Source organism: Nycticebus coucang, chromosome 14 (genome assembly GCF_027406575.1).
Source record: "Nycticebus coucang isolate mNycCou1 chromosome 14, mNycCou1.pri, whole genome shotgun sequence".
NCBI classification, from domain to species: Eukaryota; Metazoa; Chordata; class Mammalia; order Primates; family Lorisidae; genus Nycticebus; species Nycticebus coucang.
The window spans coordinates 64246408-65237626 of NC_069793.1; the positions used below are offsets into that span (position 1 = coordinate 64246408).

At 43.8% G+C, this 991219-nt stretch overlaps 22 protein-coding genes, 5 non-coding genes and 7 pseudogenes across 106 annotated transcripts; 17 read left to right on the forward strand and 17 right to left on the reverse strand.

Annotated features, from left to right (window-relative positions):
- The first annotated feature begins 5683 nt into the window (after positions 1-5683).
- LOC128564881 (olfactory receptor 52B2-like) lies at positions 5684-8251 on the forward strand (annotated as a pseudogene).
- Positions 8252-14858: 6607 nt separating this feature from the next.
- Positions 14859-87343, reverse strand: RRM1 (ribonucleotide reductase catalytic subunit M1). The gene is made up of 19 exons (XM_053560825.1): positions 87018-87343; positions 78995-79083; positions 59452-59629; positions 56887-56987; positions 52290-52349; positions 51188-51227; positions 49705-49867; positions 40385-40526; positions 31498-31581; positions 30004-30165; positions 29106-29185; positions 27696-27897; positions 24319-24468; positions 23887-24108; positions 22292-22368; positions 20498-20633; positions 19193-19288; positions 17489-17677; positions 14859-16424 (listed from the first exon to the last, which is right to left on the reverse strand). The coding sequence occupies exons 1-19, from the start codon at positions 87034-87036 to the stop codon at positions 16236-16238; spliced, it is 2379 nt and encodes a 792-aa protein (XP_053416800.1). The 5' UTR covers positions 87037-87343; the 3' UTR covers positions 14859-16235.
- LOC128566260 (small nucleolar RNA U13) lies at positions 24912-25012 on the forward strand. Its single transcript, XR_008374538.1, has one exon. It is a non-coding gene; the product is annotated as a small nucleolar RNA U13 (small nucleolar RNA).
- On the reverse strand, positions 54455-55376 carry LOC128565250 (complex I intermediate-associated protein 30, mitochondrial-like; annotated as a pseudogene).
- Positions 59778-59884, forward strand: LOC128566103 (U6 spliceosomal RNA). Its single transcript, XR_008374399.1, has one exon. It is a non-coding gene; the product is annotated as a U6 spliceosomal RNA (small nuclear RNA).
- Positions 87344-97484: 10141 nt separating the features above from the next.
- Positions 97485-347082, reverse strand: STIM1 (stromal interaction molecule 1). 4 transcript variants are annotated; one of them, XM_053560830.1, is made up of 13 exons: positions 346333-347080; positions 206635-206765; positions 173423-173537; positions 143945-144056; positions 139647-139762; positions 124730-124907; positions 120022-120199; positions 108857-109024; positions 108227-108327; positions 107716-107951; positions 106244-106336; positions 104437-104503; positions 97485-99407 (listed from the first exon to the last, which is right to left on the reverse strand). In XM_053560830.1, the coding sequence occupies exons 1-13, from the start codon at positions 346469-346471 to the stop codon at positions 98891-98893; spliced, it is 2151 nt and encodes a 716-aa protein (XP_053416805.1). In that variant the 5' UTR covers positions 346472-347080; the 3' UTR covers positions 97485-98890. The 4 variants fall into 4 exon arrangements, with proteins under 4 accessions (XP_053416805.1, XP_053416804.1, XP_053416801.1 ...); XM_053560829.1 differs by lacking the exon at positions 106244-106336 and adding an exon at positions 101745-101781 and having other exon boundaries at positions 346333-347077; XM_053560826.1 differs by lacking the exon at positions 106244-106336 and having other exon boundaries at positions 104125-104503; positions 346333-347082.
- Positions 184399-185011, forward strand: LOC128564886 (high mobility group protein B3-like; annotated as a pseudogene).
- LOC128564888 (60S ribosomal protein L27a-like) lies at positions 195720-196282 on the forward strand. The gene is made up of 2 exons (XM_053560869.1): positions 195720-195940; positions 196039-196282. The coding sequence occupies exons 1-2, from the start codon at positions 195720-195722 to the stop codon at positions 196280-196282; spliced, it is 465 nt and encodes a 154-aa protein (XP_053416844.1).
- Positions 347083-368584: 21502 nt separating the features above from the next.
- RHOG (ras homolog family member G) lies at positions 368585-382188 on the forward strand. 2 transcript variants are annotated; one of them, XM_053560868.1, is made up of 2 exons: positions 368585-368719; positions 380957-382188. In XM_053560868.1, exon 2 carries the CDS (start codon positions 381025-381027, stop codon positions 381598-381600), a length of 576 nt encoding a protein of 191 aa, XP_053416843.1. In that variant the 5' UTR covers positions 368585-368719; positions 380957-381024; the 3' UTR covers positions 381601-382188. The 2 variants fall into 2 exon arrangements, with proteins under 2 accessions (XP_053416843.1, XP_053416842.1); XM_053560867.1 differs by lacking the exon at positions 368585-368719 and adding an exon at positions 368752-369043.
- Positions 382189-382745: 557 nt separating this feature from the next.
- Positions 382746-412572, reverse strand: PGAP2 (post-GPI attachment to proteins 2). 33 transcript variants are annotated; one of them, XM_053560838.1, is made up of 10 exons: positions 412478-412550; positions 412242-412302; positions 403664-403803; positions 399700-400078; positions 396786-396960; positions 389636-389804; positions 384948-385200; positions 384714-384820; positions 383994-384102; positions 382754-383834 (listed from the first exon to the last, which is right to left on the reverse strand). In XM_053560838.1, exons 5-10 carry the CDS (start codon positions 396917-396919, stop codon positions 383704-383706), a joined length of 903 nt encoding a protein of 300 aa, XP_053416813.1. In that variant the 5' UTR covers positions 396920-396960; positions 399700-400078; positions 403664-403803; positions 412242-412302; positions 412478-412550; the 3' UTR covers positions 382754-383703. The 33 variants fall into 33 exon arrangements, 31 of the variants coding, with proteins under 31 accessions (XP_053416825.1, XP_053416826.1, XP_053416840.1 ...); XM_053560843.1 differs by lacking the exon at positions 412242-412302 and adding an exon at positions 400337-400404 and having other exon boundaries at positions 400058-400078; positions 412332-412550; XM_053560844.1 differs by lacking the exon at positions 412242-412302 and adding an exon at positions 400337-400404 and having other exon boundaries at positions 400045-400078; positions 412332-412550.
- A 38-nt stretch (positions 412573-412610) lies between these two features.
- On the forward strand, positions 412611-552901 carry NUP98 (nucleoporin 98 and 96 precursor). 3 transcript variants are annotated; one of them, XM_053560822.1, is made up of 33 exons: positions 412611-412926; positions 425842-425945; positions 429728-429829; positions 429938-430114; positions 434799-434938; positions 440815-440922; positions 444017-444197; positions 446844-447007; positions 453160-453297; positions 455402-455540; positions 462653-462745; positions 470330-470470; positions 482820-482953; positions 488812-488999; positions 491056-491172; positions 493109-493407; positions 498862-498975; positions 500155-500293; positions 505907-506084; positions 509417-509581; positions 516219-516401; positions 517118-517274; positions 519900-520329; positions 521734-521963; positions 525668-525934; positions 531788-531945; positions 533026-533169; positions 534168-534310; positions 539133-539354; positions 541582-541823; positions 545558-545712; positions 551376-551487; positions 551593-552901. In XM_053560822.1, exons 2-33 carry the CDS (start codon positions 425870-425872, stop codon positions 551808-551810), a joined length of 5454 nt encoding a protein of 1817 aa, XP_053416797.1. In that variant the 5' UTR covers positions 412611-412926; positions 425842-425869; the 3' UTR covers positions 551811-552901. The 3 variants fall into 3 exon arrangements, with proteins under 3 accessions (XP_053416797.1, XP_053416798.1, XP_053416799.1); XM_053560823.1 differs by having other exon boundaries at positions 455402-455489; XM_053560824.1 differs by having other exon boundaries at positions 444017-444077.
- On the reverse strand, positions 474813-474916 carry LOC128566135 (U6 spliceosomal RNA). Its single transcript, XR_008374431.1, has one exon. It is a non-coding gene; the product is annotated as a U6 spliceosomal RNA (small nuclear RNA).
- On the reverse strand, positions 477257-478128 carry LOC128564884 (40S ribosomal protein S2-like; annotated as a pseudogene).
- LOC128566222 (small nucleolar RNA SNORA21) lies at positions 490607-490743 on the reverse strand. The gene has a single exon (XR_008374508.1). It is a non-coding gene; the product is annotated as a small nucleolar RNA SNORA21 (small nucleolar RNA).
- A 6134-nt stretch (positions 552902-559035) lies between the features above and the next one.
- CHRNA10 (cholinergic receptor nicotinic alpha 10 subunit) lies at positions 559036-566240 on the forward strand. The gene is made up of 5 exons (XM_053560871.1): positions 559036-559963; positions 561314-561459; positions 563244-563398; positions 564207-564739; positions 565428-566240. Exons 1-5 carry the CDS (start codon positions 559903-559905, stop codon positions 565883-565885), a joined length of 1353 nt encoding a protein of 450 aa, XP_053416846.1. The 5' UTR covers positions 559036-559902; the 3' UTR covers positions 565886-566240.
- A 194-nt stretch (positions 566241-566434) lies between these two features.
- On the reverse strand, positions 566435-581408 carry ART1 (ADP-ribosyltransferase 1). Of its 3 annotated transcripts, none has more exons than XM_053562818.1 (6): positions 581291-581408; positions 572199-572316; positions 571156-571945; positions 570983-571074; positions 569858-569899; positions 566435-567832 (listed from the first exon to the last, which is right to left on the reverse strand). In XM_053562818.1, the coding sequence occupies exons 2-6, from the start codon at positions 572259-572261 to the stop codon at positions 567806-567808; spliced, it is 1014 nt and encodes a 337-aa protein (XP_053418793.1). In that variant the 5' UTR covers positions 572262-572316; positions 581291-581408; the 3' UTR covers positions 566435-567805. The 3 variants fall into 3 exon arrangements, with proteins under 3 accessions (XP_053418793.1, XP_053418794.1, XP_053418795.1); XM_053562819.1 differs by having other exon boundaries at positions 581257-581359; XM_053562820.1 differs by lacking the exon at positions 570983-571074.
- On the reverse strand, positions 569597-569731 carry LOC128566237 (small nucleolar RNA SNORA48). The gene has a single exon (XR_008374521.1). It is a non-coding gene; the product is annotated as a small nucleolar RNA SNORA48 (small nucleolar RNA).
- Positions 581409-582881: 1473 nt separating the features above from the next.
- ART5 (ADP-ribosyltransferase 5) lies at positions 582882-587492 on the forward strand. Of its 6 annotated transcripts, none has more exons than XR_008374356.1 (5): positions 582906-583915; positions 585181-585910; positions 586458-586490; positions 586567-586804; positions 587361-587492. XR_008374356.1 is itself a non-coding variant. In XM_053562790.1 (5 exons), exons 2-5 carry the CDS (start codon positions 583856-583858, stop codon positions 586671-586673), a joined length of 930 nt encoding a protein of 309 aa, XP_053418765.1. In that variant the 5' UTR covers positions 582907-583505; positions 583686-583855; the 3' UTR covers positions 586674-586925. The 6 variants fall into 6 exon arrangements, 5 of the variants coding, with proteins under 5 accessions (XP_053418769.1, XP_053418768.1, XP_053418765.1 ...); XM_053562790.1 differs by lacking the exon at positions 587361-587492 and having other exon boundaries at positions 582907-583505; positions 583686-583915; positions 586567-586925; XM_053562792.1 differs by lacking the exon at positions 587361-587492 and having other exon boundaries at positions 582907-583505; positions 583726-583915; positions 586567-586925.
- Positions 587493-587539: 47 nt separating this feature from the next.
- Positions 587540-641184, reverse strand: XNDC1N (XRCC1 N-terminal domain containing 1, N-terminal like). 2 transcript variants are annotated; one of them, XM_053562788.1, is made up of 25 exons: positions 641127-641171; positions 634714-634791; positions 632638-632813; positions 629726-629867; positions 628799-628954; positions 627292-627470; positions 618823-618908; positions 618259-618431; positions 615449-615524; positions 611541-611668; positions 610593-610692; positions 610360-610365; positions 609256-609301; positions 607556-608275; positions 605214-605420; positions 604121-604285; positions 601830-602004; positions 598488-598688; positions 598228-598390; positions 597146-597238; positions 591683-591875; positions 591024-591151; positions 590822-590900; positions 589647-589782; positions 587540-587948 (listed from the first exon to the last, which is right to left on the reverse strand). In XM_053562788.1, exons 3-25 carry the CDS (start codon positions 632680-632682, stop codon positions 587557-587559), a joined length of 3789 nt encoding a protein of 1262 aa, XP_053418763.1. In that variant the 5' UTR covers positions 632683-632813; positions 634714-634791; positions 641127-641171; the 3' UTR covers positions 587540-587556. The 2 variants fall into 2 exon arrangements, with proteins under 2 accessions (XP_053418763.1, XP_053418762.1); XM_053562787.1 differs by lacking the exons at positions 587540-587948; positions 589647-589782; positions 590822-590900; ... (7 more) ...; positions 605214-605420; positions 634714-634791 and having other exon boundaries at positions 608236-610692; positions 641127-641184.
- Positions 641185-641456: 272 nt separating this feature from the next.
- RNF121 (ring finger protein 121) lies at positions 641457-724927 on the forward strand. 5 transcript variants are annotated; one of them, XM_053562804.1, is made up of 11 exons: positions 641802-641858; positions 672920-672979; positions 676918-676955; positions 681785-681926; positions 686075-686189; positions 699074-699182; positions 701121-701228; positions 705533-705653; positions 721438-721571; positions 722145-722246; positions 724567-724927. In XM_053562804.1, the coding sequence occupies exons 3-11, from the start codon at positions 676924-676926 to the stop codon at positions 724685-724687; spliced, it is 984 nt and encodes a 327-aa protein (XP_053418779.1). In that variant the 5' UTR covers positions 641802-641858; positions 672920-672979; positions 676918-676923; the 3' UTR covers positions 724688-724927. The 5 variants fall into 5 exon arrangements, with proteins under 5 accessions (XP_053418777.1, XP_053418778.1, XP_053418780.1 ...); XM_053562802.1 differs by lacking the exon at positions 672920-672979 and having other exon boundaries at positions 641457-641858; XM_053562803.1 differs by lacking the exons at positions 672920-672979; positions 686075-686189 and having other exon boundaries at positions 641457-641858; positions 699028-699182.
- On the reverse strand, positions 666909-667935 carry LOC128565941 (GTPase RhebL1-like). The gene has a single exon (XM_053562811.1). The coding sequence runs from the start codon at positions 667901-667903 to the stop codon at positions 667352-667354; it is 552 nt and encodes a 183-aa protein (XP_053418786.1). The 5' UTR covers positions 667904-667935; the 3' UTR covers positions 666909-667351.
- Positions 701524-702370, reverse strand: LOC128565940 (60S ribosomal protein L29-like). The gene has a single exon (XM_053562810.1). The coding sequence runs from the start codon at positions 702211-702213 to the stop codon at positions 701596-701598; it is 618 nt and encodes a 205-aa protein (XP_053418785.1). The 5' UTR covers positions 702214-702370; the 3' UTR covers positions 701524-701595.
- Positions 724928-725068: 141 nt separating the features above from the next.
- Positions 725069-732175, forward strand: IL18BP (interleukin 18 binding protein). 2 transcript variants are annotated; one of them, XM_053562809.1, is made up of 6 exons: positions 725069-728589; positions 728961-729167; positions 730086-730209; positions 730292-730439; positions 730649-730785; positions 731013-732175. In XM_053562809.1, exons 1-5 carry the CDS (start codon positions 728562-728564, stop codon positions 730772-730774), a joined length of 633 nt encoding a protein of 210 aa, XP_053418784.1. In that variant the 5' UTR covers positions 725069-728561; the 3' UTR covers positions 730775-730785; positions 731013-732175. The 2 variants fall into 2 exon arrangements, with proteins under 2 accessions (XP_053418784.1, XP_053418783.1); XM_053562808.1 differs by lacking the exon at positions 731013-732175 and having other exon boundaries at positions 730649-730917.
- A 71-nt stretch (positions 732176-732246) lies between these two features.
- On the reverse strand, positions 732247-835034 carry NUMA1 (nuclear mitotic apparatus protein 1). Of its 7 annotated transcripts, none has more exons than XM_053562798.1 (26): positions 834881-835034; positions 775296-775369; positions 765626-765711; positions 758620-758699; positions 757235-757317; positions 756550-756630; positions 755099-755186; positions 750450-750573; positions 749782-749939; positions 749473-749590; positions 749268-749385; positions 748780-748920; positions 747702-747824; positions 744178-747567; positions 743661-743702; positions 741869-741937; positions 738603-738722; positions 738301-738519; positions 738026-738183; positions 736596-736842; positions 735305-735533; positions 734520-734656; positions 733971-734147; positions 733607-733723; positions 733286-733504; positions 732247-732912 (listed from the first exon to the last, which is right to left on the reverse strand). In XM_053562798.1, the coding sequence occupies exons 2-26, from the start codon at positions 775335-775337 to the stop codon at positions 732901-732903; spliced, it is 6378 nt and encodes a 2125-aa protein (XP_053418773.1). In that variant the 5' UTR covers positions 775338-775369; positions 834881-835034; the 3' UTR covers positions 732247-732900. The 7 variants fall into 7 exon arrangements, with proteins under 7 accessions (XP_053418773.1, XP_053418771.1, XP_053418774.1 ...); XM_053562796.1 differs by lacking the exon at positions 834881-835034 and adding an exon at positions 818841-819086; XM_053562799.1 differs by lacking the exon at positions 834881-835034 and adding an exon at positions 818431-818494.
- A 296-nt stretch (positions 835035-835330) lies between these two features.
- Positions 835331-872204, forward strand: LOC128564677 (leucine-rich repeat-containing protein 51). Of its 9 annotated transcripts, XM_053560255.1 has the most exons (9): positions 835358-835448; positions 840757-840900; positions 844525-844587; positions 845424-845555; positions 854578-854783; positions 856493-856641; positions 868088-868362; positions 871080-871276; positions 871751-872204. In XM_053560255.1, exons 4-9 carry the CDS (start codon positions 845480-845482, stop codon positions 872069-872071), a joined length of 1224 nt encoding a protein of 407 aa, XP_053416230.1. In that variant the 5' UTR covers positions 835358-835448; positions 840757-840900; positions 844525-844587; positions 845424-845479; the 3' UTR covers positions 872072-872204. The 9 variants fall into 9 exon arrangements, with proteins under 9 accessions (XP_053416231.1, XP_053416235.1, XP_053416230.1 ...); XM_053560254.1 differs by lacking the exon at positions 840757-840900 and having other exon boundaries at positions 844504-844587; XM_053560253.1 differs by lacking the exon at positions 840757-840900.
- LOC128564678 (60S ribosomal protein L7a-like) lies at positions 837068-838472 on the reverse strand (annotated as a pseudogene).
- LOC128565251 (probable ATP-dependent RNA helicase DDX5) lies at positions 851510-854054 on the forward strand (annotated as a pseudogene). Its single transcript, XR_008374234.1, has 2 exons — positions 851510-851518; positions 852529-854054. The product of XR_008374234.1 is annotated as a probable ATP-dependent RNA helicase DDX5 (transcript).
- On the reverse strand, positions 858183-864576 carry LAMTOR1 (late endosomal/lysosomal adaptor, MAPK and MTOR activator 1). Its single transcript, XM_053560263.1, has 5 exons — positions 864377-864576; positions 860259-860404; positions 859939-860016; positions 859202-859328; positions 858183-858810 (listed from the first exon to the last, which is right to left on the reverse strand). Exons 1-5 carry the CDS (start codon positions 864416-864418, stop codon positions 858718-858720), a joined length of 486 nt encoding a protein of 161 aa, XP_053416238.1. The 5' UTR covers positions 864419-864576; the 3' UTR covers positions 858183-858717.
- A 520-nt stretch (positions 872205-872724) lies between the features above and the next one.
- ANAPC15 (anaphase promoting complex subunit 15) lies at positions 872725-876134 on the reverse strand. Of its 9 annotated transcripts, none has more exons than XM_053560268.1 (7): positions 876000-876122; positions 874797-874851; positions 874516-874645; positions 873657-873716; positions 873204-873341; positions 872998-873057; positions 872725-872871 (listed from the first exon to the last, which is right to left on the reverse strand). In XM_053560268.1, the coding sequence occupies exons 3-6, from the start codon at positions 874633-874635 to the stop codon at positions 872998-873000; spliced, it is 378 nt and encodes a 125-aa protein (XP_053416243.1). In that variant the 5' UTR covers positions 874636-874645; positions 874797-874851; positions 876000-876122; the 3' UTR covers positions 872725-872871. The 9 variants fall into 9 exon arrangements, with proteins under 9 accessions (XP_053416243.1, XP_053416248.1, XP_053416244.1 ...); XM_053560273.1 differs by having other exon boundaries at positions 872998-873045; positions 876000-876119; XM_053560269.1 differs by having other exon boundaries at positions 872725-873045; positions 874768-874851; positions 876000-876129.
- A 17654-nt stretch (positions 876135-893788) lies between these two features.
- On the forward strand, positions 893789-898395 carry LOC128564520 (folate receptor gamma-like; annotated as a pseudogene).
- A 9078-nt stretch (positions 898396-907473) lies between these two features.
- LOC128566068 (folate receptor alpha-like) lies at positions 907474-917545 on the forward strand. 2 transcript variants are annotated; one of them, XM_053562995.1, is made up of 6 exons: positions 907487-907593; positions 910178-910276; positions 911164-911339; positions 916535-916723; positions 916876-917011; positions 917144-917545. In XM_053562995.1, exons 3-6 carry the CDS (start codon positions 911172-911174, stop codon positions 917422-917424), a joined length of 774 nt encoding a protein of 257 aa, XP_053418970.1. In that variant the 5' UTR covers positions 907487-907593; positions 910178-910276; positions 911164-911171; the 3' UTR covers positions 917425-917545. The 2 variants fall into 2 exon arrangements, with proteins under 2 accessions (XP_053418971.1, XP_053418970.1); XM_053562996.1 differs by lacking the exon at positions 910178-910276 and having other exon boundaries at positions 907474-907593.
- Positions 917546-936202: 18657 nt separating this feature from the next.
- Positions 936203-942759, forward strand: FOLR2 (folate receptor beta). 3 transcript variants are annotated; one of them, XM_053562999.1, is made up of 5 exons: positions 936203-936356; positions 938322-938495; positions 941734-941922; positions 942040-942175; positions 942289-942759. In XM_053562999.1, exons 2-5 carry the CDS (start codon positions 938346-938348, stop codon positions 942567-942569), a joined length of 756 nt encoding a protein of 251 aa, XP_053418974.1. In that variant the 5' UTR covers positions 936203-936356; positions 938322-938345; the 3' UTR covers positions 942570-942759. The 3 variants fall into 3 exon arrangements, with proteins under 3 accessions (XP_053418974.1, XP_053418972.1, XP_053418975.1); XM_053562997.1 differs by having other exon boundaries at positions 936205-936356; positions 938334-938495; XM_053563000.1 differs by lacking the exon at positions 936203-936356 and adding an exon at positions 937503-937647 and having other exon boundaries at positions 938334-938495.
- Positions 942760-944336: 1577 nt separating this feature from the next.
- Positions 944337-960891, forward strand: INPPL1 (inositol polyphosphate phosphatase like 1). Of its 3 annotated transcripts, none has more exons than XM_053562986.1 (29): positions 944337-944355; positions 945808-946203; positions 949445-949508; positions 949596-949746; positions 949952-950072; positions 950320-950460; positions 950704-950797; positions 950914-951003; positions 951174-951272; positions 951377-951527; positions 951616-951722; positions 952062-952164; positions 952251-952447; positions 952741-952858; positions 953453-953549; positions 953792-953930; positions 954051-954150; positions 954250-954338; positions 954611-954692; positions 954802-954891; positions 955414-955527; positions 955668-955756; positions 956524-956611; positions 956697-956852; positions 957097-957175; positions 957278-957418; positions 959082-959757; positions 960027-960160; positions 960266-960891. In XM_053562986.1, the coding sequence occupies exons 2-29, from the start codon at positions 946013-946015 to the stop codon at positions 960354-960356; spliced, it is 3792 nt and encodes a 1263-aa protein (XP_053418961.1). In that variant the 5' UTR covers positions 944337-944355; positions 945808-946012; the 3' UTR covers positions 960357-960891. The 3 variants fall into 3 exon arrangements, with proteins under 3 accessions (XP_053418961.1, XP_053418960.1, XP_053418959.1); XM_053562985.1 differs by lacking the exon at positions 944337-944355 and adding an exon at positions 944402-944799; XM_053562984.1 differs by lacking the exon at positions 944337-944355 and adding an exon at positions 944850-944972.
- Positions 960892-961028: 137 nt separating this feature from the next.
- PHOX2A (paired like homeobox 2A) lies at positions 961029-965985 on the reverse strand. The gene is made up of 3 exons (XM_053562994.1): positions 965597-965985; positions 963428-963615; positions 961029-962156 (listed from the first exon to the last, which is right to left on the reverse strand). Exons 1-3 carry the CDS (start codon positions 965811-965813, stop codon positions 961713-961715), a joined length of 849 nt encoding a protein of 282 aa, XP_053418969.1. The 5' UTR covers positions 965814-965985; the 3' UTR covers positions 961029-961712.
- Positions 965986-991219: the final 25234 nt, after the last annotated feature.

A 991219-nucleotide genomic window follows, 5' to 3' on the forward strand; every position in this document is an offset into this window, starting at 1 on the left:
ATATAAAAAACTAACCCCCATCTATGGAATGTTTAGCTCACACCAAGACAGTCAAAGCCTCCCTCAATTCAACATCCCACAATATTTTCTGGTTGGACCAAAAAATAAACTACCAGCCAATGAGTTCACCTCTTAAAAAACAAAATTTACACTTTAAAAATGGGATGAGGTGGGATTCCCTCCTTCTTAAAAATGTTTCTAGGGCAGCGCCTGTGGCTCAGTTGGTGAGGCGCCGGCCCCATATACCGAGGGTGGCGGGTTCAAACACGGCCCGGGCTGAACTGCAACCAAAAAATAGCCGGGCGTTGTGGCGGGCGCCTGTAGTCCCAGCTACTCGGGAGGCTGAGGCAAGAGAATCGCTTAAACCCAGGAGTTGGAGGTTGCTGTGAGCTGTGTGAGGCCACGGCACTCTACCGAGGGCCATAAAGTGAGACTCTGTCTCTACAAAAAAAAAAAAAAAAAAAAAAAGTTTCTAGAGCTACTAAAAAACTTGCATTTACAAAATAGTTGATAAAAATATTCCTCTGGATTGTACAAGAAGGGAGACAGGAACCACTGATATTAATCAGACTTGGCTTCTTTCTCTCCTGCTGCATCAGTGCAGGACTCGCCTCGGTTTTAGTTTCTCCGTTTTCCATGGTAAATCTTTATTTTCTTGGTTAGCGACTTCGGCCTGCTTTCCGGCTGCTCCCCTTTTCCCTTCCGGTTGCACTTTTTTGTCTGAAGATTTATTCCTTGCTGCTGCCTTTTGCTTCGTTTCCACTTTTGCTGGAGCAGGTTAGCTGATAACCACCAATCTCCTCTTGGTTCTTGCTCCCCCGGGGCTCCGGCAGGGCTGACCTTCCTCTTAGGCATCTTGGCGGCGGACAGGATGCATGCCTGAGGAACCAGGCGCCCCAGAGCCTCCGCGAAGCTGGGCTGCTGCTCCTCCAGCCACCGCAGCCGTGCAGATTAAGTCCAATGTTCCTTTGTTGATTTTCTGTCTAGAATGATTGTCCAGTGCTGAAAGTGGGGTGTTGATGTCCCCATGAGTTATTGTGGGACCTATCTCTCTCTTTGGCCCTAATAATATTTGCTTTAGATATCTGGATGCTCCAGGATTGAGTGCACATTGTATTTACAATTTTTATATCCTCTTGTTTAATCAATCTCTTTATTGGTATACATGTATAGTGACATTTTTGTCTCTTTTTAGAGTTTGGTCTTAAAATTTATTTTATCTAATATATAGCTACTTCTCTTTTTTGTTTCCATTTGCATGGAATATCTTTTTCCATCCCTTTAAGTCTATATGTGTCTTTATAAGTGAATTAAGTTTTTTGTAGGCAACATACAGTTGGGTTTTGTTTCTTCAGCCATTCAGCCATTCTGTCTTTTGATTAGATAATTTAGTTCACTTATATTCAAGATTATGACTAACATATAAGAACTTTACTACTGCCATTTTGCTATTTGTTTATGTGGGGGGTTTTTTGTTTTAATTTTTTTAGACAGAGTCTCACTCTGTTGCCCTGGGGTTGAGTGCTGTGGCATCATCATAACTCACAGCAACCTCAACTCTTGGGCTCAAGCAATCCTCTTGCCTCAGCTTCTTCCCAAGTAGCTGAGACAATAGGTGGCTGCCACAATGCCTGGCTAATTTTTCTATTTTTAGTAGAGATGGTGTCTCAGCCTTGCTCAAGCAATCCATCCATCTTGGCCTCCCAGAGTGCTAGGATTACATGTGTGAGCCACCATGCCTGGCCTTTATGAGTTTTTGTTAGTCTTCTTATCTTTTCTAACTTCTTTTCTGTCTCACTTTGTGTAAAAGTCACTTTCTCTGGTAGTGTATTTTAATATCTTGCTTTTTATGTTTTGTGTATCTATTACAGGTTTTTGTTTGCAATTACTGTAACACTTGCAAATAATATAATCAATTATTTTAAACTAATGACAACTTGACTCTGACTACATAAAAGGAAAAAAACAAACAAGCAAAGAGAAAACTAAAAAACTCTCTACTTTAACTCCATCCCCATGCTGTTTTTTTGTTTTTTGTTGTTGTTTTTTTTGAGACAGAGTTTCACTACGTCACCCTCAGTAGAGAGCTATGATGTCACAGCTCACAGCAAACTCAAACTCTTGGGCTTAAGTGATTCTCTTGCCTCAGCCTCCCAAGTAGCTGGGACCACAGGCGCCTGCCACAACACCTGGCTATTTTTTTGTTGCAGTTGTTTAGCTGGCCCGGGCCAGGTTCGAACCTATCGCCCTTGGTGTATGTGGCTGGTTGTGTAACTACTGTGCTACAGGCACCAAGCCTCCATCCCCATGCTTTTTGACTTTTTGTTGTCTCCATTTATCTTTTGTTTGTTTGTTTGTTTGGGATTCATAGAGCATACAAAGGATTATGTTACACTGATTGCGATTGTTAGGTAAAGTGCCTCTTGTAATTATGTCCTGCCCTCAAGAAATATACCATACACCTGACCTCTCCATCCCTCCTTCCTACCCTCTCCCCAATCCCTCATTCCCCTACCCCACCCGTTGTATTAGATCATCTACTGCCTTCATATTAGAATTGAGTACATTTGATTCTTGCTTCTCCATTCTTGTGATGCTTTACTATGAAAGAGTAGAAGAATGTGTTCCATTTATATCTTTTTATATTGTCTTTCTCTTAAAAAGTTGTTGTAGTTATTATTTTTGATAGCTGTGTCTTTTAGTCTTCATAAATTACTCATATCTTTATGAGTGGTTACACACTGCAATTACAGTATTAGAGTATTCTGTATTTGTCTGTGTATTTACTATTACTAGTGAGTTTTATACCCTCAAATGATTTATTGCTCATTAATAACCTTTTCTTTCAGATTGAAGAACAACACTCCTTTTAGCATTTCTTGTAAGACAGATCTGGTGTTGATGAACTCCTTTAGATTTTGTTTGTCTGGGAAAGTCATTGGATCATAATATTCTAGATGGGAATTTTGTTTTCTTCATCATTTTCAATATGTCATCCCAGTCTTTCCTGGCCTGTGAAGTTTCCACTGACAAGTCTACTGCCAGAAATGCTGGAGCTTTTTTATGTTATTTGCTCCTTTTCTCTTGTTGCTTTTAAGATCCTTTCTTTACCCTTGCCTTTTGAGAGTTTATTATATACCTTGAAGTAGTCTTATTTGGGTTGAATCTGCTTGGTGTTCTTGACCTTCTTGTACCTGAATGTTCATATCTTTCTTTAGGTTTGGGAATTTCTCTGTTGTTTTTTCTTTGAATAAACTTTCTACTCCAATCTTTCTCTCTACATTGTCTTATATTTGTCCTTTTGATCTATTTTCTAGGTCTTATAGGTATGCTTCCTTTTTAATTCTTTTTTTTTCTTTTCTGATCATGTATTTTCATGTGGCCTATCTCAAGCTCACTAACCTTTCCTTCTACTTGATCAAGTCTGCTGTTAAGAGATTCTAATGCATTTTTCAGTTTGTCAATTGAATTTTTTAGCTCCAGGATTTCTGCTTGAATTTTTTTATTATTATTCAATCTCTTTGGTAAATTTTTCTGATAGGATTCTGATCCTTCTGTGTTATCATGAAGTTCATTAAGCATCCTCAAGACAGTTTATTTTGAATTCTCTTGTCTGAAAGGTTACATATCTTTGTCACTCCAATGTTGGTCACTGGTACTTTATGTAGTCTATTTGGTGTGGTCATGTTTCCCTGGATGTTCTTAGTGCTTGTGGACATTCATCAATGACTGAACATTGTAGAGTTAAGTATTTATTCCAGACTGTGAAGACTGGAATAAATACAGGCTTGTTTGTACCTATTCTTCTTGAGAGGGTCTTCCATGAATTCATGGGAGATTAAGTGTTGTGACCTAAGTCTGCAGTTCTTTCAGCACTAGGGGATGTCCTAAGTCTAGGAATTCTGTGACTCTTATAGACTCTTAGATACACAGCCTTGGTGGACTTAGGTAAGATAAGGGAGAATTCCTCAGATTATGAGAACTATCTTTTCTATCTTCCTTCTCTTTCCCCAGTCAGGAGTCACTATCTATGCTGGGCCACCTGGAGTTCAGGGAGAGGTGATGTGGGCAGTCCCACGGCCACCACAACTGGCACTGTACAGGGTCATACCTGAAGCCATGAAAATCCACATAGTACTGGAGCTTGCCCAAGGCTCACTACCACTACTTCCTGGCTGCCACTCTTGTTTACTCAAGGCCTGAGACCACTTTTGTCATCAGGTGGTGAATCCTTTTGGAACTGGGTCCATCCCATCAGGACAACAGATTCCCTTTTGGACAAGCATGGGTCTGTCTAAAAATGCCATCCAGGAGCAAAGACCTGGAATTAGGGGCTTTAGGAATTTACCTGGTGCTTATTATTTACTGTGGCTGTGGTACCCAAATCACATGACACAGTTCTCTGTTCTCTTCCCTCTCCTTTCCCCAGACAGGAATCATTCGTGGATCTTCTTTGCCCAGGGTTGACACAGGCACTTCCTTAGCCACCACAGCTGTTGTTTCACTGGGTTGCACCCCAAGTCCACTGCCTCCAAAACCAGAACAGCAACAGAATTTACACTAGGACTGCAGTCCTTGTGAGCTGCCTGCCACTCAAATTATTCCAAACCTCAGGCCACTTTTAACAGCTGATCGTGAAGCCAGCTGGGACTTCAGTTCCTCCACGTAGGGTGGGGAATTCTCTGCCCAGGGCTGGTCTGAATGCTTCCTCTGAGACTGGCAGAATTCTGCCCTGTATTCTTCCACTGTGACAGGGCAGTATTGGGTTCTAATGTAAAGTTCCATACTCACTTTGCTCTCCCTTTCTCAAGCACAAGTTCTTTCTCCATGTTCCACTGTCTTTTCTTTTTATTATTATTATTAAATCATAGCTGTGTACATTAATGCGATCATGGGGCACCATACGCTGGTTTTCTAGACCGTTTGACACATTTTCATCACACTGGTTAACATAGCCTTCCTGGCATTTTCTTAGTTATTGTGTTAAGGCATTTACATTCTACATTTACTAAGTTCAACATATACCCTTGTAAGATGCACTGCAGGTGTAATCCCACCAATCACCCTCCCTCCCCTGCCTTTCCCCCTTCCCCCTATTCTTGGGTTATAACTGGATTATAGCTTTCATGTGAAAGCCATAAATTAGTTTCATAGTAGGGCTGAGTACATTGGATACTTTTTCTTCCATTCTTGAGATACTTTACTAAGAAGAATATGTTCCAGCTCCATCCATGTAAACATGAAAGAGGTAAAGTCTCCATCTTTCTTTAAGGCTGCATAATATTCCATGGTGTACGTATACCACAGTTTATTAATCCATTCGTGGATCGATGGGCACTTGGGCTTTTTCCGTGACTTAGCAATTATGAATTGGGCTGCAATAAACATTCTGGTACAAATATCTTTGTTGTGATGTTATTTTTGGTCTTCTGGGTATATGCCTAGTGGAGAAATTATAGGATTGAATGGTAGATCTAATTTTAGATCTCTAAGTGTTCTCCAAACATCTTTCCAAAAGGAATGTATTAATTTGCATTCAAAGTGTTCCCTTTTCTCCACATCCACGCCAACATCTCTGGTCTTGGGATTTTGTGATATAGGTTAATCTTACTGGAGTTAGATGATATCTCAAAGTAGTTTTGATTTGCATTTCTCTGATGATTAAAGATGATGAGCATTTTTTCATGTCTGTAGGCCACGCACCTGTCTTCTTCAGAGAAGTTTCTCTTCAAGTCCCTTGCCCAGCCTGCCATGGGATCACTTGTTCTTTTCTTGCTTATACGTTTGAGTTCTCTGTGTTCCACTGTCTTTGGTTGGCCTTTTCCATGCCCCTCTGAACATACTTGATATTATGTTCAAACCAGGTACTGTGATTGCTCACTTGATTTTCCGGTTCTTATGAAGGTGCTTTTTCATGTGGATGTACAATTTGGTGTTCCTACAGGCAGATAATCACTGGAGAGTTCTAATAGGCCATCCTGCTCCACCTCTTCTGACCTCTTCTCTTCTTAACCCATCTTATGTCACCTATGGTCACCACTTTTTTATCCCCCTTGCATATCACACTTGTTTTTCCTCTCTATGTTTTAACTCAGCTATCAAATACAGTAGAACTTCTAAAAGTTTGACCACCCAAGGGACTGTAACAAACTGGCCAACACATGGAGGTAGTCAACATAAGGAACTAGGCTTTAGTACATGTGGTGTATGTCCATTCTATGAAAATTAGGGGCTCGGCACCTGTGGCTCAAGCAGCTAAGGCACCAGCCACATACACCTAAGCTGGCGGGTTCGAATCCAGCCGGGGCCCGCAAAACAACAATGATGGCTGCAAACAAAAAATAGCCGGGCATTGTGGTGGGTGCCTATAGTCCTAGCTACTTGGGAGGTGGAGACAGGAGACTCGCTTGAGCCCAGGAGTTGGAAGTTGCTGTGAGCTGTGATGCCACGGCACTCTACCCAGGGCAACAGCTTGAGGCTCTGTCTCAAAGAAAATTAGGTCAATTTAAGGAGGTGGTCAATGTAGGGATTTGGTCAACTATGAAGGTTTTACTGTATCTGGAACACCACAAGCAATAAGTATCTTGTAAGTTTATATTTTACACACATAAGGCCAAGAGCTCCATGAGGACAAGGTATGTCTTGTTCATCTTTGTAGCTCCCACAACACCTGGCGTAGTACCTGTCTGCGCTCCAAAGGAATACATATGTGAAAAGGTGGGTTTTCATCACAAACTCCTTAAGCCCTAAAAATAGAAATAGGCTTTGTTCCAGTGACCATTTTGTTCTAACAGCCTCTAATTTCCACTCCTGGTGCCTGCTTAGGGCCAAAACTAATGGGTGAGGATGGAAATACCAGCACCTTCAACACCTCCTACACCAACTTCTTCCTGGTGGGTTTCCCTGGATTGCAAGAATGGCAACCCCTCCTGATCCTCCTCTTATCTTCTTCTATGTGACCATCATCTCTGCCAATGCCCTGGTCATCCACATAGTGGTTGCCCAGAGAAACTTGCATCAGCCCATGTATGTGCTCATTGCTCTGCTCCTGGCTGTCAATATTTGTGCTGCTACAACTGTGATACCTAAAATGCTAGAGGGCTTTGTGCATTATTTTAACCCCCTATCACTGCATGGTTGCCTGACCCAGATGTTCTTCATCTACTTCACCCTTCTGGACTACAACCTCCTTCTGGCCATGGCCCTGGACCACTAACGTGGCTATTTGCCACCCACTCCCCTACACTGACCTGATGACCTCCCACCTGCTGGGCCTCCTGGCCTTTCTTGCCCTGACACGAAGCCTGGGAGTAGCAGTGCCCTTGATGGTGCTAACTGCACAAGCTCAATTCTACTGAACAGGAGTGATTAGACACTTCACTTGTGAGTACATTGCACTACTAAGAATAGCTTGTGGAGATGTGACTTTCAACAACTGGTTGGGGCTGGTTATGCGGTTGGTCACTGTGACCTTTGCTCTAACCCTGCTAGGGACTTCCTACACCCACATCATTTATGCTGCCTTCCAGATCTCTTCTAGGGGAGCTCGAGCCAAGGACTTGCATACATGTGGCTCCCACTTGCTAGTCATCCTCACCATCTACCTCTCTGGTCTTTCCACTTCCATTGTCTTCGAGTAGCTAGAGATGTTTCTCAGGATGTCCAGAATCTTCTCAGTGCCATATACTTGCTGCTTCCAGGAGCCTTGAATCCTGTCATTTATGGGGTAAGGACTAAGGAGATCCGGCAACATGTAGAAAAGATGCTCTGTGGAAAAGAATCAGCCCAGAAGATTAGAGAGAAACCAAAAATGCTGCAGAACATGAGAGTGGAAAGGAAACTGCCAGAGTAAGAGAACTTTATCAACATGGGAAGTTGGGGATGTGATCTGTAGGAACAAGAGATAAGAAGGCAGTACTTAGGGACAGGCCAGAATTTCCTAAGCAGATTACAGGCTCAGCAGCAGGTCCATTGTTGGTCAATTATTGCTTGTTGAATTCTTAGAATGTTCTTTCTATTTCACTCCAGTATAAAATTGCTTTCACCTTATTTTCTCTGTTCTCTTTCCCTCGACTCCTGTGAAAGCCTCAATTTACGTCTGGATATATGGAGCTTCACTAGGAAGCAGGTCTTGCATAGCTGCTCCCAGTCTGATAGACACCAAGACTGGGTCTTCTCCTGGGTCTCAGTATGACCCAAAGATCAAACTAGGCCCTATCCTGGGGAGCCCAAACTGAGCAAAATACACATGGTAGATCCTCAGGTTTCATGTTGATCTCAGGTATACAGATGAGGTTCTTCCCTAGTGCCCAAGTCTGACCCAAGTACCAGACTAGGCCCTGATCTGGGACCTGGACCCAAATCTGAACCAAACCCATAGGTCAGACCATTCTTCCCATGGCAGCCAGTGTGACCTATGTAGAAAAGACTTCCATAGCTCTCTATCATTTGTAGAAGGGAATGTCTTTCAGGGCTGTCCCAGAATGGGGCTATGGTGTATGCACACTTAACCATCTGTAAACCAAGTCTGAACTTTCTCTTCCTCTGTCAACTGATCATGGGGAACTTCCCATAGGCCATGGTTTCAGTCTGGCAGAGAGAAGGCAATATCACAGTAGTGCAGAATATGGGTTTGTTTATTTTGAGACCTATATCACCTTTGGTAGAATGCTGTGGCATCACAGCTCACAGCAACCTCAAACTCCTGGGCTTAAGCGATTCTCTTGCCTCAGCCTCTCGAGTAGCTGGGACTACAGGCGCCCGCCACAACACCTGGCTACTTTTTGTTGCAGTCGTCATTGTTATTTAGCTGGCCCAGGCCAGATTCAAACCTACCACTCTCAGTGTACATGGCTAGCACCACAACCACTGTGCTATTGGTGCCAAGCCCAGACTCTGGGCTTTTGAGCCACTTTCACATGTAACTTACTGGTGCCTCAAGGCCTGCTTGAGCCTGATCTTTCTATAATATCACTTCCATTTGATGATGGAATATTGGTGCACATGTTCAACCATCTTAAATATATTTAGAGAGCTAAAGGAAAACATGGACAAATAAGTAAAGGCAATCAAGAAAACAATCACTAACAAAATCAGAGTAACAACAAAGAAATAAAATGTATTAAAAAGAATCAAGGGTCGAGTAACAGCTTCTCTGCAACTGGGAACAGCAAGTCTGGGGAGACAAGACTCCAGGCATCTCTGGCCGGTGGGATCTGCCTATAATCATCCCTGTGAGGATACAGGGAGCCAGCAAGGGACTTCTGGACCCCAAGAGGAGGACGAAAACAGTGGAAAACTGGCAAGTCGTTGCGTGTGTTCGATCGACCTAATCACACCAGCAACCGTAAGTACAAGCAGCAGTGAGACTGCAAACCGGAAAGGATTTACCTGTGAACTGTTTCAGTGTTCTTGGACTTGGTACTCAGTTGAACTGCCTTGGGGAGAGCTTGAGCAGGAGTGTGGGGAACTTTGGGCATTGTCTGGGGCCCCAGACTGAGCCACTGAGCTGGGCGCAGGAAGCCATTGTGAAAGAACTGCCCCGGCAAGCTCCGCCCTCAGGGTCTCAGAGCAAGGATTGGGCGGGTCAAAGTAACCTACTGACTGAGCAGCCTAAAGGCGGGAACTGAGCTGCCTTACAGCCTTAATCCTTAGGGGCAGAGTGAGACGGTTTTGGCACACTGGAGCCTTGGGCTGTTGCCCTGGGTAGAGTGCCATGATGTCATAGCTCATAGCAACCTCAAACTCCTGGGCTTGGAGCCGCCCAGACCTCCATAAAAGCTGTGCAATGACCCCCGACCGGTGACCCGCACCCACCGGGCCTCCACATTCCCTGACCAGGAACTGCGGGAGCCATGCAACCCTGCGTCCTCCCTCCTGTGCCCTCCCAGCTTCCACACTAGACCATTCATCTGAACAGGGACCCTGGTAGCTGCGTGCCCTTTGGAGCCCTCCCTGGCTCTGCGCAGAGCTCTTCTCCTGGCCAGAGACTGCTGGAGCATTGGGCCCTCTGTGCAAAGTCACTGGGTGCCTGGCACTCCCAGAACCGCGCACACCACCCCCAGCCCTGTTGCTGGATCTGGGTGTGTCACAAACCGGAGCTGCTTCCACAACCAGAACTCCCTAGCTAGAGCACCCCAGAGGAAGTACACAGGGTCACTCCCTACAAAGATCCAGCAACAATAGAGTGATCCCGCTGGGGTCTAATCATGGAGAGACACCTCCCCAACCCTGAGGACAGCCAGAGGCAACGGTGAAAAACAATCACGAGGCAAAATCAACAGAAAAACTCTGGCAATATGAATAATCAGAGTAGATCAACTCCCCCAAGGATCAATAGGGCAGAAACAGCACAAGAGCCCACGCACAAACAAATAGCTGAGATGTCAGAAATTGAATTCAGGATCTGGATAGCAAATAAGATCGAATTAGAATTCCAAAAGTTATCTCAAGAATTCAACGGATTCAAAGACCAAATGACCAAAGATTTCAACACATTCAGACAAGAAGTTGCATCCCTCAAAGATCTGAGAAACACAGTAGAATACCTCAGTAACAGAATGGAGCAAGTAGAAGAAAGGATTTCTGACATTAAAGACAAAACTTTCGAATGCTCCCAAACCCTCAAAGAAAGAAGAGAAATGGAGAGCAAAAACAGACCACTCTCTCAGAGAGCTCTCGGATAATTTGAAGAAAACCAATATTCGTCTAATAGGGATCCCCGAAAGTGACGAAGTGACTTCACAAGGCAGAGTCACTTCTCCATGAGATTATCAAGGAGAACTTTTCAGACATGCCAAGAGATTCCGAAATTCAGATAGCAGACAGTTTCAGAACTCCAGCACAACTCAACCCAAATAAGACATCCCCCAGACACATCATAATCAATTTCACTAAAGTTTATATGAAGAACAAAATTCTGAAAGCTTCCAGACGAAAGAAAACCATTACCTACAAAGGGAAGAATATCAGAATAACTGCAGATCTCTCTGCTGAAACCTTTCAAGCTAGAAAACGATGGTCATCGACTTTAATCTCCTAAAACAAAATAACTTTCAACCCAGGATCCTGTACCCAGCTAAACTGAGCTTCATTTATGACGGAGAAATTAAATACTTCAACGACATTCACATGTTGAAGAAATTTGCCACAACTAAACCAGCTCTCCAGGACATTCTTAGACCTATCCTCCATAAAGACCAGCGTAATTCTCCACCACAAAAGTAAACCCACCCAAAAAATTTTTCATCAAATTCCAACTTCCACAGTCGCAAAAGGATTAAAAATGTCCACCGGTCTCTCAAAAGGCTTATCAATACTCTCAATTAATGTGAATAGTTTAAACTGTCCTCTAAAGAGGCATAGGTTGGCGGACTGGATACAAAAACTCAAGCCAGATATCTGCTGCATACAAGAATCACATCTTACATTAAAAGACAGATATAGACTCAAGGTGAAGGGATGGTCATCTATATTCCAGGCAAATGGAAAGCAGAAAAAAGCAGGCGTTGCAATCCTGTTTGCAGACGCAATAGGCTTTAAACCAAACAAAATAATTAAGGATAAGGATGGACACTTCATATTTGTTAAAGGGAAAACTCAATATGATGAGATCTCAATTATTAATATTTATGCACCCAACCACAACGCACCTCAATTTTTAAGAGAAACTCTAACAGACATGATCAACTTGATTTCCTCCACTTCCATAGTAGTTGGAGATTTTAACACCCCTTTAGCAGTCCTGGATAGATCCTCCAAAAAGAAGCTAAGCAAACAAATTTTAGATTTAAACTCAACCATTCAACATCTGGACTTAACAGACATCTACAGAACATTTCATCCAAAAAAAACTGAATACACATTCTTCTCATCAGCCCATGGAACATACTCCAAAATCGACCACACCTAGGCCAGAAATCTAACCTCAGCAAATTTAAAAAAAATAGAAATTATTCCTTGCATCTTCTCAGACCATGATGGAATATAAAAGGTGAACTCAATAACAACAGGAACCTGCATACCCATACAAAAACATGGAAGCTAAACAACCTTATGCTGAAGGATACATGGGTTATAGATGAGATTAAGAAGGAAATCACCATATTTTTGGAACAAAACAACAAGACACGAATTACCAGAACCTCTGGGATACTGCAAAGGCAGTCCTAAGAGGGAAATTTAGAGCACTGCAAGCCTTCCTCAAGAAAACGGAAAGAGAGGAAGTCAATAACTTAATGGAACATCTCAAGCAACTGGAGAAAGAAGAATACTTCAACCCCAAATGCAGCAGAAGAAAAGAAACAACCAAAATCAGAGCAGAATTAAATGAAATTGAAAACAAAAGGATTATACAACAGATCAATAAATCCAAAAGCTGGTTTTTTGAAAAGATCAATAAAATAGATAAACCTCTGGCCAACCTAACCAGGCAAAAAAGAGTAAAATCTCTAATTTCATCAATCAGAAATGGTAATGATGAAATAACAACAGACCCCTCAGAAATTGAAAAAATCCTTAACGAATACTACAAGAAACTCTACTCTTACAAATATGAAAATCTGAAAGAAATCGACAATACCTGGAAGCACGCCACCTACCAAGACTTAGCCAGAACAAAGTGGACATGTTGAACAGGCCTATATCAAGTTCTGAAATAGCATCAACTATACAAAATCTCCCTAAAAAGAAAAGCACAGGACCAAATGGCTTTACATCAGAATTCTACCAAACTTTTAAAGAAGAACTAGTACCTATACTACTAAAGCTTTTCCAAAAAATAGAAAAAGAAGAAATATTACCCAACATATTCTACGAAGCAAACATCACCTTTATCCCCAAACCAGGGAAAGACCCAACAAGAAAAGAAAATTATAGACCAATATCACTAATGAATATTGATACTAAAATACTCAATAAGATCCTAACAAACAGAATCCAACAACACATCAAAAAAATTATACACCACGACCAAGTGGGATTTATCCCAGGGTATCAAGGCTGGTTCAATGTACGTAAATCTATAAATGTAATTCAACACATAAACAAACTAAAAGATAAGGACCATATGATTCTTTCAACTGATGCAGAAAAAGCTTTTGATAATATCCAGCATCCTTCATGATCAGAGCACTTAAGATAATTGGTATAGAAGGGACATTTCTTAAACTAATAGAGGCCATCGACAGCAAACCCACAGCCAATATCGTATTGAACGGAGTTAAATTGAAATCATTTCCACTTAGATCAGGAACCAGGCAAGGTTGCCCACTGTCTCCATTGCTCTTTAACATTGTGATGGAAGTTTTAGCCATTGCGATTAGGGAAGAAAAGGCGATCAAGGGTATCCACATAGGGTCAGAAGAGATCAAACTTTCACTCTTTGCAGATGATATGATTGTATATCTGGAAAACACTAGAGATTCTACTACAAAACTTTTAGAAGTGATCAAGGAATACAGCAATGTCTCAGGCTACAAAATCAACACCCATAAATCTACAGCCTTTATATATACCAACAATAACCAAGCTGAAAAAACAGTCATGGACTCTATTCCTTTCACAGTAGTGCCAAAGAAGATGAAATATTTGGGAGTATACCTAACAAAGGATGTGAAAGATCTCTACAAAGAGAACTATGAAGCCTTAAGAAAAGAAATAGCTGAAGATGTTAACTGATGGAAAAACATACCATGCTCATGGCTGGGAAGAATCAACGTTGTTAAAATGTCCATACTACCCAAAGCAATATTTAATTTTAATGCAATTCCTGTTAAACCTCCATTGTCATATTTTAAAGATCTTGAAACAATAATACTTCATTTTATATGGAATCAGAAAAAACCTCGAATAGCCAAAACATTACTCAGCAATAAAAACAAAGCAGGAGGAATCACACTACCAGACCTGAGACTGTACTATAAATCGATAGTGATCAAAACAGCATGGTACTGGCACAAAAGCAGAGAAGTAGATGTCTGGAACAGAATAGAGAACCAAGAGATGAATCCAGCTATTTACCGTTATTTGATCTTTGACAAGCCAATTAAAAACATTCAGTGGGGAAAAGATTCCCTATTTAACAAATGGTGCTGGGTAAACTGGCTGGCAACCTGTAGAAGATTGAAACTGGACCCACACCTTTCACCATTAACTAAGATAGATTCTCACTGGATAAAAGATTTAAACTTAAGACATGAAACTATAAAAATACTTGAAGAAAGTGCGGGGAAAACTCTTGAAGGAATTGGCCTGGGTGAATATTTTATGAGGAGGACTCCCCAAGCAATTGAAGCAGTATCAAAAATACACTACTGGGACCTGATCAAACTAAAAAGCTTCTGCACAGCCAAGAACATAGTAAGTAAAGCAAGCAAACGGCCCTCAGAATGGGAGAAAATATTTGCAGATTATATCTCTAATAAAGGTCTAATAACCACAATCCACAGAGTACTCAAGCGTATTAGCAAGAAAAGAACACGTGATCCCATCTCAGGGTGGGAAAGGGACTTGAAGAGAAACTTCTCTAAAGAAGACAGACACACAATCTACAAACACATGAAAAAAAGCTCATCATCCTTAATCATCAGAGAAATGCAAATCAAAACTACTTTGAGATATCACCTAACCCCAGTAAGAGTAGCCCAACATAACAAAATCCCAAAACCAGAGATGTTGGCGTGGATGTGGAGAAAAGGGCACACTTTTACACTGCTGGTGGGAATGCACACTAATACGTTCCTTCTGGAAGGATGTTTGGAGAATACTTAGAGACCTAAAAATAGACCTGCCATTCAATCCTATAATTCCTTTACTAGGTTTATACCCAGAAGACCAAAAATCACAATATAACAAAGACATCTGTACCAGAATGTTTATTGCAGCCCAATTCATAATTGCTAAGTCATGAAAGAAGCCCAAGTGTCCATCGACCCACGAATGGACTAGCAAATTGTGGTACATGTATACCATGGAATATTATGCAGCCTTAAAGAAAGATGGAGACTTTACCTGTTTCATGTTTACATGGATGGAGCTGGAACATATTCTTGTTAGCAAAGTATCTCAAGAATGGAAGAAAAAGTATCACATGAAGGCTGTAACGCAACTATAGCACAAAAATATGGGGAAGGGCCAAAGGAGGGGAAGGGAGGGGGGAGGTTAGGGTGGAGGGAAGGTAGTAGGTGGAGCCACACCTACGGTGCATCTTAGAATAGGTACAGGCGAAACTTACTAAAAGCAGAATACAAATGTCTACATACAATAACTAAGAAAATGCCATGAAGGCTATGTTAAACAGTTTGATGAGATTATTTCAGATTGTGTATGAATTGTACCCCTTGATTGCACTAATGTACATAGCTATGATTTAACATTAAAAAAATAGACAAAATAATGATAATGATAATAATAAGAAGAATATAAAATGTCACCATTATGAAGTTCTAAATTCTTCTATATATTTGGCTTTATCTGGATTTTATATTTTGTTCCATTCATTCATGTGTCTTTTCAAACATTGATACACAATTTGTGAAAATTAATAGCACTTTTTGATATCTAAACGAGCAAGTCTTTATTCCCACCATTATGAACATTCATATGCAAGTCAAAAATTGAAAACTTTTTCAATTTTTTTTTTTTACATCAGCATTTTCATTTGGCTGATGTAAAGTTAATAAACATGGAAAGAGCTCACATTTTCAGGAAAATGAGTCTTCCTATTCAAGCACATGCAATCATCTTACCACTTTAAAACTGCTTTCTGAGACCCCACGGTTGAGAACACATACCCACAGCTGCACTTTGATATAAAATGGATATTGGATTTGATCTAAAGATGTGTTAGCTCAGAGGTGAATATTATAGGAATTATTTTTCTCATTATGTACTTTTCTAGAACATATAGAACATTATGCTCTAAAATGTGTACATCAAAAATAAATTGCTGCTATACCTAAAAAAAAAAAAAAAAGTGGGGCTAAAGTGATGAAATTTTACTTCATTTCTAATGGGTGGAAGATGAATGTTTTTTTATGCCAAAAAAAAAAAAAATACCTATTCTAATTAAAAAAAAATCATTCACTATAGAAAAACAATACTTTAAATCAATTATTTCTTTTGCTGCAGTAAGGCCCAGCAAAGCCCTACCACCTCAAGCAAACCCATTATTGCCTATTTATGCTTAAGAAGTGGTCTGGCTATTGAAGACATGCTGGTTCCTTCTAAGCCTCTCCTCAGGATCCACACATTAGACACTCATCTCTATTCTCTAAAGAGCACACCATGGCTGCTGTGTTCCTCTCCTTTTCTTCTTCCTCTTTTGATAACTTTTCCTTATCTTTCAGCTTCTCCTTATTTAAAGTGAACTGGATCGGATTAGCTGCTGGTCTTGTCCTTAAATAATACATCCCAGTCTTCAAACCCTACAAAGCAAGTAAATATAACTATTAGGAAGAACTTTTGTGAAAATACTAGACATTGAAGACCAATGTTTTGAAATACATTCCCATAAGCCAAGTCAAACTCTTTTTCTAAACTTGAAATTCTATCTCCTCTAGAAATACTCTCAGAAATACTTTGAGACTCAGACTGGAAGGGCTGTCCAGAAAGTATCCAGTCATGGAATATGAAAACTAGTATTAAAAATGTCTGGATACCTTCCAGAAAGCCCTCATATATACCCTGTTCCTTTCACTCCTAGAACAGGCTTAATCTCTTTGGAAATGTCAAATATTTTTATTCTTTCATTTTTACTTTTACATGTATGACTTCCAAATTTACCTAAGACAAATCTGTCTTAATTTATAACTATTTAAAGGGCTAAACTGTGTCTCTATATAACAGTCTATTACCATTTCAAGGATACAGATCACCATCTATATTTAGTATCCTCAGTCCTAGCACACTAGATGTTCAATAAATGTTAAATTAAAAAATTATAAATTACAATCTTATATAAATATGCATCACATTCTAGAATCACAGGCCTTTACAGATGGCAATGACTAGTCAACTAATTTGGTTTTTACACTAAAGATAAAGTGAAGAAACAATGGATGTTTTTAATAGTGGACTGACATGTGCAAAATTTTATTTTAGGGGATATTGATAGCACACAAGATGGAACAGAGATATTAGAAGCAAAGTAGTTAAGAATTATGACGGAATAGGAAGGAAAACATTCAAGAAAAAGTATGAAGGAACCAACAATGCACCGTGGTGAGTAATTACAGGGAGAGTAAAGGAAGGAAAGGATCACAGGTAACTTCAAATTTTCAAACCTAAGAATGAAATAATACAGAAACCAGAAAATCCAAAGCAAGTGCTTGATCTGGTAGAAAAACAATGGGTTTGTTTTAACATACTAGATTTGAACTTAAAAACTTCTAGGTGGCAATTTTTAATAGGCAGACAGACATGAAACTGTTCCAGTTCCAAAATATCCCAAGCGTATATAATTAAGTCCTTCTTGGTTTTCTCTACCAACCTGCTTCCAGCCATAGAAGTGCATACTAGTCAGTTTGCCATAGTTAGGCTCAGCAATATGGATGTTCAAAGACTGGCTTTGATCAATGAAAGCACCTCTCTCAGCTGCCATCGTGAGGACAGTTTTCTGAGAGATTTCCCATACAGTTTTATAAAGCTGCTTCAGGTCATCAGGAATTTCAGGTATGTTCTAAAAAAGGGAAACCAAATGTTTATTCAACTCCATTTAAAGAAAATAGTATGATTACAGAATAATGACGGAAGGATCTGACCTTGGTTCTACTTCCTATTAGATCTGACCCTATCATTCAGTATCATATATGATCCTTGTCAAGTTTGCTGAGACTGCTCACCTCTGGCTTAGAAAGAACAAACCCCATCTAATCACCAAATATTAATCTGGTGATAGTGACTTAAGCATCCATTTTTAATTGATTTACGGCCAAAATATTCATCGTTCTAGATGCACTTTTAAAAAGGGGGAAAAAAGACCTGGGCGTCATGACTCACACCTATAGTCCTAACACTCTGGGAGACTGAGGCAGGTGGATTGCTTAAGCTCAGGATTTTGAGACCAGCCTAAGCAAGAGTGAAAACCTGTCACTAAAAATAGCTGGGCATTGTGGTGGGTGACTGTGTGCCTAGCTACTTGGGAGGCTGAGGCATGAGAATCTCTTTTTTTTTTTTTTTTTTTGGCCAAGGCTAGGTTTGAACCCGCCACCTCCAGCATATGGGACCGGCGCCCTACTCCTTGAGCCACAGGCGCCGCCCGGCATGAGAATCTCTTGAGCCCAAGAGTTTGAGGTTGCTATGAGCTATGATGCCACAGCACTCTACCCAGGGTTACAAAGTGAGACTCTGTCTTAAAAAATAAATAAATAAAAATAAATTACTAAACAAAAAAAGGAAGAAAAGGCAGCAATAAATGACCTTTGAATTACAGAAAACATATCATCATGGCTGTAACTCACAGGGATGCGATCAAAGGAAGCAAGGAGATAAAAGCCTTTAACGAAGCTGAAACTCCACAAACACCACTTGAAGTGCAAAGAAATCAGGTTTTCTTGGGTCTAGGGTTAACTTACATTAAAACACACAGACTAGCTAATGCTACAGTTTCTGTCTCAAATATAGAAATGTTATAAGATTTTACCTGTGCTGCCAAAGTAGACCAATGTTTAGGGCCAGGCCTCTATCTACAAATAAATGCTTCTTGATCCTCATTTGCAAATATTTTATTATTAAACACTATTTGTTACTCTGTCTTTTGGACTATCAACCCTTAATCTCTACCATGCTTTTTAATTAAGTCTGACTTTCTAATTTCAGACTTTGTATCAGTGGTCCCAAATTTTGATATACTTTGTAATAAGGAATCTTCAAAAATACTGATGTCTGCTACCACTCTCAAACATTTTTATTTAATTGACAGATGGTACAACCTAAACTTAAGAATTTGAAAAGCTCCCCAACTGATAAAGCTGGGAACTACTATTTTAATATTTTTACACAAACAAAAATAGGAAAAGGGCTATGCAAAGATGTGTGTAATACTAGTAGAACAATGCAGACATGAACAGAGCTACCAAGTAAAGGCTACAGGAACACATTGAAAAACTATTCTCTCCATTGTCTGGGATAAGTAAGGAGACAACACAAAATCCAACACAGCTCCTAAAGTACACACTTCACTTGCATTCCATACCTGGATAGAGCCATTGCATGCAATAATCTGGTTTTTCATCTTTTCATTCCATAAGCCCCGCTCAGTAAGATCTTTCAGCAAGTGAGGATTTACAATCTGAATTAAAAAGTAGAAAAACGTGAAGAAATGAATGATAGGGCCTACACAAGATCACAGGTCTGACACTTAAATAAGATCACTGAAGAATTTATTTAACATCAGATTGCTGGGTAAATTCTACTTTTTATGAAACTTTTTATGAGACACCTAGTCCACCACATAAAAGTTATATTCCTTTAAGATCTTGATATATTATTCAAGAAACAATATATTGTAATATATGTATATTAAATTATTACATTGTACATCTTGGATATAAACACGACTTTATTTGTCAATTACATCTCAACTGACCTACAAAAATTTATTTCCCAAGAAATCTGAACTAATTATTTTTTTTGAAATAATTATTTTAATGTAAGAAAAAGAGAAACATAATATATAGCATTTGCAAAAGTGAAAAGAATGAACATTGCCTAAGCTGGGAAAATTTACAGAAATTGAAATTTATTCAAGATACCTGGAAATTCATAAATGAAAATCTTTTAAATTAGAGGTTCTCCACCTTAGCTGCATATTAAGAATTACCTTAAAAAAACAAAACAAGGGCGGCGCCTGTGGCTCAGTGAGTAGGGCGCCGGCCCCATATGCCGAGGGTAGCGGGTTCGGACCCAGCCCTGGCCAAACTGCAACAGAAAAATAGCCGGGCGTTGTGGCACGCGCCTGTAGTCCCAGCTGCTCGGGAGGCTGAGGCAAGAGAATAGCGTAAGCCCAAGAGTTAGAAGTTGCTGTGAGCCGTGTGACACCACGGCACTCTACCCGAGGGCGGTATAGTGAGACTCTGTCTCTACAAAAAAAAAGAAAAAAAAAACCCAAAAACCCTGGTTCTGCCCACCAGAAATTCTAACTGGTAATCAAGTCCAAGAATCACTCTTAAATAATACTGCTATAAATATTTTGAGTATACCAGCATAAGCACCTGAGGTTGTAGCATATATCACTATGATTATATAATGGTTAAACCTCGCTTGAACTCTAATACCAAGTTACATTCATACTCAACCCCATCATCCATTGTTTCAACAGATATTTACTAAATGCCTATTATGTGCTAAAGTTAACACAGAATAATATTAGACATGAAGATAACTCTCTTTATCAAAGCTTTGCCCCCAAAACTAAAGGAACATACTAAATACTACTGAGCTAATCTCAACATCAAGATTTTGAATGATCTCTCTGTAGGTCTGGTTCTGAACTGCTCACCTGAAACTCTCCTGACAAGACTCTGCGAGTATAGATGTTGCTGGTATAAGGTTCAATGGACTCATTATTCCCCAGGATCTGAGCGGTTGAAGCAGTAGGCATTGGGGCAATAAGTAAACTGTTTCTTATACCATACCTAAAGAAAAGGAGATTATTAGCTGCTAATCCTAAATCTACAATCTGCCAGGAAGGCAGCTACTTTAAGTCACTGTAGTAAATACAGATGCTATAAACATCATATGTGCATTTAACTCACATGCTATCTTTTGAATTAAACTCCTACAGGGATGCAACATCACAGTATTAATGCTTTAGCTCACTCCTCTCTTAAATGCCTGGCTCCTAATCATCCTAAACAGAATTAGGATGATTTTTACTGTTGGCAATCTGTACCACACCTTGTGCTCTGGCATTCAGGAATCACAGCACTTGATACAGTATCTTGCCCAAGGAAGCTATTAGAAGAGCTCTTACCTGTATCCAACCGTCACTCTTTTCTAAGGGCCTATATTATCTACTGCGCTAGTCCCCTTTAGGAAACAATGATGTGAAAGTGGTCAGAACAAGACATATATCACCCACAATTCTCTATTATCTTTTTAATAGCGAAAAATTATGCTCAAAATATATTCCTAAATGAATCCTACCTATTACATCTTCAACTGTATGTTCAATTGTATATTCAATGTTGTATTGAATGTTGATACATTCAATTGTATGTTTCATTGTCTATTCAATGTTCCTAGAAGGTTAACATCTTTTGACCCTATTCACCAAAAAGAGAAATTTTCTAACAAGAGAAAATACCAGCACACTGAGAAATCTTCAAGCTGCGCCCTCCCCACCACCCACCCTGCCCCAATCATCCTTCAAAGCTCAGCCTAAGAAATACCAACTATAGGCAGGGCTTGGTGGCTCAGGCCTATAATCCTAACATTCTGGAAGGCCAAGATGGGTGGATTGCTTGAGCTTAGCTTTCTGGGGGAGATGATTTTAGGATAATTTTCATTTTTCTCCCTTTCTACACATGTGTTTTTCTAAATTTTCTAACATATATTATTTGAGTAAAAACACAATTTTAAGGCAAATAAATATTTCAAAGAGCATTTTACTGCTACTAGTTCCTTCTTAAATATTAAGCATTTTTCATTTGTATTAAGCCAAAGATGATAAACTTATCGTGACAGAAAATGAAAACTAGTTGTTTTGTTATTTACTCAGCCAGACATTCTGCCTGCACTCAAATCTCTTATGATTATTAGTTTAAAAGGGCTATAGACTCAATTTTTAAATTTTTCTTTCACATAATTTAACACATAACCCTCCAAAAGCTTTTCCAAAAATCCCTAACTTATTTCTATGACAAACAATTCAAACAAAAGTCATTCATATGCCCAATGTGGCTAAGTAATAAATAAGAGTGAAAAACATTTAAAGGGCAAGCATATTTGAGAAATTGAAGGCTTAATGAAATAAAAAATTACCAAATCTAGGTGTGGTTAAGTCCCTAAAATAAATTATTAGTCAACTAATAATAATAATTCCTACCACATATTGAAATGTTTTCATTGTGCAAAGCCACCTGCAGGTTACTATACATATATATTATCTTATAAAGTATTTTTCCAAAAATAGGTCTGCGAAATAGGCCACCATAGCTCTATATAGAAAAGGATTTTAAAAATGAGCTTAAAAAGTTAAAATGACATATGTAACTGATTAAGAGCCAAAAGAACCCAAACCCTCCTGCCTTCCAATATATACATACAACACTTTACATCTCTTTCTACTTACTTTGCAATCTTCTCTTTGAGAAGGTTCCAGTCCCATAGGTCTGTGGGAGTAATGTTCCACATATCATACTGAAGAATCTAGGGAATAAACAACCCAAATTTATGATACATCTACAGCAATTTAAAACCATGACAAAAACCAAACAAATGACAAATTGCCACATCCCCACCTCCCAACAAATGCTGTCTTCTAGTTGATCTCTACAGGTCCAGAGATTTTCTTAGACACTTCCATGTAGTCATACTGACCAAAAGCAGTCTAACTGGTTAACCCACATCACATCTACAAACCAAAAAATCCTAACATTCACGAAAACATGTTGCCAAGAAGCATTTTTTTTTTTTACAATAAAAATGTTACTCTAACAGTGTGTTTCTTGCCTTGATCTGTTCCTTGATTTGTTTACTTAGCTAAAAACACCTTTCAAACAACCATGTTAAATTTCCTAAATATCAGCAGAAATATTAGAACTAAAATTAACATCTTATGTGGAAAAGAATCATACTACTGAAAATAAAGGCAGGGTGGAAGGCAAAATTCTAAGACGGCTTCCCAAATTCCCACCCCTTGATGTATGATCATTTATAATCTCCACCTGAGTAGGGACAGGACCTGGGAATATGAAGGATACCATTCCCCCAATTACGGTAAAAGTGGAGAGTTTCTGCCGATGTAATTAAGGCTGCAAATCTGTTCATTTTAAGTTGAACGAAAGGAAGATTATGCTAGGTGGACCTGACTTACTGATGAAAAGTTCTCAAAAGAGATATTTGAACTATGTCCTTTTTAAAATGACATGCCTCTTCCACTGGCCTTAAAGATGCAAGATATCTTGAGTTTTAAAACTCCATACAAATAAATCCTGCCAACAACCAGGTGAGGTTGGAAGAGGACACGGTGCCTTAGAGGAGACCACAGACTCCACCAACACCTTAAACAAGGTCTCTTTTACCAGACTCAGGGAAGAGGGTCCCACTAAAGCAAGCCTGGACTCCTGACATGTGGAAACAGTGACATAATTAATATGTATTATTTTAATCCACTAAATTTAGCAAGAGAAAACTTAACACATGCAGAGATGACTAGTGCTAAATAAAAGAGATTAAAATTGAGTGTCCTTTTTACTCCAAAGGACAAAGGGTACCAAAGTTTCCTATGGATGCTGTAACAAATTACCAAAAACTTGGTAGCTTAAAATAATAAAAATTTATTCTCTCATAGCTCTGGAGCCCAAAATCAACATGTTGAAAGGGCCACTCTCCCTTCAGAGGCAGGAGAAGAGATTCTGTTCCTTCCTTCTTACAGCTTTTAATGGCTGTCAGCACTCCTGGGCTTGTAGCTGTATCGTTCCAATTTCTGCCTCTGTGGTCATGTTGCTTCCCCTTCTTCTGTCTTTTGTAGGACAACTGTCATTGGATAATCCAGAAAATTTCCTTATCCAGAGATTCTTAATTTCATATGCAAAGACCCTTTTTTGAACCAAATAAGATAATAGGTTTAGGGATTAGGATGTGTACATATCCTTTGGTGGGGAGCTACCACTCAGCCAACTATAGGTACTCAGAGACAAAAAGAAATTTAATTCACATACTTACTCCTTTGCTTACTGGAGAGCCCTCATAGGTTTCATAGGGGCCATGCTCCTTGGCCAGGTCACAGCTGGCTTCCAGGGCTCCATAATAAATAGTTTCAAAGATTTGCTTATTCAATAATTGTGCCTCTGCACTCTCAAAAGGATATCTCATCAGGATAAAAGCATCTGCCAGACCTTGTACCCCAATCCCAATGGGGCGATGGCGTTTATTTGATAAGCATGCCTTTGTGCCAACGGAGTTAAGAGAAGGAAAAAAAAACGTTACTGAACAGAAAAAGCAACGTTGTGCATCAAATGGCACAAATTATTCTCTTTATCTCAAATCTTCTCATAGCATTACAATGACAGCCTTTTAAATAATGGCAAACCATGATAAACTCCTCCATCTGGGATTTCAACTATTACCAATAAGCAGAGAAATATCTATTCATACCTCTGGAACAGGGTAGTAGTTTATATCAATAATTTTATTCAAGTTTCGGACAATGACTTTAGTGACTTCAGCCAACTTCTTAAAGTCATATGTATGCTCTGATGTGACATACATATTCAGGGCCAGGGAAGCCAGGTTACAGACAGCAACCTGGAATGCAAAGGAAAAGGTCAAGAATCACACAATTTTGACTCCTTTCCCCCATGTCAATGATACTACCAGGTAAGCTTCTAACACCCTTAGACATTAAAATCTTTAATTTTTATTATTGACTTCTCCCTCTTCATCATTCATCAAACATTTCTAAATCCTACAGGTTCTATCTCTTCAATACCTAGTCACTTGTATAAGTTGTAACACGTATCAGTGAAATAGGTTAAGATGGAGAGAGAACCCTCTGTTCCATAGCTCTATTACCAGACTTACATCACACTCTGCTATAAGTAATTTTTTATGTATATCTATCCCATTATTCAGATATGTACTGTCCAATATGGCATCCACTAGCTACATGTATTCATTTAAAAGTAAAATTTAAAAACCAGTCCCTCAATTGTACCAGTCATATTTCAAGTGCTTAATAACAACCAGAGATCCTATTATAGCTCTTAAGAGTGATATCTGGATTTTCATGCTTACATGTAAGTTATGCTCCCTCTAACTTTGTTATGATATCAATATATTAGATCTGACATAAAAAGGAACTAGCCACAGATACAGAACATTTCCATCACTGCAATTTTCTCAAACCACACATCTACCTCCCCTTGTCAGAGTATCAGTAGATATCCCCAGAATAACAAAAAATATCAGTAGATATCCCCAGAGTATCTACTGATATTCTGAAAAGCCCTTAGCAACAGAGGATCCAAATTTATAGATTTTGAAATAGCTCTTCAGGCAATTCCCCTACTACATTGCTCCAAGTAATAAGCCTCTTTAGGCAGAGATCATATCTTATTTATCCTTATATTTTTAGCACACACGCTATCTGACATATATAAGTATTTAATAATGTTGATTTAATTAATACCCCTTTTCCATTTTAATTATAAGTATCCAAGTCCAGTCTCAACTTCTCTCACCTGGACTACTGAAATAGTTTCCTGACAGAATTCCCTCAGGCCCTCATGTCTACTCCATTCTACACGTTGCCAAATACCCATTTTAAAAATATAACTTGGATCACAATAGTCTGATAAATGAATGCTAGGGAGAAAACCAAGCAGGGAAAGGCTGAGAGTACTGGGGATAAGGATAGAGAAGGCGTTATTCTTAAATAGAGTTGTCAAGAAAGGTCTTACCAAGAATGTGAAATATGAACAAATAACTAAACGGGTTAGAAAGCAAGCCAAGCGGCTATCTTGGGGCAGGGAGAAGAGAAGCATTTTAACATGCCAGGTAAAACAAAGAGCAAAAATCCTGAGGCAGGAACATGCTTGATATGTTTGAGAAATGGCAAGGAAATCAGTGAGGCTGGAGCACAGTGAACAAAGGGGAAAGTGAAAGCAAACTAAGTAAAGAGATCTAGTTAAATAGGACCACGTAGGGCACTGTAAGAACTCTGGAAGGAAAGGAAAATTATTACTGATACAATACAGATAAGCCTTATGAACATGCTCAGTGAAAGAAGCCTAAAAGGCACAGCACCTGTAGCTCAGCGGCTAGGGTGCCGGCCACATACACGGGGACTGCTGGGTTCAAACCTGGCTGGGGCCTGCCAAACAACAATGACAACTATAACAACCACCAAAAAATAGCCAGGCGTTGTTGTAGTGGGCGCCTGTAGTCCCAGCTACTTGGGAGGCTGAGGCAAGAGAATCACTTAAGCCTAAAAGTTTGAGGTTGCTGTGACACCACGGCAGTCTACCGAGTGTGACATAGTGAGATTCTGCCTCAAAAAGAAAGAAAGAAAGAAAGAAGCCTAACACAAAAGGCTACACGTTGTATGATTCCATTCTTATAGAATATACACATATCTACAAATCCGGAGACAGAAAATAGATTAATGGTTGTCAAAAGGTAGGGGAAGAGAGGAATAGGGAATGACTACTCATGAGTACAGGGTTTCATCACTTAGCGTGATGAAAATGTACTAGAATTAGTGGTAATGCTGCACAGACTTGTGAATATACAAAAAAAACACTAAATTTTACACATTAAATGGGTAAACATTATGACATGTGAATTATATCTCATTTAAAAAAAATAACTCTGCATAGGTTAGGAAGCCTAAGAGTAGTTTTGCGCAAATGACATACTCTTTGTTTTAAATGGTCACTCTAATTTTTAAAATATAATGAATCTTGCACGAATAGTAACTTGAATATATATAAATTTCTTCCAACTAATTAGAAGTTTCCAGAGGACAGTGACTAAGCCATATTCATTTACATTCCCAGGGCACGCAGTATAGTATTTTACATATCTAGTGCCCAATACTTTTGATTTAAACCATAACTGTGGCAGTCTGCATAACTTACTTCCTGACTTTTCATTTGATTGCTTGTTATTCTTTGGTTTTTAGGTCCTAGAATTGGTGATCTGCTCCTTCCTCCTTATTTCCATAGTTTACATCCAGTATCCAAGCAGCTTGCCATCCATCTACTACAACAACCTCCTTAGGCTAACCTCTAACCTCTTCTCATATCAAGACACTCCATAATCAGAAGCAAGAACCATCCTTTTTATCCTCGTATTTTGATGCTATTTTCCTGTCAGAAACCTATGAGGCTTCCTACCTCTGTTGACAGGTCAGTTTCTACCTCCTAGCTCCCTTCCCCCAGCCATTGCCATCTCTCCATGTATCAAGCCTCAATTCTATTTGCTCCATCAAGACAAACTGACTTGACACTATGCACAAAATCTAGCCCTGTCTCTAATCTATCATACAGATTGTTCTTCCCAAATGGAAAGCTTTCCTGGCAATGTTTTTGTTTTAAGTCAAATTCATGTCCCATTTCTAGCTTTGACTCTTCTGTGAAATCTCCATATAGATTTGAAATTAGAATTTTGTCTCACCATTCACTGAAAGAACTTTCTACCTGCTTATATACTTTAAACTACATGAATATCCTAATACAGTTTTGTATTTGTCCTAAACCATCCTTACTGTACATTGCTATTTTTCTCAAGTAAAATTACTACAATTACATGTGTATAAGGAAAAACTAACAGTCTTTTCTACATGACTTAGACTAAAAACATTTATGGACGCAGATCACACTTTTTCCTTTATAATCTATTTTAGTGCTCCTCTGCTAACAACAACCTAGGAAAATTTCCTTCACCCATCTCAAGTGAAATCAAGCGAGAGATTTACAAACAATAACTGCCTGAATACTTTCTCTTAGTAGGCAGAAGTTTTTTCTACCTACCTCATCTTTGCTGGTATATTCTACTATTTCTGTGCACAGGTTGCTGCATTTGATGGTTCCCAGGTTCTGCTGGTTGCTCTTCCGATTACAAGAATCTTTGTACAGCATATATGGGGTTCCTGTCTCTGTCTGAGACTCTATGATGGCATACCAAAGCTGCTGAGCTTTTACAACTTTGCGGACATGACCCTGTTTCTCATAACTGAAAGGCAAAGCTAGTATATTTTAATATTTATTCCCTAAGAAAATATTACAGACGACTTGAAGACACTAAAATATAAAGTTATGAAAACTTAAATTTTTACCAAGTTCTGCTTAGGGGGAAAAAAGGAATATATTTATTTTACTCTGGGTACAACCAGGGAACAAAATTAGGCAGCCTACAAATGATCCCAATCCCACCAAATCAATACTATCTTTTATAATTAAAAGGAACAAAACTAGTCAAATCTCTTAATACTGTGCTAATTTTAATGACCTATTAACATGTGTGTCCTAGTCACATGTGATTCCCATATGCAATATAAAGCATAACTTATTTTATCAAAAGTACTTGGCACCCATAGCTCAGTGGTTAGAGCGCCAGCTACATGCACCAGGGCTGGTGGGTTCAAACCTAGCCTGGGCCTGCGAAACAACAACAAAAACAAACAAACAAAAAAATAGCCAGGCATTGTGGTGGGCGCCTATAGTCCCAGCTACTTCGGAGGCTGAGGCAAGAGAATCACTTAAACCCAAGAGTTTGAGGTTACTATGAGCCACAGCACTCCACCAAGGGCAACATAGTGAGATTTTGTCTAAAAAAAGAAAGTTCTGCATAACAGAGCAAAATAATAACCCTGCTAGTCTTTAACTTAATTTTTATGAGAATTTAAAAATCCATATACTTATATGCCAAGAAAGAAGACAGAAACAAATTTTGAAGAGCCAGGAAGCAAATCTGACCAAAATTAATTTTGTTTTTTTTTAAATTTAAGACAGACTCTCACTCTGTTGCCCAAGCTAGAGCGCTGTGGCATCTGCCTAGCTCACAGCAATCTCAAACTCCTGGGTTCAAGCAATCCTCCTCCTTCAGTTTCCCAAGTAACTAAGAATAAAGGTAGGTACCACCCTGTCTGGCTAATTTTTCTATTTTTTATAGAGACGGTGGTATTGCTCTTGCTCTTGCTCAGGCTGGTCTCGAACTCCTGACCTCAAGCAATCCTCCCCACCTTGGCCTCCCAGAGTGCTAGGATTACAGGCTTGAGCCACCACACAGGCCCAAAATTAAATTATTAATCACTTTCTCGCCTAGATACTTCTGTAAGATTCCTATTAATGGGCTAATGACTTAAATATTTTTGATATCTGCCCCCCCAAAATAAGGAAAACCATGATTAAAACATTATTATTTTCATATTTTCCCCATACCTTTCATATAGCTTCTCAAATTCCTCTCCCCAAACCTCATCCAGACCAGGACACTCATTTGGACACATTAAAGACCAGTCCTAAAAAGGGAAGGACAGTACCTCATAAGAAACTTCAAATATCAAATCCTAACAACTATGTCTGAAAGAAAAAAGGGAAAGGGTAATGGGAAAGTGGGAGAGGAAATGGAGGGAAGGGAAAAGAGAGAAGCTTCAAATAACCATAATTCATTAGAAACACTGCAAAGATAAAGTGGCTTTCATAGACTCTTTCAGAAATTTTCTGTGGAAATAATCATTTTAAATTCAGGTCCAAACATCACGTTCTTCCTGTTTATACATGGCCTTTTAAACATTTTGGTCAGATAGCATCTATTTCAGAGAACAGAAATATTAGATCAGGCGTCCTCAAACTTTTTAAACAGGGGGTCAATTCACTGTCCCTCAGACCACTGGAGGGCCGGACTATAGTGTAAAAAAAAAAACTATGAACAAATTCCTATGCACACTGCACATATCTTATTTTGAAATAAAAAAACAAAACGGGAACAACTACAATCATACCGCCTCATGTGGTGCACGGGCTGCAGTTTGAGGACCCCTGTATTAGATGATACCGTTTCCCCGAAAATAAAACAGTGTCTTATTTTTAAGGTGTGCTCCCAAATATGCGCTAGGTCTTATCTTCAGGGGACGTCTTATCATTCCTATAAGTAGGTCTTATTTTCGGAGGATGTCTTATTTTCGGGGAAACGGGTAGGCATGATGTCACCTAACTTGTTCAGAAGGCCTTCTGTGGCATCAGACATAGGCGGGCTCTTCATAAGTATGACTTAACATGACCGATGAAGAGAAAGCTCAAAATGAATCACAATTACCAACAGGTATATATCTTTCACCTGATTAGTCTCCACTCGTTTCATGAAGAGATCTGGAATCCAAAGGGCAAAGAAAAGGTCCCTGGCACGCTGTTCTTCCTTTCCTGTGTTCTTCTTTAAATCAAGAAACTCAAAGATGTCTGCATGCCAAGGCTCCAAGTAGATAGCAAAGGCCCCAGGACGCTAATGGCAAATAAATCACCATTCTTTTCAGAATCAAAATGAAACAAAAAAACTACATATTTTCTAAAGTACTTTTATAATATCTATTTTGATCTTCAAGACAATTAATGAATCAAATGAAAGAATATAGACCAAAGTACCATAAAAATGTAAAGTAGCAATATTTTTCTTATAATTCTATGAGTAAAAAAGGAGCAACAGAGCTATTTAAAAAACATGTAAGAAGAAAAATAAAGTAACTTGCCCAAAGTAACAGTGAACTACAGATGGAACCTCCTTCAGTGATAGGCCAGCTCACTTTACAATTGACATGTATGTGAAACCCAAAGAAAGTTTTTTTAACTTTGACTATACAAACTGTGCACTTATTAAAGGTCAAAAAGGTGATCTATCTTACCAATGTCCCCAAAGATTACCAGAGAGAAATTTACAAACTAGCAGGTGACTGGTATGCTTACAGAGTCTTAAGAGGCAGACTCTAATTGCAAACTTCCCTGTTGATAATACTGAGTAAACAAATCAATTCTCCCAACAACCCAATTCTCTCAATTTTACTATTCTATCAATTAGGAAGGGTTTTATTGTTCTGTTTTGGGGTTTTGTGTTTGCTTTTCTTTTTCAAAAGAACATCCTAGAGCATATATTACAACCCCATTTCAAGGTTAGGTATGAATATGAGTCAGGAGAAAACCTTTACAAATAAACTAACACATAAAAAAGCTGCCTAGATCAGTGTCTGCGTTAAGCCAAGGATAAAGTATGTGTGGGTGGAAGTGACAGGAGTGACTGAATGCAAAGGGGCATGAGGAAACATTTTGGAATAATGAAAATGTTCTGTACCTTTATTGGAGCGGTGATTACACAAGTGTGTCCATTTAACAAAACTCATCAAACTGTACACTTAAGACATGTATAATTTTTTGTTATTTCTGAGATAAGGTCTAGCTCTGTCACACAGGCTAGAGTGCAGAGATCACTGCAGCCTTGATCTCGTGGACTCAAGTGATCCTCCTGCCTCAGTGTCCCAACTATCTTTTTTATTTCATTTGTTTTAAAGATGGGGGTCTCATTATGTTGCCCAGCCTGGTCTTGAAGTCCCGGCCTCAAATAATCCTCCCACCTCCCTGAGTAGCCTCTATTACAGGCATGAGCCACCACTCCCAGCATGTGTACCATAAAATAACTCATACCTCTCAAACTTACTTGAAAAGTACTTTTTTAAAACAAGGATAGTAGTTAGAAACTAAACATAACTGAATAATTTTATTGTAAGTATATATGGCTAAAGATTTTGAATTTGGATTTCCAATACTTTCAAGTAACAGAGCATACCTTGTTTCCACCTTGATCCACATATCGAGCTGTGTTGTTATATACTCTCAGCATTGGTACAAGGCCATTGGAATTGCCATTAGTCTAAAAGGAAGATAAGATAGAGGAGATAGAGGGGATTCAGCAAAGAAGAGAATACGATGGCCCAACAGTGAACAAATTACTCTTTCCCAATCTTTTATGAAAAAGGTTGCCTAAATTCTAAGTAATAATCTACAAAAGTTTTACATGCTCCCCATCTCTACTTCTGCTTTGAAAAGTAATGCCCAACATAAAATCAACAAAATGTTATTGCATAAATTACAACTGCTTGTAAATTACTTCATGGCACCTCTAATTTACTAAGAGACATAACAATCACAAGCCAAAAGAATCAAACATCAAGGTGGTAAATTTAAACTGTACACCATTTAAGGGTCATTACATAAATATGTACTTTGGATAGAGTAAAAGTACTACAACAGTATCTTCCCCCAAAAGAATGGAAGGCAATTTACAATAAGAATCATATGCAATAGATTATGTCAGGACAATAAACAAAGTAGTGGAGATTCTTAGCAACAAATGAATTCTAGAATGAGGATAATAAAATAGAGACCGCTATGAATGTAGATAACTTATCAAATTCTTCAAACAATCCTTCTAACTCCATGGCAAGCCTCTAAATAGTCTAGAAAGAAAAGTGAGCAATGGTTCTATCTGCTGTTATGTAAAAGTTCTGCATGTATCACAACACCTCCAAAACACCACATAATGGAACTTTATTCTATAGGGTAAGATATTTTCAGATGAAAAAAACAAATTCAGAGATATAAACGACCTGTTCTAGGCCACTACTAAGTAGTGGAGACAACAGTTAAATCCATGTCTTAACTATTATCTTTACTCCTAAGAGTGAACTAGCAAAGGGCTGGAGTTTACATGATTGGACACATGAACACACCTATTATCCAAACTTTTGGCTTCTCTGGGCCACCTTTGAAGAATTGTCTTGGAGCACACATTAAATACACAAACACTAATGAAAGCCAATGAGGAAAAAAAAAAGTCCATGTATAAACTTAATATCCACACCCACAGATAAGCAAAAAAATACTCACATAATAATCGTAATTATGCAGTGGCCTATTTAGCGAGTCTTTTAAAATCATCAAGCAGGTCCCAAGTTTGTGAACGTTAAATATAGAAAATGTACGTTATCCAAGTAATAAAATGTCTTTTCTGATATTTTTATTATGGAAGTAAAAGAATAGTGGGGAACATTAGTAGATATTTGACACTGTATTTGTGAAATTTCCATCAGTATCTGGTTTGATGGAAGTGGTTGCAACTCTCAGTTCTCGAGGTGCTCATCAGATATTCTGGTTCTAATTTTACTCTTAATGTGCTTCATTCTTGAAAACAGTTGCCTGCAAATGTAGGTGCTGCAAAAAGCAATGACGTGAATAAGGTGTGATTGTGAAGCAAGGGATATTTGCCTTTGGGAAGACAGAATCTATAAAAGTCCAGTAAAGGGATATGAGCAAGTTTTTCTTAAAGTTGAATGTCAGATTGCAGCTTTACACATTCCATTTGGAAATTTGCAGATAATACATTTGAGTTGCAAATAATACCAAAATATTGATTATTTTCCTGGAAATCTTGAAATTTGTTTTCAAATTCTTGTGTCAAATCAAAAAGCAAGGCTGCATATTTTTCACTGTTCACAGGACTGTTTAGCCAACATGTCTGAAATGCATAAAATTGTTCACTTTAATTTAAGCTTGCCATAAATTCATTTTCATTTAGAATGCTGTTATGGTTTGAAACATTGTATTGATAAATTAGTTCAACTGAAGACACATGTTTAACTCATTTAAATGAGCAGTCAAATCCACAAAAAATGCTAAATCTGTAAGCCAGTTTTCATCGTCAAGCTCTGGCACAAATATAGTTTTTGACACCATAAATGACTTGATAACATGTTGCAAATCATAAAATCTTTCAACATATGACCTCGACTTAGCCATCTTCCTTCCAAAAAATAAATGATATAGCCATAGTCAACATGAATACTGTTAAGAAATTCCTGGAACTGACGATGATTCAATCTCTTGGCCCTTACGAAATTCAGTCTTGATGATTTGCATGAAGTCATCCATTTTGAAAGTTTTTGCACATAAATTTTCTGGTTTTCTTTTTTTGAGACAGTCTCACTTTGTCACCCTCAGTAGAGTGCTATGGCATCATAGCTCACAGCAACCTCAAACAATTCTGTTGCCTCAGCCTCCTGAGTAGGTGGGACTCCAGGTGGCCGCTACAACACCGGGCTATTTTTAGAGGCAGGGTCTCACTCTTGCTCAGGCTGGTCTTGAACCCATGAGCTCAAGGCAATCCACCCGCCTTGGCCTCCCAGAGTTCTAGGATTACAGCCATGAGCCACTGTGCCCAGCCTTTTTCTTTTTTTTTGAAACAGTCTTCCTATGTTGCCCTGTGTAGAGTGCCTTGGCATCATCATAGCTCACAGCAGCCTCAAACTCCTGGGCTCAAGCAGTTCTCTTTCCTCAACCTCCCAAGAAGGTGGGATTACAGGCACCTGCCATGATGCCCATCTAGTTTGTTTGGTTTTTTTTGAGACAGAGTCTCAAGCTGTTGCCCTGGCTAGAATGCCATGTCATCGTAGCTCATAGCAACCTCCAATTCGGGCTCAAGCAATCCTCTTGCCTCAGTTTTTCTATTTTTAGTAGAGACAGGGTCTCACTTTTGCTCAGGCTTGTCTCAATCTCGTAAGCTCAAGCAATCCACCCACCTCAGCTTCCCAGAGTGCTAGAATTACAGGCATGAGCCATGGTGCCCAGCCGTTTGTTCTTTGTTTTTTTGAGACAGAGTCTTACTATGTCGCCCTCAGTAGGGTGCTATGGTGTCACAGCTCACAACAATCTCAAACTCTTGGGCTTAAGCAATTCTCTTGCCTCAGCCTCCCAAGAAGCTGAGACTACACGTGCCCGCCACAACACCCGGCTATTTTTTTGTTGCGGTTATCATTGTTGTTTAGCTGGCCCTGGCCGGATTTGAATCCTCCAGCCTCAGTGTATGTGGCTGGTGCCCTACCCACTGAGCTACAGGAACCACCGAAAATGAAACAGTCTTAATAAACAAGAGACTGAGGAGATTTTGAAAATAGAACAGAAATATAACAAACTCCACCAACCATTTTTTCAGAAGTGGTCTGAAATAATTGCTAAAATCCAAATTTTTAGGATAGAAACATTTGTCAACCATCCACAAGTATCCACACTGCTTGGGGAGAAGGACAAACAGGTACTGCATTATTTAACCAGAGTTGAAGTGCCAGAATTTGAAGATATTAAATCAGGTTGAAAATCGGTTTATTTATTTTTGTTGTTGTTGTTTGGAGACAGTGTCTCAAGCTGTTGCCCTGGGTAGAGTGCCATTTCGTCACAGCTCACAGCAACCTCAAACTCCTGGGCGTAAGCAATTCTCTTGCCTCAGCCTCCCAGGTAGCTGGGACTACAGGTGCCCGCCACAGTGCCCAGCTGTGATGTTGTTGCTGTTGTTGTTGTTGTTGCACTTGTCACTGTTTGCTTTAGCTGGCCCAGGCCAGGTTGGAACCCGCCAGCCTCAGTGTATGTGGCTACATAAAAAATCTCAAAAGATTTTTTTCTTTTGAGACAGAGTCTCACTCTGTTGCCCCAGACTAGAGTGCCGTGGATTCAGCCTAACTCACAGCAACCTCAAACCCCTGGGCTCAAGTGATCCTCCTGCCTCAGTTACCTGAGTAGCTAGGACTACAGGTACCCATCACAATGCCTAGCTAATTTTTCTATTTTTAGTAGAGATGGGGTCTCACTTTGCTCAGACTGATCTCGAATTCCTGAGCTTAACTGATTTGCCCTTGGCCTCCCAGAGGGCTAGGATTTAGGCATGAGTCACTGCGCCCAGCCTACAAGAGATTTTTATTTTGATGAAAATTCTTAGTTTGAAAATAAAGTTCTCTCCAAAGAAGTTCATCTGAATGAAACGTGGTGATCCATCTTCAAAGTCCACAGAAATCAAACTGAAATCTGGAAAGGAAATGTTCCAGCCAAAGCCTGCAGGAAGAGGCAGCATGAGGAACCAGAGAGCTTCTTTACCTGGTTTTCTGACCATTGTGATGCAAGGTCAGATGAATTAAAAGAGGTCATCAAAGATGATATTTGGCCAAATCAATTACAGTACTACTTGGTTCCTGATATGAATGATGAGGAAGGGGGAGGAGAAGATGAAGAGGAGGAGATGGAGGAGGAGATGGAGGAAGAAGGTTTGGAAGATACTGATGAAAAAGGCAATGAGGATGAAAGTGATGATGATGAGGAGGAGGAGGAAGTAAGATGAAGGAGGATAAAGAAGATGACTAACAGAACACTGATGGTTTCCAACCTTTCCAAAATTTTCTCCAGTTGCAAATTACAGCCTTTTTGTTTTTTAACTCTGCGCTCAGATGCACTCTTCATGAGGTCTCTTTTCTCTACTTACTGTGGGGCAGAAATACCTTGACTGGAATACAATGGAAAAAGAATCTCTATCTTTCTGTTCCAAATTCACTCATCCCTTCCTGTCTCCACAAAAACTGTACAGAATCAACAGCACTGAGCTCTGTGGAAAAAAAGAAAAACCTACTTCCTTCGCTCTGCTGGAACCTGGAGGGTGATAGGCCCCTGTGTAGCAGTGCACAGAATTCTAGCTTTTTTCCTCTTTTCTCTGTATATTGGGCTCAGAGAGTACACAGTGTCTCTATAGTGAATATTTACCAAAAAGTATCTGTCTACTTTCTCTTATTTAAAAAAGGGGGGAAGAGGGCGGTGCCTGTGGCTCAGTGAGTAGGACGCCAGCCCCATATACCAAGGGTGGTGAGTTCAAAGCCAGCCCCGGCCAAACTGCAACAAAAAAAAAGCCGGGCCTTGTGGCGGGCGCCTGTAGTCCCAGCTACTCGGGAGGCTGAGGCAAGAGAATCACCTAAGCCCAAGAGCTGGAGGTTGCTGTGAGCTGTGACGCCACAGCACTCTACTGAGGGTGACAAAGTGAGACTCTGTCTCTAAAAAAAAAGGGGGGGAGGGTCAACTTTAAGAAACGGAGTTATGGGTAGCGCCTGTGGCTCAGTGCGGCCCCATATACTGAGGGTGGCGGGTTCAAACCCAGCCCCGGCCAACTGCAACAAAAAAATAGCTGGGCGTTGTGGCGGGTGCCTGTAGTCCCAGCTACTTGGGAGGCTGAGGCAGGAGAATCGCCTAGGCCCAGGAGTTGGAGGTTGCTGTGAGCTGTGTGATGCCACGGCACTCTATCAAGGACAATAAAGTGAAACTGTCTCTACGAAAAAAAAAAAAAAAGAAATGGAGTTATATAAGGTCGGTGGAAGGTGGGTTTGAGATGTTTGGGTTAAGTGGGCATTTTGACAACATGGCTTCTTCTTTGGCATGCTTGATTGTGATGTTTAATGGACATCTTTGCAGTTTAAGATGACACTTTCAAAATAAGTTCTCTCCCTGGGATTACAGGTGTGAGAAAAAAAAAAAGAAAAGAAAAAAAGTGGGGAAAAAAGAATTTTCCACTAATGATGAATTGAGCCCTACCACTCCATGGGACAATCAGCAGAACCTATAGGATCTTATTGGAATTATTATAATTTTGTTCCTGTTTATTTTATTTATTTTTTATTTTTATTTTATTTATTTATTTTTGAGAAAGAGTCCCACTTTGTTGCCCCAGGCTCAAACTCCTGGACTCAAGTGACCCTCTTGCCCTTGGGCTTTAGTAGCTGGTACTAACGGTGCCCGCACCTACACTGACTATTCTATTTTTAGTAGAGATGGGGTCTCACTCTTGCTCAGGCTGGTCTCAAACTCTTGAGTTCAAGCAATCTACCCACCTCAGCCTTCCAGAGTGCTAGGATTACAGGCATGAGCCAGTGTTTCCAGCCTCATGTTTATTTTTAAATTTTCCTTTTGTTTCACTGAAAAGGAAAGATGATGCTCAGTTGGACCATTAAAAATATACAAGTTGCTTTGTTACAATAAAACTGTGTATATACACACACACAAAAAAAAACTGCTTTAACATAATTTTTACTGCTTCATATAAACCTCTTGATTTACTTGTGTTTTTTAATGGCACCAAAGAAGGCATTTCTTCAGTGACATTATATTCACTATCAATACTGCTAATAAAAATGGCAAGATGAGCTATATTTGCAAAATCAGTACTGTCATCCATCCCCAAAGCATAAAATTTCAAATTACCAGTTTTCCTCTCTAAACTTCTTTCAATAGATTTTCCAATTTCTTAAATTTGCCTGGCTAGTCTAATAGACAAACTGATTTTAGAAATATCCACCTTTTTTGTCAGGGCAAATTCTATCTGCCATGTTTTCCATTTACTGCTTAATAAACTCACTACAAGGGTTTTTTTTTTTTTTCCTTTTTGCTATTAAATATGCTACTACGTAACTAGCTTTTACAATGAAATTAGTCTGAGCTGTAACTTTTTTGTTGTTGTTATTGTCTTGTTTTTTTGAGACAGAGCCTCAAGCTGTCGCCCTGGGTAGTGCCGTGGCATCACAGCTCACAACAACTTCCAACTCCTGGGCTCACCGATTCTCCTGCCTCCAGCTCCCAAGTAGCTGGGACTACAGGTGCCCACCATAACGCCCGGCTATTTTTTGGTTACAGCATCATTATTGTTTGGAGGACCCACACTGGATTGGAACCCGCCAGCTCTGGTGTATATGGCTAGCGCCTTAGCTGCTTGAGCCACAGGCACCGAGCCAGAGCTGTAACTTTTTAAAAAAAATGTTGAGAAGATAAACATTTTGGGGGGGGGGGTGGAGACAGAGTCTCACTCTATTGCCCAAGCTCGAGTGCTATGATGTCAGCCTAGCTCACAGCAACCTCAAATTGATGGGTTCAAGTGGTATTCCTACCTCGGCCTCCCAAGTAGCTGAGATTATAGGAGTTCACCACAACACCCGGCTAACTTTTCTACTTTTAGTAGAGCAGGATCTCACTATTGCTCAGCCTGGTCTTGAACTCCTAAGCTCAAGATATTCTCCTGCCTTAGCCTCCCAGAGTGGTAGGGATGCCTAGCCCAGACTTTTTTCAGTTCCACTGTTGTGTCCTTACAATACAATCCTTCATATGCATCAAATTTGGCAGCATTTTTTTGTATTTAATGCCTTTTCAAATTATAGTGTTTACAAACTTACACAATTCCCTACGCGAACTAAGCCTTACTATTTGCCTTGAAAAAAAGTAGTAATCTGGCCAGACGTGGTCACTCATGCCTGTAATCCTAGCACTCTGAGAGCCCAAGGCAGGAAGATCCCTTGAGCTCAGGAATTCGAGACCAGCCTGAATAAGCGCAATATCCCACCTCCACTAAAAATAGAAAAAAATTAGCCAGGTGTCATGGTAGGCACCTGTAGCCCCAGCTACTCGGGAGGCCACGGCAGGAGGATGGCTCAAACCTAGGAATTTAAGGCTGCTGTGAGATTGGCTGATGCCATGGCACTCTAGTCTGACAAAACAGAGGTGGAACTGTCTCAAAAAAAAAAAAAGAAAAAAAATTTCATCTGTGTACTTTTCATTGAACAATCTCCCTTCATCCGTAATTTTTCTTTTTGAGGATTCTGTTTTCTTTTGAGATGTTGTAGAAGCCACTCTGGGATTAAAAAAGTAATAGATAAGAGACTATATTTTCTCTTATTATGAAAATTAATTAATAGGAAAATCGAAAGCAAGCTTTGAGTCTTTCCACATCTCAGCTGTCAATGTGGGGCAAGGGTAAGGGCCGATTGTAAAGCATGGTAGGTGATGTGTGAGGTGTCATGGAGGCCTGGAAGTACCCTTAATAATCAAATAAAAATGCTTACCTGACTTCCAAATAACATTAAAAGCCTACTGTTACAATAGTAGGTTAAAATATATTATTGACAATTATTGTCTTGCCAAGTCACCACAAGCACACGTAACATCTGATGTACCAGTTCAGCTGTCTGCACTTGGAAGATAACACACTGGAAATTGCACACCTCGGTAAAACTGAAGTTATGCATTCATACAAACGGTGAAAGCATACGTATGTTCGTTTTACATGACATTAAGACACAGCATTGCCTACAAAGTTGACACTCAAGAAACAGGCAATTGAATTCCACCAAAAAAAAAAAAAAAAAAAAAAACCACAACAGAATCTTGTAATGTTTTAAGTAAGTTTACGATTTTGTGCTGGGCCAAATTCATAGCCATCCTAGGCCACATGTAGCCTGCAGGCCACAGGTTGGACACCTCTAAAAAACATTTACAACAGACTTAGTGCATAGTAAGCAATCAATAAATGATAGTTGCTATTATTACTGATAAAATAAATCAGAATCCTAAAACCTGAGATAAAAAGGAGTCTAGAGATTTCATAGTCAAATCTAAACCTTTTTTTTTTTTGTAGAGACAGAGTCTCACCGTACCGCCCTCAGGTAGAGTGCCGTGGCGTCACACGGCACACAGCAACCTCTAACTCTTGGGCTTACGCGATTCTCTTGCCTCAGCCTCCCGAGCAGCTGGGACTACAGGCGCCCGCCACAACACCCGGCTATTTTTCTGTTGCAGTTTGGCCAGGGCTGGGTCCGAACCCGCCACCCTCGGCATGTGGGGCCGGCGCCCTACTCACTGAGCCACAGGCGCCGCCCCAAATCTAAACCTTTAATAAAATAGATAAAAATGAAGCCAGAAGTGAAATGACTCACTCCAAGTCACACAACCAGCTAGTCATTAGCAGAAATCCAGGTCTCACAAATACTAGCATAAGCCTAATTGCTTTTGGACTTAAATCTCTCTTTTAAACATCAACAGAAACTTACCCCAGCAATGTAGCTGCCAGTAGCTCGAATACAACTCACAGCAACACCAATTCCCCCAGCAGACTTAGAAATCAATGCACACTGCTTTAGAGTATCATAAATGCCTTCAATGCTGTCATCTTTCATACTCAGAAGGAAACAGCTACAGGGGGATAAAAGGACTCAACTCAGATAAGGAAATGAAGTGGAGTCACAAAAATGGTTATATAATCCAAGCAGAGTAAATTACACAAATAAAAGAACCGAAGTTTACAAAATTCCTAAGAGATTTTAGAAGGGGGAGAAAAACCTTTACTGGATACGACACAATAAAACATACCGACACAGACAATTTTTTTTTTTCTGTAGAGACAGAGTCTCACTTTATGGCCCTCGGTAGAGTGCTGTGGCCTCACACAGCTCACAGCAACCTCCTGGGCTTAAGTGATTCTCTTGCCTCAGCCTCCCGGGACTACAGGCGCCCACCACAACACCCGGCTATTTTTTTGTTGCAGTTTGGCCGGGGCCGGGTTTGAACCCGCCACCCTTGGTATATGGGGCCGGCACCTTACCGACTGAGCCACAGACAATTTTAAAATCACCTTGCTGCCTACTCTAAATGTGAATCCTAGTTAATAAGTCTAAATTATTAGCTTTATATTTATATTTATCAGACTGAAACTTGTACCATTATCAAATTTTCTCATGCAAATTCATAAACATACATTATAGTCTTTTTAACTTGTTAGTAAACAAAAAAAATTATGAAAAAGAAACATACATCTCATGATCAATGAATTATTTGACATCTACCAAAATTACAGCTCATTCTTCTCCCTACCTCAGAAACCTCACTCTACCAATAATTCCTTTACTGCCTTGAATATTCAACCACTCAAATGGGTTGTATCCACTGACTTTTTCTGTTAAATATTCAGACATTCAAGATACAAAGAATATAGCAAATATTTAGTATTTGCCACCTACCTCAAAAAACTAAGCACTAGGAGACTTTACCTCTTTCATATTTACATGGATGGAGCTGGAACATATTCTTCTTAGTAAAATATCTCAAGAATGGAAGAAAAAGTATCCAATGTACTCAGCCCTACTATGAAACTAATTTATGGCTTTCATATGAAAGCTATAACCCAGTTATAACCTAAGAATATGGGGAAGGGGGAGAGGGAGGGGAGGGAGGGGGGAGGATGGGTAGAGGGAGGGTGATTGGTGGGATTACACCTGCGGTGCATCTTACAAGGGTATATGTGGAACTTAGTAAATGTAGAATGTAAATGTCTTAACACAATAACTAAGAAAATGCCAGGAAGGCTATGTTAACCAGTGTGATGAAAATGTGTCAAACGGTCTATAAAACCAGTGTATGGTGTCCCATGATCGCATTAATGTACACAGCTATGATTTAATAATTAAAAAATACATAAATAAAATAAATAAATAAATAAAACTAAGCACTACAAATATAGTCTAATTATAACACTCTACCATTTTCATGTATTTCTACTTTAACATTTTCATATGTTTTACACTGTAAATGCTTCTGGTTGAATATTTATTTATCCTTCTGTAACTTGCTTTTAAATCAATATTGTATTAAAGAAATTCATTCCTATTGACAAGTGTAGACTGACTTAAGTTTATCTGCATCGCCATAAGATATTTCATTGTATCAATATACCAATATACCAATATATTTGTCCATGTGTGTGGTGATGAAAATTTGGATTATTTCCAATTTGTATGCTATCCTAAACTGCTATGAAAATTCTTGAACATATCACTTTGTGCTCATATGTAAAAATTTCCATAGGATATAAACCTAGAAGAACTGCATGTATAGCATATATAGATATTCAAAAGGTTTGAACATGTTCTACTTTACTACAGTCTCCCCAAAGTAGATAGACAAATACATATTCTATCTAATAATATAGATTTCCCTAGATTCCTTCCACATTTTTGCTAACACTGGGTTATTCTCAGCCTTTTTATTTTTATCATTCTGATAGTTATGAAATATCTCATCATGATAATTTTCATTTTTCTAATTATTCAGCAAAGTTTATTAATATCTCAGATGTTTATTAGCCAATGGAATTTCTTCTTTCGTGTATTGAACATGTTCTACTTTACTACAGTCTCCCCAAAGTGCATAGACAAATACATATTCTATCTAATAATATACATTTCCCTAGATTCCTTTTTTGACATTTTCTTTTTTTTTTTTTTTTGTAGAGACAGAGTCTCACTTTATCGCCCTCGGTAGAGTGCCGTGGCATCACACAGCTCACAGCAACCTCCAACTCCTGGGCTTAAGCGATTCTCTTGCCTCAGCCTCCCAAGTAGCTGGGACTACAGGCACCTGCCACAACACCCGGCTATTTTTTGGTTGCAGTTCAGCCAGGGCCGGGTTTGAACCCGCCACCCTCAGTATATGGGGCCGGCGCCTTACTGACTGAGCCACAGGCGCTGCTGACATTTTCTTTTTATCTTTTTCTTATAACTCCTCAGTTGTTAATATGTTGGAGATATCTTCTCACAGTTTGAAGCTTTTTTTTTTTTCTTGAGACAAAGTCTCACTCTTATCACCCTGGGTTGAGTGTCATGACATCAAAGCTCACAGCAACCTCAAACTCTTGAGCTCAAGCAACCCTCTTGCCTCAGCCTCCTGAGCAGCTGGGACTACAGGCATGTGCCTCCACACCTGGCTAGTTTTCCTTCTTTTTAGCAGGAAAAGCTACTAGAGATGGGTTCTTGTTCCTGCTGAGGCTGGTCTCAAACTCCTGAGCTCATGCAATCTACCACCTTGGCCTCCCAGAGTGGTAGGATTATAGGCATTGGCTACCACACCAAGCCTCTGAAACTTGTTTTTTCACTTTGTGGGTCACAGAAGTTTTTAATTTTAATATAGCCAATGTTTTCAACTTTTTGCTTTATGGTGTCTTGCTTTTTTATATGCTAAGAAATCCTTCCCCTATCAAGATGTAAGATGATGCCTGTCACTCTCTCAAATGATATAGCAACTCCCAAGATTTTTGTTACTTTTAAAAATCAAAATTTAGGACAGCACCTGTGCTCAGTGGGTAGGACACTGGCTACATACACCCAGGTTGGCGGTTTTGAACCTAGCCAAACAATGATGACAACAATGATGACAACTACAACCAAAAAATAGCCAGGTGTTGGGTGGCGCCTGTGGCTCGGTGAGTAGGGCGCCAGCCCCATATACCGAGGGTGGCGGGTTCAAACCCAGCTGCGGCCGGGCGTTGTGGTGCCTATAGTCCCAGCTACTCGGGAGGCTGAGACAGGAGAATCGCGGAAGCCCAAGATCTGGAGGTTGCCGTGAGTCCTGTGACGTCATGGCACTATACCAAGGGCGGTAAAGTAAGAATCTGTCTCTACAAAACAAAAAAAAGATAAAATAAAAAATCAAAATTTATATACGTGTTCGAGTATATATGCAAAATGTTAGTAATTTTTTTAATGTAGGCAGCCATGGAGGTATGGGTATTATTGTCCTTTTCTTTAAAATTTTCTCTATTTGAAATTCATAATAAAAAGTTATAAGAACAGGGGTGGCACCTGTGGCTCAGTCGGTAAGGTGCCAGCCCCATATACTGAGGGTGGCGGGTTCAAACCCGGCCCCGGCAGAACTACAACAAAAAAATAGCTGGGTGTTGTGGCAGGCGCCTGTAGTCCCAGCTACTTGGGAGGCTGAGGCAAGAGAATCGCTTAAGCCCAGGAGTTGGAGGTTGCTGTGAGCTATGCGATGCCATGGCACTCTACCTAGGGCCATAAAGTGAAACTCTGTCTCCACAAAAAAAAAAAAAAAAAGTTGTAAGAACAGCGGCACCTGTGGCTCAGTGGGCAGAGCACCGGCCCCATATACCAAGGATGGCGGGTTCAAACTCACCCTGGCCAAACTGCAACAACAAAAAATAGCCAGGCATTGTGGTGGGCGCCTGTAGTCCCAGCTACTTGGGAGGCTGAGGCAAGAGAATCGCCTAACCCAGGAGTTGTGAGCTGTGTGACGCCATGGCACTCTACTGAGGGCGACAAAGTGAGATTCTGTCTTTTAAAAAAAAAAAAAGTTGTAAGAAAATAGATGAAAACTATATGTGCTATACATGCTCTTCTAAAAGATTTTGCTTTTCATATTTTTTTCTTTGAGATAGAGTCTCACTCTGTCACCCTGAGTTGAGTGCTCACAGCAATCTCAAACTCTTAGGCTCAGGCAATCCCTTTGCCTCAGCCTCCCTAGTAGCTGGCACTATAAGCGTCCGCCACAATGACCAGCTGTTTTGGGTTTTTTATGGAGATGGGATCTTGCTTTTGCTCAGGCTGGTCTCAAACTCCCGAGCTCAAGCAATTCACCTGCTTCGGCCTCCCAGAATGCTAGGATTGCTTTTCATTTTTAGATTTTTTTCTTGAATTTATTCCTCTATATGGCACAAAGAAAAGAAATCTAATTATCTTTTCCTCTTAAGGATAACCACTCTCTCTAACATCATATGAATGAAATGCAATGTTACCTCAGTTACCCATCAAATTCCCATATAAACTTGAGTCTATTTCTGGGTTCCCTGTTATACTTCAGTAGTTTTTGTCTATCCCAGTATAAATACCACACTGTCTTGATTATCACAGTGTTAGAGTAGTCCTGAAATCTGCTAGGGCTTGCTTTTTGTATTCATTTCCTGTGGATGCCTTAACAAATAACCTCTAACTTGGTGACTTTAAAACAGAAATTTTCTCAATCATTTCAGTTCTGGAAACCAGAAATTCAACAGTATTACAGAGCCAACATCAAGAGTGCTTTCTCGGCTCAGCACCCATAGCAGAGTAGTTACACTGCCAGGCACATACACTGAAGTTGGCAGGTTCAAACCCAGCCCAGGCCAGCTAAAACAACAGTAACAACTCCAACAAAAAATAGCCAGGCATTGTGGCGGGCGCCTGTAGTCCCAGCTACTTGGGAGGCTGAGGCAAGAGAATAGCTTAAGCCCAAAAGTTTGAGGTTGCTGTTAGCTGTGATGCCATAGCACTCTACCAAGGGCGACATAGTGAGACTCTGTCTCAAAAAAAAAAAAAGTCTAACATACCTTTTATTAGATTGATTTCTGGGTATCTCTTAAGATTATAATGATGTTTCAGACAACATACTGTTTACATAGTGGTAGCCATCCAGTAAGCTAAAATTAACTTATTATTAAAGAAAGAAAAGTAATTTTTTTGGAAATTTAGTGTAATGTAAATGTACAGTGTTTATAAGGTCTACAATAACATACAGTAAGTCCTAGGCCTTCACATTCACTCATCACTCACTGACTCACCCAGAGCAACTTCTAATCTTATAAGGTGAACTCAGAAAAAGTGCCCAATACAAGTATACGATCTTTTATCTTTTATACCATACTTTTACTGTACCTTTTCTATATAGATAGGTTTAGATACACAAATACTAACCACTATGTTTCAACTGCCTAGAGTATTCAGTATAGTTAACATGCTGTACAGATTGTAGCCTAGGAGTAACAGGCTATAATATATAGTCTAGGTAAGTAATAGGCTGTACCATCTGGGTTTGTGTAAGTAATTCTGTCATGTTCATATAAGCAAATCAACCTTATGCACTTCTCGGAACATAACCTTAGGGACTGATGCAATGGCTCACATTTGTAATCCTAGCACTCGAGGAGGCAGAGGCAGGTGGATCGTTTGAGCTCGAGAGTTTGAGACCAGCCTAAGCAAGAGCAAAATCCCATCTCTAAAAAAGAATAGCCGGATGTTGTGGCGAGTGCCTGTAGTCCCAGCTACTCAGGAAGCTGAGGCCAGGGGATCTCTTGAGCCCAAGAGTTTAAGGTTGCTGTGAGCAATGATGGACAGCATTCTAATGAGGGTGACAAAGTAAGACTCTGTCTCAAAAAAAAAAAGAACATAACCACGTTTCAGTGACACATGGCTGTATTTTAAAACTTAGTTTTCTAACAGCTAAAGTACAGAGATTCATTTCATTAATGTATTAATATATTGAACTTATATGCAGATATTTTGCTCAAATCTCTTATTAATTCTATGTAAAAATAATTTTTGTGAATCATTATATTTTTTCCCATTTCCAATCTTATCCTTTTCTTATCTTACAATGCTTGTTCAGGCCTCTATAACCACGCTAAAAAAAGAAAAGAAGTAATTTTCTACTACATATCTTTTACCAAGATAGTTATTTCTTATATCTATTTTACTAAAATTTTTTGTGATGAAAGAATAAATTGTATAAAATATTAATGCAATAAATTACATTTTGATGTTAGCATATCCTTGAATTTTTAGAATAAACCAACTTGTTAATGATGGGTCTTTTTTTTTTTTTTTTGAGACAGTCTCACACTGCCATGAGTAGAGTACAGTGGCATCTCAGCTCACAGCAACCTCCAACTCCTGGGCTCAAGCAATCCTCAGTTTTCTGTTCATAGTACAGACAAGGACTTGTTCTAACTCAGGCTGGTCTTGAACTTGTGAATTCAGGCAATACACCCACAAGAACTGTATTAAAGGACTGAGGCATTAGGAAGGTTGAGAACCACTGTTTTACATATTCCTAGACTCTGGTACAGTGTTTCCATTCTCAGCAAATGGCATCACTATTATTCCTGTTATTAAATTCATTAATACGAAAGCCAGCCTTAACCCATATTTAAAATATTACCAAATTCTGTCAGTTTTACCACCTAACTGGTAAATTAACATCTGCACGCTCATATGAGAGAAAAATTCAATGAAATTCAAGTGGAGAGGGCGGGAAAGGGTTGGATAAATTTCTACCCAATAGGTACACTGCATGGCTATAGGACACACCTACAAATCAGATTTTAACCTTAAAAATGCAAATTGTGGAATCTGTTTATACCCTCCATATTAATCTGGAAAAAAAAATTTTTGTTTTGAGACAGAGTCTCGCCATATCACCCTCAGTAGAGTGCCATGGCATTACAGCTCACAACAACCTCCAACCCTTGGGCTTAAGCGATTCTCTTGCCTCAGCCTCCCAAGTAGCTGGGACTACTGGCACCTGCCACAACACCCAGCTGTTTTTCGGTTGTAGTTGTCACTATTTTTTGGTAGGCCCAGGCTAGATTCGAACCTGCCAGCTCCAGTGTATGTGGCTGGCATCCTAGCCATAATATGAAATTTTTTTTTAAGTTTTGCTAAGGGACCAAGCATGATGGCTCATACCTGTAATCCTAGCTCTACAAAACTGAGGCAGATAGGTTGTGGATTGCTTGAGATCAGGAGTTCAAGAGCAGCCTGAGCCAAGAGGGAGACCCTGTCTCTAAAAATAGCTGGGGTGTTCTGTGGGCGCCTGTAGTCCCAGCTACTCAGGAGGCTGAGGCAAAAGGATCACTTGACCCCAAGAGTTTGAGGTTGCTGTGAACTATGACTCCATACCACTCCACTAAGCATGACAAACTAACATTCTGTCTCAAAAAAAAAAAAGTTTTGCTAAGCCCAATTAGCATTAAAAAAATTTGTACTATGGCTAGTCATGGTGGCTCATACTTATGATCACTCACACTCTGGGAGGCGGAGGCAGGTGAATAGCCTGAGCTCAGAAATTTGAGACCAGCCTGAGCCTCAGTGAGACTCCACTTCTACTAAAAATAGAAAAATAATTGGGGCATTGCCACAGGCACCTGTAGTCCTAGCTTCTCTGGAGGCTGAAGCAAGAAGATAACTTGAGTCCAAGAGTTTGAGGTTGCTATGAGATATGACGCCACAGCACTCTACCTAGGACACAAAGTGAGAAAAAAAAGAAAAGTATGTAGTGCTATTCATAATAGCAAAGATCTCAAATCAACCTCCATGTCCATCAATGAATGGATGGATAAAAAGAATATGGTAGGGCCAGGCACGGTGGCTCACGCCTGTAATCCTAGCACTCTGGGAGGCTGAGGCAGGTGAATTGCCTGAGCTCACAGGTTCGAGACCAGCCTGAGCAAGAGCAAGACTCGGCCTCTAAAAATAGCTGGGTTTGTGGCGGGCACCTGGAATCTCAGCCACTCGGGAGACTGAGGCAAGAGAATTGCTTCAGCCCAAGAGTTTGACGTTGCTATGAGCTAAGACCATGGCACTCTACCAAGGGCGAGAAACTGAGACTCTGTCTCAAAGAAAAAAGAATATGGTAGATAGATATACATAATGGAATACCATTTAGCTATAAAAAAGAATATAATCAGGTCTTTTGCAGCAACTTAGAACTAGAGGTGATTATCTTAAATGAATCAACTTAGAAATAGAAAGTCAAATACTACATGTTCTCATTTACAAGTAGAAGGTAAATAATGTATACACACGGACAAAGAATATGGAATAACAGAAGCTGGACACTTGGAAGGGTGAGACTGTAGTAGGGGGACAGGGACAAGAAACTACTTAATGAATACAAGGTACATAATTCGGGTGATGGTTACACTAAAAACCCAGGCTTCACAGCTATGTAATATATCCATCCATGTAACAAAATTGCTTGTAATTCTTAAAACTAAACAAATTTTAAAAAGGTTTGGAGTGATCTGTTTAAAAAAAATGTTTTACCTCCTAAATATCTCTGGAATGTCTACTTCTCTCAATCTCTACTTTCGTGTCTTTAATTCAAACTACCACAATTTCTTTAATATAAACTACTTTAAGAGTCCCCAAACCATTCCTTGGCATTTAATTTTTTTTAAAACAGACTTATTGAGATATAATTCACAAATGATATAATTCCCAGAAAGTGTACTATTCAATGGCTTTTAGCACACTCACAGAGTTGTACGACTATCACAATTAATTTTAGATCATTTTGTTATACGCATTTGCCCTCTCTCCATTTACCATACTGCATTCAGAGATCTTTCCAAAATGCAAATCTCATTTAATCAGAGCAGTGACTAAATGTTTCTTAAGTTTTTTTTTTTTTTTTTTTTGTAGAGACAGAGTCTCACTTTACTGCCCTCAGTAGAGTGCCATGATGTCACACAGCTCACAGCAACCTCCAGCTCTTGGACTTAGGTGATTCTCTTGCCTCAGCCTCCTGAGCACCTGGGACTACAGGCACCCACCACAATGCCCAGTTATTTTTTTATTGCAGTTTGGCTGGGGCCGGGTTTGAACCGACCACCCTCAGTATATGGGGCCGGCACCCTACTTACTGAGCCACAGGTGCCGCCCTCTTAAGTTTTTTTTTTTATGATGCACAGCCCAGTTTTTCCAGGTCAAGGTGTATTTCCCTTGTGAAACCATTTCAGGATATTAAAACACCTATAGATGATACATACCTAGAAAGTTGTGGGCGGTTGGTGCCAGCATTGAAGAGAGTGGGAGAAGCATGAGTAAACCATCTCTCAGAAAGAAGGTTGTATGTTTCAATTGCAGCATCAATGTCTTCTTTGTGAATCCCTACAGAGACCCTCATCAACATATGCTGTGGTCTTTCAGCCACTATAAATAAAAGAGGAATTTTCACACAGTAGAACATATCATAAAAACTCCTCTAAGATGCATATTTGAATCAAAAAAGAATACTAAGATTAAAAAAACCCTCCTATCAATAAGCAGGACAATGATTCACAACCGAAGCCTAAAGTGCAAAATGTTATCTAGAAATATTAAGACAGCTGGGCACAGTGGCATGCACCTATAGTCCCAGCTACATGGGTGGCCAAGGCAGGAGGAGCACTTGAGCCCATGAGTTTAAGATCACCCAGGACAAAAGTGAAACCCCATCTCAAAAGTAAAAGAAAAAAAAAAAAAAGAAAGAAAAGGAAGGAACGAAAGGTAGAACAGGAAAGAAAGGAAAGACACTGGACACGGTGGCTTACGCCTGTAACCCTAGCACTCTGGAAGGCCGAGGCAGGTAGATTGCTTGAGCTCAAGAGTTTGAGAAGCCTAAGTTTCCAGCCCAAGGAAAAGTGAGACCCCGTCTCTACTAAAAACAGAAAAAATGAACCAGGCTTTGTGGCAGGAGCCTGTAGTCCCAGCTACTAGGGAGGCTAGGGTAAGAAGATCGCTTGAGCCTAGGAGTGTGAGGTTGCTATGAGCTATGAGACCATGGTACTCTACTCTGCCTCAAAATGATAGAATAGGATTAGTATAAGGAAAGGATACCATAAGGATAGAATGGGATAGGATAGGATAGGATAGGATAGGGTAGGATAGGATAGGATAGGATAGGAATAGGAAAGGATAAGAATAGGATAAGAAAAGGAAAAGGAAGGGGAAGAGAAGGGAAAAGATAGGATAGGGTAGGACAGGACACAACAAGGATAAGGTAGGATAGGATAAGCATAGGATAAAGAAATCAAGGAAAGGATAGGATAGGATACTTAGAGATCCAAACTGTAAACCATGATTACTTTACACAATTAAATATTAGAAAATGTTTGAAATATTTTGGCTGACAAAGAGATATAAAATTTTTGAAATAAAAGCTATGTAAGTGTATGGAAAAAAAATAAAAAATAAAAAAAAAAGGATAGGATAGGATAGGATAAGAATATGATAGGACAGGACAAGGATAAGATAGGATGAGGACAGGGACAGTTTAGAATAGGGACAGGACAAAATAGGGATAGGACAGGGACAGGATAAGGAGAGGATGAGGAGAGGTTAATGATAGGATAAGGACAGAATAAGGATAGGAAAGAAATATTAAAGCTAATAACTCAAAAGTTTTATATTTATTCAGAGATCTAGAAATGTGTATTTATATTCAACATAGTGAGTAGAAAGTGCAACACATAAAACCTATTCATTTCTCACCTTTTCCATTGATCTTCAATAAATAGGAACGTTCTAGTGTCTAGAAAATAAAAAACCAAAGTTTTCAGAGAACAGTTTCAAAAGACACAGTGGATATATCATTCACAATAAGGCAACCTGTTTAAATCTGATCAGTCTTTATAAAATTTTTAATGAACAAAATAGCATATTTATTCTTCTGAGCTTCCCAGTTTAGCAAATTATCATTAGCTGTTTTGTTTTCGCAAAGACTGCATACAATTTTCTGAAAAAAGTCAGCTCTATACACATTAATAGCCTAACACTCTGTTTTTTGTTTTTATGTTAAGAGACAGAGTCTCACTTTGTCACCCTCAGTAGAGTACCGTGATGTCACAGCTCACAGCAACCTCCAGCTCTTGGGCTTAGGCGATTCTCTTGCCTCAGCCTCCCGAGTAGCTGGGACTACAGGCACCCGCCACAAACCCGGCTATATTTTGTTGCAGTCTGGCCAGGGCTGGGTTAGAACCCGCCACCCTTGATATATGGGGCCAGTGCCCTTCTCACTGAGCCACAGCTGCCACCCAATGCCTAACACTCTTAAACTACTTTCTCAGACCAGACACAGACCTAAGGAACATATACACTCATTTAATACTAAATACAATCTGTGGTTGAAATTTTATATTACCTCCATTCTAGATGAGGAAACTGAAGCACAGAGAAATTAAATCACTTGCTAATAAAAAAATGGAGCAGAGATTTGAACCCAGGTGGTCCAACATTCATGTTCTCAGCTACTACACTATACTGTCTATCAACATGAAAATACTTACAAAAGCACTTAACACACACCAAGGATCCAATAAATAACTGTTGCATAAATAGTGGAATAATATGGAATAATTCTGGAAGTTTGTCTGCATAATTCTTGAATCCAAAGTAACATTTGGAAAATTCAGAAGTTACCAATGGATAAGTTATCTTTGCCTTAATACATACAACCACCATCACCACCACTACCTTTACTCCATTAAACCCCACATTCCTTCTGCCTTAATAACTGTATTATCAAAAGATTAACAAAATCCTGTATTTCCTGAGTTAGGTAGGCATTCCCATTTATTTAAAACCCATTATTTACCTTAAAGCCAAAGTAATTATAAGAGAAATCTCGGTCATAGATAATAGCAGAATTCAGGCGCTGATGGGAATGAAAAAGAACCCATAATTAAAATAATTAGACTTACTTTCACAAAAATCTGGTATCTTTTAGCCCTGACTCCACAGTTAAAATTGACATAGGATATAAAAGATAACAGTAAGTATTAATTACTACAGACATCCATATAACATTGAAAAAAAACAATCAAAATATAAACTGACTATCCTAATTACATTTTAAAATTACATGTTTAAAGATTAGAGGACAATACATAAACAAAAGTTGTATGATTAAATGTGATTTTTCAAGCTTTCCTATCATGTTTATAGTGTGTCTCTGAAGAGGGAAAGAACCTGAGCATAAATGGGACCATATCATCATCCTTAAACATGTTTTTAGATTAGGTATTAATTCAAAAGTGCTAATACCACATATTTATAAATACATATTTTTATTAAAAAAATTATCTTGCTTTAAACTATACATAACAATGTATCTGTATATGGTAAATAATGACAGAAAGTAGGATTGGATTAATTCTAAGACTCTTCAAAATCTATGGTTCTTTATCAGATTTTAAACAAACTATTATTGTGACAAGGTCTCACTGTTGCCCAGGCTGGGGTGCAGTGTTGTGATCATAGCTCATTGCAGCCTCAAATTCCTGGGCTCTAGTGATGCTCAACTCAGCCTCTCAAGTAGCTAGGACTACAGGTGCACACATGCCTAGCTAATTTTTTTAATATTTTGTAGAGATGAAGTCTCACTATGTTGCCCAGGCTGTTCCTGAACTCCTGGCTTCAAGTGATCCTCCCAAAGCCCTGGGATTACAGGTGAGAGCCACCACACCCAGGCATGACAGTAAAATTTTATAGCATAATTAGTCATTGTTAAAGAGTTTTTGCAGACTACAAAGCCAGTTAGAGGAAAAGAAAAGCAATTAGATACAAATAATCATTTAGGATAGGAAAAAAAAAATTGAGCTAGTTTTCAAAAATCTAAGCGTTTCCAAATAATGATCCATGTCCAACAACTATGTGAAATCTGTATGAAAACTTGCTTTCCCTGTCTCTTAAATTTTTAAGGGCATTTTTGTTGCCAAAGGCAGATGTAGGTGTAGCATGAATAATAGAGAACTAAAACACTTCACTATCAGTATTTAGTTTTTAGATACAGGTTTTGGTGCTATTGTTCTACTTGTCTTTAACTTGTATTCAAGATTGTACAAAATGAGTAACACACAACATCAGTTTTCTCTTAGTCTCACCAATACAGGAGACATGTTTAGAGAGACAGTCAACTAAGCATCCTATTACCTAAATTTAAAACTGGTTTCTAATTTGTCCAGATATCCATGATGAATAAATCCTGTGTATAAAATGACTGGCTGGACCTATTCACCCCTGTGGCCTCCATCCTCCGGGATCTAGCAAAGAAAGGGGTTCAAACATAATTGGATAATTTTTTTTTTGTAGAGACAGAGTTTCACTTTATTGCCCTCAGTAGAGTGCCGTGGCGTCACACAGCTCACAGCAACCTCCAACTCCTGGGCTTAAGCGATTCTCCTGCCTCAGCCTCCCGAGCAGCTGGGACTACAGGCGCCCGCCACAACGTCCGGCTATTTTTTGTTGCAGTTTGGCCGGGGCCGGGTTTGAACCCGCCACCCTCCGTATATGGGGTCGGCGCCCTGCTCACTGAGCCACAGGTGCCGCCCCACAATTGGATAATTTTTAAGTTACTAAGCAAGATATTTCAAAAGTTTACCTGAACAATCTTTTTTTTTTTTGAGACAGAGTCTCACTATGTCACCCTTAGTAGAGTGCTGTGGCATCATAGCTCACAGCAACCTGGGCTCAAGCAATTCACTTGCCTCAGCCTCCCAAGTACCTGGGACTATAGGTGCCCACCACAATGCCCAGCTATTTTTTTTGCAGTTGTCATTGTTGTCTAACAGGCTCAGGCCAGGTTCAACCCCACCAGTCTCAGTATTATGTGGCTGGCAATGTAACCACTGTGCTACGGGCACCAAGCCCTGAATAATCTTTTTTTTTTTTTTTTTACCATTAAAGAAATGCTTTATTTTGTCTGTATCACTGAAGATGCTATTACTGTTAGTTTAGTAGTACAAAACTACTACATGTTATTTAATTGAAAAGTCTTAGGCTAATCTCTGGAGAATTTTCATAGGCAAACTCTTCTGTGTGGGCTGGATCAGTAAACACTCTAATAAAACCAACTGCCAGGAAGAATGGACCATCCACTTTATCAGCCAAGGTAAATCCTATAAAAGAGATCTTGTCAAGCAGAAGCTGAGACTGAGCATCCCAGATTCTTCCTTGATTTGAGAAGAAAAATTTGGAAAAAGGAATCTTGACCTTCTGCCAGTAGGGCCCCCCACGGGTAAACATGAAGTAACTGTACATCTGATTCTTCCTCTGGATAAAATCTGAGTCCTTGATATTCACCATCCATGGTTGACCATCCCCATTGACCCAAAGATACAGAGTGTTAAACTGGGACCAATCATAAGACTTCTTCCTCTCCTGGATATCATTGCACAGTATCCACTTCGGCTACTATCTCCATTATAAGGTCCCTTAGAACTCAGAGTTCCATAGAGCAGTGCACTTTGGTTATTCTTGCCCATTTTTAAGAATACTTCACTTCTGCCTCCAATTGTCTTATCAGAAGTCACTATCCACTGATCTAAATCTTCTTTCCCATGGAACTGCCAGACGACCTTGGCTTATTCCAACAAGACCTCATGTATAGGACTGCCTTCACAAGTTCATCCTTCAAACGCCTAAAATGGTCCTTTATTTCATCTCTAATTGCTTTATCAAAACTAACTTCTGGCTTCTCCTCAAGGCAACTTCTTGCTGGTGATGTTCCTGCAACCCCCCCTTGAGTCTTCCTCTGTGAGGAGGCTTTGCCAGGAGCTGCCACTGGTTTCTGAGGACTATTGGAACAATAGTCTGCAAAGTGAATACCCAAAAAAGGATGCAAGCCAATACTTGGCTTTGGGCATTTTCTGAGAATATAAGTGCTGGTCAGCAATTTGTGAACAAAAGCCGTGGTTTAAAAAAAAAAGTCAAAATGTAAATTTCTCCCTGAATCACTAGTGAAAAAATCTTCAGCCAGTAGCTAGCCCAATTTTACCCATGGCTAGCAAGCTCACCTTCCCACAGTTTGTCTGCATAATCTTTTTGAGGCCAGTTTGGCAATGTCTAGGAAAACCTTGAATTCACATACCCTTTGGCTCAGCAATTCTACTTAAGGTACTTATCTTACAGAAATATTCAACTATAGGCAAAACACCTATCATACAAAAATATTCACTTCGGTGACAGATATAAAAATGGTCCTCTAATATTAATCACTAGCAGAATACTTGCACAACTATTAGAAAGAATACAGTAAATTCATAAATGCTTACATAGAACAATCTCGAAGATGTACTTATAAGTAAAAAATGTCAGTGGGAACAGTACGCACAATGGTATTGAAAAATATATATGCACATACACGGGTATACATGCATATACAAACTAGCTCTGGAAAAATATACTTTAAAATGATAGGGCCAGGTGCAACAGCTCACACCTGTAATCATAGTACTTTGGGAGGATGATTTTGGAGGATCAGTAAGGAGGATCGCTTGAGTTCAGGTGCTGAAGACCAGTGTGAATAAGAACAAGACCCTGACTCTACAAAAAAGTAGAATAATTCGCCAGGTATAGTGGCAAGCACCTGTAGTCCCAACTACTCAGGAGTTTGAGGCAGGAGGATCACTTGAGTCCAAGAGTCTGAGGTTGCAGTGAGCTATGATGATGCTATTGAACTCCAATTGGAGTGACAGAGCAAGACTCTGTCTCGGGAAAAAAAACAAAATAAAAATGATAAAACAAGCTAGGCACTCTGGCACTTGCCTATAGTCCCAGTCACTCAGAAGGCTGAGGCAAAATGATAGGTTCGCCCCAGGAGTTCAAGGCTACCGTGAGCTATGATCACACCACTGCATTCCAGCCTGGGTGACAGAATAAGACCCCCTCTCTAACATAATAAAATAACATAAAATACAATAATAAGATAAAATAAAGATAAAACAAAGTTGCTTCTAGACAGGAAAATCAGGATCAGAGCAGAAAAGAGAATTAGCCTTTACCTATATCTTCTGTACTGTTTAAATATTCTAAAATGTGTGTTATTTAAAAACTAAAACCAGGCTGGACATGGTGGCTCACACCTGTAATCCTAGTACTCTGGGAGGCCAAGGGGAGTGGACTGCTTGAGCTTAGGAGTTCAAGACAAGCCTGAGCAAGAGACCACATCATCTCTACTAAAATAGAAAAACTAGCCAGGCATTGTGGCCTGTAGTCCCAGCTACTTGGAAGGCTGAGGCAAGAGGGTTGCTCAAGCCCAAGAGTTTGAGATTGCTGTGAGTTATTATACTCTAACCAGATAAGCCATGGTACTCTACCCAGGGCAACAGAGTGAGACTCTGTCTCAAAAATTAATGAATTAATTAAAAACCAAAACTAATGAAAAACTTCCACCAGAGAAGTGTTATACATACATCTTTATTGGCCAAAACAATATCCAGTGTTGACTTGGCCACCATGGGAGAGTGTTTGCCATTATGCGGGTTTATGTAATTATACAGGTCTTCCATCACATCTAAAAAATACAACAAAAAATAAAAATGTCAAGACAACGTAAGAATTCAACCTTCAGATAACAGTTTAAAAACAGTGGCTCTCAAACTTTTTTTCATGTCAACAACACTTCAGTGCTTAGCATAGAAAGTGCTCAATAAACATGTACATGTTGAATATATATTTATTAATACCTCATTTAAGGAAACAATCTTCCAGAGTCAAATTGAGTGTAACTTCCTGTCATTTAAAAAGATTCCTGCTGGGTGCAGTGGCTCACGCCTGTAATCCCAGCACTTGGGAGGCCAAGGCAGGTGGATTGCTTGAGCTCAGGAGTTCAAGACCAGCCTGAGCAAGAATGACACCCCATCTCTGAAAAATAGCCGGAGTTGTGGCAGGCACCTAATAGTTCCAGCTACTTGGGAAACTGAGGCAAGAAAATCGCTTAAGCCCAAGAGTTTGAAGTTGCTGTGAGCTGTGATGTGACTTAAAACTCATAATCCATCAGCCCAAGCAGTTCACTTCTATAAATGATCTTTGAGTAAGCATTTTTGAAGACATCATAGCGGTATTTGGACCTCTATTTTTACCTATGTAACTTACGCAAAAACCCAATACCAACATTTTGATTGGGACTGAGTTGATGTGCTTATGCTGGCAGCACCATACAAACTTGGTAAGGTTTCATAACCTTGGTATATCAAAAGTGTCTCACAGTTCTGTTCATGTTGACATGTAGTAGTGTCTTAATGAGTGGTATTATTATTTTTTTTTTTTTGAGACAGAGTCTCACTATGTCACCCCCGGTAGAGTACCATGGTGTCATAGCTCACAGCAACCTCCAACTTTTGGGGTTAAGTGATCCTCTTGCCTCGCTCTCCCAAGTAGCTGGGACTATAGGCGCCAGCCACAACGCCCGGCTATTTTTTGGTTGTAGTTGTCATCATTGTTTGGCAGGCCCAGGCTAGGTTCGAACCTGCCAGCTCTGGTGTATGTGGCTGGCACCCTAGCTGCTGAGCTACAGGCACTGAGCCAGTGGCATTATTTTTGTTGTGTATTTTTCTGTGCTATAAGACAACAGCTCTGATAGTCATTCAAGAAAGAGTTCCAAAATTGCTTTGAAGGGTGAAATAGGTTCTGGTGTTGGTGCATAGCTTCCCATGGAAAGTACTTTAAAGGTGACTATAGTGATATTCAGCAGTGAGGTATGCAGCACTTTTTCTAGGATATGTGCATGAACTTAATTGTAAAGGACTTTGTATTGAAGAGGGAAAATATGTCTGAGGCTCACATAATGAATATGAAACCGAGAGCCAAAAAATTTCTAATCTCAGGCCACAACTGGCTTCTTATATACTGAACAAATTATTTAACCTTCTTTGGCCCAAATTCCCTGAGTTGTGAAATGGGAGTGATAGAAGGAGGTATTTGCTAATGGTGACAAAAGAACAACTGTAAAATTTTGTTTAACCCAGAACTTATCAATAAATATTATTCAGGTCAGGAACAATGGCTCACGCCTAGCCTGAATCCTAGCACTCTGGGAGGACAAGGAAGGTGCATTGCCTGAGCTCAGAAGCTAGAGACCTGGGCAGCACCTGTGGCTCACTGGGTAGGGCGCCAGCCCCATATACAGAGTGTGGCGGGGTTCAAATCCAGCCCTGGCCAAATTGCAACAAAAAATAGCCGGGTGTTGTGTTGGGTGCCTGTAGTTCCAGCTACTCGGGAGGCTGAGGCAAGAGAATTGCCTAAGCCCAAGAGCTGGAGGTTGCTGTGAGCTGTGACGCCACAGCACTCTACCGAGGGCGACAAAGTAAAACTCTTGTCTCAAAAAAAAAGAAAATAAAAAAGATACCAGATCAAGAAGGCAAAGAGGCTTAGACAGGGACAAATTATCACTGACAAAATTTACAAATAAACTCTTTCTGGAGTGGGAACCTAGCTTGATTAAAGAACCTGGCCTTCTGGCTTGGCTGTTCTTACTTTTTTTTTTTTTGAGACAGAGTCTCATTTTGTCACCCTTGCTAGCGTGTCGTGGCACCACACAGCTCCCAGTAACCTCCAACTCCTGGGCTTAGGCGATTCTCTTGCCACAGCCTCCGAAGTAGCTGGGACTACAGGCGCCCGCTACAACGCCTGGCTATTTTTTTGTTGCAGTTGGCCAGGGCAGGGTTTGAACCCACCACCCTCGGTATATGGGGCCGGTGCCCTACCCTCTGAGCCACAGGTGCCACCCAAAGACAGGCTTTTTTAAAAAAGAGAAAACAAAAAGCAAAAGAACATTTTGCCACTAACCCTTTTATGCAGCAGGGCAGCAGCAAGGAGAAACAGGAAATTCTAGTACCCTCTTTGCCACTAATTTACACAATTCACTTTCTGCAAACAAGATGTAACTTTTCTTCTGACATTCAAGGTTTCTTTCTAGCAACCTTTATTAATTTCCTAAGAATACTAAATTTTTTTTAACTTTTTCACCACAGACTTACCACTGAATACTTTCTTTGTTTCTTTGTGCAAGTTAGAGACAGCAATCCTTGCTGCCAAGATGGCATAGTCAGGGTGCTTAGTAGTTAAGGTTGCAGCTGTTTCAGCAGCCAAAGTATCTAGTTCTACTGTGGTGACCCCACTATATAAGCCTTGGATTACTTTCATGGTAATCTGAGCCTGCAAAAACAAAACCAAGAATTACTTGAGCTTTCCCAAGAAACAATACCTTCCTTAAAGGAGGAATTCAGAAAACAATCACACTTATATCATCATTAAACAGACAACTTCCTTCTCTGAAAAATTATTTTTTGAAATGGAGGCTGTGGTGCTCGCTTCGGCAGCACATATACTAAAATTGGAACGATACAGAGAAGATTAGCATGGCCCCTGCGCAAGGATAACACGCAAATTCGTGAAGCGTTCCATATTTAAAAAAAGAAATGGAGGCTGTGAGAAACTTAGTAATAAGAATTTATAAACTAACAGGACAGAAAATGCATCCTACATATACAATGAAGAGATGTCACTTTATAAAAACAACTGTTATAAAAAAAGATTAGCAGTCTCACAAAGAAATAGTTAAAAACAGACCAATGATTCTTTAAGTACTTTCTCATCTTTCATTCAAATTTTCATCCCTATTCAGCCATAAAAAAAGATAGTGACTTTACACTTTTTGTATTAGACTGGATGGAGCTGAAACATTCTTCTTAGAAAGTATCACAAGACTGGAAAAACAATATCCAATGTACTCAATACTTACATGAAGCCAGCAGACACTCTAATTCATGTCTATATAGGAGAAAAAATCAACTCAATCCAAGTTGGGAGGAGGGAGAATGAGGGGGGGATTGTGTGTTCCCACTTAATAGGCACAATGTAGGGGTATATGGCATACCTTTTGGGTACAGGACACAACTACAAGAAATTCAAATATTGTGACCTGGTTATTTGTACCCTCACATTAACCTGAAATTGAAAAACAAAAAGATGTTGGTCCTATAGGCCCTTAAGTTCAAGGCTGCAGCAAGCTATGATCATACCACTGCACTCCAACCTCTGTGACAGAGTGAGATTCCATCTCTTAACAAAATAAAAAAACAAGGCCAGGGCACGGAGGCTCACATCTGCAATCCTAGCACTCTAGGAGGCCGAGGCAGTTGGACTGCCTAAGCTCAGGAGTTCAAGACCAGGCCAAGCAAAAGTGAGACCCCATCTCTAAAAACAGTCGGGCATTGTGGCAGTCACCTATAGTCCCGGCTACTCAAGAGACTAAGGCAAGAAGATCACTTGAGCCCAATAGTTTGAGGATGCTGTGAGCTATGACATTACAGCACTCTACCAAGGGCTACAAAGTGAGACTCTGTCTCAATAAATAAATTAAAATAAAAATAATAAAATAAAATAATAAAGTAAAATTTAATTTAATTTAAAAAACAAATTCTCCCTATGTGATCAGGTAGGAACTTTTCCCCCCAATTCCACCTAAAGATAAGTATAGAAGGAAATGAAGGTATGAATTAAGGTTGAAGCTGAATCATCTAATAATTTAATGACTACTCTCTCCTTAGTACTTCACAAATTATTATAAAGTGTTTCACCTTTGATAATTTAAAAAACAGCAAAATTCAATAGAAAATGAATGCACTTTCCAGCTGAACAAAGCATACCCCCCTCAAAAAAGACATACAAGGACCATCCAGAAAGTATCAAAAACAGTATTAACATGTAATATCAAAACAGTATTAACAATAGCTGGAGACCTAGACAGCCCTCGTATGTGTGGGTATGTATGTGTATATGTATATATGTGTGTATGTACATGTCACAGACATATAAATGTATATTAAATATAATAATATATATAAGTAGAAATATATTATATATAAAATATATAAATATAATTATATATTAAATATAATATATAAATATAATTATTGTACTAGTTTGCAATCTATTCTAATAACAATATAGCTAAACCCAAGTTGCTCGCTTTCTCCCCAGATCCAGCAGCTAAGACAAATATGATTACTGCAATCTAAATAGTTTCTGGTGCTACATGGCAAGTAATCACAACTCAGAATAAAATAACATCTGTGTGGTAATTTTGCCAGGTCTAATAGCATACAGACTTTTTCAACAGAGTCTACCCTAGGAAGCTTACGTATGCTACAACATTCCTGTACTCTGAAATGCAGTACTGCATGATGCAAAAGAATATGTAGGAGTTAAGAGAACTAGGTTTTTCTCTCTATAATCCCACTAAATTAAGTCACCCCTGTTCTCTCTTTGGATCTTTCTACTCTATAAAACAAAGAAGATGAAATTGAATAATGAGGGTCTAGACCAGTGATTTTCAACCAGTGTGCCATGGCATACTGGTGTGCTGTTAGAGAATCTTAGGTGTACCACGAAAAATTTTAAAGATCATTAATTAAATTATTTTCAAAAGAAGCTAAAAGCACAGTAAGTGTACTCTTTTACTCTCTTTTTTGATCAACATTATTTAAGTGTGCCAAAAAGTTTAACTTTAGGTTGAACTGTGCAGTGAGATAAATAAAAGACTGAAAAGCATTGCTCTAGACTCTAGACTTAAAGGAGTTACAAAAGAGTAAGGAGAAAATCAGAGCAACCTGCTTATGAATAGCTTGTTCTCTTTAATTTAAATATTGTCTCCATGAAATCTACTTTATATTACTTAAAATTATTCTTTTTACACAGATAATAAATTTTCAAACCATTTCCTACATAAATGACATTTTCCTACATAAATACTTCCAAAAACAAACTTTGTTATATAGGCTTTTCCACTGATGAATAAATAATTTACTCAAGTAAATCTCTTAATGTTAAGTGTTTATATCAAGTCTTTCTCCTTCCTTCCCTTTTTTAAGTGACAGGGTCTTGTTCTGTCACCCAGGCTGGAGTATAGTGGTACAATCACAGATCACTGTAACTTTGAACTCCTTGCCTCAAGCAATCCTCCCACCTCACCCTCTCACAGTTCTGGGATTACAAGCATGAGACACTATACCCAGCCTTATTTACATTCATAGTTCTCTGAAAAATGAGAACTCACAGATCAGAATAAAATTAAGAAAAAAGGAGGGGGGACACAAGATGGCGGACTGAAGCCAGCTTTCCACAGAGGCTCCCATCCAGAAGGAGAATTAAGGGACGAAAATTTAGCAAGGGACGGCGCCTGTGGCTCAAGGAGTAGGGCGCCAGTCCCATATGCCGGAGGTGGTGGGTTCAAACCTAGCCCCGGCCAAAATCAAAAAAAAAAAAAAAAAAAAGAAAATTTAGCAAGAACAATGGTGGATTTGAGCTGCACCAAGAGAGAAGGTTGAAGAACGCACATCAACCCCGCTGAGGTGAGCTGCGACCACAAGGACACAAGCAAAAGGTACAAAATCCATGATCAAGCGGACGGGAGTCCCCACTCCCCACCCCACCCCCAGACCGGCTCCAGAGCCCCACAAACAAACAAACAGGCAGAAATCAAAGGCCCTCCCACTACACTCCACGAGAGAGACCTTCTAAAAACTGGACCTACCTTCCCTACTAGGGTGCCATGGTGTCCTCCTGCCAGGCATAAAACTGTATAAAACAGTAAATATCCTTTACCTGCAACCCTGAACTCCCAGCACCCCACTCCACTCATACTGAGGTCTGGAGGCCTGTCCCCTCGGAGTTTGGATTCTTGTGTGATTTCTCGAGGGGTGTAGACAGTGCCTGAGCTGCGGCTGGTCAGCGCTGACCCTAGGGCACGGGAGCGAGGAGAGGGCAGTCGGCTGAGGGGGAGCCACACCAGGGTGGCACTACCCCGAAGAATATTGCAACAGCCCTCCTTGGGCAGCAATGCAGCCAGGCATAAAACTGAGTGAAACTGTGTATGTTCCCTGCTCGCAACACTGAGTTCCCAGAACTCCCCTCCACTCTCGCTCTAGGGTCTGGGGGCCTGTCCCCCAGGAGTCCAGATTCTTGGGTGATTTCTCATGGGGTGTGGACAGTGCCTGAGCTGCGCTGACTCTGGGGCACGGGAGCGAGGAGAGGACGGTCAGCTGGAAGGGAACCGCTCCAGACCAGCGGTTCCCTGGGACGCGGAGCGGCAGCTGGCTTCTGGCAGTGGTGTGGCCAGGCATAGGACTATGTGGAACTGTGTGTGCTCGCTACCTACAGCTCTGGGCTCCCGGCACTCTCCTTCGCCCTCACCCTCCTTCACCCTCACTCTGGGATCTGGAGGCCTGTCCCCCAGGAGTCCGGATTTTTGGGTGATCTCTCGAGGGGTGTGGACAGAGCATAAACTGCGGTTGGTCAGTGCTGACTCTGGGGCGCGGGAGTGACGAGAGAGGCATCGGCTGGGTGCGAGCCACACCAGAGCTGCGGTTTCCGGAGGTGGATCAACAGCCATTCTTTTTTAATAGCAAAACGCCTCACTCCTGGATATTCTGAAGCCACACCTCCTGTCTCCCTGGGCAACCAGAGGAGGCCACCCGTGAGTAAAGGATTTGCCTGAGGCTACTCACAAACCCGGGAAGCTTCCAGGGAAGGGCCAACTCAGACAGGTAACCGAATACAAACCTCCAGCAGCAAAGAGGTTGGAAGTCAGAACAGCTTATCTTCTGCAGGCGATTTGAGCAGGAACAGAGACAGAATCCCGCATAGTTGTTCTGTTCTGTGCTGCTCTGTTCTGTCAGTAACATCAATCAGGGGAGGGGCTGAGCCTGAGTGAATGCCCCCCGACCTTCATCAAGCACCCGAGGATGACAGAACTCACCTCCTCCTGCTAGATACCGAAAGAGTACAGAGGCCTGGCAGACTTCCTTGCAATTCAGGCAGGCGAAAACCCATGGAATATCTGTTCACTACAGGCAATTGGGTCACCCATCTGCAGTGATATCAGTGACTGGGTCTGACAAAGGGGCAAGGTGGGGAAGGAGGCATCAACCTTCCCAGACTGATCTATTTGCTAGGTGGCTCCTCCTGACTCCACGCAGCACTGGAGTAAGCCATATCAGAGTAGTCACCAGACCCCTGTAACCCACCTCCCAGAGACCTCTTGAACTCTCCAACCCGAGACAGGTGCCGACTGAGAAACCTGATTTGGACCTTTTGAACTGAACCAATGGACTGAGGATTTTTCAGGCGGTGCCCTGGGTGTGCGGTTGTAGGCAGGTTTGATTTTACTTCTCCAATTGGTGCAGGAGGTGGGCAGGGTGACTTAATTGCTGGTTTTTCTCCACAGCTGAGACTTCAAACCAGACTAAATGTTTCACTAGGGTCAAACAGAAACCAGCTGAAAACAAGACAGAACCACTTAGGCCTACCACACCAGACAGGGTCCCAGCTTCTCAAGCAACAGCATTGTACGGGCCCTCGACAAAACCCCAGGGGAAAAACCAAAGGGAGTAAAACAACTATGGGCAGAATCAGCGGAAAAACTCTGGTAACATGAATAACCAGAATAGATCAACCCTCCCAAGGAAAGATATGGCAGATGTAATTGAAGATCCCATTCATAAACAACTGGCTCAGATGTCACAAATCGAATTCAGAATTTGGATTGCAGACAAGATTAATAAAGTGGAATTAGGAATTCGAGGAGAAATTCAAAAGTTGTCTCAAGAATTTAACGAATATAAAGAAAAAACAAACAAAGACTTAGACACACTGAAGCAAGAATTTGCAGCCCTCAAAGATATGAAAAGTACAGTAGAATCCCTCAGCAACAGAATGGAGCAAGCAGAAGAAAGGATTTCTGACATCGAAGATAAAGCCTTTGAATGCTCTCAAACTCTCAAAGAGGAAGAGACATGGAGAGCAAAAATGGATCATTCTCTCAGAGAGCTCTGGGATAATTCGAAGAAGGCTAATATACGTATAATTGGAATTCCTGAAACCTATGAGGTGACCTCGATGGGCACAGAGGCCCTTCTGCATGAAATTATGAAAGAGAATTTTCCAGACATGCCTAGAGATTCTGAAATTCAGATAGCAGACACCTTCAGAACCCCAGCACGACTCAACCCCAATAAGACATCCCCCAGGCATATCATCATTAACTTCACTAAAGCTAATATGAAGGAAAAAATTCTCACAGCTGCCAGGCGAAAGAAGGCCATTACAAACAAAGGGAAGAATATTAGAATGACTACAGATCTCTCTGCTGAAACTTTTCAAGCTAGAAGAGGGTGGTCATCGACTTTTTTTTTTTATTAAATCATAGCTGTGTATATCAATATGATCATGGGGCACCATAAACTTGGTTCATAGACCATTTGACACATTTCCATCACATTAGTTGACATAGCCCTCCTGGCATTTTCTTAGTTACTTTGCTAAGACATTTACATTCCGGGCGGCGCCTGTGGCTCACTCGGTAAGGCGCCGGCCCCATATACTGAGGGTGGCGAGTTCAAACGTGGCCCTGGCCAAACTGCAACCAAAAAATAGCCGAGCACTGTGGCAGGTGCCTGTAGTCCCAGCTACTTGGGAGGCTGAGGCAAGAGAATCACTTAAACCCAGGAGTTGGAGGTTGCTGTGAGATGTGTGAGGCCACGGCACTCTACCGAGGGCCATAAATGAGACTCTGTCTATACAAAAAAAAAAGACATTTACATTCCACATTTACCAAGCCTCACATATACCCCTGTAAGATGCACCACAGGTGTGATCCTTTCAATGCCCCTCCCTCTAACCACCTCCCACCTCTCTTCCCACCCTTTCCCCCTTCCCCCTATTCTTAGGTTGTAACTGGGTTATAGCTTTCATGTGAAGGTCCTAAATTAGTTTCATAGTAGGGGTAAGTACATTGGATACTTTTTCTTCCATTCTCAAGATACTTTACTGAGAAGAATATGTTCCAGCTCCATCCATGTAAACATGAAAGAGGTAAAGTCTCCATCTTTCTTCAAAACTGCATACTATTCCATGGTGTACATATACCACAATTAATTAATCCATTCATGGATCAATGGGCATTTGGAATTTTTCCATGACTTAGCAATTATGAATACTGCTGCAATAAACATTCTGGTACAAATATCTTTGTTATGGTGTGATTTTTAGTCTTCTGGGTATATGCCCAGCAGAGGAATTACAGGATTGAATGGCAGATCTATTTTTAGATCTCTAAGTGTTCTCCATATATCTTTCCAAAAGGAATGTATTAATTTGCATTCCCACCAACAGTGCAAAAGTATTCCCTTTTCTCCACATCCACGCCAAAATCTCTAGTCTTGGGGATTTTGTGATATAGGCTAGTCTCACTGGAGTTAGATGATATCTCAAAGTACTTTTGATTTGCATTTCTCTGATGATTAAAGATAATGAGCATTTTTCATATGTCTGAAGGCCACGTGCCTGTCTTCTTCAGAGAAGTTTCTCTTCAAGTCCCTTGCGCAGCCTGCGATGGGATGAATTGTTCTTTTCTTGCTAATGCGTTTGAGTTCTCTGTGGATTCTGGTTATTAAACCTTTGTCGGAGACATAACCTGCAAATATCTTCTCCCATTCTGTGGGCTGTTTGCTTGCTTTACTTACTGTGTTGTTGGCTGTGCAGAAGCTTTTTAGTTTGATCAAGTCCCAATAGTGTATTTTGAAGCTGCCTCAGTTGCCCGGGGGGTCCTTCTCATAAAAAACTTGCCCAACCCAATTTCTTCAAGGGTTTTCCCTGCACTCTCTTCTAGTATTTTTATACTTTCATGTCTTAAGCTTAAATCTTTAATCCAGTAAGAGTCTATCTTGGTTAATGGTGAAAGGTGTGGGTCCAGTTTCAGTCTTCTACAGGTTGCCAGCCAGTTCACCCAGCACCATTTGTTAAATACGGAATCTTTTCCCCACTGAATGTTTTTAATTGGCTTGTCAAAGATTAAATAACGGTAAGTAGTTGGATTCATCTCTTGGTTCTCTATTCTGTTCCAGACATCTACTTCTCTGTTTTTGTGCCAATACCATGCTGTTTTGATCACTATCGATTTGTAGTATAGTCTGAGGTCTGGTAGAGTAATTGTCCTGCTTTGTTTTTATTTCTGAGTAATGTCTTGGCTATTCGAGGTTTTTTTCTGATTCCATATAAAACGAAGTATTGTTTTTTCAAGATCTTTAAAGTATGACAGTGGAACTTTAATAGGGATTGCGTTGAAGTTATATATTGCTTTGGGTAGTATGGACATTTTAACGATGTTGATTCTTCCCAGCCATGAGCATGGTACATTTTCCCATTTATTAACATTCTCGGCTATCTCTTTTCTTAGAGTTTCATAGTTGTCTTTATATAGCTCTTTCATGTCCTTTGTTAGATAAACTCCCAAATATTTCATCTTCTTTGGCATTACTGTGAATGGGAGAGAGTCCTTAATTGTTTTTTCAGCTTGACTGTTGTTGGTATATATAAAGGCTACCGATTTATGAATGTTGATTTTGTAACCTGAGACACTGCTGTATTCCTTGATCACTTCTAAGAGTTTTGTAGTAGAGTCCCTAGTGTGTTCCAGATATACAATCATATCATCTGCAAAGAGCGAAAGTTTGATCTCTTCTGACCCTATGTGGATACCCTTGATCGCCTTTTCTTCCCTAATTGCGGTGGCTAAAACTTCCATTACAATGTTAAAAAACAATGGAAGACAGTGGGCAGCCTTGTCTGGTTCCTGATCTAAGTGGAAATGATTCCAATTTAACTCCGTTCAATATGATATTGGCTGTGGGTTTGCTGTAGATGGCCTCTATCAGTTTAAGAAATGTCCCTTCTATACCAATTTTCTTAAGTGTTCTGATCATGAAGGGATGTTGGCTGTTATAAAAAGCTTTTTCTGCATCGATTGAGAGAATCATATGGTCTTTGTTTTTTACTTTGCTTATGTGCTGAATTACATTTATAGATTTATGTATATTGAACCAGCCTTGAAACACTGGGATAAAGCCAACTTGATCATGATGTATAATTTGTTTGATGTGTTGCTGGATTCTGTTTGTTAGGATCTTGTTGAATATTTTTGCATCTATACTCATTAGTGATATCAGTCTGTAGTTTTCTTTTCTTGTTGGGTCTTTTCGGTTTGGGGATCAGGGTGATGTTTGCTTCATATTGGGTAGTCTTCCTTCTTTTTCTACCTTTTGGAACAGGTTGAGTAGTATAGCTACTAATTCCTCTTTAAAGGTTTGGTGGAATTCTGATCTGAAACCATCTGGTCCCGGGCTTTTCTTTTGGGGGTGGTTTTGTATGGTTGATGTTATTTCCGAACTTGATATGGGCCTGTTCAACATTTCCACTTGTTTCTGGTTAAGTCTTGGAAGGTGACGAGCTTCCAAGTATCGGTCCATTTCCTTCAGATTTTCTTATTTCTGAGAGTAAAGTTTCTTGCAATATTCATTAAGGATTTTTTGGATTTCTGAGGAGTCTGTTGTTATTTCGTCTTTGTCATTTCTTATTGATGATATTAGAGATTTTACTCTTTTTTTCCTGATTAGGTTGGCCAACAGTTTGTCCATTTTGTTGACCTTTTCAAAAAAACAGCTTTTTGATTTATTGACTTATTGTATTATTCTTTTGTTTTCAATTTCATTTAGTCCTGCTCTGATTTTGGTTATTTCTTTTCTTCTACTGGGTTTGGGGTTGGAATATTCTTCCTTTTCCAGTTCCTTGAGATATCCCGTTAAGTTGCTAACTTCCTCTCTTTCCGTTCTCCTGAGGAAGGCTTGCAGTGCTATAAATTTCCCTCTTAGAACTGCCTTTGCGGTGTCCCAGAGGTTCTGACAGTTCGTGTCTTCATTGTCGTTTTGTTCCAAAAATTTGGCAATTTCCTTCTTCATCTCATCTCTGACCCAGCTATCATTCAGCATGAGCTTATTTAACGTCCATGTTTGTATATGAGTATGCAGATTCCTGTTGTTACTCACTCAAGTTTTATTCCATGGTGGTCCGAGAAGATGCATGGAGTAACTTCTATTCCTTTAAATTTACTGAGGTTAGACTTGTGACCTAAGATGTGATCGATTTTGGAGTAAGTTCCGTGGGCTGATGAGAAGTATGTGTATTCAGTTTTGTTAGGATGAAATGTTCTGTAGATGTCTGCCAAATCTAAATGCTGGATGGTTAAATTTAAATCTAAAATTTCTTTACTCAGGTTTTTTGTTGGAGGATTGATCCATCACTGCCAAAGGAGTGTTAAAATCTCCGACTATTATGCAGCTGGAGGAAATCAAGTTGCTCATGTCTGTTAGAGTTTCTCTTATAAACTGCGGTGCATTCTAGTTGGGTGCATAGATATTCATAATTGAAATCTTATCATATTGAGTATAACCCTTAAGAAATATGAAGTGACCATTCTTGTCCTTCCTTACTTTTGTTGGTTTAAAGCCTATTGTGTCTGCAAATAAAATTGCAACACCTGCTTTTTTCTGATTACCATTTTCCTGAAATATGGATGACCATCCTTTCACCTTGAGTCTGTATTTGTCTTTTAAGTTAAGATGTGACTCTTCTAAGCAACAGATATCTGGTCTGAGTTTTTGTATCCAATCAGCTAACTTATGTCTCTTTAGAGGACAGTTTAAGCCATTCACATTGATGGAGACTACTGATAAGTTTGGTGAAATTTTGGGTATCGAGTTTTTCAAAAGTCCAGTGGACATTTTTAATCTTTTCGCCATTGTAGAACTTGGAGTTTGATCAGGAGTTTCTGAGTGAGTTTACGTTTGTAGTAGAGGATTGGGTTGGTCGTTATGGAGGATAGGTCTGAGAATATCCTGAAGAGCTGGTTTGCTTGTGGCAAATTTCTTAAACATATGAATGTCGTTAAAGTATTTAATTTCTCCATTATAGATGAAACTCAGTTTAGCTGGGTACAAGATCCGGGGTTGAAAGTTATTTTGCTTTAGGAGATTAAAAGTCGATGACCACCCTCTTCTGGCTTGAAAAGTTTCAGCAGAGAGATATGCAGTCATTCTAATGTTCCTACCTTTGTAAGTAATGGCTTTCTTTCGCCTGATAACCTTGAGAATTTTCTCCTCCATGTTAACTTTAGTGAAGCTAATTATGATATTTCTGGGGGATGACTTATTGGGGTTGAATCATGCTGGAGTTCTGAAACTGTCTGCTATCTGAATTTCAGAGTCTCTAGGCATGTCTGGAAAATTGCCTTTCATAATTTCATGCAGAAGGGCCTCTGTGCCCATCGATGCCACTTCATCGTTTTCCGGAACTCCTATTATTCGTATATTGGCCTTCTTCGAATTATCCCAGAGCTCTCTAAGAGAGTGATCCGTTTTTGCTCTCCATTTCTCTTCCTCATTGAGAGTTTGGGAGCGTTCAAAGGCTTTATCTTCCATGTCAGAAATCCTTTCTTCTGCTTGGTCCATTCTGCTGCTGAGGGATTCTACTGTATTTTTCATATCTTTAAGGGCTGCAAATTCTTGCTTCAGTGTGTCTAAGTCTTTGTTGGTTTTTTCTTTAAATTCGTTAAATTCTTGAGACAACTTTTGAATTTCTCCTCGGATTCCTAATTCCATTTTATCGATCTTGTCTGCAATCCAAATTCTGAATTCGATTTCTGACATGTCTGCCAGTTGTTTATGAATGGGATCTTCAATTACATCCGCCATATGTGTCCTTGGGGGGGTTGATCTATTCTGGTTATTCATGTTACCAGAGTATTTCCGCTGATTCTGCCCCATGGTTGTTTTACTCCCTTTGATTTTTCCCCTGGGGTTTAGTTGAGGGCCTGTTCAGTGTTGTGGCCTCAGAGACTGGGGCCCTGTCCGATGTGGTGGGGCTAAGTGGTTCTGACTTATTTTCAGCTGGCTTCTGTTTTACCCTAGTGAAGCACTTGCTCTGGGTTGAAGTCTCAGTTCTCTGAGTCGGCCCTGCCCTGTAAGTTTCCTGGGTCTGTGAGTCATCTCAGGCAAATCCTATACTCAGGGGTGGCCTCCTCTGGTTGCCCAGGGAGGCAGGGGGTGTGGCTTCAGCCACCTCAGAGAACTGCCGCTCTGATGTGGTTCTCCCCAGCCTCACTCCTGTGTCTCAGAGTCAGGACTGACCAGCCGCATTTGGGTACTTTCCACGCCCCGAAAAATCCCCCAAGAATCTGGACTCCCAGGGAACAGGCCTCCAGATCCCAGAGTGAGGGTGGGGTGGGGCGCCAGGAGCCCAGAGCTGCCAGCAGCGAGCACACGCAGCTCCCTCTCGGTCTCTTGCCCGGCCGCAGTGCCGCAGCTGAAGCCTTCAGGCTTCAGAGTGAGGGCAGGGTGGGGGTGAGCAGCTGGAGCTCCGAGCCGCCGGCAGCCAACATACTCACTTCGACCCAGTTCCTTGCCCGGCCTCATGGCAGGCGCTCAGGTCTCCAGACCACTGAGCAAGGGCGGGGGGAGCTCCGGGAGCCCAGAACCATGGGCCGTGAGCACACTCAGCTCCCTCCCAGTCTCTTGCCCGGCCGCAGCGCCGCAGCTCAAGCCTTCAGGCTTCAGAGTGAGGGCGAGGTGGGGGGGGAGCAGCTGGAGCTCAGAGTCGCCGGCAGCGAACAGACTCAGTTCGACCCAGTTCCTTGCCCAGCCACACGGCAGGCACTCAGGTCTCCAGACCACAGAGCAAGGGCGGGGGGAGCTCCGGGAACCCAGAGCCGTCAGCAGCGAGCACACTCTGCTCCCTCCCGGTCTCTCACCCGGCCACAGTGCTGCAGCTCAAGCCTTCAGGCTTCAGAGTGTGGGCGGGGTGGGGGGGAGCAGCTGGAGCTCAAAGCCACCAGCAGAGAACAGACTCAGTTCGATCAAGTTCCTTGCCCAGCCACACAGCAGGCGTTCAGGTCTCCAGACCACAGAGCAAGGGCAGGGGGAGCACCAGGAACCCAGAGCTGGGAGTCCAGAGACGCCGGTAGCAAGGTCCCACAGTTCTGCTCAGTTTTATGCCTGGTTGTATTGTTGCCCAAGGAGGGCTGCTGCACCACGCCTCAGGGAAGCGCCGCCCTAGTGAGGGTCGCCCTCCGCTGACTGTCCTCACCTCTCTCCCGTGTCCCAGAATCAGCGCTGACCAGCCACAGCTCGGGGACCGTCCTCTCCCCTCTAGAAGTCACCAAAGAATCCGAACACCTGGGGGACAGGCTTTTAGACCTCAGAGAGAGTGGAGGGAAGTGCTGGGAGATCAGAGTTGCCGGCAAAGGATATTTACAGTTTTATACAGTTTTATGTCTGGCAGGAGAATGCCTAGGCACCCTAGTAAGGGAGGTAGGTCCAGATTTTAGTAGATTTCTCCCGTGAAGTGTAGAGGGAGGGCCTTTGATTTCTGCCCGTTTGTTTGTGGGGTTCTTAAGCCGATCAGGTGGGGGAGGGGGGACTCCCGTCGGCTTGGTGGTGGGTTTTGTACCTTTAGTTTGTGTCCTTGTGGTCGCAGCTCTTCTCAGTGGGGTTGATGTGCGTTCTTCAACTTTCTCGCTTGATGCTGCTTGAATCCATTAGGTTACTTGCTAAATTTTCGTCCCTTAACTCTCCTTCAGGACGGGAGCCTCTGTGGAAAGCTGGCTTCAGTACGCCATATTATCTCCGCCCCCTCTGGTCATCGACTTTTAATCTCCTAAAGCAAAATAACTTTCAACCCAGGATCTTGTATCCAGCTAAACTGAGTTTCATTTATGACGGAGAAATTAAATACTTCAATGACATTCATATGTTGAAGAAATTTGCCATAACCAAACCAGCTCTTCAGGATATTCTCAGACCTATCCTCCATAATGACCAACCCAATCCTATACCACAAAAGTAAATTCACTCAGAAACTTCGAATCAAACTCCAACTTCCACACTGGTGAAAGGATTAAAAATGTCCACTAGACCTTTGAAAAACTTGATACCCAAAATTTCACCAGACTTATCAATATTCTCCATGAATGTGAACAGCCTAAACTGTCCTCTAAAGAGGCACAGGTTGGCTGACTGGATACAAAAACTCAGGCCAGATAATTGTTGCATACAAGAGTCACATCTTAACTTAAAAGACAAATACAGACTCAGGGTGAAAGGACGGTCATCCATATTTCAGGCAAATGGTTATCAGAAAAAAGCATGTGTCACAATTTTATTTGCAGACACAATAGGCTTTAAACCAACAACAGTAAGGAAGGACAAGAATGATCACTTCATATTTGTTAAGGGTGATACTCAATATGATGAGATCTCAATTATGAATATCTACGCACCCAACCAGAGTGCACCTCAATTTATAAGAGAAACTCTAACAGACATGAGCAACTTGATTTCCTCCAGCTGCATAATAGTCGGAGATTTCAACACTCCTTTGGCAGTGTTGGATCGATCCTCCAATAAGAAGCTGAGCAAAGAAATTTTAGATTTAAATCTAACCATCCAATATCTGGATTTAGCAGACATATACAGAACATTTCATCCTAACAAAACTGAATACACATACTTCTCATCAGCCCACAGAACCTACTCCAAAATCGATCACATCTTAGGTCACAAGTCTAACCTCAGTAAATTTAAAGGAATAGAAATTATTCCATGCATCTTCTCGGACCACCATGGAATAAAACTTGAGCTGAGTAACAATAGGAATCTGCATACTCATACAAAAACATGGAAGTTAAATAACCTTATGCTGAATGATAGCTGGGTCAGAGATGAGATTAAGAAAGAAACTGCCAATTTTTTGGAACAAAATGACAATGAAGACACGAACTGTCAGAACCTCTGGGACACCGCAAAGGCAGTTCTAAGAGGGAAATTTATAGCACTGCAAGCCTTCCTCAAGAGAATGGAAAGAAAGGAAGTTAACAACTTAATGGGACATCTCAAGCAACTGGAAAAGGAAGAACATTCCAACCCCAAACCCAGTAGAAGAAAATAACCAAAATTAGAGCAGAATTAAATGAAATTGAAAACAAAAGAATAATACAACAGATCAATAAATCAAAAAGCTGGTTTTTTGAAAAGGTCAATAAAATAGATAAACCTTTGACCAATGTAACCAGAGAAAAAAGAGTAAAATCTCTAATCTCATCAATCAGAAACAACAAAGACAAAATAACAATAGACTCCTCAGAAATCCAAAAAATCCTTAATGAATATTACAAGAAACTATATTCTCTGAAATATGAAAATCTGAAGGAAATTGACCCATACTTGGAAGCACGTCACCTTCCAAGACTTAGCCAGAATCAAGTGGAAATGCTGAACGGGCCCATATCAAGTTCGGAAATAACATCAACCATACAAAACCTCCCTAAGAAGAAAAGCCTGGGACCAGATGGTTTCATGTCAGAATTCTACCAAACCATTAAGGAGGAATTAGTACCTATATCACTCAACCTGTTCCAAAAGGTAGAAAAAGAAGGAAGACTACCCAGCACATTCTATGAAGCAAACATCACCCTGATCTCCAAACCAGGAAAAGACCCCACAAGAAAAGAAAATTATAGACCAATATTACTAATGAATATAGATGCAAAAATATTCAACAACATCCTAACAAACAGAATCTAGCAACACATCAAACAAATTATACATCATGACCAAGTCGGTTTTATCCCAGGGTCTCAAGGCTGGTTCAATATACGTAAATCTATAAATGTAATCAGCACATAAACAAATTAAAAAACAAAGACCATATGATTCTCTCAATCGATGCAGAAAAAGCTTTTGAAAATATCCAGCATCCCTTCATGATCAGAACACTTAAGAAAACTGGTATAGAAGGGACATTTCTTAAACTGATAGAGGCCATCTACAGCAAACTCACAGCCAATGTCATATTGAATGGAGTTAAATTGGAATCATTTCCACTCAGATCAGGAACTAGATAAGGCTGCCCATTGTCTCTATTGCTTTTTAACAGTGTAATGAAAGTTTTAGCCACTGCAATTAGGGAAGAAAAGGCGATCAAGGATATCCATATAGGGTCAGAAGAGATCAAACTTTCGCTCTTTGCAGATGATATGATTGTATATCTGGAAAACACCGGGGATTCTACTACAAAACTCTTAGAAGTGATCAAGGAATACAGCAGCGTCTCAGGTTACAAAATCAATATTCATAAATTGGTAGCCTTTATATATACCAATAATAGTCAAGTTGAAAAAAAAGTTAAGGACTCTATCCCATTCACAGTAGTGCCAAAGAAGATGAAATATTTGGGAGTTTGTCTAACAAAGAACGTGAAAGATCTCTATAAAGAGAACTATGAATCGCTAAGAAAAGAAATAGCTGAAAATGTCAACAAATGGAAAAACATACCATGCTCATGGCTGGGAAGAATCAACATCGTTAAAATGTCCATGCTACCCAAAGCAATATATAATTTCAACGCAATCCCTATTAAAGTTCCACTGTCATACTTTAAAGATCTTGAAAAAACAATACTTCGTTTTATATGGAATCAGAAAAAAACCTCGAATAGCCAAGACATTACTCAGAAATAAAAACAAAGCAGGAGAAATCACTCTACCAGACCTCAGACTATACTACAAATCGATAGTGATCAAAACAGCATGGTATTGGCACAAAAACAGAGAAGTAGATGTCTGGAACAGAACAGCGAACCAAGAGATGAATCCAACTACTTACCGTTATTTAATCTTTGACAAGCCAATTAAAAACATTCAGTGGGGAAAAGATTCCGTATTTAACAAATGGTGCTGGGTGAACTGGCTGGCAACCTGTAGAAGACTGAAACTGGACCCACACCTTTCACCATTAACTAAGATAGACTCTCACTGGATTAAAGATTTAAACTTAAGACATGAAACTATAAAAATACTAGAGGAGAGTGCAGGGAAAACCCTTAAAGAAATCGGTCTGGGCAAGTATTTTATGAGGACCCCTCGGGCAATTGAAGCAGCTTCAAAAATACACTACTGAGACTTGATCAAACTAAAAAGCTTCTGCACAGCCAAGAACACAGTAAGTAAAGCAAGCAAACAGCCCTCAGAATGGGAGAAGATATTTGCAGGTTATGTCTCTGACAAAGGTTTAATAACCAGAATCCACAGAGAATTCAGATGCATTAGCAAGAAAAGAAGAAGGGATCCCACCGCAGGCTGGGCAAGGGATTTGAAGAGAAACTTCTCTGAAGAAGACAGGGGCGCAGCCTACAAACTTATGAAAAAAATGCTCATTATCTTTAATCATCAGAGAAATGCAAATCAAAACTACTCTGAGATATCATCTAACTCCAGTGAGACTAGCCTATATCACAAAATCTCAAAACCAGAGATGTTGGCATGGATGTGGAGAAAAGGGAACACTTTTGCACTGCTGGTGGGAATGCAAATTAATACATTTCTTTTGGGGCGGCGCCTGTGGCTCAGTGGGTAAGGCGCCAGCCCCATGTACTGAGGGTGGTGGGTTCAAGCCCGGCCCCGGCCAAACTGCAACCAAAAATAGCCGGGCGTTGTGGCGGGCGCCTGTAGTCCCAGCTACTCGGGAGGCTGAGGCAAGAGAATCGCTTAAGCCCAGGAGTTGGAGGTTGCTGTGAGCTGTGTGAGGCCACAGCACTCTACTGAGGGCCATAAAGCGAGACTCTGTCTCTACAATAAAAAAAAAAATACATTCCTTTTGGAAAGATATATGGAGAACACTCAGAGATCTAAAAATAGATCTGCCATTCAATCCTGTAATTCCTCTGCTGGGCATATACCCAGAAGACCAAAAATCACAACATAACAAAGATATTTGTACCAGAATGTTTATTGCAGCCCAATTCATAATAGCTAAGTCACGGAAAAAGCCCAAGTGCCCATCGATCCACGAATGGATTCATAAATTGTGGTATATGTACACCATGGAATATTATGCAGCCTTAAAGAAAGATGGAGACTTTACCTCTTTCATGTTTACATGGATGGAACTGGAACATATTCTTCTTAGTAAAGTATCTCAAGAATGGAAGAAAAAGTACCCAATGTACTCAGCCCTACTATGAAACTAATTTATGGCTTTCACATGAAAGCTATAACCCAGTTACAACCTAAGAATAGGGGGAAGGGGAAAGGGAGGTGGGGAGGGGGGAGAGGGAGGAGGGTTGGTGGGATTACACCTGCGGTACATCTTACAGGGGTATATGTGAAACTTAGTAGATGTGGAATGTAAATGTCTTGGCACAATAACTAGGAAAGTGCCAGGAAGGCTATGTTAACCATTGTGATGAAAATATGTCAAATGGTCTATGAAGCTAGTGTATGATGCCCCATGATCATATCTATGTACACAGCTATGATTTAATAAAATAAATAAATAAATAAAAATTTTTAAAAAACTAAAGTTAAGAAAAAAAGTTTTAAGCAAAGAATTTACATTTTATATCCAAAGGCATTTAAATAAAATCCAAAATATTTGCAGGTTATACCTCCGATAAAGGTCTAATAACCAGAATCCACAGAGAACTCAAACGTATTAGCAAGAAAAGAACACGTGATCCCATCTCAGGGTGGGAAAGGGACTTGAAGAGAAACTTCTCTAAAGAAGACAGATGCACAATCTACAAACACATGAAAAAAAGCTCATCATCCTTAATCATCAGAGAAATGCAAATCAAAACTACTTTGAGATACCACCTAACCCCAGTAAGAGTAGCCCACATAACAAAATCCCAAAACCAGAGATGTTGGCGTGGATGTGGAGAAAAGGGCACACTTCTACACTGCTGGTGGGAATGCACACTAATACGTTCCTTCTAGAAAGATGTTTAGAGAATACTTAGAGACCTAAAAATAGACCTGCCATTCGATCCTGTAATTCCTTTACTAGGTTTATACCCAGAAGACCAAAAGTCACAATATAACAAAGACATCTGTACCAGAATGTTTATTGCAGCCCAATTCATAATTGCTAAGTCATGGAAGAAGCCCAAGTGCCCATCGATCCACAAATGGAGTAGCAAATTGTGGTACATGTACACCATGGAATATTATGCAGCCTTAAAGAAAGATGGAGACTTTACCTCTTTCATGTTTACATGGATGGAGCTGGAACATATTCTTCTTAGCAAAGTATCTCAGGAATGGAAGAAAAAGTATCCTATGTACTCAGCTCCACTATTCACCTAAATTATAGCTTTCACATGAAGGCTGTAACCCAACTATAGCACAAGACTATGGGGAAAGGGCCAAGGAAGGGGAAGGGAGGCGGGAGGTTTTGGTGGAGGGAGGGTAATAGGTGGGGCCACACCTATGGTGCATCTTAGAATGGGTACAGGCGAAACTTACTAAAGGCAGAATACAAATGCCTACATACAGTAACTAAGAAAATACCATGAAGGCTACGTTGAACAGTTTGATGAGAATATTTCAGATTGTATATGAAACCCGCACATTGTACCCCTTGATTGCACTAATGTACACAGCTATGATTTAACAATAAAAATAAATAAATTCAAAAAAAAAAGTTTGAAGCAAAGAATTCACATTTTATATCCAAAGGCAATGCCAGAATATCAAACCAAAGTATATTAGGTAAATGAAGGATCAGAGATTAAAAAAAAAAACAAGTAGAAAGAAATACATGAAGGAACCCAAAATATAAACCATGTTTTACTTACAGGATCAACAAAGTCCATATTGAGTCCATAACAAAGCTTTTGGATTCGAGATGTAATTTTGTCGAACATGACTCGCTCCTGGCGGCCATCTGAAGAATCAACCATAAGACTCATGTTAACAAATACTAAGATGGCAATGTCAAAGAATCAAATGTAATCAATATGTGAACTTTTTAACTTGACCAATATGAAATGCTATTTCACAGATAAAAGATTCAGACCTCTGGCTCAGCACCCGTAGCTCAGTGGTTAGGGTGCCAGCCACATACACCGAGGCTGGTGGGTTCGAACCCGGCTTGGGCCTGCTCAACAACAATGACAACTACAAAAACAACAACAACAACAAAAATAGCCAGGCTTTTTTGTAAGCACCTATAGTCCCAGCTACTTGGGAGGCTGAGACTCATGTAAGCCCAAGAGTTTGAGGTTGCTGTGAGCTGATAACACAGCACTCTACGAAAGCAACATAGTGAGACTCTGTCTCAAAAAAAAAAAAGATTCAGACCCCCAATAGATTTATCAAGAGATTATTTTTTTTTATCAAGAAATTATTTTTGTTTTCTCTACCATCTTCAAGAAGTATGGATTCCTTACTGAAAGTCTTCCCTTCTCTTATAATCGGAAGGACTGTTGCAATAACTTTGCAAATGTTTTCCCCTGTCTCATATGGCAGTCAAAATCATATCATTACCCCTAATAGTGGCTTCCTGTTTCCTTCAGAATAAAAGTCAAATCATTAAAACAGTTCAAGGGTCCTCAAACTGCGGCCCGCAGGCCACATGAGGTGGTATGACTGTGTTTGTTCCCGTTCTGTTTTTTTACTTCAAAATAAGGTATGTGCAGTGTGCATAGGAATTTGTTCATAGTTGTTTGTTTTTTTTAACTATAGTCCGACCCTCCAACAGTCTGAGGGACAGTGAATTGGCCCCGTTTAAAAAGTTTGAGAATGCCCGGTTTACAGAATCCTACACAACCTGCCCTGTGTACCCACCTCCCCAACTTTACCTCCAACTCTTTCATCCTCTTTACTTACTCTACTTTGGCAACTCTGGCCGTCTGGCTATCTACACCACCTTTAGGTATCTGTTCAACATTACCTTCTCAGTGAGACTTTCCCTGATGACACTATTTTAAATTGCAATGACCCAAACACAACCCTGATTTTTCTGTCTTCCCTTTCTATGCTTCTTTTTTCTCCATAGCATTTGTCACCATCTGACATGCTATATATAATTTACTTATATTTTTCATGATTTTAGACTTAGGTTATAAATATTCCCCTTTGTCCATCCAGATAAAAAGTCCAAGTATTCTTAGTTTAACCTCAAATAGTAGTTCATCCAACCTTTATTTAACCTTACCAGGATTGGTAGATGTATCTAATCATTAAATAGCATTAACCTCCGGCAAACCACATGTTATCAGTCATTTCACAGGTCTTCATTTGTTCTACTTATCTCATTTATAGTGACAATAAAATGAGATAAGGTAAAAAGTGCTTCTGTTAAAACAACTTAGGTTTAGTTAAGACTATTATATCTCAAAAAAACTAAAGCTGCACTTACTGGGAAAAACAATCACAGTATGAGATCACTCAACAAATGTGTCTCATTCTGATTTAGTTTTTGTCTACTCTGTGTACCTACAATCCTTTGTAACTATAGGGTGAGTATCCCTAATCTGAAAATCTAAAATTTTTTGAGATGTAATAACACTCAAAGGAAAAGCTTACTGGAGCATTCCGAATTTTGGATTTTCTGACTACAGATGTTCAACCAGAAAGTAAAGGGTGGCCATAAAGTTTAAACTGCACACTAACTTTATGGCCACCCTCTACAATGTAAATACTCCAAAATCAAAAAAAAAAAAAAAAAAACTATATCTGAAACACTTCTGATCCCAAGCATGTTAAATAATGGATAGTCGGCTGGGCGCCTATAGCTCAGCAGCTAGGGCACCAGCCACATACACCGGAGCTGGCGGGTTCAAATCCAGCCTGGGCCTGCCAAACCACAATGACAACTACAACCAAAAAATAGCCGGGCATTGTGGTGGGTGCCTGTAGTCCCAGCTACTTGGGAGATTGAGGCAAGAGAATCACTTAAGCCCAAGAGTTTGGGGTTGCTGTGAGCTGAGACACCACAGCACTTTACCCAGGGTGACAGCTTGAGACTCTGTCTCAAAAAAAAAAAAAAAAAATGGATTCAATCTATAGTAACTAATAAGCAACACGTTAAATATGTGTTTACACTTGGCCTTCTCATTCACATAAGTATTTTCAATTTTAGTGCCTGGCACAAAAATTCTCAAATGTCTAACAAAGAATGAACAATAAGACATCACTATTAATTCATCATCACTAAAACAAATTGTTTTTTCTTCTACACCAATATATTAGCATGAAGCTAGCCCTTCTCTTTCTGATCACTATTGTGACCTCCTTTTCCGGCCAGACATACTTTCGCACGCAATGTTTAACTCTGGAACACAGTAAATTAACTGCCCACACTGGGGCTGAACCCTCAGTGCCCTACAAATTGGCTAACAAGGCAAACAGGTAACCACAAAGCAACATTAGAAACCTGCAGCTACCAAAAGTTCTTAAGTTAATCAGGAGACTAAGAAAAAGTACACCAGTAATTACCTTAATTCACACCTGAGAATGGGAGGCCGACTAAAGGTCTAAAGGTCCCATGATCCACTCTTCCCTACCCTGTCATTCCACTTTGTCAATTTTTTAACCCAGATGTTGATTTTATTACATCAGTAATCTCTGCTTCTCACTGCCAGCATTAAACTCTTCTCTCAAGCAAGGCCTTCCTTAATTTGAGCCCACCTCCCAAAATTTTTTGTTCCCTGTGAAATATCATTAAGTCCCCTTCCCACATCTGCATCATTGCTTACACCTTACTCTGTCCAAAAGGTTCACTACCACCTTTTCATACATCTAACTCCTACTTAATCCTCTAAATTCAACATCTCCATGAAACCTGCCCAATCATTATAGTTCATGTTGGCCTATTCCTCCTCTGAAATCCTCTAGAATACTAATTGTCTGATTTCCTTGTGGTTATAAACTGTCCATAATTCTTTTCACTTCAGAAAACATTGCTAATCCTATAAGAGCAAGGATGTTCCTTTTCTACAAGCTAGAAACTTTCTATTTCCTCTGTTAGGCCACATACCTGGCTCTTAGAATGATTAGGGCTAGCTCAAATGTCAGCTTCTCAGAGACGCCTTCTCTGACTACTCAATCCAAGGTTATTTTCTCTCTCTTTTTTTTTTTTTTGCAGTTTGGCAGGGGCCAGGTTCGAACCCGCCACTCTGGGTTATGGGGCTGGCGCCCTAGCCTCTGAGCTACAGGCGCCGGCCAAGCGCGATAGCTCACGCCTGTAATCCTAGCACTCAGGAAGGCTGAGGCGGGTGGATTGCCCTGAGTTCAGATGTTCGAGACCAGTTTAAGCCAGAGTGAGACCCCCATCTCTACAAAAAAAAGAGCTAGATGTTGTGGCAGGCGCCTGTAATCCCAGCTACTTGGGAGGCTGAGGCAAGAGAATCGCTTAAGCCCAAGAGTTAGAGGTTGCTGTGAGCCATGATGCCATAGCACTCTACCAAGGGCCACAAAGTGAGACCTGTCTCAATCAAAAAAAAAAAAAAAATCATTAATTAAAATTTTTTTTTTTGAGAGAGAGTCTCACTTTGTCACCCTCAGTGGAGTGCCATGGCATCACAGCTAACAGCTTGGGCTCAAATGATCCTCTTACCTCAGTCTCCTGAGTAGCTGGGACTACAGGCGCCTACCACAATGCTCGGCTATTTTTAGAGACAGGGTCTCATGCTAGCTCTGACAGGTCTCGAACTCATGAGCTCAAGCAATACACCTGCCTCGGCCCCCCAGGTGGCCAGGTGAGCCACCTCACCCAGCCAATTAAATTATTTTCAAAAGAAGTTCAAAGCACAGTAAATATATTCTATTTTTTACTCTTTTTTTGATCAACATTATTTAAGTGTGCCATGGAAGTTTAGCTGTAGGTTGAAGTGTGCCATGAGATGAAAAACACCACACTACATGAAAATAACTGATTCTTTACATGTTTACTCATTTCTTTTTTTTTTTAATATCACCCTCAGTAGAGTGCTGTGACAGCAACCTCCAACTCTTGGGCTTAAGCAATTCTCTTGCCTCAGCCTCCCAAGTAGCTGGGACTATAGGCGCCTGTACAATGCCCGGCTATTTTTTGGTTGTAGTTGTCATTGCTGTTTGGCAGGCCTGGGCCGGGTTCAAACCCGCAACCTCCAGTGTATGTGGCTGGCGCCCTAGCTGCTGAGCTACAGGCACTGAGCCATGTTTACTCATTTCTTATGTACACTTACCACTCCCACCCACATCAGGATATAAACTTGCTTTGTTCACTGCTAAATCTGACTCCTAAAACAGTTCCTAGCACAAAGAGGTGCTGAAAAATGCCGAGTAACTACATGGGTTACTATTGCCTGTACTTCACCTATTAAGTATGTGTCATATTTCATATTACTTTTTTATTTGTCTTTCTCAACTGATTATAAGATCTTTGAAAGCAAGAACCATGTCAGCCTACTCATCAATGTAATCCCAGTGCCCAGCACAGATTCCACACAAGGAGTTGTCAAATAATACAATGAGTAAGGAATGGAAAAAGGAAGGAAGGGAGAGAGAGTAATCTGGAACAAAAGAAAGATTACCAGAATGAAAATGGATGCTGCAGAAGGTATTATTTTGTCAACTTTTTTATCATTCTATGTATATACATACATATACATGTGTAAGTATATAAAATGTGTTTTTTGCAACGGATTACAATACAAAATTTTGAAAACACTATACTAAATTCCAAAGCAGTTTACAACTCCATCAGCTACTTTGTCATTAATTGCAATGGTCTCAGTTTTTATTTTAACTGTCATCTTCTTAAGGAATGGTACTCTCCCATTTCCCATTAGGAAACATAGCTCAAGGCAACAGATGAGAAAAACTCATTTATTATTCCCTTCCGTTCTGTTATCTAACAATTTTCATATGGGCTATACCTAAATCACTAAGACCTTTAAATTCTTTGAAGATGGAGCTGCTTTCTCTCTTACAGTGTTTAGCAAGATATCAGGACATTGAATAAGTACTGCCAGATGCTCTCCTGAATAATTACATAAAAACTATAGGAGTTAGTCTGCTACCTCGTGAAAATGCCATAAATAAACATGCCAGAAAAAAAACAAAAAACAAAAACCCTACACACGTTAAAAAACAAAAGTAAAGACATAAATCTAAATACAGGCTATATATTAAGAAAGCCTTGGGAGCCAGTGCACACGGTGGTTCACACACCAATAATCCTAGCACTCTGGGAAGCCAAGGAGGGAGGATTGCTTGAGCTCAGGATTTCCAGACAATACTGAGCAGGACCAAGACCCCATCTCTACAAAAAATAGAAAAATGAACAGGGTGTGGTGATGCACATCTGTAGTTCCAGCTATTTGGAAGGCTGAGGCAGAAAGATTGCTTGAACAGACTGTGAGCAAGGCTGGTGCCACTGCACACTAGCCTGGACAACACAGTGAGACTCTGCCCACACACACACACACAAAAAAGAAACGCTTGCTGAATGTTACAATGGCAGAATCGATAGCATGAATCATCTGGATTAAATAATGCTCTCTGAAAGAATGAGAGACAAAATAAGCCCTGCTTTTTAAAGCTAGCTGTAGGCCACCATGCCTGTAATTCTAGTACTCTGGGAGGCCGAGGCGGGTGGACTGCCTGAGCTCACAGGTTCGAGACCAGCGTGAGCCAGAGTGAAACCTTGTCTCTAAAAAAAAAAAAAAAAAATAGCCGGGCGCTGTGGTGGGCGCCTGTAATCCCAGCTATTTGGGAGGCTGAGGCAAGAGAATTGTTTAAGCCCTTGAGTCTGAGGTTCCTTTAACCTATGACGCTACCACACTCTACCAAGGGTGACAATGTGAGACTCTGTCTCAAAAAAAGAAAAAAAAATACGCAGTGTTGTGGCAGGCACCCATAGTCCCAGCCACTCAGGAGGCTGAGGCAGAAGAATCACTTGAGCCCAAGAGTTTGAGGTTGCTGTGAGCTATGACGTGATGGCACTCTACTGAGTGTGACAAAGGGAGTCTCTGTCTCAAAATATAAATAAATAAGTAAATAAATAAATCCAGCTGTAGATACTACTTTTTAAACTACAGTATTTCAGGGGCACTCACAGCTCAATGGTTAGGGCACCAGCCACATGCTCTGGGGCTGGTGGATTCGAACTCAGCCCAGGCTTGCATAACAAACAAACAAAAAGCAGGGCATTGTGGCGGGCACCTGTAGTCCCAGCTACTAGGGAAGCTGAGGCAAGAGAATCACTTGAGCCCAAGAGTTGGAGGTTGCTGTGAGTTATGATGCCATGGCACTCTACCTACAGTGACAAAGTGAGACTCCGTCTCAATAAAAAAATAAATAAAATACTGTATTTCAAAGTAGACTCAAAAGGTTAAAAAATCAACAGAGGTATTGCCTAGTCCAGTAGGTCCATATGTTTTCAATATATCTTTGTTACTGACTTATCATAAGATTATCAAACATCGCTCCCATATCTCTTTCTAAAAGTTTAAAAACTAGATGCTCCCCTCTCACTCACAAGAATGGATTAATAAAAGTGCACTATGTATTTTGGTCTTTGGTCTCATCAGCTAAAATGGAGGGCTAGAGAAATTCACACAAGGATGTTCTCAAAATACTAAAAACAAGGACTACCCCTATCCATTCATCTCTCGGCTGCAGTTAAACCATCCTGGACAAAATCAAATCAACTACCTGCTTACCCAGAGCACTTATCATATTCTGCATTCTGACATTAATTATTCTCATTCATTCCTTGAGAAGCAATTAGTGGCAGGTCCTATGCTAAATGTTGAGTGGAAAAGTCCCCATCTTTGAAATGTTTCCAGTCTAGTGATCAAAGCAGAAACACTGAATCCCAGCCTAGTGGTCAAAACAGAAACATTCAATCAATCAATCAGTATTTATTTACTAAAGGCCTATAATTTTAAGTAATTTTACTGCTTCAACAAAGGCAAGTAGATTCAACTCAAACCTTGTTCAAACCTGTCTCATATGGCTCTCTATTATAAGTATGTTTGTTCTTCCAACCTGATTAAATCTATTCCCAAAGCAGGGACTTTCTCCTCTTAGAACCCCACAAAGCCAAGCGAAGGGCTGGGCACAAAGAGGGATTTAGCAAGTCTAACGGGAAAAAACTGTTGAGAAAGAATACAAATCCCTGGTTCTTCCCAGTCCCAATCTTGTCAGAGGTCTTGGTCACCCTTCTTTGATTCTTTCTTCCCATGAAGGGGAAGGAGTTAGTCTCTGTCCCAAACTCTCCTCTGTGAATATCCCTGGGGCATAGGGCATCACAATATCTTACAAAGGACAAACTTCATGGAGGTGTCTGTCTGGAATCCATACCCTTATCTTCACCGCCCAAAAGACATCAGTAAATTGACAGGCGCCCTTGTAATGTACAGAATCTCTCCTGGTTGCCCCCTGTGCCTAGGACCGGTCACCAACCCCGCGATTCGATTTTGAAATAAAAAAACTGTGTTGTCAGCTATGGGTTCGAACCCTGGCATCATCATCAACTAACTGAGTTGATTCAGTCACCGAAATCTCTCTCTGAGTGAGAAATAACAGTCTCTGGAAGGTGCCGGACGCACACAGTAACTGCTCGATACAGGGTTGGTGTCATTCTTTTGAACGACCGCAGGATGACAAAGCCAGGAGCGGGGCAGACAGACAGAAGACAGAGGCCGAGCTGGCTGACAGGGCGGGAGGCCGAGGCGGGAACAGCGCGAGCGGCGGGAACAGCACCAACAGCGGGAACGGCGGGAAGCCGCGGAGGAGGGCTGGCTGGGCAGTAACTTCCGCGGCGGCAGCCCCCGCCCGCTCACCCCTCTCCTCACCCACCTCACCGCCCCTTCCCCGACCCCTCACCTCGCTTGATCACATGCATCGCAGCTATTAGCTGAGGAACTGAGGGATTCGAGACCGGGCTGCAGCTCTGAGGCACTGGCGGGATCGAGAAGGTGGCTGAGAGCAAAAGACTGGGCTCCAGGGGCTGCTCAGGCGCAGAGTTGGGGCCAAACGGCACTTTCCCCACCAGAGCACAGAAGCACACAAGCACACAATCCAAATCCCCTTCCCGCGCCCGCCACCCGAAACGCGCAGAGGAACGCTCTGACGTTAATCGACGCTGCTCACGCCTGCGGGGTGGGCTGAGCAAGACTAGTAGAAAGCCGGTATCTCCTGGTAGCCGCCATGTTGAGTTTGGGCAAGGTCCTGTAAACAACCTCTCTCTCTATATATAGCCACAGTGGGCATGTCTGAGCATGCCCGGTAGGAACGCTGTTCTCCTGCTGCCATGTTGCGTGTGGGCAAAGTCGAATTGTTGGACCTCAGGCCTTGGCTTAGCCGGCCCAGTCCACTAGGTCAGGCCCTGCCCCTCGCGCCTGCGTGTTCCCGCTAAAGTCAAAATGGTTCCATTATTGAAAGAGGCATAACCTTCTCGAACAATTTTTGTTGTATTTATACATTATGATTAACCTTGAGACTGCTGTCTGATATGGGCTCCATATACGAGAGCAACTGAAAGCTTCAGGGCTCTTAGGTGGATCAGAAGCCAGGCACTCAATTAAGAGTTGGAAGAAAGCCATGCTAGGCCAATGGCGTTTGGATTTCTTCCTGAAATAAGTCGGAGCCCTGAGAGAGTTTCAAGCCGGACATGACCAAGACCCTATAGAAACAGGGTCAACAGTAAGGCATTTGTCACCTGGTGAAGGGAGGATGGACTTGGTGACTGAATGTGAAGAGTAGGAATAGAAGAGAGCCCTAATATATGAGGCTAATATAGAAGCTTTTGATTTGGACTACTCAAACTGATCTTTCTGAAACTTCATTTGTGGCATTCTCTCCCTAAAACCTTTCAAAACTTATCATTGGGTTCTCCATTCTCTCCAGAAGCTGCCTGAGCTTCTTGTAAAGTAATTCTAAAAGTCATAGAGAATCATAGGTGAAGTTCTAAGTAGACAGGATTAAGAAAGCCCAGACTAAGGGTTGCCTTTATTTAGCAAATAAAATGTGTCCTAGATATTGCATGAGATTATACTAAAAAAATATTCACCTGAAATTCAAAAAAATAATAATTTTTTTTTGAGACAGAGTCTCAGTCTATAACCCTGGGTAGAGTACACTGGCATCATAGCTCATAGCAACCTCAAATTCCAGGGCTCAAGTAATCCTCTTGCCTCAGCCTCTGGAACAGCTGGGACTACAGGGGTACACCACTACACCTAACTTATTTTTCTATTTTTAGTAGACATGTGGTCTCACTCTTCCTCAAGCTGGTCTTAAACCCCTAAACCTAAGCAATCCACTTGCCTCAGCTTCCCGGAGTGACAGGATTACAGGCATGAGCCACCATCCAACCCTGAAATTCAAATTCAACTGACCTTCCTGTATTTTATTGGTAACCCTAACCAAAAAGCTTTTCTGTCTTTTTTATTTCAGTTTAATATGAGGGTAACAAAGAATTAGGTTACAATGTTTGCATTTGTTAGGTATACTCCCTGCTGTAGTTTATCCTGCCCCCAGGCGGTGTGCCATATACCCCCTCATTGTGCCTATCAAGTGGGAACACAACCATCCCCCTTCTTCCTACCCTTTCCCCATTCTGGTTCCCCCTTCCCTCAACTTGAATTGAATTGGGTTTTTCTTTTATTGAGCGTGTATGTATTAGATTGTCTCCTGGTTTCATATGAGTATTAACTACATTGGATGCTTGATTGCTTTTCCATTCTTGATACTTTACTAAGATGTATGTGTTTCAACTCCATCCAGGTTAATACAAAAGATGTAAAGTGGGGTGGGTGGGGTGGCTCACCCCTGTAATCCTAGCATTCTGGGAGGCCGAGGCAGGTGGATTACTTGAGCTCACAAGTTGGAGACCAGCCTGAGCAAAAGCGAGACACCCCCCCACACACAGTTTCTACTAAAAACAGAAAAACTGAGGCAAAAGGATTGCTTGAGCCCAAGAGTTTGAGGTTGCTGTGAGCTGTAACACTGACACTCTACCCAGGGTGACAAAGTGAGACTCTGTCAAAAAAAAAAAAAAAGTTTAAAGCCTTCATCTTCGATATGGCTGAATAGTATTCCATGATTGATTGATTGATCGATATGGCTGAATAGTATTCCATGATTGATTGATTGATTGATTGATTGGTAGATAGATAGATACCACAATTTGTTAATCCATTCCTGGGTTGATAGACATTTAGGTTTTCCCATATCTTGACAATTGTAAATTGATCTGCAATAAACAACCTAGTGCAAATGTCCTTGTGATAAAATGATTTTCTTTGCTCTGAGTAGATGCCTAGTAATGGGATTGTGGGGATAAAATGGGAAGTCTAATCTGAGTTCTTCGAAGATTCTCCATACTTCTTTTAAAAGAGGCTATATTAGATTGCAGTCCCACCAACAGTGTAAAAAGTGTTCCGGGCCACACCTGTGGCTCAAAGGAGTAGGGCACTCGCCCCATATGCCCGAGGTGGCATGTTCAAACCCAGCCCTGGCCAAAAACTGCAAAAACAAAACAAAAAAGTGTTCTCTTCTCCACATCCTAACTAGCATCTGCAGCTTTGGGATTTTTTTTTGTTTTTGTTTTTTTGTTTTTTGAGACAGAGTCTCACTATGTCACCCTCAGTAGAGTGCTATGGCATCACAGCTCACAGCAACCTCTAACTCTTGGGCTTAAGCAATTCTCTTGCCTCAGCCTCCCAAGTAGCTGGGTCTACAGGCGCACACCACAACGCTCGGCTATTTTTTTGTTGTAGTTGTCATTGTTGGTTAGCTGCCCCAGGCCAGGCTCAAACCTGCCTGCCTTGGTGTATGTGGCTGGCGCCATAACCACTGTGCTACAGGCGCCACACCAGCTTTCAGATTTTGTGATGTGAGCTATTCTCACTGGGATTAGGTGATATCTCAGGATTTGGGGGTGGGGGGGAGGAGACAGTTTTACTTTGTTGCCCTTGGTGGAGTGCTGTGGCATCATAGACTCAAGCGATTCTTTTGCCTCAGCCTCCCAAGTAGCTGGGACTATAGGTGCCCACCACAATGCCCAGCTAGTTGTAGAGACGAGGTCTCACTCTGGCTCAGGCTGGTCTCAAATCTGTGAGCTCAGGCAATCCACCCACCTTGGCCTCTCAGAGTGCTAGCATTACAGTTGTACACCACTGCGCCCAGCCTCTCAGGGTGGTTTTGATTTGCATATCTCTGATGATTAGGGATGATGAAAATTTTATAAATATTTGTAAGCCACGTCTGTTTTCCTCGGAGAAGGTTCTGTTCTCTTGCCAGTGATAGACAGGATTGTTTACTCTTTTTTGTTGTTGTTGTTGAGTTCTCTGTAGATTCTAGTTAACAACTCTGTCAGATTCATAACACAAATGAGTTTCCCATTCTGAACATTGTCTATTTCGCTTTAATTGTTGTGTCTTTAGCTGTGCAGAAGCTTTTCAGTTTATTTAAGTCCTATTTATTTATTTTTGTTGTTGTAATTGCCACTGAGGTTTTGTTTTTTTTTTACACAGTCTCCCTATGTCGCCCTTAGTAGAGTGCTATGGCATCACAGCTCACAGCAACCTCCAACTCTTGGGCTTAAGCGATTCTCTTGCGTCAGCCTCCCAAGTAGCTGGGACTATAAGCGCCTGCCAAAACACTGGGCTATTTTTTTGTTGCAGTTATCATTGTTGTTTAGCTGGCCCAGGCCAGCTATAGTGGTGGGTGCCTATAGTCCCAGCAACTTGGGAGGCTGAGGCAAAAGAATCACTTGAGCCCAAGGATTGAAACCACTGTGCTACAGGCACTGAGCCCGAAGTCTTCTTCATAAAATTTTTCCTCAGGCCAACATCCTTAAGACTTTTCCCCACACTTTCTTCTAGGGTTTTAATCATTTCATGTCTTAGATTTAAATCTTTTATCCATCTTGAGTCAATTTTTTGTAAGTGGTGAAAGGTATGGATCCAATTTCAATCTTTTACATGTGGTTATACAGTTCTCCCAACACCATTTATACAATAGGGATTCTTTTCTCCACTATGCACTTTTGTTTGGTTTATCAAAGATCAGATGGATATAAGAGACTGGTTTCATCTGTTTTTTCTGTTCAATTCCATATGTCTATGTCTCTATTTTTGTGCCAATACTATGCTATTTTGTTCATTGTGGACTTGTAATACAACCTGAAATCTGGTAGAGTGATTGATGTCTCCTCTGGCTTTGTTTTTATTACCTTAAAGCATTGCCTTGGGTATTTGTGTGTTTTTTTGTTTGTTTTGTTTTGTTTTTTCAGGTTCCGCAGAAAACAAAACACCATTTTACCAGTTCTTCAAAGTATGATGCTGGTATTTTAATGGGGATTGCAATAAATCTGTGGTTGCTTTGGGTAGTATAGGCATTTTAACAATGTTGATTCTTACCAGCCATGAACATGGTATGTTCTTCCATTTGTTAATGTCTTCTGCTATTTCTTTTCTTAAGGTTTCATAATTCTCTTTGTAGAGATCCTTCACCTCTTTTGTTAGGTATATTCCTAGGTATTTCATTTTCCTTGAAGTTACTATGAAGGGAATTGTGTCCTCAATTTGCTTCTCAACTTGGCTGTTATTGGTGTATACAAAGACTACTGACTTGTGGACATTGATTTTAGACCCTGAGACATTACTGTATCTTTTGATCACTTCCAGAAGTCTTGTGGTTGAGTCTCTGGAGTTTTCTAAATACAAGATGATATCATCAGCAAAGAGCGAGAGTTTGACCTCTACCTCCATTTCGATGCCCTTCTCCTTCTCTTGCCTGATTGCATTAGCTAGAACTTCCAAAACTATGTGAAATAGTAGTGGTGATAGAGGACATCCTTGCCTGGTTCCAGTTCTAAGTGGAAAAGCTTTCCATTTTACTCCATTCAGAATGATAATAGCTGTGGGTTTGTCATAGATGGCTTCAATCAGTTTAAGAAATTTGCCATCTATGCCTCTTTTCTTTAGTGTTTTTGTTAGAAAAAGATGCTGAATTTTATCAAATTCTTTTTCTGTACCTATTGAGAGAATCATATGGTCCTTGTTTTTGCTTCTGTTGATATGGTATATTACATTTATGGATTTCCGTATATGAAACCAGCCTTGCATCCCTCGGATGAAGCCAACTTGATTGTGATGTGTCCTTTTTCTTAATGTGTACTTGCCATCTATTAGCTAAGACTTTACTGAGTATTTCTGCATCAATATTCACTAGTGAAATTGGTCTATAGTTCTCCTATTTAGTGAAGTTCTTTCTTAGCTTTCGTATCAGAGTGATGTTCACTTCATAGAACATCTTGGGAAAGGTTCCTTCCTTCACAATGTTTTGGAATAGGTTCTGTAGTATGGGTACAAGCTCTTCTTTGAAGGTTTGATAGAATTCTGGTGTGAAGCCATCTGATCTACGGCTTTTATTTTCTGAAATGTTTTTTATTGTTTCTTCAATTTAAGAGCTTGATATTGGTCTGTTCAAGAGATCTATTTCTTCCTGGTTAAGTCCAGGGAGACATGTGTGGCACCTGTGGCTCAATGGGTAGGGCATGGGCCCCATATACCGAGGGTGGTGGGTTCAAACCCTGCCCCAGCCAAACTGCAACAAAAAAATAGCTGGGTGTTGTGGTGGGTGCCTGTACTCCCAGCTACATAGGAGACTGAGGCAAGAGAATTGCCTAAGCCCAGGAGTTGGAAGTTGCTATGAGCTGTGTGACACCATGGCACTCTCCTGAGGGTGATAAAGTGAGACTGTCTCTACAAAAAAAAAAAAAAAAAGTTTAGGGAGATGGTATGATTCCAGATATTGATCCATTTCCTCCACACTGTCAAATTTCTGGGCAGAGAGACATTGTAGTAGTCAAAGATAATCTCTCATATCTCTGTGATATCCTTTGTTATTTCCCCTTTTTCATTTTTTTTTGGCCAGGGCTGGGTTTGAACCCACCACCTCTGGCATATGGAGCCAGTGCCCTACTCCTTTGAGCCACAGGCACCACCACCCCTTTTTCATTTCTGATTGAGGTTATTATGATCTTATTTTTTTTGTTTCTAATTAATCTTGCCAAACGTTTATCAATTTTGTTTATCTTATCAAAGAACCAACTTTTTGTTTCATTAATTTTCTGAATGATTTTAGCTGGGCATTGTGGTGGGGGTCTGTAGTCCCAGCTGCTCAGGAGGCTGAGGCAAGAGAATCACCTAAACCCAAGAGCTGGAGGTTGCTGTGAGCTGTGATGCCACAGCACTTTACTGGGGTGACAAAGTGAGACTCTGTCTCAAAAAGAAAAAAAGCTAAAAAATTTCTGAATGATTCTTTTCTTTTTAATTTTATTTATTTATGATTTAATTTGGGTTCTTTTTTTCTCTTAAATTTTGGATTGGATTGCTCTTCCTTTTCCATTCCTTGAGATGCTTCATTAGGTTGTTGATGTGCTCCTTTTCTATTTTTTGGATATAGATGTCTAATATGATAAATTCCCTTTTAGGACTGCTTTTGCAGTATCCCACAGGTTTTGGTAGCTTGTGACTTCATTGTTGTTATTTTCAAGGAATTTAATTATTTCTTCCTTTCTTTCTTTTTTTTTTTTTTGCAGTTTTTGCCCAGGGCTGGGTTTGATCCCACCACCTCCGGCATATGGGGACGGTGCCCTACTCCTTTGAGCCACAGGGTGCCGTCGCCCTCTTCCTTTATTTCTTCTGTGGCCCAATGTCATGCAACATCAGGTTGTTTAGTTTCTATGCCTTCATGTGGGAATGAAGATTTTTGTTGGAGTTAAGCTCCACCTTTATTGCCTTGTGATCTCAAAAGATAGAAGGTATAATTTCAATTCTTTTAATTTTGTTGAGGTTTAATTTGTATCCTAGGATATGATCAGTTTTGGAGTATGTTCCATGAGCTGATAAAAAGAATGTATCTTCATTAGCTTTGGGATAGTATGTTCTGTATATTAAACCCAATTATTCTAGCATCGTATTTAAGTCCCTTATATCTTTGTTTAGTTTCTGTTTAGAGGATCTGTCCAGTTCTGTCATAGGGGTGTTAAATTCACCAGCTATTATGGTGTTATGAATATCATATTGTTTAGACCAATTAATGTCTGTTTTGTAAATCTGGCAGTATTTATGCTGGTTGCATAAATATTTACATTGAAATTTCCTCTGGTTTTATTGTTCCCTTGACCAGTATGAAGTGACAATCTTTGTCTTTCTTAACTTTAGTTGTTTTAAATCTCCTCATATCTGGAAATAAGATTGTGACACCTCTTTTCTTCTGATTTCCATTTGCCTAAAATACTATTTTCCAATCTTTCACCCTGAGTCTTTTTTTTGCCCTTCAAGGTTAGATGTGTATCCTGGAGACAGCATATGGATGACTTGTGCTTTTTCATCCAATCAGCCAGCCTGTGCCTCTTCAGTGGGAAATTTGAGCCATTAACATTTTTTTATTTTTTGAGACACAGTCTCAAGCTGTCACCCTAGGTAGAATGCCATGGTGGCATCATAGCTCACAGCAACCTCTAACTCTTGGGCTGAAACAATCCTGATGTCTCAGTTTTTCTATTTTTAGCAGAGACAGGGTCTCGCTTTTGCTCAGAAAATGGTCTGAAGTTTTGAACTTGTGAGCTCAAACAATCTACCCACCTTAGCCTCCCAGAGTGCTAGGATTACAGGCGTGAGCCAGTCATTAACATGTATTGAGAGAATTGATGAGTATAGTTGTGTTCTATTAATCTATTTTGTGAAAGTCCATTGCTTAGTTTTATCCTTTGTGGAAGCTGGGTTTTGTCCTTTAATTTCTAAATGTTAACTTTGCTGGTGGTCCATTGTGATGGTCAGTGTGAGAATAGGTCTAAGTATTTCCTATAAAACTATTCTTGTTGTGGTGAATTTCCTCAATGTTCACATGTCAGTAAAAGATTTGATTACTGACTCAGCACCTGTAGCACAGTGGTTACAGCACCGGCCACATACACAGAGGCTGGTGGGTTCGAACCCAGCCCAGGCCAGCTGAAACAACAATGGCAACTGCAACAAAAAAATAGCCGGGTGTTGTGGTGGGTGCCTGTAGTCTTACCTACTTGGGAAGCTGAGGCAAGAGAATTGCTTCACCCCAAGAGTTTGAGGTTGCTGTGAGCTGTGACACCATGGCACTCTACCAAGGGTGACCTAATGAGACTGTGTCTGTGGTTCAGTGGAGTAGGGCGCCGGCCCCATAAGCTGGAGGTGGCGGGTTCAAACCCAGCCCCAGCCAAAAATCTGACAAAAAAAAAAGAAGAGTGTGAAAGGACAAAAGAAACAAAAAGAAGAAAAAAGGGTGGGGTAAAAGGAAAAAATTTGAAAAAAGGAGAGGAGAACAGAAAGAGAGAGATAGGAGCAACAGTGGTGTTCAACATGGTGCTTTGACCCACATCTGTGATTCCACGACTCTTGGGGTAGAGGGAAGCAAGTTGGGTGGGTCCCTTGAAGTCAGGAATTCCTTATCCGCCTGAGCAATAACAGTACCCCTCCTCTGCCAAATATAGAAAAAAATCAGCAGTATATTGCAGTAGAGAGCCTATCAATACTGTCCTTCCAAAGGCCAAAGCTAGGACACCCTACACCAGGAGTTCATGGTCTCCTTGATCCAGATGAATTCCATGGCACCCCATTCTGATCCTGATCCCAGGCCTCAGAGTGAGGCTCTGTCCCATAAATGGATTACAAAATGAAATAAAATGGATCAGAAAAAAAAGAAAAATAATAGTAATAAAAGTACATAAAGAAAATTGAAAATAAATTTATGTAAGATGTAAAAAAATATCTTAGCTGTTGTTTGGGAAATTTACATGAGAAAGGTAAGTAGAAAAATGTTCTACAAAAAGAAAAGGGGCAAAGTAGAAAGGGAAGAATAAAAGGGGTTAAAAAAATAAAGACAGCACAAAAATGGGGCCCATACTATTGAAGAAAGTAAAAATGGAAAAATAAAAATATAACAAAACAAGAATACAAAAAACAAACAAAAACCTAAAGAAAACATTGAAAAAAGAACAAATAAAAGGAGTAAAAAAAAAAAAAAGTAGTAAAAATGGAGCCTTACTATTAAAGTAAAAATTAAAAAATAAAAATACAACAAATAAAAAACCTAGAAAAAATGAATAAAGGAAAAAACATATATATATATACAATACATATATATATATATATTGCAATATTTTGCCTGGACATCAACTGGTGCTCTGAGGTTAGAAGCTAATCATGCTGCTGATTCTGCTATATAAGATGGGGGCTGAAAGCCACTACCTAGTTGTCAAAGAGATCCAGTACTATCTTCCTGATTTATTTGCCCTCACTCCTTGCAGGGTTGGGACCCTGAACCTCTGGCCACACTACTTAAGAGACATGCCTGGGAGGCCTTTATTCATTTTTTTCTAGTTTTTTTATTTCTTCGTTTGTTGTATTTTTATTTTTTAATTTTTACTTTAATAGTAAGGGCTCCATTTTTACTACTTTTTTTGTTACTCCTTTTATTTGTTCTTTTTTCAATGTTTTCGTTAGGTTTTTGTTTTCCTCCTTTTATTTGTTCTTTTTTCAATGTTTTCCTTATTTTGTTTTTTGTATTTGTTCTTGTTTTGTTTTGTTATGTTTTTAACCTTTCCAAACAGTGCCCCTTGGCCACAAAGTGGCTTTTTCAGGAGGATCAGGATCCACCCAGCTCACCCCAAGGGTGGCTACCTAGCTCAGCAGGCCTACCAGAGCCAGATCACTCTAGGACCCTCGGGGCTGTTCCTCCTGCGTAGTCCTCCTCCAATGGCAGTGCCCTGCTACCAGCCAAACAATGAGAGCTCCACCCCTCCCAATGGCTCATTCCCAGATGTTTAAGTCCACTTGTTCACTTAAGCTATCCCAAGTAGCTCTGACAAGTACTCAAGTCCAAAAAAGAACAAACAAACAAAAAAACTGCAGGACAAGCCTTCTCTTGTCTCTAGCCTGCCACCAGGAGGGCCAGCCAACCTGCCACTGCTGGCACCCAAGCACTCACCTTCTGTGCCAGTCTTCCACTGCTCCTGACCTTGTTGGCTCCTGGAGTCCCCTGCTGTTTCTCTGTGTCCCAAAGTGATAACTCTTGGCAGGACACCCCAGCCAGAGGTGGCTGGAGTCCTCTCTCCCTGGTCTCACCATGAGGGGCTACTAGAGAGATGTTTCTAGTCCACCATCTTACTCCCGACTCCCCCAGAGCGGTTTTGGGTATGTGGATGCAAATTTCATTTTCCCTGGGCAGAAGAAGACAAGTCACTTCATCCTGTCTTGCCCCAGAGAGCAGAAAGAACACAATGAGAGTCAAAGCCAACAGAGGTTAAAATCTCCTACATGCTTTATTGGACTTCAAAGAGTCTTATGAAATAACACAGAAAACCCATGTGAGGGTGTCTAGAGGGTACAAGGCAGTCTGCAGCCTAGCACCTTCCTAAGAACAGCCCAGGTGCACCCACCCTAGGCCCAAAATGGGATCCCAGGATAAAGGCATGGCAGGGAGTGGGGCAGAGGGAGAATACCTTTATAGCCATAGCAAAAACAGGTAAGGGAGAGAGTTGCTTAGAGGGTGGGAAGGGTGAGGGGAAGTGGTCACACAGCCATCTTCACCTACACCATCTTCTTTAGCCACCTCTTCCTCAAACTGGGTGTGTCTTTTTTTGAGCCTCTGACCCAGGCTATAAAGTAACATGAAAATGGGGTCTGACAAGGGGAGTAGGCAGCGTAGGCACTTGGGAAATTCAGGAGATTTCTTTTCTTACTTTTAGCCTATTTTTTCTTTTGGTTTAGAAACATGACAACATCCTTAGCCAACAGCTTCAGGGTCCATGAGAGCCCTGTATCCTGGTTATAGCTCCCCTGGCCAGGGGAACCAATTTTCCTGAGTCCTAGGAGTACTGATGCTTGGGGAGCTTTGGGAAAGCACCTCTTAGAAACAACCCTTCTGCAGTATGGGGGAGCAGGGGTAACAGGGAGGCAGATGTTGATGGGAGAAGAGAGAAAAGGTGATTGCTTTATAACCCACAGCACTGGCATTCACTCGTGCTCCAACTATGAGAGACCTCTCCTGATCCATCCCCAAGGCTGGCCTCTCTTCAAAACTCTGGTGGACTGTTCTCTGGAAACTGGCTTCCCTCTCCCATGGACCACTAGAGGCCTAAGTGAGCTCTAAGATGAAGTTTCCTTTGCCCTATAACATCTCCAAAGAACAAACTCCAAAGAGTAGGCCTTAGGTCCCAGTCTGGAGCAAACAGAACCATTGTGGGCGGAACAGATCTGAGGCACATATTTCAGAAGTTATTCCTCCTGTCTTCCCCACAACTGCTAGGGGAAGTTGGAGAGTGGTGGAAGGAGCCTGAAAGCAACAGACAGACAGAAACAAGAAACCAAACCTCAAAACTGGGACAGCAGAGACAGAAGCTGGACCCCAGATGTGGAGCTGGGAACTAAGGGGACAGCAACTAAGACATGCACTGAAGTGGAGAGGGTGTGACAGCAGCAGCCCATGGTTGGGAGGGAGGCAGGGCAGGCAGGCCATGGTGGTCAGTTAATAAATAATAATGAAGGACCCAAGGATGAAGGGGGCAGGTATATACAGCGCCCAGGCCCCTGGGCCAGCCCCTTTCATGCCCTACTCTAGGGGCCAGATATCCTGATGGAAGGGAGAGAAGAGGAGGCAAAAAACTCAGGGGAGGACAAGCTGTCCCATTACTGCCACCCCCATCCTGCCTACTTCTTAAGAGGTTTCTTAAAGATTTTGAGGGGAAACTTCTTCCGGCCTGGGCTGGAGTCTGTCTCCTCGCCAATAGAACCATTATCCTCCTCGGCCACAGCCTTCTTGCCAGCCAGGTGGGGAATGCGTGTGTTTCGGCTGGCTTGCAGGGCTCGGCTGTCCCCAACTGGAGATGGTGTGTCTGGGTCTGGGGAACTGGGACTGTGAGAACGGGAAGAATCCAAAGGTGGAGAGCCACCAGGTAGGGCTGAGGGACTCAGCTCCATCAGGCTATGAGTCTTGTCCAGCTCATGGTTCAGCGCCAGTAATGCCTTCTTAGCCAGGGAAGGACTGTCAGGCAATTTCTCCACCAAAGACCCTGGGTGGACCCCCTCAATTAGCCGGTGGCTGCCATTGGAATTCATAGCATTAAGAGCTTCATCTGCAGCACGGCCAATCTGAGGAGGTTTGGGGGTCATACGCTGGCGGTCACTCATGTGGAGGGAGGACTCCGAATCGGAATGGGTCAAATCCCTGCAAAACATAGGGCAGAGAGGAAGAAAGGGACATGTATAGGATAGGGGAATGGGAAAAATTGAAGAGGAAAGAGGGTCAACATAAGAAGATAGGGACAGAACAGGAAAATAGGGATAGACAGAATGGCAGGAGAGAAATAGGATGAACAGGCAAGTGGGAAGAAGAGAGGAATAAGGAATGGGAGGAAGTTGATTAGGCCATAAGTACAGAATAAGAGAGGAGGCAGGAATAGGAATTGGGGATAGATTGGAGAAGAGACAGGAAGAGGAGAATGGAATTGAGGAGAAAGAAAAGCAAAAGGAAAAGCAGATAGAATTAAGAAAGATCAAAGGGAGAAAGAAGAAAGAAGGGAGAAGTGATGGGGAGAGAAGAGACAGACAACAAGAAACAAAAACAAATGTCATCATACCATCATTTGTGTGGCAAAGGAATTTCCAATGCCTGGGCCCCATCACTGCTAAATGCTCAGGCTCTGAACAGCACAACCACAGGCTTAAATTCCACAGGCATCCTCATCAATAAAATCCCTGCTTTCCTATAGCCGGCTAAATTTCTTAGGACTTAACCCTAAGCTAATGCAGAACCTACAGTAACATGCTGCTCTGAGTCACCGTTTTCCATGCCTTCCTCCCCCACTTACTCCTTACTCTGGAATATACACCAGTCCGGACCAGGCACCAAAGAACACGGCACATGCAGTCAGTGGACCTGACCCAGGCTGAGAAGGAAAAGTTACAACAGCCTTGCAAACAATCCCTCACCCATCCCAAAAGGCCAGGATGCTGCCTCTTCTAATCATCTCAAAGGATTCAAAGGAGGTCACAGACAAGTATTGCAAAGTTCAGACTATAGTCTATGGTGACAGCAGGAAGGGTGGGGTCTCTTTCAGAAGTCTGCTGACAGTGAGAATGTAGAGAGATGTAGAAAGACAGCAGGTTGGCCTTGAAGGAGCAGTGGTTCAGAAGAGCTCTGGATTCTTCCGTGTGATCTTGGACCACTTACCTAACCTTGCTAGTCCTTAATTTTAGCCCAGTGAAGACAATGATGATTCAGTGAACTTATAAGACTGTTTGGAGGATCAAATATGTTGGCAAAGCACTAGGCAATGTAGAAAAAAGTACTGTGGGAATGAAGATGATGAGGCCAGCCAAGCTAGAAAGCCCATTTGAGAGCCAGTCACAAGAGGCTTCTTTGCAAGGCTGAGTTATGGAAACATGCTACTGCACACTGGACATGCACACACAGAGGCTAGTCTGGGAACTTGAGACCTTTTAAGGGGCTGCCTATCATAAAGTAGACCAAAAATCAATTCTGGATGATATTCTTCCTGCCTCTCAGACAAAAAGGTAGATATAGGGTTCTCCTGCTAGTCCTGAAACCTTCTCTCTGCTTTCTCAGAGGCCCGAGAACTCATAGCAAAGGCAGAGGAGAAAGGTAAGGGAAATATTAAAAAAATCTGAGTCAGGAAACCAACGGGGAAGCACCACAGAACCTGGAAAAAAGGAGGCTGAGGTTCAAAGAAAAGGCACCAGGCTTCTGAAACAGTCAAAAGCTCATAGCTATTGCAGGTTTAATTCTCAATAGAAAACAACTGAGCAGCTACCCTAAGAACTCAGGGGACAGCAGAGAACAAGTTTAGCTCAAGCTTCCATTCTACAAATACTATTTCAGCCACAGACTTTAGTGTGTACAAATATTCTGTCTCATATTTGGTTTTATATATGTATATCTGACACTGTCCTTACTTAACTCTAAATGTGTCTTTGTTTCTTTAAGCCCCAGGATAATCCTCTCCATATTCTGCTTTCTCGGGCACCTATAGTTCAATGGTTAGAATGCCAGCCCCATGCACTAAGGGTGGTGGGTTTGAACCCAGCCAGGGCCTGCTAATCAAAAAACAAACAAACAAAACAACCCCAACCGTATTCTGCTTTCTCTACACACATATATAAACCACTTAGAAAGGTACCAGGGAAGTTCCAGGGAGTAACCACACTGAGAAAAGGGGCCCTCTAGGCTGAGGATCTGAGGATCTAGAAGCCTACCTTTTTAACACCAAAAAAGAGAAATCAAGAGGTCAGGGTCCTCCTAGCCTCACTTCTACTGGTCCATAGTCCCATTTGGTCTTAATTCCCATCCTTCTATGCCTCCCTCGTCAACTAAAAACTGAGAATATCAAAGCAACATAAGACTCTGAGAGGAAGCAAGGGAAGATAGGAGGGAAAAGCCCTTTCAAGGCAGGCTCACCTTCCCTTCCCAAATCATTAAGATCAATCAGGCCAAGGGTCCCTCCCCAAAGGCTGTTCTGCCTTAGACTCCCACCAAGCTACTAACCTTACTAGAGAGCCTGTTTGCCTTTAGAGATGATCCTCTGGTGCATGGTGCAAAAGAAAATTAAGCAGTGAATAGGCTAGCTAGATATGGGCACCTCCCACCCTTCCTCCCCATGGCTGGCAGCTTAGGCCTTGGAGCAGGATACTCACAGCATCCCCTAATTTTCCCAACCCAATTCAGTCCTTCCCATCTGTACTGAAAGAGACAGTGTCCTTTCCTAGGCTTTTGGATGAAAATGAGAATGAGAATGAAGATGGGCAGCTCTGCTGAGTAATCCTAGTAAGGACAGTCCCTTTGTGGAAGAGAAAGGAAAAGCCTTAAGGATAACTATCCACAGACTTAAGGAGCAGAGACAGAGAAATGGGAATCCAGAGTGAGTTAGCACCAAAAGGAAGCAAAAGAATAAGCAGCCTGCAGCCAAGGCCAGGACTAGGCCATGGCCACCACTTCAGGACTTTTTTTTTTTTTGAGACAGTCTTACTATGTCACCCTCAGTACAGTGTGGTGGCATCACAGCTCACAGCTCACAGCAACCTCAAACTCCTGGGCTTAAGCAATTCTTTTACGTCAGGCTTCCAAGTAGCTGGGACTACAGAGGCCTGCCACAACTCCCCACTATTTTTTGGTTGTAGTTGTCATTGCTGTTTGGCAGGCCCAGGTTGGATTGGAACCTGCCAGCTCTGGTGTATATGGCTGGTGCTCTAGCTGCTAAGCTATAGGCGCCAAGGCCAGATAGGACTTGCCAAGGCCTCCCTAAGCTTGTCCCAGGCAACAGCAAGGCTACTATCATCTTGGGTGGGTATTAGTTCCTACAGCTGCTAGACCAGGCTGTGGGAGAAAGCCTTTTACCAAATCTTTTCCAGCACATTTACTGAGACTGTATGTACAGACAAACATACCAACAGAGTGTCCTGGAATGGAAAGCCAAGTTCAAGTCTGTGCTCTCCTTCTAATTAGCTGTGGGATCCGGTGGAAATGACTTAACCTTTCAGAACCACAACTTCTTATTCTAAAAATGAGTATTTTAATACTTGACCCAAATATAAACTTTTCTTGTCCAAAATTCCCAAACCTGGCTCAGCGCCCATAAACACAGTGGTTATAGCGCCAGCCACATATACCGAGACTGGTTGGTTCGAACACAGCTTGGGCCAGCACAACAACAACAACTGCAACAACAACAAAAATAGCGGGACATTACAGTGGGCACCTGTAGTCCCAGCTGCTTGGGAGGCTGAGGCAAGAGAATCACTTAAGCCCAAGAGTTGGAGGTTGCTGGAGTTGTGATGTCACAGCACCCTACCCAGGGCGACATAGTGAAACTGTCTCAAAAAAAAAAAAAAAATTCCCAAACCTGTGTTCCCCTTCTGTTACCTAATTCCATGAAGGATACTAGATTCGTTCAGTCATTCAAGCTAGCAATGTGAATATCATACTAGATTCCTCCCTTTCCTTCACCCCTCATAGACAGTTATCAAATTAATCATCTCCTTTCATCCCAATACCTGATGCAATGACTTCCAAATTCCTACAGTCTTCCCCTTTCTTCTCTCATACAGACCACTAAAATGTTATTTCTAAAATGAAAATATGACCAACTCATTTTCTTTTAAAAACGCTTTTGTAGTTCTCCATCTCCTAAAAGCCAAAACTCATCATCTTTCAGAACTTTTCATCATTCTATCCTCATCTACTTCTTCTTCCCACCAACACATATCTACTGTCCTAATTCCAAATATATCATATTTTCTTGAACCTCCATGCTTCTGCACATAATGTTTCCTCTTCCCAGAAAACCCTTTTCTCTTTCCCTACATACAGGATGTTAGCACGAATGTCATCTCTTTGTGAAGCATTCCATCCAGGTACACATTGTTAGTTACTCCTTCCTCAGCACCTCCATAGCACTTAACAAATTGTTCCATGATTACTCATTTTTCTTTCCCAGGTCAGATTGCAGTTCTTGATGGCTGAGATTATATCATATCTTCTGTGAATCCCCATGCCCAGAAAAGCCTGGCACAGAGCAGATACTGATCAATGTTTGTTGAAGAAGTAGGAAGTGGAGGCCCCACTGAGATACTAGTGTAAAAAAAGGCATAGTTTAGTCAAAAGTGCTATAGGATCATGAGGGAAGAGGGCTGTTACTCATTTTTAGAGTTAGCAAACCCCAAACAGAGAAGGGGGGAAAGGTGTGGGGACATAGGCTGACCTTAAAAAGGAGTCCCAAAGCTGAGAAAGAACAAGACAAGGAGAAGATTCCCCACCACACACATACCCCATAGTTGAGCAAGCAGCAGCCAGCAGGCCAAGACCAAGGTAAAGGCAATAGAAAGGGAGGGAAGGGGAGAAAGAAAGAAAAGAGAGAGATAGCTGATACCCCAAGCTCTCTGAGTGCCCAGGCATCACACCGGTGCTGTCAGAAGGGGGTGGGTCAGTGTAGGGCTCCATCTGGAGGAAATAGGAAGTGCTGTGATGGTAATAAGCAGGGTGGACATGGACGGTGGTGGTGGTGGTGGTGGTGGTGGTGGTGATGTTGGTGGTGGAAGAGGAGCAGGAAGAAGAAGCAGAGGCAGATGGAGGGCTTGTCCCGTAGCCTTCAGAACTGAAAGATTGTCCAGATGGAAGGCTGCGCATTCGCCGCAGAGATACCCGGCTTGTCAAGAAGTGGCCAGCCTCTCCCTCTACCAACCTCTGAGATCCCAGGCCATGCTGTGGCTCCGTCAGGCGCTGTCGGACACTGCTCTGCAGGCTGGGGGCTGTAAGGAGAATGAAGAAACTGTGAGGAAGGCCCTCCCATTTTGAGCTGGCAGGCAAGCAGGTACCAATGGAAAAATGCCCGCTGGAGACCATTCTGGGCCCTTGATGCCCAATCTGGAGGATGGGGCACCTCCTCCCTGAAACCTCCCACCAAGGGTCCTAAAAGGAAGGGAAATTGAAGATAAGATGCCTAGGTCAATTTTAGTGGTAATTCCAGTATAAGGAGACCTAAGGCCAATTTTGCTATAAAGGGAGGTGGCAAGGCAGTTAGTGGGTAAACACAGGCAGGGCAGGGTAGGACAGGGGTTTGGGATAAGGTCCGGGAGAGCACTAAGAAACAGCCTTTTCAGAGAGCCAAGCTCAAGAAATAATTCACAACTCAGACAAGGACGCATACACAAATATGTTGTCCATGGAATTTTTTAATTATTGTTATTAATAATTATATGAGAAGTAAACATTGTTTAATTTTTCTTAATAATTGTAAGGAAATAAACATAAAAGTAGGACAAGGGGAAAATTATAATACATCTAGTTTCTGGGAGACTATAGAGCTATTAGAAATGATGCTTATAAAAAGATTTTAAAAACATTAAAACAAGCCTATGAAATGCTTAGGATGAAAAAAGGTCACAAAATTATATGTAATAGCTTTGAACTTTGGAATACAAAACACTAGGGTCTTCTGAAACCAGGACTTTTCACTTTGAGGTGTGACCTTGAGCAACTTATACATTTTAATTCTTAATTTACAAAATCCTAGAGGGTTGTTCTGAGACTTCAAGATGATGTCTTTAATGTACCTGACACAGATAATGGCACTCAGTAAATGGTAGTGGTAATCATTATCTTAACTAAGTAAAAAATTCCATGGACAAAAGACTGAAAGAGAAGGTGCTCAAATATGGTGGGACCCTGGCCTTCTTTAATGCTAATATTTACTCTTTTTTACTTTCCAAATTTTCTCTAGTAAGCATGTAAAAAGAATCAGCTCTTGAGTCAATGCTAGAAATCAGGCTCTTTAAAGATGATGGCCACCATGCCTGGTGAATGGGTACATGAGCACCAGGTGACTTAGGAATGTGCTAGCACATCCTCCTTGGGTTCACTCCTAGTTCTACTTGAAAAAGAATGCAGACCTATGTTCTTTTTCCTCTATCTGTCCTGATGGATGGGCTGCCCTGCTTTCTCCCTAAAGATGGGAGAAAGGGGCAGGTTACAAGGGCAGCAGCAGCTTGGGAGGCCTCACCAGGGAGAGCGCACAGTTCCATAGTGATGGAGAGCTGGGAAGGCAGGGATTCTATGGCTGGTGGTGGTCAAAGCAAGAAAGGGAGGCTGAAGAGGACAAGGAAGCCTGGAATAGGGAGGGGAACAGGGAGAAAGAAAGAAGAAACTGGTACGAAAAGGGAGTAACATGAAAAAGAGAAAAGACAGGGGTAATCTTTCCTTTCCTCTTTCTCTCCTAACCTAGCTAGAAGAAAAGCCACCATCTGTGTAGCTGGACTGAAGAGAGAAGCCTAAGCCTTCCATCACCATGGGTATTCTCTCTCCAGCCCTAGGCTGAGCAGGCTGAATCTTCTCACCCCCGAACCTCTCCCTCTAGTTAGTAGGGACAGTGCTGAGGGGATAGAAGGAACAGATAGGGGCGTGAGGCAGGCAGAAGGTTCCCGTGCAGGTAGGAGAGTTGGTTTAGTTCCAAAAGTCAGAAAAAAAAAAAGCCCCAAAGGGGCTCCTCAAACCAGGGTATTTCCAGAGGGACTGATCATCCGAGCCGGCGGATGTTGAGCAGAGAGAGCGGTCACTGAACCTACGCCCCATCAGCCAGGCAGCATCTGGGTCAACAGCCAGGCCAAAAGGAGAAAAGAATCTGATTTATGGAGCCTGCTTATCAATAACATGATAAAGGAAGGGCTGGGGCAAGGGGTGGGTAGCTCAGACTAATGAAGGTCCCTCCCAGTCTGGAGAACATAGGAGCCTTTAGATCGGTAAGTCATAACTTCGACTAAAGTTCTAACAAGATATCAGATCAGGGAGTAAAGAGGCTTGGACAGGGACAAAGTATCACTGACAAAATTTACAAATAAACTCTTTCTGGAGTGGGAATGTAGCTTGATTAAAGAACATAGCCTTCTGGCTTGGCACCTGTGTAGCACAGTGGTTACAGCGCCAGCCACATACACCGAGGCTGGAGGGTTCAAACCCGGTCTGGGCCAGCTAAACAACAATGACAACTGGAACAAAAAAATAGCTGGGCATTGTGGTGGGCACCTGTAGTCCCAGCTACATGGGTGGCTGAGGCAAGAGAATCGCTTATGTCCAAGAGTTGGAGGTTGCTGTGCACTCTGCCAAGGGCGACATAGTGAGATTGTCTCAAAAAAAAAAAAAAAAAAAAAAGAGCCTAGCCTTCTGAAAATGAGCCTAACCCTCAGCCTTCTCCATCCCCCCCCAGACATAGGCCAGGACAGCAGATTTATCTTAAGGCCTATTCACCTATATTAGCCTCTGATCCAAAGAAAAATTAGAGAGGCAAGTAAGGGAAAAGTCCCCTCCTGCACTGAAGAATTCTCACAGAGCATCATCTCTTTCAGCTCTGCTATATTCAACTGTCTTCACTTGCAGGGGAGAGAGGGGAGAAGGAAGACCCAACAGAAGGTGGGGAGGTCCAAGCGTTCAGGTGGAAAGTCAGACATCCTTGTGCAGGAGATCTCTCCTGGGCAAGAATGCCTTCCCAGTTTGGAGCATTTAGGGCTACATGAAGCTGTTGTTTTAGGGGGCCTCACATAAAAACAAAGAGAAACATCATTCTATTCATTAACAATTCAGAGTAAGGCACACAAAATGAATATATGTGGAGGTCAACAGTCAAAATGAATGCCATTTTTACATTGTGAATCACCAATAGAGATTATTTTTTATAACAGCAGATGGGAGAGAAAGGAAGAATAAAGAGAAAAACAAAGAGTAAAGGGAAGCACATTTAACACAATAGACTCAGACAGGCAGACAAAACATATGACAAGGCAAAACCACCGAAAGGACAACTATAAAGAAATACCCTGATGCAAATTGTGCTTTATTGACCAAGGTCACAAATTAAACTATTTTCTTGAATATCGGCCACATCTGCCATTTAAGCACGACAAAGGCCACAGAAGTCTCAATCCATGCACTAAAGGTTCCTTCCCTCACGCCCACCAAAGAGGTCACCTACACTGCATGGACAAGGGAGACACAATCTCCTCATCCATGTCATCTACGTCGTCAGTCATGATGAAGTGGGCCGGGTTGGGGCGTGTACTGCCCATCCAGCTGGGATCTATGTTGAGGGCAGCCACCAATGAGTGGATGCCAGGATTATTGACAATCTGGAAGCCACAGAGGATCTCAATCTGTTGCCAGCGATGCAGGCGCTCCCGCAGTGCCGCTGTCACTTCACTCAGTGCTTGCCTGAAGACAGAAGAAAGAGAACTGCTGGCACGGATTGAATGTGAGCCCCAAAAGGAATGGGGGCTCTTCTCAGAGGAACAAATTGGGATTGTATGTGCGAATAAAAACCACAATAAACTCATGAACTTAAGAGCAGGGTAGGAACTGGATCAAGGCTGAGGCAGAAGACCAGAGCCATCCTCCACCAATGAGGAAATGGAGTTGGAGGCTTTATACACCCTTAAATTCTGAGGATGGCATGGATGTTGCCAGAGTGGACAACTGGCACTACTTACTTAGCTGTCAGGATTTTGTGATCCACATCATCCAGGGAAGAGCTGTGGGCCACATGAAAGGTGCCAAAGAGTGTGTTTCTCTTCTTTTTTATCTTCTCAGCCTGCAAAGATGAGCCCCCAGCTTAAAGAGAGTAGGGATTAGATAGAGACTGGAAGAAATGAGAAAGATCTTCCTGGGGCTAAGTCCTCCTAGCACATCTTAGGCTACCCAAGGAAAAGGAAGAGTAGAGAAAGGGAAAAGGCAGGCAAAGGGAGGTAAAAAAGGGAGGGGAAGAAAATAGAGGAAATGAGGGAAGAAGCAAAGGGGCCAGGGATAGCACCCTAGCGCCAGCAGGACCTCTATCTCCTTGGCAGCCTGAGCTGGCCAAGCTTTCCCTCTACTTGCCTCCACTTGCTTCATCTTTCCCAGAAAGGAGGTAGGAGTACCCCCATACTCTTACTCCCTCCAGAAGCTTGAGGACATTACCAGTAGCTACAAATTAGGAAAAGAAACAGAACCCATGACCAGGATTTATTTTCATCCAGTGGGAGGTAAAGGGAGGAAAAAAGGGCAGATAAAGTGAAGGAGGGCAGATAAAGGGAAAGAGGGCAAAAAGGAGAGAAGAGAGGCAGCAGGCGGGCAGATCTCACCCCCTCCTTGGCCACCAGCAGCTGTTTCTCAGCATTTTGCTTCTTGATGTTGTAGTACTGCACCTCTACCTCATGAGTCAGCTGCAGCCACTTCTGGAGGGCCTCTGGGGCATACCATGAGCTGTGTGATTCCAGCTCCTTTTCTGCTTTCCTCAATGCCTCCCGAACCTGCACAGCCAAGAGGATGTAAGTCCACTTAACATCTACTGAGACCCTCTCCAACACTTCTGTACGAAGTTTCAGAATTCAGAGTTCTTATCTGCTTTACAGCTCTCCCAGGAGAAAGAAAGGGTGAGGATTATTCTCTATATTTTATATACCAGGAAGCAAGCTCAGAGAAAGTCACATAATTAATAGTCAATCAGAACTCAAACTGAGATTTTTTTTTTGTTGTTCCCAGTCTAAAGTGTTCTTTCCCATCACATCAGCTGACTCTCCTGGCAATGCAGCCAGTCTCGGCAATCTTCTCTGATCTCATCAGGAACAGATCAACTAATGAATCATCTTATTGAGATCCTGGCTCTGTGCTTAAACCTCAAGACATCACAGCATGTGGGAAAAAATGGAAAGCTGGTTCTGGTCCCTGGTCTATCATTCTCTGGCCATGTGACCCTGTGCTTCCTCCTAAAGGTGTGAGAAAAACCTTTCTTCCACGCAGACCCAAACTATCAGTGAAGTATCCCGGCAGAAAGTGAGTTTCCTGTCATGAGAGGTGTGTCTGGAGCTCATGTCAGAGAGACCTGAAAAATGACTGCTTCTCCAGAAAGGCATTGGCCTGAATGCTTTCCAAAGTCTTTTCTAGCCCAGACTGTGTCTATGATTCTCTCAGTAAGTAGGGCAGGCAGGCAGGCTTTGAAAAATACTTTCTACAGGGTAGGAAGACAACGAGTATGCCACACCTAACACAGGCACTGCCGACAGAGGCCAAGACATGAAAGGACCAATGTCTAAGCAGGAATCTCACTGGCCTCTCTGTAAGGAGTAAATAAGGAAGCAGACATTCACAAAGCACTAAAGTATAAAAGACCTGAGAACATATACAGACATTATATACACTGGATTCCTGGCTATCCCACTCAGGCTATCAGCTTAAGTGATCCCCCAGGCACCCACCTGGATACTGAGCTTTAGCAGGTCAGAATCCCAGAGAACGATGACTAAGAACAGTCTTGTTATCCCCTACTTTAGCCAATGAGGCATGTATCCTATAGCAAGCCTGAAGTCCTCTCCACAGCCCTAGATAGATTAGGAAGGCCTTAGCCTTTATTCTTTTGAGAGTGCCAATCTTCATTTGGTTTATGTTACCCAAGAAAGAAACTATAAAATGGCCCACTCCTGGTTTTATAGATTTTAAATGAATAACTGATATGTTACAGACTCATAGGCCACGTCTGAAAATTTATAATCAAGTTCTACATTAAAACCAGTTAAAGGAACAGGATAAAGAAAGAAGGGAAGAATGATGAAGAAGTGCAAAAACAGAGTAAATAGTAGGAAGCATGGCAGTCCAGGAGGCCCATGAAGGGGCTGGCCTACCAGCCTCAAGTTTGCCTCCTAACACTCAAATCAGAGGATCACTTCAGGCCAGGAGTTCAGGATCAGCCTGGGCAACATGGTGAAACCCCAGCTACACCAAAAAAAAAAATTTTTTTTTAAGTTTTTAGGCTGGGCATGGTAGCTCATGTCTATAATTCTAGCACTCTGGGCAGCAAAGGAAGGAGGACTGCTTGAGGCCATGAGTTCAAGACCAGCCTGAGCAAGAGTGAGACCCTGGTCTCTATAAAAGAACAGAAAAATTCACTGGCTGTCGTGGTGCACAGCTGTAGTCCCAGGTACCAGGAAGCCGAGCCTGAGCCCGTAAGTTTGAGGTTGCAGTGAGCTATGACACTAGCTTTAGCCAGGTGACAGAGTAAGACCCTATCTTGAAAAAAAAGTTTTTAAAAGCTTTCTGAATCGTTCTAATATGCATCCAAAGTTAATAAACATTGAGCTATATATTTTAAAGCGTAATCACCTGACTTCTATTTTCAGTAGAGGTCAGGGCAGAACAATTTTGATCCAACATACTTTCTTGAAAAAGCTGCATAAAGGGCGGCACCTGTGGCTCAGCGGGTAGGGCGCCGGTCCCATATGCCGGAGGTGGCGGGTTCAAACCCAGCCCCGGACAAAAAAAGAAAAAAGAAAAAGCTGCATAAAGTATAATTATGTTTCAAAGGTATCACAGTGCTATAGAAGCAATCAGGACTAGGTCTGCAGTTCTCTAAGTATGATCCAAGGACCTGGAGGTGTCCTCAAGACCTTTCAAGGAATCCGAGAGATCAAGACTATTTTCATAAGAATACTAAAACATTATTTACCTTTTTTTACTTCCTTCCTCTTTTATTTTTTATTACATGGATAGATGAATCCAAATAGTTCACTCCCTTCCAATCAGCCAAAGTTAATATAATAAGAAAAAAGAGAGAGAGAGAGAGAGAGAAAACAAATACTTCACTTCCTTCCTCTGACAACTGAACTGTGGTCTTCTCCAGAGGCTACATGATGTGTGAAATCACAACATATTGATTATAGACACTAATAAAAGAATCTAGCAGTCTATTAAGTCCGACATTTAAAAGATTTGCAAATTTGTAAAAAGTCATTCCTTTCATTAAAATGTTTTTATTCTGGAAAATTTAGTCACTTTTCATAAAATATGCTATTTGTGTTAACATATAAGAGGTTTAATAGCTTCTCATGTAGCTGGATTACAGGGGCCCACCATGAAGCTGGGTTAATTTTTCTATTTTTATTTATTTATTTATTTATTTACTTATTGACAGACTTTCATTATGTCATCTTGGTAGAGTGCCGTGGTGTCACAGCTCGCACCAACCTCAAGCTCTTGGGCACAAGAGATTCTTTTGCCTCAGCCTCCCACGTAGCTGGGACTATAGGTGCCTGCCACAACGCCTGGCTATTTTTTGGTTGTAGTTGTCACTGTTGTTTAGTAGGCCTGGGCCAGGTTTGAACCTACCAGCCCCGTTGTATGTGGCCAGTGCCCTAGCCACTGAGCTATAGGCACCAGGCCAATTTTTCTGTTAGTAGAAACGGGGTCTCACTCTTGCTTAGGCTGGTCTTGAACTCTGGATCGCTCAAGCGATCTTCCTGTTTTGGCCTCCCAGAGTGCTAGGATTATAGGCATGAGCCACCACACCTGGCCAATATAGTTATTTTAAATGAATTAATAAATATTTTTTACATTTTCTGAGTTTTAATTCAACTAGGGTAAATATAACATCAATAATATGGCCCCCATAAAAATGTTCTTTGAGGACAGACACAGTGGCACATGCTTATAATCCTAGCAGTTTTGGAGGCGGAGGAGGAAGGATTGCTTGAGGCCACAAGTTAGAGACCAACCTGGGCAACAGAGTGAGACCGTCTCTACAAAACAAAAAAAATTTTTTTAATTAACCAGGCATGGTGGTGCATACCTGTAGTTCCATCTACTTATGAGGTTGAGGTAAGAAGATCCATTGTGACCATGAAGTCAACATTACAGTGAGCTATGATTATACCACTGCACTCTGGCTTAGGCAATAGGATGAAACCCTGTCTCTATAAGAAAAAAAAAAAAAAAAAAGGCTGGGTGCAGTGGCTCTTGCCTATAATTCTAACACTCTGGAGGCCAAGACAGGAGGATCACTTGAGTTCAGGAGTTCAAGACCAGCCTGAGTAAGAGCAAGACCCTGTCTCTACTAAAAATAGAAGACTTAGCAGGGCCTGGTGGTATGGCCTTGTAGTGCCAGCTCCTTGGGAAGCTGAGGCAGGAGGGTCACTTGAACCCAGGATTTTGAGGTTGCTGTGAGCTAGGCTGAGGCTACAGCACTCTCGCCTGGACAACAGAGTGAGATTCTGTGTCAAAACAAATGACCAAACAAACAAAAAGAGTGTTCTTTGAGGTCATAAATAATTTTTTAGAGTAAATAGGTCCTAAGACCAAAAAAAGTGTTTGAAAACCACTTAACTAGATAGATTGAAAATCCAGAGGCGCAAAAGCCTTTTTAAGGTAAGTTGACATTTGCCATTCATTTTCTTCCCTGGAGGTTATTAATGATTCTAGATGAGAGCTAAAATTAGGCTTGGCCCATGCAGAAGGATTTTACTTGGGCACAGAGAAAACAGCCTAGTATACAGCAAAACTGAATCTCTTACAGTCTTTCAGAGCTGCAAATTAAGAAAGAAATTCACCAGCTCTCAATTAAAAAGTCAGGGAGGGACATGCTAGAGAAACTGTGATAAATAAGGAACAGAGCAATTCTTACTAAAGCTACAACGTAGTTTCAATGTAGCTCAATCTGATTGGTGTGAGGTGATCAGCACCTCACCCTATATACCTCACACAAAAAAGGAGAAACCCTGTATCTGACAGAAGATAAAATTATCTAAAGCCTCTATTATTTTGAACACACTGTCTAGCATTACATAAGTTAGTACACATAACAGGCAGGAAAATATAAACAATAATTAAGAGTTGAAAAAAATAAGCAGATTCCTAAATTGTCTAGATGTTAAGTGTTACCAGATAAGAACTTTAAAATAATTGTGATTAATATGTTTAAAAAATACAAGAGAAGATAGAAGCAATAGATAAAAAGATAGAAATTTGGCATAGAGACTAGAATCTATAAAAGAATAAAATGAGTGTTCTAGAATTGAAAAATACATTATCTGAGAGGAACACTGGGTGGGTTACACAACAGAATGTTCACAGCAGAATGCAGGATTAAAGACTCAAAGAGAGGTTAACAGAAAATACCCAAACCAAAACACAGAGACAAAAAAAAAAGAACAGAACTGAGCACAAAAGACACATGGAATACAGTTAAAAGATCTAACATAAATATTGTATTCTCAAAAGAGAAGAAAATGGACCAGAAGCATTGTTTTAAGAGATATGTAAATACTAAAAACAATGCATTCTGTACTTTTTAGTAAATGCTCAATATGTATCAAGGAGGTCAAATTTATTAATGTTTAAAAACTTTTTATATCCTTATTAATGTTTTTGACTATTTATTATTGAGAAATGTATACTAAAATCTCTAACTTTGATTACAAACATGTCTATCATTCTTTTAGTGCATTCAACTTTTGCTTGTTTAACTATATCATTAGGTTTCTTCAAATTGATTGTTATTGGCTGGGTGCAGTGGCTTATGCCTATAATCCCAGCACTCTGGGAGGCTGAGACGGGTGAATTGCCTGAGCTCAGGAGTTTGAGACCAGCCTGAGCAACAGCAAGATCCCATCTCTAAAAATAGCCAGGCACTGTGATAGGCACCTGTAGTCCCAGCTACTTAGGAGGCTGAGGCAAGAGGATTGCTTGAGCCCAGGAATTTGAGGTTGCTGTGAGCTATGACACCTTGGTACTCTACTGAGGATGACAAAGTGAGACTCTGCCTCAAAAAACAAACAAACAAACAAACAAATTAATGATTATTATAGATAAGCATTTATCCATTGTGGGATCTAGTAATGCTTCTTGACTTGAAGTCTAGGCTCAGCGCCCAAAGCTTAGTGGTTAGGGCTCATACACCGGGGCTGGTAGGTTAGAACCTGGCCTGGGTCTGCTATACAATGACAAGTACAAAAAAAAATAGCTGGGTGTTGTGGTGGGCACCTGTAGTCCCAGCTACTTGGGAGGCTGAGGCAAGAGAATCGCTTAAGCCCGAGAGTTTGAGGTTGCTGTGAGCTGTGATGCCACAGCATTCTACTGAGGGCAACATAGTGAGACTCTGTCTCAAAAAAAAGAAAGTAGTCTACTTTGATCTAAATATATAGCTAATCCTGCTTTATTTTGCTTAGTGTTTGAATGTGGGTCATTATATAAAAGTTTTGACAATAATCAAGAAACTTAAAATCCATGTGGACAAAAACAAATGAAGCCCTCCCAGTAACACCAATAAGCCAAGCAAGGAGGAACTTAGGCCTGTGAACCAGAAAGGACACTGACAACTGTGTTTCTTGGAAGTGAAATAATGCACCATAACACAGTCTGTCCCAAAACTTTCCTAGTGACCTACCTATTATACATCTTATCTTTTTACCTTTAACCTGTTTTGTGTCCTAATATTTAAAGTATGTCTCTTGTAAACAGTATATAAATTGGGTCTTGTTTTTTATCCAGTCTGATACTCTTTACCTTTTAACTGTATTGTTTAGACTTTTTACACAAACCAAGTTTCAACAAGTTTCCAAGGACCGAAACCATATAGCAAGATGTTCTCTATATAGCATATGTTTCTCTGATCATAATGAAAGTAAGCTATAAATTAACCAGAGAAAGATAACTAGAAAAGTCCTCAAGTGTACAGAAATACAAGCAACATATTTCTAGATAACCATGGACAAAAACAAAACAAAAAAACCCAGAAACTAGGAAATCTTTTCAATTGAATGACAATGAAAATATGAAATATTAAATCACATTAAATGTAGATAAAGCTGAGATGGAAATTTATAACTCTAATTGTAGATATTGGAGAAGATTAAAGGTTTAAAATCAATTATCTAATCTTCTGTCTCAAAAAGCTACAAAAATTAAGAGCAAATTAAAGTTTAAAAAGAAAAAGGCCAGGTGCAGTGGTTCATGCCCCCTAATCCTAGCACTCTGAGAGGCCAACTCAGGAGGATCCCTTGATCTCAGGAGTTCAAGACCAGCCTGAGTAAAAGCAAGATCCCATCTCTACTAAAAATAGAAAAGTAAAAAGTTGGGCGGCGCCTGTGGCTCAGTGAGTAGGGTGCTGGCCCCATATGCCGAGGGTGGCGGGTTCAAACCCAGCCCCGGCCAAACTGCAACAAAAAAATAGCCGGGTGTTGTGGCGGACGCCTGTAGTCCCAGCTGCTTGGGAGGCTGAGGCAAGAGAATCGCATAAGCCCAAGAGTTAGAGGTTGCTGTGAGCCGTGTGACACCACGGCACTCTACCGGAGGGCGGTACAGTGAGACTCTGTCTCTACAAAAAAAAAAAAAATAGAAAAGTTATAGTTAGGTGTGGTGGTGCACACTTGTAGTCCCAGCTACTTTTTGAGGCTGAGGCAGGAGGATTGCTTGAGCCCCGGAGCTTGAGGCTGCAGGGAGTTCTGATGACGTCACTGCACTCGAGTCAAGGTGACAAAGCAAGAATCTGTCTCCAAAAAAAAGTACAACTCTTCTATACTAAAAACTACAAAACACACAAAATAAAACAAAATAAAAATAAAAACTACAAAACATGACTGAGAGAAAAAAATTTTTTTTAAAGACAGAGTCTGACTCTGTTACCCTGGGTAGAGTGCCATGGCATCATAGCACAAAGCAACCTCAAACTCCTGGTCTTAAAGAGATCCTCTTCCTTTCAGCCTCCTGAGTAGCTGAAACTATAGGCATCTACTACAACACCTGGCTAGTTTTTCTACATTTAGTACAGATGGGGGCCTCGCTCTTGCTCAGGCTGGTCTTGAATTCTTTTTTTGTTTTTGGCTGGGGCTGGGTTTGAACCCGCCACCTCAAGCGTATGGGCCCGGCGCCCTACCCCTTTGAGCCACAGGTGCCGCCCTCTTTTTTCTTTTTTGAGACAGAGTCTCACTACGTCACCCTCAGTAGAGTACCATGGAGTCACAGCTCACAGTAACCTCTAATTCTTGGGCTTAAGCAATTCTCTTGCCTCAGCCTCCCAACTAGCTGGGACTACAGGTGCCCGCCACAATGCCTGGCTATTTTTTGTTGTTGCTGTTGTTGTGGCAGTTGTCATTGTTGTTCAGCTGGCCCAGGCTGGGTTCGAACCCACCAGCCTTGGTGTATGTGGCTGGCACAATGACCAATGAGCTACAGGCGCTGAGCCAAAGTTATCACCTTTTTTTTTATATATATTTTAGTTCTTTTTTATTTATAAAGCAAAGAGCTTAGATATACATCCCACTTTATATTTTCTTTTTTTTTTTTTTTTTTTATTGTTGGGGATTCATTGAGGGTACAATAGGCCAGATTACACTGATTGCAATTGTTAGGTAAAGTCCCTCTTGCAATCATGTCTTGCCCCCATAAAGTGTGACACACACCAAGGCCCCACCCCCCTCCCTCTGTCCCTCTTTCTGCTTTTCCTCCCCCCCATAACCTTAATTGTCATTAATTGTCCTCATATCAAAATTGAGTACAGGGCGGTGCCTGTGGCTCAAGGAGTAGGGTGCCGGTCCCATATCCCGGAGGTGGCGGGTTCAAACCTAGCCCCAGCAAAAAAAAAAAAAACAAACAAATAAAAAAATTGAGTACATAGGATTCATGCTTCTCCATTCTTGTGATGCTTTACTAAGAATAATGTCTTCCTATCACCTTTTTTTTTTAAGAGACGGGGTCTCGCTTTTGCTCAGGCTGGTCTTAAACTCATGAGAAATCCACCCGCCTTCACCTCCCAGAGTGCTAGGATTACAGGCATGAACCAGTGCCCCTGGCCTGGTCTTGAATTCTTAAGCTCAAGCAATCCACCTCCTTCGGCCTCACAGAGTGCTAGGATTACAGGCATGAGCCATTGCACCTGGCCAATCTGAAAGAAATTTTAAAAAATCTAAGTGGGTGACAGGATAAACTATGCTCATGGGTTAGAAGAATTATTTTGTTAAAATGTCAATTTTTTCCATATTTTGATTCAAGGCAAACATAATAAAAATTCAGGGTTTTTTTTGGAGACAGAGTGTCACTCTGCTACCCTGGGTAGAGAGTTGGGTGTTCCTAAGTGGCTGGGATTACAGGCACCCCTCAGAATGCCTGGGTAGTTTTTCTATTTTTAGTAGAAATGGGGGTCTCATTCTTGCCCAGAATGGTTTCTAACTCTTGAGCTCAAGCAATACATTGGCCTCAGCCTCCCAAAGTGCTAGGGTTATAGGCATGAGCCACCATGCCAGACATCCAGGGTTTTTTTGGAAGGAAAAATAGGTGATTGCATTTTGGAAATGCAAAGATTCTCAAATAGCCGACTCCATCCTGCAGAAGAAAAAAGCTGGAAAAATTAACACTACCAAACATATATTTTTTTTTTTTTTTTTTGTAGAGACAGAGTCTCACTGTACCGCCCTCGGGTAGAGTGCCGTGGCGTCACACGGCTCACAGCAACCTCTAACTCCTGGGCTTCCGCGATTCTCTTGCCTCAGCCTCCCTAGTAGCTGGGACTACAGGCGCCCGCCACAACGCCCAGCTATTTTTTTTTGTTGTTGCAGTTTGACCGGGGCTGGGTTTGAACCCGCCACCCTCGGCATGTGGGGCCAGCGCCCTACTCGCTGAGCCACAGGCGCCGCCCAACACTACCAAACATATTAAGACTTATGTCTCAGGGCGGCGCCTGTGGCTCAAAGGAGTAGGGCGCCAGCTCCATATGCCAGAGGTGGCGGGTTCAAACCCAGCCCTGGCCAAAAACTGCAAAAAAAAAAAAGACTTATGTCTTAATGAACAATGCCGTACAAAGATACACAAATAGAATATAGAAAAGGATAAAGACTCCTGAATGATCACCTTACTTGGGAAAATAAGGTTCTTCATATCACATACAAAAATGAATATGAAGTAAAACATATTCCTAAATGTGAAAAGTCAAGCAATAAAAGTTTTAGAAGAAAATTTAGAAAAGTATCTTGGAGTGGGGATACTAAACAGGAAACAAAAAACAATAACCATTTTTTAAAACAACTAAATCTTTAAATCATCATTAAAATCAAAAACTTCTGTTTATCAAAAGACGATATTGAGAGTAAAAATGAAGGCTACAGATTGAGAGAAAATATTTGCAATATATATGTGAAAATGTATTGACAAAAGATTTATATCCAGAGTACATAGAGAACTCTTACAACTCAAGAAGAAAAAGACATAAACCAAATTTTTTTTTTTTTTTTTTTGTAGAGACAGAGTTTCACTTTATGGCCCTCGGTAGAGTGCCATGGCATCATACAGCTCACAGCAACCTCCAACTCCTGGGCTTAAGCGATTCTCTTGCCTCAGCCTCCCGAGTAGCTGGGACTACAGGCGCCTGCCACAACGCCCGGCTATTTTTTTGTTGCAGTTCAGCCGGGGCCGGGTTTGAAACCACCACCCTCGGTATATGGGGCCGGCGCCTTACCGACTGAGCCACAGACGCCGCCCAAACCAAATTTTTAAATGAAAAGAGATTGCCAAATCAAATGGCCAATAAATTTATGAAAGGGTGTTCAATAACATTGGGGAAATGAAAATTAAAATCATGGGATATCACTACATACCAACCAGAATATCTAACTTTAAAATGCCTAAAAATACCAAGGTCACAGATCAACTAGAATTCTCATACATTGCTGGTGGCAGTATAGATTGTTATATCTGTTTTGTAAAACTGGCAGTTTCTAATAAAGCTAAATATATAAATGCTCTATTATATATACATCAGAAATGAGTGCTTGTTGCTACCAAGAGATATATGCATGGCAGTGTTATTCACAAAAGAAGACTCATGGCAGTGTTATTCATAAAAGCCAAAAAACCCTGAAAATAATCCAAATGTCCATCAGGAGAAGAAAGGATAAATAAATTATAGCATACTTATACAATGAATTATTATTCAGCAATGGAAATAAAGCAACTATTAATATCATGACATGCAACATGAATGAACTTTTACAGACAATGTTGAATGAAAAGAAACAAAATACAAAAGAGTATATACTATATAATTCCATTTATATGAAGTTGAAAATCAGACAACAATAGTTGTCTGGTTTAGAGGCAATAGTTACTTTTTGGATGAAACGCAAAGTAGGGGGTGAGGAGCAACAGTGAGCTTTCTGGTGTACTGAACAGGTGCCGTGTCCTGATCTGGGTGGTGGTTACACAGGTACAAGCATATGTTTTACAGCATGGCACCTATATATACTTAGGATTTATACACTTTACTCCATGGAAATACCTCAATAAAAAAGGAATTAAAGAACTGTTATGATCCATTATCTACTGTTCTTTAAAATCTTTGCAACTTCTCCACTTTTATAAGAGTCCAGCATCTGTAGAAGATAGTCTTTGAGCCTTATTTCAAAGTCTTCATACATGAAACATTTCATGCAGACCCTGGGCCCCTGCCCTTTACCCACCCTCAAGGTGACCAGGAATTTGTAGACTCTCCTACCTGTTCCAACTCTTCCTCAGCATATTTTTGGCGGCTCCGCTCATTCTCAGTACCCTCTCGCAGCTCTTTCAGCCGCTGGGCTTCCTGTTTGGCAAGTTTGATCTCATCACGCAGCTTCTTCTCCAGATGGACTTTCTCCACCTCCACTGTGCGGTGCTCCTCCTGGGCCTTGTGCAGCCTGGGGGACAATGCAGGGAGCTGGAGGAGGCCAGGCAAGGGGGTGCCAGCCGACATGCCATGAGTCATGGCATCAAAGAGGAAAGTGAGAGAGCTCCACCTCTCAGCACATACTCTCGCTACTCTGCTGACTATCTGGCTCTGAGCTAGAAACCAGAGTCATTACCTAATCCTAATTCTTACACTGGCCATCATTTTGCTGCCAGTAATCAAGCTGTGAAACCAGATTTTCAGGCATCTAAATCCCTCTTCTAAAATGCTTCACATACTAAATCATAACAACTACTAGTTTACAAGGTATTTCACATTTGTCCTCCTAGCAGACAATGATAGGTTACTATCATTATCAGTCTGGGGCAGGTGGATATCTGAAGGCTTGGAAAGGAGAAATAACTTGCTGAAAGAACTGTAACAAGAATTCCAATCTGTGTGATTTCAAATTCCATAATTATTCCCCGTTCATCAGGGTATATATAAGGTACAATAAATTTAGAATACCCTGGAAGATAGACAAAGACCCAGGAAAACTTAATGGCTGAGAGATGACTGGCGGATTGTGGTAGGGAGAGGCTTAAGGAAGACAAGAAAGGAACAACTGAGATAGACTTCTTGAACTCCTGAGTACCTGTTATTAGAAGTACAGAAAAATGAAATTCATGCCAAAGAGGCTGGGCAAGGCTCAGAAGAGTCCCCTGTAGTCCCCAGGCCCTGAGCTCCCTTCCGACATTATCTTCCCTAGTGGAAAGGATCTCAAGGGCATCAGTTATAATGAAAATCCACTCTTGCACCTACCCACACATTCCCTCTGTTCCCTGACAAAATCTTTTGTCCATTTAAGCAAGCCTCCTTCCTCCCTGCTGCCTTTCCTCTACATATCAATGTTAATCCATTCATTTATTCATCTATTCATTCACTATCAATTGCCTACTAAATGCCAAGCCCTGTGCTAACCCTTAGATATGTAAAGATAAATCAGAAAGCTATCCCTGCTGCTGAGGAGCTCATGATCTGGTGCAATAAAGTTAAGTAAACAAATCACTATATACAGTGTAATAAGTTCTATAATAAAGAGATTTATAAGGTTTTGAGTGAGCCCAAAGGATGGAGTAATCAACTATGCCTAAAAGGAGTCAAGGAAGGGGAGGTTTGGGCAAGACCCAGAAGAAACAGTGAAGAGTTTGCTAATCCCTTTGGAAGAGGGAAAGAACTTAGCTATTGTCAAGTCTTTTTACTTAGTAGAAACCACCAAGTTATCAAGAGACCAGGATACAAGAGGGAAAGGATGATGAAGAAGAGGCAAGATATACGGCTTAGATAGGACATGTAGAAAACAAAGGATACAGTACAGAACAAGAAGGACAGAAAGAGAAGAGCACTTATCACTGAGTTGATTAAGTAGAGGGAACAGAAGAGTAGAAACAGACATATACCTCTAAAAAACCCCAAGTTCAAAGTTCTCAGTGGATGAGGCCTCAAAAGACATGGTGAGACAAGCAAGGAAGTAAGGGGAAGAATGTTAGGCAGCAAACTTTCTGGAGACAAATTGTAGTCTTCTGCCTGCATTGTCCCTGGAGAAAAAGGGAGTTGAACCTCCTTAAGATGAACACCAGATGGTGCTACATGCATAGCCAAAAACAAATCAGAGGCGCCATTTCCTGCCCCCATCTTAAGTGACGGAATATTCTCTACTATGCTCTTCCACTGCCTAACTGCATAAAATTACACTTCTGGGGTGGTGGTAGGGGGAGACTTAAGGAAGCCAAGAAAGGAATTATTGAGCTGGAACTCAATTCTTCACTGAAATATTGTCCTCTTTGAAAGCAGCCTCTTCAGAAAAGCCAACACTATATGTCTGTCTCTCCTAAAATAAGGAGCTCTTCTCTTTTAAAGTAGAACCAAGTCTGACTCACTTTCATGGTCCCAATAAGCTTTAGTAGGGATGGAAATTAATAACTATTACTGGGTATAGAAATGAGAAAATAAATGTACAATCAAGCACTGCCCAACCCTAAGGCATCAACAACTAGCATTATAATTAGGCAGCCTGGTTCCAAGTCTTGACTCTAAGTAGTTGTGTGACTATGAACAATAGTTTAGCCCGTTTCTTCAAAGTAAATTGGGAATCAAAATTCCTGCCTGCCTCAAAGAATTATCCTAAAACCCAGTGAAATCCTAACTGGAATGTATAAACATGTAGCATTATATTTATTCACACAAAATTTATAGGAACACTACAAATAAAGCTTTATGGTGGCTGGCAATGCAGGCCTGTTAAAGTGAGGTACAGGCGGCATATAGGCTCTGGACACCATCACAGGGGAATATGTGTAAGCCTGGTTGGGGGTGGTGGAGTGTCTTTGTCTATTTCTGAGTGCTACAGTGGTCATTGAGCTCTGGAGGCCCTAGAGAACAGCTTAGTTTTATCCCCAAACTTGGAATGTCTCCTGCCCAGATTCTTTTGCCTCTGGAATGGAAACAGTACATGTTTTTCAGACAAATGAATTAAGGGGATGCTGAAACAGCAGCACTTAGCCCCTAATTGACAAAGGGCCCAAGAACCAGAGACCCAGAGTGTGGCCAGAAATCAGCTTAGAGACCAGACCCGTCTTTCCCCCTAGAAGCCCAGTCCATGGAAATGAATCTGATAAGGCTGCTGCCTTACTAAAGGCAGCACCCTGAAAGTGTCAGAATTATTAGCTCACTACTTACTGATATGTGATGCTCAGCAAAGCACTTACCCTCTCTGAGCCTTCATTTCCCCAACTCTAAAATAAGGATAATGATTGTATTCCACCTCAAGGGTATGTAGTGATTAAAAGCAATAATGCATTTAAGTACTTAATACCTGGCTCTTAAGAAATCCTCCCCCCACCCCAAAGAAAATAGTACCTATCATTAAAAAATAACAGAAGAGACCAGACCTCATTTTCCTTTACACGAATTCCTGCCAAAACTTTCCAAGTAGAGTCCCTAGGCTACTAGAATCATTTTCTTTTTTTTTTTTTTTTTTTTTTTTTGGCCGGGGCTGGGTTTGAACCCGCCACCTCCAGCATATGGGACCGGCACCCTACTCCTTGAGCCACAGGTGCCGCCCTAGAATCATTTTCTAAAAGACAGTCTTAGGTAGGCCTCCTCCTTTCTGAAAAACAAAACAAAACAAAATAGGCTTTGACTCTATTGCCTTCCACATCCTACAACACTTCATGAACATCATAATGTCTCAGGAATTTAGCCTCATATCCTACACTCAGTCTTAATGTCCAAGACCTTCCTACCCATCCACTCATCTCCTGCCTCTTGACATTTTAGTCCTTAGAGTTCTTATCCCATAAGCTGGAACAGAGCCTGCATTAAGTATTTGCTCACTGCTCCTTCTTATGTATGAGTTTGGCTGCCCCAGGAGCAGTGAATTCCTTACAATTGGTAGCACGGACATGGTTCTTAAGATGTCAGGAAGTGCACAGATTGACTAACTGGCACTCCCTTTTCATAAATCTTCAGCCATAGTTTTTAAATCATGCTTTATTTCAACAAAATCCAGACTATTAGAGTTAGGAGTATTCTCTTAAGAGTGCTGAGTGTTCTCGTATTTTAGCCCCTTCATATTACCAATGAGGAAATAAGCCCCTTTGGAAAAGGGATTTACCCAAAGTCATATAAGTCAGTCCTTAAGAACATTTAAACTCTATGCAAGAAAGAGCTATGGATAATAAGAAGAAATATTTATGAGGTTTCTTTGGGAAACAGTATATTACAGTAGAACCTTTTTTTTTTTTTTTTCGTAGAGACAGAGTCTCACTTCATGGCCCTCGGTAGAGTGCCATGGCATCACACAGCTCACAGCAACCTCCAACTCCTGGGCCCAAGAGACTCTCCTGCCTCAGCCTCCCGAGTAGCTGGGACCATAGGCGCCCGCCACAACGCCCAGCCGTTTTTTGGCTGCAGTCCAGCCAGGGCCAGGTTTGAACCCACCACCCTCGGTATATGGGGCCGGCGCCCTACCAACTGAGCCACAGGCGCCGCCCTACAGTAGAACCTTTTTAAGTTGACCACCCAAGGGACTGTAACAAGCTGGTCAACATACAGAGGTGGTCAACATAAGGAACTAGGCCTACTGTATTGATATGTGCATGTGGTTACCTGGTCTATAAAAATCAGGTCGACTTAAGGTAATCAGTGTAGGGAGGTGGTCTACTAACGGGGTTCTACTGTAGTGATTTATATCTAAGAGAAGCAGAACAGAGGCAGGCTTAAGGATAAATGACTACTAATAAGCCATGGGATCCCTGGGACATTTCTCCCTCTAAAGTTTAGAGGGAGAAAAGATAGAAATAAGCTTCTCCCCAGGAGGAATAACTGTCCAGGGTAACCCAGCAGAAACCTAAGTTCCCAAACAGTTTTGGAAGGATGACGCAGCCTGGGCAGCTATGTCAGCATGGTCTCAGCGGCCAGGTGGTCCACACCCAAGGGGAAACAGGAAGTTCCCAAGACCTGGTGGGACCTTACCTTTCCTGAAGGGGCAGAGTCTTACCTTTCCTGAAGGTCATGCAGACTCTGCTCAGCTCGGTGCAACCCCTCCAAGTCCTTCATCATCTTCTTCATGTGCTCCTTGGAGTAACGGTTCTGGATATAGGCAAACCAGCAGCCGCCCACGCCAATAACGATAGATACCACCAACATGAAGTCCTTGAGGTGATTATGGCGGGTCACTGCCAGAGAGGGGAGGGCATGGTGAGTCAGGGTGCTGACTACATCCTTAGTCTTATAGACTCCACTCCTGGAGACTGATATTGTTCCTGGTATACCAGATCTGGGCTCTGAGCCACAGCACAGAAACTTGAATCCCTCTGTTGGGATTGTGCTGTGGGCTCAGAGGAGCCTCAGATGTGAGAGTCAGGGAAAGAGGTAAAAAGGAGAGTAGCAGGTGGCTCTCAGAGAAGGGGAACAGGACTGGCAGGATCCTTGGGCTTGGTAAGGACATGAGACTGAAGGACCCAGGTAGAGCCATCAAATTAACAGAGTATCTGAATTCCAGGAGATGACACATATGACTAGAAACTATATGAAGCTGACAAAAAGGATTAGTCACAGCTCCTCACTGAAAGGCTGAGCAGCAGGACATGGGGATGGTACAGGATCAAAGACGGATTGGCACATCCTATTTCCACCCAAGGGAAGGGAGTTACTTGGTACAAGGTGGTAGCCATGTCCTTTACATGTTTATTGTAGGCTCTAGGAGAGAAAACTGGGGGTCCTTTAGTGCCATCTCTAGCCTTCAGGGAGGAGGCTATACTGCAGTCCTTACTCTTTTATCTTTCCAGTCCCAAGAGGAGACATTTCCATAGGTCAGTAAGTTGCCTTTCTTTCTGAAAGACATCTGCCTCCTCCACAGCCTCCAGGAGAGCCTTGGTTACCCTTTGTCTCTCTTGTTTGTTAAGGATTTTAATCTTGGCTTCCTAGAGTTTCTCAATTCCAACATCCCCTTTACCTTCTTACCAAAAGTCAGCGGCACCCCTGCTCAAACAAAACAAAGAGCACCCCCCACTATTATTTCCAAACACTTCAAAGTACTTAAGGGGTATGGGTGTATCAGGCCAACTATTTCATTTGGTCCCTTATACTACCTTGTCCAGATCAATTTGGAACCAAATTCTATTATTTTGCTCAACTTCATATTCTCACCCAAGTCATGAATAAGACAGAGCAAGGGCAATACTGTTCTATCTTTCAGTATCCATTGGATTTTTTCAACTAGTTCTGACTCTACTTGTAAAGTACTAGCATCCACCCCATCCAGGCCTCTGCCTTGTCAAATGTACAGAGCTAAAGTCTGGATATTCTGCCTGCCACATCCATGAGCTACCAAGCTTGATGGAAAGAAAATGAATCTAATGATCTGACTAATTTAGTCTTCACAATTCCTCATGCTCATCATTTGTCTGTATGCCAATGTCTAGCACAGCTTTGAACAGCATACAGAAGTCTTTCAATAAGTCTTTAGAGGATTGATTCTTTATTGATAAACCTCATGTATGATTGATAATATCCCCCCTTAATCCGAATAAGAAAGGTAAAGAAACAGAGAAAATATAAAATGTATCTGGCATTTCAGGCATTTATACTCGAATTTATAATCTGTAATCCTCACTACTCTGTAAGGTAGTGTATTAGTATTCCCATTCTATAGACCAGGAACTGAGGCTCTATAAGGAACACTGACTTGCTAGTACACAAAAAGTGGCAGGGCTGGATTCAAATCTAGATTCGCCTGACTGCATTTTTTTTCTGCTATACCATACTTTCTTTCTTTCTTTTTTTTTAGAGACAGAGTCTCACTTTGTCGCCCTCATTAGAGTACCATGGCGTTACAGCTCACAGCAACCTCCAACTCCTGGGCTCAGGCGATTCTCTTGCCTCAGCCTCCCGAGTAGCTGGGACCACAGGCACATACCACAACGCCCGGCTGTTTTTTGTTGCAGTTTGGCTGAGGCCAGGTTTGAACCTGCTACCCTCAGTATATGGGGCCGGCGCCCTACTCACTGAGCCACAGGCACCACCCTATACTATACTTTCTTACTACAACTTTCTCATCCATGCAGCAAGTATTGTTTCCACTTTGTTACAGATAAACATCTCTTACCATAGAGATGTCTATATTCCCCAGATCTAGCTTGAGTGTGACTCTAAGAATTCTAGAGCCCGAGTTTCCCCCCATTATTATCAGGACAGTGAAGACCCAAATGCCAAATGGCAAAGACTACAGTTAGGCTTTATAAGGCTTCATATAGAGAGGTTCTTGTACCATCAAAGGAAGCATCCCATACCAAAGTGTTAGGAAGCCTAGGTTCTATGTATGCCTCTGCCCCAATCTGTCAAGAAATTCGCTTCCCCTATCTAGACCTCAGCTTCCTTAGATGTAAAATGCATTGTCACAGAATTATTCAAGAGGTCAAATGTGTAGGTGCAAATGACACGGCTTTGAGGTATCTTGGAAATATATAGATGGATATGTCCAGGAGGTAATTAAAAATGTAGGTAGGCCAGGTGCAGTGGCTCACATCTGTAACTGTAACAGTTGGGGAGGCAGGAGGTTGCTTGAGGCCAGGAATGCCAGACCAGCCTGAGCAAGAGCAAGAGCAAGACCCTTTCTCTATAAAAAATAGGAAAATAGGGAACAGGAATGGTTGCTCATGCTTATAATCCTAGCACTCTAGGAGGCCAAGGTGGGTAGAACACTTTAGCTCAGGAATTCAAAACTAGCCTAAGCAAGAGCGAGACCCCATCTCTAAAAATAGCCAGGCATTATAGCAGGCACCTGTAGTCCTAGCTACTCGGGAGGCTGAGGCAAAAAACAAACAGAAAAACCCAAAAACCAAAGTGTATATAGAATGCAAATAACAGTTCCCAGGGATAAAAAGATTTGTGACCAGCTCTATTGCACAACCTCTGCACAAACTCAGCTCTCAGAATCAACCTCATACCCAGTATCACAACCAGGGCAGAGTAACCACTGAGGTTTCAAGAGAACACATGTGGCTGGCTAGGTGAACAGAGCAAACAAGGGGAAGCTGGCTGAGACTTGAGAAACCAAAGGATGACAGAATTCCCAGCCTAAGAGCTGCAAATAGATTTTAGCAAAATGAGGTCAACTGTTAACACCATCAGGCCTGAGGTAGGGAGGTATGCGTAAACAAATGAGATGCTGACATATTAACAGGGTCAGGCATAATCATAAAAGTTTTCAGGGTACTGGGCAGCGCCTGTGGCTCAGCGGGTAGGGCGCCGGTCCCATATGCCGGAGGTGGCGGGTTCAAACCCAGCCCCGGCCAAATTAAAAAAAAAAAAGTTTTCAGGGTACCAATTAGCATCGAGAAAGTGAGCCTCCAACCTTCATCACCTCCTGGAATCCCCTTTCCCACCATATTCTCCCCACCTGCTGTACTGCCCACAATATCCTAGCAGACACAGATATTCATCCCTCACTGCCAAAATATGTGCTAGAATTTTTTTTTTTTTTTGCCACTTATACAGCCTTCTTTGCTAGGGTATCTGTTCAACCTGTAAGAATTACTCCTGGGCCCTCTTCCCTTCTAGTTATAGCCCAACAAATGTTTTAGCTGCCTCCAACTATCCGCAGATACTCTATAGGTAGAAATTTTCCCTCAAACCAAGGTAAGCCAGATTCCTCTCCCAAATCCCCTCACTCCTATAGTCTGGAGAGGCTTAGCCTCTTTCTGTATTACTTCTAGCATACATCTCCTAGTTCCTACTCCTTGCTAGGTCTTAAGCTGCATGCTGATGACAGATGAACAAAGCTGTCTCTGTCATCAAGGAGTTACCATTTCAAAGGATAAAAGACAGAGAAATTATTATAAAGAAAACACGTAAAATGGGCTGTGGGTTCCTAGAGGAGAATAAAAGGAAAACGTTGAGCATGCCTGAGAAGAGGCTGGAAAATTATCCTAGAGAAGGTTTGAAGGGTGAGTTGGAGCATAATAGAAAGCAGAGAGGGTAAAGATACAGCTTCAGAGACCAAAACAAGCTTTGCTAAAGAGGGAGCCACTCCTGCCCACTGGGGCCTGTCCTCTATTATCTAAGCCACTGAAGGAGGAAGATACACGTAAGTCTTTTTTTCCCCCTCCCTATAACTTCTCCCAAACCCAACAATTACTCTGCAGGCCCATCTCAATATTCCTATTAAAAGCACAAAGGGCAACATAGCCCTTAGCTGGACAAAGGCATACACTTAAAATAGTTTTCAAAATATTTGCTACCTGGCTCGGCACCCATAGCACAGTGGTTACAGTGCTGGCCTCATGTACTGAGGGTGTCAAGTTCAAACCCGGCCCTGGCCTGCTAAACAACAATGACAACTGCAACAACAAAAAAAATAGCCCGGCATTGTGGTGGGCACCTGTAGTCCCAGCTACTTGGGAGGCTGAGGCAAGAGAATCACTTAAGCCCAAGCATTTGAGGTTGCTGTGAGCTGTGATGCCATGGCACTCTACGAAGGGTGACATGATGAGACTGTCTCAAAAAACAAAAAAAAAAAAAGAAAAGAAACTGGATCTTACCACATTTCCCAGGCTAGAATCAAACTCCTGGGCTCTAGCAATCTTTTGGCCTCAGCTTTCTGAGTAGCTGAGACTACAGGCACATACAAGTGTGCCTGGCTAATTTTTCTTTTTTTTTTTTTTTTTTTTTTTTTTTGTGGTTTTTGGCCGGGGCTGGGTTTGAACCCACCACCTCCGGCATATGGGACCAGCGCCCTACTCACTGAGCCACAGGCGCCGCCCCCTGGCTAATTTTTCTAAGAAAAATCTTGTCTGCAGGGCGGCGCCTGTGGCTCAGAGAGTAGGGCGCCGGCCCCATATGCCAAGGGTGGCGGGTTCAAACCCAGTCCCGGCCAAACTGCAACCAAAAAATAGCCGGGCGTTGTGGCGGGCGCCTGTAGTCCCAGCTACTCCGGAGGCTGAGGCAAGAGAATCGCTTAAGCCCAGGAGTTGGAGGTTGCTGTGAGCCGTGTGACGCCACGGCACTCTACCCAAGGGCGATACAGTGAGACTCTGTCTCTACAAAAAAAAAAAAAAAATCTTGTCTGCAGAGAAGACAAAGTCTCCTCAGTGAATAATCTCCTCCCATAATGAGACATCAGCTTAGCCCTTAAACTTAAGACATTGCCTTACTGGGCTTTTGGTCTTAAGCACACCTAACAGCTGACAACTGATGCTATTTGGGGAACCCTAAATGAAGCTGCAAGCCTAGAACTGCAGAGTAAAAAAGACTGTAAAGGGTCCTGTGCTACTCTGGGGCCACATGGAAAGGACTGAACATGCCTTCTACTATCATAAAGTTGATTTTGAGATGGCCCTGTGCTGAGCCAGTCTGATTCCCTACCCCAGTGGTTCTCAACCTGTGGGGCAGGACCCACAAGAACTGTATTAACGGGTCACGGCATTAGGAAGGTTGAGAACCACTGCCCTGCCCCCTCTTCCCTAGATCTGAAGCTGCTGTGGACAGATGTTACCTATTCCCTTGGTAGACGCTCTTGGCTATTGCATGATAAACCTTTGATATGACATTTCTCAAACTTCAGACAAATGGCAGGATTTTTGTTATGGCTGGTCAAGGTGGCCATGGCTGGTAGTTGTAGCCAAGCCTAGGTTCCCTGGGGTGTTTGTCTGCTATAGCACTTAGTATCTGCCCACTCGGCCTTAAGAACTCACTATAAGTTCAGAATGCAGGTCAAAGCCAGTATAGGCCATCACTGTGTTAGACAGGGAATGGCAGTGAAATTCGGACGTCAGTCCATGCTCACAGAGGAAAATGAAGCCTGGCTAGGCATAGATCAGGGGACTTTTGAAGGCACCCAGCAGGCACGCACCCCATCCCTTGCAGAATTCTCCTGGCAAAGAACTTCCTAGTATTTGCCTCAGACTCCAGCTGGCAATCATCAAAATTTTCCTTTAAACAAGCATAAGTAAAAAATTTAAAGACAATATTTACTTCAGGACAGCTGCTAGTTTCCAAAATCTCAGCTTCCAGGAATACACCTAGCTCTGTCAGAACACCTAAATTACAGTCAGTAAGAGCCTTTAATGACCAAGCCCATTTTACAGATGAAGAAATCTAAGTCAAGGGAGAACTAAATTGCCAAAGGTCATTTCATAGAGCATAGACCAAACAGAGTTCTTGAAAGTGTAATATGCAAACACTAGGAAGGAAAAGACCTCCTTTCTTTTAGGAATGGTTTCTTCTGAAAATTATGGAATGTCATAGTTGAAAAAAACCATAAGCATCTTATAGGTCAAGTAGCTCATGATACAAATCAGAAAACATACCCTGAGAAAAGTGACCTACACATAGTGAGTGACAAATTTAAAAAGGACCAAGGTCTCCTGTCAGTTCAGGGTTCTTTCCTAAACTTTTCAAGAAGTTGTCTGAATGAAAGTCTAAGAGTTACAAAAAGACCAAGCTGTACAGGCATACCTCAGAGATACTGTGAGTTCAGTTCCAGACCATTGCAATAAAGCAAATATCACAATAATGCAAGTCATACAAATTTTTTGTTTCCCAGTGTATATAAAAGTTATGTTTACACTATATTGTAGTTTATTATAAAGTATGCAATAGCCTTATGTCTAAAAATACAACGAGCATGCCTTAATTTAAAACTATTTTTTGTGTTGAATGTGCAGCTAGGGTTGAAAACCAGTGGGCTAACAGAATCTCAGCAGCAACAGGAATTTTCTGAATTGCCTACTCAGCCCTTTTCCCCAAGCTAGGCTTCTGTGCATATCATAAGACTTGGCCACAAACCACTCCACCGTAATTTATCTCACAGGGGGCTCTCAACAGTGTGTGAGATATTATTCATTTCTTATCTTTCCTTAACCAGTGAATACAAAGGCCAAGGCAGAAGGATAGCTTGAGCTCAGAAGTTTAAGAACAGGCCTGGGGTGGCGCCTGTGGTTCAGTGAGTAGGGCGCCGGCCCCATATACCGAGGGTAGCAGGTTCAAACCCTGCCTCGGCCAAACTGCAACCAAAAAATAGCTGGGCGTTGTGGCAGGCGCCTGTAGTCCCAGCTGCTCGGGAGGCTGAGGCAAGAGAATCGTGTAAGCCCAAAAAAGCTGGAGGTTGCTGTGAGCCATGTGACGTCATGGCACTCTACCGAGGGCGGTAAAGTGAAACTCTGTCTCTACAGGAAAAAAAAAAAAGAACAAGCCTGAGCAAGAGCAAGACCCTTTTTCTACTGAAAATGGGAAAACATTAGCCCGGCTAATTTTTAGCTCCTGAACCCAGGAGTCTGAGAATGCTGTGAGCTAGGTTGATGCCATGGCACTCTAGCTTGGGGCAACATAATGAGACCCTATCTCAAAAAAAAAAAATACTGTTTGTGCATACCTTCTTTTTTTTTTTGTTTTTGAGACAGAATCTCACTCTGTCACCCTCAGTAGAGTGCCATGGCATCATAGCTCACAGCAACCTTAAGTGATTCTCTTGCCTCAGCCTCCCAAGTAGCTAGGACTACAGGTGCCTCCCATAATGCCTGGCTACTTTTTTTTTTTGTAGAGACAGAGTTTCACTTTATTGCCCTCGGTAGAGTGCCGTGGCGTCACACAGCTCACAGCAACCTCCAACTCCTGGGCCTAGGCGATTCTCCTGCCTCAGCCTCCAGAGCAGCTGGGACTACAGGTGCCCGCCACAATGCCTGGCTATTTTTTTGTTGCAGTTTTGGCCGGGGCCGGGCTCGAACCCGCTACCCTCGGTATATGGGGCCAGCGCCCTGCTCACTGAGCCACAGGCGCCGCCCTAGCCTGGCTATTTTTTTAAGAGGCAAGTTTGCACTGTAGCTCAGGATGGTCTCAAAACTCCACAGTCCACCCACCTTGGCCTCCCAGAGTGCTAGAATTACAGGAATGAGCCACCATGCGCCATTGTTTGTGTGTACCTTAATTTAAATTACTTCATTGCTAAAAAATTCTGACATAGAGACATGAAGTGAGCATATGCTGTTGGAAAACAGTGTTGACCAACTTGCTTAATGCAAACTGCCACGAACCTTCATTATGTAAAAAACACAATTATCTGTGAAGTGCAATACAGTGAAGCAGAATAAAACAAGGTATGCCTGTACATGTTTATTATTATTAAGATATAATTCATAGACTCTAAAATTCTATAAGTCGCTCTTTTAAAATGTACAATTCAATGGTTTTAGTATATTCACAAGGTTGTGTAACTATCAGCACAATAAATGTTAGAACATTATCATTAACCACAAAAGAAATCCATATCCTTTAGCAGTCAGTTCCCATTTCCTACTCCCCCAGCTCTGGAAACCACTGATCTATTTCTGTCTCTATGAATTTGCTTATTCCAAATATTTCATATAAGTGAAATCATAAAATCATACAATATTTGGCCTGTGACTGGCTTCTGTCATTTAGCATGCTTTCCAGGTTCATTCATATTACAGCGTATATTGGTTAGTATTCCATTGTATGCATATAACCACATTTATTTTTCTATCCATTAACTAATAAAAATTTTTTTTTTCCATTTAGGGGAATTATTTTCTGTACATCTTCACTAACACTGGTTATTGTCTGTCTTTTATTATAACCTAGTGAGTAAGAAAGAATACCTCATTATTGTTTTGATTTGCATTTCCCTGGTGACAAATGATGTTGAATACCATTTCATATAGGTATTGGCTGTGGATAAATACATAGACAAATCCTTTGGCCACTTTTTAATTAGGTTATCTTTTTATTGTTGAGTTTTAGGAATTCTTTTTTCCCCCCCGGAAATGAGAAAAAAGAGGGACGGAGGGTTTTTCTTTTTCCTCCCAAGAATTCTTTATATATTCTGAAGGGTAGAGCCTTGTCAGAAAAATGTTTGCAAATACTTTCTCCATTCTGTGGATTGTCTATTCACTTTCTTTCTTTTTTTTTTTTTTTTTTTTTTTTGTAGAGACAGAGTCTCACTTTATGGCCCTCGGTAGAGTGCCGTGGCCTCACACAGCTCACAGCAACCTCCAACTCATGGGCTTAAGCGATTCTTTGCCTCAGCCTCCCAAGTAGCTGGGACTACAGGCGCCCGCCACAACGCCCGGCTATTTTTTGGTTTTGCAGTTTGGCCGGGACTGGGTTTGAACCCGCCACCCTCGGTATATGGGGCCGGCGCCTTACTGACTGAGCCACAGGCGCCGCCCTATTCACTTTCTTGATATGTACAAAACTTTTTTATTTTTATGAAGTCCAATTTAGGTATTCTTTATTCTTTTGTTGCTTATGCTTTTTAAAAAAATAATTTGAATTACAATTCACATAATATAAAATTAACCTTTGAAAGTGAACAATTCAGTGGCCTGTTGCCCAGGCTACAGTGCTGTAGCATCTGCCTAGTTCACAGCAACCTCAAACTCCTAGGTTCAAGCAATCCTCCTGCCTCAGCCTCCTGAGTAGCTGGTACTACAGGAGCCCTCCACAATGCTCAGCTAAGATTTTTTACTTTTAGTAAAAACAGGGTCTCACTCTTGCCCAAGCTGATCTTGAACTCCTGAACTCAAGAGATCCTCCCATCCCAGAGTGCTAGGATTACGCGCGTGAACCACCGAACTTGGGTACAATTTGACAAAACCACCACCTCTATCTAGTTCCAAAACATTCCTATCATTCCATAGTAAAATTTCCTACTCATTAATCAGTTTCTCCCCATTCCCTCTCTCCTCCCACCAACCCTGCCAACCATCCATCTGCATTGTCTCTATGGATTTATCTATTTTATCTTATCTATTCTTCATATAAATTGAATTGAATGCTACGTGACCTTTTTTTTGTTGCCCTCAGTAGAGTGCTATGGTATCATAGCTCACAGCCCTCAAACTCCTGGGCTCAAGAGATTCTCTTGCCTCAGCCTTGCAAGGAACGCTCAACTATTTTTAGAGATGTGTCTCACTCTTGCTCAGTCTGGTCTCTGAACCTGCGAGTTCAGGCAATCCACCCACCTTGGCCTCCCAGAGTGCTAGGATTATAGGCATGCGCCACCACACCTGGCCTGCTATGTGACCTTGGTGTCTGGCTTCTTTCCCATTTAGCATATTTTCCAGACACACTTAGCATGTATCAGAACTCAATTCCATTTTATAACAGTAAAATTCATTGCATGTATGTATCAAAATTTACTTTTCTATTTTTCCATTAATAGTTATTTGGGCTATTTCCACCTTTTGGCTCTTGTGACTTTTGTGCTGTTATGAACATATACATATATGCATGTACATATACTTGTTTTAGTATCTGTTTTCAATTCTTTGGGTACATACATAGGTGTGAACTGCTGGGTTACATGGTAACTCTGTATTTAATTTTTTTTATTAAATCATAGCTGTGTACGTTAATGCAATCATGAGGTACAATGTGCTGGTTTATATACAATTTGAAATATTTTTTTTTCAATTTGAAATATTTTCATCAAACTGGTTAACATAGCCTTTCTTAGTTATTGTGTTAAGACATTTATATTCTACACCTAGTAAATTTCACATGTACCCTTGTAAGATGCACTGTAGGTGTGGTCCCACCAATTACCCTTCCTCCACTCATCCTCCCACTGTATTTAATTTTTGAGGAACCACCACACTGTTTTCCACAGTAGCTGAACCATTTTACAATCTCATTAGTAATGTTCAAGGGTTCTGGTTTCTCTACACCTTCATCAACACTTGTTACTTTTCATTGTGGGAAAAAAAAAAAACTAGTATCACTATTACAGCTATCTTAGCTCATGTGAGAATATATTCTTAGCTTTAATATCTCTGTTCTGCCTATCTTAGAAACACAATTTTCCTGCTGACTTCTGAGACCTCTTTTAGGTTAGCACATAGGCTATATGAACTGGGTCTAGGAGAAAAATACCCTGTCCTGGCATGAGTCTAACCTGCTCCACCAGTGTCACTCTTGTTGACTCTCGGATCCAGTATCACGGACCCAGGATTCTAGTCTCCATGCTACCAAAATTTTTCAGATAAAATCCTTGCCTGTGGCTCAGTAGGTAGGGCGCCGGTCCCATATACCAAGGGTAGTGTGTAGCAGCCTATATAGCAAATGGCTAGGAGGAGAGAGAGTTATAAGAAATACCTATATAGGGCGGCGCCTGTGGCTCAGTGAGCAGGGCGCCGGCCCCATATGCCGAGGGTGGCGGGTTCAAACCCAGCCCCAGCCAAACTGCAACAACAACAACAACAAAAAAATAGCCGGGCGTTGTGGCGGGCGCCTGTAGTCCCAGCTACTCGGGAGGCTGAGGCAGGAGAATCACCTAAGCCCTGGAGTTGGAGGTTGCGTGAGCTGTGTGATGCCACGGCACTCTACCGAGGGCAATAAAGTGAAACTCTGTCTCTACAAAAAAAAAAAAAGAAATACCTATATAGCTCAATAATGGAACACCTTAGTGGAAAGGGCAGGGAGAGGGATTCAGCTCTCCTAACAAGCATAAGAGCTCACGAGATGAGTGCAGTGGTGAATTGGCCTACACCTGTGGTGTTGAGAGGCACGAGATCAGCCTTATATTAGGCTGGAGGAGCAGGCAGTCAGGAACGTGCGCATTCTATCACAGACCCGCTTACTCTGACTCTGTCTCCTCTCCTGCCTACAGAATGCCAGCATGGCGTCTCTCTGCTGAAGATTACCAAGCTCTGCTAAAGACTAAGATCTATCTTTCTAAGAAGTACTGCTTTTCTCTAAGACACACTCTCTCTCCAGCTAAAGTAGTTAGCCCTCAGGCACCTAAGAAACCTGAGCAAGGTAACTTAGCGGTCAGTGTCTGGAACCTAGTTAAGGAGGGCCCGAGACCTGGCCAGTCCTAGGCCCTCCTCCCCACCACCTAGACAAGTGGTGTCACGAATGAGATGTGACAGTGGTGGGTTCGAAACCGGCCCCTGCCAAACTGCAACAACAACAAAAAAAAAGCTGGGCGTTGTGGCAGGCACCTGTAGTCCCAGCTACTAAAAACAACAACAACAACCACAAAAATCCTTGCCTGCTTTAGCCTGCTGTCTCATATAGGGTAAATCCTATTTTTTTGTTGTTGTTGTTGCAGTTTGGCTGGGGCTGGGTTTGAACCCGCCACCCTCGGCATATGGGGCCGGCGCCCTACTCACTGAGCCACAGGCGCCGCCCCCGGGTAAATCCTATTTTGATACAGACACATATTGCCTGATTATATATTGTAGAAGACTAATGAAGGTGTTCAGGATGTTGAAGAACTCCCTTTCCTGAGTGGTGACAGAGGAAAGAGAAAACATTTGCAAAAGTAGCCTAGTACCTGGCACTAAACCATTTGTAAACAACCTACTTCTGGGTTGGGGATTCATATACAATAAGGCAGCTCCCTTACTGCGATCTATCAAAAGGAAGCCTTGAAGATAAGGGTTTGTGGTGCATCTTACAAAGGTATATGTGAAACTTAGTAAATGTAGAATGTAAATGTCTTAATACAATAACTAAGAAAGTGCCAGGAAGGCTATGTTAACCAGTGTGATGAAAATGTGTCAAACGGTCTATAAAACCAGTGTATGGTGCCCCATGATCACATTAATGTACACAGCTATGATTTAATAAAAAAAAATATATAAGGGTTTGTGAAAAGAAAGAAAAGACTTTTTTCTGAACCCCCCACAATCAAAAAAAAAATTTTATACAAAGAAGGGGGCTCAGTGCCGGTAGCTCTGCGGCTAGGGCACCAGTCACATACACCGGAGCTGGTGGGTTCGAATCCAGCCCAGACCTACCAAACAATGACAACTACAACCAAAAAATAGCTGGGCATTGTTGCGGGCACCTGTAGTCCCAGCTATTTGGGAGGCTGAGGCTAGAGAATCACTTAAGCCCAAGAGTTTGAGGTTGCTGTGAGCTGTGACGCCACGGCACTCTACCCAGGGCGACAGCTTGAGACTTTGTCTCAGAATAAATAAATAAATAAAAATAAAAATGGAGGCACTTATGGCTCAAAGGAGTAGAGCTCCGGCCCCATATACCAGAGGTGGCAGGCTCAAACCGGCCCCGGCCAATAAAATAAATAAAGAAGGGGAAAAAAACAACAAAAAAAAGGCTTGCTTTTATTGCTGGTATAATTCTTCTGGTGTAAGTGTTCTTACTGGTGTTTACAAAGTAGTATGCAAGCTGTTAATAGAGTTTAGTAAGGTTACTCCCCATCTTTCAAGATCCAACTCAAGAATTATCTTCTCCACAAAACCTCCCGAACTCCAATAGAAAATTCCTCCCTACTTTGTGGTCCTGGTTGAACTCTGGAAAGACTCACATAATAGCTTTTTGTTTTTTTGAGACACAGCCTCAAGCTGTCATCCTAGAGTGCAATGGCATCACAGCTCACAGCAACCTCCAACTCTTGGGCTTAAGCGATTCTTTTGCCTTAGCCTCCCAAGTAGCTGGGATTACAGGCACCCGCCACAATGTTCGGCTATTTTTTGGTTGTAGTTGTCACTGTTGTTTGGCAGGCCCGCACTGGATTCGAACCTGCCAGCTCAGGTGTATGTGGCTGGCGCCTTAGCTGCTTGAGCTACAGGCGCCTAGCCTTACATAATAGTTTTAACACTTGCTATATTTGTTTACCATTTGCTATTGTTGGCATGCTTATCTCCATTTAGGTAGAAGTCCTTGAGAGCAGGGCCCCTGCCACTTATACTGGTACACAGAAGGTGCTCAATAGATGTTAGTGAATGAATGAAAGGGCATTGATCGACACAGAAGGTGGTCCTCATGTAAAGAGGAGGCCATTCACTGTATCATTTATTCAAAATTTACCAATGAATGGTGACCAAAATGTGTTCTAGAACTGACCTCCCCCACCAAAAGGCAACAAAGGGGGTCATCTACAAAGATGTTCAGCAATCAGTTCATATAGTCTGCATGTCAACAGTGAAAGCAGGTAAGAGCTAAATGGCATTCAGCCCCTGGTGGGTTTCTTGTCCCCAAGCATACTTTTCATATTTTAGCCTTTATATTCTTGCTCAGGCTGTTTACACTACCTAGAATGTCCTCCTCTGCCACCTCCATGAAATAAAGCTCTACCATTCTTTAAAGGCACAGGTCACATGCTACCTTGTACATCGGATACCTTCTTTTCTAGTCCTCCTCTGGACCTCAGAAGCACTGTGTGCTCTCTAGAACACTCATTTTATCCTTTTAGGGAAGAATATGATTCATCCAGGCCTTCTTCTAGGACAGCCTGTGGGTTGCACCCCACAGGAACTGTATTGAAGGGCTGCGGCATTAGGAAGGTTGAGAATCACTGCTCTAGGATCCAGAAGACAGTAGATATTTCCTGAAAGTATTTAATGAAGGGATGTAGGTATCTGGCTGGACTAAGACTGTTTCATATCTCAATACCAGTGGGAATAAGCCAGGCATGGTGGCTTACAGGGGTAATCCCAGTACTTTGGGAGGCTGAGCCAAGAGGATTGCTTGAGCCCAAGAGTTCAAGACCAGCATGGGCAACACAGTGAGACCCTATCTCTACAAAAAATAGAAAATTATAGCCGGGCGTTGTGGCAGACGCCTGTAGTCCCAGCTGCTCGGGAGTCTGAGGCAAGAGAAACACGTAAGCCCAAGAGCTGAAGGCTGCTGTGAGCCGTGTGACGCCATGGCACTCTACCAAGGGCAGTAAAGTGAGACTCTGTCTCTACAAAAAAAAAAAAAATAGAAAATTAACTGGGGGTGATGGCACATGTGATATCACTGCACTCTAGCCCAGGCAACAGAGCAAGACCCTGTCTCAAAAAGAAAAAAAAAAAAAAAAAAAAACCGTAGAAATAGGAGAGGTGCTACCTTGTACATGTGCCTAGGAGACCCAGGACTTAGCCCATCCACTACAACAGCTTTGGGTTCCATGCCACAGCAATAGCCCTTCTCTACACAGGACTCACAGAGAGGAGGCCCAAAGAGTACTGTGTCCAGCGCCTTCAGCTGCAGCTTCTGCCGATGGCTCCGGTCTGTCATTTTCAGCACGGTCCCTGTCATGGTGGTGTTGGTTACAGCTAGCCTGTTGAGACACAGTAGAAGATGAGTTCCCTGCTGGCAAAGTCGGGAAGGATCCCGATAGGATTACCCACCTCCTCCAGGAATACTTCTTGCTCCCCTCTGCACTCTAGAACACAGAGGCTATACCAGTGAGGTCTCAATAAGGAGTACCGAGGAACACATAACATTTACCAAGAATTTTCTCACCCTTTCTCCCCATACCCACCATCTCCTAAGTACCCTATCCTCTAAGAATCATCTATCTGTGAATATTCCCACACCCAAATGTAAATTTTCTGTTGTGCTTCTCCTCCTAGGGTTTATCCTATATGTATCTGTCTGCATCTCCCACCACTTGTAAATGCATTCTCCTGTCCAGCCTGAGTTAAAATGTCACACCACATGACCCATTGATTCTGGGGACTTATGAATTATCCTATTCCTAAACCCACTGTTAGTATATTTATAAAGCTGCTGATGACAAAAATCGAATTAGCCTTGTTAGCTTGTAATTGAGTCACTGCAATACAATTTATCCTCAATAAGATTAATGTAATTTTTTATGACCTTCAACCATACTGTCAGTGATAACGTTATTAAGAGAGTGCTGTAAACAAGAAAATGACCTAAGAAGAACTGGACTTTGTTTCTCTTCTGCTGGAACACAGTGGGTATAGGAGGAGAAATGCCAAATAGGAAAGGCAGAAAACCACTCATCTGGGTCCCACACGTGAGCTTTTAATACTATACTACTCTGTAAGATTGGTGCTCTTTTCTGATACATAGCTTTATTTCCCTAGCTAAAAAAGCAGCTTCCTACATCATAGTGTATGATTTACACTCCTGTCTGAAAATGCGGAAGTAGCTACTTCCTTCTCTGACCTTGGAAAGCATCAGGCTCACTTACAAGGGGCAGCAAGTCACTGTGCTGGGAGTGTGGGGGATGTCAAGAGATCTGGCTTCTCATCTCAGCTCCGCCAATGACTCACATGTCTGATCATAAGCTATTTGGTCCCTCCCCTAGGATCTTGGTTTCTTTCTGGGTAAACTTAAGTAGAATCAGATGCTTCCCACAAGCATGGGAGTTCTTGGGGCTTTTCTTTCTTTCTTTTTTTTTTTTTTGTAGAGACAGAGTCTCACTTTATGGCCCTCAGTAGAGTGCCATGGCCTCACACAGCTCACAGCAACCTCCAACTCCTGGGCTTAAGGCAATTCTCTTGCCTCAGCCTCCCGAGTAGCTGGGACTACAGGCGCCCGCCACAACGCCCGGCTATTTTTTGGTTGCAGTTTGGCCGGGGCCGGGTTTGAACCCGCCACCCTCGGTATATGGGGCCGGCGCCTTACCGAATGAGCCATAGGCGCCACCCTTTAAAGCACTTCAGCCAGGTGTGCTGGACTTTGTCTGAATGATGAAAACAAACATAGTCATCTTTTCTACAGTCTAGTTCTCAAAGAACTTGAAAACTTTAATGCTCTCTACTTCTAAGCAATGAGAGAAATGAGAAAGGAGCTAATGTTTACTAAGCAACTACTGTGTAACTGGTACTATTCTGATACTTTACATATAATACCTCATTTAGTCCTCACAACAACCTTAAGAACTCAGTTCTATTAGCAGTTCCACTTTCTAGACAAGAAAACTGAGACTTAGACTTGAGTAACTTGCCCAAAGTCACACACAAGTGGCAAAGCCAGGGAATGAACTCACATCACCTAGATTCTTCCCATTATAACAAATGGCTAGTGATGGGCCTAGAGCTGCCCCCACTTCCTGTCCAAGCTTCCTGCCATCACTAAGATGCCAGTTTGGTGTTCTCTACTCCTGTGCCCACCCTGGCTGAACCTGGTCTTGGCTCTAATTCTAGCCACAGGAGGGCTAAGTGAACCCTTGACCTGAAAACTGACTTCCTAACCTGTGCTTTGGAGGTTTTTTCTTTTTTTTATTATATTTCCTTACTTATGTTTTATTTTTATTTCTTTGCTTTGTTGTTGTTGTTGTTACTGTTGAGACAAAGTCCCACCCTATGCCCTGAGCAGAGTGCAAATAGCTCACTGTAACCTCCGACTCAGGCTGTGGCATCCCGCTGCCTCAGCCTCCGGAAGCCACTGGGATTACAGGCACTCGCAGCTGCACCCAGCTGGGTTTTTTTAAATCCCAGTGGGATTTCACTCTTGCTCAGGCAAGTCTCGAACTCCTGAGCTCAAGCAATTCTCCCTCCTCAGCCTCCCACAGGGCAGGGATTACAGGCGTGAGCCACTGCACCCAGCTGCTTTGCAGTTTTGTCTTTCTTTTTTTGCTTTGCAATTTTAATCCAAGACACAGCCATTCCCCATGAGGAAATGGTCCAGGAATCCACAATTTAATACTACTATTTCCCTGGGTAACAAGAAAGAAACCTAAATTCTACATCTTAATGGTCTATTACCTCTTCAACTGTCTGTCTCTTCCATTGAACATGGAGTTGTTCAAAGCTCAGGTCCAATGTATTTCTTTGTCCTCGGGGCCCAGAACAGGGTGTGGTAGGTGCTTGGTGAAGTTTTGTGAAATGAAACTAAACTGAGTTTTGTGAGGAAGCCTATCTTCAACCATATGGCACGAGAGAAAGATACAGTGAAAAAAGCAGGGCTTTTAGAAAAGGGCAGACCTACGTTCAAATCCTAGCTCTGCCACTCACCAGCTTGAATAAATTATAAAATAGTTGATTCAGTTTGCTTACCCAAAAGTTGGGTTAGTAATTCGTTCCTCTCAGAATTGTGAGAACCAACCAAAATAATAGGTAAGAAAGCATTCTATAAAGGGAGGTACAAACATTAAGATTATTACTCTCTCCAGGGTAGGAAGAAGCTGTGAAGAAGTGGTACAGGCAGCAGAGGAGGGAACAGCCAGCTCAGCTAGGCCTGGACAGCAGTTCTGGTATCTCTGTGGCTGGAGACAGCAACGTGTGGGCATTCCAACAGCTTCCCCTTCCCCTTTCCCCTTTGCTGAAGCTCATAACCAGATGCACCTACATAATAAGATGACAGGTACATACATCTACATAATAAGATGACATAATCACCCCTTACCAGACGGTAAGCTCTTTGAGGGTAAGGGCAGTCTTGTTGTCATCTTTATCTCCAGCACCCAGCACAAGTGCTTGGCACAGAGCAGGTACCCAGTAAATATTTGTTGAATGAATAAGTAAATGGATTAATGACTGAATGACATGTGGCACTAGTATGACATAACAAAAAGTCCAAGCAGTATTCCATTCCATCCCCACTCCCAGCCCAAGACCTAGGATATTGTGCTAGTAAAGAAGGCAAAAAGTTATGATACCATAGCTGTTGGAGTCATCTCAGAGATGAGGATGGGCCAATGGCAGTCATCAGCCCTCCTTTACCATTTTCATCATAGATAAACTATATGGACAACCCAGTGGAGGTTAAAGGAGCCTTGAGGCTCCTGAATGATAAAAGAGGCAACTGGTAGGGATCAGCAAAAGAAAAGAGAAACATCAACAGCTTTGAAGTCTACAGTAGGTCTAGATTCAAATCACAGTTTTGCCCCGAACTAGCCATGTTTGTGACCTTGGAAAAGTTACTTAACCAGTTTCACCATCTATATATAATAATACCACCTCCGGCGGCGCCTGTGGCTTAGTCGGTAAGGCGCCAGCCCCATATACTGAGGGTGGCGGGTTCAAACCCAGCCCCAGCTGAATTGCAACCAAAAAAACAGCCGGGCGTTGTGGCGGGCGCCTGTAGTCCCAGCTACTCGGAAGACTGAGGCAAGAGAATCACTTAAGCCCAGGAGTTGGAGGTTGCTGTGAGCTGTGTGATGCCATGGCACTCTACCCAGGGCCATAAAGTAAGACTCTGTCTCTACAAAAATAAAAAATACCACTTTACAGGACTAACGTAAGAATTAAATGAGATACTGTAGAAAGTGTTAGTAGAGTGCCTGGCGTGTACTAAACACTTTATAAATGGCAGCTATTAGTACTATTCCCAGGATTGTCAGGACTACTGAATAAAAGAATGGATGCAAAGTGCCCATCAAGCTTTATAGCAAGCATATAATGGATGTGAGAAGAAGAGAGATCTATAGATTCTACCCTGAAAAGGGTGCAACCTACTTAACTAGCTGGAACAACCTGAAGACAGGCCCACCCTAGCCCATTCCCTACACCCCCAAGGAAGAAAAATCCAGTCCCCTCCTGACCTTGGCATTGCATGGCCACTGAGCTGCAACTTCCGGAAGGTCTCCTCATACTGAGGCAGCTCCACATATGTGATCAGCCACTGCACCACCTCATCCACGGTCCAATTATATACTGTGGAAAGAGACAAGGAAAGCCATGACTCTATAATGCTGAGAACTGCTTGCACTTATTGTCACAGTCACACTGACCTTTACATTCACCATGTTTTTGTGTTTAACATGTCTCTCTCCCATAAAATCCTAAGAATGAAAGGAATACACACTGTATAAAGTCTATTTACATGAAACTCTAGAAAAGACTAATCAACAGTGACAGAAAACAGATGAATAGTTGGCCGAAGCCAAGAGGGAGGGTGGGGCTGAGTAAAAAGGAGCACAAAGCAATGTTTTAAGGTGATGGAAATATTCTATATCTTTGTTGTTGTTGTTGTTGTTTGAGACAGTCTTACTCAGTTGCCCTGTGTAGAGTGCCGTGGCCTCATAGCTCACAGCAACCTCAAACTCTTGGGCTCAAGAGATCCTCTTGCCTCACCCTCCCAAGGGGAGGGACTAGGACTATAGGTACCTGTTACAATGCCCGGCTAGTTGGGTTTTTTTGAGTAGAGACAAGGTCTTGCTCCAGCTCAGGCTGGTCTTGAACTTCTGAGCTCAAGCAATCCACTAGCCTCAGTCTCCCAGAGGGCTAGGTTGATAGGTATGAGCGACTGTGCGGGGCTTTGAATTTAGATTTTTTTTTTTTTTTTTTTTGAGACAGAGTCGCAAGCTGTCACCCTGGGTAGGGTGCCTTGGTGTCACAGCTCACAGCAACCTCAAACTCTTGGGCTTAAGCGATTCTCTTGTAGCTGGAACTATAGGTACCCACCACGATGCCTGGCTATCTTTTTTTTGTTGTTGTTGTTGTTGCAGTTGTCATTGTTTCAGCTGGCCCAGGCCGGGTTCGAACCCACCAGCCTCAGTGTATGTGGCTGGCACTTTACACACTGAGCTATGGGCGCCTCCAAATTTAGATATTTTAATACAAAAGAACCCAGAGATCAAAGCTGCTATTTTTTTTTTTTTTTTTGTAGAGACAGAGTCTCACTTTATGGCCCTCGGTAGAGTGCCGTGGCATCATACAGCTCACAGCAACCTCCAACTCCTGGGCTTAAGCGATTCTCTTGCCTCAGCCTCCCGAGTAGCTGGGACTACAGGCGCCCGCCACAACGCCCAGCTATTTTTTGGTTGCAGTTCAGCCGGGGCCGGGTTTGAACCCGCCACCCTCGGTATATGGGGCCGGCGCCTTACTGACTGAGCCACAGGCACCTCCCAAAACTGCTATATTTATACAAAATATGTAAATTCATAGTTGCAATTCAAATTTTCAAGATGAATGTTTAAAAGACATACACCACTGAAATGTTACCCACTAAAAGATATAAAACAATTGGTGTGTTCCAGGAGAATCTAATATAATATCACATGATCACCTATCATGACCTACCTGAAAGCATTATAGTGGATATGGGTCATTCTTGCCACCAACCATCCATTTCCCTTTTTTGGTAACAATAGAACCAACTTTCCTTTGCTTTTACGCTAATATGCTTCAGGGAAAGCTAAATCCACCTCTAGCAGTAAAGAGCTAAGGTAATCAGTATATTTCACCCTCTTAACCTTAGTACTCAGTCAAGGGACTTGGTTTTTGTTTGATCCCTGATTTTGTTTGCTTGCTCTTCCATTACACTGGTGTCTGGGATGAAAAGACCCTGAACTGGCAGCACCTGTAGCTCAGTGGGTAGGGCGCTGGCCACATACACCCAAGTTGGCAGGTTCCAACCCAGCCCCAGCCAGCTAAACAACAATGACAATTGCAACCAAAAAATAGCCAGGTGTTGTGGCAGGCGCTTGTAGCCCTAGCTACTTGGGAGGCTGAGGCAAGAGAATCACTTAAGACCAAGAGTTTGAGGTTGCTGTGAGCTGTGACACCATGGCACTCTACCAAGGGTGACATAGTGAGACTGTCTCAAAAAGAAAAGAAAGAAAAGACCTTGAACTATAACAGTAATAGTAATAGTAATGATAATATAATACAAGCCATCCTTATATAGCGCTTACTGTATGACAGTACTGTTCCAAAAACTTCATATATATTAACAAATTTTCATCACCACCATGTGAAGAAATGTTCCATTTTATCCCCATTTTAAAGATGAAGAAGCTGAGACACAGAAAGATTATATAACTTTCCCTAAGTTACCCAGCTAGGAATTAGTAAAGCCAAGATTTGGTCTCAGGCAGTCTGGCTCCATAATCCATGTTCTAAACACATACATGTATCTCCTCCCTGAGGTTTAGAAGTCTTCCTACAGAGGCAAAGCTGAATCAAGATCCAAATGACATCATTTAATCTCTGAGTGAGATCACGACTCTGGACAGAACTATTCATATATATTTCAGTTTTGTGCAACAAGTAAATTTCCCCCTTTTGCTTATATCAGATTGGGAGGATTTTCTGTCATAACAGGAACCAACTCTATGAAACAATTTCTGAGCAATGATTCAAAATCCAAATCACATGATCTCCATACTTGGAGAACTATAGCTTGTTATTCCTCAATATTAATAACATTGGGATAAAGAATTGGCATAAAAGTTAGCCTTTTTTTTTTTTTTTGTAGAGACAGAGTCTCACTTTATCGCTCTTGGTAGAATGCTGTGGCATCACACAGCTCACAGCAACCTCCAGTTCCTGGGCTTACGTGATTCTCTTGCCTCAGCCTCCCAAGTAGCTGGGACTACAGGCAGCCGCCACAAGGCCTGGCTATTTTTTTTTTTTTTTTGCTGCAGTTCGGCCTGGGCTGGGTTTGAATCCGCCATCCTCGGTATACGGGGCCGGCGCCCAACTCACTGAGCCACAGGGGCCGCCCAAAAGTCAGCCTTTTAATATAATTTTGATATTTGTATGTCATTTAAACATACAGAAAGCAAATTTATGTCTATATTTTGTTAATAGTGAATATGAAGGAATAGAAAAGGACTTAATATACTTAGGAATATGTTCAAGCCAAGTGAAGGTCAAATGAGATCATGATGTGTTATACAAATCAAAATTTGATAGTGGCTTAAATAGAGAAAAAATGGTGGGAGGAATGAGTCATCAGATGGCACTCAGTAATACAGACTTGCTGAACTTAAAGGAACCAGGGAGCAACTGAATTTCAGTAAAAAACTATCATTTCATTAGATCTGAAGTTTATTTTTTGTAAAGTCTGTATCTGTTTTTTGTTTATATTTGTATGCAAATTGTACACAGAGACCTAAAGCTCACTTTATGTTTGTGCATATTTCAATAAGATTATAATAAGAATAATTTAAGTCAGCACTGCGGGTCCAAGATAAATTATTTCCCTTAAAAGGAATTTGTACATTCCTTAAGTTTGAAAACCACTGCTATGAGCAGCAAAAAGTCAAAAAAGTTTTGAAGCAGAATATGATGATATTCATCACCCTCCTCTCTTAAGATCCCTATCTTTACCAAAAATCATCTTTCAACAGAATGCTGTCTAATTTCCTTTTAATAGTCAGCAAACACTGAAGGCCTGGGACAGCTCCTATTAATTTTTGCTCATCCACTGTTTATATAAAAATAAGAGCTTCACATATAGTTACATCAATAAGAATAACTACCCTAAATGAGGAATTCCAGAAATGTTCTGATTGTGAGCCTCCAAACAACAGCAATAACAAACCTCCTTAGAAAAATATACAGTTCATGTGGATGGATAATTCCAAAATGCTTGTCAAAAAACAAGCATTCCTCTGGTAGGCACAACTCACATTTCAGGTTGTTTCTATCACTCTTATATAAGCTAGAGAAGTTGAAAAATTCATTTCCCTACTTCCCCCCCAGTGCAGCTCAGCATATGATGCAAAGCAGACAATCAGGTATGGAACGAAGTTGAAAGCAAAATGCTTCAATTTCTTCTTCTTCTTTTTTTTTTATTTTTTATTTATTTTTATTTTTTTTGCAGTTTTTTTTTTTGGCTAGGGCTGGGTTTGAACCCGCTACCTCTGGTATATGGAGCCAGCGCCCCACTCTTTGAACCACAGGTGCCACCCTAGAATGCTTCAATTTCTTGATGTCCTCAATAAGAAGCTGAAGCTTAGGAGGGAAGCTCTGAAGCTAAGTGGCTTTAGAGGTAGATTATACTATTTGCAGATGCCTGGGAGGTGAGAAGGGAAAGGTGGCAGGGGGAAGAAATGAGGTAGGTATGGTACACTCACAGACTGCATACTGTAAGACAAAATACCAGAGGCTTAGGTGAGGGTGCTTACTCACTATTTAATTAAATTTATGATTCTCAGACTAGAATATGTTGGAGAGAAAAGAGAAATTAATTTCCAAGAGAAAAGAGGGATAATGAAACTGGGGTTAAAGAAGTGTTGAGGAAAGTAGAATGCACTAGCTATTACTCTTAAAAATGAATGCATATTCTCACACATTACAGATGTGATCATTTATGATGGTCTTGAGTGTGCAGGTGGTGAAGGCATATGAGAGAGACACACAGACATGAGGTAGAAAGACAAGTGCTAGCCTGTAAAGTGCAGAAAACAACACACTTCTGCCACTGTTGCCAAGGGAGCTTGGCCTCATCCAGCATAAAAGGGCCTTTCTGTTTGGCATGTAGAATGGAAAAAGGCCACGTTTTTATTGCTAGAAAGGCCTGAGGCCAACAGTGCTTTAAGGGCCTTTTGTCTACTAGGAGGATGCCTTGATACAAGCCTGGGCAAAGGCTCTTGGCATGCAGAATCTCCTGTCAGTGCCCTACACCACTGTGGAGGCAGGTAGGCGTCACTCTAGAACAGGGTTTGTCAGCCTCTGCACCAATGACATTTTTTTTTTTTTTTTTTGAGACAGAGTCTCACTATGTTGCCCTCAGTAGAGTGCCATGGTGTCACAGCTCACAGCAACCTCAAATTCTTGGGCTTAAGAGATTCTCTTTCCTTGGCCTCCCAAGAAGCTGGGATTACAGCCACCTGCCACAACACCTGGCTATTTTTTGTTGCAGTTGTCATTGTTGTTCGAGCCCAGGCCAGGTTTGAACCCACCAGCCTTGGTGTATGCAGCTGGCGCATACCACTGTGCTATGGGCACCAAGCCACCGATGACATTTTAGATAAGGAATTCTTTGTTGTGGGCTGTCCTATACATCACAGTATGTTTAACATCTGCTGGTAGTGACAATCAAAAATGTCTCCAGATACTGCTAAATGTCCCCTTAGGGGAAAAATTGCCCCAGCTGAGAACCTTTACTCTAAACACTACATTAAATGAGGCAGAGGGTCTCTACTGGGGCCAATGCACTCCAGACTTGGACTGCCTGTCTAGAGGATGGACTCTAGACAAATCAGCCTCTACACAGCTAAGTTATGAAGGATAAGGATGAAGGCCTCAGCATTTCAGACCCAACCTCAAGACAGTTTTTTATTTGTTTTTGTCTCTATATATCATTCCATTATCCAGGCAGATGCTTTATCTAGGTAGGTATTGGCAGCATGGTGTCCAGTTGCTGGAGTCTGGACAAAATAAGCTACATCCTGTATAACATGTGTATCTCAGATAGCAACTTGAGTGCCAACAGGAATATCTCATTCAACAGTCCAGTTGAGATCATGGTCCCTTGTCCCCAAGGTTCAAGTACCTAAAAGATAAAAAGTCTTGCTCTCCTTTCTCATTCCAAAAGAGAAAATAGAGGTGTGCATAGTGGAACACACATGGAGTCCCAGCTACTCCAGAGGCTAAGGCAGGAAGGAGGATAGCTTGATCTAGGAGAATAAGGTTGCAGTAAGCTATGATAACACACTGTACTCCAGCCTGGGTAAAAGAGTAAACACTGTGTCAAAAAATAAAAATAAGAAGAAAGAGAGAAAATGGGAAGAAGCTCGGGCCAAAGTGAGAAAGAAGATACCAACAAATACAGAGCGCTGTAGCTATCAGTGAGAGGCTACAGAATTTGGCAAGGAAAGCTCAATACAGAGACAGACTCTAAAATGATTCACGTGTCTAAATCCCAGGAGGACATGCAAGTGAGATACAGTATTCTCAAGTTGTAAGTCCCCCATCACTCCGAATCTGTCCATGTGGCCCCTAGCCAGATCAAAGACTGCATCTCTGGGCAAAGTGACAAACAATGCCACACACCCCACAGAATCATAGGATGCCAACTCCTGGAGTTTTCCACGACAAACAGTCCTTTTATAAAAAAGATACTTAAGATGACTCATTGTGTAGTCTCCAATCTGTTTGGTGATATAATCTACCTATAAAGAAGCTTTGTATACACACTGCCAATGTATATGTATCTGTTTATAAATTAGACTCATGTACTAACCTTAGGTATATTATAAACAACATAAAAATTAAAGAATGAGATAAAAATAAGCACAATATAAATGAAAGCACTAATAGCTTCTTAAAATGAATAAATGGTAGCTATCACCTGTTGTACATTCCAACAGTATTTACGGTATGTTTTCTCACTAACAGCATTTTACTCATCCCCACTGACTTCTTAAGGAGTTGAAGGAAAGAGGTTCAAAAAAATTAAAAAGCACTTATCTTATGTATTATCAGCACAGAATCCCAGAAATCCATGCTCAGTTAGCTTATCACAGCAGTTCTCAACCTGTGGGTCACGACCCACAGGAATTATATTAAAGAGCGGGGGCATTAGGACGGTTCAGAACCACTGGCTTATCAGAAAGTAAGGATATATCCTGGCCTACAAACTGTTTCATAGATAAGAAAGATTTTCATGTAAAATGAGTAAAACCTGTTTTATTCTGAGGTAACCACAAAAAATAAAGTTATTAAAGACTGCTAACTACCTGGTATTTTAGAATACTGGATTTTTATTGTGGACTATCTTAGAAAAAGTGCTTTATCTGAAGCTAGAACCACCCTTTCATTTCTATCCTATCTGCCATAGACCAGCTTGAGTAATAAATCACTTAACCATTAAGATCAATTTCTACTTCTATAAAATATTCATTCTGCCATTTGACAAGCATTTATTCTGTACTATTCTATGCTAGGCATGGGAACAGAACAATGATCAAGAAAAAGATCCTTATCAGCTTTCAATCTAGCAATATCTATTTCCTAGAGTTGTTGAATTAAATAAGTTTGTGTGTCTGAAAATGCTTACGATTTAATACAAACTTAGTAGTAATTATTTCTTCACACATACAAAAGGGTAGATGTTAAGGACTGGTCAGAATCGTGGCAGACAGAGATGCAGAGGAAAGAAACATGAGCAAACAAACAAAGCTATAGTGTGAAGCATGCTCAGAAAACATTGATTCTGGGCTGGGCAAGGTAGCTCATGCCTGTAATCCTAGCACTCTGGGAGGCCCATGCGGGTAGATTGGCTGAGCTCACAAGTTCAAGACCAGCCTGAGCCACGGCAAGATCTTGTCTCTAAAAAAAACATAGCTGGGGGGCGGCGCCTGTGGCTCAAGGAGTAGGGCGCCGGTCCCATATGCTGGAGGTGGCGGGTTCAAACCCAGCCCCGGCCAAAAACCACAAAAAAAAAAAAAAAAAAAAGAATATTTATGGGCGGCGCCTGTGGCTCAGCGGGTAGGGCGCCGGTCCCACATGCCGGAGGTGGCGGGTTCAAACCCAGCCCTGGCCAAATTAAAAAAAAAAAAAAAAAAAACATAGCTGGGCCTTGTGGTGGGTGCCTTAGTTCCAGCTACTTGGGAGGCTGAGGCAAGAGAATTGCTTAAGCCCCAGAATTTGAGGTTGTGGTGAGCTGTGATGTCACGGCACTCTACTGAGGGGAACAAAGTGAGATTCTGTCTCAAAAAAAAGAAAAGAAAACATTGACTCTGGTTCATATGGAGTCCAAGGGTTGTGTACCAAGACAAGGAGAATGAGGTATTGCTGAGGCCTAATGATAAAGGTCCTTGAAAGCAGGTGTTCTCAACCCACAAAATAATTCATTCATTAGTGAAAAAACTATATACTATTGAGCACCTACTATTTGCCAGGGATCATTCCAGGAGCTACAGATACAAAAGTATACCAAACAGTCACAGAATCCATGGTGCTTATATTCTGGTACAGAGAGACAAAGTAAAACATTATAAACAAATAATTATATGTCAGATGGTAATAAGTACAATAAATTATGCAATAAAAAGAGGGTATGGCTCAGCACCTGCAGCTCAAATGGCTAAGGCGCCAGTCACATACACCAGAGCTGGCGGGTTCAAATCCAGCCCGGGCCCACCAACAACAATGATGGCTGCAACCAAAAAATAGCCGGGTGTTGTGGTGGACGCCTGTAGTCCCAGCTACTTGGGAGGCGAGGCAAGAGAATCACTTAAGCCCAGGAGTTGGAGGTTGCTGTGAGCTGTGACACACTCTACCCAGGGCAACAGCTTGAGATTCTGTCTCAAAAAAAAAAAAAGAAGAAGAAGAGAGTAAAAATATTATTATACTATTCTATATTAGGTCAATCAGGGGAGCCCTCTGTAAAGAGGTGATATTTGAGCAGAAAATAAAATGAAAGTGTAAGCCATGTGGATATTTGGGGAAAGTTTATACCAGGCAGAAAGAGCAATAACTATTACTCCCTAACACTTGAGCTATAGTGATATCTCCAGTGATGTGCCACGGCAGATACTGTGCTTTGGCCAGTCCTTTCTCTTGCCAGGGAAAGAAATAAACAATAGGAAATGGATTCTTTTTTTTTTTTTGTAGAGACAGAGTCTCACTTTATGGCCCTCAGTAGAGTGCCGTGGCCACACACAGCTCACAGCAACCTCCAACTCCTGGGCTTAAGCGAGGAGCTCTCAAGCAGCTGGGACTACAGGCGCCCGCCACAACGCCCGGCTATTTTTTGGTTGCAGTTTGGCAGGGGCCGGGTATGAACCGGTCACCCTCGGTATATGGGGCCGGAGCCTTACCGACTGAGCCACAGGCGCCGCCCAGGAAATGGATTCTTGAATCAGTTATCTCTTTCCCACAATGGACCTCATAGACCTGTAGTACCTCCAGAAGAATACCTCATCTACTTTTCTGGTTTCCTTTTTTTTTTTTTGAGACAGAGTTTCACTTTGTCACAAAGGGACACTGCCTTGGTACAGTGCCATGGCGTCATAGCTCATGGCAACCTCAACTCTCGGGCTCAAGCAATTCTCTTGCCTCAGTGGGCACCTGCCACTATGACCAGCTATTTTTACAGATGGGGTATTGCTCTTGCTCAGGCTGGTCTCGAATCTATGAGCTTAGGCAATCCACCCATCTCAGCCTCCCAGAATGCTAGATTAGGCATGGTGTGAGTCACCATGCCTGGCCCTACTTTTGTGATTTCAAATGCACATCCCAAGAGAGCTATGTCTGGCAGAAACTGCCACTACCTTATTATTGTTATTATTATTATTGAGACAGAGTCTCACTCTGTGGCTCTGGGTAGAATGCATCATCATAGCTCAGAGCAACCTCAATCTCTTGGACTCAAGTCCAAGGAGCCGAGCCTTACTTTTTTTTTTTTAATCAACATAAGTGTGCCGCAGAAATTTAACTACAGGTTCAAGAGTGCTGTGAGATAAAAAAGGTTCAAAAAAGGTACTGTGGACTCAGCGCCTGTGGCTCAAGTGGCTAAGGCCACATACACCTGAGCTGGCAGGTTCAAATCCAGCCTGGGCCTGCCAAACAACGACAGCTGCAACCAAAAAATAGCTGGGCATTGTGGCAGGTACCTGTAGTCCAAGCTACTTGGGAGACGGAGGCAGGAGAACCACGTGAGCCCAGGAGTTGGAGTTTGCTGTGAGCTGTGATGCCATGACATTCTACCCAGGGCAACAGCTTGAGGCTCTGTCTCAAAAACAAAAAAAAGGGCGGCGCCTGTGGCTCAAAGGAGTAGGCCCCATATGCTGGAGGTGGCAGATTCAAACCCAGCCCCGGACAAAAACTGTAAAAAAAAAAAAAAAAGTACTGTGATGAGATAAACATAAGAAGCATAAAAAGACAGCTTATTTAGCCTGTGGTTTTCAGGGAAGACTTCTTAAAGAAGGAGATTCTTCCGCCCAGAGTAAGGCAGAAGTCCCAGTTTTCTAATATGATGTCAATATCAAGCCCTGAACCACGACTGCAAAAATAATCTGACCCAGGCCTCATGTGATAGGCCCACTAGGCTATCAGGCAAAAATCAGGTCTCCCAAGGTGAACAGAACATACTATTAAAGACCTTCTATACAGCAACCACGAGACTAGCAGAGAGCTGGAATCAAGAAAGAATGCAGGCTCAGCGCCTCTGGCTCAAGCGTTTAAGGCGCCAGCCACATACACCTGAGCTGGCTGGGTCGAATCCAGCCTGGGCCCGCCACAACAATGACGGCTGCAACCAAAAAATAGCCAGGCATTGTGGCAGGTGCCTGTAGTCCCAGCTACTTGGGAGGCAGAGGCAGGAAAATCGCTTGAGCCCGAGAGTTGGAGGTTGCTGTGAGCTGTGATGCCATAGCACTCTACCCAGAGTGACAGCTTGAGGCTCTGTCTCAAAAAAAAAAAGAAAAGAAAGAAAGAATGCAGCAGGGCTGCATTAGGAAGAGTGTCTAGGAGCTCTGAAATGTTGAGTGGGCCAAAGAACTTAAAGTAAGATCACACTGTGGCATAGCCAAAGACAAACTTTTGTCTCCTGTATCCCTACTCTGGGATAGGTCCTGGTGCTAAGTGTTCAGAATCATATAAATGCTACCCTCAAGTAGTCTGATAGGAAAACAGGCAGGGGAATCATTGCAATTAGTGTGTGTAGTGTGTGTAGTACTAAGTACACTAAGTACTGTGATGAGATAAACATAAGAGGCAAAGGGAATATAGAAAAAGACAGCTTATTTAGCTTGTGGTTTTCAGGGAAGACTTCTTAAAGAAGGAGATACTTAAATTCAGTCTTAATTGTTTAGTAGATTTTAAACAGATCAACAAGGAGAAAGGACAGAGGAAACTACATATGTAAAAGCATCACAAGATGGAGAAGAATAACATATCCTAGGAACTGCTGATATGTGTATATCAGTGCATTTACAGAAATGTGGTAAGGAATCGTAGTGAATAAGAAAATAAGTAAGTCAGAGAAATAAATATGGGCCTGCCTATGCTAAAATCATCTAACAAAATACCTGGTATATGGAAGGTACTCAGCAATTTTTTTTTAACAGATTAATGTTCACATAAATTACAGGAGAAAAACAGTATCTTTTGAGACCAATACTACAGAGGTGAATAAGGTATGACAGACAACTGCAGCATTTATAAATAAACTTTCAGGATATAAAAAAATCATCAGGGTGGTGCCTATGGCTCAAAGTAGGGTGCCAGCCCCATATGCCAGAGATGGTGGGTTCAACCCCAGCCCCGGCCAAAAAAACAATCATTAGATTTTGATTTGTATGTACATAATGATCTTACTTCCCAAGTAAGGTAATTCATTTTGAGATTACAGATGGATATTTGATTTCAGTGCATTTCACAAACATTTCATAAACATTAAAAAAAAAAAAAAAAACACTAACATTTTTCTTTTTTTGTTTGCGACAGAGTCTCAAGCTGTTGCCCTGGGTAGAGTACCATGGCATCACAGCTCACAGCAACCTCAAACTCTTGGGCTTAAGTGATCCTCTTGCCTCAGCCTTCCAAGTAGCTGGGACTATAGGCACCTCCCATAACGCCCAGCTATTTCTTGGTTATAGTTGTCATTGTTGTTTGGTGGGCCCAGATTCGAACCAGCCAGCTCTGGTGTACGTGGCTAAAGCCTCAGCTACAGACATGGAGCATAACATTTTCTATAATAATTTCTTTCATCAACAAAACTACTGAGATTTCAGTACCAAATTTTGTTGAGTCTCAAATGAGACAGCAGTTGTGATCTAAGCTTATGGCTACTTCGATATGAATGTAGAGAGACCAATAAGAGAGCCAATATTTATTCTTTTGGAATATCAGATTATTTTCTATATAATTATATAGGAATTAATTTTATTGTTTTTTTATTTTTAAGAAATAAAAAAATACACAGGCTGGAGGGCAGTCACAATGATATATCCCTGAATTCCTGGGCTCAAGCAATCCTCTGGTCTCAGCCTCTTGGGTACCTGAGACTAAAGGTACATGCCACACACCCAGCTAATTTTTTTCATATGTTTAGAGACAAGGTCTCTCTATGTTGCCCAGGATGGTCCTGAACTCCTGGCCTCAAATATATTTTATACCTCAGCCTCCCAAGTTGCTGAGATTACTCAGGCAACCACCATGCCCAGTTATACAAACTTATTTATAACATTTTTAAGAGTATCTTTATTTCTCCGAGTTCCATTTAAGAATATTTCTTCCTTGCATCCCTGGGATGAAACCTACTTGATCATGATGTATGACTTTTTGGATGATAACCTGTAATCTGTTGGCTAAGATTTTGTTGAGAATTTTTGCATCTATATTCATTAGTGAAATTGGTCTGAAATTCTCCTTTTTACTTGTGTCTTTTCCTGGTTTAATATACGCAAGTCTATAAACGTTATTCACCGTATCAACAGAAGTAAAACTAAAAACTATATGATCCTCTCAATAGATGTAGAAAAAGCATTCGACAAAATCCAGCATCCTTTTCTAATTAGAACACTGAGGAGAATAGGCATAGGTGGCACGTCTCTGAAACTGATCGAAGTTATTTATGACAAACCCACAGCTAATATTTTACTGAATGGAGTCAAACTGAAAGCTTTCCTCTTAGAACTGGAATCAATCAAGGTTGTCCTCTGTCACCATTGCTATTCAACATAGTGCTGGAAGTTCTAGCCAATACAATTAGACAAGACAAGAAAATAAAGGGCATCCAAATCAGAGCAGAGGAGGTAAAACTTTTCCTCTTTGCTGATGATATGATCTTATACTTAGAGAACCCTAAAGACTCAACCACAAGACTCTTGGAAGTCCTTAAAAAATACAGTAATGTTTCAGGACATAAAATCAATGTCCACAAGTCAGTTGCTTTTGTATATGCCAACAACAGCCAAGATGAGATGGTAAAGAGACAACTCCCTTTACCATAGCTCCAAAGAAAATGAAATACTTAGGAATACACCTAACAAAAGAGGTAAAGGACCTCTATAAAGAAAATTATGGAACCTTAAGAAATGAAATAGTAGAAGACCTTAATAAATGGAAGAACATACCATGCTCATGGCTGGGAAGAATCAACATTGTTAAAATGTCTATACTTCCCAGAGCAATTTACTGATTCAATGCCATCCCTATTAAAATACCAACATCCTATTTTCAAGACTTGCAAAAAATGATTCTACGTTTTGTATGGAACCAGAAAAAAACCCGTATAGCTGAGGCAGTTCTTAGTAATAAAAACAAAGCTGGGGGTATCACCATACCGGATTTTAGGTTGTATTACAAGGCCTTAGTGGTCAAGATAGCATGGTATTGGCACAAAAATAGAGACATAGACATTTGGAATCAAACAGAAAACCAGGAAATGAAATCAACAACTTACAGCCACCTAATCTTTGATAAACCAAACTAGAGCATCCACTGGGGGAAAGATTCCCTATTCAATAAATGGTGCTGGGAGAACTGGATATCCACATGTAAAAGACTGAAGTTGGACCCACACCTTTCTCCACTCACAAAAATTGATTCAAGATGGATAAAGGACTTAAATTTAAGGCATGAAACAATAAAAATCCTCAAAGAAAGAATGGGGAAAACACTGGAAGATATTGGCCTGGGGAAAGATTTTATGAGGAAGACTGCCATGGTAATAGCAACAACAGCAATAATAAACAAATGGGATTTAATTAAATTGAAAAGTTTCTGTACAGCCAAGGAGACAACAACCAAAGCAAATAGACAACCTACCCAATGGGAAAGGATATTTGCATATTTTGAATCAAACAAACACTTAATAACCACGATCTATACAGAACTTCAATTAATTCACAAGAAAAAAGCCAACAATCACATACATCAATGGGGAAGAGAAATGAATAGAATCTTCTCCAAAGATGACAGACAAATGGCCAGCAATCATATGAAAAAATGTTTATCATCCCTAATTATTAGAGAAATGCAGATTCAAACCACCCTGAGATATCATCTAACCCCAGTGAGAATGGCCTATAGCACAAAATCTCAAAACTGCAGATGCTGGTGCGGTTGTGGAGAGAAAGGAACACTTTTTTTTTTTTTTTTTTTTGTAGAGACAGTCTCACTTTACTGCCCTTGGTAGAGTGCTGTGGCGTCACACGGCTCACAGCAACCTCCAGCTCCTGGGCTTATGTGATTCTCTTGCCTCAGCCTCCCGAGCAGCTGGGACTACAGGCGCCCGCCACAACACCCAGCTATTTTTTTGTTGCAGTTTGGCCGGGGCTGGGTTTGAACCCGCCACCCTCGGTATATGGGGCCGGCTCCCTACTCACTGAGCCACAGGCGCCACCCGAAAGCAACACTTTTACACTGCTGGTGGGACTGCAAACCAATACAACCTTTTTGGAAGGAAGTATGGAGAAACCTCAAAGAACTCAACCTAGACTCCCATTTGATCCTGCAATCCCATTACTGGGCATCTATCCAGAAGGAAAAAAAAACTTTTATTATAAAGACACCTGTACTAGGCTGTTTATCGCAGCCCAATTTACAATTGCCAAAATGTGGAAACAACCTAAATGTCCTTCAACTCAGGAATGGATCAGTAAGCTATAGTATATGTATGTGATGGAATATTATTCAGCCATAGAAAATGGAGATTTTTCAGCATTTGTACTAACCTGGATGGAGGTGGAACACATTATTCTTAGTGAAGCATCACAGGAGTGGAGAAGTATGAATCCTATGTACTCAACTTTGATTTGAAGACAATTAATGACGATTAATGACATGGTGGGGCATGGGGGAGGGGGAAAGCAGACAGAGAAGGAGGAAAGGGCTGAGGAAGGGCAAATAAGAAAAAAAAAAGAAGGATAAAAAATGGTGACTAATCTTCACATAAATTGGTTTTAATTTTGACCAAGTATATTACTTAAACATTAATTTTCAACTCAACATGTTAATATGTTGTTTAGGATATTGTATCCTCATTTATAAGTGACATATGTTTGTAATTTCTCCTTTATAATAATACATTTTCTCCAACTTTAATGTCAGGTGTACCCAGATAAAGTAGAATGATTTTGATGTATTTCTTATTTTTCTATTGTCTATAAGATTTAACATCATCTGTTTTTTGAAATTATCTTTTATTTATAAACATTAGTTGTCTATTTTCTGATACTTAAAAAATAAAGAAATTAACTGATGACTCCATATTGAATCTCAGAGTCAAAGCATTCTATAATAGACATACTCTTATTTGACAATGTGAATGTTACTTTCTTTGCATTATTATTACTATTGCTTAACGTTTCGATGTAGCAATTGTCTGATTCCTTTTCTGAATGTATTTCTGTTTGTTCATTCTTTACAAGACACCTGTACTAGGCTGTTTATCGCAAGGTTGTTGTTTCTAATCTTTACAAGGTTTTTGTTTCTAATCTTTATCTTAAACATTGTTATCATTATTACATTTTAAGTCTTTTTAATTTTGTGAAGGCAAAAAAAATGGAAACCTAATTAACATGTGTATATGTAAAAATTAAAATTAAAATTAAAAAGAAAATTTCCTCCCAGAGGGGCGGCCTGGCTGAGGAGACACAGATCTCCCTGTGACTCAGGCAGGTGCAAACCCCTGGAGCATCTGCTCATTGGAGGCAACTGGGTCACAGCCTGCAGGATTACCAGTGACTGGGTGTGATAGAGGTGCAAGGTGGAGAAGGAGGCGTCAACCTTCCCAGACCAATTCATTTGCTGGGTGGGTCCGTCTGACCTCATGGAGCACCAGAGCAAGTCACACTGAGCTGCCAGCAGACCCCTGCTATCTAGTACCCGGAGACCTTTTGAACTCTCCCACCTGAGACAGGTGCTAACTGAGACAATTAATTTGGACGTCTCGAACTGGGCCAGTCACCCGAGGACTATCCAAAGTGGTACCCTGGGTGTGTGGTTGTGGGAAGGTTTGATTTTCCTTTTCCAATTGTTGCCTGTGGGGGGTGGGGTGACTTAATTGCTGGTATTTCTCCACAGCTGAGACTTCAACCCAGAGTAACTGATTCATTAGGGTAGGACAGAGACCAGCTGAAAACAAGACAGAGCCACTTAGCCCCACCACACCAAGCAGGTCCCCAGTTTCTCAGGCCACAGGACTGTATGGGTCCTTGGCAAAGCTCCAGGGGAAAAGGTACAGACACTAGTCCTAGCTTTTGGGCAAAGGGCTGCTTAATCACTACTCCTGGAGCCCCCAACCCAACTTCTCCTTATCTGCTCATCTAGCCAAAAGGTGTAAAATAATCATGGGGCAGAATCAGCAGAAAAACTCCAGTAACATGAATAACCAGAGTAGATCCCAACCCCCTAAGGAAAGATATGGAAGACAAAACCGATGATCCCATTCATAAACAGATGGCTGAGATGTCAGAAATCGAATTCAGAATTTGGATTACAAATAAGATTAATAGAATAGAAGCAAAGTTGGAATTAGAAATTCAAGGAGCATTTCAAAAGTTGCCTCAAGAATTCAACGAATTCAAAGACAAAATCACCAAAGATTTTGACATGTTGAAGCAAGAATTTGCAGCCCTCAAAGATCTGAAAAATACAGTAGAATCCCTCCATAACAGAAGGGAGCAAGCAGAAGAAAGGATTTCTGACATTGAAGACGAAGCTTTTGAACACTCCCAAATTCTCAAAGAGGAAGAGAAATGGAGAGCCAAAACGGATGACTCTCTCAGAGAGTTCTGGGATAACGCGAAGAAAACTAATATTCACCTTATCAAAATCCCTGAAGGTGATGAAGTGGCTTCGCAAAGTACAAAGGTTCTTCTTCATGAGATTATGAAAGAGAACTTTCCAAACATGCCAAGAGATTCTGAAATTCAGATAGCAGACAGTTTCAGAACCCCAGCATTACTCATCTGAATAAGACATCTCCCAGCACATCATAATTAACTTCACTAAAGTTAATATGAAGGAGAAAATTCTGAAAGCAGCCAGACGTAAGAAAACCTACAAGGGGAAGAATATTAGAATGACTAAAGATCTCTCTGCTGAAACCTTTCAAGCCAGAAGAGGGTGGTCATCGACTTTTAATCTCCTAAAACAAATTAACTTTCAACCCAGGATCCTGTATCCAGCTAAACTGAGTTTCATTTATGATGGAGAAATTAAATACTTTAATGACATTCACATGTTGAAGAAATTTGCCAACACTAAACCAGCTCTCCAGGATATTCTCAGACCTATCCTCCATAATGACCAGCACAATCCTCCACCACAAAAGTAAACTCACTCAGAAACTTTTGATCAAATTCCAACTTCGACAGTGGCGAAAGGATTAAAAATGTCCACTGGACTTTCAAAAAACTCGATACCCAAAATTCTACCAGGCTTATCAATATTCTCAATTAATGTGAATAGCTTAAATTGTCCTCTAAAGAGGCACAGGTTGGCTGACTGGCTACAAAAACTCAGGCCAAATATCTGCTGCATACAAGAATCTCATCTTACCTTAAAAGCTAAATATAGACTCAAGGTGAAGGGATGGTCATCTATGTTCAAGGCAAATGGAAAGCAGAAAAAAGCAGATGTTGCAATTTTATTCGCAGATACAATAGGCTTTAAACCAACAAAAGTAAGTAAAGATAAGGATGGTCACTTCATATTTGTTAAGGGCAATACTCAATATGATGAGATTTCAATTATTAATATTTATACACCCAACCAGAATGCACCTCAATTTATAAGACAGACTCTAATAGACATAAGTAACTTGATTTCGTACAGCTCCATAATAGTCAGAGATTTTAACACTCCTTTGGCAGTGTTGGACAGACCATCCAATAAGAAGCTGAGCAAAGAAATTTTAGATTTAAACTTAATCATCCAACATTTGAATTTAACAGACATCTACAGAACATTTCATCCTGACAAAACTGAATACACATTCTTTTCATCAGCCCACAGAACATACTCCAAAATCGATCACATCATAGGTCACAAGTCCAACCTCAGCAATTTTAAAAGAATAGAAATTATTCCTTGCATCTTCTCAGACCACCATAGAATAAAAGTTGAACTCAGTAACAAAAGGAATCTACATACTCATACAAAAACATGGAAGCTAAATGACCTTATGCTGAATGATAGCTGTGTCTTAGACGAGATTAAGAAGGAAATGACCAAATTTTTGGAACAAAATGATAATGAAGACACAAATTATCAGAAGCTCTGGGATACCACAAAGGCAGTACTAAGAGGGAAATTTATAGCACTGCAAGCTTTCCTCAAGAAAACTGAAAGAGAGGAAGTTAACAACTTAATGGGACATCTCAAGCAACTGGAAAAGGAAGAACATTCCAACCCCAAACCCAGCAGAAGAAAACAAATAACCAAAATTAGAGCAGAATTAAATGAAATTGAAAACAAAAGGATTATACAACAGATCAATAAATCAAAAAGTTGATTTTTTGAAATGGTCAACTAAATAGATAAACCTTTGGCTAACTTAACCAGGAAAAAAAAGAGTAAAATCTCTAATTTCGTCAATCAGAAATGGTAAAGATGAAATAACAACAGACCCCTCAGAAATTTAAAAAATCCCTTCCAAATAGTACAAGAAACTTTATTCTCAGAAATATGAAAATCTGAAGGAAATTGACCAATACTTGGAAGCACACCACCTTCCAAGACTTAGGCAGAATGAAGTGGAAATATTGAACAGCTCTATATCAAGTTCTGAAATAGCATCAACCATACAAAATCTCCCTACGAAGAAAAGCCCGGGACCAGATGGCTTCACGTCAGAATTCTACCAAACCTTTAAAGAGGAACTAGTACCCATATTACTTAATCTTTTCCAAAACACAGAAAAAGAAGATACTACCCAATGCATTCTATGAAGCAAACATCACCTTGATCCCCAACTCAGGAAATGACTCAACAAGAAAAGAAAATTATAGACTAATATCACTAATGAATACTGATGCAAAAATATTCAACAAGATCCTATCAAACAGAATCCAGCAGCACATCAAACAAATTATACACCATGACCAAGTGGGTTTTATCCCAGGGTCTCAAGGCTGGTTCAATATACGTAAATCTATAAATATAATTCAGCACATAAACAAATGAAAAAACAAAGACTATAAGATTCACTCAATGGATGCAGAAAAAGCTTTTGATAATATCCAGCATCACTTCCTGATTAGAACATTTAAGAAAATTGGTATAGGGCGGCGCCTGTGGCTCAAGGAGTAGGGCACCGGTCCCATATGCTGGAGGTGGCGGGTTCAAACCCAGCCCCGGCCAAAACCCACAAAAAAAAAAGAAAAAAGAAAATTGGTATAGAAGGGACATTTCTTAAACTGATACAGCGATACAGCCATCTACAGCAAACCCAGAGCCAATATCGTATTGAATGGAGTTAAATTGAAATCATTTCCACTCAGATCAGGAACCAGGCAAGGCTGCCCATTGTCTCCACTGCTCTTAACACTGTAAAGGAAGTTTTAGCCATCACAATTAAGGAAGTAAAGGCAATCAAGGGTATCCACATAGGGTCAGAAGAGATCAAACTTTCACTCTTTGCGGATGATATGATTGTATATCTGGAAAACACCAGGGATTCTACTACAAAACTCTTAGAAGTGATCAAGGAATACAGCAGTGTCTCAGGTTACAAAATCAACACTCATAAATTGGTAGCCTTTATATATACCAAAAATAGTCAAGCTGAAAAAACAGTCAAGGACTCTACTCCATTCACAGTAGTGCCAAAGAAGATGAAATCTTTGGGAGTTTACCTATCAAAGGACGTGAAAGACCTCTATAAACAGAACTATGAAACTCCAAGAAAAGAAATAGCTGAAGATGTTAACAAATGGAAAAACATACCATGCTCATGGCTGGGAAGAATCGACACTGTTAAAATGTCCATACTACCCAAAGCAAAATACAATTTGAATGCAATCCCTATTAAAGCTCCACTGTCATACTTTAAAGATCTCAAAAAAATAATGCTTCATTTTATATGGAATCAGAAAAAACCTTGAATAGCCAAAACATTACTCATAAATAAAAACAAAGCAGGAGGAATCACGCTACCAGACCTGAGACTATACTATAAATCAATAGTGATCAAAACAGCATGGTACTGGCACAAAAACAGAGAGGTAGATGTATGGAACAGAATAGAGAACCAAGAGGTAAACCCAGATACTTACCATTATTTGATCTTTGACAAGCCAATTAAAAACATTCAGTGGGGAAGGGATTCCTTATTTAACAAATGGTGCTGGATGAACTGGCTGGTGACCTGTAGAAGAATGAAACTGGACCCACACCTTTCACCATTAACTAAGATAGATTCTCACTGGATTAAAGATTTAAACTTAAGACATGAAACTATAAAAATACTAGAAGAAAGTGCAGGGAAAACTCTTGAAGAAATCGGCCTGGGCGAATATTTTATAAGGAGGACCCCCTGGGCAATTGAAGCAGCATCAAAAAATACACTACTGGGACCTGATCAAACTAAAAAGATTCTGCACAGCCAAGGATACAGTAAGTAAAGCAAGCAGACAGACCTCAGAATGGGAGAAGATATTTGTAGGTTATGTCTCCGACAAAGGTTTAATAACCAGAATCCACAGAGAACTCAAACGTATTAGCAAGAAAGGAATAAGTGATCCCATCTCAGGTTGAGCAAGGGACTTGAAGAGAAACTTCTCTGAAGAAGACAGGTGCAAGGCCTACAGACATATGAAAAAATGCTCATCATCCTTAATCATCAGAGAAATGCAAATCAACACCACTTTGAGATATCATCTAACTCCAGTAAGGTTAGCCCATATCACAAAATCCCCAAACCAGAGATGTTGGTGTGGATGTGGAGAAAAGGGAACCCTTCTACGCAGCTGGTGGGAATGCAAACTAATACGTTCCTTTTGGAAAGATGTTTGGAGAACACTTAGAGATCTAAAAATAGACCTGCCATTCGATCCTACAAATCCTCTACGAGGCATATATCCAGAAGACCAAAACTCACACTTTAACAAAGATATTTGTACCAGAATGTTTATTGCAGCCCAATTCATTATTGCTAAGTCATGGAAGAAGCGCAAGTGCCCATCGATCTACGAATGGATTAATAAATTGTGATATATGTACATCATGGAATATTATACAGCCTTAAAGAAAGATGGAGACTTTACCTCTTTCATGTTTACATGGATAGAGCTGGAACATATTCTTCTTAGCAAATTATCTCAAGAATGGAAGAAAAAGTATCCAGTGTATTTAGCCCTACTATGAAACTAATTTATGAAAGTTATAAATGAAATAACTTTTCATATGAAAGCTAGAACCCAGTTATAACAGAATCAGTTAATCAATAATCATAAATTATTACACATCTAATAAGAGCTTCAAAATATATGAAGCAACAACTGCAAGGAGAAATAAGCAAATACACAGTTATAGTTGGAAATTAAATACTCCTTTCTAATAACTGATAGGACAAGTAGGTAGAAAGATCAACAAACATATAGTAGACTTGAACAACACCATCAACTAATATGACCTGACTGACAATTATAGAACACTCCAACTAAGAGAACATTTGCACCCATGTGCAAATGTACATGGAATATTTACCAAGATAGATCATATCATGAGACATAAAAGTAAAGAAGTCTTAAAAAATTTTTATAGGATTTAAGTCATACAAAGTATGATATCAGACTATAATAGAATTAAATTAGGAATCAATAACAAGGCTTGGCATGGCGGCTTACACCTGTAATCCTAGCAGTTTGGGAGCCCAAGCCAAGAAAATCACTTGAGGTCAGAAGTTCAAGATCAGCTAGAGCATACAACTACTATATATCCATAATATTTTTAAGAAAAGACCATCCTGAACCATATAGCAAAACACCATCTATTAAAAAAAAATTAGCCAAGAGCAGTGGTCCATTCCTATAGTTCTAGCTACTCAGAAGGCTGAGATAGAGGATCACTTAAACCCAGGAGTTCAAGGCTGTAGTAAGCTGAGATTGCGCCACTGTGCTTCAGCCTGGTGGCAGAGTGAGACCCTGTCTCTTAAAAAGAAAGAAAGAAAAAATTACAAAAAATCCTCTGGAAAATCTCCAAATATTTGGAAACTAAATAACTTGCTTCTAAATAACTTATAAATCAAAGAAGATACCAAAAAGAAAACAAAAAAACATTTTCAACTGAATGAAAATAAAAGCACATTTCATCCAATATAGTAAAGAACTAATACTAGATGCACATAAAATATCAAACAGATTCCAAAGGTATACATTTCCAGGGCACAAACAATCCTTCAAATTGGAAAATGTTATTAAGGGATAACTAAGTTATTGAAGATTATCTGAGGAAAAAAAAAGAGAATAAGCATTTGCCTTTAGTTGCGTTTTCATTTTAGGTCTTTTTACTCTGTCTATGTTGCCAATAAATCTGTTGGGAAAAAAGCAAAAAACCACACTACACCAGAATTTGGGAAATGCTTCTAAAGTAGTCCTTAGGGGAGGTTTATAGCACTAATTGCCTACATTAGAAAAGAAAAAAGAGGCCGGGCATGGCGGCGCACACCTGTAATCCTACCACTTTGGGAGTCTGAGGCAGGTGGTTTACCTGAGCTCACAGGTTCAAGACCAGCCTGAGCCAGAGTGAGACCCTGTCTCTAACAATAGCTGGTGTTGTGGTGGGTGCCTGGAGTCCAAGCTATTCAGGAAGCTGAGGCAAAAGAATCACTTGAGCCCAAGAGTTTGAGGTTGCTGTGAGCTGTGACGCCACGACACTCTACCAAGTAAGACTCTGTCTCAAAAAAAAAGAAAGAAAAGAAGAGATCTCAAATCAATGACATTAGTTTTTACCCTAACAAAGCGGAAAAGAAGAGTAAAGTAAATGTAAAGTACCAGAAGAAAGAAAATAATGCAGATAAATGTGGAAATCAAGAAGATAAATAAAACCAAACACTGGTTCTTTGAAAATATCAATAAAATTAATAAACATCTAATAAGACTAATCAGTAAAAAAAGAGAATCAAGAATTACAAATTTTAGATACACTAAAATGATAAGGGAATCTTATAAACAAATACTTGCTGACAAATTTGATAACTTAGGTGAAATGGACAAATTTTTTCAAAGATACAAACTACCAACCCAACCTTTGAAGAGGAAAAGGGGGCTGGAAATCAAGTTCAAACAAGTGGCCAATTTTATTTATTTATTTTTTTTGAGACAGAGTCTCACCTTGTCACCCTTGGCAGAATACCATGGCGTCATAGCTCACAAAAACCTCAAACTCTTGGGCTTAAGCAATTCTCTTCCCTTAGCCCTCCTGAGTAGCTGGGACTAAGGTGCCTGCCACAACGACCAGGTATTTTTCAGTTGTAGTTTTCATTGTTGCTCAACAGGCCTGGACTGGGTTTGAACCTGCCAGCTTTGGTGTATGTCGCTAGCTGCTGAGCTACAGATGCCAAGCCAAGTGGCCAATCATTTCATCAATTATGGCTGTGTAATGAAACTTTAAAGGAAAACACTGACCACTGAAATTTGGTTGAGCTTTCTGGTTGGCAAATACATTGATGTGCTGGGAGAGTGATATGTCCTGATTCTACAGGGAGAAGACACAAAAGTGTCACGTTTGGGACCCTTGCAGATCTTGCCCTTTAGGCTTTTTCTTAGGTTTCTGGTCTTGACTTGGATCCTTTATAATAAAATGGCAATCTACCTAAGTAGAAGGTTTTTCTAAACTCTGAGTAGTTCTAGGGAATTATCAAATTTGGGGGAGTCGCGGGAATCCTTAAATTTGTAGCCAGCTTGTGGCAAGTACAGGAGGCCTGGGAACACCTTGAACTTACAGCTGGTATCTAAAGTGAAGATAGTAGTCTTATTGGGGACTAGGCCCTTAACTTGTAAAATCTATGCTAACTCTAAGTGACAGAGTGACATTGGGTTCTTTTACTTACTCTCTGCCACATTTTCCTCATCTTTGAATGGAGATAACCATAGTCTATGTATTTCATAAGCTTTTCAAAGAAATAAATGAATTAACATATGTAAAAAACTCTTAAAACAGTGCCTAGGACATATTAAACACTATATAAACATTAGTGAAAGTAGTCTACGAGTTGTTATTGATGCTGTTTTTATTATTACAGTCCAGAGCTGACTAATAGAGAGATTAGAAGGCTTTTCTACTAAGATCTAAATAACACAGAGAAAACACTGGCTCCCCATACTAGTCAGAAAATGTTAACAACACTAATCACACAGATAATATTGACATTAGCCAGCTAATGTTCTGAACACAAATGACCACAGCTGATATCTACATCATCTAGCTAAACTCAGACTAGCCAATATGGACCAATGCCAGAATATTACAAGAGTTTTGTAGCTCTGGAAATCATCACTCCAGAGAGATTAAGGACCTTTCTCTGAATAATGAAGCAAAATCCTTGGGGCGGGGGTGGGGGGGATAGAACACACGAAGATTATTTGAGTCTGTCAAACCACCAGGTACAACACATGGTAAACAAATCCTTAAATGTTTATTTATATATATATATATATATATATATCATTTATCATGTCTTAGCTAGCTGTGAACTTTGTTATTATGCACTGAAATGTTTTTCTCTGCTCATGGGTATTGGGGATCCCTTCTCTCTCTCTCTATTTTTTTTTTTTTGTAGAGACAGAGTCTCACTTTTATGGCCCTCGGTAGAGTGCCGTGGCCTCACACAGCTCACAGCAACCTCCAACTCCTGGGCTTACACGATTCTCTTGCCTCAGCCTCCCGAGTAGCTGGGACTACAGGTGCCCGCCACAACGCCCGGCTATTTTTTGGTTGCAGTTTGGCCGGGGCCAGGTTTGAACCTGCCACCCTGGGTATATGGGGCCAGCGCCTTACCGACTGAGCCACAGGCGCCGCCCTCCTTCTCTCTCTCTCAAAAAAAAAAAAAAAAAAAAAACTTCACCCCATTGTCTTCCGTTTTCCTGTAATTTTTTTTTTTTCGAGACAGAGTCTCACTTTGTCACCCTTGATAGAGTACCGTGACATCCTAACTGACAGTAACCTCAAACTCTTGAGCTCATTTGATTCTCTTGCCTCAGCCTCCCAAGTACCTGGGACTACAAGCACCCGCCACAATGCCCAGCTATTTTTAGAGATGAAGTTTCTCTCTTGCTCAGGCTTGTCTTCAACATGTGAGCTCAGGCAATCCACCCGCCTCAGCCTCCCAAAGTGCCAGGATTACAGGTGTGAGCCACTGCACACATGGCCTGACAGCCATTGATGTTCAGGAGTAAAGTCCCACATCAAAAGGTGTCCAAGAAGCTCTCCTCCTATAGCTACCTGATGCTTCTTCTACATTGATAAAACACAGAGTTAACAAGAAGCATCAGCCTATCCATCCCAGAACCAAGGAATCTAAGATTTTCTGTTTCAAATTTAATGCTCTCCATTTACATTATAGATGATCTCTTTCAGGTCTAAAATTCTAGTTAATCCTTGGGAAAAGTCTTAAACAAAAATGAAAACTGCTTCATTACTACCAAACCTCTACCACCACCAAACCAGTGCTTCCAACCAAGATGGTAGAGAAAACCATTGGTCTAAGGAGCAGAAACCCCAGGCTTAAGTCCTGTCTTTACTAAATGCATGACAATGAATAAATAACTTAATAAATCTAGGCCTAAGATTCCTCATCTGAAAACCAGGAACACTAGTAGTCACTTATGTTTAATCCCTCTTAGCATCAGCACCTATCCTAAGAGATCCTGGGAAGAGATTGCTTGTTGGTATCAAAGGAAGCTCTAGCCATAGATGTAAATGGAGAGGAAACTAAACTCCTGTTTTTCCCTTCCCTATTAACTCTCACACAATTAGACATGCTCTTTCATTTGGAACTCTGAAGCAAATGCTACAGAAAAAAATGGTAATCACAGCTTAGCAGTTCTACACAGATCTAAAATTTTCAGTAAGTTCAACATAGATCAGTGGAGTAATATGACTGCTGAGGCACCAGTATCTAATCAGACTATATAAACAGATGCACAGAGCTCAGAACCAAAAAGCTGACAATCCTGCTCAACTCTGTGATAATAAAAACACATTTGGGAGAGCTGAGAGGACTCGGGGACTTGATCTGAGACATCATGGACAGATCAAAAGAAAACTACATTTCAGGGCCTTAATAAGGCCACGGTTGCACTTGATGGTCCAAAATGTGTTCCAGTGACTCAGCAATTTTCCAGTCGGAATCCGTTACCTGCAAGTAGTAGTCAGGCTCAAGGGGTCCTGTGCCCTTTAAATTCCTCCCAATGCATTCCTTCTGAAGCAAAAAAGCTTATCTCCAGCCACAAACCAGTTCAGAATCATACGCAGAAGCAATTACAGGCAGCCAGTGTACCTCATCCTGTCTCTAAGCCACTGAATGAAACCCAGAAGAGGAAGCAGCCCCAGCCAGCAGCACCTGGAAATGAGGAAGAAGTGACATCAAAACAGAAAAATGAAGAATCAAAAAAAAAGGTAATGGGCTTTGGAAGATTTTGAAATTGGTCACGCACTGGGTAAAGGAAAGTTTGGTAATGTTTATTTGGCAAGAGAAAAACAAAGCAACTTTATCCTGGCTCTTAATGTGCTGTTTAAAGCTCAGCTGGAAAAAGCAGGAGTGGAGAATCATCTCAGAAGAGAAGTGGAAATACAGTCCCATCTTCAGCATCCTAATATTCTCAGACTGTATGGTTATTTCCATGATGCCACCAGAGTTTACCTAATTCTAGCATATGCCCCACTTGGAACAGTCTATAGAGAACTCCAGAAACTTTCAAAGTTTGATGAGCAGAGAACTGCTACTTACATCACAGAACTGGCAAATGCCCTGTCTTACTTCCATTCAAAGAGTTATTCATAGAGACATTAAGCCAGAGAACCTGCTGCTGGGATCACCTGGAGAGCTTAAGATTGCAGATTTTGGCTGGTCAGTTCATGCACCGTCCTCCAGGAGAACCATTCTCTGTAGTACCCTGGACTACCTGCCCCCTGAGATGACTAAAGGTTGGATGCATGATGAGAAGGTAGACCTCCTATGAAACTAGTATATGGTGCCCCATGACCACATTAATGTACACAGCTACGATTTAATAAAAAACAATAATAATAATTTTTTTTTTTTTTGTACAGACAGAGTCTCACTTTATGGCCCTCGGTAGAGTGCCGTGGCCTCACACAGCTCACAGCAACCTCCAACTCCTGGGCTTAAGCGATTCTCTTGCCTCAGCCTCCCCAGTAGCTGGGACTACAGGCGCCCGCCACAACACCCGGCTATTTTTTTTTTTTTTGGTTGCAGTTTGGCTGGGGCCGGGTTTGAACCCGCCACCCTCGGTATATGGGGCCGGTGCCTTACCGACTGAGCCACAGGCGCCGCCCCAATAATAATAAATTTTAAAAAAAGAGAGAAGGTAGACCTCTGGAACCAGGGAGTTCTTTGCTATGAATTTTCAGTTGGGAAGCCTCCTTTTGAGGCAAACACATACCAAGAGACCTACAAAAGAATATCACGGATTGAATTCACATTTCCTAAATTTGTAACAGAGGGAGCCAGAGACCTTATTTCAAGACTGTAGAAGCATAATCCAAGTCAGAGGCTGACTCTCAAAGAAGTACTTGAACAGCCCTGGATCAAAGCAAATTCATCGAAACTATCAAGTAGCCAAACAAAGAATCAAATAGCAGATAGTCTTAGGAATCACTTAGGGGGAGAAATCCTTGAGCCAGGCTGTTGTACAATGTCAGGCACACGCTACTGAATTCTATTTTTACTACTGACAGCCTCCTTCAATCTACAGCACTATAAGAAATGTTTCTTACTGAGCAGGCAGGGCCTCTGCCTCTCTATTCAGAAAGCTCCATGTTAGTAAATGTGACATTGAAGTGAATGTAGTCATGAGAATAATGCTACTTCATTGATTCATGGCCTGGAGGCCAGGTTCAACTGCAGCCAGCCCTGGTGTCCTTGTAGGAGATGTGCTGATTCTGGTTATGGGGAAGTGACCATTTGTCCTGACTCGATCAGTTAAGGAGCTGTGTAATAATCTTCCAAGTACCTGGAGTGAGTGTATAATTTATTGGGTGTCCACGCTCAGTAAAGCTGTTGGAATTAATGTGATCCTTTTAAATGTTAAAGGTTTTATATAGATTGGTGTCTTCTCCCACGGCAGTCCCTTCAGAGTGCTCTCACTGTGTCAGGCCTGGTTGGGTTTCAAGTCCTCCTTAACCACTTATCTCCCATGAGATGTTGTAAAATAGAAACACGTGCTACCTCCACTGTAGGACTTGGCTTGGGATATATAAGACCCATGTGTCTAAGAGCCGTTGAGGGGTTATTTTTTATTATATTGGAGTTTATGGCATGTATGTAAACTATATATGCAAATAAATAAATATATATCTATTTAGAGCACATTAAAAACACACACACGCACTTTGAAGTCTGTGGCCCACTTGAGACTCTAAGAAAGATACTAACAAAAGTGTTTAAAGGCAGAAAATCAAGATGAGGAGGCTGAGAAAATATGTTTGCTTCAAAGAACTAAGGCTATTTAACCTGTAAAAGAGAAGACTAAGGAGAGAGCCTATCTATATTCCCACCCAATCTTTGAATCCTCTGGGACTCAGCAGAATTGTGACTAAATGGAAAGCCAGAGAGGGACTAGCCAGCTCCCTATCTCTGGAGATAAAGCAGCAGAAGGTGAGAGATTCCTATAGGGGGTTAGGGGCTGAGGGGATAAGAAAAGAGTTGGAGATAGGATACAATTAAAAAAGCATTCTAATTAGGAATAACTCTAGGCCAGGTACAGTGGCTGTAATTCTAGCACTTTGGGAGGCTAAGGTGGGTAGATTGCTTGACCTCAGGAATTTGAGACCAGCCTGAGCAATGTGCAATCCATAGAAAAACTAGCCCGGAGTGGTGGCAAGTACCTGTAGTCCCAACTACTCAAGAAGCTAAGGGTAGAGTATCATTCAAACCCAGGAGTTTGAGGTTGCTGTGAGCTATGACACCATGGCACTCTACCCAGGGTAACAGCATGAGACTCTGCCTCAAAAAAAAAAAAAAAGAATAATTCCAACTTTGGAGAAACCTTCCCCTATGCTCAGCACAGTAACTATATTCAGTCTTATTTAGTGATTGTATATAGAATTATTTTATATTCATGTCCTTTTAAGGCCAAGGTGTTGGCCATATTCTCTCTTCTCTAAACCTTCTAGCAGCTAGGATTGACAACCAGGCCGCCTATTACCTTCTGAGGACTTCCATGCCTTCCACAGGTCCTCCACGCTGATGAGCTTATCTTCACCATGGAAGGTGCTGTGTTTCACTGTTGGGTCATGGTAATTGAGGTCTTCCCTCAGGAACTGCAAGGGAAAAGCACACAAGTCACAAGAGACACCTCACTGGAAGCAAGCCCACCAGGATCTCCACATAGGTCACCTGCTTCTAGCTATCCATCGCACATTCCATCCACCCAAGGCATAAGTGTATCGAATCACTCATGTATTCTTGTATGCGCATGTGTCTTGTCGCCCACTTGGACTACCTCTTCCTTTTTGCTATATGTGTCACTTGAAAAAAAATAAATTAGGAATTCCTTCCTCATATTTTTTAATTATGGAAAGATAATAAATAAAAGTTAACTGGAACTCAATAAGCTAGAAGAGGAAAGAAAAAAAGAGAGGAATAATTAACAATTTTTTGAGTATTTATTTATATGCTAAAGCTACATCCCAAGAACTTCCACAATATTTACCTCACCTAATAATCACAGCCAACAAATTATCACACCTATTTTACAAATGAGAATAGTAATACTCTCAAAAAATGCAATTTTCCCCAAATCGTTTTAGGTTTAGAAAGGTTAACTTGCTATGATGGTTTTCAAACATGTCTACAAATTCTTTCACAATCCTTCCATTAAAGGTGGGTTTCTCTCCCCGTGAATATAGGCTGACTCATTTTCTAACTAACAGAATGTGCCAACAGTGATGTTGCATGACTCCCAAGGCTAGGTTAGAAAAGGCAATACAAATCCACTTGGCTTTTCCTTTTTTGAGACACACGCCTAGGGGGGCTCTAAGCTAACGTGTAAAACTCTGGCTACCCTGATGCTACCATGCTGGAGAGATCATGTGGAAAGACTATACAGAGACAGAGAGAGACATCTGAGCAGCACCAGGAGTTTGAATCTTCCAGCCCAGGAGTCAGACAAGTGAGTGCCTAAAACATCAGTTGATTTCAACCCACAGCTGTCCAATCAGTTCATCTGCCACCAGGATATAGGTGAGGTATGCCTACCCAAACCATGCCAACACCACAGATACATAAGCAAAATAAACATCATTGTGTTAAGTCACTACAGTTTGTGGAGGTTTATTACACAGAAACATGTGCTCGAGGTTATAGCTGGTAAGTGATGCAGTTAGTATTCCAACCCAAGATTCCTGACTTTAAAATCCAAATTTTTGGCTCGGTACCCACAGCACAGTGTTACGGTGCCAGCCACATATAGTGAGGGTGGCAGATTCGAACCCGGCCCAGGCCAGCTAGACAACAATGACAACTACAATAAAAAATAGGCAGGTGTTGTACGGGTGCCTGAAGTCCCAGCTACTTGGCAGGCTGAGGCAAGAGAATCTCTTAAGCCCAAGAGTTTGAGGTTGTTGTAAGCTGTGACGCCACGGCATTCTACCAAGGGTGACATAGTGAGACTCTGTCTCAAAAAAAAAAAAAGAAAAAAATCCAAATTCTCCCCCTGCATACCATAGAGAGGTGTCTGTTAATTACCTGGAATTTTTTTCATAATACACTTATACAAGAAAGAAGGAAAACAAAGGAAACTAATGCTTTTGAAAATCTAACTGGTGATTAACTTTATACTCATGCAGATTGATCCTTAACATCATTAATATGATCCCTGGCTAGGGCCAATGCCTGCATGTCTCTTTCCATGACTTCATAGGTTTTCTCTGGGTGCTCCAGTTTCCTCCAATATCCCAAAGATGTGTACATTAGGAGAACTGTCTAAATAGTCCCAGTCTGAGTGAGCACGTGTGTATGTGCATGTACGCCCTGTGATGGAATGGTATCCTGTCCAAAGTTGGTTCCCACCTTGCACCCTGAGCTCCTGGGACAGGTTCTGGCCGCCCACAAGCCTGAACTAGAACAAGCACAAAAACGATTTTATTTGTTTTTATTAATCATTCTTAAATGTATGTATAGCTCACATTCATTTCAATATTTAAAATTAGAAGTGTTTGAAAAAAAAAAAGAAGTGTTTAGGTCTTTATTTATTTACTTGGTGATCTTCTTTTACCGGAAATAACAAATTTAACTCTTATTTATATCAATTACCCTATGTAAAACTGGTTTCATTATATATCATTTAATGACTGGGATACATTTTGAAAAATTTATCATTGTGTGAACATCATAGAATGTATTAATGCAAACCTAAATACATTGGTCTGTATAAGGCTATATGGTATAGGTTATTGCTCTTAGGCTACAAACCTGTACATCATACTACTGTACTGAATACCCTAGGTAACTATAACATAACATTAAGTATTTATCTATGTAAACACAGAAAAGATACAGTAAAAATATGGTATTATAATCTTAAAGGACCAAGTCACATATGTGGCTCCTGGTTGACTGTCATTATGTGGCACATGACAGCATATAAAATACATTTATATTTCTATAATATATGTTGTATGTTGGGGGGATAATTTGGGATAAATTCTTGTTTATTATCAATTAGCCTATGTAAAATTGGTTTCATAATATGCCATTTATATGACTGGGAGCAGGGAGAGTTGGTACTAAAGGGGAGAGTTGGTGCTAAAGGAGCTAAAAAGGCCCCAAGCTCCTACCTCTTGACACTGTTTCGGAATTCTTTTTTTTTTTTTTTTTTTTTTTGAGACAGAGTCTCACTATGTCGCCCTCAGTAGAGTGCCGTAGTGTCACAGCTCACAACAACCTTAAACTCTTGGCTTAAGCGATTCTCTTGCCTCAGCCTCCCAAGTAGCTGGGACTACAGGCACCCGCCACAACACCTGGCTATTTTTTGGTTGCAATTGTCATTATTGTTTAGCTGCCCCAGGCTGGGTTTGAACCCGCCAGCCTCGGTGCATGTGGCTGACACCATAACCACTGTGAAACAGGCACCAAGCCAGGATTCACATATCTACAAAGTAACAATCTGCCAGAGCTAAACGGGAGCTGCCCCTTTCTACTCTCTAGTTTGTCACAGCTCCCACCTCTCACTTATTTATACATATACATTTGCACAGCCCACATTACTAAGTTATGATTCCCTCTGGCCCCTCCAAGGCATAGATTGTGATTCCTGGTATACACTAAAGCACTCTAAGTTTTTTTTTTTTTTTTTGTAGAGACAGAGTCTCACTGTACCGCTCTCGGGTAGAGTGCCGTGGCATCACACAGCTCACAGCAACCTCTAACTCTTGGGCTTACGCGATTCTCTTGCCTCAGCCTCCCCAGCAGCTGGGACTACAGGTGCCCGCCACAACGCCCGGCTATTTTTTGTTGCAGTTTGGCCGGGGCTGGGTTTGAACCTGCCACCCTCGGCATATGGGGCCGGCGGCTTACTCACTGAGCCACAGGTGCCGCCCCGCACTCTAAGTTTTTTTTTTTTTTTTGTAGAGACAGAGTCTCACTGTACCGCCCTCTGGTAGAGTGCCGTGGCGTCACACGGCTCACAGCAACCTCTAACTCTTGGGCTTACGTGATTCTCTTGCCTCAGCCTCCCGAGCAGCTGAGACTACAGGCGCCCGCCACAACGCCCGGCTATTTTTTTGTTGCAGTTTGGCCGGGACTGGGTTTGAACCCGCCACCCTCGGCATATGGGGCCGGCGCCCTACTCACTGAGCCACAGGTGCCGCCCCCGCACTCTAAGTTTTTAAAGCACAACTAAAATGTTAGTTGTGATTATTATTGGAAAGAGGGAAGATAAGGACAAAAAGTAAGAGTAAAAGATTCTTGATCAAAGGTGGCCTATCCTGTGCTCCCACAGTGCCTGTTATATGTCTACCTCCCCTGCCAAACTATAGAGCCCCTGATAGAAGTTCCTAGTTACCCAGCCATAAGTATACCATACAAGAATATCGTACTGAGCTAGAATTCTGATATCCAATATACATAGTACCTGAGGTAGGCATTAGTTACATCTTAATCTGAACACTGTCCCATGTCCAGCTATTAGCTAAAGTCTGATTTAACAAAGTTTAAAAGCAACGAAAAGCACAAAACAAAACAAAAACAGATAGCTTTGGCTCCCACAACAGTAATTTACTATTTCAGACTTCAAACAAACAGCTCCTGTCTTAGGAAAGTCTGGGGGACTCCCTAAAAGTCTTGCCTTACCATGGGGAATGCAGCATTGGTTAGAACTGTAGCTCAATAATGCTCCAAAGAGCTGAGGTACCAGCTGTCACTAGGTATATTTAGCTCTATGAGCTCAGAAAAGTGATCTCCCAGGAGGTGGCACAATGCATACAAGCCCATCCCAAGTGTTAAGCAATAGTGAAGTAGTGTGTGGGGGAGCAGAGAAGAAGGGAGATATCTCTCTAGAATTTCCATAAAGTAGGTCCAGCCAACTCACTGCATCAGGAACAGAATCCACTGACATAAAGCCAGAAGAGGAACAGCGTGTCTTTGGGTACAGCAATCTAGGCAGCTCTCCTGGGTTCTTCCTTACCACTAATTACTCTTCCCACCCCTTTCCAACCTTGATCCCCACTACTTACCTTCCCTGTTTCTCAAATCAAACAGTGCCACTTCCATTCCCACTTCCCGTGGCTCACCCCAATGTTTAGAACCCACAAATCGCATGTTCCAGATCTGAGAAGTTTCCTAACTCTTATTCACCTCCTGAACACCTACCTATCAAGGACCCACATTTTAGCAACAAAAGCAATAAATGTCATTTATACAGAATTCTGACACATGGATATATCTATCAGGGGTAAGTAACTGTCTCCATTGAGATCTGAAGCTGTTGCTCAGGGGCAGGGTACCTGGGTACACCTAATCTCTGCTGTTAGTCCATCTACCATGTTAGACACTAGAATGCCCTTTGTAAAGTACAAATCTAACTGTATCAGTTCACTGACTTAAAATCTCATGGCTCCCCATTTACCCACAGGATAAAGCCTTGGCTTCCTAGCATGGTATCCAAGGCCTTTTACAATGTGTCCCATAGACTAACATCCTAAGGACCTTCCCAAACACCCTCATTCCCTACCAGGCACCTTACCAGGGGTCAGAAAACTATGACTGTATGCCATATTCAGCTTGCTGATTATTTTTACTATAGTTTTATTAAAACACAGCCAGGCTCATTCACTTATGTATTATCTATTGCTGTTTTCATGCTACAAAGGCAGACTTAAGTAGTTGTAACAGAGACTCTTTAGCTAGTGAAGCCTAAAATGTTTACTATCAGGCCCTTTATAGAAAAAGTTGCCTGATCTAGACACATCAAGTCATTTCAGGCTCCTTGAACAAACCACATTCTTTTATACTCCAAGCCTTTGTACAAGGTCCTCCATCTAAAATGCTTTCTCCCACTCTTTGTCTAAAACTCCTGGCCGCAAATGATCTTCCCATCTCAGTCTCCCAAAGTGCTAGGATTACAGGCATGAGCCACCATGCTTGGCTTCTACTCTTAGTCTATTAAAGAAAAAGGTACTGTCTCTGTGATGTTTTCCAGATCACTCCCAGATGAGTTAATTGTCCTAAGTTATTCATTCCTTTGTTCTCAGGGTATACATCTATGACAATATTTATCCCATTATACTACAGTTACTATTTAATTAATCCCATCTTACTCTCTCTAAGCAACTCAAAAATGGAGACTGTTTTATTCATCATTTATATCTTCACTCAGCATCTTGCAAATTCTCTGGAACATCTAAATGAATAATTAATTTAGCTTCATAAGCCCACTTCTAAGCCTAGGACCTGGCATGAAGCCAAGTATATAGTTATGAAATAAGTGAATAAATATCGCTCACTTAAATTTGTCATACAACACTCAGCAGAATGCTTAGCTTACAATAACTAGTCAATTCTTATTATGTCTACTTAGAAGAAAGAAAAACGCTGAATAGTTAATCAATCTAAAACAAAGATATTTCAGCTAGGGACCACAGAGTGACAATAACTTGAATTCAGTATACCATAATGAGCTTGATCCTAGAAAAAGGCTGCCTGGATTTAAATACTGGCATCACTGAATTTCTTTCAGTGTATTATGTACATCATTTGTAAAATGAAGATAGATAACAGAAGTATGAAATCTCATAATACTCTCATGTTGAGGAAAGTATAAATGAGTTAATTCACATAAACACCCTAGAATACTGGCTAGCACCAAATATGCTCTTGTGTGTGTGTCTGTAATATATTTTAAGAACATAAAGACAGGGCGGTGCCTGTGGCTCAGTGAGCAGGGTGCCAGCCCCATATACTGAGGGTGGCGGGTTCAAACCCAGCCCTGGCCAAACTGCAACAAAAAAATAGCTGGGTGTTGTGGCGGGCGCCTGTAGTCCCAGCTACTCAGGAGGCTGAAGCAGGAGAATCACCTAAGCCCAGGAGTTGGAGGTTGCTGTGAGCTGTGTGATGCCATGGCACTCTACCGAGGGTGATAAAGTGAAACTCTGTCTCTACAAAAAAAAAAAAAAAAAAGAACATAAAGATGCTCCCCCAATATACATTCGAGGATCCACTACCACAGTGATGCTGATCCCTCACATGCAAGGGAGACCCACAGAAGAGGCAGAAAATGGATATTTTCTTTTTCATATTTATTTATTTTATTTTTGAGACAGAGTCTCACTATGTCACCCTTGGTAGAGTGCTATGCCATCAGCTCACAGCAACCTCAAATTCTTGGGTTTAAATGATTCTCTTGCCTCAGCCTCCCAAGTAGCTGGGACTACAGGCACCTGCCACAACACCTGGCTATTTTTTTGTTGCAGTTGTATAGCTGTCCCAGGCCGGGTTCGAACCCACCACCCTTGGTGTATGTGGGGTGCCGTTACCACTGTGCTACAGGCACCAAGCCAGAAAATGAATATTTTCTAAGTGCCTGCTACACAAAGTCCATGAGCCAGATGATCAGCAATGAAGATAATTAAGACAAGGCACTGTAGTCTACTAACCTCTAAGGTCCTTTCTGTTTTACTCTGTGATTCTTACCTTAAAAGCTTTAACTTTACTTAAAATCAAAACTCCACAACCTTATGCAAGACTTTTTATGGGGTGACCTTCCTCGATGCATCAGTGGCCACTTCCTCCCATTCCCAATGAAAATGAATTACTTAGGCTGGGCACAGTGGCTCACGCCTGTAATCCCAGCACTCTTGGGAGGCTGAGGCGGGCAAATCTCCTGAGCTCATGGGTTAGAGAACAGCCTGAGCTAGAGTGAGACCTCGTCTCTAAAACAAGAGAATTCTCTAAGGCAAGAGAATTGCTTCAGCCCAAGAGTTTAAGGTTATGGTGAGCTATGATGCCACGGCAGTCTACCCAGAACAACAAAGTGAGACTCTGGAAAGAAAGATAAAAAAGGAAGGGAGGAAAGGAGGGAGGAAGGAAGGAAAGAATTGTTTGAAACTGCCTGAAAGTACCAGGTTTTTCACCAAAGTCTCTGTGCGTGCTATCCTCCATCTAAAATATTTTCCTTCTTAGAATGGGTACAGGAGATTGCACTAATGTACACAGCTATGATTTAACAATTAAAAATAAATAAATAAATAAAATAAAATATTTTCTTTCTTTTTTTTTTTTAGACAGAGTGTCACTATGTTGCCCTTGGCAGAGTGCCATAGCATCACAGCTCACAGCAACCTCAAACTCTTGGGCTTAAGTGATTCTCTTGCCTCAGCCTCCCAAGTAGCTGGGACTACAGGTGCCTGCCACAACACCCAGCTATTTTTTGGTTGTAGTTGTCATTGTTTGGAAAGCCCGGGCTAGGTTCAAACCTGCCAGCTCCAGTGTATGTGGCTGGCGCCCTAGCCGCTGAGCTACAGGCACCAAGCCCACCTAAAATATTTTCCTCCTTCTCCTTATCATTCCTAATAATTTTTTCAGACCCAGATTACATTTTAGTGACTGACTACACATGGGCAAAGCAAACTTAGATCCTCTTCTTCTGCAACTCTATCACAGTATTCATCTTGCATATTATAGTATCCTCCTCTATATGGCTGTCCAACACTACAAGAATGCCTTCCAAAGCAGCAACTTCACCTTTCCTTTTTTTTTAAGAGACAGAGTCTCATTTTATCACCCTCGGTAGAGTGCCGTGGCATCACAGCTCACAGCAACCTCCAACTCCTGGGCTTGGGCAATTCTCGTGCCTCAGCCTCCAGAGTAGCTGGAACTACAGGCGCCCGCCACAACACCTGGCTATTTTTTGTGTTGTTGTTGCAGTTTGGCCAGGTATATAGGGTATATAGGGCCGGTGCCCGACTCACTGAAGCCACAGGTGCTGCCCAACTTCACCTTTCCTTTTACTCCTTTATTTACAAAACCTTGCACAGAAGCCAGTACAGAGAATCCTTCCAAGGTTAATCATAAGCTTAGTCCTTGTCATGGGATCATCCTTGATGCCTCACCATAACACTGGGCACATGACACAGGTCAAATCCTAGAGGCAGCATCAAAGGTTTCGGCTTGCCAGGTACCTAGCCATATAGAAGAAATGGAGAAATGCTAACATCTCTAGTTTTATAAATATTAAACCAGGACCAAGGTACCCAAAGTAGCCAAGGATTACTATTAAATATCTGGGGAACCTTTGTCTGTCAAAAGGAGGACAGAAATAGATAACTGATTAGAAAAGATTCCCCAGAGAGAAGCAGTTATCTTCTTAACTGGAGTCAATACTACCATATTTGCATAAGATGAATACATTAATAATGGACAGAATACATTATGAGAAATGACGCAAAAATTGTTGGTTTGAAGGGAGTTATAGTTTGATGTCAAGAAAAGCTCCATGTTCCCACTTTCTAGTGAAACTGATGAAAATTATTTTTATTTTTTATTTTTTTAGAGACAGAGTCTCACTTTATCACCCTCAGTAGAGGGCCATGGCGTCACAGCTAACAGCAACCTCTAACTCCTGGGCTTAGGTTATTCTCTTGCCTCAGTCTCCTGAGTAGCTGGGACTACAGGCGCCAGCCACACCGCCTGGCTATTTTTTGTTGCAGTTTGGCCAGGGCTGGGTTCAAACTCACCAACCTCAGTATATGAGGCCGGCGCCCTACCCACTGCGCCACAGGCACCACCCATGAAAATTATTTTTCAAAAGAAACCATTTAAATCGGGCAGCCCCTATGGCTCAACAGAGTAGGGTGCTGGCCCTATATGCCAGAGGTGGCGGGTTCAAACCCAGCCCCGGCCAAAAACTGAAAAAAAAGACATAACAATCCAAAAGAAACCATTTAAATTTCCTGAAAATGGTCTTTGGGTCTCTAGTTTCTATAGCCAATGAAGAAACACTTTGTTCATAAAAATCTACTCAAACTCTGTAAGATATAAGTTTGAGTTTTTCAGCAAAAAAGAAAAAAATGGGGGCGGCGCCTGTGGCTCAGTCGGTAAGGCGCCGGCCCCATATACCAAGGGTGGCGGGTTCAAACCCGGCCCCGGCCAAACTGCAACCAAAAAATAGCCGGGCGTTGTGGCGGGCGCCTGTAGTCCCAGCTACTCGGGAGGCTGAGGCAAGAGAATCGCTTAAGCCCAGGAGTTGGAGGTTGCTGTGAGCTGTGTGTGGCCACGGCACTCTACCAAGGGCCATAAAGTGAGACTCTGTCTCTACAAAAAAAAAAAGAAAAAAATGGTAATAACACTGAAAGTTTGTAGTATGTATGTTATGTATTTATTTATGAGGCAGAGTTTCCTGTGTTGCCCTGGGTAAAGTGCCGTGGCATCACAGCTCACAGGAACCTCAAACTCGTGGGCTCAAGCAACCCTCTTGCCTTAGCTTCTCAAGTACTATAGCTGGGATTACAGGCACCCACCACCATACCTGGTTAGTTTTTTCTATTTTTAGTAAAGACAGGGTCTCACTCTTGCTCAGGGTGGTACCAAACTCCTGAGCTCAGGCAATCTCCCGAACTCAGCCTCCCAGAGTGCTAGGATTACAGGCGTGAGCCACCATGCTTGGCCCTAGTCTGCAGTATTTAAACCAAGACCTGCTCCCTGTTACCCCTTTCCTAACACAGTGACACAGAAACTCCAGTCCAGACTGGTACAGCTAAGAACACAGGGTTCCCTCTCCCCTGAGATCCCAGTTGGAGGGTTACTTGCCTGAAAGGGACAGGACATCAGCATTTCTGATTCTGCCTCTAGCTCTCTGTTCCCAAGGTTATGTTCTAAGTGCGTGAAGCCAAGAGGTGGCTCTGCTTAGCCCCCGCTCACAGGACAAAAACCTCACCTTGGATGCAGTGCCACTGAGAATACTAGGGTCTCAACTGCCATGGCCCTGGCTCATAAGATGGTGATTATACTCTGGAATCAGCAAGACCTAAGGCTATTGCCACCTCCCTACCAAAAGCTCAGCTCCTAAAGTAGGGTGTCACTCAGAGAGAAGCATGTCATTTTCCCCACCCCCAGCTCCAAAAAAAGGGCTCAAAGATTTGCCTGGAGGAAGAAGCAAGCCATAAAACAGAGAGCTTCTAATCTCTTCTCAAGGGAAATGACTAAATTTGCAACAGTGTATGGAGAAGTTCAAAACTAAAGTTTTCAAAAACAGTGCAGGGCTGCACATAGTGGCTCATGCCTGTAATCCCAGCACTTTGATAGGCCAAAGTGGGAAATCTGCTTGAGTCAAATTTGAGACCAGCCTGGGCAATATAGTGAGACCTTGTCTGTACAAAAACAAAAAGCAGTGGAAGTTGTGGTGGAAGCCATTTTTAAAAAGACTGGTATATTCATTGGACATACAGGCTGAACTGTACAATGGAGAGTATGCTGAAGAAAACTGAGGAATGACAGCTGGGAGGAACTCTCTCTAGGTATGAACAAATCTCAAACACTAACTTGAGGAACTATCCCTTCAAAGGGGCCCTAATATAACTGGATCAGTCTGGGGGAAAAATTATGCCTCAAGGCATTGCTGAAACAACAGAGCAATCACATGGCAATTAATGGACCTTAAAAACTGGGTGTGGGGAACAATACAGTCAAGATGGCTAAAGGTGACCCCAAGAAACCAAAGGGCAAGATGTCTGCCTATGCCTTCTTTGTGCAGACATGCAGAGAAGAACATAAGAAGAAAAACCCAGAGGTCCCTGTAAATTTTGCAGAATTTTCCAAGAAGTGCTCTGAAAGGTAGAAGGCAATGTCTGGGCAAGAGAAGTCTAAATTTGATGAAATGGCAAAGGCTGATAAACTCCGCTATGATCAGGAAATGAAGGATTATGGACCAGCTAAAGGAGGAAAGAAGAAGAAGGACCCTAATGCCCCCAAGAGGCCACCGTCTGGATTTTTCCTCTTCTGTTCAGAATTCCGCCCCAAGATCAAGTCTACAAATCCTGGTATCTCTATTGGAGATGTGGCAAAAAAGCTGGGTGAGATGTGGAATAACTTAAGTGACAGCGAAAAGCAGCCTTATATCACTATGGCAGCCAAGCTGAAGGAGAAGTATGAGAAGGATGTCGCTGACTTTAAGTCTAAAGGAACGTTTGATGGTGCAAAGGGTCCCACTAAAGTTGCCAGGAAAAAGGTGGAAGAGGAAGATAAAGAAGACGAGGAAGAAGAAGAAGAAGAAGAGGAGGAGGAGGAGGAGGAGGATGAATAAAAAACTGTTTATCTGGAAAAAAAAAAAACTGGGTGTGGCCAAGGAAAGAGATAATCAAATAAATCCTGCCAAAACCACTGTCATCCCAAGGTGCCTGTGGGCATACCCAAGACTGCACCTACTTGTTGTGAAGCAACATCAGAGGCTTCACAATGGGGTAGAGGGGCAACTATAAAAACAATCTAGCCAGTCATTAAACAAAAAACAAGGAAATACAGTAGAACCTCCATGGTTGACTACCTCCTTAAGGTGACTTAATTTTCATAAACTGGACATGTACCACATGTGTGTATCAGTAAAGCAGGCCTCGTTCCTTATGTTGACTACCTCCGAATTTCGACCACCAGTAACAGTCTCTTAGATGATCAATTTACAGGGGTTCTTCTATAATAACAAGCCCCAGAGAGATTGGACAAGTAATTACAGTTGCTACAATATATTATCAAAAATGTTCTGTTTCCAAAAAAGAAAAAAAAAATCAGACTACAAAGAAACAGGAAAGTACACAGCATTACGGGGGGGGGGGGGGGGGGAGCAAGTAACAGAAACTGTCTGTAAGAGAGTTTTAGAATTAACAAGAAAAGACTACAGAGTAGCCATTATAAGTACATTCAAAGATTAAAAGAACCATGATTTAAGGAGTAAAGGAATATATGTTGACAATGTTGCATCAAACAAAGAATATCAATAAAGAGACAAAATTATATGTAAAAAGAACCAAATGGCTATTCTAGAGTTGAAAAGTATAATTACTGAAATAAAAAATTTGGGACAGGGACTCAATAGTAGAACTGAACTAACAGAAGAAAGAATTAGCAAACTTAAAGAGAGATTGATAAAGATTATATAATCGTAAAAACAGAAAGAAAAAGGAATGAGGAAAAGTGTACAGAGCTTAAGTGAAATGTAGAACACCATTATGCACACCAATATATGCATAATATGAGTACCAGACAGAGAAAGTCAAGAGAAAAGAGCAGGAAAAATATTCAAAAATTAGGGGCTGGCCAGGCACAGTGGCTCACGCCTATAATCCCAGCACTCGGGCAGGCTGGGGCCGGTGGATTGCCTGAGCTCACGAGTTTAAGACCAGCTGAGCCAGAGGGAGACCCTATCTCTAAAAATAGCTGGGCATTGTGGAGGGGAGCTACTTGGGAGGCTGAGGAAGAGAACTGCTTAAACCCAAGAGTTTGAGGTTGCTGTGAGCTGTGACACCACAGCACCCTACCAAGGGCAACAAAGTGAGACTCTGTCCCAAAAAAAAAGGGGAGGGGGGAGCACTAAAAAACAAACAATAATCTACTCATCAACAAAGTTAATAAACTCCAAATAGGATAAATGCAAAGAGATCCATAAATAGACACATTAAGTAAAACACTAAAAGGCAAAAATAAAGAAAACACTTTGAAAGTATCAAGAGAAAAATAACTCACCACATATAAGGGAACCCCAATTACATTAACAGCTAACTTCCATTAAAAACAATGGATACCAGGAGATGATGAGATGACATGTTCAAAGTGTTGGGGAGAGGAGAAGGGGGATGAGTGGACCTGTTAATCAAGAATCATACATCAGCAGACTATCTTGGAAAAATGAAGGTAAAATAAAGACATTTCCAGATAAACACTGAGAAAATTCATTGCTAGGTGACATGCCTTACTAAAAATAGTAAAGGGAAGGTCTTATGGCTAATAAGTGACCCCAGATAGTAATGTGAATCCATATTTTAAAAAATCTATTCCTTTTTAAATAGAGTCATTTGTTCATTCACTCAACAGTATGTACTGAGTACCAACACTGCCCCAGGCACTGTTGTAGGTACCAAGAAGATAATACTGAACAAAACAGATACCTTGCCCTCATGGATGTTATATTCTAGAAAACAAACAATAAATAACAAATGATTAAATTATAGAATATAGACAATGATAAGTTCTTAAAAATTAAAAAGAATTTTTTAATTTAAAAAAAAGTGATGCATAAAGAGGACCTGGATGCCAGAAATGGGATAGAGGTGCTGAAGCAGATTTTATCATTGAGTTGGGTAATCTGAGTAAGGTCACTGATAAGGTGAAGTATGAGAAACAGAAGTATACTGTATGGCTCAGCACCTATAGCTCAAGCAGCTAAGGCACCAGCCACATACACCTGAGCTGGCAGGTTCAAATCCAGCCCAGGCCTGCCAAACAACAATGACAACTACAACCAAAAAATAGCCAGGCATTGTGACAGGTGCCTGTAGTCTCAGCTACTTGGGAGGCTGAGGCAAGAGAATCACTTAAACCCAGGAGTTGGAGGTTGCTGTGAGCTATGATGCCACGGTACTCTACTCAGGGTGACAGCTTGAGGCTCCGTCACAAAAAAGAAAAAAGAAGTATACTATATGGCAATATATCAGGAATATGAGGGATTTAACAAAATGCATGTCTAAAGGAAGAATATTCTGAGCAGGGGCAAGAACTAAAACCAAGGGCCTAGCACAGAAGGACCAAGAAATGTTGAGGAACAGTAATGAGTGTGGCTAGAGTGCAAAGTGCTCCCCTTGGCCATCTGGTGAATGTAGTTATATTCAGCAGTGAGATGTGTAGCACTCTTTCTAGGATGAGTTCACAAACTTATATTGTCTGACCTTGCAGTTATATCTGATAAGTACTTATATCTAGAAAATTATAAAGAACTTTAACAACTCAAGACCAAAAATACAAATAATCCAATTAAAAAATGAGCAAAGGAAGGCCAGGCATGGTGGCTCACACCTGTAATCCTAGCACTCTGGGAGGCTGAATCAGGTGTATTGCTTTCACTCAGAAGTTCAAGACCAGCCTGAGCAAGAGCGAGACCTTGTCTCTAAAAAATAGCCAGGCAATGTGGTATGCACTTGTAGTTCCAGCTATTTGGGAGGCTGAGGCAGGAGGATCACTTGAGCCCATGAGTTTGAGGTTGCTGTGAACTATGATGATAGGGTATTCTATGGAGGGCAACAAAGTGAGACTCGGTCTCAAAAAAATAAAAATGAAAAATAAGCAAAGGATCTGAAAACACGTCTCCAAAGAAGATACACAAATGAACATCAAACACAAGAAAAGATGTTTGACATCAATAGTTACCAGAGAAATGCAAATAAAAAACCATAATGAAATATTACTTCATTCCTACTAAGATGACTATAATCAAAAAGTCAGATAATAACAAGTGTTGATGAGGATGTGGAGGGCTCAAATTCCTCATACTCTGCTGGCAAGGATATAAAAATGCTTCAGCCACTTTGGAAAACAGTCTGGCAGTTCCTCAATCAGATAATCACAGAGTTCCTATGTGACTCAGCAATTCCACTCATAGATATATATGCAAGAGAAATGAAAATATATGTCCAAACAAAAACACAACTGACAAATGGCTAAATAAAATGGAATGTCCATACAGTAGAATATTAACAGGCCATAAAAAGGAATAAAGTACAGATACATAAACATATACATGAAGTACTGATATAACATGATGCACCTTGAAAACGTGCTAAGTGAAAATAGCCAGTTCCAAAGGACCACATGTATGATTCCATTTATGTAAAATGTCCACAATAGGCCAATCTATAGAGACAAAAAGAATAGTGGGTATTCAGGGCTGGAGGAAGTGGGGAGACAGGAAGACAACAGCTAATGTGTATGGGATTTCTTTTTGAGGATAAAAATGTTCTAAAATTGACTGTGGTGACGGTTGCACTTATCTGTGAATGTGCTAAAACCCAGGGAATTGTAAACTCAAAGTAGGTGAATTGTAGAGTGTGTGAATTAAATCTCAATAAAGCATCTATATAAAAATTGATAGGTTAGACCAAAGGCCAGACAAAATTTTTTTGTAAAGGGCCAGACAGTAAATATTTTAGGCCTGGTAGTCCATATGGTCTCTGTCACAACTACTCAACTGAACTGTTCTTATGCAAAAGCAGCAATAGATAATATGTAAATGAAAGAGAGTGGCTGTGTGCCAAAAAAATTTTATTTATGGACACTGAAATTTGAATTTTATATAAATTTCACATTATCACAAAATTCTTTGCTAGATTCCCCCCACCCTAACTATTTAAAAGTGTAAAAACTGTTCTTAGTTTGCAGGGTTTATGAAAAACCAGAAGTAAGCCATAGTTTGCTGACCCCTAGATATACTTTATCTTCCCTCCATTCTGGCTTCAGATTCTAGGGACATGCCTCTCCCTTATCAATCCCCAAGAACAAGAAGCACTTTTGATTCTCCTGTCAGTGTTCACCCATACTACCATCACTATGCATGGCTTTCCAAGACCCTAGGAGAATCAAAAACCCAGCCAACCACTCAACAGCAGGAAAACCTCTAGGACTTCATTAACAAAAATACAACACCCACTTCATTCAACTTGGTAAGAAGAGTTGAGAACTCACTACATGTTCCTGACATATGCCACTCACCTTTAGGCAGTGGGTGGGTAGAGGAAAAGGCTGAGGGACAGAGAATATAACGAGTAAGACAAAGGCATTCCTTCCCCCAACCCTAGAAGCTTCGGATACCTATTCAACTCTGAGGGAGGATTCAGGGGTATGTGTCAATGAGCAATCCAAAAGAAAAAGAAAAAAAAAGAAAAGAAATGCCCTTAAGAACAAAATCTCCTATTGGAGTAACATAGTACACAAGAGAAGGCAGACAAGAGTGGCACGTACATTAGGGTTTCCAGAAGCCTTTGATAAAAAGCATTTGCTCACTTAATTAGCCTAATTTGTTCACTTAATTAGCCAATTTTTACTATGTGACAGGTCCAGTGCTGGAATCCAAGGACACAGAGATTAATTAGACATAGTGAAAGCACCTACATGAGACAGATGCATAGAAGAGAGCCTATTCTTCAATGCAAAACCACTGTTCTATGTGGAAGAAAGTGCTATCATTCAATCCCAAAGACTGTCTCCAACCAGAGATATCAGAAGCCTGTGAAATGTCATACAGAAAAAGAATCTCACAGATACAGACTCGAATCTCATCTCTGCCACTTACCCCTATATCACCTAGTGCCTGTGAAATACAAAACACCTCAGTTACAATGTGGAAGGAATGAGATAATTTAAGGCACAGTCCCTCACGGCGGCTATATACAGAAGCTCCATCATAAATGTTTGGTTATCTAGGGGTGGCGCCTGTGGCTCAGTCAGTAAGGCGCCGGCCCCATATACCAAGGGTGACGGGTTCAAACCCGGCCCCAGCCAAACTGCAACCAAAAAATAGCTGGGCGTTGTGGCAGGCGCCTGTAGTCCCAGCTACTCGGGAGGCTGAGGCAAGAGAATCGCTTAAGCCCAGGAGCTGGGGGTTGCTGTGAGCTGCGTGAGGCCACGGCACTCTACCGAGGGCCATAAAGTGAGACTCTGTCTCTACAAAAAAAAAAAAAAAAGAAATGGAAAAAAAAAAAATAAATAAATGTTTGGTTATCTGAACCCAGGTCCCTTGGCAACAGGGCTCATACTGCAGCATATCCCAAGGTCACCATATACAGGAAAAGTTAAACTCACATTACATATTTTTACATATAAAAATATATTTTTATATTTATACAGGGTAGCCATAAAGTTCGTGTGCAATTTAAAATAGTGCACAATTTAAAATTGCACACGAACTTTATGGCTACCCCGTATATGAACACATAAAGAAATATTTTTGTAAAATTTTGCAATGAATATTTTGGAAATAAAGGTACATTTAGTTTCAATTACCCATTATCCCTATGTATACGTTTGTGGTGACCGTCCTGTCTGAAGCAGGACTCACCTTCTAATCTTACCAGTCTCTCCTCAAGTTGCCATGTGGCCAGATGAAAGAAGGTGTGGCTCTCATCCAGTCAGTGCCAAACTGCTGTGGTGCATGCCTATGTGGGCCTACACTAAGGACAGCCTGATGCTGTCGGGCACTGGCAGATTAGACGCTGATGACACAACTATCGAAATCTGCACACAGCTCTTTGGCTTACAAAGGATTCTTTACACCCCTTCTCTTTTTTGAGCTTCAGACCACCCACTGAAGGTACACGTTACTGGTATTCCCATCTTATATGAAGTAACTATTCTCTAGACACCTCCCTACTTGATATCTCTCAAACTTGCCGTATTTTTTGCCTCCTTCCTTTATTTCTAATACCTACTTTCCTGGAATGCTCCATTTCCTTTCATTTGGGAAACTCCTGCTCATCTTTAAAAATCAAGTTACACTTTTACCTCTTCTGCAAAGCCTGCTCCTAACATACCATCAGTCAGAATTAAAGCCAGCTCTGTTTACTTCTAGCTCATCATCTTTGGGACAAAATCCAAGATCCTCAGTATGGCATGCAAATCTGGCTCCCGCCTGCCTTTCCAATCTCATTCCCAACTTTTCCCTCCCAGCCCCACTATCACATTCTATGCTCAAGTTAAAAGAACCACTGACTCACAGATCAGATTCCCAAGGACATCATATTTGTTCCTCCACCTGGTATGTCCTTCACACCCCTGTCCTCATGTTAACTCCTATGCATATCCCCAAATTTGTCCAGGCAACATCTTTTGTGGGTGATCTTCCCTGACATCCTTGGCTGGGTTAACTTCCCTCTTCTGTACTTCTAGAGCAGTGGTTCTCAACCTTCCTAACGCCGTGACCCTTTAACACAGTTCCTGTGGGTCGCGACCCACAGGTTGAGAACCGCTGTTCTAGAGCATGCATCTCTTATCACAGCACCTATCAGGACTGAACATGTATGTCTTTCTGCCTCAATAACATGTGAGACCTTTGTAGACAGAAATTTTGTCTTCCTTACTAGTCTTTTCATATCCAGCATCCAGCATGGAGCAGACACTACATATGTTTAGAGGAGGAAAACAGAAAGAAGGGCTAGGGGGAGAGCATAAGGAATAAAAGGAAAGTCATTGATTTTCAAGTGAATCAGACATTGCATTGGAAACCAGTTCTTCCTAATAACATGAAGTACATGGAATGTGATGCCCAAGCAGATACAGACATGCACAGAGAGACTTGAAGAAATACATTTATAGTCAAACAAATACAAACACCAATTAGGTCTGAAGGCACGTAAAGACTGAGGAACCAGTTGCCAATTCCTCCTTAGATAAGAGTCAGAAGTTTAATACCTGAAGCAGGACTTTTTTCTTTCTGCTAGCTTGACCATTCCTCACTGCTAACTGACAGCTGCATTCTGCCTACCACTTTGAAGGGTCTAGATCCCGCACAGACTAACACCCTCTCTGGGCTCCTGATTACATTTCCAACTCTGCTTTTACTTCTAGCTCCTGCATATTAAATCGTAGGCCTAATCCTTTGCCAGCCAACCTCTTCCTTGATCCTCAATCTGATTTATGGGCTTTCTCTCTCAGCCCCTACTTCCCTGGCTCAATGTTTTTCCCTTCCCTCCATTTCTTGTCATACCCATAGACACAACTAAACACAGAAAGACACATACTCACACACGCATAAAATGATGTATACACACATACAAAGAAACACAAACAGAAAGGCACATACAGATACATACACATACATAGACACATTCACAAAGACGCCTTAGAAGTATAACTAATCTCTATCATCAACCGGATTGCCATCCAGAATAGACAAAGCAGAATCAACAACAAAGAACGGAAGAAGGAAAACAACAGCCTGCTTAGTGAGAAAGAATTTCCCCATCTGTCAAAGCAAGCCACCGTCTGGGTTTTCCTGAAAACCTCCATCTGGGGGAGCTGCTGCCTCATCCTGTATCTGGCTAAGGCACTGGGACAGATTGCAAACTATGCCTACTCCCTCTAAATGCGTAGTTCAGCCTGTCTGGCAACTGGTACCCTTGCCTGAGTGCCAGCTAACAATGTGTCTTCTGCTATACCAGTACATATTAGATCACTGTACCCTGATGTCTCTGGAAACTCCCACAGACCCTGTGCATACCACCATTGGAGCCCTTAAAATCTGCTGCTATTATTATTACCCGTTTATATATCTGCCTGTCTCACTAGCCTGAAGGCTTACCAATGGCAAAAAGTATCTTATTTTCATCTATACATGAAGAAAATGAATCTCCAAACCACTTGGCCTTACACTTAGTACACTGAAAAGCTTGAATCTGAACCTACATCAGACTTCAAAGCTCATGCTTAGACTTTTAAAAAGTTAATGTCCAGGCTGGGCATGGTGGCTCATGCCTGTAATCCCACCACTTCAGGAAGCCAAGGCAAGAGGACTGCTTGAGACAAGGAGTTAGACACTAGCCTGGACAACACAGCAAGACTCCATCTCTACAAAAAAAATTAAAATAGTAGCTAGTCGTGGTGACACATACCTGTAGACCTAGCTACTTGAGAGTCTAAAGTGGGAGAATCACTTCAGTTTAGGAGTTTGATGTTATAGTGAGCTATGATCACATCCCTGCACTCTAGCCTGGATGACAGAGTGAGATCGTTTCACTTTTAAAAAGAAAGTTAATATCCAAATAGTATATTCTAAGAAACTCACAAAAGTTAGGGCTGAATGCATAAGCACAGCCACAGAACTTGAACTCAATGGAAGTTACAGCCCTGCAAACTGATTATGAACCACTTATGGTGGGTGAATGCTATACTACCCTATAATTAAATAGTAAAAGGGAAGAATGGGACAGGGCATTTCCTTAGCCTAAGGAGAAGGTTTTGCCTGAAGAATGATGTCATTCACAGTGTTGTCATCTCTGTTCTGTTCATAGAACCTGAGCAGACGTCAATCTGTGCTTTGACTGGATTATGAGCAGGACAGAATATTCCATGAGGTAAGAGATAAGATGGTGACTGCACCAAGATACAGTCAATGAGCTAGAAAGAAAAAAAGCAGAGAAGTGCCTCCAAACCGAGGTCAAACAGCAACAAAATGCGTGTATCAGGAACCAACACTAAAGTTTTACTATTTGCATATAGTAAAATTAAAAAAAAGAAAAGAAAAAACAGAAGTAGTAGTAGTTGTCATTGTCATCACTGTCATCATCATAGTTACTGTTCCAGGCTGTCAAAGCTGTACAAAAGGGAAGCAAGGAAAATTTATGTTCAGAATTCAGTCCAGGGACCAAAAGGAGAGTTCTGCTTCCCAGGAGCCAGTATGGCCTATGGAAGCAGAGAACAGCAATGGGAATCAGAGGGAGGCCCTGAGCAGAAGGTGAGTCCAGGAAAAATAAAATAAGAGCTACCTGGTCAGTTGTCTTTGACAACTCCCCACATGGAGCTCCACATGGTAACAGTCGAGAAATTAATTTAGGACCCTGGTATAGCAGTTAGAAAGAATTACTGCCAGAGTTATCCTGCAGCTTCTTTGACATCTTTACTTCTCCAGAAGCAGTACTAACTACAAAAAAAGAAAAAGAAAGGAAAGAACAACAGGAGGGAGGGGGGAGGAAGCAAGAAATTCTCCCAAAGAGAATGATCCAGGACTCTTCAGTCTGGTGTCCCCCAAAGCCATCTATACCTGCCTAGAAACAGAGGCAACCTAGTTGTTAGTTAGCTAATAAGAGATCTGCTTCCAGGCACCCAGGAACCATGCAACATGGCTTTCAAAGTGTTTTCTAAAGAGCCCAAGGGATTCTAATAGACTGAGCTACAGAAAAGGAAGTAGGAGGTGACCTCTCCTCCAATTCCAACCAATGAAGTAACATTTTAATATTTTTTAACATCTTTACACATGCCAATTATTGTGTAAAGCTCAATGGGGTATTTTTGCTTTTTTTTTAGAGACAGAGTCTCACTTTGTCACACTTGGTAGAGTGCCGTGATGTCACAACTCACAGCAAACTCCAGCTCTTGGGCTTAGGCGATTTTCTTGCCTCAGCTTCCCAAGTAACTGGAACTACTGGCACCCACCACAACACCTGGCTATTTTTTGGTTGCAGTTTGGCTGGGGCCAGGTTCGAACCTGCCACCCTTGGTGGAGGGTTCGAACCTGGCCCCAGGTTCGAACCCTGGGGCCAGGACCCTACTTACCAAGCCACAGATGCCGCCCAATGGTTTTTAGTGTAGTCACAGAAATGTGCAACCATCACTGCAGTCTAAATTTAGAACATTGTTATCAGCGTGAAAGAGATCAGAGTTGCAATAATACCAAAAATGGTTCACTATGAGCTAACTTAGTCTGTTTTGTTATCAGTTATTTGGAAAAAATTAATATATGCCTCACACTTTCTTATACACATTACTAAGATGGTATACATAATAGTCCCCAGCACAGGCCTAGCATATTGTAGCAGTCAATGATAATAGCACATTGTTAAAATGTCCATACTACTCAAAGCAATATACAATTTTAATGCAATCCCTATTAAAGCTCCACTGTCATACTTTAAAGATCTTGAAAAAATAATACTTTGTTTTATATGAAATCAGAAAAAACCTCGAATAGCTAAGACATTACTCAGAAATAAAAACAAAGCAGGAGGAATCACACTACCAGACCTCAGACTATATTATAAATCGACAGTGATCAAAACAGCACAAAAACAGAGAAGTAGATGTATGGAACAGAATAGAGAACCAAGAGATGAACTCAGCTACTTAACTGTTACTTGATCTTTGACAAGCCAATTAAAAACATTGAATGGGGAAAAGATTCCCTATTTAACAAATGGTGCTGGGTGAACTGGCTAGCAACCTGTAGAAGACTGAAACTGGCCTCTTTCATCTCAGCTGCCGACATGCCATCCAGATTGAGGAAGACCCGGAAGCTTCGGGGCCACTTGAGCCACGGCCAAGGCCAAGGCCGTATCGGCAAACACAGGAAGCACCCAGGAGGCCGAGGTAATGCTGGTGGCATGCATCATCACAGGATTAACTTCGACAAATATCACCCAGGTTACTTTGGGAAAGTTGGTATGAGGCATTACCACTTAAAGAGGAACCAGAGCGGGCGGCGCCTGTGGCTCAAGGAGTAGGGCGCTGGTCCCATATGCCAGAGGTGGCGGGTTCAAACCCAGCCCAGGCCAAAAAAAAAAAAAAAAAAAAGAGGCACCAGAGCTACTGTCCAATTGTCAACCTTGATAAATTGTGGACATTGGTCAGTGAGCAGACACGGGTAAATGCTGCCAAAAACAAGACAGGAGTTGCTCCCATCATTGATGTAGTACGATCGGGCTACTACAAAGTTCTGGGGAAGGGAAAACTCCCAAAGCAGCCAGTCATTGTGAAGACCAAATTCTTCAGCAGAAGAGCTGAAGAGAAGATTAAGAGTGTTGGAGGGGCTTGTGTCCTGGTGGCTTGAAGCCAAATGGAGGGGAGGTTCATTAAATGCTATTTCCTTGTAAAAAAAAAAAAAAAAAAAAGAAGAAGAAGAAGACTGAAACTGGACCCACACCTTTCACCATTAACTAAGATAGACTCTCACTGGATTAAAGATTTTTTTTTTTAGTTTTGGCCAAGGCTGGGTTTGAACCCACCACCTCTGACACATAGGGCCGGCGCTCCACTCTTTGAGCCACAAGGGCCGCCCTTGGATTAAAGATTTAAACTTAAGACATGAAACTATAAAAATACTAGAAGAAAGTGCACTGAAAATTCTTGAAGAAATCGGTCTGGGCGAATATTTTATGAGTAGGACACCACCACCACCACCCCCCGGGGCAATTGAAGCAGCTTCAAAAATACACCACTGAGACCTGATCAAACTAAAAAGCTTCTACACAGTCAAGAACACAGTAAGCAAAGCAAGCAGACAGCCCTCAGAATGGGAGAAGATATTTGCAGATTATGTCTCCGACAAAGGTTTAATAACTAAATCCACAGAGAACTCAAATGTATTAGCAAGAAAAGAACAAGTGATCCCATCTCAGGCTGGGCAAGGGACTTGAAGAGAAACTTCTCTGAAGAAGACAGGCACACGGCCTACAGACATATGAAAAAATGCTCATCATCCTTAAACATGCAAATCAAAACTACTTTGAGGGCGGCGCCTGTGGCTCAGTGAGTAGGGCGCCGGCCCCATATGCCGAGGGTGGCGGGTTCAAACCCAGCCCCGGCCAAACTGCAACAAAAAGATAGCGTTGTGGGGGGCGCCTGTAGTCCCAGCTGCTTGGGAGGCTGAGGCAAGAGAATCGCGTAAGCCCAAGAGTTAGAGGTTGCTGTGAGCCGTGTGACACCACGGCACTCTACCCAAGGGCGGTACAGTGAGACTCTGTCTCTACAAAAAAAAAAAAAAAAAAACTACTTTGAGATATCATCTAACTCCAGTAAGATTAACCTGTATCACAAAATTCCAAGACCAGAGATATTGGCGTGGATGTGGAGAAAAGGGAACACTTCTACACTGCTGGTGGGAATGCAAATTAATACATTCCTTTTGGAAAGATGTTTGGAGAACACTTAGAGATCTAAAAATAGACCTGCCATTCAATCCTATAATTCCTCCACTAGGTATATACCCAAAAGACCAAAAATCACATTATAACAAAGATATTTGTACCAGAATGTTTATTGCAGCCCAATTCATAATTGCTAAGTCATGGAAAAAGCCCAAGTGCCCATCGATCCACGAATGGATTAATAAACTGTGGTATATGTACACCATGGAATATTATGCAGCCTTAAAGAAAGATGGAGACTTTACCTCTTTCATGTTTACATGGATGGAGCTGGAACATATTCTTCTTAGTAAAGTATCTCAAGAATGGAAGAAAAAGTATCCAATGTACTCAGCCCTACTATGAAACTAATTTATGAAAGTTATAAATGAAATAACTTTTCATATGAAAGCTAGAACCCAGTTATAACCTAAGAATATGGGGAAGGGGGAGAGAGTGTGGAGGGAGGGGGGAGGCTGGGTAGAGGGAGGGTGAACGGTGGGATCACACCTACAGTGCATCTTACAAGGGTACATGTGAAACTTACTAAACGTAGAATATAAATATCTTAACATAATAACTAAGAAAAGACAGGAAGGCTATGTTAACCAGTGTGATGAAAATATGTCAAATGGTCTATAAAACCAGTGTATGGTGCCCCCATGATCACATTAATGTACACAGCTATGATTTAATAATAAAAAAACCCACAAAAAATGATAATAGCAGCAGAAATACTAGTAATAATTCCACTATAAGCTAGACTACTGGCTAGGCACTTTATACACATCTTTGCCATAATTCATCAAGGTAGGAATTACTGTCCTCATCTGACAGAGTGAAAATCAAAGCTCATAGAGTTTAAGTAATAATTGGCAAAAGAACACCTTAAACAATTATCTTTCTTACTCCAAAAGTGTATGTATACTTTTGCTCAACTATACAACTTTGCAGTATTCTCCTTGTCTTCTTCATTTCCTTTCTTCACCTGTGCCCCTTTAGTACGTGTTTTTCCCTATGTTTTCCTATCATTTTCCCTAGCGATCTTACCTCCATCTAGATTCTGCACATGAATCATAACATGGGGTAGAAGGGTAAGGAAGACTGCCACAAAGGAGATCAGACACATAGGTCATATACTAACATGCCTGAAGCCCAGATCCTAGCAACTCCAGAAAAACAACTCCACACCGACTCTGCCTCTATCCTGATGGGTAGCTCACTAGGGCAAACCACCCTGGCCCACATGCTACTGACCAGCAACTCTGTACTCTTGCTCTGAACCTAGAAAAACAATTTAAAGAGCACACAACGATAAGATAGAATCTTTGCTTTCAAATTAAAAATTAAAAAAAAAAAAAAATCAACTCAGTTACCTTTATATGTAAGGCCTCCCACCAAACACAATGGGAGAAACAGTGACAAGTATAAGCTGGTTCCTGCCCCCTAGAGGCACTTACCATCTAGTAGGACAGATAAGGATGGACAATTACAATACAGAGGAACATGCCAAACGTGAGGTTGATGCCAAGTACTCTCCAACGTGAAAGAAGAAGAATTGCTTCCCACCGTAAGGGAACAAATAAGATTTCTTGGAGGAAACATTTAATCTATGCCAGTAGTTCTCAACTGGGAGAAATATTGTCTCCCAAGACAACTGACAAGTATAACTGGCAAAATTTTTGGCTGTCACAACCAGAGGGGGCACACAGTGTACAGATGTGAGGGATACCACTAAACATCCCACAGTGTACAGGAAAGCTCCCACAACAAATTATCAACAATGCTGAGGTTGAGAAACTGTGATCTAGGCCTTGGTGGACAAATGATTTTTATAGAAAAATGGGAGGCAGAGAGATGCCAAATTAAGAATTTATGTGGTGCATGGGCACAGGGGTAGGGTATGAAAAGCAAGTTTACAACGGCTATAACATAGAGTAAGAGAATGCAGTGTAACAGTGAGAGCACTGAAGGACAAATTAGGCTTTACATTAAGTAAGTTAGAAAAAGCATGCCACTCATTTATAGTTTTATCATCTCTAAAATGGAGTTAATAACAGCTCAAAGAGAGGTTGTGGATTAAATTGTGTATGTAATCAGCTAGGCTAGGGCTTGACAGATGATAGAGACGGTCCCTTTCCACCACATTCCCTTTACAAGGTAGGAATAAACTGATGAGTTGTACTTTAGTAATGCCAGTATTAGTGAAGAAAGACAAATTTACAGACAAAACAAGACAATCAAAGTCAAGGCACAAAGCAGGACAATTTCTAAGTAATGCTAAATTAAAGAGACAATGTGTTATGGGAGTTAGTACTGAAATGAGGGAGATCGGCAGGGGTGGGAAAGTCAGGAAAGGATCACAAAAAGTGAGGCTGGCACATTCAATTAATACTGAATACAAAGGCACATTCAATTAATCCTGACTCTGATAGGGCCAGGGAGTGAGGGGAGGGATATGGGGGGGTTAACTCCAGGTAAAGAGAACTATGTAAGCAAAGAAAGGGGACTGGAAATAAACACAGAATGTTTATGAGACAAAGAGGAGTGGAGGCACACCAGTGGTGGGAGGTATGTCTAGAAAATTAAGAAAGGATAAAGCCAGATTTGAAGAGATGGCGTGCTAGGCACAGGAAAGAAATTATCTTCACCCAAACTAGTCCATGCTAGCCACAGCACTGGCTTCCTCTTCTTTCCCTATATACTACTTCCTATCAAGTCTATATTCCCACAGCTCCTTAGCTATTGCAAGTGGACCTGCCTTAGCCCTTATTCTACCTGGTGCCAATTTCCTAAATTATCCCTACCTCCCAGTCCTCTGAGTGAGACAATGAAAAACATAGAAAACAGGTCTGTTTATACCCTGCTAAAGTCCAAGCAGGGCTCATGACAACTGTGAACTAAAATAAAATGTTAAGTCCCCTAGCTAACTGAATGGACCCTCCCTTGGGCCAAGGAAATCCCCAAAATACCCTAAAGCCGAGTTGCTGGCCATGAGAAGAGAGGTTTAGATATGCCTCCCCATGCTCCCTTCCCATCTTGGAGATATCCTTTGTAACTCATTAACAGGCCTAAGACTATACACGACATAGCTTAAACCACGCCTGTGGGCCCTCAACTTTTTCAACAGATTGCTTAAGTTTCCCATAAATGTTCTCTGCTTAACTGACAATCTTAGGTTAAAATATTCCAAGCCTTCAGACAGTTTCAATTCTTTAACCAATTACAAATCAAAGAGTCTTTAAACCCACTATAACTTACAAGCCATCCCCCCACCCTGCCCCAACACATATTTTGAGATGTCCCACCTTTTCAGAATGTAAACCAACATAGGCCCTCCACATGTCCATCTATTGACTTAGTCTTAGAGTTTTACATGTACTTGTTATCTCCATGAACATATAAAACCAAACTACAACCCAGCTATCACAGGCACATTTTCTCAGGGCCTCTTTGAGGGCATGTGCTCCAGACCTGTCACATTCAGCTCACAATAAACGTCTTTTTTTTTTTTTTTTTGAGATAGAGTCTTATTTTGTCCCCCTCAGTAGAGTGCTGTGGCACCATAGCTCAAGCAACCTCAAACTCTTGGGCTCAAGTGATTCTCTTGCCTCCGAGTAGCTTAGGGGACTGTAGTCCCACCACAACATTCAGCTATTTTTTTAGAGACAAGATGTCACTCTGGCTCAGGCTGGTCTGGTCTGGAACTCCTGAGCTCAAGCAATCCACCTGTCTCAGCCTCCCAGAATTCTAGGATTACAGGTGTGAGCCACTGCGCCTGGTCTGAAAATAAACATTTTTTAATTATTTTACAGAGTTTGGGGCTTTTTCTGTTAACACAGTAATGCTATAACATAGATTTATTATTCAAAATCCTCTACCTTCCATATGGGTCAGAAAAAATAATAAGTCCTCACCCTGACCTTTCCTTTTTTTTTTTTTTTTTTAGAGACAGAGTCTCACTTTATTGCCCTCAGTAGAGTGCCATGGTGTCACATCTCACAGCAACCTCCAACTCCTGGGCTTAGGCGATTCTCTTGCCTCAGCCTCCCGAGTAGCTGGGACTACAGGTGCCCGCCACAATGCTCAGCTATTTTTTTGTTGCTATTTGGGTGAGGCCTGGTTCGAACCCTCTACCCTTGGTATATGGGGCTGCCGCCCACCCTGACCTTCACCTTTCTTAAATTACACAGGCATAGGCAGAAAGCTAGGTGAGCTGCCAGAAAGCTGTAGTCCCTAGAAAACCTGCTCTATCATGCCTCTCTCCCTTAATATTAATCACTCAGGCAAAGGCAGCACTACCTTCTGCAGTATCCTGGGCCTAGTCAAGTCACCCACACTGCTGGGGCAGATGCCCATAGCTGAATGCTGTGGTGCCATGGGATGATGAGAGAGCTGATTTGGATTTTGCTGTGCAGCTCAGCTCTTACTACCCTCATGCTTAGGGAGGAAAAAAAACATGAATTATGAATTGAGCACCTATCATGAGCCAGACATTGTGCTTGGGGCTTTGCACACATAAAATTCTTACAACATCCCTCCTCAAATCGTTGGAAAAAATTCAAGACTCAGTGAGGTAAAGTTACTTGCCTGAGGTCACACAGCCAATAAATGGCAAAGCCAAGTTTTGTATCAAAATCTATGTTCTTTGTGATGGTAACAATAAGTAAATAATAATAACTATAAAAAGTAACTTTTACCAAGCTTCTTCTATGTGCCAAGCATTGTACTAAGAGCTTTATATGTATTATCCACTTAATCTTTACAACAATTTTATGAGGTAACTACTATTATTATTACTCCAATTTCTTTTTCTTTTTCAAGACAGAGTCTCACTTTGTTGCCCTCAGTAGAGTGCTGTGGCGTCACAGCTCACAGCAACCTCCAGCTCTTGGGCTTAGGTGTTCTTGCTTCAGCCTCCTGAGTAGCTGGGATTACAGGCACCTGCCACAGTGCGTGGCTATTTTTTTGTTGCAGTTTGGCCAGGCTGGGTTCAAACCCGCCACCCTCAGTATATGGGGCCGGTGTCCTACCCACTGAGCCATAGGTGCCGCCCATTTTTTTTTTTTTGAGACGGAGTTTCACTTTGTCATCCTGGGTAGAGTGCTGTGACGTCACCGTTCACAGCAACCTCAAACTCCTAGGCTCAAGTGATCCTTTTGCCTCAGCCTCCCAAATAGCTGGGATTCAGGTGCTTGCTACAACACCCGGCTATTTTTTAGAGATGGGATCTCACTCTTGCTCAGGCTGGTTTCGAACTGGTGAGCTCAAGCAATCCACCCACCTTGGTCATCCACAGTGTTAAAATTATAGGCGGGAGGCACCCCACCCAGCCCTATTATTCCAATTTCTAATGAAGAAACTGAAGCAGAAAGAGATTCTATAAATTCTCCAAGTTTCCACAGCTGATATATGGTAAAAGGCAGATACCTGTTAAAGGAAGATACATGGAAAAAGGCAGAGTCAGGTCTGTTGATTCCAGAGCATAATCTCTTCACCCTGTGCTATACTTCTACACCAGACACCATACCAAAATCCCGCGTAGATCATGCAGCTTCCTGTGCTCATACTGCCACCTACCTATCCCTCGCCCCAAAATGTGCAGACCCTTGCTCAGGACTCCCATCTCAGCCTGGTACCATGCTGCTATAAAGATATGGGTCAGTCATTCAATACAACCCAATTTTTTATGGAGTTTCTTGTTTTCTATTGTCAAATCTAAGAGTTCTTTATTTGTATTGAGAACTTTTTTTTTTTTTTTTTGTAGAGACAGAGTCTCACTGTACCGCTCTCGGGTAGAGTGCCGTGGTGTCACACGGCTCACAGCAACCTCTAACTCTTGGGCTTACGTGATTCTCTTGCCTCAGCCTCCCGAGCAGCTGGGACTACAGGCACCTGCCACAACGCCCGGCTATTTTTTTTTGTCGTTGTTGCAGTTTGGCCGGGGCTGGGTTTGAACCCGCCACCCTTGGCATATGGGGCCGGCGCCCTACTCACTGAGCCACAGGCGCCACCCTGTATTGAGAACTTTTAACAATACTTTTCTTACTTAATCCCGACAATAACTCTGCGGGGTAGGAATCATTACCCATTTTATCCTGAGAAAAACCAAAGGAGAAGCCACTAAACTACCATAATCTGATCAGAGTTGTGTCTAATGTCATTGTTTTCTTATTACATAATCACTTGCACATATAGATCACTAGGATGCAAGCTCCATAACAGCAAGGATCTTACCTGTTTTAGTTATTGTGGAATCGCTATTATTCAGTAAGAATTTGCTTAATGGTTGAATAAATGCCCTAGTTTTCTATGTAGGCTCCGAAAAAGAAAATAACACTGCTCTGAAAGTGTTTAGTACTATCAGGGGACAGTGGTTTTAGATAAGCCCTTGTCTGCCCACCTTAGACAGTGCTGACAATCTGACAGACCCATTCAACACATGAAATCCTTTGCGCATAGGCAATGTCCCAACCAGAAGTTTGAAAAGAACACAGGTCCTAAACTCTCATACTGCCAACCTATTAGAATTCCCTGCCAACTTTGCTCATCTGAGAGATCCACAATACACAGCCTCTGCCACCCATAACAAAAGCAAGCAAAGATGGGCTAGGCGCCTGTAGCTCAAGCGGCTAAGGCACCAGCCACATACAACAGAGCTGGCGGGTTCGAATCCAGCCCGGGCCTGTCAAACAATGACAACTACAACCAAAAAATAGCCAGGCGTTGTGCCGGGTGCCTGTAGTCCCAGACTTGGGAGGCTGAGGCAAGAGAATTGCTTAAGTCCAGGAGTTGGAGGTTGCTGTGAGCTGTGATGTCACATCACTCTACCCAGGGTGACAGCTTGAGGCTCTGTCTCAACAACAACAACAACAAAAAAAAAAAAAGCAAAGATGACACCAGAGCAACCAGATGAGCTGACACACACACACGCAAATGATTTTCTGTTTTTCTATAAAGTGCCTACTGAGTCTTAGTTTACCATAAGTCTAATTTAATAGCTCACAACAGAGTTGATACAGAAATTAGAAATGAGAATGAATCAAAGAAGGGACAGGAGAACTATAAGAAGCTATCACAATGCACATAGTCATCTAGGTACTGGGGGAACAGTACCTAGAGGCCCTGTAGCATGCTTTGATTCATACAAGAAAGTGAACACTCATCACAACAATTTGTAAGAAGACTTACTTCAAAAATAGCAAAAACTTTAAAAGATCTAGCACTGAGGTTCAGTTAAGTTATGTGAAAAAGTTACCAATATGAGGCTAAATTAAAATCCTTAATAGAGTACCCCTTCAGACTTCTACTAAGGTTCTTGAGTAATGAACAATGTTTTTAGATGGGTCATAAAAGTCTCCAGTGCTAAAAAAAAAAAAGTCTCCAGTGCTTGATGGCCAACAAAACCAGGCTCTCATCCCTGCTGCCTCACCATCCATTACCCAATAAGCCTTGAGCTATCTATCCAACTTTCTAGCTAGATCCTGAACTCCAAGGCTATCTCATTTATGTTTATAATGACTTAAACACACAAAATTTGCAATGTTCTCTCTGAAGGACAGTAGGTTGTTAAATGATCATGAAAACACAGACTAGCAGTCCTTTCTAGCCACCAAAGGCCTGTAAATGCAGAAAGAGCAGTGGAAACAGAGGCAGGGCAAAAGCTATGCAGAAAAAGAACAGTTCACCACTGCCACAAAGAAGAGTAGGTTGATAGCTTTTGTGTTATTTTGGAACAGTTTGTGCTGATGAGCTTTCTGTTGTGGTAGCATGCCTCTAAAAGAAACATTTTCTTCCTCCCCTCATTAACAAAGCAATTCAGCAGACTGTGAAAAAAAGGAGGAGCAGATAACAAAGATATCCAGGAATTAATAGATCTGGAACTATATTACCTTCTCCGTCCATGCCCCAGTTTTGTGGTTAAGCCCTAGGACAATTATCAGGACACCTGAAAGCCTCATTCACCATGAGCAATGCGGCTCTATTCTCAGCATAGACAAATAAAATTTTGACCCCTGAAACTTCTGGATGTTGCCAAAATTTCACATACTTTCATCATGATGTTGTCCTTGCTTAAGAACCTACAATTGCCTGGTTCAACAAATACACATATTTCTTGTTATCTAAGCCCCACTTTCCTTTCTAAAATTTGCTCTGTGGTTTTCTGCCACAGCCCTCTGTCTAACTGAACCAACCCACTAGGCTTCTTACTACCTCTTCAGCTTTGCTCATACTGATTCTCCACTACTCTGATAGTCCTACCCCTTTCAATCTAACCAAATTCTACTTTTCCTCTAGGAAGTCTAGTTTTCTCATCCTTCAAATTCCTTGAACAATGTCCGGTTCATCCTAACAGAAGACCCCCCTTTGCTGAGCAATAGTGGAATTCTGTGTTCTACTTGCCATCTTCAGTGCTAGGAAGTTCGATTAAGTACCAAAGAAGCCCATTCTGTGACAAGATAGCTCTGACTGTCAGTCAATTCTTTATTTTAGAAGAATATATCTAGTTTTCTTGCTTTCCCCATATTGGTCCTGGTTCCGACCTTAGAATACACAGCAGTACTTAAGTTAAGAGCATGGGATTTGAAATCAATCTGAGCTCACAGCCAGTGTGTCCTTGAATAAAATGCTTAACATTTCCAAGGCTCCGCTCCCTGGTAATAACACCAACTTTGTAAGCCTGTTAAAGTTAAAAGAGCAACTCTACAAGGAGCTTAACACGTGTCTAAAATAGAATAAATGACAGCCAGTACTGTGTTTTTCATTGTTACTATCATTATTATTTAAGTCTGATTTGTCCACTTCTTACGCATTTGGAAATTATATGTAGTACAACCTGTGTCTCCTCTTCTCCAAACTAGAGTTTCTTCACCAAACTGTAAGTTAGAGGAGAACAGATCGTACCTATCTTATTTACGGCCCCATTTCCATAATAGATACTTATAGTGCATAGCATACACATAATAGATACTTAATAAATATTATTCTCTTGTGTCGAATGTTCTTCATTTCATAGCTTCTCCTTTCTGCAAAGGTCCTCATTGTTCTAAATCCTTCTGGGCCGGCCTAGACCCAGACACAGGCATAAAGCCTGCATTCTGACAGGCTGACTCCTAGAGGCTTCTCTGCGGAGAGCCATCTCCTGTGAGGGTGATGAGTTCCTAGACAACAAGCCAGCAGAGAATATTTTTCCATAGTTAGCAGTGTGTCTAGGCAGCTTTCAGGGACTGTTTGACACAGGAAGAGAAGAAAGCCACAGTATGATGAGAGAGCTCACCTCATCACTTTCTTCCACATCCACATCACCATTGGCATCATCATCCATCAGCTTGTGGATGTTGCGGACTGCCTCAAAGCTGAGCTTCTCATCCTCACTGTGACACAGGGGCTTGTCAATCCGGCAAAACTCTGTATAAGAAAAGCAAGAGACATCACTTACAGCTGTCCCCACACAGCCTCTATCGCCCACCTGGCACAGTCCTTAGATTCTAGCATTTGATTCCGCAAATAAGCTACTTGTACTCCGAGGGAAATGTTTCATCTGGTCTTTAACTGTCTCCCCAAGAATTTGCTGAGGTCTCCCATACAGGGACAATGTTTATCATCCTAATAGTTCCCTAGCAGGAACTCTAGCCCAGCACAGGACTAAGAAAACATTGGGATCTAGACAAGAACATAAACAGGTAACTCACAAATGAGAGAAAATACAAATAGCTAATAAAGAGAGAAGAAAAGTTTACACCAACTAGTAAATCAAACATATACTCAAATGAGTTATTTTTAATCAGTCAAATAAACAAATGTAAATTAATATAATCTTTCTGGAAACAAGACAACAGCCAATAGTCCCAGTGCCAAAATTAGGTGTAGTTTTCCTTTTAGTTCACTTTGTCATTGCTGGTACATATAAGGTCAGCCACAGACTAACTGGGGAAATCTCTCACACCTTGTGTCTTGGCATAGACAGTTATATCCAGTAAACAGCTATTAGATATCTAGAGGTCCTGACTTCATCTGATACAATACCTTCAAGAAGTGTAAGGTGCAGCTTCCTCTGCCCATCATCACATTGCCTTGCAGCAATAAAACCAGCACAAGAATCTAGGCCACCTTAGCTCTTTCCACGACACTTAATCCTCTCTTACAAACCTAGAACACACCTACCCTGACTGATGCACAGAGCAGAAAGAGCCTTTCTGAAATCTAGGCTTGACTCTACCAGATGACTCTAGGAAAGTAATTACTCTTCTCCAGGCCTCAAGGTCACAATTTGAAAAAGGTATTTTTCTAGAGTTTCTAGTATTTCTTCCAATTCCTAGAAGCCAAAATTCCTCTTCCCTTTTAATGTGGACCTCGACAACTACTTCCTGGGCAAATACTCTTTAGATCACCTCCAAAGATGACAAGAAGAGGACCTGGACTTCCTAGGAATGGAAGAAGCTGTCACAGGAGAGAAAGCAAGGCCAGGGTAAAGAGGCTGTGGTTGTGACACTTTTCAGAAGGTACTCTATTAAATCATTTACTTATCTGCCTACCAGTGACAGGAAAGGATATCTCACACAATCCTTTTCAAAATGTGGGAAGGGAATAAATTTAGTATTTTTGAGCATCCAAGATGTGATTCATTAAAAGTATGTTAAATATTGACACTCACAAATGTTTAAAAATGTACCTAAAGTCAAATGCAGCTGAAGAGCCACAGCAGAGCCCAGATCTCATGACTCCTGGGCCAACACTTTGCCATAATGCCTTTTTGCTACGGTAACCAGATAACTTTGAGTTGGTTTCATCTTTTGAAAGTCACAGATGGTAATATTGTTCAGAACCATACTGAAGCAATGGCTTTTTATGAACAAAACAGAAAACAGTAAGATGAAGAAGATGCATACAAGAGAAATATACCTAAGGTTTTACGTTCTTCTGCATTTGCCCTGCAAAGTTAGATTGGGGGTGGGAGGGGGACAGAGGGCTGGTTGGCCTGCACCTTTTCCAAAGGCCGACAGCAGAGCCAAGAAGTTTGGGCTTCAAACACCAGGGTCTGGTTTATAACCTAATCACACTGACAGGTGACCTTTGCAGCTGGCACCATCTGGTATAGAGCAAAGATTAAAGGGACTGAGGATAAGGAAATACAAAAGGTTGATTCTCATATGACCACAGAATCCTATTCAGAGAATCCATGTCAGCCAAAATTCCCAGATAACTCCGTCAACCAAGCATTTCCTGTATCTCCATCCTTCCTAAGACCTTTCCTACCTTTTTCTTAAACATTCCAGTTTGGCAAGATTTCCCACAGCCATCTACAACTAGCTTAGAAGGTCCACCCATTTAGCAACACATTCTTATTGTAATGAAAGAGTCCTATCCTTAAGAGTCAAAACACATACGTCAAAAATCTCATCTTCAGGGCAGCGCCTGTGGCTCAGGGAGCAGGGCGCCGGCCCCTTATACAGATGGTGGTGGGTTCAAACCCAGCCCTGGCCAACACTGCAACAACAAAAAAAAGCCGGGCATTGTGGCAGGTGCCTGTAGTCCCACTACTGGGGAGGCTGAGGCAAGAGAATCGCCTAAACCCAGGAGTTGGAGGTTGCTGTGAGCTGTGATGTCATCGCACTCTACCAAGGGTAATAAAGTAAGATTCTGTCTCTCAAAAAAAAAAATCTCATCTTCACAAAACCATATGATATTGCATAAGGTATTTAACTTCTTCTCTGAGCCTCCAATTTCTCATCTGCAAAATGAGGATGACGGCCTGCTGCATAGGGTTTTTGTGAGAATTAAGTAAAACTGCGTTTAAGTAAAACACCTAGTGTAGGGCCTAGCAGAAAGCTGACATGCAATAAATTTGTAGCATCCTTCTTTGCTCTCAAAGCTGCAAGCGAGCAGTTCCCATTTTCTGCTAACTTCAGCCGCTTTCCCTGTCAGATTATGAAGAATCAGATATAGGAGGTACAATCCAATCAAACTGACTGGTCATATGTTCTAGGTGAGTGGACAAGTGGCTCTTTGCAAGACTCTGACAATAGCCTGTACTCCCACAACATTTATATGCTATCAATGGTAACATTTATCATACTTTTTTGCAATTTTCTGCTTAACGTGTCTTCCCTACCAGACCGTGATCTCTAAGGGTTTGGGACCATGCACCCCGCAAAAAAGAGCCAAGTTTTTGACAAGATGTTCACTAAAATTTTTTTTAATAAATACTTATTTAGTAAATAGTTATCCACAACTATGTGTAGAATTTCTCTAGAGAAAAAAAGAGAAGAATTCTAGGCAAAGGCAATAGTATACACACAGGTTTTTAAATTTTTGGTCTCAGGGCCCCTTCATATATTTAAAATTTTTAAATTCTAAAGAATTATTTGATATTTACCATATTAGAAATTAAAACATATTTTTCTTTTTTTTTTTAGACAGAATCTCAAGCTGTCGTTCTGGGTAGAGTGCTGTGGCATCTCAGCTCACAGCAACCTCAAATTGGGCTTAAGTGATTCTCTTGCCTCAGCCTCTCAAGGGACTACAGGTGCCTGCCACAACACCCAGCTGTTTTTTTTGTTGCAGTTGTCATTGTTGTTTTAGCTGACCCAGGCCAGGTTGAACCCTCCAGCTTTGGTGTATGTAGCTGGCACCCTACCCATGAGCTACGGGCACTGCCCTAAAACACAAATTTTTATATTTAGCTATTAATTCATTTTGGAACAATAATAACTCTCAAATAACTATTATTTCGAACAATTATAACTTACATTATTTACATAATGTAAATAATATGTTTTATGAAAAATAGTTTTCTGAAAAATATCATTAAAAGAGTGGGATTGTTTTACATTTTTGCAAATCTTTTTCATGTCTGGCTCAATAGAAGACAGCTGGCAGTGCCCATAGCTCAGTCAGCAGGGCGCCAGCCACATACACCGAAGGTGGCGGGTTCTACCTGACCCTGGCCCGCTAAAAAAACAAAAATGCAACTGTAACAACAACAACAAAAAACTAGCCGGGCGCTGTGGTGGGCGCCTGTAGTCCCAGCTATTTGGGAGGCTGAGGCAAGAGAATCGCTTAAGCCCCAAAATTTGAGGTTGCTGTGAACTGTGATGCTACAGCACTCTACCCAGGGCTACAGCTTGAAACTTTGTCTCAAAAAAAAAAAAAGAAGACAGCTATAATCTTATAGCTATTTACACATTTAATCTGTTGTGATATGCTGTTTTGACTGAAGATCAAAACATCAATGCATAGCTGGGTAAGCCAGGCTTATTTTAATAGCCTTTTGATAACTGTGGATATTCTCTGATATCACATACAAACTCAACAAGTGATAGGTTTCTTAAAGGTTAATTGCAATGTGAAATCTAAAATTATATGAACTTTTTGTACTCTGTAACATTAAAATCCATTGGTCTACTTTGTACTTTGAATGGCTACATGATTCTGTAATATGATGCACAAGTCATTTGGAGATTACTATTTCACTAAGTTACACAGAGCTTCCAAATGTTTTGATACATTTCATTTATACAATATCAAATTTATCATAATTATTAATACCACCACCAATTTCAACAGAAAAGCTTTCAATCCAGGAAAGCTGTCAATTTCACAGTAAGAGATACAAGTTTTCTAAAATCTAATTTTCGTTTAAAAGCTGGGATTTTATCCTTGGCAACAAATACTACCAGTTGTTTTCATTAAAGTAGAACACTCATTTCATTCAATCTTCAAGAAAATGTCTGCCAAATACCAAATAACCACAGTGTATCTGTCCATTGTTTTTTCAAGTAAAAATAATGCTGCCTGAAAAAAGGAGGTAGTTCAGCTTACAACTAAATTGTACAGGTGTTTCTCCTTGAGATAGTCATCAAACATCTATATACAGCAGAAGTGCTTATGCCTACTATTTCATCACACAGAATACTAAAAGGCATATACTGCAGGATACAATGCAATAAAATTAATGATTTTTACTTCTTTGTCTCCTTACCTTTTCCCAGGCAGAGCTAGTCATTCACTGTTCACTGTTCTATGCTCCAAAGCACTTTGCACATAGCTGTGTTATATAAATTTTCATGTTCTCAGTTGTTCACATGCCATGTCCGGAAAAGAGCAAGGACCAAGTGTGACTCACTCTATCCCTTATGGCCCATTATGGCACTATCTCTAACATGTACTGTCAAGTATGAAATCAATAAATGCTGGCTGAATGAATAAATGCATGCATGAATTAATAACACACTGTATTGCCCCAAAAGGCAAAGGCATTCTCAAGTACAACCCACCAATTCCCACCACCAATATCTACTGTCTACTTAATACCTCTTTTCTCTCAGCCACTTTCAGTTCCTCATCACTAAATAGCAATTCATTCCCCAAGAACATAGATATCTGTAGGCATAAAAAGCAGAGCCACTGTAGTTTAGCCTGGCAATGGCTTATCTAACGTGAGACAGAAACCCAAAGGGAAAAAAGTGAGAGAAACAGTAGTCAAGGAAGAAGGCACAGATAAAGGGCCAAGAAGGGCACTGGTCTGACTGTTCCTCAGCATTTTCTGGAAACTAAAAGGAATCTGGGAATTGCCTAGTTTTACCAGCAGGGGCCTCATCAGTAAGAATAATTTCTTCCCCTTCACGTCCCATCCCCTAGCCATAAATGGCAAATGGGATTAGAACTCACCCTGACCCTCAGAAAGATATCAAAAGACTAAGACTTGAGAGCACTAGTCCTGGAAGGCTTTCAGATTCTGCCACGGACCACGAATGGGAATAGAGGGGCCACAAGTGAAGGATGTTCAGAAATGTAAAGGCTAAAAAAGGGAACCGGTTCAGGACCCAGAGTTAGCAAAAAAGGTCTCCTGTGAAATATAACATTTCAGTTGAGGCACATAGCAGGCCTAGCCACAGAAGAAAGAGAAGTCAGATCACAGGATTGGGTAAACCTCAACCTATCTGAGAGATATTCCTGCACCTGTCAGAACATCATGAACTAATAATCAAGAAGAGGACCAAGTTCCTCTCAACAGTAGGTAGGAGTTCAGAAGCAACAGCTATTACCAACTCCCAAAATTTTGTTTCTAGGTCAAGTCACAGAGACCTACAGAATCCATCTACCCACCAGACATCATCACATGCTATCTCTCAGGCACCTGAACTAGTAATTTCCCATTCTAAACTCATTATATTTCCCCCAAACTTCCTACTCTTCCGGTTGCTTATGTCAGAAATCTTGACATCTCACTCACCACATTTAATCAATCACCAATCCTATTTCAATATTCCTTAACTATTCCAAATCTTGTTCTTCACATAGCATGTCACTACCAGAGGAGATATTCTAAATATTTAATGACCAACCAGCAGGATTAACTAGCTAAAGGTAGTGCTAGCGCACACCAGCTGAATATCCATCCTACATCCTGCTTGTAACCTTTAAAAGTTTCTCATTATTCTTAAGATAAAGTCTGAATTTCGTTCTTTCTTTTTTTTGAGACAGAGTCTCACTATGTTGCCCTCAGTAGAGTGCTGTAGTATCACAGCTCACAGCAACCTCAAACTCTTGGGTTTCAGTGAGTCTCTTGCCTCAGCCTCCCAAGTAGCTAGGATTACAGGCACCTGCCACAATGCCCGGCTTTTTTTTGTTGTGGTTGTCATTGTTGTTTGGCAGGCCCAGGCTGGATTCGAACTTGCCAGCTCCAGTGTATGTGGCTGGCACCCTAGCCGCTGAGCTACAGAGCCAAGTCTAAATTTCTTAATGTGGCTTACAGGGACAAGAGATATGACACCTGCTATCTTGCTAATCTCATTTCTAGCAACTGCTTCTGCTTTCTGTGATCCTTCTTTATGCACCAAGTTTTTTCCTCTTTAGCCATTCTGCATAGAGCAGTCATTCTCAACTCCAGCTGCATGTTAAGACTTACCTAAGAGCTCTTAAATTGCTGAGGTCCAGGCTCTACCCCAGACTGATTAAATCAGTATCTCTCTGGGTAGGGCCTAGGCATGGGTTTTTGGTTGTTTTTTTTTTTAATAGCAAAGTGCATAAACACAGATCAATTAATTTATACACACATGTACATATCCATGCAACTACCACTGAAATCAAGACTTAGACTATTTCCAACACTCCAGGAAGATTCCCTCCTTCTTACTTCTTTCCAATCAATACTACCACAAGCACCTATACCTCAGTGTAATCACTTTTTTTTTTTTTTTTTTTTTTGCTGCCCTATAATGGGTGCAGAAACACTATTAAAAAAAAAAAAAAAAGATAGTGTGGTAGAACCACATTAGAAGCTATACTATCTTCCCAGGCCACATCCTATGGCAAGGCTATGGTTGGGAGATCTGGATAAGCCTATACAACAGGGCTCCCTAGAACTACCAACTCTTACTCTCCAAGGCTTATAAACCAAGGGCTGGGATGCAGTGGTGAAGGGGTTAGATGTTCTTTTAGTCTGTTAAGGGCAAACACAGGAAGGAAACTGTGTTGTGCACACTCACCAAACAGTGTAAAATAGAACTTTATGACTTTGCCTTAAATTCTTTAGTATCCAATCCTCTGATAAAAACCAGCCAAAGGCTTCTTTTTCATTAGGACTTAGAAACGAAGCTTAAAAATTGCTAGAGAAGGAATACTGAGTCCCTGGTACACTGTGCTGGGAGGAAGAAAAAGAGCAAAAGAGTAAGTTTCTGTTACAGCATATGCGCCCTCATCACCTGCTGGAAGAGAAAAATCTTTAGCCGCTCCTCAGGGGGCACTCAGCCACTCCTTGTGTCCTATTTCTACCTTCTTTCTTCTCTCAGTATTTTTTCTTCAAACTTTGATCTCACAAGAGGCCTCTTTCCCAAAGATGATGGTTAATCCCACCAAGCAGGCCTTGACCTCAATAACACAGGCTTCTAGTACAGAAGTCTTCTAACTGTTCTGACTCCCTCTGCCTATTCCTTAGTCTCCCACAGGGCTTCAGACTCCTGCTAGATAACCTATTTGCCTGCCCTTTTATTTATATGATCTTCCAGACTAAATTAAAAGCATCTGCCCCCCAGGTCAGTGTTTACATGCTTAAACACCCATTTCAACACTCAACATTTTCAAATAGCTTTTTGCTAAGACTGAACTAGCTGACCCACCCAAAGGCATTAGGGAATTAAAGAAATAAGACACATTAATGCACACAGCTATGATTTAATAATAAAATTTTTAAAAAGAAAAGAAATAAGACACTTCTCTGGCCTCCAGGATATCTTTTCCCCTAATCCCCACTGATATACACACCAATTGCAATTACAGAGGTGGCAGATGTGGGTCTTTGAATTCCAACTTTCCTATCACTACTCCTACGGATTAATTTTCTTACCTGAAAAATCAGTAAAGTCTTTTTTTTTTTTTGCAGTTTTTGGCCAGGGCTGGGTTTAAACCCGCCACCTCCAGTATATGGAGCCAGCGCCCTACTCCTTTGAGCCACAGGTGCCACCCCAGTAAAGTCTTTCAAAAAGTGGTAAAGCCGGGGCGACGCCTGTGGCTCAGTCGGTAGGGGACCCCCATATACCGAGGGTGGCGGGTTCAAACCCGGCCCCAGCCAAACTGCAACCAAAAAATAGCCGGGCGTTGTGGCAGGCACCTGTAGTCCCAGCTACTTGGGAGGCTGAGACAAGAGAATCGCTTAAGCCCAGGAGTTGGAGGTTGCTGTGAGCTGTGTGAGGCCATGGCAGTCTACCGAGGGCCATAAAGTGAGACTCTTGTCTCTACAAAAAAAAAAAAAAGAAAGAAAGAAAAGTGGTAAAGCCCTATATAAATACTAGTCATTAATTTATCAGTTCTGTATTCTTTGCTTAACCTGGAAGTCTTATCTTCCCAACTATAGCAAAGGAGCCTTTGGTTTTTCTGGTGTTTCCCTTATCTAAGCTGGCCCAGTGCTGGGCAATATACTTGGTACAGACTTTGGAGATTTGCTTTTCCAGCTTTGCCACAGGTCTTTACATTCTAAAGGGGCCTGTGCCAAGAAGCAAGACAGTTCCAGAAGAATTAAATCAACACAACACTTGTTTAAAAGCTTCCCCAAATTCTTTGACCTGGTGCCTGACCTAAACATTCTTGTACCACAGCCAGCATTCATCAGGGTCTGAGATGGCCAAAAAATAATTACAGACAATGCAAATGGCTTTCTACTGGGAAAAGTTTTCTGGAAGTTTTGGGGTGAGCATTTAAGGACTTGCGCAGATGAGGGTATTGCACAGTGTCCAGCGGAGATGGCTAACCTATCAGTAGGCACTCTAAGATTACATTATAGACTTCTGGGTTAGGAATGAGGCTGGCTCCCCAAAATCAATCCCAATCACAGCAGCTCTAACAGCACAGTGATGTGATAAATGTCTTGGTCACTGAGGAACCAGGCACACCACTGCTTGGGGTAAAAACAATGTGGATTCTAGTTTCCATAGTAATGAGAGGACAACCTCAAACCTCCCAGGCATATTGCTGGCTGGCTTAACAGAGAACACATTTCCTTTTGTTTCATTTTCTTTTTTCTTTTCTTTTTTTTTGAGGCAGAATCTCACTTTGTCACCCTCTATAGAGTGCCGTGGTGTCCTAGCTCTCAGCAACCTCAAACACTTGGGCTCAAGTGATTCTCTTGCCTCAGCTTCCTACCCACCACAACACTTGGCTATTATTATTATTTTTTTTTTTTTTTAGAGACAGGGTCTCACTTGGGCTAAGGCTATTCTCAAACCTGTGAGCTCAGGCAATCCACCCACCTCAGCCTCCCAGAGTGCTAGGATTATAGGCATGAGCCACCTCCCCTGGCCTCAGAGAATATATTTCTGGGCTCCAAAACAGACCTGAATTAGGAGAAAGTGTCTCATTATCTTTCTGCCCACATAAGTTTCCACTCAAACACAAAAGATAAACGACCCCTTGTCTTCTTTTCTTGAAGAGAAGATAACCAAAAAATCTGCTAAACAACCTGCAGTCAGGATTATCATTCTAAGAACTAGGCTCTTCCCACAGTCCTTTACAGAATGCCTTTTTCAGCTAGGAGAGTAGAGCATCTCCTCTGAATGAGAACTATCCAGAATCAATTGTCCCTAAGCCTCCTTGTAGCCCAGGCTCCCCAGCCCTGACTCTCTCATCTACGCAAACCTGATCTGATTTCTAAGGGCAAGGCCTCTAAGGAAAAGCACATCCTAGTCCACAGAGAACTTAATTCAAGACTCAATATCCTTTGCCTGGGTTACTACAACAGTTTCCTCACTGAGCTCCCTGTCTCTAATCTAGTTTCTCTCAACCTTATCCCCTACTAAGCAATCAGTATAATTTTTCTGAAATTCACATCTGACTAGGTAACTCTCCTGAATAAGGTCCTTTATAAACTCATATAAAAACCTGTATGCAAATGTTCATAGAAGCTTTATTTGTAAGAGTTAAAAACTGAAATCAGCCTGTATGTTTTTCATCAGGTGAATTAAACTCTGGTATTTACATACAATGGAACACTAGTCAGCAATAAAAGGGAATGAACACACCAACTTGGACAATTTTCCAGGGAATTATTTTGAGCAAAAAAAAGGCCAATTCCAAAAGGTTAATACTCTATAACTACATTTATATAACAGTTGGTTTTTTTGTTTGTTTGTTTGTTTGTTTTTTTGAGATAGAGTCTCAAGCTGCCACCCTGCGGAGAGCTGTAACATCACAGCTCACAGCAACCTCAAACTCTTGGGCTTAAGTGATTCTCTTGCCTCAGCCTCCCAAGTAGCTGGGACTACAGGCGCCCACCACAATGCCTGCAAATTTTTTGTTGCAGTTGTCACTGTTGTTTAGCTGGCCTGGGTCGGGCTCGAACCCGCCAGCTTTGGTGTACGTGGCTGGCGCGGTAACCACCGTGCTACCAGCATCGAGCCTATATAACAGTTTTGAGAGGACAAAATTTTAGAAATAGAGGGCAGAGAAGTTAGGAGTAAGGAAAGGGGTAAGCGGGGGGGCAGTCATTATAAAAGAACAGGAAGGATCTTTGTGATATTGGAACAGAACTTAATATATACAGGTGAGCATAAGTAACATTGGGGAAATTTGAACAAAATTGATGGATTTGTATTAATGTCAATATCCTGGTCATAATATTTGGAAATCACAAAGTTTCCCAGTGATCTCTCCACATTATTTCTTAAAACTGCATGCAAATCTACAATTACCTTATTTATTAAAATATGGTTTTTTGGAGACGGAGTCTCACTCTGTCACCCTGAGTAGAGTGATGTGGCATCATCATAGCTCACAGCAACCTCAAACTCCTTGAAGAGGTTCAAGTGATCCTCTTGCCTGAGCTGAGACTACAGGTGCTCGCCATAATGCCTGTCTAACTTTTCTATTTTTTAGTAAAGACGAGATCTCACTCTTGCTCAGGCTGGTCGCAAATTCTCAGCTCAAGCAATTAATTCACCCACCTCAGCCTATCTGAGTGCTACGATTATAGGCATGACCTACCATGCCAGGCCTCAATAAAAAAAAATTTTTTTTTTTTTTGTGATTTTTGGCCAGGGCTGGGTTTGAACCCGCCACCTCCGGCATATGGGACCAGCGCCCTAGCCCGGGCCTGGGCGCAGGAGGCAGCGGCAGACGCAGCGGCGCAGCGAAGACAGCAGTGAGCATGGCTGAGACGCCGCCCCCTGCGGCCAGTATAAATAAAAACACTGAAGAGAGCAAGATGGCAGCCGAGTAGCAGCTTCCTTGCATCTGGGCACCGTGAGTCTGGGGATATAGGACTCCAGGCATCCCTGGCTGGTGGGATCTGCCTATCATCACCCCTAAGAGGATACAGGGAGTCAGCGAGAGACTTCTGGACCCCAAGAGGAGGACTAAAACAGTGGAAAACCGGCAAGTGGTCGCGTGTGTTCAATCGGTCTAAACCCGCCCGCAACTTCCACAGGCACGAGAACTTAAAGAGCAAGAGGAAGTGAAAGGAAAATTAGGGCAAAGAAACAGATAAAAGAAATCACCCATGAGGAAGAATCAGCAGAAAACTCCAGGCAACATGAAGAACCAGTCCAGAACAACCCCGCCAAAGGACCATGAGGTAGCTACTGCAGAGGATTTCACCTATACAGAAATGTTAGGAATGACAGAAAGGGAATTTAGAATACACATGTTGAAAACAATGAAAGAAATGATGGAAACGATGAAGGAAACTGCTAATAAAGTGGAAAATAACCAAAAGGAAATCCAAAAACAGAATCAAATAAGAGATGAACGATATGAAGAATATAAAAAGGATATAGCAGAGCTGAAGGAAATGAAACAGTCAATCAGGGAACTTAAAGACGCAATGGAAAGTATCAGCAACAGGTTAGACCATGCAGAAGAAAGAATTTCAGAGGTAGAAGACAAAGTTCTTGAGATAACTCAGATAGTAAAAGAGGCAGAAAAGAAGAGAGAGAAAGCAGAACGTTCACTGTCAGAATTATGGGACTTTATGAAGTGTTCCAACATACGAGTTATAGGAATTCCAGAAGGGGTAGAAGAATGCCCCAGAGGAATGGAAGCCATACTAGAGAATATTATAAAAGAAAATTTCCCAAATATCACCAAAGATTCTGACACACTGCTTTCAGAGGGCTATCGGACCCCAGGTCGCCTCAACTCTAACCGAGCTTCTCCAAGACACATTGTGATGAACCTGTCCAAAGTCAAGACAAAAGAAAAGATTCTGCAAGCTGCCAGGAGTAAGCGCCAGTTGACCTACAGGGGAAAATCCATCAGATTGACTGCAGACTTCTCTAATGAAACTTTCCAAGCAAGAACACAATGGTCATCTACCTTTAATCTACTTAAACAGAACAATTTCCAGCCCAGAATTCTGTACCCTGCTAAGCTAAGCTTGAAAATTGACGGAGAAATCAAATCATTTACGGATATACAAACATTGAGGAAATTCGCCACAACAAGACCAGCTCTACAGGAAATACTTCAACCTGTTCTGCACACTGACCACCACAATGGATCAGCAGCAAAGTAAGAACTCAGAAATTAAAGGACAGAACCAAACCTCCACACTGATGCAAAAGATAAAACTAAGCAATGGACTCTCACAAAATAAGACGAATAGAATACTACCACACTTGTCAATTATCTCAATAAATGTTAATGGCTTGAATTCCCCACTGAAGAGACATAGATTGGTTGACTGGATTAAAAAACACAAGCCATCCATTTGCTGTCTGCAAGAAACACACCTGGCTTCAAAAGACAAATTCAAGCTCCGAGTCAAGGGTTGGAAGACAATTTTTCAGGCAAATGGAATTCAGAAGAAAAGAGGAGTTGCAATCTTATTTTCAGATACATGTGGATTTAAAGCAACTAAAGTCAAAAAAGACAAAGATGGTCACTTTATATTGGTCAAGGGAAAAATACAACAAGAAGACATTTCAATTCTAAATATCTATGCACCTAATTTAAATGCTCCCAGATTCTTGAAACAGACCTTACTCAGTCTGAGCAATATGATTTCTGATAATACCATAATAATAGGGGACCTTAACACTCCTCTTACAGAGCTGGACAGATCCTCTAAACAGAAATTAAACAAGGATATAAGAGACTTAAATGAGACCCCAGAACAATTGTGCTTGATAGACGCATATAGAACACTCCATCCCAAAGATAAAAAATATACATTTTTCTCATCACCCCATGGAACATTCTCCAAAATTCATCATATCCTGGGACACAAAACAAATATCAACAGAATCAAAAGAATTGAAATTTTACCTTGTATCTTCTCAGACCATAAGGCACTAAAGGTGGAACTCAACTCTAACAAAAATGCTCGACCCCACCCAAAGGCATGGAAACTAAACAATCTTCTGTTGAATAACAGATGGGTGAAGGAAGAAATAAAACAGGAAATCATTAACTTCCTTGAGCATAACAACAATGAAGACACAAGCTACCAAAACCTGTGGGATACTGCAAAAGCAGTTTTGAGAGGAAAATTCATCGCTTTAGATGCCTACATTCGAAAAACAGAAAGAGAGCACATCAACAATCTCACAAGAGATCTTATGGAATTGGAAAAAGAAGAACAATCTAAGCCTAAACTCAGTAGAAGAAAAGAAATATCCAAAATCAAATCAGAGATCAATGAAATTGAAAACAAAAGAATCATTCAGAAAATTAATGAAACAAGGAGTTGGTTTTTTGAAAAAATAAATAAAATAGATAAACCATTGGCCAGACTAACGAGGAATAGAAAAGTAAAATCTCTAGTAACCTCAATCAGAAATGATAAAGGGGAAATAACAAATGATCCCACAGAGATACAAGAGATCATCTCTGAATACTACCAGAAACTCTATGCCCAGAAATTTGACAATGTGAAGGAAATGGATCAATATTTGGAATCACACCCTCTCCCTAGACTCAGCCAGGAAGAAATAGAGCTCCTGAACAGACCAATTTCAAGCACTGAGATCAAAGAAACAATAAAAAATCTTCCAACTAAAAAATGCCCTGGTCCAGATGGCTTCACTCCAGAATTCTATCAAACCTTCAAGGAAGAGCTTATTCCTGTACTGCAGAAATTATTCCAAAAAATTGAGGAAGAAAGAATCTTCCCCAACACATTCTATGAAGCAAACATCACCCTGATACCAAAACCAAGAAAAGACCCAAACAAAAAGGAGAATTTCAGACCAATCTCACTCATGAATATAGATGGAAAAATTCTCAACAAAATCCTAGCCAATAGATTACAGCTTACATTCAAAAAAGTCATTCATCATGATCAAGTAGGCTTCATCCCAGGGATGCAAGGCTGGTTTAACATACGCAAGTCTATAAACGTTATCCACCATATTAACAGAGGCAAAAATAAAGATCACATGATCCTCTCAATAGATGCAGAAAAAGCATTTGATAAAATCCAGCATCCTTTTCTAATTAGAACACTGAAGAGTATAGGCATAGGTGGCACATTTCTAAAACTGACTGAAGCTATCTATGACAAACCCACAGCCAATATTTTACTGAATGGAGTAAAACTGAAAGCTTTTCCTCTTAGAACTGGAACCAGACAAGGTTGTCCTCTGTCACCTTTACTATTCAACGTAGTGCTGGAAGTTCTAGCCAATACAATTAGGCAAGACAAGGAAATAAAGGGAATCCAAATGGGAGCAGAGGAGGTCAAACTCTCCCTCTTTGCTGACGACATGATCTTATACTTAGAGAACCCCAAAGACTCAACCACAAGACTCCTAGAAGTCATCAAAAAATACAGTAATGTTTCAGGATATAGAATCAATGTCCACAAGTCAGTAGCCTTTGTGTACACCAATAACAGTCAAGATGAGAAGCTAATTAAGGACACAACGCCCTTCACCATAGTCTCAAAGAAAATGAAATACCTAGGAATATACCTAACGAAGGAGGTGAAGGACCTCTATAAAGAAAACTATGAAATCCTCAGAAAGGAAATAGCAGAGGATATTAACAAATGGAAGAACATACCATGCTCATGGATGGGAAGAATCAACATTGTTAAAATGTCTATACTTCCCAAAGCAATCTACATATTCAATGCCATTCCTATCAAAATACCAACATCGTACTTTCAAGATTTGGAAAAAATGATTCTGCGTTTTGTATGGAACCGGAAAAAAACCCTGTATAGCTAAGGCAGTTCTTAGTAATAAAAATAAAGCTGGGGGCATCAGCATACCAGATTTTAGTCTGTACTACAAAGCCATAGTGCTCAAGACAGCATGGTACTCGCACAAAAACAGAGACATAGACACCTGGAATCGAATTGAAAACCAAGAAATGAAACTAACATTTTACAACCACCTAATCTTTGATAAACCAAACAAGAACATACCTTGGGGGAAAGACTCCCTATTCAATAACTGGTGTTGGGAGAACCGGATGTCTACATGTAAAAGACTGAAACTGGACCCACACCTTTCCCCACTCATAAAAATTCATTCGAGATGGACAAAGGACTTAAACTTAAGGCATGAAACAATAAAAATCCTCCAAGAAAGCATAGGAAAAACACTGGAAGATATTGGCCTGGGGAAAGACTTCATGAAGAAGACTGCCATGGCAATTGCAACAACAACAAAAATAAACAGATGGGACTTCATTAAACTGAAAAACTTCTGTACAGCTAAGGAGACAATAACCAAAGCAAAGAGACAACCTACACAATGGGAAAGGATATTTGCATATTTTCAATCAGACAAAAGCTTGATAACTAGGATCTATAGAGAACTCAAATTAATCCACATGAAAAAAGCCAACAATCCCTTATATCAATGGGCAAGAGACATGAATAGAACTTTCTCTAAAGACGATAGACGAATGGCTAACAAACATATGAAAAAATGTTCATCATCTCTATATATTAGAGAAATGCAAATCAAAACAACCCTGAGATATCATCTAACCCCAGTGAGAATGGCCCACATCACGAAATCTCAAAACTGCAGATGCTGGCGTGGATGTGGAGAGAAGGGAACACTTTTACACTGCTGGTGGGACTGCAAACTAGTACAACCTTTCTGGAAGGAAGTATGGAGAAACCTCAAAGCACTCAAGCTAGACCTCCTGCAATCCCATTGATCCCATTTGATCCTGCAATCCCATTACTGGGCATCTACCCAGAAGGAAAGAAATCCTTTTATCATAAGGACACTTGTACTAGACTCTTTATTGCAGCTCAATTTACAATTGCCAAAATGTGGAAACAGCCTAAATGCCCACCAACCCAGGAATGGATTAACAAGCTGTGGTATATGTATACCATGGAATACTATTCAGCCATTAAAAAAAATGGAGACTTTACATCCTTCGTATTAACCTGGATGGACGTGGAAGACATTATTCTTAGTAAAGCATCACAAGAATGGAGAAGCATGAATCCTATGTACTCAATTTTGATATGAGGACAATTAATGACAATTATGGTTATGGGGGGGGAAACAGAAAGAGGGAAGGAGGGAGGTAGGTGGGACCTTGGTGTGTGTCACACTTTATGGGGGCAAGACATGATTGCAAGAGGGACTTTACCTAACAATTGCAATCAGTGTAACCTGGCTTATTGTACCCTCAATGAATCCCCAACAATAAAAAAAAAAAAAAAATTTTTTAATTAAAAGGCCAGGTGTGGTGGCTCATGTCTGTAATCCTAGCACTCTGGGAGGCCAAGGCAGGAGGATCCCTTGAGCTCAGGAATTCGATACCAACCTAAGCAAGAACAAGATCCCATTTTTATTGAAAACAGAAAAAATTAGCTGGATGTAGTGGTGAGCACCGGTAGTCCTAGCTATTCAGGGAGGCTGAGACAGGTAGCTGCAAGCTAAGCTGATGCCACAGCACTCTAACCTGGGCAATTGAGTCTTTGTCTCAAAAAATAAAATAAAATTGGGTGGCGCCTGTGGCTCAAAGGAGTAGAGCACCAGCCCCATATACCAGAGGTGGCAGGTTCAAACCCAGCCCTGGTTAATAAAAAAATAAAATAAAATAAAATTTAGAAAAGAAAACTTTTTCAATTAAAAATCTTTCACAGGGATCCCAAACTCCTATAAAAGTGATTCTTAACTTTTTTCATTGAGAATTGCAAAGAGCTCCATATAGTAATAGTTGTACTTTTAGCATCCACCAAATGAAAAATGATTACGGAAATAAAATGGATTCTTGAGATATTCCTCAAGGACCACATTCAGTGCTTCAAATCCCTAAGGCTGGGAAGCCTTGGCATATATAATGAATATCATATAGCAAACCATACTTGCTTTCTACAGTTTTCTAGCTCTATCCTCTGTCACTCATTAGCTGACATACACCCTATACTCCCATCACACTAAATTACTTTCAGTTCCATAAATACACAAGGCTCATTTTGTAGCATTGTACATGATGTTTCCTCTGCCTACAGTATTTTTGCTCCATTCTATACCTAATTCCTACTCAAGTTTTAAGATTCTACTCTAGGAGCTTTCTCTACACTTACCCTGGGGTTGACAAGGAGCCCCTCTTCTGTGCTTCTATAGTTCTATACTGCTCTCTATCACAATTTGGACCAATTACTTAATTCTCTTTGCCCACATTTCTTTTCTTTCTTTCTTTCTTTTTTTTTTGAGACAGAGTCTCGATGTGTCACCCTCCGTAGAGTGCCATAGCATCATAGCTCACAGCAACCTCTACCTCTTGGGCTTAAGCGATTCTCTTGCCTCAGCCTCCCAAGTGTCTGGGACTACAGGCCCCTCCCACAATGCCTGGCTATTTTTTTGTTGCAGTTGTCACTGTTGTTTAGCAGGCCTGGGCCGGGCTGGAACCCACCAGACTTGGTGTAAGTGGCCAGCGCTGTAACCACTATGCTACGGGGCCCAAGCCTATGCCTACATTTCTATTTGTAAAATATGTGTAGGAGAAAAAAGTACCTACCTCATAATGTTATCAGAAGAAAATGATTTAATACCGTGGTTCTCAACCTTCCTTATGCCGCAACACTTTAATACAGTTCCTGTGGGTCACAACCCACAGGTTGAGAACCGCTGAGTTAATATATATAATGTACTTCAAATAAGAACATGGCACATAATAAGCACTCAATTATATCCATGTTATTTTGTTATAATTATCTATTTTCCTTTACACTGGAAGATCCAAGCAGGAGCTGGTATTTGTATCCATCCTAATTTGGCATATCATGGATATGTGGTAAATATTTAGAAAAAGACTTAAGGGTTCTAATGTTGGGGCAGGGAGGTAGAATCTAAGTCAGTAGTAGAACTGGCATTTAGAGAACTGAGAATCATTTCTAAGTGCAGGAGGTAAGCACAGTTTAGAGCTAGGAGTAAGACAGACATCTCTGAAAGATAGACATATAAAGACAGTGACTATTACAGACTGAGAAGTTGGATAAATAAACACAATGAGAACTTGCTAAATTATGTATATCTTCTAAACAACTCATTTAGGGCTCCTTTGATTTTTCATTGTAACTTGTTAATACGGGCTTGAAAAGTTGCTTAACCTTTTGGAGGCATTGTTTGTTCATTTGTAAAATGTGACACAATTTTCTAAGGAAGTATTTAGTATTATACAAGCAAACTACATAGCCCATTGATTCAAGTAGAACTAGCTTGGTCTTAACAAATGTTAGGTTAGGTTCTCTCCTTCCTTTAAAATTTCTTTTCTCATAAAAATTTTAAAAAGAGCCAGGCATGGGGGCTCATGCCAATAATCCCAGGCCTTTGGAAGGCTAAGGCAGGGGGACTGCTTAAGCCCAGGCATTTGAGGCTGCATTGAGTGCTATGATGACACCACTGCAATCCAGCCTGGGTGACATAGCAAGACCCTATCTCTTAAGAAAAAAGACAAGACAAGAAAAGAGAAAGAAAGAGAGGAAGGCAGGAAAGGAGAAGAAAAGAAAAGAAGAAAGGGGAGAGGAGGTAGAAGAGAAAAGAAAACAAATTACTTAGATAATAACTGCGTAGAAGAAGAGAGGAAGACAAGAAACTGAGCAACACAAAATGAAGCACCAGAGCTTGAGAAAAGGTGGGCAGGTATCTAGAATTACTCTCCACCTAGATCCTCATATTTAACACTTCCTGACCCTCCAAGGCCCAGAAAGAGCCCTATTGCCATTAGGAAACCTTTAATCACTCAGGTCCTATGTGTCTCCCTCTCTGAGGTCAGCGCACCCAGCTCAGGCCAGCCCAGGAGCCATTTCCTAAAGATTCTTCTGACCACAATTGAATTCAGTCCCCATTTGGTCTGTTAGCTCCTCTGTAGAGGGACTTGTGTATCTTTTTACTTTCTCCAGAAGAATAAAATTAAGTACGCTACAACTGTCTAAGGGAGAAAGGAAGGATGAATATGTCAGGAACTATGATGAACATGTCTACACATGTTATCTCTTTTACAACTCTGTGAAGCCGGTATTACATTATCCCCAATATAAGATGAGGAAACTAAAGCCCAGATGTGATGAATGACTTCCTCAAGGTCATATAGATAGTGAAAACAGGGCTGAAACTGAGATACTTTCTGTCTCCAGAGTCTTGATGAGTAAACGTATACTAGTGACTACTTGGTTACCCATCACTTAGCTTATCTATTGGGGAATTTGGCAACACCAGCTCCCTACTTCACCTCTTCTCTACTGCCAATCTGGGCCTGAGTAAGCTATTTAGCTTCCTTTCTTCTCATTGTTTTGTCCCATATAGGAAATAAAAGGGAGGTCCCTTGTAAGAGGGAGTATGTGGAAGAAATGGGCAAAACAGATGCAAGGGGAATAAAAGGGAGGCAAATATTCATCTCCTTCAACACACAGCCAGAAAGACTCACTAAGCTCTCTCACTTGAGAGATGAGTTGATCCCTAAGAGAGGCGATCACTTGCCTAAGGCCGCACAACTGAATTGCTTACTTTGGTCTACCCTGTAGTAGGCTATGGAGAAAGAACTAGAATAAGATCTGTCAGGCATGTCACTATGTGCAAAACCCAAAGGTTGTAAACACAGGAAATGGGCTGGGATGAGGTTCAGAGGGAGCAGCAACCTTTGCCAAGTTAGAAGTGTTCAAGGGTTTCCTGTCCACAGCTGTTAACTGTCACAGAAATACTCCAGAAAGCAATACAATAGGAAAGAAAAAACCCACTGAATACTAAGAATAAGGAAAAAATACTCAGGCCTAGATGTGACTTTTTAAATTTTTCAAGCTAATCTACTTAGTTCTATAGATAAAGAAACTAAGACTCCCCAAAAAGAGAAGCAATTTGTCCAAACTCACATACAGAATGTAAGGACTCTTAGGAACCATTTAATATGCCTCATATCCTTCATTTGAATGATGAGGACCCTGAGACACAGAGAGGGAAAGAGCCATATGCCCAAGGCCACATAGTTAGGCAGTGGCAGAACCTGCAGAGGAACGTTAAGTCTTTTATCTCACAGGCCAGTGTGCTTCCCGCTGGTTAGACTGAACCAGATAAAATTATTTACCTGGAATAATGTAGATGCTGTTTTGGCCCTAGAAAAAAGTACAGCAGTCAGGAAACCGAATATAAGCAGGATATGCTAATGGCTAACATAGAATGATAAGGACCAAACAGAGGCAGACTAAAGGAGCCAAAATAAAAATGCTTTTGGTTGCTTAGGACACTTGGAAAACTAAGAAGCTGAAAAATATTCTGGCTATTTTAAGAACTTAGAATCCAAGGAAGAATAAAAAGGACAGGCAGAGAGAAAAGGCCAGAAATGGCTAAAGATAATCCTAAGGTATACTTCTTTTCTCTATCCTAGGCCAAATATCCAGAAAATATAACCTCAGAAGCATCTCTGGGTTCAGTAGGCTACCATGGGAGTACTACATGGGAATAACTAGTAGGTTACCAGCCCATGTCACAGAGCTGGTAGGTGTACAGGGGAATGGCATTTAAAACTGCTTGGTATTTCACATATATGTAATTCTCACACCAGCCCCACAAAAGATTATGCTTCTTATTTAGCAGATAGGAAAACTAGGGTAAGTCTCTTGCTCATGGTCACAAAATTAAAAGTGTACACGGCAGATCCAGTATTTATATAAATATTCTTGTTCAAGGAATTCTTATCAAGTATCTACTGTTCTAACCCTATGCTGTGACTAAAGATACAATGATAAAATAGACATGGTCCCTGGCCTAAAGGAGTTCCAATAGGGGAAAAGGCAGTTAAGCAATAACAATTATTATGATCATACATAACGTTTTTTAATGCTCACTATATGCCAGGCACTAAACTAAGCTCTTGACATATATGTGTACTACCTGATTTAATTCTCACAATAACCCAGTGAGGGAGTTCCTGTTACTCTCCTCATTTTATAGATAGGAAATTAAGGCATAGACAGATAAATAACTTGCTCAAGAGCACACAGCCAGTAAGTTGTAAAAGTAAGGATTTTTACAGGCAGCTTGACTCCAGAGCCTACACTCTTAATAGCTACTCCAAATAGACAATATTAAGACAACCTGACAACCCAAATTATATAATGAGCGATGGCTGGGCACAGTGGCTCATGGCTGTGTTCTAGCACTCTGGGAGACCAAGGAGGGAGGACTGCTTGACATCAGGAGTTCGAGACCAGCCTGAACAAGAGTGAGACCCCATCTCAACTAAAATAGAAAAAATTAGCCAGATGTGGTGGTACACTCCTCTAGTCCCAGCTGCTTGGGAGCCTGAGACAGGAGCATCCCCTGGACTCAAGAGTTTGAGGTTCCTGTGAGCTAGGCTGAGGACATGGCATTCTAGCCTGGGCAACAGAGTGAGAGTCTATATCAAAAAAAAAAAAAAAAGAGGAATGACTATGTAGAAGCTGGAAAGAACAGAAAGGTCAGAGGAAATGGAGCATTCATGACTGCGATACAGCAGAGGATTCCTCCAGGGACAAGAAGATCCTTGTGAGAAAAGTTAGGATGGCAACCAGAGACACTACATTTCTCCTGCTCTGATCAGGGTACTATCACCTCTGTTGTGCAGTTTTCTCATCCAGTATCTCACAGATCCTCTCCACACTCCAGGGAGTCAGGCAAGGCAGAAATTCCTGATTCTACTTGGCAAATAAAGAAAATGAGACCTACTGCATAGCAGTGGTTTGTCCTGTGTGGTGCAGTAAATTGGTAACAGATGAAAGTCTCTTACTTCTGCTATTTCTATAAGGCTAACTTGACTCCAGGTCACAAAAAGGAAAATCCAAAACATAATATTGAGGAAGAGTTAAAAGAGTCTAGATTTCTCTGACCATTCTCTTTTCATCTTATTATCATTCCCATCCCCACTCCCACCATACATGCACACCAAGTTGTGGCTGCTGAACAATACATACTCCCTCCCTCAGAGCCACTAAAGGTCAGTGATTCAATCAGTAAATTAATCAGGCACAGAGACTTGGCTGCCATTAGAAGCCATGTCCTGAGGGAAACATTCCCTCTATCAGCTCAGCCAGGGCATACAGCTCTTTAAATGGCAATTAAGGAAGAGAGAGGAATGCTGAAAGAGGAAAGGCCAGAGGAAAACACCCTGTGAGGGGGGAACATTTCATATTTTCTTAAGTCTGCACAGAAGATAAAGAATAGGGCCACAGACTGAGAACCACTCATCAAATCCAGTTGGGGTCTTAAGCTCTTAACGAGAGAAAAGTACTGAAAATCCATCATTAATCTATTCATTAATTAATTTGTTCAGTCCTCATCATTGATGCCTATTCTATATACAACCTATGTTAAGCACTAGAGCCACATGTCTTTTTAAAAAAAAATCTGATTCCGGGCGGCGCCTGTGGCTCAGTGAGTAGGGCGCCGGCCCCATATGCCGAGGGTGGTGGGTTCAAACCCAGCCCGGCCAAACTGCAACAAAAAAATAGCCGGGCATTGTGGCGGGCGCCTGTAGTCCCAGCTGCTCGGGAGGCTGAGGCAAGAGAATCGCGTAAGCCCAAGAGTTAGAGGTTGCTGTGAGCCATGTGACGCCACGGCACTCTACCCAAGGGCGGTACAGTGAGACTCTGTCTCTACAAAAAAAATAAATAAATAAATAATAAAAATAAATAAAAAAAATCTGATTCCAAAAACCTTACTTTCTAGTTTGTGCTTCATTATAGATGAAGCTATTTTTAGAATAATTCATGTGCTAACTTGTGTGTATAAGTGATAATTTGTTTTCTTCAACTCTTAGTGATTTGACTGTGTGAGATTATGAAGCAGAGGAATGAAAGTTGTGTTTGTTCCTTGGTATATTTTTCCACCTATTCTACAAGATTTTTTTTTGTTTTAGAACTCCGAATTGGCCTGTGGATCTTTTGGAAAAAGCTATGTTCAGCAGTAATCTTTTTTTTATTAAAGCCTAACAGCTTTATCAGGAACAACAAAAAAAGCTTACCAGCTTACTGTCTTTATCATCTAGTAGGGACGATAGGTCATCGGGTGGCACTACATGGAGGCAGGAGTACGGTGTGTGATCATTTTGGTGGTTCTTCATTACCCATAGCAGAAGTCTTCAAATTGTAGATGGAAATCCCTTAGCCAGGGGTGCAGTTTTGTTTAACTATCAGAGTTCATCAGTAAGGACATATATTGTTTTGTGACGTTTTGTTTCATTTAAATAACAATAATTATAGCACCTTACATTTACATAGCATTACGTGTTAAGCACTACTCTAAGCACGCTATATTTGCTCTCATTCATTTTTACAACACTGCTATGAGATATCATTATTATCATCTCCATATTTAAGATCAAGAAACTCAAACACAGAGAAGTAAACTAAATGCCAGCATTCAGAGACAGGCAGTCTGGCTCTAGAGTCCAAGCTCTGACCTAGTATACCGCACTACACAGTAAAGAAGGGCTTTTACTTTAACAAACACACATGTGCCCATGGCTTAAAAACAACTGCCCATAAAAATATCCCTTTCAGGGTGGCGCCAGCCCCATATACCGAGGGTAGTGGGTTCGAACTCAGCCCCAGCCAAACTGCAACAAAAAAAATAGCCGGGCGGGCGGCGCCTGTGGCTCAAGGAGTAGGGCGCCAGTCCCATATGCCAGAGGTAGCAGGTTCAAACCTAGCCCTGGCCAAAATCAAAAAAAAAAAAAAAAAAAATAGCCGGGCATTGTGGCAGGAGCCTGTAGTCCCAGCTACTTAGGAGACTGAAGCAAGAGAATTGCCTAAGCCTTGGATTTGGAGGTTGCTGTGAGCTGTGATGCCACAGAGCTCTACTGACTCTGTCTCTTTAAAAAAAAAAAATCCCTTTCAGATAAATGCAAACTTCTGTCTCTTTAATGTTACTTCCACTACTTCCTCCATGTACCCTTGACTCCCACCAGACTGATACAGTCTGCTCCTTCATTCATGGATTGCCATGCCCTTTTTCTCCTTTTCCAAATGCCAATCAATTTTCAGGTTTAGCCTAGTCCAGGAAAGCTCCTTGAATTGTGTATATGTCTGTGTCTGTGTCTGTGTCTGTGTGTGCACGCGCGCACGTGAGTTGGGGAGGGGAAGAGGTTACCAATGGTTTAATGCCTACCATGTATTGGTTACTATGTTGGTGCTTTATGCATATCTTCTCATTAATCCTCATAACCCAGTGAAGCTGTTACTAGCATCCACATTTTACAGATAAAGGAAAGTAGTTCAGAAAGTTAACTTGCCAGTGGCCCACAATTCAAAGCACATGCTCTTCCCACTACACCTTCTTAGCCCCTTATGAAACCGTCTTGAACTATTTTCTTATTTATATATGTGTCTTATCCCCCCAAATGGACTCTAAGCCCCTCTTCCCTCACCCAAGGGCTTCCGTTACAGCATACAACACAGGGTCAGACACAGACACAGGCCCAGACACAGGGCCAGATGATGTCTAACGAGCAAACACACAGAAGCTTGTAGAGTTTTACCAAACCAAACTGATAGATCTGGACTCAGCTAAAAGAGAGAACTGTTGTGTTCTGGGTAAAGCTGCTGAACAGCTGTGCCTTAATCATATGTAACTATTAGCTAAATTCTTGTAGAGCTAAGGAAAAAGCTCTCTTAACAGAGAAAATCACATAGTGAAGTTTATGAGTCACTCTTGTCAGCAATGATATGAAGATCCCAGAAAACAAGTAACAAAAAAAGAATTACATTGGGTGGAGTGTTCTTCTCTTCCCACTCAGTAGGGAACACAATGGGGATGATGATGTCTAAGGAGCAAAAACACAGAGCTTCAACTACAGAATGAGGGAATCCCAAAGAGAAGGTCAACAGACAGCCCAAGTGCACTGGGAGAAAGTCCCCAGAAGCTCAGAGTAATTGGGTAGGAAAAGGACTGGCCAAGGAAACAGAATCTGGGCTCCAGTTCTGATTAATTCATTTATGCAACAAATATTTATTGAGACCACTAAGGATACCAGTCAATCTAGTGTGTAATTAGTGTGTAATCTGGACAGATAAATTATTTAATTTCTCTGGACCTTAACTACTTCATCTCTAAAATGATCTTAATAAGCACTTTCTTGCTCACATCACAATGTGTTGAGAGGGTCAAATGAGAAAGGAAAGACTAACATTGTGGACAAAGAATAAAGCTATGGGTTTTTTTTTGAATTGTGCCAAAACTACATAACATAAAAGAGACTATGTTTTACACCTATATTTCTCTGGCCTAAGGGGAATACAGTGGTTAGGATACATGCAGAAGTAACCTCAACCATGTCATAAATCCCCCACTTTGCTGACCAATAGTAATTGGGTCTATAAGATTTCCAGTAATTATAGCACAAAGTCAGTTCTAGAATTTTCAGGTTGGAAAGCCCTAGAAGAATCATAGATTCTCAGAGATAGAAGGGTCTTTAAAAGCCAACTTAACCTAATCCATACCTCCCTCAACTGTCTTCCAGCCTATAACCAAATGATCTTGATGGTACTGCCTAAGTCCTCTGAGAGCCCCCAGAGATCAAGCAGCACTGTGTAAACTAGATTATCTAGTTCAATAACTATGTTTATTTTCCTATTGCTATCCCTAACTTTTAAGAATATTCTTATCTAAACATTCTATGAGGGGAGATGTGAGAGGAGGGAGGATATTTGGCGGGGGGTCTCACCTAATGTGCATGATGCAACGGTACATTTCAAAACTATTAAGAAAGGAGTACAGGGCGGCACCTATGGCTCAGTGAGTAGGGCGCCAGCCCCATATACCGAGGGTGGCGGGTTAAAACCCAGCCCCGGCCAAATTGCAACCAAAAAATAGCCGGGCGTTGTGGCGAGCGCCTGTAGTCCCAGCTACTCGGGAGGCTGAGGCAAGAGAATCGCTTAAGCCCAGGAGCTGGAGGTTGCTGTGAGCTGTGTGAGGCCACGGCACTCTACCGAGGGCCATAAAATGAGACTCTGTCTCTACAAAAAAAAAAAAAAAAGAAAGCAGTATAATTGCGCCAGATGTGTTACTTAGTTCAATGTAAGCATTTCACATTGTATATCAAAGCAGTACACTGAACTCCATAAATGCATCAATGTACAAAGTTACAATTTAATAAAAAATAATTTTGGGCGGCGCCTGTGGCTCAGTGGGTAGGGCACCGGCCCCATGTACCGAGGGTGGCGGGTTCAAACCCGGCCCCAGCCAAACTGCAACCAAAAAATAGCTGGGCGTTGTGGCGGGCGCCTGTAGTCCCAGCTACACGGGAGGCTGAGGCAAGAGAATCGCTTGAGCCCAGGATTTGGAGGTTGCTGTGAGCTGTGTGAGGCCACGGCACTCTACCGAGGGCCATAAAGTGAGACTCTGTCTCTACAAAAAAAAAATAATAATAATAAAAAATAATCTTAAAAATTTAAACATTCTATGGACAGTTCAGTTATATGGTAATATACGAAAGTTCCTATGCCCGACTTGGGCCAAATATAAAAGGAGAACAGTACCTTGCTGAAGCTAGAATGCTAGTAGTAGCAATAATTAGCAAGTGTCCCTCATGGGAGTTTCAAAACCCAGGTCAGACTGCATGGCATGGTCCATGTCTTATAATGCTACCTTTGCTCATTCTGGAAGGTAGTCTTTTTTTTTTTTTTGAGACAGAGCCTGAAGCTGTCACCCTGGGTAGAGTGCCATGGCATCACAGCTCACAGCAACCTACACTCCTGGGTTCAAGCGATTCTCCTGCCTCCGCCTCCCAAGTAGCTGGGACTACAGGCACCCGCCACAATGCCCGGCTATTTTTGGTTGCAGCCGTCATTGTTGTTTGGGCCCAGGCTAGATTCGAACCCACCAGCTCAGGTGTATGTGGCTGGCGCCTTAAACGCTTGAGCCACAGGTGCCAAGCCTGTAAGGTAGTCTTACTCAGCATTTCATCTGGCATTCTTCTTTCTTTTCTTTGGGATGCTCCACTGTTCCCTCACTCCTTTTCTCTCCCCTCACCACTATCTTCCTCTCTCTTCCTCTTTGCTCTCTTCTTTCTCTCTCTCATCTCTTGCCCCCACTATTTCCCTTCTATTTAATATAAAATAAATGTATACTTTTATATTCTAAAAAAAAATGAAAGAAAGAAATTCATCATTTCTTCATGATGGCCCTAGGCATCTATTCAGGGGTCCTCAAACTGCAGCTCGCGGGCCACATAAGGTGGTGTGATTGTATTTGTTCCCATTTTGTTTTTTTACTTCAAAATAAGATATGTGTAGTGTGCATAGGAATTTGTTCAGTTTTTTTTTTTAAACTATAGTCTGGCCCTCCAACTGTGTGAGGGACAGTGAACTGGCCCCTTGTTTAAAAAGTTTGAGGATGCCTACATAAAGAGCTGGATGTCAAAGAACTCACTCAGGCTTTGTGCCTGTGGCTCAAAGGGCTAAGGCGCCAGCCACATACACCTGAGCTGGTGGGTTCGAATCCAGCCTGGGTCTGCCAAACAACAATGATGGCTGCAACCAAAAACTGGCTGGGCGTTGTGGCAGGCGCCTGTACTCCCAACTACTTGGGAGGCAGAGGCAGGAGAATCGCTTGAGTCCAGGAGTTGGAGGTTGCTGCGAGCTGTGATGCCACAGCACTCTACCCAGGGTGACAGCTTGAGGCTCTGTCCCAAAAAAAAAAGAACTCACTCATTAAGAAAAGGGTAGCCTTCGCCGGGCGTTGTGGCGGGTGCCTGTAGTCCCAGCTACTCGGGAGGCTGAGGCAAGAGAATCGCGTAAGCCCAAGAGTTAGAGGTTGCTGTGAGCCATGTGACGCCACGGCACTCTACTGAGGGCAGTACAGTGAGACTCTGTCTCCACAAAAAAAAAAAAAAAAAAGAAAAGGGTACCCTACTCCAGTGCTAGGGAGTTCTAGTAGCTTGAAAAATCTTACTTATAGAGTAGGAGACCCAAATAAATGAAAATGCAAACTACTTTACTTAGAGAAACTGCCATTTTAAAGTTGTCAGCCTTTTCTGACTTAAAAATATGAAATTATCTTGGGCAGACCCTTGTTCTTGATGAGACCCTTTTAACCACAAAATATGAAGCAAATGGGCACATACTGCCATTGGGGATGTGGATACAACAGGATCTTTTGTGACTTGGTAAAGACAATTCCCAATATCCTTCAGTATGCAATGCTGGGGAAAAATGAATACAAATGTGAATAGAATCCAAAACTTTCCTAGGAAGAGACTGAAACTTTGACCTTCCCCTTACTTTTGAAGTTCAATGCTATTAGAATTTCTCTAACAAACTGAGATACTAAGTGAATTTAAAGGTAGGAAGAAGAGACACCAAAAGCCAACAGTAAAAGTTCATGCTGAGGTAAGAGAAAGTCAAACAGGATTTTCCGAGCTCAACATTGTAGCCAAAGAGACCATGGAAGAGGTCTGGTTCTGGAACTAGAATGTGTTAAAAGCTAGAAATACTTCTAGACCGAGCCAACTGGAGATTATGGGGATTCCTGCTTCTAATGGATGAGTATAACACACACAAACTTGAGCATTCACCCTGAGAGCTCGAGCACAGTGAAACCTAACCAAGTCTGACTGTGACGTTCTCTCATTCTTGCTCAAAGGACCACTATGACTTATGCAGAACCAGGCTCTCGTGGCTGCAGTAAATAAGGAAACCACATACTGTGAGAGACCCATTTTTAAAAGCCATACTGTGTAGCACCAACAGAACTTAAAAAAATAGGGCCAATACTCTAATTTTGTGTTTATAATTAAGCCTGAACTCTTTGGACAGGATAAGGCCTTAAGAGTTCTCAAACAGGAAGGGAGGAGAGCAAGATGGCGGCCGAGTAATAGCTTCCTTGCATCTGGGCACCATGAGTCCAGGAAGATAGGACTCCAGGCATCTCTGGCTGGTGGGATCTGCCTATCATCACCCCTGGAAGGATACAGTGAGTCAGCAAGAGACTTCTGGACCCCAAGAGGAGGACTAAAACAGTGGAAAACCAGCAAGTGGACGCGTGTGTTCAATCAGTCTAAACCCGCCCGCAACTGTAAGTTCAGTAGCAGCGAGACTGCAAACCGTAAAGGCCTTACCTGTGAACTGTTTTGGTGTCTTTGGACTTGGCACTCAGTTGAGCTGCCTTGGGGAGACCCTGAGTGGGAATGCGGAGAACTTTGGCCGTTGTCTAGGGCCCCAGTCTGAGCCGCTGAGCCAGACGGAGCTAATAGTGTTTGACTGTGGGCCACAGGGAGCCATTGTGAGCGATCTGCCCCGGCAAGCTCCACCGTCAGAGTCACAGAGCTAGAATGGGGTGGGAGCTGGTAATCCAGCACCGAGTAGCCTAAGGGTGGGGTCTGAGCCGCCTTGCAGCCCTAACCCTCAGGGGCCGAGTGAGACCAGTTTTGGTACACTGGGTAAGTGGATAGCCACTTCAGCAGTGATTCAAGCGACAAGCACTTTCCTGGGAAGGCTTCTGCTCAGCAAGTTTACAAGTTCAAAGTGCCTTTTAAGTGGGCTGAAGAGAGGTTTAGGGTGTCTACTTGCTGGGGTTTGAGAATTCAGCCACCTCCAGTCTTATCAGAACTGTGATTAACATCTCATACCCCAGAAGACCACGTGCTGCCCAGACAATATTCAACAACATATACATACTGCTTTGTTTTTCGTTGTGTTTTGGGTTTTTTGGGGGTTTTTTTTGCTTTGGTTGTTTTTTTGTTTATTTTGATGTTGTTGATGTTGTTTTGTTTTTTTAATTTCAACCTTTTCCGTACAGATCTCTTTTCTTTCTCAATTTTTCTAGTTTAATTATAATTTCCCATTGCTGCCTTTTTTAATAACTAGAACTTCATTTTTCCTACTGTTTCTACCACTATTATTTGGTTTTTCTTTTTTTTTTTTTGTAGAGACAGAGTCTCACTTTATGGCCCTTGGTAGAGTGCCGTGGCATCACACAGCTCATAGCAACCTCCACCTCCTGGGCTTCAGCGATTCTCTTGCCTCAGCCTCCCAAGTAGCTGGGACTACAGGCGCCCGCCACAACACCCAGCTATTTTTTGGTTGCAGTTCAGCCGGGGCCAGGTTTGAACCGACCACCCTCGGTATATGAGGCCGGCGCCTTACCGACTGAGCCACAGGCGCCGCCCCTATTATTTGGTTTTTCACCGAATTTTATCCTGTAAAGTTTTCTGTTTGCTTGTTTTGGTTTGATTTATAACATTTTTGTCTTTCCTCTCTACTTGGTGGAGGTGGGGTACTGTATCTGATCAGATTAGCAAAGAGCTGCTGACCTCAAGGGAACCACCCAACTGGGCACCCCTAGAAGGTGGTTTCTTTTTAAGGTTGTGTCAAAGTACCCTACTGTACACCTATATTGCTCTGTCTCCCTATTTCTGTGCCTCTCTTCTTTTTGTCAATATTCCTTTTACCCATCCACTCTCCTTTCTCTATTTTTTCTTCTCACTTGGTCCTCCTTTCTTTCATCCCTTTCTTGCTCTTCAACCTTCTCACACTTCTGGTCCTGTACCAAAAGGACTCATAGAACCCTTAGTCCACAGGCACGAGAACTTAAAGAGCAAGAGAAAGTGAAAGGAAAATTAGGGCAAGGAAACAGATAAAAGAAATCACTCATGAGGAAGAATCAGCAGAAAACTCCAGGCAACATGATAAACCAGTCCAGAACAACCCCGCCAAGGGACCATGAGGTAGCTACTACAGAGGATTCCACCTGTAAAGAAATGTTCGGAATGACAGAAAAGGAATTTAGAATACACATGATGAAAACAATGAAAGAAATGATGGAAATAATTAAGGAAACTGCTAATAAAGTGGAAAATAACCAAAAGGAAATCCAAAAACAGAATCAAATAAGAGATGAACGATATGAAGAATATAAAAAGGATATAGCAGAGCTGAAGGAAATGAAACAATCAATTAGGGAACTTAAAGATGCAATGGAAAGTATCAGCAACAGGTTAGACCATGCAGAAGAAAGAATTTCAGAGGTAGAAGACAAAGTTCTTGAGATAACTCAGATAGTACAAGAGGCAGAAAAGAAGAGAGAGAAAGCAGAATGTTCACTGTCAGAATTATGGGACCTTATGAAGCATTCCAACATACGAGGAATAGGAATTCCAGAAGGGGAAGAAGAATGCCCCAGATGAATGGAAGCCATACTAGAGAATATTATAAAAGAAAATTTCCCAAATATCACCAAAGATTCTGACACACTGCTTTCAGAGGGCTATCGGACCCCAGGTCACCTCAACTCTAACCGAGCTTCTCCAAGACACATTGTGATGAACCTGTCCAAAGTCAAGACAAAAGAAAAGATTCTGCAAGCTGCCAGAAGTAAGCGACAGTTGACCTACAGGGGAAAATCCAGCAGATTGACCGCAGACTTCCCTAATGAAAATTTCTAAGCAAGAAGACAATGGTCATCTACCTTTTTTCTACTTAAACAGAACAATTTCCAGCCCAGAATTCTGTACCCTGCTATGCTAAGCTTCAAAATTGACGGAGAAATCAAATCATTTACGGATATACAAACATTGAGGAAATTCGCCACAACAAGACCAGCTCTACAGGAAATACTTCAACCTGTTCTGCACACTGACCACCACAATGGATCAGCAGCAAAGTAAGAACTCAGAAATTAAAGACAGAACCTAACCTCCACACTGATGCAAAAGATAAAACTAAGCAATGGACTCTCACAATATAAGACGAATAGAATACTACCACACTTATCAATTCTCTCAATAAATGTTAATGGCTTGAATTCCCCACTGAAGAGACATAGATTGGTTGACTGGATTAAAAAACACAAGCCATCCATTTGCTGTCTGCAAGAAACACACCTGGCTTCAAAAGACAAATTCAAGCTCCGAGTCAAGGGTTGGAAGACAATTTTTCAGGCAAATGGAATTCAGAAGAAAAGAGGAGTTGCAATCTTATTTTCAGATTCATGTGGATTTAAAGCAACTAAAGTCAAAAAAGACAAAGATGGTCACTTTATATTGGTCAAGGGAAAAATACAACAAGAAGAAGTTTCAATTCTAAATATTTATGCATCCAATTTAAATGCTCCCAGATTCTTGAAACAGACCTTACTCAGTCTCAGCAATATGATATCTGATAATACCATCATAACAGGGGACTTTAACACTCCTCTTACAGAGCTGGACAGATCCTCTAAACAGAAATTAAACAAAGATATAAGAGATCTAAATGAGACCTTAGAACAACTGTGCTTAATAGACGCATATAGAACACTCCATCCCAAAGATAAAGAATATACATTCTTCTCATCACCCCATGGAACATTCTCCAAAATTCATCATATCCTGGGACACAAAACAAATATCAACAGAATCAAAAGAATTCAAATTTTACCTTGTATCTTCTCAGACCATAAGGCACTAAAGGTGGAACTCAACTCTAACAAAAACGCTTGACCCCACATGAAGGCATGGAAATTAAACAATCTTTTATTGAATAACAGATGGGTGAAGGAAGAAATAAAATAGGAAATCATTAACTTCCTTGAGCATAACAACAATGAAAACACAAGCTACCAAAACCTGTGGGATACTGCAAAAGCAGTTTTGAGAGGAAAATTCATGGCTTTAGATACCTATATTCAAAAAACAGAAAGAGAGCGCATCAACAATCTCACAAGCCATCTTATGGAATTGGCAAAAGGAGAACAATAGAAGCCTAAACTCAGTAGAAGAAAAGAAATATCCAAAATCAAATCAGAAATCAATGAAATTGCAAACAAAAGAATCATTCAGAAAATTAATGAAACAAGGAGTTGGTTTTTTGAAAAAATAAATAAAATAGATAAACCATTGGCCAGACTAACGAGGAATAGAAAAGTAAAATCTCTAGTAACCTCAATCAGAAATGATAAAGGGGAAATAACAAATGATCCCACAGAGATACAAGAGATCATCTCTGAATACTACCAGAAACTCTATGCCCAGAAATTTGACAATGTGAAGGAAATGGATCAATATTTGGAATCACACCCTCTCCCTAGACTTACCCAGGAAGAAATAAGCTCCAGAACAGACCAATTTCAAGCACTGAGATCAAAGAAACAATAAAAAAATCTTCCAACCAAAAAATGCCCTGGTCCAGATGGCTTCACACCAGAATTCTATCAAACCTTCAAAGAAGAGCTTATTCCTGTACTGCAGAAATTATTCCAAAAAATTGAGGAAGAAAGAATCTTCCCCAACACATTCTATGAAGCAAACATCACCCTGATACCAAAACCAGGAAAAGACCCAAACAAAAAGGAGAATTTCAGACCAATCTCACTCATGAATATAGATGAAAAAATTCTCAACAAAATCCCAGCCAATAGATTACAGCTTATCATCAAAAAAGTCATTCATCATGATCAAGTAGGCTTCATCCCAGGGATGCAAGGCTGGTTTAACATACGCAAGTCCATAAATGTTATCCACCATATTAACAGAGGCAAAAATAAAGATCACATGATCCTCTCAATAGATGCAGAAAAAGCATTTGATAAAATTCAACATCCTTTTCTAATTGGAACACTGAAGAGTATAGGCATAGGTGGCACATTTCTAAAAGTGATTGAAGCTATCTATGACAAACCCTCTGCTAGTATTTTACCGAATGGAGTAAAACTGAAAGCTTTTCCTCTTAGAACTGGAACCAGACAAGGTTGTCCTCTGTCACCTTTACTATTCAACATAGAGCTGGAAGTTCTAGCCAATACAATTAGGCAAGACAAGGAAATAAAGGGAATCCAAATGGGAGCAGAGGAGGTCAAACTCTCCCTCTTTGCTGATGACATGATCTTATACTTAGAGAACCCCAAAGACTCAACCACAAGACTCCTAGAAGTCATCAAAAAATACAGTAATGTTTCAGGATATAGAATCAATGTCCACAAGTCAGTAGCCTTTGTGTACACCAATAACAGTCAAGATGAGAAGCTAATTAAGGACATAACTCCCTTCACCGTAGTTTCAAAGAAAATGAAATACCTAGGAATATACCTAACGAAGGAGGTGAAGGACCTCTATAAAGAAAATTATGAAATCCTCAGAAAGGAAATAGCAGAGGATATTAACAAATGGAAGAACATACCATGCTCATGGATGGGAAGAATCAACATTGTTAAAATGTCTATACTTCCCAAAGCAATCTACCTATTCAATGCCATTCCTATCAAAATACCAACATCGTACTTTCAAGATTTGGAGAAAATGATTCTGCGTTTTTTATGGAACCGGAAAAAACCCTGTATAGCTAAGGCAGTTCTTAGTAATAAAAATAAAGCTGGGAGCATCAGCATACCAGATTTTAGTCTGTACTACAAAGCCACAGTGGTCAAGACAGCATGGTACTGGCACAAAAATAGAGACATACACACTTGGAATCGAATTGAAAACCAAGAAATGAAACTAACATCTTACAACCACCTAATCTTCGATAAACCAAACAAGAACATACCTTGGGGGAAAGACTCCCTATTCAATAAATGGTGTTGGGAGAACTGGATGTCTACATGTAAAAGACTGAAACAGGACCCACACCTTTCCCCACTCACAAAAATTCATTCAAGATGGATAAAGGACTTAAATTTAAGGCATGAAACAATAAAAATCCTCAAAGAAAGCATAGGAAAAACACTGGAAGATATTGGCCTGGGGAAAGACTTCATGAAGAAGACTGCCATGGCAATTGCAACAACAACAAAAATAAACAAATGGGACTTCATTCAACTGAAAAGCTTCTGTACAGCTAAGGAGACAATAACCAAAACAAAGAGACAACCTACACAATGGGAAAGGATATTTGCATATTTTCAATCAGACAAACGCTTGATAACTAGGATCTATAGAGAACTCAAATTAATCCACATGAAAAAAGCCAACAATCCCTTATATCAATGGGCAAGAGACATGAATAGGACATACACACTTGGAATCGAATTGAAAACCAAGAAATGAAACTAACATCTTACAACCACCTAATCTTCGATAAACCAATCTTCTCTAAAGATGACAGACGAATGGCTAACAAACACATGAAAAAATGTTCATCATCTCTATATATTAGAGAAATGCAAATCAAAACAACCCTGAGATATCATCTAACCCCAGTGAGAATGGCCCACATCATAAAATCTCAAAACTGCAGATGCTGGCGTGGATGTGGAGAGAAGGGAACACTTTTACACTGCTGGTGGGACTGCAAACTAGTTCAACCTTTCTGGAAGGAAGTATGGAGAAACCTCAAAGCACTCAAGCTAGACCTCCCATTTGATCCTGCAATCCCATTACTGGGCATCTACCCAGAAGGAAAAAAATCCTTTTATCATAAGGACACTTGTACTAGACTGTTTACTGCAGCTCAATTTACAATCGCCAAAATGTGGAAACAGCCTAAATGCCCACCAACCCAGGAATGGATTAACAAGCTGTGGTATGGGCGGCGCCTGTGGCTCAAGGAGTAGGGCGCCGGTCCCATATGCCAGAGGTGGCGGGTTCAAACCCACCCCCGGCCAAAAACCACAAAAAAAAAAAAAAAAAGAAAAAGAAAACAAGCTGTGGTATATGTATACCATGAAATACTATTCAGCTATTAAAAAAAATGGAGACTTTACATCCTTCGTATTAACCTGGATGGAAGTGGAAGACATTATTCTTAGTAAAGCATCACAAGAATGGAGAAGCATGAATCCTATGTACTCAATTTTGATATGAGGACAATTAATGACAATTAAGGTTATGCGGGAGGGAGGAAAAGCAGAAAGAGGGACGGAGGGAGGGGGGTGGGGCCTTGGTGTGTGTCACACTTTATGGGGACAAGACATGATTGCAAGAGGGACTTTGCCTAACAATTGCAATCAATGTAACCTGGCTTATTGTACCCTCAATGAATCCCCAACAATAAAAAAAAAAAAGGAAAAAAAAAGAGTTCTCAACAGGCTGGGCACAGTGGCTCACACGTGTAATTCCAGTACTCCGGGATGCCGAGGCGGGTGGATTGCCTGAGCTCACAGGTTAGAGAACAGCCTGAGCAAGAGCAAGTCTCCACCTCTTGTGGCTCAGTGAGTCGGGCGCCGGCCCCATATGCCGAGGGTGGCGGGTTCAAACCCAGCCCCGGCCAAACTGCAACAAAAAAATAGCCGGGTGCTGTGGCGGGTGCCTGTAGTCCCAGCTACTCGGGAGGCTGAGGCAAGAGAATGGCTTAAGCCCAGGAGCTGGAGGTTGCTGTGAGCTGTGTGATGCCACGGCACTCTACCAAGGGCTATAAAGTGAGACTCTGTCTCTACAGAAAAAACAAAAAAAAAACCAGCCTGGTGTTGTTGCAGGCACCTGTAGTAGGAAAATCGTTTGAGCCCAAGAGTCTGAGGTTGCTGTGACCTATACACCATGGCACTGTACCAGGGGTGACAAAGTAAGACTCTGTCTCAAAAAAAAAAAAAAATTCTCAAATACTTTAGAAAGCGAAAGAGGGAGGAAGAAAGGCCCCAAGGGAGACATACTAAATTTCTAGATAACTTCATATTCATTCAAGAGATTAATTTTAATTCTGAAAAAAGATCTGACCTTATTTGTACTCTAAGCTGATGAGGTATGTCATAGTCATTGTACTTTTTCCAAAATACACTACAGTGTCCCACCCGTCAGGTTCTAATCATGCCTTCTGAAGCCACAGAGAAAAACAAGTTGGTTTTCTCTTCTAAAGAGCAGCCAGGGGTGTTTACAACTAATTGAGCATAACCAGTTACAGATTCCTTTGCTCCTTTTCCACTCCCACCACTGCTTCACTTGCCTAGCTGTGAAAAACCAAAAAAAGAGTAGCCTCTCAAGAATATGAAGGCAATGATTATATTTTCTCTTCAGGGTATCCAAACCTGGCTCTTCAACCCCTCCTCAAAGGATTAAATTTAAAGGTCGCTCTCCATCTTGGTTGTCTCCTGTACATATTCTCTGGTCTGTCCAAGTTGCTCCTAAAATACAAAGTCCAGAACTGGGTGCAGCTACTACTGAGATCACTCTCAGAACATAAGAGACTATCATAGTCTCATTTGTATTTCTTATTTTCATGGTTTTTTTCCTTTTTTTTTTTTTTTCTTATAAGCCATTGCCTGAGCTAGAATGTAGTAGTACCATCTGTAGCTCACTGCAATCTAAACCTCTTCGGTTCAAGCAGTACTCCCACTTTAGCTTCCTGAGTAGCTGGGACTACAGGCAAGCACCACCATTCATTCTCTATATTTCTGTATCTCAGTTATGTGAACCTAGGAGCCAATACCTTTTTTCAGATACTACCGAATACTGCTAACCCTGTTATTAGGCTCCCTGGTTTACCCTGTTCTTTACAGGCCTAGAAAGGCAAAGACTACGCAAAATGCAAGTAGTTCTGCCTGCTTTTGATCCAGGAATTATAGGGATACTGAGATATCTATCTCTGGGCCAATCCTTCCTTAAGACTCTCCTTTAGTGCTTAGATTTTAAGCCTATGTCATCTTAGTCCCTAATGTACTTGTCTACCAGGGCAACACAGATGATGGCTTGATAATAAATGAAGACATAAAAGGTAACATAGCACAGCACATAAGACTATTGGATCATACAATCTGGGTTCAAATCCTGGATCTATCACCTACTAGCCATGGGACCATGGAGAATTCACTTAACTTCTCTGTACCTGAGTCTTCCCATTTGTAGAATGAGGATAATAACAGTACCTATGACAAAAATGTTCTATATCTTGTCAGGCGCAGTAGCAGTTTGGGAGGCCATAGCAGATGGGTTGCTTGAGCTCAGGAGTTCAAGACCAACCTGAGCAAGAGCATGACCCTGTCTCTATTAAAAATAGAAAAAACTAGCTGGGCATTGTGGTGAATCTATAATCCTAGCTACTCAGGAGGCTGAGATAAGAGGATCACTTGAGCCCAAGAATTTAAGGTTGCTATGAGCTATGATGAGGCGACGGCACTCAACCTAGGATGACAGAATGAGACCCTGTCACAAAAAAAAAAAAAAATATGTAGGAGTACATGGAACACCTCCTGAGGGCGTGACACAACTAAAAATTTAAAAATTAATAAAAAATGTAAAAGTCCACATCTTGATGTAGGGGAGAGGTTACACAGATGTGTTCATTTGTCATAACTCAAACTGAGCACTTAAAATGAATGTATTTTATGTAAATTTTAATCTCAAGTTTATTTGGAAAGTTAAAAATATATATAGGGAGCAGGGCAGGGTGAGGAAAAAAATCATAGAAATTACTCATGGAGGAGTGTGAAGATTAAAAGAATTATAAAATACCTAAAATAATTCCAGAAAACACAGTAAGCACTCAACAAATGTTATTTACTCGTAATGGAGTTTTCAATGCTACATGCTATCTCTGTGTCCTTTGATTACTGATAGACAATAATGGGAGGGTCTAAAAACCAAAAGGCATCCTCAGCTAGCCCAGGTGTGATATTTTCCCAGAAGTTTAATTACAGACCTGTCTTTCACCAGATGTAACACCAGTGTTACGATCCATACTACTTCCATGCTCCAACCAAGGTTGAATTTAACACTGGGAAAGAAAAAACTACAGAAATCATCATAAAAACACCTAATGTTGGGCGGTGCCTGTGGCTCATTGGGTAGGGTGCTGGCCCCATATACTGAGAGTGGCATGTTCGAACCCGGCCCCAGCCAACCTGCAACAAAAAATAGCCGGGCATTGTGGCGGGCGCCTATAGTCCCAGCTACTCAAGAGGCTGAGGCAAGAGAATCGCCTAAGCCCAGGAGTTGGAGGTTGCTGTGAGCTATGACGCCATAGCACTCTACTAAGGGCAATAAAGTGAGACTGTGTCTTTTAAAACAACAACAACAACAAAAAAATAAAAGATGTCCAGTGAAACTGGGAAGAATCTGCTTTCAGTAATCTTCTTCTGGCTTAGATTGTGAGGTCTTCCTGGGCCAACTTTGTTTTTCTTTCAGCTCTTCACTAAGAGTTCCTAGAATGTCTCCTAAAGCCAGATGTACAGGAACTAGAGGGTGACAGAGGAAAAGATACCAGGTTTCCCGATTATTTCACCCTTACCAACTTCATAATCTATAACAGTGGTTCTCAACCTTCCTAATGTCACGACCCTTTAATACAGTTCCTCATGTTGTGGTGACCCCCAACCATAAAATTATTTTTGTTGCTACTTCATAACTGTAATTTTGCTACTGTTATGAATTTTAATGTAAATATCTGATATGCAGGATGTATTTAGGTGACCTCTGTGAAAGGGCACAGGTTGAGAACCGCTGATCTATAAGAATTACAAACAGAAGGGCAGCTCCTGTGGCTCAAGGAGTAGGGTGCCGGTCCCATATGCTGGAGGTGCCGGGTTCAAACCCAGCCCCAGCCAAAAAAAAACCACAAAAAAAAAAAAAAAAAAAAAGAATTACAAACAGAAAACAGAAGCTGATATCAGAGATAGCAAGGTATAGTGAAGAAAGCACCATGCAGGGAGTTGGAAGACTAGCCAACACTAGTCACATGAACACAAGTTAGTATCCTACCCACTGTGGACCTCAGTTTCCCTATCTATAAAATGAAGGAATAAGGACAATCTGACAGTCTGTGCCTGACAACAGTAGAAAAATACTGTCAGATGAATTGTTTCAGGCTCAGACCTAAGAGAAATCTCAGGACAAGTGAGCCCTTTTTATTTTTTATTTTTGAGGCTAAGTCTCACTCGGTTGCCCTGGATAGAATGCCATAGCGTCATCATAGCTCACAATGACTTCAAACTCTTGGGCTTAATCAATCCTCTTACCTCAGCCTCCTGAGTAGCTGGGACTACAGGTGCCCACCACAACACCTGGCTAGTTTTTTCTAATTTTAGTAGAGACAGGGTCTTGCTCTTGCACAGGCTGGTCTTGAACTCTTGAGCTCAAGCAGTGCTCTGGCCTCCCAGAGCACTAAGATTACAGGGGTGAACCATTGCACCCAGCCCCAAGTGAGCCAATTTAAAAGAAGAATTTGTTCTGTCCAGGATGTATAGGGCATGTGGGTGTGCCTCATTGCTGCACCTGCAACATGATGGCAGTAATAATCTGGAGGAGATCCCTTTCAGCTGCTGTTACAGGGAACAGCTTCATTTACATTTTCTCACTTTGCACTGCCCCACAGGGCCAAACCTGCAAACCAAGGAGTACGGATGCCAAGAGTGGTTTATTTCTGGTATTTCCTCCCTAGTCATTCCCTGGGTCAGGCCCAGGGGCTTAGAAGAGCACTGTGAAGTAAAGGACAAGGTAAGGCAAAGTAGGCAAAGATAACATCTGTGTTCTGATCTCTCAGGAAGTCAGCTACTGCAAAATGTTTGAAGAGCTATGGGGACTGGGAGACATAAGATACAGTGAATTATAGAAGAGAATACTTTTTAATTTATAGAGGTATAAATTAGATTCTTGTGCACAACCTTCTACTTCTGGTTTGAGCATCAATACACTGATATACCGATAAACTATGATGAATTGGTCAATTGAACAATTATTGAGACTATGTTTTTCCTCAGATCCTATGCTTGAGAAAGATAAAACTAACTCAGCCTCTTGCTTTAAATTTGTTATTTTATTATATTTTTTTCTTAGAGACAGAATCTCACTCTGTCACCCAGGGTAGAGTGCAATGATGTGATCATAGCTCACTTTAACCTTGAATCCTGGATTCAAGTGACCCTCTCATCTCAGCCCCCCTAGTAGCTGGGACTACAGGCACATATACCACCACATCTGGCTAATTTTTTAAATTTTTTTGTAAAGACAGGGTCTTGCTATGTTGTCCAGGCTGGTCTCAAACTCTTGGCCTCAAGTGATCCTCCTGTCTCAGCCTCCCAAAGTGCCGGGATTACAGGCTTGGGTCACTGTGCTCAGCCAGCCTCTTGCTCTTAAGAGGTTTAAGATGTGGAGAGTGAAGCAGACAGCTAAATGAATAATCACAGTATACAAAGGCCTGTTCAAAATGCTATGAAGGCACAAAAATGGGTATAATAACCTCCAGAGAGAAGAACTCAAAGGCAGTGTAAAAGGTGGCATGCAAACTCGGTCTTAAAGGATAAGTAGGTGTACATGGGATAGAGAAGACAGGATGGATATTCCTGACAGAGGGAAGAAAATGTACAAAGACTTGAGATATGAAAAAGCCTGCCATGCTCCAGAAACAGCAAGCAGTTTGGCAGAGTAGGAACACAGGATGGGCCAGTGTAGCAGCCTTATTTAGGACCTTACTTCTCAAACAAGACTGCAAAGTCTCCAGAAGAAAGGAAGACAAAAAAAAAAAAAAAAAGTCAAGTGGCGCCTGTGGCTCAAAGGAATAGGGCGCCAGCACCATAAGTGGAAGGTGGCGGGTTCAAACTGTGCCCTGGCCCTGGCCAAAACAATCAAAGAGTGCTGAAATGCAGATGAAGGCACAAATACACATTCTATCCCCCTCCTACCTTTCCCTGAACTCTGCCTTATACACATATCCTCGTCCCACCTGTACACACACCCCTGACAACTCTGGGAAGGAAAAAACCCTTTCCATTCTAAGGTCAGTAGCTCGAGAATCTCCAGTTGAAGAGGTAGGTCCTCTACTGAAATAAAGAAATACCTTAGGTCTCTAGAAAAGAGATATTAAGTACCAGTTTATAAAGATCCAACCAACCCTAGCAGCCATGCAATTTAGAAAGGCTGAGGGAATCTCTCCCCACCACCCAAGTGCACCCTCCATGCCTTTTTCACTCAAACTCATTTCTAGTGATCCAATCCCTATTTCCATCCTCCTGAGAATGCTGCCGGAGCTGGCATAAGTAAGGCAGCCCAACAAATACAGAGCTAACTTACACTTTTAAAATGACTCTAGTTACAGTTATGCTGTTGCCTCACACTAAACACAAAAATAAATTTAATTTTTTATTTTATTTATTTATTTTTTTTAAGAGACAAGAGTCTCACTTTATCGCCCTTGGTAGAGTGCTGTGGGGTTACAGCTCACAGCAACCTCTAGCTCTTGGGCTTAGGTGATTCTCTTGCCTCAGCCTCCTGAGTAGCTGGGACCACAGGCACCCACTGCAACTCCTGGCTATTTTTTGTTGCAGTTTGGCCACAGCCAGGTATGAACCCACCACCCTTGGTATATGGGGCTGGCGCCCTACTCACTGAGCCACAGGTGCTGTCCTTTATTTTTTATTTTTTATTTATTTTTATTGTTTGGGGATTCATTGAGGGTACAAAGATCCTGGCTATACTAATTGCATTTGTCAAGCAAAGTCCCTGTTATAAATGTGTTCCTCCCCCAAGAGGTGTGCCAAACATCCTGTCCCGCCCCACTCTCTTTCTTCCTTTCCTCTCTCTGATAGACGATTCCCCCACCCCCCACCATGGATTAGGTCATCAACTGTCCTCATATCAAAATTGAGTACATTGGATTCATGCTTCTCCATTCATGTGATGCTTTACTAAGAAGAATGTGTTCCACCTCTATCCATGTTAGTACAAAAGATGTAAAGTCTCCATCTTTTCCATTCCTGGCTTGGTGGACACTTAGGCTGTTTCCACATTTTGGCGATTGTAAAGTGACCTACAATAAAAACTCTAGTGCAAGTATCCTTATGGTAAAAAGATTTTTTTTCTTCTGGGTAGATGCCCACTAATGGGATTGCAGGATCAAATGAGAGGTCTAATTTGAGTTCTTTGAACAAAAATAAATTTTAGATGAAAGAAAAAGATTCTAGATTATCTCCCAAGCAGGACACATTCCTGAGTGTTAACCATGCTGAGAATCCTTAGGTTACTGACAGTGCGGCCAGGTGCATTAGTCAAGGTAGACAAAGCAAAAAAAGTCATGGAAACAAGTCATGGCATGTAGTATGTGACTACACTGGAAAACAGGTGGGAGTGGGAGAAAAACGCAGACTTTTAGAGTTAGACCTGCACACTAACCCCAAGCCACTACTTATTAGCTTATTTAGTTCGCTGAACTTCAGTCTCCTCATCTATAAATGAGAATAATAATAGTATTAAGCATTAGTAGGAGAATTAAATGAAGTAAAGAATACAAATCACCTAGCATGAGGCATACTGTCAGTGTTTAAATAACTTTACTTCCTTTCCCTTTAACCAGGGCCTCAATGTTGCACTGTTGCACAATTAGGGAAGGGTGGCCCCAGTCACAATACAGCCTATGTGAACAGCACACCCTGGACTTATGCAATTCACAGCCCAAGACAGCCAGTCACTAAGACTTCTGCAGTAGGGCGCCTGTAGTCCCCAGCTACTCGGGAGGCTGAGGCAAGAGAATCGCTTAAGCCCAGGAGTTGGAGGTTGCTATGAGCTGTGTGAGGCCACAGCACTCTGCCGAGGGCCATAAAGTGAGACTCTGTCTCTACAAAAAAAAAAAAAAAAAAGACTTCTGCAGTATCCGAATTCAGAAACACAGAACTAAAGGACCAGCCAAGGTGTATTCAAGACAATAGATGGATGTGAGACCACACATCAATCATAGTAAAAATATGAGACACCAAGGAGACAGAACTCTGAAAACTGAGGCAACTTCATCTCAGCCAAAAACCCTCGTTTTCTTTTTTTCTTTTTAAAAAAATTTTTTTTAATTTCAGATTAATATAAGGGTACACACAATTAGGTCATATTATTTGAGTTTGTTAGGAAATGTCCAAGTTGTATTTGAGTCCTTCACCCAGGAGGTGTACCATATACCCCTACATTGTGCCCGTTATATGGGAGCTTACCAAACCCCTTTCCCCCTCCTCTTCTTGAATTTAATCGTGTTTTCCCTCTCATGTCAATCTATAATGTCATCTACTAGTTTCAAATTAGTATTCACATGGGATGCTTGCTTAAAGTATGATTTATTCTGAGATAAACTGCTTTTCAGCTGTGAACATATAAAACCAAACAAGATATATGTTTCAAAATACTATAGTGAGACAGGCACAGAATATACATTTCTATTCCAAACAGAAGAAATAGGAAAGAAAAAGGTTAACAGGTCCCAAATAAGTCCAAACTACAAGGCATTGAGGCCTTAGGCTCAAAATAATCCTCTTTGGCTCAATGCTCTATCCTTTAAGCCCACTCCCCTCTGGAAGGTCCTGCCTTCCAGATCCACTAGGGCAGTGGTCCTACTCAGCAGTTTTGCTGAACAGGACTTGAGCCCCCATGGCTCCAGCCAACTCTTCCTCCAGAGCTTTGGATAATCCTGCCCCTATGGATTTAGGTGGAGCCCATGTGGCCTGTTGAAAGCTAGGTGAAGAGGAGCCAGCCCTGATGATCTCTGAATTGCCTTTAGGGTCATTCTTCCCCTGTCTTTTTTTTTTTTTTTTTTTTTTTTGTAGAGACAGAGTCTCACTGTACTGCCCTCGGGTAGAGTGCCGTGGCGTCACACGGCTCACAGCAACCTCTTAACTCTTGGGCTTACGCGATTCTCTTGCCTCAGCCTCCCCAGCAGCTGGGACTACAGGCGCCCGCCACAACGCCCGGCTATTTTTTTTTTGTTGCAGTTTGGCCGGGGCTGGGTTTGAACCCGCCACCCTCGGCATATGGGGCCGGCACCCTACTCACTGAGCCACAGGTGCCGCCCTCTTCCCCTGTCTTGAAGACTAGGCCCCGGCTTCTGTGGAGACGGCTGATTGGGCTGTGGTTAACACCCACAGCAATCTACTTATTAAACAGTCACTTGTCAGGCGGTGCCTGTGGCTCAGTGAGTAGGGCGCCGGCCCTATATGCCAAGGGTGGCGGGTTCAAACCCAGCCCTGGCCAAACTGCAAGAAAAAAATAGCCGGGCGTTGTGGCGGGCGCCTATAGTCCCAGCTGCTCGGGAGGCTGAGGCAAGAGAATCGCGTAAGCCCAAAAGTTAGAGGTTGCTGTGAGCCGTGTGACGCCACGGCACTCTACCCGAGGGCTGTACAGTGAGACTCTGTCTCTACAAAAAAAAAGAAAAAAAGAAAAAAAACAGTCACTTGTCTACGCCCCTAGTGTTCTCTTCCGTGTTCTCATTTTTTACAACATGGATAAGCTAAGAATTTTCCAAATCTTTAAGTTCTAGTTCCTTTTTGCCTAACAATTCCAGCTTTAAGTCATTTCTCCCCTCCTGTCTTTTACTATAAGCAGTCAAGAGGTGCCAAACTGCATCATCAACAATTTTGCTTAGAAACTGCTTCAGCTAAATACCACATTTAATTTCATCACTCACAAGTTCTACCTTTCACAAAACACTAAAACACAAACACATCTCAGGCAAATTCTTTGACATTTTATAATAAAGATCTCCTTTCTTCTAGCCTCCATAACATGTTCCTTATTGCCATCAAAAACTTCATCAGGGGTTATTTGTTCTTTTCTTATTGATTAGTTTGAGTTCTCTGTATAGAGAAAGGAACACTTCTACACTGCTGGTGAGACTACAAACTAATACAGCCTTTTTGGAAAGAAGTATGAAGAATTCTCAAAGAACTAATAGTTGACCTACTGTTTGATCCTGCAATATCATTACTAGGTATCTATTCAGATAAACAAAAATCATTTTACAACAAAGACATTTGCACCATAATGTTTACTGCAGCCTAATTCACAATAGCCAAGTCATGGAAGTAGCCTAAATGCCTGCTACCCATGAATGGATAAACAAATTGTGGTCTATGTGTGCCATGGAACTATGCAGCCATAAAAAAGAGGGATACTTTACATCTTTCCTGTTTACCTGAATGGATCTGGAACATATTCTTCTTAGTAAAGTAGCTCAAGAATGGGGGGGGGAAGTATCCAATATACTCAATACTATTATGAAGCCAATATAAACACTTACACATTCATACAAATGATAAAATACAAAGATAGTCCAGAAAAAAAGAAGGGAGAGGGGAAGAGAGAGGGGAGAGCAAGTGGAGGGAGGGTATTGGTGGGATCTAACCTAATGTACACAATGCAAGGGTACACTTCAAAACAACTAAGAATATATTATAAATGTCATTCCACAAAAATAAGGAAGTGAGGTGATGGTTATGTTAGTTTGATTTAAGCATTCCATATTGTATATCAAATCATCACATGAATGTATATAATTATGATTTAATAAAAATTAAGTTAAAAATTAAAAAAAAAAAGACTTCAGGATGTTTTGGGTTTTTTGTTGTTTTGTTTTGTTTTTGAGACAGAGTCTCAAGCTATCACCCTGGGTAGAGTGCTATGGCATCATAGCTCACAGCAACCTCCAACTCCTGGGATCCAGTGATCCTCCTGCCTCAGTTTTTCTATTTTTAGTAGAGATGGGGTCTTGCTTTTGCTTAGGCTGGTCTCGAACTCATGAGCTCAAGCTATCCACTTGCCTCGGACTCTCAGAATGCTAGGATTACAGGCAAGAGCCACCGCACCTGGCCAGGATGCTCTTTACCATTCATATTTTTTTTCCTTTTGAGACATTGCCTTATGTCACCCTCAGTAGAGTGCCATAGCATCACAGCTCACAGCAACCTCCAACTCCTGGGCTTAAGCGATTCTCTTGCCTCAGCCTCCTAAGTACCTAAAACTACAGATGCCCGCCACAATACCTGGCTATTTTTTTTTTGTGTGTGTGGTTTTTGGCCGGGGCTAGGTTTGAACCCGCCGCCTCCGGCATATGGGACCAGCGCCCTACTCCTTGAGCCACAGGCGCCGCCCAATACCTGGCTATTTTTTTGTTGTTGTTGTCATTGTTCTTTAGCAGGCCCAGGCCAGGTTCAAAACCACCAGCCCCAGTGCATGCAGCAGTGCCCTAACCACTGAGCTACAGGCACAGAGCCACCATTCATATTTCTACCAACATTCTATTCAGGATTGCTTAGATGTTCTCTAATAAGATTGAAGCTTTCTCTATAGCTCCCTTCCTTTCTTTCTGAACCCTCACCAGAGTCACTTTTAAAGTTCTGCTCATGGCAATGTAGGCTTTCTCTAGAATGCACCTCTAAACTCTTACAGGCTCTGCACATTATCCAGTTCCAAAGCTGCTTCCACATTTTTAGGTATCTATTTTGGCAGCTCCCCACTCTTCTCAGTACCAATTTTGTCTCAGTTTTGCTGGATTGCTATAACAAAAATAACACGGACTGAGTGGTTAATACAACAAATATTTATTTTTCAGAGCTCTAGAGGCTAAGAAGTCCAAAATCAAGGTGCCAGCAGATTCAGTGTCCGGTGAGAGCATGATTTCTGGTTCACAGCAAACTACCTTCTCACTGTGCTGTGCCATAACAGAAGGGGCAAGGAAGCTCTCTGAGGTCTCTCTTGAGACCCATTCATAAGGGTTCTGTCCCCATGACTTAATCACCCACCAAAGGCTCTATCTCCTAACACCATTGCATTAGGGGTTAGTATTTTGATATTTCAGGGGGACACAAACATTCAGTCTACAGCAGAGCTCCACCAATCAAGGATCTAGTGAGTGAATAGCCAAGATAAGCGCAAATGCTATAAATTTCCAGCTGAGATCTAAGTCCTCTCTGCTTGACAGGTGGGCCAAACACTCAAGGGCAGGCAGTTTTTCTAAAGGTGTTAAGTCCTGTCACATGGGTCCCAGGAGACTGAGCCCAAGATCTTGGGTGACCTTAGTATCTTGAATACCAAGGATTGACTTCACTACTCCTAAGTTTATCTGGGGCAGGTAGGGACCATGTCTTCTTGTTTTTTACATTTTTGAAACAAGTACACTGTATGCTATAATCTACTATCTGTGAAGGGTTGCCAAATAAATGAGTCAATATGGGCATGTTTTACCTCATCACTTAATCTTCAGGCCTTTGCATATACTATTCCTGATGCCTGCAATTACTGTTTTTTTCTCTTTTCTTTTTGCAGTTTTTGGCTGGGGCCAGATTTGAACCCACCACCTCCAGTATATGGAGCCGGCGCCCTATTCCTTTGAGCCACAGGCACCACCCACTCAATTACTTTTCTAAATCCCATTTACTTAGCTAATTCTTCTCAATATTCAGATCTCAAATATTACCTCTTCAGGTAAGGTCAGGTCTTTCCTGACAGCCTAAACTGTATGTACCCTCTCATTACATCCCTTATTTCCACTCTATGACATTCACTACATTTCATTATGATTATTTTGTTCATTTTTGCCTTCTCTACTGTACTATAAACTCCAGAAGGGCAACAACCATATCTATTTTGCTCCTAACACTGATTCCCAAAGGCCTACTATACAGTACCTGGCACAGAGACAGTGGCCAATATGTTAAAAGAATGACTAAATATATGAATGAATGAATAACAAAGCTCCAGTCCAAAATGATTCTGAGGTAGCTGGTGAGATTCAAATCTGTCTGTTTAAGACCTACGCTGGCTTTAGTTACTTTTTGACTAGAAGCTTGATAGAACCCACAAATACCCATGCATGGAAGATGACAATAGATTTAGTAAACAATAGAACAAAGAACAATCTGTATGATATAAAATAAAGAGCGATAAAGTAGAGCTATGAAGCAGGAACACCACTTCTGAATGCCTTTATGCCATGCTAAGAAATACGATTTATTAATCTGCAGGATACTCAATAATCTGACTTAGGTCCACTAAGATCACAAGGACATATAGTAGGGACCATCCTGCTATACCCATTCACTGAGCTCCTTCTGTTGCACACAAACTGAAAGGCCTTATTCCCCTCCCTTCAGGTTTACCTCAATTTTCCTGATCTATATGGGATAATTCAATAATACAAGTGTCCTAGCCCAACTTTATTATAGCAAGTTGTAAACAAGGAAGCTGTCATTTAGGAAGGATGAAATCAGAAGTCCTAGATTCAAGTTTGGTTAGCTGTGTGACATTAAATTACCAAGTCGAACTGTCTGAGTCTTAGTAATCAACTCTGTAAAAAGAGAATAAATAATACCTATCTCACAAAGTTGCAGGGAAGACTGTGATAACATATACAAATTGCCTGCATACTGCCTTACATATAATGAGCATCCAACACATTTTTTTTTTAAATTCCACCCAGATATAAGGGAATTATTTCCTCCTAAACGCTAAGCATTTTTGCTTGACCTGATGCAGTACAAAGACCCATAAGACCAGGGGCTACTTATATAGACCTGGGCCTGCAATGCCTCCTGAAAGGGGATGGGCAGACTGCCCTGTTTTCTATTCTCTATCCAACTGTCTGAGCACTGAAGAAATTACTACCAAGCAGACTGCTGGAAGTAGGGAGGTAAGGGAAGGGGTGAGGCTCTCCCTGAATTTCATATCTATTAATAGTCTGGTCACGTGTCCAGAGAGGCACAGGACTGTTCTCTGTAAACTTGGTAACCTAAAGCCCAAAAGAAGAAATTTAAAATGAGGGTGAGTTTCAGATCAAAGATTGCAGATTAGGGTCCACACTGAATAATGAAATGTGGAAGCAAAGCAAAGTAACCAAAAGTAAGGTGGTGACTACTTCCCAAGATGCAGGGAAGGAAACAGCAAAATAAATCCCTCATCCTCTCCAACCCTGCTAGCTTTATGTTACAGTAAGCCTCGGATGAGGTTTAGCCTTTTCAGTTTGCCCTTAGAAATACATTCAGACACCCCTCTAACTCATGATTAATTGTTTCACCTTGGAAAGTCAGTGCTCTTTGGGCTTATTTCTACACCTGAAACTCAAGAAGGCTAGACCAGATGATCCCTACATCTTGTTGAGCTTGCTCACAGATGTTTACCTCAAAGTCCTAGCCCTGATTTAGAGAAAGCCAAAATCTAAAACACTGTGTTCTAGAGACAAAGAAACAGGGATCTCAGCTATACAACTGCCCTCTGCTACCAACCTCAGCCAAAAGTAATCTAATGTCACACAGCTAACCAAACTAGAAAGAGAGGCAAGGAACATAATGAACTGGGAACAAGCCATACCAATCTCCCAAACTCCCAACATCTCCAGCCTCAGAATGACATTATCTCATAGCCCCCAGCAAGGGGCTCAGAAATACAAGCAAATGACTTCATGGGATCAGAATGTGGGGTGCTAATTGCCAGTTCCCATACAGCTCCTTAAAAGGACAGATCTGAAGCAGAGGGTCTACTTGCTTTAAAATAAAAAAGAAAGGAAAAGAGAAAAAAAGGGCCTGTATTTCCTGCCTTTCCCAATCTTATTAATAACACCACCATCAAAGGAAAAGCAAAGCAGAACATCTATAAGAATCTTACCGAGAATTATAAAGTTATTAGGTGGCAGTTTTGAGATTTAAATATAGTTCTGTATTTGTATGTAGGTATATGCAATTGTCTGTGGACGTACGGTCTTTTCTATATTTTTTTTTTCTTGAGGCAAAGCCTCAAGCTGTTGCCCTGGGTAGAGTGCCATGGCATCACAGCTCACAGCAACCTCCAACGCCAGGGCTCAAGCCATTCTCCTGCCTCTGCCTCCCAAGTAACGGGGATTACAGGCGCCTGCCACAATGCCTGGCTATTTTTTTTTTTTTTTGGTTGCAGCCGTCATTGTTGTTTGGTGGGCCCAGGCTGGATTCGAAACTGCCAGCTCAGGTGTATGTGGGTAGCACCTTAGCCTCTTGAGCCACAGGCGCCGAGTCGGTTTTTTCTATATTCTAATAACAAGCCCCACGAGGAAGACCCAAGGAGTAATGGCTTTTAGAATGCCAAAGAAACTGTTAAGACTGCCCTGAGACACCAGGAAAGGATTCAGGTACTTGTTAGCATTTTGGAGCTCTGTGAGATGTCCCCCTACACACACACACACACACCCAGAATCATTCAACCCAGAGCTAAACTAAAAAATTCACGAAGTGCAGATAAACCAAGTGAGTCTGAAAAAAAGAATAGTTCCCAAGCCAGTAAAATTTGACTGGTATACAGGATTATATCTGTGTTAACATGTCTAAAGAAAAAAAAATGAATTTTTCATTAGGAAAGCTGTTCAGCCATGAAAGCTGAGAAAAAGCAGAGTCACAAACACATATTGGCAGTACCCATTATTCATTCATTTCAGAGAGATTTACTGACCACTTAGTAAATTCTAGGACCTGGGAAAAACAGTGATCCTAACACCTCAAGGAGAGAGAAAACCAACAAAGTTCACACATTCCACTTCTTTCCCATGACCTTTCCTATCCCTACTGTGAGACAAATATATCAGTCTATTGTAGTTGCTTTTTCAGCAGGCTTCTTAATTGCAATAACTTGGTTTGTGTGTTCAGCAACTAAAACTGATTCTGGCTAGTCTGAGCAGAAAATAGAACTTAAGAAAAGAGTGTCTCAGAGTCACCTGGAGAAGTGATGCATGCCAAGAACAACACCTAAAACCAGGTAGCACAACTAGTTTGATCAGTACACCTCTGCTTCCACTGCCAACCTCCACCAGCCCTAGCCACTTTAATATCACTGCCACTGCAGCCCCGGGAACTCCACTTTGCTACATGCACCAGCACTACTGCACCGTACTTTTTTGCATCATGAGCTATTCAGAGTTATAGTCCCTGGGGAGTGGATCAGACCTAAAGAAAAGAAAGGGCAATAAATATTCATTTCGGCCACTTTGGCATTATACCTAAAACACTGGGGCCAGGCATGGTGGCTCACACCTGCAGTCCTAGAACTCTGGGAGGCTGAGGTGGCAAGATCCCTTCAACTCAGAAGTTCAAGATCAGCTTGAGCAAGAGCAAGACCCAATCTCTATTAAAAGTAGAAAAGTCAAAAAAAAAAAAAACAGAAAAGTCAGGAGGCACCTGTGGCTCAGTGAGTAGGGCGCCGGCCCCATATGCCGAGGGTGGCGGGTTCAAACCCAGCCCCGGCCAAACTGCAACCAAAAAATAGCCGGGCGTTGTGGCGGGCGCCTGTAGTCCCAGCTACTTGGGAGGCTGAGGCAAGAGAATCGCTTAAGCCCAGGAGTTGGAGGTTGCTGTGAGCTGTGTGACGCCACGGCCCTCTACCAAGGGCAATAAAGTGAAACTCTGTCTCTACAAAACAAACAAACAAAAAAAAAAAGTAGAAAAATCTGCCAAGCATTGTGGTGGGCACCTATAGTCCCAGGTCTTGGGAGGCTGAGGCAGGAGGATCGCTTGAACCCAGGAAAGTAAGGTTGCTGTGAGTGAGGCTGGCATCATAGCACTCTAGCCTAGGCAATAGAGTAAGACTCTGTCTCAAACAAATTAACAAACAAACAAAAAAACCCAAAACAAATGGATTCATCTAACTAATGCTCCTAATTTAGACTCTATGTTCACCATAACATTTATGGTTACGATGCTCACATTCCATGGTGCTATGCAAGGTTGAAAATGTACTGGTCATACTAATATAGGCAATCCAGTGTATGTGACAGTTCTACCTCTTGAAGTAAAACTTAAAAATAGGTCAGCTCCTGTGGATTAGTGAGTAGGGCACTGGCCCCATATACTGAGGGTGGCAGGTTCGAACACAGCCCTGGCCAAAAAATAAAAATAAAAAAATAGCCAGGCGTTATGGCAGGCACCTATAGTCCCAGTTACTCGGGAAGCTGAGGCAAGAGAATCGCCTAAGCCCAAGAGCTGGAGGTTGCTGTGAGCTGTGACACCTTGGCACTCTAACCATGGGGGACAAAGTGAAGACTCTGTCTCAAAAAAAAAAAAAAAAACTTAAAAATAGGTACTGTAGGCCAGGCATGGTGGCTCACACCTGCAATCTTAGAAAGGTGGGATTGAGCATAGGAGTTTGATACCAACCTTAAAGAGCAAGACCCAGTCTCTACTAAAAATAGAAAAATTTGCCAAATGTTGTGGTGGGTGCCTGTAGTCTCAGCTATTCAGGAAGCTGAGGCAGGAGGATCATTTGAGCCCAGGAGTCTGAGGGTTCTGGTACTAAGTTGATGCCGCAGCACTCTAGCCTGGGCAACAGAGTAACACTGTGTAAAAAAAAAAAAAATTGGTACTGTAGCTTATCATATCAGCCTCATGTATGAGTCTGTTCAAAGAGATAACTGTTCTCAGTGAACTGATAAAATCTGAACTGCCATAAAGTTAACTAATATGCTAATAACTAGTATGACCATTTAATATGTGCCAGATACCAGTCTAAGCACTTTATCTGGATTAACTAATTCTTTATAACAACTTTTTAAGGTGAATACATCCTCCCCATTTAACATACAAAGAAATTGAGGGCGGCGCCTGTGGCTCAGTGAGTAGGGCGCCGGCCCCATATGCCAAGGGTGGCGGGTTCAAACCCAGCCCCGGCCGAACTGCAACAAAAAAATAGCCGGGCGTTGTGGCGGGCACCTGTAGTCCCAGCTGCTCGGGAGGCTGAGGCAAGAGAATCACTTAGGCCCAAGAGCTGGAGGTTGCTGTGAGCCGTGTGACACCACAGCACTCTACCCGAGGGTGGTACTGTGAGACTCTGTCTCTACAAAAAAAAAAAAAAGAAAAGAAATTGAGACACAGAGTGGTTAAATAAACTTGCCCAGGAGTACAAAGATAATAATGTGAAAAGCCCAGAATTTGAACCCAGGCAGTGTGACACCATACTTCAACTTCAGCCAGCTGCTCCAAAGAAATCTCCACCTACTGAGGCCTCTTAGGTGGCAGCCTTTCTCACTGGAGTGTTTCTGGTGGGTAACAAATTGGCAGGAAGACAGTCCTATATTCTCCATTCGAAGGTTAAAATCTTGATTTAATTAGCCACAGACACAAAATCCTATTGGAATAGAGATGGCTATCTACACAGGACAAAAACAGATAAAGCACATGGTACCCCCTGTTTGCATTAATGTACACAGCTATGATTTAATAAAACATAAAAATAAATAAAACCAGATAAAGCATGTAAAGTGAGGCTTTGTTTGGCCCTGGATTCTTTACTTGTAGCTGTGGACAATACTATCCACACAAAGTAGTTTTTGCTAGGCTTAGAGCTCAATTCTTATGATGCCACAACCTTTTATTTATATTCAGGGATTATGCCTAGATCTAGAATTCAGAAAGAATTTAAACAAATAACATATGTTAAGGTAATAGTCTCAAAAGTAGGATACACAAGACAATCAAATTAAGTACAGAAAGAAAAATTAAAACTCTTATTTTGTAATTGTTTTTAATATTAAAATATTAGAATTATACATTCGCAATGTTAACTGTATAGACTAACAATGTTGCCCTACTTGGGTCTGTATGTTATATATTTCCACACTATTTACCACATAAGAGTTATCCCAAGAATAGAATGGGAACTCCATAGTGTGCAAAAGAGGACATCAGTGTCTGTAGTCACTCATTTACTTCGGGGTACTATCACATACTGTAATTAACACATGTCTGATTAAACAAATTTATGAACTGTAGTTTTATAGTATCACCACACAGATAAATGAATTTAAAGGATGCTTGCAAATAAATACAATTTAACTAAGATTAGCCCACATCACAAAATCCCAAAACCAGAGATGTGTGGATGTGGAGAAAAGGTAACACTTCTACACTGCTGGTGGGAATGCAAACTAATATGTTCCTTTTGGAAAGATGTTTGGAGAACACTTAGAGATCTAAAAATAGACCTGCCATTTTCTCCACATCCACTGCTGGTGGGAATGCAAACTAATACATTCCTTTTGGAAAGATATATGGAGAACACTTAGAGATCTAAAAATAGATCTGCCATTCAATCCTGTAATTCCTCTGCTGGGCATATACCCAGAAGACCAAAAACCACATCATAACAAAGATATTTGTACCAGAATCTTTATTGCAGCCCTATTCATAATTGCTAAGTCATGGAAAAAACCCAAGTGCCCATCGATCCACGAATGGATTAACAAATTGTGGTATATGTACACCATGGAATACTATGCAGCCTTGAAGAAAGATGGAGACTTTACCTCTTTCATGTTTACATGGATGGAGCTGGAACATATTCTTCTCAGTAAAGTGTCTCAAGAATGGAAGAAAAAATATCCAATGTATTCACCCCTACTATGAAACTAACTTAGGACCTTCACATGAAAGCTATAACCAAGTTACAACCTAAGAACAGGGGGAAGGGGGAAAGTGTGGGGAGGGAGGGGGGAGGTGAGTAGAGGGAGGGGGATTGAAAGGATCATACCTGTGGTGCATCTTACAAGGGTACATGTGAGCCTTGGCAAATGTGGAATGTAAATGTCTTGGCAAAGTAACTAAGAAAATGCCAGGAGGGCTATGTCAACTAATGAGATGAAAATGTGTCAAATATTCTATGAAATAAGTGTATGGTGCCCCATGATCATATTGATGTACACTGCTATGATTTAATAAAAAAATAATAATAAAATAAAATGGAATAGGAAAAAAATAATAATAAAATAAAATAAAAAAAATAGACCTGCCATTCGATCCTACAATTCTTCTACTAGGTATATATACAGAAGACCAAAAATTACATTACAACAAAGATACATGTACCAGAATGTTTATTGCAGCCCAATTCATAATTGCTAAGTCATGGAAGAAACCCAAGTGCCCATCGACCCATGAATGGATCAATAAATTGTGGTATATGTACACCATGGAATATTATGCAGCCTTAATGAAAGATGGAGACTTTACCTCTTACATGCTTACATGGTTGGAGCTGGAACATATTCTTCTTAGCAAAGTATCTCAAGAATGGAAGAAAAAGTATCCAATGTACTCAGTCTTACTATGACACCAATTTAGCCCAAGAAGGGGAAAGGGAGGGGAGACAAGGGGAAAGGGAGGGGAAAGGAGGGGAGAAGATGGGTGGAGGGAGAGTAATTGTTGGGACCACACCTACGGTGCATCTTACAAGGGTAAATGTGAAATTTACTACGTGTAGAATATAAATGTCTTAACATAATAACTAAGAAAATGCTGTGAAGTCTATGTTAACCAGTTTGATGAAAACATTTCAAATTGTATATAAAGCCAGCACATTGTACCCCATAATTGCATTAATATATACAGCTATGATTTAATAAAAAAAAAAATTTTAAAAACCTCCCAAGGATTGAAGACAATATTATAATTACAATCAAAACTAAATAATAGAAAGGTCAACAGAGCTCACCCTTCTTTTCCTAAAACAAGCTCTCTGTGAGCTATATTACAGGGTAAAAATGATCTAATTGGTTCAAACAAGAAGTTAGCAAAAAGAATTCAAAATTATCAAAAGATACTTAGAATACTATCAACAATAAACTACATCCTTACTGAGTCGTGATATATTAAATCAGGAGTCAGCAAGTATTTTCTATAAAGGGTCAGATAGTATTTTAGGCTTGCAGGCCATACAGTCTCTATTATAACTAATTAACTCTGCCATTAGAGTGCAAAAGGAGCCATAGACAATATGTAAATAAATGAATATGGCATGTTCAATTAAACTTCATACCCACCATGTATAGAAGCAGGCATTGCTTGTATTAAATAACAATGATACAAAACTATCAAGATTTAAAACACATCTAAAAATTATATCTACAGATAAACCTTTACAATTTTTCTGTGATGTTGAAAGTCTAGAGATAATCTAGAACTACAAAGTCTCTTTACAGATTTCCTACTTCTTTTTTAGACAGTCTCACTCTGTTACCACAGGTAAAGTGCCATGCTGTCATAGCTCCAGAAACCTCAAATTCTTGGGCTCAACTTCCTCTTGCCTCAGTATCCCTAGTAGCTGGAACTACAGACACCCACCACAATGCCCGGGTAGTTTTTCTATTTTCAGCTGAGACTCTTGCTCAGGCTGATCTCAAACTCCTGAGTTCAAACAATCCATCCACCTTGGCCTTCCAGAGGGCTAGGATTATAGGTATAAACCACTGCACCCAGCCAGATTTCCTGATTAATAATGACAAAAAAGGCATATCATTGGTGAAACACTCATTCCTTCTTGCTGCTGTAATAAGCAGATTAAATAGTATATGAAAAAGCAGTATTTTAAAACCTGTACTCATTTGTCAGCAAATGCTATTGGAAATACATACAAAATATTACTTATGATTTGGAAAACGAATATTACAAATTATGGAGCATGAGAGATTTTCTATAAAGTAAGATATGTTTTCTTTCATGTGCCACTTTAGGGTATTTGCTACATTCTGTTAAATACAGGTTCTGAAACGTAAAAGAAACGGCCTCTTAAGGGCCACTAAAGGGAAAATATACAAGAAAAAAAATACTCTCTACAGTAAAAGAATTCTTTAGCTAAAATAAGGTTTATTTCTAAAATAACAAATAAAAATAAGTTTTATGTGAAACTACTTAAGTGTAATCACTGATAAAGTGGCTGCTTTAAACTAGAATTTAAAAAGGATCCTGTCTTTACAGAAGAGAGCATTAAAAAAAAGTGGAAGGGATTCTGGATAAGCTTAAAGAAAGAACACTATGTTCTCCTGAGTTAGGTACTTAAAAAAGAGAGAAAAAAAACACTACAAATGAAATTTTTTCCTCAATCATTCATAAGCAAGCTATTGCAGCAAAGAAATTGAACCTGGGAGTGCTACGTGCTACAAGATCTCATTGAAATTCTTTATTTTATAAAAATAAGACTTTTACAACATGTAATACCAATTACAATAGTATCAAAAATACACTAAATGCCAAGGGGAGAAAAAACTGATGAAAGACATATAAGAAAACCTACAAATTGGGCGGCACCTATGGCTCAGTGGGTAGGGCGCCGGCCCCATATACCAAGGGTGGCGGGTTCAAACTCGGCCCCAGCCAAACTACAACAAAAAAATAGCTGGGCATCATAGTGGGCACCTGTAGTCCCAGCTACTCAGGAGGCTGAGGCAAGAGAATCACCTAAGCCCAGGAGTTGGAGGTTGCTGTGAGCTGTGCGTCACCACAGTATTCTACCCAGGGCGATAAAATAAGACTCTGTCTCTAAAAAAAAAAGAAAGTAAAAGAAAACCTACAAATTATTACAACAGAGTCTCACTCTGTTGCCTCAGGCTAGAATGCTGTGGCATCATAGCTCACAGCAACCTCAAACTCTTCGGCTCAAATGACCCTCTTGCCTCCCGCCTCCCGAATAGCTGGGACTATAGGTGACTACCATGACGCCCAGCAATTTTTCTATTTTTAGTAGAGATAGATTCTCTTGCCCAGTCTGGTCTCAAATCCCTAAGCTCAAGCAATCCATCCATCTCAGCTTCCCAGAGTGCTAGGATTATAGCCATGAGCCACCATAGGTGGCCTAAAATAATTTTAAAGATCTAAATAAATGGAAGGACATACCATGTTCATGAATTGGAAGACTACATACAGTTTGTGGGTTCTCCCAAATTAATCCACAGATTCAATGCAAACCCACTCAGAATCCAAGAGGGTTTGTTTTTTTTTTGGTTTTTGGCCAGGGCTAGGTTTGAACCCGCCACCTGTAGCATATGCGACCAGCGCCCTACTGGTCCCATATGCTACAGGTGGTTTTTTTATTAGCATAAGTTGACAAACTGATTCTAAAATTCAAATAGAAATACAAAGGACTAAAAATTACCAAAACAATCCTGAAAAACAACACTACCAAATATCAAGACCAATTATGATAAAAAATAACACAGTGTGATATTAGAGGATGAAAAAATGACCAATAGAACAGAACAGAGAGTATGGAAACAGAACCACACATAATGACCTGCCTTATGAGAAAGATAACACTATATAGTACAGTATGGGGAAAATGATCTTTTCAGTGAATGGTGTTGGATCAACAAGCTATCCTCAGAAGGGAAAAAAATGTACCTTGACTCATTACACACCATCCACACACACAAAAAGTCAATTCAGATAGATTACAGGTCTAACATGAAAGGTGAAACAATAAAGCTTTTATTTTATTTTATTTTATTTTATTTTATTTTAATTTATTTTGAGACAGAGTATTACTATGTCGCCCTCAGTAGAGTGCCGTAATGTTACAGCTGACAGCAACCTCAAACTGTTGGGCTTAGGCGATTCCCTTGCCTCAGCCTCCCAAGTAGCTGGGACTACAAGCACCCACCACAACACCCGGCTTTTTTGTTGCAGTTTGGCGGAAGCCGGGTTTGAATCTGCCACCCTCAGTATATGGTGCCAGTGCCCTACTCACTGAGCCACAGGCACCGCCCACAATAAAGCTGTTAAATAAAAATTCAGAAGAACATCTTCATAATCTTGGAGTAGGCAAGGATTTCTTGAACAAGACACAAAAAGGGCTAACCATGAAGGAAAAAGTTGACAAACTGAGAAAAGATATTCACAATACACAGACAGGACAAAGGACTTAAACCCAGAATACATAAAGAACTCCTACAAATCAGGAATAAAAAAATAAAAACAATCTGGTAGAAAGTTGGGCAAAAACTCAAAACAAATACTGCACAAAATAATAAATCCAAACATTAAATATATAATATGTATGTATATGTAATATATAAACATATATGTTATATTTATGAAAAATGCTCTACAATATTAGTCACTGGGGAAACAAATTAAAACCACAATGTGATAACACCACACACTCACCAGAATGGCTAAAATGAAAAAGATAAGAGAAATACTCGGTGTTGAAAAAAGAATGTCAAACAACCAGAGTTCGGAATGTACATAAGTTATCTATTGTTGCATAACAAATTATCTCTAAAATTTAAATGTTTAAAACAATAAACACTTATTATCTCATTCAGTTTCTGAAGGTCAAAAATCAAAGTGTAGCTTAACTGAGTGGTTGTGCTTTCAGATCTTTCATGAGGTTTTAAAAAGGGCTATAGCCGGCAGTGCCCGTAGCTCAGGGCACCGGCCACATGCACCAGAATTGGTGGGTTCGAACCCAGCCCAGGCCTGCTAAAACAAGAAAATAGCTGGGCATTGTGGTGGGCGCCTGTAGTCACAGCTACTCGGGAGGCTGAGGCAAAAAAATCCCTTGAGTCCAGGAGTTTGAGGTTGCTGTCAGCTAAGACATCACAGCACTCTACTGAGGGCAACAAAGTGAGACTGTCTCAATTTAAAAAAAAGGGGTGGGGGGAGGCGCTAGGCTTGACTGGGTCTGGAGGATTTGATTTCACTCACATTCCCAGCTAGTTTATGCTGAGTGTTAGCACCTCTCAATTATTCTCCACATAGGTTTTTCCATAGGCTGCTTGACTATCCTCATAATGTACTAATGAACTTCCCCTAGAGCAGTGGTTCTCAAGCTTCCTAATGCCACAGCCCTTTAATACGGTTCCTATGGGTTGCAACGCACAGGTTGAGAACCACTGCCCTAGAGTGAGTGATTCAAGAGACGGAGAAAGAGCAAGAAAACTGTAGGACCTTTTATGACCTAGTCTCTGAAATTGTACACCATCATTTTTACTTTATTCTGTTTGATAAAATCAAATTACTTGGTCTAGCTCAAGAGTAAAGGAATTGGTTCCGTATTTTGATGGGAGTGTCAATGAATTTGTGGACATATTTTAAAACCAAATAGAGGGTGTCCACTTTGGAAGGATGCATTTTTTTTTTTTTTTTTTGTAGAAACAGAATTTCACTTTATGGCCCTCGGTAGAGTGCCATGGCATCAACACAGCTCACAGCAACCTCCAACTCCAGGGCTTAAGCGATTCTCCTGCCTCAGCCTCCTGAGTAGCTGGGACTACAGGCACCCGCCACAACGCCTGGCTATTTTATTGTTGCAGTTCGGCCGGGGCCGGGATTGAACCCGCCACCCTCGGTATATGGGGCCGGCGCCTTACCAACTGAGCCACAGGCGCCACCCAGGGTGTCCACTTTGGTAAAGAATATAACAGTACCTATTGTGGAACACATGTATCTTACCAAGGCCTCTAGTGTGCCAGCCTCCTCCTTCTCATGCTGTCTGATTAGCACGATGTTTTCAATGTAAAAGATCACTGATGGTCAATGTATGAGATGGCCAGATGGTTCAAGTCTCTTTTAACTACATTATGTCAAAGAATAGAAGTATTTACATAGCTCTGGGGAAAATTATAAAGGTATACTGATATCTGTTCCACACAAATGCAAACTGTTTTTAATATTTTTTTCTGATTGAAACAGAAAAGAATGCATTCACAAAATCAATGGCTATGTGCCATATTCTAATACGCTCTTTGCTCTAGCAAAGATACCACCTGATCAATCCAGTTTTGCATATGGCAGACTAATGAATTAAGTGTAGGTAAGATAGGGACCACTATCCTGTACCTTAACATGCTTAAGGATAACACTAATCTTCAACATCTGTCCTAGAATGTGATAGTGGTTTTGATTCACTATCTTGGCCAATGGAGAAAGAAGTTTCAAAGGCTTCCACTTAGCCTTCTCCACCATGACAGCTCTTACCCTGTTTCCCCGAAAATAAGACAGTGTCTTATTTTAAGGTGTGCTCCCAAAGATGCGCTAGGTCTTATTTTCAGGGGACGTCTTATCTTTCCTGTAAGTAGGTCTTATTTTCGGAGGATGTCTTATTTTCGAGGGAACAGGGTACTTAGCAACTCAAAGATCCTATATTGGTTCTACTCAACTACAGAGTCTGTCAATCCTAATCATACACTTGGGGATAAAGAAAATGATCACTTGGTAGGTCTCTTGGATAATTCTACTTCAAAAAGTATCATTAAAAAGTTGCAAGATAGGGCCGGCTGTGGTGGCTCACGTCTGTAGTCCCAGCGCTGTGGGAGGCCGAGGCGGGTGGATTGCCTAAGCTCAGAGGTTCGAGACCTGTATGACCAGCAGTGAGCCAGACCAAGACCCCATCTCTACTAACATCAAAAACAGCCAGACGTTGTGGTCGGTGTCTGTAATCCCAGCTACTGGGGAGACAAGGGGATAGAGCCAGAGGAAGAACATCTAAAAAAAGAAGAAAGAAAATGAACAACAACAAAAAAAAAGTACTTCAAACAAAGAATGAACAAGCAAGCTGAAATTAAATTAAAAAAAAAAGTTGCAAGATAAGGCGGCACCTGTGGCTCAATGGAGTAGGGCACCAGCCCCATATGCCGGAGGTGGCAGGTTGAAACCCAGCCCCAGCCAAAACTAAAAAAAAAAACAAACAAAGAAAAAGTTGTAAGATAAATATATATTAATATTCTAGTAAGTGAAAGAAACTAGACATGATTTCATTCACAAGAAATGTTGAGAATAGGCAAATCCATACATAAGACAGAAAGTAGATTAATGGTTGGGAGTAGGGTGGGGATTGCATAATGAGCACGGAGTTCTTTTTTGTGGTGATAAAAACAATTAGTGATGAGAGTTGCACAAAATTATTAAAAACTACTCAACTGTACACTTTAAAATAATAAGCTTAATGTTATGTGAATTTTATCTCTAAGAGAAAAAAATCAAATAGTTGTCCACCTGCTGAACTGGCTGGTGGTGTGAAAGCAGCTGTCACCCACACTCAATTTACCATACAGAATCCAGCTCATAACTTTATATTCTCAAGTATATAAAGCTCTTGCCAAATGCTTAAGATACAAATACATTTCATCACTTACATTAACCAATAATTGGTAAGGTAGCTTCTTCCTGTTCTTTGTGAGTTCCTATTTATATTTGACAGACTCGTGATTTCTTAAAAAACACAGTTTAGTGTCAGGGCTAAAAAAGGTCCCTGGCATCTTCAACCTCAGGCAGTAAATGGCTCTGCTACCTACCTTTCTCTCCATGACCGTAAAGAAACTACAATCTCTGTAACAAAAGGGCAGAAGGATAACAAGGAAGAATTTAGGCACTATCCCATCTCCAGCAAATATTTACTGGATGAACCATCTAGCAATTTTCAAATGCTCTGTACACTCCTTTCCTTCCACCCCCTGCCCAGGTTCCTCAGCAATACTTCTTCAGTTAGAGCAGCTCTACTTTTGTTAAGTTTTAAATATTGGAAACAGGCTCAGCACCCATAGCACAGTAGAATATGGCGCCAGCCACATGCACAAAGGGTGGTGGGTCCAAACCCAGCCCAGGCCAGCTAAACAATAATGACAACTGCAACAAAAAATAGCTGGGCGTTGTGGCAGGCACCTGTAGTCCCAGGTACTTGGGAGGCTGAGGCAAGAGAATTGCTTTAGCCCAGGAGTTTGAGGTTGCTGTGAGCTGTGATACCACCGCACTCTACTGAGCGTGATATAATGAGACTCTGTCTCTAAATAAATAAATAAATAAATATTGGAAACATAATACTTTTTTCCCACTAAAAATGACTCAATTATATAGTGGACATCTATGAATTTTGTTGATTTAAACTACTTCCCCACTTCCCAACCCTTTCTTTCTATAAATGCACCTTGATCTTCTCTTAGGGAACCACTCCTTTCCTGCTCTCAGTTCACATGGTTCCAGGGAAGCTGGCCCTGATCCCTCAATTCCAGGAGTAGAATGTAACTCTGTGGACCAATGAAAGGCCAGCATTTTCCTGGTCACAGTGATTACTTTAGAGTGGGCACATGACCCAAGCTAAATCATACCCAGGACTGCCAGCACCATTGGAAAAGAACAATTATCTTTCAATAGCAATATAATAACTGTTACTCTGTCTTTCAGTTAGCTAAGAGAATGCATATACAAACCTGTTATCTTATTTTGCTATTACATGAGAAGAGCCTACTAATAATGACACCAAAACAAAGAAAAGCAGAACCAAGAAGGAGAGAGTGGGTCCTAATGATATCATTTAACTCCCTATATCTAGTTGTATCTAAACTATTTCTAGACTTTTTAGTTATTTCAGTCAATAAAATCCCTTTCCTGCTTACATCTGTCTGAGTTGTATTTCTGTCACCCTGCAAGAGTCACAACAAAGGCAAAATTATTTGGGGGAAAAAAAGTCACCCATCTAATCAATAAACCTCAAATCTTTTTTGTGAATCACAGTCATACAAACCTTTAAAAAAGTTCCCAGAGGGCGGTGCCTGTGGCTCAAAGAAGTAGGGCGCTGGCCCCATATGCAGGAGGTGGTGGGTTCAAACCCAGCCCTGGCCAAAAACTGCAAAAAAAAAAAAAAAGGAAAAAAGTTCCCAGAGAACTTAAGTCTTCTCCTTGATTCTCCATTACATTCCTACATGTGCATAGCATTTTATAGTTTCCAAATTTTCTCATTGATAGGCCAAGTGCAGTGGCTATGCCTATAATCCTAGCACTTGGGAGGCCAAGGCAGGTGGATTGCCTGAGCTCACGGGTTCAAGACCAGCTTGAGCAACAGCGAGATCCCATCTCTAAAAATAGCAGTGCGTTGTGGTGGGTGCCTGTAGTCCCAGCTACTCACTCAGGAGGCTGAGGCAAAAGAATCACTTGAGCCCAAGAGTTGGAGATTGCTGTGAGCTATGACGTCACGCACTCTACAGAGGGTGAAAAAGTGAGACTGTCTCAAAAAAAAAAAAAGACAGTCAAATTTTCCCATTGATAACCTCTCTTGATCTTCAAAAACAAAACCACCCTGTGAAGTCAACATTTACATTTTATAATTGAAGACATTCAAGCTCAGAGAGAAGTGACTGGCCTTAAGTCACCCAACTTGAAATCAAGGCTTCTGTCTCCAAATTACATATTTTCACTACTTGTTACTGCTTTGCACAGTTCTCAGCAAACCATATACAGAGCTGGCAACCTGGCTGGGCTCAGGACAGACTTGCTAACTGACTAATGATTCACCTGATCCTGGCAGCTTTGCCTTGTTTCAATCAGCCTCACCTTCCTCACACCTTCCTCACATGTTGAGATACAGAGAAGCCCATTACATGTATGTGAGTACGTGGCACTTAACTGACTGGCAGCCCTGAAAGGCAGCAGTCTTCCTCTTAAAGTAGCCCCTAAACCTATCAAAAGGACAAGAGCGGATTGGATCTGATGAAGGGGAAACGTCTTCTAAGGTGCACCTCTGGTAAGAAGTTGCACTTCAACCAACAGCTGCTAAAATACTGCCAAACTACCTTTCTGTGTCTACTGGGAAGTGAACACCTAAAAATCATTATTGACTGAGAAAGTCCCAACGTATCTATTCCATGGTTTAAAAGTACATGAGACTGAAACTACATACAAAAATTAACTCAAAATGGATCAATGACCTGAATTTAAGCACTAAAACCAAAAACCTCTTAGAGATAAAACACAGAAGTAAACTCGTGAAACAAAGGGGTAAATCTTCATAACCTTGGCTTTGACAATCAATTCCTAGATATGACACCAAAAGCAAGAGCTACAAAAGAAAAAAATAGATAGGCTCGGCGCCCATAGCACAGTGTTTACAGCACCGGCCAAATGCACCGAGGCTGGAGAGTTCGAATTCAGCCCAAGCCAGCTAAACAACAGTTGGAGGTTGCTGTGAGCTGTGACACTACCGCACTGTACCAAGGGCAATAAAGTGAGACTCTGTCTCTAAAAAACATAAATAGGGTGGTGCCTGTGGCTCAAGGAGTAGGGCACGGGCCCTACATACAGACACAGGAGGTGGCAGGTTCAAACCTGGCCAAAAAAAAAAACCTGCAACAACAAATATAAATAAATAAAATAGATATCCTGGACTCCATAAAAATTTATAACTACTGTGTATCAAAGGACATTCTCAAGAAAATGAAATATCAACCTATAGAATAAGAGAATATTTACAAATCATATATCGAAAAAGGTTCTAGTACCTAGAACATATAACAAACTTTAATAACAACAAAAAGGCAAATAACTTAATTTTAAATGGACAAAGAACTTGAACAGACATTTCTCCAAAAAAATATGTAAATGGCCAAAAAGCACAAGAAAAGATGATCAACATCATTAGTCATTAGGGAAATACAAATCAAATCATAATAAGATACACTTCACTTCCACCTGGATGGCTGTAACAAAATACAAAACTGAAAAAATGAATAATAACAGGTGCTAGCAAGTATGTAAAGATATTGGAACCCTTTATACACTGATGACGGGAATGTAAAATGGGAACACAGTGGCTGTAGAAAAGTTTGCTGGTTCCTCAAAAACTTAAGAGTTACCCCATATGATCACACAATTTCACTCCTAAATACAAACCAAAAAGAAGAACAAATACTCCAACAAGTACATGTACAAGCTTGTCCATAGCACAGCAACACAACAGTCAAATGGTAGAAACAGGCCAAGTGTCCATCAATAGATGAATGGATAAACAAATTGTGGTATGTGTACATATACATATTTCAGCCAAGAAAGGCCAGGCCTGGTGTTCTTACCTGTAATCCCAGCACTTTGGGAGGCCAAGACAGAATTGCTTGAGGCTAGGTGTTCAAGAGTAGCCTGGGCAACATAATGAGACCTATCTCTAAAAAAATTTAAAACTAACCAGGCACAGTGGCACACACATATATTCCTCGCTGCTTAGGAGGCTGAGGCAGGAGGATCACTTGAGCCCAGGAGTTCAAGGTTACAAGGAACTATGATCACACCACAGCTCTCCAGCCCGGGTAACAGAAAGAGACCCTGTCTCTTAAAAAAAGAAAGAAAGAAAGAAAAAGAAATGAAGTTTACTGATTGATGCTACAACATGGATGAACCTTGAAAACATTATGTTAAGTGAAATAAGCCATACAGAAAAGGACAAACACCGTTAACGATTCCACTTAAATGAAACATCTAGGATAGGCGGATTCATAAAGACAGAAATTAGAGATTAATAAGGGCTGGGGGAAGGGAGAATGGGGAATTATTGCTTAATAATTACAGAGTTCCTGGTTTGGGATGATGAAAAGTTTTAGAAATCGTGATGATGGCTGCACAACACTGTGAATATAATTAATGACTATGGAATTGTATAGTTCTAAAGAATTAAAATGATACATTTTATATTGTATATGTATGCATATATATATATACTTTAGCATCAAAAAACTTCAAAAGGAATGATAAACTGACACATGTTACAATGTAGATTAAGCTCTAAAATAATATTATGCTAAGTTAAAGCATCCAGATATAAAAAGTCACACATAGTATTATTTCATTTATATGAAATGTCCAGACTGACTAACGCCTATAACCTCAGAACTTTGAGAACATAAGGCGAGAAATCATTTGAGCCCAGGAGTCTGGGGGTACAGTGATGTATGTGTGTGCCAATGCACTCCAGCTTGGGCAACAGAGCAAGACCCTGTCTCAAAAAAGATATATGGTATGTATTTTTAAGAAAGAAATACCCTGAAGAGTGGATGACAAAGAGAGTAGGAAATGGGGAGAAACTTAATGGGTAAGGGTTTTCCTTTGCAATGACAGAATATTTTGAAACTAGACAGAGGTGGTGGTTGTACAACCTATACTAAATGCCACTGAGCCATTCAATTGGAAATGCTTAAATATCATTTGAATTTCACCTCAATAAAAATTTTTTAATTATATAAGAAATGATAGGTTGGGTACGGTGGCTCATGCCTATAATCCTAGCACTCTGGGAGGCCAAGGCAGGTGGATTGCCTGAGCTCAAGAATTCAAGACCAGCCTGAGCCGGAGTGAGACCCTGTCTCTAAAGATAGCCAGGAGTTGTGGCCGGTGCCTGTAGTCCCAGCTACTCAGGAGGCTGAGGCAAGAGAATTGCTTGAACCCAAGAGTTGGAGGTTGCTGTGAGCTATGACACCACAGCACTCTACCGAGGGCAACAAAGTGAAACTCTATCTCAAAAAAAAAAAAAAAAAAGTGGCCAGGCATGTTGGCTCACACCTATCTATAATCCTAGCACTTTGGGAGGCAAAGGAGGCAGGACTACTTGAGGTCAGGAGTTCAAGACCAGCCTGAACAAGAGTAAAACACTGTCTCTACTAAAAATAGAAAAATCAGCCAAGTGTTGTGGGAGGTGCCTATAGTCCCAGCTACTTGGGAGACTGAGGCAGGTGGAGTCTTTGAACCCAAGACTTTGAAGATGTTATTGCTAAGCTATAGCAATGGCATGCTAGCCTGGGCAACAGAGCAAGACTCAGTCTCAAAAAAAAGTATGTAAGAGAATTCAGGAATCATCTAGGCATCAGGAATTAGGGCTCAGAAGCACAACATGGCAAGAAATGGCTGGGAAATCAGTGAATAATTTAACTGAGAGATACTCAAGAATAGCAGCAAGAAGTAATTTGATACTGCACCAACCAAATGCCTCACCGTATAGGTTATGGTATAGGTAAAGCTGCTATAACTAAGAGATTTTTAAATACAATAGAGTAAACCCAAAAGTTTATTTCTCTCATAAAACAGTTTAATAGTGAGCAGTCTCAACTGATTGGAACTGAGGGGAACTTTGTCATCGTCACTCAACATGAGGCTTCCATCCCTGGAATCAAAACAGGTAATGTAGCTTTCACCATTTCTCAGTCAGCAGGAAGATGGAAAGGGTGAGAGAAGCACTATACACTCTTTCTTTTTTTTCCCCCCCTTTTTTTTTATTTTTACATATACTTGTGTTTATTAGGTTTCCATTTTTTTGCCTTCACAAAATTTAAAAGGCTTAAATTTTAATAACAATAACAATGTTTAAGATAAGGACTAGAAACAAAAACCTCGTAAAGAATGAACATAAATACATTCAGAAAAGGAATCAGACAATTGCTACATCAAAATATTAAGCAATAATAATAATGATGATGCAAAGAAAGTAACATTCACATTGTCAAATAAGAGTATGTCTATTATAGAATGCTTTGACTCTCAGGTTCAGTATGGAGTCATGAGTTAACAACTTATTATTAAGTCTCAAAAAATAGACAACTAATATTTATAAATAAAAGTAACAGATAATTTCAGAAAATAGATCATGCCAAATCTTATAGACAATAGAAAAAGAAATGCTTCAAAATCATTCTACTTGATCCGGGTACACCTGATATTAAAATTGAAGAAAATATATTATTATAAAGGGGAAATTACCAAAGTAACTGGTAAATTGACCAAAGTACATTATTTAAACATTAATTTTTTTTTTTTTTTTTTTTTTGGCCGGGGCTGGGTTTGAACCTACCACCTCCGGCATATGGGACCGGCTCCCTACCCGCTGAGCCACAGGCGCCACCCTAAACATTAATTTTTAATTCAACTTGTTAATATGTTGTTTAGGATATTGTATCCTCATTTATAAGTGACATATGTTTGTAATTTTCCCTTTATATACTCTTTCTAAGGACATGACCTAGAAGTAGTACAAACACCATTTCCACTTAGATCCCACTGGTTAAAACTTAGACAGTGGCCATACTTAACTGCAAAAGAAGCTGGGCAGCTATGCACTCTGCTAAAAATCAGGTGTTCTATCATTAAAGAAAGAATGAGAACGGGAAGCCAAGGTGGGAGGATGACTTGAGGTCAGGAATTTCAGCCTTGAACTTGAACTCTGAGCAAGTGTGAGACCCCATCTCTACTAAAACTTTTTTTTAAATGAGCCAGGCGTAGAGATGCGTACCTGCAGTCCCAGGTACTTGGGAGGATGAGGCAGGAGGATTGCTGGAGCCCAAGAGTTTGAGGCTGCTGTGAATTGGGCTGGTGCCATGGCACTGTAGCCCAGGCAACAGAGCGAGATTCAGAAGGAAGGAAAGAAGGAGGAATGGAAGGGAGGGAGAGAGGGATGGAGGGAGGGAAGAATGGAAAGGAGAGAGAAAAAAATAGAGAGAGGATATTGGCAAAGACAACTAACAGTCACTTTTATACTCACCTCAGATACTTTTTTATCTTTTGTTTTATTAACCAAAGAACTTATTCCCAAGTCCAGCTACCCTGAGGTTTGCAGTTATTGTTCAGTGGAAGCTGCTGGCTAGCTTAGGAAAAAAGAAAAGAAAAATAAAACAGTTATGGATAGATGCCCTCTGTTAGCCTCACTACACTGAACAATACCAACAGAACCTATTTCCCTTTTGTGACTATTTATGGTAGAAATAAAAGTTGTTCTAAAAAAAGAGAGAGATGTCTTTGTGCAATACTAGGCCAACGGGTACAAAAAAAAAAAAAAAGGCAGAATTTCTTTCTTTAAAAAACTTCCAATCTTGTGGTTTGGCAATCACACACAAAGCAATTACAATGCAGCAAGATGATTAACAGAGAGACATATGAAGTACAGTAGGAGAGTAACAATGCAATAGACTGCCTGCTTACAGGCATGGAGGACAGAGAATCCTCAAAAAAGCGGTGACACTGGAGCTGAGTATTGAAAAATGAGGAGTCTACCAGACAGAAAAAGGGAGAAAGACATTCCAAGCAAAATGGAAACCATGAATAAAAGTATATAGAGAGGGCGGCGCCTGTGGCTCAGTGAGTAGGGCGCCGGCCCCATATACCGAGGGTGGCGGGTTCAATCCCGGCCCCGCCAAACTGCAACAAAAAAATAGCCAGGCGTTGTGGTGGGCGCCTGTAGTCCCAGCTACTCGGGAGGCTGAGGCAAGAGAATCGCTTAAGCCCAGGAGTTGGAGGTTGCTGTGAGCTGTGTGATGCCATGGCACTCTACCGAGGGCCATAAAGTGAAACTCTGTCTCTACCAAAAAAAAAAAAAAAAGTATATAGAGAGAAATTTGCTAAAAAGACAATATACAGAATTCAGATCATAGAATGCCATGAATACGAGGCTGAGAATCTTGGATTTTATAATCTATGAGGAATAAGAAAGCAATACAGACTTTCGAGCAGAGGCGAAGTCTGGATAGACTGACTTGTTAGAAAGATGACTCCCGGGGCGGCACCTGTGACTCAAAGGGGTAGGGCGCCAATCCCATGTGCCAGAGGTGGTGGGTTCAAACCCATCCCAGGCCAAAAAAAAAAGAAGGATGACTCCTGCAGCCAACTGGAAAGATAAACAAGATGGGGACTTGCCTTGGACTCTCATACTTGCTGCTAGTGCTACTCTTAACTCCCCAATGCCACCACCAATACGTTAGGCCTTGGCAGAAGGAGGGGAGTAAAGAACCCCAGGACAAATCTTAGGAAGACTCAGGCAGGGCACGGTCCTCAGATTTTAGTTCATTTTTATTGTGGTGAACTTCATATAACATAAAATTAGCCATTTAAAGTGAACGATTCAGTGACATTTTAGTATATTCACAGTGTTGTACATCCACTAAGATTCTTAGCTTTTGACAAAGTTTAGAAAAGCTTCTGTTCATTTCCCTGAGGTCAGGCTTCATCCAGTCCTCAGGCTTCTCGGCTCAAACTGATAGGCCAGATGATTCTGGGTTTCAGCAAACATCTGCCTACAGTCCCTCAACTGCCGTACTCTTTTCTAACATTTCCTGATCTCCACTCCCCCTGGGAGCACAGGTCATTATGACCAGTAGCAAATCTGACTATGTCTATTCCTTATTTAAAACTTTTCATGGTTCTGCTTTGTCAAAAGAATAAAGAAAGTCTCAAATTCTTAACAAGACAGACAAGGCTCTCTATAATCTGGCATTTGTTTGTTTCCCTAGCCTCACCTCCCAAACAGGTTGCCCTAAAATCCTTTCCTTTCGTTATACTTCCCTTCCTGCTCATGGCTGTTCAAATGTGTTATTTTTTTTCTCTTACCCTAAAAATGATATTATAACACCATACACTTTTCCCATAGGCTTATGTTACACTGAGGAAAGTTCTCATATTTTCATTGTTCCCTGGAAACAGCTCTGATCCCAGTTTCGTTTCACCCTGGGGAGCACTCTGATCCATGCTTCATTATTCACTATTCTCTGGCTATGTCATTGATCATATGATGCCATAGGATGACTTTTTCCCACCTCTTACCATTCTACTTATGTCATGTGGCTGAGAACAGCCTTACCCTGAATATGTCTGCTTCTGCTCCCTCTGTTTGGGTCTCTTACAAGCCCAAGGCTTCACCAGGCCTCTCACCTGGTATATGGGACTTAGGAAGGAGATATACTATATCCATAATCCAGTTGGCTAGAGGGTTGTATCCTAATCAGGATCTTATTCTCCCTCACCTTTCTGATAGAACTCATGAAATGACATATTCGCTATTAAGATGGCATTTAAATGCAGGCTCACTTTACCCTGGAAATATCACTAACCCATCTTTCATCTCACTTTGGGAATAGCTCTGGCCTTGGCTTCCCCAGTAATCATACCACAGAGAAAGTCATACATCAGTATACCCTGGCAGTGATTTGCATTCTAGCCTTGGCTGACACTAAACTCTGAAAAGAAAAGCAACATGAAGCAATTGGCCCAAAGTAACCTGAATACAATCTCAAACTGGGGAAAAAAGGTCTCCTTCTTTCTCTTTCTCTGTCTCTGGAAAGGAGAAAAACTTCCAAATCATCATAAAACTCCCCTGACTATGTATATAAGCCAGATGTGTTTCCAATGATATACCAGAAGATCCCACACAAAGAACTTTTTCTAGGTGTGTTTTAGGTTTCCACATGCAGCAGAGTCATAAATATCCAAGTGAGTAGGGTGGCGCCTGTGGTTCAGTGGGTAGGGCGCCAGCCCCATATACCAAGGGTGGCGGGTTCAAACCCGGCCCTGGCCAAACTGCAACAAAAAAAATAGCCGGGCATTGTGGAGGCAAGGCAAGAGAATCGCCTAAGCCCAGGAGTTGGAGGTTGCTGTGAGCTGTGTGACACCACGGCACTCTGTCTCTACCAAAAAAAAAAAATCCAAGTAAGTAAATGAGCAATTCACACTTTGGCTGTCTTCTGGTTTCTAGGTCTGTGGTTTATACACTTCATTCAGCAGCAAAGCAATAATATTTACATACCATCCTTCTATAACATTTTATTTGAGCTTGGTAATGTATTAAATGGGATAGACACAGGCTTTAAACTTCCTGGTCATTTGTAAAATAGTGGTAACCTTCCAGATTATTATGAAGAAATGTAAACAAATACAAATATAAAGCATCAAGAAATATACATGACCCAAAGTAGGTTTTTCATTCATTTGTTTATTCATTTAACAAATATTTACTAAGTATAGCTATGTGCTAGACAGTATTCTAGGCACTGAGGATTTTGCAGTGGATAAAAATCCCTGCTTTATGGAACTAACAGTGGGGCAAGGGGCAAGGTGGAAGGACTGACAAATAAATATGTCAGATAAACACTATGGTGATAAATGCTATGAAGAAAAATTGAGAAAGGGGTTGTGCTATGTGGGTTGCTATTTTTAAATAGAATGATAGGAGACAGCCTTACTGAGTTGACATTTGACCTAAAGATCTGAAGGAAATAGGTAAGTAGCCAAGGAGAAAGTTAGAGAAAGAAGAAAGAACAAATGCAAAGGCCCGGAGGCAAGCCAATGGGGTAGGATGAGCAGGTGGAGAGGAGGTAAGACAAGTAATTGGGAGCCAGGTCACATGTAGCTTTGTAAGACCACACTAAGGACTTTGGCCTTTTCTCTGAGAGATTTGTTAAGCCACTGAATGATTCTGAATAGAAGAGCTAAAAGATTTGGATTTATGTTTTGAAAGGATCACTCTGGCTGCCTGATTAGAACAAACTATACACAAGCAAGAGCAAAAGCAAGGCACCAGTTAAGAGGCTATTATTTTGCAGGCAAGAGACTATGGTAGCTCAGATCAGGGTGGCAAGAGCATATCGAAAGTGTCTGAATTGTGGATATGTTTTAAAGGCAATACACACAGAATTTGCTGACAGTATTGATGTGTGAACTTAAGTTTAAAATGCCTATTACAAATCCAAAATGTCAATTGAGAGATTAGATATACAAATTGAAAATTCAGGGGGTAAATCTGAACTAGAAACACAAATTTGAGTTAAAAATAAATAGATAGCAATTACCACTATAAAGCTGGCCTTTAAGTGCGCAAGCTACTCAATAAATGAAGTCCCCAGAGAATAGTGACTGCTATGCTGTTATAAACCTTTTTTTCTTAAGGTGTTAGATACTCTTGCCAACTCCTAAACTTCAGTGCCCAATCTTTAACCCAATTCCCACCCCTCAAGAAAATTTGACTTTCTGTTCTTGCATCCTTCTTCACTCTTTTCCTTCCTTCTAAATTTTCAATTAAAGTATCAGATAAATGAAAACACTGTCATAAAGGTACCAAGTTTAGAGTTAAACAGACTTGAATTTGAATCCTCTCTCTTTTTCTTAGCCATTTACTAGTTTTGTGACATTTTAGCCTCAATTGTCTTACTAGTAAGATGGGGCTAATGGTATCTATATTGTAGAACTGTTCTCTTATGGATGATAAGGTATCTACTCACTCATTTATTCAACAAATACTTATTGACTACCCATTACACCCCAGTATTGTGTCTGGCACTGGAGCTACAGCAGTCAACAGGTACATTTACTGTCCTCAAGGAGCTTACACCCAGACAAAATTTTAAAATTAAAAAAAACATCTAAATAAAATAAAAATAAATACATGAAGAGTCTCACATACCTATTATTTAGCACAAATAATAGCTGCTAAATAAGTGACAGCATTTTTTATAGTTAAAACATAAGCCCTCACAGAATAATACACTTTAGAATTGGAAAGATCTTCAGAAACCAAAAGGACCATATTCATCATTTAACAGATAAGCAGATTAACTGGCTCCATAATAAACTTATTCAGGACACCTATTCAGTCAGGCCATGTGTCAGGTGCTTAGGATACAGGGATGATTACTCATAAAACACAGTCTCTACCTTATGTCAGGTAAATATGCAAAGGGGAAGTGACTTGCCTGAAGTAATCTAATTGATCACTTAGAATGGAAATCATGTCTTCTAATTCTCAGTGTTTTGCTCTTTCCACTGAACCGAAATTATTTAGTTCAAATAAAAATATTTGACTCAGGTGGTACCTGTGACTCAGTGAGTAAGACACCGGCCCCACATACAGAAGGAGGGCAGTGGGTTCAAACCCAGCCCCAGCCAAACTGCAACAGAAAAATAGCCGGACGTTGTGGGGGGCGCCTGTAGTCCCAGCTACTCAGGAGGCTGAGGCAAGAGAATTACCTAAGCCAAAGAGCTAGAGGTTGCTATGAGCTGTGACGCTGCGGCACTCTACCAAGGACAACACAATTAGACTCTGTCTCTAAAAAATAAAAATAAAAAAATAACTTGGCTCAGCTCGGCGCCCATAGCATAGTGGTTACAGCACCAGCCACATACAACCAGGCCAGCTAAATAACGAATGACAACCAACAAAAAATAGCCAGGTATTGTGGCAAGCTGTTGTCCCAGCTACTTGGGATGCTGAGGCAAGAGAATGGCTTAAGCCTAAGAGTTTCAGGTTGCTGTGAGCTGTGACTCCATCGCACTCTAAAGGTAACATAGTGAGATTCTGTCTAAAAAAAAAAAAAAAAAATACTTGGCTCAGCACCCTTAGCACGGTGGTTACAACACCAGCCACATACACCAAAATTGGTGGGTTCAATCCCAGCCCAGGCCAGCTAACCAACAATGACAACTGCAACAAAAAATAGCCAGGCATTGTGGTGGGCACCTGTAGTCCCACGTATGTGGGAGGCTGAGGCAAGAGAATACCTTGAGTCCACAAGTTTGAGGTTGCTGTGAGCTGTGATGTCACAGCACTCTACCAAGGATGATATAATAAGACTCTGTCTCAAAAACAGAGTCCGTAGCTCAGTGGGTAGGGCGCCGGCCATGTACACCGAGGCTGGCGGGTTCAAACCCAACATGAGCCAGCTAAACAACAACAACTGCAACGACAAAAAAGAACAGCCAGGCGTTGTGGCGGACGCCTGCAGTCCCAGCTACTTGGGAGACTGAGGCAAGAGAATTACTTAAGCCCAAGAGTTTGAGGCTGCTGTCAGTTGTGATGCCACAGCACTCTACCTAGGGCGACAGCTGGAGACTATCTCAAAAGAAACAAAAGAAAATACTTATCAGGAAGAAACCTACCATATGCCCTGTGCCAAAGAGAGGTGCCATTCTACAGTTCAGCAATTCCTCATGAGCAGTCTGTCAAAAATAAGCTCCTCTGGGCTTGGAGGTCGATCCTTTTTTTCCTCTGTAAATAGTCCACACTAGGCAGCAACTGGGACCTCAGAGGCCCCAGTAAGACTTTACAGAAGTTGGAGAAAAATGAAGTGAAAGCCTATGACCATTGAAGACACTGCTTAAGCAGAAAAAAGACAGAGCAAGACCAGACCAAGGCTTTCCCTCACCACCCTCCCATCTCAGAGATTAAGTAATGTTCCCTCCAAGTTAGCACCAGTTCCAGAACTCTACCTTTGTCCCTGTAGGCCATCCATCTCTACTCACTTCAAAGACCCTGTTTAGAGTCTCAACATTGAACTCTTAATGGAAAAGATAGTAGAAAGGATACACGTTGTAGACTTAGCTGAAACTTTGGCCAGCCATTTGTTTTTAACTCATCTGTTCCTATATCTGGAACATGGTGACAGTATTTACTTCTGGGAGTTGTGGTGAGCATTAGAGGTGTATCTAATGTGTCCACATGTATCTAGAAAAATGCCTGGCATGCAGAGGTTACTCGATAAACAGTGCAATAACAAGGTCTCCCTTGTCTACCCCACACTTTATTGACTGCAGGCTTCAGCAAAGCAGCCCACTTTACAACTCCCACAATGATATGGGGTATTCAGAGACATGTGGCACCTTCATTGGCTACATTTCTCAACCTCTCCTCAATCCATCAGGCCTCCACTACTCTCTCAACTTAAAAAAAAAATCTTTGAACCTGCCTTCTCTGCCTCCTCTTTAAAATACCATTCTCTTCTCTTACCACTATATTTCTCCAAAGTGAAGTCTTTTTTTGGCTCTACATGCTCACCTCAAACTCAGTCCCTAAGGCACAGCAGTCCTATCCCCAACCCTCCACTGAAACTGCTATTACCAAGGTCACCAATGACTCAGTAGCCTCTCAGGGCTCACCCTACTTGTTCTCTGCTGCAGTACACACTAGTGCTTTCTTTTAGAAACTCTTCTCCTTCTTGGCTTCACAGACAGTACTTTTTCCTACCACTCTGATTATTCCTCCTCAGGCTCCCTCCCTAAATTTTCTGTCTACAGATACTATTAAAATTCCTCTGGGCTCTATCTTCAACGTCCTTCCCTTCCCTATTTTATAAAGTTTACTCCAATGATCTCATCTATTTTCATGGTTTCCACTATCATTTAGATGCCATCATTCCCATATCTCTATTCCTACCTCTCTTAGAAGCGCCAAAATTCATATCTTCGTCTCCAATACCAGATACTTTCTCCCGGATGTCACCCATAATCATCTCAAAACCAACACTAATTCCCCCAAACCAGCTCTCTCCCTATCTCATATGTTAATAGCATCACAATAATGCCCAGTCACCCAATACCTTTGCCCTTAAGTCACACAATTTAAACCCACCCCCAAGACCACTGCCCTATTCTGCTCTCATCATCTGCTACTACAAATCTTTCAGCTGGCTTCCCTGTCTCTAGTTTTACTTTATCCCTCCTAAGCACAGATCTGAAAGAGACCCTTCTAAAAAAGTCACTCTGATCTAGTCGCTCTGTACCTTAAATACCTACAATAAAGCTCAATTACAAGATTCAAACTCTTAACCTAAAATATAAGGTCAGGATCTAGCCCTTCCCACACATCCAGCTTCATCTGTACCACTATTTCTAAGCAGCCTACCACTCCAGATCAAAGAACAACTCATCATTCCCTGAACATCTCGTGTACTTCCACACTTATCACCAGAATGTGTTCCAGGGACATCTCTGCCTGGCACAACTTTTGGTCATCCTTAAAGAATGGCATCTTTAATGCCTTCCCTGATACTTTCTTGTTAAGCATTTAGATCCTTCCTTCCTTTCTCTCCCAGTACATTTTCTATGTACCCAGGTTACAGCACTTGTGACACAATCTTGAATGTACTTGCTTATGAGCGTCTCAGTAACCTGTGTTTGGGTTGTTCATGGACAGAGGCTATGAACATCTCTGTACCCCAGCCCATTTGCCCAACATCTCCACACGAGCAACTGTCTATTACTCCTAACAGAAGAATAAATTCTAATGGCAACAGGAAGCCTCAGTAGGTTCAACTTCCCCTCTTGAAAATACTTCCAGATGCTCCTTGGACACTAACACCACAGTAGCTATTTCTGACCTGAGTCCTACTACCCCTCTGCCTGGAACAGTTTGTTCATTAGAGAGAGGAGAGTTTCCTTCAGATTAAAGTTCTTTGGAAAATTATTTCTAAAATAGGCAGAGATTATAGGTAGGACTGGCAACTGCCAGATCCATCTCAGGAAGTAACTTGTAAAATAATTCCAAGACCTTTTACACCTTTAAAAGCAACTGGGATGATTACTACAACAGCCTGTTGCTGGTCTTCTTGCCTTCCTTCCCTTGGAAAATTGCCCTGTACCACATTAGTTACAACAAGTTGCTTCGCTAGGCAGAAATCTATAATGGCATCTTGCTGTAAAACTGTATAGCAGATAATTAAGAGCAAAGACTCTGAAAACATATTGTCTGGGCCTGAATCTTAACTCCACCACTTATTAACCATGTAAGTTTGGGCAAATTAAAGTTCTCTGAGCCTCAGTTTTCTTATCTGTAAAAAAGTAAAATAATAGTACCTACCCCCATAGGATTGATATAAAGATTAACTAAACTAATACTAAATAAGCCACTAATAAGGAGTAAATAAATTTAATATTTAAAAAACTAAGAATGGTGTCTGGCATATGGTAAGAACTTAGTAAATTACATGTAAACATACTGAGGTTCCAAGTCCCTCTTTCATTCACAGCCTGAGACATGAACTGTTGCCCTGATCCATTTCACGTTCCACAATCTACTAGTTCCCAATCCTTTTAACTTCTGACATTATCATTTATGATCCTTTGCCTCTACCCATAATACTAATAACATTATCTGCCTAGCTCCTCTCTTGGTCCTTGGTTCCAGATTCTCCCTCTAGCAATGCTACTTTCAGCTCCCCAGGAATTAAACCCTTCAGCAGTGTCGCATAGGTGGTACCATGCCTAAGAGCACTACAGGATACCATCTTCTGAGCATTCTATTCTCGATGCTCACTTCTACCTGCACTCAGGTCATTTTCACAATCCAAATGCCTACCTGAGCTTTTGCAGAATATAAACCTTTTTTTTTTTTTTTTTTGAGATAGAGTCTCACTATGTCACCCTTGGTAGAGCGCCACGGCATCAAAGCTCACAGCAGCCTCAAACTCTTGGGCTTAAGCAATTCTCTTACCTCAGCTTCCCAAGTATCTGGGATTACAGGCACCCACCACAAAACCTGGCTTTTTGTTACTTTTTTTTTTTTTTTTTTTTTTTTGTAGAGACAGAGTCTCACTTTACTGCCCTCGGTAGAGTGCCGTGGCGTCACACGGCTCACAGCAACTTCCAGCTTTTGGGTTTATGTGATTCTCTTGCCTCAGCCTCCCGAGTAGCTGGGACTACAGGCGCCCACCACAACGCCCGGCTATTTTTTTGTTGCAGTTTGGCCGGGGCTGGGTTTGAACCCACCACCCTTGGTATATTGGGCCGGCGCCCTACTCACTGAGCCACAGGCGCCGCCCAGAAAACCTGGCTTTTTGTTGTTGTTGTAGTTGTCACTGTTGTTTAGCAGGCCTGGGCCAGGTGCGACCCCACCAGCCCCAGTGCATGTGGCCAGTACCCTAACCACTGAGTTACAGGCGCCAAGCCAGTATATAAACTTTAGTTATTTTTATTTATATATTTATTTATTCATTTCTTTTTTTGAGACACCCTCGGTAGAGCGCCGTGGCATCATAGCTCACAGTAGCTGGGAGTACAGGAACCTGCCACAACACCAGGCTATTTTTAGAGATGAGGTCTTGCTCTTGCTCAGCCTGGTCTTGAACCCATGAGCTCAGGCAATCCACCCGCCTTGGCCTCCCAAGTGCTAGGATTATAGGCATGAGCTACCTATAGGCTATAGGTGCCCAGCCTGCAGTATATAAATTTTAAATGTAGCTTTAGGGACTAGTTCAGACACACCATTTCCAGGAAATCTACTAGACTACAGTGATTCATACAAATGTCTGCCTTCCCTTAACAATTAAAGTCTTAAATCTGTAATTGATATTCCAACACACGTATCATCTAGATTAAGTTCCATGAGGCAGTGTCTGGTTTTCCATTACTACATTCCCATTACTCTAAAACAGATTAGATCATAGTAAAAGTTTAATAAACAGTTATTGGAATGCAATTGATCTAATTTGACCTCCTTATCTTTTTTTTCCTTTTTATTTTTTTGAGATAGTCTCACTAAGTCACCCTTGGTAGAGTGCCATGACATCACAGCCCACAGCAACCTCTAACTCTTAAACTTAAGCAATTCTCTTACCTCAGCCTCCCAAGTAGCTGGGACTACCACAACGTCCAGCCATTTTTTTGTTACAGTTGTCATTGTTGTTTAACATGCCCAGGCCGGGTTTGAACCCGCCTGCCTCAGTGTATGTGGCCAACGCCCTAACCACTGAACTATGGGCACCAAGCCACCTCCTCATCTTTAAATGATAAAACCACGGTTCAGAAAGTAGAAGCATCTCACTCAAAGATATAACTGGTTAACAGCAGAGTGAGGGCTGGAATCCCAAACTCCATAAGACTGAAATAGTGAATGCAATCTCCACCACCACCTGCTTCTGGGCCAGCTGCAATTACCAAGGGAGCAGAAGACAGACACATAGTTCCTTGACTGAATTGAGAATTGTTTCCAAAAGGTAGGGCATTTGCTCCTCTTTCAGAAGCAGAAGGCTTAGGGCTGACTATAGATGTTCAATTAGCTAAATCTCTCCACCACTGAGTCTGGAACATAAGCAGGGACTAAGGACTGGTAAATAAACTAAATCTCCAGCTTTCTGCAACAACATGAAAATAAGCATATTATCAACCTCATAGGGCTATAGAGAAGATTAAAATGAGATAATCTATGTTTAACATTTAGGAAACTGTCTAAAACATAAAAAGCTTTCATTAAATGTCTCATTTCTTTCTGAAAAGAAGGGGAGCCCTGAAGGTACCTTCCTAGACAAAGAATAGCTTGCCAGGGTGGCGCCTGTGGCTCGAAGGAGTAGGGCGCCAGCCCCATATACCAGAGGTGGCCTGTTCAAACCCGGCCCCGGCCAAAAACTGCAAAAAGAAAAAAGAATAGCTTGCCATACTACTTCTTCAAGCCACACTAACAGAAAAGCAGGGGGCCAAGTTGTGCTCATTTACCTGTGTTACATGGAACATTAGTATCTTATGAAATGTTACTAGGTGTTTTTTGAGGATAAAAAAAGATTCCATAACCATAAAAATCTAGAAAACCCTGCATACCTTTTCCTTAGCATATTAAAGCCTCCTTGCTTTTCAAAGATCTTTTCATTGAGTAGTACTTCTTGTCACTTCACGTGATACCAATGTTCTGAAGAGAACTTATTTTAAAATGATGCACTGTACAAAAATATAAGGTACTGTTATTCCACAGTTACCCAGAATAAACAAGACTCTAACTTGGTAGAAAATACTTAGACTACTAAAATTACATCGCTTTCTCCATCATTATAAGCTTGGAGGAAAGGTAGAGGAATGGATCAGTTTCACAGGAGGCCAGCTTCCAGCCTGTCCGATGAAGAGGTAGTAGGGGCCTTTATAGGTATGACATTTCTAGGGGCTGACCAGAGATGACTTTAGGTAACCAAAGCCAGATTGGATTGCCACCAGATATAGTCACTTGACAGCTGTCCTCCTGCAAAAAATTACTTCAGTAGGGTGGCGCCTGTGGCTCAGTTGGTAGGGCGCCAGCCCCATATACCGAGGGTGGCGGGTTCAAGCCCGGCCCCGGCCAAACTGCAACCAAAAAATAGCCGGGCGTTGTGGCTGGCGCCTGTAGTCCCAGCTACTCGGGAGGCTGAGGCAAGAGAATCGCTTAGGCCCAGGAGTTGGAGGTTGCTGTGAGCTGTGTGAGGCCACGGCACTCTACCGAGGGCCATAAAGTGAGACTCCGTCTCTACAAAATAAAAAAAAAAAAAAAAATTACTTCAGTAGTTTTAACTCTGACAAAGTCTTAGGCCTGAAGGGAATATTTTGAAATTACTTGAGACAAAACTCCCACTTCATTGACAATAACAGGCATTAAGAGATTCTAGTTTCATTTGTCCCTACTTGAGCTGGATGTCAGAGAAATACAGGTTAAAGAATGATAATTACAGGCTCAGTGCCTGTAGCTCAAGCAGCTAAGGCGCCAGGCACATACACCAGAGCTGGCTGGTTCGAATCCAGCGTGGGCCTGCCAAACAACAATTACAACCAAAACATAGCCGGGCGCTGTGGTGGGTGCCTGTAGTCCCAGCTACTTGGGAGGCTGAGGCATGAGAATTGCTTGAACCCAGGAGTTGGAAGTTGCTGTGAGCTGTGATACCATGGCACTCTACCCATGGTGACAACTTGAGGCTCTGTCTCAAATAAACAAACAAAAAAGAATGATAGTTATAATGATTAATACTTAAGGAGAGCTTACTATATGTCAAGCAATCTGCTAAATGTTCAAAATAGATTATCTCATCTTAATGCTCACAACAGCCATATGAGATTGATTATATGATTATTTCCATGTTATAGGTAAGGAAGTAGGCTCAGAGAGATTAAATAACTTGCCTAAAGTATTATAGCTACCATACAGTATTATAGTGATGGGACTCAGGCATGCTGACACCAGGGCATATGCTCTGTATCACTAGACTAGTTGAGGTACCACTCTTTCTGGGAAGCCTTCTCTGACAACTTCTCCGACCACCAATGATTAGGCGCTCCTTAAGCCCTCACTGCCCCATCCTTCCATCTATCCCTGTGTCCCCATTCCCTCTTTCATAGCAGTAAGCATCCTTGGGGGGCATAAATTACTGAATCTTATGCTGCTCTGTATCCCCTGTGCCTAGTGTTGCGCCTAGAGCTCAATCAAGATGTTTGTTTATTTTTTATTTTTAATCATCAAGATGTAGAATCAAAATGCCAGGTGCCATGGCTCACACATGTAATCCTAGTACTCTGGGAGGCCAAGGAGGGCAGTTTGCTTGAGCTCAGGAGCTTGAGACCAGCCTGAGCAAGAGTGAGACCTCGTCTGTAAAAATAGCCAGGTGTCATGGTAGGCACCTATAGTCCCAGCTACTCTGGAGGCTGAGGGAAGGGCATCTCTCAAGCCCAAGAATATGAGGTGCTATGAGCTATGATGCCAAGGGCGACAACAAAGTGAAACTCTGTCTCAAAAAAAAAAAAAAAAAAAGATGTTCAGAATCAACTAACAAGGAATATGGTACAAAGATAGAAAGACACAATAGACTTAGATCTGAATTCAGGCTCTGCCAGTTCTTAGCACTGTGATCCTAAAACAATCAGCCACTCTGAGGCTCGGTTTCTCTACCATTAAAATAAAGCTTAAAATATTTTACCACATAATAGGGGGAGAAAACTAAGCTAAAAATTACTCACTTTTATTTACCATTCTCCTCTTTTTCCTTTGTCCTGCAAATACTAACAGAAAGACCATTAATCTGGGACTCCAGAGTCTAACTAGCTATAATCTAAAGCGCTTCCCCTTTTTGGGCTTCAGTTTCCTTATCTACAACTCACAGAACTGTTGATTCAAAACAAATCAATGAAACATGCTTGAGTGACTAAAAAGTAATACACAGGTGGAAGGAATTTTTGTCATTCCACCTATCTGGCTTTTAAAATCAGCCTTGAACCACACTGCAAAGTGTCTTGAAGCTCAAGGAAGAAAACTAATCTCCAGAGATCCAAAAGCTATAAAGAGAAGGAGTATTTGCACTGTCACTAGAAGAAGGAGCCAATCCCACCAAGGAGATGAGGTAAGACACTGCCATGTGGCTTTTTTCCAGGAGTCCCTAGCTAATTAAGGTCTTGCTCCCCTGCCCTGTCTGCCTGTGACCCTTGATAAGGCTAGAGAACACTAAGTGCTCCACAGCAGCTCTTAGCCAGAGTGACATAAGGTATTGCTGGTCAAGGATCAGCCAAAGCTACTGCTAAGAGGACCCTTGGCCTTCCTTAGAACAGAACCCAAAACAAGGAGAAGCCCTTTGCTCCTTGTCCTGAGATTACCCTAGGAATCAGCCCTAACCAGGGCTACCCTGGTGAGTCTGGGACATGTTAGGTGTGATTCAACTGACCCCTGGCCAGCCGTACCTTTTTTTTTTTTTTTTTTTTTTTTGGCAGTTTTTGGCCGGGGCCAGGTTTGAACCTACCAACTCCAGTATATGGGGCCAGCGCCCTACTCCTTTGAGCCGCAGGCACCGTCCCAGCCACACATTTTACATACATGAGGGAGCTCTCTTAGGCTGTGGAATAAGGGGTAAGGAAAGGAACTAGCCCTCTCAAGTTCAGCTAAAAGTATCTCGTCTCCAACGTTCTCAAGGCCACTTTTCAGGCTCTTCATCAAGCTACATGGGCCCCAGGGACTTAACTTCCTTTGCTCGTGAGAGCAGAACTCCTGCTCCACCCCTTGGGGGCTCCCTCCCCCAAACACTGGCTCTAGGGTAAGACAGTCCATCCATCTCACCCTTCAATAATTAAAGCATATGGGCCCCTTTTGTTGTAAGAGTTTAACTGTTGAGTTGGGAAAGAATATGAGCCAAAAACAACAAATAAGAGGAAGTAAGAAAAGGTTTAAAACATCTTACAAGTTTCAGTCACTGTCCCCACTTCACAGTTCCTGGTTCCTATCATAATTGGTTATTTCAGAGAATAACTACGATCAAATAGTTTTCAAAACTTATTTTTAAATAATGAAACTCTCTTTTTCTTTTCTTTTTTTTTTTTTTTTGACACAAAGTCTCACTATGTCACCCTTGGTAGAGTGCTGTGGTGTCATGGCTCACAGCAACCTCAAACTCTTGGGCTTAAGCGATTCTCTTGCCTCAGCCTCCCAAGTAGCTGGGACTAGAGGTGCCCGCCACAACACCTGGCTATTTTTTGTTGCAGTTATCATTGTTGTTTAGCTGGCCTGGGCCAGGTTTGAACCTGCCACCCTCAGTGTATGTGGCTGGCGCCGTAACCACTATACTACAGGCAACAAGCTGAAACTCTTTTTCAAATACAGTTCAAATTAAATATAATTAGGAGCCTCAGTATCTAATTAGGCCTCTTATAAAGTAAAGGATCAAGATAATAAATATCAAAATCATTAGGCAAAAAGCTTATAGGAAATGTTTTTGTTTGTTTCTTTGTTTTTGTAGAGACAGAGTCTCATTTTATGGCCCTCGGTAGAGTGCCGTAGCCTCACCCAGCTCACAGCAACCTCCAACTCCTGGGCCTAAGCGATTCTCTTGCCTCAGCCTCCCGAGTAGCTGGGACTACAGGCGCCTGCCACAACACCCGGCTATTTTTTGGTTGCAATTTGGCCGGGGCTGGGTTTGAACCCGCCACCCTCCATATATGGGGCCGGCACCCTACCGACTGAGCCACAGGCACCGCCCTATAGGAAATGTTTTAATGAACAGATCAAGTTAACAATACCTAACCCCAATCACTAATCTTCACAAGAAAAGAGAAAATGAGATATGGTTGGATATCCTTGCAAAAATAAAAAAGAAGGAAAATGGTTGAACCTGAATCTGATCAAGTCTTGGAATACAACTATCAATTTACCAAAAATACAGGGTACATAGAAATGTTTTAAATAATACCATATGGCTTAACACAGTGGCTCACTCCTTTAATCCTAGTACTCTGTTCTGGGAAGCCAAGGTGGGAGGAGGATCCCTTGAGTTCAGGAGTTTGAGACCAGCCTAACCAAGAGTGAGATTCCATCTCTACTAAAAGTAAAAATTTTTTTAAAAACTAGCCGGACATTGTGACAGATGCCTGTAGTCCCAGCTCCTCAGAAGGCTGAGGTAGGAGGAACTCTTGAGCCCAAGAGTTTGAAGTTGCTATAAGCTAGACTAATGCCATAGCACACACTAGCCTGGGCAACAGAGTGAGACTCTGTCTCAAAAAAAAAAAAAGAGTGGGAGGAGGAACCCAGGGCAGTGGCTCACTGCCTGCAATCCTAGCATTCTAGGAGGCTGAGGCAGGTGAATTACCTGAGCTCAGAGGTTTGAGACCAGCCTGAGCAAGAGTAAGACCCTGTCTCTAACATTAGCCAGGCATTGTGGTAGGCGCTATAGTCCCAGCTACTCCAGAGGCTAAGGCAAGAGGATCTCTTGAACCCAAGAATTTGAGGTTGCTGTGAGCTATAACACCAGAGTACTCTACTGAGAGTGACAAAGCAAGACTCTGTCTCAAAAAAAGAAAAAAACATTTTTAATTAACACTATAAGGAGAAAATAAGCAAAATCACCAAACAAGGAGACAGACACCTCAAGACAAATGATCCAGTTTCTTCAAAACAAAACTGCAAGAAGAAAACAAGGGAGGAAGTTATGGATTAGAAGAGAATCGAGATTTAGATCAACCAACAAGTAGACCTTATTTGGATACTGATATAAACAAACCAACTTTTTAAAAATATTCATTAAGGGAAATATAAACACTGTCTAGTTAATGATTTTTTTAGGCATGATAATATTTTGGTTATGTTTTTAAATACAGTTCTTTCAGAGATATATGTATATTAAAGTGTTTAAAAATAAAATAACAACTTTGAAATTTGCTTCAAAATAATCCAAGGGTGGGTGGGAGAGCAAAGATAAAATACAATTGATGAAATTGGCAAGAGTACAAAATTGTAACATAGTAATAGGCACATGAGAGTTCATTATATAATGAGTATGTGAGGACTGTCTAGAAAGTATCCAGACATGTAATATGAAAAATACAGATATACATGGCTGGATAATTTCTAGACAGCCCTCATTTATTACATATTATTATTATTTTGTAATATACACATTATATAATAAAGTATAATACATATTATACTTCTCTAGTTCAAAATAAATTTAAAATTTTCCATGAGAAATATTTTCTTCAAAATTTTTTTTACTTAGTTAAAAAAATTAAGGGTGGCACCTGTGGCTCAAGGAGTATGGCGCCGGCTCCATATACTGGAGGTGGTGGGTTCAAACCCAACCCTGGCTAAAAATTGCAAAAAAAAACCCTCATATTTTGGGCGGCACCTGTGGCTCAGTGAGTAGGGTGCCGGCCCATATACCGAGGGTGGTGGGTTCAAACCCAGCCCCGGCCGAACTGCAACAAAAAAAACATAGCTGGGCGTTGTGACGGGCGCCTGTAGTCCCAGCTGCTCGGGAGGCTGAGGCAAGAGAATCACATAAGCCCAAGAGCTGGAGGTTGCTGTGAGCTGTGTAACGCCACGGCACTCTACTGAGGGCAGTAAAGTGAGACTCTGTCTCTACAAAAAAAAAAAAAAAAATTATAGCTGTACAGTGGCTCACAGCTGTAAACATAGCACGTGCACGTTCGGAGACTGAGCAGGAGGATCACTTGAGGCCAGGAGTTCAAGACCAGACTGAATAACATAGCAAGAACCCCATCTCTACAAAAAATTTAAAAATTAGCCAGGTATAGTGGTATGAACCTACAGTCCCAGCTATTCAGAAGCTAAGGCAGGAGGATCACTTGAGCCCAGGAGACTGATGATGCCACTGTATTCTAACCTTGGTAACAGAACTACACCTTGTCTCAAAAAAAAAAAAAAAAATTACTTAAGTGTGGAGAGGCTATGGTTGAAAGCCTGAAAGCCTAGAGCTCTTCTCCTTTTTTTTAGACACAGTCTTACTCTGTCACCCTGGATAGAGTGCCATGGCATCATCATAGCTCACAGCAACCTATGGGCTCAAGCAATTGTCTTACCTCAGTCTCCGGAGTAGCTGGGATTACAGGTGCCTGCCACAATGCCCAGCTAGTTTTTCTATTTTTTTAGTAAAGATGTGGTCTCACTCTTGCTCAAGCTGGTCTTGAACCTCTGAGCTCAAGCAATCTACCAGCCTCAGCCTCCCAAACTGCCAGGATTACAGGCGTGAGCCACCTCACCCAGCCCTAGAGCTCTTCTCACTGACTTATCTCTCCCACAGTGATTCCATAGGCACCTCAAAGAAGCCCTAGGACACTTAAAGACAGTTTGAAAACCACTGCTATACTGGAAAAAATACAGTTACTAAGTAAGAAAACTTGGCTTCAAATCTTGGCTCTGCTGCCTTGATAACAGCATGACAAGTTTCCTCTTACTCTTGTGCAAATAGGGCTACCTCCCACAACAGCAATGAAGATCAAATAAAATAAAAGATTGAAAGTGTTTTATATTCTAAAAAGTATGTAAGATCATCAGTGGGAGCACTTAAAAGGCAATTTGCCTTTTATTCCTGACAGTAAAGTTACTCAACTCTCACCCTGCCTCTAGCTTCATGCTAATCCCTTCCGCTCTTCAGCAAATACACATAAATATTTCTGAAGAAATGAGAGGCAGCAGGAATTAAGATTCACTCAGTGGACAATCCTTACATGCCTGGCCAACTCTAGCATATGTGTGTGGTGGTTATCAGGAGGGGGAATAAGGATGGGAAAACAAGGGATTACTTGAAAATTTACCCTCAGCCTAAGATATAAGTCTCCAAATTAAGAGTTCCAAGTGATTAAAAAAATAAGTAAAATGGCACTTGTGATGAAGGCCAACCATAGGGAGAAAAAAAATCTGAGTTTCAATGAGAGCGTTTAACTTTATTCCTGACTCAGAAATAGTGGGACCTATTCTTTTTTATCAATACTTAGATTATCTTCCTTCACAGCCCTTCACATTTTGAATGATTTTGTCTATAAATGAAAGGCATTTATTGAGAAATAATTCAACCTTTTCAGTTGTATTTATTATCACTACTTTTTCTCTTCAAAATGTTGACCCAGATTTTAACCAGCCCGCTATAATTAACAAAGCTTCATATAAATACTGTTATGAGTTAATACTGCTAAGAAACAAGAAAATAAAGTAAACATATAGCTATTCAAGCACTAGGCTCTGCTACTGCTACCAGTTGTTTATTTTGGCTCTATACTTGTGCCCAAGGTCACTCAATCGCTGGATAAGTTTATGTCATATGATGCTATAAACTGCCAGTCAAAAAACCAATCAGCATGAGCAAACTAGTGTTCAAATAAAACTGGCATAAGTGAAACCAAAATCAAAGAGACTTTTAATGTAGATGTAAATGTACAATTTCCATTAGGCTTGTTAAAATATCAAAAGCAATTTAAATATATTTACTCATTCAAAGATAAATATTTACTAACCATGGTCATCCATCTACGCTAGTTAGGTACTAGGGACAAAGTGAGTAAGACATAATACTTCTTTACTGCTCTTGTGGATCCCTAAAGTTCTCAAAACCACAGCCCTAACAAAATTAGGAGAGTGACTGAAAGGATATTTTTATCCCCTTATGAACACCAACAACTTGCCAAAAGGCAGCCTGCTTCCAGAAGTACCTCTCAAAATCACACCCCTGGCACTGGAGATAGTAGCTGCCTCCCTTCTAGACAATCAAGAAAAGGTTTCCGTCTTTTGTCTACAATTCTGCAAACATTTACTGAGTTTGTCCATGGATGCTAACCGTGCTAGACAAGTAATCAGCCTATGGCCCTCAGGCCAAATCTACTCTCCAACACCTTAATTTTGTAAATAAAGTTTTATTGGAACACAACCATACACATTCATCACATATTGCCTATGATTGCTTTCCTGCTACAACTTATGCCCCATCAAGCCTAAAATTTTTACTATCTGGCCCTTCACAGAAAATGTTGCTGACCTCAACGCAGCAGATGCAGAAATATATCTGTGTCTTGATCTGAGTGTTAGTCATTTGAATATACACATTGGTAAAAATGCATTGAGCATTTGATTCATTTTATTATACAGGGTGTCCCAAAGGTGGCCATACATACATAGAGAAAATGGGAAATTATAGCTAAATGTACCTTTATTTACAAAATAGTCATTACAAAATTTATAGAATATTTCTCTATGTTGATATACAAATATTAAAAATATAAAATACATAGTATAATATGAGTTTGCTAAGTTTCCTATCTATGGTGACCTTTGGGACACACTGTATATATATATATACCATAGATCAATACATGTTTAAAAAATGTAATAAAGAGGCGGCGCCTATAGCTCAGTGGGTAGGGCGCCAGCCACATACACCAAAGCTGGCAGGTACGAACCCAGCCCAGGGCAGCTAAAACAACAACAACTGCAACAAAAACAACAGCCGGGCATTGTGGCAGGCACCTGTAGTCCTAGCTACTTGGGAGGCTGAGGCTAGAGAATTGCATAAGCCCAGGAGTCTGAGGTTGCTGTGAGCTATGATGCCACGACACTGTACCCAGGGCAAGAGCTGGAGACTCTGTCTCAAAAAAAAAAAAAAAAAAAGAGTAATCAGCCCTGCCCTCTAACAATTCAAACTCTGGTAAGAGGACATAAAAGTAAACAATTACAATACAATGGTGATAAGAATCATAATGAAGGGCTATGCTAATTAAGGTAATTGTACAAAAGAGAAAATGAACAACCTAGGTAGGCATGCAAAACCAAATCTTCATAGAGAAGATAACTCAAGTATATCTTTAATAATTAAAAGGTACATGCCAGGAGGGCAGCAGTAAAGGAAGAAAGATGAAGGTGAAAGGAAAAAGTCATTCCAGGAAAAGAGAACAGCATATGCAAAGACTCAGAAAAAAAAAAGTACCTTTGGGAAATGACAATTATTTCACAGAAACACTTAGATATGATGCTTGTGGAGCAAAGTCAAAAGTTACAACTGGAACAATACAAAAAGGTCAGATCATGGAAGGCCTCATAAGAGGGGCAACCATGTAATTTATGATCTAAATAGGGTCACCTCTGAGAGTGAAAGAGGGCCAGAAAAATAGATGTAAACAAAAACTATCACCCTACTTAATAACCATATTAAAATACTTAGACCAGGGGTCTTCAAACTGCGGCCCGCAGGCCACATGAGGCGGTGTGATTGTATTTGTGCCCGTTTTGTTTTTTTACTTTAAAATAAGGTATGTGCAGTGTGCATAGGAATTTGTTCACAGTTGTTTTTTTTTAACTATAGTCCGGCCCTCCAACAGTCTGAGGGACAGTGAATTGGCCCCCTGTTTAAAAAGTTTGAGGACACCTGACTTAGACCTTAGGCCAGGTGCCATGACTCACACCTATAATCCTAGCACTCTGGGAGGCCAAAACAGGTGGATTGCTTAAGCTCACAAGTTGAGACCAGCCTGAACAAAAAGCAAGACCCCCGTCTCTACTAAAAATAGAAAAACTGAGGCAAGAGGATCACTTGAGACCAAGAGTTGGAAGTTGCTATAAGCTATGATGCCATGGCACTCTATCTACAGTGACAGCTTGAGACTCTGCCTCAAATAAATAAATAAATAAAATATTTAGACCTTAATCTATATAATAGGATAAGTTAATAATAAAGGTTTGGCTTGGCAACTGTGGCTCAAGCCGCTAAGGCGCCAGCCACATACACCTGAGCTGGTGGGTTCGAATCCAGCCCAGGCCCACCAAACAATGATGGCTGCAACCAAAAAACAACGGGGCGTTGTGGCAGGTGCCTGTAGTCCCAGCTACTTGGGATGCGGGAGGCAGGAGAATTGCTTGAGCACAGGAGGTGGAGGTTGCTGTGAACTGTTACGCCACGGCACTCTACCCAGGGCGACAGCTTGAGGCTCTGCCTCAAAAATAAAAAATAATAATAATAATAAAAGGTTTTAGGCTCAGTGCCCATGGCTCAGTGGCTAGGCCACATACACTGGGGCTGGCAGGTTCGAACCTGGCCCAGGCCTACTAAACAACAATGACAACAAAAAAATAGCCAGGTGCTATGGCAGATGCCTGTAGTCCTAGCTACTTGGGAGGCTGAGGCAAGGGAATCGCTTAAGCCCTTCAAGAGTTTGAGGTTGGGTGGTGCCTGTGGCTCAAAGGAGTAGGGCACCGGCCCCATATACTGGAGGTGGCGGGTTCCAACCCAGCCCTGGCCAAACATTGCAAAAAAAAAAAAAAAAAAGTTTGAGGTTGCTGTGAGTTGTGATGCCAGAGCACTCTACCAAGGGCAACATAGTGAGACTCTGTCTCAAAAAATAAAATAAAATAAAATAAAAAATAGGCGGCACCCATGTTCAGTGGGTAGGGCACCGGCCACATACACCAAGGCTGGCGGGTTCGAACTCAGCCTGGACCAGCTAAACAATAATGATGACAACTGCAACCAAAAAAATAGCCAGACATTGTGGCAGGCGCCTATAATCCCAGCTACTCAGGAGGCTGAAGCAAGAGAATCGCTTAAGCCCAAGAGTTGGGAGGTTGCTGTGAGCTGTGAAGCCATAGCACTTGACCAAGTGGGACATAGTGAGACTCTGTCTCAAAATAAATAAATAAATATAAAAGGTTTTAAAAAGAAGAATACCAAGATTTATGCTTTAAAAAGACTGTTTCGCCTCAGTGCCTGTGGCTCAAGCAGCTAAGGCACCAGCCACATATACCTGAGCTGGCTGGTTTGAATCCAGCCCTGGCCCGCCAAACAACAATGACGGCTGCAACCAAGAAACAGCCAGGCTTTGTGGCGGGTGCCTGTAGTCCCAGATACTTGGGAGGCAGAGGCAGGAGAATCGCTTGAGCCCAGGAGTTGGAGGTTGCTGTGAGCTGCGACAGCTTGAGGCTCTGTCTCAAAAAAAACAAAAAAAAGGACTGTTTCGTCATTTAAGCCCAAGAGTTGGAGATTGCTGTGAGCTGTGACATCACAGTACTCTACTGAGAGTGACGTAGTAAGACGCTGCCTCAAAAAAAAAAAAAAAAAAAGAGGGCGGCGCCTGTGGCTCAATCCGTAAGGCGCCGGCCCCATATACTGAGGGTGGCGGGTTCAAACCCGGCCCCGGCTGAACTGCAACCAAAAAATAGCTGGGCGTTGTGGCGGGCGCCTGTAGTCCCAGCTACTCGGGAGGCTGAGGCAAGAGAATCGCTTAAGCCCAGGAGTTGGAGGTTGCTGTGAGCTGTGATGCCATGGCACTTTACCGAGGGCCATAAAGTGAGACTCTGTCTCTAGAAAAAAAAAAAGAAAGGGGAAGGAGGGAGAGGGGTGGGGCCTTGGTGTGTGCCACACCTTCTGGGGGCAAGACATAATTGCAAGAGGGACTTTACCTAACAAATGCAATCAGTGTAACCTGCTTATTGTACCCTCAATGAATCCCCAACAATAAAAAAAAAGGAAAGTTATACTAAAAATACATCTAAATACAATATATATATCTACATATTTTTTAGAGACAGAGTCTCAGTTTGTTGCCCTTGGTAGAGTGCCATGGCATCACATCTCACGGCAACCTCCAGCTCTTGGGTTTAGGTGATTCTCTTGCCTCAGCCTCCCGAGTAGCTGGGACTACAGGCGCCCACCACAACGCCCGGCTATTTTTTGTTGCAGTTTGGCTGGGACCAGGTTCAAACCCACCACCCTTTGTATACGGGGCCGGTGCCCTATTCACTGAGCCACAGGCGCCGCCCTAAAATATCATTTTGAGCTTAAAACTTCAGCCAAATCCTCACTACCAGGCTAGGAAGACTGATTAAGTCCATGACACTGGCCAGGAAAAGCCAAGAGTCCTTGTCAATGCTGCTGAGTATGCAGCTTTAACAGAGGTAATAGAAAAAAGTTCTAAAGATTTCTGAGGGGCCATAAAACATCCTCAGCAATCTCTGTGACAAACGTAAAGCCTCTTGGATGTCCATCCTATATTAACACCAGAAAGGGATGATCATAGAAATCACAGATTTAGAAAAATCAATGGACCTTCAGAGATCACCACCTGGACTGGCCCCGCTCTCAGATTGCAAATTACTCATTATTGGCCTCATTTTACACATAATGCAATTGAGGTTCAGGGAGGGTAAATGACATTGTCCAGGTCATACATCTAAGAGGCAGCAAGAAAAAAAGAATATCTAGTCTCTCATATAGCAGCAATCTTGATGAAAAAGTAACACTCATGAAACATAACACACATGGTCAGGTGGTAATGAGGAGTTACAATTATGGAAATGAGGTAGTAATTATGGTAATGAGGAGTTACAATTATGGATTCTAATGAGGAGTTACAATTATGGAAAGGAAGAATAAAAGTTGAAGCCTCAGAGTAAAAAGTTCCTCCCCAATACTCCCCTCACAAAGTAAAAAGCCTCCTTGCTTTTATAGCTTCTTTAATACTTACCTAACTACCCTGTAACACCTGTTTACCTATATCTCCACTCAAGGGTAGTTCTTCAAAGTTACGTACCTTATAAGATCCTTATCTAGATTATCAGCACCAGCCTAAAAAACTATACCTCCTGTTGACTTTGAAAAGACTCAAACTATCCTTACTCACCTCCACAATACTAAAAACAAAGTACATATACCCTGTTAGGTGTCTGCCAGGCCAAGAGGCTAGATCCTCAAAAAAGAGCCTAGATAGGCTGGGAGCAGTGGCTCACACCTAGAATCCTAGCATTTGGGAGGCCAAAGCAGGAGGATCACTTGCGATCAGGAGTTCAAGACCAGCCTGAGCAACACAAGAGAGACCCCACCTCTACAAAAACATTTAAAAGCCAGGCATGGTGCCATGTCCCAGATACCCGGGAGGTTGAAGCAAGAGGATCTTGAGCCAAGGAGTTCAAGGCTACAGTGAGCTATGATCACACCACTGCCCTACAGCCTGGGTAATATACAGCATCTCTACTTAGGACTTGAGTTGTAGTATTAAACTGAACACACCCTCACTTTCTAAAATTGTCCGTTGAGAAGGAAGGGAAGTGCTACTTCATTTTAACACTGCTTATTTAGAAAAGTTGATCTCCTGGAAAATGGCTGGGTACATTTCTTGGCAAATAGGATCTAGCAAAAGCTTACACCCCATAAAAGCATCTCAATCATTCCACCTTGCTGGACTCCAGGGCTGAAAATAGACCCAAATGAAAAACAAGCATTGTTGACTACTTAACCAGTTTCATACCAAAGGCAGGCCTTAAACTGGCTGAAGAGGACAAACCCCTCACTCTTTAACTCAAGCAGGACTAGATGCCTCACCTGTTTCTAGCTCCACAGCAACTGACAGACAGCTCTGGCACATCTCAGGTTTCAAGTCACCCTTCCAAAACAGGAAGGGGACAAGTGCAGCACAGGAAAGGGCCTTCTGCAGTCAGCCCAGCACTGCTTAGAGGGGATGATAGGGAGAGAAAGAGATTTCTGGACACAGAACCCCTATTCCTTCATCAAATCTGAAGGTGAAATGAAAGGCTCCAAAATAGCCCACACCCCCAAAGAAGCATTCTATACCTCTGCTTGCTCTTCTGGCAATAACCTTAACAAGTTCCTCCAGTCAGCCCATCCCAATGCTTATTTAAGGGTAAACTTATCTAATCCCAAGTCAGAGTTAGTCAGTCTATAGTCTCACATACTGAGTCCATCTCTATTACTTATCTTGACCCATGCCATTATAAAGTCCACTGTTTCCAAATCTATGTCCCCCAATTTGTTAAGCACTTTTAAAGTCAGGGCCAATGTTTCATAATGCCTGTTTCCAATTTTGCCCAGCATAAGTCCAGGCTCAGAACAGATGCTTGAAGTTCTGTTTGTTGGAAAGCAAAAGGGAACAGCACAGAAACAGAAAACAGGATAGGAAGTATAAGGACAAGGGAATGTAACCTGCCTTACTCTCCCAGAAGGCTTTACCTGGTGCATGCTGCCCTCCAGCCCTAGACTCAAGAATGGGTCTCCCAAGCCTCCTCTCTGATTACCAGGCCCACAGCCAACTCTCCCTCGTCTACCTGTGCACAGTACTATCTCAACTACTCCCTGGACCCTTAACATCCTAGATGTTTTAGTTCACCTCCTAGATATGTCTGAGAACTCCTTAAGGACATGGCCTAAGTCTTTCTTCTTACAGCACAAAATACAGTGCCAGCCTCAAAGTCCACCAACAGATGTTTACAGAGTGGAAAAAAATTAATTTCCATCAACCTTTTAATTGCTTATCTGTGAAAAGGTGAAAAGAATGTCTGTCACTAGCATCTCTCACCTGATTGTTCCCACAAGCTCAGGTTATGTCTCTTTCTCCATTTCCTCAGCTGGTTCCCAGGGAATTCTCCATAAAGAATTCAGGCCAATGGTTTAGCACCTATATTTGGCCTACAATTGTGTGATACTCCAGATGTCATCAGAACAGAGATAACTGTTCCCAGGCTACAGGAATGCTTATCCATGCCAATCCTTACCCACCAAAACAGGACAATGCTACATCTTCCACCCACCCACTGGTGGCCCTGTGTCTAAGATCATATTCAGGCTCACATCTAAACCTGGAATGGGCCCATAAGTCTAACCTGTGTGGAGTGAAATCCTGGAGGAAGACTTCTAATCAGAAAAGAAAATAAATTACAATTTTCTACAACTGTGTTAAAACCAACAGTTCTCAGCAAACTCTAATTATTTTTGTGTTCATTGAGATAAAATTCACAAACAATACAATTATTCCTTTTAGATTGTGTAATTCAGGAGTTTTTAGTACACTCACAGGGTTGTACAACTATCACCACAATCTAATTTCAGAACATTTTCATCACCCCAAAAAGAAATTCCAGGGCTCGGCACCCGTAGCACAGTGGTTATGGCACCAGCCACATGCACCAAGGCTGGTGGGTTCGAACTCGGCGCAGGCCAGCTAAACAACAATGACAACTGCAACAAAAAAATAGCAAGGCATTGTGGGGGGCGCCTGTAGTCCCAGCTACTTGGGAGGCTGAGGCAAGAGAATCACTTAAGCCCAAGAATTTGAGGTTGCTATGAGCTGTGATGCCACAGCACTATATTAAAGGAGACATAGTGAGACTCTGTCTCAAAAAAAAAAAAAAAAAAACAAATTCCATACCCACTGGCAGCAAATTCCTATTATCCCCTCTCCCTAGACCTTGGCAGCTATCAATCTACTTTCTGTCTCTGTAGATTTGCCTATTTTGGGCACTTTATATCAGTGGAATCATATAATATAGGGCCTTTTCACTTAGGGTAATGTTTTCAAGATTCGTCCATGTATCAGTACTTTATTCCGTTTTATGGCTAAATATATAAACATACAAATACACCACATTTGTATTTATTCATCAATTGATAAGACATTTGGGTTGTTGGCTCAGTGCCTGTAGCTCAGCGTCTAGGGCACCAGCCATATACACCAGAGCTGACGGGTTTGAACCCAGCCCGGGCCTGCCAAACAACAATGAAAACTACAACAAAGAAAACAGCCGGGCATTGTGGTGGGTGCTGTAGTCCCAGCTACTTGGGAGGCTGAGGCAAGAGAATCGCTTAAGTCCAAAGAGTTTGAGATTGCTATGATCTGTGACACCACGGCACTCTACTGAGGGGGACATAGTGAGACTCTGTTTCGAAAAAAAAAGATGTTTGGGTTGTTTCCACTTCTTGGATATTATTAATAATGTTATTATGAATATTCATGTACAAGTTTTTGTAATGAATGTGTTTTTAATTCTCATAGATATACAGCTAGAAGCAAAATAGCTAGGTTATATGGTTAACTCTAAGTTTATGTTTTAAAGCCAAATTATCTTTTTTTTTTTTTCTTTTTTTGCAGTTTTTGGCTGGGGCTGGGTTTGAACCTGCCACCTCCAGCATATGGGGCCAGTGCCCTACGCCTTTGAGCCACAGGTGCTGCCCTCAAATTATCTTTAAAACACTTTAATTCACTACTCTGCCTTCCTCACCATCAAGACCTTTCGTGATCAGCCCCACTCTCCAACACACCTGCAGAATTCCAGTGGCTAGTAGCCACTGAAAGGACCAAGCTAACTCCATTTTGTCTCACAGCCTTCACTGACCTCACTTTGCCCACAGCCTTCAATTTGCAGCTGCATACCAAAGGTGATAGGCAACCTGCTTCCTCCCCCACCCCCGGCTCCAGTATGTCTGCCCTGAGCGATAACGGCACTCACCCTGGCACTCACCCTCAACCCCAGTAGTAGTAAATCCTTCCCCTTCGGGTGATTTATGAGGGGTACCCCGTGACCTGGGCACAACATTTGGGGGCTTGTCTGGGATTTGCTCCCCAAAATCACTGAGAACCTACTCTGGAGGTGAGTGTGTGTGTGCCGGCATTGTCTATTTGTCTTGCCCTACTCTGTGTTGGTTTCGTTTGTTAAGTCTACGATCGGGACGTGGAACCCCCGGCAGAGTAGGAGAGGAAATGCCCCATGGATGGGAGACTGGGATGTGGAACCCCCAGTCCCTGGTCAAGAAGACCAGGCGATTCCTCTGGTTGAGAGACAAGGCAGGTCGCGACCACCGGGTGAAGTTATACAGTCATCTCATTTTCAGTTTTGCCTGGAAACCCACAAGGGCAGGCTCTTGCTTTCTGGAAGTATCTTGTGTGCTATTTGTTTTGTGTGGGTCTTGTTATATTTAGAGGGTGACATGGGACAGACGCAGATGACACCCCTTTCCCTAACTTTGGCTCATTTCCAGGATTTCAAAGACAAAGCCCGAGAGTACGGTTTCAACATGTCTAGAAATAAACTTGTGACTCTTTGCAGAATTGAATGGCCAGCGTTACACGCCTGATGGCCACCCACTGGCACTTTTCATCTCCCCATTATCTTTCAGGTCAAAGATATAGTCTTCCGATCTGGGACTAGGCACCCAGATCAAATCCCATATACAACTGCTTGGCAGGACCTCGTGGAGGAGGACCTCTTTCCCCTCCAAAGAAGCGGCCAAGCTCCTAGCCTTGAAGAAGAAAAAGGAGAAGTCTCCTGAACCCAATGCCCCTTCCCTAGTCCTCCAAGGAGGAACCGATCCAGAAATGCTTTTTCCCCCGCCTTATCAACCCTCACCTCTGGGGGCACCTTCCCTCTGAGTCCACCAGGCAACGAGGCCACTCCAGCCCCATGTCCAGGGAGTAATCTCCAGAGCCCACCCCCACACCCACCATAGAGCCCTGCGCGATCTGGCAGCAGGCTCCACCAGGAGCTTTTTCCCCCACCCCCCCACAGAGCAAACCCCTGGAACCAAGAATATCACTATTGGCCCTTTGCCATAAGTGATCTTTATAACTGGAAGATGCAGAATCCTAAATTCTCTGAAAAACCTACTGCTTTAATTGACCTCTTAGACTCAATTCTTTTTACACATCAGCCCACTTGGGATGATTGTCAGCAGCTCTTACAGGTCCTTTCAGCACCGAGGAGCGGAACCGCATCATGGCTGAAGCCAGGAAGGCCATTGAGGGTCTGGATGGGAACCCCACTACCAATCAGGCTCTCAAAGATGCAACCTTTCCCCTCACGCATCCTGAGTGGAATTTTAATACGGGAACAGGTCAGGTGAGACTCCAAGCCTATCGCCAGACTCTAATGAGGGGTCTCCGTAAAGCGGCTAGAAAGCTGACTAATTTGGCCAAGGTAGGTAATGTGCAGCAGGAAAAGACAGAACCCCCCACAGCTTTCTTAGAAAGAATCATGGAGGCATTCCCATGCACACTCCCCTAGATCCTGAAGCTGTAGAGAATAGAGCAGCAGTTGTCATGTTCTTCGTTAACCAGTCAGCTCCAGACATTAAACGTAAGTTGCAGAGAATAGATAGACTGGGCGAGAAGTCCTTACAGGACCTCTTAGAAGTTGCTGAAAAAGTCTGTAACAACCGGGAGACCCCAGAGGAAAAGCAAACAAAGGCGGCTAGAAGACAGACCCAGGAATTGGCCAGAATCCTCCAGAATCCTCCGCTAGCCTCCACGGCCGCGACTCTGGACGAAAAAGAAAGGCGACTGTGCCTACTGGCGGCAGGAGGTAAGGAGGGCTCCCCAGGCGGGGAAAGACTCCACCTCCAGAAGGACCAGTGTGCCTATTGTAAGGAACGTGGACACTGGGCCCGTGAGTGCCCCAAGAAACAGACCCCCAGACCTTCATGCCCCCCCTCAGTGCCAGTCTTGGAGCTAAGCAGGCTCAAAGGATAGGGAGGTCAGGGTGCGTCACCCCTCCCTGAGCCCTGGGTAACTCTCATAGTGGAGGGGACCCCAATAAATTTCCTAGTAGATACCGGGGCCCAGCACTCGGTCCTGACCCAGGACCACGGCCCTATGGACACCCGGAAATCATGGGTCCAGGGGGCCACAGGCATCAAACAATATTCATGGACTACCTGAAGAACTGTGGAGTTAGGCATGGGCCAAGTATCCCACGCATTCATGGTTATTCCCGACTGCCCCTATCCCCTCCTTGGGCGAGACCTGCTAACTAAAGTAGGGGCTCATATCATCTTCAAAGATGAAGGACCCCTTGTCACAGATCAGTATGGGAGTCCCATACAAATACTCACCTTACAACTTGAAGATGAGTACAGACTGCACCAGCAGCAGCCTAAGAGCCATCAGCTGACAGATATCACTGTATGGCTGAAAACCTACCCGCTTGCCTAGGCTGAAACTGAAAGAGTGGGGCTAGCTGCCCATCGACCACCGGTCATCGTAGAGCTCAAGCCAAGGGCTGAACCCATACAAGTATGGCAGTATCCCAGGTCTCAAGAAGCCCAGAGGGGCATCACACCTCACATTTGGAGACTTTTTAAGAGCGGGATACTAGTGCCCTGTCAATCTGCATGGAATACTCCCCTGTTGCCTGTAAAAAAGCCACTGACTAATGACTACAGACCAGTCCAGGACCCAAGAGAGGTCAACAAGTGGGTACTAGACATCCACCCCACTGTCCCAAACCCTTATACACTATTAAGTGCTCTCACCCCTGATCGAGTATGGTACACTGTTCTTGACTTAAAAGATGCCTTCTTCAGGCTCCCGCTAGCCCCCCAGAGCCAGGCAACGTTCGCCTTTGAGTGGAACGATGAAGAGCAAGGGATCCATGGTCAACTTACCTGGACCCGGCTGCCACAAGGGTTCAAGAACTCCCCCCACCATCTTCAATGAAGCTTTACATGAAGACCTGAGTGAGTACCAGCAGCAACACCTCACCTGACTCTTTTACAGTAAGTAGATGACATTCTGATCGTAGCCGAGACAGAAGCAGAATGCCACCAAGGCACCCAGGACTTGCTGACTGCATTAGAAGCTCTGGGGTACCGGGCCTCTGCCAAGAAGGCTCATATTTGTCAACAAACTGTGAGTTATCTGGGGTACATCCTTAAAGCTGGGCAGCGGTGGATGTCCCAGGCAAGAAAAGAAACAGTTCTGAAAATCCACCCCCACCCCCCGACCCGACCACACAGCGAGGAGTGTAGCAGTTCCTTGGGTCAGCTGGGTTCTGCCGTCTGTGGATTCCGGGATTCGTGGAGATAGCAAAGCCCCTCTATGAAGCCATCTGGGACAGCCTGCCTTTCCAATGGAGTGCAGAACAAGAAAGAGCCTTCCAGGCCCTGAAACGAGCCTTGCTCTCGGCTCCGGCCCTAGGACTCCCAGATATTACCAAGCCCTTTCATCTGCATGTAGATGAGCGCAAAGGCATAGCAAAAGGCATGCTGGCTCAATCGCTTGGTCCCTGGACCCAGCCAGTCACCTACCTGTCAAAGAAACTAGACCCTACAGCAGCAGGCTGGCCCCCACGCCTACGCATCATTGCAGCTACTGTGTTGCTGGTTAAGGATGCAGATAAACTGACTTTAGGGCAGGAGCTGTTGATCACAACCCCTCATGTAATTGAGGGAGTTCTCAAACAGCCACCAGATCCATGGGTTAGCAATGCCTGGCTCGCCCACTACTAGGGCCTTTTACTGAATCCTCCATGAATCCGATTTCTGCCAAAGACCTCTCTCAATCCAGTGACCTTACTGCCAGACCCGGACCTAGATGCCCCCCTGCATGACTGTGTTGACATCCTGGCCCAGGTCCAAAGCATATGCCAGGACCTCATGGACCAGCCTCTCCCTGATGCAGAAGCCACTTGGTACACAGATGGGAGCAGCTTCATACAGGATGGATGAAGGTATGCAGGGGCAGCAGTGGTGTCTGAGACTGAGACTGTTTGGGCAGAGCCCCTCCTGGCTGGAACATCAGCTCAAAGAGCTGAACTTATAGCCCTAACACAAGCTATGACCTTGGGAAAAGGTCTGAGACTTAACATCTTTACTGATAGCCGATATGCTTTTGCCACTGCCCACATACATGGGGCAATCTATCAGGAGAGAGGGCTCCTCACAGCAGAAGGAAAGACTATTAGAAATAAAGAAGAAATACTTAACCTCCTAAAAGCCTTATGGCTTCCCCAGAAGCTAGCTATCATCCACTGCCCTGGCCATCAGCGGGGCGATTCCCCTGTGGCCAGAGGCAACCAGGTCGCCAAAACTATAGCCACTTCAGTTACCCAAGAGCTTCCTACTACCATGTTGCCAGACCCTGGGCCCCCAACACTCCCACTATCTCCAGAGTATACACCGGAGGACTTACAATAGATAAAGCAGATCCCACAGGCCCACTCCCCTGAAAAGTACAACGATGGTACGTCACCTGTGATGACAAAGTGCTTGTGCCGGCAAAACCGGGACAGAAAATCCTCAACAGAATCCACTCTTCCACTCACCTGGGGTCGCGCAAAATGAAAGACTTGCTGCGCCATGCCAAAACCAAGATACAAAACCAGAATGCCAAAATTGATGAAGTTATAGCTTCATGCAAAGTATGTATTATGACTAACAGTGTATTTAGCCCCCACAATCCAGGGTCCAGGGAGCGTGGAACAGATCCAGGTGTGTACTGGGAAGTGGACTTAACTGAAATTAAGCCAGGTAAATATGGATATAAATATCTCCTTATTTTCGTAGACACTTTCTCAGGATGGGTAGAAGCATTTCCTACCAAAAATGAGACTGCACAGGTAGTAGTAAAGAAAATATTAGAAGATATAATGCCTAGGTTTGGAATCCCTAATCAGATAGGGTCAGATAATGGCCCAGCCTTTGCTTCTCAGATAGTGCAGAGTTTAGCAGAAGTCTTGGGGACTAATTGGAAATTGCATTGTGCTTATCGGCCCCAAAGTTCAGGGCAGGTAGAGCGGATAAACCGCACTCTAAAAGAGACCCTGACCAAATTAATCATAAAGCCTGGTGCTGACTGGGTGTCTCTCCTCCCCTTTGCCCTGTACTGGGTGCGAAACTCACCCTACTTGATAGGGAAAACTCCCTATGACATTCTCTTTGGGAGGCAACCCCTATAATCCCTAAGGTATACTGCAAGGCCCTTACCTCAGAGGATCCTGACCTTAGAACTTGGAAAGATTATGCAGTAACTTTGCATTTTTACCGAAAGGCACAACAAGCTGATTGGGAGAGACTCATAGCCCTCTATTGCTCAGGACCTGTCTCTGAACCGCACGCTTTCCGACCTGAAGACTGGGTGTAGGTGAAACGTCACCAGCAACAGATGCTGGAGCCCCGGTGGAAGGGCCCATACACCGTGGTCCTTGTCACCCCCACCACACTCAAGGTTTACGGCATCACCTCCTGGATACATTACACGCCCACTTGCCTAGCCGACCCGTTCACCACCAAAGAGGACTCCACCCCCCAGTGGAAACTCCACCGGGACACTGACAATCCACTGAAACTCAAGCTGCAGAAATGCAGGACCCCTAAGGTTACTGTATGTGTATTTCTTTTTTTTTTTTTTTTTTTGTGGTCTTTGGCTGGGGCTGGGTTTGAACCCACCACCTCTGGTATATGGGACTAGCACCCTACTCCTTGAGCCACAGGCACCGTATGTGTATTTCTTACTGACTTGCTCTGCCTTATTTTCTATTTCCCTCACTACCAACCCCCATCGTCCCATTCAAGTAACATGGCTAGTTACTCATGCTGGCACAGGAACCGTGCTCAGCCAAACCTCTGGAATTCACCCTAAAGGTACTTGGTTCCCGGAGCTCGTGGTAGACCTCCATGATTTACTAGGCATCACCAAACTTTGGTGTCATCCTAGAATGACCAAGTGGATTTATATCTGCCCCGGGCACCTTCCTGATAAGTGTGGAGGAGCATATTACTATTTCTGTAAGTCATGGGACTGTGTCTCCAATGGGCAAATATGGTGGGACCCCCCCTAGAAAAGGAGACTTGATTGAAGTAAAGCAAAAACATAAATGTCCTCCCATGAAGTCAGGGGCCTGCAACCCAGAAGAAAACCCCAGATGTGATAAGCTTAGCATCAACTTCACTGAAAGAGGAAAACAGTCAGAGGAATGGGAACGTGGCAAATTGTGGGGTATACAATTGTATGACTCCACTCAGACAGATCCAGGTGATGTTTTCCAACTCAGAGTCATATACACCCCAGTTAATGACAGGCCCTCTGCGGTAGGCCCCAACATGGTGCTTAAACCTCCCCCTGTAGCCACACCTAAGTCCCCCAACTCCCCTGGCTCCCCAGGCCAAGCACTCAGCACTCAATGTTTGATTCTAAACCACACATTTGCGCCTATCTTGGATCCTGATCCACTTTGGAAATTAGTTGCTACTACATACCAGGTTTTAAACACTTCCAGACCAGACCTTACTAAGCCTTGTTGGTTGTGTGTAGAAGCTAAACACCCCTATTATGAGGGAATTGCCCTAATAAGTAAACCTAAAGTCAGCTCCCAAGCTAGTGACTGCCGCTGGCAGCAGTCCGGGCCACGAGTCACCTTACAGTCCATTCTAGGACAAGAAACCTGTATAGGTCAAACACCCCCCCACCCCATACCAGCATTTATGCAATCAAACTTTCTTGTGGGATGGAACGGGGTATGTGATTCCCGCCAACAATTCTTGTTGGGCTTGCTCTACAGGAGTTACCCCATACTTACATGGGGCAGTTCTTAACCTAACTCAAGATTTTTGTGTATTAGTACAGCTCATCCCCAAGCTGCTCTATCACTCGGAAGAAGATCTGTACCGAGCATATGAGCTGGTTATGAGTACAATTAATAGAATTAAAAGAGAACCGGTCACTGCAATAACCCTAGCCATGCTCATGGGACTTAGCATAGCAGGGCAGGTACAGGAATCTCATCCTTAGTTCTCCAAGATAAAAACTACGGTGCCTTGCATGCTGCAATAGACTTAGACATACAAAGAATTGAAAATTCCATCTCCCACCTTCAAGAATCTCTAACTTCCCTCTCTGAAGTAGTGCTCCAAAACAGGCGGGGGCTGGACTTACTGTTCCTTCAACAAGGTGGATTGTGCGCAGCCTTAAAAGAAGAATGCTGTTTTTACACTGATCACTAGGGAATATTTAAGCAGTCAGTGGAATTAGTAAGGGAAAGTCTGCATAAGAGGAAACTCGAACGGGAACAGTCCCAGAGCTGGTATGAATCTGTGTTCAGCAAAACCCCCTGGCTCACAACCTTAATTTCGACTATAGCAGGCCCACTTGTAATCCTATTATTACTGTTGACTTTTGGTCCCTGAATAATTAACAAGTTACTAGCCCTCATCTGATCCAGGATCAATGCGGTTCAAATAATGGTTTTACGGGCATAGTATACTCCCCTCAGCTCTGCATGCACTAGCAATGACATAGAGCTAGGGCCCATAAAACCTGCTAAAGACCCATGATTGGATCTTCTATGCATTAGAAAAGGGGGGAATGAAAGGACCAAGCTAACTCCATTTTGTTAAAACTAACTCCATTTTGTCACACAGCCTTCACTGACCCCACTTTGCCCCACAGCCTTCAATTTGCAGCTGCAAACCAAAGGTGATAGGCAACCTGCTTGCATACCAAAGGTGATAGGCAAGCTGCTTCCTCCCCCACCCCCGCTCCAGTATGTCTGCCCTGAGCAATAATGGCACTCACCCTCTACCCCAGTAGTAGTAAATCCTTCCCCCAGACTAATTAGCCCTGATCAAACATTGACAACAATCATTGTCCAGTTCCCTAAGCCCCTATACTCCCTCCCTTTTTCCTTTCTGTATCTTTTTTTTTTTTTTTTTTTTTTTGTAGAGACAGAGTCTCACTTTATGGCCCTCGGTAGAGTGCCGTGGCCTCACACAGCTCACAGCAACCTCCAACTCCTGGGCTTAAGTGATTCCCTTGCCTCAGCCTCCCAAGTAGCTGGGACTACAGGCACCCGGCACAATGCCCGGCTAACCTTTCTGTATCCTTAAAACTGCTCTTCCCTCTGCAGTTGGAACTTCTCTGCTCTCCTGCTCCATCAGGAACAGAGAAGCCCAAGCCTGAGCTTGTGAATAAACTACCTCTTGCTTTTGCATCTTGATCTTCGGGTGATTTATGAGGGGTACCCCACGACCTGGGCACAACACTACTACATAGGATGGTAGAGCTAAAACAGTCCCATAATCACGAATTGGGTGATCACAGACCCAACAAATTGAATAGCACTGGCCTAGAAGAATAAGTTTATAAGAACAATTATAGCTAACATCAGGCGATGCCTATGGCTCAAGGAGTAGGGCGCCGGTCCCATATGCCGGAGGTGGTGGGTTCAAAACCAGCCCCGGCCAAAAACCTCAAAAAAAAAATTATAGCTAACATTTAATGAATATTTACAATGGACCAGATACTCATCCAAATCTTTACAGGGATTATCTCTTTTAATCATCATAATAATCCTTTGTATTATTCCCATTTTATAGATGAGAAAATTGTAGCTTTCAGGAGTTTAACAAATTCCCTAAGGTCACTGCTAGTGAGTAGAGCCAACATCTAAACCCAGAAAGTCTGACTCCAAAGTCTGCCTTATATAAATGGAATCATACAATGTGTGGCCTACACTACATACAATATGTGGCACTATACTATATACAAAGGATTGTAATAAAAGCAAAATGTGCTAATGACCATAAATTAGAGGCTTCAAAAGAGTAGAGGTCATACTGGATGTAACAAAAAAAGAAAAGACTTCACTAAAGTAGCACAAAAAAGAACCACTAATCTAAATCTATTCATTCTGTATGCAGGGCCCATTGAAGCACTCTTTCGGGAATGTCTTCCTGGATGACTCCAGTGCACGCTAATCTTGCCTCTTTCTTTAACATATCCTTGTAGATTTAGCTGCCCTCTAGCTACTTAAGAGATTTGGGCAGCGCCTGTGGCTCTATAATCCTAGCACTTTGGGAGGCTGAGGTGGGAGGATCCCTTGGGGCCAGGAGTTTGAGACCAGCCTGGGCAATACAGCAAGACCCAGTCCCTACAAAAAAGCAGCAGAAAAAAAGAAAGAAAGAAAAAGGAAAAAAAGAAACTAGTTCCTTTTGCTTTCAAGGTGCTAAAAACGTCTGGCTGGCTCACACTGCTCACTCATCTTTTCAACTTCAGAAAGGGAAAGCCAAGTATCATGCTATTCACCATTTAACAAAGCACATTCAATATCCATTAACTCACTGAATCTTTACAACATCTCTCAAACTACCACAGCAGGGATTCCTATGCCTATTTTATAGACAAACTACAACTTTGAAAAATGTAAGTTAATTTTTCTAAGTCACAAAGCACAGAAACAGAAGAAGAATCCAGGTCTTGTGATACTTGGTCCAGATTCTTTTAAGTTGACTTTAAAAGCTATTCAATGAGAGGAATTCATCAACCTCACTCCCTAACCCTTTGCCCTGCTTTACTTTGTTTTCTAGAAATTTTTTTTGTTTTTTTTTGAGACAGAGTATCACTCTATTACCCAGGGTAGAATGCCCAGCTCAGCCTAGCTCAAAGCAATCTCAAAGTCCTAGGCTCAAGGAATCCTCCTATCTCAGCCTCCCAAGTAGCTGGGACTACAACTGCAGCTAATTCTATTTTTAGTAGACATTGGATCTCACTCTTGCTCAGGCTGGTCTTAACTCCTGACCTTGGGCAATCCTCCTGCCATACCTCCCAAAGTGCTAGGGCAGCAGTTCTCAACCTGTGGGTCTCGACCCACAGGAACTGTATTAAAGGGCTGAGGCATTAGGAAGGTTTAGAACCACTGTGCTAGGGTTATGGGTGTGGGCCACCATGCCCAGACTGTTTTCTAGAACTTACATTACGTGTCTACTTGACAATAGGGACTATTCTCGGTTGCATACTGAGCAGAGTTCCTGGCATATACCAGGGCCTAATATATTTATTATACAAATAAATCTAATACAGCCCCCAACTTATCTCTTCTATAGCGATGATGGTATTACTGGCAAATATATCTTCAGTCTGGGCTCAAAATTCCAGTCTGTGCTCAAGTTTCATTCAGCATTTATTAGCATTCACTATATACAGGTCATACTCTTGACCAGCGGTTCTGTATTAAAGGGCGGCGGCACTAGGAAGGTTGAGAACCACTGTTCTAGATGCTAAGGACAGAAATGTATCAAATATAATCCCTGACTCTAGAAACACAAGTGGTTTGAGACAGACAATAAAAAGTGTTTCATTATAGAAATGTTCATAAGCCGGGCACGCACAGTGCCTCAAGCCTGTAATCCCAGTATTTGGGAGAAGGAGGCGGGTGGATTGCCTGAGCTCACAGGTTCAAGACCAGCCTGAGCAAGAGTGAGATCCTGTCTCTAAAAAATAGCCAGGGGGCAGCGCCTGTGGCTCAGTGGGTAGGGCGCCAGCCCCATAAACCAAGGGTGGTGGGTTCAAACCCAGCCCCGGCCAAAACTGCAACAAAAAAATAGCCAGCTACTCGGGAGGCTGAGGCAAGAGAATCGCCTAAGCCCAGGGGTTGGAGGTCGCTGCGAGCTGTGTGACGCCACGGCACTCTATCAAGGGCAATAGAGTGAGGCTTTGTCTCTACAAAAAATAAATAGCCAGGTATTGTGGCAGGTGCCTGTAGTCCCAGCTACTTGGGAGGCTGAGGGAAGAGAATCACTGAGATTGCTGTGAGCTACAACGCCACAGCACTCTACCGAGGGCAACAAAGACTCTGTCTCAAAAAAAAAAAAATGTTCAGGGTGGCGCCTGTGATTCAAAGGAGTAGGGCGCTGGCCCCATATGCTGGAGGTGGCAGGTTCAAGCCTAGCCCCAGCCAAAAACTGCAAAAATAAAAATAAAAATAAAAAAATAAAAATGTTCATAGAAGGAAGCACCTAAGTAATGGAAGAAGAAGAAAGTGATTAGGAGTGCTTCTCAGGAGGTAACATTTGATGTCAGCCTTTCAGAACAATTATAATTTTAACCACCAAAGAAAAATGAAAGGATATTCCAGACAAAGGCAAAAGCATCAGTTAGCTATGAGACATAAAAGAGCTAGGTATATTTAAAGACAAGTGGGTGATTTTTTTTTTTTTTTTGGCAGTTTTTGGCTGGGGCTGGGTTGGAACCCACCACCTCCAGCATATGGGGCCAGCGCCCTTCTCCTTGAGCCACAGGCGCCGCCCCAAGTGGGTCATTTTTAAGCCATAAAGTTTGCCCCAAATTTATGGGGTTTTTTGTTTGTTTGTATTTTTTTGTATTTTTTTGAAACAGAGTCGGCCTTGGTAGAGTGCTATGGTGTCATAGCTCACAGCAACCTCAAACTCTTGGGCTTAAGTGATTCTCTTGCCTCAGCCTACCAAGTAGCTGGGACTACAGGTGCCTGCCACAGCACCCGGCTATTTTTTTGTTGCATTTGTTTAGCTGGCCCGGACTGTGTTTGAACCTGCCAGCCTGGGTGTATGTGGCTGGCACCATAACCACTGTGCTACAGGTACCAAGCCCAAAATTATGTTTTTAAAAAAGATAAATGTCGCACCAGGTGCAAAGGCTCATGCCTATAATACTAGCACTCTGGGAGGCCAAGGCAAGTGGATTGATTGAGTTCAGGAGTTCAAGACCAGTCTGGGCAAGAGCAAGACCTCGTCTCTAAAAAACAACCAGGTTTTGTGGCAAGCGCCTGTACTCCCAGCTACCTGGGAGGCTGAGGCAAGAGGATCACTTGGGCCCAAGAGTTTGAGGTTGCTATGAGCAATGATGCCTCAGCACTCCACCAAGGGTAACAAAGTGATACCTTGTCTCAAAAAAAAAAAAAAAAAAAAAAAGATGAATGTGTATCATTCAGAATACATAAAAAAACTCTTACAACAGAACAAAAAGACAAATTTTTTTTAAAAAGACAAAGAACATAAATACACATTTCTCCAAAGATATACAAATGGCAAACAAGCACATGAAAAGATGATCAACATCATTAGTCATCATGGAAATGCTTATCAAAACCACAATGACACCCGCTATAGTGACATACACCTGTAATCCCAGCTACTCCAGAAGCTATGGTGAGAAAATAACTGGAGTTTGAGACCAGTTTGGGCAACACAATGAGACTCTACCTCCAACAAAAAAACCACAATGAGGTATCATTTTATACCCATGTGGTGGCTATAATCAAAAAAATGGAAAATAAACATTGATGGAGATGTGGAGAAATGAGAACGCTGGTAACATTGCTGATAAGGGTATAAAATGGTTCAACCACTCTGAAAAAGTTTGACAGTTCCTCAAAAACTAAAAATAAAATTACCACACAATCCATAAATTTCATTCCTAGGTATACAGAAGTGAAATACCCAAGAAATTGAAAATAAGGGATCAGGCGGCACCTGTGGCTCAGTGAGTAGGGCGCTGGCCCATATGCCAAGGGTGGCGGGTTCAAACCCAGCCCCGGCCAAACTGCAACAAAAAATAGCCGGGCGTTGTGGCGGGCGCCTGTAGTCCCAGCTGCTTGGGAGGCTGAGGCAAGAGAATCGCATAAGCTCAAGAGTTAGAGGTTGCTGTGAGCCGTGTGACGCCACGGCACTCTACCTGAGGGCAGTATAGTGAGACTCTGTCTCTACAAAAAAAGAAAAAAAAGAAAATAAGGGCTCAAAAGATACATGTACACACACATTCTTTTTTTTTTTTTTTGTAGAGACAGAGTCTCACTTTACCGCCCTCAGTAGAGTCCCATGATGTCACAGGACTTACAGCAACTTCCAGCTCTTGGGTTTCTGCAATTCTCCTGCCTCAGCCTCCCGAGCAGCTGGGACTACAGGCGCCCGCCACAACGCTCAGCTATTTTTTTGTTGTAGTTCGGCTAGGGCTGGGTTTGAACTCACCACCCTCGGTATATGGGGCCAGCACCCTACTCACTGAGCCACAGGCGCCACCCTGTACACACACATTCTTAGCAGCACCATTCATAATAGCCAAAATGGGGGAAAGCCAAAATATCCACCATGGATGAATGGATAAACAAACCATGGTATATACATATATTGCAATATTACCCAGCCATAAAAAGAAATGAAATACTGATACATGCTATAACATGAATGAACCTCCAAACTATGATGCAAAGTGAGAGAAACTAAACCCAAAAGGTCACATGTTGCATGATTCCATTTGTATGAAATACCCAGAATAGGAAAATCCATACAGAATGCCAGGGGAAAGGAAGAAGAGAATAAAGAGCAACTGCTTAACAGGTATGAGTTTGCTTTGGGGTGATGAAAATGGTTTTGAACTAAATAGAGGTGGTGGTTGCACAACACTGTGAAAATACTGTCACTGAATTACGTACTTTAAGATGGTTAACTTTATGTGACTTTCACCTCAACTTTTAAGAAAAAATAAATGATTGACCTGGGGAAAGACTTCATGAAGAAGGCTGCCATGGCAATTGCAACAACAACAAAAATAAACAAATGGGACTTCATTAAACTGAAAAGCTTCTGTACAGCTAAGGAGACAATAACCAAAGCAAAGAGACAACCTACACAATGGGAAAGGATATTTGCATATTTTCAATCAGACAAACACTTGATAACTAGGATCTATAGAGAACTCAAATTAATCCACATGAAAAAAGACAACAATCCCATATATCAATGGGCAAGAGACATGAATAGAACTTTCTCTAAAGACGACAGACGAATGGCTAACAAACACATGAAAAAATGTTCATCATCTCTGTATATTAGAGAAATGCAAATCAAAACAACCCTGAGATATCATCTAACCCCAGTGAGAATGGCCCACATCACAAAATCTCAAAACTGCAGATGCTGGTGTGGATGTGGAGAGAAGGGAACACTTTTACACTGCTCGTGGGACTGCAAACTAGTACAACCTTTCTGGAAGGAAGTATGGAGAAACCTCAAAGCACTCAAGCTAGACCTCCCATTTGATCCTGCAATCCCATTACTGGGCATCTACCCAGAAGGAAAAAAATCCTTTTATCATAAGGACACTTGTACTAGACTCTTTATTGCAGCTCAATTTACAATCGCCAAAATGTGGAAACAGCCTAAATGCCCACCAACCCAGGAATGGATTAACAAGCTGTGGTATATGTATACCATGGAATACTATTCAGCTATTAAAAAAAATGGAGACTTTACATCCTTCGTATTAACCTGGATGGACGTGGAAGACATTATTCTTAGTAAAGCATCACAAGAATGGAGAAGCATGAATCCTATGTACTCAATTTTGATATGAGGACAATTAATGACAATTAAGGTTATGGAGGGGGGAAAGCAGAAAGAGGGACGGAGGGAGTGGGGTGGGGCCTTGGTGTGTGTCATACTTTATGGGGGCAAGACATGATTGCAAGAGAGACTTTACCTAACAATTGCAATCAGTGTAACCTGGCTTATTGTACTCTCAATGAATCCCCAACAATAAAAAAAAAAAAAAGAAAAGAAAAAAGAAATGGTCTATGGCACCATACTCTAAAAGGAAAAACTCAAAAATCACTCATGTTTTCCTTTACAGCTACCCCTTTCGGCCTCTCCAGGAATTGTGCCCTCCCATCCAACAGACATCCAAACCTGCCATTTTAACAATAAGTTATGTCTCTTGGTCAGATTTTCTAGTCATTTCCTGTGTGTTAGGCAGTCTGAAGTGCCCAGTGAGAAAGCAAGCCTCCTTTTAAATAGGATCCATGTAGCCTATGTGTGTCATCCTGTTGCCCCTACAGCACAGACCAGCTCATGGATGGGGAGTAGAGGAAAGGAGCTGACTAACCTCTCTTGCAGCAGCAGTTTGGAGTGGTGTTAGCAGACAGCTGGAAGCTGGAGGGTCAGGGAGGTCAAAAATGTATATTGCACAGCGGTCTGAATCTGATTTATTTTTCTTTGGGGGTGGGGCAGGAATTTAGGAAGAATAAAGAAGTATTTAACAAACACCTTTGGAACAATATCTGGTTTCAGAAATAACTAAAATTTCTCAATAACAACTAGATTCTGGACTTTCCAGAAGCAACAATCCTAATGCCAAAGTTCTTCAGAAAAATAGCAGGGATTTTATTCCCTACGTTTGATACTGAAACCATCCTCCAGCTGCCCCCAAACTGTTTTCATTGCCCTCAGGAGGCACTGTAAACCTAGAGGCTAGAGACTTTGGGTACAGCATTCAAGTAGGCCCCTATCAACAAACAGGCTCCAAGGTAGTCATCACAGATGCTTGGAAGTCAAAACACAAGAAGTAACCCACAAGGGTCAGAGGTACAACTAGCCTTCTTATGCCTTTCAGGCACCCTATTAATACACGTAATATCAGCAATAAAAAATCACCAACAAATATTTCTTTTTTTAAGGGACATTATGTGGCCCTTAAATACATTCTCACAATGGCCCTATGGCTCAGAGAGATAAATAATTTACCTAGGGTCATGAAGCCAATAAATCACAGCAAAGCCAAATTTCAAAACTCTGGTCTGACTGCTTCAGAAACTCATGCCTTTGCCACAACACAAAACTGTCCAGCACCGTACATTCAACCCTATTTCCAAGATCTTCATGAGTGTGTGTTCTGACCATTCATAATAATCCAATGCTTCTTAGTTCAACATTAATCCTAGTAGCACGGAGACAGAATTTCTTGCATGCAACAGCAACTCAGAATCCTGACACTACTGAAAGGTACCAGAGATGGCTACTTTGCCATTTCTAGGTCGCCAACCAAACCTCCTGAACACCTACAAGGTAGAAGTTCAGCTTAAGTGACCCCGAAAGGCAGCAGGAAAAATGGCAGGGAGAAACACTAACGTGGAAAAGACTGCAGGCTCAGCGTCCGTAGCTCAGCCGTTAGAGCACCAGCCACATCCACTCAGGGGGGCGGGTTTGAACCAGCCCCAGGCCTGCTAAACAATGACAACTGCAACAACAACAGCAAAAATAGCCGGGCATTGTGGCAGAAGCCTGTTGTCCCAGCTACATGGGAAGTTGAGGCAAGAGAATCACTTAAGCCCAAGAGTTTGAAGTTGTGGTGAGCTGTGACACCACAGCACTCTACTGAGAGCAACATAGTGAGACTCTGTCTCAAAAAAAAAAAAAAAAGAAAAGAAAAGAAAAAGAAAACACTGCAGATAAAATACTAAGTTAGAAATCAATAGACCTGAGATATAGTCTCAGTTCTGCCCCTAACTAGATATATGATCTTGGGAAGTCATCTACCCTCTTTGCATTTGTTTTCTCTACTATAGTAAAGAGATAAAAATCCCCTTCTGTCATACCTCACAGAGCTGCTGTAGGCGTGGTAAGCAAAAACACAGGTCTTAAATAGAGAGTGCTTTATAAATACAGAGCACAAACCAATCTGAGGAGTCATTATGATATGACTATCATCAGCTAGCTGGGGAGAAGATTAATGTCCATGAAACCAATAGAAAGTAAAATAATAGACACTTGGGTACCAAATTATATGGTACAGACTAAGAAGATTATAGTCTGAAAAGGGAAGTAACCAGGATTAGTCAGAGCAACTACAGAAAAAAGAATGAACAGGATTGGAGGATGATAGAGAGCAGTAGCAGGAGCAAACATATTAATACGTAGCCAGGGAAAAGAGGTGTGAAAAAGCAGGAAAGTAATAGTGCTGGATGAGACGCTGTGTGTTGGGAGGTCAGGGAGGCCATAATGGGTAGGTAGGGAAAGGCCAAACTGTGGTGGGAAAACAGGCAGCTAAGGAGCTGAGGCAGGATGCAGTGGGCAACACGGAGTCACTATAGATAACATGAGGTATGAGGGAGAGCAGAACTAGATTTCACAGCAAACATTTACTAAACACTAACAATGTGACAAGTGCTATCATAGAGAATGGGGATACTGAGGCGGTAAGACATGAGCCCTGCTTTCATGACTCTGTATAAAAATCCAGTCTTCCAGCTCAGTGCCTGTAGCTCAGCAGCTACGGCACCAGCCACATACACCAGACCTGGTGAGTTCGAATCCAGCCTGGGCCTGCCAAACAACAATGACAACTACAACCAAAAAATAGGTAGCTGGGCATTGTGGTGGGTGCCTGTAGTCCCAGCTACTTTGGAGGCTGAGGCAAGACAACTGCTTAAGCCCAAGAGTTTGAGGTTACTGTGAGCTGTGATGCTACAGCACTCTACCAAAAGCAACATAGTGAGACTCTATCTTGGGGAAAAAAAAAACAAAAAAAGAAATTCCAGTCTTCCATTTGCAGACCAACATGGACATCAAGGGAACACATTTTATAATCAGACAGACCTGGTGTCAAATCCCTTTACTAACACCACTAGATAAATGACTTTCCACAAATAACCAAAGCTCTCTAATTCCTAGTTTCTTCACTTGCAATACAGAAGTAATAACAATCTTTCATAGGATTAAAAAAAAAAACTTGGTATGTGTCTTCTAGGCGCATAATAAATGACCACTATTATTATCATTCACTTGCTTTGTGACCTTGGGAAAGTTGCTTAACCTCTCCAGGCTTCAGTTTCATCACAAGACTAATGATGAATTGTGAACTGAAATCACTTGGCAAAAAAAAAAAGAACATGTTCCTGGGTGGGAGTGGTCAAGCATTGGGTAAGTTAGAATTGGTTTGTTGTTGTGAAGATTACTGTGATACAGTCTCAGTTCTGCCTCTAACTAGATATATAACCTTGGAAAGTCATCTGCCCTCCTTGCATTTATTTTCTCAAACTATAATATAGAAGGTTGTGAAGATTAAAGAAAATAATTGGTATAAAGCACCTAGCATGGAGTTAACACCTCAGCTAAGTTTCCTCTCCTTCCCTCTGTCTCTTCTTTCTTTGGCCCTCCTCCTTTCCCTTCTCTCCAATCCATACTTGAGATCCCCTATGGCAACACACAGCTCCCAAAGGAAAATACTGAGGACAAAGCCTGTACACTGATCCCACTGGGCCCATTTAACCCCCAAATTCATTCTCACCCAATGCTTGATCACTCCCATCTAGGAATATGTTCTTTACCCATTTTTCCTTGCTTACTTATTCTCCCAAGAGAAAGCTCCAAAGTCTAAAAATGCTGATCAGAAAGAGGCGAGTTGTATTTCCAGTGCTTTAAAACAATAGGATAAAAGGGAGAGATTGTAGGCACCCTTGCTGAGGGGCAGACAAGTACTACCAGCCCTTATGCATCTAAGACAAAAGTAGATAAACCTGCTGCAACTTCCAACAGTTCCAAGAATGCCTGAGAACATGGCCCTCAGCCTGTTAGAATTACTCGGGCATGAGGGAAAAATCAGTTTTTCACTAATAAAGGTCAACTCATAAATACCTGATTAATCCAAGCGAACACGCTCTGCTCTACCTCCTATGAGAATTTACAACTGATCCGGAACAAGAGTCAAGCTGAATACATGTTTTCAAAGCTATAACTAACAATTATTGAGGTATTTGGGGGTGGGGGCGGGGGGGGCGTGTAAGAATAATGGCTGGCTATAAAAGCCCAATCCAAATCAGCTAAGGCCAGACTTTCCAGTGGAAGCTGCTTCTAGAACAACCTCTGCACCAACCTTAGAGCAAATGTGACCTTACTAGAAAGACAGGAGCCAGTCCTCCCACCAAGACCATGGGAAATCCAGAGAAGCAAATATACCAATTCCAAGACTCCTGTTTAACCCTAGGGAGTTCCTTCTGTAAGGAAATAACCTCAGTAATTATAATCTGATACATTAGGAAGACACTGTCTAATTGAGCCCGTGAAGCCATTGTCTAGGCTCCCCCAAGCAGCTCTTACTGCTTCTTCCTCTGTGCTTCTATCACACTTTGCAAAACAGAAAGGTAGTTATTTCATTGAACACTCACTACAGGCCTTGTACAAAGGCTTTTAAATGTTTCTTTCTTAATCCTCCCCAAATTCTGTGTAATAGCTAATCCAAGACCCATTTTATAAATGAAGAAACTGAGCAACTTGCTCGGGAAAGGGACTGGTAAAGGGCAGAACCCAAATATGAACCGAGTCTAACTCCAAAGCCTAATCTTTCTTTCAATAAGTATTAACTGAGAAGCTACTACACAGCAGGTACTACTCCTAAGTGAATATACAGCAATATATGTCTTTATGGAGTTTTCATTCTAAACCAAGCTGCCACCATATTTTAACACCCTGCACATGTAGTAGGCAGAGAATCTGTATTTCTTTCTCCTCCACCAGGCAGGAGTTGATAAATATGTATTAAAAAAAAATGAATGCGGTTCTTTCCCTTACCTCAGGAATTCTTCTCGGCTGCTGCCCAAACAGCATTCAACTGTTTATCCATTAATTCTGCATCCTTCCTTCTACCTAGGTCAAGCTGTATCTTAAACCAATAGCTTCCTTAAGTGCTAATAAAATGGCTCCAGCAACCCAGTAAGTAAGACAATAACAGTACTTCAGAATTTACAAAACACTTTCACATATATTATCTTATTTAATCCTCATAAAATTAAATCAGAATACATACTATCCCCATTTAAGACACAGGAAAACTGGCTGGGCAATGTGGCTCAAACCTGTAATCCTAGCCACTTTGGGCGGACTACTTGAGCTCAAGAACTCAAGACCAGCTTGAGCAAGAGCAAGATTCTTTCCCTACTAAAAACCAAAAAATTAGCTGGATGTTGTGGCAGGCACCCATAGTCCCAGCTACTTAGGGAGGTTGAGGTAACAAGAGCTTGCTTTCTTTTTTTTTTTTGAGACAGAGTCTCAAGCTGTTCCCCTGGGTAGAGTGCTATGCCATCATAGCTCACAACAACCTCCAACTCTTAGGCTTACAGGATTCTCTTGCCTCAGCTTTTTTCTATTTTTAGTAGAGATGGGGTCTTGCTTTTGCTCAGGCTGGTCTCAGACTTACGAGCTCAAGCTATCCACCCGCCACAGCCTCTCAGAGTACTAGGTTTTACAAGCGTAAGCCACTATGCCCGGCCTGCAACAGGATCTCTTGAACCCAAGAGTTTGAGGTTGCTGTGAGCTATGATAACGCCACAGTACTCTACCCAGGGTAACAGGGTGAGACTCTGTCTCAAAAAAAAAAAAAAAAAGACTCAGGGAAAACAGACCTTAGTTACCCACCTAAGGAAACAAATGAGTAGAAGAATTGAGCTACAGCACAGTTCTCTCTAGTCCAGAATTCATTCTTCTCCCCCATCCTAAGAACATTTCATAATCTATTCTTCACAGCAGAGAAACAAAAAGGGGAATTGTGTCATTATCATTCTGTTTGATTAAGCTATTAATATTTAAGATTCTCGGGCGGCGCCTGTGGCTCAGTCGGTAAGGCGCCGGGCCCCATATACCAAGGGTGGTGGGTTCAAACCCAGTCCCGGCCAAACTGCAACAAAAAAATGGCCGGGTGTTGTGGCGGGCGCCTGTGGTCCCAGCTACTCGGGAGGCTGAGGCAAGAGAATCGCTTAAGCCCAGGAGTTGGAGGTTGCTGTGAGCTGTGTGATGCCACAGCACTCTACCGAAGGCCATAAAGCGAAACTCTGTCTCTACAAAAAAAAAAAAAAAAAAAGATTCTCATTGTATCAAAACAAACAAAACAAAAACACTATTTCAGCCTATTGTGAAATTCATTATTATTGTTAATATTTTATCACCTGTTGCTTTAAAGGTGTTGTAACTGCATTTTGTTATGTTCCGATTTGCCATTTATTCCCAAACTTTTGACGTTAAACAGTAACATATACTACTTGCATAGAAAAAAAGCCTAAAATTAATTTTTTCAAGTCCATGAGAAAGATAATTCAACTTATAAAAATGCCTTTACACATGTTTGCCTTCTTTCTCCCAGAAAGCCTTTATCCTGTGAAGTTGATACACACAAGCAGGCAAAGGTTGCCGAAAGTATAATCCCCAAAAGGCAGGGTTAATAACTTAGTATGCTCTTTGTAAAAATACACCAACAGAATAAACCCAAGCATCACAGTCAACAGGCATATTCCAGCAACCATGGCCAGGCTGAGAGCACTGTCACATTATTTCACTTCGGGAGGCATTCAGCCTAACTCCACAGCAGTGTTTTCACCTTTTTTTAATCTCATGGCACATTTGAACCTATAGTTAAATCTCTGTGACATACTTAAATTATGTTGATCCAAAAAAAGAGTAAAGAAAAGAATATGCTTACAGTGCTTTGAACTTTAGAAAATAATTAATGATCTTTAAAATTTTTCTAGTTTTTTTTTTTTTTTTTGGCTGGGGCTGGGTTTGAACCTGCCACCTCCTGCATATGGGGCCGGTGACTTATTCCTTTGAGCCACAGGCACCGCCCTGATCTTTAAAATTTTTCATGACATACCTAAGATCCTCTCACAGCACACCAGTATGCCACAGCACACCAGTTGAAAATCACTGCTTTATAGATTGCAAAGAAACTAAAAAAACTCTATAGGTTGCAAAAAGGCTAGACAAACCCCAAAGAAAATGGCCTAAGGAAAGAGATGCCTGTTTCTGAGGAACCAAAAGACATCTTGCCTAGAAGGCCTGCTGCCTCTGGTATAACACAGCACTTTCTGCAAATCAAAAAGACACAGGCCTCCTTTTATTGAGGGAACTAGTCAAGGCCTTCCCCCAAACCTTACCCTTGCCAGTCTGTCATGACATCTAAAATTCCAACACTACAACTTCATTCCATTCGTTTTTTTTTGTTTGTTTGTTTGTTTTCCTTTTAGACAGAGTGTCACTATGTCACTCTTGGTAGAGTGCTGAAGCTTCACAGCTCACAGGAACCTCAAACTCTTGGGCTTAAGCAATTCTCTTGCCTCAACCTCCCAAGTAGCTGGGACTATAGGCACCTGCCACAACACCCGGCTATTTTTTTGTTGTAGTTGTTTAGCTGGCCCGGGCCAGTTCAAACCCGCCACCCTCGGTGTATGTGGCTGGCACCATAACCACTGTGCTACTGGCCACCAAGCCCCATTCTTTTTTTTTTTTTCATTCCATTCTTTTACAAATATACCCTGAGTACAACACCTTAAAGGAGTGGAAGTCAGAGGAAGGAGGTAGATCCATGCCTCCCTGACTTAAATATCAGACAGATTAGAGAGAGGGGCAGAGTGCTCTGAAATGTAGGACAAGAAGCAATTCTAGGTAAAGAAATTGAAGATTTTTTTGGAGATGGGAAATTAACTAGGCTTAAAAGGATAAGAGGACAGAAATCACGTGTGCTACCTTAGGAAATAATCACAGGCCTGGCAGGGACCTGGCTTTGAATTCTGATTCAGTTGTTTACAGCCTGTAATGACCACCAAGCAAGTTCTTTTCCTTCTCTTAATCTATTTCCTTATCAGTAAAATGGGCATTACAAAGCACAGCTCAAGAGAGAGCTATGCACTGAGCAAGGTGGCTCATGCCTATAATCCCAGCAGGTAGAGAAGCTAAGGTGGGAAGATTGCTTGAGGCTGGGAGTTCAAGACCAGCCTGGGCAACATAGCAAAACTTGGTCTCTACAAAAAAAAAAAAATTAAAAATTAGCCAGGCTTGGTGGCAAACACCTGTAGTGCTAGCTACTTCAAAGGCTGAAGAGGGAGGGTCACTTAAGCCCCAGAGTTCAAGGTTACAGTGAACTATGATTATGCTACTGCACTCCAGCCTATGCAACAGAGTAAGACCCTATCTCTAAAAAATAAAAAAATATATAAAAAAAGAGAGAGATTTGTATAAAACACTAGCCCTGACCTGGCACACTGTGGGACTTACAAATATCCTTTCTGTTGAGGGGGCCTAACACAGCCACACATGAACTCCTCCTTCCTCTCTTTCTCCTCCTCTACTCCTAAAACAAGGACACAAAGGATCTAGCTAACCCCACCCCCTAAAAGTTCCAGCCAAAAGCAAAAGACCCTAACCTGATAAGCAACCTGAGGAATGTGTGCCCATCCCCTAAGGCCCCATAAAAAAGGTGTCTCTAACTGCCTCCTCCCAGATGTCATCTTTGCACTGCCCAGACGGGTCACCCTCCACTTTCTTTTTTTTTTTTTCTGAGACAGAGCTTCAAGCTGTGGCCCTAGGTAGAGTGCTGTGGCATCACAGCTCACAGCAACCTCCAGCTCCTGGGCTCAAGCGATTCTCCTGCCTCCGCCTCCCAAGTAGCTGGGGCTATAGGCGCCCGCCACAACGCCCGGCTATTTTTTGGTTGCAGCCATCATTGTTGTTTGGCAGGCCCAGGCTGGATTTGAACCTGCCAGCTCAGGTGTATGTGGCTGGCGCCTTAGCCGCTTGAGCCACAGGCGCCGAGCCCACCCTCCCCTTTCAATAAACCTGGCCTGAATATCTTCTCTGCGGCCTCATTTCTGGGCGCCATCATTTACACCTTTCACTTTCCTCATCTCTTTTTCTGGTTAGACCAGAACACACACCTGGGAAGGATACCCCTGCAGGGGAGGGGCATGTGGTCCTCCAGATCCTCAAGTGCAAGTAAACCCAAACTTCTCAACTGAATCCAAACTTCTAAAATTTTAGATTCGGTCAAAAGGCTGCACTCAAGGATCTAAGAGTCCACATGTGCCCTGGAGGCCACAAATTCCCCGCCCCTGCTAGTTGCCAGATAAGAGAAAAAGGCCACTGGGGGGACTACCAGTACAGAAATCAACCTGAAACAGCACCTTAACAAGAGCAGCAAATCCAGGCCACAAGCAGTTCCCAGGCTAAATTTCTCCCTACCACAAGATGTTTGACAATCCATTCTGGACAAATATCTTATCAATATACATTTATTAGATAAGGAAGTAGAAACCCACTCCTCAGCTCCCCAAGAAACACAGCCCTGTGCCAACTTCTGGTACTCCAGGAGGCTGGAGCAGCACCTAGTACAAGGAAAGTATTGAGTCCAGCTACCAGCACATTTTAATTAGTCCAACCTTAAAAGTCTATAATCACAGGAGATTAAAAGGATCCCCCAGGGAAAGCCTCTGCCCTTCACACAGTTCAGCCAATTATAAGAGATATGCTTAAGTGCCCTAATTTTCATCACTGAATTCTTTGGGGAATCAGGTCTCACCAAGCTCTGACTTTCTGGCTGAGAGCGCCATATATACTCAACTCAGGAAGAGACACTAGGTGTTGGCAGCATTAAGTATGCCCTGAGGCCCTGACACCCTTCCTGAATAGGTAAACTGAGCTAACAGAACTGCCCTCTTGCCAGGCCCCATTCCTCACTTCAGAATGCAATCCATTCTCCCAGTGGCTATACAGAACTTACACTAAAAAGCTAGCAAAAGCAAGTTTTGACTCTCAGTTCCAGGGTTAACATTAACACAGTAATATCTGCATTTTAAAGAAGGGCTCTTCGGGGCGGCGCCTGTGGCTCAGTCGGTAGGGCGCCGGCCCCATATACCGAGGGTGGCGGGTTCAAACCCGGTCCCGGCTGAACTGCAACCAAAAAAAAAAAAAAAAAAAATAGCCGGGCGTTGTGGCGGGCACCTGTAGTCCCAGCTACTTGGGAGGCTGAGGCAAGAGAATCGCTTAAGCCCAGGAGTTGAAGGTTGCTGTGAGCTGTATGATGCCATGGCACTCTACCGAGGGCCATAAAGTGAAACTCTGTCTCTACAAAAAAAAAAAAAAAAAAGAAGAAGGGCTCTTCGGGCGGCACCTGTGGCTCAGTGAGTAGGGCACCAGCCCCATATACCAAGGGTGGCGGGTTAAAACCCAGTCCCAGCTAAACTGCAATAAAAAAAAAAATAGCCAGGCGTTGTGGCAGGCACCTGTGGTCCCAGCTACTCGGGAGGCTGAGGCAGAAGAATCACCTAAGCCCAAGAGCTGGAGGTTGCTGTGAGCTGTGACACCACAGCACTCTACCAAGGGTAACAAAATGAGACTCTGTCTCTAAAAAAAAAAAATTAGGGCTCTTCCCTTTCTCTACTCTGTTCAAAATGCAAGGACTACTTATTACCTGCAGAATAAAGTCTAAACTCATTAGTCTGACATTTGGGAACCTCCACGATCTTTCCTTAGTCTTTCGGACTTATTTTATAGTACTCTTCTGCACAGATACCACCCACTCTCCAGCTAATCTGGACTAATGTTTCCCAAAGACTCTTCACTCTTTCCCACTCCATATAGCTACTTGTGACATTTCTATGGCTGGAATGCTTCCCTCAATCTCCCTTACATTTCCACCTCTAGTACCTGAAGACTCACTAAGCTGTTACCTTCCCCTCAAAGTTTCTCTAACCTCCCCAGGCAGAGGTGATCGCATCTTCCAACACAACTATCAGTATCAATCATGGGCACTGGGCTCATGGGCACATAGCTCAGTGAGTAGGGCGCCAGCCACATACACCGAAGCTGGCGGGTTCGAGCCCAGCCCAGGCCTGCCAAGCAACAATGACAACTGCAACCAATAAATAGCCAGGCATTGTGGCAGGCACCTGTAGTCCTAGTTATTTGGGAGGCTGAGGCAAGAGAATTGCTTAAGCCCAAGAGTTTGAGGTTTCTATGAGCTGTGACACCACAGCACTCTACCGAGGGTGACATAATGAGACTCTGTCTCAAAAAAAAAAAAATTATGGGCACTGAATCTGGATTGCCTTGCACAATAAACTATGAATGTGAGACCCATGGAGAAGATTAAATAAGATCATGTATGTGAAAGTACCTAATCCAGTAATCCACCTAATACAGAATAGGTGCTCAATAAATAGGAGCTCTTATTACTATATAAAATGCAGAGGTACATTTTAACTCTTCTATTATACTGAGTCCTTCTATTGGGCAGGGATTGTCCTGTAGTATATAACAAACATGTTAAATGTAGACTGAAAGATAAATAACACTACACAAATACAGCCACTTATATCCTGGGGTTATATCCCAAGGCTTATATCCAGAACAGCTCAGCCACAGTACTAATTTCTTCTTTCTCTGCTTCTTTTTTGTTTTTTTTTTGTTGTGGTTGCAGTTTGCCGGGCCCGGGTCTGAACTCAGCACCCTCAATATAAGGGGCCAGTGCCCCACCCACTGAGCCAAAGGCACTGCTCTTTCTTCTTCTTTTTTTTTTTCTTTTAACCATAAACCTCTTTCCAAGAAGAAAGAGTACTAATTTTGTAAGATACAAAATTAATATACACCACACTGTAGCTAGGTACCTCACCAATGTGATACTACCTATTCAGAATTCATAAATGAAATACAGTTTCTCTTCCCTTCTCTTACCCCTCCAAATCCTAATCCTAGTTTCTTCCAAGCCACTTAAGTAATAGAACAAACTAATAGTACAAGCCACTAACAGTACTATAAATTATATAACTTTTAATCAAAAAGCATATCTCTACCTAAATTTAGATAGCTTTGTCTTTCTCTCCCCACAAGTTACTAAATAAAAATAAATATAGTTTTATAGCTGGGCACAGTGGCATACACCAGTAGGCTACTTGGGAGGCTGAGACAGGAGGATAGTTTGAGCCCAAGAATGCAAGTTCAGCTGGGCAATACAGCAAGATTTCATCTCAAAAAAAAGTTTATTGAGAAAGAGAAAGGCAGGTTTACAGAGTAAGATCAAGGTATAGGCTTACAGAGCAAAATAAGTTTGCCTTAGACAGTGAATAGGCCCCCACTGTCATGACAAAGAAAAGAAAGCCAAAAAAAAACTCTTTTCAATAAGAAAAATAGAAATAGTTTTGGTCTTAAGAACAGATAAAGCTAAATTCAAATCCTGGCTCAACCACCTTTGGAATATTACCTTAAATTCTCAGAGTTATGTTTTCCTCACCTGTAAAATGAGAACAATATCAACCTTCAAGGATTATTGTGCTCAATAAATAGTAGCTGTCATTATCATTCTTATCATTGAAGTTACTTGTCTTAATTACATATTTATCTCTTCAAAGAAATGAACTGTGAGTTCCAGTGACCTGTGCCCTTATCAGTGAGAGCTGCTTGAAATAAGACCTTGGCAAATTTGACCACCCAGGAACACGTGTATACACATAGGCTGCTTTCTAACAGGTGTGTGTTTATTATGGCTAAAAGACACCCATCTTTCCTGGCCACTGTATTTCAGAAGCTGGCTCTGGGACCTTGGCAAACACAGACACATTTGTGTGAACATACACTATAGTGATGAGAGCTCTGAGAGCTTCCTGAGTGACCCAACATAACCCAGAGCGGACAAAGAGGAGCAGAGCTCCTGAATCACGCTGAGAAAATTAGAGGCACATGAGATTTGGAATTCAGCCTGCATGCCTGCCAGCCAGTGAAATTTCTGGTCATTACATACACCAGAGACCAACACAGGGCAGTCAGCAGCTCTGTAAATATGGCTAACAGAGGAAAAGGTCAGGATTGTCTGAGCTGGGCCACACTGACGGCACTATTAACTCTCTTTTCCTTCTGCCTCTTCCATCAAAGTGCCCCACCAGGCCCCTCCAACACCTTAAAGTGACCGCTGCTCAGGCTGGAATTCTCTGAGACCCAGGGAGTTCTTAGTATCAGAGATAACATACATACATTTATTTATTTATTTATTTATTTTAGGCAGAGCCTCACTCTATTGCCCTGGGTAGAGTGCTGTGGCATCACAGTAGCTCACAGCAACCTCAAACTCTCGGGCTCATGAGATCCTCTTGCCTCAGCCTCCTGAGTAGCTGGAACTACAGGTGCCCACCACAACACATGACTGGTTTTTCTATTTTTAGTAGAGACGGAGTTTTCCCTCTTGCTCAGACCCAGCCTTGAACTCCTCAGCTCAAGCAATCTGCCCACCTTGGCCTCCCAAAGTGCTAGGACTACAGGTGTAAGCCACTGCACTTGGCCCCTAGAGATAACATTTTAAAAGCCAGTGATCTTTACAGGACTATTCTACCTCTCTGCTGCCCAAAAAGCCCAGCAGTAGGAACTATGAAAGAAGGTCTCCTCTTCCATCCCACAAGCCAGTCTAAGAAAAGCAGTTAAAGTTCATTCTGTTTATACAACTGCCTCAAGTTTGACCTGAAGGAAACCCACACGGGCCATGGAATCTTGACAGGGAGCAGCAGGACCCAGAGAAGCCTTACCCACAGGTCTCATTCTCTGCAAACACAGCCCTACTCTATTCCTACTTGCTCAGGGTAACCACTGCTGTAGCAAAAACAACTAAAACTGCAAGGCAGAGTCAACAGCCAAACCACCCCTCAGTGTGATTGATAACTGTCTCTGAGCACAGCTTCAGTAGGAGCTCAATACATAAGGATGAGGTACTAGATCAGGCAGAAAAATAATACCCACAGAATTCCTCGGAAAATCTACCATGTGAATTCTACTCCTAATCCCAGGGAACACTTGTCTAAGCTTTACATAGGAATTGATGTCAACCATTTGGCCCTCTCCTCCCTTACCTACTCAATCCAATGAATTGTCATTATTATTCAACAAATGTCTATTGGACACATACCCTCTAACCAGCACTGTGATAGATACTGAAGATATTAAGAATAGCTACTATGGTCAATAAATCAGACATGGCCCTCAAAAGAAAAGAAAATATAACAAAAGGGGGGGATTAAATCTATACAACCTTCTCATGTATTAACTCTCCTTTAACTCCATGTTTCAAATGAGGAAACTGTAGTTTGAAACTGTCATCAAGAACTCAAGCCCATTCTCAGTGCTCTTGAAACTATATCAAGCTGCTTCTTACTGTAAGAGGCACAGAAGGGTGTGAATGAAGTACACAGAGAGTACTGCAGATAGTAAGTGCCACCAGAGTTTGATCCAAAATGAGAGCTAGCATTAGCGTTAGGGAAGACTTCATAGAGGACTGAGAGATTAGATATGAAGACAAAGGAGGACATTCTGGGAGGAAAGTTAAATGACCTAAGTGAAAGGAAAACAGAAGCAGTACAAATAAAGGTGTGTCCTACATACAAAGAAAAAAAAGCCTGGCTTGGCCAAGAACCCAGAGAGCAAACAAACAGAGGGAGATAAAGTGAATAAGATGGTCTGGGGCTAGAACCCTGGGTCAGAAAAGCAACTACCACCCATAGAAAAATTTTAGAACTTGCATCTTCTCTAATCCAAGCTCCCCAACAGAAAACAAAAGGCTGGGGTGGGCGCAGTGGCTCAGGCCTGTAATCCTGACACTGGAAGGCCAAGGCAGGTGGACTGCCTGAACTCACAGGTTCGAAACTAGCCTGAGCAAGAGCAAGACCCCATCTCTAAAAATAGCCAGGCGTTGTGGCAGGCGCCTGTACTCCCAGCTACTCAGGAGGCTGAGGCAAGAGGATCACTTGACCCCAAGAGTTTGAGGTTGCTGTGAGCTATGATGCCATGGCACTGTACTGAGGCAGTGGCACTTTGTGACAAAGTGAAACTCTGTCTCAAAAAAAAAAAAGGGAAAGAAAAGAAAACAAAACAAAGTGCTGTTGGCTCATTTCAGGTTTTCCGTGCATGGTCTCTCACACAAAGTACATCTGTCTCACTCTGATAAACATGACAGGGCCACAATCATCTCGTTCAAGCTTTCCCTGCCCTAGCCAACACAAGCAAGGCTTTGCCAAATTCTCAATGCCCAGAAAGCTTCCCCTCAGCACTTTCCAGGTGGCCATAAGTAACCCCACAAGGCTTTAGCTTCATTTACACTCCCTGTAGAGGTCCCAAATCCATAGTGCAACCAGCTGAGCCAATCACGAGACATACAGCATAAGGCTCTAACCCACTCTGAGCCACTCTGACTCACTCTGTATAATGGGTGGTGTTCTGAACTAATATGATACAGCCAAGAGACTAACAAGGTACAGATAATAGTTACCATATGTAACTAATATTACCAGGCCTCTTTCTCTGCACCTTATTAAAAGTTTTCTAACTAGGTAGGTCCCCAGGACCAATACTTAATATTAACTTTGTATACCTCAATTATGCCCAGCTCAATTTCTATGAACATAATACAATACTGTGAACTGCTTTCTAGTTCTCCTCTGTGTAAGTCCCAGGCCTCTTAACAACCCAAACTGGATCCTTCAGGGTAGAGAGAGGATGACATATAAATGAGAATTCCCACAACAGAGTGGGAATGACATATAAATGAGAATCAGAAAATTAGATTCTAGGGGCAGCGCCTGTGGCTCAAGGAGTAGGGCGCCGGCCCCGCCCTGGCCAAAAACTGCAAGGTGGGAGCGGGGAGAAAATTAGATTCTAGTCTTGGCTTAGCAAAACCTTGTGTAAGTCTGTTCTTTTCGTATGTAAAGTAAAAAGTTTGGGAGAGATGGTCCCTAAAACCCCTTCAAGCTGTAACAGGATTGTAAGTGCTAGCATTAACACCAAAGGCCTAAAAAGTCAGAGTAAGTTTTTCATCTGCCAATGTGTGAGTCCCAGTTCAATGCCACCTATAAGTCTAGTTAATTCTTAGAAGCCAAGTTAGAATAGTAGCAAACTATGTGAAATAGGCTCTAAATAAAAGCTACCAAACAAGGAGCTGGGAGGCAAGACTGGAGCTTACGATAAAAAACTAGTTTAGGATTGGGCCTAAGGAGAGTCCAGGAGTCAAGGAAGAAGTAAAGAAGGATGGGCTATTTCTTTTTTTTTTTTTTTTTTTTGTAGAGACAGAGTCTCACTGTACCGTCCTTGGGTAGAATGCCGTGGCATCACATGGCTCACAGCAACCTCTAACTCTTGGGCTTACGCGATTCTCTTACCTCAGCCTCCCAAGCAGCTGGGACTACAGGCGCCCGCCACAACGCCTGGCTATTTATGGATGTGCTATTTCAAAACAATAACATTGGGTGCATGTTGGATCTACTAAGTATAGAGCACAAACGTCTTAACACAATAATTTTTTTTTTTTTTTTTTGCGGTTTTTGCCAGGGCTGGGTTTGAACCCGCCACCTCCGGCATATGGGGTCAGCGCCCTACTCCTTTGAGCCACAGGCGCCACCCAACACAATAATTAAGTAAACAAGATGAGGTATGTATTAAGCAGTGCGATGTTAGCGTTCCTAATTCTATATGAAATCAGCACATTGTACCCCATAAATGCATTAATGTATACATGAAAAAAAGGAAAAAAATAAATTTTACACTAGGTTTAAAAAAATAAATAAATGTGCACTCACAGAGACTGTGAGCATAATAAAAAGATTGGTTGCTGAACAAAAACAAAACAAAACAATAAAGTCATATATGAACCAGAAGCATGATACCAAAGGGAGTATAAAAAGACTCTATAAGCCAGGAGTAGTTGCTCAAGCCTGTAACCGGTGCTTTGGGAAGCTAAAAACAAGAGGATTGCTTGAGGCCAGTTCAAGACCAGCCTGGGCAATAAAGTGCATCTCTATCTCTATAAAAATCGAAGAAAAAAAATTAGCCAGGCATCATGGCATGGACCTGTAGTTCCAGCTACTCAGGAGGCTGAGGTAGGAGGATCACTTGAGCCCAGGAAGTCAAGGTTATAATAAGCTGGCTCAGAGCCTGTAGCTCAAGAGGCTAAGGCACCAGCTACATACAACAGAGCTGGTGGGTTCGAATCCAGCCCGGGTCTGTCAAACAACAATGACAACTACAACCAAAAAAAATGGCCAAGCATTGTGGTAGGCGCCTATAGTCCCAACTACTTGGGAGGCTGAGGCAAGAAAATTGCTTAAGCCCAGGAGTTAGGTTGCTGTGAGCTGTGACACCATGGCACTCTACAAAGGGTGACAAAGTGAGACTCTGTCTCAAAAAAAGATGAGGCATCCATCTTGGGCACTCTCTCTTGTTTTTTCTTGGGCCACTTGTTCTGGAGGAAGGCAACAGTCATGCCATGAGGCAGCCCAATGGAGAGGTCTACGTGGCAAAGAATCAAGGCCTGCCAACAACCATATAAATTAGTTTGGCTAGGCACAGTGGCTCATGCCTATAATCTTAGCTTTATGGGAGGCTGAGGAGAGAGGATAATTTGATGTCAGTTCACGACCAGCATGAACAAGAGCAAGTCCCCATCTCTACTAAAAATAGAAAAAATTAGCCAAGAGTGGTGGGAACCTATAGTTCCAGCTATTTGGAAAGCTGAGGCCAGAGGATCACAAGGGCCCAGGAGTTTGAGGTTACAGTAATTCAAAATGATGATGCTACTGCATCCTAACCAGGGCAACAGAGTGAGACTGTCTCAAAAAAAAAGAAAAGAAAAGAAATTTTTTTGAAAGCAAATATTCTCCTGCTAACTGTGTGTCTAGCCACCTCTGAGAGAATTTGAGCCAGATGCATCCCAGCTAAACTACACCCAGATTCCAGGTTTTCTAACAAATTTTAACAGAGATTAGGCTGGACATAATAAAAATAGATAAATAAAGTACAACTCCGCCCTTCTTCTACAAAAATCGTACACACTTATGAGGGACCAAACATATACCCAATGTGAGATGTATTACCTTATAAGTTTATACAGTCTAGGGCCATACCACCTTCAATCCACCCGATCTAATCTCATCTCCGAAGCTAAACAGGGTCAGGCCTAGTTAGTACTTGGGTGGGAGAAGTTTTTACAAAGTGTCCTGAGAGTAATAAAGAAAATCCTGGGCTCAGCACCCATAGCACAGTGGTTACAGCACCAGCCACATATACCGAGGGTGGTGGGTTCGAACCCGGCCCGGAGCCAACTAAACAACTGCAACAAAAAAATAGCCAGGCATTGTGGCGGGTGCCTGCAGTCCCAGCTACTTGGGAGGCTGAGGCAAAAAAATGGCTTCAGCCCAAGAGTTTGAGGTTGCTGTGAGCTGTGACACCATGGTACTCTACTGAGGACGACATAGTGAGACTCTGTCTCAAAAAAAAAAAGAAAGCTCTGTATTGTTATTCTTTATTTCTTAATGTGCTGTGGCCACATGGGTATTCAATGTATTATTCTTCATATTTTGTCATATATCTTAATATTTCTTTATTTCTTTTCTTTTTTTTTTTTGAGTCTTAAGCTGTCGCCCTGGGTAGAGTGCCATGGCACACAGCAACCTCAAACTCTTGGGCTTAAGCGATTCTCTTGCCTCAGCCTCCCTAGCAGCTGGGACTACAGGCACCTGCCACAACACCCGGCTATTTTTTGGTTGTAGTTGTCATTGTTGTTTGGCAGGCCCAGGCTGGATTCAAACCTGCCAGCTCTGGTGTATGTGGCTGGCGCCCTGGCCACTGAGCTACAGGCGCCAAGCCTATCTTAATATTACTTTTTTTTTTTTTTTTTTTTTGTAGAGACAGAGTTTCACTTTATCGCGCTCGGTAGAGTGCCGTGGCGTCACACAGCTCACAGCAACCTCCAACTCCTGGGCTTAGGCGATTCTCCTGCCTCAGCCTCCCGAGTAGCTGGGACTACAGGCGCCCACCACAACGCCCGGCTATTTTTTTGTTGCAGTTTGGCCGGGGCCGGGTTTGAACCCGCCACCCTCAGTATATGGGGCCAGCGCCCTGCTCACTGAGCCACAGGGGCCGCCCAATATTACTTTTTTTTTTAACCTACAACTGTGTTGTTCAGCTTGGCTCCCATAGCACAGTGGTTACAGCATCAGCCACATACACTGAGACTGACGGCTTCAACCCCATCCAGGGCCAGCTAAACAACAATGACTACTGCAACAAAAAATAGCCAGGCATTGTGGCCGGCACCTGTAGTCCCACGTACTTGGAAGGTAGAGGCAAGAAAATCGTTTAAGCCCGAGAGTTTGAGGTTGCTGTGAGCTATGACATCATGGCACTCTACCGAAGGTGACAAAGTGAGACTCTGTCTCAAAAAAAAAAAAAGAAAACTCTGTTGGAGGCCCAGTTTGGTATCTTGTTCTCTCCCTAAAAGCCTAACAACTAGAGTGGCTGGGTTTCCTAGAGAATAATTTCCCACAAAGGGAAATGTACCACAGTATGCTCGTGAAACCACTCGCAGTGTATCTCAAAAGCCACCTAGCAGGAAACCAAAGGGGCCCCTTGGGGCTGAAACCCAAGTCCTTGGGAGGCCTAAGAAACCACTCCCCTCAACAAGACCTCATCCTTTTCTTGCCAAAGAGCAAGAGTTCTTTTTTTTTTTAAGAAGTTTATTAAGTTGCAGGCAAATCGGCAGGTTGTCAGACTCTTGTCTTAAGGTACCAACATCTTGCTTCTAAGCAGAAGTTCAGAGCTGCTGCTGCTTTTTTTTTTGCAGTTTTTGGCCGGGGCTGGGTTTGAACCTGCCACCTCCGGCATATGGGGCTGGCACCCTATTCCTCTGAGCCACAGGCGCCACCCCAGAGCAAGAGTTCTTAACATGAAGCCCCCACATCCCCAAAGGGCCCACAGATAGAATTCATGGTCCTGTGAATTTGGATGGAAAAAAAGTTACATCTTTATTTTCAATATTCTCTTACTGAAAGTTAGCATTTCCTTTAATTACATATGTAGACAACCAACCACAATATTATTATAAATACCTATGACTTTCTCATCTTGAGAAATCACAATATTTTCATATCACATTTCATTGTTACAGTTATCTCAAAATATTATTTATGGGCTGGGCACGGTGGCTCATGCCTGTAATCCTAGCACTCTGGGAGACCGAGGTAGGGTGGGTTGCCTGAGCAAGAGAGACACCCATCTCTAAAAACTAGCTGGGCGTTGTGGCAGGCGGCTGTGGTCCCAACTATTTGGGAGGCTGAGGCAAGAGGATCACTTGAGCCCAGGAGTTTGAGGTTGCTGTGAGCTGTAATGATGCCACAGCACTCTACCGAGGGCAACAAAATAAAAAATGATTTATACTCACCAGTACTTAAAAATTATGGTAATTATTTGAACCACTGTTAGATCACACATGACTGTTCATATGAGATTGCTGGCGAACAGTGAAGCGATACTGCCTACTTGTCATCCGGCCAGCAGTGAGACCCATATGCTCATACCAATGACCCTAACACCCATAATTCCCTCTTTCTTCCAACCTTCCCCAAATCAGACCAGTCTCTCCTGTCCTATTCTGCCTCCACTCCATTCCTCCTTTCCAGGAAATACTCCACCTCAACCTAGCCAACCCCACAAAAATTTCTTTTAACCCTTAGCCTATTACACTGTCTATACACCTGATTTTGGACTTCATTAAGCCTATGCATTATATGGTATTTAATATTCCACAAATATATATGGTCCTGAACCAGACTTAGACTTCAGTAGCTCTAAGTTCCCTCCATAGTGCAAAGCAAGTGGTAAGTACTCATTATTTTGACTTGTAAATTGAATAACTGATTAAGTCTGGGTCCCTGACTCAAACATCCTAAGTCTAGTTCTACCAAACACCTACTATTTAATGCCTTTTGGACATTAGTTTCCTCATATGTAACAATAGGTGGGTTGAACTAACTGATGTTTCTATCTCCTAACTTTTGACCTAGGCAACCACTTTTCAACCCCACTTCAAGATCTGAAGAAAAATTATGGGGATACTATAAAGTTTCCTGGCTCTCCCAAGCAATGAGTCACTCCTGGGCTTCCCACAGCTTTTTGTATGTACAGGTGTGTACAGTACTTCTATTACAGTATTTATCACAAAGTTTTTAGGCAGTATAGCTAAGGTAGAGGTAGGGAGAAGAATCAGGCTGCCTGGGTTCAAACTCTAAGTTTCCTTATTATTTATGTAACCTTGGGCAAATTATTTAACTTCTCTATGATTTAATTTGCTCACCCATAAAATAAGGATAATGATACCTATCATTCAGAATTTTTTTTTTCAGACAGAGTCTCACTATGTTGCCCTTGGCAGAGTGCCATGGCATCACAGCTCACAGCAGATTCCAACTCTTGGGCTTAAGCGATTCTCTTGCCTCAGCCTCCCAAGTAGCTGAGACTACAGGTGCCCGCCACAATGCCCAGCTATTTTTTTTTTGTTAAAGTTGTCATTGTTGTTTAGCTGGCCTAGGCCAGGTTCAAACCCACCACCCTCGGTGTATGTGGCCAGTGCCCTACTCACTGAGCTACGGGCACCACTCCAGTACAGAATGGTTTTAAGAATTAAATGAGGGGCGGCACCTGTGGCTCAGTCAGTGAGGCGCCGGCCCCATATACCGAGGGTGGCGGGTTCAAACCCGGCCCCGGCTGAACTGCAACCAAAAAATAGCCGGGTGTTGTGACAGGCACCTGTAGTCCCAGCTGCTCGGGAGGCTGAGGCAGGAGAATCGCTTGAGCCCAGGAGCTGTGAGCTGTGTGATGCCATGGCACTCTACCGAGGGCCATAAAGTGAGACTCTGTCTCTACAAAAAAAAAAAAAAAAAAAAAAGAATTAAATGAAATAAAGTGTTCAGAATAGTGCCTGCCACACAGTAAACATTAAAAAAAATATTAGTTACTGGGGAGGTGCCTGTATCTCAAAGGAGTAGGGCACCAGCCCCATATGCCAGACATGGCAGGTTCAAACCCAGCCCCAGCCAAAAACTGTAAAAAACAAAAAAAGTTAGTTACTATTATCACTGTCAATGTGATTGTTATTAATATGTCCAACTAGACATTAGGTTCCAGCTTTAAGATCTCTGTTCCTTCTCAGTCCCTGTGACAGTACCCCATTTATGTTTTCTTTCATTTCACTTATCACAAGATAATATATTTATTTATTATCTCTCCAACAAGACTGTAACTTCTATGGAAGAAGGAACATATCATCTTTATATTCCCACAGGAAACACAGTACCTGGCCTAGAGCAAGCACTCAAATATTTGTTGGAAAAATAGCACATGAGCTGGGGGCATTATTTGATATTTGCTGAATCAATTAACCTAGCTAAGGGTGATTGTCAAAGCTGAGGCCTGAAAGCAGATGATGTCCTGGCTACCTTAGGATTAATGTGGCCCTCTCCCCAGTTCCCAGTATTAGCTTCAACCAGGCCCCACCCACCTGCTCTTGGCCCCAGTTCCTGGAGCCACCCTTAGCTAAAATTAGCATAGCCACCAAGATGGACAGGCCATTTATAGTCTTGGAGGCAGCAGCAACTAGATGGGAGGGTAGGAGCAGGCAGGCTTGTCACTCTATCAGGGGTTGATTGAGAAGCCAGCCTGCACTCTTCACACACCTAGATGCCTATCCTCCAAGGCCATGTTCTAGCCATATTGAAACCATAGTTCCTGATTAAAGGCCCTCAATACCTTCAACACTGGCAGCCACAACTCCAGACTCCACCTAAGTTTCCTCACACACATTGTACATAAAACACTTCCAGTTGGGCAGCACCTGTGGCTCAAGGAGTAGGGCGCCGGTCCCATATGCCGGAGGTGGCGAGTTCAAACCCAGCCCTGGCCAAAAAAAAAAAAAAAAAAAAACACTTCCAGTTTCTGGAGGCAATACCCCTAGAATCTAAACATCAATTTCAGACCAGCTTCTGTTTTTTGGTTTTTTTTTTTTTTTGTAGAGACAGAGTCTCACTGTACCACCCTCAGGTAGAGTGCCGTGGCGTCACATGGCTCACAGCAACCTCCAACTCTTGGGCTTACGCGATTCTCTTGCCTCAGCCTCCGGAGCAGCTGGGACTACAGGCACCCGCCGCAACGCCTGGCTATTATTTTGTTGCAGTTTGCCAGGGGCTGGGTTTGAACCCGCCACCCTCTGCATATGGGGCTGGCGCCCTACTCACTGAGTCACAGGCGCGGCCCATCAGACCAGCTTCTGAAATGCAGGCCCCAGAGCAGCATAACCAGGCACAGATCTTTGCTGAGAAAGTGACTTAGGATGGCTGGGGGTGTAGATATTAAAGAGCCGGTGACAGGAATGGCTTCTCCACCACCCAGGGAGAGAGCCTTGTAGCAGAGCACCACCTGCCTTCGCTGCAGGGTCAGGTTTTTTTTTTTTTTTTGCCAGGGCTGGGTTTGAACCCACCACCTCTGGTATATGGGGCCAGCACCCTACTCCTTGAGCCACAGGAGCTGCCCCCAGGGTCAGGTTTTTAATAGTGTTTACTGTAGGCCTGGTAAAGCCAAAGCCACATTTTAACTAAATCTTCCTTTGAATCAAGTCTTTTAACTGCCTAAAAAGACACAGATGGGTATGTACATCCAAAAGAGAAAAAAATAAATTCTCTGGGCCCTGCTAAAGACTCTCCAGAGTAGAAAAAAGCAGCTCTTTCTTGGCTCTCAGCTAGAGTCACCAGGGCTTGCCCAAATGCCAGGAGGAAAGAAAGTAACATTCTCTGGCCCCATCTAGCACTCCTTTAACAGGACCTGAGTAGATGGAAGAAGTCCAGGACTTAAGCATCAGAAGACCTGCCTATAAGACAGGGAGCACACCAAAAAAAAAAAATTAAAAAAAAAGACAGGGAGCACAGGACCCAGTTTCTTTATCCATAAAAAACGGATATAATACTACCTGCTCCACATTCTAATAGGGCTATTGTGACACTTTTGGAAAAATAACTATATAATTGTAAAATATAAACTGTATAGAACATACAAATTAGGTATGTTGAATCTGATTTAAGCACAAATAAAACTCCTCCTGTGTTCTGGGGATATACAAGGCCTAGAAAGGCTGCAAGAGTTCCTGGTTACAGTCAGGAATTTTTGCAGAGCCCAGTCCATGAACTACCTCTTCGTAAAAATAAGTCGGGGTGTAAGTCAAAGTCCCAGACAGACCCAATAGAAAACCCTACCAGAACAATAGCACTAGACTCCCAGGATCCCACACAGTATCGCCAGTCACAGCACCTAGGGTCTCTCTCTCTCTCTGAGACTTTCTTTTCTTCACTATTATCATGACAACAGAAAGCAATTTCTGAACTGAAAGCAAGACAAAACTAGAAGAGAAGCTTAAGTGGTATAAACAGCAAAGCCAAGCCTCTGAAATATGTTGTGTGGAGGGCTATCTCCATAAGCTCAAATCTCTGAGTGGGACAATAGTTTAAAAGAAAAAAAAAGGCTCAAGTCATGGCATCGTCCTGAGGATATGGAAATGCTTCTTTCCTTAGGTGGAAAAAAAACCCCAAAACAACTTCCTAATAGCTAGCTAATGCCTAAAATTCAAAATCTCATCCCATTAGCTTATGGCTAAAATATACAACATCTCCCCCCACCAAAAAAATATTCATTTTGTCAGGTAATCATGCTTTGGACTGAAAAAAGTACGTATTATCAATTATAAACAAGAGCGTCACTGGTACAGCAGAGATGTTCCTTAGATCTACTTCACAGTTCAACCTACATCTACCCACTAGCTTTCCCTTTGTAGCCCAGTAAAAATCAAGCATTGAACTGGGTTTCAGGGGCCAAGGAGACTCCTATGAAGAAACTGGATTAATATGCATGAAAGACTTTATTTATTCTTTTCTCTTTTTTAAGAGACAGGGTCTGCTTCCTCTGCCTGGAGTGTCTGGAGTAGTGCAACCACAACTCACTATGGTTCTTAAGTTCAGTGATCCTTCTGCCTCAGCCTCTCAACTTAGCTAGGACTACAGGCCCATACAACCACATTCAGCTGATCTTTTAATTTTTCAAAACCAGCCAAGATCCTCGGCCCTTAGCCCCACAAAGCACGGGGATTACAGGCGTAAGCCATCACACCCTGCAAGGATCTATCTTTAAATCAACAGCCCAGACCCCCCCAAAAAAAGAAAAGAAATCCGGGTGGTGCCTATGGCTCGAAGGGGTAGGGCGCAGACCCCATATGCCGGAGGTGGTGGGTTCAAACCCAGCCCAGACCAGAAACTGCAAAAAAAAAAAAAAAAGAAATCAACAGCCCAGGTACCATACTTTTATAGGCAGGGCAGCACTGGCCACCTTTGGAAACCAGCCTCCTTGAAGCACCTGTAATTTAAAAGGGAGTTGCTCAAAAAAGGATCTATCACCAAAGCCAGCCTCTAGATCCATCCATGAAACTTCCCAGCCACCGTGTCCTATATTCCTTTTCCTTGTTATATCAGCAGATTTCTACTGAGCCATTCCCTCACTCGAGCTTTCCCATCCTCAGAAACTATAAACTCTCCTCACTCTGCAGGCCATGGCTATGGCAGAACACAATTACAGGTGAAAGAAATGGGAAAACGGAACTGATCTTCTTCTAAACTTTATGTAAAACGAGATTTTAAGTGTTTCTTTCTACAGTTCAGAGTACACCAGGGCTCATGCTGCCTGATTAAGGCTCCAAAAGTGCATAGGAAAAACCAAAAGTAACATGGAATTGCCACCTTCATCAGTCAGAAAAGACAGAGTAAGTCAACAAGTGGTCCCAGGAATTATATCATGTCTATGTCAGGAAAAGGCTATTTAATGCCCTGGTGATAAATAGAATTCCATCTAAGGAACTGCCTTGATAATTTCAAATGGGCACTGCCAAGAGACAGCAGATTACCTAAGGGAAGGGAGGGACTAGAGTTCCCACGGTTGTTGGAATAGAAAGGCACACCTAAACACCAGGCTATCCCGCAACAGAGTTGGCCCAGGCCTGACTTTCCCTTTCCAATCCAAGCAGCTCCAACCTCTTCTGTGCTGCTAAGAGCTGAAACTGACTAAGAGCAATGGACTTAGCATCTGGACAAGTGATTCTTCCACACAAATAGTCTTGAAATGGTGTCTTTCCTTGCTTATCTAAAAGGTCAAGGTGCCCCCAAAGGCTTCTTCTCACTGTCAACAAAAAACATTCTGAGAGGGATAAGGAAAGTTGTTCAGGAGAGACATTAGCCATGACTCCTGAACAGAAAGAACTTCTTAGGGCCGGGTGCAGTGGCTCATGCCTGTAATACTAGCACTCTGGGAGGCCAATGCGGGAGGATTGCCTGAGCTCACAGGTTGTAGACCAGCCTGAGCCAGAGCTAGACCTCCTTTCTAAAAAAACAGCCAAGCGTTGTGGTGGGCACCTGTAGTCCCAGCTACTTGAGAGGCTTGAAGCAAGAGAATCGCTTCAGCCCAAGAGTTTGCGGTTGCTGTGAGCTGTGACGCGACAGCACTCTACCAAGAGTGACAAAGTGAGTTTGTGTCTAAAAAAAAGAAAAAGAAAGAACTTGTCGCACTATCAGAAATAGGCAATGCCATGTGTGAATCTTCCATCAACCTCACATGCACAAACTTGCCCACTTCCAGCCATTCAGTTGAGTCAAATCCCCCAGCCTAGTCTCGCCTGCAAGGGCTTACCTGCTGCAGTGGACTCTTCAGAGTTGGCCCCTGAGCTGGTTCCTGCTGCCTTCTCACTGTGACTTTGGCTGAGGCTCTGGCCCTGATGCAGGAGGAGCCCCCAGAGGAGCCACAGGGCAAGACGGGCGCATACATCCATGACTCTAGGTCTCAGTCAACATGCGCCTAATGTAGACAACCTGGGATCCCAGGGGCAAAGCCAGGAGCCCGGTAGTCAGTGAATGGTCCCCAGGCAAGATGCCCTTGCAGCGCCGCAGCTGTCCAGCCACCCGCACGGGCCTGCCTCCTGCAACAGCCAAAGGTCAAGTGCTCCAAGTTTGGGCGCGGGAGGAGGGCCGGCGCCTCTGGTCCAATAGTGGGTCCGCCGAGGCTGTGGCGGCCTGAGGTCGGGCTGCTTCCGGAGAGTTTGGCAAGGTGGCTGCCGGCCACAGTCAGCTCCACAGCCTGCTACGCCCCTGAGGGGGCGGGCAGGATCTCCCGAGGGCACAGGGGCGGGAGAGGGAGAGGAAAGGAGAGGAGAGAGGAAAGAAAGGGGGCACCTGACCTCGCCCTACCGAGGAACAGCGAGGAGCAGAGCTCAAGGAGGGCGTGCGACCTGCAGGCCCCCGCTGGCGCGGGCGTCTCCGGATCCCAGGCCTCCTAGGCCGAGGTCAGCTCCCCCGCCCAGTCCAGTGCCCAGGCGGCCGGCAGTGCCCAGGTCCAGCAGGCAGACGCACACCGGCCAGGCCCGGGACAGCAGCTTCCCTGGCTGGCTGGTGGCTTGGGGCCGGCCCGGGGCGGGCGGGGGCGTGCTCTCCCGCGGGCCCGCCCCGCGCCGCCCGGCCCCCAGCGAAGCCCGGGCCCGCCCCAGTGCTCGGGTTTATCCCGGAATAACCAGTCGGAGACTGCTGCCCCAAGCCCCCACCTGCCGCGGGCTCTCCCAGCTCCCCGACCCGCGCAGGTCTTCGCCAGGACCGCCCCTCTGGTGCCAAGGATCAAGTTCCGGCCTCCGCTTCCCCTACAAGAGTCTCCCGCGCTAACCGCCAGCTGGCGTGAGCGCCCCTGACACGCAGTTGCTCAGGTAACTGAGGCCTGCGGCAGCAGCGGCAACAGCAGCTGCCCTGCCCAGATCTTCGGGCCGCGGTGCTGCCCTACTCGCCTCAGCACTAGAGCCGAGCTAGACAGAGGCCTCAGACACAATGATAGCCTCCCCAGCGTCGCCCGAGGTAACAACGGCTTAGACCGCTTGGGCCAGGGGCCGAGCTCCCAGCCCCCAACTCCCGGCTGTCGCTCCTCGCAACCTGGTTTTCCGCCTCTGCAGTTTAGGACCCCGCGCGCTTCGTCGCTTGTGAGCAGCGGCCCCTGGTGGGAAAATCCAGGCACTGCAGATAGGACTGCGTTCCTGCGTTCTCCTTTGCAGAGAGTTGAGAGTGAAGCTAGGACCCGCCCCAAAGGAGGTTCATTAGAGCTTGCGAGGTTTTCAGAGGAAATGATACCAGAAAGCAAAATGAAATGTCCAGACCACTCTAAGCAAAATTCCCTTACACGTCCCTTGAGTCTGGGCTAAACCTTGCCACCTCCCTTCTCCCCCTCCTGTCCAAGCTAAGTAGGATGTCCTCTCTTAGTTCTCGCAAGAGAACCTGGCAATTTCCTACCTGCCCTGCAATCCCCCACCCCCTTGAAGTTTTTTGGTAGGTTCTGTGGCCGGTTCCTCCCTGTATCTCACTCCCCCAGCTGTCTCTGTCACTTGGAGAAGGTGTTGACGATCTGAGACCGAGTGCCCCAATAAAGAGAGAGCCACGCCTGAGCTTCCTTCAACAAAGCCTGCACTTCCTGTTCTCTTCTCAAGCATGCTGTCAGCAAATCTTTGCTGAAACCTCCTCTATGCCCTACCCTGTCCTTGGCACCAGAGGCAGGGGAAGGGATTAGGTCCTGTCCCTCTAACAGTGCTAAGCCAGCTACCTGTTCTGAGCAAGCTCTTTGAAGACCGGGAACACGGATTTGTCTAACAGCTGCCTGGCTTATGGGTTAGGCTGTTGATACAAAAATACATGTCTAACGTCATTTACTACCACTCTCCCCACTCTGTTAAGCTCTCTTCACACTGGCCGCCTTTAATTTTCTAAGTACATCACAGCCACTTCACAGCCTTTGTATCTGCTGTTGCTTCTGCAGGAAACACTTCCCATCCCCAGCTCCTCACAGGCCTCCCATTCTTCCAGGTACAATTCACTGTCTCCTCCTTAGAAGCTCATACTCTGACTATCCCTTCAAAGTCAGTCTGTGGGGCGGCGCCTGTGGCTCAAGGGGTAGGGCGCTGGTCCCATATGCCGGAGGTGGCGGGTTCAAACCCAGCCCCAGCCAAAAACCAAAAAAAAAAAAAAAAAAAAGTCAGTCTGTGGCCAGAAATGGACCATACACATGTCTGCCTCTCCCCCTATAGTTAGTAATTGTGAGTTTTCAGAGTTCAGGGGCTGTGCCTTAGTTGTCTCTGTGACATTAGCACCCAGCCATAAAACCTGCACTAGTAAATGGTCATTAAAAGCTGGCTGACATTAATCTATTCATTTGATCACTCAAACACTATATGTTGATTAACAAGTATGTGCTGGAAAACTGGGCAATTGAGCCCCTGACCTAGGTTCCGCTAGACCTACTCTTAGTACCAGGGGTCTTAAGCTCAAATGCCAAAGTGAGCAGGTAGGTAATACAATTGAGAAAAGTAGGTGAGAATAATAGGAAATGGTGAGACCTATGGAGAACAGGCAGAAAAATGGGCCCAGTATGGCCAGATTGTCATTTAGAGAAGATAAAAAACTAGACTTTCATATGACATATCCCTTTTTTAAATATTAGCAATTAGGCCAGATACGGTGGCTCATTCCTGTAATCCTAGCACTCTGGGAGGCCGAGGCAGGTGGATTGCCTGAACTCACAGGTTCGAGACTGGCCTGAGCCAGAGCAAGACCTCATCTCTAAAAATAGCTGGGTTAGCTCAGCAGCTAGGGTGCCAGCCACATACACCGGAGCTGGCAGCCCGGGCCTGCCAAACAAAAATGACAACTACAACCAAAAAATAGCCGGGCGTTGTGGCAGGTGCCTGTAGTCCCAGCTACTTGGGAGGCTGAAGCAAGAGAATTGCTTAAGCCCAAGAGTTGAGGTTGCTGTGAGCTGTGACACCATGACACTCTACCCGGGGTGACATAGTGAGACTCTGTCTCAAAACAAAATAAAAAATAAAAATAAATAAAAATATTTGGGCATTGTGGCCGGTGCCTATAGCTCGGCTGGACATTGTGGCAGGTGCCTGCAGTCCCAGCTACTCCGGAGGCTGAAGCAAGAGAATCACTTAAGCCCAAGAGTTGAGGTTGCTGTGGGCTATGACGCCACGGCACTCTACCAAGGGCAGCAAAGTAAGACTGTGTCTCAAAATAAATAAACCGTGGGAGGTTGAGGAGGGAGAATTGCTTGAGCTCAGGAGTTCAAGACTCGCCTGAGCGAAGAGTGACACCCCGATTCCTAAAAAAATGGAAGGACCCAGCTGGCACCCTGGCGAGGAGGGCCTGTAATCCCAGCAGCTTCCGGAAGCTGAGGCAGTGGGATGCCCACAAGCCAAGTCTGAGGTTGCAGTGAGCTATGAGGCCGTTGCACTCTGATCAGGCCATAGGGTGGAACTCTGTCTCAACAACAATAACCAAAAAAGTGGGCGGCGCCTGTGGCTCAGTGAGCAGGGCGCTGGCCCCATATACCGAGGGTGGTGGGTTCAAACTCAGCCCCAGCCAAACTGCAACAACAAAAAAAAAATAGCCGGGCGTTGTGGCGGGTGCCTGTAGTCCCAGCTACTCAGGAGGCTGAGGCAGGAGAATCGCCTAAGCCCAGGAGTTGGAGGTTGCTGTGAGCTGTGTGACGCCACGGCACTCTACGGAGGGCAATAAAGTGAAACTCTGTCTCTACAAAAAAAAAAAAATAAATAACCAAAAAAGCAAATAAAAATAAAAAATAAGCAAGGAAATAAAATATCAATTTTTGTGTGTGTGTGTGTGTGGTTTTTGGCCAGGGCTGGGTTTGAACCCGCCACCTCCTGAATATGGGACCGGCGCCCTACTCCTTGAGCCACAGGCGCCACCCAAAATATCAATTAATTTTTTTCTACAAAAAAAGTGTAAAATCCTATATAGGCCATTTAAAACACATCTGCATGGCCTGGCCTAGTGGCTCACACCTGTAATCCTAGCACTCTGGGAAGCGGAAGCAGGTGGATCATTTGAACTCAGGAGTTCAAACCCCTGAGTAAAACACCTGAGCCCTTGGGGCGGCACCTGTGGCTCAAGGAGTAGGGTGCCAGTCCCATATGCCAAAGGTGGCGGGTTCAAACCCAGCCCCGGCCAATAACCAAAAAAAAAAAAAAAAACGCCTGAGCCCAGGAATTCGAGACCAACCTATGCAAGTGTGAGACCCAATCTCTACTAAAAATACAAAAAATTAGCTGGGGATTGTGGAAGGTACCTGTAGTCCCACCTACTTGAAACCAGGAGTTTGAGGTTGCTGTGAGCTAGGCTGACACCACAGCAATCTAGCCTGGGGCAAGAGTGAGATTCTGTCTCAAGAAATAAATAAACAAACAAAGAATTACCATATGATACACTAACTCTACTTTTGTGTATATACCAAAAAAAATGAAAAAAGGCTCTCTAAGGAAAATTTGTATACCCATGTTCACAGTACCATTATTCACAACAGTCAACAGGTAGAAAGACCCCAAGTGTTCACAGATGGATGAATAGATCAACAAAATATGGTGTTTATATACACACACACATATATATACACACACACACACCCAAACACACACATACAATGAAATATAGCCTTAAAAAAAGAAAAAAATTCTGGCTTGGCACCAGTAGCTCAAGTGGCTAAGGCGCTAGCCGCATACACCAGAGCTGGCGGGTTCGAATCCAGCCCAGGCCTGCCAAACAATAATGACAATTACACCCCCCAAAAGAAAAAATAGCCGGGCATTGTGGCGGGCACCTGTAGTCCCAGCTACTCGGGAGGCTGAGGCAAGGGAATCGCCTAAGCCCAGGAGTTGGAGGTTGCTATGAGCTGTGCAATGCCATGGCACTCTACTGAGGGCGATAAAGTAAAACTCTGTATAAAAAAAAAAAAAAGACGAAGAAAGAAAGAAAAAGAAAAAAATTCTGACAATGCTACCACATGGATGAACCTTGAGGACAAGATGCTAAGTAAAATAAGCCAATCACAAAAGGACAAATACTGTGATTTCATTTATATGATGTACCTAGAATAGTCAAATTCATAGAGACAGAAAATAAAGTAGTGGTTGTCAGAGTCTGGAAAGAAGGGAGTGTAAGGAGTTGTTTAATGGGTATAGTTTCAGTTTTGCAAGGTAAAAAGAATTCTGGAGATCAGTTGCATAACAATGTGAGTGTACTTAACATGATTAAACTGCATACCTAAAAATGATTAAGATGGTAAATGGTAAATTTTATATATATGTATTTTACTACAATTAAATATAAATGGCTGGGTGCACTGGCTTACCCCTGTAATCCTAGCACTTTGGAAGGCCTACATGGGAAGAACCCTTGAACTCAGGAGTTCAAGATCAGCTTGAGCAAGAGCGAGACCCCATCTCTACTAAAAATAAAAAATTAGGCTGGGCAGGGTGGCTCAAGCCTATAATCCTATCACTCTGGGAGACTGAGGCAAGCAGATTGCTTGAGCTCAAGAGTTCCAGATCAGCCTGAGCAAAAGTGAGACCCTGTCTTTACTAAAAATAGACGGGCATAGTGGCACACATCTGTAGTCCCAGCTACTCGGGAGGCTGAGGCAGGGAGATCACTTGAACCCAGGAGTTTAAGGTTTCTGTAAGCTAGGCTAATGCCATGGCACTCTAGCCTGGGCAATAGAATGAGACTCTGTCTCAAAAGTCTAAAAAGTCTCAAAAATGAGACTCTGTCTCTGAGTCAAAGCCAAGATCTGGACAACAGGAGGAACATTCTTTTTTTTTTTTTTAGACAGAGACTCAAGCTGTCACTCTGGGTAGAGTACCATGACATCACAGCTCAGCAACCTCCAAGTCCTGGGCTCAAGCGATTCTCCTGCCTCCACCTCCCAGGTAGCTGGGACCACAGGCGCTAGCCAAACTGCCCAGTTTTTTCCGTTGCAGCCGTCATTGTTGTTTGGTGGGCCCAGGTTGGATTCGAACCCACCAGCTTAGGTGTATGTGGCTGGCGCCTTAGCTGCTTGAGCCACAGGCTCCAAGCCAGGAGGAACATTCTTGGCTGCCTGCAAGATCATGACGTGACATTGAAAAAGTCAGTTCCAGGCGACGCCTGTGGCTGTCAGTAGGTCGCCAGCCCGGTATGCCAGGTGGCCGGTTTAAACCCAGCCCCAGCCAAACTACAACAAAAAAAATTGCCGGGCGTTGTGGCGGGCGCCTATAGTCCCAGCTGCTCGGGAGGCTGAGGCAGGAGAATAGTGTAAGCCCAAGAGTTAGACGTTGCTATGAGCCATGTGACGTCATGGCATTCTACCGGAGGGCGGTACAGTGAGACTGTCTCTACAAAGAAAAAAATTGAAAGGAGGATAATGGGTGGGGCCACAACTACGGTGCATCTTAGAATGGGTACAGGCTTAATTTACTAAATTCAGAATACAAATGCCTACATACAGTAACTAAGAAAATGCCATGAAGGCTACGTTGAACAGTTTGATGAGAATATTTCAGATTGTATATGAAACCAGCACATTGTACCCCTTGATTGCACTAATGTACACAGCTATGATTTAACAATAAAAATAATTAATAAAAAAAGAAATATCTATAAAAAAAAATTGAAAAAGTCAGTTCCCTTCTGGATTTCAGTCTCCCCAACTATATGATGGAAAGCTACTATATTATTGATCCAGTTAGCTTTAATATTCTGCAAAACAGGAAAACCCAGAAACCTCATGGATCTTTCTGGATCTGAAGCTCAGTTGTGGTAGCTCATGCCTATAATCCCAGCACTTTGGGAGGCTGAGGCAGGAGGATCACTTAGGCCAGGAGTTCAAGACCAGCCTAGAACATAGGTAGACACAGTCTCTACAAAAAAACATTTGTTAATTAGACAAGCACAGTGGCACATGCCTGTAGTCCTAGCTACTCAGAAAGCTGAGGAGGAAGGACAATTCGAGCTCAGGAGTTATAGTGAACTATGATACCATTGCACTCCAACCTGGGCAACAAAGCAAGACTGCCAGAGGGAAAAAAAAAAAAAGAAAAAAGAGGGCAGCGCCTGTGGCTCAAAGGAGTGGAGCGCTAGCCCTATATACCGGAGGTGGTGGGTTCAAACCTGGCCCCGGCCAAAAACTGCGGAAAAAAAAAAAAGAGCTGTGGCTGTGTGCAGTGGCTCATACCTGTAATCCTAACACTCTGGGAGGCCAAGGAGGGTGGATTGCTTGAGCTCAGGAGTTTGAGACCAGCCTGAACAAGAGTGAGACCCCATCTCTAAAAATAGCCAGGTATTATGGCAGGTGCCTGTAGTCCCAGCTACTAGGGAGGCTGAGGCAAGAGAATCGCTTGAGTCCAAGAGTTTGAGGTTGCTGTGAGCTATGATTATGCCACACCACTCTACCCAGGGAATAGAGTGAGACTCTTAAAAAAAAAGAAAAGCTGTGACCTTTGCCTCAATATTCCTTCAAGTGTGTCCTTGCATGAGTATGGCCTCTGCAAGAAGTCCTCACCACATGATGTAAACCTCAGAAGGAAACAAGAGAGATTTTTCAATTCTTCATCTCATCTTTTTTTATACCTATACACCAAGCCTTTACCATGTGCCAGGTATATGTCCCTTGCAACATTCTTAGGGCCTTGCTTAGATATTCTGAAGATGTAAGACAAATCAAATAGAATTAACTAATTGTATGCCTTTATTCCACAATTTGCAAGAACCTCCATAACGATTATTTCATCTCTTCCTCACATTAGTTCCACTAAGACAGAGATTACACAGTAGTCACCTCTTATCTGTGCTTTCGCTTTCCATCATTTCAGTTACCAAATGTCAACTGCAGTCTGAAAATAGATGAGTAGAGTACAATAAGATATTTTGAGAAAAATACACAACATTCACATAATTTTTTATTTTTTTATTTTTTTTTAGAAACAGAGTCTCACTTCATCGCCCTCGGTAGTACCGTGGCATCACACAGCTCACAGCAATCTCCAATTCCTGGGCTTAGGCGATTCTCTTGCCTCAGTCTCCTGAGTAGCTGGGACTACAGGCACCTGCCACAACACCCGGCTATTTTTTTGTTGAAGTTCGGCCAGGGCAAGGTTTGAACCTGCCACCCTCGGTATATGGGGCCAGTGCCCTACCCACTGAGCCACAGGCACCGCCCCACATAACTTTTAATACAAAATGTTATTATAATTGTTCCATTTTATTATTGTTGTTATTAATCCCTTACTGTGCCTCCTTTATAAATTAAACCATAGGTATGTATGATATTGGAAAAAATGTGTACACAGAGATTGGTACTACCTGAGATTTCCAGTGGGAGTCTTGGAACATGTTCCCCAAAGATAAGAGGAGACTACTGTACTCATTTTTTTTTTTTTTTTTTTTTTGAGACACAGTCTCACTACGTCGCCCTTGGTAGAGTGCTATGATGTCACAGCTGACAGCAACTTCAAACTCTTGGGCTTAAGTGATTTTCTTGCCTCAGCCTCCCAAGTGGCTGGGACTACAGGCACCCACCACAATGCCCAGCTATTTTTTTTTTTTTTGTAGAGACAGAGTCTCACTTACTGCCCTCGGTAGAGTGCCGTGGCGTCACACGGCTCACGGCAACCTCCAGCTCCTGGGCTTACGCGATTCTCTTGCCTCAGCCTCCCGAGCAGCTGGGACTACAGGCGCCCGCCACAACACCCGGCTATTTTTTTGTTGCAGTTTGGCCGGGGCTGGGTTTGAACCCACCACCCTTGGCATATGGGGCCGGCGCCTTACTCACTGAGCCACAGGCGCCGCCCATGCCCAGCTATTTTTTTGTGGCAGTTGTCATTGTTGTCTTAGCAGGCCTGGGCCAGGTTCAAACCCGCCAGCTTTGGTGTATGAGGCTAGTGCTATATCCACTGTGCAATGGGTGCTGAGCCTACTGTATTCATTTTATAGATGAAGAAACTGGGCTCAGGAGAAGAAATGGCAGGGTAAGAACCAAACTTGCTTTTTCTCCTGAGATTTCCTACCCATCCCTTGAGTCTCAGCACAAGTGAAATAAAACTATCCATTCCTTGACCAGTGATGACAAAATATTATGAACCAAGGGTTATGATGTAAAAAACAAAAAAATCACTGAGTGCAGTGGCTCACACCTGTAATATGGCACTCTGGGAGGTCCAGACATGTGGACTGCTTGAGCTCAGGAGTTAAAGACCAGCCTGAGCAATAGCAAGACCCCGTCTCTACTAAAAATAGAAAAACTAGCCAGGCATTGTGGTAGGCGCCTGTAGTCCCATCAACCTGGAAGACTGAGGCAAGAGGATCTTTTATGCCCAAGAGTTTGAGGTTGCTGTGAAATGTGATGCCACAGCACTATCCAAAGTGACAGAGTGAGACTTTGTCTTAAATAAATAAATAAAATATCTAACTCAAAAGACGCCCCTTTATTTGGCACCTTCCCTGACTTGCCCTGTCTCTCTAACCTCCTGCTATACCTTAGAGCAGCAGTTCTCGACCTGTGGGTTGTGACCCACAGGAACTGTATTAAAGGGTCGCCGCATTAGGATGGTTGAGAAAAACTGCCTTAGAGTACTTATATAACTGGATTAGGATTATTTAATAAATATCTATTTTCCTCCAGTAGCCACTGAACTCATCAAGCACTACATTTCATTCATCTTTATATTTTCACAAGCTAGGTTGTTCGACACATACCTGGTACTCAATAAATGTTTTGGCCACGTGCAGTGGCTCCTGATAGTAATCCTAGCACTCTGGGAGGCCAAAGCAGAAAGATCCTTTGAGTTCAGGAGTTTGAGACCAGCCTGAGCAAGAGTGAGACCCCATCTCTACTAAAATTAAAAACAATTAAGTGGGTATTGTGGCAGGCACCTATAATCAGTCCCCAGCTACTTGGGAGGCTGAGGCAGAAGAATTGAACCCAGGAGTCCGAAGTTGCTGTGAGCTAAGCTGACACCCATGACACTCTAGCCTGGGCAACAGAGTTAAATTCACTCAAAAATAAATAAATAAGCTCAGAGTCTGTAGCACAGTGGTTATGATGCCATCCACATACACCAAGGCTGGCAGGTTTGAATCCAGCCTGAGCCAGCTAAACAATGACAACTGCAATAAAATTGCCTGGCATTGTGGCGGGCGCCTGTAGGCCAGCTACTTGGGAGGCTGAGGCATGAGAATCGCTTAAGCCCAAGAGTTTAAGGTTGCTGTGAGCTGTAATGCCATGCACTCTACCGAGGGCGACATATTGAGACTCTGTCTCAAAAAAATAAAAATAAATAAATAAATAACTGTTTTGCTAAGTGAATGAATGATTTGTGTTCTGTACATCAGCCTAACTGTCCTTTTTCTACACCACAGAGCTTCTGGTTACCAGTATCTTTCACTTGGAAATTTAGGAAAATCTTTGATAGCAGTGTAATTAAAAGTCCTAAATCTGCTCAGAAAAAAGTTCAGGAATCCTTGAGTTTGGGGCTACATTTTAGTGGATCTCCCTCTTGTCCAAAAGATGGAAAACATAGCTATCACTGCGAAGTTGCCCAGTGTCTGGCTTCATAGGGAATGAAGAGAGATTTTGGCTTCTCGCAACAAATCTTTCTGGGCTAGTTTCACACAGAGAATCATCTCCTCATCCAAAATCAGTTCTATAATCTTATTTTCTTTTTTTTTTTTTTTTTTTTTTTGTAGAGACAGAGTCTCACTTTATGGCCCTCGGTAGAGTGCCGTGGCCTCACACAGCTCACAGCAACCTCCAACTCCTGGGCTTAAGCGATTCTCCTGCCTCAGCCTCCCGAGTAGCTGGGACTACAGGTGCCCGCCACAACGCCCAGCTATTTTCTGGTTTGCAGTTTTGGCCGGGGCCGGGTTTGAACCCGCCACCCTCGGTATATGGGGCTGGCGCCTTACCGACTGAGCCACAGGCGCCGCCCTATAATCTTATTTTCAATATTCATTCATTCATTTAACATCTACTGAACAACTATTCATATTTGAAGGTAGGAACTGAGCTACCCTCAAAGAACTCAGTTTTTAGAGAAAAATATATATGAAAAAGTAAAGTTGATTAATGTCTTAAAGGGGACTGGTGCAGGGGGCAGATGAGAGAGGAGGTACAAGTAACTGCCTAAGGCAGTTAGGGAAGCTGGACAAAAACACAATGATTGCATGTGGGTGGGTGGCAGGAGGTTTCTGGAATCGGACTGCCTAGATTCATATCCCTGCTCTGCTGTGTGACTCTGGGCAAGTTATTCAACTTTTCTGGCCTGAGTTTCTCCATCTTAAAAAAGGATTCTGGGCTTGGCGCACATAGCACAGTGGTTACAGCACCAGCCACATACACCAGAGTCTGGCAGGTTCGAACCCAGCCCTGGCCAGTTAAACAACAATGATGACAACCTTAACAACAAATAGCTGGATGTTGTGGCAGGCACCTGCAGTCCCACTTACTTGGGAGGCTGAGGCAAGAGAATCGCTTAAGCCCAAGAATTGGAGGTTGCTGTGAGCTGCAATGCCACGGCACTCTACCAAGGACAACATAGTGAGACTCTGTCTCAAAAAAAAAAAAAAAGGATTCTGGCAAGGTGCACTGGTACACACCAGTAATCCTAGCACTCTAGGAGGCCAAGAAGGGTGGATTGCTTGAGCTCAATAGAAAAACTAGCCAGGCTTTGTGAGAGAATTGCTTGAGGTCAACAGTTGGAGACCAGCCTAAGCAAAAGCAAGACCCTGTCTCTACAAAAAAAATAGAAAACTTAGCAGGGTGTTGTGGCAGGCACTTGTAGTTTCAGCTACTCGGAGGCTGAGGCAGGAAGATCACTTGAGCCCAAGAGTTTGAAGTTGCTGCGAGCTATGATGAAAGGTAGTCTACTGGGTGGCGCCTGTGGCTCAGTGAGTAGGGTGCCGGTCCCATATGTCGGAGGTGGTGGGTTCAAACCCAGCCCCGGCCAAAAAAAAAAAGAAAGGTACTCTACTGAGGGTGACAAAGTGAGACTCTCTCAAAAATAAATAAATAAATGAATTATAAATAAAAATTTTAAAAAGAGGGATTCCTTAAGGTTTAGATGAGCTAATAAATGTAAAGCTATTGGAATAGTGTCTAGTATAATGTGCTTTTAATAAATGTGCTTCTGGCTCGGCGCCTGTGGCTCAAGCAGCTAAGGCACCAGCCACATACACCTGAGCTGGCGGGTTTGAATCTAGCTCAGGCCCGCCAAAACAACAATGATGGCTGCAACCAAAAAATAACCGAGCGTTGTGGTAGGTGCCTGTAGTTCCAGCTACCTGGGAGGCAGAGGCAGGAGAATCGCTTGAACCCAGGAGTTGGAGGTTGCTGTGAGCTGTGATGCCACAGCACTCTATCCAGGGTGACAGCTTGAGGCTCTGTGTCAATAAATAAATAAATAGGGTGGCGCCTGTGGCTCAAGGAGTAGGGCGCCGGTCCCATATGCCGGAGGTGGTGGGTTCAAACCCAGCCCACCCATTGATTCTGCAAGGGAGTTCAGAGCCATTAAAGAATTACACCAAGATCAGGCATCTGTAATTTGCAGCAATCATTCTGGTGATAGTGTTGAGAATGGATTGAGAAGGAAGAAGCTGGAGACAAACGAGATGGTCAGACAGACCTATGCTGAAAACTCAGTTCGTCTTCACATTATCTATGTGAACTTGGGCAAGACCTGAGGAGTAATTATGAAGTTTAATTTGGGCAATAGCAATGGCAAAAGGAAAGAGTCCATATTTGAGAAATATTTGGTGTTTAATCAGATGACCAGATGAGGAAGCAAGATAAATCAAGTGTAAATAATAGCTGCAGCTGAGTGCAGTGGTTCACACTTGCAATCCTACCACCATGGGAGGCAAAGGTGGGAGAATTGCTTGAGGTCAGGAGTTGGAGACCACTCTGTCTCTACAAAAAACAGAAAACTTAGCCAGGCATGGTGGCGTGCACCTGTAGTCTCAACTACTCTGGAGGCTGAGGCAGAAGGATCGCTTGAGCCCAGGAATTTGAGGTTGCAGCAAACTATGATGATGCCACTGCACTCTGGCCAGGGCAACAGAGTGAGACTCTGTCTCGATAGATAGATAGATAGATAGATAGATAGATAGATAGATAGATAGATAGATAGATAGATAGATAATAGCTGTGATTTTAGAAGGTGCTTTTATGTGCTAGGTATTATGATGAATACAGTACATTCAACAAATATTTACTGAGCAAAGTATTTATATATCAGGCACTGTTCTAGCTTCAGGGAATATAGATAGCACTGAAAAAAATAAGCAACACTTCTTGCCCTCATGGAACTTACATGTTATCTCATTTTAATATTCACAACAACCTTATGATATAACATAATTTAGAATACATCCTACAAAGGAGGAAATTAAAACTGATGAGCTCAATTTTCCTAACCGTATGTGTTCTGATCTGCACAATGGAGGTAATACTACCTGTCTCATAGCACTGTTATATTAATTAATAAGTATAAAGCATATGTTAAATCATACCTAAGATGTTTTGTTAAATTATTATTCAGTAACTTGTCCAAGGTCACACAGCAAGTAGATGGTAAAGATAAGAATGAGGAGGAAGGCTCCGGTGGCTGTAGCTCAGTGGCTAGGGCACCAGCCGCATACACTGGGACTGGCAGGTTCAAACCTGGCTTGGGCCTACAAAATAACGATGACAACTACAACAAGAAAATAGCCAGGCGTTGTGGCAGGCACCTGTAGTCCTAACTACTTTGGAGTCTGAGTCAAGAGAATTGCTTAACCCCAAGAATTTGAGGTTGCTATGAGCTGTGATGCCATGGCACTGTACTGAGGTAACATAGTGAGACTCTGTCTCCAAAAAAAAAAAAAAAAAAGGAGGAAAAAGGGAGAGGACAGGGGATACAAAATTTTTTTTTTTTTTTTTTTGTGGTTTTTGGCAGGGGCTGGGTTTGAACCCACCACCTCCGGCATATGGGACCAGCACCCTACTCCTTGAGCCACAGGTGCTGCCCAGGGGATACAAAATTATTTAAGCATCTGTAATAGAGTTACTCTTAGAACATTGGGACTGAAGATGGAGGAATTTCCCAAAGGGGATTATGCTAGATGACGTGAGTACCACTCAGTTTGAAAAAATTTCAAAGATGCAAAGATGTCTTTCTAAAGGCAACAGGACAACTCCTATTCTGCCTTCCTGAGAGGAGGTATCCTCTTAAAGGACAGGGTGTGGCCATTGTTCTCACCCCCCTCACCCAGTTAGTTCATTGAAGAAATCAAGAACATGGATCAGGGGGCAGCACCTGTGGCTCAGTGAGTAGGGCGCTGGTCCTATATACTGAGGGTGGCAGGTTCAAAACCGGCCCCGGCCAAACTGCAACAACAACAACAAAAAATAGCTGGGCATTGTGGTGGGCTCCTGTAGTCCCAGCTACTTGGGAGGCAGAGGCAGGAGAATCGCTTGAGCCCAGGAGTTGGAGGTTGCTGTGAGTTATGATGCCACAGCACTCTACCCAGGACAACAGCTTGAGGCTCTGTCTCAAAAAAAAAAAAAAAAAAAAGTTGGCTCTGGTATATGCTCTTATTTTATTTATTTTTTTTTTATTTTTTTTATTTTTTTTTGAGACAGAGTCTCAAGCTATCGCCCTCAGTAGAATGCTATGGCATCACAGCTCACAGAAACCTCAAACTCTTGGGCTTAAGCGATTCTCTTGCCTCAGCCTCTCAAGTAGCTGGGACTATAGGCGCCCACCACAATGCCCGGCTATTTGTTGTTGTTGCAGTTATCATTCTTGTTTTAGCTGGCCCAGGCCGGGTTCGAACTCACCAGCCTCGGTGCATATGTCTGGCGCCCTACCCACTGAGCTACAGGCGCCACCATGGTATATGCTCTTATACTACTGAACTTTTGTATCATTATCCGTTTAAGGTCTATCTCCCTTGCTAGTTACATCAGGATAGGGACTTATCTATACTTTCTCCATTTCATCATTGACATGTAATACTATACCTACCTACTACCAAGAAGATTTTGAATAAATATGCGTTGAAGGAATAGATAGGAGAGGTCATGTGACTTGTCAAAGGCCGTACTGTAAGTGTTACTACCAAAGTCCTGGCCTTTCCAGCTCTGGAAACTGTCTGTGATCTCTGTTCTACACCTCTACCCCACCAAGTGCGTCTTACTTCTTTCTTGTCGGGGGAGACAAGGCCTTTCTCTGTCATCTAGGCTAGAGTGTCATGGGTCATGACATCACCCATACTCGACTGTAACCTTAAACATCTGGGCTCAAGCAGCCCTCCTACCTCAGCCTCCCAAGCAGCTGAGACTATAGGTCCATACCACCATGCCTGGCTAATTTTTCTAATTTTCTTGTAGATATGGGACTCCTGGCCTCAAGTGATCCTCCCACCTTGGCCTTCCAACGTGAACATCTTCTTTTTTTTTTTTTAAGAGACAGAGTCTTACTTTGTCACCCTCAGTAGAGTGCTGTGGTGTCACAGCTCACATCAACCTCCAGCTCTTGGGCTTGGGCAATTCTCTTGCCTCAGCCTCCCGAGTAGCTGGGACTACAGGTGCCCGCCACAACGCCCGGCTGTTTTTTTGTTGTTGTTGCTGTTTGGCGGGGGCTGGGTTTGAACCCATCACCCTTGGTATATAGGGCCGGCACCTGACTAACTGAGCCACAGGCACCGAACATGAATATCTTACTTCTAAATGTCCAGGTTCAGCATTATTGTCTCTCACATGCTTGTGAGTATATGTGCACACCACCTACCAAGAACTAACCTATTCAGGGAAAGCTAATGAGAGAAAAGGAAAAAGAAACAGCTCTCTTGTGCCCTCTTCTTGCCCTCTTCAGGTCAACATTCCTTCCTCCTCATTCAAGAAGCCTTTGTAGAGGAGCGCTCCACCTCTGTCGCCCTTTCTGTGGCCTTATTTGCCCTTCCTATATCTATGCCACAAAAGTGGCTCCTAGTTACCTGGACTCTGATGGTTCTATACATGTTGGTACTTTATTAAGCAACTTAATTTGGTCAGACTCGGTGGCCCATGCCTATAATCCTAGCACTCTGGGAGGCCAAGGTGGGTGGATTGCCTGATCTTAGGAGCTTGAGACCAGCCTTAGCAAGAGCGAGATCCTGTCTCTACTAAAAATAGTAAAACTTGCTGGGCATCCAGGTGGGTACCTATAGTCCCAGCTACTTGGGAGGCTGAGGCAAGAGGATTGCTTGAGTCCAAGAGTTTGAGGCTGCTGTAAGCTATGATGCCACAGCACCCTACCCAGGGCGACAGAGTGAGACTCTCTCTCTCTCAAAAAAAAGGAACTTAATTCCACTGATGTTTACTAAAGGCTTGTGTGTTTCTCAAGCCTGCCTCCATCAGGTTTAGTGTGTGGACACGCAGATGAATCAGACATAAGCTCAAAGGAATTATAGTCAGTGGGGGAGACAGACATTAGGCACAGACACAATTTACTAAAGCACAAAGCACAATGACGTAAATGGTATTAAAGAACGAGGACCTTAATTGCTATTCTGAAAAGTATACCATAGAAGGTCAGCGCTCAAAGGTATCATCTAATTCAGCCCCTTGTTTTCCAATGGAAGAGTCTGAGACACAGCAAAGGGTGGGACCTAACCTAAAGTCTTACTAGTGTATCCGACTGAGCCAAGACTAAACTTCAAGGTCTTCTGAAACTCAGCTCTGGGCTATTTCCTCTTCCTGTGGTAGCTTAACATGCAAAGTCCCATATCCCACAAGACCTCCAGATCTTCAAGGCCAAGCCAAGTTCACTCTCCTACGTGAGCCCAAGACATTCAGAGGTTCGGGAAATTCAGTCTGATTTCAGACTGCCAATCCACTTTATTATTTTTTTGTATAGACAAATTTGCTCCATCACCCAGGCTGTAGTACAGTGGCCCAATGATAGCTCGCGGCAGCCTTGAACTCCTTGACTCCAGTGATCTTCATTCCTCAGCCTTCAGGGTACCTGTGACTATAGACACATGCCACCATGTCTAACTCCAGGCTGCCAATCTAGTCTTTTGTGCTACTGCACTTAATGTAGACCCTAATCTTATTACTACATAATTAAATAGATTTTCAACTATTTTTTTAAGTAAACTTTTTTTATTTAATGAGTTCTTTATCCAGAATATTAGTATATAAATCAGATGAAAGCAAACCTTCTCTGGTTGAAGAAAAGGGAGTCTACAGACACATTATTTCCCTGCCCTCAAGTCCTGAAAAGGAGCCCTAGAAACACAGTTCAAAAATCATTGTTCTGGGCTTGGCGCCTGTAGCTCAAGTGGCTAAGGTGCCAGCCGCATACACCAGAGCTGGTGGGTTCAAATCCAGCTGGGCCTGCCGAACAATGACAACTACAACCAAAAAAATGGCTGGGCGTTGTGGCGGGTGCCTGTAGTCCCAGCTATTTGGGAGGCTGAGGCAAGGAAATGGCTTAAGCCCAGGAGTTGTAGGTTGCTGTGAGCTGTGACACCATGGTACTCTACCCAGGGCAACAGCTCGAGGCTCTGTCTCAAAAAAAAAAAAAAAAATCATTGTTCTGGAGCTGAGTGTGGTAGTACAATCTTATAGTCCCAGCTACTTGAGAGCCCAACCTAAGCAACATGGCCAGGTCCTATCTCAAAGGAAAAAAAAAAGAAACCATTCTGTGACATAATTTTCAATGGCTTCACATAAGCTGTTTTAGCGTGTAGTCCTCTGAACTTTTTCATTTATAGTACACGCAATCCTTTCTTCATTCATTAAACACCAAGCACCAGTCCTGTGCTCTCAGTGGGGTATGGAGAAAAACTAGATTTTTTTTTTTCCCCTTGTACTTCTTCTCTCGCCTTTGCTATGGAAAAGAGTTTGCCTCAAAGAGGAAGAGAGAGAATCAGACTCTGCCAGGGAGTTGAAGAAAGGCTTCTGGTGAAGGATCTTAGAGAATGAGTTCATCCACTCAGTTCATCCACATTCTTCACCAGGGTGAATCTGATAAAATAGTAATTTTCAGCTGATGTGCTGTGTGAGGATCTCAGGTGTATTGCAAAAATTTTTAAATATCATTAATTAAATTATTTTTGGAAGAAGTTCAAAGCACAGTAAGTATATTCTTTTTTTTACTCTTTTTCTTTGATCAACATAATGTAAGTGTGCCACAGAAGTTTAACTATAGGTTCAAGTATGCTATGAGATTAAAAAAAAAAAAGGTTGAAAAACACGATGATAGAGTCTCCAACTTCATCACTAACACAGTAGCTATAAGCCACGTGTTATTGACCACTTGCAATATGTCTAGCCAAATCGAGAAATACTGTTAAGTGTAAAATACACACCAGATTTCAAAGACTTAGTACCAAAATGAATGTAAACCATCCAGTTAGTTTTTGGGTTTTTTTGAAACAGAGTCTCACTTTGTCACCCTTAGTAGAGTGCCATGGAATCATAGCTCAAAGTAACCTCAAACTCTTGGACTCAAGTGATCCTCTTGCCTTAGTTTTTCATTTTTAGTAGTGACGCAGTCTCACTCTTCCTCAGGCTGTTCTCGAACTTGTGAGCTACGAGGATTACAGGTGTGCATTACCCTACCTGGCCCAGTTTTTATAACCAATAATTTTTATATTGATTACATGCTGAATGATAATATTTTGGCTATGTTAGGCTAGAGATGGGGTCTCACTCTTGCTGAGGCTGGTATCGAACCCCTGAGCTCAGGCAATCTACCCACTTCCACCTCCCAAAGTGCTAGATACAAGCGTGAGGCCCCACATCCAGCCCTTAAGTCAAATATATTATTAAAATTTTATTTCTTCAAGGCCAGGCAAGGTGGTTCACACCTGAACTCTTAGCACTCTGGGAGGCTGAGGTGGGCGGATTGCCTGAGCTCACAACTTTGAGACCAGCCTGAGCAGAGTGAGACCTCATCTCTAAAAATAGCTGGGCATTGTGGTGGGTGCTTGTAGACCCACCTACGCAGGAGGCTGAGATAAGAGAATCACTGGAGCCCAAGAGTCGGAGCTGTGACACCACGGCATTCTACCAAAGGTGACAAAGTGAGACTCAGTAAAAAAAATAAATAAATAAAATTTTATTTCTTCAAATTAGATCTCCCATTTGACCCCACAATCCCACTACTAGGCATCTACCCAGAAGAAAAAAAAGCATTTTGGGCGGCGCTTGTGGCTCAGTGAGTAGGGTGCCCGCCCCATATGCCGAGGGTGGCGGGTTCAAACCCAGCCCTGGCCAAACTGCAACAAAAAAATAGCCGGGTGCTGTGGCAGGCGCCTGTAGTCCCAGCTACTTGGGAGGCTGAGGCAAGAGAATCGCTTAAGCACAGGAGCTAGAGGTTGCTGTGAGCTGTGTGATGCCACGGCACTCTACCAAGGGCCATAAAGTGAGACTCTGTCTCTACAAAAAAAATCATTTTACCATAAGGACATTTGCACTAGATTGTTTATGGCAGCTCAATTTACAATCACCAGGAGGAAGAAACAACCTAAATGCCCATCAGTTCAGGAATAGATTAACAAATTGCTTGGGCGGTGCCTGTGGCTCAAGGAGTAGGGCGCTGGTCCCATATGCCGGAGGTGGCGGGTTCAAACCCAGCCCCGGCCAAAAAAAACCCAAAAAAACAAATTGCATTACATGCACACCATTGAATACTATTCAGCCACAAAAAAGATGGTGAAACAAGAGCGAGACCCTGCCTCTAAAAATAGCTGGGCGTTGTGGCCAGCCCCTGTAGTCCCAGCTACTTGGGAGGCTGAGGCAGAGAATGGCTTGAGCCCAAGAGTTTGAGGTTGCTGTGAGCTATGAAGCCATGGCCCCCTAAGGAGGACAGCAAAGTGAGACTCTGTTTCAAAAAAAAAAAAAAAAAAGGAGATGGTGACTTCACATCTTTTGTAATATCCTGGATGGAGTTGAAACACATTCTTCTTAGTAAAGTATCACAAGAATGGAAAAGCAGGGCAGCGCCTGTGGCTCAGTGGGTAGGGCACTGGCCCCGCATACCGAGGGTGGCTGGTTCAAACCTGGCCCCTGCCAAACTGCAACAAAAAAATATCTGGGCATTGTGGCGGACGCCTGTAGTCCCAGCTACTCGGGAGGCTGAGGCAAGAGGATCACCTAAGCCCAAGAGTTGGAGGTTGCTGTGAGCTGTGACACTACAGCACTCTACTGAGGGAGACAAAGTGAAACTGTCTCAAAAATAAATAAATAAAAAAGAATGGAAAAGCAAATATCAAATGTACTCAATACTAATATGAAGCTAGTAGATGATTCAATGCATGCCCAAACAGGAGAAAAACTGATTTCAATTCAAGTTGGGGGGAGGGGTAGCAAGGGAGGAGGAGGGAGTTGGGTGTCCTCACTGAATGGGCACAGGTTGTGGGGGTTGGCACACCTTTTGTGGATGGGATATAATAATCACAAGACGAATTCTACCTAACTAAATCAAATATTTTGACCTGGTTGCTTGTACAATAAATTTACTTAAAAAAAAAATAAATTAAAAGGGAGGCGCCTGCAGCTCAAAGGAGTAGGGCACCAGCCCCATATGCTTGAGGTGGTGGGGTCAAACCCAACCCCGGCCAAAAACTGCAAAAATATAAAAAATAAAAAATAACGAAATAAATAAATTAGAAAGTAAAATTGTATTTCTTTTTGCTTTTTAAAATTGTCCAGTAATGACATGTGTTGACCAGACACACTGGCAGACGGAGGCAGGTAGATTGCTTGAGCTCAGGAGTTTGAGACCTGAGCAAAAGCAGGACCACATCTATACTGAAAAAACAGAAAAACTAGCTGAGCGTTGTGCCAGGCACCTGTTGAACAGGGCTGGGAGAGACTATGGAGTGGGTGACAGAAGGTAGGGGGAGGGGTGGAGAAGGAGGAAGGATAATGGCAACCAGGCAGGGAGTAGCCCCAGATTGTGAAAGACTGAGTCCATTTCCCCTGGCAATCAATATAGAAAAAAAAGTCAGGCCCAGGGAATAGAATGTGCAAAGACCCAAAGATGTGGGGAAGGCATGTTGCGTTTAGGAAATTCATTCTTTATTTATATATATATAATTTTAAAGGCACTGTTGAACATTTACTTTGAGGCATTCATTGACAGCAGGTCTTTTAATGTATTCTCTTCACAACTACTCGATGAAAAAGAAATTCTTCTATATTACCAAAGACAGATTTCAGGCACATTAAGGAAAGGTTAAGGTATTTATTCCCGGAAACATTCTTTCTCTTTCTTTCGAAAGCCTCTAGAAGGCAAGACCCTGTTTTATTTTATTTTTCTGAGACAGTCTTACTTTGTCGTCCTCGGTAGAGTGCTGTGGCGTCACAGCTCCTGGACTTAGGCGATTCTCTTGCCTTAGCTTCCCGAGGAGCTGGGACTACAGGCGCCCACCACAACACCCTTTTTTTGTTGCAGTTTGGCCGGAGCCGAGTTCGAACCCGCCACCCTCGGTACATGGGGCCAGCGCCCTTCTCACTGAGGCGCAGGTGCCATCCAAGGACCCTACTTTAAACGCTATTTTTCTTCACCTAGCACAGAGCTCTGCACTTGGTAGGCGCTCAGAAAGTTCATGCTGAAGGAAGGATGTGGAGTGTTAAGTCAAAGTTCCGCGCGCAAAACCTGGGAACAGAAGCACCAGAGGGCGCCCACGAGTCCACCCACCCGTGGACCACACAAGGCCACCCCAGGGCCCAAGCCGGACCTCAGGCCTGGGTGCGGCCTTTCAGCCCCAAACTGCTTCCCGCCAGAGCTAGTAAATTCGGCGAGGGAGCCCCAAGTCATCTGTCTACCCGGCCTCCTCCCCAGAGCCCAGACGCGCAGAGGTACCGAGCGCGGAACGACTACACTACATCCTGTTTTTGGGGCCCGCGGCTCCCCCTCTGCTGATCTTGCCTTTCCCGGGGTGCTGACGCCAGCTCCCCTTCCCCCAATCTCCCCACCTTCCCCAGGGGTCTGGGGCCTTCCCACTGCTGAATCACCGCCACCCGGCACTCCCACAGGGCTCGAGGCAGGGGTGGGGACTGCCCCAGCTTTGACTACGGCTGCATCCCAGGGGTTGGCTGAAGGCATCAGGCGCCTTTCTCAGCATCTTCCCGCGGAGGTTGGCGGGGGCGAGATACCGGAGAAGAGGACACATGCCTAGCGCCTAGGGTAGGGCCTCTGCTAGAGTGCTGTAGGGTGGCAAGGAGGAGGTTGAGACCTAACTTTGGGAGGCCAGACTTAAGGGACTCAGGGCCAGAGGGCTTGGAGTGAGGGAAGTGGAGACCCTGGGACTAGGCCGGCAACAGGCTGGGGGGGGGCCCTGCGGACTTCCTGGTTGGGCCCCGCCCCGGCCAGCCCCACTCCCGCGCCCCGCCCCGGCCGGCCCGCCCCCCCTGCCCCCCCCACTTCCTCCGGCCTCTGGCTCTCACTTCCTTCTCGGTCCCGGAGCCGCTGCCACCGCCCCCAGCTCCCCCGCCGCGGGGAGGGCACCAGGTGAGGCCAGGCGGGGGCTGGCGGGCAGGGGTCCTGGGGAGGGGAGCCCAGCCGGTCCAGGACTGGGCACAGGCCGAGGAAGTTTGCTTGTTGAGGCTGCGGGCGGGAGGTCCTCAACTCAGTCCTAGTTGGGCGGGTGCGGCCGGCCGGGCGGGGCGGAGACAGGGCCACTTCGAGCCAGGGGAGGCTCGGTGAGAGTGGGCTCCCAGGGGCTGTACCAGCTCTCAGGAGCTGCAAGGGACCTCTGAGATCAGAGGGTCCCCGGCTCCGAGAGAATAGCCTCTGAAGTGGGAAAGCTCAGAACTGGAAGATGAAACTCAGAGGTGGAGTGTGTTTCAATAATGTGTGAGGGGAGAGGGGCCTCTAGCTGAAGAAGGCGCTCTCTCTGTTCTGGTCAGTTGTGACATTTGTGAGGCTGAGAGAGGGGCGGTGTCTGGGGCCTCTGAAGCCCGAGACTGCAAAAAAAGATCTTACTCCCTGCAAGATCGATGCTAATCCAGACCTTCACTCTTAGCCTGCAGCCCAAGGGTCACCTGCATGCAAGAGGACATAAGTAGGGGCAAGAGGGAAGCCCCACTGACCACAATCTTAATGTGTGTCTGTTTTCCTGAGGCTCAATCTCTCTACCCCTGGAGCTAAGCAACAGGTATTTAGTGAGCAACATCTGCTGTGCCTATCTGACCAGAGCCTGGCCTCGCTTTTTGGGAAGTAAACTGAGGAAGGAAAAGGCCTGGTCTTACCCTGTGACTAGCAGTGGAAGACTATACTTTGGAGGTGCTGATAGTCCCCGAGTTTTTTCTGTGACTTTTGTTGGCAGCAGTGGCTCTGGCCTTTGAGAGAAGGTTGGGAACCATTTCCTAATCTTCCTCTTTATTCTTGGTCCCTGAATTCTACAACTTCTCTTGTTGTCTTCCTCCACCCCTTTAGTTTCTACCCACAAACCCTTCATCATTCTTCCTCTCATCCCCTTCTGTCTTGTTTCCCCCAAACACAGTCACACCTAGGCCCTGCCCTTTCCTTACCTATAAGCTCCTATATTCATGTTGGTTCCTTGAATCCTCTCCTCTTCCTTCCCAGCTTCTGGCTGCTTCCCTCATACCCACACCTCTTGCTTCCTTTATCACCCCTTATTCCTCAGCCTGTTGCCCTCTCTTTGATTCCTTCCCTCTCACCCACTTATCTCCAGCTTTGGGATCAGGATCTGAAGAAGACTTGGTGAGTTTGAGAGTCTTTTCAAACTTCCCTACCTTAGAGAGGCAGGCTGCAACCTCCCAGTGATACAGATGATTAAAGGGCTGGAAAACCTCTGTGTGTGTACATCTTTATATCTTAGAGACAAAATAACTGCCCTCAGCCTGAGAGGGCCCAGAGCAGGGGAAGCCAGCAGAATGAAGGGAACCTGCAGTGGGTGAGGCTGTGGTTAGGCAGGAGGAAGCAGTCGGTAGCAGTCAGGGTAGCGTGACACAAGAATAAGACTGGTGAGAGAGGCCATGGGAAATCAAAATCAGCCCTTTGCTGCTTGACCAAGAGGCCAGGCCTGGAAGCTTAGGGGCAGTCTGAAGGTCCCTACTCCAACACCTGTTGGTTCCAACCTCACCTGGCAGAGAGAATGGGACCAGCTGGGTGTGATGAAAGGAAAGGGAGGGGGCAAAGGCAGGATTCTGGAGGGAAAACTGCAGCTGGCCTAACTTTAGTCTTAACTGTTTTAGTTTTGAATCAGGAAAAGGAGAGGGTAAGGCAAAAGTGTCTGCCCCCTCTTCCCTGCTGTCTTTCAGGGCCTGCCTTCCAGGTCCTAAACACATGTCCTGGTCTACCTTAGGCCTTGGTGACCAAAAACCCCTCTGGTGAGAGTGGGCTTCAGGCATCCTTAACATTCCCCCCATTCACCTGATACCCTATTCCCTCTTTCAGGAATTTATCCCAAGTTTAATTTTAGTCCATCTTGGCTATGTAAGATCTTGTTTCAATTCGGAAGCTCCTTCAACTCTTTGGGATGTAGGCTGAGGGATCTTGCTTCTCTCAACTTTCAATAGTCTGTATTCATTTTTCTCCACTAGAAAAAAAAAGTAGAAACAAGTGCTACATTTTTTTAGATCTCCCAATCATAGCTAAATTTAAGGGCTATCCCTATTCAGTCCTCTTCCTGTCTCACACTTGTTCCTTTTCCATAAATTGTTCCTTCTTCCATTCCTGCCCTTTCATATAACTATCTCTCCTACTTTCATTTCTGAACAGAGGTTTGGCTCTAAGAGGAAACCTCAGGGACCATCATAAAACCCCAGCTCAGGGAAGAATGTACATACAAGGCACTTTCCCGCATCACAGTCATTAAAAACCCCAGGAGTCCTGATTCCCAGCCTGGCAAATCAGTATTTATTTTAGTATTCTGGATAACTCAGCAACCGACAAGACTGTGAAGGTAAAGGCAGGATGGATGAGACAGGGATTCTGCCAGGCAAGATCTGCCTCCCTTGGAAGTTTGAGCTAACTGCAAGAAAGTCGTTGCTAGAAAAATAGGACCAGGGTGGGAGGGATCTAAATGGGACAGTATCATTGTAGATGAGGGTGGCTTCAACCTAGGAGGCTGTGGTTAAGGTCTTGGCTAAAGAAGTATGAACAAGGTTGTAACATGAAAAGAAGTAGCTGATGTCTACATCAGGATCCACAGATCCTGGTTAGGAATCTGGAATATGGAGAGCAGAAGCGGTGTCTGATGTGTGCTTTTTAGGGGATCATGAGCAGGAAGATATGAGAGGCTGTGGCTATGGTGAGACAGCTGGAAAGATACAAGGTTGATGATAGCTGGAGAACTGGGAAGAATAATAGGGCCTGGCCCCAGACTGTAGATCGCTCCCTCCATATACACTGTAGACCCATAATTGGTAAGGTTTATAAGAGTCCATGAGAAGAGCTAAAGGGAGAAACCAAAGACAAAGCATGGGCCACCTCCCCAGATCAGACTGCTTTTCCTGTCCAGGGTCCAGCTTCCTCTTTTGTTCTCATCTCATGGGGGAGGGCATCTCTCCAGGAGATAGAGGCCAGAGGAAGAACTTTGCAGCTGGGACAGGGCAAGGGCAACTGGCTGTTGTAATGTCAGTGCTAACTCATGAATGCTGCAGGATGGGCTAGACACAAGAGCTCAGATGTACTTCAACCTGACCTCTTTGGTCCATTTCCTGAAGTGAAAACCATGGTAGGATCATTTTGATTATGGTCAGAGAGATAGTAGGTCCATTCCCAGGCTAAAGTAATAATCCTTACCTTTCTGTCCTTTGTGGAACTAATAGTAGGCTAGAGGTTAGGAGACCCATAGCCTTGTTCTGGATTTGCCACCAACTCTATATAACCCTGGTCAACTTAGCTCTCTTGGCTCCCTTTCAGCATTAAGGAGTTGCATATCAATACCTCCATGAGCACATTCACTTGAACATGATAGTTCTGACTCTTCCTCCCCAAGAAACTCCTCATGGCAGTGCCCTTACTCTGGGCCATGGTGTCTTACCAGGCTTGATGTGACAGGCCTATGTAGTCGCTATATATGTGTCCAGGGGCAGAACTGTGGCCCTTTCCTCCACGCACAAAGATTGTTACAGGTTGAGAGATAAGAAGAGGGCAGAGTGTGTTGGGGATTTTGCTAGGGGACAGCAAGATGGGGGAGTACCTGTCTTCTCTGTTCCAGCTCTGCCCAGTGACAGTGGAAAATAGATGCCGGAGTTTCCTCCCTGATGTTATTTTCCCTTGTGGAAACCCCCTAAGGCTTTGGGCAGGCTGAAAGGACTGGGCAAACTTGCGTCTCTTTGGGTATTTTCAGGTGGGGGAGGCAGGATTGGTAGGGTGGCATTTCTGTACCACCTTGTATGAAATTAGTAAAGGCAAAGGAAGTACCACTTCACAAGCTTTTCATGGGGCCCAGGGACTGTTGAGCTGCTGCTAGGCGGGGAAGAGGAAGCCAGAGTGTGAACCTTCCTCTGCACTGCTTGGAGGGGGAGGGGCAGCTTCCTTGGCTCCTCCAGCCAGAACTGTCCTGGCCCTGGGACTCTCACCCTTTGTGGAATGCCCTGGGTGTTGGGACAGTGAGAGAAGCTAAGGATTTGGGAATTGATAAAAGGGCCCCTCACAGATTTCCCAGCTACAACTGTCTTGTTTCCTCCTCCTCTCCAGCCCCTAGTAGATGGCATCAGCTCTCTCTTCTTACCCTACCTGCTGCAGTGCAGGATCCATTGCACGGCCTGAAGGATGGAGAATGGCAAGAGGTGGCAGTCCTTCAGCATGATTTTTTTTCTTAAGGCTGGGAACTAGGCTCTCTTAGGTTCTACCCTTCTGATGGGGAGAAAGGGAAGAAAGACTCAGCCCTCGGCCCGGTCCCAGCCCCACACTGACCTCATATCTCCCCCAGCTTCCTCCTCCGAGCCCAGCTGCAACCAGCTGCAGCTCTTTTGAGCCTCTCTTTATGTCACCTCTCCTCTGTTTCTCCCTTCAAAACAAACTTGCAGAGCTTCTAAAGCCTTTCCAATAGTGCCCTTGCCCCTAGCCTCATCTTTGACCAAGAGTCCTGAGACACTCCCAATCCTTGGCCCATCAAAACTGCTTTTCCTACCTGTCTTCCTCATCACTTCAGAGCTAGCTTTGCCTGCCGTGCCCTTCACTTTCCAGTTGAGGAACAGGCACTATCATTTGTGTCTTTGTTACCCCAACTTGGTGGTCCTCAGGATGAGGGAGAAATTGGTTACCTTTTGTCTTTCATCTGCTGGTCATAAAGGTTCTTCCTTGTTCCTAGCATCAAAGTCTATGGATTGATGAGAGAGGACATGTAGGTCAGTCTGCAGCTTTTGCACAGCCCTCTGCTGAGCTTCTGGAAATAAACAGAAGGACAAACTTCCCACCCTACCAGACATCCAGTTCAGCCTAGTGAACAATACAGACAGTCAGTGCTGGGAAAGGTAAGGCAGGAGAGGGGTTGCTATGATGCACTGGAAAATCTGGGGAACAGAACTGTGCCCTGAAAGACAGGAAGGACCTGAAGGGGGTGAACTGCATTCCAAGAAGGGGAACGCCCATGTGCAAAGACAAGAAGGACAGATTGAGTTCATTCGGTGTCAGTGACAATTACTGACAGCCACTGTGTGCTGTGCTGAGCTGAGGGAGCAATCAGCAAGGACCTTGCCCTCCACGCCCTCCCAGTCTAATGACCTGAGATAAGACTCAGATCTGACTACATTTGAAGCCAGAAAGGTCCTGTGAGAGAGACAGGGACCAGACTTTGGATGGGATAAATCACCTGTGATTTAAAAGACTTGAATGATGTAAAAGAACTTCCTGGAATCCAGGCATGGTGGCTCACCCCTCTAATCTCTGGGTAGCTGAGGTAGGTGGGTTGCCTGTGCTCAGATCAGCCTGAGCAAGAGCAAGACCTAGTTGCTACTAAAAACAGAAAAATTAACTGGGTGTTGTGATAGGCAGTAGTAGTCCCAGCTACTTAGCAGGGTGAGGCATGAGGATGGCTTGACCTCCAAGAGTTTTAGGTTGCTGTGAGCTATGATGACACTGTGGCACTCTACCCAAGGGTGACAGAGTGAGACTGTCTCAAAAAAAAAGAAAAAGAAAGAAAAGAAAAGAAGGGCCAGGCATGGTGGCTCACACTTGTAATCCTAGCACTCTGGGAGGCTGAGGCTGCTGGATTGCCTGAGCTCACAGGTTGGAGCCAGAGTGAGACCTCATCTCTAAAAATAGCCAGGTGCCTGTATTCCCAGCTGGGGAGGCTGAAACAAGAGAATCACTTGAGCCTAAGAGTTTGAGGTTGCTGTGAGCTATGACACCATGGCACTCTCTACTCAGGGCAACAAAGTGAGACTCTGTCTCAAAAAAAAAAAAAAAGGACACTTTCCTGGAGGAGGTGGCCATGGTGCTTGCTTGGCTTTTTGAGTATAATATCACAGCTTGGTGTGTTTTAGGGAAGCAAATGTAGAGGCTACTTCATAGAGGATAGAGTGGTATGACTAGTGTTAAGGATTGGAAAGTTTGGAGATGGAGTACAGTTAGAATGAAGTTGGTGGGGAGTTGGGGACTACAGAAGGGAAACCCCATGTTAGGGAAGCAGGTTAGAAGGCTATACCAAGTTCCCATTGGCTCCACAGTCACGCATTATTTAGTGCCCATTCCTCCCCTCCCCCAGTCTCAGTTGGGACACTTCCCCTGCTTTAACGGCCACAGAGATCAGGCAATCAGGCTGCTTCCTTTCTCTCCCCAGTTCTGTGCCTGCCTGGGCCACATCTGAAGGCTAGGCCCCACGAGGTATAATTGTAGGCTCAAGGGACCACACTCAGGGTGAGCCCCTGTGAACTGTGCTCCCACAGGCTGTACTCCCTGCTGGAGCCAAGTCAAGTTGGTACTGGGAAGAGATTTTTTACCTATCCAGTCATAGCTTTTGGCTCTCGTTGCACTCCAGTAAAGATTCTGCATTGAAGTGTTGGCTGTGTGTGTTATGGGCTTTGGAGGGATCTATCCAGATTTCGGTAATAAAGTTAGGTGTAAGCACATCAGAAGGCAGTGGTTGTATCCACTGTTTACCCAGCCCTATACTCAAAGCTCTTCTGTCAGTGAATCAAGAGAAGCTTGGGCTGCAGTTATCAGAGTTATATATGAATGACTGTTGGAGAAGGAGAAACACAGAGCCAAAGCAGGGTTAAATTTCCATAGTGGGCTATTCAGTAGCCTTATGGGAATGTCAGGCTGAGGAGTCAGGAAGATTTGAGAAGGAAGAGGGAATGGCAGCAGAGAGAAAAACAGGAGTAGAAGTTTAGAGGGAAGAATGATCCTGGCTTGTTTGCAGAGGACAGTGGAGACCCCTTGGGAGCAGGGACCTAGGAACTCACATGCACTTGATCCTTACAACAACCCTGTGAGGTAGGTACAGTTGCTGCTGCATTTGAAAGATAAGGAGGTTGAAGCTGAGAGAGGCAAGTTATCCTAAGTCCAACTGATAGGGGTAGAACCATGATTTAAACTCTTCAGGCTAGGTGTGGTGGCTCATGCCTGTAATCCTAGCACTCTGGGAGGCTGAGGCAGGTGGATTGCCTGAACTCAGGAGTTCAAGACCAGCCTGAGCAAGAGTGAGACCGTGTCTCTAAAAATTGCTGGGCATTGTGGCAGGTGTCTATAGTCCCAGCTACTTGGGAGACTGAGGCAAGAGGATTGCTTGTGCCCAAGAGTTTGAGCTTGCTTTGAGCTGTGCTGCCATGGCACTTTACTGAGGGTGATAGAGTAAGACTCAATCTTAAATAAATAAATACATAAATAAAATAAACTCAAAAGTCTTTATGAATCTAAAACCTATATCACATTATTAATTTTTTTAAATCTCTCTTTCTCTTTTTTTTTGAGACAGAGTCTAATTGTAGCCCAGGTTAGAATGCAGTAGTGTCATCATAGCTCACTGCAACCTCAAACTGCTGGGCTCAAGTGGTCCTCCCCTGTAGCTGGGACTATAGGTGTGCAACACCATACCTGGCTAATTTTTCTTTATTTTGTAGAGAGAGTCTTGCTATTGCCCAGGCTGGTCTCAACCTTCTGGGCTCAAGCAGTTATCCCACCCAAGCCTATCTAAGTGCTAGCCTTACAATTGTGAGCCATTGCACCTGGCAAGGTTAAGAATAATTTTGGGGCAGCACCTGTGGCTCAGTGGGTAGGGCGTTGGCCCCATATACCGAGGGTGATGGGTTCAAACCCAGCCCAGCCAAACTGGAACAAAAAAATAGCCGGGTGTTGTGGTGGGCACCTGTATTCCCAGCTGCTCAGGAGGTTGGGGCAAGAGAATCGCTTAAGCCTAGTAGTTGGAGGTTGTTATGAGCTGTGTGATGCCACGGCACTCTACTGAGGGCAATAAAGTGAGACTCTGTCTCTAAAAAAAAAAATTAAATAAATAATAATTTGAATGCCAAGATGATGGACCAGACATGACCTGAATTACATTAGGGGAAAAAAAGTCAGAATAAGTTGTAATTTGGCTAATAACATATATATCTTCAAACATTTATTCATTTCCTAAGTTTTGGTTTTTTGGTGTTTTTTTTTTTTTCTTGTTTTGAGACAGAGTCTCAACTCTGTCACCTAGACTAGCCTCAGCTTTGCTCACAGCACCTCAAACACCTGGGTTCAAACAATCTTCCTGCTTCAGCCTCCTGCATAGCTGAGATTACAGGCTCCTGCTGAAGACACCCCACTAGTTTTTCTATTTTTAGAGATGGAGTCTCACTCTTGTTCAGGCAGGTCACAAACTTCTGAGTTCAAGCAATCTCCTGCCTTGGCCTCCCAGAGTGCTAAGATTACAAGCATGAGCCACCATGCTTGGCCACTAAGTTACTTTTTTTTCTTTTTTGCCAAGGGGTCTCACTATGTTGCTCAGGATGGAGTGAGGTGGCTATTCACAGGCACAATCATAGCACACTACAGCCTCAAACTCCTCGGCTCAAGTAATCCTTCTGCCTCACTATGCCCTGCCAAGTGATTCTCTTTGAAAAAGCTACCTAGTGAACAAGTCAGTCAATCAGAGTGAAACCTCAACTCCAAACTCTTCCTGATTTGGCCTCTGGCAGCATTGACATCCTTCTTCTGTTTGGTACAGGTTAGACCCTACTTTTTACCACATGCCCTTCTGAGAACTTATTCTACCCAGTTCGGGACAAAGGATTTCAGTGACAGGCTGGGCGACTTGGTGGCTCAGGCCTCTAATCCTAGCACTTTAGGAGGCTGAGGCAGGTGGATTGCTGGAGCTCAGTTCGAGACCAGCCTGAGCAAGAGCAGGACCCCATCTATACTAAAAAAAAATAGAAAAACTAGCTGAGTGTTGGGTCTGGCGTCTGTAGTCCCAGCTACTTGGGCAGCTGAGGCAAGAGGATCGCTGAAGCCTGAGAGTTTGAGGTTGCTGTGAGCTATGACGCCATGGCACTCTACCCAGGGTGACAGAGCAAGACTCTGTTTCAAAAAAATAAATAAAAAATAACCAGGCCTGTCACAGTCACTCACACCTGTAATCCCAACACTCTGGGAGCCTGAGGCAGATGGTTTGCTTGAGCTTAGGAGTTTGAGACCAGCCTGAACAAGAGGGACACCACATCTCTAAAAATAGCTGGGCAGGAGCCTATAGTCCGAGCTACTAGGGACTAAGGCAATAGGATCACGTGAGCCCAAGAGTTTGCTGAGAGCTATGACGCCGCAGCACTCTACTCAGGAACAGAGTGAGACTGTCTCTAAAAAAAAAATTTTTTTTTTCCAGCTAAAAGAGTTGTCTTGGGAGAAAGAATAAGGTCTGATTTAGACCTGAATAGGGAGAATTAGGCTGACACCACAAGACACGTGCATACTCAGTACTTCCTGCTCTTGTCAACTCCTGTGTGCACAGCATATATAAAGCATATTCATTCCTGTGCTCATGCTGCCCTTTGAGGTTGAGAGGACAAGTATTATTACTCCTGTCACACAGATGAAGAAACTGAGGCTCTAGGAAGGGAAGTGACTTACTTGATCAAGGTCACACAACTGATAAGGGGTAAGTTGGAGACTGTGTAATGCATTGAGAAAAACAAAGGACTTGGTGTCAGAAAACTGGGTTTGTGTCCTGGATCCTGTAATAACTAGCTATGTGATGTTGGGTTACTTTAACTGCTAAATTTGTTTTCTCATCTATAAAGTAGAAATAGTATTAATAGGTTGTTATAAGGATGAAACGACATAATACCATGCAGTCTATGGTCTTGTACCATATGAGGGGCTTTTATCAAGGGTCAAGGACATATGAGCTCAGGATGTCAGATTCTGGTATCCAGTGCTCTTAGCACTGTGTCTGTCTACCCTGCTTGTTTCTGGACACTACCTTACTTATAATATTTTTCCAGTGTCAGTCCCTGTTCCCTTCCCAGCCCAGAAGCCACCCACTTCCTCCCCTCTCCATTGAGGGCTGATTTACTGATTGCTGGTTGATAACCAGCTCTCCAGAGAGCTGTGCTTCCAGTTTCTTAGGCCTTGTGACTGCCGGTCTGAGTTCCCTCCTTGCCTCCCTGCTTGGGCCAGCCCAGTGCTGGGCTGTGGGGAGAGTTCTCAAGTCACACTGCCACACCCACTCCCCTGCTACATGGAACTGAAGATTACAGGCCCAGGAGTTCTGCTTTGAAATGCCAGTGCTTCCCAGAAAATCCAACGGATACAATTAATGGCATCTGTTCCCAAAGCTCTTTAAGGTCTTATTTCATCAGCATAGTGCCCTTGCACAGATATTTATCTCCATTTCCTGGGTAGGAAAACTGAGGCCCAAAAAGGATAAAAGCCTCATACTTGGTTGCAGGGAGTCAGCAGAGAGGGGGCTAAAACTTAGGTCTCTTGACTCTATCTGAGGGTTCCAGTTGAGACTCTACTGACCTAGGGGGCCCTTACTTCCTTCCCTGACCCTTCTCTGATGGTCTCTCTCTGAATGTCCTAAGGATGAATACATGTCTATTTTATGTAAATAAGATGGAAATATTTTATTGTTTTTTTTTTTTTTTTAATTTTTTTATTGTTGCAGTTTGGCCGGGGTTGTGTCTGAACTCACCACCCTCAGTAGATGGGGCCAGCACCCTACTCATTGAGCCACAGGCACCACCCAAGATGGAAATATTTTTTTTTTTTAAGAACATAGCCATTCTTGGGCGGCGCCTGTGGCTGAAGGAGTAGGGTGCGGGTCCCATATGCCGGAGGTGGCAGGTTCAAACCTAGCCCCGGCCGAAAAAAAAAAGAACATAGCCATTCTTATTCATTTTTTTTTTTTGCTTTTTATTATATTTATTTATTTGTGGTTTTTGGCCAGGGTTGGGTTTGAACCCACCACCTCCGGCATATGGGACCGGTGCCCTACCCCTTTGAGCCACAGGTGCCGCCCGAAATATTTTTAATGTGAACTAGGATTAACCTTATAAAGTGAAACTGTTTTCCTCCTAACTGATCCCAGGGGGAATTGTGCTCTGTGAAGGAGATGGGACCAACACCTGGGTCCTTTACAGCCCCCATACCACCAAAGTTCCTTTTCTGCTTCCCAGTGAGGGAGATCTCCCATCAACCCCATCTCTGACTTTTTCTTTTGAGACAGGTCTTGAAGCCGAGCATGGTGGCTCATACTTGTAATCCTAGCACTCTGGGAGACCAAGGCAGGAGTATCCCTTGAGCTCTGGAGTTTGGTAACAGCCTAAGCAACACCGAGACTCTGTCTCTACTAAAAAATAAAAAAACTAGCTGGGTGTTGTGGTGGGTACCTGTAGTGCCAGCTACTTGGGAGGCTGGAGAAACCACTTGAACCCAGGAGTTTGAGGTTCCTCTGAGCTGTGATGCCATGACATTCTATCCAGGGTGACAGAGTGAGACTCTTGTCTTAAAAAAACCAATCTTACAGGCGGCGCCTGTAGCTCAAGGAGTAGGGTGCCAGTCCCATATGCTGGAGGTGGTGGGTTCAAACCCAGCCCCGGCCAAAAACCACAAAAAAAAAAAAAAGAAGTTTAAAAAAAAAAACCAATCTTACATAATCCTCACAGTAACCCCATAAGGTAGGTGGTATATCTTATTTCCCCGCCCCCATTTTATAGCCAAGAAAACTGCAGCATGGAAAGGTTAAGCAATTTGTCCAGGGTCACAGCTAGGAAACAGCAAAACCAGGATATGACTTTAGTTATTCTGACACCAGAGCTTATGTGCTTGCTACCATCTTACACTGTATCCTTACAGCACTTTTGTTTGGTCCCAAGGCCTCTTACTATCTGCCTCTCTAATGTCTGTCTTGATGGGACTTCAGAATGATGCCAACTTAAGGGAACAGGAGCTAGTTTCCCTCAGTGTGTCCCCATCCTTTCTTCTCAATGGGTAGTGGCCTCCCTAACCAAGTGTTTCCCACAGGTCACTGCATCCAGAGGGGCCCAGAAGAGGGAGGAGGCCCTGCCTCCATTATAGCAGTTTCATCCACAATGCAGAGCATCAAGTGTGTAGTGGTGGGCGATGGGGCTGTGGGCAAGACGTGCCTGCTTATCTGCTACACAACCAACGCCTTTCCCAAGGAGTACATTCCCACAGTGTTCGACAATTACAGTGCCCAGAGTGCGGTTGATGGGCGCACAGTGAACCTGAACCTGTGGGACACGGCGGGCCAGGAGGAGTATGACCGCCTTCGCACACTTTCATACCCTCAGACCAACGTCTTTGTCATCTGTTTCTCCATTGCCAGTCCGCCCTCCTACGAGAATGTGCGGCACAAGTGGCATCCAGAGGTGTGCCACCACTGTCCCGATGTGCCCATCCTCCTGGTGGGCACCAAGAAGGACCTGAGAGCCCAGCCTGACACCCTACGACGCCTCAAGGAGCAGGGTCAAGCACCCATCACACCACAGCAGGGCCAGGCACTGGCGAAGCAGATCCACGCTGTGCGCTACCTCGAGTGCTCAGCCCTGCAGCAGGATGGCGTCAAGGAAGTGTTTGCTGAGGCTGTCCGGGCTGTGCTCAACCCCACGCCGGTCAAGCGTGGGCGGTCCTGCGTCCTCTTGTGACCCTGGCACTCAGCTTGGAGGCTGCCCCTGCCCTCTCCCACCAGTTGTGCCTTGGCGCCTTATTTGTCCCCAGCTGTGCCTTAAGGACTAATTCTGGCACCCCTTTCCAGGGGGCTCCCAGGATGCCTTCTTCTCTGAATGCCTTTTTCTCCTTAAGGAGGCATGCAGAGAAAGGGGCTTTGGGCTCTGTCCCACTCTGCTTGGGAACATCAGGAATTCTCATGAGTACACCCCAAGCCAAGATTGGACCCTGCCTCAAGAGTCCAAGCCAGTGCCCCTTTCCCCGTTTTCTGCTATTGACCAGTTCATCTAGCTTTCCACACAGTTGTTGCTGCCTATCGTGGTGCTTCCTCTCAGGTTAGGGGCTCTTAGCCATCTCTAACCTCTGCCCTCACTGCTCATGAAATTGTGCTCCCAAGAGGCTCTCTTCCTTCCCCCAAGGAAGGAGCCACAGAATCCTGAGAAGATGAATGTGCCCTAACCTGCTCCAATGTGCCCAGGCCATATGCATCCGCTGCCTGACTCAGCTCTCATGCTCCTGGGGGCCTTTCCTACCCCCATCAGCATCAATAAAACCTATCTCCAGTGGCCCCGGCTCCTCCCTGTGTGCTGGGCATTAGGGGGTGGGCATGGGCTAGGGTTCCCTAGAGACTGGGAGCCTTTTGTTTCCTCTAATAGGGGATAGGAGACAATAGACTTCATTGTGGTCCCCTATCACCACCCCCCAATTTCTCTAACAAAGCTCTGGGCTCCCTTGGGGGGCCACTCTTGCTCTGGGACCCAGATGCAGATGCTGTAGTGGACAGGATACAAAGCTTGCAGGAAGAGTTCCCCATCTAGGACTCAGGAAGGGAGAGGCTGAAAATCATTAGCCTGAAGGGAGGTAGTCTCAGCTATGCACCTGAGAGCTGTACCGTTATACTCTCAAAAAGACAGATTTTTACTGGTAAGAGTTAGGGCTAGAACCTAGGCCTTTGCCTCAACTGAAGACTTAGTTATTCTAGCTTCCAGGCTTGAAGTCATAAAGATAGCTCATCAAAGTGGAAGCTTCAATCAGCCTTAGGAGACTCCAGGACTCAGGAGATTGCCTCTTGGAATCATAACCTGCCATGGACTTATTTCCTCCATTTTGGAGCCCCTTCGTCACTCAGTTCTTACCAAACCAGGAAATAAGCCCCAAGACCAGCAAGCCTTGCCCAAACTAATGGAAAAAAAAAAAGAAAAGAAAAAATTTATTTTCTTTTAAAATGTACAACCAAAAGAGCTTAGGATCTGGGGTAGTAAGGAAGATGGAGGAATTCTAGGGAGGCCCATTTTGGGGTAGAAATCTGGGCCACTGACCTTTCCACCTCATACTTTTATAAAGGAGGGAGCATCCATAAACTAGAAATTTCAGAAGGGAAGGGAAGTACATGCTGTGTTGGTACTTCTCTGGAACAGGTCATCCTTTAGGGTACAGAACACCACCTCCAAGGGATGACATCAGAATCACACTGGCAGAGCCTTTGGAAATCATACAGCACACCCACCCCCCCATCATACACATGGACACACTGAAGCTCAGATAGGGTAGGGTGCATACCCTAAGACATATGCCAAATCAAAGAGGTAAAGTTAGGACCAGAACACCTGGGAAACAGCAGGGGACTATGGCCACAGGCCTGGATGTGCACAGGAGATCATTAGATATATCAGTCAAGTAAATCACCCCATTGAGAAATGGCTGCAGTATTCAGTTAGCAGCCACTGCTCAGCGGTTCCTGACCTCAGTGAAAGGTGGCTATGTAAAGGCCAAGAACTGGATTGTGGTCATGAACCTCAGGGCTTTTTAGCACCAAATGGTGGAGCTCTCCTGTCAGCTCAGCTTCTTGAGAACTCTCAGGTAAGGGTAACGATGCTTGAGAGCCCTTGTGCTCTTGTGAAGGGTGGGCAGGAGCAGTCAGCAGCACTGGCGTCAGCCTTGGCCTATCCCCTTTCTTCCTTTTTCCCCCTCCCCAATCTTCAGTAGGGCCCAGAGAGGACACAGGGTGGGGAAGGCCAGAGCTGTTTCTTATTTCTTGCTTCTGGGCACTGGGCTGCCTCCTCCACAGCAGGGGAGAGGGTTCAGAATCGCTTTTCCTCAGGCTGAGAGGTTATAAGCAGCTCTTTGTTCCCGAAGTCCCACCAGGCCGTCATGTGGAACGCCATGTTGGTTAGGACAACAGTGTACTCCAGGATGGCAAAGATGGTGTACACTGTTGTGAGGACACAAGGAACAGGGCATAGTGAAGCTCCCATTACCTGTTCTCAGGGGCCTCTTCATAAACCACCACACCACTAGTCTACCACAGGAGAAACAATGGAAATTGCCCCATATCAACTTATGACCACATACGGATCTGTCTTGGCCTCACCTCCAGCCTCACAATACATGTTGTGCCGAAAGTAGACAGCCAGCGCCGAGAAGAAGGAGATGAAGTTGATAATGAAGAGTCGCTGTTTCCAGCTGTAGGACTTTCGATCCTAGGGGATAGGCTGTCTAATCACTCTGCAGCTTGCTGGTTCTGTGTCTGGCCTCCCGTTTTAGCCCCTGCTCCTAAGGGCTGGGCCTTAACTTCCCTTGGTTCCCACTAGTGGTCACAGAAGGGAGCACAGGCAGGGGCAGCAGGAATGATGAACAAGTTCACTTCTCTCATTTGGGGGAGAGATGAGGCCAAGGAGCAGTGGTATCCCTGCCCCTCCCACTCCAGAGGGATGGAGTAGGAAAGTTACCTGGAGCCACCCACCAGCCCTAAATCTCCAGTAAAGGCCTGCCATGGGGGGAAGGTACTGGAATTATTACAGACATAATCCTTGACACTACTCCTAAACCACTGTAGCCTGGGTGCTTCTACTTTCTACACCCATTTGGAACCTCCATCTCTTCTATTCTTCCATGCTAGGACCCAAACACAGTCCTAGATCCTAACCAATCTCTCTCCACTGTTGTCAAGGCCCAGCCCAACCCCAGCACCCCTGTTGCCAGGGTTGCCATTAGAATTCCAGTTCCCACCTCACCATTACCCACATCCTGAGGACAGATGTCCTGTATTTTCTTCTGTGCCACCTGGAGCCCCACTAGGGATAGACCGTACCTCCTGACTTACTGTGTGCTTCTTGGTCAGCCTCCAGAGAATGCAGGTGAGGAGCATGTGGCTGAGGGATGAGCCAATGAACACAATGAAAGCATTTTCGTGGACAGCTGGAGGAAAAGGAGGATTGGGAGTGCGCATGGCAGAGTGCCTGCACACCTATGAAGGAAGTATGGGAAGAGGCGGGGCAATCCCCTCCCAGAGGCCTTCCCCACACCCCCTCCTCTAAGCACCCACTGAAGTCTTCGGAGGAGGAGACATAGGTGAGCACTAGCAGTGCCAGGTTCTCGACAACGTTGAGGCCGAAGTTGAGGCGGCAAAGTGGGCGGTAGCAGGGAGATGGCGAGGCGCAGCTGAGGTAGTGGTTCCAGTAGGCGAAGGCCACCAAGAAGCGAGGTGCTGAGTGCAGGCCGATGCAGAAACGCCACACGTAGCGCTGGGGCACCTCCCCGCCGATGGCAGAGCTCACCGAGGGCAGGTAATTGGGTACCTACAGAGTTTTGTGACCTGTCTGGGCATCTGCCTCTGCTGGCCCTGCCCACCTGGAGAGCCTCCTCTTCATCTACCAAAATCACCCCTGCCCTCAGAAGGCTCTGCTGTAGCCTCTCCCCCTCCAGAAAGTCCTCCTTCAGGTGACCCCAGAGCTCCCCCAGAAAACCTCCCCTTCCAGGTCCCAGTCCTAATTCCCCAGCAAGCCTGAGATTTGTGCAGGGGCATAGTGAGATCTTTTCCATCTTCCCCCACGTGTTTGAAATGGGCACATGTTTGAGCAGTGTATAGATGGATTCACATGCTCTCTATGCCCACAGTTGAGAGTTGCCTCACATAAGAACCTGCATGAGTTTCAGGGTTCTAGGACCCCAGATACAGTCCTGAGGACAGAGATGAGTCACAGACCATCTGAGATTCCTTGGAACAGTGCTAGATTCACTACGCAGCTGAGACATTCCTCTGACTGCTCCCAGCTCCACTCATTCCTCTGAGTAGGTGGGCCAAAACAAAAGAGGGTGCTGTGAGAGCTGGGCCAAAAGGGTACTACTACCCTGATCATGTTTCAGAAAAGTGGTTGCTCCTAACCTGGTGTAATCTAAGAAAATGACCCTGTTCTTTGTGACTCCTCCAACCATTTTTCTCTGCCTGGAATTTCTCATTCCTTAAGGAGGTAAAGCCTCACTTTTTTTTTTTTTTTTTGGAGGCAGAGTCTCTGTCACCCTCGGTAGAGTGCTATGGCATCACAGCTCACAGCAACCTCCAACTCCAGGGCTTAAGCGATTCTCTTGCCTTTACCTCCCAAGTAACTGGATTACTCCCAAGCCATAAGACCCGGCTATTTTATTTTTGTTGTTGCAGCTGCCATTGCTGTTTCAGCTGGCTGGGCCGGGTTCAAAGCTACCACCCTCAGTATATGGGTCCGGTGCTCTACCTACTGAGCCACAGATGCCACCCTAGCCTCACTTCTTAAGGTGGAGAAAGAAAGAGATAATACTTACACAGCTAGAAGGGCTGGTATGTTGCTTGTATGGGGTGAGAAGATGGGGAAATGAATGAATGTTTAGATGGGGACAGGAAAGCTAGGGACAGGGGGAGGATCTCTTAGACTCTATGCTAGAATAGCGCTTCACAACTTTAATAGTACATACAACTCACTAGGGGCCTGTGTGAAAATGCAGGCCTGGAACCTGAGAATCTGCATTTTAAAAATATTCCACAACTGTAGCATCTACCAGTCCATTGCCTACACTTTCCATCAACTTTTTTAGACCCTTAACAAGGCCAGGGCTCTGCCAGAGCTCAGCGACCGAGCAAAGGGAATGACCCTGTTCTAATTATAGAGGGATCAGTTTCAGAAAGAGAGTTAAGCAAGATCCTTTCCTTTCTTCCAATGGAAATGCTGTTTGGATCTCCAGACTGCTAGAAAGGTGGGCAATGTTGGAGGCTGTTCACAGGACAGGGGTAAGCCAGGAGCAGGACAACCCAGGGCCCCAGAGACTCCATAAAAAGGAGATGGCTTCCCCACATCACTATCAGAGGAGGCTCAGTACAGAGCTCTAGGAGAAAATATGCTACTCTTAAGGCTATAGCTTGAAATGTCATAGCTTGAGACCAAACTCAGTGTAATCAGTAAGTAATCAGTGAAGATCCAGCAGGCAGGCTTTGGGACTGCACCAAGTGGAGTCTGCATTCTAGCTTGGCCTTTATTAGATGGGTGGGTGACCTTGAGCAAGTCACTTTACCTTTCTGAGCTCCAACTTCTTCATTGGTAAAATGCATATATACTATCTACCTTGCAGTATGATTATGAATTCTAAATATGTAAGGCATCTGCAGTGTCTGGCATACAGTAGGTATAGTAAGTAATAGCTTTCAAAAGATACATTTCCCTGAAAAGCCTGCAAAGAGGCTGTGAACTACATGGCCATTGAGCATGAGAAGGCCTGCTTATAGTTGAGAAGTAGGAACTGTATCTTCACAGACTCCTCAGAGACCTCTAAGTCTCCTTACTTAATTTTCCTGCCTCTCTGTTCCCTTGAGTTAGGTTAGTGAGAGTGTTGCTTCCACGACCTGGAATATTCATTCTGAAAAGTTCTCCCCAATCTCAACTACTTTAAGGGGAATAGGACCAGCAGTTAAAGCTTGACTGGGCAAGCCAAAAGCATCCAAGGACCCTGGACTCTGACCCATGTTGGGAACAGGTATCAGGTAGAAATGATACAGAGTCTTGGGGAGGCCTCAGGAGAAAGAAAGAGACAGGCTGTTGGTCTTGTCTTCACAAGCTCCTTTCACATTAGAAGAAGAGGCAGGATTCTAAGAGCAGGGACTATTTCTTCCATCATATGTACACACATGTACACACACACCCACACACACTCAGATCATATACTCCTACCCTCAGTCTCATCTCCAGCACATAAGTTCCCCATTCACTGGTTGTGCCAGCAGCAAGCAACATCAGGAGCTATCAGAGACCATGTACACAGCTCACCCCAAACTTCCCCATAAGCCCAGAGCTAAGGGGACTGAAAGATGGGTAAGTGAACCCTTTCCAACAGGACAGTAGATCAGAAACTCAAATGGTATAAAGGAAGGGTTCCAAAAATTCCGCTACTATAGCACTTCATATGTCACCATTAGGTAAATCATTTAGCCTCAGGTAAAAGTCCTACTAAATTACAGATAACTTTCTCTGTCTAGCTTAGTGTCCCCTGCCCCTTGCTAACTGGACAAAAAACTTCAATTCCCATCAATCCTACTTGCTACTCCTCTCTAGACTCCATCTCCTCCTCTCTATTGATACTCATAGTCCCCGTCTTAGCTCTGGTTTCCTCAGTAACTATTGTACTAGCTTCTTGTACTAGCTTCTTCACTGGCCTTCCTACTCTTGCCCCTGTCCTTAGATCTTAATTCAGGAACCAGAATGATCTTCTAAAGCACAAATCTGACCATGTCTCTCTACTGCTTAAAATTTTTCCAAAGCTCCCCATTACCCTCTGGCTAAAATCCGAAGTCATCAGCCTGGCATTCACAAAGATTTTTCTTCACCCTCAGAGTAATAATGCCCCCTCCTCCAAGAAGAAAGTCTTCTCCAATGTCTAAGCTCGTTTAGTGCAGCTTCCTCTGAACCCTAGTCTCTATACTTCCTTTTATCATAATAGGAATTCCAACTCACTGTGTTATACTATCTGTGTCTAAGGACTAACTCTTGCAGGAAGGAGATGCTAAGGACAAGCCCATATCCAATTCCCTGTCACAGAACCTCTACCACACAGGGCACATAGGACTGGTCTGGGAGACAGGAAGTCCATCCATGTCTGGCTGGCAGAGCCCTGAATAGATACATGTTGTGAAGCCTGGGGCTGTCAGTGGAAACAACAAAGCTCAAGGATCCCAGATCAGGGCTAAGGATCCTCCAGTCACTTCCCTTAAAGCCACCAAAGCCACCTGCCAGGAGACGTAGCAGGTGGCTTTGGTGGCTTTAAGGGAACTGACTATGAAGGATCCTTAGCCCTGATCTGGGATCCTGGCTTCTCTTCAGTACTGGCTTCTCCTTTTTCTTTCATTTTGGAGACAAGAGTCTCACTCTCTTGCCCCAGCCTAGAGTACCATGGCATCAGCCTACCTCATGGCAACCTCAAACTCCTGGGCTCAAGCGATACTCGTGCCTCAGCCTCCCAAGTAGCTGGGACTATAGGTAGCCACCACAACTCGCAGCTAATCCTGGCTTCATTTTCTTTTCTTTCTTTTTTTTTTGCAGTTTTTGGCCAGGGCTAAGTTTGAACCCACCACCTCCAGCATATGGGGCCAGCGCCTTACTCCTTTGAGCCACAGGCGCTACCCCCTGGCTTCATTTTCAATTCTAGTTTTTTTTTTTTTTTTTTTTATAGAGACAGAGTCTCACTGTACCGCCCTTGGTAGAGTGCCGTGGCGTCACACGGCTCACAGCAACCTCTAACTCTTGGGCTTACGCGATTCTCTTGCCTCAGCCTCCTAAGCAGCTGGGACTACAGGCACCCGCCACAACGCCCGGCTATTTTTTTTGTTGCAGTTTGGCCGGGGCTGAGTTTGAACCTGCCACCCTCAGCATATGGGGCTGGCGCCCTACTCACTGAGCCACAGGCGCCGCCCTCAATTCTAGTCTTTCTTCAGCCTCCTTCTCCCTTTCATGATCTCTCCTGCCCATTCTAATCCCTTCCCTTCCCATCACCCACTTCTCCTGCTCCTTGTTTTATAATCCTCTTCCAACTCCAAAAGGACTATAATTCTACTCTCTGTCTCTCTCCCTCTATAGTCTCCCTAACTTGGACTTGCACCTCCCTCCCATTTTGTCCTCTCTCCTACCTTCAACCTTCTCTCCACTCTCTGATTCCACCCTTATCGCCATCTCCTGACCTAGCCCTGACCCAGGTGCTGGGGAGCCTGGCACTCACCCCACAGTCAGTGGCCACCGTGTACTCAAAGTGGAACACCAGGGACCAGATGATGCAGAAGAAGAAGCCGAACACGGGGAAAGTGATGACCCACCAGACCATGGCTGTGAAGCGGAGCCGGAACACAGTTCCATCGGGGTCCAAGGGCTGGGAGGCCGCAGAGAACATCCTGTAGGGAGTGGCCCAAGCAGGGCAAGGGACACAACTTGGGCCTGGTGGGATACCTGGACCTGGGAAAGTAGGGACTTTTCCAGAGCTGGCTCTCCAGGGTATAAAAAAGAGCCAGAGCAGAAAGGGAAGAAAGGCACAGGGTAAAAAAGGAAGACAGTACACAGAAGGAGGCACAGCAAAAACAGGAAAGGCCAGCTCTTAGGAAACCCCTTGGCATACTAATATAGTAGGTCCACATCCTCAAGAGCTTGGAGAATAGAGGTCACCAGTACCTACACATGGGAGGTTTGGTGGTCTACCTCACTCTCAACCCTCATAACCACTGAGAAGGATCAATAGTAGAAAGGTTATTTTATTTTTTTGAGACAGAGTCTTACTATTCACCCTTGGTAGAGTGCTGTGGCATCACAGCTCACAGTAACCTCAAATTCTTGGGCTTAAGCAATTCTCTTTCCTCAGCCTCCCAAGTAGCTGAGACTACAGGCGACCGCCCACAATGCTCGGCTATTTTTTTGTTGCAGTTGTCACTGTTGTTTAGCAGGCCTAGGACAGGTTCGAACCCACCAACTTCCATGTATGTGGCTGGCGCCTTAACCTTAGCTATAGGCACCAAGCCAGTAGAAAGGTTATTATTCCTATTCCACAGAAGGAGAAACTGAAGCCTTGACCTCAAACACCAGGAGAAGGCCTCTTGCTACCTGACAATTTGAGGCTCTAAGTTAAGGCTTCCTTCAGCCAAATAATCTAGACAAAGGACCCTTGGCTCAAACTGGTTGAAGCCCTCCCACTGACCCTGTCTGACCACATTCCTGCTCCTCACCCAAGTTCAACTAGGAACAGTAGAAATGCCCTGAAACCAATTTTGATGAGGCCACAGGTTGCCAGCCATTCCACCCCCAGGCTCTGAATGATCCAAGCCTCAGGCCAACAGTATCTTGATCCCAAAATATCAGGGTCCCTAGAGAAGCCCAGACCCCCACTTCCTTCCCCTCTGAGGAGACCCAGTGTCACTCAGTTCAAGGTTTGAGGGAATCTGAGGGTCATGGGAACATTCTGCACTCAATTTGAGCCTGCTGTCCGGGCCAGACTCTGGAAGCTTCTGTCCAGATCAGACCTAGACTCAACCAGAGCAGAGCTGAGCTGAGCTTCTTCCACTCCCTTCTCACCTATAACAGAGAACTCCTTCCTAACCCATACTGCCACAACCATTATGACCCCTTAAGCTGGACTCCCTTTTGCAGCAAGCAGAGGCATACAGAGATGGCTTAGTATTAAAAGATCTAGGATCAAACCTCCCCTTGGGACTCATACTTCCCTCCATCAAGGAGACCCCAGCTTAGCATCAAGGATGGGTTGGGGGCTAAGAAACACTCACACTGGGTGCTGAAGAGTCCGAGACTTGGGTTGAGGGCTCCTGCCAGACTGAGACTGTTCTAAGCCTAGAGGGTCCCACCCCTAACTCCTCAGGGCCTGCCCTCCGCCCACAATGCCCAATTCTCCATGCCTATCCAAGCACATAGCCTTCCAGGATCAACAAGGCCACATCATAAATCCTGGAACATTCTGCAAAGTTAAGAAGTGATAGTAGCTAAGGTCAGCCCTACAGAGCAAGAGAGTAAGTAGTAAAGCACCTTCCTCACCAGGAGTTGGGGTAGGGGTCTTTCTGAGGGTTGCATCTAGGCATATAGTCAGATTTATAGGAATCAAGAGAAGGCAGAATGGTATCTGGCCCTTTTTTGTAAAAGAGGGCCTGAATATGTTTCTTGGGCCTCCTTGGACAACTGGGTAATCTGGGTAATATTATGGTACTAGAATCAGGATCCAAAAGAGATCAGGACAGGCCTTAATATGAGATATCAGTTTCTAGCCTATACTCATGCAGAAACAGCTAATGGCAGCTCAGGCTATATCAACAGAAATAGTGCCATTTGCCACCTAGAGTCCTATACCCAGATTAAAGCTCAGAATAGAGAGAAAGTGGCTAACTGGGCCAAGTCCAAGGGCAAATTCAAGGTAGGCAGGAACCTGGAGACCATGTCCTGGGAGGGGTGTCTGAAGGAACCAGAGCCCCACCAGAAAGTAAGTATATGCTCACCATAAGAAATAACTTCCTAATTGTTAATTATTAAGCTTCCTTAGAATAGGCTACCTAGGGAGGGAGGAACCCACTGAGGATGTGCAAGCAGAGGCAAAGCTACAAATTATAGATGGGCTGGATTAGGTTGCCTTTTTTTTTTTTTTTGAGACACAGTCTCACTGTCACCTAGGGTAGAGTGCTGTGGCATCACTGTAGGTCACAGCAAATGCACTCTTGGACTCAAGGGATCCTCCTACCTCGGCCTTGCCAGTAGCTAGGACTATGGGCACCCACCATAATTTCTATTTTCTATTTTCTATTTTTAGTAGCGATGGGCGTCTCGCTTTCTTCTTTTCTTTCTTTTTTTTTGAGACAGAGTCTCACTATGTCACCCTCAGCAGACTGTCATGGTGTCACAGCTCACAGCAACCTCAAACTCTCAGGCTTAAGTAATTCTCTTGCCTCAGCCTCCCAAGTAGCTGGGACGATAGGCACCTGCCACAACGCCCAGCCATTTTTCTGTTGCAGTTATTTAGCTGGCCCTCGGTGTACGTGGTCAGCACCATAACCAGCCTTTTCTTTCCTTTCTTTTTTTTTTTTTTTTGAGACACAGTCTCACTTTGTCACCCTGGGTAGAGTGCTGTGGCGTCAAACTCTTGGGCTCAAGAAATCCTCAAATGCCTGCCAAACACCTATTTTTTAGAGACGGGGTCTCATGCTTGCTCAGGCTGATCTTGAAATCCTGAGCCCAAGCAACCCATCCTTCTTGGCCTCTTAGAGTGCTAGGATTACAGGAGTTAGCCACCATGGCTGGCCTAGGTTGCTTCTTTTATTCCTAGAGTTGGCTATTACTGGAATACTCTGGGTGCATTTACCCAGGTAGATCCAACAGGGTCATCCCAAGGAGTGTGTTCAAAATACCCTCAGGTCACTAGGCCCACTGCTCCAGAGAGGCCAGGTACACCTCCACTAACTATATGCGCCTTAGTTCCCTAACTGGTATGCCAAGAATGGATAATAGGTGTGCAAAATGTGCTGAGGTTATTGACCCCATTAGACATTGGAGCCAGACACAGGGGAAGTGCAAACAGCATAGTCTGTTTAACTCCATATGCCAAACAATCATAATTTTGTCTGGACTATTTACGCCTTACACAATACCTTCCTTCCCTTAGGGCACTGAGCTAGGAAATCCTATTCATTTATTCAACAAATACTTTCTTTTTCTTTTTTGCAGTTTTTTGCCAGGGCCAGGTTGCCACCTCCGGTATATAGATAGGGCCAGCACCTTACTCCTTTGAGCTACAGGTGCCACCCTAATTTTTTTTTTTGAGACAGAACTTTAAGCATGGCATCACAGCTCACAGCAACCTCCAACTCCTCAAGGTTTGGAGGAGCTCAAGCAATTCTCCTGCCTCACCTTCCAAGTAGCTGGGACTACAGGCGCCCATTACAATACCCAGCTATTTTTTGGTTGTAGTTGTCATTGTTGTTTGGCAGGTCCGGGCTGGATTCAAACCCACCAGCTCAGGTGTATGTGGCTGGCACCTTAGCCGCTTGAGCCACAGGTGCTAGGCTGTATTTTTTTTTTGTCTCATTGTCACCCTGGGTAGAGAGCAATGGTATCATGATAGCTCACTGTAACCTCAGACTCCTGGGCTCAAGCGATACTCTTTTTTTTTTTTTTTTTCGTAGAAACAGAGTCTCACTTTATGGCCCTTGGTAGAGTGCCGTGGCATCACACAGCTCACAGCAACCTCCAGCTCCTGGGCTTAAGCGATTCTCTTGCCTCAGCCTCCCGAGTAGCTGGGACTACAGGCGCCCACCACAGCACCCGCATATTTTTTTGTTGCAGTTTGGCCGGGCTGGGTTTGAACCCACCACCCTCGGCATATGGGGCCAGCGCCCTACTCACTGAGCCACAGGCGCAGCCCTCAAGCGATACTCTTACCTCAGCCTCCCAAGTATCTAGTATAAGAGGTGCCCTCTACAACATCTGCTAATTTTCCATTTATTTATTTAAATTTTTTTGAGACAGAGTCTCACTCTTCTGCCCCTGGCTAGAGTGCCGTAGCATCATAGCTCACAGTAACTTCAAATTCCTGGGTTCATGCAATCCTCTTGCCTCTGCCTCCTAAGTAGCTGGGACTGCAGGCAACTGCCACAACACCTGGCTAGTTTTTCTATTTTTAATAGAGACAGGGTCTTGCTCTTGCTCAGGCTGATCTTGAACTCCTGAGCTCAAGCAATCCTCCTGCCTAGGCCTCCTAGAGTGCTAGGATTACAGGCATGAGCCACCGCACCTGGCCCAACAAATAGTACTTCTATTTCAGATGCAGTGGCTACCCTCAAGGAGATCTTAGTCTGGTAGAGCAGACAGATACAAATATGATATGATAGAACTATATGAGAGATAACAGAGGAAGTTTCAATACCCAGACAAGGGAGTGATTAAGTTGGCCCCAGGAGTATAGGGAAGGCTTTCAGAGAAGACGCTTGGGCAGGGTTTTGCAGGATGAAGAGCAAAATCTGATGCCTTGGCCAGGAGTGGTGGCTCACATCTGTAATCCTAGCACTCTGGGAGGCTGAGGCAGGTGAACTGCCTGAACTCAGGAGTTCGAGACCAGCCTGAGCTAGAGCAAGACCCTGTCTCTAAAAATAGCCAGGCATTGTGGTAGATGCGTAGTCCAGTCCCAGCTACTTGGGAGGCTGAGGCAAGAGGATTGTTTGAGCCCAAGAGTTTGAAGTTGCTGTGAGCGACAAAGTGAGACTCTTTCTCAGAAAAAAAAAAAAAGGGACTGGCTCAGCACCTGTACCTTAAGCAGCTAAGGCGCCAGCCACATACACCAGAGCTGACAGGTTCGAATCCAGCCCGGGCCTGCCAAACAACAATGATGGCTACAACCAAAAAATAGCCAGGCGTTGTGGTGGGCACCTATAGTCCCAGCTACTTGGGAGGCTGAGGCAAAAGAACCGCTTATGCCCAAGAGTTGGAGGTTGCTGTGAGCTGTGATGCCACAGCACTCTACCCAGGGTGACAACTTGAGACTCTGTCTCAAAAAAAAAAAAAGGAACTAAGGCCTCCAAAGAATGACTGGTCTCACCATCTTTAAACTTTGCGACAAAATAAAAAAAAAAAAATCTGATGCCTTATCGGAGGTAAGCACAAGGTCAGGAAAAGGTGATAGTCCCCCTCCAATCACCTGGTCACCCCTTTTCTTCTAGTGGTTTCTTCTGCTGGCTTTCAGCCCCAGGTTTTACCAAACTGGGTACCACACCTCAAGGCCTTTGTCAAAAAATAAATAAATAAATAAAGGGAGTGGTGCCTGTAGCTCAACGGAGTAGGGTACCGGCCCCATATGCCAGAGGTGGCAGGTTCAAACCCAGCCCCAGCCAAAAACTGCAAAAAAAAAAAAAAAAAAAAAGGCCTTTGTCTACCCACTTACAAATCAGGAAGAGGGGAAACTTCAAGTCCTATAAATAAAAGAAGTGGGCCCCCATTCCTTACTCTCAGCCAGCCCCCACTGCTAGTCCTAGCCCTTTCTCTGGAGCAGATGTTCTTTATAGGAAGGGGGGATCCACTGGTTGGGGGCCTTGAGAGTTCTCTCTGAGGCTAGTCCAACGGTCCATGTCCAGGCCCTGCTTCTTCTCCACCTAGAGCCCTTAGCTGAACTCCATCTCCTACCTGTCCTCCAACCTGAAAATTTCTTCTTCCCCCTCTTCCTTCTGTTCCTCACCCTTCATATTCCCCAAACCACCATCCCACCCTTCCTCGATCTAGAGATCTACACTAGTCCTGGGAAGAAGTAAATCAGGATTATTAATACTATTTTATTTATTTATTATTTATTATTATTTTTTGCCCTGGCATCACTGCTCACGGCAACCTCCAACTCCTGGGCTCAAGCGATTCTTCTGCCTCCGCCTCCCAAGTAGCTGAGACCACAGGTGCCCACCACAATGCCCAGCGATTTTTTTTGGTTGCAGCCATCATTGTTGTTTGGTGGGCCGGGCTGGATTCGAACCCATCAGCTCAGATGTATGTGGCTGGCACCTTAGCCGCTTGAGCCACAGGCGCCAAGCCAACACTATTTTAGATGTGGGAAAACCATGGCTCAATCTCTGTGTCTCAGGTAATACAAAGTCAATGGATGTCAACACAAGTGCTACTCCCATAGCACAAGAACTCTCACATCTTTCTTCCTGGCCTAGCACCCCATATCCTTGTCGAGGGGATATGATCATCTATAGAACCTCATAGAGCATAGGGCCCAAACCACAACACATATACACGTACATAATCAGGTCTCCATATAGACAGGCACAGATACAGTCTTGCTTATATACACTCCCCACTCAAAGCCATTCTATACTGTCATGTCCCTTACAATCACACACACACACATACACAGAAACACATTCCCATAGGGGACAGGATGCCCACTGTGCCACACCGAGAGGTCTAAAATGCCCTCTAGCCCAATCCTGTTCTTTCTCCACCCTCCAGAAAACCCTGGGACTCCAGAATCTGTTCCTCTATGAATTCAGAATTGGGTTGTAGGCTTTGGAGCTGCTCAATGTAGTGACTCCAGCCCTTAGAACCTTCATGGAAGGTGGAGGGAAAATAATATCCTTGGAGCATCAATTTGCAGGCATCCCCTCAGCAGTCCTGTATGTTTGAGGGACCCCATTGGAGAGCTGGCTAATTCTATTTTTTTTTTTTTTTTTTTGGTTTTTGGCCAGGGCTGGGTTTGAACTTGCCATCTCCGGCATATGGGACTGGCGCCCTACTCCTTGAGCCACAGGGGCCGCCCCATGGCTAATTCTATTAAAACAGATTCAGGAGACAAAGAAGATCCAGATAGACCTGAAATTGAGGTATCAGTGCCCCTTAAGGCCTACCCCACAGTGTGTGGCCGTTGTCTCCTTGAAGTGGAAGAGCAGGGACCAGAGGATGCAGAAGAGGAAGGCGACAAGTGGACAGCAGACCGTGACCAGGGCCACCAGGGTGAAGCGGAGCCGGACCAGGGTCCCATCCCGGTCCAGCGGCAGTGGGACCTGGTACATCTTGTCAGACCTAGGGATGGAGTGGCATGCTGTCAGGGCCTCAGGCAGCAGGGCTGGGACTCAGTGGTGAAGTCAGCCCTTGTCATCAGTCCTAAATTTAGCTGTGCTATGGGATAAGGAGTCTGAGAGGGAAGTCACCTAAACTTGAATAGCTCCTAACCTGGGTGAAGAAGACTGACTCGGAATCCCAAGACAATATTTCACCTGAATATCAAAGAGAAACAATGCACCAAATCTGTGCTGATCTCTCCTTGTTTCAAGAACCAACCCTAAAACCTACCATCTCCTCCCCCAAGCCTTTGAGCCTCAGGCCCAGCCTCTAAGCTTCTGGGCTTCTTGTCAGCTCTCACTGCCTAGGGCCCGCCTGAACCTTCAGTCCCTTTCCAGGCTTTGTGTGCTCTCTGAGTCTGCACAGTGTAGTCACAGAGCAGAGATTCTACAGAAGCAAACAGAACTTCGACTGCCTGCTTATCCCCGCCTGCTGCCTCACGTGCTCTGAGGGTGAAAGGCTTTGCAAAATCAGGCCTGGCGTTAGCCTATGTTTGCTGTTTGCTAGAAAGACCTGCTTTATCAGCTTCTGGAAGATTCCCAGAGCCCATTATCTTCCTGTGACTAGGTGAGGGCTCCTGAGCACTGTGATTTCCCATCCAGACAAGGACAGGAATTGTAATAGCTAAATATACACCAACAATCCTAGCCTAACCCCCAGATGGAGAAGTTAAAGCAGAAATCTGCTCAGGGTCATATAGCAAATAGATGGAAGAGCCGGCAATAGAAAGATGTGGGGCCCACAAAGACCTAACACACTGCAACTTTGGTCTTTCTTGACCCCTTCCTCTCTGCATCAGAGCTCTGGGAAGAAAGGTCAAGTTAGGACTGGAGTGAGAGAGGAAAAGGGGTGTCTATCCATAGAAGAAGAAAAGGAAAACCCAAATCCTACATAGATGAGCCAGTTATCCCTGTTACCAATGAAAAGATAGAAAAATCAAGATGCAGAGAGAGAAAATCTTTCCTTCCTCAAAACTATATGCTGAGTCTGAGAGAAAGCCATACCCAGGAATTTAGGCTCCTTGTTGCCAGGTTAGGGCTGGCTCCAGATACAGAAAGAACTTGCCCTTCTGGGCTCAAAGACCTACTCAAATCAAGTCCCAACTCTTCAGGGCCCCACCCTCATGACTCTCCTCTCTAGTTCCACCCTCATTCTAGAACAAGCCAGGTAGATAACACCTCTACATTCTCAACTATCTTCCCCTCCTACAGGCCCAATCAGGCAGTCTGCCCCACTGCTTAAGTTCCTCTCTCCCTTTTGGGGGTAGGGAAATCAGGGATATCCCTGGGGACTTGCAAGTGGCTATGGTGAGCCTCCTAGATCAAACACATTCCCTATACTATCTTTAAATAAACAGTAACTCCCGTAGAGCCCGAAACGGGGAGCATTTTCCCCACTTAGCTCAAACCCAGACTTTTAAGTTGCAGTAGCACTAGTCCCCCCCCCCCAACCTCCTTTTCTGAAGCTTGCTCCCCCAGATCCACTGGGATCCCCAAATTGAAGACCAGATCTTCAGGGAATAAATAGGCACTGCCCAAGGCTGGGGGTGATGGGGAGGTTCAAGGAACAGTCTGCTATATTTCTTAGAGGTATGCCTGGGCTCCCTTTTACCTGTGTGACCTTAGGCAAGCCACCTATACACTCAGAGCCTGTTTCCACAGGATGGCTTTCATTACTTATAGGGTTCCTCCCACTTAGTCACTCTACTCTTCCACACCTCAAGGCTGGGAACTCACTACCTAAAGGGCAGTTGTTAAGCCCTCAAACAACTCTTTCTCACTGGTACTACTCAGCTTAAAACTGCTTTCCCAGAAATATTCCTACCTCATCACCAAAGCCTCTAGAGATCTTTGGAGCCTCTAGTCCAAATCCACATTTACTGGGTGCTATGAAGTACTAAGCACCCTGCTCAGCATTTGATATACATGCTTTTTTTTTTTTTTTTTTTTTTAGAAATAGGGTCTCTGGAGCACAGTAGAGCAATCGTAGCTCTCTGCAACATCAAACTCCTGAGCTCAAGCTCCTACCTCAGCCTCCTGAGTAGCTAGGATTATAGCTAATTCAAGCACCACCAATTTCAGCTAATTTGTTTTTTATTACTATGTTTAGTACAGGTAGGGTCTCAATATGTTAACCAGACTGGTCTGAAACTCCTGGGCTCAAACCATCCTTCCAGTTCTGCCTCCCAAAGTGCTGGAATTACAGGGCTGAGATGCTGCACAGGAATACATACATTGTTTCTTAATCCTCACTCTTATTCTATGAGCTAGGCGCTACAGCCTGTTATGTTTCCATTTCACAGATGAAAAAACTGAAGCTCAGGAAGGCTAAAAATATTTACTTACGGTCACAGGCTAATAACTGGCAGTGCTAAGATTGGAAACTAGTCTACAGGGTTCCACCCCCTTCCTCCCATCCACTTCACCTAAGAGGAATCATAATCGAGAAGCCCTGCTGAGTCAAAAAAGGGAGGGCTCAACCCCAGCTCACCCAGCACCATGTGGGGCGTGGGGCGTGGGGTGGGGGGAGAGGGGAGGTTAGCTCAATAAGTCTGGAGAGTAGCAGTTCCTGGAATACGCAGTTTTGCCACAGGAGAGCAGTCACCAGGACCCCCAGAACTCGGGTCCGGCCCTGCTGAGGCTGGACCGCATGGCCAAACTCGCCCAAGCGGCCATCTGGCATACCCAGCCCTATACTCACCAAGGTAGTGGTGACCGGGACGCCGGCGCAGGCCGGAAGCCAGAGAACCTGGGGGGCGGGGGAACCCAGGCCCGGAGTGGGGGTCTAGCTCCAGGGGGCGGGTCCGATCGGAACGGCAGGGGCGGGGCCGGTGCGCTGGAGGCGGAACTTAAGGAGGAAACTGCGCCCGGATCCTTTGTAGGCTCCTCCCTGCTTCTGTAGGGACCCAGATACCTGGCTCTCCCCCTTAATGTGGTGTCTCCTCAAGCCGTGCCTCTCGATCCCTGGTCTGCCTCACCAATTTCAGCTGCGTGAGGACAGCGGATGAGCCCTGGACATCTGGATTTAACATGTTAGATAAATCACCTTGTCACCTTACCTCTCAGCTGCGTTCCATCACCTGTTGAAAGAACATAAAATTAATTCAACAAGGCCCTGATTTCTCTCATTCCCTGACCCTGGTCTCTCTGCCTCCCTACCTATTCTCACTGGATTATCCTGCCTCTCCTTCTGAAACATTAAAGCAGTTTTATCTCAACGTCGGCACCCTTCCCCCAAATTTTGCTCTCCAAAACTTTCTGGGGACTTTTCAACAAAGGGAAAGGTAGTAAGATCAGGGAGGCTCACTCTAGAAACTGTGGCCCAGTGCTGCTCACACCTTTAATCAGGAGAGGGCGCTCTGCCCTGTCCGGAGAGACTCTCCAGTCCCCAGCCTTGGGTCACTCCCTGCAAGAACAGGATTGATTTCCAGAAAACAGTTGTTAAGGTTTCCTTCCCTCCATGACCCTGTCTGATCCATAAACCTGAGGAAGAACCCAGATTCCTCTTTTTTAATATCTTTTTTTTTAGACCGAGTCACTCACTATGTTGCCCCAGGGTAGAGCGTGGTGGGGTCAGCCTAGTCAGCCAACTTCAACCTCCTAGTTTCAAGCTATCTTCCTGCCTCAGCCTCCAGAGTAGCTGGGACTAAAGGTGCCCGCCAAGACACTGGCTAATTTTTTCTAGTTTTTTAGTAGATACAGGTCTCACTCTTGCTCAGGCTGGTCTGCAACTCCTGAGCTCAAGGGATCCTTTTGTCTTGGACTCCCAGAGTGCTAGAATTACAGGCATGAGCCAGTGAACCACCTCATCTCTGAGGTAGACACGGTTACCATCACATCTTTCCTATTTACATCTTCATGGTAATAACACATTCTGAACACTCTTTATGGCCTAGGAAGTCTAATTTTTTTTTGAGACAGAGCCTCAAGCTGTCACCCTGGGTAGAGTGCCATGGCATCACAGCTCACAGCAACCTCCAACTCCTAGGCTCAAGCGATTCTCCTGTCTCTGCCTCCCAAGTAGCTGGGACTACAGGCGCCTGCCACAACGCCCAGCTATTTTTTGGTTGTAGTTGTCCTTGTTTGGCAGGGCCGGGCTGGATTTGAACCCGCCAGCTGTGTTGTACGTGGCTGGTGCCTTAGCCGCTTGAGCTACAGGCGCTGAGTCTCAAAGAAATTAGTTAGCAACTCCCCAAGGTTTTTAGGATCAAGAGCAAATTCCTTAGTGTTATATTCTTTTTCTTTCTTTCTTTTTTTTTTTTTTTGAGACAGTGTCAATTTATGGTCCTTGGTAGAATGCCATGGCGTTATAGCTCATAGCAACCTCAAACTCTTGGGCTCAAGCGATTCTCTTGCCTCAGCCTCTCAAGTACCTGGGACTATAGGCGTCTGCCACAATGCCAGGCTATTTTTAAAGAAGAGGTCTCCCTTTGGCTCAGGCTGTTCTCAAACCTGTGAGCTCAGGCAACCCACCTGCCTCCGCCTCCAAGTGCTGGGATTAAGGCGTGAGCCACAGTACCTGGCCACTTAGTGTTATATTCAACATTCTTCATGATCTGGCACTCCTTCAGCACCACAAATTTTACATTATAGTTACACTGCCTGCTTCTATGAAGCTTAACTTCTTCTTCTTCTTCTTTTTTGGAGACAGAGTCTCATTACGTCACCCTTGGTAGAGTGCTGTGGCATCACAGCTCACAGCAACCTCAAACTCTTGGGCTTAAGTGATTCTCTTGCCTCAGCCTCCCACATAGCTGAGACTACAGGTGCTTGCCATAATGCCTGGCTATTTTTTTGTTGTAGTAGTCATTGTTGTTTGGCAGGCCCAGGCTGGGTTTGAACTTGCCAGCCCCGGTGTATGTGGCTGGCACCCTGGCCGCTGAGCTACAGGCACCAAACCTCACAGATCCTTTTCATGATGAAGACATCCTTCTTGGATGGTTTTAAACTACCCACCCCAGACTCACTCATCTTGCTCTAGCCCTTTTCTGACTTAAACAGTAACTAAATCTTCCTTGTTGTACAGAACTTTCTCTAGCTCCCCTTTCACTTCTAGGATGAAGTCCTAATTGGCCCTCCTGGGCCCAGTTAGCTCTTTCTTGAATCTACACTTTCTCTTTGCTTGCTCATCTGGCCTGGAATGTTCTCTCTTCTCCTTTCCATCTCAGGAAATGCTATAAAGGTATTGATTAGGCCTGGCGCTGTGGCTGACAACTGTAATCCCAGCACTGTGGGAGGCTGAGATGAGAGGATTGCTTGAGCTCAGGAGTTCGAGGCTTGTCTGAATGAGAGAAGACCCCGACTCATGAAAAAAAAAAAAATGGAAAAACCCAGCCGGGCACCACGGCGAGTGCCTGTAATCCCGGCGGCTCCAAGGAGGATGCCCACAGCCTGAGTCCAAGATTGCAGTGAGCTATGACGTCATTGGACTCTGCTCAGGGCATAGGGTAGAACTCTGTCTCAACAACAAGAAAAAAAAAGGGAAAATAAAAAAGGTATTGATTAGGTTGAGCATTGTGACTTACTCCCATAATCCCAGCACTTTGAGAGGCCAAGCCAGGAGGATTGCTTTAGGCCAGGATTTTGAGACCAGTCTGGGCAACACAACAAAACTCTGTACAACAAATAAAAAAATTAGCTAGACTTGGTGGTATCCACATGTAGTCCCAACTACTTGAGAAGCTGAATTAGGAGGATCATTTGAGCCCAGCACTTCAAGATTACAGTGAGGTATGATTGTGTCACTGTATTCCAGCATGGGTGACAGAGCAAGACTCTCTCTTTCTCTCTCTCACATACACACACACACACACACACACACACACACACACACCCAAAAGTATGATTAGCATGACACTTTGGTAAATTAAGAATGGATGTGGGGGCGGCGCCTGTGGCTCAGTCGGTAGGGCGCCGGCCCCATATACCGAGGGTGGCGGGTTCAAACCCGGCCCCGGCTGAACTGCAACCAAAAAATAGCCGGGCGTTGTGGCGGGCGCCTGTAGTCCCAGCTGCTCGGGAGGCTGAGGCAAGAGAATCGCTTAAGCCCAGGAGTTGGAGGTTGCTGTGAGCTGTATGATGCCATGACACTCTACCAAGGGTCATAAAGTGAAACTCTGTCTCTACAAAAAAAAAAAAAAAAAAAAAAAAGAATGGATGTGAAGTATGATTAGCACGACACTTTGGTAAAGGGAGACTCTGTCTCTACAAAAAAAAAAAAGAAAAAAAAAAAAAAAAAGAATCAATGTGGTAATTTCTAAGGAGAGCACTAAAATAATAATAGAAATAGAGAATTTTTTTTTTTTTTTTTGTAGAGACAGAGTCTCACTGTACCGCCCTCGGGTAGAGTGCCGTGGTGTCACACAGCTCACAGCAACCTCTAACTCTTGGGCTTACACGATTCTCTTGCCTCAGCCTCCCGAGCAGCTGGGACTACAGGCGCCCGCCACAATGCCCGGCTATTTTTTTGTTGCAGTTTGGCCGGGGCTGGGTCTGAACCTGCCACCCTCAGCATATGGGGCCGGCGCCCTATCACTGAGCCACAGGCGCCGCCCTAGAGAATTTTTTTTTTTTTTTTGAGACGTTTCAAGCTGTCACCTTGGGTAAAGTGCCATGGCATCATAGGTCACAGCAACCTTCAACTAGGGCTGGAGCAATCATCTTACCTGTTATTTTTATTTTTATTTTTAGTAGAGATGGAATCTCGCTCTCGCTCAAGCTGGTCTCAAACTCATGAGCTCAAGCAATCCACCGGCCTCGGCCTCCCAGAGTGCTAGGATTACAGGTATGAGCCACCTCGCCCGGCCTAGAAATAGAGAATTTAATTTCAAAGCTGGTATGGTAGGAAAAATGGAATAATCCAAAAGAATGTAAGAAAGGAGAGATAAATGTTCAATAAGTAGTGAAAAAGTGCTCAACATTATTAGTCATTAGGGAAATGAATATCAAAATGACAATGAGATACTACTTTGTACCTGCAGAATGGCTATAATGGAGAAAAACTAAAAGGAAAATAAGTATTGGCTAGGATGTGGAGAGGAGAAATTGGAACCTTCTTATATAATACTTGTAGGAATGTAGAATGGGGCAGCCACTTTGAAAAATAGTTTGGAAGTTCCTGACTGACACGAACTTGGTTAAACACCAAGTTCTCATATGACCCCACAATTATACTCCTTGGTATTTACCCAAAAGAACTGAAAATAGGTACTCAAATAGATCCGCGTACATGCTTATTCACAGCAGCACTATTCGCAATAGCCAAAAGATGGAAACATCTCAAATGTTCACCAACAAATGAATGGATAAAAAAATTGTAATAGGGCGGCGCCTGTGGCTCAAGGAGTAGGGCGCCGGTCCCATATGCCAGAGGTGGCGGGTTCAAACCTAGCCCTGGCCAAAAACCAAAAAAAAAAAAAAAAAAAAAAAAATTGTAATATATCTACACAATGGAATTTTATTTGTCCATAAAAAGGAATGAAGTACTGATACATGTTATAACCCACTAAACCCTGAAAACACGCTAAGTGGAAGAAGCAAAACACAAAAAATAGCATACTGTATGATTCCTTTTATAAAAAAATGTAAGAATAAATAAATCCATGGAGACCAACTGCAGATTGGTGGTTACCAGTGGCTAGAGGAAGAGGGGAAGAGGGAAATACTGCTTAGTTGATAAGGGGTTTCACTTTGCAGTGATAGAAATATTTGGAACTGGCTACAGATAGTAGTTAAACCACACTGTGATGTACTAAATGCCATTGTATGGTTCATTTTAAAAGTGTAAAAATTTACCTTATGCAGAATTCACCTCAATTATTTTATTTTATTTTATTTTTTAAAGGAGGATTTGTCTTTATTTTTATTATTTTTTTTGCAGTTTATTTATTTATTTTTTTGCCGGGGCTGGTTATGAACCCGCCACCTCTGGTATATGGGGCCAGTGCCCTACTCACTGAGCTACAGGCACCGCCCCACCTCAATTATTTTTAAAAATTAAATTAAAAAAACTAACACACTAAATCAGAAATAAACCATTTGACAGGTAGAAAAAAAAAACTTAAGGGCTGTGAGCGGTAGCTCACACCTGTAATCCTAGTACTCTGGTAGGCTGAGGTGGATGGATTGCTGTTGAGCTCACAGGCTTGAGCCCAGCCTGAGCAAGAGCAAGACCCCATCTATAAAAGCCAGGTGTTGTGGCGGGCACCTGTAGTCCCAGATTCTTGGGAGGCTGAGGCATGAGGATCCCTGGAGCCCAAGAGTTTGAAGTGGCTGAGAGCTGTGACACTACAGCACTCTACCAAGGGTAACAAAGTGAGACTCTATCTCAAAAAAAACCTCCAAGGCTTAGTGCCTGTAGCTCAGCAGCTAGGGCACTAGCCACAGACACTGGAGCTGGCGCGTTCGAACCCAGCCCAGGCCTGCCAAACAACAATTACAACAAAAAAATAGCCGGGCGTTGTGGTGGGTGCCTGTAGTCCCAGCTACTGGGGAGGCTGAGGCAAGAGACTCGTTTAAGCCCAAGAGTTTGAGGTTGCTGTGAGCTGTGACACCATAGTACTCTACCAAGGGTGACATAGTGAGACTGTCTCAAAAAAAAAAAAATAAAATAAAATAAAAGATAATAGGGCAGTGCCTGTGGCTCAAAGGAGTAGGGCACCGGCCCCATATACTGGTGATGGGTTCAAACCTGGCCCCGGCCCAAAACTGCAAAATAAATAAATAAATAAATACTTAAAAACACAGACTTACTGTATAATCCAGCAATTTCACTTCAATTTTCAATTGAAGGCATTAACCCAAGAGAATAGAAAGCATATCCACAAATATAAATGTTCACAGTAGCATTATTCACAATAGCTAAAAAGTTAAAACAACCCAAATATCCATCAACTGATTTATGAATAAACAAAATGTGGTAATACCCATGCAATGGAATATTATTCAACTATAAAAAGGGAGCACTAAGACATGCTACACACCATGCTAAGTGAAAAAACCCAGCACAAAAGTCAAATATTGTATGATTCTACTTATATCAAATGTCCAGAACAGGCAATCCATACAGAAAAGAGATTAGTGGTTGCCAGGGTCTAAGAGAAGGGGAAGATAGGAAGTTTCTTTTGGGGGTTAAAAAATGACCTGGTGTAAGACAGTAGGACTCTGTCTTTTTTTTTTTTTTTTTTTTTGTAGAGACAGAGTTTCACTTTATCGCCCTCGGTAGAGTGCCGTGGCATCACACAGCTCACAGCAACCTCCAACTCCTGGGCCTAGGCAATTCTCCTGCCTCAGTCCCCGGAGTAGCTGGGACTGCAGGCACCCGCCACAACGCCCGGCTATTTTTTGGTTGCAGTTTGGCTGGGGCCGGGTTTGAACCCACCGCCCTCGGTATGGGGCCGGCGCCTCACCGACTGAGCCACAGGCGCCGCCCAGTAGGACTCTGTCTTAATCAATCAATCAATCAAGATAAAATAAAGCAAAATAAAATAAAAGGCCAGGCACAGCAGCTCATTCCTATAATTCTAGCTACTGGGATTTTGGGGGGCTGAGATGGGGAAACTACATGAGGCCAGGAACTTGAGACCAACTTGAGCAACATATCGAGACCCCCCATCTTAAAAAAAAAAAAAAAAAATACTCCTAGGGCGGCGCCTGTGGCTCAGTGAGCAGGGCGCCGGCCCCATATACCAAGGGTGGCGGGTTCAAACCCAGCCCCAGCTAAACTGCAACAAAAAAATAGCCGGGTGTTGTGGCGGGCGCCTGCAGTCCCAGCTACTCCGGAGACTGAGGCAGGAGAATTGCCTAGGCCCAGGAGTTGGAGGTTGCTGTGAGCTGTGTGATGCCATGGCACTCTACTGAGGGCGATAAAGTGAAACTCTGTCTCTACAAAAAACAAACAAACAAAAAAAAAATACTCCTAACATAATTGATGCTATTGAAGAAAAAAAAAATAGTCAGGCTTGGTGGTATGCATCTGTAGTCTCAGATACTTGAAAGGCTGAGGGAGGAGGATTGGCTTGAGCCAAGGAGTTTGAGGTTTCAGTGAGCTGTGATGACACCACTGTACTCTAGCCTGGGCAACAAAGCCAGAGATGGTCTTGAGAAAAAAAAAAAAAATAAAGTAGAGAAACGGAAAGATTTGGACAAATGCAAAGTATAAAATGTGTTAGCTAAAATCCTGACACCAGGAAATTAATTAAATGTAACGGACTAAATGGTCTCTAAAAATCCAGTTACATGCTATTTCCAAACCTCACCCTTCCTTATCAGGTTATAGGAAAATAGAAAGAGAATCAATATTTACATGAGGGGGCCAAGCACGGTGGCTCACGCCTGTAATCCTAGCACTCTGGGAGGCCAAGGCAGATGGATGCTTGAGCTCAGGAGTTCGAGACCAACCTGAGCAAAAAATTGAGACCCCCATCTCTACTAAAAATAGAAAAAACTGAGGCAAAAGGATCACTTGACCTCAAGAGTTGGAAGTTGCTGTGAGCTATGATGCCACAGCACTCTATCCAGGGTGATAGCTTAAGACTCTCTTAAACAAGAAAAATATTTACATGAGTGTTTACTATGGGCCAAATAGTACTGAAGACTTGCAAATTCTATTACCTTATTTGACCTTCACAACCTTGTTACAAAATATAAAGTATTGTACCCATTTCATAGACAAGGAAACAGGTGCACAAAAATAGCTAAATAATTTGTGGAAAACATTAAAAAGTAGATCTAGGACTTGAAGTTAGTTCTGTTTGACTCAAACTCTGCTGCTTTTCCCAGTGTACCATATAAGAAATCTAGAACCATCACTCCCATCACTCCAGAAAGAAGTCTCTTACTCTTCCATGATGTTGTGCTCTTTTTTTTTTGAGACAGAATCTCAAGCTATTGCCCTGAGTAAAGTGCACAGCTCACAGCAACCTCAAACTCCTGGGCTTAGGTGATTCTCTTGCCTCAGCCTCCCAAGATCTTGCACTCCTTACAGGTTTGTCTCTTCCCTGAACACCAACACCTTCATTATTGCCTACAGTGAGTTCTGAAGTCATGTGTATAAGAGACTGGGAGCTCCTAGGACAGAGATGGACTTTCCTTAGGTCTTTCTTGGCAAGAGCAAAATGTTGAGCCATGGACATCTTTGGGCTCCTAAAGCCTAGGACAAAGCTTGCCTCAGCAAGCATATGTGGGCATTCACCAAACTCCTTGTCTTCAGAGTAGAAGGAAGATGATAACCGAGAGGAGTGTTGAGAATTATATAGAGTAGGACTGGGTGGCTCCACAAAGATGTCTTCCCTTGTCAGAAGTCCTTGGAAATGATGACCTGTGCATCACATGCTTACCAAAGTACCTAATAAGAGTTGCTTAGAAATCATATCACCACCCAGTAGGGTGCTGGCCACATGCACTGGGGCTGATGGGCTCAAACCAGGCCTGAGCCTGCTAAACAACAACAAAATATATAGTTAGGCATTGTGTTGGGTGCCTATGGTCCCAGCTACTAGAGAGGCTGAGGCAAGGGAATATCTTGAGCTCGAGAGTTTGAGGTTACTGTGATGCCATAGCACTCTACTGAGGGCGACATGAGACTCTTTTCAAAAAAGGAAATCACATCATCAGGGTCACAGGAAATTCCTTCCTGGAGCATTCCTCATAGAATTGTGTATTATTCCAGTCTTTCCACAAGTATGCACTATTTTGCTGCATACCTATTAGTACTTTGGACTCAATGTACCTGTTTGCTTACTCACTTAAGACATATCTTTCAGAACTGTTTTATAGCAAAAGAAAAGATATATTTCTGAGCCTCCTTTCTCTGTCAGAATCCATGTCTTAGACTTAAGAGAATATTTAGAATGGAAACTCCTTGGTATTTTTAAAGAATATGTATCACCTATTGAGTGGCTTACCGTGTACTAGGTACTGTGGCGACTGCTTTACATGTATTATCTCATTTAATTCTCACAACAACCTGTGTGGTAAATACAGTTGTTACACTCATTTTATATACAAAGAAATTGAGTGTGGGAGGCACGTGTAGTCCCAGCTACGTGGGAGGCTGAGGCAAGAGAATTGCTTAAGCCCAAGAGTTGGAGGTTGCTATGAGCCGTGACGCCACAGCACTCTACTGGGGGCATCATAATAAGCCTCTGTCTCAAAAAAAAAAAAAAAAGAAATTGAGGTTCAAAGAGGCTAGGAAATTTGCCCAAATTCATTCAGTTAATACATGATTGGTTCCAGATTTAAACCCAGTGTTCGATGACTCCAAAGTCCACACTTCTGCTACTATTTCCACTAAAGAAAATAGATTACTCATTCATATATCACAAATCTAAAGCACTGGCCAGTTGTGGTGGCTCAAACCCGTAATCCTACCACTCTGAGAAGCCAAGCCAGGAGGATAGCATGAGCTCAGGAGTTGGAGACTAGCCTGAACAAGAGGGAGGCCTTGGCTCTACTAAAAATAGAAAAACTGGCCGGGCATTGTGACAGATGCTTGTAGTCTTAGTGACTAGGGAGATTTGAGGAGGAGGATTTCTTGAACCCAGGAGTTTGAGGTTGCTGTGAGTTAGGCTGATACCATGGTACTTTGGCCTGGGTGACAGAGACTCTGTCTCAAAAAAAAAAAAAAAATCTATGTATGCCTTTTGTTATAGACACCAAAATAAATAAATAGAGGAGAGGCTTAAACATAGTTGGGTTTGAGTAATAAAAGGGCAAGAAATCGGGTGGCGCCTGTGGCTCAGTCGGTAGGGCGCCGGCCCCATATACCGAGGGTGATGGGTTCAAACCCGGCCCCGGCCAAACTGCAACCAAAAAATAGCCGGGCGTTGTGGCGGGCGCCTGTAGTCCCAGCTACTTGGGAGGCTGAGGCAAGAGAATCGCTTAAGCCCAGGAGTTGGAGGTTGCTGTGAGCTGTGTGAAGCCACGGCACTCTACCGAGGGCCATAAAGTGAGACTCTGTCTCTACAAAAAATAAATAAATAAATAAATAAAGGGCAAGAAATCAAAGGTCCAGGAGGGCAGAGAGGAAGTTACTTTACTGTAACTGTTCAGGGAAAGCTAAGGACTTTCTGAAGTAGAGCAAAGGCAAGGAACAGTGGTGGGAACAAAGTGGTGTTCAGATGGAAGAGTTGGGGGAAGGTGGTTGTAGTCAGATGTTTAAAATAGCTTTACAATTTGTCCATCCATGTATTAATTTTTAGGGTGGAGGGAAACACATCAGTGGGGCCATGAGCTTGTAACCTCCAACCCATAGAAAATCTTTCGATGATCTCTATATAATCCTCTAGCCAAATTCCCAAGCAGACTTCCTGAGGGCAAGACTAACCATCCCCTACAACCTGTCTTCACATGCAGTCACGGCTTAGCCCCTCCTGAGATATACCACGACCTGCCCGAAGGCACAGTGGCCCCTCCTTTTAAAGCTCAGGACCTCCTCTTACTTGGAAGATCTGAGGCATCTTCTCCCCTCCTACTGTCATCTATCTTCATTGTCTCAATAACTGGATGTTTGGGCAATGAGCAAACATCCTAGGTTCCCTGTACCTAGACAGGGAACTATGTTGTAGTTTTGCAGTGCTTAATTTTTTTTTCCTCCTTCAAACATCTACTGAGCATTTACAATGTATCATTTCTTTCATCTCTGCAAATAATTCAGTTTTTTGTTTTTTTTTTTTTTTGCAGTTTTTGGCCGGGGCTGGGTTTGAACCCACCACCTCCGGTATATGGGGCCGGCGCCCTACTCCTTTGAGCCACAGGCGACGCCCAATAATTCAGTTTTTGTTTTTTTTTTTACATTTACTGATTTATTATAAAGTAATTACAAAGGATAAAACTGAAGAGATACCTAGGGCAAGGTTCTATGTGAAGGGGCACAGAGCTTCCAGCCCTCTGTGGGCACTCCGCACTACAGAAAACTCCACATGTTCAGCTATCTGGAAGCTCCACAAACCCGGTCCTTTTGAGGTTTTATGGAAGGTTTATAAGGTAAGCATGATTGACTAAATCACTGGCTATTGATGATCACCAAAGCCTTCAGCCCCTCCGAGGTTGAGACATGGGACTAAAATAATTCAGTTTTTTTTTTAACAAATAAATAAATAATCTCTAATCCCTTGCTACCACTGAAAAACCTATAGTATTTAGATTCACCTGTGTCTCCCCCACCCCCACCCCACCCATTTCAATCTTGCATTGATGTTCCAGAAGAGATCATGGCAGAGGTATGTCTGTATACGTTTTGCCGAGTACGGCTCCTGCTATTCTGTTTGAGATCTCCAACTTTCCCTCTTGTGCTATCAGGCTTATGCTCTGAGCTAGGCCCAAAGAGGAAAGGAACACCAAGAAACTGCAGCTCTGACCTCCACCACGAGCCCAGGACACAAAAAAACAAAACGTAAACAATAGGATACAAAGTGACAGGGAAGTAACGGAGGTTGGTGGAAACATTATGCAGGGGTTCTTTTTTTATTTTGAGACAGAGCCTCAAGCTATCGCCCTGAGTGGAGTGCTATGGCATCACAGCTCACAGCAACCTCCAACTCCTGGGCTTAAGCGATTCTCTTACCTCAGCCTCCCGAGTAGCTGGGACTACAGGCGTCCACCACAACACGCAGCCATTTTTTGGTTGCAGTTGTTATTGTTTGGCAGGCCCGGGCAAGATTCGAACCCACCAGGTGTGGTGTATGTGGCTGGAGCTTTAGCCGCTTGAGCTACAGGTGCCGAGCCTATGCGGGGGTTCTTAACGTGCATCTGGGTAGTTCCAAGAATGCTCATTTTTGCTTGGCGCCCATAGAAAAGTGGTTGCAGCGCCAGCCACATACACTGAGGGTGGCAGTTGGCAGGGCCAACTAAACATCGATGACAACCGCAACAAAAAATGGCCGGATGGTGTGGCGGGCTCCTGTAGTTCCAGCTACTTGGGAGGCTAAGGTAGGAGAATAGCTTGGGCCCAAGAGTTTGAGACTGCTGTAAGAGACGCCATGGCCGTCTACCGAGGGCAACATAGCCAGTCTCTGTCTCAAAAACAAACAAACAAACAAAGAAAACAAGAATCCTCATTTGTACTAGACTCTAAGGGCATCGTAAATGCTCTTAATATCTATCCCAGGAATTCAGAAACAGAAAAGGTATGTTGGCGCAAGCCTGGGTCATAAGAAATGAAGATCGGGATTTAGAGCCTCAGAACAGTCACAGGCAAACTAAGGGGACATAAGAACCTCCTTGAGAGAGCCGTCAGCTACGCACGTGGTCTGGCCAAGAAGTGCTGGCTGTGCGACCGTGAAGCCTTCCCATCACCGCCCGCGCGCTAGGGTAAGGAAAGGGTAGAATAGTTACCACGCCATTCTGGGGCCTTCCCTCTGATTGGCTGGTGCTCCCGCAGCTCAAGTACCTCCGCTCCCAGGAAGGGGGCGGAGCATCGTTATAACGTCACCACTCTTCTACCACAACCCACTGGGTGCTCCCCAACTCCAGCCTCTCACCAGTCCACTTCAAGGAGCCTGTGTGACGTCACGAATCGCCCACAGCCAACCGCGGTGGTGAGGAGCAGGACTCCATGTCTCCCCCGTCACCCCTCCCCTTTTCCTCCCCGTAATTCTTTTTGCCCCTCCTCTTCCCCTTCGCCTGTTTTCCGGAAGACCGCCTTCATGTTCTGTTTCAAAAGACTAGTTACCCAATGAATAACAGGGCGGAACTAGAGTGGCGGCCTCGTCTACCAATGCGCAGAAGGCGAGGGCGGAACGCCCAGAGCGAGCCTGTGAGGGTGGGCGGCGTGTGACGCAGTCGGGCCCTCTGCGCGCTGCGCCTGGAGCGGCGGCGGGTAGCAGCGGCGGCGGCGACGGTTTCGTGGCGGCCGCGCGCTGCTCTGTGAGCGGCGGGTGGCGGACGGGCCTGTGCCCTCACTCCTCGTACTTTCCCCCACCGCACCTCGGTAAGTGGGGAGCTGGAGCGGCGGCGGCTCCGCAAGCTCCTCCTCCCCTCAAGGCGGGCGGAAGCGCGGGGCGTCCCAGGCCCTCTCGGCTCTGAAGTCTCGCGCCCCGGCGCACACCTTCTGGTCTGGGGGAGGGGCGGGGCCCGCGACCCTGCAGCCCGGAGGGTCGACTTCCCAAGCCTTGGGAGGGAATGGACGTTGGTGGGGTCTAGGCCTGGAGTCTCCAGTTGCAGCCCACGCTAAGGGAACGTCTGTTTATCTGGTTGTACTCATTCATTCGTTCAGCGGTTATTGGGCGCCCACGGTGGGCCTGTCTTTTCGGTGGCAGCGGCTTGAGACCCGAATACGGTCTCATGGGCACTTCCTTCACCGTCGTGTGGGATGGGCTTTATTTGCCTTGGCATTTTTATGAGGGAAATGGGCAGCCTGAGGGTTAAGGGAGGGCAAGTCAGAAGTTTGTTAGCTTTTTAAGATAATACCTGAGAATTTGGGTCGGTTCAGTAGATTAAAAGGTTCTTTACTTCCACGTGTTCCATGTAAAGCTACATGAGAAAGATTGGGGTTCTGGATTATCGTAGCCATAAGGACCTTAGAAGTTGTGTTAGTGAGGTTTTATAGATGGAGAAATGGTGGCCCAGAGTAACTCAAATCTATAAATTTTTCTACTACCTCACCCTTCGAGAATGTTCCTGTCTCCCATTACTTAGGATTCCTTTTGAGGGGTTCGTGGAGTACGGACATTTGGTAGATAGAGGTAGATGTAGCGTTTCTGACTTAGTTGCTATCAATTACATTAAGATAGAAGCTTCTTTAGTGGTACCCTAACCTAGATGTCAAGAACTAAACTTAATAGCTGGGCATTGTGGCGGGTGCCTATAGTCCCAACTACTCGGGAGGCTGAGGCAAGAGAATCACCTAAGCCCAGGAGTTGGAAGTTGCTGCGAGCTGTGCCACCACGGCATTCTACCGAGGGCAATAAAGTGAGACTGTCTCTTAAAAAACAAACAAACAAAAAACACTAAACTTTGCTTAAAAGTTGGTTAAAGAATGTCAGTGATGTTTTGTATTAACATAAATAAAACGACAAGTCATTAGCTAGTTTCCCTTTCTAAATCTGAATTATTGTGTCTGCTACTGGGGACTCAGAGGAAAGTCCAGTTAATGACTTACAAAAGTACCAGAAAAGAAAGGAAACATAAGACTTGGAAAGTTAGACAGCAGTCACTTAGTATGTTATATTTTGGAACTCATGTCTCAGGTACAGAATTCAGAGTAAAGTTTTGTAGTAGACTAAGTGAGGAAATTAAACTCCATTTTGGAGGAAGAAACTAACTGGAAGAAAGAAAAGAGTGGTGATCATTCTCTGTGATGGTCTTATAAATTTGGAAAGAAATGTTAACTGGGTGACAGTATGTTTATTTGGTGGAAGAAGGTAAGATATTGAAAAAGAAAATGAGAAGTTGGACAGAATAGAAGTAAGGGAAAACACGTAAATAAGATTTTTTTATTTTTTTTTTGAGACAGTCTCACTTTGTTGCCCTGGGTAGACTTCTGTGGCATCTTGATACCTCACTGCAACTCAAACTCTTGCTCCCAAGTAGCCACCTGCCACAACGCCCAGCTATTTTTTTTTTTTTTTTTTGTAGAGACAGAGTCTCACTTTATGGCCCTCGGTAGAGCGCCGTGGCCTCACACAGCTCACAGCAACCTCCAACTCCTGGGCTTAAGCGATTCTCCTGCCTCAGCCTCCCAAGTAGCTGGGACTACAGGCGCCTGCCACAACGCCCAGCTAACGCCCAGCTATTTTTTTGTCATCGTTGTTTAGCAGGCCCGAGCTGGGTATGGAACCCAACCAGCCCCAGTGCATGTGGCCGGCCCCCCAACCACTGAGCTATGGGTGCTGAGCCAGTTTTTCTATTTTTAATAGAGAAAGAGTCTTGCTCTTTTTTTTTTTTTTTGGAGACAGAGCCTCAAGCTGTCACCCTGGGTAGAGTGCAGTGGCATCACACCTGACAGCAACCTCCAACTCTTGGGCTCAAGCGATTCTCCTGCCTCTGCCTCCCAAGTAACTGGGACTACAGGCGCCCCCACAACGCCCGGCTATTTTTTTGGTTGTAGCCGACATCTTTGTTTGGCAGGCCTGGGCTGGATTTGAACCTGCCAGCTGGGGTGTATGTGGCTGGCGCCTTAGCCACTTGAGCCACATGTGCCGAGCCCTTTTTTTTTTTTTGATACGGAGTCTCAAACTGTCACCCTGGGTAGATGCTGTGGCGTCATAGCTCACAGCAACCTCCAACTCAGGCTTAAGTGATCCTCTTCCCTTGGTTTTTCTTTTTTTCTTTTTGAGACAGAGTCTCACTATGTCACCATTGGTAGAGTGACCTGGCATCACAGCTCAACCCAAGAGCAACCTCAAACTCTTGGGCTTAAGCGATTCTTTTGCCTCAGCCTCCCAAGTACCTGGGACTACAGGTGCCCTCCACAACACCCAGCTATTTTTTTGTTGTAGTTGTCATCGTTTGGCAGGCTGGGGCTGAGTTGGAACCTGCCAGCCCCGGCGGATGTGGCTGGCACCCTAGCTAGCGGCTGAGCTACAGGTGCTGAGCCTAGTTTGTCTATTTTTAGTAGAGATGGGGGTCTCGTTTTTGCTCAAACTGGTCTCAAACTCGTGAGCTCAAGCTTTCCACCCACCTTGGCCTCCCAGGGATCTTGCTGTTCTTAACTCAGGCTGGTCTCTAATTCATGAGCTCAAAGCAATCTGCCCACCTCAGCCTCCCAGAGTGCTAGGATTACAGGCATGAGCCACCATGCTCAAGTGTAGTGTTTCCTTCCTTTCTCCCTCCTTCCCTCCCTCCCTCCCCTTCCTTCCCTGCCTCTCCTTCCTTGCCTTTCCTTGCCTTAAGCTGTCTATTCACAGCAACCTCCAACTCCTAGGCTCAAGGGATTCTCCTGCCTCTGCCCCTCAAGTAGCTGGGACTACAGGCACCCACCACAATGCCCCGCTATTTTTTTTTGTTGTTGTTGTAGCCGACATTGTTGTTTGGCGGGCCCTGGCTGGATTTTAAGCCACCAGCTAAGGTGTATGTGCCTGGTGGCTTAGCCGCTTGAGCCACAGGTGCCGAGCCTATAGTGTTTGCTTTTAAACTCAGTTAATGAATTGCCTTTGTTAAAATAGATTACCCAAGAAACACTCTTAAATATTTGAGATCTGGTATTGGGAAGCTGACAATTTGAGTCCTAGAGTCACTACTTTGTTCAGTTTCTACTTTCATCTCTTGTGGTAGCTTCTCTTTCTTTGGCATAAAAGAAGTCAAGATGTTATTTGAAAGGGGATAGGTCATTGGATAAATCAAGCAATCTCTGTTTTTGTGGAAAGGGCAAAAAACATTGTAGATGAATTGTTGAATTGGTATTATTAAATGCGATGTTACTGGGTGTGGTGGTGTGTGCCTATAGTCCATGCTACTCAGGATCCTGAGTTTTTTCAGAAAAATTGATGCTATGTAATTCTGTACATTTTTCCATTTCATTGATAGATGTGATGACACATAAATATGAATTGATGGGAGGAGTTGTTCCTTGCAATTTTTTTAGTAGGGAAACAAAAATTATTTCTTAAATATATAGCTCCAGGCCAGGCATGGTGGCTCACACCTATCATCCTAGCAAACTGGGAGTCCCAGACAGGTGAATTGCTTGAGCTCATGAGTTCCAGAGCAGGTTGAGCAAGAAGAGCGACACCCTGGTCTGTACTAGAAATAGAAAAACTAGTGGGGTGCTGTGGCAGGTGCCTGTGGTCCCAACTACTTTGGAAACTGAGATAAGAGGATTGCTTGAGCCCAAGAGTTTAAAGTTGGTGTGAGCTATGATGTATGGCATTCTACCCAAGGTGACTGAGTCTCAAAAAAAAGTTCTTTGACAGAAATGTAGAGAATTTATACAATTAATAATTTTTATTTATCAGTGACATTTATTTTAAGAGATAAGGTCTTGCTTTGTCACCCAAGCTGGAGAACTGGGGTAAGATCATAGCTCACTGCAGCCTCAAACTCCTGGACTCAGGCTGTCCTCCTGCCTCAGCCTCCTGAGTAGCTGGGACTATAAGAGTGTACCACCACGCCTAGTTAAATTAAAATTTTTGGAGAGAGAGTTATTATGCCTAGGCAGGTCTCAAAACTTGTGGCCTCAAGTAGTCCTCCTCCCTTACCCCTGAGTCACTGGGAGTTTAGGCCTGAGGTACAGTGCCCAACTTGGGATTTGTTTTATTTATTTATTTTTTGAGACAGAGTCTTATTATGTCACCCTTGGTAGAGTGCGGTGGCATCACAGCTCACTGCAACCTCAAACTCTTGGGCTTAAGCAATTCTCTTGCCTCAGCCTCCCAAGTACCTGGGACTACAGGTGCCTGCCACAATGCCTGGCTAATTTTTGGTTGTAGTTGTTATTGTTGTTTGACAGGCTTGGGCTGGATACAAACCCACCAGCTCCAGTGTATGTGTTTGGTGCCACTGAGCTATAGGCGCCAAGCCTGTAGATTTTCTAGAGTTAGACAACAGCAAGTTAGAAATGTCTTGGAAAGCCTGCTTAGTCATTTAGATAGCACACAAAGTTGGCATTTGCTTGTTTCTTCCCACATTTCAGAGTTTGTCCACCATGTTTCTGGGTAGAAAACTAATTTTTATTGTTATATCCAGAGTTCACAAAACTTAAAAAACCAGACGTTAGTTTAGAGAGCTTCAGTTAGGACAGTAGGGTAATATATGCCTGTCCATTGGTGTACTGGTATGTTATAAGGCTATCTTCTGAGAGTCTGAAGTATTATTAGTTTTGAGCATGGAGGAATAAAATTGAAGATAAAATTAAAAGTCTGTGTTTCTGTATAGCATTTTTTTGTCTTTAAAAGAAATTTTTTTTTTTTTTTGAGACAGTCGCACTATGTTGCTGTTGGTAGAGTGCTTTGCCATCACAGCTCACAGCAAAATCAGACTCTTGGGTTTAAGCAATTTCTCATGCCTCAGCCTCCTAAGTAGCTAGCTAGGACTACAGGCACCCGCCACAATGTCCAGCTGTTTTTCTTTCTTTCTTTCTTTATTTGCAGTTTTTGGCCGGGGCTAGGTTTGAACCTGCCACCTCCAGCATATGGGGCTGGCGCCCTACTCCTTGGAGCCACAGGCGCCGCCCCCGGCTATTTTTTGTTATTGCAGTTGTCATTGTTTAGCAGGCCTGGGTTGGGTTCAAACCTGCCTGCCTCAGTGTATGTGGCTGGCTCCCTAACCACTGAGCTATGGATGCTAAGCCTAGATCTTTCCCTTTTATCAGAGAAATGTCTTTCCCTTATAGTGCTGGATCAGTACTACTAAATTTTGGTTTTGTAGGTTCCCCATTTTGAAGTAAACGCAGAGTAAGTCACTTCCCTTTAATTGGCAGTGTTCTTTTTCTAGGTGCTCTAGACTCTAGAGCAGTGATTTTCTTTTTTTCTTTTTCTTTTTGAGACAGAGTCTCAAGCTGTTGCCATGGGTAGAGTGCTATGGCGTCATAGCTCACAGCAACCTCAAATTCTTGGGCTTAAGCAGTTCTCTTGCCTCAGCCTCCCAAGTAGCTGGGACTACAGAGGCCTGCCACCATGCCTGGCTATTTTTTTGTTGCAGTTGTCATTGTTTTAGTTGGCCTGGGCCTGGGCCACGACCCTCGGTGTATGTGGCTGGCACCCTTACCCACTGAGCTACGGGAGCCGCCTAGAGCAGTAATTTTTTTTTTTTTTGTAGAGACAGAGTTTCACTTTATGGCCCTTGGTAGAGTGCCATGGCATCACACAGCTCACAGCAACCTCCAACTCCTGGGCCTAGGCGATTCTTCTGCCTCAGCCTCCCGAGTAGCTGGGACTACAGGCGCCCGCCACAGCGCCAAGCTATTTTTTTGTTGCAGTTCGGCCGGGGCCGGGTTTGAACCCACCACCCTCGGTATATGGAGCCACAGGCACCTCAGTGGTTAGGGCACCAGCCACATGTACCAGAACTGGCAGGTTTGAACTTGGCCCAGGCCTGCCAAACAACAATAACAACTACAGCCAAAAAAATAGCCAGGTGTTGTGGTGGGCACTTGTAGTCCCAGCCACTTGGGAGGCTAAGGCAGGAGAATCACTTGAACCCAAGAGTTTGAGCTTACTGTAAGCTGTGACACTACGGCACTCTACCGTGGGCAACATAGTGAGACTCTGTCTCCAAAAAAAAAAAAAAAGTGAATTAAATTATTATTATTATTATTATTATTTTTGTAGAGACAGAGTCTCACTGTACCGCCCTCGGTAGAGTGCTGTGGCGTCACACGGCTCACAGCAACCTCTAACTCTTGGGCTTAGAGCGATTCTCTTGCCTCAGCCTCCCAAGCAGCTGCAACTACAGGCGCCCGTCACAACGCCCAGCTGTTTTTTTTGTTGCAGCTTGGCGGGGGCTGGGTTTGAACCCGCCACCCTCGGCATATGGGGCCGGCGCCCTACTCACTGAGCCACAGGCGCCGCCTGGAATTAAATTATTTTTAAAAGAAGTTCAAAGCATAGTTAAGTGTGTGTGTGTATATATGTTTTTACTCCTTTTTTTGATCAACTAATATAAGTGTGCTGGGGAAGTTTATAGGTTCAAGTGTGCCATGAGATAAAAAAGGTTGGAAAAAACACTGCTCCCAGAGCATGGTTTTTTTGAGTCAGTAGCTTCATGTGTTGGGCACATTGCTTCTTGTGCCTCAGTTTCGTGCTTCATTGGATTCTTAGGACATTCATATGAAATAATTTCTTTCTTTCTTTTTGCAGTTTTTGGTCAGGGCTGGGTTTGAACCCGCCACCTCCAGCATATGGGGCCGGCGCCCTACCCCTTTGAGCCACAGGCGCTGCCCCATATGAAATAATTTCTAAAAGCATTTAGAACAGTGCCAGAGACATAGTAATACTAAGATGCTATTGTGTATTAATTTCTTTTTTGAGACAGAGTCTCACACTGTTGCCCTCGATAGAGCGTCGTGGCGTCAAAGCTCACAGCAACCTCAAACTCTTGGGCTTAAGCAATTCTCTTGCTTCAGCCTCCCAAGTAGCTGGGACTACAGGCGCCGAACCACAACGCCCGGATATTTTTTTTTTTGGAGACAGAGTCTCACTTTGTCGCCCTCAGTAGGGTGCTATGGCATCATAGCTCACAGCAACCTCCAGCTCTTGGGCTTAGGCTATTCCCTTGCCTAAGCCTCCCGAGTAGCTGAGACTATAGGCGCCCGCCACAACACCCGGCTATTTTTTGTTGCAGTTTGGCCTGGGCTGCGTTTGAACCTGCCACCCTCTGTATACTGTACCTTAACTCACTGAGCCACAGGTGCTGCCCGCCTGGCTATTTTTTGATGCAGATGCCATTGTTTTTAGCTGACCTGGGTGGGGTTGGAACCCGCCACTCCTAGTGTGTGTGGCTGGCTGGCACTGTAACCACTGTGCTATGGGCACTGAGCCCATGTATTATTTCTTCTAGGAAGATTGCAGCTTGGGATAGGTTAACATACTTGAAAGGACAAAGACTTGAATGGGTTAAGATGTCCCATACATTTCTGTATCTAGGATTACTTTTTTTTTTTAAATCAAGAGTCTCAAGTTGTCCCCCTGGGTAGAGTGCTGTGGGTCATAGCTCATAGCAACCTCCAACTCTTGGGGTCAAGTGATCCTCTTGCCTCAGTTTTTCTACCCTGTTTCCACGAAAATAAGGCGTCCTCTGAAAATAAGACCTACTTGCAGGAACGATAAGACGTCCCCTGAAAATAAGACCTAGCGCATTTTTGGGAGCACACCTTAAAATAAGACACTGTCTTATTTTCGAGGAAACAGGGTATTTTAGTAGAGACAGGGCCTTGCTTTTGCTCAGGCTGGTCTTGAATTCCTGAACTCAAGCAATCCATCCACCTAGGCCTCCCAGAATGCTAGGATTACAGGTGTGAGCCACTTCTCCCAGCCTTTTTTTTTTTTTGAATGGATTTAATGATATGAAAGTTTTGTCATTTTTTTTGTTTGTTTGTTTTTGTAAACAGAATCTCTCTGTTGCTGTGGAGTTTAGTACCATGGCATCATCATAACTCACAGCAATCTCAAACTTTCTTTTTTGGAGACAGTCTCAGTTTGTCACCCTTGGTAGAGTGCTATGGCATCACAGCTCACAGGATCCTCAAACTTTTGGGCTTAAGCTATTCTCTTGCCTCAGTTTTCTGAGTAGCTGGAATACCAGGTGCCTGCCACAATGCCCAGCTAATTTTTCTATTTTTAGTAGATACGTGGTTTCAGTCTTGCTCAGGCTGGTCTTAAACTCTTGAGTTTGGCTTCCCAGAGTGCTAGGATTACAGGGTAAGCCGCTGAGTCTGGCCTTCTACTATCTTTTTGTAGTGGAAAAGTACAGTTTGTACAAGTACATGTTTCATTTAGAAATTGGGTATCCAACCTGTGCCCTATCGGTGGGTCTACATGTTGATTTTGTGAAGACTTTTTGCTTATTTGTAGTGTCTGATGTGACAGTATTCACATACGTTATGTTTTGCTAATTGATTTTCTTTAGTGTTTGTGTATTTAATGTATGGTCCAAGACAACTGTTATTCCTCCAATGTTATTATTCCAGTGTGTGACAGAGAAAAATGGTGAAATGAATCAATATAGAAAAGCTTGAGTCCTCTACATTCTCTGTCCTATTGCCTTATTCCCCTTCTTTCCATAGACAATCACGTCTGTGGGTTTGGTGTGTTTTTCTTTTCTTTTCTTTTTTTTTTGTAATTTCCTGTAATTAATACTTGATTCCTCCTTGTATTTCTTGTCTTTTGTTGGATAGTTTACATTTTTGTTGCTATCACATTGGTCACTACGAAAGTTTTTTTATTTGTTTATTTTTTTATTTTTTCTTTCTTTCTTCTTTTTTTTTTTTTCAGTTTTTGGCCAGGGCTGTGTTTGAACCCACCACCTCTGGCATATGGGGCCTGTGCCTCACTCCTTTGAGCCACAGGCGCCGCCCTATTTATTTATTTTTTTGAGATAGAGCCTCAAGCCATCGCCCTGGGTAGAGTGCTGTGGTGTCACAGCTCACAGCAACCTCCAACTCTCGGGCTTAAGCCATTCTCTTGCCTCAGCTTCCCAAGCAGCTGGGACTACAGGCGCCCGCCACAATGTCCAGGCATTTTTTGGTTGTAGTTGACATTGCTGTTTGGCAGGCCTGGGCTGGATTCGAACCTGCCAGCTCTGGGGTATGTGGCTGGTACCTTAGCCACTTGAGCTACAGGTGCTGAGCCTTTTTATTTTTATTATTATTATTATTATTTTTTTTTTTTGCAGTTTTTGGCCAGGCCTGGTTTGAACCCACCACGTCCGACATATGGGGCCGGCGCCCTACTCCGTTGAGCCACAGGCGCTGCCCTTTATTTATTTATTTATTTATTTATTTATTTTTATTGTTAGGGATTCATTGGGGGTACAAGAAACCAGATTACACTGATTGCATTTGTTAGGTAAAGTCCCTCTTACAATCATGTCTTGCCCCCAAAAGGTGTGGCACACATGAAGGCCCCACCCCCCTCTCTCCTTCCCTCTCTCTTCCTTTCCCCACCCCCTCTCCTTCTTTCTCTTTTTCTTTCCCCATTCCCTAGCCCCACCTTGTCCTTAATTGTCATTAATTGTCCTCATATCAAGATTGAGTACATAGGATTCATGCTTCTCCATTCTTGTGATGCTTTACTAAGAATAATGTGTTCCACTTCCATCCAGGTTAATACGAAGGATGTAAAGTCTCCATTTTTTTAATGGCTGAATAGTATTCCATGGTATACGTATACCTGGTGTGTTTTTCTAATCTCCCTTTTTTATTAGGTATATACACACAATGTATCCACAAATGATTGTATTTTCTAATTTACATAAATGATCTGCCAAATGTGTCTTTTTGCAACTTGCTTTTTTTGTTTGTTTTGAGACAGAGTTTATGTTGCCCTTGGTAGAGTGCTGTGGCGTCACAGCTCACAGCAACCTCAAACTTGTGGGTTTAAACGATTCTCTTGCCTCAGCCTCCCAAGTAGCTGGGACTACAGGCACCCACAACATGTGCCAGGTTATTTTTTGTTGCAGTTGTCATTGTTGTTCAAACCCCCCAGTCCCGGTGCACGTGGGTGGCGCTATAACCACTGTGCTACGTACGGGTGCCGTGCCAAGCCACAAGTTGCTTTTTTTAAAAATTGAAATAACAGGGTAACTTTGTCCAAATGTTATGGTAATATCTTTTTCTTTTTTGTTTGTTTGTTTTGAGACAGATTCTCACTTTGTTACCCTAGGCAGAGTGCTGTGATGTCACAGCTCACAGCAACCTTAAATTCTTGGGCTTAAGCAATTCTCTTGCCTCAGGGTCCCGAGTAGCTGGGACTACAGGCACCTGCCAAAACACCTGGCTGTTTTTTTGGTTGGAGTTGTCAATGTTGTTCATCAGGCTGGGCTTATACCCGCCAGCCTTGGTGTATGTGGCTGGTGCTCTACTCTCTGAGCTACGAGCACTGAGCCTGATGTCCTATTCTTTTTGTTTTCTTTTACTTTTTTTTTTTCTCTTGAGACAAGAGTCTCACTCTGTCACCCTGGGTAGAGTGCTCTGGTGTCGTCATAGTCCACCTTTGTGTTTGCCCACACAGCCAGGATCCCCATTCAGTTTCTGGAGTCCACAGAGATTAAACTTTTTATTATTATTGTTATTATTATTAATTTTATTATTAAATCATAGCTGTGTACATTAATGCGATCATGGGGCACCACACACTGGTTTTATAGACCATTTGACATATTTTCATCACACTGGTTAATATAGCCTTCCTGGCATTTTCTTAGTTATTGTGTTAAGACATTTGTATACTACATTTACTAAGTTTCACGTGTACCCTTGTAAGATGCACCGTTGACACAGAGATTAAACTTATGACTCATTTACCCTACAGTCCTGACCTGGTCCATGTGATTATTTCTTGTTTCCTATAGAAAAAAATTAGAAAAGGCTTGATGCCTGTAGCTCAGCAGCTAGTGCGCCAGCCAGGTGCACCAGAGCTGACAGGTTTGAATCCAGCCCAAGCCTGCCAAACAACAATGACAACTACAACCAAAAAATAGCTAGGCGTTGGGGCTGGCACCTGTAGTCCCAGCTACTTGGGAGGCTGAGGAAAGAGACTCCCTTAAGCCCAAGGGTTTGAGGTTGCTGTGAGCTGTGACTCCATGGCACTCTACCGAGGGTGACATAGTGAGACTGTCTCAAGAAAAAAGGAAAAAAAAAAAAAACGGTATAAAAAGTGCATGGAATGTCATTGAGATTATTTTGAGAAAATATGGCAATCAAAATGATTTTTTTTGGCCGGGGCTGGGTTTGAACCCACCACCTCCGGCATATGGGACCGGCGCCCTACTCCTTGAGCCACAGGCGCCGGCCCAAAATGATTTTATCTTCCTTTTTATTTAATATTATTATTTTTGAGACAGAATCTCACTATGTTGCCCTAGGTAGACTGCCGTGGCATTGCAGCTCACAGCAACCTCCAACTCTTGGGCTTAAGCGATTCACTTGCCTCAGCCTCCCAAGTAGCTGGGACTAGAGGCGCCTGCCACACCTGGCTATTTTTTGGTTGCATTTTGGCCTGGGCCTGGTTCGAACCCGCCAGCCTGGGTATATGGGGCCAGCACCCTACTCACTGAGCCACAGGCACTGCCCTTTTTTTTTTTTTTTTTTTTTTTAATTGAGACAGAGTCTTTCTCTGTTACCCTGGGTAGAATGATGTGGCATCTTAGCTCACAGCAACCTCAAACTCTTCGGCTAGAGCAATCCTTTTGCTTCAGCCTCCTAAGTAGCTAGAACTGGACTACAGGCATGTACTACTATGCCTGGCTATGGGGTCTGGTTCTTGCTTAGACTGGTCTTGGACTCCAGAACTCTTGAACTCAAGCCTTGGCCTCTCAGATCATTAGGATTACAGGCATGAGCTACTCATCCCTAGCCTGGTGGTGGCAGGTATTTTAAGTTTAAGGAAAATTTGTGGAGGTGGAAAGCTGGTTTTACAGTTCTATATTTGAATAAACTGTACTGTTAACTTTTTGTTCAGATTGGGGGGTGGTAAAAGCAAACTTAATCTTTGTATTTGGAATAGTTTGTGGGTCCAGTTTGTTAAGTGACTAGGTATATAGTTTGGATACTAGGGGGAAATCATTTACACAAAGTGAGGGGTTTTCATCAAATGTTTTCTGTAGTATTCTCTGAAAAAGTAGTAGATAAGCTGAGAACTATAAACAGTATTCTCAGAAGTAATCTCAAAGAGAAGGTCAAGGCATCAGAACCGGGATTTTTGAGGCCTGGTGACATGGCTGACACCTGTAAACCTAGCACTCTGGGAGGCTGAGTGGGTGGGTTTATTGTTACCATATGTTATCTCCTGAAAACTGGGGAAAATAAAAACTTTTCACAGTATACAAACTGTGGAAGAATAAAGCTGGACAAACTTTAGCTTTTCACTTGGTTAGGATAGACTATGGTTGTAATTTTTGGTAGATATGATGCATAACCTTCTAAGTGCTTCATATTAGAATCTGGCGTAGTAGATCTGCAGTTTTTATTAAAAGGGAGCTTAGGTTTTAAAAAGGTTGAAAGTATTGTTTTAAAGAGATGGTTGTTGATGGGATCTGAAGTTAAACCTCACCTTATGGTTCTATTAGGTTCAGGAACAGTATAGATTATTAAAGATTATTTTACAAGATTTATTAAATCATACTGAGTTTTAGAATATTGAATGAAAAAATGTTTGAAGAAGTCTACGTTTGTAAAATGGTAGATTTTTTGAAATATTTATATTGCATTCTATGGTTGTTAAAAAGATTAATAATTTTTTCTTTTTTCCAGCTTTCCGAAACAAAGACTCATTTTGAAGATGTTTAATAAATCATTTGGAACACCCTTTGGGGGTGGCACAGGTGGCTTTGGCACAACTTCAACATTTGGGCAGAGTAAGTTTTTTTTTTTTTGTAGAGACAGAGTCTCACTGTACCACCCTCGGGTAGAGTGCCGTGGTGTCACACGGCTCACAGCAACCTCTTAACTCTTGCCTCAGCCTCCCAAGCAGCTGGGACTACAGGCGCCCGCCACAACGCCCGGCTATTTTTTGGTTGCAGTTTGGCCGGGGCTGGGTTTGAACCCGCCACCCTCGGCATATGGGGCTGGCGCCCTACTCACTGAGCCACAGGCGCCGCCCTTTTTTTTTTTTTTTTTTTTTTTTGTAGAGACAGAGTCTCACTGTACCGCCCTTGGGTAGAGTGCCGTGGTGTCACACGGCTCACAGCAACCTCTAAGTCTTGGGCTTACGCGATTCTCTTGCCTCAGCCTCCCAAGCAGCTGGGACTACAGGCTCCCGCCACAATGCCTGGCTATTTTTTTTGTTGTTGCAGTTTGGCCGGGGCTGGGTTTGAACCCGCCACCCTCGGCATATGGGGCCGGTGCCCTACCCGCTGAGCCACAGGCGCCGCCCCAGAGTAAGTTTTTTAAAAGAACTAGATGGGCGGCTCTGCTCCTGTAGCACAGTGTTTATGGTGGTAGCCACATACACGGAGGCTGGAGAGTTCAAATCCAGCCTGGGCCAACAACAATGACAACTGCAACAAAAAATAGCCAGGTGTTGTGTCAGGCACCTATAGTCTGAGCTACTTCGGAGGCTGAAGCAAGAGAATCAATCACGTAAGCCCAAGAGTCTGAGGTTGCTGTGAGCTATGATATCACCGCACTCTAGCGAGGGTGACATAGTGAGACTCTGTCTTAAAAAAAAAAAAAGAACCTGTTCTTATTAAGATCAAATATACTCTGAAAGCTTTAGGTATGAATTTATTCATACTTGAGTGTTATAACAAAGGCAATTTAAAAATGACCAGAATAACAATTTCTCTTCTTCTTCTTTTTTTTTTTTTTGGGTGACCGAGTCTCACTCTGTCACCCTCAGTGTCATTGAGTCTTCATAGCTCACAGCAACCTCAAAGTCCTGGGTTTAAGTGATCCTCTTGCTTCAGCCTCCCAAGTAGCTCAGGCTATAGGCATCTGCCACAATGCTCTGCTAGTTTTTCCTTTCTCTCTCTTTTTTTTGGTAGAGACAGAGTCTCACTCCATTGCCCTCGGTAGAGTGCCGTGGCATCACACAGCTCACAGCAACCTCCAACTCCTGGGCCTAGGCGACTCTTCTGCCTCAGCCTCTGGAGCAGCTGGGACCACAGGCGCCCACCACAATGCCCAGCTATTTTTTTGTTGCGGTTTTGCCGGAGCCGGGCTTAAACCCGCCACCCTTGGTATATGGGGCCGGTGCCCCACCCACTGAACCACAGGCACTGCCCTCTCTCTTTTTTTTTTTTTTGTAGAGACAGAGTCTCACTTTATGGCCCTCGGTAGAGTGCCGTGGCCTCACACAGCTCACAGCAACCTCCAACTCCTGGGCTTAAGCGATTCTCCTGCCTCAGCCTCCCGAGTAGCTGGGACTACAGGCGCCCGCCACAGCACCCAGCTATTTCTTGGTTGCAGTTCAGCCGAGGCCGGGTTTGAACCCGCCACCCTCGGTATATGGGGCCGGCGCCCTACTCACTGAGCCACAGGCGCCACCCTCTTTTTTTTTTTTTTTTAAGCAGAGACCGGGTCTTGCTTTTGCTCAGGCTGGTCTCAGAACTTCTGAGCTCAAGCAATCCACATGCCTCAGCTTCCCAGAGTGCTAGGATTACCGACATGAGCCAACACAACGACCCCTCTGCAGATTTTTTGAAAAGCAAGTTTGCTAAATCTTAAATTCTACTCAATAAGATAACAGTAAAATAAGTTTATTCACGTGTTGCCTAACCTCTTTTTAGAGAACTTTGCATCTGGGTGCTTTTTAACCAAAAGTGCCCATCAGAATCACCTTTGGAAGTTTTTTTCAAAGCACCTATTTCCTATCTTAGAACTACAGAATTAGAATTTCTGGGACTGGGCTCCGTGCTTATGGCTAAGCAGCTAGGGCACTGGCCACATACACCATGGGTGGTGGGTTCGAACCTGGCTCGAGCCTGTCAAACAACAATAACAACTACAACAAAAAAATAGCCAAGCGTTGTGATGGGCACCTGCAGTCCTAGCTACTTGGGAGGCTGAGGGAAGAGAATTGCTTAAGCCTAAGAGTTTAAGGTTGCTGTGAGCGGTGATGCCACAGCACTCTACCGACGACACAGTGAGGTTGTCTCAAAAAAAAAAAGAATTTCTGGGACTAGAAAGTGAGCATATGTATTTTGAAAAAGCTTTCTAGGTCATTCTGATATGCTCCCTAATGAAAGACCATTTATCTTAGTAAGTATATATATATGGAGTATTAATAGTCTGGAGATCATTTTAATACTTTAAATTTGGTTATTTTACTTTCATCTGTAGCTTATAAGTCACTCCTTACTTTGCCTTTTTTTTTTTCTTCTGTGGTTTTTGGCCGGGACTGGTTTTGAACCCGCCACCTCCGGCATATGGGACCGGTGCCCTACTCCTTGAGCCACAGGCGCTGTCCCCCATTTTTTTTTTTTTTTTTTTAAAGCCTATCAACATCTGTAACTTTATTGAAAAGTCATACTATTTTTTTTTTTTTGCAGTTTTTGGCCGGGGCCGGGATGAACCCGTCACCTCTGGTATATGGGGCCAGCGCCCTACTCCTTGAGCCACAGGCGTTGTCCTTTTTTTTCTTCTTTTTTTTTTTTTTTTTTTGTAGAGACAGTCTCACTGTACTGCCCTCGGGTAGAGTGCCGTGGCGTCACATGGCTCACAGCAACCTCTAACTCTTGGGCTTAGGCGATTCTCTTGCCTCAGCCTCCCGAGCAGCTGGGACTACAGGCGCCCGCCACAACACCCGGCTATTTTTTGTTGTTGTTGTTGCAGTTTGGCCGGGGCTGGGGTTGAACCCACCACCCTCAGCATATGGGGCCGGCGCCCTACTCCCTGAGCCACAGGCGCTGCCCTGCCCTTTTTTTCTTTTTAAAGGCAGAGTCTCACTTTGTCACCCTCAGTAGTGCCATGGCATCACAGGTCACAGCCACCTCAAACTCTTGGGTTCAAGTGATTCTCTTGCTTCAGCCTCCCAAGTAGCTGGAACTATAGGCACTTGTCACAGCACCCAGCTATTTTTACAGATAAGGTCCCTGGCTCAGGCTGGTCTCAGACTTGTGAGCTCAAGCAGTCCACCTGCCTAGGGCTTCCAGAGTGCTAGGAATATAGGACTGAGCCATCACAGTACACTGAAAAATCATACATTTTGACTTGTCATTTTTATACTTCCCCTAAGGATAAAGAATAAAACGTTTTTGGCTTGATATTTGCTCTGTAAATTAATATCTTGATGGAGTTTATTTCATATTATTTTTTAGAGACACAGTCTTACTCTGTTGCCCAGGCTGGAGTGCAATGGCATGATCATAGCTGACTGCAACCTCAAATTCCTGGGCTCAAGCAGTGTTCCTGTCTCAGCTTCCTGAGTGGCTAGCTTGTGCCTCTACACTTTTTTTTAAGTGGGGTCTTATCATGTTGTCCTGGCTGATCTCAAACTCCTGGCCTACTATCTTGGCCTCCCAAAGTTATGGGATTATAGGCCTGAACCAGAGAGCCTGGTTTCTGATGGAATTTTGAATGAAATTTTTCAAATTAGACTGGTGGTTCTATTTAAATGCAGAATTTTAGGAAATATTAAACACTTTTAATCATGTAATTCAGATTTTATTCTAATTTACCCTGGATTTTGCTTTTCCAGATACTGGCTTTGGCACTACTACTGGCGGGGCTTTCGGAACATCTGCATTTGGTTCTAGCAACAATACTGGAGGCCTATTTGGAAATTCACAGACCAAACCAGGTAAGGGTTTGTATTTATTTCAAATACAACTGATTTATTTGTAACAGGTAAGGACTTTACTAAGTGGCTCTAATTTATTTAACTTTTCCCCCTTCTCCATCTCCTCAGGAGGATTATTTGGTACCAACTCATTTAGCCAGCCAGCCACTTCCACAAGCACTGGCTTTGGATTTGGTACATCCACAGGAACATCGAATAGCCTGTTTGGAACTGCAAGCACAGGGACCAGTCTTTTCTCATCCCAAAACAATGCCTTTGCACAAAATAAACCAACTGGCTTTGGGAGTAAGTAGGACATCACTGGATTTCTGCATCTAATAATTCGGTTTGCTTAATGAATATTTTGTCTTTTCTACTCCCTATGTTCACCCACCTCCTTTTCTTACCAAATGGTAAAAGCATGGGAAGAGGAAAATTTCAAAACGTGTTGAAAAGTTTAACAAGCTAGAATGAAGGAGGTTATGTACATCTTTCTAAGGGTAGAAATCTGAGAAGGTAGAAATATAAGAAATCTGTCTTATATTTAAGACATAGGTAGAGAAAGAGCTTGATATAGGCTGGCCAAAGAGGGGATGAAAAGCCAGGTCAGAGTAGTGTTTTTGATGTTAAGACAGGAGAATTTTTTTTTTTTTTTTTTTTTTTTTTTGAGACAGTCTGTCACTTTGTCACCTTTGGTAGAATGCCGTGGCGCCACAGCTTACAGCAACCTCTAACTCCTGGGCTTAGGTGATCCTCTTGCCTCAGCCTCCTGAGTAGCTGGGACTACAGACACCTGCCACAACGCCTGGCTACTGTTTTGTTGCAGTTTGGCCATGGTTGGGTTTGAAACTGCCACTCGGTATATGGGGCCAGCGCCCTTCTCCCTGAGCCACAGGCATCGCCCTAAGACAGGAGAATTTCTTTCTTTATTTTTTTTTTTGAGACAGAGCCTCAAGCTGTTGCCCTGGATAGAGTGCTGTGACATCATAGCTCACAGCAACCTCAAACTCGTGGGCTTAAGTGATTCTCTTGCCTCAGCCTCCCAAGTAGCTGGGACTTAGAGGCAACCGCCACAGTACCTGGCTATTTTTTGGTTGGAGTTGTCATTGTTGTTTGGCAGGCCCGGGCTGGATTCGAACCTGCCAGCTCTGGTGTATGTGGCTGGTGTATTAGCCACTTGAGCTGCAGGCACTGAGCCAGACAGGAGAATTTCGAGGAGGAACGTGTTATAGTCAATAGTGTTGTGCTACAGAGGCACTTTCTTCTTGCCCCTCTCTTTCATTTGGTATGAAGAGATTATAGCAAAGATGACAAATGCTGAACATAACACAGTTTTTCCTCGATTACTTGTCCATGGCAGGTGTTTTTAATTGATGGCTTCTTTCTCTTTATGTTCACATGTGACCTGGAGCTAATTCTCCACACTGTACTGTACTTAGAGACCTGTACTCAAAGTACTGTACCTGATCACTATTAGTCTATAAGGGTAAGAGTGTGACAAAATGAATAGTTAGCCAGCTATCACTATGTTCCAGAATGTAAGTTGTTCATGGGATGTTTAAGTATTTAATCTTGACAATGTAAAATGTAATCTAAAGTGCTAATTCCAAAGAGATGTGCCTATTTACTGTAAATTATTTATTAGGATTTTTTAAAAAATAATAACAGTTTGCCTGTGAGAAATCATAATCCAGGTGGTGCCTGTGGCTCAAAGGAGCAGGGCACCGGCCCCATATGCTGGAGGTGGTGGGTTCAAACCCAGCCCCGGCCAGAAACTGCAAAAAAAAAAAAAGAGAGAGAGAAATCATAATCCCCTTAACTGTGTAATTAGAATGTCTACTAAATATCGACCAATATATTTTTGTTGCTTACTGACATTTCTATTATGATATGTAGAACTTCTTTAGAAGTAGCATCTCATGGCCTGATGTCTCACATCTATAATCCCAGCACTGTGGGAGGGCAAGGCAGCAGGATCCCTTGAGTTCAGCAGTTCAAGACTCTTGCTTTCTGAGCAAGAGAAAATAAAAAAAATTAGCCACGTGTTTTGGTGGGTGCCTGTACAGCTACTTGAGAGGCTGATGGCATTCTAGTCTGGGCAACAGAGTGAGAGACACTGTCTCCAACAAAAAGGTACCGTCTTCATGTTTTTCAAAAATATTATTTCTTTGTAACAGTTAAGTTCACTTGTATGTAATTTTTATTTATTTATTTTTCTTGGAGACAGTCTCATTTTTTCGCCCTTGCTACAGTGCCCTGGCATCATAGCTCACAGGAACCTCAAATTCTTGGGCTCAAGTGATCCTCTTGCCTCAGCCTTCCAAGTAGCTAGTACTACAGGCACCTGCTGCAGCGTGTGGGTATTTTTAGAGATGGGGTCTTTTCTCTTGCTCAGGTAGTCTTGAACTCCTGAGTTCCAGCTGTCCAGCTGTCTCAGCCTCCCAGAGTGCTAGGATTATAGGTGTGAGCCACTGTGCCCAGCCTATAATATTTTTAAGCTCAGCTTTTTGGAAAAGCAAGGAAATCAGAGGCTCTACTATTTATCAGTTTCTATAAAATGACTTAACAGTTCCCACTAATTTTATTTCTCTCTCTATATATGTATTTCTCTCTCCTTTTTTTTTTTTTTTTGCAGTTTTTGGCCGGGGCTGGGTTTGAACCTGCCACCTCCGGCATATGGGGCTGGCGCCCTACTCCTTTGAGCCACAGGTGCTGCCCCTTATTTCAGTATTTTTGTATGAAATTTTATATTAACCTATGTTTGATTTCCCTAACAGGACTACTTGTATTTCTAAATCTTTTGGTTATGTATGTATATATTAATAGCTTATGTAAATAAAACATATTATGACCCTTTAAGTTCGAGACCAGCTTGAGACTAGACTGAAATCCCGAGTCTACTGAAAATAGAAAAATTAGTCGGTATTGTGGCATGCCTCTATAGTCCCAGTTACTTGGGAGGCTGAGATAGGAAGATTGCTTGAGTCTAAGAGTTTGAGGTTACTGTGAGGTATGGCACTCTTCCCTGGGCAACAGAGTGAGACTTTGTCTCAAGAAAGAAAAAAAAAAGATGTTTTCAGAAAGGTAAGTTCATTCAGCATCTAGTCTTACTAAGAAAAGGAGAAATGATAAAATTTATGATGTAACAAAATAGTATTTTTTAGTAACTTGGCTTCTAAGTATGCCCAAGAAAGGGTTCATGGACACTGAGCTAACAGATGAGAGCTCCTCCCCTCCCTTTCCCCTCCTCTCCTCATACCCTCCCTCCTCCCTTTTTCTCTCCCCTCCCCTTCTTCTCTTTATCCCCTCCCCTTCCCTTTTTCTCTCCCATTTCCCCTCCCTTCCCTCTCCTCTTTCCTTTCCCCTTTCCTCATTTCACTTTTTTTTTTTTGTTCTTCCTTTTCTGAGATAGGCTCTTGCTCTGTCACACTGGGTGAACTGCAAGGGTGTTATCATAGCTGAATGCAGCCTCAAATTTCGGGGCTCAGATGATCCCCTTGCCTCATCTTCCCATGTAGCTGGGACTACAAGCCTGTGCCACTATGTCTGACTGATCTTTTCTTTTCTTTTCTTTCTTTTTTTTTTTTTTTTTGTAGAGACAGAGTCTCACTTTATGGCCCTCGGTAGAGTGCCGTGGCATCACACAGCTCACAGCAACCTCCAGCTCCTGGGCTTAAGTGATTCTTTTGCCTCAGCCTCCCGAGTAGCTGGGACTACAGGTGCCCGCCACAGCACCCGGCTATCCGGCTATTTTTTTGTTGCAGTTTGGCCCGGCTGGGTTTGAACCCGCCACCCTCGGCATATGGGGCCGGCGCCCTACTCACTGAGCCACAGGCGCCGCCCATAACTGATCTTTTCTTTTTTTTTTTTGATCTTTTCTATTTTTGGTAGAGACACGGGGTGTGATCTTGCTCAGGCTGGTCTCGAACTCCTGACCTCAGTCAGTCCTCCTGCCTCAGCCTCCCAGAACAGAGCAGACTGTTTCATTTAAAAGTTGTAAGCCTTGGTGGTGGTGCCTGTGGCTCAAAGGAGTACGGTGCTGGTTCCCTATGCCGGAGGTGGCGGGTTCAAACCCATCCCCAGCCAAAAACTGCAAAAAAAAAAGCTGTAAGCCTTGGGCTGGGCTTGATGGCTCACGCCTGTAATCCCAGCAATTGAGAGGCCAAGGCGGGTGGATTGCCTGAGCTCACAGGTTCAAGACCAACCTAAGCCAGAGCAAGACCTCATCTCTAAAAATAGCCAGGCGTTGTAGCAGGCACCTGTAGTCCCAGCTACTTGGGAGGCTGAGGCAAGAGAATCACATAAGCCCAGTAGTTTGAGGTTGCTGTGAGCTATAATGCCACTGTATTCTACCAAGGGTGACAAAATGAGATTCTATCTTAAGAATAAAATAATAAAAATAAATGAAAGTTGTGAGCCTGAAAGTTAATGTGTGTCTGTGATTGACATACTTGGTTTGAATGTATTTGCTGATAAAATTCTTGAGATGTGAAAATATTACTGCTCTAGAATCATAGCCCAGTCGTAAGTTTTTGTTTTGCTTTTGTAATTTTTAAAATTTATTTTTATTTTTTGCTTTTGTAATTTTTGGGGTTAAGTTTCATTGTGTCACTTGGGCTAGAGTGCCATGGTCTCAGCGTAGTTCACTGCAACCTCAAACTCCTAAGCTTAAATAGTCCTACTGCTTCAGTTGGGACTGTAGGCATGTGCCAACATCCACAGCTAATTTTTTTTATTTTTAGTAGAGATGGGGGTCTGCTTTGCCCAGGCTCGTCTTTTTTTCTTCTTTTCTCCACCCCACCCCCGTTTTTAGGTACTTTGATATGGCACAAAAGCCCAGGCTGGGCTTGAACTCCTGAACTCTAGGTATCCTTCTACCTTGGCCTCCCAGAGTGCTAGGAATACAGGTGTGAAACCCCATGCCTGGCCTAAGATATTTTATAGATTCTTAAGTTCTTTACTGTTAATATCTCATTTTTCTAATTTATAGATTTTGGAACTAGTACCAGCAGCGGAGGACTCTTTGGAACTACAAATACCACCTCTAATCCTTTTGGCAGCACATCTGGCTCCCTATTTGGGCCAAGTAGTTTTACAGCTGCTCCCACTGGAACTACTATTAAATTTAATGTATGTATTCTTTTCCCAATCTTTGTGGAGTATAGTAGAACCTTCATAGCTGACCACCTTCCTATATTGACCACCTCCTTAAGTTGACCCAATTTTTTTTTTTAATTAATCATAGCTGTGTACATTATTGAAATTATGGGGTACAATATGCTGGTTTTATATACAATTTGAAGTATTTTCATCAAAATGGTTAACATAGCCTTCACGGCTTTTCTTAGTTATTATGTTAAGAAATTTATATTCTGGGCGGTGCCTGTGGCTCAGTCGATAAGGCGCCGGCCCCATATACCGAGGGTGATGGGTTCAAACCCGGCCCCGGCCAAACTGCAACCAAAAAATAGCCGGGCGTTGTGGCGGGCGCCTGTAGTCCCAGCTACTCGGGAGGCTGAGGCAAGAGAATCGCTTAAGCCCAGGAGTTGGAGGTTGCTGTGAGCTGTGTGAGGCCACGGCACTCTTATCGAGGGCCATAAAGTGAGACTCTGTCTCTACAAAAAAAAAAGAAATTTATATTCTACACTCAGTAAATTTCACATGTACCCTTGTGTTGACCTAATTTTTATAGATCAGCCATGCACGACATTTACAAATCAGTACAATGGGCCTACTTCCTTATGTTCACTGTCTCCATATGTCAACCTGTTTGTTACAGTCCCTTGGGTGGTCAGCTTACAGAGGTTCTATTACATGTTTCCTTCTCATTTGCAGGATTGCTTTGCAGGATGAATTGTAAAATTGCTTCCTTTTCGTTTGACTCTTCCCGAAAGATCCATTAAAAAAATCAAAATCTGTAAATAGTTGTATGTATAGTAGACAGGAAAAGTTGTGAGATATAAATCTACATATATGTGTGCATTATCTTCAACCCAATCAAATGTGATTATAATAAACTGTATAAGGTAGAATTTGAATTTGTGTAGGCTTGGTTCCCATAGCACATTGGTTAGGGTGCCAACCACATACACTGGGGCTGGCGGGTTTGAACCTAGCCCGGGCCTGCTAAACAACAATGACAATTACAAAAAAATAGCTGTCGTTTTAGTGGGCCCCTATAGTCCCAGCTACTTGGGAGACTGAGGCAAGAGAATTGCTTAAGCCCAAAAGATTGAGGTTGCTGTGAGCTGTGACGCCATGGCACTCTACCAAGAGCGACATAATGAGACTGTCTCAAAAAAAAAAATTACTGTGTTAGTGTGGTTTGTGAATGGTAAACTGCTTTTTTTGTTTTTAGAGACAGTCTTATTTTGTTGCCCTCGGTAGAGTGCTGTGGTGTCACAGCTCACAGCAATCTATAACTCTTGGGCTTAGGCTATTCTTTTGCCTCAGCCTCCGGAGTAGCTGGGACCACAGGTGCCAGCCACAACACCCGGCTATTTTTTGTTGCAATTTGGCTGGGGCTGGGTTTGAACCCGCCACCCTCGGTATACGGGGCCAGTGCCCTACCCACTGAGCGACAGGTGCTGCCCTTCTTTTTTTTTTTGCATTTTTGGCCAGGGCCGGGTTTGAACCCGCCACCTCCCTCCGGCATATGGGGTTGGCACCCTACTCCTTTGAGCCACAGGCGCCGCCCTTCTTTTTTATTTTTGGAGATAAGAGTTTTAAGCTGTAGCCCTGGGTAGACTGCCATGGTGTCATAACTCACAGAACCTCCAACCTCCAACTCAGGCTCAAGCGATCCTCTTGCGTCAGTTTTTCTATTTTTAGTAGAGATGCTTTTGCTCAGGCTAGACACTTGGCTAATTTTAAATACAGGTCTAGGTCTTGCTCTTGCTCAGGCTGGTTTTAAACTCCTGAGCTCAAGCGGTCTGCCCACCTTTGCCTCCAAGAGTGCTGCAATTACAGGTGTGAGTCACCATGCTTGGCCTTGTAAACTATTTTTCTTTTTTTTTTTTTTTTTTTTTTTATTGTTGGGGATTCATTGAGGGTACAATAAGCCAGTTACACTGATTGCAATTGTTAGGTAAAGTCCCTCTTGCAATCATGTCTTGCCCCCATAAAGTGTGACACACACTAAGGCCCCACCCTCCTCCCTCCATCCCTCTTTCTGCTTCCCCCCCCATAAACTTAATTGTCATTAATTGTCCTCATATCAAGATTGAGTACATAGGATTCACTTGTAAACTATTTTTCATGGAAATAAAGAGTAAGTGGCAAACTCATTGGCCTCATTGAGGCGAGTATGGAATAACTCATTCATATTATATAGTTGTTAAGAGGCTCAAGCTGTCGCCTTGGGTAGAGTGCTATAGCATCACAGCTGACAGCAACCTCCAACTCCTGGGCTTAAGTGATCCTCTTGCCTCTGCCTCTCAAGTAGCTGGGACTACAGGTGCCTGCCACAATACCCAGCTATTTTTTTGGTTGGCGTTGTTGTTGTTCTTTGGAGGCCCGGGCCGGATTCCAACCCACCAGCTCTGGTGTCTGTGGCTGGCGCCTAGTGGCTTGAACTACAGGCACTGAACCAATTTTTTTTCTCGAGAGTGAGTCTCACTGTGTCACCCTCGGTAGAGTGCTATGGCGTCACAGCTCACAGCAACCTCAAACTCTTGGGCTTAAGTGATTCTCTTTTTTTTATTAGGGCTTAAGTGATTCTCTTGCCTTAGTCTCCCAAGTAGCTGGGACTATAGGTGCCTGTGCCTGCCAGAATGCCTGGCTATTTTTAGAGATGAGGTCTCACTCTGGCTCAAGCTGATCTGGAATTGTGAGCTCAGGCAATCTACCTGCCTTGGCCTCCGAGAGTGCTAGGGTTACAAGCGTGAGCTACCTTGCCCAGCCTGAAAAATACAACTTTTGTTGATGGACTGTCACAATGGGGGAATAAAATATTCTGTTTTCTTCTTTTTTTTTTTTTTTGTGATTTTTGGCCGGGGCTGGGTTTGAACCCGCCACCTCCGGCATATGGGACCGGTGCCCTACTCCTTGAGCCACAGGCGCCGCCCATCTTCTTTTTTTTTTTATTTGATGGTGTTGAGTAGAGGGTTGGAGAAGAGGATTTTGTTTTAAAAAGTATTTGGAGGGTGGCGCCTGTGGCTCAGTGAGTAGGGCGCCGGCCCCGTATGCCGAGGGTGGCGGGTTCAAACCCAGCCCCGGCCAAACTGCAACAAAAAAATAGCCGGGCATTGTGGCAGGCACCTGTAGTCCCAGCTGCTTAGGAGGCTGAGACAAGAGAATCGCGTAAGCCCAAGAGTTAGAGGTTGCTGTGAGCCGTGTGACGCCACGGCACTCTACCCGAGGGCGGTACAGTGACACTCTGTCTCTACAAAAAAAAAAAATAAAATAAAAAGTATTTGGAATAACACCTAATGTAAATAATTGAGGACATACACAGGTGGCCAATACATGTACATAAAATAAAGTTTTTAAAAAACCAAAAAAAAAAAAAAATAATTGAGGGAGGCTTAGGTAGGCTGGTTAGGTTAATAGAAGTTTGTTGAAGAAATAAAACTTCAGAAAAGTAAGACTTTCTCAGACATGGTGGTTAATTCATAATACTTAATTTGGAATCCTTGATTTATTAGCATTTTTAAATATTTTATTGGGTTTTTTTTTTTTTTTTTGAGACAGAGCCTCAAGCTGTTGCCCTGGGTAGAGTACACAGCTCACAGCAACCTCCAACTCCTGGGCTCAAGCAATTTTCCTTCCTTTGCCTTCCAAGTAGCTGGGACTACAGGCGCCCGCCACAAGCCCACCTATTTTTTTGGTTGCAGCCATCATTGTTGTTTGGCGGGCCCAGGCTGGATTCGAATTCGCCAGCTCAGGTGTATGTGGCAGGTGTCTTAGCCTCTTAAGCCACTGGCACCGAGCCAATATTTTATTTTTTTTAATTTAAATTTTTCACATTTGTTTTTTGGAGACAAAGTCTCATTTTGTTGCCCTGGGTCGAGAGATATGGTGTCATAGCTCACAGCAAACTCAAACTCTTGTGTTCAGGTGATCCTCTTGCCTGAGCCTCTCAAGTAGCTGGGACTACAGGTCGCCACCACAATGCCCAGCTAGTTTTTCTGTTTTTGGTAGAGATGAGGTCTTGTTCTTGCTTGGGCTGGTCTTGAATTCTTGACCTGCCTCAGTTTCCCAAAGTACGACAATTACAGGCATGATCCACTATACCTGGTCTGGAATCCTGAATTTAAAGTTACATATAAATGATAGTGCAAAGTACTGTGTGGTGCTCCTTAGAAAGTACATCATTTGGAAAACTGACAATACAAATAAGAATTTTTAGTTATTTATTGTTTCTTTTTCTTCATAAGCCTACAGGGTAAAAATCAGGCTTCTGTATTAAATGCACCACCAGTTATAAAGTAGATACTTCAGGGCAAATTGGAAGTAGGACTTAGATACAGAGATGTAAATGTGCAGGTTGGGTAAACTATGTAAAGCTTTCCTTATGCGTATAATTATTACATATATTTTAGCATATGATTGGATGGTTGAGTTATGGGATTAATCATCGTGTTTGTTTGTTTGTTTTTGTAGAGACAGAGTCTTACTTTATGGCCCTCCGTAGAGTGCCATGGCCTCACACAGCTCACAGCAACCTCCAACTCCTGGGCTTAAGTGATTCTCTTGCCTCAGCCTCCCGAGTAGCTGGGACTACAGGCGCCCGCCACAACGCCCGGCTATTTTTTGGTTGCAGTTTTGGCCGGGGCCGGGTTTGAACCCGTCACCTTCGGTATATGGGGCAGGCCCTACCGACTGAGCCACAGGCTCCGCCCTAACCATCGGGTTTGTGATTACTTTGTTAAGATTGGTTTATTATGGCCCAGCACGGTGGCCGATGCCTGTAATCCAGCACTCTGGGAGGTTGAGGCTGTAGGTAGCCTGAGCTCATGGGTTTGAAACCAGCCTTAGCAAGACTGAGACCCCCTCTCTAAAAATAGCCAGGCATTGTGGTGAGTAGCTGTAGTCCCAGCTGTTCGGGAGGCTGAGGCAAGAGGATCACTTGAGCCCAAGAGTTCAAGGTTACTGTGTGCTGTGACTCCACGGCATTCTACCAAGGACAACAAAGTGAGACTCTGTCAAAAAAAAAAAAAAAAAAAAAAATTTGGTTTATTCCGATAATCTCAATGTAAAGACAGATCAGAAATACAGTATATGGCTTAGTGTCCATAGCTCAGTGGTTAGGGTGCTGGCTACATACACTGGGGCTGGCGGGTTCAAACCACCCCTCAGGACTGCTAACCAGAAATGACAAATAAAAAAATAGCTGGGTGTTGTGGTGGGCGCCTGTAGTCCCAGCTACTTGGGAGGCTGAGGCAAGAGAATCGCTTAAGCCCAAGAGTTTGAGGTGGCTGTGATGCCATTGCACTCTACTGAGGGTGACATAGTGAGACTCGGTCTCAAAAAAAAAAAAAAATACAGTATTTTTTTATAACTTTATCACATTAATATGAGGGTATAATATTTAGGTTACATTGTTCTCACTTCCAGGGTAAAGTTCCATTTGTAGAAGAATCCCTCATCCAGGGTGTGTGTTATACATCCTCACAATGTGCACATTAGGTGAGATTCACCCCCTCTTTCTGCCATATATCGTGCCCTTCCCCCCAGAAATACAGTATATTTATTTATTTATTTATTTTGTGTAGAGACAGAGTCTCACTTTATGGCCCTCGGTAGAGTGCTGTGGCCTCACACAGCTCACAGCAACCTCCAACTCCTGGGCTTAAACAATTCTCTTGCCTCAGCCTCCCGAGTAGCTGGGACTATAGGCGCCTGCCACAACGCCCGGCTAAATACAGTATATTTAATTATGCACCCCTGAAACCATCTCATTGGAGACTAGTTTTAGTTAGAGTTCAGTGGTTGAGCAATTATGGTTGTGAAAGTAGGGATATAAAGCTTGGATTTAACAAATTTGCCTTTATCTTCCTTTGTAGCCTCCAACTGGTACAGATACTATGGTCAAAGCTGGAGTGAGCACTAACATCAGTACCAAACATCAATGTATTACTGCTATGAAAGAATATGAAAGCAAGTCACTAGAGGTCAGTAAAATATACAAAATATCAGCCTAACCTTTTGATTCTTTTGGAAAGCAGCTTTAAAAAATGTCTTTGGTTATAGAATCAAGTGGTTCACCTTCGGTGTATGTCAAAATTAACATTAACCAAATTGTTACTAAAAATTATGTATTTTCGGATAACAGTCTTTTTTAGACAGGGATCATATTCAGATGTGTGTAGAGGTTTAGTTCCTCTAATGTCTGTTGTCATTGAATTTTGCTTATACTGGGGTGGGGTGTGTGTGTGTGTGTGTGTATGTGTGCACATGAATGTGTTTAGAATAAACTTACAAAAAGTCAAAGGAGTACAGCTTTTAATGTTTATCTTTTCAACATTGCCTGAAGTTATGGTTTATTCATTTATTCATGCTCAGCACTTTTTTATTTTTTGGAGATAGTCTTACTTGGTCCTCCTTGGTAGAATGCTGTGGCTTCACAGCTCAGAGCAACCTCAAACTCTTGGACTCAAGCAATTCTCTTGTCTCAGCCTGCTAAGTAGCTGGGACTACAGGTGCTTGCCACAGTGCCCAGCTATTTTTAGAGATGAGGTCTTGCTCTGGCTCAGGCTGGTCTTAAACCTGTGAGCTCAGGCAATCCACCCACCTCCGCCTCCCAGAGTGTTAGGATTACAGGCGTGAGCCACCACGCCTGGCCTCAGTACTCTTTAATACAGGCGTCCTCAAACTTTTTAAACAGGGGGCCAGTTCATTGTCCCTCAGACCATTGGAGGGCCGGACTATAGTTTAAATAAAAAAACTATGAACAAATTCCTATGCACACTGCACATATCTTATTTTGAAGTAAGAAAACAAAACGGGAACAAATACAATCACACTGCCTCATGTGGCCCGCGGGCCGCAGTTTGAGGACCCCTGTAGATTGTTGCACATTTTCACTGTCCGTGATTGTAGTGGTTGCTTCATCCTACAACACAGACTGCTTCCATTACTGGAATATGCAGAAACACCCTGACTTGAGACAATACTGTTATATGTTATTCCTTTTTTCCCTAAGTTTTTTTTTTAATGGAACAGAGTCTCAAGCTGTCACCCTGAGTAGAATGCCTTGCTGTCATGATAGCTCACAGCAACCTCCCCAAGCAATACTCTTGCATTGGTTTTTGTTTTTTTCTGTTTTTAGTAGAGATGGGTTTCTTGCTCTTGCTCAGGCTGGTTTTGAACTGCTGAGCTCAAGCAAACCACCTGCCTCAGCCTTCCAGATTGCTGGGATTACAGGTGTCAGCCACTGCACCTAGTTTTTCTCTGAGGTTTCTGAACCCCTTGGATGCTTTCCTCTTTTATTTAATTTCAATTTTTTATTTTTTTTTAGACATTTCACTGTGTCACCCTTGGTAGAGTACTATGGCATCACAGCTCACAGCAACCTCAAACTCTTGGGTATAAGCGATTTTCTTGCCTCAGCCTCCCAAGTAGCCGGGATTATAGGCACCTGCCACAACGCCTGGCTATTTTTTTTTTGTTTGTTTTTGTTTTTTTGTAGAGGCAGAGTCTCACTTTATTGCCCTCGGTAGAGTGCCATAGCGTCACAGCTCACAGCAACTTCCAGCTCTTGGGCTTAGGCGATTCTTTGCCTCAGCCTCCTGAGTAGCTGGGACTACAGCAGCCTACCACAACGCCCGGCCATTTTTTTGTTGCAGGTTGGCCGGGGCTGGATTTGATCCCACCACCCACGGTATATAGGGTCAGCGCCCTGCCTACTGAGCCGCAGGTGCCACCCGTGGCTATTTTTTTGTTTCAGTTGTGTTGTTTAGCTGACCTGGGCTGGGTTCGAACTCGCCAGCCTTCCTTCATGTGGCTGGCGCTGTAACCACTGTGCTACCAGCACTGAGCTGCTCTTTTCTTTTTTCTTTTTTTATTTTATTTTATTTATTTATTTGCAGTTTTTGGCTGGGGCCGGGTTTGAACTCATCACCTCTAGTATATGGGGCAGGCGCCCTACTCCTTGAGCCACAGGCGCTGCCCCCTCTTTTCTTTCTTCTTTTTTTTATTTTTGTAGAGACAGAGTCTCACTTTATGGCCCTCGGTAGAGTGCTGTGGCCTCACACAGCTCACAGCAACCTCCAACTCCTGGGCTTAAGCGATTCTCTTGCCTCAGCCTTCCGAGTAGCTGGGACTACAGGCGCCCGCCACAACGCCCAGCTATTCTTTTCTTTTTTAATTAATAAATTTTTACACTTAGATGGGTGCAGAGGAGATTACTATATAGCATTTTACTATTATTTGTAAAAGAAAATCATTATTATTATTATTTTTTTTTTTTTGAGAGTCTCACTTTGTCCGCCTGGGTAGAGTGCTATGGCATGATCATAGCTCACAGCAACCTCAAACTGGTCGGTTCTAGAAATTCTCTTGTCTTCGCCTCCCAAGTAGCTGAGACTATAGGCTCCTGCCACAAGGTTCAGCTAGTTTTTTAGTAGAGATGGGGTCTCAATCTTCCTCAGGGTGGTCTTGAACTCCTGAGCTTAGGTGATCCACTGGCCTCAGCCTACCAAAGTGCTAGAATTACAGGTGTGAGCCACTGGGGCCAGCCAAAACAAAAAAAAGAAAAGGGAAAATTAAAATTAAGACATGGGCTCAGTGCCCGTAGCACAGTGGTTGCGGCACCAGCCACATACAGTGAGGCTGGTAGGTTCGAACTCGGCCAGGGCAAACAGCAACAAAAAAAATAGCTGGATGTTGTGGCGGGCGCATATAGTCCCAGCTACTGGGAGGCTGAGGCAAGAGAATTACTTAAGCCCAGGAGTTTGAGGTTGCTGTGAGCTATGATGCCATTGCACTCTACTGAGGATAACATGGAAACTCTGTCTCAAAAAATAAATAAATAAATAAAGTTAAGATATGGTTAGCTGTTTAGCTTGCAGTTTTATGATAGTTGTGGTATAGATTTTAATATCAATTGGAAATGTTTTTCTTTAATGATACTAAGTTAATGCCTTTCTGTTGTTTTCTCTTTTGTTGTACCAATATGAACTTGAATAGTAAATTCCAGTATTTAATCCCTTAAGTAATTACTTTTGTCTGCTTATTACTTTTGAAAATTTGTTTTCCTCCATTTAGGAGCTTCGTTTAGAGGATTATCAGGCTAACCGGAAAGGCCCTCAGAACCAGGTGGGATCAGGTACCACAGCTGGCTTGTTTGGGTCTTCTCCAGCCACTTCCAGTGCAACAGGACTCTTCAGCTCCTCTACCACTAATTCAGGCTTTGCATATGGTCAGAACAAAACTGCTTTTGGAACTAGTAAGCACTTGATATCATATTGGGTCAAGTTAAGGAGAGTCAGATAACTAAAATTAAAACACGATTGTAAAACATGATAAGTGCTGTTGAAAAAAATAATTCCAGGAATACTGGATGAATTGAGAGTACCTGGTATGTATGTGGGGATGGGAAGAAATACAGTGTAAAATGAAGGTGATAAAAGAGGGGTTCACTTGAAAAGGTGGTATTTTAAGTAGTGACCTATCCAAAGAAGATGAAAGGAGTAAGTTGTACAGATGTCTAGGGGAAGAGCATTCCAGTTACTGAAAAGTATGAGTCTGAAAACTCTTTTTCACCAAAGAGGATTGGGCATTGGAATGTACTAGAGGATTTTATAGGACTTTGTGGGCCAGTATCAAGACTTGAATTTTTATTTAATTTCAGAACCTCTAAGAGTTGTTTTGAAAGAGAAGTCATGTAGTTCAGAATATAAAATTTTGAAGGCTGCTGAATTAAGAATAAATCGTAAAGAGACAAGGCAGGAAACAAAGCTGTTGGTCCATGTGAGACGTGATGGTGGCTTGGACAAGGATAGGGAGGAAAAAACGTCAAATTCTAGATCTAGTTTGATTATACAGCTAGTGGGATTTGCTGACTGACTGATACAGGTTGTTAAAGAGGAGTTCAGGATGACTAACTTCATCCAAAGAAAAAAAGTGTGTATATATATATTATATATATATATATAATAGTGTGTGTATATATATATATATAATAGTGTGTGTGTGTATATATATATATATATTTTTTTTTTTTTTCTTTTTTTCCCTGAAACAGAGTCTTATGTTGCCCTTGGTAGAGTGCTGTGGCATCACAGCTCAAAGCAACCTCAAACTCCTGGGCTTAAGTGATTATCTTGCCTCAGCCTCCCAAGTAGCTGGGACTATAGGAGCCTGCCGTGATGCCCGGTTGTTTTGTCCTTTGTAGCTATCATTGTTGTTTGGCACATCTGGGCTGGGTTCAAACCCACCAGCCCAGGTGTATGTGACTGGTGCTGTAGCTGCTGAGCTGTAGGTGCCAAGCCCAAAATACTTCTATAAAGGTCATGTGCGTATAAATTAGAAAGTTAAAAAAGAAAGTAAACAAAATAAAAAGTTATTTGTATACTTATATTCCTCCCACACCCGCTAAATTGCCTTCTAGAGGTAAGCAAAAGTTAGTTTTTTCATAGCCTTCTAGAGTATGTACATACATAGACATGCAAGTACAGAAACTCCCCCCCCTTTTTATTTTGAGACAGAACCTCAAGCTATTGCTCTGGGTGGTGTGCCATAGCATCACAGCTCTCAACAACCTCCAACTATTGGGCTCAAGCGAGTCTGCTGCCTCCGGCTCCAAGTAGCTGGGACTACAGGCGCCCGCCACAATGCCCACCTATTTTTTGGTTACAGTCATCACTGTTTGGCGGGCCTGGGCTGGATTTGAACCCACCGGCTCAGATGTATGTGGCTGGTGCCTTAGCCGCTTGAGCCACAGGTGTGAGCCAAGAAATGGTGTTTTTTTTTTTTTTTTTTTGCAATTTTTGGCCGGGGCTGGGTTTGAACCCACCATCTCAGGCACATGGGGCCGGCGCCCTACTCCTTTGAACCACAGGCCGCCCAGAAACACTTATTTTTTCACCATCCGTAGAGTGCTGTGTCATCACAGCTCATAGCAATCTCAAACTCCTGGGCTCAAGTGATCCTTTTGTCTCAGCCTTTTCCCTATGAGCTGGGAGTACAGCTGCCTGCCACAACACCCGGCTAGTATTTTAGTAGAAATGGGGTCTTACTCTTGCTCAGGCTGGTCTCAAACTCCTGAGCTCAGGCAATCCACCTGTCTCCACCTCCCACAGTGCTAAGATTCTAGGTGTATGCAACCAGGCCTGCCTAGAAACACATTTTCTTTTTTTTTTTTTTGGAGACAGAGTTTTACTTTGTTGTCCTCAGTAGAGTGCTGTTACATCACAGCTCACAGCAACCTCCAGCTCTTGGGCTTACGGGATTCACTTGTCTCAGCCTCCCAAGAAGGTGGGACCAAGCACCAGCCACAATGCCCGGCTATTTTTTGGTTGTAGTTGTTGTTGTTTGGCAGGCCCGGGCTGGATTCAAACCCGCCAGCTCTGGTGTATGTGGCTGGTGCCCTAGTCGCTGAGCTACATGTGTCGAGCCTCCCAACCAGTTTTCTTTGGATAATGGTGATGTTGTAGAAACAAATTTGTTTTGTTTTTGAGACAGAGCCTCAAGCTGTCACCCTGGGTAGAGTACTGTGACATCACAGCTCACAGCAACCTCTAACTCCTGGGCTCAAGCGATTCTCCGCCTCCCAAATAGCTGGGACCACAGGCGCCCGCCACAATGCCCCGCTGTTTTTTGGTTGCAGCCATCATTGTTTGGCGGCCCCGGGCTGGATTTGAACCCGCCAGCTCAGGTGTATGTGGCTGGCGCCTTAGCCGCTTGAGCCACAGGCACCGAGCCTAGAAACAAAATTTCAACCAATCTGGAGTTAGGAAAATGAAATAGTTATTGATTTAGATATGTAGATAACATAACACTAGAGAAATAACTTGATAATGTGTGGTTTTCATTTTTTGTGTTTAAATTTTTTTCTCATTTAGTTTTCTTTGCTTTTTTCTACTTTTGAAAGGTACAACTGGATTTGGAACCAATCCAGGTGGTCTCTTTGGCCAACAGAATCAGCAGACTACCAGCCTCTTCAGCAAACCATTTGGCCAGGCCACAACTACCCAGAACACTGGCTTTTCCTTTGGTAATACAAACACCCTAGGACAGCCAAGTACCAACACCATGGTAAGGACATAGTCATATATTTAACTCCATGTTTTGTTGTTGTTGTTTTTTTGTCTCACTATGTTGCCTTTGGTAGAGTACCGTGGCATCACAGCTCACAGCAACCTGAAACTCTTGGGCTTAAGCGAGTCTTGCCTCAGCCTCCCAGGTAGCTGGGGCTATAGGCACAGCTATTCTTTTTTGTTGCAGTTATCGTCGTTTAGCTGGCCCAAGATGGGTTCAAACCCGCCACCCTCGGTGCATGAGGCTGGCACTGTAACCACTGCTATGGGCACCGCCTTAACTCCAGGTCTTCTTTGTAGAATTAGGTAATGTTCCTTCTAATTATGTGAAACTGGCAAGTTCTATGTCTGCTGTAGTTCATAAGAGTTGAGGGTAGCCATTCATGGCTATAATTTGAGCACTTTAGGAGGCCAAGGCAGAGGAGTGCTTAAGGTCAGGAGTTTAAGACTGGCCTGGGCACTATAGTAAGACCCCAGATGTACAAAAAATAGTAAAATTGCACTAAGTATAGTGGTGCATGCTGATATCCCTAGCTAGTCAGGAAGTTGATGTAAGAGAATTGCTTAAGCCAGGGATTTAGGTTGCTGTGGACTATGATTACACTCCTGCACTCTGGTGTGGGCTATAGAGTGAGACCCTGTTTTTTTAAAAAAAAAAAAAAGAAAAGAAAAATTATTGGGACCAGGCACAGTGGCTTACACCTATAATCCTAGCCATCTGGAAGACCAAGGAGAATAGATTATTTAAGCTCAATAGCCTGAGCAAAGGTGAGACCGTGTCTCTTTAAAAAAAAACAAACATTAAATAAAAAGAAATGTTAAGTGATTTTCAGCAAGGTTACCAAAACAATTCAATTGGGAAGGAATAGTCTTTTCAACATATGGTGCTAGAACAACTGATTATTTATATACAAAGGAATGAGCTTGGACCCTTGCTTTATGCAGTTGAGTTGATGGCAAATGTTGACTCAGAATCGATCAGATACCTAATTGCAATAATAACCACAATTATAAAACTCTTAGAAGAAAACAAATTAGGCGGTGGTATTTTAAAAATGACATTAAAAGTGAAAGTAGTGAACGAAAAAGGTAAATTAGGCTTCATCAAAATAAAAACTTATAGCCAGGCCTCCCAAACTTACAACCTGGGAGACTGAGGCAGGAGGATTGTTTAAAGCCAGGAGGTTGGGCGGCGCCTGTGGCTCAGTGAGCAGGGCACCGGCCCCATATGCTGAGGGTGGTGGGTTCAAACCCAGCCCCGGCCAAACTGCAACAAAAAAATAGCCGGGCGTTGTGACGGGTGCCTGTAGTCCCAGCTACTCGGGAGGCTGAGGCAGGAGAATCGCCTAAGCCCTGGAGTTGGCGGTTGCGTGAGCTATGTGATGCCATGGCACTCTACCTAGGGCCATAAAGTGAAACTCTGTCTCTACAAAAAAAAAAAAAAATAAAGCCAGGAGGTTAAGCCTGCAGTGCACTGTGATTGTGCTCATTAATGGCCACTGCACTGTAGCCTAGGCAACATAGTAAATCCCCATCTCTTTTTTTTTGAGATTAGAGTCTCAAGTTGTAGCTCTGGGTAGAGTGCCGTGCTATCATAGTTCACAGCAATCTCCCACTTTTGTGCTCAAGCAATCCTCTTGCCTCAGTTTTTCTATTTTTAGTAGAGACAAGGTCTAGCTTGTTGCTTAGCCTGGTCTTAAACCCGTGAGTTCAAACTTATCCACCCACCTGGGCCTCTCAGAATGTTAGGATTTATAGGCGTGAGCCACCCCGACCTGCCTTTTTGTTTGTTTGTTTGTTTTTTGAGACAGAGTCTTAGTATGTCACCCTGGATAGCGTGCCATAGCCTCATTGCTTACGCAACCTCCAATTTTCCTTGCTTCACCTTCCTGAGTAGCTAGGACTACATATGCCCACCACAATGCCTGGCCAGGTTTTTATTTTTAGTAGAGATAGGGTCTTGCTCTTGATCAAGCAATCCACCTGCCTCAGCCTCCCAGAGAGCTAGGGTAACAGGTGTCAGCCACTGTGCTTGGCCTGACCTCCCATCTCTTAAAAACTTCTTGTATCTCTGGGCGGCGCCTGTGGCTCAAGGGGTAGGGCGCCGGTCCCATATGCCGGAGGTGGCGGGTTCAAACCTAGCCCCAGCCAAAAACCAAAACCAAAAACAAACAAACAAAAAAAAAAACAAACAAAAAACTTCTTGTATCTCCAAGGGATACCATCAATAAAGTGAAAAGAAAACCTACTAATAGAGAACAATAGCTAATCATCCATATGCTGTGTGTATAGGACTTCTGTCCAGAGTATGTAAAGAACTCTTGGCTGGATATAGTGGCTCACATATGTAATCCTAGCACCCTGGGAGGCTGAGAGAGGTGGATTACTTGAACTCAGGAATTTGAGGCCAGCCTGAGTAAGAATGAGACTTTGTCTCTATTCAAAATAGAAAAACTAGCTGGACAAGGTGGCACATGCCTGTAGTCCCAAGTATTCAGAAGGCTGATAGATGAGGATAGCTTGGCCGCGTCCGTTGCTCAGTGGGTAGAGCACCGGCCACGTACATCAGGACTGGCGAGTTCAAACCTGGCCTGGGCCTGCTAAAACAACAATGATAACTGCAACAACAACAAAAAATAGCTGAGCTTGGGAGGCTGAGGCAAGAGAATCCTTAAGCCCAAGAGTTTGAGGTTGCTGTGAGCTGTGATACCACAGTACTCTACCCAGGCTGACAGCTTGAGACTCTGTCTCAATAAAAAAGAAAAACGAAGAAGAGGATAGCTTGAGCCTGAAAATTTCAGGTTATTGTGAGGTACAGAGCTATGACGACACCATGGCAATCTACCCAAGGCGTTAGACGCTTGGTCTCAAAAAAAAAAAAAAAAAAAAAAAAGAACTCATACAGTTCAATTAAAGAAGGCAATCCATAGAAAGATGCCAAGGATTTTTTTTTTTTTTTTTTTTTTTTTTTTTTTCAGTTTTTGGCCGGGGGCTGGATGTGAACCTGCCACCTCTGGCACATGGGGCCAGCGCCCTACCCCTTTGAGCCACAGGCGCCGCCCAGATGCCAAGGATTTGAATAGATGTTTCTCCAAAGGAGATATACAAATGATGTAAAAGGACACTCAACATTATTTAGTTATCAGGGAAATAGAAATCACAATTATAATAAAATACCACTTCATACATACTTGGAAGAATATAATGAGAAAGCCAGGTATGTATTGACAAGGATATGAGGAAGTTGGAACTCTCATACCAGTGGGATTGTAAAATGTTGGAGCCGTGTTTGGAAACAGTTTAGTGGTTAAAGTGTTAAGCACAGTGTTATGATCCAGCAAGTGTACATATTCTTATTTACCCAAAAGAAATGAAAACACAAACTTATATGACAGTGATCTTAATAGCACTATTTACAGTGTCCCAGAAAGTGGAAACAACCGAATGTCTATTAAGCAGTGAATGGATAAACAGTGGTGTTATATCTATACAGTGGAATATTAAGCAGCCATAAAATAAAGTACTAATATGTGGTGCATCATGGATGAACCTTGAAAACATGCTGAGTGAAGGAAGCCACCCATTAAAGACCATTTAAAATGTACAGAATACACAACTCTATAAAAACAAACAGTAGACTAGTGTTTACCTAAAAATAAGGAGTGATTGCTCACGGGTCCAATATTTCTTTGTGGGGTGATAAAATGTTCTAAATTTAGGTAGTACGGATGGTTGTCCAACTCAGTGTACAAAAAAATTGCTGAATAGTTTGCTGAATAGTCTACTATAAATGAGTGGATTTTATAATATGTGAATTATGCCTCAGTCAGATTATTTAAAACAGTGGCGCCTGTGGCTCAAGGAGTAGGGCGCCAGCCCCATATACCAGGGGTTTTGGGTTTGAGCCTGGCCCTGGCCAAAACTGCAAGGAAAAAAAATTGTTTAAAGTACAGTACAGGGCTTGGTGCCCGTAGCACAGTGGTTATGGCGTTAGCCACATACATCAAGGCTGGCAGGTTTGAACCCTGCCTGAGCCAGCTAAACGACAACTGCAACAAAAAATGGTGGGGTATTGGGACAGGCACCTATAGTCCCAACTACTTGGGAGGCTGAGGCAAGAGAATCGTTTAAGCCCAAGAGTTTGAGGTTGCTGTTAGCTATGATGCCATGGCACTCTATTGAGGGCAACATAGTGAGATTCTGTCTCAAAAAAAAAAAAAAAAAAAGGTGGGGTAGGGGCGGCACCTGTGGCTAAGTGAGTAGGGCGCAGGCCCCATATACTGAGGGTGGCAGGTTTGAACCCGGTCCCGGCCAAACTGCAACAAAAAAATAGCCAGGCGTTGTGGCGGGTGCCTGTAGTCCCAGCTACTCGGGAGGCTGAGGCAAGAGAATCACCTAAGCCTAAGAGCTGGAGGTTTCTGTGAGCTGTGACGCCATGGCACTCCATGGAGGGCAACAAAGCAAGACTCTGTCTCTCAAAAAAAAAAAAAAAAAAAAGACAGAGTCCCAAGGCCCCCTGGGTAGAGTGCCTTGGAGTCACAGCAAGTTCTACTTCTTGGGCTCAAGCAGTCCTCTTGCCTCAGTTTGTCTATTTTTAGTAAAGATAGGGGTCTCACTTTTTTTTTTTTAAGTAGAGTCTCAAATTGCTATAATGTTTTTTTTTTGGTCTGGGCCAGGTTTGAACCCGCCACCCAGTGGTATATGGGGCCAGCGCCCAACTCCTTTGAGCCACAAGCACTGCCCTCAGAGTCTCAAATTGTTGCCTTGGGTAGAGTGCTGTGGCATCATAGCTAACAGCAGCCTCCAACTCAGGTTCAAACGATCCTCTTGCCTCAGTTTTTCTATTTTTAGTAGAGACAGGGTCTCACTTTTGCTGAGGTTGGTCTCGAACTCTTGAGCTCAAGCAATCCACTCTTCTCAGCCACCTGTATTATCTTTTTTGTTTGTTTTTTGAGACATAGTCTTACTATGCTACATTGGGTAGAGAGCTGTGGCATCACAGCTCACAGCAACCTCAAACTCTTGGGCTAAAGCAATTGTCTTGCCTCAGCCTCCCAAGTAGCTGGGACTACACGTCCCCGCCACAATGCCCAACTATTTTTTTGTTGTTGTTGTTGCGGTTATTTAGCTGGCCTGGGCTAAACCTGCCACCCTCCGTGTAGGTGGCTGGTGCTATAACCACTGCTACAGGCGCCAAGCCTGTTCTTTCTTTCTTTCTTTCTTTATTTGAGACAGAATTTCACTTTTTCTCGTTTTGTAGAGTGCTTGGTGTCACAGCTCCTAGCGACTTGAAACTCTTGGCCTTAAGCGATTATCTTGCCTCAGCCTCTCAAGTAGCTCACCCTACAGGTGATCACCATAATGCCTGGCTATTTTTTAGTGATGAGGTCTCACTCTTCCTCATGCTGTTGTTGAACCTGTGAGCTCAGGGGATTCAGCCACCTCATCTGGCTTATTGATTAGTTCTCATGACCTAACCCTGAAAATCAAGCACCTAGTCATACTATTTTACTTTCATTGTTGCAGTGCCGGTATCTGTTAGAGCACAGGACTTAATGTCATGCTGTATTAGGTGCATATGACTGTGGATCTCATCATCCTGGCAATAACAAAGGCTTAGATAAAGGTTTTAATTTTGGTCTTGCCCGTCAGGAGGTATGGCAGTTTTTTTTTTATTGACAGTCTGACTTTGTCATCCTGGGTAGAGTGCTATGGTGTCATAGCTCACAACAACCTCCAACTCCTGTGCTCAAGCCATCCTTTTGCCTCAGCCTCCGAAGGAGCTGGAAGCACAGGCGCCTGCCACAATGCATGACTATTTTTTTAGAGATGAGATCTCACTCTACGTCAGGCTGGTCTTAAGTTCCTGAGCTCAAGCAGTCCCCTCACCTGGGCCTCCCAGACTTGGGGAAGTTTTTAAATGTTTTGAGGTTTTTATTCTATTGGCAAGTGAGGATACTAGGATACTCCTTGCTTTCCAGGATTGTTGTAAGGTAAAAGTCTGTGTAATGTGTACATCATCTATGTAATGTATACATCATCATCCGTCACATAAGCTTTAAAAATTTGGTAACTATTTTTATTGATCTGAGACTCTTGAAGAAAACTAACCATTTTAGGATATCTTTTACTCTGTATTAACTTTTATAGGGTTTATTTGGAGTAACCCAAGCTTCACAGCCTGGAGGTCTTTTTGGGACAGCTACAAACACCAGCACTGGGACAGCATTTGGAACAGGAACAGGTCTGTTTGGGCAGACCAATACTGGATTTGGTGCTGTTGGTTCGGTAGGTTTCTATATTTGAATTTAATTTGAAGATATCTATAAATGTGTTACAGAAATTTCTGAGAAAGATTTGACTGTATTTTGGGAGCATTGTATGGTTTCGTACTGAAAACAATGCAAAATAAAATTTCTAGTACATTTTTTTTTTTTTTTTTTTATTTTTGTTCCTTTTTTTTTTTTTTTGTAGAGACAGAGTTTCACTGTACCGCCCTCGGTAGAGTGCCGTGGCGTGACACAGCTCACAGCAACCTCTAACTCTTGGGCTTACGCGATTCTCTTGCCTCAGCCTCCCAAGCAGCTGGGACTACAGGCGCCCACCACAACGCCCAGCTATTTTTGGTTGCAGTTTGGCCGGGGCTGGGCTTGAACCCGCCACCCTCGGCATATGGGGCCGGCGCCCTACTCACTGAGCCACAGGCGCTGCCCAATTTCTAGTACATTTTAGTAGGTTTATAATCAATAGTTAATTCTCTTGTTAAACATTTCTTTGCCTTAGTGTTATGCTTTCACTTTATTTAGATTAGGTCATTTTTAACTCCTAGCCTTTGTTTTGGATGATAAATGAGCATGACAGTTGGAAATTAAACATTTTGGTGATGATCTAGTTGCTGAAATTAATGGGGTTCTCACAATATTATAGAAAGTTTGGTATTTTCTATTGTGGGTAGTTAAACCATGGTCCTGTTTTCGTGGAGATTTAAGTCTTTTGTCTTTGACAGTAAGGGGGAAAATTGAGAAACATTCATAATGCTTGAGAAAATGCTTATACATAAAAACCATAAATCAATAAAAATTCTTATACTTTTAAATAACAGATTTATTGATGTATAATCCATTCTATACAATTCACATTGTTAAAATGTACAATTGATTGGATTTCAGTATATTAAGGAAATAAGCAGCTATCACCATATTCAGTTTCAGATCATATGGTTTCATCATGCCAAAAAGAAACCCTATACTCATTTACAGTTGCTCATTTCTTTCCCGGTTGCCATAGGTTTACTTTCTATCTGTACAGATTTCATTATTCTAGACATTTCATATAAATAAAATCTTAATATGTGGTCTTTTTGACTGGTATTTTTCACTTAGCATATTTTCAAAGTTCATCCATATTGTATCATGTTCTTTTTTTTTGTTTGTTTGTTTGTTCTTGTTTGGGTTGGGGCTGGGCTCAAACCTGCCACCTCAAATTTTTTATTGGAACTATTTCTACTTGCAAAGTAAATATATGATATGTTTCTTTTAACAAATAAAAGGTCTTTAATAGCCTGGTTAGTTTTTTCTTTCTCTCACTAAAATTCTGTGCTTGCTAAGGGGTTAGTTAACGTTTCAGGATAGGAGCATTCTGTTTTGTTTTGTTTTGAGATAGAATTTCACTTTTGTCACTCTCGGTAGAGTGCCGTAGTGTTATAACTCACAGCAACCTCAAATTCTTGGGCTCAGGGGATTCTCTTCTCTCAGCATCCCAAGTAGCCAGGACTATAGGTGCCTGCCACAACACCAGCTATTTTCTTTTAAAAGAGGGTATCTCGCTCTTGCTCAGGCTGGTCTCAAGCTCCTGAGTGCAGGCAGTCCATCCACCTCATGCTCTTAGAGTGCTAGGATTATAATTATGAACCACCGCACCTGGCACATTCTGTTTTATAAAGTCAGTCTTGTTCAGACTATTTTATTTTTTGGATAGCCTTTATTCATGTTCTTTCTCCCTTTTTTTTTTTGGAGTCTCAGTTTGTCACCCTCAGTAGAGTGCTGTAGCCTCGTAGCTCACAGCAACCTCACACTCTTGGGCTTAAGCCTCCCAAGTAGCTGGGACTGCAGGCGCCTGCCATAATGCCCAGCTATTTTTTTTAGAGATGGGGTCTTGCTCTCGCTCAGGCTGTTCTTGAACCCATGAATTCAGGCATTCCAACCATCTTGGTCTCCCAGAGTGCTTAGGATTACAGGCATGAGCCTCTGCTTCCGGCCGCCTTCTACCTTATTTATAAAAGTTGTTATATATTTCTTTCATCCCACATCCAGTGTATTACAACTGAGGTAATCCTTATTTACTGTGTGGTGTGTATGTGATTTAAACTTTTCCTATATTCTGTTCTTTTTAGACCCTGTTTGGCAATAACAAGCTTACTACATTTGGAAGCAGTACAACCAGTGCACCTTCATTTGGTACAACCAGTGGCGGTCTCTTTGGTAACAAACCAACCCTGACTTTAGGAACCAATACAAACACTTCCAATTTTGGTACATATAAAAAGCAGGTTTGGCTCTCTTAAATTTACACTGGTTATACCACACATTATTCTCCTGATTCATATGATTGAAAATACTTAAAATTCTCAGGTAAGCCATGGCTTGATGTGAGGTACCAGATGGAAAGAATTAAAGTCATAGACATGACTTAAGATACAGTAGCCATGTAAATTGCCTTTCATTTTCTTTCTTTACCATTAGATGAGAAATATAACTGAAACACATTTGATTGAGGCATCACATTCTATTAGACCAGGTTTCAACCATGGAAGTGGTGTGGGGGAGAGATTTGATGGTTTTTTTTTTTTTTTTTTGGTAGAGACAGAATCTCACTTTATCACCCTCAGTAGAGTGTTGTGGCATCACAGCTCACAGCAACCTCCAACTCCTGGGCTCCAACTCCCAAGTAGCTGGGACTACAGGTACCTGCTACAATGCCAGGCTATTTTTTGGTTGCAGCCCTCATTGTTTGGCGGACCCGGGCTGGTTTAGAATCTGCCAGCTTAGGTGTATGTGGCTGGCACCTTAGCCACTTGAGCCACAGGTGCTGAATCTACTTGGGTTTTTTTTGGTTATAGTTGTCATTGTTGTTTGGCAGTCCTGGGCTGGGTTTGAACCCACCAGCTCTGGTGTATGTGGCTAGCACCCTAGCCCCTGAGCTACAGGAACTGAGCCAGATTTGATGATTGTTATTCAAAGTTGAAACCTTGATTTAAGGGATTATCTAATAGTTTTGTGGCAATTTCAAAATTCCTTTTGAGACAGAGTGTCACTCAGTCGCCCTGGGTAGAGTGCAGTGGCATCATAGTTCACAGCAACCTCAAACTTTTGGGGTGAAGTGATCTTGCCTCAGCCTCCCAAGTAGCTGGGACTACAGGTACCTACCACAACGCCTGGCTATTTATAGAGATGGGATCTGACTCTTGTTCAGGCTGCTCTTAAACTCCTGAGCTGAAACAGTCAACCTGCTGTGGCCTCTGAAAGTGCTAGGATTATAGATGGGAGCCACCATGCCTAGCGAAAAACAATTTTTTAATGCATGTTCACTGTAAAAATTTGCAATATACAGGAAAGATTGAACAATTAAAAAAATAAACCCTAATCTACTCTTCAGACATATGCTAGAGCTAGGTGTGGTGACTTATGCTTGTAATCCTAGCACATTGTGAGGCTAAGGTGGGTGGATTGCTTGAGCTTAGGAATTTGAGACCCTGCCTCTGTTAAAAATAGAAAAACTAGCTGGGCATTGTTGTATGTACCTCTAGTCCCAGCTACTAGGGAGGCTGAGGTAAGAGAATCTCTTGATCCCAGGAGTTTGAGATTGCTCTGAGCTATGATTATGCCACATCATTCTATCCAAGGTGACAAAGTAACACTCTGTCTCAAAATAAAGATACATGCTAGAAAAATTTAATCCCATTTAATGAAGACATTTATTTTCAACATTTTTTTTTGAGAAGGTTTTTCACTTTGTTGCCCTTGGTAGAGTGCTGTGGTGTCATAGCTCACAGCATTCTCAAACTCTTGGGTGCAAGTGATCAATTCTCTTGCGTCAGCTTCCCAAGTAGCTGGGACTATAGGCGCCTGCCCCAGTGTTGGGCTATTTAGAGATGGAATCTTGCTCTTGCTCAGACTGGTCTTGAGCTCAAGCAGTCCACCTGCCTCAGCCTCCCAAGTGCTGGAATTACAGGTGTGATCCACCATGCCCGGCCCATTTTCAACATCTTTTATAACTCCTTATTTAAGTTTTCATGCATTCAACGTCATTTTTCTGAAATCATATATAGAATGTTTATTTTATTGCCAAAGGAAATAGCAATTATAATATTTGTTGAGAATTTCGTGAGCCTTATACATACATCACTAAGCACTGATTGATTCTTTTGGAGAGACGAGTGCAAAGACAGGGTAGTACTTGGCATAGGTCAGTAGTTAAGACAATTCTTCAGTAGGTTTTTAAATGATCTTATACTGGAGAAAGACTATATTAAACATCTATAAGAAAGTTAATTTGTTTTTAGCTGGGTATTGGGAGCGGGCTGCCTGTAGTCCCAGCTACTTGGGAGGGTGAGGCAAGAGAATTGCTTGAGCCCAAGAGTTTGAGGATGCTGTGAGCTCTACTCCTCTGAGGGCAACAGAATGAAACTCTTTGTCTTAAAAAAAAAAAAAAAAAAATAGGGCGGCACCTGTGGCTCAGTCAGTGGGGCGCAGGCCCCATATGCCGAGAGTGACAGGTTCAGACCCAGCCCCGGGCAAGCTGCAACCACGGGCGTTGTGGCGGGCGCCTGTAGTCCCAGCTACTAGGGAGGCTGAGGCAGGAGAATCGCTTAAGCCCAGGAGTTGGAGGTTGCTGTGAGCTGTGTGAGGCCACGGCACTCTACCGAGGGCCATAAAGTGAGACCCTGTCTCTACAAAAAAAAAAAAAAAAAAGGCGGCCCCTGTGACTCAGTGAGTAGGGCTCCGGCCCCATATGCCGAGGGTGGTGGGTTCAAACCCAGCCCCGGCCAAACTGCAACAACAAAAAAAAATAGCCGGGTGTTGTGGCGGGCACCTGTAGTCCCAGCTACTTGGGAGGCTGAGGCAAGAGAATCGCTTAAGCCCAGGAGTTGGAGGTTGCTGTGAGCTGTGTGATGCCACGGCACTCTACCATGGGCCGTAAAGTGAGACTCTTGTCTCTACAAAAAAAAAAAAAAAAAAAAAAAATAGTAAATTTGTTTTACAGAACTATGAATTCCACGAAGAAGGTATGTGGGTCATTGAGGGGTACCAGTTCTTAAATTCATGTATTCATTCTGTTGGATTTTTATAATCATTTTTAGTTTGGTTGCTCATTGACTCTTAATAATGATTATTATTCCACTTATAATTTTTTTTGGTTGTTCTCTGTTTGAAAGAATAGCTTTGAGGGAGTGGTCTTAGTTAACAAGGGTAAGATAATCTGGTTTACATACCTGTTTTTTTATCTGCAAGCTAAATCAGTGTTCGTCAACCTTTTTTTTTTTTTTTAAATCATTATTACTCTCCTTTCCCCAAGGACCCCCTATTTTGTTTTTTTGAGACAGAGTCTTGCTCTATTATCCTGAATAGAATGCAGTGGTGTCATTGTAGCTTGCTACAACTTCAGCTTTCAGGGCTCAAGCCATCCTCTTTCTTGCCTTAGCTTCCCATGTACCTGGGACTACAGGCCATGAAGTATGGCAGATTTTTCTGTTTTTAGTAGACAGGGTGTCATTTTTGCTCGAACCTGCCAGCTCTGGTGTATGTGGCTGGCGCTTTAGCCACTTGAGCTATAGGTGCCACCTGGACCATTTGTTCTTAATCATCTTAGCACCCTCTGAGATTTTCATGTCACATATTACTTTGTATTACATTATGTTCTGTGTTCCATTGGAGGGCTGTGAACCATTGCAATCTATGATTTTTTTTTTGTCCCTTAAGAATCAAGTTTTGTTCTCTTTGAAAATGCATGTGTTGGCTGGGCACTGTGGTTCACACCTATAATCCTAAGCAATTTGAGAGTCTGAGGCGTGTGGATTGCCTGAGCAGAGCATGACCCCATCTCAAAAAAAGAGCCAGATGTTGTGGTGGGCTCCTTAGGAAGTTCCAGCTACTTAGGAAGCTGAGGCAAGAGAATTGCTTGAGCTTAAGAGTTTGAGGTTGCTGTGAGCTACTACACTACAGCACTCTACCGAAGGTGACAAAGTGAGGCTCAAAAGAAAAAAAGAAAATGCATGTGTTTATTAGTAAGAGATTTTTTTGTGGGTCAATTAATGTTCCGAATTAAATGTTACTTCTGTCGTACATGGTGTTTACATAGGGGCTATACTTGATAAAATAGGCTATACTTTTAATGTATTTGATTCCTATTTCTAGATTTCTGACTTGTTTGAAGGTTTTTTATGCTATTTTTACACTAATGTCCATTAATCTGAAAATGAAAGGTCTCATCTTTATCTGACTTGCCTTGCTAGCTTGCGTGCTGAATTTGAATTGTGTTTAATTTTAATTTGTAAAATTGGTTTGAAGTAACAGTTGATAAACTTGCCAATGAGAATCAGAGGACATGTGTGGTATAAACAGTGTAAGTTGGGACTTACTTCCCACTTGTGGGTTTGAGGTAGTTCACAAGTATCTTATTTTTTCCTGTTTATGGGGTTATAAAATCCTTCCTAGTTAAATTTTTATTGAAAGAGGAAAGGAATATCTCCAATATATTTTCTTCTTCTCTTCAAAGAAAGTTGATTGTGCTTGAGTGGGCAGCACCTCTGTTTTTGTTACATTGCCATTAGCACAGTTCAAGAAAAAGTTTATGAATGTTTGAATCAAATGTATTGAAATGATGTCAGATTACTTTCTTAGATTTTATTTTATTTATTTTATTTATTTATTTTTTTTTTGAGACAGAGCCTCAAGTCGTCGCCCTGGGTAGAGTGTCGTGGCGTTACAGCTCATAGCAACCTCAAACTCTTGGGCTTAAGCGATTCTCTTGCCTCAGCCTCCCAAGTATCTGGGACTACAGGTGCCCACCACAATGCCCGGATATTTTTTGGTTGTAGTTGTCGTTGTTTATTGGGCCCAGGCTGGATTCGAACCCGCCAGCTCCGGTGTATGTGGCTGGCACCTTAGCCGTTTGAGCTATAGGCGCCAAGCCGAGCTCCTTTCTTAGATTTTAAAATGACATGAAATGCTTGTTTTCAAAGGATTCATATTCATGATCTTTTTCCTTGACCTTTTTGATTAAGGTAGTAATCCAAATAATGGCATAAGGAAGTGTAATATTCTTAGACTATTCTTCTGTTTCAAAATATTCTCTTTGTTTGTTTTTTTAGAGACAGAGTCTCACTTTGTTGCCCTCGATAGAGTGCTGTGATGTCACAGCTCACAGCAACCTCCAGCTCTTAGGCTTAGGCGATTCTCTTGCCTCAGCCTCCCGAATAGCGGGGACTACAGGCCCCTGTCACAATGCCTGGCTATTTTTTTGTTGCAGTTTGGCCGGGACTGGGTTCGAACCTGCCAACCTTGGGACGGCGCCCTACTCACTGAGCCTCAGGCGCTGCCTTTTGTTTTTTTTTTTTTTTTTTAGATAGATTCTCACTATGTCACCCTTGGTAGAGTGCTGTAGCATCATAGCTCACAGCAACCTCAAGCTGTTGGGCTTAAGTGATTCACTTGCTTCAGCCTCCCAAGTAACTGGGACTATAGGAGCCTGCCATAATGCCTGGCTATTTTTTGGTAGTAGGCCCGTGCTGGGCTCGAACCCACCAGCCTAGGTGCATGTGGCTGGTGCCCTATCCACTGAGCTATGGGCGCCTAGCGATCTTTGTTTTTCTTTTAGACTTGTTCTCCATGATACTTTTAAAAATGACTTTAGATGTTTATATATGAGTTTTTTGGCCAATGGTTGGTTCTTTTGTCACTGTATTATGAGTGATTGATAATATATTTATTATTTATTTTGTTAATATTTAGCTGCAAAACGAATAGTGAGGCTTTATGGACATATATGAACAAAAGTAAAGTAATAGCTGCAATGTAATTTAGGTGTCTTTGTTTGATACCTGTCTGTATTTTAACAGAGAATTAGAATTTTCTCTAAATGTAAGTTCATAGTGAAGGAGGATGGTTTGCTCCACTCTCCCTCATTTCTGATAATGGAATAAATAGTTCAACTTATTTAGAGATTATCTTCTCTCTTTAATATCAGCTAGCTGAGTTCTAGGGGTTTTTTTGTTGTTGTTTGTTTTTAGTGACAGAGTCTTACTTTGTTGCCCTTGGTAGAGTGCAACAGGTTACAGCAATCTCAAACTCTGGGGCTGAAACGATTCTCTTGCCTCAGCCTCCCAAGTAGGTGGGCCTTCAGGTGCCTGCCACATGCCTGGCTATTTGTACAGATGAGGTCTCGCTGGGTCTGAACCTTGTGACCTCAGGCAATTTAGCCACCTTGGCCTCCCAGAGTGCTAGGATTACAGGTGTGAGCCACCGCACCTGGCCTAGCTAGCTGAGTTCTTTTTTCCTTTTTTTTTTTTTTTTTTTGAGACAGAGCCTCAAGCTATCTCCCTGGGTAGAGTACTGTGACATCACAGCTCACAGCAACCTCCAACTCCTGGGCTCAAGTGATTCTCCTGCCTCTGCCTCCCAAGTAGCTGGGACTATGGGCGCCCACCACAACGCCCAGCTATTTTTTTGGTTGCAGCCATCGTTGTTTCGCGGGCCCGGGCTGGATTTGAACCCGCCAGCTCATGTGTATGTGGCTGGCGCCTTAGGCGCTTGAGCCACAGGCACCTAGCCTCTTTTTTCATTTTTATTTTATTTTTTTATTTTTGAGACAAAGTCTCACTGTGTCACCCTGGGTAGAGAGCTGTGGTGTCACAGCTCACAGCAACCTCAAACTCTTGGGCTTAAGTGATTCTTTTGCCTCAGCCTCCCAAGTAGCTAGGACTACAGGCGCCTGCCACAATGCCTGGCTTTTTTTTTTTTTTTTTGTCGTCGTTGTTTAGCTGGCCTGGGCCAGGTTTGAACCCACCACTCCCAGTGTATGTAGCTGGCTCCCTAACCACTGAGCTATGGGTGCTGAGCCCTACCTGAGTTCTTGAACGCACCTATGAGCTATGACTTTAATATTAAAGTGCCTCCTGTGTGGTCAGCTATATGTTACTATCCATGGCTAGGTCCATCTGTTGAAAACATAAAATTTTCTAGGTAGTTTTTCATAACAGTTTTAGTTTCAGTTAAGTGCCTTTGTTGTTGTGCTTTTTAGTAAAAGTTTGAAGGAATATGTTTTTTTTTCCCATAGGTAAATATGAAGTGTGATTTGGACACTGTGGAATGTTCCCAAATTGAGCAAATTCATTTTGATTGAATATTTGACATTTCTTATATGAAGGCATGTTGATCCCGGTCTATGTGACAATGGAACTGAAATTTAATTTTGAAATCAAATTTAAATTTTTTAAAAAGTTAAATTACCTTACACTTTATGGTTTCTAAATATTAAGTGAAAGAATGTAAAACTTAGATTCAGACTAGTTTGTGTTAAACTCCCTTATAGAGGAAATTGGGAGTCATATTAAGAGTACAGTTCACTGTATCTTTTGTCCTCCTAGGTTTTGGCACAAATACCAGTGGGAACAGTATTTTTGGAAGTAAACCAGCACCTGGGACTCTGGGGCCTGGGCTTGGTGCAGGATTTGGAACAGGTAAGAAGTTGCTACCATGGATCTAAGAAGTAACAAACTTTAGCTCTTCATAGGATAGGCCTGGAATTAAGAGGCCCATATTTGCATTTTTAGACTTGGATTTATCGAAGCATTACCAGCAGTTATGCTTTATCAAGATTTAAAACACTGGTACAGTTATCTTAGAAATTATATTTTTCTTTTTCTACAATATGTTCTTTGATAGTCCGGTCCTTTCCAATAGGGATTTGAGACCTTGAACTATTTACAGAATAAACCCTAATAGAATAAGAGAACATGCCTATGTCCATATATCTTTCAATTAAATTAGTTTCATTGCCATATAGACCTCAACCAATAATTTGTTTTACAGTGCCTTTAAGGATGTTTATTGCCTCTACCCACCCTTTTTTTAATTTGGTGAAAGGTCTTGCTCTGTTGCCCAGGTTAGAATGCCGTACCCCAATAATATTTTATTGTAACCTTGAACTCCTAAATTTGAGGGATCTTCTTCCTTCAACTTCCTTTTTCTTTTTTTGTAGAGACAGAGTCTCACTGTACTGCCCTCGGGTAGAGTGCCGTGGCGTCACACGGCTCACAGCAACCTCTAACTCTTGGGCTTACACGATTCTCTTGCCTCAGCCTCCCAAGCAGCTGGGACTACAGGCGCCCGCCACAACGCCCGGCTATTTTTTTGTTGCAGTTTGGCTGGGGCTGGGTTTGAACCCGCCACCCTCAGCATATGGGGCCAGTGCCCTACTCACTGAGCCACAGGCGCCGCCCTTCCTTCAACTTCCTAAGCAGCTGGGACTACATGCCACCACACCTAGTTAATTTTTTAACTCTTTGTATACAAGGAGTATTGTTGTGTTGCTCTTGCTGGTCTTAAACTCTGGCCTCAAGCAATCTATCTACCATGCTAGGATTACAAGTGTGAGCCACTGCATCTGGTCAGGGATGCTCGCCCTTTTACCTGCCTAGATGTTTTAAACAATTGGAGGGTGGGGGTGGTCATAAAATGGATAAATGTTTCATGATGTACAGTGAGACTAGGATGTTTAAGCATATAGTTTTGCTTTCTTGCCCAATTCACCTGACCCTGTATGTGGTCATTTAGTCACAAACTGTTTCCATAGTCTCTGTTTACACTGTCTAGTTTCTGTCATCTGAAGCATTCGTCTGCTGTCTCTATCATACAAACTTGTGTTCCAAACTTTTTTTTCCTTCATTTTCTTTTTAAAATAGAAGTTGTAAGTGCTGGTTAAAAAAAAAAAGTTTCAACAATTTAGAAATATCATGAAACTTGAGCCTTGGCCAAACAGTGGCTCATACCTGTATGTAACCCCAGCACTTTGGAGGCGGAGGCAGGAGGACCACTTGAGAGTAGGAGCTGGAGACCAGCTTGGGAACATAGTGAGACACCATCGTTAAAAAAAAAATAATTAAGTTGGGCATGTGTGCACATGCCTTGTAGTCCCAGCTACTTGGGAGGTTGAGGCATGACAATCACTTGAGCCCAGGAGTTTGAGGTTACAGCATGCTGTGATTGTAACACTGTACTTCAGCCTGGGTAACAGAGCAAGACCCTTTTTCTAAAAAGAATACAAATACACACAGACAGAAAGAAAAGTTGGGAAGGAAAGAAGGAAGAGAAAAAGTTAATTTTTTCCCCTATGAAGTAAGAGTGGGTGAAATTTGGGCATTTTCTATGCATTTTTCAAACATGTTTACACATAAGAATTTGCATGTATTATGCCTTTTTATATGCATTTTTAGGGCTTAAGATTATATTTTTAAATGGAAGTTGTAACCTATATGAGTAAAGTTTAAACCAAAGGCCAAGATGCATTAGTTGGTTAGGTAATGGACTATAACTGGCATTTTAAGAATACTGAACTACAAGGCTCGGTACCTGTAGCACAGTGGCTACAGCTCCAGCCACATACACTGAGGGTGTTGGGTTTGAACCCAGCCCAGGCTAGCTAAACAACAATGACAACTGCAACAAAAAATAGCTGGGTGTCGTGGTGGGTGCCTGTAGTCCCAGCACCTTGGGAGGCTGAGGCAAGAGATCGCTTAAGCCCAAGAGTTTGAGGTCGCTGTGAGCTGTGATGCCACAGCAGTCTACCATGGGCAACATAGTGAGATTCTGTCTCAAAAAAAAAAAAAAAAAAAGAGAGAACAAAAACAAACTACAATTAGAAATTATTGTGCATGGTAGGATTAATATCCTTTTAATGAAACTTTGTTTCAGTTACATGTGTGTTATGTGTTCAGGGTCTCAGTGCTTTTATTATATGTTACAATAAAAAACTGGAAGCAAATACTTTACATCGTATTCTGTGACTTGTATTTTTATTTCATATAATACCATTTTTTTCTTTTATTCAGTACATATATATATAGAATATTAAAAAATAACTTTACTATTCCATTGTGTTTATACACAAATGCGTAATTTATACTTACCACACATACACCATAATTTATTTAACTTTACCCTACCCATGGACAATTGAGTTATTTGATATTATTAGCAAATCCCTCATTGAAGGTCTTTGTTACAGACTTTTGCATCTGTTAGTGTTACTAACTTCAAATTAGAATTATATCAGGAGGTAACACTTCGAATTTTGGTTGATCTTGCTAGTTTCTATTTCAAAAAACAAACAGTTTGCATTATTGTTTATTTATATAAAAGTGCCCTTTTTCCCATAATCTCTGCATATTGTTAAGCTTTTTATCTTTGCTTAAGTGATTGTGTGGATTGGTGTATTCCAGTTTGTGCTTCTGCTGATTAATGGAAAGGGTATGCCTTTTCTATTTCGGCCCTTTGAATCTTTTAGTTCCCTTTTATAATATTGGATCAATGTTTATTTTTTTTTTTTGTAGAAACAGAGTCTCACTTTATGGCCCTCTGTAGAGTGCTGTGGCCTCACACAGCTCACAGCAACCTCCAACTCCTGGGCTTAAGCGATTCTCTTGCCTTAGCCTCCTGAGCAGCTGGGACTACAGGCGCCCGCCACAACGCCCAGCTATTTTTTGGTTGCAGTTTGGCCGGGGCCGGGTTGGAACCCGCCACTCTTGGTATATGGGGCCGGCGCCTTACAGACTGAGCCACAGGCGCCGCCCGCATCATTGTTTATTTTTAAAGATGCTTTATATATTGTGGATATTAACTTTTTTGGTTGTATGGCAACATTTCATTTGAATTTTTTAACTTACCCAAATTCTGCACCAAAAAGCTTATAAGAAAAGGTAACAAAATGCTTTGCTTTTTTTTTTTTTTTTTTTTTGGTATATTGTGATCCCTAAACCTAAGTAGCATATATAATCTGATATCTGGTAATAGTCTCTTCCAGCTCTGGAGAGGAAAATTGCTTTGATATGGATAAACTCAGGAGGACTTCTTATTTTTATTTTCTTTTTACTTTACATTTATTTATTTTTTGAGACATAGTCCCACTCTGTTGCCCTAGGGTTGAGTGCTGTTGGCATCATCATAGCTCACAGTAAACTCAAACTCTTGGACTCAAGCTATTCTCTTCCCTCAGCTTCCCAGGTAGTTGGAACTATAGGCCTCCACCACCACTCCCGGCAAAGTTTTTTTATTTTTAATAGATCATGTAGGCTGGTCTCCAACTCCTGAGCTCAAGTGATCTCCCCATGGCCTCCCAGAGTGCTAGGATTATAACTGTGAGCCACCTCGTCCAGCCACAGGAGTACTTTAAAGTTTATTTTGTTCTGTAGATGGTTTGCAAACTTAACACCTATAGCCAGCCAGATGTTGTTCTAAAGTTTGTTGTAAGTATGTCCGCCAAGCCTTTTTGTTAATCATTTAATTTTGGGTGGTGTCTTTCATCACATGCAAGTTTTATTTTTTTATTTTTAGCTGGGGCTGGGTTTGAACCTGCCATTTCCGGCATATGGGGCCCACGCCCTACCCACTTGAGCCACAGGTGCCGCCCACAAGTTTTATTTTTATGTGGCCAATTTTTTTTTCCTTCAGCTTCTGCTTTTACACATTACGATTAGCAATAGCTTCTATTGTCCAAGATTATAAAATGTTCTGTAACTTTTTCTGATGCTGTTGTATCCCATTCTACAATAATATAATATAATATAATATCTCAATCTTTTACTTTATTTTAGTATGTTCATTTTTTCTTTTCTTCTGTTTTTTTTTTTTTTGTAGAGACAGAGTCTCACTGTACCGCCCTCGGGTAGAGTGCCGTGGCGTCACACGGCTCACAGCAACCTCTAACTCTTGGGCTTACGCGATTCTCTTGCCTCAGCCTCCCGAGCAGCTGGGACTACAGGCGCCCGCCACAACGCCCAGCTATTTTTTTTGTTGTTGTTGTTGCAGTTTGGCCGGGGCTGGGTTTGAACCCGCCACCCTCGGCATATGGGGCCGGCGCCCTACTCACTGAGCCACAGGCGCCGTCCGACCAATCACATTTTCAACAATACTTTCCTCCCCTATCAAAAAAACAATATGTGAGCTTATCTGCGTCACAGCTCACAGCAACCTCAAACTTTTGGGATTGATTCTCTTGCCTCAGCCTCCCAAGTAGCTGGGACTACAGGCACCCGCCACAACGCCCGGCTATTTTTTTGTTGCAGTTTGGCCGGGGCTGGGTTTGAACCCGCCACCCTCGGCATATGGGGCGGGCGTCCTACTCACTGAGCCACAGGCGCCGCCCTGTTCATTTTTTCTTAAATAATTTTCCCTCATAGTGTTAATCATGTTTTGTTGCTGTTATGTATTCCTCATTTGTGCTTTGTCCATATAAACTAAAAAGAAATACAGTCAATGAAGAATTTTATACCCCTAATCTTAGCAACAGATCATGTAGTGAAACAATAATCATGAGGGTCACCAAGCACTCACGCTGTTGCATTTTCTTTATCATATCTGCTTAAATCAGCCTTTTGGTTCTGAGACACATTCATGAATTATGCATTTAATAGTATCACAAGTAGAGTAGAATAATAGCTTTAGGCTGTATTTTTAGGGGGACATTAATTTAATGTGTGTATTCCCCTGTGACTTGTTTTTTATTTTTCACTCTGCCAAGTCCCAGGATTAACTTCTTGTTTTGAGTGATAGCGGTTCAATCTCATGCTTCCACAGAAGTAAATTATCCTGTAATGTGGGCCTCTGGGTATTTCTTGAGTGGTTATATGATACACAAATTAAATGTAAAACTATGTAACAGTTTTTTGTAAACTGTTTTATATTATACTTCGGCATATGATTTCCTTCACTCCCATGTATTCAGACTAAGGAACATTCATTAAATTATGGGTATGCATATTAATTTTTTTTCCACAGTGATATTAATCATTATCCTTAACACTGTCAACTACATACTATTTTCATGGTGGTTACTTACAAGTTTAGATCATAAACTTTTCTATGAAGTAGTAAATCAAAGGGTTATTAGTAAGGCTGATCATTATAGTAAGAGATAGGAAATTATGTATATAACATATATATACTATAGTAAGAGATACATAGATTATCTAATAATCATAGATAAAATTGAATTCTAATGTTTGTTAGATCTCAAAAGGAGTATAGCTGTTTTCCTGCTTTTCATGAGTATCCTTGGAGTTCCTAAGGCCACTAATACCATTCTGCCCCCCATAACCGTTTCCTAATCATAGCTATAGTACATTTTGCTATCTTGAAAGATTACCATACTATTACCATATCACATGTAACATTATACTCAGAACGTCTCTCAAATGGTAGACTGTTAGTAAGTCCTTTTTTTTTTTTTTTTTTTTTTTTTTTTGTAGAGACAGAGTCTCACTTTATGGCCCTCGGTAGAGTGCCATGGCCTCACACAGCTCACAGCAACCTCCAACTCCTGGGCTTAAGCCATTCTCTTGCCTCAGTCTCCCGAGTAGCTGGGACTACAGGCGCCCGCCACAACGCCCGGCTATTTTTTGGTTGCAGTTTGGCTGGGGCCGGGTTTGAACCCACCACCCTCGGTATATGGGGCCGGCGCCTTACCGACTGAGCCACAGGCGCCACCCTAGTAAGTCCTTTTATTAAGCATAAAACATTTTTATATGTAAAATGGGGCACATCTAGATGAAAAACATTTCTTTCCACTGATAAATTACAACAGTCTGTAGTTAGACTTTTTTTTTTTTTTTTTTTTTTTTTTTTTGAGACAGAATCCTCAGGCCGTCACCCTGAGGTAGGGTGCCTCACAGCTCACAGCAACCCCAAACTCTTGGGCTTAAGTGATTCTTTTGCCTCAATCTTCCAAGTAGCTGGAACTACAGGCGCCCGCCACAATGCCCGGCTATTTTTTGGTTGTAGTTGTTGTTGTCTATTCAGTAGTCACCCATACTGATATATGTTGTATGGTATATATGTTGGTATAAACTTCTTGTCCTTTTTTGGTTATACTCCCAAAGCAGTTCCCATGCAGTATTTTTACCTCCAGGTATTATACCTTTAATGTGATTTTTCTTGTAAGCCATATCTCTGTCAAAGTGCGGTTGATATATTAATGGGAACTTTAGATCCTCTAAATTGCTAGTAACATATGGGGGTGAGTTGGTGGATAGGATGGTTTTGTTTTATTTTTTTTTGGCCGGTAGCTTAGTCATCTTATTCTCTGCATTTTGTATCTTTAAAATCATTGTCGACAATGCAAGATTCAACATTACTGCAGTGGGTTTCCTGAAACTTGAATCTGTTAGTAACTTCATCATAAGACATTAAGCTTTTTATACAACAGATTTGTGTAGCTAACACAAAATGTTTGATTAAAAATGTTACTTTTGGCTATTAAAAAAAGATATATTGCAGTCAAATGCTCTACCCCTGAGCTATACCCCCAAAAAAGATATATTGGCTTTGGTTTTTTGTAGGTTAGCTTGTATTTAAGTCAAAAAGATGTCATTGTGATTGGTCAGTTGAGTGTTTTGATTGGCAATTATTGAAATTTAAGAAGAATTTTTTTAATTCTCTGAAAACGTGTTTTACAGTATAGTAGCAGTTAAAGAGTTCTGGTTATATTGTCAGGCGCACTTAGGTTTGAATCCCATTTTTACTCCCTACAGCATTTGTGACATTGACCTAATTGCTAAACTCCTAGTTTTCTCATTTGTAAAATGAGAATAATACTTTCTATTCATGGCATATTAGCTATCATTTGATGAGTGTTTAGTATATACCAAAATCTTCTGAATGCTTTACATGTTCATTCATTTTAATTCAAGGATAAATGTCTCAGCTATGAATCATTACCTCATATAGCACAGAGCAATCAAATATTTTGTTTGTGTCACATATAATGTACTTATTCCAGGGCAGCGCCTATGGCTCAAGTAGTAGGGCGCCAGTCCCATATGCCGGAGGTGGCGGGTTCAAACCTAGCCCTGGCCAAAAAAAATAATAATAAATAAATAAAACGTATAATGTACTTATTCCAGCGCTTGGCATATTGTTAACATTTATCGTCTTTTGTTGAAATGAGTGTTCATTATAAAGTTTCCCTATGTATTAAATTTTTAAATGACCTCTGGCACAACATTCAATGAGGTTCTGTGGCATTTTTATCTTTCCTCTTGTCTCCATAGCTCTTGGTGCTGGACAGGCATCTTTGTTTGGAAACAGCCAACCTAAGATCGGAGGGCCTCTTGGTACAGGAGCCTTTGGAGCCCCTGGATTTAATACTACAACAGCTACTTTGGGCTTTGGAGCCCCCCAGGCCCCAGTAGGTAAGTGTCAGTCACTCTTAAGGCTTTACTTAGTTGATTTCTTGCCAACACTTAATTTGCTGACCTGATTTCCCACCCTCCCTAGCTTGTTCCTACCCAGGCATTACTCAAATGCACGTCATTAAACAATTATGTAGTACAGAAGGGCTTAGATCCTGGCCTTCTCTGTTTTCCGCACACCTAGGCTTACTCCTTCAAATAAACCACTTTTTTTTTTTTTTTTTATTGTTTTTAATTCATATGGTATGTCATTAAGTTCAGATTGCTAAACAGTATGAATATGTGGCTGTGTTTTCGTTTATTAAGTCTAAGTAAATTTAACTTGTTACAATAGATGAGAATCTACCATCTTTATTAATGTCTTCTAATATGACTGTGTTTACTAAATTTGCTACATTGGCTCGGTGCTCAGTGAGTAGGGGGCCAGCCACATACACCGGGTCTAGTGAGTTCAAGCCTGGCCTGGGCCTGCTAAACAACAATGAGAACTTCAACTGGAAAAAAAAAAAATAGCGGGATGTTGTGGCAGGCACCTTGTAGTCCCAGCTACTTGGGAAGCTGAGGCAAGAGAATTAGTTAAGCTCAAAGAATTTGAAGTTGCTGTGAGCTGTGAGACCATGGTACTCTACTGAGGGTGACATAGTAAGACTCTGTCTCAAAAAATAAATAAATTAATTAATTAATTTGCTATATTCCCTGAATTTAGTTTCATCCATTGAAGTGTTTTTCATACTCCACTCATTTGGATATTCCTTACTATTTTGGCAATATTTACCTACCCCTTTTTTTTCTTTTTTTGAGATAGAGTCTCAGTATGTCGCCCTCGGTAGAGTGCCGTGGCATCACAGCTCACAGCAACCTCAAACTTGTGGGTTCAGACAATTCTCTTGCCTCAGCCTCCCATGTAACTGGGACTACAGGCACCCGCCACAGTGCCTGGCTATTTTTTGTTGCAGTTGTCATTGTTGTTTAGCTGGCCCAGGCTGGGTTCAAACCTGTCAGTCTTGGTGTATGTGGCTGGTGCCATAAGCACTGTGCTATAGGTACTGAGCCACCTTCTTTTTTTTTTTTTTTTAAGCTTGAGAAAATTAACTTTTTAATTTAAATTTTTTTTTTTGTTTTGAGACAGAGTCTTAAGTTGTCTCCCTGGATAGAGTGCTGTGGCTTCAGACCTCATAGCAACCTCCAACTCTTCAGTTGAAGAGATCCTCTTATCTCAGTTTTTCTGTTTTTAGCCGAGACAGTGTCTCACTTTTGCTCAGGCTGATCTTGAACGCCTGGGCTCTAGCAATCCACCTGCCTCAGCTTCCCAGAGTGCTAGCATTACAGATATGAGCGACTGTGCCCAGCTTATTTTAAATATCTTCTTAAGGAAAACTGTGTCAAAATGTGTTGTCCAAAACGCCTGTTTAGTTTTTAAAGATGGAAATCCACCCTTGGCTTGCTTTTGAGGATGTACGAAATGTTATGGTAGGACATAGCAGTAATAGTGGTCAGACTTGGAAATAGTAGGGAAACAAAAATATACATGTGAAATGAACTCAACATTTTAACCATAAAAAGGAAAACTATGTTATATTGGTACTAAAATACTGGTATCTTGTGGCATAGAGTATGAGCCAGAAAGATGGATAGAAGAAAGAAGTTCCTATACCATCAAATTCATCTTCTGTACATCACAAGAAATCATTTCACATTCAAGCTGTGTACTTATATACTTATTCTATTAAAGGATAGTCTTGAGTGATCTTTGTCAAATGAGGATATCAGTGCCTTTTCCTACCCAGATATTTCCCTTATTTCTTCTTTTCTCATACATATATTTATATATTGATACAGTTATAAAATTTTCTGTCCTGTGACTATTACTTTGGCTAAAGAATAATTTGAAAGTTGGAGATGAACGTGGCATTTTATTGTAACTTATGAGAATAGTGCTGCCCAGCTTTTTTGCCCTGAAATTTCTGATTCCTTTTTTTCACCTTGCATTCCTTCCCCCACCCCACTTCCTATCTCCTACAGAGTCTCCTCTCACTCTGTCTCCGCAGCTAGAGTACAGAGGCATTATCAGAGCTCACTGCAACCTCAAACTCCTGGGCTGAGGTGATCCTCTTGCCTCAGCCTCCAAGTATTTGGGACTACAGGTTGGCTCCACCGCACCGACTGATTTTTTGTACTTTAAGTAGAAACAGGGATCTTGATCTGTTACTCTCCTGCTCACATTGATCTTGAACTTCTTAAGTCAAGTGATTCTCATACCTTGGCTCCTAGAGTTCTAGGATTACAGGTGTGAGCCATTGTGCCTAGTCTGACCTTCATAACTGTTTTGAATTTTTGAGGATGGTATCACAGTATTTCGATTAACCCGGATACCTGTCATGACTGTCTATCTGCTGTAGCAGTATGAATGCTAATTAGTCTGTAGACCTGGGGCATCCAATCTTTTTTCTCCCCCTGCCCCACATTAGAAGAATAAGAGTTGTTTTGGGTCACACAGTAAATGCCCAAACACTAAAGAAAGCTGATTAGTAAAAAGAAAAAAAGGCCAACACCACAGGTAAGCAAAAAAAGTCCTCATAAAATCAGTATGCAGACCAACAGGTTGGACACCCCTATAGACATTCAGCATTGCCCTAGGATATTACCTTCAGATATATTCCGAGAGTGCTGCTGTGTCCTATATGCAGGTTTTTTCTCTTTCCTAAATTTTCTAGAATGTATATACCTTCAAGTGAAGTATATGAAAGGTAAACTTGGTAAAGTATTTAGACCTTGGAAAAATACAGGTCTGAAAATATCTACAAAGGGTACCGAAAAAATGTATACACAATGGTTTTTTTTTTTTTTTTGTAGAGTCAGTCTCACTGTACCTCCCTTTGGTAGAGTGCCATGACGTCATAAGGCTCACAGCAACCTCTAACTCTTGGGCTTATGTGATTCTCTTTGCCTCAGCCTCCCAAGCAGCTGGGACTACAGGCGCCTGCCACAACACCCGGCATATGCCAAGGGTGGCCGGTTCAAACCCAGCCTCGGCCAAACTGCAACAAAAAAATAGCTGGGCGTTGTATACACATTTTAAGAAGGGGAAAAAAACTATATTAGGCTCTGTGCCTGTGGCTCAAGCGGCTGGGGCGCCAGCCACATACACGGGAGCTGGCGAGTTCAAATCCAGCCCAGGTCTGCCAAACAACAATGACAACTAGAACCAAAAAATAGCTGAGTGTTGTGGTGGGTACCTGTGGTCCCAGCTACTTGGGAGGCTGGGGCAACAGAATCACTTAAGTCCAGGAGTTTGACGTTGCTGTGAGCTGTGATGCTATAGCACTCTACCCAGGGCAACAGCTTGCGGCTATATTAAAATTACAATACTCGGGGTGGCGCCTGTGGCTCAGTGAGTAGGGCGCCAGCCCCATATGCTGAGGGTGGCGGGTTCAAACCCAGCCCCGGCCAAACTGCAACCAAAAAATAGCCGGGTGTTGTGGCGGGCACCTGTAGTCCCAGCTGCTTGGGAGGCTGAGGCAAGAGAATCGCGTAAGCCCAAGAGTTAGAGGTGCTGTGAGCCGTGTGACGTCACAGCACTCTACCCAAGGGTGGTACAGTGAGACTGTCTCTACAAAAAAAAAAAAAAAAATTACAATACTCAAGGCATGTTTTTGATTGCTGTAATCACAAGAGATACTAAATACAGTGTAAAAGATAACAAACATTATCAGTACATATATTGAATATTATAATTTTAGTGGTTTTTCCATTCTTAAAATATGTGTATGTCCTTTGTATAGTCATTCCTTGCTATGAAATGTTACTGAATTATGGTATGAAAATAATTTATATGTTTATAACTTTCACTTTTGTTCTTTCTTACATTAACCATTATTAATGGTCTGTTGCCTTATGATTCTTATCTAGTTCCCAAACTATCATATACATTTAATATTGTTCCTTTGTCCTGAAATTTCACAGCATTTTGCTTAGACTTTTTCTATCATAATGCTGGTGTCTTTCAACTATGTTTTTTTTTTTATTTTTTTTTTTTTAATTTCAGAATATGGGGTACACAGTTTGGTTACATAGTTTTCTTTGTTTAGATCGGGTCAAAGTTATAAGCATGCCCTTTACCCAGATACTGTGTATTGTACCTGTTAGGTGTGAACGTAGCGTCTTCTACCCTACTTTATTTTTGTTGAGTTTTACTTCATATGTGCACATTAAGTGTGATTAGTCTCAATTTAGTATTCAGTATATGTGTTTGCTTTGTGTTTCTCCTTTCTAGGGGATTTTATTTATTGTCTTCTAAATGATTCTGGATTTTTGTATTTAATTCATGAAACTAATTTTTTTAAAAAATATGGAATGCTTCACGAATTTGCATGTCATCCTTGTACAAGGGCCATGGTAATCTCTGTATCGTTCCAATTTTAGTATGTGTGCTGCCGAAGCGAGCACTGAAACTAAATCTTGTTCCATGTGTTCCAGTGTCTCACATTGTTTATCAGAGGCATACTCTAGTAATTTGACTTTTTTTTTTGAGTATGAGGGATTAGGAGGATGTCGATACATAGTTTCGTATATAGACTTAGCATTAATTCTTTCCTTCTATTTTCAGTCCCTCTTCAACAGACCTGGTGTTTTAAAGTGTCTATCCTTTCTGGGATTCTCTAGGCCAAATATGCTCTATTTGACTTGAAAAGTGGGAGGGCTGAGGCTCTGACCCCTGCATAGTCAAAAATCTGTATATAATTTTCCCCAAAAAAAGCCTACTGTGGACCCAAAGCATACTGATTACATAAACATTTGATTAATAATATGCTTTGTATGTTATGTGCAGTATATTCTGTATTCTTACAATAAAATAACCTAGAGAAAAGAAAGTGTTATTAAGAAAATTAGGCTGGATGGCTTGGCGCCTGTGGCTTAAGTGGCTAAGGCACCATTCTTGTACACCTGAGCTGGAGGGTTCAGATCCCGCCCGGGCCTACCTAACAACAATGATGGCTGTAACCAAAAAATAGCCGGGCATTGTGGCAGGTGCCTGTAGTTCCAGCTACCTGGGAGGGCGGAGGCAGGAGAATCGCTTGAGCCCAGGATTTTGAGGTTGCTGTGAGCTGTAATGCCACGGCACTCTATCCAGGGTGACAGCATGAGGCTCTGTCTCAAAAAAAAAAAAAAGAAAAGAAAATCAGGCAATCAGTCTGGGCATAGCTTATGCCTGAAATCCCAGCACTTAGAGAGGTCAAGGCAAGAGGATTGCTTGAGGCCAGAAGTTCAAGACCATCGTGGGCAGTATAGAGAGTCCTTGTGTCTACAACAAAATTTGAAAAATTATCCATGTGTGGTAGTTTATGTCTATAATATGAGCAGTTCTGGAGACCTGATGTAGAAGGATGGTTTGAGCCTAGTAGTTTGAGGTTGCATTGAGCTGTGATCATGCAGCTGTACCCCAGGTTTGTCTTGCCTTTTTTTTTTTTTTGAGACAGTGTCTCACATTGTCACCCTCAGTAGAGTGCTATGACGTCCATAGCTCACAACATTCTCAAACTCTTGGGCTCAGGCGATTCTCTTGCCTCAGCCTCCCGAATAGCTGGGACTACAGGCATCCAGCACAACACCCGGCTATTTTTAGAGGTGGAGTCTCTGGCTCAGGCTGGTCTCCAACCTGTGAGCTCAGGCAGTCCACCTGCCTCAGCCTCCCACAGTGCTGGGATTACTTGTGTGAGCTAAGGTGCCCAGACTTTGTCTTGTTTTCTTGAGTGGCAGAGGTGGAAGAAAATCTGTAAAAGAGTGGACCCAATAAACCTTAAACCTATGTTGTTCATGGGTCAAGTATATTCCACTTTGAGTGTACTCTGAGCGTAGTTTAATCTTTCCTGCCTTCACTCCTCTGTCTACTTCTTTCCCCTATAAAATTGCTATATCTTCTCATTTCTTAATTTTCTGCCTCCCTTTTCATTGTGGCTTATATAGAAAAATTTTAATTATTTTTAGCCATGCATTTTAATAAAGCTTTATAGAGAGAGGAGGTGAATTAAAATTTAAATTGATCTCTGTATGAATGTTATACACAGCTTTATCATTATAGATGATATTTTAATTTTACTTTTCCTTATTTTTCATTGCTTTTATTAAGAGGCAGCATAAATATCATTTTTTACTTGGATAGCTTTTTGACTGACTGACTGTTTTTCAGACTCTCACTTTGTTGCCCTTCGTAGAGTGCTGTGGCGTCACAGGTCATAGCAACCTCAGACTCTGGGGCTTAAGCAGTTCTCTTGCCTCAGCCTCCCAAGTATCTGGGACTACAGGCACCTGCCACGCCCGGCTATTTTTTGTTGCAGTTGTCATTGTTTAGCTGGCTCGGGCTGAGGTTGAAACCACCAGACTCGGTGTATTGGCTGATGCCATAACTGCTGTGCTATGATGCCGAGCCTTTTTTTTTTGTCCCTGAGACAGAGCCTCAAGTTGTCGCCCTGGGTATAGTGCCATGGTATCACAGCTCATAGCAACCTCCAACTCCTAGGCTCAAGCGATTCTCCTGCCTCCTCCTCCCAAGTAGCTGGGAATACAGGCACCTGGCACAACGCCAGGCTATGTTTTTGTTGCAGCCGTCATTGTTTGGACTGGATTCGAACCCACTAGCGCAGGTGTATGTGGCTGGTGCCTTAGCCACTTGAGCCACAGGTGCCAGGGCCCGAGCCTTTTTTGACTTTTTTTTTTCCAATGGTATGTACTTTTATCTTTTTTTTTTTTTTTTAACAGACTCAATTCACTTTATTATTGTATAAAAATCCTATGTTGTAGCCACAGCTGGAGCCTGGGTCCTCTGCACAGAGACTCTGGTGTGGGTCGTGACAAGATGGTCAGTGAATTCTTGGTAAGGAGACTTGGTGAACACTGTCTCTTTCCAGAGATCAGGAGTGAGATAGCTGTAGGTCTTGGAAATGGCATCAAAAGTGGCCTTGGCAAAGTTGCCCAGGGTGGCAGTGCAGCCCCTGGCTGAAGTGTAGCAGTCATCAATCCCAGCCATGATTAGCAGCTTCTTAGGCACAGGCGCTGAGACAATGCCAGTTCCTCTAGGAGCAGGGATGATACGTACCAGCACAGAGCCACAGTGGCCTGTCACCTTGCAAGGAACAGTGCGAGGCTTGCCAATCTTATTCCCCCAGTAGCCTCTCCGCACTGGGACAATAGAGAGCTTGGCCAGGATGATGGGACCTCGGATGGCAGTGGCTACTTCCTTGGAACACTTAACACCCAGACCACCGTGACCATCATAGTCCCCAATAGCAACAAACACCTTGAACCTGATCCACTGACCAGCGCGGGTCTCTTTGTGCACTGGCATAATCTTCAAAACTTCATCCTTGAGAGATGCCCCCAAGAAAAAAATCAATGATCTCAGATTCCTTAATGGGCAGAGAGAAAAGATATATCTCCTCCAGGGATTTGATCTTCATATCCTTGACCAGGCGACCCCGCTTGGTGACCCGCATCCACTCTTTGTCCTCGGCCTTGCCTCCATGAGCTCCACAGCCTCGGCCCCGGCCCTGACCCTGGCTACGGATGCCGCTGCCGAAGCCTCCACGGAAACCACCATGGCCTCCCATTCCAGGGCCCTTGGGTCCTCCAGGCCCTCCCGCTGCACTGGCGTCATCTGCCATTTGGTGTTTTCGTCGGAAAAGAAGCTTATCTTTTTTTTTTTTAATTGTTGAAGATTCATTGAGGATATAAGAAACCAGGTTATAGTGATTGCATTTGTTAGGTAAAGTCTGTCTTACAATCGTGTCTTGCCCCCAAATGGTGTGGCACACACCAAGGCCCCACCCCGTCCCTCCTTCCCTCTCTTTGCTTCCCTCTCTGCTTTCCCCACCCCTCCCTCCTTCTTTCTCTCCTTTTGATTGGTTTTTAATAATCCATCTCTTTTTTCTAAAGCCAGTTAAAAGTTCTTGACACAAGAATTTAATACTAAATTGTATACATTTACATTAATGTACATTTAAAATAAATTGTGTTTGTAGGATGTGCATCTTTGCATCAGATTCTTAGAAGGTACTAAGTTAGGAGGAGATACTTTAGAGTGTATATAAGAGAAGTAGTAGCGTAAGTAGTACTTTCTTTTTTTTTTTTGCTAACACATCAGCTGTCTTCTCTGTATCTTGAATAAAAAAGTTGGCCTGGCGCCTGTAGCTCAAATAGCTAAGGTGCCAGCCACATACACCTGAGCTGGTGGGTTCGAATCCAGCCTGGGCCCAACAAACAACAATGACGGCTACAACCAAAAAATAGCCGGGCGTTGTGGCGAGGGCCTGTAGTCCCAGCTACTTGGGAGGTGGAGGCACGAGAATTGCTTGAGCACTGGAGTTGGAGGTTGCCGCAAGCTGTGATGCTACAGCACTCTACCCAGGGTGACAGCTTGAGGCTCTGTGTCAAAAAAAAAAAAAAGTTAACATACAGAAAGTTTTATATTTATACATAAAAGAATAAGAACTTGCTTACACACTTTAATCGCATTTTTTGTTTGTTTTTTTTTTTGAGACAGTCTCACTAGGTTGCCCTTAGTAGAGTGCCATGGCGGCATGGCTCACAACAATCTTAAGTGATTCTCTTGCCTCAGCCTCCGAAGGAGCTGGGACTACAGTCGCCCACTATAACACCCAGCTATTTTTTGTTGCAATTGTTTAGGTGTTGTTTAACTGGCCCAGACCCTGTTTGAACCTGCCACTTTACCGTGTATGTGACTGACGCCATAACCACTGTAGTACAGGCAGCAAGCCGTTTTCGTTTTCCTTTTTTTTTTTTTTTTATACAGATAGAGTTTCACTTTATCACCCTTGGTAGAGTGCCATGGTGTCACACAACTCACAGCAACCTCCAACTCCTGGGCTTAGGCGATTCTCTTGCCTCGGCCTCCTGAATAACGGGACTACAGGTGCCTGCCAGAACGCCCGGCTATTTTTTTGTTGCAGTTTGGCCAGGGCCAGGTTTGAACCTGCCACCCTCGGTCTGTTGGGCTGGCAGCCTACCCACTGAGCCACAGGCACCGCCGTCCTTTTTTTTTTTTTTTTTAAGACAGAGTCTCACTCTACCCTCAGGTGGCGTGTCATGATGTCATAGCTCACAGCAACCTCAAAGTCTTTGTTCAAGCAACCCTCTTGCCTAAGCCTCCTGAGTAGCTGGGACCATAGGCCTGCCACAATGCCTGGCTAGTTTTTCTATTTTTAGTAGAGACAAGGTCTCACTCTTGCTCAGGCTGATCTTGAACTCCTGAGCTCAAGCAGTCCTCTTACCTAGGTCTCCCAGACTGCTAGAATTATAGGCTTGAGCCACAGTGCCCGGCCTGCATTTGAATGTTAAAGACAGTTTTAACTTTTTTTTTTTTTTTTTTAGTAGAGTGGGTAGAGTGCTGTGGCATCACAGCTCACAGCAACCTCAAACTCTTGGGCTTAAGTGATTCTCTTGCCTTAGCCTCCCAAGTAGCTGGGAGTACAGGTGCCCACCACAATACCCAGCATATTTTTGGTTGCAGTTGTCATTGTTGCTTAGCAGACCCGGGCTGGGTTCAAACCTGCCACCCTAGGTATATTTGGCCAGCGCCCTTGCCTACTGAGCTATGGGCACTGCCCCACATTTAATTTTTTTGAGCAATTCCAGGTGGCCTGTGCTTGTTAAATGATAAAAATGGCTGAGTGATTTTTTTTTTTTTTTTTTTGTAGAGACAGAGTCTCACTTTATCGCCCTCGGTAGAGTGCCGTGGCCTCACACAGCTCACAGCAACCTCCAACTCCTGGGCTTAAGCGATTCTCTTGCTTCAGCCTCCCGAGTAGCTGGGACTACAGGCGCCCGCCACAACACCCGGCTATTTTTTGGTTGCAGTTTGGCCGGGGCCGGGTCTGAACCCGCCACCCTCGGTATATGGGGCCGGCGCCTTACCGACTGAGCCACAGGCACCGCCCTGGCTGAGTGATTTTTAAAAATCAGTAATTGGCCGTCAGGTAACAAAATGACCAAAGTAAATAAGAGTTCTCTAGGGGCAGCGCCTGTGGCTCAAAGGAATAGGGCACCAGCCCCATATGCCGGAGGTGGCGGGTTCAAACCCAGCCCCGGCTAAAAACTGCAAAAAAATAAAAATAAAAAAATAGGAGTTCTTAAAAGTTTTCTTGCATCTCCTTCATAGTCCCCAGAATAACACTATGCTATTAATGTGTAATACTGTGTGTCAACAAAACCCACTTTTCTATATTTTTTGTTAGCCTATAGTTTTACATTGGGTTTAGGAACATTCTGAATAGATGATGTACTCAATGCTCTTTAAATTGACATCTCTTCTAGATTTCAAATTCTGATCAAATTTGCACTGTCTAAAGTATCAGCAGTGTTTTAGTATATAATGAATACAAATTCTAAGAAAGCTACTGTTACTCATTAATTTAGCTATTTAGCTGCCTATTCTGGGTTTTTTGTTGTTATTAATACTGCTTTTGTGTCCCTCTGCATTCATGGAGAGATTTTTTTTTTTTGGAAACAGAGTCTCACTGTGTCACTCTCAGTAGAGTACTGTGGTGTCACAGCTCACAGCAACTGCAAACTCTACGGCTCAAGCTATTCTCTTGCCTTGATCTCACGAGTAGCTGAGACCATAGGCTCCCACCTCAATGCCTGGCCATTTTTTTGGTTGCAATTGTCATTGTCTAGCAGGCCCAGGTTGGGCTTGAACCCGCCACCTTTGGTGTTTGTGGCTGGCGCCCTACTCACTGAGCTATGGGCGCCGAGCCATTGTGAGATTTTTCAAAATATTTTATTTATGGACTTGGTTCCCCTTGCTCAGTGAGTAGTGCACTGGCCACATACACCAAGGCTGGCAGGTTCCAGCCTGGCCCAGACCTGCTAATGACAATGAGAACTGCAGCCAAAAATAGCTGGATGTTGTGGCAGCCACCTGTAGTCCCAGCTACTCAGGAGGCTGAGGCAAAAGAATCGCTTAAGCCCAAATGTTTGTGGTTGCTCTGAGCTGTGACACTACGGCACTCTACCCAGGGCAACGTAGTGAGACTCTGTCTCAAAAAAAAAAATTTTTTTTTTTTTTAAATTTATGGCACTCTTTTAATGTGGATTATCTTATTATATTTTGGGTTTAGCCTTATTTCAAAATGTTTTTTTTTTTTTTGTGGTTTTTGGCCAGGGCTGGGTTTGAACCCGCCACCTCCGGCATATGGGACCGGCGCCCTACTCCTTGAGCCACAGGGGCCGCCCTTTCAAAATGTTTATAAGGAAAAAAAGTGATATTTTAGCCTCTAAAATGACCTTAGTGTCATTTGATTGTTGATCACTATTTTTGCAAAGGTTTATTTTATCTTGAAAAGAGGTTCCATCAGTCAAGGTATATTGCAGATGGTTTTGTTGCCTTTTTTTTTTTTTTTTCACTTTGTACAATTGTAGATCATTAATATAGTCTTCATTATTTATGTATTCCCTAAATTCTCTGTAGTTGGTAACAAATGTTTTTACATTTTGAGAGACAATTAGACTAACTGGATGATCATTTATTCCTTTCGATGTATATTTAATTATAATATGAATATTAAATATAACTAACATACAGGGATGCCGTGACAATCATTTTCATCGTCTGTGTGCTGCTTTCTTCCTCTATATCTTTGGTTATTTTGGAATTTGCACTTATGAAGTCAAAGATACTTTCATGTTTCGGCAATGAGTCTAATTGTCATTTTATTTTTTAATAACTACATGACCCACTGTGTTCATGTGTTATGAATTTTACAACTGTTAATGTCGTGTTGGACTAAGGTTGTTTTCCAAATCTTGGCTGTTACTGGATAATGTGCAGTGAGCACTGAGTAATTTTTCTATAATTGGTTTCTAGTTTAATAAAGCCTTTGAGTTAAATTTTCATGATTGAACTTTACTGAGTCAGAAAATGTAAAAAGCAATACTTGCCCTGTGTACTGTCTTGTTGTTTTCTTTAGACAGATTAAACCAATCTATAATGTTTCTAGACTATAGCTTCTTTTTACAATTGTGCCAGTGATAGGGAGATATAAAATATTTCTTTAAGGTTAACTTTTCGTTGGCGTGACAATGAACACCTTCTGAGTAAGTTCACATGTGTATTTTTGGTTATAAATGCCACTTTATATCTTTTATCCTGTGAGCTTATTGACTCTAGATTTTCTTCAAGGTTTCCTCCACGCTTCCACCCTACCCCACCCCCTAATGATGCCACTAAGCGAGTCTAAACATTTTGATGACCACTTCTTTAAAAACAGTGCTTAGTTCTCTGCTTGCTATAAATGCATTAGGTCCTTGGTCTTACCTTTTTTTTTCCTTTTTAAAGCTCTGACAGATCCAAATGCTTCTGCTGCCCAGCAGGCTGTTCTCCAGCAGCACCTCAATAGTCTAACATACTCACCTTTTGGAGACTCACCTCTCTTCCGGAATCCAATGTCAGACCCTAAAAAGAAAGAAGAGGTAAATTTAAGGATGCGTCTGTATAATATGTACTATCTTCTCAGAGAAAGAGAAACTCAATGTATAGGTTGTAATTTCTTGCCCATGTAGATTAAGGGATAAGCAAAGCTGGGGGTAATTATTTTTGCTATATCTGGAAGACAGCCTGACAAATAGTGAAATGGGAACTGCACTGAAGAAAGATTAGGGCTAAGGGTTTTCAGCAGCCTACAAGAAATAAGAGAAGTATTACATTTCTTTTTTTTTTGTAGAGACAGAGTCTTACTTCGTTCCCCTTGGTAGAGTGCTGTGATGTCACAGCTCACAGCAACCTCCAACTCCTGGGCCTAGGTGATTCTCCTGCCTCAGCCTCCTGAGTAGCCGGGACTACAGGCACTTGCCACAACACCTGGCTATTTTTTTGTTGCAGTTTGGCCGGGGCCTGGTTTGAACACTCCACCCTTGGTATATGGGCTGGCACCCTACCCACTGAGCCTCAGGCACCACCCTATGCTTCTTATTTTATAGTTAAGCAAACTAAGGCTCAGAGAGGCTGACATTCTTCAAATCATAATGCTCTTAACTGACAAAATCAAAATTATACTTCCTAATCTTTCTCTCTCTTTCCTTTTCTTTTTTTCTTTGAGATGGAGTCTCACTTTGTAACTCTTGGTAGAGTGCAATGGCATTATAGCTCACAGCAACTTCAAACTCTAGGGATCAACTAATTCCCTTTCCTCAGCCTTTGGAGTAGCTGGGACTATTGGTGCTTGCCATAACAATCGGCTTATTTTTCTGTTTTTAGAATAGACGGGGGCTCGGCCCTTGTAGCTCAGTGGTTAGGGTGCCAGCCATATACACTGGGGCTGGTGGGTTCGAGCCCGGCCCAGACCTGCTAAACAACAATGGCAACTAAAACAAAAAAAAAAAGCTGGGCGTTGGGGCAGGCACCTGTAGTCCTAGCTAGTAGGGAGGCTGAAGCAAGAGAATCACTTGAGCCCAGGAGTTGGAGGTTGCTGTGAGCTGTGATGCTACGGCACTCTACTGTGGGTGACATAGTGAGACTCTGTCTCAGAAAAAAAAAGAATAGACAGGGCCTCACTCTTGCTCAGGCTAGCATCAGACTCCTGAGCTCAAGTGATCCATCTGCCATGGCCTCCCAGACTGCTAGGATTACAGGCCTGAGCCAGTATGCCTAGCTTACACCTCCTGATTTCAAAGTGACTTAGTTTTTTTTATTTTTCAAAGTGGCTTTGTTTTAATCTCATATAACTCTAATGACAAATGATTTTTTGTTCACTGTGATATGGTGTTAAAAATTCACACTTTGGGCAGTGCCGGTGGCTCAGTGGGTAGGGCGTCAGCCACATACACCGAGGTTGGCGGGTTTGTATCTGGCCCAGGCTAGCTAAAGCAACAATGACACCTGCAACAGAAAAATTGCCAGACGTTGTAGCAGGCACCTGTAGTCCCAGCTACTTGGGAAACCGAGGCAAGAGAATCGCTTAAAGCTTAAGAGTTGGAGGTTGCTGTGAGCTGTGACATCACGGTACTCTTCTCAGGGCAACAGCTTGAGATTGTCTCAGAATAAATAAATAAATTCACACTTTGGTCCGTTTGATCCAAGATTTTTGGAAAGTCACTTTGCCTTCTGAATCTATTTCTTTAGCCATAAAATGGGAATAATAATAATGTTCAGTTTTGAGGATTAAATAAGATAACATATACCTGGCCCATAGTAAGTTACTTAGCAAACAGAAATTATTAAATCATTTATCCTTTAGCTGTTATTCTTATTTTCTTATTTGTTAGTTTATTTTAAGAGTCTTGCTCCATTACCAAGACTGGAGTGCAGTAGTGGGGTCATAGCTCACAGCAACTTCAAACTCCTGGGCTTAGGAAATCTTGCTTCAGCCTCCTGAGTAGCTGGGACTATAAGCAGGCACCACTATGTTTTTTTACGTTTTGCAGAGATAGTGTTTCACTGTGTTACCTAGGCTGATCGTGAACTCCTGACCTCAAGCAATCTTCTCTCTTGGGGGGGCCTCCCACAGTGCTCAGATTACAGACATGAGCTACTGAGCCCAGCCTGTTTGGGATTTTTTTGTTCATTTTTATTTGGTTTGGTTTTGGTTTTTTTTAAGATGGGTCTTGCTGTATTGCCCGTGCTGGCTTGAACTGTTAGACTTTAAGCAGTCTGCCTGCTTAGCCTCTGGAGTAGCTGAGACTACAAATGCAATGGCCCAATAACTGGTTCTTTTTTTATTTATTTATTTATTTTTGAGACAGAGTCCCACTATGTTGCTCTGGGTAGAGTGCCGTAGTGTCACAGCTCACAGCAACCTCTAACTCTTAGGCTTAAGAGATTCTCTTGCCTCAGCCTCCCAAGTAGCTGAGACTACAGGTGCCCACCACAATGCCCGGCTTTTTTTGTTTAGTTGTCCTTGTTTTAGCTGGCCTGGGTTGGCGCCATAATAACCACTGTGCTGTGAGCACCGAACCATCAATCAATAGCTGATTCCTTTTTTTTTTTTATTGAGGCAGAGTCTTACTTTGTCGCCCTTGGTAAAGTACCGTGGCATCACAGCTCACAGAAACCTCCAACTCTTGGGCTTAGGTCATTCTCTTGCCTCAGCCTCCCGAGTAGCTGGGGCTATAGGTGCCTGCCACAACGCCTGGCTATTTTTGTTGCAGTTGTCACTGCTGTTTTAGCTGACCTGGGCCGGGTTTGAACCGGCCACCCTTGGTATATGGGGCTGGCGTTCTATCCACTGAGTCACAGGTGCTGCCCTATCAATAGCTGATTCTTTATTTTTTTTTTTTTTTACAGTTTGTGGCTGGGGACAGGTTTGAACCTGTTGCCTTTGGTATATGGGGCCATTGCCCTACTCCTTTGAGCCACAGGCGCTGCCCCAATAGCTGATTCTTTTTCTTTTTATATATTTTTAATTAAATCATAGCTGTATGTATTAATGCAATCATGGGGTGCAATGTGCTGGTTTTATATAAAATTTGAAATATTTTCATCAAACTAGTTAACATAGTCTTCTTGGCATTTTCTTAGCCAATAGCTGATTCTTCAGTTAATTTTGTAGGCTACATATAAGGAAAATATGAATATTAAAGTACTTTTTAAAATGCATTGTAAATATAAGTTGTGATTAGAGGAAACCTGTTATTCACATAGTCTAATTTTAGATGCCTAAATACATGCAAGTCACTGTGTTTAGTTCTGAGTATGAAAATAAACAAAAACTTATTCTCTAAGAACTTGTCATCTAGTGAGAAACATCAGACCTCTAAGCATTTAAGTAGTTCTGGCTTTATACAGTATATGCAGTATATAGAGAGAAGAGCCCATCAACTAAAGAATTGGTAAATAAAATGTTATAGGTGGAATTGTGGAATAATCATTCAGCCATAAAAGGGAATGAATTCCTGATACATGCTACAACATGGTTGAACCTTGAAAACGTGCTGAGTAAAGAAACCAGCCACATAATTCCACTTATATAACATGGCCAGAATAGCCAGATCCATAGAGGAAGAAAAGTAGATTCATGATCCCAAAGGAGTAAGGGGATGACTTGGGAGGTACAGGGTTTCTTCTTTGAAGTGATGGAGATGTTCTGAAGTTAGATAGTGATGGTTGTAGAACCTCGTAAATATTCTGTAAACCACTGAATATTATGCTTTAAAGTTGTGACTATATATTATGTGAGTTTTATTTTATTTAAAAACAAATAGAGGGAAGAGCATAGATGTTTGGGCGAATTTGGTATGGCTTTAATTACAGAACAGGGAATATTTAATTTTATTGGCTAGATACATAGAAATTGGCAGGTCTAAGTCAAGCATACCTCCAAAAGATGTAGAATTATGAAAATCACAAAAACTGGGCTAGGCATGGTTGCTCACACCTGTAATCCTAGCACTCTGGGAGGCTGAGGCTGAACCCATTGCCTAAACACATGGGTTCGAGACCAGCCTGAGCAAAGCGAGACCCTGTCTCTAAAATAGCTGGGCATTGGGGTGGGAGGCTGAGGCAAGAGAATTACTTCAGCTCACAAGGTTGAGGTTGCTGTGAGCTATGATGCCACAGGAATGTACTGAGGGTGATGAACTAATACTGTGTCTCAACAAAAAAGGAAAAAAGAAAAGTCACAAAAATTTGGAAAGAACAGAGATTCGTTATTACCAAAGCGTGAATAGTCTGTAGTAGGAAGAGGATAATAAATTGTGACAGGCTAGATATGATAGACATTGTTATTTGAAGTGATTATATAATTTTGTATATACTATTTAGGAGCAAAATGTGGGACAGAGAGAAGATGCTTTAGAAACATGGTAGAGATATGTCAAATGGTATATAAAACCAGTATATGGTGCCCCATGATCGCATTAATGTACCCAACTATGATTTAGTAAAAAAAAAAGAAACATGGTAGAGGTGCCATCTATATGAACTTGACATTTTAGTTTAGTTGTTTCTTCACTAACTTGTAGTTTCCTTAAGAATCAGGAAAAGTATTTTTACTCCCAGTACATGATGTTTGACTCATGATACTTGTTAATATTTACTAAAAGATGGATTTAATAAAGTTAATTATCAGTTTGTTTTTTTCAGAGGAATTTGGATTGCATAGAAGTTGCTTAGTCTTACTTTTACTTAAAGAATGCGCTTTTTTATTTAATTGAAAAATATTCTCTAGGTCTTAGGATTTTTGTGATGCCATTTGTTTCTTACTGTGAACAAAAACATTTTCATTGTTTTACAAAGCAAAACTATTGCAAGCAAAATTCTATTTCATAGAATGAAGAGAATGGACAAAGTATGTTAATAATTTACTTCCCTGCTACTTCCCAGTTTACCAAACACTTTTCAAATCTAGTATCTCAATTGCATTTTAAAAGTTGTCAGACAAATCCATTGAAATGGAGGGTGGGAAGATGAGTAAAAATTGCAGAAAGTGACATTCCTGTTAGTATTCACACACATAACATACATATATACATATAGGATGAGTGTCCCAAACGTGAAATCCAAAATGCTCCAGAATCTGAAATCTTGAGCAAAAGGAAATGCCTGTTGGGGCATTTTGGATTTCTGCATTTGGAATGCTCAAATAGGGAGTGTAATTGTATGTATAGTTTCAAAATCCAAAGTCTCAAATCTGAAACATTCCTTTCTTTTTTTTTTGAGGCAGAGTCTCAAGCTATCACCCTTGGTAGAGCACCATGGCGTCGTCATAGCTCACAGCAACCTCCAACTCTTGGGCTTAATTGATCCTGTTGCCTCAGCTTTTCTATTTTAGTAGAGATGGGGTCTCATTCTTCCTCAGGCTGGTCTGAAGCTTTGACCTCAAGCAATTCACCTTTGGCCTCCCAAAGTGCTAGATTACAGGCATGAGCCACAGTGCTATGCTAAATTGGGTGATAACACTTTTTCTTTTCTTTTTTTTTGGCAACAGAGCCTCAGGTTATCGCCCTAGGTAGAGTGCTGTTGCATCACAGCTCACAGCAACCTCCAACTCCTGGGCTTCAGTGATTCTCATGCCTCACCCTCCTAGGTAGCTGGGATTATAGGTGCCTGCCACAACGCCCGCTGTGTTTTGGTTGTAGTTGTCACTGTTGTTTGGCAGGCCTGGGTTGTATTCGAACCCACCAGCTCTGGTGTATGTGGCTGGTTCCTTAGCTGCTTGAGCTACAGGTGTCAAGCCAACACTTTTTTTTTTTATTGAGAGCTGAGACTTCAAGAGGTATTTAGGGAGTGAACAGCAGAAATAAGGTCGAAATTCTGTTCTTCTAATTTTTAAGGCCAATGCTATACATTTAAATTAAATCAGAACTTTCCTTGATGATTTTCTTTTGTTTTCCAGAGATTGAAACCAACAAATCCAGCAGCCCAGAAGGCTCTTACTACACCTACTCATTATAAATTGACACCCCGCCCTGCCACTAGAGTGAGACCAAAGGCTTTGCAAACAACAGGCACAGCCAAGTCACATCTCTTTGATGGATTGGATGATGATGAACCATCCCTAGCCAATGGAGCTTTCATGCCCAAGTAAGTTTATTTTTGTAAACATAAATAACAAAATATTAATGTAAAAGTAATATATAAATTATTTAAATGTATGACAATGTCATATACTTTTTTTTTTTTTTTTTTTGGAGCTAGAGTCTCACTTTGTCACCCTCGGTAGAATGCTATGGCATCACAGCTCACAGCAACCTCCGGCTCTTGTGGTTAGGGCCCCTTGCCTCAGCCTCCTCAGTAGCTGGGACTACAGGTGCCCGCCACAATGCCCAGCTATTTTTTTGTTGCAGTTTGGCCAGGGCCGGGTTCAAACCCGCCACCCTCTGTATATTGGGCTGGTGCCCTACTCACTGAGTCTCGGGCACCACCTGAGACCCTGATTCTAAAAAAAAAAAAACAAACAAACAAACAAAAGCAAAAAACAAAAATAGCCAGGCATTGTGGTTGGTGCCTCTAGTCCCAGCTAATCGGGAGGCTGAGGCAAGAGGATCACTTGTCCCCAAGAGTTTGAGGTTACCGTGAGCTGTGACGCCATGGCACTCTACCAAGGGTGACAAAGTGAGACTCTGTCTCAAAAGAACAAAAGAGAAGGAGGTTCAGGCCCATAGCTCAGTGAGTAGGGTGCCACCACATACACCGAGGCTGATTGGTTTGATCCCCCTCCCAGGCCTGCTAAACAATGACAACTGTGACAACAACGGTAAGAAAAAACAGCCAGGTTTTGCAGCAGGTGTCTGCAGTCCCACCTACTTGGGAGGCTGAGGCAAACGAATTGCTTAAGCCTGAGACTTTGAGATTGCTGTGCGCTGTGATGCCACAACACTCTACTGAGGGCAATATTGTGACACTCTGTCTCAAGGAGAAAAAAAAAAAGAGGGAGAGGAGGAAGGGAGGGCTGCCTAGGTAGTGGGTATTTTTAAATTTTTAATTTAATTTTAATTTTTAAATTTATTCAGTCTAAGATGGGAGAAGAGAAAGGATTTAAAAAGAAAAACGTATAGAAATACTTGAAATGTGTAGTGTGGAGTGAACTGAGTATCTGGGTAGAATGCCAATGAGATTCAGAGGAAGAGGATTATTATGGAGATTTCTTATTTTTGTTTTATTAATTAAGAGACAGGGTCTGTTGCGCAGGGTAGTCTCAGGACTGCTAGCATTAGGCAGTCCTCCTGCCTTAGCCTCCCAAAGTGCTGGGATTACAAATGTGAGCCACCACACCTGGCCCAGATTTCCTATTTTGATTCGAATGTTTTTCTCTTTCAAACACTAGGGTCCTCAAACTGTGGCCAACAGGCCACATGAGTTGGTGTGATTGTATTTGTTCCTGTTTTGTTTTTGTACTTCAAAATAAGAATGTGCAGTGTGTTTAGGAATTTGTTCATAGTTTATTTTTTTTAAACTATAGTCCAACCCTCCAACGGTCTGAGGGACAGTGAACTGGCCCCCTGTTTAAAAAGTTTGAGGACGCCCTGATGTATTTGAGGCCTTATGTTCTGGTTATAAACTTTTTTTATTTTTTTCTTAATTTTTTTTTTTGAGAGTTTATTAGGCACTTTCTCCCAGTATACCATTTTGGGAACACTTCCAGAGCCTCTCCCTTGACTCCATGCCTAAGCCCTTAATCCCCCAAAACATCTTGTTACACCACTGATTGAAGTAAAACAACACAAAATGCTGCCACTTCACCCAGAAACAGTGCTTTTAATCTGCCCTTTCTTGACAGCTCAATGGGTCATTAGAAAAGGCCCATTGAGTGCTTTTTGTAAAAGGCAAAAGATTTACGCGATCTGAAGAGAAACCAGAGTATTCATTGAGTGCTTTTAAAAGGAGGATGGTTGTAAACTTCTTTTTTTTTTTTTAGCAAACAAAGTTTTATTTTTAGACTTAAAAAAAATAAATAAATAAAAATAAAAAAAATTGGTTGTAAACTTCTAAACAGAGTTTATAAATGAAATTTGTTAACTCATGTAACATATATGAGATTTGAACAGATGTACACTTTTGGACTTCAGTTTTTAAGATATGTTTGTGGCGTAAGTATATGCCTGACTTTTTTTTTTTTCTTTTTGGTCTTTATTCATAGGAAGAGCATTAAGAAGCTGGTTTTGAAGAACCTCAATAATAGCAATCTCTTTTCTCCTGTTAATCGTGATTCAGAAGATCTAGCCTCACCATCTGAATATCCAGAAAATGGAGAGAGGTAAACTGAATTCTATTTTGAGTTGCTGTCAGTTAGAGAGCCCTCTTGTTTGAAGAGCCTCTGAAATTAGAATTTTATGAAAATTTATAAAGTTTGTTGAACATTGCATAGAAGTATTATACCTTATAAATGTCTACAAATTAAATTCTATTTTTCCTTCTTGAATTCTTAAGCCTAAAAATTATTGGAATTATGATTATATTGTGTGGAACTACTTTGGAATTGATGTATGTTGTTTTTAGACATGGCTAGCATGCTTTTGACAGTGGTCTGTGATGATTATTAAAGTGATAAATAATCATTGTAAGAAACAAAATAGATAGTATGGAGTATATAAAGGAGGAAGCAAAAGCATATACACTAATTTCTATTGGTAGACGTTTTTCACCATTAGGAATGTGTTTCTTTTTCATTATACTCATATAGCTAGATATTGATTCATTGTAAAGAGTGTGTATGAAAGATACATTTTGTGACCTGATTATTTCCTTTTATTATAAATCTCTTTAGATATCTGCTTCTTTTATGCTTTTTCGAGACGGGGTCTTGCTCTGTTGCTTGGTCTAAAAGGCAGTAGAGTCATCATAGCTTACTTACTGCAACCTAAAGCTCCTGGGCTCACATAATTTTTCTGCCTCAATCCTCCCAAAATAGCTGAGACTAATAGGCACATGCCACCATGCCTAGCTGAGTTCTTACAGTTGTTTTTTCAGAGGTGGAGTCTTTCACGTGTGTGTGTGTAGAAAGAGTCTCATTCTGTGCCCTGGGTAGTGCTGTGCTTCATAGCTCACAGCAACCTCAAACTCTTGGGCTCAAGCGTTCCTCAGCCTCACAAGTAGCTCACATGCCTCAGCCTCACAAGTAGCTGAGACTATAGGAGTTTGCTTAAGCTCATTTTTTCTATTTTTAGTAGAGACAGGGTCTCGCTCTTGCTCAGGCTAGTCTCAAACTCCTGAGCTGAGGCAATCTACCTGCTTCAGCCTCCCAGAGTGCAGGGATTACAGTGTGAGCCACCATACCGGGCCTGAGGCAGAGTCTTTCTATGTTGCCCAAGCAGGCTTTGGACTAACTTCTGTCCTCAAGTACCTGTCACACCAGCCTCCCTAAGTGCCAGATTTTAAAGGAATGAGCCACTGCACTTTACCTGCCTCTTTTTTAGTAAATGTATAATCATTGTGAATGTAAGGCATCTCAACCAGTTAGTGGACATTTAGATTATTTGTCATTGTTCTATTCAAAATAATGTATCAGTAAAAATCCTTAATATGTACATCTTGACACTCTCATATTTTTCTGTTTGGATAAGATTCTAGTTTTTTTTTTACTAACAAAGCCTTTCAAATACCTTAGTGATTATAATATTAAAAATCTAAAATTTTAATTTTTTTAATCTTGATTAACCACCAAACATATTAGTATTTACATAGTAGAGCATACTTTTTTTTAAACCGAAAGTTGAGATGGTCAGATCTATTTGTTTGTAAAAGTAACAGTTAAGGGTCTAGAATCTAGAGTTACAAGTAGTGTGTTAAAATCTCAACTCTAGAATTCACAGCTTTTTGACGTTGGGCAGGTGATTTTTCTATGCCTCAATTTCCTTTTCTGTAAAATATAGAAATAATTGTAACCTATTTCACAAGGTTACCATAAGTATTAAGAATTTTTTTTTTAAACATTAAGAACTTTTAATATAGGGAACTACCCAAATTGTGTCAGGTGGCACGGCGCCTGTGGCTCAAAGGGGTAGGGCGCCAGCCCCATATGCCGGAGGTGGCAGGTTCAAACCCGGCCCTGGCCAAAAACTGCAAAAAGCAAAACAAAACAAACAAACAAAAAAAACAAATAGTGTCAGGTTCTTAGTAAAAGATCAGTATGGGTTAGCTGTTATTATTACTACTGCAAAGGACTGAGTTTTCTTTTTCTTTTCTCTTTTTAGGTTTAGTTTCTTGAGCAAACCTGTTGAGGAGAACCATCAACAGGACGGAGATGATGATTCGCTAGTGTCACGTTTTTATACTAATCCTATTGCCAAACCCATTCCTCAAACTCCAGAGAGTGCTGGAAATAAACATAACAGCAGCAGCTGTGCGGATGATACCATTGTTGCATTAAACATGCGTGCTTCTTTGCGAAATGGGCTGGAAGGAAGCAGTGAAGAAACCTCTTTCCATGATGAGTCACTACAAGATGACCGAGAGGAAATAGAAAATAATGCTTATCATATGCATCCAGCAGGTCAGATTCAGATTGATAAATGGTTAATTTCTTAGCAGTCACTTGAGATGACTTGTTTGTCTTTTGTCGTAGATTTTTTTTTTTTTTGTACGAAAGGTTTTTATTGGCGAGGGAGGGATACTGCAGAGCAGCACCAAGGAGGAGAGAAAAGGGGGGGGCGGAGAAAAGAGAAGAGAGAGGAAAGGGAGAGGCGGTGAGACTGAGACAGACAGGAAGAGAGAGGAGAGGAGAGAGCTGTCATAGATTTTTCATTGTAAAGGAAGTCAGCTATCTGAACTTAAGTTTTCGTCATATTTTATATAGGTTAATGTTTAAACACTTTGTAATTATATCTTACATGATTTCTAATTCACAGTTTTTTTTGACCTTTGGAATAGGTAAAATTGATAAAAGCCTTTAATCACCCTGGTGTAATTTAAAGTTTATAGGCAAAGAGACTATCATGATACTTTCCCTAGCTTTTTAAACTCAGATAGGTTGCTTGTTAGTTAATTAAAATGAGAGTGTTAATTACTGAGATTTGAGTTAAATTAGGTATATGAACCATGATGACTGACATTTTTATAGGCCTTCAAATGATAGCTATTGCTGTGGTTATCACCTCAGTTTTGTGCTTCCCACTTCCAACAAAGACTAATCCATTAAACAAACAATATAAATTACAAAATTGGGGTGTTCCATCTTTTTTGCTTTTTTTGTGTAATTTAACTTCTTGTTTGGGTTTTTTTTTTTTTTTTTTTTGGTAGAGACAGAGTTTCATTTTATGGCCCTTGGTCGAGTGCCATGGCATCATACAGCTCACAGCAACCTCCAACTACTGGGCTTAAGCGATTCTCTTGCCTCAGCCTCCGGAGTAGCTGGGACTACAGGCGCCTACCACAACGCCTGGCTATTTTTTGATTGCAGTTCAGCCGGGGCCGGGTTTGAACCTGCCACCCTCAGTATATGGGGCCGGCGCCTTACCAACTGAGCCATAAGCGCCGCCCTTGTTTGGGTTTTGGTCCACATTCCTTTTTTTTTTGCTGAGGTAAAATTTACATGTAATGAAGTTCACAGAACTTAGGTGTTTGTTTTTTTTTTTTTCTTTGAGACAGAGCCTTTATTTTGTTGTCCTCAGTTGAGTGCATGGCATCATAGCTCACAGCAACCAATAGCTCTTGGGCTTAGGCAGTTCTCATTCCTCAGCCTCCCAAGTAGCTGGGACCACAGGTGCCTGCCACAATGCCCGACTTTTTTTGTTGTTGCAGTTTGGCCAGGCCTGGGGGGTAGGGGGGGGGGTTGAACCCGCCACCCTCGGTATATGGGGCTGGCACCCTACTCACTGAGCGACAGGCGCTGCCCTAGGTGTTCATTTTTATTAATTTTGACACAATGAAAAAATAAAAATAAAAAAATAATAATTTTGACACGATGCTCAGGTTTCCAACATTCCTATCAAGATAGAGAACTTTTACCCCGAATAGTTTTCACCCTAAAAGTCCCAATTTCCAGATGTTAACCATGGTTGTGGTTTCTGTCATATGGATTACTTTAGCCTATTCCTAGACTTCATATAAATAGAATTATAATATATCTGTTGTCAGTGATTCAGTGTAATTTTTTTTTTATTTTATTCATGATGTGTTCCCACTTTCAACAAAGACTAATCCATTAAACAAACAATACAAATTACAAAATTGGAGTATTTTTAAATTACTAATGTCATATTCCATTATAGAAATATGCCACATCTTGTTCATTCTTTATTAACATTTGGATTGGCTTTTTTGTTTCATTTTTTAATATTTATTCATTTATTTTTATTTTAGGTTAATGTGATGGTATAAACAACTAGGTTACATGTTTTCATTTGTTAGACTCCCTCTTGTAGTTGTGTTCCACATCCAAGAGGTTAAATGGGAGCACCCCAATCCCCTCCCTTCTCTTCTTCCCTCTCCCTCTTCCCTTGTTCCTGCCCCCTCAACTTGAATTGAGTTTTTCTATAATGTGGATGTGTATTAGATTGTCTGCTGGCTTCATATTAGTATTGAATACATTGGACACTTGCTTTTTCATTGTTATGATACTTTACTAAAAAGACTGATTTTCAACTCCATCTAGGGTAATACAGAAAGCTGTAAAGTCTTCATCTTTTTTATGGCTGAATAGTATTCCATGGCACACATACACCATAGTTTGATAATCCATTCCTGAGTTAGTGGGTTGTTTACATTGTTTCTACATCTTGGCAATTACAAATTGAGTTGCCATAAAATCTTCCCCGTTTCCCTGAAAATAAGACATCCTCTGAAAATAAGACCTACTTACAGGAAAGATAAGACGTCCCCTGAAAATAAGACCTAGAGCATCTTTGGGAGCACACCTTAAAATAAGACACTGTCTTATTTTTGGGGAAACAGGGTAGTGCAAATGTCTTCATGAAAAAATGATTTTTTTCTTCTGAGTAGATGCCTAGTGGGATTTTAAGATCAGATGGGAGGTCTAATATGAGTTCTTTGAGGATTGTCCATACTTCTTTGCACAGAGGGTGTATCAGTTTACAGTCCCATCAACAATGTAAAAGTTTTCCCTTCTCTCCACATCTGAATCAGCATCTGCCACTCTAGGACTTTGTGATGTGGGATGTTCTCATTGGGCTTGGGTGATATCTGAGGGTGGTTTTGATTTGTATTTCTCTGATGATAATGAGCATTTTTTCATATGTTAGTCATTTGTCTCTTTCTTGGAGAAGGTTCTGTTCATGTATCTTGCCCAGTGATAGATGGTATTCTTTGCTCTTTTTTTGTTGATTAATTTGAGTTCTCTGTAGATTCTAGTTATCAACCCTTTGTCAGATTCATAACAGACAAATATCTTTTCCCATTCTGAAGGTTGTCTATTTGCTTTAATTGTCATGTCCTTAGCTGTGTTTTTTTTTTAGTTTTTTTAAAAGCCAGTATCTTGCTGTCTCCAGTCACCCAGACTGGAATGCCATGGCCTGATCATAGCTCACTTCATCCTCATACTCCTGAGCTAAAATGATCTTCTCACCTTCAGCCACCTGAGTAGCTGGGATTAAAGGCCTGCACCACCACACCTGGCTAATTTTTTGACTTGGTTTGCAGATATAGAATTTTGCTATGTTGCTTAGGCTGGTCTTAAAACTCCTGCCCTCAGGCAGTCCTCCTCCCTCAGCTTCCCTAAGTGTTGAAATGCAAGTGTGAGCCAACCCATATGGCCCATTGGTTTATAGTCATTCTTGAAATACCTGTAAAATTTTCATGTATCTGGTTTATCTAGTTGCCTTCGTAAGTAGCTTCTCGTTATTTGGTTCTCTAAGGAAACTTTGTACTTTTACATTGAAAATTGCTAGTGGTGGCTCGTCACCTGTGGCTCAAGTGGCTAAGGCGCCAGCTACGTACACCTGAGCTGGTGGCTTTGAATCCAGCCCGGGCCCGCCAAACAACAATGTCGGCTGCAACCAAAAAATAGCCAGGCGTCGTGGCAGGCACCTGTAGTCCCAGCTACTTGAGAGGCGGAGGCAGGAGACTCACTTGAGCCCAGGAGTTGGAGGTTGCTGTGAGCTGTGATGCTATGGCACTCTGCCTAGGGCGACAGCTTGAGGCTCTGTCTCAAAAAAAAAGAAAAGAAAATTGCTAGTGGTATATCTCTATGTTAGTATCTACGTAAATTTATTATGGTACTACATCTTTTTTTCAATTAGTAAGTTTTATATTGTTTGTAGTTTGCTCACTAACATTTGCTGCCACTCAGTTTACAACTCCCTTCTAAACTTTGCCAGTGATGAAGCAAATAATACAAGTGGCCATTGCTAGAGCTTGGAGTTTGATATGATGTGTGGGTTAGGTACTTTCTCTTAGACAGCAACTCAACCTATAATCTAGTTATTTATTTATTTTTCAGACAGAGTCTTATTATGTCTCCCTCGTTAGAGAGCTGTGCCGTCACAGCTCACAGCAACCTCAAACTCTTGGGCTTAAGTGATTCTCTTGCCTCAGCCTCCCAGTAGCTATTTTGTTGTTGTTGTTTTGTTTTGTTACAGTTGTTCTTGTTTACCTGGGCCTGACCGCGTTCAAACCCGCCAGCCTTGATGTATATGGCCGGCACCCTACCCATTGAGCTACAGGCACCACCAACAACCTATAATCTAATTACAATGGGACAAGGAGTGGCTAAAATAAGTATAGCAATGTGTTTCATTACATTCTTTGAATTTTTTTAGTCTTGTTTTCCACTTTTGGTCCTTAATTTTGGATTAGATGCATTCTGAAACTCTTCCACTTTAGTATTTTTTTTGCTTTGGTCATCAAATGTCACATATAGACATCCCTGCAATCTACCTATTTGATGCTTTTCTTAGTAACACCAAGTGCAGGCCTTTAAGTTTCCATTTTTATATAGGACTTTGTCTTGGAGATTTTTCATCTTTATTTTAGCTCTATTTGGGAGTGTAAATTTGAAAGTACAAGAGGTTTATTGAAGAGAGTTGGCTATCAAGCATAAAGTATTGAGTTTGGATTTTATCTCCACCTTCTACTACTAAATAGCAATACAAGGTACAAGGCAAGTTATTTCCACCTTGGGTTTTGGTATCTATATGTGTAAAATAAAACCAAAAGTGTAGTAAGCCTTTCCCACGGTATTTTATGGAATGCCTTTTATAGTGAAGGATTTTAATGGGTATCTAGTTAAAAGAAGTATTCTGTTTTATGTGTATTTTGGCTTCAGTAATTCAGATAATGCCTGTTAGTGTAAGTATGTTATTATTTCAAAATTCTGCTTGTTCGTTCATGGTAAATAAACCTCATATTTTTCTGGGGAAAAGGTATTATGTGATTAATTAACTCTGGGAACAGTAAGTTAAGCAAAGTTTAATAGACTTGATTATACTGCAAGTTTTCAGAGTCTGTGATATGCTATAATATGTATGTTCCTCCAACTTTCTTGATTATAAATCCTAAAAACATAGTTTCTCCTGAGAACGGTGTGTGTTAGAAAACCAGTTTAATATGTACTTCTATATACTTTCTCTTTATATAATAACTTACTGATTATATCAGGTAATCTTTTTAAACGTTCATTTTATAGAAAATTTTTAAGAAAGGAAAAGAGCAGCTGGGCATAGTGACTTATGCCCTTAATCCTAGCAATCTGAGAGGCCAAGGACGGAGGATTACTTGAGCTCAGGAGTTTGAGACCACACTGAGCAAGAGTGAGACCTGGTCTCTACTACAAATAGAAAAAATTAGCCAGGTGTTGTGGTGGGCACCTTTCGCCCCAACTGCTCAGGAGGCTGAGGTTGGAAGATCACTTGAACCCAGGGGTTTGAGGTTGCTACGAGCTAGGCTGAGGCCATGGCAACACAGTGAGTCTCTTGTCTCAAAAAAAAAAAAAAGTTATAAATTAATAGTGTGATAGTGTTTTTTTGTTTTGTTTTTTTTAATTTGGTCATAGGAATTGTTCTCACCAAGGTTGGTTACTACACTATTCCATCTATGGATGACCTTGCAAAAATTACCAATGAAAAAGGAGAGTGCATTGTCTCTGACTTCACTATTGGTCGTAAAGGTGAGTGTGATTTTAGGAGTAAATATATAAGCTAGAGATTTGTACCTTGTTTTTGTAACTAAGGGAAGCTCTTTTAGCTGAATCATTTCCTACATTTGGGCTCACCGTGGCCTAAATAGTGGATACTTTGGCAAGTAACAAAATGAAGAATGACTAGATTCATATAACATTCTTGGATATGCCTGTTGAATTGATAATATTCATATAATATTCTCGGGCTTAGATATGCCAATTGATATTGATAAAATTTCCCACAAGTAAAGAAAATACTGGAAATATCAAGAAATACTGAATGAGAAAATTGAATAGTTAACAAGAGATGTGTAATACAGTCAGCTGCATATTAAATTATTACAGTTAATGTTCTTGGGGTAAATTTTTATCTTGCCATATTGTATTAGAAAAGGGCTCAGACATTTTAACTCATGGGGAGGCTAGGTACTAAGGATTGTAATTATAGCAGTGTTACAGATACTTGGAATTGCAATCTTAAGGATTATAATTAGAGCAGCGTTACAGATACTTGGAAAGAGGTTTAAGAAAGCTATTTTCAGGTGGTGCCTATGGCTCACTGAGTAAGGCGCTGGCCTCATATACTGAGGGTAGCGGGTTCAAACCTGGCCCCGGCTAAACTGCAACAAAAAAATAGCCGGGCGTTATGGCGGGCACCTGTGGTCCCAGCTACTTGGGAGGCTGAGGCAAGAGAATCGCCTAAGCCCAGGAGTTGGAGGTTGCTGTGAGCTGTGTGATGCCACAGCACTCTACCGAGGGTGATAAAGTGAGACTCTGTCTCTTCAAAAAGAAAAAGAAAAGAAAGCTATTTTCAGGCTTGCAGAAGTGTTGTAAAAATGCAGGTGTTAAATCAAATGATATAGTTGACATCACTTCCTATGTCCCCCATTCTTACCATATTCTGGAGGAAATAACTCACTCTAGGATTTGCAGGATGATTTTAAATAATAATTAAAATTTCCACGAAGGCTATGTGATGAAAATATGTCAAATGGTATGGTGCCCTATGATTGCATTAATGTACACAGCTATGATTTAATAATAAAAAAATAGATAATTAAATTTAAGCTATTGGTACTTCTGTTTGATTATTTAATCATAGTAGTTGCAAAATAGATATTAACCTTCGTACAGAATGAATTTTCAACTGTTTGCTCTGATTTGCAGGTTATGGTTCAATCTACTTTGAAGGAGATGTGAATTTGACAAATCTAAATTTGGATGACATTGTGCATATTCGAAGGAAAGAAGTAATTGTCTACGTAGATGATAACCAAAAACCACCTATAGGTGAAGGGCTAAATAGGTATGAATTTATGTGTATAAAATAATCAAATCACAGTTCTGGGTTTCATTTATGTTTATGGAAAATACTTCTACTCCTTGCTTTTCTTACTGTAGAGTATAATTGTTTCTCACTTCTATTTAAATGTATATATATCATAAATGCTGCATTATGACTTTTGAACTTGCTCCTTTCCTCCAATGTTATTGAATCCGACTGCTGGTTCCAAAAACTCTTTAATGGTATTTTGCTTCTACCCCTGTTTCCCCGAAAATAAGACAGTGTCTTATTTTAAGGTGTGCTCCCAAAGATGCGCTAGGTCTTCAGGGGACGTCTTATCTTTTCTGCAAGTAGGTCTTATTTTCGGAGGATGTCTTATTTTTGGGGAAACGGGGTACTCTTTATTCTGTGGCCATACTTAATGCTCTCTTTATCACAGCATGAGATTCTGGTTTGTATCATCTCTTTAGGCTTGTGAAAAGACCGTAGTGAAAATCGTTTATCTTTATACCTGCCAAACCTAAATCATAAAGAAGTAGAAAATCTGAGCAGACCTGACCTATAATTAGTAAGCAGATTGATTCAGTAATCAAAAATATCCTTTTTTTTTCTCTTGGAGACACCTCAAGCAATCCTCTTGCCTCAGGCTTCCAAGTAACTGGCACTACAGCAGTCCACAACAACACCCACCTATTTTTTAAAGCCAGGGTCTTGCTCTAGCTTAGGCTGATCTTGAACTCCTGAACTTAGGCAGTCCACCCTCATTGGCCTCCTAGAGTGCTAGGATTACAGGCATGAGCCACTTTACTTGGCCTAATGAAAAACAACAAAGAAAAGCCTGGGACCAGATAGCTTCACTGGTGAATTCTACCAAACATTTATCTTTTTTTTTTTTTTTTTTTTGAGACAGAATCTCACTTTTTCACCCTGGTAGAGTGCTGTAGCTTCACAGCTCACAGCAACCTCAAACTCTTGGGTTTTAAGTGATTATCTTGCCTCAGCTTCCCAAGTAGCTGGTGCTACAGGTGACTGCCACAACACCTGGCTATTTTTAGAGACTGAGTTTTACTTTGGTTCAGGCTGATCTTGATATGAGCTCAGGCAGTCTGCCCGCCTTGGCTTCCCAAGTGCTGGGATTATAGGCATGAGCCATGGTGCCTGGCTCTACCAAATATTTAAAGGATTAATAACGGTTTTCTTCCAACTCTTCCAACAAATGGCAGAGAAAGGGACACTTCCAAATTCTTTTTTTTTAGGCCAGCATTCCCTTGATTCTCAATCCAGTAAAAGACATCATGAGGAAGAAAACTACAGACCATTGTACTTAAGGAATATATTATTGTGGAAAACATCGATAAAATACTAACAAGTGGAATTTAATAGCACATTGAAAAGATCACTTTCGATGACCAACTGAGATTTATACTGTAATGCAAGGATTTTTCAACATACGAAAATCAGTTCTTGTAGTTCACCACTTTTAACAAGATAAAGGAAAAATCCCACATGATTATCAATCATGATTGATGCAGAAAAAGCATTTGACATAATTCAATACCCCCTTTCAATAAACACATTCAACAAATGAGGGATAGAAGGAAACAGCATGATAAATGCCATATGTGTAAAACTTGTAGTTAACATCATAATGTTGAAACACTGAAAGCTTTTCCTCTATGACAGGACAATACAAGCATGCCCGGTTTTATTCTCTTAAACATACCTATGCAGAGCAATTAAAAACAAAAGGCATACAATTTTGAAAAGTAGTAAAATTTTCTCTATTCTTAGATGACATGATCTTATATTTTGAAACCCTTGGATTCTACAAAGAACTTGTTAATACTTGTGATGAAATTCTGTGATAATAGGATACAAAATCAACATGTAAAAATCAGTTATATTTCTGTATACTAACAATGAACAATCAGAAAAGAAAATTAAGAAAATAATTCCTATTCATAATATCAAAAAGAATAAAATACATAGGAATAAACTTAACAAAGGATGTGAATGACTTGTATATCATAAACTACAAAATATTGCTGAAAGAAATTAAAGTGATCTCTCACCTTGTCTCCATAATGAAAAGGACGACCCACTTCCAATTCTCTTTGTTCTTAAATAAAATTTATCTTTTTTTAAAATTTTTTTTGTAGAGACAGAGTCTCACTTTATGGCCCTCTGTAGAGTGCTGTGGCCTCACACAGCTCACAGCAACCTCCAACTCCTGGGCTTAAGCGATTCTCTTGCCTCAGCCTCCTGAGCAGCTGGGACTACAGGCGCCCGCCAAAACGCCCGGCTATAAAATTTAGCTTTTATACTGGGGGAAAAAAGAAATTAAAGAGGACATAGATAAATTAATGCAACATCACAAGTTGTGTTTTTTGGTGTGTTGTGTATGTATGTTTGCTTGTTTGTTTTTTGAGACAGTTTCACTTTGTCTCCCTCAGTAGAGTACTGTGGTATCATAGCTCACAGCAACCTCAGACTCTTCGGCTCAAGTGATTCTCTTGCTTCAGCCTCCCTAGTAGCTGCGACTATAGGTGCCTACCACAGTGCCCAGCTATTTTTAGAGATGGTGTCTCCATCTGGCTCAGGCTAGTCTTGAACTTATATGCTCAAGCAATCCACCTGTCTTGGCCTCCCAGAGTGCTAGGATTACAGGAGTGAGCCACCATACCTTGACCCTGTGTGTGTGTTTTTTAAAAACAGTCTTGGCTCTGTCACCCAAATAGAGTACAGTGGGTTCATCCTAGCTCACTGCAACCTCAAATTCTTGGACTCAAGCTATTCTTTTGCTTTAGCTTCCTGAGTAGCAGGAAGTACAGACATGCGTCACTATGACTGGCTCATTTTTCCAAAAATTAATATAGAATCTAAAGGAACCCTGAAAAGCCAAAACATTCTTAAAATGAAAAGAACAACAATCTGGAGATTTTATATAACCTGACTTCAAAAACTTACTATTTAAAAGATATGTGATGATGGCTTGGCACCTGTGGCTCAAGCAGCTAAGGTGCCAGCCACATAGACCTGAGCTGGCGGGTTCAAATCCAGCCCAGGCCCACCGAACAAGGACCGCTGCAACCAAAAAAAGCTGGGTGTTGTGGCTGGCACCTGTAGTTTTAGTTACTTGGGAGGCGAAGGCACGAGAATCGCTTGAGCCCAGGAGCTGGAGGTTGCTGTGAGCTGTGATGCCATGGCACTCTACCCAGGGTGACAGCTTGAGGCTCTGTTTCAAGAAAAAAAAAAAAGAAAAGTGATGATGGTGTAAAGACATAAATGCCAATGGAATAGAGAGCTCAGAAATAAAACCTCACGAAGATGGTCAAATCATTTTCAGCAAGAATGTGAAGATCATTAAATGGGAGCGAACAGTCTTTTTGACATGGTGCTGGGAAAACTGGATATCCATAGGCAGAAGAATTAAGTTGAACCCTTACTTTACACCATTACCTTTTACTATACAAAAATTAATTCACAATGGATCAAATACCCAAGTGTAAGACCTAAAACCATAAACTCTTTTTTTTTTTGTAGAGACAGAGTCTCATTTTACTGCCCTCGTAGAGTGCCGTGGCGTCACATGGCTCACAGCAACGTCCAGCTCCTGGGCTTACCTGATTCTTTTGCCTCAGCCTCCCGAGCAGCTGGGACTACAGGCGCCTGCCACAACGCCTGGCTAAAAATTTTTTTTTTTTTTTTTTTTTTTGCAGCTTTTGGCCCAGGATGAGTTTGAACCCGCCACCTCTGGCATATGGGGCTGGCACCCTATCCCTTGAGCCACAGGTGCTGACCATAAACTCTTAAAAGAATACTTGGGGAAAGCTTTATAACATTGGATTTGGAAATGTTTTCTTGGGTATGACAAAAAAGCATAAGCAACAAAAAGGAAAAATAGACAAGTTCTGATACATAAAACTGAAAAACTGCAGCATAGCAAAAGACAAAAATTAATGAAAAGGTAGCTTGTAAAGTGATAGAAAATACTTACTAATCATATATCAGATAAAGGTTAGTGACCAGAATACAAAGAACTTATATGATGCAATAACAAAAAATGGTAATCTAAATTAAAAATCGGCAAAGGACTTGAATAGACCTTTCTGTAAAAATGAATGGCCAATAAGCATCACTAATAATTAGGAAAATGCAGATCAAAACCACAATGAAGGCTGCGTGTCGTGCTCACACCTAGCAAATCTGGGAAGCCTAGGTGGGTAGATTGCTTGAACAAAAGGTAAACCCTATCTCTAAAAATAGCCAGGTATTGTGGTGGGCGCCTGTAGTCCTAGCTAGTCCGTAGGCTGAGGCAGGAGGATTGCTGGAGCCCAAGAATTTGAGGCTGCTGTGAGCTGTGACATAGCATTCTACCAACAGTGACAAAGGGAGATACCGCCTAAAAGAAAAGAAAACAAACGCAATGAGATACCATACTTGATATCTCATGGTTCCTATTTTTTTTTTAATGAAATTAACATGTTAACAAAGATATGGAGAGAGTCATACTTTCGTGCACTGTTGATAGGCACGTTTAGCCATTATGGAAAACAGCATGGTGGTTCATCCACAAATTACAAATAAAATTCCTATAGGATCCAGTAGTTTCACTTCTAGATATATCACTGAAGAAAAGCTCAAGGAAATATTTCCACACAGTTTCTAGCAGCATCATTCACAATAGCCAGTAGGTAAAAACAACTCAAGTATGCATTGGTGAGTGAATGGATAAACAAAATGTGATATATACAATAAAATATTATTCAGCCTTAGAAAGGAAGTAAATTCTGACACATATTTAGCATGGACGAACCTTGAGGACATTATGCTAAGTGAAATTAGCCCGTCACAAAAACATAAATATTATATAATTTCACCTATTCAAAGAAGAAACAGAGTGGTAGTTGTCAGAAGGAAGGAGGAAATGCAGAGAATGGGAACTAGTTTAACGTAAATACAGAGTTTAAGTTTTGCAAGATGAAATTTTATGCTGTTTAAACAACAATGTGAATATTCTTACAGTTCAGAAATGTACAGTAGTTTAAGGTGATAAATTCCATACTGTGACAATGAAGAATAATTATGAAAAAATATGTGCTAGTCACTCAGATGCACAGTATACAAACTGAATAGGACACAGCCCTTGAACACTTAAATTGGTATTAGAAGTGGTACACTACCACTGTTGCAGTCATTTTCGTACTTGTTAGTTAATGGAAAATACTGTGATGTTCCTGATGCTTTATTCTAAAAGCACTCGGTAAATAGCAGTGGTTATTTTTATTACTGTTTGTAAGTATGATAGCACTATGAGACCTGCGGTAAGACTTGGGTCTTTCCACTGGACTGTGACCTAAATAGCTTGGTCAAGCCTTCCTAGCTTAACGGTTACTCAAATTAGAAAGTAAATAATTGCTGGGTCATGGCAATTTGAAATAAATGCAGTATGACTCTAGAATCAGGTTGAATTTGGGTATGTGTGGATGATCTATCATGGAAGTAAGATGCAAGTTTATGAAACAGGTGCACAGTAATAGATAGGTATCTTTATTTGCTATTTGTATAGGTGTTAGTTGGCTTTTGGTTCTTAAAATATGAAGCAGTTACATTTTACTTTGTTATTCTTTACAGGAAGGCTGAAGTTACATTGGATGGAGTTTGGCCAACAGATAAAACATCTCGTTGTTTAATAAAGAGCCCAGATCGACTTGCTGATATCAACTATGAAGGGAGATTGGAAGCAGTTTCAAGGAAACAGGGAGCTCAGTTTAAAGAGTATCGGCCCGAAACTGGTTCTTGGGTTTTTAAGGTATAGTCATTTAACTCATGTGTGACTTTTTCTCTTTTCTTTTTTTTGTCTTTTTTGAGACAAGAGTCTCAACGTTGTCACCCTTGGTAGAGTGCTCTGATGTCATAGCTCACAGCAACCTCAAACTCTTAGACTCAAGTGATCCTCCTGCCTCAGCCTCCCGAGTAGCTAGGACTATAAGCACATGCAAAAATGCCTGGCTAGTTTTAATATTTTTAGTGGAGATGGTATCTTGCTTTTGCTCAGGTGGGTCTCAAACTCCTAAGCTCAAGTGATCCACCCATCTTGGTCTACAGAGTGCTAGGATTATAGGTGTGAGCCTCCCTGCCCAGCCTGATTTGTAATTTATTTTTCTTTTTAATTGTTGGGGAATCATCGAGGATACAAAGAACTAGGTTACACTGCTGGTATTTGTTGGTTAAAGGCCCTCTTATAATTGTGTCCCACCCCTAAGAGGTGTGTCACATACTGTGATGTCACCACACCCCTCCCTCCTTTCCTCTCTCTGCTCCCCCACCCCCCACCATGTACTAGCATCAATTGTCCTTATATCATAATTGAGTATATTGGATTCTTGCTTCGTTCTTGTGATGCTTTACTAAGAAGAATATGTTTCAGCTCCATCCAGGTTAATACAAAGGATGTAAAGTCACTATCCTTTTTGGTGCCTGAATAGTATTCCATGGTATACATGTATCATAGCTTGTTAAACAGTTCTTGATTGGTGGGCATTTAGGTTGTTTCCACAGTTTGGTAAATCGAGCTGCAATAAACAGTCTAGTGCAGATGTCAGTATGATAAAATGATGTTTTTTCTTCTAGGTAGATGCCCAGTAATGGGATTGCAGGATCAAATGGGAGGTCTATTTTGAGTTCTTTGAGGATTCTCCATATTTCCTTCCGAAAAGGTTGTATTAGCAGTCCCACCAGCAGTGTAAAAGTGTTCCCTTCTTTCCACATCTATGCCAGCATCTGTAGCTTTGAGACTTTGTGATGTGGGCTATTCTCATTGCGGTTAGGTAATATGTCAGGGTGGTCTTTGATTTGCATTTCTCTGACAATTAGTGACGATGAGCATTTTTTCATGTTTGTAGCCATTTGTCTGTCTTCTTTAGAGCAGGTTCTACTCATCTCATTTGCCAATTGATATAAGGGATTGTTTGACCTTTTTTTGTTGTTTAATTTGAGTTCTCTGTAGATTCTAGTTATCAAACTTTTGTTTAATTCATAATATGCAAATATCTTTTCCCATTCTGATGGTTGTCTCTTTGCTTTGGTTGTTGTCTCCTTAGCTATACAGAAGCTATTCAATTTAATTTGATTTGTGACTTTTAGAAATGATAATTAGAGTCACAAAATGTTTGTAATAAATTCTCTGTTTTTGTAGGGCACCGGCCCCATATACTGGAGGTGGCAGGTTCAAATCCAGCCCCGGCCAAAAACTGCAAAAAAACAAACAAAATTCTCTGTTTTTTGTGACTTGGGAAACCGATGCATCATAATTTGCTCCAAATTATACGCTTGGTTACAACTGCAATAATGAACTATTATAAATCTCTATGGACACATGATTGAAGTCCTCTCTGCCCCTTCCTATGAGCATTTAGGTACATATCTAATACAGGGAAACTTCTGTAAGTTGACCACTTGAGGGACTATAAGAAACCGGCCAACATGCAGAGGTGGTCAGCATAAGAAACCAGGCCTACTGTACTGATAAATATACATGTGGTCCTTGTTCAGTCTATGAAAATTAGGTCAACTTAAGGAGGCAGTCAATATAGGGAGATGGTCAACTATGGAGGTTCTGCGGTCTGTGTTTTTTCCTAATGTGTGTCATTACAGACTTCAGTAACTTATTAGGCAGAATTGTGAATTGGTACATAAGCTCTTCTTAAACTTTTTTTTTTTTTTTTTATTGTTGGGGATTCATTGAGGGTACAATAAGCCAGTTACACTGATTGCAATTGTTAGGTAAAGTCCCTCTTGCAATCATGTCTTGCCCCCATAAAGTGTGACACACACTAAGGCCCCACCCCCCTCCCTCCATCCCTCTTTCTGCACCCCCCCATAACCTTCATTGTCATTAATTGTCCTCATATCAAGATTGAGTACATAGGATTCATGCTTCTCCATTCTTGTGATGCTTTACTAAGAATAATGTCTTCCACTTCCATCCAGGTTAATACGAAGGATGTAAAGTCTCCATTTTTTTTAATGGCTGAATAGTATTCCATGGTATACATATACCACAGCTTGTTAATCCATTCCTGGGTTGGTGGGCATTTAGGCTGTTTCCACATTTTGGCGATTGTAAATTGAGCTGCAATAAACAGTCTAGTACAAGTGTCCTTATGATAAAAGGATTTTTTTCCTTCTGGGTAGATGCCCAGTAATGGGATTGCAGGATCGAATGGGAGGTCTAGGTTGAGTGCTTTGAGGTTTCTCCATACTTCCTTCCAGAAAGGTTGTACTAGTTTGCAGTCCCACCAGCAGTGTAAAAGTGTTCCCTTCTCTCCACATCCACGCCAGCATCTGCAGTTTTGAGATTTTGTGATGTGGGCCATTCTCTCTGGGGTTAGATGGTATCTCAGGGATGTTTTGATTTGCATTTCTCTAATATATAGAGATGATGAACATTTTTTCATGTGTTTGTTAGCCATTCGTCTGTCGTCTTTAGAGAAAGTTCTATTCATGTCTCTTGCCCATTGATATAAGGGATTGTTGGCTTTTTTCATGTGGATTAATTTGAGTTCTCTATAGATCCTAGTTATCAAGCTTTTGTCTGATTGAAAATATGCAAATATCCTTTCCCATTGTGTGGGTTGTCTCTTTGCTTTGGTTATCGTCACCTTAGCTGTACAGAAGCTTTTCAGTTTAATGAAGTCCCATTTGTTTATTTTTGTTGTTGTTGCAATTGCCATGGCAGTCTTCTTCATGAAGTCTTCCCCCAGGCCAATATCTTCCAGTGTTTTTCCTATGTTCTTAAACTTTTTTAATCTTTGAAAAATTTGGGGAGTGGTTAGGTTGACTTTCTGTACTTGGTAGTTTAACTCAGGGCTGATTGGATTATTTAACTTATTGAAGACCCTTGTCTTGGTAGAGAACAACTAGGTAGTATGTGTATATGAAAATAATAACAGTTCTTTTGGATTTGTTTTTTTTAGAAAACCAGTAAAGTATGATAGATGGCATTCTGCTTAGTTTTAAATATTTTGTTATCTCTCCCCTTTTTCTCAAGGTAATGCTGCAAGATTGCAAGGGTAGGTATTATGGAAGCTTCTGAAATGAACAATGGTAATATTTATTTTGTTGGCCTTTTCTTTTTCTTAGGTCTCCCATTTTTCTAAGTATGGCCTTCAGGATTCTGATGAAGAGGAGGAGGAGAATTCATCCAAAACTAGTACAAAGAAGTTGAAGACTACCCCTTTGCCTCCTGCAGGCCAGACTGCCCCTTTCCAGATGGCTCTTAATGGCAAACCTGCACCTCCACCCCAGGTAGAGAAAGGACAGTGAATTTGAATGGAATCCATGATACGAAGTTGAAATCAAGTCATGCAGCTAATACAAAGCTGTTTTATGACTGCTGGAACTTTGAAGAGTACAAACATAAATTACCAGTCTCATTGAGACAAGTACAAGGGAGGATTATGAGGTGGTACAGGCATGTGTCTTTCACGTAAGAGATTTAAAGAATTCTCTTATTGTTTGGATCATTCCTCTCAAGATTGTCATTCTTACACACCTCCCTCTCTCATTTGGACTTGATAAATTCTCTGCTCAGTGATCAACTTAAGATAGCATTTGCTCATGTCGGTTGATACAGAGTAAATCCTACTTTTATTGATTACTTGATGTACAGCTTAATCTTTTTTAAAAAAGATAAATTAACTTTCTGCAAAGGTTTATAACTCCCTTAAGTTGTTTGCTAATACTTCAGGTAACCTCTTGATATTTGTATTTTATCAGTATATAATCTTTATGAAAATAGTTTTGGAATGTAAATGAATTATTTGGCTTGGGGAGAGTAGGGTCTATATTGTTTATTGCAATTACTTGTATCATTGATATGGAATTTCTTTGTAAAGCATTCTCTACCTCTAAGCTACAAAAATCTGGACCTTTGGAATTTTTCATGCTACTGTTCTAATGGCTGCTGAAATGTGTAGTTTTTATTTATTAAATCTCATGGGAGGCATTTTTTGGAACATGTGTGTATGTATGTTCATGTTTGCGCGTACTGGGTGAGGGAGGGTTGAGGGGATGATAAATGAGGGAAACTGGAACTATGTTGACTTTTATGTTTATTGTCTTTATAGTATTTAGAATATCCTAAGAAATCTCCCCTGCACTAATGAAATGTTGTCAATAGACTCGGTTTTCCAGTTATTTGTGTTCATTTCATCTGAATCTTTTTATTATACCTTACTTTCCTAAGTACTTTTTCTTTTTTTTTTTTGTCCTAAGTACTTTTTCATTCCATATATTTCTTTATTTTTATTTTTATTTATTTTTTATTGTTAAATCATAGCTGTGTACATTAGTGCAATCAAGGGGTACAATGTGCTAGTTTCATATACAATCTGAAATATTCTCATCAAACTGTTCAACGTAGCCTTCATGGCATCCATATATTTCTTAGAAGAGTCGAGTGGTCGGTCTTACTATTGTCTGTTATTATAAATAAGTTGTAACTGTCCTAAAGAAATCTCTTTTCTAATTGTTCCAGCTAAAGAAAAGTTCTCTCTGTGGACAGGAACATTTATGTAATGTTGGCTAGTAATTATCAGGTTATCAGATAACTATTAGTTATCAGATTCTTCAATTGCCAGAATACAAATACTAGAAAATAACTCTAAATTCCTCTAATGACGTTTCTGAAAGTAAAACCTCTTTGAAAAAATAAGCCCCCCAAAATTTCAAAATGAGTTTCTGGCAAAGAGAAAAGTGGTAAGACATCAAAATGGGCAAATAGAATATAGCTTTGATTGAGGGAGTGAATGGTCTTTGACCTTTTGGATGAGGAGAAAGAAATGGTTAAGAGTGTTCAGATACCGGCGGTGCCTGTGGCTCAGCGGGTAGGGTGCCGGCCCCATATGCCGAGGGTGGCGGGTTCAAACCCAGCCCTGGCCAAACTGCAACAAAAAAAAAAAAAAAAAGAGTGTTCAGATACCTAGTCTTTATGTTTTGTTTACTTGGGTTATTTATGAAGACTTTGGGCTTGGTATGTTAGAGCAGTTATGTGGGACTCTTGAACTTCACATTCATATTGTTCAGTGTCCTAGGTAAGGCAGATGAGAAATGCCAGTGGTTTGATATTAGTATCAAAAACCTTACATTTTACTTAGCATGGGGAAAATTCTTGAGTAGACAGCACAATGTTCTTATCCTTTCCTCAGGATGACTGTCTAGGTACTGTTTCCTGGCTCCTTGGAGAGGTTGAGTTCACAACATAACCTCAGACTTCCTAACTTTTTCTGGAGGAGGTGGGGGTATTTCTTTAGGTATTTAAGAAGATTTCCTTTTTTTGTTTAATAGTCACATTTATTCTTTGTCTTTTATATAATATCCACAGTCCTTTGTTTCCATTTGGGTTTTAAGTTTTGCTTTTGCTCCTAAAATGAGTAAATCTAAGCAACTGGAAAAACAATGGTAACTAAATTTTTATGTGCTCTCATCTGTGTCTTTTAAGTTAGAGAAAATATTAGCAGATAAAAGTTAATCACACAGATGAATTAATGTAGTTGCAGGAATATTTTGTTCTATAGTTTGAACATTAGTTTCAAAATTTTGGTCTCAAATCCAGTTTCCTACTGGCTGCATCAATAGCCTGTTGAACTTGACTTTGATTTTACAGATATGGCATGAGGGCTCAGGCGTATTTATATTTTATGCTTCTTCCCAGTGTTTGAGATGAAAAACCATATTTCAGAACTGTTTGTTGAAGAACCTCAGGCTTTTGCCACTTAGAGATGCATGTAGCTTTTTACCTTAGCCTTTCAAATGAAGTATAACTTGTATTTAGTACCAACAAGGCAGGCTAGTTTACTTGTTCAGGAACTTAACATTGTTTACTGAGCGAATTCACCATTCAAATAAGTTAAAAACTTTTTCCCCTTGGCTAGCCATGGTGTCATAGCTCACAGCAACCTCAAACTCTTTGGGCTCAAGCGATCCTCTTGCCTCAGCCTCCCAAGCAGCTGGGACTACAGTTACTCACCACAAAGCCTGTCTAGTTTTTAGAGAAGTGGTCTCTCTCTAGCTCAGCCTGGTCTCGAACTTGTAAGCTCAAGCAGTCCCCCTGCCTCAGCCTCCCAGAGTGCTAGAATTATAGGCATGAGCCACAGGGCCTGGCCTAGTTAAAGACTTTTAAAAGGAAAAAAAAAGTAATTAGGATTTAGAGGAAAATCTGATTTCATATTGCATATGCTTTTATTTTAAATAAAATGGCAGCCATCTGAATTGATTTAATTACTCAATATTTTAATGTATTTTATTTATATTACATATAATTTTATAGCCCCATGCTTGTTTATTTCAGATGTTATTGAAAGAAAGATTGATTTTCATAATATATTAGCCTGAAAAATATTTTGTGAATTAATGTAAAAACCAAATCCACAGTTACTAAGACCTATGCCACTTTGAAACTGCTAGTTAACTAAAAAAAAAAAAAAAATTAAATAGACCTATGCCTCCTACAGTAATATCCCTAAATGTATGTATAGAATACATATACACTTAACCTTGGTGGGCCTTTCAAACCATAAGTTTGAATTTCTCTTGAGGATAACATATTATTGTTGACAGGGATGATTTTTAAGGAAAATATAAAACATTTTGCCAGGTGCAGTGGCTCATGCCTGTAATAAATCTCTGCCCTTTGGAAGCTGAGGTGGGAGGATCACTTGAGGTCAGGAGTTCTAGACCAACCTGAGCAATAGTGAGACCCTGTCTCTACAAAAAATTAGAAAAATTAGCCTGTTATGGTGGCATATATCTGTAATCCCAGCTACTCAGGAGGCTGAGGCAGGAGGATGGCTTGAGCCCAAACATTTGAGATTGCCATAAGCAATGAGGATGCCACTGCACTATAGTCCAGGTGGCAAAGCAAGAGCCTGTCTCCAAGCATACATAAATATATATGTATACATGCATAAACATTTTTTTACAGTTAGGAAACAAATTCTTTTGGAGTTGGACAAGAGTCGTCATTATATTGAATCAGACTACTTGGCTGAGAGGACAAAATGAATTTAACATCTATTTGACCTTGAACTGGTCATTCACTCTGTTTAGTAAGAGTATCTTAATCTTACTTTTCCTACTGAATTAAGAGATGCTGTATCTTTAAAGTATTACCAGCCTCATTTGAATGAGGAAGCTTCCTTTAAATGGGAGAGTGGAGATTTCTTGAGTCACTGAATGTTTCAGTTGTGAGACCTCATGCTTCATATACTTAGTCATTTTACAGATATTTATCTGTGTAATTAGGATTTGTAATACACTATTAGTATTTAGAAATAAATGAAATCCTATCTTCAAGAAGTTTCATTCTAGGAAAAGGAAAATTAAAGTAATAATCATTGTCATATTCCAGTACATGCCTTTCTTTTCCATAGACCTCTCAGTAGTCTTTTTTTTCCATCTCAATTCCTTTTATATTATCCGGTTTTGTTTTACTTTAAGTCTAGTTTTCTTCCCAGGACTGGCTTTAACAAAGCTGCGGATCTTCCAAGATTATTCTGAAAATAAGTACATCTTTTGGGGGGAGTTTATTTCAATTTCTTAGAAATACAAAATTCACATACAGTTCTAGCAGCTTATTATAGTTTCATAGTAATTCCCTCCCCTCTTGTCCACCTATTAGATGTCAGACTGTGAGAGTGGTGTAAATATTATAAAACCTTCATCTTTAGCATTCCTCCTAAAGATATGCTGAGACCCTTAGGTCTCTAATTTAGATATTTGAGCAAATCATCCAAATTTGCCTAAAAGTGTTCAAGGTGAGCATCTCTTGCTGTTTAGTAGTATTCCTTTGTTGAGTAGTATAGTAATTTGTATCCCTTCTTCCTTTCCTCCCACCCATCTTCATTCCTACTAGTGTTTTTATAGTTATTAATTGCTTTTTCCACTGTGGACCAAGCACTACTTTAGGCAATTGAAATAAGAAAGTGAGTATTCAGAGGATATTGTGCTTATGATGTGCTTGGTATTAGATACAGAGAACAGCCATAAAACCTATTTTAAGTCTTGACTGTCTGGTGACCCAACCACATACATATGTATGTAAGAAATTCTAATACCCCATGATACATGGTATAAACAATATTTTAGATATAATATCATATATACAAACAGTATTTTGGGAGCCAAACATAGTAGGGTGTTCTCACAACTTGGCAAAAGATGGGAAGTATCAGAACTTTAAAGTTGAATTGTTTGGTTAAAAATTAACTTAATGGGAAACTTATGAAATGAAAGTTTTCCTATAGTTCTTACAGTTAAAATGACATTATCATCACAAGGTTTTTTTCCTCACTGCAGGATTTTAAAGAATAAAAGTTGTCAAACCTGCCTGTAGCGTCACCAATTGCTAAGAAATAGTATCATATGGGCGGTGCCTGTGGCTCAGTGGGTAGGGCCCTGAACCCATATACTGAGGGTGGCAGACCCGGCCCCAGAGGAACTGCAACAACAACAAAAATAGCCAGGTGTTGTGGCGGGCGCCTGTAGTCCCAGCTACTTGGGAGGCAGAGGCAAGAGAATTGCCTAAGCCCCGGAGTAGGAGGTTGCTGTGAGTAGTGACACTATGGCACTCTACTGAGGGCCATAGAGTGAGACGCTGTCTCTACAAAAAAATAAAAAAGGTATCATATTTGCCTTTTCATCTTTATGTAATCTCTAGTTTTGTTAGAGCAGTCCTTGAGAATTTTTCCATCTTACATAACACTTTTCTATGTTTCTCACACCACTCATTTTTTAAACAAAGATACTTGTTAAAGGAATTCTGGGTAGTAATAGATTCCACTAATGGTGGTTGCTTGGTCCAACAAGATTATGAAAACATTTTCTTTCTAACTACCTTTTTGTAAAATAACGTCTATTAGAGGTTTTGCATGAAATAGACCACTTGTGGGGCAGCTCCTCTGGCTCAAGGAGTAGGGCGCTGGCCCCATATACCGGATGTGGTGGGTTCAAACCCAGCTCCGGCCAAAAAAAAAAAACAAAAACTAAAAAGGAAATAGACCACTTGTGAAAGATCAGACACAAATCATGGAAGAATAATAATCTGCAAATGAAATTATGGTTAGAAAAATAATTGATAGAACTTTTGGTTTGCAAATGTTTCATAAATTTGTTCAGTCATTGGTAGTTATTTTATCAGGTCATAGTGAGTTTTCAGATATATGGATTGGAAATGTATTTAACCAGTTATTTTCCTCAGCTTTTTTTTTTTTTTTTGAGACAACACTGAGGAAACTTCAGGATTCAGTCATCCAGAAGATAAATTCCAAACTCAAAATGTATTAACGAGAAAGTTGTTTGTGATTGTTTTAAGAAAACACAAAGTTACTGGAGACATTTGGTATCTATACCTCTTGCTCTCTTTTTCCAGAGGCTTCTGTGTACAAGGTAGTATGAGGGCAGGGTAACCCTTTGTAAATCTGAAAATTGTAGTTGCTGGCTAAATCATGTAAGCCATAGTCTTTGAGTCTTTGTCCCTGAAGACCACTGTTTGTTTCAGTATGGGTGGTAGCTGAGGTTCCAGATACAATATTATTACAAAAGGATAATTTCATGAATCCTCATTTGAATCCTATTATTTTAGGACAATTAATACTAAATCACTCTTTAGCAAATCTGCCATACCTCACAATAAAATGGATAAAATATAATAATTACTATATCATATTCTGAGAGACACAAGGTCTTTTTTTTTTTTTTTTAGCAGTTTTTGGCCGGGGCTGGGTTTGAACCCGCCACCTCCTGCATATGGGGCCAGCGCCCTACTCCTTTGAGCCACAGATGCCACCCACTATATCATATTCTGAATAAACTAAATCTGATCTAGAAGCTCTGTGTGTCTTGGTATAATTTAATACTGCTTTCCTGATCTTTCTGCTGTCTACAGAGTCAGAGCCCAGAGGTGGAGCAGTTAGGGAGGGTTGTGGAACTGGACAGTGATATGATAGATATTACCCAGGAGCCAGTTTTGGATTCCATGTTAGAAGAGAGCATGCCTGAGGATCAGGAACCTGTGTCTGCCTCAACGCATATTGCATCTTCACTGGGAATTAATCCACATGTCTTACAGGTGATGTTCTAACCAACCTTCATTATAACAGAAAGCCAAACTAATTATCTCTCTCATAACATCAGGCCTCTTCCTTGATTATTCACTTAAGAAAAAAACAAGAATAGGCCAGTGTTTGGGCCTCATTTCCCCTTCGGGGAAGGAAGGATATGTTGAGAATTAGCAAATAGGGCTTCTGGTTTTAACTGCATTAGAATCAGAGGACCTAATTTTGATTCCACTTGGTAACTTTATTACCGTCTGACTTGAGTCAAGTCACTTAATACCTGTGAACACTGATTTTTCTCCAGAAGATACTACTTTGCCTACTTCATAAGGATAGTTTTGCGGATCTGAAGTGCTTCACAAAATTTAAAAATTTAAAAACATGGTAGACACAAGTTTTATTAATCTCTGTCTAGGTCCCTTGCCAAAGCCTTTTGGTATTGTGTTTAGCCTTTGGCTTATGTTTGACTTTTAAATCACTAATTTAGCAAACATAAGCAACTACTATGTGCCATGATCTAGCAAGACTTTTTAGATATAAGGGAGAGGTTTATTATGTTGACTTGCCTTTCAGACACATACAGTATAATATAGTTAGTCATACAGGTGTTATACTAGCTCTAGATAACAGCCTTGAGGAGGAATGATATTTTTGATTGTTGTAAACTGCATTTTTCTTGTTTGGACCTGTTCTGAGGAGCACATTCATTCTATAGATATTGCCTTTTTAGATCATGAAAGCATCATTGCTTGCTGATGAAGAAGATGTAGATACGATGCTGGATCAACATGTCAGTTGCCTTCCTTCCAAAGCAGATACTTCTCAAGAAATCTGTTCTCCCAGGCTCCCCATTTCAGCATCCCAGTCAACAAAATCTCGTTCATTAGGTACTGTATAAAATGTACTGTTTTACAAAACAATCTATAGAGTCATTAAGTCTTGCTTTTCACATATCTTCAATGCTGAGTGAAGTTCTCCAGCAGATATCCTCCTGATAGCTATGCCTATGATAAGGATGCCAAGATAAATTGTACTCTTATAAATACCAGTTTTTAAGAAACATAATTACCTCTATTGGTGCAGATACAGAAGTTGTATGGAGAAAAAAAGTATTGTACTTTATTAGGGTCTATTTTTTTGTTTGTTTTTGAGACAGAGCCTCATTTGGTCACCCTTACTAGAGTTCCATGGCTTCTTAGCTCATAGCAACCTCAGACTCTTGGGTTCAAGTGATCCTCTTGCCTCAGCCTCCCAAGTAGCTGGGATTACAAGCGCCCACCACAACACCTGGCTATTTTTTAGAGACAGGGTCTAATTCTGGCTCAGGTTGGTCTTGGACCTGTGAGTTTAGGCAGTCCACCTGCCTTGGCCTCCCAAGTGCTGGGATTATAGGCATGAGCCACCGTACCCAACCTTTTTTTTATTTTCTTTTTTTTGAGACAGAATCTCATTCTCTTCCCCAGGCTAGAGTACCATGGCATTAGCTTAGCTCACAGCAAGCAACCTCAAACTCCTTGATTCAAGCTATCCTCCTGCCCCAGTCTCCCAAATAGCTGGGATTACAGGTACTTGACACAATGCCTGGCCACTTTTTTCTATTTTTAGTAGAGATGGGGTCTCTTGTTCAGGTTGGTCTCAAACTCCTGAACTCAAGGCATTCTCCCACCTCGGCCTCCCAGGTACTAGGATTACAGGTGTGACTCACTATGCCCACCCTTGGGTCATGTTTTTACTTGCTTATGGATATGGATTAGATGACAAGCTCTGATTTCCTAATTTTTATATTACATTTCTTAGAGAATTCAGCAACTTATCCTGCACTGTACTCTTTTATACAGTCCTAACACTATCTTGTTGTCTTTAGGAACAAATGTTCCTTCTCTTAATACCCATTAGAATTCTACTTTTTTAGGGCAGCACCTGTGGCTCAAAGGAGTAGGGCGGTGGCCCCATATTCCAGAATTGGTGGGTTCAAACCCAGCCCCAGCCAAAAACTGGAAAAAAAAAAAAAAATTCTACTTTTTCCTAAACATTTTTATCTTCCTAGGCAGATTATATATTTTATTATAAAGCTTTCTTTTTTCTAGTGGTCTTACAGCTTTGGGATTGGCAATAAAGTATTGATATCAGCAGAAGATATAAGCAGATGTAATTAATTTTAATTTTAAAACCAGAGGAACTACCAGGAAGGCATTTGTTTATATTGCCTTGAAAACTTACTGTTTGGTTTCATATACTAAACATTTTTTTTTTTTTTAAATAGAGTCTCAAGCTATTGTCCTATATAAAATGCTGTGATGCCACAGCATTTTAGGACAATATATATAACTCACAGCAACCTCCAACTCCTGGGCTGAAGCGATTCTCTTGTCTCAGCCTCCCAAGTAGCTGGGACTACAGGTGCCTACCACAACGCCTAGCCATTTTTTGTTGTAATTGTCATTGTTATTTGGCAGGCCCGGGCTGGGTTTGAACCCGCCAGCCCCAGTGTATATGGCTGTTGCCCTAGCTGCTGAGCTACAGGCGCTGAATTAACCTTTTCTGTAATGGGTATAAGATGGAAATGTCATACTTCAATAACTAAATCCAGGCTGGGCGCATTAGCTCACACCTATAATACTAGCATCTGAGAGGCCAAGGCAGGTGGATTGCTTGAGCTCATGAATTTGAGACCAGCCTGAGCAAGAGGGAGACCTCATCTACTAAAAATGGAAAATCTGAGGCAAGAGGATCACTTGAGCCCAAGAAGGGGGCTGTGAGCTATAACACCACAGTACTCTACCCAGAAACCTCAAACTCTTGGTGACAGCTTGACACTGTGTCTCAAAAAAAACCTACATAGTTTGGACAAGAACCGTATAAAATTGAAAAACAGGCATTAATGGTGAGAATTAGCCTTCAGAAAGGCACATATGCAATCATAAGATACTTCAGTGTGTGTGTTGTGTTTTGTGGTTTTCTGAGACACAGTCTCACTATGTCGCCCTTAGTAGAGTGCTGTGGCCTTACAGCAACCTCTAACTCTTGGGCTTAAGCGATTCTCTTGTGTAAGCCTCCCAAGTAGCTGGGACTACAGGTGCCCGCCACAACGCCCAACTACGTTTTTTTTTTTTTTTTTTATAGTTGTTATTGTTGTTTGGCAGACCCAGGCTGAGTTGGAATCCACCAGTTCTGGTATATATGGCTGGTGCCGAGCCCTCTGTGTGTTTTTGTTTCCGTAGGTCTATCATTGAGCATTAGAGTACAGAAATGTGAGTTTTGGTTCTTTTTGTTTTTCTACTCTTAAATTTTTATGTGCATGGCATTCATTTTTATATGGACTGAGAAAAGGTTACATTTGGGATTATGGATAAGGGCATGAGCATTGGTACCAGATTTAACTGAGTTTTTCTCCCAGTCTTATCACTTAGTAGCTTTGTGGATTTAGACAAAGCAGCCTTTCTGATTTTTGTTGTTTACAAAAGAAACAATTGTCATTATTTTGTAATAGTCCTTTTTTCTTCTTATTTCAGTTGGTGGGTTACTGCAATCAAAATTTACAAGTGGAGCTTTCCTTTCACCCAGTGCCTCTATGCAAGAATGTCGCACTCCCAGAACATCATCTTTAATGAATATTCCATCCACATCCTCTTGGTCTGTTCCTCCAACCCTCACTGCTGTGTTTACAGTGCCTAGCCCAGCTCCCGAGGTTCAGTTGAAAACAGTGGGTACACGAAGGCAACCAGGTCTAGTCCCTCTTGAAAAGTCTGTCACCTATGGCAAGGGGAAACTCTTGATGGACATGGCCCTATTTATGGGACGTTCATTTCGTGTTGGTTGGGGCCCTAACTGGACTCTCGCTAATAGTGGAGAACAGCTGAATGGCTCTCATGAACTGGAAAATCATCAGATTGCTGATTATATGGAATATGGATTCCTGCCCAATTCAGTAGCTGTTAAATCGTGAGTTACACTTTTCATTAATTAATTAATTTTTTTTTTTTTTTTTTTTTTTTTTTTTGAGAAAGAGTCTTAAATTTGTCGCCCTGAGTAGAGTGCTATGGTGTCATTGTAGCTCACAGAAACCTCAAACTCTTGGGCTCAAGCAATCATCTTGCCTGACACTCCTGAGTAGCTGGGACTACAGGCATCTACCACAACACTTAGGTATTTTTAAAGACGGGATCATGCTCTTGCTCAGGCTAGTCTTAAACTTCTGAGCTCAAGCAATGTACCCACCTCACCCTCCCAGAGTGCTAGGATTACAGGTGTGAATCACAGTGCCCGGCTTTGAGTTGCATTTCTTGATGCTTTTTGGGAAAGGCAACATGATAGGTGCAAAACAAAACCATCCATTTTTTGGAAACCAACGCTTTGTTATCTTTCTAGATGTTTCTTTCTAGATACATATTTTTGATTATTTCTAGATATATTCCAGAGATACATACATACATATGATAAACAGTATTTTTCTATATATATAATAGATAACATGCCTTGGAGATTACATATAAGTATTTCTTATAATTATCAGTGTATATACAGTGTCCTATACAAAATTACTATAGATTAAATGAAGGTTATCAACTATTATCCTTCATTTTTTTTTTTTTGTAGAGACAGAGTCTCACTTTATGGCCCTCAGTAGAGTGCCGTGGCCTCACGCAGCTCACAGCAACCTCCAACTCCTGGGCTTAAGCGATTCTCTTGCCTCAGCCTCCTGAGTAGCTGGGACTACAGGCGCCCGCCACAACGCCCGGCTATTTTTTGGTTGCAGTTTGGCCGGGGCCGGGTTTGAACCCGCCACCCTCGGTATATGGGGCCGGCGCCCCACTGACTGAGCCACAGGCGCCGCCCTTATCCTTCATTTTTAACATTACCTCAAAACAGTATCTCTTGACTCTCACAATTAGGAATATTGTTTCTAAACTTAGTGGTTACACATGATCTCTTGATATTCTGTAAGTTTTCAAAGCTTGAAAATTGAATCAAGACCACATTGACTATGTCTAATAATTTGAGAAACAGGCTCGGTGCCTGTAGCTCAGTGGCTAAGGCACCGGCCACATATGCCAGGGCTGACAGGTTTCAACCTGGCCTGTACCTGTCAAACAAAAATGACAACTGCAACAACAACAACAAAAATAGCTGGGTGTTATGGTGGGCGCCTGTAGGGAAGCTGAGCCAAAAGAATTGCTTAAGGCCAAGAGTTTGAGGTTGCTGTGAGCTATGACGTCACAGCGCTCTACCCAGGATGACAACGTGAAGGGAAATCCTAGCTTCTGTCTTATCTTCATTTTCTTTTTTTTTTAATTAATTAATTTTATTATCTTCATATTCTATCTTGTTCCTTATTTGCTCTTGTAGCCTAACTGAGTCACCATTTAAAGTTCACTTGGAAAAACTCAGTTTGAGACAAAGGAAGCTGGATGAAGACCTGCAGTTATACCAGACACCTCTGGAGCTCAAGTTGAAACATAGCACCATTCATGTGGACGAGTTGTGTCCTCTCATTGTCCCCAATCCAGGAGTTGCTGTCATTCATGACTATGCAGATTGGGTTAAGGAAGCATCAGGAGATTTAAGAGAAGCACAAAGTGAGTACACACACACGTACATGTCTTACCTTTGATATCTCAAGAATAGGAGTAGTAACGTGTTCATAGAAGGACAGATTTCCTTACAACAGTCCAGTATGTATATCCCTGAGTTTGACCTTTTTTGTAGTCGTTTCAATAAGCAGAATCCCAAGAAGAAATTGTCAGTGTGTTTTTATCATTGTGTTCTGTGCCCTTTAATATACAAATCCTTCCTCAATAGACTGTAGGCAATCATATATGGAGTTATAAAATTGCATTACTTCTCTAGCTTAGAGAACATAGGAAGAAAGATTAATTTCTGCTTGCTTTACTAAATTTTACCCATTCTTCTATATCTAGCTAAAGTCCCACTGGTATTTCCAGTAACTACTTATAATTTCCCATCTTGACTTCTCTCACTATTACTTTTATCTGTTGTGACTATGTTTTTGTGAATCAGTACTTTACTAAAGTGTTCTTCTAATTTGGGAACTTAATATTTAATATTTTAAACAGTAGAAAAATTATTTACATGTTTAGCAAATCACATTTATTGAAAAACAGAGACTTTAAAAATAGAGACATAGACGTTTGGAATCGAATCAAAAACCAGGAAATGAAACTAACATCTTACAACCACCTAATCTTTGATAAACCAAACAAGAACATACCTTGGGGCTTGGTGCCTGTGGCTCACTCAAGTGGCTAAGGCACCAGCCACATACACCTGAGCTGGCGGGTTCAAATCCAGCCAGGGGCCCGCCAAACAACGATGACGGCTGGAACCCAAAAATAGCCAGATGTTGTGGCAGGCGCCTGTAGTCCCAGCTACTTAGGAGGTGGAGGCAGGAGAATCGCTTGAGCCCAGAAGTTGGAGGTTGCTGTGAGCTGTGATGCCCTGGCACTCTACCCAGGATGACAGCTTGAGGCTCTGTCTCAAAAACAATAAAAAAGAACATACCTTTGGGGGAAAGACTCCCTATTCAATAAATGTTATGGGAGAACTGGACATCCACATGTAAAAGACTAAAACTGTATCCACACATTTCTCCACTCACAAAAATTGGTTCAAAATGGATAAAGGACTTAAATTTAAGGCATGAAATAAAAAAATCCTCAAAGAAAGCGTAGGAAAAAAACTGGAAGATATCAGCTTGGGGAAAGACTTAATGAGGAAGACTGCCGTGGCAATTGCAACGACAGCAAAAACAAACAAATGGGACTTAATTAAACTGAAAAGCTTCTGTACAGCTAAGGAAACAACAACCAAAGCAAATAGACAGCCTACACAATGGGAAAGGATATTTGCATATTTTGATATTGCATATCAAGACAAAAGCTTGATAACTAGGATCTGTAGAGAACTCAATCCAAATGAAAAAAGCCAATAATCCCATGTATAAATGGGCAGGAGACATGAATAGTACCTTCTCTAAAGAGAGATCAATGGCTAATATGAGAAAATGCTCATCATCTCTAATTATTAGAGAAATGCAAATCAAAACCACCCTGAGATACTATCTAACCCCAGCGAGAATGGCCCACATTGCAAAATCTCAAAACTGCAGATGCTGATATGGATGTGGAGAGAAGGGAACACTTTTACACTGCTTGTGGGTCTGCAAACTAATACAGTTTTTGGAAGGAAGTATGGAGAACCCTCAAAGCACTCAAGCTGGACTTCCCATTTGATCCCCATTACTAGGCATCTACCCAGAAGGAAAAAAAATCCTTTTATCATAAGGACACTTGCACTAAACTGTTTATTGCAGCTCAATTTACAAACACCAAAATGTGGAAATAGCCTAAATGCCCACCAACCCAGGAATGGATAAACAGGCTGTGGTATATGTACACCATGGAATACTATTCAGCCATTAAAAACATGGAGACTTTACAGCCTTTGTATTAACTTGGATGGAAGTGGAACACATTATCCTTAGTAAAGCATCACAAGAATGGAGAAGCATGAATCCTATGAATTCAATTTTGATATGTGGACGATTAATGACACGGGGAAGGGGAGAGCAGAAAGAGAAAGGAGGGAGGGTTGGGAGAAAGGAAGAGCAGAGAGAAGGTGGGGAGGGGTGGGGTCTTGGTGTGTGCCACACCTTTGGGGGGCAAGACATGATTATAAGAGGCACTTTACCTACCAAATGCAATCAGTATAACCTGGTTTCTTGTACCCTCAATGAATCCCCAACAATAAAAAAAGAAAAAGAAAAACAGAGACTTTTATAATGTCCAATCCGACACATTGAGACTTACTTATGTCATTCCTTGTGTTTGCTTTGTTGTCTCATCTTTTCAAATGTGTAAGACATTTTTCTAATATAAGTGGCTGAAAGTGATAAACAATGCTTTTTCTTTTGTTTCTTGAGGGGCAATATAGCAAAGTAGTTAAGAGAATGGAATTGGGCTGGGTGTATTCTGGGAGGCTAAGGTGGGAGGATTGCTAGAGGTCAGGAGTTTGAGACCAACCTGAGCAAAGTGAGACCACATCTCTGTGAAAAATAGAAAAATTAACCAGGCATGGTAGCACTTACCTATAGACCCAACTGCTTGGGAGGCCGAGGCAGGAGAATCGCTTGAGCCCAGGAGTTGGAGGTTACTGTGAGCTAGGCTGAGATCATGGCACTCTAGCCCAGGCAAGAACAAGGTTCTGTCTCAAATAAGAAAACAAATGGAATTGGGTTTTGTTTACTTGCATACAAATTTTGGCTCTGCTGCATAACTCTGTACTTAGAGCAGTCTCAGGTAAACTCAATAAGCTGTGCCTATATTAAAAGAGAATAACCGTGGTGCCTGTGGCTCAGTGGGTAGAGCACCAGCCCCATATACCAAGGGTGATGGGTTTGAACCCAGCCCTGGTCAAACTGCAACAATAACAAAAATAGCCAGGCGTTGTGGTGGGCATCTGTAGTCCCAGGTACTCGGGAGGCTGAGGCAAGAGAATTGCCTAAACCCAGGAGTTGCTGTGAGCTGTGATGCCCCGGCAGTATACCGAGGGTGCAGTCTACTGAGGGTGCTAAAGTGAGACTCTATCTCTTAAAAAAAAAAAAAGAATACTCCTTGGCTTGGCACCTAAGGCGCCAGCCACATACACCAGAGCTGGCAAGGTTCAAATCCACCCCGGGTCTGCCAAACAACAATGACAACTACAACCAAAAAATAGCAGGGCCTTGTGGTAGGCATCTTTCTCTTGCCTTAGCCTCCCAAGTTAGCCTCCCAGGTACTTGGGAGGCTAAGGCAAGAGAATCACTTAAGCCCAGGAGTTGGACGTTGCTGTGAGCTGTGATGTCATGGCACACTATCCAGGGTGACAGCTTTTGGCTCTGTCTCAAAAAAAAAAAAAAGAATACTGCAAGTTTTCAGAGCACTTGACGTTTCTTGAAGTATTTTGTAGACAGAATGTGATCAAATTAGAGATCTCTCTATCATCTGAGATATTCGCCATAATTAGGATGGGGCACCTGTTTAAGAGAGCATAGAGTTATATCTATTATGTAAGTACCACAGATATATGGAATGAGCAAGCAGTTACATATCTCTAGAACTTGTAAAAACTGAGTGAGGTAGAGATAGATTTGGTTTAATCAACTTGTGTGGTGGTTTGGAGTATTTATTAATTTATATATTTTTACATCATAGTTAAAGTGATGCCTTCTCTGAGGTTCATTGTAAGAATTCATGTGATAGCATTGTTTTTCTGTCCCTCTTAGTTATGAAGCACTGGAGCCTGACATGGACATTATGTGAAGCTCTCTGGGGCCATCTGAAAGAGCTTGACAGCCAGCTGGATGAGCCTAGTGAATACATTCAGATTCTGGAGCGGCGAAGAGCTTTCTCTCGCTGGCTATCTCTTACTGCCACACCTCAGATTGAAGAGGAAGTCTCATTAACCCGAAAAGACAACCCTGTCGAGGCTGTCTTCAGCTACCTCACAGGCAAGAGGATCAGTGAGGCCTGCTCTCTGGCCCAGCAGTCAGGTAGGGAATATAGTTCTTTCTGTACCCCTGTCCACTTCCTACTCACTAACTCCTAGTTGTGGATTTACCTTTGTCTGCTAACCTGTGAGTATTAAGTATAGGTAGACTTTCCTGCAGAAAGATTGCTGGTTCCTCCAGGATAAGGACCATGTCTTTCAGTTCTCTTAGAACCTTAAAAACATTAAATTTACTTGATCAAAAGTATTTCAATTTCTTATAACAAATGCATTTCTAATAAAATTAGAAAATGCAGAGACAGGTGAGCAATAAATCAAAACTACCTAAATCCTATGACTACTACTCACTGTAAACATTTTAATGTGTAATTTGTATTTAGACTGTCTCCTTTGTAATACATAAACATATGAGCACAGTATAATATGCATGTAAACTATTTGAAAATGATATTTTGCCAAGTACTATAATAATTTCATTTTCATCTACCACATTAAAAGTGTCCTATATTATGTATAGGTCAAACTGTAGATGCTTCTCAGCATTCTTAGTGTATAAATGTACCATATTAACAAATCTTTCTTTGACATTGAGACTTGTTTTCTTTATTTCTTTTTTTCTGTAAATATAAGTCTTTTTCAAATAAATATGTAAATATATATGGAAGTCTTTAAAAAACAAGCCAAAAAAGTCTTTAAAAAACAAAAAAAAGCGGGCTCAGTGGGTAGGGCGCTGGTCCCATATACCAAGGGTGGCGGTTTCAAACCCAGCCCTGACCAAACTGCAACAAAAAATAACAGGGCGGGGCGGCACCTGTGGCTCAGTGAGCAGGGCGCTGGCCCCATATACCGAGGGTGGTGGGTTCAAACCCACCCCCGGCCAAACTGCAACAAAAAAATAGCCGGGCATTGTGGCGGGTGCCTGTGGTCCCAGCTACTCGGGAGGCTGAGGCAGGAGAATCACCTAAGCCCAGGAGTTGGAGGTTGCTGTGAGCTGTGTGACGCCACGGCACTCTACCGAGGGCAATAAAGTGAAACTCTGTCTCTACAAAAAAAAATAACAGGGCGTTGTGGCGGGCGCTTGTAGTCCTAGCTACTGGGGAGGCTGAGTGAGGCAAGAGAACCACCTAAGCCTAGGAGATGGAGGTTGCTGTGAACTGTGATGCTACGTTACTCTACCGAGGGCAATAAAGTGAGACTCTTGTCTCTTAAAAAAAAAATAGGCTTACATATTTATTTGGCTGTTTTGTTTTTTAAAGACTTCCCATACATACATTTCAATTTTTTTAAATTTTTTATTGAGACAAAGTCTTGGGTGGTGCCTGTGGCTCAGTGGGTAGGGCACTGGCCCCATAGACAAAGGGTGGCGGGTTCAAACCTGGCTCTAGTCAAACTGCATCAAAAAAAATAGCCAGGCTTTGTGGCGGCTGCCTGTAGTCCCAGCTACTCGAGAGGCTGAGGCAAGAGAATTGCGTAAGCCCAGGAGTTGGAGGTTGCTATGAGCTGTGACGCCACAGCACTCTACCGAGGGCAATAAAGTCAGACTCTGTCTCTTAAAAAAAAAAAGAAAGAAATGCAGAGACAGAGTCTCACTTTGTCATCCTTAGTATACCAAGTGCCGTGGTGTCGTAACTCACAGCAACCTCAAACTCTTGGGCTCGAGCGTAGTAGCTGGGAACACAGGCACCCACCACAATGCTTGGCTCTGTTTGTTTGTTTTTGTTCAGTAGGCCTGGGCCGGGTTCAATCCCACCAGCCCTGGAGCATGTGGCTGGCACCCTAACCGCTTAGCTAAAGGTGCCCAGCCTATTTCAATATTTTTTAATTTCCCTTTCACTAATAAGGCCTTCAGCAAGTGCTTAATGACTCTAGACCAGTGGTTCTCAACCTTCTTAATGCCGCGACCCTTTAATACAGTTCCTCATGTTGTGGTGACTCCCAACCATAAAATTATTTTTGTTGCTACTTCATAACTGTAATTTTGCTACCTGTTATGAATTGTAATGAAAATACCTGATATGCAGGATGTATTTTCATTGTTACAAAGGGGTCGCGACCCACAGGTTGAGAACTGCTGCTCTGGACACAAATCTTAATAAGAAAACAAGATGAGATAGTTTACTGTAATCTAATATAATTAGATCCTTGATGAGACTTTGTTTATTGGAACCTAATTTATTCAGAGTCCACTTTTTAGATCCATCAACTGGATTTATTTGGAGGACTTGGCCAGTTTGGGCATTATAAGGAACATCAATGGAAAACTAGAATCTGTAACTTAAATGACAAGTTGCATTCCACTATCACTACACATTTAGTTGAATCCCTTTCTTGATCTTTGAGCATTTTTTTGGTTTTTTTGAGACTGTCTCAGCTTGTCGCCCTCGGTAGAGTGCTATGGTGTCATAACTCATAGCTATCTCAAACTCTTGGGCTCAAGCAATCCTCTTGCCTCAGCCACCTGAGTAGCTAGGACTACAGGTGCCTGCATAACACCTGGCTATTTTTAGAGATGAGGTCTCGCTCTAGCTCAGGCTGGGCTCAGGCAAATACCTGCCTTGGCCTCCCATTGTGCTAAGATTAGCCACTGCGCCCAGCTTTTATCTTTGTACATCTATACCATGAAAGTTTATCTTCAGGATTGATCTTCTATAAAACTATAGGGATTACGAATCATTAAAAAGATAAAGCCAGGTGTTGCGGCTGGCACCCATAGTCCCAGCTACTCGGGAAGCTGAGGCAAGAGGATCGTTTAACCAAGAGTTTGAGGTTGCTGTGAGCTGTGATGCCATGGCATTCTACCTGGAGGATAAAGTGAGAACTGTGTCACAGGATCATATTATGCTCACCATGACACCTACAAGAAAGGATCATCAGGAAGGCTGGAAGTTGAATATAGAAACATGGACAAACACTGTCAACTAACTTTACCTGATATTTATCTAGCAAGAAGAAAGACTTCAAAGTAACAACCAAAGCTTCTTGAAGTGTTAAGACGTTTTTTAACAAGGTTTCTTAAAATGTTCAGAAACTAAAAAATATATAAGTAAAAAATAGAAAGAGCAAACTAAACCTAAAGGTAACAGAAGGAAGGAAGGAAATAGTGTTGATAGGAGCAAAAATCAATGAAAAAAACACACAAAAAAAATAGAGTAAATCAGTAAAAGCATTAAGTTTGTTGAAAAACTCATCACTCAGAAAAGCCCAGTCCCAGATGTCTTCACTGGTGAATGTGTTACATAATTAAACAAGAAAGAATTTCTGTGAACTCCCAGAAATTAGAAATCAGAGCACTTTTCAGCTCATCCTATGATGCCATTATTACCCTAATTTCAAAGCATATCTAACAAAAAAAATCCATAGCTGACAATATCCTTAATGATAAAATACTGAATGGCTTTCCTCTAAGATTGAAACCACCATATTCCTATATACCACATTGTAATGGATATTTATTGTAACCAGTTCAGGTACTTAAGAAATAAATGAAACAAAAGAAGTGTAAAACCAATATTCTGAAAACTATAAAACTTTGCTAGGGAAATAAAGATCTAAATAAGAGATATCCTAGGTTCTCAACCTCAAAATTATTTGCCAAATGGACTGATAATTGTTTATTGTGGGTATTGTCCTAGGCATTGTAATATGCTTAGCACTGTCTATGCTTTATGTGCTCTTGTTTTGACAAACAAGGAGATGTTTCTAAACATTCACTACCAAATTTCACTTGAAGGGCAGTCAACTCTGGTTGAGAAACACTGATGCATAGAAAACATTAGTATTGTTCCTATGTCTTTCTCCCTCTGTTAATCTATGTATTTAATGCCACATCTTCCACAATCTCCAGGCAGAAATTTTGTAGAAGTTGAAAACTTGTCTTTATTTAGAGACTTAAAGAACCATATTTGGAAATGTTGAGTCAGAATATTCAACATTTTCTTACTTTGAAACGTAAATTTACAGCAGTCAAGATAGTAGGGATGGATAAGAATCAATGCAACAGAAAATGAAATGCAATTATAAAACTGTATGACTTACAGACAACTTTTTTTTAAAGAATGTTGCCAGTACATTTTAAATATGGAAAGGATAGTCTTTTTTTTTTTTTTAAGAAACAGTCTTACGGGCGGCGCCTGTGGCTCAGTCGGTAAGGCGCCGGCCCCATATATCGAGGGTGGCGGGTTCAAACCCGCCTCTGGCTGAACTGTAAACCAAAAAAAAAAAAATAGCTGGGCGTTGTGGCCGGTGCCTGTGGTCCCAGCTACTTGGGAGGCTGAGGCAAGAGAATCGCTTCAGCCCAGGAGTTGGAGGTTGCTGTGAGCTGTGTGATGCCATGGTACTCTACCGAGGGCGATAAAGTGAGACTCTGTCTCTACAAAAAAAAGAAACAGTCTTACTGTATCACCCTTGGTAGAATGCCATGGCGTCACAGCTCACAGCAACCTCAAACTCCTGGGCTTAAGTGATTCTCTTGCCTCAGCTTCCCGAGTAGCTGGGACTACAGGCGCCCACTAGAACACTCAGCTATTTTTTTTTTTTTTTTTTTTTTTGCAATCTGGCCTGGCCAGGTTTGAACCCGTCACCCTCTAGTATATGGGGCTGGCACCCAACCCATTGAGCCACAGGCACCGCCCTGGAAAGGATAGTCTTTTTTTAAATTTTTTTTATTAAATCATAGCTGTGTACATTAATGCAATTATGGGGTACATTGTGCTAGTTTTATATACAGGGATAGTCTTTTCAATGAATAATTTAGGGTTTGTTGATAATCACATGCAAAAAACATGAATTTAGATTCTTATATACACAAAATTTTACTTGAAAAAGTACTATAAAATCCTGCCATTTTCTCAGCATAGGTTCTGTTCTTTTAAAAAAAATTTAGATTGATATGGGGGTACGTATGATTAGGTTGCATGATTTGCTTTTTTGAAGATTAAAGTCTGGGTTGTAGTGTAGTTGTGCCCTTCACCCAGGAATTGGGCAGTATACCTACCTGTGCAGTGTACTCATTGGGTGTGAATTTTTCGGACCTCTTTCCCTCCCTTACTTGAATTTGTGTTTTTGTCTCATGTGCGCATGAGTTGTTAATCTACTGGCTCTAAGTAAGTACTCAGTATGTGTTTTTCCATTTTTTTTTTCCATTCTTACGATACTTTATTTCGCAGGATGTTCTCTAAATCATTTGTAACAACCAGCATATTTTCTCTTCAATTGGAAAGTCTGTGTGGAAATTCAAGGCCTGACAAAAGCTGATTGGTCTGCTAATCTGTTTTTTAATGATTGGACCCAAGTGAGATTTTGGGGGTGGGGGGGTTTGTTTGTTTATTTAAACAGGGTCTCTCTCTCTCTCTCCAGCTAGAGTGCAGTAGCATTGTCATAGATCACTGCAACCTCAAACTTCTGCTCAAGTGATCCTCCTACCTCAGCTTCCCCAGTAGCTAGGGTTGTGGAATTTTTAATTTCTTGTACAGATGGGATCTTGCTATGTTAGCCAGGCTGGTTTTAAACTTTTGGCCTCAAGCTGTCTCCCTTTGACCTCTTAAAGTGCTAGAATTGTAGGTGTTAGCCACCGCACCTGGTCGTACTACAAACTTTTGAATTGGATGGTGTTCTCCATTTTATAACTAATGTGTCTTGCTTCGGGTCACAGAATTAGTATTATGTCTGTTATTGATCTCTGTGTACTAGACAGTCAATATATAATTTAGGTTAAACTACCTTGTTAATTTTCTACCTAAGGAGGAAATTGTAAGTTTTTTACGATTTTAGCAATACTGCAAAAAGCAGTCACTGTTGTTAAGTCCTTGCTCCTAAAGAAATAAGATTAATCCCACAAGTGTTTGACCAAGTCTGTAAATCCTTCATAATCACCTGCGAACTTCTGCTTCTCTTACAGGTGATCATCGTCTTGCCCTTCTTTTATCTCAGTTTGTGGGTAGCCAGTCAGTCCGAGAGCTGCTTACCATGCAACTGGTAGATTGGCATCAGCTCCAGGCTGACTGCTTTATACAGGATGAGAGACTGCGAATCTTTGCCCTGTTGGCTGGAAAACCGGTATCTTCCTCTTTTTCCATAATCTCACTTCAGGTTTCTTAAAAATTCAATGTGGTTTGAGGTTGAAGCAAAGGGCTGTCTGTCTTTATAAACTGCACATAGTTAGACATTACTGGGTAAATTATTTTTAATTTTCAATGTAAATATTTTCAATTTATAAATGCAGGCATGCACATTATAGAAAAATTTAGTTACTTATAAATCAAAACTTTAAATTTCACCATATCTCATGTTAGTGGTAAACAATATAAATTCTCTCTCTGGCTCAGCACCTATAGCTCAAGTGGCTAGGGACCAGCCACATACACCAGAGCTGACAGGTTTGAATCCAACCTGGACCTGCCAAACAACAATAACAACTACAACTAAAAAAACAGCCAGGCATTGTGATGGACACCTGTAGTCCCAGCTACTTGGGAGGCTGAGGCAAGAGAATCTCTTAAGCCCAAGAGTTTGAGGTTGCTGTGAGCTGTGATGTCACAGCACTCTACTGTGGGCAACATAGTGAGACTGTCTCAAAAAAATAAATAAATTCTCTCCCCATACATATTTTAAGTCTTCTTCAGCATTTATGTGTTCATATTTACTTATTTGTGTATATATAAGCAAAACCAATTAGATCCAACAGTTCTGCCAGTTTTTTTAACCTATAGTATATGAACATTTTTCCATGTCATAAAGCACCATTTTTTAAAATAGCCATTTTTATTCTGTTTCTCTATCATTGCCTATTTCTTTGATTATGTTCTTATACAGGTAGTCAATTTTCAGAAATACTTGGTCAGAATTGATGCTCAACTTGACAAGTATGGACAATGAGCAGACCTATTCTCTTTTCAGCGGCTATCATCTCTTTTCAGAGCACTGATTATTTGTTTAAATCCACTCTCTCACTGCAAAGGACTGTATATTTTATATCTGGATAATTAATAATGGTATTCTGGCTGGGCGTCCATAGTTCGGTGTTCAGAGCGCCAGCCCTGTGCACCAGGGGTGGTGGGTTGAATAAATTAATAACTTAACAGACATAGGCAGTTATAAGGTTAAATATTGCTGTGGCGATGATTTTGTGTCCTGCAGGTGTGGCAGCTCTCAGAGGAGAAGCAAATCAATGTGTGTTCACAGTTGGATTGGAAACGCTCCCTGGCTGTCCATCTTTGGTATTTGCTACCACCAACAGCCTCCATTTCTAGGGCACTCAGCATGTATGAAGAAGCATTTCAGGTATATATGTGGCAAATAGAGCCAATCAAGAATACTGGCAGGTGTTCTGTTTTTGCTAGAGAAATCTTGCAGAGAAAAAAAAACCAACTCACATTTTGTAATACTTCTACTAACTACCTATTTTGAAAATACTGTAAAATTGAAATAGACCTACAAAATTTTGTGAGAAGCTTTATCCTTATTCCTAGACAGGGCTGCTTTTCCACGTGTCTGCTTTTATTTTATTTAATTTGATGAGTTTCCAGAGTTGAGTTTCCCACTGCAGTTTTCCTGCCTCTAATCCTATCTTATTCCTTTGGGAATTTATTGATCTACAGTCTGACCTGAGGTTTGATTTAACACCAAACTTAACAGTTATAAAATTTACCTCTAAATAGCATATTTCACATTCCTCGTAATTTTTCAGATTGAAGTATTATTAATGCCATCATTTATTGTATTCTTTTCTTATTGTCCCTACATTTGTCAGAATTATTTGTCAGAAGAAAAAGAACATTAAAGAAAATACATTAAGAAACTGGCTCGGTGCCACCCACATACACCAAGGGAGCCATGTTTGAACCTGACCCAGGCCAGCCAAACCACAATGACACTGCAACAAAAAATAGCCGGGCTAGAACCTGTAGTTCTAGCTACCTGGGAGGCTGAGACAAGAGAATCGCTTAGCCCAAGAGTTTGAGGTTGCTGTGAGCTATGATGCCATGGCACTCTACCAGGGGTGACATAGTGAGACTCTGTCTCAAACAAAAAAAAAAAAAGAAAGAAAGAAACTTGTGGCAAGAAAAGTATGAGAGTTTAGTGAAAACTGCTTAATATCTTTACCATTCCATTGAAGACAAGTGAAATGGGTCATGAATGAAAAAGTTTAAAGCCCTTGATAGCTTCCTTTAGAGTGTCAATTCATTCTTACTGCAAGTGCTACGGTAATTGAGACATGATAGTATCTAGTAAAACAGACTAGTAGCTAATGTATTATTTTGTAAAATTCTTCCCTTCAGAATAACTCTGAGAGTGACAGATATGCCTGTTCCCCACTTCCTTCATACATCGAGGGCTTTGGCTATGTGATAGAAGAGGAGCAAGACTCGCAGAGACCTCTTCGAGATGTCTGCTTTCACCTTCTAAAACTTTACAGTGACAGGTAAATCAGAGCCAGGCACGCTAGTCACTTAAGTGCTCTGAACCACCAGGGAATCCTTTTTCCCTTTATGCCCCTAAATTGCCATGAAGCTGTATAAATTACTAAATAAACTTGATAGTAGTTCAATAGAAGACATATTGGAATTAGAGTTAAAAGTCTAAAAATTATTATTTTTTTTTTTTTTGTAGAGACAGAGTCTCACTTTATGGCCCTCAGTAGAGTGCCGTGGCCTCACACAGCTCACAGCAATCTCCAACTCCTGGGCTTAAGGGATTCTCTTGCCTCAGCCTCCCGAGTAGCTGGGACTACAGGCGCCCGCCACAACTCCTGGCTATTTTTTGGTTGCAGTTTGGCCGGGGCCGGGTTCGAACCCGCCACCCTCGGTATATGGGGCCGGCGCCCCACCGACTGAGCCACAGGCGCCGCCCCTAAAAATTATTTTAATCAACATTAATGAAATAACAGTTTACATATAATAAAATATGCAGTTTAGTAAGTTTTATCATAATTATCACCTTGTAACTACCATCACAACCAAGGTACTATTTGTATTACACCTGAAAAATTCCTTCATGCCCCTGGGCAGTCTTTACTCTAGACAACTACTGATTGGTGGTTTGTTACCATAAATTAGTTTTGGTATTCTATTTTATGTAATTGAGATCGTACTATATGTTCTCTTTTGTGCGTACCTTCTTTTACTCGGCATTATGATGATTTTTAGATTTTTTTCCATGTTAGTGTATGTAAATAAAATTTGGGTTTTAAGTTGGGGGACTTTACATAGGAACATAGGTTAGGTTTTTTTTTTTTTTTTTTTTGGTTATTACAGATAAAGACACTACAGTTTAATCTAAAAGTAGTTGTATTGACTGGGCACAGTGGCTCATGCCTATAATCCTAGCACTCTGGGAGGTCAAGGCAGGTGGATTGCTTAAGCTCACAAATTCTAGACCAGCCTCAGTGAAAACTAGGCCCTGTCTCTACTAAAAATAGAAAACCTGAGGCCGAGTTCAAGGCCTGTAGTTCAACAGCTAGGCTGCCAACCACATACACCAGAGCTGGCGGGTTCAAATCTGGCCCGGGCACACACAACAATGACAACTACAGCCAAAAAACAGCCGGGCATTGTGGCAGGTGCATGTAGTCCTGGCTGCTTGGGAGGCTGAGGCAAGAGAATCACTTAAGCCCAAGAGTTGGAGGTTGCTATGAGCCGTGATTCCACTGCACTCTACCCAGGATGACAGCTTGAGTCTCTGCCTCAAAAAAAAAAAAAAAAAGAAAAAGAAAATCTGAGGCAAGAGGATTGCTTGAGCCTGAGTTGGAGGTTGCTGTGACCTATGATGCTGCGGCACTCTACCTAGAGCAACAGCTTGAGACTCTACCTCAATAAAAGAAAAAGTGGTTGTATCATTTTACAGTCCTGCCAGTAATATATAAGGTTTTGTAAGTGCTCTGTATCCTCTTTAAAATTTGGTATTGTTGGGCGGCGCCTGTGGCTCAGTCGGTGAGGCGCCGGCCCCATATACGGAGGGTGGTGGGTTCAAACCTGGCCCCGGCCAAACTGCAACCAAAAAATTAGCCGGGCGTTGTGGCGGGCGCCTGTAGTCCCAGCTACTCGGGAGGCTGAGGCAAGAGAATCGCCTAAGCCCAGGAGTTGGAGGTTGCTGTGAGCTGTGTGAGGCCACGGCACTCTACCGAGGGCAATAAAGTGAAACTCTGTCTCTACAAAAAAAAAAAAAAAAAGTAAAAAAAAAGTAAAATTTGGTATTGTCAGGGTTTTTGTTTGGTTTGTTTTGAGATAAGGCCTTGCTCTTACCTAGGCTAGAGTGCAGTGGCATGATCCTAGCTCACTGCAACATTGAATTCTTGAACTTAAGTGATCTTCCTGCCTCAGCCTCCTGAGTAGCTAGGACCTATGGCTGTGCCACCATGCCCAGCTAGATGTTTTTTGTTTTTGTTTTTGTTTTTTTTTTGAGATAGCCTCAAGCTGTCCCCCTGGGTAGAGTGCTGTAGCATTGCCACTCACAGCAACCTCCAGCTCCTAGGCTTAAGTGATTCTCTTGCCTCAGCCTCCCAAGTAGCTGGGACTACAGGCGCCCGCCACAACGCCCAGCTATTTTGTTGTTGTTGTAGCTGTCATTGTTTGGTGGGCCTAGGCTGGATTCGAACCCGCTAGCTCAGGTGTATGTGGCTGGCGCCTTAGCCGTTTGAGCCACAGGTGCCGAGCCGGCCAGCCATATTTTTAATTTTTTTTTTTTTTTTGTAGAGATGGAGTCTTTTATATTGCTCAGGCTGGTCACAAACTCCCAGTCTCCAGTTATTCTCCTATCTCAGCCTCCCAAACTGCTAAGATTAACAGGATAGGCATGTACTATGTATGTCCAGCCTATTATCAGCTTTTTTTTATTATTAGAAAAACTTTTTATTTAATTAAAAAACAATTTTTTTTATTTATTCAATTATTTTTTTTAGGCAGTCTCACTCTGTTGCCCAGACTAGAATGCCATAGCATCAGCTTAGCTTACCACAAGCTCAAACTCCTGGGTCCAAGCAATCCTCCTGCCTCAGCCTTGAAAGGCTCTGTCTCAAAAAAAAAAAAAAAAGAAAGGTCCAGAACTGTACTACTATCTAATAATCTAATAGAATAGCCACTATTTACATATGGATATCTTTTTTTTTTTTTTTTGAGACAGAGCCTCAAGCTGTCGCCTTGGGTAGAGTGCTATGGCATCACAGCTCACAGCAACCTCCAACTCCTGGGCTCAAGCGATTCTCCCGCCTCCGCCTCCCAAGTAACTGGGACTACAGGTTCCTGCCACCATGCCCGGCTGTTTTTTGGTTGCAACCATCCTTGTTGTTTGGCAAGCCCAGGCTGGATTCGAATCCTCCAGCTCAAGTATATGTGGCTGGCGCCTTAGCCGCTTGAGCCACAGGTGCCAAGCCTACATATGGATATCTCAATTTGAATTAAGTTAACATTTAACTCATTTCAAGTGTTTACTATCCATATGTGGCTAGTGGCTATTAAATTAGCTGAGGCAGATTATAGAACTTTACTATCTCATGTTCCGGTCAGTAGCACTGTTCTAGAAAAACATGACTCATTCATTACTAAGGGAAGTGTTAAGAAATTGTAAAATGTCTGAGATCCTGGGTGAAAAGGAAAAGTTATTGGTCTGGATCTAAGATTTAGATTTTTAAAACTTGCAGGCATAGGCTCTTAGTTTATACCATCTTATATCTGTGATTACAGGCTAACATTTTATCATATAAATGGCCCTGGTTCAGGGCCATTGAAATCCCTGGGCCTCCAGCAGAAAACAAGTCAAAAATCTCTGGGGATACACTTCCAAACCCAGGGGACCTGTATTCCTATATAAAGAATAATACCTACTGGGGCGGCGCCTGTGGCTCAGTGAGTAGGGCGCCGGCCCCATATGCCGAGGGTGGCAGGTTCGGACCCAGCCCCGGCCAAACGGCAACAAAAAAATAGCCGGGCGTTGTGGCGGGCGCCTGTAGTCCCGGCTGCTCGGGAGGCTGAGGCAGGAGAATCGCGTAAGCCCAAGAGTTAGAGGTTGCTGTGAGCTGTGTGATGCCATGGCACTCTACCGAGGGCGGTACAGTGAGACTCTGTCTCTACAAAAAAAAAAAAAAAGAAGAAGAAGAATACCTACTAATGACAAAATCAAAGATAAAAATTTGAAACCAGAAAAGGAAATAATCATCATGAACACCACTTAACTGTTCAGACAAATAGAATTTGCACACAACCACTTTATGTTGATAAAACAATCTGAAAGATAGTAAGGTAAATACGGGGTTTTCTTTGGTTTTTTTCCTTTTTCTTTTTTTTTTTTTTTTGAGACAATCTCAGTATGTCGCCCTCAGTAGAGTACTTTGGCGACATAGCTCACAGCAACCTCAAACTCTTGGGCTTAAGCGATTCTCTTGCCTCAGCCTCCCAAGTAGCTAGGACTACAGGCGCCTGCCACAATACCTGGCTATTTTTTATTGCAGTTGTCGTTATTTAGCTGGCCCAGGCCAGGTTCAAACACGCCAGCCTCGGTGTACATGGCTGGTGCTGTAACCACTATGCTTACGGGCACTGACTCCAGTAAGTATGTTTTTTAAATGGTTAAGAAAAGTAATATAAGTCGGGTGGCGCCTGTGGCTCAAGGAGTAAGGCACCGGTCCCATATGCTGGAGGTGGCAGGTTCAAACCCAGCCCCGGCCAAAAACCAAAAAAAAAAAAATCCTTAAAAGAAAAGTAATATAAGTCTCGGTGCCTGTAGTACAGTGGTTATGGCGCCAGCCACATACACAGAGGACGGCGGGTTCAAATCCAGCACAGGCCAGCTAAACAACGACAACTGCAACAATAACAACAAAAAAAATAGGTGGGTGTTGTGGCAGGCACCTGTAGTCCTAGCACTTGGGAGACTGAAGCAAGAGAATCGCTGAGGTTACTGTGAGCTGTGATGCCACAGCTATACCAAGGATGACATAGTGTGAGACTCTGTCTCAAAAAAAAAAAAAGTAATTCACTATAATGAGAGGATGGATGGGTTAGGATTTTGAATGCTCCATATATCAGGATGGTAAAACATATATGCCAAACCAATACCTACCAATAAACCAATTAGGAAAAAGGTGACATGTTTCTTTGTATTGTCTAAAATCTTCAGTGGGAAAGAAGACCTGTAATGATTTTGGCCTCAGGTTCTTTTATTGTCTTCTGAGACACAACTGACAGTTGGCCTGTCAGTGCAGGAAGTCTGCTGGCTAGATATGGTAACTCTCAAAACATTCTTCTTTGCAGACATTATGATCTCAACCAGCTGTTAGAGCCTCGAAGTGTAACAGCAGATCCTTTGGACTACCGCCTAAGCTGGCACTTGTGGGAAGTACTAAGGGCTCTTAACTATACCCATCTCTCAGAGCAGTGTGAGGGTATACTGCAGGCCAGTTACGCTGGCCAACTGGAAAGCGAGGGGCTCTGGGAGTGGGCCATCTTTGTCTTCCTGCACATTGACAACTCAAGGTGAGTGAGAAGCCATTGAACCCACTGGGTGTATCTAGTATTCTGGGACAATGCCAAAGGAATCATAGCCTCTTAGCATTCAATTCAACAAGTAATTAATTTAGGATAAGTATTCTTTCTAGCCACATAAACCTCAAGACAGTTAAACCCTGAGCCCGTGCTATCTCTTGTTCATGTGAAGCAGTTAAAAATGAGACTGTGTTATTAAGTACCAAATTACAATACTTATCACAAGACCTCTCAGCAGTCTGAGAAATGAAAAGAGATCTCTGTGATTAGCAATGATCAGAGAAAGTTTAGAGATAAAGAGTCAAAGAACCTATAAAATTAGAATAAGAAATAATGATGTGGAAATGGAAGGATATGGCCAGGTGAAGTGATAGTATTAATAACTTAAGTATAGATTCATATGCATGTGGCATGTTTGAGAATTATGCAGAAGTAGTGTTGGCTGAGCTGTCAGTGGATCTATGACACTGATTTTATGGTTTCAATCTCCTGGCTAGCTCCTTCTCTAGTCATCCCTTGCCACCCACCTGCCCCTTAAGTAATGGCAGAATGAGGTTTCTAGCTCAGGTCTAGAGTTTATGCTCTTAATCAGTGTGCTGCAGGTAATGGTTTTTAATCTGTGAAATCATAACAAGTCCCTACAGAGAAGTGACTATGGGATTAAAAGAGTAAACATACAAAACATCTAGAATATGTTTTAGAGTATGTTTAGAATAGAATAGGCTTCTCATTAAGCCGGTGGTTTTCAACTTTCCTAATGACCCCTAATGCTGCGACCCTTTAATACAGTTCCTCATGTGGTGACCCCCAACCATAAAATTATTTTTGTTGCTACTTCATAACTGTAATTTTGCTTCTGTTATGAATTGTAATGTAAATGCAGGATGTATTTTCATTGTTACAAGGGGTCGCCACCCACAGGTTGAGAACCACTGCATTAAGCAATTTCTCTTCGTCTTACTTGGTAACAGGAACTGAAATGACCCCAGACTATTCCTTTGAATTTATTTAAACGTTCTCATGAGGGATTTCACATGCTAAAAGCCAGCTGATAAGATGACTGATGTTTTACAGTTGGCTGTGGGGAAGGAGTTCCTGTTTCATGAAAAAAAATATATAGAAAAAGGAGGCAGCTGTAAGTTTTCTGGCAAAGACAAAGACTAGTTTTCTGGCCTACGCATAAAAGGACTCTCCTCAGGGGGCCTTAATCTACATGTAGAGAGAGAGTAAATTTTTTTTTTTTTTTTGCTTTTTTTTAAAAGGGTTTGAACCTGCTACCCTGGGTATATGGGGCCGGCGCCCTACTCACTGAGCCACAGAGTAAATTAAGAAGGCTGATGGCCTGAAAAAAGAAAGACCTAGAAAAAACATTAGCTTTAGAAACTACAATAGAACCTCTCTAAATTGACCACCCAAGGACTGTAACAAACGAGAAAACATACTGAAGTGGTCAACATAAGGAACTAGCCTACTGTACTGATGTGTCCATGTGGTACTTGTGTGGTCTATGAAAATTAGGTCAATTTAAGAAGGCAATCAGTGTAGGGAGATGGTCAGCTATGGAGGTTCTTCTGTGTTTTGTTTGCTTGTACTGACCATGTAGTAGAAAGGGAAAATACGAAGGTTATAGAAATGAATTTAACATGCCTGTTCACTGAATCAGAATTCTCCCTATTCCAGTTCCTGGTATTATAGGTGGTGACAAGGAAATGTTACTAGATAGGAAATAAGAGATCTTAACTAGAGGAAGTCTTTTGCAGGGATTAGGTAGCATTCCCCTAGAGTATTAAACTTCCCAACTTTTTTTTTTTTTATTGTTGAGGATTCATTGAGGGTACAGAGAACCAGGTTGCACTGATTGCATTTGTTAGGTAAAGTTCCTCTTATAATTGTGTCCTGCCTCCAAGAGGTGTGTCACACACCATGGCCCTCCACTCCCCACCATGTAGTAGGTCATCAGTTGTCCTCAACTTTCCAACTTTTTGACTTTGTTGACCTTGAAAATTCTATATGCTTAGAATTTTTTTTTTTTTTTCAAAAAAAAAATTGCTGGTGTGATGGCATTTTGTTTGTTTTTTTAAGTGAAGTTTGAAGTGGTCCACTAAGAATTGATACCTGCTGTTTGAGATTCTGCCTCAGGGGTTCCTCTAAGCTACCTGGGACAGCCTCTTCTATGAATGAGGATGGGATTTAATCTCGTTTATCTCTTTTCGTACAGCATGCGTGAGAAGGCTGTTCGAGAGCTGCTTATCCGGCATTGCCAACTATTGGACACCCCTGAGTCTTGGGCTAAGGAGACTTTCCTTACCCAGAAACTTTGTGTGCCTGCCGAGTGGATTTATGAGGCCAAAGCAGTACGAGCACGCATGGAATCTGACAAACACTTGGAGGCCCTCTATTTATTTAAAGCTGGGCACTGGAACCGCTGCCACAAACTCATCGTTCAGCACTTAGCTTCTGGTATGTGCTAGCATCCACATCTGGAATCACCCCAAATTCTGCCAACCTCTGCACTCCCATGAGGGGTCAGGCCAAAATGATACTTAGTATAGGACATGGCACTTAAATCACCCTCCTCCCCCCAAAGCTCTCTACAGAAGTGGCCTGGCCAGGATGATGGGTTAGAGGGACAAGGAAGGTGGCAATAACATTTATCACCAGAAATATCCATGACATGCACTGATTTTATTAAACTCTTTGTTTATGGAAATGTTATTCAACAATGCAAGGAATACCTACTTGGAGAACTAAAACCAGAAATTCTTCAAATTTTCCTTTGGATTATTTCAGAATATAGATATACCTTGTTTTATTGTGCTTTACAGATATTTTTTGTTTTAACAAATTGAAGATTTGTTAAAACACGATGTGCTCGCTTCATTTCATGTCTCTGTAACATATTGAGGATTCCTAGAATATTTCCATCTTTTTCATTATTAGTATGCATTGTATTTATCTAAATGATCTTTGATGTTATTATAATTATATGGGGTCATCATGCACCATGCACTTAAAAGATGGGGAACTTAATCAGTAAATGTGTGTGTTCCAAATACGGTAACAACTAGCCATTACCCATCTCTCTCTTCCTCTCCTTGGGCCCCCCTGTTCCCTAAAAGACAACAATATTGAAATTAGACCAATTAATAATACTACAGTGGCCTCTCAGCATTGACGTGAAAAGGAAGAGTCACACTTCTCTCACTTTAAATCAAAAGTTAGAAATGATTAAGCTTAGTAAGGGAGTTATGTCAAAAGCAGTACAGTCCTAAAGGTAGACCTCTTGTACCAAATAGTAGCCAAGTAAAGGAAATGTTCTTAGAGGAAATAACAAGTGCTACTCTAGTGAGCACATAAATAATAAAAAAGTGAAACAGCCTTATTGTAAATGTGGAGAAGATAATAGTGTTCTGGATAGTAGATCAAACCAGCCATGACGTTACCTTAAGATAAAACCTAATCTAGAGAAAGGCCCTAACTCTCTCTTCTGAGGCTTCTGAAGGCTGAGACAAGTGAAAAAGCTGCAGAGAAAAGTTTGAAGCTAGCAGAAATTGGTTCATGAGGTTTAAGGAAAGAAACCATTGATATAAAGTAAGAAAGGTGAAGCAGCAAGTACTGATGGAGAAGCTGCAGCAAGTTGTCAAAAAGATCTAGCTACGATAAGTAATGAAGATGAATACACTAAACAACAGATTCTCAATGTAGATTAAACAGCTTGCTTTTGGAAGAAGATGATGCCATCTAGAACTCTCTCTTTTTTTTTTTTTTTTGTTTGAGACAGGGTCTTGCCGTATTACCCAGGCTAGAGTGCAGCAGCATCGTAGCTCACCACAATCTCAAACTCCTGGGCACAAATTATTCTTCTGCCTCAGCCTCCCAAACAGCTGGCAGTACACACATGTACCACTGTGCCCAGTTAGTATTTGTAAAGACAGAGTCTTGCTGAACTCCTGGCCTCAAGAGATCCTCCTATCTCAGCCTTTCAAAATAGGCATGAGCCACCATGCCCGGCCTATGTAGTAAATAGCTAGAGAAGAGAAATCAATTCCTGGCTTCAAAGCTTCAAAAGACAGGCTTGATTCTCTAGTTTGGGGATAATGCAGCTGGTGAGATTAAATTGAAGCCAGTGCTCATTTATCATTCTGAAAATCCTAGGGCCCTTAAGGATTATGCTCAATCTCCTTTGCCTTTGCTATGTAAATGGAATAACAAAGCCTAGAGGACAACACATCTGTGTATAGCCTGGTTTACTAATATTGTAAGTCCCGTATCGAGAACTATTACCAAGGAAAAAGAGATTCACCTAAGTGCAGTGGCTCATGCCTGATCTTAGCACTCCGAGAAGCTGAGGTGAAGAGATCATTGGAGGTGGGGAGTTTAAGACTTGCCTGAGCAAGAGTGAGACCCCATCTCTACCAAAAAAAAAAAAAATTAGGTGACAAGATTGAGAGCCAGTGAGTGTCGAGGGGGACAGGACTGGGGGTGATGAGTATAAAAGCCCTCAAGAGTTGGGACCAGCTGCTAAGGAAGCCCATAGTCCTCAGGCTATTACTTCCATTTCCCAGCACAAGAAGATGAGTGGCTTCCCAGGGTCCCCTGCCCATGGCTGCACCTGCCATTTTTGCCAGGATGCTGCCTGCATACATTGGGAGAGCCATCACAGGGAAGAAGAGTCAGTGTGTCCTGGCATCTCCAAAGAAGAAAGAAGTCCAACCAATCTGGTCTGAAGCGGCGACTAGTCTCAACTGAACTTGGACCAAACAGCTACATTTGACTCCCTGCATGTTGTTCTCCATGTGTGGGCATTTGGCAGGGAGGGTGTTTTGCCACACTAACTCAAGATTTCTTTCAAAATGTTATTGCTCATCAACAATGCACCTAGTCACCCAAAAGCTGTGACAGATGGACTAGAAGACTGATAATGTTTATGCTTGCTAACAGAACATCCATTCTACAGCCATGGATCAAGGAGTAAGTCCACTTTCAATGAAGCCTTATTATTTAAGAAATACATTTCAAGCGGGCATTGTGGCGGGTGCCTGTGGTCCCAGCTACTGGGGAGGCTGAGGCAAGAGAATCACCTAAGCCCAGGAGCTGGAGATTACTGTGAGCTGTGATGGCACAGCACTCTACTAAGGGCAATAAAGTGAGACTCTGTCTCTACAAAAAAAGAAAGAAAGAAATACATTTCATAAGGCTGTCCCTACTAGAGATATTAATTCTTCTGATGGATCTGGACAAAATAAATTGAAAAGCTTCTCCAAACCATCCTCGATGCCGTTAAAAACATTTGTGAATCATGGGAGGAAGCTAAAATATCAAAATTAACAGGAGTTTAGAAGAAGTTGTTTCCAACCCTCATGGATGACTCTGAGAGGTTATCAATTTTAGTGGAGGAAGTGAGTGTAGATGCAATGGGAATAGCAAGAGAAGTGGAATTAGAAGTGGAGCCTGAAGATGTGAATGAATTACTGCAGTTTCATGCTAAAACTTCAACAGTTGGCTTGGCACCTGTAGCTCAGCAGCTAGGGCGCTGGCCACATACTGGCAGATTCGAACCTGGCCTGGGCCTGCCAAAACAGCAATGATAACTACAACAAAAAAATAGGCGTTGTGGGAGGCGCCTGTAGGCCTAGCTACTTGGGAGGCAGAGGCACGAGAATTGCTTAAGCCCAAGAGTTTGAGGTTGCTGTGAGCTGTGATGCCATGGTACTCTACCGAGGGCAACATAATGAGACTCTGTCTTGGGGGGCGGGGGGGTACTTCATCAGTTGAGGAATTGCTTCTACTCCTAATAAGGTGCTTATACTGTTGAAATGACAGCAAGGGATTTAGAATATTACATAAACTTAGTTGATAAATCAGTAGTTGAATTTGAGAGGACTGACTCCACTTTTGAAGGTAGTTCTGCTGTGTGGGGTAAATGCTGTGAAATAGCATGACAAATCTGTCATGAAAGGAATAGGTGTAGCATACTTCATTTGTCATATTTTAAGAAATTGATGCAGCAACCCCAGCAATGCCTGAAACTGAACTACAATATCTCTGAGGTATGCCTATATCAATTTGTAATTCTGAAATCTAACTCAGCACTGTTTCTCCTTCCTTCCTGTCTTAGATTTCTGTCATGCCCTCTGCCCTTTTGAAAACCATGTACTTGTGCAAATACTGTGCTCAATATTTTGTTCCTTTAGATGCCATTATTAACGAGAACTACGACTACCTGAAGGGGTTCTTGGAAGACCTGGAACCTCCAGAACACAGCAGCCTAATTCAGGACTGGGAAACATCTGGGCTTGTTTACCTGGACTATATTCGGGTTATTGAAATGCTCCACAGTATACAGCAGGTACCTGAGTTTCTTTAACCACTACCTAGTTTTCCTTTTCTCGGGCTCTTAAACTTTCAGAGACTTCAAAAGGCCTTAAGTATACATTGGAAAACTCATTAGTAGAAATGGCACCGTCAAAGCAGGTGGGACTTTTTTTTTTTTTTTTTTTTGAGACAGAGTCTGACTTTGTCACCCTGGGTAGAGTGCCATGGTGTTGTAGCTCACAGCAACCTCAAAATCTTGGGCTCAAGTGATTTTCTTGCCTGAGCTTCCCAACTAGCTGCGACTACAGGCCTCCACCACAACACTCAGCTATTTTTAGAGATGCGGTTTTGCTCTGGCTCAGGCTGGTCTCCAACCTGTGAGCTCAGGCAATCCACTTGCCTCAGCCTCCCAGAGCGCTAGGATTACAGATAAAGAGGCACTATGCCTGGCCAGGTAGGACTTTTTTGCGAAGGCTAATTTGATTTGGTTATTTTGATGGCCACATTAAAACTTTCAAACAGGGGCAGCACCTGTGGCTCAAAGGGGTAGGCTGCTGGCCTCATGTGCTGGAGTTGGCGGGTTCAAACCCAGCCCCGGCCAAAAAAAAAAAAACCAACTTTCAAACAGGCTTGGCGCCTGTAGCAACTAGGGCGCCGGCCACATACACCGAAGCTGGCAGGTTCTAATCCAGCCCAGGCCTGCCAAAACAACAATGACAATCACAACCAAAAAATAGCTGGGCATTGCATCTGGCACCTGTGGTCCCAGCTACTTGGGAGGCTGAGGCAAGAGAATCACTTAAGCCCAAGAGTTTGAGGTTGCTGTAAACTGTAACTCCATGGCACTCTACCGAGGGTGACAAAATGAGACTCTGTCTCAATAAAAATAAAACTTTAAAACACATTATTACCAGCTAATATGTGCAATAGACATTCTGAGGTTGTCTGTAGGCAGTCCTCTCCATTTGTTCAGCCTTAGTTTGAGTGAGAAACTCAGAGATGGGAGACAGAGTAAGAGCAGAGATTTGGTGAAGAAAATTGTTTCAGACATTGTTTGGTATGTTTTAAAACTTGCAAATATGGTTTTTATAAGTCCTCATTAAAATGTGTTGGGTCAGCCTTGACAATCATAAGCTAAACTCCATTACTTTTTTATAGCACAAAAAACAAACTCATAAATACAGAATTTAAGTCCCTTTAAAGGCTTTTACCTTGGCTCTAAAGCGCCAGTCACATACACCTGAGCTGGCAGATTCAAATCCAGCCCGGGCCCGCCAAACAACAAGACAGCTGCAACAAAAAAACAGCCAGGCATTGTGGTGGGCGCCTGTAGTCCCAGCTACTTGGGAGGTGGCAGCAGGACAATCACTTGAGCCCAGGAGTTGGAGGTTGCTGTGAGCTGTGATGCCACGGCACTTTACCCAGGGCGACAGCTTGAGGCTCTGTCTAAAAAAAAAAAGGAAAAAAAAGGCTTTTACCTTTTACTCCTGCCTTAATTCCTACCACTCAAATTCCATACCCCACTCTCACTAGCCTGCTCGACTCACACTGAGTTTTCTGTGTAATATAAATTGTATTATATTCCGCTCTTTACCTAGCACACTTACACTCTATCCTTTAAGAGCTAGATTACTGTTAATTCTGCTTCTCTCTACTTTTCCCCCAGAGAGTTAAGTTTTACTTTTTTTATTACTACCAGAATACTTGGTACATTTTTCTACTAACGTACTGCCTGTCAGACCATTTTGTACTACTTATCCACATCTTCAGGTTGCCATAAGCCCTACTTTTAAGGAAGTGTTTTTTATTTTAAGGTTAAAGACAAAGAGTATAGAAATTAAGAGTTTGGGGCAGCACCTGTGGCTCAAGGAGTAGGGTGCCAGCCCCATATACCAGAGGTGGCTGGTTCAAACCCGGCCCGGGCCAAAAACTGCAAAAAAAAAAAAAAAAAAAGAAAGAAAGAAATTAAGAGCTTAAGTTCTGGTGGCTGATGCCTGTAATTCTAGCATTTTGGAAAGGCAGGAAGTTTGCTTGAGGCCAGGAGTTCAAGACTGGTCTAAGCAATACAGTGAAATCCCACCTCTGAAATTTTCTTTTTTCAATTAGCTCGGTATGGTAGTGCATGCCCATAGACCTAGCTACTTGGAAGGCTGAGATAGGAGGAAGTAAGATCACTTGAGCCCAGGAGTTTGAGGCTGGAGGGAACTATGATTGCACCCACTGTTCAGCCTCAGTGATAAAGTGAGACCCTGTCTCAAAAAATAATATATATATACACACACACAAAACCTATGTTCTAGAATTCAGAGGTATAGCTGAATTCTAAAACAGTTCATTCAGTAGCTGTGAAACCTTGAAAAGATTAACTAGGGTGGCGCCTATGGCTCAAGGAGTAGGGCGCCGGTCCCATATGCCGGAGGTGGCAGGTTCAAACCCAGCCCCGGCCAAAAACCAAAAAAAAAAAATAATAATTAAATAAAAAAAATAATTAAAAAAAAAAAGAAAAGATTAACCTCTCTTTATCTCTTATCTGATTAAAGAAAAGCACCGAGTGGAGTAGACATCGGTACAGATCATAGTGCATACCTGACAGGGTTTTTAGAAAGATTAAACAAAATATACATAATTGTTCAGTACAGTACGTGCCTTTCGTAATATATAAGATATTTAATAATTGTTATCTATTATTTTCATTAAAGATCCAAAACCCAGCACAGTACCTGGCATATAATATGCATAATTCAATTTTTGCTGTATGTTTAGGATGAATTAAGAAGATCAATCCTGGGCGGCGCCTGTGGCTCAAGGAGTAGGGCGCCGGTCCCATATGCTGGAGGTGGCAGGTTCAAACCTAGCCCCGGCCAAAAACCAAAAAAAAAAAAAAAAAGATTAATCCTAAATAATCTCTGATGAGGTCACAGTGGCTAATACCTATAAATCCTAGCACTCTGAGAGGCTAAGGTGGGCAGATCCCTTGAGCTCAGGAATTTGAGACTAGCCTAAGCAAGAGCAAGGCCGTTTCTACTAAAAATAAAAATTAGTCAGGCATTGGACCTGGTGCCTATAGTCCCAGCTACTCAAGAGACTGAGGGAGGAGGATTGCATGAACACTCAGGAGTTTGAGGCTACTGTGAGCTAGGCTGATGCCATGGCCCTTGAGCCTGGGCAGCAGAGAGATCTCCAAAAAAGAAAAAATAATCTCTGAAGAAACCCTTTTATAATGGAACATCAGTTAATTAATTTACACAGCTAGTTATTGCTACACTATGTGCAAAGCACCATAGTGGATATAAAGATAAACAGTATGTGTTCTGCCTTAAACAAAGTAATAATTTGGTGAGGGAGATGTAATATACAAGTCAACGAGCAATAAGTATAGCATGGTAAGTGTAGAGATTAAGCAAAGAGTGCTATTAATATCGTAGCAGCGTGTAAAAGGAGTACCTATCCCAGTCTGAATCAGCAAAGTTTTTTAGAAGTTAGATCTGAGCTCTTATGGAGGAAGAAGGGGGAGAGTGCTCCAGCAGAGGAAACGGCATGAGTAGAGATCCAGAGGTCAAAAAGATCATAGTGCTTCCAGGGAACTGCTAATGGATTCAGTGGTTGTAGAGTATGGAGTGGAAAGGAGTAAAGCCATATAGTTGTGGTAAAATCATAAATACCTCTCATCTTAACTACTGTAGTAGCTTCCTGATTGGTCTTTCTGCTTCTATTCTTGCTCTTCTACATTTATTCCCACACATCAACCAGAGTGATCTTTTTTAGTATGCAGATCATACTCTCTTACTCTTGAATAAAACTTTCTTTTGGCTTTTCATCTTTCTGAAAATAAAGTACTTCTTAGCAAGTCTTATAAAGCTCTGTGTCAGTAATTCTGACCTGTTTTATGCCATGGACTTCCTTTAGCAGTCTCTATAAAGAAGAGTTTGGGAGAGGGCCTACTAAAAGTTATGTTTCAGACAAACAGGGTCAGATCTACTGGAAAGTATTCAGAGTATAATTAGTAGATAAACATAGCTTTGCTTTTTTGAAAAATCACTCTGGCTGTAGAGGGGATGACACTGAAGGTATTATGATGAAGCTCTTAAGATTGGTCGACATTGGAGCCACAGGAGTAGATCACAATACATAGGGAGAATATATTGGGTGAGAAGAGGGTCTGCAATGTTGTTTTTTTTGTTTTTACAGTCTACAAGATTTATTGGTGTGACCAGGAGCAGTGGCTCACACCTGTAATCCTAAACTCTTGAGAGGCTGAGGCAGGTGGATTGCTTGAGCTCAGGAGTTTGAGATCAGCTTGAGCAAGAACAAGATCCCCATCTCTAAAAATAGTTGGGTGTTGTAGCGGGCATCTGTAGTCTTAGCGACTTGAGAGGCTGAGGCAACAGGATTGCTTGAGCCCAAAGAGTTTGAGGTTGCTGTGAGCTGTAACGCCATGGCACTCTACTGAGGGCAACAAAATGAGACACTGTCTCAAAAAAAAAAAAAAAAAAGAAGATTTAAAAAAAATTTATTGGTGTTTCCTTAAATAGTCAAAGGTGTAAGAGTCTGTGTTTTTAGGAGAAAGGTAAGTTATTGGCTGGCTTACACAAAAGATGTAACATCTCGGGCAGCGCAAAAAAAAAAAGGATGTAACATCCCAAGGACACAGATGGTACGTATGGAAGGAAAGAGTTGTTTAGAATCATTAGTTCTTTCCTACATCAATCTAGGAGTGCCTGTCAACCTGTGTCACAACTGCAAACAGTTCAAACAGTCCTTATTTTGAAAGGACTAAATGAGGGCAGTCAGTCCAACCTGTCCTAATTGTCTAGGTCAAAGCCAGGTGGCCATGAACTGCCCCAACAGAATCTGTGAGTAAAGGCTATGGGATGAGAGTGAGGAAGACATCAGGAGGTGTTGACAGATGTTTTGCATGGAAGGTACAGAAGTTGGAGCCAAACTCTGCTGCTTCCAGTAGACTTCCCAGTAAGGTTAAGGGGAGTGACATCAGAGCCATCTAATGGGGAATGGCAGACACAGCAGTTAGCAAAACTATACTTTAAATGATTTAGAAGAGCTGCCCCAGGGCATTTTTCTTCATGAGGAAGGTTTCAAGGGTGGTTCTGAAAATCCGTCAGGATCATCTCTTGGTCCATGTTGAGCATGCCATGGCAGCTGCTGAGTTCTATAGTTGAGGGAGCAAAGCATGTACCTGGGAGGGAGAGGGTGCCTCCTGTGGCCATCACTGTTGCCAAGGGGTCTGTGGCTCTGTGGGCTGAAGGGCAGGTCTAGGCACTCATGCATGCACTTGATAACCTTCAGGTACCCCAGCCACCAACTTGTGCCCTGGAGTTAGGGGACCTAAATCAAATGCTAGTTTGAGCTCCACTTTTTCTACTTGTTTGCGCTCTAATGCAGAGTTAATCTAGATTTTTTTGATGCCATGTTAATGTATGTTAGTTACATGGTTCATGAATCAAGATCTCAAGACTTGCCCCCAGCTCAAGGCTTTCTACAGTATTACCTTCCTTTTGTGAATTACTGCTATGCGAGTGCGATGTCCTCAGTGACTAGGCTAGATGGTAGCTTCATGGCATTGCACCAGCTTCTTGGGTTTTCTTCTTCCTCACTTCACTGTTTCAGAGTTTTGTATAATATATGGGTAAGATTGGAGTGATGGCAACTTCTTGGATTCATTCTTTGCCTTTTTTGTAGGTGGATTGCTCAGGTTATGAGCTGGAGCAGTTACACACTAAAGTGACTTCACTGTGCAACAGGATAGAGCAGATCCAGTGTTACAATGCCAAGGATCGCCTGGCTCAGTCAGGTATACATCTAGCCTCTCCCCCCTTCCTGCCTGCTTGCTTCTTGTCTTTGTGATTATGATACCCTAATTCCCGTCATTGGTGCTCACTATATTTTTTCCTTCTAGACATGGCCAAACGTGTAGCCAACCTGTTGCGGGTGGTACTGAGTCTGCAGCATGCTCCTGATACAGCCTCTGATTCAACACCAGACCCTCAGCGAGTCCCTTTGCGCCTGTTGGCTCCTCACATTGGCCGGCTCCCCATGCCTGAGGACTATGCCTTGGAGGAGCTGCGCAGCCTCACACAGTCCTATCTACGAGAACTGACTGTTGGGAGCCAATGAGCCCTAGGCTCTTTGTACCACACTCACATGCCCATTCACACTCACCACACAGAGGTCCCCTGCATTGTTGTGATCGGCACTGTTTCCCATTCTCTGAGTTGGCTATGGAATCCGCTCTCCCTTCCTGCTGCCATAAGCAGCACTTTCCAGTTGTTCAGGGCTTTTCATAATACTGAACATAGCATAAGGGCTTCTAGAACCCAAAAAATCAGACAAGTCTCCTTTTACCATCCTCAAGACCAGTTTTTTTTTTTTTCCTTTTTAAAAGTGGTCAATAAAGCTCCTTTGGCAGAATCCAAAAAAACCCAGGAATCCTTTTCCATTCCCAGCCATTCTGGATCTTGTGACTCTCCGTGCCAACCCGCTACTCTACTTGTACCCCAGCTCTTCTGTACTATAGATCAGTGAGACAGGTTATGGGACAAAGGTACTGTCCTTCCTTAGCAGATAAATTATTCAAGGAAGAAGGGGAATCTTTCTGAAGAAAGATTCTTTAACACTGAGTTTTGGAGTTAGAAGAGGGTTGACTTGAGTTAGGAAATAGCAGGTCTTCCTAACTCATCTAAGACAGAAGTGAATTGCTACCATGGAACAATATAGCTTTGAGGCTTGTTTTGTTCCTGCCTTGAATATTCCACAAACACCATACCTTTCCTACTACCATGTGCAGCAACACTTAGTCACATATCACGTGTCTCTGGTAAACTCCCAGAATTCAGTTTCATCCCTGGTTTTCAGCCATCTTCTTGGGACTCTGGATTTACCTGAAGAGTTTGGATTAAAAATGGCAGATTAGGTAGCCCTTCCTGTTACTGATATATTAGTCTCAAAACATTTTTCACCCTCCATCTTCTCTTCCCAGATGGTAAAATCATCACTGAGGCGCACAAACAGCTGGGCTTTAGGTGCAGGCAGAGGACCTTTGCGACACTGCTGCCAGCTATGGGGGAGCCACTGAGACAGCTGGTATTAGAACTGTCCCAGGCAATATGGCCACCCTAAGGTCTTTATGCATGATGATTATGTAAAGGTTTTTATTAAAATATATATATATTATATATATATATAAATAAATGATCTAGATTATTTTCCTCTTTTTGTGAAGCTACTTTCTTAAAAAAATAAAAAGCAAATAAATGAAATGTTTATAGTATTACTGGTATTGGCTTTCCCTTTGTATTTTTGAACCTTCTTGCCCCAAGAATCTTTATGGTGGCATTGTTTCATTTGGCCTGTTTTCGAATTTACAATCTAAATGAAAATAGGCCATGGGTTAAAGAGAGAACAATTTCTTGCTAAATAAAGATACAGACTAGCCCAAAAAACTAGATTTATAAGGGCATATTGGAGGAAAGATAATTGATTATTGGTTGATACCAAATGCTGTACGTATATTTATGCACATAGATTCCCAGTTGAGGTCTGAAATTGCACAGTAGAATATACTTAACATTCAAAGCCTACTTGCTCTTTTGTTTTTCAACTTTGGCTGACATTTCTCTTTGCTAAACTCAGATTCCTTTGCATAAAGGAGATAACAATCCCTAATATTGCTTCTTCACAGAGAGCTGTTTTTGAGAAGTATCAAATGAGTGACATGAGTACTATTCAGATCTTATTTTGATTTGTCAAACTGAGGATATGAGCAAATTCCAATTAGAATTAGGCCAAAGGCTTCTGGGACATCAAGGAACTTAGGTATGAGAAAGCAGAATGGGTCTGCCTCAGTGGCTGGGCCATTGGTTAAACTTGGTCTCCTGAGGACAAGGATTATTCAGTTGGGAATCTCCCCTCCATTAATGACTTTTCTTGCCATGTGAACCTGAATGAGTTGTAGCAGTGTGTGTAGTGGGGAGGATTCCTAGCAAAGAATTCCTGATCTTTTCTCCCCAGAGGTGTTTTTCCTAAAGTGAGTATGGGGTGGCACCCATAGCTCAGTAGGTAGGTAGGTTCGAACCCAGCCAGGCCAGCTAACATTAACAATGACAATAGCAACAAAAAAATAGCCGGGTGATGTGGTGAGCGCCTGTAGTCCCAGCTACTTGGGATGCTGAGGCAAGAGAATTGCCTAAGCCCAAGAGTTTGAGGTTGCTATGAGCTGTGACACAATGGCACTCCACTGAGGGTGACAGTGAGACTCTGCCTTTAAAAAAAAAAAAAGTGAGTGGGCTAGAAATGGTTAGCTTTTAATAGTGTCATAAGAATTGTGAATTTGTGGGGTGGCGCCTGTGGCCCAGTGAGTAGGGCGCCAGCCCCATATGCCAAGGGTTGCGGGTTCAAACCCAGCCCCGGCCAAACTGCAACAACAACAACAACAAAAAATAAACAAACATTTATATAAAAAAAAGAATTGTAAATTTGTGTAATTTAGAGCAAGTTTTTTTCCTTTATATTAAAAAAGGCTCTAAAAACAAAAACTTTTTTTCTTTTTTTTTTTTGAGACAGAGTCTCACAATGTTTCCCTTGGTAGGGTGCTGTGGCGTCACAGCTCACAGCAACCTCCAACTCTTGGGCTATTCTCTTGCCTCAGCTTTGCAGGTAGCTGGGACTGCAGGCGCCCAGCTACTTTTTGGTTGTTTGGCAGGTCCGAACTGGATTTGAACCTGCCAGCTCCAGTGTCTGTGGGCCAGTGCCCTACCTGCTGAGCTACAGGTGCCGAGCCAAAAGAAAAACATTTTTTAAAAAGGCTCCATGGCAGCGCCTGTGGCTCAGTGAATAGGGCACCAGCCCCATATACCGAGGGTGGCAGGTTCAAACCCGGCCTCTGCTAAACTGCAACAAAAAAATAGCCAGGTGTTGTGGGGGCTCCTGTAGTCCCAGCTACTCGGGAGGCTGAGGCAGGAGAATTGTCTAAATCCAGGAGTTGGAGGTTGCTGTGAGCTGTGTGACGCCAGGGCACTCTACTGAGGGCGATAAAGTGAGACTCTGTCTTCACCAAAAAAAAAAAAAAAAAAAAGCTCCAAATCAGGGGTGTCCAACCCTGTGCTGCTTGCTGATTTTGTAAGGACTTTTTTCTTTCAAGTTTTGGCCTGTATTTCTTTTTGTGGTCAACTAATATTCCATTATAACTTTTTTTTTAAGAACCAGGGACTTGGTATGTTGCCCAGGCTACCTTGCAATGACTTTTCAGAGGCATTATCATGAAAACACTACAGCCTTGAACTCTTGGGCTCAAGTGACCCTCTTCTCCCAGCCTCCCAAATAGGTGAGACTACAGGCACACACCCATTGCCTATTATTTTTACATTCATCAGTTGACGACACTCTATTGTTTCCATGCTTCTACTTTGTAACTACTTTAAATAATGCTGGTATGGACATTCATGTGCAAGTTTTTTTGTGGACATATTTTCATTTCTTTGGGGTATATGCCTAGATGTGAAATTGCTGGGACATATGAAACTCAGACTACGCAAAACCTTTCCAAAGTGACTGCGCTGATTTACATTCTCACTAGTAACATGTGAGTGTTCGGATTTTTCCAAATTTCACCAGGTCATTTATCATTTTGATTACAGCCATCCTTGTGGTTTTAATTTGCATTTCTCTGATGCTCTGTTCTGAATGTTTGTGTCCTCACCCCCAAATTCATATGTTGAAACCTAGTCTCAAATGTGGTGGTGTTAGGTGTGTGGCCTTTGGTGAGTGATTAGGTCATGAAGGTGGAGACCTTATGAATGGGATTATGAAAGAGGCCCAGGAAAACTGCCTTGGTCCTTCCACTATGTGAGGACACTTCAGGAAAGTGCTATCTGTAGAATCAGGAAACAGATACTGAATCTGGTATTTCGATCTTGGATTTACCAGCCTCCAACACTGTGAGAAATAAGTTTCCGTTGTTTATAAGCTACCCAGTCTTTGATATTTTGTTACAGTAGCCCTATAAGACACTTGACTCATGATGTAGAGCATCTTTTTTGGGGCTCATTGGCCAATTGTATATCTTTTTTAAGAAGTGTGTATTTAAATTCTTTACCCAGGCGCCTGTAGCTCAGCAGCTAGGGTGCCAGCCACGTACACCAGAGCTGGCGTGTTCCAACCCAGCCCGGGCCTGCCAAACAACAATAACAACTATAGCCGAAAAAATAGCCAGGCATTGTGGTGGGCACCTGTAGTCCCAGCTACTTGGGAGGCTGAGGCAAGAGAATTGCTTAAGCCTAAGAGTTTGAGGTTGCTGTGAGCTGTGACGCCACGGTACTCAACCCAGGGTGACAAAGTGAGAAAAAAAAAAAAAAAACCCAAAACCAAAAACTAACTTCTTTACCAATTAAAAAAATTTTTTGTAGCATTTTAAAAATTGAGATACACTTCACATAACAAAGTTCACCATTTTAAAGTGTACACAGTAGTGATTTTTAGTACATTCACTATTGTGCAACCAACTCCACTAGTTCTAAAATATTTCTAAGTAATCCCCATTTCTGTTGTCAGTTATTCCCATCTCTCCTCCATCCCAATGCCCTGGGAACCAATAACCTACTTTGTCTCCATGGATTTGCTGGTTCTGGACATTTCACATAAATGAAATCATACAATATGAGGACTTTGTGTCTGGTTTCTTAGCATAATATTTCCAAGGTTTATCCATGTTTTAACATGTTAAAGTATTTCATTACTTTTATGGCTAAATGATATTCCAATTTATGGCTCTTCCATATTTTGTTAATCCATTAATGCCATATGTATATCTTCCACGCGTCCAATATCCACATCTTGTGTCCAATTTTGTAATTGGATTGTTTTATTAGGGTGTTAATGTTTCTTTAATATAGTGAGGCCCATCTCTACAAAAAATTAAAAATTAGCACATACCAGTGATCCCAGCTACTTGGGAGGCTAAGGCAGGAGGATCACTTAAGCCCAGGAGTTCAAGGCTGCAGGAAGCTATGATTGGGCTTCTTACACTCCAGCCTGGGTATCAGAGCAAGACCCTGTCTCAAAAGTAAATAAATAAAATTAAAAATTAAAATACTAATACTAATTTGCCAAACCCAGGGTCACCAGATTTTGCAAATCCAAAATGAATCACAGACCTAAAGGAAGTTTTGCATTTTACATTTAGGTCTGTGATCCATTTTGGATTAATTTTTGTGAAAATTTTGTAAGATTTATGGTGATTCCATTGGGGGGAGGGTTCATCTGATTTTTTTGGCTTTTGGATATTATGCTGTTCCAGCACCATTTGTTGAAAAGACCATCCTTTTTCCATCGAATTGCCTTGGCTCCTTTTCAGCACTTCCAAATAGTGAACTTGGTTAGCTGTCTAGTTGATACAAACTCATAATGAATAATCCCTCTGATATCAAAAAGGGTTAGCAACATCTTTTTGACTCTTGATTTGGACTGACAAAACTTTTTTGGTCATGGGGAATTTGCTGACTTCCACTGTGTACTTTGATGCTTTGTTTCAGGGTCATGTTGGTACATCCATGTTTCACCTCCAATAATAACATGGCCTAAAACATCATCATGCCTCTCCAAAAGGTCTTGGCAAACTTTGACTCTACTTTCCTTTTGTTCATCAGTGAGCTCCTTTGGGACCATTTTTGCACACATGCAAAATTTTTAGTTAAGATTTTCCTGTTTATCAGTGGTTTACTTGTCTAATATGCTTCTCACAGCCAATGATTTTGGCACACAATTCCACAAATTTTTGCTGTATTGTCATCAGTTTGTTCACTATTGGCTGCCCTGATCTCTCTTCATCAGTGACTCTTTCCCCTCAGAAAAAATGTTTAATCCATTTTCTTCATGGCCTTATCCCCATAAACTTAGACTAACATGTCTGATTTCATTTCCACTCTTGCCAAGTGTAACAAGAAAGTTAATGTTTAGAGGCCAGGCACAGTGGTTTGTGCCTGTTATCCTAGCACTCTGAGAAGCCAAGGTGGGTGGATTGCTTGAGTTCAGGAGTTCAAGACCAGCCTGAGCAAGAGTGAAACCCTATCTCTACTAAAAATAAAAAAACTATTTGGGAATTATGGGAGGTGCCTATAGTCCCAGCTACTTGGGAGGCTTAGGCAAGAGAATCACTTGAGCCCAAGAGTTTGAGGTTGCATGAACTACGATGACACCATGGCACTCTACCCAGGGTGATAGTGAGACTGTCTCAAAAAAAAAAAAAAAATTTAGGGCGGCACCTGTTTCTCAGTAAGTGGGGCGCCGGCCCCACATACTGAGGGTGGCAGGTTCAAGCCTGGCCCCGGCCAAACTGCAACAAAAAATAGCTGGGCATTGTGATGGGTGCCTATGGTTCCAGCTACTTGGGAGGCTGAGGTAAGAGAATTGCTTAAGCCCAAGAGCTGGGGGTTGCTGTGAGTTATGACACAGCACTCATAACACACAGCACTGAGGGCAACAAAGACTCTGTCTCAAAAAAAAAAAATTAATGTTTGTGTGTTGCTCTGATTCAAGCTCCAACGTTATCATGAAGGCACACAAAAACACAACAATAATGAACACCACTCAGCAAGACATTGCCACACATTGACATGAACACTGCTGTGAGACACGATATACCATGGTTATGAAACCTTAAGCTGTTTGTACAGCGCTGCTGATAGAAGCACACAGTGACAAGTTTTCAAATCTATTTGTCAGACCTCATATAATGTTAACTGTAAGATTTTTCTGTCGTTATTCCTTAAATGGAGGAAATTTCCCTCTATTCCTAGATTGCTGAGAGTTTTTGGCATGAGTGAACATTGTACTTTGTAAAATGTCTCATTTTGAAATGATGTGAAGTGCTTGTGCAACATCCAGGAGGTGTTGGGAACTGGGCATTTGGGGACTGGGCTGGAGAAAGAGAAGGGTATCCACAATAACCTGAAGTCATGGCTATGAATGTGATTGACAGGGAAGTATAGTAGTTGTCCGGTTAGGCAGCTGACCAACTTTGATAAAATTAAGCAAAACCTCTGTGCACGATGAATACCTGTGAATCTAAATTTGTGTTCCCAGAGATATCCTGACTAACCCCCTGGACCACAGCATAAATAGTGGTACGACCTACTGTACCTTGGGCACGTGCTAGTGCCTTGCACTATCAGGTTATCTCATTTAATCCTACAACTTTTGAGATGAGTACTATTACTCCTATTATCAAGTTGAGAAAATTGAAGCTCAGCTGTCTTACCCAGGTCAGATAGCTCTAAGACAAAGCTGAAAGTGACTGCAAAGCCTGTCCTTTTCCTTCTACCCCACACTGTTTGGTCATGGTGGAGAACTGAGGCTCAGATCAGGCAGCTGCAAGGACTGTCTCAGGGAAAGGATGAAGGCTGCATCTCCTGAGCCTCCTGAGGAGAGTTGCCCATCCATAAACCCCAGTCCCTCATACCCTTAAGCTCTGTTCTAACACAGATTCTGATGCCAACATACCTGTATTTTCCAACCCCCCAGGTTAGACCTGAGCTAAGTCTGGGTGCTGCTTTACAGCGTTTGAATAATTCAGGTCCAGGAGGCCCGAGGTGTCAGTGTCAGTTGTGCCGTTGCCATGGGCACAGGTGTCCCAACCCTGCCATTAAGCTATTGAGAAGGGCAAAGAGGCAGGATTGTTGTCCAGAGCCTCAGACCCCTCAGGGTTCATAGAGTCCCTGTCCCATGTTCTGCTGAGAGAGCAGCAGGCACACCTAGAGTCCAGGTGTTCAGAGATGGAGGGAGGAAGAAAGGGAGGATGAAATAGAAGTAGGAGAAAAGGAGAGCGAATAGAAAGAGGCAGACAGAGGAAGATCAGAGTCAGGGAAGTAGAAAGACCAAGAAAGTTACAAAGGGAAAATCAGAAGGAACAGAAACAGAGACAATAAAAGGTAAATGGGGGAGGGGCAAGGAGGGGCAAGGACCAGCAGGGGAAGGAACAACAGATGCCAAGGACCAAATATTAAAATCCAAGGGCAGGTAAAAGCAGGAGGGTGCAACAACTGGAAGGGCTGCGGTGCTTCCAGAGGGTGAGTTGGGCCTCCAGAGATCTCAGTCTTACTTCTCACTTCTAGGTACTGGCTACACCATCCTTGCCAGCTGGGCCTGATTCACCTTAGGTCTGGCCAGGAGGCCTTAGACCCAGAGATCTGCCCCCACCTCTTGCTGTGGCCGGGCCATGGGGCCAGGGAGCCACCACCTCAGCTTGAGCCTTCTGCTCCTGCTGCTACTCCCTCCAGGTATGAAGCTTAGTAAACCAGCCCTGGCCTCTCCTGGCCCTTGCTGCTAATTCCTTCCTCCCCAGATCTCTCTCCCTATGGTCTCATAATCTTTCTTCTCAACAGGGTCTCTACTTGGGGAGTGAGGAATAAAGGGGTGCTGAAGTGGGGGAGATGAGATAACTCTGTCTGGAGTGGGGGTGAGGGTGAAGCTTCCAGAGACAGAATTGGAAAAGTCAGAGGGGCTAGATCACGCAGGTCCTGAAGGCCAGGCCAGTGCTCTTTCATGCAGCCACTGGGGAGCCACTGAAAGGCTTCAGCTATGCACTGGCCTGGTCTGTGTGCATGTTTAAAAGCTCCATCTATTGGAAGTATGGAAGGGGGTGCTAGGAAGTAAGCGTGGGGGCAGGGGACAGTGAGGAGCCTGGTACTGTTGTGGTCCAAGAGAGGATGGATTCAAGAGATGTTCAGCAAAATGTGGAGGATTTGAATGATCAGACAGGATTTGGAAGCTGGATGGATTGCAGAGGGAGGAGGAGGAAGAGGAGGAAAAGAAGGATAATTCCCAGGTCTCTGGCTGAGGGCACTGGGGAGCAGTTTGCTGAGATAGGGAACACAGGATAAGAGCATGGGGGTAAGAAGTGAGATCATATTTCAGACCTACAGAATTTAAAATGTCTTTTTAGAAATTCAGGAGTGTACTGTAAGAACTCAGGACAAAAATCTGAGCTGAAATTAAAAGAAGAGAGCAACCAAGGACAGGATTCTGGGGAATAATATTTAAGTCAGAGACTGAAGAAAATGTGTGTCAGGAAAACCTAGAGAAGAGTATGTTTTCAAAGGAGGGAGTGGGGTGGCACCTGTGGCTCAAGGAGTAGGGTGCCAGCTACATATACCAGAGGTGGTCGCTTCAAACCCAGCCCCAGCCAAAAACTGCAAAAAAAAAAAAAAAAAAAAAGGAGGGAGCGTCCAACTTCAGTGCAGATGAAGAAGTAGAAACAGGTTTGAGAGATTGCACAAGGTGGGGCATGCCTGGGTGAAAGTTTGGACTCTTGTTGGGTCCATCTAGCATCTGCAGCAGGTCAGGCAGAATCCAGGTTCTGGGAAAGGAAAGGTGGAGAAGAAATTTGTCAGCCTTGCTCCAGAAGACAGTACCAATCCACCCTATGGCCTTCACCTTATCTGTCTCTGGAAGCAGGACAGGGAGGAACTACAGCTGCAGCTAAAGCAACAAAGGGCAGACACCAGAGGCTCATTCAGAAGGCTGTAAAATAGTAGAACAGATGACAGGGCCCCAGCTTTGGGAGTGGAAGGTGTGAGAAGTCTCCAGATGAGGTCACAGATGGACAATGCTTCTTACTGATCCCCCAGAGTGCTTGGGAGCTGAGGGCAGGCTGGCTCACAAGCTGTTTCGTGACCTCTTTGCCAACTACACAAGTGCCCTGAGACCTGTGGCAGACACAGACCAGACTCTGAATGTGACCCTGGAAGTGACACTGTCCCAGATCATCGACATGGTGCGTTATGGTGGTGGTACACCTGTGGAGTGTTACCTGTAACAGAATCAAGGAACAAAAGTGAAAGACACTAGGATTACCCTCCAAGCAATTCTTTTCTTTTCTTCTTTTTTTTGGTTGTAGTTGTCATTGTTGTTTGGCAGGCCCAGGCCAGGGTCAAACCTGCCAGTTCCGGTATATGTGGCTGGCGCCCTAGCTGCTGCGCTACAGGTCCTGAACCCTTTTCGTTTTTGTTTTCTGGGAGGTTTTTTGAGACAGAGTCTCACTGGGCAGCGCCTGTGGCTCAGTGGGTAGGGCACCAGCCCCATATACCGAGGGTGGCAGGTTTGAACCTGGCCCTGACCAAACTGCAACAAAAAATAGCCAGGTGGGCAGCGCCTGTGGCTCAGTGAGTAGGGCGCCAGCCCCATATACCAAGGGTGGTGGGTTCAAATCTGGCCCCAGCCAGACTGCAACAGAAAAAAAAAAAAATAGCCGGGTGTTGTGGTGGGCACCTGTAGTCCCACCTACTTGGGAAGCTGAGGCAAGAGAATCGCCTACGCCCAGGAGTTGGAGGTTGCTGTGAGCTGTGATGTCTCAAAAAAAAAAAAGAGAGAGAGACTGAGTCTCACTTTGTTGCCCTTGGTAGAGTGCCATGGCATCATAGCTCACAGCAACCTCAAACTCTTTGGCTTAAGCGATTCTCTTGCCTCAGGCTTCCGAGTAGCTGGGACTACAGGTGCCACCACATTGCCCAGCTATTTATTTTTTGTTGTTGTTGTAGTTGTCATTGTTGCTTGGCAGGCCCAGTCCAGTTTCAAACCCGCCAGCCTCGGTGTATGTGGCTGGCACTGTAACCACTGTGCCACAGGTGCCGAGCCAAGCAATTCTTTTTCTATAATTTTTTTTTTGAGACAGAGCCTCAAGCTATCGCCCTGGGTAGAGTGCTGTGGCATCACACAGCTCACAGCAACCTCCAACTTCTGGGCTTAAGTGATTCTCTTGCCTCAGCCTCCTGAGTAGCTGGGACTACAGGAGCCCACTACTGGAGCCCATCACAATGCCTGGCTATTTTTTGTAGTTGTAGCTGTCGTAGTTTGGCAGGCCCAGGCCAGATTCGAACCCACCAGCTCTGGTGTATGTGGCTGGCGCCTTAGCTGCTTGAGCTACAGACATGAGCCTCTATAATTTTATTTAATGGGCACAGCACCTTCCACCTGCTGTCACCCTTTTTCTGTAAATGTTAATTATTAACAATGATAATAGTTACTATTGGGGCGGCGCCTGTGGCTCAGTCGGTAAGGCGCCGGCCCCATATACCGAGGGTGGCGGGTTCAAACCCTGCCCCGGCCTAACTGCAACCAAAAAATAGCTGGGCGTTGTGGCGGGCGCCTGTAGTCCCAGCTACTCGGGAGGCTGAGGCAAGAGAATCACTTAAGCCCAGGAGTTGGAGGTTGCTGTGAGCTGTGTGAGGCCACGGCACTCTACCGAGGGCCATAAAGTGAGACCCTGTCTCTACAAAAAAAAAAAAAAAAAGTTACTATTGGATACTAATTCTTGATGCCTACCATGTGCCCAACACTTTTCACACTTGAATTTACTGAATCTCCACTAAGAAGGGATTATATACTATAACTGCTGAGGAAGCTGAAGCCCAGAGAAGGTCACATAGCAAGGTCAGGCCTGGGTGGGAACTGGACTGTATGGGCAAGTCAGGTCGGGTTTGTGGGTGCTGACCAGAGTCTTGTAGGTGTGTGTGCAAACAGGAGGGTATGCAACTCAATGTGTCCACTCCTGCCTACTAGGATGAGAGGAACCAGGTACTGACCCTATACTTGTGGATCCGGCAGGAGTGGACAGATGCCTATCTACGATGGAACCCTGATGCCTATGGTGGCCTGGATGCCATCCGCATCCCTAGCAGTCTTGTGTGGAGGCCAGACATCGTGCTTTATAACAAGTACTGCCCGTTTTGGGCCCCACCCCTCCTACCCCTCTCCAGAGTTGCCTGTAGCCCTGGGTATTTGCTGATTTCTCCCTCCAAACCATCTAACTTGATTGCTATGTTTCTCTGCAAGCTTTTCCTGGGAAAAGCTTGGGCACATGGTAGGCATCAAGAATGAGCTCCCTTACTAAGATATCAGGAGCTCATAGCCTCTCCATGGCACCCCCCACTCTAGGGCCAATCCCAACCTAATGCCTCCCAAGAACCTACTGTGTCATCCAGGGCCAGTTCTGTGTCTCTCAAAGAGAAATGTCTGGGCCACAAGTGCCTCTCTATGGCACACTCCACCTTTCCAGGCCAGCTCTGAGTCTCTCCGGGCTACACAAGTACCTATTCAAGGATGTCTTTCATCCAAGGCCTCACCCCTTGGAGTATTTTTTTAAATGTCTCTTTGACCAGTTCCATATCTCCCAGCCAACACATGGCTCTGCACAGTTTCCCTGGGTGCCCTCCATGAGTTTTGCAGATGACCCCCACTGTGCAGCCCAGAGCTATCTCTGGGTCCTGCAGGGGCCTTCTGCCACTGCCCTTGGCTAGATCTATGTTCCTTCCGGGCTCCTCAGGTGCCACCCCTTCTAGACCTCTAAAGGCAGAAGGCCCTCTCTGCTCTCTGGGCTCACTCCATCCTCCATGCTGGCCCTGGCGGCTTTGTGGTCTTGGGGCCAGTCTAGTCAGAGTCCCTCAGACGTCCTTGGTTCCCACGGGCCCAGGGCAACTCCTCAGCCCTTGCAGCCTCAGTGAGCCTGGCCGCGCCTCCCCACAGGGCGGACGCGCAGCCGCCGTCCTCGGCCAGCACGAACGTGGTTGTGCGGCACGACGGCGTAGTGCGCTGGGACGCGCCGGCCATCACGCGCAGCTCCTGTCGCGTGGACGTGTCTGCCTTCCCGTTTGACGCGCAGCGCTGCGGCCTGACGTTCGGTTCGTGGACGCACGGCGGGCACCAGCTGGACGTGCGGCCGCGTGGCGCCGCCGCCAGCCTGGCCGACTTCGTGGAGAACGTGGAGTGGCGCGTGCTGGGCATGCCGGCGCGGCGGCGTGTGCTCACCTACGGCTGCTGCTCGGAGCCCTACCCGGACGTGACCTTCACGCTGCTGCTGCGCCGCCGCGCCGCCGCCTACGTGTGCAACCTGCTGCTGCCCTGCGTGCTCATCTCGCTGCTCGCGCCGCTCGCCTTCCACCTGCCCGCAGACTCGGGCGAGAAGGTGTCGCTCGGTGTCACTGTGCTGCTGGCGCTCACCGTGTTTCAGCTGCTTCTGGCTGAGAGCATGCCGCCGGCCGAGAGCGTGCCCCTCATCGGTGAGCTGGCGGGGCATGGAGAGAGCCGGTGTCCTCCCTGAGTGTTGCTTATCGGTGTCCATCAGCGCAGGGGCAGGGAGCGGGGACAGGGCTAGAGTCAGCAGAACGGCCCGCGCTTCTGGGCGTGAGAGGAGGCAAACCCTGGAACCATGCTCTAATTGAGATGGAGGGGAAAGGAGAAGGCCTTTCCAGGGAGACACCTCTCACTGCTAGGGGCTGGAAGGAGTTGGTTTTTTTTCTCAAGACCTTGAGGGAGGAGCAAAATGTATTGAGTACTTGCTGTGTGCCAGGTGCTCTCCTAAGCATTTGATAATTTGGTATTTATTAATTCAAGTAAGCATCTCCACAAACTTAAGGAGTTTCTCTTTATCCCAGCTGTACAGAAATAATGAGTATCAAGCGTCAGATTATGCCCATGACTATTTGGGAGCGTGACTTTCATGGATTATGTGTAAGGGCAGCCTTCAGCAGCCAGTAGAACAATCAGGGAGCAGATAGCTTCTGACAGCCCATTTGTAGGAATGAAGTGGGGGAGAACTTGGCCCTTACCTTCTTCCTGCATCCTCCATTGGGCTTGGAGGGTACTGAGAGCCTCATGGTGGACTTGTCCCCATTTGTGCCGAGGTGGCTGGGAAGTCCAGGACACACAGGTTCTTATTTTGGGCCTTATTGACGCTTTCTCTTGCAGGGAAGTACTACATGGCCACTATGACCATGGTCACCTTCTCTACGGCACTCACCATCCTTATCATGAATCTACATTACTGTGGTCCTAGTGCCCGCCCAGTGCCAGCCTGGGCTCAGGCCCTCCTGCTGAGACACCTGGCACGGGGCCTGTGTGTGCGGGAAAGAGGAGAGCCCTGTGGACAGTTCAAGGCACCTGAGTCAGCCCTGAGCCCCCAGCCTCCTGAGGGAGGGGCTGATCCCCAAGCAGGCCCTTGCCATGAGCCACAGTGTCTGTGCCGCCAGGAGGCCTTGCTGCACCATGTAGCCACTATTGCCAACACCTTCCGCAGCCACCGGGCTGCCCAGCGCCGCCATGAGGACTGGAAGCGTCTGGCCCGTGTGATGGACCGTTTCTTCTTGGGCATCTTCTTCACCATGGCCCTGGTCATGAGCCTCCTGGTGCTGGTCCAGGCCCTGTAAGAGGTGGGGCTAGGTCTCAATGATCTTCTGTAGCCATAGCACCTCCAGAAGGCCAGGTGATTGTGGGTCCTTTGATAGACCAACTCCCCACTCCTCCTGAGAGCCTGGGACACCCTCTTTTCAGGACCAGAGCTACTGCTTCACTATCCATGTAGAAGCACTCATTGTCTGCATACCCTAAAATTGAGAGTATTCCAGAGCCTAACACTCCCCTAATTCCAAAAGAGAAGAAACTCTAAGAAGGTCAATTTCAGGCGGCGCCTGTGGCTCAAGGAGTAGGGCGCCGGTCCCATATGCCAGAGCTGGCGGGTTCAAACCCAGCCCCAGCCAAAAACCACAAAAAAAAAAAAAAGAAGGTCAATATCAAAGTAAAGTCTTGGGCCAGGTACAATGTGTCATGCCTGTAAACTCTGGGAGGCTGAGTAGGGAGGATTGCTTGAGCTCAGGAGTTCAAGACCAGCCTGAGCAAAAGCCAGACCTCATCTCTACTAAAAATAGAAAAATTAGGCCGCGCCTGTGGCTCAAGGAGTAGGGTGCTGGCCCCATATGCTGGAGGTGGCGGGTTCAAATCCAGCCCCAGCCAAAAACTGCAAAAAAAATAGAAAAATTAGCTGGTTTTGTGCTGGATCCCTGTAGTCCCAGCTACTCAGGAGGCTGAGCAGGAGGATCATTTGAACCCAGAAGCTTAAGGTCATTGTAAGCTAGGCTGACACCATGGCACTCTAGCCTGGGCAACAGAGTAAGACTGTCACAAAAACAAAACCAAAAATAAAGTACAGTCCTGGAAACATGGATTTAAATGTCCACGCTGGGTGTTAGAGCTCTTAGTAGGGAGAGTGTTGATCATTATATAAGAAACAGAACTGTCATATTTCCTGTCTTCCTGTTGTAGGGACCTGGTCTTGCCGATCTCTGCCTAGGGACTCAGGAAAGGGGCTTCTTAGTCTAGTTTTCAGAGCAAGTGGCTATGTAGACCTTTGGCCAAAAAACCCCAACTCATAATAAAGGAAGTGTGTGGCTAGCAGCCCCTTGGTGTACTGTTTTGCCCTTGGGGCGCCTGGTGATAGAAGTTGGAGATCCAGGTCAGTCTTTCTAGAGAGAAGAACTTAGGGTTCATGGATTAGAACTGAAATTACATCTTTTCTGACAAGAAAATGAATGGGATTTGACTGAGAACCTGGTAGAGGGCCCAGAACTCTCTATTCTCTCTCTCCCCTGCTTTCTGTGCTCTGGAGTTAGGTAAAGTCCACCCTGTTCCCACATGCAGGAATTCAGAGCTTGATGGCACCCAAAGTAGAGGCAATGCACAGAAGAAGCATTCCCAGGTATTTGTTCATTTCTGACTTTCACACGTTTCTTGGCGCTACTTATGTGCCTCAGACCTTAGTCCCTGCCCCCAGGAAGCCCACAGTATGACATGGCAGACAGACATAGACACGAGGACATCTAGGACCTGGGGAGCACAGAGGCACCTAACTCAGCCCCATGGGAGGTCAAGAAGGCTCCTGGAAGAGTGAATAGGAGCTTTCCAAGTGGACATGTGAGGCATTTGAGTAAAACCAGCAAGTACCATGACCAAATGCTTTCCTCCTTCCATTACCCGCCAAATGAGCTGAAGTCACTTCTGTCTCCAAGCGAGATGTTGCCTGTCCTGGAGTCCCCTCACTCTATTCAGAGGGTAAGGTTCAGTCCCAAAATTCTTTCCTGTTTCTCCACAGCAGCTCTAGGAAAGGTCCCAGAGTTCCCTGCAGGTACATTTGCCTGAGAAATTTGCTACACTTAAAGCACACACATGACCAATATCCTAAGGGCAGGCAGCAGCAGGCAGGGCTGTTCAGTGTCAGATGGGTCAGAGGAGGCCTGGATTCTCTGGAAAGGCCCTCACCACGAGGAACCAGAGTAGCAGTGGCAGGGACCAGGCTACAGAGAAGGAGCCCTGGCCCATTGCTGTAAGGAAGAGAGAGAGAAAGAGATTGATTTAGAAGCTATATGAGGGCATGAAGATACAAGATGGAAACACTGGCAGTGTGAGCTGGAAAGACTGATACACAAATTGACAGTTGACAGATGGAGATCAAGAATTTAGGGAGGAGGCTGGGCAGAGTGGCTCACATCTGTAATATGCAGTATTCTAGGAGGCCGAGGCAAGTAGATTGCTTGAGCTCGGGAGTTTGAGACCAGCCTAAGCAAGAGCAAGAGCCTGTCTCTAAAAAATAGCCGAGGTTGTGGTAGGCACCAGTGGTCCCAGCTACTTGGGAGGCTGAGGCAAGAGGATTGGTTGAACCTAAGAGCTTAAGATTGCTGTTAGCTATGATGATGTCATGGCACTCTACTGAGGGCAACAAAATAAGACTGTGTCTCAAAATAATAATAATAATAATTTAGGGAGGGAGTGCTCCATGGTAATGGGTTATCAGAACTTACTAACAGTTCATATACAGTTCACTACTAAACTTTGGCTTTAAAACATAATTTAGGGGGCGGCACCTGTGGCTCAAGGAGCAGGGCGCTGGTCCCATATGCCAGAGGTGGTGGGTTCAAACCCAGCCCCAGCCAAAAACCAAAAAAAAAAAAAAAAAAAAAACACATAATTTAGGAAAGCAGATTAACAGAGTTGGGGAGACCAATGAGTCTTACTTCCCCTTCGGGAGGTCTGTGGGTCTGACCCCCTGCATTCTGTTGACTCAAATGAGCATGGGGCAGAGACCTGAGTGGGATCTGGTCATGCTGAACTTGGCTCCTTGACCCGAAACCTGGGTGGAATTCTAAACTTCTCCAGTACCTGAAATTGCACCATCAGAACTCAGAGAAGATGTCTGAGGTTAGAGACCTGGCTTCTGGTCCTGGCTGTGCCACTAACGCACTTTGTCCCCTTGGGCAAGTCACTTCTGTCTCTAGTTCTCACTTTATCACAGAATGAGGTATGGATACTGTACATTACTATAAAGTATGGTAAAGATGAAACTAGATGCTTTCTGAGGAGTGCTGGGTACCACCCTGGTGTGGTGTTTTGGAGTGAGGCTATAGAGCCAGGCTGTCTGGACTCCACCCCTTACTAGCAGCATAGCATAGGGCTGCTTGTGGCTCCTCTTTGTGCCTAGTTCTGTCATCTGTAGAACAGCCTGATGATATTTCCACCACTGGAGTGAGGTAAGGATTAATAGAGGAGAGACCAAGGCTTGGCAAGGAGTTCCTGTTTCTTCTCTGGAAATGGCCTATTCCTGCTGTGAGAAGTGGTGGCTCAGGTGGGTCTTGGCACAGCGGGTGTTCAAGGGAAGAGAAGAGTCACAGATGAGAGGAACCTGGGGATCATCTGGTTCAATTTTCTTATTATATATAGTGGGGAAACTGAGGCTCAGAGTAAGGATGAATTGGTCATAGAGAAGGTTAGTGCAGAGCTTGGACTAGAGCCCAGGCCTCCAGCATCCAAGGCCTGGTCTCAACCTTTGAAGGTGGGTCCAAGGGAATCCTGAAGGCAGCAACAGACAGTGGGCTCTGCAGCTCAAGGAGAAGACCCATGGGAGGACCTTGTGGGGAGCAGTCTGAATCTCTTGGCCTGATCAGTGGCTTTCTGTGAGGGAGGGGGAAACTCAGACTGGAGAGCAGGTGTCTCTGTTCCTCTAACCACTACCCCTACCACATGTCCATGTCCAGGCAAGACTGGCAACCCCACAGGTGCCTGATTTAGAGAGTCCCCTCCGCTGCAGCAATCCATATGTCCAAGGCATGAACCAAGCATGGGCACATACCAGAAGCCAAGATAGGATAAGTAAGGCGCTGCTTTGTCCCTGGCTGAAATGAGACGGGCACCACCAACCAGATGATACTCTGCCCAGGTCAAGGACAAAGAGTTGACTTTGTTTGATTAAGGAGGTTGTTTTTCTTATGAGGGGAAAAGCCAGGTGAGGGGCCCAACCCCAGGGCAACCTGTTTATCCTTGCGCTGAGTCCCACAACTGCCTGCAGCTCTTACCTGAATTATCCAGATGACAGGGTCCAGACTTGCACTTCTTATCTGTAGAAAAGAACAGTAAAGAATTCTCAGGATTCAAGAGTTCTCCAGACAGGAAGGGACATCATAGTCCTGGTGGCTCAGTCCTAACTTGTTAGGAAAAACTGGTGCATTTTTCCCTAATCCTGCTCCCTTACGGTGGGACCCCCTTGACTAGGTTTGACTTGACCCACGAGCAACAGGGCCAAAAGGGAGCCAGCCATCAAAATCAGAGTTCATTCTGGGGCACTTCTGTTCCTTTGGCCTGTGACTTTGCCTCCCTGCCACACCCACTTCTCCTCGTCCATCTCCCATGCCTTGTCTCAGCCAAAGAGGGAATGGTTTGTGTTTTTTACATGTCTCCCTGTCTCCCTCACTTCCCCTCAACTCCTGCACACTCCTGATGCTGTCCAAGGTGGGAACTGAAGCCACATGAGACCTTGTCCTATTTTATCCCTGGTCAAAGTCCAGCCAAAACTACCTGCCTCTAGCTGTGAAAACCAAGCCTCCCAAAGCTCGGAACAGTGAAGCCCCCATGAGCCCCTCAGAGATTAAGAACCTGGACCCATAGCCGGGCATTGTGGCGGGTGCCTATAGTCCCAGCTACTCTGGAGGCTGAGGCAGGAGAATCGCCTAAGCCCAGGAGTTGAAGGTTGCTGTGAGCTGTGTGAGGCCACGGCACTCTACCGAGGGCCATAAAGTGAAACTCTGTCTCTACAGAAAAAAAAAAAAGAACCTGGACCCATCCTCACCAGGGGATAGACAGGGGGAGAACCCAACACCTGCCTGACTACAGCCCAAGCATGGCCTCAGGGGCACATTCCCCAGCTGCTGACTCACTACCCTGGCCACCCCTGCCCAGCACACACCACAGCATGTAATTTCTAGTCCATCTAATGCACTTTTCTCAGAAACTAAGGTTGGGGCTTCATGCTTATTCCTGGCAACAGCAGGTTAGGTGTCAATACTGGCTGGATAACAATTCCCTTCCAACTTCCAGCCAGGAGAAAAGTCTGACTAGGGCTGCTTGGCCCCTCAGCTGGCCAAAGACCCTTGCTATGGTCAGGAAAGCCTCGTCAGCCTCCTAGCAGACAAGTGGCCAGATACCTTCAGAAGGTTATATCTCCCCTTGGATGGAAGGTGGGGGCTGCGTGACTGGATCCTCCTCGCCTGCTGGTGTTTGTATGTGTCTGCTGGAGCTTGGCAGATAGGGCTTGGGTTTGCCAGAGGCCTTCCAGGATGGAGAAGCCCACCTTCTGACCCATCCGCGCCCTCCTTACCTTTGATATACTCGCAGTTGTATGTGCTGTGCTTGCCCAGGGCCCGGAGGTAGATGCGGGCAGGGCCCTGGGTGGGTCTGCTGGCATTGATCACCTGGAAAGTCTCGAAGGGGGGAATCAGCACCTCTTCCTCTCCAGGGAAGAAGGAGTAGCCTTTGATAGGGGCTCCAAGGCAGGTCCAGATGCCAAAGAAGGTGTCCTCACCAAAATGCTGGGCTGCAACATTCTGCAGGGATGCGGAAGCAAAGCCCCCCAGCCTTACAGTGGCTCCAGGCCCTGCTGGCCGGAAACGCAGGCCATGTACCCCCCGGAACACCTGGCGGCACCGGGGCAGATGCTGGTTTCTGCCCAGCAGCTGCAGGGCCTCAGTCAGCAGGAAATGGAGCGTCTTGAAGGAGAAGTGATGGAGGTAGTGGGCCCGCGAGCGGCCTGCTTCACGCACAGCTGTGTTAAACTCCTTGTGCAGGGGGCTGTTGGCTGTGTAGGCCAGGAGGGCCACTCCATGCTCATCGCGGAAGCCTGGGGGTGGTGGGGGCAGAGGTGTAGGGCTGAGGTTCCACTCTGGTCCCCAGGCCCGGCGCTCCTGCCAGTGGCTGCTTGCCAGTGCCCAGCCATCTGCATACACTCTGTTGGCCTGGAACTCTGTGTGGTTCAGATCCGGTAGAGCAGCTGTCATGGCTGCAGCACAGCCAGCATACTGGTCATCAAAGGAGGCCAGGGCCATGTCCAGGGGCATTTCTTGAGAGAAGAGTTCTCTTCGTATGATGGGGTAGCTCTGGGCCTGAGGGGGCTGGAGCAGCAAGGACTGAGAGGATGGACCCAAGAGAATGGAACCCCTACCACCCAGCTCTCCTTCCACTGAGGGGGGGATTAGGAAAAACTGGCTGCAAATTCGCCAATACCAGCATCTGGGGCTGTGCCCCAGGACTGAGTGATCCCCAAGGGAAAGATCAGGCATTATTTCCTCCCTCAATTCTTCTTTACAGAGTTCAGAGAAAGCCAACAGCTCAGCTCCCTGCCTGGGCAGTGGAGAACAACCATACCTGAAGTGCTTCCATAAGGCCCATGGACACAAGGAACAAAGATATCACAGCAGGAATCTGCATGTTGGAGGTGACCCTGGGAAAGGTGCTGTCTCTTTTTGGGTTTCAGTTTTCTCATCTGGAAAATTGCAATGTTAATCTGAATAGTTTAATAAAAATTAACTGATACTTAGTCTGTGCTATTCCCAGTTCTTGACAGAGTCACAAAATAGATACAGGGCGGCGCCTGTGGCTCAGCGGGTAGGGCGCCGGTCCCATATGCCGGAGGTGGCGGGTTCAAACCCAGCCCCGGCCAAAAAAAAAAACCTGACATTGTCAAAATTCTAAAATTCTGGGCAGCATCTGTGGCTCAAGGAGTAGGGTGCCGGTCCCATATGCTGGAGGTGGTGGGTTCAAACCCAGCCCCGGCCAAAAAAAAAAAAAAATAGATACAGAAGCTCAGAAGAGAAAGAAAACCCTTCTTTTTTTTTTTTGGTAGAGACAGAGTCTCACTGTACTGCCCTTGGTAGAGTGCCGTGGCATTACATGGCTCACAGCAACCTCTAACTCTTGGGCTTACGCGATTCTCCTGCCTCAGCCTCCCGAGTAGCTGGGACTACAGGCGCCCGCCACAACGCCCGGCTATTTTTTTGCTGCAGTTCGCCAGGGCTGGGTTTGAACCCGCCACCCTCGGCATATGGGGCCGGCGCCCTACTCACTGAGCCACAGGCGCCGCCTGAGAAAACCCTTCTTGCTGGAGAGAACATGGGAGACTTACTGGAGGAGGTAATATGTGAACAGGATCTCTCAGGATGAAAGGGAAATAAAAGGTCAGCAAGTGGAGACTGGGACAGAAGAGATTGGGCTTTGGAGTGGGAAAGGAGTTAGGAGCAGCAGGAACGGTAAAAGCAAAAGTATTGGAGGTAGGAACTCTGAGTACATGAAGAGGGAAAGACGTGTCCTGTGGTCTTGCAGAGCTTCCAAGTAGGAATGCTGGAGACGGGGCCAGTCATGAACTGACCTCCACAGGGAGAGGCGTGGGCAGATTCAGGAGCGGTCAGCTGGTACAGCCATAGTTGGACTTCAGGGACAGTCATGGAGCAGAGCCTGGGGTCCAGAGGTGCCACTCTCTCCCTCAGTCCTGTTGTGGATGGAGGACTCTTCCTCTAAGCCCTGAACTACTTCTGGGGAGGGATAGATATAAACCCCCTCTGCTCTCTGACTCAAAACAAAAAATTCTCAGGGTGCTGGGGAAAGAGGGACTCGGGGAGCATCCGGAGAGTACAGAGGGCACCTACTTCCCCAAGGGAAGCGGAAGCGGAGGGAACCACAAGTGTCTTGTACCCTGTGGGTAGCCACTTGGAGGGCCTGAAGTGGCTCAATGAAGGTGTCCAAGCATTGGATCAAGATTGGAACAGTTTCTAAGTCAGTGCTGCTGCTGTTGTTGAATATTTACTTTTTTCTGTTCATTTGTAATAATGTAAGTAATGCTTGCTTGTTGTGGAGACAGAAAAGCATATGAATCACAAAGTCCAAGTCCACTGTCTTCTTTCTCTCTCCACCTCCTCCTCCTCCTCCCCACTCTTGTTTGCCTGCCAGTGGAGGGTGCTGGCCTATGATAGCAGGGTCCTTTGGAACCTTTTTCTGAGAATATGTAAATAATATGCAGCATTTAAATGTACACACATAATTTCAGGTACGCAGCCTATTTTGTTTTTATTGTCATTTTTTCAAAAAGAAAAAGGAAACATGCTTACGCATACACATTCCCCAGGAAACAAGATATATATATAATGGACTTCCCTCCAGGTCAGCTCATGGATAGCTACCGTATTCACTATAATGGCAGCATGGTGTATTTCATGGTATAGTTAACCATCATTTATTTAACCATTTCATAGCTGATATACACTTAGGCTTTTCCCTAATTTTTAAATACTATGCAGAGGGTGCCAAAAAATGTCTACACATTTTAAAACTGTATTAAATTGGCAATACTCATGGTGGCGCCTGTGGCTCAAGGAGTAGGGCGCCAGTCCCATATGCCGGAGGTGGTGGGTTCAAACCTAGCCCCGGCCAAAAAAAAAAATTGGCAATACTCAGTATATACCTTTAACAAAATATAAATACAAGTCATGTTGAGCACCTCTTGTAATTGCAGATGTTAAACGTGACTTGAGTGTTACAAATTTAGTACAATTTTTTCCTTTTCAAAAATGTGTATACTCCCCTTCCCCCATAATGGCATAAATGTATTTATGATCTATGTACAAATGACTTAATAAAAAAGAAAAAACTAAAAAAAATTAAAAATAAAGTAAAAATTTAAAAAAATGTGTATACTGGCTCTGCATCTGTAGCTCAGTGAGTAGCGTGCCAGCCACATACACCAAGGCTGGCGGGTTCGAGCCCAGACTGGGCCTGCTAGACAACAATGACAACTGCAACCAAAAAGTAGCCAGGCATTATGGCGGGCACCTGTAAGTCCCAGCTACTTAGGAGACTGAGGCAAGAGGATGGTTTAAGCCCAAGAGTTTGAGGTTGCTATGAGCTGTGATGCCACAGCACTCTACCAAAGGTGACATAGTGAGACTCTCTCTCAAAAAAAAAAAAAATCTGTATTCTTTTAGGAGCACCTTCTGCATATAATATTACAGTGAGTATTCATATATAAAAATTCTATTTGCATATTTCTATAAGAAAGATTTCAAGGGGCAGCGCCTGTGGCTCAGTGAGTAGGGCGCCGGCCCCATATACCGAGGGTGGCAGGTTCAAACCCAGCCCCGGCCAAACTGCAACAAAAAAATAGCCGGGCGTTGTGGCGGGCGCCTGAAGTCTCAGCTGCTCGGGAGGCTGAGGCAAGAGAATCGCATAAGCCCAGGGGTTTGCGATTCCTGTGAGCTATGACATCACGGCACTCTATCCACGGTGACAGCTTGAGACTCTGTCTCAAAAAAAAAAAAAAATGTTTTTTTTAAATGATCTATAAGGAGTACAATGAAAGGCTTTCTTTTCCCAGTTGCTAAATCCCAACCTCATCTCAGAGGCAAGGAGTGCTCTCATTTTCTTCCGTATCCTCCCAAATCTATGCATATACAAACAAATTCACAGGTATTTCTGTTTTCTTTCTTTTACAGAAATAGTGATATTGTTGGTGGTTCTTTATCTTTTGGAATCTGATGAAAGCTGATATCTCCCTTCAGAAAATGAATATAGGCAACTTCACACAAATGTTATATAAATTTCGGAGTGGTGATGGCTCTGCTCCTGATCTCATTTAGGTTAAGCATCCCTGGTCTCTCATCCCCTCTGGCTCTGGAGGGCCCAGTGTTGATATAGTTCAGTGACTCTTACGACACTGGGATTCTGTGTGTCTATATGTTTATCAATCTGCAAATGTGAGATCCTATAATTGCCAATCTACAACCTAGCTTTGAGGTATGGGCTTCTCTGGGTGATGGGGTTAGCAGTGATTTTTACCAAATTCAATATGTCCAAAACTAAACTCATTATATTCCCTCCTTCAAAACCTGCTTACTTGTTCACTCAACATTCATTTTTGAGTATCTATAGTTTGTCATTTGTGGAAGATAAAATTATGAACACTAACAAAAAAATCCACATCCCTAGTTCTTTAAGATCCTTTAAGTTTTGTTTTTGTTTTTGAGACAAAGCCTTGGGTAGAGTGCTGTGGCATCATAGCTCACAGCAACCTCCAACTCCTGGGTTCAAGTGATTCTCCTGCCTCCGCCTCTCAAGTAGCTGGGACTACAAGCGCCTGACACAACGCCTGGCTAGTTTTTGGTTGCAGCTGTCATTGTTGTTTGGCAGGCCTGGGCTGGATTCGAACCCACCAGCTCAGGTGTATGTGGCTGGCACCTTAGCCGCTTGAGCCACAGGCACCGAGCCTTTTTTTTTTGAAACAGAGTCTCACTCTGTGGCCCTGGGTAGAATGCTGTGGTGTCACAGCTCAGAGCAACCTCAAACTCTTGGGCTCAAGAGATCTTCTTGCCTCAGCTTCCTGAGTAGCTGGGACTACAGGCTCCCACCACAAAGCCCAGCTAGTTTTTCTATTTTTAGTAGAGACAAGGTCTCACTCTTGCTCAGGCTGGTCTCCTACTCCTAAGCTCAAGCACGATCTTTTGAAGTGGAGGTGGACTTGGAGTGGGTAATTTCAAGCCGCATGTGATGCACGTTACGAAAGGAACCAAAAGGGCCTAACTTAAACAGATTTGTAGCAGGAGTGGTATTTAAGAGAAGAGCTAACCAGAGGAAGCACAGGGTATATAGAAATGAAAACGACACTGCAATGGAATGGAAAGCAGGAGACACTCCTACCCGTTCCAGGATGGAACGCCATGGAACAGCAAAACATGACTTGAATTTTTCTCTATAATCTCTTGAAATCTACCAAAGAAGCCTGAGGTGCTATAACAAGATCCTTGCTTTCCTGTGGAGAATTCAGTCATGGCTTTAGGTGGGGCATTCTCCACTCTATGTATGACCCAAGCAAGGGCAATCAGAGATTCCCTTGACTTCCCTGAGATTGGATATATGGATGCAGGTAAGAGCCTGACACCACTGACTCCTCATTCCATATCCCCTGAGCCCACCTGAATCCACATGCAGTGAACGGTTCTCCTGCAGCCTGACGGCTTCTACTGCTTCACTTGTCTGAGGCTTTCTTCATTACCCAGGGGGCAGCCCAAAAGTGCAGGGGATTTAATGTTCCCAAGGACAACCTTCAACCAAGGACAGATGGAAGTCAGATTCTCTGTCCCACAGAGGGTCCCCAATAGGACTAAGCCCCAGTTGACTGCAGTGGTTACATGCTTATTAACACATTTTTTAATTTGCCTTTTCTTTTCTCTAACTCTGCCATTCCTTCCTTGTATTTCCTTACCAAGAAGCTAATTGCACCCAAGTCCTTGAAACCCAGACCAAGAGAGGTCTTCTATTTGGAAACTGCTCCTTTAGCCTGGCCCCAAGAATGAACACATGAGGAATAGACCTGGGCCCAGCTGAGCCAGACTGACAGCCAGAAGCAGAGCTGCCCAACCAAGCCCGGTTTAGGTTAGCTAAGTGATAGCCAACTGAAGACTTACGAACATGGGAATAAGTGTATACCACTGAGATTCTGCGGCACACAGCGAGAGCTCACTGGGCCAACTGTGTCCTTTTCTGCCTTATTTCTTTTTTTTTTTTTTTTTTTTTTTAATTTGGCCGGGGCTGGGTTTGAACCCGCCACCTCCGGCATATGGGACCGGCGCCCTACCCGCTGAGCCACAGGCGCCGCCCTTTTCTGCCTTATTTCTGATCTCACGTTCCCTGCTGTAAAAGAAACAAATCAGAGGCTCGGGGTAGGGAGGGAGAACTGTGAGGTCAGAGCGGGGACAGCGAGTCATGGGTGCTGACTAGAGGAAGGACGGTGAGGATGGACCCAGGGTTACTAGGTAGAATTTACTAGGGACAGAGTGGCTTATGGGACAGAGAGGAGATAAGAGAGGAAGTATCAAAGGTGACACCCCAGGTCTCCATCTTTAAGATGGAAACACACAAGAGAAGCAGAGTAGAGGTTTTTTTTAAGTTGAAGCTCCTCTTTTATTCCCATCATCTTTCACTGTTCTTATACTATGTGTTACTCCACAGTATCCCTCTCCCAACACAGCCCTGCACAGCTTGTCTTTCTTTTTTTTTTTTTTCAGCTTCATTAAAGTATAATGGGAATATAAGAAACTGCATATAACATACACAATTTAGGGAATTTGGAAATAAGTAGTATGTATACAGTCATGTTAGCATCACCACAGTCAAGGTAATAAGAAACACATTCATCAACTCCAAAAGTTTCCTTGTGCCCCTTTGTTTTTATTTTTATTTAGTCTCTTTTTCATTTTGTTTCAAGATAAGAGAATCCCTCTGTCACCTGGGCTAGAGTACAGTGGCATCATCATAGCTCACTGCAACTCCAAATTCCTGGGATCAAGTGATCCTCCTGCCTCAGCCTCCTAAGTAGCTGGAACTACAGGTGCACCACTACCCCTGGCTAATTTTTTAATTTGTTTGTAGAGACACGGTCTTGTTCTTGCTCAGGAGGGTCTCAAACTCTTTGCCTGAAGCAATCCTCCTGCTTCATCCAGAGTGGTAGGATTATAGGTGTGAGCCACTGAGCTCTGCCCTATCACTTTTTTCTTTTTCTTTTTTTGTTTGGTGGCAAAACCCAGGACTGAACCATCAGCCCTATCACTTTTTTTTTTTTTGCAGTTTTTGGCTGGGACTGGGTTTGAACCCGCCACCTCTAGCACATGGGGCTGGCGCCCTACCCCTTTTAGCCACAGGCGCCACCCAGCCCTATCACTTTTACATGTATTTTTCCAGAGCTATTTTGTACCTACCCTGATTCCCTGAAAATAAGACATCCTCCAAAAATAAGACCTACTTACAGGAAAGATAAGATGTCCCCTGAAAATAAGACCTAGCGTATCTTTGGGAGTACACCTTAAAATAAGACACTGTCTTATTTTCGGGGAAACAGGGTATATGTATACATGTGTGCGTATGAGTTTATATGTGTTATTGTAGTCCCAGCATAATACAAGTGCTCACAAAATATATTGAGTGAACGATCAGGTTTAGACATCTGTTTAAAAAGGTAGCAGAATGGATAATAAGAAGACACACTTGCAAACTATGGGTATACTGAAGTCAGGGAAGGAATGAGGTCCCCAGGGAGAGAACAAAGAGGGTTGGGGGCAGCACCCATAGTTCAGTGGGTAGGGCGCCAGCCACATACACCGAGGCTGGCAGGTTCGAAGCCAGCCCAGCCCAGCTAAAACAACAATAACAGCTGTAACAAAAAAACGAATAGCCGGGTGTTATGGCGGGCTCCTGTAGTCCCAGCTATTTGGGAGGCTGAGGCAAGAGAATCGCATAACCCCAAGGCTTTGAGGTTGCTGTGAGCTGTGACGCAACAGCACTGTACCCTGGACAACAGCTTGAGCAAAAAAAAAAAAAAGAAGAAGAATGGAAAGAGAGCTGCTAGAAGGATGAAGCTAGAGCTCAGGGGGAGCAGGGCACCTCCTCAGTCTCTAGAGGCTGCTTGCTTCTGGCCCTTGGGCTCCAGGAGGTACCCTGATATCCTTGTGATAAATTCCTTTTTTTTTTTTTTTTTGGTAGAGACAGAGTCTTACTTTATTGCCCTCGGTAGAGTGCCGTGGCCTCACACAGCTCACAGCAACCTCCAACTCCTGGGCTTAGGCGATTCTCTTGCCTCAGCCTCTCGAGTAGCTGGGACTACAGGTGCCCACCACAATGTCTGGCTATTTTTTTGTTGCAGTTTGGCCAGGGCTGGGTTTGAACCCGCCACCCTCCGTATATGGGGCTAGCGCCCTACCCACTGAGCCACAGGTGCCGCCCTTTTTGTTTGTTTTTGTTTTCTGCCCAGCATAAATTCCTCTTTAGGCTTAATCTCACTCGGGATAGTTCCTGTTTTCTGTGGGAGAGATTCTTTATTTTGTTTTTGTTTGGAGATAGAGTCACACTCCAGCCTGACTCCCAGGCTAGAGTGCCATGGAGTCAGCCTAGGTCATGGCAACCTCAGATTCCTGGGTTCAAGCAATCCTCCTACCTCAGCCACCTGAGTAAGTGGGGTCACAGGTGCCTGCCATGATGCCCAGCTAATTTTCTTATTTTTAGTAAAGATGGGGTCTTGCTCTTTCTCAGGCTGGTCTTGAACTCCTGAGCTTAAGCAACCTGCCAACCTAAGCCTCCCAGAGTGCTAAGATTACAGGCATGAGCAAGCGTACCCAGCCAGGATGGTTCCTGTTAACTTGCCATTTCAAGAGTTTCATGTGATATGCCATCCTGGTTATTCACTCAATCACCTGTGATGGTCACCTGGGTATTCATTCATTCAACCACTCGCACATTCACACATTTGCCAACTAATGCTAACATGGGTCCCAAGATTCTCCTTCCCTTTCCCCAACCCCAAGTCCCTGCCCTGGCTCAGATGTGCACCTGCCTCCTTTCCAATCTCCCCGCCTCCATTGTCTCCATTGCTCAGAGCAGGGAGAAGTGTTTCTGTTATGTTCCTTACCTTTTTATATGTCCTCTGTGCCAAAATTGACTGGAAAAATATCTCAGAAAAACCCTCATAAGGTAAAAATTGACAAAAGAGGAGATGAGAACACATCTGGGGGTAAAATGCAAAAAAGCAAACACAAAACATTTTTCCATATCCCTCCGGACAGAGTCCAATGTCCTTATTCTGGCCTTCAAGGCCCTTTGTGACCTGACCCTCCATTGAGGCTTCAGTCATGTGACCACCACCCTGCCTGGCTTCTGGTCCAAGTGGGGCTCCATTGCTTTCCTCCCTGTGGCTCTGCACACCTCTTCCCTGTACTTGGGATGCCCTTGTCCTAGCCACCCATTCCTCCAGCCTTAGCTTAGGAGTCACCTCCTCCAGGAAGCCCTCTGAGTCCTCTGGGCTCCTACATCACCCTGTGCTGTCCTCTGTCACTGTCCTTGTGACACTGTACTGCCCTATGTGTGCCGGTCTCCCCTCCTGGCCTATGAGTTCTTTGAAGGCAGGGACCAAATATGACCCATTCTATGTCCCCAGGTCTCAGCCCTAGGCCAGGCACAGGTGAGGCCCACAGAATGTTTGCTGAGAGTCTGAGCACAGCTAACATGTAGACTGCTGCAAAGAAGGTGTATTTATGACTGTGGTGAGCAATGTTGGGGGGAGGTGGAACTAGGGGAGAGTGATGGGCTGGGTGTGAGGGGGAGGAAGTGGAGATGCTGCCCAGTCCCCTCCCACAGCCCAAAGGAGCTGCCCTTTCCTTCTTTTTATCCTGTTCAGGCAGTTCTCTTGTCAGTTTCCCTGCATCCAGGCTTTCTAGCATTCCCCCCACCGAAGATTGACCCCACCTCTCTCCCCAGGAAGCCCAAACTTCCCAATGGCTCCAAACCCTAGGTATCCCAAACTTTTCTATTAAAGTTTCCCTGAAACTTTTTCTCATGACTCCTAAAACTCCATTACTTCCCCCAAGTTAACCTCAAAAAACTCTTTTCCTACCTGGTTTCCAGAAAAAGGGTGGTGTGCTCCTTACCTAAGTCTCGTCGAAGGTGGGGAAGCTGGTGTGGATCTCCACAATGGTCACCAGAGTGGCAGGACAGATTTCTCTCTCATACTTTCAATCCTCAATCCCTACCCCAAGTACCTCCCCTGCACAGCTGCTCAGAAATGTGATACTGCCCCTCCTATTTGCAGACATCTCAAGGCTCAGGAACATTGGCCTCTGCCCAGTCAGACATGGGCCAGTGCTCTTTCCATAACAAACAGAATCCCTAAAGCCAGAGAATGTGGGCTGATGCATCAAAGATCCAGGCTGGGGCAACTGCTTCCTGGCTGGATTTGTTCCTGCCCTTTCATCAGCCGAGGGGGGCAGAAAGAGAAGAGGTGTTAGTGCTCCTGGCCTCAGGGAGCATCTCCTTACATTTTATTCCTTTCACGTGAACATCAAGAATCACCTAAGGTGTGAGGAGAGATTCCAATTAAGGAAGCTGGGTTCTAGGTCCCCAGCTCCAGCCCTGATTTACAAAATTATCTTGGGAGACAATCTGCCATGCTTAGACTCCTGTCCAATGACTGGATTTCACTCCATCTCTTGAAGCATTTTTTAGGGGTCCCAGCTGCTAGGATGGAAGAAGCAATTGCCCAAAGTTTGTGTGAAGAGAGGATAAAACAGTGATCCCAGTAGATTTGGTCCAGCAGGCCAAGCTGTCCTCAGATAGTATCTTCCGTTCAAACAACTGTAAACACTCAGTCTCTCCAAGTAGGGGGCTAGGCAATATGTGTAGGCAAATGCTGTTTTTCATAGTAACAGTGACCAGTAGAGTGACTGTGGCTTTTCTTTCTTTCTTTTTTTTTTTTTTTAACTGAGATAGCGTCTCACTTTGTCACCCTCGGTAGAATGCCCTGGTGTCATAGCTCACGGCAACCTCAAACTCTTGGGCTAAAGTGATTCTCTTGCCTCAGCCTCCCTAGTAGCTAGGACTACAGGTATCCACCACAAGGCCCAGCTTTTTTGTTTGTTTGTTTAGCAGACCCGGGCTGAACTTGTCTCAAAGTTCTTTTCTATGGAGTGGTGCCCGTGGCTCAAGGAGTAGGGTGCTGGCCCCCTATACTGGAGGTGGCTGGTTCAAACCTGGTCCTGGCCAAAAACTGCAAAAAAAAAAAAAAATACAACCCTCTTTTCCTAACATTCTTGTTTAGGAGGATTATGAGGATCTAATTCCTTCCACCTCTCTTCTCACCCTCTCCAAGCCTGGAGTTTGCCTGCCTGTTTGGTCTATAGGAAGGATTTTTGGGGAAAAAACCAGAGTTCTAGATGGAGGAAACTCTTTATTTGTCTGACAGTCTAAAGGGATGAGGGGACAGGGCTGGAGTAAATGAGCCACAGCAGGATGGAGTCCTGTGGGTTAATCTAATCTCTTATATTTACCCCAGCCCCAGCAGGCAGCAGCTCTTAATTCCTGACATTCAGGACTCCAGAGTCCTCTATCAGCTCTGGGCAGGAGTGATATCCCTGTCCCGCCAGGCTCAGGCTGTAAGAAAGCTCTTGCCCCAGCTGCTTACTGATTGCTCCGATGGCCTCTTTTCCAAAATAAAGCCAAGTTATTTATAGACAAGCCCAGAGAGGTGGCGGGGAGGCTAATGTTTATAAACAGGGGGTGACCTGAGTGTGGAAGATCCAGAGAGAGGTTCTGGGACAGGGCTGGGCTCTGAGGATGACAGAGGGCTTTGCCTCTGGTCCAACCCCACTTAAGGGGAAGGGGGAGAGGGTAAAGATGAGGAAGAGACAGGCCGCTGCTCAGATGCTGGAGCCCGCGACCCCATAAGAGGGACGTATGCAAATTGTATGTAAATCAGCGAGTGCCCGAGCGTTGACCCCTTGGCTGCCCGGACCCCCGCTGGGCTCTCTGTCCCAGCAGTCTGGGGGCAGGGGCCGGCCGGGTCAGGGCCCACTGAGGAAGAAGCGAAGTCTCACAAGTTTCCTTCCCGACCCTGGCCTTGCTCAGGGCGAAAGAGGTTCCTAGAGAAACCCGCTGTCCTTGTGAACGAGAGTTACCTCCTCCAGCCCCTTCCCAGCCACTGCTCCCGCCCACTCCCGTGTGTGTTGTTGGGGAGGAGAGGTGTTGGGTTACCGCTGCGGGGGCTATAGTTAGCCTCGGGGACTTTGTTTATTAGCTGGACTCTGGGGACAGCTCAGCCTGCCCCGAGTGTCAACACTCTTTCCTGCTCTCGGCCTCCGCAGTCTCCAGGTGGGTCCTCGTCCCGCACCCCTCTCGGGCGGAGCCAATACAGCCCCACCTGTACCGTTGCAAAAAGGATGGGGGACAGGTGCTGAGCGGGGGCGTTTTAGGAGTCTGGAGAGCAGAGACTGGGTGCTGCGCAGAGGTGTGCAGGGGGACAATCAAATCCAAGGCCCCGCCCTCCCTTAGGCCCGCCCTTTGTCCCGCCCACGCCCCTCCTGGGTCCCAGTTCTGGACCAGGGACCCCACGCGCATCTGGAGAAAGGATCCAGGTCTTCATCTGAGCCCACGGAAGCCGGGCCCGACCGCCGCAGGTGTCACTCTCATCCGGACCTGGCCCTCCTACAGCTCCCCCAGGGATGGTGCTGGCTGCTCTGCTGATCGCCCTCAGCTGCCTTGGCCTCCACACCCTCTGGCAGGTAACTCCAGGAATCATATCTTACCAGAAGGGGTCGGTTGTGGAGCAGGCTCTGAAGAAGTGTGGGGATGGGCTGACTTCCCGCAGCTCTCTCCTAGGACTCTTCCCCAGAATGCTGCTGCTCTTAATTTCTTACTCTCTGGAACCTCCATCCCTTTAGGGAGCCCCACATTCCCATCCCCCCTCCCAGAACCCTCACTTCCACCCACCGCTCCCATTCATGTTACCCCTCTCTAGAAACACCCCCAGCCTTTTACTCACTTCTCATCTCCCATCATAGGCACAGCCTAGGCAAACCCTGTTGGGCCACCTGTGTGCTCTGGGCTTGACAGCTCCTCTCAGACCAAGGCTTGGTCTCCCACTCCACCCCCCAGGTTTGGGGATAAAGGTTTCCAAAGCAGGAGAGGACTCAGAAGTCTCAGAGCTGATAATAATTTGGTGTGGTGGCCAGACACCTGCAAGGGCCTCCAGAAGGATGGCAGGGAAAAAGTATCTGAGGAGAATGGGGTAGGGGTCAGGCAATTGGATATTGGCTATGTATTTGCATATCACCTGGATTTTGAATCTTAGAGTAAGAAAACTGCTTCGAAGTCATCTAGCCCCACCTGTCGCCAAGTGTAGGAACCTTTCTAAGGATAAGATGACCCCTTTTAGGTTGTATAGAAATGAAGTTCTTTTTTTTTTTTTTTTGAGACAGAGTCTCAAGTCTACCCAGTCTGGGGCTGGGTAGAGTGCTGTGGCATCACAGCTCACAACAACCTCAAACTCCTGAGCCTAAGCGATTCTCTTGCCTCAGCCTCCCAAGTAGCTGGGGCGACAGGTGCCTGCCACAACGCCCAGCTATTTTTTGGCCCAGGCTGGATTCAAACCTGCCAGTTCTGTTGTATGTGGCTGGCACCCTAGTCACCTAAGCTACAGGCGCCGAGCCAGAAATGAAGTTCTTTATGCTATCCTTACAATAGCTCTGTGAGATTGGAAATAACTTCAATTCATAGATGGAGAACTGGAAGCTCATAAAAGTTAAGAGACTTGCCCCAGATCCCATAGCTTGTGGGTGGGGAAATCAAGATTTGAACCCATGTCTATATGACTCTAGTGCCTGTGTTAGTTAAGCCTCTTCTTGCACTCTTGCCAAATCAGTTATACCAGATATTTTGGACATAGAAATGAGATTCTGTGTTTCTGAGTTTATCTGCCCCAAGACCTCCTCTGTTGAGTGCTTTAAACTGACACCCTTTCCTATGTGGCTCCTCCCTTCCTCCACAGGCCCAGGCTGTTCCCATCCTGCCCCTGGGCCTGGCTCCAGACACCTTTGACGATGCCTATGTGGGTTGTTCAGAGGAGATGGAGGTGAAGGCAGCCTCCCTGCTAAAGGAGGAGATGACCCACCATGCCCTGCTGCGGGAATCCTGGGAGGCAGCCCAGGAGGCCTGGGAGAGCAGGCGACGAGGGCTCACTCTGCCCTCTGGCTTCAAAGCCCAGCATGGAATAGCCATTATGGTCTATACCAACTCATCTAACACCTTGTACTGGGAGCTGAACCACGCTGTGAGGACGGGTGGTGGCTCTCGGGAGCACTACATGAGGCATTTCCCCTTCAAGGCCCTACATTTCTACCTGACCCGGGCCCTGCAGCTGCTGCGGGGCAGTGGAGGCTGCAGCAGGGGATCTGGGGAGATAGTGTTCCGAGGTGTGAGTAGCCTTCACTTTGAACCCAAGAGGCTGGGGGACTCTGTCCGCTTGGGCCAGTTTGCTTCCAGCTCCCTGGATAAGGCGGTGGCCCACAGATTTGGTAATGCCACCCTCTTCTCTCTAAGGACTTGCTTTGGGGTCCCTATCCAGGCCCTGTCTGTCTTTCCTGAGGAGCGTGAGGTGCTGATTCCCCCCCATGAAGTCTTCTTGGTCACCAGGTTCTTCCAGGATAGAGCCCAGAGCCTAGTGACTCTCTGGAGTTATAATCAGACCTGCAGCCACTTTAACTGCGCCTACTTGGGTGGTGAGCTATGCATGGGGGAAGCAGAACTGGTGGGAGGGGAATAAGTCAGATAAATATCACTACGCAATCCCTGGGCCTTCAGGTGACCCACTTGGTTAATTGGAGTTGAGCGCTAGATGTCAGCTGTAGTTATTCTATAATTCTGTCAAGTCCTAAAAGTGTTTTCAAGATCTATGAATATTCTCAGATGATTCTACATGTTCTCAAAAGGGTCCATCTGCTATATAGTCTGATAGACCAAACAGACCCGGTTTAGGATGTTGGAAAGGAGAAGAAAGACCTGGGAAGCTTGTTGGTGTTGACAGGGCACACGCATGCTATTCTCAAGTGCTGAGGTGGGAGACAGTGACTGGAGCTTGGGTGGGAATGGGAATGGAAAGGCAATCTGGAAAGATTCCCTGTGGAAAGAAGAAGGTAAATCAGAAGTTTGCCTTTAGGTGAAGGGAAAGAAGGACTGAGATGGGGAATGTCCCTGCCAGGGTCTGGTGGGAAGGGAAATTTGGGATGTGAGAGCCATACAGAGGACTCACCTTGCTGTCTGTTGCAGGGGAGAAGAGATGGGGCTGTGTGTTTGCACCAGGTGAGTCTCACTCCTGCCCCTCCCTCAAGTGCCGTGACTTCTCCTGGCCCAGCTTCATCTTCTCTTCTCTCTCCAGCAGGCGGGCAGCCAGAGTCACCCTCTGAGGGGGCCTCCTCTCTGCTCTCCTGGAAGACCCTGTTCTTGGCCCCTGGGGGGTTCCAGCTGTCAGAAGCCGGGCCCTGAAAGTCCAACACCTGCCACTTAGGAGCCCTGGGAATTAGTGACCTTCTTATGAAGAAAGGGGGCTTCAAACAGCCCCAAGAAGCAAGAACATTGTTTTGGACCCAGCCCTAGCAGCCATCTCCCCAACCAGGGTATGGGAAGACTTGAGGCCACGGCAGGGTTGAGGGAGCCCCACTATGCAGTGGGGACTTCCTGGGATAAGCAAGGGAAGTACTGTGATGGTTACTTGATTAAACGGTGTTGCAATGTGGAGACATGGAATTTTATGACTGGTTTGTTCCATGACACTGAATCATCTGCCCTGCTTGGGCCCTACCAGGCTCAGGGACTGGGCGACTAAAAAGAGTAACTTCTTGAACACTCCTAGACATGGTCCCCTGCACAGACCTGTCACACGCTGTAACTTACAAATCCAAGGTTGGAATAGCCAAAGGGTCTTTAGAACAACCAGGGAGGCAGGAAGGTGATGGATGGATTCTCCAGCCATATTTGTCAGATGAGAAATATAAAGCAACTTGCTCAAGGTCAGAGAGTTAGTATTGAACCCAGGCCTCATACCTCCCAGGCCTCCTACCTCTGGCCCAGAACTCTTTCCACTGAAGATTTGGGAAAGCCCAAAGTAGGATCCTAAGCCCAAGATACTTGGGACCCCATGGCAAGCCATTTTTCTCTGCCTTGCTCCCACAGGGTCTATTTCAGGAGAACAAAGGGGAAGAACTCAAAACATCAAGACAAGAGATTCTCACACACTCTGGAGGCATCTGATATCCAGAACAGAAACTTTATTGAGGCAAGAAAGCAGCATAGGCTCCTACTAAGTGACCCAGCCTCACCCATCTAGGTTGCTATACTTAGCAACAGAAAAAAGGTCCCTTCCACTGCATTAGGACCCACCCTTGGTCCCCATATTCTCCTCCTGGGGCAGATCCCCATCCCCCTCTGCTTCCATTTCCCTGTGCACTAGCACTTGAGCTGGGGAAGAGGGGCCAGACTGTCCAGAAGCTGGAGTCCTGGCCCCTCCAGTGTCCTGAAGCCCAGTTTCTGAAGATACCTGGGTCTCCATAATCCCTGGCACTGTCAGCTCTGGAGTCTCAGGGATGGGTGTGCTCAGGTTCTGGAAGCTGTTGCGTACTCGGGTGATATAGCGACTGAGGATACTGGCACCATCAGGAGGCCGGGGTGTCCCTCCCTCTGCCAGAGTCCGCCGAACCCCGGCTATCTCGCTTTGCAGTCGAGATACAGTCTTGGTGAGCTCTGTCAGTCTGTTGCCCAGGTCTGGAGGAAGTAGAGTATGGAGGGGATCTTTCAGAAGATGAGCTTTCCCTGTACTTGTACCCTGAACAGAGGACACCCTGTCTGGAGTTCTTGAGGAAGAAGACTAAAAGAAATGAGGGACTGGCTGATGAACTCATAATCAGGGAGGTAGACAGAATCTGGGGCAGATGAATCTGAGTAGGGAGAGGGTAAGTTTAGGGGACATAAAGAAGGAAAGTGTTGAGGAATCATAGGGACAGTTTTTAAGTTATTAGGAGATTTGTACATCTGCCCCTGTCAACCCTCCCCCCAATCTACATCAGCCAGCAAATACCTTCAGGCCCAGTTCGATTTTCTCTTCCTCTTCCTACAACTTCTGCTACTCTATTCTTCTACCTTTCCATGATCCTCTCAAAATGATAGGCTCTTTTTCTCCTCTGGGCTCCCACTGCAATTTGTGTCTCTCTTAGCTAAGCATTTTAATTTTTAATTTTTTTTTTTTTTTCTTTTGTAGAGATAGTCTCACTTTATGGCCCTTGGTAGAGTGCTGTGGCATCACACAGCTCACAGCAACCTCCAGCTCCTGGGCTTAAGCGATTCTCTTGCCTCAGCCTCCCGAGTAGCTGGGACTACCGGCGCCTGCCACAGCACCCAGCTATTTTTTTGTTGCAGTTTGGCCAGGGCTGGGTTTGAACCCACCACCCTCAGCATATGGGGCCGGCGCCCTACTCACTGAGCCACAGGCGCCGCCCTAATTTTTAATTTTTTAATTTTTATTTTTAGAGACGGAGTCTTGGGCTGAGTGCAGTGGCTCACGCCTATAATCCTAGCACTCTGGGAGGCTGAGGCAGGTGGATCACCTGAGCTCAGGAGTTCAAGACCAGCCTGAGCAAAGCGAGACCCCAATCCCTGTAAATAGAAAACAAAAACAAAAACCAAACTAGCCAGGTGTTATGACAGGCAGGTGTAGTCCCAGCTACTCAGGAGGCTGAGACAAGATGGTCACTTGAGCCCAAGAGTTTGAGGTTGCTGTTAGCTATGACGCTAGGGCACTCTACCCCAGGCAACTTAGTAAGACACTGTCTCAAAAAAAAAAAAAGAAAAAAAAGAGACAGAGTCTCGCTCTGTTGCCCAGGCTAGAGTACAGTGGCATGACCAAAGCTGCAGCCTTGAACTCCTAGGTTCAAGTGATCCTCCGAACTCAGCCTCCCAAAGTGCTGGGATTACAGACACGAGTCACTGCTACACTTTCTGCCTATTATGCATGATAGTTTTTCTTCCTCCACAAACTGAAAGCTTCCTCTGTGTCCCTGCTCTATACAATTCCCCCTCCCTCTAAGACAGGGCCTGGAACAAAGGAGGCCATTGCAATGAATGTCAATGGAACAAGTGAATACATAGGTGAACAAGTGAATGAATGAATAATGAATTAAGTGAATGAGTGAATAGTAAGGAGAGAATGAGAGAGTAAATGAACACAAAAATGAAGGCATGAATGAGTGATTGATTAAATAAAATGAGTGAAATGAATGCCTGTATGGGTCACAGGGTGACTGAGTACAAGGAGCCATTTTGTGCAGGTTGCCCTTCCAAGAGCAGAGTGGGATAGGGCCATATATTCAATAAATGCAAGCTGAATGAGGGTACGAGTCTGTGGTGGAGCATTTATCCCAGTTGACCAAGGAACAGGAATCGGGAGGACTTAAGTGGGCAACTGACCTTTCCTACGGGTCTCTTCAAACTCACGCCGAGCAGTCTCTATGTAGCGCTGTACCAGAGCCTTGATGACACGTCGGCGGTAGGATCCACGCTCTCCCTCCTCAGGCCCTGCCCCTGCCCCTGCCCCCGGATTGGCCTGGAATGGGAAGACAGGAGGGTGGGGGGGATTCTCCACTCCCAGTCTTCCCTTAATCACTGCCTCCATCTCCAACCCTATCTACCAGACAATAAAGGTCCAGAGCAAAGTCTGTGACAACTTTTCTGGCCTGAAGGCCACAGGCCTAGACCCTGGTCTGTCCCAATCTCCCAGTGCAGTCCAGAAAGCAGGACAGCTGGGGAAGGGCCAACTGTGAGAGGAGCAGGGTGGGGTGATGGCTAGGAGGAGAAACCCCCACAAATCTGGCAGTTACACAGGTCTGAATTAGGAGGGGCCTATCCAGGTGGATTGCTTGAGGTCAGAAGTTTGACAGTAGCCTGAGCAAGAGCAAGATCCCATCTCTACTAAAAAAAAAAAAATTGAAAAAACTAGACAGGTGTAGTGGCGGGCACCTGAAGGCCCAGCTAAGCTACTCTGGAGGCTGAGGCAAGAGGATCTCTTTAGCCCAAAAGTTTTAAGGTTGCTGTGAGCTATGACACCAGCACTCTACCCAGGGTGACAGAGTGAGACTCTGTCTCAAAAAGAAAAAAAAAGAAAGAAAGAAAAAAAAAAAGGAGAGGCCTCTCACGCCAAGCCAGACTGGATCAGGGAGCAGACATTGAGGGATAAGTGAGTTCCTGGGTGCCTGGCTTCCTCTCTCAGGAACACTGTCAACCTCCTAATTTCCCAGTTTGGGGGACTTCACCCTTGGCTTCTTAACAGGTTTCTTTCTGAAAAACATTCAACCATGTCTTGGCCCACTTTGGGGCAAATAGGTTGGTCTGGAGTTTAAAGGGCATCTGCCACTTGAGAGGAGTGTGACAAGGACTTCTGTTTAAGCTATGGGACGCAGGGTTGGAAATTTAGGAAATGGACAGAGCAGAAAGGGGGAAAGAGAAGCCATATGAGGGAGTGGTAATTGGGAACAGGCTCTGTGGGGATTACACGTGGAAGGACAGAAAAGCCAGGGCCATGCAGACAAATGTAGAGTCGAGACAGTGCATGAGGGAGACCAATAACAAGCAGGTGAAGTACTCACAAAGGTGGGGAGGGGCGGATAGTCTGGCTTCTTTGTTTTGCAGCAGGAGCAGCAACAGCAAATTAACCGGAAAATTCTCCTGAGAGATTTCAATGAAAGAGATGAGTTAGAGGACTGGGCCTAAGGAAATGGGGGCAGGAGCTGGGTGGTGTGCTCTGGGTGAGTGCTTGGGGGTTGGAAGTAGGAGCTCTGAGGTCATCACCTGAGAAGGTAGAAGACAGCCTTGGGAGAGGGCAGGATGTTGAAGGGCACAGGAAGGGTCAGGCCCTCTCGGAAGTAGGACAAGTAGAGCTTGGAGCGAGCGAACTTCCACTCCACATCAGCGTCATCCTGGGGGCAAGGAGGTAGGGGCTGTGTAAGAACTGTTTGGGCTTTTGGCCCTCCTGCCCACTCAGCTCCCTTCTCCAGTCCTCACATCTCTTGTTTTCCAGCACACCAGCCCCTTTCTTCTCCCCTTACTTAATCTCCATCCTTGTCTATCACCCACGTCTCCCCACCTGCCTCCTTAGCTCCTCTCTTCCCCTTGTTACCTTTTATCCTTCTGACATCAATTCCTGCCCAGGCTGCTCTCCACCCTAACCCGTCCACTGCTCTTCCTTTCCCTCTCCTCCACCCACCCACTTTTCTACAGTGTACTCCTTCCCCCTCCCTAAAGTGAACAGAGCACTAGACTTGGTGTCTGGAGATACTAACAGCATCACTAAGACCCCCATTTTGCAGGGGAAAACTTGTCCAAAGCCATAAAATGAGACAATAGTGGAGGCAGAGCAGGAACCCAGTGTCTTGGCTCCTTGTACCCTCTTCCTGTCCATCCCTTTCTCCCTTCTTCTCCCTGTGCTAAGCTGGCCTCTATTCATGTACCTCAATCTTCTGGAAGGAGTTGGTGATCATGGCAATGAGCATGTTGAGCAGCACAATGACCATCACGATGGTGAAGATGCCATAGAGGGCCCGGCCCACAAACTCGGGCACCAGAAACTGAGGCATGTCTACCACGCTGTGCTCCTCCATGCCAAACATGGTCCAGAACAGAAATTGGAATGTCTCGTTGAAACTGGCAGGAAATGAGGGATGGGAGAGGAGCCTGAGCTCTGCCCAGATGTTCCTCCTCACCCTCTAGGACCCAGTCAAAGGTAATCTGCTTCTACGAAGCCCTTTGGAGGATCCTGGCCCATACAGACACTTGCTACTTCTGAGCTTTGAGTTTTATTCTTTCTGTCAACCAACATTTACTGAGTGCATAGTGGTGTCAAAGGTGCTAAGGGGGCTCTGCATCTATAGCTCAGTGACTAGGGTGCTAGCCACATACACGGGAGCTCACGGGTTCAAACCCAGCCAGGGCCTGCCAAACAACAATGGCGACTACAACCAAAAAATAGCTGGGTGTTGTGGCGGGTGCCTGTTGTCCCAGCTACTTGGGAGGCTGAGGCAAGAGAATTGCTTAAGCCCAAGAGTTGGAGGTTGCTGTCAGCTGTGACACCATGGCACTCTACCGAGGGTGACATAGTGAGACTCTGTCTCAAAAAAAAAAAAAAGGTGCTAAGGGTAGTATGTCAGTGACAAGATGAGTCCCTGTCTTCAAGGGCCTTATGTTTGGGGGGTGAGATGGACACTGTAATACCAAAACTTGAACATTGTGGGCACTGCTATACCAACATTTGAACATTCTGTATGCAGAGCATCACAGGATGTTATGACCTAGTCTGGGGTTGGGGAAAGCCTCTTTGAGAAGCATTCAAGCTGAGCTCTGAAGGATGATGGAAATCAACATGTGAAAGGCAGGAGGTGTGGAAATGAGTATTCCTCAAGGCTGGAGAGTGTGGTGGCACTTCAGAAACTGAGAGGAGGCCAGTGTGGCTGGTCTCAAAGGGGAGAGGACAGAGAGCCTTATGAGAGCACAGACTACGCAGGACTACCCTCAGTCCAGATGTCTACCACATAACCCAAGATTTTTAGCAAAAATGCTTTTGATTTAATTAGCTGTCACCACTGAATGGACAGCCCAGGAGGGCTCAGCCTTCTCTTGCCTTTGTGGAGTGATACCAACAGCAGCCTGGAAGCAGGCTAGAAGGAGCAGTTATTGTCCCTGGCACTACGACTCACAGTGGGCTTACACAGTTCCTTTAAGCTAACAGCCGAAAACCAGTCTGTGAACAAGGATGCCTTTTAAGAACCATGAGAAAATAAATTAAAAAAAAATAATAAAAGAGGGTGGTGCCTGTGGCTCAAAGGGGTAGGGCGCTGGCCCCATACGCCGGAGGTGATGGGTTTAAGCCCAACCCCGGCCAAAAACTGCAAAAAATAAATAAATAAATAAAATAAAAAAAAGAATCATGAGAAAGGGTGGCACCCATAGCTCAGTGGATAGGGTGCTGGCCACATACACCGAAGCTGGTGGGTTTGAACCCAGCCCAGGCCAGCTAAACAGCAATGACAACTGCAACATCAAAAAAAAAAAAAATAGCTGGGCATTGTGGCAGGCACCTGTAGTCCCAGCTACTTGGGAGGCTGAGACAAGACAATCGCTTAAGCCCAAGAGTTTGAGGTTGCTATCAGCTGTGATGCCACAGCACTCTACCGAGGGTGACATAGTGAGACTCTGTCTCAAAAAAAAAAAGAACCATGAGAAAGCCTGGACCAACACCACAGGCCCCAGTATGGATCCTTTAGCGTCATCAGTAAAATTGTCACACAGTTGCACTCGTGAAGAATTTTTCATTGGGAAACTACTTGGAGGGCCACCTGGAGCACCCTGGCCGGCTGGAGAAAACCAAGCTTCTCAGCAAGATCCTCATGAGCTCCATGACCTGGCCCCAGCTACCCTCTCTCACCAACTCTCATGAAATTCTCTCCATATCACAACCACAGAAGACATCTCGCTATTCTCCAAACATACCTTCCTGCTTTGGTATATGTCCCTTTTCTGCCCAGAATGCCCTGCATCTTCTGTGAAGTCCACACCCTCCCAGGTGGAGTCCAGATTCTCCTTTCCCAGGGAAGCCTTCCCTGACCATGCAAGACAGAGGAAGGGGCTTCCTCTTTTAGACACCCTCAACATAAACCTTCCTTTGTCTCAAATTCAGCTTATTTAAGCACATGGCTATCTTCTCCACGAGAATGGGTCTGGTTCATTTCTCCCATCTGTGCTTTCAGTGCCAGGGACAGGACCTACTAAAACAAGATGTCAGTAAATCGGCGTGAACTCAATGACAACAAAAAACCTACAATGACTGTCTCAGCACCTGTAGCTCAGCAGTGGAGCTGGAGGGTTCGAACCCAGCCAGGGCCTGCCAAGCAACAATGACAACTGTCACCAAAAATTAGCCAAGCATTGTGGTGGGTTCCTGTAGTTCCAGCTACTTGGGAGGCTGAGGCAAGAGAATCGCTTAAGAGGGCGGCGCCTGTGGCTCAAAGGGTTAGGGCGCTGGCCCCATATGCCAGAGGTGGTGGGTTCAAACCCAGCCCTGGCCAAAAACTGCAAAAAAAAAAAAAAAAATAAATAAAAAAGAAAAAAGGGGGCAGCTCCTGTGGCTCAAGGAGTAGGGCACTGGCCCCATATACCGGAGGTGGTGGGTTCAAACCCAGCCCCGGCAAAAAAAATAAAAAATAAAAAAAGAGAATCGCTTAAGAGAAATGCTTAAGCCCAAGACCTTGAGGTTGCTACAAGCTGTGACATCACAGCACTCTACCCGGGGCAACATAGTGAGACTCTGTGTCAAAAAACAAACAAACAACAACAAAAAACCCTACAATGACTGAACGACTAAGAAGATGAATGAATTTTAAAAGTGAGTGAATGCGCCAAGCCCTGCCTGTAATCCTAGCACTCTGAGAGGCTGAGATTGGAAGACTGCCTGAGCTTAGGAGTTCCAGACCAGCCTGAGCAAAGAGTGAGACCCCTGTCTTCTAAAAATAGAAAAACTAGCTGGCTGTCATGGTGGGCCCCTGTAGTCTCAGCCACTGAGGAAGCTGAGGCAAGAGGATCATTGGAGCCTAGGAGTTTGTGGTTGCTGTGAGCTATGATTCCAGGGCACTCTACCCAGGACAGCAGATTATGACTCTTCCCTCCAATCCATACCAAAATAAATAAATAAATAAATATGAGTAAATGAATCAATAAATAATGAATAAGTGAATAAACAAATACAAGAATCAATTACTGGCCATATTTAGGAAGAACTGAGCACCAAATAGAATAATGACTGTAATGGATTAATATATTTTAAAAAATCTTTTTGAGTCCATACTAATAGTCGAAAAAGAAGAAGGCACGTGAAAGCACTTCTGTATAGAAGAATGCCAGCTAATAAGTGTAGAAAAAATGCAGAAGTAGAAGATCACCATCTTGAACCCACCAGTTATAACTGATTCAAGTAAAAGTAATCTATGGATGCTAAAGCCACTTGGTAAAAGTTGTGAAGGAACAGTTAGTCACATAGTCTCAACCCATCTCCCTGTTACTAAATGGACTTTTCAGGCTGGGCGCCATGGCTCATGCCTGGAATCACAGCACTTGGGAGACCAAGATGGATGGATTGCCTGAGCTCACGTGTTTGAGACCAGCCGAAGCAAGAGCAAGACCCCATCCCTAAAAAATAGCTGGGCATTGTGGTGGGCGCCTGTAGTACCAGCTACTATGAGGCTGTGAGGGAAGAGGATCTCTTGAACCCAAGAGTTTGAGGTTGCTGTGAGCTAAGATGCTACAGCACTCTACTGAGGGTGACCAAGTGAAACTGTCTCTAAACAAACAAATAAATAAATAGGCTTTTCAATAGAGAGGTCTGCTAGTCTAATTGGCCTCACCAACAAGCCAAACTAACTTTATGTGCCTCCCAATGTGATACAATGGAAAGTACACATAGCCAACTAGGTTGTCTTCTTGCCAAAATTGTTTCATTTGAATCTAATTATGAGGCAAATAAAAGTTCATTTGTCAAGCAAACAAAGAAGAGATGGGGGAGGGTCCTAGATTTAAAAAAAAAAACAAGACTGAAGAGATAAACAACAACATGTAATGCATGATCCTAGGTTGGATACTAGATTTTAAAAAAGTTGATTTTTAGGCTGGGTTCAGTGGCTCACACCTGTAATCCTAGCACTTTGGGAGGCCAGATGGGTGGATTGCTTGAGCTTAGAAGTTCAAGACCAGCCTGAGCAAGAGCAAGACCTGGTCTCTCAAAATAGCCGGGGATTGTGGCAGGCACCTGTAATCCCAGTTATTTGGGAGGCTGAGACCAGAGAATCACTTGAGCCCAGGAGTTTGAGGTTGCTGTGAGCTATGTGCTATGGCATTCTCTACATAGTGAGACTGTCTCAAAATAAATAAATAAATAAAAACTTGATTTTTTCTTTCTGGCAATACAGGAAATTTAAGGACTGCATAGTAAAATATTATAGTAACAATGTTAAATTTTTAAGTGTGATAATGCTTTTGTGGTTATGTTTTTAGGAGACAACATGAACTATTTAGGGGTGAAGTGTTATAATATTTGCAACTTACTCTTTTTTTTTTTTTTTTGCCTCCAAGGATAAGCATTAAGGCAACTTATTTAATTAATTAATTAATTAATTTTATTTATTTATTTTTTTGCAGTTTTTTTGGCTGGGGCTGGGTTGGAACCCACCACCTCCAGCATATGGGGCTGGCGCCCTACTTCTTGAGCCACAGGCGCCGCCCAATTAATTTATTTTTGAGATAGTTTCACTTTGTCACCCTTGGTAAATGCCATGGTGTCATAGCTCACAGCACCCTCTAACTCTTGGGCTCAAGTGATCCTCTTACCTCAGCCTCCCAAGTAGCTGGGACTACAGGCGCCCACCATGACATCTGGCTATTTTTTTGGAGAAGGAGTCTTGCTCTTGCTCAGGCTGGCCTTGAACTGCTGAGCTCAGGCGATCCACCCACTTCAGCCTCCCAAAGTGTTAGGATTATAGGCACGAGCCACTGAACCCAGCCTTACAGCAACTTATTTTAAATGTTCAAGGGGAAAAAAAGAATCTAGAGAGCAATAGATCAAGCAAATGTGGCAAAATGTTAACAATTAGTGAAGTCAGTGAAGGTGAAGGGTACATGGGTGTCCACTGTACTTTTAACTTTTTCATAGGATTGACATTTTTCAGAATAAAAAGTTTGGGGAGAAAATAAGTGAATAAACGAATGCATAAATGAACAGATGAGTGAATGACAGTATGGATCAATGAGGTTATGAGCAAACAAGAAAATTAATTGAATGAATAAATAGTGGAGGGAGAGGAAAGGAAGAGGTGCCAAGCTGCAAGGTCCCAGACTTTCCACCTGCCCATTCTGTCTCTGCCCCAGCATACTTGCCCAGCCGCTCTGTCTCCTGGTAGGGCACATAGATGTTGTTGAGGCCACAGAGGAAGGCAGTCAGGATAATCATGAGGATGAACATGAACCTGGTGAGGGTGGGATGTGGAAGGATCAAAGTAGGTCTCTACCTTGGGAGAGGTCAGGCTTTGGGAAGAGGGATGAGGGTGATGGCTGAGGCAAGAGAATTGCTTAAGCCCAAGAGTTGGAGGTTGCTGTGACCTATGTTGCCATGGCACTCAACCAAGGGTAACGAAATGAGACTGTGACTCAAAAAAAAAAAAAAAAAAAAAAGAAGAATAGGGAAATTGGGGAGTGGGAAATGAGAAGGGATTTAAAGTAGCAACAAGTAGATACTCTCCTTTAGAAATAATGGGTCAAAGCTGGGGATGGACCAGTCACCAGGGAGCAACTGAGAGGCTGAGACATATAGGAATGGCATAAGATGGCTGGAGTCAGAGAATCCTATGGGACTGGAGCTATCACCGGAAGAGTTAAAGCCAAATGTGAGAAAGAGTTACCCTGCAGCAGAGAGGGCTAGACGAATGCCAGGGTGGGGTGGGAGGGTCTCCCTTAAGCTTAACTGGGCTGAAGTTGTTAAAAGACATAACTAGGGCTTTTCCCACGAAGGACACCCACTCTGGTCCTACTTCAGGCAGGGGATTCTCAGGGGAGGGCCAAGTTTGGCTGAACATGGTTAGGTGATAAGTACCCAGAAGACCAGGTAATGTTGTAGAGCAGTTGCAGAGTGGGAAGGAACCAAAAGAACCCCAGAATCTACTGCTTTGGCTTCTCAAAGGTGGGAAAACTGAGGCCCAGAGAGATATCATGGAGACAGTGACAGAACTAGGACCAGAACACCCAACCAAGGGCTCTTTATCAGTGGTTTGTCATTTTTTCTGGGGTCATGGGCTTCTTTAATCTCATTAGGTGAAAGTTGTAGACCTTCTCTACAGGGAAATAAATGTATATTTGCACTCCAACTTTTGCCTATAGTTTCAGCAATGCTGGAAGTTTCAGAAGGAGGCTGAATGGAGTCTATCGGAAAGGAGTGTGCTCTGAACGGAACAGTACGCACCGGATCATGTCGTCAATCATCTTGCCAATGGAAATCTGCAGCGTGCCCAGAGACTCGTGAGCTGGCAGAATGTAGGCCAGGCGGGTGAAGCTGAGCATGCTGGTGACAGCAAAGAGCACCTCGGCTAAGAACTGGGGATCCTCTGTGCGCCACTCGCTTCTCTCTGAGCAGGGTGGAAGAATGGGGGCTGCAGTTGAGAGCCAAAAGGCAAGAATAAAGAGAAACTGGGGAGTTCAAGACCAAATCAGGGCGACACTCACCAGCTGTGGTGAAATAATGGCAGGCAGCCCCATCAGGGGCATCCCGGCAATGCACGTGAGCAAGCCCAGCCAGCAGGAGGCGCAATGCAAAGGCTGCCAGGTACAGGGACAGGATGACCACATCCAGGAAGTTCCACCAGTCCAGGAGGTAACTGCACAGGCCCTCGATCCACACTTCCTTGCACTCAAACCATAGGAAGCCTGAAGGAGGATTGCAGGGGGACAGGAGAGGATGGGGTGGAACTGTCCTCCTCCTTCTAAGTCAGAGATAAATTATGGTTGGGGGAGGAGGAGGGATCCTCTGAATGGGTGGGGAGCTAAAACATCATGGAGTGAAGTCAGTGAAATGTAAACATTTAATCTATTCAGGTCAAAGAGATCTTATGTAAAAATAAACAAGCCTCTTTACTGAAGCAGGTTCCTTCCTGGTGTGATCTGCACAGATGGTCAGTCAGCAGATATTCAGCACCTGAGCAACACTGGCAGAGGCTGTTTATTGGGAAGGGATGATTTAAATTGGTTTCTCCCTGCCCTCCACAAAATAAATATTGGGCAAGTATTTAACGAGTATTGATCTGAAGGGGCTCCAAATTATCAGCCTGCTCAGGGTGCCCATGTCTCAGTGAGGCCCAGTAGCAGACCTGCTGGTAGGGGGTCTTGGGAGCTGGATCCCATTAGCCAGGTGACCCTGCCACATTGAACCTGTTTTCTTTCCCTAGATACAATTATGTGCTTTTTTTACTCATTGTCCCCTCCACCTAGAGTCCCCTTCCACAACCTTTGGAAGTCCAGCTCACCTTTGTGGCCCAGGTCACATATTGCCTCCTTCTGAAGCCTTCCTAAACCAGGTGGAGTGAGTTGCTCCCTGTTCTGTGCTCTCACAGCTCTCTGCTCCTATCTCTGTGATGCCATCACTGTGGGTGCTGCAGGCTTTCTCCATGGGTCTGTCTCTACCCTAACCATCCCCCCAATCTGAAGTTCCTCTAGGGCAAGGACCATGTCTAATTTGTCTCTTTGTCCCTGGTGCCCAGAACAAATTAAACAAGTATTTGTTAAGCTCCTACCCTGTGCCAGTGGGATCCTGCAGCAAGACATAGTCCCTGTCCTCCCAGGGTTTATGATCTAGTGAAGGACACAGGCAAGTAAGCAAGTAGGTACAATACAATGTGGTAAATGCTACGACTGGGCAGGGGAACACAGGGACTGTTATGAGAGTGTTTAGGAAAGGATCCTCACTCAGATTTGGGCTCCAGGAAGGCATGTCAAAGAAAGCATGCTTAAGCTGGGACCTGAAGGGTGAGTGGGGGCCCAGGGCAAGGGGCAATGTGAGAAGGGGAAAGTGCTCTAGGAAAAGTAAATGAGTAGCCTGGGGTGTGCCTCTAGTCTTAGCTAGTCAAGAGGCCAAGGTGGGAGGAGCTTTTGAGCCCAGGTCAAGACCAGCTTGGGCAACATAGTATGATTCCATCTCAAAACATAAATAAATAAAAGCACAAATGTGCAAAGGCCTGGAGACAAGTGTGAATGTGTATGTATGGTAGGACAGTACCTTGTGAGGGTAGGGTACATGTTAGTAAATGTGTGTTGAATGGATGGCTGGAACCATATTTAACTTATCCTTATATTCTCAAGGCTTCGCTCACAACAGGGCATCAGAAAACATTTACTGCATGAATAAATGAGTTCTGCTTCATGTGTTTATAAGACTTTTCTTCCTCCAAAGGTAGGAATAACACTGGTTTCATCTCCACACAGCACTGGTCAATAAATATTTAGTAAATAATAGGATGAAAAACTTTTTCTCTTGGGCTGCTCTTGTTTTCTTTCCCTAAAGTTTCTGGGCCCAGTTTCCTTTCTGAATCACTGATGAGCTTGGTACAGGGTGTAGTAGTAGACTTGGTGTACTGGTGGCTTGGGAGTTTGCTAAGCCAGAGCTAAATGAGAGGAGGACAGCTGAGGAAAGGGCCACCAGTCTAGTCTACTGACTGACCAGAGAGGCTGGGTGAAGCTGGGGATTCTTGTAAAATGTATTTGCTAAATTGTTTGAGAGTACTTGACTCTGCTGTAGAAGAAAAGAAAACCAGTGGAATGGATGAAACTTACACATTATGTGTAAATAAGCTGGTTGCCTGCATGATGTATTGAACAAAGAAAGTAAGTAGAGCATATGTAAGTGAACATACACAGAAAGGGATGGATGGACACTAAATATTCATGCTACACTAAATAAGCATGAGGCATATGAGGCTCTCAGTATTCATCAGATCTTAAATCTGCTACTTACTGGTGACATTCACTCGGCTCCACGTGTCCTCTGCCCAAAAAATACAAATGAAATCCGTCATTGCTCGTCATGATAATTGGCAAACTACTGCTGTGGCCAGACATTCTTGTCACTGTGTTTCTTTTATAGATCAAGTCTTGGGCCCAGGCGCAGGCCCCTTCTGCCTGTTGTATCCCCTACTCAAACCTCAACTGTAGTCCTCATAACTATACCACTTATGGACTTAACCATAATTTTATTTGTTTTTTTTTTTTCTTTTTTTTTTGAGACAGAGTCTCACTATGTCACCCTCTATAGAATGCTGTGGTGTCACAGCTCACAGCAACCTCCAACTCCTGGGCTCAAGCGACTCTCCTGCCTCCGCCTCCCAAGTAGATGGGACTATAGGCGCCTGCGACCACACCTGACTATTTTTTGGTTGCAGCCATCATGGCTGTTTTGGTGGGCCAGGGCTGGATTCGAACCCGCCAACTCAGATGTATGTGGTTGGTGCCTTAGCCGCTTGAGCCACAGGCACTGAGCCTATTATTATTTTTTAGACAGAGTCTCACTTTGTCACCCTCAGTAGAGTGCTATGACATCATAGCTCACAGAAACCTCAAACTCCTGGGCTCAAGCAATCCTCTTGCTTCAGCCTCCCAAGTAGCTGGAACTACAGGCGCCTGACACAATTCTTGGCTATTTTTTAGAGATGGGATCTCTTGCTCAGCTTGGTCTCAAACTCTTGAGCTCAGGCATCTACCTGCCTCAGCCTCCCAGAGTGCTAGGATTATAGGTGTGAGCCACTGCACCCAGCCAATCCAGTGTCTTTTATGTGATGGAGGAACCTCCAGAGTGGGTAGCAACTAATGGCAAGGAGGGAGAAGAATGAGGTCTTTGCTCGGTGGGGGCAAAGTCCCAGAGGGCAAGGTCCCAGATGAGGGTAATGGGGAAGGGTCTGGTTGTATGTTCAGGGGGTACCTATAGAAGCAGAGGCCCTCCCATTGGGGTGCTTATTGTGAAGAACAGTGAGGAGGGCCCCTAAGAGAGACTGCCAGAAATAAAAGGTCCCATTCATGTACCTGTCACCCAAACCATGTGCAGTGAAGTCTCCCAGACACTCTGGCTACGGCCACGAAAGGTGCTCAGCTGTGTCTCCATGACGAGGGACTCTCCCAGTAGGAAGATGAGGAACCATAGGTAGGAGGCAGAGTGTAGCAGGAACTTCAGCACAGGAATCTTGAGCAGGCGGCCCAGCTTTGGGGAAGGGAGGGAAAGCATGGCTCTCAGTCCTGTACAGTCCCTTCCTCCAGAGAGCCCTTTTGGACCGCTGAACCTGCATTTGACACCCTTTTCTCAGACTGACTCACTCACTATTCTGAGAATGTAATATATATGAGACTATGTATTGTCTCCTTTTTTTTGGAGGCAGAGTCTCACTTTGTTGCCCTGGGTAGGGTGCTGTGGCTTCACAGCTCACAGCAACCTCAAACTCTTGGGCTCAAGTGATTCTCTTGCTGTAGCCTCTCAAGTAGCTGGGACTATAGGTGCCCGGCTATTCTTAGAGACCGGGTCTCGTTCTGGCTAAGGCTGGTCTTGAACCTGTGAGCTCAGGCAATCTACTGCCTTGGCCTCCCAGAGTGCTGTGATTACAGGCATGAGCCACCACGCCCGGCCCTATCTATTGTCTCCTTCACTACCATATGAAGTAGGCATTATTCTTCCCATTTCTGTTAGGAACTGAGGATCACAGAGGTAAAGTTGCTTTCCCTTAGAGGTCCCACAGCCTCTTCAAACTCAGCCACATTAAAAAAACGAACCCATCATCTTCTATCCCATCTTGCTCCTTCTCCTCCTATGTCCCCACCTCATAAAATGACCCAGTAATCCAGTCCAGAGGCTCTCATACCCTCTGACAGTCTCCCTAACTCCTGCCCCCACCTGCCAATCCATCTTTCACACCCCCAGTCAAAGAGCTGTCCAAAACACAAAACTGTTGGTGGCACTTACCTCATTAACCCTACAGTTGCTTCCATCTTCACATGGCTTATAAGGCTCTGTGAGATCTGGCCTCTGCCCACTCCCATACCACCCATTATTTAATTCCTTTCAAAATTAAAGAATTCCTTCCAGTGCTTTACATTCTCTCTCCCTAAAACTTTGCACATGCTGTTCCTGCTTCCTGGATCACTCTTCTTCTTATTCCTTGCCTGGTTGACAGGGACAGGGCTTGTTCTTCATTTTGTCCCCAGTACAAGGCACAATGCCTGGCTCACGTAGGGTGTTGGTTTTTGCTTTTGGTTTTTTTTGTGAGATGAGATTTTGCTCTGTTGCACAGGCTGGAGTGCAGTGGCACAATCATAGCTCACTGCAGACTTGAATTCCTGGGCTCAAGGGATCCTCCTACCTTAGTCTTCCAAGTAGCTGAGACCACAGATGCTCACCACCACGCCTGGCTAATTAAAAAAAAAAAAAAATGTTTGTGGGCTGGGTGCAGTGGCTCACACCCGTAATCCTAACACTCCGGGAGGCCAGGCAGGTGGATTGCCTGAGCTCACGAGTTCGAGACCAGCCTGAGCAAGAATGAGACCTGTCTTTAAAAAACAGCTGGGCAAAGACATGATTGCAAGAGGGACTTTACCTAACAATTGCAATCAGTGTAACCTGGCTTATTGTACCCCCAATGAATCCCCAACAATAAAAAAAATAAATAAATAAATTAGACCTTCTCACTCTAAAAAAAACCAAAAAACAGCTGTGCATTATGGCAGGTGCCTATAGTCCCACCTACTTGGGATGCTGAGGCAAGAGGATCACTGGAGCCCAAGAGTTTGAGGTTGCTGTGAGCTATAACATCATGGCACTCAACCACCGAATGAGTGAGACTCTGTCTCAAAAAAATAAAAAAAATGTTTGTAGAGATGGGGGGGGGTCTCATTATGTTGCCCAGGCTGGGCTTGAACTCGTGGCCTCAAGTGATTCTCCCACCTCAGCCTCCCAAGTCGCTGTGATGACAGGCATGAGCCACTATGCCTGGCAAGGAAATATTTTAAGGGCTGCCAAAGAATTTGTAGTTGGGGTGGGATTCTCTTTAGGAGAGTATAGGGCTGTCAACAGGAGAAAGACCTCAGTTTAAAACTTGACACTGCAATTTATCATGTAGCCTTGACAAAAAGGAGCTGTGATTATTTCTATTCCCTGTGACACAGATTCCTCCTCTATAAAATAGATGTGTATTGTCTACCTTCCAGGGCCATCTCAAATTACTTAAGGTGAACATTCACAAAATTATATACCCAAAGTGCCCTGCCCAGAGCCTAGCATAAAACAAGTACTCAGTAAGTGACAGTTATCATTAATCTTATTCTTATACCCGGGACTTGGGTGCCAGCCAGTAGCCAAGGCAGAGGAAGGGCATGGTGAGGAAGATGAGGAAGGCAACGAAGAGCTTCCAGATGGTGGTACTTCCACGCCAGCCAGCCAGGTTCCCACACCAGATGGAGGACAGAACTTGCTGGCAGATGGGGTGTGCTACAAACTAAGCAGAGAGGCTCATGAGCAGAGGAGGTATCGCCAGGCAGGGAGGGGAGGGGAACATTGGGTGCACAACCCTCACTTCTCTGTCACTGAGATAGACCTACCCCTTTTTCCTCCCCACATCAAGTTCCCCAAGAGAAAGGCAGCTTGCTTTTCGCGTGACCATGGGCAGACCCCACCCACTCTAGGCCTTGTTCTATCAGCAAGGAAGCTGAACTCCAAGATTTTCCTGGACTCTTTGGATCCTACATTTTTGGTTCTAAGTCAGAAAGTGATGGTTAGAACTGAGTACCCAAGACCCAGAATTCCAAGGTTCCCTGACTTTTTAAGAGATGTGGGGCACCAGCCTGGATGGTGTTAAGGAAGGGAGAAGAGGGAAAGTGGGGTTTACTGTTTTGGGGGCAGGGATGGGGGACCATTATGAAGGAAAGCTTTGGTTAAGCTCCTGGTGGGCTAGGGTATCTAAGGGAGGATGAGAGTGAGGAACAAGGGGCTGAAAGAGGGTAGAAAGGAAGCCTGTCTTTAGCCTAGGTAGGAGGTGTCCAAATGAACTACTTGGTATTTAAACCCTGATAGATCTAGTCTAATCTTGCTTTATAGAGTGAGGCACTGAAGTCTAACAACAGAAAAGCCTGGACCAAAGTAACTTAGTAGGCTACTGGCTAAGCTGAGTCTAAGACCCAAATGTCCTGGTCTGAAGGTGGGTTCCTGGTGGGCAATAGGTCTTCTGAGGGCAGGAAAGAGGTTTGGGGCTTAGATAGAAGGTAAAAAGGGAGGCTTTGGGACCCACAGGGTCAAGGGCCTAGAATGAAGAGTGCTCTGAATCAGGGTTCAGAGGATCCTGAGAGCAGGAAAAGGAGTTGCTTAGGATTAGAGTGGGAGACACTTAGAGGTGTCAGGGCAAGAGATCAGGGCAGGGCCCAGCTAACCCGCTTCTGGTTGTAGTTGACGGCCAGTCGTAGTCGAGCCAGGTTGGGGATGCCTTCTTCAAAGGCCTGCTCCTGGCCCTCGGCCTCAGTCTCGCTGTCCTCGCCCAGGTCATTGAGCACTGCAGTGACCTCACTTTGGTTCCGGCACATGCCCAGCAGCTCAAAGCCATAGTCCTGACTCAGCGACTCCAGGGCAATGTATTCAGGCTATAGGAAAGTAGGTGCCAGGCCTGCTCAATCAGACCACACCTCCCCAACAGCAGGCCTAGGCCACCTCTGTCCTGCCATTGCACCATCACTTCCTACATCTGGTGTCACTGGCTCATTGCTTTCTTTTCTCTGCCACCTCACCTATCCTTCTTACTATAATAAGGCACCTCCTGTGTTACTTTGCTTATCTGGTGCTATCTCTACCTCATTACTAAGTCACTTCAACCCAAACCCCTCTGTCCTCTCCCATCCCTGCACTTCCCTTTTCTGGTCCCCATTTCCTGTCCTACTTTTACTCCTATGACTTTCATGTGCTCATTTAATTAACCCTTTTGAGCACCTACCCTGTATGAGAACCTGTGCTGACAATTTGGGAGGTGCAGGAATGGATAAGGAATTCTTGGCTCCACTTTATCAATCCTATGCTCACTTCTACTGAGAATCCAGGTTAGGCTATCAGGAAGCTAGGTCTGAGTCCCAGCACTGTCCTCTGGTGGTCACAGTGGGCAAAGTTCTTCCCCTTTCCAGGCCTCAGCTTCTTTGCTATAATGTGGGGATTATAATTTTGCTATGTCTCCCTTTTGAGTGGCAGTGAGAACGGAGGGAAAGTTCTTCGGAAAGGAACTCCCTTTCCTGCTGGCTGCACAGGGGGGGCTTTTCACTCTTCTAGCCTTCCACGCCTCTGGGTGGGGCAGCATGCTCTCCCCCCAGCTTGAATGGCACAAGCCATCCTTTCCTAAGTCTCTGTTTTGGTTCCCCCACCTAATGGTAATCTTGAGGATGGGGACCAAGTCTGGCTTGATGCACAGGAGATATCAGCGGATAAGTGATGGATGAACTGGAGTGGTGGTATCCAAGCCCGCTGGCTTTATGCATTCTCCATCTTTCCTGCACACGGTCTCCCCTGCACTCATCTCCATGAGTGCCTTCTGCTACCTGAGAGCCTTTGCTGGACTGTAGCCACACCTCACCTTCCTGCTCCTTCTCACTTGTATTAAACCACCGACTTCTGTAGCTGAACTTAATGCTGCTGCTTCTAAGGAGTCTTCCCTGAACACAACAGCTGTACTTTCCTGACCTGTTTTCTGGACTTTGAAAACGCTGTTAGTACATCCATAGGCAATGAATGAAGTTGAGTGTCCTTTAAGTGTCTTTGCTGCAGGAGGGAACATATAGCAGGTACTCAGAAGAGACATTACTGAACATCACCTCCAAGTCTGTCAGGCTGCTTTTTTTTTCTTTTTCTTTTACTTTTCCCTCTACTTCCCTCCCTTTTCTCCCTTCCTCCCTCCTCTCCTCCTTCTCTTCCTTCTTTTCTCTCTTTCCTTCCTTCCTTTTTCCTTTCTTTTTTTTGAGACAGAGTTTCACTATGTTGCCCTTAAGAGAGTATCATGGCATCAGGGCTCACAGCAATAATTCTTGGGCTTAAGCGATTCTCTTGCCTCAGCCTCCCAAGTAGCTGGGACTACAGACAGCTGCCACAACGCCCGGCTATTTTTTGGTTGGAGTTGTCATTGTTGTTCAGCAGGCCTGGTCCGGGTTCGAACCCACCAGCCTGGGTATATGTGGCCGGCACCCTACCCACTGAGCTACAGGCACCGCCCATTTTCTTTTCTTTTTCTAAAAAAAGAGACACAGTCTTCCTCTGACATGCAGGCTGGGGTGTAGTGGTACTATTATAGCTCACGTGATCCTCTTGTTTTAGCTTCCCATGTAGCTGGGAATGCAGGGATACACCACTGTGCCTGGCTAATATTTCAAATTATTTGTAGAGACAGTCTTGCTATGTTGCCCAGGCTAGTCTCGAACTCCTGGCCTTAAGCAAAACTACCACCTTGGGACCTCCCAAAGTGCTGAGATTGTAAATGTGAGCCATTGCACCTTCTGTTTATGTATGTTCTCTCTCCTCCCTCAGACATAGAGCTCCCCTAGCATGTCTAGTGACTGCTCTCTGCCATCAGAATGGAATCCCCTTCAGAATGGGGTTCTAGGGTTTCCGGAGAACAGAAAGTAGGCCTCCTCCTCTTTCTGTTGCTTTCCATTTCCCAGAACACCCATCACAGGCCCAACCATGCTCCAGTGGAGTAACAGATAAGGGGAACCAAAGGTGGGGGGAAGAATGAAAAACTGACCTTAAACTCAGGCTCCTTGCGTGCGAGGCGCCTGAGCTCATGGCTGAGTTGGAAGGCAGCCAGCATTGCATCTTCACTGGCCAGCGAGAGGTGGGCCCTGCTGGCAATGCCACGGTAGGTGTTGATGCGAGACAAGGAGAACTTCAGCAGGTCATAGCGGCGTGCATTGCTGCACTCAAGGCAGGCACAGGACACTGGGTGAGGCCGGGCAATGGTGTGACCCTGCTCCATAAGTAGCTGTGCGATTTCATACAGGTCCTTCTGGCAGGCCAGGGTGAGTGGAGTGACACCGGGTGCAAAGCGGGAACCATCAATTGATGAGTCAAAGAAAGCCAGTGAGAAAGATCTAGTGTCTACTTTGCGACCCTTCTCCCTTTCCAACCGGGCCAGTAGGCGACGCACTGCTGCTGGCTGGTTTGTGTCCACAGCCACTAGCAGGGCTTCATGGATCTGTCGGAAGTCAAACTTGACATTGGTCAACAGCACATCAGTAATGGCCTCATGACCCAGGCGGATGGCCAGGTTGAGAGCTTCCCTCCAGGAGCGGTCTTCTGCTTCCTCCACATTCCTCAAGGGCCCCCCTGGCCCATTGCTTGTGGCTTCAACCCCAGACTCCAGCAGCTGCTGCACGAGACCCAGACGGCCTTCCTGGATGGCACTCAGGAGTGGTGGTGGGAACTTGAGCTTTTTGTTCACGATTTCAGTCCAGTTAGGCTGTGGCTGGATGTAGGAGTGGAGAGGTGGGTCCTTGAGTTTCTAGCTTCCTTAATTTTGGGGCCTCCCTCACCCCTCTACTTCTAGATCCTAACCCTCTATATCCAGCCACTATTATAATCTTCCTTGTCCCAAACACAAACCTGGGAGAAATGATCTTATTCACCATTTTATTGTGTAAATTCTCAGGTTAGGCAAGTGGCAGGACTGGTTGTAACTGGGAACCCCTTCCTCAGCTTGACTTCTACCCCCACAGGAACCACCTCACAGTGTGGTCACATGTGGGTATCTTGAGAAAGGGTAGATAAGAGCAGGTGATAGGGCTATACAGAGAGCCTAACCCCACCTGCAGGCACAGAGGATGTCTGGGACCAGCTCCCATCTTGCTGACTTCATTTCCCAGCTATCCATCCCTCTGAAAGTCCCAGAGGCTCTGCAGAGGGCAAGTCCAGACATGTCCATATAGGAGGGTCTTTGACCTGGTTTTCTCTAACCCCCTCAGCTCTGAGCAGGACTCCAACAAGATCCCAACATGCTCCCCTACCACCAACCCCCCAGCTTTGCCCTCTGCTGCTCTGGAAGGCACTTCTTCCCCTCCATGCCCCCTTGTCCCTCATCTGCCAGGCCCAGTCCCATCTTCACTGCTCTTCTCTTCTGTGCCCAGGCTCAGGATTCTAGGGGCTCTTCTCCCACCCACAGAGATGTCTTGCACCTCTCTGGCAAGAACCAGAATGCCCCTGGCACTCCTCTGGAACAATCCGTTTTATTCGCAGCTAGAAATGGGACCAGGATGGGGCAAGATAAGGGAGCAGAAGGCCTCTTACCGTGAGGGGGTCCATGGCTGTGCCCACCTCTGCTGGCAGGGACCAACAGACTGAGTTCCTGCTGTCTGCTCCCTTGACTGTGCCCAGCATTCTCCTACCCATTCAAAACCCCGCCTTGGGCCCTCCCTTTGCAGGGCCAGATGCTACCCCTCTGCCCTATACCCTGGGGACCAAGAGAACTGGTATCAGTGCCACACTGTGAAATCTTCTGGGAAAGGGGAGAGAAGGCATATTAACTTAAAGAAGATGGGAATAGAATTTGGAATGTCAGAGCTTGAGGGGACCTTTGAGAGTCTCTGGTCCAACTACCTCATTATGCAGATGGGAAACACGAATCCATCCAAGGTTAGACAGCCAAGCCTAGGACCACTAGGTTCCCTATCATAGCTCCGTGAATGGGAGGATGGAGGATTTGCTCTCTCAGTTATTGAAGGTTAATTCTGGGCCCCAAGATAAATAACTTGTTTAAAGTCACACAGCAACACCATTACCTGATTATACCTGGAACACACAAAGTATACTGAGAATTAAGATCATGAGATGCTGGATATCAGTCTCATGTGCAAAACCCACCCTCACTTTCCCAGTACACCACAGGATCTTATCTGTCAGGCAGTGTTTTTCTTTTTGCTGGGCCTCCATTTTCCTTTCAGAAAAATGGTGGTGCCTGTGGCTCAAGGAGTAGGGCGCCAGCCCCATATACCGGAGGTGGTGGGTTCAAACCTGGCCCCAGCCCCCCCCACAAAAAAACCTGGTCCCAGTCAAACTACAACAAAAAAATGGGCATGAGGATATGCATCACTCATGGACAGGAAGATGTTCTGAGTAGTGTACCAAGGCCCAGAAGTTCCAAGGGGAAAAAAAATAACAGAGTTGTTCTTAGGAGAATTGGGTGCCATGGTCACAGAACCCTTGACAACTGGGCATGGGAGATCCGGCTGGGCACAGAGGTGCCCTCAGGCAGAATCCTGAGGGAATGAGTAGAGGGAAAGAGGGAGGGAGGCTTGGCTTCATTAGCCCTTCCCAGATGTCAAGAGATCCATCCTTGGCTCAGTGCCTGTGGCTCAAGTGGCTAAGGTGCAAGCCACATACACCTGAGCTGGCGGGTTCAAATCTAGCCCCGGCCCGCCAAACAACAATGACAGCTGCAACCAAAAAATAGCTGGGCGTTGTGGCAGGTGCCTGTAGTCCCAGCTACTTGGGAGGTGGAGGCAGGAGAATCGCTTGAACCCAGGAGTTGGAGGTTGTTGTGAGCTGTGATGCCACAGCACTCTACCCAGGGTGACAGCTTGAGGCTCTGTCTCAAAAAAAAAAAAAAAAAAAGTCCATCCTCCAGTCTTAGTCTTAGAGGATGGCCCAAACCACAGGATCTTATGGCTCATGCTTCAGGGACTTCCCCACACACGCTGGCATGTTCTTCTACTTCTGCAGCTGAGAAGTGCAATTGGCAGATAGGGCACTGGACCCAGGAAATGGATGATGAGCTCTCTGGAGAAGACGGGGGTGAATATGGTGATGAGGAGGGAGAAGCTGGGCAAGGCAAGGAAATCTCTCCACAGGCAGTAGCATGCAAGGGAAGAATCTTAGTGCTGAAGGAGCCTATGGGGAGAGAAAGAAGTAAACAAAACTGAGCCTACTCCCAGGCAGGATACGACCCCAAGAACTCTGAAGGAATTTATCCTGCCAAAATGCAGCTGTTTTTTGCATGATATTTACTATGGTTGAATATTTCATCTGAGAGACACTGTAATGTATGCATCAAACATTTATTAAGTGTTTATTATGTTCCTAACAGTATGCTAGGAGCTGAGGGATATAAACCAGGCTTGTCCTTATGGAATGTAGAGTTTTGTGGTAAAGATACATTGATAATGTAAATAACATTGATAAAGGCAGATGAAAGCAGATGAGGTAAGCCCAAGGGAATCAGAGAATGCTGCAGAAGTTCAGTGAGATTATATGGGCAGATCAGAGAAGACTTAGCAAAGAAGTATCATTTGAACAGAGACTTAAAGAGTAAGTAGAATTTGGACACGGAGGAAAAAGTTATGAAGGGAAATCTCGGCCCTCTCTGATAGTGTTTTATGTGGTTTGGTTTTATGCTTATTCTTGGGACAGGCCCAATGAACCGTCTCAGCTTGGCCAACACAATGTGAGCAGGTGTTCAATATATACTTGTCTTAAATTATACTTGACTAAAAGTATAGTTACATATCTGGGAGCTGCAGAGATCACAAAGACTAGGAGTCCAGACCAAAATATTTTTGGCAGGGCGGTGCCTGTGGCTCAGCGGGTAGGGCGCCGGTCCCATATGCAGGAGGTGGCGGGTTCGGACCCAGCCCCGGCCAAAAAAAAAAATATTTTTGGCAATACCCCCTGGTCTACCATTCCTCCTTCAAGGAATGCCCAGTTGTTACATAACAATTGTCTGTGCCCAAGCATCTTACCTGCACAGATGGGGCAATGTCCATTATCTTGGCTACTACCGTTTGGGGCTTGGGTTCGGTGTTGTTTTCTTTGCTGTGCTCTTGCTGTCCCCCTCCTGTTTGACCGAGACTTAGAGTTGAATGGAGGCCTGTGAGAAAGAACAGTTAAAGACGAGCTATGAGTAAGAGGCCATTAGGCTTGAAGGAGCCTAGAATCAGGGCAAAAATAAGTAGAATAGTTGATGTGTACCTAGAAACCCTGGGTTAGAGGCCTGGTTTTCCCATTTGACACACAAAACTTGAGGTAAGATGTTTAACCCTTGAATATCTGAGAACAGAGCTTCTATCACTGCTTTCAGGTTTTTTATTGAATGCCTGTATAATGCACATACCATAAAATTCACCCTTTTAAAGTATACATTCAGCCGGGTGTGGTAGCTCACACTTGTAATCCCAGTACTCTGGGAGGGCGAGGCAGGTGGATTGATTGTGCTCAGGAGTTCGAGACCAGACTGACCAAGAGTGAGACCCCATCTCTAAAAATAGCCTGGTGTTGTGGCAGGCACCTATAGTCCCAGCCCACTCAGGAGGCTGAGGTAAGAGGATTGCTTAAGCCCAAGAGTTTGAGGTTGCTGTGAGCTATGACAGCACAGCATTCTCCTGAGGAGAACAAAGTGAGACTCTGTCTCAAACAAAAAAAAAAAAGGGTACATTCAATGGTTTCAATATATTAACAAGGTGTATAATCACAACTATCTAATCTAGAACATTTGTAAAATCTCTGAAAGAAACCCTGACCCCTTTAGCAGTCACTCCTCATTCCTCTGACTCATATACATAGACAATCTCTTATCTACTTTCTGTTTCTATGAATTTTCCTATTCTGGACATTCCATATAAATGAAATCAATATATGTTTTTTTATGACTGACTTCTCATACGTAGCATAACGTTTTTAAGGTTCATCCATGCTGTAGCAGTACTATATTTATATGGCTGAATAATATTCCATGGTTTATCAGCTGGTAAACACTTAGGTTGTTTACACTTTTTGGCTATTATGAATGAACATTTGCTGCTATGAACATTGCTTACAGGATTTTTTGTGAACACCTGTTATAAATTCTTTGGGGTATTTACCTAGGAGTAGAATTGCTGGGTGACATGATTACTATGTTTAGGTTCTTGAGATAGCTGCCAATTCCCATTGGCAACGTATGAGCGTTCCAGTTTCTCACTTTATCGCCCTTGGCAGAATGCCGTGGTGTTACAGCCCTCCAACTCCTGGGCTTAGGCGATTCTCTTGACTCAGCCTCCCAAGTAGCTGGGACTACAGGCGCCCGCCAAAACACCTGGTTATTTTTTTTTGTTGTAGTTTGGCTGGGGTTGGGTTTCAACCCTCCACTCTCAGTATATGGGGCCGGTACCCTACTCAACGAGCCACAGGCGCCACCCCAGTTTCTCTATACCTTTGCCAACACTTGTTATTGTCCGTCTTTTTGATTATAGCCCATTAGTGAGTGTGAAGTGAGCACTGTGATTTTGGTTTGCATTTTCCCTAATGACTAACCATGTTGAGCACCTTTTTTTTTCTTCTAAGACAAGGCCTCACTTTCTTTTTTTTTTTTTTGTAGAGACAGAGTCTCACTTCATTGCCCTTGGTAGAGTGCCGTGGCCTCACACAGCTCACAGCAACCTCCAACTCCTGGGCTTAGGTGATTTTCTTGCCTCCGCCTCCCGAGTAGCTGGGACTACAGGCACCCGCCACAACGCCTGGCTATTTCTTTGTTGCAGTTTGGCCAGGGCTGGGCTTGAACCAGCCACCTTCGGTATATGGGGCTGGCGCCTTACCCACTGAGCCATAGGTGCTGCCCCAAGGCCTTTCTTATCTGGGCTAGACTATAGTGGTATAGCTTCCAGTAACCCCAAAGTCCTGGGCTCATGTAATCCTATTGTCTCAGCTTCCAGAGTAGCTGGGACTATAGGTGTGTATCATCACACCCAGCAAATTTTTTCTTTCATTTTTTGTAGAGATGGGGTCTTGCTATTGCCCAGGCTTGTTTTGAACTCCTGACCTCAAGCGATCCTTCTGTGTTGGCCTCCCAAAGAGCTGGGATTACAGGCATGAACTTCTGTGTCCAGCTTGAGCATCTTTTTTTTTTTTTTGAGACAGTCTTACTTGGTCACCCTGGGTAGAGTGACATGGTGTCATAGATCACAGCAACCTCAAACACTTGGGTTCAAGCGATTCTCTTGCCTCAGCCTCCCAAGTAGCTGGGACTATAGGTACCCACCACAATGCCCGGCTATTTTTAGAGACTAGGTTTCACTCTGGCTTAGGCTGGTCTCAAACCTGTGAGCTCAGACAATCTACCTGCGTTGACATCCCACAGTGCTAGGATTACAGGTGTGAGCCACTGTGCCTGGCTAGCTTGAGCATCTTTTTATGTGCTTATTAACCATTTGTATGTCTTCTTTGCAGATAAGTCTATTCAGATCCTTTGTCCATTTTAAAAATTAGGTTATCTTTTTATTGTTGACTTTTAAAGGTTCTTTATGTGGCCCAGATGCAAGAATCTTACTGAATATGTGATAGGTAAATATTTTCTCCCATATTCTTTTGACTTTCTTAGAAATGTCCTTTGAAGCAGAAAATATTTAAATTTTGATGAAGTTCATGAGATGTAGTGTACTCATATGCAGGTTCTGGTTCACTCAGGCTGCCTCCTTGCCTAGATCCAAACCTGACAACATGTGGACAAGGACACCTTTTCTCCACTACCCTTAGATCTCCACTACCCTAAAAGATCAAGCCTTAGATGCAAAGATACTCTCTGACCTAACTGAAGCCAAGAGCAGGGAGCCAAATGCAGTGGTTTGTGCCTGTAGTTCTATCTACTTGGGAGGCTGAGATAGGATGATTGCTTGACATCAGGAGTTTGAGACCAGCCTAGGAGATACAGTGAGACCCTAACTTTTTTTTTTTTTAAGAGACAGAGTCTTACTTTATCACCCTCATTAGAGTGCCACGGTGTCACAGCTCACAGCAACCTCCAACTCCTGGGCTTAGGCAACTCTTTTGCCTCAGCCTCCCAAGTAGCTGGGACTACAGGTGCCTGCTACAACGCCTAGCTATTATTTTGTTGCAGTTTGGCCGGGGCTGGGTTTGAACCCACCACTCTTGGTATATGGGGCTAGCACCCTACTTACTGAGCCACAAGTGCTGCCCGAGACACTAACTCTTAAAAAAAAAAGAGCTGGGCCCCTCATGCTCGTACTTTGGGAGGCCAATCCTAGCACTGTGGGAGGCCAAGGTGGGTGGATTGCTTGAGTTCAGGAGTTTGAGACCAGACTGAGCAAGACAGCGAGACTGTTTCTACTGAGAATAGAAAAATTAGCTGGGTATTGTGGGTGCCTGTAGTCCCAGCTACTTAGGAGGTAAGAGGATTGCTTGATCCCAAGAATTTGGTATTGTTGTGAGCTATGATGTCTTGATATTCTACCTGAGGTGATAGAGTAAGACTCTGTTTCAAAAAAAAAAAAGGAAGCTATGCACAGTGGCTCATGCTTATAATCCCAATGTTTTGGGAGGCTGAGATTGAAGGATTATTTGAGGCCAAGAGCTCAAGACCAGTCTGAGAGACACAGCGAGACCCCCATCTCTTCAAACATTAGAAAAATGAGCCAGAGGTAGTGGTGTGTGCCTATAGTCCCAGCTTTTCGCGAGGCTGAGGTAGGAAGATCACTTGAGTCTGGGAGTTCGAGGCTGCAGTGAGCTGTGATGATCCCACTGCACTCTAGCTCAGGTGACAGAGGAAGACTCTGTCTCAAAAACAAAAAAGAGTGGGGAAAGAAGGAGGAAGGACAACTACATAAGGGCAGTACAGTTTGGGGAGGTAATTTTAGGTGTTTCATGTTGACCTACTTACCTGTGGTCTTGCACTTTCTGTCGTTTCATCCTGCCCACATCATCATTCTTGGAGTTTTGCTCCTCTGTTCTGGGCTCTGTGTTAAAAATGCTCATTAAAACTAGCTCATTAGCAAAAGAATTTTCACACTTCATTCTTTAAGACTATTCTTTCTGTCCTCTTTGCTTACTAACTTTTCCTTAATCTTCATGTCTTAGGTGAAATGATAATTCCTCTGAAGCCATTCCATTATGTTTTTCCTGGAAAGTACTTATCACAGTTTTAAGTTTTAAATTTATTTGTGTGACATGGACATGTCTTGCTCTATTAGGGTAGGAATGTTGCTATTTTATTTACTGTGGTATCCCTGGCACCTAGCACAGTGATCAGCAGATAAGAGATGTTCAGAAAATAGATGTCAAATGAGCATTAATAAAAAACCACTATCTGTCCAGTTATCCAGTATTTATGAATTTCTTTATACAGCATTTAATATTATTTTTCTTTTTTTTTGAGACAGAGCCTCAAGCTGTTGCCCTGGGTAGTGTGCTGTGGCATCACAGCTCACAGCAATCTCCAACTCTTGGGCTCAAGCGATTCTCCTGCCTCAGCCTCCCAAGTAGCTGGGTCTACAGGCACCCACCACAATGCCTGGCTATTTTTTGGTTGTAGCCATCATTGTTGTTTGGCGGATTCGAACCCGCCAGCTCAGGTTTATGTGGCCGGCGCCTTAGCCGCTTGAGCCACAGACACCGAGCCAGCATTTAATATATTTCAATGTGCTTTGATAGCTCCAGTGCCCAGCCTATAGTAAGTGTCCCAAAATGATTAGTTCCCTTCTGTTCTCCTCTTAAAATAACAAGAGACAGCTTTTCCTTTTATGGTAGACAGCTTTGGGAATGGTTGTTATTTCCTGGTATTCATGCCTCCCCCTGAGTGTAAGCTGGACTTGGTAACTTGCTTCTAATGAACAGAATTTGGAATGCAGTAAAAGCAATGAAATGGCATTTCTGTGACTAGGTTACAAAAGATTGTGATTTCTCTCTCTCTCTCTGGGGATACTTCTTGCTCTCTCATTTGCTCATTCTGATGAAACAAGCTGCCATCCTTGGAGAGGCTCCATGGAGAGGCTCTCATGGCAAAGGAACTAAGGGAAGCCTAAGTCCAACAGTCCCTGAGGAACCGCGTATCACCAACAGCTAGGTGAGTGAGTTAGGGAGCAGATCTCTTCCAGTTGAGTCTTGAGATGACTGCAGCCTGTGACAAACCGAGAGCCGGAGAACCCGGCTAAGCCATGCCCACATTTTTAACTATAACAACCTGTGAGATGGTACATGTTTTAAGCTAGTAAGTTTTGGGACAATTTCTCATTCAACAAGAGATAACCAATATGCCTTATTTTTGCAATGAAATTATATACTCATTATTTTACTATTTTGTTTAGTCCTTTGAAATGCATGCCTTTCTTTTTTTTTTTTTCAGTTTTGGTTGGGGCCAGGCTTGAACCCGCCACGGGGCTGACGTCCTACTCCTTGAGCTACAGGCGCCACCTTCGCTATTTTTATTTATATGCCTTTCTTTTCTTTCTTTCTTTTTTTTTTAGTCCTTTGAAATGCAGATAACATTTTCCTCTTAAAAATTTTCACACTAGGGGCGGCGCCTGTGGCTCAGTGAGTAGGGCGCCGGCCCCATATGCCGAGGGTGGCGGGTTCAAACCCAGCCCCGGCCAAACTGCAACAAAAAAATAGCCGGGCATTGTGGCGGGCGCCTGTAGTCCCAGCTGCTCGGGAGGCTGAGGCAAGAGAATCGCGTAAGTCCAAGAGTTAGAGGTTGCTGTGAGCCGTGTGGCGTCATAGCACTCTACCCGAGGGCGGTACAGTGAGACTCTGTCTCTAGAAAAAAAAAAAAATTTTTTTTTTCACACTAAAACAATAAACCATTCTGTTTTGTTAATTTTTTTTTTTTTTGGAGATAGAGTTTCACTTTGTCATACTTGGTAGAGTGCCATGGCGCCACAGCTCACAGCAACCTCCAACCCCTGGGCTTAGGAGATTCTCTTGCCTCAGCCTCCCGAGTAGCTGGGACTACAGGCACCTGCTGCAACACCCGGCTATTTTTTGTTGCACTTTGGCTGGGGCCAGGTTCAAACCCGCCATCCTCGGTATATGGGGCCAGCGCCCTACCCACTTAGCCACAGGCACTGCCCCTGTTTTTGTTAATTTTCCAAAGTTTCCTCTCTCTTCCTGTCTAGCATAGTAAAATGAATAAGAGTTTTAGGATGCAAATCCTGGCTCTACTACTTAACTAGCTGTGTGACTCAGAAAATACCTCCGGGAATGCCAATTTCTTTTGTAAAATGAGGATAACAACATGTATTTTCTAAGTTTGTTGCTAAACATTAAGTAAAAATGCCCAGCAATGTCTAATACAAAGCAGAATTCTAAACTTTCTTATTCTTTTCTTCCTCTGTGGTAAAATTACACTATTCTCCAACTATTTCTGTAATAAACTACATATACCAGTACTCTGATTTATTTATCTTTCTGAGATAATCACGGAACAAGAGGACTAGATACTTTTTGGTTTAATTCCTTCACTTTGAAGATGAGAGAACTAAGGCCCAAAGAATAAAGATTCCTATTTCTTAGATTCCCAGGCCAGTGCTCTGTCAATTACTATACAATATTTGATTTCTCTCTGATAAAAAAACACTGAAAAGTGTCTTTTCTAGTGCATGAAGTCCTATTTGTGAGTCATTCCTATATAGCAATGGTACATTCAGAGAGAAAGGTCATTGTTAGGGACTGTAAAGAGCAGGTCAGGGGCCTTACCTGTACTATCTGGATGACTGGTACCTGGTTCTGTGTAGTTGTTCTCTGGGCTTGCCATCCTGGCTGGAGGTGTCCGGAGGGCAGCTGAAAGCACCATGCGGGCTGAACGCCCCAGACCCCCCGGCTGTAGCTGTGTTAGCATGTTCCTAAGCTCTGAAATTTTCTTGGTGTTTCTGCCGGGAAACAGAGTATGTGGTTTCATTTGAGACATAGACCTCATTCTGCTCACCCAAGCCAATGGCATCTAACCAAAAAAGCTGGTTTGATATATAGATAGGGTTAGGCTTAGGTATGTGATGAATTCAGCAAACCCAGGTTGGGTTTGTGCCTAGAGTGACTTGGCAGACTTTTCTTTTTTTTTTTTTTTTGACAATTACACAATACTTTATTTGGGGCAGTGTGATGAAAGACCTTCAGCTAAACAATCTAGAATACAGCAGTGAAAAGACAGTGACAGGCATTTGGTTTGAGGGAATGCTATGGTTTGAAGGTGTGGCAGACTTTTTCTTCCAGGAGAAAGATCTGAGAAGTGGCTGGGAAACCCCCACTCTGGCAACTACGTACGTCTGGGGATCTGGGAAGAATGTCCTCCGGATGGAAGGATTAGCCAACCAGGGGCTCGGACCAGACTCCCGAACATCAGAAGATCCCTGAGAAGAAAAGGGAGAAATATGAAATACCAAGATTCACCACTAGGGGACACTGCTACCCAGGGCCTACTTTGAACTGATTGGACTATTTTGGGATAATTATACTATTATTCTCTTCTAAATATTATTTAATAATATTGTTTACTTTTTTTTTTTTTTTTTGTAGAGACAGAGTCTCACTGTACCGCCCTCGGGTAGAGTGCCGGGGCGTCACACGGCTCACAGCAACCTCTAACTCCTGGGCTTACACGATTCTCTTGCCTCAGCCTCCCGAGCAGCTGGGACTACAGGCGCCCGCCACAACGCCCAGCTATTTTTTTGTTGCAGTTTGGCCGGGGCTGGGTTTGAACCCTCCACCCTCGGCATATGGGGCCGGCGCCCTACTCACTGAGCCACAGGCGCCGCCCTTGTTTACTTTTTTTTTTTTTGAGACAGAGCCTCAAGCGGTTGCCCTGGGTAGAGTGCCATGGCATCACAGCTCCCAGCAACTTCCAACTCCTGGGCTTAAAGGGTTCTCTTGCCTCAGCCTCCCAAGTAGCTGGGACTACAGGTGCCTGCTACAACACCTGGCTGGCTATCGTTTGGTTGTAGCTGTCATTGTTGTTAGGCCTAGGCTGGATTCGAATCCGCCAGCTCCAGTGTGTGTGGCTGGCACTTTAGTCGCTTGAGCTACAGGCGCCAAGCCACAATATTGTTTACTTTTCAGTATGATTTATTTGTGATCAATTCTGTTCACCTACCATTTTTAGACATCTATAAAGAGGTTTGTGTATGTATGTATGTATACATAGGTATCACAGCTCTAGCATCAGTCATTCTAGCTATTACCGGGATTTTATAACCTTGCTTTTAGCCCTAGAAATATCTATGTGCAATAATCTCCCAGTAGATCTTTTCTGCATAAAGATTTTATTTATGTGGTATGCTACAGTATTTTAATTTTTTTTTTTTTGTAGAGACAGAGTCTCACTGTACTGCCCTCGGGTAGAGTGCCGTGGCCTCACACGGCTCACAGCAACCTCTAACTCTTGGGCTTACGCGATTCTCTTGCCTCAGCCTCCCGAGCAGCTGGGATTACAGGCGCCCGCCACAACGCCTGGCTATTTTTTTGTTGCAGTTTGGCCGGGGCTGGGTTTGAACCCGCCACCCTCGGCATATGGGGCCGGTGCCCTACTCACTGAGCCACAGGCGCCGCCCTTAATTTTTTTTTTTAGATATAAAAGTCTAAGTTATTTTGGAGAGAGGGAAAGAAAGTAAGGAAGAAAAGGAGAGAGAAATGGTGTGGCATCCCAAAGAAAGAAAAAAGTTAGTTTTTTTTTTATAGTTTCTTAATTCTTTGTCAAAATTCAGTTTATCTGTGACTATTTCTATTTATCCAAATTTCTTCCCCCATTAAAAATGTATTTTTCTTTAATTTCCAGCTCTGTTCTTCCAACATAGTTTTTTTTTTTTGAGATAGTGTCTTGCTCCGTTGTCTAGGATAGAGTGCAGTGCTGTCATTATAGCTTGCTATAACTTCATACTTCTGGGATCAAATGATCCTCCTGCCTCAGCCTCCCAAGTAGCTGGGACCACAGGTGTACGCTACCATGCCAGACTAATTTTTCTTTCTTTCTTTTTTTGTAGAGACAAGGTCTCAGGGTATGGTTCTCACTCAGGCTGGTCTCAAACTCCTGACCTCAAGTGATCCTGCCATTTTAGCCTCCCAACATGCTAGGATTATAGGTGTGAATCACCATGCCCAGCCCATCAGAAATTCTTGTAAAGGTAAATGTCTTTTTTGCAAAGCATGGCTTTGGCTTCATTTTCATTCACTGTTTAACATTTTCCAATTTTGCCATTATAATCCCTTTTTGTACTTAGCATTAATTTTGAAATATTTTAGTTTTCCAGGGTTTTCATTTTTTCTTTACCTTTCTTATGAATGTTAGAGTGAATACTACTAAAAGGGGTATGGGCATGTAGAGATAATTAATTTAACTTTAACTCTGAATGAGATTAATCATTAGGAATTGAGCTTCTGAGCACAGGGTAGTTGGTGTCGTAGCCTAGGTTCAAATCTACTCCAAGACTTATTTGGCAGTGTGACCTGGGGTACCGCACTAAATTTCTGTATTTGTGTTTCATACTAGAAAATTGGTGATCATAATAACCATATTTAGAAGGTTAAAAGCCCTTATGTTCTGTTTTATTATAAAATACCAATTGGAAGGATACATTAGGAAATTTAGACGAATTATAAAATTGAGTACCATCAATTTGTTTTCATCTGTCTCTTGTAGAAATGTTTCAGGACCTCCCTTTACCACAGTTTCTTTTTTTTTTTTTCTTTTGGCCGGGGCTAGGTTTGAACCCACCACCTCCGGCATATGGGACCAGCGCCCTACTCCTTGAGCCACAGGCGCCGCCCCTTTACCACAGTTTCATAAGGTATTGGCATGTATGTGTCACCCTGCTGTTGATGTTCAATGCCTTTCTGACATGGTTCTGGAGTTGCTGACTCCTTTTTTCCTTTGCTCCACTATGGTCTTAGAGGTGCAGAGGAATTTAGGTGGCCAAAATGGAAAAGATTTTGGGAAACCTTATTTATCCTAAAATTAGTGTGACCATATGTCCTGGTTTGCCTGGGACAGTTCTGCTTTATGTCTGTTGTCTCAGTGTAATTATTAATAGCACTCTCTTTTGCCCTTAAAGTATCTTGGTTTCAATGATAATTTTTTTTTTTTTGTAGAGACGAAGTCTCACTTTACTGCCCTTGGTAGAGTGCCGTGGCGTCACATGGCTCACAGCAACCTCCAGCTCTTGGGCTTATGTGATTCTCTTGCCTCAGCCTCCCGAGCAGCTGGGACTACAGGTGCCCGCCACAACTCCCGGCTATTTTTTTTGTTGCAGTTCGGCCGGGGCTGGGTTTGAACCCACCACCCTCGGTATATGGGGCTGGCATCCTACTCACTGAGCCACACACTCTGCCCTCAATGATAAATTTTATGCTGACTCTAACTACAATTCCCCTTTGAAAGGCTACTTATAAAAAAACAAACAAACAAAAAAGAAAGGTCACTTATATAATGAACATTTACACAAAAAGCTTACTTTGCTCTAGGCATTGTTCTCATTGTTCTAGGTGTCAGGAATGTGTTACAGAACAAGACAGACAGCTCCCCAATCTCACAGAGTTTCCATTTTATTGAATTTCCAGGTTAACAGAGATCTAGCTCCATTCATGTCAGCTCTCAGCACTGCAATACTGAAACGTGGGAGCACAACCAAACTAAACTGCCTCCCCCCTTTGGTCCTTTTAGTGTTTTTTTAGCCCTTTCTATAATGGAAGAACAAATCTCAGACCAAGCTTGACTTTATCTCAGTTCTCTGGGTCTCTCCTAAGACTGTACTATAAAAGCATTTACTTTTTTTCCCTTCCTGATGCTGTCTTTTCTTTTTCTCAGTAACTTCAACAGCAGTAACTCTTGTGAGATTCACTCCTGTGAATTGGAATTCCTTTGGATGTCAAGCATTGTGCATAGGAAGCAGAAAGGTAAAATGACAGGAGACTTGATTTCTAATCTGAACTCTGTTCTGACTCATTGTACAACTTTGGATATATAGTATCCTTTTCTGAGATATAAAAAGAGGTGGTTAGGGCATGATGACCTCTAGGTTTGTTTTTTTCATCTCTAAAATTACAAGTTGGGCTTTGTATGATTAAATATTCATATTTGTGGCTGGGAACAGTGGCTCATGCCTGTAATCTAGCACTCTGGGAGCACAGAAATGATAAGAAAGTTAAACAGCCTTATTGCTTATGTGGAGAAGGTTGTAGAGTTCTGGATAGTAGATCAAACCAGCCATGACATTACCTTAAGCCAAAGCGTAATCCAGAACAAGACTCTCACCTCTCTTAAATTGTATAAAGGCTGAAAGAGGTGAGGAAGCTGCAAAAGAAAACAAGGAAGCTAGCAGAGGTTAGTTCATGAGGTTTAATAAATGAAGCAATCTCCATAACATAAAAGTACAAGGTGAAGCAGCAAGTGCTAATGGAGAGAAAAGCTGCAGCAAGTTATCCAGAAGATCTAGCTAAGGTCATTAAGGAAGATGGCTATACTCAAAAGATTTTCTTTTTTTTTTTTGTAGAGACAGAGTCTCACTTTATCACCCTTGGTAGAGTGCCGTGGCCTCCCACAGCTCACAGCAACCTCCAACTCCTGGGCCTAGGCGATTCTCCTGCCTCAGCCTCCCGAGTAGCTGGGACTACAGGCACCCGCCACAATGCCCAGCTATTTTTTTGTTGCAGTTTGGCCGGGGCCAGGTTTGAACCCGCCACCTCGGTATATGGGGCCGGCGCCCCGCTCACTGAGCCACAGGCGCCACCCAAAAGATTTTCAATATAGATGAAACAACCTTCCACTGACAGAAGATACTATCTAAAACCTTTATAGCTAAAGAAAAATCAACTCCCGGCTTCAAAGCCACAAAGAACAGGCTGACTCTCCTGTGAGGGTGCTAATATAACTAGTAACTACCCTGTTTCCCTGAAAATAAAAGTGTCTTATTTTAAGGTGTGCTCCCAAAGATGCGCTAGGTCTTATTTTCAGGGGACGTCTTCTTTCCTGTAAGTAGGTCTTATTTTCAGAGGATGTCTTATTTTCGGGGAAACAGGGTAGGTTAAAGCTAGTGCTCTATTTACCATGCTGAAAATCCTAGAGCCCCTAAGAATTATGCTCAATTTACTCCACCTATAAATGGTATAACAAAGCCTAGATGATGGCTTATCTGTTTATAGCATGGTTTACTGAAATATTTTAAGCTCTTTGTTGAGACCTCCTACTCAGGGGAAAAAAAACTCTTTTCAAAATATTACTGCTCATTGACAATGTACCTAGTCACCCAAGAGCTCTGAAGGAGATGCATAAGATTAATGTTTTTGGCTCAGTGCCTGTAGCTCAGCGGTTAGGGCGCCATCCACATACACTGGGGCTGGTAGGTTTGAACCCGGCCCGGGCCTGCCAAACAGTGACAACTACAACAACAACAAAAAATTAACCAGGCGTTGTGGCAGGCGCCTGTAGTCCCAGCTACTTGGGAGGCTGAGGCAAGAGAATCGCTTAAGCTCCAGAGTTTGAGGTTGCTCTGAGATGTGCCACCATGGCACTCTACCGAGGGCGACATAATGAGACTGTTTCAAAAAAAGAAAAAAAATTTCATAAGGCTATTGCTACCTCAGATTCTGATTCTTCTGATGGTCCTGGGAAATTATAATTGAAAACCTTCTGGGGGTGGTTCCTGTAGCTCAGGCGGCTAAGGCGCCAGCTACATATACCAGAGCTGGCGGGTTCGAACACGGCCTGTGATATTGAGGCTGATAGCTTGAGGCTCTGTCTCAAGAAAAAAACAAAACAAAAACAAACAAACACAAAACCCAAAAAAACTTCTGGAAAGGATTCACCATTCTATTTTTTTTTTTTTTTTTTGAGACAGAGCTGCAGGCTGTGCCCTGCGTAGAGTGCCGTGGTATTACAGCTCAAAGCAACCTCCAACTCCTGGGAGGCTGGGAAATACTGGCTGGATATCCTGTAGATTGTCTCCCAATCTAGTTTTGTCTGATATTTTTTTCATCATTAGACTGAAGGAATGGGTTTTTGCAAAGAATAAGCGGTTCTCTTGCCTCAGCCTCCCAAGTAGCTGGGACTACAGGGCTATTTTTTGGTTGTTGTTGTCATTGTTGTTTAGCAGGCCCAGGCTGGATTCGAACCTGTTAGCTCTGGTGCATGTGGCTGGCACTCTAGCCGCTTGAGCTACAGGGGCCGAGCCAGATTCACCATTCTAGATGCAATTAGGAACATTTGTGATTCATGGGAGGTGGTTAAAATATAAAAAATTAAATGGAGTTTGGAAGAAGGTGATTCTAACTCTCACAGATGACTTTGGGGGATTTAAGACTTCAGTGAAAGAAGTAACCGCAGATGGAGTGGAAATACAAGAAAACTAGAATTAGAAGTAGAGCCTAAAGATGTGACCTAACTGCTGCAATCTCATGGTAAAACTTGAACAGATGAGGATTTACTTCTATGGATGAGAAACAAAGTGTTTTATTGAGATGTAATCTACTCCTGGTAAAGATGTTGTGAACACTGTTGAATAGACAACAAAGGATTTAAAATATTTAGTTGATAAAGCAGCAGCAGGGTTTAAGACAATTGACTCCAATTATGAAAGAAATCCTACTGTGTTTAAAATGCTATTAAACCTATGGTTCTCAAACTGTGGGTTGCGACCCCTTTGTAACAATGAAAATACATCCTGCATATCAGATATTTACATTACGATTCATAACAGTAGCAAAATTACAGTTATGAAGTCGCAACAAAAATAATTTTATGGTTGGGGTCACCACACATGAGGAACTGTATTAAAGGGTCCTGGCATTAGGAAGGTTGAGAACCACTGTATTAAATAATATCATGTGCTATGGAGAAATCTTTTGTGAAAGAGTTGATTGATGCAGCACACTTCATTACTGTCTTATGTTAAGGAATTACCATAGCCACCCCAACCTTGAGCCATCATCAGTATCTCAGGCAGCAATAGCCTTATGAAATAGCCATAAACATAGAGACAACACCCTCTACCAGCCAAAATATTATTACTCACTGCCAGCTGAGATGACTGTTGGCATTTTTAAGTTACATACATATATAAATATATATATATATATTTTTTTTTTTTGAGACAGAGTTTTACTATGTTGCCCTCGGTAGAGTGTCCTGGCATCACAGCTCACAGCAACCTCAAACTCTTGGACTTCAGCAATTCTATTGCCTCAAACTTCCAATTAGCTAGGACTATAGGCACCTGCCACAATGCCTGGTTAACTTTTTTTTGTTGCAGTTGTCATTGTTGTTTAGCTGGCCCAGGCCAGGTTCAAACCTGCCAGCCTGGGTATATGTGGTTGGTGCCATAACCTGTGCTATAGGCGCCAAGCCTTAAGTAATATATTTTTTATTTTTTGTAGAGACAGAGTTTTACTTTATTGCCCTCGGTAGAGTGCTGTGGCATCACACAGCTCACAGCAACCTCCAACTCCTGGGCTTAGGCGATTCTCCTGCCTCAGCCTCCCGAGTAGCTGGGACTACAGGCGCCCGCAACAACGCCCGGCTAAAGTAATATTTTTTTTTTTTTTTTTTGTAGAGACAGAGTCTCACTTTATGGCCCTCGGTAGAGTGCCGTGGCCTCACACAGCTCACAGCAACCTCCAACTCATGGGCTTAAGCGATTCTCTTGCCTCAGCCTCCCGAGTAGCTGGGACTACAGGCGCCCGCCACAACGCCCGGCTATTTTTTGGTTTTTTGCAGTTTGGCCGGGGCCGGGTTTGAACCCGCCACCCTCGGTATATGGGGCCGGCGCCCTACCGACTGAGCCACAGGCGCCGCCCAAGTAATATTTTTTTAATCAAGACACATACATGTGTTTTTAGTTATAAAGCTGTTGCACAGTTAATAGACTACAGTCCAGTGTAAACATAATTTTTTTTTTTTTTTTTTTTAGACAGAGCCTCATTATGTCGCCCTTGGTAGAGTGCTGTGGCATCACACTCATAGCAACCTCAAACTCTTGGGCTTAAGCAATTCTCTGGCCTCAGACTCCCGAGTAGTTGGGACTACAGGTACCTGCCATAACACCCGGCTATTTTTTGGTTGCAGTTGTCATTGTTGTTTAGCAGGCCTGGGCTGGGCTCGAACCCGCCAGCCTCGGTGCATGTGGCCAGTGCCCTACTCTCTGAGCTACGGGTGCTGAGCTGTAAACATAATTTTTATATGCACTAGGAAAAAAAAAATTTGTGTGATTTACTTTATCGCAGTCATCTAGAACCAAACCTGGAACATCTACGAGGTATGCATATTCAGATGTTTTATATAGGGAGAAAAGCAGGGGGACAAAGGAAATTGCAGAGCGCATATCTAAGACTATAACTTTGCATGGCAGGTTGATCTGGGAACAACAATGACAGAGGGACTACAAGAGAACCTTGGGACTTTCTAGGCATGAGGTTAAAAAGTATGAGAAATAGAAATGAACCATGAGGTTAAGTTTGGACTCAAAAAGAATTTCATTATGGTTAAAGAACAAATAATCAAATAGCTTGTGTACACTATTTGCAAGGCTCATTCACTTGCATCTTCCATGTGTGAGAGAGGGAAGAAGAGGAATTCTCTCCCAACTGTAAGAAAGGGTATCAAGTCCACTGATGCTTGCGCACATGCGTGTGTTTGTGTGTGTGTGTGTGTGCGCGCGCGCGCGCGCATGTTCCTCAATCAAACACTGGCTTCTTATTCAGAAACCTGAAAAGGGAGAGAAAATTAAATCATTGCTTCACCATCATACATACCTGACTCGGGCCAAAGCTCACAGAGGGTGAGGAATCCATCACAGGGTCATCTAAGGAGTCCAGAGAGGAACGCACCTGCAGAAAGGACAGGCCAAAGGACTGGTAACGTATGAAGGGTTGGGAGCAGGTCAGGCGAAGTCGATCCCATGACTCTTCTGAGGCTGGAGCCAGGAAATCATCTCAAAGAAAAAAGAGAAAAAAAAAGAAGACTAAAGGAATTGCATAAAAGGGAGGGGGAGCAGAAGACAATGTCAAACTGAGGAAGGAAAAGACAGGGACTATATAGAGTAAACTCCAACAAAAGGAAGGGCAGACGTAATCAGTAAATGTTCCCTCAGGCTTTGGTGCTCAGGTATTGCCAGGCAGGCTAGTTGGGGACTCTCAAATCTCATCCCTTGCCTTTCCAGCATCACTCCTTTGTCATGATTCCACACTATTTCCAGCATCAGTATCTCTTCATTGTATACCTCTCCAGTGGCCTCATCAATATCTCATTTGAATAGGAGGTACGTGTAGTGCTGGGGCCTGGGGAGACCATTTGCCTAGAAGATTAGCTAAGATATATTAACCCTCCCTAGTCCACAAGATCTTAACCACCACGTGCCCTACACACTGACAGTCTTACATTCCAACATCATAAATCCCTTACCTCTTCAATTCCTAACACTATCCAGTCAGTACTTCAACCCTTCCACCTTATATGCCCCTCCAATATCACTTTTCCTTTAGAACATCACAACACCTCCAATTTATTTTTTATTTTATTTTATTTTTTTTGAGATAGTCTTACTATGTCATCCTCAGTAGAGCACTATGGCGTCATAGCTCATAGCAACCTCTAACTCTTGGGCTCAAGCAAATCCTCTTGCTTCAGCCTCCTGAGTAGCTGGGACTACAGGTGCCTACCACAATACCTGGCTATTTTCAGACAGAGTCTTGCTCTTGTTCAGGCTGGTCTCAAACTCATGAGCTCAAGCAATCCACCTGCCTTGGCCTCCTAGAGTGCTAGGATTACAGATGTGAGCCACTGTGGCTGGCCCCAACACCTCCAATTTAAACACAGACAAATCCTTACAAGATTGTAAGTCCCTAGAGGTCAAGCATTAGATCTGATGTTTCTTCTGCAATGCCTATCGAAGAACACAGAAATTTGCATAAATACTACATAACTTATAACCATCATATAGCCTGCCATCACTTAAGTATTTATTCTACACCCACACTTATACATATTTATACGAACAAAGACAGAGTAAGCAATAAGTATGTGTAAATATAAATCCTAGTTCATAAACTTCCCCAGCTATCATGCATTCTCATCATGCAGACCTCACACAAGAGCGTACCACTCATTAACTACCCTATCCCCCAAAAAGATACAACTAAACCCCTGCACAGGCTCCCTTCCCGAGTCTACATCAAACAGCACTCCAGGCCTGTAAGTATTGCATCTCTCTGTTTCATAAAGACTACAGCCCACCCTCCTGTCACCCTTTGCCTTCTTTACCAGCTTTAAACATGCGGACCCTCGAGCGGTTTTTCCCCTGCTTTGAGTCAGTTAGGGACATCAGCATGGTTGCAGGGAGCAGGGTGATGAAAGGTTTGTCCAAGGACCAGGAAGAACGGCCCACATCAATTTGTAGGAAAGCACAGCCACAGTTACCTGGGGACAAAAGGTTGAGAGAAGCATAAGAGTGATGGGATGATTGCAAAAGAGAGATTAGGGTTGAAGAGGAAACTTGTCTACTCTAGATTTAGCTGGAAGCCAGAAAGGTCTAGCAACATGTGTAGTCCCTCAAGGAGCCGGTACCTGAAATGGGATGCAATGCCAACCCACTAAATGACAATGTCATGTGTTTACCATGTTCTTCCTAGCTGGAAACCTTATCCTAACTGAAGGGACCTGAGCTTCTCTGACCTCTGGCCCAGGTAGGCAGTGCTAAATTCTGTGTCTTTTAAATCCTTGCAAGGAAGCCCAACATCTCTCTGTCCTGACAAAGCTGAGACTAGTGGTCTTTGACAGTTCTCTATTCCAGAGAATTCTAAGGACAACGTTCTCAATCCATGAACTCCTATGCAGCTTTCCCAAATTATCCTTGCACAGTTCATCCCTCCAGCATCCTCCTGACACTTTTAGAGGTGTACACAGATTCTATTTGTTGGTAATTATTATTATGTCAATATTCTAAGGCTTTACCCAGATCACTCAGATCAAAGCAGGGCAGTTGCATAATTCAAGGAGCACCATCTACATTATATTCCATGTGAATGGAACCCTCGGTATTCTCCACACAAGGACAAGGGCCACATTTCCCATCACACTCAGGTAGGACTTGTTCTATAAAGACTGCTCAAACAGAATGAAGAGAGACATATCAGGCGAATGGTGAGAGGATGTGTTCTCCCTGAGGTTCCTAGGCCCCAGAGAACTCACCCACATCAATGTAGCCAATGGGCACTGCCCTCTCCAGCTGTAACTCCACTTTCAGTTGCCCACTCTTGTCCTGGGGGGAGCTGAGCCAAGGTCTCCTCTGACTGTTTGTGTTCAGCAAATTCTCTACAGGATACTTGGGATCCTAAGTCAGAGGAGAAGAAAATCAGGTCCAAGGGAAAAAGGATGCCAAACAATAAGGGATCCCTACAGTTCCAAACCTTTCTAGGCATCCTAACATGATAGGAAATGAACTAGCTTGGAGTCCATAGGCATATAGCTGTCATGGGCTAAGTGATTAATAGATACTATTTTCTTCTACCTCATTTACCAGACTACTTCACTTAATTCTCCTAACAACTCTTAGGTGGTTTCTAGTATTACTTCTTAGTTAACAAATTAATAAATTAATACTTAGAGAAGTTCAGAAACTTATCAAAGGCCATAGGCCCAATAACCAACTGAAGCAGAGTTCCCAGGTTTCTATAACCAGAATTCTTAACCACCACACTGTACTATTTCTTTTATTTACACAATATTACACAATTTATTTATCTTCATGGTTATCCTGTGAGATAAGGCAAAGATGTGTTTTTATGAACCTGTCATTGTTAACATAGCAGTTTTTATTTTAAGTTTACAAGTGATGTTTAGATATAAAGTGATTATTCAAAGTCAACAACAGTGATACTGAGATATAAATTATAAATTCTGAGTTCTAACTCAAAGTCAGATATGCTTTTGTTGAGAGGCCTTCAGCAAACTACTTTATTTCTCTGGATCTAAATATATTCATCCATAAGTAAAGGGGAGAGACTAGACCCATGGTTTTCAACCTTGTTTTTTTTTTTTTTTTTGTAGAGACAGAGTCTCACTTTATGGCCCTCGGTAGAGTGCCGTGGCCTCACACAGCTCACAGCAACCTCCAACTCCTGGGCTTAAGCGATTCTCTTGCCTCAGCCTCCCGAGTAGCTGGGACTACAGGCGCCCGCCACAACGCCCGGCTATTTTTTGGTTGCAGTTTGGCTGGGGCCGGGTTTGAACCCGCCACCCTCGGTATATGGGGCCGGCGCCTTACCGACTGAGCCACAGGCGCCGCCCTCAACCTTGTTTTTGTTTTAGCAATCAAACATATATTTTTAATTCTTTTTTCTTTTTTTTTATTCTCAAGGTAGTCCTTTAGGACAAAACAATCTTTTAACGGAAAACTCACATTCATGTGTGAGTATGTGAATAGTTTTTTAACACATAAAAGCACAGATCTAGTTAAAACACAGGTTGGGGGCGGCGCCTGTGGCTCAGTGAGTAGGGCGCTGGCCCCATATGCAGAGGGTGGCGGGTTCACTGCAACAACAACAAAAAAAAATAGCCAGGCGTTGTGGCGGGCGCCTAGAGTCCCAGCTGCTCGGGAGGCTGAGGCAAGAGAATCGCGTAAGCCCAAGACTTAGAGATTGCTGTGAGCTGTGTGACGCCACGGCACTCTACCCGAGGGCAGTACAGTGAGACTCTGTCTCTACAAAAAAAAAATAAATAAATAAAACACAGGTTGGGGTCCTAGAGACATGCTTGTCTCCTTTTGGGTCTCCACAGAATATACTTTGAAAACCATGAAGCTAGTAGATAGCTATTGTTCTCTAGCATTTTGTAAGAATAAGAGTCTGTGAAGAACACTGTTTAGGCTGGCTCGGCGACCATAGCTCAGTGAGTAGGGCACTGGTCACATGCACCGAAGTGGGTGGTTTCGAGCCTGGCCTGGGCCTGCTAAACAACAATGACAACTGCAACCAAAAAAATAGCCAGGCGTTGTGGCAGGTGCCTGTAGTCCCAGCTACTTGGGAGGCTGAGGCAAGAGAATCGCTTAAGTCCAAAGAGTTTGAGGTTGCTGTGATCTGTGATGCCACGGCACTCTACCAAGGGTGACATAATGCATTGCAGGTAAGGAGGATAAATGTAATTTTAATTTTATTTTATTTAGAATAGGGGTTAATATATTAGTTACTAAAGATCCCCTAAGTGTCTGAATGTGCAGGGATGTTTTGATTGACACAATGACTCAAAAGCAGTATTATCATTAGGGCTTGGGGCCATCTCTGGGAGTTCAGAGTCTAAGAGGAGAAACAGCTCTTGCCCTCAGATTATTCCCAGAGAAATGCAGGAAGCATAAAAGAGATGTTTCTAGAAGTTGAAAGTAAAGAAGGAAGTACCCTCAGGATTCTACACATAGTTTGAAGGGAGCTGTCAAGGTTATAGGTGCAGAATCTACACCAGGATGCTCGGGAGGGCACCATATAAATGATGTTGCTACAGAATGCAGACTTAGCTCCCCAAATGCCAGTGGCACCCTCTAACAAAGACCAGGGAAAATAGATGGGAGAAGGAGTCCACAGATAGAGCAATGACAACAGAGGAAAGGGTGAGAAGTCCCTAAGAACAGCCACATTGGATTAAGTCTGGGCTCAGGGCTTAGGATCCAGGTCTAACTGGGATATTACAGAGCTTTTAGGGAAGAGGCTGAGATCACACTTGGTGGTGGTGATGATATCCTTGCAGCTGAGGGATCATCTCAAGTGTTCTGGGCTACTCTCAATGACAGAGTAACCAAACTGCCCTCCTGAGCATCCTGGTGTAGATTCTGCGCCTACAACCTTGACAGCTCCCTTCAAACTATGTGTAGAATCCTGAGGGTGCTTCCTTCTTTACTTTCAACTTCTAGAAACATCTCTTTTATGCTTCCTGCATTTCTCTGGGAATAATCTGAAGGCAAGAGCTGTTTCTCCTCTTAGACTCTGAACTCCAGAGATGGCACAATATCTCTTTTATTACATTGGACATTTCCTGAAAGTGGAGCCATACCTCTATTTTTTCTCACTCCTTTCAGTCATCAAGAAAAAAGTCATGTTTGCTAATTGATATACCTGAGAGGAAAATGATACCACGTGGCTTATCTTCACAGGAGCCATGGTGGGCTCAGGAGCTGTCCAAAGTACAAAGCAAAAATGCTTTCTCCCAAGATTTCTTCTGTCACTACTTATGCACTGCCTATGTTTTTGTTCTGTCAGCTTCCAGAAGAGAAAGAATCCTCACATTACTCCTGAAGAAGAGAACAAAAGAAAAATAAACTAGCCATGGCTGTGATAACAGCAGATATTTACAGCAGTTACCCCATTTCTGATGACCAACATGGACTTTGTGGTCAGGGAGTAAATCTGGACCAGCTGAGACTCTGAAAATGTAAAACAACTGGAACGCAACCACAAGGCAACAGAACAGCAAGTACAAAACAATATATTGATATGTTAATGTTGGATTTACATGTAGGTGAGCTCCGAAGGGCATGAATTATGCCTTAAGTCACTCATCATTATATCCCTAGAACCTAGAACATGGTAAGGATGAATTATGAATACATTCATAATGTTCAACTAAATATATGATACAACTCTCCTTTGTTTTCTTTCTTCCCATAAAATGAATCTTCCTAAATTAGCTTTTTATTAAGTTACTCCTTTACTAGAACTCTTTAATGGTTTGTTGATTACATGCAAATTCCTTGCTATATGGTAGGTACTTAATACATATCAATTCATATTAATGTACTTAATACACATTAATGAATTAATTTGGCTCCTCAAAGCATCTACAATGTAGACCTCTCTGCTTCCTGCTCTATCTTCTACTATTCCTCTCATCAGGGGTGTGTTACCTATCATTGTATTGCTTATCTAATGTTAAAAAGATCACATGAGGCTGGGCACAGTGGCTCATGCCTAGCACTCTGAGAGGCTGAAGCAGGTGGACAGCACGCTGAGAGGCTGAGGCAGGTGGACTGCTTGAGCTCGGGAGTTCGAGACCAGCCTGAGCAAAAGCAAGACCCCATCTTTTCTAAATATAGAAACATTAGCCGGGTATGGTGGTGCATGACTATCTTCTCAGCTACTTGGGAGGCTGAGGCAAGAGGATTTCTCAAGCCCAAGAGTTTAAAGGTTGCTGTGAGCTATGACTCCATGACCCAGGGCAACAGAGTGAGACTCTTCTTAAAAAGAAAAAAAAAGGTCATATGGGTATTTGTACATTTTCTTTTGCTAAACTTTTACAGAAAAGTTTACATATTATACATATTATTATAATAAATTCTCATATATCCATTACCTTGCTTCAACTACTCCTTGGCAAGGAGTTTTAAAATTGCCTGAGCGTCTTTAGGTGTGATATCTCTTCAAATATTTATACCTGCCCATTTTACTCATGTTTGTTACCCACCTCACTCCTGAAAATGAGTCTATGACCTATGACTTCTGATATATTCCTGCCAGAATGGCTTTTATTATTTTTGAGACAGAGTCTCATTTTGTCACCCTTGGTAGAGTGCCCTGGTGTCACAGCTCACAGCAACCTCAAATTCTTGGGCTTAAGCAATTCTTTTGCCTCAGCTTCCTGAGTAGCTGGGACTATAGGTGCCCACCACAACACCTGGCTAGTTTTTAGAGACAAGGTCTTGCTCTGGCTTAGGCTGGTCTCAAACTCGTGAGCTTAGGCAATCTACCTGCCTTGGCCTCCCAGACTGCTAGGATTACAGGCGTGAGTCACCCCGCCCACCCATAATGGTTTTTTGCTTAGCTCATCCATCAAAAAAAATTTTTTTTTCTTACTGCCAAGATTTTTATTATGCTATTGCCTCTGTTTAGAATGCTCTGTCTTCCATTTGTCAAATCTAATGCATTGCTGGTGCTCAAATGTCACCTCCCCTCTGCTTATGGTGACAGCTCCATCCTGTCAATTCTCATATAGTATTTAACGTAGAGTGCCTCATATTAAATTATCTATGTATATATCTTATGTCCCTTGATAATCTGTAAACTCTTGGAGGACAGGCTTCATGTCTGACCTATTTCTGTATAATCAATGAAGGATATATAGTTCCTGATTTGCAAAAGTTTGCTGAATGAATGTCCAAAAAAACTGAGCTCTAGGCAGGGTGTGGTGTTTCATACCTGTAATCCCAGCACTTTGGGAGGCTAAGACAGGAGGGTTGTTTGAGACCAGTTGAGAAATATAGCAAGACCCCATCTCTACAAAGAAATAGAAAAATTAGCTGGGCATGGTGTTGCACACCTGAGTAGTTTCAGCTACTTATGAGGCTGAGGCAGGAGGATCACAGGAGTTCGAGGTTGCAGTAAACTATGATATACTCTAGCCAGGATAACAGAGTGAGATAACACCCTGTCTCAAAAACAAAAGAACAAACCCCCTCTACTATCAGATGGCACCTGTGGCTCAGCGGGTAAGGCGCTGGCCCCATATACTAAGGGTAGTGGGTTCAAACCCAGCCCCGGCCAAACTGCAACAACAAAAAATAGCCGGGCATTGTGGCTGGCACCTGTAGTCCCAGCTCCTTTGGAGGCTGAGGCAAGAGAATCGCCTAAGCCCAGGAGTTGGAGGTTGTTGTTAGGTGTATGACACCACGGCACTCTACCGAGGATGATAAAGTGAGACTCTGTCTCTACAAAAACAAAACAAAACAAACAAAAAAACCTCCCTGCTATCTATAGAAACATGAGTACTTAATGTTCTTATTTCTATGAATCTGTTTAGATTCACTTAAAACCAGTTAGGTTGATAATAAGATAGTGTAGCATCATGACTCTGTTAGAAAAAGATGAATAAACTTCAGAAAACTGGTTGATAATATGAAGAAAAATAAAAGTAGATCTCTACCTCACAACATATCTAAAATATTATACCCAAATGGATCCAATACAGAAACATGAAAAACAATAAGATAGGGCGGCACCTATGGCTCAGTGAGTAGGGCGCTGGCTCCATATACTGAGGGTGGTGGGTTCAAACCCGGCCCCGGCCAAACTGCAAAAAAAAAAAAAAAATAGCCAGGCACTGTGGCGGGCACCTGTAGTCCCAGCTCCTCGGGAGGCTGAGGCAAGAGAATCGCCTAAGCCCAGGAGTTGGAGGTTGCTGTGAGCTGTGTGACACCATGGTACCCTACCGAGGGTGACAAAGTGAGACTCTGTCTCTACAAAAAAAAAAACAACAATAAGATAACATAAACCATTAAAGCACAAATGACTAACTGAAAAAAGATATTTATAACAACATAAACTTACAAAGTATTCAGAAAATTTTTTTCTAAAAAGCTACAAATCATTAAGAAAAGCAATCTGATAGAAAACTGAGGCCGGGTGTAGAGGCTCACACCTGCAATCCTAGCATTTGGGGAGGCCAAGGTGGATGGATTGCTTTAGCTCAAGAGTTCAAGACCAGTCTGAGCAAGAGCGAGACCCTGTCTCTATCAAAAATAGAAAAATTAGTTGAGTTTTGTGCAGGCCCCCATAGTTCCAACTACTGGGGAGGCTGAGGCAAGAGGATTGCTCAGGCCCAAGAGTTTGAGGTTACAGAGCTATGATGCCATGGCATTCTACCAAGAGTGACAGAGTGAGACTCTGTCTCAAAAACCAACCAAACAACAACAACAAAAGAAAACTGAGGAGAAGATATAAACATACAATTCACAGAGGATAAAATCTGAATGACCGGGCAGCGCCTGTGGCTCAGTGAGTGGGGCGCCAGCCCCATATGCCGAGGGTGGTGGGTTCAAACCCAGCCCCGGCCAAACTGCAACAAAAAAATAGCCGGGTGTTGTGGCGGGCACCTGTAGTCCCAGCTGCTCAGGAGGCTGAGGCAAGAGAATCGCGTAAGCCCAAGAGTTAGAGGTTGCTGTGAGCCGTGTGACTCCACGGCACTCTACCCGAGGGTGGTACAGTGAGACTCTGTCTCTACAAAAAAAAAAAAAAAAATCTGAATGACCAAAAAACCCAGTTAAAAATTGCAAATAGCTGGGCGGCGCCTGTGGCTCAGTCGGTAAGGCGCTGGCCCCATATACCGAGGGTGGCGGGTTCAAACCCGGCCCCGGCCAAACTGCAACCAAAAAATAGCCGGGCGTTGTGGTGGACGCCTGTAGTCCCAGCTACTCGGGAGGCTGAGGCAAGAGAATCGCTTAAGCCCAGGAGTTGGAGGTTGCTGTGAGCTGTGTGAGGCCACGGCACTCTACCGAGGGCCATAAAGTGAGACTCTGTCTCTACAAAAAAAAAAAAAAAAAAAAAAAAATTGCAAATAGCACTTCTTACTACTAGGAGTGCTAAAAACTTAAAAGTCTGATAATACATATAAAGGATTACAATATTGTGGGGAAATGGGATCCCTTATAAATACTTACAGCACATCTCAATTCTGACTAGCTGCATTTCAAGAATACAATAGCCCATGTGGCTAGTAGCTGATTTATTTGAATAGCCCAGCTCTAGAGATAGATGTGCACAAAAAGACACATACAATGTTTCTAACTGCAAAAAACCATAAAACTCTAATGTCTATCAATTGAGGAATGGATAAACGAAATGCTATATATTATAAAATGGAGTACTATATAACAGTTAAAAGGAATCAATCAGATGTAAATGTATATAAACATAGGCCTCCAAAATAACACTGTGTGAAAAAATTAAGTTACAGAATGATACATAAAAAATAGCACTTGTTAGTGACACAATAAAATACTATATCTGGTTTATGAAATCACTTTTTTTTTTTTTGTAGCGACAGTCTCACTGTACCGCCCTCGGGGAGAGTGCTATGACGTCACCCGGCTCACAGCAACCTCTAACTCTTGGGCTTACGCGATTCTCTTGCCTCAGCCTCCCAAGCAGCCAGGACTACAGGCGCCTGCCGCAACGCCCGGCTATTTTTTTGTTGCAGTTTGGCCGGGGCTGGGTTTGAACCCACCATCCTCGGGCATATGGCGCCGCCCTACTTTTTTTTTTTTTAATAGTCAAGTGAAGCAGTGGGAGAGGAGAAGGAACAAAGGAATCTGTAACTGGTTGTGATCAATTAGTTGTAAACACCACTGTACTCAGACCAGACTGGAATCACATATTTTTTAATAGATTGGGAGTTCTCAGTTAATTTATAATAATGGTTGCTTCTGGGGAGGATGAGAGACTGTTGCCCTGGGTACAGTGCTGTGGTGTCACAGCTCACAACAACCTCAAATTCTTGGGCTTGAGCAATCCTCTTGTGTCAGCCTCCTGAGGAGTTGAGACTATAGAGATAGGGTCTGACTCTTGCTCACTCCTGAGCTCCAGCAATCCACCCACCTAGGCCTCCTAGAGTGCTAGGATTACAGGCGTCAGCCACCATGCCAGATTTTATTGCATAATTTTACCTTTAAAAAAAAACGAGGACATAGGGCAGCGCCTCTGGCTCAAAGGAGTAGGGCGCCAGCCCCAAATGCCGGAGGTGGTGGGTTCAAGCCCAGTCCCGGCCAAAAAGCTGCAAAAAAAAAGGTAATTATTTGGGCGGTGCCTGTGGCTCAAGGGAGTAGGGCGCTGGCCCCATACGCTGGAGGGGCGCTGGCCCCAAACTCAGCCTCAGCCAAAAACTGCAAAAAAAAAAGAGAAGAGGACATAAATAGATCATTATGTCAACAGTCAATTTAAGGTGATGGGCATATAGTTTTTATAATATTCACCATATTAGTTTCATGTGAGAATAATTATTTTCATTTTAAGTAAATGAACCCAAAAGAAAAGAAACCATTATATCAAAAAGACACCTGTGGCTGGGTCCAATGGCTCACACTTGTAATCCTAGTACTCTAGGAGGCTGAGGCAAGAAGATCTTTTGAGCTCAGGAGTTTGAGACTAGCCTAGACAAGAGTGAAATCCCATCTCTACTATGTTGTGGCGGGTGTCTGTAGTCTCACCTACTGTGTAAGCTGAGGCAAGAGGATGGCTTGAGCCCAGGAGTTTGAGATTGCTGTGAGCTGGGCTGAGGCCCTGGCACTCTAGCCCAGGCAATACAGTGAGACTCTGCCTTAAAACACCACCACCACCACCAACAACAACAACAAAACAAAGAAAAATCTCACTAGCCTTTGACAATGGCTGGTGAAGGGGGTCACCTGGGGGTAAAAAAGCAAAAAACAAAAATATAAAAATCAAAAACAAACAAGAAAAAAACCCCACTTGTGTTTATCACAGTATAGTTCACAATCATAAAGACATGGATTCAACCTAAGTGTCCATCATCTGATAGGTGGATTAAGGAAATGAGTATGTGCACCTACACACACACACCAGGGAGTACTATTCAGATAAGGAAGAATGAAGTAATGGCCTTTGCAGCAATTTAGATGGAACCAGAGACCATTATCCTAAGTAACTAAGGAATAGAAAAGTAAATGCTACATATTCTCACTTATAAGTGGGAGCTTAACTATGGTCACACAAGGACATTGGTAACTAACAAGGGGGGGAAGGTTGGAGGGGGTGAGGGATGACAAATTATCTATGAGGGTATAATATACATTACTCGGGTGATGAGTACAACAAAAGCCCAGACTCCATCGCTATACAATAACACATGTAACAGAGTTCAACCTGTACCTCCTAAACCGATTTTTTTTTTTTTTTTGCAGGGGCACACAGTGACGGAGCCTCAAGCTGTCGCCTTGGGTAGTGCTGTGGCATCACTACTCACAGCAACCTCCAACTCCTGGGCTCAAGTGATTCTCCTGCCTCTGCCTCCCAAGTAGCTGGGACTACAGGCACCTGCCACAAGGCCCGGCTATTTTTTGGTTGCAGATGTCATTGCTGTTTGGCTAGCTGGGCTGGATTTGAACTCACCAGCTCAGGTGTATATGGCTGGTGCCTTAGCCGCTTGAGCCACAGGCAGGCGCTGAGCCCCTAAATCTATTTTAAAAAATGTTTTTTAAAAGTGAACAGATACCTGTAGATGAGCCAAACATTACCCTGCAATTTTCTGTTAGACTCGATAAAAGTTGACTGGCGTTTAGGGATTCTGTAAGCCCAATGGTCATCCTAGTCCTATTCACCCAAGAGATGCAGCCAGATGCCCAAAGGGAAGTGAGCTGGGACTACAGGCTTCCAAGTTATCCAGTTGAAATGCACAAAGAACAGGGTGTTGAAAAATCAGTCACAAAGGTATAAGTTGGGATTGGCACAGTGAACAAATGTATGAAAAGGAGGGGAGGGGGGAGCTTGTGACTCAGTGAGTAGGGTGCCGGCCCCATATACCGAGGGTGGAGGGTTTGAACTGGACCACCCACCCTCCCCTGCGCCAAACTGCAACAAAAAAATAGCCGGGCGTTGTGGCAGGCGCCTGTAGTCCCAGCTCTTCTGGAGGCTGAGGCAAGAGACTCGCCTAAGCCCAAGAGCTAGAGGTTGCTGTGAGCTGTGATGCCAGGATAGGACTACAGCCGGTAGGACTACAGGCTTCCTACCTACCAAGGGCGACAAAGTGAGACTCTGTCTCTAAAAAAAAAAAGGGCAAAAGTTAGAGCTGGGGACGCAGGATATGGGGTAGGAAAGAATACCAAGCTGGGCGTGGTGGCTCATGGCTGTAATCTTTGTACTCTGGGAGGCTGAGGCAGGTGGATTGCTTGAGCTCATGTGTTGGAGACCAATCTGAGCAAAAGGGAGACCCCATCTGTACTAAAATAGAAAAACTGAGGCAAGAGGACCGCTTGAGCCCAAGAATTGGAGGTTGCTGTGAGCTATGACACGTCGGCACTCCACCCAGGGCGACAGCTTGAGACTCTGTCTAGGCACCAGCCACATACACCCAGGGTGGCAGGGTCGAACCCGGCCTGGGCCAGCTAAACAACAACGACAGCTGCAACAAAAAAAAGTTAACCAGGCGTTGTGGCGGGTGCCTATAGTCCTAGCTAGTCGGAAGTTTGAGGCAATAGAATTGCTTAAGTCTAAGAGTTTGAGGTTGCTGTGAGCTGTGATGCCAGGACACTCTACCGAGGGCGACATAGTGAGGCTCTTTTTTTTTTTTTTTTTGTAGAGACAGAGTCTCATGCCCTTGGTAGAGTGCTTGGCCATCATAGCTCACAGCAACCTCCAGCTCCTGGGCTTAGGCGATTCTCTTGCCTCAGCCTCCCCAGTAGCTGAGACCACAGGCGCCCGCCACAACGCCCGGCTATTTTTTGTTGCAGTTTGGCCGGGGCAGGGTTTGAACCCACCACCCTCGGTATATGGGGTCGGCGCCCTACTCATTGGGCCACAGGCGTCGCCCATAGAGAGATTCTTGTCTCAAAAAAAAAAAAAAAAAGGAAAGAAATAAAGGAAAAGAAAAGACAGAAAGAAAGAATACCAAGATATGTGAAGTGGCGCGAGAGCATAAATAAGAAGCAGAATTTAGGGGCCCTGGAGGTCCAGTAAGGTTCTTCAGCTCTCAGCTTCGGCAAGAATCCTCACGGCTACTTCCACAACACCTTCAAAATGGATCGTTTTGTCCATTTATTGATGACCATCCTCCTCCCTTTCAGCCACTCCCTTCCCCACCAACAAACTGCAGCGCGCCTCACCCGGTACGATGGAAAGCCGCAGCCGCTTCAGAGAATGGAGCACAAACCCATTCTCCCGCCAAATCGGGCCTCTGACCTCCGCCTTCTGACCCCAAGCGCCACACTTCACTTCCCGAAGGTCAGGAATGTGTTTTGGAATCTCAAGAGGCCACTGTTTCTGAAAATGACTCCCACCAAGGCAAGACAGGTAGTGACAGATCAGAAAAATACATTTGCACGTGTTTTAATGTATATTTTCATTTACTACAACTCTTCCGTAGAGTTTAAGCTTCCGGGTCACATTCAGTGCATCCTGGGAAAGGTAGTCCTACTCCCCCCCCCCCATTCCTGGGAACCCAGAGTGAGGGAGAGTCGTGAAAGTTGCTGACTTTCCCTTTGGATCTCCAAGGGAGAGAACTGGCTAAATGTTTGTACTGAAAATAATACGAGTCCAATATTTCTTTTGCCAAGAACACTCCCCTGTTAAAGCTTGGAAGGTCTTGGGAATCATCTCCCCTAGATCCAGAAACCGGCAGCAGGTAGATAGTCTCTTGGTCCCTGACAGGTCTCCACTTGTCTTGATGCCCCGCCCCCTCTGCAGGAGCCCGCGCGGCCGATTGGCTAGGAGCACTTGGGCGGCGGAAGCAGCTGGCTCCCGCGGGGACTGCGGGGAGGGGGTGAGCAGTGAAGATGGCGGCAGTAGTGGAGGTGGAGGTTGGAGGAGGTGCTGCTGGGGAACGGGAGCTGGATGAGGTAAGTGGAGTTGAGAGACGAGGAGAGGAGATACTTAGACTGAAACGGAAGGAAGGGTCAGTGAGGTGTCGTGGAAGAGGGTCTTAGGAGAGACGGGAAGGATCCCTAGAGGGAAGGAGCTGATTGGGGGGCGGTGCGTGGAGAGAGAAAATCAGAGGGACTTCTGACTTAGGATCCCCGAAGCGGTAACAAGGGTAGAAGACTTGCGGTAGTCTCCAGGATGAAGATAGAGGACAGAGATAAGAGGCCGCAGAGGGTAGAGGCGTTAAGATTTTGAGATTATTAGCTGATGGTCCTAGGTTGGTACTGAAGGACTGAGAGGTAGTTTAAGAGTTGGAGGGAATTTCTGCAGGGAAAGGCCGGATTTCCACTGTGGGAGAGGACTCTAAGCTTGGGATGGGGGTTGGGGACACGGACCAGGAAGAGTGCTAATCTTACTAGTATAGTAACCTTGAGTTATTTTTATTTTATTTTATTTTTTGAGACAGTCTCTCACTTTGTCGCCGTCGGTTTGAGTGCTGTGTCGTCACAGTTCACAGCAGCCTCTAGCTCTTGGGCTTAGGCGATTCCCTTGCCTCAGCCTCCCGAGTAGCGGGGACTACAGGCGCCTGCCACAACGCCCGGCTGTTTTTTTGTTGCAGTTTGACCGGGGCCGAGTTCGAACCCACCACCCTCGGTATATGGGGCCGGCGCCCTACTCACTGAACCACAGGCACCGCCTTGAGTTATTTTATTTATTTATTTATTTATTGCAGTTTTTAGCCAGGGCTGGGTTTGCACCCGCCACCTCCGGTGTATGGGGCCGGTGCCCTGCTCCTTTGAGCCACAGGTGCCGCCCCAGCCTTGAGTTATTTTAAAGTAGGAACTATATTATTTGTCCTTACATTCTGGGACTTTTTACATAATGTGTACTCAGTAAAGTTTTGGTTAATGAAAGAACTTATGGATGAATGAATGATTGCATACCATTCACTCATTTAATGAACATTAAGTATCACCTTTGCACTGCGTTTGGGTCTAGGTTCTAGGAACACACAAGGAGGCCCTTCTCTTGAAGAGCACAGAGTCTAGTGGTGGGAGACAGACAAGAAGGCTAGTCTTGTATCAGAGATATAATGGTGGCACTGAGAAGAGAGCACCATTTCAGTTTGGGCTAGGGAAGACTTCCCAGAGTTGCTAAGTTTTAAAGTATAAATAATTCTCTTTCTCTCTCCTAGACTTAAAACTTCCTCAAAGGTGAACTTCTTGAGGATGTATGTCTTCTTTACCTATCAAATAGGCATTTAAAGATTGGTGTATTGAATTACCAGTGGTTTCTGAAGGAATTGCTAGGAGGCAGGAGAAGTCGAGTTTGAAAGGAATGAATGGGCTGGGAAACAGGTGAGAGAGGAAAGGGAAAAGATTCTGAGGTCGAAGGGACATTAATAGCTATAGGTCCTTATGAGCCTTGCACTTGACAGCATTTGGACAGAGACAGGGCAGAGAAATAGGAGGAAGGAGATTATTCGTCAGAGATTGAACCAGTAGAATCCCTGAAGGGTCAGAATCTTAAGAGACCTGTTGCTATGTGTTGGGTGTGGAGAGAGTGAGGAGCATGGGGGATGAGCTTCAGGGAAAGGGACTTGGGAAGCAAAGACTGTTGCTTGGTGGTGGGATGAATTGGAGGAGTTGGTATACCTGAGTTGGTATTAGGATCATTAAGGTGAGGGGAAGAGCTCAAGGCACAGGGAAATTTTAAAGGCAGCATTGCAGTCCCCTACCTTCCAGTCACTAAAGACTAGCAATGTTTGGATACCAGTAGGTGGGTTGGATGGGGTGGCTGTGAAATTGCTTGTAAGGCCCCCCTTTTAGCTCTAAGTTTCTATGATTACAGTTGGCTCAGTGAGATATATTGGAAGCACTTCGGAAAAGGGTAAATAATATACTGAAGTTATTATTTACGGTTTTAGTCGTATAGATAAGATACCTATATCTCTCAAAGATTTAATTATATATACATATATATACACACACACACATATATATATATCAATGTTCATTGAGATAAAGAGCAAAAGTTTTGCCAGAGGAGAAAAAAACTTAAATTTTTGATGTGAGACATTTTTTATTTTTGTTTCTTAGCTTTAAGAACTTAAGAGCTGGGTGGCGCCTGTGGCTCAAGGAGTAGGGCGCCCGTCCCATATGCCGGAGGTGGCGGGTTCAAACCTAGCCCCGGCCAAAAAAAAAAAAAAAAAAAAAAAAGAACTTAAGAGCTTCGAATAGTATAATGTTCTTTCCGGAGTATCGTGCCTAGAAGTTAATTTTATATGAAACCATTAGCATTCATCCTAGAAACTTTCTTACTTGTTTTATTTCCTGAGAATGAATTCTCTGAAATTCTGTGCAGACTGATTTTTTTTTGGCATGTTTAAGAAAGAAGGAACAATCATTCTTTTAAGCTCCAAAAAGAACAGAGATCTGGTCTGGTGGAGCTTAGTTTGTATTCAAGTTTCTACTGATGTCTTCCCAGCTGTTTCTTTGTAGGCTTTAACTTGTGTAAGAGAAGGTGAAATCCATCATTTAATATGGAGTCTACTGTGTGTCATGCACCGATAATTCAGAAATGAGTAAGACAGGATATTGACCAATTTACACTCTAGTGAAGAGACATGCAAATACTAGATAATTGATATAATGGAAATATGTAACAGAGGCAGTGGGACACAAGAGATATGTGATTGAGTTGGCTAGAGGGAGTTAGTGAATTCTTTATGAGAGAGATAGGTTCAAGGTGAAAAATTAAAGGTTAAATTTACAGAAATACTGTGATTTGCTTGTGGCATCGGAGTTGTTCCCCCCACCCCCACCCCCACCCCGTAGCGCTTTCTGCTTGGCTGATAGACTCCTTTGGAGCTCATATTATAAAAGGGTAATGGGTAGCCTGGCTAAGATGGAATTGGTGCAAATTTCTACCTCTTTGGAAAGAATGTGGTTTATTCTTCAGGATATTATACCTGTTTTCTAATATCATATGCTATTAGGGTGATATACAGTTTGGAATAGAAGTTCATTCTTGTTCCTTTTTTTTTTTTTTTTACTGGTTTCATTACTACTTTCTCTAGAAGTTGAGAGGCAATTTAAGCTGTGCTAACGGGGGCAGCGCCTGTGGCTCAGTGAATAGGGCGCCAGCCCCATATACTGAGGGTGGCGGGTTCAAACCCAGCCCTGGCCAAACTGCAACAACAACAAAAAATAGCCGGGTCTTGTGGCGGGCGCCTATAGTCCCAGCTGCTCGGGAGGCTGAGACAAGAGAATCAAGCCCAAGAGCTGGAGGTTGCTGTGAGCCGTGTGATGCCACAGCACTGTACTGAGGGTGGCAAAGTGAGACTCTGTATCTACAAAAAAAAAAAAAGCTGTGTTAATGGTTTTTCTACTTTAGAAAGGTAAATAGAATAGAGGGCTTAGGAAAAGAGCTACCAGTAGAAAAGCTACTGTTTATTTATTTATTTATTTATTTTTTTTGTAGAGACAGAGTCTCACTTTATGGCCCTCGGTAGAGTGCCATGGCATCACACAGCTCACAGCAACCTCCAACTCCTGGGCTTAAGCGATTCTCTTGCCTCAGCCTCCCAAGTAGCTGGGACTACAGGCGCCCACCACAACGCCCAGCTATTTTTTTGGTTGCAGTTCAGCCGGGGCCGGGTTTGAACCCGCCACCCTGGGTATATGGGGCTGGCGCCTTACCCACTGAGCCACAGGCGCCGCCCAAAGCTACTGTTTATTAAGCCCTTACCATAAGCCAGCGTCTGTTTAGAGCTCTTTCTTTCTTTTTTGTGACAGAGTCTCACTCTGTTACCCTGGGTAGAGTACTCTAGTGTTATAGCTCACAGCAACCTCAAATTCCTGGGCTTAAGTGATCCTCTTGCCTCAGCCTCCTGAGTTGCTGGGACTACAGGCAACCACCACCACCACCAACCTGGTTAGTTTTTCTATTTTTAGTCCCACCTCAGCCTCGAAGAGTACCTAGGATTACAGGTGTGAGTCACTGCACCCAGCCTCTTTAAAGCCCTTTCTTCGCATTATCTCTTTCTTTTTTTGCAGTTTTTGGTGGGGGCTGGGTTTGAACCCACCACCTCCAGAATATGGGTACGGTGCCCTACTCCTTTGAGCCACAGGCACTGTCCATCTTGTTTGTTTCTAACAGAACATCTGTGAGTTTGATGGTGTTAACTACATATTAAAATGAGACTGAGGCTAGAGAGGTTAAGGAACTTTTCCCTGGATTCCACAGTTTGTGAGTGGGGAAGTGCACGTTCTGGTTCAGGTCTGCCTATGCTATATTGAGCTTAGCCCATGCTATATTGAGCACCTGTGTTCCATTTCTTAGTTCAGTATTTGTGCTCTAGGGGGGCAGGCAACTTAAAATTGTACAGTCCCAATCATTTCATATGTAAAAATCGATATAGTAATATTTGATAAGTGGTTCTGATCTAAAAGAGCATTTTGAGTCTCATGTTTGTAAGGCAGGTTTTGTTACTATTTTATGTTTATGATTGAGGAAGCTGAGGTTCAGAGGATTTGAAATATGCTAAGGGTCATGTGACTGCTTAGTGGTGTCACTAGGAAATAATAAACCCACGTTTCCAGATTCCAAAGTGTTTCCTCTCAGTTTAAAAACTCAAACTGCAGACTTAACATCTTTTTTTTTTTTTTTTTTTTATTTTGGCCGGGGCTAGGTTTGAACCCGCCACCTCCGGCATATGGGACCGGCGCCCTACTCCTTGAGCCACAGGCGCCGCCCCAGACTTAACATCTTACTGCCTCTTCTTTATATATAAAAGTTCCATTTTATTATTATTATTGTTGTTGTTGTTATTATTGAGATAGAGTCTCACTCTATCACCCATGGGTAGAGTGCCATGGTGTCATAGCTCATAGCAACCTCAAACTCTTGGACTCAAGTGATCCTCTTGTCTCAGCCTCCGAATAGCTGGGACTACAGGCACCCACCACAATGCCCGGCTAGTGAAAGTTCTGTTTTCAAAACATAAAGCATCATTTTATCTCTGAGAGGATCAAAATGGAGGTTAAGTAAAAGAATATTGGTTTTTCTGTATAAGATCCTTTAATTTACTGATAGCTTGACTTTGTTGAATCCCTGGTCAGAACAAATGATTAGCCCATTGGTAGTTAGGGAGATGAGAGATGGGTTAGGCAGCTCAGCTCAGGTCAGATATTAAACAGGCTATGATGACTGGCTAAGCTCAGTTCTGCCTCTCGTCATGCCAAACCACAGTAGTGTCCCTATGGCCGTTAGTAGGATAATGGCGGGTACCAGCTAGGAGGCCCAGAATCTGATCTGCTCCTCAGAGGGGTGTCTCACCAACCTGTTAGAGGACTTAGAGGCATCCTTTTGGCACTGGAGAGAGCTTGCTTGGGAACTAAGGTAGAAAAGCATATCAATACCCAATTAGGACCAGCCAGCCTACCTGGCTAGTGGCTGTGAATTTTGGATGCGTCCATTTCCAATGCCTGTTCATCCACCAAAATAATGTGATACCATGTAGATCAATGAGTAGTTGCAAACCAGAGTTCAAAGTAGGTATTCTAGCCTGCAGCTAACTTGAAGTTATTACTGCCTCAAGTAAAAAATTTACCTGTCCTTAGAAGAGAAGATTAGATTAGATTGGTGGTTTTTTTTTTTTTTTTTTTTTTTTTTGTAGAGACAGAGTCTCACTGTACCGCCCTCGGGTAGAGTGCCGTGGCATCACACGGCTCACAGCAACCTCTTAACTCTTGGGCTTACGCGATTCTCTTGCCTCAGCCTCCCGAGCAGCTGGGACTACAGGCGCCCGCCACAACACCCGGCTTATTTTTTGGTTGCAGTTTGGCCGGGGCTGGGTTTGAACCCGCCACCCTCGGCATATGGGGCTGGCGCCCTACTCACTGAGCCACAGGCGCCGCCCGAGATTGGTGGTTTTTAAACCTTTATTTAGTCATGAAATCCTGTGTTCTAACAAAATCTCACTCTGAAGTTTTGTGGTGTTTAAAGGGACTCAGCAGAATCCTTAGGGTATTTGAAGCTGCACTTTGACACTTTCAAAATCAAGGGAGCTTTTTCTTATAGCCCACTGATTGGGTGACCCTGCTTCATGTTCCTTCAGCCTACGTGTACATTCCCTAGCCCAGCCCTATCAGGGATTATTATTATATAATTGTCTGTCTGTCTTCTCCACTAAACTGTAAGTTTCATGAGAGAGCAGAGTCCAGGTCTATCTTGCTCGACATTGTATTTCCTTTACTTAGCATGGTTCCTGGCATTCAATAGGCACCCAATAAGTATTTGATAATTATTATTATGTTATTTTTTATTCATTTTTTTGGAAACAGAGTCTCACTTTGTCACCCAGCCTAGAGAGCTGTGGTGTCAGCCTACCTCACAGAAGCCTTAAAATCCTGGGTTTAAGCAATCCTCCTACCTTAGTCTCTCAAGTAATTGGGACTACAAGCACCAGCTACCATGCCTGGATAATTTTTCTATGTTTCTATTTTTTTAATAGAGACAGGGTCTCACACTTGCTCAGGCTGGTCTTGAGCTCCTGACCTCAAACAATCCTCTGCCTTGGCCTCCCAGAGTGCTAGGACTACAAGCATGAGCCACCATGCCCAGCCCATAATTATTATTTTTGAGTAGAGAGGTAATAATAGCTACCATGTAGTGAAAGTGATGTGCTTAGTAGTGTATGCTTTTCATTAAATGTTCACAACATCCCTATGAGAATTGAATTATTGGTCTAAATCATGTCTCAAGCTATTTCTGGCTCTAACATACTGTGTACTATGTTTCTGATTACTGCCAGGCTTTGTCGGTGCTGCCTTGTCTGCCTAAAATACCTTTCTTTTCCCTCTGTGCCTTTCCAAATGTTACCTGTCATTTCAGGTTCTAGCCTAAGGCTTGCTTACTTCTTTTGATCTAACTGGTATCTTTTTTCACTGCCTTTTATGGTTTTTTCCTTTATTTAACACTTACTAATCAAACTTGCCAGACAATGTGCTATGCAGTGTTAATACCAAGACAGACAAAGGGTGACAATTGCCCTCAAGGAGTTCACAGACTAGTGTGAGTAAAGACTGATAAATGAGCACAAAAACATGTCACAGGCACTGTAATAGTGGAGTAGGTGCAGTGGGTACATCAAGGAGGAGGAGGCAATCAGTGTTGCATCTTTTCCCAGCTAGGTTGGTAAATCCTTACCAGGCAGGCTGTGGAAGTTACCATCCTTTGCTTTTTCAAAGCAGTAATCACTGTTTTTTTTTTTGTTTGTTTGCTTTTCCTCCTGTGGGTCTCTCCCTATAGACAGGTGCTACGTATTCTAGGGATTTTTTTTCTCTAGGGATTCTTGGTCTAAATCAAGATTTTTTTGAGGGATTGAGGCATGTGTGACTAAAGTTTATTTAATCTTAGCAGTCTGGCTGTCTTTGGATTCTTTTATGCATGTTAAGAGTGGTAGCATAATGTAGTGGGGGGGGCCCATCAGAGTAAAAAACAGTAGATCCAGATTCTAGGCTATGGATTTCAGGAGATTTTATTTCAGAGACAGACAACTAATAATAGGTGCTCAGAAGGCTGTGTTAAGGACTCTGAGGCCAGGCCTCACTAGAAAAGAGTGCTGTGGGAGAGTGCTGTGCCAGGTCCTATACCAATTGTTTTAGATGTATTGTCTAATTTAATACCACAACCTTACAAGATAGGTACCATTACTGAGGCATAGAGAATTTAAGTAACTTGCCCAACATTTTACAGGAGGTAAGGGATAAAACTGGGGTTCAAATCCAAGATTATTCCAGTACCTGTGCTCTTAATCATTCTGGGCAATATGAATTCTATATACTTTCCATCCTATTCTACACTAGACATTTCCACTTTGTAAAGGTGGGACTTCATGTTCACAGCTAATTTGGCTGGGGTCATGGCATTTGTCTGTCTTTCCACCAGACTGTGTTCTTCTTGAAAGCGCTATTCATTCTTATATCCTGGTGCCTGGTATATAGAATATGAGTCAATAAATGTATGAATATATGAATTCAGGAGAGATTCTAATCACCTCAATTTTTTTTTTTTTTTTTAGAGACAGCGTTTCACTTTTTCACCCTCGGTAGAGTACTGTGGTGTCACAGCTCTCAGCAACCTCCAGCTCTTGGGCTTCGGCGATTCTCTTGCCTCAGCCTCCCGAGTAGCTGCGACTATAGGCATCTGCCACAATGCCTGGCTATTTTTTTGTTGCAGTTTGGCCGGGGCTGGGTTTGAACCCACCACCCTTGATATATGGGGCCGGCGCCCTACTCACTGAGCCACAGGCGCCACCCCAATCACCTCAATTTTTATCTGAGAAATGATAGCTTTAGATTTGATGACCTTTGAAGTCTCTTGCAGCTTCGAAAGTCCTGGATCCTAGTGTTTTATTTGCCTTGTGTTTCTTGTAACTCCTATGAGGTATTCAGTAAGTACTAATGAATAACTGAATGAATGAGGGTTATTATTCATTAAGAATTATTATTAATAATCTTTGCTAATAATATTGGGATAACAGAATAAAAACTGGGGATGGGCATGGAATAGACAGGCTTACACATAAACTCCAATTCTATCACCTTTGCCTTGGGAATGCAGTCAGGGTACCCTTGCAGATTCCCACTTGGTTTCCGGTTACAGTAATCACTGTTAATGGAGACATCCCTAGCTCATCCTTGCTTTTTGCAAGTTACTTTTTTGACTAAGTTTATGGCTTAATAACTAATTTATTTCCAGAAGGAATTTAAGATGTCATCTGGTCAGTGAAGCAGGATAGGAGAGAGAAGGCAAGGAAAGATGAAGAGGAATATTTTAACACATTGAGTGTAGGGACTATCTTTCTCATCTTTGTACATTCCCTAGTGCTTGACAAATAGCAGATAGTATGAGTATTGAATAAATAGAATGCTCATAGGTGTGGATTTTGCTCAGGATAAAGGAAATGTTGAATAAATTACAAAGGTTGACTGACATGCGTACTGTCTGTTCTGGAAATAACTCCTGCTAATATTTGCTTATAAACTGTCTAAGAAACATTTTCATTTTTAATTAATACCATATCACTTCTTACCAATGATTCATAAACGTAGACTCTGAGGACTGCTTTCTGTTCTCATAGCACCTTGTACAGATTTCCATCAGCACTTACCACGTTGTATCATTTTTTTCCCTCATTAGGCAGTGAACTCTTGGAGGGGAAAGAACCGTATCATTTTCATCTCTTGTGTACTCAGCACTTAATCTCGCATAGTGTCTAGCATAGGGGTTTTATTATTATTTTTTGATACAGTCTCAAGCTGTTGCCCTGGGTAGAGTGCTGTGGCTTCATAGCTCACAGCAACTTCAGACTCTTGGGCTTAAGTGATTCTCTTGCCTCAGCCTCCCAAATAGCTGGGAGTACAGACACCCACCACAAGGCCCAGCTATTTTTTGGTTGTAGTTGTCATTGTTGTTTGGTAGGCCCAGGTTGGGTTCTAATCTACCAGCTCTGGTGTATGTGGCTGGCGCCCTAACCACTGAGCTACAGGCACCAAGTCTATGGTAGGTATTTAAATGTTTCTTGAACTTGAATCTTAGTCCATCCACCCATGTTGAGCATCCCCAGAAAGTGGTAACCCAGTCTGTATTTAAACTTCTCTAATGGTGGGCAGCTTATTATTCTACAGCTAGCCTGTTCCCTCTTTGAGTATGTTTATCGCAATATTCTTCAGATTGAGCTAGGATTCTTATTTCTGTATTACTTTTGTAGTCTTTAGCGTACCTTTTCTCAAATTTTGCTTCTTTGCATATTTGACAAGCCCTGCTACAGAATGCCTCTGGGGAATGTGGGCCTCATGCACCTGGGGCTATTTGGCTTAAAAGCTTACTGCTTGAAAGCCAGCCCGAGGTAATCCATTTAGTGTTATTTCTCATGTCTACTTTATTTTTTTGTGTTTCTCCTTTTTTTTTTTTAAACCTTTATTTTGGGACTGACTCATCTTTTTTTTTTTTTTTTTTTGGTGTGGTTTTTGGCCAGGGCTGGGTTTGAACCTGCCACCTCCGGCATATGGGACTGGCGCCCTACTCCTTGAGCCACAGGCGCCGCCCAGTGTTTTTCGTTTTTGAAGTCATTTATTACCTCTATTCCGCAGAGAAAAATTTGTAGGTAAACATAAACTCATTAGTTCTCTCTGCAGTGTACCTTTCCCAAGACGATGCTGGGTCATGGCCATGGGGCTTTTGGCCTTCTGAGTAGCTGGTACTATAAGTGATGGCCATGACACCTGCATAATTTTTTTCTATTTTTAGTGGAGTTGGAGTTTCGTTCTTTCTCAGGCTGGTCTTGAACTCCTGACCTCAAGTAATCCATCACCTTGGTGTCCCAGAGTGCTAGGATTACAGGTGTGAGCCATCAGGCCCAGCCTTAGATTCACTGTTTTCAAAACTTACCATATATTTATTGTGCATTGAATTATGCCAGGTGCTTTATTTGGTCTGTGAAATTCTTCTTCTTCTTATTTTTTTTTTTTGCAGTTTTTGGCCGGGCTAGGTTTGAACCCACTACCTCCGGCATATGGGGCTGGCTCCCTACTCCTTTGAGCCACAGGTGCTGCCCTGGTCTATGAAATTCTTAACCCGATAAAGAGACTATCTCTGCTCCAAAAGAGTTTATGGTCAAGTGAGGAGAAAAACCCATCAAGTGATAATGATAATATAGTGTGATGAGTGGAGTTATAAGTTATGTACAGGATACCACAGGTATACAGAAGGAGTACTTAAGCATATTTGGGAGTATTAGGGAAGACTTCAGAGAATATGTGACATTTAGGCTGATTTTTTTTTTTTTTTTTGAGTCATACTCTGTTGCCCCAGTCTAGAGTGCTGTGGCATCAGCTTAGCTCACAGCAACCTCAAATTCCTGGGCTCAAGTGATTCTCCTGCCTCAGCCTCCCAAGTACCTGGGACTACAGGCACTTTGCCACCATGGCCAGCTTAATTTTGTTCTATTTTTGTAGAGACAGGGTCTTGCTCTTGTTCAGGCTGGTTTCAAACTCCTGAGCTCAAGGAATCCTCCTGTCTCACCTCCCAGCATGCTAGGATTACAGACGTGAGTCACCATGCCTGCCCTTAGGCTGATTCTTAAAAATTTACCATGAGACCATGCTTGTTATCCCAACACTCTGGGAGGCCAATGCGGGTGTATTGCTTGAGCTCAAGAATTCAAGACCAGCCTGAGCAAGAGCAAGACCCCATCTCTAAAAATTGCCAGGTGTTGTGGTAGGCACCTGCAGTCCCAGCTTCTTGGGAGGCTGAGGCAAGAAAATCGCTTCAGCCCAAGAATTTGAGGTTGGTGTGAGCTCTGACGCCACGGTATTCTACCAAGGGCAACAAAGCAAGACTGTGTCTCAAAAAAAAAAAAAAAAATTAAAAGTTTATGGATAGAAGGCCAGTTTAGGCCAAGGTAAAGGCACATATATGAAGGAATTAAGGCATAACATCTTTAATCCTTAAGCATAGTATTCTCCACTAATAAAACATTTATGGATAACTTCTTGCTTTGTGCAAGTCACTGTGTCAGTGATCTGGATTGAGAGATAACTCAAACTTAATCCTCAAGGGATTAAGTCATTAAAATCATGTTTTTTACCTTCAAGGAACTTAAAGTCCAGTTAAAAAAAATAAGACATGTAGGCTTGGTGCCTGTAGCACAGTGGTTATGGTGCCAACCACAGACACAAAGTTGATGGGTTCAAACCCAGCCCCGGGCCAGCTAAAACAATAACTGCAACAAAAAACAGCTGGGCGTTGTGGTAGGCACCTTTAGCCCCAGCTACTTGGGAGGCTGAGGCAAGAGAATCTCTTAAGCCCAAGAGTTTGAGGTTGCTGTGAGCTGTGACACTGTGGCACTCTACCGAGAGCAACTACCGAGGGCAACATAGTGGACTCTGTCTCAAAAAATAAAAATAAAATTAAAAAATAGAAAAATAGGACATGTCCAGTTGGAATGTTAGTGGCCATAATTGCAACACAAGAAGTACTAAGTATTTTTTTCAGTAGAAAAAATAGTGCAGTAGAGGAAGTAGTCCTTTCTCAGTGATATGGTCAGGGAAGACTTAAGGGAGAGTGGGCCATTTGAGCTGGGCCTTCATGGGTGATTTTGATTTCACTGGAGAGGGAGCATCAGGAATGAAATCTCCAAGTAAATGTTGAGAAAGAGGATGTGTTTGGGAAGTAGTTTAAGAATTACCAAGAAAAGAGTAAGAGCTATAACTAAAGAGGTAGGTTGGGGCCAACATGAGGTTGACTTTGAATGCCAGTCTGAAGAGTTTAGTTATGTTTATTCATTCCTTCAGTCATCAATTATTGAGTGCCAGATACTGCTGGAGGCACAAAGATAAAGACATGGTTCCTGCTGTCAGGGGGCTAATAGTCTTGTGAGATAAAACAGACATATGAACAGATAGTTGTTGTATAGTGTAAAAGTGTGTGTTAAGTACTGGGTGACACAAAACAGGGGGTGATTAACTCTGAGGAATCCTTAAAGACAACTGTGAAGATTGTCAGAGTCTGTGAGGTAGGGAAGAGTGGTCCAACAAAATGAAAAGATATGTAAAGGTTTGGAGACATTAAACAGCCTGGAGTATTCTGGGAACTGGAAGAAGTTCTGAATGACTGGGGTTTAGGTTAAATGTAAAGGGATAGCAGTGATTGATGAGTCTGGAGAGGCCTCTGTAACAAACACGATAACTCCAGATGGTGATAAGTGTTTTGAGAAAAGTAGAACACCATGATAGAGATAATTAAAGAAGGGCTACTTAGATAGGATGATCATGGGAAAAACTCTGAAGAGTTGATGTTTGAATTAAGACGAGTGACGAAGAACTAGCAATGATAAGATTTGGAAACAAATGTGTTTCCAATGGAGGGAGAAGCAAGCAAAAATTAGTGGGAATGGGCCAGGCATATCCTGGGAACAAAAAGGCCAATGTGACTGGATCATAGTTATAAAAAGGAAAATAGTGCTATATGAGGTCAGTGAATCTGGCAGGGTCAGATCTGTAGATGCTATATGTGTTGAATTTTATTGAGAACAATGAGAAGATTTTGATTGATTTTAAAAATGGGAGTGGGGTGAGCTGATTAACATTTTTCAAAAGATCTTTCTAGCTGCTTTGAGGAGAATGGATTCTAGGGGTTCACTTAAGGAAAGGGTGAAGAGACTATTGTAGTAGTCCAGATGAAAGGTCTTAGTGTTGTGGAGTTGGGGATGTGTCTTTGTCCTAGGCTGCTATGACATTACTTAGAGCGCCCAATTTATAGACAGTGGAAGTTTCTCACAGTTCTGGAGGCTGGGAAGTCTACGATCTAGGTGTCAGCAGATTTCGGTATCTAGTGAGGACTCTTCAAAGAGGGTGCCTTGTTGTGTCCTCACATAGTGGAAGGGACATTCAGGCTCTCTCTTGCCTATTTGTTCCTATTCATGAGGGCTCTGCCTTCGTGATCTAATCACTTTCTAAAGGCTCTACCTCTTTTATTGTTGTATTAGAGATTAGGCTTCAACATATGAATTTGGGGGCGGGGGGACACAAACATTCAGACCACAGCAGAGAGTACCAGAGAGAATGGAGAAAAGAGGATGAATTTAGAATATGTTCAACCCTGTGGTAGCCATATATGCTGACTCCAAAGGGGTCCTGGTCTGCTCACAGCCTCCACTTCAGGCTTAGCCAAGTGCCCGCTTCACCCTCTCTCTCCTTCCCTCCCTGACCCATCTCCAGGCCCATCAATTCTTCAAAATGCTTCTCTTGATCTTTATAGTACTACTCATATTATTACTGTCTGGGGTAGTTTATTTAGTTAGGATCTGGATTTATGAGTAGGCTGATAGTTCTGTCCTTACCACTAACTAGCAGTGTAAACTTCCATGAGCCTCTCTTCCTCTCTAAGGCAACATTTCTGGACTCTACAAAATAAGAAAGTCAGACCAGATACAAGCCTATATTCTCCACATAAATTTTTTTTTGGCCAGAGCCAGGTTTGAACCCGCCACCTCTGGCATATGAGGCCAGCGCCCTACTCCTTGAGCCACAGGCGCCGCCCTCTCCACATAAATTTTAAATATAATGTGGATAAGTTTGAAGACCCTTTGGACTTGCCCCACTGTTTTCTCAATCCCAGCCCCTTTCCGTCTCATGGTTATCAGTTGGGTACGTATTCTTCCAGAATACTTTCCTTATGTTTACATAAGCTCCCTACCAGATTTAATATTTTACATTTAAAAAACTAAGCAGCCTTTGTACAAAGAAATGAGTTTATTTTGTGTTCAAATGTATGATTTTCCAGATGGGAACACTTCATTTTTGGCCCTAATGCATGTTTTAAAAGCAATGTTAAGTCTAAAATCAAAATACTTTTTAAAATGCAAAACTCACAATATCTGCTACAAAGAATTCACAAAATGTAAATATTAATAAAAATGAGAAATGTACAAAAAAAATATATAGAATGTGCTTGAGGACTTCCCGGTGGATTGAATGTGTAATATAGGGGAAAGAAAATAATCAAGCTTCACACTTCACTTTCATATTTTTTTGCTTTGACTTGAGTAAATGGCATCACCAGACACCATGTTAATTAGGCAGTTGAAAATATGAGCTTATGATGGCTCACACCTGTAATCGTTGCATTCTAAAAGAGGCCAAGGCAGGAAGATAGCTTGGGGACAGGAATTTGAGACTAGCCTGAGCAAAAGTGAGACCCCATCTCTACCAAGATTAGAAAAATTAGCTGGGTATGGTGGCACACCTGCCTATAGTCTCAGCTACTCAAGAGTCTGAAGCAAGAAGAATTTGAGGTTGCTGTAAACTAGGCTGAGGCCATGGCACTCTAGCCCATCCAACAGAGTGAGACTCTGCCTCAAAACAAAACAAAACAAAAAAAAGGAAAAGGAAAATAGGAGCTTAGAGCTCAGGGGAGAGGTCTTGACATTGAGCTGATATTTGAAATATCTGGCTTTTTATCCTAGCTCTACCATACAGCTATTCTCTGTGACAATCAGTAAGGCAATGCTGTCAACTTTAAAATAATAACAAAGTTATCTGTTCATTAAACAAATACTGCATGTTTACCAAAGTACTGTATTAAATGTGATAGATAATTAAGACATAGGCTCTGCCCTTTGGCTGCTCATAGTATTGTGAAGAAGTCAGTCAAGTAAACAGATGTGATAACTGCTTTAATATGAAGACATACAGAGATTTCTGAGAGCACAGAAAATGACAGGGAAGGAATCAGGAGAGGCTCCCTAGAAGAAGTAACGCCTAAGCTGAGTGTGAAAGATGACTAGAAATTAACCAGCTAAAGAAAGAAGGGAAGGGTCCTCTTGACAGGAGGAGCAACATGTGCAAGGTGGGAGGTGGGAGAAGGAATGGCACTTTAAGGGAAATGTGTGCAGTATTACTGGAGTATTGGAGTAGAAGGTGGGGAGTGAAGAGAAGCTGATATGATGTCACGTAAGGCCTTATATGCTGTGCTAAGGAGTTTGGATTTTTATCTGTAGTTGATGATTAACTATGGAGGTGAATGGCATGGATCAGATTTGCTTTTTAGAAAAATCACTCTGAGGGCAGAAATGGGGTATAGGTTAAAGAGGCAGAGAAAAATTGCCTTAATCCAGGCAAGCAGGGCTTCTAGATTTATTTAATTATAAAGTACACGTATTATATATGTGTATATTCTGGTTATTGTATATGCTGCAGGGAAGCATATGTTAAGTACCAAAGGAGTGAGGAGCAGAGGAAGGTAAAACTGGAAAGGCAGACTGGGATCCATCATGGGTTTTTGTGATCCCAAGAGCTCATTCCTGAAGCATTAATGGAGGGCATTGTAAGGCCTACTGAGGAGTTCTTCCTTTCTCTTATAGTCAGCATTGGGACACCAAGAGATTTTGAACCTAGGTGACACAGTGACTTGAGAATGACTTGAAGTTGAAGGGCTTGGATTAAAGTTGTGGCTTGAGTAATTAGAAAGAAAAGAAAGGACGGAAGAGATTTTTTTCTACACTACTGACCTAGGCTAGGCCTTCTGATATCACCAGCCATGAACTTCAGTTTTTCCTTCTCCCCAACGCTTCTTTTATTTCTGTTATATGCTGTATTCAATTTGGAAATTACTTACTGTTGGTTACTAAAATGATCAAGTGGGGTTTCATGTTAGTATTTCTCTTACAAGGAACAGTCGCTTTTAACTTAGCAGCCATTAGGATGGAAAACCATTGTCAGTGCCACAACTCTGATGTGGTCCAGATGCCAACCTGCCTCCTCTTTCCTGGATCAAGTCTAAGCTTTTTAAGGAATAGAAAGAGCATTTGCAGCAGAACCAAAGTATTTTTTTTTTTTTTTTAGACAGAGTTTCACTATGTTGCCCCCGGTAGAATGCTGTGGCATCACAGCTCACAGCAACCTCAAACTCTTGGGCTTAAGCAATTCTCTTGTCTCAGCCTCCGAGTAGCTGGGACTACAGGCACCCACCACAACGCCCAGCTATTTTTTGGTTGCAGTTGTCATTGGTGTTTAGCAGGCCTGGACTGAGCTTGAACCTGCCACCTTTGGTGTATGTGGCTGGCGCCCTACTCAGTGAGCTATAGGAGCTGAGCCAGAACCAAAGTATTATTCACTGCTATGGTTGAACATAGCTTGTGATTCTGCCATGTGCTTAATACCTCCCACTGGCAAAAGGAATGGAAGGAGGGGGCTGGTTTTTCTCATTTATTTTTGTATTGATAAAATGATGGAGCATTTTGATAGCCCCTCATAGTGTAGGCCACTGTAGGGATGGTTTATACAGAAGTTGCTGCTTCCCCATAGAGAGCAGCAGCTGTCTCAGTGATGAATGGTAGCAGTAATATATAAACAGGCAAATTCTGTTGGTTTCAGACATCTTTCCTAGTTTTGCTGGATTTTTCTGCATCATTATCCCCAGTGTGCAAGAGATAATTACTCAGTGTCTGAGTGTTTCCCAAGCATTTGCTTTGTTCCTAATACTAGGTATGAAGTGTGAGGGGGATGCAGAATAAATGATTATCCTTATTGTCAAAGTAGCTAATATTATTTAACATCCATCTGACATTTATTGAACATTAACAGTGTGTCAGATTATGTGCTAGTTCTCTGAAATACAAAGACAAATAAGATTCAAATGATCCTTGGGCCATTTTCACCTTCTAGGATGGCTAAGTGGGAGAAAATACTTGAAATTATATATTGTTAAAGAATTTGTATACAGAATATATGAAGAACTCTTAACAACTCAACAGTAAAAAGACAAATAACTTAATAAAAATTGGCAAAATATCTGAATAGACTTTTCTCCAAAAAAGATATAGAAGTATGTTTGTTTTATTTTTATATTTAAGTATTGAGCATATTTATATATTTAAATATCTTTATCTGTATTATCAAAGACAGTGAGCACTTGAAAAGATGTTTAACATTGTTAGTCATCGGAGAAGTGCAAGTCAAAAACCACAATAATTGGCCAGGTCTCGTGCTCATGCCTGTGATCCTAGCGCTCTGGGAGGCCACGGCAGGTGTACTGCCTGAGTTCAGGAGTTCGAGATCAACTTGAGCAAGAGTGAGACCTCATCTCTAAAACTAGTTGGGGGTGCCTGTAGCCCCAGTTACCCCAAGAGTTTGAAGTTGGTGTGAGCTATGACGCCATGGCACTGTACATAGGGCAGCAGAGTAAATCCCTTTGTCTCAAAACAAAAACAAAAAACCACGATAATCACTTCACCCCTACTAGGAGGCTATACAGAAAAGACAAGAGAATAACAAGTATTGACAAGCATATGAAGAAATTGGAACTCTCATACACTGCTGGTGGGATTGCTGTGGAAATAGCCTGGTAGTTCCTCACAAGGTTAAGCATAGAGTTAACCTATAACCTAGCAGTTCTCCCCTGAAGTATATAAGAGAAATAAAAAAGGTTAATACAAAAACTATACACAAGTGTTTATAGCAACATTATTTATGATTGCCAAAAAGTAAAAACAACCCAAATGACCCAAATGTCCATAAACTGATGAATAGATAAATAAAATGTGTATATCCATACAATGGAATATTATTTAGTAAGAATAGGAGTAAATTACTACTATAACATGGATGATCCTTGAAAACATTATGCTAAAGGAAAGAAGACAGTAACAGAAGATGATATATAAATTATGAAAGGTCCAGAAAAGGCAAGTCTGTGGAAATGTCAAGTAGATTATTGGTTGCTAGGGTCTAAGGGTGGCAATGAGGAGTCAGCAAATGAGTATGAAAGTGTTTTTGTTTTTGTTTTTTTGAGTGATGGGAATGATTTAAAATAAGATGGCTGCATTTTATTTTAAATACGCTGACAATTGAGCCAGACAGTGATGGTGAGGAGAGAATTCTAGGGTGAGAAGATACCAGATCACCAAGGGATAAAAGAGAAAGGCAGGTTAGTTTAGATTGGTAGATGGTTCATTGTGGCTATAGTATAAGGCACTTGGTAGGGAGTGGTAAGATAAAGGAGTTGGTTAGACCAGAGTATGAAGTCCCTTGTGTCTTGCTAAGGAGTTTGAACTTTAACCGAAAGGAAATAGAAAGTCATGAAAGTTTATCAAAATAGGAGGATGATGTAGTTAGCTATATGTCTGATAAAGGTCATTTTGGTTACTTATATGTTATGAATATCTGCCAACAAGATGTGAGTTAGGGATATCACTTGGGAGGCCACTATGATTGTTCAAGAAACAGCAAGAAATAAGGTTTGACTTAAGGCAGTATGGCAATGAAAAATTCAAGGGAGATGTCATATATGGGTAGATAAGAATAGCATATGAACATTCCAGGCTGTAAAGGCTTTAGGAGTTTGTGGAGGATAGTTCTATTCTGGAAGAATTTCTGGAGGAGATGACATCTAGTTGAGTCTTTAAGGATGGATAGGAAAGGTTAGGGTGTATGGGAAGCTGGAGTGTTCGTAGGAAAGAATGAGAAAGCTGGGACAGGTGAGAAGGAAGCCAGATGAGAAATATTAATTTGGTGGGATAGGAATTAAAGAAACAAAGAAGCAAACTTTAGGTGCCTCCACATTTGAAAAGTTTGATTAAAAATCTTCTTAACTCAGCTGGCCTGAAGGACGTGCTTTCTGCTGTTGGTGGGAGGGATTGACAGTGAAGGGCAGGTGGCATCCACAGCAGTTGTTATAACCTGCATCTGCTTTCCCTTCGCTGCCTACCCAAAATGTGCTGCCCATGTCAAGCCTTAAAATTTGGCTAAGTATAGGCTCGGCGCCTATGGCTCAAACGGCTAAGGCGCCAGCCATATACAACTGAGCTGGTGAGTTCGAATCCAGCCCGGGCCCGCCAAACAACAATGATGGCTGCAACCAAAAAATAGCTGGTTGTTGTGGCAAATGCCTGTAGTCCCAGCTACTTGGGAGGCGGAGGCAGGAGAATCGCTTGAGCTCAGAAGTTGGAGATTGCTGTGAGCTGTGATGCTATGGCACTCTACCGAGAGCGACAGCTCTCAAAAAAATTTTTTTTTTTTTTGGCTAAGTATATCTAATGTCTGCACGATCCCCTTAGTGTCTGAAAGGTGAGGTGGTTCCACTTTGACTTACTAGCCTTGACTTCTTGACAGAGCTAAGAAGTTGAGGAAGAGAATGAATGAGAGGAGAATGGGGAACTACATATGTGGGTAGCTTGTGAGCTTTTGGGTTTCACTTACTATCCTAATTACCCACCAAACCAGTACTCCACCAGATAGAGGCAACCAGCTTGGTCGTTGTGCTGTATTCTTTCCAGGTTCACGAGCTAGCTAATCTTTCCTTTCTCTGGGGCTTACACAGCATTTTTAAAAAATATGTCAGTGGTTATCCTTATCATATTATGTTTAATAGTGCATTTGCCCCTACCTCCTGGACTCTGAATACATCAAAGGCAAAGGTTGAGCTTATTTATCTCTAATGTTTTGTGGAAGAATGAAGTCCCTAGCCACGTGGTTGGTCAGTCTTTACTATGGAAGGATCAACTTAGATGTCTGAAATGCTGAATTGCTTAGCCAGAGGTAGGAGATAGAGTTTCAGAACTTAGGATCCCTTTTAGTTAGCAGGTACTATGCATATGGTAGTCACTTGGTAAATTTTATTGATTTAATTTGGTAGCATCCAGTTATATCATAGCTTACTACATTAAAAGTGTTTTACTTATATCATAACTAAGAAAACTATGCCAGTTTTGAAGGTTAAAATATTATAGCCTACTCCAAAACTTTAGATTTAGACAGATTTGTTATGAGTTGCTATAGCATTTTAGCTTAAGGGACCTTGAAAGTCAGTTATCTAAGCCAACCCTCTCCTTTTATAGATGTGGATACTGAGGGATAGAGAAAAGTACCCTGTTTGTTGGCATATAACAAGTGAAGAGCTGTGCCAAGTCAGGACTTAGAATTGTTTTTCTCATTACTGAAAAGGGTATTTCTTTTCTTTTTTTTTTTTTTGTTGAGACAGAGTCACACTATGTCACCCTAGGTAGAGTGCCGTGGCATCACAGCTCACAGCAACCTCAAACTCTTGGGCTTAAGCCATTCTCTTGCCTCAGCCTCCCAAGTAGCTGGGACTACAGGCACTTGCCATAACACCCAGCTATTTTTTGGTTGTAGTTGTCATTGTTGTTTGGCAGGCCCAGGCTGGACTCGAACCTGCCAGCTCTGGTTTATGTGGCTGACACCCTAGCCACTGAGCTACAGGAGCCAAGCATGAAAAGGATATTTCTTGCCCTAAAGTCATTTCTTGGGGTAAAAAGTGGAAGTGAGATAAAACTCAAGGAAATAAGGCATATCACATGGAATATCACTGTTCATCCCACCTAGCATGTTCTTCTGGTGCTAGAAACATTTTGGGGAAGCCAGAGTGTCTACATGTAGCAAGAAAATAGCCCCCCTTTTCATTCTTTTTTCCTTTATTCTGCTTTATTTTTCATAGTACTGCTACAAGAAATTACTTCATACATGAATGTATTTACATGTTTATTGTTTGTCTTCTGCGTTAGAAGGTAAGTTTTATAAGGGGAGAGACTTTGTTATGCCTCTCGTGATTGAATAAATGAATGAACAAATGAACAGTCATTTATTGCCTACCTTTAAGATGCTGGGCACATGCTTTCGATGACTTTGACGTTTGTAGGTCAGTGACATGTCTTTTTTTGGTCAGATTCAGTCATTTATGAATGCATCTAAACCCTTGAAACATAATACATACTGTTGTCAGATCACTGTATAGTGCTTACATTACATAGTTGAGGTTGCATTTTTTTTTTTTTTTATGGATTTCGGCATTGTGAGTTTTAGTGTGCATCTAAGCCTATTCTGCTTGATCAGATAGACCCAGTAGAGAAAGAGTCTCAGAAGCAGCAGAGCAGTGTGACTTGGCAGCTGAGGAAAGAACAATTAATCTGTAGCTGTGAAGAGATAGCAGGCTCATTAGTGATAGTAGGCACAGTGCCTAGGGGTCCATAAAAATATTTTCATTTTTTGGAAAATAAGAAAAAAAGGTGAATGTGATAACAACGCAGTATTCTTTGTGTATATGAATGTGTGTGTGTATGTGTACATTTTATATATACATTTTATACATTTTAAGGAAAAACTTGCATTAACCGTGTACACATACACACACACACACATATATATATAATTTTTTATTTTTTAATAGAAGAAGGAGTCTACAAAGGCAAAAGTGTCTAGGGTCCATGAAAATCATAATGTGGCTCTGGCAGGACCTTCTGACAACTAGTTTAAAGCCCGGAGCCCTGATGCTGGTTCTCTCTCTCTCTCTCTCTCTCTTTTTTTTTTTTTTGTAGAGACAGAGTCTCACTGTACCATCCTCCGTAGAGTGCCACGAGTCACATGGCTCACAGCAACCTCTAACTCTTGGGCTTACGCGATTCTCTTGCCTCAGCCTCCCGAGCAGCTGGGACTATAGGCGCCTGCCACAACGCCCGGCTATTTTTTTGTTGCAGTTTGGCCGGGGCTGGGTTTGAACCTGCCACCCTCGGCATATGGGGCCGGCGCCCTACTCACTGAGCCATAGGTGTGCCCACCGGTTTCTCTCTTAAGTTCTGTGGCTCTCTCCTCAGCATTCCTCCTCCAGCTCCCAGTCACCATGATCTTTGATGAGTCATTTCTGTGCTTTGTATCTCATCTGTGGCTGCTGTAAAATGGAATTGATTGTGCTTCTTGGGCTGAGTAAATTCCTGCTTTTAAATGAACTTAATTATTTTCTGTCTTCTCAAGGGCAGGGGAAAAGTCCTGTTCATCTCTATATCTCCATGTCTAACCCAAGACCTTAATGTTTAGGAGTAACTAAAATGGGAATTGAATAAATGTATCAAGCCTCACAGATAACTTCAGAGGTACTTGGTGTGTGTGTTAGTGTTATAAAAAGTTTTCTAGATACCTTTTGGTCTTTTCTGAAGAAGAGTGTGTCAGCAAAATTTATAGAGCTAGCCGGACGGACGCAGTGGCTCACACCTATAATCCTAGCACTCAGGGAGTCTAGGGCAGGTGGATCCCTTGAGCTCAGGAGTTCAAGAGTGAGACCCTGTCTCTACTAAAAATAGAAAACCCTACCCAGGATGACAAAATGAGATTCTATCTCAAAAATTAGAATTTATAGATCTGTGGGTATACTTAAGAAGATGTGGAAAACAAGGGTGATGTACTGTGTTGGATGATGAAGTGCCAATGTGAAGAATCAGGTGCAGATGGTTAAAGAATAATTTTTTTTTTGAGACAGACATTTATTACAGCTCAATTTACAGTCATCAAGAGCACTGTGTTGCTCTTGGTAGAGTGCTGTGGCGTCACAGCACACGGCAACCTCAAACTCTTGGGCTTAAGCGATTTTCCTGCCTTAGCCTCCCAAGTAGCTGGGACTACAGGTGACCGCCACAATGCGTGGCTATTTTTTTGTTGTAGTTTGGCTGGGGCCAGGTTCGAACCTGCCACTTTCGGTATATGGGGCTGGCACCTTACTCACTGAGCCACAGGCACCGCCCGAGAATAATGCTTTTAATAAATGATGCTGGACAACTGGATAACCACATGCAAAAGAATGAAGTTGGATCTCTATCTCACATATTAAAAAAAAACAGCTCAAAAAGGACCAACGAGTTAAATGTAGAATAAAAACTATAAAACTCGGGCGGTGCCTGTGGCTCAGTTGGTAAGGCGCTGGCCCCATATACTGAGGGTGGCGGGTTCAAACCCGGCCCCGGCCAAACTGCAACCAAAAAATAGCCGGGCGTTGTGGCGGGCGCCTGTAGTCCCAGCTACTCGGGAGGCTGAGGCAGGAGAATCGCTTAAGCCCAGGAGCTGGAGGTTGCTGTGAGCTGTGTGAGGCCACGGCACTCTACCGAGGGCCATAAAGTGAGACTCTGTCTCTACAATAAATAAATAAATAAATAAATAAATAAATAAATAAATAAATAAATACAAAAAAAAAAAGAACTGAAGGACTCAATCAGGAGTCTCCCTCGGGGCTTTTTAAAAAAAAAAACAAAAAACTATAAAACTCTTAGGAGAAAACATAGGTATAAATCTTCATGGCTTGATTCGGCAATGGTTTCTTTTTTTTAAGAGACAGAGTCTCACCCTCTTGCCCTCAGTAGAGTGCTGTAGTGTCACAGCTCACAGCAACCTCCAGCTCTAGGACTTAGACGATTCTCATGCCTCAGCCTCCTGAGTAGCTGGGACTACAGGTGCTGGCCACAACACCCAGCTATTTTTTTGTTGCAGTTTGGCTGGGGCTGGGTTCGAACCCACCACTCTTGGTATGTGGGGCCGGTGCCCTACTCACTGAGCCACAGGTGCCATCCTCAGCAATGGTTTCTTAGATATGACACCCAAAGCACAAGCGCTAAAAAATACATGTATATAAATTGGATTTCAAAGTCCCAAAGTTACAGATACTGGTGTGGATGTGGAGAGAGGGAAACACTTTTACACTGTTGGTGGGACTGTAAATTAATACAGCCCCTTTGGAAAGAAGTATGGAGAATCTTCAAAGAACTCAAATTAGACCTCCCATTTTACCCCACAATCCCACTACTAGGCATTTATCCAGAAGAAAAAAAAACATGTTATCATAAAAATATTGCTCTAGATCATTTATTGCAGCTCAATTTACAGTTGCTAAGATGTGGAAACAACCTGAATGCCCATCAACTCAGGAATGGATTAACAAATTGTGATATATGTACAATGGAATAATATTAAGCCATAAAAAAGATGATGACTTTACACCTTTTGTAATAACCTGGATGGAGTTGGAACACATTCTTTTTAGTAAAGTATCACAAGAATGGAAAAGCAAGCATCCAGTGTACTCAATACTAATGTGAAGTCAGTAGACAAGCTCATTCATGCCCACGTAGGAGAAAAACTCAATTCAAGCTGGGTGGAGGGGAGAGGGGGAGTTGGGATGTTCCCACTTACTGGACACAATGTGGGGGTATATTGCCCACCTTTTGGGTGTGGTACACAACTTCAAGAGGGACTCTACCTAACAAATTCAAATATTGTGACCTGGTTGTTTGTACCCTCACATTAATCTGAAATTTAAAAAAAATTGTATTTCATAAAAACTAAAAACTTCTGTGCTACAAAAGACACCATCAAGAAAGTAAAAAGCCCACAGAATGAGAGAAAATAGTTGTAAGTCTTATATTGGATAAGGGACTTTGTATCTAGACCATATAAAGAATTTTTACAGTTCAACAATAAAAAATAACCCTGGCTTGGCACCCATAGCTCAGTGGTTAGGGTGCTGTCCACATACACCAGGGCTGGCACGTTCAAACCTGGCCTGGGCCTGTTAAACAACAATGACAACAACAACAACAAAAAATAGCCGGGCGTTGTGGTGGGTGCCTGTAGTCCCAGCTACTTGGGAGGCTGAGGCAAGAGAATCACTTAACCCCAAGATTTTGAGGTTGCTGTGAGCTGTGATGCAATGATACTTCTTTTTTTTTTTTAAAGATTTATCAGTTTATTTGCATATATACACTATCACGCCAGGGAGCCAGCTCTACTTCAGAAGTCCCCAGCTCCCCTTTTCCAACCAAAACCCAAAAGCTACACAGGAGGAATGTCCCTGGATAAAAAATGCCCACAGGTTCCAACAGAACTCATTTAGCAAAAACAGAGGGCTAGAGGCCAGTGCCCATGAGACATCCTTGCCCCTTTGTAAACATTAACAACCAGGCCACTGAAGCCTTGGGAAAGTGTGCAAACTTGAGGATGCCAAACTGTGTGCCCAGAGGGTCAATAACACAGTTGGCATCCATACCGGTGAAGTCTGGAGGGCTTGCCCCCATTTGGAGCCTGGCAAGTGCCAGGGATAGAAACAAGGCAGATATCCAGCACCCAAGGGCTCACATGACATAGCAGCGACGTTCTTGTCCATAGGAATTCTCCACGCGGGCAATCTCCTGGATAACTTTGGTGAAGATGTCTTGAGTCACCTGATTCTCTTGAGCAGATGACTCCATAAATGTTGCACCCCAGGACTCTGCCAGCCTCTTCCCTTCAACTGCCTGAACCTCTCTGTCCAGAGAGAGATCTGCCTTGTTCCCCACTAGCACCACTGGCAGCCGGGTTTTGCCGTGGCCTTGGTGTAGCTTTTGGTACAGACTCTCAATTACTTGGAAGCTATGCAGAGAGGTGACAGAATACACAAGCACATAACCATGGACCCCAATGATGAATGAATAGGGCAGAATACTGTACTCGTCCTGCCCTGCTGTATCCACCAGGTGTAGGTGAAACTCATCTTTGCCAAGAGTCACTATCTTGCTGTAAGTATTCTCCACTGTGGGGTCATAGCCTTCCAAGAACTTGCCTTCCACAAACTGATGCGCCAAAGATGTCTTCCCTACTGAGCGGTATCTGAGGATGACCACCTTCCTGTAGCGGACCAGCAGCATGGCAGGAGCCCGCCCCGGAGACTTGAAAAACTGCGGGCCTGAAGCTTCCAGGGGCAAGCTAGAGGAAACCAAAACAAGCGCCGCGCCCAGAGCGAGCCACGTGATCACAACACAGCAAGTCTCGCAATGATACTTCTATGGAGGGCAACCTAGTGAGACTCTCAAAAAAAAAAAAAAAAAAAAAAGATAAATAACCCAATGAAGGGAGGAATAGTGTGTACCTGTAGTCTCAGTTACTTAGGAGGCTGAGGCAGGGGGATTGTTGAGGTCAGGAATTTAGGGCTATAGTGTGCAATGATTGTACCCATCAATAGCCATTGCACTCCAGCCTGGGTAACACATTGAAACCCTGTTGGACAAAAAATGGACAAAGATATGAATAGAATTTTTTCCAAAGAAAATATACTGATGGGTAAAGAGCACATGAAAAGATGCTCAGCATCATTAGCCATCAGGGAAATGGAAAATTGAAGCCACACCAAGACAGCATTTTATACTGGGGTACTTTAATCAAAAAGACAGAAATTATTAAGTCTTGTCAAGGATATGGAGAAATTGGAACCCTCACATCCTGCTGGTGGGACTGTAAAATGGTACAACTGTTAGGAAAACAGTTTGGCAGTTTCTTAAAAGGTTAAACATAGAGGGCAGCACCTGTGGCTCAGTGGGTAGGATACCAGCCCCATGTACCGAGGGTGGCGGGATCGAACCCAGCTCCAGCCAAACTGCAACAAAAAAATAGCCAGGCATTGTCGTGAGCGCCTATAGTCCCACCTACTTGGGAGGCTGAGGCAAGAGAATCACCTAAGCCCAGGAGTTGGAGGTTGCTGTGAGCTGTGATGCAACGGCACTCTATCAAGGGCAATAAAATGACACTGTCTCAAAAAAAAAACGGTTAAGCATAGAGTTACCATATGACCCAGCTATTTTGCTTCTATATACTCAAGAGAAATGATAACATATGTTCACACAAAAATATATAGGTGGATTTTCATAGCATTATCTGTAACGGCCAAAAAGTAAAAACAGTTCCAATGAGCATCAAATGTTGAATGGATAAATAAAATATAACATATTCATACATGGAATATTGTTTGGCAATACAAAGAAATGAATTACAATTAATGCTACAAAATAGATGAACCTTGAAGAAAATTACACCAAGCTCAAGAAGCCAACCACAAAAGATCACATATTGTATGATCCCATTTCTGTGAACAATGTAGAATTGGCAAATCTATAGAAACAGAAAGTAAATCAGTGGTTTTCTTGGGCTCAGGGGAGAATGAGGAATGACTGCTGATTGGCATGTAGTTTCTTTTTGGAGTGACGAAGATGCTCTAAAATTAGCGGTGATGGTGGCACAACTCTGTGAACATACTAAAAGATGTCTGAATAGTCTTTTTACTATTAAATAAATTCACTTTTTAAAATTGTGACTTGATCACTTATAATTGTATACATTTATGAGATAGAAAGTGATATTATGATTTATGAATACAATGTAGAATAATTAAATCAATCTAATAACATATCCACCTCAAATGCTTAACATTTTTTGTGGTGAGAACATTTGAAATTTACTCTCTTAGGAATTTTGAAATGTATAATATTCTGGTATTAAGGCAGTGCAATATTCTTCATACTATGCAATAAAATTAATTCAAAGCAAAAAACAGGCTAGGCATGGTGGCTAACCTCTGTAATCCCAGCACTTTGGGAGGTTGAGGTGTTTTATACTGTGCAATAAAATTAATTCAAAGCAAAAAACAGGCTAGGCATGGGGCTAACCTCTGTAATCCCAGCACTTTGGGAGGTTGAGATTGAGGTGTTTGAGACCAGCCTGGGGAATATAGTGAGACCTCTTCTCTACAAAAAAGTTTTAAAAATTAGCAAGGCGTGGTGGCATGTGCTTGTAATCCTAGCTACTCAGGAGACTGAGGCAGGAAGATTGCTTGAGACTGGGAGTTGGAGGTTAAGTGAACTGTGATTGTGCCACTGCACTGTATACTAGGTAACAGCATAAGATGTTTTTTTTAACCAGATGGTACTGGTTAAAAAAAAAAACGAACGAAAGAAAAATATTTCTTCTTGTTTAACTGAGATTTTTGTACAGAATAGTTTGCAGTAAATGGGTGAATTTTATGGTTTGTGAGTTAGGTCAGTAAAGTTATTAAAAGAAGAATCTGAAGTACACACGCATATGGCTGTAGATGCATTAGTGAATGTGAGTGCTTGGGCTGTAGCAGCAATACTTATCAAACTTTACATATAAATTCAGTAATTACTTCAGTGTCCTATTAAAAATGCGGATTCTGATTCAAGAAGTCTGGGATGGAGTCCAAGATTCTCTATTTCTTTATTTTTATTTTTTATTAAATCATAGCTGTGTGATTCTCTATTTCTTAACAGTCTCTCAGGGTACCATTGTTGGTGGGCCATGGATCACACTTAGCAAGGCAGTAGGAGATGGTTTTGTTTCAATGAGGGATCTCTTTAAAGAGTTTTCCAGAAACTAGGAGGATTTGACCAGAGTTTTGCAGAAAGGCAGAATGTGATTTGGTGGAAAGGGCGGCTTAAGAGATGAAATAACTGGCTATTGTAAAGATGCAGAGATCATAGAGTCTGCATTATTTGTTGGGGACAGGACGCCTGTTTATGGGATACAGGAGTGGGTCGCCAAGTCTTTTTTGCACCTGAAAAAATACAACAGCCAACTTCTGATTATTTTTCACTCTGGCTAAAATTTTCTCTTGCCTTCTGCCTGGCAATTTTGGTTTAACTTCTTTCAAATCTGGCATTACATAGAGTGGCATGACTAGGGACTTTGTGAGATCCTAGGAGGGGAGTGATTGGCTAGCATAAAACATTCTGTGTTATAGTCTTAGGAGTCAGATATGGGTCCATCAATCAGTACTCTTACCCTGAGAGCCTACCTAATTAGCAACCTAAGCTTTGGACAAGGTGGCTTCAGACCTGGGTTAGTGCTTGGCCCCACCTGAATAAACACCTTAATAAGGGAGCAAATACTCCTTGAGCCTTTTTCTTTTTTTTTTTTTTTTTTTTTGTGGTTTTTGGCCGGGGCTGGGTTTGAACCTGCCACCTCTGGCATATGGGACCGGCGCCCTACTCCTTGAGCCACAGGCACCGCCCGGGAGCAAATACTCCTAAAGATGTCTTTCCAGATGGTACTGGTTAATTATAGCAGTAGTTTACAGCTTTCCTTGTTTTTCCACTTGAGCCAGAAGATTGGTTTGGAAGTAGTTTAGAAAACCTTTTTGTTCAGGAGGCAAAGTATTAAAGACAGATCATGTCATATTCTTAAAATCTGTACTATCCTATGAAATGCTAATGATTCTGTAAGCCCCAAGTCTAGTGTTAGCCTTAATGCTTGTCCTTCTAAGCTGCTTTCCTGGAGCGGGCTCTGAAATCATTATTGTCCTGAGCTTCACCAGTGTTCAGTTTCCCAGCCTCTTCCAGTAGTTTATAAAGTATGTCCACTTTCCCAGTAGAAAAGGCAGTGAAATCATTTCATCACTTTGAATGTCTTTTCTTCACAGCCCTATGATAAAATCAGAAGTCTTATTCCTCCCAGAGAGGGAAACTAAGTCATAAACATTGGCAGGCTTGGTCTACTATCTCAAAGAGAGGCGCCTCATGCCTGGCACAGTTCTCTAGATTTTCCTTTCAATAGACTTGTCTTGTTTTTGAAGGAGCTCAGGAAATTTCACCCCAAAATATGGCTTCTTGGTATAAACTGTATTTTGAATTAAAGGCCATTCAAGATCAAAAAGCATTGCAGGAGGGCGGCGCCTGTGGCTCAGCGGGTAGGGCGCCGGTCCCATATGCTGGAGGTGGCGGGTTCAAACCCAGCCCAGGCCAAATTAAAAAAAAAAGAAAAAAAAAAAAAAAGCATTGCAGGAAGCTTTCCTTCTGTCTATATAAACTGGACTGACCGGATCATAAGATCAATTGACTTCCTTTCCTCTCCCTGTTCCCAGATTTGTCCCAAATTATTTAAATAGAATACAGTAATCTGGTATCCAGCACCCATAGAGATTAGTAGATTCTAGATAAATGTAGTTTCTGGTTGCTTGAGAGTTACTCTTAAAAATAGGCCTAGTTCTTTTTTTTTTTTTTTTGAGACAGAGCCTTAAGCTGTTGCCTTGGGTAGAGTGCTATGGCATCATAGCTCACATCAACCTCCAACTTGGGCTCAAGTGATCCTCTTGCCTCAGGTTTTCTATTTTTAGTAGAGATGGGGTCTTGCATTTGCTCAGGCTGGTCTTGAATTCGTGAGCTCAAGCAATCCACCCATCTTGCCTCCCAAAGTGCTAGGATTACAGGCATGAGCCACCACACCTGGCTGAAATAGGCCTAATTCTATACCCCTGAACTATACCATGCCATATCATAAACTCTATACTGACTTGATATTAATATGGAAATATACTAATTAAAAGCAAATTAAGACAAAAACAAACCTCATGTACTGTAACAGTTTTATTGTATTTTAAAACGTGTGTGAATGCAGTGTATAATTTTGGTTAAATGGCAGTCAATATACTTTTCAACTTCACTACTATATATATATATATTTTTTTATTTTTTTTGGAGAAGAGTCTTAAGCTATCATCTTGGGTAGAGTGCCATGGTATCACAGTTCACAGCAAACTCAAACTCTTGGGCTTAAGCGATTCTCTTGCCTCAGCCTCCCAAGTAGCTGGGACTACAGGTGCCTGCCACAACGCCTGGCTATTTCTTTGGTTTTTTTTTTGGTTGTAGTTGTTTTTTGGCAGGCATGGGCTGGATTCGAACCCACCAGCTCCAGTGCACGTGGCCGGCACCCTAGCTGCTGAGGTGCCGAGCCACTCCTATATTTTTTTAACTTCGAGTAACACACATTAACACTTAAAACTGTTACAGGGAACACATGGGAGTTGAGGGAGTGATGCACAAAGTACAAAGCGTGGGCAGGGAGCACCAAGTTTAAACTCTTTTTTTTTTTTTTCTGAGTCAAATGCTGATTGCTTGAGAGTGCTGGTTGCTTGATTTCCGGATACCAGGAAGTTTATTGTAACTGTTCCTCAGGTTGATTTAATTTGCAGAAAGAATCATAAGTCAATCTGTTTCCTCTTGTCCATTTGTCCTCCAAGCACCATTTGTTCTCCCTAAACAGAATTACTTGTACTCCTTATCTCCTCTCCTCCAAAAGGACAGGTATAAAAACATATGAACTTTATTGAGATACTGAGTAATCACTCTGTGATTCTTTCCATGTGCATAGTAAATAAACCTTTCTTCTATTAACCTGCCTTAATTATGAGTTGATCTTCCAGCAAACTTGCAGGAGGATGGGTGAAGTTTTTCCTCACCCCTACACTTCCTTGAACATGTATTTGTTTTTTTATGTACTTTAACATGATTTCCCTGGTGTCAAATGAATACTCCTTTCCCAGATGCTTATTAGTTCTTTTTCAGGTGTTTGTTTATTCTCTTATTGAAACATCTCCAGGGAAGCTGCTGGTTTGTTGGCATACTTGCTTTCTTGGAGAGAATTCTCTTCAATTCCACAGGTACTCATTGAGTGCTTAATATGTGGTCATTGCTATGCTCCTTGGAAGACACAAAAGCAATGCATCAGAACCAAGTATGTCTTGGTTTTGCGGGAACTTCCAAATTTATGGGATGAGAGCAAGATGGATATAAAAAGGGCCACAACTAGGGTGAGGCAGACAAGGCACGATGGTATCTTAGGTACCTTAAAGAGGCATTCACTCCCAGGGTCATGCAGATGCAGGGTAGGTACCTGAGTGAGTGCCTCCTTAAATTTTGAGAACCACTTGCTTGTCTTATCCTGGTCCTGACTATAGACTTAAGAAGTAGTTAGATCACTTGGAAAGCATGTCTAAGATAACATCAGACAAAGAATATGTGGTATGGAACAGTGCTTCTAAAGTACATGCCAATCACCTGAAGATCTTACTAAAAAGCAGATTCTGATTCAGTAGGTCTGGAATGGTGCCTGAGATTCTGCATGTCTGTCAAGCACTCAGGTGATGCTCATGCTGCTAGTCCTTAACACTTTGAGTAAAAGGGAGAAAAATTCATGCTAGAGAAAAAGCAGAGGACTAAATTAATTAGGTTAGGGGATCAATGAATGCTTCTCCAGGGAAGGTATTGGAGCTGAGTTCTTGAAGGGTGACTTGAATTTATAAAGAAAAAAAATGAAAAGAGAGTGAAGGGAGGAACAGAAGGAAGACTGTGCAAGGCCCCAGAGACAGGAATGAGTCCCGTGTGTTTTGGGACAATGGATAGATGGGCTTAGCAAGGCGCAGGTCCAAGTTGGAAAGGAAGAAGAAAAGTGTTTTAGGGCGGCGCTTGTGGCTCAGTGAGTAGGGTGCCGGTCCCATATGCCGGAGGTGGCAGGTTCAAACCCAGCCCCGGCCAAAAACCACAAAAAAAAAAAAAGAAAAGTGTTTTAATACAGTGGTTTGATTGTTCCTTTAGAAATGTAATCTTTTTTTTTTTTGTAATCTTTTTTTTTTTTAATACAGTGGTTTGATTGTTCCTTTAGAAATGTAATCTTTTTTTTTTTTTTTTGAGACAGAGTCTCAATATGTCACTCACTGTAGAGTGCTGTGGTATCAGCTCACAGCAACCTCAAACTCTTGGGCTTAAGTGATTCTCTTGCCTCAGCCTCCCAAGTATCTGGTACCACAGGCGCCTGCCACAACACCCAGCTTTTTTTTGTTGCAGTTATCATTGTTGTTTTAGCAGGCCCGGGCCAGGTTCAAACCCACCTGCCTCAGTGTATGTTGCCAGCACCTTAACCACTGAGCTATGGGCGCTGACCCAGAAATGTGATCCTTTATTGTCTTCTCAGGTACTTCCCAGCTGAGCCTTTTCATTTTTTTCCATCTACTTGTCCCCTCTGAGAATATCTGAACTCTGTCCTGGGGTGATGAAAGCCTGAGTCTCAGGGCACCTTAATAAATTCTGTGAGGCAATACATGGGTAGGAAAAGGAAGGAGGGTGGTGACTTTGTTACCTAGATTGGTTGGGCAAAGCCTAGGGAAGTTATTTGTTTGTTTTTTTTTTTAACTTAGCTGGGAGATATAGAAGCCAGAAAGCCCTCCTTATTATGGGCATTTCCAGTACATGTACATAAAAGGATGCCTAGTAAATGTATGCTGATTTGACTTGTTAGTAGAATAGAGGAGTATTCCTTGAGCTGAGTTCTGTCTGTTTCATTTTACATGTCCTACTTACAATATTTTTCTGAAGTTACTGGAACAGTGGGAAACTGGGCCTTGAACATCTTAAGTACTAAAGGAATGTTTATTAATTGATTCATTTGAGTGTTTTTAGGACCTTGTCTATCTTTTCCAGATAGTACAGCTCAATTCAGTAGAAGAACGCATTGAGTGACTTATATACTGAGACTTGGATATGCTTCTGTATAGCTACTAGAAAGCTCAATTTTCAGCTCAATTCAGTAAAAGAATGCATTGAGTGACTTATATACTGAGACTTGGATATGCCTCTGTACAGCTACAAGAAAGTAGAAGACTTAAATCCTGAATTCAAAGAATTTAGTATTATTTTAGAGCAATAGTTTTTAGCTGGGGACAATTTTTGTGTCCCAAGGGACATTTGACATTGTCTGTAGACATTCTTGGTTATTTCATTTGGGAGTATGCTACTGGCAATAGACAGACATCTCCCCTCAACAAAGAATTAACCACTCTAACATACCAGTGGTGCCAAGATTGAGAAACTCTGCTCTAAAAAGACAAACTACCAAATTGAGGCTGGGCATGGTAGCTCTTGCCTGTAATCCAGGCTTTGGGAGGCCAAGGCACGAGGATTGCTTGAGGCCAGGAGCTTGAGACCAGCATGGGCAATATAGCAAGACCTTATCTCTATAATAAAAATTAGCTGGGCATGGTGCCATGTACCTATAGTCCTAGCTACTTGGGAGGCCGAAGCAGGAGTATTTCTTGAGCCCAGGAGTTCAAGGTTACAATGAACAGTGATCGTGTCACTGCACTCCAGTTTGGATGACAGAGCGAGAACCTGTCTCTTAAAAATAAAGACCAATAAAAAAACTACCAAATAGAACTAGAACTTTGAGGTTGGAAGATCTTACTGCTAGTTAATAGCAGGGCAAGAACTAAAGCTCATTTTGCCCATGTCCAGTGTTCTGGCTGCTACTATAGGGCTATTTAGAGTGAGACGGCATTATATGACATACTAATCCTAATTCATTGTTTTTACTTTAGCCATAATCAATTGTTTGTATACTATGCAATTTTTTTTTTTTTTTTGAGACAGAGTCTCAAGCTGTCACCCTAGGTAGAGTACCGTGGCATCATAGCTCATAGCAATCTCTAACTTGGGCTCAAGCGATCCTCTCACCTTATTTTATCTATTTTTAGTAGAGACAGGGTCTCACTTTTGCTCAGGCTGGTCTCGTGAGCTCAGGCAATTCACCCCTTGGCCTCCCAGAGTGCTAGGATTATAGGCATAAGCCACAATGCAAGGCCTATGCTATGCAAATTTATTCTTTTCTGTCCATGTTAGTCCTTTTCCCTAGAACATATTTCTCTCATTTTTTCATCTGGGTAATATTTCACATCTCCAAGAAGTCTTCTCTAATCTGTAACACCTCAGATTGGGTTAAAACCTACTTCTTTATTCTTCCATAGCAAATCTTTATCATATAAAAAATAAATTTTCTGTTTATATGTCTGTTTTCCTCACTAAGGTTTAAGTATCTCAGAAGTTAGGACTCTTTCACTGTTCAGTTGTGATTGCTTAGGAATACATATTCAATCATAGAGATGAGCCAAACTAAGTAAACAGAGAGAGATGAGTGTGAAATAGAGTGTTGGGGAAGGCCTCATTGAATTTTTAAGACTTGACGATACTGATGACTGCATGAACACCTTATACTGGGCAGGCAAAATTCTAAGACAGTAATGGATTTTTTTGGTGGTGTTTTTCTACAGGTTGATATGTCAGACCTCTCCCCAGAGGAGCAATGGAGGTAAGTGTGGCAGTATGGGCCCTGCAGGCTGGGAACCGCAGGCTGGGAGCTGCAGGTTAACCCAGCAAATAGAGTTGTATATCTACCCTCTTTGCTTCTCTGTCTGTGAGAGGCAGTGGCTCATGACTGGCAGGACAGGTCTGTTGGAATCTTTCCAAGTACCTGGGTCACTCCTGGGTTGCTCTTTCAGGCCTAGGGAGTAAGTAGTATATTATATCAAACCATCTGTTTGAGTTTGAATACCAATTCTGTCATTTACTAGCTATGTGATCTGAGGCAAGTTATTAACTTCTCACTACCTAAGTTTGGCCCATTTGTAAAATGAGGACCATAATAGTACTAATAAAGTTGTGAGGATTAATGTACGTGAAATTCTTAGAACAGTGCTTGGCATGTTGTAAGTGTTATTAGCTTTGAAGATGATTATTATCCAGCTACTCGGGAGGCTGAGGCAAGAGAATCGCTTAAGCCCAGGAGTTGGAGGTTGCTGTGAGCTGTGTGACATCATGGCACTCTACCCGAGGGCCATAAAGTGAGACTCTGTCTCTACAAAAAAAAAAAAAAGAAGATGATTATTATCAACATCATCATCGTTACCCATGATATAGGATGGAGAGCACTGGTTGAGAAAATGGGAGCTGTGTCTTCTGATCTCATCTCTGCTACTGACTTGCTTTGTAACCAGAATGAGTCAACAAATGTCTTATTGTTATCATTTCTTGTTAGTAAAGAGGTTTTAGAGTGCCTGTTCCACAAGCAGGCTAACCAAAGAGCTGACAGAATTTAATAGTGAGAAAAAAAAACAACCCTTCATTTAGATTAAAACTATCAATTTCAAAAACAGAACAGTGAAGATACCAATTCATACGACAAACCCATCCTGATTTTAGGTGTTTTTAAGCTCAGTATACACCATTATGTTCTTTAGCCACCAAAATATTTTTATATAATTAGTTGATGTTCATAGAAATATGCTGTCTGCTAGAGGGAAGGTAACAGTGCCACTGTGCTCTTGCTTTGCTGAGGTCACAAGTATTTTGTTCTAAGCACTTCATATGAAGATCTTTAACTGGATCATGTCTGGAAGAAGGGAACCAGAATTATAAAAGTCTTCACATCATGTTATATAGACAGTGGTAAAAAGATCTGGAACTCTTAGCCTAAGAGGGCACAGGATAGTTTTATTTTGTTTTAATAAGATCATAATGAATTTTTGAAGGAATGATGTTGGGAAAGAGGAATAGATGTGTCCTTTGCTGTTACAAAGTACGGGATATGGTCTGATGGATTGAAGGTATAGGAAAGTAGATTTTTATCTCATTGTCAGAAATGTTTTTTTTTTGTTTGTTTGTTTTTTGAGACAGAGTCTTACTTTGTTGCCTGTGGTAGAGTGCCATGGGGCCATAGGCACACAGCAAACTCAAACTTTTGGGCACAAGTGATCCTCTTGCCTCATCCTCCCACGTAGCTGAGACTATAGGCACTCACCACAATGCCCAGCTATTTTTATTTTTTTGAGACAGAGTCTCACTGTGTTACCCTCAGTAGAGTGCTGCAGCATCACAGCTCATAGCAACTTCAAACTCTTGGGCTTAAGAAATTCTCTTGCCTCAGCCTCCCAAGTAGCTGGGACTACAGGCACCTGCCACAACTCCTGGCTATTTTTTGGTTGTAGTTGTCATGTCATTGTTGTTTGGCAGGCCCGGGCTGGATTTGAACCTGCTAGCTCTGGTGTATGTGGCTGGCGCCCTAGTCGCTGAGCTACAGGTGCCAAGCCTGACTAGCTATTTTTAGAGATGGCTCAGCTCTAACTCAGACTGGTCTTAAACTCCTGAGCTCAGGCATCCCACCTACCTTGACCTTCCAGAGTGCTAAGATTACAGGCGTGAGCCACCATGCCTGGCCAGAAATATCTTTTTTTTTTTTTTTTTTTTTTTTGAGACAGAGCCTTAAGCTGTTGCCCTGGGTAGAATGCCGTGGCATCACTGCTCACAGCAACCTCCAACTCCTGGGCTTAAGTGATTCTTTTGCCTCTGCCTCCCAAGTAGCTGGTATCACAGGCGTTTGCCACAACGCCCGGCTATTTTTTGGTTGTAGCCGTCATGGTTGTTTGGTGGGCCTGGGCTGGATTGGAACCCGCTAGCTCAGGTGTATGTGGCTGGCGCCTTAGTTTGAGCCACAGGCTCCGAGTCCAGAAATATCTTCAGTAGTTAAGATGTATTGAAGGTAGTGAGTGTTTTGTCTGTAAAGCTTCAGGATTTAATTTATGAGCAAGTATAGGTACCTACAATGTGCTAGACACTGCTAGTTCTAGAATAGACTACCTTAATTTTTAATCAAAGGCTGGAAAAATAATTTTTTTTTTTTTTTTTTTGTAGAGACAGAGTCTCACTTTATGGCCCTTGGTAGAGTGCCGTGGCCTCACACGGCTCACAGCAACCTCCAACTCCTGGGCTTAAGCGATTCTCCTGCCTCAGCCTCCCGAGCAGCTGGGACTACAGGCACTCGCCATAATGCCCGGCTATTTTTTGGTTGCAGTTTGGCCGGGGCCGGGTTTGAACCCGCCACCCTCGGTATATGGGGCCGGCGCCTTACCGACTGAGACACAGGCGCCTCCCGGAAAAATAATTTTTATATTGAGGCTTGGTGCCTGTGGCTCAAGCGGCTAAGGCGCATGCCACATACACCTGAGCTGGTGGGTTCGAATCCAGCCCTGGCCTGCCAAACAACAATGATGGCTGCAACCAAAAAATAGCCAGGCATTGTGGCAACCAAAAAATAGCCAGGCATTGTGGCGGGCGCCTGTAGTCCCAGCTACTTGGGAGGTGGAGGCAGGAGAATCTCTTGAGCCCAGGAGTTGGAGGTTGCTGTGTGCTGTGAGCTGTGATGCCACGGCACTGTACCCAGGGGAGACAGCTTGAGGCTCTGTCTCAAAAAAAAAAAAATAATAATAATTTTTACATTGGGTGGGGACTTGAACAGAATGATTTCTCTGGTCTTTTCTAGATTCTTTTATTTTTTTTAAATACTCTAAACTGCTTCAGAATAGATCTTTTCTTTGATTTCATGTTGTGCACATCCATTCAGTATTTATTGTCTGTGAACAAGAAACTTATCTCTTGCTATCATTTTAGCTCTCCATAGCCCATAGGTGTTTTTAAGTGTTCTCTACCCTCTTAGTTCAACTCATCCTTATAACAACCCTATGAAGCAGGCAGAAAAGATATGGACTCCTTTTGACAGATGAAGAAACTGTGATGTAGAGATGTGAGGTTTCTTGGCCAAGACCATATAGGTGGAGCTGAACCTAAGTTTCTGACTCTCAATCCTATTCTCTTTCTGTCATATTCTTCCAGCTAGAATACAGTTTGTTTGTTTGTTTTTTAGAATACAGTTTTATGCGAGATGAACCCTTGGGTGCTAAGGCTGGCTAACTGGCATCTGGTTTCCCACTTTGCCCACCAAACTTACCCCCTTTACATTTTATTATCAAAACTTTAAACATGTAGAAAAGCTGAAAGAATTGTACAGTGAGGAATACACTTATACCTACCACCTAGATTCTACCATTACTTTTTTGCTTCATTTGCTTTTTTATCCATAACTCATCCCACTGGATTCTTTTTAATTTTAATATTTCATTGATTTTGGGAATTCCATGAAGACACCACTTATGGTGTCCTTTCCCTTCCTCCCAAATGCCCTGGTATAATGGGAATTTGTATAAAAGCTTCTGACTGTGAGCTACATTTGTATTCAGTTTTCCCTCTTACCTTATTTCTCATACATCTCCCTTGGCCGACTGTGACCCAGAGTGATAGGAATGACTGTTCTTAGAAGATGTTTTTGAAGAGCCAGGCATAGTGGCTCATGCTTGTAATCCCAACGTTCTGAGAGGCCAAGGTGAGTGGATTGCTTGAGCTCTGGAGTTGAGACCAGTCTGAGCAACAGCAAGACCCCCATCTCTAAAACTAGCCAGGTGTAGTGGCAGGTGCCCATAGTCCTAGCTACTGGGGTAGCTGAGAAAAGAGGATCACTTGAACCCAAGAGTTTCAGGTTGCTGTAAACTATGACACCATGGCACTCCACTGAGGGCAATAAAGTGAAACACTCTGTCTCAAAAACCAAACAAACGGACAAGACCAGAGAATGCCAGCCTTCGATTACTAAAAAGTTTCCAGCTGTACTCTTGAATTACAGAATTTCATTGAGCCTTTGAGGAGACTATATACCTGTGGACCCTGATACTTTGGATTAGTATAAAGTTGAAGCAGTCCAGGTTTTTCAGGCCATCTCCGGCACTGGCAGAGAAGGTAGGATGAATAAAGCAAAACTTTAATCCTGGAATCCATACAGATTTGCAATGTTACTCTTTTATTGGTGTCATAAATATCATTGACTGTGAGTAGGCGGCTTTATGGCTATAACCTCTTTGGTTTACTTTCTCCTTTTAGTGTCAGGTTGAAATCAGTCTGAAATGGGTAGTGATACAGGCTTCTCCTGGAACTTGCTTCCTGCACTGGAGCCATATCAACTATTTTCTTTCTTTTTTTTTTTTTTTGCCATGACGGGGCAGGTAGCAGACCACCCACCTCTAATCCCAATATCTGACCTTGGTTCCTGGAGTGTATATAGCTTCTATTCTGCCCCTAAATGGCCTGTCCGGTAGGGTGTGTGTTTTCCTAGCCTCTAATTTGCATGGTACCCTACAACTGCAAAGCACAGAAATGTGTTCTGAGCTTTGGACTGGCAGGATATTCCTGGAAAGCACTGCTCCTTTATCCTCACACCATCCTTGGTTTGGCTCACCCCATGTGTTTGGCTTTCAGGGTCGAGCACGCACGCATGCATGCCAAGCACCGTGGCCACGAAGCCATGCATGCTGAAATGGTCCTCATCCTCATCGCTACTTTGGTGGTGGCCCAGCTGCTCCTGGTGCAGTGGAAGCAGAGGCATCCCCGCTCCTACAATGTAAGCTACTTTGCCTCTCCCCTCTTTGCTTGTTAGTCATCAAGAGAGTTCCTAAATATTTCAGGGTACGACCTACCCTGGCTGCATATAGACAGAGAAAGACAATGCAATGAACTTTATGTATGAATGGTTAATAGTGTACGAAGTGGTGTGTGTCTAAGGGGCAAGTAATTCAGAGGATAAAAAAACAGGTTAGAATGTGAAACTACTTCCATGTCCAGAAAATGTAGGTCTTTTTCTTTTATTTCTATTTTTATTTATTTCTTTTTAAAAATATAAATAAAGAGTTTATTTGGGCCAAATCTGAGGACTATAACCTAAGAGCATAGATTTGAGTTGCCCTAATTTATGCTTCAGTTCCTTTTTTTTGAGACAGAGTCTCACTATGTCACCCTCAGTAGAGTGCTGTGGTGTCACAACTCACAGCAACCTCAAACTCTTGGGCTTAAGTGAGTCTCTTGCCTCAACCTCCCAAGTAGCTGGGATTACAGGTGCCTGCTACAAAGCCTGGCTATTATATTTTTTTAAGGTTTTTTTTTTAATTTATTTATTTTTATTGTTAAGTCATAGCTGTGTACATTAGTGCAATCAAGGGGTACAATGTGTGGGTTTCATATACAATCTGAAATATTTTCATCAAACTGTTCAACGTAGCCTGGCTATTTTTTTGTTGTAGTTATTGTTATTTGGCAGGCCCCGGCCGGGTTTGAACCTGCATGCCTCAGAGTATGTGGCCAGCACCCTAGCTGCTGAGCTATAGGCACCAAGCCACCTTTCTTTTCTTTCTTTCTTTTTTTTTTTTGGAGACAGAGTCTTACTTTTTACCCTTCATAGAGTCTTATGGTGTCATAGCTCACAACAACCTCAAACTCTTGGGCTCCAGTGATTCTCTTGCCTCAGCCTCCCATGTAGCTGGGATTACAGGTGCCTGCCACAACACCTGGCTATTTATAGAGATGGTGTCTTGCTCTAGCCCAACTGATCTTAAACTCATGAGCTCAGGTAATCCGCCCGCCTCTGCCTCCCAGAATATTGGGATTACAGGCTGAGCCACCACACCTGGCTGCTCGGATCCTTATAAATGTTATGTGAAAGATTCATGAATTAAGAATTATGAGGTTGGGTGGTGCCTGTGGCTCAAAGGAGTAGGGCGCCAGCCCCATATGCTGGAGGTGGCGGGTTCAAACCCAGCCCCGGCCAAAAACTGCAAAAAAAAAAAAAAAAAAGAATTATGAGGTTGGGGCTGGATGTGGTGGCTCACACCTGTAATCCTAGCACTCTGGGAAGCTGAGTGGATTGCTTGAGCTCAGTAGTTTGAGACCAGCCTGGGCAAGAGTGATACCCTGTCGCCAAAAATAGCCAGGCCTTGTGGCAGGTGTCGGTAGTCCCAGCTACTCAGGAGGCCGAAGCAAGAAAAATTGCTTGAGCCCAGGAATCTGAGGTTGCTGTGATGCCATGGCACTCTACCAAGGGCAACAAAGTAAGACTCTGTCTCAAAAAAAAAGAAAAAGTATAAAATAATAAATGAAGAATTATGAAGTCCAGCTATGTGCAGTGGTTCATGCCTGTAATCCTAGCATTCTGGGAGGCTGAGGCAGGATTGCCTGAGCTCAGGAGTTTGAGACTAGCCTGAGCAAGAGTAAGACCTCATCTCTACTAAAAATAGAAAAATTAGCTGGGTTTGGTGGTGCATGCCTGTAATCCCAGCTACATGAGAGACTGAGGCAGGTGGATCACTTGTGCCCAAGAGTTTGAGGTTGCTATGAGCTATGATGTTGCGTCACTCTACCCAGGGTGACAGAGTGAGATTCTGTCTTAAAAAGAAAAGAAACTGACAGGTCCAGAGAGTTGAGATATGAAAGGGTTACAATCAGCAGATGTAGGATTTGATCAGATTTGAGATTTTCAGCTATGTCATACGTTCCTCTGGAGATGGTTTTCCATCAAGGGAATCAGTGGAAAATCTGAAGCATAGAAGGAAATAGGCTAATTTTTGTGCTTGAGCTAGCACAAGTTCCAAATAGTACTGCCCTATAGCTAGCTCAAGAGTTAGCGTGTGCCACAAGTAGGAATATCTTGTACTTTCAGGTCACAGTATTTGGAACCAGTAGGTAATAGGTACCGCCCAGCAGGCTAAGCTTCCAGGGTGGGGCTTCATGTGTGTACCTGTTTGTAATTCACCCTGTCATCTGAGATGAATGCGTGTTACTGTGTTGTTTTATGTTTACTCTATAAAATGGGGATTGTAAGATGGTTTAATTTAGCCTGGAAAAATAAGAAAACTCTTAAGTGTAGAGTGAAAGTGTATATGTAAAAAGTTTCTTTCTTTTTCTTTTTTTTTGAGATAGGGTCTCTGTTGCCTAGGCTGGAAGGCAGTGGCTCAATCTCAGCTCACTGCAACCTCAAACTCAAGTGATCCTCCTGTCTCGGCCTCTCAAGTGTCTAGGACTATAAGCACATATCACCATACCCAGCTATTTTTTTTATGTTTATTATAAAGACAGGGTCTCTTTATGTTGTGTCAGGCTGGTCTCAAACTCCTGGCCTCAACCTATCCTCCTTTCTTGGCCTTCCAAAGTGCTGGGATTACAGGTGTCAGCCACTGTGCACAGCCTATAGTTTTAATTTTTTTTCCTTAATAATTAATGATATTGAACTTTTTCTCATGTACTTATGTGATTATTTGTATGTTTTCCCTAGAAACATGATGTTTATTCAAGTCCTTTGCCCGTTTTTTTTTTTTTTGAAACAAGGTCTTACTTCGTTACCCAGGCTAGAGTGCTTTGATTCAGTGGCATCATAGAAGCTCACTGCAACCTTAAACTCCTGAGTGAAAGCGATCCTACTGCCTCAGCCTCCTGAGTAGCTGGGACTACAGGTGCTTGCCACCATGCCCCACTAATTTTTCTAGAAATGGAGTCTCACTTTCGCTTAGGCTTGTCTCGAACTCCAGAGCTCAAGCAATTCTCCTGCCTTGGCCAGCCACTGTGCCTGGCCTACTCATTTTTTTAAATTGAGTTTTTTGTGTTTTTGTTAATGAGTTGTGTTTTTATACTCTGTACTGGACCATTATCCAGTGTATGGTTTGGAAATATTTCTTCCCATTTTATGGGTTGTCTTTTTATTTCCTTGATAGTGTCCTTTGGTGCATAAACATTTTTAATTTTGATGAAATACAGTACATATATTTTTTTCTTTTGTTTCTTGTGCATTTTGTGTCTAAGAATCCATTACCAAATTCGAGGTCAAGATTTACCTCTATTATTTTCTTTGAACAGTTGTAGTTTTTGCTCTTTACACTTAGGTCTTCGGTCCATTTTGAGTTTTTGTAAATAGTGTGAGGTAAGAATCTGACTTCTTTTGCATGTGGTTATCTACTTGTCCCAGCATCATTTATTGAAGAGACTTCTTTCTCCATTGAATAGTCTTTTATCAAAAATCAGTTAACCAAATATGTATTTTTGTGCTCTCAATTCTATTCCATTGATCTGTATGTCTTTTCTCATGCAAATACTACACTGTTATGAAGTGTACTATTTGGAAGTATGTTCTTCAAATTTTTTTTCTTTTTTCTTTTTTTTTTTTGAGATAGAGTCTCACTGTGTCACTCTTGGTAGAGTGCTGTGGTGTCACAGCTCACAGCAACCTCAAACTCTTGGGCTTCAGTGATTCTCTTGCCTCAGCCTCCCAAGTAGCTGGGACTATAGGTGCCCGCCACAATGCCCGGCTAATTTTTGTTGTTGTTGTAGTTGTCATTCTTGTTTAGTAGGCATGGGCTGGGTTCGAACACACCAGCCCCGGTGTATGTGGCTGGTGCCCTAACCACTGAGATATGGATGTTGAGCCTGTTTTTGTTTTTTAAGATTGTTTCGGGTGGCACCCATAGCTCAGCGGGTGTTTGAACCCAGCCCAGGCCAGCTAAAATCAACAATGACAACTGCAACAAAAAAATAGCGGGTATTAGGGTGGGCACCTTGTAGTCCCAGCTACTTAGGAGGATAAGGCAAGAGAATTGTTTAAGCCCAAGAGTTTGAGGTTGCTATGAGCCGTGACGCCACTGCTCTCTACTGAGGGCAACATAGACTCTGTCTCCAAAAAAAAAAAAAGATTGTTTCATCTATTCTCAGTTCTTTTTTTTTTTGAGACAGAGCCTCAGGCTGTTGCCCTGGGTAGAGTGCAATGACATCACAGCTCACAGCAACCTCCAACTCCTGGGCTCAAGTGATTCTCCTGCCTCTGCCTCCCAAGTAACTGGGACTACAGGTGCCCGCCACAATGCCCAGCTATTTTTTTGTTTTGTTTTGTTTTTGGTTGCAGCTGTCATTGTTGTTTGGTGGGCCTGGGCTGGATTTGAGCCCTCGAGCTCAGGTGTGGCTGGTGCCTTAGCCGCTTGAGCCACAGGCGCTGAGCCTATTCTCAGTTCTTCACAATTCTTTATTTTAAGATCAGAATTTCCATTTTTGCAAGAGGGACTTTACCTAAAAATTGCAATCAGTGTAACCTGGCTTATTGTACCCTCAATGAATCCCCAAAAATAAAAAAAAAAAAAAAGAATTTCCATTTTTGCAAAAGCAGTTGGGATTTTGATAAACATGGCATTGATCCTGTACATTGCTTTGGAGAAGTATTTCCATCTTAACAATATTAATCTTTCAATTCATAAACACAGACTGTCTTTTTATTTGTTTATTTTTTGAAAAAGAGTCTTGCTCAGTTGCCCAGGCTGGAGTGTGGTAGTACAATCATAGCTCACTCTAACTTCCAACTCCTGGGTGCAAATGATCCTCCTTCCTCAGCCTTCTGAGTCATTAAGACTACAGGAACACTCTCTGGCATGCCCAGCTAATCTTTTTTTTTTTAGTGGAGACAGGATTTTGCTGTGTTGCCCAGGCTGGTCTCAAACTCTTGGCCCGAGGCAGTCCTCTCATCTTGGCCTTCCCCAAGTGCTAAGACTACAGGTGTGAGCCACCTTGCCTGGGTCTTTTCCTTTATTTATATTTTTAATCTCTTTCATCAGTGTTTTGTAGAGTTCAGTGTACAAATCTTGCACCTCTTTTGTTAAATTTATCCCTCGGTAGTTTAGTCTTCTTGATGCTATTTCTTAATTTCCTTTTTGAATTATTCAATGCTAATATCTAGAACTACAACTAATTGTTTTTTGTTGATTTTGTCTTATATTAGCTAATATAGGTTTTAGCTTTGGGGGGATTCTTTAGGATTTTCTATATACGATATAAGAACAATGGTCCCCAGACTTACTGGCGCCAGGGACTGGTTTCTTTTTTTTTTTTTTTTTTTTGATGGTGATAGAAGTGATGGGGAGCAGCCATAAATACAGATAAAGCTTTGCTGGCCTACTCCTCACCTCCTGCTGTGTGGCCTGGTTCCTAATGAATTCTTAGAAATGGAATTACCTGATCAAAAGATATACACATTTTAATTATTAATGGAATTTGCCAGGTTGCCCTTACAAACATAATAGCTGTTATAGTTTACAGTCCATCCATAGAGGTTTGAACTGTCCTGTTGTCCATTGTTAAAGAGGACACAGGGAATCCTGTGTAAGGATTTTAATTTTTGTAAGTCTATTAGGTAAATATATCTCATTGTGAAGTATTTTTTTAGTTTTTAGTGAGGTCGAGCATGTTTTCATACTTTGGTTTCTTCTGTTACTTATTTGTTCAAATCATTGACTAGTTGTTTTTTTTGTAGTTGTCATTGCTGTTTAGCAGGCCGTGGCCAGGTTTGAACCTGCCGGCCCTGGTGTATGTGGTGGGTGCCCTAACTGCTGAGTTATGGGAGCCAAGCCCATTGACTAGTTTTTATATTTGACATTTTAGTTTTTATTATAGTAATACATATAGTTTTAAAAGAGAAATAGTTCTGTAAGGCTTAAAAAGCCAAACACATCAGTGTTCTGTCCAATCCTGTCAATCACCGATTCTTCTGTGGCAATCACTTTTAACTTTTTTAGTTCTATGATTCTGATGACCTTTATTTTCCCATAGAAGTTTGTCCTGTGGAAAAGACCTCTTTTTTTTTTTAGAGACAGAGTCCCACTGTGTTGCCTTTGGTAGAGTGCTGTGATGTCATAGCTCACAGCTCACTCTTGGGCTTAAGCAATTTTTTTGCCTCAGCCTCCTAAGTTGCTGGGACTACAGGTGCCTTCCACAACGCCTGGCTATTTTTTTGTTGTAGTTGTCATTGTTGTTTAGTAGGCCTGGGCCGGGTTCAAGCCCACCACCTCTGGTGTAGATGGCCGGTGCCCTAACTGCTGAGCTATGAGCGCTGAGCCAAGACCTTTGTATTTTTAAATAACATTTGTAGGCCAGGTGTGGTAGCTCATACCTATAATGCCAGCACTTTGGGAGGCTAAGGTGAGAGGATTGCCAGAGGCCAGGGGTTTGTGACCAGCCTGAGCAATGTAGTGAGACTTTTTCTTTTTTTTGAGAGCTGTTGCCCTGGATAGGTGCTGTGGTGTCACTGCTCACAAACTCTTGAGCTCAAGCGATCCTCTTGCCTCAGCCTCCCAAGTAGCTGGGACTACAGGTGCCTGCCACAAGGCCCGGCTATTTTTTGGTTATAGTTGTTGTTTGGCAGGCCAGCCAAACAACAACCTGCCAGCTCCTGTGTATGTGTCTGGCGCTTTAGCTGCTTGAGCTACAGGTGCCAAAGACAGCAACTTCATTAGAAAAGGAGGCAAAACATATAATCAGTTTACCAAAGAGGAAACCCAGAAGGCCATTAAGCATGAAAAGAGATGTTCAGAGTCATTAGTAAATAGAGAATTATACACTAAAACAATGAAATATTACTTTACATCTGCTAGGTTGGCAAGAACCAGAAAGTTGAATAGTGCCATGTGTTGGCAAGGATCAGAGGCTGTAGGACTCACTCTTTGTGTACTCTTTTGTGGGTATGAAGATTGGTGCAGGCATTGCGGGTAGCAGCATGGCACTGCTCAGTCAAGCAGAATATACATATGCCTTGTAACACATCCTAAGGGGACCATGTGAGAGAGTGTTTATTTAAATGTTAATTGTGGTAGTTAAGTAGTTGAAGGCAATCTGGATATCTGTCTCTGAAAGGGTATATATATAAAATGAGGTAGATGCATATTATGAAATTTTTTTACAGTTAATAGCAACATATTAAGTATACCTATGGAAATTTGGGTGGATTTTAAAAGCATAGTACTGAGTGGAAATAGGAAGAAACAGAAAGATATATAACACAGTGCCAATTAATAAATGGAAAATATATACACAGAAAGTAATAGTTTGCAAGGTACAAAGACACATTAGAGTGTCTATGGGGTGAGTAATTAAAGAAAATCAGAACAATTCTCCAGAGAATATTGTCTAAAGGAGAGGCACTGGGATTGTTGTTGAGTAGCAGAAACATGAACTAATTGAGACTAGCCTTCAGAGCTTTCAAAAAATTGCTTCTTTTGTCATGCTAAGACATGATGGAATTAATTGATAAGGCTCATTTTATCTCAAACTGAATGAAATGTTTTGTTTTCCACCAGTGCAGGTTGGTGGCCCAGCCTCTCAGTGGGCACCCATGACCACCAAGTGGAAAAATACTAGCTCTGTTCTCCCTAGACCAAGGTTTCTCAACAAGGAACTATTGATATTTTGAGTCAGATAATTTTTTTTTTAATGGGGCTGTTTTGTGCATTGCAGGATGTTTAACAGCTTCCTTGGTCTCTATCCACTAGATGCTAGTACTACCCTTCCCCCCGTCATGGCAACCAAACATGTCTTCAGACATTGCCGAATGTTTTCCTGGCGAGCAAAATCTCCCCTGATGAGAAACGCTGTCCTAGACTCTAGGACCTAGAACAGCATAGATGTTGCCAGCTATGTGACTATGTGCAGTTATGCCAGTTCACTGAGAAACATCCAACTTCTCTCTGGAGCTTCAAGTTCAGCCTTCGCATTAGAAAAAAGAGAAATATAGTCTAAATTAACTGTTATGTAGAGCAAGAGATCCTTCTGTGTTATATCTAAATTTTAGATACTGTTTTTTACATTCCAGCAATAACAATAATAATACCTTAAATTGCTTATAGTTTAAATTTGTTGATGATTAAAAAAAATTCTTTTCTCATCTGCTATCTTATTGAACTTCACGACAGCTCTGTAAGAGAGTTAGGATAGGGATTTATCTCCATTTTTAGATTAGTAAACCAAAGTGCAGAATCCTGAAGTGATTTTCTGGGAGTACGTGACCATTAAATTGGAGTGCTGGACCTAAAACTAAAATCTGATTTTTGGTTAAGTGCTTTTCCATAGGTTTTTCTCAAAAGCTTCAGGAAATTTTTGTCAATTTCTGTCATAGTCCTGTCTGTTTTTAACTTCACTAACTTTCCTTCTTTAATGACTTTTGCCCAGGTCCTTTCATTGGATCTCAGGTACTTTCATAAGCACTCCTTTACTTTCTACATCATCTTGCCTCCCCAGCCTTTCTAGGGCTTCCCACACACTCAGTGAATGGTAGTGGGACAACTTGGGAGACAGATCCGGATTGGAAACCTAGCCCAGGTCAGATTTGCTTTTTAGCTTATCTTTAGCTCAGTTTTCATCATCTATTTAGACAGTTTAATATTACTCTTTAGCTCCCTAAGGGATGTTACGGGAAGGAGTTAAGTTTATGCCTGGAAAAGTATCTGTGCTATTTTTAAAGATCTCCAAGGAGAAGCTTTCATCATCTTTGCTACCAAATATAGAACCTGTTCAGACCTCTGCCTCCTAAACTACTGTTCCCTCCTGGAACAGATCAGTTGCAAAATCTCCTACCTAGATTACTAGAACGTGGCTGGAGAATTCTGAGGGTAAGAAGTTGTAATTTACTTTCTGTGAGAAAGAAAAACTTTTATGCAAAAAAAAAAAAGAAAAGAAAAGAAAAGAAAGAACCTTTATCCTCAGAATATAATAAAAACTTCTAGCTGTGGAATATGAGGCATGACAATTAAGGTCACGAACTTGTCACCATGTATGTAACATGGGCAGTGCTTCTACAAACTCAGTTAGGTTTCATAATCTTGGTATATCAATATCTCACAGCTGTGTTGGTGTCAACATGTGGCCATGTCTTGCAGAGTCGTGTTCATTATTATTGTGCATTTTTGTGTGCCATCATGAGAATATTGGAGCTTGAATTAGAGCAACAAACAAACGTTAAATTTCTTATTTAACTTGGCAGGAGTAGAAGTGAAATCAGGGACATGTTAGTCCAAGTTTATGGGGATAATGCCATGAAGAAAATAGCAGTGTAAGATGGATTAAATGTTTTTCTGGGGTGGTGCCTGTGGTTCAGTGAGTAGGGCGCTGGCCCCATATACCGAGGGTGGCGGGATTGAACCCGGCCCCACCCAAACTGCAACAACAACAACAAAAAAATAGCCAGGCATTGTGGCAGGGCCTATAGTCCCAGCTACTCAGGAGGCTAAGGCAAGAGAATCACCAAAGCCCAAGAGCTGGAGGTTGCTGTGAGCTGTGATTCTACAGCACTCTACAGAGGGCAACAAAATGAGACTCTGTCTCTTAAAAAAAAAAAAAAAAGAAAACGTTTTTCTGAGGGGAGAGAAATACTGAAAGAAGACATTTGATAACATTCAGGACATCAGGGATAATATTATGACAGTTCTGATGGCCATTTCAGAAAGAATTTCAAAATTACTTTAAAGGGTAGACTAGGTACTGACGTCAGTGCATAGCTTCTCAAGGGGAGTACTTTGAAGGTGACTGTAGTGATTTTCAGCAGTGAGGGATGTAGTACTTTTTCTTGGTTGAGCTTGCCAACTTAATTTCAGACCTTGTATAGATTAGCCACCTCTGAGCTTTCCTCCCTCTTTAGGGTCATTTCTCACCCCTGCCTCAAATACATACCTTTATCCCCCTAGACCTGCTAAATCATCAAGACAGATCAAAGGATGCTTCCTTCAGGAAGCCTTCCTTCATTTTTCCACTTTTAGTGAAGCTCTTCTTCTCTGTACTTACTTGGCCACTAGGGCTTACTTCATTATAACACTCATACTGAATTGTAGGTATTTGTTTCTCCTCTGTGGACTTAAGTTCCTAAGGAAAGTTAGTTTTTTTATCTCTGAATTCTCCAGTCCTTAGCATGATGTCAAGTAAACACTCAGTGTTTGTTAAATGACTATTTGACTGACTCTTTTGCTTAGAGAGGAAATAACTTGGGAAAAGCATAGTTCTAGGTATTAGAAGAATAGGCATGGGGCGGTGCCTGTGGCTCAGTCGATAAGGCGCCGGTCCCATATACCGAGTTTGGCCGGGTTTGAACCCGCCACCGGCCAAACTGCAACCAAAAAATAGCCGGGTGTTGTGGCGGGCGCCTGTAGTCCCAGCTACTTGGGAGGCTGAGGCAAGAGAATCGCTTAAGCCCAGGAGTTGGAGGTTGCTGTGAGCTGTGTGAGGCCACGGCACTCTACCGAGGGCCATAAAGTGAGACTCTGTCTCTACAAAAAAAAAAAGAATAGGCATAACAAACAGAAGGCTTGGAGCCTGTAGCTCAGCGGCTAGGGTGCCAGTCACATACACCAGAGCTGGCGGGTACGAACCCAGTCTGGGCCTGCCAAACAACAATGACAACTACAACCAAAACAACTGAGCATTGTGGCAGGCGCCTGTAGTCCCAGCTACTCGGGAGGCTGAGGCAAGAGAATCGCTTAAGCTCCAAGAGTTTGAGGTTGCTATGAGTTGTGACACCATGGCACTCTACCAAGGGCGACATTGTGAGACTCTGTCTCAAAAAAAAAAAAAAAGAAAAGAAACGGAAAAAATTTACTCTTTGCTCTCTCTGAAAGGTAAGACTTGGACCCAGAGGCAGAAGGGATACAAAGGCAGATTTTTCAGGTCAGCATCAAGGAAGAACTATCTTGCAAATATATTTTACTTTTTTCTTCTTTTAGCAAATATATTATCAACTGCATGGCCTGTCTCATGTTTTAAGGATGACTATTTGTGGGTGTGGTAGGATGGGAACTCCTTCAACCAAATTTCTGCCCTGTAGAACATTTCAGCAATGCATAGGGTATTACCAGTCATAGAAGCCACACTGAGCATGTCTGCCAGTTGGGCCTCCGTACAACTCTTCAGATAAGTGAAGGCAATAGCCCTGCCTTCCTGTAGTCTTCTCCAGCCCCACATCCAGTACTTTCAGCTGTTCCTTACGTGATTTTGTTTCCAGACCTTTCAATGCTGGCTGCTCTCTTAATGGCCATGTTTACATGGGTCATTACAAAAGTTTTGAGATATAAAAAAATCAAGAAATGTAAAATCTGCAGAGACAGAAACAAATGAAGCCCTCCCAGCAACACTGATAAGCTGATCACATTGAAACTTGCATGGGTAAATCAGAAAGGATGCTCTCAACTGTGTTTCTTGGAAATGAAATAATGAACCAGTCTGTCTCAAAAGTTTCCTGGTGATCTACATATTTGTCACTGTTTGTAAAAGTTTCCTGGTGATCTACATATTTGTCACTGTTTGTACAGTGTGATCCCAAGGCCTGATTCCAGTACCCCAGGAATGCTTGGTCAGAGCAGAGAACAGTAGAGATGCTGCTTCCTTCATTCTGGGTGTATTCTTAGTTAAACAGTTTAGGGTGTTTCGGCTCTTTTGGCAATAGCACTGCTGACATATAGCTATGAATCTCTTACTTAATTCTACTATTTGGACTTATAGTGTTCATTTTTCATCCATAGCACTCTTTTTTTAGCTAAGGGTGGCAGGTGATCCCTATCCCACAACATGGGGAGAAGCAGAGGTGATAAGATGAGGATCCTAGAAGTAAAGTGTCACTCACATATGTTTAGGCTAAGAAGGCAGCTAACATCTAGGGAAGGATGACTCTGACTGTTTTCATGAATTCTAGTTCCTCTTAGATAAAAGAGATCTTGTCTACCTACACATGGATTAGAAGTAATTGTCAGGTGTTGATTCCATTTCTACCAACACACCTTCCGGTGATGGCCAGCTCTCAACTAAAAGGCAATCTATCTAAATATAGACTAGTTCTTAACTGTTAGCATCTAACATCATCATCTCAACTGCTTTGGCCTTGTGGAGAGATAAGTGATACGTTATTATTCTTATCTGCCAGATTCAGTAAGTGTTTGCTAAATGAATCAGTGAGTCAGTTTCAGGTTAGTTTTCAACTAACCTTTTATATTTTTAGATTCAGGGAAAGAAGGATGAATGGCTTTTGTGATCCCCTTTCACCTGGCCAAATTCAAGCCTCTTTTAGCCATCTAGAGTTCTCCCTTTTCCAGGAAATTTTTCTGATAGCTCCTGTTCACACTTGTATATCTTTCCTCTCAAATCTCATGTCAGTACTTGATGTTTTGCATGGCAAAACAAAAAAAAAATTCATGTGTTTTTTCTTTTTTTCTGAGACAGAGTCTCACTATGTCGCCTTTGGTAGAGTGCCATGGTGTCACAGCTCGCAACAACCTCCAGCTCTTGGGCTTAAGCGATTCTCTTGCCTCAGCCTCCCAAGTAGCTGTGACTACAGGCGCCACCACAATGCTTTGCTATTTTTTTGTTGTAGTTGTCGTTGTTGGCAGGCCTGGGCTGGGTTTGAACCTGCCAGCTGCGGTGTATGTAGCTGGCACCCTAGCCACTGAGTTACAGGCACGGAGCCTAATTCATATGTTTATGTCTTGTTATGTCCAGTCCTGAAAGAGACACTAGGGCCAGTGCCTCACATTATTTCATGCATCCTGCACAAGTGTTTGAATATGCTATTGAACCAAATGTGCCTACATAAGTGTTGCCACAAGATGGCACTAGGGCCTCAGCCATTATTCTGAGAATCAAACTTCAGCCATTTATTGTCATTAAAAATGCCTTCCTTAATGAAGAAGTTAAGCAAAATGCAAGTTAATACTACAGTAGGAAATTCAAGAGCAAACCAAATAAAGAAATCAACCAGGTAGCTTACCCTTTTTTTACCTGGTAGACTATTCTGTTCACTTGTCCCTTTGTCCTTTTCCCTTGTTAAGCACTGGATTCTCACCCCAGCAGCTGCTGTCTAGGCCCTTAACAGAATCTAGCTTTTAAGCCTTCCTAATTGAAAGTGCCTAAATACCTGAAGGTGGCCTCATATCTTTGGTTCGTGTTTCTAAATAATATATTTTTCCTAGAAAGAATAAATTAAACATTATAAAAAAATTGCTATAATCCCACCACTTTTAGTATGTTGATTATTTTGGTTGCCACATTCTGGTCTTGTATGTGTGATTTGTATGTGTGACTTATTCATTTTTGATCAAGTGAAGCCGTAATAGCTCTTATTTACTGAGCATTTATTATGAATGGTACAGTATACTTGTTTTATATACGTTACTTCCATTTAATATAAAAGCTATTATGTCAAATGCTTGTATTTATTATATTACTTATAGTGTTCTCAGTGCTTTACATGCATTAATTCACTTAACCCAAACAACCTTATGAGACCAGACACCGTTAACCCCATTTTTACAGTTTAGAGAACTAAGAACTGAGGCTCATTAAGGTTAAGTGACTTAGATAAGGTAACACAGTAAATGGTTGTGTTGGGATTCATATTTAAATTTCTTTAATTCTAAAATCTCTGAATTTCTTTACTGTATCATTCCACTTTGTTCATTCTTCTTTTTTTTTTTTAGAATTTTTTTTTTTGGAGACGGAATCTTCTTACTGTCACCTTCAGTAGAGTGCTATGTCATCATAGCTCACAGCAACCTCGAACTCTTGGGCACAAGCAATCCTCTTATCTCACCCTCCCAAGTAGCTGTGACACCCAGCTATTTTTAGAAATGGGATCTCGCTCTGGCTCAGGCTGGTCTCAAACTCCTGAGCCCAGGCAGTCCACCTGCCCCAGCTTTCCAGAGTGCTAGGATTACAGGTGTGAGCCACCACACATGGCCTGTTCATCCTTTAATGATTTCTATTTGTACTTCTAGAAATGGTCTGAAAGTTAATAGAATCATTAAAATAAGGGTTTGATTTATCTTTTTCCTGATGCTAGACTAGTAGCTCCTGGAGGACCAGGACTAGGGATCATGTTTATTTCTGCATTCCTCTTCCCATTAAATGCGGAAAAAAATACTTTATTGGTAAATGAGGGAGTGAATGAATGTTGCCTCCACTCTCCCAGGAGCTCTGAGATACAGGACTGGTTGACAGAACTTTAGCCTGTTAGAACTTGAAGGAATTTGAGAAATCAAGCCAAACCTTTCTTTTAAGAAGAAAGGGCCTCCTTAGAGTGACCTAGTGAGTTGGAGGCAGAACAGAACTAGAACTCAGGTCTGCTGGTTTCCATTGGGCCATCTAGTTTCAAAGAGCCTAATCCTGTCTCTAAATACCTCTTTCTTCCTCTCTTCTCTTTTTCTCTTTCTCCTTGTGTATATATTCTTGCATATGTGTGTATGTGCTCTGTCCGTCTCTCTATGTGACTTGAGTAGCGTTTTCACCCTAAAGTTTCAACCCTGAAAGTTATAAAATGGGGGAAGATTTTTTATCCCTTTTATACTGATGTGCACACTTTCTCCTGATTGTGTCTTTATCCAGGTCAGAATAGAAACCAGGGTCTCTGTCGTAATATCACCCAAAATGTACAGAGTTGTAGCTGATGTATAGAAAATTACCTGGACCTCAGATTTCACCTCAGAACATGCTTTTGATGGCTGGTGGGGACTGGGAAAGGGGCTGTTAGAGCAGGTTCGTTGTTTTTTTTTTTTTTTTGTAGAGACAGAGTCTCACCTTATCGCCCTCGGTAGAGTGCCGTGGCGTCACACAGCTCACAGCAACCTCCAAATCCTTGGGCTTAGGCGATTCTCTTGACTCAGCCTCCCAAGTAGCTGGGACTACAGGCGCCCGCCACAATGCCCAGCTATTTTTTGTTGTTGTTGTAGTTTGGCCAGGGCTGGGTTTGAACCCACCACCCTCGGCATATGGGGCCGGCGCCCTACCCGCTGAGCCACAGGTGCCGCCCAGGTTCGTTGTTTTTATGCAGCAGCCAGGGTTTTTGAAAAGCTGGAAGGAGACCAGAAATTTCTGTTTTCTCAGAGAGAACAAATGTGACCAGACTATGTGATTTAATTTCTCCTCTAGTCCATGGACCTATTTTGTAAAAAGCCCCACGAGCCTGTTAAAACAAGCAATGTGAAGACCAAGGAACCCTCCAGACCTTCTATACGTACCTAACCTCCTTCTTCTCTTTTAGTATCATTATTCAGGTTGCCTCATCCCCTAATTTAAATAAATCTGCAGTTGTTTATTGTCATATCTTTTCCTGATCTCCCAATGTCACCTAAAATAGCATTATTTGGGTAGCCATTTGTTAGACATCCTGGTGCTTCCACATTTCTTATGTAAGTCCAGACCATCTTAGAATCCCTCATTTAGAGGGTCAGTTGTGGGTTCCTATGCAGTAGCATTGGTTTTGAGACTTCATGTTTTGCTGGCTAGCAGCCAGCTTCCTTGGGCACACAGATTGGGAACCTCTAAAGCAAGGTGGCTCTTCTTATCATTCTTAATTCTCCTCTCACTGTTTCACTTTTTTATCTGTAAAATAAAGTCCTGAAAAACTGGGACTTTTTCTTGTTGTACAGCAGTCTGTAAGATAATGGTAGCTAAAGACATCTAAACACTAAAAAGAAGCTGTAAGCTGCACTTTCTATTATGGTAGCCACCACTTACATGTGGTTATTAACCACTTGAAATGAAATGCGGTCTGTTGTAAATATAAAATACACTTAAAATTTCAAAGCCTTAATACAAAAAAAGTTAAATATTTCATAAAGAATTTTGATATTGGGTATATATTTGTATATATTGGGCTAAATAAATTATTAAAATTAGTATCATCTGTTTCTTTTTACTTTTATAAAAGGTAGCAACTAGGAAGTTTTGGATTATATATGTGACTTGCATTATATTTCAATTGGACAGCACTGGTTCAGAAATCCCTAAGAGTAAATACTTTTTTTAGTTTTTTCTACTATGGACCATCAGGAAATAAGCTAGACTCGGCTCCCCTCCCTTCCCCTTTCCTCACCTTCTTTTCTATCTCTCTCTCTCTCTCTCTCTCTCATGTTTGATGGCATCAGGAGGAAAACCTTCATTAAGTGCTAATTATCTTTTTTTACACCATCTACTTTCTAGTGAAAGCAGGTGGTTGGGGAAATAGGAGGCATTGGGGAATAGACCACTGTTGATTATTCCAGAATTCTTAGAATTGTTTTATGCTTTTGAAACTCTTCAGCTAATAAGTCTGAGGTAAAGCTCAGAAGGGGAGAAAAGTAAAATAGGCTCTCTTTCAAATAGAAGTGTGCCTCCCTCTTAAGGAGTGTTTCTCTAGTCTAGCTTTACTTTGTTCTTAGTGGTTTATCCAAGTTCATTGAGAACCTTTCATATGCCAGTTTCATAGCACAGAAGAAACAGAAATGTGGCTTAGTCAACTGCCCTCAAGTAGCTTACATTCAGGTAGAAAATGAATTAGAATCTACTCTCAAACTCTACGTATACTCTCATACTCTAGGTAAGCACTGTAAAGATAATGGAAAAGAAAATGCTTTGAAGCACTAGAAAGTCATGACTAATTGTGCCAAAAGGAGACTGAAAACTTTATATGCCTTGGATGTGGTATTATCAGGCAGAAAGGCAGGTGGGAAAGGTAGGCTAGATGTTTTAGCCTAAGGAGGACAACTTGATTGAAAGGCATGGAGTGTGGTAGATGGCCCTCAAAATAGTGGCTTTGGGGCTACATTAAGGGGGATTGGATAGGACCCAACATCCTTAGCTAATAATAACATGTCATTCTGTGCTTCAAACCCTCTAAAGCTCCCTTGAATATAGTATGCATATAGTATGCAAGGGAGCTTTAGAGGATTTGAAGCACAGAATGACATATTATCCAAGAGATAGTTGAGTAAAGGAGGAAAGGGAAAAAAGAGTCAAGTGTGGTCCCAGGTTTCTAACTTTGATCCAACATTAGAAATAAAGGAGAAGATCAAGCTAAAATAGAAAACGAGATGCATTCTGGACTTGTGGATAGAGCTGAAGTGCTTGTGTTTGTGTTTCAGATGGTGACCCTCTTTCAGATGTGGGTTGTTCCCCTCTATTTCACAGTAAAGCTGCACTGGTGGAGGTTCCTAGTGATCTGGATCTTGTTCTCTGCTGTCACAGCCTTTGTCACCTTCCGAGCCACCCGAAAACCTCTAGTACAGACAACCCCAAGGTGAGAGTTTAGGTAGGGGGAAAGAGCCCAGGTTTTTTAAAGCTAATGGGTTGGAATGGATGGGAGGAGGATGGGTCTAAACTAAAAGAAACCAGTTTTTGTCTGCCAAAATTGCTCTAAAACAAGCTGATTGGGAGACCCACCTACACTTGTCACAGATTTAAAAGCCCCAAATGTTTCCCTACAGCTTACTTTATGGTTCATGTCAAGGTCTGTTTATATTACAAACAAACTGAGTAAATCCTGGTGATCATTGTGGTCTCATTTTAAAAGTTATTTTCTTCTGTGAACCCTCCTCTGATCCCCAAATTAGATTTTCCATTATATTTTCTCATAATGCACAGTAATTTTCCTTCATAGAACTTACCATACTTCATAACTACATATTATTTTGAATATCTTATCTTTCCCACTAAACTGTAACCATGAGATCAGGAACCACATCCATTTTGTTTGTTCTGTATATCCAGGCCCTGTCACAGGGTCTGGCACATAGTATCCTACTCCATGAATTTTTGTTGAATGAATGAATTTCAGCAAATTTGTAATTTTCCAACAAACAATACTTCTCAAGTCACAAAGCAGCTACTACCTAGATAATTCTTTGTATTTTATCCAAACTCATTTCTCATTTGATATTCCCAACCAGCTTGTGAGGTCATTTAATATCTATACTTGACAGAAAAAGAGAGATTTTTCTCATTCATTCATTCAATAAGCACCTACTGTGTGCCAGGCCCTGTGCTGAGCCCTGGGGATACAGAGCTGGATAAGACATGGTCCCTGCCCTCAAGGAGTGCTCGGTTTAGTGGAGGAGATGGACAAGAAAGCACCTGTTGCAGTGCAGTTGGTAAGTGCTGTGACAGGGCTGTGCACAGGTCTAGGAGAACCTAATAGAGGAACTGGCCAGCCTCAAAATTGTAACTCCCTGATCCAAAATCTTTTGAGTGGTAAATGTTTTTCTTCTGTACCTTTTATGTTTGACTTTCCTGCAAGCCTTTCTCTGGCCTTCTCTGAGTTTCATTGGTGAAGTTGGTGATCCAGAAGCCCCTCTCTGGCTTTGGTAGTTTGTTTTATTTTTATTTATCATTATTATTGTTTATTTCAAATTTATATATATATTTGTTTTTATTTATTTATTTTTGAGACAGAGTCTCACTATGTCACCCTTGGTAGAGTGCTGTGGCATCACAGCTCACAGCAACCTCCAATTCCTGGGCTTAAGTGATTCTGTTGCGTCAGCCTCCCAAGTAGCTGGAACTGTAGGCGCCCGCCACAACACCCAGCTATTTTTTGTTGCAGTTGTCATTGCTCTTTAGTAGGCCCTGGCCAGGCTTGAACCTGCCACTCTCGGTGTATGTGGCTGGTGCTCTACTCACTGAGCTACGGGCCCTGAGCCACAGCTGTGCTCTTTTTTAGAGATCTCTTTTTCTCTTGGTGGCAGACCAGAAAAAATACAAAGCACTACTCCTTTATAGATGGAGGTGTTTCTGCAATTGAGAGAGTGAACAGGCCAGGCACAGTGGCTCACGCCTGTAATCCTAGCAGTATGGGAGGCCAAGGTGGGTGGCTTGCTTGGCTAAGCTTGAGCTTAGGAGTTCGAGACCAGCCTGAACAGGAGTGAGACCCTATCTCTAAAAATAGCACTTATAGTCCCAGCAACGTGGGAGGCTGAGGCAAGAGGATCACTTGAGCCCAAGAGTTTGAGGTTGCTGTGAACTAGGACACCATGGCATTCTACCCAGGGCACAGAGTGACCCTCTGTCTCAAAACAAACAAACAAAAAAAAGTGAACAGGTTTGGGTAGTAACTGAAGTTGCCCAGTAAGTCTTGAGCCAAAAGCCTGATATACCCACTGATATAAGAGTAGGGATTCTCAGTGGTCCCCAAGGTCCAAGTCTCTCTGTCAACTGTATTGCTTTTCTCTCCTTTCTCCAGGTTGGTTTATAAGTGGTTCCTGCTGATCTATAAAATCAGCTACGCTACTGGCATTGTTGGCTACATGGCTGTCATGTTTACCCTCTTTGGTCTTAATCTATTATTCAAGTGAGTACCCTTTGCTTTTGTTTTTTGCTGGTGTTTGGGAAGAGTAGCTGGTGATGTGTACCTTTCTTCCTGCTGCAAATCCTGGATATTTATAAGACAAACATAATACTCAGGACAGGAAACTGGGTGCTATAGAGGAACAAGAGAGGGTCTTCATTACTTGTGCTAGCAGAAAGCAAAGATTGTCTGTATATATACAAAGTCAGAGTTCCAGAACATCCAGAGTTCCAAATCAGTTGTATTTTCTTTTCTTTTTTTTCCTGCCTCAAGTTTATTTGTACAAATAGCACAGGAGGACCCCATCCCCATCCAGACAGCAGCCTAGAGGTCACACCAGTCCTTTTGTCCTCATGGAAGACAGATGCCTCTACTCTGGAGCCTTCGTGGGGGCCTGGGCACCTTTGGGAGCCTGAGCTGGAACTGAAGCTCGAGCTGCAGATGAAGCAGCATATTGGGCCTTTGTCTGATCCTTGGCCTTGGCCTTTGGCCGGCAGAGCCTGAGACCCTTGGCAATGCATGCATGAGCACGCTTCCCAAGCTTCGGGTGGGCGATGTAGGCAAGTTGACTGAGTTTACGGCTGGCACCCTTTGGAATCTTGGTCTTAACCTCCTTGGGCTTTATAAGGGCCTTTATAGCTTCAGCACGTACACTCACGGCCTTGGCATTGTTGGCCTGCATCTTCTTCAGGCCCTTGTTGTGCTTCTTGGCAAAGTGCATGTTCCTCAGGAACTTGGGATCTACCCCCTTAAGAGATTCATATCTTTGTGATTGGGGTTTCTTGATGCCATTTCTGTGCCACTTTTGAGACTGGTTGTCTGTGGTGTGGTTCATGGACTTGGCCATGTCTGCACCGCAACCCGCAACCTCAGTTGTATTTTCTAAGAATTTATAATTTAATGGAAGAGTATAACTAAAGTAAACATAATAATTATTACCAATTACCCATAACCCCATTAATCTAACAAAACTACTTTCATGGTCCATGTATAGTATTTATTTGCAACATCCACTCTACCAGAGTGGCCTTATATTCAACTAGAAAGAGGTAGGGGAGTGGTGAACTACTCTTTGTGGGGCAAAAAAGCTTAAAATAAAGTTGTACTGGAATACAGTCATGCTCATTCACTTTTCATACACTCTGTGGGTCTTTTTGTTGTTGGGGTTTCATTGAGGGTATAAGAGTCTATGGGTCTTTTTTTGCACTAAAACAGCAGATTTGAATTAATGTGAGGTGAAGTCATATAGGCTACAAAACCTTAAATATTTACTATCTTGCCCTTTACTGAAAAAGTTCGCTGACCCTAGAGCATCAAACTCATATGACCATGATTGGCCACACCTGGCAATAGATCCACAGCAGGTTGTGTTTGTAGGAATCCCAGAGCTGAAGTTTGAGGGATGAGACCTCATAAATGGCTATGGAAACCTGGTCTAGGAGCTCCATGCCCCCCAAGGAATTTCAAGAATGTCCCCTGTCTGGCTTGGTGCAGTGGCTCACACCTGTAATCCTAGCACTCTGGGAGGCAAAGGCGGGTGATCACCTGAGCTCAGGAGTTCAAGACCAGCCTAAGCAAGAGCAAGACTTTGTCTCTACTAAAAAATAGAAAAACCAGCTGGGTGTTGTGGCTGGTGCCTGTAGTCCAAGCTACTTGGGATGCTGAGACAAGAGGATCTCTTGAGCCCAAGAATTTGAGGTTGCTGTGAGCCATGATTACACCACAGCACTCAACCCAGGGTGACAGAATGTGACTATGTCTCAAAAAACTTAACAAAATAAAACAAAACAATGTCCCTGTCCAGGCTGGGCATGGTGGCTTATGTCTATAATCCTAGCACTCTAGGAGGCTGAGGTCAGGGGATAACTTGAAGCCAGAAGTGGGAGACAACCCTGAGTAACATAGTGAGACACTGTCTGTACAAAAAAATAGGAAAATTAGCCAGATGTGGTGGTTCATGAGGAGGTGGGAGGAATTGCATGAGCCCAGAAATTTGAGGTTGTAGTGAGCTAAGATGATGCCACTGCTCAAAAACATTTTTCTTTTTTTAATTTTTTAAAAAAGTAATGTCCCAGTCCAGAGGTGATGTACTAATCACTGGTCATGTTTTTTTGTTTGTTTGTTTGTTTTGTTTAATTTTTTTTGAGACAGAGTCTCGCTTTGTCGCCCTCGGTGGAGTGCTGTGGCGTCACAGCTCACAGCAACCTCAAAGTCTTGGGGTTAAGCAATTCTCTTGCCTCAGCTTCTCAAGTGGCTGGGACTACCACTGGTTGTGTTTAACATGTAAGTGGTATGTTGCTTGGAACACAGCTGGCATTTGGCCTTTATCAGATTTCTAAAGAAACAGTTGTAGGAAGTTAACCTACAGACATTTAACCTGTTCCATTGTTGCACATTTAGGTTATTTTTTATTTAGTACTGTCACACATGACATTGTTGTGTTGCTTCCTAAGGGTACATTCCTAGGAGTGGGATTTTGGCTGTTGCATATGTCTTAAGCCTTCCAAAAGATGTGTATCAATTACAGGTCTTCCCACACCCAACTGAGCCAGAAACCAACAAACCCTAAGCTTAGAGATTAGAGGGTACAGTGAGTCAGTATGCAGAAGAAGGTAGAGATTTGAGTTCCAGGATGAAGTCATGGTGACTTTGGGCTGTGGATCTCTGAGGAGTCCAGCCTGGGAGAGTGCACTGAAGATAGAAGTTTAGGATTTAAATTTATGTTTATATAAACGGGATGACCACTGGCCTCTTCCCCAAACCTAGTATACTCCAGGTAGAAGTCTCTGAGCCTGAAAGGAGTTTATTTTAAGTCAAATAAAAATAAATTCTATTTTTTATAGTGAGAGGGCACCCACGGAATTCTTTCTTAAAGGGATAGTGCAGGCTGAAAGAATGGACGGGTTCCAGAAGGTTTGAGAGTAGCAGTTCTCAACCTGTGGGTCTCGACCCCTGTGTAACAATAAAAATACATTGTGGCATTAGGAAGGTTGAGAACCATTGGTTTAGAGGAATTCATCATTGTAGAGTCTAACATATCTTGTCAAAGAAAACAAAGGTTATTTCTAGGTGTCTTCCTAACCTGTGTGGTTAAAAAATAAAAACCAAAAGATTCTTCATTATGTTTTGAAGATTTTTTTCTGTAATTACAGTTTCTTTTTATTTACCTAAACTATACAAGATGGAAAACAGAACTGAGATTCTTGACCGTTCTTATGTTACTGATCAGGTTAGTTGGTGTAAGATCAATGATGTCTAGTCAGTGGGTTAAATGTGGTTGATGAACAAACTCAACTTTCTATAATAAATATAATTTACAAATTTAAGTGAATTCATAGAGTCCTTTGTACAAATATTTTAACAGGTAATTTTTTATAACAAACATTTGTAGACCCAAGGTTTAAATTCTTAGTCCTCAGAATTATTAAGACAAACCCTCTGATATTATAGGCAAGATCTTTCTTGTTAAAAAGACTTAGCCCAAAATCTGACTTTAAAGACATTGTATAGAATACGTATAGATGCAACGAATAATTTTATGGTAACTGTTATGTAAGTATTTGCTAACTAACCAATTTTATCCTTTTTTCTAAACCTATTTGTAAACTTTTTCTGTAAAGGACCACATAGTAATTATTTTAGGCTCTGTGTGGGACAGTAGACATAAATCTAGGATATTATGTAGATACTTAGATAACAAAAGAGAAAATTCTTATCTCTGCCCACCCTGTTTGCCTGGGGAAAGGGGTCAGGTCTCATGTAGTAGCCATACTTTGTGCCCAGTTGACATCAGTTGAAATATTCTCAGAATAAGCAGCTCGGCAGGGCATATGTGGCCACGGGGGTGATTTTCATTCTCCTTTAGTGTGCACTTCCCTTCTTTTTAAGTGCTCAGCCATTTCAACTTGGGTGGCTGGCTAGAAGTGAGACAACTCAGCGAGGCACCTCAGTTGGTGTCCAACAGTTGCTAACAGTGGACTCCCCATTGGAGTCCTGGTGAGCATAGGTCCTGGGCAACTACAAGGCATAGCTACTGGTCAGTGGAGGCAGAAACTGAGAGCAAAGTGAGGAAAAAGGCAGGCGGAGATACTCAGCTTAATCTTTGTAGCTCACCCTGCCTGCTCAAGAGTGTTCATGGGCCATATAAAAATAGGCAGCCAATTAGACTTGGTCACAGTTTGCCAATACTTGCTCTAGAGTCTTTGAGCCTTCCTACTTTAGGTGCTGTCATGTGTGTTGCAGAGTAGTGATCGAAAGCAGCTCATTTCTCAGGGCAGGCCTTACTGGCTATACTGCTTTCCTTACAGGATCAAACCAGAAGATGCCATGGACTTTGGGATTTCTCTCCTCTTCTACGGCCTCTACTATGGAGTTCTTGAACGGGACTTTGCAGAAATGTGTGCAGACTACATGGCATCTACCATAGGGGTGAGTCCACCTGGGCTTTTAATACTGCCTCCTGCCACCTCCAAATTGTTCATGCTGACATCACTTGTTTGATGGAAGAGGGATGAGATAAGCCATATAAAGTCCTTCAAGATGTGGGGCAGGGCGCAGTGACTCATTTCTATAATCCTAGCACTCTGGGAAGCCAAGGTGGGTGGATTGCCCTGAGTTCACATGTTAGAGACAGCCTGAGCCAGAGCGAGACCCCATCTCTTTAAAAAAAAAAAAATAGCCAGGCGTTGCAATGGGCACATGTAGTCCCAGCTACTTGGGAGGCTGAGGCAAGAGAATAACTTGAGCCCAAGATTTGGAGGTTGCTATGAACTATGATGCCATGGCACTCTACCAAGGGTGACAAAGTGAGACCCTGTCTCCAAAAAGAAAAAAAAATCCTTCTAGATGTGGGTGGTAGGTGTGGAGTTTCCTTCCTTAAAATTTGGAAAGCCAGATCTCAGATGTACTGTGGCATTTTTAATTTTAAGGCCATTATAGAAAAGAACCACTTTACTCAGCAGGAGGTTAGCAGTCACTCAATAAATACTTTTAATGCCTTTAATGTGCCTGGGTACTGGGATTACAAAAATAAACATAGTCTTTGCCCAAATGTAGTTTACTCTCTAGTAGGAGAGATGGGCATTAAAGTAACAAACACACAAAATTAAAATTACAACTTTAATAAGCATTAATGTAGGAAAGGTTCGTTATACTATGAATAAATACCTGTATAATAGTGGCCTTTGACCTACTCTCAGGGTTCAAAGAGGGCTTCCCTGAAGGAGTGACTACTGAACTGACTTGAATAATGAGTAGGAGATTTAAGTAGGTGAGGTAGGGAGTGAAATGTGTACCAAGTAGAGAAAATAGCACGTGTAAGAGTCCTGTCATGTGGCTCAGCACCCGTAGCTCAGTGAGTAGGGTGCCAGCCACATACACCGAGGCTGGCAGGTTTGAGCCTGGCCTGAGCCTGCTAAACAACAATGACAACTGCAACCAAAAAATAGCTGGGCGTTGTGGTAGGCGCCTTTAATCCCAGCTACTTGGGAGGCTGAGGCAAGAGAATCTCTTAAGTCCAGGAGTTTGAGGTTGTTGTAAACTGTGACGCCACGGCACTCTACCAAGGACGACATAATGAGACTCTGTCTAGGGAGGTGGGGGGAAGAGTCCTGTCATGGAAAAAAGGGTGGGTGTTTTTGAGGAACTAAAAGGCTGATGTGGTTGAGATGTGGTAAAAATGGAGAAATAGAGACTAGACTAGAAAAAAGCCTTTTTTTTCTTTTGAGACAGAGTCTCACTTTGTTGCCCTCAGTAAAATGCTGTGGTGTCATAGCTCAGCAACCTCCAACTCTTGGGCTCAAGAGATCCTCTTTCCTCAGTTTTTCTATTTTTTTTTTTTTTTTTTTTTTGTAGTTTTTGGCTGGGGCTGGGTTTGAACCCGCCACCTCTGTCATATGGGGTGCCCTACTCCTTTGAGCCACAGGACAGCCAGGGTTTTGCTTTTGCTCAGGCTGGTCTTGAACTTGTGAGCTTAAGCAATCCACCTGCCTCAGCCTCCCAGAGTACTAGGATTACAGGTGTGAGCCACCGTGCCTGGCAGAGAACAGCTTTTAAGTAAGGCATGGTGGCTTAGCTTACGCCTATAATCCTAGCAGTCTGGGTGGCTGAGGAAGAAGGATCACTTGAGCTCAGGAGTTTGAGGCCAGCCTGAGCAAGAGCAAGACCCTATCTCTACCAAAAACAGAAAAATTAGCTGGATATTGTAGTGGGTGCCTGTAGTTCCAGCTATTTGGGTGGCTGAGGCAGGAGGGTATTTTGAACTCAGGAGTTTGAGGTTGCTGTGTGCTAGGCTGTTGCTACAGCACTCTAGCCTAGGCAACAGAATGAGGCTGTGTCTCAAAAAAAGAAAAGAAAAAAGCTTTTTAGGCCAAACTAAAGATTTTGATTTTTTTTTTTTTTTTTTTTGAGACAGAGTCTCAAGCTGTCGCCCTGGGTAGAGTGCTATGGCATCACAACTCACAGCAACCTCCAACTCCTGGGCTTAAGTGATTCTCTTGCCTTAGCCTCCCATGTAGCTCCCGCCCCAAGGCCTATCTATGTTTTGGTTGTAGTTGTCATTGTTCTGGGCAGGCCTGGGCTGGATTTGAACCCACCAGCTCTGGTGTATGTGGCTGGCACCTTAGCCACTTGAGCTACAGGTGCTGAGCCAATTTTGATTTTTATACTAAAACAGTAGGAGGCTAAGATAGAAAATGACGTTATCAGATTTGCATTTTGCAAAGATCATTTTGACTGCTGTGTGGAAAAACTGATAAAAGAAGGGTCCGAGGATTGGAGTGGACCACTTAAGACTATTTAAGAGACAGTTGCTGGTGGCACCTGTGGCTCAAAGGAGTGGGGCGCCTGCCCCATATGCCAGAGGTGACGGGTTCAAACCCAGCCCCAGCCAAAAACTGCAAAAAAAAAAAAAAAGAGAGAGACAGTTGCTTATATATGTATAACTGTTATGTACCCAGATAATTTTTTTTTTTTTTTTGAGACAGAGTCTCACTTATTAACTGTCGATAGAATGCCATCATAGCTCACAGCAACCTCTAAATCCTTGGGCTTAGTCCATTCTCTTGCCTTGGCCTCCCAAGTAGCTGGGACTACAGGTGCCCACCACAATGCCTAGCTATTTTTTTGTTGCAGCTTGGCTGGGGCTGGGTTTAAACCCACCACCCTCGGTGTATAGGGCCGGCACCTTATGCACTGAGCCACAGGTGCCACCCTGTACCCAAATAATTAAAAAAAAAAAGACAATTGCAGTCCTCTTGGAAGATAAAGGTTGCTTGGATTAGAGATGGTGGAAGCAGAGAGAAGCGGACTGCAACAGATCCTTGAATAATGTCATTTTGTTCAATGTTATTTTGTTATAATGATGAGAAGAAAAAAAGCTGCTGGGCCAGGGCCACTGTATGGGTAGAGTTTGCATGTTCTCCCCATCTCTGTGTGGGTTTTCTGTGGGTATTCAGGTTTCCTCTCAAGCCAGAGATGTACACATTAGGTGAACTGGTGTGTCTGCATTGTCCCAGTGTGAGTATGAGCATGTGTATAAGTACACCCTGTGATGGAATGGTGTCCTGTCTAGGGTTGGTTCCTGTCACATGCCCTGAGCTGATGGTTAGGCTCTGGCCACCCATGTCCCTGAAATGGAATAAGTGAGTTGTAAAATGAATGAATGCAAATTATTAAAAAATAAAGATTGTGCCAGGTACAGTGGCTCATGCCTATAATCCCACCTACTCAGGAGGCTATGGCAGGGAGATCACTTGAGGCCAGGAGTCGGAGACCAGTCTGGGCAACATAGTAAGGCCTTGTCTCTAAAAAAATAAGAAAAATTAGCCAGGCATGGTAGCATGTGCCTGTGGTCCTAGCTACTTGGGAGGCTGAGGCAGGAGGATCACTTGACTAGGAGTTTGAGGCTTCAGCGAGCAGTGATCAGGCCACTGCACTCCATCCTGGGTGACAGAGTGAGACCCCATCTCTGAAATAAATAAATAAATAAAGCATATGATACTCGTCCAGATGCACAATAATCATGCAGATGTGCAACAACAAATGATGAGGTATGAAAGGGCTCAGTGAACCCATCGTAACGTCTGTAAGTTGACCACCCAATGGCCTGAAACCAAATGGTCAACATAAGGAACTAGGCCTACTGCACTGATAACTACATGTAGTACATGTCTGATCTGTGGAAGTTAGGTCAATGTAGAGAGATGGTCAACAAATATAGGTTCTACCATATTTGTTTTTGAACTGCATAGTGATATGCCGTGCTCTTTACAATTTTCACTTTGCAACATTTATTCCTTCATTTAAGTCATTATCACAACCACCATTACGCATTGATTCATAGAAAAATTGGGTAAAGGCCGGGTATGGTGGTCTATGCCTGTAATCCTAGCACTCTGGGAGGCTGAGGAGGGTGGATCACCTGAGCTCAAGAGTTTAAGACCAGCCTAAGCGAAAGCGAGACTCTGTCTCTACTAAAAATAGAAAAACCAGCTGGGTGTCTATAGTCTCAACTTCTCGAGAGGCTGAGGCAAGAGGATTGCTTGAGCCCAAGAATTTGAGGTTGCTGTGAACTGTGACGCCATGGCACTCTACCCAGGGTGACAAAGTGAGGCTCTGTCTTAAAAAAAAAAAAAATTGGGTAAATAATTATCTTATTTATATTAATCTTTCTTAAATGTTTCTATAGCTCACATTTATTTTCCTATATGTGTATTAGAAATGTTTTGGGTCTTTATTTAGATGTTTGGTGATGTTTTTATGGCCAGAAATATGCCTTAAGAATTTAACTCTTGGATGGCACCCGTAGCTCAGTGGGTAGGGCACTGGCCACATACCCCCAGGCTGGCGGGTTCAAATCCAGCCCAAGCCAGCTGAACAACGACAACTGCAACAACAACAACAACAAAATATAGCAGGGTGTTGTGGTGGGTGCCTGTAGTCCCAGCTACTTGGGAGGCTGAGGCAAGAGAATCACTTAAGCCCAAGAATTTGAGGTTACTATGAGTTGTGATGCCACGGCACTCTATCATGGGCGACATAGTGAGACTCTGTCTCAAAAAAAAAAAAAAAAAGAATTTAACTCTTATTTATATCAGTTAGCCTATGGCAAAATTAGTCTTATTGTGCTTTGTTGTTAAGTGAGAATGCACTGTATTTGAGAGGTATTTTGTAGGTAAGTTTAATATAGCTTGGTTCAGGAGACCATAGAAAAAAAAAATCAAGAAAATGTAGGTATCAAAGCTGACAGTTCTGACTCAGCCACTTGCTTGGATGGTAGTACCTTTCACTGAGATAGGAAATACTGCAAGAGGACTAGGTGGAGACCACAGAGAGATACTTCACCCATAGTTTAAGGGCGAAACTTAAATAAATAATCAGTTTGAGAAACACAAATAAATAATCTCTAATTAAAAAAAATGGAAATAGGCTGGGGTATGGTGGCTCACACCTGTAATCGTAGCACTCTGGGAGGCTGAGGTTGTGGATCACCTGAGCTCAGGAGTTCCAGACCAGCCTGAACCAGAGCAAGACCCTGTCTCTAAAAAATAGCCGGGAGTTGTGGTGGGCACCTGTAGTCTCAGCTACTTAGGAGGCTGAGGCAAGAGAATCACTTGAGCCCAAGAGTTTGAGGTCACTGTGAGCTATGAAGCCACAGCCCTCTATCAAGAGCAACCAAGTGAGACTCTGTCTCCAAAAAAAAAAAAAAAAAAGGAAATCCATCTTTTTTGTTTTGCTATATATAAAAGTAATATATTCTCTTTGTAGTTATTTAAAAGGACACAGATGCTCGTCATCTCAGTATTATCTACTCAGGCCCTACCCCAAGAAGGAATATTTCCTTTACCTTGAGTGACTTTAGTCAGGTACAGTTTTAGGCCAAGGGTTTTGTTTCTCCAAATTATAACACTGTTTTCATTTTTTTTGTACTGCATCAAATTGAAAACAAAATGTATTAGATCACTTTATAGACAGCTTACATACATATTAGATTCTTTTGAGATTGAGATCTTTTGAGATCTAATTCTCTCTCTTTGTGAGAATCTTTTTTTTTTTTTTTTTTGGAGACAGAGTCTCACTGTGTCACCCTTGATAAAGTACTGTGGTATCACAGCTCACAGCAACCTCAAACTCTTGGGCTGAAGTGATTCTCTTGCCTCAGTTGTCTTATATTTTAACTTCATTTAACACTTTGTATTTGTGTAGACTTCAGATCTTCCTTTAACCAGTTTATTCCTCAGAAGGGATTTCCAGACCCTAGAGCAGTGTTTTTCAACCTTTATTAATCTCACGTCTACCTCCTTCAATTAAGGTAATAATAAAATCCCAAACCATAATAATATCAAATGATGATTCTTCAGATGAGGATAAACTTAAAATTGCTGATGAAGGGCTGGGAATTTTTCCTTTATTAAATTCTTGTAAGATACAGGTAAACCAAAAATGATTTTTTTTTTTTTTTGGAGACAGAGTCTTACTGTGTCACCCTTGATAAAGTACTGTGGTATCACAGCTCACAGCAACCTCAAACTCTTGGGCTGAAGTGATTCTCTTGCCTCAGCCTCCCACGTAGCTGAGACTACAGGTGCCCACCACAATGCCCAGCTATTTTTTTTTTTTGTAATTGTCATTGTTTTAGCAGACCCGGGCCGGGCTCGAACCTGCCACCCTTGGTGCATGTGGCCGGTGCTGTAACAAAAGTGATTTTTAATCAGCCTTTCTGTACTAGGGCAAATACGCATTTTTTTTTTTTTCTTTTTTCCAATGGGGGAAATAATCTTGAAAGTTGGAGGAAATACAAGATAACTAAGAGTGGCCACTGGGCCAAAAGTTCTTCTCTCTAGCTCAGTGTTTTTCAACCCTTTTTAATCTCACAGCTCATGTGAACCTATAGTTAAACTTCAGCTGCACACTTAACTTATGTTGATCAAAAAATGTAAAAAAAGAAAATATTTTTATTGTGCTTTGAACTTCTTTTGAAAATAATTTAATTAATCCTTGAAATTTTTTGTGGCACATTTAAGATCCTCTCACAACACACTAGTGTGCTGCTGCACACTCACTGAAAATCACTCCTGTAGAGTGTCTAATTATTAACTTTACTCCCAGCATCAGCAATTCACTAAGGCTATTTCTTTGGCATAGATGGCTTTTCAGAGTGACTCTTGCCAGTATTCTGTCCTTTACCCAGTAGTGATTTCTTTTTCTTCTTCTCATTCTGTTTTTTTTTTTTTTCAATTAAATCCTAGCTGTATACATTAATGCAATCATGGGGTACAATGTGCTGGTTTTATATACAGTCTGAAACTCATTGTTTTAATAGGACCAAATTCTCTGATTTTTTTTTTTCCAGATTGTCATCAACTTTATCTTAAAGTTATTGCCAGTAACCAGGTTAAGCATAGCTTAATTCCTTTAGGTGGATTACTAATAACCAATCTGCAGAATCCCTCCTTTTTCTAAGTGGAATTGAATTCGGAGCTGATCTACAGTTTGCTTGTCCTCAGCCAGATGGAATCATTACATTGGAGTGCCCCACATGGGATTAGAGCCAGTGGCCTCTTTCCATGCTCTTTTGGGAAGAATTATTAGGAGCTGCAATGATTAAAAAAAAAGTGATAATTCCTAATATTGATAATAAGCAGTAATTTTCTTTTCTTTTTTTTTTTTTTTTTTTGTGGATTTTGGCCGGGGCTGAGTTTGAACCTGCCACCTCCGGCATATGGGACCAGCGCCCTACTCCTTGAGCCACAGGCGCTGCCCAATAAGCAGTAATTTTCTAATAATAATAATAAATTTCAACTTCACCAAGAGCCCAAGTTGGAGAATTTCTCCTTGGCATGGAGACTGGATAAAGCCCTAGCTCTTGATCCTTTGTATTTGCCTTTTTTTTTTTTTTTTTTTTAAGACAGGGTCTCATTTATTCTGTTGCCTGAGCTGGAATCAATGGTGGGTGGAGTCATAGCTCACTGCAAGTTCAAACTCCTGGGCTCAAATGATCCTGCCTTCTTCCTCAGCCTCCTGAGTAGTGGGAACACCATAGATGCAAGCCACTATGCCTGGCTAATTCTTTGAGACTCTCACTATTTTGCTCAGGCTGTTCTCTAACTCCTGGCCTCAAGCGATCCTCCTACCTCAGCCTTCCAAAGTGCTGGGATTATAGATATGAGCTACCATACCAGCCTTTCCTTCTCTTTGAGGGATCTCATTAGTTACCCTCACTAGTTCATGTACACCATGCTAATTCTTTAACAGTCTGACTCAAGGACAAACCCCAGTAACTCCCTCTACCTCTTAGCATGAAAACATAAAAATTAAACAGTCACAATGGACTTTATTTAAAGGGTTGAGGATGATAGCAGGAGAATAAACGATGAGTGTATGAGTGAGGTTAATCTGACTTACCAGACTGCCTGCTTTTCAGTGCTTCCAGAACCTGCCTCATCCAACTTTCAGCCTACCTCTGCCATTAGTACCCACCACCTAAAATCACATCTAGGTCACTATTGTCCTCCAAATGTCTAGAGCCTATTATGTTACTGACAAAAATAGCTTTCCTCCCCCCTACCTCAGGCTAGTCTTCTGAATTCAGGTGTCTTATGTGAGGATCTTCTTCTTCCCTAGTAATTGACATTGAGAATGATTCACTTACCAAAAGGAATGCAACCTTACTGACTCTGTTGACCAGCAGTGTGCTGGGCCTATATCTGTGGGAAGGGAGTATCCCCAGGATGGCTTGTGATAGCACTGAGTGAGTTATGAGTTCATTCATTCATTATTTACTACAGCAAATATTGCTGAGACTTACTAATAGGCCCTTTGCTAGGGCTAAGATGCCAACAGATCAGACCAGACAGGGATGTGGGAGAGGGGCCTCCAGGAAGGAATGAGGGGATGGATTGTGCTACCTTCACAGTTCTTTCCAACCCTTAGAATTCTAGTGTTCTCTTACTTATGTCTAATTCTTTATCAAATGGGTATTACTCTACTTAGGAATACCTGGGCCCCCTATTCTTGAAGCCAGAATCCAATTGATGCTTTGAGGAGCCAGGAAACTCCAGCCTTTTATGCATTCATTGGCCGATTCATTCTTTATTTGTTCAAGCAGCAGTTATTTATCAACTATCTACAGCATGTACCGATGACTGGGTGCAGCCTTTACTAGCACCACCATTACTTGCTTGCAGTAATAGTTCTAGTCATTTTTGCAAGATTGTGGTAAGGTATATGTAACATAAAATTTACCACCTTAGCCCCTTTCTTTTCTTTTCTTTTCTTTTTTTTTTTTGAGATAAGAGTCTTGCTCTGTTGCCTGGGCTAGAATGCAGTGGTGTCATCATAGCTCACTGCAACCTCAAACTTGTGGGCTCAAGTGATCCTCCTGCCTAAGTCTCCCAAATAGCTGGGACCATAGGTGTATGTCACGTGGCCAGCTTAACTTTTGTGTTTTGTTTGTTTTTTGTGGAGGTGAAGTCTATGTTGCCCAGGCTGATCTTGAACGCCTGAGTTAAGCAATCCTCCTACCTCAGCCTTCCAGATTGCTGGGATTATAAGTGTGAGCCACCTCACCTGGCCCCATCTCAACTATTTTTAAGTGTACAGTTCAGATGTATTAGGTACATTTATATTGTTATGTAACCATCGCAAACATCCATCTCTGGAATTCTTTGTCTTGCAAAACTGAAGCTCTATACCCATTAAAGAGTAACTTCCAGCTCGCCACCTGTAGCTCAAAGGGCTAAGGCGCCAGCCACATAAAACAGAGCTGGTGGGTTCAAATCTAGCCCAGGCCTTCCAAACAACAATGACAACTACAACCAAAAAAAAAAAAAGCCAGGTGTTGTGGCGGGTGCCTGTAGTCCTATCTACTTGGGAGGCTGAGGCAAGAGAACAAGAGAATCACCTAAGCCCAGGAGTTGGAGGTTGCTGTGAGCTGTGATGCCACAGCATTCTACCCAGGGTGACAGCTTGAGGTTCTGTCTCAAAAAAAGAAAAAAAGTAACTCCCATTCCTCTCTCCCCTTTGTCCCCTGGCAACTACCATTCTACTTTCTGGCTCTGTGAATTTGGCTTCTCTAGGCACATCATATAAATGGAATCATACATCATATCTTTTGTGATTGGATTATTTACTTAGCATAATATCTTCAAAGTTTATCCATATTTAGCACATGTTAGAATTTCCTTCCTTTCTGGCTCAGTGCCTGTAGCTCAGTGGTTAGGGTGCCGGCCATATACACCAGGACTGGTGGGTTCAAACCCAGCCCGGGCCTGCTAAACAGCAAAGACAACTACAATAACAACAACAACAAAATAGCTGGGTGTTGTGGCGGGTGCCTGTAGTCCCAGCTACTTAGGAGGCTGAGGCAAGATAATCGCTTAAGCCCAAGAGTTTGAGGTTGCTATGAGTGACAAAGTGAGACTCTGTCTCAATTAAAAAAAAAAAAAAAAAAAGGCATCGCTCCCAATAACTCAGTGGTTACTGTGTCTCAAAAAAAAAAAAAAAAAAGGCACAGCTCCTGTAACTCAGAGCTGGCTACATACACCAGGGCTGGCAGGTTTGAACCCTGCCCGGGCCAGCTAAAACAATAATGACAACTGCAACAAAAAAATAGCCAGGCGTTGTGGCGGGCGCCTGAAGTCCCAACTACTTGGGAGGCTGAGGCAAGAAAATCACTCAAGTCCAAGAGTCTGAGGTTGCTGTAAGCTCTGATGCCCTGGCACTCTACGAGGGTGACATAGTGAGACTCTGTCTCAAAAAAAAAAAAGAATTTCCTTCCTTTTAAGGATGCGTACTATTCCATTGTATGTATATATCATATTTTCAATCCTAGTCATTTTTTTTGATCTTTTGGATATTCTGAGATAGTCATAGTTGATTCGGTGGTTTTTGTCCCAATCAGACCTCAAGGTCAAAAACTAATTCTCAGACCCAACTCTTGGTTCTCAGCACATCTGTCTCTGAGAATGGTTTGACTAGAAGAGAACCCTGGCTTAATTGAAGTCAGTGTTCCTAGAAATGAAACTGTGAGGTTCTATAATTGTATTGATAAGCATTCTTGATTCCTTTTCCATTTTACATTACTCTGTTTATTATAGAACAGCTCTTTGTTTTGCCTCATCTGGAGAAATCTGTAGCCTGAACTAAAATAACTCTTTTTGCCGGGCCAGGTGGCTCACACCTGTAATCCTGGCACTCTGGGAGTCTGAGTGGGTGAATTGCTTGAGCCTCGCAAGTTTGAGACCAGCCTGAGCAAGAGTGAAACCTGTCTCTAAAAAATAGCCAGGCATTGTGGTGAGCCATAGGCCCAACTACTTGTGAGGCTGAAGCAAGAGGATCACTTGAATCTAAGAGTTTGAGGTTGCTGAGACTGGCTCAAAAAAAATAAAAAAACAACTCTTCATAAGTTGAGTCAGAACCTTGCATGGAGTCTTATTTTTTCCAGACAGTCACTATGAGATCATAAGCTTGTGACAGCCTGTCAGTGTAATTCCTATTCACACCCAAAGGTTGTGTTGGGGTAGGGGGGACAGAATATTGTGAAATAAACCTATTTTCTGGGGCTTCTTTCTCTGAGTTATTGGGCAGGGTAGTGACACATTATTTGTGCTACATTGGACCATGTATCTGACCTCACACTTTCTACCTTCTGAGCAAGTTCCTGTTCCCCAGATTTGTCTCCTGGATCCTCAGAGGCCCCAGATAACTTCAGGATAGTAGATTAGCTGCCTATTTATCCTCAGTACTTGAGGTAGTAGAAAGAGCTAGGGGTTGGGAGTTAATCAGACCTGGTTTCAAATTCTAAAGTACTTTTAATTAGCTCTGCACTCTTGAGCAAATTACTTCTTTTTTTTTTTTTTTGAGATCTCAAGCTGTTGCCCTGGGCAGAGTGCCCTGGCATCATAGCTCACAGCCATCTCCAATTCTTGGGCTTAAGCGATCCTTTTGCCTCAGTTTTTAATGTTTTTAATATTTTTAGTAGAGAATGGGGCCTCACTTTTTTGCTTAGGCTGGTCTCGAACTCATGAGCTCAAGCAGTCCACCTGCCTTGGCCTCCCAGAGTGGTAGGATTACAGGTGTGAGCCACTGTGCCTGGCCTATCTCTTCTTTTCTTAGCTGCCATAATATTAACAGACTTATAGAACTGTTGTAAGGATCATATGTGCTAATGTAAAACACTTTACCAAGTGGCCTGGCCCATAGTAAACACTTGATAGATGATAACGACAGCTACAATTTATCCAATATCTGTAAAACCACATGGTAAAACACCTGTAATCACCTGGAGCACAGTGCCCTGTAGGAGTGTCCTTGTATCTTCATCATACCCAACAAACTGGGTAAGAAACAATAAATAATGAGTAAATGCTAATTCTCCCTTGAGGCCATCTATTGTCCAAGGTCAGCTCCGAGAACTCTGACATGGAATCTTCCTTACTATAAGTCTGAGAAATGGGTATTATATTCAGTTTTTTAGCAAATATTTATCAAGTCTTCTATTTGAACTGACTAGAACCAGGGCACCTGGCTTCAGCTCTGCCATCAGCTATCTCTAGCCATGGACAAGGCTCTGCTTTGCCATCATTCTCACCTTCTAAGAGAGGAGATTGGACTTCAAGAGCTCACAAGTGTTTCATGGCACAAATGTTCTGTAATGTTCAGTCATATGGAATGGAACTCATATTCTCTGAGCACCTATTATATGCAAACTCCTGTGCTAGGGTTTTACATATGTTTTCCAGAGAGTCTTCCCAGTCCCTTCTGAGTTTAGGGGGAGTATTCCTGTTCTACAAAAGAGAAATCTTACTATGTTCATCTGGAGAGCTTTACGTTCCTACTTTGAGTAACCTCTATTTCAAAGCTTCTCTTCTCTCAAAATTCTCACACCCCTTCCTTCTGTCCCTTCATTCCTAGCACATGACCTTGTCTCCTATTTACCTGAGAAACTAGAAGCCAAACAGGAATTCCCACAATTTCCTGACATCCAGTCTACAGATCTACTTGTACCCATCTTCTCCTTCCCTCCAGTTACCCTGGGCCAGTCCTACCTGTACTTTAGATTCTTTACTGTCCTGCTTTCCCAGGGACCCTCGCATGCTAGTGACTATTCCCTGTCTCACCTGTGACTTCAGCGTCTCATTCCTCGGCTCTTCCCATTAATCTTTTGAGCATTCTTTTTAAATAAACATCCTTTCTTTGACTCACTTTCTCCTTTAGCTATTGACCTATTTACCTATTTCCAATGGTTCCCCGCTAAATTTATAGAAACTTCCTGTCTCCTTTTAATCACTTTTCATTCACTCCTCAGCTTTTGGTCATACTCTTCTTCTGACATAGCTTTTACTCAGGTCACTGGTGACTGAGTGTCAAGTCATTAGTGACTGTGTCACTAATTGTGGTGGGACTTCTCAGCAGTTGTCAACACAGTTGATTCACTCTTACTACTGGTTCCTCTTTCTCCCCCCTCCTCCTTTTCTTTTTTTTTTTTTTAAAGATAGGGTCTCACTATTGCCCGGGCTAGAGTCCAGTGGCTATTTATGGACATTATCATAGTACACTATAGCCTCAAATTCCTGGCCTCAAGCAATTCTTCAGCCTCAGTCTCTCAAGTAGCTGGGAACACAGGTACCTGGCTCTCCTTCTTAGAAAGTTTTTTAAATTTCAGTCTGGATTTTTAAAAAATAAAGCTTTTTCGGGCGGCGCCTGTGGCTCAGTTGGTAGGGTGCCAGCCCCATATACCGAGGGTGGTTGGTTCAAACCTGGCCCCGGCCAAACTGCAACCAAAAAAAAAAAAAAAATAGCCGGGTATTGTGGCAGGCGCCTGTAGTCCCAGCTACTTGGGAGTCTGAGGCAAGGGACTTGCCTAAGCCCAGGAGTTAGAGGTTGCTGTGAGCAGTGTGATGCCACCAAACTCTACCGAGGGCGATAAAGTAAAACTCTGTCTCTACCCAAAAAAAAAAAAAAAAAAATAGCTAGGCACCTGTACTCCCAGCTACTCAGGAGGCTGAGGCATTGCGAGATGTCATCTTTAAAAATAGCTGGGTGTGTGTAGTCCCACCTACTCGGGAGGCTGAAGCAAGAAAATTGCTTGAGTCCAAGAGTTTGAGGTTGCTATGGGACAAAGTGAGACTCTGTCTCCAAAAAATATATAAATAAATAATTAAGTAAATAAATAAAAGGCCGGGCACAGTAGCTTATACCTAGCATTCTGGTAGGACGAGACGGGTGGATTGCCTGAGCTCACAGGTTCAAGACCAGCCTGAGCCAGAGTGAGACCTATCTCTAAAAATAGCTAGCTACTTGGGAAGCTGAGGCAAGAGAATCACTTGAGCCCAAGAATTTGAGGTTGCTGTGAGCTGTGATGCCATGGCACTCTGCCAAGGGCAACAAAGTGAGACTTTGTCTCAAAGAAAATAAATAAGATAAAAAAATAAAAATAAAAGTGGTTAAGAGCCAGGTGCAGTGGCTCACGCCTATAATCCTAGCACTCTGGGAGGCCAAGGTGGGTGAATTGCCTGAGGTCAGGAGTTCTAGACCAGCCTGAGCAAGAGTGAGACCCCTTCTCTAAAAGTAGCCAGGTGTTGTGTCAGGTGCCTGTAGTGTCAGCTACTTGGGAGGCTGAGGCAAATGGATCGCTTATGCCCAAGGGTTTGAGGTTGCTGTGAGCTATGACACCCGGCACTCTACCCAGGGTAACAAAGTGAGACTGTCTTTAAAAAAAAAAAGTGGTTAAGATGGTCAATTTTATATTATTTGTATTTTTTAAACACATAATTTTTTTTTTTTTGATATAGTCTCACCATGTTGCCCTTGGTAGAGTGCTGTGGCATCACAGCTCACAGCAACCTCAGACTCTTGGGCTTAAGCAATTCTCTTGCCTCAGCCTTCCAAGTAGCTGGGACTACAGGCGCCTGCCACAACGCCTGGCTATTTTTTGGTTGTAGTTGTCATTGTTTTTTTGCAGGCCCAGGCTGGATTCGAACCCACCAGCTCTAGTGTATGTGGCTGGCGCCCTAGCCCCTTGAGCCACAGGCGCCAAGCCATACATATAATTTTTTATGAATAGAAAAAAACAATAGGTCTTAGAAAATTTCAACCAATAAATTTCAGGTGTTTTCTCTTTAGGAGGAAAAATGCTATGTAGCTATTTAAAAATAAACACAAAATTTGGAATTTCTTTTTGAGACATAGGATTGATTATTGGTTACCCATTGTAATTAACTGTGGTAATACTCTTTAATACAAAAGTAATATACATTAAGGAAAATTTTAGTGTAGAAAAGTAGGCAAAAGAAAATAGTCATTTCTAATCCCAATACCAAAATATCACCAGTCAGCATTCAGATAGATTTCCCTCTGATGTTTTTTCTTTGTGAGGATTTGGGCTTACCTTTACCAGTCATTTTTTGACATTTCCACTTACTTATTTAAATTCTTTGAACTGAAATTAATGGGTCAAAGTGTGTGACAGTTTGAGATACCATGCCTAATATTGTCCAAAAGGATTGAACCTCTTTTGCTGCTGCCACAAATGTCTGAGAATGCCCATGCCACTAAACCAACAACACACCTAATATTTCACTGTTTTAAATGTTGGAAAATAATGTCCATCTCTGCTAGAACCATAATCTGGCCACAGAATGAATTATATGACTCACCTTCTGATCACCAGCCCTGAGTCCTTCTTCCTCTCATCCCTGCGTCTCTGATGTAGACCACCCAATCCTCAGGTCCTATCATATCTGACTTCCCAATCTATTTCCCCATCTGCCTAATAAAGATGAGGTTGATTTGGCTAATAAAAGATGTCCTCTAGGCCCTGTGTGGTGGCTTAGCCCTTATAGTCCCAGCACTTTGGGAGTTTGAGATGAGAGGATTGCACTAGAACAGGAGTTCAACACCAGCCTGGGTAACATAGCAAGACTTCTTCTCTACAAAAAATTAAAAAATTAGCCAGGTATGGTGGCATGTGCCTGTAGATACTTTGGAGGCTGAGGCAGGAGGATCATTTACACTCAGGAGTTCAACCTGCAGTGAGCTGTGATCATAGCATGACACTCCAGCCTGAGCAACAAAGGGAGACCTTATCTCTTAAAAAAAAAATAAAAGCCCTGAAACTCTGGGGGGGCCCCTCCTGCTTTGCTTCCTCTCTAGAAGACTGGCATTTCCAGTTTCAGCTGCTCGTCTTACAGCTTTTCCTCCTGCTTTTCTCCAGTTCTACAGTGAGTCAGGCATGCCCACCAAACACCTCTCAGACAGCGTGTGTGCTGTGTGTGGACAGCAGATCTTTGTGGACGTCAGTGAAGAGGGCATCATTGAGAACACATATAGACTGTCTTGCAATCATGTGTATCCTGTCTTGAGCTCCTGGGCCACCTCTATCCTGTGACGTGTATACAAGTGAGGGAGGGAAGAGGGTGGTTGTAAACCTGGGCATGCTGTCCAGACCATTAAGTGTAGGAGGGACACAAGAGGACAGCCTTCTTTACCCTTCCTCACAGACTGGAGCCACCTTTTTGTAAACAGCAGTTCTAGCCTGGCCGGGTCTGAGAACATCCTGAGGCTATAGCCACTAAGGCTGTGTAGGGGAAAAGGACCCTTTAACAAGATCTCTTAGTTTAAAATCAAATCCCCTTTTCTGAATAACACTTTTAATATTAATCATGTATTTACTCAGCTCCCATTCTGTACTTGTATTTGAGATGCATGTATTATCTCCATTTTCCCCCATAGCAACTCTGCAGGATAGGGATCATTACCCTCACTTCACATGTGAGGAAACAGGTTCAGAGGGAGGGACTTGCCCCAGATTGCAGAGCTGGTAAGAAGTGAAGCCAGGATTTGGACTCTAGACTGGCACAAGGCTAGAATGTCATCCTGGCTTCCTGTCATCCACCATTTCCCTTGACCAGTGGTGCTCAGATTCCACGAATTCTGCATCCGCGGCTGGTGCATCGTGGGAAAGAAGCAGACGTGTCCCTACTGCAAAGAGAAAGTAGACCTCAAAAGGATGTTCAGCAATCCGTATCCTTTGTTTGAGTCCTTGTTGGGAGAGGGCAGTGGAAAGAAAATGCTGGCCAACGTGACTCTGTGTTTGGGTCCTTGGGTGCCCTGTCTCCTGCCCCCAACTAGGACATGTCCAAAATTCTGTTTGGCTTCTGTTCTGGGGAAGTTGGGGATGGGATGCAGGGCAGAACTAGAAAAACTAGAACCGCTTCCCATCATAGCTCTATATCCCCCAAGGGTAACAGGTTGATAGTAATAGCAGCTATCACTGCTTCCTCACTGTGTGCCTGGCACTGTGTTAAATGTTTTACTTGTATTAAGCCCATTTGATGCTCTAGCAACTTTATGACTGGGATAATATCCTCATTTTACAAATGAAATGGTTTATAGGTTGAGTAACTTAGTTAAGGCTATACAACTAATGACTGATACCTTTCTTATAATGTACAGTGCTGGAGATCAGCTCTATGCCAGTGCAGGGGTGGCGGGGCCCTTTGTACCCATCTGCTCTTAGTGCAGGGCTTGTGCTCCTCTGAGCTACCACTTCCAGACCAGCCAGCCCTCCCTGCTTTGCCTTCACCTGCCCCCCCTTCTTCATTATACTCTGTCTATTGGAGAGTGCCTGAACACTTCTTTTGTCCCACCTTCAGGTCCCCTGGGACTCAGGGACCCCACTTTTTCCCCTTCTCCCAGCTGTCCTCTTAGCTTCATGATCCCTCCCCGTTCCTTTTTCCTTTTACACTAGCTGGGCTATGTGGAGAACACCAGTATGGCCTAGTTCCTGGAACACTCCTGAAGTCACTGAACAGGAGATTGCCCTATCCCCTCTCAAGTTCCCTGCTTAGTTCTTCCAGGGCCTAGTTTAGGAACAACTGTATAACTGCACAGCCAAGCTAAGGCTTGGGACTTTCCTTAGTTCTCAGAGATCTGGGCCAACTGATATTTCTGTTGCCCGTGGAGGGTTTCCCCCACAGTTTCATGAACTTCTCCCTGTGTTTTCTCCAAAACTGAATTCCCAGGCCCTGTTTCCAGATCCCTTGCCCAGCATTTAGATGTAAAGCAAGAAAGGTAAAGTTTTGGCCAGGCATGGTGACTGAACTCCTGTAATCCCAGTATTTTTTGAGGCCAAGGCAGGTGGATTGCTTGAGGCCAGGAGTTTGAGACCAGCCTGAGCAACATAGGGAGACCTCATCTCTACAAAAAATATAAAAAAATGAGCCAGGCATGGTAGTGTGAGTCTGTAGTCCTGGTTACTTGGGAGGCTTAACGCATGGGTTTTGTTTTTTTTTTTTTTGAGACAGAGCCTCAAGCCATTGCTCTGGGTAAAGTGCTGTGGCATCACAGCTCACAGCAACCTCCAGCTCCTGGGCTCAAGTGATTCTCCTGCCTCCACCTCCCAAGTAGCTGGGACTACAGGCGCCTGCCACAACGCCCAGCTATTTTTTGGTTGCAGCCATTATTGTTGTTTGGTGGGCCCAGGCCCATTATTTGATTCAAACCCACCAGCTCAGGTGTATGTGGCTGGCGCCTTAGCCTCTTGAGCCACAGGTGCCGAGCCAACGCATGGGATTTTGAAGTGAGCTACAGTGAGCTACAGTGATACCAGGGTATTCCAGCCTGGGTAACAGAGTGAAACTCTATCTGGTTCCCTACTCCTGAAGAAAATAAAGTGAAAGGAGGGGAACTCATTTCTAGGGCTTCTTGGCCTTGGTAGGGCCTAGTGCTTAGTGCCCCTAGATGGGCCCTTTAGAGCCACTGGCAGGGGGTTTCCTCTTGCTTCTTGGTTTTTGCTCCCTCTGGCTCTGTTCTAGACTCACCCTCTTCCTTGACTTAGAAAACCTTCAGTTTTGTTTTTGCTTTTGTTTAACTTCGGAACATTGAACAGAAGAAAACCTTGAATTTTGGATACTAGCAGAACCTTTGGGATTTACCTTATCCCACTCCTAGCCCCCTTGAAGTGGTTGTCACAGACACATTTGTGGTGGCCTTGGGCTGTGTTTTCTCAGACTGGCAGTCCCATCTTAGAGAAAGTGTTACAGGGGAGGCTCTCCCTGCACGTTGCTCATACAGCACTAAGATACACCTCTCTGCTGCTCTCTCAGTGTGTCTCTCACACCAGTCCTTTCTGCACTCCTCCCCCATTTTCTGGGTTCAGCTCCTTATTCTAATATGGAGAACTGAAGGGAAGCTGGGTGGGCCCTTGCAGAAAGCAGCTTTCTTTCCTCTAGGCTGTGGAGCAGACCCAGGGAAGACCTGGAGGATACCTTCCTCCTCCCTACCACTTGATCAACTGTAGAAGCTCTTACATGTAGCCTCTTTTTCTTTAACATGCTGACAGCTGGGAGAGGCCTCACGTCATGTATGGGCAGCTGCTGGATTGGCTTCGATACTTGGTAGCCTGGCAGCCTGTCATCATTGGCCTTGTGCAAGGCATCAACTACATCCTGGGCCTGGAATAGTCAGGAAGAACATCAGTGGAGTACCCACCCCACCCACTGTGGACCTCAGGGCACTCTCCTCCCTGCCCACAAAGACCTCTTGGGTGGGAAAGACTCACAGGGGCACTTGGGCCACTCAGGACCCCTCCGGCTGTGTCCGGACTGGTGTGAGACATGATGGAGAGCCAGCCAGTGGGGCTGTCAGCAGTGGGGGGCTTTTTAAAAGAAAACTATTTTGATGAATATATTTAAAAAATCTTTTTTATTGTGGAGCATAGGAATTGACCCCCTCCAGGCCTCACTTCCCCGCCTGAGCAGGGTGGGAGCAGAGCCATGACATTTTTGGTTTAAAGGAGCCTTCTTCCCTGGTTGAGAGACTAGTGGACTCTCAGATAGCTCGTGCAAACCATCAACTACATGGTTGTTGAGTCAGCCCACCTGCTTCCCTGTCCTTCCCTCTGTGGGGCTCAAACCTGTGGAAGAGCTAATAATCTCAGACTGGTGCCACAAGTGAGCAAGCACCGAGGGCCCAAGTGTTTTTCCTCCCCTGCTGTCTGGGACTCAGGACAGATGTTGTGTCTGACTCCATCTCCCCCATCCAGGATCTGTGGCCTGGTTGAGGCAAGTGGAACCTCATCAAGGACTTCCCCAACAGAGGAAGTCCTGGGGTCTCAGAATTCATTGAAATTTTGTTTTGGGACATTTGGAAGAATCAGCCACATGGGAGAACCTGCCCTTGAGTGGGGTATGTCAGCCAAGAATAGAGGCCATTTATATATGGCCCTGGGGGCAGCTGTTGGCCATGACTGAGGGCCCGTATACAAGCTGATTCTCAGTGAATCCTTCTGTGGAGTGGTGGTGATGGTGACGTGTGCCAAAGGCCTCTCTGCCACATCACTTCCTTATTGAAAGCCTGAGGAAGAGTGCAAATGTATGTGAGTGTGTGTGTGTGTGTGTGTATGCGTGGCAGGACTGTGACAGATGTCAACTTGTCACATGATGTGTCCTTGAAGCTGGCCGGGGATTGCCAGCCCAGGAATTGTGCTCCATGAGCTTTGTCATTCATGAATGGTACTTCCCTGAGCCTGATGACAGGAGTGGTGGGTAGATGGAAAGAGGGATAAGGCCTTGGTGAGTATGGGTTCTAAAAGGGTCTTAGGAGTTTTGAAGAAAGTAAGAGGGCAAACATGGGCCTTCTGTACTGGGTTTCCAGGGAATATGGCCCCAAAAGAATCAAGCAGTGTCTTGTCACTCCCGTCTGAATAAAGCTCCATGAGCTGGGTTGGAAAGCTGAATATCCATCTTGCTTTTCTTCTTAATATCTCTGGGGTCCCCAGGGATGTCTGGTCTTTGCTTCTCCCCATATAAGGCCTGGGGATAGTTGGCTCCGCCTTGCCACTATTCACTTTCCAATATCCCTGGAAATGGTGAAATGCCTGACTCCTGTCTTCTGGCTAAGGAGCTTTAGGGCATCTCTGACCCCCTTTCAGGCTTTATATTCTTACTACCTAAGGCCAGTGTCCTGCTACCACCTGCCCTCAGGGCCGCTCAGTCTCAGCTGCTCTGACCAGCTGTGGCTTTCCATGTCACCCCACTGCTGAGGCCACCTGTGGGCCCATCCTCAGAGAGGAGAATGAGGACTGGCCAAGGGCCCCAGGGACCACCTTTCCTTCCACCTTTGTTACCCCCACTCCCACATCATGCTTGTGTGAGAAGCGGAGACAGGGCTGTCCAAAGCTGTCTTTTTGTACTTAACAGTCCTAAGGCCCATGACCTCACATTGCCTCAACTCTGATCATGATTACACTTTAAGGTAGATTCTGTCTCCTCTCCCTGCCACCCCCCACCTGTCACCCACTGGACTGTGTTTCTCAGAAACTTTAGGTGGCCTTGCCTCCTGGCCTAACTTCTGGAAATATGGTGTTCCTGGGGAGGAATTTGCCTGGTATTTGCGGCCTAGCAGCCTCTGGGAAAACTGAGGGAGGAACTGAGAAGAGGGGGACTGTGAACTATGTACGGACACCAGAGAAGAGGATGTGACTTTTAGTCTCTTATGTCTAAATTAGGAATACAAATATGAATTTGGTTTTCCCATGGAAAACTTCACCTTCAGCTGACTGTTCCCAATGCCTCTCCTCTAAACTCAGTTAAACTCAGTTCTATCTCCTGGCCCCACTGGCTGTATCATCAGCCCTTCCACCTTCCTGATCACAGAAATCAGAAAGCTCAGAGACACAGCTCTTGTCCACACTTGATAAATGTGTGCACTGGATCACTCAGCCTGGTGCCTCCACAGATGCTTGCACAACCCTGAGAGTGAACACCTCCTTAGACTTTGCATCCTAGGGGCCTCACCCTGGTCCTGGTCCTGCCATAGCGCCAGTTCCATTTGTCCATGAGCATATTTGGATAGCCTCTGAGTCACTCTCCCTATTCTCCCTGGAAGAACCCTCCCCTCTTTAGGACCAGCTCTAGACTTTGCATTCCAAGTCCCTGGCATGGCTGTGAGTTCCTACGGGTAAGGGGTAAGTGCACAGTGTATTTCCTGTGGCAGGGCTCAATGCAACTAGGCACAGCTAAACTGAACCTTGGAATTCTCAGAAGGGAGCTTCTGAATAAAGGGGACTTGGGAAGTGGAAGTGGGGAAGGGTCTAGAACTGCAAGAGAACCTAGACCTGCAGTTCTGACCAGAGGGGCTGAGGGAAGTGAGATGTGTTTATGGGTGTGATGAGTGGGTGCTGACCTTGGGGCTAGGGGTTGGGGGTAGTGGGGAGTCTGAAGAAGGCCAAGGTGCAAATGGGCAGGTGTGGCAGAGCCTGAAATGGTCAAAATGATCCGGCTTGGGGTCCTAGTGCCTGGGAAAGCTGTCCCCTTGAATATCAGATGCCTGCTCTAATGGAAGAGGCCTGGCTCTGAAGAGTGAAGACAGATATCAAAATCCTGACCAGTGGTGGGGACCGAAGAATTGGTCTCTGTTAAACACCCTCGGTGGCCCTGGGGCTAGGGGCAGGGGAGATATCATCTGTTAACCTGGGAGTTAACAGAAAGGTTTCTGGCCAGCCATAAGCTTTGGGTCTATAAGAGGTGCAGGGCTGCTCTGACCAGGTTAGAATAAAACTGAAAGTGAAATAGAGGATAGAGGCTGTAGTTTCCCGGAAAGGTTTCACTATATCATCTTGCCTTTCCCAGAACCTGCTCTGGCCAAGGAGAGAGAACATTGTTTCCCTTTGTGACGGGAAACTCCCTGGCTCCTCTTTGGGTCTCAGTGTCTCCATCCTTAATGAAGGAGTGAGATTGGACTTGGTAACCATCATGATACTAATGGCAGTAAGGGTGGGGGTGGGGTCAGATGGTCACTAGATGATTCCCCTCAGCTTTGTTTCTCAGTGCTGACAGAGCTTCAGTTTGTGCTGATGGCTGAGTAACCAATTAGGACAGATGGACAGGACAGAGTAAACAGCGATGCTGGCAGCTCCCTGAAAGGCCAGACCAAGGAATGTGGAGTTTACAGAAGCCACAGCTAGGCTTGGCTCCTGTAACTCTGTGGCTAGGGCGCCAACAACATACACCAGAGCTGGTGGAGGAATCCAGCCCAGGGCTGCCAAACAACAATGACAACTACCAAAAAATAGCCAGGTGTTATGGCAGGCACCTGTAGTCCCAGCTACTTGGGAGGCTGAGGCAAAAGAATCACTCAAGCCCAAGAGTTTGAGGCTGCTGTGAGCTATGACGTCACAGCACTCTACCCAGGGCAATAGCTTGAGACACTGTCTAAAAAAAAAAACCACAGCTACTGAGAAAGTGGTGTAACCCCACCCCTCAGGGAAGAGGATAAAGCCTCTTCTGACTGAGGAAAGGACAGTCACAGAGGCCAGCAGCTACTGACACATGCATCATGACCATGAGACAGAACTGGACAGCAGGTAGGACTTGGGGCTATGCGTGGGTGGGTAGGATGGGGTCTGTGACACAATGGAGCTACAGGCTAATCCTGGATCTTCACCCTGAGGTGAACACCACCCAACCCAACTGTTGTGCTGTTGCTTTAAGCCTCTGTCCAGATGTGGCCCTGGCTTCATTCTAGTGCTGCTCTGTACTTAATTCAAAAGGAGTCCAGGGGAGGGGGGAGCGGGTTGGGGCCCTTCTTTCCCTTCTAATTCCCTGGCTAGAGCCAAAGAATCTTGGCTGGAGTTACATGCCTCACCAGCCAGCACCTTGGTCTCTGAATGCGAGCCAGGATGCTGAGCATTACCAGGCAGCTTAGCTTTGGCCTCTGTGATCGTCCTTTCCTCAGACCCCAGTCCTTTGTGGGTCCTGCCTCTGTGTGCCTATATCATCACTATCCTGGTCAGAGCCACACCTATACCTCAGACGAGCACAGTTGCCACTGCCTCAGCTGGAAGTGTAAAGGACCCCTGCCCTTCCTGGACCTCAGTGCTGCCAGCAGCTAAGCGATGCCCAGCATTGGAGGTGATCTGGCCAGAAGCAGAAGTGCCACTAAGTAAGGAGCAAGTATGATGGGAACCTAGGAGAACACAGTGGTCAGAGGGTGGGCTGTGGGCACAAAGGGTCCAAGGGTCAAGTTGATTCCTGAGCATCATCTCTTGCCATGCACAAACCATTCTCCCCAACCCAGCATCTCCTATGTGTGTGTGGGCGGGGGGTGGAAGGGGGGTGCTTAGGGCCCAGCTCCCAAGATGTTCCTTATCAAACAGGACAGAAGAATACAGACATAAGAAATAGACATAGTGGGCGGCGCCTGTGGCTCAGTGAGTAGGGCGCCGGCCCCATATGCTGAGGGTGGCGGGTTCAAACCCAGCCCCTGCCAAACTGCAACAACAACAACAACAACAACAACAAAAATAGCCGGGCGTTGTGGCGGGTGCCTGTAGTCCCAGCTGCTCGGGAGGCTGAGGCAAGAGAATCGTGTAAGCCCAAGAGTTAGAGGTTGCTGTGAGCCGTGTGACTCCACGGCACTCTACCCAAGGGCGGTACAGTGAGACTCTCTCTCTACAAAAAAAAAAGAAAAAGAAATAAGACATAGGGCTGCCAGAGAGTGTTGATGACCATATGCCAGCCTCTGCACCCAGAGCTTGCTTGCCCTCTGGCCATCTCAGAGGAGCAGCACCTGGCTAGCACTGCCTTCTGGGCTGGCTCCTGGAGCTCAGAGGCTGGCATTATAAGAGGTCATCCTGAGGAAACAGGCTCAGCAGTCTTTATGAGAATGAAAGACAGGACCCTCCCCATTCCCATGCTCAGGCCTAGGGCCTTTCTTGTAGAAACTGCACTTTACCTTAGCAGGCTTTCCCAATGAGACGGTATGGGACTGTGGGGAGTTGGCAGGTTGGCAGGGCAGAGCATGCAGAGCGGAGGGCCTCTGTCAGCCTATGGGAGGGCTGACAGGTGTATGTGTCCCTAGATGGAACGCTGACCTTGTCCTGTACTGCCTGTAGCCACTTTCCACACTTCAGCATCCTCTACTGGCTTGGCAATGGTTCCTTCATTGAACACCTCTCAGGCCCGCTGAGGGAGTGCAGCACCAGGTGAGGTCACAACTGCCAGGCCAGTGGGAGGGAGGCCTCCTGCTGCAGCCCCCTTAAGACCTTTCCTGCCTCTGTGCACCAGCCGTGAGCATGGAAACACAAGCACGAGGCTGTGGAAGGCCTTGGTGCTGGAGGAGCTGAGCCCTGCCCTGCGCAGTACCAACTTCTCCTGTGTGTTCGTGGACCCTGCCCAGGTTGCCCAGCGTCACATTGCCCTGGCCCAGCTCTGGGTGAGGAACCCAAGGGAAGGAGGAGCACTGCTCCCTGTGGGGGGAAAGGGTAGGCTCTGCTGAGCAGCCTCTAACACCCTCCCTTCCCCCCGAGGTCAGCCTAAGGTGGAAATTAAAGGAACTCAGGCTGGGGCGGCATGGCCAGGAGGAAAGTGACAAATATCCCTTTACTCCTTGAACCTGATCTTTGTCTGTCTTCACTTCCCCAGGCTGGGCGGAGGACAATTTTTCCCTCAACTCAAGAAGCCCTGCCCTCCAGCCATAGCCCAGGGCCACAGCTGCCCACATCAGCAGGGTTAGGAATCAGCACAGAGCCAGCAACAGCAAGACCCTGACCAGTGCCTGGGTACTACCTGCCTGTAGGCTGTGTGGGCAAACAGCTTATCTCCCTCCCTCCTCCCCAGCCTCTTCCTACTGTGTTTTGGTTCCCTGCTCTTACCAAATTCAACTCCCCATCTGCCTAGGAAATCCTCATAACTTCCTTAATGCTTCCTCCTCCTGCCTGCCATCCTTTCTACTCACACATTAACATAACTTCTTTCTCCTTTCTCTTCACACTGCTCTGCTGCTCAGAAACCACCAAGACTGTCAGTGCCTTAGCAGTGTACTCAAGGGCCCCGCCTACAATTCCTACAGGACTTTTCAGAGGCCCAGACAACTCCCATGCCTCTGTTCCTTTGGTCCCCTCTTGCTCACCATCCCAACAGGTGAACTCTGAACCCTGGCTGAAACACACCTTCTTTCAGTTTTGGCTGAAAGTCATCTGCATTGACTCCGTGTTTTTTTTTTTTTTTTTAGAGACAGAGTTTCATTTTGTCGCCCTTGGTAGAGTGCTGTGGCATCACAGCTCACAGCAACCTCCAGTTCTTGGGCTTAGGTGATTCTCTTGCCTTAGCCTCCTGAGTAGCTGGAACTACAGGTGCCTGCCATAATGCCCAGATATTTTTTGGTTGTAGTTGTCATTGTTTGGCAACCCGGGCTGGATTCGAACCCGCCAGCTCTGGTGTATGGCACCCTAGTCACTGAGCTACAGGCACCGAGCCATGTTGTGTTAGTTTTTTGTTTTTTTTTTTTTGAGACAGTCTCACTTTGTCACCATGGGTAGAGTGCCGTGGTGTCATAGCTTACAGCAACCTCAAATCTTGGGCTCAAGTGGTTCTCTTGCCTCAGCCTCCTCAGTAGCTGGGACTATAGGTGCCTGCCATAATGCCTGGGTATGCTTTTTTAGAGACAGGTTCTTGCTCTTGCTCAGTCTGGTCTCAAACTTTTTTTTTTTTTTGAGACAAGAGTCTCACTATGTCGCCCTAGCTGCTGTGCTACAGGCACTGAGCCTGGTCTTGGAACTCTGGAGCTCAAACAGTCCACTCACCTAGGCCTCCCAGAGTTCTAGGATCACAGGCATGAACCACCACACCCAGCCCTGTGTGTGTTTTTTCTGATCCACAACTGTGCGTGTCATCCCCAGCAGGTCCCACATGGATCTTCATAAAGAATTGTTCAATGGCGGCATCTTGACGTCTGCTCAGTCATTTAGGCCTCAGGTCTACCCACAGGAACATCACCTATCCCAGGAGGGAATATGGAAGAGTGGGACAGCTACTTATAAGCTAAAGACAAAATCAGATTTAGGGGAATGTAGGTCCTTGAAAAGAGACAATAGCCCATAATGTTCCTTGGGAGCTAAGACCAGAAATGACATATGGGAAAAGCCTGGGGAAGATGTGGAAGACTCAGCTAGGACAAGGTATGTTCTCCAAAGAGTCTAGATATCCCTCCTTTTCCCATATAGATCAAGGCAGCTCAGCACTCAAGGGAGAAAAATAGACTTTATTTACAAGTAATAACATTTAGAAAAGATCCATCCCGGCCCTTAAAAACCTTCCATCACTCCAAATCCCACCCCAGTAGAGGTCTGGGGAAGATGGGGTGTGAGCTGCCGCTGAAGGCTGTCCCCTCCACTCCTGAGACAGGGCCCATCTGTCCTGGAAAAAAGCGTCCTCTGACAGGCACTTCCACCAGGTCATGACCAGTCCTAGACTTTAAGAGCAAGGGTCCCTGCTAGGCCCAGCCACCAGGAGCAGCAGGAACCAGGACCTGCTCCTCCAATGGTCCCTTCTAGATCCAGAGGCTGAGAGGAAGAATGGCTAGGCCCAAGGATCCAGCCACTCAGAACCAGCCTCAAAATCTGGTTATGAAGTGACTTTGCTCTAAGAAAAAAAAATAGGAGGCAGGGTAGGGAGAGTGCCCACACTGTCCAAGCTCCAGGCCTTCTGGGCCAGCTCTGAGAAGGCGCCAGTGAAGGTCCGGGTACCAGGCCAGGGTGTGGACGAGCATCACTGTCTCTAGGGATTTGGCCACCGTTGGCCTGGGAGCTGAGAAGGCACTGAGAGGGACAGTAGGAGGAGGACCAGATGAGATCAGCATCGGGGACACAGGTGGGGCCACACATTGGTACTGCCCTTTAGTGCTTTGCCTGAAAGAGAGACATAGACTCGTTATGCCAGCCTGCACCCATTGACTCAGGAGAACCTCTTCCTTCTCCCACTCCCCTGACCAGGATCTACTCCTTTGTGAGCCTTGGATATATGCAGCTCCTTGGATATATGCAGCTTATATATCCTTGGATATATAAGTTGGTGGCTGTGCCTAAGCAGCTCTGGTGGGAATGGGTCATCTATCTTCTCTCCTCAGTAATGAGCAGATAATCAGGACAGGGACACCTCCTCTTAACCCCCAACTTCCAGTAGCCTATCTTGGCCCTGCCTTGGATGCTGCTCCATGGGGCTCTCTGGGGGTGCCTGTGCTCTCCTCCAGTTTCCCTCCCCCATCCATGGCAGTGCCTCCACCTTGCTCTTGGCTCGAGAGGTGGCAGTGGCGGCAGCGATGGCAGCAGTGGCAGCGCTGGCCGTGGTGGTGGCAATGCGTGGAGAGCGGCGGGTTCCACTGCGGTTACTCGGGGAGGCCTTGGACAGAGCCTTCTTTGGGGCCCCTCGCCGCAGAAGGCTGTTCCCCAACTTCTTGGGTGTGTTGAGGATGCTGAAGGCCATTGACTGGCGTCGGTCAGCCTGTAGGAGAGGGTCTGTCAAACTGGGAGTCTCCCACAGCCTTCCCAGGCCAGCCTGTGGCTCCAGCTTTGCCAGCAAGCCTCCTTCCAACCTCAGCCTAACCTGTTTAGTAGCACTTGGAGCTGCTTTCTTCTGGGCCTCAGTAGTGCTCTGTCTGCGCCCTTCGTGTCGGTCCCGGGGAGTTATGGGGCGTGGGAAACAGCTGGTGGCCTTCTTGGACTATGAAGAAAAAGACAGTAAGGCATAGTGGCAAGAAGATCCAAGCCAGGTATCTTGGCCACTCAGAGCTCAGTGGACCCTGTGAGTCAGCTTGTTCAACCTGCTCCCTTCTCCAACTCTAAGCCAGAGGTCTCCCTTCCCCCAAGTCCCCAACCAGGCATCAGTCCCTTGAAGAAGAGAGAGCAGCTCACCTTTAATCCTGGGCATAGTGCTAAACAGAAGAACACACAGAGCCAATGTCACCTACCTCGGGGGTGCCAGGGCCCTGGTGGGGCTCTGAGGAGATGCGTTTGCGCTGCTGCCGGGTTGTGATACCAGTGCCCTCAGCTATCTGGGCTGGCTGCATGCTGGCTCGGCGCAGGGTCTCCTGGGGGTCTCCGGTCTTCATCTCCTCATCTGTGATGGTGGCCAGGCTCAGGGAGGGCTGCAAGGGGTTGAAGAAGCAATCACCCCAGCTGTCTGGAGATGGAGCAGGAACTGGGGCTGCCCCAGAAAGACACTTGGAACAGCTAGATCCTTCCTACCACAAAAAGGCCCCTTCTGTCTCCACCTGGATGAAGGGCCATGAGAAGAGCAGTCCCCAGCACACTCCTCTCCAAGCTCCTGCCCACCCACAGGTACTTCACCCCCAAGATCCCTCCCTGCCAGACTAGGAGCATGAGAAGGTCACCCTCAGCAACCAGAGACACAGGGCATTAGCACTGAGGCTAGATCAGCACGTGATACTAGGCTGGGATATCAAGGGAGAAGGGGTTAGCCAACATGGGAAGCCTGGTGCTGTGACCCCGGGGCTCACTCTGGACTCCAGGGGATAGCAGGTCTTCAGATGTGGGGGGCACACTCTGTTGCGCTGTTGGAGCTCTGCAATGCGGTTCCAGTCGTCCAGCTGCTCTGGCTCATCCTGGCAAGTGCCCATGTAGAAGCTGTTCCTTCCTGTAGAGAGGGGAGTTGGAGCAAATGGGGCTAGAGTCGGCAAGCTGCCCACTGCCCTGGTGTCATCACAGCCTTTGCTGCCACCATTCCTTTCCAAGCTACCCCATGAACTTCAAGTCCTGCAGAATCCTGATTCAGCGCCACAGGTGTGGGCATAAGGCACACAGACCATTGTTATCCTCACGGGTTGCCTGCTGCTCTCTCCCGTGAGGTCAGAAAAAGTTATACACATCTTATCTGCCAAGGCTTGGTACCCAACACCAAGAGAAATGAATAGAGCACCAAGAATTGATTCTCAGAGGGTCTCTGGAACCCAAAGGGCAAGAGCCTCCTGGAACAATCTGGCTGGGCTGGCCCTTCCAGCCCCCCATCAACACCTGAGAAGCATGAGCACTCCCACCAGCTCAGTGTCACTCTCATGCTGAGAACCCCAGGTCTCTCAGGTGAGCAACGGTGGTTCACCCTGGCTAATGGTACGTCAGCACAGACCCTACAAGGAGAGGTAAGGCCCGTAGACTGTAGGAGGAGGGACAGGTGGAGCTGGGAGGCAGAAGGAGGCCAGCCTTGATTTGCTAACACTTGCTGCTTCCCCAGGCCAAGATCTACCTTCTAGATCTTGGGTATGGTAAGTCCCTGCAGCCCCCTCACCTGGAGGTGCCCCACTGGACACCCCAGCCTGGGAGCGGCGAGCAGAGCTGCGTGTGGTGGGCCGGTAGCCAGGCAGGCTGAGCAGAGCTGAGTTGCCATCATCAGGAGAGCCGAGGCGGACCAGAGACTGGGTAGATGACGTGGCCCGCAGGCCGGCCTGGGAAGCAGGGGCAGACTGTGTGCTATAGAAGGATGAGTTGGCACTGTCTGGCTCTTCCACATCTAGCTTCTAGAAGACAGAATGAATTTGTTGCAGTGGGGTAGGGTCTGACACCGTAAGAATCTCCATTCTCCTCCCCTAGATTCCAAGCACGTCTGCATGTGTTCCTGCACTGTTTAGCAAGGGTCCTTGGCTTGTGTGTCTAAAAGAAACGGGCCTTGCAGCCTTCCCAAGATGCTAAGAGTGTCAAGACTTTTTTCTATCCACTGTTTTCATTGAGTTAATTAACAGTGCTTTGAGGGAGGAAGGCAGAGTGTTATCAGCCCATTTTACAGGGAAGAAGAAATGAAGTCCCATGCCTCTTTTTTTTTTTTTTTTTTGTAGAGACAGAGTCTCACTTTATGACCCTCAGTAGAGTGCCGTGGCATCACACAGCTCACAGCAACCTCCAACTCCTGGGCTTAGGCGATTCTCTTGCCTCAGCCTCCCAAGTAGCTGGGACTACAGGCTCCTGCCACGATGCCCAGCTATTTTTCTGTTGCAGTTCAGCTAGGGCTGGGTTTGAACCCGCCACCCTCGGTATATGGAGCCAGCACCCTACCCATTGAACCACTGGCGCCACCCGGGTTGGCATGCCTCTTAAACAGTGAGGCTCATCCCACAGTCCTTCAATCCAAGCTTCCTAGGGCACTGACCATCTTCTCTAACTTCTCCAGGTTCTTGAAAGCAGAGGGTACCAACAGATGTGCTCCCTGCTGTACCAAAGACACCCCTCCCCTCCTTCCCAATATCCATGAGATACAGAAACAAAGAGCCTACAGAGGGGCAGGCAGTCTACTGAGCAGCGGCAACACATCTCAGCTACACAGGCTGAAGAGCTGCCACTTCCCCACATTCTCTTCCCCTTCACCCCAAACAGGATGAGTGGTATGCAGGAGGGACACTAGTCTTAGAGTCGGGAGACAGGGATATAATGCTAGCCCTGCTTTTTTCTATAGAAGAGGCCCTTTTCAAGACCTCAGCTCTCCCATCCATAACACATGGACTGGCTGGTCATTCCTGCTTGCTGTTGACTGAGGGCCCAATAGAAGGAGGAAATGGGCATTGCTCTTCCCCTCCCAGAAGCCTGACCTTGGTCATGGTGATGTTGATGATCTGTGTGGTGCGCCGACGAGCAGAGCGGGTTTTACGGCCTGAGTCGAGGAAGACATCGCCCAGGGAGTCCAGGCTGCTCTCCATGGGGCCCTGACCCCGAGCAGGGATGGGGGTGAAGTAGAGACTCTCCAGAGACTCTACCTTGGGGGGCAAGCGCTGGGAGATGGGTGAGGCTGGTTCTGCAGGGATGCTGGTGCCATCTGGCTGGGTACGGGGCAGCTTGCTGTGGAAAGGAAACCTGCTGTGGTGCGGTTCCTGGGGCTAGAGGCAGTCTGACTATCCCTTTGCTGCAAAGTTACCATTTCTACATTTATTACAAGCAGATGAGGTCAAACAGCCCATCTCTCTGGCTTTTCAGAAGTACCAAGGAGAGCCTTTGGCCTGGGCCTTCCTTTCCGTCCATCCCCCTCCCACAACTTCTGATTATCTCCCCATACTGGCAACTTTCACCTCCCTACCTTAGCACAGACATCTCATTGCCCCCAGATGCCCTCAGCTACTCTACCAAGGAACATGTCCTGTCTTTGTTCCTCCTGCATCCCCAATTTCAGTGAGTTAGAAGGACCCCTTACCCAGGCCCCCAAGCCATGACCATGGGCATAATCCTACCTTATTCCTCTTGCACCAAGCCTAGTGCAAGAGTCACCACACCTCCAGATCAACTCTCCTAACCTTGTTCTGCCTCATTTCTTCTCTTCTAGACTTAGCATGGTGTCTATAAGGCAACAGAGTGGTGACAAGCAAGGACCTGGGCTGGGCTGCCCATGTCTAAACTCCACTGTAGGACCTGTGACAAATGATAGCCCCTCTATGTCCCAGATTCATCTGTTAAAGGAGATACAATAGCACCTACCTCAAACGGTTATTGGTGAATAAATGAATTTTAATTGTTGTAAGTGCTTACAATAGTGTGGCACAAAGTAAGTGCAATGTAAGTTTATCAAAAACAAGAAATGGGTTTCCAGTCTTCTACACTTATAGTAATCTTTCTAAAATTCAAAGCTAACCATGTGCGTTTTAATTTCCAACCCTTCCAAGGATCCTCAATGCCTTTTGGATCAAGTCTAAACGCCAGCTTCCAAGCAGAGAGCACAGGGCCCTCTGGAGTCTCCCAGAGGAGAGAGTCAGCCTTACGTTCCAGCCCTGTCAGTCACTCTCAGCCTTTGCTCACACTGCTCTCTGCCCACCTGGCACACACACCTCAGGTTCTTTCAAGACTCAGCAAGAATGACAGCCTCACAAAGCCTTTCTTGACAACTTATTGCTTTTTGCTCCCACCATGTCCTGAACACACACCAGAATAAATTGCTAGATGGCAAAAGGGCCATATCTTATTTATCTCACTAGCCGCAGTGCCCAGGATACAGCCTGATAAACAGACTTAGGGAGGAGGGGGGCTTCCTGACCTGGTGATACTGAGTGGGGTTCCCTCCTCGCAGCTTAGATCCAGGCTGTCAATACTCAAGTCCAGCTGTGCCTTAGCCTGGGGCTCACGGCTCTTTAAGGCATCAGTTGCCACCTGGAATTTGCCTAGGTCTCGAAGCTGCTGGTCTGCATGGGCAACCTGGGAAATAGAGGGCCAGAAGAGTGAAGAAAAGCCTAAGTTGGGTGTGGCCTGGGAGAGGAGGGCACATGGTCCAACAGGACAGGGGTGAGACAAATCTGCCAGCCAGATACTTACCTGTGCCTCCAGGCTGCGCACCTGGGCAGTAAGGTGGCGGCAGGTCTGTTCTGCCTCCTTGGTCTTCAGCCCAGCCTGCTGCAGCTCATGGCTCAGCCGTTCTGCTTCAGCCCGCAACTCCTTGTTCTCCTTCTGCAGCTGCTCCAGCCCCCGCAGCTGTTCTTGCAACTCTTGGTTCTGCTGTTTCTTGGCATCATAATGGGTCTTAGCTTTCTCCATCTATGTGGGCAGATAGGGTGAGTGGTGTGGCAGTGCTCGATGGCAGTAGGAAGGGCAGAGTAGGCCAGGGCTGTGGTCCTTACCTGCAGCTTATAGTGTTCAACTGCTTGCTCCTTCTGACTCAACTGGGCCTGTAACTCATTCAGCTGAACCTGGAGGCGCTGGGCCTCCTGCTGGCTCTCACCTCCCTGGGCCTGGAAAGCCTGTGAAGAAAGGCCAATCAGGGAGGCTGGTCTGTCTGCTCCACCAAATCAACTGATCTTCCCTAGCAGGAGTTTCAGACTCCTGCATATCACTCAAGATGCTGGAAAAAAGGCCAGGCACATTGGCTCATGCCTGCAATCCTAGTACTCTGAGAGGCCGCAGTGGGTGGATTGGTTGAGCTCAGGAGTTTGAGACCACTCTGAGCAACAGTGAGAGCCTATCTCTGCTAAACTTAGAAAAACTGGCTCGGTGCTCGTAGCACAGTGGTTATGGTACCAGCTACATGCACCAAGGCTGTTGGGTTCAAACCCAGCCTGGGCCTGCTAAACAACAATGACAACTGCAACAAATAGCCAGGCATTGTGGTGGGTGCCTATAGTCCCAGCTATTCGGGAGGCTGAGGCAAGAGAATTGCTTAAGCCCAAGAGTTTGAGATGCTGTGAGCTGTGACGCCACAGCACTCTACCCAGGGTGACATACTGAGACTCTGTCTCAAAAAAAAAAAAATAAATAAAAGATAAAAAAATAAACATAGAAAAACTAGCCAGGTGTTGTGGCACACACCTATAGTTCCAGCTACTCTAGAGTCTGAGGCAAAAGCATCTCTTAAACTCAAGAGACGATGATGCCATAGCACTCTACCCAGGCAACAGAGTGAGACACTTGTCTCAAAAAAAAAAAAAAGGCCAGAAACAAAGCCCTTTACCTGCCAACCCAAATATACACAACTCCCCAGCAAGTACAGCCTCCTGAGACACCACACACACTTCTGGCCCACATTCTGTGGACACCTGCCCTGACCAGCTCTGGCCCTGTCTTTGCCTTCGAGACCAAGCACAAGGTCATTCTCTTTCCATGTGCTCATGCCTCCCCAAGGAAGAAGGGAAGCTGATCCTCAGGGAGTAGCGTCATGCAGCACACAGAGGAGCTTGGCATGTGAGCTCTCGGAGGACATGAGAATTCATTCTCCTGAGGAGCATCAGGAGGAGGAAATAGAGTTCAGAGGTTTAAATAGACTGACCAAGTCAGGTGCGGTGGCTCACACCTGCAATCTTAGCACTCTGGGAGGCTGAGGCAGGAGGATTGCCTAAGCTCTGGAGTTTGAGACCAGCTTGAGCAAGAGCAGGACCCCGTTTCTACTAAAAATAATATTAGCCAAGCACCGTGGCTCACACCTGTAGTCCCAGCTACTTCGGAGGCTGAGGCAGGAGGATCACTTGAGCTCAGGAGTTTGAAGTTGCTGTGAGCTCAGCTGACACCATAGCACTCTAGCCTGGGCAAGAGTGAGACTCTTATCTCAAAAAAAGAAAAAAAAAGGTAAACTGGCCAGGGTGAACTTGGTCCCCCTACCTCTGAAGACTATGGGGGCTCATTTATGACACGAGTACTGCTCCTGTCCAGATGATCACTCCTGAAGATCAGGGCCTGTGCTTTGTCCAGGGATGGGGAATTTGCAGCCTTGGGGCCACATGTGGTGTTCTGAATTGAGTGTGGCCTTTTGACTGAATCTAAATTTCACAGAACAAATCCTCTTAATAATGGGATTTGCTCTATGAAGTTTGGATTTTGTTGAGGGACTGCACTTGGGAATCTGGTTGTCACTGGAGTTCATCCCACCCCTGCCTCTCCTAGCACAGGGCAAACTCTCAAAAAGGAGTGTCAGAAACATGTTTACCATGTAATTAAGATGGGGTATGGGGCATGTGGAAAGAGAGTAGAGTAAAGCTCTGAGCCCACTTCCTGGGCCTCACTAGGGCTTTAGTGAGTCCCAGTGTCATTGATGTCAAATTCCTTTGTCCCTGACTAAAGGCTGTGAAGCCTAGAAGTGCAAAAAGTAAATATTATTCTAAGAAATGTATCTAAAGAAAAAAAAAGCAAACATTAAACTGTAGAAGGTAACACAGTTGAAAGCAATAAGAATATTAAGTTGTAATATTCAATGTCCCTTGAACCTGAACTACCTGTAGGCCACATGCTGATTTTGTGAGGACTGTTTGTTTCTCCATGGTGTTGGATGTCATGAAAAGTATGCATAGACCTTTTTTTTGCTAATCAGCGTTCATTAGTGTTTTTGTATTTAATGTGTGGCCCAACACAACTTTTGTTCTTCCAATGTGCAGCAGAAGAAAAAAGGTCGGACACTCCTGATTTAGACCAACACTGTCCAATAGAATTTTCTGCAATAATGATTCTGTAGCTCCACTATCTAATACTGGCCACATGTACCTACTGGGGAGACTACACAGATGAAGTTATTTTAATTTAAATAACCATACACATCTCATTAGTAACTATATTTCCAGTGGAAATAAATAATCACACATGACTAGTGGCTGCTGTAGAGGACAGTGACAGTCATCTAGAGTAGTGATTTTTAACCAGTGTGCAGTGAGGATCTTAGATGTGTTGCAAAAATTTTTAAAGATTAAATTATTTTCAAAAGAAGTTAAAAGCATAGTATGTATATATATAAATATATAGTGTGTATGTGTGAGAGACTGAGTCTCATTTTGTCATCCTTGGCAGAGTGCTGTGGCATCATAGCTCACAGTAACTTCAAACTCTTGGGCTCAAGTGATTCTCTACATGTGCCCACCACAACACCCAACTATTTTTAGAGATGGAGTCTCACTCTGGCTCAGGCTGGTCTCAAACTCTTAAGCTCAGGCGATCCACCCACCTCAACCTCTCAGAGTGCTAGGATTACAAACATGAGCCACCGTGGCCAGCCTTTTTACTCTTTTTTTGATCAACATAATTTAAGTATGCCATGGGAGTTTAACTATAGGATCAAGTGTGCTGTAAGATAAAGGTTGAGGGCAGCGCCTGTGGCTCAAGGAGTAGGGCGCCGGTCCCATATGCTGGAGGTGGCGGGTTCAAACCCAGCCCTGGCCAAAAAAAAAAAAAGATAAAGGTTGAAAGATACCGACCAAGGTTGGGACCCACTCTGTCTTCCCTTAAGAGCTCCCAGAAGACATATGTAAGAGCTCCTAAACCACATGGAGGCCTCTTGAGGCTGCCAGGCACCCAGGGTGCCATTGCTTGGCTTCCCCCCCCACAGGCGGAGGGCTTAGAGAGCACCCTCCCTCCCCCATCCTCTCTCTGAGCCAGCCAGTGGCCAGGCTCATTCCCCCAGCTGTCCCACCTTCAGCTTCTGCTGCTGCACCTTGCTGGCTTGGTCATAGTCAGCCAGCTTCTTACTCAGTTCTTCCACCTGAGGAAGGAAACAGGAGGAGAGAAAACTCTGGAGGACTTACCCTGGATGTCCAGGCAAATTATGGGGTTTCTCAGATCAGTATCCCCAGTGCTCCTAGAAAAGAAACTCAGGCCCTTTCATTGGTCTCCAGTTAGAGAGTAGACTGCTGCCAGGTTTGCTGGCTGGGCCCCTTACTTGCCTCCGCTTCCAGCCTGCAGAGACCGGCTTGTTGGACCTCTGCAGCTACCAAAACCAGGAGAATCAATTCTGGGGAACTGCTATGCAATCACTACCCTGCCACTGTTGCTACTCCCAACCCCCATCTTCCAAGTTTGGGGTAGGACAGGGGCCTACTCTAACTCTAGCAGACATCTTCAAGGAAAACTCATTCCTTCCACCTCCCAGAAACTGCCAAAGCAAAAGCCCACAGATGTTCAGACCTCTTCCCAATATCCGTAGGCTGTTAGGGATGGCATTAGCAGCATGGCTGCTGTGATTAGCACTGGGGCAACAGATTGCTGGAAGAGAAGAGGAGGGGCAGCACACCAGGCCCACCCCATTCCCACAAAGAGGAAGAGCGCAGGGAGGAAGCGAGGGGATGGCACAGCCACAAGCACCCCTGGCTCCTCCAGGCATCCGAGGGGTTTAAGCACGACCAGCAGCAAAGGGGGATGCAAAGGCTCCATTGCTAACTGTTTGCTATTTAATTTAATTGGCCCCCTTCATCTCAGGGTCCCCAGAGGTAGTGACTGGGTAGGGGTATGGTGGAGAAATGGTGGTCTCACTGAACAGCAGCTCTGGAGGCAGCTGTAGCTCAGTGGATAGGGCACCGGCCACATACACCCAGGCTGGCGGGTTCAAACCCAGCCTGCGCCTGCTAAACAACAATGATAAGGGCAACAAAAAATAGCCAGGTGTTGTGGCGAGCACCTGTAATTTCAGCTACTTGGGGGGCTGAGGCAAGAGAATCGCTTAAGCCCAAGAGTTTGAGGTTGCTGTGAGCTGTGAGGCCATGGCACTCTACCGAGGGTGACATAGTGAGACTCTGTCTAAAAATAAAGAAACAAATAAAAAATAAACAGCAGCTCTATAGCCTTGATGTCATAGCAATACAGAGATCCATGAGAGAGGCAGCCAGACCCCATCTGGTGTAGACCCCTTCTGTTCCTCTCAGCCTTGGCCTTCCTGCTCCAGACATCTCTATGCCCTGCTCAGGATTAAAGCTCCAGAGGATAACGGGAGGATGTCCTGAGCCCCTGAATCTCCCTAAACTGTGAGGGCTGCCTGGCATATCATGTTTATGGCTTCGGTAAATCCATACTATGTGAGGAAAAAGAGGGTACTAGGTTAAAGATGGCCTGCAGGTAATTCTGCTGTTCCTCTTAGTATGAAGAACTAGACCCAGGGATTAGGATGTTGTGGAATCCCAAGGATCGAGTCCCCACTGACTGTTTCAGGTATAGGAAAAATGAAGCCAATGCCACCCCTGTCCCTGACAGCCAGACGAGAGTAGGTGCAGAAGGGTGGAGAGGCCGACCTGGGATGGGTAGGACGAGGCCCGAGGGAGAGCCCAGTACACTGCACTCCTGGGCAGACCGGGCCTGGATTCCATGGCTTGACCCTGCCCCCTTCACAAACAGTTCAACACGGGAGCTGGCAGAGGCAAGCTGCAGCCGGGGTCATGCACCGAGACTGGTCACCGCTTAAGCAGCCAGCATTTAGCGAGGACCCCAGGCGTTACCTGCTTAGTCTGCTCTCTCTTAAACACCTCTAGCTGCTCCACCTGTGCCGGGAGGGGGGAATGGCAATGGGGAAGGTGAGACTGGCCCAAAGCAGCCCCAGCCTATCACTAGGCTGATCTCACTGAGGCTCTGATGCTTTCTGGTAAGTTAGAAAGCCTCAGAAGAATTAATTTTCAGTAAGTTAACAATGACAACAAAAAGCCAGCTAAACTTATGCTGCTCTTGGGGCCACCAATACAGGTGTGCTTTAGGAATGCTTATCCCAACTTGACTTTCTAGGAACAGAGCTTCAGGGAAGGGGAGGCCACTGATACTTTCTTTAGGACAATAGGGGCAAAAGACTTGAATCCCTCCAGTCACCTCTCCTTTTCTACCACCCAGTGAATGAGGGAAGGCAAGACCCTGCAGTGTGGGAGCCAGAGGCCCTGAAATGCACAGGAACAATGTCCCCGCTCTCTCAGCTCCCAATCTTTGGGTGGAGGGGTTGGGCGGCAAGGGTTCAGCTAGGCACCTCACCTGGGCAGTGAGTTTCTGCCTCTCTTCCTGGAATCGCTGCCTCTCCTCTAGGACCTTGACCTTGGCACCCTCGTACTTGGCAGTCATCACCTCCAGCTCCCGGGCAGTGCTCTGTGCTTCCCGCTGCATCTCAGCCAGACGGGTCTCAGCATCAGCACGCACAGCTGCCAACTCCTGGACATACTTCTCCCTGGCCTGGTCCAGCTCCACTTCCAGAAACTGCCGGCCAAGATTGGCCCGTTCGCCCAGCCCCCGGTTCTCCTCTGCCAGCAGGCCATGTGCCTTCTTCAGCATGCTCAGCTGCTCGGCATAGCTGGCCTTCTCTGCCCGCAGCTGCTGGGCTGCTCGCTCCTGCTCTGCCACCTTCTGCCGCAGGGGTACCAGCTCCCCGAGTTCCCGCTGGGCCCGCATCAGCTCTGCCCGCAGCCCACCAGCTGCCTGCTTACTCTGCTCAAGCTCCTCGCGGTGGCGCTTCTCGGCAACTGCCTGCTCGGCCTGCAGCTGTTGGCAGAGGTGCTTAGCTGGCAGCAGCTCACTCACCAGGGCCTGTGTGCTGGTGTGCTCGAGCTGTAGGGTAGAGAGGGCTTGCTCCTTCTGGAAGAATTTCTCCTGCCATGCCTTCACTTCTTGGCCCAGCTCCTCTGCTCGCTCTGCCTGTGAGGCCAGCTCCTGCCGCAGGTTCTCCGACACTACCCGCTGTTTCTCCACCTCCTCCCGGAGGCTCTGCACCTCCTCCCGCAGAGCAGAGCTGCGCTCGGCGGCTCTGGCGCTGTTGCTTGCTGTCTCTGCCTGGAGCAGGCGCAGCCTTTCTTCCAGCTTCTGGCTCTTCTCCGACTCAGCCATAACTAGCCGCTTCAACTCCTTGCTCTCCCCCTCTTTCTCCAGGACCTGGCGATTAAGGATGGACACCTCCTCTTCCAAGCTGCTAATGAGGCTATTTTTTCTCTCAGCTTCCTGCTGGCCCCGGGCCACCTGGGCCTTCCATTCATCCTCAGCCTTGCTATGGTCTTGGGCCTTGGCACGGAGGGTGGCCAACTCCCTTTGAGCTGAGGCTAAGGTGCCCTGACTGTGCCCCAGCTCCTGGGCTTTCTCCTCTAACTGGCTCCGCAGAGCCTCCAGAGCTCTGTCCCTATCAGCCTGCTCAGCCTTGAGGCTGCGTTCCAGGCTGTCAGTCTGCTCCTGCTGCCGCTGGCACTGGTGCTCCAGCTTGCTCACTTCTGCCCGTAGCACCTCCAGCTCAGGGCCTGTCGGCTCTGTCCGGCCAGCAGCCTCAGACTGGGCTCCTGAGCTGGAGGCATCTTCTCTGCTGGTTATCCCTGAAGACTGCTGGTGCTCCTTTTCTTTCTTAGCCAGCTGTTCCTTCAGTTGCTCCACAGTTTGCTGAAGTTCCCTCAGCTCTGCTCTCTGGGCTGCCTCCAGACTGCGAAGCTTGGTCAGCTCCTGGTCCTTGCCCTCCTTTTCTGACAGGGCATGGGCCAGAGCCTCTTGCAGGGCAGCGAACTCCACACGCTGCTCATTAAGGGCATTCTGCAGCCGCATCTCAAGTTCTGCCTTGGCTGCCTTCTCCAGGGCAAGATCAGCTTGGGCCCGGCCCCGCTCCTGGGTCAGCCGTGCCACCTCCCTCTCTTGCTGCCCACGCTCCTCCTGCTGCTGCCCCTGGCTCTCCATGAGTGCAGCTCGCAGCCGCTCCAGCTCACTCCCCATTTGCTCTGCCTCCCGCTCCATGGCCTGCAGTGCTGCCTGTGTGCTGCAGAACGGGCGTCTCTGCTGCTCTTCTAGCCACTCAGGCTCTTTGTCTCCTGCCCTCCGGGGCTCCTTGAGTGGCTCCTGGGAGGCTGTTTCCTGCTGCTCACCTGCCTTGCGCACCAAGGCCTCTAGGCGGGCTACCTCCTTGCTGGTGGCAGCCATCTTCTCCTGAAGAGTGGAAAGGTCATCTGCAAGCTTCTGGGCCCTGATCTCCTTCTCCTGGACCTGTTGCCGAGCTCTGGCCAGGCTGGCATGGAGCTGGGCTAGCTCATTCTGCTGCCGGCCTAGCTGGAGCTCACTCTGGGCCTCTACTGCTGCCACCTTCTCCTTTGCCTCCTGCAGCTCTTGGCGGGCCGTCTCACATTCCTCCTTGAGGGTCATCAGCTGTTCTTGGAACACGGCACCATACTGTGCCTCCTCTTGCTTCCTATCCTCATACCGCTCACGCCAGGTCGCTACCTCTTTGACAAGATGCTCACATTCACTCTCAGCCCTGTGCTGGGAGGCTACAGCCTGGGCCAGCTCCTGCCTCAGGGCTTCAGTCTCAGCCTGATGGGCCTCCCCAAGCTGCTGTAACTGAGCCTCTAGCCCTTTGCGCTCAGCCTTCTCTTCTTCTAGCTCCTTCTGTTCTCGCTTACACCGCTCCCCCAGGCTTCGGGTCTCTTCCTTCAGCTCAGAGATACAACGTTGCTGCTCTTCCAAGGCCTCTGTGGCCCTGCGCTTCTCCTCTTCAAGGCTGCCCTTGGTGACCTTCAAGGACTCCTCGAGGGCCCAGAGCTGATCCTGGAGCTGGTTCTTCTCCTGGGCCACCCTTTCTTTCTCAGCTGCTTTTTGTTGCTCAGACCTCAGCTGGGCCTCTAGCTCTGCCACTTGGGCTTCGGCCCGACGCTGTTCCTGGTGTGCTGCCTCAAAACGGGTCTGGAGTTCCTCCATCTTCTGGCTCAGCTCTGCCTTCTCCCGCTGGGCCTGTGTCACTGAGATCTGGGTGCTGTCTCGGGCTTCATGAGCAGCCTCAAGTTGCTGCTGCAAAATCTCTAGCTTGGCAGCTTTCTCCTTCTCCCACACCTCTAGCTGCTGGCGCACAGCATCTCGCTCCCTTAAGGAGGCCTCTAGCTCCCCAGCAGCAGTGGCCAGTTGCTGGGCATGGTCCTGCTTGGTGGCCTCCTGCTCCTTGACTGCTTCCTTCAACTGCTGCTCCTTCTGCTGCAGGCTGCTGCTCAGCTGCTCCACCTGGTGGCGGAGGCCTTGGGAGGCCTTCTCTTGCTGTTGGAGAGTCTGTGTTAGCTGGGCCTGCTCCTTTTCAGCCTGCTGCTTCAGGCTAGCCAGTTCTTGATCCTGTTGCCGAAGGGTGGCATTGAGTGTGGTGAGCTCAGAGGTGAGAGAGGCCACCTGGGCTGTTAACTGGGCCACCTGAGCATGGGAGGCCTGCTCCAGCTCTTCCTTGGCCTGGCTGACGTTAGAGATGGAACTCTGCAGGTCGGCAATCAGGCTATTCAGCTGCTGCTTTTCTCCTTCAAAGTGGCTCTGTTCAGCAAGCAGCTTGGCTTCCTGCTGGCCCCGCTCAGTCTCCAGCATCTCCACCCTGGCTCGGAGCTGGGTGTTGTTTGCAGCAAGTGTGGCTGCCTCTTGTTTCAGGGTTTCCAACTGGTGAGATAAAGAGACAACGGGGGTCAGCAGGACTCCTGGGAACAAAGGAATGCCAGGAACCCGAACGTGCAAACACAGGTCCACGCCAACCCCAGCATGCAGGTCTCGCCAGCTGCTCCTATGTACCCTACCTGCAAGACGTCACCCAGAACTTCGCCCTTCTCCTGGGGCGGGTTCTCCTGCAGCTGGGCCAAATGTTCTTCCATCTGTGAAAGTTTTCCCTGAAGGATTTCATTCTTCTCTTCAAGACATTTCTGAGAGTAAACAAGAGGCTCATGTGAACAGATAGATGAGGCACCAAATTACCCCACAGGCTCTCATGAACACTGAACATCAACAAAACATGTGACCCTGTCATCTTGTTACCCAGATCTCCATTGGCCTTGGCCTAGGAAGAAACCTCTCAGAACCCACAGACCTGAGACTGTGAGGGACGTGGATTTCTAGCTCTTGTTCTAGAGCTGTATTGAGTCTTAATGTGAACTACCTTACTTCTTCTCCATGGCTAAGTTTACTTCACATTTCCTTAGTGTACACACTTCCTCAGACAAGTCTTCATTCCCAGATTATCCAAATGACCATCAGCTTAAAAATGTCCCCTGGGCATCAACACCAGCCCCACAAGCAGCCGCCACAGCACCTCCAGCCCCACACCAACTTCCTACCACTGTTCACTAAGCACTCACAATAGGCTATGCTGGGTACATCTCTGAGCTTCTAACTCACCTACAAATGTGGGAGGTAGCTATTACTATCCCTTCTTTACAGAGCAAGAACGTGAAGCCCAGATGCCTTAGCTACATGGTTATTAATAAATGCCAGAGTTGGGCTCTTATTAATAGCAACGATGATAATAGCAACTAGTTCACTGAGAGCTTACTTTATACCACACAATGTGTTAAGTGCTTTATATACATCATCTCGTAATACGTAGTTGTTGAAGCAGGCAGCTACTCATTATCATTTCCATTTTCGTGAAAGGATGCTTAGAGAGGGAGATTGACCAACTTGCCCAAGATCTTATAAATAAGAGATGAGACTCACAGGTGTACAGGACTTCATGCCACACTCTTTCCATTATAGCACACTGTTAGACCCTGAAGTGAAGTCAGCCTAATTCTCAAAGGCTGGAACAGTAGAGTGCTACATTGGACTCAGCTTTGCACATATGGTCAAGATTGGGGTGCTGACTCCCCAGTGGAGGCTTACCTTGTCCTGCAGGACTGTGCTAAGCTCCTTCTCCAGATGAGCCTGCTTGTCTACCCACTCCCGAGTGGCCTTGCTGTGCTCCTCTGTCAGTTCATTGAGGGCACCCTGTAGTTGCTGCAGGTGACTGGCAAACTCCCGCAGCTGTGACAGACAAGTGAGAATTCCCATCACCCTGGGTCAAAGCTGGCACCATCACTGCTATCTGTTCCCAAAACCCCAGGGGCGAGATGTCAATTATCCTGTCAACCCTCTCCAAACCAATCATAACTAATCACACCCCAAATTCAGGACTACAGATCAAAATTTAGGCCACAACCCAGTACTCCAGCAGCAGCCAATTGTGGGATAAGGAAAGGGGCAGTCTCTGGAGAGCCTGAAGCTTAAGATAGGTGCTGGAACATTCCCTCGACTCTCTCCTCTGGGGGAGACTTCCAGACCACCTCAGCTGTGAGGGGCCTCCATGTATGAACCAGGCCCCCACCACTCACCTTAAAGGAGAGGTCTCCATTTTCTTCAGAAAGCTGGTTAATCTTGCGATCCATCTGGCTCTTCTCTGTCTTCAGGTCCTGGCACTGCTTCAGAGTTTCATGCAGCCGCATGGTGAGGCTGTGAGGGAGGGGAGCAGTGAGAAGAGAGGGTGGGCCCTAACTGGGTGCAGGGAGGGGCTGGGAAGGAAGGCAGGGAGAGCTCTACCTCTCGTTCTTGTCCCGTAGCTCCTCAAGCTCCCTGGGCTCCAGTGGGCTAGCTGCTTGCTTCTCGTTCAGCAGAGCTAAGCGGTCGATGCGCTGCTGCATCACAGCTATCTGTGCATCTGCCCCAGAGTGGGAGGAGAGGAGAGTCAGCACGGAACTATGGGGGGGAGGCAGAGGGAGGAGGAGGCATATGGTACCCATCTAAAGGAAAGGGAGGATGGGGCAAGGATAGAACCCAGCTTCTAGGTCTACAAGAGGGGACCACATGGGAGGTGAAGGGGACATCCCTCAGGCAAATCCATTCACATACCCTTCTCAGTGAGGAGCTTGCGGTTCTCAGCCAGCTCCAGCTCCAGTTCATCCCTGTTATTTCTCTCATCTGCGAGCTGCTTCTTTAGCCGTCTCATCTGGAATTGTGGGGTCTGCAGAATGTCGCCCATGGGTGAGGCTGGAGAACCTGAGAGGAAGCTGGGGAAGACGACGGCCCAAATGCCATGGTAAGAGCCTAAGATGTGAAGTGACCAGCAATGGTCAGGGACATGGGGAGCAGGGGTCTGCAGATGTGAGCATGGGCTGGGAGGCCAGTGCTACCTCATGACTTGTGACATGACCTTGAGAAGGTGTCTTCTCCTCCCTTCACATCTTAATTTTTTTGTTGCAAAAAAAAAAAAAAAGTGATGTGTTCTCTTTGCCTCTACAGAGGTGTACTGAGAAAACACTGAGAAAAGGGAATTTACTGAGGAAAAAGGCTATTCCAATAACAGGGATCCATCTTCAGGAAGGCCTTTTGCCCATGGCAGCCTAACCAATTTCCTCAATTAGTACCAGGTCAGGTGAGGAAATCCCAGATCTACAGGATACTCCAAGTACTCCCCAATGATGTAAATTTCTGGACTACAGCTTTGCCTCCAGAATGCAGGGATTTGAGGACTGCATGGATGCTGAGGCCCATCCCACAAGAAGAGGCCCAGGACATACTTGTTTCCACTGGAGGAAGAGGCAACCTTTTGTAGCTCTAGGAAGTGAACCTCCCTCTTGGCTTGCTGGCTAGGTGGGGAGAGCTCTTCAGAGAAGGTACTGGAGCAAGAGGAAGGAACAGGAGCTGGGGTAAGATGACAAACCAAGAAAGGTTAGTGAGAGAGTGAACAAATTTGCGTCTTTACAGTTTGAGGGCTCCCTTTAGTGTGTGTGACTCTGTGGATACTAAAATGTAAACTACAGAGGGAGGTACTGGGAAGAACCTGAAGCCTGGTATCTGAGTTATCCAGAGGTCAGTGTCCATAACTAAAATCAAGTGTGGGGCTTCCACTTCCACAGAGCATCAGTGCTCAGACAGCACAATGGAGTGAGGGAGTCCTCCATGCTCAGAAACTGGACCAAGTGCTCAAGCTTTCCCCTCAAGCCAACACTGCAGAGACAGCTTGGGAACCCTAAGCAGCATCTCCGTATAGCTGCCACTGACCTTTCAGAATCCTTCCACCCTGAAATCTCACACGCCAACACCCCTCTTTCTCAAACCTTCTCTTTCCTTGGTTCCCATGACCACTTTGCAGGACTCTCTTCTAACTACCTATTCAGTCCCCCTCATCTGTTCCTCCCACCTCCACCCATAATCTAAGCCCTCAGAATTCTGATGGGGCCCCCTTGTTCTTTCTATGATGCTCAGAATAGCTTCAACGGCCAGCTGAAGGGCCCACAGCCCCCTCCTACATTCTGGACTCACATTTCCAACATCTCTACCTGAAGGTCTCATGAGGAACCTGACCTGAATATGAGGAACATCAAATTCAACAGCTAGAAAAAACCTGCCTAAACCTACTTCTAACATTTTCCTACCCTGTTTCTCCGAAAATAAGACGTCCCCTGAAAATAAAGACCCAGCGCATCTTTGAGAGCACATCTTAAAATAAGACACTGTCTTATTTTTGGGGAAACAGGGTAGCATCATTAGCTGACCTCTTCATCAGAAGACTGGCAGAATGATCACTCTTTCTATTGTACTGCCAGTATTCCATTTGGAATACTCCGTACTTAAATTCTTTATCATACTTATCATACTTTATCATGGTTTATCATGGTTTATGTATTGCCTTTCCACGAGAACATAAGTTTCATGAAAATAAAAACCTTTTTTTAAGACTGTATTTTCAGCTTCTAAGCCTATAGTAGTTTTTTTTAATTAATATTAAATCATAGCTGTGTACATTAATGCGATGGGGCACCATACATTGGTTTTATGAACCGTTTGACACATTTTCTTTCTTTCTTTTTTTTTTTTTTTAATTTTTTATTTTGTTGCAGTTTGGCCGGGGCTGGGTTCAAACCTACCACCCTTGGGATATGGGGCCGGTACCCTACTCACTGAGCCACAAGCACCATCCGTTTGACACATTTTCATCACACTGGTTAACACAGCCTTCCTGGCATTTTCCTAGTTATTGTTAGACAATATCGTCTATAATTGTTAAGACAATTATATTCTACATTTACTAAGTTTCACATGGACCCTTGTAAGATGCACCGCAGGTACAATCCCACCAATCACCCTCCCTCCGCCCATCCTCCCCCCCTCTCTCCCCTCCCTCTCCCCATTCCCCATATTCTTAGGTTATAACTGGGTTATAGCTTTCATATGAAAGCCAAAAATTAGTTTCATAGTAGGGCTGAGTACATTGGATACTTTTTCTTCCATTCTTGAGATACTTTACTAAGAAGAATATGTTCCACCTCCATCCATGTAAACATGAAAGAGGTAAAGTCTCCATCTTTCTTCAAGGCTGCATAATATTCCATGGTGTACATATACCACAGTTTATTAATCCATTTGTGGATTGATGGGCACTTGGGCTTTTTCCACGACTTAGCAATTGTGAATTGGGCTGCAATAAACATTCTGGTGCAAATATTTTTGTTATAATGTGATTTTTGGTCTTCTGGGTATATACCTAGTAGAGGAATTATAGGATTGAATGGCAGGTCTACTTTTAGATCTCTAAGTGTTCTCCAAACATCTTTCCAAAAGGAATGTTTTTTTTTTTTTTTTTGTAGAGACAGAGTCTCACTGTACTGCCCTAGACTCACAGCAACCTCTAACTCTTGGGCTTACGCGATTCTCTTGCCTCAGCCTCCCGAGCAGCTGGGACTACAGGCGCCTGCCACAACACCCGGCTATTTTTTTGTTGCAGTTTGGCCGGGGCTGGGTTTGAACCCGCTACCCTTGGCATATGGAGCCGGCGCCCTACTCACTGAGCCACAGGCGCCTCCCAAAAGGAATGTATTAATTTGCATTCCCACCAGCAGTGCAGAAGTGTTTCCTTTTCTCCACATCCATGCCAACATCTCTGGTCTTGGGATTTTGTGATATGGGCTAATCTTATTGGAGTTAGATGGTATCTCAAGGTAGTTTTGATTTGCATTTCTCTGATGATTAAAGATGATGAGCATTTTTTCATATGTCTGTAGGCCGTGCGCCTGTCTTCTTCAGAGAAGTTTCTCTTCAAGTCCCTTGCCCAGACTGCGATGGGATCACTTGTTCTTTTCTTGCTTATACGTTTGAGTTCTCTGTGGATTCTGGTTATTAAACCTTTGTTGGAGACATAACCTGCAATTATCTTCTCCCATTCTGAGGGCTGTCTGCTTGCTTTACTTACTGTGTTCGTGGCTGTGCAGAAGCTTTTTAGTTTGATCAGGTCCCAGTAGGGTATTTTTGAAGCTGCTTCAATTGCTCAGGGGGTCCTCCTCATAAAATACTTGCCCAGACCGATTTCTTCAGGGGTTTTCCCTGCACTCTCTTCTAGTATTTTTATAGTCTCATGTCTTAAGTTTAAATCTTTAATCCAGTGAGAGTCTACCTTAGTTAATGGTGAAAGGTGTGGGTCCAGTTTCAGTCTTCTACAGGTTGCCAGCCAGTTCACCCAGCACCATTTGTTAAATAGGGAATCTTTTCCCCACTGAATGTTTTTAATTGGCTTGTCAAAGATCAGATAACAGTAAGTAGCTGGATTCATCTCTTGGTTCTCTATTCTGTTCCAGACATCTACTTCTCTGTTTTTGTGCCAGTACCATGCTGTTTTGATCACTACAGATTTATAGTATAGTCTGCGGTCTGGTAGTGTAATTCCTCCTGCTTTGTTTTTATTTCTGAATAATGTCTTGGCTATTAGAGGTTTTTTTTGATTCCATATAAAACTAAGTATTATTTTTTCAAGATCTTTAAAGTCTGACAGTGGAGCTTTAATAGGGATTGCATTAAAATTGTATATTGCTTTGGGTAGTATGGACCCAAACATTTTAACAATGTTGATTCTTCCCAGCCATGAGCATGGTATGTTTTTCCATTTGTTAACTTTTTCAGCTATTACTTTTCTTAGAGTTTCATAGTTCTCTTTATAGAGATCTTTCACGTCTTTTGTTAGATAAACTACCAAATATTTCATCTTCTTTGGCACTACTGTGAATGGAGTGGAATCCTTAACTGTTTTTTCAGCTTGACTATTGTTGGTATACATAAAGGCTACCGATTTATGAATGTTGATTTTGTACCTGAGACGCTGCTGTATTCCTTGATTACTTCTAAGAGTTTTGTAGTAGAATCCCTGGTGTTTTCCAGATATACAATCATATCATCTGCAAAGAGCTAAAGTTTGATCTCTTCTGACCCTATATGGATACCCTTGATTACCTTTTCTTCCCTAATTGCAATGGCTAAAACTTCCATCACAATGTTAAAGAGCAGTAGTAGTTTTTGTTTAAAAAGTAAAAAAGAGGGCGGCGCCTGTGGCTCAGTGAGCAGGGTGCCGGCCCCATATACCAAGGGTGGCGGGTTCAAACCCGGCCCCGGCCAAACTGCAACAAAAAAATAGCCGGGCGTTATGGCGGGCGCCTGTAGTCCCAGCTACTCGGGAGGCTGAGGCAGGAGAATCGCCTAAGCCCAGGAGTTGGAGGTTGCTGTGAGCTGTGTGATGCTACGGCACTCTACCGAGGGCAATAAAGTGAAACTCTGTCTCTACAAAAAAAAAAAAACAAAAAGTAAAAAAGAGAGGCCAGGTGTGGTCACTCATGCTCATAATTCCAGCACTTTGGGATACTGAGGCAGGAGGATTGCTTGCTGCCAGAAGTTTGAGACCAGCCTGAGCAACATACCAAGACTATACCTCTACAAAAAAATTAAAAAATTATCCAGGCATGGTGGTACATGCCTGTCGTCCCAGCTACTCAGGAGGCTGAGGCAGGTGGATCACTTGAGCACAGAAGTTTTGAAGTTACAGTTTTGAAGTTTTGAGATATAGTGAGCTTCGATCATTATGATCATGTCACTATATTCCAACTTGGGCAATGGAGTGAGATGCTGTCTCTTAAAAAAAAAAAAGGGAGGTGATCAAGGACAAACTAAGAACAGATGTGATCACTTATAAATATCCTGGCAGCAAGGAGGAACTTTGTATGAACTAAGATGATGACAATAGGACTCGGAAATTGGCTCCTACTCCATTACACACTTGTTTCCTAAGCACCAGCTCCATGCTTTGTACTGGGACAGAAACAAACTCCCACTTTGAGATATCTCAGGATCCTAGCAGTCCCCAATTCAGAGACAGGTGGATCCTCGGGAGTGGGTCCCTACTCACCTTTCTGCAAGAAGCTCTCTAGGTCCTCATTAAGGTTTAGCCCATCCTCATGGTCCAGTACAAATTTAAGAATGACAGCTAACTCAGCCTGAATGACAGAAAGAGAAAAGAAGTATAACTTAGGTGTTAGAGCGGCCTCTGGAAGGGTGGCTTCCAGGAGCTCTGCCCTAGCAGTGCCTGTTCCTGTTCTTCTGCGCCCCGGGAGCCTGCTGGTTCCCATTCTCTCTCTCGAAGCCTGAAGCCCATGGCCCAGCCAACAATATTCAAGTAGAGACACGTTCACCCGACTCTACCCTTTCCCTTTTGCCTCACCTAACGATGCACCCAAGTCAGAGTTCCTAATTGACTCGATTCAACCACAAGAAAAGTAAATGGGTAAGGAGTGTAATTTAGTCAAAAAGCTTTTATATGTAACTATATTGTCCTCTTCCCAATGACACTACTAGAGCAAACGATCAGACACATGGAATGACAGTTTTGGTAAAACACAAACACCACATGAATAATTTCTAGGTATTATCCCAACACACATTATAATTAAGTATATGCACATGGAAAAGGACTTAAAAGTATATCCTTTAAACAGTTAGTAGTTATCTCTGGGAATGAGATTATTGGCAAGTGTTACTTTTTTGTGCTTTTTAATGTTTCTCAGACCTCCTATAATGAATGGCTACAGTTATTATAACCATATTTTCATTTCTTTTTTATTTATTTTTTTGAGACAGAGTTTCACTATGTCACCCTCAGTAGAGGGCCGTGGCGTCACAGCTCACAGGAACCTCAAAGTCTTGGACTTAAGTGATTCTCTTGCCTCAGCCTCCCAAGTAGCTAGGACAACAGGTGCCTGCCACAACATCTGGCTACTTTTTGTTGCAGTTGTCATTGTTATTTAGCTGACCCGGGCTGGGTTCGAACCCACCAGCCTTGGTGTATGTGGCTGACGCCGTAACCACTTTGCTACAGGTGCTGAACCATATAACCATATTTTTTTTTTTGGCCGGGCCTGGGTTTGAACCCACCACGTCTGGCACATGGGACCGGCGCCCTACTCCTTGAGCCACAGGCACCACCCCCATATAACCATAGTTTTAAAAAGAACATTATACACTGTTTAAAGAAAGACAAATGGAGTAAGATGAAGCACAGGCTAGGCTCTCTTGAAAGCACATGGGCTTACCTGAATCTTTTTTTTTTTTTGTAGAGACAGAGTCTCACTGTACCGCCCTTGGTAGAGTGCCGTGGTGTCACTCGGCTCACAGCAACCTCTAACTCTTGGGCTTACGCGATTCTCTTGCCTCAGCCTCCCGAGCAGCTGGGACTACAGGCGCCTGCCACAACGCCTGGCTATTTTTTTGTTGCAGTTTGGCCGGGGCTGGGTTTGAATTCACTACCCTCGGCCTATGGGGCCAGCGCCCTACTCACTGAGCCACAGGGGCCGCCCGGCTTACCTGAATCTTATATTCAAATTGTTCCCAGTCCCTGGGACTTTTGGAGCTCATGGTAGAGTGATATAAGAGCAACATGGTCACCTAGAAGCCAAACAGGAAGCAGACACTAAGTAAGGCTGTCTCTCTTCTCAATGATCCCATTGGGCTATTCTGGGAACTCTTCCAAAACTCCTAGAATTCAGCAGCCCCAGGCCACCATCCTTAACAGCTCCAGGAAACTCTTTGTTTTTGTCTTACTGAGGACTCAATTTAGGCTGTGCAAAAAGCTGGACACAAGATTCCTGAATGGCTAAATTCTTGGACTCAGGGAACCCTGGGTGAAGTTTAAGGTGACCTGTATAGGCCAGAACACAGAAACAGCAGAGGGAATGAAGCAGACTGAGCTAGATAGAAAAATATGATGATTGCTGTATAAGCCTTATGTTTGCCAGGTCTCCATGGAGGCCCACAGTGAAGGTCTGGTAAACTACTGTTTGTCTTCTGATCTGTCATAAGATTGTGGATGCCTATAATTCTTGGGCTAAATTAGCCTCTGCCTCAGATAGGTGGCTGCCTGGTCCTACCTCCAACCTCCCAGAGCCTCAAAAATAAAGCATTGACACCTCCCCTTGAGTTAAGAGAAGGCCCTGCAGGTCCTTAGGTATTGCCCTCCCACCTGCCCCCCAGGCTGGTATTCTGCAGGTACCTTGGCCAGTTCCAGCTCTGACCCCTCCATCACCTTCTGCACAGACACCAGGCATCCTGGAGAAGAGGGATGTTTTCGATTTTCTGCAATGATAACAATGTAGAAAGCAGGGTGAACTTCCTGGGAACCTACATGCAGGACATTTCAATCTGAAAAGCTGAATGGCTATATCTGGTGGGACTATGAGATGTGGCACTCCTTATTCCTATGTCCTCTTTCCCCTGACTTACACTTTTCCATAGAACCCAAGTTCTATCCTGGGTCAATACAAGGGCTATAAGGATAGTGCAAGAAGAAATCAGGCTGGGAATTCACTACTCTGGATCTTGCCATTGTACTCTCCCCCACCACTCACCAACTCCCGCTTAGCGCCACAGAGAAGGAGCCCAGAGGTTCCAGGTCACTCCGGAGTCCTGTTTCAACCAAGGTCACAGAGGAAACCTGCAGCTGAGTCAGAAGATGACTGGGCACAACTGGCTCATAGGCTGCCAGAGGGTCTGGGCTCCATTACTGACACCTTGCTTTATCTAAATACACTCTCACCTTTCCTATACTTTCCTGGAGGTGGAAACGGCAGATAGCTCCCATGTCAAAGATGAGGACTCTGTGGCCCAAGGCTGGACAAGGGTAAGGGAGCTGACAAGCACTGTGCTAGAGGCTTTGTGTGTGCTCTTATTTAATCTACCCACCAAGTTAGAGAGCAGTGACAGGGGTCAAGAATGTCAATCTCCATCTGCCTCTGCCTCTACAAACTGTCGCCTAAGCAATTTATTGTTTTCTGGGATAAAGTGAATCTTTCCCCTTCTTCTGTCCTCTCAAAGTGGGAGATAAGACCTCAAGGTGAAATGTACCCAAAAGTGATCACCTAGCACTACCTGGATCTCTGAGGTGAGTTCTGAGACTGAGAGACAATTCTGTCTTTGTTTTTTTTCTTTTTTTTTTGAGATGGTCTCACTGTGTTGCCCTGGGTAGAGCGCTGTGGCGTCACAGCTTACAGCAACCTCAAACTCTTGGGCTTAAGCGATTCTCTTGTCTCAGCCTCCCAAGTAGCTGGGACTACAGGCACCTGCCACAATGCCTGGCTATTTTTTTATGTTGTACTTGTCATTGTTTAGCAGGCCCAGCTGGATTCGAACCCGCCAGCCCTACTGTATGTGGCTGGTGTCCTAACCATTGATCTATGGGCGTCGAGCCTGAGGTACACTTCTTACACCATAAGTGGGACAGACCCAGGGAAGCTGTCCCATATATTTGTCTCTGTGCTAAAGAGTAGGGAGCCTTGAACCTTTTCTCCTCCAGATGCCCATGAACTGGTTCCTCTAGACTCCCAAGCCACAGGAGCTGAAGAAGCAGCTCCTTCCCAGCTAGATAAAAAAGGTGCTTACTCTGCAGAAAACTGCACACAAAGTCCAGTCTTGCTGGCACCGGCTGCTGCAGGATTTGCTGTCCCTCTTCAGTGCCATGGCTAGAAAAAGAGCAAGTATTAGGCCCAGTGCACTCAGCAGTGTTTGCCTCCTTGTTACTGCATTGATTATATACTGCCTCCCCCTTCCTTTGAGGCTCCGTCTAAGCAGGCTGTGGGAGACAACCAGACTAGATTCTAGAAGCAGGTGAGAAGATGCCAGGACACCATTTGTCCAGATGGAGCTATGTAGTAGATGAGAAGTAGAGACTTGAGGCACACAGTTCTGGAAAAGTTGACACTCTGCCATACTATTTGCAAACATGAAAAGTTCTATGGGAAGGATGTCAAGAGGAGATGGATGTGGCATAGGTGAATGGGAAGCTATATTAAATCATCTGGAATGGCTCAACTCTAAAATGTCATGAAGCCTGGGAAACATGTCCAAGAACTGAAATAAAAGGAGGAAACAAAGCTCTGAAATGACAGGGCAAAGTTCCCATACTAGGCTGAAGGCTTAGATGGTGAAAGCTACACAGAAATAGGGCCAAGGGACTAGCATTCTTGATTAGTGGCCCCTGCCCAAGCTTGCCTGTTTATTGGAAGGGCAAAAAAATGTGATGAGAACCACAAGGAGGGAGGCAGCAGGGGGAGCTCTCGCACAGCCTAGGGACCAGGCCCTTGGATGCTCCAGATAACTGTAGTTCCATTTTCTGAGAGTTATCTCACTTCTGAAATAGGTGAAATAACACTTCAAGTTAGAAAGCTGACTTTTCTATCTAGCTTACAGCTGGAGATGATATTTAAAGGACCTCCTGCTCCTCAGAACCTAAACCCTTAGGTCTCAGACAACGTTCTGGAGGACAGGGAAGGCCCAGAACTTTCTGATGGCAGAGACATCCTGTAAAGCAAAGAAGCATCCAGGCCAATACTGTGAGTGTACCTCCCCCCATCTCACATGTGACTACGCAGGCTTTTTCCAAGCGAATCCCCTACAAAAGGGTTTCTGGGTAGCTCACTGAGATTAGGGACTCGTAAAAGGCTTAGGAGATGCTATACTATTTGCAAAGATGAAAAGTTCTATGGGAAGGGTGTCAAGAGGAGATGGATGTGGCATAGGTGAATGGAAAGCTACATTAAATCATCTAGAATGGCTCAACTCTACAATGTCATGAAGCCTGGGAAACATAGCTAGAACAAGAGAGGACCACAGGGAGGGAAAAATGGAATCACAAATAAGCCATCTTTCCTACCTATCCAGTCTGGAATGTCATAACTCCTTGACCTTAGTGTAGACCAGTATTTACCTAAAAGTATTACATTAAGTAAACTAAAAAGAGACTCTCAGGTTAAATGCTTGAGAAATGCTGGATTAGACCAAATAAAACATTTGGTTTCTTTCTTTTTTTTTTTTTTTTTTTTGAGACAGTGTCCTGCTTTGTTACCCAAGCTGGAGTATAGTGGTATCATCATAGCTCACTGTAAATCCTAACTCCTAGACTCAAGGGATCCTACTGCCTAAGCCTCCCAAGTAGCTGGGACTACAGGTAGGTACCACCACACCTGGCTAATTTTCCCACTTTTTTTTTTTTATAGAAGGGGTCTTGCCATGTTCCTCAGGCTGGTCACAAACTCCTGGCCTCAGTGATCCTCCTACCGTGGCTTCCCAAATGGTTAGGATTACAGGCATGAGCCACTGCACCTGGCCCAAATTAAACATTTTCTAAAGAAGAGGACATGTATTATTTCTTAAAACTATTTGACCTCAAAAGCACTTTCCTCTGGCAGGCGCCTGTAGTCCCAGCTACTCAGGAGGCTGAGGCAAGAGAATCGCTTAAGCCCCAGGAGTTGGAGGTTGCTGTGAGCTGTGTGATGCCATGGCACTCTACCGAGGGCCATAAAGTGAGACTCTGTCTCTACAAAAAAAAAAAAGCACTTTTCTCCCCACAGATCCCCTGGATATAAGTTTCATGGAACAGTTGGGTACAGTGGCTCACAACTGTAATCCTAGCCCTCTGGAAGGCCAAGGCAGGTAGACTGCCTAAGCTCAGGAGTTCAAAACCGGCCCCATCTCTAAAGAAAAGAGCCAGACATGGGCGGTGCCTGTGGCTCAGTGGGTAGGGTGGCTGGTCCCATATACCGAGGGTGGCGGTTCAAACCCGGCCCCAGCCAAAACTGCAACAAAAAAATAGCCAGGTGTTGTGGGGGGTGCCTGTAGTCCCAGCTACTCGGGAGACTGAGGCAAGAGAATCACCTAAGCCCAGGAGTTGGAGGTTGCTGTGAGCTGTGATGCCACAGCACTCTACTGAGGACGATAAAGTGAAGACTCCTGTCTCTAAAAAAAAGAAAAAAAAAAGAGCCAGACATTGTGGTGGGCACCTATAGTCCCAGCTACTTGGGAGGCTGAGGCAAGAGGGTCACTTGAGCAAAACAGTTTGAGGTTGCTCTGAGCTATAATGCTATGGCATTCTACTAAGGGCAATAAAGTAAGACTCTGTCTCAAAAAAAAAAAAAAAAAAAAAAAAAAGAAGAAATAAAGAAAAAAAAGGGGGAAAGAAAAAAATGTTGCTTGGAACATGCTGGTCCTAAAGAAATCTAGCCCACCTTTTAAGACTGTGTTCAAGTCTCATCTCTATCTGAAAGCTATCCAGACTACTGCTGATCAGGCCTCCATTGTAGTCTGGCATTCCTACAGCATTCATAAATATGAATGCATTGTCTGCTAACTGTACTAGCTGAAAGCTAGGAAAATAGCAAGAGCTCAGTATATGTGGGCTGACAGCAGACAGACAGCTGAGGGATGCTTTTTACTGTGAAGAGCAGAGATCAACATCTGCAAGAGGGCCCTAGGTTTTCTGACAAAATGCCCCCACTAAATTTTGCTATTCAAGGCTCACAGTTATCAAAGAGATGTGACAGCCTTTTTTGCTTTAGGCTATTCACAAACAGAAGAACAGAAAGGGAAACTTGTCTGAGGGGTTAAATCCAATGAATTTTCCCACAGAGAAGGTCAAGTAACTAAGGAACCAAGTCCTGCTCAATTTCCACAGTTCCTATTTGCCCACCAGCCTTGCCATCCTCCACTGCCTTCCTCTGAGAACTAGGCTGCTGGTTTAGGTTGGTACCAGCAGCAGTATCAGAAATGCAACAGCAAGAACATATTAACCAAGAACATGTGTTTTTGTATTATTATTATTTTTTTTTTGAGACAGATCTTACTTTGTCACCCTCAGTAGAATGTCATGGTGTCTCACGTCACAGCTCACAGCAACCTCAAATCTTTGGGCTTAAGCGATTCTCTTGCCTCAGCCTCCTGAGTAGCTGGGACTACAGGCACCCGCCACAATGCCTGGCTATTTTTTTTTAAAGACAGGGTCCCACTCTTGCTCGGGCTGGTCTCGAACTTGTGAACTCAGGCAATCCACCTGCCTCGGCCTCCAGAGTGCTCCAATTACAGGTGTGAACCACCACACTTGGTCGAACGTGTGTTTTCCTAAAGGAAGTTAATCTACATTGTCCTGGATCTGAGATAGAAGTTAAGGTTAACTTGGGATTTCGATAGCCCTACCCCTGTCCCAGCCCCTGGCTATGGCAGTCTAAGGTTCAGGTAGCACCCTTTAAGATAACTTGAAAAATAACAACTCGACCCTATCCCTATAATATATTTTAATTTATAGTTAGGTTATAAACCTACAGTGGCTCAATCAAAAACAACACACATCCTGGCTGGGTGTAGTAGCTCACGCCTGTAATCCCAGCACTCTGGGAGGCTGAGGTAGGTGGACTGCCTGAGTTTAAGAGTTCAAGACCAGCCTGAGCCAGAGCAAGACCTCAACTCTAAAAACAGCTGGATGTTGTGGCAGGCACCTATAGTCCCAGCTACTTGGGAGGCTGAGACAAGAGAATTGCTTAAGTCCAAGAGTTTGAGGTTATTTTGAGTTGTGACACCATGTCACTCTACCGAGGCAACAAAATGAGACTCTGTCTAAAAAAAACAAAAACAAAAAACAACACACATCCTTACTCCTGGGCTTAACTGCTCTTGTTACCAACCAAGGAAATTTATCTCCTTAAAAGCAAAAGCAGCTTAATCTATTCTTCAGTCAAAAAAGCACACTCCAGCTTGACGCCTCTAGCACAGTGGTTACAGCACCAGCCACATACACTCAGGCTGGCAGGTTCGAACCCAGCCTGGGCCAGCTAAACAATGACAAGAAAAAAGTAGCCAGGCATGGTGGCGGGTGCCTGTAGTCCCAGCTATTTGGGAGGCTGAGGCAAGAGAATTGCTTAAGCCCAAAAGTTTGAGGTTGCTGTGAGCTGTGATGCCACAGCACTCTACCAAGGGCGACATAGTAAGACTCTGTCTCAAAAAAAAAAAAAGCATACTCCCCCTTGTTGTTTGTTACAACACAGGCAGACTATATTTGGCAGCCTCTCTTTTAGTGTCATTAAAATGTATACATTATTGGCTCAAGCGGCGAAGGCACCAGCCACATACATCTGAGCTGGCGGGTTCAAATCCAGCCCGGGCCCACCAAACAACAATGACATCTGCAACCAAAAAATAGCCAGGTGTTGTGGCAGGCACCTGTAGTCCCAGCTACTTGGGAGGCAGAGGCAGGAGAATTGCTTGAGCCCAGGAGTTGGAGGTTGCTGTGAGCTGTGATGCCATAGCACTCTACCCAGGGAGACAGCTTGAGGCTCTGCCTCAAAAAAGAAAAAAAAAAAAAAGCATACAGTATTACCAGCCTAATGGTTTTACTAGCTGTTGATTCAAGTTGCCTGGATCTAGCACTTCTTTAATGTTTGCAAAATAGCAAGTTTCAGTAAGAGTTGTGAAATGCTGACTTACTGGTGGTACACATACCATCTATGAAGTATCCTTGCAAAAAAAAAAAAAAAACTACCTTAAGCTAGCTTAGAATTAATTATCAGTTTATGGGCAGCAAGGGGAACAGAAGAACAAGCTAAGCAGCACCATGATAATGCAATTAAAAATCCAGGATTTAGGGATTTCTACAGAATCCAAAAAATGGGGTGGTGTGGGGTGGAAAGACAGAAATAAGCATGAAACAAAACTGACGAGAGGAGAAGAAACCTAAATTAAAGATCTTAAAGACCTTAACGATCAACCTAGTAGTAATGAATAGAGACTGGGGTTTGATGAACAGTCACTGAAGTGTCACAACGAGAACATGATTTGGGGGAGATTTCTAAGATCACATGTGTAGAATGGACTGTAACAAGGACACATTAGTGAAGAACTAGGTCATGAGGGCCTGGTATCCAGAATAAGGCACAGGAAGGGATGTAGGATAGAGCAAGTCTTCTAAAAGACAAATAGATAGGATGGTAACCAATCAGAAATCAGTGTCAAGGACAGGAATGCAAAATGATGGTGAAATGTCCTGCCTGGGTAATCGGGAGAGAAAATTAGAGTATCTGGACCAAAATAAGAATAGTGACTTGCTTCAGAGGTGGGAGCTAGCTAGAGCCATGTGGAGTTTTTTTTTTAAGAGACAGGGTGGAGTGCAGTGGCTATTCATAGGTGCAATCCCACTACTAATCAGCACGGGAGTTTTGGCCTGTTCCATTTCCAACCTGGGTCAGATCGCCCCTCCTTAGGCAACCTGGTGGCCCCCCACTCCTGGGAAGTCACCATATTAATGCCAAACTTAATACCTGATCAGCATAGTGCACTACAGCCCAGAACTCCTGGACTCAAGTGATCCTCCTGTCTCAGCCTAGTTGGGACACCAGGTGTGTGCCACTGCATCTGGCCATGTGGAGGTTTTTAAAAATCCTACAAGACAACCCACTACCAACATACGTATCACAAAATACCCATAAAAACCACTCTTATAGACCTCCTTGTCCTGAGCTATTCAGCCCCACTAGACTTTGCTGAAGGAGAATACTAGCTCATCTACTTAAACATTAATTGAAACCTAATCAAAGATGAATCAGACAAAATTCTTGCCTTAAGTAAGCTCAGTTCTACCTTCTTTCCCTGTCAATAAGTTGCTGTTGATGAACGTATGGCCAAAGTGCTTCACAGAGATGTGAATCCCTGACACCAATTCCTATTGACCATGTTTGGTACATAGAATGTTTCAGTCTGCCTTTAGCCTGGACTTCTCTTTAAGAAAAAGATATGTATGTGGGGAGGTCTTTTACTCCCCCCCCCCTTCTTTATTTTATGGGCTGGCCTCTAATTTTGTTAAGAAGTGAGGGAAAGTCAGCTTTACCCTCTGTAACTCCTAAAAGTTGATGATGAACTGTACAAGCTTGATAATATAACTTTAGTTTATAGCTTGACTAATCTTTGCTTGGTTCCAGAGAGGTTAGGTATTAGAGATCCCACTCCATTGATTATAGGTGATAACTGTGAGGTCCAATGGAAATATGTAAAAGGCATAAAACCAAAAGGCCAAACTAGAATCCTGGCTACATGATAACACCAAGCTTATCAAATGCTCATAGACTTCAGAAAGCAAGTTAATTAGGCAGTAAAAACTCCATTCCTATATATTATGATGGCTTAGAAAAGGGCAAATCCGTATGTGCTAACAAGTTAGAGATGAGATTTTCTAGGTCTTATTTCCCTCAAGGGTAAAAGTTTCCTCTTTCTTCTTCCTGGCCCTAGAAGTTGCAAAGAGGACTTGTGAGACAGGATAAGGATGAGTCAAGAGAAGAGGGCTATGGGAGACTCCTGCTGGGACAAGAGGATGGGGAGCCCGGAGTGGACTCTTGGAAGAGTGTGAGAGCACAGAATCTTGGAGGCTGTCCTGTGTAAGAGATAAGCATAGTAACTGAAGGCTGAGGTGAATGTGTTCTTATTTCTGGGCCCTACCCTGGTTTATAACATCCTAATCCAGCTGTGCTTTCTGGTCATAGCAATCACCCAGGAAAGGAGCCAATGCAGTCCCCCCTCCCCCCAACACTGAGCTTCACCTGAGAGGCTGGAGAGGTGTGCAGTGCATACTCACATGCTGTCAATGATCCTGATGAAGACGCTGCAGTCCTGGAGCTGCGGCACAGCCTCCACAGGGTCAGCCACACGCAGACTGTTCACCTGTGAACCAAAAGGAAGAGCCTAGTCAGACGGTTAGAAATGCCAGAAGCGATGTGGTTTGCTCCCTTTCCCAGAGGCTAACAATTCTCTGCTGTTGCATTCATTTATCCAGTGAATGCTATCCATTTACAGCCGCCTAAAATGCTACCATCAGAGAGTACTTCCTTTAGCTTCAACTAAATAAAATCTTAAAATTCTCCTAGGATGTTTCGGCATTGGAAGTATACTTGAAATATAATTGGGCATAAAATGGTTCTGGAAGGAAAATCAAGAAACTGGCACCACCCACTGCCTCTGGAATGAGGAGCTTGAAGGCAGGGAGTCTGAGGTAGGAAGAAGGAAGGCTTTTTACATTCTAACATTCTGTAGCTTTTTTTTGAGACATAGTTTCAAGCTGTCGCCCTGGGTAGAGTGCTGTTACATCACAGCTCACAGAAACCTCAAACTCTTGGGCATAAATGATTCTCTTGCCTCAGCCTCCCAAGTCGCTGGGACTACAGGCGCCCGCCACAACGTCCGCCTATTTTTTTGTTGTTGCAGTTGTCACTGTCGTTTTAGCTGGCCCAGGCTGGGTTCGAACCCGCCAGCCTGGGTGTATGTGGCAGCGCCCTACCCACTGAGTTATGGGCACCAACCCCCTCTGTAGCTCTTGAATGGTTATATTATAATTCTACCCTTTTGTAACTCTTGAATGTTTACAATGTAATTCTTTGTATCTCTTGAATTTTTGTATTATAGCCTGTTGCAGCTCTTAAGTGTTAAAAAATCTACCCAAGTGTGGCGCCTGTGGCTCAAGGAGTAGGGCGCTGGTCCCATATGCCGGAGGTGGTGGGCTCAAACCCAGCCCCGGCCAAAAAAAAAAAAAAAAAAAAAATCTACTCAAGGGTGGCGCCTGTGGCTCAGTGAGTAGGGTGCTGGCCCCATATACCAAGGGTGGCAGGTTCAAACCCACCTCCGGCTGAACTGCAACCAAAAAATAGCTGGGCGTTGTGGAGGGCGCCTGTAGTCCCAGCTACTTGGGAGGCTGAGGCAGGAGAATCGCGGAAGCCCAAGAGTTAGAGGTTGCTGTGAGCTGTGTGACGCCACGGCACTCTACCGAGGGCCATAAAATGAGACTCTGTCTCTACAAAAAAAAAAAAAAAATCTACTCAAAACTTGCCAGGCGCGGTGGCTCACGCCTGTAATCCCGGCACTGTGGGAGGCTGAGGAGGGAGAATCACTTGAGCTCAGGAGTTCGAGACTCGCCTGAGCGACAGTGAGACCCCGACTCATGAAAAAAATGGAAAAACCCAGCCGGGCACCACGGGGTGAGCGCCTGTAATCCCAGTGGCTTCCGGAGGCTGAGGCAGCGGGGTGCCTGTAGCCCGAGTCTGAGGTTGTGGTGAGCTACCACGCCCACTGCACTCTGCTCAGGGGCATAGGGTGGGACCCTGTCTCAACAACAACAAAAAAATCTACTCAAAACTTAAGTGAAGATCTAGTGCAGTGGCTCGCCCTTGAGATCCTAATGCTCTGGAAGGCCAAGGCGGGAGTATCCCTTAAGCCCAGCAGTTTGAAACCAGACTGAGCAAGAGGGAGACACTGTCTCTACTGAAAAGAGAAAAATTAGCCAGGCATCATGGGTGGGCGTATCAGCTACTCAGGAGACTGAGGCAGGAGGATTGCTTTAGCCCAGGATTGAGTTGCTGTGAGCTAGGCTGATGCCATAGTACTCTAGCCCAGGCAACAGAGTGAGACTCCGTCATTAAAAATATACGACATAAATAAATAAAACCAAAACTTAAAATATAAAATCTTGTTACTAAAGTATTTTTTATTCTTTCTTGACATAAAACTTTGGCTGAAGGGAGAAGAAAAACAATGGGGGAACAAGATAATTCTTTTTAAAGGGTGGGGAGTAAAGAAAAGGAGATGGAAAACCCAAGGAGAACTTCTTACTTCTGATTCAATTGCCTGTTCCCTTTCTTTGGCTTCATGCAAGGCATCCATCTAAATCAGTCTTCGTTTTTTTTTTTTTTGAGATAAGAGTCTCTCTTTGTTGCTCTCAGTAGAGTGCTGTAGTGTCATAGCTCACAGCAACCTCCAACTCTTGGGCTCAAGTGATCTCACTGGATCTTGCCTCAGCCTCCTGAGTAGCTGGGACTATATGTGCCCACCACAATGCCCGGCTATTTTTTGAGACAGGGTCTTGCTCTTGCTCAGGCTGGTCTCAAACTTGTGAAGTCAAGCAATCTACCCACCTCAGCCTGCCACAGTGCTAGGATTACAGGTGTGAGCCACCGCACCCAGCCTAAATCAGTCTTTACTGCTAGAAAATTCACCAGGAGTCACATGCAAATAATTCAGGTACACAGGTTATTTTAGTATTATTATTATTGTAGTTGTCATTGTTGTTTAGCAGGTCTGGGCAAGGCTCGAACCCACCAGCCTCGGTGTATGTGGCTGGCGCCATAACCACTGAGCTATGGGCGCCAAGCTGAGGTACACAGTTATTCAACAACCATACATGTGTGAAATGTAGAACATAAATGTCTTTAACACAATAATCAAGTAAATGAGGCAAAAGCTATGGTGATTGGTTTGATGTAAACACATCATATTATATAAAAAAATCAACATATAGTACCTCACATATGCAGAAATGTATTCATGATCTATGTGTATATGACTTAATTAAAAAAAAAAAACAACCATACATGGTCAACTTCTCCAGGAAAACCTCATGAATTCCATAGGCACTAAGTTTCAGAAGTAGCCTGGGCTAAGTTTACTTTTTTATTACCGGGGGAAGGAAGGGCTTGCTAAGTTAATTAATCACATATGTGAGTAAGCAAGACTTAGCCTGCTTAAGTAAGAAACAAGGTATTTTTAAGAACTTCAGCATAGTGGCTCTGTGCAAACAACCAGATTCTATTGCTTATAAATATGTTCTCTATATTTGGGCTGGGAGCCCATAGACAAAAATTTTAGGTCCAGCTCCTCTAGTAACTTATTGGAAACCTTTCTTATCAAATTTATTTCTCCTTGTGCCTATTTTCTCCTTTGTCGGATGGATGGAAGACCCACTTTATCTACTTCAAAGGACCAGATGGGCTCAAAAGGATGCAAGAACACGTTAAGAAATACAATGTGCTGGCTCGGCGCCTGAAACGCAGTGGTTACAGCATCAGCCACATCCACTGAGGATGGAAGGTTCAAGCTTGGCCCGGGCCAGCTAAACAACAATGACAACTGCAACAAAAAATAGCTGGGCATTGTGGCGGGCACCTGTAGTCCCAGCTACTTAGGAGGCTGAACCCCAAGAGTTTGAGGTTGCTGTGAGCTGTAATGCCTTGGCACTCTACCAAGGGTGACATAGTGAGACTCTGTACCGAACAAGAAGAAGAAGAAGAAAAAAAAAAGAAATATAATGTACTATTTCTAAGTACATCGTATTATTTCGAAGTGCCTAAGAAACACAAGGCACTATTATAGTTAATAAAATTAAAATGACTGTTATTCCTTAACAGTTAAATTAGCTGGCTGTATTGTAGAACTAAAAGGATTTAAAAAACTAACAAGTCAGCTACAGAAATGATAGTATTTATTTCAGTTCAATACTTTCACATTAAAAACAGCTTTTAGATGGATCTAAATTAAAATAGATTAAATTTTTTATTTATTTATTTATTTATTTTTTTTTTGTAGAGACAGAGTCTCACTTTATGGCCCTCGGTAGAGTGCCGTGGCATCACACAGCTCACAGCAACCTCCAACTCATGGGCTTAAGCGATTCTCTTGCCTCAGCCTCCCGAGCAGCTGGGACTACAGGCGCCCGCCACAACGCCCGGCTATTTTTTTGTTGCAGTTTGGCCAGGGCTGGGTTTGAACCCTCCGCCCTCGGCATATGGGGCCGGCGCCCTACTCACTGAGCCACAGGCGCTGCCCAGATTAAATTTTTTTAAGTGTGAAATATAAAATACAACCTCTCGCTGAAGTCTGTGTGTGTGTTTTTTTTTCCTCACTGAAGTCTTAAAGACAATATGTTTATGCTATCTTTTGAAAAAAGCTAAATCTCACTGGTCAGGATAGCTCAGTATAAGTGTTCTGGAAAGATTCTGAAAACTTCAGACCAAGATCCCTTTTTTGCCTCTGAAAATGAAGGGACTGCTGAGACATATATATCCAAAAACCATCTGTATTTAATACCTGCAACCTAGGTAAAACATTCAAGGACTATGAATGCTGTTCACTAACGAGACTAAAAAATGATACCATTAGCTGACTTAAAGTATCTTAAGGAATCTGGAATCATCACTTACACCAATTAAGTAATAGTCCAGCAACAGTTCATTTGTGGATAGAAAAATATTTTTTCTTCCTGTGAATTACTTTGCCTTTTTTTTTTTTTTTTTTTAAGAGTCAGTCTTACTTTACTACCCTCGGTAGAGTGCCATGGCGTCACAGCTCACAGCAACTTCCAACTCTTGGGCTTAAGCGATTCTCTTGCCTCAGCCTTCCGAGTAGCTGGGACTACAGGTGCCCGCCATAGCGCCTGGCTATATTTTTGTTGCAGTTCGACCAGGGTTGGGTTTGAACCCGCTACCCTTGGTATATGGGGCTGGCACCCTACCCACTGAGCCACAGGCACCACCCGAATTACTTTGCTTTTGAGTGAAAAGTTGAGGAAGTGGAAAAGTAGAGTATAAAACATGAGAACGAGCTTGGTTGTGGTGGCAACCAGTTACTACACTTTAATATTTTAATGCATGTTCATTGTGATTTTTGAGAAAAGCATACAAGTATTTGCTGTTAAATAAAATTAGTCTTGTTTCTGGTGGTAGAAGTCACTGAAGTGGGAGGATAACATGGGCCCAGGAGCTCCTGACTGCAGTGAGCTATGATTGTGTCACTGTTTTCTACCAGGGTGACAGAGAAAGACCCTATCTCTTTATAGAAAAAAACAAAAACAAAAAAACAGTAAGGGGGAAGGGATTGGTGTGTTCCCACTTAATGGGCACAATGTAACAGTGTATGGCACACCTCTTGTGCAGGACACAACTACAAGAGAGACTCTACCTAACAAATGCAAATGCTATAACCCAGTTGTTTGTACCCTCACATTAATCTGAAATTAAAAAATTAGGCTCGGCACCCGTAGCTCACTAAGTAGGGTGCCAGCGACATACACTGAAGGTGGTGGGTTTGAGCCCACCCAGGGCCTGCTAAAACAACAATGACAATTGCAACAAAAAAATAGCCACGCGTTGTAGCGGGTGCCTGTAGTCCCAGCTACTGGGGATGCTGAGGCAAGAGAATTGCTTAAGACCAAGAGTTTGAGATTGCTGTGAGCTGTGATGCCACCGCACCTACGGAGGGTGACACAGTAAGACTCTGTCTCAAAACAACAACAACAAAAAAAAACCATAAGAGGAAAGATCAAGCTCACTACACAACCCAAGAATTGTCTGTAAGTTCTGTAAGGTTGCTGAGGGTTGTCAGACTATAAAACTCCTTTAAACAGATTTTTCATTATTAACTGCTATTTACAGAATATTATCAAGCTATACTTCAAGTAAAATACAACATAAATTTTTGTGGCGGGCGCCTGTTGTCCCAGCTACTTGGGAGGCTGAGGCAAGAGAATCGCTTAAGCTCAGGAGTTGGAGGTTGCTGTGAGCTGTGTGAGGCCATGGCACTCTACCGAGGGCCATAAAGTGAGACTCTGTCTCTACAAAAAAAAAAAAATAAAGAAAGAAAGAAAAAAACATAAATTTATTTTTTACCTTATAAATTACTGAAAATTCAGAAGAGAAAAATACAAACTTCCACTCTTTATAGTATTTCAATTCATGTACTTTTAGCATTTTGATTTCTTTCTAGTCTTTTTTTACTAGGTAATCATTCTTATAACCACAGTTTTAATTCTTGAGTTTGTATGTACACTCTATATCACTCTTCTCGTTAACCTAACAGCCACGTTACTTCAGGCTGCTAAAATTCACTTTAGCTGCAAAACTTTTATTTAAATTGAAAAAATTCTTTTATAATATTTATCTTGTAAAAAATTGAAAAAAATTCTATATAACTATTTTAATGCATGGTGGTTATGATTTTTGAGAAAAGCATACAAATATCTGCTGTTAAAACTAGTCTTGTGTCAGGGGAGGCACCTGTGGTTCAGTGGGTAGGACGCGGGTGATATACCAAGGGTGACAGGTTCAAACCCAGCCTCGGCCAAACTGCCAAAAAATAAAAATAAAAAAACCTAGTCTTGTGTCTATACTCTCTAACAGTAGTAGTCAGTGTAAAAATAAGCCTAGAACCTACATTAAAAAAAAGATATACAATCAATGTAAAACAATGTGGCTATATGAGCCCCCAATATTCATAATTGTCCCCATTGAACTAGAGACATAGCTCATAACCCAAGCAGCCATTTTCAGCCAGGAAAGGGGGGGGGGAGTGAAGAGAAAATGTTTCTAATATAGATACAAAATACTGAAATGTAATATAAATACAAAATATATTAAAATATAAATACAAAAATACCCATTTTAAACTATGCAACTGAAAAGTACATTCATTTCAGAAATTGAAGACCTAGAAAGAAAATTCTGCACATTACACATATATTTCTTTTTTATTTTTTTCTTTTTGGAGACAGAGTTTCACTATGTCACCTTCGGGAGAGTGCTGTGGCATCACAGCTCACAAACTCTTGGGCTTATGTGATTCTCCCTCTCAACCTCCCAAGTAGCTGGGACTACAACAAGCACCCGCTATAACGCCCAGCTACTTTTTTGTTGCAGTTGTCATTGATGTTTAGCAGGCCCGGGATGGGTTCGAACCTGCCAGCCTGGGTGTATGTGGCCAGCACCCTACCACTAAGCTACGGGCACTGCCCTAAACATACATTTCCTGACTAGAGATTTGATCAATATTTCTTTCTTTATTAAATCTACCTTATTTGGAAATTAAAAATTCATTTTCTTTAAAATATTCTCTAATTAACAAAAAAAGCATGCCCAGGAAATATCAAGAACTGGCTGGGCATAGATTAGCACTCTGGGAAGCCAAGGTGAGAGACTCTCTTGTGCTTAAGACTTTGAGACCAGCCTGAACAAGGGTAAAACCTTGTCTCTACTAAAAACAGAAAAAATTAGCCAGGCCTGGCAGTATGTGCCTGTATTTCCAGCTACTCAGGAGGCTAAGGATTGCATGAGCTAGGCTGACACCACTATACTCTAGCCCAGGCAAGAGAGTAAGAGTCTTAAAAAAAAAAAAGAGGGCGGCACCTGTGGCTCAAGGAGTGGGGTGCCGGCCCCATGTACCAGGGGTGCCGGGTTCAAGCCCCACCCTGGCCAAAACTGCAAAAAAAAGAAGGAAAAGAAAGAAAGAAAGAAAAGAAAAAGAATGGCTCTGCACCTGTAGCTCAGTGGCTAGGGGGCCAGCCACATATATCTACCAGAGCTGGGGGGTTCAAATCCAGCCCAGGGCTGCCAAACAATGACAACTACAACCAAAAAATAACCGGGTGTTGTGGTGGGTGCCTATAGTTTCAGCTACTTAGGAAGATGGGGCAAGAGAATCGCATAAGCCTTAAGCTGAGGCAAGAGAATTGTTTAAGCGGTCATGACCCACAGGAACTGTATTAAAAGGCCACGGCATTAGGAAGGTTGAGAACCACTGGCTTTTTTTTTTTTTTTTTTTTGGTTTTTGGCCAGGGCTGGGATTGAATCCACCACCTCTGGCATATGGGACCGGCGCCCTACTCCTTGAGCCACAGGCGCCGCCCCAGAACCACTGGCTTAAGCCCAAGAGTTTGAGGTTGCCGTGAGCTGTGAAGGCACAGTACTCTACCGAGGGCAACATAGTGAGACTTTGTCTCAAAAAAAAAAAAAGAAAAGAAAAAGGATGGGCGGCGCCCATATGCTGGAGGTGGCGGGTTCAAACCCAGCCCCGGCCAAAAAAAATGAAAAGAAAAAGGAAAAAAGAACTATTATTTATTGACATTGTTCTAAATGGCTATGTGTTATGTGTTTGTGGGTACATATGCACGCTAAATGTTTTTTAATACACATTATCTTATCCTTGTAATAACCACATGAAGTATTTTAATATAAAATTATTCTCATTTCAAAAAGAAGATGCCAGGGGCAGCGCCTATGGCTCAAAGGAGTAGGGCGCCAGCCCCATATACCAGAGGTGGTGGGTTCAAAACCAGCCCTGGCCAAAAAAAAAAGAAGATGCCAGGACACTATCTTGCACTAGGTCACACAAGGGCCAGCACCATGATTCTATGCTGGGCTGTCTAACTGCAAAGCCCACACTCATCTCTAGCTTTAAAAATCTAATGCACCTGTGGCTCAGTGAGTAGGGCGCCGGCCCCATATACGGAGGGTGGCGGGTTCAAACCCAGCCCCGGCCAAACTGCAACAAAAAAATAGCCAGGCGTTGTGGTGGGCGCCTGTAGTCCCAGCTGCTTGGGAGGCTGAGGCAAGAGAATCATGTAAGCCCAAGAGCTGGAGGTTGCTGTGAGCTGTGTGATGCCACAGCACTCTACCGAGGGCAGTAAAGTGAGAGACTCTGTCTCTACAAAAAAAAAAAAAAAAAAATCTAATGCTCAGTATTATTTTTTTCATTTACCATTGTCTCTGGTAGAAAAATATACAAAAGACCTAGCAGAAGGATTTTGGGGAAGTAATGACAGTAAAGATAACAGGAAGACAATGACAACAGACAGAAACATGGTAAAGGGAACAAGGGAAACCTTGTCCTAAGACTAAAAGCCTTTGAAGACCAAAGTCCCTGTGTAAGTCAGTCTAACTAAAGTTTAGCATCATGGCTGGGCACAGTGGCTCACGCTGTAATCCTAGCACTCTGGGAGGCCGAGATGGGTGGATTGCCCTCAGCTCACAGGTTCAAGATCAGCCTGAGCAAGAGAGAGACCTTGTCTCTAAAATAGCCGGGCACTGTGGCAAGCACCTGTAGTCCCAGCTACTTGGGAGGCTGAGGCAAGAGAATTGCCTCAAGAGTTGGAGGTTGCTGTGAGCTATGATTTCACAGCACTCTACTGAGGGCGAGAAAAGTGAAAGTCTGTCTCAAAAAAATAAATAAAGTTCAGGCTTGGCGCCTGTAGCACAGTGGTTATGGCTCCAGCCACATACACCAAGATTGGCGGGTTCAAACCCAGCCCAGGCCAGATGGACAACAATGACAGTGGCAACAAAAAAATAGCTGGGCGTTGTGGCGGGCGCCTGTAGTCCCAGCTACTTGGGAGGCTGAGGCAAGAGAATCACTTGAGCCCAAGAGTTTGAGGTTGCTGTGAGCTGTGACACCATGGCACTCTACCTTTCAGCATCAACCCTTTCAAGTCAGAAAAATGCACACAAGGAGAAGATGAAAGTGGATTTCCATGCTGTCCAAAGGAAAACTTTACTTACTTAGCCTGGAGATAAGAAGACTTTACACAGCCCTGGCTCCTAGAAAACTGTTGAGGTTTGCTCAACAGGGGCAAACAGGGGCCTGACCTGACTCCTCTTCTAACCCTCTCAACCTTCATCGGAGAAGTACAGCAGACAAGAGAGAGGAAGATTACTCACCCAAGAGAGGAGTGCAGCCGCCCGGGTGGCATGGAGTGTCATCTTGCTGATACTACACAGTCACCCCAATACACCTGGAACCCAAAGGAAGAAGGCAGTTAATCATAATAGATATCCCAGATCAGGAAGTAGATGAGGACTGGTTCCATGTACCAGCTTTGAACGCTTAAATCACCCTTTCCTTACCACTTAATCGATCAAGGCACTATGGGAATTTTGAGAAAGCACAGAGTACACATGAAAATTACGACAAAGCTCATCATGTCAGAGCTGACAGTAAAGAGCTTTGCATGTAATTCAATGTCCACCAGCTCCCATACAATCTTTCAGTTCCACAGAAAACACAACATTCAAAGCTGACCTTCAAGGCTACTCTTTGGGACATGGTACCCTTAAACATGGAACAGACAGTTTTTCAGACAGACTGAATCTGAACGCTGATTTCATATGACCATGTGACCTTGGACAAGTGACATAACTTCCTTTTTTTTTTTTGGAGACAGTCTCAGTATATTGCCCTTGGTAGAGTGCCATGCTACCACAGCTCACAGCAACCTCCAACTCTTGGGCCATTCTCTTGCCTCAGCCTCCCAAGCAGCTGGGACTACAGCTGCCTGCCACAACACCTGCCTATTTTTTTGGTTGTAGTTGTCATTGTTGTTTGGCAGGCCCAGGCTAGATTCGAACTTGCCAGCTCTGGTGTATGTGGCTGGCACCCTAGCCACTGAGCCAAACATAAATTCTTTGAGTCTGGGTTGGGTACAGTACTTCATGCTGTAATCCTAGCACTCTGGGAGGCCAGGCAGGAGGATCCCTTGAGCTCAGGAGTTCAAGATCAGCCTGAGAAAGAGCCAGGCCCCATCTCCACTAAAAAATATAAAACATCAGCTGGGCATTGGGGCAGACACCTGTAGTCCCAGCTATTTGGGAGACTGAGGCAGGAGGATAGCTTGAACCCAGCAATCTGAGGTCATTGAGAGCTAGGCTGACACCATGGTACTCAAACCTGGGCAACAGAGTGAGACTATCTCAAAAAAACTTCTTTTAGTCTATTTCTTCATTCACAAAATGGCATCCACATATATCTCTTTTGGTTATTGCCATGCTTAAAGATAAAGCAAATAGCACAGTGCCTGTCACATGGTAGGTATGTAATAATCCCTGCTCTTAATCAGAAAGGTTGAATTCTGCCTCTCTCTACAGGTACCTAAATTCTACTTAATTAAAAATAGCCATGTTCGGGCGGCGCCTGTGGCTTAGTCGGTAGGGCGCCAGCCCCATATACCGAGGGTGGCGGGTTCAAACCCGGCCCCGGCCAAACTGCAACCAAAAAATAGCCGGGCGTTGTGGCGCGCGCCTGTAGTCCCAGCTACTCGGGAGGCTGAGGCAGGAGAATCGCTTAAGCCCAGGAGTTGGAGGTTGCTGTGAGCTGTGTGAGGCCACGGCACTCTACCAAGGGCCATAAAGTGAGACTCTGTCTCTACAAAAAAAAATAATAATAATAATAAAAAAAAAATAAAAATAGCCATGTTCTTGGAGTAAATTCTCCAAATTCTAGATGTTTATATCTTCCACAGAAATATCAAAGATAGGCATGGTTCAAATGGAAGACTGGTCTCTAAACCTAGGTCTCTGGATGAGGCCAAGTTGAATTCCGAAGAGTTCATAAGACATTTTTTTTTTTTTTGAGACACAGCCTCAAAGCTGTCGCCCTGGGTAGAGTACCATGGCATCACAGCTCACAGCAACCTCCAACTCCTGGGCTCAAGTGATTTTCCTGCCTCCATCTCCCAAGTAGCTGGGACTGTAGGTGTCCACCACAATGCCCAGCTATGTTTTTATTGCAGCCGCCATTGTTGTTTGGTGGGCCCAGGCTGGATTTGAACCCACCAGCTCAGGTGTATGTGGCTGGCGCCTTAGCCGCTTGAGCCACAGGCGCTAAGCTATCATGAAACATTTAATGAAAATTTGGCACTTGTCCTGGTATTCCTACCCCAATTCCTTTCCCATTGGGAATCTCCCATTTGCCTACCAACCTACCCAAGAGACCACAGACCTAATGACCAAATACTTGCCAACAACTCTGAGTAGCCCCTACAATTCCTGCAATTTCACGGGGACTCCAGCCCTACTCCCATCTCCTGCCACAGGTGCTCAGTCTTGTCACTATTCTAGGACAGTGTTTTTCAATCTTTTTTTTTTTTTTTTTTGAGACAGTCTCAAGCGCTGCCTCTTTTTCAACCTTTTTTATCTATCTCATGGCACACTTGAACCTACCATTAAACTTCTGTGGCACACTTAAATTATGTTGATCAAAAAAAAAGAATACACCTTTTCAATTTACTAAAACAAACAAAATGCACCATCATGGCCAAAAGTAAAACAAAACAATCTAGGCTGAGCGCCCATAGCACAGTGGTTATAGCACCAGCCACATGAACTGACGCTGGCGGGTTTGAACCCAGCCTGGGCCAGCTAAACAATGACAACTGCAACAAAAAAATAGCCAGGTGTGTGGACAGCACCTGTAGTCCCAGCTACTTGGGAGGCTGAGGCAAGAGGATCCCTTAAGCCTAAGAGTTTGAGGTTGCTGTAAGCTGTGACGCCATGGCACTCTACTGAGGGTGACATAATGAGACTCTTGTCTCAAAAATAAAAAACATAACAAAACAAAAAAAAACCAATTTATTATAATTTGTAATAGATAATTAAAATTCTTTTAAAAATGTATTTGTATTTATTTTTTGTTATAATTTCACATTTAATAAGATATCTGAGCTAAACTTTTTTTTAGAATATCTTCTTTGCATGGTCAAATTTTGGACAGACATACTCTTAAATCTTCTTCCTAGGATTCTAGCTGTGATGATTTTTAATTGTTTTGTTTTCATATTATTCATTTTAATGTATTCAACCACATTTCACACAAATATGATGGAAGTATTTCTATTGCTCTTTTGGTAATATTTGGAAATTCACCCTTGAGAGATAACTTGTTGTTGAATATTTTAATTGCAATCCTCTCTTTCTTATTTCTGTTAACTCTTCCTCTTCTGTAATATTTAAATTTGCTGATGTATGCACACTTAAGGGATTTCTGGGGCGGCATCTGTGGCTCAGTGGGTAGGGTGCCAGCCCCATATACCAAGGTGCTGGGTTCGAACCTGACCCCAGGCAAACTGCAACAAAAAAATAGCCAGGCATTGAGGCAGGTGCCTGTAGTCCCAGCTACTCGGGAGGCTGAGGGAAGAGAATGGCCTAAGCCCAGGAGTTGGAGGTTGCTGTGAGCTGTGACGCAATGGCACGCTACCAAGGGTGACAAAGTGAGACTCTGTCTCTTAAAAAACAAACAAACAAACAAAGGGATTTCTCACCCAATCCAGAGACATGATGCCAAGTGTTGGTGCAGGAAAGTATTTTTCAAAGTTCGTGTGTAAAAAATCTAAAGTTTATAAAATGTGTCCAATAAAATATTTATCCAGTTGACACCTTTTCACTAGTTCAAACATTTCTACTGCATTTTCTCTTTTAATTCTTTCCTTCCAAAGCAGTAATGTTTCTTCTTTTAATTCATAAGATCTTTTTTTTTGAGACAGAACCTTACTCTGCCACCCTCGGTAGAGTGCTGTGATGTCATAGCTCACAGCAACCTCAAACTCTTGGGCTCAAGGGATCCTCTTGCCTCAGCCTCCCAAGAAGCTGGGACAACAGCTGCCCACCACAACATCCGTCTAGTTTTTCTATTTTTAGTAGTGCTCAGAGGGTCTTGAATTCCTCAGCTCAAGCAATCTACCTGCCTTCAGCCTCCCAGAATGCTAGGAGGACAGCATTGAGCAACCTCACCTGGCCCAATTCATAAGATCTTGATAGAACTCTTCCTGGAGATAACCATCTTACTTCTGTGTGGAATAAAAGCTGCCTAAGAGAGGCATCCATGGAGGAACATAATTCTGCAAATAATCTTGACTGCAATGGCTTTCTTTTTATATAATTAATAATTTCAATAGTGTTGTCTAGGACCTTTTGTAATTCAGGGACTAATTTTTTGTTTTTGAGACCGAGTCTCACTTTGACATCCTTGGTAGAGTGCCATGGTGTCATAGCTTGCAGCAACCTCCAATTCTTGGGCTCAAGAATTCTCTTGCTTCAGCCTCCCAAGTTGCTGGAACTATAGGCACCTACCACACTGCCTGGCTATTTTTAGAAATGGGGTCTTGACTAGCTCAGGCTAGTTTTGAACTCCTGCGGCCTCCCAAAGTGCCACATGAGTTACCATGCCCGCCTGCAGTAATGATTTTGAAGCTAGCACTTCTCTGTGTAGAAAACTATGTAAAATAATTTTTGGATTCTTTTCTGCACAAGTGTAACAATTCCAATATCTCTAGACATAGACAGGGCTCCATCTGTACAAATACTTATGCAAGAATCCCAAGACAAGTTATTAGAATTAAAATAATTATTGATCAAATAAAAAATATCTTGTCCCGGGGGCGGCACCTGTGGCTCAGTGAGTAGGGCGCCGGCCCCATATGCCGAGGGCCTGCAACAAAAAAATAGCCAGGCGTTGTGGTGGGCGCCTTTAGTCCCAGCTGCTCGAGAGGCTGAGGCAAGAGAATCGCATAAGCCCAAGAGTTAGAGGTTGCTGTGAGCCGTGTGATGCCACGGCACTCTACCCGAGGGCAGTAAAGTGAGACTCTGTCTCTACAAAAAAAATATATATATATCTTGTCCGTTTGTTGTTGTTTGGAGTTGTCTGACAAAATAAAAACTATTCTATGACTTTTCTTTATAGACAAATGTACTAAATGCTTTAAGTTGGGGTTTACTACTGGTATCAGTAAATTTGTCCAACTGAATTGCAAACATGTTTACCTCTTTGAGGTAAGGTATTACTTGAAATTCTATATGTTGAGATAAATCTTTAATACACCAAGAAAAATTTTTAGGGGCGGCGCCTGTGGCTCAAGGAGTAAGGCAACGGCCTCATATGCCGGAGGTGGTGGGTTCAAACCCAGCCCAGCCAAAAACCGCAAAAAAAAAAAAAAAAAAAAGAAAGCAGAGTTTTTAAAATTTCATTTTTATATTCTTTTCCAAACATCATTTTTACAATTGCACAGCAGGTAAATAAAAGGACAGATTCTGTAATTGTATGAGATTTCATTCTACCTATGATTTCTGTAACTGCCTAACTCGCTTCTTGTGTTTTATCTGGTATCACTGCATATTTGGTCCATATTTTTGCTTGTCTAGTATTACTGAGTGCAAGTCATTTAAAACATTCCAGAATGGCGCCTGTGGCTCAAAAGAGTAGGGCGCCGGCCCCATATGCCGGAGGTGGTGGGTTCAAACCCAGCCCCAGCCAGAAACTGGAAAAAAAAAAATTCCACCGGGCTCGGGGCCTGCAGCTCAAGCGGCTAGGGCACCAGCCACATACACTGGAGCTGATGGATTCAAATCCAGCCTGGGCCTGTCAAACAACAATGATAACTACAACCAAAAAACAAACAAACAAAATAGCTGGGCATTGTGGCAGATGCCCGTAGTCCCAGCTACTCGGGAGGCTGATGCAAGAGAATCGCTTAAGCCTAAGAGTTGGAGGTTGCTGTGAGCTATGACGCCATTGCACTCTACCCAGGGTGACAGCTTTTCCAAACATCGTTTTTTACAACTGCACAGCAGGGAAGTAAAAGGACAGATTCTGCAATTGTATGAGATTTCATTCTCCTAGCTATGATTTCTGCAACTGTGTAACTCGCTTCTTGTGCTTTATCTGATATCATTGCATATTTGGTCCATATTTTTGCTTCTTTAGTATTACTGAGTCTCAAAAATAAATAAATAAAATAAAATAAAATAAAATATTCCACCGGTTTTTTGGATGAGTGGGAAAGTCTGCATTGTAAACGTTTCTTTAATTTGGTAGGAACCATAGCTTCATTTGCTAATATTTCACCACATATTGTGCATGTGGGATGTGGTGGATTTCCTCTACTACATATGAAACTGAATGATAAATATATCTTCATTATATTGACAACTGTTTTTATTTTTTATTTTTATTATTATTATTTTTTTTGCAGTTTTTGGCCGAGGCTGGGTTTGAACCTGCCACCTCCGGCATACGGAGCCAGTGCCCTACTCCTTGAGCCATAGGCGCTACCCCTAACTGTTTTTAATGTAATTGCTGATATACTGGATGAAACAGTATTCAAAACACTAGTGTTGTCTTCTAACTTTTGTTTCTTTATTAAAAATTTGTCCACTTTAATTGAACATTATGTAATAAAAAAATGCCAAATCAAAAATATTAAAAATAAGGCTTGACGCCCATAGCACAGTGGTTACGGCACCAGCCACATACACCAAAGGTGGCGGGTTCGAACCTGGCCTGGGCCAGCTAAACAACTGCAACAAAAAAATAACTGGGTATTGCGGTGGGTGCCTGTAGTCCCAACTACTTGGGAGGCTGAGGCAGGAAAATCACTTAAGCCCAAGAGTTGGAAGTTGCTGTGAGCTGTGATGGGGCACTCTACTGGGGGTGACATAGCGAGATTCTTGTCTCAAAAAATAAATTAATAAATAAAAATAATAAAAATAAGTAAATAGATAACTCATAATTTTAAAGAAGAAATATAGGTATTAATTAAACATACTTGGAAAAATTTCAAAAACTAGGATTTGCAAAATAATTGGGTCCAACTACTTCACAATTTCAAATCTAGACAGAACTCATACCATACATTCAGTCACTACGAGATACACCTCCTTACTACATTAGGTACAACGAGGTACTGCTAAGTCATATGGCTTCATTCACTCTGAATGATTTTTTTTTCTTTTTTTTGAGACAGAGTCTCCCTTGGTAACATAGTGGCATCGCAGCTCACAGCAACCTCAAACTTTCGGGCTTAAGTGATTCTCTTGCCTTGGTGTCCCAAGTAGCTGGGACTACAGGTGCCTGCCATAACACCCAGCTATTTTGTTGTTTTTGTTATTGTTGTAGTTGTCATTGTTGTTTAGCAGGACTGGGCCATGTTTGAACCTGCCAGCCCCAGTGTATGTGGCCGGCACCCTAAACACTGAGCTATGGGCGCCAAACCCACTTTTGATGATTTTAACATGTATCAGTGTCATCAGCAAATCCTTGTCAAATTGCACTATCTTTGGATGTGTCTCAAAACCTTATTTTTCAAGACTATACCACACCCATTTTAGAAATAAGCTGGTTTATTTATTATAACAATGATATACTTGCATGATAGATTTTAAGAGTTTTAAATTTTCATAGGTACACTTAACTGTGCTTTGAATGTCTTTTGAAAATAATTTAATAATCTTTAAAAATTTTCGCAGCATACCTAAGATCCTCTCATAGCACACCAATGTCCCACGGTTGAAAATCACTGCTCTAGAAGGTGGACAAGAGTAGTAACAGCCACATCACCTATAAATGTTCCTACGTATCAGCATCCCTAGGGTGTGGGTTCTGTGAAACCAACATTTGCTAAACTTCTTCCAGTGTAAGGTGTTAGGGATGAAGACAGATGCTATTCTTGCCCAGAAGGCACTCACTGTCTACAAGGGGAAAGAGATACACAAATCTGACAATTCACTCCTTATCAACTTTTCATCCTTCTTATCCAAGTGTACCCTGCTTATCAACCATCCAATAACTTCCTATGCTGGAAGCTACCTAGGAAATAGGAGACAATGACATGGTCCCTGCCTTTGACCAGCTTACAGCAGGGTGAGGAGTAAAATTAAATATACATGAAGCACTAACAGAAGAAAATAATTCAATGCCAAATACAATTAAATTGTTAATTGTAATTAAGTACTTCCTGATCCCGCAAAACCCAACATGATTCCATCTGTCATATAAACATCACAGTCTTTTAAATGAGCCAATTCACCTGGGCTTTAGTAAGAGCAAGCAAAATAGTTAAGGGAGGTCTCAGGAGGGTAGAGAAGCTCAGGGACCTGTGTTCCTCAGTCTTGGATGACTTTCACCAGGTACAGCCTATCCAAGGGCACTGCCTGTCTATTCCTTGGGCAACATAGTGAAACTCTGTCTCAACAAAAAAAGAAAACAGAAAAAAGAAAAAAGAAAAAAAAAGACTTTTCTGGTTGTGGGCCAGCCTAAAGCTAGCGGGACCATGCTTGACCCTTGTGATGAAGGCAGCAGTAGCCAAATGCTCATCTGAAGTGTCTTTTTTAAAAAAGGCTCTTAGCTATTCAGTAACAAGGGAAATGAGGCCCAGATCACCTCCCCCTCATCCTCACTGTTGCCTATAGACCTAAAGTTCTTTTGATGAGGCTCCACACTTTAGTCAGAAACTTTATTTGCAGCCGGAGGTAGATCTTGCCCCTCTGAAATATTCACAGCTGTGCTGCTAAAAATGTCCTGAGGTTTAACCAACCTCTTCTCTTTATCTCAGAAGCAAAACATACAACCCTCATGTCCTCCCAGGAGAGCCTGTCTAAAACTAGTTCCACCACTCAGGAAAACTAGTGTCAAGGCTAAATGCCCTTTTCTGTACTCCCCAGGCACAGAAATGGGAAGAATTCAATACTCAACACTGAGAACTTCTGAAGGACCTTGTTATCTCAAAGCCCATAAGAGGGGCACTTCTTCAGAGATAGGACATAAGGGTGAGAGGCTTTAGGGCAGCCCAGACATTCATTCTTCTCTGGGTAACAAATGATAGATATACAACTGGTTTCAATCTAGTCCTCGGCACTAGGACTACAGCTTTAAGCAGGCTTTGGCTTGGAACCCAAGGGCTCCTAGCCAGAGGGAGCACTATCCTCCCCACCCTCCCCCTGAAATCTGAGGCAGGCCCCACCCAGAAGACTGAACGATGGTGATGGAAAAACAGATCCCTGCCATTGTAGCCTGGAACCATTTCACAGAAGGATCTGCTGAGATCCACCCCAACTAGATCAGGTACCCTCATAACCCCTCGTCAACAGAGAAACAAAACGCCAGAATGCAGGCCAGGCCCTCTAAGGGAACCTTCAGAGATCCTACCTACCTGGTTCTTTGAAGAAGAAATGCCCTCAGAATCCAAAAGAGAGGCTTCAAAGAGCTGATAAGGCACCCTCTCTTTTCCCTCATCTCAAGAAGGAACCAAGATACAGAAGCAGCCAAGGCACTGCATTCTCTCCACATTTTCCAAACTGAAATAATGAAGCTCTCCCACATCAGGACCAATTAAATCCCTATTTACCGTAACTCCCCAATGTTCCCAGGAAAGACATTATCAGGACAAGGAAAGTGACACTCAAAAGAGAAACATGGCCAACTAGCTTGCATCCTCTCTGGATCTTAAAGAGTTAAAGCCTAACCATGGTTTCCTACCAGGGCTGAAGCTAATGTAAACCACCTGCTCAGACCCAAGGAACAGGACCAGAGGGTCAGGTTGCTCAGCTCTGGGGTCTGTTCTGAAAAAGCTTCAGTTTTAGGAGTAGGCCAAGATGATAGGCCAAAGGCCAGAGGGTCTGAGTTGCAGCAGCACTGCTCTCCTTACCCTACCCCTGGCTTGAGTGCCAGCTCCTTTGAGACTGCCTCTTAGCCAGCTATTGCCTGCATGAATACCAGCCCTATCTCAAGACAACACCAAAGTGACCTTTGGTCCCAGAGAACTACTAAACTGTACTGATCTCTTAGCTCATGGCCCTTGCCTCCACTGAACCCTCATTCTTTTAGTGCTAACTCCCAACCCAGAATTTCAGAGTCCAAAGCTCCCACCTCAAAGAGTCCTTCCCCAAACCCCACCCCCATCTCTACCAGAAAGTTTCGAAGGCCCACAGACTCACAGCTCACAAAGGAAATGGCTGCCCATCTGTACACCCATGCCCAGTTGCAAAATTTACCACCACCTGTCTTAAGACCTTGCCTGCTGATAGCCAGAAGAATTTCAGTGCTCCTTTCTAAAAGAGATACTCCCTCCCATTTGAGAGACATCCACATGCAGAGAATGAAAACCCTGAGAACCCTAAAAGCTCCTTTCTAAAAGAGATACTCCCCCTCCATTTCAGAGACATCCACATCCAGAGAATGAAAATCATGACTACAGAGCTCCTCCTCCTCTAACTTGGGAAGGGAGAATGTTAGGGCCATAGGTAAGCAAGCAGATCTCACCTGGCAGGTTACCCCAGGTACCCAGCAAAGGCCAAGCCATCTTGCCATGGGCTAATTTGCTATAAAAACAGAATGAGAAATAATCTTGCTGGTGCATCCCCTGACTCAGAGAAGGCTAAAGGACCTGCAGCTCCAATAGAAGCCATGAAAGGAAAACACAATCTTTTCAACTTCTGGGGAGTTCTGAGTAGACTGGTCTAAGTACAAAAAGTTTCTCTGTACTCCCAAGGAGGTCAGGGGCAAAGCAGCTAGCGGGATGTATTCTAGGGATAGCTATGGACCCAGGCCCCCATTCTTCACACCCAGACCATCCCCTCTTTGTAGCCCAGAACACCAAGGCTCTGGAGAGGAACAAGGGAAGGACTGCAGAGGAAACCAAGATTCCCTGGTTTCTGGCCCTTCCCTGCCTGCTCTGGAGGGTCTCTCCATCAGGAACCAGATGTGGGGCCTGCAGCCACATAGTGCACGCGCACATTCTCTCTCTCTCTCTCTCACACACACACACACCCCGGTCCCTACCAGCTGACAAATAAACTAGTTTTCCCTGCCCACCACCGAATACACACTCAGGGCCTCAGGCAGGAATGGAGACTCCTTTCCCCTAAGCTGTCTCAACAGCTCAACATGCGAGCTCATGCACTTCCCCCCCCTGAACAAAAACACGCTGACATCTACGCAAGAAGGAAAGAAAGCAACCCTTTGCTCTGGAAGGCGCCAACTCCCGGATGTTGGCAAGCTCTGCCCCCAGCGCCTGCTTCTGAGTATGTTTACTTGCTCTCCCTCTTCTCTCCCTCCCCTTTAAGGATGGCGCAGGAAAGGGAGGTGAGGGGGGAGAATCCACCCCACCCTCTCGTCCATGTTTGAACAAAAACCCAGAGAAAGAGTGAGGGGGAAAAAGTCCCAGCGCAGGAGGGCCTTACCAGACTCCCAAAGCCAAACGTATCTACAGGTTTTAATCCGCCATTAGCATTTAAATCTTGAAAGGAGAGGAGGAAGGGGGGGCCAGTGGAAAGTAACCCCACACACAAAAGAAAAGTTGTGGGTTTTCTTCTCAGTCAGCCTGGCAGGAGCGATCTTCCTGGCTGACAGCCAGAAGTGCGTCACAGCCAGGAGTCTGCTTTCTTTAAAGGCACAGTAAGCAAGCTTCCTCGAACTGGGAGCGCAGCAAAGCAGGGAACTCTCAGCAGGGGTGGGGCCAGGGGAGCGGGTGCGCTGGAGGAGGGGTAAGCTAGAGGCTTGGTCCACAAACAAGAGAACAGGATGGCGTGGGGTGGGACGGGAGCGGGGCACGAGCAGGCAGGCAAAATTACTGAACTGCAACAGCAGCAAGAGCCAAGCCAAGCTGTGGCATAAATACACAAAAACACATCTCACAGTGGCCGGCCTGATAAACCTGAGAACCCAGACACTCCCCCTTCACTCTGCTTGCCACCCAGGGCTTAAGGCTGTAGTGACAGCCTGTCCATCTCTCTGGCCAGCAAGAGAAGGGTAGGCCAAGGGTTGTCCTGATGATTAGATCAGCTCCTGCCCGCAGTGGAGCAGGGCAGGGAGGAAGACCGGAGAACAGAGGCTTTGAAAAGCAAGCAAAAAACACAGGCCCTTTTAACCAGGGCAGCTTCCTGCCGGCTCCAGGGCAGCCTTGTCTTTAAGTACACGCATGCCGCTCTTGCACACAAAGCGCCTGCCTCCTTCATGGGCGCGCTGCTGTCCCTGGGACATGGCCACCCCCCAAACCCATTCCCGAGGGAATCTCTCCAGCCCGTACCTTCTGCGTGGCAAGGCCAGGATGCCGAGCTGTGCCCGCTCCTCCCCCTGGGCCCCCCAAACAAGAAACCCAGGCAGATTCTGGCCCTGGAGTGCAGGCCTGCGCTGTCCTGTCCTGTCCGGGTGCTGCGTGCTATTGTTGACTGTGGAATGGCCGCCAAAATCCCAGCTGTGCTGCCAGAACCTAATCCCCTGTTCCGCTGAGCATTTGTGGGGAGGGGCCGAGGGGCCAAGGCATGGACCGAGTACAGCAGGCTGGAGCCCTTAACAGATTAGATGCAGGCACTGGGACCTGTGGGCGCTGCCTCCCCTACATGGCAGAAAGGAAAAGATGTCTGACTCTCAGAACACAAAACCACAGCGTTTCCACCCACTGAACAGTGACCCTCACCAAGGCTGTTAAGGGAAACCCACCAGATAGTTAACAGGAACCCCCTTATCTTACACCACACTTATTGAGCACCTACTATGTGCAAGACGCTGCTATAGGGCACTGTAGGGAGTATATAAAGATGAATTAAATCCAGCATCTGCAAAAGAAATGAGAAATATGACCCAAAAATTATGTTTCAAGATGGCATATGCTAACTTCCACAAAAGATGTAAAGAAAAATTCTGAACAGTTGAAAGTAAGAAAGGATTAAGAAAATGAAGTATCATTTTAATTTAGATCTTGAAACAGGTACAACCCTGATGGAAATGGAGAGAGGAGTGGGGAAGAAGGTGGGTGAAGCAGAGAGGAGGTATAGAAACAGTGGGAGAAAAGTCTTTGAAGGGTAAAGTGGGGTCAGAGAGCTGGAGAATCTTGAACTTCGAAGAATCTAGTTTGAAAGTTTACTTGTTTGTTTTTAACACAGAGCCCGTAGTACGATGAGAACTGTGTCCCAAGTTTATTTTGACATATAAATGAATGAGACTTAGAGCAGGGAGGTGAGTCAGGAGGCTTCCACAATAGATAAGAGATGCAATGAGAACAGTAAAGAGGGTAGGATAGGAGAATGGAAAGAAGGGGACTGAGAGGCACTGTGGAGAGAGGATAAAGGACAGAAAAGAAGCCAGTTAAGGTGGCTTAGACCTATAATCCTAGCACTCTGGGAGGCCGAGGTGGGAGGATCCCTTGAGCTCAAAGCTTTGAGACCAGCCTGAGCAGAGCAAGACTGAGTCTTTACTAAAAATAGAAAAATTAGCCAGGCATCCTGGCATGGGCCTGTAGGTCCAGCAACTCAGGAGGCTGAGGCAGGAGGATCATTTCAGCTCAGAAGTTGGAGGTTGATGTGAGCCAGGCTCATACCATGACACTCTGGCCTAGGCAGCAGAGTGAGACCTGTCTCCAAAAAAAAAAAAAAAACAACTGAAAGGAAGCAACAGAGGGAGGAACTATATAGGGGAGGAAAGTGTGAAGGATAATACACAAAACTACACCGAAGAGATGAAGAGGCTGTCAGAGCAAGAGGAAAACAGAGTATGTATAGTACCTGATGCTTACTAAGTGCATACTATGTAACAGACACCATTCTATGGACCTAATGTGTACTAATTTAATCTTAAAACTCCCATTATGAAGTAGGTACTATTATCAACTCAACTTTAGGGATAAGAAAATTGAGCCTCAGAGATTAAATAATTTGCCCAAGATCACACAGCCAGTAAATGGCAGAACTGAACTCTGAGCCTTGGTATCTCCATTGTAAAATAAGGATAAAGACCTCTCCATTATAAGGTGATGAGGACTTTTTTTTTGGGGGGGGGGCAGGGAGACAGAGTCTCACTCTCTTACCTAAGCTAGAGTGCTGTGGCATTATTAGCCTAGATCATAATAACCTCAAACTCCTAGGCTCAAGTGATTCTCCTACCTCAGCCTCCTGAGTACCTGGGACTACAGGCACCTGCCACAGTGCCCAGCTAGTTTTTCTATTTTTAGTAGACATGTGGTCTCACTCTTGTTGAGTCTGGTCTCGAATTCCTGAGCTCAAGCCATCCTCCCACCTCAGCCTCCTGAGTGCTAGGATTACAGGTATAAGTCACTGAACTTGGCCAAAGTGATGGAGGATTAATTCAATAATATCTATAAGGTCCCCACCACACTGGCTAGCAGAGAAGGCATAAGGTAGGTGCTTCGTAAGGGTTAATTACTATTTGGCAGTTTTGTCGCTTCTCACTAAGGCATCTAGGCAGAAGTTGGTTCACCATTCGTGGGTGAGAGGGTACTCCTCTTGGAGACTGGATCCTCAGTCAGCCTGCTTTCTTCCCATCAGTTGGTCTGTTTGGATTTTACTTTAGGGTCCAGCTCAAATCCAAATTTCTCAAATATTTAACAGGTAATCGCAGTTATGTTGGAGAAACAGATTGTGAAAGACACTTGGCCATAGACACTTACTTCTATATTTGCATTCATTCATGCCACCACACCCAGTTAATTTTTTTTTTTTTTTTTGAGACAGAGTCTCACTATGCCGGTAGAGTACCGAGGCATCACATATCACCGCAACCTCTAACTCTTGGGCTTAAGCAATTCTCTTGTCTCAGCCTCCCAAGTAGCTGGGACTACAGGCGCCTGCCACACGCCCAGCTATTTTTTGGTTGTAGTCGCCATTGTTGTTTGGCAGGCTTGGGCTGGGTTCGAACCCACCAGCTCTGGTATACATGACTAGCACCCTAGCCGCTGAGCTACAGGCACTGAGCCTAATTTTTAAAATATTTTTGTAGTGGGCGGCGCCTGTGGCTCAGTGAGTAGGGCGCCGGCCCCATATACCGAAGGTGACGGGTTCAAACCCGGCCCCGGCCAAACTGCAACCAAAAAAAAAATAGCCAGGTGTTGTGGTGGGCGCCTGTAGTCCCAGCTACTCGGGAGGCTGAGGCAAGAGAATCGCTTAAGCCCAGGAGTTGGAGGTTGCTGTGAGCTGTGTGAGGCCACGGCACTCTACTGAGGGCCATAAAGTGAGATTCTGTCTCTACAAAAAAAAAAAATATTTTTGTAGAAACAGGATCTTACTATGTTGCCCAGGCTGGTCTCAAACTCCTGGCCTCAGGTGATCCTCTTGCCTGAGCCTCACAAAGGGCTAGGATTACAGGTGTGAACCACCATAGCTGGCCATATTTTTAATAACCCATATATTACATTGGTGATCAGAAAAATGAATCTACATCTTGCATTTGGCATTGGTACTGCCTTAGGTGTATATGCATGAAAGTCTTGTCTGCACATCTAGAATATAAATTCCTCAAGTGCACAATCAGTTTCATCTCTCTCTCTCTGATCCCCATAGAGCCTAGCATACGAGGGCTTCTTAAATCTGCCCCACTGAACTATACCTGGATGGTAGGTTTCCAAGTTCATCCTTCCAGCCAGACAATGACTGGGGTAAGTGGTAGGGAAAAGGTGGGGGTGGGGGTCAGATCAAGGCCCATTGCTGCAGAAATGCCTATAACCCCCCTGCTTCTCCCAGGCCCTGTAGCCTATTCCCACAGTATTATTTGAAATTTGCTGAGCAGTTGCTATTAGTAGAAAGGGAAGTTGTTATTCAAAGGAATGCCACAAAAGCAAAAGCAAAGCAATAACAAAACTTTCACAGAAAAGCGAAATGGCAAACATAAGTTAAAGTCTGGTGTAATCAACACTCAGAAAATGTATGAGGTGAAAAATAGGAGGCAGGCCTGCTGAAATGGCCCTGGGCACACATGGCATCAGCCCTAAAGCTTCCTAGCCCTGACAGGAAGGGCTTGACAGAGATTGGGCAGAGAGTGACGCTGTATCTCAAGAATAAGAGAGATCTCCTCAGACTTGTCCCTTACTCTAAACTCAAGGCAACAGCTTCTAGCTGTGCAGCTTTCCAGGGGCTAAACTCTCCTTTGGAACATCTCTGCAAAGTTGCCAAGTTTCTGGGCCAGCTCTTCATGACAGCTCAGGGAGCCTGGCCAGTTTCTCCAGCCTCTCCCTCTGCTTCCCCCTCTCTGTGGCAGCAGCAGAACTTCCCCACCCCTTCTCACAGCCTAGACAGGCAGCAGGCAGCCCACATAGCTCCTGCCTTACTCTGCAAGCTTCTGCTCATCGTCCCCTAAAGACAGGAAAAGGAGTAACACATCCATTTTAGAAAAAGTAAGAAAAAAAGAAAAGTAAATTAGCTGGGCATTGTGGCAGGCGCCTATAGTCCCAGCTACTTGGGAGGCTAAGGCAGGAGGATCACTTGAGCCCGAGAGTTTGAGATTGCTGTGAGCTATGATGACACCATAGTAGTCGATAACAGAGTGAAACTCTGTCTCAAAAAAAAAAAAACAAAAAAAAGGTAAGAAATGACTAACAAAATAATTCAAGAAGAGAATTCAGGCTCAGCACCCATAGCACAGTGGTTACGGAGCCAGCCACATACACCGAAGTTGGCAGGTTCGAACCCATCCCGGGCCTGCTAAAACAACGACAACTGCAACAAAAAAATAGCTGGGTGTTGTGGGGGTGCCTGTAGTCCCAGCTACTTGGGAGGTTGAGGCAAGAGAATCGCCTAAGCCCAAGAGTTGGAGGTTGCTGTGAGCTGTGATGCCACAGCACTCTACCCAGGGCAACATAGTGTCTGAAAAAAGAAGAAGAGAGTTTAGATAGAGGTTGGAGGTAGGTAGTGACTGATTAGGAGCTCAGAGGGAATTTTCAAAGGGTCTGGTAATGTTCTATCTCCTGAGCTGGGTGGTAGGCATATGGGTATTCATTTATTATTCTTGTTTAAAAACAATATACTATATATTTTTTTAATGTATGCTACTTTTTTTTTTGAGACAGAGTTTCACTATGTCGCCTTGATTGAGTGCCGTAGTATCACACTTCACAGCAACCTCAAACTCTTGGGCTTAAGTGATTCTCTTACCTCAGCCTCCCAAGTAGCTGAGACTACAGGTGTCCACCACAACACCTGGCTATTTTTTTCTTGTTGTTGTTGTTTAGCAGGCCCAGGCCGGGTTTGAACCTGCCAGCCCCAGTGCCTGTGGCCAGCATTGTAACCACTGAGTTACAGGCACCAAGCCTATGTTACAGTTTTTTAAAGTTTAGACAAAAAAGATCAGAAAACAGCAAATCTCTTGGGACCACCAAGAAATGTGATGATTCTAATATAATTAAATTGGCATTCAAGGCCTTCTATGACCTGGCCTGGCTTTATGTCTAGAGTCATATTTGCCTTTACCGAAACCCTCCACCCTGCCAGGCAGGCCTATGAAGTTATAGACTGTCCTGAGGATTAGATAAGAGGACTGCAGAGGACAGCTCTGGGGATAATACCCAAGTCGGCTGAAATTTTGGCTCCAACACATACTCTTTATGAGACCTTAGGCAAGGTCACATTTTCTAATTACATTTACATTTTTCTAATTCTCATTTTCCTTTTCTGTAAAATAGGGATAACCACAGTATTTACCTCATTGGGTTAGTATGAAGATTAAACAAAACAAAGCATGGGATGTGTTTAGGATAGTGCCTGGTACACTGTAAATGCTCATTAAATGTTAGCTACTAATTACCAACAGTAACAGCAACAACAATAATGATAGTCTTTAGACATTTATTATGCTAGGACATAACGTAGCAGAGAAAAGACTCAAAGGCATTGCACTGGGCACTTCTAAAGATAAGGAAATCTGAGGCTCAAGAATTAACAGACTGAATTAAATGACTTAGTAATACAAGTAGTGAGTTGTCATCTACCTTGACACTGCATTATTCTCTACAGCTCTTAAATAGATGATCACTGAATAAATGAGTAAAAGCTGGCACATTCTCAGTGGTTCAAAGAAGCCTTGTACTTCTACCTTCTCATAAAAATCAGCTTTTTAATCATAACAATCTAACAGCTGGCCAGATTTGGTGGCTTGTAATTCTAGTACTCTAGGAGGCTGAGGCGGGCAGATCACCTGAGCTCACAAGTTTGAGACCACTATGGGCCAGACTGAGACCTTGTCTCTAAAAGTAGCTGGGCGTTGTGGCAGGTGCCTGTAGTCCCAGCTACTTGGGAGGCTGAGGTAAGAGAATCGCTTAAGCCCAAGAGTTTGAGGTTGCTTGAGCTATGACGCCATGGCACTCTACCAAGGGCAACAAAGTGAGACTCTGTCTCCAAAAAAAAAAATCTAACAGCTCTAATTTAAAAAGCAATTGTTAAACAATTTTTTTCCTTAGAGTGCAAGCACTTTACAAACATTGAAGGATCAAAACTTCTCTGAAGCAGTGAGCACCAAATAAGTCGTCTAATGGATCAGTGGCCATAGATCAATGGTTAGGGCACTGGCCACAAGCCCCTGGGCTGGCAGGTTGGAATCTGGCCCAGGGCTGATAAAACAACAATGACAAAAAAAATAGCTGGGCATTGTGGCAGGCGCCTGTAGTCCCAGTTACTTGGGAGGCTGAGGCAAGAGAGTTGCTTAAGCCCAAGAGTTGGAGGTTGCTGTGAGCTGTGACAGTACAGCACTCTATGAGGGCGACAACAGTGAGACTCTGTCTCACAACGACAACAATGATGACAAAAAGAAGTCTTCTACTAAGAGGGATGCTGGGAGATATTCAGGGGTGAGAAAGGGAGGCTGAAAGGAAAGGCCAGTGCTGGAGGGAAGGACTGTTAGCATCATGGGCTCTTTCTTTCTCTCCTGAAGGTAATGGCTGATTAATGAGGTAGTGTTAGTAACCCTGAGGCTTCCAGGGGAGAAGAGCATAGGACAAATCAAAATCCAGAGAGGATTCATTATAACATCCAAGAGGCCTACTCAGTTTTCCCTCAAGAAGGCCTTTCTATAAAATACCTAAGAACCTCTTTACCCAGTTTCACTGTCACAGAGGAGAAAAATAAAATGTCCCAATAGGCAAGATAGCTAGCACAATGTTTACTCACTAACGCAGAATACAAGGCAAACAAACTGAAATGAAGGAGAACAGTTTTACTGTAAAAGACTAGAAACTCCTAGCCGGGCATTGTGGCAGGCGCCTGTAGTCCCAGCTACTTGGGAGGCCGAGGCCAAGGAATCACCTAAGCCTAGGAGTTGGAGGTTGCTGTGAGCTGTGTGATGCCACGGCATTCTACTGAGAACAATAAAGTGAGAGACTCTGTCTCTACAAAAAAAAAAAAAAAAAAAAAGGGACAGAAACTCCTAGAGACAACTTCCATAGTGTTGAAAGCCCCTGGATATAATTTCTGGATTGGCCAATTACTAGCTATGTGGCTTAGGGAAGTGACAGAGAAAAGTTACTGAGACCCAAACTAGGGTCTCTAAAAGAAGGGGATTGGGTTAAATCAGATCTAAATCTCCGGCAATTCCTATGGTTATTTTTGCAGGATACCAATCGTTAACAATGACAACTAATCTTGCCATACAATTAGTCTCCCTAGAATCTGATCAAAACAAGGCCCGGTGTGGCAATTTGGGCCTATAATCCCAGCACTTTGGGAGGCCAAGATGGGAGGATCAGTTGAGGCCAGGAATTTAAGACCTGTCTGAGCAACAAAGTGAGACTCTATCTCTACAAAAAAATTATTTATTTATTTATTATTATTTTTTTTTTTTGTAGAGACAGAGTCTCACTGTACCGCCCTCGGGTAGAGTGCCGTGGCGTCACACGGCTCACAGCAACCTCTAACTCTTGGGCTTATGCGATTCTCTTGCCTCAGCCTCCAGAGCAGCTGGGACTACAGGCGCCTGCCTCAATGCCCGGCTATTTTTTGGTTGCAGTTTGGCCGGGGCTGGGTTTGAACCCACCACCCATTAGCCAGGCAAAGTAGCACACTATAGTCCCAGATACATAGTAGGGTGAGGCAGGAGGATTGCTTAGAAGGATCCCTTGAACCCAAGAATTTAAAGCTACAGTGAGCTCTGATCTTGCCACTGCATTCCAGCCTGGATGACAGAGCCACTATCTCTAAAAAAAATTTACAGGCAAGCATTCTTCCTTCCTTTCTTTGGGATGTCACGCCCTTCTCTTGCTCTTTCTTTCTCCCCTGGCGTCTTCCCTTCTCTCACTCCCTGCTCCCTGCTCTCTTCTTTCTTCCTATCTCTTCCTCCAATTCTCTTCCCAATCTCTAATATAAAATAAACTCATGCGCTGGGGATAGTGGCTCACGCCTATAATCCTAACACTCTGGGAGATGGATTGCTTGAGCTTAGGAGTTCAAGAACAGCATGAGCAAGAAGGAGACCCCCTATTAGAAATAGAAAAACTAGCTGGACATGGTGGCACACACATATCGTCCCAGCTACTGGAGAGGCTGAGGCAAGAGGATTGCTTAAGCCCAAGAGTTTGAGGTTGCTGTGAACAGAGTGAGACTGTGTCCAAAACAAACAAACAAACAAATAAAAACCACTTTTATAGCCCCCCAAATAATTTTACAAATAATTTTTTTAAAGAATCTGGTTAAAATATCACCAATTAGGTTTTTGTTTCCAATAAAATAGCAAATTTCCTAGGAACAGACACTTTGTTAATTTACTGGGTCCTGGCCCCAAAGTGAGGCACAGGTGGATGCTTCATTAATCTTCTGATGAAAGGAGGTGGCCTTGGAAACTGGTAGTACCAACTTAACACAGCATATAATGAAAGGTGATTGGAACTACCCTCAAGGCATTACACGGTAGCTTTTCACAAATAAAAGCCACACAGTGCAATTTATAACTACATCTACCTAAATAGCCTAAAGAAAAGTAGCTTTCTATACCTGCCCCCACCCCAGCTTTATCTTCTCCCATCCTACACAGCACTGAGACCCATGTCTTTCTGCTTCCAAGTCTATTTTTCTTTCTACCACACCAGAATGCCTTTAACCACTGATAAAAATGAACCAACACTAACATTAACACCTGTTGGGCCTCTAAATAGGAAGCTAGATTGATTCAAGAATCAAACTTGTTAACATGTTACTTGCAAGTGAAGTAAGCCGGAATGGTGTCTGACATGTACTTGATAAAACAAAACCCTAACATTTGGACAGACTTCAAGAATTGAAGGAAGGCTGTGTCTCAGATCTCAATTAACCACAGCTCCCCCCTCCCCCCGCCCAACCCTGATGGGCAAGCATGTTTATTTCAATTTTACAGATTAGGAACCTAAGATTCAGTAAGAAGAAAATATCTGCCTCCAGGTCAACCACCAGGGTGGCAGAGCCAGATTTCAAAGTGTAGTCTTTAAAAGCTTGTGCTCTTTTCCAGCACACCTCAGCTATATCCTATATCTTTTTCGAACTCCTGACCTTAAGACATCCTCCCACCCAGCCTCCCCAAGTGCTAGGAATACTAGGCCAACATTCTGTATCTTTCTTTCTTTTTTTTTTTTTACAGTGATTATGAAATTTTATTAAGTTCGTAAATAGTAATTTTTTTATTTCTTTTATTTTTATTAAATCATAGCTGTGTACATTAGTATGATCATGGGGCACCATACACTTGGTTCGTAGATCGTTTGACACATTTTCATCACACTAGTTAACATAGCTTTCGTAGCATTTTCTTAGTTATTTTGCTAAGACCTTTACATTCCACATTTACTAGGATTCACATATACCCTTGTAAGATGCACCGCAGGTGTAATCCCATTAATCCCCGTCCCTCCACCCACCTCCCCCCTCCCTTTCCCCCTTCTCCCTATTCTTAGGTTGTAACTGGGTTATAGCTTTCATGGGAAGGTCCTACATTAGTTTCATAATAAGGGTGAGTACATTGGGTACTTTTTCTTCCATTCTTGAGACACTTTACTAAGAAGGATATGTTCCAGCTCCATCCATGTAAACATGAAAGAGGTTAAGTCTCCATCTTTTTTTAAGGCTGCATAATATTCCATGGTGTACATATACCACAATTTATTAATCCATTCGTGGATCAATGGGCACTTGGGCTTTTTCCATGACTTAGCAATTATGAATAGGGCTGCAATAAATATTCTGATACAAATATCTTTATTATGGTGTGATTTTTGGTCTTCTGGGTATATGCCCAGTAGAGGGATTGCAGGATTGAATGGCAGATCTATTTTTAGATCTCTAAGTGTTCTCCATATCTCTTTCCAAAAGGAATGTATTAATTTGCATTCCCACCAGCAGTGCAAAAGTGTTCCCTTTTCTCCACATCCACGCCAACATCTCTGGTCTTGGGATTTTGTGATATAGGCTAGTCTCTCAAACGCATTAGCAAGAAAAGAACAAGGGATCCCATCGCAGGCTGGGCAAGGGACTTGAAGAGAAACTTCTCTGAAGACAGGCACACGGCCTTCAGACATATGAAAAAATGCTCATCATCTTTAATCATCAGAGAAATGCAAATCACAACTACTTTGAGATATCATTCCGTATCTTTCTAATCAGTACAGGCCTTTATGTACACAAAGCACTTCTGCATTCATTATTCATACTGTTTCTGCCACAGCTCATGAAAAGGGTATCCCCATTTTTAAAGATGCTAAGTAACTTCGTAATTATATAGAATAAATCCCACATATCTGGCATGACTGAGAAGTGCAAAGTTGCGCACAGCAATTTTCCTAAATAACTGAAATTTCCCTCCTTTTAGGGCAAAGCTCTTTTTTTTTTTTGCAGTTTTTGGCCAGGGCTGGCGCCCTACTCCTTGAGCCACAGGCACTGCCCGGGCCAAGCTCTTTTTTATGATATACAAATTCTCCAAAATACATAAGGTATTTTACTCTTTACTTAGAATTTATGAAATTTATCAGGGATATTTAACTATAAACATGAAAGAAATATCTTTACATAATATGCTGGGAATTCAAAGATGAATAATTCTTTATTTGTTTAAGAGACAAGGACGAGGCTGAGGCAAGAGAATCACTTAATCCGAAGAGTTTGAGATTGCTGTGATACCAAGGCATTCTACCTAGGGCTACAGCTTGAGACTTTGTCTCAAAAAAAGAAAAAAAAAGACAAGGCCTCACTCTGTCATCTAGGCTGAAGTGCAGTGGCACAATCATAGCTCACTGTCATCTCAAACTCCTGGGCTCAAGTGATCCTCTTGACTCAGCCTCTTGAGTGGCCAGGACTAAAGGTGTACACCACCATGCCCAACTAATTTTCCCATATTTTGTAGCAATAGAAATTTTGCTATGTTGCCCAGGCTGGTCCAATTACAGTCTTTAAACTGGGGTTTATAATCCTATGGAGAAAGAAACATTAAGAGGCCGAGGAACATGGGCGTGAGGCAGGCTGAACAGAAGGTAAAATAACACAGGCAAGGCTAGTGGAGACCAACCTGAGCAATAGAACGAGACCGGGAGTGACTTTGTAAAGAGCAGTGAGGCAATGAAGTATCCTGGGCAGGAGAATGGTATGCTATGAGGGCTTGTAAAAAGATGATTCTGGCTACACTGTGGTAAAGAATGGAAGTAAAGAATGGAGTTAGGTAGCAGTTGTAGAGGTAGAAAGAAAACTGCACTGTCAAAGCAAGAGCAATAAGAACTAAAAAGAAAGGTAAATTTGAAAGGCACTGCAGAGGTGGAACATTGGCTCTTAGCATACAGGAGTGTGGCAAAGGTGGGGAGCTAGAGACCACTAAAATTCTTGCTTTGGTGAAAAGACTTCAGGATGGGAAAACAGCAGAAGGCACTAGTTTAGAGAGGAATTGTGAAGGACTGACTAAACTCCAGATGCAGTGATGGGCCAAATTTTACCAAGGAAGCATCATTTAAGCTGGATACTTAAAGTATGAATAGGATGAGTAAGATACCACCAAAAGAGAAGTTCGAAAAAAAAAAAAATACTAAGCAGAGAAAACAGCACGGGTGAACTGGCCCAGGTTGGAAATGGAGCAGGTCAAAACTCCAGTGCTGGTCAGTAGTGGGATCGCTCCTGTGAATAGCCACTGCACTCCAGCCTGGGCAACAGAACGAGATCTTGTCTCTTGAAAAATAAAAATAAAAAAACCATACTAGGCAGAGAAAATAGCATGTACAAAGACAAAGCATATTATAGTTGAACGATGGCATGCAGTTTTAGAAAGGTGCATCAGATGATAGGAAGGATAAGTGGTACTAAATTGAAGCACTTCCCTCATGCTAAGAAATTCATATTTTATCCTGTAGGTGAGGGGAAGATAATTAAGGTTTCTAAAGGGAAAAGGTAAAGGGAAGGAACATGATCAGGGCTGTTTCAGAAAACTAACTGTATGAAGAACAGACCGAAATGGTAAGAGATAGGAGAAAGGTGGTAGAGCATAATGGCTAAAAGCATGAGGTCTGGCTCGGTGCCCATAGCACAATGGTTACGGCGACAGCCACATACACTGAGGCTGGCGGGTTCGAACCCGGCCTGGGCCAGCTAAACAACGACAACTGCAACAAAAAATAGCCGGGCGTTGTGGCAGGCACCTGTAGTCCCAGCTACTTGGGAGGCTGAGGTAAGAGAGTCACTTAAGCCCAAAAGTTTGAGGTTGCTGTGAGCTGTGATGCCAGGCTGTGATGCCACAGCACTCTAATGAAGGCAACAAAGTGAGACTCTGTTTCATAAAAATAAAAAAATAATAATAAAATAAAAGCATGAGGTCTGGAGTTAAGGCTCCTAATTCAAATTAGGGCTCTACAGCTTACTATCTGTGCAACCTTGGGCAAGTTATTTAACCTCTCTGTGCCCTCAGTCTTCCCATCTATGAAATGGGAATAATAACAGCACTTTCTCAGCACTCTCTTTAATTATGAGGAATTAAGTATCTGCTACTACAGACTGAAAGTTCTACCTGCATATAGTCTAGCATTGACCATGCTCTTCCTTCTACATAAAGCTTTCTTTTCCCACTTCCTCATCTAGTTAACTCCAACTTATCCTTCATTTCTTGGGATATGATACTTCTTCATGTAAACTCTCTGATCTCTAGATCAGGGCAAGTTCCTAGTATGCTTTCCCAAAGCACCATACTGCTTTGCTTCATAGTACTCACATTTTCAAATTATTCTTCTTTGTATTTGCTTAATTTTACCTTCCTTCAACTCCATAAATTCCATGAAATCTCAGACTATGTTCACCACAGAATTCTTAGAACTCTGGATGATCCCTGGCACAGTATAGGTGATTGGCAAATATTTCCTGAACGAATGAAAGGTTTCGAAGTTTATGTTTTTCTCTTTTATTATTATTATTATTATTATTTGGAGACAAGAGTCTCAAGCTATCACCCTGGGTAGAATACTGTGGCATCATAGCTCACAGCAACCTCCAACTCTTGTGCTCAAGCAAGTCCCCTACCTCAGTTTTTCTATTTTTAGTAGAGACAGGGGTCTCACTTTTGCTCAGGCTGGTCTCGAACTCCTGAGCTCAAGCAATCCACCTACCTCAGCCTCCCAGAATGCTCCCAGGATTATAGGCTTGAGCTACCACACCTGCCTTCTTTTTAAAAATTCTTTTCTTCTACATTTTTTTTTTTTTGTTTTGTTTTGAGATAGACTCTCACTCTGTCACCAGGTTAAAGTGCAGTGGCATCATCACAGCTCATAGCAACCTCAAACTCCTAGACTCAAGCGATCTTCCTGTCTCAAAAACAAAAAAAAAGACAGACTATATGGATGGTTAAGAGAATAGATTGGGGGACTGTTCTTCAAGACCTATCCCTACTTCAGGTTCATATCATCTCCTATTTGAGATTCTACATCCCTTACCAAAAATGACTAGCATTTGTATATGGCTCTTTTGAGACAGAGTGCCACCCTTGGTAAAGTGCCATGGCATCATAGCTCACAGGAACCTCAAACTCTTGGGCTCAATCTTGAGCCAGGCGTGGTGGCTCACGCCTGTAATCCCAGCACTCTGGAAGGTTGAGGTGGATGGATTGCCTGAGCTGAGGAGTTCGAGACCAGCCTGAGAAAGAACAAGACCCCATCTCTAAAAACTACCTAGGTATTGTGGCAGATGACTGTAATCCCAGCTACTTGAGAGGCTCAGGCAAGAGGATTCTTGAGCCCAAGAATCTGAGATTGCTGTGAGCTATGATGCCATAGCACTCTTACCCAGGGTCACAAAGTAAGACTCTGTATTAAAAAAAATAATAATTATATTTGGGCGGTGCCTGTGGCTCAGTGAGTAGGTCGCCGGCCCCATATGCCGAGGGTGGCGGGTTCAGACCCAGCCCCAGCCAAACTGCAACAGAAAAATAGCTGGGCGTTGTGGCGCGCGCCTGTAGTCCCAGCTGCTTGGGAGGCTGAGGCAAGAGAATAGCGTAAGCCCAGGAGTTAGAGGTTGCTGTGAGCCGTGTGACGCCACGGCACTCTACCTGAGGGCGGTACAGTGAGACTCTGTCTCTACAAAAAAAACAAAAAATAAATAAATAATAATTAACTGGGTGTTGTGGGGGGACCTCTAATCCCAGCTACTTGGGAGGCAGAGGCAAGAGAATCGCCTAAGCCCAAGAGCTGGATGTTGCTGTGAGCTGTGATGCCATAGCACTCTACCAAGGGCAACAAAGTGAGACTCTGTCTCAAAATAATAATAATAAATAAATAATAATAATAATAAATGGCTGGCACCTGTAGTCCCAGCTACTCGGGAGGCTGAGGCGAGAGAATTGCCTAAGCCCAAGAGTTTGAGGTTGCCATGAGCTGTGATGGCACAGCACTCTACCAAGAGTCACTTAGTGAGACTCTGTCTCAAAAAAACAAAGAAAAACAAGAGATCCTCTTGCTTCTCAGCCTCCAGAGTAGCTGGGACTACAGGCACCTGCCACAACACCTGGCTAGTTTTTCTCTTTTTAGTAGAGAGTCTTGCTCTTGCTCAGGCTGGTCTCAAACTCCTGAGCTCAAGCAATCCACCGCCTTGGCTTCCCAAAGTGGTAAGATTACAGATGTGAGCCACTGTGCCCAGCCTTGTATGTGACTCCTTACCATTGACCAGGTGTTTCCCATTCACAAAGTACTCCATATGACTTTCACAATGGTTCTGTGACATGAGCATTATTATTTTCACTTTACTACAGAGCAGTGGTTCTCAACCTTCCTAATGCTGCGATGTATTTTCATTGTTACAAAGGGGTCACAACCCACAAGTTGAGAACCGCTGCTACAGAGGAATAAAGTTCAGAAAAGTTAAGTTTACCTTGCCTAAAGTCACACAGCTAAAAATGAACAGGGCTGCAATGCAACTCTGGTCTTCTGGTTCATAATCTGGAACTCTTTTATTTATTTATTTATTTATTTATTTTTGCAGTTTTTGGCTGGGGCTGGGTTTGAACCCACAACCTCCAGCATATGGGGCCGGTGCCCTACCCCTTTGAGCCACAGGCACCGCCCAATCTGGAGCTCTTTTAAAAGACTCACTCAAGACAACCAGGAGCTGTCTAATAATAATAAACCAACAGAGCCACCATCCCTATGCACACTTTCACTGCATTGAAAACAAAAGGCAGTGGGTCAGTGACTGGGAAGGGGCTGATGGTACACTGGTGATATTCTGTTTCTTGATGTAGATGCTATTAACACGAGTGTATTCACTTTGTGAGAAGTCATCAAGCTATACTTTGTGTACTTTTCTGTGTGTATGTTATGTTCTAATTAAAAAAAAACCATCGGGCAAAGTTAACACAGTGCTCTTGAATTCTGATTAGTCTCTAAGTTGGATGCCTTAGGGCTACAAATGTATTTATCCAATTTCTCAAACAGCAACTACACAGAGGACATCTACTAGATAAGTAAGAACACAAAATCCTGCACACTCAAATAATATATCCATCCCTTCTTCCCATACAGAACACCTTGGTAATGTGAGTGAATCTAGTAGGAATAGAAGAAAGGGAAGCCTGGGAAAGGGCCAAGGTTTTACTTAATAAAAAAAAATTTGGCAATGAGAAGTGGAACTATCCTACATCATTGATGATAAGCTATCTCAATTTCAGAGATAATAAAAATTTGGGTAAAATAGCCAATGACAATTGCAAGACATCATCAATTACAAAATAAATACATCCCATTTCAGTGTTAAAGTATAAAACAAAAATCAGCTTTAAAACAAATGAAATATAATTTTTTTTTTTTTGAGGCAGAGTCCCACCTTGTCGAGAGTAGAGTGCCATGGCATCACAGCTCACAGCAACCTCAGCTTCTTGGGCTCAAATGATCCTCTTGCCTCAGCCTCCCAAGCAGCTGTGACTACAGGTACCTGCCACAATGCTTGGCTATTTTTTTTTTTTTTTTTTTTTTTGTAGAGACAGAGTCTCACTTTATGGCCCTCAGTAGAGTGCCATGGCTCACACAGCTCACAGCAACCTCCAACTCCTGGGCTTAGGCGATTCTCTTGCCTCAGCCTCCCGAGTAGCTGGGACTACAGGCGCCCGCCACAATGCCCGGCTATTTTTTTGGTTGCAGTTTGGCCGGGGCCGGGTTTGAACCTGCCACCCTCGGTATATGGGGCCGGCGCCTTACCGACTGAGCCACAGGCACCACCCAATGCTTGGCTATTTTTAGAGATGGGGTCTTGCTCTTGCTCACGCTGGTCTCGAACTCATGAGCTCAGGCTCCCAGAGTGCTAGGATTACAGGTGTGAGCCACTGTGTAAAATATAATATTCTAATTTCAAGTGGTAGTTCAATTCTAGGATCAAAGATTTGTAGAGTATCTCCTTGTACAAACTATTCATTTTAGAAATGAGGCCTTCATTTAACAATTATTAAATGACCTTATTAATAAGTTCATACACTAGAAAGTTGAGAACTATAAAACTGGTTCCTTGGGGCTGGACGTGGTGGATCACACCTGTAATTCCAGCACTCTGGGAGGCTGGAGTGGGAGGATTGCTTGAGCTCAGGAGTTCGAGATCAGCCTGAGCAAGAACAAGACCCCCATCTCTAAAAAAAAGACAAAAAAAAAAAAACAGCCGGGGCTCGGTGCCCATAGCACAGTGGTTATGGTGCCAGCCACATACACTAAGGGTGGCCAGTTCAAACCCGGCCTGGGCCCAGCTAAACAACAATGACAACTGCAACAAAAAATAGCTGGGCATTGTAGCAGGCGCCTGTAGTCCCAGCTACTTGGGAGGCTGAGGCAAGAGAATCCCTTAGGCCCAAGAGTTTAAGGTTGCTGTGAGCTGTGACACCACAGTACTCTACCCAGGGCGACACAGTGAGACTCTTGTCTCAAAGTAAAAAAAAATAGCTGGGCATTGTGGCAGGCACCTGTAGTCCCAGCTACTCGGGAGGCTGAGGCAAAAGAATCACTTGAACCTGAGAACTTGAGGTTGCTGTGAGCTATGAGACCACAACATTGAACCCCAAGGTGACTGAGTGAGACTTTGTCTCAAAAAAAAAAGGCCAGGTGCGGTGGCTCGTGCCTGTAATCCTAGCACTCTGGGAGGCCGAGGCAGGTGGATCGCTTGAGCTCACAAGTTCAACACCAGCCTGAGCAAAAGTAAGACCCCATCTCTACTAAAAAAAGTAGAAAAACTGAGGCAAGAGGATCGCTGTAGCCCGAGTTGGAGGTTGCTGTGAGCTATAATGTTACAGTGCTCTAACCAGGGCCACAGCTTGAGACTCTGTCTAAAAATAAATAAACAAATAAATAAAATAAAAATTAAAATTAAAAGAGTTGGTTCCTTAACTCCTGATTCTCTTTCCATACCCAGATACCTCCCTTAAATCCAAGAGAAGATTTACATACTTTTTTTGCTTTCATAATTCTTTACTTCATTAACTCCCTAAAAAATAAAAGTTACCTACTAAAAATCAATTAAGATGAGAAGATATTTTAAAAACCTAATTTCTTACTTTTATAAGTTTCTCTGTTGTCCAAAACCAATGAAGTGGACGGCACCTGTAGCTCAGTGAGTAGGGCGCTGGCCCCATATACTGAGGGTGGCGGGTTTGAACCCAGTCCCAGTTAAACTGCAACAAAAAAAATAGCCGGGCGTTTTTTGCAATTGCAACAAAAAAAAGTGGCAGGCGCCTGTAGTCCCAGCTACTCGGGAGGCTGAGGCAAGAGAATCGCCTAAACCCAAGAGCTGGTGGTTGCTGTGAGCTGTGATGCCACAGAACACTACCAAAGGTGACAAAGTGAGACTCTGTATCTAATAAAAAAACAAAACCAATGAAACAATACAAAGTTAGATAAAAGACAAAATTAGTAATCTAAGAAACCCTTCCCATTCCTCTTCAATTCCTCCCAGAAGAATAGTGACCTATAATTTTCTGTGCTCCTCTAAAAACATAAATATAACTATATTAAGAGGATTTTTTTGGTTTCTACTTTTATTTTTTATTTATTTATTTTATGAGACATAATCTCACTTTGTACCCTCAGTAGAGGGCCATAGTGTCATAACTCACAGCAACCTTAGACTCCTGGGCTCAAACAATTCTCTTGCCTCAGCCTCCTGAGTAGCTGGGACTATAGGCGCCCGCCACAAGCCCAGCTATTTTCTTTTCTTTTTTTTTAGAGACAGTGGTCTCACGTAGCTCAGGCTGGTCTGTGACCCATGAGCTCAAATGATCCACCTGCCTTGGCCTCCCAGAGTGCGGGGATTACAAGTGTGAGCCACTGAGCTCCGCCCTTGGTTTCTACTTTTAGAAAACTAGGTTTAAACTTTACACATTGCTTTGGAACTATTTTATCTCAATAATTTATCAACATTTCCCCAAGTGACAATAAAATTCTTTTTCAGTCTCACTGTGTTGCTCAGGTGAGAGTGCTACGGCATCAAAATGCCTGGGTTCAAGCGATCCATCTGCCTTAGCCTCCACCAACTAGCTGGAACTACAGGCACCTACCATAACCTACCCAGTTAATTTTTTTATTTTTGGAAGAGATGGGGTCTCGCTCTTGCTTAGGCTCTTACTCAGGCTGGTCTTTACTCTTGAACTCAAGCAATCCATCTGCCTCAGCCTCCCAATGTGCTAGGATCATAGGCATGAGCCACTGTGCCAGGCCAATACATAAAATTCTAAGTAATACTTCTTCTTTTTTTTTTTTTTTTTTTTGGCCGGGGCTGGGTTTGAACCCGCCACCTCCGGCATATGGGACTGGCGCCCTACTCCTTGAGCCACAGGCGCCACCCTAATACTTCTTATAATGCTTTTTTTTTGCAGTTTTTGGCCAGGGCTAGGTTTGAACCTGCCACCTCCAGCATATGGGGCCGGTGCCTACCCCTTTGAGCCACAGGTGCTGCCCTCTAACTAATACTTTTTAAAAGATGCATAATATTAATCCATATGAAAGATAACTATAATTTTTTCTACTTATACACATAGCTATTTTCAATCTGCAACTATTTCAAACAATGTTGCAATGAATATCCTTGTATATATATATTTTTTTTTAAATGAAAGAAAAAAACCTGTTTCTACATACAAAATTTCCTTTTTGTCCCAAGTTTTAATTGCTCCCTTTCTCATCATCATCCCTGGCTCCATTTTCATAGAATTATCCACAGGGTTCAGTGTGTTAACAGAGGGCAGCATAATTTGGAGAATGCCAAGCGATGACATGTGACAGTTACTGTTGGTAAACTGGAATTAGCCTGTCTTGGCTGCTTTTCCCAGCCACCTACATGTGCTACCCCCACTTTCTCCCATACATGTGCTCCCTGTTCTGGTCTCAGAAGCTGCCCCCCACTCAACTGATGTGGGAAGAACTGCCCCTGGGGAATTAATCCTACTTTGTCAAACTCCTAAGCCTGACAAGTGCAGACAGGCCCACCAGCTACCCAAACAATTGGGTGGGAGAAAGAATACATTATCTATGAAATAATATAATATAGAAGTATCCGAGTAAAATTTAAAACTCTCCAATCACCAAGCCGCAACTCAATTTGCTAGTGGCACTCCCCTCCTCAGAGGTAACTTCTGTTACAAGTTGCATAAATTTTCAGACTTTTACTAAAATACACAGACACACAGGTGTGTGTTTCATGTATATACCTGTAATTGTACTCTACAATTTGTTCTGCAACTTTCTCTTTTCTACTTAAAAATTTCTTTGATGTACTTCCATATTGGTGTATAATGAATTTCTCACACTTTCAAAAGCTTGAGTAAAATCCCACAGTAAAGATGTACCACAATTTTAATTTCCCATTTTGCTATTTTGGACATTTAGGTTGTTCACAGTGCTTTGTTATGACAAAGAATGCTTCACTGATAACACTGGTACACACCTCTTTTTAACAAATAAGCTAATATGTCTCTAGAATATATATCAATAATTAAAATTGATGGATCACAAAATCTGTGCATTTTCAATGTTGGTAGATTTTCCCAAATTACCATCCATAAAGGTGTAGCGGTTTATAGTCCCACCAACAGAAGATAAAAATTCTTGTTTCTATATCCTTCTACCACTAAGTTTTTTATTTTATCAATATATAGGATAGAAAACAATAAATTATTGTTTTAATCTGTAATTTCAGTATCAAAGATTTAGTTAAACATCTACTCATATATGTAATTGTCATATGCATTTCTTATGGACGGTATTACCATTTTGATTTTATTTATTTATTATTATTTTTTTTTAGAGACAGAGTCTCACCTTGTCAACCTTAGTAGAGTGCCATGGCGTCACAGCTCACAGCAACCTCCAGCTCTTGGGCTTAGGTGATTCTCTTGCCTCAGCCCTCGGAGTAGCTGGGACTACAGGTGCCTGCTACAATGCCTGTCTATTTTTTTGTTGCAGTTTGGCCGGGGCCAGGTTTGAACCTGCCACCCTCGGTATATGGGGCCGGTGCCCTACTCACTGAACCACAGGCGCTGCCCCCATGTTGATTTTAAAGAGGAGGGCTCAGAGAGGCTAAGGTGACACAGGCAGTAGCAGACTTCAAAGGTAAATTTTTGAATAACTGCCCATCAAAACTAGGCCTCCAGGCCTGTGGGCTCAGTGGCTCACGCTTATAATCCTGGCACTCTGGAAGGCCAAGGTGGGAGGATTCCTTGAACTCAGAAGTTCCAAATCAGCCTGAGCAAAAGCAAGACCCTGTCTCTACCAAAAATAGAAAAATTAGCGGGCATTGTGGTGGGTGCCTCTGATCTCAGCTACTCAGGAGGCTGAGGCAGGAGACTCCCTTAAACCTAGGAATTTGAGGTTGCTGTAAGCTAGGCTGATGCCTTGGCCCTCTCACCTGCACAACAGAGTGAGACTCTGTCTCAAAAACAATAAAAAAAGAACTAGGCCTCTGACTGTCAAGCATATTTTCCACTACCAAGTGGTCAGCAAATTATGGCTTGCAGGCCAGCTGCCCCCCCATATTTTGTAAATCAAGTTTTGCCAGAGCACAGCCACACCCATTCATTTAAGTACTGTCTATGATTGCTTCTGTTCTCCAATGGCAGGGGTAAGTAGTTGCAACTCTATGGTCTGCAAAGCCTAAAATATTTACTACCTGCGTCTAAATAAAAACAATAATGCACAGTTCAGCTCAGTGCCTGTAGCTCAGTGGCAGGGCTTCAGCCACATACACCTGGGCTGGCGGGTTCGAACCCAGCTGGAGCCTACCAAAACAACAACGACAACAACCGAAAAATAGCTAGGGGTTGTGGCAGGTACTTGTAGTCACAGCTACTTAGGAAGCTGAGGCAAGAGAATGGCTGAAGCCCAAGAGTTTGAGGTTGTTGTGAGCTGTGACCTGGCTTCTTGCCAGGTGTGGTGGGTCATGCCTTTCATCCTGCCACAAAGGGAGGCCAAGAGTTTGTAATCAGTCTGGGGAAAAAACTGAGATTACATCTCTACAAAAAATTTTAAAAATTAGCTGGGTATGGTTGCACGTGCGTTGTCCCAGCTACTTGGGAAGCTGAGATAGGGGGCTCTCTTGAACCCAGAAGTTTGATCAGGCCACTGTACTCCAGCCTAGGCAACAGAGTGAGACCGTCTCAAAAGAAAAAACCCCCCCAAAACGAAATGTTTCTTAATGCAGATTAGTTGTGGTCCAATTAACTAGAGTGTGGTCCGATTATAGGTAAAGAGCCAAAACATCCAAATGCAGTCAAAAGACTTATCTGTTTTGGGATTGCAAAACTAACGCATTTCCTATATGATATTCTTCATCTTCCTTGTTCTTTTATTTCAATGAATGGGAAACAAATATGTCCGGTTCTTAGGGTCCCTCAGTACATTTACAAGCAATGTAGCTCCTGCCCATATACTACAATGATTAATACAAAACTAAAGCAATCCAGGGCGGTGCCTGTGGCTCAAATGGGTGGGGCGCCGGCCCCATATGCCAGAGGTGGTGGGTTCAAACCCAGCCCCAGCCAAAAACTGCAAAGAAAAAAAACAAAAACAAAAACCCGAAACTAAAGCAATCCTCACTATGCTGAACTTAGTGCTTAACTTAGTACTTATGCTTAACATCTGCAACTTGCACACAACACAACACAGGTCCCTTTTTAGAGCAGAAAATGATTCACTAGGAAGCAGGTGAACATTTCTAACATGTTGAACCAACTGCTAAGACCCTTTCTCCAAAATAAATAAATAATAAATAACGTTCATATTCAAACATTATGCCAAGTAAAATAAGCCAGACCCAAAAAAACAAAACTTGTATGATCCCATTTATGAGGTATCTAGAGTGGATAAATTCACAGTGATAAAGAGTACAATAGAGGTGACCAGGAGCTGAGGGGAAAGGAAATGGGAATTACTGTTTAATGGGTATAGAGTTTCTGCTTGAGATAAGAAAAATGTTCTGAAAATTGACAGAGTTGCAGTTATACAACACTGTAAATGTACTTAATGCTACTGAATTATACACTTAAAAATAGCTAAAATGGGGCGGCGCCTGTGGCTCAGTGAGTAGGGCGCTGGCCCCATATACCGAGGGTGGTGGGTTCAAACCCAGCCCCGGCCGAACTGCAACAACAAAATAGCCGGGCGTTGTGGTGGGCGCCTATAGTCCCAGCTGCTCGGGAGGCTGAGGCAAGAGAATCACATAAGCCCAGGAGCTGGAGGTTGCTGTGAGCTGTGTGACGCCACGGCACTCTACCCAGGGCAGTATCTACAAAAAAAAAAAAAAAAAAGGCTAAAATGGGTCCAGTGCAGTGGCTCACGCCTGCAATCCTAGCACTCGGGGGAGGCTGAGGTGGGCGGATTGCTTGAGAACAGGAGTTCGAGACCAGCCCGAGCCAGAGGGAGACCCTATCTCTAAAACTAGCCAGGCACGGTGGTGGGTGTGTATACTCCCAGCTACTCAGGAGACTGAGATGAGAGAATCACCTCAGGGTGACAGAGTGAGATTTTTTTTGAAACAGTCTCACTTTGTCGCCCCTGGTAGAGTCCCGTGGCATTGTAGCTCACAGCGACCTCAGACTCTTGGGCTCAAGTGATCCTCTTGCCTTAGCCTCCCAAGTAGCTGGGACTACAGGCTCCCACCATAACACCTTGCTATTTTTTTTTTTTTTTAGATAGAGTCTGGAGCTGTCGCCCTGGGTAGAGTGCAGTGCCATCATAGCTCACAGCTACCTCAAACTCTTGGGCTCAAGCATCCTCTTGCCTCAGCTTCCCAAGGAGCTGGGACTACAGGCTCCCACGACAATACCTATTTTTATTTTTAATTTATTATTTTTTTTTAGAGACAGAGTCTCAATTTATCACCTTTGGTAGAGTGCTGTGGCATCACAGCTTACTGCAACCTCAAACTCTTGGGCTCAAGCGATTCTCTTGCCTCAGCCTCCCTAGCAGCTGAGACTATAGGCACCCACCACAATGCCCGGCTATTTTTTTTATTTCTTTGTTTAGCAGGCCCAGGCCAGATTTGAACCCACCAGCCCTAGAGCATGTGGCCAACACCCTAATCACTGAACTACGGGTACCCCAGGGTCTCACTCTTGCTCAGGCTGATCTTGAATTCCTGAGCTCAGGCAATCCACCCACCTTGGCCTCCCAGAGTGCTAGGACTATAGGCATGAGCCACTGCATCTGGTCCCTAAAATGGTAAATTTTGCCATATATATTTTACCAAAAAAAATTTTTTTTAAGTTCATGTTCTTTGGTCAAATAATTCCATTCATAGCAATACATTAGAAAATAATCAGATACAAATAAACATAGATGCATATTAATAATAGAAATATTTATTGTTATTGAAAACTGAAGGAAAATTAAATATCTAATAATAAATCATGATATTTCATCATCCGTATGATGAAATCTTACACAATCATTAAAAATTTTAATGACATGGGAAAATACTCCAGAAAATTTTTAAATGTTGAATTTAAAAAGTAAGATATACAACTACTAGGCTGGTCACAGTGGCTCACGCCTGTAATCCTAGCACTCTGGGAGGCCAAGGCTGGTAGATTGCCTGAGCTCACAGGCTGGAGACGAGCCTCAGCAAGAGCAGAAGAGCAAGACCTTGTTTCTAAAAATAGCTGGGTGTTGTGGTGGGCGCCTATAGTCCCAGCTACTTGGGAGGCTTAGGCAAGAGAATCGCTTGAGCCCAAGAGTTTGAGGTTGCCGTGAACTGTGATGCCACTGCACTCTACCAAGCGTGACAAAGTGAGACTGTTTAAAAAAAAAGATATACAACTACTATAGTATGACCCCAATTTATTTTTTATTTATTTACTTATTTTTTTGAAACAGAGTCTCACTATGTCGCCCTCAGTAGAGTAACGTAGTGTCACAGCTCATGGCAACCTCAAACTTGTGAACTTAAGCGATTCTCTTGCCTCAGCCTCCCAAGTAGCTGGGACTACAGGCACCCACTACAACGTTCGGCTATTTTTTGTTGCAGTTGTTGTTGGTCAGTTGGCCCAGGCCAGGTTTAAACCCGCCACCTTCGGTGTATGTGGCTAGAACCATAACTACTGTGCTATGGGCGCCGAGCCCCCAATTTATTTTTTAAACTACATATACAAACGTCTATAAATATCACCAGACTGATAGATCATACACACACACACCTATGCACACTAGCAAATATACATACACACAAATAATGTTCATTTCGGAGTTGTGGAATTATTAGGTGCTTAATGCCTTATTTTTCAAACTTTACCAGGGTATATAATCAGAAAAAAATTATCTCATATTGCCTGATACAGTAATCTACTTGCAGACATTTAATATGAGAAAATAACCGAAAATGTAGATAAAACTTATGCATAATAATGTTCATGCAAAGATACACCAGAAATATTAAATAATGATTACTTATGCAGAATAAGATTAGGTTAAAGAGTGAATTGCAGGGGTCTTATTTGTTATGTACATTACATTTATGATTTTTTTTTTTCTGAGACAGAGTCTCACTATGTCACCCTTGGTAGAGTGCTGTGTGGTCACAGCTCACAGCAACCTCAAACCCTTGGGCTTAAGAGATTCTCTTGCCTCAGCCTCCCAAGTAGCTGGGATTACAGGTGCCCGCAAAAATGCCTGGCTTTTTTTTGTTGTAGTTGCCATTGTTGTTTGGCAGGCCCAGGCTGGGTTTGAACTCGCTAGCTCCAGTGTATGTGGCTGGCGCCGTAGCTGTTGAACTACAGATGCTGAGCCACATTTATGATTTTTTAAATTGCATTATGGTATTGTTTAAAATAGATAAAAACTAAAAACACTATAAAAATCCTATTTGATAGATTATGCAGCCATTAGAAATATTTACAAAGAGTATATACAAATTTACATAATAAAAAAAACGATAAATAAGAAAAAAGGAGAATACAAAATTATATGTAATGTATGATCTGGAAAATACAAAAACAGAAATAGGCACAGGCACAAAATACTAAAAGGAAATACAAATTCGGCGCCCATAGCACAATGGTTATAACACTGACCACATGCACCGAAGCTGGCGGGTTTGAACCTGGCCTGGGTCAGCTAAAACGACAATGACAACTGCAACAACAAAATAGCTGGGTGTTGTGGTGGGCGCCTATAGTCCCAGCTACTTGGAGGCTGAGGCAAGAGAATAGCTTAAGCCCAAGAGTTTGAGGTTGCTGTGAGCTGTGATGCCACAGCATTCTACCAAGGGTAACATAGTGAGACTATCTCAAAAAATATAAATAGGGTGGCACCTGTGCTTCAAAGGAGTAGGGCACCAGCTCCATATGCCGGAGGTGGCGGGTTCAAACCCAGCCCTAGCTAAAAACTGCAAAATAAATAAATAAATAAAAGAAAATACACTAACATGAGAACAGTATTTTTCTCCAGATGGTAGATTATTGGTGATTTCAGTTTTTTCTTTTCTTTTCTTTTTTTTTTTTGAGACAGAGGCTCAAGCTATTGCCCTGGGTAGAATGCCATAGCATCATAGCTCACAGCAACCTCCAACTCTTGGGCTCAAGCGATCTTGCCTCAGTTTTTTTTTTTACAGTTTTGGGCCTGGGTTTGAACCCACCACCTCTGGTATATGGGGCTGGATGATTTCAGTTTTCTCCTTTACACTGTTCTATATTTTCATCTTTCCCAGAGTGAGTATATACTACTTTTTTTTTTAGTATATACTATTTTTTAATTAGGCTTAGAAAGATGTTTTTGGTATCTACACTACAATCAGAAGTCTACCCCTTTTAAGAAATCTTATCCTCTAAGGATTATTAGTAATAAGCAACCTATTAGTAAGAAGACTGTGCACAATGTATAAGCCTAAGAAGAAAACCATATTTGAGGAATGGGGTGCTTATTTTATTTTATTTATCTGTTTATTTATTTATTTTATTTTATTTTTGTTTAGAGACAGAGTTTCACTTTGCCACCCTTGGTAGAATGCTGTGGCATCACAGCTCACAGTAACCTCCAGCTCTTGGGCTTAGGCGATTCTCTTGCCTCAGCCTCCTACGTAGCTGGGACTACAGGCGCCCGACACAACGCATGGCTATTTTTTGTTGCAGTTTGGCTGGGGGCCGTGTTTGAACCCGCCACCCTCGGTTTATGGGGCTGGTGCCCTACTCACTGAGCCACAGGCACCTCCCTATTTTATTTATTTTTTTGACACAGAGTTTTACTTTGTCACCCTCGGTAGAGTGTCTTGGCATCGTAGCTCACAGCAACCTCAAACTCTTGGGCTCAAGCAATTCTCTTGCCTCAGCCTCCCGATTAGCTGGGACTACAGGTGCCCGCCACAACGTCTAGCTATTTTCTTTAGAGAAGGGGTCTCGCTCTTGCTGAGGCTGGTCTTGAACTCCTAAGCTCAGGCAATTCACCTGCCTGGGCCTCCCAGAGTCCTAGGATTACAGACCTGAACCACTGTGCCTGGCCCCAGGTGCTCATTTTAAAGGGACACAGCTCTGACTACTTCCTGCCTTCTTGCTCTTAGAGTTGCTTTAATGAATATAACTGAAGAATTAAGCCCCAAAGGCGACTGACAAGCTTTGATGCCAGACAAACTTTATAGTTCATACTGTAGAAGCAGCAGGACAGCCACATTACCTTCTCAACCCTGAAATCTAAAAACTTACACTTGAAAACAGACCAAGATTGGCCTGGCACCTGTAGCTCAGTGGCTAGGATGCCAGCCACATGCGCTGGAGCTGGTGGGTTCAAACCCAGACTGGGTCTGCCAAACAACAATGACAACTACAACCAAAAATAAAAGTAGCCAGGCATTGTGATAGGCACCTGTAGTCCCAGCTACTTGGGATGCTGTGGTAAGAGAATCACATAAGCCCAAAAGTTTGAGGTTGCTGTGAGCTGTGAAACCACAGCACCCTACTGAGAGCGACACAGTGAGACTCTGTCTCAAAAAAAAAATAAATAAAATAAATAAAAGAAAGAAAATAGACCAAGACCAGTGGACAAAGTAGGTCACTCCTATAATCCCAGAGCTTTGAGAGGTTGAAGTGGGACGATAGGTAGAGTCAAGGAGTTCGAGGTTACATTGAGCTATGATCACACCACTGCACTCCACCGTGGGTTACAGAACAAGCCCATGTCTCCTAAAAATAAATAAATAAATAAAGACCAAGACCACAGTAACATGGATGGGGTCATGTTAGTCCCTATAGCAAAACTGTTCAATAGCTAATTCATGCAGAATAAAATGCAAATCCTTTAGTAAGACTTAAGGTTTCTAAGACCCAGCCCTCAAATTTTCTTTCCAGTTTCATCTCTTGCTCATTCCTCTAAAATATCTTCTATTTCAGGCACATTTGCCCCAAACATGCCAGAGGGGCCTTTTTTAGACTGTGTCTTTGCCTATGGTGTGATCTCCTTGAAATGCCCTATTTTCTAAAATGGCTGAACTCCTATTCATCCTTTATAACCTCACTCAAAAGCCTTTACCCTTCACAAGCTCTTCTTGTAGTCCGCAAAATTGGGAACAATTCTTTCCTATATACAGCGGTTCTCAACCTGTGGGTTGCGACTCCTTTGTAACAATGAAAATACATCACGGCATTAGGAAGTTTGGGAACCACTGCTCTATATGCTCCCGTATTGCTTGTTCCTCCACATACTTAATTTCATCCCTCCTTAGGTCCCTACTGACTTACACATTTCATTTGACTAAATTTCCTGGAGGGCAGAAACCGTCTTATCCTCTCAACTCTACTCCAGCACAACGTTTGCATATAGTATGTACTAAATAATGCTTCCTGACTGAATGACAGACAACTAGCCCTGATCTGAATTATTTTAGTGAGGAAGCCAGCAAAGGCAAATTATCAAAGAGGACAGTTCCTCTAATTTCAAGTCCTATACCTAGCATGAGTGAACAGCAGAAAATGTCATGGACCTGCCACTTTAAGGGGACTGGCAAACTATATACATAATCCTAATTAAAACTAAAGGGCACTGAGGGAAAGAAGAGAAATAGGAAGATTAAGAGGTATGGATTTTACAGGTCACATCCTCCTTTGTTTGTATCCTGAATATTCCAGCCTAGTGCCTAGTGAGCTCTCTAAACAGCCTAGTCTCTCCTTGGGGTCATTTGTAGAACCCAAGTACTGAAAAGTAACTGATTAGGCTACTTTTCCAGCAACTGCCCTCCCTTGGGCATTTAACTTCTAATTGTGGTTATAGGGGGCTTTGTCCCTAAATGAATTCCTCTGCACCAATCATTGAGAATCCCTTTAAAGAAAGGCCTGAAATTAACAACAGCAGGGAACAAGTCTCTCCAGCCTCTAAATCATAATATCCGCACTGTCCATTTACCCCCACCTCCTTCAAACAATAGGCCCTACTAAGAAATGACTTCTCTTAGGACCAGCATGTCCTGTGATTGTTTTTCAGAAGCAAGCTCCCAGTGCCTATTTCTCATTAAACAACTACTTAATGTTTGATCACCCAGCTGTGACTATAAGTAGAGAATAAAGTGAAGATAATTTAAGGGGTAAAAAGGAAATTCCACTCCTACCACTAAGCCACACAGCTTAGAATAGATACTCCCCCACCTCAAACCTCCTGATTTTCAGATCTAGAACTCTTAGCATCTCTTAACTCTTTCAATATAAAAATGAGAAAAAACAATGCCTAGATTAAGGAAGAGAATCACACATGATCCTACAGTAACTTAGTGACATAATCTTTGAACCAAGATGCCCTAACACCTCATTTCACTAATGAGTTAATAAGACCACCATTTCCAGGAACAGATTCTAGGGTACTATAATCAGCCTAACGTGAATGCACTCAAGATAATAGCTCCTCTGCTCATCCTCCTGCCTACCCCTACCTTTCCTCAAACCCACAACTGCTGACCAAAAAAAAAAAAAAAAACAAAGATGGTCTGACCTGGGCTGCCAAACCATCTGCTCTCAGCCCCACCACCTGGGAACCATCCTGACTGGCTATGGCACAGCCTGAAAAACTCCACAGGTCTTCTGGAGATGGGACTGCAATGGCTTCTCAGCTGCAATTTCCTACTACCATATGTTCTAACCCTCTCAGACCTCAATACATATGCGATTTGGGAGGACTACCAAGAGAAAGGCTAATTTTCTCCACTTTCTTTTTTTTTTTTTGTAGAGACAGAGTTTCACTTTATCGCCCTCAGTAGAGTGCCATGGCGTCACACAGCTCACAGCAACCTCCAACTCCTGGGCCTAGGCGATTCTCCTGCCTCAGCCTCCCGAGTAGCTGGGACTATAGGCGCCTGCCACAACGCCCGGCTATTTTTTTGTTGCAGTTTGGCCGGGGCCGGGTTTGAACCCGCTACCCTCGGTATATGGGGCCAGCGCCCTGCTCACTGAGCCACAGGCGCCGCCCTAATTTTCTCCACTTTCTAGTTAACCTTGACCCAGAAGCAAGCACATGCCTGGTATTTTTTTTTAAACCAAATTCACATTCTGTGGAAAGTGACTCATTTTTTAAGCATACATTTCCAATCTTATTAAATCAGATGAAAACTGTAATCAAAACACTCCTCTTAGGAAGCTATTTTCTTATTCTAACAAAACACTTACTAGGAATTGCCTTTTTAAGTCTATTCCACGTGAGAGACATAAAAAAATTAGGACTTAAGAAGTTTTACAGTCATACCTTATTCTTCACCAAAAAAGGTGTTGTCTTGCCTGATTCTTTGGCTCGGGATATCTTCTGGCTGTTTCCAAATATTCAATCTACCAAGCAAAACTAAAGATTTGCTAACTCTAAGGATACTTAAAAGATTGGCTTACAGGCCAAAAATGTTCTGAGCACTAGGAGCCTCACCAGAATAAGAGTAAAGGCTGAGAACATGATTACTTTGAAGGACACCGATTTACAAACACTGTAATTGTCACGCAGCTGCAATCGAGGAATAAGATACACATACTATCTGTTGAGTGTTAAAAACTAAACTATTATATTATTTCATAATCGCACACTATATAATCATAAATTTTGGCCCTGGAAGTAATCTTCAAAATCATATAATTCAAACTGTACCTTTTTACATATGAGAAAAGGCAAGTCTATTGGTATTAGACAACTTGTCCCGGTTATAAAGCTGGTTAGCAACAGTCAGGACTAGAAACCTAGATACTCTAACCCAAAGTACATATCTATTCATAGAGCTCCCCCTTCCCTGCTCCTCATTTCTATTTTTCATTCTTCTGGTCAGAAGAAGGGAGATAACTCAGAACACTAAAGCACACTAAGAATGGTTCTGAAACCCAGTAACTAAAAAATGGTAGCTTAAGACCAGGACTTCTCTGCAGTGGCCCTGATGCTTAACAAGAGTTCTGGGCCATTTACCTCAGAGCAAGGGCCAGTGAAAACCTGTGGACTCCTTCTCCCACAGTTACAAAAATATGTTTATTAGGCGGTGCCCATAGCTCAGTCGGCAGGGCACCAGCCACATACAGTAAAGCTGGTGGGTTCAAATCTGACCCAGGGCCAGCTAAAGCAACAACAACAACTGCAACACAAAAATAGTCATTTTGCCTTACCTCCAGGTGGACAGCCTCCACAGGCTGGGACGCAGTGATCCTTGGCAGTCTGGCTTAGAATTAGCCAAAAAATAGTGGGGTGTTGTGGTGGGCGCTTATAGTCCTAGCTACTCTGGAGGCTGAGGCAAGAGAATGGCTTAGGCCCAAGAATTTGAGGTTGCTATTAGCTGTGAAGCCACAGCACTCTACCTAGGGCGATAGCTTGAGGCTGTCTCAAAAAAAAAAAAAAAAAAATATATATATATATGTGTGTGTGTGTGTTTATTAAACCTCTCTGCCTCAAGTTATTCAAAGACAGTTACTTTGAAGAACCTGGATCAAAAAAAAAAAAAAAGGTAGCAAGAAATCTTGTTCAAGGAAAAGCTGACCTATGAAAAAGAAGAGAGAGGGCAGGAACCATTTTGCCTTACCTCCAGGTGGACAGCCTCCACAGGCTGGGACACAGTGATCCTTGGCAGTCTGGCTTAGAATTAGTCTCTCTCTACTCAGGGAAGGTGCAGAAGGACAGGAATACTTATTCATTCCCCCATCCCACCCATTGTTGGTCAGCTCAGCCTCGCATTATCCTGGGCAGCTTCAGCGTTATGTGGATCAGATAGCAATAAGAAGGAAAGCCATGCAGGCCAGGTCAATAGGGTGAGTCGGTGGCAAAACAGGAAGAGTCACTGGGACAGAAATTCTGGCCTCCTGAGGCAAGACTGCCAAACCACACCCCCACTTGGTCAGCACTGGGAAGGCCCTGCCTGTTAGGATTTCAGTCTCAGGAGGCTCCACATCGCTCTCATTTTCAAGTATCTCCCTTCCACTTAAAAACCTTGCATGATTTTCTTTTCCCTAAATCATCATATCTAAATTCTTTCACTTAACTTTCCAAGTCTTTCACTGTAGGGACTCATACAAGTCATTTATTCAACCTTATTTCCCACTACTCCACAGAGTATACTATGAACCAATTCAGCCTGTCTTCCCACTTCTTTCTGCATGAGCCAAGCCCAGTCTCATTTCCATGATTTCAGTTATCAGGGAATGATAAATTCAGACACCTTCAGGTGCCAGGCAGGTAACAGAAATGAATACTCCAGTGGAGCAGATGGCAAAACTAGGGAGCTCTGGCCCCTCATAAAAGCATTAAAATATTTACATAATATTTCACTGTGAACATCACAGTAACCTTTGAAATACTGATTAATACTCTATCTTGCAAGTGAGGAAACTTCCCCAAGGTTAGGCAGCTGGCAAAATGCTATTAGCCACAGTCTCTTGGCCTATCTGAGGCCAAAGCAAAAGCTCTATACTATTAGGCTTCCCAATAGTATGAACACCATGGAAAGTATAGAAACCACAAATTTACTTATCACAGCTCTAACTGCCTCAAATTCTGTCCATCTTCCAAATCTCATCTACCTACCAAAGTCATTTCATTCCTAGTTATTCCAAGTACTGCAGAATTTCCTCTTCTCTCAATTCCTATAGTGCTTAAAGATCAGACAACACAATCAAGTATTAAATTATATGGTCTTGCAAAATCAGATTCTGATTCTGTATTTGAACATTAGCTTCATTAATCAAACCACTGTATTAACCTACATATTTCTTTTTTTTTTTTTTGCAGTCTTTGGCCAGGGCTGGGTTTGAACCCGCCACCTCCAGCATATGGGGCCGGCGCCCTACCCTGTGTGCCACAGGCGCCGCCCCTAACCTACATATTTCTACCAAAAACCTGCATCTTATCAAGAGGAAACAATCACACAAATCCAATTAAGATACTTTCTGTAAAACAACTAACCTGAATGGCTCAAAACTGTCATTTCTATGAGAAACAAAAAAGCATTCAGGATTAAAAAAGAACTGTTCGGTTGGGCACCTGTACTCAGTGGTTAGGGCGCCAGCCACATGCTCCAGACAGGTGGGTTCGAACGTGGCCTGGGCCTGCTAAACAAAACAAACAAACAAAAAAATAGCACTCTACTGAGGGTAACAAAGTAAGACTCTGTCTCAATAAAAAAATAATAAATAAATATAATATAAAAGAACTGTTCAAGGTTAAGGCATTCTAAAGACATGACAAAATCCTGGCAACTAAATGCATACATGATCCTCCAGTGGATCCTGAGTAGGAAAAAAATCTGGCTCGGCGCCTATACCTCAGTGACTAGAGCGCCAGCCACATACACTGGAGCTGGCGAGGTCAAACCCAGCCAGGGCCTGCCAAACAACAATGACAACTACAACAAAAAACGCCAGGTGTTGTGGTGGGTGCCTGTAGTCCCAGCTACTTGGGAGGCTGAGGCAAGAGAATTGCTTAAGCCCAAGAGTTTGAGGTTGCTGTGAGCTATGATGCCATAGCACTCTACCGAGGGTGACATCCTAAGATTCTGTCTCAAAAAAGAAAAAAAAAAAAGAAAAGAAAAGAAAAAGAAAATCTATGAAACACATCACAGGGAAAATTTGAGAAATCTGAACAAATATTATGCATTGGATGTATTTAATCAATGTTAAATTTCCTGAGTGTTAATAGCATTGTGGTTATATAGGAAGATACCCTGGTTTTTAGGAAATACTTGCTGAGATATTTAGAGATGAAGTAATACCATGTGCACCACAGTCAAAAAGATTCAGAAAATGAATAGCTGGGTGTTGTGGCTGATGCCTGTAGTCCTAGCTACTTGGGAGGCTGAGGTAAGAGAATCGCCTAACCCCAAGAGCTGGAGATTGTTGTGAGCTGTGATGCTACTGCACTCTACCAACAGTGACAAAGTGAGACCTTGTCTCTAAAAAAAAGAAAGAAAAGATTCAGAAAATGAAAAAGCCAATCTGGCAACATGTTAACAGTCTAGGTGGAGAGTATATAAGTATTTGATGCATTTGCAAAATATCTGTAAGTTTGAAAGTTTTCTTTTCTTTTTTTTTTTTTGAGACAGTCTCACTTTGTCGCCCTCAGTAGAATACCATGGCATCATAGCTCACAGCAACCTCAAACTCTTGGGCTCAAGCAATTCTCTTGCTTCAGCCTCCCAGGTAGCTAGGACTACAGGTACCTGCCACAATGTCTGTTTTTTTTTTTTTTTTTTGAGACAGAGCCTCAAGCTATCGCCCTGGGTAGAGTGCCGTGGCATCACAGCTCACAGCAACCTCCAACTCCTGGGCTTAAGCGATTCTCTTGCCTCAGCCTCCCAACTAGCTGGTACTACAGGCGTCTGCCACAACGCCCGGCTATTTTTTGGTTGCAGCCATCATTGTTGTTTGGCAGGCCTGGGCTGGATTCGAACCCACCAGCTCAGGTGTATGTGGCTAGCGCCTTAGCTGCTTGAGCCACAGGTGCAGAGCCATGCCTGGTTATTTTTAGAGACAAGATCTTGGTCTGGTTCAGGATGGTCTCAAACCTGTGAACTCAGGCAACCCACCTGGCTTGGCCTCCCAGAGTGCTAGGATTACAGGTGTGAGCCACTGTTCCTGGCCTGGTTTGAAAATTTTCAAAACAAAAAACTGGTGAGGAAGGAAATTCTGTATTATACACTACATTATAGACTCAGCACTGTGACAGATACAATAGGCTCTCATTAGGTATTTGCTCACTGACTAAGGAAACTGGGTTTTGAAGGTTAGCAACCAGAAGGTACTTATAATGCACATTCACCAACATGAAGTTTTCTATTAAAAAGAAGAGAAATCAAATGCTTTGTAAAAAAGACCACCCAGCTAAGAAAAGATCAGTAAAACAACAATAGCAATTTGACTTTGTGTTTTATTTCAGTGGGCACACTTCATTCATCGCCTGTAGGAAAATTAGGCTAAGTCCTCAATGCAGAAAACAAATGCAGAAAGGCCCACCTGACCAACTTCATGATGAACTTTGGTACAATGACCCAGGATAGAATCTACTTTACTGAGTTCATGAAGGTACAGCAGAAAAGTTAAGGAACAAAAGGTTTCCCCAAAACTCACATTGTGACATGACAGAAAATCTAGAAAAGCATGAAATCAAAGCTATTATTACCTTACTCCTCACTGAGGCCATTACAGAAGCACAGACACTTAAAAAATGCCTAATTACAGGGCAGAATCTAGCTGCTGCCCACACAGAAGACTAAGTGCTGAAGTCATGCTGCATCCACCTTGTCCCAGCGTACTAAAATCTTGACAGCCTACAAAACAAATGTCTCTGGCCAATCACAGGAAGGCACTCAAGGGGTCAAATAAATACGCTGAAATATATGCAATTTTTATTCTTTACCAGATAAACCTGTCCTCAGCTGCAATAAGGCAGAAGAAATCTGTAAGGCTGAATCACTGGCATTTCCTGCACTGGCTTCAAAGAAACTGGCCCTTAAATAAGACTAAAAGGGCGGGCCACACAGCTGCCAAAAGCAGTTCCTCAACCCTGGAGCATACTGTGCAATAATGCTCTCTCTCTCTCCCTTCTACAGCCACCAGGTCATTTACTTTTGCCAAGTGGCTCCTTATTGGGGCAAATGACTACCTAATAGCCAACCCTTAACCTTGGTTCTCTCCTCCCCTCAATAACAGCCAAGATTCTGCCCTTTCCAAATGGCTTTTTCCCTAATTTGCCAGAATGAATAGTTAAAACCATTGTCCCCAAACTCCATTAACTGGAGTAAGATCGATAGTGCTGTGACATGGAGCTTGCTTCCAAACTTAACTTGTTTACAAAGACTTAGAATGACAACATATAAGAGCTGCTTGTCAAGCTTGGGAATTAAACTGTGAAGGACAGAAAATACCATGCTTTTAGACTTGATCTGGCAAAAAGATCTTAATAGGTCTGATGTTACCAAAACAACAAACAACAGAAATAAGTGTAGGTTCTGTATTTTGAATAAAAGAACCAAACATATAAATATGGAATGGTAAAGACCTGGTACAGTAGTTCGTACTAAAAAGATGGACAAAACAACAGGGACAACAAAAACTGCCTATAGTGGAAGGTAAAGGAGAGGCTGTTAATAAATGTTACTAAGTACACTCTCAGTGAACCACAAGTCGCCAGAGCTACCCAAACCTTATTGCAGTCTTGAGTTGCTTTAGTAGAAGAGGACTCTCAGTGTGCTCCACCTTTTTTTTTTTTTTTTTTTTTTTAAGAGACAGTCTCACTTTATCACCCTTGGTAGAGTGTCATGACATCATAGCTCACAGCAACCTCCAACTCCTGGGTTTAGGCGATTCTCTTGCCTCAGCCCCCCAAGTAGCTGGGACTACAGGTGCCTGCCACAACGCCCGGCTATTTTTTTTGTTGCAATTTGGCAGGGGCTGGGTTTGAACCCACCACCATCAGTATATGGGGCCGGCGCCCTGCTCACTGAGCCACAGGCACCGCCCTGTGCTCCACCTTTTAGGAGCAAAGTTAGAGTACATGTAGAGGAAGAACACTAATGACCATGGTGAAAAGTCTAGAAGTGAGTCATCAAATGAAATCCTTCTCCATTAATAATGAGTTTTTAAAAAATGTAAGGGAAGAACTACCTACATTTACACAGAGGAGAACAAGAAAACTTTTTCTAAATACAATACATGCCTGCCATGCAGACGAAGGGAAAGACTATTATGTCTCCCACAAAAATACAAAACCAGGCACAGTGGCTCACACCTGTAACTCTAACACTTTGAGAGGCCAAGGCAAGAGGTTTACTAAAGCAAGGAGTTCCCAGACCAGCGTGGGCAACATAGCCAGACCCTGTTCTAAAAAGGAAAAAAAAAAAAAAAGGAAGAAGAAAGAAAGAATGAAAAGAAAAAAGAATGTGGGATGTGAAACAGTGAAGGTTGGATTAGGACACCAACTCCACCATTTACAAACTGTGTGTCTTTGGGTAGATTACTTCATCTATCTGTACCTCAGTTTCCTTCCCTGTAAAAAGGGAATAGTAATAATAATGGAACTTTCCTCAAAGAGCTTTCCTCAAAGAGTATTTTGCATAAAGTGCTTAGTACACTGGGCACTCATTCACAGTCAATGCTGGAAAAAAATGTTAACTATTCCTGTTACTGTTGACATAACGTACCAGATAACCTGAGAGCCTTCCTACTAAATATACCTGGAAATGCTTATTAAAATATATTAAACATCCTTTTAGACTGTGCCAGTTGTTCAGAATTGTCTCTCAGCTCCAGACCTACTCAGTTATGATCTGCTTTGTGATGCTATGGCTTGGACTCCACCAACTCCATTTCAATCAATAGAGGGTGCTAAAAGGAAAATAGAAGGCGGGAGGCAGCTACAAGGGACTTCCTCCTTCCTTTAGCTTGCTATTTCTTGACAACACCACTTGGTTCCTCCCAGTTTTCTTTCTAAACTCCTAGAACCAGCTTCATTATACCCCTCAGAGACGTCAGCAACAGCAGGCAGGACTCCTCCAGGCCCCTCCTGTGAGCTCCCGAGAAACCAGCAGAACCATACAACACCCTCTCCTCAGAGAATCTGGATACAGCTCCTCCAGAACCCTCCAGACTTGGAGGTTCTGATAACCCCAACTTTCCTCCCTTTGTTTTTCAGTCCTACATGAGGAAGCTGCACAAGGCTGTATTTACATAAAAGTTATTTTAAGATTCCCTTTTTGCTTTTTCAGCATTCCAAACAAGACTTTAAACAGTTTCCTTTATTGAGTTAATTCTATTGAAATAACTACTCTGTGGTTTCTGTTTTGCTTATTCAATCCAAACTCATACATAGATAAATTGAGCTCATGAGAGAGAAAGTAAGTGAAATCCCAGGTATCAGAAATAAAGAAGTGAAAACTAGGGCGGTGCCTGTGGCTCAGTGAGCAGAGCACCAGCCCCATATGCCGAGGGTGGCAGGTTCAAACCCAGCTCCAGCCAAACTGCAACAAAAAAATAGCCGGGCGTTGTGGCAGGCGCCTGTAGTCCCAGCTACTCGGGAGGCTGAGGCAGGAGAATTGCCTAAGCCCAGAAGTTGGAGGTTGCTGTGAGCTGTGTGATGCCACAGCACTCTACTGAGGGCAATAAAGTGAAACTCTGTCTCTACAAAAAAAAAAAAAAAAAGAAGTGAAAACTAGATTAGTAAACTGATGGCATAGCAATGTGAGAAATGTATGATACCCTCTTAGGTCCAGGAGACAGACCTTAATCCCACAAAAGGCAACTGAGAGCCCTTTGTAGAGGCTGAGACCCTCAAGTTTCTACTTAGTAAAAAGACTAAGAAAAAAAAAAATCTGTCTGTAGGGAAATAAAAGAAGCTTAACTTGTTCACTTAATGAACTAGGAGAAAAAAAATTTCTAGTAATTCAAAACCATAGGTTTATACACAATTAGATTTGGAGTTCAAAGTTATACAACACTGATGGCCTAAAAATCTATAAGCAGAGTAAAATTACAAGCATCTTGGTCCCAGGCTAGGAAAAGCCCTTTGTGTCCAGCAGAAGCAAATGCAGAGCTACTATAAGAGAAGTAAAACAGCCAATGAATACGAGATGTTCAGCATCACCAGTTATCAGAAAAACATGAATTAAAACCACAATAAAATACTATTACACCTCTGTGAGAGGGGCTAAAATTTAAAAAACTGACAATCCCAAGTGTAGACAAGAATATGAAGCAATTGCAGCTTTCAGTTTACTGGCACAATCACTTTGGAAAACTGACAATTTCTTAAAAAGTTAAACATACACTTGCTATATAACCCAGCCATGCCACTATAAAAAGAAAGGAAAATACATGTGTACTCAAAGATTTTGCATATAAATGCTCACAACAGGGCGGCGCCTGTGGCTCAGTGAGTAGGGCGCTGGCCCCATATGCAGAGGGTGGCGGGTTCGGACCCAGCCCCGGTCAAACTGCAACAGAAAAATAGCTGGGCGTTGTGTGCCGAGGGTGGCGGGTTCGGACCCAGCCCCGGTCAAACTGCAACAGTAAAATAGCCGGGTGTTGTGGCGCGTGCCCGTAGTCCCAGCTGCTCGGGAGGCTGAGGCAAGAGAATCACGTAAGCCCAAGAGTTAGAGGTTGCTGTGAGCCATGTGACGCCATGGCACTCTACCTGAGGACTGTACAGTGAGACTCTGTCTCTACAACAACAACAAAAAAAAATGCTCACAACAACTTTATTTACAATAGCCAAAAACTGAAAATGACTCAAATGACCATCAACAGAGAATGATAAACAAAATATGATATAGCCATCAATGAAATACTACTTAGCAGCAGCACCTGTAGCTCAGTGGGTAGGGCGTCGGCCACCTACAAGGAGGCTGGCAGGTTCGAACCCAGTCCGGGCCAGTTAAAATCAACAATGACACCTGCAACAAAAAAATAGCTGGGCCCTGTGGCGGGTGCCTACAGTCCAGCTACTTGGGAGGCTAAGGCAAGAGAATCGCTTAAGCCCAAGAGTTTGAGGTTGCTGTGAGCTGTGACACCACTGCACTCTATGAGGGCGACACAGTGAGACTGTCTCAAAAAAAAAAAAAAAAACAAAGAAAGAAAGAAATACTACTTAGCAAGAGAAAGTAGCAAATGATAGATGCAACTGAATGGATAAATCTCAAATGAATTATGCTACATCAAAGAAGCCAGACTCAAAGAACATATACTGTTAGATTTCATGCATATAAAATTCTAGAAGGGCGGTGCCTGTGGCTCAAAGGACTAGGGCACCATATACCAGAGGAGGCGGGTTCAAACCCGACCCAGGCCAAAAAAAAAAAGCTGCAAATAAATAAAATTCTAGAAAACACCAATTAATATGCAGTAACAAAAAGCAGATCAATTGCTTCTGGTACTAGGTGAAAGGTAGTAAGCATGAGGAAACTTTTGGGGATGATAGAAATGCTCAGTACCGTGACTGTGGCCACTTTTTATAGGTGTATACATCTGCCAGAACTCTTTTTAATTTAAATAAAGTTTATGCTACATAAATTATACCTAAACAAGTTTGTTTGTTTGTTTATTTATCTATTTATTTATTTTTGGAGACATAGTCTCACTTTGTTCCCCTCGGTAGAGGGCTGTGACATCACGGCTCAGAGCAACCTCAAGCGATTCTCTTGCCTCAGCCTCCCCAGTAGCTGGGATTACAGGTGCCTACCACAATGCCTGGCTATTTTGAGACAAGGTCTCGCTCTAGCTCAGGCTGGTCTCCAACCTGTGAGCTCAGGCAATCCACCTGCCTCGGCCTCCTAGAGTGCTAGGATTACAGGCATGAGCCACTGCACCTGGCCCCTGAACAAGTTGATTTAAAAAAATAAAATAACTCTTGGGAGAATTGACCTCAACCCAAGACACATAAGATTACCATAGACGATGCTCTTCTGAATATGAGCTCACAATCGAAAATTACAAAATACTTGAGGAAGCTGGGATCAGTGGCTTAAGCCTGTAATTCTAGCATTCTGGGCTTGGCACTTGTAGTACAGTGGTTAGGGCGCCAGCCACATACACCGAGGGCGGCAGGTTTGAACCCAGCCTGGGCCAGCTAAATAACAATGATAACTGCAACAAAAATAGCCAGACATTGTGGCAGGCACCTTATAGTCCCAGTTACTTGGGAGGCTGAGGCAAGAGAATTGCTTAAGCCCAAGAGTTTGAGGTTACTGTGAGCTATGACACCACGACACTCTACCGAGAGTGACAAAGTGAGCCTCTGTCTAAAAAAAAAAATGGGGTAGTGCCTGTGGCTCAGTGAGTAGAGTGCCAGCCCCATATGCCAGAGGTGGCAGGTTCAAACCTGGCCCCGGGCCAAAAACTGCAAAAAAAAAAAATTCTAGCACTCTGGGAAGATGAGGCAGGTGAATCCCTTGAGCTTAAGACTCCAAAACCAGCATGAGCTGGCTCGGCGCCCGTAGCTCAGTGGTTATGGTGCCAGTCACATACACGCGGTCTGGTGGGTTCAAACCCGGCCCAGCCAAACTGCAACAAAAAAATAGCCGAGCATTGTGGCGTGTGCCTGTAGTCCCAGCTACTCGGAAGGCTGAGGCAAGAGAATCGCCTAAGCCCAGGAGTTGGAGGTTGCTGTGAGCTGTGTGACGCCATGGGACTCTACCAAGGGCAATAAAGTAAGACTCTGCCTCTAAAAAAAAAAAAAAAAATTCTTTAAAATTATAATATTATAGAAACAAAATGAACTGAAAACAAGGTACCATAAAAAGTAAACAGATTTGAGGCCAGGTACAGTGGCTCATGCCTGTAATCCTAGCACTCCTAGCACTGTGGAGGCAGGCCCAAGGTGGGAGGATCACTTGAGGTCAGGAGTTTAAGACTAGTCTGGGTGGGGCCTGTGGCTCAAGGAGTAGGGTACCGGCCCCATATACCGGAGGTATTGGGTTCAAAACTGGCCCCAGCCAAAAACAGCAAAAAAAAAAAAAAAAAAAAAGACTAGTCTGAGCAACAGCAAGACCCTATCTTACTAAACACAGATAAAAAATTGGCGGGGCAGGTTGGCATCTTCCTTTCTTTCTTTGGGATGCTACCCATTCTCTCCTTCCTTTTCTTTCACCCCATCTTCTTTTCTCTCACTCTCTGCCTTCTGCTTCCTTCTCTCTTTCTCTAATATAAAATAAACTTACACTTAAAAAACAAAATTGGCCAGGCACAGTGGTACTGCCTATAGACCCAGCTACTTGGGAGGCTCAGGTAGGAAGATCACTTGAGCCCAGGAATTTGAGGTTGCTGTGAGCGATGATGACACCAATGAACTCCAGTAGCCAGAAACAGAGCAAGAGTCTGTCTCAAAAATAAAAACAAAAACATTTGAAAATGAACCAAAGAGTTCATGAAGAAATGAAAAGTTTAGCTAATAAAAATAAGAACCCCTTACAATCGCCAAAATGTGGAAACAGCCTAAATGCCCACCAACCCAGGAATGGATTAACAAGCTGTGGTATATGTATACCATGGAATACTATTCAGCCATTAAAAAAAATGGAGACTTTACATCCTTCGTATTAACCTGGATGGAAGTGGAAGACATTATTCTTAGTAAAGCATCACAAGAATGGAGAAGCATGAATCCTATGTACTCAATCTTGATATGAGGACAATTAATGACAATTAAGGTCATGGGGGGGAAGCAGAAAGAGGGATGGAGGGAGGGGGGTGGGGCCTTAGTGTGTGTCACACTTTATGGGGGCAAGACATGATTGCAAGAGGGACTTTACCTAACAATTGTAATCAGTGTAACTGGCTTATTGTACCCTCAATGAATCCCCAACAATAAAAAAAAAAAAAAAATAAGAACCCCTCTCCCAAAAAGAACCCAAAGAGCAAACTGGACCTAGCTGAAGGGTAAATTAGTATGCTATGAGATACCTATAAGGAAATTACCCAGAAATTAACATAGAAAGATAAAGATATACATTATAGGGGCAAGACATGATTGCAAGAGGGACTTTGCCTAACAATTGCAATCAGTGTAACCTGGCTTATTGTACCCTCAATGAATCCCCAACAATAAAAAAAAAAAAAAAGATATACATTATAAAAGAATAAGAGATATGGAAGACAGAATGAGAAGTCCCAACATAAGTTAAATATGAGCTCTTGGGAGAGAGAGTAAAGAGGTAACGACTGGAAATTTTTATAAAATTGATGAAAAATACAAAATCTCAGTTTGTATATTTTATAGGATAAATAAAAATTAAATTCACACTATGTTAGAACACTGCAGAACACAAATAACGGCAAAGAAGATCTTGAAAACAACGAGAAAGACGGGTCACCTACAATAAAATAGTTAAAATTGTGAACGAAGTTGTCCTCTTGATCTTAGCCAAAAGGTACAGAAGCAGTAAGTACAATTCTCAAGAGTAACAAGAAAAAAATAGAATTTCAATGAAATAACATTTTCTTTTATTTATTTACTTATTTTTTGAGACAGAGTCTCACTTTGTTGTCCTCGGTAGAGCGCTGTTTTGTCATAACTCACAGCAACTTCAGACTTTTTTTTTGTAGAGACAGAGTGACTTTATCGCCCTCAGTAAAGTGCCGTAGTGTCACACTGCTTACAGCAACCTTCAACTCCTGGGCTTAGGCGATTCTCTTGCCTCAGCCTCCCGAGTACCTAGGACTACAGGCGCCCGCCACAATGCCTGGCTATATTTTCGTTGCAGTTCGGCTGGGGCCAGGTTTGAACCTGCCACCCTTGGTATATGGGGCCAGCGCCCTACCCACTGAGCCACAGGTGACACCCCAACTTCTGATTCTTGAACCACCATGCTCAGCCTTGAAATAACATTTTCAAAATATTAAGAGAAAATAATTTTTTTTTTTTTTTTTTTTTTTTAGAGACGGAGTCTCACTGTACCACCCTTGGGTAGAGTGCCATGACATCACACAGCTCACAGCAACCTCTAACTCTTGGGCTTACGCGATTCTCCTGCCTCAGCCTCTGGAGCAGCTGGGACTACAGGCGCCCGCCACAACGCCAGGCTATTTTTTGGTAGCAGTTTGGCCGGGGCTGGGTTTGAACCCGCCACCCTCGGTATATGGTGCCAGTGCCCTACTCACTGAGCCACAGGTGCCCAAGAGAAAATAATTTGAAGTCTATCATCCAGTTAAACTATCAATCAAGACTGAAGATGAAATAAAGCCATTTTTTAAATACAATGTTTATCTGTGGCTCAGTCGGTAAGGCGCCGGCCCCATATACCGAGGGTGGCGGGTTCAAACCCGGCCCCGGCCAAACTGCAACAAAAAAATAGCCGGGCGTTGTGGCAGGCGCCTGTAGTCCCAGCTACTTGGGAGGCTGAGGCAAGAGAATTGCTTAAGCCCAGGAGTTGGAGGTTGCTGTGAGCTGTGAGCTGTCTGAGGCCACGGCACTCTACCGAGGGCCATAAAGTGAGACTCTGTCTCTACAAAAAACAAACAAACAAACAAAAAAAACAATGTTTATCACTAACAGATCCCCCACTGAAGTAAATATCTTAAGGATGTATACATCTGATGGAAGAAACAAAGTATAAAAAAGAATGGTGATGCCAGGAGCAGTGGCTCACACCTATACAACCATAATCCTAGCACTCGGAGAGGCTCAGGCGGGTGGACTGCCTGAGCTCAGGAGTTTGAGACCAGGGCAAGAGCAAGATCCCATCTGTAAAATAGCTGGGCATTGTGATAGGCAACTGTAGTCCCAGCTACTCAGAAGGCTGAGGCAAGAGGATTGATTGTGCCCAAGAATTTGAGGTTGCTGTGAGCTATTACGAAACAGCACTCTACCAAAGGTGACAAAGAATGACTCTGTCTCAAATAAATAAATAAATAATAAAATAAAAACTAGACTCAGTGCCCACAGCTCAGTGAGTAGGACACTGGTCATATACACCGAGGCTGGCAGGTTTGAGCCTGGTCCAGGCCTGCTAAACAACAATGACAACTGCAACAAAAATATAGCCAGGCATTGTTGTGGGCGTCTATAGTCCTAGCTACTTGGGAGGCTAAGGCAAGAGAATCGCTTAAGCCCGCCCCCCACTTTTTTTTTTTTTTTTTGCAGTTTTTGGCCAGGGCCAGGTTTGAACCCACCATCTCAAGTATATGGGGCCGGCACCCAACTCCTTAAGCCACAGGTGCCGCCATAAGCCCAAGAGTTTGAGGTTTCTGTGAGCTATGACGCCATAGCACTCTACCGAGGGCGAAATAGTAAGACTCTGTCAAAAAAAAAAAAAAAAAAGAAAGAAAGAATAAAATAAAAACTAACCATGAGTGGTGTCAATGTCATGGTTAGTTGAGATGAAAGGATCTTTGAACCCAAGAATTTGATGTTGCTGTGAGCTATGATGCCACAGCACTTAACCCCAGTGCTAAGACTCTGTCTCAAAAAATGGTGAAAAAACAAACAGTAAACATATATGGGTAAAACAAAATAATTTCTAACAGCACAAAACAAAAATTATTATTAATTAGCACAGTTCAAGGCCGGATGTGGTGGCACATGCCTGTAGTCTCACCCACTCAGGAGGCCAAGGCAGGAGGATCACTTGATCCCAAGAGTTTGAGGTCGCTGTGAGCTATGATGACACTATGGCACTCCACCCAGAGTGACAAAGTTGACTTTGTCTCAAAAAAAAAAAAAAAAAAATTGGCCTGGCGCAGTGACTCATGCCTAGCACTCTGGGAGGCTGAGGCGGGTAGATTGCTTGAGCTCATGAATCAGAGACCAGCCTGAACAAAAAAGAGACCCTGTCTCTACTAAAAATAGAAAAACCTCTATCTCTTGAGCCCAAGAGTTGGAGATTGCTGTGAGCTATGACTCCAGAGCTATGACCTGGAGTCATAGCTCTACCCAGGGTGAGAGCTTTAGACTCTTGTCTCAAAAAAAAAAAAAAAATTAGACTAGTTCAACATTGATATGGATTAACTCCAGGAATTTTCTCATTCTTGGAAGTTCTCATTTTGAGTCTGAGCAACACCTTTTGATATGGTTAGTGTAAAAGTCTGAATTAAGTGACCCTCAATCAATAGGGTTTTATCAAATAAACACAGCTGTCAAAACAGCCCCTGATTAATTCTGTTCAGGCATGTGAGGCAGGGTTTTTCCCCATCCTAACAGTTCTAGAACTCAAGTCAGGGCATTCTTCCCATTTCCATATTCCACAAGTAAAAAAGAACATTCTAAATATCACTCTGGGAGGCTGAGGCAGGTGGAGTGCCTTAGCTCAGGAGTTGGAGACCAGCCTGAGCAAGAGGAAGACTCCATCTCTACTAAAAATAGAAAAAAAACAAAAAACAAAACTAGCCCTCTCATGACTGGAGTCTGTAGTCCCAGCTACTTGGGAAGCTGAGGCAAGAGGATCGCTTGATCCCAAAAGTTTGAGGTTGCGCTGAGCTATGATGCCATAGCACTCTACCCAGGGCAACAGAGTGAGACTCAGTCTCAAAACAAAATTTTTGCTTAGAGGTAGGGTCTTGTTCTTTTGCCCAGGCTGGTATCAAACCATCCTCCTGCCTCAGCCTTTGGAGTTGCTGGGATTACTATATGCGTGAGCCACTGCACCCAGCAAGGTTAGCTTAGTACTGAGGTTTAAAAGCCACTAAGTCAGCGGTTCTCAATCTGTGGACAGGAACAGTATTAAAGGGCCACGGCATTAGGAAGGTTGAGAACTACTGCACTAAGTGCAGGCTGGGTGCTTGTAGCTTATTAGTTACTACGCCAGCCTGTACACACACCAAGGCAGGAGTGTTCAAACCCTAGGCCTGCTAAACAACAATTTAATAGCCAGGCGTGTGGCAGGCACCTGTAGTCCCAGCTACTTGGGAGGTTGAGGCAAGAGAATCGCTTAAGCCCAAGAGCTTGAGGTTGCTGTGAGCTGTGACGCCATGGCACTCTACCAAGGGTGACATAGTGAGACTCTGTCTCGAAAAAAAAACCAAAAAACAACAAAACACCAAAAAAAGCCACTAAGTGAAGATAGGAAAACCAGACTCCCATCTCCTTTTCAGCCCAAGAAAACACAGCATTCTAAAGTATACATTAGTGGTCATGACATGTCTCAAATCTCACATAGACATAGGCTACAGTGACAGAAAACAGTCTTTCAGGCTCAGTGCCTGTAGTTCAGCGGCTAGGGCGCCAGCCACATACACCTGGGCTGGCAGCTTCGAACCCAGCCCGGGCCTGCCATAACAACAATGACAACTACAACAAAAAAATAGCTGGTTGTTGTGGAGGGCACCTGTAGTCCCAGCTACTTGGGAGGCTGAGGCAAGAGAATCGCTTAAGACGAAAAGTTTGAGGTTGCTGTGAGCTATGATGCCATAGTACTCTACCGAAAATGACATAGTGAGACTCTGTCTCAAAAAAAAAAGAAAGAGAAAGAAACAGTCTTTCATTACCTACACAGCAAACAAACGTGTAAAGAGACTTAGAATACCAGAAGACAAGTGCTACCTCAAGGGTAAGCAAAAGAGGGAACCCAGAGCAGGCAGCATCAACCCAGTTGGGCTCTTTCACACCCCACAACCTACAAATTCACATAATTTAGTCATAAATTTATATTCTCTAGGGTGCTTTCATGAAACACCTTATCTTATTTGATCCTCACAACCAGCCAGCCCAGTAAGTAGGTTAGGAAGGTAAGACTATTGTTTACACTTTTGACAAGCGAGGCTGAAAATAAATCAGCAAGACCAAGACAACGCGCACACTCACGCATAGCCTCCCGCGGTTCTTATTTATGCCCAACCCCCAAAACCCCAAGAATAGCCAACATCACGCTAGCTATGTAAGCATGACCAACTTAAACACTATAAACCTCAAGGTGCCCATCTTTAATAAGTCTGTCAATGCTCAGAAAATATTTACTACTTTACTACTATAACTACTACTAATAAGAGGCGAGGACTTCCCACTACAGGACCCCTAGATTACAAGGCTTACAGGAAATTCCACTTCCCCCACAATCTCCGACGTCCTCAGACACGCCCCCAAACAGATCCTCCCCCTCAGGTATCCCCGGCTTCTCCCCCTCGGATATGCTCCTCTCCTGGCAAACCTTACCCCCAAAGATTCTCCCCTTTCAGATTGTTATGGAGAAAGCTTTCTGCTCGCACCGGCCTCTCCAGCCCCACTTTGGGTCTGGGCATCCCAGCGACCGTCCCGGCCACAATTCAGCCGCGGGCCCGCGCCGGTTACCTGGCCGCGCGCACCCGCTTCCCCTAGAGATTCCTCCGAGCACACCTAGTAGTGGATTCTAGCCAGTGCTGAGCGCACAATTAATTTAAACTATGGCCCCACCCCCTCGCACCGCCCTCTGATTGGCCCTTATCAGCTGTTGTGGTGCGTAAGGCACGCTTGAAGACCAGGGAAAAGGAAGTGAGAGGGCCACTGGGAAGGGAGAAGGGGTGTCACTATTTCCGGACCCTGGCTGGAACGGAAGGCCAAGAGAACTTCAAATCCCAGCACCACCCGCGGCCTTGTAGCCCCGCCCCTGAGAACTACAGATCCCGGTAGGCATCGTGGCAGCACGGCGCCGGTCGGGACGTGGTGACGAAGATAGTTGCCATGGAGTTTCGCGGGGTAACCCTGAGATAGTGGGACGTCGAGGCTGGAGAGGAAGCAATTGCTGGTGAGTCTGGCGGGAAAACAGGAAACCTGCTCTAGGGAACGAGAGCTCTATGGAGAGGGAAGGGGCACGACAGTAAAACTAGGAACTTCACTCCTTGGGACTCGCACTAGCCCCCCCCCCCCTTCACGGTGAACAAGTCACAACATCCATATGGGATGGACTGGCGGGGGGGAGAGGGGGCAGGGAAAGGAAAGGCCGCTGAGATACATACACTTACAGATTTGGGATTGCTTAAGATTCTCTTTCAACGCAAACACGGGCCTCCCAAATACTGATGCCTCAAGTCCCAGACACATTCAGAGAGGTCTGAAATTCCCTCAGACATCGGTTGCTTTTCCTCTGAGGAACTGAGACCCTGTTCAAGACATGGGAGTAGTATTAGAGTAAATCGCAGTCCCTATTTCTGGAAGATGGGAAACTTTATGGGGCTTGAAGTGCTTCTTTCCTTCCTCTTCCATGCAGGAAGACCCTTTCTCAAAGACAGCAGGTTCTCCCACACACACTCATTAAGGGTATTGCCGCCAAATTACCTCTTCTCTCTATACCTCCTCCATGGTCTGCTTCAGTTAGAGCTTCGTTCCTTTTACAATTCTCATGACAGATCGATTACATTTAGTAACTTAACCAGCGCTTCTAAGCTTTTTGGTACTCATAACAGCTCTGAGTCAAGAATACTTATCCCCATTTCATAGATTAGAAAACTGAAACACAGAGGAGATTGCCCAAGGCCACACACCAAATCAGTGAGAGAGCTAGAACTAGACCCCAGTTCTCCACCTTCCAGTCAAGTCTTTTTAGTTGGAACTTGCTATCTTTATAGCTTTAGGACTATTCCAAGGAAATACATTGAACTGGGCGGCGCCTGTGGCTCAGCGGGTAGGGTGCCGGTCCCATATGCCGGAGGTGGCGGGTTCAAACCCAGCCCCGGCCAAAAATAAATAAATAAATAAATAAAAAATAAATAAAGTTGTACCTTCCTGATCTATACTATTGTTATTAAAAAAAAGAAATACATTGAACTGCCCCAGGGACCTTTATGGCCTACGTTGGATTATTTACACTTCAGCCTAAATAACTTTCAAATCCTTCCCTTAAAGTGTTAATGGGGAAAAGAACTATAGAGACTGAAGACAATTTTAACAAAATGGAACGGAAAGCAATCTGGCTAACACCTGTGTATGAAGCTGTCATAATTAAGCTGGCTTCCGGCTGGCAGCTAGCTGGCCCTGATTGGTCCTCTGACATCTTCCAGTTCTTCCAGGGTTGGTCCAAAGCCTGCTTCCTGCCACATACATTCTCTTCTTTGGCATGCTCATCCACGTTCATAACTTCCTTTACCACTTGTATGCAGATACACACAAGTGTATATCTCCAGCCCAGCCCCCTATCTTTGATCTCCAGATCTGTATAGTCAGTTGCCATCATGGTATTTCCTTCAGGATATTTCAAAGACAACCCAAACTCAACATTCTGAAACTGAACTCATAATTTCTATGCACCCCAACCATCTCCTTCAAGCCTGGATATCTCCAGTGCCCTCATCTTTATCCAGAATATTCACAAGCCAAAAACCTGAGAGTTATTCTTTTTTTCTTTTTATTTGGCTCAAGATGTTGGCTTGAATATTTATTATTTTTATGTAAAGAAAACTCGACAGTATACGTTTAGCCCAGTTTAGTGGCAAGTTCTTTAGCCTTTGCCTTTTCCAACTTGGCAATGTGAGCCACAGACTTCAGACCCAGGATGTTGCCTCCCCAGTGATGGCAGATCTTGTCGGATCTGTCATTGTAATTGGTCCTGATAGCTTCCACCAGCTTAGCTAGAGCTCCTTTGTCTTCCAAGTTAACCTGCTTGAAGGCTACAGTGGTGCAGGTCTTCCTGTGGACGAGATGCCCCAGCCTGGCCTTCTCCTTGATAATGCAGTACGGGACCCCCATCTTCCAACATAGGGCAGGCAAAAAGACAACCAGCTCAATGGGATGCACATCATGTGCAATTATCACCAGCTGAGCCTTCTTGTTCTCCACCAACGTGGTGACAGTGTTAACCCCTGCTCTAAGGATAGGTGGTCTCTTAGCCCTTTGCCCACAGCTTTCTTCTCAGCCCTGGCCAACAGTTGCTGCTTATTCTCTTGCTTTGTCTCTGGTCTGTACTTGTGGGCCAGCTTAAGCAGCTGAGTAGCTGTTTGGCGGCCTAAGGCCTGGGTGAACTGATTAATGGCAGAAGGTACTTTCAGCCACTTGTAGAGGATGGCTCTTTGCCACTACAACTGGATGTAGTGGGGCCATTTGGCAAAGTGGGTGAGCTCCCTCTTGGGCTGGATGTCCTGCCCAATGCCCAAGTTCTTTGGCCTTTTCTCTAATGGAGGATTCACTACCTTCTTGGCCTCCTGCTTCTTCCCCTTGGCCTTCTTTCCTTTCGGCATCTTGAGCTGCTGGAGCAGAGAGCCTAAGAGTAATTCTTAATAGATCTCCCATCTATCATGAAATCCTGCCAGCTTAAATTCCTATTTTATCTAGTCATTACCTCTTTCCTGCTTTACCTCCCAGCCATTTTAAATACTGCCGGAATAATCCATCAAAATCCAAACTTGATATTGCTCACTCTTCCCACCCACCTTCCATTTAAATATATACATTGTGGCTTCCTATTGCTCCTGTCTCTCCAGCCTCCAGTCTAACCATACATACTCCTTGTCTCTCTCCTCTAGTTGTATGACTTTCTTTAAGGTCTTCAAAATTTCCAAATACACTCCCACCATAGAACCTTTACTGTTACTTCTGCCTAGAATGCTCAGCTTTCCCACTGCTATGGTTTATTTATACTTATGCTTTAGATTTCTCTTAATCCCTTCTGTAGGAAGACATTCCTGAAGACAACTGCTCAGACCAGGTCAGATCCTTCAATTATAGCAACCTCTTGTCCCTCTCCTTTATGGTGTCATTCAGTTGCAATTTTTTATGTATTTTTTAAGCACCTACTCCTTGCTACCGCCATGAGCTAGAACTATGAGAAAAACATGGCTTCTGCCCTGGTGGAGTTTATGGACATACAGATAGTAAGCAGATAATTATAGTGTTATGAGTACTACCTGGGCAGTAAGTGCAGGGTGTTACAGGAGCCTAGAAGAGAAGTTCCACATTCCAGATTTGGGAATGAAGGTAGGCTACTCAGAAAAGTTGAAACCTAGGCTGGGTATGGTGTTTCATGCCTATAATCCTAGCATTTGGGAGGCCAAGGTGGGAAGATCACTTGAGGTCAAGAGTTTGAGGACAGCCTGGGCAACATAGCCAGACCTTGTCTCTACCAAAAAAAAATTTAGAGGCGGCACCTGTGGCTCAGTGGGTAGGGTGCCGGCCCCATATACTGAGGGTGGCGGATTCGAACCCGCCCTGCCAAACTGCAACAAAAAAAATAGCCGGGCGTCGTGGCAGGCACCTGTAGTCCCAGTTACTCAGAAGGCTTAGGCAAGAGAATCGCCTAAGCCCAGGAGTTGGAGGTTGCTGTGAGCTGTGTGACACCATGGCACTCCACTGAGGGTGATAAAGTGAAACTCTGTCTCTACAAAAGAAAAAAAAATTTAAATAAATTAGCCAAGTGTAGTTGTGCCTGCCTGTAGTTCCTTCTATTTAGGAGGCTGAGCCAGAATAATGGCTCAAACCCAGAAAGAGGTCAAGGTTACAATGAGCTATGATCTCACCAATATATTCCAACCTGAGAGAGCTAGAAAGAGAAACTATTCCACTCAGTGGTCCAGAGGCAAGTACAGGGAACTTACTGTAAGTTGTTGCATTCAGCTAGACTGCAGAATTGGAGGAGAGGATAAAAATGGGAGCAGAGAGATGGGTAATAGCCAGACTGAATCTTGGGTCTCCCTTTGGCACTTGGGAATATAATCTCCCAGAATATATTTGATTATGTGACATATTTTTCATGGCACTTGTTTGTTTTTTGAGACAGAATCTCACTCTATTGCCCCATGGTCATTGTGACCAAGGCATCAGCCTAACTCACAGCAACCTCAAACTCCTCCGTTTAAGCAATCCTCCTCCCTCAGCCTCCTGAGTAGCTGGGACTATAGGCACCTGCCATAACACCCAGCTAGTTTTTCTATTTTTAGTTGAGATAGGGATGTTATTCTTCTTTAGGCTGGTCTTGAACTCCTGAGCTCAAGCAGTCCTCCTGCCTTGGTCTCCCAGAGTGCTAGGATTACAGGTGTGAGCCCACATCATTTGATTTTCTTCTCTTTTTTTTTTTCTCACTTTGTTGTCCTTGGTAGAATACTGTGGCATTACGGCTCACAGCAACCTCAAACTCTTTGGGCTTAAGTGAGTCTCTTGACTTAGCCTCCCAAGTAGGTGGGACTTCAGGCACCCACCACAACACCCAGCCTTTTTTTTTTTTTTTAAGAGATGAGGTCTCGCTCTGGCTCCGGGTAATCTCAAAACTGTGAGCTCAGGCAGTCCACCCGCCTCACCCTTCCAGAGTGCTAGGATTACAGGCATGAGCCACTGCACCCAACATCATTTGATTTTTTTCTTCCACTTGTAGGTAATACACAGAAACTCTCTGGGCCAAGCTGTTGAACTGCCTCTTATCAGACCTCATCTGATTATTCCTTAAAGCTTCCTGTGCCATCATGTTGGTACTTGCCTGAGAGAGGGCAGGAATGGGCTAGCAACAGATCAAATTCCACTTAGTAATTTCCAAAAACTGAAAAAAAAACTTTTGTCAATTTCGGGTTGGTTAAATAAAATTAAAGTAAGTAAAGTCTGATACATACTATGGAATATTCTTCAGATATTAAAAGGGTAAGGGAATCTATAACAATTTGAAAAGAAATAATAGGTTGATAAATAGATAGACAGTATTTAAAAATATATATACATAATCTTATTATACTATAAATATGCATTCTAAGAGGTTATATTCCCAAACTGTTAATGGAGATTCAGGCTTTTAGTTTTTTTGTTTTGTTTTATTTTTTTTAATCTGGTTTTATATACAATTTGAAATATTTTCATCAAACTGGTTAACATAGCCTTGACGGCATTTTCTTATTGTGTTAAGACATTTATATTCTACATTTAGTAAATTTCACATGTACCCTTGTAAGATGCACTGTAGCAGGCTTTTAGTTTTTACTTGATGTATTTCTTTGTCGCCTGACTTTATTCAGCTATCATGTTAACTATTATAGTTTTTAAAAAGCAGTTAGAGATATTTAGCTGTTTGGAAAAGAAAAATTCAATTGGAACTTGGAATTCCAAAACAAAGCAGATATACCTCTAACCTTGTCATTCATCAGGTCATTCAGTCTGGAGAGCAGAAGGTGCTGGGATCTGTCTCTTGGTCATGAGCCAGAATAGTGGGGAAAGACTGACTCCAAAAATACAGCCCCCGGAATGAGCAAGGCAGCGTGAAGGCTTTGTCACTTCTCCCCAGCTGTCAGGTCTTCTATGTAACACCTTGAAGACACTATTCCTTCATGTATCCTTTCATTTTTCCATTTATCCATTTGTCCATCAAGCCTTTAGTGAATATTCATCCTTTTCTAGGTTCAACATAGGATAATGATGGGAAGAGAGAAGTCTAACTTCTTTTTGTTCTTTTTTTTGAAGAGTCTCACTTTGTCACCCTTGGTAGAGTGTCGTGGTGTTATGGCACACAGCATCCTCAAACTCCTGGAGTCAAGCAATTCTTTTGCCTCAGCCTCCCAAGTAACTACAGGTACCCACCACAACGCCCAGCTATTTTTTTTTTTTTTTGGTAGAGACAGAGTCTCACTTTACCTCCCTCGGTAGAGTGCCATGACGTCACAGGACTCACAGCAACCTCTAGCTCTTGGGCTTACACGATTCTCTTGTCTCAGCCTCCAGAGCAGCTGGAACTACAGGCACCCGCCACAACGCCCGGCTATTTTTTGGTTGCAGTTTGGCCGGGGCTGGGTATATGGGGCCGGCGCCCTACTCACTGAGCCACAGGCGCCGCCCACGCCCAGCTATTTTTAGAGATGAGGTCTCGCTTTGACTCAGGCTGATCTCAATCCTGTGAGCTCAGGCAATCCACCCACCTCGGCCTCCAGAGTGCTAGGATTATAGGCGTAAGCCACTGCACTGGCCTTGTTCTTGTCCTTAAACGTAGAAGGAGGGAATAGAAAGTAGATTATAAAGAAATGAGTACAGAGAGAACACTGCTTCCATTTATTATCTGCTGTGGGATATACAACAGTGCTCATGATAGGGTGTGTCTTCATTGTACAGATGAGAAGACCGGCCCTGATGTAATTTTGTTCAAAGTACAGTGGGGGTGGGGGCTGGGCACAGTGGCTCACGCCTGTAATCTTAGTACTCTGGGAAGAAAAAATGGTTGTTGTGGCCAGTGCCTATAGTCCCAACTACTCAGGAGGCTGAGGAGCTTAAACTCAAGAGTTTGAGGTTGCTGTGAGCTGTGATGCCATGGCACTCTACCGAGGGTGACAAAATGAGACTCTGTCTCAAAACAACAACAACAACAAAGTACAGTGGGGGGGCATGCATCAGTTAGCTATTGCTATGTAACAAACCATCCAAAGACACAATGGCTTAAAACAACAAGCATTTATTATTACTTGTAAATCTTTGAATCGCCTGGATGGTTTTTCTGGTCATGGCTGGGCTCACTCCTGTGTCTGCAGTCATCATGAGTTGAGTGACTCGTCTGATCTGACTATAGACTAGTCTGTGAGGGCCTCAGCTGGGATCACTGGTTGTCTTTTACATGTCTCTTACCTGCATATCTCTAGTGTCCCTCTAGCAGGCCCACCATGTTCTCATGGCACTGGCAAAGAACAAGAGGGCAAGCCCTCTCTTAAAGCTTCTGATGCTTCTTATCAGTATCCCACTAGCCAAAACAAGTCACATGGCTGAGCCCAGCATCAAAGTGAGATGGAACTACGTAGTTGCAGGCAAGGGATTGATACAGAGAAGACCATGACTAGGATCATCAAAGCAATCAATCTAACACAGGGTACACTGGTCAATTTTATCTGGGGGAATAAAGGCTTTATAGAGGAGGGTATACAAGAGCTGAGTATTGAAATGTGAGAGTATTCACTAAGTGGGCAGCTTTTGGTTGGAACTGGATACAGGCTGGTTTGCCACAATCAATAGAAACCTAGCAGTTCTTTCTGTGTTCATGACAGGGTTCTATTATTTGTGTCTTGGTTTCATTCTGGTCAGGCACAGGGCCGCAGAACTGAATTGAATATCTTACTGTGAAAGAGGTGTGTACTAAAACCAACTGAAGCTAGAACTACTTGTTAGAACAGCTTAGCATCAACTCTCCCAAAACAGAAATCATCTTATTTGACAGTTTCTCATTTATTCATCCCATAAACATTTCCTGAGTACCTGTTGCAACTCAGAACCAGGTTCTGAGTTAAATAAGACACAATACTAGCTCACAGCCTGGGTTACTGTTTAAATGGAGAAGACTAATAACCCTTTCCAATCAGCAAATTAATCCAGCTTCTTGGGTCACCATTTTTAATATTGACTCATTCAGAAAATGCACCAGGAGTGAATTCTAACAAAATTAGGAATTTTGGGTTTCCCTAATGGTCAAGGAGACTAACAGTAAAAATCTATGAGATTTTTAAGCTAAAATCCATGTTCAGAGGTGCAGAACTCTGGAGTCCCAACCCAGACTTACTTTGAGTAAAGTATGCAGTCTTGCTCAAAGGCCCTATTGTAGGTGGTGAAGTGGAATAGAGGTCTGTCTAAACAAGGTTCCTCTACTTCTGCAAAAGACAGGAGCTCTTTTTCTGAAAGAATATGTTCTTTGTTGTCTGCCTATAGATCTGACATCTAAAAGATTCAGACCTATTGTAATCAATAACCCATGCTCACAGGGCCAGTCTACAACATATAACTAAGCCAACACTTTCCCAAAACTCAGTTGGAATTACTAATTTTTTTTTTAATCACCACTATACTAACAGGAAGAATTGCTGCTTTTTGAGAGCAAGAAATTCTCACTTTCCAGTCCTCTAAACTTGTTAAACTTTAAATCACCAATTTCTAATTTTGGTGATTTAACTGTATTTATTAAGCTTAAACCAAATCACAAGCTATTAGATCCTTGGTTTTTAACAAAAACTCCCATTTTTAAGGAATATTTGGGAGTTTCATTCTCTGCGTACAAAGTAATTCCTTGAATCTAATGATGAGGACTGCATATCCCTAGGTTTCCCTTATTTATTTTGGCTGCCAGGGATTTCAAAGCTAAATATAGGCTTAGATTCTTACAGTCCCTGGTACATTTTGCTCTCTTCCTGTAATCTTTCTGATCTTTCTCTTCCATTTTTAATTTTCTATATCTGCATTGTCTAATATGGTAGCCACTGGTCACATGTGTGGCCACTGAGCACTTAACAAGTAGCTAATCCAAATTGAAATGTGCTGTAAGTGTAAAAAAATCTCTCAATAATTGTTAATGTTGCTTACATGTTCAATGATAGGAGGGCTGTCTGGAAAGTATCCAGCTGTGGTCTCATCTGTCACTGGATACTTTCCAGACAGCCCATTATTAAAATTAGCCCACTCCTGTTTCATTTTATTTTCTTATGGCTACTAGAAAATTTTACAGATGTGAAAAAATTATATACATGGCTTACACTTACAACTCAATTATGTTTCTGTTGGACAGCACTATTCTACAAATCATTCTGTTTTATGGGTATTATTGTAAACCTCTAATCCTCTCTTTTGGGAAAGCAGGTAAAGTAATAGTGCAGAGGAGGTGACAGTAGTGAATGGAATGACAAAAGGGAGGTTAATTCCAACAGTCTTGTCCTTGTCAGTCTGTCTTTTATTTGTATGATTCACATAAAAACCCCTTATTAAAGTGTGTTGTCAGCTGTCTTCCTCCCAGGTGAGTAGCATTATCATGGCTCTTTCAGGTGTCCAGAAAAACCTGTCCTTAGCTTTACTTTGGCTAACAATTTGGAAAGGATCTGATAATACAATTCACACCTCATTTTAAAGATTGATAACATTGTGTTCACCCCTCTCAGTGGGTATTTCCATTTTAACAGGGAACAATCCCTGAACCCAAAGGAATGAATCCCTAATGGTGGACTTTCAGGCATCAGTGACAGGTGAGTGAGAATTAGACTGGTTTTATGTATGTGTGTGTTTATATATGTGTGACTGTATTCAGGATGTGGCTGAAAGTAGGGTCTTTGGATGGAAAGGTAACTGGGCTAATGACAAGTTGAACAGAGAAGGTAGCAAATCCCCTTCTGGGTCAACCTTTAAAGGGTTGTTAGACACTAACTGGATGGTTTGCAAGCCCCCAGGGGTTTGTTAAGCAATAGAATAGCCCAGTTGATGTCAACAGAGGGTTAGGTACCAAGATGGTCTCCATGGCAACTACTATGGAGTAGCAGAAAGGGTCTCAGAGAAGGATTTAGGACACTGACTGCAGTCCACAGCTGACTCATTGGCTTAACTCTGGGCAAGTCCTTTTACCCCTTGGGTCTCAGTTTCTTCATCTGGAAAATAGAAATGGGTATTATAACTATCAAATGAGTGTTCTATGATTAATATCTTAAAATGGAAATGCAGGGCGATGCCTGTGGCTCAGTAGGTAGGGTGCCAACCCCATATACCAAGGGTGGTGGGTTCAAACCTGGCCCTGGCCAACTGCAACAAAATAATAGCCAGGCATTCTGGCGGGCGCCTGTAGTCCCAGCTACTCAGGAGGCTGAGGCAAGAGAATCACCTAAGCCCAGGAGTTGGAGGTTGCTGTGAGCTGTGATGCCATGGCATTCTACCAAAAAATGCCATGATAAAGCGAGACTCTGTCTCTAAAAAAAAAAAAAAAAAAAATGGAAATGCAGTTAGGCAGGCTTAGAGTAGTGAAGGATAGAAGGCTATGGGGAAGGTCCATGCCCCATGTCCTTGAAACACTTGTCCTTCTCTGTCCTCCCAGGGCGGACCTAGACTCCCAGGGCACATGCTTACACCTGATGAATGATGGCCTGAAATATGAGCAAACTGGAGAACGCTTCAGTGCAGGAGCCCCCTCTCGACTACTCCTTCAAAAGCATCCAAGTCATTCAAGGTCAGCATAGCACTGTACTCACCAAGGCAACAGCAGGCCCAGCGTGATCCCTAGGGAGAAACCTCTTCTATTTTAAAAGCCTAAAGAGATTCTTCCCATGTGCTTGCAGATTTGTTGATGTTTGGGGGCCAGGGCAGGGGTTGCATTTTAAAGCACAAGTCTGAAAGGAACCAGGGGGCTCTGAGAATAGTTGATTGTTTTCATAAGAAGCCAGATCAGCAGGAAAGTCAGGTGGAAGAAAATGGGAAAGCCAATCTATCAGCCAATAGTTTTTTTTTTTTTTTTGAGACAGTCTCACTATGTTGCCCTCTGTAGAGTGCGGTGATGTCACAGCTCACAGCAACCTCAAACTCTTGGGCTTAAGTGATTCTCTTCCCTCAGCCTCCCAAGTAGCTGGGACTACAGGTGCCTGCCACAACACCCAGCTACTTTTTTGTTGCAGTTGTTTAGCTGGCCTAGGTTGGGTTCGAACCCGCCACCCTCGGTGTATGTGGCTGGCGCCACACCATAGTGGCTTTCTTTTTTTCAGCCAATAGTTTTATTCTCATGTTTTTACCTGAAGAAAGGAGGAAACTAGGGAAAAGAAAACAGGCTGCTGCAGAGCCCTAGGAATTAGGCAACCTATCTTCTCTATCTGGGTACACAAACTCTTTCTGACTGGTAAAAAGTGAGGGCTTTTTTCTTTTTTTGAGACAGTCTCACTCTGTTGCCCAGGCTAGAGTGTCATAGCATTGGCCTACCTCACTGCAACCTCAAATTCCTGCGCTTAAGCTATCTTCCTCCTGTCTCAGCCTGCCAAGTAGATGAGACTATAGGTGTCTGCCATGACAACCCAGCTAATTTTTTCTATTTTTAGTAGAAATAGGGTCTTGCTCTTGCTCAGGCTAGTCTCAAACTCCTAAGCTCAAGAGATCCTCCTGCCTAGGCCTCACAGAGTGCTAGGATTACAAGCCTGAGCCACGACGCCAGAAATGAAAGATCTTATGAACAAACTGGCATGTTTCCAGTTTTTTTTTCGTTTTGTCTTGTTTAGAGACTGAGTCTTGCTCTGTAGCTCAGGCTGGAGTGCCTTGGCACAGTCATAGCTCACTGAAACCTCAAACTCCTAGGCTCAAGCAATAATCCTTCTGTCTTGGCTAATTTTTTAATTTTTTGTAGAGATGGGGTCTCACTATATTGTATAAGCTGCTCTCAAACTCCTGGTCTCAAGTAATCTTGAGGAGGCACTGGCATAAGTCACTATGATTTACAGGCATAAGTCACCATGCCCAGCCTCATCCCTGGCTTTTTAAATTTTTTTTTTTTTTTTTTTTGTAGAGACAGAGTCTCACTTTGTGGCCCTCGGTAGAGTGCCGTGGCCTCACACAGCTCACAGCAACCTCCAACTCCTGGGCTTAAGCGATTCTCTTGCCTCAGCCTCCCGAGTAGCTGGGACTACAGGCGCCCGCCACAACACCCGGCTATTTTTTGGTTGCAGTTTGGCGGGGCCGGGTTTGAACCCGCCACCCTCTGTATATGGGGCCGGCGCCTTACCGACTGAGCCACAGGCGCCGCCCGGCTTTTTAAATTTTTAATATTTTATTTTTATTTTGTTGAGACAGGGTCTCACTCTTTTGCCCAGATTGGAGTGCAGTGTGTGATCATAGCTTACTGCAGCTTTGAACTCCTAGGCTCAATCAATCCTGCTTCGGCCTCCTGGATAGCTAGGACTACAGGTGTATGCCACCACACCCTGCTATCCCTGTCTTATGTTACCTAGTCTTTCATAAAAGCATCAGTACACCAGTCCTCAAAGAATGTTAGCATTTGTCCTAGATCTATTATCTGGCTTTGGTCTTCTTTCACACAACTGGTAGCCACCTTTAAGCTCAGGAACATGGTAAATGGTACTAGCCTTGGCTTGGATTTAGGGCACTACTTGGGTTAGCATCAGCCACAGAGTAATTGATGTTTGTTTTTCATGAGGACACACCCACCCACTGTGATAAATTTTTTTTTTTTTTTTTTTTGGAGATAGCCTCAAGCTATTGCCCTGGGTAGAAGGCTGTGGTGTCACAGCTCACAAAAACGTCCAACTCCTGGGCGTAAGCGATTCTTTTTTTTTTTTTTTTTGCAGTTTTTGGCCAGGGCTGGGTTTGAACCCGCCACCTTTGGCATATGGGGCCAGTGCCCTACCCTTTTGAGCCTCAGGTGCCGCCCTTTAAGCGATTCTCTTGCCTCAGCCTCCCAAGCAGCTGGGACTACAGGTCCACAATGCCTGGCTATTTTTTGGTTGTAGTTGTCATTGTTTGGCAGGCCTGGGCCGGATTCGAACTGCCAGATCTGGTGTATGTGGCTGGTGCCTTAGCCACTTAAGCTACAGAAGTGGAGCCGAATAATTCTTTTTTCTTTTTTTTTAACTTTTTTTTGTAAGATGCACCGCAGGTGTGGTCCCACCAATTACCCTCCCTCCACTCATCCCCGAATAATTCTTTATTGTGTATTTTGTCAGTTCTGATTGGGTTTTTAGCTGCAATAATAGCTATATACAAGATAGCTGAAGTGACAGGCAGGAGGGAAGCATGCTTCCTACCCATATTCCTATCATGGAAATTCTGCCTGATCTCAAACTCCTGATCTCCCAATTCTGAGGAAGAGGATGGAACTGTGTCCTCTACAGAGTCCTCAGAATGAAGGGTACCTCTGGCACAAAGCACAATCCATACTGCCTGCTATCAAGCACTTAAGTACATGTCTTTCTCCTCCTCTGTCAGTGCCAGGCATTGTGCTCCTTGCTAAGTGTGGGGGGTATACTTCAGTGTTGCAAAAGGCTGAGTCCCTTCAGATTCCCCAGAGCTTCTGAAACATTTATATATAGCTGGGGTTAGATGACAGAGTAGAATTGGGAGTACTTGGCATGCTATTTGCTGAATTAATCAGTAGATGGATCATAGAATCTAAAATGGCAGTAATTTTAGAAGCTATCTAATCTGGCCAGGCTTGGTGGCTCACACCTATAGGCACTCTGGGAGGCTGAGGCGGGTGGATTGCCTGAGCTCACAGGTTCGAGACCAGCCTGAGCCAGAGCAAGACCTCGTCTCTAAAAATAGATGAGCATTATGGTGGGCACCTGTAGTCCCAGCTACTTAGGAGGCTGAGGGAAGAAAATCACTTGAGCTCAAGCGTTCAAGGTTGCTGTGAGCTATGATACCATGGTACGCTACTGAAGGCAAAAAAATGAGACTCTGCTCAAAAAAAAAAGATATCTAATCTGTACTACCACCTACTCAATAGTGCTAACCTCCCACATACCTACAGTTAAGAGTCCCCCACCATATACACCTGCCATCCCCTTCCATTATGGGGCCTAGAGATGATATAAGGAAGTTCTTCATATCACACTGACTCCTGCTAGCTGGGGATGCACATGGAAAAAGTTGTAATAGCAGCAGTTCAGAGATAAGGGGACAAGATCTTGGTTTGGTCTTCCTGGAGCTAAGTGCTTCTTGGTTCACTGAGGATTGATATTTTGGTCCAATTTCCAGACCTGCCTTGGCTTACTCTGAACAAGGAAGCTTTAACAGATCTTTAGGTGATGTGTAGTGCCTTGATGGAATTAGGGGAGCAGTAACCTGTAACAGCCTGGACACCTCATTCCAACCTTGATAGTAGCAGCTCCAGGTAGTCTGGAGTTTTAGGCAATTCCATCCCACCAGTAGCTCCCTTGGAGCTTGGGATCAGCCTATGTTTGCTGGCATTCCTCAAGTTGCTACCTTATCATTTGAAGTTATTTTGACCTTAACTTTCATTTTTTTGTGTCATTTCGTTTCAGAGTTCTCAGGAGGTGTAAGGAGGGAGGGCAGGATTAGTTTACTCAATGAGCTGGGGCGCTGTGCTTCAGTATTAAGCCATCTGCCTGCAAACTCAAGCCCCACTCTGGGTCCACTAACTCCAGAAGACAGAGTGCCATCTGGTGGGTGCTGTCTGACTTGCAGCTGAGGAAAAGAGGAAGTTAATGTTGGGTAGAGGTAGAAGGGGAAGTATGTCCAGGAAGAGAGCTAAAGGGAGAGTGGAGACACACTGGCTATCAATACTAAATATTTCTTTCCCCACAGGCAGCTTTAGACTGGTAACCAAAGGCTTAGAGACAGTGGGAAAAATATAGTCACCTCAGCCAGACCTAGTGTCTACTTCTGGTTCTGCCACTGTGAACTTGGACAAGGCCCATCTTCTTTCTGAATCACATTTAAAATAAGAATGGGGGGCTTGGCGCCTGTGGCTCAAGCAGCTAAGGCGCCAGCCATATACACCTGAGCTGGTGGGTTCAAATCCATCCCAGGCCCACCAAACAATGACGGCTGCAACCAAAAAAAAAAAAAAAATAGCCAGGCATTGTGGCAGGCGCCTGTAGTCCCAGCTACTTGGGAGGCAGAGGCAGGAGAATCACTTGAGCCCAGGAGTTGGAGGCTGCTGTGAGCTGTGAAGCCACGGCACTCTACCCAGGGTGACAGCTTGAGGCTCTGTCTCAAAAAACAAAAAAAACAAAAAAAAATGAGGGAGTAGAGGGTTAGGGGTATCCTCGTTCTTCCTCGGGACTTTGTGGAGACTACCAGCTTGATTTTTCTTACTTTCTATTTACTTTCACACTCAATTTCTGCCCCCAGGCCCTTGCCATTCCATTGAAACAGCCCTTACCAAGGTCACCAGAGACTTCTGAGTTGCCAGAATTACTTTTAAGTCATTAATCTCTCTGCAACTTACTCATCAGGTAAACTATAGGCTCCCTGAAGATCTTTAAAACTGTTCTCTCCTGGTTCAACCTGTTCTTCCCTGATCATTTAACTTTTTAATGTCCCCCACCTTCCTCCTTGATCTTCCTTACTCTCTATAAGGAATCTTATCGATTTCCCTAACTTGTACACTCTCTATGCTAATTATTCTCAAGTCTCTGCCTCCTGTGCTTAAGGTCGTCATATCCAACTGCCTACTTGGCTTTTCCATCTTTTGTACTATAGGAACTTCAAATCAAGGCCAAGCCTAAATTCATCATCTTCCCAATCCCATCTCTCCCTTTATAATTCCTTATAAGTTAATAGAACTAGCATACACCCAGTCACCCAAACAAAAAAGGTAGGCACCACCCTTAAATATTCTGCCTTTTCATCAGTCAAATCATGCTAATTTTGTTCTTCTCATCTCTCGCTTGGATGACTTAATATAACCAAATTGGTTTTTGGTCCCAACCACCCCACAAAATCCATATTCCACACTGAAGTTTCAGAGTGATCTTTATGAAATGAAAAATTTGAATAAACTTTTTTTCTTTGTCGCCTTCAGTAGAATGCCATGGTGTCATAGCTCACAGCAACCTCAAATTCTTGGGCTTAAGTGATTCTCTTGCCTCTGCCTCCCAAGCAGCTGTGACTACAGGGGCCCGCCACAACACCTGGCTATTTTTGTTGTTGTTGTTGTTGTTTGCAGGCCCAGGCCAGGTAGGGTTCGAATCCACCAGCCCCACTGCATGTGGCCGGTGATACAGGCACTGAGATACAGGCACTGAGCCCACTTTTTTTTTTTTTTCAATATAGTCTCACTCAGTTGCCATGGGGTTGAGTGCCGTGGCATCATAGCTCTGTGGCATCATAGCTCACAGCAACCTCAAACTCCTGGGCTCAAGCAATCCACTTGCCTCGCGTCCTGAGTAGCTGGGACTACAGGTGTCTACCATGATACCCAGCTAGTTTTTCTATTTTTAGTAGAGATGAGGTCTCACTTTTGCTCAGGCTGGTCTCAAACTCCTGAGCTTAGGCTATCCACCCGCCTCAGCCTCCCTGAGTGCTGAGATTACCATCCTGAATAAGCTCTTTTAAACACTCCAGTAGCTTCCCATCACCTACAGCTTTAAGTCCCAACATCCTTAGCCTGGCATTTAAACTTTTAAGACTGGGCTTCTGTCCCCCTTTGCCTTGTCTCCCATGTGCAATGTGGGCACATGTAGTCCTTACCCACGTTTTTGCTTACTGTTACCATCATTTCTACCCTTCTTTGCCTAAGCCACTGAGATTTAGCTCAGGCTTCAGCTTCCCTTGGTAACTTCCCTGAGTTCCCAGAGTGAGTTTTGTTCACCGTTCTATGCAATGTGTAGCACACTGTAGGTGCTCAACCTTGATGAAAGGTAGGGAGGACCTGGACCGATTTTTGTATGTTTTATAAATTCAGCTTTAACCTAAAAGTGTGTGTCTTAAGTAGTTTAGGGCAACCGATTTAGATTAACTTTTGAATTGGACTACTGTTTTAGGTCATAGGTTATATTGATTATTGTTAAGATAAAAGTTAACATGGTTTTTACTTTGAATTTTCATATATAAAAACTGTGATTTTGGAAATGGAAGAACAGAACATTCTTGGAGAGGCTACTCTCCCTGTTCTCCAGAATCACTAGCCTTCTGACGAAGTTTGTTGGACCTAGCCTATCTCTGCATATTGGCTGACAGTGACAGGTAGCTGGACCCTCTTTGCCCAGTTATACTTGGATAACTGCTTTTTGTACTATTATCTTTTAGTTCAAGCCCAACAACTCTGGTTTCCTATTTGCCTCATAAAATTGGAGTATTTTTGCCCCACAATGCCACGCAGAGGTGGTATATGAAGACCCAGTGATACAACAGACATAAAACCATGTGACCTGGAAAGCCAAGAGTTTGAGATAGAAATCTTTGGCCCTTAGTTCAAACATATTCTGGGAGTTGGGTGCAGTGGCTCACACCTGTAATCTTAGCCCTCTGGAAGGCTGAGATAGGTGGATTGCTTAAGCTTAGGAGTTCAAGACCAACCTGAGCAAGAGCAAGATCCCGTCTGTACTAAAAACAGAAAATTACCCAGTGGCTCACGTCTGTAATCCTAGCACTCTGGGAGGCCCAGGCAGGTAGATTGCCTAAGCGCACAAGTTTGAGACCAGCCTGAGCCAGAGCAAGACCTCATCTCTAAAAATTAGCCGGGTGTTCGTGATTGGGAAAGAGGTGTGGAAATCTGTATTGCAACACCTGGGAGGCTGATTGACTTTTTAAAGTGTGGGAAAACCAATCTGAGAAAAACTACCTACCTTGTCCTTGACAAAGCAGATAGAATGCTGGATATGGGCTTTGAACCCCAAATAAGGAAAATTGTGGATCAGATAAGGCCTGATAGGCAAACCCTAATGTGGAGTGCGACTTGGCCCAAAGAAGTAAGACAGCTTGCTGAAGATTTCCTGAAAGACTATATTCATATAAACATTGGAGCACTAGAACTAAGTGCAAACCACAACATTCTTCAGATTGTGGAAGTATGTCATGATATAGAAAAAGATGAAAAACTTATTCATCTAATGGAAGAGATCATGAGTGAGAAGGAAAATAAAACCATTGTTTTCGTTGAAACCAAGAGAAGATGTGATGAGCTTACCAGAAAAATGAGGAGAGATGGGTGGCCTGCCATGGGTATCCATGGTGACAGGAGTCAACAGGAACGTGATTGGGTTCTAAAAATGAATTCAAACATGGAAAAGCTCCTATTCTGATCGCTACAGATGTGGCCTCCAGAGGGCTAGATGTGGAAGATGTGAAATTTGTCATCAGTTATAACTACCCTAACTCCTCAGAGGATTATATTCATCGATTGGAAGAACTGCCCGCAGTACCAAAACAGGCACAGCATATACTTTCTTTACACCTAATAACATAAAGCAAGTGAGCGACCTTATCTCTGTGCTTCGTGAAGCTAATCAAGCAATTAACCCAAAGTTGCTTCAGTTAGTCGAAGACAGAGGTTCAGGTCGTTTGAGGGGTAGAGGAGGCATAAAGAATGACCATCAGGACAGATACTCTGTGGGCAAAAGGGGTGGATTTAATACCTTTAGAGACAGGGAGAATTATGAGAGAGGTTATTCTAGCCTGCTTAAGAGAGATTTGGGGGCAAAAACTCAGAATGGTGTTCACAGTACTGCAAATTACAGCAATGGAGCTTTGGGAATTTTGTGTCTGCTGGTATACAGACCAGTTTTAGGACTGGTAATCCAACGGGGACTTACCAGAATGGTATGATAGCACTCAGCAGTATGGAAGTAATGTTCCCAATATGCACAATGGTATGAACCAACAGGCATATGCATCCTGCTACTGCAGCTGCACCTATGACTGGTTATCCAATGCCAACAGGATATTCTCAATAAGACTTTAGAAGTATATGTAAATGTCTGCTTTTCATAATTGCTCTTTATATTGTGTGTTACCAGACAAGATAGTTATTTAAGAAACATGGAAAATGCAGAAATGACTGCAGTACAGCAGTAATTATGGTGCACTTTTTCACTATTTAAGTTGGATATTTCTCTACATTCCTGAAACAATTTTTAGGGTTTTTTTGTACTAGAAAACGCAGGCAGTGTTTTCACAAAAGTAAATGTACAGTGATTTGAAATACAATAAATGAAGGCAATGCATGGCCTTCCAATAAAAAATATTTGAAGAGTGAAAAAAAAAATTAAAATTAAAAAAATAAAAATTAGCCGGGTGTTGTAGCAGATGCCTGTAGTCCCAGCTACTTGGGAGGCTGAGGCAAGAGAATCACTTAAGCCCAAAAGTTTGAGGTTGCTGTGAGCTGTGATGCCATAGCATTCTACTAAAGGTGACAAAGTGAGACTCTCAAAAATAAATAAATAAAAATAGAAAAATTAGCCAAATGTTGTGTTGTGGCAGGTACCTGTAGTCCCAGCTACTCAGGAGGCTGAGGCAAAAGGATTGCTGGCGCCCAAGTGTTTGAGATTGCTGTGAGCTATGACGCCACAGAATTCTACCAGGGCAACAGAGTGAGACTGTCTCAAAAAACAAACCAAAAAAAAAATTCTGATTGCTGGCTTATGGGATAGGGTCTCAAGCACAAGGTATGGCCCTACCAGCCCCTCCAACTACAGTTTGAGCTCCTCATCTTTCCAGTTCCTGTCCCTTCCCAGCTGCTAAAGGCCAGGAAAGCAAAAATATACCCAAGCCTCAATTTGTTCCCACAGATCTAGTAACCGAGGAGCCAAGGACAGGGCTACGACCACTGAAGCACTCAAAGTCGGGGAAGTCGCTGACCCAGTCTTTGTGGCTGAATAACAATGTTCTCAATGACCTGAAAGACTTCAACCAGGTGGTTTCACGGCTGCTAGCACACCCAGAGAACCTGGCCTGGATTGACCTGTCCTTCAATGACCTGACTTCCATTGACCCTGTGAGTTTCTAGCCCTAGGAAATCAGAGGGAGAGGCCCCCAGCCTCGCTACTTCCACACGGTGTCACAGTAGTAGTGAGGCAACATGATCAGTCCAAAGCACACTGCTGTGTGGTCACACAGATGTAGGTTTCATATTCTGGATTTGTCTCTTTACAGTATGATTTTGGGTGAGCAACCTACTCTCTCAAAACTTTAGCTTCCTTATCTGAAAAACAGGGATAATGTGCCAGCATCACAAAGGTTTTGTGAGAATTAAATGAAAATACATGAAAACCAACTGGCACATTGGAAGCTGAAACAAAACTGTAGTTGTTATTGGCACCCACTGTCTTGTGCTGTCCTGTGAACTCAGATTCACATTTTAAGAAATAAACAATACATGGCCAGGATCCCTGCTGAAGACGAAAAGAATTAGAACATGGCTTAGCGCCCATAGCACAGTGGTTACATGCATTGAGGCTGCTGGGTTCGAGCCTGGCCTGGGCCAGTTAACCATGACAACTGCAACAACAAAAAAAAATAGCCAGGCGTTGTGGCAGGTGCCTATAGTCCCAGCTACTCGGGAGGCTTAGGCAAGAGAATTGCTTAAGCCCAAGAGTTTGAGGTTGCTGTGAGCTGTGACGCCATAGCACTCTACCAAAGGTGACCTAAAAAAAGAAAAAAAAGCCGGGCGCGGTGGCTCACGCCTGTAATCCCAGCACTGTGGGAGGCTGAAGAGGGAGAATCGCTTGAGCTCAGGAGTTCGTGGCTGGCCTGAGCGACAGTGAGACCCCGACTCGTGAAAAAAATGGAAAAACCCAGCCAGTCGCAGTGGCGAGCGCCAGGGCTTCCGGAGGCTGAGGCAGCGGGGTGCCCGCAGTCGGAGTCTGAGGTTGTGGTGAGCTACCACGCCCACTGCCCTCTGCTCAGGGGCATAGGGTGGGACCCTGTCTCAACAAAAAAAAAAAAAGAGCTAGAGCATGACTTGGGAACTGTTTCCCTAATGTAGTGATCTCAATTTAACTTTTTTTTTTCTTACCTTGAGACAGAGTCTCATCTGTTGCCCAGACTAGAGTACAGTGACATCATAGCTCACAGCATCCTCAAACTCCTGGGCTCAAGCAATCCTCCTGCCTCAGTCCCCCAAGTACTTAGGACTACAGGCTCCCACCATGACACTCAATTAATTTGTCTACTTTTAGAGGTGGGGTCTCGCTTTTGCTCAGGTTGGTCTGGAACCCTTAGCCTCAAGTGATCCTCCCATTTAGGCCTCCCACAGTGCTAGGATTACAGGCATGAGCTAGTGTGCCTGGCCTAAATTTAACTAGCACTTTAAAAGCTTCCCTTTTGTGCCTAGCATGATACTCTGTATTCCTGTCCCTTACTGTGATAAAATCTTAAGTCACCAAAGCTGGAAAAGTCTTCAGTGAAGGGGCAAGGAAGGCTCAGGGAGAGGCAGGGGAGCCCATTCTTCCAGCGAGTCAGTGGCAGTGCTGGTACCTAGGCCAATACTACCTACTCCTCAGATCACAGCTCTATTTCATTGTCATTCCCCTGTATCTTTTGAAAGGTAAATGAAAGTAGGTTAGGTTAGAGTCATATAGTATGGCTTTGGGGTTTGGAGTAGAGGGCAAATTGTTTCCCAAGTTCTTCCATCTCTGCCCAGTCATTCCTGAACACAGATCCAGGGTCCTGTCCAGCCTGGCTCTCAGTTCCTTTCCCCAACAGGTCTTATCAACTTTCTTCAACCTGAGTGTCCTCTATCTTCACGGCAACAGCATCCATCGCCTAGGGGAGGTGAACAAGCTGGCTGTCCTTCCTCGACTCCGGAGCCTAACACTCCATGGAAACCCCATAGAGGAGGAGAAGGGGTATAGGTAAGTGCCCTGCCCTAGGGCTGGGATCCAGCTAGCTCCCCTGAGGGAAAGGGAGAAGGGAGACAAGAAATCCAAGACCATTCTTCTGTCCTGCTTGGACCTTGGTGGGAGTAGCAGCCCTTTAGGCATTTCATGCTGTCAGTCAGAGTAAACCTGATCTCCCCAAAAGTATACTCAAAACCCTCCATTCCTTGCAGTCAGGGAAGACAGCAGCAACTGGTGGAGGGGGGACAGGATGGGGGGCTGGCCCCCAGCCCGAATTTTCCCCACAGGCAATATGTGCTGTGCACCCTGCCCCATATCACTACATTCGACTTCAGTGGGGTCACCAAAGCAGACCGCACTACAGCCGAAGTCTGGAAACGCATGAACATCAAGCCCAAGAAGGCCAGGATCAAGCAGAATGCACTGTAAGGTTTCCAGGACTCCAGAAGTCCTAAAGGCCTGAAGATGGTCAGCTTGGCTTGATAATAAATGATTTGAGCTGTTCAGCAAGTCAGAAGTCACGTGTACCTTATAGAGATGCCTTCCAAGTATGGCAACTTCCAGTAGCTCTAGTCTAGCTGAGAGAGGGAGGCAATGGAGGGAAAGGTCTGCTGGCACAGGATAGTCGGGTTTACTGCATGGCCTTGGAAAACTTTATCTAGCTCTCTGGAGCCCTTTGTACTCTTCAGGTTAGGTATCTTGGGGTTAGTAATTTCCAAACTCTGTACAGAGTACCAGCAGGCTTCAGTCTCTCTCAGTAGAATACCAGGGTCTCATAGGCCTCCATGACAGGCCAAGAAAGTGGGCTGTGAACTGTGAAACCCCCCCCACGGTTTGTTATTATTTTTTGAGATAAGAGTCTCAAGCTGTCACCCTGGGTAGTGTGCTGTGGCGTCATAGCTCATAGCAGTCTCCAATTCTTGGGCTTAGGTGATCCTCTTGCTTCAGTTTTTCTATTTTTGTTAGAGAGGGAGGTCTCACTTTTGCTCAGGTTGGTCTCAAACTCATGAGCTCAAGCAATCCATCCACCTTGGCCTCCCAGAGTGCTAGGATTACAGGCGTGAGCCACCATGCCTGGCCTCCCCTCCCCCACTTTAATCAGATCAGAGTAGTTCCACTGTACATTTTGTATGCTGGGATTCTGCTTAAGATCTTATTTGATAAAAAGAATCTTCTGCTTAATAACATTTGCTTGCTGACTCCGTATCAGGTGTTCCCAGAATAGTCTGGTCTGTCACTTGCCTCCCTGTCAGCCGCAGGGACTGTAGGTAATTCCACTGAGTTTGAGGCAGTCACACCTGCTCAGGTTCAAATTCCTTCAGTGTTCAGCTTTGACAGTTTCCCATCACCAAAGAAGAGACAAGAATAGTTTTACCTAATCTGAGGTTAGTCCAGGCCAAGTCTCAGCTAAGAGCTAACATCCTTAACTGTTACCTTCTGCATTTGATGTCCTTAGAAGATGTCCCCCTTTCCCCGTCTCACTGCTTATAGACTGGAGTAGCTAGAAGTATGTAGTAGGATGGTGGGCAGGACAGAAGGGCTAGAATGAGCACACAGATGAATATACTTCCTTTATCAAGGATGACAAACCAAAATGAAAAGAAAAAACACAAAACATGTAAAAACCCAGGGTGCTAAAAATACAAACTCAATTCATTCCAATTCAAGCTCATCCAGACCCTGGTCACAAACCCTAGTGAGGTGCACGTGAGCACCAAGTCAGGGAGAGGGGGGGCAGGAGACCAAGAGAAAAGGTGGGAAGGGGATCCTCCTAGGTCCCCTGGTGGTCACCTCCCCACCCCAGTGGTATCTCCACTTTCCCAATTACTGAAGACATACCAGGCCTTGTTATTTTTGCCCCTACCCCACCCCTGGCCAGGGCTTCAATAGCCAGTCCCAAATGGTTCTACCCTCCCATGCTCCATCCTCGCTTGCTCAGGCTAGCCTTGCTCTTCTCCTCCTCCACATTTTTCTCTGTGATTAGTAGCAGGTTCGGTAGGGTACTGTATAGGCCGCAGTGAGGCTAGGGGCCAGGAGAGGCAGGGTTGAGACAGGGTGAAGAGAGGAGAGCTGTCCAAGGACCCCCTCTCTTCATGGGATCCCAAACTGTACAACCAGCTCCTCTTTTGCATCCACACGGATCTGAGAAAGTGCACTGTAGGCGTAAGCAGCTATCCTGGAGACCTGAGACAGAGAAGGGGACAGGGAAGAGAGAGAAACACAGGTGAGGAGAGAACAGGAAAGAAGGGGGATGATGGGAGATTGGAATGAAGGAGAGAGGAAGGAATGATAGGCAAAAAGAAGCCAAAGAGAAAGGATGGGATGAGAAAGACAAAGGGTGGGAAGGGGATGGGAAAGGAAAAGAACAAAAGGGAAAAAAGGAATAAAGGTTGTGGAGGAGGACAGACAAGGAGAATATGAAAAGTAAAAAGAATAAGGTGGGAGTTAACTGGAGCCCACAGGCTACCAGCCTCCCTAACATCACCTTCCCTATCTCCTCTGAGGCAGGGCAGGTGAACCCTTCCATCCTGGGCATTGTAGGAAAGGTGGCAAGGTCAAGTGAGGGGTGGCTCACCTGCTGCAAATCAGAGAAAGGGATGGGCTCGCTGGCCAGCACTTGGTGGGGCTGGCTGGTGAGAGACGGCAACGGTGGCAGCTTCTTCCAGTGGGTCAGGCTGCTGCTCAGCACAGCCAAGCGGGTGCTGGCCAACAGGGTGGGAGTGAAAAGTTAGGCACAATTGTCTGACCAGCCCAGCCTTACTCCCTCAGGCCAGAGAAACAGGGTGACAGGGCCTCAGCTCATCACAAACTCACTCTAGGCCCACCTCCCTTGGCCTCAGCAACCTCAAGAGTATTATAGGGGCTCGGCACCCATAGCACAGTGGTTATGGTACCGGCCACAAGCACCAAGGCTGGCGGGTTTGAACCAGCCTGGGCCAGCTAAACAACAATGACAACTGCAACAAAAACTAGCTGGGTGTTGTGGGTGTAGTCCCAGCTACTTAGGAGGCTGAGGCAAGAGAATCTCTTAAGCCCAGGAATTGGAGGTTGCTGTGAGCTATGATGCCATAGCACTCAATCCCAGGGCTACACAGTGAGACTCTCAAAAAAAGAAAAAAAAAGTATTATAGGGTAAACAGGGCTGACACTGACATGAATATCTGCTGAAGCACTCAAGCGACTTGCGGTCTGTCTGCTGGGATATACCCAAATGAGGAGCCCGGACTGGGGCCCAAACTACAAAGCTGGAACAGGCATGGAGGGAAGAGGAGCCCAAGTAGCCTGAGGGACTGAGGCTGGCCAGGTACTCACCTGTACTGCCTGGCCCGGTCCATGTATTCATGCTGCTCCATCCCCTGGGAGTCTGCAGCAGACACATCGATGATGTTGCTTTGGAAGAGGAGACAGAGAGGACATAACAATGCTTTCAAAAGGAACAAACAACTTAGTGTTTGCCCAGGCACCAACTCCACAGCTATCTGACATACGCATCTCCAGCCTGCCCGCTAGAGCATGGCCCTGAAGCACCTCTCCCCAATGACCCTGTCCCATTCCCCATGTCATGGGCCTAGCTTCTGTGATCCCAGCCTTTAATATGGATGAAGGAGCTTTGCCCTAAGCCAGGCACTCACCTGGCTGTCTTGGCAAGGATGGAGGAGAGCAAGGCCTGCTCATCCGTGCGAGCAGAAGGCAGGCTGTGATAGTTGGGCTCAGCTCCATTGAGGGCTTTGGTTGGAGGGCTGCTAGGATCTAGCAGCAGCTTCCGTTCTTCTCGGTCCTAGAAGAAGCCGTAGGGTAGAAGTCAGCCCCAGGACTACCTTTCCTACTTGCCTTTTTTAGGTTTTCTCCTCAACCCAGTTCTGACTTTTATTTAAACACCAAGATATTTTTATAATAAGGAATATTCAAAGTGCCCAGGCTTAGAGAATGTAAGGTAAGACTCAGTTCTGTCTGCCCTTGGGAGCTTGGCTAAGTTGGTGGTCTAAATGAATTAAAGTGGAACCAAATAGTCCTAGAGCCCTTGATTTCTTTCTTTTTTTCTTTCTTATTTTTTGAGACAGAGTCTCACTATGTCACCCAGGGTAGACGAGCCCCTATTTTTATGAGACTTAGAGCAGGTATTTAGCAACAGCTCTGGAGCTTGAGAAAAGAGTCCTGGTGGAGAAAGGATATCAGAGGCTGGAAGTCAGAGGAGACAGGAAATTCTAAAATGGTAGTGTCTTCAGGAGAAATAAGTGCAAGTCAGGAGCCCAAGAAACACCCTCCTGGAAGGCAGTCTGCTCCCAGGGCTGTGAGAGGTCTTGATGAGTCCAGAGACAAGGCCCTGGGCCCCAACCTCTTAAGGACCATTCTTCTGAATATCCCAGAACAGGAATACCAGTGCAGCCTCACACTACACAGGTGAGGTTGGGGCAGGTCCCTTCTACTCAGATACTCCCCTGTATCTGGCACTCTTTTTGTATGTGACTCTCAGAACCAAACTGAGTATACCTGTGTATCCTGACTTGAGCTGAACAGTGTAGCTGCTTCCATTCTTGCCAAGCCACCACACCTCTTTTAATGTGGCATGGGCAGCTTCTAAGTTTTCAGCAGCCCTTCTATTATGAACCTATGCCAATAATCACAACCCCTAGAACTGACCTAAGACCTAACCAAGTCACCCCACTCCTGTATAATTGCATTTCTCCTTGTCCTGCTTTAGTCCTTTGTTTTAATCTATTGTAATCTTTCTGGATTTAACCATGCCTTGAGCCCATCAGCTGCAAATCCCTGCTGGCTTTGTATCAACTATAGATTGGATAAACAAGCCATGAAGAGCAAGGGTACCCAGGACAAAGCTAATAGGTGGGGTCCCAGCTAATGCTCACTCACCAATACTCAAGGCCAGACCATAAGACTCTTCAGTGCTCCCCTCCAGGTCTGTCTCAGTTCCTGCCACAGACTTTCCTGCTGTAGGCTCCTGCTCCCCTGCCCACAACTCCTTAACTCTTTTATTTTTTTTTTTAATTTCCAAATTTTATTCAGACTATAAACCTTTGGATTAAAAAAAATTCAATAAACCCCAAACAGAATACAGTTCCAAATCATATAAAACCAATTACTATACTATTTAGGAATCAATACATCTTAACTCTCCTTTTAAAGGGCTGCTTCCTCTGACTTGCTGCCATGCCCTAGGCGGGCCCAGGCTTTTCATCTTACTCTTCCTCAAACCTAGGTTACCCAAATGTCCTCAGGCAGTTTGATCCAATTCCCAACAGCATGAGGCAGAAGTTGTGGGCTTCTGTCTCAACACCTCTGAACTCCCAGAAACCTTCCTTCCCTAACACAGGCTCGGTATTAAAGAGCAAGAAAGACAAAATGCACGCAAGATGGAACTACCTATCTCTAAGGAGCACTGGCTCCATAATGAGGTCCACGTTTGCTTCCTATGTGTCTGTCCTTCCTCTAGCCCAGTTTCAGACACATCTTCCTACAGGACAGGGTAGTTTTTCCCTAGCAGGCATTCTTAAAGAATAGAGTTGATGGCTCCTCAGCCTTTTGGCTAAGATCAGGGAAGAACAAGGTCTTCCTGAGACCCAGGCTCCCAGAAGAAGCCAGGCTACCCTTTAGAGTGGATAAATAAGATCACCCTGCCCCTAAAGGGCAAGTAGAGCATGAATTAGATTTGTCACACCAAGGTTTGTCCCTGAGTCAAAAGTTAGGGTTTCACCATCTATCTAGCACATGTGGCTTGCCCATGACTGGATACCTGGTCATGGGCATGGCTGAAAGAGATAGCTTGGCCTGATCAATACATAAAGTACATGGCTTGGTATCAAAACACCTCCGCTGTAGCATTTCTTAGCTTGGCTAAATCATTTAGCTTCTCTGAATTTCTCCATCTTTGAAGACACATACCCCATACTTGTATGACATGTTTGGGAAGAAGCAAATGCATTAACTGTAAAAGCCCTTGGAAAACTATAATGTATAGTACATCTCATAATAAATGGGCAAAGATGACTGTGGGAGAGGGGCTTTTCCAAGAGTTGAAGGAGGGGCTTTGAGATGGTTTTTGCTCCATGAAGCATTAAATCACACAGCACTGTCTAAACACTTTCTCTGGGTGTTAGGAACAGAAGTGAACTCATCAAGGAAAAGGTGGAGATTCAGGAGAGTAGTAAAGCCCAGCCCTTGCTTCCAACTAATAGCTGGTATCAGCCAGGCATGGTGGCTCATGCCTATAATCATAGCACTCTGAGAGGCCAAGACAGGTGGACTGCCCGAGCTCTCAGGCTCCAGACCAGCCTGAGCAAATGCAAGACCCTGTCTCTAAAAAATACCTGGACATTGTAGTTGCCTATAGTCCCACCTACTTGGGAGGCTGAGGCAAGAGAATTGCTTGAGCCCAAGAGTTTGAGGTTGCTGTGAGCTCTGATGCCACGACATTCTACTGAGGGCAACATGGTGAGACTCTGTCTCAAAAATAAATAAATAGTGGATATCCTTCGTCATAAGGCTTCTTGACTCATTCCCTGACACATATTATTCTTTAAGGGACAATTTCCCACTAGGCCACACACAGCTCTTCCAGCAGGCAGGGTTACTGTCTCCTTTAACAGGTGGAGTGAAGTGAGGTACTGGGCACGAAGCAAGGTAGGAAATGTATGTATTCTTTGGGTGTTTGGAGAATTGAGGACCAGGAGCCACAATGCTTCCCAAACACAAAGTTTACCTAGTTTAAAGCCCTTAATCCAAAATGCCTTTACTGGCAAAACAACTACTTCCCATGTATAAGCGATATAATCTATGTCTATGACCATCTCTCCCTAGGCTGAGCTGCTTGAAACCTTTCCACTGTCTTTGTGTCTGCTATGTGTTGAAACACAGAACCAGGCTTAGAGGTAATCAAAAAAGTGAGTGGCCAGCAGCATGAGACTTCATCCTTGGAAAGATCCCCTTCTTCAAAGGTGGTCAGGCCAGGCAGGGCAGGGATTAAAGTGTGGAGAGAAGAATGCACCAAGGAAAAGAGGGAGAATTTGAAACTCTACAACGCTCCCTAACCTAATCCTTTCTCCAAAGGGATCATGTCTACAGCCAATTCTCAGGACAGACACCCCTCTAGCTAGAGGAACCCTCAGGCCCCGGGCAGGGATGCTCTGAGGCAGGCCAAACTCAGAACCAAATTAGTTCCCCATCCATCTCCTTTTCCCTCAATCTAACCAAGCTAAACCCGATTTGTTGCTTTCCAAACAACTTCCCACACGCCCAACTCAAATGCCACCAACTTCCAGAGTCCTTCTTTGACCTGAGACTAGCAGTGACCTTCCTTCCCCAACCTCAAGTCTTGAGAGAATATGCAAATTCCTGATTCTTCTCGGGACAGACTTAACTCAGAGCTTCAGTTTACCCACCCGTAAAATGGATTCGTAAAGACGGCTAATACAAGCACAGAGAAGAAAAAGGAAGCTGGGGAAGGAGTGCTTCCCAAGCGGAGGATCTTTGAAAATATAAAGATTTGAAGGCAGAAGGAGGTGGAAGAGGTGGAAGCGAGTCGGATAGGCGGCTGTCTCATGGACTGTGCAGACCTGGGGCTTTAACAGGACTAGAGAACCCGGCTCTACTACCCGCTGTGATATGTCTCTTCCAGGCCTCCGTACTCCAGTGAGCCCTCAGTCTGGCTCTACCGCCTCTGCAGGTTTCTTTTTGGGTCCCATGCCCCAGGGTCTTAGCCCTCATTCCCAAGCCCCGCCTGCCGCGGCCGCACCTGGTCCGAGTCCTCGTTCTCGCTGCTGTAGCAGCACCCCATCGCCGGGGTCGGGCCGGGCGCTCAGGCCGAGCCGAGGAGGGACGGCGTCCGTCAGGAGCCCTTCCGGTCACATGACCTGTGGCTGCCTCCCACAGGCAACCACCCGGCCCCGCCCCCCGCGCGTACAAGGTCCCAGAGCCGCTTGGCCGCCTCAGCCGGTACCATGGCTTCCGGCCCCGCCCTCCACCGCGTGATCATCCCCAACCACTGGGAAGGTGCAGCCTGCGCGAGAAGACGTGAGGCACGTGATGCATGGATAGGGAGGAGGGAATCACATGACTTCATTACCGTCTCTGTTTCTAAACTAGAATCTTCGCCACCACTAGCGGTAGTGGCCCTAGTGAATTGCGCTATGTATCTCATGGCTATTAGGCCACTTTTCTGGCCAGTGTACGAACTCTTACACCAAATGCCGTTATTTACATGCCATTCGAGGGGATCCTATAGTCGGGGAACACACAGAAAACCTATGAGCGGCGCCTGGCCTGGGGATACGCAGAAGCTGTAGCACCCAGCAGAGTTCTTGACCTGGGTGGTGGGTATCTGTGACATCCATGAAAAAATAGACCATATCCCTTGTTAAGGTGAAGCGGAGAGATCATCAATTTTGGTAGAAGTGGGAGAGGCTACCTGGCTGACTTCCTCCCCTTCATTTCTTCAATACTGCTTTTGGGGGACAGCCACAGTAATCAGAGACGGAAAGCTGATCATCAGTTAATTAAAACCCTCCGGTGTCTTCTCCTGGGCCCTGAACACAGGTTCAAATCTTGTCATTCAAGATGTTAGGGAGCCTGACTCGTGCTTCCCACTCCATGCCATGGGTTGGGGTTTTGAGGAGTTATTGGGAAGGTACTTCACCAGCCCTAGGAAAATACTTGTGGCCGGGCGCGTTGGCTCACTTCTGTAATCCCAGCACTCTGGGAGGCCGAGGCGGGGGGATTGCCTTAGCTCACAGGTTCCAGACCAGCCTAAACCAGAGTGAGACCCACCCTGCCTCTAAAAATAGCCAAGCGTTGTGGTGGACGCCTGTAGTCCCAGCTCTCGGGAGGCTGAGGCAAGAGAATCGCTTGAGCCCAAGAGTTAGAGGTTGCTGTGAAATAACACCACCACAGCACTCTACCAAGGGCTATAAAGTGCGACTCAGTCTCAAAAAAAAGAAAAAAAATTCTGGGAGGCGCCTGTGGCTCAAAGGGGTAGGGTGCTGGCCCCATATGCCGGAGGTGTCAGGTTCAAACTCAGCCCCTGCCAAAAATACTTGGGATTTCCTGATTGACCTTCTGGGCTTTGCACATGCGGCCTGGCACACTTTCTGCCACGTTTGACTTCTGTCTTCAAGACTCAATACAAAAATCTTTCTGATTGCCTTCTGTGAACCCCATTCTCTGAGCATCTCCAGTTCCCTGTGCTTAATCCTAATCCAATACCGATTCTTTCATTTATTGAATCAACAAATACTTACTGTCTATTATGTGCCACACATCATTCTATTGTACAATTCTCTGTTCCTAAGTCAGTTTCTTCTACCAATCTTGGAGTTCCTGGAGGACAGAAACAGGTTCTGATATTTACATGTGACCCAAGCCCTGACACTTGATTAAAGAAAACTTGAATTTTGAATGAATAAATTACAATCTCTGTATCACCTTGATGGACACTATGTCCCATGTCTTCTCCAAGGAATTGGAGTAAAGATGACCAGACCCAGTAGCTCTTATTACCCCTCAAATCAAGACCCTGGAGTCCAGAGGGCACAATGGCTCATGCCTGTAATCCTAGCACTCTGGGAGACCCAGGCGAGTGGATTGCCTTGAGCTCACAGGTTTGAGACCAGCCTGAGCAAGAGCAAGACCTCATCTCTAAAAATAGCCATTGTGGCAGGCCCCTGTAGTCCCAGGTACTTGGGAGATTGAGGCAAGAGAATCGCTTGAGCCCAAGAGTTGAAGGTTGCAGTGAGCTATGATGGCACTCTAACCAAGGGCGACAAAGTGAGACCCTGTCTCAAAAAAAAAAAAAAGGGAGGGCCGGGTGGTGTGCCAGCCACATGCTCCAGGGCTGGTGGGTTCTAATCCAGCCCGGGCCTGCTAAACAAAAAAAATGGCCTGGCATTGTGGCGGGTGCCTGTAGTTCCAGCTACTTGAGAGGCTGAGGCAAGAGAATTGCTTAAGCCTAAGAGTTTGAAGTTGCTGTAAGCTGTGACTTTATGGCACTGTACCAAGGGCAACAAAGTGAGACTTTGTCTGAAAAAAAAAAAAGATCCTGGTGTTAGTCTAAGTTTTTTAAGGGCTCCTAAAGGATAGGAGGCAGCTCCAGCTTAGCTCTGAGACTGGTAACATGAACTAAACTTCTCAGGTGACATCAGCAGCCTCAGCATCAATAATTGAAAGCAGGTCTAGCCTCCTGCCTCAGCGTAGTTCCCCCTCCTCAAGGACTCCCCATTCTGTCCTGTGCTCTGGTCTTCCCTAAGCAGAAGCCCGCAGCCCAGGTAAGCAGGGCCCTTGAGTGTGGGTTCCCAAGCACACCAGTTCAAGCCCACTATACCACTCACCCATTTATACTTATTCATACCATATGTCCTACTTTCATTTTCTTTTCTAAGAGATAGAGTTTCACTTTATCGCCCTCGGTAGAGTGTTATGGTGTCACAGCTCACAGCAACCTCCAACTCCCGGGCTTAGGTGATTCTCTTGCCTCAGCCTCCAAGTAGCTGGGACTACAGGCACCTACCACAACGCCTGGCTATTTTTTGTTGCAGTTTGGCTGGGGCTGGGTTCAAATCCGCCACCCTCGGTATATGGGACCAGCACCCTACACACTGAGCCACAGATGCCACCCTGTCCTACTTTATTTTTAGTCCCCATCACCACCAGGGTCCTTGCAAGATGGCCTGAAAGGAGGTCAGATCAGGAGGAGAGGGGTAGATGGTCCAGGCCATGGTAGAGGGCATCCATCCCCCATACGGGCCTTTGGAAAACAGACAGGGTCAGGGGAATGTGTGCTGTGTGATCTAAGTGTGTACACACTTGGGAAGGGAATTCTGAATGAGGACAGGGAAAAAAGTGTAATACAAGGGAGGGGAGATAGGACTACTGGAGAGTTATTATAGAATTAAAGACTCCTTCCACACCCAGGGAAGAGCAGAGGCAGAGTCCTCAGGTGGGAAAAAGGGCTTCTCACCTTAACACCCTATGGAGTGTTTTGATTGCCTTTTACTCAAAAGTATAGTGACAGTGAAGGGGATTTTGACTAAAAAGCTGTGCTCTTTTGCTATACAGCAATAGGTTGGAGGAAACCAAGCAGACAGGGTATAGAGTAGGGGGAGGACATCCCAGAGGGGAACTAGCGAAAGAGATCCTAAAGGAGAGGTGACTCAGGGATGAGGGGAAACAAGTGGGGGGAGCAATGTGAAGATGGAAGCAGGGGTTGGCACTGCGAAGAAGCAGTTTGCAGTTGGGTGCTAAAGATGGACAGTATGCAGTCCTTGAAAGCACATGGGCTTGGAATCATACCAACTTGGATTCAAATCCCAGTTCTATTGTGTGGCTCAGTACAAAAGACTTAATCTTTCTGAGCCATTGTTTCTAACATTAAAGATATTGCTGCTGGTAAGGTCTATACAAATGACAGGTAAATGGTGGATGTGGGCTTCCCTCCCTACCGCCCTGCACCCAGGGCCCAGGTAGAAACCATGTCTCCAGCCATTGCACTGGCTTTTCTGCCACTGGTGGTGACATTGCTGGTGCGGTACCGGCACTACTTCCGACTCCTGGTGCGCACAGTCTTACTGCGGAGCCTGCGAGACTGCCTGTCAGGGCTGCGGATCGAGGAGAGAGCCTTCAGCTATGTGCTTACCCACGCCCTGCCGGGTGACCCCAGTCACATCCTCGCCACCCTAGACCACTGGAGCAGCCACTGCGAGTACCTGAGCCACATGGGGCCTGCCAAAGGTCAGTGTTGCCTAGACTTCTGCCCCCAGGGAAGTACCCCCAACATGGTTAAGGAAGACCCAGGATCTGTTGGTGCCTTACTGGGCAGGTTCTTTCCTTTCCTTTCTTTCTTTCTTTCTTTTTTTTTTTTTTTGAGACAAGAGTCTCATTTTGTTGCCCCTTGGTAGAGTGCTGTGGCGTCACAGCTCACAACAACCTCAGACTCTTGGGCTCAAGTGATTCTCTTGCCTCAGCCTCCAGATTATCTGGTACTACAGACACTCACCACAATGCCCAGTTATTTTTTATTTATTTATTTTTTTTGTAGAGACAGAGTCTCACTGTACTGCCCTCGGGTAGAGTGCCGTGGCATCACACGGCTCACAGCAACCTCTTAACTCTTGGGCTTACGCGATTCTCTTGCCTCAGCCTCCCGAGCAGCTGGGACTACAGGCACCCGCCACAACGCCCGGCTATTTTTTTGTTGCAGTTTGGCCGGGGCTGGGTTTGAACCCGCCACCCTCGGCATTTGGGGCTGGCGCCCTACTCACTGAGCCACAGGCGCCGCCCTGCCCAGTTATTTTTAGAGATGGGAATCTCATTCCAGCTCAGGCTGGTCTTCATCCTGTGAGCTCAGGCAATCGACCCACCTCAGCTTCCCAGAGTGCTGGGATCACAGACATGAAACACAGCACCTGGCCCACTGGGCAGGTTCTTGATCATCCTTAGGTCTCTTTTTTTTCTCATCTGGAAATGATGGGCTTAGACCTGAGTCATTCATTCATCCAGCAAATATTTATTGCCTCCTGTTTTGTACCAAGCATGTGCTAGAAGCTAGAGGAGGTAGAGGACATAGGGATGAACAAGCCACAAATACTAGCCTCAAAAAGGCATAAAACTCAGGGGCATAACCATCTCAACACATAACCCATAGCTTTCTAATTACCTGTGTCCAAGTCTTTCTCTCCACATGGAGGTTTCCATATTCCATTCAGGGTAGTTGTGTATCTGGAATTAGCACAGTGCCTTAGAGTCTTACTTAAGAAACATGTCAGGGCTGGGCACGGTGGCTCACGCCTGTAATCCCAACATTCTGGGAGGCTGAGGTGGGAGGATCGCCTGAGCTCACAAGTTCAAGACCAGCATAAACTACAGCAAGACCTCTTTCTCTAAAAAAAAAAAAATAGCTGGGGAGGCTGGGTGCAGTGGTTCACACCTATAATCCTAGCACTCTGGGAGGCTGAGGCAGGTGGATTGCTTGAGCTCACAAGTTCAAGACCAGCCTGAGCAAAAGCAAGACCCCTTCTCTACTAAAAATAGAAAAACTGAGGCAAGGGGATTGCTTGAGCCCAAGAGTTGGAGATGGCTGTGAGCTATGATGCCATGGCACTTTACCGAGGGCAATAGCTTGAGACTCTACCTCCAAAAAAAGAAGTCGGGCATTGTGGCCAGCGCCTGTATTCCCAGCTACTCAAGAGAGGCAAGAGAACTGCTTGAACCCAAGAGTCTGAGGTTGCTGTGAGCTATGACACCATGATACTCTACTGGGGGTGACAGTGAGATTCTGTCTCAAAAAAAAAAAAAAAGGGTGGCACCTGTGGCTCAGTGGGCAGGGTGCTGGCCCCATATACTGAGGGTGGCAGGTTCAAACCTGGCCCTGGCCAGCTACAACAGCAGTGGCAACCGCAACAAAAACTAGCCGGGTGCTGTGGCAGGTGCCTGTAGAGCCACTTACTCAGGAGGCTGAGGCGAGACAATTGCTTAAGCCCAAGAGTTGGAGGTTGCTGTGAGCTGTGACGCCACAGCACTCTACTGAGGGAGACAGAGTGAGACTCTGTTTCAAAAAAAAGGAAATGTGTCTAATTTCAAGATCAGAAATATATTCAATGGGCCATGTGCAGTGGCTCACATCTGTAATCCTAGCACGTTGAGAGGCCAAAGTGGGAGGATCACTTGAGCTCTCAGTAGTTTGAAACCAGTTTGAGACCATGTGAGCAAAAGTGAGACCCCATCTCTACCAAAAATAGAGAAGTTAGTTGGCATGGTGGTGGGTGCCTGTAGCCCTAGCTACTTGGGAGACTGAGGCAGGAGTATTGCTTCAGACCAAAAGTTTGAGGTTGCTATGAGTTATGATGACGTCAAAAAAAGGAATATATTCAATGAGCAATAAAAGGGGGGAGGGAATGAAATTGGAAGTTCTAACAGAGGCCTCTCAGGAGCCTAGAAGATGGAGTAGTTCTTTTTGCCTGGGCCCTCCTGGAGAAAGCAACACTTGAACTGAACCTAGAAAGATTGCTTTTGAGTTGGCCAGGAAGATGGAGATGGCAGCGGGGAAGAGCATAGCAAGCCACACATACAATGTAGCATAAAGGAATGACACAACATGGTGGATTCTGGCCACAATTGTTTGGGATGGCTGTGATACAACACAGACAGGAAGAACTGAGAGCTAAAGCTGGAAGGTGAGCTAGGATTAGGTCCAAGGTCCTGAATGCCAGGCAAAGGATCCCAAATTCAACCCCAAAGGCCTTCAGAATCAGAGAAGCCAGGGAATAATACAGTCAGATTTTTTTAGAAAGATTCCTAGTGGCTGGTATGAAGACTAGGCTGGAGGCAGGGGCACCTGTGGAGCAGCTGGGACTGTGGTCCAATGACACAGCAGCTGATTGGGAGCTGCAGTGAGGCAGGTGGGCATTTGAAATCTCTGTCAGGGGCTCTGTATCCATCTCCCCTTATAGGTCAGATCCTGCTGCGGCTGGTGGAGGAGAAGGCCCCTGCTTGTGTGCTAGAGCTGGGCACCTATTGTGGATACTCCACCCTGCTGATTGCCCGTGCCCTGCCCCCTGGGGGTCACCTTGTCACTGTGGAAAGGGACCCTGGAACAGCAGCAGTGGCTGAAAAACTCATCCGTCTGGCTGGCTTCGATGAAAACACGGTCAGCCTTCCTATTTCCCCAACTCTGATCTCCTCTGTCACACAAGCCTTGTCCTAGCCAGCTCTTCATTGTGAGAGAAGGGACTCCCATCTAAGGAGAAGAAAGAAGTTCCACTTAAGGGACTGTGATCCCTGCCCTCCTGTTCCAAGTCATGTGTACAAATTTTCTGTTGGAGGACAAAAGAAGCTAAAAGGAAGGTCTCTGGAGGCCAGCAAAACTGGGTCCAGATCTTTGCCTCATTAGCTATGTGACCTTGGACAAAGCACAAATCCTCTGAATCTCAGTTCTTCAAAAGCAGAACGGAAATCACAATACTGATCCTGATCTCTTGGGTTATGAGGTCAGAGGAAATGTGAGAACACTTGTGGGTATCTAGGCCTGGGCCTGGTATGAAGTAAGCCAGATGATAGTGGGGTGTGCAGTAAGAGAACAATCCCTCCCACCCTCACTTTCATGCCATCCTTACCCCTACAGGTGGAGCTCATCGTGGGCAGCTCAGAGGAGGTGATCCCGTGCTTACGCACCCAGCACCAACTGAGTCGGGCAGACCTGGTACTCCTGGCACACCGGCCCCGATGTTACCTACGTGACCTGCAGCTGCTGGAGGCCCATGCCCTACTGCCAGCTGGTGCCACTGTGTTAGCTGACCATGTGCTCTTTCCTGGTGCACCCCGCTTCCTGCAGTATGTCAAGAACTGTGGCCGCTACCGCTGTCGCCTCCACCACACTGGCCTCCCAGACTTCCCCGCCATCAAGGATGGCATAGCCCAGCTCACTTATGCTGGACCTGGTTGAGGTCCAGGTCTAGGGGTACTTATTGATGGCCCCCACCCAAGCAAAGCTCTCAGAACATCCCTTCCCCTCCCTGTTTGGGGCCTGACACATGCTGGGCTTAGGACTGAAGAGGCTCTCTTCCCACCTCTGCCCCCTTCTGGCCTCCGCACTGATCTGAAGCATCAAATTTTATCAGGCTGCTTGGTTTCACTGGTTCATTTCCTTCCAGAGAGAGCCAAAGACTGACAGGAGGCCTGAGCTTCTGACCCAACTATGTCACTGATTTTCTGGGTGACTCCAGGGGAGTCCCTGCTGCTCTGAGATTTAATACATTCTCCTAATTCTAAGGAAGCTGGCTGGGAGAGCTTGAGTGGCCTCTCAGCTATGAGCCTCAGAAAGTCTCCCCTTCTCAATCCATTCTATCCCTGGGTGGGATCAGAGTAAGCAGTTGACGATGAGTTAGAGACTCTGCAGAAATAGGTGGGTGCAAGCTGAGCAAGAGGAAATGGCACAGAAGGCTGGGTCCAGGGCCAGGAACCTTCTGGCCTTCCCCAAGCTGGCCCACCTGACAAATTAGGTAGGTTTGCCTGATGTCTCGAGTGCCCTCTCACCAAAGCACAAGATACTGGAATCCTCTGGGCCCCACCAACAAACAGAAAATAGACATGTAGGGAAAAATCACTCCTGTGTCTTTATTAAAGAGTTAGAAAGCAAACCAGACCTGGCAAACAAGGGCTGAGGTACTCGCCAAGAAGGTGGAGTGGGCTCAGGCCTTGGGCAAGCTGATGGCCTGGGAGAAGCCAAGGAGACCATGGCAGCAGCTGAGGAGGTACCCAAGAGCACTTTCAGGCACTGGGGCCATCAGCTGGTTCTGTGGGCAGGGGTAGGGCGTGCAGGATAGGTTGGGCTGGCCTGAAATCTCCCTGAAGCCACCCTGCTTTGTCTACCTAGATCATCCACTGGTCCTGATCCTGTTCGTTGCCTTCCATGTCCACCTGGAGAGGAGGCTGGGTGTGGGTGGGGAGGGGCCTCAGCCAACCTCAGCCCCAGATTCTGCCCCTGGCTGCATCCAGGGTTTCTGTCCCCATTGGCCATCAATTAGGTCAGGGGCAGGGGTCCAGAAACAGGCCCCCCCACCCACACTCCCACGTACCTCATTGACCTCTCCATCATCAGGTGATTCATTGTAGTCATTCATCTCATCCATGTCCTGCATGTCCTCATCATCTTCTGAGTCTTCTTCACTATCCTCGTCATCTTCATCATCATCTTCTTCTTCATCATCATAGTGCTGGTGGGGCACAGGAGAGCCTGTAAGTCCTACAGGCCTGCTTGGACCAGTTCAAGACCTGGCCCACTTGGAACCTCTTTCTAGGGTCAATAAATGATCCCCCACTCCCCAACCCTTTCCCCCTTAAGTCTAGCAGGCTGGTGCATTTTCTGTAGGACTTTGGTGCTGTCCCCTTTTTGCTCCCCTTTTTGGCCTCCACCCTAGAGCTAAGAGTCATAACTGCTCTCTGGGTGAAGAGGCAGGAAATTCAGAATTAGAGCAGAACCTTGGTCCACCATAGGCTCCATACAGACCCCACCTGCTGAAGCCACCTACCTCTGAAGCTGGCTTGCCAATAGGAATCAGGTTGTTGTCTTTCTCTGCAATGCTTTGAAGCTGTTGGCACAGAGAGGAAGGAGCAGAGCCAGGGCCCAAGCAGGGCTGGTCAGGGGCATGGGACTGGCCCACTGTGCTCCCAAGAAGACCCCCCCCCCAAGTGTGGGGGAGTAGCTTACTCCCAGTTCTCAGGAAGATCCTCTCTATGTCATCTGCTACTTATATATGAACTTGATCTAACTAAGCTCTCTAGGACTTGGTTTCCTCATATAATTATAGTGAGGGTGAAGTGACAGACTTATTAGCCTAGAACATGGAATTGGCTAAGTCCTCAATAAACATTTAAAATTATTATTTCCTGGGCGGCGCCTGTGGCTCAGTGAGTAGGGCGCCAGCCCCATATGCCGAGGGTGGCGGGTTCAAACCCAGCCCCGGCCAAACTGCAACCAAAAAATAGCCGGGCGTTGTGGCGGGCGCCTGTAGTCCCAGCTACTCGGGAGGCTGAGGCAAGAGAATCACTTAAGCCCAGGAGTTAGAGGTTGCTGTGAGCCGTGTGACGCCACGGCACTCTACCCGAGGGCGGTACAGTGAGACTCTCTCTACAAAAAAAAAAAAAATAAAAAAAAAAATAAAATTATTATTTCCTAAGCTTTAAGGAAAAAAAGCTTGGGGTATGTCAGGAGACTGGGCTCTACTTCTACCCAGAAGTAGCCCAACAAACTAGAGAACTTTGGCCTCCTAGCTCCCAGCTTGATCATTCTTAGCTCAGGGCACAAAGCTCTTCCAGGGCAGGTCTTCAGAATAAGGTTTGGTCATGCCTGGACAGTCTCTTGATTGTGCTGTACTAGTCCTTACTTACCCAGGCCTGATGCTGCTGTTCCTGCTGCTGCAGCTCTGTCTCCTCCACACAGGGTCGATCCAGATTAAACCACAGTGTCTCAGTCACACGGGGGAAGAGTGAGGGAAACAAGGTGGACATGGCTCCTAAACTGAGGGAAAGGGTCAGATGAATGTGTTTGGGTTTGGTTTTTATTTGGTTGTAATTTTTTAGGGATGGGGTAGAGTGGATGGTATCAGGAAAGCAGCCCTTCCCTCCAGGAATCAGACAGACCTGGATTTGAGTCTGGGTCCACCACTTACTAGCTGTTTGACCTTGGCCAAGTCACTTAACCTCTTTGGGCCTCAGTTTCCTCATCTGTAAAATGGGGATAATAACAATTATACTACCCTCAAAGTTATTCTGACAATTAAGTAAATTAATGGACAAGCTGTTCGTAGGCTGTTCAAAGAGGGAAGAGAATGGGAGCCAAGTGCATGATAGGAATCCAGAATGTAGACTGGCATTATGAAATTATACAAAATTAGAGATAGCAAGGCTCTACTGAAATTATCTCTTCCTCCTCTAAAACCTGCTTTTTGCCCCTTGATGATGGTCCATACTCTGCCCACCCAGTGTCACAAATTTACAACACTAACCACCTCTCTCATGGATCACAGCTAAATTTGGGTGTGGGAGTGTGTACCATGTGCAAGCAGGGCTCTGCAAGACATTCTGGAAGACATGAGTAAATAAATAGATGGAAAGCGAATGGATGAATATGTGAGAGAACAAGTCAAATCAGCTTTGTTTGATCGGCTAAGGGTGCTGACCAGGAATGGCCCAGAGAATATGAATTAAAACCCACACCTTAAGACAGCAGAACAGGCCCTACAATAGGCAAAGTCTGACGTTAGGTCACACAGTTAATTCTGGGCTTAGAACTCCCGCGCGAAAGGGATCCAGGGCAGTCACTAGAACTGATGAAAAGATGGAAAGGATGTGTGTGTGGTCCCGCTTTTGCCCTAACTTATTTGACCGACACAGAGCCAATCGCTGCCATTCCCAGAGCGTCAGCGTCCCAGCTGGTATAACAGGCTCTAGAACAGTCAAGCTCACGTCCTATAAATACCGACAGGGCAGAGACCTCTGTACCGAAACCCAACCCACCGCCGCCCATTCTTTCTCGTTAGGATAATGACCGTGAGCTTGACCAACAGGAAAAAGTCAGGGGCGGGACTTGGACAGAAATTTGTCCTTATAGGGTTGCTAATCGCGAAAAGAGCGCGGCAAGGGGAGGGCCAATTAGCTTAAAGAAATCCTGGGTGACAGGAAGTGACACCAATGAATGACGGATCTCGTGTGATGGGGTGGGGCTTAGGCTCGAGAAAGCAGCCAATGAGCTGCAACTCTTTAAGGGCAGAGGATTCTGAGCATGGAGCTCCTGAGGTGGTGAGTCAAAGGAACTGGTTTATCTGGGGAAAGAAGTGGCAAGGAGCTCGCCGCACCCTTGCTTCTGTACTTACCGCGCCGGTAGCCGGCAGCCGGCGGCGACCCGGAAGCGCTTCACCAAGATCGAGCGGAAGGACCCACCAGAATCCGGGACTCACTACACGCATGCGTCCTTAGTCTCCTTTTGTTTCCCGCTCCCGACACCCAGACCGGATGTGACGTTAGCCACACCTTAGTCACGTTGTTAGGGTAGGAAATGTGCCGCGCCTACCTATTGGCCGCGCCTTGAGTTTCAGCCAATCACCCTCTCCAACCGGGCCCCGCCACTCTGTCCCCCTGACGTTTTTGAAGTTTTTGCTTTTTAACTATTTACTTATTTATTTATTTATTTTTTGAGACAAAATCTTACTTTGTGGACCTCGGTAGAGTGCTGTAGTGTCACAGCTCACAGCAACCTTAAACTCTTGGGCTTCAGCGATTCTCTTGCCTCCACCTCCCAAGTAGCTGGAACTACAGGTGCCTGCCACAGCGCGAGGCTATTTTTTTGTTGTAGTCGTCATTGTTGTTTGGCAGGCCCGGGCTAAGTTCGAGCCCGCCAGCCCCGGTGTATGTGGCTGGCGTCCTAACTACTGAGCTAAGGGTGCTGAGCCCTTTTTAACTCCTTTTGAAAAGGAGCTAACAGCAACCTGTTTTTAGAACTAGCGCTGTTTGTTGTACTGAGTCCCCCCAAAATTAATCTGCTTCTAAGCCACAATTGCTGATTGATTTTTACACCCCTCCTATCTGTGCTCTCTCAGCCTCAGTTTCTGGGTTTTTTTTTTTTTTTTTTTTGCTTGTTTTGTTTTGTTTTTGAGACAGCGTCACTTTGTCCCCTGGTAGAATGCAGTGGCATCACAGCTCACTGCAACCTCAAACTCTTGGGCTTAAGCGATTCTCTTGCCTCAGCCTCCCAAGTAGCTGGGACTAAAGGCGCCCTCCACAACGTCCAGCTATTTTTTAGAGATGTGGTCTCGCTCTGACTCAGGCTGGTCTCAAACTCCTGAGCTCAGGCAATCCACCTGCCTGGGCCCAGTCCGAGATTACAGGCGTGAGCCAGTTTCTGGTTTGAGGACATTCATTCCTTTATGAATGCCTTGAACAAAAACATTTGCGTCCCTACTATAGTCCAGGCTCTATAATAGCTGGGGATAAATACATGAATATGGTTGCTGCCCCCCAGAATCTCCACAGTCTTCACAGACACTGAAGACCAGTAGTGGAACCACTGGTCTCTTGCTGCCGGTCCAGTTATGACATTGGAGATTATGTACAGATTTGAGTGACTAGTCAGCCTCAAGTGCCCAAGTCTGTATCTGGGGAACTCAACTATCCACCCAGGCCTGGGCCAAATCCCCTTAGAAGTTAGGCCTCTCACCTCTCCCACTCCTTTGCTGCTGCCTCTGTTCTTTTTTTTTTTTTTTGTAGAGACAGAGTCTCACTGTACTGCCCTCGGGTAGAGTGCCGTGGCGTCACACGGCTCACAGCAACCTCTAACTCTTGGGCTTACGCGATTCTCTTGCCTCAGCCTCCCGAGCAGCTGGGACTACAGGCGCCCGCCACAACTCCCGGCTTTTTTTTTTTGTTGCAGTTTGGCCGGGGCTGGGTTTGAACCCGCCACCCTCTGCATATGGGGCCGGCGCCCTACTCACTGAGCCACAGGCGCCGCCCTGCTGCCTCTGTTCTAATAAGCTTTGACACAGCCTCTCCTTCAGAGATTGCCATGCCTTCTGGGACCAGAGGATCTTCTTTTTTTTTTTTTTTTTTTTTTTTTTTTGGTTTTTGGCCAGGGCTGGGTTTGAACTCGCCACCTCTGGCATATGGGACCGGCGCCCTACTCCTTGAGCCACAGGTGCCGCCCCAGAGGATCTTCAAATCCAACTCCTGTTAAGCTCCATCATCCCCCAGCCTCTTCCAGGTCCAACATTCATCCACAGTTGCATTTCTTTCTTAGCCAGATGTACAAATTTCAGCAAGTCCTTTCCCTCTGTCTGGACTATTTCTTCTTAAACAGGAGTGATAATCTCTGGCCAGCTTTCCTCCTATCCTCAAGTGTTATAAAGATTGTATGAAATAACAGCTGTTCTAGAAGTAGTGTATTTTTGTTGTTGTTGTTTCTTTGTTTTAGGCTAGTCAAGTGAAGTAGTGAGAATGGAGAAGGAACAAAGGAATATGTAAATGGTTGTGATCAATTAGTTGATTGTAAACACCACTACACTCAGACCAACCTTCTGGGGTTTTTTGCTTTTGTTTTTGATTTTTGAGAAAGCCTAACTCTGTTGCCCTGGGTACATGGTGTCAGCCTAGCTCACAGCAACCTCAAACTCTTGGGTTCAAGTGATCCTCCTGCCTCAGCCTGGTGAGTAGCTGGGACTACAGGCACCCTACCACAACACCTGGCTAACTTTTTCTATTTTTATTTATTTATTTATTTTTGAGACAGAGTCTCAAGCTGTTGCCCTGGGTAGAGTGCTGTGGCGACACAGCTCACAGCAACCTCAATCTCTTGGGCTTAAGCAATTCTTTTGCCTCAGCATCTCAAGTTCCTGGGACTACAGGTGCCCACCAAAATGCTCAGCTATTTTTTTGTTGTTGTTGCAGTTGTCATTTTTGATTTTAACTGGCCCAGGCAGGATTTGAACCTGTCAGCATCGGTGTATGTGGTGTCCTACACACTGAGCTACCACCCACTTTTTCTATTTTTAGTACCAATGCCATTTGGCTCTTGCTCAGGCTGGTCTCTAACTCCTGAGCTCAAGGGATCCTCTCACCTCTGCCCCCTAGAGTGCTAGACAGGCATGAGCTACTGTGCTACCCAAGAAGTAGGGTATGTGCATTTTGAATGTAATTATATTGCCAAGCAGCTCTGCTTATTGTAAGTTTTTCATTAAAGAGTAAAATTTGTCTCCTGGAAATGTCTACCCTTTTCATTCATTCAGTAAATACCTACTGAGTGTCTTAGTATTATCACTATTCTAATTAGTGGGTATATAACAGTGAACAAAACAGACCAAAAAGGCTTTTTCTTTGTACAGCTTCCATTCCAATGAGAGAGATAAACAATAAAGAAAATAGATAAATAAAAGATTTAGTCCCCCACCCCTCCCGTTTACCTGCACTTCATTGAATTTCTTCACTTTGACATTCAGAGCACTGGGCAGAAATCACATTGTGTCAACACCCACCATGGGCCTTCAAGATACTTTGTTTTAACTAAACCATTGGATACCCCTGGTCCTCACCAGTTCTAAGTCGGCTGCTAGGTGCTGGCTGAGGTGAGGCATCGAGCGGAAACTGTGGCCAAAATGTTTAGTTTTAAGATTGTGGTATGGGCTCGGTACCTGTGGCTCAAGAGGCTAAGGCGCCAGCCACATACACCTGAGCTGGTGGGTTTGAATCCAGCCCAGGCATGCCAAACAACAAGGCTGGCTGCAACCAAAAAAAAATAGCAGGTGTTGTGGTGGGCACCTGTAGTCCCAGCTACTTGGGAGGCGGAGGCAGGAGAATCGCTTGAGCCCAGGAGTTGGAGGTTGCTGTGAGCTGTGATGCCATGGCACTCTACCCAGGGTGACAGCTTGAGGCTCTGTTTAAAAAATATATATATATTGTGGTACAGCGGCACCTGTGGCTCAGTGAGTAGGGCACCAGCCCCGTATACCAAGGGTGGCAGGTTCAAGCCCAGCCCTGGCTAAACTGCAACAACAACAAAAAATAGCCAGACATTGTGGCAGGTGCCTATAGTCCCAGCTACTCAGGAGGCTGAGGCAAGAGAATCACCTAAGCCCAAGAGCTGGAGCTTGCTGTGAGCTGTGACGCCATGGCACTGTACCGAGGGTGACAAAGTGAGTCTGTCTATAAAATAAATTAAGAAAAAAAAGATTGTGGTAAACACTGAATAAGTCAGAGAAGTGGAAATAAAACATTGGTGGAGGAAGTGTTTTATTTTATATTCAGGGGCCAAAGAAGTCACTTTGAAAGTGACTTTTGAATAAAGATCTGAAGGAAGAGAAAGCCTTCAGGTATTTGGGGAAAGCATTTCAGGGAGAGAGAACAGCAAGTGTATAGGGCCCAGAATGGTTGCAACCTAGGTTGCATCCTAGGAGCAGAATACTAGAAGATGCAACAGAAAGCAGGGGCCAGAAATTTACGGCCTTGAAGGTCACGATAAAGCTTTTATTCCATGTTGGAGAGCCAATGGAGGGTTGTGAGCAGAGGTGTCTACACAGTCTGATTCCAATTTTGACAGAATGACTCTGGTTGTTTTATGAAGAATAGACTCGGAGGACAATAGCAGAAGTATGGAGACCCATGGGGAGCTTATTATATTGATAATAATCCAGAGGTAGTAGATGAGAAATTATTGAATTTTGGATATATTTAGAGATAACAAAGTTTGCTGACAGATTGAGTGCACAGTATGAAAGGAAAAAAGGACCAACATTTTTGGCCTAAGCACCTAGAAGATTGATGTTCCCATTTTTTAAGATGGGAAAGAATGGAAAGATAATTTTTTTTGGTGGGGATATATCTGGAGCTCAGTTTTGGATGTGGTAAGTTTCAGATGCCCATTAGAGTAGAGATGTTAAGGAGATAGGAAGGCACATGGGTCTGCAGTCAGGGGAGAGGTCTGGGCTGGATATATCAATTTAGGAGTCATCAACACATAGATGGTCTTTAAAACCATGAGACTAGATCAAATCACCAAGGGAGTGAGTATATATGGAAATTTTCCTTTAATATTTGGAATTCAAAGAAACTAGAAGCAGCAAACCAGATGGAGAAAGAAAGCCAAAAAGACAAGTAGAAAGCCAAGTGAGTTGGTGGTTATCCTGGAAGCCAAGTAAAGAAAGGGTATTAGGAAGGAGAAAGCAAAACACTACAGCCTAGTTCTGTACAACATTGTATACCTGTTCATTTCCCCAGCAGACTGTGAGCTCCTTGAGAGCAAGGACTGAATTGTTTCTATGAGGCAAGGCCCAGTCTGATCTTCTGGATTCTTCCTCAGTTCTTCCTCTGACCACTATTTGTATCAGTCTTTCCTGGATTTTTTCTTTTTTTTTTTATATCAGAAGTTTATCCAAAACCTCACTTATTTGAGGGGATTGACATACTAACGATCTAGCTCATTTCTGTAAAGCACTTTCCTGTTTAGAAAACAAATAGGGGGCATCACCTGGATCTTGTCTTCACAGGATCACTACCTAAGGCACGTCTGCCTCCCATCCTACCTGGTAGCTCTAGCCTGCTGGAAATTCTCTAGTAACTTAGAGTTTCTTTGGAAGTCATTAGCCAGGTTCAGCAAGTTATGGTGACTAGTTAGCTGGTGACCTTTTTTTTTTTAAGAGAGTCTCACTTGGTTGCCCTCAGTATAGTGCTGTGGCGTCACAGCTCACAGCAACCTCAGACTCTTGGGCTCAAGTGACTCTCTTGCCTCAGTCTTCCAAGTAGCCGGGACTACAGGCACCTGTTACAACACTCTGCTATTTTTTAGAGACAGGGTCTGACTCTTGCTCAGGCTGGTTTCGAACTCCTGAACTCAAGCAATCCACCTGCTTTTGGTCTCCCTGAGTGCTAGGATTACAGGCTTGAGCCACCTTGCCCAGCCTTAGTGACATTTATTATTTTTTTTTTTGTAGAGACGGAGTCTCACTGTACTGCCTTCAGGTAGAGTGCCGTGGCGTCACACGGCTCACAGCAACCTCTAACTCTTGGGCTTACGCGATTCTCTTGCCTCAGTCTCCCGAGCAGCTGGGACTACAGGTGCCCGCCACAACGCCCGGCTATTTTTTTGTTGCAGTTTGGCCAGGGATGGGCTTAACCCGCCACCCTCGGCATATGGGGCCGGCGCCCTACTCACTGAGCCACAGGCGCCGCCTGACATTTATTTTTTATTTATTTATTTATTTATTTTGTAGAGACAGAGTCTCACTTTACCGCCCTCGGTAGAGTGCCGTAGTGTCACAGCTCACAGCAACCTCCAGCTCTTGGGCTTCCGTGATTCTCCTGCCTCAGCCTCCCAAGCAGCTGGGACTACAGGCACCCGCCACAACGCCCAGCTAGCCGTGTTGACATTTATTGAGTGCCAACAGAGTGCCACCCTGCTAGACCATGGGGACAAAGATGAAGCAGAAATAATTTGTGCCCTAAAGAAAAATATAGTCCAGTAAGAACTAAGATAATTAAAGACAATTACAGAGGAAGGTGGTAAATGTTAAAATCAACATATATAGAGAATTTTGTGAGAGCACAGAGGAGGAAGAGATGAATACATTCTGGATAAACTAAGTTTAGAATTTTGTTCCAGAGAAGGAAACATTTGAGTGGGCCTTGAGGGATGAGTAGATGTTAAGACTAATAGTAAACAAGTGAGGAAAAGGGGTGTACAAAGAGGTATATTATATTTAAGAGCATAGAATTAGGCCAGGCAAAGTGGCCCATGCCTGTAATCCTAGCACTCTGAGAGGCTGAGCTGGGTGGATTGCCTGAGCTCACAAGTTTGAGACCAGCCTAAGCCAGAGTGAGACCTCATCTCCAAAAAAATAGCTGAGCATTGTGGGAGGTGCCTGTAGTCCTGCTACTTGGGAGGCTGAGGCCAGAGAATCGCTTGAACCCAAAAGTTTGAGGTTGCTGTGAGTTATGGCGCCTATGGCACGCTACTGAGGGTTACAAAGTGAGACTCTGTCTCAAAAAAAAAAAAAAATTAAAAAGAGCATGGTATTGGCTGGGTCAGTGGCTGACACCTATAATTCTAACACTTTGAGATCCCAAGGTGGGAAGATCACTTGAGACCAGGAGTTGAAGATCAGTCTACGCAGTATAGCAAGACTGTTTCTACAAAAATAGATAAATTAGTAGGGCATGGTTTTGTGTACCTGTAGTTTCAGCTACTTGGGAGACAGTGGCAGGAGGATCACTTGAGCCCAGGAATTTGATGCAGTGGCACGAGGATCACTTGAGCCCAGGAATTTGAGGTTGCATTGAGCTACGATGATGCCACTGCCTTCCATCCTGGTGACTGAGACCTGCTCTCAAAAAAAAAAAAAACCAGAAAAAAAATCAGGAAATTGAGAGTAAATTATATGCATAGAGAGCAATGAGAATCCATTTGGACAGAACTAGATGTCTGAGGATGGAGAGAGAAACATGAAACGGCTTTTGGGGTCCCAAATGGGGAAAAGCCTTGGTGGCACTGACGTGGAGTGGATGGGATGAGAGACAGGTATTTTGGGTCTCACCTTGGCCTTATTGCTGACTTGCTGGAGTCCCCATGTAGTCCCTCCAAGTTTCCATTTTTTATTAACGTAACATCCTAATCACATCTCTAACCCTGATGTGAGTCTCTGGAAGGGATTTCCTTGGCCTGGCCCTTTCTGTTCTGAGATTTAACCTTCTTTGTGTCTTACTCAAACCCCAGGGCCTAGGAACTGAAAATGGAGGCAGAATGGTGATTTCCCAAGAGCAAGAAAGACATCTGGAGCCCATAGGCTGGAGAAGGAACCCCGTGATTCTATTCGGAGAGGTCCCCAGGATCCAGGAAGAGCCAGAGCTGAGTGGCATGAATTCAGTACCAGCAAGAGCTTCTTCCTTCCACAAGCCTAAAGGAACATGGCTGGCTCTGGCAGGATACAGAGGAGCATGTCACAGTCACCTTCTTTTTTTTTTTTTTATTTAAACACATTGGAATAATTATTTTTTATTTTTTTATTTTTTTGTGGTTTTTGGCCGGGGCTGGGTTTGAACCCGCCACCTATGGCATATGGGACCGGCGCCCTACTCCTTGAGCCACAGGCGCCGCCCCACAGTCACCTTCTTTTATGCATACAGAGCTATGCTTGGTCTCCAAGGGGCTTTTATACTCATAATTTCCTCTTGTCAACCTAAAATAAGTGACTGAGGAAAAAATCTTGACCAATGGAGATTTATTAAACCAAAGTTGAGTATACACCCAAAAAACATGAACAATAGACAAACCTGTGGCTATTTTTTTGAAGGGAAGCTTGGAAGTTTCAACATTTTAAAGGCATACAGAAGGAAAAAAAGAAAAAAGAGGGTTGGGCATGGTGGTTCACGCCTGTAATCCTAGCACTCTGGGAGGCCAAGGTGGGTGGATTGCCTGAGCTCACAAGTTTGAGATCAACTTGAGCAAGAGCAAGACTCGTCTCTGAAAAATAGCCAGGGGCAGCGCCTGTGGCTCAAAGGAGTAGGGCGCCAGCCCCATATGCCAGAGGTGGCAGGTTCAAACCCAGCCCCGGCCAAAAACTGCAAAAAAAAAAAAAAAAAAATAGCCAGGCGTTGTGGCGGGCGCCTGTAGTCCCAGGTGCTTGGGAGGCTGAGGCAAGAGAATCTCTTCAGCCCAAGTGTTTGAGGTTGCTGTGAGCTGTGATGCCACAGCACTCTTCCAAGGGTGACAAGGGAAACTCTCTCAAAAGTAGATAAATAAATAAAATAAAATATAAAAATAGCAGGGCATTGTGGCAGGAGTCTGTAGTCCTAGCTAACTGGGAGGGTGAGGCAAGAGAATTGCTTGAGCCCAAGAGTCTGAGGTTGCTGTGAGCTATGACATTATGGCACTCTACTGAGGGTGACAAAGTGAGACTCTGTCTCAAAAAAAAAAGGAAGTAAAAAGGCAGGAGTTGGGTGTAGTGAGATAAAATGATTACATTTTTGTGAGACCCAGGGAAATCTACATTTTATATACCATAAGATGAATGTTAGAAAAGGGGGGTGAAGGAAACATCACTTATGTATATGTCCCTGGGCAGGTAGAAGAATGTTCGACTCTTTGGGCGGTGCCTGTGGCTCAGTGGGTAGGGCGCCAGCCCCATATACCGAGGGTGGTGGATTTGAACCTGGCCTCGACCGAACTGCAATAAAAAATAGCTGGGGTCCCTGTAGTCCCAGCTACTCGGGAGGCTGAGGCAAAAAAATTGGCTAAGTCCAGGAGTTGGAGGTTGCTGTGAGCTGTGATGCCACGGTACTCTACGGAGGGCGATAAAGTGAGACTCTGTCTCTTAAAGAAGAAGAAGAAGAAGAATGTTCAATCCCATTTTGTCTCTCTCTCTCTTGTTTTTTTTTTTGAGACAGTCTCAAGCTGTCACCCTGGGTAAAGTGCCATGGCATCATAGCTCACAGCAACCGTCAACTCTTGGATTCAAGTGATCCTCTTGCCTGAGTTTAGTACAGAGAAGAGTCTTGCTTTTGCTCAGGCTGGTCTCAAACTCAGGAGCTCAAGAAATCCACCCGCCTCGGCCTCCCAGAGTGCTAAAATTACAGGTGTGAGCCACCGGGTCTGGACCCATTTTGTCTCTTTTTATTTTTATTTTATTTTATTTTATTTATTTTTTATTTTGAGACAGAATCTCACTATGTCACCCTTGGTAGAGTGCTGTGGCATCACAGCTCACAGCAATCTCAAACTCTTGGGCTCAAGCCATTCTCTTGCCTCAGCCTCCCACGTAGCTGGGACTACAGGTGCCTGCCACAACACCCTGCTATTTTTTTGGTTGTAGTTGTTGTTTGGCAGGACTGGGCTGGATTCAAACCTCCCAGCTCTGGTGTATGTGGCTGGCGTCCTAGCTGCTGAGCTACAAGCGCCAAGCCTTTGTCTCTTTTTAGTTGTCATCATTAGTGTGGGATCCAACAATTTAAGTTTGAGGAGCCAGACATAGACTATGGACCTAAAGTTATAATTTGTATGTCCTTGTTTATTGGAGGTCAGCACGGAATTTCTTTAATAAATGATCTATTGGGTGGACACTTTTTTTTTTTTGCAGTTTTTGGCCGGGGCTGGGTTTGAACCCACCACCTCCGGCATACAGGGCTGGCGCCCTACTCCTTTGAGCAACAGGCGCCACCCCATTTTTTTTTTTTTTTTTTTTTTTGGTTGCAGTTTTTGGCTGGGGCTGAGTTTGAACCTGCCACCTCCGGTACATGAGGCTGGTGCCCCACTCCTTGAACCACAGGCACTGCCCTGGGTGGACACTCTTACCTTCACCCCAGCACTGAGAATTCTGCCCTCATTTAGAAGATGAGGAACCTAAGGTCGGTAAAATGAAGTGACGTGTCTGAGCTGGAGTTACCATTCAAAAGTGTCCCTCTTGTGTTCATGCCAACACCAGTCTGTGTTTGGTGATAGTGATCCAAACACAGAGGAATCCTGTCTGAGTCCCAGTTTGGCGTGGGGGGCATAAGGCAAGTCATTAGGGTTGGATACAGTGGCTCACACTTGTCATCCCAGCACTTTGCATGGCCCAGGTGAGAGGATCACTTGAGGCTAAGAGTTCAAAACCAGCGTGGGCAAGAGCAAGACCCTCATCTCCAAAAAAAAAAAAAAAAAAAAGCCAGACATGGTGGTATATACTGTAGTCTCATACTTGGGGAGTATGAGGCAGGAGGATCACTTGAGTCTGGGACTTTGCGGCTGCAGTGAGCTATGATGACACCATTGCACTTTAGCCTGGGCAATAGAGCAAGACCTTGCCTCAAAATAAATAAATAAATGCAAATGAATAAATAAATAAATGCAAATCATTAGATTAAGCCTTCAAGGGCAGAGCTCTGTGTGATTCATCTCACAACACCTAGCAAAGTGCTTGGCACTGAATAGCCACTCTGTCTGTGGCAATATGTAGATGTTTGTACAATATGGGTTTGTTTCCTTCAGTCTAATGGAGCTGAATTTTAGTTCATGTGATGATGCTACAGTGGGGATGGGTTCTGAGAGAACAGTGTAAACATTAGGAGAAGGGCTATGTGGGAGGGAGGGGTGTCAAAGAGGCCCCCAGAGTAAATGAAACCTTGTGGAGGAGTCAGGAAAGGACACCAAGAGTGGACAGCATCTGCAAAAGCACGGAAGGCCGGAAGAAGCCAGTGTGCCTACAGCATGGCATTAACTGACGGCCTGCTCTGTGGGCACTGGGAGGGAAACAGGATCAGGAGACAGTGCCCTGTCTTCAACATACATCCTTGGAGGAGGACACAGAGATGTTGAGAAAGGCTTCTTTGAGCAGGTGAGATCAGTTGGGCCTGAGGGATGCTTCAGAGTCGGAAAGGAGGAATGAGCACATCTTGTGGGTGGGAGGGGTCTCCTCAGGCAGGCACTGGGGTGCAGGGGACTGCGGAGAATCCCCAGGCAGGATGTGGAGGGCAGGATGAGGGAGAATGGAGAGCCACACTGGGTGGGCTGGCAGAGGAAGCACACCTTAGCTTGGGGCATGAAGTTTGTTTTACCTCAGGGTCATGCAGTATCTCATCTATTTTCTGTCCTTGAGGCCTCTTTGGACCTGACTCAAGGTTCAGGATAGGTAGATGGGTTAGAAGGGGTCTCTGGATTCTCTTGCAATTTCCTAGAAAGCCAGCCCCAGAGAGGCCAGGCCCAGTAATCCTAGCACTCTGGGAGGCCAAGGCGAGTGGATTGCCTGAGCTCAGGAGTTTGAGACCAGGCCGAGAGAGAGACCCTGTCTCTAAAAATAGTTGGGCATTGTGGTGGGTGCCCGTAGTTATTCAGGAGGCTGAGGCAGGAGGATCACTTGAGCCCAAGAGTTTGAGGTTGCTGTGAGCTATAACGCCATGGCATACTACCCAGGGCAACACAGGAGACTCTGTCTCAAAAAAAAAAAAAAAAAAGAAAGAAAGAATGAAAGAAAGGAAAAAGAAAAGAAAAAGAAAGGCAGGCCCCAGAAGGGGTGCACCATCCAGCTTGGCCCCTATTTGCATGGTGGGTTTGCATAGATTTGCTAACTAAAGCAAAAAGAAAAAGTGGGCAGAGTGTTGGAGATGCAAAGGCTGAAGAGACACAAACCTACACACAAACGTGCATACAACCTCACTATCGCACAGAGGTATAGGCAAAATAAAGACTCCCCCAAACGTGTCTGTGTCCTAATCCTAGATCCTGTGGCTATGTTATCATATATGGCAAAAGGGACTTTGTAGATGTGATTAAGGTAAGGACTTTGAGATGGGGGTAGTAATCTTGGATTATACATGTTGACTCAGTCTGTTCACATGAGTCCTTAACGTTGGGAAGCTTTCCCAGCTGTGGTGAGAAAACAAGATGTGACAAAAAAGGACTTTGCTGGCTTTGAAGATGGAGGAAGGGGCTGTGAGTCACGGAATGCAGGTGACCTCTAGAAGCTGGGAAAAGAGGAGAGATCTTTACTTTAGCCCTGAGACCCACGTTTTACTTGTAAGTTAATAAATTTGTGTGGTTTCTGTTATGGCACCCATAGAAACCTAATGTACAAGCCAATTAAAATCTAATGCAGGCCAGCATGGTGGCTCACCTATAATCTTAGCACTCTGGAAGGCCGAGGCAGGTGGATTGCTTGAGCTCAAGAGGCAGGCGGATTGCTTGAGCTCAGGAATTTGACACTAGCCTGAGCAAAAGCAAGACCCTGTCTCTACTAATAGAAAAACTAGGGTAAGAGGACTGCTTGAGCCCAAGACTTGGAGACTGGTATGAGCTATGATGCCACGGCACTCTATCCAGGGCAACAGCTTGAGACTCTGTCTCAAAAAAAAAAAGAAAAGAAAGAAATCTAATGTACTAGCCTGGCATGGTGGCACAATCCTATAGTCCTACTACTTGGGAAGCTCAAGAAGCAGAAGGATCCCTTGAGTCCAGGAGTTGGAGGCTGCAGTGAGCTGCACTCCAGCCTGGGCAGCAGAGCTGGGGTGGTGGTGGAGGAGCCCCCCGTCCCCCACTAGGAGAAGAGACCTTAAAAGAGAGGGAAGCCAAAGCTCATTTTACATTTCAGGTGAGGAAACTGAGGTTCCTCCGCCTCCTCCCCATTCCAGCTTGTGTTTCTCTCTACCATGGTCCCTTCTGCTTTCAGCCTCCAGGGCCAGGTTCATTTCACCAAGATTCACTTAGTCTAAATTGAACCAGTATTGGCAAGGTGCAGTGGCTCACACCTGCAATCCTAGCCCTCTGGGGAGGCCACTGCAGGGGGATCCCTTGAGGTCAGAAGTTTGTTTGTTTGATTGTTTGTTTTGAGATAGGGTCTTACTCTGTTGCCTTGGGTAGAGTACTGTGGCATCATTGTAGCTCAACCTCAAACTCTTGGGTTCAAGCGACCCTCTTGCCTCACCTTCCCAAACAGCTAGGACTACAGGTATCACCACCATGCCTGGCTGAGGTTAGGAGTTTAAGATCAGCCTGAAGAAGAGTGAGATACCATCTCTACTAAAAATGGAAAAATTAGCTGGGCCTGGTGACACATGCCTTTAAATCCCAGCTACTCAGAGGGCTGAGGCAGGAGGATCCCTTGAGCACAGGAGTTCAGTGAGTTCAGTAAGGCTTCAGTGAGCTTTGATGGATCCACTGCACTCCACCTGGGTAAGAGTGAGACTCTCAATTAAAAAAAAAAAAATTGAACGAGTTTCAGACACAGAGGTGGTCTCCAGGGATCATTCTGGTCCCTACTACCATCTCACCCTTTACTCAACATGCTCCCATTTAACCAACAAATACTGAACATTCACTATGTGCCAGGCACCATTCTAAGCACTCAAGATAAAGTGTCACAAAATGTAATACAAATCCCCACTCTGTGACATTTATTATGTAATGGCAGGAGACAGGAAGACAGTCACAGAAACACATAGACACATCAGATGTTGATAAGTACGGTAAGAAGAATAAAGACTTTTCCCAGCTCCCACAGAATGGAGTGTGCCGGGATGAGGATGGACACAATATTCCAGAGAGGATGAAGACCTTTGAACACATTCCTAAAGAAGTGAGAGAGGGAGCCAGATGGAGATGGAGAATGAAGATTTGGGGCTAGAATCAGTATCACCCCCAGAAGCTGCCACTCATAGTCTTGATATCCCAAATATTTGCAGTGGCACCAGCCAGTACCTCCCCCCAGCTTCTCCATCTCAGAAAATTGCACCAATATCTCCCCACTTCATAAGCCAGAAACCTGATTATTTTTGTCCCTTACCTCTCCTCCTGCTATATCCAAAAAGTCTCTGCGCAGTTGACATTTTATTTATTTACTAAGTATGACTCTGCTATTTCTCTCAATTCCAGAATTCTCCTTTCCCCATTGCACTCCATCTCTATTCCACTTCCTCCTTTCCTCATCTCAGCTCATGGCCACGCCACTCTTCCAATCACCTATCAGGACCTACTGTAGATTATTTAGTACCATCGGCAAGTCAGTCAGACCTGGCCTTGGTCATGATGGTGGAACCTGGGTTTGAAGGGCAAGAATTTTATGGACTGTATGATGTCAGAAGTTCATTGGCTGAAGACACACCTCCCTCTCTTTACAAACAACGGGCATGGTGGGGGCAGGTCCCAACGATGTTGGTATGCGTGCAGAGGTGGGATTAACATGACTATGTTTGCTGGAATAATTATAGGGAGCAAAGCTCCCAGATCGGTGATCAATTTTCATTAGAAGTATTTACTCAGAAACATTCTTATGATTGAAGAAGCCATGAGGAGCCAGTACTTCTGTCTATGAAATCTGTTGACTGTCTCACGAGAATGAATCAGCAAGTAACTGAGGTAGTGTTGATTTCCTGATTGATTATTCAGTCTATTGTAAAAAAGCATTGTGTAGATGTTCACAAGTAAGTGGGACTATTGTAACTACTCGCTTTGTGACTGGTTGGACTTAAAGATCAGTGCAATGAGTACTCTGTTTTTCCTTGCAGTCTTGTGTTAGTGATTAACTTCTGAGTGGCTGTAGTAAGGTTATAAACCAGTTTTTTTCCTCAGAGCCAAGAAGAGGCAACACTAATTGCCAAGATGTTACTAGTTTTCTATTGCTGCATAACAAACCACTCCATAAACTTGTGGTTTATTTTTGCAGTCAAGACTGAGTAATAAAATAAATACGATGAGGATATTTGTATAGTCTCAAGTTGCCTCTCCACTTATTACTTACGAAGGAAAAAGTAACAATTATATGTTAAAGAAACTTCTTTAACCAAATGATTGCCATCAATAAGACATAGCCACATCATGTACCCCTTGCTATGATGCATGAGAAAGGGACATCACTTCTTCAGTTTTCTTGCCAAAAATGCAGAATTTCAATCTAACTATGAGAAAATATCTAACAAATCCAAATTGAGGGACAGGCTGCAAAATAACCGACTGGTAATTCTTCAAAAGTGTGAAGGTATAAAAGACGAAGACAGGCTAAGGAACTGTCACAGATAGGAGAAGACTAAGGGAACATGACAACGAAATGGAATCTGGAATCATGAATTAGATCCTCAACAAGAGAAAGGACATGGGGCGGGGGGGAACTGGCGAAAATGGAATAAAGTTTGTATAATAGTTAATAGTACTGCATCAGGCTCGGTGCCTGTAGCTCAGCGGCTAGGGCACCAGCCACATACATCAGGGCTGGCGGGTCTGCCAAACAACAATGACAACTACAACCAAAAAAAAAAAAACAAAAAAAAAAAAAACAGCTGGGTGTTGTGGCAGGCGCTTGTAGTCCCAGCTGCTTGGGAAGCTGAGGCAAGAGAATCATTTGAGCCCAAGAGTTTGAGGTTGCTGTGATCTGTGACACCACGGCACTCTACCCAGAACGACATAGTGAGACTCTGCCTCAAAAAAAAAATATTGCTTCAAATGTTAATTTCTTGATTTTTAAAGTAAATGAGCTTTGGTATGAAAGGCATTTAGGAACTTTCTTTATGCAATTTTTCTATAAGTCTAAAATTATTATTAAAATTATTATTTCAAAATACAAAGCTTTTTAAAAAATCAAATAAACTTAGTGGCTTGAAACAACAACCATTTTATTATATTTCAAGATTTTGTGGGTCAGGAATTTGCACAAGAGTCAGCTGGGCATTATTCTGCTCCATGTGGCAGCAACTAAGGTCGCTTGGTGGAAGTCAGCCAGTTTGTAGGCTGATCTTTGAGCATGCAAGGTCGATTTCTGCATGTTTGGCACTTGGGCATTATCTGGAAGGCTGGTCTCCGCATGGGCCTCCTCCTCTCTGTGTAGTCCCAGGCCTCTCCGATGATCTCTCCTGTGAGGCTGTCAGACTTCTTCCAGGGTGGCTGGAAGATCCAAGATATACAGAGGTGGTAACTAAGGTATAGCTGAGGTATATAGATCTCACTTGTCAATGAAAAAAGAATATTTTCCCTTCCCTAACCCACCACACATGGGAAAAGGTTTTCCCACCTCTTCATTGCACAGGATTGGATTAATCATAACCCTTGGTTCTTGGCACACCCATCATTAGTCCAGATGCCTTATTTTCCTATTTGTTTGTTTGCTTGGCTTTTCTCAAAAAATCAAAAATGCCTTATGTTTTTCCTTTTGGTGGCATTTGTGAGTTGTATACCTGCTTGATAATATGAGTAGGAAGAATTTGTAATGAAAAATCTATATGTATCTCTGATTGGAATGAGTTACATGATATTCTTATTTCTTAAATATAATGTTTCCTTTGTTTGCATTACTTAGAAACACTTAACAGCAAGACAAAAGATTGTGCAGTCTAAAAGTTTTCTAGAGATCCAAAAGCTCTTCTAACAGGTATATTATAGGCTGTGGTTGGTTTTTCAGCTAAATTTGCTGAAGGCAGGCAGGAAAATAAGATGCTGTATCTGGGCTGGGCGTGGTGGCTCATGCCTATAATCCTAGCACTCTGGGAGGCTGAGGAAGGTGGATTGCCTGAGCTCACAGGTTTGAGACCAGCCTGAGAAAGAGCAAGACCTCGTTTCTAAAAATAGCTGGGCTTTGGGGCAACCAAGTGAGACTCTGTCTCAAAAAAAAACCGAGAAAGTGGGGATGGGAGGAGGAGGCAGGTAGGGTGTCCCCCCACCCCAGACACCTGGGAGCCCAGTTTCTCTGTGTGTTCTCCTCCAGTGGCCCTCCTACCTGCTGTCCTTGCTCCATTTGCTGCTCACCTGTGGGCCTCCCCCAGCTCTGAGCTTGCCTCTGTCTGGGCACCTTCCCCCCCAGCCTCATAACCAGGGAGGGGTTGTTGCCACGTGATAGCCCCCCTCCCCCACCGCCTCCCATGGCATCTGGTCAGGCATCATGAACAATGGCTGACAGTTCTTCAGTGGCCTATGCTAACTCTGGCTCAGCTTTCCTGTCTGCCCTGCATCTAAACCTCAGCTGTGGCTGAGTGTGGTGGCTCACACCTGTAATTCTAGCACTCTGGGAGGCCAAGGTGGGTGGATTGTTTGAGCTCATGAGTTCTAGACCAGCCTGAGCAAAAGCGAGACACCCCCAACCCCGTCTCTACTAAAAATAGAAAAACTGAGGCAAAAGGATCACTTGAGCTCAAGGGTTGGAGGTTGCTGTGAGCTATGACACCACAGCACTCTACCCAGGGTGACGCTTGAGACTCTTTAAAAAAAAAAAATAAATAATACCTCAGCTGCCCTGGGGTAGGAGGATGGGCTTCCAGCAGAAGCCCAAGGCTGGCTGGAGCCCCCTTTCCCCTCAGTTCCCACCCCCCATCAGTGGGTCACGTTCTATGGTATCTCTTTGTGCAAATTTGTGAGGACTTGCACAGAACACTGGTGAAATCCAAGAGGGGAAGTCTAGAGGGGGTGATGGTTCCCTCCAAGATCACAGGGCAAGCTAGTGCCAGAGCCTGGACGCATAGCACTGTGGGTGGGAAGCAGGGGGAGAAGTGCCTCCTCCAGCCTGGGACAGGGCTCCCTGGCTCTACACACTCTTCGTTCCTGGGCTCAGCTGGCCTGTGGGGTACGCAGGATGGGGCGGGCAGAAGATCTGGGCTTGGGACGGGCCATGAAACCCGGGAGAGAGTCATGCATTTGCTGCCCCTCCGTCCCTCAGGCCTTGTGGCTCCCTGGCAGGATTAGATGGATGTGGCCTGGTGGATGACACCACTGCTGCTTCTGGCTTTGAAGACTGCTGTGCGTCTACGGCCATACCACCCTGAATGTGCCCGATCTCGTCTGAAGACTGCTGTGGGGTGCCCAGCCCAGAACTCCACAGGCCAAGATGGACCTGCTCAGTGTCCACATGGATGCCAAACATCACAAGATAAAGCCGAGCGCCGAGGATGATTTGTATGGCCAGGTGAGGATGGAATGAGGTCTGGTGTGGGGAAGGGGGCTGATCCTGACAGAGAAGTTAGGAAGATGGGAAAGTCACCTTGGGAGGTGATGAGGGAAGGAAGGCATCTGAGGTGACCCTGGAGGGCATGCCCACAGGATGCCACCAAATCTACAATAATGGGGAACTGTGCATCTAGTATCCACTGTGAGCTGAGTGCTTTCCTTATACCATGTCAGTGAACATGCCCGAAGGGACTGCCTGGTAGGTGGGTGGAGGTCTCTACTTATACAAATGAGGAAATAGGCCCAAAGAGGGAACTGAGGAGAAGGATCGGCAATACCTTTCCCAGCCTTAATTATGTGGCAGCCCACAGAGCCCAATGGCAAGATAGAAAAGGAAATGGGTTCCTCATGGTCATGGTGCAGGAAACATGCACAGACAGATCGGTACTGAAGAGATGGTGACAAATCAGATATGCTGGGAGACTTCCCAGTAAAGGAGCTGTTGACCTTGGCCTTGGAGTATGAGTAAGCATTTTCCAGGAAGACAAAGCAGGAAAAGACAGCCTGGCACAGGGCAGAATGTACACAGGTCAGATGGTGACAGCACGAGCAATGGCAAGTCTCATGTGGCCAGAGCCAAGGATGCTGCTGCCCACAAAGAAGGAGAAGCGAGGCCAGAGACCCCAGTCCTTAGGTAAGGCTACTGAAGCAGCTTGAGAAACCTGAGCTTCAATCTGAACTCCAGCCTCGGGAGAGATGTCAGTATTTCATTCCATCTGGTCTCCTTGCCTGCTCCCCACAGGTTTCACACTGCTAGAGCCTGGGGATGTTCCCAGGGAGAGACTGTGGCATGGACAGACTCCAGGGGGAGAAGCCGAGAAGCCCCATGACATCTGAGTCATTTCTACCATATCACTTGCTTTTTTTTTTTTTTTTTTAAGACAGTCTTACTCTATTTCCCCAGACTAGAGTGCTGGGGTATCAGCCTAGCTCACAGCAACCTCAAACTCCTAGGTTCAAGTGATACTCCTGCCTTAGCCAAGTAGCTGGGACTATAGGCACCCACCACATGCCTGGCTAGTTTTTCTATTTTTAGTAGAGATTGGGGTCTCCTCTTGCTCAGGATGGTCTTGGACTCCTAAGCTCAAGTGATCCTCCTGCCTCAGCCTCCCAAAGTGCTGGGATTACAGGTGTGAACCACTGTGCCCAGCCTGCTTTTTTTATTATTGTGGCAAAGCATATATAACATTAGGCCAGGCAAGGTGGTTCCACCTGTAATCCTAGCACTCTGGGAGGCCGAGGTAGGTGGATAGCTTGAGCTCAGGACTTTGAGACCAGCCTGAGCAAAAGCGAGACCCTGTCTCTACTAAAAATAGGAAAACTAGTTTTAGGCAAGAGGATTGCTTGAGCCCAAGTTGGAAGTTGCTGTGAACTATGATGTCATGGCACTCTACCCAGGGTAACAGCTTGAGACTCTGTCTCAAAAAAAAAAAGGAGACCCAGTCTCTAAAGGTAGCTAAGTGTTGTGGTGGGTACCTGTAGTCCCAGCTACAATGGAGGCTGAGGGAAAGAATCTCTTGAGCCCAAGGGTTTGAGGTTGCTGTGACACTACAGCATTCTACCAAGGGCAAGAAAGTGAGACTCTGAAAAAAAAAAGCATATGTAACATAAATTTACCATTTTAGCCAATTTTAATGGTACAGTTAAGCTGTACAGTTCTGTAGCATTAAGTATGATCCTATTGTATGACTGTCACCACCATCCATCTTCAGAACTCTTTCATCCTCCAAAACTGAAATTGAAACTCTGTATCCACCAGTTCATTTGCTTTTTTTTTTTTGAGACAGAATCTCCCTTTGTCACCCTTGGTAGAGTGCTATAGTGTCATAGCTCACAGCAACCGCAAACTCCTAGGCTCAAGTGATTTTTCTTGCCTTGGCTTTCCAAGTAGCTGGGACTACAAGCACCTGCTACAACACCCAGCTATTTTTAGAGACAAGGTCTCATTCTTGCTCAGGCTGGTCTCGAACCTATGAGACCTGCCTCAGCCTCCCAAGTGCTGGGATTACAGGTGCACTTCATTTGCTTTTTAAAACCCTCTGCAGCACCTCCTCTTTGCCAAGAAATGGCGCAGAGGCAGACTTTTGCAAGAGACAAATAACTGTAATTCTGAGGGCCACAGAGTTCAGGGAATGGCTATTTTTTCCGAGTCCTTACTATCACCCTAGGCTAGGGAGTGATTTTCATTATATTAATCAATTCTTTTGGACACAGCAACCACTGATTCTGACTGGCAGGCCAAGCAGGGGTCTTGCAGGGTGCCCAAGAGTTGGGGGATCCATGGCTTGGAGTCCATAGCTCAGTGGTTAGGTCACTGGCCACATGCACCAGGGCTGGGGGTTCGAACCAGCCAGGGTCTGCTAAACAACAATGACAACAATAACAACAACAAAAAAAAGCCAGGCGCTGTGGCGGGTTCCTGTATTCCTAGCTACTTGGGAGGTTGAGGCAAGAGAATGGCTTAAGCCCAAGAGTTTGAGGTTGTTGTGAACTGTGATGCCAAGGCACTGTACCAAAGGTGACATAGTGAGACTCTGTCTCAAAAAAAAAAAAAAAAACAACAGTTGGGGGATCCAACAAGAGCATGCTTGAATTTGGGCAGGCCCGGGAGAGTGCTCTGCATCAGCCTGCAAGGAGCTAGAGAGAGGTAGATTTGGCTCCACCATTGTGGATTTCCTCACCAGGTGCCCAGAGAGCCATCGCATCTACCCTCTCGCTTGGCCGTTGGTGGGCATCGGTATAAGAGTTCATCTCAGATTTTAAGCAATTGCTTCATAATCATGAAGATTTTCTGAGTCCTGGCCTAGAGTAATTACTAAGACAAACTACCACTTCCACTTGTCTTACCTGCCTTGAATTTGTCTTTGCAGAATTGCCTTTCTCACATGTAGTAAGGTCATGTTCAGGCTTATGTGCTGACCATAGCTCCTCTGTACCCCACCACTCTCAGGAGCTACCTGGAGTCCCTTAGCCTGGGGACCCAGACCCTGGAGAGCCAGGCCAGCCCCTGACCTCCACCCTACTCCCTGTCCTGAGCTAGAACCTTAACTCCACTGTTTTTCAGGGGTGCAGCTTACTTACATTCTATAAAAATGGGGTAAAAATTTTTACCAGGTTGTTGAGAGGATAAAGTGCAAACACCTCAGGGACTTTGCACTTACTGTTTTCGACACCTAGAGTATTTTTTACCACTCTCACAACTAAAACCATAAACTCCGTGAGGGTAGAGATGTGACCTACTTTGTTCCCTGCAGTTTTCCTAGCACCAAGCACAGTGCCTGATGTATAATAAATATTCAGTTAATATTGGCTGGGTGCAAAATGAATAATATAAATAACCAAAATAATGTGAAATAACTTTTTTAACTATTTAATGTTATACAAATAATTACTCTCCCAGATCGTGGCTGCCCCTCATCTCCCACATCCCCTGTATTATTCTCTGCTAAAAGTCTAAGTTGTAATCACCTCTGCCTCCAAAGCGACTTCCCCAGCAGGTGTTCCTCAGGATGACGTACCTGGGGTAGAGGAGCCAGAACTTGGAGGAGGTGGTTGTGGTGGAGGAAGGACTGTGTCTTCACCGCCCAGTGCAGTCCCTGGAGGGAGAATGCCTGCTGCCTTGTCAGCACCAGCCAGAAGCTGCACGAGGACACTTCCCACATGTTAAACTTTAACTGGGACCACTGCAGCAAGATGGAGCCCGCCTGCATGAGCCACTTCATCTAGGACAATTGTCTGTATGAGTGTTCACCCAACCTGGGGCCCTGGATGCAGCAGGTATGGGAGCCAGTGTTGTCCCCACAAACATGAGCCTCAGCAGAGGGCAGAGCCCACCAGGTTCTTACAGGCAGGGCTTGGTCCAGGAAATAGTCTGAGGGTGGTGGAGACACTACCCCTCCTCCAGGCCAGGCCCTCATCAAGGTTGTGATTGCTGAGATACCTGGCTGACAGGAGCCTTCCTTCCCCTGGCCACTCAGGTAAACCAGAACCGGCAGGGGTGGCATAGAGAGAGGGTCCTGAATGTGCCCATGTGCAGAGAGGACTGAGTGCTGGTGGGAGGATTGTCATACCTCCTACCCCTGCAAGAGCAACTGGCGCAAAGCGCTGGAACTGGAGCTCAGATGAGGGTTGGGGTGGGGATATGGGGAATGGGATTTGGAGTTGGAGAAAAAGGTCTGGCCCAGAAACTGAGGGTCTTGTGTTTTGCCCCAGGGGTTAATGAGTGCCTAGACAGGACCACTTGCCGCACATTTGAGTCCTTACAGCTGAGGGAGCAGCCACTGCATCCAGATGTGGTTCGACCTGGCCCAAGGAGAAAGTGGCAACATTCTATCCTGAGGCCATAAATGCTAAGGCCATGACACCTGGGTTTAGGGCCCAGGACATCAGTTCCTAGTCCAAGAAGGGTCCCCAAGGTTCCTTTGACAGCCTATCTAATAGACAGATCCATATGTATCTTGTGTCTTGTAAATAATTTGGGGATGTGTGGGTTGAGGAGACACATTGCTTCATCACTCCTATTGAGAGGCTCCAAATAGGGCTGAAACTAGCCTGAAGTTCGCTAGAAGTCAAGTTAGAAGCCAGGCATTTAATCCCTTAGTCTGGGGCTCTTACCCCTGCACTGATTGTCCTCATCACCCCTGCACTACAAAGGGATGAGGGCATAGTAGAGGGAAGGTGGGCAGAAATGGCACATGAGTTCTTGAGCTCCTGGTAGGAGAAGAGTTTCTTTTCCCTTCCTTCATTAGATACAGGCTGGGGAGGTACTGGTGGGGGATCTCAGTGATGAACACCTGCCTTGTTTCCCTTTTTAAAAATGAAATAGTATAGGCCAGGCTTGGTGGCTCATGCCTGTAATCCTAGCACTCTGGGAAGCCGAGGTGGGTGGATTGCCTGAGCTCACAGGTTTGAGACCAGCCTGAGCAAGAGTGAGACCCTGTCTCTAAAAATAGCTGGGCACTGTGGTGGGTGCCTGTAGTCCCAGATACTCTGAAGGCTGAGGCAAGAGAATCGCTTAAGCCCAAGAGTTTGAGGTTACTGTGAGCTGTGACGCCATGTCATGGCACTCTACCAAGGGCAACAAAGTGAGATTCTGTCTCAAAAAAAAAAAGAAAGAAAGAAAGAAATGGTGTACATAGTGTACATGGTAAAATATTATACTTGAATTCCAGGCTCAGTGTCCGTAGCTCAAAGATTAGGACACCGGCTACATACACAGGGACTGCCGGATGCGAACCCAGCCTGGGCCTGCTAAACAACAATGACAACTGCAACAAAAAAATAGCTGGGCATTGTGGTGGGTGCCTGTAGTCCCAGCTACTATGGAGGCTGAGTCAAGAGGATCACTTGAACCAAGGAGTTTGAGGTTGCTGTGAGCTGTAATGCCATGGTACTGTACCAAGGGTGACATAGTAAGACTCTGTCTCAAAAAAAAAAAAAAAAGAATTCCAGAAGAGGATTGTTGGGTCAAAAGTACATATAATTTTGATGGTTACAACTTTATATGGGTATTATCAGCGTGCCCCCCATCAGCAAAGTAGGAGAGTTCCTCTTTCTCCATAGTCTTATCACCACAGCATAGGGCATCAGATTGTGATTTTCTGCTCATCTGACAGGAAGGGGAAAAGGCACTCTCAGTGTAGTTTGCATTTGCCATGTGTCTCATTCCAAAACCATTGTTCCTCTGATCTTTTCATATTGACCTGTTGAGATCTAGTTTATTCTTTTAAATTTCTTGACATTTCTAAAAAGCACAGACCAGTTATTGAGTTATTTTGTAGAATATCCTTCCATGTTGGCTTATCTGTTTCTTCGTGATTAATTAAGGTCATGCATTTTTGGCACAAATACCCCAAAGCAACACTATGTACTCAATGCATAATGGTGGGAGGCACATGGTGCTGGGTTTTCCCATTCCTGGTGGAGTTCGTCATGTCTGCCAGATTGCTCCACTTCCCTTTTCCCCTTTGTAACCAGTAAGTATGTTATAAGGAGAGACATCGAGAACTATAGCTATCCTATTTGTCAGCAGGCTTTCACTCCTAGGTTTTACTATTTGATGGAGATTCTTTTTAAATATAGAAACAAAACCTAAAAATTTCTTATATTATGTGACAGTCCCTTTACTGATCCTTCAATGCTTTCCCATGGTTATCTTCTGTGAAAATCATTTTTTTGTTTTTGTTTTTTTTCAGACAGAGTCTCATGATGTTGCCCTTGGTAGAGTGCTCTGGTGTCACAGCTCACAGGAACCTCAAACTCTTGGGCTTAGGTGATTCTCTTGCCTCTGCCTCCCAAGTAGCTGGGACTACAGGCGCCTGCCACAACAGCAGGCTATTTTTTTTTTTGGTTGCAGTTGTCATTGTTGTTTAGCAGGCTAGGGCCGGGCTTGAACCCACTAGCCTCAGTGCATGTGGCTGGTGCCCTACTCACTGAGCTACAGATGCCAAGGTCCTGCCCCTCCTCTGAGACTTCATGTCAAATCATTCCTTCCCACACCCCCATAAATAAGCTCCAGTTACTCTTTCTGTGTTGGGGCTTTTGCTCCATCAAATTCCTTTTCTGTGTGGCTAGAACGTTCTTCATTCTTCCTCTATAGGCTGGTTCCTAGTGGACACTTAGATCATAGTCTGCAATACCCACCTACCCCCTTCCAAAAAAAAGCACTGCTTCCTGGGCGGCGCCTGTGGCTCAGTCGGTAGGGCGCCGGCCCCATATGCCGAGGGTGGCGGGTTCAAGCCCAGCCCCGGCCAAACTGCAGCCAAAAAATAGCCGGGCGTTGTGGCGGGTGCCTGTGGTCCCAGCTACTCGGGAGGCTGAGGCAAGAGAATCGCTTGAGCCCAGGAGTTGGAGGTTGCTGTGAGCTGTGTGAGGCCACGGCACTCTACTGAGGGCCATAAAGTGAGACTCTGTCTCTACAAAAAAACAAAACAAAACAAAACAAAAAAAAGCACTGCTTCCACTCAACCAAAAGAAAAGTCACCCAGGCCTGGCTCAGTGGCTCACACCTGTAATCCTAGTACTCTGGGAAGCTGAAGCGGGTGGACTGCTTGAGCTCATGAGTTAGAGACCAGCCTGAGCAAGAGGGAGACCTCATGTCTACCAAAAAATAGATAAATGAGGCCTCTTTGCCTACTTGCTCTGGCAATGGAGGCCCAATTCACTGTTTACGCCGAATTTATCCCGCTTTGTGAGCTTTCTTACTTTGTAAGCCTTTCTTTCTCTTCCTCAACAAACTTTGTTTCATGCTTCTCTTAAAAATAAATAAACAAACAGAAAAACTAGCCAGGCACTGTGGCAGAATCATTTGAGCCCAGGAATTTGAGGTTGCTGTGAGCTATGATGCCACAGCACTCTTGCCTGGGACAATAGAGTTTGTCTCGAAAAACAAAAAAGATGGGCAGTCACTCAGATGCTTTCTCATCATATCACTTGGTCCCTTTGTGATTTCTGTCCACTGTGTTTGTTATTTGCCTTTTATCCAGCATAACATACACTCCTGAAAGGAGAGTTGTGTCTGTGTTATGCTGTGCCAGATCCCCGGGGCCTGGTTCAGTGCCTGGCATGAAGGGAGCGCTCGGTAAATTAAGGAATCCCCATACTCATTCTGTCAGTCAACAAATGCTTTCTGAGTAACCAGTCCACTGGCCCATGCTGGTCTCACTTGACAGGAAAGGAACTGAGTCCCTTGCAAAAGAACTGTCCCCACAAGGGACAGTTTCAGAAAGATCTGAAAACCAATAACTCTTGGAATAATGAGGCGAGGCTTTCGTAGAGGGAAGCACAGAGTGTGGGGTTGTTCTGTGGAAACTTCCAGATGAGAAATGTTTGCCAAGCACAAAACAGCAGCATTCCATGGAGAGGTCTCAGCAAATACAGAGGCTTAGAGGTAATAGAAGCACAAGCAGAACTCCAAGGTGGCAGAGACAGGAGTCATAAGGTGACGTGGGCAGGAGATACGGCCGAAGAAGACATACTGGATTTGTAAACCTTAGGATGGGGCCTTGAGGGCCCCCCACAGAGCTTCCATCTTGCAGCTGCTACATGAAGAAGTCAGGCTGGGAATCACACTCAGATCTGTAGATCCCACAGTTGGAGGGATGGGTGATGTGAACTTGCATGTGCAATGGGCGGGCACTCAGGAAAAGCTCAGAGTTCTCCCCTCCCTCACGGTGAGGCCCCTTCCTACTCCCTGGAGCCTGGAGTCTCCACCATTGTGGATCAAACACCTTCCTGTTATCTTTGCCTGCTCACAGGGCAGCCTTCCTGTCAGGGTCAGAGGGATGCCAATGGTTAACCTTGCTGGTATTAAGCTTCCAGTCCAGGCAAATACCTGGACTCTCTCTAAAGTGGCTCCCTGACTCTGTTCCTCCCAGCTGGACAAATGGCCCTAGCACCCAGGCTCCAGATATGTGTGCCACCTCATGATTCAGAGTAAGGACTCAAGACTCAACAAGTATCCAGGGGCCTGGTTCCAAATCTCACTCCTGCACAGGAGGGGCCATAAAATCCACCTAATAATTATCCCCTAGGCCAGGGGGTGGAGGTGAGAGGGCAGGAGCTCTATCTAAAGAAGCACGCATCTTCAGGCATTGCTAGACGCTTGGCTCACCCTTCTCTAATCCACAGGCTGCAGTGGGCTCATGAGCAAGGAGGGAGATCTGAGGGTTCCAGATGCTCCCTACCTGTTCAGGTCTTCAGAGGACTTAACCCTCTGCAGAATAATATAAAATCCTAATCCTCCCAACTGACTGAATGAACAAAACCCTCTTGGCCAAGGAGACCCCAGAAACACTTTTTTGTTGTTGTTGTTGTTGAGACAGAGTCTCACTTCGTGGTTCTCGGTAGAGTGCCATGGTGTCACAGCAACTTCAAACTCTTAGGCTCAAGTGATTCTCTTGCTTTAGCCTCCGGAGTAGCTGGGTTACAGGCGCCTGCCACAAAACCTGGTTACTTTTAGAGAGGAGGTCTCGATCTGGCTCAGGCTGGTCTTGAATTTGTGAGCTTAGGCAATCCACCCCCCTTGGCCTGCCAGAGTGCTGGGATTACAGACGTGAGCCACTGTGCCCGGCCTCAGAAACACTTTAACAACTAAACTTCCCAGCCATGATGAGACAGTAAGTTGGTCATGCCTCAGTACATCCCCTTTCTCACTGTTACCAGACTTCCCCCTGAGAGTTAAACAGAAACCAGCCCTGGAAAACAAAAGATGAAAGACTCCTCCACTGACTTCAACTTCAGCCAACCTCCTGATGGCCACACTCCCCTCCCTTTTTGCAATTGCAACATGACAGCTGACCAGCTTACAGAGCGTTCCTTCCTGATAAACGACTATCAACCATGGACTGGTTCTGGCCAGTTTACAGAGCCTGCACACAAAGCAGCTTTGTTTCCCACATTTCACCTTTTAACGTACAGGGCCTAATTTGATTGCATTTTAATGTTAAGTCTTCATGCCAATGTGAACATGGAACTTATATAACATGTATGTTTGCTTATTACACATTTGCACAATTCCCATTCACGGGTAGTCATAGCTCCTTCTATAACCTATTAAATATGTATGTATAGCCAACTCTTTTACATAGTCCTACCTTTCCTTTCTCAAGTCCCTGCTCTTACTCTCAGCAGGAGGCTATGCTTTCCAGCTTGCAGATAGCAATCCATGATAAGAAATAAAGTTCTCCTTTCTAAACATAGTTGATCTTGTGATTTTTAAGTTGACATAATTAGTGACAAGGGTGGCATTTGCTGAGACCACCAGGTTCCACCCAGCATGATCAAAGTCAGTCCACCAGTGCAAGAGCCCACTGACTGTCTAGTTGTTTACCTCCCTGTGTTATGGGGAAGCTCTCTCCAGGTCTAAGCTCTCCCACTTTTAGGTTGAGATCTCAGAGATTGTCCTTTTTCTCTGATCCCCCCAATTCAGACCTCAGAGGAGACATCTTTGTTGGCATTTGTTGTAAGGGGGGAACTTTTCAGCTAGACTCACCTGACCCATCAGGTTTGGTGAGGATGCTCACCCTTTACTGGGTGAGGCCCTTGATAAGTAGGTGCTGTTACAGAGAACCTAGATTCTCAGGGAACAGTTCCTGACCTGCTACCGTCAGGAATTCTGGTGGCTTACATGTTTAAGAATTACGGGGAAGCCTATAGTCCCAGCTACTCGGGAGGCTGAGGCAAGAGAATCGCTTAAGCCCAGGAGTTAGAGGTTGCTGTGAGCTGTGTGAGGCCACGGCACTCTACCGAGGGCGGTACAGTGAGACTCTGTCTCTACAAAAAAAAAAAAAAACAAAAACAAAGAATTACGGGGAAAATTCCTGTAAATATTTGGGATTCTAGATAAAGCTAACCCAGGATGATTTAATAGTCACATGTCAATGGGTCGGCATTGATTTCTTTTCCATGTCCCTGACTCCTGCCCCCGTTTGCAACTTAAAGCTTTGTTGGCCTCAAAGGGAGCTTTCTTTCCTTTTTTCTTTTTTTGAGACAGAGTCTCACTTTGTCATCCTGGGTAGAGTGTTGTGGCGTCACAGCTCACAGCAACCCCAAACTCTTGGGCTTAAGCAATTCTCTTGCCTCAGCCTCTGGAGTAGTTGGGACTACGGGCGCCCACCATAAGGCCCTACTATTTTTAGAGATGAGGTTTCACTCTGGCTCAGGCTGGTCTCGAACCAGTCAGCTTAGGCAATCCTAACCACCTTGGCCTCCCAGAGTGCTAGGATTACAGGCGTGAGCCACCAGGCTCAACTGCACAAAATGGGGGAACTTCAGACATGCCTACATTATTATTATTTCTTCTTGTTGAGCACCAATAAGTATTTATTCATTGTATTTCCTCAGGGAAAGTAGAAGAGAAGGGAAAAGAGTCAGCCTTTGTCACAAAATGATTTGAAAATGGGAAAGGAAGTACCCAGTAGAGCAAAATCAAGTATCAAATAAACACACCCCAGGATGGGGTCACCAAAGTGCGAGGGAGGCTCAGTCTTCTGCAGCTTAGGAATGAGGGGAAAAGATCAGGAAAAGGACAGGTACAGGCTTTCCTACTCTCCTCACCCCAGAAATTCAAGATTTCACACAAAGCTTTGGTTTCTAGGAGTACATGTGGAGTCATATTCACCCTATTAAATAATCTATGACCACTTTGACATGTTTCTTGCACCTGCGTAAAAGTTCCTGATTGATCTGGATGTACATCATAATCCCTTTCTAGGTCTCCTGGTCCCACTTTCTACCTAGAAGGCTTCCAGTTGCCTCTCTCTACATCAGGGTTACACTTAAGTAGGTTTGACCCACCCAGAATACAGCAGTGTCTTCAGTGTTTGGCACAAATCACATCAAGAAATGGGTCTTGATGGGCAGTGCCCATAGGTCAGTGGGTAGGACACTGGCCACATACACTGAAGCTGGCAGGTTCGAACCCAGCCCGGGCCAGCTAAAACAACAAGGACAACTATAGCCAAAAAATGGCCGGCATTGTGGCGGGTCACTGTAGTCCCAGCTACTTGGGAGGCTGAGGCAAGAGAACTGCTTAAGACCAGGGGTCCCCATAGCTCACAGATATGACACCACAGCACTCTACCCAGGGCAACAGCTTGAGACTCTGTCTCAAAAAACAAAACAAACAAACAAAAAAAAACAAAGAGGGCAGCACCTGTGGGTCAAGGAGTAGGGCGCCGGTCCCATATGCCAGAGGTGACGGATTCAAACCTAGCCCCGGCCAAAAAACAAAGAAAGAAATCATCTTGACTCAGGAGGTTGGGAACAAGGATTGGACATTTCCTAGATAGATCATTTAAAAGTTATACCCCAATGTTGGAGCCAGAACTCTGGCCCCAAACCATTAAACTGTCAGGACACGGACCACTATACATTTTTGCTCTGGATATGTTTTGTTCAGGTCTCAGGTGTCGAAGCACCTTAGAAGTCACAGTCAATATTAGTAGGCGTGAGCATCTCAGCAGCAGTCTGTCAGTCTCAGTCCCAGCAGTAGCTTCTCCTGAGGCTATTTATAGAAGTGATACACCACAGGTGTGGAGACCGCTATGCAATAATGTTGGTGTTCTTGTGCTCTTTAACAAGAGACCAAAGATGTTAAGTCCCTTCTGCATTTCCTTATTATATTTCTCACAGGTGCCTCCTACACCCCAAGAATTAATGTACGTGTATGTGGGTAAGTTTTCTTTTGGAGGGGAAATAGAAAGAGGGTAAGGTAAGAGATAGTATTTAAGCTAGGAGTGGTGGCTCATGCCTGTAATCCTACCATTCTGGGAGGACGAGGAGGGAGGATCTTTTGAGCTCAAGAGTTCAAGACCAGCCTAAGCAAAGTGAGACCCCCCCCTCTCTGCCAAGAATAGAAAAAAATTAGCTGGGCATTGTGGCGGGCAGCTGTAGTCTGAGCTATTTGGGAGGCTGAGGCAGGAGGATTACTTGAACCCAGGAGTTGCTGTGAACTGGGATGATGCCTTGGCACTCTAGCCTGGGCAACAGAGTGAGACTCTGTCTCAGAAAAAAAAAAAAAAAAAGGAGGGGGAAGGCATCTGTCCTAAGCAGAGGCAGTGGTAGTAGGAGGAGTCTAAATTAGCCCAGACTTTAGCTACTATAGAAAGGATACCTGGCTCAGCGCCTGTGGCTCAAGTGGCTAAGGCGCCAGCCACATACACCTGAGCTGGCGGGTTCGAATCCAGCCGGGGCCCACCAAACAACAATGATGGCTGCAACCAAAAAAGTAGCTGGGCGTTGTGGTGGGTGCCTGTAGTCGCAGCTACTTGGGAAGCCAAGGCAGGAGAATTGCTTGAGCCCAGGAGTTGGAGGTTGCTGTGAGCTGTGATGCCATAGCACTCTACCCAGGGCAACAGCTTGGCGCTCTGTCTCAAAAAAAAAAAAAAGAAAGAAAAAAGAAAGGATAACTGAGTAAGTGGGTGAGTCAGTAGGGGGTAAAAGGGGAGCTTGGACCTTTGAAAAACTGGGGCTCCAATCAAAAGATTTGAAACATCTGTGATTTTGTGGCTAAAGGTGGATAACACCTCAGCTGATGAGTTTGAAGGAGTTGGTGGCTGTACAATTCAGGGACACCGAGGCTCCTTGCTTTCTAGAGCTGGCTGTACTCTAGTCCTTGCCCTGAAATTGGCTCTGCCCCTGGTTCTCTGGGTTTCAGTCTCCTCATCTGTGTAACAGGACAGAAGTGTTGGAAATGCTAAGATTAGCCCAAAAGATCCTGGCAGCTCAGGCTGTAAGATTTTCATCAGACCTGAGCTTTTGGGAGAAAATGGGGGAAGGGGATCTTGGAGACTAGTCTTAGGTCCACACTGTTATAAATCACTGCCTCTTACTCCCCCATGGAGGCCTGGCTGGTGCTCACGTGCAATAATTAACTGATTGGCCTTTGTCCGATCCCATCTCCACTTCTGGGCTCCATTCCCACTGCCTGCCCCACTGCCCGTCTCCTAGGCCACTAAACCGCAGCCCGCCCCAGGAATAAGTCAAAATACAGTTTAGAGCAGAGAAGCAGCCTGAGCCCGACTGAGAGCCACCGCCTTTCCCAGGTATGACACTCCCCACTCTCCCATCAGAGGTCACACACTCTGTGATATCCCAGCATGTGTTAAAGGATTTGCTGAACAGGGAAGGCTCTCTGTTTTCTCACAGCACAAAGAATCCAGAAGTGGGGACTGAGGGCCAAAACAGAGTGTGGCCTGCCCGACATCAAACTACAAGTTAGTGTCCATCCACACGAACAATACCCAAGGGTTCTTGCCCTCAGTCCAACATTGAGTGCTCAGCTCTTCTAGACTGGAGAGCCAGGATGGAGGACAAGAGTGATGGGGTTATAGGTATACCAAGATCTGTGGGTGAGACTAGGAAAATGAGGAAGGGACTCACAGAGTGATGGAGGTCACAAGGAGAGGGAGAGAGCTCTGGCTCCAGAAGCAGCTATAGAAAGAGAGACCACTGACTGAACAGATGGGAACTACTGAGCACTGAAACAACCCTTTCTCCAGCCTCCACCAGCACAGGGAGTACCTGCCCCCATGAGAGCCTCAGCATGGTAAAGGTGCAGGGGGCAAAAGGCAGAGGAACACTGGCCTAGACTTGAGTGGTCCCTGCTATGTGACTTGGGGCATTTTCTCAGACTGTGTCTACATGATTCCATGTATATTAACTGGCTGTCATTTTGTTTGTTTTCTTTCCTACATTTAATCCTCTGATAATTAAATTAAACCTTAAGGTAGTTTGCGTCTGTTTCCTTCAAGGCCAACGAGAAGGTAGAATGAGGGCCGGGATTGGTACAGGCTGACCTTGAACCTTGTACTCTCAACTGCTAGGCTTTGTTTCCCTCAAGGAACTAATCTGGAGAAGCACCTGGTGTTCCCTGACAGTGTAAATTTTTCTGGCCTGGCCCTCAGCATTAGTGCGTGAATGGCTCAGCAGAGGCACGACTGGGCCCTGGAATGAAGGAATTAGTAATGAGAGAATGAATGAAACCTGGGGTCAATAGAATAGAAAAATAAGAGATTGTGGAGCTAGAAGGAGAGCTGGGTAGGAATTCAATTCTAGGCTTCTCCAGAGACCACCCAGCTCAGGCCCCACATGGAGCCCTGTCCAGGAGGCCCTGTCAAGATGCCTAAATTCTGAGGGCTATGGGGGCAATGCAGGGCCAAGGCAAGCTTGTGAGCTGGGATGTCACATCCACTTCATCACCTCACCCCTGGGGAATGAATGAGAGGGAGAGAGATGTAGAGAAGCTGTGGGAAATAAATTTTGATCATTTTAGGTCACCAAGCACTTTGGTGACCAGTTCTGAGGTCAAAGAATTGAAGTGTTATGTGACCAAGGGGAGGCCAGCTCTGTGGTAAGGGGCGCAGGAGCTTCCCAAGGCCCCAGGGCTGTTCAGGCAGCTTCGCCCCACCAACCTCTGTGCCCTCATATATCCCATGGGGTACCTGGGAGGGGGCTGCTGAACTAGCCCAAGTGATGACACTGGAAAGTGCTTTAAAAAACAAAACAAAACAACCCCCCATACAGGTCAGCAGCTTATTTGCAGCTCCAACACTAAGGTATTTTTATAAACTTTTACATGAAGTCATTTGATGTCAAAAATCTTATCTGGGCTGGGCAGAGGGGCTCATGCCTGTAATCCTAGCACTCTGGGAGGCCGAGGCAGGTGGATTGCTTGAGGTCACGAGTTTGAGACCAGCCTGAGCAAAAGTGAAAACCCTTTCTCTACTAAAAAAATAGGGAAAAACTGAGGCAAGAGGATTGCTTGAGCCCAAGAGTTAGAGGTTGCTGTGAGCTATGATGTTTACAGCACTCTATCCAGGGTGACAGCTTGAGTCTCTGTCTAAAAAGAAAAAACTTATCTGAAAATTAATATGATCTTATGTATGTGTATAGTTTTTTGTGTTTTTTTTTTTTTTTTTTTTGCAGTTTTGGCTGGGGCTGGGTTTGAGCCCCCTACACTTGGTACATGGGGCTGGTGCCCTACTCCTTGAGCCACAGGTGCCACCCCCTGTATGTATATAGTTTTTACTTATCCCATTAGTGTATCTATTTCACCTGGGAACATGTGCTTGATTGTTGGGTACAAGTAAATCATATTACCTTAGTTTGTGTTACCTTTTATAAAACCCTAAAAATTTTAAACTCTGAAACATTTACTGTGAAGGATTCTCTTTCTCTTTTTTTTTTTTTTTTTTTTTTTGAGACAGGGTCTCACTCTGTTTCCCAAGTTAGAGTGTTATGGCGACAGCCTAGCTCACAGCACCTTCCAGCCTAGGATTCTTTTTTTAACTTAACTTTTTTTTCTTTAATCTTCTGTAGAGACTGTAGAGCAACTTGCTAGATTGGTCAGGCTGGTTTTGAACCCTGGCCTCAAGTGATCTTCCCATCTCAGCCACCCAAAGTGCTGCGATTACAGTTGTAGGTCACCATGCCCAGATAATTTTTTTTTTTTAATTTTCAGACAGGGTCTCTTTCTGTTGTCTGTGCTGACGTGCAGTGGCATCATCATAGCTCACTGCAGCCTCAAACTCCTGGGCTCCTGTGATCCTTCTGCCTCAGCCTCCCAAGTAGCTGGGAAGACAGGTGTATGCTACCTTACCTAGATTATTTTTTGTTTGTTTTTTGTAGACTGGAGTCTTACTAAGTTTGTTCAGGCTGGTCTGGTCTTCACTCCTGGCCTCAAACCATCCTCCCTTCTCTGCTCCCTCAAAATGCTAGGATTATAAGGTATGAGCCACCATGCCCAGCCAAGGATTTAAAATAAGGGAGTGTGGGCTCGGCACCTGTAGCACAGTGGTTACGTTGCCAGCCACATATACTGAGGGTGGCAGGTTCGAACTAAACAACTGCAATAAAAGGATAGCAGGGCATTGTGGTTGGCGCCTGTAATCCCAACTACTTGGGAGGTTGAGGCAAGAGAATCGCTTAAGCCCAAGAGTTTAAGGTTGTTGTGAGCTGTGATGCCACAACACTCTACTGAGGGTGACATAGTGAGACTCAAAAAAAAATAAAAATAATAATAATAAAATAAAATAAGGGGGGGGCAGCGCCTGTGGCTCAGTGGGTATATGGCGCCAGCTCCATATACTGAGGGTGGCCGGTTCAAACCCGGCCCCAGCCAAACTGCAACAAAAAATAGCCAGGCATTGTGGCGGGCACCTGTAGTCCCAGCTACTGGGGAGGCTGAGGCAAGACAATCACCTAAGCCCAGGAGTTGGAGGTTGCTGTGAGCTGTGACGCTACGGCACTCTACCAAGGGTGATAAAGTGAGACTCTGTCTCTAAAAAAAAATGATAATAATAAAATAAAATAAGGGAGTGTGGACCCTTAGCAAACTCCTAGCTATTTCTGCATTTTGCAAACCTTGTCCCTTAATTGTATCTCTTGATCTTCTTGGCTACCTGGAGAAATCAAGGAGGTTCCAACCAGGAACTTTCCGCAGAGAGAAGCTATCCCATCCCAACCCTGATTGGCTGTGGGTAAACCCTAAGGGGTGGGGCAGGGCACGATCTGCCCAGGCTCCAGTGGAGGTCCACCCCCTCTGGAGCTCTGCCCAGGCCTTAAAAGTCCGGCTTCACATTCTTGGGTGTCACTAACCATAGCTCTACCTTCAGGAATAGCCATGGCCCAGCAGATGACAATTCAGCTGCTGCTCCTTCTAGTGGGGGTGGCTGCCGTAGCGGGGGCCCAGCACAGGACTATTCGAGCCAGGACTGAGCTTCTCAACGTCTGTATGGATGCCAAGCACCACAAGGAAAAGCCGGGGCCTGAGGACAATTTGCACGATCAGGTAGGCCGGGGGCTGATCTGGGGTGGGGGGGGGACTGGCTTGGAAGAGGAAATCAGGATATGGAAGTGTCAAGCTTCCCTCCATGGTGGAGGTAGACAGGCCTGCTAGAAGAGACTTTGCTTCACACCTATTGAGTGCCAAATGTCTGTACAAAGCTAACAGCTCACCTTTTTTGCTTGTTGGGTTTCCACATTGCACAAATAAGGAAGCAGGCCCAGAGAAGAGGGTGGGAAATGAAGTTGGAAAGACTTCAGTGCTGGGAATTGTTTGATTCAGGGGTTTATAGTGTGAATCCCTCCTCCAAAGATTTGAGAGGAGAAACTACATACTGCATCAGAGTGCCTTCTTGTCTGCTAGCCTGAGACAGCTCAAGAAAAGTGGGTCTCGGGCGGCGCCTGTGGCTCAGTCGGTAAGGCGCCAGCCCCATATACCGAGGGTGGCAGGTTCAAACCCGGCCCCGGCCAAACTGCAACCAAAAAAAAATAGCCAGGCGTTGTGGCGGGCACCTCTAGTCCCAGCTACTGGGGAGGCTGAGGCAAGAGAATCGCTTAAGCCCAGGAGTTGGAGGTTGCTGTGAGCCGTGTGACGCCACGGCACTCTACTGAGGGCCATAAAGTGAGACTCTGTCTCTACCAAAAAAAAAAAAGGAAAGTGGGTCTCTCAGAGTCACAAGTCTGGGTCAAAGCATATTTGACCTTGGTGGTTACAAGGTCTCTTCCTCTGTTGCCCAGGCTAGAGTGCAGTGGTGTCATCATAGCTCACTGCAATCTTGAACTCCTGGGCTCAAATGATCCTCCTGCCTCAGTCTTCCAAGTAACTGGGACTATAGGTGCCTGCCACAACTCCCGATTAGCTTTAGAGACAGGGTCTCCAACTCCTGAGCTCAAGCAATCTACCTAACACCTACCTCTGCCTCCCAGAGTGCTTGGATTACAGGCGTGAGCCACCGTGCCTGGCCACCCACATAATATATATATATACATACATATACATATATATATATATATATTTTTTTTTTTTTTTTTTTTTTGCAGTTTGTGGCTGGGGCCAGGTTTGAACCCATCACCTCTGGTAAATGGGGTATATGGGGCTGGTGCTCTACTCCTTTGAGCCACAGACACTGCCCCACTTTTCTATATATTTAGTAGTGACAGGGGTCTCATTCTTACTCAGCCTAGTCTTTTTTTTTTGAGACAGAGTCTCAGTATGTCGCCCTGGGTAGAATGTCATGGTGTTGCAGCTCACAGCAACCTCAAACTCTTGGTCTTAAGTGCTTCTCTTGCTTCAGTCTCCCAAGTAGCTGGGACTACAGGCGCCTGCCACAACGCCCGACAATTTTTTCTTTTTTTTTTTTGGTTCAGTTGTCATTGTAATTTAGCAGGCCCGGGCTGGGTTCATAGCCGCTAGCTGGGTTGGTTGGTTCAAAACCATCCCAGCCATCCCCAGCTGGGATGTATGTGGCTGGTTCCCTACCCACTGAGCTACAGGCACTGCCTCAGCCTAGTCTTGAACTTCTGAGTTCAAGTGATTCTCCTGCCTTAGCTTCCAGCATAATTCTAATTCTAGGATTATAGGAGTGAGTCACCAGGCCTGCCCTAATTTTTCTATTTTTTGTAGAGATGAGGTCCCTACCTCAGGCTGGTCACAAACTCCTGGCCTTAAGCAGTCTACCCCCACCTTGGCCTCCCAAAGTGCTAAGATTATAGGCATGGGCCACCAGACCTAGATGGAAGCATCTTGATTCATGAATCTAGCAAACGTTGGGCTGTGTCTCTCAACCCTACTGGACCTGAGATCTCCCTGTATCAATTATTTGGCCACAACCTTTTGAATATTCTGAACCTAAATAAGCATTTAAAAAAACTCAACATATGGTATAAATGTAGAGAAAATAGAAAACAGGCTGGGAGTAGTAGCTCAAGCCTATAATCCTAGCACTTTGGGAGGCCAAGGTGAGAGGGTCATTTGAGGCCTGAAGTCTAAGACCAGCCTGGGCAACATTGAGAGACCCCATCTCTACAAAAAATAGAAAAATTAGATGGGCATGGTGGTGGGCACCTGTAGTCCCAGCTACTCGATAGAGGCTGAGGTCGAGGATCACTTGAGCTCAGTAGCATGAGGTCAGAGTGAGCTATATTGATGCCACTGCACTCTAGCCTAGGTGACAGAGAGAGACCTCCCTAGCAAAAACTCAACAAATGGGCTCAGCACCTGTTGCTCAGTGGTTAGGGTGCCAGCCACATATACTAGGGCTGGCAGCTTTGAATCCAGCCCAGGGCCTGCTAAACAACAATGATGACAACAACAACAAAAATAACCAGGCATTGTGGTGGCCATAGCCGGGTGTTGTGGCGGGCACCTGTAGTCCCAGCTATTAGAGAGAATCTCTTCAGCCCAAGAGTTTGAGGTTACTGTGAGCTGTGACACCATGGCGCTCTACCCAGGGTGACAGCTTGGACTCTGTCTCAAAAAAGGAAAAAAAAAACTCAACAAAAGGCTGGGCATGGTGGCCAAGGAGGGTGGATTGCTTGAGCTCATGAGTTTGAGACCAGCCTGAGCAAAAAATTGAAATTGAAACCCCATCTCTACTAAAAATAGAAAAACTGAGGACAGAGCATCACTTGAGCCCAAGTTAGAGGTTGCTACGAGCTATGATGCAAGGCACTCTACCCAAGGCAACAGCTTGAGACTCTGTCTCAAAAAAACCAACAAAAACTCAACAAAAGCCTGGGCACTGGTAGGTCAGTGGTTAGGGCACCAGCCACATGCTCCAAGACTGGTGGGTTTGAACCCAGTCCAGGCCTGCTAAACAAAAAAGAAAAAAATAGCCGGGTGTTGTGGCAGGCACCTGTAGTCCCAGCTATTAGGGAGGCTGAGGCAAAGGAATTGCCTGAGCCCAAGAGTTTGAGGTTGCTGTGAGCTATGACACCATGGCACTCTACCGAGAGCAACAAAGTGAGGAAAAAACTCAACAAAAAAGTAATCTGTAATATGCATTTTCAATGTGTAAACATTCATTCTGACTACATTAGCAGATAGGGGGTACAGTCCTATTTGTGCTTATTTTGTATCACTGAGCCTGTAACTGTGGTGGTATGACCTGGATACCTGCAGAAGCCCTAGCTTTCACTTATTCTCCCTCTATCAGCCAGGCTAAAGTGCCATGGTGTCACCTTAGCTCACATGTATGTGGCTGGTTCCCTACCCACTGAGCTACAGGCACTGCCTCAGCCTAGTCTTGAACTTCTGAGTTCAAGTGATTCTCAAGCCTTAGCTTCCAGCATAATTCTGATTATTATTATTTTTTTTTTTAGAGACAGAGTCTCACTTTATTGCCCTCGGTAGAAGCTTCCAGCATAATTCTAATTCTAGGATTATAGGAGTGAGTCACCAGGCCTGCCCTAATTTTTCTATTTTTTTGTAGAGATGAGGTCCCTACAATGATCCTCTTGCCTCAGCCCCCCTGAGTATCTGGGACTACAGGTGCTCACTATAACACCTGGCTATTTTTTTTAGAGACAGGGTCTCACTTTTGCTCAAGCTGGTCTCAAACTCCTGAGCTCAGGCAATCCACCCACCACAGCAGCCTCCCAGAATGATAAGATTACAGGCATGAGGCACCATGCCCAACCTTACAAGTGAATTTTTAAGCAAAAAGAAGAGGCAATTCCTAAATTGTTTACTAAGAATTTATATTAAAAATAAAATAGGATGGGGCGGCGCCTGTGGCTCAGTCAGTAAGGTGCCTGCCTCATATACCGAGGGTGATGGGTTCAAACCCGGCCCCGGTCAAACTGCAACCAAAAAATAGCCGGGCGTTGTGGCGGGCGCCTGTAGTCCCAGCTACTCGGGAGGCTGAGGCAAGAGAATTGCTTAAGCCCAGGAGTTGGAGGTTGCTGTGAGCTGTGTGAGGCCATGGCACTCTACCGAGGGCCATAAAGTGAAACTCTGTCTCTACAAAAAAAAAAATAAAAATAAATAAATAAAAATAAAATAGGATGGATGTGGTGGCTCATGGCTGTAATCCTAGCACTCTGGAAGGCTGAGGCAGGTAGATTCCCTGAGCTCAGGAGTTAAGGGACCAGCCTGAGCAAGAGCGAGACCCCATCTCTAAAAATAGCCGGGCACTGTGGCGGGCACCTGTAGAACCAGCTACTCCGGAGGCTAAAGCAAGAGAATCACTTGAGCCCAAGAGTTTGAGGTTGCTGTGAGATATGATGCCACTGCACTCTATCCAGGGCAACAAAATGAGACTCTGCCTCAAAGAATAAATAAATAAATAAATAAATAAAATAATTAAATAAAAACACAAGCTGTCCATTGGCTATTTGTTCTTTGTTGACACTGTTCTTTGTATTTATAAATTTCAGGAACATAAAGGTAATGGGTAAGGCAGCTAGTCAGGAACAAAATGCCTTTCTTTTTAGAGACGTCCTTTCTTTTTAAAGACAAGGTGTCTCGCTCTATTGCCCACTCTGAGTGCAGTGGCGCCATCACAGCTCACTGTAACCTCAAAATCCTGGGCTCAAGGGATCTTCCTGCCTCCTCCTTATCCATGGATGTGGCAGGTGTGGCTGAAGTCCCTTACGCACATAGCTCTCTGGGTTTGACAAATTTTGCATATCTCAAATAGCTCAGACTGCTCTGAGCTAGTTTTTTTTCCTCAAACTTTACACTAAATTATAGGTTGTGGGTAGGTTTTCATTCATTCAATAAGTATGCTCTGAGTATTTATGTAATTGCTTCTGCCAACCCCACAATCCACTTCTGGGGTTACAATTTAACTTGCTTCCTCACCTTCAAGTCTTTGTTAATTTCTCTATGAGCCTTAAATCTGGTCACCCTTTGATGCTGCAAGTCCCCATCCCTCTCCCCTGCTTATTTTTTTCTCAAAACAATTATCATGTGTTAAGTATTGTATCCCCAGTTCCTAGAAAAGCTACCTGTCCAGAGTAAGTGACCCAGTAAACACAATAAAGATCTGAATTAATGAGTTCTGTAATGACTGCACCTCCAGGCAGGGGCTCTCCTCTGGGCTCCCACACCCCTGGAATCCCCCCAAGAGGTCCCCATTAGCAAGTATTTTCCTGGATGACTTACTGGGTTGGGGAGTCAAGGGCTAAAAGGGGATTGGCTGCAAGTAGAATATTGTGCTGTGCTGGCCTTGGACTTAGCTCACTGTCTTCCCCCATCAGTGTAGTCCCTGGAAGAAGAATGCCTGCTGCTCCGTCAACACCAGCCAGGAAGCCCACAAAGATAATTCCTACTTGTATAACTTCAACTGGGACCACTGTGGAGTGATGGAGCCCATCTGCAAACGGCATTTCATCCAGGACACCTGCCTCTATGAGTGCTCTCCTAACTTGGGGCCCTGGATCCAGCAGGTATGAACGGCTTCCTGGCATCCCCCGCCTGGCAGAGGTGCTGCGAGCTTTCCAGACGTCTCTGCAGGCTGCGCCTCCAGCTCTGGTTCTGTTCGGGGCTAGGTTGCCTGGATTCCTGAGCCTGAGCCCTTCTTCTCTACCAAATCTTCCAGGTGGATCACAGCTGGCGAAAAGAGCGGGTCCTGAATGTTCCCCTGTGCAAAGAAGACTGTGAGCGCTGGTGGGAGGATTGTCGAACCTCCTATACCTGCAAGAGCAACTGGCACAAGGGCTGGAACTGGAGCTCAGGTGAGGGTTGGGGTGGGGAGGGAGATAGGTGTGGAGGTGAGGAAGGGTATGTGAAGATTTGGGGATGTGGGGTTGGCAGAAGCAAATAGAGTTTTGAGCCCAGTGGCTAAAGGTCGTTTATCCTCCCTACAGGGCGTAACCACTGTCCAGTGAAAACTGCCTGCTTCCCCTTCCATGACTTCTTCCCCACACCTGCTGCTCTGTGCAATGAAATCTGGAGTCACTCTTATAAAGTTAGCACCTACAGCCGAGGGAGCGGCCGTTGTATCCAAATGTGGTTTGACCCAAACCAGGGCAACCCCAATGAGAAGGTGGCAAGGTTCTATGCTGCAGCCATGAGTGGGGCTGGGCTCCGTGGAGCCTGGGCTTCCCTGCTCAGCCTGACCCTCATGCTCCTCCTGCTACTCTGCTGACCTCTCTTTACCCTCTGACAGCTGGACATCCCTGCCCTGCTTGGCTCCACAGTTCCAGCTACTCACGTCCTGCTCCATGGTGGTACCTCTGACAGATAGTTTAAATAAACTAGACACTCCACATGTGTCTTGAGTTACTTGGGTGTGAATGGGAATGTGACTTTTTTTTTTTTTTTTGAGACAGTCTCAAGCTTGTCGCCCTGGGTAGAGTGCTGCGGCATCATAGCTCACAGCAACTTCTAACTCTTGGGCTCAAGCAATCCTCTTGCCTCAGTTTTTCTATTTTTAGTAGAGATGGGGTCTTGCTTTTGCTCAGGCTGGTTTTGAACTCATGAGCTCAAGCAATCCACCTGCCTCGGCCTCCCAGAGTGCTAGGATTATAGGCATGAACCACTGTGCCCAGCCATGACATTTTTTTTTTTTTAGACAAAAAGTCTTACTGTTGCCTTAGGTAAAGTGCCATGGCATCACAGCTCAGAGCAACCTCAAACTCTTGGGCTCAAGTAATCCTCTTGTCTCAACTTCCCAAATAGCTGGGTCTATAGGCACCTGCCACAATGCCTGGCTTGTTTTTTCTATTTTTAGTACAGGTGGGGTCTTGCTCTGGCTCAGGCTGGTCTTGAACTCCTGAGCTCAAGCAATACACCTGCTTTGGCCTCCCAGAGGGCTGGGATTACAGGCATGAGCCACCCAATTCCCATTGAAGCCAGTTATACTGCTCAGTTCCCAGCTCTGACACTTGCTATGAGCTAGCCTGGTGCTTCACTAGTCTTCTAACTTAGGAGACACCTGTAGTTCTCAATTTCATTTTTCCTTATAGCTCTAATCTAGAGCCAACCCCAGGATTTTATCATTTAAATCAGACCCCACCCTGAGCCTCCCAGGGTTGACTGCCCTGTCCTGTGTTCAGCTCTCTAATAGAAAAGATGGGAGAGGCTGCGTCCAGCATATTCTGGTGGGTGGTGGGTGGATGCCCCAGCAAGAGGCATATCTCACTAACGGCTAATACCCACAAAGCCAAGCACTGTCCTAAATTCTTTATATTTATTCTGGTAAAGTATAGGTACCACTGTCTGCATTTTACATATGTGGAAACAGACACATGTAAAGAACATGGTGAAAATCACCCATGTATAAGAGCTGGCATTCCACCCTAGGCAATTGGCCTCTTGAGAACAAACTCTTTCCCTTGTGGAACGAATAAATATATGTGTCTTAAAGTACCAGTCCCTGGGCACGCACAGTGGTTCATGCCTGTAATCCCAGCACTCAGGGAGGCTGAGGTGGGTGGGTTGCTTGAGCTCACGAGCTCAACATCAGCCTGAGCAAGAGTGAGATGCTGTCTCTACTGAAAAAAATGAAAAACTGAGGCAAGAGAATCTCTTGAGTCCAAGAGTTTGAGGTTGCTGTGAGCTATGATGGCAGTAAAGTGTGAGACTCTGTCAAAAAAAGAAAAAGAAAAGAAAAAAGCATCAGTCCTAAGCATTTTGGCAACAGGGACTGATTTCATGGAAGACAATTTTTCCACTGAGGGGGGTGTGGGGTGGGATGCCAGCTATGGGGAGTGGCTATAAATACAGATGAAGCTTTGCTCTCTGGCCCATGGTTCACCTGCATCCCTTTTCCTAACAAGCCACAGAACTTTTTGGCACCAGAGACCAGTTATTTTTGGGGGGGGAAGGGGTTGAGACAGAGTTGCATTATGTCACCCTCAATAGTGTGCCGTGATGTCATAGTTCACAGCAACCTCTAACTCTTGGGCTTAAGCGATTCTTTTGCCTCAGCCTCCCAAGTAGCTGGGACTACAGGCACCCCCCACAACACCCGGCTATTTTTTTGTTGCAGTTGTCATTGTTGTTCAGCTGGCCCAGGCCAGGTTTGAACCCGCCAGCCTTGGTGTATATGGCTGGCACCGTAACCACTGTGCTATGGGTGCCAAGCCCAGAGACCAGTTTTATACAAGGCAATTTTTCCACAGATAGGGGTCAGAAGGTGGATGGGAGGGGAAAAGAGGCAGAGCTCAGGCGGTGATGCTACCCTGTTTCCCCGAAAATAAGACAGTGTCTTATTTTAAGGTGTGCTCCCAAAGATGCGCTAGGTCTTATTTTCAGGGGACATCTTATCTTTCCTGTAAGTAGGTCTTATTTTCGGAGGATATCTTATTTTCGGGGATTCAGGGTATGTAGCGAGGTTTTCCTGTCTTCTTCCTTTTTCCTTTTTTAAGTTGTCAGTGCAAAGGAAGAGGACTGCTGTCCTAAAGGGACAGTGGGTCCATGCCTGACCAGAGGAGCTGGGCCTGAGCTGGTCTGGCAGACCCAGAACTGGAACCCAAACTTAGCAACCTGAGCAGTTCCGAAAGCAATAATTTAGAAGGTTTTTAGGCCATGTGGTCCATTAAGTATAGTTTGTAGCACTTGTAATAATCTATGCTATGTTATAGTAATATCCCTAATATCTCAGTGACTTAATACAACTACATTTCTTTTTTTTTTGAGACAGAGTTTCACTTGGTCACCCTTTCTTGCATAATCTGCAATATTTAATTGAGTTATAAGGGAGGGGGATTCTGCTTCTCACTTTGACCAGGGTAATGGAGGTTCCATCATATATTTCCATGAGACAGGAAAAGGGAACTTGGTGGATTCCATATAGGTTCTTCAAGCTTCAACCCAGAGAAGAGAATCACAGGTTTGCCAACAGACCTAGTGACAACTATGAAGAACTTGTTACCATTTCTACCATGGTCCTAGTTATCTTTTTTTTTTTGAGATAGAGTTTCATTCTCTCACCTGGGCTAGAGTGTTATGGCATCACTCACAGCAACCTCAAACTACTGGGCCCAAGTGATCCTCTTGCCCCAACCTCCCGAGTAGCAGGGACTACAGGCACCTGCCACAATGACCAGCTACTTTTTCTATTTTTAGTAGCAAATTGAGTCTTGCTCAGGCTGGTCTGAAACTCCTGAGCTCAAGGGATCCTCTGGCTTTGGCCACCTAGATATTAGGATTATAGGCGTGAGCCACTGTATCTGGCCTCAATTTAATTTTTCTTTTCTTTTTTTTGAGAAAGAGTTTCACTTTGTCACCCTTGGTAGAGTGCTGTGGCATCACAGCTCACAGAAACCTCCAACTTTTGGGCTTAAGCGATTCTCTTGCCTCAGCCTCCCAAGTAGCTGGGACTACAGGCGCCTGCCACAATGCTTAGCTATTTTTTGTTGCAGTTATTTAGCTGGCCCCAGCCGGGTTCGAATCTGCCACCTTCGGTGTATGTGGCTGGTGCTGTAACCAGTGTGCTATGGGCGCCGAGCCTCTCAATTTAATTTTTCAATTAGTTCCTAGTAACAAGGAGAACCAGCTCTTTAAACCTATGCAAATAACTATCAACCTGAAAAGCAAGCAATCCAGGAAGGACAGGCCAGCTGATGTATCCTATTTTCTCCCAGATACTTGTTACAAATACAATTTGTTTATAGATACATTAGAACTAGTGGAATTTAAGATCAGTACTATCTTTTTTTTTGAGACAGCTTTGTAGCCCTTGGGGGAGTGCAGTGGCATCGTAACTCATAGCAACCTCAAACTCTTGGGCTCAAGTGATTCTCTTGCCTCAACCCCCCAAGTAGCTGGGACTACAGGTGCCTGCCACAGAGCCCAGCTATTTTTTAGAGATGGGGGGTCTCACTCTGGCTCAGGCTGGTCTCGAACTTGGGAGTTCAGACAAGCCACCTGTTTTGGCCCCAAGTGCTAGGATTACAGGCGTGAGCCATCTCGCCCAGCCCTAGATCAGTACAATCTCAATCCAGCATACTTTAACAAAGGCCTGCTATGCTATTTTTGAGTCATTTATAAAAGTATATATCTGTAGCCGGGCGTTGTGGTGGGCGCCTATAGTCCCAGCTGCTCGGGAGGCTGAGGCAAGAGAATCGCGTAAGCCCAAGACTTAGAGGTTGCTGTGAGCTGTGTGACGCCACGGCACTCTACCCGAGGGCGGTACAGTGAGACTCTGTTTCTACAAAAAAGAAAAAAAAGTATGTATCTGAATCCTACTTTCTGCAGTTGTTATCCACAGGCTCTTAGGAGTTTGCAGAATGTATTAATACTTCTCCACATTAAGATTTCCTGGAGCAGTAGTACTGGCATAAGGATAAACATAGATCAATGGGACAGAACTGTGATCCAGTGATAAATCCTTATAATTATAGTTAATTGATTTTTGACAATGGTGCTTAGGGAATTCATTGGGGAAAAAAGTCTGTTCAACAAATGGTGCTCAGGCAATTATTATCCACACATAAAAAAGATTAATTTAGATCTTTACACCAAACAAAAATTAACTCAAAATGGACTGTTGGCTTAAATGTAATAGATGAAGCAGTAACATTGTGAGACTAAAACAGGAGAATGTCTTCTAGACTCTGTGTTAGACAGAAATTTCTTTCTTTCTTTCTTTTTTTAGAGACAGAGTCTCACTTTGTTGCCCTCGGTAGAGTCTATGGCGTCACAGCTCACAGCAACCTCCAGCTCTGGGCTTAGGTGATTCTCTTGCCTCAGCCTGCCAAGTAGCTGGGACTACAGGCACCCCCCACAATGCCTGGCTATTTTTTGTTGCAATTTGACCGGGGCCAGGTTCGAACCCGCCACTCTCAGTATATGGGGCCAGTGAGCTGCAGGCAGCACCCAACAAAAATTTCTTAGATTAGAACTTCCACCTTTCATTTGGGGATTGGGGGTTAAAAAATTTTTGCATGGCTTGGCACCTGTAGCCCAGTTGTTTTATTAGTGGTTAGACACCATTAATAAAATTAAAAGATAAGCCACATACACTGCCCCTGGGGGGTTTGAACCCGGCCCAGGTCTGCTAAACAACAATGACAACTATAACAATAACAAAAATAGCCAGGTGTCAACACCTGTAGTCCCAGCTACTTGGGAGGCTGAGGCAAGATAATCAATTAAGCACAAGAGTTTGAGGTTGCTGTGAGCTGTGACATGACAGCACTCTACAGAGGGTGACATAGTGAGACTCTGTCTTAAAAAAAAATTTTTTTTTTTGTAGATATGGGGGTCTCACTATGTTGCTCAGGTTGGTCTTGAACTCCTGAACTCAAGCAATCCTCTTGCATCCCAAATTACTGGGATAACAGGTGCAAACCACTACACCTGGCCCATTTATTTATTTTGGGGGCCAAAAGCATAGTCAATCAATGCAAAAACTAATAAATTAGGCTCAGTGCCTATAGCTCAGCAGCTAGGATTCCAGCCACATACACCAGAGCTGGTGGGTTCAAAACCAGCCTGGGGCTGCCAAGCAACAATGACAACTACAGCCAAAAAATAGCTGGGCATTGTAGCAGGTGCCTGTAGTCCCAGCTACTTGGGAGGCTGAGGCAAGAGAATCGCTTAAGCCCAAGAGTTTGAGGTTGCTATGAGCTGTGATGCCACAGCACTCTACCAAGGGTGACACAGTGAGTCTCTGTTTCAAAACAAACAAACAATAAACTAGACATTATCAAAATTCAGAACCTGGTACTTCAAAAGACGCCATTAGGGCAGTGCTTGTAGCTCCAGTGGGTAGGGTGATGCCCATTGCTCAGTGTGTAGGGCACCGGCTACATACAATAAGGCTGGCGGTTTGAACCTGGGGCCAGCTAAAACAACAATGACAACTGCAACAACAACAAAAGAAAAAATAGCCAGGTGTTGTGGTGGGCACCTGTAATCCCAGCTACTTCGGAGGCTGAGGCAAAAGAATACCTTAAGCCCAAGAATTGGAGGTTGTGAGCTATGACGTCACAGCACTCTACCCAGGGCAACAGCTTGAGACTGTCTCAAAAAAAGAAAAAAAAAGGACACCATTAATAAAATTAAAAGAAAAGCAATAGACTTGAGGAAATATTCGCAAAACAAATATCTGATAAAGGATCTGTATCCATAATATAAAAAGAGCACTTAGAACTCAATAAGAAGACAACACAATCAAACAATGAGGGAAAGAAAGAACGAACATTTCATCAAAGAAAGGAAACATTTTATCAAAGAAGACAAACAAACAGGTAATAAGTACATGAAAAGTTGCTCATCACTAATCTTTAGGAGAATGCAAATTAAAACCACAATGATGGCCCAGCTCACCTTTGTAATCCTAGCACTCTGGGAGGCCAAGACCAAGATCCCTGGAGCTTGAGAGTTCAAGACCAAATTGAGCAACATAGTGAAACTCTGTTTCTATTAAAAATAGAAAAATTAGCCAATGTTGTGGCGGGCACTTACAGTCCCAGCTACTCCAGAGACTGAGGCAGGGAGATCACTTGAATCCAGGAGTTTGAGTTTACTGTGAGCTGGGCTGAAGCCATTGCAGTCTATCTAACCTGGGCAAAACAAAGTGAGACTATGTCTCCAAAAGAAAAAAAAAACCTACAACACAATGATATACCATTTCATATCCCCCTAGAATGACCATAAAAAATACTACAGGCAATGACAACCACTGGCAAAGATGTAGAAAAATTGGAACCTTCATACACTGACAGGGATGTAAAATGGTAAAGCACTTTGGAAAACAGTATGGCAGTTCTCAAAAAGTTAAATGTAAAACTGCCACATAACCCAGCAGTTTCACTTCTAAGTATCTGCTCAAGAGAAATGAAAATAAACAGCAAAACTTACAGATGGATGTTAATAATATTATGTATCACTATTCATAATATCCCCAAGCGGGAAATTACCTTTTATCACCTGGTGAACGGATAGACAAAGCATGGTATAACCAGGGGAGAGAATACTGCGCAGCAGTACAAAGTGACAAACTATGGACGTGTGCTCTGTTATAAAGGAGCCTCAAAAGCATTATGCTAAGTGAAAAAGCCAGACATGAAAGACTTTCATATGATTCTACTTATATGACATGTCCAGGAAATATAAATTTATAGAGATAGAAAGTAGATTAGTGGTTGTCTGGGGCTGCAAGTGAGAACAGGGACTAATTGTGAGAGTTGAAAATTCTTGGGGGGTAATGAAAACATTCTAATTTTTCATGAGGTTGTATCACTCAGAAAAATCACTGTAAGCTTGAAATAGGCAAATTTTAGGGTAAGTAAAATAAATGAATAAAAAATGACCTGTAGCATACTCCTCCATAGCACAGAGAGAATTTTTTTTTTTTAGACAGAGTCTCAAGCTGTCACCCTGGGTAGAGTGCTGTGGCATCACAGCTCACAGCAACCTCCAACTCTTGGGCTCAAGCAATCCTCTTGCCTCAGTTTTTCTATTTTTAGTAGAGACAGTCTCACTTTTGCTCAGGTTGGTCTCAAACTTGTGAGCTCAAGTTGTCCACCTGCCTCAGCCTCCCAGAGTGCTAGGAGGGAATTTTACATGATTTTGAGATTTTTGTGAGCATGCCCATGAGGGAGAGTATTCTAAGGAATTTGGCATATGACTTTATAAAATCTATCACCTGAGACAAACTCTATTCTATCATGAACTTTAAGAGATTCGTTGGAACAATCTGGAAATCAAGCAGAGAGTTTATTCTTGGTGTAGATGTAAGCCAACGCCAGCAGAGACATTTAGGAGAGTGGCCCACTGACAAAGGATATTGTTTTTATTCCAGTTGGCCCAAGTATAATCTGTTAAATTGAGCATTAGAGACCAGAAGAAAGAAAAAGTGCTGTATCATATGGCAAAAAAAAAAAAAGGATATGAGTACCTTACCCAAAATACCAAGACAGCAGCCACAGTAATAACTCCTTCATTAACTTTACTCATCTCTTTTTCTTTCTTTCCTTTTTTTTTTTTTGCAGTTTTTTTTGCCGGGGCTCGGTTTGAACCTGCCACCTCCAGCATATGGGGCCAGCGCCCTACTCCTTTGAGCCACAGGCACCTCCCCATCTCTTTTTCTTTAAAATTACTTCTATCAGGGCATCATGGCTCACACCTGTAATTCTAGCACTCTGGGAGGCTCAGGCAGGTAGATCACTTGCACTTGGGAGTTCAAGACCACCCTAAGCAAGAGTGAGACTCTGTCTCTAAAGGTAGAAAAATTAGCTGGGCATCATGGCAGGTGTCCATTATCTCAGTTACTTGGGAGGCTGAGGCAAGAGGATTGCTTAAGCCCAAGTGTTTGAGGTTGCTGTGAGCTGTGGTGTCACAGTAATCTCCCCAGGGGCAACAGAGTGAAACTCTGCCTAGATAGATAGATAAATAAAATTATTTCTAGTGACATGTTCTTGGGTTAGCATTTTCCTTCTTATAAGTCTTTGGCTTTGGGGTTGAAATTTTGCTGGAAATTTTGCTGACATTTTGATAGGTTGAGTGGTGGTTTATGGGTAATCTTAGATACACAAGTCTATTTTCTGGCAGTAAAGTATGGCAGGTATCTTTAGAAAAACAACAGAAAGGAGTGCAGTGGCTCACACCTGTAATCCTAGCACTCTGGGAGGCCAAGGCAAGTGGACTGCCTGAGCTCAGAAGTTGGAGACCAGCCTGAACCAGAGCGAGACCTTGTCTCTAAAGAAATAGCTGGGTTTTGTGGCAGGCACATGTAGTTCCAGCTACTCAGGAGGCTGAGGCAAGAGGATTGCTTAAACCCAAGAGTTTGAGGTTGCTGTGAGCTAGGACACCACTACACTCTACGGAGAGTGACAAAAGTGAGACTCTGCTCAGAAAAACAAAAACACCAGAAAACAATAGAAACCAGTTTTTGATAGTACCAAATCACGTGGATAATCTATTAATTTTCAGTATCAGAATGAAAGAGAGAAGAATGTTCACTGGAGTATAACACATAACAGCACAAACCTACCAGTGACTGCTACAATTCATGAGGGCACCACTTATGGCTACTTTGAAGACCCTGGGGAAGAAAAGGTGGACAGGAAGAGTTGTTTTTTTTTTTTTTTCTTAAGACAGAGACTCTCGGCTAGGCACCCGTAGCTCAGTGGTTAGGGTGCTGGCCACATGCACCGGGGCTGGTGGGTTCAAATCTGGCCCAAGCCTGCTAAACAAACAACAACAACAACAACAAAGCTGGGCATTGTGGTGGGTGCCTTTAGTCCCAGCTACAAGGGAGGCTGAGGCAAGAAAATTGCTTGAACCCAAGAGTTTGAGGTTACCGTGAGCTGTTACGCCACGGCATTCTACTGAGGGTGAATCTGCGAGAGTCTTTTGTGAAACTCTGTCTCAAAAAAAAAAGGCAGAGCCTCTCTCTGTCATGTGGAGTAGAGTTCCATGTCACAGCAACTTCCAAATCCTGGGTTTAAGAGATCCTCCTGCCTCAGCTTCCTAAGTAGCTGGAACTACTGGCACTTTTAGTAGAGACTACTGGCACTCTTGCTCAGGCTGTTCTCAAACTCTTTTTTTTTTTTTTTTTTTTTGAGACAGAGTCTCACTATGTTGCCCTCAGCAGAGTGCTGTGGCATCACAGCTCACAGCAACCTCAAACTCTTGGGTTTAAGTGATTCTCTTGCCTCAGCCTCCCAACTAGCTGGGACTATAGGTGCCTGCCACAACGCCTGGCTATTTTTTGTTGCAGTTGCCATTGTTGTTTAGCTGGGCCGGGTTCGAACCCACTAGCCTCAGTGTATGTGGTTGACACTGTAACCACTGTGCTACGGGTGCCAAGTCTCAAATCTTGTGTTCAAGCAATCCTCCCACTTTGGCCTCCCAGAGTACTAGGATTATAGGTGTGAGCCACCTTGCACATTGAGGATTATTTTTCTCAACCAATTCAACTAACTGATTTTTGATAATTGCATTTGTTCTCCATTTGCCTGAGCTCTGTGGGTGATAAAGATAGTGAATGTATTTTTTTAATTTAATTTTATTTTTTTAACACATTTTATTTTATTTTGTTTGTTTTTTGTTGCATTTTGGCCAGGGCCGGGTTTGAACCCACCACCTTCAGTATATGGGACCAGCGCCCTACTCATTGAGCCACAGGCACTGCCCAGATAGTGAATGTATTTACAAATCTTGAGGGTCTTACAGTTTTTTTTTTTTCTGAAACAGAGTCTTACTCTGTTGCCCAGGTGAGTGTTGTGGCATCAACCTAGCTCACAGCAACCTCAAGCTCCTGGTTTAAGGGATCCTCCGGCCTCAGCCTCCTGAGTAGCTGGGACTACAGGCACCTACCCCTGTTTGGGAAGTTTAAAATGATTTTGGTGTAAAAGATGCCTTGATTGTTTTATTTTTATGAATTGAGGGCCTGAACTTGGGGAGAAAGACAACAGAAAAAAAGTGTTGCCATGATGGTGCCTGCGGCTCAAGGAGTAGGGCACTAGCCCCATATACAGGAGGTGGTGGGTTCAAACCCAGCCCCGGCCAAAAACTGCAAAAAAAAGTGTGGCCATGAAATGGCCTTTGTCCTGTGTTATCAAAAAGAAAACTCTAGGCTCGGTGCCTGTAGCTCAAGTGGCTAGGGCACCAGCCACATACACGGGAGCTAGTGGGTTTGAATCCAGCCCAGGCTGCCAAACAACGACAACTACAACTTAAAAATAGCCGGTGTTGTGGCAGACAACTGTAGTCCCAGCTCTTCGGGAGGCTGTGGCAAGAGAATTGCTTAAGCCCAAAGAGTTTGAGGTTGCTGTGAGCTGTGACGCCACAGCACTCTACCCAGGGCAATAGCTTGAGACTCTGTCTCAAAAAAGAAAGAAAGAAAAAAAACTCCAGGGCCGGGTGAGGTGGCTCACACCTGTAATCCTAGCATTCTGGGAGGCTAAGGCGGGTGGATTGTTTGAACTCAAGAGTTCAAGACCTGTCTCTACTAAAAATAGAAACATTAGCCAGGTGTCTGTAGTTCCAGGTACTTGGGAGCCTGAGACAAGAGGAACATTTGAGCCCAAGAATTTGAGGTTGCTATGAGCTATGACACTACCGCACTCTATTGAGGGTGATAAAGGGTTTGTCTCAAAAAAAGAGAGAGAGAGAAAAAAAGAATTTTAACTTCTCTAGAAATGAGAAATCATGTTATATCATGACCCAAGACCATGATGTGAGTCAGCACAACAGAAAAAAAAATTAACATGCTTTTTGAGAAGTGAAATTCACATTCAGATTGGTTAAGCACTTTAATTCTACTATCAGGGGAAAACACACAGGAAACAAACACACAAAAATAACTTTTATTTCTTCCTGTTAAGAACAGACTTCGTGACAGGGTACAGTGACTTTCACCTGTAATTCTAGCACTCTGGGAGTCTGAGGAGGGTGGATCACCTGAGCTCAGGAGTTTGAAACCAGCCTAAGCAAGAATGAAGCCTCAGTCTCTACTAAAACAAACAAACAAAAAAAAAAAAATAGAAAAATTAGTTGAGAATTGTGGCAGGTGCCTGTAGTCCCAGCTACTTGGGAGGCTGAACCAGGAGGATCTCTTGAGCCCAAGAGTTGGAGATTGCTGTGAACTATGATGACACCACAGCACTCCATCCCAGGACGACAGAGTGAGACTCCATCTCAAAAAAGAAAAATAATAAAAATATATATCTGCGTTCAGCACCTGTAGCACAGTGGTTACAGAGCCAGCCACATGCACCGAGGCTGCGGGTTCAAACCCAACCTGGGCCAGCTAAACAATAATGACAACAGCAACAAGAAAATAGCCAGGCATTGTGGTGGGTTCCTGTAGTCCCAGCTACTTGGGAGGCTGAGACAAGAGAATAGCTTAAGCCCAAGAGTTTGAGGTTGCTGTGAGCTGTGACGCCATGGCACTTTACTGAGGGCAACATAGTGAGACTCTGTCTCAAAAAAGAAAGAAAAAAAAATATATATGGTCAGACTGACAGATGAGATCCTTCTCCTACATGAGAGAAGGCCAGTATGAAAAGACTGAAAGAGGTAGCTTTCTTATCTAATGTGTAGAAACCAACATAGCGTGTCAAGGAAAATAAAGAAACAGAGAATATGTTCCAAATAAAAGAACAAGATAAAACTTCAGAAACAAACCCAAGTGAGTGGAGATATGTGATTCACCTGCAGGGAATTTACAGTAATAGTCATGAAGATAGTTACTAAGGTCAGAAGAGCAACACAAGAACAAACTGAAGCTTTCAACAAAGACATAGAAAGTGTTAAAAATGTACTAAACAGATATCATGGGGCTGAAGTATACAATAACTGAACTAAAAAATTCAGTGGAGAGGCTGCATAGCAGACTAGATCAAGCAGAATAAAGAAGCAGTGTATTCTTTATTCTAGTTACATGGTTTTATGTTTTTGTTTTTTTTTTTGAGACAGAGTTTCACTGTGTCACCCTGGGTAGAGTGCTGTAGTGTCATAGCTCACAGCAACCTCCAGCTCTTGGGCTTAAGTGATTCTCTAGCCTCAGCCTCCCTAGTAGTTGGGACTACAGGAGCCTGCCAAAATGCCCGGCTATTTTTTATTGCAGTTGTCATTGTTGTTTTAGCTGGCCCAGGCTGGGTTTGAACTCGCCAGCCTCAGTGTATATGGCTGGTGCTGTAACCACTGTGCTACGGGCACCGAGCCTGGTTATGTGTTTTGGGGTTAGCATTTTTTTGGTTGAGAATGAGGCATGAGAATCTCTTAATGTGTTTATATATGAGGGGCAAAAAGAAAATACGATAAAAAAAAGACTGAGCATAGCCCAGGCTCAATGGTTCATGCCTATAGTCATAGCACTCTGGGAGGCTAAGGCAAGAGGATCACTTGAGCGCAGGAGTTCAACACCAGCCTGAGCAAGAGTGAGACCCTGTCTCTAAAAAATATCTAGACATTGTGGCAGGTGCCTGTAGTCCCAGCTACCGAGGAATCACTTGAGCCCAGGAGTTTGAGGTTGCTGTGAGCTGTGATGCCACAGCACTCTAAGAGGGTGATAAAGTGAGACTCTCTCAAAAAATAAATACATAAATAAAATAAGACCTATTTGCTGCCTATAAGAGATTTACTTTACCTTAAAGAACACTCACAGACTAAAAGTGAAGAATAGAAAAAGATATTCCATGTAAATAGAAACAAAAAGAGAGAAAGGTAGCTATACTTATTTCAGACAAAATAGACTTCAGGTTAAAAAGTGTAAAAATAGAGAAAGAATGTCATTATATAGTGATAAAAGGGTCAATTCACTGATAAAATATAACAACTATAAATATATAGCCACTTAACATCAGAACACTGAAATACAGCTTGGCACCCATAGCTCTGTGGCGCCCATAGCTCAGCCACATACACCAAAGGTGGCAGATTCTAGCCCAGCCCAGGCCTGCTAAACAACAATGACAACTGCAAACCCCCCCCAAAAAAAGAACACTGAAATATATAAAGCAAATATCAGGCGATCTGAAAGGAGCCAGAGACTGCAACACAATAATAGCAGGGGCTTTCAATTTTCTACTTTTAACATTGAACAGATCATCAAGATAGAAACTCAATAAGAAAAACTAAATTTGAACTACCCTTTAGACCAAACAGACCTAAGAGATATTTGTAGAACATCCCATCCAACAGCACAGATATACATTTTTCCCAAGTACACACAAAACATTCTCTAGGATAGGTTGTATGTTAGGCTACAAAACAAGTCTTAAAAAATTAAGAAGATTAAAATCCTATTAATTATCATTCCAACTATAATGGTATGAAACTAGAAATCAATAACAGGAGGAATCATGAAAATTAACAAATATATAAAAATTAAACAACATGCTCCTGAACAAGTATGGGATCAAAGAAGAAATTAGAAAAGAAATTTAAAAATATCTTGAGACAGGGTGGTGCCTGTGGCTCAGTGGGTAGGGCGCCGGCCCCATATACCGAGGGTAGCAGGTTCAAACCTGGCCCTGGCCAAACTGCAAAAAAAATAGCTGGGTGTTGTGGCGGGCGCCTGTGGTCCTAGCTACTTGGGAGGCTAAGGCAAGAGAATCACCTAAGCCCAGGAGTTGGAGGTTGCTGGGAGCTGTGACACCACAGCACTCTACTGAGGGCGACAAAGTGAGACTCTGTCTCAAAAAAGAAACAGTAGAAAAGGTTAAAAAAAGTAACAGTTGGTTTTTTAAAAGCCAAACATATTGACAAAACCTTCACTGGATTAACTTAAAAGAAAGAGAAGACTCAAATAAATGAAATCAAAATTTTATGAAAGAGAAAACATTACAACAGACACCACAGAATTTCAAAGGATCATGAGACTACTGTGAATAATTATACACCAACCAACTGGACAATCTAAAAGAAACATCACGTTATATTCCACAAACACAGATAATTATAATTTGTCAGTTATAAACAAAACAAAACTTTAACAAAATCTAAGTAATATTTATTTGAGAAAAATAGCTGAATCTTCGTAAGAACAGTGACCTTTGTGGCATTTTTGCTTGCCTTTTTGACATCTTCCTCTTCCCAGCTCCACAGTATTCTTCAAAATCAACAGTCTCATAACTGTGCAGTAGCTATGAAAACCAGTGCCTAGCAGCCACTAGAGGGAGCAGAGTGGGTTTGGAGTGTCCCCCAAAGCCCCATCCCTGTAGAATCGTCACTATTTGACTTATGTGACAGCTCCCTTTAAGTGCCCTATAAAAAAAGGCCTAGTCCTTTTTTTTTTTTTTTTTTTGTGGCCAGGGCTGGGTTTGAACCCACCACCTCCAGTATATGGGGCCGGCACCCTACTCCTTTGAGCCACAGGCACCGCCCAAAAGGCCTAGTCTTTATTTGACCTCACTCAGTGCTCACTGATTGAAAAACCCAATCCCTAGAGAGTTCGTCTAAATAATCAGCAGAAAATTGTTTGACATCCAGCTGCCTACCAGGATCACCATTCTAACATATTCTTGGGCATCATGAAGTCCACAGGTATTTGCAGAACTGTGCGCGTATGTCCAGGAAATATCTGAAAAGGCCCCAGGCTCTCAACTCTGGTGACCTTGAGGTCCTGCACAAAGAAGAAGTGAAGATGAAGGCAGGGGAAACTGCCAGAGCATTGAAGACTGCAACCAACTGACACACCTTGGCAAAGAGTGAGAGATGTATTGCTTCAAAGCATCTAAGGAAATCTTGTTCCAATCATTGACTGGCCACTAAAGTAACCAGGCAGAAACTTCATTGACCACATACAGCAAAACTAACTAACTAACTAAATAAATAAATACATAAATAAATCGACTTTACAGCATTAATCTATAAGTGTCACTAAACGAACAACAACTAACTGATTGGAGAGGGAGTCTGATTTACAGAGTAGTCACATGATATTATAAAATATTTTGTCTTCAGAAGGAGGAAAAGGTGTCCCATATACAGGGGAAAAAACAGTCTATAGAAACTGACAGGGGCTCACACCTGTAATCCTAGCATTTTGGAAGGCTGGGAGGCAGGAGGAAGGCTTGAGGCCAGGAGTTCAAGAGCAGCCTGAACAACATAGCAAGACCTGGACTCTACAAAAAAAGTTATTTTTAACTAGCCTAGCATCCTGTGCCTGTGGGCCTCACTACTTGGGAGAGTGAAGCAAGACAATCACTTGAGCCCAGATTTTCTTTTCTTTTCTTTTTTTTTTTTTGTGGTTTTTGGCCAGGGCTAGGTTTGAACCCCCCACCTCCGGCATATGGGACCGGCGCCCTACTCCTTGAGCCACAGGCGCCGCCCTGAGCCCAGATTTTCAAGGTTACCAGTGAGCTATGATTGTGCCACTGCAATTATGACAGAGCAAGACCTTGTCCCTAGAAAGTAAAATAGAAACCGACTTTAAGGAAGCCCAAATGTTGCACCTACTAGTCAAAGACTTTAACTCAGCTATTGTAATAAGAATTAGAGAAAATCATGTCTATGGGCAGCTCCCGTAGCTCAGTGGGGTAGGGCGCCAGCCGCATACATCAAGGCTGGTGCATACACCAAGGCTGGTGGGTTTGAATTCGGCCTGAGCCAGCTAAAACAACAATGATAACTGCAACAACAAAAAAATAACCAGGCATTGTGGTGGGTGCCTGTAGTCCCATCTATTTGGGAGGCTGAGGCAAGGGAATCGCTTAAGCCCAAGAGTTGGAGATTGCTATGAGCTGTGACGCCATGGTATTCTACTAGGCTGACAGCTTGAGACTCTGTCCAAAAAAAAAAAAAAAAGAAAGAAAGAAAAAGAAAAAAGAAAGAAAGAGAAAATTGTGGGGCGGCGCCTGTGCCTCAGTGGGTAGGGCGCCGGCCCCATATACTGAGGGTGGCGGGTTCAAACCCGGCCAAATCGCAACAAAAAATAGCCAGGCGTTGTGGCAGGCGCCTGTAGCCCCAGCTACTTGGGAGGCTGAGGCAAGAGAATTGCCTAAGCCCAGGAGTTAGAGGTTGCTGTGAGTTGAGATGCCACAGCACTCTACCTAAGGCAATAAAGTGAGACTCTGTCTCTACAAAAAAAAAGAAAGAAAGAAAGAAAGAAAATTGTGTCTAAAGAATTAAAGAAAAATATGAAAATGATATGTCATAAAATGCAGCCTATCAATACGGAGAGAAAATTATTTAAAAAGACACTAAATAGGGTGGTGCCTATGGCTCAGTGAGTAGGGTGCTGGCCCCATATACCAAGGGTGGCGGGTTTGAACCCAGACCCGGCCAAACCGCAACAAAAAATAGCCAGGCATTGTGGTGGGTGCCTGCAGTCCCAGCTACTCAGGAGACTGAGGCAAGAGAATTGCCTAAGCCCAAGAGCTGGAGGTTGCTGTGAGCTGTGATGATACAGCACTCTATCGAGGGCGACAAAGTGAGACTCTTGTCTCTACAAAAAAAAAAAGACACTAAATAAAAGGTCTAGGGTTGAACAATAAAATAATTGAAACTAAAAATTTACTATAAGGGCTCAGCAGCATATTTGAAGAAGCAGAAAAAAAGAATCTGAAAAACCAAATACATGCAGAGCATGCACGTATTTGGAGGGCCTTTGAGACATTGGCTTACATTTGTTTGGCAAATATTTGTGTCACCAATCTCTTGCCAGGAGTGTTCAGACACAGAGTTACATGTACGATCAATGCAAGTTTTTTCTGGAGTAATTAGCACTTTGGAAAGACACTGAAGGGTATTTCAACTGTATTTCTACTAGCAATGAACAAATATGAAAATGAATTTAAGAATATGGTTCCATTCACAATAGCATCAAAAAGAATAAAATATGTAGGAATAAATTTAGCAAAATAAAATAGAAACTGTTAATTCTTCTTTGTTTTTTTTTTGAGACAGAGTCTGACTCTGTTGCCCTGAATAGAGTTACTCAGAAGGCTGAGGCAGGAGGATCACTTGAACCCAAGAGTTTGAGGCTGCAGTGACCTATGATAATGTCACTTCCCTCATGTCTGGACAACAGAGCAAGACCCTATTTCAAATTAAAAAAAAAAAAGGAAAGAAAAATGACAATCAACACAGTGAAAAGGTAACCTACGAAATGGGAGAGAATATTTGTAAATTACATATCTGATAAAAGGAAGATACACAAACAGCCAACAAGCATAGGGAAAGATGATCAACATCACTAATCACTAGGGAAATAACAAATCAAAGCCACAATGAAATATCTCAGAGTGAGATGCTCACCTCATACTTACTATGATGGCTACTATAGAACAAAACCCCAAAAAGCCAGAAAATAAGTGTTGGTGACAATGTGGAGAAACTGGAGCCCTTGTGCACTGTTGATGGGAATGTAAAATGGTGCAACCACTAGGGGATCCAGGATGGCAGTTCATCAACAATTAAATATAGAATATCATATAGTCCAGAAATGTAATTTCTTGATAGATATACAAAATAATTGAATATAGAGTCTATTTATAGAGATATTTATACACCCATGTTCATAGCAGTATTCTTCATGATAGCCCAGAGGTGGAAGCAACCCAGCATCCATCAACAGACGAATGAGTAAGGATAATGTGGTACGTCCATACAGTGAAGCATTATTCAGCCTGAAAAAGGTAGGAAGTTCTGATATGTGAAATAAGAGTACATAGACTGCATAATTCCACCTACATGAAGGTATCAAGAATGATTAAATTCATAGAGACAGAAAGTAGAATGGTAGTTGGCATTGGGGAAAGGGGAAATGGAGAGTTGTTTAATGAATATAGAGCCTGTTTTGTGGTATAAAAAATGTTCCAGAGATTGGTTGCACAACAGTGTGAATGTATTTATTATTGCTATTGAACTGTACAGATAGAAATGTTAAGGTGGTTACATTTATGTAATGTGTATTTTACCATTATTTTTTAAAACACCATAAAAAATGCTTAATTATGTTTTCAGAAATGCTAGATGATGAAATAATGTCATTTATAAGATTTGAGGCAATTTTAATTTTTCTGTAACCCTGAGTAAATCCCTTGACTTCTATATCTCAATTTCTGACTGTATCTACTTGGCTACTCATACACTAACCTGATAGCTGTCATTTAAGCTTTCTTTGTACACACCAGGCTTTTTCCATATATCATTCTCAACTACCAGCTACAATATTTTCTAGTGAAATAACTAAAGCTTTCCCAAGGTTGTGCAACAGATGGAGCTCTCACTGGGTTCCCTGGACCTCCCCCTAAAGCCTGGTGGGTTCTTCTCTATTAGACTGTATCATCATCAAACCTAACTTACCCTAAGAACCAGTGCAGATACTTACAAAACTCAGATCCCCTTGGAAAAGGGCGATTCTCTAGATTTGGAAGAATACTGCATGTGTGGATCCTGGATGAGTAAGTAAAGGATGAATGCAAACAGAAATGACTAAATTCACAGATTCCCTGGAGTCTTGAAGAGGGTGGGGTCAGAAAGAGAAGGAATTGAGGAAGGAGAAGAGCTAAGTGGGGAAATTTCATTCTATGCTAGCTAGAACTTGTAGTCTCTCCTGCGCTGAGGACAGAAGCCACTGGAGACAGCCCACGGGCTCAGATCTGTTGCCAGCCTGGCGAGACACCAACTCAGACACAGCTGTGTATTCTCCCAGCAGCAACGGAGGTTCAGGTAAGACATGCTAAGAAGGGAAGAGTGACAAGGGCACAGGGGAGACTTGGGTTTGTGCAGAGGAGAGGGCCATGTTTCTCTTTAGAAAGATCACTTTGGGGCGGTGCCTGTGGCTCAGTAAGTAGGGTGTCAGCCCCATATACCAAGGGTGGCGGGTTCGAACCCAGCCCTGGCCAAATTGCTACAAAAAAATAGGTGGGTGTTGTGGTGGGCACCAGTAATCCCAGCTACTTGGGAGGCTGAGGCAAGAGAATTGCTTAAGCCCAAGAGCTGGAGGTTGCCATGAGCTGTGACACTGCTGCACTCTACCAAGGGGGAAAGAGTGAGACTCTGTCTCTAAAAAAAAGAAAAAAAAAAAAGAAAGAAAGAAAGTTCACTTTGGTTCCTGTGGAGAAGGCAACTTGAAGGGGACAAAATTGGAGGAGGGAAGACCTGACCCTAAACATAGAGCCATGGGAAGTGAGGTTTTGGAGGGTCTTTGGCAGAGCCTGGTGATCAACTACATGTGGGGATGGTGAGGGAGAGGAAGGGGTCTCCATGGTCAACTCTTTAATACTTTAGTGACAGAGCTCAAAGGAACAGTTCTGTAATGGGTAGGGATTTTTTTTTGGCGGGGTGGTGACAGGAAGGAATGAACAGAGGAGAAGGGGGCTGTCATTTTTGCTGGGTGCTTGTCTGGCTGGCTTCTCCAACATGGGGACTGTTATGTTGTTGCTCAGGTCGAAGGGTCTCTGCATTTGTCTTTTGAGAGGTGAAGGAGGGGTCTGCTGTGTCAGCCCAGAGACAGCTAACGAGGCCAGACTCAGGATGGGCTAGAAGAATAAGGAAGGAAAAAGTCTGAGGAAGCAAAGCTATTTAAAGACGAGTACTCTTTCCATTTTTGTATCATTTAACCACTTTCCTGTGGGTCACTTGATCCTCATGCCCATCTGGAGAACTCAGCAGAGCTAGGGCACTACCTTCCCCAGAGTTAACAGGGTTCCTAAGCTGGCATGGGAACCCAGATGACCCGGAACCTAAATACAGAGCACTTGCTCAATGCAGGATGAGGGCACTGTGTGTCACTGGCCCTTTTCAGGATAGCAGGACCTCGACCTGAGCTATTTAATTACTTAGATAAAGTAGATAAAGACTAGGGCAGTGATTTCCAATCGGTGTGCTATGACACACTGGTGTGCTGTGAGAGATCTTAGGTGTGCTTATGAAAATTTTTGCAGACCAGTAATTAAATTATTTTCGAAAGAAATTCTTTCAAAAGAAGATAATTAAATTATCTTTCAAAAGAAGCACAGTAAGTATATTCTTTTTTTTTAACTCTTTCTTGTTTTTTTTTTTTTTTGAGACAAGAGTTTCACTTTATTGCTCTTGGTAGAGTGCTGTGGGGTCATAGCTCACAGCAACCTCAAACTCTGGGGCTCAAGTGATTCTCTTGCCTCAGCCTTCCGAGTAGCTGGGACTACAGGTGCCCACCACAACGCATGGCTGGTCTTGAACCTGTGAGCTCAGGCAATCCACCTGCCTCTGTCTCCCAGAGTGCTAGGATTACAGGCATGAGCACCGTTCCCAGCCTTTTACTTTTTTTTTTTGGATCAACATAATTTAAGCGTGCCATAGAAGTTTAACTATAGGTTCAAGTGTGCCGTGAGATAAAAAGGTTGAAAAACACTGGTCTAGAGAGAAGGCGACGGCTCAGGTAAGGGTACAAGGCCTCTCCTCCAACTTGGGAAGATTCCCTCAGGGTCTATCCCCTAACCCCAGATCCCCTTCTGAGCCCTTCAAGCCTCGGAGTGAGGGAGCCTTCCTGGTCCAACTTTCTCAATCCAAAACTCAGGGAATCTCAGGAGTCCAGCACTGAACAAAGAGGGTCTGACTTCATCTTTCACTGTTGGCTGGGATTGAGGCTGGGGTTGAAGGGGCTCCCTGCCTAGAGCTCTTTCCCCTCAGGCCTTGGTCTCCTTACCCTAGATTTTTCTGCAGGGATAGAAAGACATGGCCTGGAAATTGATGCTGCTTCTGCTGCTTCTGGCCTGGGTAGGCCCCACATTCAGCACCCGAGGCAGTACCGACTTGCTCAATGTCTGTATGGATGCCAAGCACCACAAGACAAAGCCAGGTCCTGAAGACAAGCTGCATGATCAGGTATGGCTTTAGCTGGGGACGGGGCTGGTTCTGACAGGGAGGGGGAAAGGAGAGTGATGGGGAGGAGTTGGGGGGACAAACATCTCTGTACACTGAGTTTTTGCTGTGGGAGAAGACAGCAGGGACAGTGGTTGAGGTGATTTTAGGGGTGTCTTCCCCAGAGGACGACATCTTACTGGCGATGATACTGAGTAATCATTGGTTGAGCCCTTATTATTACAGATGTTGTGTGCTTTGTGCACATGATTTCATGATTCCCAGTGGTGCTGATGTGAGTAGATGATGTTTTCCTCCTTACACAAAGAGAAGAAACTGAGCCTCAGAAAAGCACTTGACCCCACATCAGAGTTGTACATGACCAGCCCTTGCAGTGGGGTAGGATGGGGTGGGCTCCTCCTTTGGAGGCGAGAGACTATGAGGAGATGGCTCTTACTAACCTCCCTAGGACAGAGAAGGAAGAGGTCCCTCTGATTGAGATACAGGGGCTCAGCATTCACACAGTCTATAAAAATTTATGCCAGTGGGTTGCAATCCTATTAGACTCAATTAGTCTAATATTTTTTAGACTTTTTTTTTGAGACAGAGTCTCAAGCTGTTACCCTGGGTAGAGTGCCATCGCATCACAGCTCATAGCAACCTCCAACTCCTGGACTTAAGCGATTCTCTTGCATCAACCTCCTAATTACCTGGGACTACAGGCGCCTGCCACAATGCCTGGCTAATTTTTGGTTGTAGTTGTCCTTGTTGTTGGGTGGGCCGGGCTGGATTTGAACCCACCAGCTCCGGTGTATGTGGCTGGCGCCTCAGCTGCTTGAGCTACAGGTGCCAAGCCGTATTTTTTTAGACTTGATTCTCTATCCTGGAATGAAATTCAAAACTAATAGTATTTATTTGTATATATAATTTTAAAACATCAACATAATGTAATACAAAGAGGAAACAAACAGAACATAAACTTATAATAAAATATTTCGATATGTCAATTCTATGATATGACTACATTAAATGACATTAAAAAAGAGTTTGCATGCTATTTATTTATTGGAGACAGTCTCACTTTGTTGCCCAAGTCAGAGTGCTGTGGTGTCAGCCTAGCTCATAGCAACCTCAAACTCCTGGGTTCAAGCGATCTTCCTTCCTCAGCCTTCAGCAACATCAAACTCCTGGGTTCAAGTGATCCTCCTTCCTCAGCCTCCTGAGTGGCTAAGACTACAGACACCCACAATAACACGTGGCTTATTTTTTCTATTTTTAGCAGACACGGGGTTTTGCTTTTGCTTGGTTGGTCTCAAACTCCTGAGCACAAGGGATCCTCCTGTCCTGGCTTCTGAGAATGCTAGGATTACAGGAGTGAGCCACTGTACCTGGCCACATGTTTGCATTTTTAAAAATTATTTATTTATTTTTTTAGAGACAGGGTCTTGCTCTGTTGCCTAAGCTAAAGTCCAGTGGTGTGATCACAGCTTACTACAGCCTTGAACTCCTGGGCTCAAGTAATCTTCCCACCTCATTCTCCTGAGTAGATAGGAATATAGGTGCATATCATACCTCCTGGCTAATTTTTAAAAAATTCTGAGGCCGGGCGTGGTGGCTCATCCCTGTAATTCTAGCACTCTGGGAGGCTGAAGTGGGTGGATCTCCTGAACTTAGAAGTTTGAAACCAGCCTGAGCAACAGTGAGACCCTGTCTCTATTAAAAATAGAAAAAAATATCCAAACATGGTGGTACATGTCTATAGTTTTAGCTACTCAGGAGGCTGAGGCAAGAGGATCACTCAAGCCCAAGAGTTCAAGGTTGCTGTGAGCTATGACCATGGCACTCTACATAGGGTGACAGAGTGAGACTCTGTCTCAAAAAACAAACAAACAAAAAAATTCTATACAGATAGGGGTCTTGCTGTATTGCCCAACGAGGTCTTCAAATCCTGGCCTTAAGCAATCCTCTTGCCTTGGCCTCCCTAAGTTCTGGGATTATAGGTGTGTGTCAGTGTATCCAGCCTACACATGCTTTTATTCACGGCATCATTATGAATGGGGCAACTCCTAATGAAGACTGATATAGATGTGTTCTACTGTTACTTTAAATGTAGCCTCCTATCTCACAGGATTTCCAGTCCTGGAAAACCCAGTCTATGCACATATTACACATACTAAAGCCTTTTTTTTTTTCATATTCAAGACTTGTGAAAACATGATGTGTCTATATGTAAGATGGAGACATGTTTAGAGTTAAGTAATTACAAATAGGTCTTTCATTCACTTTTTCAGCAAATATTTTCCTGGGTCTAGTATGTGTCTGGCATTGGTCTAGCCACTGGGGACACAAATCTTAATATCTGTCAAGAAGAATAAATCTATTCAAATTATATTACTGCATGGCTATCTCCTTCTCTTCGTTTGCCCAAAACGTCACCTTGCAGTCAGGCTTTTCCCAACCTATTTAAAATTTCAACAATTATCCTATCCTCCAAAATCCCATTCCTTGGTGTAATGTTCCCCATATCATTTATCATATCCAGACATGTTGTATTTTTTTCTCTGTTAGTTTCTTACTGTGTTTTCTGATTAGAATGTAAGTTTCATGAACATATATTTCTATGTGCTTTGTTCTCTTCTGAATTCCCAGCATCTACAATAGTGACTAGCATGGAGTTGGTTTTTAGGCCAGGTGGGTGGATTACTGAATGCTGTAATCCTGCATTCTGGGAGGCTAAGGCAGGTGGATTGTTTGAGCTTAGGAGTTTGAGACCAACCTGGGCAAGAGTGGGACCCCATCTCTACTAAAAATAGAAAAAAATAGCCAGGTATTGTGGTGGGCACCTGTCACCTGTAGTCCCAGCTACTCCAGAGGCTGAGGCAAGAGGATCACTTGAGCCCAGGAGTTTGAGGTTGCTGTGAGCTATTATGCCAAGGCAGTCTAGCCAGGGTAGTAGAGTAAGACTCTGTCTCAAAAAAAAAAAAAATTAATAATAAAGTGTTAAGGGCTGTATAAATGACAGGCCCCCACCACTCCCACAGTCCACTGATCACACCATTGTAATTGTGTCTTCCCCCTGCCTCACCCCCACACTGAGTGGGGATTCCTAGAGGGCAAGGGGACAGGAGCTATCACAGTGAATGTTCCTAGGACAACTTGCCTAGGATGGGGGGGGGATTAAGAACCAAATGGGGGAAAAAGCTGGAGATTGGCAGAAGGAGGTAGTAGGGGAGGAACTTAGTTCTGTGTCTTCCCCACCCAGTGCAGTCCCTGGAGGAAGAACGCCTGCTGCTCGGTCAACACCAGCCAGGAGCTGCATAAGGACACTTCCCGTCTGTATAACTTTAACTGGGACCACTGTGGCAAGATGGAGCCTGCCTGCACGCGCCACTTTATCCAGGACACCTGTCTATATGAGTGTTCACCCAATCTGGGGCCTTGGATCCAGCAGGTAAGGTGTCTCCCTCACTCCACCCCCGGAAGCTGCCCTCCAGCTCAGTCCCCTTCAAGTCTATGGCTGCCAGCAACCCTGGCTGAGAAGAGCTCTGCCACCCCATCTCCCACCCAGGTGGATCAAAGCTGGCGAAAAGAACGTTTTCTGGATGTGCCCTTATGCAAAGATGATTGTCAGCAGTGGTGGGAAGCCTGCCGCACCTCATACACCTGCAAAAGCAACTGGCACAAGGGCTGGGACTGGTCCTCAGGTGAGGGCCTGGGAGTGGAGAGACACAGGAGGGGTTTGGAAAAAGGGGTATTTGAGGATTTGAGGTTGGTTGCTGAGTGGCTAAATGTCTGTGTACACCATCTCTCTCTGCAGGAGTTAACAAGTGCCCAGCTGGAACCACCTGCCGTACATTTGAGTCCTACTTCCCCACACCGGCTGCCCTTTGTGAAGGCCTCTGGAGTCACTCCTACAAAGTCAGCAACTACAGCCAAGGGAGTGGTCGCTGCATCCAGATGTGGTTTGACCCAGCCCAGGGCAACCCCAACGAGGAAGTGGCAAAGTTCTATGCTGAGGCCATGAATGCTGGAGCCATGCCCCAGGGGATGGGGATTCTCCTTTTCAGCCTGGCCCTGATGCTGCAACTCCCTGGCTGAGTCCAGTCCTCCCAAGACCTTCTCTTTACCTGTCCTCAGCTTGGGTGACCAGGCTGGGCTCAGCTTGTCTCCCACAAATGACAAAGCCCTAAGTATGCCTGGATCCATTACCCACCCTTCTGTTATCCAGTCCTGCTCGACAGCTTGCGGTTCCTCCAAGAGTCAGTTCTAATAAATAGGCTGACACATCCATGTCTGAAGAGTTTATAGGTGTGCAGGAGACAGATTACATAGCATCTGAACTCCTTAAGGTTAGAGCAAGTAGACCTATGTTTGAATCTCAGCTCTGCTACTTACTATATGAAAGTGACATACTTGTTTCACTGCTCTAAACCTTTCTTTCCTCTTCAGTAAAATGAGAGTAATAATCCTTCCCTCAAGGTTATGAAATGTAAAGGAGCTGTTGCCTAGAAAGCAAGTGAGCCCAGTGTTTGCACATTAACAGTCCTCTGCGATCTTGTCGCTTTTGTAACCTCACACAAAAGCCAGGTGCAGAACTTATTTATGTTGGTCTTAAAACATCCCTCTTCCACCTCCAGCCTTTGCCTGTCTCTGTGCTCAGTTCTTCAATGGAAAAGCTGGGAATGGGAGTCCAGGAAGGACCTTGGATTCCCAGGGAGGTGAAAAAATTTCACACTGGCTGACATGTCTTGGATTGAAAGGGCAGAGTTGGATCTTGGGACCCTCAAAGAAGGAAAAGAGCCAGTAGGAGCTGGTTCAGTGCTCCTGTGTCCTGGAGGTATGGCTGAAAGAAGGTTAGAAATATTTAAGGGCTTCCCAGGGGCCGAAGCCTCTGGCACATTTGTTCTCTCCAGGGATTGGCAGTTATGCCTATCTTGGAGGGTTGCTATCTTTGCACAGCCCCCAGTAGTTGGGTCTGAGTTGATACCCACGGCCCTTGGGTAAGTTTTTATCTCCACACTCCTACCACAGTGGTCCCTAGAGAGGCACAGGTACCTGTCTGAGTACCCCAGCAGGTGGGTGACCCAGCTAGGACTGGAACTCAGGTATACAGACTCTCCTCTGACATCAAGTTTCCCCTCATCCCAGGCTCATCTTCTCTCATACCAAAAGGTGACTGACTGATGGGGGAAGTTGGGTACAGACTAGAGGATGAATTATTGGGTTCTTGGCAAGATGTGGCGGCAGTGTATGGTGGGTGGATCTCCTAGTTATTTTATTTATCTAGAGTGGAAGGCCCCACAAAGCCCCCTCCAAATACCAGGCTTGTTCTGGGTTAAGCCCAATGCATATTTGAAACAGAGAAAGGAGGCTCGGCGCCTGTGGTTCAAGCGGCTAAAGCACCAACATACACTTGAGCTGGCGGGTTCGAATCTAGCCCAGGCCTGCCAAACAACAATGACAACTACAACCAAAAAATAGCGGGGCGCTGTGACAGGTGCCTGTAGTCCCAGCTACTTGGGAGGCGGAGGCAAGAGAATCGCTTGAGCCCAGGAGTTTGAGGTTGCTGTGAGCTGTGATGCCATGGTACTCTACCCAGGGCGACGGCTTGAGACTCTGTTTAAAAAAAAAAAAAAAATAGAAGAAAAGAAAAAGAAATAGAGAAAGGAGCTCTTTGGGACTGACAGGGGCTTGGTCAACAGGTTCAATTTAGCAAAGTGAAAGTTCTCGCCCGGGTTAAAGGGATCCTTCTATAGCGGCCCGGGAGTTGGCGGCAGTCTGCGCGGGGCTGGAAGCCTGCGCCTTTAAGGAGCCAGGGGGCGGAGGGGCGGGGCAGGAAGAGGACTCCCGGGAGACGCCGCCACCGGCTAGGGCTTTTTTTGGGGTGGGTGGGCCAGACCCTTCCAGGGGATCTTCCGCCTTCCCCCACCGCGGGAGCGGGAGGAGGAGGACTGGGGGCGTCAGGGCGCACCCGGCAGTGGGAGCTCCCTGCTCGGCGTCTGGCCTACAGAGGCGCAAGTTTGTTGACTTGGAGGGAGTAGGTGGGGCGGGTGCTAATAATACCCGTTCATTCCGCAGCCGCGCTTTACAGTTTACACAGCTGTCACCTCCTTACTCCTTAATTAATAATAAAAATAGCCGCCGTTCGGGAGCGCGGGCTGGATGCCAGGCCCTGTGCCGAGCGCTTTACAAGCACAGCCCCACCGAGTCTGCCTTCGTAACGTTATCCCCATTTTACAGAACGGGAAGCCAAGGCTTAGGGAGGCGCCGTGACTTGCCCGAGGTCGCTCCGCGGGTCAGCAGCTCCGGGACCCAGACGCGGGGCAGGGTGAGGCGGGGCGCGGGGTGCTACCCCCGGCTCCCCGGAGAGCGGCGGGGGCGGAGCGGCGGGCGGGGCAGAAGGCGGGGGTTGTGGCGGCGGCGGTGGATGGCCATCTTAAGTGGCCGCTGAGAGTCCAGGGCTGCTTACCCGGGGAAGGGGACACCGGAGCAGCCCCGGAGGTGGGGGTCTGCATGGGGTGGCCAGGCTCTGAGGAGGGGTCGGGAACTGGAGGATTTGAGGGAACTTTCTCTTGGATGGGCAAGGGGAGCCTTCTGGTCCCGGACTGCTGAAATACTTAAGGCCCGGGCTTGTGGGTGTGTGGGGGTGGTGGTGCCAGGGAACTTGGCCGAGAGGGGGAAGGGCTCTGCCGGGCGGGGAGGGGTTGCCGGGGACAATGAGTGAGGGGCCCCAGGACACTGGAACTTGTCTTGGGTGTGTGGGAAGTCGGAACTCTATGGAGGGGATCCCCCGGGTGGGATTTGCCCGGGAACGGACCCGGTGGAGTTGGGGGCTCAGATCCAAGAGGCGGCTGGATTTCACAGGAGTTGGGGGTCCTGCCCGCTTGGATGAAGGGGAGAGGAATGGGGGTAGGTCCATCCTGGATCTGGGATCTAGAAAGGCTGTACGGGGGCCCAGTGGAAAGGATTTTTAGTGGAGTTAGACCTTTGGGTTGTGTTAGGGGTCATACCATTGAGAGTACCGAAGAGGGCTGGATTCTCCAGGGGCTACTAGGGCCCCGAGGTATCGGGATGCAGGGCGGGGGACTTCACCTTCGAAGGGGCGTTGGGGGACTGGATCTCTTCAGGTTGGTGATGAGGGGCAGGATCATTGTGGGGTTTGAAATGTCCCTGGCCCTGCGGGAATGTGGGGCATCAACCCCGCGGAAAGAGGTTGGGGGCAGGGGTGGTCTGGGCCGTGTGCCGAGCGGAGGGGGAGGGGGCCAGCCGCCCTGCGCTGCGCTGCGTTCCCGCCCCTCCCCCTCCGCCCCTGAACAAACTTTTCTTTCTCCTCAAGTTGAGGCCGGCGCTGCTGGCGGCGGCGGCTGCGCGGCGAACTAGGCGGCCTGCGTGGCGGAGCGCGGAACCCGGATCCCCAGCTCTGTCCAGCCCGCGGATCCTCAGGTCCGGGACCCGGGCCTGGCCCCAGCCTCAGCCCCGAGCGTCCCGGGGCCGATGGCACGGGGCGGCGGGCGCGGGCGGCGCTGAGCCCCGCGCGGGCCATGGCTTGCGGGGCGCCGGGCCCGGGGGGCGTGGGCACCGGGGGCGCGCTGGGCAGCCCGGCCCCGCCCTGGTACCACCGTGATCTGAGCCGCGCTGCGGCGGAGGAGCTGCTGGCCCGGGCGGGCCGCGATGGCAGCTTCCTGGTCCGAGACAGTGAGAGCGTGGCAGGGGCCTTCGCGCTCTGCGTCCTGTGAGTGGGGCGGCATGGGGGTGCGGGGTTACGGCCGGGAGGTTCAATGAGTGTGTGGGGAGGGCCCGGGTTGGCCAGCCTGGCCTCCACCCCCAAGAGTTGACTTTATCCTGGGGCTGAGGAAGGATGCAGGGGGTACTTCCTTCCTGCGGCGTGTCTGCAGAGCACTTTTTCAGGGACCTTGAGGGCAGAGGATGTGGAGTTCTGCGTGCAGCCCAGGGTGGCTGTGATGGGGAAAAATGCAGGCAGACCCTATTAGACATCCTGCAGGTAGAAGAGATGTGAGGATGTGCAGTCCATAGTGTGTGCAGTTATGTTTAATGTGGGTAGGGGTTGAATGTCTGAGTGCTGGGCAGGGGCAGGACGGGGCAGAGGGACTGAGGGGTATGTAAGGAGGGCTCCTTTCCGTGCTCTTGGGTTCTGCCTAGCTGTGTATGGCTGATAGGGGTGGTTGGTGAGAGGAGAGCTTGGGGAGGCAGAGGGTGAGGCTGTATTTGACCATGCCATTAGGTCATGAATCAATGAGCGAAGGTGTGTGGCTTGGCTCTGGGCTTGAGCTGGGGTTATCTGGCAGTTCTAGCCCTGAGCTATGAGTACTGAGAGTAGGGCTAGACTTGGCACTTCCCTGAGTGGGTTGGGCCCTGTGGCCTGTACCTGTACGGGCTTTTTTTGTGGCAGTGGTGTTGGGTGGGTTGGTACTCTCAGTTTTGCAGTTTTCACCCTGACCTGTACTCCTGCCCTGCAGTCTGACACCAAGTGGGCTTCTGGAGTGGGAAGTAGTGAGTGGGAATCTGTGAGGGGCTGCTTTGTTTAGATGTAGTCATGGTCTTCACCACCCCAGTGGGCTCTCTCACAAGCACCTCTCTGTTCCCTCTTTCTCCTTTTGTTCTCCTGACATCTTTGGGTAGTGTGTTTTGGCTTAGACCAAGGGAGACATTTTTGGTTGTCACAAGTAGGATGGCTGTTGGCAGCTAGTAAGTAGGTAGAAGCCAGGAGTGCTGCTAAACATCCTATAGTGCACAGGACAGCCCCCTACAATAAAGAAGTATGCAGCCTAGGCTTGGGGCCTGTGGCACAGTGGTTACGGTGCCAGCCACATACACTGAGGCTGGTAGGTTCGAACCTGGCCCCAGCTAAACAACAATGACAACTGCAACAAAAAATAGCCAGGCACTGTGGCGGGTGCCTGTGGTCTCAGCTACTTGGGAGGCTAAAGCAAAAGAATCGCTTAAGCCCAAGAGTTTGAGGTTGCTATGAGCTGTGACACCATAGCACTCTACTGAGGGTGACATAGTGAGACTCTATCTCAAAAAAAAAAGTATGCAACCCAAAATGTCAGTAGTACAGAGGCTGAAAAACTCTGGTCTAGCAGTTGACATGATGAAGAAGGGACCCTACAAGTCTCAGCTTATGCCTCAAGTCTGAGACCTGGTTTGGGGAGACTGATAAGGAACAGCCTGGGCACATGAGTATTCTAGGAGTCCTGCGACCTGGCCTGGCCCCCTCTGAGGCGTACCCCCTAATTAGGGAGGGGAAAGAGGCAGGTGCTGGATCAACTGCTGAGTGGGAAGGGGACAGCTGGGGCCTGTGTCTGGGTGAGGAGCATTACTATCCCAGGACAGGGAAAATCCAGGCTCCATTGCCAGGGGAGAGAATTAGTGGGGTGAGGGGGTCTGTCTATATGTGGGGGCTTCAGGCCAGGTGCAGTGGCTCATGCCTGTAATCTTAGCAATCTGGGAGGCTGAGGCGGACGGATTGCCTGAGCTGACGGGTTTGAGACCAGCCTGAGCAAGGGCGAGACCCCGTCTCTAAAAATAGCTGGGTGTTGTGGTAGGCACCTGTAGTCCCAGCTACTCAGGAGGCTAAGGCAAGAGAATCGCTTGACCCTACGAATTTGAGGTTGCTGTGAACTGTGACGCCATGGCACTCTATCGAGTGAGACTCTCTCTCACAAAAAAAAAAAATATATATATATATATATGTATATGTATATGTATTTGTGTGTGTGTGTGTCTGTGTGTGTAGGGGCTTTAGCTTTGCATCTCAGGTAACTGAGGGTAAGATTGTAAATTGGTCATTTCTTAGATATCCCAAACAAACACATACTTGCTTACCTGCATGCACACCCTCATGTACATGGAGAGCATTCAAGACATATCCCTGCCCCAACAGGCACAGGGAATCTGACCAGCAGGGCAGGATATGGGATCTTGCTTTTGCTGTGGTTTCAAGTCCCTGCTCTGCCTTTTATTAGCTCTGTGACCTTAACCAAATCACTTTCCATCTTATAGCTTCTATCCTGAGCTTTAGAATGGGGATAATTATAATATCTGCTTCACAATGTGAGAATTAAATGAGATAATACAGGTGCTGATTACCCAGCCTGTCACAGAGACAGTTCTGTTAAGGGTATGCAAATGTTGTTGTATACAAACGAACATACCTAATCATACACAGTTACCTACCCAGCATAAGCAAGAGAGCCCCTGAAGGAGATGGAATGGCACTGTGGCCCAGGTGTGGGGTCTCAAATAGGCATTTGATCCCCTTCCTACCCAATATACATAGGCCTGGGTGACTCCTTGGGGAAGTGTACCTTCCATCCCCCACTGAGAGGATGTCTGGCTCAGCTGTCACCTACTCAGCTGTTGCTGCCGTCTGTCAGCACCCTTGGGGCTTCTAGAGGCCCAGGTCTCCCATGGGGGGCCTTCAGATTTCCTGGCGTCTAGGGACAGGGAGAAGCCTAGAGTAATGCACCCACATTCTCCAGCTAAACTGTCCTGTACACACCCAACTCCGGCAGAACCAGACACTAACATAAACACAGGAGGTGCACACACATGTTAGTACATTGCCCATAAGTGCAAACAGAGGCTAACCAGGCTTCTGAGGACTCCTACTCTGGCAGGGGGCCCAGACTGGTACTACAGCCCAGGGGGCTGTTTAGACAGCTGTGGAGGCCACAAAAGAGCTGCCTGTTGCTTCCTGGGCTCTGTGGTGGGGGTGGAGTCTATGTAAGTCTCAGGGGGTGGGTGTTCTGGTCATCCCTGCTCTTTCTGGCGACACTAGGAGGGTGGAAGTGGATTGGCCTCATCATTTTCCCTGGGCAGCCTGGGCAAGTGGTTTTAGGAAACCAAGCTCAGGAGACTAGAAGACTAAACTTGGTGGCTGGAAGAAGGGGTGTTTTGAGGCTTAGACCCCAGCCTGGGGGTGACAGATTCCAACCCTGCCTTGCCATCAGGTATCAGAAGCATGTACACACATATCGTATTCTGCCTGATGGAGAAGACTTCTTGGCTGTGCAGGTAGGAGGCTGGGCCCCTGACCCTGACCTTGATCTGGTCTTTGAGACCTGGTGGCTGACCCGTCCTCTCAAACTTGCTGGCCTGCAGACATCACAGGGTGTGCCAGTGCGCCGCTTCCAGACTCTTGGCGAGCTCATCGGTTTGTACACCCAGCCAAACCAGGGGCTTGTGTGCGCCCTGCTGCTGCCTGTAGAGGGGGAGCGGGAGCCAGACCTGCCAGATGACCGTGATGCCTCAGGTACTGCTCCGTGTGCAGATCCTTCCCTGCTGCTGCCAGGACGCTACCTGCCTCTTCCTGTCCTCCCTTCTTAAGCCCTAACTATGACACTGGAGCCCTTTACCTCTGTCCATGGAAGTTGCTGTCAGCTGTGGCTTTCCCCCATAGTCCCCTAAAGGTGGGAGCAGTCAAATCTGCTGCCCCACTGACCTCTGTCCACACACAGATGGGGAGGATGAGAAGCCCCCACTGCCCCCGCGTTCCGGTTCCACCAGTATTTCTGCCCCAACGGGGCCCAGCAGCCCTCTGCCAGCACCTGAGACTCCCACAACTTCAGCTGCTGAGAGGTGAGACCCCCATCCTCTCCACTGAGTAGGAAGTCCCTTTCTCCTCGGAGAACTACTTCCCTATCAAAGATGGGAGAACTTCTAAGCAGCCCTAGGGATCCTCATCCCATCTCTGCCCAGAGGCAGATACCCTGATCTATCCGGCTTTGATTGCCACCAGTACCCTCTCCTGTAGGGGTAGGGGGGTAGGGTGTGGGTCCTGAGATAAGTCAGCAGGACCTCCACTGACTTATACCCCTCTCTGAAGTGCTCCCAATGGGCTGAGCACCATCTCACATGAGTACCTGAAGGGTAGCTACGGACTGGACCTGGAGGCTGTGCGGGGTGGAGCCAGCAACCTGCCCCACCTCACCCGCACCCTCGCCACTTCATGCCGGAGGCTGCACAGGTATCTGAGACATCCAGCCCCATGTACTACATCCTTACCTCTGACCTGTCCTTACCTACTCCCTTGCTGCACAGATGCCCTGACCTCTGACCTCTAACCCTGACCCTGAACAGTAAACTTCTCCTTGCCTCCTAACCTGTACACTTGTGTCCTCGTGGGGAAGATAGAGGCTTTACATTCAGTGTCCCCTTCCCTGTACTTAGGTCAGGGTGGGGAGTTCTTCTGACCTGATGTCTCCCCTAGTGAGGTGGACAAGGTCCTGTCGGGCCTGGAGATCCTGTCCAAGGTGTTTGACCAGCAGAGCTCACCCATGGTGACCCGCCTTTTGCAGCAGCAGGTGGGACTGTAGGGAGACTTCTGGGAGGTGGGTTTGATATCTGGAGCGGGGGTGGGGTGGGGGTGGGACTCCTGCTTAGGAGACTCATATACAGGCTTCGTTCCTTCTCCCCTTAGAACCTGCCACAGACTGGGGAGCAGGAACTTGAGAGCCTGGTGCTGAAACTGTCAGTGCTAAAGGACTTCCTGTCAGGCATCCAGAAGAAGGTGGCCTGACTCCTCACCTTTGACCCTTGACACCCCCATTCTCACTGGTTTGGCATTGATCTCAGGCCCTAAAGCTACAGCTTAACCTTGACTCCAACATCATCCATGCCCCCTACTACTCCAGCCTTTCGGTGTGTTCCCTGACTGTACCCTGCCCTTGCCCCCTTCAGGCTCTGAAGGCCCTACAGGACATGAGCTCCACAGCACCCCCGGCTCCGCTGCAGCCGTCCACACGTAAGGCCAAGACCATTCCTGTGCAGGCCTTTGAGGTATGTGGCAGGTGGACCTCAGGGACACAGGGAAGTTGGAGGTGAAGGGGGTGCTGCCTGCCCTTGAGATCTTATCAGCAGCCTCCCTACCTCCCGGCCTTCAGGTGAAGCTAGATGTGACCTTGGGTGACCTGACCAAGATTGGGAAGTCTCAGAAATTCACTCTGAGTGTAGATGTGGAAGGTGGGCGGCTGGTGCTGCTGCGGAGACAACGGGACTCTCAAGAGGACTGGACAACCTTTGCGCACGACCGCAGTGAGCCAGGGCTAGATCTGGGAGGATGGACAGGTGGAGCCCCCAGTAAGGGGGTACAGGCCTGTCTGACCTGTCCTCCATCCCTTAGTCCGCCAGCTCATTAAGTCTCAGCGTGTCCAAAACAAGCTGGGTGTTGTGTTTGAGAAGGAGAAGGACCGGACCCAGCGCAAGGACTTCATCTTTGTCAGTGCTCGGGTGAGCAACAGGCTGGGCCAGCAAACAAAGGGCTTCAGGACTCCATAGACCGGTGTGCCCCATTGCATGGGAAGAGAGGGAACACATGATGTGGACATGTCATCCCTCCTGTCAGAGTGGGTCTGGCAGGGAGAGTGTTGAGAATGGGTGGCCTGAGGATCAATTCAAATATTCATTCAATGAACATTTAATAGCACTTGTTGCATGTTTGAACGGTGGGTATATAGTAGTAATCCAGGCACTCATGGTACTCGCCATCTAGCAGGATATCCCTGTTTGGGGGCTGGGGGGAGGTTGTACCTGGCTGCCTACCTGCCCCTGACTGGCTACCGTCCCCAGAAGCGGGAGGCCTTCTGCCAGCTGCTGCAGCTCATGAAGAACAAGCACTCTAAGCAGGACGAGCCCGACATGATCTCTGTCTTCATAGGCACCTGGAACATGGGTCAGGCCTGGGCTGGGGATGGGGTGGGAGAAAGGGATGGCCCTAGGGCCTAGGCCTGACCTCCTCCTAATCCCCTTCACCTCCAGGAAGTGTTCCGCCTCCAAAAAATGTGACATCCTGGTTCACATCAAAGGGTCTGGGGAAGACCCTAGATGAGGTCACTGTGACCATACCCCATGACATCTATGTCTTTGGGACCCAGGAGAACTCAGTGGGTGACCGTGAGTGGCTGGACCTGCTGCGCGGGGGCCTCAAGGAACTCACAGATCTGGATTACCGTCCGGTGAGGGGAGGGGTTCATCTTATCCAGTCCTCTGTCCTCAGACACTACCCTCAAACTTGACTTCGTGGGTGACGTAGGTGGGAAGCACAGCTTGACTGGCTTTCCCTCTGGTCCCTGGGCATATCCTCTGGGAGATCCACCCTGAGTCCTTCATGCTATGACAGGGACCATTCTCTCTGGTCCCTTGAGAAGAAGGGTAGCAGACCTTATCCTGTGATGGGCAGAATGGTTATAGTGTAGGCTGGGGACAGTGGGTGCACCAGGGCAGGGGTGACCTCACACCATTTCCACAGATTGCCATGCAGTCCCTGTGGAACATCAAGGTGGCTGTGCTGGTCAAGCCAGAGCATGAGAACCGCATCAGCCATGTCAGCACATCTAGTGTGAAGACTGGCATTGCCAACACCTTGGGTAAGCAGGGTGGGCGGGCTCTGGAGGGTGACAGAGTCGTGCCTCCTGTTTCCTCTCCAGCCCAGGAGCTTCTCCTTTTTGGTGGTCTCAGCTTCCCCATATATAGGGTATTTTGAACTTTGAAAAGCATATTCATATTCTAAATCTTTTCTAGCCCTACCAGGAAGGCAAGGCTAGGACACTTGCTGTTTTCATAGATGATATAACTCAAATCCAGAGTGGTTAAGTGACCTGTCCAAGGCCACACAGCAAGCAAGAGGTGGAGCCAGGCCCATTGCCCAGGTCTCCTGCTTACTTCTCCTGACACATTCTGCTTGGGAGCTGCAAGGCTTTTCAGCTTACTTTTGGGATCTCTCATGATCTCCAGGGGTTCTGTGCATACATACCAGCCAACTTGGCCATCCAGACAGACCATGTGTGCCCCATGAGGATCCTCAAGGGGGATGTGGGTCTATATTCAGGGGCCTCCCTGCCTCTTAGCATCTGTGGAGTGGGAAGGTAGGATCTTCTCACTGCTGCTTTGAGGGGCAGAGGGAAAGAGTTGGGAGCCCTGTGAGGGTGACCCAGGGCTTCCTCTCTTGCTTGCCTTGACAGGAAACAAGGGAGCTGTGGGTGTCTCCTTTATGTTCAATGGCACCTCATTTGGTTTTGTGAATTGTCATCTCACCTCCGGAAATGAGAAGACTGCTCGGTGAGGGGGAACATTCTCAGTGGTCTCTTTTTGCCCATCCCCTATTCACTTGAGACCTATCTCTCTCCCATATCACAGTCTATGACCGACCGATGGCCCTGTCCCAGGAGAGCCCCTTCTCCTCCTTTATCCCAACCCAAGACCCTCTGTCTGTTCCTGACCCTTACCTCAGAGACTACTTAACATTTCTGCTTACTGCTAAGTCCTGAACCTGGGGGCCTGTCCCCTGCCCCTCACCACAGGCGGAACCAGAACTACCTGGACATCCTGCGGCTGCTCTCGCTGGGCGACCGGCAGCTCAGTGCCTTTGACATCTCTCTGCGTTTCACTCACCTCTTCTGGTTTGGAGACCTCAACTACCGCCTGGACATGGATATCCAGGTGTGAGCAGGGTCCTGCTGGTGGCAGATAGGAGGCTGGGGGCCAGGAGGGCTGTCACCCCTGGCTCTGGTTCAAGAGGATTATCCTCTGACCATGCAGCCTTTGTGTTCACCACCCCAGGAGATCCTGAACTACATCAGCAGGAAGGAGTTTGAGCCCCTCCTCAGGGTGGACCAGCTTAACTTAGAGCGAGAGAAGCACAAGGTCTTCCTTCGATTTAGTGAGTATGGGCCTCACAGGTGGTTTCTGAGGGCTAGAGGGCTGGTAGGATCTCTGGGTTTCAGGGCCCTGAACCCCACCTGTCCCCTACTTTCCTTAGGTGAGGAAGAGATATCCTTTCCACCCACCTACCGCTACGAGCGAGGTTCCCGGGATACGTATGCCTGGCACAAGCAGAAGCCAACTGGGGTGAGCCAGGAATGACATGAGCCTTAGGGGCCCCCCAGGCCTGCAGTGAATCAAGAGGGGGGAGTTCAAGGGTCTGGGTCTTTGCAGTTGTCACTCCAGCCTCTATGGCCCTCTGAGGCCTTCAAGGAATCCTGGTATTGTGAGGATCCCAGGAGGGAGGTGGGCGTTAGGGCCTAGTGAATGGAAGTGTGGAGATGCCTCCCTTCTAGGGGGTGCTGTGCCAAGCAGTCCCCACATGTCAGCTCTGACCATGCTGCCAACCCCTGTCCCAGGTCCGGACCAATGTGCCCTCATGGTGTGACCGAATTCTGTGGAAATCCTACCCTGAAACTCATATCATCTGCAATTCTTATGGTCAGAGCCTTCCGGCAGGGTGATGGGAAATCCTGGGAGGGAGGAAGGAGCAGATAGTAGGGATGTTTCCTGTTTCATCTAAGCCTCCATTCCTATGCCCCCTGCCCAGGTTGCACTGATGACATCGTTACCAGTGACCACTCCCCTGTGTTTGGGACATTTGAGGTTGGAGTTACTTCTCAGTTTATCTCCAAGAAAGGTGATTGTTCTGGATGTGCTTGTGGATATGGCACATCTGGGTGGGCACAGGTGGTGGCCTAGGGGTTCAGGGCCTTGAACCTGGCCTGGGATGTGCATAAGCTTGATTCTACGTAAGTGTATTTGTGTGTTTGGGTATGTGTACATGTGAGTGCAGGGATGTTTCTGAAAATGTGATGTGTGAGGGTGTCTAAGCGTGTATGTGTACCTGGGCTATCACAAGATGTGTGTGCCTGAGTGCGTCCATGAGTGTATACATGTCTGTGTCTGCCTGGGGCCACAGGCATGCTGCTGAGTAGGCTAGGAGAGCAGGTTGCTAAGGAGTAAGCCCTCAGACAGTCTGGGTCCCAGACTTCTTCTATGGGCTTTTCATCCTTGGATTGTCTCTTTGCGCTGGTCTAGAGTCTGGGCTTGGGATTGTGGAAGCCCCTCCTGGCCTTGCCTCCTGTTCTGTCATGCCTCTCTGTCCCATTCCTCCTGTAATGCTCTCATGCCCTCTCTGCTCTCCTCCTATTCCTCTCAGGGCTTTCAAAGACTTCAGACCAGGCCTATATTGAGTTTGAGAGCATCGAGGCCATTGTGAAGACAGCCAGCCGCACCAAGTTCTTCATTGAGTTCTACTCCACCTGCCTGGAGGGTCAGAGGCAGGACCCAGGGCTGGGTGTGGGCCAGGGGTGATGAGAGGCCAGGAGGCGTCCAGAGCAGTCAGGCTCCTACTTAGGGGGAGGGAAATCTGGGCGGTGGTACTAAGTTAGGTGTCCCCCACCCCCACTCCAGAGTACAAGAAGAGCTTCGAGAATGATGCCCAGAGCAGTGACAACATCAACTTCCTCAAAGTGCAGTGGTCCTCCCGCCAGCTGCCCACGGTGAGGCTGTGGGAGGGCCTGGGCTGTGATAAGGGCACTGAAACTGCAGAAGAAGATGTTGAGGAATTTGCCTGGGCAGGAGGGTTGGGCCAGCAGTCTCTGTGTGTGTGTGAGTGCATGGATGTGTGTGTTTGGCTGGGCAGGAATGAGAGTAAGGGCATTTGCTTCATTTGGGGAGTGCAGAACCACATTGCAGTTTGTTCATTCATTTATCAAATAGCTCTTGAGTCTTTGCTAAATATCAGATCCTGTGTTGGCCATTGGGGACTCAGAAAATTAGTTACAGTGATGCTAAGTGCTAAGAAAAGCCTATGCAGGCTCGGTGCCCGTAGCTCAGTGGTTAGGGCACTGGCCACATACACCAGGGCTGGGGGGTTTGAACCTGGCCTGGGCCTGCTAAACAACAACTACAACAAGAACAACCAAAAAAATAGCCGGGCATTGTGGTGGGTGCCTGTAGTCCCAGCTACTTGGGAGGCTGAGGTAAGAGAATCGCTTAAGCCCAAGAGTTTAAGGTTGCTATGAGCTGTGACGCCACTGCACTCTACCAAGGGCAACACAGTGAAACTCTCTCCAAAAAAAGAAAAAATAAGAAAGGTCTATGCAGGGCTGTGTTGTCAGCCTTAAAAGTTTGGGATCCTTCCTTAAGAGTTGAGTGTGAGTGAGCCCAGATTACCCAAAGGAGTAAGTGGTGTCCGGGCAGTATGTGGGAGGAACAGGAGGTAGGAGTTGGGATTTGCTCCTCACTGGGCCTCTCCACCTCCCAGCTCAAGCCAATTCTGGCTGACATCGAGTACCTGCAGGACCAGCACCTTCTGCTCACAGTCAAGTCCATGGACGGCTATGAATCCTATGGTGAGGGGTATGGGAGGACACAGGAAGCCAGGTGGGGTCCTAGAGTGGCACGGTAATTTGTTGGTCTGTCTCATCTGCCCCTCAGGGGAATGTGTGGTTGCACTTAAGTCCATGATTGGCAGCACGGCCCAGCAGTTCCTGACCTTCCTGTCCCACCGAGGCGAGGAGACAGGCAACATCCGTGGCTCCATGAAGGTGCGGGTGCCCACGGAGCGCCTGGGCACCCGTGAGAGGCTCTACGGTGGGGGCTTTGTTAGGAGAAGTATAGGGCATGAGATGGGGTGGTATGGGCAGGTCTAGCAGTAGAGGACCCAGGGCAGGGCCATGTTGGAATCCCTGGTTTACTTTGAGGTTCTGCAGCTACACTTGGGGGTGGGCCTGCCAAGAGGAGTAGCTGAAAAGGGTCTGGGAGGCCCAGTGGGTATCTGTGGGATCCAGGAGCTTGAGTCCTCTCTGAGTCTCCCTTCCCCATCCCTCCCCCTCAGAGTGGATCAGCATTGATAAGGATGAGGCAGGAGCAAAGAGCAAAGCCTCCTCTGTGTCCCGAGGCAGCCAGGAGCCCAGGTGAGCTGGGCCTGTGTTGAATGTCATGTGAAGGGGTACCTGGGGGCTTTTGGTCAGCCTTATTTTATCCTTCATCTCCCCTCTCTTGTGTACCCTTGGCAGGTCAGGGAGCCGCAAGCCAGCCTCCACAGAGGCCTCCTGCCCACTGTCCAAGTTATTTGAAGAACCAGAGAAACCACCACCAACTGGGAGGCCCCCAGCCCCACCCAGAGCAGCTTCCCGGGAGGAGCCCTTGACCCCCAGGTAAGAAGCAGCTCTACTCCCGCTCCACATACACACTAGCCACCACCATGCTCAGCTTTCAGGGCCAGCCTGGGGAGCATCTGCTGTTTGGGCCTGTGACCACTTTAGCCAGTCAGGCCTCCATTAGGTGTGGCTCTCTGAGTCAAAGGCAGCATCGTCAGCCTTTCCTCTCAGTTCTGTCTTTAAAAGTGGAATTAGAAATTGTTTTTGAGGGCGGTGCCTGTAGTTCAATGGGGAGGGCGCCGGCCCCACATGCCTAGAGTGGCAGGTTCAAGCCCAGCCCCGGCCAAACTGCAACCAAAAAATAACCGGGCGTTGTGGCGGGCGCCTGTAGTTCCAGCTGCTTGGGAGGCTGAGGCAAGAGAATCGTGTAAGCCCAAGAGTTAGAGGTTGCTGTGAGCCGTGTGACGCCATGGCACTCTACCTGAGGGCGGTACAGTGAGACTCTGTCTCTACAAAAAAAAAAAAAAGAAAAAATAAAAGAAATTGTTTTTGAAAAAGTTCCTCTGTATAAACAGACCTAGCTTGAGCCTTCTGTTTGGAGAAGGCATATGGCTCAGCATAGGCTTTCTCAGTGTGCATTCTGGGGAACTCTGTACTACAAGAGGCTCTGCTAGAAATTGGTTTGTGATCAAATGAGTTTGGGAAATTCTTGCTAGATTCTTTTCTTAGATATTCCTAGTTGGCTCGGTGCCCAAAGCTCAGTGGTTAGGATGCCAGCCACATACACCGAGGCAGGCGGGTTTGAACCTGGCCCAGACCTGCTAAACAACAATGACAACTGCGACAAAAAAATAGCCAGGCATTGTGGTGGGTGCCTGTAGTCCCAGCTAGTTGGGAGGCCAAGGAAAGAGAATCACTTAAGCCCAAGAGTCTGAGGTTGCAGTGAGCTATGACGGCACAGCACTCTACCTAGGGTGACATAGACTGTATCTCAAAAAAAAGAAAAAAGAAAAGATATCCCAGTGCACATTAGTATTAGCAAAAGCTCTGAGCATGTGGACAGGAAGGAAATCTCTTTTCAACTCTGTTTAATATAGTTTCCCAAACTTAAAAGGCTAGGAAACTTTTTTCTCATGTAGTATCTATTAATGTCCTGGGGAACTGATGTTCTGTGTGTCACACCTTGGGAAAGTGAGGCTTGCATTCTATTTATATTAAATTGCCGCTTCAACTCAAAACTCCTAGGTACAGTTTAGTGTTTTTCCCCTCATTTTCAGCTATTATCAGCTGTTTGGGTTTTATCCCCAGGCTTGAGTAAAATCAGCCTGAGTCTCTGAGTTAGATTCCTCAGTAAATCAACTTTGTAAAGGCTTGGCTTTCCAAATCTGCCTGTCACTTTCTTAAGAGGTCTCTTGCCCAGCTGTCTGGCAACTCTGTTCTCACCCATTCAAGCTCAGGTTTCACAGTTACAAAGTCATAAATGATCTGCGAATCTTAGCAATGGGAAGAGAGTCTGGGGTATTCATTCAAAGCATCCCTTTCCCTGACTTTAGAGATCAGAAAACCAAGGGTGGAAGAGGGTGAGTGATGTGATTGAGGTCATGTGAAAAGTCTAGGGGTCCCTGTGTTCTGAGTCCTGTCCAGTTTTCTCTCCACTGTACCCATTGCCTTCATCTTGGGTTTATGGGTCTTGACTTAGTTCTCTTGCTCCCAAACCCAGGTTGAAGCCAGAGGGGACTCCTGAACCAGAAGGGGTGGTGCCCCCCCCACCCAAGAATAGCTTCAATAATCCTGCCTACTACGTCCTTGAAGGGGTCCCACACCAACTGCTGCCTCCAGAGCCACCCTCACCTGCCAGGACCCCTATCCCACCTGCCACCAAGAACAAAGTGGCCATCACGGTGCCTGCTCCACAGCTTGGGCGCCATCAGTCTCCTCATCTGGGAGAGGGGAATTCATCAGATGAGGAATCTGGGGGCACACTGCCCCCTCCAGACTTTCCACCCCCACCACTGCCAGATTCAGCTCTCTTCCTATCCCCTAGCTTGGATCCTTTGCCAGGGTCAGTGGTCCGGGCCCGCACTGGGGGCGAGGCTCGAGGCCCACCACCTCCCAAGGCCCATCCAAGGCCCCCACTCCCCCCCAGTTCTTCACCCACCAGCACCTTTCTGGGAGAAGTAGCTAGTGGGGATGACCGGTCCTGCTCCGTGCTTCAGATGGCCAAGACACTGAGTGAGGTGGATTATGCTCCTGCTGGGCCTGGACGCTCAGCACTCCTTCCCAGCCCCCTGGAGCTGCAGCCACCACCCCGGGGACTGCCCTCAGACTATGGCCGGCCCCTCAGCTTCCCTCCACCACGCATCCGAGAGAGCATTCAGGAGGACCTGGCAGAGGAGGTGTGTGGACTACTAGCGGTGGCCGGCTGGCTGGCTGTGTGTGCCTGAGGAGTGTGCTTGTTCATGGACTGTGGTATCTTTTCACTCTACCATTCAGCATTCTCTGGTGACCCCTCTGCCCTGAGATGGACACTGGGGAGTTGGGAGACACATGAATCAGCCCCAGTCCTCGCCTCCCTTCCCCACAGAACATGTAGTAGAATGTGCTTGTCAGCAGGTGTTTGGGGGGACACCCTCAGTGCTCCCTCTGACATGCCCTGTTTCCTCAGGCTCCATGCCCGCAGGGCGGGCGGGCCAGCAGGCTAGGTGAGGCAGGCATGGGTGCCTGGCTGCGGGCCATTGGCTTGGAGCGCTATGAAGAGGGCCTGGTACACAATGGCTGGGATGACCTGGAGTTTCTCAGGTGGGGCCAGCCTGGAGGTGGGTGGGGTGGGTCAGGCTGCAGGGGCAGGGTTATGTGCCCTCAGGAACCTCTCAACTCATCTCTTAGCCTCTCTTATTTTTACAGTGACATCACAGAGGAGGACCTGGAGGAGGCTGGAGTACAAGATCCAGCTCACAAGCGCCTCCTTCTGGACACTCTGCAGCTTAGCAAGTGACCTTGAGGCACCTTCAAGCTGGGAACTCAGCTCCTCTCCTCACCCTGGAAAGGCCCAGCTATGGCCCTCTCTGCCTATTTATTGGGGAACTGCATTCCCTACTGCCCAATTACTTGGAATGCCCTTTTTAGGGTATTCTGCCCCATCCCTTTTTGGGCCAGGGCTATAGAGGCCAGTTGCCATAGTTACCAGGGACTTGGTTACTCTGATGCTGTCTTCTTTTCCTGGACCCCCCCTTCCAGCCCCAAGGTGCCTATGGGGGTCCAGTTGGGTACGTCTGGGTTCTCCCTTTCACTGCTGTTTTTGCTGCCCTCCACTGGCCTGAACTACAGGGGAGGAGGAGTTCTGCTAGGTAGGACCTCCCCAAACCCTTACTCCAAGGGGTATCCGTCCATCCGGAAATGAAGGAATAGCCCAAGGACCGGGCTTGTGTTTATTTAAGCTTTTCTGTGTGGGTTTGGGGAGGGAGGGGACTTAATATTATTGGGGTTGTGGGGGGCAGGATATTGGCTATAAAGTGCCAGTTTGCTTAGTTCTTACTGTCTCCTGGTCTATACTGCCCTTCGCTGGGGATGGCATGGGGGATGGTTCCCTTGTTAGTAGTAACCTGGAACAGGGTTCTTCAGGCAGCCTATCCTCACCCTGGTCACTCAGAAGGGTTGCTGGCATAATGTCCTCAATAAATTAAGTTTTATTTGGATTGAGCAAAACTCACCTCAATAAATTACAAGTTTTTCAAAGAAAAGGAACCAAAAGGAAAAAGGCAACTCCTCAGTCTTGTTCCCAGAGCAGCCCCACCACTCCTCTAACAGGTTCACCCTCTGTGCCACACTGGCTAGGGATGGGAGGGGACAAGTGAGGGATGAATTGATGGTAGCAACCTTCAGGCTGTGACAATCCAGTGATGACCAGACTGCACAAGTGAGGACAGTGTGGGTGGGGCTCGAGGGGCGGGGCAGTGGTGGGCACTGATAGTCACCAAGGTAAGAAGTGACCCAGCCAGCTGCAGAGCCAGGGAAACGGGTGCACCATTCCTCCTCGAGGACCCTTACATTTGGGCTCTGTTAGAGGAAGGCAATATTTGCTCCCTGATCCAAAGAAAGCCAGGCTAGGAAGGGATCTGGGCTCTCCTATACGGGGTTTAGTGAAGAGCATCCACTCTGCTGGTGGGGGAGTGGGTGAGGATGAGAGTGGCCCTGACGTGGTCTTCAAAGCTGGGGAGGACACACCTAGGGGTCACGGTGGGGACGGAAGGGACTTCCAGGCCGGTGGCCAGGATAGGGAGGGACTCCTTCAGGTCCTGGTGGGGCAGGGACATCTCTGGGGCCTGGCTTTGAAGCCTCCAGAGGCCGGCGGCTAGAAGAGATTGGTTTTCAGGGCGGGGCCAGGCTTCCGGTGAAAGGACGACAGAACCCCAGAGAAGGGTCCAGGCCCGGGCTCCGCTGGCTGCCAGGCCTTAAGTAGTTCCGCTGCGCCCGCGCCAGGCCCGCCGCCCCCGCCCCCCGCCACGCCGGCCCACAGCGCGCCCTTGAGCGGCTGTGGCCCGGGGCCGGGGCCGGAACCCAGAGCTGCGGGAAGCGGGCTAGGGCTCAGGCGCGGGCTGGCCAGGCCCGGCGCTGGCGGAGGCGGGAGCGACGCGGTGCTGTCGGGCGTGGGGCTGCACGTGGACTCCTTGGAGTCGTCGTCCTCGGATGAGCAGCGCGCCTCGCCCTTTTTGGCGCCCGCCGCCCCTGCCGCGCCCTTGGCGCTGGCCGCTCGCTCCTGTTTGCGGAACTTGGCGCGGCGGTTCTGGAACCAAACCTGCGGGCACAGGGGCCAGTCAGTCTGGACCAGCCTCAGAGAACGCACGGGATCAGTCGGGGGCCGCTGAGACCTCCGTCCGGAAAGGATTGACCCGGATTATAACTGGTCCGAGTGGCCCACTGCCTTCCCAGCATCAGCCCCTCGCCCGCAGCACCCCCGCACCCTCCGCCCACATCCCCACCGCCTGTTACCCTCCGCACTCTCCTCTTCTCCACCGGCCCCTTCCTCCAGATCCTTAGGTTCTTGCCCTTGGGATTCATTCGTCCCCGGATCCCACTGCCTCCTAGTAGTCTGTAGTAGTTTTTTGTTTTTTTTGGTTTTTTTTGAGACAGAGTCTCACCTTCGCCCTCGGTAGGCTGCCATAGCGTCATAGTTCACAGCAACCTCAAACTCCCGTGCTAAAGTGATCCTCTTGCCTCAACCTCCCGAGCAGCTGCGACTACAGACACCTGCCACAACGCCTGGATAGTTTTTTCTATTTTTAGTAGAGATGGGGTCTTGCTCTTGCTCAGGCTGATCTCCAACTCCTGAGCTCAAGCAATCTACCTGGCTCAGCGTCCTGGAGTGCTGCGATTACAGGCGTGAGCCACCGCGCCCAGCCCCCACTTAGTATTCTTTCTTGGTCTCCGGAACTCTGCCTTTACTCTCCTCACCCTAAGCCCTGCCCCCCAATTTCCTCTTTTAGGAAGCTCGGGACTTCCCGCCTGGAGCGTCCCAGGGAGGTGGAGAGGGGGTTAGGGAGCCAAAGAAACCTTTTGTCCAGGGCCTCCAGTATTGGCGGCCCGCTGAACATCTGTGCATGAATTTGTACAGACAACAGAATCTGCCCTGGCCCTGTTCTCTTCGGCCCTGTTCCTGACCCACACTCTGACTGTCCAGCCTCAGGGTTTTCACATCTGCAGCCTGCACACTCCTTCACCGTTGGCCTTGCAGTTACCTGGGGCTTCCACTCTACCCTATCCTGCCTCTCTCCAGGCTTCTCAAGCATCACTCTGAACGTCCTGCCCTAGGAGGGAGACTTAAATTCTTAAACAGAGAAATGGAAGAGGAGGTAGCACGAAGCTAAACAGATCAGTCTCCCAGGGACCTCCAACTCCTGGCTCTACTGCCTCCTCTGGCTTCCCAGCCACCCCCAGACAATGCCCTGGTCCCTGACCGTACATCCCCACCTCCAGGTTGCAGTTGACTGTGTCCCCAGATGTCAAGCACTCACCTCCCACATCGCCTTCCATGCCCACACACTCCCTCACACACGGGCATAGACTCACCTGCACTCGAGCCTCAGTAAGGTCGATCTTGAGCGCCAGCTCCTCCCGCGTGTAAATATCTGGGTAGTGCGTCTCGGCGAAGACCCGCTCCAGCTCCTTGAGCTGAGCACTTGTGAAGGTGGTGCGGATGCGCCGCTGCTTGCGCTTCTCGTGCAGGCCAGATGGTTCCGGGAAGAACTTGTAGGGCACTACGATGTGTGCAGGAGGATAGGAGCAAAGAGGGTGGGGAGAGTGAGAGGCCAAGCTCAGCCCACTATATCCTGTTCCAGGGGAACTGTACACCACCCAGGTCCCTAGCCTGGTCCCTGGGCTTGGTTCCGGCAGCCTAGAGCAGAGCCTTCTGGTATTGCTCAAAGAAGCCTATGGGGACAAAGGCAGACCAGGATTTGGGAGACCTGGGGCCCAATAGCCGTTTTGAAGAAACCGCAATCTGATCCTCCAGCCAAGCTCCCTCTACCCCCACCGTGTTCCCTCCACCTCCCTGCATTCCACCCTTCTTCCCAAGTCTCCGCTTGGTGTGTATGTCTCAACCTGACTTCAGGTCCTGCTCTGTGCACCCCAGCCCTGGATGGGTGTCAGGGTTCGTCAGCATTGTCAGTCTCCCCACTAGCTAGTCTTAGTCTTCCCTCTGCCACTGACACTCTCACGCTGACTCTATTTTCAGCCCTACAATGGGTTCTCTGCTTTGTACAGATTTGGCTCCCTCTGCCCACCCATCTTTCTCCTTCCCAGGCCTCATTTCCTCTGCCCTTCCTCACATCCCTGGTCCCCATTTTACTCCATCCAAATATCTCTTTTTTCTTTCAACTTTCTCCTTTTGGGCCATTCCTCTTTATGCCCACTGAGAAGGGCTCTTATTTCTCCCCACCCAAGTTCCTCCATCTTCTCTTTGCCCTTCTTCTCCCAGGCATGGTCTCTGTGTCCTATCTACTCCAAAGCCAGTCCCCCACCCCTACTCTCTTCCTATCCCCGGTCCCAGTCTCCACTGCCTCATAGACATGGCTTCTAACTATCTCCCCATACCTGTCTTTAACCCCAGTTAGATCTTCATATTCTCCAGAGGACCCCAACTTCCATCTTGGTCCCCTCTCTTGATGTTCCCCCATCCCTTAATCCTTGTCTCCAATACCACACTCCTGTCCCTATTTTCCTCATTTCTATTTCTAATCTTCCCTGGTCCCCACCACCTGATTCTTACCTCCCCCAACTTAGGGCCCTATTTCTCCTAGGGTCTCCAATCTTCTCATCTTTGCTTCCATCTCTCTACCTTATCCCCATTTCCCTTGTCTTGGAACTGTGTATATCTGGAGCCCATCTCCCCAGTCCCTATCTTCATCCCAGGGTGCATTTCCTTGGTTCTCATTTCTCCAAATGCAGGGACCGATCCCCCCACCTCCACCCCAGGCCCCAGTCCTCTATTTGGGTCCCCAAAAGGGAAGGCAATAAGGAGTTGGGTGGGGCAGGCTGGGACTCTAATATGAAGAATGGGGACGAAGGAAGAGGCTCAGTGAGGTTGAGGGTTTAGGCAGGGACTTGAATCAAAGAGCTCCAGGGACAGGACTGCAGTACTCTGGCTGGGAGAGTCTACAGGGGAATTGGGAAATCAAGGTGGTTTAATGACCCTCAGCCCCTTTTGGGCTATGGTAACTGGTCTGGGCCCAAGCCGGATGGTCCAAGAGAGGGAGGGAGGGGCCTAATGGCGCCAGGGCTCTAGGAAGGTTCCCATTTGGGGCAGTTCAGCTGCCTGCAGGGATCCTTGCTAGGGGTCATGAATCACAGGAGACAGGGGTGATAAGGGTGAGAATCTGACTGGACTAAGCTGGGAGTCTCATTCAAACATACAGGATTTGGAGACGTTTGGTGATCAGTCTTTGCAGGTGGTGCGGTAAGAGCCCAGTGAAGGGCCCGGTGCTGGACCCGGGGATCTAGTTCCTTGACCCGAAGGGCACAGGATAGAAATTTGGCAGTGAGAGAAAGGAATGTGAAGGATGAGCGGATAGAGTTCATTCTTTCTGAGGGGACCCTCGCATTACTGGGTATCTCAGGTGTTGGAGGGTTTGGCCAGGGCAAGGACTGGGGAGTCAGTAGGGGACAGTCGCATTCATTTGCCGAGTGGGGTAGGGGGTTCCGCAGGATTTGGAGGGAGGGTTGGGCTGGGGCTGCGCTCACCTGCCGAGTAGGGCGCGGGCTGGTGGTCGCGTAGGGCGCCAAGCGCGCAGTTGGAGGAGCCGAGAGCGGGGCAGGGCGGCCCTGCCGCGGGGAAGGCGGGCCGCAGGGGGCTATATTGGAAGCCGCCAGGCTGGCTGCAGGCGCCGAAGTCGCCGTAGGCGGACGCCTCCATGGCCGCCACGCACGAGTCGTACGAATTGAGGTAGGAGTAGTCCATCGGCCCGGGGGGCGGGGGCGGGGGCCGGGCCAGGCCGGGTCGGGGTAGGGGGCCGGGTCGGGGTGGAAGTAGGGATGGAGGTGCTAGCGCCAGGCGCCAAGGACCTGAGGCCGGCTGTGAGCACCCGAGAGTTCGCCCGCCCCGTCGCGGCTGCACTCCGCCCGTGTGCAAAGCAAGTGCAGCTCGGCTGGGCCCCGCGCGCCTTTTAACGCGCAGGACCCCGTGGAGGGGGTGGGGCGGGGCAAACTCCTAGGGGGCGGGATCTGGGCTGCCCAGACCCCGCCCCCAGCCGCCCCGACCCCAACCCTAAAGGGTCCCAGCCGACCTCTTTGGGCTCTAGAGGGGTGGGGCGAGGATGCGCAGGACCCCATCCCCAGAGTCCCCATTCTGCCCCAGTCCGGACCAGACCTTCCCTCCCAACACTTCGTGCGAGGCAGAAGGGTCCCAGCCGCTGGTCAGGGCCTCCCCACCTGCGGCCCGGCAGAAGGGAGGGAAGCCAGGCTCCGCGGCGCTCGTGTGAAGAAGTTAATTCAATTTGCCCCGATAACCGAATTATTCCGATCGGCCCCTCAGCCCCGCCCCCAGCGAGGTCCCATCCCGGCGGAGACTGCGGAGGCGGCCCAGGAAGAGGGATGGAGACGAGGGCTGGGAAGAGAGAGAGCTCGAGACGGGGCAGGGAAGGGAGGTGGAACCAGAGAGGAGGCAGAGACAGGGAGAGAAGGGGACAGAAACAATGATGGAGGCAGTGACAAGAGGACACAGGTACAGAGATGGAGACAACGAGGAAACGTGTACAAAAGAGAAGGGGTGGAGATGAGGACCGGGCAGAGACCCAGAAGGAGACACGGATAAGAGAGAAACAGAAAAGACAGAACGGGGGGAGGTGGAGGAAAAGAGAGACGGGCTCGGAGACCGAGAAGGGGTCGAGAGGAGACAGGGACTGCAACGGGGATGAGACAGACACGTACAGAGGCACAGTCTCAGAGAGACAGGGCCAGGACAGTCACAATGGAGGGGCAGAGGCTAGGGACGGAGAGAAAGAGGCTCTGGAGAGCTGAGGCCCGGGAGCCGGGAGGCGCTGGGGGCGGCCGCACCTCGGGCTGCCGAGCTGCTGAGGGTGAAGGCGGCCCAGCCGAGGTCCGGCTCTCCGGGCTTGTCTGTAAAGACACACCACCGTGCGCTTCAGGGCCTGGCCTGCTCTCCCCTTCCCCAATTCCCTCAGCTCAGTCTTCCTCCTCCCTGCCGCCCCGGGGGTGACCCTGTGGTGTGACCCTGGACACAGTGTGCGTGTGATGGATGTCAGGAAGGGGAGCAGCCCAGTGACCCCTTTACTCTTCTTCGGTTTCTCACCCCTTTTCTCCAGAATCCCCTTTCTTCTCCAGGAAAACCACCTAGATTCAGCAGTCACCGGCTCTGCATTCTGTGGGACGGCCGGACACACCGGGACTTCTTACCGGGAGAAGGGAACAGAGAACTCTTCCACGGCTGCCGCCCACCCCAGAAGGACTGGGCAGCTTCTCTGCCCAGTCGCCGCCGTCCCCACCCGCATCTTGGCAGGTCCTGAAGAAGGACTCTTGGAATTCCTTTCCCCAAAGTGTGTCAGTACAGGCGAGGCACGTCCCTCCTCAGGTAATTTCCTGGCGGTTCATTCTGTGTTTCACACAGGGACCACCCATCCAATTTCTGCAACTACTCCCTGCCGGAGGGTTTCTTTGAGGTGTTTTCTAAAATTACCTTTCTCTCAAGAAAATGTTTATTGTAGTAAAATACGCATAATGTAAAACGTACCACCTTAGCCATTTTAAGTGTACAGTTCAGTAGGTTAAATACACTTACAATGTTGTGCAACCATCACCACCATCCATCTCCAAAGGCCTTTCCCGTTGTAAAATCAAAACTCTGTACCCATTAAACAATAACTCCCCAGTCCCTCTGTTCCCAGCCTTTGGCCACCATCCTTGTACTTTCTATGTCTGTGATCTTACCAGTTCTAAGTACCTAATATAAGTGGAATCATGCAGTACTGGTCTTTTTGTGAGGGGCTTCTTTCACTTAGCATAATGTCCTCAAGGTTCATCCATGTTGTTAAGTGTCAGAATCTCCTTCCTTGGGCAGTGCTTGTGGCTCAGAGGAGTAGGGCGCCAGCCCCATATGCCAGAGGTGGCAGGTTCAAACCCAGCCCCAGCCAAAAACTGCAAAAAAAAAAAAAAAAAAGAATCTCCTTCCTCTTCAAGGCTGAGTAATATCCCATTGTATGGCTATATCTCTGTGTTGCTTTTACACTCTGAGCTGTTGTGAGTAGCACTGTTATGACAAATAACCCTTGAAGACTCTGATTTCAATTCTTTTGGGTATATACCTGAAATGGAATTGCTGAATCATATGGTAATTCTATTTTTATTTTAATTTAATTTATTTATTTGCAGTTTCTGGCCAGGGCTGGGTTTGAACCCGCCACCTCTGGCATATGAGGCTGGCACCCTACTCCTTTGAGCCACAGGTGCTGCTCTATTTATTTATTTTTTTGAGACAGAGTTTCATGCTGTCACCCTGGGTAGAATGCCATGGCATCATAGCTCACAGCAACCTCAACTCTTGGGCTCAAGCAATCCTCTTGCCTCAGTTTTTTTCAATTTTTAGTAGAGACAGGGTTTCGCTTTTTGCTCATGCTTGTCTCGAATTCATGAGTTCAAGGTATCCACCCGCCTCAGCCTCCCAGAGTGCAAGGATTACAGGCATGAGCCACCACACCTGGCCTCTATTTTTATTTTTTGAGGAACTTTTTCACAGAGGTTGTGCCATTTTACATTCCCACAGTGCACACATATTCCAATTTCTCCACATTCTTGTCAACGCTTGTTATTTTCTGTTTTTCTCAATGACCTTATAGGTCTAAACTTCTAGTGTGTAAGACCTGACAGCTCAACTGCTTCAAAAAGTTCTCCCCACTGACATGTGAGATGCACCTGTATCCCCCCACATCCTGCAGCAGTTCTCAACAATGAAAATTCATCCTGCATATCAGATATTTATATTATGATTCATAACAGTAGCAAAATTACAGTTATGAAGTACCAAGAAATAATTTTATGGTTGAGGGTCACCACAACATGAGGAACTGTATTAAAGGGTTGCGGCATTAGGAAGGTTGAGAACCACTGCGGAACCCAAGGGATCTCAAAATAGGGAAATCAGATGGGACCTGTCACTCTCCTCAGACCCTGCCATGGCTAGCCATCATCCTCGCGATCAAATCTATGCTCTCAGCAGCCCACCATGTTCTTGGTGCCAGCACTTCAGCCTGCCTCCCCTCATCTTGACTATCTTTATAGCCTTCATTTATTGATCTTTTGGTTCCGAGCTATTCTCTCTGGCTGGAAGGCTTACTCCATTCATTATCCTCCCACCCCACCCCTACTTGGGTAAAACAAATCAATCCCCCCAAACAAACCAAAACAAAACATGAAAGGACCCCCCACTCAAACCTGGTTGCCTCCTGTTTATCCATTGGATCTCAATTTGGACATCACTGCTTCCTGGAAACCTTCTCTGATGCCCCTAGACCAGGTTGGTTACCCTTGCTGTGTCCCATAGTATCGCCCTCTCTTTTGGTTACTCAAGTCACTCTGTAGAGGTGTTTGTAATAAAGTGCAAAGTCTTAGGGCAGAACTGTGTCTTCTCCCCAGTCCTACCATGGTACCTAGGTAGTTATTCAGCACATTGCAGGACTGCCTATATCTGTTTCTTAGATGAATGAATTAGGCTAACCTGAAATCTGCCCTCGCTTCCAGGGAAGGAATCCTCATGTCCTGACTCTCACTCTTCACTTTTTGAATATGGATCCTCTTCCTCCTCTTCATTCCCCTACTCCCTAGGGACAGAAAACTTCCTTCCTTATGAGTCAACCTCTGCCTGGAAGAAAGTCCTTCCTCATCTGAGGAATTTGTAGGTGGCCATATCCCTTCTCCAGTGACAAAACTGACCAGCAGTAGAAGAAACTGAAGCTTGCATGCAGGGACAAGCAGAGACACGAGGGGAGGCAAAGAGGTCCACTGCTGCCTAAGGTTCTGGTTCTAGTTGTCTCAGAGACCATGGTCTACCTCTGTCATTTCTACAGTTTGGTCCTTCAGTCAGTAAACTCCCTCTGGCTAAACTACTTTTGGGACTAGGTGCGGTGGCTCATGCCTATAATCCTAGCACTCTAGGAGGCCAAAAAGAGTGGATTGCTTGAGTTTAGGAGTTCGAGACCAGCCTGAACAATAGCAAGACCCCATCTCTACAAAAAATAGAAAAAACTGAGGTGAGAGGATCACTTGAGACCAAGAACTTGAGGTTGGTGTGAGCTATAATGCCATACACTCTAGTCAGGGCGCCAGAGTGAGACTGTGTTTCAAAACAAACAACTTTTGGTTTGGCTTCTGACACTTGTAACCAAGAGCTCTGATCAATACAATATCTTAAGTCTTGACTATTTTATAGGTAATTGATCAAATGGTAGTGGTGATTAGAAGTTTTACTATAAAGTGCATGTTACAGGGTTAGCTGGGCAGAAGCCAGCCGTCCTATGCCTCAGGGCTGTGCACTTCGGCTTTCTCTCTCTGCAGGCAGCTATTTGCCCTTGCTGATTGTCAAAGGAGCTGAGAAGCATCCTGAGAGAGAAAATGCTTTAAACCTTGTCCACTATTGGGTTCAGATAGGTCTTCCAGATGATGGAGGCACGGAGACTTTGAAAGCCAGGCATTGTGTGTGTGTGTGTGAGAGAGAGAGAAATGAGGGTAGGGAAGGGGGCTTCCTTAGACAGGCAGAGTGGGATGGACTCTGCAAGGATCTCATACCAGAGAGGATAGACTCTGAAACTCTGATGTGGGGAACTCACTCTGACTGAGACCTCCCCACCTCCCACAAGTCTGTGTATTCCTAGGGAAATTAAAAATGGTCTGGCATGATTAGGGCCAGGCACAGGGGCTCATGCCTGTAATCCTAGCACTCTGGGAGGCAGAGGCCAGAGGATCACTTGAGTTCCAAAGTTCAAGACAAGCCTGAGGCTCGGCGCCTGTGGCTCAAGTGGCTAAGGCCCCAGCCACATACACCTGAGCTGGTGGGTTTGAATCTAGCCTGGCCCGCCAAACAACAATGATGGCTGCAACCAAAAAAAAATTAAAAAAAAAAAATAGCTGGGTGTTGTGGCCGACGCCTGTAGTCCCAGTTACTTGGGAGGCGAAGGCAGGAGAATCACTTGAGCTGAGGAGTTGGAGGTTGCTGTGAGCTGTGATGCCATGGCACTCTACCCAGGTGACAGCTTGAGGCTCTGTCTCAAACAAACAAACAAAAAAACAAAACAAAACAAAACAAAACATAAAAGACCAGCCTGAGCAAGAGCAAGACTCCAACTCTACTAAAAATAGTAAAAAAAAAAAAAAATAGCTGGGTGTTGTGATAGATGCCTAGAGTCCCAGCTATTCGGGAGGCTGAGGCAAGAGGATCACTTGAGTGCAAGAATTTGAGGTGGCTGTGAGCTGTGATAATATCATAGCACTCTACCATGGGTGACGATGTGACACTCTGTTTAAAAAAAAAAAAAAGTCTAGTTTGAGTTGGATTTCTGTCACTTTCAAACAAAGGAATCCCATAAAAAATAGGTACAACAAAGTATGTAGTGATACAAATGGCAGAACCTAAAATATGGGGCTGGCTTTGTTGATGTTGAGGGAGGGTTGCAGTGAGAGTCCCCCATCATCAGAAAGTGAGCCTTCTTTGTTAGGTGATAATGAAGGAGTCGGGGAAAACTGCGTGTTGCCTTTTAAAACACCCCACCCCCACCCCCATGGTTGCAACTTTAGAGGATTATATGGAAGAATGGTAAAATATTGGAGTGTACTGTCTATATTTGGTAACCTTGGGAAGGTGTTCAAGAGAAGGACAAGCAAGTGACGAGCAGTATGACCATTTGAAGCTCTGGTGAGGAAGCCCCTGCCTGGGGCTGGCGATCTGAGGCTGCTGTCGGAGGATAATCATGGGCTTTGCAGACCCGTAGTCAAATTCCCTGTCACACCCTAAAGTGAATGCATTGATTAAGAAATGGTGAAGGTCTGACAGATGGGGATATCTGGGAAGAGCTAGAGGAATTAGGGAAATGCAATTCTCCCAGTCCCCTTGGCACCCTGGCCTGACAGTAAGAAAGCACTGACATTTGTTTATTCTTTTTTTGGCATCTGGCAACTGAAACCACTTCTAAGTTAGGGAAATTCCACACCTAATAGATTCCACACCAGTTACTTGCTTTCTGAATTCCCCTCACAACCAGGGTGTAGGCATTTGACTTTGTTCCAGTCAACCATGTACATTTATCACAGACAAGCTAAGGAATCTGTAGCTAAGAAAGTGAGGACTCAGGGACATGTTGAGATAGTTATTTACAAGAGAATTTGGATGGCTAAGAGCATCTATGAATTAGGGTTGGTTGGGTGCACATAAGGGAAAATCTAAAATAACAATGATATAAGCAAAACAATATGATTATTTCTTTTTCACTTAAAATAAGTCTGGAGGAAGGGAGCCCAGTGCTGGTATGGCTGATCCATGGGGATCAGGGACCCATACTCCTTCTTTCTTTAGGTTTTATCTTCCTAGACTGTGGTTTCTATCCTCAAGCTTACTTCATGTGCTAAGATGGCTGCTGGAGTTCCAGTCATCACATTCACATTCTAGGCAGAAAGAACCAGGAAGAAAGAAAAGTACATCTCTCAGTGAACTTTCCTAGAAGTTGCATGCAATACGTCTTTTTACTTTGTATTTGTTTGAATTTAGTCATATGATCATATCGAATTAAAGAGAGACTTGGAAAAGGCAGAATTTTTATTTTATTTTATGTATTTATTCTTTTGAGACATGGTCTTACTTTGTTGTTTGGGCTAGAGTGCAGTGGCATCATCATAGCTCACTGCAGCCTCCAACTTCTTGGCTCAAGCAATCTTCTTGCCTCAGCTTCTTGAGTAGCTGGGACTAAGGCACATACTACCATGCCTAGATGATTTTCTAATTTTTTCTAGAGATAGAGGTATTGCTATTGCCCAGGCTTGTCTTAAGCTCTTAGGTTCAAGCAATCCTCCTGTCTTGGACTCTCAAAGTGCTAGGACAGGTGTGAACCCCCATGCCTGGCCTCCAAACCTGTGTGATCCTTCCAAGCAAAAGTGGAAAGCATCAGCATTATTGTCAAAACAAGGCCAGGCCTTGCTTTCAGTGCTGGTAGGTCAGAGTTTTTATTTTAACCATTTAGGGGAGAGATCTTCATTTTTCAAAATGTAAATTCAAGCTTCTCTCTGGTGTCATATTGCTGCAGAACTTCCATTAACATTTCTTTTCTTTCTTTCTTTTTTTTTTTTGCAGTTTTTGGCTGGGGCCGGGTTTGAACCCACCATCTCTGGTATATGGGGCCAGTGCCCTACTCCTTTGAACCACAGGCACCGCCCTCATTAACATTTCTTATAATGCATATTTGATAGCAATTCTTTTAGATTGTGTCTGTCTGAAAAAGTATTTCACTTTAATTTTTTGTAATATTTTCACTGGGTATAGAATTCTGAGCTGACAGTTTTTTCTTTCAGCATTATTCTATTATCTTCTGGCTTACAAAGTTTCTGATGAGAAGTATTCTGTGTTTCTCTGAATGTAATATGTGTTTTTCCTCTGGTTGTTTTCAAGATTTTCTCTTTCTTTCTCCCCTTCCCTTCCCTTCTTGTCTCCTTCCCTTCTTCCTTCCTTCTTTCCTTCTTCTTCCTTTGTTTCTCTCTCTCTCTTTCTTCAGACAGACTCTCTGTCACGTCAGCTAGAGTGCAGTTGCATTGTCACGGCTCACTGCAACATCACTCTTGGACCCAAGTGATCTTCCTGCCTCAGGCTCTTGAGTACCTTGGGACTACAGGTGTGTTCCACCATGCCTAGCTATTTTTTTTCTATCTTTTGGTAGAGACAGGGTCTTGCTTTTGCTCAGGCTGGTTTTGAACTCCTAACCTCATGCAATTTATCTACCTGGGCCTCCCAGGGTGTTAGGATTACATGGATGAGCCATTGTACCCGACCTTATAAGATCTTCTGTTTATCTTTGGGTTTGGGAAATTTGAATCTGATGCGTCTGGGCACATGTGGTGGTTTAAAAATATGTATACATATTTTTTTAATGTGTACTTCTACCTCCACCTCCTTTAAAGGTGAAGCTTAATTCCGCTTCCCTCCCAAAGTGCTGAAATTATAGGCATGAACCACCATACCTGGCCTTATTTGACTTTTAAAAATTAACAGACTTGGCTTGGCGCTTGTAGCTCAGTGGCTAGGGCACCAGCCACATACACATCAGCAGCTAGGCTGGAAGGTTCGAACCCAGCCCGGGCCTGCTAAAAAAAAAAAAAAAAAAAAAATGACGACAACAACAACAAAAATAGCCAGGCACTGTGACGGGCACCTGTAGTCCCAGCTACTTGGAAGGCTGAGGCAAGAGAATCGCTAAGCCCAAGAGTTTGAGGTTGCCATGAGCTGTGACACCATAGCACTTTACTGAGGGTAACATAGTGAGACTGTCTCAAAAAAAAACCAAACAAACCCAAAAAACTTAATAGACTTTATTTTTAGAGCAACTTTAGGTCTACAGCAAAACCAAGTGGAAAGTATACAGAGTTCCCATACCCTGCTCCTCTCCAGCCCTGCTCAAGCCTTCACTGTTAACATTAGCATCAGGTTTGTATATTTGTTACAATCAATGTACCAATATCAACACATATATCATTATCAATGAAAGTCCATGGTTTACAATAGAGTTCACTCTTTGTGTTGTACATTTTATGGGTTTTGACAAATATATAATAATATGTGCCCACCCTTACATTGTCAAACAGAGAGGTTTCACTGCCCTAAAAATCTCCTGTACTCCACCTGTTCATCTCTCTGCCCACTCAGGTCTCTGAAACCAGTGATGTTTTTTACTGTCTCTATAGTTTTGCCTTTTCCGGAGTGCTGTATAGTTGGAATCATACAACATATGGCCTTTCAGAATGCTTGTCACTTAGGAATAAGAATTTAGGATTGTTCTATGTCTTTTCATGACTTAATAGCTCATTTCTTTTTAGTGGTGAATAATATTCCGCTGTCTGTGTGCCACAGTTTGTTTACCTCCTGAAAGACAATTTTAGTTTTTTTTCTATTTTGGTAGTTATAAGTGAAGCTGCTATAAACATTCATGTGCAGGGCTGTGTGGACATAAGTTTTTAACATATCTGGCCAAATACTAAGGAGTTTAATTGCAGGATCATGTTGTAAAAATGTTTAGTTTTGTAAACAACTGCCAACCATCTTCCAAAGTGACTGTACCACTTTGCATTCCTGTTACTCCACCTCCTTGCCAGTATTTGGTGTTGCTAGTGTTTTGGATTTTAGTCATTCAAATAGGTGTGTAGTGGTATCTTATGGCTTAATTTGCAATTCCCTGCTGACATGTCTGGGGAACATCTTTTCAGATGCCTACTTTTCATTTGCACATCTTCTTTGAGGAGGTGTCTGTTCAGATCTTTTGCCTATTGTTTAGTCTGGTTCTTCATTTTCTTTTTGAGTTTTATATTTATTTATTTGCTTGTCTATTTATTTATTTTCTGTCTGAGTTTTAACAGTTCTTTGTATGTTTTGGATACCATTCTTTTGATCAGATACTACTTTTGCAAATGTTTTCTCTCAGTGTGTAACTTCTTTTTGTATTCTCTTCACATTTAACTTTGATACATTAAAAAGGACTTTTCTAAAGGATTTTTTCCTAATATTTAGAAATGGAAGTTTTTTTTTTTTTTGAGACAGTGTCAAATTATTTTGCCCTAGGTAGAGTGCTGCGGCGTCACAGCTCACAGCAACCTCCAACTCCCGGGCTTAAGCAGGAGTATAGCCTCAGCCTCCCAGTAGCTGGGACTATAGGAGCCTGCCACCATGCTTGGCTATTTTTTGTTACTAGCCACTGTGCTAAATTTTAAAAAAGATCTTTGACTCACAAAGGCTAACTAGAATCGAATATTTATCAGTCACTTAATATTTGAAGAGATACTGTATTTTTATTCTTATTTTTATTTTTTTGAGACAGAGCCTCAAGCTGTCGCCCTGGGTAGAGTGCTATGGCATCACAACTCATAGCAACCTCCAACTCCTGGGCTCAAGCGATTCTCCTGCCTCCACGTCCCAAGTAGCTGGGACTACAGGCGTCCGGCACAATGCCTGGCTATTTTTTGGTTGCAGCCATCATTGCTGTTTGGCAGGCCAGGCCTGCATTCGAACCTGCCAGCTCAGTTATATGTGGCTGGTGCCTTAGCCGCTTGAGCCACAGGTGCCGAGCCAAAATACTGTATTTTTAATTTTATCTTTTGCTGCTGTTAACTGACTTTCTAGAAGAAAACAATAAGGGGCTCAGCGCCTGTAGCACAGTGGTTACCGTGCCAGCCACATGCACTGAGGCCGGCGGTTCGAGCCGGGCCCTGGCCAGCTAAACAACAATGACAACTGCAACAAGTAAATAGCTGGGCATTGTGCAGGTGCCTGTAGTACCAGCTACTTGGGAGGCTGAAGCAAAAGAATCTCGTAAGCCCAGGAGCTGGAGGTTGCTGTGAGCTGTGACGCCATGGCACTCTACTGAGGGCGACATAGTGAGACTCCATCTCAAAAAAGCAAACAAAACCAAAAGAGAGTTCTGAAATTGCTTTGAAGGGTGGAGTAGGTGTTGGCATTGGTGCATAGCTTCTCATGGGGAGTAATTCGAAGGTGACTATAGTACTATTCAGCAATGAAGTATGTAGCACTTTTTCTAGGATAAGTTTGTGAACTTAATTGCTAGACTTTGCATTTTCTTTCTTTCTTTCTTTTTTGAGACAGAGTCTTACTATGTCACCCTAGGTAGAGTGCTGTGGCGTCACAGCTCGCAGCAACCTCAAACTCTTGGTCTTAAATGATTCTCTTGCCTCAGCCTCCCAAGTAGCTGGGACTGCAGGTGCCCACCATAACGCCCGGCAATTTTCTGGTTGTAGTTGTCATTATTGTTTGGCAGGCCCGGGCTGGATTCATACTCTCCAGCTCCAGTGTATGTGTCTGACGCCCTAGCTGCTGAGCTACAGGCGCTGAGTCATTTTTTTTTTTTTTGAGACAGAGTCTTACTTTATTGCCCCCAGCTAGAGTGCTGTGGCATCATAGCTCCGAGCAGCCTCCCACTCTGGAACTTAACTGATTCTCCTGCCTTAGCCTCCCGAGTAACTAGGACTACAGGCGCCCCTACAATGCCAGGCTAAGTTTTCTATTTTTAGTAGAGACAGGGACTCACTCTTGCTTAGGCTGGTTTGGCACTTCTGAGCTTCAGTGATCCACCTCCCTTGACCTCTCAGAGTACTAGGATTACAAGCATGAGCCACTGAAGTTTACCAGCATACATCAGTACTTCATCCTTTTATGTGGCTAAATAATATTGATGATATGGATATACAACATTTTGCCTATCCAGTCATCAGCTGATGCACATTTAGGTTGTTTCCACCTTTTGGCTATTGTGAACAGAAACAAAAATGTAGAAATTTTTGTTTGAATACCATTTAACATTCCCACCAGTGATATATGAAGGCTCAAATTTCTTCATATCCTTGCCAACACATTTTTTTTTTGTATTTTAAGACATTATAGTCATCCTTGTGGATGTGAATAGTATCTCCTTATCATTTTGATTTGCATTTCTTTAATAACTAATGATGTTGAAAATCTTTTCATATACTTCTTCACCTTTTGTATATCTTTTTTGTAGAGATTACAACTATTTTCTTCTAAGAGCTTTATAGTTTTAACTCTTACATTTAAGTCTTTGATCCCGTGTGAGTTAATTTTTGTGGATGGTGTGAGGCAGAGGTCCAATTTGTTCCTTTGTATTGTATAACCTGTTTTCCCAACATCATTTACTATTTTTTTCACATGGTGTTTCTTAATTTTTTTTCTTTTTAGACAGGGTCCCACTCTGTTGCCTTGGCTAGAGCACAGGCTAGCCATCAACATAGTTCACTGCAACCTCAAAGTGCTAGGCTCAAATGATCCTCCTGTACCAGCTTACCAGACTACAGATGGATGCCACCATGCGTTCTGTTTTTGAGAGATGAGGTCTCACTCTTGCTCAGGCTGGTCTGGTACTCCTGACCTTCCAGAGTTCTAGGATGACAGGTGTAAGCCACTGTACCTGGGCTATGTTTCATAATTTTTTTTTTTTTTTGAGACGGAGTCTCACTATGTCACCCACGGTAGAGTGCAGTGGCATCACAGCTCACAGCAACCTCAAACTCCTGGGCTTGAGCAATTCTCTTGCTTCAGCCTCCCAAGTAGCTGAGATTACAGGTGCCTGCCACAATGCCCAGCTATTTTGTTGTTGTTGTTGTCATCATTGTTGTTCAGCAGGCTCGGGCCTGGTTGGAACCTACCAGCCCTGGTGTATGTGGCTGGCACCCTAACCACTAAGGTACAGGTGCCAAGCCTGTCTCATAATATATATATATTTTTTTATTGTTGGGGATTCATTGAGGGTACAATAAGCCAGGTTACACTGATTGCATTTGTTAGGTAGAGTCCCTCTTGCAATCATGTCTTGCCCCAAGAAGGTGTGGCACACACCAAGGCCCCACCCCTCTCCCTCCTTCCCTCTCTCTGCTTTTCCTCCCCCCCATGACCTTAATTGTCATTAATTGTCCTCATATCAAAATTGAGTACATAGGATTCATGCTTCTCCATTCATGTGATGCTTTACTAAGAATAATGTCTTCCACTTCATCCAGGTTAATATGAAGGATGTAAAGTCTCCATTTTTTTTTTTTTTTTGTAGAGACAGAGTCTCACTGTACCACCCTCGCGTAGAGTGCCATGACGTCACACGGCTCACAGCAACCTCTAACTCTTGGGCTTATGCGATTCTCTTGCCTCAGCCTCCTGAGCAGCTGGGACTATAGGCACCTGCCACAATGCCCGGCTATTTTTTGGTTGCAGTTTGGCCGGGGCTGGGTTTGAACCCGCCACCCTCGGCATATGGGGCTGGCGCCCTACTCACTGAGCCACAGGCACCACCCAAGTCTCCATTTTTTTAATAGCTGAACAATATTCCATGGTATACATACTGTCTCATAATTTTTTATCGAATGTTGAACATCATGGGTAGAATAGTAGAGACTGTAATAACTAGTATTTATGCCTAGAAATGAGCATATCTTTTTTTTGTCAGGCTATTCGTATGGGTAATTGAAATAATTTAGTCAAGAGTTGCTCTGGGTTTGTTTTTTTTTTTTTTTTGAGACAGAGTCTCACTTTTGTCACCCTTGGTAGAGTGCTGTAGGGTCGTAGCTCACAGCAACTTCAAACTCTTGGGCTCAAAGTGATTCTCTTGCCTCAGCCTCCCAGGTAGCTCAGATTACAGGCACCTACCATAATGTCCGACTATTTTTTAGAGACAGGGTCTTGCTATTGCTCAGGCTGGTCTTGAACTCCTGAGCTCAGGCAATCCACCTGCCTTGGCCTCCCAGAGTGCTAGTATCATAGGTGTGTGTCACTGCACCGGCCTTGGTTTAGGTTTTATTGTTGCTGTGGTTACCTGCGATGTACCATCAGGTTCAACCTTCAATGTACTATCAACTTCAAATTCCTCCATCATTACCTATGGTTAGGATGAAGGCTGGATTGCTGCAACTTTATCAATTTTTTTATGTTTCAAGATTTTCCTCATCTACTCTTGACTCTGTTCTTTTTGTCCTTGTGGGTATTTACTATTTTCCCCCAATTTTAAAAATTGTGACAAAATATACATACAATTTACAATCTTAGCTATTTATTTGAGACAGAGTCTCACTCTATGGCCCTGAGTGGAGTGCTATGGTGTCATGATAGCTCACAGCAACCTCAGACTCATGAGCTCAAGTGATCCTCTTGCATCCGTTTTTCTATTTTTAGTAGAGACAGGGTCTTGCTCTTGCTTAGGCTGCTCTCAAACTCCTGAGCTCAAGCAAGCCACTTGCCTCAGCCTTCCAGAGTGCTGGGATTATGGGTGTGAGCCACTGCGCACGGCCACCACTTTTAAAGTATATAGTTCAGTGTTATTAAATAACGCTCATAATGGCTGGACACAGTGGCTCACACCTGTAATCCTAGTACTCTGGGAGCCCAAGGTGGATGGATTGCTTGAGCTCAGGAGTTCGAGACCAACCTAAGCAAGAGTGAGACCCATTTCTACTAAAAATAGAAAATCTAGCCAGGCATAGAAGCACAGGTGGGTAGTCCTAGCTACTTGGGAGGCCAAGGTAAGAGGATTGCTTGAGGCTGAGAGTTTGAGGTTGCCATGAGCTACAATGCCATGGCACTCTACCCAGGGTGACAGAGTGAGACCGTGTCTCAAATAAATAAATAAATACACTCATAATGTTTTTCTTCATATCCTTGCCAACACTTCTATATTGTGGGTATTTACTTTCTCTCCAATTTTAAAAATTGTGACAAAATATATATAACATAAAATTTGCAACTGTCACCAGCATTCATCTCCATACTTCATCCTGTAAAACTGAAATTCTATACCCCTTAAACAATAGTTCCCTATTTTTCCCTTTCTCCAGTCCCTGGAAACTACCATTCTAATTTCTGTCTCTATGAGCTTAACAATTCTAAGTACTTCACATAAGTGGAATCATATGTCTTTTTGTAACTGGCTTATTTCACTCAGCATAATGTCTTTATGGTTCATCCATGTTGTAGTATGTGCCAGGATGTCCTTCCTTTTTAAGGCTGAATAATATTTCATTGTGTGAATATACCACATTTTCTTGTGCTATGAACATGGGGGTACAAATATCTCTAGGATCTAGGGCTATGATCCATTTTGAGTTAATTTTTGTATATGATGTTAGGTAAAGGTCCAACCTCATTCTTTTGCATGTAGACATCCAGATTTCCCAGCACCATTTGATGAAAAACTGCTTTTTCTCCACTGAATGATCCTCTGGCACCCTTGTAAAAAATGATTTGATCTGTATGAAAGAATTTATTTCTAGGCTGTTATTCTATTCCATGATCTAAATGTCTGTCTTTATGCCAGTACCACACTACTTGATTACTATAACCTGTAGTAAGTTTTAAAATCAAGAATATGAGTCCTCTTTGCCTACTTGCCCTGTTCACTGCCCATGGTGAACATATCTTGCTCTGTAAGCCTATATCTTGCTCTTAGTCTGTAAACATACCTTTTTCTTCTTCTATAAACTATGTTCCATGTTTGCTGTAAAAAAAAAAAAAGAATATGAATCCTACAGTCTTGTTTTACTTTTTCAAGATTGTTTTGGCTATTCGGGGTTCCTTGAGGTTCCAGATAAATTTTAGGATGCGCTTTTATATTTATGGAAAAAATATCGTGATTTTGATAGGGATTGTATTGAATCTGTAGATTGCTTTGGATGGTATTGACATCTTAACAATGTTAAGTCTTCCAATCCATGAATGTGGGATATATTTCTATTTATTTGATAGTCTTTAATTTCTTTCAGCGATGTTTTGTAGCTTTTATTGTACAAGTCTTTCATCTCTTTGGTTAACTACTGAATTTTATTCTTTTTGATACTGTTGTAAATGGATGCTATTGTAAATGTAAATGCCTTTATAATTCTTTTCAGATTATTTGTAATTAGTGTATAGAAATGCAACTTATTTAGCTGGGCATTGTGATGGGTGCCTGTAGTCCCAGCTACTTGGGAGGCTAAGGCAAGAGAATTGCTTAAGGCCAAGAGTTTGAGGTTGCTGTGAGCTGTGATGCCATAGCACTCTACCTAGGGTGACAGCTTAAGACTCTGTCTCAAAACAAAAACAAAAACAAAAAAAAAAAGAAAAGAAATGCAACTTATTTTGTGTGTCAACTTTGTAGCCTGCTACTTTGTCAAATGTATTAGTTGTTTTTTTTTTTTTGGAGACAGAGTCTCATTATGTCGCCCTTGGTAGAGTGCTGTGGCATCATAGCTCAGAGCAATCTCAAACTCTTGGGCTTAAGTGATTCTCTTGCCTTAGCCTTCTGAGTAGCTGGGACTACAGATGCCCACCACAACATCTGGCTATTTTTTTTTGTTGTTGTAGAAGTTGTCATTGTTGTTTAGCTGGCCAGAGCCGGTTGGAACCCGCCAGCCTGGGTGTATATGCCTGCCGCCCTACCCAGTTAGTTATAGGTGCCACTCGAATGTATTAGTTCTAATTGTGTGTGCATATGTGTGTAATCTTTAGGGTTTTCTGAATATAAGATAGTATCATTTGTTAACAGAGGCAATTTTACCATTTTCCAATTTGGATGAGTTTTATTTCTTTTTCTAGCCTAATTTCTACAGCTAAAATTTCTAGTGCTATGTTGAATACAAGTGGTAAAAGCAGACATTCTTCCCTTGTTGCTGATCTTAAGAGGAAAATCTTTCATCCTTCACCATTAAGTATGTTATTCACCCTGGGATTTTCATATAAAGCTTTCACCGTGTTCAGATAGTTTCCTTCGGGCGGTGCCTGTGGCTCAGTGAGTAGGGCGCTGGCCCCATATACTGAGGGTGGCAGGTTCAAACCCGGCCCCAGCCAAACTGCAACAAAAAATAGCTGGGCGTCATGGCGGATACCTGTAGTCCCAGCTACTCGGGAAGCTAAGGCAAGAGAATTGCCTAAGCCCAGAAGTTGGAGGTTGCTGTGAGCTGTGATGCCACAGCACTCTACCAAGGGTGCCAATGAGATTCTGTTTCTAAAAAACAACAAACAAACAAAAAAAGATAGTTTCCTTCTATTCTTACTTTATTGAGTGTTTTTATCATGAAAGGGTGCTAACTTTTGGTTGCAGTTCAGCCGGGGCCGGGTTTGAACCCGCCACCATCGGTATATGGGGCCGGCGCCTTACCAACTGAGCCACAGGCGCCGCCCAAGGGTGCTAACTTTTGTCAACATTTTTTCTATATCAATTGAGATGATGATGTAGTTTTTTTCTTTCATTCTATTAGTATGGTATTACATTGACAGATTTTTTTTTTTTTTTGCAGTTTTTGGCTGGGCCTCGGCTTGAACCTGCCACCTCCAGCATATGGGGCCAGCACCCTACTCCTTTGAGTCACAGGTGCTGCCCGACAGACTTTTTAAAAATGTCGAACCATCCTTGAATTCCAGGAATAAATCCCTCTTCATCGTTGTACATAACCTTTTTAATATACTGCTGAATTTAGATTGCTAGTGTTTTGTTGAGGTTTTTTGATCAATGTTTATAAGCAACATTGGTCTTTAGTTTTCTTTCTTGTAGTATCTTTTCTTGGCTTTGGTATTAGGGTAATGCCAGCCTCAGAATGAGTTAGGAAGTGTTCTCTCCTTTTTAAGTTTTTGAAAAAGTTTAAGAAGAATTGGTGTTAGTACTTTAAATGCTTGGTAGAATGCAGCAGTGAAGGGGGTACAGGGTTTTATTTGTCAGGAGACTTTTTATTACTGATTCAATATCCTTGCTAATTATAGGGTTATTCAGATTTTCTACTTCTTCATGATTTAGTCTTAGTAGGTTTTGTGTTCTAGGAATTTATTCATTTCACCTACATTATCTAATTTGTTGTCATAAATTGTTGATAGTATTCTTATAATTCTTTTTTATTTCTGTAAAATCAGTAGGAATAGCACAACTTTCATTTCTGATTTTAGTAATCTGAATCTTAACTCTTTTTTTTCTTTGTCTACCTACTTTAAGGTAGAAATAAAGTATTTAAATTTGTTTACCTAAAAGTAGATATACTAAGAAAGTTTTGGCAATTTTGATCTTTTTCAAAAACCAATTTTTTTTGGTTTCATTGATTTTCTCTGTTATTTTTATAATGTCCTTTATCTCTGTTTTAGTCTTTATTATTTATTACTTCTGCTAGCTTTGTGTTTAGTTTTTTTCTTGTTTCTTAAATTGCAAAGTTAGAAAGTTGTTGAGATCTTTCTTGTTTGTTAATATAAGGATGTACAGCTATAAATTTCCTCCACAGTACTGCTTTCATTGCATTCCATAAGTTTTAGGTATGTAGCATTTTCATTTCAAGTATTTCTAATTTCTTTTTGGATTCATTGGTTGTTGAAGTGTGTTGCTTAATTTTCACAATTTTCAGTTTTACTTCTGTTACTGATTTATAATCCTGCTGTGGTCAGAGAAGATACTTTGTATGTTATCTATCATTTACAGTTTATGGAAAATTCATTCATGGACTAACATATAGTCTATACTTTCCAGTATAGTCCAGTATAGACTATATGTTAGTCCATAGTATAGTCCATATAGTTAGTCCATATGTTGGTGTGCTTGATGGTGTTGTACCAATCTGTTAGGCCTGATCACTTTTCTGCAGCCTATTTTTTCTGTTACTTCTTCACTTGATAATAACCATTGTTCTATACTTTCCCATGTGCATTTAAGAAGAATGTATATGGTGGCATTATTGAGTAGAGTGCTGTATATGCCTATTAGATCTCATTGGTTTATTGTGTTGTTTAAGTTCTTTATTTCTTTATTTATCTTCTGTCTGGTTCTCTTATTGATTATTAAGAGTGGGTTTTTGAAGTTCCCAACTATTATTGTAGAACTTTCTTATTTCTCCTCTGTCAGTTTTTGTTTCATATATTTTGATGATCTGTTATTAGGTGCATACATGTTTATAATTATTGTATCTCTTCCCTCTATTAAACCTTCTCTTAACAATGGCCTTTTCCCTTATAACCTTTTTAAAAAGTTCAAAGTATCTATTATCTGATATTATTATAGCTACCTCTACTCTTTTTTGGTTACTATTTGCATAGAATATGTTCTTTTCCATCCTTTCACTTTCAATATATTTGTATCTTTAGATTTGAAGTGAGTCTGTTTATTTTATTTATTTTTTTTTGAGACACAGTCTCACTATGTTGCCTTTGGTAGAGTGCCATGGTGTCACAGCTCACAGCAACTTCAAACTCTTGGGCTTAAGTGATTCTCTTGCTTCAGCCTTAGGGACCTGCTACAATGTCTGGGTATTTTTTGTTGCAGTTGTCATTGTTGTTTAGCTGGCCTGGACCAGGTTAGAACCTGCCAGCCTTGGTGTATCTGGCTGGCACCATAACCACTGTGCTATGGGTGCCAAGACTTGAAGTGAGTCTCTTCTAGACAGCATTTGGCCACATCATGTTATTAAATGCATTCTGCTAATCTTTGGAAGAGTTTAATAATTCATTTAAGGCAATTACTGATAAGGAGGGATTTAATTTTGTCATTTTGCCATTTGTTTTCTCTATGCTTCATGGTATTTTTGACCTTGATATCCTGCAATGTCTTCTTTTGTGTTTAGTTAATTTTTTATGGTGAAGCACTTAATTTATTTTGTTTTGTATTATTCTATATTTTTGTTCTTTATGGTTATTGTGGGGATTACCTTTAACATCCTTTAATTTGAATTTATACCAGCTTAATTTCAATAACATACAAAAACTCTGCTTCCTTTAGCAGCCCATCCATACTCCTTTTTTGTTGTTGATACCATAAAATTACATCTTTTTTTTTTTTTTTTTTTGTAGAGACAGGGTCTCACTTTATGGCCCTTGGTAGAGTGCCGTGGCCTCACACAGCTCACAGCAACCTCCAACTCCTGGGCTTAGGCAATTCTCCTGCCTCAGCCTCCCGAGCAGCTGGGACTACAGGCGCCCGCCACAACGCCCGGCTATTTTTTGGTTGCAGTTTGGCCGGGGCTGGGTTTGAACCCGCCACCCTCGGTATATGGGGCCGGCGCCCTGCTCACTGAGCCACAGGCGCCGCCCATAAAATTACATCTTTATACATTGTGTGTCTTAAAACAGATCAATAATCAATTGAGATGCATTATTTTCTTAAATTATGTAGAACACACAACATGGGTTTACTTTGATGTCAAAGTTACAATACTAGCTTTAAAAAAATATGTAGTAGTCATCTCTTAAATCATGTTGAAAACAAAAAATACAGCTACAACCCATTACAATACTAACTTTTATAATTGCCCATGTATTTACCTTTGTTAAGATCTTTCAAGCTACTGTCTAGTTTCTTCTCATTTCACTGGCCAGGGCAAATGTAGTGGCAATAAACCCCCTCAGTTTTTATTTATCTGAAAATATCTTAATTTCTCCCTTACTTTTGAAGGAGTTTTTCTGGGTGTAGAATTTTTGGTTGAGTTTTTTCTTTTTTCTTTTCCACTACCTCTGGGCTCCAAAGTTTCTAATGAGAAATCTGGTATAGCCTTATTAAGGATCCCTTGTATGTGATGAGTTACTTTTCTCTTGCTGCCTTTAAAATTTTATCCTTGTCTTTTGAAAGTTTTGATTATAATGTATTCTGGTGTAGGTGCCTTTGTGTTCATCTTACTTGGAATTTGTTGAGGTTCTTGGATATTGGATATTCTTTCATGTCTTTCATTAAATTAATCAGAAGTTTTCAGCCATTATATCTTCAAATATTTTCTCTGTCCCTTTCTCTCTTTTCCTTCTGGGATTCCCAGGAGGTATATGTTGGTGTGCTTGATGGTGTTGTACCAATCTCTTAGGCTCTGATCACTTTTCTGCAGTCTATTTTTTCTGTTACTTCTTGACTTGATAATAACCATTGTTCCACTTTCATATTTGCTGCCTGTTCAAATCTGCTTGAATTCCTCTAGTAAAACTTTCATTTCAATTATACTTTTCAGCTCCAGAATTTGTGTTTTTTTAAGGTTTTGTCTTTATTGATATTTACATTTTGTTCATACATCATTTTTTCAATGTCTCCCTTTGTTTCTTCAAGTATTTTTTTTTTTTTTTTTTTTGGGACAGAATTTCACTATGCTGTCCTTGGTAGAGTGCTGTAGCATCATAACTCACAGCAACCTCAAATGCTTGGGCTTAAGCGTTTCTCTTGCCTCGGCCTCCCAAGCAGCTGGGACTACAGGAGCCTGCCACAATGCCCGGCTATTTTTTTGTTGCAGTTGTCAATGTTGCTTAGCAAGCCCATGCCAGGTTTGAACCCTCCTGCCTCATTGTATGTGGCCAGCACCCTAACTACTGAGCTACCGGCGCTGAGCCTTCAAGTATCTTTAAGTCAGTTATTTTAAAGTCTTTGTTTAGTAGATCTTCTATCAGGTTTTTCTCAGTTTCTGTTGACTTATTCTTTTTCTTTGAATAGGCCATTCTTTTCTTTTTTTTTTTTTTTGAGACAGAGCCTCAAGCTGTCACCCTGGGTAGAGTGCCATAGCATCACAGCTCACTGCAACCTCCAACTCCTGGGCTCAAGCAATTCTCCTGCCTCCACCTCCCAAGTAGCTGAGACTACAGGCACCTGCCACAACGCCTGGCTATTTTTTGGTTGCAGCCGTCATTGTTGTTTGATGGGTCTGGGCTGGATTTGAACCGGCCAGCTCAGGTGTATGTGACTGGAGCCTTAGCCGCTTGAGCCATAGGTGCCAAGACGGCCATTATTTTTTATTCTTTGTATGTTTTTTAATTTTTGGCTGATAACCAGACATTTGAATCTAATAATTTGGTAACTCTGGAAATCAGATTCTTTCCCTTTAATAGGGTTTGCAGTTTGTTGAAATTGCCTGTGCCAAAGATTACCCTGAAGTGTAAACTTAAGGTCTTCTCAGTTCTTTTCTGAGCTTGCAATTTTCCTTGTACATGTAGGATCACTTTCTAATTTTCCCTGTATATGTAGTTTTTTTTTTTGTTTGTTTGTTTTGCTGGCCAGGGCCGGGTTTGAACCTGCCACCTCTGGTATATGGAGCAGTACGGTGCTCTACTCCTTTGAGCCACAGACACGGCCCTTCTAGTTGGTTTTGAATATCCTAGTCTGGAATGTTTGGCTTCCAACAAGGAAAAAAAGAGAAAAATGAAGGTGAGGGAAGAGTGCCAGTGCTTTAAATATCCTAGAAATCAGCCAGAGGGGGAGTTACTTGCAACAATGGGAAAAGGTGTAAAAACAATGGCCTCTGCCTCTTTGTCTCTCTCTACTCTTGTGATCATAAGTAGCAGTTAGAAATCAGAGCACAGATCACAAAAACTTGGATGACAAGATCCCTTTGCCTATCCTAGCCCCTTTATTCAAACTGCTCCAAGAACATGTACTGCCTATCATGGGGCTGGGTAGCTGCTACTATGATCTATGTTAAGACATAAAATTGATCAAAATAAACCACAATTTACTACCCAAGCCTTCTCTGGGAAGTTGCAAAGTTCCAAACTTCCAAATAGTTACACCAGATAGATTTTGCTAGTGTAAATGGCTGGGTGGGAAAAGATTCCTGATGTTTCTTACTCTGTTATCTTCCCTGAATCCTCTGGGTATTTACCTTTAAAAAATTATTTTACTCTTTGTGTGTGTGTGTATAGGGTGGTGCTTAAAATGGGGAACATCCAGTGCTCAATTTGCCATACTTTTTCCTTTTTCTTTTTAGATGGAGTTTTACTATGTTGCCCTCCGTAGAGTGCTGTGGCCTCTCAGCTCACAGCAACCTCAAACTCTTATGCTCAAGTGATTCTCTTGCCTCAGCCTCCCAAGTAGCTGGGACTACAGGCGTCTGCCACAATGCCCAGCTATTTTTTTGTTGCAGTTGTCATTGTTGCTTTAGCTGGCCTGGGCTGGGCTTGAACCCACCAGCCTCAGTGTATGTGGCTGGTACCCTACCCACTGAGTATGGGTGCCGCCATTGCCATACTTTTTCTTTCTCCTCGTTTTTTTTTTCTTTGTTTGTTTGTTTGTTTTTGGGACAGAGTCTCACTTTGTCGCCCTTGGTAGAGTGCTGTGGCATCATAGCTCACAGCAACCTCCAACTCCTGGGCTTAAGTGATTCTCTTGCCTCAGCCTCCCAAGTAGTTGGGACGACAGGCGCCTGCCACAACACCCAGCTATTTTTTAGAAATGGGGTCTTGCTCTGGCTCAGACTGGTCTTGAACCTGTGAGCTCAGGCAATCCACTTGCCTTGGCCTCCCAAGTGCTGGGATTACAGAAGTGAGGCACTGCGCCCGGCTTTCCCCTAGTTTTTATGTAGATTATGTTAGTTAACTTCTCAATTTTCCCCATAGGTTGAAAGATACCTAAATGGAGTTATGACAGAACCTGAGGAGGAATACTCATCACAGAGATCCTTAGTATGAACAAGTTATACCAACTGGTGTGACTTTGCTATGTTTATCTTTGTGAGAGTAAATTGCTGTGTGCAAGAAATAGGATTATGTAGTGTGAAGTTGTTCTCTAAAGTACAGGTTTGGGAAAATTTATATTGATATTGAGTAGCCCAGATTCTGAGAATATTTGTAAGGGAGAGATTGCAATAATAGACCCTGAGATCTCAGTGGACTTGGAAATAGAGAAAGAGGGTCCAGATGAACAAAAAGAAGGGGTGGGGCTAATGGACTAGAAGTGTCGATAAGGTCAAAGAATTATACATGGAATGTACCAGAGCAAGTTAACGGGAATATGGAAGATATTGGCTAGAAAGGAATAGGGGCTTTGGAGAAAGTTCAATTACTTGTGATAAAATTTAGGACGTGATCATAATTTAGGTGACTAAAGTTGGCAGAGGTATTAAAAGAACACTAAATGTGAGAAAATCAGGGTGTTGGACAGGTTCATCACGGGAAGTTGAAGCCACCAAGAATGTTGGCATGTGCTGGGGAAGAGAGAAAGTGATACAGGGGCTATAATCTTCCTTGTGTGGATACTCTCCCACACACAAGGAAGATTATAGCCCCTGTATCACTTTTTAGATAGGGCAATGAGAGAAAGGCTGGTATAGTCCACCTGCTGAATTTAAATAAGCTGGGAGAGTGAGAAATATCTGAGGAGAAACAGCAGAGGTCCACTTCCTGGGTCTGACAATAAAAGCAGCCTCTGCCTGAGAGGGCTCCATAGGAAACAGCATGTTAGGACTCAGTAAGCAATGTCTATAGGAGACAGTTAATGGTAAAGAGATGAAGCAAATATTCCTACAAGAAGGTGCTGATACAGAATAATTTGTTGTTTAAAGAAGGGAAGTGCACCTGTGGCTCAGTGAGTAGGGTGCTGGCTCCATATACCGAGGGTGGCGGGTTCGAACTGCAACAAAAAAATAGCCGGGTGTTGTAGCGGGCACCTGTAGTCCCAGCTACTTGGGAGGCTGAGGCAAGAGAATCACCTAAACCCAACAGCTGGAGGTTGCTGTGAACTGTGATGGCACAGTTCTTTACTGAGGGCGACAAAGTGAGACTCTGTCCCTAAAAAAAATAAAAATAAAAATAAAAAGAAGTGCTAGCAGACACAGGGGAAGGGAAGCAGTATGTGATGAGGTGGTGATAGATGACCACTAAGGTTCAGATTTCTTGGTATTACTGTGACAAACTGTGAAGATGTCAGGATTAGATTTGAAGACTATTATTATTATTATTGTTATTTTTGAGACAGTTTCTGTTGACCTCAGTAGAGCGCTGTAGTGTCATAGCTCACAGCAACCTCAAACTCTTGGGGCTCAAAGCAACCTCAAACTCTTGGGGCTTCCCTGGTAGCTGGGACTACAGGCACCTGCCACAATGCCCAGCTTGGTGTCACTCTTCCTCAGGATGTCTAAAGCTCCTGAGCTTAAGTAATCCACCCGCCTTGGCCTCCCAGAGCGCTAGGATTACAGCCGGGAGCCACCATGCCCAGCCCTGAAGACTCTTATAAGACGGTGGGCAAATGGTTTTGGGAGTGTGGTGGAGGTTGCAGTCCTTATCTCTGCAACTAATTATAGCTCTAGGGGTAGCACTCATGACTTCTCTCCTCCCCTACCCCTTCCATGTTCCCTTTATCTTATTGTCAGTGCCTTAGATAATTAGGGTTCTTTGTCCACTGGCTGACCCAAATCTTCCTTCTTTCAGAGTATCAGTCTTTACCAGTCCTAGTATCTGATACTCAAATTAAATAAAGACCATAACACTAGAGAAAACTGTTGAAATATTAAAAAATATATATGGAAATTAATCTGAGGAAACTACCCAGAAAGGAGGTAATTTTTCCTTTCATGTCATGGGAGGATGAGACCTCCCACGGAGTCATCATAGCTCACAGCAACCTCAAACACTAGGGCTCAAGTGATCCTCTTGCCTTGGCCTCCCAAGAAGCTGAGACTATAGGTGCCTGCCACCACACCCAGCTAGTTTTTCTATTTTTACTAGAGGTGGGGTCTTGCTCTTGCTCAGACTGGTCTCCAACTCTTGACCTCAAGCAATCCACCTACCTTTGCCTCCCAGAGTGCTAGGATTACAGATGTGGGGACCATGCCCGAATAACAAGTCTTTTTCAATCTTCCTATTTTTTTCATATTGTCTTTTTTATTTTTTTTTGCAGTTTTTGGCCAGGGCTGGGT

Bases quoted from the DNA above. Each gene is read 5' to 3' on its own strand.
- ART5 (XM_053562789.1), top strand. From the start codon at position 583,856: ATGGTGCTGGCTGCTCTGCTGATCGCCCTCAGCTGCCTTGGCCTCCAC. The intron at 585,911-586,457 runs GTGAGCTATGCA...TGTCTGTTGCAG, and splicing joins TAACTGCGCCTACTTGGGTG to GGGAGAAGAGATGGGGCTGT. The intron at 586,491-586,566 runs GTGAGTCTCACT...TTCTCTCTCCAG, and splicing joins GGGCTGTGTGTTTGCACCAG to CAGGCGGGCAGCCAGAGTCA.
- LOC128564888 (XM_053560869.1), top strand. From the start codon at position 195,720: ATGCCATCCAGATTGAGGAAGACCCGGAAGCTTCGGGGCCACTTGAGC. The intron at 195,941-196,038 runs GTGGCTCAAGGA...GAGGCACCAGAG, and splicing joins AACCAGAGCGGGCGGCGCCT to CTACTGTCCAATTGTCAACC.
- LOC128565940 (XM_053562810.1), bottom strand. From the start codon at position 702,213: ATGGACCATGAAAGTAGTTTTGTTAGATTAATGGGGTTATGGGTAATT.
- RNF121 (XM_053562802.1), top strand. From the start codon at position 641,796: ATGGCGGCAGTAGTGGAGGTGGAGGTTGGAGGAGGTGCTGCTGGGGAA. The intron at 701,229-705,532 runs GTGAGTACCCTT...CTTTCCTTACAG, and splicing joins GGTCTTAATCTATTATTCAA to GATCAAACCAGAAGATGCCA. The intron at 722,247-724,566 runs GTATCCTTTGTT...ACATGCTGACAG, and splicing joins AAAAGGATGTTCAGCAATCC to CTGGGAGAGGCCTCACGTCA.
- NUMA1 (XM_053562798.1), bottom strand. From the start codon at position 775,337: ATGACACTCCATGCCACCCGGGCGGCTGCACTCCTCTCTTGG. The intron at 758,700-765,625 runs GTGAGTATGCAC...CTCTTTTTCTAG, and splicing joins ATCAGGATCATTGACAGCAT to CCATGGCACTGAAGAGGGAC. The intron at 738,520-738,602 runs GTAAGGACCACA...CTGCCCACATAG, and splicing joins TTGAACACTATAAGCTGCAG to ATGGAGAAAGCTAAGACCCA.
- STIM1 (XM_053560826.1), bottom strand. From the start codon at position 346,471: ATGGATGTATGCGCCCGTCTTGCCCTGTGGCTCCTCTGGGGGCTCCTC. The intron at 144,057-173,422 runs GTAATAGGCGGC...CTCTTTCCACAG, and splicing joins GGCATGGAAGTCCTCAGAAG to TATATAATTGGACCGTGGAT. The intron at 104,504-107,715 runs GTAGGTGACCTC...TTCTCCTTACAG, and splicing joins GTCTCCCTTGTCCATGCAGT to CCCCCAGCCTGCAGAGCAGT.
- ANAPC15 (XM_053560267.1), bottom strand. From the start codon at position 874,635: ATGTCCACCTTGTTTCCCTCACTCTTCCCCCGTGTGACTGAGACACTG. The intron at 873,342-873,656 runs GTAGGTGGCTTC...GTGCCCCACCAG, and splicing joins TTGGCAAGCCAGCTTCAGAG to CACTATGATGATGAAGAAGA. The intron at 873,058-873,203 runs GTACGTGGGAGT...ACCCACACCCAG, and splicing joins ATGATGGAGAGGTCAATGAG to CCTCCTCTCCAGGTGGACAT.
- NUP98 (XM_053560822.1), top strand. From the start codon at position 425,870: ATGTTTAATAAATCATTTGGAACACCCTTTGGGGGTGGCACAGGTGGC. The intron at 447,008-453,159 runs GTAAGGACATAG...TAACTTTTATAG, and splicing joins AGCCAAGTACCAACACCATG to GGTTTATTTGGAGTAACCCA. The intron at 489,000-491,055 runs GTAAGTTTATTT...CTTTATTCATAG, and splicing joins AATGGAGCTTTCATGCCCAA to GAAGAGCATTAAGAAGCTGG.
- ART1 (XM_053562818.1), bottom strand. From the start codon at position 572,261: ATGCAGATTCCTGCTGTGATATCTTTGTTCCTTGTGTCCATGGGCCTT. The intron at 571,946-572,198 runs GTATGGTTGTTC...TTGCTGCTCCAG, and splicing joins GCCTTATGGAAGCACTTCAG to CCCCCTCAGGCCCAGAGCTA. The intron at 569,900-570,982 runs GTATCTGGCCAC...TCTTTTCTACAG, and splicing joins GGAGATATAACCTTCTGAAG to ATAAGAAGTGCAAGTCTGGA.
- PHOX2A (XM_053562994.1), bottom strand. From the start codon at position 965,813: ATGGACTACTCCTACCTCAATTCGTACGACTCGTGCGTGGCGGCCATG. The intron at 963,616-965,596 runs GTGAGCGCAGCC...CACACATCGTAG, and splicing joins GCCCGCGCCCTACTCGGCAG to TGCCCTACAAGTTCTTCCCG. The intron at 962,157-963,427 runs GTGAGTCTATGC...CTGTGCCCGCAG, and splicing joins TTACTGAGGCTCGAGTGCAG to GTTTGGTTCCAGAACCGCCG.
- RHOG (XM_053560868.1), top strand. From the start codon at position 381,025: ATGCAGAGCATCAAGTGTGTAGTGGTGGGCGATGGGGCTGTGGGCAAG.
- XNDC1N (XM_053562788.1), bottom strand. From the start codon at position 632,682: ATGGCTCCTGTGAAGATAAGCCACGTGGTATCATTTTCCTCTCAG. The intron at 628,955-629,725 runs GTGAGTTCTCTG...TTTTGTCCCCAG, and splicing joins CATTGGCTACATTGATGTGG to GTAACTGTGGCTGTGCTTTC. The intron at 587,949-589,646 runs GTCAGTTGCCCA...TACTTCCTCCAG, and splicing joins TGAAGAGACCCGTAGGAAAG to ACCTGGGCAACAGACTGACA.
- LOC128564677 (XM_053560255.1), top strand. From the start codon at position 845,480: ATGAGCAAACTGGAGAACGCTTCAGTGCAGGAGCCCCCTCTCGACTAC. The intron at 845,556-854,577 runs GTCAGCATAGCA...TTGTTCCCACAG, and splicing joins AAGCATCCAAGTCATTCAAG to ATCTAGTAACCGAGGAGCCA. The intron at 868,363-871,079 runs GTCAGTGTTGCC...CTCCCCTTATAG, and splicing joins CCACATGGGGCCTGCCAAAG to GTCAGATCCTGCTGCGGCTG.
- PGAP2 (XM_053560865.1), bottom strand. From the start codon at position 396,950: ATGTACCAGGTCCCACTGCCGCTGGACCGGGATGGGACCCTGGTCCGG. The intron at 384,821-384,947 runs GTGGGTGCTTAG...CTTTTCCTCCAG, and splicing joins CTCCTCCTCCGAAGACTTCA to CTGTCCACGAAAATGCTTTC. The intron at 383,835-383,993 runs GTGAGGCCAAGA...TCCTCACAACAG, and splicing joins CATGTATTGTGAGGCTGGAG to TGTACACCATCTTTGCCATC.
- LOC128565941 (XM_053562811.1), bottom strand. From the start codon at position 667,903: ATGCTGCTGGTCCGCTACAGGAAGGTGGTCATCCTCAGATACCGCTCA.
- IL18BP (XM_053562809.1), top strand. From the start codon at position 728,562: ATGACCATGAGACAGAACTGGACAGCAG. The intron at 728,590-728,960 runs GTAGGACTTGGG...TCCTTTCCTCAG, and splicing joins GAGACAGAACTGGACAGCAG to ACCCCAGTCCTTTGTGGGTC. The intron at 730,210-730,291 runs GTGAGGTCACAA...TCTGTGCACCAG, and splicing joins CTGAGGGAGTGCAGCACCAG to CCGTGAGCATGGAAACACAA.
- LOC128566068 (XM_053562996.1), top strand. From the start codon at position 911,172: ATGGCCCAGCAGATGACAATTCAGCTGCTGCTCCTTCTAGTGGGGGTG. The intron at 911,340-916,534 runs GTAGGCCGGGGG...TTCCCCCATCAG, and splicing joins AGGACAATTTGCACGATCAG to TGTAGTCCCTGGAAGAAGAA. The intron at 916,724-916,875 runs GTATGAACGGCT...CAAATCTTCCAG, and splicing joins TGGGGCCCTGGATCCAGCAG to GTGGATCACAGCTGGCGAAA.
- CHRNA10 (XM_053560871.1), top strand. From the start codon at position 559,903: ATGGGGCCAGGGAGCCACCACCTCAGCTTGAGCCTTCTGCTCCTGCTG. The intron at 559,964-561,313 runs GTATGAAGCTTA...CTGATCCCCCAG, and splicing joins CCTGCTGCTACTCCCTCCAG to AGTGCTTGGGAGCTGAGGGC. The intron at 563,399-564,206 runs GTACTGCCCGTT...GCCTCCCCACAG, and splicing joins GACATCGTGCTTTATAACAA to GGCGGACGCGCAGCCGCCGT.
- RRM1 (XM_053560825.1), bottom strand. The intron at 27,898-29,105 runs GTATGGGGAAAA...TTTGCCTTTCAG, and splicing joins TTTGAGAAGCTATATGAAAG to TTATGAGAAACAGGGTCATG. The intron at 20,634-22,291 runs GTAAGTAGAAAG...CCTTTTCTTTAG, and splicing joins CTCAAAGAGAAGATTGCAAA to GTATGGTATAAGAAACAGTT.
- INPPL1 (XM_053562986.1), top strand. From the start codon at position 946,013: ATGGCTTGCGGGGCGCCGGGCCCGGGGGGCGTGGGCACCGGGGGCGCG. The intron at 956,853-957,096 runs GTGGGGGCTTTG...CCTCCCCCTCAG, and splicing joins CACCCGTGAGAGGCTCTACG to AGTGGATCAGCATTGATAAG. The intron at 960,161-960,265 runs GTGGGGCCAGCC...TTATTTTTACAG, and splicing joins GATGACCTGGAGTTTCTCAG to TGACATCACAGAGGAGGACC.
- FOLR2 (XM_053562999.1), top strand. From the start codon at position 938,346: ATGGCCTGGAAATTGATGCTGCTTCTGCTGCTTCTGGCCTGGGTAGGC. The intron at 938,496-941,733 runs GTATGGCTTTAG...TTCCCCACCCAG, and splicing joins AAGACAAGCTGCATGATCAG to TGCAGTCCCTGGAGGAAGAA. The intron at 941,923-942,039 runs GTAAGGTGTCTC...TCTCCCACCCAG, and splicing joins TGGGGCCTTGGATCCAGCAG to GTGGATCAAAGCTGGCGAAA.
- LAMTOR1 (XM_053560263.1), bottom strand. From the start codon at position 864,418: ATGGGGTGCTGCTACAGCAGCGAGAACGAGGACTCGGACCAG. The intron at 860,405-864,376 runs GTGCGGCCGCGG...GGCTTCTTCTAG, and splicing joins AGAACGAGGACTCGGACCAG to GACCGAGAAGAACGGAAGCT. The intron at 859,329-859,938 runs GTGAGTACCTGG...CCTGTTGGCCAG, and splicing joins GACCGGGCCAGGCAGTACAG to CACCCGCTTGGCTGTGCTGA.